Source organism: Tachypleus tridentatus, chromosome 9 (genome assembly GCF_004210375.1).
Source record: "Tachypleus tridentatus isolate NWPU-2018 chromosome 9, ASM421037v1, whole genome shotgun sequence".
NCBI lineage: Eukaryota > Metazoa > Arthropoda > Merostomata > Xiphosura > Limulidae > Tachypleus > Tachypleus tridentatus.
In genome coordinates this window covers 105,835,932-106,944,675 of record NC_134833.1, presented here as the reverse complement: position 1 = coordinate 106,944,675, position 1,108,744 = coordinate 105,835,932, and the positions used below count along the sequence as shown (strand labels likewise).

Here is a 1,108,744-nt window from a genome sequence, read left to right as displayed (position 1 = left end):
GATTAAATATCAAGTTACTGTGGACTAGAATAAGATCTTATCTGTAAATGATTTTGTGAACATAAAAACAACTTTTAAATAACATTCATTCCACTAAGACTAGCAATATAAACATTCTATAAACAATATAAAGTAACTGAAATTACCAGTTATAAACCATCCACAATGGTCTTAGTATATTTTGAGAACAAAAGAAATATATCTTTTATACTTGTTTGAGTCTGTTGTATGTTTTAATGGTCTTGTACCCTATTACCTCATTAAAAGGTGAAGATGTGTTATACAACAAAAAAAGTTCGTTCTTGCATACGTATGTTCTAGAGTATAAAGTAACATTGAAGATCTCTAAACAGATCTTTTCAAGCCTAAAATGTGCTAAAATACTTCAGTCTTCTGGGAATTTTTTCTGATTAATCATTGAACTGTATTTTAAAATTATTATACCACAAATAACCTAGTAATGCCAAAGTATGTGTATTTTTTTCCTAAGTAGAATGAAACCACTAGTGCTCAACTGCTGTAGAATTATACCAAATACTGAATTGTATATATTTTTTGTAATTATTACCTTACCATGATTGAGCTATTGAATATGAACTGTATTTTAGAATTACTAAACAAACTGAAACTAACAACATCAAATAGGTGTTTTTCATTACATGCTAGCTTGTAAATTTATTACTAGAAGAGGATTATCTTAGCATTTGGCATCTGCTTATTAATCAAAGTGATGAAATTGATGAACAAAGGGAGTCAATTTGTAATTGCAGAAATAGTGCGTGACGATAAATTTAACACGATAGATGTATAAATACAAACTTCACAAAACAATTATAGCTTGAGTCGCATTACATATGTTATTGTAACTAAAAAACAGTTTATTCTCCCATAACTGGCAATAATAAATTTTTATTCAGGAATATTTTGTGCCAGTATTTTGTATTTAGTTAACGTTTTTGTAAACATGGTGTATATGTAGTCATGAATTTGCTTTAATCATCATTGCAGGCCGTAAAAAGAGCACGCACTCGCCTAGTCAGAAATGCATATTGCCTCTGTGGTGTAGGTCATACGTTGAAGAAGTTATGGTGTAAAGGTTTGCGTAATTTGGTATGAATTGGTTATGTAAGTTATTACTGACGTAAATAATTTAGAATTGTGTGATACCGTGATAAGGCAGTGGTATAATAAGAAGCGTGGTTAACCAATGTTATATGCCCTTTTTTAGTAAAAACGTTTTGCTCCAACACACGCACATTCTGCAGTTTGAATGAAAAGGCCTTCAACATAATCGTGTGATATTAAATGCAGGAAGAACACTGCCAACAACATTTATGATAAATGTTATTATTTGGATTACACTTGTATTTAAGCCTTTGATTTGTTTGTTGTACGTGTTATTTTATTTGTTTGCAAACATTCTATTTGAATCTGTTATGCTGCAAATTTTTCATTGATTGTTACGTGTTGGTATTACATCTGAGGACGAACTTTGTAGGTAGATATGTAAGCAAACTTATAATGGCCACACCAAAAGGAAGGTTATGTGGGATGAATGGCTGGTTAATACTCCTGTAATGATTGCAAAAAGGGGTTTATAACGTTATCTTATTAAAAAGAATCTATTAAAACTTAACCTTGTCTAAATGCTATCTTAACAGTATAAAAATGTAGTATACTTTAAATGTGGCTTAAAATATTTCATACATGAACAGTAACAGTGACTTAAGTTTTCAGATCAGTATATACAGTGTTGTCATAAAAAAACTTAAATTTTCATACCAGTCTGCAATGTTACATAATATTGAACTGTCTATAAAAGTAATTACATCCGATAACGTATTTTAAAACTTTTAACTATCCTATGAGTCAACCATACTTGTGTAAGCACAGTGTTCAATATCATTGTTGGAAAGCGAGCTTTTAATCTTGTATTAGATTCACCTAGAAAATGAGACTATTTTTCACATCTTTACAATTTTATTTAAAGTTATAAGATGATACTTTTGTCTTGCCAGTTTGAAACATTATTAGTATTTAGTAATAAGTACACTGAGTTTACATAATTTTCAGATGGTTATAAATTTTACAGTCGTTGTACAAGTTTAATTATTTCTGAAGCAATACTTTGGTACTCCAGAATGCGATAGCATAACTAGAATGTTACATATACTATTTAATATAATAGTACTAGTGAATATTACTGTTACTAATAACATCTGTATTATATTTGAAAATATTTTTGTGATAAATAATGTAGAGTTACATATTAATTGGAGAAACCTTTGCTTGTAAACGTTCAATTTATTATCTTCATATTTCTAACGTGGAAAAGAAATTTGAAAGTGAGTTTTGGCTAAAGCAGTGTAACTTAGTGCATTTAACATGTAAAAGTTATCTTCGCATTCTGTTTCGGAAAAGTTTGCTTCTGGATTTTCTTTGTTACTTTTGGCTGTCTTCAACGGAAAGTGAATATTAAAAATGAATGTGTGGTTTAAAATTAGACAATAAGATAAAACACAAGATTTAGCTAATCATAATGGTGGTTCATGACTGACGTTTATCAATGTCTATGCAATGTTTTAAATGTAGCATATTGAGAAAATTGATTAAAGCCATCATGAAAACATTTGTTTAAGAAACAAATTAATTATTTTTTCTTCTCTGTGTTTCAGAGATATGCAACTTTTTTATAGTCTCAACTAAAACAACTTGTAAAGATCGTACCTTTTATTGGTGTATTTTTTAAACATCTTTATTTGGTATTCTGCATTAGGTCGGTGACTAATGTTTGTAAAGGTCGCACATTACAACCACTGTTCAATGAAACCTGTTTTTCGGCCCTGTTTGTGTCATACCTTTCTAGAATGAGACCAAACTCATTTCAATGGGTGATACAGATACGTACAAATGAGTATGGATTGGTATTTATTTGTGTTGAATATGTCTCATGAGAAGAATCGTTAATGTAAACAATGTAGGATTGTGGGATACTGCACTAGGCATCTTATCTATTTAAAAAGTGTTTATAATGGTTCTTGCTATAGTCTTCGTTGTGTGTAGACATTCTTCTGGTCTATTTCATTATACAGCTGCAGTTAATAGCGCACGACAAAACCGGCCAGCATTACTTTGTCATTGTATAAATAAAGATTTTCTTTTATTTATAAACTTGTTTGATTATTTTCATTTACTACAAATGCTAATTTTATCATTATCTGTGTAAAATTTCCTGAACCTATAGTGTATTGTGGATAACTGTAGTTTTCTTTTAAAAACTAGCAGTATCGTATTTAGGTAGAGCTAGAGGGGGCTCAGCCCCGTGGCTCATGGTCAAAATGGGGCGGTATATAGGGCCCACACTATCTTAAATTCGCCATTGGAAACTAGTATAACTGAAAATCGCATCTTTTTCACAATGATTGTTCTAGTTATTTGAGGATGAAAGCTTTTTAAATATTGCTGTATAATGTCTTATCTGCATACACAATTCTTATGACCTGTGTTAAAGGTGAAAAATTACACAAGCACTTAAGTGAGGTCTATCTGTTGATATAGCTCAACAAAAAAGGTCCAGCAAACACTCCAAAACTAGTCTCAGCTTTTGCCTTATAAAAAGAAGTTACCATATACCTTAGGTCTTGAGTTATGCTTAATAAAATATATTTTGATACATATTCTAAGGTAGATTCTTAGTTATACATATAACATATTTAAAAAAAAAAAAGATTTAAGCGCATAATCTGAGCACGGTTATGTGGGATTTATTATAGTAAAGTACTATACTATCTACATGTGAAGTAGTTACTGATGATTCGAATTATATTACTAAACAATTTTGATAAACAATAGTATATTAGCTATTTCAGTCATTAACTATCATATAAATACATATATGCGCTGCTGCAATTAATATATTAGCATGCTCATATATTAGTTGCTTTTTTATAAATAACATTTTCAATGTTGATATCAGTGTCACAACGATTATGTATAAAAAACTAGAGAACTCGGTCTTTCGTCTGTTTGTGTCCTCTTCAGCTAATTATTCAACCAATAGAGAGCAGATGCCGAATATGAACTTGTGGTAGTATGGCAAAGAGTTTCAGTAACAGAGAGATATTTGTTAGTGTTTGAAAATAATTGATCCAGCTGTGTGGACTTTGACGGAGAAAAATACAACTATGATAATCAGTAGTGTAATGAACATTTGTATATACATTTGACTTATTTTAATTTCTTATTTCAAGACAAGTGGACTATATCATTGTTGAAAGTTAAAGATGCGTACTGAAAAAGAAAAAAGAAAAAAAAAAGCCTACAAAATCAATACGGCTTTAGGATTCCAATTACAAAGTATCAAAAGATGTTGTTGTATGGGACTCTTTCAAACCAAAAAAAAAAAAAAAAAATGCTAATGCTTCATCAGACGAATGCAGACAGGGTACAAAACGTTATATACCATAAGCAGCAACGCTATAACTACATAAACATAATTTTATTACATCAAAAAATAGGAGGTTTGACTGAATCTCATGAGTACAAATGTGCTACATCTAATAAGTCAGGTTCCAGCGCGTATTATAAAATTACAGATTTAATAAAAAATGGCACACGCATACCTCAAAATATAATTTGGGTAATACACAAAGTCGGGTGTAAAATTCTACTTCAATTTGATAAAGACCACGTGGTGTGACCAATATCATGGCTATCATCTGAAAACAAAAAAATAAAACAGTCTTGGTAAGTTATAACTACATTTATTAGCAAGTGTTTTATGAAAAAAATCAAATTGTATAAGAAAAAAGTTGATAATTTAGATTGATTTTGTTACTGCGCACTTAATATCTTGGTGGATTTTCTTAAACATTTAAACAAAAATTATGATTCACGCAAATAAATGTGTAGATATGAGAAATTGTGAAATTACAAATACTATATGCAGTGTTTTTGTTAAATAATTATAAACTGAGGGAATTCCTATTAGTAAATTTTTATCTTACGACTTCTGTTAGAAACTTATTTATTACTATATAAATTTCTATTTTTTTTATTTCGCGCAAAGTTATACGAGGGCTATCTGCGCTAGCTGTTCTTAATTTAACAATGTAAGACTAGAGAGAAGGTAGCTATTCATCACTACTCACTGCCAGTTTTTAGGCTACTCTTTTACCAACAAATAGTGGGATTAACTGTCACATTATAAGCCCCCCTCCCCGGCTGAAAAGGCGAGCATGTTTGGTGTGACGGAGATTCAAACCCAATACCCTCATATTACGATTCGAGTTCCTTAACTACCCGGCCATGCCGGGGAAAATTTCTAAATCAGAATATAGTATGGTTTGGGTTCGCTTTAAATATTTAAGACAGAGGTTCCCAAACTATGGTCCGTGGCCTCCTGGGGATTCGCAATAGTACTTAAGAGGATACGCAGTAATACATCAAATTTACGAAATTACCATTTACTGAAAGGGTAGTGAATAAAATAAAATGTTAAGACATTATAAAAGTAATATTATTTAATGAAAGCATGATACCATCCAAGTTTCATACGCATCTTGAAACAAAACACGATGAATATAGTAGCGAATCTGTTGAATATTTTCAAATTAAAGAAATTGAAGTGCCTAGAAAACAATCATTATTAGATAACATAGCAACTGGTTGTAATAATGAAAAAAACTCCATTTGTTCCATATGAGTGAGCTATCTCTTTTGATGACAAAGACTGGAAGTTCACATACTGTTGGAGAGGCACTAATTTTACCAACTACAAAAGTAATGTCAGGTGAAATGTATGGAAATAAAGCAGCAAAATACCTAAATTTCATTTCGCCATCAAATAACACTTAAATGTAGAAATGAAAAAAAATAACAGAGAAAGTAAAAAGTCAGTTAATGACATAGCGCACGCCAAAGCCAGTATTATTTTCTGCAGTTCGGTTAAAGTACAGACGTTATTAATAATGTTGAATTGCTTGCATTCATTCACTGCGAGTACTGTAGAAAATTTCATTAAGGTTTGCTTTGCCACCCCTTACTAACCAGTGCTACACCTGAGGCTATATTTAACAGTTTTTAGCAACAGATGAAATTAAATGGTCAAAATGTGTAGGAATAAATTCAGATGGAACTCGTGAAATATCAGGTAAGAACAGTGGACTTGTAAGTTTTATAAAATTTCACCTACTAAACTCATGTATCTTTAATGTTCTTTGTGACGAGATGGGTAATGAAAATAAACACCTCTTGCATTTTTATGTGAGCTGGTTATCTCTCGGCAAAGTTCTCAGTCTTGTGTTTGAACTGCGTGATGAAATGCACCTATTTTTAAGTGAGAAACGTTGCACTGCAACGAATTTTCTTGGCTGACTGTTGGGACCTATTTATCTGACATATTTACTTATTTGAATGGACTAAGCTTGAGCCTTTAAGTGGCAGCCGTACCTATATTTAAAGTTGAAAAGAAAATAATAGCTATAATATTAAAAAAAGTTGGATCTATGGGTACACCGTATTCAGAACGGTAATTACGAGTCATTACTAACAATTAATACTTTTCTTGAAGAATGAGAAAAATCTTTCTAATTAGGTGCAAAGTTTTATTATTCAGTATTTGCATAATTTGAAAATAGATTTTAGAATCTACATTTCTTCTCCTGATTCCAGTAGTAAGTGGATCAGAGATCCATTTAATGTGGAATTTCATGTGCCAAAAATTTAACTGCAGTTGAAAAAGTAGCCTTATTGATCCCTCATGTGACACTTCACTGAAGTAAGTTTTTGGTCAAACTTATACTTTCAGGTATATGTGAGGTGTGATTATTCTGAACTGTCATTCAAAGCAGCAACATATTTAATGCCATTTCTTACAACCTATTTATGTGAGCGAGTTTTTTTCAATTTGCTTACATAAAACCGAAGTATAGAAATATGGCAAATGTGAAGCCCGGCCTTCGTTTGAAACTGTAAAACATTGATCCAGAAGTTGTTTCAACAAAGCAGTATCATCCTTGACTCTAAATTAAGTCGTACGATTAAAAATATATATTCATTTATAATTTTCTTTTCATTGTTCTTATTTTCAAACCTAGAATCAAACTGTAAAAGTAGTAAAATATGCACATAATACACCATTTACACGTGATAAAAACTATTTTTAACTGGAGGTGGTTCTCCAATACAGTAAAGAAATTGAAGAGGTTCGCCTCTTAGTTTGGGAACCTCTGATCTTACTATGTTTGTTCGAAATGTCGTTTAAACTTAAGAGAATATAATCTCACACAGCTTGGCTTGACTTTAATTTTGGAATAAATTTTGTTATGCCAAATTGTGATAATGAATAACAGAGATTAATGCCCCCCTGTGGCTCAGCGGTATGTCTGCGGACTTACAACGCTAAAAACTGCGTTTCGATACCCGTGGTGGGCAGAACACAGATAGCCCATTGTGTAGCTTTGTGTTTAATTGAAAACAAAAGCAGAGAATAAAAAATATGCTACATTTTTTTCATCAAATTGATAAAATGTTCTATAGTTAGAAGAAAATATTTAGCAAATACTACAAATTAAAAATGTACTATCCTTAATCTTATATGGTAAACAGAAAAGAAAAAAAAATTATAACGTTAGAAAGAGTTTTTATTTATTAAAGTCCCTAAATGCATAGGGATATTTACTCACAGAATGGCACTGAATTTTTTGTTATTGTTTGTTTTTCATTTTATTTAAGTGCAAACTTCTAGTTCATAGGTCCGTTATCTCTTGACCGATTTGATATTAGTTACAGTTTTGAACCTAAGATGTCAAAGCCTTTCGATTGACATATTTGACCATGCTCAAGGTCTTATAAATTAATTTACTCTGGTCTTGCCTAAACCAATATGAAGGCAAAGATCGTGATGATTAACGGAATAGAATTGGGTGTTCGCACGCCTCGCGCTTGGTATTTCTGACGCACAAAAACAAAGATAACGAAAAAAAATTTCATACATTAATTTAATTATGCCTAAAAGAATTTTAAGTGACCCAGTTATTGAGAATTTCCTCGTATTTATATATATATATTATTTTTCATATATTAGCAACAAAAGCTAATTAATAAAGTATATGACTTCAGTAAAGATATTGGACAAAATTGTTTGTTTTGGAATTTCCCACAAAGTTACTCGAGGGCTATCTGTGCTAGCCGTCCCTAATTTACCAGTGTAAGACTAGAGGGAAGGCAGCTAGTCATCACCACCCACCGCCAACTCTTGGGCTACTCTTTTACTACCGAATAATAGGATTGACCGTAACATTATAACGCCCCCACGGCTAAAAGGGCGAGCATGTTTGGTGCGACGGGGATGCGAACCTCAGATTACGAGTCGCACACCTTAACACGCTTGGCCATGCCGGGCCGCATATTGGACACAAATAATTTAACTTTATACTTGAAGTCAATGGAAATTAATCAAGCTCACAATTAAAATTATGAGAAGAAATAATAATAAGTGCTTTTATTAATTTGTAGTTAAATTTAAATAGAACATTTAATCTTTTTTTTTATTTCCAAGAATGTTTTCGTTTAAATGTGCACAAAATAATACAATAATCATTAAACTTTATACATACTCGTATAAAGTTAACGTGGAAGAAAAAATGTATCGACATATAGAAGGTTTCTTCAACAAAACTAAAAGCGATATTCCTGTTTTATTTGTTGATTTGTTTGAGAGGTTGAAGTAAACTGAAAATTGTAAATTAATACAGGATATTTAGGCACTACTTTCTTTCACTGGAATTATCTTTGTTTCTCACCCCAGGTCGAGCCTTCTGTTGTTTTCCATGGCAATTTAACAGGTTATCACGTTTGGATGAGCACCACCTTGACAGTTCACATAACTTTCATGTTACGCTTGTCTCTATATAATATATAAACAGTCATTTGCACTTCTTATTTTTTTGTAGGAAACCAGGATGCATCGAATTCGACTTCTCTTTATTTTTCTAAGTACGTTTTTTACATTAGAACTTTTTTCATGTACGGATGGCCGCTTTCAGCACAGTTTTATTTATGAAAATGAAGAAATTGCAAGAGTTTACATGAAAGATTTAGATAAAAGAATGTCCCAAGCTGTGGAAAGGATGGTAAATGCCAGATGGAATTACAACACCAATATTACAGACTATAACCTTGAAGAAATGGTAAGCATTAGAAATAAATGGAAGTGATTTTGTTATGTAATTGTGATATTTCAGTGAAGAAAAGAAACAATTTTCTAGCAGTTATACAAAGTTAAAAGTCTTAAGCTTGTGAAATGATGTAGCTGTTTTTACTCGATAACGTTATTTATGGGATTTCCATATATATATATATATATACACATACATATATATACATATGTGTTTGTCCAAATTATCACAAAACGAATAATTGTGGTTACTCAACTCAGTCAGGACTTAACATTCTAGTAGTAGTTTAGTTTGTGGATTTTTATGTACATATATGTGTGTAGAAAACTGTCCATACCATAAGAAAAGAATAAACAGAAACTAACACACGGATAGCGTCAAAACAACAAAACGCCTATTAAACAAAACTGTTTCGTGATTAATTTAAAGTATTGCTTTGAAACTGAATCAAGTTTTATCATGAAAGTAAGAGTAGTATGATAAAAAATAATAAGTTCACGTATCTCTCAGAAGTAACGCTGATATAATTAATATTATTATTTGTAAACTTCCAGGACAAAATTTTATTATCCTATAATCCTTTGCAAAGAACGTGACATACGGAAGTCAGGCATTTATCACCAAAAGACTCAAACAGAAAATCAGAATAAAACACTTTAAATCATCAAAGTCTTGAGCTTTAAACAAATAAAAGAATCCATCTTGTCAAGTAAATGCCCCCCGGTGGCTCATCAGTAAGTTTGAAGACTTATAACACTTTTTATGTGATATAATTTATCTCGGACAAGTCTCCGATTCATTATGTTACGTGTGTTAACGTATTACGATTTCAAATACCTGGAAATTTTGATTTTGAATTTAGGAGTTAATTAAACGTTAATATGTATCAAATTTATGATATTTACTAACGAGATTGATACACACAATTTTCTTTCTTAACATAAATGTATTTTAATATACAAAAAACAATACAATTTATAATAACGGTTATTACTAATAGTTACTTCAAATAATTATTTATATACAAAACATTTACAAACTCACAAATAATATTCAGTCTTCTAACTCGTCTGGGATTAAATATTTTTTCAACGGTCCAGGCCCACCAGGTGCAAGTTACTTTTACATGGATACACTTTACTTAACAGGAATGCTAGCTAGCTCTATTCTTCACATCTAAGTTTTTTTTCCGTTGAAGCTATGTGATGGTTTTGCAGAAATACTAAAGTCCAAAATTGATTCTCTGAAACTAAATGATTTGTAATGTTCGAAATATATAAACGTTTCTGGCCGAAATCTGTAGTTTTCCTACTTATAAGCGCTTATCACGATTATAGTTTCCGAGGCTTATAGTATACTGAATATAGCAAACTAACAATATTCCATTAATGTCTCTTGGCGCATTGATTAATAAGCTTTTAAGTTGACATTCTCGAAGGTTCAACAACATTTGAAGATATGGTAGTGTTTTCGTAAAACATATATTGTTGATTCTTACTCTCGAGAATCTTCTATAAATTTCGATAACAGGCTGGACTTGCGCAATACACATTTAACAGTAAATCCACTACACATTAAAACTTGGGTTTCGAGCACAGGTAGACCATTGTGTAACTTTGTGTTAAACAATATACAAAAATCCATTACATAATTTACCATATTTGTGGACATTTTTATTTTGGATAAAATTGCTTGCTGGGCGCGCTTGTGAACACTTGCAAAGCATTGCAGTCACGAACGAATCACGACAAACGTATAACTCGACACTCCCACAGAACTTACCATAACTCATAACAAGCTGAAAATTATTTCCTTTGGGACATACGCTTGAAAACATAGCCAAGAGGAAAAGAACTGAAAAATAAATAATCTTATTTAAGTCGTAACTGTATGATAAAACTTTTAGTAAAAATTCCTCAGTTTATTCTACAAACAAGCCTCTTTTTCTTTTTAATAGATTTGAGATGGCCAGGTTTGTATTTCTTTCATTAAAATATGTTTATCAATTTTTAAAATAAAAAAAAAATTTTTTTCCATTTCAAGCGCACATGTTAAGGACTATAAAAATTGGCTTTACAACAAACAGAAGCTTTATACAACTATATTTTATCATTTGAAATTAACAGGTTTTATTTTTAACTGTAGATAGTCAGGTACGGACTTGATATATATATATATGAATATAGTATCTTTATTATTAATATGCTTTGGCTTTATGCTCTTGGTCACAGAAATCTGATTGTAAGTGAAAAACATTTGTGCTTGTTCCATTAACTAATCCAGTTGTATTTTGGCATCGAAACCGATTTCTCTTTAAGTATCACTTAATATAGGTTATATTTTGTAAAAACAGCTGAATCAAACAAGAAATGAAGGAAACGAATTATGTAAATAACTTTAAAAAAAAACTTTTAGTGTGAGTAATAAAGAGAATGGATAAAATTCACAAAAATAAAGTACAAACTTTATTAATAAGAAATAAAATACAATACAGCAAGCACACCTGTATAGATAACAAGTTAATTGATCTTAACAGGATGATCATTAGTATTTTAATTTTCCCTCTCACAAAATCGACAACTGTAGAAACTAAAAACCTTTTCTCTTTCATGTTCTAATATAATTTTTTTCTAATTGAATAAAGAAAGCACGCTCAAATTTCATATAAGCTTGTTCTCTTTGCCCAGTTTAAAGTGTAAACTCGTGATGTCTATCTCTCAATAGCATTGTTCAGTTGTGTGTTTTAGCGATGTCATCATTAGGTGTGGAAAAAGCATCACAGTGCTAATCATTAAAACTGATTCTACTTGTTCTATTGCAATATTCTGCAAGCAGACAATATATCAGCTCCCAGGAAGGAAAGTAACTAGAATACTATAAACGTAACTCTTTCTGGACCACGTGTTACCGCCATGTTAGTACAGAAACTCAATAACTTAAAAACGTTTATAATTCATATATTATTATAGAAAGTAGAAACAATATAATATATCTGCGTATCACATTTTCCTTCCTTCTCTCTTTACCTTAGGCCTATTTTCAAACCGACAATTAAGTTGAACTTTAAAACCAATCATATTAACTCAGGACTTAAGCCAGGAATACTAAACTTTATTTCATTCCTGACACTTATACCTAACATAAACAGCACAAAATCTTTAATGATTAACCTCACTAACTACAATATAGAACATAGTCTTCTAACAAAGATATAGGTGAAATTCCCTTTAAGAAGAAACTACAAATGATTTAAGGATACACTTCTACATGTACCAAAAGTAAAACTAAATAAAATAATAATAGTAAAAACGAAAACAAGATGCAGAGATAAGCCGTGTACTTTCCAAGTTGAATAAAAACTAAACTAAGAGTGAAGTAAAAATAAAGAAAATGTAAATAAAGGCCCTCTAATAACGATTAACATATTTAATACTTTTTCTGATAATTAAGAGCTGTCTTATCTAGACAGAGTCATTCTGAAAACAAAGTAAGTAAATTAATATAATAAACACAAGAAAGAAAGAAAAAACATTATATTAAACAAGATTAATATCTTGATAGACAGAAACTCATAATTTGATACGGTGTTTAATTATTCAAATTAAAACAACTGACTTACACCCATATCCTACATTAATGTTCGAAGGTTAAACAGAGGTTTGTAAAACAATAAAATGTTTTTGAAATAACTTATTTCATAGTGTTTGTATTAGAAAAAACTTTCATACCACATTAATCTTGTTTTTCAAATGTGTTATACTACGCACATCACTGACACATTAAAAAAGACGTTTCGACTCTCCTACTCTGAACTTTGTTAGGCTTAACTTGAGCGTTACGCAACACGAGTAGCTTTATTTATTTAAAAAATGTAATTTTTCTTATAATAACTTCCACTTTCCTAACATAAATCATGTGTTTCTAATAAGGTAATAAAATATTCGTTACCCCACTTTCTAAGAATTCGCTCAGACATTATTCTTCATTAAAATTATCCTCTTGAACAATCTGTCCACGAAACAAAAAGAAGTCAATACATCTTAAGTAATACCACTTATTGCATTTATTTTTGAGTCGTTTTATCATAAAAATAATCTTAAATTTAATTACTATGATTCTAATTGGTGTCAGTATTGTTTTATCCATAGTAATTCTCTAATCATCAGTTTTAAGTCGTATTTAATTACCATTAGCTATATATTAGCTAGATTAAAGCTTGATTAGCGAAAGCGCGTTTGTAATTGAGTTTATCATTAAATATTCCATATTTTTAAACGTAGGTTGAAGAATCCCAGAAGTATTACAAGTTTCAGAAAACAGCATGGAAGGACACAATCCTTTTTAAATGGGAAGGTTTCAAAGACGAATTTTTGAAACGACAGTTTAAGAAACTGTCTGTACTAGGAACAGCAGCGCTGGAAGATGATAAACTGGAAAACGTATTTTCTCGTTTTGTGTGAATCTCAACTACTAACCAAGAGAAATGGAAATTCTGATAAGAAGTTTTAAATTTAACTAAATTTGAGGAGAAGATTTACAGGAGTATAGTTAGGATTAAAGTCAATATTAGTAATTAAGAAGTATCAAAACTCTGATAATAGTTTGCAAAAAAATTAGCAGACCTGACTATAGGATTTATGACAAACTATGCTATCAACTTGTAATGTTTATAATTTTTCTTTACTTGTGGTATATAATGACTCTGATTGCTTTAAGAACTATGTTTTGTTTTTAGTGAAATGTACTGAATATAGTGTGTAAAGTATTTAAAATAAATAAAATTCATACAGCCGTCCCTAATTCTGAAGTGATGAACCAAAAAGCCACCGTTGTTTTCTTAATGCCAAGCAACACAATGGGCTATTTGCACTCTATCCATTATGGGAATTCGAACCACGTATCTTAGCACTGTATGTCACTAAATATACCGTTGACCAACCTGTGGGACGAGATAAAACGAAGACAGTTAACATCACTTACCGCCAACTTGTGGGATACACTCTAGTTGAAAAGTAACCGTCATTCTTACAATGCACTCATGGTCCCAAAGTACGAAGCGTGTTTTGTATTTATATTTTTTCTGTTGTAATGAAGCGCGAACTAATGAATCGTACGGTACAGTAACCACTATGTCAAAAATAAAGTTATAAAAGTATTTTTACTTAAATATTCTCCGTCTACTAAAAGAACATTATACTAAGTTTTCCTGTTAGTTTGATTATTTGAATATCCATGAGTTTCTGTTTATGTTTGGGAAATTGTTTTATTTAGTTATGGTAAATTCAGAAACTGCGGCTTCTTTCATTCTTTCTCCATCTGGCCAGCCCGGGATTAACCATTAAGGAAAATAAGCATGTGCTTAGGGCACCAAGGGAAGGGGAGAATCACAGAGTTTTCCCCCTGGCTATCATGCCCTTAACTCTTTCACTGCCACACCCAACTTTAGCCGATTTTTTGTAATTGTCCTTATCTGACGTGTTAGACTTTACTTTGCAGTGGCTAAAGTTTCGAGAAACTACTAAACTATGTATCTGAAGTAAGAAGTCATTGATTTGCGAAAGATTACTATAAAGAGCAGTAAAAAATGTTGATAAAACTTCAGGTAAAATATGATCTTACGTTATGATGTCTGACCTTGAAGATGAAATATTTTTATCAATCATTCCTTTATTGTGGCTATTTATAAGACATTATAGGTAGTGGAACTACGCTGAAAAACGCATAAAACCAGTCACCATTTCATTTGGCTTATGTTTCTGTTTTCGTACATTATACTTGGGTTATTGTCTCGTTTGTTTTAGTTTTACTTGTGTTACTATAGCATTAGGGCCTGACATGGCCAAGCGCGTAAGGCGTGCGACTCCTAATCCGAGGGTCGCGGGTTCGCGCCCGTGTCGCGCTAAACATACTCGCCCTCCCAGCGGTGGGGGTGTATAATGTGACGGTCAATCCCACTATTCGTTGGTAAAAGAGTAGCTCAAGAGTTGGCGGTGGGTGGTAATGACTAGCTGCCTTCCCTCTAGTCTTATACTGCAAAATTAGGGATGGCTAGCACAGATAGCCCTCGAGTAGCTTTGTGCGAAATTCCAAAACAACAACTACTATTGCATTATTCATGTATGTTTTGTAATATTTTTATAAGTGTGTTCCTCACTGAAGCTCTTCTGAGTCGTAATTTTTTTGGCTTAAACAACTTTCTGTAAAAAAAACACACAAAAACTCATTTGTGTGTGAGTACATGTTTTGAAATTTATCATATCAAGAAAATATTTAGAAAGGAATGCCACTGTAGCATTGCCACCGTTCATAAACTACATGTAACCTATAAGAGTATTTGGGAATGTATGTATTCCCTTGTGATTACGTAATAATATAAATAGATTTGAAGCTGAGATTTACTTACTGGAAACGCTACTGTAGCCTGGAATAATGAACTGGACAGTTCCCAATTTAAGGCCGTCGTTTCGAAGTTGCCTTCGCATCTAGGCATGCAGATAAAGTTTCAGAAAGATGGGAGGCACATGCTGTGGCAACAACAGCAATTTTGAAGTCTTTCTTTAAGATTTTGGAAGCTTTAGAATGTCTAGTTGAAGACCAGTCACAAAATGGAGACAGTAGAAGAGAACCAGACAACATTGCAAATAAGATGCAAGATCTATAATTTGTTTTTATGTTAATCCCATGGGATTAGATTTTGCAAAAGTTCCATAAAGCATGTCAAGTTCTGCAAAATGAGGATGTGAACTTAAAAACATTTGCAAATCTGTACGGGTCATCAGCTGACCAACTACGCACTTTAAGGGATGACTTTGAAAGATTTGAAGCAGTTGCTGTTGTTTTGGAATTTCGCACAAAGCTACTCGAGGGCTATCTGTGCTAGCCGTCCCTAATTTAGTATTGTAAGTCTAGAGGGAAGGCAGCTAGCTAGTCATCACCACTCACCGCAAACTCTTGGGCTACTCTTTTACCAACGAATGAAGCAGTTGCAAAGGAAATACTACTAGATGTTAATTACAATGCAGCTCAAACTCGCAAACGCGTTAGAAAGAGGGTACTCAATGACGGAGATGCACAAGAAGTAGATATGAATGCCAGAAATAAGTTCTACACAATTGTTTACAAACTAGAAACCTAGATGAGAAGAAGAGGAAAGGTGTGCAAAGAAATAGCAAACAGATTTTCTTTCCTAAGTGATGTGTCAAATGATGTCATTTCATCTGCTGAGACTGAAAGGTACTCTCAGTGTTCCCAAAAGCTAATTGATGCTTACCCAGAGAACTTGTGCACTAATCTCTCTACCGAGCTTCGGTAGTTTTATTCATATGTGCGCCATAAGTTCAGTGCTACAAAAAATGTAAACTGTTTGGTTGATAATCAGAGCTGGGTGAGTGACTACTTAGTTAATCATACTAAGTTGTCATCCACAATGTCAGTGTGTTCAGGAGCTACCTTTAGCCTGCGTATCCAAATCACTAACCTCTCTAGGCCGCGTCGTCCTGACAGTAAATAAAATATAGCCCAAATTATCCTTTATTTATTTGTTCTGAGTAAAGAGGCTGATTGTTTGAACACGTACAATATTTACAATTTATTTTATTCCGGGCAGAAGAGGTAATGATAGGTATGTTAGCCCATGGTGGGCAGAGCACACATAGCCCATTGTGTAGCTTGGTGCTTAATTCTAAACAAAGAAAGTCAGTCTAACTTTATAACCATTCACAAGAAAATACTTATTAAAACTTACATTCAAGAACTTCATTTCTACTTGAAGTTCCGTTAACTGGAATTATATTGTAAATGAAGAATCTGATGTCGATTCAGCCTTTTTCTCATTTGAAAATTCAACGTTAGCGTATAATTCATGTACATTGTTTTTTCTTTAGTGCAAAGTTACGTAGTGGGATATTTGCTTTATTTTTACCGTGAGGAATCGAACTCTGAATGTTTGCATTGTTAGTCTGAAAGCTTACTGCTGACCCACAGAGAGACATTAAATGTATTCTGTAGTACGAAAAATATATCAAAGATTAAAATTTATGTTCCTTGAAAATATAACACTTGTTACTCTTGCTACGTAGCATACATAACACTTAAAACGTAATTGCATTTTTTACTCGGTTATTCATAAACTCAAAAATTACAATTGTGACAAAAACGGAAGAAATTGTAATCGTTAGTAATTTACTAAAAAAATATCATAGTTTAATTGTTTAAACTGTTCTAAAAAAAGTTCTTCGAAGATCAAAAAGCTTCCTATATTTAAGGGGTATTAACAGTAAGAGGTATAACACATCTAATATTTCTTAACTCATGCTAAAACATGTGTAACCATTAATATAAGTGAGCACGTATTTCCAAGGCTATATTTTTTATTTAAAGATAGTTATCTGCAAATAAGGCATTTAACAGTATAACAGAAAAACTATACAAATGCTTTGTGTGTTAATGTGAAGTTTATTATTAATTTTCTTTTTCACTATTAAATAAGTAAAATAGGTTTATGGTTAGCAAATGGTATAACGTTAATATTTATTACCCATTGACGAATGTTTAAAGACTTATTGTGAATAGTGTTCTTAACACTAACGCTTTACTGTATCACAGTCGTTTGCAGCAAGTTCGGAGGCATACTATTTCTTATTAAAATTAATCCTCCAGACTGGTGAACTCGCTGGGCTTAGCGTATTTTTGTGTTTGCGGATTAAAGAAAATATGTTGACTTTGTTAACGCATTCACAGTTGATGCAGGTGTATATAAACAAACGCAGATGGCATTGGTCGTGATGTTTTTTTTTAATAAATGTGTTCCACATATTTTTATACACCTATACCAGTTGGCTAAACTGTAAGTTAAATGTTTTTAACACCATCTATGCGCTTATAATGGTATTTATTTTGACAACCCTGTACTCCTACAGCACTCTCATTACTGCTTCAGTCTTTTAGTTGTATATTGAAAATAAGTTCATGAGGTTCTGAATTATATTATATTTTACTAAGTGAAACAAATGAGTTTTAAAAAGTAACCCATGATTACAAACGTTTCAGAAAACTCATTAGACAAATATATATATATATATATATATATATTTAGATTATTCTTAGGTTAGTGTTCATAATTATAGGCGAAAGGATAACACGTCGTAAGGTAATATATTATTGTTCTCTTGAGTTAGATAAAGGATTATTTTGGTGCTCTTAGAACGTCATATTTATTTGTTTGCCAAAAACGTTGGGCAACCTTTTCAGAAAAAAATAGTTCAAAATATGCTTGATGAAATTTTATATTTAGAATTTTAGGATTACAAAGACGGAAATTTACAGCTATTTTGAACATAATGCAATATATTCTCAAGTTTAACGTAATGTTTATCTTTGTTTCTGTTCTTTTATTTTTTTTATTGTCAGTTATTTAATTTTTTAATTTTCACTTTTAGTACTTTAACTTTGTTTATGCGGTTAGAAATATTAACATCATGATGTAGTCACATTAATCTCATAGCCTTTAAATTTGATATTTTTATGGTATATGAAACATCAAGATATCAGTTTTTTATGTATCTTCCAGACAACGTTTCTGTTTTCGATCAAGTTTAAGATATTCTTATTACGAAAGACAACAGTTACAGTAATGCCTCAAGTTTTCCTACTCGAAGGACATTAAATAATTTCAAACTGAAGAACTATAAACCTAATATAAATTTTGTTTGATTTTTAAATAGGATTTGCTTATGAGATTTCCAAAAAAATTTTGCTAACCTTAATTCTCAATCCATCTCCTTATATACATCTTCTTTTAATTACTTTTACCTAATTAAATAATATTCAAGCAGGAAAATTATTATATAAAACTATACAATCTCCAATGCTCTGGAGTACTAAGACAAACGAATCTCTCTGACTTCTACTTTTTCATTTTCTGAAACAAACACGAAATCAGTTAAGTTTTGTGTGGTATGTGATTAATCTAATAATCTTTTAAAGGTGATTTAATTAATTTCCATATTTACCAATTACATGTTTAAGGGCACCGATTGTAAACAAACAAGTGGCGTCGAGAACCAGTGTTAAAGCTCTTATAGTCGTTTGTCCTAAGACGTCAATAAGATGCAATTCAGGACAAGGCTTAATCTTTACGGGGTTTGGATTTTTTTCCCCCGTTATATCATTGTATGTGCAGTGTTATGGATGCTTTTTTGTATACAATAACGACAATTATGTTTTGTAAAAAAAATCTGTGAAACTTTCAAGGAACATTTATCATATGAAGTAAAGGTATTGTGTATTATATACGTATAGACGGAGTATCACTACCGTAGGACGAATAATCCTTTTCTGGACATAAGGACATTTTGTAGATTTATACCTTTTACAACTAATCATGGAAGTGACTTACTTGCTTGTTTTTATGTTTTTGTTCTTTTCATGTGATGAAAGTTTGGTAATTTGTAGTGTTATTTGATCACTTTCTTTTGGCTTTGGAGTACAAGATGTACTATTTTCTTGTTGTCACCTTAATTAAGATGTAATTGTATCTAAAATGTATTGTGTTTTTTAGAGAGTCTCTTAAAGTACACCTTAATTTTTTCTAGTTTGAAAATATACAAAATGTGGGTTCGTTAACTGTTAATTAAACGACTTTTTTGCTGATAAGATAGAACGTGAGTACAAAAATAGAAAAGGTCAGGCGCAATTTCACTGTAGAGTTCAACTCTTATCGGGCACATATCTTTAATATGTGGTGTGTTTAGTGTGAAATTTTGGCTTTGTTTGTCTATCCTACTTTTGCATTTAAAGTCAGATTTTCTCCTGAAAGACAACACTTTAACAGTTTAGACAGTTTCAAAAGTTTCACGAGTTATTGTATTGATTTCATAGTAAGACATAGTGTCAACCTTTGTTGTATTAAGCTCTTGACTTGAGTGGATTGGCCAGTGTTTTATATTTTTTGTATTAACTTTTACTCAGTGAAATTAATTGTTCGTTTAAACTAAAGAGAAATTGCAGGCATTTGGATACTGTCTTAACGTATAGTTTGGCTAATGCTTGAACTGTAATTTATTAAATTTAATTTTGTTTAAAGAACAAAATAACTTTTGTAGCTTTATTTCTTTTCTTCACGAGGTTTTCACTTCAAATTTAGGGTTCTCTAAGTTACAAAGTAGGACACACCAAGCTGATAAGGGTTTGCTTTTAAATACAATCTTCATCTTGCTTTTATTTGATCAGCACGCACCACTAAACATTTGCCAGTGTTTTGTTTTGTAACTGTGCTTTGTTTATTGTTTAGATGAGTGCTCATACACTCATATTTCTATCGGTGTTGAGTCAGTTTTTAACCTAGATAATCACGGTTGTAGATGGAGAGGATCATTATACTCTGTAGTCTCGTATTCTCTAAACTACATTTAGCCTCCCTAACTGAATGTTTCTCAAGAAGACTGTTTTATTGGAATAGCATATCATCCATGAAATCTATCCAACTTCTCTAGTGTTACTGATTTCCTTTAATAAATATCGGACAACATATTACACGTAGAATAGATTGATATGTATGTGTTGTTTCCTGTTTTTCTAGTTATTAATTATTTTGTCATTATAGTTTTTGTCGCTATTTAGGGATTTATAAAACATTTATCTTATATTGAAAATGAAAAAAAGTCTAAGATTGAAAAGTTTTGGTTAAAAGTAAATCACGTTTTTATGTTTTATGTAAGAGGTTTTATGATTACTTATTTGTAAAATCATACCTTATGTTTATATTTCTATTTTCATTCTTTCCAAATTGTATGTGAAGAATAACATTTACGTCAGAAAACTAGTTTCACTTTCGTTGGAGTGACGATTTATTGGATAAATAAATTTACCGAACACAAATATGTATATAAACCTAAATACAGATGTGTATTATGAGACTAAGAAAATTTTCGTTTTTTAATACGTCTTTAAATTACTAATTTATTTCGACTATTATTTAAATTTATCTTCTTTTTTTTCTTCTAATTCTAGTTGTCATCTCTAGAGGCAGTTATGGAAAGGACTTACAGTACATCTACAGTTTGTATTCGTGACACCTGTGATTTATCACTGGAACCAGGTAATCACATGGCCCCCGTTTATCTTTGCTTACGTAGTTTTATTCGGTAATATCAGAGTTGAGTCATACTTTGAGAACCATGGTTTCTAAAAATGAAGTTAAGTCTCCTTAGTAATCATTAGACTTACTTGTAGTGTTCTGTAGACTAAACCTATGGTGGTTTCTAGTGCATCAGAAACTACACAAAATAAGCATTTCTCAACCATACCGTCGAATTAAGACAACATTTGATTTCCCATGTGCTGTCTTTGATCTTATTACAAACAAGAGCTGCCTTTGGTGTATATCAACAGAAAAATGAAAACATTTAAAAAAAAAAAGTATGAGAAACCTAAAGTTCACGAGAGTTATTTCGAGCAACTGCTAGTAGCATCATTCTGCAGCTACACCAGATGCTGATTTCTCTTATTTTGTTACAACAAACTGGACCTGGTCTTAGTGAAAAAAAATCAAAAAATCAATGACATACGAATGAAACAGTATGATAAAATAAGGGTAAACAGTTGACTCTGATATCACAAATTTATATATCTGTAGCAGGAAATTTTATTACGCTAAATAAATACCTAATACGATCACAACAACAAGACTGATAAAGATATATTTTGTATATACTCGATGAACATATAATTTGTTAAATAAGGCCCTGGAAGATGTATTTTGTAATATTATATTTCTATCAGTGAGAGATGAAGGAGCAATTTTGTTACTATCATTTTCAGTGTTTATATAAGTACGGGAGTAATGCGTATATATTTTTAAGTTATTCGTCAGTACTAACATCAAAAACCATTCAAGTAAAATTTATGAAGTGATTTACTTTGAAACCTATCTGTAGAATAAGTGAAAAAAAATGAGATGAGACACCACTTTTGGTGATGTGTTCCTGCAACAGAAAGTATTATCTCTGCTGTTTGAAATACTGCTTCCTAATTTGGACACAATGTGGTCGTCTTTAAAATGCATATATATGTATATGGATCGTTGATATTTATATGTACTTGTGGGCCCACACATCTCAACCCTTCCTTCCTTTTCAAATTTCGTTTCTTTGAAAGTAATGCTTTACGGAATTACTAAAGAGCAGAGAAAGAGAAGCACAATGTGAAATATCACATCATTAATATGGTGTCATATGCTTTTCTAAGAAATATCAGTATAGTGTGTGTAATCAGTATTTACTGTTTAACTAAGTACAGCATGATTCATTTTTATTATAATATAAAGTTGGAGCACGATTGTTTCTTTTATAAATACAAACCCAATGTTTCAGATTTGACTCGTATAGTGGCTTTGTCACGTGACTACGAAGAATTGAAGGAGGTGTGGCTTAAGTGGAGAGATGCTGTAGGAAAACCTATCAGGGGTCAATATATTAACGTCACGGAACTGCAAAACGAGGCAGCAAGGGCCAATGGTAAATTGTTGTCTTTAGTTCGTCATTACCTTGCTGCATACAATCTGATATTTGGGCCTTTGAGTGTTACGCAGTTAATAAATACTGTGCCCTAAAGTTCAATGTATTTTTTAACAATTATATGCTAAGTAATTTATGTTATACGAATACAAAATCTTCAAATGAAGGACTAGCATATAGGTACGAAAGACATAAAAGTAAAATTTTATAATAAGACACAAAAATATACAAATAAAGCTGACAAATAAAATATTACAATATAAATACAGAGTACACTAACTAGAACAATATAGTAGCAAAGTGAAGTAAGGAAAGAACATTAAATAAACATAAAATGTAATAATAAAAGTGAATCTTAGGGGAAATAAGCTACAATAGCAAAATAGTTTATATATATATATATATACATAAATTGTAATAATAAATAATAAATTTATGGAAGCACTGTAATAACACAAGATCAGTATATAGACATAAATTGCAATGATAGATAAGATTATGGAGTAAACTGTAGTAATGAAATAATTCTATGTAAAATAAATGAAATTCTACAATACTACAGTAAAAAATTAATATAACTAAGTTTACTATATTATGAATCAATTATTTATGTTTATTTCTATCATCGTATTTATGAATTCAACCGAAAATGTTTTATGCCTCTTTGTTAGCATTTCGAACTGTGAATCTGAGAGTTCATGGTTTGTGTCCCATCACTGCAAAAAAAAAAAAAAGCTTTTAAGGCTGTAAATTGCGTTATAAGGTTAGCCCAAGAGTAGGCGGTGAGTGCTGCTGACTAGTTTCTTTACCTGTAGTCTTACAATTCAATATGAGGGACTTCTCTGCGCAGACAACTCTTGTGTAGCTTTGTACGAACAGTTTTTATATAAATACTTACTGTTATATTACCTCTATTAAGTATAAGTAAAAGAAATATCTCACTTACTATTTGTTTGTAAAATAAATGCTCTCTTTGTCAGACTAGTTATCAAAATCGCGTTGACTGAAATCAGTCTTTCAATCTGAGAAACTGTTCTCTATAAAAAAATAAAAAAGATAGGGAAAGGGAAAATAAAATTTCGTAATTTTAGAAATAAGTTCTAGATAGAGGAATTCTACAGAAGGTTCAGTGTTTTCCATTTACTGATTCGTGGTTTCTTTGAGACGATAGTTCTGTTATTTAGAATATGTCTTTATTGTGTTGCCCTCTTGTCCAAATTATTTTTTATTAATTAAATTTTATCATATTAGTTTCATTTTGTACTCTCATTGCAATGCTAGCTGTCCATAAATATTGGGCTAAAATTGCGCTGAATAATTGTCTTGTTTACGTATGATTGTGTAACCAAATATTGAATTTCTTGTCTTAGTAAAATCTAGACCAGTGTAACCAGACTTATAACTCTTGACTTATACGCTATGACTTTGTTTCTTGTTGTTTAACAAGTTGGCGTCTGCTGGACCGATGGTATAATTAATGATCCATCATAAGACTTCTGATGTTTAAGTCTGTTTTTGTTTCATAAAAATTAAAAGTGTTAATTTGTTGATGGCATTTATTCTAAATAAAGCTACTTCCCAAAAAGTGCTCCACATTGTTTGCCTCATAATTCTGATTATTTTTTGCTAAATTCAGTCACTGTTACTTGAAGCTCCTTTTCTAACATCACTGTGCTCGAGTGAGGTTAATGTACTATACTGTCAGTGGGTCGTTTACGCGTATGTGTTAATAAACCAAAGTAGATTTTAGTGTATATTTGTTTTTCCTGTTAAAGATACCTACCATTGTTATTGTGACAGCTCTTTCCTCAGCATGGAAGCTTCAGTGCTGTTAAGGTAAAATTAGAAGGGTAAAATGTATATAAATGTTTGGTCATTTTTGGTATTTTTTAAAAATATGCACCACTGGAAAGTATACTTAAATACTTTATTTGAACGCTTGTCACTACCGGCAGGACAGTTCTATATTCTATTATTTTTTAAATAAATTTTCAGTGTTTGTTGTAATACATAATTACCTTCAAATTACCAACTTGTTTTAAGACCGTTCACTTTATCGGCGAGGTTTACTCATATTGCTTCATACTTAGTAATTTATGCTTTTGTTTATACCAATATTCAGTGTAAAAAGAACGGAGTGAAATCATTTATTTTCTATGTAAATTAGGTAAGGTACACCAGCAGTGTTTGGTAGGGTTACTTGCTTTCGAGTATACATAGAATAGGCGGCATACTATCAGTCACAATGTTTTAACAAATTTATATGTGTTTGTGAGTCAGCAGAAAACATTGTTTATCTATTAAAAATACATATCTGTTTACTGATGTAATTAATATAAAGGAAAACTAAGCTCGTGTAGCAAAACTGTTACAGAAGTAGCACGCTAAAACATTTTTTACTTCAATGTTTTAAATGTTAATGCTTTATTTTTTTCCATATAATACCTAATTAATAGTCACTTAATGTTTTCCAAATTAATGAATTTGTTTGTCTTTCTTAATCAAAATTCACAAGCTTTAGCCTTACTTCACTTGTATGTACCTTGGCTGTAGACCTGAATATTATCCGTAGGATGCAAATAAATTCAGACTGTGTAGAATACTCAATTCTATATAATTTTCTTTACAAACCAATGAGACTGTAAGTGTATGTTTGTTTGAAGTTAAACACAAGGCAATATAATGAGCTATCTATGCTTTTCCCACCACGGATATCGAAATCTGATTTCTAGCGTATCAAATGTGCAGATATGCCGTTATGCCACTAGGGGAACTGTGTATAAACACCGAGCACCACCTATTTGATCAGGTGATCGAAGACTCAACTTGCGATATGTCGCTGAAAATGGCTTGAATTTTCGGCTGTGAAAGTGTTATAACTCTTTGAATAAAAGTGATGCTGACTAGTTTTGTTTTTTAATTGGTCAGCAGACCTAAATTATAGGTTCTATGTCAGAACTTTGTAGTTTCTAGCCTGGCCGTTTTTTCTGTGTGTCACATAAGGTGCTGTTTCGGTTTAAAAAGTCCAATGCACCAAATCTGTAGTGTTAACTATCTCACTAAAGCTGATCAGATACATGATTGTTTAAGTATCAGGAATGACTGGAATTATTATGAGGTATGTTTTAATTAATCCTAAAACTGTATTAAAACTCACAGATTGGGAATTTGAGAGTTGTAGGATTGACAGAGATAATCGAAAACATGAGTTGCTTAATATTATCTTTTGTATATCATAATGAAAACATTAAGTAACGTTGTGGAAAAAACTCAATACAAAGATGACGGGAGGATCTAAAATATTTTGTTGAATTACCTTTAACACGTGTTTCCACACAGAATGCGAGTCATTAAAACAGCAACTTGTAGACATTTCAAAGTACTAGCTCTATTACAAAACAACATAAGAGTGTTGATTTTAATATAATATTTCAGCCTTTGTCTTTATGAAAGGATGTAGGAAAAAACATACTGAAGATGATTTTTTTTCGCACAGAAAATTATCAGCTGCTTACTATTCTTTATGTTTCCACCATTTAGATTCTTGAGAAAACAAATCGAATTTATCTTCAAACCAGATATAACTGCAATTTTATATGAGTTTGCTACTTGAATAAACTGAAACGTTAACGGAATAAACAATCAATCTTCAGTTAATTCATCATATGTTAAATATTTTTCTCATATCGAAAGATTCATTTTTGAGGAGTTGGGCTCAATTATTTGCTTGATACATCATGCAGTTGTTATGTTTCAGGATTCTCAGATTTAAGTGAAATGTGGTTGGCCCCATACGAGTCTGAGACGTTTCGAGAAGACGTTGAGAGTCTGTGGAACCAACTTCGCCCTCTGTATCAGAAAATTCATGCTTATGTCAGGATGAAATTACAACAACTTTATGGTGACAAAATGCCAAAAGATGGGACAATTCCCGCTCATATTCTAGGTATTTTCTTTATTTAACGACTCAAACTGGATTATATGAAATATAATTAATTATACTTGTGACACGACATTATGTTAGACCTGTTAAGTTTTTATCACTACATTCGTAACATAATCCCGTAGGGAATTTGAATAGTGTATAATGATACTTCCATTACAGTGTATTCGACATATCCTTTACCGACTACGCTTTTCGCCGTACAAGTCGATGACAATTTTCCTTTAGTTTAAACGTATTGTTGATGACTAATTCATATGTGTCGAAACCATTTGTTTACTTTTATTATTAATGAAATAAATATCAAAATGTGACTATATTTCAGGGAACATGTGGGCACAATCATGGACATCTCTTCTTGAAGAGTTAAAGCCATTTGACAAACAAAGTATTGATGTAACAAAGAAAATGCAAGAATTGGTGAGGATTTGTGTGCTGTATTGCGAGATAGGAACTATTATTTCACTTTCAACTTTTACCGCATTGTATGTGGTGTTGGTTAGAATATGTAATATATCTACTTAATTCTATTTTTTTATTAATATAGTTTTTATCTACAATTTTTATTTGTAATTACTATATTTTTATTAAAATATCTTTAACAGTGGCTTATTAAAAATATATCATAGTCATTATAAGTTAGATAGATTGAACAGTATATTTAATTAGCTATACTTAGTAATGGAAATATGTTTAACTGTGATTTATGTAGGTAGCTAGCTTTTATCAGAAATTGACATTAGTTCATGTAAAACAGAGAAAAGTTTATTCATAGCTTTATATATCGACTTTCAGGTATAGAATAAATACAAAATCGAAATATTAGAACTAAAAGCATACATTCACTATATTGTTTATGAATTGTTTTAAAATAAAGAGTAACTGTTACGAGTTATTTAGAAGTGGGACGCAGAGAAGATGTTTAAAGTTTCTGAGGAATTTTTCACTTCACTTGGACTTATTCCAATGCCACTGGAATTCTGGGAACATTCGATGTTAACGAAACCGAAGGACAGAGACGTCGTCTGTCATGCTTCTGCATGGGACTTTTACAACGGAAAAGATTTTAGGTGAAACTTTATTTCTAAATAAATAGATTAGCCTTACTAGTGCGCTTCTACTGAAAATAAATATTTTAGGTAAAACTTTATTTTTAGATAAACAGTTTAACTTTACTAATAACGTCTTTTCCGTGTGAGACTGATATAACTGGGGCGACTTAAGATTTATGGTCTGGTTTTCGAATTTCGTGTAAAGCTGCGATAGCTGTCCCTAATTAAGCAGTGTAAGACTAGAGAGAAGGCAGCTAGTTATCACCACCCACCGCCAACTCTTGGACTACTATTTTACCAAAGAATAGTGGGAGTGATCGTCACATTATAACGCCTCCACGGCTGAAAGGCCGAGCATGTTTGGTGTGATGGGGATTCGAACCCGCAACCCTCAGATTACGAGTCGAGTTTCTTAACCACTTGCCTATGCCGGGCCGAAGATTTGTGTACGTAAAATACAGCAGACCTACTGCAGTATTTATACCACCCCAAAGAGGGCTCAAATGGTGATATGTTAAGTACACAAATAAAAATATTGGGTTGAGGAATAATTTGTGAGCGTTTTTTTCAAGTTAAACAAATATATTCATAAATGAAATGCTTTCGCAAAATATTTCATGTCATTTGGTAGATAATTTTTTGCTCTAATAGATGGTGTGTTTGATTTTCATATGTCTTTAATTTTTGCTTTCATTTTCAGCTCATTAAATGGACTGTCAAGTGGACAAAATCGAGCATTTTCGACACCATCTGCTTTTCGCATTTAATTTCTTGCAATTTCGTTTAAAACAATGCATACTATATACCTAGGTATTACATGAAATAAAGTATCATAATAAATGTTTTGGGTGTAATGTGTTCATGCATTGAAGTATTGTATAGTCTTGCATGTAATGCTTGAATGAAATTATTTAAAAACGACGCTCACGAATTATGCCTCAACCTAATATAATGCAAAACATGAATACATAGTTCAATAAGAAAGTTCGAGTCTGTTTTTATAACTTTTAACACCAGTTTTTAAGTGGTAAATACTTATTTACGTATAAGACATGATATGCATAGGTAGTAATTAATTTCTGTACCCAGCACGTTTCTTTAATTTTTAACTTGAGAAAAAAATAAAATTACATAGAAAATAATATAAATACTGATCACGAACAATTTTCTTCTCTGTGATCACTGAGTTATATAATAGACCGATTAATATAATATGTTATTAGTTGTCCAACAAAATTGTTGTCATACAAGTATTAGTTGTGTTGCAAATAGTGTTTTAAACTTCTGAGAAACATTCTTCAGATGTCTTATCGAATTGTTTAAGGTCGTTAGTACCAAAGTTAATTATAAGAAATCGGACAGATTCGGGAAGAAAACTGGTCATAACTATGGCATCGTTTATTTTAGCTCCGGTGATGGATTTTGACAGGATGTGGTTGTCCATTAATAAAGGTTAAGTGTTCGTGAAAGTACTTAAGTATTGAATAACCTAAAATACCCATGTTAAGAAGTAAAAGAATATATTTGCCTGAATTGGGTTCATGTTCCTACGTTGTGGTACATTCACGATGTTAGAAAAACACGTAGGTTCAAGAAGTCTTTATAGAAATGAATAAAAACTCTATAACCCGAGCGCTTTCAATAGGTGGGCCTTATTTTTTCAGGGACGAACTATGAATGCTATTGTAAACATAGTCACACAGCGTTGTAATAGCGTATTTTATTTTAAACTGATTTCTTTTAAACATTTGAACAATCTCTAAAACATATACTGAACGTTTACATGCCCTTGGTTTTACGTCTCTTTATATAAAAATCGTTTTGACTTAATTGGTTACTGATTTTAATAATTCTCAAAATAAGAAGTCTTAAAACAGTTTTAGTAAGAAAAATAAACATTTATTCTCAATTTATCGCGAATGAATTTTAATAGGTTTTGTTTAGAAATACCACACACTGCATTAATTTTAACTAGTAATAATGTATTGCTACTCTAACAAAGTTTTAAATACGATACTTATTTATCAAGGTTTAGAAAAAAAAATCATTCATCTAAATATTTATGAAAATTAAAAACTAAATTAAACAACTTTCCATAAAACCTAGGCTGGCATAAATAACTTGTAATTGATTTTTGATTTTAGGCTTCGTGAGGGTATAAACAAACAAGACTGGATGCTTTGCTCGTTTTTAATAACATCGGTTTGTTAAATCGATAATGTAATCATTTTTATCCTGATTTTTACGAGACAATTGTCATTAATAACTGTTTCTTTAATATGCTTGTTAGCACAGTATCGTCTCTATCGTAAAGCCATTACTAGGTTATAATGGCATATGTACAATTCTCTCACGACTGAGAACCAGCTATTATTAATAGCCAGTTATTTTTAATTATTTATGTGTGTTTGTCACTAATCTTGCGTTTCTTTGAGTAAAAATAGTGTTTTCTTTGGCTGTTCTTGTTTTGAAAATATCTTTGACGGTTTATTCCTTGTTTTATTTCAGGAAGAAGTTACATTTGGTAGGCGCTCATTTTAATTACTTCTTTTTATGTTGATGTTTAAACTTATCTCTGATTACGTGTATTTTCCTGTTCAGTGTCCCAAGGTTTATAAACATAAAAACATACTCTAGATTCTTGTGGTGAGCCAAACACAAATAGCTTATTACTTTTCTTTATGCTTAGCAATAAACAAACACAACTAATATAAATGGTAATTGTATGTATTTAAAATAGGATAAAAAGGGTATCCAATAAAATGATGTTTTGCAACTTTTAACGTGGTATTATCAACATTATTTTATTCGACATTTATCTTCCCATTTTAGCTATTATTTTACCTATGAACACAATTAATAATTTATAACCACTTGCTATTGTCATTATTAATAACTCCAACTCAATTTCATTTTATTCGGAAGTTATAGCTTTAACGGAAGTTGTTACAACCTACTCCTGATATAATTGAAAATTTTATCCTCAGTTTTAGTTATAACAAACTGATGAACACGTCCTTTGTCTGTGAACTTTAAAAAATGTGGGGGCGAATGCTATTATAAATAACATAAAAGTCCTAACCTTTACACACTTTATTTATAATATAACATATTACGACATTATTCATTATTACTTCACCAAAAGTTTCGTATAAATTTTAAGAACTCACTATGTATATACTTAAAACATGGTATACACTGTGTGGGTTAGGTTGACTTTGCACGAATAGGTACGAACCAAAATAGTGCGGCAGAGTTGTTTTGTTACCCGCTTTCAACACCCATCTCTTAGTGTTTTTCCTATTTCACGTCATTAATTAATTGATATATGGAATGAAGTTGTAAGGTCGCGGATCAAATAAGAAATGGGTATAAATCAAGAAACGGCTTGTCCTATCAGCGTTATGGTAGCTGTTCTTATACACTGCTGACCAAAATCTTAAGGCCAATGAACATAAAGAATAAATATTCATTTTGCGTTGTTAGACTCAACCACTTATTTCAATAGAGCTTCGAAAGATGAAAATAAGAAAAGGGAAAATAAAAATAAATATTTTTTTAGCATTTAATAGGGAAAATGTGAACACTATGTGAATCACGTTATTCACATGAAAAAATCCTTTGTTCTGCGGGCATTGTGGATTGCAGCGTTGTGCTGCCGAAAGATCCAGTCATTTCCACAGAAACGAGGGCCTTCATTCAATAAGGATGCTCTCTCCAACATGCCAATGTAGCCAGCTGCCGTTTGATGCCCCTGTATAACCTGAAGCTCCATTGTTCCATGGAAAGAGAAGGCACCCCAGATCATGATGGAACCTCCTCCACTGTGTCGTGTAGAAAATGTCTCCGGTGGGATATCCTTATCGTGCCAGTAACGTTAGAAGCCATCTGGACCATCCAGGTTAAATTTTTTCTCATCAGAGAACAAAACTTTCTTCCACTTTTCTACGTCCCATTTTTGGTGCTTCTCAGCAAAGTTTAACCGAGCTGTTTCGTGGTGTAGAAGGAGGCGTGGCCTTTAAAGACGTTTACGATTTTTAAAGCGTTTTTCTCGTAGATTCCGTCTTATTGTTCTTGAACTGTATTCTGCGTCCGTAAGGGCCTTAATCTGGTTCGACGATCGACTGGTGTATTGCCGGACAACCTGTCGAATCCTCCTGCTCAACCTTGGCGAAATTTTCTTGGGCCGACCACTTGAAATTCTCGTTCCGTATCCCTCAGGGTCTTTTAAGAAATTTGCAACAGCATTTTTACTACACCCAATCTCACCAGCGATGGAACATTGAGAAAGACCTTGCTTTTGCAACTTGACAATTCTGCCACGTTCAAACTCTGTCAACGTTTTAGACTTTGCAATGTAACACAGGAGATGTCAGTGGAAGATGGTGACAACACTAATGTTTGAATACAAATGACTAAATTTCGTTACGTGTTTACCGATTAACGGTTCATTTCAGTATAGTCTTAAACTTTTGACCAGCTAGTATTTTAGGCTAATTTCATAGTGTTCACATTTTCCCTATTAAACGCCAAAAAGTTTTTTATTTTTATTTTGCCTTTTCTTATTTTCATCTTTCGAAGCTCGACTCAAATAAATATTTGAGTCTAACAACGCAAAATGCATATTTTTTTCTTTATGTTCATTGGCCTTCAAATTTTGACCAGCAGTGTATAAACTTAATCTGAGTTTATGTATTATTGCAATAGTAGTGGCTATTTTTCTTCATTGCATTCCTCCACTGAGAGCGCTAACACATTTTCTGAGATATATAAGACATTTGTGTGTGTGTTATGCTACAGAAAATTTAATGTGTGTGTGTGTGTGCTCTCTCAAAGCAAAGCCAGATCAAGTTCTCTGCTGTGCCTACCGAGAGATAGGTGATCACGAAGGGTGTTCTTTCTAAGTTTTAAAATTTCTCCCTAAACACATTAGGTAAGTTGAACAATGATGCAGTTCTCAATCCATTGGTGTTTAACTACATAAACAGTGTTTATGCTCTTTTTCAGTTATTGGTTAATTGGTTTTAGCGTTGTCAATCCGAAGACATATCGCTGCCCCATCGGGGAATGAAAAATTTTTTTTTTTTGTTTGGTGTAAGAACGTAGAGCTATATATAAATGTAGTTAACGTTGACTTCCGCCAAAGATAATAAGTGATCAATAACCTCAATAATAAAGGTGGAATTGTGAACACCCAAAAATATGCCTTTTGTTCCATACTATCATCGCGTGACTGCTCTGTGATACCATTTAAATATTCAGTTTTTTTTATCATTTATTTATTATGCAGCAGCGAACGTATTAATAAATTGTCGTCACTTTCTTTTTCCCTTATTATGAGCTTTTTCGTGGCTATTCTTTTGGCATTATCACTGAACGCCGTTTTTATCGTCAATGTGACTCCTAGTCATAAATGGTCAGACATATACAGAATGCTATGTCTTCTACTTTCATTGATAAAATCTCTTTCCTTCATCGTTGTGTTAATTTTTACAGCATAGCTATGAATAATGACAGGATTAGACTGACTCTTGGTTTCATAGCTTGGTAAGCCTATTTCCTGTGTTATGTTAACTGTAACGATGTAGTTTTTTCTGTACACCGTTATACGGAAAAATGCAAATATTTTATGTGTTTGCCTTTAAATACAATGCACTTTGGCTTATTTTGCATTGTTTGTTCTAAACATTACCACATATTACTTAGTTCAGAAAAATAGATACAACTGAAAAATAATAAACGTAAAAAAGCGAAAACAAAAGGAGTCAGCAAATCAAAGTTTCATTGACTATGTGGTGATTTCTTTATAATAACGATTTCATACGTGCTGGGCTCGGCATGTTAAAGCGTTCGACTCGTAATCCGAGGGTCGTGGGTTCGAATTCTGGTCGCACCAAACATGTTCACCCTCCCAGCCGTGGGGACGTTATAAAGTTACGGTCAATCCCACTATTCGTTGATAAAAGAGTAGACCAAGAGTTGGCGGTGGTTGGTAATGACTAGCTGCCTTCCCTCTAGTCTTACACTGCTAAATTAGGGACGGCTAGCGCAGATAGCCCTCGAGTAGCTTTGCGCGAAATTAAAAAACAAACAAATAAACATACGTGCCAAATTGCAAATAATTTTCACAAGCCTAATTTCAAACAAATTGCTTAATGTCTTAAGGTATCATAATTTTCAATAGTTATTGTAAGAGAAGGCACGTACAAGAAATATTTGAATTGCATAAATAATTATCTCCCAACAGAATTAAGCAATGTACTGACATCACTATGGAGCAGCTAGTCACTGTTCACCACGAGATGGGGCATGTTGAGTACTATCTTCAGTATAAACATCAACCAGTGGTGTTCAGAAGAGGAGCAAATCCAGGTAATTTACTTCAGCAGCATACGTCGTTAACAACACTGAAAAGAAATATACTGTTTACCCCGTGAAGGGTGTTTATTTGTCTTATTCTTGTAAGTGCCTTAACAATATTCTAAGTTTTAACATTTCTTCCTAAAGACAATAGATAAGTTGAACAATAATACAATGTTCAGTAGATTGGTGTACATGGCGTATCCCCAAATAGCAAAAAAAAAAAAAAAAAAAAAGAGAGAGAAAAGAGGAAAAGAACTATTGGGGCCGCATCTTCCACTCTTTATTGAAATTTAACTGGAACAAGCTAATACATTCCTCCTACTTTCAGGATATAAAGATTGAATGTAGGGCTTAAACTAATAAGTTACATCAATAACATCTATTTACGTGCATAATGTATTTCACACATGATATAGAGTTACAATTACTTTACTTTTTTATTTTTACTAATCCATCTCTGTAGTGTTTGTTCATACTATGAGTGTTTCTTGATGAACCACATTAGCTTTCTTTACTTTCTTGGGCGAAAATAAAATACATTTCTTGGTTATTTACTTATGAACATGTGAAAAACAAGAAGTTTTCAGACCTCTGCCACTTTAAGGGTTTGAATGTGTGCCTTGGTTGTTATTTATCCTGGCAAAACGTGAATGTGTGACACTTTTAATCAAATAATTCAATATTTTGCAAGGACGATTTTTAAAAAAATCAAGAAAAAATTGAAAATAACCAAGTTCAGAAATAAACATTGGTCCAAGACTGTGCAGTTATTAGCTAAACAAATACTTTTGCTGTGGGCGTAGCTCAGAGTGGGTAAGACTGAGTAACAACAATCATATGGCAAGCTTCTTTGCCCAATGTATTATCCTATGCAATTGGGTAGATATTAGCCCAAAGATCACGCAGTGATTCGCGGATAAACAAAGAAGTTTTTTTTTTATATATAATAAGTATAGGTATTGGATAGATACGTTAGAACACCCATCTTTGACATTAAGTTCTGGACATTAAGTCTTTTGTTTTCGTTTCGCTGCTTGTGTTAGTGACCCTCTGTCGCAATTTATTAAATGGTTAGACCACTGTTATGTGGTAGTTTTATATTTCAATATCCATGCTGACGACGCTTTGAACTATTTCCTGGATCACATTCATTATTTTAATTGTTCGTGTTACTGGGGGTTCACCTAGACTTTCACCAATAATTTTGCTTCTTCAGAAATATGACAAACATTTTAAACTAGTAATTTTTATAACTTTCCTCTGAAAAAAATATTCTCACACTGTCAAGTTCAATAATAAGAATTACACAGTTAAATTACTATATGGCAGGAGTTACCTCTGATGCCTTAGCACTACGTTTGTGAGCTTATAACTGTAAAAATCATGTTTTGATACCTGCTGGAGGTACTGCAGAAATAACTCAAGGTGTAGTTTTACACTTATAAACAAACACACTCAGAGGCATCAAAACATGGATTTAAAAAGTGAGATGCTTCTATTATCTTGTGTATGTTTTCTTATACTAAAGCTGCATCGGGCTATCTGCTGAGCCCCTCGAGGGAAATCGAATCCCTGATTTTAGCGTTGTAAATCCGTAGACTTACCGCTGTACTAGCTGGGGGCTATTATCTTGTTAAATACCCTATATATGTATGTACGTATATTAACTTCATAGCAATGTTCTTTTTCTTAGTAATTTATAGTATATGGCTCTCTACAATGCTGTATTTTTGTTGGTTTAACTTTTAACTATTTTGTTTCTTGTACACTGATTGTTTGGATGAATTCGATCCAGTTTCATTACAATTATCTGTGTCCTGATTTATGTCTAAATTTGAAACGGATGGAAGGGTAGCAAAATAAAACTATTGATATGGCAAATTTATTTCCTTTCGTTAGAGCACTGTACAAAATTGCTCTGTACTACACCAATGTTATTTGCTTTTTTTCACAAGAAACTAAAAAAAATTCTACTTTCAATAAGTATATATCTAAAAGGGTATTTCAAAGATATGAGAAACCTTTCTTTAAATATGCCACAAATAAGAAATCTTATTTTCACAATGATTTCTATATGTAAAGTAATTGTCGTGTACATGTTTTTAGCTTTTGTTTACGGTGTTCTAATTGGCTTGGACAGGGATTAGATGATTTCAATGATTGGTGCCTATACCGGATTTAACGATACGTTGACAACAGAGAACCACAAAGGAAAAGGTATAAAGAATCATTGAATAAATAAACTTGAATAAACTAGCAGAGAATTGGTGTTTGACTAGGTGGGGATAATGTACTTAGGAACAAAGGTTGACCAGAAAGGTGCAGAGATGGCAAGCGCATGGAAACAGACCAAAAGGAAACATAAAATAATATGATGGAATGGCATGAGGAATGTTGAGAGGAGAAGAATGGAAGAAGGTCTAGAGAGCTAGATACTGGACAGAGTATCGTAGAGAAGATAGTTCAGAGCGGACGACGCGGCGCTGACTGTTATAACAGTCACGCTTTCCACTGTTCATTGTTTTCTTATGAGTTATGGTGGAAATAAAATACAAAGTCCAGTGCAATTAATAATAACAAAAGCATTTTATTTTTTAGCATCAAGTACTACAGGTTTTAGTGCTTATTGTTTTACGTAACTAATGACAGATCTAAATTCACTAATAAAAAATGTCTAGGTAGAAATTGCACTGACTTGCTACTTTTGTATTTGTCGTACTTCCTCGCGAACAACTAATTAAATGACCCATAGTAACAAATAAAATGATTAGAACATTGCTTGAATAAAAGGACAGAATGAAAGACTGCTTTTTAGTCGTTACATTAACACACTGTAATAGACACTATGAAAATGCTCTTATCAACACACTCTCATAGATGTAATTAATACGTCGCTTTTTTCGTACATTACACAAGGAAACTTAACAAGTCTTCATTTTTCTATTACTAAAGTTGGAAGCATTAACTCAAATATACAAATAACATACATTAACTAACCAGAAATAGTAACAATAAGTTTCTTTACACTTTGCAAATTCTTTACAGGTTTTCATGAAGCGGTTGGTGACATAATGTCGTTGTCTGTATCTACTCCAAAACACTTACAGGAAATCGGGTTGCTCGACGAACTCGTCGAAGACGAAGGTAAGTTTTAATTAACGTAAAAAAGTTTAATGTGAATAAAAATAACAGACTGTTGAACATGTATAAACTATACTAATTTCAGGCCACTGCTCCATTATTAATAAATAATTCATTTACTAATCCAGTAAAAGTGTGTGTCGATTGTAACATTTGATAGAATGAAATGTGTTTGTGAGTGTATATATATGTGTGTGTGCGCCTGCGCTTAGTTATGAATACAGTAACTGACCAGTTACAGGCTAGCTATCATTTCTTAAACTTATTTACATACCAAGTAATGAATCAGTTATAAGTGTGCTAATCATTCTTTGTTTTAAACAACCCGGTTAAACACACTGTAAAATATTCAGTTAAATGCCCAGTAACTTAACAGTTACAGTAAAGCTAACCAGTAGAAAATCAGTTAATAAACCAATATGTACACTTTGTTTTGTGCAATTCTTTGGTAAATTACTATTGTAACGTACCATTATAGTCGTACTGGTTAGTTGTAGCATGCATAACAAGTTTCAACATTCTCAAGTGCAGTTTTAATAACTTATGTTAGTCCTTAATGCCTTCAGACTTTTACCATCTAAGGCTCGTTACTATACTGCCCTAATTGTTACACATTACGTACGAAAAGAGGATTTTAAGAAATACTTTTAGCTAAACCCAGTTAAACCCATAGTTTAACCCAGTTATTGAAGTATAATAATGAACGAAAGGCTTCCTTACCAGCAAGTTGTGAAGGCATGAGATAGATCTCAGATTCTAACCTTACACACTTATGATTCGAAATCCAGAGTGGAATGATTAAAAATAAAATAATTATGACACAAAATAACATTTACAGTCAAAAGTGATTTTAATTACTTGTGGACAGATTCTATTATGAGGCGTAGTTTCTGCTTTGTTCAGGTTATGTTCAAAGTAACTAACTTTCAGGGACAATAGTGGAAAACAATTTAATTAATCACACATTGTATGAACATTTAGAATTTATGTATAAGAAGTCTAATTCTTATGCGTACTTCAGAAACCGACATCAACTTTTTACTGGCCATGGCTCTTGAGAAGATCGTTTTCCTGCCCTTTGGCTACTTGATGGACCTGTGGCGATGGGATGTCTTCAGTGGTAACACTGCATATGACAACATGAATAAAAAATGGTGGGAGTTGAGGTAATATTTTTCTTTCTTTCAATGTCTAATGTAAAATATTTGTATTTAGTATATGTTAAATACACAAAGTTCACTTTTTCTCTGACGTAATAATTTTCGCAACTTATCTCTTTTGGCAGGATCAAATATCAAGGCGTTTCACCTCCATCGAAACGATCGGAAAATGATTTTGATGCTGGAGCCAAATACCACATTCCATCAGGCGTACCGTACATTCGGTAAGAACCGATAGCAGTACATAATCGATTATACAACACGGTTCACTGAAAAATGAATATAAAATATTTATTATTTCCACACACACAATGTGTAAGAACCAACCAATAATCAAAGACCAAAATATTAATGTTTTCAGCTTCAATCATGTAATATCTGGTGATGATGAGATTTATCGTATGAAAAAAAAACAAAAAACTGTGAGAGATATTCAATACATCTTGTGATTCTTGGATCATTAAATGTCCCCACATTTTATTTTTTTATTTGCTATCCATTTTATCACGTCAAAATTAGGCCAGTTAATTAGTTATAGATTTATGTTTACTAATAAAAAAAGATACGTATTTCCAATACGAATTATTTTAGCGCCATAAGAATTGACACACTAATTATTTCTGGAGGTTCTAGCTGCTTTACGTCACAGTTTATATTTTCAATTTTATCTTTGGTAAAGCGAAAATAAATCTGTAATATCATCAATTGGTCCAATAGTAAATAATAAATTTGACGTAATGTCACTTTATTACTCACGTACCAAAATTAATCTGGATTACTAAACCGTGAGTTAAAAAGTGTTATATATTTATCGCCTTTAATAGGCGAAACTGTAATCCATAGCAGACGATACGACAAATCAGAGAATATTTTGCATATTATATCTGCAATTTTACTTTTGGAGAAACTAATATAGTTCTGTTATATTGTCGCACTAGATAAGTAATCACATATACACATTTATTTAATGTTAAATGTATTTTTGGTCTTTTATGATTTGTTTTATATCAAATTTGAACTAACTGTAATGTGTCAATCGTCGATTGAAATTCACTTGTACAACGTTAAAAGTTTTCTGTTCCAATAATTTTATATTTTTGGCAAAATTAGTAAAGTTATCTGTCGCCATCCATAACTGTATACTACAAACAAAGAAAGAAAAGAGACAGTAGTAGCGTCCTACCATCCAAGTTAAGGGACTTACTGCCACACTTATAACGCATCCACTGCTTAAAGTGTAAAAAACATTTTGTGGTAACATACGACTTCAAAGCCTACTCGCCAACCCGCGCCCATTGTAATAATAGTTATCTTTATTCTGACAAGAACTGAAAACAAACTAATTATAGATTAACGTTTCTGTTTTAAAATATTTCATTTTAATCCGGATTATCTTAAATGTATTAATAGATGAAAACATCTGTCAAACAGATTTAGATTTACTGTATGTAGTATTCTTGTTCTTGTATAGATCACTTTAAATTCGATAAGAATCTACGTTTAAGAAATAAAATATGGATTGCAGAAACTTGTTAATCACGGATTAAAGATATTATGTCTAATAAATATTGTTTAAAGTTCATGCGTAATGTGCCATACTTTGAAAACAAACAAAAAAGCAGGGCGCGTCTTAGTCTAAGAATAAGTTTTGATGATGTACATTCGTATTTTATCTGCCACACATAGATCATGACCAGTTTATATATTTTTAACAATACGTCAATTGATGACATTAATTAATGATGTTACAGTATTTCCTTGTTACCTAGAATTATTTGACCGTTATTTGTGGACAATATCTTAAACCACATGAGTGTATTATTACAGTATAATAGTATTTGATATTTCTTACTAGATTTCTTGTCATTTAACAAAATTACATGTTTTTATATACGTGTTTTTAGCCATCTGGTGGTAGACTGAATATACCCAGAGCTGCACCTGGGACATTTGCATTCATAAATCACTTTTTACGTTATCAGAAGTGATATTCCGTTCTTAAATTTGAAGAAAATATCCAGTCTACATTTAGGTTTTAAAAAATTACCCATAAATCTGTCTGTGGATAAGCTTTCTAAAAACAAAAATAGCTCATTGTTTGTATCACAATAACAGAACACTCAAAGAAAAATTGGTATCAATATTTCTCAGAAAGTAATGGGTCTTCTTGAAATATCATAGTTCCATTCAAAATTGGCAATTATATTTTTATTGAATGTTTAGAAATATTTTTCATGCTATGCTTCTGTATTGTATATACCGAAATTTTTCCTTGACTCTGTGAGGTAAACAAGTCCTGGTTTAAATCCTTACATGTTTGTCTCCTGCACTGCCGTGATTGAATTCTCGTTTGTGATATTATTTTTCTCTAAATTTTAAGTTAACAATATTATTTTACAATAATCAGAGTACCTTTAATAAAGATCCCTATACTTGAAAGCCTTATCGAGTATAGGTAGAACTGCTCATTGGTTTAACGAGAATAATCTTATTCATTCGATACAGTACATTGAGGTTTGGTTGCTTTAAACTGCACAATGAGTTATTTCTGCTCTGTCTATCACTTGTATTGAAACTCGATTATAGCATTGTATGGCTTCTGACTTACCTTTGAACCACTACGGAGGAGGCTTAGCAAAGGAGTAAAAATGTCATAGTTTAGCGATATAAATTCAAAGATGTATTTGGATTCTTCTCCAAACGTTTCGTCCCCCAGTGGAATTGTGGGATTTCTGTGGACGTATACCGCTAGAAACCGTGTTTTGATTTGATACCCGTGGTGGGCATAACACAGATAGTACTTTGTGTAGCTTTGTGCTTAATAAAAAACAACAATATCAATCAAACTATTTGTTAATTCAAAAACACAAGAATAATTAGTCTAATTAACAGGGATAATGAGGATTAGTCTTAAAAAACTTAGAATAATTAGAATATTGGTTCTTTTATCAATTAATTGCCCTCCAGTAATATAACGGTATGTCTGCGGACTCACACCGCTAAAAATCGGGTTTTGATACCTGTGGTGATCAGAGCACAGATAGCCCATTGCGTAGCTTTGTGCTTATTTCTAAACAAACAAACAAAATCCAATTAATTAGAAATGTTTTTGCAATGTGGTATGAAAATGTTTGAAGAACTAGACATTTTTGTGTGCTCAGTGAATAACAATATTAATTACATTACTCTAGAAAAACAGTAGTATAGATATAAATTCGTGAAAATGTGGTATGGAGGTATATCATGCGTTATCTATGTTGCTCTTTTATGGTCAAAATTTTGAAAAAGTTTCGTTTATTTTTAATCTATGTAGTTTTCGTATATATGTGGTTCATAAAACTGTTGACTTCATTCTGGATCTCTTGCTTTCAAGAGATAATACTTGTTATGCCCACAGAAGGGGTTGCTGTAACGATGGGTGTTGCGCAAGAATGTTGATGATAGAAATGACCTAGATTATATTTCAAAATTACAGCCTTCCACGTACTGAATGAGAATGATCAGTTACACGGATAGCGCTAATCATTATGGATAAACCCGACGTTTTCTCTTAAATAAGAAACGTTAGATTTAAACAGACTATATAGGATCTCAAGTGAGATGGTTGATGCAAAGACATCTTGAGGGAAGATATTCAGTTATTCCATTCACGATTCCAGTGAAAGGCGACTATCTAGTGCCAGGCCCAGTATGGCCAAGTAGTTAGGGCGCTGGACTCATAATCTGAAGGTCGCGGGTTCGAATCCCCATTACACCAAACATGCTCGCCCTTTCAGCAGTGGGGGCCTTATAATGTTACGGTTAATCGCACTATTCGTTGGTAAAAGAGTAGCCCAAGGGTTGGTGATGGGCAGGGATTACTAGCTGTCTTGCACTGCTAAATCAGGGACGGCTAGCGCGGATAACCCTCGTGTAGCTTTGCGTGAAATTCAAAATCAAACAAACTGCCCAGCGCAAATGCACACCCAGAGGCTGGAGTCCCTCAAGGAGGGGTATTTAGCCCTATCGGGCTAAATAAATAAGATATTATTTATCATGTATGTGAGTAACGTACCATTAAAAGACCTATATTATAGGTATACGTCACAATTGCGGACGATGTAGCGGTTCGGAAAAGTGCTCCAACCTCATCAGTAGCAGCTACAAATCTTCAACCAGTATTAAATAACTTGGAAGAATATTGCCAAAAATATCAAATAAAAATAAACGTGCTTCAAAACCATGTAATCTTATTCACAAGACTCAACAAACTCAAAAAAGATTCCTCTAAACTATACATGAACAGAGTACTTTTACGGACCACTACTTCAACAAAATTGCTAGGTTTAACCTATGTTACAAAGATAGCGTGGATTAAATACACAAATAATAAACTGGCCATAATTTGGAAACGTAAAAATTATGCAAGAAATCTAACAGCTAAAAATCAAGGAACTTAACCAGATAATATAATTAATATCTATAAAACATACATAAGACTTATTATAGAATATGCATGTCCAGCTTAGATAAATATAACTCAGAAACACATACATAAAATACAAGACAATTTGAAACTCAGTTATAACTTCAGCATATAAAATTACTCGCAGCACATAATCAAAATTCATAGATAAATACACAGATCTTGAAACCAGTTTAGACTGCTCTTTCATAATTCTATAAATTACTTCCACAAAAATTGGCAGAAAATTGATTCATTATGTGTCCTTGATAGATACTACATACATAATGAAAATAACACTAAGTACCTCTCTCTCGTTAACATCTATCTTAGAAATAAGAATCATTAACAACTATTGTAGAAATAAGAAGGCCACTGACTACTAGACTACTAATTTAAATGCTGATATACCTGAACCTATGAAAGCTCACTTTTAGTATTAGGCAAAAGGCAATTACATAAATGAACTTATGCCCTGAAAGGGTCGGAGCAGATATTATTCACTCTGGCCTCAATGTAGTTTCAACATTAACAACCCACAGTTAACAATTCAAAGTACAGACAGGAGGAAGAGGTTTAAGAGAATCTGACCCTCCCTAGTCTACAAGACCAACAATGCAACAAGGAACGAATGGGAACGCAAGTACGCACTGTATTTTTGTCTTTGAAGATTGCTTTCACTTTGTATTACATATATTGTCCACTCTCTTTACTTCTTAACTTAAATTCAGTCAGTTTAGTTAAAGTCAATATCAGTTCACTATTTATACTACCGATCCTCCCATTATAAAACGGGCCTATCTAATACTCTTTGCAGAATTCAATTTTACGTAAGAATATCATAAAGTTGATAATTTGGTGTTCTAAGAAAAAGGTAGTGATTTGAACTACTTTGAAATATGTTCGTAAATAAGAATTGTTAAACCTTTTTATTTGACCAAAGGCAGATCTCGAGCCAATTTAAGTAATCTCTCAAAACTTTATTTTATAATAAATGGGATTTTATTATAGTTAGTTGGTGCAACTATTTAAGAGTAATAAAATAACACCCAGTGATAATGGGATTTAGAATAATATTTGTAAAATTCAGTTATTACGCAAAAACGCACTATTAGAACAGTTTATTAATAATTCATAAATACTACAGTTTTAAACGCAGATTATTTTATGTGTGCCTGGTAAATAAACGGTACCACAAAAGAAGAGTGAAATAGATAAAAATGTATCTTGTTTATAATGAACGATAATCAAGATAAAAATTTTATGTATGATAATTTTATCGCTACAATACACAGTTCGTGTTTTGATTTATTAAGTTTTTTCCAAATGTCTAGTTCTTTTGGTGATTTTAATGCTGGAAACAGATCAGACAAATAATTACTAATTCCTATATTAACCTTTACTTGAAGCGGAAGCGGAGTCATAAACTTCTTTAATCACGCTGATGAGTCTTAATATCTTTTTAACTTTTTCCTTCCTGCTTTTAGCTTTCGTAGTTATACCCCGCTAGTACAGCAGTATGTCTCCGGATTTCCAACACTAAAATCAGGGGTTCGATTCCCCTCGGTAGGCTGAGCAGATAGCCCGATGTGGCTTTGCTATAAGAAAAACACACTTTCGTAGTTTTTTCAAGACAAAAAGTCAACGTTTCAGCCAGATAAGATTTCAAGTGTAACTGTTTTGAAAATTAATTAGCTTTTATATTTAAACTACAATTAAAACTGAATTATGTTTATCAGTCTTGTTGTGACCATTATCGGTTGTACTACTAATAAATGTAACGTAGGCCTGCATCAGAATATTGACAAAGCACCCTCATCTTGACTACACTGAGCACGATTAAAAAGTGCTGAATCAAACAATCGTTGTTTTGATTTTTTTATATTTAAAAGCAGCTCTGTTACCCAAATACCATTCTAAAAGATTGAATTGCGTTTCGGTTAAATAAACTAATATCTTAGCGATTTTTGTTGTTGTTTTTTTTAGATACTTTGTTAGTTTTGTCATCCAGTTCCAGTTTCACGAAGCACTATGTAAGAAAGCAGGCCATGAGGGACCGCTGTACAAGTGTGATATTTACAGGAGCAAAGAGGCGGGAAAAGCTTTGAGGTATGTAACAAGTTTCGTATGTTGAATTCTACTTATTGTTATATTATTTTAATATATACTTATCGGTAACCTAACTATAGCAAATTAATATTTATAAACTAGCGGTGACCCGCAAAACATTTGTGATACATTTAATGCCCTTCACTTGAATCTTTCTTATTCTATCATTTTCACGCACGCCATTTAAGCTACGCTTTTTTTCATACATTATGTGTCAGATCAGTAAATCCTGGTTAGACAAACCAATTAGTAGATGTAAGTTTATTCAATAAACCTACACGTAAAGTATACATAATAGCGTAAACACTATTAAACTGTTATGAGCATTCAGTGCGTGACACAGTTTTGGTTTTACCAGCTGAAACAAACAAATTCACAAAAACGAAGAATAATTTGTTTGTTTGTTTTTGAATTTCGCACAAAGCTACTCGAGGGCTATCTGTGCTAGCCGTCCCTAATTTAGCAGTGTAAGACTAGAGGGAAGGCAGCTAGTCATCACCACAAGTTGTAGCATCTGATCAGTGTGAAAAGGTTGTATTCTTTTTAGATTCTCTCTTTACCGGGACCTGCCAATAACCTTTACTAAGATCGATCTTGGTAAATAACCTGGCTCCATCTAGTTTTGCCATGATAGTCTTTGGATTGTCCATAGGTTTGGAGTCAACCATGTTAGTCCATTTTCTGATGTATCACTGCACATGTACCAAAAACTGAAATACGATTTCTCCGATGTCAGGTTTGACTTCTCTCAACTTCTGACGAAAACCTTTCTTTGTACGTTCATAGAACTTCATCAATGCCAATTTTAACTTGTCACAGTCGTTTCCATCTTCTGGCATCATCTCAACATTTTCTTGTGGGAAGGGGGTTAAGACAAGTCGCCTTTTTCCTAGTTTTCCTAGGGAAACATTGATGCTAATCCAATACCAGTTTTGGGTCCTCTGTCTTTCTGTTGGGTGAGCTTAGCAATTTCAATTTGTACTTTATTCTTTCTATTCCTAATTTCTCCTTTCTCTCCTTTTCTTCTTTCTTAATTTGTGCTCTTATTCTTTTTTATTCTCTTTTCTGTTGACACTTTTCTCTCTCTTTTGTTATTAAACAATCTCTTATAGATCACAATTTTTGAATCCAAGTTGCTCACCCCTCTCTATCTACTAATTAAACTCAGTCAATGTGGTTATGTTGTGGGATTGTAATCTGTACAGTATTTTTGCCACCACTACAGCTGTACATATATAGGTATATTCGCCACTGTTGTTTATGTCTACTTCTTCCACTGCTTACCTCTGTTTATTCTGGATGGCTCACAATTGTCAGGTTTTTGTATGGGATAGATTTTTGACAGGAGGTATCTGTAACTTTTTGGCTTTAAATTTCAAAAATAAACAAATAGCACAAAGTTAACTTGTTTTAAAATAATATATAAAAACAAGTCAAATTTATATAGAAATGTTTGTTATACTGTTAGTTATTTTAAATTGGCTCTAAGTTATATCACTTATTGTTCACTCTTCCATCCTAACTTAATTATATATAGAAACGACTTAAAACTTAGCTTGGCAATTCATAATCGATCTTTTTTTTTTTTTAAATTAGTTAATGTTAAATTAGTCAATTACATTCTGGAAATGGATTTGTTAATATCATGGTTTGACAAGTCTAGGAGGAACTGTTTGTAACAGGTGATACAGCAGTAGTGGAAATTAGTGTAGACAAACACGTTCATTTCATATTTCACAGCAGACAGCAGTCTTGGTTTGAACTCCTGACTTGGTGCGGTTGGTTTACTCTTTACAGTTAACAGTTAATTTTCCACATTTTAAATTTGTTTCTTTCTTAATGATGTTTTTTTTCTGTACCATTGATACCTTTTCTTACTCAGTCAAGTCTCCAATGGCTTAGCTGTAAATTAAAAAGATGACAAAACTAAAATCTTGGGTTTCTATATTGGTATTAGGCATAGCACAAATAATACATTGTGTAGCTTCACGATTATTAACTAACAACTACTATTACATTGCAGCCTTGTTGTTTGTCTTCGGTTTTGTTGTTATAAACTCTCTTTACATCTCCAATAGTCTCATTGATCTTGTCTTCAATCAAAGTTGTTTTCAATTTTGATTCTTCTTTTAACTTTTCCCTTAAATTTATGTCACTTTCTTCTAATTTTCTATGTATTTCTTCTTGGTCTTCTTTTAGGTTTTACTTATTTTTGGGTTTCATTTAATTTTCTATAACTTTATACTAATATATTCTCCAATTATTCTTAGCCTTTTTTTAATATTCGTTTATTTCCACTAACATCCTGTTCCTTTCTTCTAATTTTCTGTAACATTATTTTTAATCTTGTCATAGTAATTTCATAATCTCGCGTAGCACTCGCGTCTGATCTCATCAGCCTCGTGGTCGCCGGTTGCAACAGTTGAAGTTGTGTTTCTTTTATTCTCTAAGTTATATTCCATTTTCACCAAAATAAATCCTACTTCTAACACAATTCGTTATATTGTTATTATTTCATTGGAAGGTTTTTTTATACTACCTGATGAAAATAATTCAATGTCCAGTCTATGTAATGATTTGTTTATTAGTTTATTTCCTCCTTTTAACATAAATTGTTTTTGGCCGACATTACACACGACGTCAATCAATGTAACACAAATTAACTTGTACAAAGTAATTCAGCAACTGCAAAAGCAAACACAGGTCCAAATACTTCACAATAACACGGTGATTAATTCAAAACTAATCTTGGAAACTACTCACTACACAGTATCTCGTATTTATAATCTAGTCCTAAAAATACCAATTTAAAAAATGACGTCATATCCTTAGCATGTTCTAAGTGTTCTACGCTCTCTAGCTAACAAATTACAATAGGACTTATACCATTAGAAACATAAGATTTGAAAATAATAAATGAACTGACACAAAGAAACTTTTAAAACCTACAAAAAGGAAAAAAAATGAAATAACTTATTGTTGAGCTATATATTTAGTCAGTGCTTGTTACTTATGCTTTGGACTTGAAAGGTACTATTTTGGTGATATATTCTCGCCATAATTTTATAAAAACAAAACTTTTTAAAGTAAATATTGGGTTATTAGATTTGCGTAATCATTTGCAAAAATCTAGGTTCTGTTCCCATTCTGGCGTGTCGTGTTCTACATGATGTGCTGGCACATTCTTATTACAAATACTGCTAATGTTAGGTCTACTGACTGGCCACGGCATTTTGGTTTGCATTTTGTTCTGTTAGGATTATGATGAAGCGAAGTAGCATTTGTATCTTATTTTACTGGAGAACTTTCTCACAACCTTTTAGTATCTGTCTTTGGAAGTCTTGTATAATTGGGTTTTGATCACATAGGAAAACTGATACACCCTTTTGCTTGTATCTGAATTTTTAATAGTGGGTTATTTTCAGTTGTTAATAAACACAGATAACGTATTCAAGCCAAAATATAAAAACAATGAGCGAAAAGTATGTGCATGCAGCAGTTGTACTATGGTAATTCATAATAAAAATATTATCATTTCTTTAAAAATGAAATAAAGTGTGACATATGGAGTTACATTTATTTAATTTTGATCATTTTATTATGCAAAGTGTGAAAAGAGAAGTAAAATAAAACCCGCTGGAAAAATAGTGTTTCGAAAAATATACTGTACAAGTACTATGGGTGAAAATAGTTCCAAATGTACTAAAAATTATTAAAAAATGCCGTATATTGTCACAAGTGGAGGCTGAAGTCAATTACATATTGTCTAAATGACGTTTTTTTTTTTTATATTGTTCAAATCATTTCAAAACCTGCAAAAAGATACTATACTTCACGCGCTTGTCTTACGTCAAATCTTTCTCTTGGATAGCCCAGCATAGCCAGGTGGTTAAGGCACTCGACTCCTAATCCGAGGGTGGCGGGTTCGAATCCACCTCCCACCAAATATGCTCGCCCTTTCAGCCGTGGGGCATTATAATGTTACGATCAATCCCACTATGCGTTGGTAAAAGAGTTGGTTGTGAGTGGTGATGACTAGTTACCTTTCTCTAACCTTACACTGCAAAATTAGGGACGGCTAACGTAGATAGCCCTCGTGTATCTTTGCGCGAAATTCAAACCAAGATATTTTGGATAATACAAACACCTAAATTAGAATATTAAAAATGTAACCTATAATTAATAGGTATAAAAATGCTAGCATCTTATGTTATCAGTGTTATCTTTCTAAATAATAATAATATCATAAATTACCAGATTTCATACTGCCCTTAATTATTAAGTTTTTGCTTGTTTTCAAATTTGTTTCTAGTGAAGCCCTTAGTTTGGGGTCATCTCGACCATGGCCGGAAGTGATGAAGTTATTGACCGGTGAGTCTACTATGAATGGAAAAGCCCTGATTTCGTACTTCGAACCTTTGGAAACTTGGCTGGACACTCAACTGAAAGATGAAGTTATTGGTTGGCCTGACGCTAAGAGTGAGTATTCTTTCTTCGCACTCCCCCACTGGTACAGCAATAAATCTACGGATTTACAACGCTAAAATCAGGGGTTTGATTCTCCCTCAGTGAACTCAGCAGATAGTCCGATGTGGCTTTGTTATAAGAGAATGCAAGCGCACACACAAATTTCTTCACAACTTGTTTCATTTTAGTGGTAGGCCCGGCATGGCCAGGTGGGTTAAGGCGTTCGACTCGTAATCCGAGGGTCGCGGGTTCGAATCCCTGTTGCATTAAACATGATCGCCCTTTCAGCCGTGGGGGCGTTATAATATTACGGTCAATCTCACTATTCGTTGGTAAAAGAGTAGCCTAAGAGTTGGCTGATGACTAGCTGCCTTCCCTCTAGTCTTACACTACTAAATTAGGGACGGCTAGCGCAGATAGCCCTCGAGTAGCTTTGCGCGAAATTCAAAATAACAAATAACATTTTGGTGAAGTTATCCTCAATGTTAATATTTATTTACTTTTGTTCTGTAATATTAAAAATTAATAGTACAGAACGTTTAAGAATTAGACAAGCATTTGATTTTTATAATTAAAACAATTTAAGAAACAAAAAATACATAACACTTTTGTACTATTTTGTTTTTCATACGTCATCAAATTACAAAGGTTTCCTAAACACAAATTTCCACAAATGTTGAAGTATAACCAGAATTTGCAGTAGTATACTATGACAATGTAAAGAACATTGTTTCGTCTATCAAATAATGCTACCATTCTTCCCCATTTCAATGTTGTGAAAATCATGCATCTGATAATAAATCTCGTAATCTGAAATGTAAATGTTTGGTCATTCTCAATATTTCGTAGCTGTGGTTTTATCTTATACAGTTCGTGATTTTTGTTTTCCAATATGAAGTGTAGTTACCATTAAAAATAGCGAAGGCAGTTTAATACAAATACTGCACGTTTAAAATAAGAGTTGATAATGTCTTAAGTTACAATGATTTCTCTGCCAAAGGTGTTTCTAGAGAGTGGGGTTGGAGGTATTTCTCCAGACACACACAAAAAGACAGTCGGGACCTTTTCTTCTACATAAATAATTTAAACAATTTACACGAAACTAAAATGGTCATTAAAAAAATCAGACAACATTTGAACTTTTAGACTTTTTTTTTCTATAATATTGGCGTGATCATTCGATCACGTGCTTAGTGAAAGAGAAAACCACTCAGTTCACTTAAATTCTTCTTCTTCGTATGTTTTAGTTTATTGCAGTAGGAATATTCATCAGCAAGTGTTAGCACACAGTGTTGCAGGCTTCCTTTGTGTGGCATTAATGGTACCGTTTTACCGGATGTAGTGTAAAGTCGCCAAATTTACCACTTCCTACATCATCCTAACATAATCACATTAAATAAAGAATATGGAAAAGCAAAATACGTTTCCATATGTTGTTCATCTAATGGACGTGTTGTAACACCGTTGTAGACGAGCTGTTTTGTTCTTTGTTATGAGTGGAAGTAATCTCATTGGATGTCTTGTATAGAAATTGGCCTTACGAAATCTGTTTTCTACCATCTCTACACTGTTACTTCTAAGAATGTTAGTTGCAAAATAATAAAATACTTTTAACCATAGAACGCTAGCATGGAATCAGTATGACTCCATATAAATGTTAATGACTGAAAATTTAACACTGTTGTTTTAGGGTTAAGAGGTTGGCGTGATACAAAGAACGTACCCTAAAATTATAGTGACAGTTGTTATTGATATAATATTTATATACATACTAATAATCACAATTAACTGATTAAACCCAGGATAGTCAATGCAGCACATCTGAAGAAAGAATTTCGATTTATATTATTTCGTGATATATTTAACTTATATGACTATAAAGCGGTATGAACTTTCTCTATGATATATATACATACGCATATGTATAAATTATACTTGCATATGCTATAATACACTGTATATATCTATGTTATCAGTGATTTCACTGAATTTGACTTTTTTATTACAGTGAACAAATTTGTTTTTCTTCTTTTATAGTTGAAGATTATTTTGAATCTTAAGAAGGACGAAACCCTTACATGAAATGAACAACAAGAAAGTCACGCAAACATCATTAGTATTGTTATCTTTAAAATATAAACCTAATCCTTCTCATGAAATGACCAAGAACTACAACAAAGTAAAAAATTCTTATTAAAGTATTTGTTATATTACTTGAAAATCTACGTTATCATGTATACAACAGAAACAATAAACTAGTTTAGGCTTAGTTTATGTCGAAGAACATTATTTGTTGTGATAAACACAAGTATTAGCAATAGCAGGTTAAAGGTAATGCATTACAAGTATTTCCTTTACATCCTGCATTCCTGGCCCAGCATGGTCAGGTGTCTAGGGCGTTTTATACGTAAAATGAAGGTTGTGGGTTCGACTCCCCATCACTCCAAACAAACTCGCCCTTTCAACCGTTATAAATGTATCGGTCAAACCCACTGTTCGTTGATAGAAGAGTAGCCCCAGAGTTGGCAGTGGGTGGTGATGTCTAGTTGCTTTTCCTCTAGTCTTTCACTTCTAAAGTAGGGAAGGATAGTGTAGATAGCCCTCGTGTACCATTTCGCGACTTTAAAAAATAAATCAACAAAACAAATCTTTATTCCCACAGAAGTAACAATGATGACATTGGAGCATCAAAACTTGAGAATTTATAACAATAAAAATGTTTATCTTAGAAAACTGTAGTTCAGTTTAAATAACCTGTTCCTATTTTATGATTTGAAAAAGATGATTTACACATTATTTAAGATTTCTTGTTCTCGTAACGTTAGGTAGGCCGAGTGGTTGGTTCGGCTTAGCCGTTGGAGCTTCCACTGATACTACATGTTACACAATTTATTTATTTTAAGTAAGGGTGCAATGGGTGAATGGAGCACATAGACACTAACTCGAGACTTGACAGTTAAACAAAGAAGAATACTTCTTTTATTAACTTTTCATGTACTTAATGGTAACATCTAATACGCATTTTCTCAAATAGGTTATATTTTTCTACTTTAATTAACACTTATACTGACAATTCGTCTAACTCTGTAGTACTTAATATGGCAGCCGATGCTTAAGAATAATGGTAATGAAATGCTTACAAAGAGTTCAGGTGAGAAACGGTTGTCTTACTAAGGCGGTGGACATGATGAAGTAATGTAAAGAACTTGCGTTGAGTCTGGAGGTAACTTCTTTCTTCAGGAGAGAGTTGACTTTTCAGCTGTTACATTAGATTATATTCTAGTTTTCTTTAGTATCCTCACGATGTATCAACTAGTATGCACAACTACCCACAAGTAGTTCCGATACTTAATTGGTCAATTCTGTTATAATCGTGGGCAACAACTAACAACAAAAAAACTCTGATTATCCATTGGTCACAACTAGAGTCGGTTAGTCGCCAGCCTCATCTCATGTATCTACACTGACATTCTTGTTATCGATACTTATCAAAGTACCGACTGTCTGTGGGGTGGGGGATGAAGCTCGATAATTATCAATCATTCACATCTTTAGCTCATACTGCAGTGTCATCAAGCTGGCAAAGATTCTTCCTGGTTCCGCTTAATTAATGTAAGTTCATAACTTGCACAACCATTTTACCGACCTCGATAGTGTCAGCTCGTTACAGTCTAAACATATAACAGAAAGTTTTCTTAACATGTTTCTCTTGAGTCATCGCCGTTGTATAATCACGACTTCTGTACCTATACTTCGCACTTCTCCTTATTAAGCATACTTATACGAGGCATTAAAATATCTAGCGATGATTCATTCTATAGAAAAATCATTTTATTATTTATTATTATCACCATTAGATTCCATCAAGGAACATAGGGCAGCAATCGCTTGCGGATTCTTCAACAGATATTTAAGTGAGTAGGTTGTTAGCTCACTGCACCGAGCCGTCCCTAATTTAGTAGTGTAAGACTAGAGGGAAGGCAGAAGGTTATTCTATAGAGATCAATTCAGAATTAAAAAATCAAGTCAGTCCATAAGTTTAGAGCTATTAAAGAAATTTTACCAAAAAGTAGGCCTGTACTTCGGCTTTCAAATTAAACATTTTTTAGTTGTAATACCGTATGCCTCACCAGGACTTTTTGAGAGGAGTGGAGAACGACTTTGGAATCAATAACATAAATGGACCTGACAAACACATATATTAGTAACTGTGGAATACACAGTCCAATAACATAAATGGATCTAAGAAACACATATATTAATAACTGTGGAATACACAGTCCAAAGCAAGCTTCAGGTTAATTTAAGAAACATATAACCAAAACGAAAAAAAGCTATTGATACAACATTAGAACACTACGCTGAGCAGTTTTTGCAGCAATAAAATTATATTTTCTGAATTATCTAATTACAGTTGAAATTAAAAGGGGTTCTTTCATCGTAACGTTGATCTGCGCTCTGTCCACCACGGGTAATAAAACTCAATTTCTAGCAGTTTGGGTCCGCATACATACCGCTATGCCACTGGGGGGGGGGCATCTTAACGTATCCCCTCTAAGTAGACTGAAGTAATTTAAGCGTCTTCCTTCTGTATTAAAGTTCTTCAGTGTTTTAAGATAAACCTTTTCAATACTTCCCAATCAGTTGGGTTTCAAAACATTCTTTTCTTGAAAGCAAAATTTACGAAATGTTATTCAGGTTAGGTATCTTGTTCTTATTTTATCAGTAAAACACTATTAAAGAATTTTTGTCATTTTCAAATATATTATCACGTGGTGGTTCAGCAATAAATGGCTTACAACGCAAAATGGGGTTTCGATGCTCAAAGTGGACACATCATATATATATATATATATACCGTTATGTAGCTTTGTGCTTAATAACAAACACAGCAAAATGTATTTATCTCCCAAATCGCTTAAAGGACAAATATTATCGTTAAGGTAAGCGTGTAAACCTTAAATAATATTGAACCCGAAGGTAGCCTCATATTCATATGTAAACTGTCCTTTTTTACATATTTATTTTAAGGGGTCTGACATGGCCTGGTGATTAGAGTTTTCAACTCAGAGTCTGTAGTTCATGGAATCAAAATCCGATGCCAAAAATGTTCGCTCTTTCAGCTAATGTATTATAATCCCACTATTCGTTGTCAAAAAGTACTGGTGGGTAAGCTAAGTGCTATTTTGAGCTACCCAATAATTAACATCGCCTGTTGTAAAGGTCAAATTATTACTACTGTTAGAGACCGAAGTTGATGGTAAACTAAAATAGTATTATAACTCTACATATCTTGTCATATATGGTGGAGTACAGACTTTATTCAAATCTGTGAAAGTGTTAAGTAAATCTGTAATTATGAAACAGGTTAAATCTTCAAGATAAGTATACTTTACACAAACCAGTAAGATATACATTTTCATGAAACACAGTGATCATTTCGTACTTATTCATTAGGTTATACACTGTCTTCTCTGTTACTACTCGGGCAATTCAATAACTACTCCACGCATTTAAACAATGACATCAATTGAGAACAGTGTGTAAGCATTTTGGCCAGACTGTAAATATGTCTTTTTTTTTAAATAGATCATATTTCCAAATCTCTACTGTAAAAAAAAAATAATAAAGGGTTAAAATGAAATATTTTGTTAATAACTTTCTATTGTTGTGCTAAACCAATAAACAATACGAGTAATAGCATTACATGCAATTACAAATAGACTATCTGTGCACTCATCATCCCAACGCACCTTCTGGTGCCTTTTTGTCGCCTAATCAACTCTCGTGCTCTAGTTCTGCTGCGTAGAATTAAACCATGTTACCATCCCCTTCCCTAAAACAGTCATATCCTCCGCTGCCTACTACATAATAGTCATGTAACTCTCAGGTGTTACATAATTTGCGTATTACGTAATTAACATTTATATGCGTCTCAAGTGTATATATAACGTAAACATTATGTAACCGTCTGGTAAATTTATATGTAATGTAACGGTTATGTAACCCTCAGACAACATCCTTTAATCTCCACTCACCTGGTGAACCCTCACTGTGGCGACTTTTAGCACATAGGTACTCCCATAATTATTGGTTACATATACGCTCATTGAAGTTTTTGTTCATGTCTTTTAATTTTCACAATACCTATATTAAGTAAATAAAAATTTACATTTTCCACCAATACCAATGAAAAACTCTTGAAAATAGAATGTCTTTATTCCACATTACACACTTCTAATATAAAGTTAAAATACAAATGCTTTAACTTTTTTATAATTCTTCAACAAATTAACTGAGTGTTTTATGAGGCTCAAAAACTCATTTGCACTTTTTCCAGTAATATTTACGTCACTATACTATATTGAGCTGTGTATTAACTTAACTGTATAAGCAGTATTTATACTGCATTGATTTCCTGTCAGACGTGTTGTGATGGCCAATCATACAAATTGAATTAAACAAATAAGCTTAAAATGTATGATAAAATTCACGTTAATTGTAAATTTCATTCAGATTCTTTTTAGAGCACTACTATTCCAAAATAGATACTTCGAATACTGCGTTGATAATGTTTTCAAATCATTAAAAAAAAACACATCACAGCAGCAACAGACCCCAAAACAAAATACCCACAATGAACATCCCTCTCATAAAAACCACAACCAAAATTCGTAAAGCCTTTAAACAACCTCAACATTGAAAGAACTATTAGTATTGTTTTACTTTACACAGTCACAAACAAAATTTGACGAAAACAAACAAACGGTGCTATGCCAGAGAAAACAAAGCAGGATAAAGGTGCCACCTCAAAAACGTATACTATGAAATCACATTTAATATATGTTGTGACGTACATTGTAATGGTATAAAAGACTCTTTAGTCTAGATATTATTAATTTATTTGTTTTTAAGAGAATATTTTATGATTGTGTAATTTTATTCATGACAAGAGAGTTAGCAATTATTTTAAGGTAAATGTTATGACAAGTTTAGTTACTTAACTTGGTAAGAATCACACGTTGTGTTTATAAATCATTGATGTGAACATTATAGAACGTCGCATGAAATTTATTGATGTCGATAATATATCAAACAGCTGATTAAGTAAAAACATATAAATAGTGTAAGAAAACAGCAGATAGATAAAAACAAAGCAGACGAGAAAGTTACACGAAAGAGTTCAGCCACAGAAACGTTAAAAGCAAAGTTAATCGTCGTAGGAGTGGGAGGCGTAACGATTATTGTAGGTCTAAGAAATAGTGAGACTAACGCTGTTAAAAGATACAACAACAGGTAATTTCGTCAAAGAAATTTCTAAAGTAATTCAACCTGTTTATGTTGACTTTAAAAATAGACCTATTTCCGAAAAGCAAACGTTTATTGGAAATAAGAAAGAGGAGCAGGTAGTTTTAAAAATATAGGATGCAATCGTGGTAACTCGACGAATCGTAAATAAACTAAGCTCGAATAGTTTAACGATAGTAATAAAGAAAGAATATTTCGGCTTACCAACCCAAATTTAAGCAATTGAATAGGCTTAAGTAGAGTTTCAACAACAAGAAGTGAATTATACAGTGTTTAGGAGAAGCTTATGATTATCTGTAATGTAAAAACATTGCTGTACATATGTTCAACTAGTTCAAATATATATATTATTTTGAAAGCAATGAAGTGAGTACTGTTTTTTTTTCTTTCTTTTTTGCTCAATTTACTACCAAAAAGTCACAAACTCCTATTGAAGATGAATCCTAAGCTTAACAATAACACAGTATATATTCATACTTACTTTATAAATAAACGTCTTTAACTAACACAAATACAGGAGAAACTAGAATACTTTCACACACGCGTCCCCAAACACATCCGTGTATTATAACAGGTATGAGCAGCACAAAAACTGCCTGCCCCAGCAGTACTTCCTATAAAACCACGAAACCCCAAGCACAGAAAATTAAAACCCATTTAACGTTTCTATTTTACAAAAAAAAAAAAAAAACGCTAAAGAGAGAAAATATATGGAAACTACACTCGTTAACGAAAAAAATTCAAAAATTAATAGAGTCAATGGATGGTATGTATAACTAAACCTCCCATCAAAACAAAAATTACACACATTATACCAGTACACTTAACATTGTCATTTTTGAATTAACAACTTTCGTACACTTGATTTTTTTTTCTGTATTACACGACTACAGCATATTCTACAAATTGCACAGTCTCAATAACAAAGTAATTGCAGTTCTTCTTTAGTTTAATACTGCTAGTACACTTTGCATATTCTCAACTTAAAATTTTTTGCCCCTAACAACTTCTATTTTCATCTATTTGTTTTGTAGCTAATCGTAAAACATTTTGTAAATCTCTTTATTTTTATATTTCATATAAGTAGTATATATCAAATATTAATATAGCAATACTGTAACATTAGAACGATAGTGAAACAATAATGACAATCTATACATTGTTAAAAGCACGTTTAGTAGACACAAGAAATAGCATTAATTATATTTGTCATTAGACGTTATGTTAGGCCTATTATGTTTTTAACACTAAATTCCTAATCTAGCTCTTTACATATTTTCAAGAATTAGAAGAGTTTATGTTAACAGCATTTCAACCATACTACATTGGTCATATGCATTGCTGACGATGCGTTTCGTTCAATCCACAGCTCTTCAGAATGAAAACAGTAGCGGTCAGAGTACAATCTGATATAGACCTTACGACAAACACAATTATTTTTTTTTGCTTCGCCAGCTTCTAAAATGCGTTCACACAATAACAGTTGTTGTCGAGAAATAGAATACCACAGCATTCACAGGCAGTTTTGTAATTCAATGAAATTCTAATATCAAACAGTTTTCAGTACTGACCCTGAAAAAGCCGTAAAAGCGAAACATCGGTTAAAGTAAATATTATCGTATAATTAACTGTAATTTACCGAGTCACGATGACACGTATAAAAGGTAAATGAAAGATTGTTGTCGTTGTTCTATGCTTTCTTCTTTTTTTATCTTCGGGTATAAGTTAAAAGGAAAAAAAAATTGCTGGGGTAATCTATGTTAATAGCATTAGTTAGTTACCAGCATAATTTTTCATGTTTAAATACGTTAATTGTGAGTTGTTTTGAATATCGACCTATTTACATTCTGCTGAGAGCTCTTATATCATATGGCAATTTGCGTTTAGACGTTGATAACGAACATTTTTAATCACGATGAAACTTTCAGAGGTTAGTTAGTCCAAAGGAATTCTTAACCACTTATTTTATTCGGTTCCTACTTTTTACGGGTTAGATAATTTCAATTTTTCCCTTCATTGCAAGAGAATGACGAACACGTACTTTCTTCTCTTGAGGACACGAAATAAATACCGCGCATGCGTGGGAACTTGCTATTTTAAGTGATTTTTTACAGTACAGATTTTGAACCACCACATTACTTAATTATAGGTTTTCATTGCCTTTTAAATGACGTTGTTGTAGTTTCATAGCTAAGAAACACACACACACAAAAAGTTTCACGAATTCGGTCAAGGAGATATGTCTATTATATTAAATAAATTTTTCTGAAATATATACTGAATAAGTTTGTTTGTTGGTTTGTTTGATTGTTTTTGAATTTCGCGCAAAGCTACTCAAGGGCTATCTGCGCTAGCCGTCCCTAATTTAGCAGTGTAAGACTAGAGGGAAGGCAGGTAGTTATCACCACCCACCGCCAACTCTTGGGTTACTCTTTTATCATCGAATAGTAGGACTGACCGTAACTTTATAACGCCTCCATGGCTAAAAGGGGGAGCATGTTTGGTGAGATGGGGATTCGAACCTGCTTACTGAATAAGTAGTTATCATTTACGATAGATAATAAAGAACAGGTTTTAAGTCAAACGTAGTTACTGTGATACAAAAGAGGTAGTTAAGGATAGGCGTTGAAAAATATTGAAGTATAAAAATGTTTTGCTTGTATGAGAAATTGAAATCACATTAATTAATTCACTTGCAAAAATCACTCACATAATACCTAGCACTTTAATTAAAGTACATATCAACGTTTCGACCTTCGTACGTCATCTTTGGGTTATCCTGTTGTACAGATTGTTCTGTACTTTAATTAAAGTGCTAATATCCATTCCAGCCGTCTTGAGAATACACTTTTACTTTAAGTGGGTTTCTCGTCATTACGAAGGTAATACCTACTTGAGAATACACTTTTACTTCAAGTGGGTTTCTCGTCATCACGAAGGTAATACCTACTGTTAAATTATTCACCGTTATTTTCGAAACAAAAATATTTATTATTTTGCAATTTTGTATTTTCATAGAAATGCCATTTTACTGCAATTAAATACTAATTTTCTTTATGAGTCTATTCGAGGCGTATCTGCGTTAGCCTGGTGATAGAATAGAGAGTAGCTACTTAACACCATCTATTATTGCCAACGCGTAATCTACTCTTTATATCAACGAATAATGAGATTGACCGTAACATAATGGCTAATAAAGCGAGCATATTAGGTGAGTGGTTTCGAACCTACGACCTGCAGCTTGGGAGTTAAGTGTCATAACCAGTAGGCCCTTTATAATTGTAAGCATGTCTACAACTGTTTCTATTTTCCGTACTCCGTTCTTCAAGTTCACCTTTTTTTAACCTTTACAAGAAGCCGAAGTCTATATATATATCATATTTAAATATTAATTAGATAATTTATCTTCCTCGCTAGGTAGGCCCAGCATGGCCAGATGGTTAAGGCACTCGACTTGTAATCTGAGGGTCGCGAGTTCGAATCTCCGTCGCATCAAACATGCTCGCCATTTCAGCCGAGGGGGCGTTATAATGTTACGGTCAATCCCACTATTCGTTGGTAAAAGAGTAGTTCAAGAGTTGGCAGTGGGTGGTGATGACTAGCTGCCTTCCCTCTTGTCTTACTCTGCTAAATTAGGGAGGGCTAACGCAGATAGCCCTCGTGTAGCTTTGCGCGAAATTCAAAATAAACCAAATCAATCCCTGCTACGTCAGCAGTGAGTTTATAGACTTACAACATTAAAATCTGGGCTTCGATATCTCGTGGCGGTAAGAACGTAGATAGCCTATTATGTAGCTTTACGCCAGTATAAACAATCAAAACTCTTTTTACAAGAAGTATCTTTAAAACGAACCAGTCAAAAGACTGGCGACATTTATTTACTTAAAATACCAAAAGTACAGATACAGTAAATTCAGAAAATAATAACATTTTCAATTTATTTTGAGACAAGTAATTAAATCGAATTACAATATTGTTTGGGAAAAGATCGACAGTGACATAATGGAAAACGCTAAGGGATAGTTTTTCAATACATGGATTTAAAAACCCACAATATTAACTAAACTAATCCATGCACAAATATTTATCTCTTACAAATGTTATATACAGTTATTCCTCTGCTCCGTTAAGACTAAGTAAACGCTTCTAGCCTACGTTGTTACTGTTAACAGGTCACTTTTTCTCTAATCCACGGTTTAAAATTATAGAGGGCTATGACCGAACCACGTAAGCCTTGTTATTTCTGACGTTTAGCCCATATTGTTCATAACATATCGGTCGGACGAACATGTTAAGGATTCTTTTAAAATGGATTTAAACAATGTATTTAACAAAACTCGTTCACAGCTAAATCAAATATTATTATAACAATAAATCTATTTCCACATTGTTGTTTTCATTTTATGGCGTCATTTTTACGAGTAATAATAAAATTTCTGAACCATTTTGTATTGAATTTGCGTTTAAAGTAATTTCATGTGGAATTTTTCAGTGATATACTTAATAAAATAAAATGAAAATTCAGTCGTTTTACTTTTTCTTTTTCATAAAGTTAGATGTACTTGTCACGAACATTAAAAGCTATCACTATCAATGTAAAGAAAATAGTTTTTCTTTATATTTTATCATTAAATTAAAACCTTGTCACTTGTTTCTAGGCTCATTAAAAATTATTTTGAAGTTGACTTATGTTTGCAATCAAAAACAAAATTACGTCTTAACGAATACAAGTATTCAATTGAGTTATTACTAACAACGAGAAATAGTTTTAGTCCCATACAGCTGCTACTTATGCACTCTCCCCTCAAACCCATAAAAAAGAGCTACCATAAGAAATGCCTCTGTATATAAATCTTTAAAATGAATTCAGTTTTAACAATAATATAATTGAATAAAGTAAATATTTTTCCTAAGGAACGCACAAAACAATAATAATCCTCGATAAATCCAAGGATTTGTGGTTCATGTATCGTTAGTATGATAATGGGCATCATACTTTGGAGTCATAGATAAACTACAAGAGTAACTTTGAGCGATTACTTTAAGGCCAAAACAAAACAGCTAAGTGATACTGTTTACTAGCTGATTTTAATCTATTCTGTTAATTTAACATGACCAGAGGGAGCAAAATTTCTTTGGGAAGGCTTAAGTGCATACAAAATCTGAACAAAATAATTTCAAGGAGATCATAGGGTACGACTTCCAAAACATGTGTCATTTACAGACTTCAAATGAGATAATCCGTAAAATATACCTATAAATACGCGGACTCGTAATAAAAAATACCCTTCAAATTATTAATCTCTCCCATCAAGTGAATCTTCCTCCCTCTGGGTTTCTTTGTCAATTTTTAGAATTAGTGACGATTTGTATAGACAGCACTATGTGTAGTTGAAACAAACAATAAACAGTATAATGCACTGTACATTTTTATTTATTCACAATTTAGTCCGGTTTCACAAAAGTACATAAATGTTGTACAGAGAAAATCTTAACCCTAACTATATGATGTTCTAAATCTTCTCTTGTTTTTCTCAAGTTTCCAAATAATCTTCAACTGCAGAAAAAGAAAATATATTTGTCCATTTAATGTGAACATTATTGCAGCAATAACTATTTAATGGTCATACAATTATCTTTTTTTTAAGAAATAATTATTTTTTTATACTTTTGGAAATACGACATAGCAATGCTGTTTATCTAAAGGCGCGGGACGAGTGAATGCAAAGAATTCGACACGTTTGATTTTACCGTCTTATAGTGACGAACACGGAACTACAAATTCGAAGAAGGTAAAAGACCGTTTTAAAGTAGCATGGTTTCATTTTATCAAGAACCACTCTGAAAGAGTATTATTTGAGATATGGTGTCAACAGGTGTTTTGGTCTAGTGATCATCTGACTGTGAAATAATTTTAAAATACTCTTATATTAAAAAAACAAAAACAAAAATTAAAGCCTATAAATTCGAAAAATCGTCAGTAATTTGTACGTATATTCGAGTATTAAGCTATAAATTTGACATATTCTATGAAAACTCTTGTTACATCACACACTATGTTTACACACTATAGTACCGATTCTGTAAAACAATGACTCTTGGTGTTGTGGATGATTTATAAAGCTACGTTTTGTTAAACTGAATAGTTCGTATAGACAGAATACTTACGTTTAGCATAAGGCCAGCCGATAGATTCATCTTTCAGTTGGCTGTCCAGCCAAGTCTCCAGTGGCTCGAAGTATGAAATGAGGGATTTTCCATTCATAGTGGACTCACCAGTCAACAACTCCATCACTTCCGGCCACAGTCGAGATGATCCTATACTGAGTGCTTCACTAAAAGCAGGTTTGATTTTTAAAAAATTTAATAACTAGGGGCACTAGGATATTTTTTAATTGGTGGTGATGTTATCAGTTATAGAGATTGTTTGTTTGTTTTAGAATTTCGCACAAAGCTACTCGAGGGCTATCTGTGCTAGCCGTCCCTAATTTAGCAGTGTAAGACCAGAGGGAAGGCAGCTAGTCATCACCACTCACCGCCAACTCTTGGGCTACTCTTTTACCACCGAATAGTGGGATTGACCGTCACATTATAACGCCCCCACGGCTGGGAGGGCGAGCATGTTTAGCGCGACGCGGGCGCGAACTCGCGACCCTCGGATTGCGAGTCGCACGCCTTACGCGCTTGGCCATGCCAGGCCCAGTTATAGAGATAGAAGATATGTTAATGTAGTTAATATTTCAAAAGGAATGGATAATTTTCGGGTATGAGATGTGCTAATAAATAACTTTCAAGTGTGAGATGTGTTAATAGGTAACTTTCAAGTGTGAGATGTGTTATAAGATGTGACCTTCATCTTCGCTATATTCCCAATGGACATTTTTCATTATAATATGAACACTATTAAATCACAATAAAAATCTTTCATTATAGCATAAACGCTACTAAATCTTACTAAAAGTGTATTTTCTTATAGCAAAGCCACGTCGTGGATATCTGCTGAACCCACCGAGGGGAATCGAACCCCTCATTTTACGTTGTAAATCAGAAGACATACCGCTGTACTAGCGTGGGCCTTACTAAAAGTTTTCCTTGATAATATGAATACCGTTAACTCTCAGTAAACATTTTTCATTATAATATTATATAAATAAATAATACAGTGAACACAAACAATGTATGCACAGTGAAAAAACACTAGTAAAATAAATTGTATGCAGTCAGCAAAATAGTTTCGTCCCCAGAAACATATCTATTGATTTATTTTCATTGGTGTTTCCACGTAGTTAGATTTAAACAAAGGTAAGAAGTATTTTAACTCAATATATACGCCCACTTTCGTGTAGGATCCTTTTCACTAACCTGTGTATTGCAGAAAAACAATAAAATTAAAACCGAAAAATGGGAAAACCACAAATGCTAACCTAAATTGGAATGTGTGAGAGCCTTAAATTGTGTGACTTACACTCTTCAGTACGCTGTACTCTTTATATTTGCAATGGTTCTGGTTTTAGTAAATAAACACAACAGTTATTTCAAACTGTACTAGTTAGGTTATTTGATTAATTCTATAGGTTTTTATATTTGTACAACAGCGTTAGGCTTGAAGGTTTTAAGTACTTCGAGTCTCAAATTGTGTAACAGTCAGTGATCTCTAACAAAAAAGATGAAACTGCTATTCAAAATCATAAGATGTTTCCCATAACATCTCATGTTTACAACAATTTCCTAAAACTCGCACCCGTTCCCTTAATAATAACGATAAACTCTTTTAGTCAATTTATATTTTGTTTTCTTCAAAGATTTGGTAATATGCGATAATTAAATCAGTTTAAAAGGTAGACTATTGGATATCATGAGATAAGTAATACTTAAAAAGGAAGCAACTTTGAAAATGTACTGTTATAATAAGAATTAAAAATGACAGGATATTGAATAACATGTGATAATTGATACAAAAACAATATTTTATTTCTAACTAACTTCATGTAGAATATTAAATATCCTTCAAGAGGAAAATTTTGTGTTGTACTGTAAAGTATTTTGAAGATGTGTAGAGTCTTTGTAAATCAAGTAAAATATTGATTATATAATGTCAAAGATCTGACAACTATTGCTAAGTGAGAGAGTACAAAGTATAGTATGTAATAAATCAGTTAATCATTTAACACTTTATTAACAGCTTAATACCTGATAAATACGTTCTTGAACAAAGGAAGTGAAAGGATTCGTAACACCTTGTTTAAACACTTTGTATTAAAAGGATTACTATAGCAGCAGTCGATGCAGTTAGTAGTTATTACCTTGGTTTTAGTAGGTGTTTATAGTTGAAACACTTAGTAGTTATTACCTTGGGTTTAGTAGGAGTTCAAAGTTAAGAGTTGAAACTATTAATAATTTAATACCTTGAGGTCAAACCTAAACTTGCTAATCATTTAACATCATTTTAGTAGGTGCTACAAGTCAGAAGTAGAAACAGCTATTTATTTAACACATTCAACATAAGAGGGTTCGAAAATAAAAACTTAACATTTTGTATTGATAGATGCTTTAAAGCAGGAGTTTGTTAGCCATTAAGCACAAAGCCATGCAATGTTCTGTGACCATAGTATATATCAAAATATATACTTAAAGCCGTTAAGTCAAAGAGGTAAAAATCACGAGTTAAAATAATTTAGTGTTTAGCATCTGGTAATTTTTACGTGCTTAAAATCATATGGTAAAGCAATTAATTATGTGAAATGAACTTTTTATAATACGACGAAGAAAAACTAGAAAAAATTACACTTCAGGTTTGAGTAACATATAAATTTAAATATTGAATGAGTGGAAATTGTTGAGTCAACCGCTGTGGATGTAGACTAGTAAATCAAAATTAATACAAAGATCACAGATACGTTTTTACGTGTCTTTAGTTTAGACAAAGGTTACAAGTCTTATTTGGTCTGTAGAGTATGTTCGCTAATTTATATAAAATGTGTTACATACCTTAGAGCATTTCCTGCCTTCTTATTCCTGTAAATATCACATTTGTATAGCGGTCCCTGGTGGCCAGCTTTCTTACAGAGTGCTTCGTGAAACTGGAACTGGATGACGAAGCTTACAAAATAACTGTAAAAAAGAGCTTATTATTATTGTTTTATTCTACCGATCAACATCACAATAACACTGAGAAGTAACATTGATAATCACAAGAAACTTTATTCTACACAGAGAGCATATCTAATTCTAACTACATCTACAACTTTTCAAACTAGGAGTAGTAAAAGATTATTTAATAATTTGTGTCAGATTTGCTATTATGTATTTAATATCGATGTTTATTTTATTTGAATATATATTTTTAAATGCATATAACTTATATAACTTACACTGTTAAATGTGTATTGCGAAATTTCCGCCTTTTCCTTAAATTTATGGAATATTCTCGAGTGTATGAATCAACAATGTACTGTGTGTGTACGTAAATACTTGTGCTTATCAGCATTGTTGCCAACTGTACTTTCAAGAACTTCACTTTAACGTTTAAAAACCGTCTCGCCAAGACATAGTACATATTGTTGGCTTGCTACAATTGGTATACTACAAACCTCGGAAGCTGTAACTGGGATCAACACTTATTAATCGGGGAACTACACATGTTTGACCAGGAACGTTTGTAGAGTTCGAACATTACAAACTGTTTAACTTCAGCAGATTAACATCGGACGTTAGTATCTTATGAAGACGTTAGATAACTTTAGCGATGAGAAACTCGCTTGTGATCAGTGAAGAGCTAGTTACTCACCCTTTAACTAAATTGTGCCTATTTTAATTAAGAATTAATTCGCTCGTATTGAACCATTGATAAAATATTAAGAAAGGTCCGGATCGAATAGAAGAGTCAATACTGTTTGTAAAACTTTTAGATATAAATCATTATTTGTAATAATCATTATTATAATTTTTATTATATTTTTATTAAGAAAGAAAATGTATGTATCAATCTTGTTGGTAAATATAAATTTGATACATCTCAACATTTAATCAACTTCTAAATTAATATTAAAATTTAACTCAGTTTCAGGCTATTTGAAATCGTAATACGTAACTTAATAAATTGGAGACTCGTACGGGATAAATAATAATTCGTAATACGTAAATATTTATATTGATCAGACAAGTATTTCGTTTTGTTTTGTTTTCGAGTTTGTTCATACCGGATGTATGGCACTCCGGATGGGATGTGATACTTAGCACCAGCATCAAAATCCACCTCAGATCGTTTAGATGGAGGAGAAATTCCCTGGTACTTAATCCTGTAGAAAAGGATAAACCGGAATAAGATCATTATGTTATAGAAGAAATCAACATTTTTATGTTATGTGTAAACTTGTGAGAAACAGCGTTCCGAAATGGAAGCAAATAAAAAGAAAACTGGATTATTCTGATAGAGAGTAAATAAAATTGTTTTTTTTTTAAATATGTATTACATACACTTGTGGAAGAATTGTTCGTAGACACAGACAAAAACAGAGATCGTACCTTAACTCCCACCATTTTTTATTCATGTTGTCATATGCAGTGTTGCCACTGAAGACATCCCATCGCCACAGGTCCATCAAGTAGCCAAAGGGCAGGAAAACTATTTTCTTCAGAGCCATGGCCAGTAAAAAGTTGATGTCGGTTTCTGATGTATAAAATATATTGACTTTTATAAATTTAAATGTGGCCCATAAGACCCCAATAAAAATTCAGTTTTATCAGACGTTCGTTAAATAATAACCAGTTTATATTTCATCATTAATTTTAATGTTTGATGTTACAGATGCCAAAGCATGCTTAGGAATCTAAAAACCTAAGTGACAAACAACCATTTGCATTCCAGATATATTATACCTATTACAGTTGTCCATGTCAAATTCTGTATTTAAAACATATTACAGCTGTTACATCTATGTAAATCAAGTTATTTGTTAATAACATACTAGGATTATGGAGATTTTACTATGTGTTTCTACTGCAGATCAAGCCATACATTTAAGACATTTTACAGTTGCTAAAGATATGTGGTCAAATGTATTAAGTTCTTATAGCTAGAGAAATCATGGTATATGCTCAAAACACGTTACAGCTGTTACAGTTATGTAAATCATGCTGTGTTCAAAACATGTAACAATTGCAACGATTATGTATATTACGTTATTTGTTAAAAATACGTTACAGCTTTACTTAATAAATGTTGGCTTATATTATTTATATAGACGTTTTAAAAACTTTTAATTGTAGAAGTCTGAATTCACAGGATAGCAAAAAATCAGTATAAGAGTAAATTAAAACGAACAGAATATCACACAAAGAACGTTAAAAATATTCATTAGTGAAGTATGTATTATTTTCTTACTAGATTTATTTCACAGTGACTTTTTGTTCCTTTGGAGATATCAAAATTTATAAAGGCCTTGTATTTGTAAATCATGCTGGAGACAGGTCATTATTATTTAAATATGCTTAAGTACGTATGCGAACAATCACGTGATAATTCCTCACCTATATGGTACTTGCGATTAATAAAATTTCAACTCGCGTGTTGATGTAGACGAAATTTTCCATATTGAAATGAACTTACCTTCGTCTTCGACGAGTTCGTCAAGCAACCCGATTTCATGTAAGTGTTTCGGAGTAGAGACGGATAACGACATTACGTCACCAAGTGCTTCATGAAAGCCTGCAAAGTTTAAAAGTGTAAATGGCGTTACTTAAACTACAGGATAAAAATGAATTATCGCTGTTTAAGACCATAATGTAATACAGCATTTTGTGTATATATGTAATTTCTTGTCCCTGATGTTTGTTATTAGCAGTGATATCAGACAAACATCTGCTTCGAAAACACATTTTACAAACACATTTTACATTTTATAAGAAATGCAATATAAATTGGGATAAGTTCGTGTACATCATGTGCATATATAATATAAAATGAGAAAAGTATGTTCACTTTTAAATTATCGTATTAGCACGATTACAGGGCAATTTTGAATATAAGGCGACCCTCATTTTCAGAAACTATGGAAAAAAATTAAGTAGCATAACGTTATTTTTTTAGGTTCGCAAAATCAGTACTGTAACTGAATAGCGTGCAAAAAGATTAGTTGCAAGAATTGGCGATGACCTTGAGAGAAATCTGGCACATATGTGTAGATGGGTACTATTTGGACATTCAGGAATACGACAAGTTTAAGGAAGAGTAAAAGATCTGTAGTTGGCTACGATTATAAGGCAACTAAAAATTTTGCAACTTAATTTTTAATCAAAAAACGTCGTCTTATAATCGGGCCAATACGATATTTGTCGGAGCGGTTTATTTCATTAGCTTTCAAAGGCTTTGTTCATTTATGTTTTAGCTAGAAATATATTTTAACAGCTTACTCCTTACTTTGTGTGAATATCCCAAGAAATAAACCCTGCACTACTATTTTAATAAACCTAATTATGGACATCTTTGTTTAAACATTGTTGTATCAAATAATGATTTTTACATTTAATTACTAGTCGATGATTAAAACAAATTTCCCAAAAGAAAGAAAAATAAACAATTTCTCTCTAGAATAAATCATAAAAATGTCCCTTAGATTAGAAGGGCTGATAGGAAATCATTGCTATCATAGTATGTAACTTAAATATTTATATGGGAATGACAAAACGCCTGTTTAACAATGAGGTGAATATCGATTTAGTGGTGGTTAAAAACACATTCCAGATTTATAACAAATTCACAAATTTATTTTGAAATGACGAGGATAAAACTTCGTTTCTGATAAGAATCTAAATAAATATCCATCAAAAACCATAAGTCGTTTATTTTTCATTGGACATGAATAGCACCATGCTAGGTAAACTTCAAGTTAACAAAAGCCCAACAGAACAGTATGGAGAACCAAATATTATTATATTAAATTAATAGAAAAAGGAATATTTAACAGATGTATAGGCTTATGTCCCTGTGAATACATTTATACATACTTCATCTGTTTAACATCTATCAAATTTAAACAGTTGCAGTGGTTTGAAATTAAGCTTTTGTTAACCCATAGACTAATGTAGCGTACGTAACACCTGTTTGTTTTTGAATTTCGCACAAAGCTACTCGAGGGCTATCTGTGCTAGCCGCCCCTAATTTAGCAGTGTAAGACCAGAGGGAAGGCAGCTAGTCATCACCACCCACCACCAACTCTGGGGCTATTCTTTTACCAACGAATAGTGGGATTGACCGTCACATTATAACGCACTCACGGCTGGGAGGGCGAGCATATTCGGCGCGACGGGGATGCGAACCTGCGACCCTCAGATTACGAGTCGCACGCCTTAACACGCTTGGCCATGCCGGGCCACGTAACATCTGACGTGTTTGTTTGTTTTTGAATCTCACGCAAAGCTACACGAGGGTTATCTGCGCCAGCCATCCCTAATATAGCAGTGTAAGGCTAGAGAGAAAGCAACTAGTCATCGCCACCCACCGTCAACTCTTGGACTACTCATTTACTAAAGAATAGTGGGATTGACCATCACACTACAACGCCCCCACGGTTAAAATGGCGAGCATGTTTGGTGCGACAAGGATTCGAACCCACGGCCCTCATATTACGAGTCGAGTGGATTAACCATCAGGCCATGGCTGACCCCTGGCATGTGTTTCAAAAGTAATAATCTTTTGTAGGACGTTACAGAGGGACAAAAACAGTTGCTACCAAATATATTTGTTTGCAAACTTGACGAAAATACGTTGATAGTGAAAATGAAGAGGGTGTAAAACTAAAGTAACCACTAACCTGGATTTGCTCCATCTCTAAAAACGACGGGTTGGTTTTTGTATTGAAGAAAATATTCTACATGCCCCATCTCGTGGTGAACAGTGATTAGCTGCTCTGTAGTGACGTCAGTACACTGCTTGATTCTGATAATAAAAAATAACATTATAAAAGTGTGTAAATGCTTTTCTGAAACAGTTATTAGCAATCTAACATAACTACAAATTACATGAATGCTCAAGCAACAAATATCCCGCACCCGCACATACCAAAAACACTAATAACATTATTTACAAACATAGAAAACAACTCTATAATAGAGGCAGTCAAAAACACGTTTATCGATTCCATCAGAAAATGTCAAAACCATCTAAATCAGCAAGACAGTAGTTACTTTGTTTTTTGTAATAAATAAGAAACTTTTCGCACACCAGCAATTCCTTACATAAATCATGAACTTACTATTCATCTTAAAACTCAAGCCACAATAGAGCAATATTTAGAGTATAGAATTAAAGAACTCACCTATAACAAGATCTTACAATATCATCTATATTAACCTAAAGTGTATTTATAGCATGCTTATGTGAAATCCGTATCTGATAAGTTGATCCAGTGAAAGTAATGATTTGTTGGTGAACTGTTTGCGAAGTGCTATTGCACAACGAAATGAGAAGTGGCAAAGAAGCAATCAATACAACAAGTTTAATATTCATGAAGAAAGTCCTGAAGAAGAAATAAGGATTAGTGTATTTAGATTGCAGTCTTAATGTTTGTACGCTAATCACGTGAAGTAATCGTGTAGAATTTGTTCGTTGCTAACAAAATCATCTCGGATGGAGGAAGAGGGCTACATAGCACCTGACTCTACCAGGTCGCAAAGAACACAACCGAAGATCGACTCCAGATTAGATCGAGGCAGTGTTTGTTTGAGTTAGACAATCATCTGAAGACAGGATGTTTTATACTGGTTTAGACTGACGACCTTACGATAGCCCTGACGTCAACCAATATGAGCACTGATGTGAAGGAGATTTAGTATTTTATTTATGCCTGTCAAGTTCAAATATTGTAACAATAGTAATATTCAATATTAAAATTATAAAACAGCTCAATGTTGTAATAATAAAAAGACTAATGTTATGATAAGAGAGCAATTTAATGTAGTAACCATAGAACAGTTCAAAGTGGTAGTAACATAAGGTTTCAATTTTGTAACAACAGAACTGTTCAGTGTGTTAAAACAATAGAATAGCTCAGTGCTGTAACAACATAGGAGTTCAATGCTCCTACAACAGAACAGTTTAATTCAATTTTGCAATTCAATGTTCTAACACAGGAGCAGTTCAATGTTATAAATACAGAATAATTCAGTTTTATAAGACTAGAACAGTTCATTGTGACTTAGCTAATAATAAAGACACATCTCAAAGAAATTTATGTGCTCCATATTTTTTGGTATTTGTACCAAGAGCGATATTTTTTTAATTTGAATTTATTTTTTCTGTGCATTACGTAGTAAATGGAACAAAATAAAATGAGACAGTTTCTGCCCACCTCGAATAAACATCTATGAACCAGAAAACATATTTTTTTTTTTGAAAAAATAAAAGAGGTAATTTTCCTGCATGAAAATTGTCTATTTATAAATCAATGCTTGGGAATTTCAGTTTATCTTTAGTAAATGTTTAGATTGGTCTTACCAAAAACTGATTGTCACTAATAACAACCATCAAAATTAAAAATTGTTACTTTATTTCCAGAACATTCGAGAATAAATTTTAAATTAACAATGGTAAAATATAATGAGCATTATGAAGGTTAAAGAACAAAACTAAAGTTACAGTAAACCTATTTCATTAATTTTTCTTTTACCGTTATTTATGTATACCCCATTGATTGTTTTAAGTGATATATCTGTGATGCGCGGAAAAACTAGTCTAATGATTAATTTATAGGTAATAATTATTAATAATTCTAGGTCAAAACGTTAACTAATAAGAAATTTAAATAACAATTATTTGAAGTTAAAAAACACTGTTACTAACTGTACTTAAAGATTCTGCAGAGAGAAATGAAATTAAACCTTGAACCGATTATTAGTATAGGGAAATAATCTGAGTCTTCGTTAAAGTTTCGTCTTAGTTTGTAGCCGTTAATGATCAGATGATTCACTTAACACATGTTCAATGCACACTTGGAACAATGACAACTGCAAACTTGTTAATAAAAGGTTATAAGCTGTTTATTATTATATCTACACAAGTTGTTAAAAGCTAGGAAAGAAATGTGTTTAAGAAATGACCTATGTTGCATTACATACCCAATTCAAACCAGCATAGTTTTTATGTTATTCTCATATGTTACTGTAAATAAACGGATTAGTAAGGCTAACCTGTTTATTTAGAAATAAAGTTTCACCTAAAATCTTTTCCGTTGTAAAAGTCCCATGCAGAAGCATGACAGACAACGTCTCTATCCTTTGGTTTCGTTAACATCGAATGTTCCCAGAATTCAGGTGGCATTGGAATAAGTCCAAGTGAAGTGAAAAATTCCTCAGAAACTTTAAACATCTTCTCTGCGTCCCACTTCTAAATAAATGGCAACAATTACTTTGTTTCAATTAAAACGTTTCAGAATTTAAATAACGGCTTTACCTCATGACTCTACCCATTTTTTTCTATATATTTGTGAAAATACAAATATCGAGATAACTGTGTAAATAAAACCTTACTAGTACAAAAAATATTTTTCTGCTTGACATCAATGTACAGAATTAGAAGTAAAATAATGGGTATTATTAAACAATGATTACAATATACCACACGGAAAACTCACCAATTCTTGCATTTTCTTTGTTACGTCAATACTTGGTTTGTCAAACGGCTTCAAGTCCTCGAGAAGAGATGTCCAAGTCTGTGCCCACATATTCCCTACATTATTCAATATTTTAGGAACGTATTTTATTATTTGTATTTATATTAATTGTTTTAAACAGGAACAGGAAAAAAAGACAAATTTCTTCTATATACATTAATTAATTTTCGTAAGTTATTCGAAGTTAGCGGTAAATAACCTTTGAATACAATAACCTGTAAGACCAATGGATTTCTTATCTAATTAGAATTTAAAAAGTTAAAAAAGTCGTTTTGTAATGAACATAGTAAATGGTTTGAAGTAGTCTTTTATCCTGACGTTTCTTGCAGCAGATTTAATTTCGTTAGTTATAAATCAAAATTAGTACAATAGAATTTAAAAGTAGACATCAAGTACCAAACATACCCAAGAGATGGGCAGGAATTGTCCCATCTTTTGGCATTTTGTCTCCATATGTCTCACGTAATTTCATCCTGACATAAGCATGAATTTTCTGATAGAGAGGACGAAGTTCGTTCCACAGATTTTCAACGTCATCTCGAAACGTCTCAGACTCGTAGGGTTCCAACCACATTTCACTTAAATCTGAGAAGCCTGAAACCAAACAGTTGTACCTATGTTACGTTGCATGGAAAGAAACGCATAAAATTGTAAACAATAACACTTCAGAAAAGCTTTAATAATTACGATATTATTATATATAAACACAAAATATGTTCGGTTTAAACCAAAAAGCTAGATGTACATCGCAAATAAATCATGGTCACTACTGTCTTGTTTTGCCAACAAAAAATGAAAGTATCAGCTCATAAAATAATAAATATAATATAGTCTTGAGCAGATTCCGTTTAATCAGTTTTAAACCACATCCCAGATCTCAGTCGCTTTCAATTTATTAAATCTATAACATAATATAACAAGATTCTTAGTCGTTACAACGTTAGAAATGTGCAACTCAGCTCATGTTCTTGCTGTAAACGATTTTTCATCACATTAATATAGAAACGAACGATTAGGTGGGTTCGTTATCCTGTGTTGATTCACATATTAGAGTCAAACTGAAATAGTTTTCGGAAATCTGCAAGTTTTTGTTCGTTACCCTAATTGAAGTATTTTTTTCTCAATTTTCTTTATTCACTTACTTGCAGTAATTTATTGTAGTCTATATATATTTATTTTAAAAAATCAAGCTAAACCTTACACGTGCTGATATAATAGGAAGTATATAGAGGTACAATATAAGTATTGCAGTCCTATCCGCGTTTTAATCTTCAGTACTATTCAGTATTTATTGAAACTTTGATAAAAAAAAATCATAAAAGAGGATGACATTGATTTAATATACATAATTCCACACAATAAACTACCTAGAAATACTTATTACTGTAAATCTACAAACACAAAACTATAAAACCTATAAGTTAAGAATCTAGAGAAAGTTTAGTTTACCATTGGCCTTTGCTGCCTCGTTTCCAAGTTTCGTGACTTCAATGTATTGATTCCTGATAGGCTTTCCTGCGGCATCTCTCCATTTAAGCCACACCTCCTTCAGTTCTTCGTAGTCACGTGATGAAGCCAGTATACGAGTCAAATCTTGAATATGCAAAAACACGTAAAACGCTAAACGTCTGTTATTTTTTATCATTTATTAAAATACTGTTTTGCAGTCTGTTACTAAAAACAAATTTAAATAGTGTTTGTTTCAAGAGTCTAGTTGTACGTAAGAAGTTTGATAAAATAGTTAAACTATTTATGTGTTTGTACTGCACAATTGAACTGTAAAATGTAAGACAATTCATCGTATTCAGAAATTCTTCAAGATATGTTCCTGTTTCACTTCAACAGTGAATGTTGACAAGTTAATTTGTTAAGATGCGTTTTTTTTAGCAGCTACATACCGATTGAAGCCACTATATGTTAATGTGTATCATACTGTCTAAAATCTTATGTCACTCACATGACAACTGCTGGGCTGTTTTGTAATTCGTATATAGCATACTTTGGTTTACTTTACATTGGTTTTTAAGAGTTTGATCTTTCTACCTTAAACCCTTGTATTAACAACACTAACAGTTTTAAGAAACCCTCTTTAGGGTTTCCATTTATGAAGTTTCTCCTCACTCTATCGCATGATAAGATTTCTACATGTTTCTCCGTGACTGTCTATATTTTTAATGATGTTATCCTGATGTGTAAACTATCAACTGGACTCTGGAGCATTTTCATCTAATAAAGGAAGGAAATCCTACAGTATCTCTATTTATTCGAATTCCATTCACTGTTTCCATAATTATTTCCAGTACCGTAAACATAGTGGGACATTTTCTAAAACAACTGACAGTTTACACTTTAGTCGCATAGAGCAGAACAAACAAATAACTAAGACTCCCAGTTTTGGTATATTTACTGGGATTACTGACTTTAAGCCTTTCGTTTATGACCAAAAATTAGGCTTTTGTATACAGTACGTAATGATTCTAATATCAGCATTGTTCCCAACTTATACCTAATGTTAGTAGCAGCATTAGGTTTTTACGTAAGTTTATTTTAAGACTATTTTATTCATTATTGTTATATTTCTATATAATATTATATATTCGTGCTTCTTTCAAAAAATAAAAAGATAAATCTTTTATTTACATTTTTTTCTTGTATTACGTAGAAATAATGAAAACAATTAAGGAAACCTTTAAAAAAGACGTCAAGTGTGATTTTATCACAAGTACATGTAGGCCTCCTCATGACTGGCAGCTTTCAGGATATAATACAACAAAGAGGTGGACTGTCTCGCTTTCTTTTTCTTTAGTTCTTATTGTACATGTTGCATGATACATGGTAAAAACGAAAATGTTCTACAATTACATAATATCTGTATCGTGTTTTTAAGTTTTAACATTCGAAGTAGAAAATCTATAAAAAATATATTCTTTCGTGTTAGACTTTCCATATATTTTGTTGGTGCTCCTCAGGAGGTTCAGGTTTACACGTCCAATAGTTGTAACTTATAAAACTGAACCTCCTGAGGAGCACCAACAAAATATATGGAAAGTCTATATAATATTATATATTCGTGCTTCTTTCCAAAAAATAAGATAAATCTTTTATTTACATTTTTTTCTTGTATTACGTAGAAATAATGAAAACAATTAAGGAAACCTTTAAAAAAGACGTCAAGTGTGATTTTATCACAAGTACATGTAGGTTAGTTATTTGTTTGTTCTGCCCTATGCGACTAAAGTGTAAACTGTCAGTTGCTTTAGAAAATGTCCCACTATGTTTACGGTACTGGAAATAATTATGGAAACAGTGAATGGAATTCGAATAAATAGAGATATTGTAGGATTTCCTTCCTTTATTGGATGAAAATGCTCCAGAGTCCAGTTGATAGTTTACACATCAGGATAACATCATTAAAAATATAGACAGTCACGGAAAAACATGTAGAAATCTTATCATGCGATAGAGTGAGGAGAAACTTCATAAATGGAAACCCTAAAGAGGGTTTCTTAAAACTGTTAGTGTTGTTAAAGATCAACTATTTTCCTGTGATAATAGGGCGTAAACAGTGGATCCTCTGAACCACATCCCGGCATGCTAGCCACAACGTCACACTCAGCCGGGATGTGGTTCAGAGGATCCACTGTTTACGCCCTATTACCACAGGAAAATAGTTGATCTTTGACCTATGGGGAATTGGATGCATTACATGTAACAGGGGCGACAGTCAACTTCCACTATTAGGTAAGATTAGGGTATCCAAGGAGTTGTCAGCGGGTGCTGTTGAATAACCGTTTTCCTTTTGTTGGCTAAGTTCAAAATTAGGAACGAATAGAGCATATAATCCTTGAATAATTTTGCGCAAATGTCCGAAAACAGAGAATAATATTTCCTTTAATACTTTGACTACTGAAGCAGTTGACTTCCCGCTATAAATAAATAATACAAACATGGCACACTGACATAGATTTATCCGACATTCAGGGTTGCATAAAGAATTTGTTTGTTTGTTTGTTTGTTTTGGAATTTCGCACAAAGCTACTCGAGGGCTATCTGTGCTAGCCGTCCCTAATTTAGCAGTGTAAGACTAGAGGAAGGCAGCTAGTCATCACCACCCACCGCCAACTCTTGGGCTACTCTTTTTACCAACAAATAGTGGGATTAACCGTCACATTATAACGCCCCCACAGCTGAAAGGGCGAGCATGTTTCGCGCGACCGGGATGCGAATCCGCGACCCTCAGATTACGAGTCGCACGCCTTAACACGTTTGACCATGCCGGGCCCTGCATAAAGAAATCAGACAAACATTTGAACTACTTGTTGATGATGAACCTATAAATGTACGATAGACAACACAGTTCTTCACACAAAACAGGAAAAGATTAACAACTACCTGGTTCCAGTGCCAGATTACATTTGTCTCTGATGCACACAGTAGCTGTACTGTAAGTCCTCTCCATTTCTGCCTCTAGTAATGATAGCTAAAAATACAAAATATATATTATCTTATTTCTCGGCAAGATGACATTTTCCTTTCATATTTTTTATAAAAATGAAATTTAGGAATTTTGTTCAATTTTTTAAAGTATAAATATCTTACAGAGAAAATAAATTGTAACACCTGATAAGCACTGAAAAAGACATCGGACATGTATTTTATGTTAGAGAAAGAGACAAGAACTGGATACTCTTAATACATATAGACGATTGTGTTAATTCAATTGTTCACATCCCATTTTAAATTTACCATGAGTTAAACAATAACCCACTATATAAGTGTTATTTACATGTGCTAAAATAACAAATTTCAGGAGTATTTCAAATGATTGACGTGTTTTAATGCAAAATTATCAGTGTAGTGTTTTTACAAATTATTCATATTGTCTCAACTAAGAATACTTACTGACCGTAGATACTCCAGATTATTTTTTTGAGAAACAAAGTTTTTATTCATCAGTATGATGTAATAATAAGTATTTCACTACACTAAAATAAATGCAATAAAGTACAGAAGTAAATTTTAGTTTATATTACATGTTTCTTAGAATGTCAACAGTGTAAACCACAGACAACAATCTAACTTCAGCTCTCTAAGATAATTCTACTGTGTAAAAAAAACAAAAACTGTAACGCTCAATAATCTCTTATTTTTTAGATAATGATAAGTTTCAGGACTAATGACCAGACTGGAGCAGTCATTACCAGTTCTGTTTGTAGAAACGGTTTTATATGTGTATTAAATAATGTATTAAATTGAATTATTACCTTTTCCAGTTTATCGTCTTCCAGCGCTGCTGTTCCTAGTACAGACAGTTTCTTAAACTGTCGTTTCAAAAATTCGTCTTTGAAACCTTCCCATTTGAAAAGAATGGTGTCCTTCCATGCTGTTTTTTGAAACTTGTAATACTTCTGTGACTCTTCAACCTTTAGAGAAGATATAAAGTTATTCCAAGATGAACACACTTTGTTTATGGTTATTACAAGTTTAATAAAAGTGTTAATATTATCATGATTATTATTACATGTTGAGATTTTTTAATTCCTTTAGTCTATTTTTTATCGTAAAAAATAAATACAGTAGCAATGTGTGTGCATCAACGTGTAGTTAACGTCGTTTTGTGAAACAAACGACACAAGTAAAACGTGTAGTACCAACTTCATTTTTTAATCGTCTTTCTTATAGTTTTACATGCAATTATTTCTAACCCCACATACCATTTTCTCGAGGTTGTAGTCAGTAATATTAGTGTTGTATATCCATTGAGCATTTACTGTTGCTTCTAAAACTTGGGAAAACTTCGTATCTAAATCTGTCATGTAAATTCTTGCAAGTTTTTCATTTTCATGCGGAAGGTTGTACTGGGGTCGGCTTTCTACATACACAAATAGCCCCACTATGTTGGCAACACCCAGTAAAACAAGCGACAGTTTAATTCGCTCCATTTTAGTTCTCTAGTAACAAGAATGAGACCAAGCAGCTGTTTTTATATATTGTACTGAAATAATCTAATATATGATAACCTGTCACAGTTCCATGGGAACCCAACAGAAGGATCAGCTTAAAAAACTGTATCTGCCGCCATTTATTACGACGTTTGAATAGAAACCTTGAAGTATCTTACATCGATTCGCTCAGAAATTAAACCCTATACAATTTTTTTATAAAATTCATTATGGAACTTATGTGTAAGAAACGATATAACAATGGAAGAACTCATTTCTTGACTATAAATCGACCTGAAAAGTAACCACAATGCTAAAAAGAATGGTGATACTTCTACTACTTTTAAGAATTATGTGTTCTCAGAATTCTTTATGACGAGAAACCCACTTGAAATAAAAATGAATCTCAAAACGGCTGGTATGGGTATTAACACTTTTACTGATAAGCAAAGAACAACGTTTCGATCTTCCAAGATCATCTTCAGATTAACAAAAAGAGAGTTTGTAACTAACCGTTGCCAGGCACATGTCTTAGCGACGAGAGTATAAACGGGTACGGGATTGTAGGTAGTGTTGCAGTTGGATGTTACATTATTAATTAGTATAGGTATAAAGGTGTTTCTTTATATTGGTTTAATTTTGGTTTTCGTTGTTGTATGAGTAGAGCTTCTTTGATTTTGGGTTTGTTTATATTTGTTTCCCTACTTACTATGTGGGAGTTTTCTATGGTTATTTTTGTTTACTTGATTTGCAGTGTTCAAAAAGGTGTGAAGGTGTTTTTTTTTTGTATGTACTTTAAATCTAGTTTCTATCTTTCTGCTTGTTTCTCCAATATAAAAGTCGTGGCAGCTGTTGCATTGTATTTTATAAATAATGTTGGTGTTGTGTTTGTCAGTGTGGTTTTTACATAGTATGGACTTTTGTTTTGAACCTGGTTTTTAAATAAATTTAGTGTTTATTAGAATGTTGTGTTTTGTTATAAGTTTTTTTCTGAATGGTGGTTATTTTTTTGCTGATGTCAGTAATTTATGGTATGCAGCAGTATAAGGTTTTGTAGTTTGTTGTATCTTGGAATTTATTATTGTTTGTTGTTGGTCCAAGTGTGTGCGTATAATTTTTTCCCGGTTTTTGGAGGAAATTTGTTGATGTTGATGAAGTGTTGTTTTATTTTGTTGATTTCATCGTTAATTTTATCGAATGAACATAGTTTTATGGCTGTGTTTATTTAGTTTTTTAATATGTTGAGTTTTTGTTTTGTTTCATGTGCTGAGTCCCAGGGAGTGTATGATCTAATATGGGTGATTTTTCTGTTTTGAATTGTGTATCGGTTCTAGTGATTTTGAGGTTGAGAGATGTTATTTAGTTAGTTTTTATCCTGTTCACAGGTGAACTTAATGTCAAGTTGTATAGAATTAACGTGGTTGAAAAAAACCAATGTGTGTTCTGTAGATGTAAATCCGGTAATTGTATCATTAACATGCCTGTACCAGTATAATTGATGGTGTAAGGCTGGATTAATCGCTTGAGATTCAATCTGTGTCATAAAAATGTTGGCTAGAACTGGTGACACGGGAAACCCCATACTTAGGCCATTTATTTGTTGTAGCTTTGGTTATTAAACGTAAAGTTAATTTTGGTGGTAGTGAATTCTAAAAGCGTTGCGAATTGGTTGGTAATGTGTTGGAGTCTTGGATATAAAGTTCTAAAGCTATCTTGCAGGCTTCAGTAATTGGGACTTCTGTGAAGAGGGAGATAACATTTAAACTGGTCATTAAGGCTTTGTGGTTTGGTTGATTAAGAATATATTTAAAGTTAAAAGAGTCTTTGAAAAAGGAGCCGGCTGATGTTACATGTTTAGAAAATGCCCACACTATATATTTACCGAAGGTGTAGTTAAATGGTTCATAGGTCGGCTTTGTGGGTCTTAGTGGACAATTGGGTTTGTGAGGTTTGGGGGTGCCGAAAAGTTGTAGTGTACGCGAGTCGGTCTTTCGTAGGTAATAATTAAGGTTTTCTGAGATTGTGTTGTTTTTTTCTTTTCTAGTAGTAATTTGTTTAGTTGGTTTTCATGTGTATTTGTTGGAGTTGTGTTTAATAGTTTAAATTTGTTTGTATCTGACAAGATGTTGTTCATTTTTTGCACATATTCATTTGTGTTCATTATAACTATAGCTTTGCTTTAATCTGCTTTTAGAATTTTGATGTTGTTGTCTTATTTTAAGTTGTTTATAGAATTAATATCTTTTCGTGTAAGATTGTTTTTTAGTTTTCGTTTCTGTGGAATTATGTTGATGGTTTTGTGTGAACATTCTTTGAAAAAGTTGTTTAAGATACTGTTTTGAGATGTTTCGAGGAAATGGATGTTTTCAGTTTTACCTGGAAAGATGGGCTATTGGTTGTCGGTGGAATTGTTGTTGAAGTTGTCTTCTTTCTGGTGGTTGTTTTCCGTTGTTTTGTTAATATTTTCAGTTTGTGTAAAGTGGCTCACCAGTCTTCTAGCTAGGTCTTACAAGCAGGTTTTCACCTCGACGGATTGAACATTTCTAGGTATTACTGCGAAGTTGAGGTCCTTTGTTGAGTAGACGTATCTCTTCATTACTTAGTTTTCGGTCGGATCTGTTAATTACAATGTTTGTTGGTGGTTTGTCGTGTTAGCGACAAACTTTCCTTTCAACTTAATTTTGATGTTTGTGAACAGAAAAAAATCACACGGGGCAAGATCGGGAGAATATGGGGATGGTGGTATCACAGGAATGTTTTTCTGACAAAAATTTTTGAACAGACACAGCAGTGTGTAAAGGCGCGTTGTCATAATGAAGAAACCAGTGACCATTTTCTCACAGCTCGCGGCGGTTTCTTCTAACTTTCTCCCCTAAGCGAATTAAGACCTCTTTATAAAAGGCCTCGTTAACTGTCTTTCACCATAGCGACCATTTCATCAGTGGACGATGTCAACGGTCGTCCAGAACGTGGGTCATCTTTTACCGATTCCCGACCATCTTGGAAGAGTTTTATCCACTGATAAACGACAGCCTTACTTAAGCAGTCATCCCCATAGGCAGTTCTTAACATTTCGAGGACTTTTTCACACAAAACTTGATGCAAACACGTTGCTCTTCTTTACTGTTAATTTTTATTACGACAGGGGTAAGAGATACGCCTGTCTTTGAACACGTTTTTCGCAACATGGGTATGAGGGATAGAGAAATGGCTTGTTTGTCGGGTGAATCTATTTGTACTTTGCACACACCTCAGTGAAGCTCACTGCCTCTGTACTGGCACCTGTAACAGAAGAAGTCTTAGAACGTTTTGATCAGACCCTGTACATATATATTCAGTTGAACTTATATTAGGTGCGGTGAGAAATATGTGTTCTATTTTCGAGTATATGCTTCAAAATGTTGTACATGAAAAGTACTGTTAAGCTAGTTGCATCAAGTAAAATTAAACAAACTTTCAAAGATCAGAAATTTTAAGTACAATCCATGATATATGATGAGCAATAACGTCATTAAAGATCTATGAATACATTAGAAATGTGGTATATTAATCATTAAAGTATTTAATCCTCAATGGCATGAAGTCCGAGTCTGATAAAAAGTAAAAATATGGTTTGTTTTAAAATATGAAATCAACAAGCATGGTTTGAGTTCTGTAATTACATTTAACATATTTCACTCATAAAGTTACGTTAGTAGTATAATTATTATATGAGACTTAAAATAATCTATTAAAATTTAGTATAACTCGACTTTAGAAATGATCATGAAGAATCTATATATATATATATATTACAGCAAAATACACAGGAAATGCATATCACCTTAAGCACGTGTTACAGTGAGTAAGTACCAAATGTGCAAATCTTATCAATGATTTTGCATTGATATTAATTTCTAAATTGGTATAAGACACCAAAACTTTACTAACTGTTCTATTGTTTTTATTTATTTGGTTCAGTAAAGATGACGTCAATTCTTTTTCATGTTGAACCTTATGTTGTTTTCTCGTAGAAGTCTCAGCACATTATCACTGTCAAATACGTAAGACTGTCTCAGTAAAATATATAAACCAACGTTTAATCTCTTTATCGTATCACAAAACCAAAATGGACAGGATTAAATTGACTCTTGTGTTATTGAGTGTTACCACCATGTTTGGGCTGTTTGTGTGTGTTGAGAGCCGAGCTCAACACAACCTTCCATATGAAAATGAAGAACTTGCAAGAATCTATATGAAAGATTTGAATAAACATATGTCCCAAGGTTTAGAAGCAACCGTAATTGCCGAGTGGAATTACATCACGAATATAACAGATTATAACCTCGAAAAAATGGTAAGTGGCTCAACAAATAAGTGGAAATCCTCTTAATTGTTAAGAAAGTTATAGAACACATTATATAATAAAAACCATTGAGATGATTAAATTTGTTTCTCATTGACCCAGAATCATTCTTCCTATATTACGTTTTAATAAATAACTAAGGAAATACTACCATGCAGTTTTCAACATTTTGTTACTAAGTCAAACAGTATTTGGTAAAATGTTAGTAGACTTTTACGTGTGCATCAGTCTAACTGATTTTCGATTTCAGTCTACGTTATCTGCAACAGGTCCACATTTACATTGTTGATGACGTTTATTATCCTGGTCTTTAGTTCCATTATATTTGCTACAGATGTGTGATACAAGATATCTTTAACATACCCCATACTTTTTTCCTCTATTGACGTTTTTAATTACGCTGCATCACGGCCACTGACTTGATCTCTGCGAGTCAAACAACGCATGAAACCTTTTCTTGCAAGGTTGCCATTTTACAGGGTAATAGTACTTACTGAGGTGAAAACAGATATGACAGTAAAAAGAAACGGTTTGAGTTAGGCTACAGTATGTCAAAAATATCATGGTTGTATATCCTAAGCTATACAATTATTAAATTTTAAAATAGGAAATGTCATTTTGGGCCATCCAGTATTTTACCTTCTCAGTTTTACTTCAGAAAACATACTTGCTGTTTATATAGTACAACTTTAAAACGCTTACTGTAAGAGACCTTATTTATTTAGGTTTGGATGTAGAGATGATTCATGAGTTTTTTTCAATGGCATAACTAAAATAAAGAAAAAATATCTATTGATATCCTCACACTACACAAACATGATGACATCCAACTTCTGCATCTGCATCAAACGTATATCACTGAATATTCAACACAGTATAACTGTAATAAACGAATGGAAATAGCAAAACCAAACTTAGATGTTAAAACAGTTACCCAATGACAACACCATAAATTATACCATTTATCAAGAAGGTGGAAAAGTATAAAATGGTTTTAAAGTAAAATATGGTTTTAGAAGAACACGTTATTTTCTTCCTACCTACAGATCTGTCAGTTTTACAAGTAAAATAACGAAACTAAAACTGTAAGTGATTTAAGCTAAACTCAATTTGAATTATATTTCATTGCCACCGGATACAAGCAAAAACAAAAATATATTGAAATTCATCTTTTTTGTTAACCCTCAAGTAATATAATTCAAATATTTGAAATGATCTATTAAATAACTGTAATAACCATATCCAAAAATGGTGACTTGAAACTGAAGAACTAACTCCGATTACAAAACATTCCCTTTGATATTTGTATTTTTACGCAAAGCAACAGCAGGACTATTTGCGCATGGCGTCCTTTATTGGAGCTACTGAACTTGAGTGAAGGCAATTTGTTAACAGCATCCACTGTCAACTGTTGAGTTACTTTTGTCACCATAGAGTGGAATTTGACAGTCACTCTAACAGCGTGCTCACGGCCCAGCCTGTGGAAAACATTTCTGAAGTAGCGCGACACGAATCATGAACCCTCGGAACAACATTCCGAGCATGTTAAATACTAGCATTACACCTGGTCAATTGCAAAAGGCACTTATGAAACATGGAATTTTAAGATGTTGTTTTACGGGTTTATAATGAAGTATTCAAGAGGGGGACCGTCTGTCTAGTTATACTTATCACTACCATCCATTCTCATATCTGTACAGAAGTTCTACAAGCAACATCTTGAATTTATTGTGAAAAAGACAAACACAGGTAGGAAGGTTAACTTACAAATATTGAGAAGTAAAAATCCTAGCTCAAGTATTTTTTAATTTCAAATTAAACATAATTATAACATTTATTTCAATTGACAGTTTTTAATGCAATTGGTAGTTATGACTTTTTACGAAGATATTACAATATAGAATTTACCCTATGTTATTACTGTGCAAAATTTGATAATGTGTGTTCCATTCTTTGTACTACTACTTTATTAGTAAAGTGTCATTTTTTGTTTAATAGTGTAGCTTATTTTTTGTTTTGCAACATTACATTTTCATCATGGTACAAAATGGATTAAATATATGAAAGACATAATAACGATATTTTGGCGTTGTTAAACGACAGTAAACAGGTTTATTTATAAATCACTCGACTATTCCATATTCTGAATTCAAAACAACGCGATTTTTGATTTTTTGGGGGGCTCTAAATCTGTAAATTAAAGCATTTATGGCCCGGAATGGCCATGTGGATTAAGGTGTTCGACTCGCAATCCGAAGGTCACGGGTTCGAATCTCCGTCGCACCCAACATGCTCAACTTTTAAGTCGTGGGGGCATTATAATGTGATGGTCATTCCCACTATTCATTGGTAAAAGAGTAGCCCAAGAGATGGCGGTGAGTAGTGATGACTAGCTGCCTTCCCTTTTGTCTTACACTGCTAAATTAGGGGCGGCTAGGGCAGATAAATCTTGAGTAGCTTTGCGCGAAATTCAAAAAACAAATACATTTATTGTGTGATTTACTTGTTAGGTAAGTCATAATGTTTTAAGAGACTTTGACTACCAAGGAAATAGGGATACTGGATAAACAAAACGAGAGGTATGCAGATAATCTAACTATAAGTGTTGTTAATATTATATTATTAATTGAATATAATTGAGTTTGCATGAGAAACAGTGTAGAACTAATTGAAGAGATGAGTATTTTTAGATCTAACAAAGGTTATCATCTCCAATTCAGAATGATGAAATATCCTAGTAAATCAAGATAATTTTTGAATAATTTAAGCTAACTATTGTCATTAAGATATTAAGAACGAAATGCTATTATAATATATTTCCTGCATTGTCTTTCATTAATAACAACTATTTCCTACTTAAATTTTAACTTTTACTGAGCACAGATAACTTAACAAATGAGCACCAGAGGACTCATTCGAACGTATCTAGATCCATGTATAAAACAATTTGTAGTTAGATAATGTAGTTACTTATAAATCTAAACTGTTTTATGAATAAGTAAATTAGAAAAAGAAAACCTCAGATAGGTTAATAGTGACCATTATTTTAATACAATAATGTGCTTGACCATCACGAGTGGTATTACAGATTGGTAGATGAGGTCAGGATATTCATTTACAGTACCTGTTATTATATTTTTGAGGTAAAAATAAATTAAAGGAATTCTAACATTATTTCAGCTTCGTAGTATTCTACAGTAATATTATCTATGTAAAGGTTGAATTACATTTTCATCTAATTTTTGATAAGCATAAATAAAACAGTTTCGTATTTAATTTAATGTTTCATCTGAAAGATTGAGGAGTCCCAGAAGTATTACAAGTTTCAAAAAACAGCGTGGAAGGACACCATTCTTTTCAAATGGGAAGGTTTCAAAGACGAATTTTTGAAACGACAGTTTAAGAAACTGTCTGTACTAGGAACAGCAGCGCTGGAAGAAGATAAACTGGAAAAGGTACAATACTCAATTTACAAGTTAATTTTAGAGAGACTGCGTATTATAGAAAGATACAAGGTTTGAGCTTGTAATATGCTACTGAAATACGTTTTGTAACTTTATCTGTTAACGCATTATTAGAATGACAATCAGGTTAGGTATTCTATTAAAAGTAGCCGTGCAAATGTTGGGTAATGCCGAGTGATTCTGTTTTTTTTTGGTCAGTAGTTCAAAAATATAAACTGTTATGCAAGAACATTGGACTCTCTGATCTGGTCGCCATGCTAGTCGATCACAATTAAGTTTGTTAAAAACATTAGTCGGTCCAATACAAGTTTTAAAATGAGAACTGTTATTATATAATTTTAAAACTAGTGATTTTGTTAGAATAAGACAAATTTGCCTTTGACTTTTTTGGTTCCTTATCCCTGATTTTACAATGCGTCTTCTTGTATGTACAGTCATATTGACTGACTTTTCCCTCTAGACTTTTGTGATGTCATATCCCACTGACTTCACGATTATGCAGCCAACTGAACATAGCAATATTGGGGAATAAAGCACAGGTGATTTTCGGCTAGCAGACAAAGCATGCTACTGAGATGAGCACACGCAAGTTTGCTAAGGATTGTGAAAATGTTAGCAATTTTTAAGGTTTCCACCTTCTTTCTTAAAATATATCTCAAATTGTCTTTGCCACAAAAACATTTTATTTGAGACTTTAAATTTAACTGTTTTAAGATATATGAATTCATTGTGGTGAAGTTGAAAATAAAAACATTCGTAAACCCTTGGCAACCTCGAAGCTGAAATTCAAGATAGCACAGACAAGTAGAGTCAAGAAATCCAAGCCCTTAGAATATGCAAACTTTGAAATGTATACTTATCTTTCTATAGGGCGAACTTTGTTTATTGTTATTATAACATTTACGCATGAAACATTATGTGTCATACGTAATATAACAAAGAAAGTTGAGAATAAATTTGAAGCGGTTTAAATGCGGTTTTTAAGAAGAACGCAACGAATAGCATGGACTAAGAAGAAAAACAACTAAAGAGGTAATGATACAAACCAACACAACGTGCAACGTCATCCGTAAAGAGTCAAGCTGAGTTCGTAAACCACGGAAAAAGGAAAGAACAGATGGAGCACGTAATAACAACCAAAAAGATTGAAGGAAAGATAGGCAAAGGAAGACAAAGAGTAAAGATACTTGATGCACTCACACGATCATTAGAAATTGTGAAACAACAAAGAATTGGACGGAGAGATATGGAAAGTCATGACGCATTTACGCATGCGTTGCAGAAAAATAAGTAGGAAGACAGGAATTTCTACTTAGTTAATTTTTCTTGTCTTTTTAAAGTCGAAGTCCTCTGATTGAATTTTATTATTAGAAGTCCCTTGAGATTTTTCTAAAATATGTAATAAAATAAGAGTAATAGTATTAAATAATTGTATTTATAGAGGGCACTTTTTGCCTGCGTGTGATCGGTACTTTGAATTCGGAAATGTTATATCTAGTCGTAAAACGATCATAGTTAGCGGTCTCTAAATCTCCGTAAGGTTTCATCTTTTCCCGTAATCGAAACGGAAATACACTTTGGTTTCCACATATTACAATACAAATTAGTGTCCTTGTATGTGTTTTCTTTTTCCTCATTGTCATTACCGAAATACTTTAGTGTGCTGATGTTAACTCTACAAGTGAGAAGGTAACTGATGTTACATACAAACTTGCCGTAATGAATTGTTTTTAAGATTAAGTTCTTCAGTTTGTAGAAAATAGGATGTGTAGGGATAACATACCTCACTCAACTCCATCTAAATCTTTAATTTAGTTGGATGTTTATAGATCCTAAAGATTATATAAGAGTAGCATTTCTTATTAAAGAATAAATACCTTCGATATTAATTTGAATTAACTTATCATCAGGAACTTTATCTTGCTGATTATAATAGTTTTGTTTGTATATTACAAGGGAACTGGAACGTTTTTTTATATATGCATGTTCGAACAAGTCTTAGACCAATTTTTTTTCAGAAAAAAAAGGATTTTTCATCTAAATTGAATTTCATATTATGTTGTGAAGACGAGAACATAAGAAAACAAACATTTTCTGTTTATAAAACATTTAATTCAGAAAGAAATTAACAAAATTATTGTATTCCTAGCTATCGTTACTTCAAGCAGAAATGGAGAGGACCTACAGTACAGCAACTGTGTGTATTCGTGACAAATGTAATCTCGCTCTGGAACCAGGTAGCTAATAATTTCTTTCTCTTTTCGGTATTGCCTTCTGTAAAATTTATGCTTTTGTTAAACAACTTGTTTAGAAGTTTTGCATGGTTTGTTTACTTGCAATTATCAAAATTCGTCTTCCAAAATTAACAAAACATATTTTTCTAAAGTGTTTTTTTTTTTTAAAGTCAGATAAGAAAAATTGTAAGTCCAGTAATTCCAACGCTTTTCTGAGAACTAACAATATTTTGTTTGTTCTAGATTTGAAACGTATAATGGCCTCGTCACGTGACTACGAAGAACTGAAGGAAGTGTGGCTTAAGTGGAGAGATGTTGCAGGCAAGCCTATCAGAAACCATTATATTAAAGTCACAGAACTGGGAAACGAGGCAGCAAAGACCAATGGTAAACTGGTTTATTACTACATCTCATTGAACAATATATGTGTCTAAATTTAAGGTTTATAAATGTAATCTTATCAACAAAGATAATTTTTATTTTCCAGTTCCTAACTAAACTTCTAACGTGGTGCAATGTTTTGAACAAGATAAGGGAATATTATTAATTCTACTGGTGAAAAACAACAACAATTAAGACAAAAATATATCACATTCATTCATCTACTCATTGGATAAATTATATTATCTTATTTCTGGAAATTATAGATCTCAGGTTATGTTAATCGAAATATTGTAATATATATTTCAAAATAAACCGTCATTTCTTTTTTATTTTACCTTGTTTCAAAATTTACTGTACAAATATTTTATGTCATATTATATAACTAATGAGGCAAATTAGAGGTTCGCCGAATAAGATATTTAATCAAATGTATGTTCACTGTTGAAGTGAGAGTGGCAATTTGAGATGTTAAAACTAGTGTGTTAGCCTCTTATCTCAGTTGATAGGTCGCTCGTTGACATCCCGAAGGTTCCGAGCATATCCGAGTCAAGGAAGTAGAAAGGTTTAAACTACCACAGAAGAACTGGCGTTCGGCTGGAAGTCGTTCCATAAACCTGAGATAATGGGGAGACTGTAGTTGTTAGATTTGGTAAAATGTAAAACAAATAGCGCTTTTTTTGAAATCACTGGTATGTTGATCCTCTGGGTGAGCTAATAAAGTATTCCTTTAGAGTTCGAGTGATCAAGAGCTCAAATCTTACATTATGGAGATACTATAATGTAAGTTATCGCATTGGGAAGTTGTTGTTTTTTTATTCTATTGGTTTATTTTTACTCCTGGTTGTTATTCCTTTAGAGTTTGAGTGATCAAGAGCTCAAATCTTACATTATGGAGATACTATAATGTAAGTTATCGCATTGGGAAGTTGTTGTTTTTTTATTCTATTGGTTTATTTTTACTCCTGGTTGTTATTACAGGAACTGGTTTATTAATAATTTCTTCCTTTTAAGGTTTCTTAGATTTAAGTGAAATGTGGTTGGCCCCCTACGAGTCTGAAACGTTTCGAGATGACGTCGAGAGTTTGTGGAACCAACTTCGCCCTCTGTATCAGAAAATGCATGCTTATGTCAGAATGAAATTACGTAAAATATATGGAGACAAAATGCCCAAAGATAGGACAATTCCTGCCCATCTCTTGGGTATGTTCGTTACTTGATGTCTGCTTTTAAATTAAGTTGCACTAATTTTCTTGATAAAACTTGTTCACTAACGAAATTTTACTGCCACGTATTTTACATGTATTCATGACTTATGTATTTTCTATAAGTTTAATTATGTCTCATATCAATCAATAAAGTATTTCGAATGATGGCAATTTACATTTAACTCCATACGTTTATCTAATTTTTTGCATTCATGTTTACGAAAAGCTAACGATATATATATACTGTTAATCTAAAAAATATTTTGATTATATTTAGGAGGCATGTGGGCCCAATCATGGGCACCCCTCCTCGAGGACATAAAACCATTTGACAAAACAAGTATTGACGTAACAAAGAAAATGGAAGAACTGGTGAGTTTCCTGTGTGTGGTATTGTAACTATAGCTCAATAGTACTTATTATTTTATTCTCAATTCTACACATTGATATAAGCTATTAGAATATTTCTTGTACCAGTAAGGTGGAGATCAACTGTTTTGTTTAAATACCTTGATACTTCCCTTTTAATAAATAGATAGAATAAGGAAAGTGTGGTAAACCTATTATTTAATAAGAGTAGCCTAAGAGTTGGCGGTGGGTGGTGATGACTAGCTGCCTTCCCTCTAGTCTTACACTGCTAAATTAGGGACGGCTAGCACAAATAGCCCTCGAGTAGCTTTGTGCGAAATTCCAAAACAAACAAACAAACAAACCTATTATTTAAATTTTGAAACGTTTTAATTCAAATACAACATCTCTCTCTGACTTACTTAGAACTGGGATGCAGATAAGATGTTTAAAGTTTCTGATGAATTTTTCACTTCACTTGGACTTATTCCAATGCCACCGGAATTCTGGGAACATTCGATGTTAACGAAACCGAAGGACAGAGACGTCGTCTGTCATGCTTCTGCATGGGACTTTTACAACGGAAAAGATTTTAGGTAAGGCATTATAGTTGAGATAAACAGAATAAACGTAGTTCTGTATCTTCAACTACTGAGAACTGAATTACTGATGAAAGAGCTATCTAGTAAACTGAAAGTATACAACTAACTGTGCCTTCTGTCGTACTGTAAACTCTGTTATTGGGACAAAACGATAGATTTTTGATTGAATTTAATAACTCGTTATGTAGCTTTTTCGAAAGGAAATTTTTAGGTATTTTTACTGTGAAAGAGCTATCTAGTAAACTGAAAGTATACAACTAACTGTGCCTTCTGTCGTACTGTAAACTGGATTGATGTTAAAAAATGAAAAAATTACATATTTTTCAAGATTTGTAAAAATGAAGAATTTCTCCCGAAGTTTCTTTTCTGCAAATTATCTATATTACATAAATAATGTTACAAGTTAGCGTTAAATGTGCAAAATAAAGTATTGAGTAAGCACATTGTTAATAGGAGTGACTTTCACGAGGCTAGTTACACCTGAAAATTATGCTATTTTGATATTTATTATTAAGCAGATGATATTTTTTGACAAACGAATTATCAAAGGTCAAGAAAACAGTTCATGAGCCCCAGTTGAGTAATTTGTAAACTTAAAATACAATAATATATCTGGAGATCACCATCGTCGTTATTCACTTTTAGTCTAAGTGAAACTTGAACAATCCAATTGCTACATAAAAGGACTTAGCTTTTCGATTTTCCTTAACAAATATCTCATTTGGATATAAGAGCTAAATTCCAAGAATTTTTTTTTAAAGTTATTATTCAGTTAACGCGAGAGAGTTATAAGAATAGAACATTATTCACAAAACGATGAGCGAAAAAATGATTCTGTTACCAGAAAAAGTATTTTCATTTTCAAAATATGTCAAAAGACATGTTTTTATCAAGCGTTCTAAATGTGTTTCATTATCTGACAAAATAATAACACTGGTGAATAAATCAAAATTTATTTTGAATAAGTAAGAAACAAAAAACACCTTCTTGTATTAAGGCTACAAATCTGCTGGTGTTGTTGTGATTCTCACAATATGATGAATGAGTTACTGAGTGAGCAAGAAGCTTAAGTAACAGCCTGGATCAAAGCTTGAGAAACTAAGTTGGATCAGTTGTTGTTTGACTTAAAAACCAAAACTAATGAACATATTTTACTGACTACATTATAAATTCAAGTGATGCTAAAATACTCTACACTTAAGGGTACTAAAAGTCATACCTCACAAACATATTGTTTCAACCTGATAAGATTTCAGTTATAGTTTGGCCAAGTTTATAGACTGGATGCTTGTACTTCATGCTTAATAGGAAGAGAGTGTTTTAAAACAAATTTTATTTATCTGTTGAATAATTTAAATCTGAAAGTTTCTGTTAATTTTGGTGTCGCGTTTCTGTTCACTCAAGTGAAAATCAACGAATCCATTGATTGTCCTGTTTTTATTGAAGACCTCTAAGAATACTGCTTTCTCTTCATCTGTTAAAACAGTTGCTTAATATTTTCAACTACACAAACTGCTTTCAGTTTAAAATAACAAAATAAACAGTGGAACTAATTCAGCAATGGATTTATTGAAAAATTCGTGTACGAGTTCGTCATCAAGGAAGACAAATTTGAATTTGAACGTAACATTAATCAGAACAACATATAAAGATTACATAACGTAAGTCATGAAAACATAAAACTAATACCGCGTTATATCAAATTATATCTGTACAGATAACAGAAACTATATGTAAAATCATACGTATTTACATATACATACGTTTATACTGAGTATTAAAAATAAACTGTAAATCTGATAAAATCAAAGAAACAATTGTTGTAAACAACGATAATCAACTCATACTGTACAAAGCATAGAAGCAAATGCGATGCAATGCTAAAACAATGTAATTTTGTTCCATAATTCATTGATATGTATTTTCCGTACTCACGTTGTATTAATGTATATGGCTTCCTCTATTTTCCTTACTTTGGTATTTGGCTCACTGCAAATAACCCCAATCTCATTGCAACGGATTTTTTAATTTGTGGTTGAAAAATGAGGTGGGGTAACTGTTTTGACCGAAAATAAATGTGGAATAATTCATGGTTATTTTAAGAACTTAGTTTCACAAAAATGGAAGACTTATAAGGAAAGATGTGCGACAACAATTATGGCGAAATGTTGTATTGCGATATGTTCCATTTTAATCCCATTTTTTGTAATATAATAGATATGTCACTTATTGGAAGGGAAATTGAATTGTGGTGTTTCATTTTCATTTTTACATCGTATCTTTAGTTACCTAATATAACAGATGGTGCCACACGAAGGCTGAAAGTCGTTTTGTAATGTTTCTTTTTCATTTTGTTAGCTGTTTCTACTTTCCAAATTATTTTACTGTATTTTTAACATTTTCCTTTATTTTTCCATTCCATTATATCTGATTCATTCACATTAAATTTTAGTTTAACTTTAAAAAAAGTATTATCATCATAAATTTGTAAGATATAAAGAATTTATGTATCTTGAAATTTATTCTAACAAAATGATAACTCCCAGGAGTCCCGAGTGAAAATAAACAATTAGTTGTGTATTAATTTTCAGTTATTCAAATGAAGTAAAAAAGAAAGTGATAAACTCTAAGAAAAAAATCAATAAATTAATTTTTTTTAGGGTATATGTTTAACTTTTACCTAAGATTTTCATAATCTGCAAATAAGTATAATGTATAATTTTTAAATATATTTGTAAATATTTATTTCAACACGAGTTTGTTGGACCGCCAGTTATTCCGAACGATGGGTAAGATGTCAATTCATCTAAAATAAATAATATTGATAATGAATAATTTGGTTTAAAATAAAAAATAATTTAATTTTAATAATAAATCATAAACCTAATTGTGGTGTGTAGTGGCCTAAGTAAAATTCGTAAAATGTGTGGTTCATCCACTTCCCTTCGAAACAGTTGTCTTTCATTCTATTAATGATATAAATAACGTGTTCACCATTATGCCTGCTTTGTTTGTTTTTTGAATTTCGCACAAAGCTTCACGAGGACGATCTGCGCTAGCCGTACCTAATTTAACAGTGTAAGATTAGAGGGAAGACAGCTAGTCATCCTCATCCACCGCAAACTCTTGGTCTACTCTTTACCAACGAATAGTGGGATTGACCGAAACATTATAACGCCCCCACGGCTGGGAGGGCGAGCATGTTTGGTGCGACCAGGATTCGAACCCGCGACCCTCGGATTACGAGTCGAACGCCTTAACACGCTTGGCCATGCCAGGCCTTTGTCACACTGACTCGTTTTATTGTACTTCTTATCTAACTATTGGAGTTTTCTAACATACTACGTCTGCAAGCTGTCAATTCTTTACTTGAAGTCACGACTGAATGTTCCTGTCTGCTACTCGCATAAAGATGTACTTCTTGAAAACCTTCACATACTTAATATATACTCTTCAAAACGAGAAACGCAAAAGGGATATTTTTGTTATTTTAAAGAGAAATATATGTAATAACGTTACAAGCTCAGAGTATGTGATGTTACACGTGTTAAGGCACTGATTGTCAGACCAAAATGACAATAAAAGCTGTGCACTTTGAAAACGGAGGAAAACATCGGATTTTTCGCCAAAAGGCATGCGTGTCCAATAAATTTCTTTGAGAGATCTGTATGTTCTGCAAGTGCAACATGTGCAAAATCCCTATAAAAGTGACGGGTTCTCGGTTTCCATAGCTCAGTGTTAAAGCCACCGACACGCAATACAGTTTCGCCAAGACTGACTGAAGCACAACGCAACAACGCCATTGGTCGCTTGGAAGCAGGCAAATCTCGATCAGATTTTGCCAGAGCTGTGAATGTCCACCCAAGCACCATCACAAGGCTATGGAATCGTCACCAACAACATGGATCAACTCGTGACCGTCCACGATCTGGCAGACCTTGTGTGACCACGCCCGCACAAGATCACAACATCCGGTTACGTCACCTTCGGGATAGGACCACCACTACAACGTCTACTGCCTCAACCATACCACGGCTGCGTAGGAATTCCGATCAGACCGTACGCAACCGCCTACGAGATGCAAGAATCCGACCTTGAGGTCCAGTCAGAGGCGTCATCCTCACCCAGCAACATCGTCAAGCACGGCTGCAGTGGACTCGGGCACATCTGGTATGGCCTCATCGACGATGGATGCATGTTTGGTTCAGCGATGAATCACGTTTTATGCTTCGTAGGCAGGATGGAAGGACCCGTATTTACCGTCGCCAAGGTGAACGTTTTGCAGCAAACTGTGTGCAGGATGTTGACAGATTTGGTGGTGGCAGCGTCATGATGTGGGCTGCCATCACCTACAATGATAGAACAGACCTTTTGCACATTCGAGGGAATCTTACGGCTCAACAATACGTCGACGAGATACTTAGGCCCCATGTGCAACCCATCATGGTGAACGTCAATGACGTTTTTCAGCATGACAACGCCCGTCCTCACACAGCCCGACTCACCACTGTCTTCTTGAGACACCACAACATCAACGTTCTTCCCTGGCCCTCCAGATCACCAGATTTAAACCCCATCGAACATCTTTAGGACGAGTTGGACCGACGTCTGCGACGGCGACAACCTCAACCGCAGACTCTACCTCAGCTTGCAGCAGCTTTGCAGACTGAGTGGACAGCCATTCCACAGGATGTGATTCGTCATCTCATCGCTTCCATGGGCAGGAGATGCCAAGCAGTTATTGATGCTCACGGGGGGGGCATACTCGTTATTGACGTTGAGTGACATTAAACTTCACCTAGTGAGCGTGGACTTCGCCTTTGCAGACTTTGGACGTTCAGCAGTGAATGTGCAAAGTTCCACACATGTCATACAAAACTACCCGGAATAAACTTGTTAACAATTTGTCTCATATTTTGCCTTTTGCGTTTCTTTTTTTGAAGAGTATACTTTCTATTTGCATTCCATAAATATTTCACAAACTAAACAGTATCAGCCTTCCCAAATGTTTTTTTTTCAGCTACATATTCATAGCAAAGAAGAGTAAATATATTTGAGAACTGTAGATACGAAACAATAAAATATTTTAATACGTTTTTTAGTTGCAAACCTTAACCGATAAAAGAATTACACTTCTAAAAGTTTTCCCCTTTATTTGTAAAATATAATAGATCTAGGAAAGAGTAAGTTGTATTTTGCAGAAACAAAGCTTTTAATTTATAACATTACTGAGTTTGAAAACTATCAAAACTTTACAAAAGAGTTTTAAATGAAATAGATACGTACACTGGACAAATTATTAGACCACAGTTGACGAGTTTAAAATTTGTGTCGAAGCTGAATAAACAGTGGTTAAGTTTTTGTTATTTTTTAACTTATCAATGTAGCTTATCAAGAAGGTCATCACAACTCGTAGAATGTCGATTGAACATGTCTGTTAAGATTGTGGCCACCATGAGAACAGCACAAAACTAAAGAGGACATGACTCATAATTCTGAGATGTTTTTCGCATAACCTTTTCATTGTTATAAAATTTAACTACTCTTTTGTTACAACATTGAACTGTTCTGCTGTTAAAATTATGAATTATTCCGTTGTAACAACTGATAATTATTTTACTGTTCTAACATTGAATAGCGTTGTTGTTTTCAACTTCGAACTACTCTATTGTTACAACACTGAAATGTTCAGTTATTCCAACCTTGAACCGTTTCATTATGTAACCGTTCTGTTGTTATGGCATTGAATTTTTCTTCTGTTGTAACACTGAAATATTCTATTTTTATAACACTGAACTGTATCACGGTTAAATGGTTGAATGTTGTTACAACACTAAGCCATTATGTTGTTACAACATTGAACCTTTCTACTATTTCAACATATGGAACAGACAGACATAAATAGCATATCCAAACGTACTTGACACCACTATCTTTGTCCCAATTCCTAGAATGACGTCAGTATAAACCAATGTTAGACACTTTCTCACCGAAAAATATCACAATGTTAAATAATCACTGTCTCAGAGTACACTTACACATTTTAGAATATTTAATGACGTGATATTGTATCTACCAATAGGATCAAGCAGTGTACTGATGTCAATATGCAACAACTAATCACCGTTCACCACGAGATGGGACACGTAGAATATTTTCTTCAGTATAAAAACCAGCCCGTAGTTTTTAAAGACGGGGCGAATCCAGGTTTGTGATTACTTCAGTTTTAGGCCTTCTTCGTTTACACTAGTATTATTTTTTTTCGACACATTTGTGGAAACTGTTTTATTTTTTTATGATATCATACAGAGAATTATGATTTTCTATAAATAAACACGTTAATTTCGCTCGATTGCGCCAGTGCTTTACTTATTATATGACGTAAAGAAAGCAAAAGTCGGCTGTTTGAATTCTTAATGCTTATAATATAGAAACTACGAGATAAACTTTGTAAAATCAATCATCAGAGCTCGCAATATCCTGTCTAACGCTTTATAATCAAAGTAAGTAAAAGTAATATCAGTGTGTTTACATTTTCCAGGTTTTCATGAAGCCATTGGGGATACAATGGCTTTGTCCGTTTCTACACCAAAACACTTGCATAAAATAGGATTGATTGATGAGCTCATCGAAGACGAAGGTAAGTTCCGCTCAGCACAGGAAATTTGATCTGTGTGTTTTATATAGCAAAGCCACTTCGGGCTATCTGCTGAGTCCATTGAGGGGAATCGAACCCCTGATTTTAGTGTTGCAAATCCGTAGACTTACCGTTGTACCAGCGGGGGACATTGATCTATGTAGAAATGCAATTAGAATTTTGAACCTAAACTTAATTTATGCGCACGTGGACTAACCGCCAGATCAGAAATCCCCTTGGATTCAGGAATAGTTCAAATTTTTGAACTGCTAACCATAGAAAAGACAGCCAACCAGCAGAAACCGCTTCTATACGGATTTTGTCCGGCTTTTTTCGCTGAATAATAGAATTAATTTTCGCTTTTGTAGCGAGATTACAGCTAACATTTTTAGTTCAACTACATTACGTCTTGAACCCCAGCCACTTTTACCTGCTGACAGAAAAATTAACCAGAAGCTACCTTCTTCCTTTTATAAAAAAAAAAAATATCAGTTTGTTAATATGTTAAGGATAATGCAAGTACTTTTAATAATTACACATCAGTGTGGTCATCTCTTCGTTACTTATGTTTAACATTGGTTGAATTACTTGTTACTTCTCCGTAATGATATATATCATACGTTTTGTAAACAAGTGCATTCAAAGTTTCAAATCAAATAAACTCTATGCCATACTTTATGAAGACGGTGTTTTTACTGAAGTGAGTTTCTTAGAGAAATAGAAAGTGACTATGAAATAAAGATGATATTGAGCGTCATATGTAGTTCATATGTAGTTCATATGTAGTTCAGTTTTAAATGTTTTACATTTCAATTGTAAAGGTGTTTTACCTTTCATTATAAGATTTTCTGTCTTTTGTGGTTTATTGTTAAGCAAATTTCATTTGTGCAGTGAATTTAAACCGCTGTGTTAAAAAGATATTTAAAACGGGTTCGTAATTAACTTCATCTGACATTTGCTAATAGCATATACTCCTCTTTGCATGCTTCTCATAATTCACCAAGTGTACGAAGAGAGTTTTCCCAGTGCCGTTTAAAATAGCCCCAAGAGAGGTAAATCTTAATATGGAATAGTATGAATACCCATTTCATTTCCAGCTGCTTAAGTCATGCGACGTTTGAAGATAGATGTATTAGAAGCAATTTTTGACCACATAATTTTTTCAGACAAATATATTTCTAGATTATTTTATGTAATATTGTCTTAGGCACGTGAATAGCTTTATCCTGACCTTTGTGTTCGTAGATTCTCATTTATTACAAAAGGTTGCACTTTCCTCACCACAGTTGGAGTACGACTTCTTGAAATCTCTTTCTGGATAGTCCTAATAACCCAAGCTAATCCATATTCATGTGTTTTCCAATGCCATTATCTAAGGGATACTCTTGTCTTGAATATTCTAAATCCCAGATTGTATAACATCTTTTTCATCTGAGTGTGTAAATATTTCGGTTGGAAAAGGCTGTTACTATATCACACTACCTATAAAACGCCAAAAAGTGTCAAAATATAGTTCTGATGCATCTGGCCCCCTACGACTCCAACTTGACTGTGGTTGCCAGGTGACTTACTGGTTTAAATATTCAAAATCATTTTAATATAACGTGCTCAATCTTCTATACGTTATTTATCTAAATGATTTAGTTCTGATCATTATATATATAAAATCGTTGTTGGAGATAGCGTTAAAACCAATTATAAACGATAGTAGCATGTTTATTCGTTAACAAGTACAAAATATTGTATTACCCAGTGTATAAATAATTTGATATAAGTAGACATATAGAATGAGACATATAGAAAGCGAAGAAATATAAAGAGAAAACTGGTTTCTAATGACTATTTTAATATTTATAGTGTGGCATTACACTACAGAAACAAGAATAAGTTTAAGCTGTAACAATTAAAAATACACTTCAAGATCTTTAGGTGTGATGTATTTTTTACCTTGGTTGCTTAGCAACAAGTTTAAAAGGTTTGATCCCCTGGATGAATATAGCATATTTTTCAGTTTAGTGTGATATTTAAAAAAAAAAACACCTTTCAAACCCGCGTCTCACTTCAGAAACCGATATCAACTTCTTATTGGCCATGGCTCTTGAGAAGATCGCTCTTCTGCCCTATGGCTACTTGATAGACCTGTGGCGATGGGATGTCTTCAGTGGCAACACTACATATGACAACATGAATAAAAAATGGTGGGAGTTGAGGTACGATCTCTGTTTTTGTCTGTGCCTGTGAGTAATGTTTATTGTGAATGTATGTTGTATACCAATAGCTTAAAATATTGGTGACTTCCATACATTCTATAACAATATTTTGTGATAAAATTTCGTTTACTAATAACGTATTCAATCTTGATTTATGGAAAACGTTTATCACAAGTTTGTGTAATATACACTAAATAAAAAAAAGTCCGCGTTTTTTTGAGGGAGGATAATGATATTATCCCAGACTCGTTTTTATCTTTTCTGTTTGTGAACTCTATTTCTTATGAATTTGCATAGTACTTGTTATATATAAAAAGTACACGTTTCTTATAAAATAATTATATTATTCCAGACACCCTTGTATCTCTTGTGAATGCACATAGTGTTTGTTAAATATAAAAAGCCCACGTTTCCCATAAAGTGACAGTGCCATTTTACTTTAACTCTCTCGATAGAATAAGATACCAAGGTATTTCACCTCCAAAGAAACGTTCTGAAGAGGATTTTGATCCTGGCGCTAAATATCATATTGCGTCCGGCGTGTCATTTATCCGGTAAGAACTGATAGAAGTACTTAATCACACAATAACGTTTACTAATATTATAGTTTATCACGTTTGTTATTTTCATATACCCTTTAAAATTCATTTAATGGAGAAGCAATCATAGATTTAGGTTTATAAAATATATAATGCTTCCATTACTCGGTCCGTGTAATAAACTTGAAATCTGAATTCATAACTTAGCTCTGTCTATCAGTAAAAGAGATGTTATCTCTTTTACTCTAGACTGAAAGAAAGAAGTAATTTGACTTTTCTATTTGGAATACCAACACTGTGGAAAGTAAATAGATTAATCAGGCATACATTAAAACGTTTGCTATATTCTGGAAAAAAATTCTCCCCATTCTATTACGAATGACTGTAATACTGAACCCTTGAATCAAACAAAGCTTTATGTCTAGTACATCTTACAGCTGTTGTCTTCTGGTTTTGTCCAGCGTACATCTAGTAAGAAAAACTACCAGTTTCACTCCTACAATTACGATTTCTAAAAACAAGTTAGCATTATCAGTTGTATAAGTCTCAAGCCGTGAGGGAAATATGCACTTCACTTAATCACAGTCCAGCATTTAGAGCTTTTCACTCAAAACACATACACTTATACACCAGCTTACTATATCCAATGTTTAATGTTTTTTTATTAAAAACAATTGGCTTTGTATACTATTCAATTAAAACACATGAGCCAGCTATAAGTTATAAGTTAACATCTTTGGTCAAAAATGGACTGACTTTGATACCATAAAAACTGAACATATTGTTAATTCAATGATTAATACTTTACATTCCAATAAGAATTATCTTAAATCCAAAATAACTGAAAGTGTTACCCGATTATAAGTTAGTTTATCAAATCGAATGTTAAATATTATTATTCGTTTAATGGTAAGTCTGTTGAGAATAAAACATAGTTTATGTACGTACGAAGTGTTTGTGTATTTAAAAAATACATTACGTTAAATACGTCCCAATGAAAATGCCGAAAATCGTATTTTTTGTTAAAATCAGATAAGTGTCTGAGTTACATATATAACTTCATAAACAAATAATTGTCAGTTAGCAGGTGAAAGGTAATTTACAATATTTCACTTTGTATTTGTTTTCGTATCTTTAAAGAACTTAGAAATATTCTTCATTAATTATTTATAATATTTTTTGGAGAGAAACAATATATATTTTTTTATATTTTTACAGTTATTATGTTAGCTACATAATCCAGTTTCAAATTAATGAAGCACTCTGTAAGAAAGCTGGCCACAAGGGACCACTATACAAGTGTGATATTTACAGGAGTAAGGAGGCAGGTAATGCTCTAAGGTATGTAACACATGTTTTATATAAGTTGATAAATCGTTCGTAATATTTGTAAAATCATAAGTAATTGTCTCTGAGTGTTAATTTAAATATGAAATTATTTCTGACTACACTACACGGAAGTCATGTGATTTTGTTATGGTCATATTCGAAGTTAAAATTTACAATGTGTTCTGTTAAAACGTACATGTAGTATTCCCAGCAGTAAGGAGACAGTACAGTACCTAGGGTTGTTACCCACGCTGTACACAAAGTGTGTTCATTTTTTAATGTGTATTGCATTTTTATTTTTAGTTATTACTGTTTAAACCGAAGTAACACGTAACTATTGATAGGTTGACATAAACTTTGAACTTAAAAAAAAATCAACTTTTTCACTTTTCCAAATCGTTTCAAGGAGTGTAGTTTAGACATGAGAAATTCATGATATTCCTTGTAAAAATAAGCTTTCTCTTCTGATTTTTCTATACTGAATAATGTTTGTTAGAATATTAATCGGCTGAGTTGTTAGCGTGTTGGAATGCGAGCCGAAGGGTCCGATGTTCAAGATCTGATGCTGCTGAACATTTTCAGCTGTGTGTGCATTATACGAGTGACAGTAAATCCTATAATTCGCTTTAAAAAGCCGAAAGAAACACTTAAAGTGGCTGTTGTTACTGGCTGACCTCTCTCTGGTCAGAAGCTCAACATTAGATAGGATTTTACCTAAATCCTAGTAAATTAAGTAAGACTGTACCTGAGTCCCTGTAAATTAGTTAGGACTATAGTTAAATCCCAGTAAATTAGATAGGATTATTTCTGAATCCTTGTAATTTTCAACGTGGAGTCTCAGCTCACAAGTGCATAAGGTACTATTCATTTTGGAAATTCAAATTAGAATTCTACAATTTTCAGTCATCAGCTATTTGAATAACCACCTACAATTGCCTAGTATAATAAGGTCTAACTGAATACAGTTTAAGATTTGTCTTCCTGCACCTGGAAACAAAGTGTTCTACACTTAGTTGTTTCAACTACTCATTCAAAAACACCCATATGTATAAATTTTCATTTGATTCTATTCATTTTATACATAATAAGCAATTTTACGAGATTATCGGGTTAACATACCTTTTGTCGAAGTATTAGTGATTTCACTTCTCTTCTCTGTTTTCATATTTTTGCTAAACATAAAACTTCCATACTTGAAATTGCTTTCTCGCTCTGCGTTATCTTCATGGAACTGTTGAACAGAATTATTTAAGATTTCTAATGGTGCAATATTTCTCCTTATCCCAATTTGATATTGTATAGAAGGTTGAGTACATTATATTAAAACGATTTTGAATATGCAAATCAGCAAGTCACGTGATAGTGGTGGAACTGCTTGAAACACGACTAAGTTTTAGCACTATTTAGCCTTTTTTGGGTAAGGTGATGTCCCCAAAGATTGATAACATTTAGAAATGATGTACAACAAATATCCAAACTCAGACCAAGAAAACATGTTCAGATCGGGGAGTTAAAAATAAGTCATATCCTAGCGTAATAAGCAAAGTGTAGTCTCTTTTAAGAGGTTAGGAAGAGAACACAAATATTAGGTGCAAAAATCATCCACGATCTCCAAGCATAATCAAGAAGGATTTCCACCTAGAAATACACACACGTCACGTATACACATGTTGCTCCCACGACATATCTCTTTAATCATTACATATTTTAAGCAGTTACTGGAAGAAATGGGTGTGATACTGCCCAAATCATCTGTAGATTTCTCTGTGATCAGACTACTGAAACAAAAGCTGAGGAGCTATTATTCTTGTATTTAGATGACTTACGGAATGCATGTAGCAACAATGAGTATATTTTGTATATGACAGTCTTATGGTAAATCCTTTTGTAATGCAAAATATGCTTCATAGCCATTGTCAAGGTACACGATCATAAATAGAGCGTGGTCGGATATAGCGACATGGACTGTAATGACATTATGAGGCTACAAATTTAGTTTTATGTAGCATACTCAACCTTTACACATATATACAACTAATTTTTTTTTTTGCAAATATTAAGTATGATGTAGGAATGACAATGCCAAAAGACACATAAACGAGTTGAGATGAATATACGAAAGCACATAAAAATCACTACATAAGTAGCCAACTCCTTTCAAGAATAACTCTTCTCTACAAGTAAATGTTAAATTCCTGTCAACTGCACGAATTAAGGTTTCAGTGAATAATGCTAGTACAGTTCTACAGTGGCTAATAACCCTAAGCTTACGAGAGTGACCCAGCACGTGCTGGCTACTTCTTTATCCTCATCTTGTTTCTGCACACTTTGACATTTCCATCCCTGCATCAAACTTAATGTTTGCACTTTTTATTGAATATTAATTTCAACTATTCTCTCTTTATTTATTTATTTTTACTAAACTTGTTTTGATAGATATCATATTCGTGCAATGAAAATTCGTAAACGGTTTTTCTAAAAAAAATACAAAAACATTTTCTCTGCCATCTAGCGACCAGAAAAATCCAACTTATTTATGAAACATGAAAATAATATATGCTTATAAACATACGTGTGATAGAAGTACAGAATGATATTACTGTTATACAAACTATGAAACGATAAATAATGGCAATTAGATACTCAAATAAGAGCATAACTCAACTTTAATACTTATTTACAAGTATCTTAGAGTAATAGATTGAATATGGTAGCCATTATTTTCTCGGCCCATCCTTACACATTAAGTACTGTGTTTAGTAATAGCTTATTCCTAAGTATCCTAAAAATGCTTTTTTTTCTCGTACGAAAAACTATAGCAAAAACTTCACGCATTTTAAGGGGGCTCCTGTAGGAAAACAAAAAGAAAAATGAGCACTCTGACTATTTATACAGTTCCCATTTCTCCACTTTTCAATGATTTTTGGAGCCTAGCAAGTTGTGAAATACTCGATAATGGTAATTAGGTACTCAACTAAAGCAATAACTCAACTTTATTAGTTATTTTAAAACATAATAGATTGAATGCGGCAACCATTTAGTTTTCGACCTTTCATTAAATACCAAGAAGTACCTTCGTGATATATTTCTGGGGGATGACGTTAAAATTTATTCTTACTCTTCAGAATTATACTTTACCATTTTGGTTTAATTTGTACAGTTTACAGTTAAATGAGCTGTAATTGAAATAGAGCTTTTACAGTTACAAAAAGCTGTAATTGGAAGTTGAAGTAATTTCAGATCAAAGTAATATTGTGTCTGAAGTTCCATAATTAATTCAGCCTTTCGATACAAAAATGTGTAGTTGTTTAAATTTTGAAAGATTAATATGGTTTTTGCCTAATACTTATTTATTCCTAAAATTAAGCAAAATTCAAGATGCCATAGCTCAGTTTTAGTCTGACGCTTAATAACAAATCACTTTTACGAGATTCTTTAAATAACGGCTCGGCATAGCCAGGTGGTTAAGGTACCCGAGTCCTGATTCAAAGGTCGCAGATTCGAATTCCCGTCACACTAAACATGCTCGCTCTTTCCGCCGTGGGGGCGTTATGTTGCAGCGAATCCCACTACTCGTTGGTAAAAAGTAGCCCAAGAGTTGGCGGTGGGTGGTGATGATTAGCTGCCTTTTCTCTAGTCTTACACTGCTAAATTACGAACGGCTCGCGCAGATGCAGATAGCCCTCGTGTAGCTGTGCGCCAAATTCACATCTTTCTTTGAATACTAAAAATTCGTGTTTTAAAATATATGTGTGTGCTTTCCGAGTTATCTTGCAGCAATAATATAAATTTACTATCACAGTTGGTTTATCAAGCAAGTTTTTATAAAAGTAATTCAGCTGACTAAACCTTTATTGTGAGCAAAAGGTTTACTGAATAACCGGCTGAAGGTATTAAAAGGTCACTGAGTATTGACATTGTATATATATATATATATTATATGAAAAATTATCTAGCTGTTGTGGCCATGTTTCGTAGCTAAATATTCTGAGGTTGTGATTTTGATATTAATTGTTGGTTAAAAAGAAAAATGTAAGTGAAAATGCTATCAAATAATCACACTAGTTATAGCTGTGGGCCGGATTTATTTTGCATAAAAATCCATTTCTTTTTGTCAGTTTACACTTGTTCTTATTAAGTGAATGAAGTGATAAACTTCCTAATTTGTCAAAATAAAATAAACGTTTCGGTTTTCGATGAATTATACAACTTCTATTGTTAATAATGAATTTCTAGCAATTGTCTACTTATTTTAAAAGTAATAATATTAACTTACATTACTAAATCTTCTATCTTTGTAATTAGTAACATTAATGTTCAGCTACCGAATCTCTTCTAACCTTTATTTGTTAATTTTGTTATTTATTACTAACCTATTTGTAGTGAGGCTCTCAGTCTGGGGTCATCTCGACCTTGGCCGGAAGTGATGCAGCTCTTGACAGGTGAGCCTTCTATGAGCGGAAGGTCTATATCCACGTACTTTGAACCACTAGAGTCTTGGTTAGATAGTCAGCTAAAAGATGAAGTCATTGGCTGGCCTGATGCTAAACGTAAGTGTATTCTGTTTTTAAGTTCTTCATTCAGTAGCTACAAGATTAGATTTATTCTTCTAAGTAACTGCGATATCAAGGTTTAGGCTAAACACGTTTTAATTGTAGGATAGCCAACTTTTTAAATTATTTATATACGAAATGCTAATGGGTCCATTACAATATCGCTAATAATAGATTCACAAAAGAAAATTGTTAGCAAAAGCGTTATTAGTTATACAGTTAATTTCATTGCTCACTGCTGAAATTCCTGATATATTGTGCATAAAAAAATCAGTTATTATCCAACTGTTTCGGCCACTTCTTTACACTGAGATTCATAATGTAGATTTCAATAGAAAAAAGTAGGTAATTTAAGGGGTCACGTTTATGTTTTAATATACTTGAAGCATCAGTTGTTAAAGATGATTCGACCTTACAATTTAGTTTTCTTTGTTTGTTATTCTAGTTTATATTTTAAGATTTATGTTTAAATGTGAAATTAATGAGGAACAAACCTGTATTATAAGTATCGCTATTATATTAACTCACACATTTGTTTTTAATTTTCCATTAAATTGTACATACAAAATATCACTCCACGTGTTAGGTGGAGCAGCAGACAATTAAACAGTGCTTAGAATTTAGTTAGCTTTAACTTTATGTGAAAAACATTCCAAAAGCTGGATTTGTTTGTTTGTTTTTGGAATTTCGCACAAAGCTACTCGAGGGCTATCTGTGCTAGCCGTCCCTAATTTAGCAGTGTAAGACTAGAGGGAAGGCAGCTAGTCATCACCACCCACCGCCAACTCTTGGGCTACTCTTTTACCAACGAATAATGGGATTGACCGTAACATTATAACGCCTCCACGGCTGGGAGGGCGAGCATGTTTGGCGCGACGCGGGCGCGAACCCGCGACCCTCGGATTACGAGTCGCACGCCTTACGCGCTCGGCCATGCCAGGCTCCAAAAGCTGGAGCATGTCTGTCGACAACCACTTCTTTATCTGAGTTTTTATGATATTCACCTCTTTATCAGATTTTTAAGGGGCGAACAAAATACCAACAACTACCCTGTTATCCGCTTTCTTTCAGGGACAAACAAATTACTGACAAGCACCCCATTATCCGATTATTTCAGGTGCAAATAAATTATTGACCACCACTCCGTTATCCATTTCTTTGTGCTGCAAACGAAATAGTACAGTTTCAGGTTTTTATAGCACAAACCGAAGAAAAGGAATTACTTTTCTGTGCTGACGGCAAAGTAAAAATATGGAGAAAACAACACGAGTCGCTCGTCCATATATTTATTATTCCGTCAAAGCAAGTTGCAGAAAGTGATGAAATGATGTTTTCGTGACAGGATTGGCTACTTTCGTGATGACATCTCTTTGTTAACCTAATGATCACCTAAGATGGTCAAAACATTGTTTTCTTCTTTTAATAAAAGTTTTAATACCAATATCAGCCGTCTTGAGATTGGCTACTTTGTTTTATTTAGAAGTGTAAATAAAATGAAGAGTACAAATAAACGCTGTTGTCAGCCATGTTTACCCCATGAAGATATATTTCCCTATTAATGAACAAATGTTGCTTCAAGACGGCAATAGAACAATCCACCGACTTCATGAACAATGGTTCTTTCAAAACCCTAATAAAACAATCCACATTAACAGTTTCTTTAGCCAGTTTTTTTACACGCATAACTATAAGATTTCAGTCCAATTAACAATAATTACCGTAAACATCTTTTCACGGTCATAAACAATTTGCAGCTTAGTTTTTATGCAGTTTATACGAATAATATACACATATCTTTATTACTCTGCCACCGACGGTGGACGGAGGTTGTTTTCCACCCTGTGTGTGTTTGTTGTTAGCAAGGTTTCTCAAAAACAGCTGAATGGGTATGGAGGGAAGTTGGTGCGTACTTAGAAAATGACCCAACTTAGAATTGGTCAATTTTAAGAGAGTCAAGGCTAAAGGTCAGGGTTACAGCTATCTCACGAAAGTCCACTAAATCTCTATCTATTAGCATGGTAACTGGTTTTTCGCACTATTTTTGCTGTATAACGTAATTCAAAATTATTGAATTTCGATTAAACTTGGTAGACTTATGTAGAATATTAGTCTTTATTTTCCTGCCAAAAATGGTCTGTGTTCGTTGTAAACGATGGTCATACGTACACATTTTCTTAGTTTTTGAGAGCCGAATCTGAAGAATGCTGCATGATGGAGCCCCCCGCTAAAACAGCGGTATGTCCATGAATTTACAACGCTAAAATCAGGGGTTCGATGCCCTCGGTGGGCTCAGCAGATAGCCCGATGTGGCTTTGCTATGCGAAAAACACACACACGCATGATGGAGGTAGGCGTTCTACTGAGTGACCTTCTGGTTTACAAGGTGCTTCTCCTTTCTTAAAATATTTCTTCCTATTTTATTCTAAATAGGAAAATGGATTACACTAAGAAATACCTTATTCTTGCCATCTTTTCCTTTCAACTTTAAATTCAGGAAATTTACGTCCTTCTTCAAACTATTTAGCTAGAATAGGAGTTGAAAACTCGGTTATGATTCTAATGCACAACTGAAATGTATGTTAATAGAAAGGTATAGCTATATCTAATTTGTTATTTCTTTATTAGAAATTAATCTTAACGTGACGATTTGTTTGTTTTTGAATTTCGCGCAATGCTACACAAAGACTATCTGCACGAGCTGTCCCTATTTTTGTAGTGTAAGACCAGAGGGAAGGCAGTTAGTCATCACAATCTACAGCCAACTCTTGGGCTACTCTTTTACCAACGAATGGTGGGATTAACCGTCACCAGGGCTGGAAGGGCGAGAAGGTCTGGTGCGACGGGGATTCGTACCCGCGACCCTCAGATTATGAGTCGAGTGCATTATTCACCTGGCCATGCTGGACCAACATGATGGTCTTTATAAATTGTTCCCAGTGATACATTTTAATTGTCGTCGTTCACCTGACAATTGTACTGTGTATCATTCTAAAAGTATTATTTCTATATCTATAATGTCGTCAAAATATTTCAAACAAAAGTCTCAAACGATTAATATTATCCTCCAAAACTACTATTAACACTTATTATTTCTGGTGATCTGTCTCATGCTAACACCAAATGGAAAGAGGTGGTCGCTAGAAATTTATTTGTATTCTGTGATACTTGTGAGAATTTTGATAACATCTTCGAATTGCATAAAGAATTAGATGGTCACTCATTAGAACAAGTACCTCTGCCATGCAGCGACAATCATATTCGGTTCTCACGAAATAAGAAAATGTGTCCGTATGTACGTCATTATGAACGAGCATGGGCATATTTTAATAAGGCAATGAGAAATAATATTCTAGACATGTTTACTAAGTCTCGTCAAACTTCGAGTATTTTTTATTGCATTATAGAGCATAAATAGTTTGAAAAATTGGTCCTGTACTAAGAGAATGGATTGCCTTTTTTATTTTAATGATATTGACCTTTGGCCCTGATCCTCCAAAGACTACTCACTTTCAAGCTGGATCATGTTTCAAATATGTACCAATTTTCATCGAAATCAATCTAGGTGTTTTTGAGAAATCTTGCTGACAAACACACACACGCAGGGGGTGAAAACATAACCTCAGTCGGAGGAGGTAATAAAACAAGGTTGATTAAACTAATTGCAAATTGTACCTTTAAAAAAAAACACTTATTTTGTTGTTGTAGCTTATAAATAGGTATATTACTTTTAGTTTTCACAGCTTGCAAGTAGAATGAGTTTGTGCATTCACTTAAGAAGGTATAAATTGTTTGTTTAAGAAGGTTGAATTGGTTTTGGTTTCACAACTGTTCATTTAGAGTTAGTTAATTATTTGTCAATTTATCTCACTTTAGATATTTAAAAAAAGATAAAAGATTTTAAGTCACTTGATACAAAAGTACGTAGCATGAGCACATATTAGTGAAATAAATACTTACATCCAAATGTAGCCAAATAAGTAAACAATATCATGAGGAAGGACTGCGTTAAAACAGCAAATCCCAACCTCTGATAAATTATATTATAACCATAAATTTTTAAACCATAAACAAAATACATTAAAATTAACAAAATACGCTGCATACTTTTAAAACGATCCGATAGTACAAGCTACAACGTGGGATTATAAAATATATCCTAGGTTTTGGAGGTGAGTGAAGAAGTAAGACCCACATTCGTCTTAACCTCCAATTCGCTAATCTCACATAAAATTATAAATTAGGAAATCGAGATGTAGGCACTCAAGCCCATAACGTTCCACATCTATATCGCCCTCACTGCCTGCAGACAGTTGTGGGAAGGTGACAGCTCTCCCAAGTTAAAATAACAATAAGAAAAAGATAAACATGAAAAGATAAAAAATAAATAAATAAAATAAAATAAAAAATAAGGAAAATAAGGTACTACCATCTGGGGGTAAGTAAAATAAAACTTACCTCTTGAAGTTAGCATTCCTGCCCCCAATATGGTAGAGGCACTAATTAAAACGGCATCAGTAAAGTGATAGCTTACTGTGACTGTCGTGCTTTTATATGCGGCTCAAGGCGTACATCCGCATAAAGTAGTGCCAAGTTCTTAGATGACCTCATTTAACTTAGTTCTTATGTGAGACTAGCGAATTGGAGGTTAAGACTGATAGACGGTGTATCCCCACCATGGGCTCTACTTTTTTAGTCACCTCCATAATCTAGATAATATTTTATAATCCCACGTTGTAGCATATTTTGTTTAATTTTAATGTATTTTGTTTATGGCTTAAAAATTATGGTTATAATATATATGTATACATATTTCAAATGGATATTCACTGTTTTTTTTGTTGTTTTATTAAAATAAACAAATCCATTTTTTTTTTATTCGTAGTTGAAGATTATTTCGAAACTTGAGGAAACTGAACTTACAAACCAGAAGATTACAAAGAAGACCATCACATTAATATAATCGATGTTGCTTACTGTAAAAACTTAACGTGATGTTGTTAATAAAATAGATTAGAATAGGAAATAAAGAGTTCTATAGCGTTTATGATCTCTTTTAAACATATTTTAATAACCTATATACAAATAATGACACATTATAAGTTTTAGTCTATATTGAGGATCTTTTCCCCTTTAATTAATGTTCAGAAACACAGTAAAGTTAACAATAGTAAATAGTAAACTTCATTATATATGCTTCTTTCAAAAATAGAACACGAGTCTTGTTCTAGATTGATTTTATAAAAGTATTAAATTCGTTCTTCTATATTTCAATGTACAATATAAAGATAAAGAGAGAGATGCAAAAATGATAGTTATTTGAAGACGGCTCTAAAGGAATTTAGTTTTATCTTTCTCGGAACTTATAGTATAAAATTAAACTAGTCTGACAGTAATCTAGGAGAAGGCCAGAGGCTTCTACAGACATGTAGTTCCCTCTACATTAGAACTTGCTGCAACTATACATAGACAAAGACAAGCATGACAAAAGAGTCTGAACTTTAAGAAGAATTAGTTTTTCTACATCTAAACATGTACATTATTGCATCTATTGTTTTAAATAAAATTCTTCGTTGGCACGCAGCTCTACAGTTCGATGTCTTTATTGTACCGCTTATAAAGTAAAGTATTTGTTTTTAACATGTTTATGATAGTATTCATACCTAATTATTTTATACTATTGAAACCTTTTGTAGTTACAGTTGTGAAGATATTAATATGGCTGTTGAAATTGTTTCTCAAAGATTAATTCCAGGTGCTTCAGTGTTTCAGGTTAATCTGAAGTTGACTCAAGAAAGTTAAAAGGTTGTTCTGTACTTCATTTTGATTGAAGTTTTAATACCCATACCAGCTGTCTTGAGAATACATTTTTACTTCATGATTATTGGATTTGTATTCTAACAACGTCATTAACAATTAAAGAATATATAAACCATGTTAAACTACTAATTTTATTGCAAAAACAAGTTACTTGAAGTTTTTTTTTTCCTTTCATACCCCTCTTAATGTAAAAGAAGCTGGTTGATTATTGTAAAGTAATAATATTCATTGCGGCTCAGAATCAGTGGCGTGTAAAAATAGTATTTCAGAAATTCCCACCAATCGCTGCCCCAAGAAGCTTTTCGTCTATACCAGAACTCATTAGTTGGACAGGACGATAACAAACACATAACACTTTATTTTTATAAAGTTGTTTTATTCAAATACCTCAAAGGAACTGGAGGGCCAACAAAGAGTTATGCTCTCATTTCCGACAAAAAATGAGTAAAAAAACCATGAAACGATATTTACATATACAGTATAATGATTTAAACGCTGTTAACTGCGGATGTTGTTGTTTGTGTGTGTGTGTTTTTTTACCACATTTCTCTTAATTTTTCATTGCAGCTTGAAACTAGAGGTTTGTTGTATCCCAGCTGGTATTAAACGAAACGATTCGTCGGCAGTGAATACGACAGACATAGTGTGGTTTAAATATTATCATAAAACCTTCTATGAAAATTCCTAAGGGGACAAATAAAGACTGTAGTGTTGAAATACAATAAGCCTAATATTATTGTCATATTGCAAACATAACTGGCTATAACCACACTTTGGAAGCTTAGAAAAGACGTTTATGCTATAAAAATAGTTGTTGTAAGAAATGGCTTATATAAGCAACGTTCTCACTGCTACTATGTTCGTTGCGTTCAAACTGGCCTGGTGAGCTCTATATTGAGCGAAATACATTGTCGAAAATGGCATTGGCAGACACAGTGTGGTCGAACTATTATTACAGACTCTCTTTTTTTCTTGACTATTTAGTTGAAATTAAGCACAAAGTTAAACATTAGGATATCTTTGTTTTGCTCACCACGGATATCGAAACCCGGTTTCTAGTGTTCTAAGTCCACAGACATATTACTGTGTCACTGAGAAGCCATTTTTCTTGAAAACCCTAAAGGACTGAATAACGAACGTAGTGTTAAAATTATAATAACTCTAATACTAATGCCTTATGACAAGTATAATTGATTATAGTATTAAGGATGATTCTAGAGTGCATCAAGACACACTTGATCCGTTGACACATTACTCAGAAAAAGAAAGAAAAAGATGTAGAGGTTGTCGCTACCAAACTTTGAAGGTAAAGCTTATACGTCATCTTACTATATTCTAGACAACCTTGTTTCCACTGAACATATGATAAACACTGGAATAATTCGTTTTCAACTTAGTGTGGGCTTTGCTCTTTCTAAATTTCTTCCTGAACTGGTTTTAATTAAAATATTAGGAGCCTAAATATACTTTATTCTTTTAGCAGCTATTTATATATATATATTATATCTTATTTTATTTTTTATGAAAAGTAGCTTGAAGAAATAACTGGTTAGTTAGGAATGTGATAAGTAGTTTTTTTTTATTATGTGGATATAATGGTTAGCTTGACTTTGTGTTTATATAGTCCATTGATATATTATTCCCCTTGAAACAAAGTATTACAGAATATTAACTAAATCGGTTTTAATCTTAGTTACAGAAGCATCTCTTTCTTTTAACCTTGCACAAGGATCAAAGTAATATCTTTGTCATACCAAATTTCTGAAGGAACCAAATATACAAATATTGAAGATTCTTTGTTGAATGATTGTGAGATTAAGTGTCACGAGATGTTTAGAATTTGAAAACAAAAATATTCATTCAGTCTAATTGTGAATCTTTTACACTGCTACTCATAATTTGCAAATATTTGTCAAACTTCCAAAATTGAAATTTTTGTTGATTCCTCGTTTATCACATTTGTTCGATTATAATCCTTTCAAACAGACTAACTCAGTTTAACTTCTTGTTCTAAACATAGCAGCTTTTGTAATTTTGAACTAATATTTTCATCTTGGTATAATAAATTATATCGACTAAGTTAAAGAAATACATAATGTTTCTACATAATTCAGTGTAATTATTATCTTTCTACATAATTCAGTGTAATGTTCTGGTAGAATATATATTTTGTACGTAGTTGTTGAATCCCTTTTACACACAAGTTTCTAGTAAACTCAGGTATGTATAAAGATAGCTAAATGACAATATGCATGTCTATACAATATAAGACCTCCCTTTCTTTCATTTTTTTCTCAGCTGTAAGTACTCATGAATATAACATTCGCCCGCGTTGAAGAAAAAACATCGGACATAAAATAGGAATGCTTTAATTTATACGATTTTCTACGTGAACAAGATTAGCCCCACGTTGGAACAGCAGTAAGTCTTCGGATTCAGAATGATAAAATCACAGGTTCGATTCTCTTCAGTAGAAATAGCAGACAGCCTGTTGTGGCTTTACTATAAGAAAAACACACAAATAGACACAGTGAATAAGCTTGTAGTACTAATGTGATCAAGTGGAGAAGTATTAAAATAATTATTATATTATAAGATTGTAGTGTTAACGTGATCAAGGGGAGAGGTATTAAAATAATTATTATATTATGAGATTGTATTGTAGTGTTAAAATGTGATATAAAGTGGTAGAGTGTAAGGGGAGAGGTATAAAATAATTATTATAGTATAAGATTGTAGTGCTAACGTGATCAAGGGGAGAGGTATTAAAATAATTATTATAGTATAAAATTGTAGTGTTAACGTGATCAAGGGGAGAGGTATTAAAATAATTATTATAGTATAAGATTGTAGTGTTAATGTGATCAAGTGGAGAGGTATTAAAATAATTATTATAGTATAAGATTGTAGTGTTAACGTGATCAAGGGGAGAGGTATTAAAATAATTATTATAGTATAAGATTGTAGTGTTAACGTGTAAGAGGCATAAAATAATGAGAGTGTTAACGTGATCGATTAAAATAATTATTATAGTATAAGATTGTAGTGTTAACGTGATCAAGGGGAGAGGTATTGAAATAATTATATAGTAAAAGATTGTAGTGTTAACGTGAAAGGGAGAGGTATTAAAATTATTATAGTATAGAGATCAAGTTTTACTTCGGATCAAGTTTCAAATAGATATTATAGTATAAGATTGTAGTGTTAACGTGTCAAGTTCTTGGTATTAAAATAATTAGTATAAGATTGTAGTGTTAATGGATCAAATGGAGAGGTATTAAAATTTATTATAGTTAAGATTGAGTGTTAACGTATCAAGGGAGAGGTATTAAAATAACTATTATAGTATAAGATTGTAGTGTTAATGTGATCAAGTGGAGAGGTATTAAAATAATTATTATAGTATAAGATTGTAGTGTTAACGTGATCAAGTGGAAAGGTATTGAAATAATTATTTGGGTGACAAAAAAGGATGAGAGTTTTACTTCGGATCATTTCAAATAGATACGTCGGTTCTGTGTTCTTGTGAATTTAGCTAACTGTGTCTATGGTGTTTATTAATTGTTGTGGAATATTAAAACTTTTTAATGTAAATTTAGCTAACTGTGTCTATGGTGTTTATTAATGGTTGTGGAATATTAAAACTTTTTAATGTAAATTTAGCTAACTGTGTCTATGGTGTTTATTAATTGTTGTGGAATATTAAAACTTTTTAATGTAAATTTAGCTAACTGTGTCTATGGTGTTTATTGACCGTTGTGAGATATCAAAACTTTTTATAAATATCACTTAATATCATTTATCACTTACCATGAATTTGAATATTTAATTTAGTGCAAATAAAGCATTCCATGCTGTTACGAGGTTCAATATATTATTGTAAAGGAAACCTTTCTAGTTCATGGTTTTGACAAAATAACATTATTACTCTCTATTGTTCTTTCAACTGCTGCTAAATGCCGATTAAAAGTTACCCCATTTCCTATACTTTCAAGACTTGAAGCTAACACTTGAACCGGGAGGGTGACACCAATGATAATGACTAAACTATTATTCAATCGACCGAACAAAATTTCTTTATTCAAACTGATGTAGGGCACTAATAGGTGGCATAATAGTTGTTTATTCTGTATTATTGTAAAATTATTATTCAACATGGCTAGGCAGGGCCTGGTGATTAGGGCGCTCAGCTATTCTCAGGTTGGAATCCCTCCACTGGATATTCTTTCTTTCAGGCTTAGAGCATTATGATGTTACAGTCAATCACACTTTACGTTGATAAGGAGTAACTCAAATGTTTTAGGTGATTGTTTTCTACTTGCTCTTTTCCCTCTCGTTTAGTAGTTGAAAATTAATAAAGGTCCATCAAGTAATGCGAGAATCCATAACACTATGTAACACAAATTTTGTTCCTGGATAGTATGTGTTATTTCTTTATTGTTTTTGTTGTTAAAGTACAGAAAATAGCCATTATTCCCTTCAAACTTTGCTTTTGTGACCTGGATAATGAAATTTATAAATTAACTTATTTTCTGTGTAAAAACAGGCACATTTGCACATTTTCATTTACATAAGGTCTGAATAAAAATAAAACAACATATGAATCAAGATTTACATGTATTTATACTACATTTATACAAAAATGAACAAAAATCTTTAGAAGTGAGTAGTTTTTCAAGATTTGCGATTGTAATGTAAATCTCTTTCGTGTATCAACCCCCAAATATAGTCTCCCACATAATTTTTGTCCTTGTGATTGCCTAAGAAGCCCCGAACCACTGCGACAAAGCTGCCCCAAGGTTTTTTGTCCTTCCTACTGAGCTTCTTGAGGAATTCTGTGCACTCCATGATCTTCTTTATTTGTGGTCCAACGAAGACACCACCTTTGCCTCAGACAGCTTAGGGAAAAAGTCTCAAAGATACTTGAAGGCTGAAGACTACTTATCAAGAGGTGTGACAAATTGTTTCATAAAACCCAATTTTATGTGCATGTACAAACTCTAAATAGTTTAAACAAAATCTTTCAGAAAAAATTAACTGCAAGTCAATCAAGAACAGTACAATAACAACTCATACCAGTTAAACTTTCAAATAGATGATTACAATCAATAAGTGGTTTTTATTGCAGACTGAAATAATTGTTTGAACAAAATTAACCTAGTTGTTAGTCGTTAAATGGTGTTTAATTTATTTTGTCTATCTCTTCATCAGTAGATGAAATGCCTAACCTGGTCATCAATATGTTGTCTTCCACAATATGAAGTTCACCTATTGTACAAATGAAACTGGCTAATAAATTTTCCATTAGCTCTATTCTTAAAATACCAAATTCAATCCTAAATTTCATTAAAAAAAAGTCCGTTACGGTTTATAACTTTAAATATTTAAGCTTGCAATCGTACTTTAGTTGTCTTTTCATTTAATTTCTTAAAGAGTTTTACTACTAATAAACATACTTTGAAAAACAATTTTAAGTTTTGTGATGGAATGCAACGACTGAAGTTTTATAGACAATTTATTAAGATAGCTTTGGTGTTGACCCGTTGTACAAAAACATACACTAAAAAAACACTATAGTTATGCGCTTATTTGATTTTTAACAACCACTCTATTGATTCAAGCATTTCTAAATTTATATTTTTAAACTGATAAATTTTGCAAAAAAGAAATTGAATTTTTTGCTCAACTGTGAACTTTATGATTGAATTGGTAGAGTGGCAATGGGCTCTTCTTTAGCTAATCTTTTTCTCTGTCATCACGAGAAGCAAAGTAGTATTTTAAACCGTTATATCACTAAAGGTGTTTAGACAATATCTTTAGGAGCTCTGATTTTGTTCTTAACTGTTAGAGAGCTTCAGTAGCAAATACAAAAGTATAAATTTTGCTGTTGTGGTTCAAGAAGATCGTAAACAATAATTTTTGGATAAAGTAATTGAGAACAGTGAAACAGTAATGATAATTTCAAATACGAAGTTCACCATTAAAAATCGAACACTTTGTATTTTATCTCCATAAGCTTTGCACCTAATATACCTAAAGAAAATATCTGATTTGTGTATAAAATATTTAATAATACCAAAAAATTATTGTGCAAAAATATTTTTCACACATGTTACTGACCGAATGCTTTGTAACTATTTGATCAAGCAAATTAAACATCTACGGATGGAGTTTCCAAATGCCCGTTCGTCATATCTGTGTCTGTTTTTTTATAGCAAAACCACATCAGGCTATCTTCTTTGTCCACCAAAGGAAATCGAACCCTTGATTTTAGCATGGTGAATCCGAAGATTTCCCACTGTTCCAGCGGGGGACAAGTTACAGTTTTACTATATGTTTATGAATATTCTCTGGCCATATCAAATCATTGGGTATATCCTCAAATACAATAAAGATATATCTTTAAACCTGGCTGCCGCTTGTAGTATTTTTAATGTAAAAAATGTATTCCTTCACTGAAATCATCAAATGTTTTTTATAAGTTTGCTTATTCTTACTGTCAGTATGTTAACTTGTGTGGAAGAGCACGCGAATATAAGATATCAGAATATATTAAGGAACACGTCCGAGAAGGATCTGACTCAGTCGTCCACTCAAATTACTTTAAGATCTCAACAAACGCCAACGATAAACAGAGACTCAGTATAAAAGAGAGCTTACTGACACATAATAGAGGTAAGAAATTAAGCAAGTCACCTTTGTCTTTAATTTACCTTTGATTTTATGACCTTAATCGTCGTGTTATGCAGTTGAATATTTTACTCTTTATTTTATCATTTTTAGTTCATGAGTTATGAAATAATAAACAATGAAGATTTATTATAAATAACAACTGATTAGCGTCATTTTGTTTACTATTTATTATTTCTAGTTGTACTTTTACATAAGAATAAAAATAGCAAAGCACCTAAAATTTGCAAATATCGTCTTAAGTTTTATTTCATTAAGTATTTGATTTATATCAGATGTTTGAATTTTATAAATCCAAGTAATGTTTTACGTTTTTATCTAAATTTACAATTGGTATTGTAAACGTGGTTTGTGATACACCTATTTTATACGTTTTATTTTTTCATTATTACATACAAAATTAAATGTTAAATACGAGAGATCAACCCCTTTCTACACTTCTTACGATCATAACAGTTTTAAAAAAATTAAAGGTATTTCTACACTTTTTGAATATCTTGTCTTCAATTCAGCAAATACGTTTAGCTTTTAAAAACATTTAAACGATGTTTTTGAACCATCAGTAAGAAAATAATCAGTTTTACAACATTCAGTGGACACACAACAGGAGCACATAAGAATCTCTTACAACGTCAATGATTCTGTTATATAACACACAATTCTTAATTGTTTAGCGTCAATAAAACACCAACAATTTATTATTATCATGAATTTTATATTGGCTTCAATTTACATTGTAACAAACTACAAGATTTTCATTCTTATGTCGTAATGAATGATATCAGATATAGTTCTTTAAACTGAACCTTCTGTTGGATTCCCACAGAATTGTAACAGGTTATCAAGTTTCAGTACAAGATATATACAGCTGTTTGGCCCAATTCTTGTCAGTAGAAAACTAGAATGAAACGAATTAAAGTGTTTCTTGTTTTACTGGGTGCTGCTAACATAGTGGGGCTGTTTGTGTATGTAGAGAGCCGGCCCCAACACAACCTTCCGTATGAAAATGAAGAACTTGCAAGAATTTACATGAAAGATTTGGATAAGAAGTTATCCAAAGCCTTGGAAGAGGCAGTGAGTGCCCGATGGGAGTACAACACAAATATCACAGATTACAACCTCGAAAAAATGGTAAGTAGATTTTTTGTTGCTTAAAGAATTAATAATTCGGTAAATGTATATAATATTATTCTGAAAAAATAACACTAAATTAATTAAACTTGTATCATATGCCAGCTACAAATATGTTGTTATGTGCCACAAAAGCGCAATATATGAAATAAGTGCGCAATGAGAATTTTACTCTGTATAAAATACACGTATAAATTTCCATTTTTGCATAAAAAAGATAAATAAATATCAAATTGCCTAAAAGCAAATGAATCATCCACTGAAACGCAATGCAACATTATTCAATTTAAAATAATTTTTATACAGTGTTCACCACTGCAGCAAATGTAGAATCTCTTACTGACAAATCTAACACCAGAAAGCTCTCTTAGTCTGATTTTCTTCTTATAAGACAAAAACAATATTACAACACAAAACCCATAACGGGTTAACCTAATTTTGAATGACGTCAGGACGTTAATAAGTGTTTTATTTAATGCTTTCCGTTAAGTGCCCTTTAATTTTTATAAAATATTTTTACAATAGTTGGATTATTTTTTGTTGATATTTTTCAAAAGTATAAAGTAGGCTTAAAATGGATTACACCACATGTTGGTTTATTCTGCCAAAACATCTAAATGGAATACTTGAATATCATATACTATTACTATTGAACGCCTGTAATTAGAATCCTAATCTGGCTGCCACAGGTTGAGCATCATACCTATTTAACATAGTTCAGTCAGATGCTTTTCATAAAATCGATTATGCAAATAGCGTCTCGACAACTACCATATCTGTCGTATACCAGTCGAATTGATAAGCCTTGGTTTTGGGCGAAAGGGCTCATCAGCACTGGATATGGCAGATGTAGTGTGGTTGACATATTATTACATATTATCTTTGTTTAATATTTAAGGTATAGCTGAAACTTCATTCTTGCTTGATTTAATACTGATTTTAAAAAAATGGAACAATTAGTTCAGCCTTGTCACTTTTAAAACGATATTTTACAATTTTATTAAAAGCCCAATGTTCTAACACTTAAGATAGTTTTGATTACGTTAAAATTTGAACTACAACTGTAAAAGTTAATTTTATCCTTACTTAAGTTGAACTAGTATATTTAACATGCTTCCCCTTAAAACTTACAGTGTTTTCTTAGACCTTTACTTTTTATCTTTGAATTAATATGAGATTAAGGTATTGTGCAGTGTAAAAACTAAGTCTGACATCGATCGCCACAGTTAGATCTAAGGTTAATTCATTCATCACTTTATGGCAGTTATCCCAGGTTTTACGTTATGTTAATACGTTGTGACAATTGATATAAGAACATAATTTAGGGTTTCCAAAGATAAGGCTCAAATATTACCTGTGATTGAAATATATCCGGTTTAAACTTTTATAAAAAGTAAAAACTTGAATAAAAGAACTATTACAAGTGTACATTCTTAAAAATAAACGCTATTTTTCCTTTTGTCAAAGAACGTTACGAATATATTCTGTCGCTTCAGTTTTGAAGTTAAAATACTTAAGGTTTTGAATATCAGGAGGTCTACAATGCTTATTACAAGTCAAACTATTAGGGTTGAAACAATGACGAATAACAACAACAAAAGGCAAAACACGTTCTCAAGGTTGTGTTACGGAACTCTGTCTCAAGCTATGTTCAATATTTGTAACGATTCTTTTTACATACTTCCACGCTTATTCAACCACTTCTTTAGAAACCAATTTATTTTTATCTCCATGTGATGCGAAAACTAATTAACAAGTTTTACACGTAACAACTAAGGAAGTTTATTATTATCCTATACAATAAACTTTCAGGATTTATTGTTTTGATGAACACTAAAGCTAAGTATTTTCATCAGAACATTACAAACTAGGTACCCTTATAATAATTTGAACATATGATTAATTACAATAATTTTCGCGTGTTTCAGTTTTGACTGTTAATACGTCTATCACGATTTATTTTTTTATTTATAGGTCGCAATATCTCAGAAGTATTACAAGTTTCAAAAAACAGCGTGGAAGGACACCATTCTTTTTAAATGGGAAGGTTTCAAAGACGAGTTATTAAAACGACAGTTTAAAGAACTGTCTGTTCTAGGAACAGCAGCGCTGGACGAAGATAAACTAGAAAGAGTAAGACAATCAGCTTCTAAAAACCCGTTGTTTAAATCAGTTTTACACAGTTAAGAGGGATAGACATTATTTAGTAGTATTAGATTTACTTCAGCAGTCTACGGTTGTTTTAGACGATTGAGTAGCCATCTGTACAGTCTAAGAAAAAGTTATTAAATAATAAAATATTACTACAAAAGATATGAAGTTTTGTTGCTATTGATAAATAAAAAGCTTAAAGTATTTGAATTGAACCTAAACAAAGTATAAAGACATTTAGCAGCAATAACTGAGAAATTGTACACACATGAAAGAAAACAAATACTCTTTTTAACACCTTATTTAGTTAATTTGGTTTTTTTAAACAATACTTCTCGAAAAAACTGGAAAAGATGGGTGAATGGTTAGACTAAATTATCCATTAAAGATAACTCATTTTCTCCTTTCGAATTATTTAAACTGAGACTGTTTTTAAAGTTGTAAGCTTGTGTGATATAAGAATTTAAACTTCGAATGCATTGCAATAAATTATTTGTTTCTAAAGCTAAAATAAAATACGCACATATTGATTTTACTTATTGTTTGAACTTAGCCCATGTTTCGTACACATGTGCAAACATTTCTCTAACCTACCAGTTTTTAAATTGCAGAAATATTTAATTATATCATGAGTCATTGTTACCTAGTTCACTTCATGATTAACAAACAATGAACTATAAAGAAAAATATGTAGCAAAACAACTTCACCTTGTCTTTGTTTAATTTATGTAACCAACTAAAAGTAGGCCTTTCTAATCTGGTTCAGTACTGTGAAAGCTAACAACTTCTCTTACCTTTTCAAAATTTGTGATAACAGACTAGTGTTTTGTATTCTGTAAGGACTCGAGAAGATATCATTTTATCTGCTATTGGCCTGGCATAGCCAAGCGTGTTAAGGCGTGCGACTCGTCATTTGAGGGTTGCGGGTTCGCATCCCCGTCGCGCCAAATATGCTCACCCTTTCAGCCGTGGGGGCGTTATAATGTTACGATCAATTCCACTATTCGCTGGTAAAAGAGTAGCCCAAGAGTTGGCGGTGGGTGGTGATGACTAGCTGCCTTACCTCTAGTCTTACACTGCTAAATTAGGGACGGCTAGCACAGATAGCCCTCGAGTAGCTTTGTGCGAAATAAAAACAAAAACAAAAAATAACAAATTATCTGTTATTCTTTAACTATCTAAGAATGCGAATGAGAAACGTAAATATAAAACATTTTTCTTAGCAAATAGTTATGAATGTTGTTTAAGAATCCCCTCCTCCAGAGGTTACACCGTTATGGAACTTTTTTATAGATAGCAAGGAGAATAGGCAGTAGAAAATATATTCATATAATGTTTCTCATATGTTTTTTCTGTGTTTTAATTTGTTCACTTTAACGTTACTAGGCCGTGAAACAAGTTGAGACTGCAAAGTCACTTTGAAACTAGCATTTGACTGCGATGAATAATTTTGCTGAAACCACTTGTTTTGTGATTCTCATGTGCTTTACATGAATTTAATTCAGTTGAAATTCAAAAGTCCAGAGCATAAAAAATATATTAAGTTATCATAACTCTTGGTTTGGGAACTTTGTGTTTATAAGTGTATTATGGAAAGCTTGTTTTTTTATGTTTGATCAAGTTGTTAATCCAATATTTTCCTCATATAAGTAAATCATAATCTAAAGCAATGAAAGTCAAAATGTTACAAACTTATGAAATAAACGAACTTTTGTCTCTTCCTCAAACTTAAACCCGAACATAAAACTAATAAAAATTTTGTAACTTCAGTTGTCATCCCTAGAAGCAGAAATGAAGAGGACCTACAGTACAGCTGAGGTCTGTATCCGTGATAAGTGTAATCTGGCACTGGAACCAGGTAAATTACATTTACTGCATGATAAATAGTACTGTCTTTGGTACTTAGGACTTCCTTTTAAATAACCTGTTTGAAAGTCTTGCTTACGTATAACAATCAAATCTCTCCTCTCCAAAATTACAAAGCTTTTAAATTTGTCTGTTTAATCTAACTTTAAGTAAAACGATGGAAGCTACAGGTTTTGTAATCGAAACGATAATGTTTGAATTGATGCATTTATTGAATTAGTACGTTAAGTATCACTTATATTTTCATTATAATTTTGTTTAACTGTGTATACAAGTAAAATATCGGTCATGAGCTATCAAAATTTTAGGTCACCGTAAAGTAAAACATAAAAAAAACCCATAAACCTAAAGTGTTTAATAATTCTATGGGCTTATAAAACGTGAAGTAATTAAATATAAGGCATAATAAACGTCACAATGTACCGAAGAATTTCAAGCTATTTTAGAGATAAGTGCAACTTGCTGTAAAATCTCTGTATTAGCCATAAGGAACACTAACTGTTCGATCTCTAACTAAATATAATTTAGGGTTTTCAAATGAAATGCAGTTTTCTTGTAGATTTGACTCGTATACTGGCTTCATCTCGTGACTACGAAGAATTGAAGGAGGTGTGGCTAAAGTGGAGAGATGCTGCAGGAAAGCCTATCAGGAATCAATATATTGAAGTTGCAGAGCTGGGAAACGAGGCAGCAAAGGCCAATGGTAAACTGTTTGTTATCTTACAACAGACTTAATTTCGTCATTGTATTTCTGTTCTCTTACCGCAATCGTAATTTCATGAATAGTACCGGCTATCTTGTTCAACTTTATGTGATTTACCTGAAATTCAGTTTGAACATTATTTTGAAAGTGACGTATGATCTAAAATAAACTATAAAAAAACTAAAAGAACCACATTGTTCTGTTTAACAGAGTTTTGAATGTGGTAATGACTAAGGTTTGGTTGTATTATAACACAAACGTATAAGTTTGGTAGACTAAGTTCCATTTTGTACTTAGATATCCATATGATGATGAAGCTACGACTAAAGTTTATTTTGTATTATGATGATGACTTGACGATGTGACTACGACAAAAGACAATGTTGCTTTATGATGCTAATTTGACGATGTGGCTACGACTAAGGCCAATGTTGTATTGTGATGCTGACTTGATGATGTGCCTACGACTAAGACCCATATAATATTATGCTACAGAATCTGTAATATCGTAAAAACTAAAGTTTATGCTGTATTATGTTGAAGACATGATAACAAAGTTTGATTTCTGATATATGATTGATTTTCTAACATCATAGCGATCGTGGTCTGAATTTATATAATAATATCGTAATGATTAAAGGATTTCTAAAGTGTTATTGTTTACACTTTCATGCGTTTCTTTCCATGCAACGTAACATAGGTACAACTGTTTGGTTTCAGGCTTCTCAGATTTAAGTGAAATGTGGTTGGAACCCTACGAGTCTGAGACGTTTCGAGATGACGTTGAAAATTTGTGGAACGAACTTCGTCCTCTCTATCAGAAAATTCATGCTTATGTCAGGATGAAATTACGTGAGATATATGGAGACAAAATGCCAAAAGATGGGACAATTCCTGCCCATCTCTTGGGTATGTTTGGTACTTGATGTCTACTTTTAAATTCTATTGTACTAATTTTGATTTATAACTAACGAAATTAAATCTGCTGCAAGAAACGTCAGGATAAAAGACTACTTCAAACCATTTACTATGTTCATTACAAAACGACTTTTTTAACTTTTTAAATTCTAATTAGATAAGAAATCCATTGGTCTTACAGGTTATTGTATTCAAAGATTATTTACCTCTAACTTCGAATAACTTACGAAAATTAATTAATGTATACAGAAGAAATTTGTCTTTTTTCCTGTTCCTGTTTAAAACAATTAATATAAATACAAATAATAAAATACGTTCCTAAAATATTGAATAATGTAGGGAATATGTGGGCACAGACTTGGACATCTCTTCTCGAGGACTTGAAGCCGTTTGACAAACCAAGTATTGACGTAACAAAGAAAATGCAAGAATTGGTGAGTTTTCCGTGTGGTATATTGTAATCATTGTTTAATAATACCCATTATTTTACTTCTAATTCTGTACATTGATGTCAAGCAGAAAAATATTTTTTGTACTAGTAAGATTTTATTTACACAGTTATCTCGATATTTGTATTTTCACAAATATGTAGAAAAAAATGGGTAGAGTCATGAGGTAAAGCCGTTATTTAAATTCTGAAACGTTTTAATTGAAACAAAGTAATTGTTGCCATTTATTTAGAAGTGGGACGCAGAGAAGATGTTTAAAGTTTCTGAGGAATTTTTCACTTCACTTGGACTTATTCCAATGCCACCTGAATTCTGGGAACATTCGATGTTAACGAAACCAAAGGATAGAGACGTTGTCTGTCATGCTTCTGCATGGGACTTTTATAACGCAAAAGATTTTAGGTAAGGCATTAACTTGACACTGGAAAATTGACATTAATATTATGATAATTTTAATAATATCACTAGTACAGATTTTTAGAAAACATCATAACTATTTCTTCTTTAGCTCTTAACACTAAACATGAATCATGACTTATGTAAGATACAGGGTGTTCGGAAAGTCACTGTGCACTTTATTTATTAACAGACATATTTCAATATAGAATACAGGAGGTAAATATGAATGACAATTATAAACAATGTTGAAAGTGACCCCAGTTGGCGTCAATACAGGCCTGAATCCTTCTTATTTTGTTTCTAAACACCGCTATCAGTTGCTGGCTTGAAATAGACTGAATAAAATATGATTACAAAACTGTACAGTGACTTTCCGAACACCCTGTATTAGCAGGAAGACCAGTTTCAGGCACAGAGGTCTCTAATTTACAGAATGTCCGACTACCACTAAAAGAATAGCTGGATTGAATCATACTGGTATAATGCCCCCACAGTTGGAAATAACGGAACTTGTTATGTGAGTTCAAAGTTCAAACCTTGGTTCTTCAGATCTCCTCGAAGAACAATAATGCTTTGTAATGTGAAGCTGTACAAATAATGACAACATTTTGTAGACGTTAAGTTCTAAAACTTTGCAGTAAAATTATGTGCATGAGATCAACATGTGTCAAGTAGGTATTATAAATTACTTTTGATGAAATTCTATTTCAGTCTTATTTTACGTTCAATATAGTAATTAATTATCTATGAATAGGATCAAACAATGTACTGACGTCACTACAGAGCAATTAATCACCGTCCACCACGAGATGGGACACGTAGAGTATTTTCTTCAGTACAAAAACCAACCTGTTATTTTTAGAAGTGGAGCAAATCCAGGTTTGTGATTGTTTCAATTTTACGTCTCGATTTTCATTAAAAAGATATTTTTATATCACTTTCACAGACACATGCATTTATTGAAAACATTTTTAGAAAGTGTCATTTGTAAATTATTTGTTACTGGATCATGTGTTGCACTAAATATCGATACTTAAAGGTAGATTAGTTTCATTTACACAAGATAAATATGTATATGTAAGTTTAGAAACCTAAAGATTTAGCATTAAACCATTGGCTTGGTAGCCTTATGTGAATGATATTCTTGTGCGTAGCCAATAAAATCTCTTGAGAATCGACCAGTTTAGGAATTTTTGGTTAGCCCTAGATCCACATAATGCAAAATTATCCTCGTAAGCTAAGTATAATTAGAGTACAAAATTTAAATGTACTATTAAAAACATTACTCTCCAAACAAAAACCAAAGCTATATAATCTATCAGTTTAAAAGATCTCGTAGATTTTTTACATTAATGTGTTGTATTTTCTTTGTCTTACCAAACAATTCTCAAGTGTTGACCTAAGATGTACAAACAACTCGAGCAAAATAAAGGAAGGGCTGTATTTTAAATTTTAACACAGCATTATCATATATTTTAGTAGTGATTAAACCGGCAGACACCTCATGTAAACAGAAAATTGTCAAGTATTTTTATCATGACTAAACTGGCAAAGAGTTCATGTAAACGGTGGTTTATCAAGTTTTTAATCGCGAGTAAGCCAATAGATAGGTCTTTTAAACATAGATTCAAGTATTTTTAATTGTGATTAAACCAACAAATAGGTAATACAAATACAGGTTTTTCAGGTCTTTTTAACATGATTAAACTAGCAGACAGATCTTGTAAACAAGACAAGACTTTTTAATCACAAGTAAACGTGCAGGTAGATCAACTATACAAAAAAACCATTTCTAATGGTTTTCAAACCAGCGGATAGAGCCTGTTTAAAGTTATTCTCGTCACCATGTAAAAATTTACAGTAAGTATTTATTAAATGCGTTAACTTTATGTCCTAATATAGACGTGTTCATTTTCTCATCATGGAGGAATTTAAAACTGAAGGGATGTTGTTGTTTTGAAATAAGGACAAAGCTATTCGATGAGCTATTTGTTCTCTGCTCTCCGCTTTTTAATGTTGTAAATCCGCAGACATACCGCTGAGCAGCTGAAGTGATTCTTCTGTAATTGTTATAGAGATAAATGGCTTGAATTTTGTTTTAATTACGCACACAGGTGTTATTTTGTGTCCTAGTAACCATGAAAGTAAGTTTTTATTGTAATCAGTATTTTAATACAAATGAAGTAATTATCGTGGTAGGGTAAACCGGTAAGTTGTCAACGCATGGCCCTTCGAAACAATCTAAACAAAGCACGATGGGGCTAAGTAAATCAACCACTCAAATGATGGGTTATTTAGAACCTCTTGTAAACTTGTGTTATTTAAATGAAGAAAAATCACATTGCATTTGTTTTTAAGCAAAAAAAGCTGACTGCAATGCAATGTTAGGGAAAATGTTTAGGTTTTTATACAATGGAAGCTAAAGAGGGTGCTCAGGTCCCCTAAGTTGTTTGTTTTGGAATTTCGCGCAAAGCTACACGAGGATTATCTGCGCTAGCCGTCCCTAATTTAGCAGTGTAAGACTAGAGGGAAGGCAGCTAGTCATCACCACCCACCGCCAACTCTTGGGCTACTCTTTTACCAACGAATAGTGGGATTGACCGTCACATTATACACCCCCACGGCTGGGAGGGCGAGCATGTTTAGCGCGACGCGGGCGCGAACCCGCGACTCTCAGATTACGAGTCGCACGCCTTACGCGCTAGGCCATGCCAGGCCTGGTACAAGGTGTGACAGACAAATAGACATTTGGCTATAACAATATATATAGACAGGTTCATCTTCTATTTGCAGTCGTTTTTATGTTAAATTATGTACGTCTGCATTTCTATTTCTTAATATATCTGTTCATATTGCTTACATAAATACCCTATTGTCTATTTGTATGTAGTATATACATATACAGCATATGTTAGTTTTTATACTTGGAAAGGTATTATAATCTATTACAAAATATTTAAAGGGACAAGTATATGTAGTTTAATCATTCTTTAAACAAGTTTAGAATACAGTTGAAGCCAGTAACATCGCTTATTCGTTGAACACAGTTGTACTTCATTTGCTACAACCCATGAACGCCGGATTCCCACTCGTTAGAAATTGTTACATTTGGCAAAGAGAAACCTTTACAAGGAGTATGTCTACAGTTTTTGAATCTATAAGGCGTACTTTTAACTAGAAAATCAAAATTACAGTTTTAGATTATTTAACCTCTCCCCCCTATTTTTATTGAAATAACAACGATAAAACTTCAAAACAATGTTTACATCCTTATATGAAATTGCTCATAAAAAATATATTTTTTATAACTTATTTTTTGTTGTTAGAATTGTCTAATATTCCCAGCCAGCTTGAAATATCGATCTGTAAAAATAACGTTTATAGGTACAACTCACTCAAACAGTCATCTTAAATTATGTTACGTATTTATTTAAAAACTTATTAACCAAACGTTCATGTGGTTAACGAAGGTCGCCTCAGTGAAATATTTACCGTACAATGTTTGTTTTTTTACCTTAAATCGACGTTGCTTTATAACCCATGCTTTGTTCTTTAAACGGCCAAACCTGCAAGCAATACTTCTCAAATTCTTCCCAGGTTTTCATGAAGCTATTGGTGATATAATGTCATTGTCCGTATCTACTCCAAAACACCTACAGGAAATCGGTTTGCTTGATAAACTCGTCGAAGACAAAGGTAAGCTCAGTTCAAAATGGAAGGTTTAGTCTGTATTAAAACGTAAGTGCTATTAAGAATAAATTTTAAAAAAACACTTTGTATCAAAATAACAGCTACTTCCTTATATCAAAATAACAGCTTCTTCCTTAATAAAATGTTTAATGTTCATTACGTGATATTCTGTTTATTTTAGTTTATTCTCATGCTAATTTTCTGCTTTTCTATGAATTTAAACTTTTCTAAGTTAAATTTTCAAAAGCTTTTCTGCAGTTAATTTAGTTCAAGTTTTATTAAAACTGTGATATAAATTGTACAAAAGCATCATATTCATCGTTGTAAAACGTTTTAAAATATTAACATAGTTTACACAGATGTAAGATGTTCTGAAGGCAGAGTGATTTTCATAACTGTAGCAACTGTAACGTGTTTGAATTCGGACCGTGGCCAACAAAGGTTTGGCACTTTGAACATGTTTTAGAAGCAAAGAATGGTGAACTTAGCTGTAATATATATTAAAAGTATAGAATGATCTGCACAGCTGTAAAATCTACAACACGTTCTGAACACAGCGTAACAAATATAGCTGTAACTGTTGTAATATGTTTAGGGCAGATTTAAATAACTATGGCAGCTGAAACGGGTTTCGAACGTATAAAGTGACCAACATAGTGTTCTATATAGTCATGCTACGTTTTTAGCACTTACTCACTTAATTCTAAAGTTTACATACAATTTTTCAAAATTGTTCATATATCAACTTCTATGTAGTTTAACACGGAACATTGGTAAAGGAATAAGCTAAGTTCCTTTCGCTTTAGTTTCCTATTGTTCTGGATCATTCGTCTAAGGTGTCATTTGAACCTCCTCGTGCGAAAGATTTCTGTTAAAGTAGTAAATATTGTGTAAAAGTGCACAGCAAACATTTTCATAGGCGTATCAGATGGCACTTTAAGGATGAGGATACAATCTCCCTTATTTTTCCATGAGAATGACCAATGATAAAGTTGATGGTGACCTGGGAGATAATAGCATTATTATATTGTGTATATAATGTTATGTTTTTAAAATCTAAAACAGCTCTTCTTAGATACTTACTTCTCCATTTGGCGATCCCAGGAATCCAGTAAAGGCGCCACCATCGTCACAGTTGGTGTCTTTAGTTATTTAACTAACTAAATAAATATTGTTTCACACTGTTATACATTATATCCAGTCTCTTACATTTTTCACAACTCAATATAACTCTACAAAACATGTTTTCTCCAGGAGAATATATCTTATTACTCTTTAGTGAAATCAGTGCGCCTGATTATCGCAATAGCTGTAACAATATTAATATGTTAGAACACATTATCTGAGGTACATTGCATAATCTACATGGTTGTAGCAACTGTAACATGTTTTTAAATATATATATGTGTGTGCAGTTGTAACAAATGTAACTATAACAAGATTTAAATATACAGTAATCTACGTTTGAACACATAGCGTGATCTACTGTAGCAACTTAACATATTTTGAGCACTTAACATGATTTAGGTAACTGTAACAACTACAACAAGTTGTGAACACAAAGCGTGATTTCCATAACTCTAGTGTATTATGAACGCATAACATGATTTACATAGCAGTTTAACGTATTTTGAATACAGACTTTGATATGGACAACTATAAAAGGTGTAAAATGTCTTGAATGCATATGGTCGTTTGCCACTAAGATTTTAAGAATTCTAAGCATGATTTGGTTTCTGTAATTTTCAACAATAACATTATTGATGAAATATAAAAGTTTAGAGCTAAACTTATTGTGCGTTAATATGAGTAAAATTTAAATAAGAAGCACAATATATTTTATACTTCAGAAACCGATATCAACTTCTTATTGGCCATGGCTCTTGAGAAGATCGTTTTCCTGCCCTTTGGCTACTTGATGGACCTGTGGCGATGGGATGTCTTCAGTGGTAACACTGCATATGACAACATGAATAAAAAATGGTGGGAGTTGAGGTACGATCTCTGTTTCAATTTTTGTTTAAAATATTTGTTTTACGTCTACGTAGTGCAGACTTATTAAGAAGCTAGTTGGTCTGTTTTAACGTCCAAACTTGAAAAACATTTAACAGAGACTTGTAGTATGTTATTTTACAGGCGAGTTTATGAGACAGTAGGGAAAACGACTTCAGTACCTTAATTAATGATCACCAGAGAGCGCTAATTACAGTTATGCAGAATTAACCAGGATATGTTTGATGCTGTTTTGATACGGGCAACGGAATATAAATTTCATTATAGCACCTTCTCGTGAGAATTATCTTTAAGACTGGAAACAATAATACAATCTATAATAACAATTATTACAAATAGTTATTACAAACAGTGATTTATATACAAAAGTTTTACAAACTAACCAACAACATTGGGTCTTCTATCTGTTTATTTTTTAATTTCTCGTAAAAAAAAGTGTTTTGGTTGTTTATGCTGGCGTAAAGCTACATAATAGACTATCCACTTTCTTTCCGCCACGAGGTATTGAACCCCAGATTCTAGTGTTGTCAGTCTATAAACGTACTGCTGTTCAGCGGGAATTGTTTGTTTTGTTTTAAACTTTGCTCAAAGCTACACGAGAGCTATCTGCACTAGTCATCCCTAATTTAGCAGTGTAAGACAAGAGGGAATGCAGCTAGTCATCACCACCCATCGCCAACTCTTGGGCTACTCTTTTACCAACGAATAGTGGGATTGACCGTAACATTATAGCGCCCCCACGGTTGAAAGGGGGAGCATGTTTAGTGTGACGGGGATTCAAACCCGCGACCCTCGGATTACGAGTCGTTTACCTTAACCATCTGGCCATGCTGGGCCTCTTCAATCTGATCTGGAACCTTTTTCATATCTTATCGACGGTCCTCCGCTGCAACAGCGATAAGTACTTGGAAGTACAATGCTAAAATCAGGCATTCGATTCCCTTTGATTGACAGAGCAGATAGTCCGATGTGGTTCTTATATAAGAAAAACACACACACACATATCCTATCGACGGTTTACGATGAGTGAATTTATTTCGAGTTGAAATTCATAGAATTCACTTAACTGAGAGCTAGCTAGCTCTTCGATGATCACACGTGAGTTTTTTACAGCTGAAGTTATATAATGTCTTCATAAAAATATTATCGTACGATGTTAATCCGTTGAATTTAAATTGTTTGTAGTGTTCGAAATCTGTAAACGTTCCAGATCATTTATCTGAAATTCCTAATTAATAAACGTTAATAACAACTATAGCTTCCGAAGTTTATAGTATATCAACTGTAGCGAACCAATATTATATATATATATATATACACTCTAGCCAAAATCTTAAGGTCAATGAACATAAAGAAAAAATATGCATTTTGCGCTGTTAGACTCAACCACTTATTTGAGTAGAGCTTCAAATATGAAAATAAGAAAAGAAAAAATAAACATAAAAAACTTTTTAGCATTTAATAGGGAAAATGTGAACACTATGAAATTAGCCTAAATACTAGCTGGTCAAAAGTTTAAGACCATACTGAAACGAAGCGTTAATCGGTAAACACGTAACGAAATTTAGTCATTTGTGCTCAAGCATTAGCATTGTCAACATCTTCCACTGACATCTCCTGTGTTACATTGAATAAAAACATGGCAAAGGCTAAAAAGTTGACAGAGTTTGAACGTGTCAGAATTGTCGAGCTGCAAAAGCAAGGTCTCTCTCAATGTTCCATCGCTGGTGAGATTGGTTGAAGTAAAACTGCTGTTGCAAATTTCTTAAAAGACCCTGAGGTATACGGAACAAGAATTTTAAGTGGTCGGCTCAAGAAAATTTCGCCGGTGTTAAGCAGGAGGATTCGACGGGTTGTCCGGCAACACACTAGCCAATCGTCGAACTAGATTAAGGCCTTTACGGATGCAGAATGTAACTCAAGAACAATAAGACGACATCTACGAGAGAAAAGCTTTAAAAACCGTAAACGTTTTCAAAGACCACGCCTCCTTCCACACCACGAAACAGCTCAGTTAAACTTTGCTGAGAAGCACCAAACATGATACGTAGAAAAGTGGAAGAAGGTTATGTTCTTTGATGAGAAACAATTTTACCTGAATGGTCCAAATGGCTTCCAACGCTACTGGCATGATAAGGATATCACACCGGAGACCTTTTCTACACGGCACAGTGGAGGAGATTCCATCATGATCTGGGGTGCTTTATCTTTCCATGGAACAATGGAGCTTTAGGTTATACAGTGGCGTCAAACAGCAGCTGGCTACATTGGCATGTTGGAGAAAGCACCCTTTTTGACTGAAAGCCCTCGTTTGTGTGGAAATGACTGGATTTTTCAGTAGCACAACGCTGCAATCCACAATGCTCGTAGGACAACGGACTTTTTCATGGCGAATAACGTTATTCTTTTGGACCATCATGTGTTCGCTCGAACAGAACCCCATTGAAAATGTTTGGGGGTGGATGGCAAGGGAAGTTTATAGAAATGGACGTCAATTCCAAACAGTGCATGATCTTCGTGAAGCCATCTTCATCACTTGGAATAACATTCCAGCTAGCCTTCTACAAATGCTTATATCGACCATGCCAAAGCGAATGTTTTCAGTTTTTCGCAATGACGGCCATGTAGCTCACTACCGAGACCTCTTGTTTGGCATTTCCTACCCTGTTTAGGACTTCGTTTCAGTATGGTCTTAAAATTTTGACCAGCTAGTATTTAGACTAATTTCATAGTGTTCATATTTTCCCTGTTAAATGCTAAAAAAGTTGTTTATTCTTATTTTCATCTTTCGAAGCTCTACTCAAATAAGTGGTTGAGTCTAACAACGCAAAATGCATGTTTTTTCTTTATGTTTATTGGCCTTAAGATTTTGGCCAGCAGTGTATATGCATATACTGTCTCTCCGCGTATTGCATTAGTAATATTTTATAAACGTTAGGCGAGATTCTAGAAAATTCAGCTAAATCAACAATGCTGGCGTTTGCATACACTTTTATACATTATCGATTTTTACACTCGATTATCTTCCACAAGTTTAGTGAATAAGCGGAAATTTTGCAATAAAGATTTAACAGTATAAATAATTACATGCATTTCTAAGTATATACTAATCTGAAGCAAGTATCGATATTAAAATAAATATGTAACAATAAATCCATCGTATGTGGAAAAAAATCAAATATTTATTTATTTCAGTTTATCTTTTTCTACAGGATTAAATACCAAGGAATTTCACCTCCAGCAAAACGTACTGAGAAGGATTTTGACGCGGGTGCTAAGTATCACATTCCATCAGGAGTACCATATATCCGGTAAGTTTGTTTATTTGTTTAGAATTAAGCACGAAGCTATATAATGGGCTATCTGTGCTCTGCTAACCACGGATATCGAAACCCGGTTTCTAGCGGTGTGAGTCCACAGACATACAGCTGTGCCACTGGGGGTCCATCAGATAAGAAATGGACAAATAACTTACTCTGAGAATACAGTTTATCATATTTTATGAAAAGTGAAATATATACATATCTTTACATATGAAGTTTCATGGATTCAGTAAGAGTTAAACAATGAATTCCTATACGCTTTAACATATACTAAATTGAAAATTATTATTGTATATTTCAACTGAAGTGTCATTACTGAACCTGTTTCTTAGCCTGAGATCAGTTATGAACGGCTTTGAATACAAACAAGTTTACTTAAAATTAAATACACGTAATTCTGGACTTATTTGTAGTTCAAAATACAAATTCTGGAAATATATTCCTTACAATTTCTTAACGTAAGTAAGTTATGCTAGAAAACCTTTTTAATGTTATATATATGAATATATTGTGATACACATACATTTTTTACTATAAGTTAAGCCTAATGTCAGATTATAAATAAATCTAACTAATCATAGTGGATTGCCATTTTGATTTCAATGTGCTTTGAGTTTTCCACAGGTTTGTTCTATAATCTTTAAACAAAACGTATTACTCAGCTAATGTTAAGACTTAAATTTGCCTGCATTCTTATTCTTGTTGGGATCGAGATTACAAGAAAGCAAGTATAAGAGCCCCTTATCTTTATAATAAAACGAAACACAAATATCACATTAAAGTAAAATCGTACTTATTTTATTATGTATTAAACCTGTATTATTATACAGGTTCATAGATTCAAGATCAAGCGCGTTGAAGCAGAAAAACGCACATTGGAAAAAAATGACTTTGCTACATATACAAACAACTCTCAAATATACTCTATTTTTCAATCACACCTTTTTATACAAATAAAATTGGAATTGCGACTTATAATTGGGTTAAATAAACTCATATTTTAACAAAACGTATTTGTTTACAGTTATTTTGTTAGCTTTGTCATCCAGTTCCAGTTTCACGAAGCACTCTGTAAGAAAGCTGGCCACCAGGGACCGCTGTACAAGTGTGATATTTATAGGAGTAAGGAGGCAGGAAATGCACTAAGGTCTCTAACACATGCTTTATATAAGTTGTTGTTTGTTTTGTTTGCTTTCTTTAACATTTCTGAGTATTTTTTAATAATGTTTTTACTTTGAGGTTTACCTGTTGTTATTTTACTAAGTCACATGTTAACACCGTATTACTAAATTTACAATTAAGAAAAAAATACTGTATAAAATAATAATTTCTTAATAGACACCTTTACAATTCCCGATTTGAGTAAAACCATTTATAGAATTAAAAATGTGATACCACTTTAAATTTCTAATAACTAAACTAAGTATCCCCTACTTGTAACATTTAAAGGTAAACTATCGTTATTTTTATTCTATTTCCAATAAGTTTACTTACAAGTGCGCCTCTTCAAGTGACCGTTTTGGAATATAGCTTGTACATCCGTATATTTAGCATATTTACTGTTTCCTATCTCTTTTAGTTTAGTTAAACATTCAACCTAGTATTTTCAATAGTTTTTGTACACAAAAGCTTCCAAGAGGGTGTATAGTTTTGACAGAAATATATTGGTTATACAATGTAGCTTATCTCTTTTTGTTCTAGTTGCCTGCTGTTCTGAGTCATTTCCCTTTGTTGTCACACGAACCTTATGGTCAAAAGTAAAATATACATATTACTAAACTCTTTCTAGTGAAGCCCTTAGTTTGGGGTCATCTCGACCGTGGCCGGAAGTGATGCAGCTATTGACAGGTGAGCCCACTATGAACGGGAAGTCCTTGGTCACATACTTTGAGCCGTTAGAGACTTGGTTGGACAGTCAACTAAAAGATGAAGTCATTGGGTGGTCTGATGCTAAGTGTGAGTTTTTATTTTGTTTTATCTTTACAAGCTATTTAAGCCTGTAAAACCTAGAGTACTTAGTCAACATGAAACGTATATGACTAGTAACCATATTTTGAAACAGTAGGACAATATAAACTTTATTAATTATTTTTGGATAATATATGTTAGCATCGTACAATGAATATTTGTAAATATATATATATCATATTAAAGTGTTTTACGAAACTCTATGACATTTTTCAAACCTATATTTGAAAACACTGCTCCTCGACTTATACGTTTTTATTATTCCTTCGATCTTTGTTCTCATTGCTTTCAAACAGATGGCCAGGAAGTACATGAAAACAATAATAATTATCGTACACTCAAAATATAATGATTACTCAGAAAATCAAATTTCACCAGTTTATTTATTTATTTTGGATTGAATAAAAGGGACTGGTTTGGCCTGTTGGTCAACGTGTCAGGCTGCGGTTTGAATGATCCAGACCTTGAGGTGTGAACACGCTCCGAACGTTTAACTTGGGTACATTATAAAATTGATAATCATTCTGTCAGTGTTTAAATATATAATAAACAGCTATTAGTATTTTATAACAATTATAATCATGTTTCACGAGCCTGTAAAGAGATTAGACACCATGACAATTGTTGTATCAAATAGTGTTTCAACCACTACTGCGTTTGTTGTACCCTAGACGGTCTTTAAAGCTATGAATTGAGCGAAATGGGTTGTTGGCAAAGGATACAAAAAATACAGTGTGGCTGGAAAACTGATATTCTATTATCATACACTCTTCTAATTCTTAAAAATCCCTAAAGGACTAGATTACGTTGGAAATGTAATAAGCTTAATACTAATGTCTTATGACAAGTATAATTCTGATTATACTTTGCCAGTTTATTACGGGCGTACGTTATAATAAATAAATTTGCTTCAAAGATTCAGACATAGACCTTATGTCTTTAGTCATGAGTTCATAACTGTAGATTGCTATATCTGAACCATATCTGGATCTCTGACCTGGCTGCTAAGTCCACAAGCTCATAAAGTGCTGTTCAGATTGAAAAATTCCATTCTTTAAAAATAAATACATATGAACACACATATTTTAATCCCGGTGTTTTACAGTTTTATATGCGTTATGTTTCTTGTCATGAGTACAAGAAAGCTATTCGTGTTCTATTTTAAAATTATAGCAAGTGTCACAGATACATTAACAATTTACAGCTTGAAAGGTCTGTTTTTAAATCGTTGCAACTCAGATACTTACAACGAAGCCTAGCGTACACAAACGTAAATTCAGTATCACGAAAACATGAATACATAACTTGAAAACGCAATTTGAATAAAGTCATTGCATTAATATGTTTTAACAATATTACATCTGAATAGTTTTTGAACATTAAGAGAATGTTTAAGAAAGATCTTATTTGAGTATTTTGTCACCTGTGATCTGTTTTTGTAAATTTTTGTAATGTGCATTTAATGTTTTGGCCTTGTAATGGTGAAACAGTTAAAAGTTATCGCTCTTTTTTACATAACTGCATGAATATTAATCACGCTTAATGAGGAAGAAAATTCCAAAATAAAAAATTTAGAACATAAACTCTACACATCAGAAGTGTGTATCAACTACACCCTGCTCATTTCTACCTTTATATAATGGGAATTTTTACCTTCTTTAGATCGATTGCGTCGATTTAAAAAAAAGACGAATTCTTCCTCTTACGTGTAGAATATTTGTGTGTAAAAACTGAAGTCTATATTTTATGTGCTATGATTCACAGCCCAGAAGGTCAGATCTGAAACCTGTCATACAATAGAGAGATTATCACAGTTTTTTCACATTTAAGCTAAGACAAACACTCTTATTTAGTAATGTCGGTGGTGACGATTAACGGAGTTTTTCGCAAAAAAAGTATCATGTTGTCGATCACGTGATGTGATATACACATTTCAGTGGTACATAAAAGTGAAGAAACGCAACACTGAAAAATGACTGGAACGAAACCTATCTTCAGTTTCATGAAGAGGTTGAAATGGACGTATATTTGTTTTATCGATGCATTCGGAGTTTTACACTGTAACTTTCTTTTGTAAGAGCTCCTAATTTTGAAAAAAAATAGAAGGATGTCATTTAGTCAACAGCATCCACCGCTAGCTCTTGGACTACTTTAATTGAATATGAGAGTCAATCCTCACATTAATAACTTCTACATGATCCCATTGTGCGGAGCGCTATTTTGCAGCGACAGGACACGAAACATAAACCTTCGGGTTCACAGTCCGATCAGGTAATTCCTAGTCCATTAAACCGTTACGCTCCAAGCCAATGATACAATACAATCTAAGTATTTTCATTGTTATTCTTATTTTATGCTGTTATAGTAAACCCATCATGATATTAGATGAATGTTGTCTTTTATGAAAAGTGATAATCAAAACCATCACTATCAATCAACTCTTGATCTACTCTAGCTCGAAACATAATGTCGCCTGTACGGCTGAGAGAAAGAGAGTTCGTTTGATGATGTGAATTCGAACCCGAACTCCGCAGATTCTGAGTCGAACATTTTAATCATCAGAGTATGCCAAACCCGAGAGTGTGACTCCTAATTTTCGTATCATATCCATTCGAGCACAACAAGTGAATGAAGTTGTGTTTATTTTCTATTCTCATTTGTTAATTTTTTTTCTATCTACAGTTGAAGACTACTTCGAAAATTGAGATCTAACATTACAACGAGAAGGACATCGCCCCATCAGTAGTCAGTTTTGTCTGTTCATTATTGATGCACTGTTTTTGTAGGAATTCTAATAAAATTATAAAGTTTGTATTATTTTACAACTGTTTCTTCTTACTTTTTCATTAATATCTAACATGCTCCTTTAATTTTAAGAAATATGTGATAACTTCTTTTTGTTCACTATGGTTTGTGACCTCCATCAAGAATGACTTTTATACTGTATTTCGAAAGAAATTATTTACAGGCAAATAAGATCAATAAAAATAAACAATGATATGAATAAACGTTATTTTATTAACTTTTTTCTGTTTTTAGTGAAAATTTGTTACTGGTTTTGTAAAGCGACGTATTTGTGATAATTATTGTGCAACACACCAGAAATTATATTTGACGAAAACCAATTAAACGTTTAGTTGCAAGACGACGATAGAAATATATTATGTACACTACTTTAAAATAGCTTACACCTAAGTAAGGATATATGTTCTACTTGTATTATAGAGAGATGTTAAGGAAATAAATACAACCACTGCAGTCTGTTTTCAACAAGAAAAGAGGCCGCTGTAATAAAGAATCGTGATTATGCCCTTAAAAATATATGTATAATTTATAAAATTGTATTTCGATAGAAATAATAAATACAGTTGACAACAAGTTTCAGTGTTGCCTCATCTTTATGTGATGATAAAAAAGAAATTCACATTTGTTAAACACTCTATAAAATTTCGAATACAAATGAAAATAAAATGTAAATATTATAAGTCAAGAAACAATGAACGATGAATAGAAGAAACAATTTAACATCTTTTCAGGTGAACAAATTTCATGGAGATTGCTGAGAAAAGAAAATTTGGTAATTCAAGAACTTATAAGTTAACGTCTTGGAAATATGAAAGTATAACAGTTCATGTTTTGGAGGATATAAATATAAAATGGAATTACAAAAATGGAGAATTCCATTTTGATCAAGGACGGAGTCCTGAATTCATTGTAGTTTTATAGCCCCTAAAGCTTACTGTTGAGTCAGTAGGGGAGTTGGGGGGGATGTTGACCAATTTACTGGGTCGATCATCTATATAGAATCATATATATAAAGTTCTACTAGCAAGTGATTAAGATCAGAAGATGCGAAATGGTACTGAAGTTAGTAGAAAAAGTAAATAAATATTTCGATATATTTGTTGTTATTGAGTTGTTGATTGTTTGGCAGCTTCGATTATTCGAATAGAAGAGTCAAATGCAAGTTGTTGAAGAGCCCTAACTAGTTGTTAAGTCCACTTTTGTCACCAATAGAAATGTAAACAAAACCTGGCAAATCTTTATTCTAATCAGATCATAACTGATGAAGTATGAGTATATTAAGGCATGGTTAAGTGTGAGTATATTATTGTTTAAGGCATGGTTAAGTGTGAGTATATTATTGTTTAAGGCATGGTTAAGGTAATTTTTGCATTTGTTTCTACAATTAAAACTAAAACATTTTTTTCCCAATGTCATTGTTCGTTTCACTTCATGTGATTTAACTAAAGTTAGTTTGTACTTTTTATCTAAGGACCTCTCAGTAGCTGAGTCGTAAATTCGAGGATAAATAGCGTTAAACTTCGAGCTCAAACAACCAGTTTGCAGTTTTGCGTTTAAAAATAAATAAACAAGAAAACCCATTTATTGGAGTAAAATTCATCACCACATTTAAAAACTGGCAACACTCGAAACACTGTAGTTAACGTTTTGTTTTATACAATTTTTGCTAGATGCATTTGTTTGTTTATTGCTCAGTGCAAAGTTATGCAATGAACTATCTGTGCTGTGTATATGCCACTGGTATGAAAAACAAATCTTTAGCATTATTAGCCCATAGATTTACTGCTGAACTAGCAAGAGTCTTGCTAGAAGTGATCTATGCTTTGATAACGTTTGTTTTCATTTCTGCGCAGACATCAATTCATACCTTGGATACATTAATTTAGAGAGTCATGGTGGTTAGAAGATAAAAGTTTTGGTTTTGCTTCATTGTATTAATCTAGGTAGTTTATCATAAGCAAGATAATTTATGTGATTTGCTAAACATGATACATTAATTGGATACATTAATTTAGAGAGTCATGGTGGTTAGAAGATAAAAGTTTTGGTTTTGCTTCATTGTATTAATCTAGGTAGTTTATCATAAGCAAGATAATTTATGTGATTTGCTAAATATGATACATTAATTGGATACATTAATTTAGAGAGTCATGGTGGTTAGAAGATAAAAGTATTGGTTTTGCTTCATTGTATTAATCTAGGTAGTTTATCATAAGCAAGATAATTCATGTGATTTGCTAAATATGATACATTAATTGCATTAATTTAGAGAGTCATGGTGGTTAGAAGATAAAAGTATTGGTTTTGCTTCATTGTATTAATCTAGGTAGTTTATCATAAGCAAGATAATTTATGTGATTTGCTAAATATGATACAAGGCAAAAAAAGCTAAAATATCACACAAAGTATTCAATTACCTTGAAAACCATGATAAAATCATTAAAGCATTTTAAGTTCATGAAAACCATGATTACATCTGTACAGGATTCTAAGTCCTAGAAATTCATGGTCAAATTAATAAAGTGTTCCAGGTCCTTGAAAACTATGGTAACATCAGTACAGGATTCTAAGGTTTCGATAGTTATGATCAAGTCAATAAGCTAGATTATAAGTTTCTTTACCAGTTTATCAAATCGTTGCAATTCGTACATGATTAAAAACCATGATCAATTTGAAACTTAATGTTACGCTTAAATATTTCAAAACGTATTTGTTTGAACAATAAAAGGTGGTACCGCTAATCATTATTTTGAAATATAATATAGATGTGAAATTCCACAGCATTTCTAACTAGCAGTATCTACATTTTATACTCACTAATAATGTAAACGTAACTGAATGACAAAAGTGGCATTCTGAGAATGATGTATTTCTGTGATAAATATTTTCGCAGTTTCTAAAAGTCAATGATTTGATGAAAAGGACAGTGGATTTTACTAACAATTTAATGAACAGGACAGGACACATATTAGGGGTTACATGCTGGTAGAAACCCTGGCAAAACACTAAACTATGAAAAGAACATTAAGACTGAAATTTTGGAAAGGACACTAGAAGTTGAGTGGGATAAAGGCACTAACTAGAGACTTAATATAATTATTGGTAACATAATAAAACAAGAGCACTAACTTGTACTTGACTAAAATACGATCGTTCATTAAAAGTATATTAACACATCAACACTAGGAGCTTAATGTGACAAAGATGTTAAATTATAGCAATATGTGGAAAATAAAACTAGTAGTAAAACCTGACAAGTCGCAAACTGGTACCAAAAATGCTTTGATGAAAACAACTTGATAAGAAAATGTGAATTAGGACATTAACCTGAAAAAGAACAAAGATCCTGTCCAGTAGCTAATGATGAGCAAAAACTCTTGTTAAAAAATAACAAGAAGTAATGAACACTTACCAGTAATATCATTCGAAGAAGACTTTAGCTAGTAGCGTAATTAAACAAGAATATTTGATAATAACTAAATTAGATAAACATAATTAATATTAATTTGCAATCAAAGCGATCAACCTACGAAGAGTTAAACTAAAAATCAATCTTTTCTTACTTTCTTATATATCATTGTTTCATGGCTTATATGCTCTGCTCTTAATGTTTCGACCATCTCAAAATATCTAGATTAATCCTACACACATATTTTAAGATTTAGCCTCACGCGCCTGGCATGGCCAAGCGCGTAAGGCGTGCGATTCCTAATCCGAGGGTCGCGGGTTCGAGCCCGCGTCGCGTCAAACATCCTCGCCCTCCCAGCCGTGGGGGCGTTATAATGTGACGGTCAATCCCACTATTAGTTAGTAAAAGAATAGCCAAAGGGTTGGTGGTGGGTGGTGATGACTAGCTGCCTTCTCTCTAGTCTTACACTGCTAAATTAGGGACGGCTAGCACAGATAGCCCTCGAGTAGCTTTGTGCGAAATTCCAAAAACCAAACCAGATAAAGTGAAAAAAAAAATATCTGTAATACAAGAATAACAATGAATATGAAAACTAACGAACTGAGATATTATTGTAATGTTTTTTGACTAGGTGGTTTCTTTAAAATTATTTGCTGAAAATAAGGCCAGATATCGAGTCATCGCTTACAAACCTCCAGACGAATTCATTTATCTTTATTCTAGCCTTGTTTGTTTGTTTTTCTAAAGGTATAACTAAAGACGTTTTTAAAACAATTTTACATTTTACGATGACACACTCTCATTTTACGCTTAATGATAAAATATGTGAACATATTGATGGTATAATTATGGGCTCTATTCTTGGTAACCTTTTCCCATGTTTCCAGCAGGAAGTTTGGTTACAAACTTGTTCTAAAAGTTTTATAACTATGTATTACAAGAAATACGTTGACTACACTTTCATGTTGTTTGGAGCTGGTTAAGGAATGTCTACAGTTTTTAAAGACTAAACATCCTATAATAAAGTTTACTGTTGAAAATCAACAGAATGACAAATTGTGTTTCTTAAATGTTCATGTATCAAGTCACCACTTTGGAAGTTTCACTTCTTCAATCTATAAAAATGATTTGATTAAATCCCTGCTGTACAAAGCATTTAAAAATATCAAGAAATCAATTGGCCCGGTATGGCCAAGCGTGTTAAAACGTGCGACTCGTAATCTGAGGGTCGCGGGTTCCGGTCGCGCCAAACATGCTCGCCCTTTCAGCCGTGGGGACGTTATAATGCGCGGTCAATCCCACTATTCATTGGTAAAAGAGTAACCCAAGAGTTGGCGGTGGGTGGTGATGACTAGGTGCCTTCCCTCTAGTCTTACATTTCTAAATTAGGGACGGCTAGCACAGATAGCCCTCGAGTAGCTTTGTACGAAATTCAAAAACAAACAAAACAAACTAGTCTTACACTGCAAAATTAGGGACGGCTAGCGTAGATAGCCCTCGTGTAGCTTTGCGCGAAATAAAAAAAACAACAAGAAATCAAAACTTTTTGTAGTAGAAGCTTTCCGTCATCTTTCCTAAACAAAATAATCTACATATAAACTGAAAAACGAAATATTCCATCTGATGTTATGATAGATGTTTCGAAGAGACCACAGTAGCTGTGCGGTAAGTCTGCAGGGTTATGATACGTGAAAATATGGTAGACAGAGCACAGATAGTCCATCGAGTAGCTTTGTGCGAAATCAACCAGTGTTTTCTAGTAACTATTACTTCAGTCATACCCGAAACATTATTTCTAAATAAATGTCATTTTGTGCTTTTCTACAGTTTCCACCGCCTTACCCTTTATTTCAGGGAAGAATACCACCTTAGTTTGTTAGAAACTGTTACGATTAATCTAAGGAATATCATCTATTAACGAGGAAATGAGCGCACTCTCACTACATTTTCGATTGTGAAAAATGTAAAGAAAGAACAGAACAGAATTTTTTTTTTTTTTTGTAATTGTAAAAGAGGTGGACTAGAACCATAATAAGTAACACTGATCCTAATATCACATACTTCACTGAATGACTGGCACTCTGACAACTGAAAACTGACTGCTTACCAATATCTATACTAAAGTTTTAGTGTAGATCTTTGTCGAATGTATCTTGACCTTAAATTAACATACAAATTTAAATATCGAAAATAGATCTTACAATAATACTAACCAATACTGTTAATAAAAGTAGATGAATTAGATAAGCATACTTTGATGGCAGAAATATTACATAAATATCCTCCCTAGAAACAGTATTAGATAAGAAACTTTCTACTAGCTAAATTAGATAAGTGTGCATGCTAGTAACTGTACTAACTGAGACTACTATGTTGTAACTGGATCACTGGATCACATATGTTGCTAGTAATTGAACTACATAAGACCACTTACAAATAGCTAAACCACATAAGGCTACTCCTTAGTAGCTGAACTACATAAGGCAACTTGTTAGTAACTGAACTATATAAGCATACTTGCTTATAGTTTAACTACGTAAGGCTACTTGCTCATAGCTGAATTACAAAGTGTTATATCTTAATAGCTGAACTACATAACGTTAATTCTTAATAGCTAAGCCACGTAAGGATGATTTTTAGTATCTGGACTATATAAAGCTACTTGTTAATAGTTGAGACTATTTGCTAGTAGCTGAAGTACACAGGTCTACTTGCTAATAGATGAACTTCATAAGGCTACCTACTAATAACTGGGCTACATAAGGACAATTCTTAGTAAATAAACTGAACTACCTGAGACTACTTGTTAAAACCTGAACTACATATGGTCACATCATACAGCTATTAACTGAATTACATAGGAATATTTTATTGTAATTGAACTTTATAAGGATACTTCCTAGTAACTGAAATATATAATGCTTCTTTATATTAGCTAAATTACATAAAGATATTTTCTATTAACTGTACTATGTAAGGCTAGTTGTTAGTAGTTGAATTATGTATGACTGCTTGCTAGTAGTCAAAGGCTACTTCTTAGTCACTGGAACACATAAGACTAGAAGATTATCTACATTAGCTGAACTTACATAAGGATTCCTCTGAACTACTTAAGGCTACTTGGTAGTAACTGAAGTACATAATGTTACATGCTTGCAGTTAAACTATATAAGATTAGTTGCTATTAGCTGAGCTGCATAAGGAAAGTTCTTTGTAGCTGAAGTACAAAAGGCTATTTATTAGCAGTTATACTTGTTAGGAGGTGTATTGTATGGAGAAGCACATTCAGTGAAAGAAAAATATGGACATTAATAATGATAAACTCAACTAATGCAACTAACTAGTAGTTAAGAATGTAATTAATATATGATCAGACTAACTATACTGTTCTCTGTCAATAAAATCCACTTACCACTTGTGTGATTACAGTAAAAATATTGTATTCCAACATTATAATTTACCAATTATTGGTATGATTTAACCACTAAATGATTAGTATGATTGACTAAAAGTATTCTGGCTCTATAACATACACAGATAATGTTATGCTCCTGATTAAATAGACTATAGTATATTATATCTATAATGTGGCCATTAACTGCTCTTCTTTAATTCTTCAGCAATTATCATGGCTATTTTATAGTGTGATACTATAATCTATTCATAGATAGTATAATCTATACTATAGTATATTATATCTATAATGTGGCCATTAACTGCTCTTCTTTAATTCTTCAGCAATTATCATGGCTATTTTATAGTGTGATACTATAATCTATCCATAGATAGTATAATCTATACTATAGTATATTATATCTATAACGTGGCCATTAACTGCTCTTCTTTAATTCTTCAGCAATTATCATGGCTATTTTATAGTGTGATACAATAATCTATCCACTTACTGGAGTGTTTTGTTTACTAATTAGAATGACTGTATTGTACTGTCCATTTTATCAGTTGTTTTCTGACATAAATTATTATAAACTTTGTTGCAGTAATGTTGACCACACAAGGGTACAAAAAAGTAATTAACATTTTATTTTCCAATCACAATGCCAGTAATACTAATAGCTATCCTCAATTAACAGAATGCCATCTCAGACACGTTCCCCAACTTTAACAACTGAATATAATCTGCCCAGTTACTAGTGTATTTTAATTGTTCAGTGTTTAATTTGATAACAGGTGCTTTGTTATTGTGCAATTATAGTGTACACTGTCTAGCTATCGGTACATTACTCTTTAAGCAATTTGAGTAACTGTAATTTTTTAGTAACTGATAACTTCTCACAATAAAAAATAATAGTCCTTCATGATCATCTCAATCTGTGGGTCCAAAGATGGCTGATGAGAGCAACCCAAGATTGATAGACTCTTGCAGTTTGGGTGCATGTTTCTGAGTTGAATAGGAAGTTCAAGATTATAAATCTGATTCATGATCTGTTGATCTGACATTCCCACTTTCTTGTTCCTTCAAAATCCTAAGATTCTTCCTTTACATAACACAGTCCTGACCAATAGTCTCACAAGAGTTGGTGTTTCACTTCTTCATGTTGGTCTTGAGAACATTCTTCAAGTGCTTTGTCTGCCCTCTTCTTGAGAATATGGCATGACTGACACAGGAGCAAAAATCTTGCTTTGCATTTAGACATCTGGATGACATTGTCAGTCTAGCAAAGTATGAGACAGATAATAATCTCTTTCATGCTTGTGGTATTTGCTTGCAAGGGAATGCTAAAGAGTGACCATGTAGTTCTGTATCACTATAATCTACAGATTTACCTGTGTCATTTGCTACTTTGACAATTCAAATGCCTATATTGTACTGTGTTACTATAATCTACAATTACAAGTGTCCTTTACTACTTTTGTGATTCAAGTGACCATATTACCAGTATATTTTACTACTTTTGTGATTATGATGAATATATTGTATTGCATTACTATAAACCAGTTACAAGTGTCCATTATTACTTTGGTGACAGTGACTATGCTGCACTGTGTCACTATTATCTACCCACTTAAAAGTTTTTCACTACCTTAGTGAATATATTGTATTGTTTATTATAATGACTTATTTTGTACTATCAAACTATGATGTACCTAGTTTCAAGTGTTTTACTTGTTCATTGACTGGAGTTACAATGTTGTATTCTGTCACTCTACCTGTCCAATTACTAATATAAAGTTAGTTGGTAATTAGTGGCTACATTGTACTGTAGTAATATAGTTTACACAATTACTAGTCTGATTTAGTTATTTGGCATTTTAAACGTTTTACTTTGTTATTCTAACATCATCAATTGCTGGTGTACTTGTTCTGTGGCAAGAGTGACTATATTATGCTCTGCCACTATAATCTGAATGGTTACTGATGTGGCTTACTTGGTCAGTGATTAGGGTTACTATAGGCACTGTGGTACTAAAAGTTACCTTCTACACAAGTACTTTGCTTGTTCACCAATTAGTGATAATATTGGTTCTGTTTCCATGATTTACCCAATAACTTGTATTTTTTATTTGTTTGGTAATAAGGTACTCCATAACTAAAACATAACTTTCTTTATTCTCTGATTACTTCATTAGTGGTAAATCTGTATTTCCTGAGTGGCAGCTATATAATTCCATCTTCCTTTAATATGTTTTAAGTTACCCTGATGATTAATGTGCTTTATTTTTATTATATTTTCTGTATTTTTTTCATTGACATCATATCAATCTAACCAGCTACTGATGCATCTTACTTTGTTCTGTAGTTAGTACCTATGTTATTACTTGCAAATAGTGCCACAAAAGTTATTCATTCGTTTTCTTCACTTTGCTGTAGAAGTAACATAATATACTCTTCAAAACAAGAAATGCAAAAGGGATATTTTTGTTATTTTAAAGAGAAATATATGTAATAACGTTACAAGCTCAGAGTATGTGATGTTACATGTGTTAAGGCACTGATTGTCAGACCAAAATGACAATAAAGGTTGCGCACTTTGAAAACGGAGGAAAACATCGGATTTTTCACCAAAACGCATGCGTGTCCAATAAATTTGTTTGAGAGATCTGTATGTTCTGCAAGTGCAACACGTGCAAAATCCCTATAAAAGTGACGGGTTCTTGGTTTCCATAGCTCAGTGTTAAGCTACCGGCACGCAATACAGTTACGCCAAGACTGACTGAAGCACAACGCCATTGGTCGCTTGGAAGCAGGCAAATCTCGATCAGATGTTGCCAGAGCTGTGAATGTCCACCCAAGCACCATCACAAGGCTATGGAATCGTCACCAACAACATGGATCAACTCGTGACTGTCCACGATCTGGCAGACCTCGTGTGACCACGCCCGCACAAGATTGCAACATCCAGTTACGTCACCTTCGGGGATAGGACCACCACTGCGACGTTTACTGCCTCAACCATACCAGTGCTGCGTAGGATTTCCGATCAGACCATACGCAACCGTCTACAAGATGCAAGAATCCGACCTCGACGTCCAGTCAGAGGCGTCATCCTCACCCAGCAACATCGTCAAGCACGGCTGCAGTGGACTCGGGCACATCTGGTATGGCCTCATCGACGATGGAGGCATGTTTGGTTCAGCGATGAATCACGTTTTATGCTTCGTAGGCAGGATGGAAGGACCCGTGTTTACCGTCGCTGAGGTGAACGTTTTGCAGCAAACTGTGTGCAGGATGTTGACAGATTTGGTGGTGGCAGCATCATGATGTGGGCTGCTATCACCTACAATGCCAGAACAGACCTTTTGCACATTCGAGGGAATCTTACGGCTCAACAATACGTCGACGAGATACTTAGGCCCCATGTGCAACCCATCATGGTGAACGTCAATGACGTTTTTCAGCATGACAACGCCCGTCCTCACACAGCCCGACTCACCACTGTCTTCTTGAGACACCACAACATCAACGTTCTTCCCTGGCCCTCCAGATCACCAGATTTAAACCCCATCAAACATCTTTGGGATGAGTTGGACCGACGTCTGCAACGGTGACAACCTCAACCTCACACTCTACCTCAGCTTGCAGCAGCTTTGCAGGCTGAGTGGACAGCCATTCCACAGGATGTGACTCATCATCTCATCGCTTCCATGGGCAGGAGATGCCAAGCAGTTATTGATGCTCATGGGGGGCATACTCGTTATTGACGTTAAACTTCACCTAGTGAGTGTGGACTTCGCCTTTGCAAACTTTGGATGTTCAGCAGTGAATGTGCAAAGTTTCACACGTCATACAGAGATACCTGGAATAAACTTGTTAACAATTTGTCTTATATTTTGCCTTTTGTGTTTCTTTTTTTTGAAGAGTATATTAAAAAAAATCATTTTTGTGCAACATTAATGATGTAAGCATTGAAGTAATATCTTTCTTATATATACCTTTATATTCTGTGTAAAATGTACTGAAGAAATGAAATTTTTCAGTCCTAAAGTATTATATTCTAAGCAGCCAAAAATTAATCATTCTTCAGTTGCAGCTCTGAATATAATGTCATGGTGCCATGAGTGTCAAAAGTGGTGGAAGTACACAGTAAAATCATCATGCTGCACATTGTAACCCACTGTTTGCTTTAAAAGAGCAGGTCTCAGAGTGATGACAACCATGAGAATCCTTTCAATATGTTTGCTACATGGTAAGAAGTCATTGAAGCTGGTTTGATCCCAGACGTATTAGTAATACTTAAAGGCCCTAGGAGTGCATTGTCTTATTGTAACATTCTGAAAGCCTGCTCTAAGATCCTACTGGGGTTGACACCTAAGACTCACTAAACTTGGAATTTCTTTTCAGAAGTGGTGGTGGTCTAGTCCACTTTATGTTGCCCAAAAGTTACAAGTGGATGTAAAAGAATCAAGGCTGTGATTAATGTGGGCCCATTTTTAATTAAATATTTTAATACACTATTTATGTTTCATGCATTAAACAGTAGTATCACTAATAGTACCGATTTTAAGTACCAATAAGAAAAGGTACTATTTGGGACATCACATTATGCCAAACAAGCTATGTTCATTTTCCAATTGAAATTTCTTTTCTAGTAACACAAATTGCAAATTTCTATCAGTGGACAGAATGAACTGATCACCCTGTTGCATGGGGTCACACATTTACTAGGGCCAGCACTGGTGCTTATATTATGCAAGCTTGCAGAAAGTTCAGTACCTATTTATAACATATAATGTTTAGGAATGACAAGAGACCTGTTGGTCCATTTTAACTGTCTCATCCTCTAAGTCAAGCTAAAATTATTAAATAATTTTAAAACTGTATAGCCAATCCTTATCAATCACCTATTTATCAAGCTTTTTTTAAATTCATTTACATTTACTGCCTCCACAACATCCAAAGGCAACCCATTCAATAGGCCAACTGCCCTATATGAAATATAAAATTGTCTGAGCTGAAGATGGCTTCTACCTTGTCTAAATCCATATTTTTGTTCCCTAGTTCTATAATTCTTTCTGTTAAGTTTGAAAATGTTGTTGTAACAACATTATCAGTTCCTTTTACAATCTCGAACACTTCAATCACATCCCCTCTAACTCTTCTTTCTTCAAGAGAAAATTTTAAAGATCTTAATTCTTCCACATATAACAACCCCTCCATTCCAGGTACCATTTTTATAACCCTTTCCAACAATTCAATCTTTCCTAAGGTAAGGAGCCCAAGACTGAACATAATACTCCAAATGTGACATGAACAGTGATAAACACAATGAAATTATAGTTTCTTCAGGCTTGAATTCAACATTTCTGTAGACACAACCTTAAATTCTATCTGCTCTATCACTAGCAACAGTACATTGCTTGGATCACTTAAGAGACTGATCAACCATTACACCAAGTTCATTTTCTTCCAAGACACACTTAAGGTTATTCCCATCCAAATTCTACTTATAATCCAAATTTGATAACCTACATGCAATATCTTGCATTTATCATAACTGAAACTCATCTCTCATTTATTTGCCCAGCTCAATAAATGTTCTAAATCATTTTGTAAAACAGCAGTATCCTTTTCACAGTCAGCAGCACCTAAGACCTACATATTATCAGAAAAGTTAAGTAATTTATTAACCATTACTTCATCTTTGCCATTAATGTAAGTCATAAAAGAGCTGTGGTCCTAAGACTGAACCCCGAGGTACATCATTTGCAACATTAATCCATTTATAACAATCATCTATCTGCTTTCTTCTATCAAGTTAATTAACTTATCCCCATAAGTGTCTTTACCAGCTTTTTCATGTAGCACTTTGTCAAATGCTTTTGTGAAAATCCCGAAAGACCAAATCCACAACCTTACCTTCATCTATATATGAAGGAACATTTTTAAAGCATGTAAAAAGATTTGTAAAATAATATTTTCCCTTAGTGAAACCATGTTGACCATCTGATACAATTCTGAACTTTGTTAAATGACTTTGAAAAGTATCTTTTATTAGACTTTCCAAAACTTTTCCTACAACTGATGTATGACTAATAGGCCTATAATTACTGGGACAACTTCTGTTACCTCACTTGAAAAAAGGAATAACATTAGCTAATTTCTACTCTGTTGGTACTTGTCCACTATTCAAGGATATACAAAAATTGTGGCAAGTGGCTCACATATTCAGTCCTTGACCTCCTTTAAAATTCTCAGGGAAATATTATCTGGCCAAAGAGCCTTATCATTCTTTAAACTTCCAAATTTATGCAATTGTTTTATTAAACTGTGTTTCCATCTATCAACTGTTCAAAATGAGGAATACTGCTTAAGTCTTCTTTAGTAAAAGCTGAAGAAAAAATTGGAATTTAATAACCTAGCTATTTGCTAATCATCAGATACAAGCCTTCCTTTATTCAATGCTTAAAATTTATTTTTTACATGTATATATCAAATGTAAAACCTTGTTGACTGTTTCTGTGAAAGATATTTTTGAATTACACAAATAAATATTAATTTGGTAAGCTGAATTTTTTTTTTTTTTTTTTTATTTGGCAACAAGTTATAATTTTTCCATCACATAATTAATATTTTTTGGGCTGACAAGTTTGTTCTTTCTGATTTAAACATACAAAATCAGTACTGAAATGGATACATTAATAACAGACAATAACTTGGGCTTCACAGTGTAAAACCATTATTGAATATGTAGGAGAAATACTAAAATCTTTTGTATGTAAAAATAGACTGAAAATAACAAGTGAATTTAATCAGAATGTTTTTCCTGCCTGTTAATTACAATGGATGTTCAATAAACACATAATTCTGTATAGTTTCATAAACAACCACCACAACCACACTTTTCAACTCAAATTCAGGCATCATTAAAAGTGCTTTAAAATCACATATGAAATTATATGTATAGATAGATATACTTCACAATACTGAATAATGAAAAACATACACTGCAGGAAGATGTAATTGAAACAAGTTTCAAGAGGTGATAAAATATTACCACAGAAGCTGGACTGATTACACTTTCCAATGCATAGTCAGTGTTAATGACAGAAGTAATTTGTGTGGTCAGATCTTCTGAGAAAGTAACTTAATACAGTAAGACTTTGTGATGACTTTCTGGTTAATCTTAGTATTCAGACTTCTACAGGCAAAAGGCCAAGTATGTTTAGCCTTTGTAAAATAAGTAACTCATGTCATCAAACTATGCAGAAAAAATTTGTTCATCACTATTTAAGAGAAATATATGTAGCTTCTACGGCCAAACTTTGTGGCTAAAATCAATGTTGGACGTTATTAAGTAAGTTTCTTACTTGAATATGTTGAAATGGAAGTAGATTATTCAGTCTACCTCTGTAACAGCAATACGTAACTCAGTCAGACTTTATAACTAAAATAATTCAATGGTTTACCTATCAAAAGAAACAAATCATAAGGTCACTACATGAATGACATAATGTATCTGGTCACTTTAATCACTTGGCAACATTTACAAAATGAAATGGACAGAGCTTGCTCATTAGAACTTTATGACAGAAATTACACACTTGACAACTTTATCAGTAAGAATGTTTTGACAGAAGTTACGTAAACACACTTTCTGACAAGTGTTAACAGAATACTTCTTTTTCACCTGGTATTGTGATAGAACCTCAAACAACCATAGCCAAGTTTCTTGCATAATTTGTAAAAACAATTTTTAATTTGAGCTTTGGTTTCTTTTTGGCAGAGAAGTATCCAATAATTATGCTAGAAACTTCTTCATATATCTTCTGTAAAATTGGAGGAAATCTTTGTTTTACAAGTTAAAAGTGCAATTTCATAATAAAGCAAAAACTTACTACAGCAACTTTATATAAATAAATGTTATTGTGTTTTGTTTGTGTTCAACGGTAAAGCTATCTACTCATTGTCCACCACAGATATTGAAACCTAGTTTTTAGTGCACAAGTTCTCAAAGCTTACCCACTGAGCCACTAGGAGATAAATTACTATAAAGAAGAGTTGGTAAGATAAATCCAATCAGCCTACTTAGATTGATTCAAAGCAAAACCAAAAATAAATTATGCTTGGAAAACAAATTCTTTGAAGTCCATTGCACTGATGTAGATGTGCAAAGATTAAGACTAATCCAATGGTTAGTTACAATGCATTTCAAAGACGACAAATAAGGTATTACAAATGTTGATAGCAATAATATAATAGTCATCTAGAAAAATATAAAAGGTACAACTTAGTTTGAATTCCAAGCTATGTTTTATAAAGATCAAAATAAATGTATAAAACAAAATACACATGTTCAAAAACAACCAAGAATTTAAAGTTAGTAGAAGTAAATGTTGAAAACTGTTTAGATCTCAACTGTACTGTTCTATATGAACAATAAAGTTGTAAAACAACAGTTATAAAACAAGGATTTTCTGATTGACTAGTTCTACAAAATTATTAACTCACAAGGGGAGAAGAGCTTTATAAAAACTTCATTTGACAAATTCACACATAAAGTAGGAAATAATTACTTTTCACAAGCACCAGAAACACAAACCATAGTCATTTATACACTAACATCATGATTTATCACTTTAGCTGTACATTTTTTGTGCAATTCATTATTTAGTTACTGGTACTAGTACACATTGCATTTCATTACTATTCAGTAACTGGTAGTAGGGCATATTGCATTTCATATTTACTTTGTATCTTGTAGTAGGGCACAGTGGTCTACATTACTATTGAGTAACTTAAAGTAGTTCATACTGCATTTCATTTCTCCTTTGTGACTGGTACTAGTGCACAGTGTATTTCATTACTACTTATAAACTAGTAACTTTAGTTGCATTATAAGTTCACAGATTTACTGCTCACCCATCAAGAGATTTTATTACAACTAAAACAATAAATTATCTATTAACTTGAGTTTCCCAAACTGGTCCATGAAAAGGTTTTGTAATTACAAAAAGAAAGAGCTCACAGCTCCCAAAGTCAAACCAACAATTTGAACCACAAAAATACAGCTATACTAGCAAAAACAGTATAATAATAATTCATTACTATCATAACAGCTGGTAGTTTAATTTGTTTGTTGTTACTACAACAAAGAATATCATTGAATTACACTATGTAACAACTTTAACTTTTTCTTGTTCCTGGGCCAAAAGTGTTACTTCCCAATTGCTTATGCCTAAAGTAAATGGAAAAGACCTATTTTTCTCTTCAAACTTTGCTTTTGTGACTTGGGTAATAAAATTTTCAAATTTACTCATTTTCCAGAACATTCCAGGTAGATTCAGTGCTGAATAGCTATTAGAGAATTTTCTCAAACTTACAAGAATTTTTCAAGAACTTTCTAGAATGTTGTAGAACTTACAAGAATTTTCTAGAATTTTGTGGAATTTACGAGAATTTTCAAGAACCTTTTAGAATTTTCTAAAACTTTCCATAGTAATATATAGGGGCTCACCACTCACCACTTTAATTTAGTTCTAGCTGCCTAGGTGAACACATAGAATAAGTATCCGTCTCTTCCCTTGGCTCATTCGGTGCACCTCAAAGAGAAATACAACAGCATCAAGACTTTGCTAGAAGCCTTGAAGTATGGCTGGGAGATTACTGAAGACTTCAAAATGGTGGCATTCCTTATGGGTCTCCAAGAAGGCTTTATGAAGTTTCCCTTAACAGCAGGGACACTACAACAGGAAGCACTGGTCACAACAGACCGAGTTTTCTGTGGGGAGGCACAGTGTCAAGTGTGAGCCACTAGTGGACCTCCAGAAGTTGTTGTTCCCACCATTGCACATAAAATTGGGTCTTATGAAACAATTTGTCACACCTCTTGATATGGAGTCTGCAGCCTTTAAGACTTCTTTCCTAAACTGTCTGAGGCAAAGATCAAAGCTGGTGTCTTCATTGGACCACAAATAAAAAAGATTCTGGAGTGCACAGAATTCCCCAAGCAGCTTAGTACAAAGGAAAAAAAGTTTGGGGCAGCTTTGTCACAATGGTTTGGGGCTTCTTGGGCAATCACAAGGACAAAAATTATGTGGAACTAGATGATGCTCTGGTGAAGAGCTATGGCAAAATGGGCTGCAGGATGTCTCTGAAAGTCCATATCCTTGACGCTCATCTTGATAAATTCAAGGAGAACATGGGAGCATACTCAAAGGAGCAAGGCAAGAGCTTCGAGATATACTGGACTTTGAATGCCACTACCAAGGAGCATATAACGAAAACATGATGGGAGACTATATTTGGGAGATGATACATGAAAGTGTCTTACATTACAGTTGCAAATCTTGAAAAACTACTCACTTCTAAACATTTTTGTATAAATTTAGTATAAATACATGTAAATCTTGATTCATATGTTGTTTCATTTAGACCTTATGAAAATGTGCAAATTTGACTGTTTTTACATAGAAAATAAGTTAATTTCTAAATTTCATTATCTAGGTCACAAAAGCAAAGTTTGAAGGGAATAATGGCCATTTTCTCTACTTTTACAACATAAGCAATTGAAAAATAACATGTACTATCCAGGAATAAAATGTGTGTTACATAGTGTTATTTACTATCATAGAAGCTGGTTGCCTAACTTGTTTGTTATTATTTCTAAGGATATCCTATAATTCATTACCACCAAAGCAGTCAGTAGCCACAAGTTTTGTTATTACTGTAATTGAAGTTACTAAAACAGAAACTTGCACTCCTTTACTACCATAGCAGTAGTAATTAATATTTTTACCACTGAAATGTCTTGTATATCAAGCAAGGTTTGATATAAGCTGACCATACTATTTTGGTGTGATTCATGATGGCAAAAATGATTTTCTTAATAACCTATTTCATATAAAAAATGTAACAGAAACCTTCCACCTCACAGTACTGAATAAATTAACCAACATTTTGTAAAACCACAGAGCTAGTAACAGTGGTAGATGGAAATGAGAAATTACCAACTGCTGTCAACTGTTACTAAAATATCAGCAACTATAAACAGTTCATGTTCATCAGTGATTAGATTTGATATCAAAGTATACTTAATCAATAGACATTTCAGAACTAAAAAATAAATGCTTCTTAATATTATACTTAATACAAATATTTTTTTAAAAATTACAAATGCCTTAAAGTGACAACAGCCATATCAAGTGAAGAAACAATTTTGAAATGTTAGTAAATTATTCTCTTTGAATTATACTCATTTACAAAAGTCAAAATGTTAATTTATTCACAGAATGTTCTTCAATATGACCTCAAACTTTGTACAGTGCTATTTTTGCTCTTTACCAGATAACTCAGAAAAAAACAAAAGGCTTTATGTCAAGACTGTTATTGTGATTCTATTCAAGCAAACTACCAATAGCCAATATCTTTTTTCCTGATAATTATGCTCAAATAATTCTCCGATACATAAATTACAGTGACCAAATAACAAAATGGTAAAAAATGTTCACTGGGTGTTTACAGAACCTTCTAGATTTATTCCACAAGCATGGTAATTTTATTTTAAACCAAATAAAAAACAGTATCAACAAAATCGTATATTGAACATGTGACCTTAATTTCATTTATATACCCACAATTTTAAGATTTAATAAGTTTTACTTAATGCAAGTTTTATTTTATTTCTTTCAAGTTTGAAAAAATATAAAATTTCATTCAAATTTAGTGTCACAAAAAAGTTTAAAAGGACTTAATGTCTTGAATTATTTTTGACTATATTTTGAGCTTAAATAAAAAAATCACAGTTAAATAAGGAAATGGAAATTATTCACAAACATATCTGCATGATGTAAAAACAGTAATAAAAGAAAAATATAAAGAATGTTCAAGTCAACAGTTGTATAATCACAGTTGAAATGCAAAACAAAATTAGAAAAAATTAAATTTTGTTCTAAACAAAACAATATATATTGAGTTATTTAGTGATGTTTTAATGCAAGCAAGTTAAAAATAATTTAAAATAAGGTATGGAAGTTAAATTCAAAAAGTTGGACATTTTTGTGTGTAAAATTCAAAAAAGTGAGCAATTTCAAAGTCTGGCAAGTCTGATTTTTATCTGCCAAGGATTTGTTGTTGTTAAAAAAATTATAATCCAGTAGATAAATACAGACATCATATAGGATGAAGAACAAACTTTTCAGTGACTTTAAACAAGCAAACTACGTATTAGTCTTTGTTTACATCTAGTATTTCAGTTCTATTTCAGATATCCTGGCACACAAGATAAAACATTGTTTTGAAGTGTATAATATTTTACTTCTTTGAAATATATTTTTGTACACTTGTTTTTCAAACTTCGCATTACAAGTTCTTTTTAATACAACTAGTTTTCAAAAGTAACTGAAATGTTATCAATCTCATCTTTCATTGAAAAAGAGAAAAAGATTTGTAGAAATAGTAATCATTAAAATGAGCATACATTTTGTTCTCAATCTATAGTTTTATCTAAAACTCTGTTGACTGCTTCTCAAATACCTGGGAAGTTATTCTGTATAATAGATGAATCAGCATAAATAACTAAATAATAGAATCAAGTAAACTGCTTTCTAAAGAGTCAAGTTAGTTTTAACCCATATACAGAATAGAAATATGCAACAATCTTTTAATACATTGCAAGACAAATTTATGAAATGTAAAGAAAAAAATAGCAATCAAAATATCTCATGCACAATTGTCAACTATGTTTCAATTAGAAACATCTTTATAATGTCTTAACTTTTCATAAATTGCCAAAATGAAAGTTAATTAAATTCTGTTAAATTGTGATACAAAAAAACTAGTTTCTGTAAACTGGTAAAAGTAGATGGAGCCTGTGACACTTTGTGGCAAAGTATTAAAGTTCTGAACACTGGTAAAATTAAAGCACCAGTTTTTATACAATAAATAAAGATAGAGACAATTAGTTACAGCATGAAATATAAAGTCGGTTAGTGGCATGAAAGACTGTTCAAAAGTATTGTAATGGAAAGATGAAATTAGTTGAGCTAAAGTTAAGAATGAAGTCATTCCATTTGTTTAGATGGTGCCATAAAGAATAATTAGATCATTTTGCTGGTATCATAAATGATAGATTTTCTTAGATTTGTCATAAAAGTAAGTCAATTAGCTGGTGGCACAAAAGATTGATTTAGGTCACTTAGTTGGTGGTGTGAAGATAGATTTTGTTAGATTGTGTCAATAAGAATTTGATTTCTAGTTATTACTAGATTTTACAGTTAAAACAAGACTTTGAAATATATTAAAAGATACATGTAAGATTGAAAACAAGTGTCTAAATAACATTCAATTTAAAATCTAGTGGAAAAGTACAACTACTTTAAACACACTACCACATCACAATACAATTCAAAAAATTTGACAGAGTCCAACTGTAAAATTGTAATTCAGTCCTCATATTTGTCATAGATCATCTTTAAATATGAGATTACAGCTGCCAGAAAAAAATCTCCTTTCTGAAAATCACACAAAAAGAGGTCAAGGAAAATCTTGTGATGGTAAGTGTTAGATAGATAGATTTCTCCACTAACATGTACTGTGCACATGTTTAAAGTTTCAAAGGTGTAAGATCTGTTCTTTTGGTGACACCACACCCCCACCCCTACGGCACATCATCACGTGTCCTCTATAGAGCTTTAGTGTTAATTATCAAGAAAGAAGGACTAGGCACACATGGAGTTTTTACTTTGGCCACTGAAACTATCATAATAACTCTACTATCATCAGAGATGGCCATGTCTGGAAGGGTCTGAAGAGGTTGTTTCCATGCTTTCATGGATGGAGGCTTCAAGTGCTATTGGAGTCAACCACTGACGAGGTAAACATCGTTGGAGAAATGGAACACAAGAACTGAAGTATGCCAATCTATTAACCCATCGTGGAATATCTTGCCCACACAAAACCTGTTAAATAAACAACCTATATAAATAACAGAATTCCTGATACTCCGATCATAAGTGAATCACTAAAATCCACTTTTGAGATGAATTATGATTAAGCTTACAGGTAAGTAGGAGATCTCATAATTTCATACAGTAAAGTATTATGAAACAGTTAAAAACTATAAAGCTTCAATACTCAACTGCTTAAGAAAGTACTAAACTTACTTAATGCAAATTCCAAATCATAATTATGTATGTAAGAAACAAAGGACAGTACTTAAATCAATATTTAAAATAATTTATCTCTATGCACCACATAGACATGTATCTAAATTTCCTGTACATGCCATAAGCTTTGAAGAAACTCCCACCCCTACACATCTGATTATTGTGCTAACCCATGATGTAATTATCATAATGCTGTAGCCCTTCACCACCAGATAGGATGACCATACAACTGTCATGTGTAGTAATCCCCATGAGCATTAGCACATGATTATAGGCTCATTCTTGAAAAGGCAAGTGATTCATTGATTGTTTTAAATTAAGCACAAAGCTATGCAATGGGGTATCCATGCTCTGCCTATTATTTATATAAGTAAGACTATTTTAATTTGTAAAGTGTCATGTTTAATTAGTTGTTAGATGTGAAAGTTTTATTATGGGGTAAAAAGCTGCTAAGTGTCCACCACATCACTTTGGTAAAAGTATAGTTATTGACACATGTAACTAAATAAAATCCACAAGCTTCCAGTTTTAATAACTGGAACACAGTGGAAAAGGAAACACTTTTTAGCTTTTCCAACTAGTCACTGTTCAAGAACCACTGTCCATGTCGTTTTTAACCGACATATTTGTGTGTTGTTGCAACATGTTAGGTGGTAAGACAAGTTTCTTTGGAAAGCATGTAATTCAGTTTCTAGTAGCACGAGTCCACACACATATTGCTGTGCCACTGGGAGGTAAAAAGGCAAAAAAAAATTAACTGAAAGTGAGGAGAAGAATGAGAGGTGGTGCAAAAAAGAAATATTTACCTGAAATCCATTTTCAGGTAACGAAAATGTTAACTTTAGAAACTGTACTTACCTTTCTGTACCACAAAGTTATAATCCCATATTAAACAAGACTGGGATGGGGGGCTGATGTTGATCAATTATAACTATGAGCCCCTTTTAAAGCTGTAACAGAAACAGAAATCTATGATATACAATTTTTACAAGACTGTGAATTGCTTAGTGAAGCAACATCTGGTGGGAGACATTTACTGAGGCAAGAGAACCAGCAAAGTGATTACAGTTTTTGTTCATGATGTTACACTGAAAAACAGCTAAACTGACACTTACTTGAGCTAGAGTACCAGTAAAATGATTACAGTTTTTGTTCATAAGGTGGTAGCGATCTCCTCTAAAATCTTTCCCCATTTCTTCAACAATGTGACGAATGTCACTTTCTGTGAAGTCTGTATAACCAATAAGAAGGGACTGTCTGAAAATATACATTTTATAAATGTGAAATATCGGGTGGTAGCTTTCATGCTGTAACATACCAAGTAAAGTAAGTTTTATTAGTAATTTTCTGTTAAAAACTGTTGATTGAATTTTTTTAGTAAAATCATTAGCAATTTAAACTCTTAGAAAAATCTATTTTAGTAATCTTAATACTCATTTAACCAATGGCTGGCTATAACCCATATCTCCATAGTGTACAATGGGTTTTCACATAATTATTCTGGGCTTATAATGACACCTAGACTCATTTACTAAATATTGCAGTATCTTATATTTCTATGCAAGATAGTATGAATGCAGCATCATTTAGTCAGAAATTAAATATACTAATATATCAGAGTTAATCTGTTGATTTCAGTATAACATACAAATACACAAACCAAGAAAGAAAAAGATCACATTATTGACAAATAAAAATATACATTTACTTTTCTCCCTATGCTTAATTTTTTCAGAACCTCCATATAAAACTTAAAAATTGAAAAACCAAATTTCCAAACCAACATTAAAGATGAACCATTATCATGCATTCTCTAAAACAAAGTTACATCATAAATTTAATGCACGTTGAACTTAATAGGTTATTCTTAAGTGATGTTAGCTTTAAACAAATAACACATTGTAAGACAGTGTACAAATTACAACTACAGCACAATTACATTTATACAATTTCTACAATACAGCAAAGTTAGCAGTATATTTACATCTTTTATATGCTGTCTTATTAAAACAGTTCTAGTACTGGGTACTTGTGATCTGAATGACTACTTATGTGATTCAAGTTAAATAGCAAGATTCAGAGGTACTCTTGGGTTCAGATATGGTCATCCTAAACTTAGAAGCATTGATCAGAGGTATGGCAATTAGTCATTCAGCACCTACTGTCTAGTTTTAAGCATTTTGGTGGGCTAGCTTTGGTGAAATAGGTAAACATAAAGTAATGGAAAATGTGGGCTATTGAATAAGTTCTTAATTGTTTAGTCACTTCAGAATACTTGAATCCATAGATTTAATGAGTTTTATTATATGTTGAATTGTAAACTTAAAGACAAGTAGACACCATGCATTTTACTGCTTTTAGTTTTCAAACAACCAGCATATTAGCTTATATATTGTATTATTTTTAAAGTGTCAAACAACCAGGTGGCAGCATATAAATTATAGTTTCATAACATATAGTGAATCATTTTTACACTATTAAACCACTAGATGTCAGCATGTTACTAATTTTCAAATCTCTAAGTTTTACAAAATACGCATTTTCATACTACCAAGTACTGAATAATTAAAATATTCATTATATGTACTCCATGACTGTTTTCAGCCCAACGGTTGTACCCAAAATTTTATTTCTAAATTTGAAACATAAATACTTAAAATTGAAACTGCAAAAAACACTGAGAACATTTTTGAAGCAAATCTGAATTTTGTTTCATATATTTATTTATATCATAAAATTTACTACATATCAATTATATATTATCATTATGAAATATGCTTGTAACCACTGATCTGAAAACTATGATTCACACACTCATTTTACAGGCAACACATATTCTACAAGTCATGATTCATTGCTTTTCTTTCTTGTACTTATTTAATCTTATTAATAAGCAGTTGTTCCATAAACAGAAGTTTCTACTTCAATATTTAGGTCAATTTCTATATCTCTGTTGTGTGTGAATGAAACAAAAAAATACTTGGATGGCAACAACTATAATGACAAGCCTGATAAATTCATGTACTTGCCAACTCTGTTGAAATGTTGCAACAGTATGTTCCATATATCATTAAAACTAAAAAAAAATAATTACTGTATCTTATTTACAAAATATGCTGTTATACTCCTCTTAAAATAACATATACCTCTTTTGAAATGGGTTCCCTTTAAGCTCTAAACTAAAGCCAGTTGTACTTATAATAAAACATATTAAATGCACATTCTGTTAAATAATGCAGCATATTATGCAACCTTCATTAGTTCCACTGCTTATATCTTTAAAACATTAACATTAATAATGTGCCAGTATCACTGTAGTGATGTACCACAGGTAGAGAACTAAAACTAATGAGAATGAATAATAAGGAAAAATATCTTACTTAAATCTAAAATGCTCTCCTAGGTCATCAGCATCTCTAGGAGCAATTTCAAAAATCCCTGAGAAAGGAAATGGGTGTCCTCCATAGGCATATTCTAGTAAAAATAAAGAAAAATATCATGTCTTAGTAATAATTCCAACTTTTTAACATTACACAAAACTAAGCATAGCCCAGCATTAACATATATATAAAACATGAAACAGAAATACAACATGAATATCCACTCGTGGTCATCCATGTTTTAACAAAACTATTAGAAAAAATGTAACCAAATGTACACTAGTAAAACAAACTTTTGCAGGATTGCATTATAATAAAACAAGCAAATAAATGTATACTAGTAAAAGAATATTCTCAGGATCACATTTTAATAAAACAAAAACACTGTTGGATAGGCAAGACTACTTAGTATAAGCATTATTACTTAGCTTATTTTGTGACTTAATATTTAATGATTGTTTAGTTTTAAAGAAAAGAGTGTCAAAGATGAAATGTTTTAAGTGTTGATTGTAACAACATACATTATATACCTTTGTACAGATCATACATTGTGTTTGCAATTACATTGTCATCTAGACTTTACTAGTACTGTTGATGTCAAGTCACTTGAATCTTCAGTATTTTTCTTATTATTTAAGCATGTAGTGTTACATTAGTGTCACTCACTCAGTTTAAAAAAGTTTGAGAGCTCAGTCAACAAGGTTTAAAGTACAAGTAGAGAAAAGTCAGGTGAGAGATAATCAGACAGAAATAAACTGAGTGATTGGAAGTTTAAGCACAAGAAGCAATATGTTAAAGTGAGTTTCAGTTTGACAGAGATAAGAGAATAATTTGTCTTGTTGAAGGGTTTCCTGAGTAATTAAACTCATTTGTGTAGACTTTAACATAAAGGAGACAATTATTTAAGGTTCAGAATACAACTGTGGTAACCTGTGGGGTAACATAAATGAAATATTTACTGATACTATTGTGATAAGAGTAAAGAAATATAACTTTTCAATTGGATTCTAAAGTAACTGAGTAGATCAAAGTATGAGATACAGTGATGTAGCTAGTTGATTGTTCAGCTTGGGTTGTAGGTTATGAACCAAAGTACTTTTTTTTAGTGTCCATACGTCCTTTGCTGAGTATTATTTTGAAGTATTCACTGTTGTTGTTTTTTTACATATTGTTCTTGCATAGGTAATTGTAAATTCCAGAGTTACTGAAAAAGTTGTACACATGCTCCATTATTCTGGTAGCTAAGGTTTGAGTCATTGATTCAATATAGACTTTGCTGAGGCAAGGATACAAATATTTGTATACGAACAGCAATTTTTTTTTAGATATTTTGCCTTTAAACATGAAAAATATTTATATACCTTTGTTCAGTTTGAAGATAACTCTTAGACTGACTTAGAGATAAGTTGGTTATAGAATGTTTTTGATTTGATTTTTTAGTTTGATGCCACAGGAATGAGTGTCAAGGTGATAGAACATTCAGAAATGTTGGGGTAAGAAATTCTGGGGTTATGTACCTTAATGATATATCAAAAATACTTTTGCTGATGAGTGCTAGAGGGAAGACATTTTTAATCATATTTTTGAATAATTTTAAGTTTATCATGAAATTAATCATAAAAGGAGGTAAATTTACATGCTCTATGAACCAAAATACTTATTCAAATAGTACAGGCCAGAAAATGTTGGTTTGTGGTAGTTCTTAGTATTGAACTTGTTGTTCTGGTTGATGACTTCTAGACCTAAAAATGTCAGCTTAAAATCTATTTGTTCTTCAACCATGAACTTGATATTCTTGTGTTTTGTATTTACATAATCTTGAAACTTTTTGACAACTTTATTGAATACAATAAGTGCCATCAGTATATCTCTTACAAACTAAAGGCTTAAATTCAGACAGACATGACTGTAACCACTTGGTTTCATGATAAGAAAAGAACAAATTAGCTAGTATGGAAACAAGTAATGAGCCCATGGTTACATCCTCAATTCGATCACGTGTCTTATCATTTTAAAAAATGAGTTTCTTTGTTTGCAATTTCAAGTAGTTTCAGAAATTGATTTTTAGTTAAGCCACTGAATTTAATATTACAAGGAAATATTAAATCAGTATTCAATATCATTACTTCATCAAGCAGAACATTAGGGTATAAAGACATAATATCAAAACTTGTTGTGTGTGTATAGGTGAATCAAATAATTCCATGGGCCTGACAACCATCTAAACTAAACAACTAGATACATTACTGCATTTTAAACTATGATCAACTCCTTATGTAAGATGAGGAAAAAAAGTTAAAACTTCATACAACAAAGAAGTGTTGATATCTAATAAAATGGGGAAAAAAAATAACTGAATAAGCCTGTGTTAACTTTCGATAAAAAAGGATAATTATTTGATTTTACATAAAACTGTGATGTTTTATATAGTGCAAAGAAATTTGTACATAATTTGATTTGTTATGAATATATTACTTCAAAACAAGTGGATTGTGGGCTTTCCAATTATTGTTTGAATTCATTGCCAACTAGCCACAAACACCCACCGTAAAAAATCTCATTCCACTAACATATACATAAAATTCTGACATACACTAGTAAAACAATCTTTCATGCAAATACATTCTAGCAGAATAAGAGATTATATGCAAACTAGTAAAACTATCTTTTACAGAATCACATTCTAACAAAAGCTAACATTTTACTAACCTGAAAATGTATTTTTGATAGACACCTCTCTTCACACAACAGTTATTCCTCACACAATTGCCTTTGAGATTTTGTGCATACTATTAACCTTGAGCTATCACCCACCTAAGACACATTTTAACATGAACTACACTAGTGCAATGTAATCATCATGTGACAATAGTCTTCTGTCAATAGAAAATGACAAATCATCCATGCACAGTAGAACCCCATAAATAAGCATTTGCACTTAAAATTAATGTCATCCTTACATGAGGCAAGAATAATGTGCACCAAAAGGATGAAAAGGCATGCAGAGAAGTATGCATTTATGGGAAAGTACATGATGTGTGACATCCTATAGTTAGGGCTTACTGGGGAGTAAAGGGAGCAAGACTCATGGGAGACCTCATTTCTCTCATGTATGGTATATAATCTTTACCTAGATGGAAGCATGAAGGAGAAAGGCAAAGCTAATGTGTTGAAGGTCCCTTCCTGTTTCAGGAAAACAATGTGTTTGTCTATCCATCTAGCCAAACCGATTGCAAAATTGGCATATTATTCAAGAGGTAACAGGCACTACACTCACATGGACATTGCTGCTACTTCCCACTGCACTGTACTGCTCATTCAGACTCTCTCTGAAGGGGTATCATAACAAATGATAAACTATCCAAATTGACTGTCTCAACTGTTAGGAACTGGTAAGTGGCAAGAATATTCCATACTAAACTCAACAGTCAGGGAAGAAGGAATCTGCATTGAGGAGATATCAAAAAGGTATTCAGGCCCAATCGAATCTAACTACCACAAGGGTGACAGTTAGGTTGAGAGAGAGAGAGAGTTAATACAGAGATGATACAATGAGGAAATGGCCAAATGGAGAAAGTGCTATAAATAACTGCAAAAGCTAATCTGAAAAGCCAACAATGAGTGAAACAAGAAAGTACACACACACTCCTCTATGATGGCTTTTCCCACATAGGGACATAGAATGTACAGTAGGGAAAGGACAAGGAAAGATATATAGATACGTAACTGCCACTGTAATGATCTTGTGGAAAACCTCATCTCAATAGTGGATACATTTAGAGCCAAGTCAGATAGGAGTAATACTTTCTATTATCCCTAATTCAATGTGGATTTTTGGAAACAAGTATACCATATGAAATAACACCTGCCACTTAGTGGAATCCAATAAGTGAACTATATAAGAGTTAGAACAAGTAAAGAAGTAACAAGCAATCATTCATCAAAGAGGATGAGTAGATTGGAGAATGGTGACTAAAGACAGATGATATCCTGAGGGAGAAGAAAGTGCCAAACGGTGGACATAACAGAAAGCAAAGGTGTTAAATGTAGGGTACATTCAAGCCTGGAGAATCTCCTTCAAGAATTCTTGAGAGTGTGAGGCTTGAGATTGAGTCAAATTGTAATTTCAAGTGATGAAGCATTAAACAGTCCATAAGAATTTTCATTCAGGGAGAAATGTATGATCCAGATGAGTTCACAAATCCATCCAATGTGAACAGAGGATAAGAAATCCCTGTAATGAAAGAGGTCCCTTGGCAAGAATGTATGATTATGGGAACTCCAAAATGTAGCTGTATGTGCCAGGTAATAACTGACCACTCAAACTGCACATAAAAGATGATCAGGATAAGTTTGATCAGAAAAGAATGAGACTGATGAAAGTGAAATGGGAGAGGGGAAACATTTTCCCTGACAAAATGGCTTAAGTTTAAGAAATAGTCAAGGAGGCATATATTGCATAAAAATCAGATCTCCAATGGCCACAAGCAAGACAGAGAAGGAAACAGTTTTTGATACAGAGATGATATAATGAGCAAATGGCAAATGTTTAATTGGGACCTAAGAAGGAGCGTGCAGAATTAGAAGGTAGTTGTCACCACCATTGGAGAATTCACCGTTTTGAAAAAAACATTATCCAGGTGAATATTTTATTTTTTTAGGCAGTAATTTCAAGAATGTGTACAATGAAATAAAATAAAGATAACACTAGGATAAAAAGTAGTACAAAACTCACTATATTAAATTTCATGAAGTACATCCATTCATGATAGTACTGAGGAAAAGAATAACATTAATTTCAAGTGAAAATACTTATGGGGATCTACTGATCATGAATGATGTGGTTCCCTCCTTTTATTGGAGAGCTACTGTCACATGATAACATTGTACATCTCAGATGAGAGATAGTTCAAAGATAGTGGCATACACAATATGTCAAAGGTTAGTGTGCAAAAAAAGCTATATATGTGAAGAAAGATAAAAATATTGCTTTAGAACATGCAAATAAATGTACACTAGAAAAGAATCTTCTCAGGATCACATTCCAAGAAAACAATAAAATAAATGTACACTAGTAAAATAATCTTTTCCACAGTCACATTCCAAGAAAACAGGCAAATAAATGTGAACTAGTGAAATAAGCCTTTAATAATTTTCTCTTCAGTAATAAAAAACAAACAAAAATCCTTCTATGAACAACAGCTGCAACATTTTCTGGCAGGTCAGTATTAATCTAAATGTATGACAAAGAATAAGGAATTATAAAAATGATCAGAAATTTCAAAAACTTTCTTTTCCTAAATTTTACAAAAATATACACAGGTTACACAAACTAAGATAATAATGACAAGTCTTACAAATACCTTTTTCCTTATTACTGATTTGTTTGTTGTTTGTTTAGTAATGAACATTGGTTTACTTATTCTTAGATCTTTAATTAATAAAGACTACTATGCTATTCATTACATCCATTACTGTGTAATAATATCTACAAAGTCTATTACAGTTTATGATATGCATGACAATATTTTTATTCCAATAGCAACTCTTTCTGGACCAGAGATCTTTGAATTTTTACTTATCACAATGGAAATACTTAATAAAATTGCACAAAACTTAGTGCAAACTTACAAACAAGTATTCTGTTTCAGATTTTTAAAAAAATCTTAGAATTTCTATAAAATTGTAAAATTTCCCAAATTTTGTTTTGAAACACTGGTGTAAGAAAACATTACAAATACTTCTGTTTTAGAATTACAATTTTTCTACTGTTAATAAATTTCCATTTTGAATATATTCTCTTAGATTTAACTTGACTAAAATTAACTGTTTCTTGAGCTACTATATTTTGCTGGTTCCAGAAGTAACCACTTCTATTTGTAAGGAATATGGCAAAACCAACAAAGGTTTATCAGTGATTAAGGACTTTGCCTCTCAACAGGTATCACACCATTACCTTGACAGGCTATATAACAATAATTTTGCAAATAATGTTCTTGTTGAAAATCAATTTATATTTAGTAAACATAGTTTCTTTATATGAATTGTTTGAATATAATAAACTTAAGAATAATATTCAATAAATAAATGTTTGAGTCATATGAACATTTTTCCATAGTTAAACTTAAGCTTTAAAACCTGATATCCTATCCTAGAAAGGTCTTCTAAACTTATTAAATTACTTTGTTCACCTCTACAAGAATTCAAGTTACTTTCCCAAGAATTTATAAATTTCTACTCAAACAAAGCATGAAGATCATTCTTATCACAAAATAAAAGAGAAGGTGCCTAATTAGAGTGAAGACAAAGAATAGATTATGGAGAAAAATGACAAAGAAGGAAATGCCAACTGAATTGAAAACCAAATCCAAAGGGCAGAAGAGGAGGGTAAAAGTCACAAACTGAAAAGTAGTGCCAGGGAAGGTAACAGCAGAAAAAGGAACTAATGTAAAGAAATCTTAAAGGCAGTGAAGCAACCCAGAGCAGGTACAAAACACAAAAGGCAAACCAATTCTGATAGATATTAAAGGTGGGACATGGAAGGACACTAAAAAGACAAAAAAGAATACACCCCATGAGCCATGAAAGTGGAGAGTAGAAAAATCAATCAAGAAGAAAAAAAAAAGACAGATCAAGCTGAAACTGTGTTGACCAGGAAGAAATATTTAGACCTGACACAGCATGGCAAGAATCACAGAACTCACCAATGGAAGACTAAGAATGGAATGAGAAAAGAAAGGTATGAACAAGCACCAATTCTGTCTGAACATAATACCATCCCAGGCACATGCATTTGGAACTAAAAACAAAGACATACAAATTTGAAAAGCTCAAAGGACAACCCCATGGTGAACAAATACATGACAGTGCAATGAGGGAAGAAAAATAGGAAAGCTGCCCATGGGCATCCTCAGTTCTGGAGAAAATGCTCACCATAGTGTGATAAAAAACAGTACAAAAAACAAGGGAAAGAATCAAGAAGTGATTGAGGTGGGATAGGTAAACTGTAGAACATCAAACTGCACTGAAAATGCACAGCTAATGGAAGAACCTTTATTTGTAAGGCAGGTAAATGACAGGAAGATGCCACACATGGAACACGAATACAGAATGCAATGACCAGTGAGATAATGAACAACCAAACAAAATCAAATATAGCAATACAGATACTCTTCATAATGCTGAAGTCAAAAGAATAACATCAGGGAAAAAAAAAGAGCTGTCTGTAAGTCTCAATAAGAAATAGATGAAAAATAAACTTGTTACAAGACAGTATTCCACTTTCCACCCCTAAAAGATCCTAAAACAAAGAAGCCAACTTAACAGGAAAAGAGCCAAAGATGGCAACTACCCCAATATGGAGGTAAGGAGAATGAAAATATCTTACAAACATCTGCAAGAAATAAATGTAACACCTCAGGAAGGAGACATATGATGGCCAATATAAATAAGAAAGGCAATAGAGAAAAATGAAATCTGGAAAATTTGGCTAGGGATAAAGGGGAAGGGTTAACAGATTCTGCCTCCATCCAGGCAACAATCTGAAGTACACAGAAAAAAACAAAAAAAAATTGTTTTCACAATAAACTAAAAAAAAATGGACAAAAACCAACGTAGAGCAAGGCATGCCAGCATTAACCAAAATGTCTGGAAAAGGAAGGGAACAGAAACAGTGAAATATGTACAAAAGAGTTGAGATAGGTCTAGCAGACTTCACAGTAGTAGAGACTTGGGAATGCCTTTTTATAATAAGGTGAAGGAAAATTGTAAAATTAGACATCATCCCAAATGAATTTGACAGTTAAAGAAAAAAAGGCAAGCAATAGTGGGAGAAGATTGAACAGACTCTGGACCCAAGGTCCTCAAAAACAAAATTGTAAGAATTATAAAATATGATTAATTACAAAAATTATATTGTCATTATATTGTCAAATTAAGTGTATATTAACAATAAAAATTTTAGAAAAAGGGATATACTGAAGAAACAATATATTTAAGTTAATGGATGATTTACCAGCAAGATGAATGACAGATAAGCCTAAATTTACAAAAACAGATGTTGAGCCTAAAATAATGTTTTGGTAAAAAAAAAATCACTAAACATTAATTTATAAAAAACCCTAACCTTAGAAGGTACAAATCTAACTAAATGTATATTATTGAAACTAACTAAAAATAATAATATTAATATCAAAATATTCAAAAAGCAAAAACAATCTATCCAAAGTTAGAAGACCCAAATGTTTGAGGCCTGACAAACATCAACTTATATAATGATCAACCTACTAATGTATTAAAGCTGACAATCCCTCAATTAAGTATTGGCACCTTAAACCTAAGTAATTGTGCTGAAAGTAAATGATAACATTTCCGAAGTAAAAACAAACTCTGTTGAACAAATATTTCTACCTTAACGAAATTAAAAACAACACTGTAAGACAGCACAAACAAAAACCATCTTGATAACAGGACTGCCAAATGAGAAGTGATAGTTCAGTAGGATCAAAAAGAAGTCATTACATCAGGAGGGTATATCACACTCCTTTTGATGAAGGGTTATCACATGATGATTAACATGCAAGGTACAGTTAAACCACATTGAGGTTAGGATATAAGGAAGCACAAGGTTTGTGGCATGCAAAAAAATTGCACATAGAGAGCCACACTCAACTGGAATAGCTGCTTACATAAGCGGAGGTAATGAACAATATCAAAGAGAATTTTGCACGAAACTAACATTTGCTATGATAAGCAGTGAAATTTAAAGTATATATTATATAAAAATAAAGTAAAAATAAGGTTACTTTATGTAATTATAACATGATTTGTTTCTCAAATAACCTTAGCTGTTCCAAGTAGCAGAAACTTTACACCTATTCAGGTATAAAAGCAAAAATTTTAACAACCTACTCAAAAATTCTTCAAGACAAATACTTTGTGAAAACGCAAAATTAAAATGAAAAACATTGTTTTATTTGCTGCTTTTAGGTATTTACTTAGTTAATACTGTGAAAAATTAGTATTATATACACTGCCAAAAATTATGGTTTGATCCAAGTCCTAGCACAATTGTTGATAAAACAAAGAGTACAAGATCCTTTCAATACCTTTTTGTGATATTTTTATATGCTTCCTTGAGATTTACTGAAATATTATTTTGTTTTGTATAAATATACAGCTGTATCTGTGTTATAAATTGTAATATAGAATATCATAAGTCTTGGCCTCTCTCGTACACAGTAACATCAACTATGTTATAGATTATAAAGAGTATTAGTTTAAAAAATGTTCTTTACTTTACAATGTCAGTTTGTAAAACATTAAAAAAACTTAATCCAAAATTAAGTCATACTTACAAGTATATTACATTCATGATAAGCTTTCAAAATTCATGCAGTGTAGACTGACAGCACAAAAATGTATCAAACCTTACCATTTTTCATTATTCTTGAAAATAATTGTGTAACAAATCAGCAGTGAAGCAGTAAAGGTTTCTGAATTTCACAAAATAAGAGATCTTTCAACTTACCAACACCATAAATTTCAATTCCTGAATGGAACACCCCAAGGCCCAGTGGGGAGACGTATTCATTTATCCAATACTACAAAACAATCAAACAAAATAGGCTTTATTGCAAGGAAGAAAAAGAAAAGAAAATGTACGGATATTTTTAATAAATGTGCAAGTTTATTTTTGATCAACCATGGTAAAATTTATACACATGTATTTTAATCAGTACATATAAACCTTAATGGTGATTCAAAACAGTGAAATGTATTTATGCTAACTTATAATTTTCTTGTTAATCCAAAGTAGCAAAATGTAATTACAAGGATTTTACCATTAAATATGCCAGCTGTGCTACACAGTTTTTTCTTACTAGTACTTAAATGTGTCACTGTTATGAAATAATGTCTATTTTGTGAGATGATCTTGAATAACTTAAAACACTTTTTATGAAAAAAATATATAAAGTATGAAGCTCTTACTAATTTTGATAATACAAAATAATTCACATCAACAAATTCCATCACTGGTTTACAGGCAGTTAACAGTAGTCTTAATATAAGCAGTTGAGACTTTTAAAAACTCAACTTTCTACTAAATATATATTTATTTCAGATATGAGGCATGAAAATAGAGGGTAATTTTGATAGCTAATGCATCTGTATAGCTAGTAAGTTACTTCTTTGCAACTATTTCACCAACTATAATGTATTCTATTGATTCTACTCTACAGTTATTAGTCTAATTTTTTTGTATTATATATGAAATATGTTGTTAACATGGTAGAAAAAACATATACAAACACATGTATACAGTACTCATACAAGATTTAAACTACACTGATAAAAGTATACTGATAACTTAAATATACATTCAAGTAACATAATTTACTGTAAAAAAAAGTTAAAGTTGATTTAATCAACTGTTACACATGAAATTGTAGTATATTCTACTTGAATGTAGAAACATTTTTTGTGCATAGTCAAATAATTTTATTTAATATCTACTTGATTAACAAGAAATCAAATGAAACATTGAGCATTACTTACCATATCATAAACATTCAAAATAACCGGTTCTCTAGCCATTCTGACGTGAAGTGGAAGACAGACTTTTGTGAAATTCAAAAAAGCTGACTAGTTATGTTATAATGAAGCTATAGTTGTCAGAAAAGTAAGGAGTCTTGCCTGAAAAGATACAAGCAGCTTGTAACTTATGATTTAAACATCATAAAAACCAGTGCTACATGGTAGATAAGTTCCAAAAAAGCCAATGCTTCTAATTCTTCAGATACCAATAAGCAACATAACTCAGGATAGAGAGTAAACCAATACCTCCATTTATAAAGGTATAATAAAATCAATGAACATTTAAACTACCCTAAATTTCCTCAAGGTAATAAATATGTCATGCTTACCATGCATGGTAATCATAAGTTTATAGTAAACAGTCTGTATTTTGTTACCTTGAGTATGAAGCCTGCAAACACAAGTTAGCTATAGAAACCTAATAATTAAACATCCATTTTTCAATGTTATAAAACAGCACTTGAAACTCATATAAAATATCATAAAACAGGTTATGTCATTCAATATCTATTCTGATATTTCCATATTTTACTTATTTATGACAATGTTCATAAATAAGTTTCTTTGTTAGCAATATTTCTAAATTTACGTTATATTAGGATGCTGGAAAGTTACTACTTAACAGTTAACACACACAACACCTGATTTTTAAGAATTTCCACAGCTCTCTCTCACTACTGACTTTATTGAAACAAATTTTAACTGGTTATACATTTTTAAATTAACTGATCAAGAACTAATTTTTTTTCTTTTACATTTACAAGTTTATTCAGTATGAAATGGATACTGGTTGTAATGACTATTTGGTTAATTACTTATTTAACACCTAGCCTTTTTGGACATTTTGCTACATACATATAATTGGAAGCTAAAAACCCCAAATTTTCATAAGAAACTGAGCTAGATTATTAACAAATCAATTACCTATGAGCATCAATTAGCCATTAAAATAATCAAAATTAGTGTTAGGAATCATTAATATCTTCAATTATTCTAAGTATCTGATCTAATTAATTAGATTTATCATCATGTATTCTGTTCTTAGGTAGGTCCAAAGTAAATTCTTCCCTCCATTTAGCTCCATCCACAAATTCTTCCCTGTTTGTACATCTGGCATCATTAACCATCACTTTCTCCTTGATCTTCTCCCAAGAAATATTCCTTCAATCACCTCCTTCATCAAGCCATTCCCCTCTTGACACGAACTCAATCAAGTTTCTTCTCCATGACTGAAACAAATCCACGTTCTTCTGTCACCTGATACAAAACCTCGTCTTCCTTCAATCTAACTTATTTTCATGACTCTTTGCCAAAAATATAGTTCAAAATTTTCCAGTCTCTGTAGGTCTACCTAAAGTAATGCCCCTGTCTTACATGTACATATTTGAGACATTTACTCTGTTCTTTAGTTTCCCTTCAGGGTTTAATTAGTAGCTCCTTTTTCTTTCAAAAGGTTTCTCTGGTCCTTCCAATTTAGATTTCTTTAGAACACTAACCATCTGAAGTGATATAGTTAACTATGCAGTGACATTCCTTTACTCCTTTCAACTTTTAACTCTGACAGTAATGTTCAGTTTTTTACCTTCTTTCTTTGATCCCCTCATCTCTTTTGTTTTTTTCCATATTTATTTTCACTTGCTGCTTCATTTTGCAAGTACTGTCTAGTCATGTATAAATCTACAAGATTTCACTATATGTTATATGATCATTATTCCTTCAGCCACATTTTCTCAAGCATCTTTTATAACTGCCTCTACAGAGTTACTGAAAAGTGTTGATAATAATATACACCCCTGCATTACACCTCTTCTAACTATTGCAAAACTAATTCACCATCAGCTATTCTCCCAGATGCTATCTGACCTATGTGCATAGTCATAATCAGCCTTCTATCTTTCCAGTCCATTCTGAAGACATTGAACAAAGCACTCCAATTTACTCTATCAAATGCTTTCTCAAAATCAATGAAACAGATAAATACAACATGCTGGTTACATTTTAAACTTCTTCCACAGATTGTTCTCATTCCTCCAATTGTTTCTCTTGTTTCAAATACTTTCTGAAACTCCAACTGATCCCTTGTAACATAGATCTATGCTTTGAATTCAATTTTTGACTAAATAACTTGTATCATGATTTTCTACATGTGTGGTATCAGATGAATGGTCAGAAAATCTGAGTGATAAAATGGATTTGGTTTCTTTGGGATTGGTATTACTACTAATTCCATAACATTGTCTTGTTTCAGAGTTTGGTTAAATCATGTTTCTTCTCCAAAAAGTTTTATCATTTCTGAAAGGATTCCACTGATTCCTTCTACATTCCATGGCTTCATGCTTTTGACTGCTGTAACAATTTCACTTTTAAAAATATTAACTCATCTTCTTTTTCCATACTTTTCTCTTCAAGTTTCAATTAAATCTGGCTTTCCTTCCTTCTCATACACTTTTTCAACATATTCTTTCCACTTTGACATACCCTGTTTCCTCTACTTGCATGATACCAATTGCTTCTTTATGTCATTTTCTTGTGATTTATTTCACTTCCTTGTACAGTAAGTCTGATTTGCCTTGGCTGTTCCATTACTCTAATTCTTGGCTTCCCTCCTCTTTATCAATTTCTCTTCTAATTTCATTATTCTTTTTCTGTTATTTTTCTCCCTCTTGATGACATTCTTCCCTTTTCTTCTCTCCTCCATTTTTTATCACTCCCTCTGTTATTCAAGGTTTCTTTCATCTTTTTCCTTCTCTCTTCCAATATTATTTTCTGTGCTTAGGAGTATTCTGTTCTTTATAGTATTCCTATGTTTCTATACACTCAAGTTCTTCACATTGCCAACGTATTTTTGTTGAATCATCGTTTCTTCAGTCTGCTCCTTGAATGTTATTTCTTTCTGTCCTTTCAGTAAATCAATATTACACCACTTTCTACTCTTGAATGTTATTTCTTTCTGTCCTTTCAGTAAATCAATATTACACCACTTTCTACTCTTGAATGTTATTTCTTTCTGTCCTTTCAGTAAATCAATATTACACCACTTTCTACTCTTGAATGTTATTTCTTTCTGTCCTTTCAGTAAATCAATATTACACCACTTTCTACTCTTGAATGTTATTTCTTTCTGTCCTTTCAGTAAATCAATATTACACCACTTTCTACTCTTGCTTAAGCTTATTATCTTCAGTTTCAGCTTTTCTTTTAAGTTAATACCACTAAATTACAATCAAAGTTTGCACCTGCTTCTGGGTAGCTGTAAGAATTTAGCAAACAGTTTTGGCATCACTCTGACTATAATCGATCTGGAGTCATCTGGTTTCTTTCAAATATATCATCTCCTTTTTTTCATGCCAAGATTGAGTTTGCAATGCAGAGTTTTCTCAGTCTTTAGAATCCAACCATTTTCTATCTCTTTCATTTCTAATTCCCAAATCATAGCCACCAATCTCTTTAATGTCTCTTCCTGCTCCTACAGCTGCATACCAATCACACATTATGACCACATAATTACTTCCATTTTCTGAATCAATCTTTAATTCCATCTGTTCATAAATTGCATCTATTACCTCTTCCAACACGTCAGATGCTGGCATTGTCTAACCACCATTTCTAATGGCTGGGCTTTCAATTTGTGAAATAATAGTCTCTTACTTCTACTGTCTTGATAACACACTTTGCCATCTTTTCATCAAGTATTATTACCATTTCTCTTTGACTCATTTGTCTTATAGCGTAAATAGCTCTTGCCCAATCACTGTTGAAAATGTCACTCATCCACTGTAATTCACAGGGTCCCAAAATAATCAACATGCAGCATCTTTCTTCATGTTTTCTTATATTCCATGTTCCAGTTTCAATTATAGTTCTTTTTTCTTTGCTCCTTTAAACATTTTGCCTGTTAGCAACCTTGTAAGCTTTATTCCTTTCCCTGCCAGATACAGCTCACCCCCATGATCAAACTGCAAAGCTTTAATTACCTTGTTTCTTTATTCTTGATACATACCGTTTTAGTGAGTATTTCAGTTGATTATCCCTTGCCTTCTCTAAAATTTGCAGTTTAAATCATATTAAAATATTGCTTGTATTTTTTCATTATCTTCAATTAATTCAAGGTTTTCAGCTTAATACATTAATGTTGTTACTCATCAAAATCAATGGTTTTAATTATAACTTCTTTAATTATTCCAGTTATTTAAGTCACATCAAGAGGATCATTTAACTGAATATAACTGATTAAGGAAACTGACAATAACTGATCAGCAAATTCCATTAACTGTCCAGCTTTAATAGAAACAATATAAAGTAAAATCTACTACAGATAAGCAGGTGTAGAATTCATACCCAAGGCCACATATTTCACCATTATATACAAATAGTTTGTCTTTAGGTAAGTGCTTTTTCTTTCTTTTTCACATTTGTTATACTGCTAGAAAAACACAGGGTAGGCAAAGAACCATACAAAATTCTAAACTGTGGATATCTGGCACATACACATTTAAATACGCACACCCCTAAACCTAAAACCAAAACTACATTCAGAAATATACATACCCCTCAGTAACACAGTTATTATATTGTGTTTTTTTTTTTTTTTTTTTTTATAAAAGTGGGGACTCTCTAAAAGTTGATTGCATTTCTAAGACAAACATATCACTTAATCATGATAAAAAAATGTATTTCATATACATATATCCAATTTTAGTTCCTGGCAGCATAATACAAACCATGATATTTTACCAGTCCAAGCATGAGGTATTCTGTATGCTGCACTATAATATCTTAATGAATAAACATTAAAAATAACACAATACATCAGTAAGTACATAGAGCACAGATACAAGATGCAGTATATCACTCCCCTGACAAAACTGAGCTGCTAATGGCATTGTATTAATTGTGCTGACTGTTAAGTATAAGCAAAGTCATAAACATTACATTCTATTTTTTGTCAGAGAGAACAAAGATGGACCAGTAGATAATTCTAGCATTTTATCTCTTTGATAAGAAATTTTTCAAACATTCCACATTGCCAATTAAAATCATAGCTTCTAGTCAATGAAGCTTATTCATTATCACTGTTAGTTTGTTTACTATTTATTATGTCTATTACTGTATTTCATATTTCATGTTATATCTCCAATTTATTAAGCTGGGTAGAATTTAAAAAAAAAATTCAGAAAAATTACAAGCTATTTCAAATGGTCAAACTGATGAAAAAACTATCAGTATATCTACTGGCCAACTGCTGTGAAAACACATCTTTAATTTAATTTCAACAGCAATAACTAAAGACTTAAAATTATTCATAAGTGATACAAATTATTAATATCATTTCTTAGTTACAGGTGTAAATAATTATTCAGGTAGTTATGTTTGTTGTAAGTTGATTTGCTACCAACTGACTTGGCATCATCTGTCAAAGGTTAGCACACTTTAACTGTCACCTTTCAGTGAAGAAAAGTATTAAGAACCAACCTCTGTTTGTACATACTTATCACTAAGTAAGATGGCAGCTTCCAAGATATCTGGTTAACACTGGCTCATCAGGTTATCAGAAAATTTCTGAAAGTCATTGAATATAATGTTGTTCTGAATGAATTTTTCAATCAAACAAAATCTTAGCTTTAAAAAAAATGTATTTTCCCTCTAACAAATGGTCTAATTTTTGAACAATAAGAGGATTAAAAACTGGAAACCATTTTGTGCTCAAACAGATTTTATCATAGTACAAAAATAGAAACTACCATTACACTATTAATACATAATGCTCATTCCTAAAGAATTCTATGGGTTGTCCTGAACTTTGAATTTGATAATGAGAAACTTTGAATATCAAACCTTGTAAGTTTTAATCTTTAAAATAACACTAGCATGCAAAAATAGCTTGGATCCTTTCATTTTTAAAGTAAGAAGCATAATTCATTTTCTTTTTAACTTGGACGATAATGATAATTGACATATTACACCAGCCTTCTATTAGTGGTAAAGTATGTACATTTCCTTATTGATAAGAAAAATTACCTTATTTTCTGATTAACTATAACATTAATCAAAATTATCTATGACCTATCAATTATTCATGTCCAGCGACGCATTGTAATGCCAGAAGTGCAGTGCTTAGGGTTTCAAAGATGCTAGTACTACACTACAAACAGTACAATATGTAATAGTTCTGTCACTGTACTGCGAAATATGAAGTAAGAAATGGGCTTCATCTAATAGATTAGGCAAGATCAAAACATTATTACAACACTATCATTAACATTAGGGTACCAGAATTGTAGTAGAGTTACTGTGGTCTCAATCTCTTCTTAATTCTCGGAATATCTGTGACACACAGTCATCGTTGGAATCGAAATAACGACAACTAAGATTAGTTTTACAACAGAGACTTACAAAATGAATTTCCTTTGTATAGCAACAAACTCGAATTCTTCCTCACACAATGCAAAGTTAACTATTGCAGTAGGCCCTTATTTATAAAATTTTTTATTGATCCCGAGATAAAAATAACAGCATTTATAACTTACTCCAATTTCGTTTAGGGCTACCGTCAGCTCAAATAATGCTAGTGGCACCTATCAAGCATAGCAAATATCACTTTACGTAAAAAAAAAAAAAAAAAATGTTTTCTGGTATTTTGTTTTTATATTATTCAACACAAACTTTACTGTGTCCACAGAATACCAATGAATAAGCAAAACCGTTTCTTAAAGAAATATCATTTTATGCACACTTTGCATACAGAAAACACCACTCAATGCATATAAATTTCTCAACAAGTGGGTTTCTCGTCATCACTGAAAATAGGAAACAATTTACTTAACGGTTCATACAATGATTCTTTTCATGTGCAGTTTAGCACAAAGATGCACAAATAGTTATCGTGCTTTGCCTACCACGGATATCGAAGCCCAATTGGTAGCTTTGTTAGTCCGCAAATATGCCACTGTACCATAAGGGGGCCTGTACAATGAAACAATGACATATAAGCTTTAGAACAAAAGTATATATTTTGAATGTTCGATGCAGTGCATATTATGCTTCAGAATTTAAAAAAATTATTATAAAGTTTCGCATGAAAACTGAATTAAAAATTGAATGTTCATAACATGAGGGGGAATGATACAAATTTGGTAGAAGACGATACGGTATACGAATATACACGTGAAGAATCTTCTTAAAGTATTATCATAATTGTTGTCAATATGTGTGGGTTTCGTATAACACGTGTAAGAAAACCATCAACTTGATCTCGTTTCAAGCTACCATTGTTGTTGTTGTTTTTGCTATTTGCGAAGTAGGTAATACCTCTTACTACCCGTGAAGAACTTTGTATAATGCCATCTTGTGTAAAGACATCCACAACAGTTATTTTTATGACTGTTTATTTGGTATTTAAATGTACCAGCTTCACCTGTGTGTAATAGGAATGACTACTCACACAGATCTCGTTTCAAGCTACCTTTGTTGTTGTTGTTTTTGCTATTTGCGAAGTAGGTAATACCTCTTACTACCCGTGAAGAACTATGTATAATGCCATCTTGTGTAAAGACGTCGACAACAGTTATTTTTATGACTGTTTATTTGGTATTTAAATATCCCAGCTTCACCTGTGTGTAATAGGAATGACAACTCACACAGTAACGTACGCCATGTTGGGTGAATACAAGATGTCCTCAAATACAAGAAACTTTAGATGTGATAGATTGGAACACGAAGTAGCTTAAAAAGAAAGTCATATAAAAGTGACAGTCTGTTGTTCAATGAAAACAATGTACCCACAGTATGTTTCTGTTTCACGTTTATGGTAATAAAGATTGAGCATTTCGTATCTTAGTTTGTGCCCAGTCTATTTATTCCAACCAACAACATGACCCAGTTAATAAGAAATACTTTTAGCGTTACTCGGTAATTGGTATTTAATAGTAAATTATAAATATGAGAATCAGGGGCGTAGATTTTTTTACACCCTATGGAGGGATGATTTTTAGAACCACTTATGTGGACTGTTCAAATTTGCAAATTGGTAATCTCTGATTACGTAAACCTGATGGTTGTAAACATGCAGTCACAGAGAAATCTTGTTGCCACGATATTTCAAGGTTTTCATGTAGGTTTGTATAAGTGAGGTGTTGTGAACAGTTTTCAAAATGTTAACAGAATAAAGACAAATGTGTCACAAATTAACTGCCACATGAATTTATTCCTGCCCACTGCACAGTATAAAAGATGGTTATTATACTTGACAAGGTTCCTAATAACTTTCATTGCATGAATTACGCTTTCAAATATTAATAAAATTAGTAATTATCCTTGATAAGTTTATATCCACTGAAAAACTCTTATGTTTTTGATAAAAATAATTAAAATATCTTTGCGAACTCTTGAAAAATACACATCAATACAATGTAGCACATAATTATTCATACTTTTCATTGAAGTAAGATTCATTTAGTCCTCCAGTCTACATGTTCCCAAACGTAGATCTCCTTTGTGGTGATTTGTTTATGAATTCTTTCATAAGCTCTTCTATATTTATCTTGTCGACCTCATCTTTGTGAGTGTGACAAACTGCCACATGGTTGAGGCGGCACTGAGACATAGTTGACCTTAACCACGTCTTCAACCGTCTTAATGCAGAAAAGTTGCGTTCACATTCGCAGCTGGATACTGGACATACAAGCAAAATTTTCATGAGAAGAAACACTTCATTAAACATCTGCTGGCTTGTTTCATGCATTTTACAGTAAGCATCCTTCGCACCTTTCAAAGATACTGCTTTTGTTGTTCCTTTGAACATGGACAACTGAAACTCAAGCCGTCGTGCAGAGATTTCTGGATAGAAGGTTATAGCCGAGTTGTTAATCTTGCCAGATGTGATCATGTTCTCAAGTGCCAGATATTTCCTCAAGTCATTGTTGTCTGCATTGAATCTAGTAGTCAGATGTTCTATGACTGTGTCCACAAATTCAAATTATTGGTTTCTGTAGTAATCTCTAGCTGTTGCAGAATGGTGTGCTGAGCCATCACCTATGATCCTTCTGGGGGTTCTGCGAATGCGTGGTAGTTCAATAGGCACCAGATCTAGGAAAGTTACCTTTTTCTCAGCTTTATCAAAAATCTTGTTGTAATTTTCCTTTGTTCGCAACACCCGCAATTGCTAAAGTGTCATTGCAGATGCTTCAATCATGCTAGATATCGTCGCTGATTTTGCTTGGAATGCACGGTTTAATTCCTCTAATGCAGCTAATGGATGCTGAACCATCAACAATCCTAAAACTGTCTTTCTTTTGTCAAATTTGTCTAGCAGACCTCGTGCTTTCACTGCTACATTTGATTTTTCATTCGCTAATTCAGACAAAGAATCAACAATATCACTGTAGTGATCATTAGCACATGTAATTGCAAATAGACGGCACAACCAGCGTGTTGGACACAGTGGACGGATTTATTTAATTGGATCATTGCGGCTGTCTGACGATACAATATTTTCAAAGATTGTCTTGTATTTGCCTGACCTCTGAAGCAAGACTCCAAGTTTATGTACTCACTGGATAGAATCTCGAACACATTCACAAGTTTCAACTGCATGTTGTATTATAAATTAGCCTCGTGTGCTCCGCAGTGAAAAAAACAAAGCTGGCGGTTGCTTCTCTTTTATTTTTGCCTGGCATCCACTGTACGCACCACTCATGTCAGCGGCTCCTTCATATGTTTGTGCTTTTCATCCTGACAGTGTTAAATTGAGTCTACTCTGTACATCAAGTACAGACGAGGATATTGTTTCACCAGTTGTATTGGAAACATTGTACAAACCAAGAAATGTCTCATGGACGTCAAGGTTCTCATCTACGTATCGTACATATATTGCTTCCTTTTCGGCACCTGTAACATCTTGTGTGCAATCTACCATTAATGCAAAGATTTTACTATGCTACACTTCGTGCGCTTTGTTCCTCAGTATTTGATGGCTGAACATCTCCATTATTTCATTCTGAGACTGAGGTGATGTGAATATGGTTTTCTTTGACAAGTAGGCCGTCAACTCAAGATCTTCCTCTTTCAGGAGTTTCATTAACTGCAGGAAGTTCCCCTCCGTATTAGTATGTCCACGTAATGTTAACCCTTGACGCAGTAAGAAACGTAAACTTCTAAATATTTTGGCTAGACTTTTTATGCATTCTTCCTGCTGCTTTTTTTTTCCATCATGTAGCTGGACAGTCACTGGAGTTACATCAAGTGAACCTTCTGCAGATATAGCAAATCTGTGCTGAGAGAAAGATTGGTGTTCGTTGAATTTCTGTTTTGCCTTTTTCCAATTGCAAAAACCGGTGGATATAAAGGTATACTCCACTGGCCTCTCCAACTTCCCTGTGAAAAGGCCTCTATTTTCCGCCTTGGCACAATGAAAGCACATGACTTTTTGAGTCTGATTTTCGAAGTGCAGCCATGAGAACTCATCAAACCATTTGCCCTGGAAGTTGATATTTTGAAAATTTGTTTTCTTTCGTGCATCTGGATGATATGGCTTTCCACACTGTATCTGTGGAGTGTGAGATTTTTCATTACTGCACAAGCTTGTTTCACAACTATCTGGTGGTTCATAATGTGCAATAGTTGCACAAACATTTCCAGATTTGTCCTCTGATGAACATGGTATTTCCTCTGTATGGCAAGTTTTTATTCTTTTGCTTGAGGTTGTTGGATTATCTACATCTGCATTGTCACTTGTAGTACCAGTAACTGGCTTGTAGAACTGTCTAATACCGGAAAGTTTCAGACGCTTGCTTGTCATAATTGGAATCTGTTTCCCAGATGACTCAACAGGCTAAAATACAGTCTTTAGTGAAAAACCCTAACGTACAACGAACGAAGATAGAACAGAATGGTCAAGCGTGTTAAGGCGTTCGACTTATAATCTGAGGGTCGCGGATTCGAATCTCGGTCGCGCCAAACATGCTTGCCCTCCCAGCCGTGAGGGCGTTATAATGTAACGGTCAATTCCACTATTCGTTGGTAAAAGAGTAGCCCAAGAATTGGCGGTTGGTGGTGATGACTAGCTGCCTTCCCTCTGGTCTTGCACTGCTAAATTAGGGACGGCTAGCACAGATAGCCCTTGAGTAGCTTTGCGCGATATTCAAAACAAACAAACAACAGAACAAAATGGAAGTAGGGCTGAACTGTACAATGTATTTAAGTCGAACGCGCGAACCTCGCAGTGACTTCCGAGCCGACTGACCGCCTGGGCATCGCTGGGACAATAATAATGTGTGCTACTTACAACACAAGTAATTGCAAGTTTCTCGAAAAATATTTAAACAATCATAAATATATTATATTCCTGTTAAAGCTCATCAAAAGGCAAACAGGTTGTGATATAATGGCTATAAGCACGTCTATTAAATAAAAACACCTAAACAAAAACTAGCAATACAATTCGAGTAGAGGCTTCAGGACATTAAAATCGCTTTTTTTGTGTTCTAATTATACAAGAAAATACAATATTTTTACTATTTATGATAAGAGAATATATTGTTCTTTTACCATAAAGCACCATCACTTTATTAGAGAGCGGTGATAATCTGAAATTTCATGATATTAATGAGGTCCACAAACACAGGTCTAATGAGCCCTGTTGTAAAATCGAGGCTCAGACTAAAGAGAGCGGAGGGGGTGATTTAGGGCGCGTCTGGATCTGAGCGGCCCGAACCTGTCGTTAACTGTACGCGAAACGTACACTATGGTCAGTGGCTTTGGCAGCTAAGGAGAGTAAGGCGTTCGAGAATAAAACCGGCTAGACATGCATAAGAACAAATGGCGTAGGAAAACCGCACAATATACACATAAGATTGATGCAGCTACAAGCTACAAATGGCCTGCCAGATCTAGATCACAGGAGTTTACGCTTGGGAGTAATATTTTCTAATTTCATGCTCTGTTCAATCTGTTGTGATAAAAATTTTACTTAATCTTACACTACGTACAAGACGTAGGTAGATTCTGTGATAGTGCTTGCAAGCTTTACATGTATACTTAGGCCTACTGACTGGTACTTACCAACTATCGCTTAGATCGAAAAGCTTAAAAGCACGCCTATATTAAAGATGTACATTTCGGCTACTGAAAAAGCCTACATCCTGGCCTAATTTTGTAATTCGATTGGTAAGAACACGAGAATCACAAGAACAAACACACAATTTGTAGGCCTGTGATGCAATAAAATAATTCGACAGACCAAACTGTAGGGGGAGATGATTGTATGCACCATCCCCACCTAAAATGAAGGGGGTGTATCCCCCATTCATCCCCCAGGATCTACGCCTCTCAATTGAGAATCAGTGAAGTAATGTACAAGCAAATAAGTATATATATATATATATTTACATAACATAGAGGCCAGGCATGACCAGGTGGTTAAACCCTTGACTCGTAATCTGTTTAGGTGTTATAATATGACGGTCAGTCCCATTATTTGTTGGTAAAAGAGTAGCCCAAGAGCTGGCAGTAGGTGGTAATGACTAGCTGCCTTCCTTCTTGTCTTGCAATCCTAAATTAGGGACGGCTAGCACAGCTTTGGGCGAAATTCAAAACATAACATACACTTCACGTGTACAGTGTGACGTATTTATTGTTATATATTTATTTTAATATCGATATTTGTTTCAGTTAAATACATATTTAGAAATGCATGTAACTTAATCATTATCGCGAAATTCCTACCTATTCGCTAAAAATGCAAAAGATTCTCGAGTGTAAGAATCAACAATGTACAATGTGTGCATGTAAATACTAGTGATCGCCAGAATTTTTGCCAATTGAAATTTCTAGAACATTGCCTAACATTTATACGCCAGCGCGATAAGAGACAGTATATGTTATTGGTTTGTTACAGTCGGTATACTGTAAGTCTTGTAAGCTATAACTATGATTAACGCTTATTAAACGGGAAGCTACAGACACTTGACCAGGAAAGTTTATAGATTTCGAACATTACAAATTATTGAACTGTAGCGGATTAACAACAGACATTAGTATTTCTACGAACTCTTTAAATAACGTCAACAATAAAAAACTCACGCTCGATCAGTGAAAAGCTAGGTAGAGCTCTCGACATCACTAGATAACTACCCGTTAATCAACTCGAAATTAATTCGCTCGTCGTGAGTTGTCGATAAAATATTCAATTCAAGAACAGATAAAATAGAATACTCAGTTGTTTGTTAGTTTATAAGCTTTTATATACTTATTATTTATAATAACCGTTATTATAAATTGTATTATTGTTTGTATATTAAAATATATTTGTATCATGAAAACAATTGTGTGTATCAATCTTGTTAACGAACATCATAAGTTTGATACATCTCTATATTTAATTAACTCCTAAATTTATATTACAATTTTATTAAGTTTCAGGTTATTTCAAATTGTAATACCTAACATATTAAACTGGAAGCTCATCCAGAATAAATCGTAATACATAACAACAGCTAGGGTCGTCTCGGGTAAGAAAAAATACGGCGTTATAAACCTTGACAGTAAATTTTTAAACCTTTCATTAAGCTTTCATTAAAAATAAATTTAGAACTAAATATTAAATCATAGTTTAAATTTAGAATGATAAAGTATCCGATTTGTCAACAAATATGGGTGTTTATATAACTTTAAAAAATTACCTCTTTAATTTGTTGTCATTTATTTTTTACCTCCGACACCAATGGTGGACAGGGTTTTTTTTTCATCCCTATGTGTGTGTGTGTATTTTTCAGCAATATTTCTCAAAAACAGCTGAATGGATTTGAAGACAATCTGGTGTACATTTGGACTATGACCAAACTTAGAAATGATTAGTTTTGGAAGGTGAAGGTCACAAAAAACTACCTGTTAACATGTGGCCCAATTTTTCAAACTGTTGTTGCTCTATAACTTAATAAAAATAAACAGACTTTTATGAAACTTGGTGGACATATGTAGAATATTATTCCTCATTGTCCTACCGCAAATAGTCCATGTCCGTTGGAACGTCGGATGATTTTCGTATTATATGAGAGCCACATATTATCAATGCTACATGGTAAAAGCGTGCATTCTACTAAGTGTCATTCTATTTATTTATTATATTTTAAATGCCTTTCAAAATGTTATTGTGTTATTTGATCTTTTCTTCCAATATATTATGTTATTCTTAATATAGAATACCGTCAAGGGAACCATTAACTTTCTCTCATCTGAGTTATTCGCAGAACTAAGTGGTTCAACTAGAACATTACATTACTTTCTTGGGAGAAAGGTTGTTGTAAAGTAGAACACAACATATAGATATAGTAAATCAATGATGTCTCCAAAATAACAGATTCCTTATGTTGTATTGAGAGTGTTCATCAGTCACCTGAGAGAAACAGTATCATTTCTCAGAAAATGTCATATTTTAAAACCATTTAGGCAATGGACTATCTACATTGTGAACATCGCATTGATCAGACATCAAATATTAGTATCATAAACCTTAACACTTAAGTAACTAAGAGGCTCTTACAGTTTTGATAATTTATAATAAAGAGATGAAGAATATCTGTGAAACTATAACTTATTTGAACGAAAAAATATTCATAAAATGCAGTTTTAATCATGTAGTGCATAATTATTCCAATTCCCGTAATCCTGCATAAAATATTTGCATTTCAAAGAATACGATAATTTGATAAATAATTAAGACGAACTAATATGAAAAAATTAATAGAAAGCTCGGCAGTAGTACAGAGATGTCTATAGACTCGTATTACTATACACTGGATTTCGACACTCAATGTGGCCAGAGTACAGATAACCCTTTGGGTAGCTTCGTGATTCCTAACAAACAACAACTTAATAGAAAGTAAATGATTCCCTACAGAACAGAAATAAACTTAGAAATGTTTGTTGAATCCTATTTCAGAACAGTCTCTTCAGCTAGTGCCGTTGTGTTATTTTGACCTAAACATCCAGGTCAGAGTCCTCTTTAGTTCAGGTATAGCTATTCTTAGTTTTGGGAAGTACCTAGCCAGCAGCACTCGTCGTCACAGAAACTTCGTCCAGTTCTATATGAACCAAATAACAGGATTCACTGCCACCCATGGCTGAAAGTACAGAGCATCAACAGCCCAGCATACAAGTTACTAAACCATGGCCAGCTTAATCTCCAGATGACATGTGAGACGAAACCGAAAATGGTGGGTAAATTAATCTTATAGAAAGTATGTAAACTGGATGCCTCGTCAGTGTGTAACAACAGATATGGCATTTATTTTGTCATACAAAAGTTATAGAAGTCTAAACTTTAAATGAGGTAAATATTCAGGGTTTGCTACTTAGTTGTTGAGAAAGCTAGAGTTACCATTTAATTAGCAAATTTCCACATGTAGATCGTGACTAGAGAATAATATCTTTGTTGGAAAAGTCTAACTTTAGCTGCTTCACGTTTAACGCTATTGCTGTATTACAGGATTTTAGCGTTGTATGTAAAGTTGGAATTAAAGTAACCTATATAAAAAAAACTCTACAAATGAATATACATATACAATATATATAAATGTGTATACTTTAGAGGGCATTTAACAGTCGTTTATTTGTCTTAACAACATATGAAATTGAACTTCATGAAAAAAACTATCTCAACAAAAAAGTGATCTTTTTAAAAATATATTTTACATACATGTATTCCTATACACAGTATTCAATACAAATGCTTTAAACCCAGGCCTCATCGGGAAGATCACCAGGCCAGGCTTGAACGGGAAAATTTTCAGGCCAGGCTTGAACGGGAAAATTTTCAGGCCAGGCTTCAACAGGAAAATCTTCAGGCCAGGATTCAACAGGAAAATTTTCAGGCCAAGTTTCAACAGGGATGGGTAAAGGAAATGGCCCAACTGGAGCTGTTCCAGGAAATGCTCCAACAGGCGTTGGTAACGGCAGCCCAATTGGAGCTTTTGCAGGCAATGCTCCAACAGGGAATTTCGCAGGTAAGCCATTTAAAACAGCAGACACAGGAAAAGATTTAGCGGCTACTGCTGGAAATCCAGATAACTTTCCTTTTGCATATCCTGCTGCGAAGCCTTTTCCAGCTGCTACTCCCCCAAATGCGGCTTTAGCGAGCACTGGTCCAGCCAAGAGAGGTTTCAGGGGTGACGTTGCTAAGGTAGCTAGTCCAAGTCCTTTGAGAGATTTTGCAGGAAGCCCCAAACCTAAAATAACTGGTGCTGTTAATGCAGCAGTAGTTCCAAGTTTCGCCCCAACGAAGGCAGGAACACCAATTGCTGCACCTTTAAGAACCTTCTTTAGAAGCCCGGTACTAAGAACGCCCTCTGTCAGAAGGACTATGTAGAACAGTGTTGCATACCGCTTGAGAAAGACGAGCTTCATATTTTCTTCGTTTTCTAAAATTAAAAAATAACGAATACAGTTGTTTGTACAAAAAAAAAAGGTTGATAAATTCCTATATTAAATTACAAGAGCAAATTATATTTTGAAAATCTGCCTATGTATATCTGTGCTGTATCTAGTAAACATTCACAAAGAAGCGATACAATAAGCTAGCTCCTTTATAAATGAAGGAAACACTATGGAGAAGTAAGCCAAGTTTCAGAAACAGTGTATGTTTGATATTGCTGTGACACATGTTCTAATATCTTATGAAACCAAAACTATAACATAAATTTGCGTTAAAATATAACAATGCATATGTAATATAATATATGAGAATGGTGTTGTATTCGTACAAGAACAAAGTGGAAAGCCTGATTTAGAAACAACAGAAACAACTTACCACTGTGTAGTCTATTCTTCTAATGTACGAACTTCTACACACAGGTCTGAAGAGCCGCGTTTTATATGAGCTACAAGGAAGTAAAATGACCTCCTGACCTAACTATTTCTTGGTCAAGATGAAAGGTGGGCTAATTTCATTAAAGGCTTGAGTTTGTGAATCTTAGACACAGTAGTCACAGAAACAATATATAAATATAGGTCTGAATCAGGAAAGTGAAACGAGTTAATATAGAATCAATAATTATGTCCTTATAAGCAGAAAAGACTATTTATTTTTTCAATAAACATTTATATACTTTATATGAATGAAATATAACGAAAAACATTAATGTTTGTAAGAATATTCAGAATAAATAAAACCTTTACCACGTGGTCCACAACTTGTGTATATAGTAAACTGTCATCATATCCTACATACACCAACAAATGTGAATAGTTTTGTCCATATATTGCACAGTTTAGTTCATGTGGTATACAAGGTATATATCTATACGTATGTATACTACGTAATAATTCTTTACATATACGCAAGGTGTGTGTACAGTTTTCTCCATCTAATGCTTATATAATGCAGTATATAATCCTATTAGAATACAAGATATATATATATATTTATTTATTTATTCATGTATAATAAATAATTATTTTTTACATATGTATATATAAGGTACGTATTCAGTTTTGTTCATATACAGCACGGTTTCATCCATGTGGTATACAAAATATATGTCTATACTAGCGACTCGTGAGCCCATGGCCCACATTTACAGGGCTGCTATGATGCAAATTTAATACTTGAACTACCATTATGTACTTTTTCATGTTAATTATCATTGCCGCTGTAAAGCAAACTTACTTTCTTTAAGCAAGTTTGAAATAGTAATTAGTGGGCCTTTTTATTTATCTGCCCTCATGCAAACAAGTGCCAAATTTGTGATCCGCTTTCGGAGAATCACCATAGAAATGTTTTCCCGAAATATCTGGGGTTCTCTAAAGAGTTTGGTAAAATGCTTTACTTTTGTGCAAACTTCTGGGCCGAGACGATTCGTTTGGCACCATTTAGGAGTTGGTAAATCCGGCAACTTAGGAAACGGGGTTTGGGGGATATCTTCATGTCCCTCAAGGGACGAAGTGAAATATTTTATTTTTGTGCAATCGTGAGACCGGGGCGATTGGCTTGGCATACTATTTGAAACTGTGTGAGACTAGCGGTTTGGAAGGAGTTACATAGAACCCACAAGCATACTATGGATCTTATTATATAGATTTGTATATAATACATAATTATTGTCTACATATAGAGGGTATGTATACAGTTTTGTCTATATGCTACACAACTTAACCCACTGTAGTATATAATACATAGTATATTATATGTTTGAAATATGCACACAGTACGTATAGTAACTAGAAGAGTAAGTTGTAAGGTGTAAAAGGTCAGCAACGATTCTCGTGACACAACGGTATATAAAAATATATATAGAAATAAAAACTTAACGGTTTCTTGTTATTACTCAAATGCATATAAGTTAACTCTAACTTTAACACCTAAAAAAGTACGATACATACAAACTAGATGATAACACTAAAATTCCAAGTTCAATATCAGCAATAGATACAGTACAGATAGCCCATTGTGCCGCTATGAACTAAAAGAAACAAATCCAAAAGATGAGTGGAATGTAACTAAGTTTGACTGACTGTCTAAATGGACGATAAATTAACGCTTTGATTAATTAATAAATGTTGCTATTAAAATTCCACTTTACTTTTTATTTCCAGAAATGCTAAAACGTTAAAATAGTTATTATTGTTGTTTTGAAATAAGCACAAAGCTATACAATGAGCTATCTGTGCTCTACTCACCCCGGGTATTGAAACCCGGTTTTTAGCGTTGTAAGTCTGCAGACATATCGCTGAGCCACTGGGAAGCATTAAAATAGTCAAAGAAAAACATGCAAGATATCTTGCTGCTGTAAATTTTTATACCCTATTGTTATTACTGTAAGATAAATGATAAAATAAGAGTTGTATTGGTTATGGTTTTGTGCGTAATTTATAAACTGAGGTTATTATTTCCCGTAATACTGAAAAGGTTAACACAGTGGTAACTTCTTTTTAATGTACATGTCATTTATGTAAAGCAAAAACTTGTGCATTATTATCTACCTTTTTGTTATGTCCCGGATACATCTTTCTCAAAAGTGTCTCTCTGTTCGAAGTTTGTTTGAGACATTTGAGACAGCAAAAAAAACTGCTACCTTTTATGTACAAAAGCACGCTATTCGTTACGAATTTTATATTAGATTAATTACCTTTATTCGCTCGGCCTGGCCAGGTGGTTAAGGCACTCGACTCGTAATTTAAGGATCGTGAGTTCGAATCCCCGTCCCACCAAACATGCTCACCCTTACAGCCGTGGTAAAAGAGTAGCCCACGAGTTGGCTATGGATGGTGATGACTAGCTGCTTTCCCTCTAGTCTCACACTGTTAAATTAGGGATGGCTATCGTAGATAGCCCTCATGTAGCTTTGCGCGAAATTAAAAAACGAACAATAATTACTTTTTTTTTAGTTTCTAATCGAAATATTTATTACTTTCATTAAATATTGTTAAGAAACGACTATTAATGTTTACAGTTTGCACACATTGTCTGGCCACAATCCGTAAAAAATGTATTAATAAGTTTCTATTTTTCTGTGTATACTGAATAAAACTCTTTTAAAGCAACTAATATTTACAGTTACTCCTGTTTAAAGTGTTATCTAGAAATGCGGTTTCAATATAACTGAAAACGTAAAATTCTTTCAAGTGAACTGAAAGCAGAATTTGTATATAGCTTTTGTTTATTTAATAGTTTATTTCACTTTTACAAAATAATCTTATTCTTAAAAGAAATATGCCTAATTACATCGTCTATACTTAGTATTATTCGTTTTGGTATTCTTGACGTGCTATGTCTCACTGATTTTAGTTGCTATGGTATCAATTACGTAATTTGTGCCAAAGCAGAGTTCCTTACTTCTTCTGTTGTTGTCCCGAGTTGCTGTTCTTGCCGATACGCTTCTATTTTGAGGAGTAAATTTTTAGACTTCAAGATTCAGAGTATATTTCACTGTTCTTTACAGACACAAGACTCAAGTTGTATTTGTTTGTTTGTTTGTTTTAATTTCGCGCAAAGCTACTCGAGGGCTTATCTGTGCTAGCCGTCCCTAATTTAGCAGTGTAAGACTAGAGGGAAGGCAGCTAGTCATCACCACCCAACGTCAACTCTTGGGCTACTCTTTTACCAACAAATAGTGGGATTGACCGTCACATTATAACGCTCCCACGGCTGAAAGGGCGAGCATGTTTGGCGCGACGGGGATGCGAACCCGCGACCCTCAGATTACGAGTCGCACGCCTTAACACGCTTGGCCATGCCGGGCCACTCAAGTTGTGTTTGCAAATAACAAACATTTAATTGGGCAAAAACGGAAGTTGCAAAACAAAAGTAATACAACAACACAAGGGCGGTTGATCGTGTGGGTCTCAAAGTAAAAGTGTGGGACTGACGAGGACCACAATGAAGGCTTTAATAAAGAGCCTGCTCTCGTTTGTTTGTGTTCTCTCCCTCCTAAATTAAACTAAATCATAAATAAAACAATGGATGCAAAATAACCTCTATGTTAAATTGATAATTACTATTAAACAAAGTATCCTCAATCTCTAAACTCCAAATGACATTTGAATTTCACTAAACTTATTTCATTCTAAGGTTTACCCCCCAGTGACACAGTGGTATGTCTGCGGATTTATACTGCTGAAAATTAGGTTTCAAAACCCGTGATGAGCAAAGCACAGATTGCCCTTTGTATAGCTTTGTGCTTAATAACAAACAACAAGTCTAATGTTTAAATTCCTTCAAGAATGGAAGCATATAGAAGTTTATAGAATAAACATTATACATTCCATCAACTTACGGAAAGCATAAAGAAAACTGTAATACTTTCCGTGAAAATGAAAGCTAAACAGTGAACTGAAAGATACGCTGTCTCGTGACATGAAAAAGGGGAAGGATACACTAAAAACTACAAGTTTACTTTCTCATGTTAAGAAAGTTAAGTACAACTGAAACTACAAACAAAATCTGTTGAGAGCTCTAAGAGCTCTTGAAAAAGTCAAATAAACTCGGCAGAAACCTCTGCTGAACACTCAGAGATGAAAATACACAAATAAATCTGCAGCTATATCTGATTCGTTAATAAGAATAACTAAGCTTGCTCTATTCACAATGCAGCACTTGTTATTCCGGTAAGAAAACTAGATAGTTATCTAATTCCTTACAAGAGTCTTCACTTGTTTCCAGAGTAAACGAGAGTTTAGTAACTTCTTTGAGAATCTCACTATATTAAAATTTTAGAAATATAAAAAAGACATGGTTTAAAAAATACATTTTAACTGAAGGGTTAGTAAACACATAGTACGTCCCCATACTACACAGTGATAAAGAGGAAGACGTCCCTAGTCCTCAAGCTCTAATGTTGAAATCTGCAAATAAAGGAGGTTTCATCGTGGTCTAGTACTCTTATCTTTTTTCTGTCAAACGTAGGAGGTTTAATTCTGATGTTTATTTTTACTAGCTCTTGTCTACTAAGATACACTCAGCACCTATCCATTTCTACCCAAGGCTAGCTGTCCATATGCCCCTCCTAAGATTCTTAAATCAAACAATCCTGAAATGCCTAAAGTATAGACAACACTTAATTCGTTTCCACTTTTCTTGACATTGTTTTCTCTCCCATTGTTCAAAATGAGACTAGTTTCATTGAAGACTTATCCAAGTTAATTAATAATTTTCGTACTGAATTTTCTGTCTTCCTTTTTATAGGTAAAACTGTAGTGATCTCTTATTGTGATTGTCTACAAGAATTAATATTTTTTCCTGGAAACATGAGTCAGTCCTGATCTTTCAACTGACACTGCAATGTGACTAACAGAACTTACATACAACTTTAACACCTTCACATGTAATGACAATGTTTACAAAAAAAAAAAAAAAACGTGCGACGTTACTATATTTACTAAAGTGAGTCCTCCGTGTGCTGGCGAGGTCGTTGGTTACATTAAAGTTTTAAGATACATTGATGACATTGAGAGTTCATTTATTGGCGACCGAATCAAGCTTTACACTTTTCTTAGTTTCCTGTCTAGGTTTAACTTCTCATTAAACTTCACTTAATAAATTCCTAGCATTTTTATTTCATTCCTTGACATTTTAGCGTTGTAAATCCACTGTCCCGGAGGGACACTGGTAAGAAAGGGAAGAGCAGTAGTTCCCATCCTGAGCTTAATACACACACACGTATATATATATATATATATACACATAATATGTAAATTACGCTATTTGAATGTAATAAATAATAGGGACACATTCTCGCAAAGTATACTAATTTTTGACTTTTGGCATTTTAACCATTAAGAAACCGAGACCGTACATAGGCCGATCTCCTCTTGATCTCCAATAAGCCCTCTCTCATGTATATATATATATAAATTAAGAAACTTTAGGAAATGTAACTTCTGATATGTCTGAGTGGAAGTTTCTAACTAAGCTTACACAAGATAAATTAGTTTACAAAATGTATAACAAGTTCAACAGCAGTAATATCTCTAGCTTTGTGTTATGGTCGAATGTATGGAAATATGGCAATAAAATATAAAAAAGACAACGTATTAAAATTAATAAATGACGGATTTTTGTTTAAATATTTTATTCGTGTTTAGTTAACACACCAAGTGAATCCATGATGACAATACTTACGGTGCAAGACATAAAAATATCAAAATGTTGCTTGTAAGCTATCTAAAATTAAATAAGCATATCACGTTCTATGTACATCAAACCATTGTTACTACATCCAAGTTCAAGGTCGACATTCATGTTCCAAAAGAACAACATGCGATTTCTGTATACCAGACAAAATATAAAGATTACACCTTTTGTAAGAAACTGTAAATTTAGTAATGCATTGCAAAAAATAAACCCACCTTTCAGATCTGTTGTTCTACATTAACACTTTTATAAAAGATTTTAATATACTCTTAATTGAATATTTCCTATTAAAGAAATACATTGCATTTATGATGCCATTATTTAATATTACAATTCAGAAAGAAACATGAAAACTACACCCAGTGCTTCTGTTTTATAAAATTGTTCATTAATCATTTTTATGTACTTTTTGGTATAATTCACTCTCTGAAATTACACACTATACAGCATAAGTTTAATATATCCGTAACTAGTTCTGATTCATTGGTTCAGTTCCTTTCCTATCGTCAGTCTGACTGAATTCAAAATTGTTATTGTTTTTTTTTTTTTTTGTTATTTGATACCAACACATTTTTAGTCGATACGATTATAACGTGGTACCCAACATTTTGTAGACGACTTTAATACTACCCGTTACATTACTTAATACTTCTTGGTTTGTTTGTTTGTTTGTTTGAATTAACCACAAAGCTACACAATGGGCTATCTGTGCTCTGCCCACCACAAATATTAAAACCCGGTTTCTAGCGGTGTGAGTCCGCAGACATTCTGCTGTACCACTGGGGAAGGCGTACTTCTTGGAATTGTGAAATTTCGCTATATATTACAATTAACAATACTATAATAGCAAAAGATATAACCCAGTTGATTGCCAAAGCCCCCATTTGGACAACTGTGTTGAGATCGTTCGCATTCGACTTTGTTCGGTGTTAAGCTCAAAGCTATACAACAGGCTAATTATGCTGTGTTCACCATGGATATCAAAACCCAATTTCTAGCGCTATAAAGACTTACCGATGTGCCACTATTGGAGGAAGGGGCACATTTAATTAAAACAAAAGCAGCGCTTTGATAACAACTAGAATGTTACTGAATGTTGTATTAATTGATACAAAAGGTAACAACTTGCCCCACCATCCGTTTAAATCGAGAATATTGTATAAAAACAACTGAATCTAATAAAGTATTTGGTTATCGAAAGGAAAGAAATATAATACCTTTGTAAAATACATGTTAAAAGCGTGTAATTAAATATTTAAAATAACAGACAATTTCCGAAAAATAAATGATGAATGTTTGGTTGAAGAAAATGTTTTGTTGAGCAAATGTAACTTTAAAACTCCTAAAATACAATTTTCCTTCATGAATAATGCTTACATTCAGGTATATTGTGATAGAATATAAAATATTGAAGTCCATCTGTTAAACAATAATTTTATAGATTATTAATTACGCAATTATCTTTGCTTTACAGCAGTTTATAATCATTTTGTTGTAGTTAAGAGTTCTGAAAATAGTTCATTTTAAGCAATGTATGTGTTACGTTTTTATGAATTCCTTTAGTCTTTTTCCTCTGTTTAAATGATAAATAATGTTTATTTTGTAACAGCAGGTGAGGGCAAATTCGGGTTTTATCAACTTCAATTAAAAAAAATTATTATGATGTTTTAAACATACGTATACTCTAACTATTTCTTTTCTTTAATTTGTTTCCTCAAAGACAGGCGCGAACTGTTTCATACATCGAGGGAACTGGAGAGAACACATTTTAAGAGTTCCATACTTTTTACCCAATGTTGCTGCTGTTTTGTATGGATACCAGGGGGCGGCTTTGTCGTTTGACTTGAGAGACCTGTAAAGATATTCAATGTACAATATATATATATATATATATATACATATATATGAACATCTTATAAATCTAACGAAATTGTTGTAAATGTGCACATATACTTTGTATAAACAATTTGTCAGTTATTGTTTTTTATTTTATTTTTTAGATAGTAATTGTAGGCATTTATATCGTAATAATTTGAATTTTAGAAACTACACATTTTAAACATATTATGAACAAGAGTTGATTTGTTTCTTTCCGTAACAACTGGAATCATTTCACGTTTTCATTTTTAAGCTCTACTACGTAGTTTTAAAATTCCAAACACTAGTTACTAAGTTGCACTTGATTCTTCACATGGCCAAACTCTATGAAAACTGAATAAATAAAATAAATGTATACTCACAACATGAACTTGGTGACTTCAACTCCGTATTGTCCGTACTTTTTCTCATCAACTGCCATTTCACATACTAGTTTTCTTACACACTCGTTATCGTCATTATCTTGTATAAAAGTAAACGTTTTTACAAGTTCTGGCTCCAACGTATCCTCACTTGTTGAGGAATCTGTCTTCTGTAAATCTGACTCTTCTGGAATTGTTGTTTGTAGGGAACGGCGTTTTCTGGAGGTGGCAATAGAACTGTGACTATAAGCGTAGCCTCCCAGAGGGTCAGTAATCTCAAAACCAGTAGAGTATCCCTTGGGTCCTTGTGTTTTAAAGAAACCGTAATCATTCTTTTTATCAAACCCGCTTGCAAAGATGTAACCAAATTTTACTGAGTCGCCTAATGTCCAGTCTTCTATTGGAGTTAGCAGAGAATCTGCAATATCAATACCTGCAGGGACTTCTTCAGACCAGTCTTCAACACCAGCAACTTGAGACAAAGCTTCAACAGGGACATTTCCAGGCCAAGTTTCAACAGGGTTGGGTAACGGCAAAGCTCCAACTGGTGTTGTTACAGGCAATGTTCCAATGGGGGCTGTTGCAGGCAATGCTCCAAAAGGAGTTAGTGCAGGTAAGCCGTTAAAAATGACAGACACAGGAAAAGGTGTAGGTGCTACTGCTGGAAACCCAGAGAACTTTCCTGCTGCATATCCTGCTCCTAAGCCTTTTCCAGCTGCTACTCCCCCAAAAGCAGCTTTAGCGAGCGCAGGTCCAGCCAAGAAAGGTTTAGGAAGTGGCGTTGCTAAGGTGGCTAGTCCAAGTCCTTTGAGAGATTTAGGACCAAGCCCCAAACCTAAAATAACTGGTGCTGTTAATGCAGCAGTAGTTCCAAGTTTCGCCCCAACGAAGGCAGGAACACCAACTGCTGCACCTTTAAGAACCTTCTTCAGAACCCCGCTACTAAGAACGCCTTCTGTTAGTAAGACTGTGCACAACACTGCATACAGTTTGAGATAGACGAGTTTCATGTTTTCTTTGTTTTCTAAAAATAAATAACGATAGAAACAATTGTGAATTAATTTAAATAACAAAAAGGGCTCGTTTGCTTAATGGCTACATTAAATTACAAGAAAGAAATATATATTTATAAGAATTTGTACATGTGTGACGTATCTAGCAAACCTTTGTGCAGAAATGGATACAACAGCCCAACGAATTTATTATCGTAAGGGTACCTACACACAATGTAAACCGTGTTTCAGATACGCTATATGTTTTAATAGTTGACAAATCTGTTCTAATGTTTTGTAAAACAGAAAATAAAACAATGAATAAAGTTATCTGTATGAGCAAACGTAGACAACTTACCAATGTATATACAAGTCCTGAGGTCTATGAACCTGTTGCGCTGACAAACCACACTTTATATGAGCTGCAAGAAACCGAAGAGACCTCCTGACCTAACTATTTCTTGGTCAACACAGTAGGTGAACTAATTTATTTAAAGCTTTGAGCTTGTGAATGTCAAAGTAGTTACAGAAACAATGGACAAATATAGGTCAAATCCAGGAAATCGAAATGAAGTGATACGCCGTGAATAATTACGTTTCTACAAGATAAACCTACCTATACTTTGAATAAAATATCACTAAATGTTTCCATATTCTACAAGGATGAAATATAGCAAGAAACGTGAATATTTGTGAACATATATAACAAAAAAAATATTTATCACATGGTTCACAACGCATACACTGCTATCAGCGTTATGGTAGCTGTTCTTATACACTGCTACCCAAAATATTAAGGCCAATTATTATTATCTTTGGCGGACGTCAACGTTAACTACATTTATATATATAGCTCTACGTTCTTACACCAAACAAAGAAAAATTAAATTTTTCATTCCCCGATGGGGCAGCGATATGTCTTCGGATTGACAACGCTAAAACCAATTAACCAATAACTGAAAAAGAGCATAAACACTGTTTATGTAGTTAAACACCAATGGATTGAGAACTTCATCATTGTTCAACTTACCTAATGTGTTTAGGGAGAAATTTTAAAACTTAGAAAGAACACCCTTCGTGATTACCTATCTTTCGGTAGGCACAGCAGATAACTTAATCTTGCTTTGCTTTGAGAGAGCACACACACATTAACTTTTCTATAGCATAACACACACACAAATGTTTTATATATCTCAGAGAGTGTGTTAGCGCTCTCAGTGGAGGAATGAAATGAAAAAAATAGCCACTACTATTGCAATAATACATAAACTCAGATAAAGTTTATACACTGCTGGTCAAAATCTTAAGGCCAATGAACATAAAGAAAAAAATATGCATTTTGCGCTGTTAGACTCAACCACTTATTTGAGTAGAGCTTCGAAAGATGAAAATAAGAAAAGGGAAAATAAACATAAAAAACGTTTTAGCATTTAATAGGGAAAATGTGAACACAATGAAATTAGCCTAAATACTAACTGGTCAAAAGTTTAAGACCATACTGAAACGAAGCGTTAATCAGTAAACACGTAACGAAATTTAGTCATTTGTGTTCAAGCATTAGCGTTGCCAACATCTCCCACTGACATCTCCTGTGTTACATAAGGTAAAAACATGGCAAAAGCTAAAAATTTGACAGAGTTTGAACGTGGCAGAATTGTTGAGCTGCAAAAGGAAGGTCTCTCTCAACGTTCTATCACTGGTGAGATTGGGAGAAGTAAAACTGCTGTTGCAAATTTCTTAAAAGACCCTGAGGGATACGGAACAAGAATTTCAAGTGGTCGGTCCAAGAAAATTTCGCCGGTGTTAAGCAGGAGGATTTGACGGGTTGTCTGGCAAGACACTAGCCGATCGTTGAACTAGATTGAGGCCTTTACGAACGCAGAATGCAACTCAAGAATAATAAGACGGCATCTACGAGAGAAAGGCTTTAAAAACCGTAAACGTCTTTAAAGGCCACGCCTCCTTCTACACCACGAAACAGCTCGGTTAAACTTTGCTGAGAAGCACCAAAAATGGGACGTAGAAAAGTGGAAGAAAGTTTTGTTCTCTGATGAGAAAAAATGGATGGTCCAGATGGCTTCCAACGTTACTGGCACGATAAGGATATCCCACCGGAGACAGGGGCGTCAAACAGTGGCTGGCTACATTGGCATGTTGGAGAGAGCATCCTTATTGACTGAAGGCTTTCGCTTGTGTAGAAATGACTAGATCTTTCAGCAGGACAACGCTGCAATCCACAATGCCCGCAGGACAGAACTTTTTCATGGCGAATAACGTGATTCTTTTGGACCATCCAGCGTGTTCGCCCAAGCTGAACCCCATTGAAAATGTTTCGGGGTAGATGACAAGGGAAGTCTATTGAAATGAACGTCAATTCCAAACAGTGCATCCTCATCATTTGAAATAACATTTCAGCCAGCCTTCTGCAAACGCTTATATCGACCATGCTAAAGCGAATTTTTGAAGTTATTCGCAATGACGGCCGTGAAACTCACTACTGAGACCTCTTGTTGGGCATTTTCTACCCTTTTTAGGACTTCTTTTTAGTATGATCTTAAACTTTTGACCAGCTTGTATTTAGGCTAATTTCATAGTGTTCACATTTTTCCTATTAAATGCTAAAAACGTTTTATTTTTATTTTCCCTTTCCTTATTTTCATTTTTCTAAGCTCTGCTTAAATAAGTGGTTGAGTCTAACAACGCAAAATGCATATTTTTTCTTTATATTCATTGGCCTTAAGATTTTGGCCAGCAATGGATGTATATACTACAAACATATACAAGATATTTGTACAGATTTATATCAATATGATACAGTGTATAGATATAAATAACACGTAATTATTCTTCGCATAATACAGAGTGAGTCAAAAGTTTTGAGTTTTCCTATTATTTGAACTTGATGTGGAATATTGAATATCTACTGGCACATAATGTTTAGGTATATTAATGGTCATTTGTTACTCAACATGATGTCATGGTGCAAGGGTCAAATTATGATCATCCAAACACAAGCAGGCTTGGTATGGCCAGGTGGTTAGGGCGCTTGACTCGCAATCTGAGGGTCGAGGGTTCGAATCCCAGTCGCACCAACCATGCTTGCCCTTTCAAGCAGGGGGGGGGACGTTATAACATAGGTCTAGAGCAGATAGTCTTCCTGTAGCTTTACGCGAAATATAAAAACAAAAGCAGGTCATGATTTATGTGAAACCCGTAATTAAACAGTTTCTGGTGTAATATCGTCGTGCTCTAGAACTTTTGTATTTAAAAGTTTACCTCAGACTAATGGCTTCAGAGACAGTATTTGATTGGCAGATAATTTTTCCTACATAGAAACGATATACGCACTATTTATCTCCGTGGTATGCATACACAATTTTTAATACATGTTTAAATGCACACAGTATTGTTTGCGTGGTAAAAATATATAATAAATAAAATAGTAAGTTACAAGACGTGGCAGAACGTGTGATAGCACTTCGAATGCTACCAACCAATTATCAAAGAGCTAAATCTTAGCTTGAATCTAATAACATAACAGCTTGAGAAATCAACAATACGTGATAATTCTTCTTCTCTGCGGTCTTTACTTCTGCCAGTACCTGAGAGTCCCCCCGCTGGTACAGCGGTAAGTCTACGGTTTTACAACACTAAAATCAGGGGCTCGGTTCCCCTCTGTGGCCTCAGTAGATAGCCCAATGTAGCTTTGCTATAAGAAAATACACGTAGAACCTGAGCTCAGGTAATTTACCAATAGCTTTAACACAACTACACCCTTTCCACAACGTTTATTATTTTAAAAAGGTAAAATTTTGACTGATCGACTGATTCGGCGATAAATTAAAAAGTTAATCGGTGATGAATACTGTGATTAAAATCTAACTCTACTCATATTAAAGAAAAGCTAATACAAAACAAAAGCAAATAAAGCAAAACATTTTAGTGATAAAAATCTTGTAAACAGGATATTTTCCCCTCATTTCTCTTAATTTGCCCATTTCAATTTCAAGATAAAAGCCGTGTAAAAACAGTTTATCAGATACATATTCTGCCTCACACAAGTCACTACCGAAGAGACCTTTTGTCAATACCAAAACTCGTCTATTGGGCTAGTGATGAAAGATAAAACATCCTTTTGTTTATAAGATCATTTCATTCCAGATCTTCAAAAGAAATCTTTTTTCAACTAAAATAATGAGCTTCCAATTCATGACCAGTGTCAGTTATGGATAGAAATGTTGAGTTCATGTTCAGAAAATGACCTTGTGGTTGAAAGGGCTTCCTTGGAACATAAAATTTTTGATGAACAAATAATTAATTATAATATCACATATTTTAAAACCCAGAGTAATATATCACCTACACAATTGAAAAAGATGTTGACGGTAGATGGGGAAGCCATACGCTAGTAGTAGGAATAGATAATTTCATGTGAAAGACGAGACAGATAGCATGATGCTCCTAAATATGTAGACGATCACAAAAGGAAGAAAAAGCTGAAATCCAGAGAGTGTGGCCATAGAGTCGGATGAAAGTCTTCTACATATAAGTTAAACAGGAGTAATTAGTCCCTTAGCTGATCCATATTAGCTTTTCAGCAGGGGTGTGATACTGTGAAGCGCCTATCAAAAATAACACCAAGATATTTAATATCAAAATAAAAAAAACACGAGAACGTGATTGACATAAGCGCTAAAAAAAACTCAAGATTATGAAATCTTCGATTTTCTTTCCTTGTAAAACAAGCAAAGATTGTTTTAATTTTGGTAGCATTAGTGATTAGACGCCATTGATGGTATCATGAAATAAACTGATTAATAGTGATGTGTTGTGAACACTTGTTTATAGTTCAGTAGGACGCAACAAAGACTGTATCATCAGCATATTTCAAAACATTAATATTTGGCGATGGCAGTGTATCTATTACGTGCTGTATGTAAGACTGTGGCAATAGTACTGACCCTCGTCAAACACCTGTTAGGACATTAAATGAAAATATACCATCTAGAGAACAAACTCCACGTTGTCTTTTTCAAAATCAAACAGTATCATACAGAGTTGTTGGTCTGTATTAAAATTGTTGGGTCAGAAAAGCTGAATACTCATTCCTGTTTGGAATAAAGAAGTTCGGAAGTCTGCTTGGGTGGATGATAACGGTGTAATCGTGTGACAAGAATACTATCAGAGATTTTACTGAAAATACTGGTGAAGCTAACTGGATGGTAAGTTCTAACTTGAAGTAGGATCTTTACAGGCTTTAAGAAAGAAGAAGAAAGCTAACTGGGAATATTCAAGGTAGCAGATAATAAATCGTGCAGAGGATCACATTGTAAAGTATAGCCATTAGAAAAGAAACTTCGTGGTGCCTGTTATAGATGAGATATGTAATAACACCTTGTTTTGGAGCAATATTACACTTACGCACAATTGATAATTGAATATTAGATACCATTGTAAAGACATCCATAAAAATGGTACACAGCTCTGATGAAAGCGTAAAGGTAGAGTGGGATAAGAAAAATTGGATCTGGTGGAGATAATGTCTTTAGTTCGAAAGCCCTTCATAAAATTTTGAAAAACATTTATTTATTTCAATTGATAAGTCACAGCAGAATGGTTCTCTAGAATTAGGTGCTCGAAACGAAATTTACACTAAAATTTAGAGGCAATATGAACTTTCCGAAGGCTTATGACATGCATGTTTCCAGTTACGTTGCTTGCAGTAACACTAAAGTTAACTGTTGTTCTCTGAATGCTCTTATGACGCTGTAAAGTAGAAAGATTCCACGAGCTGTTGAATTCTCGAAACAAAGACATTTAAAAGACTGGACTATGAGACTGCCTTACAGAACAAAGGAGACTATTGGTAGCTAGCACGATGTGAACTTTCTGACAAAATATAATAAAGAGAATATTACTTGTATAGTTAATTAACTGTTCCAAAGAAAATAAGTCAGTATTATAATTATGTAATTCATGGTCAATATTAGTGATAGGAAGACCAAACTGTTTCGCTATAACTACAGACTTTCTTTTATTCCTCTGACGGAGAAAAGTTGTTTGTAGAGGTAAATCAAACTGAAGTAGGAAGACAATCACTTTCAACTGTGTGAATAACACGAGCAGTAAACAGAAGACCACGTATGCTGGAAAATCACAAGGTCCAGAACAGTACTTTATTCTAGCTGCGTAAGCAACGATAGGTTTATGAAAGAACTACAAAATATTGTTAAAACGTGAACGAAAACGACTTAACTCATAAACATAACTGCTATGATAACTGATATCAGTCTGAATAATGTTACGTCGGAAGTTTCGCCCAAAAATATAATAAAATTAAGCGGTAAGAGAGAGTAAATAAATAATAATAAAAGCATATGTTGTTGCGAAAGTACCAACTCAGACTGAGACTAAGGTTTCAGATAATCCAAGTTGACACGCATTATTTATTTGTGAATGATATTTTAGTGATGAAAATAATGTAACCTGCAATTTTTTCGTAATTTGTCTCTTTTGATTTCAGAACCAAGTGTGTATAGAAACATATATTTCGAATCTCTCTTTTGTCAACTCACAAGTCACTCACTGCACAAGAAATACCATTAATAATCATTTTATAGAATAAGGTTTTGATAAGTTCTCATATTCTACTAAATCTATGGGCACTGTATTCTATATTAAATAATACAAAAAGTGTGTTCATAAAGTTTATCGATAAAGCTTTTAATAAAAAACTTACCTGATGTTTTCGTCTGCTTATTTTGATGTCTTCAGAGATCAAACACCACATTTTAGTGTCATAATCCTTAAAGCTTATTGTTGATCTACGAAAGTAATAATTCAAATATCCATAATCTTCTTTTCAAGGCTTACATTTTTAAGAGTGGAATACATCTGAAAAATTAAGACAAAATAAACGTATACAAAGATTAAATTGTCAACTTAAGAGTAAACAAATGTCTGTAGAAAAAATAATTACAATTTTTTTTTTAATCTTGCGTTGTTTACCTTTTATAAGCTTTAAGGCGAGGTTCTCGAAAGTTCAAACCCAAACACCCTAGTGAATCAGCGGTATGTCTGCGGACTTACAACGCTAAAAACCGGGTTTCGATACTCGTGGTGGGCAGAGCACAGATAGCCCATTGTGTAGCTTTGTGCTTAATTCAAAACTACAAAAACAACTCGAAAGCTCAATCAGGAGTAATACTGGCAGTCACTAGTATTTTATATCTCACATGTTACATTGCTAATTCTTGTACCCGAGAGTCTTCTACGAATTTAGAAAATCGGCAGAAATTTCGTAATTCACATTTAACAATATAAATTACATGCATTTCAACACATATATTAAAAATAAAACAAATATAGATATTAAAATAAATATATAATATTAAATCCGTTAAAATTTGTACCATTAATTATGATCTTGTTTTATTTGGAAATGTATTATAAAGTATCAGTGCTTAATATAAATAGTTTTTTTCTAAATATTTCCTTTTTCATATCAGAAAATTTTAAACTCCCAAGCTCTTCAGCTTTTGATTTATATATTGATTATATTTTTTACCAGTCCCATATATTTTTTTGTAAATTTATAATTTACTTAATGATAATGCATTTAATATTTTCAAACGTAATTTTGGGTCATAATATTGCGATAATGATAACATGCATCTTATACTAATTTTTATAAGTCTTAAATTTGTTAAGTAAGCAGAATCAAACAGGTATTGTAAATATTTTTAATTTCGTGAAGAGAAATAATTTTTTTGAATAATAAAATCTTACTGCAGCATTTATGTTTATTTTTGCGATTACTTTACTTTGTTATTTCTAACTGATTATAAACCATATCATTATTTCAAGGTATTTAACACTTGCCAGTTTTCGTAATAAAAAAAATAGTGTTTGTACTATTTTTACTACCTAAATATTTATATTTGCAGTTGCTATAGTGCATTGGATCATTTTAACTAAATCTAATATAAACTTTTCCTAATATTTAAACAATAAAAAATAATTAAACCATTTCTTTATATATTTTAAATCATTAGTTATTAAATAGTAATGTATGTTCAGAGCTTCTATTATACATTATTACTGAATTATCTGCAAACCAAGTTATTTCACCATTAAATTTTAATTTCATATAAATCATTTAAATGAAACAAAACAATGATACAAAACTGATATATGACAACACATGAAGTACATTCTCCTTCACTACTTATAATCGGGCCCAGCATGGCCAGGTGGTTAAGGTACTCGACTCGTAATCTGGGGGGCGCGGGTTCGAATCTTCGTCACACCAAACATACTCGCCCTTTCAGCCGTGGGGGCGTTATTATGTAACGGTCAATCCCACTATTCGTTGATAAAAGAGTAGCCCAAGAGTTGGCGGTGAGTGGTGATGACTATCTGCCTTCCCTCTAGTCTTACACTGCTAAATTAGGAATGGCTAGCGCAGATAGCCCTTGTGTATCTCTGCGCGAAATTCAAAACAAACTTATAACTTATATGGCTCATGGAGTGACGGTGGGTGATTTTAACTAGCTACATTCCATCTAGTCTGTTACTTCAAACTTAGGAATGGCTAGTGTAGACATCCAACGTCGTTAGAATACAGTAGTTTGTTGTTCTTCTGCTGTAGTCACCATTTTACAGAAATCGTTATGATCGCACACTGTTGTCAGATAACACCATTTTTTGGTGTTCATAGCGCATCCAGTAGTTTAAATACCACTTTAACTCCAGAAAAACTAAGTTAAACATATTTAACGTTCGATGTTTCGATTTATGCGTTTATTAAAGGCCGCTCAATATACATACAAAACTGAATCTACTGAGCTAGTAATAAATAAGAATCATACAATGTTAAAATCGATACACAATTTAAAACTTTCTTAATGCAGGTCAGTCTGCGGCATCTAAAGTATGAAATGCACATGTTTCAACGTTTTCAACTGCATCATCGAGAGTGAACGTGCAAGATATAAGTGTCATATTTGCTTATTCGTTCTTAGAAAGGTCGACTGACGTGTGTGTAAGCTTACATATCTGGAGAGGAGATCCTGCCACATATGTACACAGACATTTAATGAGCTTTCATCATCTTTTTTAAACTTCATTATTTCTAAAGATTCACGAATATTATTTGCTCTAAAAATCTTAAGCTGCCCGGTATGGCCAGGTGGGTTAAGGCATACAACTCGTAATCTGAGGGTTGCGGGTTCGAAACCCGGTCGAACTAAACATGTTCGCTCTTTCAGCCGTGGTGGCGTTACAATGTGACTGGCAATTCCATTCTTCGTTTGTAAAAGAGTAGCCCAAGAGTTGGCGTTGGGTAGTGATGACTAGCTGCCTTTCCTCTAGTCTTACACTGCTAAATTAGGGACGGCTAGCGCAGATAACCCTCGAGTATCTTCAAAACAAACAAAAACTCTTAAGCTGAACCAATATTATTGTTTTTCTCTCATACTTTATGTTCTTTATTTGTACAAGTTCTCCGATGGTTGAATTTTTTGTTCTTTAATTTTTTCATATTCTTGATGTTCTCCTAAACGATATTTCTACTTCCATTTTGTCTGTCCAATGTAAACGCTTCCACATGCACTTTCAATTTTATATATTTCACTTTTTTCCATTAACTGTATATTATATTTAGTGTTACCCAAAAAGTTGTTTTATTTTATTTGTCGGTTTAAACATAAAGCAAAATATTTGTTAATTTTCAAGCACTTTCAGTAAATTGTAAATTAAACCTATAATATACGGCAATACTAAATATTCCTCTTTAATTGTATCTTAACACTGTTTCAATATAACATCTCACTCCATTATTACCACATTAGCGAATTTCTTAACTGCTTTATCTACAATAGCTGGGTTAAATATTATTTCAATTGCTATATATTTAACTAGTAGCAATTCATCTTTAAGTCATCTTGTTCAGTAAGTATATTCAAAATTCTGTGAAAATAAGTGTAAAATTTAGACAATTTTTTGTGTTTCTGTCTGACATGATTCCTTTTGTTGTGGCTTGAAAAAAGGTTTCCGATAAATAGATGTTTCTTAATCCTCCTGTTCATTCCTTTTTACCAATACATCTGAAAAAAACAAACTATTATTTTTCTTAATTTTACAGATAAAGTGTACAGAAGATTCTATATTATTCAAATAGCATGCAATCTCTATTAATGTCTTATTATCATATCTCCACACCAAGAATGTGTCATCTATGTGCCTTGTATAAATATTAGATTCACATTTTGCACCATTTGTGGATTTTTTCTTCTTCAAAAGCATCCTTTATACATCGCACAACAATACTCAAAGTGGGGAATCTCATCGCTAACGTTTCATTTTCTTAAATAAAAACATTGTTTACTCAAACATATGGATTATTTACACACATCTTTAGATACATTGGAATAAAAGAATGATATTTAATTTCAGAGTAATAGATTTGTTTGTTTTGAATTTCGCGCAAAGATACACGAGAGCTGTCTGCGCTAACCGTCCCTAATGTAGCAGTGTAAAACTAGAAGGATGGCAGTTAATCATCAACACTCACCGCCAACTCTTGGGCTACTCTTTTACCAACAAATAGTGGAATTGACCGTTACATTATAAAGTCCATAAGGCTGTAAAGGTGAATATGTTTCTGTGACGGGGAGTCGAACGTCCTAACCTCTTGACCATGCCGGATTTCGATTTTATCACGTGAACGTTTAATGAAAATAGTCACAGATATTACTCGACGTATTTTCAGTTTCATAACCTAAACATTCAGGTTATGTATTTAACATCATTACTCAAAGTATTCTTAAAGTATTTAAGATTTAATTAATATAATCTCAGACGTTGCTTCATTATCATTCAGATATTTCAGTTTTGTAACTTGAATAACGTAATGGATATAATCACAAACGTTGTTTATATTATATAAAAATAAATGTTAATAATATATTAAAACCATCTAGAGCTTCACCTTCTAGGTTTTTCTCTAAGAAAGACTCGTTACTAACAAAATTATGTTAATATCTAACAACCAGTTAGGTACTCAACACAAAATGAATGTTTTCTCTTCTATCTTGGCCTCTTAGTGGCTCAGCGGTATGTCTGTGGACCTACAACGGTAAAATCCAGGTTTCGATACCCATGGTGGGCAGACCACAGATAGCGCATTGTGTAGCTTTGTGCTTAATTCAAAACGACAATAATCTTCTGTCTTGATATTTACCAAGTGCACTAACTAAATAATGTATCTTAGAACTAATAGCTCATGAGTACATTTCTAAATATGTTATACGAAAGATTTAAGTTCAACATCTGATCTGTGCAAACATAAATACTTATGTATTGAAGTATGTACTGACAGTGAATACACTACTAAACAGTACTGTGCTAAAACGTTTACTGTCAGTTTTATATATTACATTAGCATTATCTTACTAAATAATGTAGCCCCCAGTGGCTCAGCGGTATGCCTGCGGACTTATAACGCTAAAAACCGGGTTTCGATATCCATGGTGGGCAGAGCACAGATAGCCCATTGTGTAGCTTTGTGCTTATTTCAAAACAAAAACAACACGTTTAAATAATGTTGCAATAACTGGTGATTGCATACTTAATTTGAATGCCTGGTATACATGCCTAAACCTTCATAATTATAACTGATGTTCTTTGCATACACCTGAATATTCTTTTGCTAAAAAATTAAAAGATAAGCACTCACTTAGAACCTGGTTAATAAGGCATTACTAACTGAAGTGCTGACATCAAAATACTGTTGTACTGAAAATTAACTGATAAGTATAAACCTAAACGTTGTACTTAAAGACTGTTAACTGCTTTATAAGTACATATCAGCATTATTTTACTGAATGTATATAAAACTGGTGTACAGAGATATGAACATTGTTGTACTGAATTTGGTCATAGTTGCTGTGTGATCTGAACATTGTTGTATTAAAGGATTAATATCTGATGTTAGGAGGTTTGAATGCTGATGTGTTAACACTCCTACGAAAATTGGGGCCTATTAGGCCCCAGAGCAACTTGAAAGGTTATTAATATTAGGCTAATAATTTTGTATTTAAATGAAATTGCCATTAACTGACCATATCCCTTTATATTTTAAGGAGCAATAATATTTTGACTTTTCAGACATTTGCGAAATAATATTTAAAAAAAAGTTTTAAAACATTCACTAAGGGTATTTTGGGGCCTATTAGGCCCCAGATCAAAAAACATAAAAATGACTTTATTTATTTCCTGAATAATTCTAGAACAGGCCTGGGCAACCGAAAAAAGCAAATTATAGTAAAAATATATTAATTTTACGACTTCTTTTCAAAAGATGTATATTTAGGATAATAACTCTACTCCAACAATAATTTTAGACGGTCCTGATTATTGCCTAGTTTGCCCACGCCTGTTCTAGAACATTCCAGAAACTTTACAGAAGTATTTAGAATAATCTAGAATATTCTTGAAGCTTCTAGAATATTCTAGAAGAATTCACAAATCCTATATATATAGGAGCTGAAATCTTCAAACCGTGTCAAAAATGATATCTCTTGATGAAGCTGTACATTTACTGACAAAACCATCCGACGATGAAAGTGAACATGATAATATCGAAGACTACTCTGAAAGTTGTGATGATGATCCTTCTGAAGCCGAAAATGATGAACAAATCGCGCCGTACCCTTCTGAAAGTAAAGAAACTAATCAAGAAGATCTTACTACGATGCCACTGAACGAACTTTTGTCCAAAGATAAGAATTTTAGTTATTCAACAACACCTTCAAGGATCAACAGGAGAACCGCAGCTCTCAATATATTCAATGGGAGCCCAGGCATTACAAGGCAAGCTGCTCCAATAATCTCTACACCATTCGAAACATTCAAAATTTTCATTTCTGAGAATATGATGGAACAGATCATTCACTCAACAAACACCGTCATGAAAGAACCAATTTTTGAAGAAGACCTCTGGAAATGGATCGCAGCTAATCTTTTCTTTGGAATAAGCAAATCCAATAATGCATCGATAGACGAAATGTTTTCAACCGAATTCGGTTTGCCATTTTTGCGAAAACTGATTTCACAAGACAAATTCAAAAAAATGTGCTCAAAAGTCAGATTTGACATCCACTCTCAAAGAAATAGAGAAATCAAAGATGCCGCCATCTCTGGAGTCTGGAAGCTTTTCATTGAAAATTGCAAAAACAGTTACAACCCAAGCAAATACCTGACAGTGGATGAACAACTATGTAACTTCAAAGGAAGAGCTTGCTTCAGAACATACATTCCGACAAAGCCAGGCAAATACGGAATAAAGATTTGGTGCCTAACAGATGCAAAGACAAGTTATCTCCTCAACGCTTAAATTTATACTGGAAAGGTTGGAAATACGACAGAAACAAATCAGGGAGAAAGAATAGTCAGAGACAGCCATTTCTTGGAAAAGGAAGGACAATAACGACAGATAATTTCTTCACAACAATGACACTTGCCAAATACTTACGAACAAAAAGAACAGGACTTGTTGGAACCATACGGAAATCAAGAACCTTCCTGCCTCCTGAAATAAATGCAAAATCTAGAGAGTTATCACCAAAGTTTTTCTACCATGACGACATCACTCTTCTCAGGCACTCAGACAAACCAGGAAAATATGTGCTACTACTGAGTTCTCAGCATCAGTCTGGTGAAGTAGAAGAGAATGGAAAGGCCGAAATCGTCAATCTTTACAATGCAACGAAGGCAGGTGTCGACACTCTCGATCAACTGGTGAGATATTATACAACAAAGAGGCGATCAAAGCGCTGGTCAGTCTGCATATTCTATAACATTCTAGATCTTGCTGTGAACAATGCTTTCGTTCTATACTCGACAAAACATCCAGAATTTCTTCGTCAACATAAATCAAGAGCCAGAAGAGAATTTATACGGCAATTGGTGCTTGAAATCAAAGAAATTTACTGCAAAGATAATGACAAAACAACCTCATGTGAACCGCCTGCAAAGAGGGCAAAAAGAGGACGATGCCATTTGTGCGGCAGATCAAAAGATAGACAGTCGAAAATTGTTTGCTCAAATTGTAAAAAAAATGTTTGTCAGAGCCATTCTAAAGTTGTTTGTAATGAATGTTGCTAAATCACTGTGTTTTTATTGGGAAAATATATGGGTCCTGATAGGCCCCAAAATCACTTTAGTGTATGTAAATATTTTTTTCGTAGGAGTGTTAAGTGAATTCAAAGATGTTATACTTTAGGACAATACATGATGTTTGTGTAGAAATCTGAACCTCGTTCTGCTCCAGAGTTACAATATAATTAGTTAAGATCTGATAATGTTGTACTGAATCATTTCATGGCTGATGCGTGAAGAACTAAAACTGTACTTTGAGACTAATATTCGGTGTGTTGAGATCTGAATAATGTTGCATTGAATCAATTTATGACTGATGTATAAAGAACGGAATTTGTTGTACTTTAACACTAATATCCGGTGTGTTGAAATCTGAACAATCCGACTACGGAAGGGTATGACAAAGAAATTAGCGTATACTTTCGATAACAGTATATCAAATGGTAAAATATTTTTATCGCGGTGAATCCGTTATTATTTCATAGCTTTTACTTACTTTTGAGGTTCAAATTTATTAGCATAATTATAGCTCTGTTCTAATGAGGTCATGACCTGAAAACCGTGAATTCAACGGTAGGTATGCGAAAGTTTATTTACCCACTGATCTTTAATGAGGTGTAGTCGTACCTAGTGTGGACATCAGTGTGCAACACAGAAAGTAGGACAAGTAGAGATATAATCTGACATCCATGAAGATATAGCAGAGTTCCAGAAAAATAAGAATAATTTAGTTGTTAACATTTAGTTACGGTGAAATATCTTGTACGATACTCTTATTTAAATTCAACATATCCTTGTAATGTAATAGCTAAGAAAAAAGAAAAAATACAGGCGCTAGACGGACAGGAAATCAGATTAAAAATCTCCGAGTTTCTAAAATAACTACAAATTTAAAAAAATCAAACTACAAGATAAAACAGTAACTACAACTCGAGACAATAAATTCATGTCAATGCAGAACGTACGAACAACTCTAAGACTAAAGGTTAAAGCAAAAGGAAAACATAAAGCCATGAAATAATTCAGTCATAAAATAAATTTTAGACTAAAGGGGAATGTTGATTAAATGTTTACAAGTTGAGGCAGAAGATATAACATTACTAAATACGAAATTGATCACCCACTGTTTTCAGATAAGTGCTACTCTAAATGTTTATTTTCTACAATCAGATAAATCACTTATCTCATCTGATATAATGTAATTTGTTTTGGTTTTGTTTGATAACATGCTATCTGACAAAATATAAACGACAAATTGTACGTATCGCGTAGTCTGAAGTGTTCTTTGGTGGTCCAATGTGACCGCAGAATTGGCAGTACGGTTTTAGAAATTGTTTTTTAATTATTTAAAATATGAATAATCCTCTGTCAGCATTTAGGTGTCAAGCATGTGCCACTTCATCCAATACTTTCAAGTGCACATCGTAAACAAAACGTCATTTGAGTGATATTTTTCTCTTAAGGCTTAGCATGCTACAACACCATCAACTTTTGAAGAGACAAGGAGAGATCGTAGCCATATATTAAGTACTTTGCGTAACGTTATAACACAATAAAAGGAAGAATTGTAGTAGTAAATTGCTGTTATCGTAATGGAATGTTACACAAACCATCAATCAGTAGATTAGATTTCGCCAGAATGAAGTTTCACATATCATATTAATTAATTGGAGAGTGTCAAAAGGGCCCCCCGCGAGTACAGCGGTATGTCTCCGGATTTACAATGCTACAATCAGGGGTTCGATTCCCCTCGGTGGACCAAGCAGATAGCCCGTTGTGGCTTTGCTATACGAAAAACAAACAACAATTGTCAAAAGGACGTGATTACGTAACTGATATTTCAGAGTTAAACTTATTATAATGCTTACCAAAGTTGAGTCACAATGAATATAAAAACAAGGAACGAGAAAAATAAAAATGAGATATATAAATATTATAGAAAAGATAGACTGTACGTGCAATATTAACGCAAACTAGTAAAATAAAGATACAAAGAAATAAAACAATGCTGTATTTTTAGTAGTTCTCGTTTATAACTAACCATAAAAAACCTTCCTTGCCATGGTAATGTAAAGACATAATTTTACTTATTAATGTCTATTTTTATTAATAATCACAGTATATGTGGGACCGCAATGTATTTGCGTGTTAATAACGCAAAATCCGTTAGTTAGCGGAGCATAGATACTCTTTTGAGCAGCTTTGTGCTTACCTTCAAACAACCACATAATTTTAGTTCAGAAGTAAGCCATTATAATTAGTCCTACTTTCGGTCTCATTTCAGTCCAGAAGTAAGTAATCATAATTACTTTACGTTCACTAGTCCAGAAGTAAGTAATCATAATTACTTTACGTTCACTAGTCCAGAAGTAAGTGATCATGATTATTCGTATGTTCATTAGTCCAGAAATAAGTAATCGTAATTACTTGTATGTTGACTAGTCCAAAAGTAACTAATCGTAATTACTTATATGCTCATTAGTCCAGAAGTAAGTAATTGTAATTTATGCACAAATAAAATCTAACATCATACTCCTTCCTCTTTTACCTCTTACTCCATTATAAATGTTTAAACATTTCTTTTTGAATTCTGATTCTTGTCTAAAGAAAAATTGTACTTTTTTTTGTCCCTGTTTTATGAAATTCTAAGCTGTATTTCATTATTTACCTGCTGAAAATAAAACAAAAAACAATCAAACGACGAAAATATTTCGTCGCAAGGTTATTCATGTTTGTCTCTCGTCCAGTGATCAATGTGTGACAGAGCTCATCAAGATTTTAGTAAGTGTCCAAAGGAACTATGTAAAGTTTGAAAGAAGTTTTCATTTGTATTTATCATCTCTTAGCTACATTGTTTCTTCAATAGTGTTATTGAATATATCAGCACAAAAAATAATATGTAGGGTGGGAAAATAATATATAGTGTGTCCATATCTCACTTCTTTTCTTCTTTAACTGTGAATTCTCTTTTTAAAGCAAATCATGCCACATCAAAATTGAAATTATAATATCAGCTTCAAAAATTCATTTTATAAATGCAGTAGTATGTTTCAACACAAATATAACTTTATTGTGGTTCAAACAATGAAAAATAATCTAAATATACTACACATAAATCAACACAAATCATTCGAAGGCCTATAAAGTATAAACAATGCTGATAATGTGTATTGGAAGTGGTACTAGGGACATAATTAAAGATCATGGGACCACTAATAAAACAATACACTGATAAACTTTAAGTAAATTCACAAAATACTGAACGCAAGGGTTAATGTAAATATATTCTAAATTTATAATAAGCTGAATAAAACGAATATTGGCCACTACTTAAGTAGATGTACCATATAGAAGTGTCAGTGCTGTCAACCAAGAAGTGGTAGAGATCAGACTTCTTATAAGAAGAGACCAGTTATATACCTTTTTATCAGCTTACTGTGCTATTATAGACGTTTTTAGCAAAGAATTACTTCCTATATTTTTGATTCACAATCCCTGTAAGCGTTAATATGAAGAAACTGTTTATATTAATATATTATACTTTGTAATCACGACACTGTATCTTCCATCCTAACCTCATGCTGACCAGAGTTTCGCGTGGACTAGTGTTTAAGATGTCGATTGTGAATTTGAGGGTCCATGGTTGCATCCCATTTCCACAAAATCATGATCCATACTTTGGGTTTGGGTACATTATGAGAGTGACCATCAAATGCCACTATTTGATTAGAGTAGCCCAAGAACTGATTTGATAATTTTCCTCTAGTCTTTCAACTCAAAATTAGGAACTGTGAGTGCATGTACACCAGTAGAGCTTTGCTCGAAAATACGAAAAAAAAGAAACAAAGAAGACTTCTGAGAGTTTCCACTGTAGTGACCTATTAGCTAAACGTAATTTATAAATTTTCAGAAAATGATAAAGTTACACTTCACCTGAAAATTTTGATCATTTATTATCCAAAATCAAATCGTCAAAGCGGTAATAAATGACTGAATATTCACACAAGATTACTTCTCAACAAGTTTTAAGCTTATTTCTGTCACAAAGGACTTTTTACAATGTTTTTACGGATTTTATCATCTCATATTTATTTGATAATTTATACTTTTGTCAATGGTTTATAATAGTTTAGTTTCAGAATGATCTGAAATCGTATTAATTGAAAAAAGAATATTTTACACCATTCATTCACGTGTATTTATTTCATGAAGTTCACTATGTTCCTTGAAATTGTTTCACAATAAATGTAATGATATCCCTAGCATTTCGTCGTATAAATAATAAATATATTAGTAATATTTAATATTGTAGTGTTATTTAGTACATGTATACATTTGTTTGTTGAGTTTCGCACGAAGTTACTCGAGGATTGTTTCATTTAGCTGTCCCTAATTTTGAAGAATATAATGGAGAAAAGACAGATAATTGATTATAATTAATACCACCCACTGCTCCCACACTTAAATGTCTCATGATTGAAATGGTGCGCATGTGCGGTCACGGAATTCGAACTCGCGACATGCGGATTATGAATTGAGTACCCTTATACACCACGAAATATCAGGCTAGGTTTTGTTCAAATATACAGAGTAATGTGTGTGTTTAATTGAAATTAAGCACAAAGATCTGCCCACCACGGGTATCGAAACCTGATTTCTAATGTTGTAAGTCAGTAGACATGCCGCTGTGCCACTGTAATTATCTGATACAATTTATTCTGGTTAAATAACTCAAAAGCATACGTTTTGACTTTTACATGTTTTTCAAATTCGGATGTAATCATGCAGAACTTATGAATAAAAAATGGAATGCATATACCTTTAAAACAAAGTTTCTTTAATATAGTCATTGTGTATTTCTAAAAATAACTTAAACCAATGTGTTTAACAACCTAACTACTTATAAGGTTTATTCTCCGACACTGGCGCCTGCTGGTTCATATATTCAAGGATGAAGTAGGGTTACATGAGTCATAAAAATTGGGGCAAAGTTGCATATTAGTATCTCGTATATATTAGAACGTCCACTCTCAAAGGTTAAGGCACTAAGTGTCATGTATCGCAAGATACAATGCTGAACGCTGCGTCACTTTTCAAGATAAAGAAACCAAAACCTACTCTATATTAAGAATTAACAATTTATTGTAAGACGTAGAAGAGCATGTTTATTTGTTCATTTTAGCGCAAAGCCACACAATGGGCTATCTGCGCTTTAGCTACTGCGAGTATCCGAAACCTGGATTTTAGCATTAAAAGTCTGTAAACTTACCACTGACCTATCGAGGAATAGAGAGGAATATGTCATGATATAACTTAGAATGAAAAAATATTACTTCATATGATGAAAATTTGCACAGACATTGTGGGGGAAGAGGTAAGGAGTCTAGGCCCAATAAAAATCTAGGCATATTGATTATACATTATTTTTCAGTTTTTATATATATATAATAAACTTGTTTTGTATCATTTAACAAAAATAAACAAAACTTTTATAGACACCATCACATTTTATTTTATTTACTTATCATTTTATTAAAATATTATGTCAATTTAAGACTTTGTTTATCTATTTTCCTCCACCTCAACCAGTGGAAACTTGGTTACGCCACTGTTGCATAGTCCATAAATAAATAAATACATAATTCTTGGATGATGAAATCATTTTCTGTTCACCTACTCTAAAGCTCTCCGTAGCTCATCGGTAAGTCTGAGTACTTTTTACGCTGAATTTAGGTTCTATTACCTGAGGTGACCACAAAGTACAGCAGCCCATTGTGAAAGTTTGCGCTTAACAATAAAGAAACAAATAAAAACGTACTTTAGGCTGCGTTATTTGGTGTCATGTCACTGATAAAATATTAATTTACAAAACAATGTTTGTAGGTCGTTGATGATATTGAGAAAACTCCTGTCTTCCCACAACCATTACCAAGTGCTTTGTCTATAAATTTCGTGTATCGGGTTATAATAGTAATCAGTATGCCTGTTGTTGGTTTTTGTTTTTGTATTCCTGATACAGTGTCGCTTTTTAAGCTGGATTTTAGGAAAAGTGTGATTCTGGGGATAAGACGTTGAATGCCGAAATGTCATGTGACGAAGGGGGTCAAAAATTGGGTAACCCAAAATCAGAACACTTACTTATAGGTGTCCCAGATACGCAACCGAGTTCATTCAGAAATAATTTGAAAAATACAGGTCGGAAAGGCCCGAGTTCCTCTGACGACAGGTCTGAGGTCATCGGGACAACGTCTCACGAAGGATTTCGCTAACTGGACTCCACTCTCCCCAGTTCTGTCATCCATGACCTACAAAGACCGCTACAGGAGATGGTTGGAGAGAGTGAGAAAATGGATATACAAACAGTCAAGACACAGCTCTTTTATGTATTTTAAAAACTTTTTTATTGCTTATAAACCATTCTCTTGTACCACAGTAAGTATCTCGTAAACTGTGTCACACGTTAAATATAATATCATGTTTCTATAAAACTTAGTGAAATTCTGCCAAAAGCAACTTTGCTATTTTATTACAGAGGAGAATAAACAAAGATGTGGTTCAAAGAATAGAACAGATATAATCTTTAAAAGGTTGTGTTTATGAAGGACAGAAACGTAACATAGTTCCTGTTTTAGCCGACGTCAGAATATTCATAATCATACCAAAAAATGAGAAACAGTATGAAAAACTCATGCTATAACTTTTCACTATTATTTAAACCATACATAATACGGTACTTAATTTATGTAGTTTACAAAATAACACTGTCAGTGATGTCGAGAAAACCCACTTATAGAGAAATATATATGAAAAAACGGCTCGTTTGGGTTGAGAAAATATTTTACAAACCTGACAATGACCGAAGAAGGTCGAAACGTTGTTCGCTCTTCTACGTAAAATATTTTCTCAACCCAAACAAGCCGTTTTTGCATATATAAAATAACACTAGTTGTGGTCGTTATAAAAAAGTGTAGCTACCTTTACGAACTGTGGGCAACTTTGTATACTATTGTCCAGTTACGTTAAAACCTAGCTCAACACTGTGTGTATGGAAGAGCAAAGGGCGTGACGATGAAATTCTACTGTTCCGTCAAATAAGTTTGTATCTTTGTTTTAATTTCGGACAAATCTACACGAGGGCTATCTGCGCTAGCTGTTCCTAATTTAGCAGTGTAAGACTAGAGTGAAAACAGCTAGTTATTACCACCCACCGCCAACTCTTTGGCTACTCTTTTACCAACGAATAGAGGGATTGATCATACCATTATAACACCCCCACGGCTAAAAGAGTGAGCATTTTTGGTATGACAGGGTTTTGAACCCGCTCTCCTCAGATTACGAGTCGAATGTCTTAACCACCTGGCCATGCCGGGTCGTCTATAAGAGAATGTTCATATTTAAAGGAGATTATGGTTAAATGTTTTCAAATATAGTGTCATCTGTTGACCAGGTAACATAGTGCCATCTGTTGACCAGGTAAATTAGTTTGTTTCAAAACAAAATAAATATGGAAACAAGTAAATTTTGTTTTTAACAAGAAATATTAATAATATTGTTTAAGAACTGGGTTTATGGTCCCTCCGAGACAGTAAAAGCAATACAATAAGCAGACGTAGTACTTTTAGGCTTCCAAAATAATTGTATCTTTCGAAATTGTATAGGCTCATAATGATAAAAAAACTTATCTTATTGGCTGTCTGTCAATAAAATTTCAATAATAGCAATCATAAAGTTTGAGTTATAAATTTTAAACCGTAGGTATAGAAAGCCTAAATTTTGCATATCTTAAACAGTAGTGATAGGTAGTTTAAAATTTGTAAATGTTACCCAATAGTGACAATTAGCCTTAACTTTGTAAATGTTAAACAATAATGATAATTAACCTGGGCTTTGTAAATGTAACCGGTAGTGACAGTTAGAATCATATACAAATCCTACCTTAACATTTTGTGTATTATGTAAAGAAGTATTAATAAATGGTATTATTGTTGTTGTTGTTTGTAGTTTTACCTTGAACGCAGCAACATACTAACGTTTACTTTCCTTAAGAGGCAAACTAGGTTAAGTACAGACCAAAAATACTACTCTTACAGGAATAGTGGCGTTGTTTTTAATGAGTAAGCTAGGTTGTAGTTTGTGGCGGTTAAGCAAAAAGCTGTACAACGGGCTCTTTGTGCTTTACTTATCATGGATATAAAAAATATAAGATTTTTAGCATTATAAGCCTTCAGACTTACCACTGAGTTACTGTAAGACTTACGTAGATTAAAGTAAGATTACCTTAGTTTAACTTATGGTTATTGTTATTTATTGGTTTAATTTCACTCAGGTTAACTTATTATAAAAGAGAGAACACGGACCAAAAATAGTTTTTTTCGATTAAAGTCTTGCTATTTTTACTCTTTTCGTTTAAAGCTTTAAAGCACACACCATCACTAGCCTGTTTTATTATTTTGTATTGTGGTAATGAAGTATTATTTATTTATTCTGTGAGCTGTGTGTCATTAAACATTTGTCTATATAAGTCTATGTCGTGTATTTTTCCTTGTGATTCAAATTTCGCTATCATTGAGAAATAAAAATTCAAATAAAAGGTCCGAGAATCTCCGGTTGTTAGTAAGCCTAACGTTCCTGCTTTAATGTTCATCTGTGAAATACCTTAATGCAAATTGAAGGTCCTAAGTTCTACTGACAATTTTCAAAGTAAAGCAAAACACACTGATTACAATTCGCACCTAGGTGCTCTTTATGTATCAACTTAGATTCTTTCATTTTCAATATTCTCAAATGTTATTCCCTTCCTACAACGTGAAAATCATGGACAATATGGAAGAATACTGCTGTCGGTGGATGACGAAACAGCTATATGGAGTATCCTGCAAATGATCTTTAATATTTAAGCACAAATAACAAATAGTTGAAACAATGTAACTACGTTCATAGCTTGGGCATGTAAATTTATATATGATGTAAGAGTGTTGCGTTTTCAGAAGAATATTTTCAGCGTAATCCATTTACTTAAACTAACCATTGGTTGAAATACAACTTTAAGTCGAAGTTCGAGAGAGATGTTAAATTTTAAAACTTTTATATTAAATTTAAATGAATATTTGTTTCTGTTTTGCAAAACAAAACATATTAATTGTTTCAATGTAGAACACTTCTATAGCTAACGAGTATCAAACAAGCTTTAACTGTTTTTAACAATGTTGGCAATCAAATGCGATGTAAAACGTTGTTTTTTGTAAATACGTTTTTATATTTCCAACTTCATGATGAAAAGCAAAGAAGGAAATAGCTATTTGATAAACTCAATGAATAAAGTATTTTTTCTTGTAGTGAATAGAAATATAACTCTGAAAATAAAACAAAAAATCAGCCAAGTTGATTTACAATAACAATAATTTACAAATTGATCACCTACACTAACAGTTTTTATATTTACAAATGATAAACCACACTCGTATTATTTCTCAAAAATTTTAGTCTCTTTATATATTGATTCAAATATTAATCACATAATATTACGCCCGGCATGGCCACATGGCTAAGGCATTCGACTCGTTTGTTTGTTTGTTTTTGGAATTTCGCACAAAGCTACTCGAGGGCTATCTGTGCTAGCCGTCCCTAATTTAGCAGTGTAAGACTAGAGGGAAGGCAGCTAGTCATCACCACCCACCGCCAACTCTTGGGCTACTCTTTTACCAACGAAAAGTGGGATTGACCGTCACATTATACGCCCCCACGGCTGGGAGGGCGAGCATGTTTAGCGCGACGCGGGCGCGAACCCGCGACCCTCGGATTACGAGTCGCACGCCTTACGCGCTTGGCCATGCCGGGCCCATTCGATTCGTAATCTGAGGGTTCGAATCCTCGTCACAATAAACATGCTTGCCCTTTCAGCGAAAGCATTTTAAAGATTAACATCTTGCTATTCATTGGTAAAAGAGCAGCCCAAGAGATAGCAGAGTGGGTGGCGATGACCAGCTGCTTTCCTTCTACTCCTACGCTGTTAAATTAGGGACGGCTAGCACAGACATTCGTCGTATATCTTTGCGCGAAATTCAAACCAAACCATTATGTCAACGTTAAAAGATCTTTTTTAAGTTTTTTTTATTTTAAAAATGTAAGTTGTAAGTTCTTACCCGAAATTTCTGCACTTTAGTGTTAGTTTACAATAGTCAAAGCTATTTCAGTCTACTAGCATTCATCCCTAACTACTGTCTTCTTTGTGACCCGGCATGGCCAAGCGCGTTAAGGCGTGCGACTCGTAATCTGAGGGTCGCGGGTTCGCATTCCCGTCGCGCCAAGCATGCTCGCCCTTTCAGTCGTGGGGGTGTTATAATGTCACGGTCAATCCCACTATTCGTTGGTAAAAGAGTAGCCCAAGAGTTGGCTGTGGGTGGTGATGACTAGCTGCCTTCCCTCTAGTCTTACACTGCTAAATTAAGGACGGCTAGCACAGATAGCCCTCGAGTAGCTTTGTGCGAAATTCAAAAACAAACAAACTGTCTCCGTTAATCTGTTTCACAATTACTAATTCATCCAACAATCTTTAACGTTTCAAGGTAAAAATTAATATTTATATAAATCCTGTTTTAACAAATTAGGCTCGAGTTCCCATATTTTTTCCCCTCTAACGTCGAAACCAGGAGAAAGGCAGCATCTAAGAGATTATGGTACTGATAACGTGGTCATAAATAGCTGTTTAAAAACAGCTAAGGTTCTTTTCCTTTTTTCATTAGTATAAATAAGGTTAGGATTCAGACTCAGCCAATGAGTCGCCAGCATGTCTAATAAATTAGCCGGTACCGGTAAGTAACGTCAGTAAATTATTCTCTACCATCTCGAGCATTCAGACTTGGCTAATCACTCGGTACATTAGTAAGCAGTGCCGGCAAATGATTTGAGGTTCGAAATGTACTGACCACGTCTGCGTGAAATATATTTCTACCAACTTATATACATTAAACTAGCTTAGCCTACAGGGAAGGACCAATCTCGAAATGATTCTACAGATACACAATAATAAACCCTATCTACTTTCCGAAGGAGTTCGGGTGAAAGTATTTCTTTTCGTTATTGTTGTCTTTAACTGATTTTTAAACTCACTTTTCTTTACGTAACATTGTGAATAAGATTTTACAGATATTCATTCCTCCGTATGAAAACAAATATCTAGGTCTGTATTATAATAGTATTAAAAATCTATTATACACAGTTCATGAATATGTTAATAAGTATTGATACCCTGAATTTTACAGCAAAGCTGACTTGAAGTAAAACCAACATGAACCAAAAGAGGATTACAATTTATCTAATCATTTTAATACAGGCTTTTCAACAGGTGGTCACAAAAATACCTTTCACCCCAGGAACACAAAAAGAAGAAACAATTCCCTTTTAAATGTTTTGTGTGTATTTATAAGCTGATAAACGTATTATCCACATATTTGCTCTCTCTTAGTGATGGGTGTTCTTTTCTTTTCAACGTTCTACAACTGTTTAATTTAGACATAAACAGTACGTATAGGACAGTTGTAGTACTCTGGAATTCTTTTATAAAATAATACTTATTCGCTGTGGAGCTTCAATTACCTGACACACAGTAATGATATATTCAATTCCTTTAAAATATATTAATTAATAAATGTATATCATATGTTGATATAAGTTTACAACTCTTTATTCGTGAGTTTAATACTTTGTTACATTGTTCTATGTGATTTTAACCATTTCTTGAAGGACACTATTATATAAGTTAGCAACTCTTTATTCGTGAGTTTAGCACTTTGTAACTTTGTTTATTGTGGTTTTAATTATTTATTAGAAGACATTTAAATATATAAACTATTTATGAACAGCAAGCTTTATTCTATCATAGCCTCATTTATACCTAACTGTCCAATTTGAACATAAAAAACACTTAGTTCTATTTTTTATCCAGCTTTATTAAATAAAATTAACAAAATTACCTTTTATTTTAAAAACATTATCACATTTTTACCATTTTTATACGCTATCTAAACTTGAAAACCACTAAGAACAAAGATTTAAATATAACTTTCAAAACCATTTCCTATCTATAAATTAATGCAAATTTTCCTGTCATGTGTCTCCTTGTTTTTAAACATTTGTTAAAACTGTTCTCATACACAAAATTTCGAATATCAGTTTTCTAGAATGTGTTTGAGTTGAATAACTTATTAGCTTCGTACAAGAATGAGGTAGCACAGAAAATTACGTTTTTTTATTTATGGGGATGCTTAGGAAGCCCAAGGAGAACATCATCACCTGAAAGAGAAATATAGATGTGGTAATTTGTTATATAGGATTGTTTTAGACAATAAGTTACAAACACATTGATAAAAGCAGAAGATAAAAGCTGTATAGTTTCTAAATACTTAAATTCGGCCAGAGACAAATAAACTAATACTGAAAACATTTTCCCTCCATTATTATTTTTATGTATCATGTATGCACTTCCACTTCTGTCAAAAACTAAGTAAACTGTAGAGATATGTATTGAAAGTAACTGTATAAACATCAAAAGCTGATGGGGTCTAGAAACCAATAGGTCAAACATTTAAGATAAAAACCACATAAGCTACAGGTATGTGTTTTTTCAATTTTTTTAATCTGTACATTTTGAACTCAAAATTAGAGGTGTGTAAAAATAGCGTTTCAGATATATATTTGTGTGCCACAATTTATTGTCTGAGAAACTTCGTGTTCAATATCAGAACTAATCAGTTGAGTTGGATGATGAGAGTCAATAGATTCTCTGAAATTCTATGTGAATAATACTTTAAAAGTTACAGTTTAAATGCCGAAAACGGATGAAGCGTTAGTAACTACAAATTTGTAATAAAATTTAGGCCTATCGGTAAATAAATATACTTACAACATTTTTCTAACGTTACTAGTAAATGACTGGTCAAGAGCGAACTTATTTCATAATGACTGTCCTGTGATATCTCTTATTACGTGGCCGTGACTCTTGTTCTTCTGTATGTATACCCGTCTCTCTTTTCTTTCTTAACTTTTCAAATTCCAAGAAGCTTGTGTAGTCTCCATAACTGTAGTTTGGGTACCAGTCATTATATCCGTCATAGTCTTGAAAAGGGAACACGTAAGGGTTGTAATATGGGTTAAATACGGGGTGCTTGGCGAATTTTTGAAACTTAGGTTTGATTGGTCGACGCCGAAAGCTCAACAAACTCAGAGCTTTCAGTGCAATGGCTAATTTCACCGCACCCATACCAATAGGAAATAAGCCCAGTCCCGTACCTACTGCTACTGGTTTCAATACTCCTTCAAATGGACTCCATCTGCTGCTAGCAAATGGCAACAGCATGCCGCAACAAACAATTAACAAAAGCCGATTCATGTTCTTCTCTTCTGGAAATATATAGTTCGTGTTAGTAGTGAAAATAAATTAGCCAACTTCGAACTAAGTTTTTGATATATAAATTAAAACACTGAATCATAATAATTTGTTCTATGTTCCATTAAAAGAACAAGAAATCTTCATCATGAAAAAAATAAAGACGTGATATTATCAGAAAAAAAAAAATTTCTCACACTTGGTAACGAGGAACCAACTTTTAAGAAAAATCAGATTTAAAACGGCTTGACTGGATAATGAAAAACATATAAACACACCACATTTTGTTAACCTCAGGCACAGATATATATATATATATGTGTGTGTGTGGGTGTACAATATAGAACAAAGAGATTACATAAGTGGATATTACTTCGCAGTCAAATATAGGTATATTGGTACCCAGAAGTGTTGATTTAGGATGGGGCTGTTTTCTTCAATTAAAATAGCTTCTTTTAATTTGAATTTATTTATGTTAAGTTCTTCGTTTAAAATTACAGTGTTTTTAAAAGATATATTGAGGTTTTTGAGTTGCAGTGATGGTAAACATGGGAGGGTTTTTATTATGTTCCATGAATCTGGTTTCCGATTTTCTACCTGTTTCTCCAATGTAAAATTCTAAACGTTTATTGAATGTTATTTTATAAATGACGTTGGAATTGTACGATTCTATGCAATTTTTATTTAATAGTGACTTCAGTTTAGTGCTAGGTTTTGGGGTGAATTTGATATCAACAGAAATTTTATATTTGATGGCAAGTTTTTTTCAAATGTTGATTATTTTTTAGCTGAAGCCAGGAATAAACGGTAAAGTGCAGTGTAACATTGTGTTGCTGATTAGTGTGCTAATGTAAATTTTGTTTGTGAGTTGAGTTTGAAGGTTTCTGTACTGGTGAATGTGTGGAAAGGTAGATTTGGTTTGATATGAACTTCACGCAAGTCTACACGAGGGCTATCTGCGCTAGCCGTCCCTACTTTAGCAGTGTAAGACCAGAGGAAAAGCAGATAATCATCACTACCAACCGCCAACTCTTGGGCTACCCTTTTACCAACGAATAGTGAGATTGACCGTCACAATATAACGCCCCCACGGCTGAAAGGGGAGCATGTTTGGTGCGGTGAGGATTCGAACCCGCGACCCTCACATTACGAGTCGTGTGCCTCAACCACCGGGCCATGCCATGCATGGAAAGGTAGAAATATAATAAAGTGTTTTCACTACCCAGTCAAGCCATTTCAAAACTTTTATCTTTTCCCACATTTACTGAGCATCTTAGTTCCACTTTTTAAGGCTAAAAGTAATATTTTCTGTCAGGTATTTTCTGTGTTATTTCTGTTAATTATGATTAATATCTACCAATAACGTTAGTTTAACATTTATACCTTTTGTAAATAATATTATTTGTTTTCAAATCACTTCCGATTTTACACACTGCTTTTATTTAGCCACCTGATACAAGTGGTGTAGTAAAATAAGTTAATAGACACTATACTATAAAACTGTTTCACTTTTTTGGTGTTATTGTATCAGTTCGTGAATAACTGACAGACATCGTGCACATTTACTTGGCGTTTATTACTAATATCTCAGATGATGAAAATAAGAAGTAAATATGTACTTACCTTAAAGCCTCCACTAGATACAACATCAAAAATGTCACTTTGGATTCAGTGCAAATCCAAATATTTCGTATCACTTAACAAGAAGGCCGTATAATGCAAAACGTTACTGATAAGTTTAAACACGAAAACAACTGTTTAGTAAAACACGCCGGTCTTTCAGATAACGTATATCACATGTATTCAGCAATTCAACAGAGATTTTTTTCAAATAATAAAATTTATCTCTGTCCACTTTTTATGTTGTAATTATTTAGGTTTGATTTTAAATTGCTTGACTCAGATGTGACTCAGATAAAAACACTTTAAAACTGTAGCGTTTTGAACAGGCGAACTGTCTTCGTCAATAGCAAAGACAATATGTGCGTGATTAAGTTAGTGGAAATATAAACATTCCCTATCATGTGACAATACGACCTTGAACTGCTATACCTGAAACCGATAAGCCCAAAGAATACGGAAGCAACTGTTTCAAAAAGGTATACAGTGACCAGCAGACAGTAAATGTACAGGACAATGGCCTCTCGAATAACAGACATAGAGAAGTGTTCCATTTTATTCTTTGCTCTCTAATGAAGAGACATTCGCCTTTAGCAAGCGCTAGAGTTAGTGTTATTATTAATTAGATTTACCAAACTTTCTCAATATGCAAGATTATTTTATAATGAAATTACGATTTTAAAGATATCGGTCAAAGCTGGATTATCCATTATACCCAAGGGTCCAGAAAAAAATGTGTTCTTTCTTTATATTCTTGCATGAGTGCTTTATGTTTTTAATCGAGTTGTGTACTTAAAAATCGAGTTTGCGAACAATGAGTCTTAAATACAATATAATAATATTATATTTACATATATATTTTTCTCTACAAGTGGGTTTTCTCGACATCACTGAATAATATTATATTTAGTTTAATAGTTTAAGATTTTACAGTTTTTTGTGTTTTTCTAATGCGATGTACGGTGCTTTTTTCCATTTAATATTTGTTTCATTGTCCTTATCAGCTTAACACATTGATATTCTCATACATAAGTTTGTTATGAGTTTAATCGTTGATAAAGATCGTAATAGGGTATATGGTAGAGTTAGGAGAACAAATTACTTTAAGGGTCAAATGGCCCATACTTAATTAGTCCGGCACTGATATTTTTATCAGTAACAATATATTAGGTATGTAGTTCAATACTAATGAAGTATTCATTGGTTCAGTGTTTTCATTTTACATTATATGGAATTTAGATTTTTTTTTATAAAGCTTACTTTTTGTCTTCTCTAATTAGAAATGACTGTAAACACGAAGTCTACAAATAACAAAATCTTAAAAATATTTATTAGGTGTAGAAGATATGATTACATTTTTAAGACTGTGTTAACCGACAAGTACAGATTCAAACTCGATGGTTGGATACAGTCGTGTCTGAGTTTATCAGAAGCCGTGCAGTGGAAGCATTTTCGCCAAATCAATTCACTGTTAACACTGATCTCATTCTATCAAGGCAGACTCTATACTAGAAGTAAAATAGAAATGTTTTTATGTATTTGAAATCTGGTTTAGTAAGATTTCAAAATTTTATTAGAATATATGTCAAATAGTTTTTTTAAACCATTAAAAACGTGTATTGGAACATCAAAAGAAATGTTTACGAAAACAAATAGTTTTAATACAAAATATAATTCGAAATATTTATAAGCTGGACTATAACGTTTTTTCTAGAACGTTCCATTCGATATTCTTATAAATTATACTATAATAACTGTCAGTGAAGTATTTTTATTTATGAAATCATTTAATTTTTTAGGGTTTTCTGTTTTATTTTTTATATTCAGAGATTTGCCACGTAAAAATAATTGTTTCTCAGAACTAACATGGCCTACTAACTTCAACAAGGGGTAAATATACAGCAATAATACAGACAAAAACTGACTACAAAAATAAACAAATGCTGGCGCAAAGGTGAGTGTAAAACCAGTAAAGCTAATATTAAAAGTTTTTGTAACTAAAATACTTATATTATAATTTGTTTGTTTAATTTTGCAGTTACATAAAGAAGTGTATTGTGTTTATAATGCTGTAACCTACAATCCCATTGTTTTGAAATTATATTGCAGTTAAATATATATTGATATTTTAATGTTCTGAAAACGTAGTGAGAATCGACATTGGTTTTACTTTTGATGGTTTTTGTTGTTTTGTTTTTTCGCTGACCAAGTTCACAAATACGTAAGCCACAAACAAGATACCATCACCTCCACGTAACCATATGGTTGCCTCTACAGAGTTTAGACGAAGCCAGTGACATCGAGTGTGAAGATTCCTTTGATCTCCTATTCGTAACAAGAAAAGAGCAGTAAAATCTGAATGTTGCTTATATCCAAGGTGCACTTTGGATTGCTTTGAACTTAATTAATTAAAATCCTTTAGGCAATTTTAATTGAAAGCAAACCTGTATAAAAACACGCCAGAAGAAAAACAACTGTAAGTAACATGTATATTGTAAAAAATAATAATAATAATATTTTGAATAGTGTCTATAAGATTGAACAAGTTATAATATTCTAGGTATTTATTTGTTTAAACTCAAAGCTACAAAATATGGTATTTGAGTTTTGTCCTCCAAGTGAAAGTGAACCAAAAAATTAGAATAATCTAAAGTGGAGGTGTTTTCAAGTTATTTTGTTCTCTTTTGGTTCATTTCTAAGTTTCTTTTAATTCAAAATATAACTATTAAGTTCTGAATTACTTTTAACACTCAAATTACTATTTACAAGGTGCAAATGGTTGGAAGTCACTACGACGCTGGTGTTTTTGAAAATGTTTATTATGATATATTCCAGAAAGCACAGCTATACGAAAGTTACACGAGAAACTCAAAAAGGCAATGTAGAAAATCAAGAATAAAATATGAAAAATACTATAAACAAAATTATATCATCGGTTTGTGAAAATAAATATCACTTTACATCACTTCATGTACAGGATGAATAGCAGCCGATGAAATGAAAAAAATGTACTTTGCTGAGCAGATGATTTTAACTAGTAAATTATACTTCTTCATATTCAGTTATATTTGTATTTCTTCATTAATAACCTCCCTTCCAGTGACACAGCGGTATGTCTGACGACTTACATGGCTAAAAATCTGCTTTCGATACCCATGGTGGACAGAACACAGGTAGCCCTTTGTGTAGCTTTGTGCTTAATTCAAAAACATCTCCCTCACTGAGACAAATGATAATATAATTATGTATAACCAAAGGCGACCGTTGTACCTCCTGCGATTTGAACTTTTAAGAAAAAAGAAAAAGGTGTATCAATCACTTAATTACAAACATTTCAATAACGAGCGCTTCCTTATTAATCTTTATAACACCAGTTGGTGTGAATCATACGGAAGGAAAATGTTTGAGCAAAGTACTTTTGGTTTTTATTGATTATTTCAATTGTACATCCAAAACAGTTTACTCATAAAATAATTATCATGAAAAAAAAACATTTAAACCTTGTATCTCTTCTATCATCTTTTAAGTTGTTTGTGATGCGGGTGGGCCACTTAATAATTTCTTTGTTTGAGGTTAAGCACAAACCTACACAATGGACTATATGTGCTGTACCCACCACGAGTACCAAAACCCGAATTTTATCGTTGCAAATACGCAGGCATACTGCTAAGGTACTGGGAGCTGACCTTTTGATAGAACTTTGCATCTCAGTACCTCAGTAGTTTTGTCATACATATATATACAAATACAAACTTTTAATCAGTAAGAATAATTCATGAAATTGTCGAATCCTACTTCCCAAAAGCATTATGAAAAGAAAAGGACTTGTAAATAGGTACTTAATAACAATGAATGTTAGTTTTATTGTGATGTTGTTCACACAAATTATAGATGAATATATGTATAAACAATATAAATAACATAAGAAAAAATGTTTTATTATTTACCGCTTGTTATCGTATTATTATGATAGAAAACGTCACGAACACTTGTGGATGAAAGATTAGAACGAATTGCTTCTGAAAACTGTCAATAACTAGGAAACTTTGTTTTCTATGACCCGCTTTTGAGTGGACAAAGGTCATTCTCCGAGAGTCATCTTAAGGTAGTGAATACGGAAGTTAAACAGATTACTCGTAGCGTCCGGTATTCTAGCCAGACCTCCCAGGTGCCATTTTTTGACCCCAAAAACAGACCTGTAGTGTCACTACCAAACAAAAGAGACATCTTCCTGTGTCTTTAATTAAAATGTACCGTAAAAATACAATGTTCGAAATTACGTTATACGTAGTAATTATCATGTTGTATTTATTACACAATGGGTAATTGAGATGTAAATAAGATATTGTCAGAAAACATGCATACATATCGAACTAACGGTTATGTAGTTTTTGTAAAACTGATTTTTAAAAGTGTAAGTATTAGTACTGTCTTTAAAAATTATTACTGGTACTGTGTTTAAGATCTCAAATGATAAAAACTCAATAATCCGAGAACTTACCAAGAGGTACTTTTCCTTTTCAGTTTGTCCCTGAAGAAGAAAGGCTCACCTTTCGACAGTGCTCGAGTTACAGGGTTTTTTATAGTTTTATATTCTGACTCCTAGAACTTACGTGTTTTTCTGACATCATAAATGTTTTTAAGTGTAAATAACGTTACTGTTTTTAAGGTGTAAATACTGTTATTATCTTTAAGGTTGAATATCGTGACTCTCTTTAAGGTGTACATATAGGCACTCTCTTTAACTGTCACGTTTCTCTTAGCTGTAAAACAGCTTTCTAAAGTTCAAATATTCATTGTCTCCACTATCTTTTGTTATTTTTAAAGTGAATTATTGGTATTTTCTTTAAAGTGTTAATGGTTACTGTTTTATTGTAAAACTGATATTTGAAGTGCATGTATGTACATATGAAAATAGATTTTACAGCAAATTTGGGACGGTTTGGTTAAAAGCTCATTACTGTTAACATTGCTTATTAAGGTATTATAATCATTAATTTTTTTCGTTGTAAAACTGATGTATGAACTTTACATTTCAGCTTTGTATTTGTTGTAAAATTGAATTGAAGGTGATTTATGAAAATATTAGTATCAGTGATGTTTAAATGTTCGTTTGTAGTTAAGCACAAAGTAAAACAACGGGCTATCTGTGCTGTGCCAATCACGGATATCGAAGCCCAATTTCTATAAGTCCGCATATTTACGGATGTGTCACAGGGTGCTGTTTCCACTGTTAAACGGGTGTCTGATATTTAAAGTTGCTTTTCAGTTAATAGTAATCCGTATTAACGCCATATACACAATAAAAACGCTTAACTATAGCCATATTAACGCCATTATAAACAACATAAGCTTAAATGTAACACGTGTACTTGCACTATAATTAATATAATAGAGGTTTTAAACGAACCGAACTTTAACATACACATAATAACATTACAATAAAGACTATAAACCAATGTATTTGTAATACGTACATACTGAAACTACAATACAACCTATAAACCAGCTTAATTATAACACGTATATATTGATAGCTCAGAAACTATAAGTAAGATTAATTGTAACATACATATATTGAGGTCACAATGCAGGCTATAAACCAGTTTAATTGTAACACATATGTACTGAAACTATAATGTAGAATATAAGCTAGCTTAATTTTAATTCACAATTCTGACAGTACAATGAACACTATAAACCAGCTTAACTGTAATACGTATATACTGAAGACAATAAACATGTATATGGACACGACAATGAATACTATAAGTAAGCACACACATACTAACATCACAATAAAGACTATAAACCAATTTATTTGTAATACGTACATATTGAAACTACAATACAGCTTATAAACCAGCTTACTTGTAACACGTATATATTGATAGCTCAAAAACTATAAGTAAGATTAATTGTAACATACATATATCGAGGTTACAATGCAGGCTATACACCAGTTTAATTGTAACACATATATACTGAAACTATAATGTGGAATACAAACTACCTTAATTTTAATTCACATTTCTGACAGTACAATGAACACTATAAACCAGCTTAACTGTAATACGTATATACTGAAGATCATAAACATGTATATGGACACAACAATGAATACTATAAGTAAGCTTGACTATAACTCATATTGCCGTTATTAATTATATGCTGTGAAAAATCTCACCTGGAACAAGAAATGACACACAACAGTAAGGGCAAACAGTAACTTAATTCTAACTAGTGTTTGTTCAGGTGAAGCTGCATTGATTTCCAAGTTATTTCGGATATGTCTGCCAGATAACAGGAAATGTGGTCAAGATATGAATTACGGAGTAAAACCAAATCCCCTTATTAATTTCATTGATGAACAATGAGGTAATGAGACTGGATAGAATGTGGAAATCAAAAATGAATATTTTTTTTATTAAATACAGAAACATTGCATGTGTACTTGCTGTAACTTACACGATACAATCACCTTTACTAAAGCCAAAGTTCTAACTTATGATATTCCAGACCCAAGTGGGTAAATGCAATGCTTCTTAGCTCACAAGAAACCTTGTATTTATTAAACGTAACTTACACTACCCACGTAACTGGTCTTTCTTATTACAATATAGATGAAGTAACCTCTAGATGTCACCTGAACAACAACTAAGAGACACCAAGTTTGCCATCTTTGCATAATATCTATTACCCATTTCTGAGAAAAGCAAAGGAACAAGGGTGGCTTTATTACACTCTCTCATAGCTTGAAATTTTTTAATTCAAATGTTTTTATCAATTGTCTTGCTTTAGTTTAATTATCGCTAACGAATGCACTAAATACAATTTATTGCCCATAGCTCGTTAACGTTGCAGAAAATTTTGGAAAGTTTTCATTTCAAGCTATGAGGATGTTCACAAAGACCATGCACATCACTTTTCACATGCTTTAATCATTCCTAACTAAAGTTATGGTATTAAAATAGTTAATGTTATAAATTTCTTTATCCTTGCCGTATTAATTATGCATATCACATATATGACTTAAGGTGTGCTTTCAGAAATTACGACGTCATACTTTTGTTTTGTGCTCAACTTGAAAATGTTTTCTTAGCATATAAATTTGTCTAATTTTAACGGCCAATGCTACCTTAATAACGAAAGAAAAAGGATGAGAAACATTATCCTTTGAAGAGTTTTTGCTTTCTTAACTGGTCACCACACAAGACTCAAGCATATTTTATATTCCAGTGTGCTGGTTTATGGCTGACGGCTATTTCTATGATTATTGTCCTTTTCTTTCGTCAAGGAAAGGTCAGACTTCCTGGCGTTCATCGCGTATCGGGTTAAAACGTTGAGGTAAATGGAAACCAAGGAGATAATAAGGGTTTCCTTCAGGTTAATTCTTAAGAACTTATGAGTGAAAGCAGGGAATAATAAGTAACAATAAGTCAACCACATTATATCTGCCATATTCAGTACCCAAAGGCATTTCGCCCGATACAATCTACCATACTAAGATGAAGACTGAGGTACTCGTTTCAACAGTTTAATCGCACAGAAATCTCAGGTATTGATTTGTAAGGACTGCACGATGCTTCGACTTCACAAACTTCATTACACAGTACAGTAATTCACAGCAGTATGCTGTATTGAAAATTGAAATGAGTCGCACATTGGTTTTCTTCAGTTTAGGATATTTTATTTCTGGAACTTACTTCCAGAACTCAATTGTAGAATATGATTTATGGATCATTTTTGACCCAGGTTCTCCTGTAGTTCTATTAGTTTCATTTCCACAGCAAATGGTTCTGTAACCAGAGGTTCGAGAACTGGACAACCATCATTGATCACATCAACCGTGAATAGATTCACAAGAAAGGGGAATCAGCGTTTCAGCTTCTGCAAGTCCCAAAACCTGTCTAGGAAGTTATCAAGCAGTCCTTGTAATTTATCTTTGTATTCTTCCAGTTTGTGATCTTTTATTTCAATATCAAGGAATGTATTTACTTTCTTTTTGAGATTGGGAAAGTAACTGAAGTTTCTTGACAATATGTCTCTTTGAAAAAATATTATTTTATTCTGAAAAGTGAAAATTTGGAGTGCCAAGTTGAGAGTTTGCAGATGATTCATTATATCAGTAAGGAACATTAGATCTTGAACCCATTTATCATTTCCCAGCTAAGAATAGAATAATTTTTTTTCTTCAAGAAAAGTAATAATAAGTTCCAACAGATCCATAAACCTATTTAAGACATTGCTGGTTGACAGCCACCTCACAATGCAGTAGAAAGAGACGTCACTGGGTTTATTTTCAAGCTCCAGTTCTTCAATAAACGTTTTCAACTGTCAGTGGGTCTTCCTATTTAAGTGTATAAAATTGATAATTTCAAAAGCAAATTTCATAACATCTTCATACTTGAAGTATCTGGCTGCCAGGTGTTCACGATGAATAATGCAGTGAACAGGGAGAAACTCTGGAAAGCTGGGGTCACTTTTCATAAGTGCAGTTAATCCTGCATTTTCCTCCACCATTGCAGGTGCTCTATCTGTTGCAACAATGACGAGTTTATCCAGTGGAATATCAGCATTTTTAAGGCTCTGTCAAGCGCACGTTTTAATGTCAACACCACGAGTTGTTTCTTTTAGTGTCTCTAACTCCAACATCTTTCGCAGTTACATCAGAGGAAATGCAACGAATAAATACTGCCAGTTATGGGTTGTCTTATGTCTGTGCATTCATTGAGGGCTAATTCAAATGCAAGGGAATTCTTTAAATCATTCTACCTGCAACAGCAGCACTGACCTAGAAGATGTGTTTCTCTGTATTGTGGCTAGAAGCTGGTGTTTGTGCTATTACTCGCTGAAGTTTTGTTATTTGGATCTAACACTGCAACAACTTCAGCTATATTCTTCTTAACAAATTCACCATCATAATATGGGCATTTAGCAGGCGCAATATTTCATGATATAACAAAACTAGCTTTAGTCATTGTATCAACTTTCTTACTGAACATTGTCAACAGTGTCTGCTGGCTATTTAGTGATGATTTTAACATAGTTAACTTGTTTTCCGTAATTCTGATTTAGGTGGATAATCAGACGAAAAGTTTTTGTGATTTGTTTCTTAGTGGCATTTCAAGTTACTAGTTTTGTTACGACTGAGTAACACTTTGCAGATAAAACACAAAGGTTTACCTCCTTTAATGGTGAATGAAAAATCTTCCTCTCACTCTGGCTTGAAATTTCTGTTTTCATCTTCATACTTTCGCTTCTCACAATTTGATGATGCTGCAGCGCTAATTTCCCTTGTTGCAACACAGCCACATACGCCACAATCATGCGACAGTAAGCTACGCCCACTAAAACTAACATTGTCATCACAGGCTTATACGATTACTGATTCTTCAGCACAATTCCTCTGTAATACTTGATGATCTGAAATTTCTTTAATCCCTGACTCAAATTTGGAATTAAAATTATGATTTAAATTATTAACTATATTTACTCACCATGAACATTAAACTTACATTTTGATGTAGCAGATTCTCAGTTTATACCCGGTAAATAATTATAAAACTTAAATTTTTCATTTACCTTTTACATTAATTGTGATGCAAAAAGAAGTTCAGCCAATATATTTTCTCGAGCCACACATTATATATCAAAGAGCCGCGGTTTGGCCCCCCCTGCCATATAACAACTCTTAGACATTGCAATTTTAAAATGTTATCTGTATAGAACAATTTAAAGAACGTAACCTTGTAAATTAAATAAACTATTACATTAATCTTCTACTTTCATAATATTTATATAAAATAAATTGAGTGCACAAAAGACTTGTATTTACTGAATAGACATCAGCTGTCTTTATTACCTTTAGTTATGTTTGGGAAAAATAACAGCACGTGGCGACGTTGCCCAAATAATTTCTACTTAAATATCTAATTTCATCCTTTTGCTTTGTTTCTCGCTACAGGTCCCATGTAACAGGAAGTCTCTAACTTTTGATTTCGGTATTCAGGATCTTGTTTGTTTGTTTGTTTGTTTTGGAATTTCGCACAAAGCTACTCGAGGGCTATCTGTGCTAGCCGTCCCTAATTTAGTAGTGTAAGACTAGAGGGAAGGCAGCTAGTCATCACCACCCACCGCCAACTCTTGGGCTACTCTTTTACCAACGAATAATGGGATTGACCGCAACATTATAATACCCCCACGGTTGAAATGGTGGGTATGTGTGGTGCGACGGGAATTCGAACCCGCGACCTTCGGATTACGAGTGGAGTGACTCATCCACCTGGCCATTCCTACTGTTAGCAACCGGGTATCAATATCCGTGGTGGGCAAAGCACAAATTTCCCTTTGTGCAACTTTTTGCTTAGTACTAAACGAAAGTGCACAGTGACCATTTTAATTGTCGTAACATTACTGTAATGTGGCAGTTTAATGTATAACAAAGTTTGTTTTAGTGTAATGACAGTTTCATTTATAACAAAAGTTTATTTACTTCACATTGATGACTTCATTCATAAAAATATTGCTTATTTATTGTAGATTGGGGTTTGTTTAGTGAATGTTAAAGATTTTACTTCTTCATTAACACAAACGTTTTACTACATGAATATCAAAAACTTACATAATATATACATAACTTCAGTGCTCCTCCACAAACAGCCCAATAGATAAAAGGATCAAATTCGACTATCTTGAAAATAATGTTGCAGACGTTTGAACATGTTTTTTCTTAAAACCTTACTTACGCTTCACGTGACATCGGTCTAACTTTGGCTAGTTCAATAGGTTATAGTTGAAAATAAAGAACATCTGTAAACACTGGAGAGCTACGATGTACTAAATTATTTTATTTTTTACAAGTTTGAACAAACTGATTTTGAGTTTTAAGTAGGTAAATACACAAACATGAATTCCTTTAAGATACCAATAGCATTTAAACTTCTAGACTATACAAACAATGATTGTTTAAACAACAAAAGACATCATGTGTACTTCTTCTTGCGTTAGCCATATATTTAAAAATTAGATAAAGTACTGACTCATCAAATGCTCTGCGAAACGATCTTTAGTACTGACACAAGCTAGATAAACAAATCAGTTTGTCATGCGTTCCAAATTAAATGATGTGACGAAGATATAGTTCTGAAATAACATTATTTCTATAAATTAATAGTTCACAGTAGCATTGTCTTCGACTGTTATGAAGTTCGGATATTAATGGGAAATAGCCTTAGTAATTCGGATAACTGGGAGACTGTAAGATCACATGTATTAAACATGGTAGCACAGGTATTATTATTTTTCTTCATCCCTTCCTCGAAAGCTAACATATAGAACGAGGCAGGTCCATTAAGCTCCATCCTTGATAAACTAAGGTCACTAAAAAGAAAGAAAGGAAAAACTTATTCAAACTGAACACAAGAATAAAAAATACTCTTGTTCTAGTTTAACAATTTAATACGAATCATTCAAAACAAAAAAATAACTAAGGTTTGTTTAAAGTCCACTTAAATTACTTACAGCTTATAGTATAACTTAATTCATTACAATATATCACGAATTCTTGAAAAATAAACAATAATACATTTAAAACAAACTCTTAATATTTGATATATAAAGGGTTTGAATTTAGCCAATTGTAACACGTATAAAATTCGAAATACAACAGTTTCGAGGTTCAAATACATTTTCCGCTTTCAAATGTAAGTGTATTTTTAGATTAACAGTCAATTCCACTATGTGGTTAAGAGTAGCCGTTTCATACGGTGCGTGCTACCGAGCGATTGCCTTTCTTCTGGTCGAAGTTAAAATTAAGTGCAGCTATATCTGAATTATAGGGACTTTCGACCTGGCTATTAACTAAAAAAAAAACATACATAATACATTATGAAAGTATCACGTCCCACTACACTTTAAAATTCATCTTCTTTAGAATTGTTTCTCTTATTCTGAGCCTCGTTCGCTAACTTTAAAATGCATTCATTCCTCCTAGATCTTGTTTAATCTCTTTAGAATTGATTCATCTGTTTAAGAACTCGCACTTATACTCCTCATCACGTTCATCTGCAGCTTCAGAGAACTGATAATCGAATCAATACCCGTATCACAAATTTCAAACAATCAATGCTATATCTGCATCGTTTCGTATTTTTTAACCGTGATAAATAATTTCTACTAAATTTCAAAGTTTCTTAAAATTAAAATATTACAATAATAAAATCCCTTTAAAATGATTCAAATGTAGCTATTACTGAACGCCAGGTGTTTGGACAACATTGTTTTATTTGAATATTTTATTTGCTGAAACTTAACAATACTATGAAACTACAGTGTAAAGCAACTGAAACCTTAAAAGCGTTATAATAGTAGCTTCTAGCACACGCAGATATTATGTTTGTGTTTTTCTTATAGCAAGCATCATTGGGCGATCTGCTGTGTCCACCTAGGGGAATCGAACCCCTGATTTTAGCGTTGTAAATCCGTAGACTTATCGCTGTCCCAGAGAGGAACTATAGACATTCTATGGACTGTATAAAAATCACTATTTCTTACTTGAAGAATTTGTATACTCTGCCCCCGTATTCTTCAAACTGGCGATTGTTAAGACCAATCTCACACGACATTCGGGCAATGCAGTTGTTGTTATCCATTTCTTTAATGATGCTGAATATTCGGTCCATCTGAGAGTTGAATGACCGCTTCCGTCGTGATGATCTAGTACCACTGGATGAGTATACAGGTGAAGGCTCTTTTTTCTCTGTATGGGAATCCATATTCTTTTTATTAGACTGGGCACTATCTCGCTGATTGTAGATAGTCTGTTGACCTAATTGGTTGTAACCATCGAATAGAAAATTTCCCTGGCTGTTTCCGTCAGAGTTTGTCTGTAAATTGTCTAGACCCGAAACATTTAATTGTGAATTTTCCCTACTGTATCTAGAAAAGTTGGATAGGAAATTGCCTTGGCTGTCTCCGTCAAAAGTTGATTGTGAAATATCCTGGAAATATCTATCAGAATTTGGCTGTGGATTGTCCTGTGTGTATCCGACAAAATTTGATAGTGAATTATCCTGATTGTATCCAGCAAAATATGATGGAAAATTATTCTGGCTGTAACCTGCGAGTTGATCATTTTCTTGGTTGTAGCCAGGCGACTGAGGGTTTCCTTGTTTGTGCCCAGTGAACTGAAGATTACTGAAATCAAGTGGAAATATGTGTTTTTGATTTTGACCATAGCTATCAAAACTTGAGCTAGGAGTGTCTTTAAAAGTGACTGAACTTTCGTCCTTTTTGTTCTTAAAACGTCTGTTCAGATTTAAGTAATTCGAGAGTAGTTTGTCTCTGTTATTTTCATTGGTCTGCTTTTGTTGTAATCCATCATAACTGCCGCTGTTATACAAAATGGGCGAATCTTGATAGTTATCAAAATAACCTTCAGTTGCCGCAAACTGTTTCGTGTTTCTAACATATGGATTTCCAACAGCATAGGGTACACCATATACAAAGCTTGCAGGTAATCCTACTGGCGGTATTTTGTAGCCATGCTTCAACCAAGGGTAAGGCAGATTCAATTTGGTCTTGTGATGAAGCTTCTGTGATATAGCTTCACGCTGGTCAGTATCCCACCACTCGGCCATCAGCCCCATTAGTTTTGCGGCAATTGCCAGCTTAATACTTTTTACACCAAGTAGAAAAATGATTTCGCTAATAGGGATGGCGAAAAGACTGGGAACTACGGTCCCCACAACATCTGAAAAGGTTGAGAAAGTTGACTGGGTAGCTGGCAAGCTAACAGTGAAGATGAACCCTAGTAGAATAGGTAAAAGTCGCATGATGCCTTCTGAAATATCAAAAAGGAAATTCTTAACATATTTAATGAGTCTCTAGGTTATCCTGACTTTATTATTAATCCTTTTTTTAATCTAGGTTAGTTTGTCATTTTGAACATGATATATAAATAATTCGAATTTAAACTTATATTTTATGAAATTGAGATATAAAGCATAATAATTACTTGAAAAACTTCATGATTATCTGTATATGAATTTAATATTCTTAAAACCAGTTGGAAGATCAGAGTAACAAAGAGCATATTAGTTTGTTTGTAACATTAAAATTAAACATGAAATTTCTGTTGTAAGTTAGTTAGCAAATAGGAGAGAAATAAATTATTTATATTATTCTCCAACACGTAAATTTTAGTGAAAAAAAGATAACTCAGAAGCCTAGTCTATTAGTTGGTTGGCTGCCGCGGATTAATTTCTTCAAATTCACGGTTCATCAGTGATGCTTGGAAAAGCTTCATAAAGTGTTGAAATGGAAGCAGTTTATGTAGTTTGGTGTACAGCCCTAAATGATCTGGAAATATTTAAGTTTTGTTTGTTTGAAGAGGAAGCCACACTTGGCTATCTGCAGTGTCCACCGCGAGGAATTGAACGACGGAATCCAGCTTACCACTGTTTCAAAATATTTAAGAAAGTAGTTATTGATCTCATAGTGGTATTTTTATTAGTAGTATTTCTTACATAATGACTAACATATAGTGAATTACACATCTGTTATTTTACGAAGAATTACGTCTCGGTTAGTAGAAGTTTATTTTCATTAGTAGCATTCTTTACAGAATGACTGATATATACCCCCAGTGGTTCAGCGGTATGTCTGCGGACTTACAACGCTAAAAACCGGGTTTTAATACCTATGGTGGGCAGAGCACATATAGCCCATTGTGTAGCTTTGGGCTTAATTCAAAACAACAACAACTAACCTATAGTGAATTAAACATCTGTTATTTTACGAAGAACCAAGACTCAGTTAGTAGAAGTTTATTTTTATTAGTAGCATTTTTTACATAATGACTAACATATAGAGAATTACACATCTGTTATTTCACAAAGAATCACGTTTCGGTTAGTACAAGTTTATTTTAGAATGTCTTCTCCACCTTCGTTGATATTGGTTTATGAAATTCAAACCAAATAATCCCAATCGTATAATGTTCTATCTATTTCAAACGCCTGTCTAAATTTAAAGTAAATTTAATGTTGTACGTAATTTTAAAAACATCTACTTGAACTTGTCTTCGGTAAAAGAAAAGTTTGCTAACTTCTGGTTCTAAATTTAAAAATATGCGATTAGCGTTTTTAAATTTTGTTTTAAATTTGTATCAATGTTTTATTATAACAATTGATCAACGACTAAGAAGTAGCTGTAATTAATTAACTTCATAACAACAAGCAATTATCACCTTCTTTGGAGACCAACTTAGTTAAACTGCTAACAGCCCTGAAGTAAAGAACTGCATTAGTTATCACCCCTAACGAACAGAAGCACTATCTTTATCTCATAAACACCAATTTAAATAGAATCTATACTACATGATATCCATAACTAACGTTATTTCTGTAAAGCAATTTATATTGTGAAATCTAATCTGTAACCATAGATATAAGGAGTATAATAATGAATTTTGCAAAATTATAGAATCAAATTGAACATCAGTTTTGATGTACAGTGATATCCACTTATGTTTCGTTGAGTATTAAACACTTGGAACATGCCACAAGATCCCCATAGACTGAGCTGTCTTTGGCAACACAGGAGCTGCTTTTAACAGCTCCGTATACTTTCAATCGCTCATTATAAAATCTGTCTCTAGCCAAGATACCCACTTTGCAACTCCTTCCTGCACCACTGACACTACTTAATTTCTAGTCACCTAATAAAACCAATTTTCATGTCTTTAATATTTTAATACTCAACTTATTTTTAACACTTCACTACTGATTGGGTCGACATATTGCGACATATTGAGCGATTTTATGTTTTTGCCTGTTACAACCCTTAGTGTAAAAAAATGACCAAAACAATTGGTTGAAATCATTTATTTTCTATGTAACGTACAAAGGAAACCAAGAAGCAAGCAATGGTTTCAACTGCAATATTGATTATATTTTGCTTAACTTTTTGTATATGAAATTCAAATGTTTTTTAAAGAACTCGTAAAAATCAGGGACCCAAAAGAGATTTAGCCCATAAACAGTTCAGAAAAATGTGTTTAATAGCTGATGTAGTTAATATGGATTTTAATTAGAATATAAACCCCTTCAACTAAAACTACCCACTATCACCCAGTTTTAAACAACCTTTCATTAACAACCACTAAAATCAACGTTCAATATCATCAAACCCACCCTTCTTTATCAACCAGTATTAAAGAAACTCCTAAAATCACCCAGTAAAACCATTCATTATCATCTAGCAAAATTATCCCTTATTATTGCATAATATTTATCAAACTTCTATTATCACCTCGTAAAACCAGCTTTTAATATCATTTAATATTAAACTGTCCTCTGTTATCACAGAGTATCAAACAATCAATCATTGTCATCCAGTAGAGCCATCAACCATTACACAAGTAAAAATCATCTTTCAATGTCTTCTATTATGAAACCCAGTAATTTTTTTTCCATTATTCACCTAGGAAAACCACCTACCTTCATCACCCACTAAATCAAACGTTCAATAACATCCAGTATTAACCCACTTTTCATTAAAGTCCACAATTGTTTAATTGTGTTGGTTTGTTGGTTACTTTCAATCTCCGTGTAATAAACCACCTTTAGTGATCCTTATTTATTATTAAACAATCTTTATTTCTTACACTCGGAGTTGAAGTTTAAACTGGATGAAACATATTTTCACAACAGTGACCAATGGAATATGTTAACCCATTTGACGATTTTTCATTTTTTGTAATTTTGGAAAAAAAAATGTGATAGCCAAGGTTTTTTGAATTTGTTCAGCTTTAAAGATATAAAAAATGTACATTAATCTCATGAATTTTTTTAATATAAAACTACGTAAAAAACAGGTGTTAAACTTCAAATCGAAGATAAGTTGTATTTCCGTGTTTATGACACTTATCAGAATTAAAATGGATACTGTGTAGTAGCATATCAAAGTTAATGTCAAACTGCAATAAATAAAGATTGAATTGAACCCAAGTCAGAATTGAAAATGCACAGACATTTGAAAATTAAACGTTAAACTAGATAAAATTGATACAAATACCAGGTGTTAAATCAGATAAAATATATTTAATCATAAGAACACTGAACGTTAAATTGGGCTAAGTATACATAAATATAAAGAGTTGAACTAGTTAGGTCTTACAGCCGATAAGAACTTAACGTCGAGAGGAATGAATGCACTTAGATATTAGAAGTCAGACACAGCAGTCATTAACTTGTGACAATGGTTAAGTTGATACCACCACTTGTGTTACTCAGTTAGAGCTTCAGTTAAGGTCAAGTATGAGAGCAGTTACGCAAATATATAGATAAGAGTAAGTTATTATTAATATTACCAGAGCCTCGGTTAAGGTAGACTATGTATATAGCGGTAACATAAGTGTCTAGAAGAGTGGGTAAAGGAAAGTATGGCACTACCTTTATGAATGCCAACAGAACACTAGTTATCGTATATTATCCTCTTAGCAGGCACAAAGTTTTAAAGGAGGGAATAAGGCATCATTATGAGTGTTTAACGCTAATCCAATGTAGATATAAAGTGGCGTCATTTTATAAAAATACTAAACTATAAAGAAGTAAATCAAAGCAAGGATAAGCATATGTACTTACTGTAAAGTTGAAAGCAGTTTGATAAGAAACTGATGCTCAGGTCAAGGAAACCGTGTATACATTCCTCACTTTATATACTTTTTTTTTGGCGTCATAGTGGTCAGTGTCAGATATGGAACACATTAGCTACTTCCGCGAGCGAGCATCAGGAAGTCCAGCCCAGTAACCAGAGGCTTGAAGATCGGTTCAATGACCTGTCTTTTTTGAATAAAGATTAACGCGTTTTTAAAATTTTTGTAAGAAATCATTTTTATTTATCACAATAGCTGAAAAACGTTTCCAAGCTTATTCTGTCTTACATGTGTATAATTAAACTCTTCGTTATGATTGTTATCAGTATAATCGTTACAAATCTCATAACTAAGTCTTATTAACACGTTGTTAATCAGGTGCTTATGGATAGATAGTGCTGGTAAAATGTAGCATAATAACAGTGTGTAATGGCTATGTATTTATAGGAAGCTATTAAAAAAGATCGTGAGAGTGCGTTGTTAACTGTATTATTTAGTCCAAGTGGCTTAATAACAAAGCAAAACAATACTTCGTGAAAGTGTTATGCTTTGTGAGCGTATTATCTTTGTAAAACAGAGTTTAAGATACTGCATTTTACATGTTTTCAAACATAAAATCTATTTAATGTGTTACTGTGGACTTGTAACTATACACATCTGGTAAGTTTATAAGATAAAGATATTTTTCTCTCTTAACATTCTACTACAGAGTGTGTCTGTGATATTGTGTAGAGGTGGTGCAATTACCCTCCCTTCTACCTCGCTTGTATTGTATTTAAAACATTGACATTAACTGTCTCTACATTTACTTCCTCTTTTTAAAAGGTTTTTGTTCACTTGTAGCCAGTATACAACGATAATGAACACATGATCAAACCAAGTGGTTTAACTACTTTGTTTTCGAAGTTATAAAAATTGTAATGGGATAATTAGAACTCTCCAGTGGAATATGTTAACCCATTTTGACGGTTTTTTTTATTTTTGTAATTTTTTGAAAAGAAATGTGATAGCTGAGGTTTTCTGAATTTGTTCAACTTTAAAGATTTAAAAGATGTACATTAATCTCATGAAATTTCTGAATATAAAACCACGTAAAAAACGGTATTGATGTATTGTCGGCTGTAAATGTTTGTTCATGTTTTATATTTGTTTATTGTTTAGCATAAAGGTATACAATAGGCTATCTGTATTCTGCTCACCATGGGCATCAAAATACGATTTTTATCGTTCCAATACTTTAAAAGCCGCACTACTAAACTTACTCATGATTAGGTTTAAAATAGCGATAAAGAAAAGTGGTCAGCTACGACACAAGAAAGGTATTGAATTAGAATATTCATTTACTTAGGTGTTGGTGAGCAACGTACTAATTAATGGTAATGACGCTATTCATCACTCTGTAACTCTAATTCGTGAAAAACAATTAGATCGGCGTGTGACGTAATAATGACATAGTATCTGGACCCTGCGTGTTTGTAAATAAATGGCACTGCTTTAGAACATTTACCAAATATTTCTCAATTTTTGGTCACAAATGACAGTTTTTTAAAAAACTGACAATACAGAACAGTTTCTGACGCCATTCATCACTCTGTAACCCCGTAAATGTCGAATATGCGTGTGACCCCTTCACCTTTGTTTTGCTTCGCTACGCGCACCAAATTCAGCTGCCTAATTTTTTCTATACATTCGAATGGAGAAAATAAACTTCTCCTTGACGGGAAGCAGAGGCGAAACGGGTAAATCAAGACCCTTATTTAAATTTACATCCACACAGGATAAAAAAAAAATTGTGAAGTTGGAGTTTAAACATCGCGTAATGAAAAGGTTGTTCCAGTATAATTCATATAAGCAAGAGTTTCGTTATTGTATGATATATTATTTTGTTTGTGTGTTGTCAAGCATAAAGGTATCCAATAGGCTCTCTGTGTTCATCATTGATATCGAAATCTGGTTTCTGGCGTTGTAGGTCCACAGACCTGTTACTGGGGGATAAATGGTTTTGTATTTATCAATTTTCTCCCATCAATGCGAATACCTTATGTTGCTTTTATCTTGTATTGTAAATTTGTACAATTCTGGAAGGTTTTTGGACATCTATTAAAATCAGTAAAAACGTTCTGGCTCCAAGTGTATGTTTGTGTATTTCTTATAGAAGAGCCACATCGGGCTATCTGCTGATTTTGCCGATGGGAATGAAATCCCTGATTTTAGCGTTGTAACTCCGTAGACTTAACGCTGTACCAGCGGAGGACTGGTTCCCAAGAACTGGCAAAAATATCCTATACAAGAGTTACAAATTATGGAATCTCGGGACAATTCCTAGAAAGTAGAAACAACGAGTGTATTATTATCGTAATGGTTTTTCTGTTGGGTGACTTGTTTAGGATTATCTCATAAAAGTAACACTAAATCTGGTCCATTTCAACTGGTCCAATTAGTTTATTTCTCTTTAACATTTGTTATCGGTTACTTTAATTTGTGGTTGTAGCCGTAAGTGCATAAACAACGTTTCAACTGAAATTTCAAAACTATTGTTATTTCGAACTCATAAATAAACTTTCGTAAAGAAAGTTTGCGCTTATCATTCAAATAACTAAATAGACTGCATAAATTTCACTTTTAACACTGAAATGTAAAAAACTTCTCTGCTACCAACCTCATAAAGTAACTGAACACTAATTAACTTAACTAACTAATTACTCGTATTTATAAATAATCTATTTACGATTCTATGTAGACCTGACGATTAGAATGCTCGGTTTGCAAACTGTTGGGTGCGAGTTCGAATCACTTTTGGGGCCCGGCATGGCATAGCGCGTTAAGGCGTGCGTTTCGTAATCTGAGGATCGCGGGTTCGCGCCCGACTCGCGCCAAACATGCTCGCCCTCCCAGCCGTGGGGGCGTTATAATGTGACGGTCAATCCCACTTTTCGTTGGTAAAAGAGTAGCCCAAGAGTTGGCGGTGGGTGGTGATGACTAGCTGCCTTCCCTCTAGTCTTACACTGCTAAATTAGGGACGGCTAGCACAGATAGCCCTCGAGTAGCTTTGTGCGTAATTCCAAAACAAACAAACAAACAAATCGAATCACTTTCACTTAACATATTCAGCTGTTTGGCCGTTAAAATATTACGGTCAATCTTACTATTTGTTGGTAAAAGAGCATCCCAAGAATGTCAACTACCGCTCTCTTTCTAGTCTATCTGTGCTAAATTAGGGAATACTAACTAGCCTTGAGTACCTTTGCACGAAATTCAAACCAAACCTAACCTAAGGCATCTAGATATTAGAAAAAGCCTCTTGGTTACTAAATCATTAACAACTAAATTATAGCATTGAAAATGTAGCTTGCAAAATTATGAAACTGCTACAACCATTTCTAGTACAATAAATGAAATGAAAACCAGAATTTTTTAATTGTTTTGTTGTTTTCCTTCATAATATTTGTCCCCCAGTGGCACCGTAGTGTGTCTGCAGACCTACAACGCTAAAAACCGGGTTTTGATACCAGGGTTGACAGAATCCAGATAGGCTGTTGTGTAACTTTGTGCTCAATTCAAAAACAATAACATTATAATATTTTTATTCAAAACTAATTTTAAAGGATTTTTTGACAACAAATAAATAGTTTCAAGTATTTTTGTGATATTCATCATGCTTTTATATCAATGCAAATCTTAACAGAATATAATTTTGACTTTGTTTTCTAATGAAATTGTATCTTTAATGTTTAAATATTTTTTTTGTTTTCTTCTTCCCTCCCTTCCATTTTCTTTTTTTATTCTTTTTAATTAGAGGAACTAAAAATTTCTTCTCTCACTGAACTTTTAGGCCAAAATTTGTTAAGAGTACTCGTATAAGGGTGAAAATGGCGCCGGATACAACATTATGTAAGTAAAATACTGTTATATTTTGTTATAAAATGCTTTAAGTTGATCACGCCTTTTTCTCATAAAGAAGTAAGAATAAAATTTACACTTATAGAATTAAATAGAATTTGTGTGTGGTAGTGTCAAGTGTCTGGTTCAATCATGTTAATGTACTAGTACTACCAGTACTAGGCTTGTGAAATGTAAAAATGAAATTTTATAGATTATAAGTTAGTACTACTACTAGTGGTATCACTGTACAAACTACAAATACAATACAGACGCTTACGATATGTAGTTAAAATGTTAAATGCCTTAAGTTAATGCCTGTATTGTAACTTAATTTAGTTTTCAAGTTTCACTTAAGTATCTTTTGCCATACCAATTCGTTTTATAATTTTTATATCACATTTACCACCAGATGTTACTAATCCTTTCAGAGAGCTAATTGTTTCCTCTTATTTTATGGTTTAATTATACATGAATAGTTCATGCTTCAGGACATTCTTCTTTTTTCTTTTGCTTACATTACAATTCACAGTCTTTAGCTCTTGTCTTTTTGCAGTTGATTTTTAGACCTTTTTCTGGTATTGTAGCTTTTCCTTTCACTCAGTTATAAGCACTATGTCATCTTCATAAAATAGGTTGTTTGTGTTATATCCACCCATTAACGAGTTTGTTTATTTTACCAATTTCTCACAGAATGTTGCCACTATATAGATTAAACAAGTTTGATGAGAATACAAAACCTTGAAAAGCTCCTCTTTTGGTGTTTGTGTATATGCTTATTTCAACTATTTTTATTCCTGCTGTTTGTTCCCAATAAAGGTTTCTTATAATTCTAATGCCTTTTCCCTGTTGGTCTAATTCCTGGAGCAGTTTTTCATGCTTTATTTTGTCTAATGCTTTTGTGAAACTGGTAAAAATATTTCTGTACCTCAGTGGCTCATTAAGAATGTATTTCCTAGTCCATTGTTCTGTGCAAATCTGCATTGTTGTTTTTCTGTTTCAGGTTTTATACTTCCATGAACTCTTAACATAACGTTAAGCATAATAATTTTTATGTTGTGACTTGTACAGTTTATGATGTAATATCACATTTAGTTACACCAGTTTTCTTTTATAAGTGCAGTGAGGATTAAGCTACTTAGATCTGGAACTTAGACATTACCATATAGTTCATTTATTGCCTCTGTTCATTTCTGATGCCAAACTCATTTAATGCTCATTTATAGTTTTGGCTGCCATACCATTTGCTGCTGTTGCTTTATTTCTTTTCATTTTCTCGATTTGATCACTCAAATGTGATTTTAGTCGTAAGTCCATTTGTGTTTATCCTGATTTCTGGTTTTTCACCTCCACGATCTTGAAAAGGCTTGTATTCTAACCATCTTTCCATGATTATTTCACTATCCATAATAAGAGTTTCATTCTTTTATCTTATGCATCCACTTACATGCCTTGAAGTCTACGAGTTACTATGTTTTCTGGTGCATCAGTGCTGGGCCTGTGGATTGTGATCTATTTATTTATTGTCACCATTTAATCATTTTTTTTCTTTTGCCATTTGCCATTTGTTCTTGATATGCTTATCTAATAGTTGATTGCCATGACTGTCTCTTTGCATTATTTTATGACTTTCTGTTATTGATTTCAAAACCTCTGCAATCATACATATGTTCTTTTTCTGTTTGTCTCTTTGTTGTATGCCTTCTTTAGATGACAAAGGACAAAATATTTCTCATTTTGGTTTGTCCTTGTGTCTAGTACTTTGAATCAAATTTTTACAGCTATTGCATACTTATTTTTCATGTCTGTATTGTTGTACAAGGTGTTCAATTATAATTTTGGTTCTTTATTTCAGGGTTATTGTAATGTTTTTAAATTTTACTGTAAAGTTACATGTGACTAGATTATGGTCACTTCCAAAGCCAGCTTAAGGGTGACTTTTTGGTTGGTTAACAGTATTTCTAAATTGTTTTTTCGTAGTGATATAGTCAATTTAGTTATAAACATTATCTCCTAGGCATGGTCTTTTTCAAGTCTAAAGATACATTGGATTTTCTTTAAACCTACTGTTTGGACTGTGTGATTCTTGATTTTGCACCACACTATCCATCTTTTTTCTCTCCTATTCCATATGTCTAATCCATGACTTTGAACAACAAATCATCCTTGATTTTCAACCTTGGCATTCTGATTTTGCATTATAATTATGAGTCTTGTATTTCTGCTTTTTCTGTGATATCATAGAAATTGTATATTTCATCTTCACTGCTTTGTTATATTGAGCAGTATTAACAGTATTAAGTCCCTACTATTAATAGATTTAGTTCTTTAGCATATTACTAGTTAAAGAATAATTTGTGTGCAGTTGTGCAGTTGTATATCAAAATAAAAATAGTTGCAATAGGTAAACTTTGACCTGTAGATTAAACTGTAATTCACACAGTTTGGGAATTTTGGTACAAAACTATAATACTTGTTTTGGCAGTTTCACATGTACTCTTTTGAGTCAAATGATACCTCACATTGAAAGGGAAGTTTGTTTAAATGTGCATTTTATTTGGAGAAATTTGATCTTTTATTTCTTAATAGATGCATGTGTTGGAAAAACAGTATAGTTTTAAATGACTCTCAGAAATGCTAATGTTCAGTATACTTTTAATGATCAGTTGTTAACAGTTCTTTGTTTTATGTAATTTTCTGTTTTATAAATCAGTTTATTCCTTTTATTTTCTACTTAATAGTACAAGTAATATCCCTAACTTGTAAATTTTGAAACTTTAATTTAAACACATTTTTCTGATATCAGTTTATAACTATTTTGCATAGGAAAGAAATGTTACATACCCTTGCACTAAATGATAAATTTTGAGTGGCATTTCATCATCACAATTTTTTTATCAGTTGTGGTTGTCACATGATTTAGTAATTTGCACATTCAAAATCGTTGTCCCAGTGGTGTGGATTCCTGTACGTGGTGAGGGGACCTCCCAGGGAAAATTGTTCTTTCATTTTACCTTCTCTGAGATCTAAAAATTCACTCACATGTTTGTCATGTGTGGTGACCTGTGAAGGGGAGGAGAGGATCCCAGTGATGGAGGGGTCCAACCCTAACACACATCTTTGGCCTTGAATTCCTATAGATGGGCAGCCTTGGGGTGGCCCTCCTTGTGTCAGTTGGCTCATACACTTGGGCTAGGGTCAACCAAGTGCCAGTGTTGGATGTTCTGAACAGGTGTTGTGGATATTGTATCTGATGTTGGTGTTTGGGTATAGTGCTCACGAAACCCTGACATTGCTGTAGTGTTCTTGTTTGGCATTGTAGTGTGGCCCCTCATAGGACTACATGGTGGGTAGAGTTAGTGGGTACCAAAATATTATTATTTTTTATTATGGATCCTTCAAATAAAAATTTAAATAAAGTAGTGAAAAAACAGTCCATAGGTAAACAACTATGTCTTGAAGATTCTGAGCAGATATCTTCAACATCTGTAACACCTGTACCTCATTTTTTTTATATTACATTCTCTTTCAGACAAACCTTTAGGGCAGATATCTCCATTTTTCATTCAGAAGGGATTAGAGGGACTTGCTGGCTCTTCAATGACAGTAAAGAAGCTTTGCTCTAGTGATATATTGGTGGAAACATACACATCTTAGCAGAGTGAATTCCTCTTGTCTTAAAAGGTAAAGCTACTTTGAATTTGTCACAAGGATTTATTGTTGAGAGAGATTTGAAGAACATCTTCACGTCATAGATTCTCTCTGGTTTCTCCACCCAAGGAGTTTCTGCAATGAGTTGTATCTTCACTTGCAGAGATGGAATTATGATGGCAACCAATGTTCTCATTCTGACATTTGGATTACCGCATCTGCCTGCCACCATCAAGGCAGGTTACCTTAATTGCAAGGTACGGCCATACGTTCCAAACCTCTCCGACGTTTCCAGTGTCAATGGTTCGGTCACTCGAAGACATCATGTCATGGTTCCTTAACATGGGCTTGTTGTGGTAGCAAGGACCACAATGCCTGTGAGTGTGAAACAGACCCTTGTTGCATCAACTGCAATGGCTCTCACCCCTCCTACTTTTGTTCTTGCCCTAATTAGTTGGAAGAAAAAGAGGCGCAGTATTTGAAAATGTTTCAAAACATTACTTACCCTAAGGCTTGAAAGTTGCTGTCCACCACATCATCTCAGACATATGCTGCTGCACTTTGTTCCTCTACTACAGTGGGAGTGCAGACAAATCTCTCTGTGCCTTCAAAAGAATCATTCTCCAATCATATGAAAAGTCTTTACACCTCCATGGCTCAAAAAGTTGATGAATCAATGTCAACACCCATTTCTCTCCCTAACATTCATTCCTGCAAACCCCAAGATCCACTTCCTTTGGTTCTGGGTTTGGGCATTTCCTTGGGTACATCTTCTCCCACTCCAAGATGCAGAACAATCATTCATTCACGTCCTCAGTTGCTGTAATCATCTTTCAACAACAAAGAGCTGCCCAATCAATCCAGGGCAGGATCCTTGAAGGTCAACAAACCTCCCTCAAATAAAGACAATAAAGAAAAAGAGGTGGCTGTAAATAGAAGGGTTCTCCACTCAGTTCACCTACACATAAATAAAAATGGCTATCTTGATACAATGAAACTGTTGAGGTTTACGTTCTAATCTGAATGACATCAAAACACTGATTGCTTCCTACCATCCTGAATGTCTTTCCTCACAAAACATTTCTAAAAACTGCCAATGCAGTCACCTTTTAGCAGTTTTCTTTGTACAGAAATGACGAGTGCATGGAGGGATGGCACTGTTGGTTGATCAGCATGTGCTCACCCTGTCTTCATTCTAGGTGAAAGCTTTTGCTGGGTTTTTAGCAATTCTGCTTCTTCCTCCACCTTCTTAGCCATCAAGATTTGGGCAGAGCAATCACCTCTTTCCTTTTGAGTTGATTGTCTCTATGACTATAATCGTACCTTTACACTGGTGGAATTCAAACTGGCCCTTCATTGGTCAGGCAGTACATCAGTTGGATCTGATGATATACACTATGAAATGCTGCACCATCTATCTCCTGCTTCTCTTGCCATTCATCTGATTGTTTTTAACCAAATCTAGCAGGAGAATGTTTTCCTGATGCATGGCATCAGGCTGTTGTCCTACCTTTCTTTTAGCCTGGAAGGATCACAAGATTCCTTCATACTATTGTCCAATTGCTTTGACGAGCTGTCTCTGTGAGACCTTAGAGAGGATGGTTAATTCTCATCTTGTTTGCTTCCTTGGATCAAACAACCTCCTCTCACCCACCCTTGACAGGTCAATCAGAGAAGCCTTTCTCAAACAACATCATCTTTTATCAATATTCTTTGACTTTGAGAAGGCTTATGATTACAACATGGAGGTATGGCATTTTGTAAGACCTCCATATATATAGGTTATGCAGCCATTTGCCCATTTTTATTAAAAAGCTTTTAATGGACAGGCAATTCCAAGTGTGTGTGGGTTCAGCACTTTCCTGTTCTTTTCTGCAGGAACTTGGAGTCTCTTAGGGCTGTGTTTTGAAAGTCACTCTTTTCAGTTTAAAGATTAATGCCGTTACTGAACAACTTTCTCACTGTTGCAAACGGGCTTTATGTTGATGACTTTCACATCTCATGTCAGTTGTCAAACATGAGGTATATTGAGTGGCAGCTACAGACTGCCCTGAATCATTCACTGAAGTGGACCACAGCAAACAGTTTTATCTTCTTTCTCTCTAAAACTGTTTTCATGCACTTTTGCCAACAACGGGGTATTCACCCTTATCCTGAACTCTGTATCAGTGAACTTGTGATGCCTGTGGTCTCTCAGACAAAGTTCTTGGGACTTATCTTTGACTGGTAGCTGACCTTTATACCACACATCAAGTAACTATGGGTCAAATGTAAAAGAGCAATGAACATCCTCCATGTCCTCTCTTCCACCACTTGGGGAGCGGATCGATGTTCTATGCTAAAGAAATATATCATGCTCTTATTCGATTGAAACTCGACCTTGGCCTTAAAAATGCTGGAACCCATTCATCATCAAGGACTTTGGCTTTGCACCAGGGCTTTTTGCACTTCCTCAGTTCAGAGCTTATGCACAGAGTCTTATGAACCTTCTATGCATAGCGTTGTTAGCAGTTGTCTTAACTGTATGCTTTGAATCTTCGTTCCTTACCAAAGCATCCCACCTGGTGTTGTGTTTTCCTTCCTCAGTGAGCCATACTTATTTAAGAACAGACTATCTACCATTGCTCCTTTTGGCCTTCATATCCAGGCACAGTTGGATGAATTGAGTCTGTCCTTGTATAACATTGCTATATCCACTGGTCAGCCCATCTCCCCTTGGCTTATTACAGTTCCCAAATGTGACCTTTCTTTAAGTCATCGGAGAAAAGCAGACACTCCTGATTGGAAATACTGTCTGTTATTTGCTGAACATCTTTCGAACCATCCTTCCATTACTGTTTATACAGGTGGTTCAAAATCAGGTGACTGTGTGGCCTCTGCTGTGGTTTGTTGTGGTTCGGTGGTTGCATGCAGAATCCCCTCTATAGCTTCTGTGTTCACTGCTGAACTGTATGCTATTTCTCGTGCCCTGGATTGCATAGAAGCTAAGCAGTACTAAAATTGCACCATTTATACTGATTTGCTTAGTTCTCTACTGGCCCTGGAATCTCTTCACATTAGTTCACACCCTGTTCTTTCCAATATTCAAAACTGGCTGGCCCATTTCTCTTTAACATCTAGTTCTATCCAGTTTTTCTGGATACCAGGCCACATTGTTATTCCCAGGAACGAGCTCGTCGACAGCACAGCGAAGTCAGTCTTCTCTGGCACTATCACTGCTGTGCCTGTTCCATACATGGACTATGGTCCTGTATTCAAGGCTTGGCTCCATGCCAGTTGGCAGTTGACTTGGAGTTAGCAACATGAAAACAAGCTTTTCCAAATAAAACCCTCAGTTGGACTTTGGCTGTCTTGCTTCCGTAAGGATGGGAAAGAGGAAATTGTTCTAACTAGACTACACATTGGTCATTGTTTTTTAACTCATCATTTTCTTTTACCTGGGACTGATGCACCAATGTGTTGTCTGTGTAACACTCAGGTCACAATAAGCCACATTTTACTGTCTTGCTGTCATTATGACTTTCAGTGATGGCATCATTTTAAACATGTTCTGTCCCAAGGTTTTTCCATCATGTTAGACAGTGTTATTGACAATGGTGACACTGTCCACCTTAAAAATGTTTTTAGTTTTTTAAAGGCCATTAATCTTTTTAATGCCATTTAAGTTTTTAATTTATACATTAGACCTTTTTAAATGTGATTTCCTTTTAAGAATCAAAGTACATCTAGTTCGATTTGAAATTAGAAAATGGTCGTAACATAAATAACTCAAAACCAGGACTGGAAAAACCAACTTCACATGACTAACAGTAGTTTTTTGAATTTAACTATTAGTCTTCTTGGTGAGTTATGATAATTACAATTATGCTGCTGAAAATCCTTTACAACTTGTTTTACTGTAGTTTTTCTCTTACTGTTGTAGACTAGAAGTACAAATTGTATCTAATAATATTTGTGTTTTTTTTAATTCAAAAATTAAACTTTGTTTTGTTTTACCTTAATTTCCTTTTATGAATTTTACTAATTTTACTTTAATTTTAACTTTTTACCAGATATTTGGCATAGATAGCATAATTGCTTTGCACCATAAAACACCAAATTGTTATTTTTTTATTTAAGGAACTGAGTAAAATTAATTTTCTCTTATTTCGTTTATTGTATTGTAGCAACATCTGAGTGGATTCAGTTTTTTTCCAATGCTGGATTACCAGCTTCAGTGGCGGCAAACTATGCTATTACCTTTATAGACCATCGGATTAGAACTGACATGTTGACAGATCTTACAAAGGAATACTTGTATGACATGGGGATCAAGACAATGGGAGATGTGATTGCTATTTTGAGACAAGCAAAAATTGTGCATGACCAGGTTTGAATATCAGTTTTATCCTTATAATATTTTCTTGTCTGTATATTTTCTGAAAATTAGGAGAAGGTGAAATTACAAACTTCTGTTGCTTTGCTGTATCAGTTTTATTTCTTAGTGTATTAAAATTGTATTACTCTTATACATTTACTTTCAATGTATATCATACTCACAGTTTAATCTGTATAATTTTCCTACTCTTATACTTACCATAATAGACAATTTTTGTAATTCCTGTAACATGAAAATGTTTTTATACAAACTCTCACAGCTCCTGCTGGTAACATATTGGTTGTTTACATGAAAATTACCTTTAACTCAGACTGACTCACTAAAGACTATAAATTAATAGACAAACCTTCAATAAAAGTAAACTGAAAGTTACGATTCTGTACACTACCTCTGTTCAAAAAAATAGCTATTCTTGTTCAGTGCTGTCCTCTATATGCAAAATCTTTTTATGTGTACCACAACTCTCTTATCTCCTCTTCATTGGAATTAACTGTTTCCAATGCATCTTTCATGTAAATGTAAATCATTATGCATCAACTCTCCACCAGTAAAAGTGCAACATACTCCGTTGACTCATCTGACTCCCTCTTTTTCTCTTCTACTGAACTATCATTTCTCATTTGATAGTACTTGTTTTCAGACAGTTTCTTTCTGTCAGTGATTTTTGTGTCGATCATTTCTGTGATTTTAATTGTTTGCTTTCCAAAGTGGAATTTCTTCATTACTTTTACTTTACCTTTATTTCCCACTCTTTTATTTTTTTTCTCACACTTGCATATTTTACATTAATTTACATATTTCTACAATGAATTCTGAAGCTCCCACGTTTTCCACTGGATGCAGATAGGGGAGACCTGTTGTTGGTTTTCTCTGCTGTTATCTATTGTGAGATTGATTAATATAAGAATTGCAAGAGCCAACCTTCTTCTCCTGAACATGCTCCATTAATCTTCCTGAACTATTCAAACCTGTTCAGGCCAATGAGATTTATTAACTGTTTTTACACCACTGGATTTTGCCATGTCTTTCCCCACCCCTCCTGCAGAATCAGCTTGACCTGATATGGCATTTTCCAACATTTCTCAGGTATGTGATCATGTATCCAGTTTTCTGTTTTTCTTTGATTCATTGTTACCTTTATGTTGACTCGTTTGTCATCTTTGGCTCTTGCTTTACACATCGTTTCACTGTTGTTGGTATCTTCAGGTTCATGATGAAATCTTGTTATAGAACAGTGCCACCTCTTTCTTTTGAGGTTTTCGTATTTTTTATTTGGTAATATGTTTTCAAATATGTATCTGATACTTCAAAATATTGTGTATAATCTGCACATTAACACACTACTCTTTCCTGTATAGTTGCATGTTTCTCATAATTGGAACCACAGCAAGCCCCTATTCCTTTCCTGTTCTGTTCCTTATATACCCATCTCTATCTCCATACCAGAGGCTTCTCATCTCAACATTATTTGGGGTGTCACCAATATTACCAGAGACTAACCCAGAGGTTTCTGGTGTGGTGGGAGTTTAACTGTATGTTTTCTTTTTACTCTTTGGTGATCTTTTGATACAGATCTCTACTATTTCTTTCCCCACCTCCTTTGTTTCTGGTATCTTTTTCTTTCCAAACAACTTGGGATCCTGCCACAACCACCAATGTCCAAGGTAATACAAGATTTTCTATTTTTTGTTTCAACAGAGCATTGCACCTGTTCATCATCTTTTTCCAGGCTGTTTGTTACCCTCTTGCCAAACAGGAGACTAGCAGCATATACTAAATTTGTCCTGCCTCAATCTAATTTTCAGTTTGCCCCATTTTCTCTTGGTGTTATTTAACACCTTTAGGTGGGCAATTTCTCCAGGTTTATAGATGACCAAAAGGAATGTTGCAAATACTTATTTGCATATTTTGATATCTTGTCACTTGTTATCCTGTTTTTTGTTTGTTCTTCACAAGGTGGTTTATCTGTTTAGTGCACTGCCCTTTAGAACTGCTTCAATTCTGTATGTTTTGTCAGGCATTCAGGGCAGTTCTTCACTTACATGCTCTTGGACTGTATCTTTCTCTTTCTTTGGATAACTAGTTAGTGTTAGCTCATTTTGAACAGAATTGTGCCTATTTTCCTTATCAGTTGCTCCTGGAGGCAACTATAATGGTCTCGTTAATCAAGTTGGAGAAGTTCTTACTGTGACTTGTCCAATATTTTGTTTCTCTATATCCATCTCAATCGGGCCTACTCTTCTCCTCTTTAACTTTGTTTACAGCTTGCAAGCTTCTATCACTTTTGGGGATGTAATCTTCCATTGTAGCCCTTATTTCCTTAGGTTCGGCTCATATTCAAGCTCTTCATAACCTGTGGAAGTTTGCAAGGGATCCTTTGCCAGCTCTTTTTGACCTTCCTCTTACCATTGTCAGTAATCAGTATTAACATTAGATCCAATTCACACATCTAAAGGTGTCTCATTTCCTCCTCCTCATATTTATTTCTACATTTCATGCACATGTCCTTTCAGTAGTGGGGGGGAGACATGGGTTGATCAGTAGGCAGATTTGGGGCTTTGGTCTTCAGTTGAAAGGTCTTATCATATCAATATCCTAAATCTTTTCAGTGTGAGACATATTTTTGTTTATTTTTTCTATCTGGTCAGACATCATCTGGTAGTGATCCATTATGACTTTCATTTTCTGATCCCATAGGTTTTTATTTCTCCTGCATTTTGCCTGTGGATATGTTCCTTTTGGATTTGTCATCTTCCACAACAGATTGCTCTTCTGGATGGGGAAATTAATGTGGTTCTGCACCAACTGGTTTTGCTCATGTTCAAACTAATCTTACAGTGCTCTTTCTTTCAGCTACTTTTATGTCTTCCTTCCTTCTATTCACCTGGAAACGTTGGTGATTTGTTTATTTGCCATCGATATTTTGTGTACTCTTATTCTTCTACATATCTTCTCCTTTCTCCAGGTTGTATTTCCTCCCTAACTCTTCAGCAGCTGTTTGGCCACTTTCCCTCATTCTGTTTCATACCATTATCCTCATCTTGATCTAGATAGACTTCTATGTTCTCTACATGTTCTTCTCTGTTATATTGCTTTCACAACTTCCTTCTGTAAAATCAGTTCCTGCCACTTTATCCTTGATAATCATCCTCTTTTCATGACCTTTTTACCTTCCAATTTTGCCAGTTGGGTTCAGCTTTTCATTTGATTGGTCTCTCCCTTTTTAACTTCCTCCCATATTTTGTTTCAAGTGCCCTATCTTTTCATTGTCCCTTGGAAGTACTTCTTCAGGTGAGGATGTGAACCACCCCATGATACACTTGTCTCTTGCTATTTGCATCAGACTGAAGTTTTCTTTCTCTGTCAGTAATTATCTTTTGTCTGAGCCATTATAAAATATTAGAATTCAGTGAGACTTTGGCTAGATATGTAAGTTATTTTTCCTCATCATGGGCTGTTTTCCATTTTCTTATTGTTCATTATTTGGATCCTGCTCTGTAGCAAGTGTTGCCTGTTATTTTATAACAGATCAAATCTGAATTATAAGTCCACATCGACTTGCATATGATATATCTATGGCCATGCAACACACACATTGCAGAGATGAGGTGTCATACAAGATTGCTTGTAGGTTTATCCTCATGATGGGATTTTAATAAAAGAATTTCCCATCTCAAACCATAACAATTCATGGGCTACACAGGAAAAGCAGAAGAATATAACAGCCCATCGCTGTCATGCCTTGTATTGAATAAATTGGTATGGTCTACTTTTAACCATTGTGTGGTTTTGTGCTTAAATCTAAACAAACAAACAAACTTTTATATGCACATAACAAGTTTTTTTTTTTATTAAATCTTAAGGTTCATTAATCAATGTTTTTCTGGTGCCTTTTTTTTCTTTCCTTCTTTTTGCATATTGCCTATCCAACATGCAAAGGAATTTTCATTTTAAGATTAAAAATACTTATATATATATATATATATGTTTTCAAATTTCAAAAACAAAATCTCATCAATGTCCAGATAGTTACCAAATCTTTCTTTTAAAATAAAAAAAAAATTATATCTGTTATTTTCACTTATATACATCTCTACAGGTTTAGTAGAATTGACCAAACTCATATCCACTACAAAAATTAGGAAATATAAATTATGCTTCTTTCATTTTAGAATGACAACAGTTTATAACAAAAAACATAAATGTTTAGACTAAATAGGTTAAGTGCGTGGCTAACAATACAGAAGTTAGAATGATGCAACATGTGCACTTGTACTACCACATCCAATAATATAAATCTAATCTTTACAATGTGACCCTGTCCTGGATGTGTTTTAGTTTACTAGTATTATGTAATATATACTCACGTTTCAGTTATTATATGTATATATATAGATTATTATTATTTAGAAAGAAAATATTGAATTTATTTTTTTTAAAATACAGAACAGTAAATAAAAAAGTAAAGCAAACTATTATTTCTTCTAGCAATGACCTTTGTATGACATACCTATATGGTTGAGTAACCAAGATAGAATTTCAATGTAATTTATCAAGCTAAGTAACTAAGCTGTATTTAGGCCTAAAGAAATATGAAATTTCAAGCAGACTAAAGACATAATCTACCTTCTTCAAATTTTGGTCAAAAGAACAAGGAAGCTTTCTAGCATTAAAATGGCTGAAAAACCCATTAGGGTGGCATTCTAAGCTATCAATTGGTTATTCATATATCATATATTGAAGTTTATAAAAGGGACCATTTCCATAAATGGGAAGAGGTGAATAGGACCACTGTGTTTGATTTAGCCCTTAAGTCATACCTCAGCAGAATAAAAAGATATGAGGTTCTTATTTTATATTCTGTTTGGTAAGCATTGGTAATTTGAGTTCTAATTCATATAAAACTATATTCTTAGTATTTTGACATCACAAAAATATAATTTAACCACAACTTCATTGAACATACCACATGACACACAATAATCAACATTTAACTGTGTTTCATCCAATATTTACTTTTAAATTAAAAAAGTGAGTAATGTATAATACTAACATTTGAATTATAATTTACAGTTTGATAGCAAACTTATTGATATAATTATTTAAAGTGGGAGTTAAATAAAAATTTTGAATGCTAGTCAACAAATGTGGCAACTTGTCCATTGACCCATGACTTGTCTGGAAAGGATTAATAATAACAAAACTGAGCACACAGTTTAGGAAGCACTGCTTTATAAGATCATCATCCATGTACAGTTAAGGGATGATTGATGGCTACTCAGGATTTGAGATCTATAACTTGATCTTGTTTTCTCTAGAAGATTCTATGGTAATGGAAATTAATGTGTCAGGTACTAATAAATAATCATGGCCATCAGATTAATTACATTTTCAGGTATTTGAAGGGCAGCATGAGAACTGAAACATAGTGTGATTAACATCAGTACAAAGCAATTGTATATAAGTTATTATTTTAGTTTTTGGTTTTTCTTATATGTAATATGGTTGTAATATGTATCTATAGGCCTTGAAAGACAAGATGCTGGGAAAGGTTCAAACACCTAATTTGTCATCCAGCAAGAAATCCACTCGTAAGTAAAATCGTTGGGTGCATAGAATTGACTTAAAACATTGAAAATATGTTTGTGTAACTTTCACCTGTCTTAGTGATATTTTTCTCATCATGCATAGTGTTGTGTTTTTTTATTCCTTTATATTTTTTGTGCAACAAAATTAATTGCATTCATTTCTTTATATGGTTTGTTTGTACTATTTTATTTTTTAATGTTAGGTGAAAAGTCAGCTATATTCATCTCTAGCTACTATGAATGTTGCCATATGTTTACAGTATTTCCTTTTCCTATTATTGAAGCATGGTAATATATATATGTAGGTATACTTTGCTTTATTTAAAAAAAAACAAAAAACCTTTATTATCAGGAGGGATGCTAAATTAGAACTGAAAAAATACCTTTATTTTTGGTCAGTTCTACTATATGATGTGGAGGCACTTGAAATGCAATGTTATAAATAGTTGATGTTGATAAGCTACACAGAAAGAAGAGGTAATGCAGTATTGAAATGTGCCAAAATGAAGATTAAACAAAAGCAACTGTTGTACTTATGTTGGTAACAAATGGTGCACTACTTTGGAGATACAATTAAATTCTGATAGAAGGTTGGCAGAGATTCTTATGAGTGAAATTGATGGTAGAAGAGGAAACAAGAGACTTTCTTGGATCAATTATATTGAGAAATAGATTGAAGATGAAAAATGTGTATTAAAAAGTTAGTGCAGAAAGTGAGGAACAAAGAACTATAGTTCTCAATTTTCAGAACTAGGAAGGATACTGTAACTGATCACCATATTATGGTGCATTTATATAATTAATATTACCTGATACTTACAGCATAATCATTAATATCACTTGCTACTTATAGCATAACTACTTTTTCTGTCTACTTTGATTCTGTTATTTGACCTTTATTACTTTCACCTTTTGCTACCAGTACAATTATCTTTTGTCATTACTTGCTACAATGTACTCTGTTTAATGGACTATTTACACCATGACTTTATATTTTATCAGCAGCATAATTACCTATGCTCACTTTTAAAAGGATGTATTGATGTATTTGCAAATTATTTTTACACTTTTATTAGCTGCACTGTATTATATTAAATTGCTTTTTACACCATTTACCAATTACCAGGTGATCTTTCTGCTGTTATATTATTCTTTGCCTATTACCAGCTAATTTATGTAGTTTTGTGGGGTTTTTTTACGTGTATTTTACATATTATTAACTGAATTACTTAATATTGTAACCTGTCTATATTTTGTTCTTTACTCATTGTTAGCTAAGTTACTAATGCTGTTATATGCAAGCATAATACGTGTCCTCTAACTTTAATTGAAGTCCAATTTACATTAATGTTTTTTAAATGTTTTCATACATTTATGTATGCAGTTTTTAACATGGAATGTTATAGCTAGGTTTATTTCACCATAGTCACCTATGATGGTATCACATGATCTGCTGATGGGAAAGAATTGTGTAGAGTGTGCTTTGTGAAGATAGACATCAGTCTTCTTCACTGACAGATTAGATAGTTCTTTGAGGTTAAAACCCTTATTATTTTTTGATGGAAATAACCCATATTGTTCTGGATGGTACATAAACCTTTTGAAGGAAGACAATTATTGTTTGTTATGTTTTCTTAGGCTATTACATAGGTTCACAAGAGTTGCTTCTTCATTGAGAGCTCTCAAACCCTAGTAAAGGTGCCACAAGTATATTATTTTCTTTTGGATATGTTTGGTTTTTTAATAAAGATTGCTTCATGCTGTTGTGCTGTTACATATTACAGTTTCAAATAGCCTAAACTGAGTTAAGTTGTAATTTAAATTTAGAATTAAATAAATGTTAATATGCATCCAATTCAAGATACTTGTCAACAAGATTGATACACACAGTTTGTTCTTTATTACAAAAAATATTTTAATATACAAACAATCATACAATTGCTTTTAAACAATTAGGAATCTTAGTTCATCTATTGCACTGTTTCCAGAGCATTGTGCCTCAGGACTCCCCCAGTGCACATTGCCATCCCAGATTCTACTAGTGGAATTAGGGAGTCATTACCACACCCAGTAAAGTCACCGGGGTGGTGGACAGAGGCTTTTCCTCCAGAGTGTTAGAGTTAATTCTTCTGCTCTTGGAGAAGAGGGCAAAGTTGGGGGCTCTCCTGCCTGCCTCCATGGATGTTTTTCCCAGATGTTGGTGGAAAAGGCATTAGCCACCCAGAAACCTACATGTTATACTGATTCAGATTTAATGCTATCTGTTTGGGATGTAAATTGCCCTTCATTTTGATTAGTCTTGATTTAGTATATTATTTATGGAAGGTGGTCCACTATCTCCTCATAATTCCAAATGCAGAGTGATCCCTTCCTAGGTCCTTGGTTGTTCACAGTGTTCCATATACTCTTCATATTTCTAGGGATAAATTGAATGATCTTTGCACATTTTATTGAGGAATGAGGGTGATTGTTCATAATTACAGACCAGATGAGTTTTGTTCTTCTGGTTAAGGAAAACATACACAGTCCAATTATTCCAAGCCTGGAGTGTGTCTTTCAGACTTCTTCAGATTGAGGAGAAAATGTGTTTGCTTCATTGTTGCTGATTTTCTTATTGTGATTCTTGTGGAATCTTGGAACACATCACTCTATGGCTACAAGTTGGGGTCCAATCAAAATTATATTTATATATAGTGTTACATTCCAATTAGCCTTGCTACCAGTGTGGGATATAGGGATCAAGACCTCCCTCAGTTCCAACCCTGAGTTGTGAAACCTCAGCTGTCTGGTTGGGGCTGGCTTATAATAATTACTCCTGTACTATTCCACCCTTGAAACAGGAACTAAAGTTTGGGTGAAGATCATACATGTTCTAGATGTAGTGCAGTTACCCCACATATGTATCATTCTTATATTAGTACACTCCTACTCCTGTTCTATGTAGATGCTTTCTGTATGGATAATATCCCCACTACCTCCTCCACCTTCTGCATGTGGAATTCTAGTTGTAAGTATTAGCTGATGATAAGTATGTTTTGGAAGTTAACATTTTCCTAAATTGAAAATATATTTTGAGTAATACTCACCTCTGCTGACAATCTTCCACCTTTCCTTCCCAGTAAGAGATGGTATTAGTGACTGGGATGATGTAAGCCTAGAAAATTGGTTACATCATCTGAGTGAAGTGCTTATATACAATATCAGGATAGAGGACACATTGACATAGAGTATTACTAGGTCAAGAATTGCTGAGGGCAATTCTTGGATATAAAAGATTGGAGCTAGTGAGACCAATGCTTAGATGGACAAGTGAAGGTCAAGGAATAACTGTAATTGTCAATGAAGGTAAGCATTATTGGAAATACATTTTCAGTTTAGGAAAATGTTAGCTTTCTGATAGTTATTTAGAGGAAGGAGGGTTATAGGAGGTGCATACTGATAGATTAATCAATTATACATGACAAATGAATCTATCAATTAATTGATCAATAGATACCACTAATTGCCTACCTCTAAATGTTTATTTTATTTTGAAACAGCAGCAACTCGTATGCTGGATCATTATACTCGTAGACTGCCTGAATCTTCAAAAGATCAGGGTGCAAGTGAAGTGCCTACTTCTGTAACAAATAAAGCTTGTACTGGTAAGTTATTATGAAAATACATTTATATTTTTGTGAACACTGCATTAAGGTTATTTACCTTTGTTAAAAGTTTGATATAGTAATTTTCAGAATTACTTATCAAGTGAGATTTTTTACAGCTTGTCTGATAGATGTGTTGTTACAGTAGAATGAAAATTTTTGTTTTTGTTTTTTAACTGTACAGTTGCAGTGCTTAATTAACATTTGCATCTGTTAATATGAGAACAAAGTTAAGAAACTTTTTTAAGATGGTTTTGATTCATTATATCCTACTGTGAATTTAAAGCATGGTTATTAGCAAACATTATTTTTAATACTCTAAACTTTAGTTGATAAAACAGCTGAAGCAAACATATCATATAGACAACAAGATTCCAGATTGTTCAAGTTTTCTCAGGCATTTGCATGATATGGCTAAAAATATTAAAAGTACTTTATCCAGTCACATCTTGTCAAACTTAGTATAATTGTTATGACATGGAAGTTTCATATGCCTTCCATATGATCTTTCTTCAGGATTTTCATCTCAAATTTAAAAAAAAACACTATCAACATTCACCAACTGTTTTATTTTTCTCCAACAGAATTGTCTTTCTTGTTGACATTTGGTGAATATCTTTTCATTATTTTGTAATTTTTTATTATTATGTTATTTATTTATTTTTAAAAAACAGTCAGTTGATAAATAGTTGCATTGGTTGTTCTTTGAGTTTTGAATGATGCTGCTGTTGATATATACTGTACATTAATGAGAGAGTCATTCTTTATTTCCCAGCTACAACCATTGATTATCCCATCAACTTTTAGAATCACAAAATGTATCAAATTTTGTGTATGAATGTTCATGAAATAAAATCTTTTAAATTATTTTGTGAAATCAAGAGTTTCTTTGGTGAATTATTGTAGAGCTGTTTACATGTAATGAACTGATTTACAGACCCAGTAACTATTGGGCACCATAAGTATTTTTTCATAATTTCTTTCATTGCAACTTTAAATAGGAAAACACATCAAAAATCAAATCAATTGGATAAAAATGGCATCAAGCACTTTCCTCCCATTAAATCTTTTATTATGCAGTGATAAATTGAATTATTTATTAACTATTTATTATTTATTATCTATTTTTGTGTTCATTCTTACAGTTTTAGTTTTCTTTGATTTCATGTTAGAGTTAATATTAGGCTTTAAACACTATTATTGTTGGAGATTGTGCATATTTGTTTTCTTAATTATTGTTGTAAACATAATAAATAGTTTGGATGCAGTAAAATAATAGAATTAATTCTTTTTTGTGGATTTGCAAGCTCATAGTAGTACTAAATGCTTTTATTTAATGTTAAAGCCATCAACTGATCTCTAGTTGCAAAAGAGAGAGCTTGGAACAGTAATTTTTGAATAAAGAAAATTTTATAACTAATACATAATCATTGTACAAGTGTAGTAGCCTTCAAATTAGAAATTTTTTTTCTTTCTTTAAAAAAAACTGTTGGTGAAGCTTGGGATCTTGTGGATTGTACTGGTGAGTACATGTTTGTCAAATTTGCTTCACTGGTAATACTTGTAGTTGTTTTTTAATTACTGTTACATATCTTACTACATGTAATGTTTCAGTCCACAGTTATTTAAACATTAAACATGCACAAGGCTTTAAAGTAATATTTTCCAGGCAAATGTTACTGTTGGTAATATATTTAATTGCATTATGTGGAAACTATTCAGCAAAATTGAAACATATATGCATTCAAGTTTCTCAAGCAAGAAGATACGCAAATATTTAAATTAATGTTGTGTTTCAAGTATTACATAAAAACAAGAGTGTAAGTGGCTAAGATAAGGCTACAGAAAAAAAAAAGTTATAAATTATCCAAAGTTAACTCAGGTTTCATCTAGTCCTTATGAAACCAACTAGTTTGTGATTTTTATATGTTATACTTTAACTGTTTTACATGTGTGTAGTTTATTCATATTAACATTGAATTAAGGCTGATGTATTTCACCTTAAAAAATACCAACTGATGATAACTTGTTCTCAACTTTCAGTATCAAGAAAAGTTTCATTATCTAGAATTGGATTTGAAATGACATCTAAAGATGCTTAATGGTAAAAATCCTTTAACCTGAGATGGGCCTTTCTTCTTCAAAGGTAAAATCCCAGGACAATCCCAGTTTAATCTCTGGAGAAGAAAGGCCCACGTATCGAAAGCTTTCAAGTTATAAGGGTTTTTTATCATTTTATATTAAGACTTCTTGAACCTACGTAATCTTCTGACGTCATGAATGGATCTGAAGATGCAAATTATAGACATCAAGTGACCACATCATATGCATAAAATATAACATCTACTGTTTTTCTTTGAAATCACTTAGAATAACTTATAGTCAATACTTAAATATTACAATGGTAGAAATGGTATGTTATAAATAAAAACTTTCTATGCTACTATATTGTAACTGTTCATAGTAAGTTTCAGAGTGCATCAGTGTAAAGTCCTTCATTTAAAGCATCTTAGAGTGAACAAGCATGTAGGTTCAGTTCAATAATTAATTTTTTATGTAAGTTGTTTTTCCTATTATACAGCTGCATAGCTTGGTAAATCATCTTCTCTATACTTTTCTGATGCAATAAATGTGAAGTACCTCATATCATAAGGCACTAACCAAATATAATTATATAATGATCCTGAAAACAAAAATAACCATAATAAAAAATTTTAGTTTTTTATATGAATTTATGCCATTGTGAGAAAAAAAACTTGTAATAAAAGTTATTTATATGTTTTAATCTTTTCTGTATGAAATGTAATTTACATAAAAATTGGTGTTTCCTACATTATAGGATTCTTCTTGGCTAAGATAGTGCTTGGTTACATGAATAAAATACTAGCATGCCTATCTTTATAATTTCATATTGTTTTAATTGAGTTTTTCTATTTTCTAATAAAATAAACACATGGTTCATTAGCTTCATTTTGTGTTTAATTTCATGTGTATTTGCTTATTAAACCATTTAGTAGCCACTGGAAGAATTCCAAATTTCAATTGTATGACATATATGCACGAACTTAACTGATGTAGAGATGCATAGCAAAAAAATAATCACAGTGAGGATTCATACCTCATTATGGCTTAAAGTAAACACAAGGTTTAAATGTTCATGGAATATGTTTATATGTGATATGATTTAATTCTAAAACTTAAATTTTCTTAAAATTGCAATTTGTACAAGTATATAGTGTATAGATGAACAATTTCTGCATATGGAGGACTCCTGAAACATTATTACCTGAGGTTACACACAGAAAATTAGATCTACAAATAAAAAAGTCTTTTTTTTGATAAAATTAATGAAGTACATGAATGTTTCATCTTGAAAGCATAAATGTGTTCTAGCTTAATGGTTTGGAAACCATTCAAAAGCCCCAGTTTCCCTCACAGTTATAATTATGTATAGTATACTAAAATTGAATTGTTTTCATTTTGTTTGCAATATCTGTTGTGCTGTTAACCTTTTTTGGTGATCAATTTTGGGAGATGTTTGTATGATTTTGACAAATGCATCAAGATATCTGTTGCACTGCATTTACTTTCTCAAAGTCCCCTGCTGTGACAGTGATAAGTATTTGGATTTACAATACCCAAATCAGGAATTCTATTTTTCTCAGTGGACACAGCAGCCAGCCTGATGTGGCTTTGCTATAATAACAGACACACAGATATTTTCACAAGTTTCATAGAGAATCGTATGGCCAGTATGTATGTTCTTGCCATACCAAATGTCACATAAACCAAATCTGACACACACAACACTTTTGTAAGATAAATTTGCAGGTGTGAAATTACCAAATTTCCCATCAGGTATGGAGCATTGCACCTTTGTTTCTAGAAAGGACTATTTTTTCCCTGTACCTGGTGAGGGGACCTTCCAGAGAAGGTTCTGTTCTTTCATTTTACCTTCTCTGAGATCTAAATATCCACTCACATGTTTGCCATGTGTGGTGGCCCGTGAAGGGGAGGACAGAATCTTGGTGGTTGAGGAGTCCAACTTTAACACACCACTTTGGGCTTGAATTCCTGTACACAGGTGGCCTTAGGGTGGCCCCCCTAGGTTCAATCAGCTGATTCACTTGGGTTAGGGTCAACCAACTACCAGTGTTGTATGTTCTCAACAAGTGTTGTAGACATTGCATCTGATGCTGGTGTTTGGGTATAGTGCTCACGAAACCCTGGCATTGCTGCATTGTCCTTGTTTGACATTATAGCGCATCCTCTCATGAGGCTCCATGGTGGGTGGGGTCAGTGGGCACTGAAATAGTCCTTTTCTTATTATGGATCCTCCAAATAAAAACTTAAATAAAACAGTGAAAAAGCAGTCCATAGGTAAATGACCACATCTCGAAGATTCTGAGCAGCAATTTTCAATGTCTGTAACACCTGTTGTACCTCATTTTCTTATACTACATCCTCTTTCAGACAAACCTTTAGGGCAGATGTCTCCCTTTTTCATTCAGAAAGGACTGGAGGGACTTGCTGGCTCTCCAAAGTCATAAAGCTTTGCTCTGGTGACATACTGGTGGAAACATCTGCATCTCAATACAGTGAACTCCTCTTGCATTCAAAGGCAGTTGGGGATATACCTATTGAGGTTACACATCATGCTACTTTCAATTCTTCAAGAGGAGTTATTGTTGAGAGGGATTTTAAGAACATCCCCGAGTCCAAGATTCTTGCTGGTTTCTCCACCCAAGGAGTTTCTGCAGTGAGCTGAATCTCTACCCGTAAAATGGAATTATGATGTAAACTAATGTTTGCATTTTGACATTTACATCACCACATCCACCTGCCACAATCAAGGCAGATTACCTTAATTGCAAGGTATGGCTATATGTTCCAAATCCTCTCTGACATTTCCAGTGTCAGAGGTTTGGTCACCAGAAGATGTCATGTGGTGGTTCTTTTATGTGTGCTCATTCCCGTAGCAAGGACCACAATGCCTATGAGTGTGAAATGGACCCTCATTGCATTAATTGCATTGGCTCTCACCTGTCCTACTTTTGTCTTGCCCTAAATGGTTGGAAGAGAAAGAGATGCATCATTTGAAAACGATTCAAAACATTACTAACTCTGAGGCTCGAAAGTTGCTGTCCACCACTTCATATCAAACGTATGTTGCTGCACTTCATTCAATTACTACAGTGGGAGTGCAGAAGGATCTTTCTGTGCCTCTGAAAGAATTGTTCTCAAACCAAATGAAAACTCTTTTGATCTCCATGGTTCAAAAAGTTGATGAATCAACTTCAACACCCACCTCTGTCCTTAACATACATTCCAGCAAATCCAAAGATCCACTTCCTTTGGTTCTGGATACAGCTATTTCCTCATGTACATCTTCTTCTCCAACCCCAAGATGCAAATTGATCATTTGTTCATGTCCTCAGTCACTGGAATCCTCTTCCAACAGCAAAGGCCTACCCAGTCGACCCAGGGCAGGATCTATGGAGGTCAATAGACCTGTCTCAAAAAAGGACGTCGCCCTAAACATAAGGGATCTCCACTCAATTTCCCTTCACATAATTAAACATGGCCACCTTGATACAATGGAACTGTCGAGGTTTACGTTCTAATCTAGATGACATCAAAACACTGATTGTTTCCTCCCATTCTGTATGTCTTTCCTTTCAGGAAACATTTCTGAAACCTGCTGATACAGTCACCTTTCAGTGGTTTTCTTTGTATAGAAATAACAAGCTGTGTGATGGACAAATGCATGGAGGGGTGGCACTATTGGTTGATCAAGATATGCCCACACTGTCTTTGCCACTCAACACATCCTTGGAGGCCATAGCCATCTGTGTTTCTTTGGGTTGTAACATAACTGTTTGTTCTCTCTACCTATCACCTGGAAAGACCTATGATCAATCAGATCTGCGTGCTTTCATTGGACAGTTGCCATCTCCCTTTTTAATCTTGAGATACTTTAATGGACATCATCCCCTCTGGAGAAGTGTTGATATTGATTGGAGGGGTCACTCCGTAGAGCGTATGCTCTCTGATCACAACCTTTCTCTTTTTCCAAGGATCACATCCTTGGAGGCCATAGCCATCTGTGTTTCTTTGGGTTGTAACATAACTGTTTGTTCTCTCTACCTATCACCTGGAAAGACCTATGATCAATCAGATCTGCGTGCTTTCATTGGACAGATGCTATCTCCCTTTTTAATCTTGAGATACTTTAATGGACATCATCCCCTCTGGAGAAGTGTTGATATTGATTGGAGGGGTCACTCCGTAGAGTGTATGCTCTCTGATCACAACCTTTCTCTTTTCAATAGCGATTCTTCTACTTATTTTCATGCACCTAGTCAGTCCAGCAGAACATATTTCCTGATGCCTGGTATCAGGCTATTGTCCTACCTTTCTCTAAGCCTGTGAAGGATCCCAAAATTCCTTCAAACTACCATCCCATTGGGTTGGCAAGCTGTCTCTGTAAACCTTCGAGAGGATGGTTAATTCTCATCTTGTTTGGTTCCTCAAATTAAACAACCTCCTCTCGCCCACCCAGTGTGAGTTCCAATGACAGCACTCCACCACGGACCATCTGATCAGACTTGAAATGTCAATCAGAGAAGCCTATCTCAAATGACAACATCTTTTATCAATAATCTTTGCCTTGAGAAGGCTTATGATACAACATGGAGGTATGTCATTTTGCAAGACCTCCAAATATATGGGTTACATGGCCATTTGCCCATTTTTATTAAAAATTTTGTAATGGACAGGAAATTCCAAATTCGTGTGGGTTCAATACTTTCCCATTCTTTTCTACAGCAACTTGGAGTCCCTTTGGGCTGTGTCTTGAGTGTCACACTTTTCAGAATAAAGATTAATGTCATCACTGAACAACTCCCTGTTACTGTTGCAAACAAGCTCTATGTCAAGGACTTTCACATCTCATGTCAGTTGTCAAGCATGAGGTATATTGAGCAGCAGCTAGAGACTGCCCTTAATCATTTACTGAAGTTGACCACAGCAAATGATTTTAACTTCTGTCTTTCTAAAACCATTTGCATGCATTTTTGCTCCCAATTGGGGTATTCACCCTGATCCTGAACTCTGTATCAGTGAAGTTGTGCTACCTGTAGTCCACATATCAAGCAGCTACAGGTCAAATGTACAAGAGCACTGAACATCCTCTGTGTTCTCTCTTCCACTCTTGCTAGAGATATATCGTGCTCTTATTATCCACTCAACAATGGATTACTGGCCTATGGCTCTGCCAGGACCTCAGCATAAAAGAAGCTGGACCCTATTCATCATCAAGGACTTTGGCTCTGCACCACGGCTTTCCACACTTCTCCAGTTCAGAGCTTATACATAATATCATGAACCTTATTTGCACCTCTGCAATTTGTAGCTGTCTTTATTATTTGCTTCAAAACTTTGTTCCTTACCAAAGCATTCCACCTGGGGTTGTGTTTTCCTTCTTTGCCATTGCTCATATCCAGACACAGTTGGATGAATTGGGTCTGTCCTTGAATAATATTGCTGTATCCATTGGTCAGCCTAACTCACCATGGCTTCTTACAGTTCCCAAATGTGATCTGTCTTTAAGTCATCTGAGAAAAGCAGACACTCCCAATTGGAAATACTCTCTGTTATTTGCTGAGCATCTTTCAAACATCCTTCCATTACTGTTTATACAGATGGATTAAAATTAGGTGACTGTATGGGCTCTGCCATGGTTTGTTGTGGTTCAGTAGTTGTGTTCAGAATCCCCGCTACAGCTTCTGTGTTCACTGCTGAACTGTATGCCATTTCTCTTGCCCAAGTTCACATTGAAGCTAAGCAGTACTAAAATTGCACTATTTATACTGACTCACTTAGTTCTCTACTGGCCCTGGAATTGCTTCACATTAGTTCACGCTCTGTTCTCGCCAATATTCAAAACCTACTGGCCCATTTCTCTTTAACATCTACTTCTATCCAGTTTTTCTGGATACTGGGCCACGTTGGTATGTGCAGGAATGAGCTCGCTGACACTGGAGCTATATCTATCTGCTCTGGCACTGTCACTGCTGTGTCTGTTCCATACATGGACTATGGTCCTGTATTCAGGGCTCAGCTCCATGCCAGTTGGCAATCAACTTGGAGTGAGCAACAAAAAAACAAGCTTTTTAAAATAAACCCCTCTATTGGACTTTAGCCATCTTGCTACCATAAGTATAGGAAAGAGGCAGTTCTTCTGACTAGACTATGCACTGGTCACTTTTTTTAACTCATCGTTTTCTTTTATCTGAATAACACTCAGGTCACAGTAAGCCACATTTTATTGTCATTCTGACTTTCAATGGTGGCATCATTTTAAACATGTTCTGTCCCAAGGTTTATCCTTAACTTTAGACAATTGGCAATTGTGAGACTGTTCATCTCAGAAATGTTTTTAGTTTTTTTAAAGGCCACTAATCTTTTTAATGCTATTTAAGTTTTTAATTCATACATTAGACCTTTTTTAATATGATCCCCCTTTTAAAAGTCAAATTACATCTAGTTTCATTTGAAATTAGAAAATGGTCGTAACATCAAATAACTCGAAACCAGGACTGGAAAGTCCATCTTCAGGTGATTAATGCTGATGTTTGAACCACACGTTATTCATCCTAGCAAGTTATATTTAAACTTTTGCTTTAAGTCTTTTAAAACTTTTATTACTTTACTTGCTGAAAAAGTCCATAACGTTAAATGACTGGGAAGGCCAACTTCAGGTGACTAATGGTGGTTTTTGAACTTACCTGTTAATCTTCCTGTCGAGTTATGATAATGACAATTACGTTACAGAAAGTCCTTTACAACTTATATTACTGTAGTTTTTCTCTTACTGCTGTAGACTAGATATAAGCATTGGTTTTAATACTATTTATGTCATTTTTTTAACTTTGTTTTGTTTTTCCTTAATTTCCTTTTATGAAATTTACTAATTTTACTTTAATTTTAAATTTTGATGGGATGTTTGGTGTGGATAGCCTAGTTGCTTTGTGCCATAAAATGCCAAACCAACCAACCATTTGTCCCTGATCACACTTCTGAACAGCTACCCTGTACACAGTAATGAGTGTTCAGTTTTATACTCTACAATTTATGAATATGTTGATTATTTATGTTGCTCAATTGAAAATATGAAAATTATTATAAAATTGACACAGATTATGTCTGAACAATTTAGGTTTCTGCATTTACAAGCAAAAACAAAATGTTGAGAATAGAAGTGACAGTTTTTGTCGATCAAAATTGCTTCAGTATAGCCTTTGCTCTCTTTATCAAAATCTATTTCACTAAAGTTCTACTATTTTTATGAAGTGGTTAGTTCCTATTTTCACCTTCATTTCTTCAATAGTGTAACATTTATTTTTTATACACTTTGAGGTTTAAAAATATTTTTACAGGCCATTATTTAGACTTTCTAGGCACACGGTATCATTTGTTAAGCAACAAGAAAGAAACTGAGTGTAGAAATACAGACTTTAATTAGCAGCCAGCCACTGATTATGCAATCATGTGAAAGATATACAAATGATGTTTCCTTAATTTGGGGCCTTTTATTACTTGCCACAAAAATTACAATTTTTTTTATGAATGGAAACTTGCAAGACTGTTTCATCTGATAAGAAAACCCTCATAACATTTAATTATTGCTCACCTTTAATTCTTCATTGTTGAAGTAATGAATACATTAATTTAATGATTTATTGACAAAATATGTTAGAAAAGTGGCAAAGATATTACCACCATTCTATGACATCATCCATACCAACCGACAAAATACTGTACTGTATGTCTGGCTCTTTGTATATTTGGTTAAAATAATACAAGAGTTAATACATTAATCTATAATAATCATTTATAAGATAATACATAACATTTGAAAGCTTAAAAAGTAGTTACATATGACCTAAGAAGTAAGTGTTTTAAAGTGTTACAATAAAATAGAATAATTACAAACTGTTATGTATACTGTGAAAATCCTAACTGATCAACCAATGAAATGTATCCATTGTCTGAGGCCAAAATTGCACTACTGAATTAATATAAAAGAAAAAAAGTTGTATTTATTTAATTTTATACATAAATTTTGATTTTGTCTTGACTTTAGCTTTCTCTGAATGAAAACAGTTGTGTTCCTGAATTTCCTAAAATTTTACTTAGCATAATGCAATGCTCAAAAATCCTAAAGGTCAAAGTAAATATAATTCTGAGCAAAAAGGCACCAGATTCAACCTTTTTAAAACTTCAATATGCATGTAACCTAATTGGTTTTAACCAATCAGTTTCTACACCTAGGTTGCCATACTTCTATATAAACTGTCCATATCTCTGCTTTAAGAATCTGTAGGATAGTGATGTAAACATATAATAAAAGCTCTTTTTCTATTCTTTTCAATAATATAAATCAATATGGCTTCCAGTACAGCAGAAACTTGCCTCTGCAAAATTAGAAAAAAATAAAACCTTATGTTGGCAGTATGTTGCCAGAAGAAAATATCTTTGTAAATACGTTCCACTACAATTACAGTCTTGATTTTTGTAAGGCTTGTATTATGGTAGAAAAGTAACTTTTTTGGGTGTGTGTGGAACTAGATCAGTTTGAGAAGTATTACACTTGGTTAAGTCGTTTTGCACTTTATCATACCAAATTTTACTTTTCCAACAAGGTCTCTGTTTTTAGACTATGTTTACATTAGGTCTTTTCCACATAAGTAACTGCTGGAATAGGTAAAGACAGTCATGAAAGAAATGTAAACAAACTTGTATAAATTAATATGAAAAAGCTTGTAAAATTTATTAAACATAGTAAATATAATCTGGTTAACAGTTGAAAAAGTTGGCTTACTTATAATTTGAACACTGTAAAAATGTTTTATTGGACACTAGATATCGTAAATACAGGGAAACTGCATATGGTGTTTCTCAAATCAGAACAAAAATACAATATCTAATTTTATAATATATATATATTAGTTTGTTATAACCTAAAAAATAGGCCAAAACAAAAATGCTGCACTAATTGAAAAGATCTCGGGATGCAAGCTATAATGTGGGATTATAAAATGTACCCTAGGTTTTGGAGGTGACTAAAAATGTAGGACCCACATTGTACTGGGGATACACCATCTATCAGTCTTAACCTCCATTTGCCAGTCTTGTATAAGAAATAAAAGAGTAGTAATAGCAAATGTTTAACAACTTGGCACTATTTTATGCAGATGTACATCTTGCTGTATATAAAGGCTTGTTTAGAACATTATAGTCACAGTAGACTCAGTGAATGGGTGGTGGTTGGAAGATACACTAGTTTGTTTGGATAGTTGGATGTGATGCTTCATGCTGGTATAGTATGTTTGCTGTGTTGTCATTTTTGTGCCTTTCAACTATACTGGGTGCTGGAGTGCTAACTTCAAGAGGTAAGTTTTCAACTTACTTACCCCCAAATGGTAGTATCTTATTTCCTTATTTTTATTTCAATTATTTTTTTCTTCTTTACTTGAGAGAGCAGTCACCTACCCACAAATGTCTGCAGGTAGTGAAGGGTGATATAGATGTGGGACATTGTGGGTTTGAGCACCCATGTCTTGCTCTCCTGATTTCTATATCTATTGCTACTCCTTTGTTTCTTATGTGAGACTGGCAAATGGAGGTTAAAACTGATAGATGTTGTATCCCCAGTGCAAAGTGGGTCTTACTTCTACAGTCACCTCCAATACCAAGGGTTCATTTTATAATCCCACATCATAGCTTGAACCCTGGGATCTTTTCAATTAGTTCAGCATTTTTTGTTTAATTTATTTTTGTTTCAGCTTGTTTTTAGGTTGTAACAAACTAATATATATATATTTTATAAAACTAGATATTGTATTTTTGTTTTGATTTGAAAAACACCACATGTAGTTTCCCTGTGTTTATGACATATTTAGTGTCCAATAAAACATTGAGCCACATCTCTACATGTTGAGGAGATGCAGTGTTATAGTAGAGCTAATATGCTTGTTTTGCAAGAGGCTTATTTTTAATGTAAAATCTACATAATAGATTTTTTTTGTGAAGGAATGTGTTCTTTATGAAATTATCTTTTGATTAATTACAGAAAAAATACTATTTATTTTACTTAAATTGTGCGTAATGATGGTAACCAACAATTTTTGTAACTGTTTTTTTTTCTTTAGTGAAGATAATAGTTTTATCTTGTGTTTAGTGTGATCATATTTTGTTCTAAGTGTAATTTCAAATTTCTAGGTGTAACACCATTAAAGTTATCCATAAAAAGAAAGAGTGGGGAAGAAGCACCAGTTCCAAAGGTTAGACGAGTACTCCCAGAACATGAAGGTGGATACAAGATTAAAATGCCTACTGGAACTACAGAGAAAACCAGAAACATTCTTCAGAAGCAAGGTTTAGCTGGAGTTGGATTGTGTGAGTTTTTCTTGATTTACAGAAAATTTAACAAAAGGTATATTTAATTATACATGTATATATAAATAAATGTAGTTTCACAGAGAGAGCAAAAGAATAAACTTAGCCACAAAACAAACATTAAAATCTGGGCACAAATTATGAGGCGAGTCATTATGTAATATACCTTGGTTTTTGAACTATCTGCTCACAAAAACTGATAAATAAATAATATAAAAACAATAATAGGAAACTTGTATTTACTGTCTTGCTTTTTATTACTATATTGCCCATACAGTTTCCTTCAAGGATTCCTATTCCTGGATTACCTTCTTCCTCTTGAGAGCTTTCACCCTTCTCAGTTGGATTTGTTGTTTCTTCCTGTTGGCTTTTTCCTCTTGTGCCCTTTCCCATTTTCCATTTTACCTCATGTACAATTCCTCTCTTCACCTTTTCCTTTGCTTCTCATGTCAGTCAGCCTTTGGAGGATATTCTCTGATCAAACATGTTGACCACAACTCTGAAGTTTATCTCCTATTATCACTATTGCATCATGATTTCTGCATTTTTGAGATGTTGCCTACCACCTGTGGTTATACTTGACACTTCAGTATAGCTATGACACGAGGTAAGTCTTTATTTATGCTTTCTTTTGTTACAGGGGACCCTTGCTTCAACTTCATGTCTTGGATCTTGCTCTATGGTGAGTGGTGCCTAGCCAGGTATTCTTTAACAACAAAATCAACACTGTATGCCATGTTGAGCATATTCTTCCTCCATTGTCTCTGCACAGTCATCATAAAGATGGGGTGTCTCACAAGATCACTGAAAGTTTTCTACCATGTGATAGTTGCTTCATAAATATGTCTGTTCTGGACCATACCACCCATGGATGGCATGGGTAAAGCAGAAGAGGACCCCATCCCTGCCATACATTGAGTGAAGAACTCAGTATGGTCTCCCTTTCTTCCTCTCCCCTCATCCTCAAATGGAGTATAGTAATTCTTGCCACATTCCTGTTCCAAACCACTAAGGTGGTGGACCATGGACGTTTTCTCCCAAATAGTTGGCTTTACCAATTCTGTCAAGAGTGAGGTTGTTGTTTTCTACTCTTGTAAATGCAACATGGCCTCCAATGGCATTGATCTGTCTTGTTAAATATGGATGTAAGCTCCTGATATTGTTTATGCTTTCACCATGGTTGATCCATTTCCAAACTTGATGACGTGACATTCATGTACTGTTCACTTACACATGTTTTTACACATTCCATATCTCCTGGAGTTGAATTTTCCATCACACGTGCAGTTCACTCCTTTGATTTGGTGTCTTTTTTCTGTAGAGGATGTTTTCGATTAGAGTTAACCAGTCTGCCTAAGTCCTTATACAAATTGTATCTATCCTTTCATTGCCAAATGGCTAGTTCAAGGTTGTTGTATGGTGTTGATCTTATTGTAGTTCCCAGGTGTTGATGCAAGTCTTAATCACCAGTTCTTGGGTTGGAGGTAAAGATGGTATGGTCCTCATCCTATATTTGTGGGATGTCAGTTCCCCTTAGAGGAGGTTTTTGGATGCTGTTGAATTACCAAATATGGTCCAACTCATTCTAGCCAATCTGCACCTCATGTTTTCCATCCTTGTGTTCCCAAAATTATTCACAAGGGTGAAGAGTATACTTGGTTCAGAAGTGGTGCAATCCCTCATTTTTTACTCTGGATATCCTTCTCTTCCTTGATCAATAGTATCTTTTAGACACTTTCAGGGATGCTTCTGGTCCTTCCTCCTTCTCATTGTGGAATTCTAGCTAATCTTTAGAGATGAAGTAAGTACTATTGGAAGTTATAATTTTTCTTCCCTGAAAATATACTCCCAATATGAAATTACTTCATCTCACACTTCCCACCCTTCCTCCTAACTTTTTTGGTGCTCAGTCCTTCAGCCAAATTTAAATGAGGGTTCAGTAGAGGAGCCACATGCATCACATAAGAATGTTATGCTCATATCAGTTAATCATTGATGCATGACCATTTGTATGAGAGGCATTTTGGAACCTTCCAATTCCAACAGGGAGGGGGGTGTTGTAGGCTTGTGGCAAACATAAAGAAAAAGTTTGCACATAGAGGGCACCATTGAATGAAAATAGCTAATCATGTTTGCAGAGGTGAGTGTCTATACATTTTCAGTGCAGGGAAATTATAACTTTGAAAATAGGAAAGGAAAAGGCAGAACACCTAAATTTAGTGATACTGATGTTAAGTATCTTCCTTTATGCAGCTTTCAGGACAGAAGGAAGTTTGCCACTGGTCTCAAGCATGAGATAAATGATCATGTACCATATGACAGACAATGTCCAGAGATGCAGTATCAAGAAGACTCAACGAGAATGAAATATTTGGTTGTGTAGCAGCTTAAAAAGCTTTTATTTGATTTCCAAATATTATCAAGAGATTGAAATTTGCTAAAAAGTACAAAAATTGGACTGTTGGTAATTGGAAAAGGATGTTATCAATGGATGAGTCCAAGTTTGAAATATTTAGTTGAAAATATAGGTTGTATGTCTGGCAGAAGAAAGGTAAAAGAAATTTACCTCACTGTATAGCATGTATTGTGTAGCATGGGGGAGGCAGTGTGATGATTTGAGGGTTTTTTTCTGCTGAGACAGAGGGAGATATTTGCAAATAGATGGAACAGTGGGCCAGCACAAGGACCATCAGATACTGATCTGTCATGGTATGCCCAGTGAATTATGTATTATTAGCAAAGGACTCTACAACCAAGAAGACAATGACCCAAACACTCATCCAACCTATGCAGAAATTCCTTAGTTAAGAAAGAAACTTTTGGAGTCATTAAAATAATGCAATGACCCCCACAAAGTCACAATTTCAACCCAGTGAGCAGGTCTGGGATTTGATAGATCAAAACTTGACAAATGAGAAGTTACTTCTAAAGAAACTTTATGAGAGAATATTATGGATATATGGAGTAAAATCCCAAAGGAAAATTTTGATTAAATATGTTGTAGCAATGCTTGAAAGACTGTCTGCATTACTAAACCTAAAAGGGGACATACAAAATTTTAACTATTTGCTCCACTAAAGCACTACTGCAGAGTTTCTATGGTACTAAATATGAAGATTAATAAAATTTTGATGTTTCTCCTGTGACTTCCCTTCCATTGTTCTTTGAAAGTAACATGAAATATAATTTTTGTTTTCATCCTAACACTTTTGCACAATAGTGTAATTCTGATTATCTCTCCTCCAATACATTTTAGAAATTATTTTTATTGTGTATAATTCTGTTTATATCACTTTTCAAATTTATATATATACTTTTATAGTCATTATAAAATAAAGTATAATTAGTCTGAATTTTTTTAATCGAAACCATCAAAAATCAGTTTTTATAATAATATATTATTATCAGATATTGAGAATTGTGCATTGCTCAGATTGTATAAAGCCTAAGAAACTACATGCAAGTGGAGAATGGGAGATACAGTAATAATTATAGTTGAGGTTAGTAGAGTAATATCTTAATATCTTGGTAATTGTGATGTCCATACATTATATTGAGGCTGGAATGCTATCTTTAAGGACAGTTTTGCTGTCTCCGCAGTTGATGCATTAAAATCTAATCATTTATTTCTTACAGTTAGTCTTATTTTATCTCATTTATTTATTTAATTTTTGTGTATTGGATGTTCACTCCAAACTCTCTCCTCTCTCTCTCTTTTTTTTCCAATCCTGATCATCCTTTGTGTCCTGTATAGACTGTCTGTTGACATCTTGCTCATACTGCCCTTTTGCATGGAAACCACTATTCACTATTCTTTTAAAGACTTCTTCCCTTCCACTGTAATTGGTTGGATTTTCCAGCTCCTCTGTTCTGCTTATTCTTCATTGAGTGAGTTTGACAACACTCTCTTTTGTGTCTCTTCCCGCAAGATTCACAGCAATGTGTCTGCAAACTCACAATACTAGAATCTGGGTTTCCATACTACCCGTGGTGGGTAGATTATGTAGCTTTGTTCTTAATTACAAACAAAAATATTACAGCCTTTGAAAAAGATCATACAGGCTAATATGTGCACTACACCTAATACATTCATTTTATTTTACTTACATCTTTAGGAGGTTTCCTGTAACTCTGGTTTATTCCTCCCTCCAATAACCATACTGCAGTCTACCCAGAGGCTCTAGTATGGTGAGTTTTTTTCAGTTATTTTCATGTCATTCATTTCATGACATCTTTGTGTATATACCATCATAATTTCTATACACATTCCAATAAACTGTAAGTTCCTAAACTACAACAAAATGAAAACAGACAGCAGCAAGTGTGGTCCTACCCTTACACATGGCTGACACTTACAGTGTTTAGTCCTACTAACTCATTGCACTGTCTCAGAGGGAATCCATTTCCATATGATTATGTCTGATTCACTCAGTCTTCAGCATTGACTACACTGTGTATTCCTCTCCCATCTCTCTTTTTTTGTTCTAGTGGAGCACAATAAAACCTTTACTTCCCCAGCCCCAAACCATTAGGGAGGTTAATATGGAACTTTCTCTCAGTAATAAGAAACCTGTTGTTGGGCCTGTCTGTCATTTGAAATATAGGACTGGAGTGTTCACTGTAAGTGTAGTACCAGACACCCTATTATAATGTCTCCTTGGCATTTCTCAGTGAATATATCCAGCCAGATGGAACTTATATTTGTCTCAGATGAGAGTTTCTTCTCCCTCCATCTGTCATTACAATATCTATCTTATAAGTATTTCAGCAATGCAGAATAGTCTAGTCCTTGAGAAGGATATGGTCTCCTGCTGGATACTGCTTAATTAGGCAAACCCCAATCTCATGGAAGTCAGCTTTCTCTTTCTATTGTTGTTTCAGAAAGGAACATAACTTTGTAATTAGACTATAACAGAGATCATTAACCTACAGCTTTTGAACTGCATGTGGCTCTTTATAAATATTCCATCCAAAAAAATATTAAGTATAACTTCTCATTTTTCAGAATAAAATAACATTAAATATTCAATCAGGCATACAAACAGAATATCAGATTTTACTCATTATTTTAACTTTTTTAATTTTTTAAACAAAAGAAACACAATACAGTTGCACATCACACCTACTTACATTTTACATTCAGATTCCAAATCCTTTACTGCCAACACAACAATTTTCAACCAGTTACAATTTAAATTTGAAATGTAAGCAGATATGCTGAAGCTTCATTAGTCTGTTGTAAATGCAACATAACATCAGGCCAGTAGTTAGAACATGTTGCAGCTCTCTAAATATTTTGGTCTTTGAAAAAAAAAAAGGAAGAAAGACTTCTGTGAATAAATGCCATCCTCTGATCTACTCCAAACCCTCCAACTTTTTCATTGGGAGATTCTAGCTAATAGTGATGCATTGAGGTTAGTAACATTTCTAAATCAGTATTTACATCACCTAAAAATGTATTTCAGATAGATACCTTCCTGTCATACCTCACTCCCCACTTAATTTTTTTTACTTTATCAAAAATTAGCCTGTGATCATGTGATAGTGTTCATGGAGATTGGTGGAGGGCTACAGCGCTATGACAGCTATGATATAAGCTGATGCAATACATGTATATACATGTAGTGGAAGGAGTTTGTTTGAGGCATATGCAATTCCACAACAGTTTTGCACTAGGTAATTCATAGTGGTGCAGAGGAGTAAGTATCCATCTGAAATACATTTCAGGTAAGGAAAATATTAACAATTGTAATTTCTGCAGCCAGCTCTATGTACATATCAGATGTTGAAGTAAGAATGATAGTGTTAAACACAGCACATAGTATGTTCAGCATGTTCTTTTCTTTGTATGAAATTTAACATTGTTATATTTTCATAGAATGGTTCTTATTTTATTTTTTACTTATGAGTTTGTATTTCATAAACATTCAATTTTTATTTTACTACTTAAAAAACAAAAACATTATTAACTTGATGCAGCTCAAACATACATCTGTCATTCTTTGTAACATTAGTATATATATAGTATATATGTGTTTTAATACATTTTAATTGGTCAAAAAATATATTAGAGAAAAGTGGAGAAGAATAAAAAATGTTGTAGTGGAAAATATTTTTCAAACAAAGTTAATTATATAACAGTGGTTCAAGCCAACAGCTGGTGTTTCTGTGATCTAGAGTAGGGTATGCTATATTATTTATACATTGTGACTTTTGTTAATAGTATTGTTCATACTGTGAAAAATTTCAAATATCATTATGTTAGATAATATCATTAACAGTGAGAGTATTATCCAGCTAATAAAACATTATATTCTAATCTCTATAAGTATAAAAGTAAGAAAAGTATATTTAATTAGATATCTGATTATCAGGTTGATTTTTATTTTTGCTCTAAGTACATAACTTGCTGTAGTAGAAAGTTACTATTAACCAATGAAGCTGTTCAGTTTAGTGTAAAGAAGATTTGTAGAGGAATGATATGAATTATAAAGTTATTTTGGCTTATCTTTTAAATAATGAAAAAAAGTATGTGATTAGAAGTGTTTGAAATTAAGTCATGTTCTACAAAAAACCTACAATATGTTACCTGGATAAACTGTTTAGTGCACACCAATTGGCCAGATTGGCTTAGCATTTTTGGTCAGTTATATTTTCAAGTAATAGTTTATTTTTTACATTTAAATATGTGATGCTTTTTGTTCAGTTCTGTTTTTTCTGTTGAAGGATTAACTGTTTTAACTGTTATAACATTAATCATTTAACAACTAAACCTAGTGTATTTGTAGATTAAACTTTGTTATTACCTGTACAACTAAGAAAGTAATATTTTTGTAACCTTTATTTTTTTATTTAGCTAAGCGATCTGTATTTGACAGACTGGGAGAGAGTGCTGTTAGCAGCTCAACTGATCTTGCAGAACAAAAGGTATTTTCAAAACATAATTCATAAGTATTTGTGGTAGAATAAAATAGTTTTACAAGTTTTTACTTTGTTATTTTGGTATAAATGCAAAATTTCAGTCACTGTAATTCAGTCAGAGATGACTTTCTTCCTTTTAGTAAATAATGACTTTTAACTGTATCATAATTTGCAGCTTGTACATTGTTTTTAAATTTAAAAAATTGCTGTTCCTATTCATATACTTGATACACTTAAATAACTATTACAACTAATTTTTTGCTGACTGAAAATTAGATTCTAGCCACCAGAAAGCCTGTAATGGAAAAATTATGCAAAGAATAGTGCACAAATTGATATATTGTGTTCTGTGTACATAAATGTTTGTTGTTGTTTTTTTGGAATTCAATTACAATTTTTAGTGTAAATTTAGATTAAAGCTCAAGCATCCTCATTTATAAAAACAATTGTGTTATCATTTCAAATCAAAATATTCACAGGTTTTTAAAAGCTAGTATTGTTTATAATTTGTATCAACTGGCAACTTTGTTTTGAGCTTGCAAATATGTAAATAATCTGTCTTAACTGTACCTACATCATAAAAACCTCATTATTTTTTTGAGAACAAGTATAAATGTACAAAATTAATTGCTATTTTTACTTCTTTCAGACAAACTTCAGGTAATATTAAACATTAGTTAACCCCTTCATCTTAATTTTTTGATCTGTGTCCATGTCTCACATCCTGCTGCTGCAAATTTGCACTATATACATTATGTCTGTTGGTGCATTATAAAAGTGAGGATCAAATACCAGTATTCAATTAACCTTTTGTTCAAAGGATCAATGTATTGGACAGATCCTGTAATGAAGAATTAAAGTTTAATGTAATCCTGAATTATCCATTTGTATCTTTCTGAAATTTCACAAGCTTTTAGCAGATATCATACATGTCTGTTGTACACAGAAAATTAGACGTTTTAATAGAAGTACTTTTAACGTCCAATGCATAGTCAACTACACCGATATAGCCCTTACCCATACAGGGATTTTGTTTTTTTCAAATAATGACTAAAGTCCAGAAAAGGGGAATGATTTAAATCCTCAAGTCAATACATTTTGTGTGTGTGTGTGTGTGTGTGATACAATGTCTCATGCTTGTAATACCAGGTGGTAAGTAGATGGAATCTGGAAGGAGTGGGCATCCCACCAATGACAGTCACTCATATATTATCATTCAATGTATCATTATGATTGGGTGATGAAGAAAATAAAAATTGACTTATTGAAAACACTTGGAAATTTTTTCAGTACTCCTTTTCTTCTCTACCCTGTTCTGCTGCTGTAGTATCAAGGAGTAATAACTGTGTTAGTTTCATCTCTTCATCCATGAGGCACTCAAATAAATCAGCTGTAACAAGTGTCAAAACACTGTATTGTAATATTACATCAGCTGTATCTTTTTCCACTTTGTTCTTATGTCCAACAAGCAAATGCAGACAGCCAAATGGGCTGAAATAAGACCAATTAATCACAACAGTTTGCTACTGAATAAAATGATATACTATATCTTTGTCACCTTTTTAAGCAACATCACAACACAAACATAACATGCTACAAGAATACAAAGCATTTAGCACATTATATTTTCATTTTAAATATGCAGCTTACCACTTGTAAAAGTCATACATGATATGAAATCATGGAGAAACATTGTGTATCAGAGCTATATTTTGACATTTTGGTATTTTGTAGGTAGAATGATGCTACCTAAAAATTGATCACTTTTGAGAAGAATATGTAACAGTTGCTTTCCAACATAAATTATCTGTACATTTAGATCATGAAAATGTGTTCAGATTGAGGATTCAGAATTTACAAGATGGGGAAGTGCCTTGCACTTAATGGCATTGGAAAACAAAGGAATGTAGTTCAATTTTGGGTGCCAAGACCATCCAGCTGATCTACAACAAGTTGTACCAACTGTGATAAGCAAATTGCATTATCTTGTAAGAGTTGAGAATTTGAAAACATAAAAGTCAGTGCTACAAGCCATTCATATACCCTACAAAGCAAAATCACAGATTTTTGTGTGCTATTCCATGCAAGGACATATCTGCCAAGAGTTTAGGTGACAGTACTTATGCATTTCTGTTTGATCAGGTTCAGACTGTTGAAGTGGATATTAGGAAACTAGACTGTATACATTAGGTGTATTATGAAATGTATGCAAGGTGAAAAGATGTTTTTAATATGACAGCACCAGGCTGATATAAAGCTACAAAATTAATATACCTTAAACAAAATGTTCACTTAATCAGTATTTCTACTTCCAGATTACTAATCTGCAGTAAGTTATTTTTAAAGGATGTAGTATTAGCTCATAATTGAGATATTTTGCCTGGAATATCAGTTCACAATTTTGGTATTTTAGTTCCCTAAATATATAAGCTATCAAATAGCTCACTAAATAAGTTATAACAGAAAAAAAGAAAAACATCTTTATAATTTATCAATGCTACCATCTTTTGTTCAGCTATTTCATTTTTATTTTGAGAATATGCTTTAAAAAGTTTCTTTTTTTAATGCTCATTTTTTTCTCCTCATCCAAAAAAAAAAAAGGCTTCATCAGTAATGTAATTAGCCGTCCAGTATGTGTTTGGTGTCATAGTTGGCAAAGTTAAGACTTAAGTTGTTACAATCAAGTGGTACATGTGCTCAACCAACCTCAGGTAGGATATCTTGAAAGTTAGGCATATAGATTTGTTGATTTTAAAACAGAAGAGAATCATTGGATATATTTGTATTTTTCTGTCATAGCCTAACATTTTTCATTATTATGTTTAAATGAATTTATTTTTGTATTATTAACAGACCTCCTCTGTGTTCAAACGCTTGGGAGTTACTAGGCCTTCAGAAATGCCAACATCTTCTACTGTAGATGAAAATGAAACTGACACTAAAGATGCTGCTGCTGCTCTTCAGTATCGTGGAGTTCTAAAAACATTTTCTACTACTCCAGGGGATCTTAAAGTAACCAAAAGTAAATGTCTGAATTCTAAACAACCAAAAGAAAAGTATATCATAGAACACAGAAAAATAGCAAAGAGCATGAGATTGATAATATTTGCTTTAACGGTTGACAGAAGAATTAACAGAGTTGTGATCAGTCTTAAAATATAGAATTTTACAAAACTAATATTGAAAAAAAAATGTATATTCTTATCATGTTGATTTTACATGGAGATCTAACCTAAAGCATATATTTAAAGACAAATGATATGGCTAATTCTCTTACTTTTATCTATTCAAATCATATTTTATATTTGGGCTTATTCTAAGCATGCAAGAATAATGCAGCTAAGAGGAAACCAAGTTGTAGCTTGTTAGCACAATGCTTGTAATATTGCTATTTATTATGTGTCAGTTTCTGATACAGACTAAACATAAGTAAGTGTAAAATGATTTTCCCTATTAAAATCACAATATAATTCAGTAAAACTTTATTTTAACCAAACAATATTTATTCTTAAATTTTGGTTAAGTAGGTAGCACACAGGATCACCTACAAAAGTTGTAATATTTTCAAAACAAAACTCAAACTCGAGTGCTTTCAAATAGTTGACTATTTGAAATCGCTCAAGTTTAGAAAATATTCTTAAATTTTAACATTTATATTCATGTTTCTATCAGTATTGTTCCTTATAAAAAGTCAGTATTTTACAAATAAATATTTATAATAAAACCCCAAAACACAGAGTTGAATGGTTGCAATAATTGTATTAAACATTCTAGAAATGCCACTTCTAGCATTTATAAGCCTCTGGTTGTGTGTCAAAAGAAATATTCTTTAAAATTTGAATACAGAATCATTTATAATGTGTAGTTAAAAGATGTTCTTAGTTTTAAACTGTATCAGTTAAAGAGTTAATTTAATCATGGAGTATCATTTGGAAAAGATTGTGAATAGTTGAAAAGTTCATAAACAGATAAAATTGACTATTAAAGATTGTGTACATTATTCTTTTAACTACAAAAGTATGTAGAAATGGTAAAATCTCCACTTTAACTCTTAATATAGTGTAGAATTTTATACTTTATTGTTTTAATGGGATATATTGTTTATTTAGCACACTTTTTTTGGAATTTTAATTGTTTCAAAGATTTAGTTATAAAATTATTGCTACTTTTAAAAGTATGGAGTTCATGTGATTTTGGTTTAAATGCCAAAATGCAGCAAGCTATTGGAAACCAAGCCCTAAAAATAGTTATAAAAATCATGTAAACTGCACTTGTTTTTTCCATGTCTCAATAGTAACAGATCTATTAGTTTCCAGTAGTTTGGTTTGCTAGCTGTTTAAAACTCTTAACTTTTAAAGTATTATAGTGTTTATGTGTATACATATGCACACACACATACATAGTATTTTATTGCCCAACTCAACTGATGATTTCTGGTATTCACCAAAAAAAATTCTAAAGTACTGATTTGTCACAAACAAAAAATAGATCTGAAATACTATGTTTATTCTTATCTACAACTGATGTTTATACCTGGATATCTTGTAAAGCTATAATAGCCAAGAGATTTTTGAAATTAATATAAAAATTGGTCATAAACTTTATAAAACTTTTAATAATTTTCTCCAGTTGTGAAGAAAGTTCCAGCCATAGTGACATCTAGTGGGCAGAAAGTCAGTATTATGAGGAGATTAGGTCCTAAAATCACTACTGCCTCTAGTACATCTACTAGACGAGAACAACCAAGTCTAATTCTGAAAAAGTCTTTAGTAGCTGTGGGTGCAGCCTCATCACATGGCATTTTGGGTAGGTTCTTTGAATATGCTTGAACCAAATCGAGAAATATGAGCTTTTAAAAAGTTTTAAAAAACTTTAGATGCTGAAAACAATTGTGTAAATGACATGTTTGAAAGGGTTAACGTAATGTAAAATAGTTGCACTTAATGAATTAAACATTTTCCGATTACACTTAATCAATGTGTTGTATTAAAGTGAGGTCTAGTGAAGCATATTTATGATTGTCAGCTGCAGCTCATTGCAGAAACTTACTGCTTAATACATGTAAGAGTACTTAACACTCCTACGAAAAGACGTTTCTGGTCCTGATTTCTCCAAGCCCGTTCCCCTGGCTGTGGTTTCGCTAGATAGTAGATAGGGACAGTGGGAATCTTGTTAATCCATTCATTAATGGATTTAAATGGCAATTTCATTTAAATACAAAATTATTAGCCTAATATTAATAACCTTTCAAGTTGCTCTGGGGCCTATTAGGCCCCACTTTTCGTAGGAATATTAACAGTTATAATTAAAAAATAAAATTTGAAACTTGTTTTGGAAAATGTACCTTTAGAACATACTTCTATTAATATTTGTAACTTATGAATAGTTGAGTAATGCTACTTTACATCCATGTTAAGATGCAATATACTATATTAATCGTTGTGGATGAACAATATTATATTTCACTTTTTGTCTGCAAGTTAAACTTGAGATTATACAAATATTGAAATTAGGCTTTTAAAAATGATATTTATTTTATCAACTTCACATTTTTCTACTTGTTTTTAGTTTTATAACCAAACCAGATTGAAATTTACATCAATTTCTATACTTTGAACACATAAATAGATATGGTCATATATAATAATGTATTTCACTTATTATGTTCAACCTGCATTATTAATAACCTTCCAAATGCTATATCTGTTTTGAAGTGACTTATTTGTTAATATTATCAGCCTTTGTTCTAACATTTATTAAATTTTCTATGAGATGAGTATTGCTGTAAGTGTAAGTTTAAGGCCTGAGTAATTCATTCAGTTTCAACACTTGTTAATAGTAAGTTTCAGTTTCTGTTTTTCTTGTAAGAAACAGTTTCATTTATATCGAATGATGTTCTTCAGGCTTAATGTTTTTACATCATAATCTCACTTCATTGGTTAAATAGTATTAACTAACATTACCATTAAAACTGTTATGTAAGTGGTGAATATTTAAATTAATTAAGACCTGTAATATAACCTTTCCAGAAACTTTCTCACACAGTAAAGTTTAAGTTTTTTTTTCTGCTTTAATCAGTTACACATAATTTGTATCTGCATATTTTTCTCAGAAATGAAAGGCTATTTTGATTACCAGAGCAAGAGAAGTTTGGCCATTATTTCTAACATTTTTTTCTCTCTCTGAGTTTGCAAAAGAAATTTTAACTGATCATAACACAAGTTAAAATATTGTTTTACTAATTTAAGGTAAGAAAACATCAACAAACTCTATAAAGTGAAGGTTCAAAGTTATGCTAATTCTCAAGCTGTTTTTTTTTTTTTAAATACTTTCACTAGTATAAAGCTGTTTACCATAACCCCATTACTGTGATTTGATTCCTTTGTACAATATGTTATCTTTCCAAAATCAGTCAGCTCAGCATTTTGTTCTGGATTTTATTTTACTTTTATTCTTTCTTCTAAAGCAGTGGTTCTAAACCTTTTTTATGTTCTGCACCCCTAAAAAATTTTAATGTTTTTGCACCCCTCACAGTAATTATTTATTTAAGAATAAAGGTGAAGGTGGCCAAAACAAATGTTATCTCGAACCCCTGTTCTAAAGGAATAGTTTGAAACACACTGTTTGGATGTTTCATTTTATTATTATGTTCCTAGTGTAGAGTATTCCTTTCTCACAGAACCACTATTTCTAATTGAATGTATGTTTGTTTTTTGCATGAAATCTGTTAGTTGGAATTTCTAGTGTAAAATACCAGCTTCTAAATCAACCTTTAACTTTCAGCTTATTGACTTATTTTTATACTCTACTACTGAAGTCCACATATTGTATTGAGTAATTTTTGTGTTTACCTATTATAATATTCTTAGTGTATGTAACTGACCAAATTAATTGAAAGAAAGCACTCACTTTCTGTGTACAAAATAAAGGAGACCCCAACAATTAATTGCAATATTAATGGAATTTACAAGGTTCATGATATTAGAAACCCATATAGGGACAAAACATTTTTCCCTATTGCAAGGAACCCAGAAGATAGGACTCATTTTTCACTCAACACTTATTTGAGGGACCTGTGCATATATCTGTAACTTAAATAAAATTAAGTACACTATGCACTTCCATTACAGATAAAGTGTATGCACTATATCTACCTTTAATACGTAAATGTGTTGTATTTAAGCAATAGCTGTGTATCGTCATCCAAAGAATGCACACGTTTTTGACAAACAGGTTCTTGGTGCATTAAAGACGAGGAATTAAATGGTAAATTCCTTTATGTAACACAGAACGACTTAATTTCATGTAACCAAGTTATGCTTGAAAGATGTTTTTATTTTGAATTATTCACCTGTGGAAGGTACAGGAAGTATTATGACAGAGCATTCTGCATATCATTTGAAAACAACTAATAGAATGTACCTATTGAGGAATTTCTTCATAAACTTTCATTATTTCAGAGACATTTCTGTTAATACACATTTAAGTATGAAGAATATCCTTTTGCTCTCTCTTCCATTATCATTGAAAAATAAGTTTTATTTTGCTCACTTCCCGAGATTCTAGTCCCTTACTCTCTCTTCGCACAAGTTCATATTTTATTTCAGAAAAAAAAACAAACAATTGCTTGTTTCCTTTTGTTCCAAATTCTCCAACATTGTTAAAGTAGCCTTTCAGTACTTTGTTAGGAGACCTATGAAGTTGCCTTTGATTTCTTTTCTGTCAGATATATTTGATCCTTCAAGACTAAAATTTCATTCAGGCAGAAAAAGTATCATACTTCTGTAAAATGTATGTTTTTGCCATTCTGCCTAAATAGAAAACAACTTTCGAAACTTGCTGTTCACTCCTATTCATAAGATTCACCAAGCATATTTTTCAAAGTTAAAAAAAACATTTTTGCACAATGGAGACTTTTCAAGAATTTGTTTCTGGCCAACTTTATTGCTTTTGTAAAAGAAACCCTTATATGGTTAAAAATCTCACATTTCAAGGTTGCTTTGATAGCAGTTAACATAATTACAGTGTCATTATCCACTGCTGGCAATTTTCTCTCTCTCTTATACTTTATTACATTTTGCTCCTAAGAAAAATGGTCAAACATTTTAAAAAGAAATAAACCTGATTCTAGGGCTTAATGTAAAACAGTTGTTGACAGACAGTAACTTCCCTGTTTTTTTTATATATCTATTTCTTTACTGATATCCTTCATTGCTTATATGTATATATAAAACCTATAAGGAGAACCATTTGTTCTATCAAAAATTTTAAATTATAAAATTGTTTCAAGTATAAAAAGTAAATTTAGTAGTAGCACAGTAAAAGGTAAAATGATAGAGAACCATATCATCTTAAAATTTTTTTTTTAAATTGACAATGTAGTCTTTCAAATTACTTGTTACTAGATTATTTGCATGTTTATATGTTTAGTATTGTGCAGATGAAGACATTTTTTGAAAGTTAGTTGACAGCTTTGACTACATTTCAAATCTTACACTATTGCAATACCAGAGGTGTAGCAAATTCTTCAATTAAGAATGTGTGTCAGTTAGACCTAATAAAGTTAATTATTAATACCAGATGGTTGGTTTTAAAGAGCAGAGAAATTTTGATATACAAAGTAGTATTAGAATGAGTAAAAACTTTGTCTTGTATTTTTAAAAATACATATTTTCCAAAATTAGTTACACGTTACAAATCCCTTGGGAGGTGTCACTGTCCTGCCTTATAAATTCTGATATTTATCTTCTCAATACAGTTACAAAAAAAAAGATTATCCTTCTAACTACTTTGTTTACAGACAGGGCAAAGATTTTAATTGGATAAAAACAAAAGTGCTCTTATATAAACCACAGCATTGAGATTAATTAACGCTGGCTATTTGTTTCTTCAATATTTTCTTTCAAATTATGGTGTATAATTTTTTTTCATGTTTTCAGTTGGTAATGATGTTACACGATCAGCCAGCATCAAGAATCGCCTTGGTCAACAAAAAGCTTTCATGTCTGCACAACATCAATCTACAAATGTCCAGGTGGGTCAATCATCCTTGAAATCCAAGAACACCAGAACCCTTTTAGTAACAGCTGGTAACATTGTAGCCAAAGCTAAAGCTACAGCCACAGGAAGAATGGTAAAAAGTGCTGGTGAAGGAAACCAGACAGTCTTCCAGAGACTTGGTAACTGACAACCAAAAATTTGTTTTATGTCAATTTATTTATAGAATATCATCTGCAAATAAACTTTTGATTGTATAAAACTATTCCAGTCCTGATATAGTAAAATAAAATTGTGAAATCTATATTATTTAAGTACAAGTTTGCTTGGTTCTCAAATGCTTCAGGATAATACAAAGCAAAATAACCTTTATGCACTTGTTGTTGTGAATAATTTACAACCTTACTGTTTTATCATAACATAACCACTTATTTCTGAGTGTAACAGATAACTGCTACAAAATTTGTTTAACCTCTAATTCTTTCTAAACCCCCATCTTGTCTGTTTTCTTCACTTGTGGAGTAACATATATTTATAATTTACAATACATGGTTTTACACTAACTATTAAATAATAAATCTTGTTTAGCATTCAACTGGTGAATATTTTATCCTTCTTCCTCATAGACACATTAAAAATGGGTAACAGCTTGCAATGTCACTTTATAACATTTATGGTATGAGCAAAAAATCCTTGGATTTATACACAATCTTTCTTTCATGAAAATATGTAAAGATAAAGCTAATCCCACTTATGGAATAACACAACAAGAGATATTTCTTTCTTTTTTTTGGTTGGTATAATGATTTATTTGTTAAACACAAGTGAAATAAATATATAATCTACTGATGTTGACAATCATACAACTTTGTTGCAGGAAACTACAGGATTGAGAATACTATTAATTTCAACAGACACAATTTTAATCACATCAAAAATTTTTAATCAATACCTTCACTGTATACTACTAAACATAAAAGCAGAGCTCACCTAGACACCTTAATGTTGCATTTCCCAGGACTTGCACTAGAACCAAAAATAACAGCTAAACATCATTTTTTTAAACTTGAGAACAAGAATCAACTGTTTTTAGGTTCACAGCTATATGATCATTTTGTAAGACATTCTCATACTGATTGTTTAAATTACACAAAAATAACTGGCAGTAAGATGAAATAGTTTAATACAAATATTTATAATTATTCAGTATAAAAGACTACTTTATCTACCATTAAAAGCAACTTAATCAATATTTAATTTTTTTTTTTGTATAGTGAAACAAGAGCTACAGAAATCATTTATAACTGACAAATAAGACATCACAAAAGTAGCAATTACACCTGTGATTTCTTAAGATTTGTATTTTGATGGGTTTAGGTATGTTAATGTGTTCTCCACTCTTTTTACATTTCAGAGATAAAACTCATAAGCAGAACTAAAACTTGTTTATTTAGCATATGCATGAATAAAGGTTAGATGATTCCAGTAACTGCTTTCAACTAAATATTTTCAAAACATCAAATATGTATAATACAAATGTACAGTCAAGGCTGTATTGTCAGCAACAATTTACTTGCATACATTTCTACAAGATAAACAGATGTTTGGATAGAAGCATAATCAAGTCTAGACATGTAAGTGACTATGTTCACTGCTAGATATTTATTTGTCAATGTCAGGGGATGACATGTGTAAACAAAGTTTATACTCTTTGTTATAACAATTTATTTAAAGGCATTGGTGATTAGCTTATTACAGTTTGAACAGCCTCACAATCATAAAAATAATCAAGGACAAGGCTCAGTAAAACAAACATTATTTTAGCATCACTGAATAAAATGAGAAAGACTTAAACCATTTATACTTTTTGCAAGAGATATGACAGAAATAATCTTATTTCACTAAAAGTAAAGTAATATTAGTCAACTCTACTACTGTTAATCCACAACTAGAAAGTTTTAAATTGAGTGATAACCTTATATTCTTTTATTCAATAAACACTGAAAGACAAATAATAACATTTATAACTATGAAGATCATGTCACTTTTGAAGTATTATTGTAGTTTATTTCAATAAAGTACACTTCCATGTGACATTTAAACATATACACAGTATTTGTGACCTATAAGAGCATGCATGGAAAATTGAAAACCGTTACACTTTCTGGTGAAAATATGTATTCCTATCTTCAATTTAAACTACAAGTCATACTTGATTTTTTTTTTTTAACATTTCTTGTGTACATGTAGATGAAATATTAAATCATTGGAATTGTTTTATGCTTTCCCATTACACTCATAGACCTATTAAGAGCAACTCTTATGGATGCATGGTCATTTTTTTGTGTATTATTAAAAATATGAAACCTTTTTATACTACAAAATTTTTAAATTGTATTTTTCATGTTAGTTAATCTTCATAAAAAAACCACATGCATATTTGAATGTTTTGTTTTATGAGTTTCAGATAAAATTTGAGAACTACACTAAACTTGTTTACAAATTCAACTATTGTTGATCTGCAAAAACATGGGTGATTCAGTAAAACAACTGAAGGTGAGCTAAGCACTCTACATTGACAGAAAGTTATTTTTAAAATAACTTCGAATAAGCAAATTTAGTAACCAAATATTCAGTTGTGTGTGTTTACAAATTAAGTGAAATGCCACAACTCTAAATTTTGACATTTTGCTAAATGTAAATTCTGTAAATGAAAAAAAGGTATGCGATACTGTAGAACTTTATTTCTGTATTAAAATTATGGAGAAAGCTGTAAGAAGTTATTAAACAAAACTGACTGATAGCTCAACTTTCAAATGATTTTGATTTGGACAAAATAAGCAAGCATTTATCCATTTCAAAAATTTTTGAAGCTATATATATGGAAGCATACATCATATATTCTTATATATATATAGTTTTCATAGTAGGATTTTGGTAAAATGGATTAAAGAAATATACATCAAGCAGTAAATGGCAACTAAAGGAAACAACTTACAATTTGTTTGGATGAGGAGCAGCTTTATAAATGTTGAGCAATCAACTTATTAGCAATTTTTCTTGTGGCTACAATAATAATTAAAGTGTCAAGTTAACATATTACTGAAAGGGGTTCATGCAGACTTTAGAAAAGAAAATTTCAGAACCCATATTCATGGGTCAAGGGTTCTTGAACCCTTCCCCACACAGAATTAATCTTGCATTTTGTGTTCATCAAAAACACACACTGTGGAAAATTCATGTCTCAGGTATAGTAAAGAATGAAACATACAAAGCTAACACAAAATATTCAAACCTGATAACACTAAGCTTTTCTAAAACTGAATACATTATTTCATGATGAATGTTTCATTGAAAGTGAAGTTTCAGGATTATGACTTAAAAACAACAATTTTTCAGAATTTCCCTTCACTGAAATTATCTATTTTAATATCATATTTTTAACCTTTTCCAATTTGACTGTTTTTAATATTTTTACTTCACAAATGTCTTTTAGACCTCTAACTATTAGACAGGGAACTAAGCACAGTGTAGACAGCCAATCAAGTTACAATTACATTATGCACTTAGCTTGAGCTGGTCTAATGGAATTTTTCCCTCTTACTTTTTGTTATATAACCTAAAGTTTCTAATTTTACATTTCAAACTTCGTTGAAAAATATATAAAAAAGAAACTGACATACATTAGTGCTAAAATCTATAAGCAATTTATATTCAAAAGCACACATCCTTCAAACTTTCTTCACAAAATCATTAATTTTCCTTTCAAATATATGTTTTAGAATTTAAAAATATATATGTTACTATAATACAGTGCCCTAAACTTACTTCAATTGACTTTGTAGCTAAATGATAAATGAGTCAACAAATCCTGTTGGTGGCTCTCTTGCTCTTAGTTTGAAAACATGATCACAAACAATGAAACAAGGGTTAAATATCTATTTATGGCCACTAAAATGAAATGACCATAAAAAATATTGCAAATAAAAACCTGCTCTTTTCTTGGTTATGAATAGTTTAACAAGGTGATATTGGGAATTAATGGCATTTTTTGAAGGACAAAATGAAATAGGAATGACGTGTATTTGACACTTTTTCTATACCTCAGTGAATGAAGGAAGCTGGAAGATCTGAACTATTTTCTGACTTTCCAGTATCTATAGTGTGTTTGTCTCTTAATTAGTTGGATACTCAGAAAATCATATAAGGGTAGAAAGAAAATATAAACTAGGCAATTTGGAGTACAGATGTGACACACAGTGATTTGTTTGGTTTGTTTTGAATTTTGCACAAAGCTACATCTGCACTGACACATAGTGAAGACTTAGAATTTATTCAAATACTTCCTTCTAAAATTAAGAAGTTAAACCTCAATATAAAAGTTTTATTTGTAATCCTCTCATGATATAATTTATTATTCATTTGCATAATCTGTGAAATCTCTTAAGTAAAAGTTTTTTCAGGAAATTTCCATGCTTCATGTCATTTTTTATACCTTCATAATAACAAACATTCATTGATATTGTTTAAATCTTGAATGTCTGTAATGATTGTGATGTGCAATTTAACCCAGATATTCATGAGTTACTTTAATGGCTCTGTTGTTCATTTTTTTTATTTTATTGAAATATTTATCATTACATTTGGTTTAAATGCTCAGGAAGCAGTAACAGTTTTGAGACAGTTTAATTCACAATCCTTTATGTCAGAACAAATGTTCAAAGCACACCAAATACATGGTATTTACATACTGATCTTCTGAGAATAAGGAGGATATCAAGATTTAGTGTGGTGAAATACTCATACTCTTTGGATTTTGATATACTTTTGTGTATAGCTTGCCATAACTTTGTGCCACAAGTAATGTTATAAATCTGATAACTTGTTTAACCATCCTAAGTAATTAACATAGTAACTTGTCAGTAAAAATGTAATTTTTAAAAATAATCTAGTTAGGATATAAGCAAAAATACAAAGTTGTTAGATTACAACTACTTATATGCAATCAAAAATAAGAAAACAAAGCCTAGTTAGATCATCCACAATGTAACTTACCATTTCATTGTGGTACCACAAGCTTGATGTATGTATGGTTTTGCTGATCTTGTACTTATCCACTTTTTTCATACATATTATGTTTTTACACTGGTACAACATACAATAAAATAAAAATATATTAAGTTATTATTTTATATTCTAGCTTGTCAATATTGGTAGTTTGAGTTCTTAATTTACACAAAACTACAAACTTAATATTTTGACATCACAGACATCTGATTTTTTAAACAGTGCTGCATTCACAACATACCACTTAGCTCACTAAAATCTATATTTGAAAGTGTTCTTTTAATATTTACTTCTAAATCAAGAAATTGACTAATAATATTAAAGTTTGTAATCAAATTGTAGAATATAATTCAAAGTTATTGACATAAAATTATGAAATACTAGTTAAATAAAACTGAATGCAAATCAACAAACAATGACATGGCCTTCGACCTATGGCCTGCTGCAAAAGGGTTAATCTTCAGCGAAAATAAACTACAATCTGTATAAAGACCAGAAGATAAAAGCTTATTCCTGTTTTAATACAATGTTATTCATAAGTCATTCTAGCCAGTTTTCTATTCATGTTATTTTCTATTTTCAATGGTCCACAGAATATATCCTATAATAGCCTAATCAACAATTTACGTGGTCAGACTGAAGTAAATACTAAGAAATAAAAAAATGTCAATCAAAACATATGGCTAAAAACAATTACCAATTTCAAATGTAAATGCTGGAGGCACCTCACATTATTCAAAATTTTAAAATTCAAATAACAGCAAACATTGGATGAAACAAAAGATGTAAAAAAACCAGTTTGCCACTATTAACATGGCATCATCAGGTACTCAGCAAATTGTACATGACAATTAAGTACACCCAGTTGATAACATCACAAACATAACCTTGAGTTAGCATAATTATAAACTGACTTCTTGTGTTTTATTTATTAAAGATCTGTACTCCTTATTAAAATGGCTTCTTTTACTTTGTTTATTACAATTAGGTTCTCAATAAATAATTTTAAAATGTTATTTTCAACAAAATATTTTGTATCTTTACAATATTGGTAGACATGTGACAGAGCATCCCCACGTTCTGTTATTCTAGTAAAATTCCTACTAGTCTCCCCAATATAGATTAATTACAGTCCATACATTCTTCACTGTAAAGTACTATTTTCTCAACAGAAGTTGGTTTAATTTTATTTTTTAAGCAATACAAACATTTAATAAATAAAAACAAGAAGCAAGTTTATACGTATGCTAAGCTCAGAAGATTATGTTTGTGACATCATCAACTGGGTTATTTAATTGGCATGTGCTGCATACCTGAATATTTTTTCTATCCCATTTTAGCTGTTCTTTAATTTAAACATTTTGTGGTGTGGGATACTTCCAACATCTGTATTTATACTGAAAGCTTTTGTTAAGGAATTAGGGAGGTTGTTTGTTCTTTCATGTTGCTAATTGTATGAATTTTTTTGTTTATTTGGTGTGAAATGACAAGTTCATTAAGACAAAACTTAACTCACTATGGAATTTTTACAGAATGTAGATTTATAAAATTACAGGAAACCTACTTACATGGTAAAAAAGTTGAATTGGATATTACATTTTTAAAAACTTGTAAAAATGAAAGACTTAATCCAACTTTTATTTTATACAAGTTATCTAAACCAAATAAAAAATGTTAAAAATTGGCATTTCCATCACCAGATAAACTACCTAAGAGACAAGTACAACTTAAATATTAAGAATAAAATTATTTATATAATAGGAAACTAGTGTTACAAGGGACTTTGGCTTTGGAGTTTTAACGTTGCTCCATTATTAATGCAAGTACCAACCAATGAATCTATTGATTGTACTTTCTTGCTTCATATCAGATGAGAATCCAAGTATGCACTTCCTTCCTTCCAATGTTTTAAACCAAATGTTAATTTTTACAGCAACACTAACTGTATTTCAATTAATGATGATTATAAAAATAATCATATTGAGGATTCTTTCTGAATAAAGTATAGGTGGTCCATTAGCATCTGTTATAGGTAACATCTTATGAACACATTGGGGTATAAAGTTAAAAGTGCAGCTAATTTAGGACAATTATTTTTTTTGTCAGATATGTTGATACCACATTTCCTAGCTTTGTTTCTGAACAAACAGCTGTCATGGGAAGTAGAATTTATATTTTTAAATTGAAGGTACTTATATAAGCAGCACATACTGAACCGTACTTGAATTGGCCATCAGCTCATCATGAATGTCAAAAAAGTTGGGATTACTATAACGTATTGACTACTGCAAAAACTAATTGCAGATCAAATTAAAAACTGGATAAGGACATACAGTGTTTAGAAAATGTACTGGTAAAGAGAAATGATTATCTTACTAGTGTGGTTAGAAAATACTTAACTGATAGGCTGACAGAAAAAAGAAATTTCATTCAAATGCACTTGGAACGGCTGGTATTGGTTTTAACACTAACTGATAAGGACAGAACAATGTTTCGACCTTCAGGTTAAGAAAGAGAGTTTGAATGTGACCACTGATGGACATGTCTTAGAAACGAGAGTATAAATGGGTATGGGATTGTAGAGGTTGTTGCAGGTGGATGTTAAGTTATTAATTAGTATAGGTATAAAGGTGTTCCTTTATATTGGTTTAATTTTGGTTTTAGTTACCATATAAGTAGAGCTTCTTTGATTTTGCATTTTTTATATTTGTTTCCCTGATTAATATCTGGGTGTTTTCTATGGTTATGTTGTATTTATTTGATTTACAATGTTCAAAAAATGAACATCTTGTCAGATACAAACAAATTTAAACTACTAAACACAAATCCAACAAAAACACATGAAAACCAGTTAAACAAAATACTACTACAAATGAAAAAAGCCAACACAATCTCAAAACATTTATTCTCACTTACGAAAGACCGACTCATGCACACCACAACTATACAGTACCCTCAAACCTGATTGTCTACTAGGACCCATAATGTCGACCTACGAATCACATAACTACAACCTCAATAAATATATAGCATGGGCATTTTCTAAACATGTAACATCTGCCGGCTCCTTTTTCAAAGACTCTTTTAACTTTAAATATATTCTTAATCAACTAAATCATAAAGCCTTAATAGCCAGTTTTGATGTAATCTCCCTTTTCACAGAAATCCCATTAACTGAAGCCTGCAAGATAGCTTTAGAACTTTATATCCAAAATCCAAACCCACTGATGCACATCATCCCCAGCAACCCTTATAGAATTCACGAGCACCAAAACTAACTTTATGTTTAATAACCAAAAATACCTTCAAATAAATGGTATTTGATAAAGTATGGGAAATCCCACCAACATTTCTATGACAGATTGAATCTCAAGTGATCAGTTCAGCCTTACACCCACAATTATACTGGTACAGGCATGTTGATGATACAATTAACAGATTCACATCTACAGAACACACACTTGGTTTTTTTCAACCACGTTAACTCTACACCATGTAGGAAGGTTGAAATGTTTTTCTCTCCTTATCAGTAAAAGTGTTAATACCCATACCAGCTGTTCTGAGATACATTTTTATTTCAAGTGGGTTTCTCTTCATCAAGAATTCATTCAAATGATTTGGTTTATTATGCAATTTCTTTTGTTCTTATTAAAACACTATGAAAAGAAATAGAAAGGATGTATAAACTTTAAATCATAGATAAATTTATTTTTTTAGTATGAAACAAGTTGAATACAATCTTAAAAAATGGTATTAAATCAACTACACTTGAGAAAGTGGTATTTTGTAGTAAATAATGTACTAATTGTAATAATCTGTATAGGGAAGACTGGTAGGAATTTAAGCACTAAAATAACAAAATACAGACATGCTCCATCATGTCTACCAATATTTTAAAAATATAAAATATTGTAATAAACATAAAATTGTTTGTCGAGAACCTAACATTAATAAATGTAAAACAAAAGAAGTTGTTTAATAACAGAACACAAACCTTTAATAAAACACGAGGAGTGGGTTTATTCTTATGCTAAGCGAAAGATTTGCGACATCATTAATTGGGTGTATTTAATTGTCATATACACCTATGGTGAGCACTTTATAATGCCACATTAACGGTGGAAAAACACTGTTTTTAAATATATTTTTTCTATCCCATTTATCTGCCTTTAAAGTCACTGATTCTTCCATTCAATAATTAAATGGAGAAGCACACTGCATCACCTTCTTTAGAAACAGTTGCTGAAATATGGTCAATAGAATAAAAATATTCTTTACTCAACTAGTTATAATTTTACAGTAAAACTTAACTAATTGATTTGGTTTCTAACTTAATTACAATTTTATTTAAATATTTTAAATTTTAAAATGTGCATTTCTGAAATAAATGCTGTTTGGTATAACACACATACAACCCAAATATTAATAACCTTTTGAATTAAGCATTACCTTCATTTAAGGATGATTAAAGAAATTTTACTTTTGTTTCAACTAGAAACTGCCTATTTATTTTATATTACCTATTGCTCAACACACACATTTACATCCTCCAACATCTAAAGACTGCATCTTCATGTTCTGACACTGGAAGGTGTGGAAGAGAACTTGATCTTAATCATTGATGTTACACAATATGCCGCCAAGCTATGAAATTGAGATAAATTTTCAAAAATGTCATTACTAAGTGCTACTTTTATGATGACTTTATTTGACAATGAAAACTGAATTTTTATAGAAATAATTAAATATTGATTGTTGCTAATTATAGATAGAATGTTTAAACAAAATATGGGATAAAACATTAACTTATTTTCAAATTTCACAAACTGAAGAACATTTCTCTGAAAACAACATTAAAAACTCACTACCAAGTGAAACGTTTCTTAAATTATTAACAACACAGCATGCACAATGACAAACATATGTATAATAGAAATAAAAGTAACTTTTACAAAAAAAATCTGTTACCTTTCAATTTCACATACACATTAATAATACATGAAATTTGTGACACACACAAAATATTTTGCCCTTTCTTAAACACCTTTCATTTTTTTTCTTTATAATCCAATAATCTTGTATTTTCTTCACAATGGATTTATGAAAATTCATAATAAACAAGCATAATACAACTTATCAATTAGAACAGTGAAATAACTAATACTTAAGTAATGTCTTTTTTACACCTTCAAATTACCAAATGTTTTGATTGAACTAAAAACATTTTTAATACATGTAAAAAACAATGACAACTACAAAGCTGATACACTACCATAAATCTTGATTTAAGTTTCTTGATAAACATCTCCTGGACCTGGAAGGAGAAAAAACCTTCAAAAGCAGAAGTTTGCATTACTTCAAATGTTTACTAATTAAAAATTGAATGGCACTGTCAAACTGTATTAGTAGCATTAGGGGAAAAAAAAAAACTTGTATACATCTACTTAACTTGTTCTTCTGTTGAGATTTTAGTAACTTATTGTGCTGCAAAACTGCTTGTTTGTAATTAAACCATAAATATTCTAATATCCGCAATTTTTCACAACAAAATTTGTTAATTTATGCTGAATGTTCCAGAAAATATTTTAGCTAAATAAATATTGTTGGATTAATTTAAGGCTTTTTAAAAAATTGAAGGTAATAAACTTTAAAATCTTGCAAATACAGATTTATTCAATGTATTTCTAGGTGGTGTACATAATATGACACAATATTACCATTAGATGCTTATCATGCAAACATCGTTTCATGATTAAGCACAAAACAAAACAAAGGGCTATCTGTGCTCTGCTCACCACAGATATCGAAATCCAGTTTTTAGCACTGTAAGTCCACAAACATACAGCTGAGCCGTTGGGCAGTCATGCAAACTTTTGTAGAGTGTAATTTCACATGCTTCATTGATTAGCAGTCCATCAATTAAAAAACATTTCTTTACAAACAAAGAACTAAAAATCTTTATTTTTGTAGCTTTAGTTAGTTTGTTTGTTTGTTTTTTGTAAAAATATACTAAGAGTTCAAATATAGGAATGTGGACACTTGCTACATTGAGAACTCATGTATTAATTCCAAACACCTCTAAAATGAAAGTCTAGTCTATCAAATTAAACAAAATCACTAACAGAAATATAACATTAATAAACAACTTTGTGTATAACATATAATCATGCAAAAATAATGCTCACCTGTTGATTAACATGACAAAAAAGAAAGGCTAAATGTCATAACCATGTTAAGCTAGTTATGTATGGAAAAAAAAATCTTTTCTCACAGCAAACCTGTTATGCTGGCAGAATGGTTACAAGATGGACAAAATTCCAAAGAAACATGTTTGTCTGAAACATGCAAACACACACCAGAAGTATGTTCAGTATCCTCTTCACACGCTCCACGTTTCTCTATTGTTGCACCATAATGTAATGATGGTTTCATTAACTTCTTGACTTCTTCTGTCTTTGGTTGTTTGGCTTTTGGTTCCTCACTTTTGTCCAAACAGGATCTTTTCTTCTGCAGTGAACAGTTGAAATTCAACCCTGGTATATTTTTAATACCCTTAATAAGTGTGGAAATTTCTTCAATATTTGCTACAACACCTCTAAGATATGACACTTCATTAGTTAAATTAACAATTACTTCTCTCATTTCTTTAACACTTTGATTTAAAATCTCATTATCTTTTGTTAGCTTTTTTACAGAATTCTCCAACTGTTCAACATATTTCTTTTTTTTCTTTCTGTTTTCTCTTGCTGCTATAGCATTTTTAGACAAACAAGGTAAATCATTTAAATCAGAAACCTTCAACTCAGATTGGCCACTTAAGTTACAGTTCTCAAAATTGTAGTTCGAGTTATCAGAATCATCACTCTTGCTGGTATCACCTGTAACACTATCAACACTATTTGTAAACTTACTAGTACATCTACTTTCTTGCATTTTCAAGATGTAATTTGGTTCTAAAGAACATTTTTGTACAAGTTTAATTTTATGTGGTAAGTTTTCACCTACTTTAAATACTCTATTATCAGATTTGTCATTAAAATTAAATAAGCAAGAGCTGCTTATTTTAGAACTTACTAGGTCTTCACCATTCAAAGAAGTTTTAACTTCTTTTGGACAATAACAACATTCAGGTAATACTTCTGCAATGGTAGACCTCACACATTTTTTTGTATTATCATTACCAATTAGTTGCACACCAGGTTTAAAATTAGTTGCCACCTTTATTATTACTGGCTTTGTAACTCCTGAAACTGAACAGTTCATTGTATTACACCACTCTGATATTTTTGTCATTTCTTTACCTGCTTCTTCTCTAACACAACTCAAGTTATAGGGAGATATAGGATTAGACCTGTTTTTATTTTCAGTCTCAGTTCCATTGAGAGAGCATTTTATAGTGTTGTTCATTTTTGCCTTGAGATATTTTCCCTGACTTGGAGATGCAATAACTCCTAAAGTACTTGATGCAGTAGTATTAACTTCATTGTCATTGTTAATTTTATTAGTAGTCAATTTATTTACATCCAGAATATTGCTTTCATTACTTTTATCAGCAGTAATGCAATGAATGTTACTGAAAGTGAAAACAGTACCACTAGACTCAATATCTGAAGCAACCAAAGTTTCATGTTCAGACAAGTTCACTACACTGGTGTCATTCTCTTGAACTCTGGTTAAGTCAGAAAGCTCAGGAAATAACTCAGTACTAGTAGAAATTTCAGGAAAATAATCTTCTACTAGTTCTAGATAACTTGCTGCACTGCTAGGAGTCGTGGGATGAAGCATATTGAATAATACTTCAGAATTACCATTAAAGGGATTATATTCTTCACCTTCTTTCTTATCAGTGTCAAACTCATGGTCATGGTACACAGAAAGGCACGAATCCTTTCCACTACCGCTCATATCAAAACAAGTATTCGTAACATCCATTAAAATTTAAAGAACATTTACAGTTAAAATTAGCATCTAAAGGTTAATTATATTTTCTTCTACTTATACTTCTTTAATTCTGTTAAAACTTGTATTACCACTGTTACTTCTGTCAGTATCTTTAGTTTATGTTAACGTTATGCTGAACGAAATTTTTGATTGACTTCCCAGTCTATTCAAATATAGTAACGGTATATTTTTCGATCAAATAATTACACACACATAATGATAGCTTTACATACGTAATTTACATAACATAAATAACAATATTGTATATAATATACCTTACTTTTTTTAAAAAGACAATCAGATCAAACACACATCTACCTATATACTCTCCTACTGTATATTCGCATGCAAGGACTTGCATTGCTCGATATTTCCCATAAGGCAACACTACATTGAACGTTTTACTTGCGTTTGTTTCCCATAATGCAACATTACCTTCAACTTCCGCTTGTTTACCATAATGCAATATTATCTATCTTATTTGCACCCGATTATTACATATTTTCGTAAAACATTTATCGCAGTGTTAAATGGCCCAGCATGGCCAGGTAGTTAAGGCACTCGACTTGTAATTCGGGGGTTCGAATCTCCGTCATACCAAACATGCTCGCCCTTGCAGCCGTGGGGGCGTTATAATGTACGATTAATCCCACTATTCGTTGGTAAAAGAGTAGTCCAAGAGTTGTCGGTGGGTGGTGATAACTAGCTGCCTTTCCTCTATTCCTACACTACTAAATTAGGGACGGCTAGCGCAGATAGGCCTCGTGTAGGTTTGCGCGAAATAAAAGAAAACCTTCTGCCTCGTTAATTTGTTAAGCTGTCTTGGTAAGCTCATGAAGAAAATAATATCGAACAGACTGTGAAACAATTTACTATCAAACATCTAAAACGCGCCAAGAAAGAACAGACAATCAATAAACCAAGTTAAATGATTAACGAAATCTGTTTATAAATCATTTAATAATAATCAAGCTACAACAGGTGTATTCTTAGTTTGTTTTTTTTTAATTCGATAGTGTTTGGTACAATACCATAAAATGCAAACTAAGACAGCTGAATGACAGTGAAACCACAAATATATGGATATCTAACTTTCTGGCTAACAGAAATACTCAAGTTAATGGAAACAATGTGTTATTAAAAACATTTAATATCACGGCAAGGATCAGTTCTTTCGCCACTCTTATTCATCATATTTGTAAATGACATCTTATTCCCCAGCTTAACATATGCATGTCATTATTAATATGCTAACGACGTATCATTCTAGAAAGTACCAAGAAACCTCCTAATACCAATCACTGATTTTAATTCTTAAATGGTGCGACAAATGGCGAGTGATAGTAAACCCAACAAAAACAAGCAATATCTTTTTTCAGAAAAACTACCTGAACATACGAAAGCTCTCAAGAAAATCAGATTAAAGTTGGAAGACACAGAAATAAAAATTAATAATAATATTAAATTTCATCGCCTTTTACATTCGTCTCACAAGGAATAAACATGATCAAAACACACACGCCTCGATCAGCAAACGTATTAACCATTGCAGTGTAATTGCAGGTAAGCACACAAACTGCATAACACACCCAAAACATTCTTTAAAATATACAACAATAGAATACAGCCGTCAGTGAATGTATAACATGCCAGACAATAAATTTAAAAAAAAACTACAATTACAACGATACAGAGCAACCAGGCTTCTAAAATTTAACTCCGTAAAATATACCCATAAAATTAGAAACCCACTCACTTTAAAAATAGACTAATTGAGCTGGCTGACAAGTACCATAATAAAGCGGCAAAAAAAAACAAAAAAACTGACAGCTGTGTAACATGAACACACAAACACTTCTATCAAATACATACAATCATAATAAAATCTGTTTTGCAAACATGAAAACACAAAATAAACCATACTTACAAGGGCTTGAAAATTATGTCATGCTGTTCATGACTACCACGTTTATTTTCACTTACAGCCACGGTACAGAACAGATAAATTATATGGTGTTTGTCCTGTGAAAGTGCGCTTTCTTCAAGTACTCGGGTTTCCCCCACAATACATTTCAGCCAGCATTTGACCCCTTGGTTCCAATCCCTCCTGAAAAATCCCCGCTAGTACAGCGGTAAGTCTACGGATTTACAACGCTAAGATCAGGGGTTCGATTCCTCTCGGTGGGTTAAGCAAATAGCCCGATGTGGCTTCGCTATAAGAAAACGCACACACATACCCTCCTAAAAACTATCGTCGAATGGAATTGGATGGGAGGAGGGTAATCCAATTCCATTTGAAGAAGTTTGTTTAACGATCAAATTTGTTTCAAAATTTAAAAATAAAAATAAATTCAGAAGCTTGAAAATCCAGAGCTTAATATATAAATAAATCTATATCATTGTAATACATGATATGATTCCAACTTGATGTTTCAGACGCACACCTTGGTATCTTCATTTCACTTTTGCACATTACCAACAGTCATTATATCTCTTCCCTTCTGCACATCATCAATCAACGAAGAATAATATCCTCAACGACATGATCCTCACATTTTCTCCGACTTTCTTCACAGCTTTCTCCTTACAGCTTCTTGTCAATATAACTAACCATGATTCTGGATACTGTGGTCAGTCAGTTTCAGGTACGGGATTGAAATGGAACATTGGTTCCACAACATCTCCTATTGGAAATGCAAGCAGCCATCATGTTGTTTTCTCTTTCTTCAAACAAAATTCCTCGGTGGACTCAGCAGATAGCCCGATGTGGCTTTGCTATAAGAAACCACACACACACACACATACGAACAAAATTCCTGCCACCGTTAACTTCTTTTTGGGTGAGGGTGAGATGGGTAGAGAATGCTAGATGGTTTGTGAAATTTTTGAAGCTGAATACTATATTTCTTGTTTTTCTTGAATATTGTTTATCTATCATTATTAATATCATTAAAACGTTAAAAGTTTGTTAGATTAGGTAAAATAATGATTAATTATAATTATTCACCAGTTATACTCGCGAGAGGCTCGTGCATTAAGCAATTCGATACAATAACGTAAACTGCACGCTTGTCGAGTGATTTACAACTTGTATGGCGTGATTATCAGCTAACCTTGAATCAAAGGGTAATAACGCCGAGTATAAACAAGTGTATACTGTTATGAGTTATTGTATAGAAACTCAGATGCTTACTGATCAAGTCTGCTCCACCCCTGTACTACTATATCTTGTTCCTGCCTTGCTTTTACACGACAGCCTAATAATATATAATATGTACATATATATTATCTCACAGTCTTTTGTTTCAGTAAATACTTATTGCATCGTCTATTGAACCCTTCCTTTTTAAGAAGCTTGTGGTATATTAAAAGGTAGCAGGATTACTCTAAGCCTTCCTGAAAAGAAGGGGATGAAGTCCCGTCTCACTCCACCCCCTTTTAAACACTATATATATATGTAGTAACATTTTAGGCGCTGTCATGGGCTCCTTTACTAACACTCGAATCTTTTTTTTTTTTTTTTTTGCTGAACGCATACTGCATTCACTCACAGACGCTTGATAACTTTGTGATATTGGGCGTCTGCAACATAAAAGCTTTCGAAACCCTTGTATATACTTGATCAATTTGTTGGTTACTTCACCTTTGTCTAATCTAAACTTTTTGATATAATTACAAACCAGATTTCTTATTGTTTTGTATTAAAAGACTGGATTCCAGCAATCATGATATTTGGGTTCCCAGAGAAGTTATTTCTCATCACACACAAAACTGGATGCTCTTTCTTGCATAAATAAATTCCCTTATGATCTCCTCCTGCATACTTGAGGTTCACTTTTTGAACACCTGTTGTTGCAACATTTTTCCAGGTAACGTGTAATGTGATGTTGGATGTGTATACCGAAATACATACTTTTATGATGACGAGAAACCCACTTGAAGTAAAAATGTATTCTCAAGATGGCTGGTAAGAGCATTAACATTTTAATTAATATAAAGTACAGAACAACGTTTCGACCTTCTTAGGTCATCTGGAGGTTAACAGTTGCTAACTGTCTTTGTTAACCTGAAGGTTAGGTTGGCGGCATTTATCACTAACTGCCCTTTACTAATAAAAATTAAAACTGATCATGGTTGAAATAGAAAGGCTGCTTGTCGCCGGATTTAGATCTTGTAATCAAGAGATTGCTTGTCGAGCACCCTAACAACCAGGCTTCGAGTGCAATTAAAAAATCATTTAGAACTCATTTCTCACAATTTTAATCTTATAAAAGAAGAAAATCACAGTCAGAGTTGAATCTTTCAAACCATGAACACAAAACGTAATTCTGGAAAGCTTGGTGTTAATAAATAAATAATGCCTTCAGCCATGATGATAAGTTATTGTACCACTCTGAACAGACAATTTCGTGCACACATATTTTATTGGTAATATATATATATATATGGTGTCTTTATTTGCGTTATGTTAACATTTTATTTTTGTACATGTGTTATCCATGTTGATATACCATTAACTAGTGAGAATTTTTAAAATTAGACAACACTGCTGTAATTTGGTGTCATTCTAAGAACATATGTTTTGATAATTTTGATTGTGAAGTTAAATTCAAGAAATGAGAATAGCAGAAATTATCATTAAAATTCTCATAGGAGTGTTGCTGGAAAATGTTTGAATGCTGAACATTTTAAAACGTTTAAAAGTATTTAAGATGTATATAAAGATAACAATGTGTGTGTGTGTATTGCACTCTCTGTTACTCTCGAGTCTTGAATTATGCAAAATCTAACATATCTCCTGCCTCAGAGTTCAAGGAACCAATAGCTGCACCACAAATTAATTCTTCATGTTTTGATCGTTTATAATGATGATACAATACACAATCATGCATTTATAATTGACTATACCAGTGCCAGACGTTACACGTGTCTAGACATTTGCTACTTTGTGACAATCGTATATTACCTTGCTTATAATGCTTATATTGTGCTTATTGCTGACAATAGTAAAAAAACAAACAGAGTGACATTAATAGAACAAAATATTACTAGTGGATTTAAAAATATGCATTACATTTAACAGAAAAGTATATGTTATGATTGGTGTTATTTGTGATATTTTCAAATGGCACAGTTATTACTAAATGTTCCTGTAAAAATTGGTAAACATTGTCGTAAATAATCTTATATGGTCTAACATGACCAGATGGTTGAGGCGATAGACTCGCAATCTGAGGGTCGCAGGTTCCAATCCCTGCTACACTAGAAATGCTCTAGGTTCCCAGTAAATTTTTTGAACACATTTATAGATCGATTTTTTCCTGTCCTCAATTCTGCTTTTTAATGCTCATAAAAGGTTGAAATTTACACAGATTAGATGAGTAAATTTTAAGAAATATTGATTTTTATTAATCCAGTGGTATTCTACCATAATATAACATGTAATTGATTTATATATGTTCTTTTTTTACAAGACTAGATATGGAAGAACAACCTTCAACAGCGATAAAAGTTCACTGTTTTCAATATTTTATGTTTAGATGCGTCTCCAATAACTGTTAAACGCTGGTCCGGAAATTTTATACAAGTAATTGAACAACCACGAACAATCAGTCCAATTAAACATATTCAAATGAAATAAACCTCCATCTCATATTAACTCTTTCAAGTCTTTGTACTTCTCTTTAAAATTAACATGAGTTGTTTGTTTGTTTTCGTTTTTGAATTTCGCGCAAAGTTATACGAGAGCTATCTGCACGAACATGATTCACGTTCAAGAGAGTATGTCACAGAAGAGAGCACAAGTAGTTATAAGCCAATGAAACAAACATTATAGTGTAACTTTCTTGTGGTTCAGTAATATATCTATGAATTCATAACGCTAAAAATCGGGTTTAATACTCACACTGACACAACACAGTGTATTGAGTAGCTTTGTACTTAATAGCAAACAGACAAACAGTCCTTTGTCCAAGGTAATAGATTGTGTAAGTTGCGATCTTCTTAAATCCAGTTAGAAAGGACACTATTTCTAACATTCAGAGCACTTGCAAGAAAGTTTAAGACCATTACCTGAATAAATAAATGTTCTGTATTAGGTAAAAAACATTAAAATATTATAATGTTCCCCAACATCAAAGTGTTCCCTCCCTTCTCTCTGGTTCTTCCTCGATTTGAACTTTAAAATTACACTTTTATTATAGAAACTTTTAGTTATTAATGATGTTATTCTCACCTGTAAGTAATCGGTGAACCTGGGGACACCACACTTTCAATTGTTTTACTGAAACATTTCAGTACATAAGATATCCCAATTTACAAGTGCTAAAATGATGTCCTTGCAGGCCTTTACACCCGTGACATAAGAAATATTCACGATAGAATAACTTTAAATGTAACCCCCAAACAAACGGTAAATATTATACACCATTTGCGCTTACAAAACTCAACACTTCAACTGAATTACAAATAATCTGTATGGATACCACATATAACCAGTCAGAACTTTTAGCTGAAGCAAACGAAGTACCTAGACATAATATGGAACCCCTCAGTGGTACACCGGAATGTTGGCAGATTTACAACGCTAAAAACGAGCTTTCGATATCTGTCATATGCAGAGCACAGATATCTCTTTGCGTTGTTTTATGGTTAATTACAAACAAACAAACACAGTTTGGATTATACTTAATTTGTAACAAAGTAATGTGTGATTGCCACAGTGCATTTGTCAGTTTGTAACATGTGTAACATCTGACAGTGGTATTGTGAGTTTAGGTGCTTGATAATGCGTTGTATCATCAATATAAATCATTGATACATGAAGATGACTGAATGTGTAAAGTGGTGCATATTGTAATACGCCAAACTTAATCACAAAAATAAAATGTGAATGACTATTCGTAAAATATATTTATTCAATTGGTGCAATTTTAGCTGTTTTCGGAAGTTTTATTTTCACCATCTGTTTTTTGTGAGAGTGTATTTTTGTTTAAAATTTCTTCTTCAGCCCTATAACAAAATGATAAATATCAGCTCATAATTATAATTGACGTAAAATAACTGTAGCAAAATTTTAGAGAAAGCGCTGTGATCATTTATGCAGCTCGTGACAGTTCTACAATAGAAAAACAGTTTATTCACGCTGTTTTGGTTGGGAAACGTTGTTAATATTAATATTAGCTCAGGTGAAAAAATAAATAAATAAAAAATCTTATACGATGATTTAAGAAGAATTCATCATACTGAAGTAAACTGTAATATACATACATTTGCACAGGTTACACCTTACAGTGTGAGTTCAGTGTTTGTAATTAGTCTTATATTCTTTTCAAATTATGATTTAAATTTAATGCTAACACTCAGTAGTGCGTAGTACACAATCCAGTACTATTGACTTAAGTATTATAAGTATAATGCCACTGAATCTACTTTTAGTAAAAGTAGTGCTATTACTAGTGGTACTAGTATTTTGTAGTCAAGTAGTAGTAATAAACTTTAAGTGAGTGATAATACTTTATTAATAGTTAATACTCAAACGGTTGATTTCAACAGAGTTCAAAGCTTAAAGTTTATAAAGTTTAACATATTGACGATATTTTTAAAAATATAAACTTAGTTAAAAGTTTTAGTACCTATCAGCAAGATACTACTAGTACTAAGTCAAAAACACATGGATACTTGTAATTTGTGATTTAAAACTGCCTTTTTTATATTCAAGCATATATTCTTTTACTGTGACCTTAACTTTTAAGTGGTTAGTCACCTTGTCTTTTCTGTTTGAATTTAATATTTTCTGAACACTTCATAAATTTATTGACAATAAAATGTAATATTTTTATAATTGCATAATTGTTTTCATTTTTGTTCAAATATTTTGACTTGTTATCTGTAAAGTTATAGACAAAAATTTGTTCTATTTCTATGGAAATATATTAACCCCATATAAAGTGTTGATTATGTACGAAATATTGTTTCGTAAATAAACAAGCTGTAGAGGCAACATAACTCAAAATGTTTTTCTTATAATGTTATATTGCTGCTGTTCCAGTTTTAACAGCTGCATTATCTAGTTATGTGTCCAGAGAAAGATGCATTGTTTTTCTATTGTTTCTTGCTTTGTTCTTCCCAACACTTTTCAATTGACCTCCATTCCTTCATTTTATAGCAGGTTAGCTTGAAGCTTGATTGGGTTATACCTCAGTCCAACACATCTAGATACCTTTTCACTTTTTTGATATTGGCATTTTTAAAGATTTTACAGGGTCAAAGGTCAAACAACCCTAAAATGTGTACCTTGGGCTTATCTGTCATCACAGGTACAACAATAAAGATCAAAATTGGCACAGTTATAAATTTTCATGCACCAAACAAATAAAAGAAGTTGGATTTGACCCTTTTTTGGGGGTGGGGTATATCATGCAACAAAGCATAATTTTGAGACTACTGGTCAATTAATCAAACATATTTTGACCATCTTGCATAGAATTTACTACAAAGATGCCTTTTTGCAGGTTACAAGTGATGATAGAGACAGTATTCTGTTTTTCAGGATTTGTCTGGTGTCATTTTAGGAATGTTGCATTTGCTTGTAAATACTGACCTCTTTAATAAAGTTTGCATTTTGTCTTTTAAAGAATATGCATATTCACCACAATGTACTTACTATTATTTTTATAAACAGAAAAAAAACATACACCTCATCACTAAAATAATTATAACTCAAAGTAAAACATCCTAACAAAGTTTAGATGTTTTTATTACATTTTTTAATAAAATTAAACTGACATAGCAGAGGCTAAAGTTGCATATTTATTGGGGTTCTAGATAGTAATTCCAACATGTTACTTCCTTTTGTTCATAAGATTAGCTATTTTTGTTCATTGCTGTCTGCTATATGTGAAAGATTATTATGCATGCCAACATGAATTATTAAGTTAATGTCATCACTTAAGGTGCCTCATATTCGACAGATGCTTTAGTACAGACTTCAGGTACTGGCAACCTATGGGTAGATTTGTGTATGTTTATTTGCAGGGAGATGGAATGTTATATGGGTTAACCTCTATGTTCAGACATCTTCCCACTTTTTAACAAACTTGTGGAATCTGGGCAGGACTTTGATTGCCTGTTTCCACCTCCTGAATTTGCTATGCCTTTCCTTATCTTTCCCGAGGATACTTTTTGGCCTTCCACAGATCTTAGAACTTTATTTATAAGGTATGTGATGTTTTATCCCTTGTTTCTGTATCTTATGATCTGTGTTCTCTATTACTGCATGAAAGTATATTCTTTTCAACCCTACTTGTTTTCCACCTCTTTCTTACCATTACACCTCTGATGCAGTATTTTTTTACAATCTATTTCCTGACTGAGGATTTTCATCAAAATCATAAAAGATTTTTGGGAAACATTTCCATCCTTACTTCCAATTGGCTTGTTTGTTGTCCTCAGCTCTGGCTTTACAAGTGTGGTTTATCTGTTGGTAGGATCTTTTAGGCCATGATGCTGATTTGTCTAGAACCCATTTATCTGTTCCTTATCATTGGGATTTGATTATGACTCAATTTTTAAGACTTTTTGTCTTTGATGTGGTCTCGGAGTCCTTGGAGTTTCAGGTAGCATCTGTCAAGCATGAATCTACCCTTTCTCATCTAGTTGCCTGTTTATTTCAGTCAGAACTGAATGTGATACTAATTCTGGTTTCCTGTCCTTCCCCTTTCCAACCCTTACCTATCCTTCCTTCTCATGGTGCTACAGCTCATCATTTTTCTTGATGATGTACGGTATGCTGCCAGTAGTTCCAGAGATTATCTAGTAGGTTCAAGCCCAATGGAAGCTTGGCTTGCAGCTTTCATTCATTGGGGGCATCCTTTAATCATCGATGTTTGGGTCCTTCAGGTTTTGTGAGAGGGTCTTGAAATGTTATTTCTTGCTCCAGCTTTCTTTTTCCAAGTATCTGTGTCATTTCATTCTCCTCAGGATCCCATAACTTGCCAGCATCTGTTAGTAGTGATACAGGACCTCCTCACCCACCTAGCTATCATACCAGTTCCATGTCATTCACTGGGGTTTCACTCTTGTCTGGTTGTTGTTCTAAAAGAAACCCAGGGACTGGAAGCCTGTCATAGATTTGTTCACCTCCCACATTTTACCATGGACATCTTCTATGCTTATCTGCTTATTTCCATCTCAGAACAATCTTGTCCTTATCTTTGGTTTATCCATTGAGGGGTGGTGTACCAATTTTGCACCCTATCTGTTGGAATGATTTCTGCTCTTTATGTTTTCTTTTTGGTGGCGAGAGATTTTGCTTTTCATCTTCATGCTCTGGGGCTGTATATCCATTCTTTACATGGACCCCTCAGTGTGGATTCCTGTACGTGGTGAGGGGACCTCCCAGGGAAGGTTCTGTTCTATCTGGTTACCTTCTCTGGGATCTAAACATCCACCCATGTGTTTGCCGTGTGTGGCGACCCGTGAAGGGGAGGAGAGGATCCTGGTGGTTGAGGGGTCCAACCCTAACACACCACTTTGGCCTCGAATTCCTGTAGACGGGCAGCCTTTGGGTGGCCCCCCTTGGGTCAATCGGCTGGTCCACTTGGGCTAGAGTCAACCAAGTACCAGTGTTGGAAGTTCTCAACAGATGTTGTGGACATTGTGCCTGATGCTGGTGTTTGGGTATAGTGCTCACGAAACCCTGGCGTTGCTGCATTGTCCTTGCATGACTTTGTAGTGCGTCCCCTTGTAGGGCTCCATGGTGGGTGGGGTCAGTGGGTACCGAAATTTTTTCTTTTTCCTATGGATCCTCCAAAAAATGTAAATAAAATTGTAAAAAACAGTCAATGGGTAAGTGACCACATCTTGAATACTCAGAACAGCAATCTTCAACATCAATAACACACGTACCTCATTTTCTTATACTACATTCTCTTTCGGAAAAACCTTTAGGGCAAATGTCCCCTTTTTTATTCAAAATGGACTAGAGGGACTTGCTGGCTCTCCAAAGTCAGTAAAGAAACTTCGATCTGGTGACATATTGGTTGAAACATCCACATCCCAACACAGTGAACTCCTCTTGAATTCAAAGGCAATTGGGGATATTCCTATTGAGGTTACACCCCATGCTACCTTGAATTCTTCATGAGGAGTTATTGTTGAAAGGGATTTGAAGAACGTTCCCGAGTCAGAGATTCTCGCTGGTCTCTCCACTCAAGGAGTTTCTGCAGTGAGGTGCATCTCCACTCGCAAAGATGGAGTTACACTGCCAACAAATACCCTCGTTTTAACATTTACTTCACCACGTGCACCTGCCACCATCAAGGCAGGTTATCTCATTTGCAGGGTTCGGCTATACATACCAAACCCTCTTCGATGTTTCCAATGTCAGAGATTCGGCCACTCAAAGACATCTTGTCATGGTTCCCTGACATGTGCTTGTTGTGGAGGCAAGGACCACGATGCCTATGACTGTGACATGAACCCACATTGCGTAAACTGCAATGTTTCTCACCCCTCTTACTTTCATTCTTGCCCAAAATGGTTGGAGGAAAAAGAGGTGCAGCGTTTGAAAACGACACATAACATTAGTTATCCTGAGGCTCGGAAATTGCTGTCCACAACTCCATCTCGGACATATGCTGCTGCACTTCATTCCACAACTACAGTGGGAGTGCAGACAGATCTCTCTGTGCCTCCAAGAGAATTGTTTTCAAAATAAATGAAAAGCCTTTTGACCTCCGTGGTTAAAAAAAGGTTGATGAATCGACTTCCACACCCATCTCTGTTCCTCCCATACCTTCCAACAAACCTCAAGATCCACGTCCTTCAGTTTCAAATACAGGCATTTCTTCTGATACATCTTTTTCTCACACCACAAGAGACAAAACAATTATTCGTCCGCATCCTCAGTCACTGGATTCCCCTTCCAATAACAAAAACCTGCCCACCCGACCCAGAGCAGGATCCATGGAGGTTGATAGACCTCCTCCGACTAAAGACAGTAAAGAAAAAAGACGTGGTCGTAAACCGAAGGGTTCTCCAGCCACTTCACCTACCCGTTCTTAAAAAATGGCCACCTTGATACAATGGAACTGTCGAGGTTTACGTTCTAATCTGGATGATATCAAAACGCTGATTGCTTCCTACCATCCTGTTTGTCTTTCTTTACAAGAAACATTTCTCAAAACTGCTGATACTGTCTCCATTTGGCAGTTTTCTCTGTACAGAAATGACAGTTTGTGTGATGGTCGAGTACATGGAGGGGTGGCACTGTTGGTTGATCAACACGTGCCCACCCTGTCTTTGTCACTCAACACACCCTTGGAGGCTGTAGCCATCCGTGTTTCCTTGGGTCATACCATCACTGTTTGTTCTCTGTACCTGTCCCCTGGAGAGACATATGATCAATCAGATCTTGATGCTCTCATTGAACAATTGCCATCTCCATTTCTAATCCCAGGGGATTTTAATGGATATCATCCCCTCTGGGGAAGTGCTATTATTGATGGGAGGGGCCGATCTGTAGAGCGGATGCTCTCTGATCACAATCTTTCTCTTTTCAATACTGGTTCTTCCACTTATTTTCATGCACCTAGTCAGTCGTTTACTGCTATTGATCTCTCAGTTTGCTCCCCTTCATTATTCTCCCATTTTTCATGGAGGGTTGACAGTAATCCACTAGGCAGTGATCATTTTCCGATCCTTTTGAGAGAGACTGGCCGTGGTCAATGCCACCCTACCTGCGTGCCCCTGTGGAAGCTGGATCAGGCAGACTGGTCCACTTTCACTGCTCTCGCAGAACTTGATCCTGCCATCGTAAATCAGCCATCAATAGACGACTGTGTAGCAGCGGTAACTGACTGTATTACACATGAAGCTGCTCAGTGTATTCCTAAAACCTCAACACGTTTTCCACGATATCCTCGTCCGTGGTGGAATCCTGCTTGCCACTTGGCACGGAAGACTCAAAAGCGGGCCTGGGATACTTTTCGTAGATATCCCACACTTTCAAACTGGGTTGCTTTCCAACGGGCCCGTGCACATGCTAGGTGGGTAAGACGTCATAGCCAGAAGGAATCTTGGATTAAGTTCACAACCAGCATATCTTCAACCACCAGTTCCAAGATCATATGGGACAGGATTCGAAAGGTTAATGGGCACTACAATTCTGTCCCCCTCTCAATCTTACTCTTTGATGGTCAGAAGGTGACTGATGTTCGGAACATCACTAACACTCTAGGTGAAAGCTTTTGCCGGGTATCTAGCACTTCTCCTTGTTCCTCCACCTTCCTGGCCATCAAGACTTGGGCAGAGCAATCACCTCTTTCCTTTCGAACTGTTTCTTTGACTATAATTGTCCCTTTACCCTGGTGGAACTAAAAATGGCCCTTCATCGGTCTGCCAATACATCTGTTGGACCTGATGATATTCATTATGACATGCTGCACCATCTATCTCGTGCTTCTCTTGATGTCCTTCTGATTGTTTTCAACTGGATCTGGCAGGAGAATGTTTTTCCTGATGCCTGGCGCCAGGCTATTATTTTACCTTTCTCTAAGTCAGGGAAAGATCCCAAGATTCCTTCAAACTACCGTCCAATTGCTTTGACGAGCTGTCTCTGTAAGACATTAGAAAGGATGGTTAATGCTCGTCTTGTTTGGTTCCTTGAATCAAACAACCTCCTCTCGCCCACCCAGTGTGGGTTCCGTCGACAGCACTCCACCACAGACCGCCTAATTCATCTTGAAACATCTATCAGAGAAGCCTTTCTCAACCGCCAACATCTTGTATCAATATTCTTTGACATAGAGAAGGCTTATGACACAATATGGAGGTATGGCGTTTTGTGAGACATCCATACATATGGGTTATGTGGCCATCTACCCATGTTTATTAAAAATTTTTAATGGGCAGAAGATTCCAACTTCGTGTTGGTTCGACACTTACCCGTTCTTTTGTACAGGAACTTGGAGTCCCTCAAGGCTGTGTATTGAGTGTTACACTCTTCAGTATAAAGATAAATGCCATCACTGAACAACTCCCTTTCACTGTTACGAATGGGCTGTATGTCAACGATTTTCACATCTCATGTCAGTCGTCAAACATGAGATATATTGAGCGCCAACTACAAACTGCCCTCAATTGTGTACGGAAGTGGACTCTGGCGAACGGCTTTAATTTCTCTCTCTCCAAAACTGTATGCATGCACTTTTGCCGTCGACGGGGTATTCACCCTGATCCTGAACTTCATATCGGTGAAGTTTTGCTGCCAGTGGTCTCGGAGACCAAGTTCTTGGGGCTTATCTTTGATTGTAAACTGACCTTTATACCACACTTGAAGCAGCTTCGGGTCAAATGCACAAGAGCACTGAACATCCTCCGTGTTCTCTCTTCTACCAGTTGGGGGGCAGATTGCTGTTCAATGTTAAAGGTATATCGTGCTCTTATTAGATCGAAACTTCGATTATGGATCAATGGTCTATGGCTCTGCCAGACCCTCGCCTTAAAGATGCTGGACCCCATTCATCACCAAGGACTTCGACTCTGCACTGGGGCTTTCCGTACCTTTCCAGTTCAAAGTATATACATTGAATCTCATGAACCTTCTCTACACCTTCGCCTACCAAAGCATCCCACCTGGAAATGTGTTTTCCTTCCTCGGTGGGCAGTACTTTTTCAGAACAGACGATCTGTCATTGCTCCGTTTGGCCTTCGCATCCGGGCGCAATTGAATGATTTGGGTCTGTCCTTGGATAACATTGCAGATTCCATAGGTCGGCCCATCCCACCATGGCTTATTACAGCCCCCAAATGTGACATTTCTTTCAGTCACCTAAAAAAGGCAGATACTCCAGATTGGAAGTACCATCTTTTATTCAATGAATATCTTTCAAACAATCATTCAGTTCCCATTTATACAGATGGTTCCAAATCAGGTAATTCAGTGGGCTCTGCTATGGTTTGCTATGGGTCAGTAGTTGCACGCAGAATCCCTTCTACAGCTTCTGTGTTTACTGCTGAACTGTATGCCATATCTCTTGCCCTGGATCATATTGCAGCTGAGCAGTACTCCAACTGCACTATTTACACTGATTCACTTAGTTCTATACTTGCCTTGGAATTGCTACACGTTAGCACACATCCTATTCTCGCTGATATTCCAAACCGACTGGCCCATTTCTCATTAGCAGCTACTTCAATCCAGTTTTTCTGGATACCAGGCCATGTTGGCATCCGTGGGAATGAGCTTCCAGACATGGCAGCTAAATATGTCTGCTTCAGCACCATCACTCCTATGCCTATTCCGTACATGGACTATGGTGTTGTCTTCAAGGCTCGGCTCCGTGCCAGCTGGCAGTCCACTTGGAGTGAGCAACGCGACAACAAACTTTTTCAAATCAAACCCACAATTGGACTTTGGCCATCTAGCTTCCATAAAGTTCGGAAGGAGGAAGTTGTTCTCACTAGGCTACGCGTTGGTCACAGTTTTTTAACTCATCATTTTCTTTTATCTGGAATTGATGCACCAATGTGTAGTTTGTGTAACACTCAAATCACTATCAGCCACGTTTTACTTTCTTGCCATCATTACAATTCTCAATGACGGCAATATTTTAAACATATTTTTTCCCAGGGTCAGTCTGTAACAGGGACAGAGTTATTGGTGATGGTGACTCTGTCCACCTTGATAATGTTTTTAATTTTTTAATGGCCATTGATCTTTTTAATCTCATTTAAGTGTTGCATATTTATTCATTACACCTTTTTAATTGTGGTTCCTTTTTTTAGTTTTAATCTCTCTCCTTCAATTTGACATTGGACAATGGCCAGAACATTAAATAACTCGACACCAGGACTAGAAAGGCCAACTTCAGGTGACTAACGCTACTGTTTGAACTATCCATTTGAACCACTCGTTAGTCGTCCTGGCGAGTTGTTATTATACTTTTGCTGCATATCATTTCACACTTTTACTACTTTACTTTTTAGTACTGCCCATATTGACTCCTAACCCGGAACCAGGACAAGAAAGACCAACATCAGGTGACTGATGGTGGTTTTTAAACTTACCTGTTAGTCTTCCTGGCGGGTTATGATCATTACCATTCTGCTACAGGTAGTCCTTTACAACTGTGTTGACTGGATGTCAACATTGGTTTTTACGCCATTTTCTGTTTTAATTGCCGTTTTGCTTTTATATTCAATTACTTTTACAAATTTTACTCCATTTACTTGACTTTTATCTTTTTACTGGACATTTGGCTACTCATTGTTACAATTTTGCTATGTATCTTTTAAAACTTCTATTCTTTTACATTTTGATACTGGTTGCTATGACACATAACCCAGAACCAGGACTGGAAAGACCAACTTCAGGAGACTGACGGTAGTTCTTGAACTTACCTGTTAGTCTTCCTGGCGGGTTATGATCATTACCTTTTTGTTAGAGTAAATACCTTACAACTTCTTATACTCTGCTTTCTATCTTAACATTGTAGACTAGGTGTCAACATTGGTTTTATACTTTTTTGTTTTACCTTCATTTCCATTTATGTCTATTACTACATTTATTTATTTTTACATTTTTACTGAATGTCTGGCGCAGATAGCCTCGCTGCTTTGTGCCATAAAACACTAAATCAATCAATCAATCAATCAACTTTACATGGATGACTGGCTACTTTTGGCCCATTTGAAATAGAAGTCAGCCAATCATAGTTATCAGCTCCTTCTCAAAGCTGCTTGGGTAGGTTAGTTGATCAAATTGGAAAAGCCATTCCTGCATCCTACACAATACCTTGTGCATTTGGCCAAACCTTCATCTCTGACTCAGTTCTATGGAATTGTCAGTTTGCTTTACCCTGTCTGCTTCCTTACTTGCTGCACGCAACATTTTGTTGTTTTTAGGGATGTGGTCTTCTCTGACACTTTTAACCTCCCTTGGCCATGCACATGTGTGCTCCCTTCAGTAGACTATGCATGATCAATGATATTTTGGTAAATATCACTTGGATGCTCCCATAACACTTTCTTCTTCCCTTGTCGATGATCTCCTTTGGTGGTTGGAAAAGACTTGCATTGACAGGTGTCCCACTTTTTCTTTCTCATCCAGATTTACATCTGTTTGTAGATGCATCCCTGTAGGGCTAGTGTACATTAGCTAATTACCAGGAGGCTTCAGGTTATTGGTCTGTTGATGAATTGTTTTTGCATATCAACATCCTAGCTGTTCATCAAGCTTTGGATCACTTTTTTCTCATTGCCATACATTGTTTGGTAGTGATTCATTCTTACAGTTCAACAGTGGCAGCTTATATCAATCACCAATGTGGCACCTAGTCGAAATCTCTGTTTTCATACATTGGATCTCCTATATTGAGCCTACATGCAATATATTTATTTAATTGCATGTCATGCCTGAGTGCTTACAACCTTGTGAAAGATTGTCTTTCTTTCCATGACAGGATTTACTGTCCTCTTGTTTTGTAGTGGCTTTGCAATCTGTGGGGTTTTCCTTGTCTCAGTGCATTTGCCACCATCCTAAATTACTATTTGCTCTTCTTCTGGTCCCTGGTACCTTATTATCAGGGTTTGACTATAGGTGCCTTCATTTAGGACTGGTTATACAAATTTCTGTATGTTTATTCTCTTATCTTATTGCTACATTATGTTGTTTCCATTTTCCATTCCACTTCTTGCAGGTCCTTCTAATCACTTCCTACTGGCCAGCTAAACCATGGTTTTCTCATTTACTCTGACAACAATTATTCCTTCCTGTACCATTTCCTTCATTGTCAACCCATGTCACTGGCTTGCCACTTGAACTTCACCTGGCTTTGTTTGGCCCTTGGTGAGAAGCTCTGGTTCCTCCCATTATATAGCTTTTCAGTTGGCTTATTCCTTATGTCCTTCCTCCATGGAAGAGTATCGGTGAAAGTGGAATGTTTTTCACACCTGGGCTTGGAGGAATTCCTGCTGCTCTTCCTACTGTTGCTAATTTCTTTGAGTTACTCATGAGGTTTTTCATCTGGGGGTCATTGGTCTCCTTGGTTTTCGGTTATTGGCAACCTTTATCCTATACCTTTTATCTTCCTATTACTGCAGGGCTTTTCTTGCACATGTCTTTTGCATGTTAGTTTGTTCTTTCCAGATTTGTTGATCTGCTCTTCAGGATTGGAATATTAATGTGGCTCTCTGATCCCTCAGTTTACCTTCATTCAAACCTATTTTCTTGTATTCTTTGTTTCACCTGTCCTTTAAGGCATATTTTCTTCGTTCTTTGGCCTGTGGGCATCAGCAGTCTGTCTTGTTTTGCAATTGATGTTACATGCACATTTTACCACAGTACCTATCTTCTCTTTGTATATGTTGCCTGACCAGGTATTCTTTAACTGTAAATCTGCACTGTACATCATGTTGACTAATTCTTTCCTTTCCATGGCGTTGCATGCTCGCCTTTGAGATGAAGTGATTTGCAGGATCACTTGTATGTGAATAACTTTATGATATTTGCTTCCTTTGTCTCCTAAATTGGCAAATTTCAGATCATACCACTCACGAATTTCATGGGTAAAGCAGAAGGGGATAGATACCTATCTTTGCCATGACTTGATTGAATAAATTGGTATGGTTTGCTTTTCCCAAAATAGGGATTTGTGATCACTTGGGTATAAGTGTTCCTACATTCTCAGCCTCCATTTTCTTCTAGTGGAATATGGGAGCCCTTATCACTAACTAGTTCTAAACTATTAGGACAGGCAACCATGGAGATACCCTTTTGGATGGGTTCCATGTAAGATGGCTATAACCATTCAGTTCAGTGTAGGGTAGTGGTGTTCTGTCAGTGTAGATAATGTAATATCCTTTGATTTGTGATTAACAATACAACATAGTGAGACATCAAAATATAGTTCACCCCTTCAATTGGGAGCTCTCATCCTATCCTCCAATGAATATCAGTACCCTACAGATTGATCTTAGATTTTGAGTGATCCAGTCAACATAAGTCCTCACATAGGTTTTGGGTTGTCTATCTTCCTCCCTCAATTTCCTCCTTTTGTATTTTGGGTCACAGCAGGGATACATGGGATTATTTCTGTCCTTGGCTGTCCCTTTTTCTCTCTAATTATATGGATGTTATTGTCCTTTGAATGGTCCCAACCTGTTTCATGGTTGTGGAAGTTGATTGCATGCACTTGACTTCCTTTTGATACCAGTTGTAAAATTCCCAGGTTGATATCTCAGATCTAGTACTGTGTAATATCCAGGAATTGGAGTGGTTGTTAGTTCCTTGGTTCTTAGGTTTGAGATGAAAACAATGTGATCTTTATCCTGTCATCATGTAGATGTTGGTACCACCCCCCAGAGGAGATTTTGGATGTTGTTGTTTTACTAAGTATGGTTTACCATACCCTAACCACTCTACACCATGGTATGCATCCTCTTCTACCCACATTTCATATTGTGCAGTTGAGTTACTATATCTTTCACTGGTTAGGGTCATTATCCTACCACATTTTCTCCCACTCAGATGTGCTTCTCTCCTTTCCAATCTTGATTTCTACACATCCCATGAATTGGTGAAAAATGTACTTGGATCAGAAGTGGAATGGTTTTCCTATTCAGATCTGTTATTTACAGAGGCATTCTTTGAATGCTTTTTTTTTTTGGGGGTTATGACTGTTCTTCCATTGCACCAGTCCCTCCTCTTAATCAATGTAGGATTCCAGTTAATCTTGTGAGAAGAGGGAAGTACAATATCAGAAGGTATTATTTTCCTGTACTGAAAATGTATTTCTGATAGGTATGAGAGTATACTAAACTCCTGTTGGTAGAGAAGCAACACATGACGGTTTTCATGGGAGATGCATTGGAATAATTTGTTTCTAATAGGGAGGTGCTAAAGGTTTGTGGCATGTGTAATAAAGTTTGCATATAAAGGGCAGCAGTGAACAAGAATAGCTAATCCTGTGAGAAAAGGGAAGGACCTATCAGAAATACAGTTTCAGTATAGGAAGATTATAACTTTAGTTCTGGAAAAGATGCATACTATATAGATAAAATTAATTAATTTAAGGTATTTGAATGAATAAGCATGCTTAACAAAGTGATTAGTCACATCAACATTGTCAGAGGTTGTAGTAATTTTGATAAGGGGAAAAATATAGCACAATAATTTTTAAATATTTTTTAAATATTATACTACAGACAAATCTTTCAATATTTTGTACTAAAAGAGGCAGTTATAAGCTATTTTTTGTTCATATTTGTGTGTGTGTGCAGTTTTTAATTTTTGAAATCTGCATTTTTAAGTGTGGTAAACTAGAAATCAGGAAGTATTAATCAAACGTCTGGCTTTGCTGTGGTTATGGTTTACTGTTTTAAACTTATAAATGCAATAATTAAACTTATATTTTGTATTTAAACCATCATTTCAACATTTGAATCTATATTATTTCATATCAAATGTTTGGTTCAAAAAAAATTTTCTGCTATTCACTATGATTTTGTCCTCGTAAAATTGTTTTTAACTTCCTTTTCTTTTCCTCCATTTCCTTATAGAAAATATTTTATACAACCATTATAATTTCTTCCCATCATATTTGCTACTGTTTGAGTGTTCTAGCATCTTATGTCATGGCTTCTGTAAAAGTGGCAGTCAGGGTTCGACCTTTTAATCAAAGGTAAGTCAAATTTTATTTCTATAATGTGCATTAACATAATGTTTTGTAGAGAAAAGTGTTCAAGGTAATGTGTTCATGTGACATTTCATTGTTATACCTTTTTATTTGGTCAGTAATAACTAAGTATGTGATCACCTTTGAACTTCATACTGTGTGTGTTGCACACCCTCCAGGAAAGAAGCACTGTTTTGGATGATGAAGTTTAATCTACATGAAAAGCTAAAGCCAAACTACTTCTGTCATTAGGTTCTATATATCAAATGTTTTATAGTTTCAGGTAATTGGTGCCATTTATAGTAGATCTATTCATTTGAGAAAGCTCAAACTTTTCACCAATAATCTCAAGCATGTAGGGATATTTTATGCATCCTGCAAGATAGCAGATGTTCCACTAGAGATGTGGTTAATAGCCTGGCTACAGTATACAGTTGTCTACATCACTGAGAACAGTAAGAAATATTTTGGCTCATAAAGCTGCTTAGAAACCTTTGTTGTAGAAAGACAACTAAAAGAAAAGGCTGAAGTGAAAATGAAATAGAAGGATGAGAAGGCCCAATATGTGAAGTTGTTTGTCATTGAGTCCATTTTCAGCAATAATGAATGACAGAATATTCTATGAAGGAAATAAGAGACTGTACCACTAACAAAAACTAAACAGCTAAAAAGAAATGTGGGAATGAATCTATCTATGTATATACACAGTTGTAGGGTGGTATCTTCTGCAGTGGTATTGGAAACTTTTTAAACAATGATGACATGCTGACAGTAGTGAAGGACAGACAGATCTTAAGCATATGACAAACATAATGAAAATTTACCAGGAGAGGAAACATGCAGCTTAAATATAAATGTCATAAGGAAATTTTGACCTGCATGTGCATGAATAAAATAACCTATAGAGTTGTTACATGCTGCAGGGAATTTGAAGGAACATTTCATGCACTATCATTGATAAATTCTATGACAGTATGTTGAATGTGTGTTTAGTTCTGAAGAGAACAAAGTGTTTGTGCAAGAATATAACATATGCAGTTATATATTTGTAGCTGTTATTATATTTCAGCCTATTGTAAGCCTGTGGATATAATTAAGCTTTCATATTTATAGGAAATAAATTTTTCACTATCAATACAGTATATTTCATCAACTTTTCACCTTTAACTAGAAATTATAATCAGCACAACCAATAACAAAAAGTTCTTGTTCTATTGTCCACAAATATAACAGAATACCTTTCTTAAGCCTAGCACACTTCAAAGTTGAATGCACTGAAGCTGTAGTACTTTTTTTAAATAATTAAATATGCCTTCACATACAGTTTGTATGTTTGAAACACATATATTGTATTTGTTTAATTTTTTCAAAGTAGTTAGTTTTTTTTTCCAGTTTTACACAGTTTGTTTATCTCCTTTTTGATTCCTTTGGAGAAACAGAAATATGGTCATTTTCATGGTTAGTAACCTTTTACTTAAGTCGTTTTACTAATTTTTTTATTTACCTCTACAGTATTGTTAACCTTAGAAGTGAAAGTAATGTAGTGTAATAAACAACAATGGAGTATAGGATCAAAAACAGACAGGCAAGACTCCCTAAGGCACCCTGTGGTGTTGGCTGTAATCTCAACTCGTAGATTTGAACAAATTATGGTTTATTATACAAACTTACAATTGGTACTTTCAAGTATAGAATTCAGAAACCAAGTATTCTGTCTCACTACTTGTGAACTATGGAACTGCAGAGCTTCTTTGTGTGGAGATATTGGCATAAAACTTGTAAACTGCTGTATTGGGTACTGTTTTTTGTTTGTGCCTGATGTCACAGCTAACAGGCAAAAGTCCAAGTACAAAATGAAAAGGAGGAACAAAGTATTATTTAACAAACAAAGGAATGACAGTAATTACTGAACTTAATGGTAAACCTAGTGTGTCATACACCTCATGTTGAACAACACTGTATCCTTCCCATACATGTTTGATGATGTTATAAAGTGTAAAGGTAGAAGGGAAAGAACATGAATAGAAATAAAGCACATTTTGTTGGTTGCTTGGATGTATGGATGAACTTCTGGTTACTATACTTTTCTACTTGCAGACACTGAGTGTTTTTTTGTTTTTTTCATTTATAGAGGTTTCCTAAGGCTTAGGAACTTTTCACCTCCTCCATTAGGCACATTAATCCATTATAGATGCTTAATTTTGCATTATGAAGCCATCTTTTTTTGGCTGACTGCTTGTGTAATTTTGCCCTAAGTTTTAGTGTGTTCCAGATAGTGATACTGGTTTTAAATGTATCAGTGTAACATAAAGAGTTAAAGTGGAGGGCAAAGCTCATTTTAATATATTTGTTATCACAGAGAGTAATTAAAATACAGAAGATTTATTTTAACTTGTTACAATGGAAAAATAAAAGTACTGCAATTAATATTTTAAATGTGTTATTATAACATAAATGCATTTAAATGATGAGCAAGGTAGATTTTTTTTAGATGTTTCATCACAAACAGTTATTAAAATGAAGTGTTGAACAAGCCATCTTGCTGTGTGGAGAAATATTTAATTGAATAATAATGCTTGTTGTGTATGTAAGAAAAGAAAAATTAAAATATAAAAATATTGATTTGCTACTTTACAGAGAAATTGAAATGAACAGTGAATTGATTATACAGATGGAGGGACAAACAACAAGAATAATTAATCCAAAAGTAAGAGCCCGAAATATTCTTATTTGTATTTTTATAGATGAGAGGATATATGGTTCATTAGTTTATATAGATGTGGTGCGTGTCTATATGTATTTAGAGTATTAATGTACCATACTCTTCTGTTATAAGCATTATAAATTCACAATTATTCAGATTTTCAAAAACTTGTAATAAATAACAGTATTTTATTATTAATGTTCAAACTATCAGAAACACATTTTGTAGCAGAGGAAAACTATAACTTTTACTATTTTACTTAATTTAACTACTTACTCCATATAACTTCCTTTTTTTACACAGAGCCTAGCCTAATAATAACCATATTAAGTTAGTGTTTAGTATCTTGTTGAGTAAACCAATTTTAAGAAAATGCTTATCACGTAGAGTTAACTTATATGAACTAACCTCTTTTCAAATCATGCTACTTACCAAGAAAAAAATTGACAAAGAATAAAACAGGTAGATAATACTTCAAGTTATTACAAAAAAGCTTTAAAACATGCACCGAGCCTTTAAACAAAACTCCACCCTTGAATTTAATAATGTTTTGCATTAGTCTGTGATACAATCAGCATTAGACTAGACTTTTCCACAAATGGGAAGGCAATACCTTATACATGAGAAGTACTCTTTTTAAATACTTTATATAAACTAAAATCTCATTTTTCTTGATATGTTCTTTGTTGTTGGTGTGAGTGAAAAGGATTGAAAAATAAAAAAATGTTAAATTTAAATTATACGAATAATTTAAATGAATTTTGTTTTGTGGATGTTCTAAGCTACAAATTCCCATATCCATGTTTCTGTAACTTTCAAATGTTCAGATTCTCCTTCATGTGAGTTGTCTTATTTTCTTTAACTCTTTTGTTATGGGCTCAGTAAAACTGATCAATGTTTGTGATTCCAAATTGAACTTTATAGTTTTCATACTATAACTTCTAATATGTGTTGTGTATCTTCATAAAATTTTGCATGCTTTCAATAATCATTAAAGAGTCATTTGTTAAAAACAAATAAGAATTTTTAATGAAGTTATATTAATTAAGCATTTCTACATGAATATATGGAGTCAGTGTTGACTACTCCAAGTGCAAATGATTTTTATGTTAAGATCAAAAATAGTTTTCTTCTTGTGAAATATATTTAATTTGCTTAATCTGTAATACATCTTAAATATATTTCAAAGTTTTTCATCAGTAAAACTTTTTATATATTAATTTTCTCCACCATAACTTCATAACAGATTGGTCAATTGACTGTCTTCATAATTATTAAAAAACCTGAAATGAACCTAAATTACCCTTTTTTTCTTTATAGAATGATTTCGAATTGTAACATGAAACTACATTTATTTACCATTCTTTAAATATGTAACAGAATACATCTGTTTATGCTTAAATTTTATTGCTTAACTCGTATTTTGAACCATGAAACTGATGTTTTTGCTATGAAATGTATAAATCACTTAGTGAACATGGAGCTTATGTGACCCTATAAAATATTACCCACAAGCCACTTGCTTGCAAGCATACCTTGTGAAAAATTATTATTTATATTTACTTAATATATCTCTAAAAGTTTCTAGTTTTTATATTATACTTTTATAAAAATAATTTTAAAAATACACATGAAAAGCAAGAAATAAAGTATATTTATGTTTTTGTTTTTGCTGTCTATTGTTGATGATGCTTAACCCTACTTTTTTATACTAATAGTGCTACTACTGCATAACATAATTTTTTTATTTAATAAAATATAATTAATAAGTAACAGAGTAATCACATGCATAAATCAGACAATGCCCCTTAAGTATTACAATTTTTCTGGCTTTCTAACTATTCAACAAGAGCCATCAATGTGTTCCTCATGGGAATCAAGTTTGAACTGAAAATGAAATTGACAGTTCAACTTAGAGGAAACAGTATAATGTAATACATCACTTGATAGATGACAATCTTGGCTTTCTATTGGTTATAAACAATATGGTGTAAAATGTCAGAGAGAAATATTATCAATTTCTGCAAAAGAGGATGTTACAAATGGATATTGCAAGAGAGGTCTGATTTTCTATATTATGGCTCTGTAACTAAAGATTAAAGGTTATAAAAATTACACTTTTCCCATGCATTGCCAATATTATAATAAGTTGCATTAAATTGCATATTTCTTGAAGGGGTGATGAATAAATTTGATAAGAGGGGATGTGTTGAGTAAAGATTATCATAATTCTCATACGAAGAGAAATTCAGGATTTTTTAATATTCTCATATAAAACTATGAACTTATTATTATTAGCTACATTTTTATGCCAAATTTATTTATATATGAGAATGAGAAAATACTTTAATTAAATTTTGAATATAACTAACTAAAAGTTATGTCATGCACAGAAGTAGATGCATGTAGCAAAAGTGTTAAGAAACAGCTAAAGATACTTAGATGTTGTACAATGTTATTGCCATTGTACATCACGTGGTTGATTCTATCCTACATTATAATGTCAAATCCAGGACTTGGGGCTTTTTGCATTTGTAGCTTCTGGTCTGTCTTGTCTTGGATAACTTTGACTAACTTCCCACAAACTGCTTTAACTTTGGTTCTTTTACCCCTGACAAAGATCAGATAACATTCACCATTTTTCTTAGCTACTTTGGTAACTGTACATGTGACATTATTTCTTTAACTCAAATTGCTTCTGGTAGTTTTCAGTTGAGTTTTGTGCTTTTGCCTTAAGACTAGATTTTTTTCTTCCCCCTCTTTCCATCTTTGCTTAATAGTTGCATTTTTGCAGATTCTTTCTGTTTCAGATTTGTGTTGATTTTTTATTGCCACATCCTTTCTGAACTTCAGGTTCCTTCTCTATGGCCTGTGATCAGAATACTCCTTTTCTTAAACTGTAATCTCTAGATACTTTTCTTTCAGCATGAGGATTATCTTTTTGGCATATTTTAATCTGTACCTTTTTTTTGAGGCTCTGCATCACAACCACAATGGTTTTATTGCAGAAGGTCAAACCAACATGTTCTCTGTGCTTCCTCAGTGTTGTACTATGCTGTTAAAATATCATGGAGCTTGGAGATCAGCTATTTCTGGAATGATTCATTAACCTTGATCCTATGGGAGCTTGGTACTTGGACATTGTCCACATGTGGACTTATTTTCAGAAAACTTGTGTCACACAGATTTTTATCTAAGGAACTTTTATCTTCCTTTTATTGCTCAAGCCTGTTTGTTTGTTTTTTCCAACTATGTCCTGAGAATACATTCTGGTCTGCATTTTCACCACTATATCAACATTTTTCCTTTCCTAGTCAAATCATGGTAGATGTCACTTGCTTCAACCTCCTTTTTCGTTTAGGAGTTTGTTGCTCGTGCAATATTGACTCTTTTTCAGTATCATTCATTTTGAAGTTTATTACGTAGTTTGCTGAGTGGGGTCAACCTTTTTCCTTTGCATTTCTGAAATATCAAAACTTCTTGTTCCTGAAGCTCTCGTGTTTCCTTTTCTTGCTATGAGTGAAGTTCTGTTTCTTTTGGGTAATCTAGCCTCTTTAGACTATCTTCTTTCTCCACACATTTTCTTTTGATCCAGCATATTTTACTGAGTTACTAGAGTCAACTGAAATTGGATGCAAAAGAATAATCCACTTCTTTCTTATTCTTCTCTGTTTTCATCAATTTACTTCTGTCTATGATGGTAACTCAAATGTTTCCACATGACTATCACCATTCATTATCCCCATTTCACACAGACTTGAATTTATTCAGAGATGTTTTTTAGCAGGGCTGAGTGTGGCTCTGAATACCCTTATCATTTTTAATGTTTGATCTCATGAGGAGTGGTCTTTAACATACATGTTATTGAGGTGTGGTCAGTTTGGTGGACTAGCCACTATTTACTGTTGCAGCTCTCTGAATGTCGTGTTATGATGTATTCTGACAACTACACTGTTGTTTCTTATATTAACTAATAGGTAGGTATTTGGGACATTGACAACAAAACCTGATTGTGAGCTTGTTTATAGAGCTTTGAATTTATGGTAATTTGAGTAGTTCTTGAACTTTCTGATGTTTCTGAAGTTCCTATTTTCAACCCTTTTCTGTCCATATTTTTTGGTTACTAGTCCTAGTCTCTGTACTTCTGGCAGTAATTCTCCTGAGTCAGAATTGATCCAACTTGGGTCTTTATGCATATCCTCATCTTCAGTTTCCACTGTCTTCTGATACAATTACTTATCACTCAGTTTGGCATAACAGTGATTGATTTGAGACATTATTTTCTTTAGTGTGTTTTTAAAATATTGAGTCACTTATTTTTGCATTTCAAGATATTGTTTGTATTCAATTGTCAAGTTGTATTTCTTTATTTGATTGTGAATACTGTTTCACACTAAGTTACTGGTAGTCAGTATCTTTGAATTCACAGTTTACTATTATGGCTACAATAGGTACAGATGGTACTGGTGTTCAACAACCTGTGACAGTGGCTGAAGGTGGAACATTATCAATGGAGGAAGTATTAGCTGTAGTTTGTGGGGAGATGGCTTCTTTCATGCAGGCAGAGGGATCTCCCAATCTACAAGTAATTCTACTATTACCTGAAGATTTAGATCATGACAATGCAAACTTGGACAGCTTCACCTCTTCATTCCTTTAATATGCAGGCACATTCTCAGTCTGTTAAAGTATGTCGACCTCAGTCACCATTTATAGACTTGATATCACGGATTTGTTGTGTTTTGTCTTTGTTCCCCAGGTAATCTAACCTCCCTTCCTTATTAACTGCAGCTTCTAAGTTTCTAGTTCTGAGTTTTTGATTTTCCACCTTTGCCTGATATTTGGGTCTATGCCAAACATTTTGCAGATCAGTTATGTGTGAGTGTTAACATGCCATGCCCCATATATACTGCAGAGGCTCATGCATTTGCATATAATCAGTAAGAAAACCCTTTCTCAATGGACAACAATTGGATTCACTTCTTACCCTTTGGGATTTGGACTCCAATACTTCAGTGTGCTTTTCTCATCCATAATTTGTTTGCCACTATTTCTTTCATACAACATTCTTTCCTTATTGGTCATCCAGTCACATGTTGTATGAGGCTTTCTGTCTTTGGCTCGAGGGCTTTTTTGGTAGAAGATCATTCCCCCTTACTCACCAGCTTATTCAGATTAACTTTGTTCACCTTTTCCCTCCACACTTGACTCTTGTGTTAATGGGATCTCTTAGGTTTGGATTCTTTTTTGATATATACCAGGGGTTCCCAACATTTCGGCACTCGCGACCCCTTACCTAAAAGTTTGAAACCAATGTGACCCCCTATTTAGGACTTACTATCAGCAGCTTAATTTTTCTTTTATTTTCTGTGAAGGAGAGGGAAAGAAACATCTAAAAAAATATTTAAAAATTCTGTAAATTAGCAAATTAAATCACATTGGTTCAACCTGAATTCACAAAAAGAACATATATTTCTTAAAATAATATTAACATAAGTTTGAACAGCTATCCAACCCAGCTAGTGAGATGCCTGATGTTGCATTTCAGCAGTAAGCTTTGAAATTCGTGGCTGAGCATTTGTTAGAGCCAGTCTCATGTCATCTCCAACATCCAATGTGTTCCTATTCTTTGTTTTTTATATTGACAAGAGTGGAAAATCCTGCCTCACACAAGTAGGTAGAAGCAAATGGAACAAGGACACGTAAAGCTATCATGCTGACTTTGGAGTATGACTGATACATAGCGCACCAGAACTGAGTCACGGATTTCACCTTGAAGAGATCACGAGCTGAAGAGTCGTTCCTTAGATCCAGAAATTCATCTTGGATATCATCTGGGATGCTGGATACATCAAGTTCAGTACAAAATGGGTTCCTTACCAGGGCCTCCTGTTCCTGTGATAGCTTAGGGAAGTAACGCTTGACTTCCTTTTCTAGAGACTGAAGATGTTTGGTAACCTCATCCTTGAGGAACTGATCCAGTTGGATCTGAGACTCATCCGTCACTCCGCAAAGTTTTTTCAAACATAGTGATGTTTCCAAGATTGGTTTTCCGATGCCAGTTCTGCAGTTTGGAAACAAAGGCCCGAAGACTATCTTGAAAAAGGAGAACATGTGTTTCCCTTCCTTGAAGCTTCAAATTGAGCTTGTTCAGCTGGTCAAAAATGTCGGCTAGGTGCGCAACCCTTTTATTCCATGCTTCATCTTCGAAGTGAGCTACAAGATCTTTCCTTTCTTGAGTCTCCAGGAATAGCTTTATTTCATCTTTCATTACAAAGACACGATTAATAACATTTCCTTTCGACAACCAACGTACTGCTGTGTAGAAGAGAAGGTCTTCGTGGTCAGCATTCATGTCTTTGCATAGTTCTTTGAATAGGCGAGTGTTGAGTGCTTGAGTCTTCACATAACTTACAATTTTGATTACAGATTCAAGCACTTCCTGCAGAGAGGCAGGGGGGAGTCTTACTGGCGAGAGCATATCGGTGAATCATGCAGTGGATGCCCTTTGCTTGAGGTGCTAGCTTCTTCACTCTCGACTGGAATCCTGATTTCAATCCCAGCATAGCCAGTTCCCCATCCGTACAAACCCCACACACGTTTTCCCATTGAAGATCTTTACAATTGAAAAAAAGTTGAAACTTTTTCCATGACATCATCAGCTTTTGTTGTGGTTTCAAGTGCACTGCAGAATAAGAATTTGTCTTTGATGTCACCTGAATTAATGTATCTTATGAAGACAAGCAACTGAGAACATGAACTTACATCTGTTGACTTGTCGAGCTGAAAGGAGAACAAAGGGGAACCCTTGATTTCAGTCAAAACCTGTTCCTTCACATCCATAGACATTTTAGAAATGCGCCTCTGTATTGTATTATTTGACGGGGATACTTGCTGCATCTTCTTTGCACTGGCTTCTCCAAGAATAAGATTTACTGCTTTCATCATGCAGGGTTTAAGAAGTGTTTCTCCAATCGTTTGAGGCTTTTTTTGTTTAGCAATTTCGAATGCAATCTCATATGAAGCTTTTACTATGGCTGCACTCTGCTGCTGAAATGACCCACTTCTATCGATTCTTTGGCTTTTAAGACACCATTCATGCCGTTTGAAAAAATCCAAACCCTTCTTTGCGTGTTCTGGATGTTTCATCTCGAGATGACACTTGAGTTTTGATGGTTTCATTGACTCTGCACTCAGGACAGCATGGCACAAAACACACTGTGGTTTCTCGATGCCTTTGTTGGCGAGCACAGTGGTGAAGCCAATGTTGAGGTAGCATTCTGAGAATCTGCGCTGTTTAGCCACGGACACAACTCACCTCTACTTCTTACTTATCTCCTTGTTAAAATAAAATAAAAATGTTGAATAATGAACGCTTTGGCAACTGTAGATGTTACACTGACTACTTGTGGGGGATGCAGGTAGAGTAATGATTGGGTAAGTATTGGGAGGGAAGGGAGCGTGGCCAGTCGCGCGATTCGTCATCCACCAATTAGCAATGGACATGTGACTCACGTTTCGACAGCGAGCACACACACACTTAATCACAGCTAAACAGACACACAAGCATACGTACATGCGCGTGCACTCACATACTCGCTACTCACTAGTACACACATACATACAGTTGCAGACACATACACATTCACACAGGCATGTGTACATACACCCATAATATCACCTAATGACATTGAACTAACGTAGCACACGTTTTGCTTTGCATCGAAACAAAAAAAATGTAAGAGCATGAAAATGTAATTGATGAAATAAAATTAATGTTATCCCAAGCTACTTCTAACAAGGCTACGCGACTCCCCTGCCAAGACTTTGCGACCCCCTGTGGGGGTCGTGACCCACCGGTTGGGAACCCCTGATATATACATTCCACCACCCCTAAATTTCTTTCAAGGTCTTTGATCAGCCCCTTTTATGAGAGAGATCTACAATGTTTGGTGGATTTCCAGACACTTTGGAGTTTTATGTTCAATCTACTAGATTGCACACTTTGTTGTTGGCCCAACTTTTCCTCCATTTTCTGTTTCCTTTCCTTCTCTTTCATCTCTCTTTTACTGGCTCCTCCTTTTTGGACCACAGCTACATGTGATTACCATTGTTCACTGACACCCAATACAATGTAAGTGTTACTAGTGGCTACACAGATCACATAAGTGTGGGAGACTTTTACCACAAACACTCGAGCCATTTGAGTTTTCTAAGAAGGATTCTCACTTTTTTTTTTTACATCTCCCTTATCCACTGTCCCAGTTCCTTCACTTTTTAAGATTCTATTTCCTGCCAGTGTCTTCCAAAGTGGTTCAAGAGATTCATTGGATAGGTTTCTTCTGTGCTTTCTGGGTTTTCTTTTCAACTCTTTGTTGTCCCCAAGTGGACCAGGAGTTGATATCCAATCATTGATCTCTCCTGTTTGAATAACTTTTTCTTGATGTACTTTTGTTCACCATGGAATCCTGCATGTCTTTCAGGTAGGCCTTTCTTCCAGGGTTTTGGATAACAAGATTCAACATGTCCAGTGCTTATCTTCACATTCATATTGCTCAGGTTTCTTGTTCATTTCTATGTTTTGTCCATGAGGATCATGTTTATCATTTCTGAACTCTTCCTTCCAGGCCAGCATTGGTGCCTTAGACTTTCTGTCAGGTGACCTAGTTTATTTGCCAAACTCTTTCATTCTTGTGAGGTCAATTTCCATACTTTTATGGACAACTGGTGCCATCCTCACAAATCCCACTTCTCATAGAAACTGATCCAATGGGTTGGTTTATTAAAATGGAAAAGTCTATTATCCACCCCTCTCAATATCTTGTTCACCTGGAGATGTTTTTCAGCTCACATCTCATTCAGTTTCATCTTTCTCTTTATCTGTGATCCATGGAGTTTTTAGTTCATAGGGTATTATCAGCACCTTTTCTTCCTGCATAAGAGGATCTGTCTCTTACGGGGACTTGGGAACCATTGGAGGCTCTTATCCCTCTGGGCCATGTCCATGTGCATTTCTGACGTTGTTTACTTTCAAATTCACTGCTATCTGTTAGTTTTTAATTCTGTATTTTAGCTGTTAACTTGCTGCCATCTTCATAAGAGTGCTGAGAAGGACTACGTATTGTATTAAAAGCTAGGAATGAAACCTGATATTTGGTTCAACATCAGTGTAATTATTAGGCTTAGATAATTGTATATGCTACTAACTGTAACAGTGATCTTGCATAATTGTTTATAGTTTGTGTGCTATTTACTTGTATAGATATTAGTGTATAAAAAATATTACATTGATGTAACTGCTTAGTATGTGGTCTTCCTTCTTTTTTTATGTTTGGTAGTTTCGATGTATCTTTGTGTTAATGCAACATTTATTTGTGTAACCTGTCTCCCCCCCCCCTTTTACAGTACATATTGCATAAAATATGTGCTTGTCTTCTGTGAATTAGTACTGTAATTTATTCTGGAGCAACTTTTCCTTCTGCTAATACTTTGCAATTTTTCAGGTATGTCTGCTTCCTTAATTACTTTTACAGTTCAAACTGATGTAGTTCCATACTTTTTATTGTTTTGCTTTTTATTTTATTAATTTTAAAAGTATGTGTTGAAGGTTTTTGTATTTTCTCAGGTTTCTTGGTGTTACTATTTTTTTTTCCCTTACTCTCCTGTAATAATGTTAGAAATACATAGTCTTTCCTTTTACTTTGTGTAAATATGCAATCTTGAATAATAACTTTTTCCCTGTGCTTTCAGTACCTTGAGTTCTGGTGTGTAATTCTCTCTTTGTGCTTCCAGCATGTGAAGAAACTTGGGAAGTTGTGTTTTCTCTGAGCTTTCAATATCTTTGAGCTCCAGTGAGTCACTCATTTCTAGTGTTTCCAGTAACAAAAACTTTGTTAGTGATTTTTTTTTTGTGCTTTTAATAACTAAGATGAAACTTGTATTTAAAGGTAAGTAGGCTTATGTATCCTTCTATGAGAATGGTTTGTCCCTGTTTAAAGTACAATGTTTAATTTTTTTCTTCTTATATTGAAGGGACAATGACATGTTGGAAAGAGTGTAAATTCAGGCTATTAAGATGATAGCTAAGAGAACTGAGTTGTGTATAAAAGATTAATGACTTCAATTTCTGTGGAAAGTAGCAGAACATGAGATGAATTAATCCAGGCCTGTAGATTGTTAAGAATATTTGTAATCTTTTCATAGAAGATCTGTTTAAAAGATGTTACTACCATGTTATGATGTTAGATACATACTTAGGCATATTTTTTGGTCAGAGTTATATCTTTTTATAATCTGTTGATATGCTAGTTCAAGGATGTGATGATAGTTAGCTGTTAATTTTATTCAGACTTTTGTTGAAAACTATGTGGTTCTAAAGGGCTGTGTTTAGTTGGGAATAAGGCTTTGATTGGTTCTTTTTCCTATGGTTGGAGAGCTGAGCTATATAATATTTTATGTGCCAAGACTGTCCATAAATAGAACATATGCTTTTACAACATAATCTTGTTTTTTGCCAATGAATACTACTTCAAAAACTATCTTTAGTTTATCAACTATGGGAAATAATCACATACAGAGTAAAAAGTAGTATTCATTGGCAAAAAACATTTCAAGGTTCATCAGAAAGCACCCGAGCAGTGTCAGATTTTTTATTTTTCTCAAGTTTCATAATGTTTGAATAGTAATTACACATTAAATGCCATTCACCTAGAAAATTCACTACTTCGGTTTGTATAATGCCCATTAGTTAAACAAAAAATATATTAAAAAAGACACTGCCAAAATGTTATACGTACCTGTTCTTTTCATGCATCTGACCATTATAGTGGAGCTCGGGGGGATATGTTTAGCAGATGCATTGCTTCAGTAAAATGAGCTAAACACCTAATGTATGAGGCATAAAAGAAGTGTTATGGTGGAACAAGTATGAAATGTAAAACATACACAAATAATTGTAATGATGGAAAAGAAGTATTGGTGTAACTACCCTCTTCCCCTCTTCCAATAATGTTAATAAAAATGGGTAATAATAACTCTCTCTGTTTTGTAACTTACATTTTAGTTGGTTTATGTTGATTTTGTAATTCAAATGTTAGTGTTAGTCTGCTTTGTTTTGCTGTCTTTTTCATAAGACTATCATTGTTAAACACCAAATTAATCTGCTTGAAACTTAATGTTAAGTTTTTTAAGGAAGATGTTTACAATCACTATGTAATAATACTGTATTATTTTATCTTTATAATAGGTTTAAAAACCAAATGTGCGAGTTTGTGTAATTTAAATATTTTTTTTTGTACTTAATGAATGTTAACTTATAATTTATTTAATGGCCTAGTAAGTAGCTTTTCAGATGTTTTAAGATTTAATTAGGACAGGTCAATCAGAGAAGATTTATTACTCTAGTAGCATTGTTTGCCTTGGAAAATAAGTAGTGTTTGCCATTTAAGTAAAGACTCTCAGGTTTTGTTCCTACTTCATTTTTCTTTCAAGGACTGCATAATAGATAAGAAGAAAATAAATGCACATCACAATCACCATTGAAGTAAAATAAAATTACTAAATGACACAATAAAAGAAATGATGTATATGCATACAATATTGTTATTAACCAGGACTTAATTTAACACTTTAAATTTTATTTTGCAACTTATTTCTGGACCCTTAATCTATGATCTCATTGGGTCAATGGTTTTCCTTACATGGTAGAGGACACCCTATATGATATAAAACATTTGTAAAGTTAAACTGTTAGAAAGATGCAACTGTTATACATAACACAGTAATAAGTCACTTGTCATATCAACTGAAAGTTGATAAGTGGTAGGTAGATTGATTGATTTGGGGGTACTTTTTTTCTTTTTGTTATTGTTCATTATTTCATTTTCCTAAGTTATGTATATAGGATGCTTTATTTAAATTAAAATCAGTATTAGTAAACACTTTATTTTTTCAGTTCTTTATATGTTTCTGAATTACTATTCTGTTTGAAACTTTTCTATTTAATTAGATTTCTGCAACTTGCTCTGAAGGAGATGGAGGTCGTGAGAGAATAAAAACATTCACATTTGACCATTCTTACTGGTCTTTTGATGATCAAGATGAACGTTATGTGGGACAAGAAAAGGTACCATAGAGGTTCCTACATCTCTAAATTAAAATTTCTTCATGAAATAGATGGTTGAAATTTATGCCAAAATATTCAGTGAGAAAGTATATATATTAAGGCTATTAAAACTTCTGAGACACAGTCATTGTGTAATTGTGGTACACCAGTTTGTATAACTTAATCAGAAAGTTCACCCTCAGATTAAGCTTGTATGTAAGACTAACCTCAATGCGACAATGTAATGGAGGTGTAAAATATTTCTGTAACAGCCTCATCTTTCTCTCTCTCCCACAAAGCTATCTTGTCTTTTGCTACCTTCTAAGCATTGCTAAAAAACATTTTATGATCAGTGCACCAGTTTTTATATACTCATCAGTCTTGCACCATTTCTGAACACACATATATTGTAACTACTCTTTATTAATAGTATTGCACCACATACATTAGTGCAGCTAGCTCCCTCTGATATTCCTGTTCAATCTTCATTTGATTGGCATGTTTTTTTTTCTCACATGTGAATACTGTTTACAAATATGCTTTTTTGCCATTTGAGTTTTTCTTTCCATTACTTTCCTACCATCCTATATTTCTTTCCTTACAGAAAATATTTCTGAAACTTGCCAATACAGTCACCTTTCGGCAGTTTTCTTTGTACAGAAATGACAGGCTGTGTGATGGACGAGTGCATGGAGGGGTGGCACTATTGATTGATCAGGATGTGCCCACAGTCTTTGCCACTCGACACATCCTTGGAGGCTGTAGCCATCTATGTTTTCTTGGGTCATACCATCACTGTTTGTTCTCTCTACCTGTCGTCTGGAGAGACTTATGATCAATCAGACCTTGATACTCTCATTGAACAGTTGTCATCTCCCTTTATAATCCTGGGGGACTTTAATGGACATCATCCTCTCTGGGGAAGTGCTGATATTGATAGGAGGGGTCGCTTCATAAAGCATATGCTCTCTGATCACAACCTTTCTCTTTTCAATACTGGTTCTTCTACTTATTTTCACATACCTAGTCAGTCCACAACTACTATCTATCTCTCAGTTTGCTCTCCTTCACTATTCTCCCACTTTTCATGGAATGTTGACAGTAATCTACAAGGTAGTGATAATTTTGAGAGAGACTGGCCATGGTTGATGCCATCCAACTTGCGTGCCCCGGTGGAAGCTGGATCAAGCAAACTGGCCCTCTTTCACTGTTCTCGCATAACTTGATCCTGCCATTATCTGTAAGCCATCAGTAGATGACTGTGCGGCAGCAGTAACTGACTGTATTATACAAGCAGCTGCTCAATGTATTCCCGAAAACCTTGACACGTTTTTCACGATATCCTCTTCCGTGGTGGAATCCTGCCTGCCACATGGCACGGAAGGCTCAAAAGCTGGCCTGGAATTCTGTTTGTAGGTATCCCACACTCTCACACCACATTACTTTCCAGCAGGCCTTTGCATATGCTCGGTGAGTAAGACGACAGAGCCAGAAGGAATCTTGAAGAATTAAATTCACAACTAGCATAACTTTTACCACCAGTTCCAAAGTCATATGAGGCAAGTTTCAAAAGGTCAGTGGGCAATATAATTCTATCCCCCTTTTGATCTTGCTCTATGATGGCCAGGAAGTAGCTGATACTTGGAGCATCACTGATACTTTAGGTGAAAGCTTTTGTTGAGTATCTAGCACTTCTGCTTCTTCCTCCACATTCTTAGCCATCAAGATTCAAGCAGAGCGATCATCTCTTTCCTTTTGAGTTAATTGTCTCTATGACTACAATCGTCCATTTACACTGGTGGAACTCAAACTGGCCCTTCATCGGTCTCGCAGGACATCAGTTGGACTTGATGATGTACACCATGAAATGCTGTGCCATCTATCTCCTGCTTATCTTGCTATTCTTCTGATTGTTTTTAACTGGATTTGGCATCAGGCTATTGTCCTACCTTTCTCTAAGTCTGGGAAGGATCCCAAGATTCCTTTACATTACCATCCAATTGTTCTTTTCTACAGGAACTTGGAGTCCCTTAGGGCTGTTTTGAGGACTTTGGCTCTGCACTGGTGCTTTTTATACTTTTCCAGTTCAGAGCTTATACATAGAGTCTCATGAACCTTCTTTTCACCTCCACTATTTGCAACTGTCTTTACTATATGCTTCTAAACTTTGTTCCTCACCAAAGCATCCCACCTGGAGTTGTGTTTTCTTTCCTCAGTGGGTCATACATTTTCAGAACAGGTGATTTGCTATTGCTCTTTTTGGCATTCAAATCTAGGTGCAGTTGGATGAATTGGGTCTGTCCTTGGATAACATTGCTCTATCCACTGGTCAGCCCATCCCACCATGGCTTATTACAGTTCCCAAATGTGACCTTTCTTTAAGTCATCGGAGAAAAGCAGACACTTCTGATTGGAAATACTGTCTGTTATTTGCGTAACATCTTTCGAACCACCCTTCCATTCCTATTTATACAGATGGTTTGAAATCAGGTGACTATGTAGGTTCTGCCGTGGTTTGTTGTGGTTTGGTGGTTACTTGCAGAATCCTCTCTACAGCTTCTTTGTTCACTGCTGGAACTGTATGCTATTTCTCTTGTCCTGGATCACATAGAACCTGAGCAGTACTTAAATTGCACTATTTATACTGACTCGCTTAGTTCTCTACTGGCCGTTTTCTTCTATCTGGAACTGATGCACCAATGTCTAGTCTGTGTAACACTCAGGTCACAATAAGCCACATTTTACTGTCTTGCTGTTGTTAAGACTCTCAACGATGGCACCATTTTAAACATGTTTTGTCCCAAGGTTTGTTCATAATGTTAGACAGTGTTATTGGTGATGGTGACACTGTAGACCTTGAAAATGTTTTTAGTTTTTTAAAGGCCATTTATCTTTTTAATGCCATTTAAGTTTTTTAATTTATGCATTAGATCTTTTTTAATGTGATTCCCTCTTAAGAATCTCAGTCCATCTAGTTGGATTTGAAATTAGAAAATGGTTGTAACATCAAATAACTAGAAACCAGAATTGGAAAGGCCAACTTCAGGTGACTAATGCGGCTGTTTGAACAACTCGTCAGTCATCCTGGCAAGTTATTATTAAAATTTTGCTACAAGTCTTTTAAAATTTTTATTACTTTACTTTTTGAAAATGGCCATAATGTCAAATAACTTGGAACCAGGACTGGAAAGGCCAACTTCAGGTGACTGACGGTGGTTTTTGTACTTACCTGTTTGTCTTCCTGGTGTGTTATGATGATTACATTTATGCTACAGAAAGTCATTTATAACTTGTATTACTGTAGTTTTCTGTTACTGATGTAGACAAGATGTAAACATTGGTTTTATGCTATTTATATATTTTTTTAACCTTGTTTTGTGAATTTTACTCGATTTTCTTTAATTTTTAACTTTTTACCATATGTTTGACACAGGTAGCCTAGCTGCTTTGTGTCATAAAACACCAAATCAACCAACCAACTTTTCATTAGTTTTATTTTAACATGCTTGAATTTACTTGTTTCAACTTTTTTTTTGGCATTTATTTCTTGATAGTGAGTTACAAGAGATTGTAGTATGATTTTAGATCAATGTACCAATCACAGAATCTTGTTACAGTAAAAAATGCTACTGATATGACTCTCAAAGAATTTGATTTATCTGCAGAGGAGATACAGACCTTAATTTGTTTGGCAAGTGATTTCTTCTTTTCAATGTGACAGTGTTCTGTGAAAGAATACAATCAATGGGAAGACAACTTGAATTTTCTTTTTCCGGCATTTTCCACCAGTTGCTGTGCTGCCACAAAATTTACTTTGGTCAATTATTCTTGTCTTTTTTTTTTTCTTCCAATTGCTTCCAGTTCTTCCATAGGAACTGTGGTACATTTTTCAATATGTACACCAGGTTGACACACCTAGGATAGAGGTGGGTCACCTGCATTTTGTGTGGCTTTGCCATTTTTATACACATGGGATAATTACATATTTCATGTCATCAGTGCTCAGACTGTGGTAAGTTAAATATTTATGTCATTTTTTATCTGAGTTACTTTAGATGGATTGTAAGACATTGATTATTATTTTGTCTTTTTTAGGTAAATTTGATTGTTTGCATGTTTGTTAATAATATGTACTTTTTAGGCTCAAAAATTTGTGTCCATTTGTTAGTTTATTATTAATAAGTACAAGAGATGTTGAGATTGTGCTGATGTTAAACATCATAACTATTAGTAACATCTAATTTGATTTTCTATTTGAATAATTGTTTCTGGTATTGTGCCTTCTCATCCCAGTTTTCATCAGGGTAGGACTTAATTCAGTGTCTTTTGCCCCTGGTGTGGATTCCTGTACATGGTGAGGGGACCTCCCAGGGAAGGTTCTGCTTACCTCCTATGGAATCTAAACATCCACCCACTTGTTTGCCATGCATGGTGACCTATGAAGGGGAGGAGAGGATCCTGGTGGCTGGGGGGTCCAACCCCAACACACAGCTTTGGCCTTGAATTCCTGTAGATGGTAGGCCTTCGAGTGGCATCCCTAGGGACAATCGGCTGGTCCACTTGGGCTAGGGTCAACCAAGTACCAGTGTTGGATGTTCTCAACAGGTGTTGTGCACATTGTATCTGATGCTGGTGTTTGTGTATAGTGCTCACAAAACCCTGGCATTGCTGTAGTGTCCTCGTTTAGCATTGTAGTGTGTCCCCTCATAGGGCTTCTTGATGGCTGGGGTTAGTGGGCACCGAATTATTCTTTATTATTATGGATCCTCCAAATGAAAACTTAAATAAAATATTGAAAAAGCAGTCCATAGGTAAATGCCCAGATCTTGAAGATTCCGAGCAACAATCTTCAACATCTGTAATATTTGTACCTCATTTTCTTGTATTACATTCTCTTTCAGACAAACTTTTAGGGCAAATGTCTCCCTTTTTCATTCAGAAGGGGCTAGAGGGACTTGCTGGCTCTCCAAAGTCACTAAAGAAGCTTTGCTCTGGTGACATATTGGTGGAAATGTCCACATCTCAACACGATGAACTCCTCTTGTATTCAAATGCAATTGGGGATACACCTATTGAGGTTATGCCTCATGCTACTTCGAATTCATGATGAAGAGTTATTGTTGAGAGGGATTTGAAGAACATCCCTGAGTCAGAAATTCTCACTGGTTTCTTCACACAAGGAGTTTCTGCAGTGAGGCATATCTCGACTCGCAAAGATGGAATAATGATGCCGACCAATGTCCTTATTTTGAATTCATGCCACTGCATCCACCTGCCATCATCAAGGTAAGGTGCAGTCACACATTCCAAACCCTTTTAGATGTTTCCAGAGTCAGAGGTTCAGTCGCTCGAAGACATCATGTCATGGTTCCTTGATGTGTGCTCGTTGCAGTGGCGAGGACCACGGTGCCTATGAGTGTGGAATGGACCTTTATTGCGTTAACTGCAATGATTCTCACCCATGTTACTTTAATTCTTGCCCTAAATGGTTGGAAGAGAAAGAAGTGGAGCGTTTGAAAACTATTCAAAACATTACTTACCCTGAAGCGCAAATCAAAGTACATCTAGTTCGATTTGAAATTAGAAAATGGCTGTAACATCAAATAACTCAAAACTAGGACTGAAAAGGCCAACTTTCAGGTAAATAATGCTGTTTTTTGAACTTACCCGTTGGTCATCCTGGTGAGTTATGATAATTACAATTATGCTATAGAAATTCCTTTACAACTTGTATAACTGTAGTTTTTTTCTTACTGAAATAGACTGAATGTAAAAATTAGATTTAATGCTGTTTACATTATTAATTTAAAAATTAAACTTTGTTTTCCATTGATTTCCTTTTATGAATTTTAAAAATTTTACTTTAATTTTAATATTTTACATGGCATTTGGCACAGATAGCCTAGTTTCTTTGCACCATAAAACATCAAACAAACAAGCCAACCAACCAGTGTCTGTTGCTATCCAAATTAGTTTAGTGGGATTGTAAGTTAGGTATTGATGTGATTTCTACGTAATTTTCCTCAATTTGCATCTTCATTATTCTTACATACTTTGTGGACTAGATACATGGTTTGTTCATTTCATATGTGCAAATACGTTGTTGACTAGGTATGTTTATATAGCTTGTACCTTACATATCATTACTACTAATAACATGTAATTCATTGTTCTATCACAAAAGGTTTTTTCATCATTGTTAATTTTTTGCCTTATCATTCTGATTTTTATTCATGTAGGATGTAATTGTGTCCTCTGATATCTTTGTTAATTTAAGTATCTGGTAAGTTAGATATTGATTACTAATCTGTTTTGTAAGTAATTTTAGTTGGCTTGCATGTTTGTTATTATTCTGTACTTCATGGACTAGATAAAACTATATGGTTTGTCCATTTAATATTTGTCAAAACATTGTTAATTGGGTTTGTTTTGATAGCTTATATGTTACATATCTTTACTACTAGTAATATATTATTCATTATTCTGCCTAAATGTTTTTTTTCTTGTAACAGTATGTCATCATCCTAGTTTTTGTTAGTGGACTTGAAATGCTTTGCTTTATTACATCATTGATGTGTTCAGTTCTTTCCCATTTATGGGGCTGAGCTTGGCTTTGGATGCTTTTCTCAAGTTCACGGTAATACAAACCTCATTTTATCCTAGTAATCCCCAATTCAGTGTTCTCCTTCACAGTGCCCTCTGTGTTGATAATTATCTGTTCTTGTAATTCAAGTTTTTGAGTTCAAGGCCCTACCTTTCAGATCAACCTCAACTCTTTTAAGTATTTTGTTGTGTGGTACAAACTCTTACCAGACATCTTCACTCTACAAGTATCGTCATCCTTCCTTTTATGGATGATTGACTTTTGTTTGCTTCCTTCCTTTTACAGTTGACCACACTATTCTGCTCCAATGGGATGCAGTATGGGTGGGATTCCTAATGGCATTTGGGGAAGTCTGTTCTTACCCTCTCACAATACTCAAACCTCATTCAGGCCTAGCTTTTTCTTCTTCCTCTTGGATTTGGAGCAAGTAGTTCTCATGTCATTCACCTTTTCTTACAGCTGATTTTTATTTATTTCTTTGAGAATGAAATCTTCCTTTGAAGCTCTCATTCTCATGGGTTGGGCTCATATGGGTTCTCTTTGGTGGATGCTCCTTCAGTGGAACTTCTCCTCAGGTCACTAGTGGGCTTGGTGATTAAACAGAGATCAGACCACAGTAAGGGTGCTGCTCACTCCACCTCATTCAGATTTAAATCTGTTCATGAGCTCAATTTTAAAGGGTTGAGTTCATATCTCAACTTACTCCAAGGAGATTTCTGGTCTCTCGCTGATCAAGGAGTCTTGTTATTACACCAATAATGAATGAATGTTGTTATATTTCATACATTTTCATGCTGTCATTGATCTAGGAAGTACCAATTCTAGGTCTCTGTGCTTTCAGACCCTAGATCTCTTTTCTGGATTTAGTCACTAAATTGAGATCTTTGCTTGCTATTTTCCTGGCTCTTTAAATCTGTTGGTAGATTGATTATCTTCTCTCAACAAGATTCTACTAATGAAATGGTCCCTTATTCCACAGATGTCACTACTATCTGCTTTCCTATGTGGTTTTTGTCAGGTCCATTGTCTCAGACCAGGGTTTCACTCTGTGTGTTGCATCTTACTTTTTATGATCCATTAGACCTTCTACAACCATTTACCACAGACAGTAGTATACCTTCCAACTTTGGTTTCTTTACTGTGATTTCTGTTCTTCCCTCCTTTTGCATCCTCTACTGGAGTTTTATTGTGATAATTTATGCTCTTTCTTACCCTTCATTCAAACCTTTGTCTTCATGTTCTATCCACTTTCTCTCCATCAAAACCTATTTCCTTCTCCTACCTGCTTGCATTGATCACAATTCAGATATTTACTCTCATCCTTTACTATTCCTCCTACATCATCCTCTATTCCAAGCATTCCTTTCACCCTAATACCTATGCTGCCATTTTAGGTGGTTTGTAATCCCACCTTTTTCATTGCCTTTTATTTCTCATATGTATTCTCATTCTGACTATGGTTCACTCCAGTTTGTCTGGTTCACTCCTTAAGATGATTTGTGACATGTACTGCTTTCTTTTTGGGTTAACATTCCTGACCTTGTATTCTCAAAAACTCTTCCACTTGCTGTGTAATAGCAGTTACAAAAAACTGTCTGATAACTTGAAAATTTACAAAAGAAACTTATTTAGTATGTGTAAATCATTCTTTAAAAAATAATATGTCATATAATTGCAAACAGAAGTATATGAAGACATTGCCATTTTAGAGTTTCAATCTCATGGTAACAATTTTTGAAATGATATTTATAACGTCATTGTTACTCTTTTTTCAGTTAATGTTAAAACAGCTAATAATTGTTTTTGTTTACAAGAGGCATATTTATGTGTGTGAGTTATCACATATATAGTTTGTTGTTTTTCAAGAAACTTAAGTTTTGCAACTCATCATTGTGATAAATATATATTATTACTTAAAATAACTGTGCTATCCCTTTTTTACATATTGCTTTTGTTAAAACATGTGGTATCATAGAATATTATTTCTGACCCATTATCTTAACCTCTGCTGACAAAGTAGCTTTTCCCAAGTAGTACTTCCCTCTGTTGGCACAACTTTTTAATGCACACCACCAGTCTTCCACTTACTGCTCCTGCATATTCAAATGGAAATGATCATGCAGCTTTACAGTAGAATGAAAGAAACACTACTCCTATCATAACTAGTATCCCCTTCACATATGCACTTGTTAAACCTTTTATAACTGGTTTGGTATAATATACACAAATTCATATATACATTTGCACGAGTTAATATTTATACTATAACTATTAATACAGCATATGTATCTACCCCAAAATTTTGTAGACCCTTGCTATAGGTTTTAAGTATTTTTTATAAAAAAAGTCAGATTTTTCAGTGAAATATTTTTGCTAATGATTTGTTTGTGAAAATATTGAGTCTGTTTCCTTACTAGTTTGAGTGCAAAGTGATTTCATGTTATGAATAAAAATCTATTGTTGATCCCTAAAATGTCAAATATTATTTGTTTAATCTCTTAAAATCTTCTAAATACATTTCAAACTTTTAATTTTAGTAAGACTTTATATTTTGTTTAATTTTTCTTCCCTAATTATATTGGATCTGTTGATTTGACCTATCTCTTAACCAACAGAAAAAAATTAAGAAATAAATATAAATTATGCATTTTTTCCTGCTAAAGTTACTACAAATTATAACACAGATACAAATGTTTAGTCTAAGTAGTTTAAATCTCATGACATCACATATTTATTTATATATATTATTTTCTATTATATTGAGCTTCCAGTGTTGCCTGACTAACATTACATAACTTGCATTAATACAGTGAATGTGCACTCATGTAACTGTATCCAATAATATAAAACTGACCTTTAGTCTTTGCAAAGTGACCTTGTCTTGGTTACATTTTAGTGGATTAGTATTTTGTAATATGTTGTTACATTTCAAATATTACACATTAATTTTACTGTTTTCTTTTGTTTTTTACATAAGTATCATTTGTGTGCTGTAACATCAGGGCATGTAAGTGACATGAGAAAAGTACATGTGTATTACTGTAGTATATTAGACTTGTATAATCATTATCTTCTCAACTATGGTTCTTTGAATTAGGAGTTTAGGAGGAACATTTGCCAGTAACCTTTTCATTACAAAAGAAAATATTGAGTTGTTTCTTAGATACTGAAAAATATTGTTTAGAATTTTAAGGGGTGGCTGGGATAATATTGTGAAATAGTATTTCATTGTAACAAAAAGATGATAAAATTTGAATTTAATAGTTGATTTCTATGTTTGCTAGTGAAAACAGTGACCATTAATGAATTCTATCTTTGATTTAATATTTTCTTTTGTAAAGAACATCTTTGAAGTACAAATAACTAGTATTCTTTTTTTTTTACTTGTTCTACCTACTATTTGGTTTATGTATTTTGGTCAGAACCAGAAGTTTTGTCTTAATACTCAATCAATCCTATTGAGTTTGCATGTTTAAATGTATTAACTTGTAACAATTGTATCCTGTTATCCTTTACATTAATGTATGCAACTTATATCAATTTAGGTTTTTGAAGACTTGGGTAAAGAAGTGATTGAAAATGCATTTGAAGGATACAATACTTGTATTTTTGCTTATGGACAAACAAGCTCTGGAAAGACCTTCACCATGATGGGTACCCCAGTAAGTTTTCATGAATTACTCATTCATTTGTAGTATAGTAAGTATGATGCTGTATGGAAATATTTAGTATTATTTGAGCTATAGAGTAGGTATTATATATAATAAAAATTTTGACTTCTTACCATATGGTACGATATGCTGTGAAATGTTTTACTGCTTTGGCTGTGTAGTGGGTGTAATATTCTGTTAATCCTCTTATGGTTTCAGATGTGTAGTGCAATGCATTGTAAATCCATTTATTGTTTTATCTATTTATTAGTTGTTTATTGTACAGTAAAACCTGTCTTAGGCAGAATCCCATGGGATCAAGTAAAATTTCTGGCTTAAGCAGGTTTTCCAGCTCATGTATAGTGAACATGCATTTCCTTAACTATATATAATTTTTGAGCAGAACGTTATTTTTGCTTGACTCAAGGGAAGTGAGACATTTATGAATAAAGTTGTTATACTGTTTGTGCTATATTTATTAGAATAAGAACAAAAATAATTCAAAATATACATAAGTACACAAAATCTTAATCAAATTTATTTTAAGAAAGTGTCCAATTTCAACTGTTTAGTTTTTTTTTAATGGGCTTTTTTATACAGTTAATAGAGAACACCAATTCTATTGTCTTTTCATACAGTTCATTTTCCCCCTTCATTTTTGCATACAATTTTATAGTGTTAATATAACTTAACACTTGCTATGGAGTAGGAATTTCTATTTTCTCACTATTTTTTTCCATTTTGTTCATCTTCTGAATCTCTCAAACTGTAATTCTATTATAGGTTTCAAAACAAATTCATCAGTTTCTGTTAAAACATTCTCATCAATGTTCATTAAACTTTCTGCATTCACAGAATCATCTGCATCAATCTTCTCAAAGTTTGGATTTCACTCGAATCGTCATAACAAACAACTTCTCCACAATCTTCTCCATTATCAAGAATAAATCCACAGTTTTGAAAGCACTTTATTATGCATTTGACTGAATGACTTAAAAATGCAGTTGCATCTAACACGTCAATTTTTATGGTTATTTCAGATGCTCTCTTACAGTTTGTAATAATATGCTGAAGCATCAATTTTCTGTGTTTCAATTTTATACACTGTATAATTCTATTATGTAGTGGCTGTAAAACTGATGTTGTACATGGAGGGAGAAAGACTAAATGAACATTTGAAAGTTGAACTTTTTGGTGGCAAGTTGCATTATCTAGGAAAAGTAGAATATTCCTATTTTCTTGTTCCTTTCTTTTGTTTAATTTGTTAAAAAATTCCTTGAATATAGCACTTGTCATCCACTCCTTATTATTCACTTTCCATTCCACACGAAGTTGATTCTTCCTTAAATTTTTGAAACAGCGAGGATTTTCACTTTTACCTACTACCTGTGGTTTCTCTAGTTTTTCATCAGCAAATGCGGCCAAAAGTACAGTCAATCGTTCTTTCTAATAGTGACCTTCGTGATAATGACGGCAGAAAAAAGAACAGAATATATTTAACCAATACTTACTGTAACAAAATGTCTGTGAATTTATTAATATTTAAAGGAATTATTAATTAAATAAATTAATATTTAATCAAAAACATATTTCCTGTCTTACTCAGGTTCTAATCCTACTTATCGATAGATGAGGTAGGGGAAAGATAGTTTTCCTTCCATGTTATGCAGGTTCTGTCATATAGAGGTCCTTTTACAAGAGAAATCTTAAGATAATGCTGCAAAATTTTGATATTTCTGGCTTGTACAGGTTTTCACCTTATGCAGTTTCTGGCTTAGACAGATTTTACTGTATTTTGTTTCCCATTCTTAAGTGTCTTGTAAGTGCTAATTTTTATCATTGAATGTTACCACACCAGACTGACGTAAAACATTTTAAAGGTAATAGGTAAAAGGTAATTCTTTTTACTAGTTGTATAAAATAGAAGGACTCTACCTGAAATTTTCTTGGCAGTTACTCCAAAACAGTTTCTGAATGAATAAGCTTAACATAAATCATTAATTTTGAGATAGTTTCTACAGCATTTAGCTTGAGTTTTTCCACCAACTGTATGCTTCTGCCGTCTACTGCTACTTGACATTACTAAACACCAGAAGGTAAGGTACATATGCACACTTAAATCTTTCCTGTACTTCTTATAACATTGGATTGTGTGAAGTGACCTGCTTCAAATACTATCACATCAAATCCAAATTCTAATCACTCAAACCAGATTACAGTTAAATAAATATCAAAGTTTTTGGTTTGCATGAATGTATATTAAATATTTTCCTTCTTCTAGGATTATCATATAAAAACATTGCTTATTATTGCAGTTCGTGTGTTCATTTTACTGCTTACGTATAAGTAGTACAGTGCACCTGCAGAATACAAAAACATGATTTTTAGAAATAGGAAAAGAAGAGAGATTCTGGGGCTGGAAAGGGTTTTAAGTGTTTTTTTTTCTAATTAAATTTTGCAATTTTTTCTTTTAAAACTTGTAGGTTTTATACTTTTCATAAATCTTCTATATCCCATCTGCAACTGTCCCAATATTTGATCCATGTTGATTAAATTCAGTGCCTGACAAATTATGTTGTTTCTCTGGAAGTGAGAATTTAGAATTATTTTGTCTCCTCATTCTACAACATCTCTAATCTTATTTTCAAAAGTTACTTTCACTTTAATAGGAAATTCATTGGTGGCCAGTGTGTCAGAACAGTTTATAGAATTTGTGATGATGAGAAATTCACTTGAACGGTTAATTGCAAATTCTTTTTGTTAACCTGAAGATGACCTAGGAATGTTGAAACGTTGTTCTCTGCTTATCAATAAAAGTGTTAATACCCATACCAGTCATTCTGAGATACAATTTATAGGATTATCACAGAAAATACCACTGGAAGTGTGCTTCTACAAATTCATCCTATTCACAGATTTTTTTTTCAGGCTGATGGGAATGAGTTCCTTGTTTCCCAGGGGATTTTAGATATTTGAAATCACTTGAAATCTCGTGTTTACATCAACATACAGTAGTTTTGAACTGTACATCTTACATGTTTATTAACTTCTTTGATACTTCAAAGTTTTGAGGCATTGCTAAGTATGTGGATGCCTCACATGATTAATTGTAGCAATAAACAGAGGAAGATACCGTACAAGTAAACATATTTTTCAAAGTAATAATGGTTAGAAAGTAACAACATTAGAAGGAAAAAGTCGAAAAATGTGTTGCCCTGCTAGTAATCTGAAAGTGCAGTATAAGGGAACATATTTTTTTAAGGCAATAATGTTTATAGACAGAACAACAATATCATAAGCAAACACTAAGAAACATGTCACAGTATAATTAACCTGCTGATGAATAACTGATGCTACCAAAAATCAAATAAATATGGAGGCATCACTTAGGACACTATTTCAGAGAAACACACTGAGGGACTTCAGTTATATGTTTAGATTGAACAAATAGATGCTCTTGGAGTTATAGGAGGTTACCAAAGCCATAAACTAAAATTGAGGAAATGTCTCATGAATGTTGAACTAAATAAGCAGACATCAGCAAGCTTGTAAGGAGATATAAAAACTTAGATGTTGAATCTGAAGACCTCGATAAATGAGACGACGCTATAATTAGACTCTTGTTCTTGGAGGGTGAAGGAAATACTTTACATGTATGGAGAAGAGGCTATGTGGTCAATTAAATCAACCAAGCCTGTGTTAAAAAGGTGATTAGTGATCAACTGGAGAATGTAGGAGCTCATAAACAAAGTTTGACAGTTTAATGGTGTGTCGGTAAGAGTTTTTTTCACGAAACAAACTCAGAGAAATAGTAAACAGGAAACCAGCTGTTTCTTTGAGTAGGTCGATAATCACCCTTCTACTAATATAGAAAGGCCAGAGAGTTAGTTAGTTTGTCAGCTAAGTAATTCAGATAGCTTAGTATGTCAGTCAGAATCTCAGTGGAAGAACAGGAGGATGTCTTCATACCTAAACTCTTTGTTAGTATTGTTAATGCCATTATTTCTCAACATCAGTCATCATGGTAACAGAAGTAACTAATCGTCTATAATAAACCGTAGCAAGTTAGACTGTATATATGTATGTAGCATTAAATGTTTTATTTTGACGTCTTGTGTTTGAGTCTCTTTTGTTTGAACTGTAAAGCTTTGAGTTAGTGCCTATGAGCTCCATTCATCACGGCATCCACACTTAAAAATAAATTTTGCACATGACAGCAGGTAGTATTAGTCAAAGCTCCAACAGTTAAACTGATTCAACTCACTCGGTCTGCCCACAGATCAGCCCACGACCCTGTCACATGACAGTTCAAATTACTAAGGTTTACTTCACATTTATAATGTGCTGTTTCTTTGTCTATGGACAAGGGGTGCTTGATTGAAATTGATGTTTTTATATTCACATTTCCCTTCCTTGATGTGCTTCAGGGATACTAAACCTGAGAACCAATTAATGATTATTTGTTTTGGGGTGGTTCCTATGTGCACTATTATTTCTGTGGAAATTCAAGTGTATGGAATTACCTCAGTATGATAAGGATTTTTAGTGCATTCCCCAGTATTGCTTGCTTATAGTTCTGGATTTTCTAGCTATGGGGAGTGGATGCATTTGGTTATGAGATATGGGTGTTATCTCCAAGCAGACTTATTTTTTCTTGTACATATCTTTGTCTGTTCTTTTTGTGTTGTATTTTAGATATTCCCTGTACATATCTTTGTCTGTCCTTTTTGTGTTGTATTTTATATATTCCCTGCTGGTATTGCTGACACTTTTTTTTTTAGCTGATTCAAACGTAATTTCACTTTCATCCATCAGTCAGGAAATGTTTATTTCTTCTACACAAGAAGTCCCTCCCATGTCAACTTTGAACCTTTACATTCATTTTTAAATGTTGATACATTCATTTATATAATACCTGTTGTCTAGTCCTTTGCTCATGGAACAGAAATTCCAGCTGAACATTCATTATTCTGGCTTGTGCATTTTAGCATTTTTGCTATTTCTCTGACAGTCAAAGTGAAATATTTTTATACAGTTAATGTTGTTATTATGTATCCATTATTTTTCAGTATTCATTAGTAGCAATTTTTTTGTTTGATTCGTACAAGTTTTGTTTGCTGCCCTTTTTGGATACTACTCACTTTTTTGTTGATACTTTAAGGTTGAAATGTAGCTTGTGTCTTACGGCCACTTAGGTATCTGAGTCATTAGTCTTTTGTCGTTGATGGAACAGTCTGTCAAATCTTTATTCCCACTTCTCAATTTTGATATATGCTATTATGTCCTGCATTCTCTTTCCAAAAGATAGGTAGTTTTCATACTTGGGGCATTCCTTTTATTCATGGATGGCAGAAAAAGACTATTTAAATCTTTCTTTCAACTTTCTAATAGTTTCCTTATCTGTGGTATAGGTTTTTCATACTTCTGTACTAAACCATGCTGTTTTTGTTGTTGTTGAACTTACATCAATTTTTTTATTTTTTTTTATTGTTCAGTGGAGGTTATTGATAAAATATGATTCTGGAATATATCATAACTTATCCATTACCCTCACATGTTGACTGAAGGTATATTTTTAAGGGGAATATCTACAGTTTGTACATTTACGTTGTTACTTTACTCCCTTTCTTCTCATCATGATCAGCAAGTCTTCTGCCTTTTGTTTGTGTAGGATGTGTTTCAGCCAGGCTGGTAAATGGATCTTTAGGAACATATTGCTGCTCTTTGTACTTCTAGTTCTGAGGACTTTATGTAAAGTTCTTAACCTTCAGGGTCTTGATCTAATGATCACTTCTGTAGCTTTTAGCTCTAACTTTTATCTGTGTTTTATAAATTGATGATAAGTATTTATATATTGGACTTTTGTTTTGCCATTATAAATCATTTGAGACAGGGCATCCATTGCCTTGGAAAGAAGTTATTTAATGAAGCTCTAAAAGTTTCAATAATGAAACCTTGAAAGACTGAATGGATGTTTTTAAGTTATGGTTCTGGAAAATTCTTTAAATTTAAATTTAAAAAAAATTGTGAAAGTGGATTCAATTTAAAGAATTTAAACAATGATTGGTTATTAAAATCAGGATTGTTTATATTTTGTGTTGGTTGTTCCAAACCTAGTGTCTTACAAGACATAAAAATTGTTACTATTTCTGCTTGTGGACATGTCTGACAAACCTTTTTACAACAGGCTTAGTATGATATATGTGAGTTTGTATAGACATTTGCACATATTAAGTATTTATACTGTAACTTTTGAAGCAGTATGTGTATCTTCACAAATGTGGCAGACTTTTAGTAAATATTACAAATTTTTTTTATACACACAAAAAAATCAGATTTTTCAGTTAGGTATTTTTACTAAAGATTTATTTGTGAAAATATCAAGTCTGTTTCATTACCACTCTGAATAAGAAGTGATTGTATGGTATGATTAAAAAACTATTCTTTGTCCAAAATATCACATGTAGTATTTGTATAAACTCTAAAATCTCCTAAATACGTTTGTTTTCAGTAAGACTTAATATTTTCCTGTTATTTTCTGTACCCTATCTATGTGAGGTCTGTCAATTTACCACCATCGTAAAAAATTAGGAAATAAAATTTTTTTGTGTTAGAATGACTACAAATTATGAACTAAAATACAGATGTTTAGTCTCAGTAACTTAAGTCTCCTAATGTTATATATATATATATTTTTATATTGACCTTTCATTTGTGCCTGGCTAATTTTACATAATTTGTATTGATGTGCACTCATGATACTGTATCTAATAATATGAAACTGATCTGTAGTCTTTACAAAGTAACCCTGTCTTGGCTATGTTTTAATGGACTAGAATTTTGTGATTTATAGTCACATTTCTATTATTATACATTATGTGTGTATATAAACTGTTACTATTTAGTAATAACTTTAATATTAAACTGTTTTTAAATATAGAACAATAAATCAGTGAGTAAATCAATTATCTCTTCTAGCTGTGACCTTTGAACTCGGTTACTAATCCTTTTAAAATGTTGCACATGGAGGATATGAAACAAATATTTTTTAAAGTTTTATATATATACAGTTGAATAATAAAAAAAGGAATCATAAATTACTATATCAGTACCTTAGATTTCTACTATAATTTATCAAGCTTAGTAACTAAGTTGTATTTAGGTTTAAAAAATTATGAAACTTTGAGCAGACTAAAGACACACCTAGATCCTTGAAATATTGGTTTGAAAGAACATGTCAGCCTCTTAACAGATTAAAATGGCTGGGAAAACCCTTAGGGGACATTTAACCTGTTGCTTGGTTATTCACATGTTATGTATTAAAGTAAGTGTATATGAGGGATAGTTTCCAAAAATATAAAGAGGTGTACAGGGTTTGATTCAGTGCATAAGTTAAATTTCAACCACATAAGATATGAGGTTCTTATTTTATATTCTAGTTTGTCAATAATGGTAATTTAAATTCTTAATTTTTACAAAACTATAAACTTTGTATTTTGACATTACAAACATCTAATTTTAACCAGTGCTGCATTCAACATACCATGCAGCTCACTAAAATCAATATTTAGGAGTGTGCTTGTAATATTTATTTTCAAATTAAGAAATTAACTCATATATAATATTAAAGTGTGAATTGTAATCTATAATTTGATACCAAACTTACTGACATAGATTCATGATATTTTAGTTCAATAACATTTTGAATGCAAGTCAACAAACATGACTACATGGTCTTTGGCCCATGATCCATTGCAAAAGGGTTAATGAAAGTGCTGAGATGTAAGATTTGAGAGTCTTCGAAATTTGAGCATGGTTTCTCTGGAGTCATGAAATTTTATGTTGTATAGCTTGTATGAATCCTGATTTTTAATTTGTTATATTTCAATATGTTCCCCTCCTGATACGGAGATATTCCTGATTATTTCACAATTCCACAAGCCATGAGACCTTCTAGTATTTTACATTCAAATAGTGTCTGATTTATTTAACTACTAATTGCTCATCATCAGTTTTTCATTCTTCCCACCTAATATAAAGTCTGATGGATTACCAATGTCCCAGGTCTTCTTAATTTTTGAAACCGTCTCAGTGATGTTTGATGTTATTACAATCAGACAGTGCAGTTTGAGCCTTTGCTTCAACATGTGATATGATTGATTTTGTAAATATTTTGATACTGAAAAATAGTATTTCCTCCCAAAGTTTGTCTTTGAAAATATAACAGTTTACATGAATGTATTTTTTCAGCATGCTAGATATACTGATAATTTTTATTGTGGAGGAAAATCTTATAGGTCTTGAACATTTAAGAACTGAATTTCCCCAGTGATCTGTCTAAGGAAGTGATTATAAAAAGAATTAGGTTGGACAATATATATATATGTTAGAAGAATGTAACTATTTGAATTTCATTTTATTCATAAAAATATAGATGTTGGTGATTCCTTATCAATAAGTTTTGACAGGAAACATATTGATTCATGAATCATTTCAACATCCATTTGAGTTTTGTTATGAATATTGCTGTTTTGAGTCATCCAGTACTATTCTGTTTGTGATATTGGAGATGTAAATTGTGATTTATGTCCATTAATCTTTTATTTTGTGATATAGAACATGAGTATTGGTATTGGAACTGTTTATCTTCTTACATTTTGGTTTATTAGATGGAATTATGATTTTTATTCTTTGTTTTTACTAAAGTGATACATTGTATACTTAACATGACATTTTTAGAAGTATAAAGAAATAACATTTCTTAAAAATTGTTTTCTGTCATGGTTCCATCGTAGCTAGCCGAGATTTTGTATTTAATAAATGGTATACTGGAATCTAAAGTGATACATTATGTACTCATGGTTAAATAAATTTGCAATAGATTGACTAAATAAAACTGCAGTTTGACATGTTTTAAAATATGATCTTGTTTACCTTGTTTCTTTAAGGTGAATTCATGATATTTTTTTGAACTGCAAAAATAGTACCATTTTCATTTTCCAGTAAGTTAGCTAGTTTGTGTGCACAGTTTTAACTTATTTTATTTAAAATTTATTGAATCTTTTTCTTAAATGTTAAATGTCTTCAGAAATCTAATCCAGATGGTTATATCTTTAATACAGTATTTTCTTCGGGGAAAAGAGGAATGAAATATATGAACATATTTTCCATATTATCTTTAACTTTTTAATTTGTTTATGTTTTAATTTCAGGGTTTTGAAGGTCTTATTCCAAGAATTTGTGAGGCAAGTAATTTATAACACTTCATATTTGCATACAATATCCATAAGTAAGGTTCTTCTTCAGTTTTTAACTTTCTAATTTGTTTTTGAAGCAGTTGATAAACTATAAGTGACATTGTTTGTATGAAAGAATTTTGAATGCTAGTAATTTAATGTGCTAATTGTGAAAATGGTGACAAAACATTAAAAAAATCTTGCATGACCTTTTTATTGTTATAATATTTATTAATTTGTACAGTAATTAGTTTACTTTAAGTAATTTAAAAATATATTTCACATAATGGTTATTTTAATCAGTTAATTAGCTGAAAGCATATGTGTTAAAACTAAAAATTATTGAAATTGAATTATGTTATCTGAGTCATTTTGCAAATAAATAACTTAAAATGTAAAGCCATTACTGCATTTTATAAACATTTTGGAATTTCATTTGATAATTAACTGATTAAAGTAACTGCTTAATTACTTAACTCTGGCAAGTATATGTCTTGTTTGATTTTTGTCTTGTATGCTCATTTTCAGTAAGTTCATGTGATAGGCATATGAATCAAGTTCAGTTTTTTCCCTGCAGTGTAGTACTCAAATTGATTGGTCCACAATTATTGTAATTATAATAGGTTTTGAATTGAATTTTATCTTTTTTTTTTAACTATTACTATTCTGTAGGGGTTGTCCAAAAATTGATAAGATGCATTTCCTCTAATCTGTAAGTTTAAAATTAGGGACAGATAACTTAGGTATCCCTTGTGCAGCTTTGAAAGAATATGCAAAACAAATCTTCCTGTGATGTATTGTACAGCACTGTTTATCATGTTATGAATGTCACGTATATGTTTGTTGAGCATAAATGTCGTTAGTGATTGATGTTATACTTGTATGTTTTCTTTGGGTGAATGTGTGGTCAACCAGGTCAAGTGAGTGATCACAAATGGACTTTTCATGTTTTTTGGAAATATTTGAAATAATTGTTAATCTAATACTTGGAACCTGTTCAGATTTTTGAGCAGCACACAAGTTTAAGATTTATTTTAAAGTTGATTATTAACGTATGGAGTTTTTATTCATTGTAGGCCATGTTCTCGAGAATGAAATCAAAGTCCAACTCTGGAACTACTTTCAGAACGGAAGTAAGGTAAGCTATATTTAAGAAAAGAAAAACAAAGTCTAGTTAGCTGTGAGAAATAGCTATATTATAAAACTATGGTGTAGTACTAATTGTGTCATACAAACAGAATGTTCTGCAGTGAGAATACTACCTATACTCAACATATGAAAAAAGATGTATTATCTACTGATAAGTATCAACTACATAATACATCTTACTTGCCAACTGTTTTGTGTTATCTGATATAATGATAGTTATGAAACTATTTTATTCACTATATATATATATATATATGTGTGTGTGTGTTTAATGTTTCAGCTGAAAATAACAAATCTTGTACAGGCTTTCCTATATTAAATTTAAGTTTCTGTTTACCCAAAAAGGCCAATCATGACCTATTGTTTTGGTTAACATGCTTTATTGTGAAGCTAAAGTTTTTGTGGTTTGTGTCATATTATTGCAAGGAATTTATTCTGAATTTAGTTGTTAATAAGAGAGAAACTAAAATTGTGAAAGTGCCTTCTTAAATCATACTTGATTCCAAGAATTTACTTTTTTGTAGCAAAAGTAACAAAACCCATTATGGTCATTGTTTCACAATAAGCTAGTAAAATTAGGATGTAAAACTCAATTGCAGTTTCTTCAGAAGTAATTTATTTTTTACTTACAAATAATTTTTATATTACTAAAGTTACTTGGAAATTTACAATGAAAAAGTGAAGGACCTTTTGAAGAAAAGCAGCAATCAACACAGTCTTCGTGTTCGAGAACATCCAAAGTTTGGTCCTTATGTGCAAGGTAATATTTAGAGATGTTTAATTTAAAAAGATTTTATAGAAATATTGTGCTTTGATTTATTAATTTTTTAGAGAATTTCATAAATCTGCTGTTAAGTTAATTATGTTAAGATATGGTAAGCTTTTTTTGTTCATTATGAAGTAAATAGCTTAGATGAAGTGGGTTTGAAATTATAAAATATTTTAAAATTAAGTGTTACTTTCTTTCCTGAAAAATATCCACAAATAGACGACAATTCATCTAATTCCAGTCTTAATTAAACATGTTTTAATAATTTTTTATTAGCAACAATACATTTTTCAACTGATTTTATCTTAAGTTTCTCCATGTTATATAAGTTAATTTTTGAAATGTCTTCTTTTTATTGCTTCAAAATCAATCTTATATTGCATTTTTCATTTTCTAATGCTTTTTTTATTTTGTAACCTTTATTCAGATATCTTGGTAACAGGCTGTTTCATCCTTCTATGCTACTGAAGTGATAGTTTTGGACTTAATTCAGGAAATGTGGATAATTTTTTTTAATTGAATTCTTGGTGATTACAAACCTTATTTTACTGTACTTTTAATCAGCCCTTTCCCAGTGGCACAGCAGTATGTCTGTGGACTAATAGTGCTAGAAAACTGTTATTGAGACTGTTGGTTAACCGTGATGCTAATGGCTTTACAACTTCTATGGTAGAAATACATTTACTGGCTTTTTCACTCAGTTTGATAGCTTTATACCCCTTTCTCCCTGTCTACTAAATTGTGCCTACAATCTTACTTCCCATTTTATCAAGCCCTTCACATTTAAATGTCTTTCACACAAAACATTCTTTTTTAAATAGCTACCCAAAGCATTTCTTGGAAAAATAAGTTATTCATTCTTAATTAATGTGTTTGTTATGCCACCTACGATACTTACTTTACTCAACTACTGTTACACACTTTCATGCTGTATCTTGAAAGACAGTATTCCCTTATGACAAAACAGCTAAAAACATTACTTAACTCTAACTGTTCTCAAATTGATCTGAAGTTTATTCTTAAACTTAATTTCAGATGAAAAAGTATTTGCTACAAAAATCATGTGCCATTTGCCCATTGTACACATCTTGTCTACTTATGCAGAGAATCGAGGGCAACCTACACTGGTGAAACCAAACATTACCTTAAAGTATGAGCATTTGAAGATACAGACATATTTATAAAAATTAGAAGGAGAGTTACAAACCTTCCCAACTCTGCTTTCTACTAGCACAATACAGGAATTTGGCATCTTTCTCTCTCCAACTTTAATATTCTCTCAACAAACAAATATGCTACTAAACTTTAAATAAAAATATACAAAAAATACTCTTCTTCCACATCTAAACAATACACATTCTTTGTTTGATTTAAATTTATTTTATCTATTTTACTTATGCTTGTTCCTCTTTTTATATTTAAATTGTGTACTTATTATGTATTACAAAGTACAGAAAATAACTGTTGTAATTACCATTGTGTTTGTTTTGTAATTTTAGCTTAGTGAAGATGGAATTTTGAAGATTCTGAAATTTTTAATGACTGCTTCACATTATTATGTTCAAATTTTCTTTATTACAAACGTCACTGCTTTACAACAGTGGACGTGTAAAAACACCAGTTTGTCCATATTCATAATATTTGCATTTAATTTTAATGCATCATCCTTTCAACAAAGAGGTGGTTATTATTCTAGTTGGAATAATTTTTTGTTACCCAGTGAGTCTTGTTTAGTAATTATAGTCTTTGCAAATTAGAAATTAAATTTTATTTTGATATGTTTTTTATTATTAATTAAAAAAATGATATCTCCTTAAATTTCTCTGGAATATCTTTTAAATTTGGAGAATTTTTTTTTAAATATCCAAGGGGTACTTTTTATACTGAATTTTCTTTCCTTAAAATTTGCACAGGATTTATATTTACTCTGTAGAATATTACTTTAAATTTCCCTAGAATTTTGTGTGTGTGTGTGTAAAATATTTCCTTAAATTCCTATAAGATCATGTAATATGCCAAATGGTTACTCAATGTGAAAGCAGAGATTTTAGTTATGGGTAAGAACAACAATATCTTCAACTTTGAAAAAGGTATGGTAGTAGGTGCCAATCTGAAAGTAGTGTTTTCATCACAGATGTGTACTTTATCTTTTCAACAATGTCATAAAAGTCTGTCAAGAATAAGAATTGTAGCATATATATATCTGCTAGTTTGAAAATTAGTGACAATTAGTTTGTGACAGAGGGAAAAAGATAATGCACACAAGCTTGTAAAGTGCAACAGACATCAACCTGTAACTCTTGACCAATTCTTTCAGCAGTGATCAGGATTCAAATGTTACCACCCAAAAGACATTACAGAACTATTATATGGCAGAAAACAAACAGTTCTGAAAATTTTCAAATACAATGACTAAAGCATATTTTCACAAAAGTGAATATATAGAAGTTATACAATTATAAATGGGTGGAAGTATATTTTATAATCTAGTGTGTTGAACTTTGTGCTTTTCTGTGTTTATGGTAGATAGGTGGAAAGAAACTTCAAGAAATGCTTGATCTTTTTTTTTTTTTTCTGAATTGCAAGTTGGTGATGGTGGTGTAATGGTGTTGGAATCATCCTTGTTGCAAGGGTTGTCTCATTTTATTCTTTGAGAAAGACAAATAACATCCAGACAGTGTATAAAAATTGTTTACATTCATGTTTGCCATACAGTGCTGTACAAGGATTTGCATAATTCAAAAATCTACTAATCTTGTAATTGGTTTCATATGTAAAGCTGCCATTTCAGTTTTCTTCCTTGGCATATAAACTACTAGATTTTAATCCATTTTAGCATTTTTGAGGTGAACTTAAACAGGGCATTTACCACCTTAGTCTTTTGCTGTTATTTTTTAAGAGATTGTACCCCATACTTTCTAATTAATTAATTGTAATTCAATAAATCACTTATCTTGTGACTGTGCAGTGCTGTTGTACACAATCAAATATTAGGTGTGTGTGTGAGGGGGCCCTAATGAAGTAGCATTAATAATATATATATATATATGTAGAAACTTCCGTCCAACTTAATAATTTTTGTTAACTGTTTACGTGTTACAAGTTCACATTATTTGTAGTTCTTCAAATCACTTGTTTTTATGTCTTTAATTTCTTCATAATTAGTAGTTAGCTCTATTTCTACTATTTTTCAAAATTGTATGCTGGCTACATTTCTTAGCATGTGTATCATATGTTATTTCATATTAATTTGGCTTTAATATCAAACTTTGATTTTTATTCTCAGTGATTCAAATGTACTTAAAAACGGATTATTATTTATGAAAACCCAATTTTATATAGAGAGGTAAAAACTAGCTTTTTTAAGAACATAAAACTTCTGTTGCTTTTCATTTGGTTTTCCTTATGACACTTATTTTGAAATTAAGCACCAGATATAGTGCATTAAAAATGTTTCATATAAAACAACTCAATTAAAAATGCAATGTGGAGTTTTATTAACTGGCAAGTATTTTCTTGGAAACTGGTTTCTGTTGGTTTAAACTGTTACTCTTCCAGTTTTTCTCTATGTTCATTGTATCTGACATAGCCATGTTGAATTAATTCAGTGTTTTGTTTTAACATTTTTACTTTTCAACTGCTTTTGTGGAACCTCCTTTTAATTTTGATTTACACTCCATGTACTGTTATTTAAAAATAATCTAAGCAATTTAAATCAGAAGATTTGTTTTTAAAGCAAAAACATATGTTAATTAGTATTTATTACATTTTGCTTGGTTATATCATTACATATTTTTAAATTTAATTTTGTTTAATTACACAGATCTCTCCCATCATTTGGTGATGGATTTTTCTGATGTACAGGAATTAATGACCAGAGGAAATTCCAGAAGGTGAATACAATTTTCCATAAGCTGCCAAAGCTCTTTTCATTTCATAGTATTGATGATATAAAAAAATATATAAGAAGTTTCCACCAGAGATAATTATATTTATTTTTAACTGCTTCAGTAGCCAAAATGGAAATTTGAAGGGATACTGATAAATGTAGTGTCTATGATACTTGGATAATACTACAAATTGTGCACATTGAACATTAGCTTGTTTTTTGTTTTTGCTATCATGGATTGCTCACAATATGTGCATCATCTGGTAGATTGTACTGTCTCTCACTAAGAAACTATTCTATTGGTACCTCCCTCTGGAATAATTCAGCAAACCATCCTTCCTAATATAGTGGAATAATGGCAAGATGATTTAGAAGAATCCACTTGAAGATGCATCTTTAACATGAAGACTGTTTGCAGTTTTTACCTCCTTGTCTCTGGAAGGTTTTAAAGAATCACCATTTCAAAAATATAGGTATCTTTTAGTGGTGTTATGTAAGATGGTTAGGTTAGGACCTATTTTTAGTTGTCTTCTGAAGATCCTCGTCTATAGTACAGCTTCTTCAGTTGCTGTGGAAGAGAGTTAAGTTGTGTAAGAATATTTGGAAGTTGGTACTATTTGCATATTTAACCTAGTAGTTATGAAAACTTTTACTTCACTTTCATCATTTATCCTTGAAATGAAGTACATCATTCTAAAGTATACAAAAATTGCATTAGGAGGAGGACAGCTAGCTACCATTAATAAATATTACTTGTGAAAGGTGTGTTTTTATTTTCCAGGTAAGCAGTGTAGATTTGTGATGTATCAGCTAATTTTTTTTATTACCTTAGTTAATAACCATTGACTTTTGAACTTGTTAGCTGCCACATGTTGGAAATGTTTTAGTCTTTAATGGTTTTGTTTTAGCATTTGTTTCTGAAGACAGTTAAAGTAAAAAAAAAAAAAACTGGTGTAAATACATAATAATAGTTTTTTTATTTTTTCATGCAAACTAATAGTTATCAACATATGAGCAGCTAATGTTTGTTCTGTTTTGATTTGAAATGTGTTAATATGGAGATTGATCCAGATTATAGTTAATTTATTTCAAGATGCTTTCATTACAAAAATGAATAATAGAAGAATATTAACTTATCAATTCATTATTGATAGTTTTCATTTTGTTTAAAATAAGATTATTTAAATAATATTTTTGATTAGAGTTATATAAAAAAGTTTTAAGAACACACATGTTGAATTGAAAACTAAAATGTTAGTTGTTGTTTAATCTTAATTGAATATGGAGTAATTAGGAAGAACTGAATAAAAAGGCTTAATTATGTAATTTTGTATTCTAGAACCACAGCATCTACAGCCATGAATGATGTCAGCAGTAGATCACATGCAATATTTACCCTAACATTTATTCAGGTTTGTGCAGGGTTATTACACAGGAAAAAAAAAAGCAACCTTCCAAAACATAAATGTAATTAGCTTAAAAGAATAAGATACTCTCAACTGTGATTTTGTTCAGTATTGTACTTATTATTCTGTTGCCATGCTATAACGAAATTATTAAAATAGTCAGAGAAGAGCTTTAACGTGTAATAATTTATAACTAATTTTAGATTTTTATCATGATGATTGTTTCTACAATTCTTGGTTGAAATCTATATAAAGTTGATTATAAATGTGATTTTAGCAGTAAAACTAATCATTTGTAACTATTGGTTTCTGTCTAGTAAATGATTTTGTATGGGGGTGAATACTTATGACTTGTTTAGTGAGTACTTTGGGTGTTTCAAGTAGAGTGTAAGTTTTAATGAATCAAAGATTAGTTTATTTCGAGAGTGAGCTAATGGTAAGACATACCTGTATATTTTCAGAAAAAACTAAAATAAGATAATTCATGTGTTTCAATATTAAACTAAAGATAAGATATAACTGTGTGTTTGAAGAGTGAACTAAAAGATATATTCATGTGTTTTGAAGTAAATTAAAGATAAAAATACCCCTATGTGTTTCCAGAGTAAACTAAAGATAACACATACTTGTGCCAAAAATAGCTTTAGCTGAAATATTAAATAAACATTTATTTTCCATAAATATTTTGTTGCTACTGGCACAACTCAACTTATCAGAACTGTTATGCACTATATAATATCCATTAATGTATTTTGAGAAAATTTGTGCTTAAAGTTAATTGAGAAACATATTAAGAAACATGAATACAACAGTTATATCATCCCTGTATTTGTGCTGAAAAGGAAATAGATGTAGGATGGCTATCATCAATCATTTAAAAACAATGCAAACAATATAGTTGGGATGACATTTTTATCATCCTTGCATAATATCAGAGGTACACAAGTGTTGTAGAATTTTAAACAAAAATAGGATAAATTAAACTCAGTTGTGATTGAATAGTTATATATACTAAAATATGCTAATTCTTTCCTTTTCTATTATGTAGAGATGATGCTGATGCCACCCTTTTTTATTCATTGTTTTTGAAGGATTAATATTAGCCATCTCTACATTTACTTCATTTTTTGAAAAGTTTTTTTTTCTTGTTTGCTTGTTTTTTAAAGCAGTGTTTTAATAGATATAGGAAGATTGTATTTATAACCACGTTCTAAATACTATGAGGTACTAAATGTGACATTTACTGTTTATATATTATTGACTCATAATTAGGTTTCATTCTACGCAAATTTTTTGAAGGAAAGGCAATTTTTGTGAGGAAACTAACTTCAAGGGGCAATAATAACAACATTTACACTAGAATTGATTCTTAAAAAATATTACTACTAGTTATTAATAATACTTATAAAAGTACATACTTCATTTGAAACTAAGTCACCTTAGTGAAACTGGTAGAAACCAGTTTTTTGGTTTTGAGTTATTGTGTAATAAAGAAGCAGAAGAACAAGAAATTAAAACTTTTTTCTAAGACATTTACAGACATTTCTATAAGTTGTGACTCAGTCGTTACATGGATATTGTAATAAAAGGAAACAGTGAATAGTATCGTAAATTTCTGATGATCTATTGAGGACGTATTTAAAATATCATTTTGATGAACAATCCAAGTTAATCGTGCACAGGATCAAATAAGCATTATGTAAATAAATGGGTGCAAAGTAAAACAACTTGTAGCAAAGTGAGAACAAGTTATGTTGCTTAGAATGAATAAACTTGAAATAGTTTTTATTTTCATCCTGATGTATCTTTAAACAAAAGCATTAATATATTTTTTTCTCATAAACAGATTTTGTAATTAGTTATGAATACAAAAATACTATTTCAGTATGTATCTTTGTTAACAAAAGGTATGGGAATCATTCTGTATTTAATAATTGAAATAATTTAAATCATACTTGCTAGCGTAATTAAATCATAAGCAAACCAAAACTGAATGTTCTTTCATGAGTTCTTGTCTCATTGGAAATGCTTCATATTATTGATAGCACTGCTGTATTTTTATTCCTATAGTGATACTTTATACGATCAATTACATTCTATATCAACAAATTCCAGTATTACTGTTTCATTTTACCTCTCATAATGCTCTATCTCATTCTTCTTGTGCTGTTACATCTCATTTTCCTGGATGGTACTATTGCATCTTGTTATCCTAGAGTACTGCTGTATGTTGTTTCCCTAGACTAATAATGCTGTTTCTCATTACCCTAGACTCGTATTTGTGTATGTTGTTTCCACAGACTAATGATGCTGTTTCTCATTGCCCTAGACTGGTACTGGTATATCTTGTTCTCATAGACAAGAACTGTTGTATGTTGTTTCACTAGACTAGTAATGCTGTTTCTCATTCCCTTAGATTGGTACTGGTGTATCTTGTTCCCTTAGACTAGTACTGCTTTGTATTGTTCCTCTAGTCTGTGGAGTGCAATCTGCTTTTATGGTGCTTTTCCCTTTCTAAACACACATTTTGTTGCCCCCCTCCTTAAAATAGTAAGTAATGTAAGGTAAACAGTTTGGTTTGCTACAAATCTAGTGTGAAGGATGGGCCTTAAGCTTGGGATAAGATGAAGTACATGCTCAGCTGAATTGTTGATACAGCAACTTGGAGATCCTTCTGTATTTACAGACAAATTTGCTGTTACAACAGAAAATATTGAGTCACACAAGTTTGCTGATGTGAAATGCAAGAGCGTGTCCATCACTTTTCATGTCAGGTCAAAGTATTCTTTGAGAACTACCATCTAGAATTTCCAGAAAAAGGTTTTGTCATGAATTCCACATGAAGAGTTTTGGTAATTCTTTCAGATTGTTTGTAGATGAGAAGTTATGCTCTCCTTAAGTTATCCCACTGAATTTTGGAATTGATCAGCAAATTAACACTGAAGTTCTTAGAGATGAATTGAAACAATGTCACGAATAAAGTTATGAAATAATTCATTTACTTCCATGAGTTCATTGAGGTAATGAAAATTTTACAGTTTCCATTTTTAACCTGTTTTTTTTCTATACCACTTTTTGTTTATAAAATGCAGACAGTTTTTTCCTCAGCTGCAAGATATTGGAAGTTGAACCTTACTGCTAGTATGAAGTTGTAGTCTAGCAAAAAAGAAGTTTGTCTTTCAGATGCAAAATGCGATTGAGAATCTTCCTGTAATGCAACTTGAGTGCATATGTTAATTGAAATATTTTACTTTCACTAAATAGCAGTTTCTAAATTAAATTTCAGTGTTGTGCTGAAAATATATTCTTTCTAAACCTCAAAAACAATTACTTTGTTACATCACAGCTATAATTGTTAAATTGGAAGTGCATGAAGTTAACTATTTTCTGTAAATGAGTTAAACTAAAATGTCAGTTGTGTGAAATGTTTACATATGCTTTATTACATCTTTAAATTATCAACTCCGAGGATTTTGACATAAAATCCTTTATAATATTAATACTTTTCAGAGAATATTTGTTTGTAACTGATGCATATAAATGTATTTAAGTTATAAGATCTTTTCTTGAACAAATATTCTCTAGAAATAATCAATATTAAAGAAGGCTTTTATGCCAAATTTTCCAAACTTAGAAGATGTAAGTACAAAAAAGCAGTGCATTTTTACACCATAAGAAAATTATCTTCAAATAAATATACATCAGTGAAGTAATCCAAGACAATGTTTTTGTCTCTATATAATTAAATTTTTTGAATTGTGTATTTTTAACTTACTATAGTTTTTGAAAGGCTGCTTCTAAGCTAGTATTGATGAAATTCTGTGTGCTTATGAGTGATGGCAAAGGAGAACATATATGATATGTCAGTCATACTGTATCTGCCATATTCAGTGAGAATAAGGCATTCACTCAATACTTGGATTCATCAGACCAGCTAGGACACGATAAATATAATAGTGGTCAAAGTGTTGTTTACGTGATCAGTTTTCATAAACAGTTACTGTTTTCTTGTAGGATAGTAAAGTACAACTTTTTTATTCCATTTTTAAAGGATCTTTGTTGATAATGAAAAGATTGTATTTTAACCAGGTTATTGTACCACTGGCTATAAAAATAGCTGGATTTTACTTTTTGTGATATCTAATAGTACCAACTGTGTATATCCTTCATTGTTGACTGAAATATAATAGTTCATCTTTCTGTATTGTTTGTACAACCACATTGCGATAAAATTGTCTCTTCATATTTCACTGTCTCTCAGACAAAATCATGAACAGTTTAATTTTTTATTTGTTCATACATGTGTAGTATTACTGTAGAAATCTTAACACCACCTTTATTATTTTTTTTATCAAGATAAAAGATGCTGAAATTAAGCTTGTTAATGTGTTTTGCTACCATACCTTATCAGTAAGAAAAGCAGATCTTAGTTGATGCTTTATTCACACAGAACATAAACATGACAAGACACAGCTCCACCTATAAATTATTAAAACTTGTATAGTCCATGTTTTTGCTACTTAATATGGTGCAACATATACATCTAGTGAGATGGTTAATAGTAAAAGTTGTTGTTTTTGGTATAATTTATGTTTTAATCACATGAGTTTAGAAATGGATCAAGAAGGATATCAATAGCTTTGTACACATTATCAATTGATTTTACTGCTTCTTCTGTCACATTTCTTAACACTATCACCACAGGTATCCTTTAATGTGCATGACACAAGATTTTAGTGTCTTCAAAATGTTATTAAACTACATTTTGTTAATGTTGTATAAATTAATATAGCATAAAAGCTTAGCTAATAATCCATATTTTAATAGTATATGAGTTTTAAGTTCTTAATTTCATAAGGTAATAATTTAAAAAATCCTGAATTTCCCCAAGTGTGACCTGTGTGACACATTTTCTCTAAGCATCTTCTCTATTTTATCCATCACCCTTTCAGTAGACATGGAAGTAAATGTAAATTATTTTCTATAAAATCATCATTGCTCAGACAAATAATAATATTTTTGCCTTCAGTTTTTTTGGTTACATAGTTACCAAATAGAAAACTAGACCTTTTCTGCCACACCTACCTGTTTCATCCTTCCTTTCAGGATTTGTTAATAATTCTGTCAGAAATTTAATTTTATATAACCTATAGAAAGCCAGGGTTTTCATCTATCAAATGATGTATAACATTATGTTATGAACAGATTATCATCAATTTCACTTCTAGTACAAACGTCAGCTCTGTGTGAAAGTTAACAGCTAGCTTGGATGGATTTTGGGAGTTAGTTAAAATTGTCTGTTTTGCATGTTGGAAATATAATTTATGTCTTTCAGTGAATTGTTTAATTAAATAATTATTTGTTACATTGCTACCATTACTATAAAAAATAGTTTTAAGTGTCATCACTAGTCAACAGAAAAAAAAAACAAATTAGGGTAAGTACTTTCTTGTTTATTCTTTATTTATTGTTATAAAAGTAACTAAAGTGTCAAAATAGGGATCTCTTTATGTTAGGTAAGGTTAGATTAGGTAAAATAAACAATAATAATAATATAATTTCAAGAAGCATGCATGCTAGTAGCCTGTGGGTGATATAATTCTATAGTATAATGTGAGCTGCACATTTCCCAAGTGAATTAAAACTTATAATGTCACAACTCGCAGTTAGATATGGTTCAAAGGGCAATAAAACAATAAAATGTAATTACAAATAGATATATGCTGTTATTAGTTTTAAAATACCTAGGATAAATAACATAGTTTCACATTACAATTCAAGTCATTTTAGAAAGAAGAAGAGGGTAATATAGATTTAGTTAGATTTTGTTTTTTGTGGTTATAAGGTCAGTCAAACTGACTAACCTTGTATAGTGTTAGGATAGAGAAAATAGATAAAATATAAAGTTTTACTGAAAATAAAATTTAAAATATATTTAGGAGGTTTTAGAGATTGCATAGATAAAATTGGACATTTTTTGAGATGAAGAAAAATATTTTAAATCTAAACATGAAAATCACTTTGCACATGATTATTCTAAACAAACACTTGATATATTCAAGGACAATTTTTTATAAGTTTATTTAAATACTTCACTAAAAATATGATTTTTTATATATGTAAAAGACTTGTGATGTTCACTAAAGTGCTGCAAAATTTCATGAAGATTGACACACTATTAAAAGTTAGTAGTATCAAGTCTATAAAGGCTTTGAATGAGTACAAAGAATTAATGTGTACAGTCAAGTTGACTGAGTCCATCTTGAGAGAGTTAAACACATTTCAAGTTTTTGCATCATTATTTCATTGTTCAGTAATATTAGACCCAGTAAAATCACCTCTCTAAAATCTTTTCTAAAATTTGTATCTTCCAGGATATGTCTTGACATAATTAATGTTGACAGAACAAAAATTGCAACATCATTTTGCAAACCCTTTAAATTTCTTATTTTTATATCTGTATAAAGTGTTTCATCTCACCAGTACTTTAATCAAACTGTGCAGAGACCAGAACATATTAGTCTGTGGATTACAGTGACATACTTTTTGCAAAATTGATTATTTTCATTCTTCTAATTTAATCCATGTAATGATAAGCCTGAAATTTGTATTTATAAATAATCATTCTAAAGTTGTGTACTGGATAATATAAATTCATTGCTAGTTTGTGAATGAACATTTAAAAAGTGCAGTTTGTCTCTAACAGAAGGTTAATGCTTTTGGTAATATTTTTGCAGTGTCCTTAGTACATTTGTTATTTTAAGTGCATGTGTCCTTGATGGTAAAAAAATAAATTATCAAAATGTAGTTAAGACTTTATTCTTTTATGTTAAATTGTTTTCTTTCATAACCACCTCAGAAATAACCTTACTGACCATATTACACTAAGGTCTGTTTTTATTAGTGTAACATTTTGTTCCAATTCATGAAGTATTTATTAGTTTCAGAGGATTTTGCTCTGGAAAATCTTATTGCATTTTCTGGTTTAGTCATGCTTTAGTAATCTAGTGAGATATTTTTAAAATTAGACAAGTTAATATTAGCTGTCCTCATGGTTTTATCATTTTGTACAAATGCACGTTTTCAAAGCTATTAATTTCAGCAATAGCAAATATGTACACAAAATAATACTTCTGTGTATATTTAACATAGGACAGCTGTAAGTTTATTTGATGTTGCTGTAACTAGAATTTTTATATTAGCATAAAAACCTGTTTTATTTATTCACTTGAAATTAACATCAAACTGAAACTGAAATTTTTGTCACAATGATATCATGTTACAGTCTATTGGATTCCTATGGCTCATATAATTTGAAATAGTTTAACAAATTCCATATCATTAGAGATGTACTTACTATATTTTAAAATATTGTTTCCAGGAAAACAGATGTGGTCATTCTTGCTCCAAGTTGTAATAACTAAAACAGTATGTAGCCAAATGTCCTGGGAACTGACATATTAAAATATATGTATGTATATATATGTTGTAAATTAACTTCAGTGAAACTTGTACTGGGAAAATGAAAAAATGGTTTAAATTTAAAAGATGGTTGTTAAAGTACATAATTGACAGTATGTATACCTAGTTTAGGTTTCATTTAAGAAATTTGAAATTATTAAGTAAGAAATATACTTTCAAAGTACTTTTCATGGAATGTTTTATATGGCAAATAATAATTACTTTAAGTTAGCTTCTAGAACCATTGCTTAGCTCCATTATTTAAAAGAAATTTGTAAAGATATCACAATGAAATGTTTTAAATGAATATATTTAGGCCACATTCCACCGAGACATGCCTAGTGAAACAGTAAGCAAAGTGAATCTAGTTGATCTTGCTGGAAGGTAGGTCACTGATAATAATGAATTTTTTAGCAGAAAGGTTCTTGAGCCTACTTGATTTGGTTATGAACTTAAATCATTGTATTTAGTTCTTTTCTACTAGTAAATCATTGATGAAATTAGTATATTTTCCAGATATTAAATTGTTTATTATTTATGCATAGTTTATAATTCCTTAAAATACAATAAGTTTTTGATTTTCAATATAAGTTATTGAATCATTTTGGTTTTTCATTATATAAATCACATACTTTTTGTTTATTATCAGCTAATAATTCAGTTAATCATTTTGATTTGATGTGAAAATAAAATCTGTGAATTTAGTTTTTTTATAGATAAATAAAAACAATTTTTCTCCCATTTTTTTAGTACAAAAACCAGTTAATCTAATTGATTTTATCCAGATATAAATCATTAGATCTTGTTAATATGTTTACTTTATCAGTCATTAATTTTGATTTTTTTTATACTTGCATTTCTGAATCTTGATTCCCCCCAGTTAGGTAATATATATATTTTTTTCCAAACTTTTCTCTAGTTATACAGATTAATGAATTTTTGATTTTGTCATTTAATGTGTAATTAAATTTAGTTTATTATCAAATATTCTTTGTTGTGTAGTTATTATATATTAATTTATTAAATTACTTAAATTTGTTGACTTTATCAATAGTAAGATGTTAATTTGTTTCCAAGTAGACACTGAATTTTGGCTATTTTAATTAGAAAATAGCAACTGACCTTAGTTAATATTTTTGATAAATAACTATTGAATATTAATAATATGCTTTTGGTTGACAAGTCATTTAATCTTGTTGATTTTATTTTTTGTAAATAGTGTATTGCTTCCACAAATAAAACCAGTGCTTTTTGTTAAATGAGCTATTTGAAATGGTTAATTATTTCTATAGATGTCTCATTTTGCTTTTCTTATTATGTGTGGTTTTGAAGCTAAGTTGAACTGCCTGATGTATTTTATTGAATTGTTCTATCTCTCCACTGTTTTCAGATATTTTTTTCACATGGATGTGTTAATGAGACCTCACTTGCATTAAATATAAAAATGTATACTTGGTATATCTTGAACAAATACTGAAATTTTAGTACATATGTATCATTTTTTCAGGCTGTTAAGAAGCAGCGATTCCATGTTTTAATGATTCTTTGTCTAAAGATTTTTTTAGACAGAAGTGGTGAGGTTGTCACTCAAACTTCTAATATAAATAAGTCATTTTTTATTGGCAATACAACTCCATTATATTTAGTGAAATAAAAAAACAGGAAGACTTAAGATAATTAACATAACTAACTATTTGAAAATTTGTTGTTTCGTATATGTAATAATTATATGAACATAATTACTCATCATAACCTTGGTAGGGTTACGTAAGTAATAAGCTCACGAGTGACAAGTTGGGAAATGTATAGCAAGGAAATAATTAGTAGTATGATAGTAAAGTATCTAGTGAGGATTAGATATAAGAAGCACTATTAATTATGAAATAATAATTTTCCATGATTAGTGAACGAGTAGCTTCATCAGGAGCAACTGGACAAAGACTGAAAGAAGGAGCTCACATCAACAAGTCTTTAGTGACACTTGGAACAGTCATTTCTGCTTTAGGTACACTTAACTTATCTTACCATAAAGTTAATACCTGTGCTAAATTCAAATAGGGTATGCTTATATCTTTAAATACTGGAATGTAATCTATCTTGGAATTTCATATTATCACATTGCTTTCATATCTATACCAGAATTTCCCATTAGTTTAGATAATGGGAAAATCAGTTGATCCACTAATCTCTATTAATTTTATATAATTATTGTTTATAGCATGTGCGTCTAAATAAAATAAGTGAGTTACAGTTTTAGCTTTTTAGTGGTTTTGTAAAGGCCATGTTTTTAAATTTCATGCAGTGATCTGATGAAATGATCTCCAAGGTTCAGCTTTAGTATATATAGCTTTAGAAAAATCTACCATTAATGAACAAAGGCATCGATTTGGACTTGATATATATTAATAAAAGAAACTAATACATTTAAATTAAAATACACAGAAGCAATTTTCTTATTCGGTATAATATCTTAATTTGGTCTAATCTATATACTGTATCAGCCTACCTATTTAAATGTATTAGTTTCTTTTATTAATATATATCAAGTCCAAATCGATGCCTTTGTTCATCAATGGTAGATTTTTCTAAAGCTATAATTAATTTTAAACCAGTTTACCTCAAATGCTTTCATTTGATTCAAAATATGCATTCTGTATAATTTTTACATTAACTCTTTTTATATATAAATAATGGTAAAACAGTATCTGTAACAGTAAAGACATGCTGTAATAGTATTATATTACAAGATCCTGAGACTGAGGACATAACATATTAGTGATATACTGTGATAGCAACCATTTAAGTGTATATAATAGTGGAAATATGTAATACTGTTCCACCAGAATTATCTTTGACAATAAGGATGCCATAAGGTACTTAACATTAGAAACATTGACTGGGAATGTGTAACATACTGTTAGGACAGAAGAGTTAACTGGGAACATGTCATTTAATGTACTTTTACAACAGAAGAGTTGACTGGGAGCATCATTTAATGTACTATTGCAATAGAAAAGTTGACTGTGATCATATCATGTTTTAGTTAATATATAAAGAATTCTACCTTTTGATACTTATAGTATGGTGTTTAATTTATAAAATTTCTTTATTTGTTAGCGGATACATCAAGTAACTTGACGAAGAAGCAAGCTTTTATCCCATATCGAGATTCTGTGTTAACTTGGCTATTAAAAGACAGTTTGGGTGGAAACACCAAAACCATGATGATTGCAAGTTAGTTTCTTTAACTAGAAAAAAAAAAGTGGTAATATTTTTATTAACATATAGAAAAATCAGAAAATTTTCATTCTTTATTCCCTTGTTTTTCATGAAGTAATTACGTAACTATTGGAGTGTCACGTCATTATTTCATTAATGCTTTATAAACGAATAATGTTTTTTTTATCCAAAGAATTTTAATTTTAGCCATGGTGAGGTGATACCATATATTCCAGCATGTAAGTCAATTTTATAACAAAACATTATTCCAAGAAAGAGGACTTAAACAAAAATGTAGAAAAATTCTAAACTGTCAGTGAATCCTCAAGATCAAGGGAATTGATCTATTTAAACACGTACTTTACAATACTCTTCACAAAGAACCTTTGTTTCAAAATTGTAGGAATTTACCTTATAAAAGTCACTGTGCTTCTTATTTTGGTTATGTATTCAACAGCTGAACATCAAAATGCCTCCAAAATATATGAAATATGAAACAAAATTTAAGACTGTAATTGTGAAATTTACTAAAAAGAAAACGACTGTGCTATGAGTTGTGAATTTAACATAAATGAGAATAAATGTGATGGGCAAAAACAAAAAGAGAAAATTCAAAGTCTGTCAGAAATTAAATGTGCTGCTCTGGAAAAAAAGAAAAAAGTGCCTGGCCTGAACTTAAAACAGACCTCATGACATATGCTGATGCAAGACAGGTCCAAATGTAACAAAAAATCTCTCTGAAATTTCATGCTTGTGAATCTTGAGTAAACCACAATGCCAGGGTGATTTACTTCTAGTGTAAAAGCAGCGTTTGAATATCTTTGATTTATTTTTCGTAAAGATAAGGTTTACAAGTCAGTTGTGTAGTTAATATAGAAAACCATGTCTTAATAAAAACTGGTGAAACCCTTAGAAGGTTTCTAACAAAATTAAAACAATTGTCATTCAAAGGAAAATACAATAACATAATATAAAAAATAACCTGTTTCTTCAGACTCATACTTTGAAAAATTAGTTAGAAAAGTAAATTAAAGAATTAATGAACATCAAATCACCCTGAGCCTACTACAACTTTTAAAGAAACCCAAGAAAAACAGACAACAAACAAGTTTGAACAAATGAAAATTTCTCAGCTCAGTGTAATACACATAGAGCAATTTAAAGAAGATTTTTCCACATGTATATATAAATGTACTCATTTTCCAACTATTGACTAAGAACAGTGTCTATACTATTAAATAATGAGATTTGAATGCCTTTTTTATAAAATAAAATAATAAATAAAGTGAAATAGAAATACTGATGAACCAATAGAAAGGAGCAGCTCATCTATCAGGATTAACACCATTTAATACCAATAGCTAATGATGTGAAACTGGATAAGATTATTCAAACTCCTTGGACACACTATAATTAAAAGAAATTCAAACTTTTCTGATGAAGGCCTCAGTAAAGTGAATAAAATGTTTTAGTGCTCTACATATAAATTCCAAGCAGGTGCAGTAGAACTATGTTTTATGTAGAGAGTAGACTTGCTACTTTTCTAATACTTAAAACATTTTTCATATACAATAGATCTTGATATAGGTATTACATGTAGAAAAGTTTGTAACTACACATTGCAAAATTCATCTTACAAACATAGCCATTCATATGAATACTTTCACGAAAACTGTTACATTCCTGTAACTGTGTTGCTCTAGACGTAAAGGGTATGGAACACAATTTGTAGATTATGTTAATCTAAATAGCTGTGAAGGTAACATCTAACTCTGTAATGTCTAACTATAATTTATATATGTAAATTCTAACAAGTATATCTTATGCATTTGCTGTTTCACATGCAGGAATACAGTAAGTAGATAGATCAGTATGATTTGCTACAACATTGAATCTTGTAGGTTCATTAATATTAGAGAGCATTTTCTCTTTTCAGTTTGTCAGTATGCAAAGTCATTGAGATTCATACCAAACTAAGAAAGAGGTTAATATAAAAAAAACCTGTGTAGAGTTTCATAAAAATCAGCAAATCAATTTCCACTGTATTGCTAGTAACTGGATACAAAGGCACACTTTTCAAGAGAATTTGAGATCTTGAAAATTATGCAAACTACTGCTATGGCTCATGTTAGTGCTGTAACATAAAAAACAGGTTATAAGTACAAGTGGCTTTTATTGCTGCTTTGATATTATAATCTGTCATTGTTTTGAGATTTTGTTTTTCTCACAGTACTGAGAACACATCTACAGTAGGTCATGTTATATACTCTTCAAAAAAAGAAACTCAAAAGGCAAAATTTGAGACATCTTGTTAACAAGTTTATTCCGGGTAGTTCTGTACGACATGTGTGAAACTTTGCACATTCTCTGCTAAACATCCAAAGTCTGCAAAGGCGAAGTCCACGCTCACTAGTTGAAGTTTAACGTCACTCAACGTCAATAACTAGTATGCACCCCGTGAGCATCAATAACTTCTTGGCATCTCCTGCCCATGGAAGCGATGAGATGACGAATCACATTTTGTGGAATGGCTGTCCAACCAACCTGCAAAGCTGCTGCAAGCTGAGGTAGAGTCTGCAATTGAGGTTGTTGCCGTCGCAGACGTCGGTTCAACTCGTTCCAAAGATGTTTGATGGGGTTTAAATCTGGTGATCTGGAGGGCCAGGGAAGAACGTTGATGTTGTGGTGTCTCAATAACACAGTGGTGAGTCGGGCTGTGTGAGGACGGGCGTTGTCATGTTGAAAAACGTCGTTGACGCTCAACATGATGGGTTGCACATGGGGCCTAAGAATCTCGTCGACGGTTGCGTACGGTCTGATCGGAAATCCTACGCAGCCCTGTTATGGTTGAGGGAGTAGACATCGCAGTGGTTGTCCTATCCCGAAGGTGACGTAACCGGATGTAGTGATCTTGTGCGGGCGTGGTCACACGAGGTCTGCCAGATCGTGGACGGTCACAAGTTGATCCATGTTGTTGGTGACGATTCCATAGCCTTGTGATGGGGCTTGGGTGGACATTCACAGCTCTGGCAACATCTGATCGAGATTCGCCTGCTTCCAAGCAACCAATGGCATTGTTGCGTTGTGCTTCAGTCAGTCTTGGCGTAACTGTATTGCGTGTCGGTGACTTAACACTGAGCTATGGAAACCGAGAACCCGTCACTTTTATAGGGATTTTGCACATGTTGCACTTGCAGAACATGCAGATGTCTCAAACAAATTTATTGGACACGAATGCTTTTTGGCGAAAAATCTGATGTTTTCCTCTGTTTTCAAAGTGCACAACTTTTATTGTCATTTTAGTCTGACAATCAGTGCCTTAACACGTGTAACATCACATACTCTGAGCTTGTAATGTTATTATATATATTACTCTTTAAAATAACAAAAATATCCCTTTTGCATTTCTTTTTTTGAAGAGTATATTTATTATATCTAGAACAGATTTTACCTACAACAGATTTTGCTACTATCCTGGTACTAAGACTTAGTTTGAACAACAGTAGTTCATTTTTGGTGTAACATCTTGAACAAAGTTTTGCTTGCTAGATATTGGTATCACAGAAGTAGTAATATGTATCTTACCTTCATATGATGCCTGTTACAAATTGAACACCGACATTATTTTATCTACTGTAGACTCTAGTTTGTGAGCATAGATTAGTGGTGTTTTGAATCATAACTTTCATCTCTAGAGATAAAGAAAGAGAAGCAATATTTGAATGAATTATTAATTGTTTTTATAAGGGCTGTTGCTTTAAATAGTGTTTATTTTGTTTTCAAAATTTAGATATTTTTGTTGTAGTTAACAGTCTTTGGGATCACCTTCAACAGCTAAGTCTGTTTGTGAATTAGTCACTAATTTCTTTTCTTAGATTATGGAGCTGTGGGTTCAATAAAAGAGTTCTGGTCAAATCTTGCTATTTGATTAGAGTGGACCAAGAATTAATATTGGGTGCTGTTGACTAGCTGTTTTACTCTAATTTATCAGTTCAAAATTAATGACAACAAGTCCCTGTGTAGCTTTGTGTAAATATATAAACAGACACAATCATCACAGTTTTATATTAGGTACTAGAAGTTGATATAATTGTGTTCTCTCAAACAGAAGCAAATGTGAAACTAAGAACCATTAAAAAAAAGCTGTATAATATTGGTTATTTTGTATGTCTAACACAGAGAACAGGAAGTTTCTTCATGCAAGGTCTAGCTACATGTGTAGCTTTAACAATAGCCTTTACCTCTTACAAGTTCCCCTTTAACTGTGAAATTGTTGATATGTTATAAGTTAAGTATGCTTTGAGTTACAATTCATTTGGGTATATAGTTTTATTACAAAATAATGAAATAAATTATATATTCAACTTTTTGTGCTATTAAACTATGCTTTCTAGTTAAAATGTTTTAATTCTAAGAATTTATCATTTAATAAGGTTATCAGGCACTTGGTTTTTCGAATCCAATTGTTTTCTTTAATAGAATTCATGACAACTTGTTTCCATCAGTTAGATATAAACTTTAGACAAATGTTATATGCCACTAAAAACTTGAATATTTTTGCTGTCTGAATCCTCTAGTGTTACTTTTCAAGAATTTAAAAACAAATTTTGGTAAATTAAGTTTTGAAACCATATTACACTGTTACAGTTTTTATTTTTTAAATGTTCAGCAATATCACCAGCATTGTGCAATTACGGAGAGAGTCTTAGTACTTTAAGGTATGCCAACAGAGCTAAGAATATTATCAATAGACCTACTATTAATGAGGTAAGTTGTGTTTATGAACATCCTAGTATTTTATATTTTACTACTACTTGTTTTTTTAAACTTAATCTTTCTTCACTCAACACTATTTTTTGGTGTTTTTGGTGACTTACCTCAAAGAAATATGAAAAGTAAATAAATGGCTTTTTCATTTTGTGTTATGTATGTTATTTTGTTTTCTGTCTTGTTTTCATTTATATAATAATTATTGTGCCTGTCTGTCATCAGATATAAAGTATATTATCGTATTTGCTGTTTCTCTTGAAAAATTGGTACACACAATCCTTCTGTGTGTCAGTTGCTATATATTTCTCAGAAACCTTTTGTTATTCTTCCTTCTATCTAAATTTTTGAATAAATATTTTACCATACAAGTTTTTCACACTGATTTAATTATTGTGGGATTGAAGTAGTTTTATGTCATAAGCTACAGGTGGTTGTTGTTCCTCTACTTATAAATTGCCTTATATTATGTTTTTAATTTATATTTATGGTCACATGCATGCTACTGCCAGTCTGTGTAAATAATACATTACACCTTGCAGGATCCTAATGTCAAGCTTATACGAGAACTTCGCAAAGAGATTGCTCACCTGAAAGAGCTACTTGGAGAAAGTGTAAGTAAAGGTCAGACTTTGTTTGTAGCAGCTTCAAGGTCAGAATATTGCTTATGTTACCCATTTGTTTTCATAAACTGTATATGCACACATACACAGACAAACATGAGTAAAAAAAGATTTAAAACATTTGTACTTTTAGCACTTGAATTTATGAAATAATTTGTGTTTTGATATTATGCTGTAAATAATAGGTTTTTCTTTCTGCCTTCAAAAATGAGTGAAAAATACACATTCGAAGTAGCCTATTTATTGACGCTACTAAACAGATAGCATTTCAGGAGAAATCCTGTTAAGAAGAGGACCTATGTGGTAAATTACTTTTCTGTTGGTTATAGATGACTCTTAATGATTTCACATACAAGTATCACAAAAAATATTAGCCAATAATAAGATATCAAGCTAAGCTAGTGCAGGGTTTTCAAAAGTCATGAAAATCTAGGAGCTCATAAATAAATTTGTCAATACAAGAAATTGCAAAAATTGGTGTTTTTTATTAGTATTTCTAACAGAAATCCTTAAAAGTTTTAACTCCATCACTTCCACATTTTTATCTGTATCAACTTCAAGCTATACCGGTATGTTTACTTCAGTAATGTAAAAAACAATTTCTAAGAAATGTGACTTGTTAAAATTTTATGTAAGCTAACATGGCAGCACTGATCAGTAACGTACTTCGAACTGTGTAATTCCATCTGCAAGCAAGTAAGTGTTCAGTAACTATTGTTGATATAATATCATTAGCATAAAATAAACTCACAACTTGTTTGGCAAGAATCTAAAATAATCATAAAATTATTGATTGAACAAAGAAAATGATCTCCTCAGAATTTTCATAATTTCATCATCAGTATGAAAACTTCAAAAGTAATTAATAAAGTAATTAAGCATCAAATTTATCAGTGAAATGAGAAAGAAATACTAATCCATCCAGAAACAATATAATAGAATTGGTGTCATAAGCCTAATCACCATGCATGAAAGGTGTCAAATGTTTATAACTAAAGACATTATGGCACCTTGTACCTGATTAGATCACCTTTTATTCAGAAAGTGATCACTTTAGGCTGTGGTATTTTCAGCAGCGTTTTGGGCCCCATTATTAAATGTTTTGAGGACAACCTTCTGCTTTTAAAAATACTGTATTGTGATATATGTTATTAATATTGCTTTCTTCTTTTACACTTAAATGTAATGAAATTCTTAAATTAGCATATGATTTTACATGTAATCATCATACCCTGTGATAATTGAAACAAATGACAAAACCTATGACAACAAATAAAATTATTTGGAACAATTATCATTTTAAATGTCATATTGATTATATGTTATTGTACAAGAAAACTAACAAGCTAATCACTATATAGAAATATATAGGTTTGTCTGACCTTCAATGTTTCCAGGTCTTTGTTAGGTTTTCAAAACAACAGTTTTCAAATAAGGGAATGCAGTTTTGTTGAGAAAGCAGGGGATGTACAACATCAGTATATACACACACACACACACATATATATATATAAGTCAAGTGTTAGTTGATTACATTCAGTTAATTTCTACAGACCTTGTGAGTTAAACAGTCTAATTTCACTGTTTCTCCTATAATACTTTTTCAATAAATATTTGGTTTTGATTGCTCATTGGAGGACTTTTGTATCTCCAGCCAAATCAATGCATTTTGGGCAAAAGACAAGGTTTTATTACTTATTGTTAAACTTAACTTGGGAAAGTTGAAGCATACTGAAAGGAATAAATGACAAAGACATTGATTTAACTTTTATTCTGTGCAGTAATGTGTAGTCATTTATAATTTATTTTGTTAAGTTATTTCATAGTTTTTTTTTCCATTTTAATTGAGTGTGTTTTGTCTTGGTATCTCGGGTGTTAGTTTAAGTATGCCAGGAAAAAACAAGTTCAGCTCAGCGTGGCAGAATATAAACAGTTGTGCTAATTGCATGATAAAACTTCAGAATATTTATTGTGCTGAATGCCAAATGCACACAAAAAAGAGGAGTAGATAAAACAATTTTTTTTTACTTGAATTATTTTGTGTGTGTGTGTTATTGCTAGGATGTTTTATGCAGCTGTTACTGAAGGTTTTTATAAAATGATAAAAATTATTTAATTTTGGTAAAATTTACATTGTGTTAGAATTGGTAAATTATGTCCAGTTCTTTTCCATTACTTTGTGAAAATCATGTTAAGACTCAATTTAGGAAGTAAACAAAAGAACACAAACCTTGGCATTCATTCTGCTCTTTAACCACTTTATTTCAGTGTTTACTATGTCTACTCAGTACTTGATTGATTCTGTTTGTCAACATATAATAGCATTTTCAGTTAAATTTATTTTTTGATAAGATTTTTGGTATTCAAAATAATTAATAAATAAGTGATATCATTATTCACTATAAGCATATTATTTTTTCAATAATTTGCAAGTAAACATAAAAAAGAATGTATACACCATATCTGCTTTGTCTAATGCTAGTGAGGCTTTTTTGCTCAATACCAATGCTTGTTAGGCCAGTTGGGATAAATAGACACAGTAATAGTTGAGATGCTATTATATTGTCAAACAGTTGCATGAGCAACCACTGTTACTGTGTGATCTAGATTATTAATCAATCAGAATTAGATTGAGGATTAATATCTGTTTATTTTAACAACATCTTACTGTTCCTGGAGTGAACATTAAATTATATAAGTGGTCAGGCAATGACAACTTTTATTATGAAGCTAGGGAGATACATATAGTTTAAAAGACATGAAAGAAGTGTTATAGTAGAAAAAGTATGTAATGTAATATATGCTATCACTAATAATTTAAATGTTTAACCCCTTAACCAGGGATATATCCAGTGGTTAAACTCTTGCTCAGTAGGGAATTAGTTTAACTGAATACAGTCAAATTTAATATAGTTGATAGTTTAGAAGGTGAAAATAGTCAAACTCAGACTCAGCATTGATTTCAAAATCTTATTATAACAATAAATTGAACAATTTCAGTCAAAATTGACACAGCTATGTGCATACAACATCTGTATGATGCCATTACTTCAGTGGTAAAAACTGCTAAATTACACCACCAATACATAGCTATATAGCTAAAGCATCTGGGAAACAACACAGAATAGCTGTAAAAGAAGAAATAATTGCTCAGGCTAGATAAAATGGTCTTTCCATTTCAGAAATGGTCATACGACATCAGGGCGAGTTAATTCACCTTTCCCAGGAGAAACGTAATATACATAACATATATGTAAAAACGGCTCGTTTGGGTTGAGAAAATTTTTTGCGTAGAGGAGCGAACAACGTTTCAACATTCTTTGGTCATCGTCAGATTCACAAAGAAAGAAAGATGGAACTGACCAATAGCTGACCACGTGTGAAGGGGGTTGTGTGATTGAGTGTAGGAGAATGTAGAGAGTGTGCTTAGATGTTTGATTATATTTATTAATACAGGTATAAAGGTATTTCTTTGTATTGGTTTATTTTGGGCTTGAGTTGTTGTATAAGTAAGGCTTCTTTAATTTTGCATTTGTTTATGTTTGTTTCTTTATTTAGTATTTGGGTGTTTCTTATGGATATGTTGTGTTAATTTGATTTGCAGTGTTCGAAAACGTGTGAAGGCGACTTTTTGTGTTCTTTGAATCTGGTTTCCATTTTTCTAATTGTTTCTCCAATATAGAAGTCCTGGAAGTTATCACATTGTATTTTATAAATAATGTTGGGGTGGGGTTTGTCAGTGTAGTTTTTACATGGTATAGACCTTAGTTTTGTGCCTGGTTTTTGAATAAATTTGGTATTAACTGGAATGTCATATTTTGTTACTAGTTTTTGCCAAATGTTTGTTATTTTTCTGCTAATTTCAGGAATATATGGTTTTGTGATTTTTTTAATTTGTGGGATATATTTACTTTTGTTAGTTGACTTTGCTTTTTTCTAGTTATATGTGCATGTAATGTTTTCTGTGGTTTGTGGAGGAAATTTATTGATGTTGATGAAGTATTGTTTTATTTTGTTTAATTCTTTGTTAATATTATCTGGTGAGCTCAGTTTTATGGCTGTGTTTATTTGGTTTCTTAGTATGTTGAGTTTTTCTTTTTTTGTTTCATGTGCTGAGTCCCAAGGAATGTATAGTCCAGTATGGGTGATTTTTCGGTGGATTCCTGTTTTAAATTGTGTATCGATTCTTGTAATTTTGAGGTTAAGAAATGATATTTGATTGCTTTCTTCCTGTTCACATGTTAAGTTAATGTTGGGATGTATAGAGTTAATGTGATTGAAAAAATTAAGTGCATGTTCTGTAGATGTGAATCCCTCAATCGTGTCTTGTAATCAATCGTGTCTCAATCTTGTAATTTTGAGGTTAAGAAATGATATTTGATTGCTTTCTTCCTGTTCACATGTGAAGTTAATATTGGGATGTATAGAGTTAATGTGATTGAAAAAATTAAGTGCATGTTCTGTAGATGTGAATACCTCAATCGTGTCGTCTACATATCTGTACCAGTATAGTGGTGTATGTAATGCTGTGTTAATTGCTTGTGTTTCAACTTGTGTCATGAAAATATTGGCTAGAACTGGTGATACTGGGTTGCCCATGCTGAGGTCATTTGTTTGTATATTGTTTTGGTTGTTGAACATGAAGTTTTCTCATCATCACAGATATCACTTTTGTAGTCTTGATAAGTGATTTATACATTAGAAATGCCTAGACATGTGAAACAAACAAATGTGGGTTGTCATAATTTGATTCTATTATTGGTCAATCTTCAGCATGTCAGCACTGACTCAATTTACTAGTGTGATATTTCATTCAGGTTATAGGCTAAAGTACAGGCTATAGATGACTATTTTTTCAATAAACTGAAATCATCTTACATCACAACCATTTTGGCACACTCCTGTTCTTTGTCTGAATGCACTTACTGCTGCTTTATGCAGAAATGTTAATTTGCAATTTAATGTTAAATATCAGTTATTTATTTTATTAATCTTATAGATTGCTACAATGAAAACAAGTATTTGGATTAGAGACATACATAGAAAGTTTTCATTAGCCATGTCATTGTTTAAAATGTGATTTGTACACAACAATGATTTAAATAGATCTTTGTTTTATTTATTTTTTACTAATTACTCTTATTATTAAAATAACAGGAAACAAGTATTAAACATTATGTGAAATTTCCCTCAAAATCTGTGATATTCATCATTATGACTTTTAGGTGTAATGTATAGTTTTTTGTTGTTTTCCTTTTTGTACTTTGATCTATGAGTTCAATGTAATATACTTCTAAACACTTTGTAGAATCATTGGGCTTAACATAAACATATAGGTATGCTCTCTGTCTTGTGGAACATGTGGAACTCTAGCTGCTTACTTCATATGCTGTGTGTGGTTGAATAAGAAATTTTAGCTGCTGGTCTATTTAAATAGCTTAATTCTAAAATATTTACAAAGTGATATAAAGGAAATGCATGAATTATGTGCACTGTGTCAATGTGACATTATTACATAAAGAAAATTATGCTACACAAAAACTTGTGGAAAAGTTTGTTACAGAGGTAAATTTATTTTTATCTTGAATAAAGTGGTTTTATCTAAGATACTAAAGCAAACTCTTATTATCAGTTCTTGTTTCATTTCAGTTGTAATGTTAATAAATAAGTGTGATTATTCAGTTTACTACTACAATTAAACTTCCTGTTTTTGCAGGTGAAGTCATCTCCCATGATGGTGGAGAGAATCCATGAAAATGAAGCCAGAGTAAGATTTTGTAATTAAATACATAAGTTAAAAACCCTTTCCTTCAACCATATATAATGTTTTGTTGAAAACAAAGCGTGAATAAATATTATTAAAAAGTTGGATAGTGTCCAAACTGTGTAAATGATGCTTCCATATGTATAGTGGAAATTTCTGTTACTTTCAGCTGTTAAGGCAGAAATTTTGGCTACATAAAAGTCCATCTTTGCAGTAAATTGCAACTAGAGTTGTGACCATGGTATTTAGCAGTTGTTGTTTTTTAAATACTACCTAAGTGTTTTTACATAAACCCATCACAAGTACATTCACAGTTGAAGATTTTAAAACTACCTTTGTAATAATACATTGTAACTAGTAATGCCATCATGAAATATAAATGGCCTTGATAGTAACCTGCTCAACCTCCATGACTGTTTTAGCAGTAACTTCTTGTACTAGTAGGCACAATTTTCAATCTTATATCTCAGATGTTGAACTAGAATCCAAATAATAGGTCTCGATACAGGGATCCTGTAAAGCAACTTATTTCACTATGGGAAAATCTGTACACCCACTTATCTGATGATGAGAATCCTCTACATCTATCTGTCTTAGGATTAAAATCCTATATATCTATTTATGTCAGGAAGAGAATATACTAACTTTTTCGGTACAAGAGACTTATTCACAAATCCCGTAAGTGTTAATGGACCACTAAAATGCAAGTAAAAAGAATAACAGAATATTTATATATAAATATTAATGTCATTTTTGTTGATTTGTTTTTGTGAAATCCTATGGACCATCAAGGTACTTGTGACATACTAGCACTGGTGATTGAGAAACACTACTCTATATCTACATGTCTTGAGACAGGAATCCTATACATTTACTATCTCAGGAAGAAAATCTTCTGCATTCACCTATTTCAGGATGATAATTCTCTACCAGTTTCAGAAAAAGATTCTTATAATGATAAATGACTTATAGACTTACTGTGAAGTAAAACTTGATATTTTATTGGAAACATTAATATTCATTTTAAATATTAATATTATCATTGTAGAAAAAGAGATAAGAGAGTAAAAAAACTTTTTCATTACAAGTTAGGGGTTTTACAGAGTACTTTGTTTTTAATATGTGGTGTTATTAATTTGAAATTTAACAACTTATTTCATTAACATTAAGATAAAGTGTGAAAATCTAGCTAATGTACAATGGTAAAAAAGTAATAATGAAATTTATTATAATAAACCTATGATTTAATGAGATAATACTATTCTGTTAAGTAAGTATGATAAAATGTGATAAATGGATAGCAATAATTTATGTAATTAACTGCTAATAATTTAATAATTAGTGTTTAATAAAACATTACTAATTAATAATTGTACTTAGATGATCATATAGTTTACTAATCCTGACAACAATGGTATGTTCTTGAAACTTTGTAAATATAGTTATTGGTTTTTATATATTTTAAATTTTTATATAGGTGAAAGTACTGACAGAAGAATGGACAGGAAAATGGAAGGAAACACAAAAAATATTAAAGGTTTGGACACTTTGAAGTGTTTACTGTGTATTTTTTTTTCTGAAAACAGAATTGAATTTCATAACTTAGGGTAAACAAAACCGTAAAAGACTTAACAGTTATAATTTTCATCATTTGTTATGATGTGATCATTTTTAAGGTGTGTAAAGTAGCATTATGAACATAGTTTGATAAAATTGACAGTTTTAAAGACTTCACTGTCCATGAGTAAGTAGTAAGTAATTGCATTACTAAGAGACAGACTCCTTTAAACATGCTTACACATTGTATTGTTTTTGTTATTCTATCTTTAGATTGTGTTTTGGATTATGTGAATCTTAAATTCCTGCACATCTTCTCTTATTCACTGTTAACATGGTTATGTCTATGTTCCTACAAACATTTCACAAATCAAACACTGTAGCTAATGGTTTGGTTGCTTAATTCTTAATCCTTTTGCCATTAGTCTTGCCAGATGAACTCCTAGTTATTAATTAATTAATTAAACTCCAAGTTATTAATATGTTAATGTTTTAACCCCTTTTGCAATCGATGTTACATAATGTCACTACTGTGAGCAAATTGCACATATACATTAAAAAATGAATTCTAATTTATTTAAGTAATTTTGTGGTAAAAAATGGTGTTTGATTTTTTAGTAAAATATGATATAATTATTGCTTACTAAATATTATAAATAAAAGTTCAAAAATTGTCTAAACATTTTTATAGTATATGTAGGCATCAACTACATACTATGTTTTTCTTCTCTTTCTCTCTCTCTTTTTTTTAGCTTTCATGATTTATCTTAATATTTGTTAAATATTATGCAGAATTGCAAAGAAAGTATCATTATATCACACTTCTAAAGACATTATAAGCTGAGATATGATTTTATTGTTTGAACTTACCTCCCATGAGGGTCTTGAGAAAGGGTATCTCAGTTTTGAAAATAGATATACTCCCCATTTGAAAACTTGTAAAGGAGAAGAGCTAAGCTTTAGACAGACATAACCAACTTGCCAATTAGCCCTGATGACATTTTTCTCCATTTAAAATTTTTGATGAAGTAGTGTAGTGATATCATATTTAAGGTTGAACATTATTTTTTAAAATAGTTCCAAAGTAAATATTGGCCAAGGAATGTTTCATAATTTATCATGACATTTTTTGTTACTTTTACTGAATTTGTATTGTTTTTATTTGAAAGGTACAAAGTCTTGTTTTTCTATAGCAGGTAAGAATATTTAAGGTCAGTGAATATGTAGGCCTAAAAAGTTGAGTATTGGCTCAAGTCATAAAACATTATTGATCATTCTGAATTTGTATATTTTTATTAGGTCACATCAATACTTCAGATGGAATAGAAAATAGCAAAGATAAATTTGTTAGTAAATATAAAATAAACTAAAATATTTTCTTGGTAAAAACAAACTTTCATTATCAATAATATGAATAGAATTTTAGATTTAGTTACTTCTTTCATATTTTCCTTTTTTTTAATGTGTTTGTGTGTGTCACTGAACTCAAGTAAAATATAAAATTTGTAGTTTTATTGAAAAACTAAAGTATGTTTGCAAAGTTAGAGAACACAGCAAAAAATAGTTTAAGATGAATGAACATCTATTTCAAAGGTTAAAAAAACATATAAGTACTGAATATAATTATAAGATGTTTTTTTAAGTACAAGTTATATGTTATTTAAAAATTTTGTATTATTTTTTGTACAGTTTTTCCTGTTAATTTGTGCAACTACTCCATTCCCCCACAATATAAAAAAAGATGGGTCTGTCAATTCACTAGAATCAGCTTCAAATTAATTAATAGAAATTTACCCTTATTGCCTTCTATACAACCAGGATGTACATTTCTTGGCATTTTACAGTTTTAAACTCAAAATTTAATTAAATAACTTTACTATCAATTATTTTGTGAACAATATGTAGAAATTCAGAAATTTTAGTAGTTTCAAGGTATTCTGTTGTAGCGACTTTAGAGTTTTTGTGTTCTATAATGCATATATGTGAAAGTTACACACGTTTTATATTTTTAACACTCAAATTTGAAAGTCAATGAAACTTAGGAGAACACAAAATATGTTTGATTATAAATGGTTCAAGTAAGCTGTGAGTACTATAAATCCTCCTTTTTTGTCTTTTATTTGTAATTATACATTTTAAAAGAAAGTAACTAAAGTGTAAAAGTGTAAGTCTCTCAACTTAGTCTTACAAAACTTCAGTGAAATAAAATGTCATTTTCATAAGCTCTGTCAGTATATAAAACATTTAGTTCATTTTTTCTTACATTAGCTCAGAGGGAAACAACTAGTGGGCTTCTGTTCTAATTTATTACTTTTCACACCAAACTTATTGCTCCAGTGGGTTAAAAAAGAAACAAAAAGTGAGAAGGTTAATAGTTGAAACTCTTTAAACAATTTTAAACTTTCTGATTACTATTGCAGTCATTGCAGATGAAAAAAATCATATTTTTTAACCTCTATTTCACTATATACTGATGAGTTCTCAGAAATTAATGTTAGAGTAGGGATAATAAAATAAGTTTGCCAAATATTAATTTAGGAGGCTCTAGAGATTATACAAGTGAAATAAAGTTTAAAATAAAAGTGTTTATTATTAGCAGGAAAATTACCTGTTGCTGGATTGGATCAGTAAAGTCTTCAGAAATTTAAAGACAAATTTTCAGTAGAAATACTTTATAAAAATATTTAATTTTTTGTGTACAACAGATGTAATGTCTGCTGAAAATTTGCTAAATTTCATAAAGGTATAGTAAATTCAGAGTTATGTATAGTTTCACAGTTTAAAGATTTGTAAAATTGATAAACTTTGTTCTTGCAGGGTTAAGCTTACATTTTTACATGAATGTTTTTTTAAGTCTTAAAACTAGGTTGATCTACAAACGTTTTCAAAGAGTTTAAGCCTTTAACCCTTTGACTACCAAATAAAAGTAGTGGATAAAATTGTTTGAAATTTAACAAGACCTTTCCTAAAAAATATGTAGTTTAAAAAAATAAAACATTTAAGCTTAATCTTTTTTATCATTTCTATTAAAAATTTGATACTTAATATTGTTATTTGTACTCAGGCTCTTAGTACTTCATCTGCAAGGTGAATTTTATGTTGAATGAAACACTTTATTATCTTAGTTTTTGTATTTTACTTGCATAATCTCGGACCTGCTAAATGAATATTAAAAGTTTTCTGAGAGAAATGTTTATATTTTATTTTCTATTTTGTCTGCTATATCACACACTAGTTATCAACACACACTGCAATGAAATATTTGAAATTAAGAAATGGAAATATATACATGTCTTTTATTTCTTTGTCAGATAATCTTTAAATATCTTCTTTGAGTCATGTATATGTATTTTTAAAGCTTTGCCTTTTTGCATATGGTTTATTTTTAATATTTTATTTTCCTTTCTATTTCCCTGTCTTTTATTATTCATGTTGAAACTCTTCAAGAGATGCCATGGGTGATATAAAACTATGATTAGCAGAGAGTCCACTTTAGCCTGTGACAAAATGTTTGCACTTGCCAATATTTATAAGTCTTAACCAGTGAAGTGATGAGGTGAAAAACTTTATAAAGCTTTAAAACTTTCAAATATGAATATTAAAACATAAATTATATATTAATAACTAAAATATAAAAGTAAAACCTAAATGCAATTTTTTTTTCTATTTTTTATTTATTTTATTGTTCTATCAAACTGATATGTACAAGGTGAACAAAAGTAGTCAAGTGCTAGGGATGCTGCTTTAAACAATAAACTAAACTTTATTTTGATTTCCTTTTCTAAAATGCATATATTGCATAATTTTCCTGCCCTCATTACAAAATGGTGAGGGTTTTTTTTTTTTTTTTTGGAATACCCTTTCTCTTTTTTTCCCCCACACTCACCCATTTGTCATCCGTGGCTTTGACTTTGCATACATGGATTCTCTGTTATTGGGGCCTTCTAAGTTGTAAAGTGATTTTGGCTCATGTCTGTTTACCATCAACTTACCTTTGGGATTTACCTATGGGCTCATTTCTGTGGCAATATTTTTTGACATGATCCAGAATACACTGGAGCCATGGATGGCATTGGTCCAACAACAGTCAACTCATACCAATAGTTGCATGTTTGTCTCAGTCAGAGCCCCATATATCACCTATTACTGTTTCTCATCCTTCCCCTTCCCAATCCTTATCTGTACATTCTTCTAAGGGTGCTTCTCCTCATTGTGTTTTTCGAAAACACATCTCTGTTGCCAACATATTACCATTGACCACCTAGTGGGTTTTGGTCTGGAAGGAGTTCAGCTTGCTGTTTTTCTTCATTGCTGGCTTTTGTCAAGAATCAATGGGATCATCAGATTTTATCAGAAGGATTTGCAATTCCTTTTCTTTCCCAACCTCCTGTATCTTCTTTCCCCATTTTCTTCCCTCCATCTTGGGATCACATGGCTAGCCAGCATCTGTTAAAAGTGATTTGGAAATTAGTAGCTCAGCAGGAGATCAAACTTCATCAAGTTATTTATTCCCAACTTTTGTTGTTCCTGTGAAAGCTGGGGACTAGAGGCCAATCATAGATTTATTTTGCCTCAGTCTTTTTGTTTACCTGCCCCAGTTTACCATGTCATCTTTTCTCACTCAGAATTGAGTGTCTACTCTGGGTGTATGGATAACCAAAATAGATGTGGTCAGTGGTTATCTCCAGGTACCTATATCACTTAAGTCTCATCTCTAGCTTCACTTTGTCCATCTTGGAGTATCTTATCAATTACATCCCTACCATTCAGGCCTGCTTTGGCCCCTTATGTTTTATATCTGGCAGTCTGAGCATTTGCTTGACAGCTTCATGTTCTGGGTTTAGTTTTCACTATTAGTGAAAACAGTGGCTTCTTTTGGGTGACACTAAACTGGAGTCAACCAGCTGTACTTGACAGCTCCTTTTAGTGGATGCTCGAACAGACTGGTTAATCAAACTGGAGAAGTCCTTCCTCAGCTTTACTCAATATTGCATCCATTTGAGGGTCATTTTTGACAATTGAATCAGTTGAGCCCAGTCTTTGCCTTTAAAGCTTTATTTTTTTGTAATTGTTAATTTGCCACACCCCATCAGTTCCATTACTTACTGTTCACAAGGTTCTTTTACTTCTGGAGATGTTGTCTTCAGTGACATTACTGGTTCCTCTTGGATGTATCCATATGAGATCCCTCCAGTTGGCTGTTCGAGGTCAATGGAATCTTGTGCAGGATCCTCTTTTTACTTCAATTACCCTTCCTCTTAACCCCCTCGATGTGGATTCCTGAACATGGTAAGGGGACCTCTCAGGGAGGGTTCTGTTTTTTCAGTTTACCTCCTCTGGGATTTAAACATCCACCCACATGTTTGCCGTGCGTGATGTCCCGTGAAGGGGAAGAGAGGATCCATGTGGTTGAGGGGTACAACCCCAACACACCACTTTGGCCATGAATTCCTGTAGATTGGCAGCCTCAGGTGAGTTGGCTGGTCTACTTGGCTAGGGTCAACCAAATACTAGTGTTGGATGTTCTCAACAGGTGTTGTAGACATTGCATCTGATGCTGGTGTTTGGGCATAGTGGTCACAAAACACTGGCATTGCTGCAGTTTCTTTGCTTGACATTGTAGTATGTTCCCTCACACGGCTCCATGGTGGGTGAGGTCAGTGGGCACCAAAATTTCCTTTTTGTATTATGAATCTCCCAAATAAAAACTTAAATAAAATAGTGAAAAACAGTCCAAAGGTGAATGTCCATGTGTAGAAGATTTTGAGCAGCAGTCATTAACATCTGTAACACCTGTTGTACCTCATTTTCTTATCATTCATTCTCTTTTAGACAAACTTTTTGGGCAAATGTCTCCCTTTTTCATTCAGAAGGGACTAGAGGGACATGCTGGCTCTCCAAAGTCACTAAAGAAGCTTTGCTCTAGTGACACATTGGTGGAAACCTTCACGTCTCAACACGGTGAACTCCTCATGCATTCAAAGGCAATTGGGGATATACCTACTGAGGTTAAACCTCATGCTACTTTGAATTTGTGATGAAGAGTTGTTGTTGAGAGGGATTTGAAGAACATCCCCAAGTCAGAGATTCTCCCAGGTTTCTCTACTCAAGGAGTTTCTGCAGTGAGGCATATCTCCACTCGCAAAGATGGAATTATGATGCCAACGAATATCCTCATTATGACATTTACATCACCACATCTGCCTGTTACCATCAAGGCAGGTTATCTTAATTGCAGGGTATAGCCATACATTCCAAACCCTCTCCGATGTTTCCAGTGTCAGCAGTTTGATCTCTTGAAGACATCATGTCATGGTTCCTTGACGTGTGCTCATTGCGGTGGCAAGGACCATGATGCCTATGAGTGTGAAATGGACCCTCATTGCATCAATTGCAGTGCCTCTCACCTGTCCTACTTTTGTTCTTGCCCTAAATGGTTTGAAGAAAAAGAGGTACCGAATTAGAAAACGATTCATAACATTACTTTTCCTGAGGCTCGAATGTTGCTGTCCACTACTTCATCTTGGACATATGCTGCTGCACTTCGTTCCACTACCACAGTGGGAGTGCAGATGGTTCTCTTAGTGCCTGCAAAAGAATTGTTCTCAAAACATATGAAAAGTCTTTTGACCTCCATGGTTAAAAACGTTGATGAATCAACTTCAACACCCATCTCTGTCCCTTAAATTCAGCCCCCTGCTAGTACAATGGTATGTCTCCAGATTTACAATGCTAAAAGCAGGGGTTCGATTTCCCTCGGTGGGCCCAGCAGATAGTTTGATGTGGCTTTGCTATGAGAAAACACACACTGTCCCTTAAATGCATTCCAACAAATCCCAAGATCCACTTCCTTCAGTTCCGGATATAGGCATTTCCTTGGATACATCTTCTCCCACCCCAAGATGCAAAACAATCATTCGTTCACGTCCTTATTCACTGGCTCTTCCAACAGCAAAGACCTGCCCAATTGACCCAGCATCCCACTGACGGTGGTTTTTGTACGTACCTTTTGGTGTTCCTGACAAATTATAATAATGCTATAGAAAGTCCTTTGCAACTTTTATTACTGTAGTTTTTCTCTTACTGCTGTAGACTAGATGTAAACATTGGTTTTAATGCTATTAATGTTTTTTTTTAACTTGTTTTGTTTTTCCTTAATTTCCTTTTATGAATTTTACTAAATTTACTTTAATTTTAACTTTTTACCAGATGTTTGGAACTGATAGCCTAGCTGCTTTTTTGCCATAAAATACCAAATCAACTAACCAACCAACTATTTTTACAGGAGCAAAGAACCCTTGGTCTTCGTAAGTCTGGGCTAGGTGTTGTGTTAGATTCGGAGCTACCACATCTTGTAGGAATTGATGATGACTTGTTGAGCACTGGGATAACTCTTTACCACCTACAAGTAATATACTCTTTTTACCTTTAAGGAGCACAGAAGCTTATCTTGTTAATTATTCTCAACTTTTGGCTTGTTTAGAGTTATGGAGAAAATTGTTATATTGTTACGTATAGCCTGCTAAGATTTTGTTTTTTTGCGATGACAATTAGAAGATGACAAAATTATTTAAATGTTCTCTCTTATAAAGTTTGTTTAGGCTATTCTGAAGACAATAGCAAAATTAATACAGTAATCAAAGTAATATTTTAGTGTATTCCAGTGTTTATATTTACTAGGTTATAATACAAGTGAACAAATGACATACTTCAGAATTTTCCTTTACTAAAATTGTTGTCTGTTTCATTTCAAACAAAAGTGATCATATTGAGTACAAATTTAAAAGCAAAACATTAATTCATACTTGCATAAGTATCAGAAACATACTTGTTGAATTCTATAACTGGTTGTTGTTCTCCTGTCATTATTTTTTTCATAATTTGTTTTGATGGAATCTGTGCATCAACCACATATGATACATGTAAGAAATAACTAATTTTTATACATTTATTCATAACATAATCTAGATAATATAGGTCAACATTCTGACAAAGAAAAAATCCCAAAAGTTAATGAAAATGCATGTGTTAACTTGTGAAGGTAGTCTTTTGTTTTATTATAAAGTTGCAATGCCCTTATAAATATTTTTTGAAAATATCATTTGGTACAAATTTCAAGCTTCTATTTACTAATATTATCTTTATACTATAGAAAAATGTGACTTCTTTTATTCTTTTTCCTCTTATGTTTTATCTAGATCGTAGATACCAGTATCTACTGATTGTCTTCTTGTCCTTTGCTTTAGCTAGGTTGAAGAGGTTAGTATTTGCTGATTGTCTTCTTGTCCTTTGCTTTAGCTAGGTTGAAGAGGTTAGTATTTGCTGATTGTCTTCTTGTCCTTTGCTTTAGCTAGGTTGAAGAGGTTAGTATTTGCTGATTGTCTTCTTGTCCTTTGCTTTAGCTAGGTTGAAGAGGTTAGTATTTGCTGATTGTCTTCTTGTCCTTTGCTTTAGCTAGATTGTAGAGGTTAGTATCTGCTGATTGTCTTGTGTTTTGCTTTAACTAGGTTGTTGAGGTTAATATCTACTGATTGTCTTATTTTTCTATATTTTATGTATGTTGTCGAGGTCAGTATCAACTGATTGTCTTCTTGTCCTTTCCTTTAGCTAGTTTGTAGAGGTCAGTATCTGCTGATTGTCTTGTTCTTTGCTTTAGCTATGTTGTAGAGGTTAGTATCTGCTTATTGTCTTCTTTTTCTGTATTTTATGTATGTTGTAGAGGTCAGTATCAGCTGAATACCTTCTTGTCTTTTGCTTCAGCCAGTTTATAGAGGTCAGTATCTGCTAATTGTCTTATCATTTTTTGCTTTAACTAGATTGTAGAGATTAGTATCTGGTGATTGTCTTGTCCTTTGCTTTAGCTAGATTGTAGAGACTAGTTTCTGCTGATTGTCTTCTTGTCCTTTGCTTTAGCTAGATTGTAGAGGTTAGTACCTGCTGATTGTCTTCTTGTCCTTTGCTTTAGCTAGATTGTAGAGGTTAGTATGTGCTGATTGTCTTCTTGTCCTTTGCTTTAGCTAGATTGTAGAGGTTAGTATGTGCTGATTGTCTTCTTGTCCTTTGCTTTAGCTAGTTTGTAGAGGTTAGTATCTGCTGATTGTCTTCTTGTCCTTTGCTTTAGCTAGGTTGTAGAGGTTAGTAACTGCTGATTGTCTTCTTTTTGTCTACTTTATGTATGTTGTAGAAGTTAGTATCTGCTGATTGTCTTCTTTTTGTGTACTTTATGTATGTTGTAGAGGTTAGTATCTGCTGATTGTTTTCTTGTCCTTTGCTGTAGCTCTTCTTGCCCTTTGCTTTAGCTAGGTTGTAGGGGTGAGTATCTGCTGAGTGTCTTCTTGTCCTTTGCTTTAGCTAAGTTGTAGAGGTTAGTATCTGCTGATTATCTTCTTGTTTTTGCTTTAGCTACATTATAGAGGCTAGTACCTGCTGAGTGTCTTCTCATCCTTTGCTTTAACTAGATTGTAGAGGACAATATTTGCTGATTGTATTCTTGTACATTGCTTTAGCTAGATTGAGTAGATGAGTAATTTGCTGTTTATGTTCCTTCCAATTATTATGCTTGGATACAAAGACATAGCTGTTAGTTATTTATGGAAGGTTTTACAGGTCAGTAGCTATAAATTGTTTTCTGTATTTTATTTTATTTAAATAATGTAAAAGTGATTACCTGTCTGTGTATATATGTTGCTATAACTTTAATTTTTACTTGTAGTCAGCAATTTATGTGTTTTCGTAACCAGAAAAACAAAGATGAAATATTTATTACACACATACAAACAAACAAGCACTTTGATATTATCTTTTCAAATAAGTATTACAGTAACTTTCTATTATTTTATAGTTTTTGTCTTATGTTCTTTTCACTGTTAGGAAGGAAAGGCCCTTATTGGAACACAAAATGCACCAATAAAACAAGATATAGGTGAGTTTGTAGTCCAAATTTTTGTTTTATACAATACTATGCAAAAGTATTAGAACAAGGTAATATTTTGTTATTCTTTCCCTCCATTTTATTGGATAAATTCTTCGATGCCATTACACAATGTAAATTTTAACACTATGGAAATGCTTCACTAATCCATGTTAACAATTGAAGAATCAGGGTGAGAATATTTTGGAATTGCCATATACTTGTACCAATGACCTTTCATAATAATTCTGCTTTAATAAACATACTGATCAAATCTGGGTTCTGAAATAACCTTCATGGTACCCTATGTAGTGTCTTAACTATATAGCAAGGAGCTAACATATGGTACCAATATCTTCTAGAAGATATCAAGTTAATAGCACTCCACAAATAAACCTTGACAGAAACATTGCTTAACACTGTATATTTTGTTGTTATCCCATGACCCAAAAACGTGTAGAGGATTGTTAGAAGAACAGAGAATTTGCATAGAAGCTTTATGTGATGCTGTTTGGACTCTCCAACAAATTGCTGTAGACTTGAAATGCTTCCCAAACATTACATTTACAACCTATGTCATGAAATCAAGCCAAGTAAATGTGAAAATTGGATAGGAAGAGATAGGATTTCTAAAATCAATGATACTGATGGTAAGTATCTTCTTTTATGTAGCCTTTGGTACAGAAAGAAGGCTGTCACTTATTTCAAGTGTGAGATAAACATCCATGTACCAAATGACAGAAAAGTGTTCAGATCTACACATCAAGAAGATGCAATGAGAATGCAACATATGGTCATGTAGCAGTTAAATATCCTTTACTTTGATTTCCAAATATTGTCAAGAGACTGAAATTTGCTAAGAAGTACAAAGACTTGAATGTTGGTGATTGGAAAAGGGTGATGTAGACAGATGAGTCCAAGTTTAAAATATTTGGTTCAAAGCATATGTTGCATATCTAGTAGAAAAAAAGGTGAAATATATTTATCTCATTCCATAGCACCTATTATGAAGCATGGGAGAGGCAGTGTGATGTTTGGAAAGGGGATCATCTGAGGCGACAAGATGTATTGGCAAAATAGATGGAATAATGGACCAGCACAAGTACCATCAGGTACTGATCTGTCATGTTATACCAAGTGGTTTGCATATTAGAGACATTTGGAGTAAAATTTCAAAGGACACTATGATTAGATATGTTACAACAGTGCGTAAAAGAACTTTTTGCAGTTATTAAAGCAAAAGGGAAACATAAAATATTAACTGTTTGCTGAATTCAAACACTTTCACTGAGTATTTGTTGTACTAAATATAAAGATTAATGAAATTTTGATGTTTCACCTGTGATTTAACTACTATTGTTCTTTGAGAGTAGCTTAAAATATAATTTTTGACGTTGTCATAACATTTTTCTTCAGAATTGTAGGAAATAAATATTTTATTCAATGATAAACAGTATGTGTGAAAACCTGTATGCCACAGGTTTTCATTCCAAAATATAGTATTTAATGAACTATCTAGTAGCACTCTACTTTTCAAATGAAAACAAATGTAAAATATATGAAATAATTTTGTGTCTTGCAAATTAAATGAACTAAATAAGTAAGATAAACACACACACACACACTTTTTAAAAATTTTGTGTTTTTTGAAACACTAAATATTTTTCTATCACATTTTTGTATTTTTTGGAAGGGTATCAAAATGAGATTGGGTTATAGTTTTTCTTTGTATTTTACTTTTGAAAAATAATTTTTATTGCTTGAACTTTATTCGAAATATGATTTTGTAATTTAGTGTATGGGACATTTAAAGCACAACATTTGATATAATTTTATAGTACTGAATGGAGTGGAAGTTGAGGATCAACACTGTATTATTGAGCTAGAGAATGGGAAGGCTACCCTCATTCCTTTAGAAAAAGCTCAGTGTTTTGTAAATAATATTGCAATTGATTCCCCTACCAAACTGTCACATGGTAAGTAATACTCTCTCTTTCCATTAGTCAGTTACCTACAATTCTGCTTAACTCTCATAACAGGAGCTCTGTCAATTTGGCTGACAATGTAACCTCTTTGTACGTGTTTAAAATGTTTACAGATTTAATACTTCTGAGTTTAAATTTTGTATGTATATCTTCACAAAATTTGGCAGTCCTTCAGTTAACATTATAAGTCTTTCACATACAAAAAATTTTATATTTTAGTGAAATATTTAACAAACTAAAACAAGTGTTTGTCCATGAATATATTGAGTATTTGTTTTGTATTTTGTATAGTCAGTCCATGTGCAAATTAATTTTCATGATTAAAAATACTTTTCCTCATCTGAAAACTCTCAAATTTCATTTGCGTAATTCCTGAAACCTTCTAAATACATTTCAAACATTTTTTTTCTCATTAAAATTGTATTCTATCTTTTACTTTTATCTACCTTTATATCAAAATGGGACTGGTCAATTTGACCAATCGCATGACCACCAAAAAAATTTAAAGTAAATCCAAATTACCATTTTTTCTTTTTAGAATGACTTCAAATGGTAACATGAAACAACATTTGTTTATTCAAAGTAGCTTTAAGCTCATAACAGCATACATCTATTTATAATTTAATTTTATTGTTTTATTTCCCCTTTGATCACCCTTTGAACCATTTCTAATTTCTGTCTTCTCCATTATAAGTTGTAAATCACATGGAATATGTGCAACTCATGTTATGCTGTCAAATCACATTACCCATTATCTAGTATGAGCAGCTTGCATGCAAGCCTCATGGAACATTTTTATTATATTATTAATATTTATTTTACCTAATCTAATCTTAACTGAACCATAAAGATCCATATTTTTATATTTTAGTATCATTTCATTCTTTATTTATTATAAAAGTAAAGCAAGAAATAAAGTACTTACCCAGTCTTCTTTTTAATTATTGTTGATTGTTGAAAACAATTTAAGTCTACTTCTTTTATACTGATGGTAGTAATTCACTGAATAATTAAATAATTCACCAAACAACACAGAATAATAATATGCAAAAAGTAGACAATTTCCCTTTACTCAATTTTTTCTAGTTTTTTAATAATGCAACAAGAGCCATTAGAAATTCATTAAAGCTAGTTGTCAACTTTTTAACAGGAATGAAATTTATACTCTTGAGTGAAATTGTCACTGTTCAGAACACAGTGTTATATAATACATCATTTGAAAGATAAATAAACATATTGTCTTGTTGTTGGTTATAGGTAATATATAATTAAATGTAACAAAGAACTATCAACAAATTATGAGAGAGAGATGGGACAAGTGGGTGTGGCAGGATGGGTCTGATTTTCTACTTAACAGGTCTGTAACCAATCAGAATTGAAGCTATAAAAATGATGGGTTTTCTGAGCAATGACAGTTTTATAGTGAGTAATTTACATTTAATTTCATACTTTTTTGAAGCAGTGGTAAATAAAATGGAGAAGACAAAATGCTTGGTGAAAATGTCACATGTCACACTAGTGGAAATATAGGATTTTTTAAAATATTGCCTTATAGAATTAATAATTTAAAACTTGTATATTCTATTGAAATATGAATTATTATCTAAGATTTTATGTTATACCAATTAGTATAGCATAAAACATTTCATTCACTACCTCCTCTCACCCAGATATCCCTACTGCAGACAAAGTTTTAGTGTCTTACATTCAAAATGTTCTAAAAATAATTGACTAAAGGCTGAAATTTTCTATTGATATTGCACCAGTTTTAACAGTCAATATTATTAAGGGTTGTAACTTTCCATTAATGTTCGTATTTGTTCCATTAGTACATTTTACTGAGAGTTGTAATTATACATCTGCTTCATTCCCTCAAAATCTGTGACAGTTTTTCATCATGTGTAAATTGTAGCCTTCAAAACTCAAATTTTAATATCTTCAACTTCCAATTTAGACTTAGTTAATTATTCTTAGAGTAATTTTCCTGTTTTCTTGTGAAATGTATATTTTCAAAATATAATAGTTCTTGTATGAGTTACAGTTTTGTAAGATGTTTAAGAATAAAAATTTGTCTTAGTAAAGTTAGTCATAAGAAAAAAATAAAGTTATTCATATTGTTAGACAGTCATATTTTGAACACTTTCAAATATTTCTATTTTCTGATTGTTGGTGGACATAAAAATAGAATATATATTATCAAAATGTAATGAAATATGGAACTCATAAAACTAATGATCGAAGCATACATGAGAATGGTAAAAACTAATTAAAATGCATTTTTTCAGCTCAATAATTTTTAGAATATTTTAGCAGTTGATTTGCAATTTTATGTTGGTTTGTTTTTAAAAACAGAAACTTGTCTTCACTCTTTTATCGAACTTTCAGTATTATACAGATAAGTTCATTGATACTTAAAGTACTAATATTTTATCGTATTATTTAGGCTGTGTAATTCTGCTTGGGTTGACTAACATGTTCCGTTTTAATGATCCTGCTGAAGTAGAAAGACTGCGAAAGGAAAAAGAAAAGGGGGTAAGCAATTAAAGATATAGTTATTAAAATATCAATTTTTCATTTTTTGCCATACTAAAACTGCTAAAAGTATTTCACCAACTTAGGATTTAAGCCATACTTGGTTGGCTATAAGCTGCTGTCTATGAGACATACTGCTGAGGTCAGAACCTATCAAATGTGTTTTATTGTATTAGTACCCATGTAAACTGTCCTTTTTGGCTGTAAATAGACATGAAGCATTTTGCTTCAGTCAAGCCTAATTACACCATGTAACAACCTTGTGATCTTTTGTTCAGTTTAGAACTATTCACACCTGTTACATCATGTTACCCAATTAAACTGTATACTTTGTAAGTTGTAAGTTAACAGTCGTGTGGCCTGTTGTTCTGTTTATAACAATTCACACCTTTTACATCATGCTACCGAATTAAACTGTCAACTTTGTTGTAAGTTTACAGTCATGTGGCCTGTTGTTCTGTTTAAAAGTGTTTACAGATGTTACATCATGTTACCTAATTCAACTGTTTTCTTTGTTAGTTGTAAGTTAACAGTCATGTGGCCTGTTGTTCTGTTTAAAAGTGTTTACAGATGTTACATCATGTTACCTAATTCAACTGTTTTCTTTGTTAGTTGTAAGTTAACAGTCATGTGGCCTGTTCTTCTGTTTAGAACTATTCATACCTGTTAAATCATGTTACCTAATTAAACTAAAATTAATTGTAAATCTTTAAGATAAAGCTGATGAAGCTTTCTGGGTCATGTTACTCAGATATTTTACAAAAATTATGGGTTACTCTAATACTTCATTTCAAATATTTTACAGAAATTATTAACTAGTCTAACCTTTTATTTAATTTCAAACAGTATTAAAGTGAAGCAATAGATTTAACCATAAATGGCTCATATCTAGACAAACATAGTACCTTAAAGAAATGATATGCCACCATTACTTAACACAATGTACTAAAATCTTTTAGTATCAGTATATATTAACTTTTTCTGTATGAACTCTGTAAATTAATTAGACCAATTACTTGACCTGTTTGCACTCATTCAGAGTCTTTAAATATTTGATACCACTAACTTTTAATATATTGTGTATATCTTCAAGAAATTTGGCAATCTTTCAATAACTGCTTTGCATAGGAAAAATTATAATTTTATTGAAGTATTTTTAATAAAAAAAATTGTGTGAATATAATGAGTTGTTTTTTTTATATTTCACATGGAAAATGATTTTCATATTCTGATTAACATTACTTTTCTGCATCTTAAAAATATAAAATTTCATTTATGTAATCTATAAAACTTCCTAAATAAATTTCAGACTTCTTATTTTAAATAAAGCTTTATATTTTATCTGTTATTTTCTCTACCCTAAATCTGTATAATGTTGGCCAAATAAAGGATGGTAAAGTAACTTTAAATTCCTAACAGTATGCATCTACTTATAATGAAAGTGTAATTTTTATTGTCCATTGCTCTAACTACTACTTGCAATATTATAAGTTGTAAATCACTTGGGGAACATGCAGCTCAAGTTACATTACCAAATTATCTTTCCCATAAAATACTCCAATTTGTAATAATAAATAAAGAATAAACATGAGAAACAAGAAATAAAATACTTACCTGTGCCTTCTCTTCTATTTGCTGTCAATGACACTTCACCTTACTTTTTTTTTTAGAGTAATGATTGTAATTCACAAAATAATTTTTATTTAATTACATAATGCACCAAAGGACATAGAATAATAACATGCAAAAAAGCAGACAATTTCCTGTAACTTGAAATTTCTCTGGCTTTCTAACAGTGCAACAAGAACCATTACAAATTCTTCCAAGCTAGTGGTTATCTTTCTTATAGGAATGAAGCTTGTACTAATCTGGAAATTAAAAATTCTTCTTTCAGGGAACTTTGAAATATAACATGTCATTTAATAGATGAAAAACTTGATTTTCTGTTGGTTCTAGGTAGTACATAATTAAATGTAAAAGAGAACTATTAATAAATTCTGAAAGAGAGGATGTAACAAGTGGGTGTGGAAAGAGGAGTGTGATTTTCTATTTGATGGCTCAGTCACCAATGAAGATTGAAGGCCATAAAAATTATGGTGTGTCTAAACAATGATGATTTTATGTTGAGTGATTAATATTTAATTACATAGTTATTGGAAGGATGGTGAATAAAATAGAGAAGAGCAGAATGCCTACAGAAAATGTTATGTGTCACACTAGGGGAAATTTATAATTTTTTAAAATATTGTCTTGTAAAATTAAGAACTTAAAACATATATATCATTAAAATGTGGATTATTATTGGCCATGATTTTATCCTATACCTATTAGTGTAACATAAATGAAAAGCAATTTAATAAAACTGTTCATGTAAGCCACTGAAACGTTGTGGCACATGCAGTAAATGATGCCTGGCAGATAGAATTAATAATACTACATAATATTTTAAACAAATTTAAGTAATAAACATTGGCATGTTTAAACTTTGGATTTGGCTTTGCATGGGCTATTAGTCAGGAGTTTAGACTCACAATCTACAGATTGTAAATTTATCAAACATGCTCACCCTTTCAGTTGTGGAAGCTCTATAATGTGGCAGTCAATTTCATTATTCAATTAAAATAGCAGTTTGTGGTATTGGCTAGCTGTCTTGCTTCTTACTTATCACTTCAAGATTAGGAACAATTCTGCAGATAGCTCTTGAGTAGATATGCACAAAATTCAACAAATAAAGCTAAGAGCAAAGAAACTATTATTTTACAAAAATAACACAGAAAAAATTAGAGATACAATTAAGTAAAAATTATATGAGAGAATATTGTTATATTAGATAACAATGGCTTTCTGTTAAGATGTTATGAAAATGGTGGAATATTTTATTATTAACTTGTTCCTTAAGAAATTGGCTTCAACCCTTTTGGTACATAATTAAATTTTGGCCTGGTTCCCAAATAGTGAGATTAGGAATTTTATCTTTTCCATCCCTTTTTCAATATTAAAAGGAGATGAGGTTTCTTCTGTACCTGGCCCAACACTGCTCTGATGTACACATAATTGCTGAACAGAAAAAGTGAGTGACAGATGATGAACATAAACCTACACATTAATTTTACCACCTAATTACAAAACCTTTGTCTTATTTTAGTATAACAGATAAATACTATAATACTGAATATATATATATATGTAAGGTATATATATAAACAGTAATAAATAAATAAAATCAACCTCAGGCCATGTGGTTATTTACTGTATGATCTAATGCTGAGAACATAATCACATTCTGTAGTTCCATTGTTGATCACAGATGACAGCACTATAGAGATGTGGTGTGTCTTTCAACAATATGATGATATTCCTGCTTGTTTTAGTGGAAAGAAAGGTCTTTTTTGAGGCTGTGGGGTAAATCTGTTTGTCACATCAACTGACTATAAATGTCAAAGAAGATATATTTGTTTGTCACATCATAATAGTTAAACACTTGTTTCTCCTCAGCTTTATTTGTAATGTTGGATTAGATAAGCAGTCATTTATCTATCAATCACAGAGAAAGATAAATTTTTAACATAATTTCCAAGCTAAAGTAATAGATGTATTTTTGGTGATATGAAGCTAAAGTAATATGTGTATACATTCTGGTGTCAAGATGAAGTAACAGATATCTACGTGGTAATATAAAATTGAAGCAATAATGTACATGTGGTAACATGATGTCAAAGCAGTAACATCCATGTGGTGGCATGAAGCTGAAGCAATAAGTGTCTCTCTGGTAGTATCAATTGATGTAAGTGTAGTGGTATCCTGATGGAACAATAATATCTGTGTGGTAGTTTCAAGCTGATATAGTTAGTGTAAGTGTAATGACATTAAACTGGAACAATAATGTTGGTGTGATAGTATCAAGCTAAAGCAATAGATGTTTATGTAGTATCAGTTTGAAGCAATAGATGTTTGTGTGGTAGTATCTAGCTGAAGCAGTAGATATTTGTATACTGGTATCAAGGTAATACTGTTAATGTATATGTGGTGATATTAAACTGAAGCAGTAGAAAACCATGTGGTAGTATCTCACTTATGCAGCAGGTATACAGATAGTGATACCAAACTGCAGCAGTAGATGCCTGTGTCGTGGTATCAAGCTCAAACTGTTGATGTTCAGTAAAGTTAAAAAATGTGAGGACAAGAGAATATTTGTTTTCATTCTTTCCATTTTATGAGGCTAATTCTTCCATGCCATTACACACTGGTAATGCATCATTAATCCCTGTTGACAATTTAATGAACCAGGATGAAAATACTTATCATTATTTAGAATTTCCATGCATTTGTACCAAGGGCATGTTATACGTGTTCTACTTGAATGAACATACTGATCAAATTTAAGGTCTGAAATAACTGTCATAATACTCCATGCAGTGTCTTAACTATATAGAAAAGAACAAGCAAGGAGATAGCACATTGTACTGATATATGATAGAATAAATCAATTTAATAGCATTCGACAAATAAACCTTGATAAAAAGAATGTTTAACACTGTATATTAAGTTTTGTTGCCATAACATGACCCGTAAAGTATAGATAATTGTCAATAGAACATAGAGTTACCATAAAGGCTTTAGATGATGCTAGTTGGACATTTAGACAAATTGCTGCAGACTTGAAATGTTCCACAAACACTGTCAAGGACACACCGTAGATTGTGAGACTGAGACAGGTAAATTTGAAAATAGGAAAGAAAGAGGCAGAACACCTAAACTCAGTGATACTGATTTTAAGTATCTTTGTTTATGCAGCCTTCTGGACAGAAGGAAGACTGCCACTGATCGCAAGCATGAGATAAATGATCATATACCAAATAAACAGAAAAGTATCTAGAACTACAGTATCAAGAAAACTCAACAAGAATGGAATATTCGTTTCTGTAGCACTTAAATATTTTTAATCAATCTCTAAGTATCATCAACAGACTGAAATTTGTTAAAAAGTATAAAAACAGAACTGTTTCTGATTGGAAAAGGGTGTTATGGATGGATGAGTCCATGTTTGAAATATTTAGGTCAAAGCATAGATTGTACCTCTTACAGAAGAAACGTGAAAGATGCTTTTCTCAATGCATAACACTTACCATGAAGCATTGGGGAGGCAGTGTGATAGCTTGGGACTATTTCTCTGCTGAGACAAGATGAAATATTTGCAAAATAGATGGAATAATGGACCAGTGCAAGTATCATCAGATATTGATTCATCATGGTATACCAAGTGGTTTGTATATTATTTGTAAAGGTTTCTTACTGCCAAGAAGATAATGACCCCAAACACTCATCCAACCTATACAGAAATTGGCTAGGAAAAGGCTGCTGGAGTCATTCACTTGGTGCAGTGGCTCCCACAAAGCCCTGATCTCAACCCAATGAATCAGGCCTAGGATTTTGATAGATCAAAAACTTTACAAATCAAAAGTTACTTTCAAAGAAATTTTATAGTTTTGTATTATTGACAGTTGTAGTAAAATTCCGAAGAACACTTTGATTAAATATGTTGCTGTCTGAAAGACTCTTTGCAGTTATTAAAGCAAATGGGGGACACAAAATATTAACTGTTTGCTGAAATCAAGCACTTGCACTGAGTTTCTGTTGCTCTTAGTATGAATATTAATAAAATTTTGATGTTTCACTTGTGATTTACCTTCCATTTTTCTTTGAAAGTAACCTGAAATCTAGTTTTTGTCCTAATACTTTTACATAGTGTCATATGTGTGGAGGTATCAAGTTGAAGCAGTAGATGTATGTGTGGTGGTGTCAAACTGGAGCAGTAAATATATGTATGGTAGTGATGCAGTGAAGCAGTAGATTTATGTGTGGTGGTGTCAATCTAAAGTAGTAGATGTTTGTGTAGTTCAGTTTGAAGTGGCAGAGTTGTGTGATATTATCAAATGATAAAAATACATATGCTTTAGTGTCAGGCTGAAACACCTGATTGATATGATGACTTCAAGTCAAATGTGTTGATATCTTTATAGTAATATTAAGCCACAGCAATACACTTGGATTGTAAGAATAAAGGAACAGGTGTGCATAATAATTTGAAGTGGCAGGAGTCAAGTTAAGTGCTGTAATGTATTTAACTGTGACTGCTTTAAACATTTGGAGAAGTTTTACAAACATACACTATATAACACACCTGTTTGCAACTGTTGAAGGCAGATCATTCTCTATATAGCAAGTCAGTAGTCAATGGATTAAGTTACCTGAATGCAAGTGTGTTTGGGGAAGCACCAAATATACATGTTTTAGTACTTTAGTTTAATTATTCATTTTAACAGTGAAATTTTTGTTAATCTTATATTGCTTATAACAAGTTATTAGTACAACTGATTTTTTATTTTTAGTATTTCTTAACAAGATTCATATTTTATTTTGTGCATGATAGGCCACTTTAAACTTGCCGCGGCTGTCATTATTGAGCCGTTCAACATCTGACTTGGCTAGATCTGTTGAAAACTTGAATTCTCCAAGGTAAGGGTATTGCATGTTTTAAAGAATGGATAGAGAAATATGTATAGTCTACTCAAAACACCAGACTGCATTAGTAGAATATTTTTTGGGTAAGCATGTTCTCCACACTCTTATGATCCTATTGCATTATCAGACCTTTATCTTAATAATAATTTACTCAAAAAAGTCTTGTTATGCATTAAAATGTTAAAGTAACCACAAACTGTTAATATAAAGCTAAGAAACTTTTTCAGTTGAAGTGATAGAGGTAGTGAATATTAACTTTAGAGACTATTCAAAGTGAAAAGGATAATCTCATAGTATATTAATTTTTATATTGTAAACTTTATTTCATTATTTTTGTACTTTTTCTGAAAATATTAAAGTGTAATTTTTTTTCAGACATATTGTACCACTGTATTTGAAGTGAAAGAGTGCATTATTGTTTAAAACAGAACTAACATAAAATATGCACATTCTTTTTAGAGAGTCAAAAGATCCACCATGATTCACAGGAGCCAAATCATATTGATTTAGCTCCTTCATTATCCCATAATTGCTTCTTTAGCTACTCCAAGGGAAGTCTGTAGCTTAAACCCTGTTACACAGATACATCCTGAGTCTGCTTGCAATGTTTGGTCCTGATAGCTTCATAATTGTGGGTGGACTTTGTGGACAAACAAATTCACACATAATATGAATTAATATAAGATAAAGATACTTCAAGAAGTTATAATTGCTTTTAAGTTGTTTGTATTCTTACTCTGTTGTCTGAACAAGATCATTGCAAGTTGCCTTTAGCTGTGTAACAAAAATGAAAAACCTTGAAGTATTTGAATCTAAAGTATTTGATTTGTTATAATTTTGTTCATGGAATTAGATACATTGTTTCAGTTTACTTGAGAAAATTGTATTGTTTTTGTGAATATAACTTTTGTTAACCACAATAATAGCCTGAACTTTTGCCTTTAATTTCACAAGAAGCTTGTATTAGTAATGTAATTTTTTTTCTATATTATGCTGCCAACAAGATTTAATACACACACACTTGCTATTGCATTGTTTTTGTGAATATTACTCTTGTTAACCATAACAATAGCCTGAACTTTTGTCTTTAATTTCACAAGAAGGTTGTATTGGTAATATAATTTTTTTTCTGTTATGCTGCCAACAAGGTTTAACCCGCACACTTGCTATTATGATTTCCATGCTGATATATGTACAGTGTATGTAGCAGAAAATAAATTTTTATAATTTTGTTTTTATACATGCAGGTTTGAAATAGAAAGCTTGAAAGCTTTTCATGGAGAAGAATTGGAAATAAAAAGGTATGTTTAAAAAAGATTAATAGCAAACATTTCCTGTACTTCTTTTAAAAAGCTAATTAATTATGCCTTGTCTAACTGATTTGTTGGGTGCATACTGTAGCTTAATTTCAGTTAATATTCATACTATCAAACCGTATTTGATAATTATTTATTTGATTAATTGAAGAGGTAAAGCATGAAGCTATAAGTTTTATAGGCCAAAGTATACATGCACTAAAAGTAGTAACCTGTATCAAAATCTTATTATTGTTTCTGTTATTTATGAGAGTCATTATAACCTTGTAGTCACATCTTAGTTCTTTAGTTTTTCACCATTTTATTAGTTTTAAATGACATTCTCACTAAGGTGAAAAAGAAACTGTTAACCGTTTTACAGTGGGTTTGATATAAAATATCTACACGCTTGCATACTTTAAGTATTTGCACTATAACTTTTGATACAGCATGTATATCTTCATAAAATTTTTAAGACTTTTAATAAAGGTTACAAGTATTTTGTGCAGAAAAAAATAAGATTTTAATGAAATATTTTTACTAAAGCTTTGTTTATGAAAATATCGAATCTGGTTGGTTACTAATCTGAGTGCAAAGTGATTTCATGTTATGATTAAAAAAATTTTCTTTGTTCCAAAAATCTCAAATATTATTTACATAATCTCTTAAAACCTCCTAAATACATTTTAAATGTTTGTTTTAAGTAAGACTCTGTTATTTTCTATACTGTAACTATGTGGGGTTTTAACCAACCTTATAACCATCATAAAAAAAGTTAGGAAAATAAATTGTTTTTTTCATGCATGAATGACTATGTATTATAACATGAAAATACAACTGTTTAGCCTAAGTAGCTTAAGACTCATAATGCTGTATATATAGTATTATATTGACATTTCAACCATGCCTGGTTAATATTACATAACTTGAATTGACAAAGTGTAAATGCACTCGTTAAGTATCCTCTAATATAAAACTGACCTTTAGTTTTCCCCATCTTGGCTATGTTTTAGTGGATTAGTATTTTGTAATATACAGTCACATTTCAATTATTATACATTATATAAGTATATAGATTAATATTTAGAAGTAAATTATAAAACTTATTCCTCTTAAGATATAAAACAATAAATAAAGAAATAGAACAAACAATTATATCTCTTCTTGTTTTGACCTTTGAACTTGGTTGGTGCTGATCATAGGTTACTAAGCTTTTTAAAATTTTGTACATGGAGGATATCAAAATTTTTTGGGGTTTTATATATATATATATATGGTTGAATAACCAAAAAATAGTAAATAAGTACACTAATATCATAGAATTCCACTATAAGTTATTAAACTTAGTAACTAAGATGTATTTAGGTTTAAAAAATTTGAACCTTCAAGCAGACTAAAGACACAACATACTTTCTTGAAATTTTCAATTTAAAAAAATATGATAGCCGTTTCACAGTGATATGGCTATGAAGACTGCTAGGTGATGTTCTGAGCTTTAATTTGATTATTCACATGTCATATATTGAAGTAAGTGTATATAAGGGACTATTTCCAAAAATGGAAAGAGGTGAATGGGGCCACTGTGTTTGATTCTGTACATAAGCCATATCTCAACAAAGTAAAAAGATATGAGATTTTTAGTTTATATTTTAGCTTGTTAATGTTAGTAAGTTGATTTTCTAATCTATACTAAACTACAGACTTAGTATTTTGACATCACAAACATCCAGTTTTGAATAGTGTTGCATTCAAGATACGAAGTCAGTCAGTCGAATCTGTATTTAGGTGTGTTCATTTAATATTTACTTTTAAATAAAAAACTAACTCGTATGTAATATTAATGTTTGAATTATAATCTACAATTTGCCTACATACTTACTGACATAAATTCATAAAATAGTAGCTCAATAAAATATTGAATGCAAGTCAACAAATGACCTTCCATGAAAGGGTTAATGCATGCAGAGTTGGCATACAAGACTTGTTATGAAAGCACCCAAAAGCATTACTAGTTTCTCTGTCTTCAACAAAGATATCCACAATGATTGAAGTTTGAATTTATCAAAAATAATCATTTCAAATGCTAACATCTAAGAGTCCTTCACTCTAGCAACTTGTATAGTTGGGGTAGAGAAAATAAGAGATAAAATATGAAAACAAACATTTGAAATGGATTTAGGAGGTTTTAGGGATTACACAAATGAAATTTGAGATTCTGGAGATGAAGAAATGTATTTTTAATTTCAACATGAAAATCACTTTGAACTTGGACCAGTTGATAAAAAAAGGACTCAGTATATTTAGGAACAAATTTTTAGTGTGTTACAAATACATCACTATATAATATGTTTTTTTTTATGTGAAAGTCTTGTAATGTTTACTGAAACTCTTCTAAATTGTCTAAAGGTATACTTACTATGTGACAAATTAGTAGTACCAAAACTATAATGATATTAAACAAGTATAAGGTGGTCATGTGGTTGGTTAGTTTGACCAAGTCTGTGTAGAGAGAGTTAAAATATAATTTTGTTCTAAAATTTTTAAATAATAATATAAAAAGAGACTTTAAGAAACTTTTAAACAAAAATCCTACGAGTTTTCATCCACTGCAAGAAACTATAGTTCTGTTTTACTTTGTTGATGGGATTCTTTCTTTTAAGAGACCCACTTGTTTGAGCAGATTCTTTCCATAAATTTTCTCAGAATTGTTTTTTAAAATAGCTTTTAGGTACTCTTATTTCAGTTTTTTGTGGAAGTAGCTTGCATAGTGCCTAAACATTGTTTGTCAAGATTTGTCAGTTACCTTATTACTAAGAATTATAATTCATTTTAACTTTGATTATTTCATGCTGGAATCAATAAATATTAAAGAAAGTAACTCATCGCTATTTTCTCATATTATGTTTTTTCTGTGATGTTCAGGTCTTCTATTTAGTTCTGAACTTATTAAATATTACAATGATTTGAATTTTATTGATTTATTCAGAAAACAAATTCAAGAGCTTGAAGATCAACATAGAATTGCCGAGGCAAAACGTCAAGAAGAACAAGAGATACTGGAGGAAATGTTAGAGCAAAAGCTCAAAGAACTGGCTGTGTTGCAGGAGAAAAATGAAGAACTTCAGCAACAGCTACATCAAGTAAATAAAGTACTAAGGAATCTTCTTCAAGTTTCATTGGATTACAAGTTCTAAAAAAGATATCAGTCGGCCAAAGAGCTTAGTAGTATCCAGCAGTGGGATAAAATTACACGAAACATAGGCTGTATTGGATATACCTTTTTCAGTAAATGAATGGATTTTCTGAATATCACAAAATTAAATTTCCTTTCCATCATGCAGATAAAATACCATAGTTTTTTATATGAAAGCATTATCTTTTTTGTCTTGGTTGTTAAACTTTCCATGAATAAGGTACAATAACATTGGTGTTTAGGCTAGACTTTTCTTTAGAACACCTAAACTCTGTTTTCTTTCTGACCAAAAGACTTGGGTGATTCCTTTAACATAACTTATAAAGAACAAACTGTGTCAGAAATGAATTTGAAAAAGATAAACTCAGAAATCCATTTAGATAATTGCATGTTTCATAGTATTGATTGGTTCTGTGCACTTTTAACTTTTGCCAGATCATTCATGTTCTTTCATGGAGTTGGAACTCGAGATTTGAGAAAAGCCACTCATTTGAAAAATGCACCTGTTTCTTTGGATTTAGATTTACATGTGTTTTTTGTTTTTTTTATTTTTAATATATTACAAACGTTATGTATAGCATTCAGTTTATTGTAAAATGATGCTTTAGGAAGTGGTTAAACCTAGATCAGTTTTAACTGTGCTGTAAGACATTGACCACTGGCAATATTTTTTATTCTCTAAATTTTTTATGCATCATTATGTATGTTTATAAATTACCACTTTTATTTTGTACAATTAACTTTAATAATTTTTTAAATAAAGTCTAATGAAGAAATGTCTGAAAATGAAAGAAAACTGGATAGTGAAAAGATGAACAGAGAAAAAGAGCTAATAGAAAATATTCAAGAGGTTAATCAGAAACTGGAAGAACTAAGGAAACAAGAAAAAGATTACTTAGAAGCATTCTCTAAAGCTCGACAATTGTTGAAGGAGGTAATATTTTCTGCTTGTTTTTGCACTTATGAAAAATAATAACAAATAAAGAGAAATAATGAAAGATAACTTGTGAGATAAAAACACAATTTTAATCTTTAAAGTGCATTTTTAGAATTTTTAATAACAATAATTTAACCTAATAATGACAACATGCTTCAGACTTAAGCAAGTTACATAACTCTAATTAAATTTCATTCCAGTAATAAAACCAGAGGATAAAATTGTTTAAATCTTGTCAAGAACTTTTGTGAAACTATATTATTTGAGAAAAATAAGGTATTTAATTTTGTTTTTCCTACTATTTCTAAAAAAGTTATTTCATGTAGTTATTTGCACACATTCTTAACAGTTCATCTGGAAGGTGATTTTCATTTTGATTATAAAAATAGTACTTATTATCTTAATTTTCACATTACACTTGCATAATCTCTAGCACCTGCTAAATGAATATTATCATAAATATATAGTGTAATGACATGCTTTAGTGAATAATATTAAAGTATTTTTTGGATCATATGCATAATTTCATGAATTTTACCTTTTCACTAACTTTATTTTTCATGTTTTCTTTTCCTGTTCTTTATTTTTGATTATATATGTCAACACACATCAACAAGGTACTTGCAGATGATTGAAAATTGGTAGAGAATGTTTAGTATCAGCCTAAATTTTGTTTGCACTTGTAACTTTGTAAGTAATTGTTCAGTGAGGCAGTGCATAGAATTAATTAATCAAGTATTTAAACCTTTGAAATATTAATTTATAAAGCACAAATAATACATATTTAAAGAAAGATAAAAGTAAAACTAAAATGCAATTTAAATGTCTGTCAAACTAATTTCTCTAAAGCAAGAAAAAATAGCTAAATACTACTGCTCTTAAAAGTAGACTAATATTTCTTCTACTTTCTATAGTGGAATGCATACATTGACTAACTTCCCAGAAATCTTTATAAGATACAGCATGAAATATACTCTTTCTATTGGTTAAAAGCATGCCATTCGAATTAAAATTATTGCTTTGTGACATATCTTCTACTTTGCAAGTAGGCATGGAGTATTTTAAAACCATTTCTTCTAGGAATAAGTTTTTAAAATGTATTTGAATTACTGGTAAACAACCTGTATACTAAATGTTTACACAAGATCATTTACATTACACATGTATAGTTTTTTCTGTATCATTTGGCAATTGTAATTGCAAACACCTAATGTGATATCAAAACCCAAGTTTTAAATAATATTTTAGAGATTTCTTTAGAAATAAAGGAATAAAAACTCAGATGATATAAATATTTGAATTATACTTAATAATAATAATTTCATTAAGATACATTGACAGTAAAATGATTTAATTAATTTTTGAATGTAACTCAGTAAAATGTACAGAAAGAGTTTTAAAAGTAATGTCTTAGTTATGGGGTTAAGCTATATGTGCATCTCTTGCATTAAAAATAAGGAAATATTTGTACAGGTTATAAAGCACTTTAAAAATAATGTGAATTTAAAATATTTTTGTGAATTTTCAACCAATATATAAAATGTTTTACTTGTATTCCTGATCAAAGGCTATCTTATTAGGTTGCATTTATAGCCCCCTTTTTTTTTTAATAACTTTTTTATAAACTACAAGTAGATCATTCTTCCTATTGTGAAGTTCATAAACTGTTGTTTTGGTAGGCATGATGTCACACAGAGCAAACACACTACTTTATTTCAGTATATGGATATTGTAGCTTGTCGCTAATATGCACAGCTCTTTTTCAGCTTTTTCTTATTTATTTCAGATAATTTTATCCAGTCATTAGTATTTAGGTAATTTTAGATACTAGTGTATATATATTTTTACTACTGTGTTTTAACTAGCCCATCTACCAACTATCACTTCTTCCATAATATGAAATGAGAGGGAGGAATTTTGCCATATTTTAGGTCTGTATATTTATTAAACTCAATTGAGCTTGAAGATTCAATTTGTAAATGAAAGCTACTACAAATTCACCTGTTAAAAACCTTTCTTCTATGTTATTAGTATTCTCAGTAAATTTTGAAATAAAAACAGTCACAGTTTTCTAACAAAACAATAGAAAAGCAAGAGAAGTTTATTGAAATTTTTAACATATTTTAAGAAGAAAAGATGTTTCTGTAGCACTACATAAATTTCTTAGAAATAATTTATACTACAGTTCCAGTAACCTTTTAAGAATGTACGCTTACTTTTCTACTGCTAAGATTGAGCTAACTTTTATATTCTTGGTAAAGAAAAATAATATTTCCATGAAACATCTTTAAGTTTCACATGTACTGTAGCTTCTCTGTTGTTTCTGTTAAGACTATAAATGTTAATATTTTATTGCAATAAACTTGTATTTTGCTACATTGCTGAGACTAGCATATTGCAAGCTATTATGGTAAACTATTCTAAATTATATAGAGGACTTATTTCTTTTGCTGTAGAGTTGTTTTATATAATAATGGGTGTTAGTATAATGTTGCTAAAGCTAGTGTTAGTCCATAGTTAATTATCATTTTGGAAGGATAAAATTGTAGTATTTGCATGTGATGTTGGCTTATATAGAGAATATGTCTCTTTCTTTCTTAAGTGCCATATTTGTGTTGAAAACATTATATATAATTATTTTTCATTTTTCAAGAGAAAAGCAGAACTTTTTACTGAAGTAGAAAATCAACGTCAGAAGTTAATGGAAGAATGGAAACACGTAGAGGATTACAAATCAAAAGAATTACAGCTGAAAGAGAGTAAAGAGACTGAACTACGTGAAGAAAGGGAGACAGTGGAGTGGCTGCAGCAACAGAAGTATTTCCAGGTGATGCATCAATGTACTTGTAACCTTCCCTGTTCACATCTACCTACAGATAATGGTGTAATGAGCAAGTCATTTATGTTATTGTTGAAGAGCTATATTAAAAGTGAAATATTGAAGAAGATGTTATTAATAAATATTACTGTATTTACAATTTATTTGTAAGAAAACTGTATCTGTATTTGAATAAGACATCTTATTCATATTTGACTTTAATTCTTTCACAACTAGCTCAGTATAATGTGCATGAGTTTGTCTACACACTTGCACACATTAAGTGTTTGCATTATAACTTTTTATACAGCATGTGTATCTTTACAAAATTTGGTAGACTTTTTTTAGATATTATAAGCTTTTTGTACACAAGAAATTATATTTTTAATAAAATATTTTTACAAAGGATTTGTTTGTGAATATAGTCTGTTTTGTTACTAATCTGAGTGCAAAGTGTTTTCCTGTTATGATTAAAGAAACTATTCCAAGTGACTCACTAAAATCTGTTCAGATGTGTTCTTATAATATTTACTTTTAAATTAAGAAGTTAACTTGTATATAATATTAAAACTTGAATTATAATCTACACTATGATTCTAAACTTATTGACATAAATTCATAAAATAGTAGTTCAATAAAATCTTGTATGGAAGTCAACAAATGAGGTGGCATAGCCTTAGACCCCTGGCCTGTTGAGAAAGGGTTAAAGTATATTTCGTTTCATTGGACCCTTTGTTTCAGCTTTGTTTTGGTTTGAGGGTGAATATCTACTTTAGTTTTCTGAACAGTATTTCTTCTATATTTGTATAATGAATCATATTTGTGCTAAAGTATTTTTCTACAGATTGTAAATTCATGATAGCAGCAGTATTATATTACTTCAAACAGAGCAATTTGAAACAATACATAGACCTACAAACTTGTATGTAATGAATTTTGTTTTAAGTTCATGAGATTACAATCATAATTAGTTTAACTTTGATATTTTCAATCCAACTGCTCCAGGTTAGTATGCTAAGGATTTTAAGTTACTTGTATGATGCATTTTTTCTACATTAATATATTTTACAGTGTATTTTTTATTTTTCCTTAAGTTTAGTTAAAATAATTAGTGCTGAAAGTAATTGTTAGATGGTATCTTATGGGATTCCTCTATGTCAAGCCAGATTATAGTTAAGTCAGAAATTTACAGTGACTTGTTGCAAATTGAGTTTTAGGCTCTGTAATTTCACCAAATCCTCCAGTTAGTATAAAGTGTAGCCACACAGCTTGGTAAAATTAGTTTTTCTTTTATAGGCTGAACTTCAGGCTAAGCAACTGAAGCTTCTTCAGTGTGAGATGGAGATTTTAGAAGATGCAGAAACCATGCCTATCACCAGTTCATCACCTCAAAACAAGGAGGAAGAAACCTCTTTTAATAAATACAAGGATAAAGTGGAGGAAGTCATAGCTGATCATGAGAAGTATATTCACTTGAAACTGCATGATTTTCACCAACAGGTTGCAATGGAAAAGGACCGTATGGAAGATCTGAGACGTACTATGTCTTTGAAAGTATTGGATTTACAGCAAAGAACAAAAAATATGGACCCAACTGATCTTGAAACTGATTTCCAATACACCCAAGAACTTTCCAATTTAGAAGAAGAAAGAAGTAATATTTCTAAAGAACAAAGTAAGATTTTATTTCGTGAGGCTCTGATTGAAGACATGTTTAACACAGAGCTTGAATTCTTAAAAAGTAACAAACAGAAGCTATTGGATGAAATTCCATCGAGTTCTGAGATGAAGGAACTAGCCTTTTCAAAGTATTTTGAGCAAAGAGAACTTGAAAATAAAATATGTTCACTTACAAAGAAGTTGAGTGAATTAGTGGAACAGCATAAAAAAGCATTTAAAGATACAAGGAAAGAAGAGATAAAATTCAATAGGAAAAAAGATATCGTAGAGACTGTTCAACAGAGGGAACAAGAAGAAATAAAAGGAAAAATTCAATTAGTACAGAAACTTGAAAATAAAGAAGAAGATTTGGAAAGGAAGGAAAGAGAAACACTAGAAGACATTGAAAATTTAAAAGCAAGGTAATAAGTTCAGCATCAGTGCTCTTGTCTTAAAATTAACTTCATCACTGTTGTTTTTTAACATTCTTTGTGATATTACCCTTAAAATTTAAAATGTTTATATAGCATATCTACATATAAAGATTGATGACCATGCTCATATGAATACAACTTGGATATGATGTTTACTAACTATCATAATTTTTTTAATTTCATTTAACTGCCCATTGGTGTGGATTCCTTTACATGATGAGGGGACCTCTCAGGGAAGGCTCTGTTTTTTCAGTTTGCCTCCTCTGGGATCTAAACATCCACCCACGTGTTTGCTATGCGTGGTGACCAGTGAAGGGGAGGAGAGGATCCTGGTGGTTGAGGGGTCCAACCCAAACACACCACTTTTGCCTTAAATTGCTTTTGACAAGTGGCCTTGGGGAGCCCCCAAGGTTCAATGAGCTGGTCAACTTGGGCTAGGGTCAACTAAGTATCAGTGTTGGATGTTTTCAACAGGTGTTGTGGACATTGTATCTGATGCTGGTGTTTGGGTATAGTGCTCACGAAATCCTGGTGTTGCTGCAGTGACCTTGTTTGGCATTGTAGTGCATCCCCTCATAGATCTCCATGGTGGGTGGGGTAAGTGGGAAAATATTATTTTTTTATTTTGGATCCTCCAATTAAAAACTTAAATAAAATAGTGAAAAAACAGTCCATAGGTAAATGACCATGTCTTGAAGATTCAGAGCAGCAATCTTCAACATTGTTAACACTTGTACCTCATTTTCTTATATTACATTCTATTTCAGACAAACCTGTAGGGCAAATGCCTCCCTTTTTCATTCAGAAGGGACTATAGGGACTTGCTGGCTCTCCAAAGTTAATCAAAAACATATTGGTGAAAATGTTCATATCTCAACACAGTGAACTCCTCTTGCATTCAAAGGTGATTTGGGATATACCTATTGAGGTTATGTGTCATGCTACTTTGAATTTGTCATGAGGAGTTATTGTCAAGAAGGATTTGAAGCACATCTCCAAGTCAGAGATTCTCCCAGGTTTCTCTACTCAAGGAGCTTCTGCAGTGAGGCATATCTCCACTCAAAGATGGAATTATGATGTCAACCAGTGTCTACATTTTAACATTTATATCACCACATCCACCTGCCACCATTAAGGCAGGTTATCTTAATTGCAGGGTACAGCCATACATTCCAAACCCTCTGAGATTTTTCCAGTGTCAGCGGTTTGGTCACTCAAAGACATCATGTCATGGTTCCTTGACGTGTGCTTGTGGTGGTGGCAAGGACCATGATGCCTATGAGCGTGAAATAGACCCTCATTGCATCAATTGCAATGGCTCTCACCCCTCCTACTTTTATTCTTGTCCTAAGTGGTTGGAAGAAAAAGAGATGCAACATTTGAAAAGGATTCGAAACATTACTTACCCTGAGGCTTGACTTTCACATCTCATGTCAGTTGTCGAATGTGAGGTATATTGAATGGTAGTTACAGACTGCCCTCAATCATTTAATGAAGTGAACCACAGCAAATGGTTTTAAGTTCTCTCTCTCTAAACTGTTTGCATGCACTTTTGCCATCAACAAGGTATTCACCTTGATACTGAACTCTGTGTAGGTGTAGTTCTGATCCATGAAACAAAGTTATTGAGGCTTATTTTTTACCGTAAGCTGACCTTTATACCGTACATCAAACAACTACGGTCAAATGTGAAAGAGCACTGAACATCCTCCGTGTCCTCTCTTCCACCACTTGGGAGCAGATCGATGTTCTATTCAAAAGATATTTGTGCTCTTATTCGATCAAAACTAGACTATAGGTCACTGATCTATGGTTCTGTCAGGACGTTGACCTTGAATATGCTGGACCCCATTCATCATCAGGGACTACGGCTCTGCACTGGAGATTTCCACACTTACCGAGTCCAGAGTTTATACACAGAGTCTCATAAACCTCCTTTACACCTCAGCCATTTGCAACTGTCTTTGAGTTTTCCTTCCTCACTGGACCATGTTTTTCAGAACAGATGATCTACCACTGTTCCTTTTGGCCTTTGTATGCAGGTGCAGTTGGATGAATTGGGTCTGTCCTTGGATAACATTGCTGTATCCACTGGTCAGCCCATCCCACCATGGCTTATTACAATCTCCAAATGTGACCTTTCTTTAAGTCATCTGAGAAAATCAGATACATCCAAATGGAAATATTGTCTGTTATTTGCTGAACAACTTTCGAACCATCATTCCATTCCTATTTAAACAGACTCTTCGAAATCAGGTGACTCTGTGAGGTTTGTTGTGGTTTGGTGGTTATGCACAGAACCCCCACTACAGCTTCTGTGTTCACTGCTGAACTGTATGGCATTTCTCTTGCAGTACTCAAATTGCACTATTTATGCTGACTCGCTTACTTCTCTGCTGGTCCTGGAATCTCTTCACGTTAATTCTCACTGATATTCAAAACCGACTGGGCCATTTCTCCTTAACATCTTCTTCTATCCAGTTTTCTGGATACCAGGCTACATTGGTATTTGTGGTAATGGGCTTGCTCACACTGCAGCTAGATCTGTCTGCTCAGGTACTATCACTGCTGTGCCTATTCTGTACATGGACTTATGGTCCTGTATTTAAGGCTAGGCTTCATGTCAGTTGGCAGTTGACTTGGAATGAGCAACGTGAAAATAAGCTTTTCCAAATAATACCCTCTATTGGACTTTAACAATCATTGCAGTACTTACAAGAATTTTCAAGAATGTTCTAGAACTTTCCTTAGTAATATATATACAGGGGCTCACCACTCACCTCTTCAATTTAGTTCTTACTGCCAAAGTGAACACATAAACCTATCTGATTTTATCAGAGATGGCATCAAGAAGCTGCAAGCATTCTCCAGACACATTCTGCTATGTATGTGGCCAATTTATCAAGATGAACAAAAAAGTACTCTGTGACAGCATCTGCTAAAATGTGTGAAGCCTACAAGGTACATTTCGGCATGCCTGTCAGAGATTAAGACTGAGCCTGGGCACCTCATTTTACCTGCAAGCACTGCAAAAAGACTCAAGAAGGTAAGACAGACAATTTTTGCTTGCTTGAATAGTAAAATTTTATATTATACAAATCTTAGACCTGCCACAATGTATTTGGTCTGTGCAAGGCAATTGGAATTGCCTGAAACCCAAACGAGTGGCTCCTCTTCATTGATTACTCATCCAGAAGCTTCAAAGTTGTGCTGCTCCATAACAGGAATAAGTATCTATCTCTTCCCCTGGCTCATTTAGTGCACCTTAAAGAGGAATAAAGCAGCGTCAAGACCTTGCTAGAAGCCTTGAAGTATGATGGGTATATCTGGGAGGTTATTGGAAACTTCAAAATCGTGGCATTCCTGATGGGTCTCCAAGGAGGCTTTACCAAGTTTCCCTGTTATCTTTCCCTTTGGGACAGCAGGAACACCGCAGTGCACTACAACAGGAAGTGCTGGCCACAACAGATTGAGTTCTCTGTGGGGAGGCACAATGTCAAGTGTGAGCCACTAGTGTACCTCCAGAAGGTGTTGTTCCCACCATTGCACATAAAATTAGGCCTTATGAAACAATTTGTCACAGGTTTTGATAAGGAGTCTGCAGCCTTCAAGTACCTTCGATACTTCTTCTCTAAGCTAACTGAGACAAAGGCAAAACTGGTGTCATTGTTGGACCACAAATAAAGAAGATCCTGGAATGCACAGAATTTCCCAAGAAGCTCAGTAGGAAGGAAAAAAAAGCTTGGTGCAGCTTTGATGCAGTGGTTTAGGGGTCTTGGGCCATCACAATGTTGAAAATGCTGTGGAACTGGTTGAGACTCTAGTAAAGAACCATGGCAAAATGGGTTGCAAGATGTCCCTGAAAGTCCATATCCTTGACACTCATCTTGATAAATTCAAGGAGAACATGGGAACATACTCAGAGGAGCAAGGAGTGTGCTTCCACCAAGATATACTAGACTTTGGATGCTGCTACCAAGGAACGTATAATGAAAACATGATGGAAGGCTATATTTGGAGACTGATGTGAAAGTGAATTACATTACAGTTGCAAATATCAAAAACTATTTGCTTGTAAACATGTTTGTTCATTTTTGTATAACTTAAGTATAAACACAAGTAAATTTTTATTCATATGTTGTTTTTTCAGATCTTATGTAAATGAAAATGTGCAAATTTGCCCATTTTTACTAAGAGAATAATTTAATTTCTAAATTTTACAACATAAGCAATTAAGAAATAACACATACTATTCAGGAAAAAAGTTGTGTTACATAGTGTTATCATTACAGTATTGAAGTAATTGGTAGAATAGACCTATTCTTAAACAACCTACTATATAACAATAATTATTTTTATTTTACTTTCATTTCATGCAAGAATCCACCTAGGTTGTAGTTTAGTCTACTATTTGACTAATTGTACACATTGAAGTTTAACTTGATATATGTTATATATTAAAGTTTAATAATGAACCCTTTGTTTTTTTAGTGCTAAACTTTTATGTTTTTATACGATAACCACACAACTGACTCAGAATATATTCCATAACTTTCTTTATTAGACCTGGCTTCTAAGTTTTTGAGCTGGCTCCCTGACCTAAACATATTTTTTGAGGTCTGATTTAGTTGAAGTTGTGTAATAAGCTACATTGTGTTTGATAGAATATGAACAGAAGGTGCTGGTTCACTTATGTTATTTGTTCTTATAAAATAATTATACACTTAAATCCGGTAGGCAAATACTACATATCTCACTCTTATTGTGTATTTTTCATATCTGCAAAATGGTTTAATTTTTTTATGTTCTGCTTTGTAGCTTAATAAATCTAGATGCTGTTGTACAAAATTCAGCCTTAAATGTCACTTTCTATACCATGATTTCACCAGTAAAGCTATCCACTGGTGCATGTATCCTGGGGGACTGTTCTATGACTGTCACATGGAGTAAAGATATTTTTAGATTCTTGTTGTTTATTTATAATTGACAGCTATGAGCAGAATATGGATCATGTTAACAGTTTTGATACCTTAAGAGAGAAGATTAACTTCTGTTTCCAAAGAACCAAGATATGTGTTATGTCTTCATGTGTGTTCCTTATTTACATTCCAACAATGCATTCCCATATTTTAATTTTATCATTTTGAGCCCAAAGGACAAGTAAAGTGATTTTACAAGGTAAAATAAATACCTCTTTGTTGCATTCACAAAACTTGTTTGCTTTTTCTATTCTGCATTTGTTCTAACAGTAATATTCTATCCATCCAAATCTTCAAACCTTTCATCATGCAGGAGTGGTACCTTTGCCATTGTTGTTCCTCTAAACCAGGAATATGAAAAATCATAGTTTAATTTTATAGCATAGAATTATATTGTGCTTAATATTATAAAGTGATATTTTATTGTGTTCTCGTTTTGTTCAGAAACAAGACTCTAGAATAATAAAATATAAACTTTTTTAAAGGTTGAAAGAAATTGAATTATCCCTGCAGTCCCAGATTGCAACTCAAAATTCCTCACATACTTCTGTCAGTGAGACTCTGATTAATCAGACAGATGGAGAAAACGGGTGTGGAGTGTATGCAACAGTAAGAACAGACTTTTTTGAAGAGCAGACTCCTGACTGTAATTTACTTGTAGAAAGTGAACATGATTCAATAGAAAAACTAAGAAGTCATGATGGAATATCAGAAGAATTACAGAGAAAATTAATGGTAATTTAAATTTTTTACATTAAAACAATTATTAATGTAGCTTATTTAAAGAATTTTGTTAACCAGAGAGAAGGATTGTCTTGTAGTAAATGCATGTTGTGAAAATTAATCTTGTTACTATGAGTATTTTACATATTATAGAGGAATCCAGATCAAAATGAATAGTTAACTATTATTTCTATGATCAGTGATCTGTGTTTTTACTTATTGTCAGAGACTTTATACACACCTGAGAAAGTTATATTGGTTGTTAAAATATATAATAAAAGTGTGAATTAATTCTCTTTGTTAGTGATTGTTGTTGTGTTTCTTTAAATCTAACTGGTGAGTTATCCCAAAAACTTAAGTTTTTCTTTAAGAGGATAAATGTAAATTCAAAATATTTGTTGACTGTTATATTCAGTCCTGTCTACATTTAGATAATGCTATTTCATTCCTTTTTCTTGTAGTTCATCTTTTCATAGAAAAAGATGTTAGTGCTGATGCATAATAAGATATCCAGGTTGTTAGTATATTATTCATGTAATGTAGAATATTTTTATTTATTTTCACTACCTTAAAGTTTTTTGATATAAAATATCATTTCTTTAAGTATTAAAGGTTAAAGATACAATTGTGTTAACCCCCAGGGTCAAGTAAGTGAATTATTCACTGATACTATTGTGATAAGAATAGAGAAAATAATTCATCTTGTCAGTTGAATTCTGGTATAATTAAATCAGCCTGTGTGAACTTTTGACAAGAAAGAAGAATTAGTTAGAGCTCTAGATAAAACTGTGATATCCTATTGTGTAAAGAATTGTTGTACATACATTTGACCTGTTTTGAACATATTATTTTAAAACAAATGAATTTTGCCTGCCTGTTTATTGTTCAAATTTGTCACCAAGTCACAGACACCTACTGTAGAAAAATTCCATCCACACTTATATTTAAAACCTAATAAAGTCTGTAATTGTTGTTTAAACGTGTGTATGGAAACATAGAATATGCTTGTACTTTCTCTTCACATGAAGCCTGTAACTGTTGTTTAAGTATCTGCTGTTTGTTGTTATGTATTATAATTTATTTTGGACAATCTCCAATTTATTACATTACATATTACAATTTAAAATAATCTGAAACTGAGTTAAATTATAATTTAAATATAGAAGTTTATTAAATGTTGAGATACAACAAATTTATAATATTTTTCAACAAGATTGATACACACAGTTTACTTTCTTAATAGAAACAATAATACAATTTATAATAATGGTTACTTCAAAAATAATTTACATACAAATGTTTTACAAACTTATAAACAGTATTAAGTCTTCTAGTCTGGAACTAAATATTTTATTGACAGTTTATCATGTACAAATTAATTCTGTGTTGATATAGTTACAATTCAATTCAGGGGGTGCTAGCAATCTCTTGCTGTTTGCATGTGAGTTTATCACTGCTGAAGTTGTATAATGTCTTCATAAAAATATTAACATCTGATGTTAATCCACTAAAGGTAAATGATTTTTAATGTTTGAAATTTATAAACATTCCTAGTCAAATATTTGTAGCTTCCCAGTCAATAAGTGTTAATCACAGTTATAGCTTCTGAAGTTTATAGTATATCAACTGTAGCAAACCAACAATATATACTTCTTTTGAAGCATTGATTTGTAAACTTTAGGCTAGATTCTGGAAATTTAAACTGGCCCAGTAATACTTGACAATATGCTAATGCTTTTGTAAAGCATATGTTGTTGATTCGCACACTCAAGAATCTTCTACAAATTCAGTGAAGAGGCAGGAATTTCACAATACACATTTAACAGCATAAGTTACATGGATTTTCAAATATGTATTTAACTAAAACATCAGTATTAATATAAATATATGTTTGTAAACCTGTTACACTAGTAACACAGAGTATTATTGTACTTTACTTTGACTGTAACTTTTGTTTCAGTATTAAGTATCTAGAAACACCCAAAATATTCTTTTACTTTCTCTTGAATTGAAGCTTGTAACTTATGCTTAAGAAGAGAGTATCTGATAACACTTTTTTTTTTAATACTGTTTCCTTGACTTTTGGCATCCAAGTGTGTTTTAAATATGGGTATCTGTAGGCACCCACAATATTCATGTACTGTTCCCTTGAAATGTGGTTTGTGAGGTTTGTCATTTATTAACTTATGTAATAGGTATGATATTCTAGGACTGTTTTTAATGCTCATATTTTACAAAGATTATTTGTTGTGTTCTTGATTTTGTTTTTGTTTCAATCAATTATTCGAGACTGCTATTGAACTTTGTTTTAACAGTGAGTTTCTTTGGCTAGTGGAATCTCTCATCTCCATTTTCTTTTTACATTACCCTTTTAATAGTGGAAATACTTAACCAAATTGTATGAAACTTAAACTTCTAAATAGTATTTAGTTTCTGCTTGAAGAATAGTCATATAAAATTTCCAAAATCTCATTTTGAAACACTGTTCTGGAACAAAATACTAAGTACAAAAATTTAATTTTGCAATTTAGATATTTATTAATGGTCAGAGAATTTCATTTGCATACAATCAATTCAACTTGTTTGATATTTATTAACATATTTTTGTTGTTTTTTTATTTTGTCAATTGGAGCAATTATTACTTTTGGCTATAAATAATAAAAAAACAACAAAGATTTATGAGCAGCCTAGAGCCTCACCTTTGGTAACAGTTATGCCTTTCAAAATGGTGTAACTGCTACCTTTCTCAGGTTGGATTTTGTGAGGTTTTCCAACAGCATTTATAGAGAAATTAATTTTATATTTTATGAATACAGTTGTTTTCAAGAAATATGCTTTTATTTGTTTGTGCATCATTGTTAAGTTTAGATAATATTCCATAAATATATAATTTGAGTTATCTGAACTGTTTATCATTGCTTATTGTACTTGCTATACCTAAGATTACCTGAGTTATTTCATAAAGTAAAACTCCTATAACTTTCAAACATATAGAATTTAGAAGAGAAAAAAGTATAAAGGTCAAAATATACTATAATAATAATAAAAAATTTTGTATAAGAATACTTTGTTCATTCATACTCGAACTCCAAGTATTTAATGTGTAGTCAAACTAAACATTATTCTTAAACCCACTTTATTTACTTTATATTGAGGTAAGTGGGTCTTGTTTATCCAGTCATTCTTCATCATTAGCTGTAGGTGTTTTCAAAGCTGAACTTCATTTGTAATCATTCACACCACATGCTGTGGCATCATCATAGGGTAGCAAAAAAGTTCTGTTGTAATATAATCAGTAATAAAGAAGAGAAATCATGGGAAAAAGTAAGATGCACACCATTATATTTTCAAGGTATTATAGTTTATAGCAAATATCAACCTATGCTTTGGTATAGATAGAACAATTCTGAAAGAAAATATATATACAGGAGAGACTCCTTAGAGTTATGTAGAAGTGAAAGTGGGAACTTTTTTTTTCCATTTAACTTTATGAATTACACTAAATAAATTTTATATAATGATAAAATGTCAAACATTTTTTAGGTAAACATTTATAGGTGAAGAGCTGATTATATTTCATTCTAGGATTTTGAAATTTAACATGCATGTATATGCTTAACATCTGAAAGGTCTACACTGGTTTGGTTAGTTAACTCGTGACACAGTTTACTTTCGCACTAATTCCTTGATTCTTGGTAATAACTAAATCCACATGTTTTAGTAATATTTTATAACATACAAAACAAACTTAAATTTATATTTCACCCTGTATTTTTTGTTTAAGTGTGTTTCTTAGTGTTCCATGTTTAACCCTTAAACAGCAGGAATGTTGTAGGTAGCAGCATCAATTGATGATGGCTGCCATTTAAGGGTTAAAGAAATAGATTGGAATTCTATTTCCAGATTGCTTCAGATGGCAGGAAAATAAACCTTATTCAAGGTATCAAAGTTCCATTCTATGATTTTGTGATAGTTTTCTCCACATACTTAAGTGTATTACTGTGGCATACAAGTTACTGTTTTGCAAATGTTTTTAGAAAATATTTCCACAGTTATGTCTTGCACAGTTAGATATTGACACAAAAGATTATTTATGTATCCTGTGTTCAGAAAGGTACTCATTTGTAAATAGAATATTTGTAGTGACAAATGAATCTTTTCAAAGTTGTTCTTCTTATCCTGCACTATTTCAGTTTAATTTTAATATAATATACCAATGGTAATTTCTTAAATATTAGTTGGTCATCACAAGTATCTCTGTGTTTTATTCAGGAAATTAAAATTTTGGAAGTGGAGTATACAACTATTAAGCAAGATCTTGAAGAAAAAAACAGAGCTTTTGAACAGGAGAGACAGTATGAATTAGACCACATAGAAGTAGAAAAATTTCACTTGCAAGAATTAGAACATCAGGAAAGGTAGATGAATACAATGATTAATATGTCACTAATGCTATATTTTTTACATTGTTGCTAAATAAGATGATAATCTCTTCTAGAGCCTAGTAGTTAAGGTGCTTATTTGAATCTCTTGACTTTTAAAATTGCTGTTATTATTAAATTGGCTTGAATACTTGCATAAGTTAAGGGGAAAGAGGGTTATAGTATCCAATGCTTCATATGTACATTGCTCTATATTTCATCTTTAGAATTTTTTTAAGTTCTCTCCTGTAATATGTAAAATATGGTTGGAGTCATGTCCTGACTTCATTTGAGGTGGTGCTTTGTGCATGCAGTTTTGGCAGTTTCATCACACCCTGAGAAGAAAAGTTGTGTTGCTGATTTGGAAAAGCCAAGACTTGCTGGTGAAGTCTCATCTGTATGTGCTTTATTTGCTGCTAGTCATTCATTTATTTCTTGCTGCATAATGTTCATTCCTGTAAGAAATTCCTCTTAAGAAACACTTGCTTCTGATACAGTCTTAACTCCTTTCACTTGAAACTATCTTAATCCTTGTTTGCCCTCTGAGCATTCTTTAAAATGAATTTTTGCAATAAGTCTTTATACCTTATGTTTTGCACCATTTCTGAACATGTACATATCATGTGACTACTCCCCACCAATGGTATTGCACCACCTATACCAACACAGCTAGCTCGTTCTGCACCTTCAGCTCAATCCTCACTTTTTCAATTGACAGCATATTTTAGACATGCATTTTCTGGATGTGGTTACTGTTTATGAACCAGCTTCTTTGCCTTCTAAAATTTTTTTCAATAGTTATACTTTACTTTGTTTGAATTTATTTCTTATTAATGAATTATAAGATACCTTGGTATGAATTTGCATTCAATGTACTGACTACGGTAACTTGCATTACAATCAACAAAGCTAATGGTGAGACTTCCCAGGAATCAAGTTTTACTTTATCTGCTGAGGAGGTACAGGCATCAATTCCCAATTGAACATTCATATGTTCAACTGATGATTTTGTTTCTTCTTTTCGATGGGATAATGTTTTTAACAAGAGTACAATCAATAAGAAGACAATTTATACTCTAAATCTGTTCAAACGTTTTACCTTTCACTAGTTGCTGTGTCACCATGTTATTCACTTTGGTAAAGAATTGTTCTTGCTCTTTCTTCCTCTTGATTCCAGTTTTCTCATAGGATCTATGGTAAGTTTTTTCAACATATATGTTTTCCAACAGGTTAATCTTGTTAATCTACCCATGACAGATAATGCTCAGATGCCCTTTATGTGGCTTTGTCCTTATTTACATATGGGAGAGTTAAGTATTTCATATCATCAATGCTTGGACTTTGTTGGTATGTTAAATATTATATGTTCTTTGTTATCAAAGTTACTTCAGATGAGTTGTAAGTTAGATATTATTACTTTGTATTGTTAGGTACATTTAGTTGTTTCTCGAGTTCACTAGAATTAAGTGCTTTGTAGTCTCAGCAAGATTCATGAGTTTGTTAGTTCACTGTTAATAAATTCTTCTACTAGGTATGTTTCAATTATTTTTAAGTTACATATCATTACTACTAGTTACATCTAATTCCTTACCCTATATGAATAATTTTTTTCTCGTCATTGTTAACTATGTGTGTCATCATTTTTTTTTGTCATTGGAACTTAATTATGTACCTTTTGGTAAATTATATAATGATTGTTAATGTGTTTTCTAGATACTTTTAGTCTGTTTGCACTTTTGTTATTATTACATACTTTGAGGACTAGACAAATTTAACAGGTTTGTCTGTGTAATATATATAAATATATATTAACTATTTACATTTAGCTATCTTATACTTTATACTGTTTGGCATAACTTTGGCTTTTTGAAAGTGTTTTATCAGGGATACAAACTCTTACCTGATATCTTTACTCTACAAGTCTTTACAATCTTTTTACTATGACTTTGCATGTCACTCTTATTGTAATTCATTGTTCTATCTGAATATTTTTTTTGTAATTGTTAACTATATGCCTCATCATGCTAATATTCATCAGGTAGGACTTTAATCTTTTTTTGTTACATTGTCAACTTGTGCTTCTTTTCTGTTCATAGAGTTGACGTATGTTTTGGATACTTTCCTATGTTTATGATACTAGAAACCTCATTTTTTCCTTATAATTTACAATTCAGAGTTGTTCCCCATAGTGTCCACTTCTTCAATAGGAATTTGTTGCTATGTGTTATGTTTTCTGGTTGAGAGCCCTACTGTTTGGCATAACTTTGGCTTTTTGAAAGTGTTTTATCAGGGATACAAACTCTTACCTGATATCTTTACTCTACAAGTCTTTACAATCTTTTTACTATGACTTCTGCTTCCTTCTCATTCTCAGTCCAGAGACTACACGATGCAGCATGAATGGGATTCCTGATGATAGAGTGAATGTCCATTCTTACCCCTTTTCAATATCCCATTACTTTAAGGAGACTTTTTTTAATCTCAGTTGAACTCAGTCTTTTCCACTTCATCTTTGGGTTTGAAGTAAGAAACTTATGTCTCTCACCTCACATTTCTTACAACTCAGTGTTCTGTCTCTTTGGGGATGTGGGCTTTTTTGAGAGCTCTCTCTCAAATGGATCAGTCTCATGTTTTCCTTCACACTGCTAGATCATTAGAACATTTCCTCAGATCATGTCTTAGTGGTTAGACAGAGACCAAATTGTGGCAGGGTGTGCCACTCACTCCACCTTGGCTACATTTACATCTTTTCACAGATTCATCTTTAAAGAGTCAGGGTTCCTATCTCATCTTCTGGGAGATGTTTAGGTCTTTAGTCAATCATGGAGTCTATTCTTCATATCAACATTCTCAAGCCTTTGATGGTATGTTTAGATTTTTCTCATATCTTTCCTATCCTATGTGAGGGAGAGTGAATGTAATACCTTCTGACATCTCCATGCCAACTCATCCAGAAAAAAAGAACTTTTTCCAGTTCATGTCATAGATTTTCTTTAAAAAAAATTCAAGCAAAAACTTCATTTTGATTTATTCACCCATGCAAAATCCTAAAGCTGTACTGCATGACTGAATATATCAAAATGAAGTTTTTGCTTGATTTTTTTAAAAGAAAATCTATAACTTAAACTTGGAGGCCCTAGATTGAGTTGGCAGTGAATGACCCTCTGAATGTCTCTGTGCTTTCAGATCCTGGATCTCCTTTCTGGGCCCAAAGTCACCACAGTGTAGTCTGAATTTGTATTTTTCCTGGTTCCCTGAATCTCATGGTGATTTTTATCTCCTCCCAACAAGATTCTCCTCTCAGAGTGGTCCCATTAAGCAGGTGTATTCTCAGCTGGGAAGTTTGTATATGCCTTTGCAACCCACTGGTACACCAACTTCCTTCCCTTTAGTCTTCTGTTTCTTACCTGCTATTTCTGAAGGTAATTGTATTCTTTCAAGATTGGATGGGTCCCCAAATCTGTGCTTACCCTCTTATTTGACTCCTCTCCAGAGTTCTATTCTTATTTCAAACTACTACTTGTCTTATTCTAATAGTGGCTCCATCTTGTTCAGTGCAGTCATTGTCTTCACTACTCCAACCTTTGCTTGTACAGCCCCCTCTTACCCTTCCCTCTGTCTCAGTCTTTATTCTGTTTACTTATGGTTGGGGTTTTTGGGTATACATAACAAGGGGCACATGTCCTGGCCACACTGTTGTCACAATGTTTTTCATTCTCAACCTCCTAATGGATGAGTAGTGGTGCCTTGTCTGTCCTGTTGAGTTTGAGAATGTGCATAGCTTATTCTATTTATATTTCTGTAGCTTGCACCTATCAAACCATATTTCACTTGTGCAAGTAACTTTCTTTTTCATCAATTTTGTATTAATTTTCTATTTCCTGAACAAAGAGCATACATGTTCTATAAGTAGTGAAGTGCCCCATAGTTGTGCTCCTTTGTTATCACCAGATACACCCATTCATTTTGGGTAGATGCTTTCTACTTGGTTTCATTTTTGTGCACCTACACTAGTCCCTCCATCTTTGAAATGTGGAATTTTAGCTTTGTATGAATGGAGGTAAGACCATATAAGAAGTTAAGATCTTTCTTAAACTGAAACTGTATTTCCAATAGGTATTTTCCTCCTCTCACACACTTCCCACCCTTCCTCCCCACAGCCGGTATTCTTATTTTTGCAGTTCTTGAAAGTGAGCTGAAATAGCAGAAGCTAGCTAGCTGTGCAGGTGTAGGTGTGGTGCATTACTATTGGTGGAGAGTAGTTACATAATATGTACATGTTCAGAAATGGCATAAAACTGATGGGGAATAAAGACTGGTGCAATTTTTTTTATAGTAATGCTAAGAGGGCAGACAAGGATTGAGATAGCTTTATGTGAAAGAGCAAAGTAAGTAAATATCAGAAATGTATTTTCAACGTAAGAAAAATATTTGCTATTACAGTAATAAATTATTAAAATAAAATAGATATTTTTCTTTAGTCCTTTTGAAATGATTTTTTTATCATTTGTTAGAAAGTGAAACATTTTGACCAAAAAAAAATGTTTGAATACATTACTGGCAATGTTATGTTATTTCTTCACTAGAATTTTGTGTAAGAAGCTATTCTTTGTTTTCTTCTTGATATATAGCCAGCATTAATGTCCATTTGCTTGATGTTTTCAGGACAAGTGCAAATGTAAGGAAGCTATACATTTTAAGTGAAACAATTAATCTAGCTGTATCATTAAAGTTTAATTTTTCTTTTGTGTGTGTGAAAGTTTAAAGCTATTTCAGTATTCTGCAAGCTTATTAACATAGGTACCTGTATCAAACATTTATTTTCTAACATTACTTTTTGATGTTTAGAGACATTAAAACAAGTTTCCACTGACTTCAGCATATAATCTTGTTATATTTTTTCTTTGGTTTTGATGATGTTTTAACTAATTTTGTACTTATGACTTTTATTGAATAGTTATGTGTATGTAATCAGGTTTATCAAGCAACATAACATAGTTTAATTTACTGCTGTTTAAAGGTTTATGTTCTGAATGATACTTAAAGTTACACTACTAAACTAAATGGTTAATTGTAGTAAAGGGATTAAGGTCTTATAATCTGCTCTGTTTACTTGAATGAAATTTTACCATCTTAAAATGTTTTATGAACGGTATTTTTTAATGTACCAATCATCTGTTTTCTTGAACAGGTGCTTGTGGGTAGTTAGTATTGTATATGTGAATTATTATATTCATGTATAAGTCTCTGATTTACCATTTTCTTGTGGATAAATGCTGACATTTATTCTTGCCAGTCTTACAAGCCTGTTAATTTATATTCTTTTTATTATAAGTATGTTGTTATTGCAACAGATAATTTTATGTAAACTTATAGATGTCGAGTTTGTTTTCTTGAGTAGAAATACTTATGTATGAAATATGTGTTCATGCAATCTGTTTTGAGCATTTAATCTCCTTGTTTGCCAAAGAGAAGTGTTCACAGTGGATAAGCTTGATTTAATAAAATGTTGTAAGTCTTAGGAGATTTAAAAGGAAATGTTATGTAATTTGTGTGAGTTATGACGTTATTTATTTCTATATTTTTTGTGTATTTAATTAAGCATTGTTAAACTTTTGTAACTTTTTTGATAGAATAAATATCCTTGTGGAACAAGAAGTTCAGCGACGACTATTTGAAGAGCAGCTTAGGAAAGAATATCTGCTTCACGAAGAGAACTTGCAGGAACGAAGTAATCGAGAAAAAGAACTTAATACTATAAGAAATTATCATGAAAAGGAACTGAAACACATTAGGCAAAGATTAGAAATAAACAGGTAAAATGCATTGTGTAATAACTGCTTTAGGTAAACCAGAAAAAGATTTGTTTCACATTTTTTAAAAATACTGGTTTGGTTTAAAGAGTATGTGAAAAGCTAGTGGTACCAAATTTGTTTTAATTTGAAAAGAGTTTTTATTAGCCCAATTTTTTTAGGTAAAAAAAACGACTAAAATTGGTTAAAATATGTTAGTTTTTTTAAATTATAACAAAGAAATAAGTTTGTTTTTTGTAATTTCATATTTAACAGAAATTTTAGTATTGAAGACAATTCATAGCATGTGTGATTCATCTTAATGCACAAACAGAAACCTAAATCAAAACATCTGGAGTGATCAGATGAACCATATGGCCAAAGTACTTAAAGTTTTGAATAAAGTTGGCAGACTTCTGAATGAAAGAAGCAAACAGTTTACTTGAGGGTAAAAAAAAACCTTCTGAATATAGATACAGCATACAAACAATACAGGATGAAAAGAGCATGCTTCTTGTTAATTATAAGTTGGGCAATGTGTGATTGTTTCTTTCATTGATAGTTCATAAAACTTACATGTCAACAAGGTTAACTGTACTCTACAAGGAATGTATTACTCTACTTTAGTGGCATGTAGCTGCAGATTCAAGTTTTATGGCCAAGAATAACATGTTTAGCACATGTATTTGATCTACTGCAAATCTTCAATCATTTCATGTTACAGTGCGTTATCATGGCCCTTTCTAAAGAGGAATATTCTTATAAAAGGATTATGAAGTTAAAAGCTACAGGACACAACATTTCGAACTTAGGAGCCTTCTGTGATCTCTGGAAAAATAATCTTGCACAGTAGAGGATGTAGAAACGTAGTTGGTTATGAAACATAACCCTTTGACACAAAATGTTGTTACTTTTAGCAAGATAATTGAAGATTTGAAGTTAATGAATGTTTAGAAGCAAAATGTTCAAAAACATTTAGCTAAACCTCAAAATTTGTTGCTATTTCCATGAGAAGGATTGCCTAATTCTCAAAAATGTTGTTAAACCATATACCTATTAAGTCCTCTGATAAAGCTCTATTGGGCTTTTGTGCCTTTAGTTAACTATTTCCCTGCTTTAGGTAATTTAATGATTTGTATGGATATGCTTATTTGACTACTTATCCAAGTAAGTGTGACTGAAGTGTATTTTTCTAGTATCATTGAATGAAAATATAAAGAATTGATTTTTAAAAAGTTCTATTTATCCCAGGTTTACAATTTCTCTTGAGTGAAAGTAATTTAATCTGTCATTATTCACATGTGTTTTGAGTTTCACATGTGATGCTTTAATCTCATACATTGAAACAAAACAAAAGTATGATATCAAGTTGTTTTAGCATTATGTCCTATTTATCAAATGTGATGAACAGGACAAAAATGGGGTTAAACATTTCTTGAGTCCATTATATGAACAATGCAATATTCATGGAAAGTTTGTCAAGATCTGTGGTCTGAGTTGATTATGCTGTCTCTTCTTAGAAGTTTATTACTGTTGAAATTACTGCATAACCATGGCCATTAGACTGAGTATAACCAACAAGAGCAGCAAAATACTTGAGACATAATTGTGTGATTAACTCTCAGTAAATGACTTAATAAAGTATCTTTTACTCAGTACAGCAAATAGTTTTATTCATTCTTCTAAAAATTCACATTCGAGGAAAGAGAATTTGTAAAAGAAAAATTCAAAATTTTCTTTTACTAAGACAAAACAATGAGAATTAATACTAATATTTTTAAAACTTTCCTTAATGGAAACTACTCAGTCACATGTTACCAAATGTTTTAATTTGAAAAACTTTCTCTTGTGGAAACTACTCAGTCATTTGTTACCATATGTTTAAATTATTTTGTTGAAATGTCTGCTAATATCATCTTGTGAAACATTATAAAATGGTGCTCTTATTTAAAAGAAAAATTATTAATTTGAGTTTTGTAGTCTAAAGTAGAAACTCTGTTTACAAGAGAGGAAGAGTAACACCTGGATTATAGTAGTATAATTATTTAAAAACTGATTGTGTAATATTATAGTGTTGTTGTATGTAATATGTTTGTTGGATTTTTGTTGTTGTTGTTTCTTTGATCATCAAGTAAGAAAGGTATTTATTTTAAGTAATGAATATAATTAAAAAACAATTTTACAGAATTATTATTATGTTTTTCATGCTTCAGGAGTGCAAGCCCAGTGTTGAATAACTTTTCCCCAGACAGGGTAAGATTTAAATCTCATTTCTTTTGCTATAGTTTTTGGTGTGTTCTTACTTTTTTGTATTCAGTGGTATTTGTTCTTTGAAAAATACGTTATTTAATAATTTTAAGTATTGTGTGTAATTAACTTAGTTTCAGAAGGTAGCTGTGAGGCTAGAGAGTAAATAGAAATTACATGTAAAGAAACAGATTTATTAACATCATGATGATTAACAGCATTGAACACCTATTTTATAATTTTTAGAATAATTCTACTGACAAATTAATTTTTTCAAAAATATCCAAAAATAAAAAAAGGATAAAAAGTAACATATTACTAAAGAGGTATTAAATCTTATTTTTTCTTCACTAAACTAAATAATGAACATCAAAGAATAAACATGAAAGTGCCTACAGTATGAATGGACCTTGAACCTCAGTATGTTTAAAAACATGTAACAATTATGAAACTAAACAAGTATGAAGCTATTTGTGGTGTATGAACCCCACAGTATAAAGATCAGGAAATAAAATTATTAATTTTTGGTTATCAGATCTCCTCAACATAATAGCAGAGATGCCAACCATTACAATTTGAGTGTAATCATTACGATTTTGGTGTATACATTACGAATATACTCTCATACATGTCATATTATGACATGTTGCAACTTCCAAATTATTATATATTATATAGGCCTATACAATAAAGTGATAAATTGTTCCCCCAGGACTTGAAAGGGGTGAAAAGAAAATTTCTAGTGATACATGCAAATAAATTTTGATAATAAATAAAAGACATAGTCCAAATGGCTACTTGCAATAATCATGTTTGTGCTTGAAAAAATAAAACATATTTGTATCTCCGACGTCTACCAATAAATTTGAGTGCGGTGCTTCTCCATACTGGGGATGTGGAGGAATCCATAGTTATCAGTGCTTGTCAACCAATCAGCTCTCGTGTAGATGGGTATTTCTCGTTTTCTAAGCGGCATAGAAACACCAATGCGATCATTCACAAGATGAAACAAAAGAGGCCTTGTTCACCAGATTGTCTTGTTTCTGGCAAATCTAAAAGGACTAAAACTGTGAATAAATAATTTAGGAAAGAGTATAGTGCAAAATATCCGGTCATTGCATCAAAAGTCAGTGAAAGTCATCCGTTTTGTACAGTTTGTCACATCGATTTTTCTGTGGCGCATGGCAGGATAAACGATTGTTCCAGACATACAAAATCGGCATCTCACCAACAAAAGGCTGAGGCGAAGACAAAAACGATGCAGATAATTTCATTTATGAGTAAGAATTCAGAATATGAAACCATAAATGCAGAAGTGATGTTCACGCAATTCGTCATTGCTCATAATATACCCCTAGCTGTAGCCGATCATGCAGGACATCTATTCAGAAAAATGTTCCCACACTTTGTTATAGCAAAAAAATATGGCTGTGTCAAAACTACAGTCATTGTACAAATGTTGGGTTGTGAAGATGACAAAATGATTTCAAGCATACTTACTAACAGTGTTTACAGTTTAGCCACAGATGGATTCACAGACATGGATGACTCAAAACTGTATCCAGTGGTTGTACGATATATGTAGGGGCTCTGTCTACAATCATTATGCTCAGTCATTTGAAATAGTTGGCATCTCTGTAATAGTAATATTTCATTGTGTATTAATTTTGAATGGCACACTTATGCCTTAACATTTTATGACCTATATAAAATGGTCAAAATAGGAAATAAGTAATTTCTGAACTGAAATTTTGCAGTATTTAACTTTTTGTCATATATATCTACAGTTTACTGGAAATGTCAGAAGCACAACACATTTAAAAAATAAATAATTTCCAAACCCTCTTGTCATTTATATAATATGCTTAGTCCGGTCTAGTGGTTATATTGTTGAGCTAGTGTCCAGTTTGACCTTTGGGTGTATTTATGAAAGTGGCTATCCTTTATTTCAAAGAGTTGGACAAGAAATTTGTGATGGTGGATGCTGTTAGATGGATGCCCTTTGGTTAGTACACCAGAATCCTAGGGGTTTTGAAATGGCCATTTAACCCATGTTTAGAAAGAGTTCTCTTAAATTTGAAAAGTCCAGTTGCACAGATATGAGCTCTGTACGTTTTTCTTGTTATTGAACTTTTATGTGTACATTGGTTGAAGTTTACACATTGTAATAGCCAGAATTAAAGGCCACTTAGAAGATATTAATAACAAGAATTCAAAATAAGTTGATATTCATTTTAACTATCATAACTTGGAATGCTTATATTTCTTCTGTGTTCAAATTGTACAGGTAAAATTTACTGTAGTGTTTCAAAGTGCCTATGAAAAAACAAATTATATGTACATGCACAAAAACATTTTTTTCAGTTTAGAGAACCATAGTCCTTTATACAATATTTGTTTGTTTCTCTATGTTTTGCACTGTTGTGGATAGATAACTATAAGATACTGATTCTTTCAGAGGTTGTAAAGTGTATATCTCAGTTTGCTACAGTTGTCAGAGGAAGACAACAACAGAAACCTAAGAGTGATTAAGAGATAGTGTTACAAGATTTATTATGCATTTAATAATTTATAAAAAATTAATAATCCACTTCATGTTTACTGAGACAAGAAAAGTTAATAATTTATAAAAAAAGACTATGCAAGAAGGTATTTTCATATTTGACTTTTGTGAATGATACATGTGTTTAAAATATTTTTGGTTCATAGTTTATAATTTCTTAACTGTTAATTTCACCATTATTATTACATGTTGCCCTTTGAAATCTTAATTCAGGATCACAAACAGTGTACAGTTTATCTTGTGATAGATGTAAGTTTTAATAATATCTAAATTCATGCCACTAATAATGGATTATTAAACTCACATGCTCATAGGTTTCATTCTTAATCCTTCTGACTTTTATACTGGTCTGTTGTGGAAGTAACTCATAATTAATAAATCCTTTGCCTTCAAGAGTTTTTGTTAATCTTTGGTTTAAAGTTAATTTGTACACTTTTTAAATTGAAGGACATAACCGTTATGATAATGTTGTGAGATAGACCCACAACATCTCATTCCATACATTAATAGTTATTTTCTGTATATTTTAGGTCCTTTGGTGGGACACAACAGATAGTCCATTATTACTTTGACATAATAAAATGCATACACATTTTGTCCCACAGTGTAACTGTGGTAAGTCTATGGATTTACAATGCTAAAATTAGGATTTTGATTCCCCTTAGTGAACATAGCAGATAGACTGATGTGGCTTTCCTTTTTTTAAAAAAACAACAAAAGTGCATGAATACACGTTTTCTATTTTGTAATATTAATTGCCTATCAGTGGATTTACATCTGGTATATTATGAATATTATATTATGTTACTATAAATATTTTTAATTTAGTGGCATTTCCTTAAAACAATTAGAAATCAATAAAATTCATAAATTTGCATTATTTGTGATTTTTAACAAATTTGAATAAGTAAGTTATGAAATGGTGCTATTAGTAAAGCAAAGTAGCAGTGAATTGAGGATGACAAAGTTTTGACTTAAAAGAATTCAAAAACAAAACCTCACTCACATTCACATTAAAAGTTGTGAATTATGTTAATCCTTGTTTTTATGGTGTCAACAACTGCAACTAAAATCTGTCTTGTTATCTTGACATATTTTTTTCTATAGTATTTGACACCTAGAATATTTAAAACTTTAAGTTTGTGGGCTGATACTAGATGCATAGTTTTAGAGTAAAAGTCTGTGTGTTGCAGTATACATGATCTGTTCTGTTCTCTAGACAGCATCTGCTGCTACAAATGATTTAGTAGAAACTAACCAAGAGATAAAAATCTCCATTCCTTCCTACACGATGCGAGGCAGTGGAGGAGATGCACATTATGAGTATGAAGTTAAGGTTAGTCTCTGGGAATATATCATTTAAATGTCAGATTCTATGTAATATATTGGTTATGAAATGAATGTCAGTTAACATCAAGCAGATTACTGTTTACATCAGTTTTTGTGTAATCACAGTAAAAGATGATTTCCTATCCAACAGAGAATTGGTTTATAAAGTGAAGATTGCTTTCATTTTTTGTATTAATGTTTTTACATTACAAAATATTGCTCATAGTTTTTAAGTGAAACCAATACTTACAGTGTAATTATTATATAGAAATACAACAATATGCTGCAAGACAAACCTTTTACCAGTATGAAATGAAACTATTTACCAGGAAACAAAACATTTTCCACTTATTAAATAAAGAGACTGTTACAAATATTTATGAAATGCATATAAATAGCCTTACTTTAAATATGAACAATATTTTGTAATGTAAAAACATTAACAGAAAAAATGAAACTAATTCTCTGTTGGATAGGAAATCATCTTTTAGTCTGATTACTCTATATATCTCCTGTTTTTATCATTTCCTTGTTATTTTTCTATATAAAAATGTTTATTTTAATTGTCCTTTTAGTAAGTCGCCTGAAATTGTTCTTTAGTCATACAGTAACTATTACATAATTCTGAGAAAGATTTAGTGTTAATGAGAAACAGAAAATATGATCACCAACAATTGATCAGTGAAAGAGGCTACTTACTCTGTTACCATTGAAGCACATTTTAAAAACTGGTATAATGTCCAACATTATTTATTTTTCTAATTAACAGGTGAGAATTTATAACTGTCCTTATTAGTCTAAAGATCAGTTGTTACTCTAAGCACTCTGTTTAATTCACCCAGTATTTCATAAAGTTCGAAGACTTTTCACAGATTCAATCTTGGTGAATATTGTAGTAATATTATGTTGCATCAACTTTGGCATGAAGAACTGATTTTGTCCCACAACAAAAAATTCTAATTTGCTGAATTGCCCTCAACAGTTTAGTTGCTTGTCACATGAAACTGAACTGATTGCTCAACTATAAACTTAATTATGTTATATGTTTATGCACATTTAGTAAAATAAGTCAAATACAGCTATGTTTCCACTATCCATTTAAAAATGATCGTATCATGTAAAATAATACACATATGAAGTAATATTAGTCAAAGTTAATTTTTTAGGTGTAACCCAGTTAAATACAAATGAATATTAAGATGAGGAACCACTTACATTGCTGGTAGGGATGGGCATTGATTTCTCATTGTTTTGAGAGACATACATATATAATCAGTTTAAACTAATGTCATGACAGTAATTGAAATATTTCCCAGTGTTCTATACCATATTGTATCTTATAAATAAAAAATGACTATAAAAGAACTTTTTATCTTCCTCTTCTACATAGAGTAGATATGTTCACAACTTTGTGATAATAGTTTAGATCTGTTGAGATTTTCCATAAGATATTTCTTAAAGGTTTTCCTGAAAATGTGTTAGGTTAATGTGAATGGAGAAAGCTGGACCATATGTCGACGTTACAAAAGGTTCAGGGAACTTCATCATTTCATGAAACTGAAGTATGGTGACAAAGTAAGTAATCACTGCCATCTCCTTTCTCTCCTTCTAGCCATAATGCAGGGATTATATTCAGTTTCATGTTGTGATATGAATTCTTTGTAGTTCAACTACCTTCAATTCATATAAACAAAAAAAAAAAAACATATTTAGAAATAGGACTACCTGGTGTAGCACATGCCATTTAAGATTTACAATGAATTTGGGTTTAGACATTTCTACTTAATATGAATTTACACCTGGTTGATACATTATAGATTATGTAAGTTTGATATAATTTCAATGTTTACTAAACTAAAAATATCAACATGTGTAATAAATATTTACTGTTTCTATCAAAAGACTTCAATTGTATTTCTCAGCAGCTTCCAAATGTTACAACCATCATTACTTATAAATATATCTCTAATCCTAGTCAGTCCTGTGTATTTTTTATGCAACTTATGGTAACATTTTTTTGTATGTTCTCTTTTTAAGCTACAACAATGAAGGTATAAATACCATAATTGGAAGATACTCTGAGATTATGGTTTTTAATAAGGAAATTATGTAGTTTAAGAGTAACCAACAGAACATGAAGTGTAGTGCTTCTCTGGACATTATAAAATTTATCATTTTTCTTTTATTTTGAGCAACATGATTCTTTGGATTTCTAATATAAACAACTCCTTTTAGATGAAGATGCCATATTTTCCTCCTCGTCGAATGTTTGGAAGTAAATCAGAAAAAGTAGTAGAACAAAGAAAGGTTTACTTGCAGGTAATATTTAATATTATTTGTAACTATCAATTGATGCAGTTCTGTCTTTATATTAAAATTAAGAATGTTACATATAAAGATCCAGTTACGCACGTGTATAATTTTTTCCTAATGGTTGAGAAATCTTATGTGAAATTCATATTTATGTTACTTTAAGAAGAATACTTACCAAATAATTGCATAGAAATGACAAAAACAAACAGTTCAGTACATTATCTATAATACCATATATGTATTAAATTCACACTTTTAAATGAAAATTACTTCTTTTTTATAGGCATACTTGCAGAATCTAGTATCTTCTTGTATGAAGGTTGATGGCTGCCCTTTAAACCAACCTAGTATTCAAAAGTTATGCAAGCAAAATTTGTGGGACTTTGCTTCTTTCTTCAAAAAAGGTGTTTTTGAAAGTAGTAAGCATAGCACTGGTTGATATGGTGGATGAGATGAATTTGACAAGTTCTTTTTCATTTGCAAATAAAAAATAATTAAATATGCTTTCCATGTCCCATAAATTTGTCAAAACTGATAGAGTAGTTAACAGGACCTATATTTGTAAATCTTGCACATCTGAACGTTATTGCCACATGTATTTCTTATAGTTAAGACTATTGGTACATCACTGATCCAATCTTTCAAAGTAGGTTTGAAAAAACTTGACAAACTAAAGGTTTTAAAGATATAACTTTTGTATGGTGAAAAAAATAGATGTTCCCTCATTCCCCTCCCTAGGTTTTGAATTTAATTGAATGGTGATAAATGACATACAGTATGTTCATAAAATTAGTAGTTTTTAGAAAATAAATATGACCTTTACATTAAAGTGAAGTATGTATAAGAACATTTAAAACACACAGATTTGAACAATCATTTTAATTTATTGTTTTTTTATATTAAGTCTGTCAAGTACTAGTGTTGTCCTTTAAACATTTTTTATCCATATTTATTTGAGAGGTATTTTTGAAGGTTCACATTTTATGCTTGGGCAATTTTAATAATCAACAAACCTATGGGTTCCCTATATGAAAGTAAACTTGCCTTCAACTGCTGATGTTTCTTCTAATAAAATATAGTAGCCCTCTGTAATATTCATAATTCTATGTGAACAAAATGTGGCATGAAGTTAATCTCAATATGTCACTGATGCCATTTGATGGTCACCTTGGGAAGGACATTTGTATAAACTCTAAATATTTAGGTATATAAAATTATACTGTCCCCAGAGTGATGTAATTATATCTACAGTAATTACTTGTCCTTAAAATAGTTTGAGTACAGAAATGTTTTTTTTATCTTGCAGTTTTCGTATTTCATTTCCACAACATACCTTCCCAAATGAGTATAAAAAATTATTTAAAATGTTTATAATGTAGAAATGAAAAAATGGATATCTCTTAACTTTGTGTTGAATATTTTAAAGATATACTTGGAACTCCAGGACTTTTCCTTTTATTCTACAAGCCACATTACCCTGGTAAACAAGTATAACACTTTCACAAAAAATCTTTATTCACTGGATAATAAAAGGCTTGAGAACTAATGTTAAGTATAGTGTATATTTAAACTTTATTTCAAACTATAGCGTATTAAAATAAAAAGCACTCAGAAGTGTTATAGTCAATAATGGAGGTAATTAAATGTAATCCACGATGAAAATCGTGTGAAAATTCAAAATAACTTTTCTTAAATTAGGGTAGAAGCTTCTTCCAATGTCTATAAATGGAGTTGTAAAAAGTATTGGTTAAAGGATTGTACAAAGCATCTCAAGATTCTAGGTATAAATCTACACACTGTCAAGGTAGAGAATTTTCAGCGTTCATATAATTTCATGGCAATACATCAAGTTTTAAGTAAATTTTTTTAAATATTTAATTTCAACTTCAAATCAGAACCATTAATGTTATTTATAGTGACTGGTGCAGAAAAGTGTTCAAAGGGTTAAGATGAGAAACATTGTAAACAAAGTCTATTTTGTAATAAAAGCAGTTATTTATTATGTTGTCCCAAAATTTTATAAAAATAAACGTAAAGAAAAAAATACAGGGAAGTTGTCTTATTTCAAAGAGCAAAAGCCTTTTGCAAGGTTTACTTCTGTTTAAGATCTTAGTGGTTTTATTCCACATTACAGGTAGGGAGTGAATTTATGATTAAAGGGTGAATAACTGTAAAAATAAGACACAGAAACAATTATTTGTATATTTTAGTACTGAGACTGGAACCAAGAGAAAAATGGTAAGGGCAATGTTTCCATGGTTTGTTGGTTGAATTGTGACATCACAGCCATTGAGCATTTTCCTCATGTGACAGTGAATATCTCACCAATGAGCTTGTGCACTTCAAACTGATATTCACAAGTATAAGACATCAATAAGGTGATGTTAAATATAGAAAGAATGCCAAGCATAGCTATGAGAAAAAACATCCACCAGAATATTAGGGATGTAAATCTACTAAAAGAAAGCTACACTGTGGTTTAAGTGGCTAACAGCAACATTAACAACAAATAGAAATGAAAGATATCGGGACAAGATCCACAAAGAACTAGTGACCCCAATGCTCCATAATTTCACTTTCTGGAAAGGAAACCAATAAAATATCTAAATTTTATAGACTTAACATTCTTGGGGAAAATCATATGCTGGGAAACCAGATGTTCAGTGATATAGGAAGAAATCCTGAAGATTTTGATATTAGCACACCACAGACAGAAAATGTCTTGCCCTTGGAGAAGAGCAAACACAATCTTGAAAATATTTTCAAGACAAAGAATGTCTGTAATTAGAAAGAAAAAAAAGGATATTTACAAAATTTACAAAAAACCTGTATCACTTAAAATACTATGTTTAGAGATATAACTATGGTAGAATAAGGAAAATATTATTCTTGGGCCATTGCTCCATCAATTGCTTAAATTTAATGTCCATCAAAGGTGCTGTTATTACTAATGATGTCTTGAAGGCAGAACAAGCTAAGATAAGAGTCTTAAACATTTTGGAAAGTTCGGTAGATTGAATTAAATGTTCAACTGCAACAAGATTAAATTTAACCACTTGATGACATGTACAAACATTCATATTTTTTCTTGAATGCCACTTATCTAACTAGAAGTGAGTGGTGGGGCTCAAAAATGGCACAAGGTGTCTACATTAAAAAACCAAGAGAAATATGAGTGAACAACCAAAACATTTAGACAACTCTCATCCAGCTTCGAACAAGGCTGGTGAGAGCTGGAAGCCTATCTCATGCTGCTTCTGCTAAGTGCAGTTGTCAGTCTTTTTAACAGTAAATTCATTCAAATTATTTTCAAAAACACTCATGCATCACTGAATCTTCTTTGTATGATTGATCTCCATATTCCCTCTTACCACTTTCCAATGCATCCACACAAGTTAAATAGTCTCAAATACAGGCACAAAAAAAATTACAGTATTATTAAAAGTTGCAAGGAAACTGGTAACTATAATTTTCCAGTAAGTTGTTGTAAAACAATTGCATAAATACCAAAAACTTTTCTAATTGAACAATCAGTATCTTTTGGAAAATAAAAGTTTGTATAAAAGCTTTAGTCAGTTAAGACAGATCAAACTGCTCTAGTGTACTTTTGTACATATGAATCGTGCAGTTTTGTCTATAAAATTTGTTGTTGATGCATGTGGGAAAATTTGAAATATCCTTTAAATTTTTATATGGGTATTCACAGTTCTGTGTTAAAATAGTAACGGTAATAATGCAAAAACATTAAACAAAGGAATACTTAAATGGTTTTGTTGGGAATGTTGTACAAATCTACACAAGGGTTATCTGCATTATACAACCTTTAGTAATGATAGATTTCAGGTAAGGCTCCTAGTCAATATTATCCACCATCAACTCTTAAGACTATTCTTTCACCAACAAAGTGGGATTGACCATCACATTAAAATGCCTCCTCAGGTGAAAGGGCAAACAAGTTTTAACCAGGAATTTGAACCTGTGACTTGCACATTGAGAGTCCAGTACCCTAACCACCAGGCCTCCTTAAATGGTAAAAATACTTTGTGTTGCAACCGAGTGAAAAAGGTATGTAATTAACTGCTTGGTTTGCTCGATGTAACTTAAAATATACATTACCCTACCAGTTGCCACACCTATAAACACTGAAAATGTATTATGTGTGCAACATCTACATGCTACTACAGTTAGTGTGTAAAACTGCCAGTAACATATCTTTCCCTGCATTGATGGAATTTCAAGGTGACAGTCTTTAACTGTTTGAACATGACATCAAAAGGTCTTTACTTAGAAAATATCCAGGTGCCAATTAGCAACAGCACAATATCACAGTTTTTCAAAAAGCAACACCAGGAAAAAAAAATTTGATTATAGTACATTATAAAAGTCAAATTATTCAATATAGTAAATATTTAAGAAGCTGAAAACTGAATAAAAGTTTGTAATAATTCACAAACTGTTAAAATCTAGACTGAATATGTAACACAAGAACAGTTGAGCAGTACTTAAATGAACAACATAGAAAACATTAAATACCAGAGAGTAGAGTTCATGTGGAAATACATGAAGGAATTTTGTTGATACATCTATATATTACTGTTAAGGATTAAGTTAAGAGGGAAGTAACGTTATTAAACAATGTTAATGATAAATGTTCTAATGTTAATCTATTGAAACAATAGAGAAAAATTTAAGAATATTTAAATATGATGAAATAATCACAGAATTACTGCCATCATTTATGGCAAGAAATAAAGAGGATAATAAGTAAAGATTCAACCATGGAAGACTTAAGTAATGAAGAAGGTACTAACATTTATGAAGTGATGTTAGGAGTGAGTTTGAAAAGAATAATGTAATTTCAGAATTATATGGATGAAATAATGAGGAAAATTTAAAGTTAACAAAAACATCTACACATTTTAAATGTTTGTTGTTTTTTTAACAAGTTGAAATAGTTAAAAATATGTGACAAAATTAACGTCCAGAAATAAAAGTTCCAACATCACTAAGGAAGACATAGTGAAACATAAAGTGCCAACTTATTGTTAGCCTAAGTGAAATATTCTATGTAATTTATAAAGTAAAAGGAAGTTGCCAACATGGATATGATAAGCAATGCTGGTTGTGTCAACAATAATAAAGTGAAATTTATTAGTGTTGGAAACTTTAATCAACAATATAAGTGAAACACTGAAGGAAGTTATAAGGTGGCAGTAATGAAGGAACTACCAATGTTAATAAAGAAAAATAACTTCATGGAAGTTTTAACATTGAGTGGGTAATTAATGAGAGAATTTCAAAACTGGATGGGTTTTCAAAGAAAATGAAAAGCTGTCACATTAACAGAAGGAAAGAGTAATGAAATTTCTAATATCAGTAGATGAAAATGATTGCAGTTGCAAAAATAAGTTAAAATGGATTTAGTTCGGTTTGTTTTTAATTTTGCACAAAGCTACACGAGGGCTATCTGTGCTAGTCGTCCCTAATTTAGCATTGTAAGGCTAGAGGGAAGGCAGCTAGTTATCACTGCCAACTCTTGGGCTACTCTTTTACCAACAAGTATTGGGGTTGACAATCACATTATAATTTCCCATGCAGCTGAAAGGGCAAGCATGTTTGGCATGACAGCTATTCGAATCCGTGACCCTCACATTATGAGATAAGTGCCTTAACCACCTGGCCCAAGTTAAAATGGAGATTTCAACATTAATACCATATTATATTGAAGGTATTAACAATGATATTATATAGTTCCAATGAACTTCATGATTAAAATTAAGAAATATGAGAGATTTAAATGATAAAGAACATTTCAACAGTAAAGTGTTAAGCTAGCAAGAAGTACCAGCATCAATGTGAAGATACAATAAGGGAAGTACCAACTTCAGTGATTGGGAGTATGGAGAGGGAATTGTGAAGGAACTTTGGTTATTAGTGGGCATAAATAATTATAAACTTTCAAAAATAAAATATGATAGAAAAAAACTGCTACTAAGTAATAAAAAAAACTAAATTGTAGAACTAAAAGAGTGAAAGTAGAACAGTATGGGAGGTTTTAATATTGATTTGACAAAATAATAAAATATGTATAAAGATTAATAAGAAGAAAATATAGGAATAATAAAGTGCCAGCACTAAAGTGAGGGAATAAGAGAACTTCCAACAACAATGGATTAATATACTGAAAAGTATGAACATTAATGTTAAGAATGGAAGAATTTTGATTTAACAGTGAAGAAAATTTATTACGAAGATTGATGGGAAACAGCAACATTAATAATAGTGAGGATTGTTTTGTTTTAAATTTCATGCAAAGTTACATGAGGGCTATCTGCACCAGCTGTCCCTAATTTAGCAGCAGTGTAAGACTAGAAGGAAGGCAGTTAGTCATCACTACCAATTCTTGGGCTACTCTTTTACCAATGAATAGTGGGATTGACCGTAACATTATAACACCCCATGGCTTAAAGGGTAAGCACATTTGATATGATGGGGATTCAAACCCCACGACCTTCAGATTATGAGTCTAGTGCTTTAACTACTTGGCCATGCCAGGCCCAGTAATAGTGAGGAAAGTAACTGATTATTATAAATAACAAGAAACTTTCAACAAAAAAAGGAAAGAAAAGAGAAAATTTCAACATTAAGACAAGAGTGTGTCAACACAAGCATAGTGAACTGGTCAATCTTTTGGTGGGATGTAATAGAAAATAATTAAGATTAATTTAGTAGAAATTATACAACAGGTTTAGGAGAATGAAGAAGGAACAAAGAAAGATATCTATTTAACATGGTAAGATTTATAGTAACAAAAGATTGACATTAATGCAAATTATTAAAGAAGTTCAACAAGCTACACTTTAAATGAAATTAAAATTACTCTTGAAAATATGCATAACAAAGGAAATGCAAAATTCATCTACAACATAAAGAAGCAAGTTAAAAAATCATTCGTAATATCAAAATACATTAAAAATAAAACTTACGTAAACCTGATTTAATTTAAAGAGAAATTTGTACAAGTTACACAAAGATGGTTAAAAAGTAGGTAGAATGCAGTACATACAAGTTAAGGTTTAAAAAAAAACATTATAGGATATATGGGATTTTATTAACACATTGTTATACTGATTTAATGTGAATAAAAATTCTAAAAAAGAAAAACAATTTCAATGCTAGTCAGAATTATTTAAAAATACTACAAATTGACATAAATGAAACAGTTTATTTCCAGATAACAGTACCTTTCAGCAAAAAATTCATGTTCACTTATTACCCTTGGGTAAAAACAATTCACATTATATATTTACAATATTTTAAGGCTTTAATCTTAAAACAACACATTGAACCAAAATACAAATGATAAAGAATCAGCACACACACACACACACACACACAGTATCCAAGGTGTTGATTTGTACTAAATGTCTGCAACAGTACTTCAAGTACACATCTTTGTTGTAAATATTTGTTATTGATTGGACATCAAAGTTATTTTTCATAAATAGTTTATAGATTATTTAGCTTTGGATGTTTTTAGGTTTAAAAAAAGTTCTACCTGATTTGTTTTAATTAATGATTAATTATAAAAACTAATTTTTAACACTCTGACATTAATAATAACCTGAGATAATAAACGTATCTCAACTCAGAAGCAGCAGTTATCATAGATTTATTTAGCATATTATTACCCAACTTGTATCTATAGGAGTCATACCAGAACTAATTCTGACAATTTGGAAACTGGAGTGCTTGCTCATCAACAACTATGAAAATAGACGTCTGATGTATAATCTGCAGCTTTAAATATTAGTGAATTACCACAGACAACACATGCATGTCCTATAACAGAACTACACTAAGTTCTACTTATTAATTACACTACACTTGTTTGAACATGAGACATTTCCACAAATACCCTTCCAGAACTTGAATTCAGTTGTGAGTTACAAACTTATCAAAATCATACTTCAAGGTTTCACAATATTAGTGGTCAAACACACTGTTATATAGAGTACATAAACTGGAAGTCTTTTTTTTAAATTCCAGACAGTAAAGTGTACAATATACTAGATATGTGATCTAAAAAGTACAAATTAAGAATCCAAACCAAATGCATTAAGCTGACACTTTGTATGTGCAGCTGATTAATAAAACATACAAAAACAAATCTACTAACTATTTGTACGTGCTGTTCCACTAAATTGAAGTTTTCACAATTAATGAGATCTTTCAAAAACAATGATATAGGAAAAAAATTGAATGAAATTATGGACAAAATATTGATATAAGCTACAAATAAAGATCTTTTGTTCATATTCTTGGGAAATATACATATATATATGCAAAAGGAGCATATACATGCATAGATATAAGATATATTTATTTATAAGGTTCTATAACATTATTAGTTGAATCACAGAATCCTATAAAGAACTCTCAACAAGTGAATAAAACAGAATAAACACATTACAATCCACATAACTGGACAGCACTGAATGGACATTCATTAATACTGAGGGTAAATGTGAACATTATTGCTCTGAAATCACATTTCATGTACCAATAAAACTATGCACAGAAAAAATGAATGCAATACACAATGAAGCCTTCTGGTAGAAAGAAAAGATTCTAACAAACTTTCACATGTATATAAAACACTACAATATGATAAGTTTCAAAGAGCTTACGGATATATCTGTTATACAAAGTCACTGTAAGATAAACATAAGTTAGTTATTTTTTTTATAAGTGTGGAACAGAGTGAAGTAATGCACTACTTTTTTTCATAATAATTCCAGATTTTCTAATTAAAAACTGAAGTTTGTTCTTGCTGTCTTTCCATACTCCTTTTTAATATTTTATGTACAAAAAATTTTGTATTCTTTACAAATACAAAAAGAAACATTCAATTTATAGTTAAAAAACAATACATGGTTTTGTTGAAAGTCTCTGTATTTTAAATATTATATCAAAACTTGCTTATAACTTTCCACTAAGCTTTACTGTAAGAGATCATTTTGTTATTTTGTTTATTAAGAATCTTAATCTTTCTTTGTGGATATGCGTTTTTGTTTTGTTTTTTTCAGATTTTCTCAATCCATAAAATGTTCCACTTCACACTTTTCCTAACATTTTTGAAGTTCACATTATATATGAACTATGTTTGATTCCTGCTGCTTCTACAGTGGCCCACAAAAGTAGATTTACCACTATTTTCATTTAATACAATTTATGTTCAATAGGCAATTTAACTTTTCATGTTAGGTGTATGGATCTGGCAAGATTTTACTGTCTGATGTGTAACCTTCTGTACCTTCCTTCTACAACTTACAAATAGTAAGAAAAGTAAATATTTTCCCTAAACACAGTTTATCTGTGAATAAGAAAAATGTGTATAACATTATTTAATTCAAATCATTTACTAATGCACTGTTCATGCTTGATGAAAATATTACCTCTTTGAAGAAACAATTGTGTGTGTTATTTTACATGTGATTATGAATGTCAGTAAAATATATATATAACCTGCTTCAAAATATTTTAAGGTTCTAGGAATTTAAAAATGTGGTTTTGGTGACAACTAACCAATTTCTCAGAGCCCAAAAAATATTTTCTTCCAGCAAAATACACATTCAATCCCCAATCAGCTTTATGTAAAATTCACTCAAAATTCTATGGTTACCACTAGCTTTAAGCGCTTTTCAGTTTTTATAAATATCATTTACTTACCATTTTTTCATGATAATAATTATTTGATCAAAATTCTGAGAAAAAAAGCATGGATAGTTTAAATCCTTAAGAAATACTGTTATGTTCAAAAAAATATTCCAGGTTCAGATAATCATTTACTTGTGACATTGATCAAATATAGTAAACAATAACTCCAACCAAACTCTCAGGTCCCAGAAAAAATTGTTTTGAAATGTTAATCAAATACTGGCATTACAGAGTCAAACTAAGTAAACAGATACTAATAAACCCTTCTAGATGTTCTGCATTTAGATAAAAAAGCTTCAACCAAATGCTTACAGGTTGTAAAACAACAGGAGAAAGAAAAAGTTAAATTAGTAATTGTACTGAAAAGAAACAAACACCAAGAGCAACTGTGTAATGAAATTAAACTTTTCTTTGACAAACAGAAGGCCTTGATAAACTGAGTTTAGAGACATCTACAGAGGAATAGTGTCAACACAAATAATATAACTGAACTGGGAACAATTTAAATAATAAAAAAACAATTTATCTATTAATCATTGATTTTATGATTGTTGTAACATTAGGTCAAGAAGGATTCAGAACTTGAGAAATAGAGAGATCAAAAAAGGAAAATCCAAGTATAAAATTCTGTGCTTCTTTGGATAATGTTGTAAAAATAAATTATGTAAGAACTTGAAAAATAAAATTTCTGATCTGACTGGATAAAGACAATAGCCAACTCTATAGTAAAATATTTTATCCTGCAAGACAAAAATATTTTTAACCTCAACTGAAAGGTGTATAGCAATGAAAAATATACGACTTTGAGCTAGTAAAGTTACTAATGTGTTATTTAATTGTAACAGTCAGTGGCTACAAACACACAAAGTATTAGAAATAAGACTTAAGGAACAAAACGTTTGCCAAATTAAATTGGATAGATATAAAAAATGAACAAAGGTTTTAATGTCCCAATTTCATATTAACATGGCATTTGAAAATATCTTAAAAAGTAATAAAAACAATAACTAACCTCCTAGAACATTAAAGTGTTAATCCTAAAAGTGAAAATACTGGAACTTTATTGCAATACCAGTATTGTCAACTCATTTAAATTTAAAGCAGAAGTCTGAAAAGTATGTGTCAAAAGATGTGCTGTCTGAGCAATGGATGTGTTTTTTTATTTTGTTTTTTCTTTAATTCTCACTATTTCTTCATTGAACCAAAATTATTCTTCAGGAAATGTCTCAAAATACAAGTTGTAGTTCAATATCTGTAGGTCATATTCCAATATTGAAAATGTATTTCTGGAGCTCATTGCTGTAAGAAAATCATGCAGCACCTATATCAATTAAGTTACAACTTGAATAGTTAGTACATGTCATTAGTTATATAACTACACTTTTATTAATGTGCTGTAGCTATTATTTGGTGGGAAGTCCATTGCAGCTTACAGGAAAGAAAAACTACAAGATTTCCAACATAATAAATGGGCAAATAAATAGCATAACTATGTAGACTGACAGTAGTTGTAATGAAAACATATAATGTCCACTGACAAGTACAGTAATATTCTAGAAAATGTTATTGTGTTGAAATGTTGAAAATAGCTATCATCAGGTCTTGACAAATATTAAAATATTCAATACTGTTACTACTGGATCATACCACAACATGAAAGATCACATACATGTAGAACTATAAAATATACAAGATTATTAGACACAATCAAAATCAAAATAACATTTGTTCATTTTTAACACCCAATCCAATTAAAATATCAAATATACTCATTATTACACCTCTAATATTAAATATGAGCAACACAAGGCACAGTCAACATGTAGGAACCTGAAAAAAATATATTCTAAAATGTTATTCATGTATAATCACTGCTAGCCAAAATAGTGTAATGTTTAAATCACCAAAAGTCCAATTAATTTCCCACATTCTGAGTAAAGTTTAAAACCATGCTACCTATCTCTCAAAATGTTTCTTGCCTAATTTTTACCATTCTGAATAACTTTAAGCCAAATCAACAACTTCATATGTGAGGTAACCTTCTGCAATGAAGACATCACTAGATCCAAATTACACTAATTTTTAATAATGTATTATGTTTTGAGTTTCAGTCTGTGTGCCAAGGCCATCACTGCATCTTGCTCACGAGATATTGATCCCACATAAAATCAAACTAAAATCTAACACAACTCTCATCGTACATGTTTCAACCTACATGAGCATAATTACTTCAACTCATTTAAAATATATTTACATTACTGATGAAGTTTTGTGAAAAGCAGTAACTATTAATGTTCTTAAGATGTAACTATGGCAATACAATAAACCTAAGTTCTCTGCATGATTATTAATTTTGTCAGATCCAATAAAGACAGTGACTTTCAACATTAACCCAGGTATTACTTGTAGTTATTTTTTTATCATTTAAAAAAAAAATTGTATAAAATAATATGACCTTCGATTGAACTCACTCATACAAGAAGCAAATATTTAAATAATTTTTTTAAACTCTGAAATTGAAGTAATAACGAAGAAACAAATTTCCCAGTCTCAGCCTTTCACAAATAACAAAAAATCTACTGTGAAAAAAAAAGACTTTAATGAATGTTGAAATACAGAAAATAACAAAACTCAAATGCAATTTGCTTGTATAAGCTTACTTGCAAATTGTGCATTATACAGCGCTATTTTCTATCTACTTAAAATAAACTAACTCTTCTAATTTGATCAATAAAGATAGTTTTATGTACTCTTATAACCAAAAATAATGAAAAAAACATCTGACAATCAGTATCAGTTACAATTGATTATGTAGTAAAAAAATCTAACACGCTTGCTCTATATCATTTTATTAATCTAATATACCATAACCAATGTGGTACTTAAAATCATAATGCTATCGGTGGGTTTAAAACAAAGCAATTCAGTTCAACTGATAAAAACACTCAACTATCCTGAAGAGCTCCTTCCACAATCCTGGAGGCTTTCATTACTTTAGGCATATAATAACACTTTAAGGTTGCCCTTACTAACAAGTATATTACATGGATGAAAAACATATGATAGAAAGTTGGTTTATTGGAACTTTTTTTTAACATTAAACTTTCTAAAACAGTCATGAGTGATTTAATAAAAGATGCCAGGCTAGTCCATCTGCACCCTGATATTAATTCAGCTATCCAGCAAACAGACATCAGCATTTCCTGGTGTCTTGCTAGCCAGCTGATACTGTAACCTTACTTACAAGGTTTACACTCCACAGCTAAACAGCTGGTTCTACCACCACCAGAATATGCACTAAACTTTTCATCATTACCATATCCATAGATCAACTAAGTAAGAGTAACACAATCACATCAAGACAAGAACCCACCAGGTGATAAACCATTATGATGGAGGATGACTACAATCACTATCATCACATATTAGAAAATGTGGCTGACAAATTAAAACAAGATGCAAAGCTCGCTGATTTGATACTAAAAGAAAAATTGCTGGCAATTCATGTTTTATTTTTGTTGTTGATTTTCAAGAATAATTCAGTGATGAACTACAGCAAAGCATCAGATCTGATTTATCATGTAACAGCAGAGTTTCCTCACTATATAATTTTTAAAACTTTTATCTCACTGTTGTTTATACCTTTACGTGAGCTAAATTAAACAACCAGTTTTAATTTCTCTGGTTATAAACTATTCTTCATGCAAATTAATATACAAACTCATTTTTATCCCCCTTTTCTTTATTAATGTTACATTGACAAAGGTAAGCAATTTAAATGTCAAAACTAATCAGTAGTTAAGAAGTTTTTAATGGACTGCTGGGTTGTATACCTATTACAAGTTGAAATTTGATAATCTGAGTTAATCTTCATTGAATGTGGTTCTATAAGAGTTACTAAAACAAGATCTGACAATGAAAAAGATTCACATAAAGTGCATTGAAATGTCACCCTCTTTCTAAGCTGTCCATAGAGTGTCTATTTAATATAACTTTCGTTTTTATCACTCACACGTGTTTTACTGAAACAAATGGTTAAAGACAATGTGGTTTGATCTTGATTTAGTTGTGTGTGTAATATACGTATGTATATACAGAATATTAACTTTATAATCATTTTCTAAATTTATCAAGAATTGTAGCACCTTTCCTGCCTACTAAATCATTTACATCAACAATACACATTTAAACTAAATGTAATGAATAATGTCACAACCAAATTGATTTTATTGTAGCATACAATGAAAAATCATAGATGCAAAAATCGCAACAAGAAACGAAAGACAAGAAGGCTGTCACACTAATAACAAATAATTATGAATAATTCACACAAAAAAAAAACTAATATGAAGTGAATTCTTTTTCATTTGAGCATAACAGAAATGCTATAGGCACTAATTCAAACTGAGTTGAAATGAAGAATAAAAATTGAAATTTTACCATCAGTATGTCGAAGTAGGTTATTCACATATGATGAAAAGATCCTAGAATTGTCTACTGATTTTATGTACAAGTAAAATTTTAAAGCTTTTATACAACAAACTTAAGATACACAGATGAAAATCAAATATATTCAATAGAAAGATGTTTTCATATCTTTTCTTTAAATTTAAAAATAATACTCATAACAATTTCAACAAGGATGTTACAAGTTAAATATCCAATATTTATATAAAAACTTAATAACATGATTATAGTAGTATCATAGGAATTAAAGCTCCATATTCTATGTTCATTATCTTAGAGTGGATCTCATGTTCAATATTTATTCTTTAGAAAATTAATTTTCTTAAAAATAAAGTGTCCATTTAAATGCTAAAATGGAGAATACCATACAAAATTCAAAACTTACTTAAAATATCTGGCTTATAATCAATTTTTACATATTAGTATGTAAGCATGACATGTTAGTGTTTGTTTAAAAATAAAATTAAAGGAAACAAATTGCAAGTTCCAAGAATCAAATGAAATATAGACATCAAGATAGGAACCATACTTTTTAAAGTTTCTAAACAGATGAAGAGTATATTTCACATATGGTAACAGTGATAAGTTCTGGTCTTCACAGTTCAGGTTATCAGAATGTAGTTATGTTATGTTGATGAAAGTTCCAACAAAACCTGATAACATGTGGAGGAAAATTCTACTAATAAAGTGAGAAAATAATGAGTAAAATTAGACATAACACAATATCATTACTAAATACTGGGTGAAAATTCAACATAACAGAGGAAAATAATGTCCAATGTTAATGTCATAAACTAATGAAGGAACTTCCACTATACAGATACAGCTAAAAATGAGGATGTTCCAATGTTAACACAAGAAATATTGAAAACAAATGCAATATTGGTGCTGTGAGCTAACATAATATGTTTAAATAATCGGAATAGTTCAAATGTTTATAAATAATGGAAATTCAAACATTAAATGCTGAAATAATAGGGAAATTAAAATATTACTTTGTTTATTTGTTAAATCATTTCCAACATCAAAGAAAAAAGTGGTATAATTGCAAACTTCACATTTTTACTAAAACTACATGTTTAAACTAGTTCACTCTTTAATCAAACAGTTTTACATACCTAAAATAAACACATGGAACTAAAAAAACTCATGCAGATTATCTTAATGACAGATACAACCCAAACTTGAATGGACATTTTAACTGAAAACCCATGAACTGCAATTTCCTGTTTGAATGTTTCATAACAGACATTTTCAAGTAGACTGAAGGTAATATACAGTTTTGAACTAAACACTAATCTTATAAGAATAACAAAAAATTGTTTGAATCCTCAAAGTATTTCACAAAATATGGAGATGGAAAATTTTCTTAGGAAAGAAATGTCCTTTAATTCAACCCTAAGTGGCAGAGACAAGTCTATATTGGTATTATAATGTAGTAGTTTAAATATTCAGTTTTAGTAGGTGTTTGATTTGAACTTAAACACAACATGGGATGGTAGTAAACTTAAACAACTTTATTACAGTTGAAACTCTTTAGTCCAGCATTCTGTGGTCTATCACATTTTGAATCTGCCTCCATTAGTTTGCAAATAACACACCAATTATAAATACCAGGTTTGTTTACATCTGAAGTCGAGTGTTCTGGTTATACACTCCAAGACAGGTGTACAACACCAATGACACAGCACTGTATTAACATTGCAAACTGTGACAAACCCTTGACCAAGATACTGAGGAGGCTCCAGCTGGAGCTAAGGATTCAAAGGAAAGACTATCAATTCTTAGCTGCAGCTGAAACATGCAAGTGAAAGCTCATGGTAATTGGTAAGTGTGCACCTAAGGACCTTTAAACAGGTGAAAATTTTTCCAGTTATCTGCAAAGATAACAAGAAAGGGGTGGATAACAATGCAATTATATCTTGAATGGTTTGAAAATTCCTCTGTACAGAAAGCTAGATTGCAATACAACTCTGCTGGCCTAAATCTAAAGTGTAAAATAGTTTTGCTTTCAGATAATTGTTCAGCTCACCCCAAGCCAGAAGATAATATCATTGGGCTGTACCTCCCTCCTAACTGCACCTTTTTGGTTCAGCCCTGTGACCAGGGCATATTACATTCACTGAAATGTAAATTCAGATCGAAGTTTGCACTGTTTGTTGGTTTAAGTGAATAATGCGAAGCCTATTGCAACTTTAATGAAGGAATTTAACATAAATGATGCAATATGGTTGCTCGCTTCTGTCTGGGATAAAGCTGGTAAATTACACTGCAGAGCAGCTGGCATAAACTGTAGCCAAGCTTAATGTTTCAGGAAGAAAAAGATAAAGAATCGAATTTTGCTGGATTAAAAGAAGTTTCCAGTGAAAGGAAACTGATCCGAGAATTCTTAAAACATGTTAAGAGTATGACAGACTCAGTGAATTAAAGTAACCAAAGACCTGACAGAGGAAATCTGGAGGAATGGATGAATGTTGCAGACAAAGAGTCAGTTGTTTATCAACTTTCAAATAAAGAGATTGTAAAGATGGCTCAGCAAGGCAAGAAGATCATGAAGAAATTACAGATGAAGATGAAATGGAAGAAATAATTTCCATTAATGAATGTATCCAGATAACTAGAAATTTAAACTCGGGACTGGAACAAAGGGACTTTATAACAGAACAATAAATTAAATTTGTTTATTTGATTCAAACAAAATTAAATACAGAAAAATCAAAGTACATGAAACAAGCTACTTTGCAACAGTGGTTCAAGAAGATTGTTAAGAAGATTACTGAGGAACAATCTAGTGTAAATAATTCACTTCCCATCTCCTCCTCTACGTCTAATGTGCATGTGCCTACTGACCCTGATGTACGAAGACGAGTTACCACCATTAACAATATTGTACAATACACTGGAATTGGATATATGACAGCATTAAAAGTACATTTATTTTCTGTTTGTTTTTGTTTTGTTTTAAGCATTATTATACTGTACTATAATTCTATATGGTTAAGTTTCAACAGCATCGTACAGCAATAAGTGAAAGTACAGTGCAGCTTACAATTTCAAGATTTATGTTTCTTAAAACATCAATGATAGTACATTATCTGTATATATGTTTTAACAGCATTAAATATGTAAGAAAGAACAGTAAAGTTTTTCAGTTTTAAGTTTTATATTACAGGTGCATGCAACAATTAAACATTTTCTGGCAGCATTAATGATTGTATTATTTTCTGTTTTTAGCTTTATTATACCTTTTATGACATAGCAATAAGTATGTTCTTCGGTCCATCATTTTCTGTAATCCAGCACTTGTCAGGTACCAATGGTGCTGGACTAAAAAAATTCAAATGTACTAAACAAAGGGGAAAAAGTAAAACAGCTTCCATTTGGAAGATAACACATCATTAAAAAAAAAAAAAAAGACATTTCAGTGGCAAAAGAAAGCACAGAGCCTAAACAACTGTACACAGGTTCATCATATTTTCTACAGTTAAATGTTAGACACTATTATAATCAAAATTAGTAAGTGGGTTAAGGAATTGGAAGGAGAGACTAAGATTTAGATTTTAGTGAAATCAAACCATTTTACATGTAAATTCTTAGGTTATGTTTTCTAAACCAGTGAATTCAAATTATATGAAAAAAACTTATTTAAAGCATTAAAATGTTATTGATAGATTTTTTTAACACAATTTTCAATTTCTATTCAATAAATGCTTTTCACATCTGGAAAAACATCAGAAAACAGCAAATACATGCAGCACAGAAAAATTCTCTCACTTCATAATTGAGTAAGATATTCTCTAAAGGTAACTGTCTTTAACACTGACAAAACATTTTAAACCTCTCAAACTTCAAGCATAATTTCTATCAAGATATTCCACATTACTGTTTGTGTGTGTGTGTGTGTGTGTGTGTGTGTGTAGTCTTTACAAAAAAAAAATAATAATTTAGGCTTTTATCAGTCATCGAGAAGTCTTGTTCATTATCCTAACCAGTCACAGAATGACTCTGTAATACGATGTTGATATAAGAAAAAAAGAGAGATCCTTGGAATCCAGGGAGTATTTTAAAGTGCTAGAAAATGAAATCTAAGACTCTTTGACTTAAAACATGTTCAATTGAAACCTGTATATTTAGCTAAAAGTGCTTCTCTGTTGCTTAAGATAATACTAAAGGCCAAACAAAAATCAAAAACTTTCAGATGAAAAAAAAAAACTTCCTTTAAATAAGAAAAGCTTTCATTTGACCCTTTCTGGAAACTGTCAAAAACGAATTTATGTTTGTTTCAGTTCTACACCTTACAACTGTAAATTACTGACTAATCTTGACAACTAAAATTAAAACATCACAAGAATTAAATGTATATCATAAATGTAGAATCATAAAAAGTTATACAAAATAAAGGTTCACATTCTAATAATAGATTAAATGAATTATAAAGCCTACTCTGTATCTTACAGCCCTCACTGATGTTTGATGACCAAATAACTTCCTCAAGGAAAATATTTCTGAGTGATAAGATTCCCCACTGATCAAAATTTCAAGCTCTCTACCATCTTAGCCAATGAAATTTCCATGAAATATATGCATGAATAGAATTAGTGCATGAAATAATGTTCTATGCCTCTGATAACCACTAAAGTCCAACCAATTACAACGTTTCTTTTTTTCTTCACTGAATAAAATAGTCAAAGTATAAACAAACACTAAATGCATACTAAAGCTGTTACCACACAAACTAATGGTCAATTAAAACACAATTAATACATTAAGTCTTGGTGATCTGATTAACATTTTAAAGACACAGCCTCAAAATCTAACCACTAAGATATAAAAACACTCTTGGTATTGCAAGACATATTTAAATGTCCTTTTACAATCTAGGGTAAACTCGTATTTATATATTACGATGTCCTAGTGAATTTAATGAACATGAAAATATATTTGAAATGCAAACTCTAAAAATAAGGTCATTTACAGACATACATAGATTACTTTGTGTGTGCATGTTTTATACAAGTCATTTCAAAAAATGAAAAAACTGTACTGTGTAAAGGAGTGCTCAGAAGTTCTCTTAAGAAAAGCGTAACTAATACACGTGATAAGAGGATTGAAATACTTTCTAACCCATTCCTGATTATCTTTCTGAATGTATACAAACTACATTCAAGTTTTATGCAACAAATATTACTGCAGTCATAAAAGATTCACTAGTTTTTCAATTGAACTCAAGGCCAGGACAAAATAAATGTTAACAGTTCAATAGTCATAAGAAAGGTAAGTTATACTGCAAAGGATTTCTCTGAACATGTCATTAACTGAACCCACAATATCATTTAAGGCTTACCACAACAGAAATTGAACATTCCTTTCCAAACTTTAGAAATTAGATTTTCATACTGTTTATCAATGAAAAGTACATTTAAAAAAAATGAAAAAATTAAAGCAGGAATCTATATTAATTAAAGTTAAAAATAACCCTAACAGTTAAACCCAAGTAAATGAAGTTAAAAAGACACACAAACATAATGAGCCCACCAATTAAATATCTTATTGTAATAAGATTGCAATTATGTGAAGTTACAAACAATGCTAAAGAGCAAGTAAGATTATTAAGTTAATGAGTGCTGTGATGCAAAATTGTTAGTTGTACCACGGTAAACTGGTTTAAAATGCTAGATATTATGTTATTAAATCAGATTAATGATTAACTACTCAAAAATACAAAACTAAGATAATGAGACAGCAGAAGAGGATAGCTGAATTAATGATCAGATAACCAAGTTACTGCAGTAACCCAAGTTACAGACTCCAGTATTTTTTTAAATGTTGGAAAAATCATCTCAGTTCACATTTATCATAATGAATGTTCTAGAATATCTTTATATCTATTCTTATTAAATGAAATTACAGCTTTAAGAAAAATTATCCAAAGTAGATATAGTTGTTAAATGGTCAGTGAGAAGTGATAATAACAACAATCAACTAAAATTATATTCTTAATCTGAAGCACAATTCAACAGTTTCAATAAAACATCACAATTCTGAACTTATAACATGACTGGTTTCCAAAAATTCTCATTCTCAGTATCAGTGATTGCTTTAAACTACAATGTTATCACAGTGTGGCAACATGCTGCGAAGACTTTGGACGGGGAGATGTGTTGTTATACACAGGAAAACAAAGCTATTTAGAAACCATCTCACCATAACTCAAGAGAAAACAAAACAGCACTGAAACCAGCACTTTTACTTCTAAGTATTTCGTTGCCTCTATGAAAGTGCTTCTACATGACTTTTAAATGAATGGCACAACACATATTTATTACTTCAGTTTTTCTTAATATTTCTATTAAAACTATCATCACTATTCCTAATATTTTCTTTGTTTCATTTAGTTGTTTTGTTTTTTAATTGTGCCCAACTGCCATCAGTGGGACATATTAACCCTCTGGATAAGGTGGCCAACCCTTATCAGCCTTATAAGCTACTTAACTTCTGACACTTCAACCAAAATATTGTGAAACAATTCTTGAAATAATCTTTTCATGTTCTTGAAGATCACAAAACATCCAACTCTATTATTTGTACTGAGATGCACCAACCATCTGTATGCTAGTCAAAATTAAAATAGCAACATATGTCCGTTGCTAAGATACCATTTTCATGATTGATCAGTTGAAACCTGAGATTGTCCACAATCCAAGTTACAAAAATAAAAATGTCTCTCCATTCAGGTACTTTCAAGAATGATCTGAAATAAAATTTTCATATTTCTCTCTGTGCAACAGTTACAGCTAACTTAGCTGTACACAAACTTTCTGCACATATAGTTCTGTTACCATTTTGTGTCTTCTCTAAATAGTAAAATATGTAAATGCATCAAGAAATGCAATAACAAGTGAAATACAACACAGCAATGTCATTGTCAGGAAGTTTTCATATGAGTGATGAAATGTAAAACCCATCAAAACAGGGAGCAACAACCACCCTTTAACTGGCTTCATCTGGCAACACAGGGCATATAAGTGTAATTACAACAAGTTAAAGTGGCAGCTTTATCGCAATGGGATATGAGATTCCAGCATTTCGATGAACAATTTGTTCATGGTTACCTTCCCTTCATGGCGAACACTGTTCCAGAATCGACGAATCTCAGCATCCAATTCCCTGAGCAGTGGCAGGCAGAGCAGCAACTGACTCAGATGCTGTGTGGCATTATTTGGCCGCAAAACACACACACATTCCTGCAGCCCGATCAACATAATGTCTCGAAGTTTGTGAACAGAAGGAGCATCTTCTAAGTGGATATCTGGAACCAAACCAGTAAAATTTAACACTGACACTAAATTTTAAGTTAACATAACAATAGTTTTCATAAAAAATTAAATATGAGGCTTAAATGCAATGTAACACAAAAAATTATTGTTACAGCACTTACCAGCATTGGTAAGTAACAAAGCTTTGATTAGAAGATACTCCTCATGAGCCATGCCAACAAGCTCTATCCTGAGAACAAGCTGGATAATATGCATGAAGAGGTCCTCAGCTCGACAGTCACAGGCTTGTTGCTCATCCATAATAAAATCAGGTGAAAACATAAGTTTTGGCAGGGAGCCAGAGAGCTGGCGAGATCTACAAAACAATCAAGAAAAAATATAAAGTTAGAATTTGAAACTTGTGTGTTCTGTTCATGAATGAAATATTTTTAATGAAAAATTTATCATAAAACATATCCAAATTTATTTATATATAAAATCTTTGACTGATGATTAATGCCCAAATAAAAGTTGTATGCAGATAAATATAACCCAGTACCTTTGGGCATAATCTGTGCACTTTTACAAAACTGTTAAAAATTTTTAGTCTAGTCATAACTGAAGTAAAAGAAAAGAAACTGTTAATTTTGTAACTGCATGGTCACTGTCAACTCCACAAGTGAAATGCCTGACCAAAGATGTGATATTGTTCCACAAAATGTAAACTAAAGAGCAATTACCATACAAAAATTTTAGATACCAATTTTTTTTTTCATCTGTAATTAACTTAGAAAAGTAAAACCATTGTCAAACTTATAATGACGAAATTAAATTATTTGTGGAATATAAAAAAGATGCAATTTTATCAGAAAACTTTTATTTTAAAAGTACACATTTTTAAACTAACACACATGCTCTTACAAAAAATATATGTTTCTAATTTAATCACAATTTGTTGTATTTACACCTGATGTTATTAACAATTGTACTTCTGTAGCTCTAAACATGCATGAATCATATACTTTTGAATTTATTAAGATTCTCTTAAATATTACATGCAAGTTTGCATAATAACATTTGCACATGTACCACATCAAGGTGTTCAAATTTTTTCTTACAAAAAAACAAACAATGATTATGAATTGCTACTACATTTTTTAAAAACTGCCACATACATTACATCAGCTAAAAATCTAATTTGATGTATTGCCACATTTTAAACAATATAAATAATTCCACCTAGAACATGTTGGATTAAATATTAAATCTTTTTTACTTTAACTCTCACTTCTATTCAAGTGAAATTGGAGAGAGACAGACATAAAAATTACACATCTATATTAAATTTTATTTTCTTCTGAAAATTGTCTTGTTCTACCACTATCATAAAAACAGTATTAATTTTTGATAGGATGCAGCATGTTATTTTTGCTACCAATTGCACTGGATTACTGAACCAATCTTGCACAACACACTTAAAATAATCTATTTTCTTTTATGTGATCTTAATTATAAATGTACATAACTCAACAGTAATAGTTTTAAGAATGCTACTTTCACATTTATTTTAAAAAATCTAACTAATATTACTTTACAATAATACTGCTCCATTTGTTTTTATTCTAACGACTGATCTTCATTATGCTTTAAAATTGTTTAGGAATGATTCCTTCTTTCATTTCATTTCTGAGTAAATTTACACAATTATGTATTGCTTCTTTGTTGCAACTGATAAACAATCAATGTAATAAATACATGTACACAGTATTCTGCAAAAGTGTTAAGAGAATATTCTGTCATTCTTTCCATTTTAGCAGGCTCATTCTTCCACACTATTACATAATGTAAATTTCAACAATGTGGTACTAATTAACTGATGCCTGTTTACACTTGAATGAAGCAGGGTGACAATACTCATTCTTTAGAATTCCCATACACTTCTACCAAGCACGTGTCATGAAGGGTTCTACTTGAATGAACATACTGACCAAATTTAGGGTCTGAAATAACTATTGTCATACCACATGCAGTTTCTTAAATATATAGAAAAAAAGATAGCATATAGCACTGGTATATGCTACAAGAAACCAATTTAATAGCACTCCACATATAAACCTTGATAAAGAGTTTGTCACAATATATTGTTATCATGCCATGGCTCCAAAAGTGTAGAGAATTGTCAGTAGAGCAGAGAGTTCACATTAAAGCTTTAGTTGATGTGGCTGAACTTTCTGATGAATTGCTACAGACTTGAAATGCTCCCCAAACACTGTCAAGTACACCCTAGATAATGAGAATACAGGTAGAACACTGAAACTCATTGATACTAACATTAAGTATTTCTGTTCTAAAAAATGACAATGATGTCAAGTATGAGGTAAACAACCATGTACCAAGTGATGGAAAAATGTCCAGTCAGAATTTTTGACTTTGTCCTTTTCCAAAACACTGTATATCACATATAAGACGGTGCTTTAACAAAAAACAAAACTATATATGATATAGTTTGGGAAAATAAAAAAATCTTTATAACAAATAAACTTAATATTCTGAAAAATGTTTAATCTCAAAGTTCAAGCAAGGTCCAGTTCACTCCACACTTTGATCAATGTGTGTCATTGGATTATGCTAGTTTCAGAAAATTCCACTCCTCATCAGTAACTCTGCACACAAGTTAACCAAAAAGAGATACACCAGACCAAGATCATAGTAAAAAGTATCAAACATATAGCTGATGTCAATGTGCTTTACAATCACTATGAGGAAAATTTGTACTTTGAATAGTTCTTACAAATTACAGACTAATTTTCATAGACTTCAATGTTTTTTATTTATTGGAAAAAACCAACAAAAAACAATTTTAAATTCTCAAATGACATAAAATACTTCCTTCTTCCCAGCAGAAATCTGTAACGATTTTATCAATAGACTGAAATTTGCTATCACCAAGTTCAAAGTAGGAAGTTAAGGGAATTATTTTTAATTATTTATTAACTTTTACCCTAGTTAGGAAAAATCACTCAAATTATAAGTTATAGTAACTGTTTGCTTTGTGTGTGCTACTGTTTGATGCTTTTTAATTTATATTTTGAAATAGATAAAAATTATTTAATATACTGTGCATTTGTTTTCTCATATAGCAAAGCAACTTCGGGCTATCTGGTGACTCCACCAAGGGGAATCAAACCCGATTTTAGCGCTGTAAATCTGTAGACTTTCTGCTGTACCAGTAGGAGACATTTAATATACTCATACCAACACTAAAAAGAAAGTAGCCTCAAGTTTCACTAGTGGGCTGACAACTAAAAAAAAATAAGTGACCAAACATAAGAACTAAATTTTGTTTATGTAAATGTTTTTATTCATTGTTACAAAATTAATTAAAAAGTAGAAATTAAAAATGTATTAAAATAAAAAGGAATAGATTAAGTTAAATAATGAAAAAAGGCATACAAAATTTCTCCACCACATATGCTCATGACTAACTCCAGGGTTACATCACTCAGTATTAAAAAATGAGCTATACATAATTCAAATTGTGAGATTAGTTACAGTTCAAAAAGCAATAAAACAATAAAATATAAATAAAAGTTGATGTAAACTATTTTAAGCCTTAAACTTTTTAAAATAATTTAATTTTTATCTTACAATATGCAATCATTCTAGCACAAAAAAGGGGTAATATATAATTATTTTCTATTTTTTGTGGTGGTTACAAGGCTGATCAAATCAACCAAGTCTATATAGTTTCTGGTTAAGAAGTCAGCATGCAAAATCACACACAATAGTTGCAATGGTTTATAAAAGAGACCCCAAATGTGAGTACTTTTGAATAATTTACTATTCTTCCTGAAGAAGTTAATTCTCAATAACTTCCCTATCAGTTGCGATAATTCTCAGTAGCTTAATTAATTTATTGATTAACAGTTCTCACAAGATTATTTTGTTTTTTATTTAATAAAAAGTATTTTGTCTAGTTTCCTTCCAATTTTCCATGCAGGCTTTCTATGACCTATCTCAGTTAAAGATGAAATTCTGAAACTTACCTGTTAGCTAAAGATAAAGCCAATATTTCTGCCCATGATGTCTGAAGCAGCCTCATCTGGTCATTCAAAGTGAGTTCTGTAAAACCTAAAACAATCCAAAACAAAAGTACTATCATAAACACAAAATTAAAATGAAATACCTCAAAAGCCTCAATACTGATTTATTTTTCTGCATGTATTTAGTATTCATTATCCACTTTCAAAAGTAAATCCCACTAACACATTACATGCATGCACGAAAGTATTTCGAAACCAGATATCACTATTATTCCTTCGCCTACAAGGTTGTTACAATGGAATATTACCATACTAGAGAATTAATGTTTAGTATCATTCTTAATTTACTAATTGTATCTTTAAAATTTTGGTTAGTTTTTATAGAACATGAGAGGTCTGCTGTACACAGAAAATCAGTATTTTGAAGTATTTCTTCTGTAGATTTATCTAAGAAACTTAAATTTTTTGAACAAGTTAATCTGGATAAAAGGTGATTTTTATGACATGAATAAAAATATTTATTTTTATCTTAGTTTTCATATTTTATTTGCATAATCTCTAGAAGTTCCCAAATGAATATCGAGTATTTTTATCAAAACTGTATACTTTACTTTTTATCTTAACAAAAATTGTATGAAAATCCATAAAAAGTTAAAAAATGGAAATAAAAAAATATATTTTTTATAGAATGACTACAGAGTGTAACAGTTAATTGCAATTACTTATCCTAACAGTTTTAAGTCTCTAATCTTTCTGCAAATTTTTTCATTTAATTTTATAATTTTATTGCTTTTCAAATCATGTATAACTAGTTTAAAAAACAACAAATTACCAAGTGAGGACACAGTGCAGGTTACAGTAAATAATTTATATGATACAAATGGCAAATTGCATGCATTCCTCATAGAAAAACTAAATGAAAAAAAATCTCTATCTGAACTGAAAAGTTTCTCATTTTCACACTTTATTCATGTCAACAAATAAAGTTACATAAAAACATTTTAAAAATCAGGAAATTTTGCATTTAGCCATTCATGTGCATAGTTTACTAAGCCTATTTTTTTCTCATTATGTTGGCTGTCCAAAACTATTCATTTAGCTTTCAAATAGGCATTTTAGACAATAAATTAACCCTTTCCAGATGTCTCATGGATCAAAAACCATGTCATTGCATTTATTGACTTGTATTCATAATTTTATCAAACTGCTCTTTTATGAATTTCTCTCTTACGTTTGGTAACAAACTGTATAATTCAAATTTTCATACTATGCATTACTTAATTTCTTAAGTTGAAAGTAAATATTAAACAAACATAAAAATATCAATTTTTGTATATGTACATTAGATGCAACACTGGTTCAAATTAAACATCTATAACGTCAAACTACAAAGTCTATATTGTATGAATAAGGAATTCAAATTACTAATACTGACAAGATAGAATATAAAATAAAAATTTTCTCTTTTATATTTGTTGAGATATCACAATATTTAGTGAATCAAACACAGTGGCTCTGCTCACATTTACTTTATACATGATGTGAATAACCAATCTCAAGCTCAAAATGTCTCCTAAGTTATTTTCTCAGCCACTTTCAAATATAATGGTCCTCTTTTTATTTCAAGATAAACCTTTGAGCTGATAAATTGAATCTTTGGTCCGTTCCTGTTTTTGTTTATTATTATTATTTTTATATATATATATAGACATAAAAACAGCTTAGTTATTAAACTTGATAAATTATAATGGTGTTCTGTGGTATCAATGAAGTAATTTATTAGGTTGAGGAATAATTCGTGAGCATGTTTAAATAATTTCATTCAAGCATTACATGCAAGACTATACAATACTTCAATGCATGAACACATTACACCCAAAACATTTATTATGATACTTTATTTCATGTAATACCTAGGTATATAGTATGCATTGTTTTAAACGAAATTGCAAGAAATTAAATGCGAAAAGCAGATGGTGTCGAAAATGCTCGATTTTGTCCACTTGACATTCCATTTAATGAGCTGAAAATGAAAGCAAAAATTAAAGACATATGAAAATCAAACACACCATCTATTAGAGCAAAAAATTATCCACCAAATGACATGAAATATTTTGCAAAAGCGTTTCATTTATGAATATATTTGTTTAACTTGAAAAAATGCTCACGAATTATTCTTCAACCCAATACAATGTTTTGGTTATTTAAAAATATATATGAAATCTTAAAAACTATTTTTTCTCCACATCCTCCATGTGCAAAATTTCTTAAAGCTTAGTGAGCTAAGACAAGCAGCAACAGATACAAACATTGTAACTAGAAAAGATAATTGTATATTTTATTTCTTCATTTACTGTTCTATGTTTAAAAAAAAAGTTTAAGAACTTATTTGTAAATATTAATAATATATATACACATATACACAACTTATAATAATTTATATGTGACTGTATTTCACAAAATACTAGTCCACTAAAACACAACCAAGACAGGTCACTTTCTAAAAACAAAAGGTTAGTTTTATACTATTGGATACAGTAATATAAGTGTGCAGTGCTGCATCACTGAGCTTCTTTATTGTTAGCTGACATGACTGAAATATCAATATAATAAAAATAAATGTAAAATGTGTAATGTTATGAGCTTTAAGCTATTTAGTCTAAACATTTATGTTTTCATTTTATAATCTGTAGTCATTATAGAATTAAAAAAGCACAATTTATATTAAATTCATAATTTTATATGGTGATTATGAGATTATTCAAATGAACTGAATCTATACTGAGATTTGTGAGTGAAAACAATATAAAGTTTTTCTTAAGAAATACTTGATAAAAACTGTCTGGACATTATAAGAATTTTGCATGTGAAACTAATTTTTCTGATGCATAAGAATATTTTTGACATTAAAATGAAAATTACTTTGCATGTTGGATAGGCAACATGCAAAAACAAAAAAGGCATGAGAAAAATATCAAAAAAGCTTAAGATTTAATTTTAAAAAATCTGATATTGTTTGTATGAAAGCCTTGTAATGTTTACTGATAATCTGCAAAATTTTGTGAACATACACTTATGAATAAAAACTATAGAAAGAATAAAATGGTTACAAGGTCAGTCCCAGGAACTAAGCCCATACTGAAAAAGGTAAAGATGCCAAAATTTGCAAATGAATGTGATGTGCCTCCACCAATCTGAACTTGGCCAATTTTGACACCAATGTTTAGTACCTCCATAAAGTTTCTTTGTACTAAATCCCACAGTAAGTGATCAAAATATGACAGAAATAGGCCAAAACTCCTAAAATTACTTTTTTGTAACCTTTTAATCCCTTTAAAATGACCAAAAATGAGCACATCTAGCATTTTTGTACATACATGTACGAGACATGTAAAAATCTGTCATTGTATCAAATTCCACATAAATTGGTCGAAATACATTCAAGTAATTGACCAAAAAACAACAAACTTCTGACTCCCTAAAAGAAAAGGAAAAAAAACTCAAAATGGGCAAATCCAACTTATGTGTTGGGTGTATGGAAATTTATATTTGAGCCAATTTTTGCCTAGACTGCTCTAAGTATGACTGGACAAGAGCCTAAAATATACATATTTAAGCTGTTTGACCTTTAAAACCCATAAAATCCCTAAAAAGGTCTAAATTAAAGAAATGAAAAAAAAGACTTGGAATAATGAAACAATCTATAAATAACTACCAAGTTTTAAGTCAGTCCACTACTAAAAACTGAAGAAATAGTAGTTGACTGAAAGTGTTTGGAAGAAGAAGAAACAGAAAAACATTATGCCTCTGTAGATGAATAATAAAAATACATCTAATGTTAAATTAAGAGCTTCAGAAACAACTACAACTTATCTGATTTTCTAACTAAACAGGGCAAAGAAACTATTACTCCTCAAACACATCAAGCTCTCACAACAAATTATAAACTTTTAGCACTAAAATAAAACAATCATATGGTTTATGTATTTCACAAATTGTCCTTTTTGTTGCTTACGAACATGTTCAACAGCAATGTCACACAGAATTACAGACATATCTAAAAGAAGATGTGGAAGAGACACGTCAATGTAGGTTCAACAAGTATAGTGATACTGAGTAAAGCAAGAATAGGATGAAATTTTATATTCTGACTTGTCAATATCTAAGGCATATGCTTCTACTTGGTTGAATAATCAGAAGCCCTTATAAAGTAAGACAAAAAAAAACTATAAATGAGAAGTCACAAGACCACCTATTCATTTAATTCTTAAGTGCAGATTAAGAATATCTTTCAAATATTTCCTTTTGAAAATAATAAACAAACTTCTATAATACAAAAAGTCGTACTGTAAACTATGTTTTGATGCCAAGTTTACTAACATAAAAAGCATGTAACCACATGGTTAAAAGGAAAATAGACTAACTTTATTTCTTATTTATCATGTACATATATTTGTTATACAAGTAACTAAAATGCAAAAATTGGAAACTTATTAGGTTACAAAAGCACTCAAATCTGATTTTCACTCAAAACTTCACACACTAAAAATTTCCTTAAGTTTCTAGATGCTACAATTACAGTAGAAAAAAATAGAATTTTTTTTCTTAAGAATTGTATCTCAGATCAATGTATAGTGGTTTATCTCTCAAACTTTTTTCCATCCATTCTACAGCTTTAAAGGAATTAAGCAGCTCTTATTCTCAATTTATATGTGCCCAATGCCTTTCCTCAGACTACTCAAGTCAGTGAAAATTAATTATCCTCAAGACTATTAAAAAGCACTAAAGAAGGAAGATCAAATTAAACAATGATAAACCTAAAATTTATGAAAGAAATAAACTCTGTTATTAGTAAAATTTCTGAAGTCAACACAACAATTTGACAAAATAATATTGATATATATTTAATACAGAAATCTGGAAAGAAATTAAGAGAAAAATAGTGTAGACAGAGTAAACAGAAAGAAAGAATAAAAGAAAAAGAAAGACTGAAAAGGAGAGAAAGTAGAAGATGGAAATAGAAAGAATGAGAATACAAACAGAGAGAAGAGACAAGAAATAAAGAAAATAAGAGCACAAACTGAGATAGCAAAACTCAGCCAACCAAAGAAAAAAGGACCCAAGAATGGCAATGGAGTCAGGGCCAGTAGACCCAAAATGCCCAAATTTGATAAAGCAACTGCAGTCATCAGAAGAACTCAAAAGAAAAGAAGCATGGTAAACCTCTTAAAGTCTCAAAGAGCGTCAACTCAAATGTAGTTTCACAAGAACTAAATAAAGTCCAGAAGAAAAATACATTATTGCAGAGACTTCAAAATACTGTATGAGAGAAAGTCAAACATAAGACAGAGAGAGTAGAGACTTACAAAACTGAAGACCAAAAATAGATATTAAACCATACCACTCAAAACAATTTTACCAGATAAGCCAAACAAAAAGATAGTCAGAAACACTTTTATTATAACATGGACAAGGATAAACATTTCAAGATTGGAAAAAGTGTGTACTAGTTCCATTACCTAAAGACAACAATGAACTCACCTAAAAATGGTAAGGACCTTTCACAGGAAGTGGTCAACAGTATATACTATAGACTGAAAGTGAGTGAGACGACTAAAATGTAATATGCCAATTTGTTGAAAAGGTACTTTGAGAAAAAATAAAACATTACAGGTGCAGCTATTGATGTACAAACAAACATGAAGGGTGTGGCTGTCACAGAAGCAGAATCGTAAGATAGTGAGACGTCATTACAGAAGATAAGTACCTACTTAGCCTCAGAGCACTGATTGGAGAGGAGACAAAGACATTAACATAAATGTCAAACTGACTAATTATAAAGAAAATAAACAAGTTCTAGTGTGTTGGTATACAGATCAATCAAGACAAAGGTTAGAACTCTGTCACGGAGGAGCTCTACTAAACACCCTACACGAACACAGACGGACAAAGAATCAAAGTTCTGATATTGACTACATGAAGAGACTCAGTATGTGAGATGAAAAGTATTTATATATAGTAGAGTTAAAAGCAGACAATTATTGGAAGATATGTTTGCAATTCATTAATATTGAGAACATAGCTAGCAGATGTTTTTAGTAATAAACATATATATATTATGAGATGAGTGGGAAGCAGCAGACAATGAAAAACAACTGAAGAAAGTAAAGTCATGGCCAAGAAAAGGGTTGGTATTAAGTTAACTGTAGTAGAAGTGATAGGTCTAACACTTAACACAGAACTAACACTTAATATGTTACAGTAAAACAAACAAAAAAGGAGAAAAAGAAGAATTCTGTCAAAGTGTGGTTCAAAAGAGAGAGAGTAATAGAGTAATAGTAAAAGTAATAGATGAAAGTTTTATTCAGAAACCACCCACTATTTAATAAATGAAAGTATCAAGAAATTCATTCACCCTTAAAGCATTTTTAATCTTATTTATTCACATACTATTAAATAACCACTACCAATAAAATACTTGAAATTAAAACTAATTTTATAAGTAACAGGTAACACAAACAAACACAAACTACATTCACTTGTTAAAAACTTCATCTAATAACTCTTGAATCATATTCAAGTTAAACTGTTTGACAATGAAACACTAAACCCTGAAGTTTGGATTTAATCCTGTTATAGTTCTGGATGTTTTGTTTTTTGTTGTTTATTTTCAGACATAACCAATATTTCCTTTTTTCTGTCTATTGTTATAAACTCATACTAATTTAGCAGACACTACCTTTGTTCATTTTGTACTTAACTATCACAGCACAAAATATTTCTCTCTTCTCAGCTTTTCCTGCACTAGTACAATATTATCTCATGGAACTTACTACTATTACTGATGGCACAGTATAGAATAATAGATTTTCCTTCATCTTTAGTTGCAATACCAACATTTATTTTGTTTAAACTACACTTACCAGGAATTTGCTTTGCCCAACCAATTGTAGCTACAAGTTCCTTATCCACCAGGTCACTAAGAGTAGTAATGACTCTCGTTTGAGAATCAGTTATTGAATGATTTACAACTGCCACTTGAGGTTCTGGTTCACAATTTATTAGAGCCAACAAAAGCTTATTTTCTGGAGAGAGAAAAAACAGAAATATGGTGTGACTACCATAATAGTTACACAGCATTCATCCACAATAAAATCCTAGTAATTTTTATAATCTTACTGCATAACAACTGCAATAATGTAACTGTTGCATATTATATCCAAACACATCCCTCAGCACTACATACACCTGTATCTTATACTTCAACAAGCAGAAAGCACTCACCCTCAGTGAGGGGAAATGTTTAAGTTAATCTATGAATTAAATTATTTCATGGACATTAACTGTATTGTACTCTCAGTTTCACTCATAGCCAAAGCAATGAGCTACTTATACCATCCCACAAAAAGTAATTGTTGAGTATTTTGGTCATGGTAAGAGCTGCTCAAAAAGTAACATACAAGAAATCTACATTTTTATTCTTCAACTTATGTCAATTTTGAAATGTGAATGGTAGTAAGATTAATTGTTAATTTAATGTAGAATATCCTGGTTGTAAAATAAAATTTGGCATCAACATTATTCGTACCTGTTCTTCAGTCATTTCAAAAATAAATGTTACATTTTGCCTATGTGTGTGGTTTTTAAAATCAGAAGACAAACACTCAATAGGCACCACAGTTTCCAATATATATCACTACTCCCATCTGAGGGTTGGCAAATAATTCAGTTTATAGGTCTAATTATATTAAGTATTTCTATGAATTTTTTCCTTGCAAAATCCTGAACTGAATGTACAAAAAAATGCAAACAGTGGTCAGCAGTAATTACCTTGTACAGTCATAATGCTAATCAACATGCAACAGTTTACTTAACCAATGCTCTCCTACAAAACAGCCTTCACAACAGCTTAACCAAAGCGAATGTACTATGAATACAGGATAACAAAATAGTGATTATTTTATTAGTGATATTAGAAAAACATTTAGATTTAAGAAGTCTTAAAACAAAATAACAAAAATCCTGTAATCCAAGCACTTTTTAAAGATGAATAATTCTTATTCAGGGCCAAACTGGAAATCATTTTGTATTCGATTATTTTATAATGTCTAAAAACTTAAATTCAGTCAAGCTATTGTTGATTTATTACATTATCCTGAGAAAAAAATAGTTAACCAGTACCAAAACAATTTACATTAGAACCTAACTACATACATGATAAATCAAAAATTGCATTTTCAACTTACCTGCAAAAACTAAAATGTTAACTTCAAAATATTAACTAAAAAAAAAAAAAGACTCAAATTAAAAGTCTAAGATATTTTGTTTACTCCTTTCTTATTCAGCTTTTTTTTAAAGTTAATTTCACATTTAACATACAATTTGGATTAATCCAACCATTTTTCCAATTCCATATTACATTTACTGTGTGTTTCATAAAAAACTATGCACCACTAGCATTCCAAGTACTTTAATATTCCAAATATTAATTTTACAGTGAAAGGAAGAATAATTAGGTCTTATATTTTTCTGGATCTGAATATCTTATATTTCATAAAGCTACTTTCACTAATGTTTTTTTTAAATAAATACTTCAAATCATTTTATTGCAACACAGAACTTTATAAAAATAGCTGTACATTAAATCTAAAAAAACCTCATGGGTGACTTTCAAGGGCTTCCATCAATAGCTTAAAATCTCAAATGCATTCTTCAACATTAGTATTGTCAACCTCACTAACTAAAAAACTATAAAAAGAAACATTCTGAACAACAATATAAAAAAATAAAGTTTTAAAATTAAAAGAAATTACTATTTTGCAGAAAACTCCTTTAATCATAATTTAAATTTTTAACAACTAAATTATTTAGTTGTGATGAGTAATTTTTATACATGTATCTTTTTCCACTTGACAAATTTTCCTTTAAATATTCCTTTTGATTGTTTGAAATGGTTGCTGTTAAATGCAAACCTATACAACAGGTTACCTGTGTTGTGTCCTCCAAGAGTATCAAAACCTGATTTTTAGTGTTATACGATTCACCATTTACCCACTGGGAGGTGGGGGGGGGCATTTCTTTTAATATTTTATTTTGAAGATTACAGTAGTCACAACTTTTGACTATGAATCATAAAAAATACTGCATAAACTGACAACGATTTATTGGTGAACACCTTACCTTTCGAAATGAATGCTGTCAGGTTAGACAAGGAAACAATTATTTTGCTAATAATATTCAACTAATATATAATAAGTTTATTTTCTTTACATTGCCTAAATACGATATCTTCACAATAACATTCAATAAGGATAAGTTATTAAAGTCTTTCATCATTATGTATCACACTTGATAAACTTAACTAAGCTTATCTGATGGGTTGTAATTGAAAGAAATATCAATAGGTTTTCAATAAATATAAATTTAACCCTATCATAATGGGTCTTGGGTCAAAACTGTCATCATGTTTGTTGACTTGCACTGAAAATTTTATTGAACTATTTTATACATTTATGCCAGTAACTGGTATTAAATTGTAGATAATTCAAATTTTGGTAGTAAATACATTAGTTAATTTGTTAATTTAAAAGTAAATATTAAAAGCACACACCTAAATATTGAATTTTGTGTGTCACATTGTATGTTGACTGCAGCACTGTTTCAAATTAGATGTTTGTGATGTCAAACTACTACAGATTTATACAAATTAGGAACTCAAATTACTAATACTGGCAAGCTGTAATATAAAATAAAAGCATATCTTTTCTATTTGCTATTTGTTCAGATGCAGCTTACATACTGAAACAGTGACCTTGCTCATCTCTCATTTTTGAAAATGGTTCCTTATATAGGCTTACTTCAATATGTGAAATTTGAATAACCTACTGAAAGCTCATAATGCCCCATAGTGAATTTATCAGTCATATTAAAGTGCTAGGAGGCTGCCTTGTTCTTTTGAACCAAGATTTCAAGCAGGTATGTTGCGTCTTTAGCCTGCTCAAATGAGCTTTATTGTATGGACAACAACCATCTTTAGGTGGGGTTTAATTCTCTTTTGTGTAAATAAAGATATCTTTTAGAATTCTGCTTTTATGGAAGGAGACAATGGCAACTTCATGAAGTATCTGTTTAAGAATATCGTTGAGCTGTAAGAGATGAATTTTTTTTTTTTTTTCAGAATTCATAAAAAGGTTCAGCGTTTAAACTGATAGGCAATAATGAGAGGTATTCTACGTGAAAGTTTAGTATTGCTCTGATTTAGGATGTTTTTCCACAAAGTATTATTAATTTTTTCAGTTTACCTGTCAATTTTGGTATTTTTATATATCCTCTTTGTAACATGGTTTGTTTTACCTCCGTGTATTTTCTGTAGTTTGTAGATTTTTTGTGCAAGTCAATGTGTAAAATTCCTTCTTTTAGTAAAACTGTGACATCAAGAAAGTAAATCTGGGTAGGCAAATAATCACAGGTAAACTTGATTGTTTTGTGAAAGGAGTTTGCATGTGTGATAAATTCTAAGTGATTTAAGAGTTGCTGTCAAAATGAAAAAATATTGTTGATGTAAAGTTTCCACGTACAAGAATTTACAGGGTTTAGTTGTAAAATCTGGTTTTTGATATGACCCATAAAAATGTTAGCATAACTGGGAACTATTTTGGCACCCCCACTGCAGTACTGTTGACCTGAATGTAATGCCCATTATTAAATTTGAAGTTGTTCAGAATTAAAATCAGGCTGGCAAGATCAGTTACTGTTTAAAATTCTGATGCATTACAAAGGTTTTATATGGCCTTTAAGAGTTTCTAGTCCATCATGTGGAATATTTGTGTAATTGGAAGAAGCATCCATTGTGTAAAGACGACTACTGGGTGGTAATTGTTCATCAGTATTAATATCTTCTATGATGAGAAGAAAGCTGGTAGTATACTTTGTCTGGAAATACATTTTATGTGTTGATCAACAACAGTGGACAACTTTTCAGTAGCCATTTTTATATTAAAAGTTATGGTTCATCTAGGATTGTTTGGTTTGTGTATTTTGGGTAAAATATAAAGTCTATCAAGAAATGCTTTCTCTGGATACCAAGTGCTAAAAGGTTTCTTTTGTTAATTTTATTGTTTTGGAGAAATTATTTAAGCTTATCAGATATGGTTTTAATAAACTGAGATGTAGGATCATGTGAGAGTTTTTTATATATATATAAAAGTTCATGTCCTCCAGTTAGTTGTTAGATTCCATGATGTCATCATCTCTGTTAAGAATGACAAGAGCTACACCCTTGTATGTTGCCTTTATCACGATGTTGTTCGATTTAAGACTGGTTAAACCACTTCTTTTGACTAATATTATTAGGACTTTGCTTGGAAAATTTTTAAGATCTGTATTATGTCATTTTCTACAGCTTTAATTTCACTTTCCAAATGTGGTTCCCTGTTTGTTGGAGGTGTCAATAAAGACTTCTCTAAAGTTTGGTGTATATTCACTTTCTGTAGGGTTGAATTTGTTGTGAAAAAATTCAGGAAGTCTTATTTTCTAGAGAAGTCGTGAATGTCAGAAATAAACTCAGATTCATTAATATAGCTCTTACTTGAGCAGAAAATGAGACCTTTTCTAAAAAAACCAAGTTTTGCTTCAGAAAGTTTAGTCAAAGATTAACAATGTTAGAGATATGTTGGAACTATTCATTTTTATCTGTACATTATTTGTTACATTGAATAAATCACTCATATTGTGAACTAATGTTTACTGTCATATAAAATAAGTATTTTTAAACTTACTATTTGTGATATAATAATTTCCTTTCACCTTCAAAAAAAAAATTTTTCTGATATATCATACTGTATTTAATTTTTACACCACAACAATCTTCAAATTATTGTTCTGTCCCCTACAAAATATTTCCTAACCAGCAAATGTAAACTTTGCCAAAGATATTTAGCTACAACACAGGTATAATTAAAATTTTTTTCTTCATTTGAATCTATGAGGACATTTTTGTACACAATTATTAAACTTATGTTTTAAACTGAAAAAAAAAACTGAAACAACCAAATGCTATTATCTTCCACTATCAAAGAAACAAATTCTACTACAAACTAAAACATATTGCATATTATTCCTTTTTCTGGCTATAAAAATTAAAACAGAGAAACTGTGATATATAAGTAAATTTAAAAAATGGAACCTAATTTAGATAAAAGATAAATATAACACAAACACTACAAAATATCTGTCCTACTGTAATGATTTTACATTATGGTCTATGCAATTATAGATACTTAAACTACTTACCTTCTAAAGATGGCTTTTTTAGTGTTAAACTTGGTACATTACATAGGTGGTCAGCACTTCTTCTGTACTTTTGCCTGCCGCCACGTACTCTGTCTAATCGAACACCTTTAACAAAATGAGGCTGATAACTGCCCAGAGTTAACAACTACAATAACAATGCAAAGCTAGATCAGTTTATCAATACTAAATAATACATATTTGTTACCCAACTGTGAGCCCAATTCAACACTCAGTTCTTAGTTTCTAAGAACTTTACAAATACAGTAATGAAACATGCAAAAGTGAAAAATGTGACAAAGAATATTAAATTACGTAATGCAGACATTACATTAAAAATGTGAATAACACCTGTAACAAATTTACAACAAAGAGCTACATCCAGCACTGTATAACCTATAAACATTAGCCTAATGGTATGAACAATTTTTAACCACTAATCTTGTTTATTGTAATTCCAAATTTACTTAGTGTATATTCATAAAATGGGATAAGCTGAGTAAACATTACAAGCATGTTGTACACAAAAACTCAAAATTTTTAATGAAAAATTTCTGAGAAAGATTTATATATTTATGGATTTACTTTAATGATTGTGGACTGATGACTGACAGCATGCAGTCTAAATATAACTAGAATCTTGTCTCTGCACTGAAGAAATTTGTTCGTGCCAAATGACTAGTATGAGCAATGAAGTTTCTTTTGCTTGGTTATGGCATTAGATCCAAGATTTAATAGAAGCTTGACTGGTATTTCATTAGACCTGTGGTCTATGAATCCAATCAAATGTTCCTGCAGTAATAAGTCAAGAAAGTTTTCTAAAGAAATAATACTATACCCATGGAATCATAAAATGGCAGTAAATCTCCTTCTTGTAAAAGAAGTAAGCTACTTAGTTTCTTTGTTGCATCCAAGAAACCAGCCACCTCATCTTCAGAACATACAGAGGTCAACACCTACCTTAATGATTCTTACTTTCCTGAAGAAAGCAACTTTACAGATTATTGCAAAATCCATGAAAAAGAAACTTCCCTTACATATTTCTACTAACTAAATGCTACCTGAGAGTTCCAGCATTCTCTGCATTTGTTTATCATTGAAAGCAAAACCTAAAGACCTGATTGCTCCCATCTCACTGACAGGACATTTCAAAGACTGATGTTCATAAAATAAAACAAACAGTTATATCTTTCAGTCACCTTTAAGAATGTTTTATGTTCTCAAATTTTATTCTATTTTGAAATCCAAAAGTATTAAACTGTTAGTATTTGTTCAAATTTTGTTTGTTTCAGTTTCTAAAACACATTTCATAAATACATTAAAATCTTATATACTCTTTTATATTTATTGCACATTTGAATACTCAGCATTTTTCCTGCATTCATTTTCATATTTATAACAAGAGAATCCGCAACAGCCATGACACTTGAAATCTTTTTAGGCAGGATGAAAGTGAATTATTAGATATGTTTTTGTGCACCAGCAGTGCCAAGCATGGGAAGTGTGAACATACCAGCTTCAATTTTATTGCTCATCAGGATCTCTACCAGCCTACCCTTAACACTCCTATGAAAAGACGTTTCTAGTCCTGATTTCTCCAAGCCCGTTCCCCTGGCTGTGGTTTCGCTAGATAGTAGATAGGGACAGTGGGAATCTCGTTAATCCATTCATTAATGGATTTAAATGGCAATTTCATTTAAATACAAAATTATTAGCCTAATATTAATAACCTTTCAAGTTGCTCTGGGGCCTATTAGGCCCCACTTTTCATAGGAGTGTTAAAATGAAATTATTTTAGGCAAGATTGGAATAAATTAAGCTATGAGATTCTTGGGAGTAATCAAATACATCATCTGAAAAAGTTTGTCATACTGAGACTAAACTTGTAATTATATCTTAAGTCAGTCAACAGATGATGGATCTATGAACTAAAAATTTGTACTTCTGAAGAAAAAAAAAAACACCTCAGATCCACCTTTCATGTATCTCAGCAACAGCTAAAAATACGAAGTATTTGCAACTGTTTGTTATTACTCATATCCAGAATTGGCCCCATCCCTAGTAGTTAAGCAGTTCAACTTAGGAAATAATTAATACCTGCTTTTAATCCTACACAGTATCCATCTCACAGGTACAAAATTCAGTTTGCAGTTATGTATCATTTTTATATCCTGGCTCAAAGATTTCCTATTCATAGATATACAACAGCCAGAACTTTGGTAATGAAATGCAACTTTATCCTAACGGAATTCATTCTGGAAAAAAACACACAACAACAACAAAATCCTACAAACAGAGAAGCATTCCAAATGCACAAGTAAAGTAACTAAAAATTACCATCAAATGAGGCCTAGTCTACAGTGGAACCTGGCTTCAAAAATTATTCTGGTATTATGTATCCTAATAAAAGATTCACAAAAACTTCTAAGGTTTATTTTGGTAGGAACATAAAAATATGCTAACAGAAGAGGTCTCTTCCCAGCATTACACATGCTAAAAATATTCCATTAATGATGAAAAGATAATTTAAGACCAATCTTAAAAGCCACTCCTCCCCCCAAAGCTCCCCAAACATTTAACATCCCTGCATAAATAATGACATAACATATAAAATGGAGTATTTATAAGACAATACTTCCCTAGTTTGTTTTTTTTTTCTTACACTTTACTAATTTCATTGTTTTCCCTACTTAGAATTGATACATGTTGCATTAAACAAAAATCTTGCTATATTAACTATCTAACATGACCTGGTCTATTTCATAAAAATTTGAATTGGAACAAAAAAAAGTAATGAAATTCAGAAGATACCTTCAGTACTCTATATACTGTAGTTGTACTGACTCTTACTAGTAAAAGTACACCAGTACCGATAATCATGCATAATATCCTTACCTTCTTTAAGCATTCCCATCTTTAAGCATTTTTGAAAACGGCAAGCTTGGCATGCTTTTCTTCTTCGTTTGTTTATTTCACAATCATTTGATGCTGGACATGTGTATTCTATATTTCCTGAAACAAAAATGTGAACATTTGATTTTCATTCAAAAACCTACAATGTTTAAAACTAACAATCAAGCAAAATATAAAAAAAAATACTATGCAAAATATCCAACTGTGGTAGTACTTCAATGTAATTTATAAATAAAAAAAATTCACAGTTTCTAATACACACAAAAACAAATCACAAGAAGAAAGCTCATAATTCAAAGGCAGACATTTCCTCTTCAGGGAATAAACTCATAAGAGTAAAATGCAAAAACAAGTGGTCTTCAGTGGCACAGTGGATACCTATAGTAACCCATTTTGACAATGTAGATTTGTTTAGATAGGATCTAAAACGGATTACAGCGAAGTGTGAAAGTGAATTCCACAATACATAAGAAAATAGAAGTATGTTAAGTACAAAATAATTAATAAAGGAAGGGTAGAAACATGAAGTGTAATGTGTTTCAGTGTTACCATCTTGAAATAATTATTGTGCACATATTTTAGCAATGCTTTAGAATATTGTACATAAAAATGTTTCTTGGTAAAACTCTCTCGGAATTAATGGTAACAACTGCTAATGAGTGAAAATTAGCACATTGTATCAAGTTAGTATATAATAATGGTTACAAAATCATGAAGCACAGGAAATGATACTATTTAAGTAAAGTAAATTATGAATGATTACATACCCTGAATTGTCCTCTTGAAAAATGCTTTGCAAGCTTCACATGATGCAACTCCATAATGAAATCCTGAAGCCACATCTCCACATACCAAACACAATCTCTTTGGACAGTCACCTACTTTTCCATCAGAAGTTCCTACAACAGCAAGACCTGTTGGCCCATCAACAGCCATAGTGGTGCTTGTACAGAACATCTCTTGGTGGTGGCTCTCTGGGCTAATGGGTGGTGATGGTGAATGTTCTGCTGCATCACTCTGGTAGAGATCCTGAGCATACATAAACTTTCTTCAAGAAACATTTTAAATAAAAAAGATAGGAGAAATAGCTCAAAACCAATAAAAGTTATCACAATACAATAAAGGGTACCAGAAAGATGTATGAAAAATTATGTAATTATGATAAAATAACAATGATTTAAATAAGACAAACAAGAATTTACATAATTTTTAAACTTTATATAGTTTTCTCTTTCTTCTCTTTCCTTTGAGTGTGATACATTATAACTACATCTTTTACTTTTCATTGATACATTGGACACAAACTCAAAGTTTCATTAAAATTTATAATAAAAAATGACTTTAGAAACAAAAATATTTCTGCTAAAAATGAATTGAATGTATTACCATAACCCAATGAGTCTTATTAATAGATCTGACATTTAACAACACATTTTACATGCTGATTTAATATACTACCAACAAGTATTTCTAATACATGTTGATAGATTATATATGTTAACAACATACATACCATACAGATGTATTATAAATATTAACATGTATACTGCACGTTTGTTAATTCACTGTTTAAAAATTATGTATGTATGGATAGAAACAAAAATTTTTACTTCAAGTAAGTTTAAAATAAATATGAATCAGCCCATGCATGACACTGAAACAGAACTTCCAGCAGTTTTGCTTTTGATCAAACACTCCAACGATGTAAACAAGTGCTTATAGAATAAAAAAACAATGAAAGCACTATTTCTCCATAAAATGTACAAGTAAATTGCTAAAGAGCTTCATCCTGTGCTTTCTGGGTCTGGATTTCATGTTATAATCTGTAGTAATTCCAGAACAATAAAAAGCACTATTTATAATTATTTCATATTGTTTTTAAGCTAAATTTATAGATTCCACATAAATAAAATATAGAGTCTCACTGAAAACAAACATTCAAAATGTATTTAAGAGATTTTAGAGGTTACACAAATGGTATCTGAGATATTTGGGATGAAGAATAGTTTTCTAATCATAACATGAAAAATCACTTCACACTTGGACTAACAATAAAACAAACGATACTTATACAAACACATTTTTAGTAAAACTTCATTTAAAAAAATCTGACTTCTTGTGAACAGAAGAATTTTTGTGAAGATCCATGTATTGCATCAAAAGTTACAATATAAATACTTAACATATATAAATGTGAATATACACACACATATACATTACACAGAATCCATTGGGCAAGGGAAAAAAAAAAACAACAAACTTCAACCCAACTCATAAAGGTTGCAAGAGAATTATTACCTTAGAATGGTTGCAACTTTTGCACGGTGAGCTCTGCAAGCCAATACAATTTCCTTATGAAACTTAATTTTTCCAATCTGATACACCATTGGTATATTTGCCATAAATTACCTTTTTCAGCAATTGTTCTAGTCATGCTGATGTCTGATATAGATTTAGTATATGACAATGATGACAGATCTCTTCTGAGAAATGCTTGGATACATGGCCTCTGTTGCTAATTGTGCTAATTATATTAGTAAAGCAGAATCCTTATTCCCCCTCAATGCAAGCTGTTTTACACCTTTCATATGGCTGTTAACAGCCACTTCCTCCATTTTCTCTTTAATATTACATGCTTGCAACAAACAATGAACTTAGCCTGATATCTGACAGCACTGCAATTAAACTAATCATGACATTAGTATCACTAAGCATAGGCTATTAAATATACAAAATGCTGGCCGTAAAATATGCATAACACATATACAAGTATTAGGCTTAGTACTGCAGTTTTTGTTGGGTTTTTTCTTCCTTCATAAAACCATCTGACATTTGTAAAATGGAAATCTCACAGGATTATATTCTAATGTGGCCACATGCTTAACAACTATAGCAAAAGTTTACCATGCCCATAATAAGTTTTTAAATAAATGTTTTATAACATACAGCTTAAAAATGTCAATCACAAATATAACAATAAGTTTATTCCATAAAGAAAAGTATGATACTCTCAAGTACTAGGAATGGAATTTCAGTAGTTTACAGGTCTGGAAATACAGAAGTTGAATTTATGACTTTTCAGACTTTATAAGCACTTGTGCAAACTCTACCCAAATTCTAAAAGAATTATTAGGTAAGAAGTCATAAAAATAAAAACCTCATCCAGAACTCATAAATTAGACACACAAACCAGAAAAGAAAGAGCATTTGGATGAACTAAACTATAAAGACACAAATCAGTATATATTCAGTAACATAGCAAAATATTACCTTACCACTGAAAAATTACTTCAGTGAAATTGTTCAAGTCAATCATACAGCAAGTAAATCAGAGGAATGTATATACATATATATTTTTTTTTTAATATATTTTCAAATAGCACCAGTATTTGATAGCTGAGCACAGTTCTTAATGCTTTTTCATTTTAAAATGAGAAATGGTATGGAAAACTGTCATATCTAACTGGTCCAGAACTAAATTGCAAGCTGCTCCTGTATATCAAAAATAACAACAGAAAATCTAAAGGAGCATGTAATAACCTCCACTGCTGAGAAAAATGAGAAAATAACTTATCTTTTGGAACAACACAGGATTTGCAAAAAGTTGTTAGTTCAATAAAATTACAAACAGAAATCTGAAGAGCAGTCCAGATGAAAGATCCTAAAGAACTCACAAGTTTTCTAGAACTTTTCTAGACACTTGTTAATTTCTTTGCATTTATTAAGCTTTGCAACTTGTTTATAAATGCCTCCCAATCAGACCAAAATGTGGCACACACTCAGTTTATTGGCTGATTGGTTGATTTTGCATTTTATGGTCCAAAGCAACAAGGCTACCTGTCCCACACTTATAACTTCAAAATATATGTCCAAATTATATATTTACATTTTTTTACTTTTCTTTTGAGCTAATGATTTTCTTATTTTGTTTTCACATCTTTGTGGTTTTATTATAGCCAGGGGCCTCTATGAAACTCTAAAGAGTGCCTTAAAATGAGCACTAATTATCCAATAAACCACTTCCAAAAAAGTGGCAGAGAAAAAAAAAATTCCAGAAGAAAGATCCATCAGAAACATAACATTACAGTGAATCCTCTACAGTTTTAAAAATGAGTAAAAACATTAACAGTCCATACAGAAGAAAAAAAAAAAGATGAGCTGAAAATTTAAGGTGAAAAAGGAATCCTTGTAATTGTGATATGGAATATAAAACAAATCACAAAGAAAAAAAAAATTTTAACATTGCAAAAATATCAGTACATACAGAAACCCTGATGTAATCTCAAAACTGTCACTCAAGTACAAAAGAATGAACAATATCATTGTTGTAGACCTATTATTGTTAAAATAAGCAAAAACTTCACACACACACACACACACAAAGCATTTGCAGACATTTATGAAAAGATAAATAACTGAACACAATCTCTTAAACAAAAAATAATCACAAACTGAAATTAATAAAGTCAAGTTTAACACAAAAAATATACTTTAATGATGCAGATTAAATAAAAAATTAAATTTAAATATACATATGATGATAATGGTTTGATGGATGGATGGATGGATAGATAGATATTATGCTTACCAGGACAACTACTGCAACAAAATGGTTTCACTTACCAAAGTTTTGTCATCAGGTGACCAGCAATGACCTTTACTGCTACCCACAACTGGACCCATACTTCCACTAGTGACAAAATCAAGATCTGTTTGGCCATTGGTTAGTCCTGATGTTGTAGGTGAATAGATATGTGGTGAAGGTGGACAGTGTGACAATGCAGTGTTAGAGCAAGATGCTTCACAATGATCTTCTGCTTTAATTTGTGTTACAATCACACTTCCATGGCTAGCCATTCTGCTGCCCTGTAATGTGCAACAAATATCAAATACATCTTTGACAATCATACTTCAATCATTTAAGCTTGAAAATAAGTTTCTGTAAACATCTCACTTGAAGACTTGAATACTATTATCATTGCTATAAACATAAAAGTAACAAAGCTGAAGAGAAGAGTATGATATGATAAATACACATGTGCATGTAGGGAAGGGGGGTAACAGACATAGGAAAATAAAAAATTAACACTTAATTTATAGCCAGTGATCAAATTAGGAAGAACTTTTTAATGCACAATACTATTCTTAACACCACTGTGAACTCCACATAAAATTACATTAGTCCATAAAATGACAAAATGTCATACAAGATTTTCAAAAAACATATCCTTTAAACTTCCATTCTATTATAAGATAATAGTTTGAAATATTTTTAATCTTTAATTAGATCATACATTTTTAAGATGAAGAGCATGATTTGCACAAGTATTCACAAAAGTACATTTTATGCCAGTATTACTTTATATCAAACAACTGAACCCAGACCCTAAAATCAGTAATAGCACAACATCTATTTATACCCAAGTGTTAATTATTTAGTATATGACAAGCATTTCAAGAATGTTCATTTAGTATGATGACCAAGTAATGTACATAAGAAATAGTTTTTGTGATTTGAGTTTTCCTAGAAAAAAACTTGTCAAGTCTGCTAGTTCCTTATCAGTAATTCTTTAAAAATTAAATTATCCTTCTCCTTCAACTTGTCAATAGCTGAGTACTGTTTTCAAACTAAACATATTTCTCAGACCAGTTTTTAAGATAACTGACTGACCCATACAGCGTATTACTGCTGGAATATTCTAATAATACTCATTAAGTTTCATTTGTAAATACACATTAACTTTGTTGTTACAGCTTGATCAATTCAGCTGTGTTCTTAACCCTAAATTGACCTTTAGAATTTCTATACAACTTTTAATATGTTTCATGTGTCACAAAATTTTGCAAGCTTTCAGTAAACTTTAGAATCTTTTATGGACAAAAGAATCAAATTTTTAATGAATATTTTCACTAAAAATGTCTCTGAACAGCTAATAGTCAAAAATTGTTCCAAGTGATTTTCATGTTAAGATGAAAACTACTTTTCATCTGAAAATTGTCAAATTTCATTTATTTAACCTCTAAAATTTCTTAAATAAATTTTTTTTTCCAGTAAAACTTATCAGCTATTTTCTGTACCCTAACACTACAGGTATTCAGTCCCTTTTACCACCTGGTAACAACCATTAAAAATATATATTTTTTTCTTTTTTTTTTCTCTCTATAGAATGACTTCAAATTTTAATAGGAAACAAAAGTTGTTTTTCCTAAAATACTTAAAGCTAATAATAGTCTACATCTGTTTCTAATTTAATTTTATTGTTTTATTGCCCTTTGAATCACTAACCAATACTCCAACCAATTGTAAATCACTTCACAAATATATAGCTTCTGCTACTATATCAAACTAAACACACAAGCTACTCAACCAATGAACTTTATGAAGAATTTTATTATTATTATATTATTTATCTATCTAACTTGATCAATTTCTAACTTTTACATTTTAGTTACATTTACAATAATAAGTAAAAAACAAGTATACTATTTACCTGCCACTTTTTATATAAAGTAATCCCATAAATAATGCCTAACAATTTAATACAGAAAGCACATCATCATTTCTTTGTAGAAGGGTTTAAATGTCGAAAACATGTTGTACATCTATAAAAATGTTCAAGCAAATAAAAGAAACTAATCCCACTCAACCTTTTGGGATTATTAATCAAACCTTTATGAAGATAGATGTGTACAAGGAGCACATTAGGCATATAATGTTTTATAAGTTTAAAAAAGGCAACAGTGCAACAGAAACTACACAAAACATTCAAGGTACTTATGGTGTAAAGTCTCTCAATGAAATAAAATATTGAAGGTGGTTTCAGAAGTTCAGATCAGGTGACTACAGCTTAAGTGATGCGCCACATTCAGGTCATCCTGTTGAGTTTAATGATGACTTGCTGCTGGCTACACTTGATGAAGACTGTGCTGTAACAGCTGAAGAACTAGCACAGAAGCTTAATTCAACCCATTCAACAGTTCAGCTTGGAAATGTGTCAAAACTTGGAAAAGGGTCCCCCATGATTTCACGGAAGCCAACCTTGGAACAAAAGTGGACATTTGCACTTCTGTGCACTGTCGTGAACATAACTCACCTTTTTTAGACAATTTAGTGACTGGAGATGAAAAATGAATGTTTTACAAAAATGTTAAGCACTGCAGACAATGGCTCAGTGCAGGTAAACTGGCTAAAGCACACCCCAAAATGAACCTCTACCCTAGGAAAGTCTTGTTAAGCATTTGGTAAGATATTGTTGGTGTGATCCACCTTGAGGTGCTGCAACTCAACGTAACAACTACATCAGACTTCTATTGACAACAGATAGAACACTTGAATGTTGCACTGAAAGAAAAAGAGGCCTGCTTTGATTAATCATAAAGGTGTTGTGTTGCACCAGGATAATGCACAGCCCCATACAGAAAAAATCACATCTAAGTAGATTGAAGAGCTAGACTGAGGAAAATTTCCACATCCTCCTTATTCTCCAGACCTTGCCCCATCTGATTGTCATCTATTCCAAACTTTACAGAACTATCTTGATAGAAAAGAACACAAAGATGTCAAAACTACCCTCTCTGCATTATTTTCCTCCAAACCCCAAGAATTTTACAGAAGTGGTATTCAGAAGTTTGTGAATTATTGGCAGGAAGTAATTAATAATAATGGAACATACATCAGTGATTAAATAACATTAAAAGAATTTGAAATCCTCTCTGTTTTTCTGAACCTAAAATCAGACATTACTTAAGGGATGGCCTGATATATATCTATATACGAATGATATTACTATATTAAATTTCTTATTTAATCAAATGATGCAACATCAAACACATACCAATAGCACTTAAAAAGTGCTGTTGTCTCACAATTATCATAATTTCTCAGGCTTTCTACCTAAATAATGAAAGCCTTTAAAGATTCAGATAATCTCATCAATGTTATTCTCACGAAAACTTTGAAACTGAATAAGGATATATACAAATTCCTGTACAGAAAATAAAGCAATATAATACATCATTTGATAGACTAAAATACTGGTTTTCTATTGGTTATAAAATACTACAATGTGAAGCAGAGAATCAGTGACAATTTATAAAAGATTATAGCTTTGTAAAAATACAAGATTGAATGCTCCAAAACTTATTCTTTACCTGAGTAATACCAATATTATGAGTTATTTACAATAAATTCCATACTTCTCAGAGGGTTGGTAAATAGATTAGAGAAGATGTAATTCCCAGAGTGCAAATATCACAATTCTCATATTAGGGGGTATTAAAAATGTTTTCAAATATTTTCTTATAAACATAAAAACTTAAAACTTGCATAATATTAAAGTTTGATTTATTAATTACATTTTAATGCCAAATTTATTCATATACAATAATAATAAAGTAATTTAATAAACTATTTGCAACTCTAAAAATTTGTAACAAGCATTTTGACCTGCCTATGACAAGTGTTATGTAAATTAAAAATTCTGAACTTCATTTTCCAGCATTATATTTATTTCATTTTCCAAATATTTAGTAGGATTTTTGGGATCAATATAGCCTATTGTGCCAAATAAAATAAATAGTTATTGAGTAATGAAGCAAGAAAGTATGAATCTAGTCCTTTGTGGGGCAGCAGTAAGTTTTCAGATTCACAATGTTAAAATTAAAAGCTCAATTCACCTCTGTGGACACAGCAAACAGCCCAATGTGGCCTTGCTATAAGAAAACTAGACACACACACCAATCTAGAAATTGATTATATTCATATATTGATGACTCACATAAACTTTCTGAATAATTGGTCCAATGAAGATCTAAATCCTTTTTTCAACACACAGCAAACAACATGAACAGCTAGTGATTCTTGAGTGAAAATTAGCCTTTCAAGTGCATGGACATCTAAATAATAGAAAAGTAGTAACTAAATTTAAAATACTAATTTTTATTTTTCAGTTATTTTTTATTTATTTCATTTTACAAACATGTTGGAGCTTTAGGACCAATATGTCCTATTATACCGAATAATGACAATTCTTACTACGAAGCTGGAAATTATAAAACTAAAAATACACTAAGTTTGCAAATTGTTGACTTACATAAACTTTCTGAATGATTACTCCCAGTGATGATCTAAGTTCTTTCTCAACAACCAGCAAATACCATCAACAACTAATGGTTCTTCAGTGAATGGCAGCCTTTCAAGTGCACTGACATCTACAAAAGAAGTTACATGCATGTTCAAGAGGATAGACAAACACTGACTTGTTACCTAATATCCAAAGTTAACTTACACATAACAAAACTATAGATCAAGCAAGTTAAGTAAAAAAACCTTCAGTGAAAATTTGATTTTACTATACATATATCTTCAAATTAGATCTTCTAAGAGAAAAAAAGATTTTTGGATGCCAGAAAGGTAAACTAAGTATGCAAATTAGCTAAAGAATTCCTTTAAAAAAAAAAAAAAAGCTAAAAATGGAATGTGTTTTTGAAACATTTTTCTCTTAGAACCCAGCAGTCTAATGATAATAAAACACCAAAAATTTGCATATATTCTGCAACAAGTACTACATGCTGCTATCCACATAGTTACAGACAGATGCCATGTATAACAGGTACATATAAAGAAAAAAATTCAAAAGCTGCAACTATCAGCAAGTTTTCATCTAACTGTACCAAGATGAAATTTTGAAAATCAAATACAGCAACTACAAATCAGCACTATCAGAAAAGTTGAAAATTGGTTCCTGATGCAAAAAATACCCAGAGTCTAGGTATTCTTTGGGTAATAAAAACAAAAGATAACTTAGATTAAACTGATCACAAACACCAATCTTTTAAAAACATAATGCATTTTAAATTCAGTAAATAAGTCTCATACATTTCTTCTCTTCAGATGTGCAGATTTCTTTAGTCTATTTCATTACTGAAAACAATGAAAAAATATTTTCAAATTAATAATTTATACCAAGGTAGTAGAAGAAAAACATAACAATAATGAAAGGTACAGAGAGACCAGGTAAAGACATGCTATTTAAAATCTGATAGGTACCAAGGTTCTAATGACAATCAAAAACCTCCTGAGGCATTTGTCTAAACCATGCAAAAGGAAAAAGAATAAGTATAATGAAGTTCATAAGTTCCAATAATTAATTATCCTAGGCTATCTCTTTATGAAATGCAAACACTTCAATGTTCTGCAATACACATGAAAAAATGGGTAGTGTATTTCTTGTATAATCATAATAGGTGTGAAAGATTCTACTTAAACATCAGAGGTCAAGGAAATCAATACATGTATATCACTGAATCAGTTGGGAAACTTTCTACATCTTGGAAAGTTTTTCTTTATAATGATTATTCTAATCTATTAAGCTATAATCTATATATATATATATATATATATACAAGTTGTCAATATTTTTAATTTATTCAAATTAACAACAAATTAAAAGGATAAGTAAAATGGTATCAAGAAAACTCAGGTAGACTGGTTAAAAGGTAATAAAACTTTCCACTGAAGCAATGATGCTAATATATACTAACAAGGCTCATACCTAATTATCCAAAAGGACTACTTTAAGTATGCAAAAATTACTTTCAGGCACTCTTCCATTAACTAACAACACTTTTACACAGCATGTACTAAGTTACCAACAGATCAACCACCATTCTGATGGATTCTTTCCAATTTGGCTGAGTGACATAAAAAGCAAGTGGAGTTAAGCCAGTACTGTTAACAAAGCACCCCACCCCACCAAATGTGGTGAAAGAATGCAACTGTAAAAAAGGATGCAATGCATGCATACTCCACAAAAATTATTGTGTAGCAAAACAAAAAAAAAGTCTTACCATTCATTTGTTTTACCATAACATGTGAAAACATACTGATAAACACATAGTAACTAGCATTTAATAACACTCTTTCAGACTGCCACTATGCTAAAGATCTTGAATATTCAATTATGTTCTGTAAAATTATGTATTCTTACCATGCTTTTTAAAAACTATAACAAATTCAATAATGTCTACAATTACCTTCTTTTAGCTTTAAACATATTAAACAATGCATGAGAGTAACTTTATATGTTTCATCTAATACATGATAAGACTACACAAGCTATAGAAAGTTCACTTACATAACACAATGCAACAAAGTATCCTTATATTTTCAACTTTTAGTATTCTAATATGTATATATACTTTAATAGAAATATACACTTATTCTACATTGTACACAATCATGAATCAATACTTCATGTTTGTACAATATTGCAGCCTTCATCTTTAAACCTAGTAAGATGGTTTGATACCTTCAAATTGAGTACAGCAGGAAAATTAACACATACTGGCAGTCCAAATATAATACAAAAACATTGGTCTAAGTGTTGTAAGGTCAACCTTAATCTTGAGAAACAGTCAGATATCCACTCAACACTAATGTTTTCAAATAAGTTAGGAATATTAAGGAAAGATGCACCTTTTGAAAGTGCTTGGGTTAATAGGCTTCTTACTTTTGTCTTTCATTGATTATCTTTTTTAATGTACATATTTTCTTAACATCATGAATATTATTTGTCTACTTTTGTAATTACAAATCCATTTCAAATAAAACCACTAAGTTTCATTACACCCAAAAAAACTAAAAATACTTTAAAAATTTAAAAACTCTATGTATGTGTAATTAAACATGTGAGGAAAGAACTAGTTAATTCTGAGTCACAGCAATAATAGGTTCCACACAACATATGATTTCCAACAACTTCTTTGTGTGTTCTTCTCTATTCTGATTATTGAACACTAATTTGCTTAAAATTAGCCAAACATACATAAAGTATATTTTAATGTTATAGCAAAAACTGAACAAAACAATAAAAATTATAACAGGAATTATTATGTTATTCACCTAATTTGAGATTACACTTTTACAATATTTTAGGCCCTTAGTAACTGCAAATTAGAGAAGCCATGGAAGTAAAACTTCATACATAATTGTTAACACTGCACAACAAAGTTTATGCTTCTTGAAAACTGTTGGGCATACCTTATGTATTTTTTGGATGGTGATCACAAAAATCACATCCAAATATGCCCATCATGTACAGTTTCATCGAAATCTTCAGTTTTGTCATGTTTTTTTCTCATATATATGTGTCCAAAAATTTTCATTTCTGCAAGAGACCTATGAACAGTGTTCATAGGCATGTCCAGGCATGAAATCAGGCCAGGTTGGAAGCTGTTCTATGGAAGTGTGCAGCTCAGGCATGTCTGAGCCAGCTTGACACTGTCTCAGCAGGCTATAAAAGTGGCTTGCATACACAGGTAAATCTTTCAGCACCTATCCTGTGAAAGTGGGTTTTCTCAGGGCACTCCCGTTTCCCCCCACATCCAAATCTTAGGCACTGGATCTTCAGATCCCAGCCAAGGCATCATATTGCCATGCCCTGAATTGGGTCATTTCGCATGCATGTTCATATTTGCTTTGACATCTGCTTTTTGGGATCTGGTCTGGCTGGTCTCTTGCTGATCAGTATTATGACCAACCTCACTCCTTCACCTAAAAAGAGTCAAAATAAAAGAAAGGCAATAACCCCATGCAAATTTCAATAATCTTTCATGAGAGGGGATGAAGAGGAACCATAACATTCCTGATCACCTCAGTTGGAGAGAGAATTCTTCAGATTTCTCTCTCTCTAAATTAAACCCCTGCCATGTTAGTGTGCATTTAGATGTTGCTCATTGGATTAATATAAACCTCATAGTGTGTACGTATTGTTTCAGAATACAGCATTGCCTCAGTAGCACTGTAACAAGTAAGTTAGATGTTATAGACGTTTTATACAGGACGATTGGTGTTGGTCAATATGTTTTGTCAATGTCATAACAGCCGCAATACATTCTGCTATATTTGTGGTGAGTATACACTTGTTCAGAGACGCTCAGTGACTGCTCTTGTGAAGAAAGCATATCATCTGTACTTTGGCTGTAAAATTGGTGATCAAGACCAGGAATGGGTGCCTCACATTTGTTGTGTGACATGTGCTGCCTGTCTGAGAGCTTGGCTCAGAGGCACTCAAAACACAATGCCGTTTGCTGTCCTGATGATATGGCAAGAACAGAAAGACCATGTGACGGACTATTACTTCTGTTTGACTAATGTGTCTGGTTTCTCTGCCAAAAACAAGAAGTCAATTGAATACTCTAATCTGCATTCAGCAATGAGACTCATGCCACATGACAACAGACTTCCAATTCCGAAACCACCAGAGGAATGGACCTTAGATGAAGAAACTGCAATGCAGGGAACTGGCAATGACATTGATCTGGATTTTGAACCGTGCTCCTCAGGCAATCCACATTTCATAACACAGTCAAAATTAAACGATCTGGTCAGAGATTTGGGTCTGTCAAAAGCAAAAGCCGAATTACTGGGTTCGAGGCTGCAGGAATGGTGTTTGCTGTCACCAGGTACAAAAATTTCTGTTTTTCTGAAGACACCAAGATGATATAACCAAATTCTTTACACAAGTTGACAGTCTCTGTTTCTGTGTTGAAATCGAAGGATTGTTCTCTGCTCAGAGTTGGGACCATGACCCTCAAGAGTGGTGTCTCTGTTGATTCATCAATGTTAAGCCTCAAAGCTGTTCTGTTACACAATGACAATATTCACCCTTCAATACCTGTTGGCATGCAGCACGCATGAAAGAAACCTACGAGAACATGGAAAAGTTGCTGAAGCACATCCAGTACAGTAAGTACAACTGGAATATCTGTGGAGATCTGAAAGTCATTGCTCTGTTACTGGGACTGCAGCTTGGCTATACAAAGTACTACTGTTTCATCTGTGAATGGGACAATCATGCCAAAGAGTCACATAATTCTAGACAGAGCTGGCCACTCCGTAAAAAGTTAGTTCCAGGACAGAAAAATGTGGAGCATGAGCCGCTTGTCGACCCGGCAAATATGTTTGCCTCCTCTTCACATAAAATTGGGACTTATGACGAATTTCGTGAAAGCAATGAACATAGAAGGCGAAGGTTTTCGTTATTTAAGATAGATGTTCCCAAGAATAACTGAGGCCAAGATCAAAGAGGGCATTTTTGTTGGCCCTCAGATCAGGCATGTTATGAGTGACAAGCGGTTCGAAGATCTGTTAGTTGGGCCAGAAAAGATTGCTTGGAAAGCCTTCAAAGACGTTTTTGACAATTTTCTTGGCAATTACAAAGCCCCACATTATATTCAACTGGTAGACAAACTTCTCAAAGCATACAAAACAATGAAGTGCAACAACTTCCTCCCCACAACTCTTAGTGAAAGGTTTCACCAGGACATTGCTAAAACATAAAAACGATATCAGGGCAACTGGAATCTGTCAATGCTTGCTGACTACTGTTGGACACTGCAATGTGATGCACTGGACATTGAATACAAACAAAAATCAGAAGCAAAACACTTTTAATTATGTTGAACTTAATAACATATTAGAAACATAAACGCAATTAAATACATTATTGCCAGTAAACAGTTAACTGTCTATTTCTCAGAGTTCCTATATGATAAAGCAAAACCAAAACTATATTTGTGCATATCCACCAGGTACCTGCCACAATTAACAAAAACTTTTCAAAAAAATTGTTGTGTAGTGTAATTAATATACAAGACAGTATCACACAATCTCTTAAAACACTTAGAATATGTCATCTACACCATATAAAATTATCAAACTTTGATTTACTGTTAATGTGTATGCAATTTCATGTTAATTTACTTTGGACATACATTTTGAACCTGGCAAATAATGTTACAACATCACATCTGAATATTGTTAATCATTCAACTTCCTTTTACACATCAAAATGATAAAAAATCTTTAATCTGAAAGGTAATGGAACATGGAAAAATTTTACTGAATTATAAAATTCCATTATCTCCTATTTTTAAAGAAACACTATCAAACACAAAAACCAACTATTAATATTATAAAATGTATGTATAGTATTCACTCAGCTACATGTAGAGTATCCAATGTAACCTCAATAAGCCTAAAATGGTTAAAAACAATGAACAATTTAAATTATCCAATGACAGTTTCATTTAAAGATATGTATCTCGATCTAATTGAATAATTAAACTATCAGATGAAATTAAATTTGGTATTAATTTTGTAATGAATAGAATAATTACATAGCATTTCCATCAATGGATTATTTCAATATAACAGACATGACACAAACAGCATGTATATCGCATCTATTTGTTACTGCACAACCTAACCCTCTGGTGGTGTTTTTTATAAGCTTTCAAACATAACAGCATTTTCCCAGTATTAGATAGTCAGAACCATGATAGTTGTAATACAGATACTTCTTACATAATTTGAGTAAACATAATTCCACTATATGCCACAGTAATAGTTAATAACAGCAATAGCAAACACAACCCAAACAACAATCTCAGTAAAGGATTTGGAGGTGTGAAGAACTGTCTGTTACCATTATGCATAACATTTCCTTCAAGGATCTGCAATGATAGCCTACTCACTTGGAATTGGATATAATAATTAAATTTTCAAAAAAACAATGGTTAAGTTTCTTGTTTAATATTATATTATAATGAAGCAATAGCTCATGTTTTGGAGCATTACCAATAAATATGGCCATACCTAATATATCAAATCCAAATCTCCTCAGACACAAGAAAATAAATATACTATTTATTGCACCCTGAATTTTAATCAAAGATAAGTGAAAACTATGTAAATAGATCAGTTACAGAAGCATGATATACTTTGAATACCATGCTAATCATATTAAGTTTCTCACTATTTGCATGCATTAAAAGCAGGATATTTTGTATCCAAATTACAATTGTATAAAAATATTAATTTCCATTGTAAAACAATGATTTGGTAAAGTAAATGTATAAGGTTCATATGAAGATTTATTTCTAGAAAAAGCATAGATTTTGCTTTTTTACAATAACTGAATCTTTTTTATCATCAAAATTTGTCTATATGTGAGTTTTAAGTGCTCCATGGAGCACAAGTTGAATGATTATCCTCCATTATCTCACCCTAAAAAAATTATTTCTTTTAAACACACTGCAGTTGCAAACTGGTTTGTTATCCACATTCTTTACAGCTTTCCCTAGAATAATCATTGTAGAGTTGCATTAGTCATTAATTTTAAGCTCCTTACAATTCTGTCTGGTACTTAAAAGTTTTCTGCAACTTTAAAGTTAAATCTTACTTAAAACAGACACATAAAAGAAACTTAAGTATGGAAACAGACTTGAATTCTTCCAGGTGCAATGTAGTAACATTTATTATTATTACATGCACATTATTAGTTTTAGTATTTAAAGCCTTGATATACACATACATGGATTAAAATATTACATTCCTTCATTTTCAAGATATTTAAATCTGCTTGAGGAATTTCATCATTTCACCTGTATTATGTATTCTTTTAGTTGTGACCAGTGAAATTGAACATATTGCATTAATTAAATAAAAAAAACAATTCATGAGGAAATACAACTTTACATGAGGAAACATAATCTTCCCGATAGATTTCCCTCAAGTTTTATAAACATCAATGACCTAACAAGTCAAAGAATTAGTTCCTTTTTTTTTTCTATTTGAAAAATTTCTATCCATGTTATTTCTCTGAACTCAGAATTTTTGAGTCAGGGGCAGTGTCAACCTCTTACAATCTCAATTAAATTTTATCCATAAACTCGAGTATTTAGAAAGTGAACCAGCTTTAAGAATTTAGCATTGCTAAAATGGGAGGGCTATAGGACCTAAGGCACATTTAAAGTAGCTTCAGGCTTAGAACCCTTCTTGCCTATGGCTAAAAATGTTTGGTAAACAATTATACATTTTCAGAAACTTCTCAACTTGAAATAATATACACATTACACCTGTACTGTAATCTAATTTAAGCAGTACACTTCAGTTCAACAAATGCCATAGTTGATGAAGCGTTTTCTCGCTTTATCTTATGTTGAATACATAGACTTTATTCCTCAAGTATACTAAAATTTCCCATTTGCAACTTTTAGCAAATTAATAAAGGCCTGATGTGGCATCTGCATCTGAATGTCAAACATTTTGTAGAATTCACAAACATTTACCAATTTTTGAAAAGTGCACTCAATTTTATTAATGTGTCACTGAAAATACATAAACAATGATTCCCTCTCCCATTAGGTTTAATACAGCCCTGTTTGCAGCAAGCTCTGACATTTGAGTGCACAAGTTGTAATTACATTGTATAACTCCAGTTCACTCACAATCATGAAGTTTTCTGTTTACAGAACCTGACTTCTGTTCATGGTGTCTGTAACAATGCCTTATAAAGCTCAGGAAAGCTAGTTTCTTACTCTAGCAATATATCTATTATACTATATTTATATGTACTAGGATGTTGTATTCTATTACAGTTTGTGTCCTACGTATAACAATGTTTGTAAATACTATTAATTCCATTATGTCATATCATACTTCAAGCATCATTTATGTTACTGAGCTACTTTTTTTAATTCCTACTTGTACCATATTAAAGTCATAACAAACTTTCCCATTTGTGTAAACTCTTTTTCTAACTACTGCTATTTTATGGAGAAGATGATGGAAGCCAATATCTATTTTATACAGAGTAGTGATCATATATAACCTTCTTCAGGCACGACTGTAACTAATATCTACATTATAATGAGTAACTTATATTAAGTCCACAATTCACCATTAAATAAATTATCAGATGACTTTTAAAGGCTGTCAGTTAGCTGCTGTCTTTTTTAAATAGTTTAACCCAAACTTTACGATCTTTTTCACAATTAAGTGGATTTTTATTGTAATTAGCATAATATGATAATTGGTATAAAACAAGTTTTTCTTCATTAAAAAATATATTTCAAAAATTCAGAAAGTTAGCAACTTCCATAAGTTCTTGAATTTCCTTGAGTAGCTTCTAGTCGTGTAATACTCTCAATACACACTTTTAAACTAAAATTATGAAATATACATATTAAAGCATTTAAAACTATTGTCAAGCTCAGTATAAAATGAGTATGCAGTGAGCACCTGCTCCTAGTCATTTTTTTTGCAAAGTTATTTTACTATAATTATAGCAACCTAAGCTTTTATCAAAATTCCTTCACCAGTTCATCAGTGTAGATATCATTATAACGTGAGAACTAAAAATAATTTCATTCTTCATAATACTTGATATTCTTTTGTAAACACAACTTTTAATAAATATATATCCATAAAATCAAAACTATGTCTTGTTTTTTTTATATTATTATCACAAACAAAAATACAAATAATGTACAGTTTACTTAAATAATTATGTGGCATCACAATGACTGCAGCCATAAAATCTGAGTTATGAACATCAAGGAACACGATTAAAATTTTATTTCAACAAGTATACAATGATCTTACAAACAATCAAATAATGTCATTTATTCATATTCAAAAATGATAAGTATGAAAAAGTAAACCTTTATACAAACTCATATAATCATATTTTACACTGCATTTTATTATTAAAAAACATTTCTATTTGTATCAAAATGTTAAAGCTTATCATGTTTTCTAATTTGGAAGTTTAAAGTGCAATCATCAGCATAACAGAAGAAATAAACAATTTAACGTATCGTTATAATACTGAAGTATTAGAACTACAAAGCAAATAATTGTATATCATTGCCATTTCAATTTTTAGAATTTTGTACACTTAAAAAGCGGTTCCGTTATAAATGAGAAAATATAACATCAAAAATATATATTTCTCTCTTACATATAAAAGAAAATTTTCACATCGCATGAATATAACTAAAAATAAAGCTAAACCGTAAGTTCAAAACACATCTCGTAAAAGTAAACATCAAACACATGCATCTGCGCGACATCGAGTTTAAAACTATCTTTCGAAGTATCAAAACTTTGAAATACTTACCATATTTAAAACTTATACACCATACTCAATGCATAAAATTTACAATAGGAGATTATTAATCACTTTTGAATAAAAACAACAAAATCACAGAAACTTTTAATCTACTTTTCATACAACTTAGCCACAGTTAACGACAAGCTTTCAACCTCTACATTATAGGCCTAGTCTACTCTCTTCAGGGTGCTGCCACAAGACCTTACGGAAACATAGATGGCAGCACATTCCAAAATAACCAGCTTATAAATTGCAGGGTTATGAGATAGTGACCTTGAACTTGATTTAGAATTTTGCTTTTTCTTTTCCTGGCAGCTTGCTATTACCTTGGGCAGATGTGATCAGCACGTCACGTTCCTAAACTTCGGCTACGAAAGACCCCCGTAACTTTAGTCTGTAATGGCGTCCACGTCACACATACAGTACCGGTTGTGTATCACTTATTCGGCTTCAGCTGAGTGCAAGATTGCATAATAAATATTTTCATCACAAAGTGTTCATACAAATCTCTAATCTTTGAAACATTTGTCCCCTCACTAATACTAAGTTCTAGCGGTTTTGTGTCACATAACTTGAAGCAACTTTTAACTTTTAGCGTGTTTAAAACAGAAGCGGACAACTACTGGTACTGTATTTATAAAAACATCTATGCTATAATACTCGGATTTATGCGAAATTCACACATCGAAATATTTGTGATAACTTGTATTTCTGCATTACGATATTTATGTTTACAATAGCTTTCTTTTGCCATTTACAAACCTGTATGCAGCGAAACATGACGTAACAGAAGTTTGAGTTCCGCATCTTATACCAATTACTGCGTCCACAAGGGGAGCCAAGTGACGTCAAAGATGAGAATAACAGTTTGTTGCCTATATGGTTCAAATACGTCCCATTGATTGAAGGAAAACAATCATTTAAACAATTTTAAGTGTTCAGCTGTTCCCGTTAGCAAGATTTCTGGCTCTTCGTGATGACGAGAAACCCACTTGAAGTAAAAATGTATTTTCAACACGGCTGGTATGGGTATTAAAACTTTAAAGTACAGAATAACGTTGTTCTGTACTTTATTTTAATTAAAGTTTTAATAACCATACCAGCCGTCTTGAAAATACATTTCTGACCCTGTTTTAGAAACAGTTTGTACAGAATGAATATTATGTTAAGCATACTTTTGAATTTGTCAGTAGTTTATATCAGACAGTTTAATGATATTTACTGTGCTAAGTATGACGGAACCATTAATGTTTGTTCTAACCTCGTTCGCCGAAAATGAACTTATACAGGGTTTGACTAAACATGTTTTTAAAGCACTAATCCTTTGCGATAAAATAACATCAGTGTCTCAAGTAATCAGGGTATACTTTCAAAAACTTTCAGTGGACTTTGCTAACATTTCGAGTTTCACCCTTTTAATACATAAAGAAAATCTGGTTAAAATCCTGTTTTATAGAAGTTTTAATATATCAGGAAATTAAAATATTTTTGAAGCAGATGCTGAGAATATTAAGTATTGGGTTGAGGAATAATTCGTGAGTGTTTTTTCAAGTTAAAAAAATATATTCATAAATGAAATGCTTTCGCAAAATATTTCATGTCATTTGGTAGATAATTTTTTGCTCTAATAGATGGTGTGTTTGATTTTCATATGTCTTTAATTTTTGCTTTCATTTTCAGCTCATTAAATGGACTGTCAAGTGGACAAAATCGAGCATTTTCGACACCATCTGCTTTTCGCATTTAATTTCTTGCAATTTCGTTTAAAACAATGCATACTATATACCTATGTATTACATGAAATAAAGTATCATAATAAATGTTTTGGGTGTAATGTGTTCATGCATTGAAGTATTGTATAGTCTTGCATGTAATGCTTGAATGAAATTATTTAAAAACGCTCACGAATTATTCCTCAACCTAATAAATACTTTCAGAAGAAATTACTATTGTTGCCATTCCTAAATATAATACTCCACACTCACAACGAAAAACCTAATAGCCCATCTGTTAATCATACACTTGTCATCTAGGCACCATTTCTTATACGATTTAAAATTAAATAAACGGCTATATCCAGTACTAGTTAAGGTTTTCGAAAATTCAACGCCAATCAATTATTCTGAGGGGGAGCTTGTAATTAATAATTATATTGCATTCTGTGTTCTTAACCTTTTCAGACTTATTGTTTATGCCCTATTCATTGGACAAGATTTAAATTAATTAATATGCATATTTGTTTAGTCTTTTGAATTTCCCAGTCACTATAGCCTTCAGAAAGATGAAGAGTAAAAAATAAGGCTTTGATCGATTATGACGAAATCAGAATGGACTATGCATTTGTTTTGTCTCATGAATTTCATAGCTACTTTAAATTATGAACGAGCATTCAGTATAATAAAACAAGTTACATTTTTTATTTGTCATGTCGGACGTTTACAAATTATAGAACTTGTAGTCGGAGAAACAAATATTTTTCACCATAAAGTTTGTTTGTTTGTTTGTTTTTCGCACAAAGCTACTCGAGGGCTATATGTGTTAGCCGTCCCTAATTTAGCAGTGTAAGACTAGAGGGAAGGCAGCTAGTCATCACCACCCACCGCCAACTCTTGGGCTACTCTTACCAACGAATAGTGGGAATGACCGTCATATTATAACGCTTTCATGCATGAAAGGGCGAGCATGTTTGGCGCGACCCTCAGATTACGAGACGCACGCCATAACACGCTTGGCCATGCCAGGCCTTCACCATTAAGAAAATAGGACTATGCATTACTTTTACCAAATAAAACAACAAAAAAAAACAACCCTACCCAACAATGAAAACCGTTACATAAAGTTTATATAATTTTATCCTTTCTAAGAGTGATGTTTTTGGATAAGGTTACTTTTTCATTTTACCTCATAATTTTACGAAGACAAAACACATTTTTCCTTAAAAAAAGTATCCAGAAGTTCGAGTGCACACATGGTAACAAATCATAAGTGTTTTGTTCGTTTGTTTTTTTCAGACAGTCTAGACTACCTTTTCCTACACGCGTTGGAAACAATAATGCATTCTTATTGTACAATAGTAGCGTCGCATTTCGACGGTACCTCTTACTAATTCTCTGTTTCTATGGTATAAATGACAAATGCCACTCATTTTCATTAATTTCCGGTATCTTTAAACATGATTTTTAAAATAAAATGGTGAAGAAGCTACGTCTTGTGAATATTAAGATTTATGTAATTGCATACTCGGAAATGTTTGGAAATACAGGACTAGTTATCTTCACGTTTGATATTCAAAGTTACAAATCGTTTTGAAAGAAACCTTCAATTTCTGAATCCCAATCACTATCCTTGAATAAGAGGCTTTACTTTTCTATCGGCTGTAAACAGGATTTTAAGAATGTTTATTTGCCAGCCACAAATGCAAAATTGCAAGCGCCAAGGCGAATTCACTTCTAGCGATTTTACGGATAATTTATTTTGACAATGTTTATTTGCCTGTCGTGATTGCGAAGACGCAAATACAAGAGCGAACGCACAATCAGAGATCATTTGTATACTAATATTTTTTACCTTCAAAGGATTTATTTGACCGCAGTATTACAGAAGTCAAGGTGCGTCTTATTTATAAGGTAAATTTAACCCTTTGCTCGTGAAGATTGTAGTGCGTATTGTATTTGGGAATGTATTATATTCGGAAAACTATGGTAATAATTCTCAAGACCTCCTATCCTTCTTCAGAGATATTCTCTTATCTGTGTGGCTCAAGCTTTGGTGTAAAACCCCTTATATAAACAAAAAAATCGCACAAAAAACACTGGGTTAGCAAGTTAAACTAATGATGATCAGTTAACTACTCATTATGTTACCACTATCAGTATTTTGATTAAAATTTCTACGAATTCCACTGATAAGCGATAAATAATGAACTGGATGTATATGTGAAAATTCTAGGAAAACTGACCTAAGTCGTCACTTTGGCAGGTCTTGGAACAAATCCGCAAATACCTGCAACCAACAATTTCTGTTATAACGCAGTCAGAACAAACAGTTATATTAGGCTTCCGGACAGTGTCTCACCTCCATGACTTGCTTTAAAACAAACTAACTTTTGATGTTGCACTCCTATTCATAAATACAGTTTTTTAAAAAATATGGCATAACTTTGATAAAGCATAAGATGCATACTTTGTGGAAAAATTATAAGACTTGAGTGTGGTAATCAATTAAAGTTGACTGGCAAACTTTCTCTAATTTTTATAAATATTCTAAAAGTTTTTTGTAACAATGTTTCAACTGTGGGCAATTGCACTAAGTTTATCTTCACATTAATTGAATCGTCATACTTTTTTGTTTTGTATTCAGATAAAATTATTTTTTTCTTATGTCTTTTGTATTATCCAATCATTTTTTGAAAATTCTTAGTATCTTGTATTCGATTAAAAAAATACCTAACAAGTGTTTCATTAAAATAGAACTTCTTTCTAATGAGTTGCCAAATTTATGCAAGAGTCAAATATTTTGCCACAATGTGTAATTTCTCATCTTGAAAACTAGAAGCTATAACTACCAAATTACCTACCTAATCAGATTCTCACTTAGAAACAAATTCTTTTGAAGTAATTTTTCCTGACAATTAAAAATGCAAACAAACTTTCAAGATGCTCTTAAAAAAAAGTAACAAAGTATAAATAAGAAGGTATACTATATAAAAAAATATCTTAGTCAAACATTGTCCTTTTCTCCCCAAAATCTGTTGATACCTTGTACATATTCTACTCTCTCAAGCCAATATCGCATTTTACTTTGAAATGGACAAAGCATGGTTTTTACCTCACAATTATAAATAGCAATAACATAATTAAAAACTGTACCTCATATTTTCTTTAACCATTTTTTGAAAGATAAATGCTAATAACTATAAAGAATACAAGTTTTAGTTTATCATACAATTTATTGAAGCCAAATTATTTTTGAGGCTCATACACTATCAAATGAACACTATAGTACTTCTTGGAATTTTATTATCCCACTCAGTTTGAGAAAGTTCTGAAACTGCATTTAGGTTTGACACTGAATGACTGATGTGTTGTAATACGTTGATTAGTTTGGGTCTCTTTCTATGTGCTAGATTGAAATATCAATTTTATTTTTTTCTGGAACTGTGCTGCAGTGCTGCTATTAGGTGAGAACTTTCCAGAAGTAAAATTCTGTGAGTAGGCACTGACATATTTTATACAAGTTTTCCAAAAAGTTTATTAAGAAGTCTGAGTTACAACATAAAATGAGAAGTTATACTAACCTTATGTATCCTCCATCAGCTTTTACATAGCAAAATTAATGTTTATAGAAAATATTTCCTAAAAAACAGCCACATTTAATCATTGAAAACCAAAAGAATTTCATGGTGGTACAAAAGTTAGAGCTATATGCACGTACTGTTCAAATGAGTGTGCTGCACATATTGACTGTAAGATATTTACCAAATTAGTGCCACACTGTCTCTAACCATTAGGAAAACAAGAAAATATCAATAGCCATGGTACAAAATTAGATCTCAAATCAGTCAAAAGATGGAGCAACAAGATACAAGTATACATCAGAATAAAGACTATACCATCACTTTTTGACTCCTCTTACAATATAAACAGTCACTTCAGAACAGAATGACAAAAATGGAGGTATTTCACCACTTCCTACTCCAAATATGCAGCAAAATACTAACCTAAAAAAAGAGCTTAATCACATGTTTTCTTATGCTTTGATGTACATAACACTCTTTGTTGTTGAAAAAATTTACTGTAAGTTTTGCTGAATCTGCTCAGTCATAAGCATCTAATGGTAAGACTTCTTAATACTGAGAACATAACCTTCCAGCAAAAGATCAGTGTCTTAATCAAAAAAACTCCTCATGTCAACATATCACTTGAACGCTGGAGTCAATTCACAACACACTAATTTTAGAGTAATTATCCTTTACATAAGTCTTCAAGTTACTCCATACTATTGTTATATCTCAGCACATTACTATTATGGTGCAGATGAGTTTTGCAGTATCATTACAAAGCTGGGACCATTAAAACATTTTCTGTCACATTTGCATTCAATAATGTGGATGGTTGGGAAACAATGAATAAATACTTAGACATCTAATGTCCTAATCAGTGATGTCAAGAAAACCCACTTGTAGAGAAATATATATGCAAAAAAGGCTCGTTTGGGTTGAGAAAATATTTTACATAGAAGAGCAAACAACGTTTCGACCTTCTTCGGTCATCGTCAGGTTCACAAAGAAAGAAAGAGGTAGCTGACCACATGCTTGGAAGGGGTTATGTAACTGAGTGTCGGAATGTAGAGGGCTGGCTTAGATGTTTGAATATATAATTTTATTTATTTTATTATATTAATATAGGTATAAAGGTGTTCCTTTATATTGGTTTATTTTGGGTTTAAGTTGTTGTATAAGGGCTTCTTTAATTTTGTGTTTGCTTATGTTTGTTTCTTTATTTAGTATTTGAGTGTTTTCTATGGTTATGTTGTGTTTATTTGACTTGCAGTGTTCGAAAACGTGTGAAAGTGACTTTTTATGTTCTTTGAATCTGGTTTCCATTTTTCTACTTGTTTCTCCAATATAGAAGTCGTAACAGTTATCACATTGTATTTTATAAATAATGTTGGTGTGGTGTTTGACAGTGTAGTTTTTACATAGTATAGACCTCAGTTTTGTGCCTGGTTTTTGAATAAATTTGGTATTAACTGGAATATCATTTTGTTACTAGTTTTTGCCAAATGTTGGTTATTTGTCTGCTGATGTCTGGAATATATGGTATGCAGCAGTATATGGTTTCGTGATTTTTTGATTCGTGAGATATATTTACTTTTGTTGGTTGATTTTGCTTTTTGTCTAGGTGTGTGTGTATAATGTTTTCTACGGTTTGTGGAGGAAACTTGTTGATGCTGACGAAGTATTGTTTTATTTTGTCTAATTCATCATTCATTTTATCCGGTGAGCATAGTTTTATGGCTGTGTTTATTTGGTTTCTTAGTATGTTGAGTTTTTGTTTTGTTTCATGTGCTGAGTCCCAAGGAATGTATAGTCCAGTATGGGTGATTTTTCAGTGGATTTCTGTTTTGAATTGTGTGTCGGTTCTTGTAATTTTGAGGTTAAGAAATGATATTTGATTGCTTTCTTCCTGTTCACATGTTAAGTTAATGTTGGGATGTATAGAGTTAATGTGATTGAAAAAATTAAGTATGTGTTCTGTAGATCTGAATCCCGCAACCATGTCATTTACATATCTGTACTAGTATAGTGGTGGATGTAATGCTGTGTTAATTGCTTGTGTTTCAACTTGTGTCAGAAAAATATTGGCTAGAACAGGTGATACTGGGTTGCCCATGCTTAGGCCATTTGTTTGTATATAGTTGTGGTTGTTGAACGTGAAGTTTGTGTTCATCATGGTGAATTCTATGAAGGTTGCTAACTGGTTGCTGGGAATGTCTACTGATGGGTTAGGGTCTTGGATAGAGAGTTCTATGACTATCTTGCAGGCTTCAGCAGTTGGGACTTCTGTGAAGAGGGATATAACATCAAACTGGCCATTAAGGCTTTATGATTAAGTTGATTAAGATCAGACTTGAAATTAAAAGTCTTTAGAGAATGAGCTGGCTGATGTTACACATTTGGAAAATGCCCATTTTATGTATTTACCAAGATTGTAATTAAACGATTCATATGTGGACATTATTGGTTGTAATGGACAATCTGGTTTATGAGGTTTGGGGATGTCGTATATTTGTGGTGTGTGTTAGTCAGTTTTATGAGGCACAAAACTGAGGTCTATACTATGTAAAAACTACACTGACAAACACCACACCAACATTATTTATAAAATACAATGTATTAACTGCCACGACTTCTATATTGGAGAAACAAGTAGAAAAATGGAAACCAGATTCAAAGAACATAAAAAGTCACCTTCACATGTTTTTGAACACTGCAAATCAAATAAACACAACATAACCATAGAAAACACTCAAATACTAAATAAACAAACAAACATAAACAAATGCAAAATTAAAGAAGCCTTACTTATACAACAACTTAAACTCAAAATAAACCAATATAAAGAAACGCCTTTATACCTATATTAATATAATAAAATAAATAAAATTATATATTCAAACATCTAACACCACCCTCTACATTCCAACACTCAGTTACACAACCCCTTCCAAACATGTGGTCAGCTTCCAGTCAGTTACCTCTTTCTTTCTTTGTGAACCTGACGATGACCGAAGAACGTCGAAACGTTGTTCACTCTTCTATGTAAAATATTTTCTCAACCCAAACGAGCCGTTTTTGCATATATATCCAATGTCATAGCTGGTCAACTCATACAATGTAGCTGTTTACAACAATTTCTTGCCATTCAACAACAACATACACAAGCAAGCAGAAAACAGCCAAATCCATCAAAAAGAAGCCACTGTAAAACAATAACCAAAGAAATGTACTATCCAGTTATCACTCTTATCCTAGATGCAACACACAGTTAATTCAACTTGTGACAACCAATTTTGGAACTTGTAATAATCATCTTAGATTGCTGACTACCTATTTAGAGCAAAAACAGTCCATTTGGTCATAAAACGAGATACCATTCCCCGTGTTGTCCTAGAAGGATATATCTTCATTTAAATATAGTACACTTCCTGCATTTTAGCTGTTGTGGCCAAGATTTTTCTGCCTTTCACTAGATCACATAAAAACTCATTCTTTTGAGAAATCACTTTAAAACAAGGTTTGAAAATATTCTTACAACAAATAAAAATTACTGAGAAACTAAGATGTACTAAAAAAAAAGTTAATATAATTTTTAGTACTCACTATTACTTCTATAACTACAGAATTTAAGTGGCAATTAATTGTGTTTGACATACTTTGTTATTTACTAGTAAAAGACCCAACCTTCTTGTGCAATATTAAAAAATCTTAACATAATAAAATTTATTAAATGGAAATGTCAAATCTAATAACAGCTCAGTCAGCTTACACATATTACAGGCTACTATTTTTGACGTATTGCAAGACTTAACTTATGCAAAAACATATTCTAAGAGCATGTCATCCAGTTCATTTGTATGAGCACCTCCCATAAATTTTCTGATGGGGGCAAAATAGTATGAAATTATGAAGTGAATAAAAAAAAATTACATTTCTCATTTTTCAAGGGAGGGAGAAAGATTTGGTAATCTCAGGCACTGGGTTAGTAGAATTTAACAAACTGCTTTATTTTAATAAAGTTTTATACTTTATTTGATAGCTGTCTTGAGGTCACACAACAATTGTTTTATGATCAGACATAAAAACTTGGTCTAAAACTCAAGATAATGTAGATCTTAGTTAGCAGTCACTTCAAATGATAGCTTCCATGTTTCTTTGTAGCCCAAAATATTCAGTAACCACACATGCATATATGATACCTAGAGCTCCAATATTAGTGAAATACAATAATCAATTACATTCAAATAATCATTTATTCTCCTATAGAACTTGAATAATTTGTTTTCCTTAAACCAGTGAGTGATATCACTTGTCATTAAGATGTATATTACCTTAAATTTCAGTAAGAGTTTATCTTGATGCTCAAAATACTTTGTAAAGTCCACATTTATACAATTAATTGTAATATTTTAAAACACCTATAGATTTGGTCTAACAACTTACAAGAAATAATACATTGTATCATTCAACATGGAGAAAAAATGTTCAGTGTGAAGCATTTATAAATTGAGATCAATTTATCACTTCTACACACTTTAATATGTAAAATTTCAACTGACAAAAAAAAAATCTAACACAACTTCTCTCACTGGACATTAACACTGAAAATAACTAAGATATACTACACAAGATTTCATATTTGGGGAGATTCCAAATATAAAACGTAAACATTTATGTAGTATTAAAATACAAGGAAAGTAAGAAACAGAAATTAAATCTGATGATTATAGAAATAAGGAGGTCACGTGTTCAAAACAAGTACGAAGTCAGTTTTATTTAACATGAAACCTGATATATTTAACTACTTTCAAATTTCAAAAGCTAAATAAATGTGGCAAATTTGATTTTAATTTTAAATAGGTGTCAATGGCAAAACAATAATATAATTTTTATATGAAATAATATACATGAGCTATAATTCAAAGAATAAAAAATCACCCAAAAGATCTTATCATAGTGCTTCTCTCAAACAATGCATTACAATCCATCTTTATTAATTCATCACAAACATAACATCAATCTTCAAAAAATTTGTTCGATGTGCTGTCAATCATATTGTAATAATTCAAGTCTTCTACTTTTTGAAAACAAATTTATCTACACACAAACTTTTCTGACCTTGTGTCATCTGTAAGTTCCTAACATGTTTAATATGGCTTTAAGTACAAGTTAAAACTCAATTATTGTTTTCATACTAATAAAATAGCTATAAATGTATGACTACATGCAGCAAAAGTTTATTTTAATTTGTTTAACTAATAATAAATGGAATCAGAACTACATACATTTAAATATTTCCCTCATCGATAGTGTGATCAAAATGTTGCATGTATATTTGTGGTTGCTTAGAATGTTTTTCAACAAATTCAACAAGTTGGAAAATGTACTAAATTTTCTACTTGACTATGAAAATAAAAACCTGATTTGAATTCAGATTTTCAGACCTTTTTGGTTACAGTTAAAATTAACTCAAGCCTATTCAGTTTAATTAATTCTGACGATGACCGAAGAAAGTCGAAACGTTGTTCGCTCTTCTATGTAAAATATTTTCTCAACCCAAACGAGCCGTTTTTGCATATAAATTTCTCAACAAGTGGGTTTCTCGACATCACTGAAACTCACCTCACTCAAGGAGAATACAACTCAAGGTACCCTATATAAAGATGTTACGTGAAACTATGCATTCCTCATTAATTCTCAAAACAAACACCAACATGGATTATTGAGGCTCTTTTTATCAGTGTGTACCTTCATCTTGTGTACCTAAACAGTCAGGCACCATCTGACAGAGAATGAAGCAGCTAGGGCTGTCCAGATGCTGGAGGATGGCTAGACCCAAAAGAGAGTGGCACAAATCCATTCGTCTACAAGTGCATTTTTTAAGTTTGTGAGTGAAGTTTGAAGCAACTCAAACGAAACTCACCTAACTCAAGGAGAATACAACTCAAGATACCCTATATAAAGTTGTTACGTGAAACTATGCATTCCTCATTAATTCTCGAAACAAACACCAACATGGATCTTTTGAGGCTCATTTTGTCAGTGTGTACCTTCATCTTGTGTACCCAAGCAATCGGGCACTATCTGACAGAGAACGAAGTGGCCAGGACATTCGAGATACTGGAAGATGGCTAGACCCAAAGGAGAGTGGCACATATCCGTTCGTCTACAAGTGCATTTTTTAAATTTGTGAGTGAAGTTTGAAGCAACTCAAACAAAAATCACCTCGCTCAAGGAGAATACAACTCAAGATACCCTATATAAAGTTATGTGAAATTATGTATTCCTCATTAATTAATTTGTTCGAAATAAACACTATATGTATAGTAAATTGAATAAGTTGTTAAATGCTACTATTAAAGGTGTTCAAACTTATCCTTGTTACATAAATTATAACATTATATGCTGATTTATTTAAGTGATACTAGGTAAAATAAGAAAGATGTTCTTATCAGAAGTTACAATCACAACTGGAAGTTTGCTTATGCTATTTTAAATGACATTGTTGTAACAGTTTAAAATAAGGTATTTGTTTAACTCAATTTACACAAAAAACAATTAGAATATTCCAAAATTTTTAGTTATAGCTAAAATACCTAGAATCAAAGCTCAAATAGTGACCATTCAATACAAATGTTTTAAAGCTGATAAGTGATCATTTTTCTATTTGTAAATTTTAAAATTTAAATACAAACCTCAATAACATTACTTTTGATAAAAGACTGGTTATTTTGGAAAAATATTGATTGAACAATTTTAAACAAAACTTTCTGGTTTCAGTGTCCAAATATGTTTTCAGTGCTTGTGAATTTAACAGCTTAAACACTTTTACAGTACATTAACTTAAAACATTTGTTTTAGCATTCCACAGTTTAATAACATATGACAAGTGTTTACTACATGAATTTCATACCTGCAGGCACTAAGTGAACTTAATTCTCAGTGAACTTAAACTACTTATATATGTAAATTTTAAAGTTAAAATACAAACTTGAAAAATGTATATACATCACTTGGAAAAAATATTAGATTCAAGTTGTTTTAGATATATATATATGAGCTAACTAGTGTTAAAAGAAACTTTGCAATTTAAGCATGTTCTAATCTACTGTTTTCAATTTCATGGATTTATCAGCTTATAACCAGTGTTACAGTATAATAATTTATAATTCATTTCAGACTTCAGAGTTTAATAGCTTAGAGCAAATGTTTACAACATGAACTTCATACATGCTGTTCTTAAAACTTAATTGGTTTAAAAACAATATATATACTTTGAATATATTTGAATAAAATATACAGATATAATTGTTTTTAGCAGGATAAGATAATGTATTTGGATTAAATGTTTTTAATTCTTTTTAATATTGCTTTATGTTCATCTCTTTACAAATATTCTTCAAAATACAGCATGTAAAAAATATTTTTAAGTTACCAGAATGATTACCCAATTAGATACAAGAAAAGTATCACACGTTTGTTTACAAAAAATATGTCTCATTAAAAATAGTAATTCATTGATTTTTCCACAGAGAAATCTTACATCAGAAGTTAAATCAAGTAATCTCAATCAGTAGCTTATATTACAGATTTCAGCCAGTCCACAAAATAATAGAATTTACAAGAACTTTAAAAAGTTACTATTGTGCAAAGTGATCCATAAAATATCTTAAATGTTTCATAACCATTGTATCATAAAATTTATTTGACAATATAACTATCATATTCCTTTGTCATCCTTTTTCTTTTAAATCATATTTTTGAAAAAAATTATATAAAGTATTATTCTCAATATTATTATGTTTATATCATGTTCAAATCAAAAGAAGGTTGCTGTTGTTTTTTTTTATCTCATTAGATAATATATCCATCTCAATACAGATACTGGATATTGGTGAAAAACTTCATTTAGTTTTTAAAATATGTATCTTCATTAATAGTTTTTGATCTTGTTGTGAATAAAACTCAAGTGTGATTAATCCAATAATATCCCTTACATCTTCTTCTTTGTAAATGATCATGCTTGATGATAAGGCAATAATATAAACCCTTCTGTAGTTAAACTATTTCATCATTAGTAAAGACAAACATTACTGACATTTAACACTTCAAAATTGTGAACATATTACACCTTACCACTAATGATGCATTCTTTGTTGTCTATAGATTTGTTTGATCATTCCTTTGACTTTTCCATGTTTTCATAATTAAATAGGTTCACCCAATTCCTTTGTATGCCACTTTGGACCTGTTTGTCTGAGAATGGTTACTAAACTAGTAGTAAAAACTGTTATAATACTGTTTCCAGTATACATGCATTTTTATTGTTCCCTATACTTTCCTTGATGTTATGTAATATTGATTATTTTATTTTCAAATTCTTCTTCATGATACTTTTGTCAATTTCTACATATTCTTTTTTTGTCTCAAATTTTTACTTTTATCTTCTTCCTTACAATTTTTATTCCATTTTCTCATGAACTATTCAGCTTGGTCTTGTCTGCTTGAGGCTAAAATAGTTATGATTATGTCATCATATTCTATACTTCTGCTAAGTAGTAACCTTCTCATATTTCTAAAACTTTAATTTCAAATGTATTTCTTTTTCAATTTCACTTTCTTTCTTAACTACATAATCTTGTTCACCTAACTAAAAAGTTGATATTCTATTTAAACTTTTTTAGTACAAATGGTGAATCTTCAGATAAATACTCTTAAACTTTCAGCATCAAATTTTGCTTCATAAAATCTCTAAAATTTTTTTTTTCTTTTAGGACATTAAACATATGCATATGTCTTCTTGCTGATGGTGTTCATTTATTAATTTGCTTAGGATGTTGCATCAAAAATTTGTTAACTACACATATACAAATCTAATTTGGTATTTATGCACTCTAACACAGAAAGCAATAAACTTTCAATCCATTGTAAACAATGTGTTATGGTCACCTGAATATCTGACAAAAACCTTGTTTTAATGTTACTGAAAATGTCCACAAAATGACCAGTTAGTTCTTCCAATGCCATGGTGCTCCACATCATGACTCAAGATGCGTGTATATCAAGATATAAATATTTATATAAAATTTTACAAGTGTGGTCTTTTTTCAGCATCACAAATATGAAAAAAAAAACTTCAAAGCATTACATTATTATATTCTTTATTCAAACATACAAGGTTCAACTTAATTTGAAAATACATTACTTCATTTATATGTATTTTATGTTTTACCAAAAGTACATAAAAGCAAGATACAATTAAAGTTTATTTCAATTTAAATAATGATCAACTTCAACAATCTGAACCTTTTTTATTGCCCTAGTAAACTTATTGTTGCAGGATATCAATGTTTTAATCACCATGTTAGTTCTTTTGTAGACAAACTGTTAAAAACCATTTATTGTAAAAGTTAGGTTATGTGAGATATTACTTAAAATTTATATCTAAGTTGAATATTGAAAATGATCACACTAGTTTAATTACACTTGAAGTAGTACCTTTATATACTAATTCTGTACATGGACTTCGAATAGGTTATATTAGAAATACTAATATCATTAGAAATACAGATGGAATTATTATGCTTAAAGCCAAAAGATATATTTCTTCCAATTACAAGAACTGTATAAATTTAAAATTTAAGATTTGTAATGAATTACTACAGATTTCATCTTAGAAATCCTATTCAAAGACCATTAAGTTGTTCAGAATATTTTTACAACTGTATTTAAAGTATCTATGACTTATAACAATAACTATTCTTTTTTGGTTCCCATTTTGCTTCTGTGATAACCAATAAAATAAGTATTTTATGAAGATTATTTTATAGAAAAAAAACTGAAGTGTTTTGAATCTTACTTAAATAACCTGTCAATTTCTAAAATTTTAATGTGTTTTTACACATTACTATTTATGGGTTTTTTATCTGTTTATATGTATATGTTGTGCCTGTGTTGGGACTTTAAGTTTACTAAAAAACAGTGGTTGCACTACTATTAAAACTGAATTCACTTGCAGTGTGTCAAGGTAAGTATATAATATTACTCATTCCACTATTTATAAACACTTCTTTAACTTATACCAAAAATTATAATTTTTTAAAATTAATTAATTACCTAAAAGAACTTAACATTTTTACAACAAAACTTATATCCAGTAAGACACACAATAATGTTTTTTATATATAAGGTTTTGTTTGCTTCCTTATGTATTATTTTGTTGAGACAGAGTGAAACTAAAAAATATACTTCAGATATCTAATTTTTAATGAATATTTATCAAAAAAACTGAGTACCAACTTCAAATACCACATTAGGTTTATGACAGCAAAGAAATTTTAATGATAAATGCTAGTTGCACAATAAGCAATTGACATTTTAAAATATTTTGTTTAAATGCTATGAAAAACTACTAATTCAGTGTGTGTGTGTGTGTGTGTGTGTGTGTGTGTGTGTACATATATACACACACACATTAAATATTTCTGAACACCAGAATATTACAATAGCTATATTACTTACTCAGATAATTTTTCTTCCTGATCTGTTTCGTTACAATCCAGTCAAACTAATGTTTCACTTAACAATAATTGCAACAGAAGATTTCTCAAGTCCTTTATGATCAGGAATATATCTTCAACATATCAAGTCTTAATGAATCACATTAAGGAGCAAAACCCTTAAAAATGGAAAAAATAAAATAATCACCATACATATCACAAAATACCAACATTTCACCTAATACAGGTAGAACAATGGTCTAAAGCTTTTTTTTGGTGACACAGCCATGCTGATCTTACTATTCTATTGTATAGGCCTGAATTCAGTGTTCTGAATACTACTGTATTTGTTGTGTCTCAGCTGGCTTGACAAGCTTTGGATTGAGCAAAAGACATCATTAGCAAAGGGTGCAGTGAATGTAGTGTGGTTGGAATAATGTTATAAAACACTCTTCTAATTCTTGAAAATCATTAAAGGACTAGATAAAGAATGCTCTGTTAAAATTATTATAGGCCTAATACTAACATCTTACAACAAATATAATGAATTATAATCATGTTACACAGGCTTAAATAAGGCAATCACACCATAACTTAAGGATAAGCTGTGCGGTGATGAAAGACAACCAGCACCTGTGATCATATGCAAGTGTCACACAAACCACAGCAATCTGAGGTGCACATGCAAGAAAAGTGTTTGCAACCACTGCAAAGTTGTTGAGCCAATTCAGCATAGCTTGCTGATGATAAAGACAAAAAATTAACTGCTAAAACAGACACTGGGAGGAACTTTGAGGGCTTTGAAGATTCCATTCTAAACATTTTTTTTTTCTCCTATGCAATATGTCTATGAAACATTTGATAAAGAGGGTTTTGACTTGTGGTCATAACCATTATTAACTTAGTTGAAGGGTCTCCACACAGTGATATGGTCCTGTACTTTCAAAATTTTCCTTTAATGACCAACCCTATGCAGTTTATTTTCTTTCCTTCTTAACCAGAAACGTTTACCGGGTGCGAAGTTCAAGCGATTTATTTTACGTATGTAACCATTTTGTTTGTTTTTTTCGTGACTTTTTAAGTTTTTTATCCAATACGATTCAATTTACGACTTTTGATATTATAAAAAATATATATTTGGGGATAGAAAACGGTTGAAATGTTTTCTGTTGCAATTAATGATTGATTTGGCCTTATTTTTTTCATAAGAATGATTGGATTATTGGCTTGTTTTTTAACGTAAATTACTGATAATTACGAACGTATATAAAATTGTACGTGCATGAAACTGCATTTAAGAAATAATTCGAATCATTGGAAAAATGCCAACAAGCATCTCGGCACGTCTAGCTCTCATCATTTCTAAACTAGCATGTGTTTCCGCGTACATTTTATTGATCCAAATCATATGACAAATAGCTGAATTACAACACATATCAAAATAAGTCCAAATCTGTACGAATCAAAACGCCATGCATGTAGAAATTTAGTTTTCTCTCTCTCTCTCTCTCTAATGTACAAATAACTATTGCAACTGATAATTTGAGTATAAAAAGTATTGCGCACCGCGTTATTTGTTACACCGTACCATAATAATGTTTAAAAATGGCAGATGAACAATACTGTCCTAATAAAAGAAAACGTATACTTTACAAATCACAAATTTATTTTTATAATGCCATTTACTTTCTTCTCAACACAATTATACAACAATTATGGCTAAAAACAAAGCACTCCTAAGTTCAATAACAGTTATAGCTGTCAACTGAAGCAAATAAACCCCCAAGTCAGCCTTTATGGGTAAGAACATGGAAATCAATACCGGATCAAGTGGATCGATTTTCACTTTTATCTTTCACTGCGCAAGCACAAAAACTGATGGCCTAGTTTTTTTTATATAGTTCGTAGGCGTGATTTTAAGAATAGAAATAGCTACAGGGCATTCACCTTCCCTAAGTAGCTCAGTGGTATCTCGAGCTCATATACAGGAACGGCTTGCGAGAAAGGCCATCCACGTGGCAACTTGCGATGAGGCAGGTGCGCAGGCGTGTTGTCCGCGTTTCTCGTGAGTCAAGGCCATGGTAACTTGAGAAATGATCACTGCTGGATCCGTTATTTTCGGCGCAGAATTTTCAGCGCACCAACACAAAGCACGTTAACTTTTATTTTTAAGAATCAATATTACAGGATAAGTATCACTATGACAAACTTTAAAATCATCTATGTATTATGGATGTATGAATTTTTTATTTAATTACTTCTAAAACAAGAAAAATTAAATCTGCAAATATGAAAACGCATACCAAAGGCATTCAATACAGAAATTCACTGGCCGTAAAATACGAATATGTTAATCCCAAACTTCGAAATTATCAAGAAATATAGATTAAGATCAATACAATTTGATATTACTTGTTTCTTCAAAACAAAGCTACACACCAAAAGTACTTCCCGTTAAATAACAAATCTTACAAGTAAAACAAGAGTAAACACTATTTTTATCGAAAAGCAGTCAAATCTGATAAAGTCTATTTAATGTTAATACATGTTATTAAAATACTGTTCCATTTCAACAAAACAATACTAAAAATCTGTATGATAAAAATGGAAGAATAATGACAACAATATTTTTATTTAATCACTAACTCAGGGGCAGCCTTGAGCGAATAAATACTATATGGGAACTCGCTAATCGCAATTATATTTCTTAACTGAATTGTACGCCCATTTAGCTTAAATATGAATACAAAAAACAGATACAGTGAGGAAAGTGCTTATAACATAAATATGTATATTAATTTATTACACAGCAAAATTGATATTACTTTGAAAGTATATGTAGAGTTAAATCATAACATCTTATTAAATCGCTTTTTTCCTTTTAAAGCAAATTTTCTTACGACTCTTGAACGTTGAAGGACTAACTTGCATCAAAAACTTATTCTTGCCTCATGCAAACTGAGAAACTTTATGCAGTACAAAATTAATACAGGTATCTCAAAAAGTTAACTTGCATATCAATTTTTGAGCACCTCTGGTTACAAAAATATGGTAAGCCTAAACAGATTTTTTGGTTAGCACGAAAACTAAGTATTTTATTTATTTTTTAAATAACTACAGTAACTTGAGATATCCCTTATCAGCTATTATTCCTTAACTCCAGAATGACTGATCGATCCCACTGGCTTTCTAATATATTTTTACTATTTATGCATGAAATTACTTAAGTATCTGCTACTTTGTTGGTTACAAAGACATGAGTCTGTTTAAAAAAAAAAACACCTCACTACTGCAGTTGTTCTCAATGTGTAAAATTACTCACCTATGTAGTTTTTGTTTTCTTTTTTGATTAGAAGTATACATTGGAATTGTAGAGAGAAAACAGCAAAATTACTCACTAGTGATATAGGAACTCAACCAGTAATGAGTGGCATAAAAATTAGTAACTTTTTGGGCTAATGATGTCAGTGAGATTTCAACATTGTCAGATAAGAAAATGTAACTAAATTTGTCTACTGGAGACAAAATAAGTAATTTTAACACATGCCTTTGACACTTTAATTCAGAAAAAATTGTTTTCCACCAGATGTTCACCTAAGTATGAGAGTGTGCATTGCATTCCAACACCCATACCATAACTTAATTTCCATCCAAAATTGAAAGTGTTATAAAATAAGTGCAACATAATTCTTTAATAATTATTTTAAGACTAACAAATTCTAATGTTTTACAGTTTACACACTATTTTTATTAATAAAACCACAAACTTGTACATTGTCATGAAGAAATTCAATGTTGTGATCCTTAAACTATATAAACTGTTGAATGTAACCTTCAATTCATAGTAAAGATTTAGTAATTTTGGTAGTATTATACTAGAAAAGAAAAATATTTAGTATGTATACAGTTTTAGCATACCTTAGAGTAAATTAGCAAAGAGCACTAACTGGGGAGGAGAGAATAACCACCACAGTTCCAAAAACTTAAGATTTTAAGGTTACTAAACACTTCAAAAGTAATCATATGTGCATGCATACACACACCTACATAAAGATATCGATGATTTTAACAATTGCAAGATTAGTTTTTCTTGTTGGTTATGTATGGCAAAACTTTATAAAAATATTTTTCTACAATTAACGTTAAACATATATACTCAAAGGTTAGAGTATAAACTTTGATACTCTAAATATAAATACATAAATAAAGTTATGTATGGCAAAACTTTATAAAAATATTTTTCCACAATTAACGTTAAACATATATACTCAAAGGTTAGACTAGTATAAAATTATATATAGTTTTCATGGTTAAACTAAATATACAAAAAATAGTTCACTACATCTGCTTAAATTATATATTTGTTTTACTTTGGAGCATATTTCAGAAAGAAAATCCTTATCAATGAAATGGGTTCTGACATTCCAGGAAATAAAATTGTTATATAGATAACCTAATATTGTTTTTAATAAAAAGTACAAAAAAAGTTTATTAACAAAGCTAAAAACATTCCTTATTGAAAAAAACACACTCAGTTATGGCTCTAAAATATATCTTTTAAAGGCAATAAGGAACTTATTGATCCCACTAGGCTGTCCCATCCACTTAACTCTGAAAAAGAACATTTATCAGAAACATTAATTTTAATTAGTTAATTCTTTTTCTGACATTAATTTATTTATTCACAATTTAGATTTATCAGTTTGTGCAACAAAAATAAATGCTCATAGGTAATCAATTAATCAAGTTAATTAGAAGATCCAGTCTCATGTACATTTGCTAGTAATAGTATTGTAAAAGGAATTAGAATGTATAACTTAAGACATTAAGGAACCTGTTGGTCCATCTAAGCCATCCCATCTACAAACCTTTTAAACATTCAAGGCCAGCTGTTGTCATTAAAATAATGACCTTAAACTTCTTCAATGTGTTTGCATCTACATCACAGATGATGGTACCCCTTTCCAACAATTCAATGCCCTTCCTAAAGTAAGGAACCCAAAATTGAACACAATGCTCCAAATGTGGCCTCCTCTAAATGATACTCCTCTTAAAAACAGTCTATAAAAGTTATAACACATACAGATGTCAATCTTGCAATAAATAGAGAAGTAACTTGTACACTTACAGCAAATTTGTTGACAAAAATTGTGATGATTACTACATACTATTTCATAAAATGTATTTTATTAAAATGTTTACAGAGGTCTGTTATTGAATTTTTAACTGCAGTGGAAAAGAAAATCCATGAAAGACATGTACATAATAACCAAAATGTCAATGAGTTTTCACACAATGTAAATAATAATTACAGAAGGATTTAGTACTTCATTAAACATGTGTTTCAAAACTCCAACCTTCTAAACATTACCTACTGATATTAATACAAAAGTAGTTTTACAATATAACACAGTATGCTTCCAACTGACAGACTATATTATCATATTAGTTTCAGACAGAATAGCTGTATTGAAAAATTGTTTCAAAATCACAAAAAATAATTACTTCTGTACATGGTTACTAATAGTAAGTGTCCTAAAACTTCACCACTGATGATTATGATGATGATGATGATGATAATGGACTGACTAACTAACAAACACTTATAAAAAAAAAAAATGATTAAAATATCGTTGGGAAGTGATGAGCCAAAATTAATAAACTTTAGCATTTAAAACACTAATAATCTTTTCAAGTATATGTTTAAAGATAATCATGAAATATTACAGGTCTACTACTCTTTAAAGACAAAAAACATTTACATTCTTATAATTTTTATAATTCTAGACAGTTACTAGTTAAATCCAAAGTCTGAAACTGAGATTATCTGCAACAGAAATCACCACTCAAATACATCAAACCTCTATCCACAGCATTTAGGTTTACAAAACTGATTGAATAAAAAAAAATGCTCTCAGGTTCAGCAACATGTAAAATTCATGCATATCTGCAAAAACAGGGTGAGAACAAATGTGAAGAAATTCCAGGGTCAGTAGAGGATTAAGCAAGTCAGAAAAACGGTGCAACTTTAGTACTGCTTAGCTTCTATGGGATCCAGGACAAGAGAAATGGCATACAGTTCAGCTGTGAACACAGAAACTATAGAGGGGATTCTGTGTGCAACCACTGAACCACAACAAACCATGGCAGTGCCCACAAAGTCACCAGATTTTGAACCATCCATATAAGTGGGAATGGAAGGATGGTTTGAAAGATGTTCAGCAAATAACAGACAGTACTTCTAAATGGGAGTATCTGCTTTTCTCAAATGTCTTAAAGAAAGGTCACATTTGGTGATTGTATCAGTAGATAAAGTAATGTTATCCAAGGACAAACCCAATTAATTGAACTGGAATACAAAGGCCAAAAAGAACAATGACAGATCGTCTGTTCTGAAAAAGCATGGCTCACTGAAGAAGGAAAACACAACCCCCAGGGGATGCTGTGGCAAGGATAGAAGTTTCGAAGCATACAGTACAGATAGTTGCAAATGGCAGAGGTGTGATGCAGGTTCATGAGACTGTGTACAACCTCTGGAATGGGAAAGTGTAAAAAGCCCTAGTGCAGAGCCAAAGTCCTTGATGATGAATGAGGTCCAGCATCTTAAAGGCTAAGGTCATGGCTGGGGCCATAGACCAGTGATCCATAGTCGAGTTTTGATTGAATAAAAGCATGATATATCTTTAGCATAGAACATCGACCCACTCCTCAAGTGGTGAAAGAGAAAACAGTACATTTGACCTGTAGCTGCTTGATGTGTGGTATAAAGACCAGCTTACAGTCAAAGATAAGCCCTAAGAACTCAAGGACCACAGGAAGCCTAACTTCACAAATGCAGAGTTTAGGATCAGGGTGAATACCCCATTGGCAGCAAAACTTCGTGCAAACGGTTACAGAGAGATAGAAGTCAAAATCCTTCTTGCTGTGGTCCATGACTGAGGACAGTCTGTAGCTGCTGTTCAGTATACCTAATGTTTAATGACTGATGAGATGTGAAAGTCATAGATCCTGTATGAAACAGTAAGAGGGAGTTGTTCAGTGATGGCATTAATCTTTATACCAAAAAATATGATACTCAAAACACAACCCCAAAGGGCTCCTACTTCCTGTAGAAAAAGAACTTGGAATCACCTGTCCATTAAAATATTTGTAATAAAAATAGGCAAGTGACCATATAACCCATATAAATGGGGCTGTCGCAAAATGCCATACCTCCACATAGCATCATAAGCCCTCTGAAGGTCAAAGAATATTGATACAAGATGTCATTTGAGAAAGGCTTCTCTGATTGATGTACAAGTCAAATCAAGTGGTCCATGGTGGAGCACTGTTGACAAAACCCACACTGGATGGGCGAGAGGAGGTTGTTTGATTCAAGAAACCAAACAAGACAAGCATTAACCATCTTCTCTAAGGTATTACAGAGACAGCTCATCAAAGCAATTGGATGGTAGTTTGAAGGAATCTTGGGATCCTTCCCAGGTTCAGAGAAAGGTTGTAAGATAGCCTGGCACCAGGCATCACGAATAACATTCTCCTGCCAGATCTGGTTAAAAAACAATTAGAAGAATTGCAAGAGAAGCAGGAGATAGATGGCACAGCATTTCTAGTCTACATCATCAAGTCCAATCAAAGTACTGCCAGACCAATGAAGGGCCAGTTTGAATTCCACCAGTGTAAAGGGATGATTATAGTCATAGAGACAATGAGCTCAAAATGAAAGAGGTGATAATTCTGCCCAAGTCCTGATGGCTAAGAAAGTGGAGGATGAAACAGAAGTGCCAGATACCCAACAAAAGCTTTCACCTAGAGTATCAGCAATGCTCCAGGTATCAGCTACTCCCTGGCCATCACAGAGCAAGATCAAGAGGGGGACAAAATTATATTGCCCAGTGACCTTTTGAATCTTTTCCCATATGACTTTGGAACTGGTGGTAGAAGATATGCTGGTTGTTAACTTAATCCAAGATTCCTTCAGGCTTTGACATCTTACCCACCGAGCATGTGCAAGATCCTGCTGAAAAGCACCAGTGGGGATGATGTCCATTAAAGTCCTCCAGGATGAAAAAGGGAGACATCAATTGTTCAATGAGAGAATAAAGGTTTGATTGATCAGATGTCTCTCCAGGTGACAGATAGAGAGAACAAACAGTGATGGTATGACCCAAGGAAACACAGATGGCTATGGCCTAGAAAGGTGTGTTAAGTCGCAAAGACAGGATGGGCACATCCTGATCAACCAACAGTACCACCTGTCCATGCACTCATCCATCACATAGCCTGTCATTTCTGTATAAAGAAAACTGCCGAAAGGTGACTGTATCGGCAGGTTTCAGAAATATTTCCTGTAAGGAGAGTAAAACAGGATGGTAGGAAGCAATCAGTGATTTGATGTCATCCAGATTAGAACGTAAACCTTGACAGTTCCATTGTACCAGGGTGGCCATTTTTATTTACGTGTAGGCGAATTGGGTGGAGAACCCTTCTGTTTAGCAATACGTCATTTTTCCTTACTTTCCTTTTTCAAGGGAGGTCTATCGACCTCCATGGATCCTGCCCTGGGTCAGTTGGGCAAGTCTTTGTTGTTGGAAGGAGATTCCAGTGACTTAGGACATGAACGAATGATTGTTTTGCATCTTGGGATGGGAGAAGATGTATCCAAAGAAATGCCTATACCTGGAACCAAAGGATGTGGATCTTAGGGTTTGGTGGAACATGTATAAGGAACAGAGATAGGTGTTGAAGTTGATTCATCAACTTTTTTGACTATGTAGGTCAAAAGATTTTTCATTTGTTTGGAGAACGATTCTTTAGGAGGCACAGAGAGATCTCTCTGCACTCCCACAGTAGCTGTGGAATGAAGTGCAGTAGCATACGTCCGAGATGAGGTGGTGGACAACAATATTCGAGCCACAGAATAAATAATGTTATGAATCATTTTCAAATGCTGCACCTCTTTCTTCCAAACATTTAGGGCAAGAACGAAAGTAGGACAGGTGAGAGCCATTGCAATTGATGAAATGAGGGTCTGTTTCACACTTATAGGCATTCTGGTCCTTGCTACTGCAATGAGCACACGTCAAGGAACCCCAACATGATGTCTTAGAGTGACTGAACTTAGACACTGGAAACATCGGAGAGGGTTTGGAATGTACGGCTGTACTGTGCAATTAAGATAAACTGCCTTGATAATGGCAGGCGAATGTGGTGACGTAAATGGTCAGCACCATAATTCCATCTTTGTGAGTGGAGATACACCTCACTGCAGAAACTCCTTGGGTTGAAAAACCAGCGAGAATCTCTAACTCTTGAATGTTCTTCAAATCCCTCTCAACAATAACTCCTTGTGATGAATTCAAAGTAGCATGAGGTGTAACCTCTATAGGTATATCCCCAATTGCCTTTAAATGCAACAAAAGTTCACTGTATTGAGATGTGGATGTTTCCACCAATATGTCACCAAATTGAAGCTTTTTTAATGACTGGAGAGCCAACAAGTCCATCTAGTTCCTTCTGAATGAAAGAGGAAGACATTTGCCCTAAAGGTTTGTCTGAAAGTGAGTGCAATATAAGAAAATGAGGTACAACAGGTACTGAGGATTGCTTCTCAGAATCTTCAAGATGTGGTCGTTTACCTATAGACTGTTTTTCACTATTTTATTAAGATTTTTAATTGGAGTATCCATGATAAAGAAAGGGAAATTTCCGTGCCCACTGACCCCACCCACCATGGAGCCCTATGAGGGGACACACTACAATGTCAAATAAGGACACTGCAGCAACGCGAGGGTTTCGTGAATCTTTACTGAATATTTTTGTTTATCCTATTCAAACAAAATATATTAATAAATTAAATGAATTAAAATTAAGTGGCTAATTAATTATTTTTTTACATGCAATTACAATGTGTTTAAAATAAAAAATAACTACCCTTTAAAAACTGGGCCTGAAAACAGAAGACTTGAAATGTCATCCTCTACTTTTTTTTTTTTTTTTTGCAAAAGGCAATTTACACCCATGATTACCCTTAGTGATGATAATTAATTGTTTTCATTACTGATAACAAAAAATCATTTTCAGAAAATCAGTACAAGTTACTATATATTTTGAAAGCAAACATAACTAACATTTAGGCAGTATAGAAATGTATTTGTCGAGTGGGAAATGTACAGGTCTCCTTTAAAAAATTTGTGATAAAATATTTTTAAAGAGAAAATAATGTTTATCACATAAAACCAAATATAATCTGAAAATTACAAAAAAACAACTTCAATGAAAATAACAGTATTTGAAAAACATTGTGATAGCATATATCCATTTTTTGTGCAGAAAGGAGAACTTCTAGAGGATGTATAATTATCAGTTAATAAAATATAACTTGTTAATGATCCTATTGATTAGTTGATGAACAAACACTAGCTCTATCTTCATTTCTGTTTATAAAAGAATAGCTCATGATACTAATGCAGGCCTTAGCATGTTCCTATTTTGTATGTGTATTTATTCTTAAAAAGATGTTGATCAGAACATGAGTCCAGAGATGCCAACTATTTCAAATGACTGAGCATAATGATTGTAGACAGAGCCCTTTCACAGTTTTAGTCCTTTTAGATTTGCCACAAACAAGACAATTTGGTGATCAAGACCTCTTTTTTTCCATCTTGTGAACGATCGCATTGGTGTTTCTATGACGCTTAGAAAACGAGAAATATCCATCTACGCGAGCGCTGATTGGCTGACAAGCACTGATGACGTAACTAAGTACCAGTATGGAGAAGCACCACACTCAAACTATTGGTAGACGTCAGAGATACAAATATTTTTTATTATTTGAAGCACAAACATGATTATCGCAAGTAGCCATTGGACTATGTCTTATTTATTATCAAAATTTATTTGTATCTCATTAGAAATTTTCTTTTCACCCCCTTCAAGCCCTGAGGGAACAATTTATCACTTTATTGTATAGGCCTATATAATATATAATAATTTGGGTGTTGCAACAAGTCATAATATTTGTCTGTATGAGCGTATAGTCATAATTTATACACCAAAATCGTAATGATTACGCTCAAATCGTAATGGTTGGCATCTCTGTGAGTCTCTTAGGAACTATAATAAATGTGATTTCAATAAAATAGAGTAGGAGGAAAATAAAGGGATTAATGTCTAACAAAATTACTTGCTGTATACTTTTAGGTTTATATCTTTGTTTTAATTAAAAGTTTGGTGGTAACTGAAAGTGTAGTTTATTTTAACTTGTTTTTCTTTGTTCTAAGCTTCAACTTTTTTCTTTTAATAGGCTGACAGGATGGTGGGTGTAACATAAGTAGGGCTTAGTTATTGGGTTAAATAACAATCAACCAAGGAGGGGTGGAATTCATGAACATGTATTACTGTCAGTTCAGTTTATGATAGGCTAGATCTTACAGATCATTACTTGATTGATAATGGACTTTATTATCATCCATTACACTTCAGAAATTCTCTTTTGGTAACAATGAACCCAACATTATAAAGCATACATAAAACATGTGTTACAACAGACAATTACATACATGTAGATGACAATCAGAAAAACACCTAGAATACAATATTAAAACTTTGCTATTCATATGTGTACCATGCAATAGATTCGTGTACAAAATCTATACCTTTCACAAAGGTGCATTTGTAACACTCATATCAAAACAATACTAAAGCTGTCTAAGATCAATATGCATAAATAATTAATTACTAATTGCTATATCCTTTGCAATTAAAACCATTTTGTGTTTAAATAAACCTCAGGATATCACAAAGTTCTGGATTTACCAAATCACTAATACAGATTTTTACATAAAATTTGAAGTAATTTTATGTACAAATATGAATTTTATACAAATAAAATGCCACTTTTATTAATAACTTCTTCCTGCTTTTACTGAAAAATTCAAGAGAAGCCAAAATTATAAGAATTTTTAGATGTTAAACGTAAATGCAGCATCAAACATTTTGTTTTTGTCTGAGAAAAGCAAACATTTACAAGATTTGAAATTTTTTAAATATATTATAAATCCATCACATCATCAAAAAATTTTAATTTTACACATTCAGGTTGAAAAATCACATAGACTGACATCACCAAATCATCGTGTTCTGTATAAATGTGACTCATTTTTGTATTTCTTTTAAAGTATTCATTGTTTTTCTGTTTACTACTTTAAAAAAAAACAATTTTGTGAGGTATTTTACACAAAAATCATTTTATCAAACTACCTAACAAATTCAATTTAATATTTTACAAGCTCCTTTTGTAATTTTATAGTTATATCCTTGTAATTCAGCAATTACTTTATCAAAACAATTTTTAGAAGGTGTTTACTTGTTTATATCCATTGTTCTTTGTTACAGATCAATCTGTTTTCAAACAAGATCTGAAACTTAATAATCTTTTATTGAGTCTGTTACTTTTGTAAACTAAAACTCCAAATTAATGTTATTTTTACTACTATTTTAAACTTGGGGAATCCCACTGAAAGATATGTGAGAACAGCTAACAAAAGAGTGTCTTATCAATTATAAACATACCATAGGTTTTCCAGCTATTTTTCTTTATAATAATTTGCATAACTGTTTACAACTGGTCTGAATATTCTTAATCATGCCCGATTATTTGCCAATATATTGAAACCTAATGACCTTTTTCCAAACAGTCACTGCTAATTTTAAATCCTATCTTTAGTGCATTTCATGTTTTTTGTGAGAAACTTACATATGTTTGCACTTGACTTTTATCTTTGATTTTAATTTTTCTGTCAAAGGTACTTTTAACAATTATAACAAGATTTTCGAAAAAAATTTGACATATATTTAAGACTTTTTTACTTGTATAAAAATGTTTACTATAACTAATATTTTACTGTACATATAAATGTCTATAATTAAACAAGCATTTGTTTTTCACACTAATGAAATATAAGCATTAAAATGACAGATGGTTACATGCAATTAAAGTTTATCTAATATTGGGGATGTTTTAATTCAGATATATATCGTGATACTTTCTTTTATGTTAGTAATACTATGATCTATACACCTAAATGTCAGGTTTTAATAGCATAGAAGGTTGAGTGGCTTTTATAATCACTTTTGAATTTGTATATTTTCATGTTAAAGGTGTCTGTTCCGATTTTCTGCTAATATTCAATTTTTTTTTGCATTGACACCACTGTATTTTATATGCACTAAACACTATTTTCATACCTTCTTACAAGCACCCAATTTTGTGTGTGTGTGTGTGTGTGTGTGTGTGTGTGTCTGTGTACACATAAAATGGCTATTTCTTAGTGGTTATTACAAATCATTTCTCTTATTTAGATCTGATAAACTAAATTTCTCTGTCAGAAGAAACATGAATTTTTATAAATAAAAAAAATCAGCATGAAGGTAAAATGGTTAAAAAAATTAACTCCAGAGAAATATATCAAAAGGAAAAATCCCAAATGCTTTTCATTCAACTTATCCCACCTTAAACTATTTGTAATATCACACAAAACATAAGATAAAATACCCCAAACTATTTACCAAACATCATAATAAAAATATTTTATAAAGGATATCTTATTGGCAAATACCAATACAATTATATTATGTAATAAGTATTGAATATCATTTTGATGCAACTTTTACTAAAACTCACAATATTAGGTTTTCTTCAGGTTTTTTTTTTCATAGCTTGTAAGTCATGAAAGTACAAAATTAGCAAACACAAACCCTAATCTGCTTTCAATTTGTGCCAATATTATGCAATATCTTTTTTTACAGGATTTTTATCTAGTTTTGATAATTAATTTTAATTCCACTACATATTCATATTTTCAGTTTCCATAAGGAATGTAAATTGCAACATTTCTGTCAATGGTGAAATTTTTACTGATGTGCTCTATTCAGTTAGCATACTCAGTACTAGAGTTATGTCCTTCCTAACTATAATACTACATTAAATCAACTATAACAAATGTATGTTATATACATAAGAAAGAGACAAAGCATTAATTTTGCAAATATGTATAAATATGAATTAAGATAGTCTAGCTAACTAAAAATATTTTTAATTATTTCTCATAGCAGAAATAAAGTACATACATAATCACTATATCTGAGTAACTTCTGCTTTTCTTCACTTTAGAAAAGGTAAGTCCACAGAACAATAACAAGAGAATGAATTTATATTCAAGAATAATCTGTAAAATCTAACACTATACATCCTTTTAAGTTCTTGTAGCTAGATATAGGTAGATTGACTGATTTGGTGTGTTATGGCACAAAGCAACTAGGCTATCTGCACCAAACATCTGGTAAAAAATTAAAAATAAATTTAGTAAAATTCATAAAAGGAAATTAAGGCAAAACAAAACAAAGTTTTTAAAAAAAACATAAATAGCATAAAACCAAATTTTCCATCTAGTCTACAATGTTAAAAGAAAAACTACAGTAATACAAGTTGTAAAGGACTTTCTGTAACATAACTGTAATTATCATAACTTGTCAGGAAGACTTAGAGGTAAGACCATCAGTCACCTGAAGTTGGCCTTTCCAGTCTTGGTTCTGAGTTATTTGACAATATGGCCATTTTCAAAAAGTAAAGTAATGAAAGTTTTAAAAGACTTGTAGCAAAATTTTAATAATAACTCACCAGGATAACTAAAAGGTAGTTCAAACATTAGTATTAGTCACCTGAAGTTGGCCTTTCCAGTCCTGGTTTTGAGTTATTTGATGTTTTGGCCATTTTCTAATTTCAAATCAAACAAGATGGAATTTGACTTTTAAAAGGGAATCACATCAAAACAGGTCTAATGTATAAATTAAACTTAACTGGCATTAAAAAGATTGATGGCTTTTACAAACCTAAAAATATTTCCAAGGTGGACAATGTCACCATCAGCAATAACCCTGTCTAACGTTATTGATAAACCTTAGAACAAGTCAGTAAAATGCCATACCTCCATGTTATATCATAAGCCTTCTCACTGTCAAAGAATATTGATACAAGATGTTGTCATTTGAGAAAGGCTTCTCCCATTGATGTTTCAACTCGAATCAGGTGGTCCACAGTGAAGCACTGTCGTCAGAACCCACACTGGGTGGGTGAGAGGAGGCTGATTCGAGGAACGAAACGAGATGAGCATTAACCATCCTCTCTAAGGTCTTACAGAGAAAGCTTGTCAAAGCAATTGGACGGTAGTTTGAAGGAATCTTGGGATCCTCCCCAGGCTTAAAGAAAGGTAAGACAATAGCGTGGTGCCAAACATCACCAAAAACATTCCCTGGCAGATTGGTTAAAAACAATCAGAAGAATATCAAGAGAAGCAGGAGATAGATGGTGCAGCATTTCATAGTGTACATCATCAGGTCCAACCAAAGTATAGCCAGACCAATGAAGGGCCAGTTTGATTTCCACCAGTGAAAAGAAACAATTATAGTCACAGAGACAATAAGCTCGAATGGAAATAGATGATTGCTCTACCTGAGTCTTGATGGCTAAGAAGGTGGAGGAAGAATCAGAAGTGCTAAATACTTGGCAAAAGCTTTTAGCCGAGCTTAGGATCAGGGTGAATACCCCGTTGGCAGCAAAACTGCCAGACCAATGAAGGGCCAGTTTGAATTCCACCAGTGTAAAGGGATGATTATAGTCATAGAGACAATGAGCTCAAAATGAAAGAGGTGATAATTCTGCCCAAGTCTTGATGGCTAAGAAAGTGGAGGATGAAACAGAAGTGCCAGATACCCAACAAAAGCTTTCACCTAGAGTATCAGCAATGCTCCAGGCATCAGCTACTTTCTGATCATCAGAGAGGAAGATCAAGAGGGGGACAGAATTATGTTGCCCACTGACCTTTTGAATCTTGTCCCATATGACTTTGAAACTGGTGGTAGAAGATATGCTGGTTGTTAACTTAATCCAAGATTCCTTCGGGCTTTGACGTCTTACCCATCAAGCATGTGCAAGGTCCTGCTGGAAAGAATGTGGTGTGAAAGTGTGGGATACCTATAAAAAGTATACCAGACCTGTTTTTGAGCTTTCTGTGCCTTGTGGCAACAGGATTCCACTGCGGACAAGGATATTGTGTGGAGTACACTGAGCAAATGCTTGTATAATACAGTCAATTACTACTGCCACACAGCTGTCCACTGGTGGCTTACAGATGAGAGCAGGATCAAATTCTGTGAGAGCAATAAAAGAGGGCCAGTTTGTTTGATCCAGCTTCCACCAGGGCATGCAGGTCAACCACAACCAGTCTCTCTCAAAATTATAGGAAAATGATCACTGCCTTGTGGACAATTGTCAACCCTTCAAGGTAGGTAGGTAAGTATTTAATGTTTATTGGCACAAAGCTACAAGGCTATCTGTGCCAGACAAGATGTGATACAGTATAGATATTTGGCAATTAAGATAAAAAGTAAAATATGTAAAATTAGGAACTGTCAGGAAGACTGAAGCAAGAAGTACACCCTTGCTGTCAGTCACCTGAAGTTGGCCTTTCCAGTCCTGGGTTCAGTTCAAAAGAAAAAGAAAAACTGAAATGTGTAAACTTAAGACATGCCAGGAACACTGAAGCATCAAGATCAAATTTGCAGTCAGTCGCCTGAAGTTGGCCTTTCCAGTCCTGGATTCAAGTCAAAATAAAAATTGAAATGTGTAAAAGAAATTGTGTTAAAACATTAAAACATGTAAAAGAAATCATGCTAAAACAATTTAAGGTTTTTTATCAGACTATATAGTAAGTATAAAAGACCAATGGTTCTTAAAAATGTAAAAACATGAGTGAGAAAGGCAGTATCACCTATAACATGGGCCAAAGTCAAAGGCAAATCCACCTTACAAATATCTTTAAAATGGTGTCATCATTCTAGGTTGTAATGACGGCATGATAATAAAATGTGGATGATTGTAATCTGAGTGCCACATAAACCATCTAGTGCAGCAGTACCAGATAAAAGGAAGTGGTGGGTTAAGAAACTGTGACCAATGCGTAGCCTTGCCAAAACAACCTCCTCTCTCCAATCCTTACACAAGCAAAAGGGTCAAAGACCAAGAGAAGGTTTGATTTGAAAAGGCTTGTTATTGTGTTGCTCAGTTCAGGTTGCCTGCCATCTGGTGTACAGTCTGGATTTGATAACTGGACCATAGTCCATGTATGGAATGGGTACTGGGATAATAGATCCAGAACAGACAGACTTTGCTGCTCTGTCGGCTAGCTCATTCCCACAAATACCAACATGACTTGGTATCCAAAAGAATTGGACAGACACAGATGAGAGAGAAAGATGGGCCAGTTTGTTTTCGATATTGATGAGAAGAGGGTGGTGAATATCATGGAATAATTCCAGGGCCAATTGACAGCTTTGTGAGTCCGTGTATATTGTATAATTTGTATACTGCATTAGTTCAATATGATTTAGGACAAGAGAGATGGCATACAATTTGGCAGTGGAAACAGAAGCTACAGAGGGAAGTCTGTGTGCCACAATCAAACTCTCACAAACCATGGCAGAATCCACTGAGTCATCCGATTTGAAACCATCTGTATATATATAGGAATAGATGGATTAATGAAAGATGTTCAGCAAAGAAAGAGTGATATTTCCAATTGGGTGTATCTGCTTTCTTCAGATGACTCAAAGATAGGTTACAACTGGGGACAGTAATTTGCCAAGGTGGAATAGGCTGATTTGAAGAAATTGCAATGTTATTCAAGGATAAATCCAAATCTTGTAATTGTGCCTGGATACAGAGACTAAATGGAACAATGGCAGATTTTCTGTTATTAAAAAGTGTGGTCCACTGTGGTTGGAAAACAACTCCAGGTAGGATGGTGTGTTAAGGATCGAAGTTTGGAAGCATATATTAGAGACAGTTGCAAATGGTGAATACAGTGGTACCTCGGTTCTCAAACTTAATCCGTTCCAGAAGGCTGTTCGAAAACAGAGTCAGTTTTTACCATAAGAAATACTGTAAATTAAATTAATCCATTACAAACATCCAAATATTATCCATTATGAAGCATTTTGAGTACAAATATTGCTTATTTATTCCTGTATAATAATACTTACATGCATAAAGTCAACCACAAAAACTATAAACACAATAAAAAAAACAATAAATGAAAATTAAACTGCACTTTACCTGTGCTGAGGAGAGCTGATGGCATAAGTGAAAGGTGGTGAGTAACTTGGAGAGTAGGAGGGTTATTATTGTTTGGAAGGTGAGTCACATTCCATAAAAATGTCAGGTAACTCTCCTTCTGGGGTTCTTTCTCTTTTTTGTCTCTTTGCACTGCTACAACCTGCTTGAGACTCACTAGACCTATTTCTCACTAAAAACTTTTCTAATGAGGTTTGATTCTGTCTGCATTTAAAATGTTTCTGAAGTAAGACATGGCAATGGCATTAAAAAGTTTATACTGCAATTTGCTACAGCTTTGTATGGGTGAAAATTTTCCACAAAACTTTGTAACTCTCCCCATTTTCCACACATTTCCTTGATTAGTGAACTAGGAACATCCTCCCTTCCCTCCTCCTCATCTGAAGACACTTCCTCGGTCGCCTTCTGTTGCTGCTCCTTCTGAAGGTCTTGGAGTTCTGTGGTGAGCTCAGTGTTGTGATCTTCCCCAACTCCTCCACATCATCACCACTCACATTCAAACCCATACACTTGCCTAGTGAGACAATAACCTCGACAACAGGCTCAGCCTCAAAACCTTCAAAGTCTCTATTGGCTACTGGGTCTGGCCACAATTTCTTCCAGGCTCAGTTCATGGTCCTCAAAGACACTTCCCTCCAGGCTTTGCCTGTGATCCTCAAGCAATGGAGGATATTAACGTGATTTTTCCAGAACTCTCTGAGGGTTAACTCTGTGTCAGAGGTCACTTCAAAGCACCTTTGAAACAGTGCTTTGGTGTATAGTTTCTTAAAGTTCGATATGACCTGCTGGTCCATGTGCTGAATGAGAGGAGTCGTGTTAGGGAGCAAGAGCTTCATTGTAATGAAACTGTACTCCTACACCAAACCGTCCTCCGAGCCTGGTGGGTGAGCAGGTGCATTGTCCATCACAAGAAGTGCATTGAGTGGCAACTGTTTTTCCGTGAGGTAATTCTTTACACTTGGGACAAACACGTCATGGACCCACTCCATAAAAAAGTGCCTGGTTACCCATGCTTTACTATTAGCCCTCCACATGACATTTAGTTTACTTTTCAGGACATTATTTTTCTTAAAACCCCTCGGGTTCTCAAGATGGTACACAAGCAAAGGCTTAAGTTTTAAGTCCCCATTTATATTACTACATAACAATAGAGTTAGCCTGTCTTTCAGTGACTTCTCCTCCTTGATGATGTAGGTCCTCTTTGGCATTTTCTTCCAAAAGAGGCCTGTCTCATCACAGTTGAACACTTGTTGGGGAATAAAACCCTCAGCTTCTACATGGTCCTTAAATTCCCTAACAAATTTATTAGCACCGTCTTTGTTAGAACTGGCACCCTCCCCATGTCTCACCACACTACGTATGCCACTTCATATATTTTTCAAACCACCCCCGACTAGCCTTAAAGACATCACTTGTATCAGCACTCGTTCCAGGGATGTTTTTCAGGAGGTCAGAGTGTAACTGCTTTGCTTTTTCACAAATGATGTCTCAGAAATGCTATCACCAGCTAACTGTTTTTTGTTTACCAAAATCAACAACAGTTTTTCTACCTTTTCCATTGTTTGTGATCTTTGTTTTGTAAGCACTGTCACTCCTTTTGCAACATCAACTCCTTTGATGACTGCTTTATTTTTAGTATGGTGCAGACTGTAGACTTCGCCATACCAAACTGTGTAGCAAGGTCAGACATGGGAACATCACTCGCTATGTGATCTCTTTTCACCTCTATTGTAGCTCTAACAACTTTTCTTTTTGGTTTGCTGCTTTCATTATTCTTCTTTGACCCCATGATGGCTTATTTAATCAGAATAATTAGAAAAAAAGAAAAGAAAAACAAGAACATTCACAACAGATTTTAGTAGGGGTGTGGACTGAGCAACAGGTGCAGGTAAAATGTTTTGGGCAAGCTTGGTGTGGGCCAAAAATGGTCGAAGGGTCATTTGGGTCATCAGTCAGGTTATTTCAGGGGTTCGGGCTACGACAGCTTGGTTCAGGAACCAAGTTTATGTTCGACAACCGAGACATTTTTTTCTCAAACAATATGTTCGAAAACCAAATTGTTCGAGAAGGGAGTCATTCAAGAACCAAGGTACCAGTGTATATAGAGGGGGTTCACAAGATTCCACATACAGACTTTGCACGGGAGAAGTACAAAAAGCTCCAATGCAAAGCCAAAGCTGTTGTTGATGGACAGGATCCAACATTTTCAGTGCTGAGGTTGTGGAAGACCCATAGTCAAGTTTGGATCAGACGAGGGCACAATAAATTTTGAACATGGAGTGTCGATCTGCTCCCCAAGTAGTTGGAGAGGACACGGAGAATGTTCAATGCTTTTAGACATTTGATATGGAGTTGCTTGATATGCGATATAAAATTTAATTTACAATCAAATATAAAACCTAAGAACTTTGCATCAGGGATGACAGGAAGTACATCATCATCAAGACTGAGTTCTGGATCTGGGTGGATTCCCCGTTTGTGGCAACAATGTATACAAACGGTTTAGAGAGTGAAAGTTTAAAACCATTTGCCATGGTCCACTTCAGTATCTGATTGATTGCAGTTTGTAGCTGCCATTCAATAAACCTCATGTTTGATGACTGACAGGAGATATGAAAGTCATCAACAAAAAGACCGTTTGCAACCGGAAGGAGTAGCTGTTCACTGATGGCATTAATCTTTATAACGAAAAGTGTGACACTGAGAATACAGCCCTAAAAGACTCAAAGTTCCTGTGTGAAAAAATGTGTGTATTGAGCCCACACGAACTTAGAATCAGTGCTTCATTAAGAATTGCTTGATGAAAAGGTGTAAGTTGCCATGCAATCCATATGAGTGAAGGTCTTGTAAGATGCCATATCTCCATGTTGTATCGTAAGCTTTTTCTAAATAAAAAAAAACAGTAACAAGATGTTGTCGCCTTAAAAAGGCTTCTCTGATGTTTTAAAGCAAATTAAGTGGTCTATTGTAGAACGCTGTCTTCGAAACCCACATTGAGCAGATAAGAGGAGGTTGTTTGATTCAAGAAACCAAATGAGGTGGGCATTGATTATCCTCTCTAATATCTTACTGAGACAACTTATCAAAGCAATTGGGCAGTAATTCAAAGGAATCGTTGGATCCTTCCCAGGTTTCAGAATAGGGAGTATGATAGCTTGTCCACAAGCACCTGGATAGACATTTTCCTGCCATATCCAATTAAAGAGAGCTAGGAGAATAGTAAGAGTTCTGGAAAAGGTTGCATAACATCTCATAATGTATATTATCAGGTCCAACTGATGTATTGCCAGACTGATGAATAGCAAGTTTGAGTTCCATCAGTGTAAGAGGGCAATTGTAGTCATAGGAATGGTCAGTTGAAAAGGAAAGATGCAATGCTCTGTCTGTGTTTTAATGGCTAAAAAGGAAGGGGATAAGTTCGAAGAGATTCCTTGACATGTGTTCGTTGTAGTGGCAAGGACCATGATGCCTATGAGTGACCAAACTGCCGACACTGGAAACGTCAGAGAAGGTTTGGAACATATGGCCATACCCTGCAAATAAGGCAACCTGCCTTTATGTTTGGCAGGTGGATATGGTGACATGAATGTCAGAATGAAGACATTGGTCAGCATCGTAATTCCATCTTTGTGAATGGAGATACGCCTCACTGCAAAAACTCCTTGAGTGAAAAAACCAGCAAGAATCTCTGACTCGGAGATGTTCTTCAAATCCCTCTCAACGATAACTCCTCATGATGAATTCAAAGTTGCATGAAACACAACCTTAAGAGGTATATCCCCAATCACATTTGAATGCAAGAGGAGTTCACTGTGTTAAGATGTGAACATTTTCACCAACATGTCACCAGAGCAAAGCTTTTTGATTGACTTTGGAAAGCCAGCAAGTCCCTATAGTCCCTTATGAATGAAAAAGAGAGACATTTGCCCTATAGGTTTGTCTGAAAGAGAATGTAATACAAGAAAATAAGATACAAGTGTTAACAATGTTGAAGACTGCTGCTCTGAATCTTCAAGACGTGGTCATTTACCTATGAACTGTTTTTCCACTATTTTATTTAAGTTTTTAATTGGAGGATCCATAATAAAAAAAAAGAATATTTTGGTGCCCACTTACCCCACCCACCATGGAGCCCTATGAGGGGATGCACTACAATGCCAAAGAAGGTCACTGCAGCAACACCAGGATTTCGTGAGCACTATACCCAAACACCAGCATCAGATACAATGTTTACAACACCTGTTGAAAACATCCAATACTGGTACTTGGTTGATCCTAGCCCAAGTGGACCAGCCAACTGGCCTAAAGGAGTCCACCCCAAGGCTGCCTGTCTGCAGGAATTCAAGGCCAAAGTGGTGTATTGAAGTTGGACCCCTCATCCACCAGGATCCTCTCCTCCCCTTCACAGGTTTCCACACACAGCAAACATGTGGGTGTATGGTTAGATCCCAGAGGAGGTAAACTGAAAGAACAGAACCTTCCCTGGGAGGTCCCCTCACCACAAAGGAATCCACACTGAGGGGAGCTGGATAAGGATTAAAAACTGATAAACTTCTGAACATCTTCCTTTCAAAAATTGTCAAATTCTCTCTGACTTAATATTATTTTATTTGTAACTAAACAGAACATTCAATTTTATATGAATAGAAATATTCTGTTTTCTAAAGTGGATGATTAAATTTACAAAAACGTGCATTCTGAGACCAATTTATTATTATGCTGGATTATTTTTTATATAGACTTGTATTTTATAAGGGCAAAATGTTGAAGATGATTTCAGATGCAAGTACTAAGTATCTTCATTTTTATAACATTATTGCAAATATAAACATTAACTTGTATCTAATTTTAAACGAAATAAATAAAATACACATAACCAATGATAGTATCTTGAAGAAAAGTATTTGCCATCTTTATGAAACAAACACTAAATTATTCAACAGAATTCTTTAACGAATCACAGACTTTATACAAACTTCTTAAAATTAGTCACTATTCTTATAACAATTACAGAAAGTATTCAAAAACTCCATTTTACCACCTAGCATGAAATGCTCGTACAGAGACCATGGCTTTATGTAAACAGCAGTTCAGAGTGGCACACTTTGGTACCATAAGCATTATTATTTGATTCAGAAATATGTGATTGTATCATTTTTTTGCTCCCTTTGAAGAAGAGTATAGATCTATTGCTCTGGTTTTCTCTAATTTCAAGGACTGACTTACTCAAGAAAATAGCAATAACTCAAACTTCAACCATTAATAGAATGAAACTGAGTAAAACATACTCTACCTCTTGACTAAAACTCAAGTGACCAGCTTGATGCAAACAATGGGGATTTCACAATTTGTACAGTGTATATGACGTAATGTTTCTCTTCCATCAGTATATTACAATAATCAAAGTTTAATACCTATAACCACTCTCTCAATTCAACATCAATTAACTGAAAATATCCAGCACCTAACCTGGGTTTCCTTTCTTTTACAAGTCAGATGTTCAGTATCTCTCCCTCTCCATTCTAATTTTATTGAAAATTATAAAGTATAATTTTCATCTACTTTCCTCATGTGTGTGTTTTTTTCTAATACCAATGTGTCTACCTTCTGTAAGATACATATGATAGAATTTGTTTTTAACGAAAACAATGTGAAAGGTATTAAATACAAGTTTTGTAAGTTTTAGTGAAAATGTAAGTTTCAGTTTTTAGTAAAACTGAAATATTTCCAGTTGTTGGTAATAAAGAATAATTCTCAGCTAAGATCTTTGTGTTTATAATTTAATCGACAAATAACAGTACCAACTACTTGAAGTCTTAACAATACAATTTAATTTTGGTTAAGGAAAATAACCTCTCATTTAAAAAAAAAAAAAAAAATGTGAGTCTTTGATAGGTCTCCAAAAGTTGAAACAGCTATTACAGAACTTCTAACAGACAAATATCTACAAATAATTTCACAAAAATTTTTCCTTAACCACACAGCTTTTCTATGGTTTCTGATTGGACAACAGTATGGTTACAATCCTTGACACATAGCCATACTGCTACATAGCTTCCTGGGTTCTAAAATTTCATTACCATGTCAATTCTAAGGAATTATAAGTGAAAGTAACAAATGAATGTATAACAATATGTCAATCATTATGTTTGCTATATCAATGCCAACAAGGCCATTTACTTAACACCATAGTTCATCAGGCTGGCTAGGATACAACAGTGCAAGACACTATTTAGATTATCAAATTATATGAACTACAACTGTTACTGTACTAACTAGATTATGTTGCTGCAGTGTAATTTTTATCAGTAAAAAAAGAAAAAAAAAGTAATTTACAAAACAGAATGGGCTTAGGGGTTGATAACACAATATTATTTAACATCAATCATTTACTAATTTTCATGTGAATCAGCTTTACTCTTCAATCAAAAAAATTGGTAAACCTGCAGACTAGTATTATTGTTCCTGGATTAAATAGTGTAGGTACTAGTCTGCATCTATTCTTGAAACTTTTCAATACAAGACGGCAAGTTATATGCTTTATCTTATATACTACTAGACCTACATATACATCTGCTTTCTGTGTTTATGAAATGAACTCCTACTTATTATTCACACCTATAGATACCTCTGGTGTTTCTTAATAATGGAAGTAAGTTAACACATAAATCAACTAATAAGGTGTTCCTAGCATCATATTGAACATTAAAAAATATCTAGAACATTTATAGGAATGCACTACTTAAATTAGAAATAATTAAGATATTTCAAAGTGCATTAATTCAAGTATTATTCTAAGTTATACTGGAGGAACAGTAATATATAATACATATACAAAATATATTAATGATTTTTTTTTAAATCACAAAAATGTTATCTAGTATTAATGTTTTTGAATATTTAAGCTCACAATATGCATGGCATAAAAAGTCTCAAAATCCACTAGTCTGACACCCAGAACTATCAAATTTTGAGTTTGGGTTAGTGCAAGTACCATAAACACACATATACACACACTAGCCCAATCCTTGCATGTTTTTGTTTGAATGAAACACATGCATGTGTGTCAAGTACACGTCTAGATTTCATAATTAAAATTCATAAAAGTGTTGCATGTTATAATTTTGTTTGAAACTATTCAGTATGTATTTTGTCACTAAAATATTCATAAATTGTGTAGCCTAATACATCTAGAAAAGCAAAAACCATGGAGTTCAAAGTAATTTTGCCTAAACAGTTTTGCAATCCAGTATCAACCACACTGTGCATTAAAAAATAATTGTTGTAATCCTACTAAAAATTAATTTCAGATTTAGGAATTTAAAATATAACACTAAATTATACAAGAAACTTTAATTTTAAAAATAGATAATTAAATTACAAACAAAGAAACCCTCTGAGCCATTTCTTGTAAGTCAATATAAGAATATGAAAAAGGGAAAGGTTATTTATATTTTTGATCCATCAAAGTCACTCTTAGATCCTCAAAACAACAATCATAGTTCACAAAATCAAATTTAAAACAGCTCTTCATATTGAAATAATTGGTTATCCAATAAAAGTTTAAGAATTTAAACCAAAAAGTGCAAAACATCATTCAAGCCATAACAATCTGCAAGAAGTATCCACACAGTGAATTCGTGAGTCAAGTGCCAAACATACCACATACCTATCTTGTATAGTGAAGTAATTATTAGTTTATCCAGTAATCTCCTTCTACCAATGTACCATACAAGTTATACAGTTGTTCTTAATGACTAAAAAGAGAAGTATTTGCAAAATATCAAACACTGTTTAAGTTAACTTTTTTTACCTTGTATCTGTTTTATATGAGCTTTATATTTTCCTGAAAAATGCCCAATAGTCAATTGTGTTTTTGCTACAAATAAAAATATTTTTTAGTTTTTGCAGCACCAAAATAATGCTTAACCATTCCTATAAGTATAGCATATATCAACGAAATTCTATTAAATTCAAAATATTACAGCTGGCTTCATGCAAAAGAAACAAAGTCTAGCACACTGGATGGCATTAATTCATGTCCAGTATTTGTTATATTTGCAAAACTTTATATGACACTAGGCACAAAGATGAAAGCACAGATTAAAAACTAGATTTGCCACTTACATCTGTGAGAAAGTTTTCTTTTTGACTCCACTTATGTAACAAAATACACAACAGTAGAATATAGAAAACTTCATATAACTAAGGAAAAACAAGACTGATGGATATTTGGAACATCAAAACTAAATTTAGCTTTCTGTACACTAAGAAAGGATGAGAGTCAGGAAATATTTTATGAACAAAAATCCATTTAATATCCAATAGCTAATAAAATTCTAAAATTTATATATACATATACACTTCTCCTTATGGAATATGTTTCTACGATTTTATGTTCATAATAGCAAAATGCATATAATGTTGGTAAATCACAGGATGACAAGTTATAATTTTATGCTTTTTATAGATTTTATGAATATTTCTTTAAAAGAAATATTAATTGAAAACATTTTAAAATTGATTAGGTATGGTGAAGTAAACAATTAAATAAAAATGTCTGGCAGTCTTTAGTTACTTTGGGATAAAAGAAAAAATTTCAATTTTATTTTCCTATAATAAGTGTAAAATACTCATTATAAACTGCAATCTTTGTCACTTTCTATCCAAATTTAATGTTAATGCATAGAATTGACTAAAAATGAATTTTATGAGTATTATCTACAATCCAGAAAGAAAATCTCTGTTCATTCTAGGTATTATAACTTGCAGAACTGCAAAAAAGACTAAAAACTTTAAAGATGTTTTGAAAGTTTAGTAAAGTATAGGTTTTGTTAAAACAGGTTTTACAAACATTTAAAACTTAAATTAAGCCTAAGGTATTTATTTTAAATGACTATATAAGAAATAATTATATTATTAACTTTTAGCGTTAACATTATATGTATCAACTTTTAAGTGTACACTTTAATCTTTACAATTAAACCTACGTTGGTCAAGTAGCACTAAATATGTATTTGCAGACTAATAGTAGCACTAGCCGTACTACTTCTGCTACAAGCAGTAGTACTGGACCCAGGATTCCGCAATAGTTACTAACGTTAGAAGCATATAGCAGTAATAAAAGCTTATTATTCAACCCTAGGCCTACACTACAGCAAAACACCGAGACCAATCGTTAAGCTTTAGTTCAGCTAATAAAGGAGGCCCTATGGCTCCTAATAGGAGTCCCAGTCTTCAACTAGTATTATTATTAGCAATATCACTAGCATTACTGGTATTAGTTGGATAAGTAATGCTGTTAGAAAAGTGTTACATGAACATAACATTTATCTCAAGTAATAAAAATTACTTACTTAAAAACAGCTTGTCCTTCTTGTATGTACTCTATAGATAACATCGGTTTCAATCAGTGAAACCAACGTAATATAAAAGAATCACCGGTATTCTTATAAATAACACAATCACACTCAGCTGTTCAAACGACACCTAAAATCATCCCGAACCACCGATAATTCGCCTACTAACCTAGTTTAGCCTTACTGCTTGGTGAGCAAAGCGCTGCATGAAATACCCGGATGAAAAAGTACACGGGAGTTCAGGAGACAAATGGCGAGATTCTTCTTACTTCTCAAAAATAGCTAAGCCATGAATTTTTAATTTTATTTTCGTAGGAAACAAATCAAACTCCTAATTGAAAGGTGAAATAGCTCCGAAATGTAAGTTAAGCGTTAAAATGGCAAAATCCTGGTTAGTGGCATTGTAAACTATTAAAAGCATGAGTTTTTAAACTTTTCTTTCCTAGAAAATTTAAATAGAGAGATTTCTGATGTTTCTTAAATTTCGCTCAGTTATTCGAGGATTAACTGCGTTAGCCGTCCCTCATTTAGAAGTGTACACTAGAGGAACGACAGTTACTTCAACAACAACCACCGCTAATTCATGAGCTATTACTTACCTCCAAAAAAGTGAGATTGACCGTTACATGGTAAAGCCCCCATGACTGAAAGGGCGAATGTGTTCAGTAACAGAATTCAAACCCGCGATTCGCAAATTGTGAATCGAGTGATCTAACCACGAACCATGCAAGGTCTTTGAAGAGCACATTTGTACTTTTGCAGTATATTATAACATTCGTTTATTTTAATATACTATTATTCGCAATTTATCAATTATTCTGCGTAGGCGCAGTTTTCACACACAACAACAGCTTAGACTCAGAATAAACAAGAAAATTTTGAAAATTTCTACATTGAAATAAGAAGGTAGACTATGCATGATAGCCTTGCACGGCAGGTAAATATGTTTGTTTATGGACATTAAACTTTGCCAATGTTGGAAAGGTCGGTGAACTCTATTTTGTTGTAATAAATTAATATGAAAGAAGAACTGTCAGTATCTGGTACACGCAGAATGATTATCCGTGATTTTTTTTTCCATGAATATCACCACTAGAAAGCACAGACTATCAAGAATTTTTTGCAGTGGTGTGCCACCTGACGAGTCAGAGGCTGAATGGGATGGTCTATATAAAACTTCCAGTTTTTTCAAGCTAGAATAACCGAATGGTGAATGCAATACGTCATTGAGCAGTGATGAGTCTCTCTGAAACGAGAAGTGTACTATACTCTTGAGACGACTGTGGATCATGAAGAAAGCTAGGGTCGCACAAAGCCACAAGACAACGTGCTATGAGTCATAGCAATTCATTGCTTTACCATTCTGGACTAACGTCTGGCTATTTGTACAAACTGAAGTCCTTGAGTATGCCTACAATGATATACCTATATATATACGTATATGTGTTCGTGCGTGTATACCTACATTTTGTATAATATTTAACGCGAAAATATACCAACTCCATTTTTTTCAGAGCAAGTTTTTTCAACACCAAACTCTCAAAGCAATACTACTTTGTCTGTGGCATTTTCAAGTACACTGATTTACCTGTCGGATAATAACCGTAAATAACAAGAAAATATATGTCACAGAATTTAAAGTCGAAAGTTTAATTTGACTGAGTTAAAAAAAAAGACTGAACATAATATTAAACAAAATAAACTCAGTTTTATGCAATACGAACCATAACAAATTAATATACTGAGGAGGTTACTAAATATTATATAGCACTTTTAAGTGACAGAGAGATAGATTTGAATCCTCTATCTGTTTATCTTATGTCTCTGAACATTCCAAAAATAATCTCTTCTTTATTAAGATAATATAACAATACAGTAATTAATCTATTAGTGTGGGGTAGAAGGAGATTATAGGCCTTCTTCTCTGAAGTCTAGGACAATTAACTTTTTATAAATCTAAAGTAAAATTTTCCTTAAAGGGCTGATTTTTTTCACCATACAATATATTTTTCTCTATCTATAACTAACAAAAAACGGACCATAGTTATCATAACTAAATTATATTTATAAATTCACCAGTTACATCATACATTCTTTTATAATTTTCAACAGTCATATTAACTAATTAAAATATATTAATTTAAAGTACAGAAATATGAACACTAAAACAGAAGAGACTTTCTACAGCAACATTCTAGTGCATGAGAATTTTATTTGTTTGTTTGTTTTCTTACGGCAAAGTCACATCGAGCTATCTGGTGAGCCCATCGAGGGGAATCGAAACCATGATTTTAGCGTTGTAAATCCTTAGACTTACCGCTGTACTAGAAGATAAGAAGCTCCCTATGTTTCAGTATACGGTACTAAGAAACGAAATTTTAAAATCAGTTCTAAATATGTTTTTAAACTTTTAAAGAACTATCATGTAGAACTGTATAGTATTGTTGTGAGCTATATATCTAATGTAGTAATTTGTTTATTTGCTAGAGAGAGCTGTGGGTAGTAATTATGATCGTGAGATTGAAAAGTTTTATAATGGAAGCCTATATATCAGACTTAAGCGAGCGGATAATACGAGCGAACAATAGAAGAAATATCACTAATACGAAAGCGCACACGGGCAGAAAGCTTTCCTACAACTACTTATTGTTAGTTACGTTAAACAGGTATTTCAGATTTATTGATTCATTGCCTGAAAACACATTACCCCATTGGCATCCACTGAATAGGTGAAAAAGTGATCAGTTTATTCTCACAGAAAATGAAAAAAACACAATCTTTCTTTCTTTATTCATTCAGCATCTGTATATGAATTTACAAGTTTTATTCAATTCACAATTTCATATTACTTATTATACTTAATTTTCAATTCCAGTTAAAATCGCCAAGTTTGTCAGTAACTTTACCTAAAATTTCTGGATGCTTACCCTGTAGCTAAATATTGAAAAAAAAAGTTGCTGTAACTATTGTGGCTTTTTGGATATCGGACATTGAAAATTTCACTCATATTTTCAAAGAAATTGACGTGGTAGGACTTAAAAGTAACCTTACAAATATTACACCTGTCAAATCTGATTGTAGGACCATGTCCATTCGCTTCAACTTAATGGCAAAACTTTGACTTTGTTTCCACATTGGAAAACTTTCCCAAATGCCCATGCCATAAGTTTGTCATAAAGTATTACATTTTGTGGCAAGTTTAAGAGATTACTTAAACAAATACATCACTAGGTCTTAGACATGAAGAATGAAAGCCTTAACATTATACTAGTCTTCAGTGCCATTAGTCGTGAACATGTTACAAATTGTTATACTGATTTGAACCTTATCTGTTTCATATTCATAGTTTCCTACAACACATTTGTTTGTTGAAGTTTATAGTCCCAGGCATCTTTTAAATAAAATAAAGATATTTTAAAACAAATTTCGTCAACTTCCCGAAGAGATAGAACATTGGGGTCTGCTGTAATATATAGGTTGTAATCCTAAAGGTGGAGTAGTTGAAATTATGCAAAAAGTGTGAAACTTTGCTGATCATTTCTGCCTTAGGAAATCGCACTTGCTTTTGACTAATCTCTGTGAAATGACTTGTCTAATTTGAAGAATCTGTATATTATGGTTTACACATTTACTTTATCTAGTTTTCCTAAATTAGTGATACGTGTAGCAAAGAATATCAAAAATACACTACAGTTATTATTATCAGATTGTTGTCGACAAGGATAATGGGAGAACTTCCATTGAGACAATGAATAAAAAAATGCATAAATTCCACTAGTAACAGTTTTTAATTTTGTCTTTTATTTCTATTCCATTCTTGCTTAATGAATCTTGCATATCAAATGATTATTTGTGGGGATGAAGAAAAAACAAATTCTGATGAACACTTTGATAACTATTCTGAATAAAAGCCATGTCAAAGCCACGAACCCATTTTGCTTTTTGATATTCAGTTGAAATGCTTCTCTTCAGAGCATTTCTTGTGTAACGATATTTTTGTAAGTATTTTGACACCTACGTCGGTAGAGCAAAACACAACTTGATTTTACAGACTGGCAACATACTTCTTATGTATGCTTCACTAATGAAATCTTTTAACTATTCGTTTCCCGTGAGCTTTGCCCTGTTGGCAGGTGTAACATTTACTCTTTCATCAAAACAGTCGCTTGTTGAAGACATCATATTTTCAATTTCAAATTTTGATATAACATTCAATTCCATGGTTCCATGAGATAATTTGTAATGCTATGAATACGAAAAGAAGAGACATCAAACTCTAACTTTTTACCTGATCTTTTTAAATACTACAAAAGAAGGTTTAGGCGCCATACCATGTTGACTGTTTGAGCTGATTTATTTTTCTGTGGAATTTACAATTTCTTGTGATTTGTCAAATTTCTTTAGATTCTCATTTTGAACAGTGCTTGAATATGCAGTAACAGAATGTAGCTTAGAAAGGCATTGTTTAGAAGAATCTAGTTGTTCTATGACTACAATTTTTGGAAGCAAAATCAAATGTGTGTTATTTTTTGATGCTTCACATTTATATTTTGACGATTCAACGCAGGATTTGTCAGTGATCAACTTGGTTACGTCGGTCACTGAGACACTACCGATAAAGCTGTCGAGAATTGAATTTGATTTTTAAAAAGCAGTTATTATTATTAATACCTCTCTTCGATGGCTTACACTTATATCATTGCTTCAAATAGTCATTCGAATAGTGCTACTACTTAGTTGACCAAATCTGGTCAGAATAAATTATGAGTCTTAAAGATATATTTTCGATTTCATGGCATAAATGAATTTCTGTGAACGATATAGCATTAGACGAAGAAATTTTTTTTTTAATTTTGGCTATTTTAGCTTGTGATAGTACGTACTTTATTTAATAATTTTTGCAGCATTTTGATTATCTGTAATGTAGAAAAAGTTGTAGAACAATCATGCGGTAAATTTATCAAAAATATTTTAAATGGCGAAGACAGTGCTAGACACTACACGATCGTACTGAACCAACAATTATTATGAGTATTCTTCAACTGTGTAAAAGAACAATGATGGAAACCTTGAACTGATTATGGTTGATCAGACGATCTTCCATAACTTCGTTCAAGACTGTTGCTTTCAAGAGAATTACTGAAATATTTGGTCTTTTCAAGTTTGTCATCTGTTTCATTTTGTGGATGTAATTGCTGAGGAAAGGGGAAATACTTAAAGTGTGTATGGCTTCCCTGTAATTCCAATTTTGTTCCCTCTGGATGGACGTTGTAACACTTTGTATCAACCTGATAGGAAGTTGATAGTAAAGTTTCTGTTTTCTCTTCTTCTGTTATAATTATGTTCTTAATTGCTTCTAAATTTCTAGTTTTTACTCTATCTTTGAATACTTATTTTGCTGGTGGCGTTGAAAGTGTAGTGTTATGATGCATTTACATACTTTTATAGCCCACTCCTATCTGACTGGACGGTTGCTTAATCATTTTACCTTTCATCGCTTAATGAGTTTACCATCCCTCAGCTTCCTTTAAAGTCTAGTAACGTCTCTCGAGAAAACTGATATAATTTCAACCACTTGGTTGTAATCCTTTCCTTCCAGCTGATTATGTTTCAAGACACCCATTCTTTGTTCGGCTATACTGACTGTGCGGGTGGTGAGTTTGGCTTGATAAGTTGATGTAATTATTTCCTCTATATTGACATTAATACCCGTATGTTCTGAAAAGCCACCGAGCAGCATTCTTGATTAAACTGAAACTGATGGAAGTAAAGCTGTTAGGGTTTGTGGGAAAAAGCCTTATTTTTGCATGTATTTCTTTCCTTCAATTCGTTAGATGCCTTATCGATGGATAAAGCTCATTCCACCTTCTTAACAACTGCTTTAAAGCAACAAGAAAAACTGGATTATTTACTTTTTAAAAAAGTATTCTCACTCATTGAGTGAAAAGAACTATCTCCCTTCGGAAAAAGAGCAGTCAATAGTCTTTTGTTGACATTTATCTCTTTAGGAAATTCATTGATGCTCTCACTATAGGGGTTACATTCAAAGATAAAAAACAAATGCAATGTTCTAAAAGCGTACTGCAATTCAACATAACACTTATGAAATACATACTATAATGTTTCTTGAAAATTCGCTAAGATTTGTTCATGAGATGTTTCGCATATGAATGAGATATAGTCTTCTTCAAACCGTTCTTCATGCTATATCTGTTACTATACAAACCCTCTGATAAAAAAAAAAAAAAGCTTTGATACTTTCCCAATGAACATATGAAGTGCAGCTAATAGGAAAAACTCAAATCTATCAATATTTATTTGGTTGGTTTGATTTGTTTTGAATTTCGCGCAAAGCTACACGAGGGCCATTTGCGCTAGCCGTCCCTACTTTAGCAATGTAAGACTAGAGGGAAGGCAGCTAGTCATCACCACCCACCGCCAACTCTTGGACTACTATTTTACTAATAAATAGTGGGTTTGACGGCCACATTATAACACCCCTTACGGGTGAAAGTGCGAGCATGTTTGGTGCGACGGAGATTCAAACCTGCGACCCTCGAGTTAAGTGCCTTACCCATCTGGCCATGTCAGGCTAACATTTATTTGTTTTGGAATGCTACGTCTACTGTGTATAAAACCTTTTTAATCATTTTCAAAGAGTGATATTCGCTCAACTATACTGTTACAAAAAGAGTAGATTGCTCTGAAGTCAGGGTGTGCATCGTAAACTCATAATACAGCCATCTCTTTTGGCTTAACGTTGGCTGAAAGCAACTTCCAGTCATGTCCCCATAAAAGATCGTGCCATACATGATTGTATTTGTAAAACAAATGACACAAAAAGGACAAATCATAAATGAAATTAAATATAACTTGATTAAATTGTGAAAGAGGTTATCTTTTTTCTTTATTTGTAAGCTTGACTGAACTCTCCTCCCGAGGTGGATTCCTATACATGGTGAGAGGAACTCCCAGAGAAGGTTCTGTACTTTCAGTTTGCCTCCTCTGGGAGCTGAACACCAAAAAAACGCCTATTTTCGATGTGTGTCAACCCTTGATAGTAGGAGAGGATCCTAGTGGTTAAGAAGTCTAACCCTAACACACCACTTTGGCCTTAAATTCCTGAAGAGGAGAAAATTTGGGGTGGCCTCCCCAGCGTCAATTGACTGATTCACTTGGGCTAGGGTCAACCAAGTACTAGTGTTGGACTTTCTCAGTAAGTGTTGTAGACTTTGTGTGTGATACGAGTGTCTGGGTATAGTGCTGGGATTGTTGAAATGTTCTTTTTTGGCATTGCAAAGGGCTTCGTTGTGGATGGGGACAGTGGATACTGAAATGTTCTTACTTTATTATGGATAACTTTATTGATGAAGAAAATAAAATAAAATTGAGAAAAAAGCGATAATTGGTAAACGACTACAAAAGTATTATTCTGTTCAATAATCACCCTTGCAGTCGGTTTTTGGTTTTTGTACTTAGATTTCTTATTTTACGCTCATTATCTGAGAAATTTTTGGAGCAGATGTTTCATGCTTCATTCAAAATGGATTAGAGTGGCTTTCTGGCTCCCCCAAATCAGTAAGAAAGTTACTCTCTGGAGATATTTTGGTGAAAACATCCTCATCAAACTCCCTAAACTCCTCCTAAATTTGAAGAGCATTGGGGATATACCCATGAAGGCTACTCCCCATGCTACTCTGAATTCCTCAAGAGGAGTTATTGTTGATAGAGACTTGAAGAACATTCCTGAGTCGGAGATCCTCGTTGGATTTTCCAGCCAAGCCGTTTCTGCAGTGCGACAAACCTCCGCTCACAAAGATTGAATTATGCTGCTTACTAATATTTTGATTTTGACGTTTGCATTACCACTTATACCTGCCACAGTAAGGCAGGTTATCTGAGCTGTAAGGTATGGCTATATATTCCCAACCCTTTCAGATGTTTCCAGCTGTTTGGTCACTCAAAGACATCATGTCCTGTTTCTTTAACATGTGCTCTTTATGGTAGCAAAGACTAGGACACCTACGAGGGCAAACTGGTACCACACTATATTAACTGCAGTGGTTCACACCCCTCTTACTTTAGTTCTTAGCCTGAATGGGTGGAGGAGAAAAAGGAGCAACGCTTGAAGACTGAGGCTCTGAAGATATTGCCCTCACTTGACTTTGGACATATGCTGATGCACTCCATTCTAGTGCTACAGTGGGAGTACAAACAGATTTCTCCATGCCTTCAACAAAGTCGGTTGCAAAACATCTGAAGAGTATTTTGCTCACCATGGTTAAAAGAGTTGACGAGTCTACGTCTACATCCATCTCTGTCCCGTCCACTCCTTCAAGTGGCTGCCCGGATCCATTTTCTTAGGCTCTGGGTTCGGGCGTTTCCTCGGGTCCATCTTCTTCTCCAGTCCCGAGATGCAAAATGATTATTTGCTCACGCCCTTAGTCGCTGGAATCTTTGTCCACAGACAGAGACCTGCCTACTCAAAAATCCATAGAGGTCAATAGACCTCCGTCCAATAAAGAAAAACATGGTCGAAAACAGACTGATTCCCCGCTCAATTTTCCTCCATATAAATTAAAAAAAGGCAAATTTAATACAATGTAATTGTTGTAGTTTTCGGTCAAATATAGATGACATTGAGAATTTGATTGATTTTTATCATCCTGTGTGTCTCTCCTTACAGGAAATCCTTCTGAAACCTGCCAATGCATCACTTTTTGGCAGTTTTCTTTGTACATAAATGATAGGTTGTTTGATGGACGAGTACGTAGATAAATGGCACTGCTGGCTGATCAGCATGTGCCCACCCTACGTTTGCCATTTAATACACTCTTGGAAGCCATAGACATCCATGATTTCTTTGGTCTAACCATCACTATTTGTTCTCTCTACCTGTCTCCTGGACAGCCCTATGGGCAATCAGATCTTGATGCCCTCATTTAACAGTTACCATCTCCCATTCTAATCCTGGGGATTTTAATGGACAGAATCCCCTCTGGGGTGGTGCCAATATTAAAGAGAGGATAGTGCCATAAAGCTTATGCTCTTGGATCACAACCTTTTTCTTTCCCATACTGGTTCTTATACTTATTTTCATGCACATAGTCCAGTGATTCCCAACCAGAGGTGCGAGATAGCGTTCCATTGGGTGCGAGATAACATTTGTTTTGGCCACCTTCACCTTTATTCTTAAATAAATAATTACTGTGAGGGATGCGAGAACATATTAAATTTTTTAGGGGTGCGGGGCATAAAAAAGGTTGGGAACCACTGACATAGTAAGTCTTTTACTACTATTGATCTCTCTATTTCCTCCCATTCACTTTCATCTTACGTTTCTTAGAGGGTTGACAGTAACTCACGGGGAAGTGATCATTTTAAGATGCCATTCGACCCGCGTGCCTCAATGTAAGTTGAACCAGACAAACTGGCCCTCTTTCACTCTCGGAACTTGATTCAGCCATTGTCCATAAGCCATCGATAGATGTCTGCGTGGCAGCAGTGACTGACTGTATTGTCCAAGCAGCTGCTCAGTGTATTCCTAAAATCTCGACACGTTTTCCTCGGTAACCTCGCCCACGGTGGAATCCTGCCTGCCACATGGGATGAAAGGCTCAAAAACGGGCCTGGAATACCTTTCGTTGGTTTCCTACACTTTTAAATTGCATTGCTTTTCAGCGAGCCCATGCACATGCTCGACAGGTCAGACATCAAAGCCAGATAGAAGCTTGTATTAAGTACAAAACTAGCATCCCTTCTACCACCAGTTCTAAAGTTATATGTGACAAGATTAGAAAGGTCAGTGGGCAGTATATTTCCGTTCCATTTTCGATTTTTCTCTCTGATGACCAAAAAGTTGCTGATGCACAGAGCATCGTCGATACTCTCGGCGAAAGCTTTTTTCGTGAATCTCGCGCTTCTGCTTTACCCTCGACCTTCTTAGTTATCAAGACTCGGGCAGAGTGATCACCTCTTTCCTTTTGAACTAATTGTGTCTTTGAATAATTGTCTTTTTACCCTGGTGGAACTGAAGCTTGTTCTTCATCAGTCTGGCAGTGAATATCACACATCCTGTCAGTCATTGAGCATGAGGTTTATTGAGCGGCAGCTACAGACTGCCCTCGATTGTTTAGTGAAGTGGATCGCAACAAACGGTTTTATCTTTTCTCTCTCTACAACAGTCTGCATGCACTTTTTCCACTAACGTGGTATTCATCTCAATTTTGAGCTCTGTCTCGGCAAAGTTGTGCCCCCTATGTCTTCGAGGCAAAGTTCTTCAGGCTTATATTTGATCATAAGCTGACTTTCATTCCACACATCAAACAGCTGCATATCAAGTGTACAAGGGCACTAAACATCCTCCGTGTTTTATCTTCCACCTCTAGGGGAGCAAGTCGATGTTCTTTGCTAAAAATCTATCGTATTCTCATTCTATCAAAACTGGAGTATGGGTCTCCGGTCTATGGCTCTGCCAGAATCTAGACATTGAATACGTTTGACCCTATTCACCATCTGGGGATCCGGTTCTGCACGTCAATTTTCCGCCCTTCTCCAGTCCAGAATTTATACACTGAATCTCATGAATCTTCTTCACACTTTCACCGTTTGCAAGTGTCTTTACTATATGCTTCAAAACTTTGATCTTTGCCACAGCATCCCATCTAGGGCTGTGTTTTCCTTTCTCAGTAGAAAAGATGGTCTGCCATTGTTTCTTTTAGCCTTCGTATCCAGGTGCAGTTGACTGAATTGGGTCTGTTTTTGGATGATGTTGCTGTTTCCACAGATCAGCCCATCTCACCATGGTTTATTACCATCCCCAAGTGTAACCTTTCTTTAAGTCATCTGAAGAAGGCGAATACTCCCAATTAGAATTACCGTTTTCTACTTGCCGAAAATTGTTTGAACTATCCTTCCATTCCCATTTATATGGATGGTTCGAAATCAGATGAGTATGTAGGCTCTTCCATAGTTTGTTGTGATTCGATGGTTGCACACAGGATCCGCTCAACAGTTTCTGTGTTCAATGCCGTATTGTACGCTCTTTCTCTTACCCTGGATCACGTAGAAGCTATTCAGTACACGAACTTTACTATTCATACCGACTCGCGTACCTCTCTACTGTTCCTGGAATCGCTTCACGTCGATATTCGAAGGAACGAGCTCGCTGACACCGCAGCAAAGTCTGTCTGCTCTGATACTATTACTGACAGGCCTATTCCATATATGGACTGTGGCACTCTGTTCAAGTCTTGGTTCCCCGCCAGGTAGCAATCGACTTGGAGAGATGAACGTGATAACAAACATTTTCAAATAAAACCTTTCATTGGACTTTCGCCATTTTGTTTCCGTAAGGATCGGAAGGAGAAAGTTGTCCAAATTAGACTACGCATTGGCTACAGTTTTTCAACTCATCTGGGTCTGATGCACTAACGCATGGAATGTGTGACACTAAAGTCACAATAGCCCACATTTTATTGTCGTGCCGTCATTACGACCTCCAACGACGGCACTATTTTAGACATGTTTTTACCATGGGTTTACGTCTGACGTTGGACAGTGTCATTGGCGATGGCGACACTGTTCACCTTACAAATGTATTCAAATTTTTAAGGGGCATTGGTCTTTTCAATTCCATTTAAGTTTTTAGCCACCATTGGGCCATTGTTTTTGTTTTAACTTAACTTCTCTTTATAATATTTTTACTGACATTTTATTTTTTTAGCGGATGTTTGGTGCAGATAGCTCAGTTGCTTTGCGCCATTAAACGCCAAACAACAACGACTCAGTTCACTACTTTAGCTATTTCCAATTGGTTGATTGATGTTTTTTCACTCTATATCATTTGAAAAACGAATGAATAGCATCCTTTTCTATCTCTGTTGTCTCACTGATTTATCGAAGTATCCATTTCATTTAGAGAATTTAAATGTAACTTCATCGGAATCCCTGAACTTTTGCTGAAAATGTTGTGTAGTTCTTTTCTTTCATCTACTCAAACGAAGGGAGCTCGAATTTTATCTTTAGCGTGTCGAACGTTTCTGCAGTATAGTAAACAACCATTTAATGATTGACACACCTTAAATTTTATCGTGCAGTTACAGTCATCGAACTGAAAAAAGGCGTTAGCATAAAGTGTTGCTTCCTGTCGTATTCTTTTCAAAGCTGTACTTACTCGACAATAAAATGAAAGAACAGCGTTGCAACAGTATATATATATATATATTCGAGTTATCGAATGAGTTGCGTATACTTTACATTTACGAAATATCATATTCACTGATCCATATATTCACCTCAACTGTTGAAAAGTAAACAGAATTTACCTTTTTTTACAATTTACAGAAGCTTTGTTGATGTGTCATCAAGTTTGACGACAAATTTAGTCTAGCTATTAATTTGCCTTTGTATTCACATAAATCTCAAACAACAACAGTTGTCCCCCCCACCCAATTAGCGACACTAGAAAGCAAGTTTCTTACACCCGTTGTGGGAAGAGCACAGACAGCCCACTGTGTACTTTTGTGCTTAACTTTACAGAGGAGCCCGGCATGTCCAGATGGTAAAGGCGCTCCACTCGTAACCTAAGGGCAGCGGGTTCGAATCCACGTCACATCAAACATGCTTGCTATTTCAGCTGTGGGGGCATTATAATGTTACGGCCAATCCTACTATTCATTGTTACAAAAGTAGTCCAAGAGTTAGCGGTAGGTGGTGATGATTAGCCGCCTTCTCTCTTGTCTTACACTGCTAAATTAGAGACGGCTAGCGTAAATAGCCATCGTGTAGCTTTGCGCGAAATTAAAAACAACAACAAACATTAAAGAAACATAAACAACAACAGCTAATGAATATAAGGAAAAGGTTTACTTTATAGTTCTATTTACTGACAGAAGTACAGAACTAAGCAAATTAAAATTTATAGCCAGAAATTCATCCTATTACATTTATTCTTAAATTGGTAATCTTAGTATCGTGACTAACGAAGATTTGTAACTACTAATGAATAACAGTCTAAAATTCTGGGAATGTTCAAAAGTTAACTGGAAGTGCGCCAAAGAGTAACCAGTATATGGGCCAGTAAAGTATTGGCCCGGCATGGCCAGGTGGTTAAGGCACTTGACTCGTAATCTGAAGGTCGCGGCTTTAAATCCCCATCGAGTCAAACAAGCCGCCCTTTCAGCTGTGGGGGCGTTATACTGTGATGATCAATTTCATTATTCGTTGGTAAAAGAGTAGCCCAAGAGATGGCGGTGAGTGGTAATGACTATCTGCCTTCCCTCTAAATTAGGGACGGCTAGCGCATATAGCTCTCGTGTAGCTTTACGCGAAATTCAAAACAAACAAACAGTAAAGTATTACAGAAATGTTTTTTTTGCAGCTAATAATTTTATTTTTTAAAGTTTTATGTGAAAAAATTAAATTTAAACATGTTAAAACATTCGAATAACGAGGATCATAAACACGTTAGAACGGCCACAAAATTATTATAAATAAACACATTTCAGTTTAATCAAACAATGTTTTGTCTAAATTAGTTTGATTTCTCAAATTACATAAAACATCACTTAGGGTACAAAATGCTACAACTAAGCAGTTATCAGTTTTGACAGGAAATATTCTGTAATACATCAAAGAGAATTTAAGAAAATACAGCAAAAATTTCAAAGAAAGAAACTGGTAGTAATCCATTCACTATAACCAGTAATTCCTTTGAATGCAAGGAGAAAATTAAAGCCTTTGAGGTTAAAACAATAGAAACATTTGATTTTAGTAATTTTTAAACTAGTCTTTCTATTGGCCAGGTTGTTAAGTCACTTGACTCGTAATCTAAGGGTCGAGGATTCGAATTCTTGTCATACCAAACATGCTCGCTCTTTAAGACGTGGGGACGTTATAATGTGACAGTCAATCCCACTATTCATTGGTAAAAGAGTAGCCCAAAAGTTGGCGGTAGGTCATCACCTACATCTTACACTGCTAAATTAGGGACAGCTAGCGCAGATAGTTCTCGAGTACCTTTGCATGAAACTCAAAACGAACCAATCTATTGCTAAAATTAAAGATTATTTCATCGACAGTTTCAAGTTCACTTAACATATCTGGTCAGTTACTACCCTGCTATCAGAAAACACAGAATTTTTATAACACGAATTATCACTATTTCAAATTAAACGAATTCTTATAGATCATGTGTTTTTTTATTTGATAATACTTTTTGTGTATATTGGCCAACATGTCTTCCAAAAGTTCTGGGGAATTCCAATGGGAGGTAACTTTAGGCTAGAAAGTTGTAAATTTGTATTTGTTTATCTTCGATTTTCTTAAATTATAAACTTCATTGAGAAAAATTATAGTAAAGTTGTGAACGTCATTCGTACTTTTAGATATGCAGAAGATATTTGTATCCGAATTATCAAAATTTCTAGACATAGTCTGAAAAATTTACCCACTAGAAGAAAGTATAAAAAAGTTATTCCACTGAAACAACGTAAACTATTTGGGTTTAGATAACAGCATCATTAATCGGAAAATTCAAGCTCAAGTTTTCACACTCGGAGGTTTCAATGAAACAAGCACTTTCCGCTTGAAGTCATAAACCTCCTATTTCCAAATATGATAATTCGAAAAAAAGTTTTGTTCCAGTGTTTTATTATTCTCAGCTTACTAAATGAGATATAATTAGTTCATTGTTACAAGATTTTGTGAATAGAGATCATAAATTGACGTTCATTTTCCATAATTGAGGTTCATTACTATGCAAATTAAACACAAAATGATTTAAATTCTGTGAGAAATTCATTTGTTTTACTGTTACAAATTATTAATGTAAAAGGTTTACAGAATATCATGACGTCTTTTAAAACTTTCTTGTATACAGAAAATGGATTTAAATGCATTAACCAACACTAGTTATGATTCCTATTAGTTTATTATTATATATATTATCAATATTAGCTCGATAACAGTTTCGTATGTAATGTGTTATTTTATTTAGTTACGTTAGTTTTCGTGATCACTTTTTTTTTATATTAATACCTCTTGTATATCCCCTCACTGCGTATCATTATTTTTACAGAACTCTCGTCTTTCTGAAATCTAATTGTGGTTTCTTTTCGGCTTTTCCAGAAGGTTTAATTTAATGTGTTGCACTCTACTCATTACGTTTAACATGGCTATATTATCAATTTGATTCATATGTTATTTTATTTTCAACCTTGTATCTTCATAAATGTTGTCTTTTGACTGTACTGTGGGAAAATTGCTACAATTAATTCCTCGCTATTTAAACTGTAAAATATGTCACAGATTGACTTGCTTCTGACGCTATATACTTGGAGTTTTACTTAGTGTCACACCTCTCACATCTAATACTTACACTTGTCTTTCACTTTGATTGCTCAATAGAATCAACCCTATTTTACGTCAGTAAAAATGATGGTAGTTTGTTTTGTGTTTTAATGACATCACCTACAAGTTCAGCAAGATGATCAAAATTTTGCCAATTGTTTTTACCTGCATTATGTACTCTAAAAATCCATTTCTAAAAAAAAAGACTGTTTTGTAAAGGATTTTTCACGCAACTTACTGATTTAATACGGTAAAAATAAAAGACCAAACATTATTTTGATTCGAGAACATTCCCCAACCAGTGATAAAACAAAAACGTATTTTGGCTAAATCTATCAGTATAATGTGACTAAATCACTAACAGCTTTACACAGTTGTTTTCTATTACTAAGGCTGAAATCCTACACTAATGATTAGGAAATAATTCAGTTCTTGATGAAAGGACCCTTATCTGGTAATAAAGACTTTAGTTTTTCAGTAAACTCTTTGTAATTCATACGAGTCTAGAAACTATGACAAGCATTTTAATATGCTTAGATATTATATTTGGTAGATTAAAAATCTAACAACTTATGCAGTCATGATGGTTGTGTTGCATATAAATGAGGAATGTGAAACTTGAAAATTGTAAATTGGGGAAAATCTGAATTATTAGCATGTCTGTCTCGGAAATAGGATGAAGTAAAGAGAGAATTGGTAGTTATACACGATAGCCGTAGTAACAGCATGCTGGAAAAAGAGTGGAATCGAAGAGTGGAAGCATAGGGACCATTTCTTAGAGTCCAACAGAGGGTGCAGTGTTATCAAGCAATGAATACACCAGATCTACTCGCTTCTCCAATAGGAATACAACACCCCAAAACCAAAGAAACCTTTTGCAGAGTTTGGATTCTCTCAAGGATCAACAAGGCTTCCAGAAGGCATCTAAACATTGACTGTCATTGATATTTTGACAACCAGGCGAGACAACGTAATTGTCTGTGGATTTACAACGCTAAAATCAGAGGTTCCATTCTCCTCAGTGGACTTAGCAGATAGCCCTATGTGGCTTTGCTATACGAAGACACACACAGACTTACCACTGAGCCTTTGGGAATATTTATAATATGGAAACTAGGTACTGTACAGAAATGTTTGAATTATATTTCCCTGTTAAATTGCTGTGTTACTTATATTTCGAGCAGAGAGAAGTTACTTATAGCGCTCTTTAACCAACACAGAATTTAAATTGAATTGCTTTAAAGTTAAAATTAGCACCGAATTGAGGTGAGGCTGGAAATAAAGAGGGAGAAGTAAAAGTGTGTAAAACAGGCATATCACATGTTTTACAACTTCTTTAATGTGAAATTTTCAAATATTTTTTTGTTTATTCTAGTTTTCTGCAGCTTTTGTATTACACATAGTAAGAAAGTCATCAGTTGATTTTGTTCTTTGTCATGCTCTTGAATGTAAAATATTGTCTGCCACAGAGGTATGGCGGTAAAGTTGCAGCTTGCTCACGAAGGTCGAGAACAGTGTTCTCCAATGGCAGATCAGGTTATATCTTGGAGCATGGGGGTAGATTTTTTACACCCGATGGGGGGGATGATTTTTGCAACCACTTATGTGGTCTGTTCATTTTGCAAATTGGTAATCTCCGAGTACGTGAACCTAAAAGCTGTAAACATGCAATCACAGAGTAATCTTGTTGCCACGATACTTGCATGTATACTTAGGCCTACTGACTGATACTTAACGAACTATCGCTTAGATCGAAAACCTTAGAAGCACGCCTATATTAAAGATGTACATTTCGGCTACTGAAAAAGCCTACATCTAGGCTTAATTATGTAATTCGATTGGTAAGAACACGAGAATCACAAGAACAAACACACAATTTGTAGGCTTGTGATGCAATACAACAATTCAACAGACCAAACTGTAGGGGGGGATGATTGTATGTACCATACTCCACCTAAAATGAAGGGGATGTATCCCCCATCCCCCCAGGATCTACGCCCCTGCTTGGAGCCACAACTTTTCTTGTGTTTAAATGGGAATTATAAATCATGTAGATGGCACTAGTTGCTATGAATATGTCTGATATTAATTAGGTCATATGGGTAACCTGAAGGTGACCTAAGATCGAAACGTTGTTCTGTACTTTATTTTTAAGTTTTAATACCTATACCAGCCGTCTTGAAAATACATTATCACAGATGTAGTTTGTTTTAACAGAATTCAGTGCTACCTTGCAGTTATTTTGCATATCCTCTTAATGTATAGAAGATCAACGTAATTCATTCTTTTGAGATCACAAAAGGAAAATAGTAGGATTTAGATATTTTATCAAAGTTTATTTTTATAGGTATTTGGAGGTAAAAGAAAGTGACAATATAGTGCGTGAAGGTTTCCAACGGATCAAATGAATAATTTTTAGCTTCTTCAGAGTCTTATACCGTCTGTCGTCAAATACAGAGATGAAATATTATAGAGAAAACGTAATTTATTGAAGTGTACATTTTGACAGCTTATTCATAATCTAAGCAATAATTTGTTTCACAATCTAAGTTTTTCTTTTATCTGCTGTTGTTGTTTTGAATTAAGCACAAAGCTACACAATGGGCTCTCCGTGCTCTGCCCACCACGGCGATCGAAATCCGGATTTTAGTGTTGTAGGTCCTCAGACATACCGCTGAGCCACTAGGGGGCTTATCCTTTTATAATTTTCAGATGTGCTTAAATTTCATTGGTTACTGTAGGTGATGTCCAATTTATTTCAATTTTGAAAGTTATAAAAATTAAAAATGGTGAATTCATTTTAGTGCGAAGTTAGTGACATTCAAAAGTTTGTGAGAAACTTGATATAAAAAACTTTACCTATGAGTGATTAGAACGTCGCTTAGTACATGGTTTTACAAACGATGCTCCGCGAGGAAATTTTATGATGTTAATATTTTTCCCTAAAACTATAAAATTTAATCAGAATACGCTGTACAAGAAAGTAAAATATATTTTTAATATAATAATATAACACGTTTATCGTATATTTGGGCATTCTTAATAGTTTATTCTACCTAACGCCAGACGATTTTATTTAGCTTAAGGGAAGTTCTCGCGGTGAAAGTGTTAACACAAACTCAATTAACTTCGACAGTAGCACTACTGATTGCTAGTTCATATGGCACCATCTCAAGATCGCATGCGTCATTAGAGATGCAAAATAGCTTAGTCATTTTCGTATAAAACATCGGTCAATACTAAATAGTGATGTTAACTGCCTTTTAAAAGTCGAATCTGGATTAGCGGCTAAATGTAGAACGAAATGAAACAAAATGAAATATGACGTCACAGCTGAAACTTGCCCTAATTTGAAACATTGTGATGCAATTAGATGCAGTATCAATTGTTTCAATTTTATAGTATATTTATATGAAGTATAATTATAATTATGACAATTTATAATTGGTAATTGTTAGGTTAAATTCGTTGTTGTTTAATTAGACAGACTTGGTACCAACGAGCTCTATGACATAATACGCCTGGATGACGTCATGTTTCATTTTGTTCCATTTCGTTCGAGATTTAGACGCATGTCAGATCTGGCTTACTATTTTGTTATTTGGCTTAAAAATTTCTGTTAAAAAACAAAAAAGTGTAAAAATAATAGGTAACTATTTTCCTTTAAAAATATATATTATTCTATCGGCCTAGCCGTTTTTCCACAAATCTTTATTTCTGACTTCGTTATCGCATCGCTGATTTTAGGTCAGCATGCCATTGTATGATGATAAAACTCAAGTGCTTAAACGAATTTTCATTAAAAGTTATTTTGTGTTCGTAAAAATACTTTTGAAATGCCAAAGACATAAGAATACGTTTTAGACAAATTAATAATTAATTGTCACCCTTATAACTGATAAGTGATAACTTGATAAGATTTATCAAGTGAAATCCCTGATGATCTGTTGTAACTTGAAATCAACGTGGTTGTCTAATCTTCGTCAAAGCTCAAGATAGAATGACATTACACAGGGAGCTGCAATACAGCGTATGAGTTTCAGTGCATTCAGTACGTTGCTATGGGAAGCATGACACATACTTCCGTCTTAATGAAGACGTTGAGTTCTACAGATCTATGTCTCTTTGATGTTAATTGTTAAGCAACAACGACGATTGTGTTTTCCATATTTTTATGAATATATGTATGTAACAATATTGGGGGGTCTGAGGGGGCGGCTTGACTCATTTTGGGGGGTCTCAAGCCACCTCTTGGCGCCGCCACTAGCATGCTAATTTGCAAACCTTCGCCTACTCAAATAACGGGCAAAGAAATATTTAAATTGATCGATTTATTTATGGAAGAACATGAGATCCAATGGCAGCTTTGCTCAAGTATTTGCACTGATGGGGTACAGCTATGATTGGAAAAAATTCAGGTGCAGAGATACGCATAAAAAAGAAGAATCAGGATATCGAGAGTATCCACTGCTGTCTTCATCGTTATGCACGTGCAATGAAACGAATGTCGTAAGACTTAAGAGGTATTGGGTGACATCATAAAAATAGTTAATTTTATAAAATCAAGACCATTCACTGCGAGGATCTTCAGTTTACTCTGTGAGGATATGGGAAGTTTGCAAAAACAAATTGCTGCTTCATACTGAAATCCGATGACTTTCTCGGGGAAAAGTGTTTGCTCGATTTTACGAACGACGTGAGGAGATAGGTTTCTTTTTACCCGAATTTCATTTTGAACTTGCATACAAATTAAGGAGCAAATGCTGGACACAGAAAGTGGCTTATCTTTCGGACGTAGTTGCCTATCTAAATGGAGTGAATGCTACAATGTAGGGTATCAGGGTAACGTACTTCAAAGCTCAGAGTAAAATGGAAGTGCTTCAAGGTAAGCTAAAACTTTGGTGTGAATGTATACTTATGGAAGAAGTAGATTGCTTCGAAAATCTGTTTTTTTACTTATGAATGAAATTTCCTTAAATGAAGATGCAAAAGTATCAGTCTTGCAGCACATATCTGTTTTGTGTACAATTATTGGGGAGTTGTTACCTCCTCATTTAGAAAAAAATTCTTGTAGATTCAAAATCCCCTTGTCGACTCTGTAGCTACTAAGGATTTGCCTTTGAAAGCGAAAGAACAACTTATAGAAATTTCAACAGATTACACCCCCAAAACAAATGGCCATAGAATACCCAGAAATAAGTAACAGAGCTTTGAAAATGTTGATGCGTTTTCCAACAACATACCTTTGTGAGCAAACATTTTCACTGTATACACTGTAGACGAAATTTAGAAAGAGGCTAAATACTGAAGATGATGTGCACTTTCAGGTAACTCCAAATATTGAACTGCTTGTGAACAAAAGCAAGCCCATACGAGCTACTAATAAATAAATAAATAAGTACACTGTACTTTTACTGATATAAATTTTACAAGCAGAAATTTTTGAACCACTAAAATTTTTTCCTGAAATATTAATATTTTTAATTAATTTATATTGTAAAAGCTTGGCCCCCCCGCTAGTACAGCGGTATGTCTCCGGATTTACAACGCTAAAATCAGTGGTTCGATTCCCCTCGGTGGGCTGAGCAGATAGCCCTTTGTGGCTTTGCTATACGAAAAACACACACACTCTAAAAGCTTGAAGTGAACTTTATCCGGTGCTGGTGACCGATTGTTTCTCTTTTTAGCGTATTTTTAAAGGTTCCAGAATGTTTTGTTTTTTTTCCCTGATGTGAAGCTCCGCAGGCCTAAAATGTTTGGGTTTGTTTTGAATTTCACACAAAGCTAACGAGAGCTATCTTCGCTACATTTTCCTAATTTGGCAGTGTAAGAACGAGAGGGAAGCCAGCTAGTCATCACCATCCACCGCCAACTCTCGAGATACTCTTTTACCAATAGTGGGATTGACCATCACATATAATGCCCCATGGCTGAGCATGTTTGGTGTGACAGGGATTCGAACCCGCGATCTTCAGATTACGAGCCCAGTGCCTTAACCACCTAGCCATGCCGGGCCAAAACGTTTGGGAAGCCCTGGCTTAGTATACCCAAACTACGAATTTGGAAAAAAAACAAACGAAAGAGTGCTCTGCATTTTGAGGTCGAGTGTGCATTATAAGAATGATAGTAAAATCCCACTATTCGCCCAACAGTTGGAAGTACTGTCTTTTCTTTGGTCTGATGGCTGAAAAATTGGGACAATCTTATGCGAAAATTACGAAACATTTAAAAGCAGGGAAACTTTAGTTAGTTATGATTTCTTAAGGATAATAAAATTTAAATGAATAAACGAATCAGATTAAAGTTCTGAATTTAGCTTTCTTAATTCTGAAAATGGGAGTTAACCCAAATGATATCGGAATGTCTAAAGAAGACTCCAAAGGCACCCGATTTTATGATACCCATACTATGTATACATTTGCATAAAATTCTTCAGTCGTGTTTTACGATTAACAATAATGAAATAGGCAGCCCACATCATCATTTAATGTATCATTTATGTTAACCATTACTGTAAATCCGAACAACTTTCAGGCTTTGAACAAAGATGTTAGAAAAATGTACAGTTAATAACTTCAAACATATCTGATTGTTATTCTTTTTAGGTGCTTATTGGAATTCATAATGGGATGAAATAGTATTGTATTACTTCCAATCTACTGAAAGGTAAAGAATTAACCTTGCATGTTTAAGTTAGTATAATAATTTTCTTTGAAGTTAATGTTATATAAACATCATAATTTTGCACCTGTGTAATAGTAAAAGTACCACTGTATAATTAGCCATTAGGAAAACTGGACTTCCCATAAGCTAGCACAGATGGAATGACTGGCATACATTTTTCTCTTTAATTTCACCATGGAAAGTTGTTAAACAGAAATACTTGGTGGATAAGCTTTGCACTGTGCCGATATCACAGACAAAATTTCATATGTAAATTTTTCTTATTCATATGAACTCATGAACCCCTACAATATGAAACTTGATAAAGTCCGTTCACTGTTCAAAACGTTTCTATAAAATGAGAATAAGTTTTGGTTGATAAAAAAATCTTTATTGTAACTTTTTACAGGTTTTCAATTAGTGATAAATTTATTAATTTCAAAAATTAAAACTGCATTGAAGTAGTTTTTTTTTACTTCAAAATTTGCAGACACAAAAATTAATAAAGCAAATAATTCTGAATATAAAAATACATGTATTTGAACCACATGTGTAATCAGTTGCAACACACAACACAAATTTCCAAAGCTTCTTGGATTGCACAAAAAAAATCTTACAATACAGTTCACTGAATTCTAGTTCTGCACATTGCACTGCTTTATAAGAACAGTTTTTGCTAACAGCATACATTCAATTATTCCACATTATTTGTTTCCTTTTGACACGTGTCTAATAAAATATATCTATTAATCTCTCATTCAATACTTTGCCAGAAGATGCATTTTACAGATTTCTTAATCTTCAAGTAACTATTTTAATGTACATTAAGAACTTGTTATTAAATGTAACGTTTTTTCATTGATATGAAAAAGCTAAATAATGATGCTAAACTTAAAAGATACTAGCATGAATTCAGTTTTTAACTTTATCTTAAGCTTACATATAGCAGGGTTACTACAAGAAATGTAATATCACCACATTACTAACTAACTCAAAATATTTGAAACATTACTTTGAAACAAAAATTAAAATTTTGTGATGATAACAACTGGTACAAAGCATTTAGTACAAGAGGACAATGAAATCAATATTCTAATTGATACTCTTTGTCTGACTAGATAAACACCTGCAACCATACCACTAGCAATGTTAATGAATGAGCAAAGCTAAGAAACTACATTTACAAAAACTCCGAAAACTATACGTCAGAGATACAAGCCTTCAGAGGAATATTATTTGACCAAAAAAGAAAAACTTTTTCAAGTTACACCATAAATAACTTCATATATCTTGTTTACAAAATCCTATTTATATTTAACAGTAATATTTCTAGAGTCTAAGAATTACACATTTACAGTACGACAAAGCAATACCAACGTAAAGTAAAAATTTCAATGTTACACAACTATTAAAAGTTATTAAAAAAAAATGCCTTCCCAGCAGTAATGAGATAGATGTCTCTCCTTAACAGTTTGGAGACATGAATATTTCAACATTTTAAATGTTAATTTGTAAATTAATTAAATTGAGTTTTCATAAAACTTACAAGAAAGCCAGAGATGAAAGAGCTGCACACAGTTCTTTGACAGCAAATATATATATATATACTGTAAATGGCACTTGAGAAGTATTTTAGATGCAATTACAGAAGTAAATCAAAACAATGGCACTTAAGTGTAAAGTTCATTAAATAATCATTAGAGGCTTGACTTTTCTATTAGTAATCACAAAATAAACGTGTTTGAAAGGGTGTACACATTCAACACACAATACTTAGATCATATCAGGGCTAACAGTAAAATATTGTACTCAAGAGTATGCTACAGAAGGAACTCAACAAGTACTTTTTTTTTTAAACAACCACTTATATAACTGGAATGTTTTATATTAAGATAGGTTGGAAAAGAACAGTCATTAACACAAGTTGTTTAATTGAATCAGAGTTGTAATTACAATAAGCACATTTAAAGAATGAAACTACATGTTAACAGAAATTTTTCAAACCACATGTTAACAAAGACTTCTTAAATCACAGTTGTAATTACACTAAATATACAGCAACAGAAGAAATTCACACATTAACACAAACTTCTGAATTCATGACTATGATAAAACTAATACAGATACGGAAGAAATTCACACATTAACACAACCATCACAAATCACAGTTGTGATTGCAATGAAACATGTGACACTGAAGAGTTATGCAATGAAATCATCTGTTGATACAAACTCTGGAATTAGGGAAATTCTGTAGACTATGTAAGATTATAGCTACTACTTCAAACTTCCAAAGTTACAGAAATATCTCAGAACTACATACAGCACACAAGTAATTCATACATTAACACAAACATTTTAAATTTCAGCTGCAATTATACATTATCTCACATCAACAGGGCTATGATATGAAATCAATGAGTAACAAAAACATTTTAAATCTCTTTTGTAAGTACACAATGAATTTTTAAAGTTAGGATTAATGTAGTAAATCAGCCATTAGCATACACCTTTCACACATCAGTAATAATTCTTCAGCTGTATGTTACACCAATAGGGTTACAATATAAAATAGACCATTTGAAAAAGAGTTTTAAATCTCTGCTGTGATTATACAACATGTATCTTACACCAGTTTGGTTATAGTAAAATATTAACCATTAATACGAAAATTTTAAATCTCTGCTGTGATTATACAGTATTACATCAGAAGGGTTACAGTACGAGATCAATCATCATTAATGCAAAATGCTTTCCTGTCACAGTCAAAAATTACATAAATACCTTTTGAGTAGTTTTACAGAATGATAGCAATTAACATTTTTTTTTGTAAGTGAAGTTTCACAGCTATCTTAAACTGAATAATATCACAGAAGAAACTCAGATGTAAGCATTTTGTTTTTTCCAATAAATTCTAGGTTTGTTTAAGAGATCTGTTCTACATGCAACACTAACATTTTATTTAAGAGATGGATTTTGGAGTGTGTGTATGACTTTGCTAATAAGCCCAGAGCTTTATCAATATTTGCCAGGCTTGAAAGGGACACATGAAAAGTCTCGGGACAACCTGTCTACATCACAAGCAATGTAGTTTTTACTACTATACTGTTTCACCAACATAATGGTTTGCTATTACCTTACTGTATACCTAGAGATTTCCATGTGAGAAGATTCTTATCCTACTTGTGAAAATCATTTCTTCTTTACTTTAAATTTTACTATTGAAAGAAATTAACTAGAGTCTACAGTACTGGTCTGGACACTGCAGCTCATTGTTGCAATCACCACTTTCTACTTATTCTTGTATGGATGGTAAAAACACTTGGATAATTAAGATAACTTGCACACGCTCTCTGTATAACTTAAGAAAAATATTTCACGAATATCAATTTACAAATTAAACTATGAAACAAAAAAACTGAAATAAATATTATTCATAACAGGAAGGCATTCCAAAGTATTACAAAAATGCATGCAGTGCATGTATGCAAGAACATTTAAAGGATAAGTGGATTTCTAATACTAAATTCTGCAACCACAAATTAGTTGTATCTTTCAAGTTTAACAGCAAGATGCCCATATTGTGTATCTGTTCTATGGCCAAGGTATGCTTTTAAACTACTGCTTAGAGTTACAAGTTGGTAAACAGTTTAAAGTGGTGAGCCAGAATCTTAAACTAGTTTTGCCTTAAAACTATTAACACTTATCGAATTGTTTAAAGAACACCAAAGAGTAATATGTTAAGATTTAAAGTACCTTTATTAATCTATTGTACATGCATCCTGAAGTAATTACACTAATAACTAGAGAGTATTCCAATTAAAATTTGAAGCACAAATGAGGTTTTACATGAGGTAAAATTTTTGGACCAAACAGTATTTCATAATTAAAGTATTTGGTTTAATACTATGAATATGCCTATAGAAGCACTCAGGTTAACATTTAAGATTGGATATATTTAGTTTAGTACATTAGATCTGAACAATTCATATTTGCACCAAATATGTTGATTTATGTGATGTTGTCATGATTACAGTGTGGCAGATTTGAATATTTCAGCCTTGATATAATAAAAGTTGGTGTTCCAACTGACTTATGTCCCTCTAGTCACTTCTCTAAGTATCAAAGTTTGAAAAGCAGGTACCAATTATCGCTTTTTTAATATTTAGTTTCAAGTTCAGTATATTTCTACAGTCGTGAACTGATCTGTATTTACTTCTTAAAGATTTAAATGCGAGTTTTCTAAGGTGGCCACTTTTCAATAATTATGTTAAAAGTTTAAATGAATTTTGGGTATTTAACTATGAAATTATACACAAATAAAAGGCAGGAATGTACATTTTACTATGTAGAAGTTTCAAATATCAGTTTTTCTGCAGTCATGTATAATATTTTTTTATGCACAATGTTAATGATTTTGCCAATAGTCTTTTTTTATATATACTTATAGGTCAAAAATAAAAATTTAAGAACTATTAATTTTTCCACACAAACATTTTCATAACAGTCTACAGAAAAGTATGTTTAACATCACTTGTACATTACAAACAGATTTTAGCATGTTAATGTCCAGGTAGTCGTATAAAATATGGAGTGAGTAGTTTTGGATGTATTCCTATGGTCATATGTTGAGTCTGAAATTCAAACCTCCCTACTTATCTACTTTTTCCTAACAAATGGGTGTGCACTGGCATAGTTGTGCATAACAGTTGAAATGTTCTGTTAATAACAACACTTTTTTCTGTAGTGTATAAGATCTGAACTGCATCTTTTCTATGATGTAGTTCCTTTAAAGAACTGTCTAGAGTAAACTGTTACTTTTTGGTTTATATGTATGGTATATAACACCCAGTAACAACATTAAGCATACAAAACAACTGTTGCAAAAAATCTGCACTGGTTCAATTACTGGTACTCTCAGAAGCGAAATGACACAATGTATGATATACTTTGAAAAATCGAACTTAACTTGCAAATTAAAAGTTTATATAACACGATACAGGAATCAGTCTGTAAAAGTCAATTTTGTAAAAAAGAAAACAGCAGAACTGTTACTGCAATGAAAAAATCTTGAAGTATATATACTTTTATAGTAGGTCACAGTGAGCTCAAGAGAATAAAATAAAATTTTAAATTTTGGACAAAAACTTCATTTTTTATAGTCTAGTTACACACAGCACTTTAAATTCAGGAAGTTTTACATACTGAAACATATAATAAATCTGTAGAAGGAATTTGATCAAATCAAAATTATATATGTATACTTAAACTATTTCTGCATCTATAATGTCACTTCATATCTGCATCTGTTATTTTTCTATTCTTTATATTTAATTCTGTTGTGGATATCACAGGCTTTCTGGTTGTGGATTTCCTTTGAACCTCTACTTTTAAATGCTAAGATCATTATCACAAATCTGTGTGACTACTCTACTCTATCTGTGGGTGAAATATGTACAAATGTGCTTGTCTTTCCCTCCACCCTATTCACACTGTAGTTACTGTCTTCATACCGATGTATCTCCAAATTCCTGGTTCCACTTTTCATACTGTGTCAAAGACTGTGATGGAACACTTCGTCTGATTCTCTTCAGTGATTCATTGAAGTCTTCCATTGTAATCTGTCGCATCTGTAAAATTATAGTTGTACAAAAATTCTAAAAGATGAAAATAGCTGGGATTTAAACCTAAAAAGACACCATACCTATCAGTCAAACATTTCTTTTACCTGCAAGATATTTCCTCTTACATGGCTATTAAATACATATGCAGTAATGTTTCTTTTTAGGTGATTTAATTGCAAACATGCAAGTACAATAATATTTTGGATTTCTTTATACCTTAACTTTAAAATACTAAGTTACATGGAGTTAGAATTTTTGTGGTCTTTTTTTAATTTTCCCTTTGCATGGATGGCATCAGATGAACTAGATGGCTATATAAAACTTAAACAATAAAATTAGTGAAAATGGGGTAGGAAGAGAGACACACAATAAGGCTATCAGTTATCTACCCCAAGTTATACTTATTTACTCATCTACTGCAAAAAATTATCCAACAGAAAAGATATAAAGTTATTTCCTTCAACTCTGTTAAATGCTGTCATCTTTTGAAAAACAGTAGTGAAAAGATGTGAATGAACAATACTCACAGTATTTGTTATTAATTACTGTATATGCAAAAAAATTTAATAAAATATTTTACTTTTCAAGCTCTTAATTATAGACTATAGTTCACACTGGTTTTATGCCAAACTCATTCACATAAACTAAAATCTTCCATCCAACATTGCTAGGAGATGCTATTGGTTTTTAAATAATGTGAATATTATTTAATGGTTATTTACAACTTTTGTTGGATAGTATTTTTCAGATGTTGAGCATGATAAACTAAAACCATTCTGGAGCTTCACTATACTGTTACAGTCTAAGTTAATATCTCTGGTCTTGATCTATTTGGTGACTGTACAACTTGAATATAATTCTGCAGTGCTGCTTCCTCATAAAAAGCTTTGTCATATAATATTTGAACATGCATTACAACTGGAAGCCTTATTTTGATAAACCCATACTCTGTGATCCAAGTTTTTCTGTATTCCTTTGCTTTCCCCATGCCATTAAGTAAAAGGAATATATATCTCTGGTATGAAAATTCTGAATCTCCAATCTGTACACATCTTTATGATTCTAGTGTATGAATATGGTCTCTGAAAGAGTTGTACATACCCAAAATTGAACAATTTTTCATGATATTACATTATTTATGAAATGCCTAGAATGTCAATATGTAATTTTCAACTGGCTTTACATTGGCTGTCATTGTTAACACAACTTACAATTTGCATATTCAAAGTATTCTGAATATAACACTTACACAAATCTTATACACATACATTAAATCAATGAAGATTTGACTAATTTCATTCAAGTATTTTTAAAACAATATGCCACATCACCTCAGTGTAAAATCACCAATTCATCTTATTATGAATAGCATTGCTGCTGTTAATCAACCTTAAAATATTTTGTTACAATAACTTTAAAGACAATGTCAAAATATTATGTAACCTGCTAGATTTCCACTGTTGAAAATTGAACTCTAATCATAATTCATGTTTAATTTAATCTTAGAGTAAATGTAGTATGAATTATAGTATGTTACTATTCATTTTAAGTGTTGACAATGAATATGTGCATCTCCCTTAGCATATATTCTATGGACAATTTTGTAGCATGCAAATCACTTGTGAATTTGATGATATTAACAGCAGTAATACAAATATAATCATATTACTTAATATCTTAAACATTTATCATACTATTAAAATATTTAATACACTAAAAATAAGTTTTTTTATTTAACAACCTGTTATATTTTGCTGACATTTTACTCTTTTTAATGAGATGTCTTTGCAGTTTATAAGTTCACCATAAAACTTGTATGTGATCATCTGTAAATTTTTCATGTAAGCTTTAAACCAGGTTGAGTCAATTTAATCACTAACTGTGGTTCCTTCAGTAATTTGTCTTATTGGGACTACAAGATAGATAATGATTTACAAAGAAAAAGGTGGGGGTAGTGAAGAGATAAAGCTAACCATAACCAACTTTCATTTACATCTTTCACCCCTTTCATGTTAGGCTTTAAAATATATATTGCCTAAACTTACATATTAATGAAACAAAAAGTCTTTTATGATCCCTTATTACATTTGTGCACAAAATACCAGATAATTTTACATGTCTGTATTTGTAAGTGATATAGCTTATTTCAATGAAACTCCAGAAAAAAATAGGAGTGTTTTTCTTCAATTGATGATACATAATACAAATAAATCCAAGAGGGATCAGCAAAACAGTATATCCAATGCCATCTAGTGAACACACTAATTTATGACAGCATGTGAATACATTTGAGGAAATAATAATACAACAAGAAATGGTTTGCTTGAATTAATTTGGGCAAATATTTTTCAAAACACGCAAAAGATTGGTTGGTTGATTTAGTGTTTTATGGCACAAAGCAGCTAGGCTATCTGCGCCAAACGTCCGGTAAAAAGGTAGAAGTAAAGTAAATGTAGAAAAATTGATAAAAGGAAATGAAGGTAAAAACAAAACAGCAATTAAAAACAAAATGGCATAAAACCAATATTGACATCCAGTCTACAAAGTTTTAAAGGATTTTCTCTAGCATAATGGTAATGATCATAACCCACCAGGAAGACTAACAGGTAAGTACAAGAACCACCATCAGTCACCTGAAGTTGGCCTTTCTAGTCCTGGTTCAGGTTTGTGTGTCATAGCCAGTATCAAAAAGTAAAGTAATAAAAGTGTTAAAAAATATGCAGCAAAATTGTAACAATAACTCACCAGGATGATTAACGGGTAGTTCAAACAGCAGTGTTTGAACTGAAGTTGGCCTTTCCAGTATGTTTTTGAGTTATTTAATGTTACAGCCATTTTCTAATTTCAAATCGAGCTAGAGAGATTGTGACTCTTAATAGGGAACCACAATTAAAAATGTTTAATGAAGAAATATAAAACACTTAAATGACATTAAAAAGATTAATGGCCATTAAAAAACTAAAAACTTTATCAAGGTGGACAATGTCACTGTCACCAATAGCACTGTCTAATGTTATGGGACAGAACATGTGTAAAACAGTACCGTCGTTGAGAGTCGTAAAGCTGGCAAGAAAGTAAAATGTGGCTTATAGTGATCTGAGTGTTACACAAGCTACACATGGGTGCATCAGTTCCAGATAAAAGAAAACGATGAGTTAAAAAACTGTGACCAATGCGTACTCTAGTCAGAACAACTTCCTCCTTCCGATCCTTATGAAAGCAAGACAGCCAAAGTCCAATATAGGGTTATATTTGGAAAAGCTTGTTTTCAAGTTGCTCACTCCAAGTCGACTGCCAGCTGGCACAGAGCCGAGTCTGCAAGCTCGTTCCCGCGAATACCAACGTGGCCTGGTATCCAGAAAAACTGGATAGAAGTAGATGTTAATGAGAAATGGGCCAGTTGGGTTTGAATATCAGCGAGAACAGGGTGTGAACCAACATGAAGCTATTCCAGGGCCAGGAAAGAACTGAACGAGTCTGTATAAATAGTGCAGTCAGAGTACTGCTTAACTTCAATATGATGCAGGGCAAGAGAAATGGCATACAGTTCAGCAGTGAGCACAGAAGCTGTAGAGGGGATTCTGCACACAACCACTGAAACACAAAAAACCATGGCAAAGCCAACAGAGTCACCGGATTTGGATCCATCCGTATAAATTGGAATGGAAAGATTGTTCGAAAGATGTTCAGTAAATAAAAGACTGTACTTCCAATCAGGAGTATCTGCCTCTCTCAGATGACTTAAAGAAAATTCACATTTGGGGACTGTAATAGGCCATGGTGAGATGGGCTGACCAGTGGATTCTGCAATGTTATCCAAGGACAGACCCAATTCATCCAATTGCACCTGGACGTGAAGGCCAAAAAGAGCAATGGCAGATGTATGTTCTGAAAAAGTATGGCCCACCGAGGAAAGAAACCGCATCCCCAGGTGGGATGCTTTGGTAAGGAAAGAAGTTTCGAAGAATATAGTAAAAACAGTTGTAAACAGCAAAGGTGAAGAGAAGGTTATGAAATTCTACGTATAAGCTCTGAACTGGGGAGGTGCAGAAAGTTCCAGTGCAGAGTCGGAGTCCTTGATGATGAATGGTGTCCAGCATCTTTAAGGCCGAGGGTCTGGCAGAGCCACAGACCAGTGATCCACAGTCGAGTTTCGAACAAATAAGAGCATGATATATCTTTAACACAGAACATCCATCTGCTCACCAGCTGGTGGCAGAGAGGACACGGAGGATGTTCAGTGCTCATGTGCATTTGACCCATAGCTGCTTTAACTGTGGTATAAAGGTTAGCTTACTGTCAAAGATAAGCCCCAAGAACTTGGTATCAGGGACCACAGGCAGCAAAACTTTACCAATACGGAGTTCAGGATCAGGGCAAATACCCTGTTGGCAGCAAAAGTGCATGCAAATGGTTTCAGAGAGAGAGAAATTAAAGCTGTTCACAGTGGTCCACTTCAGAACACGATCGAGGGCAGTGTGTAGTTGACGTTCAATATATCTCATGTTCGACGACTGACACTAGATGTGAAAGTCATCGACATACAGCACGTTTGAAACAGTGAGAGGGAGTTGCTCAGTGATGGCATTAATCTATATACTGCAAAGTGTGACACTCAAAACACAGCCCTGAGGGACCCCAAGATCCTGTAGAAAAGAACAGGAAAGTGTTGAACCCACATGAGCTTGGAATCTCCTGCCTGTTAAAAATTTTTTTAATAAACATGGGTAAATGGCCACGTAACTCATATATATATGGAAGTCTCGCAAAATGCCATACCTCCATGTTGTGTCATAAGCCTTCTCAATGTCAAAGAATATTGATACAAGATGTTATCGTTTGAGAAAGGCTTCTTTGATTGATGTTTCAAGTCGAATTAGGTGATCCATGGCGGAGTGCTGTCTTCAGAACCCACACGGGGTGGGCGAGAGGAGGTTGTTTGATTCGAGGAACCAAACAAGACGAGCATTAACCATTCTCTCTACAGTCTTAAAGAGACAGCTCATCAAAGCAATTGGACGGTAGTGTAGAGGAATCTTGGGATCCTTCCTAGGCTTAGAGAAAGGTAAGATAATAGCCTGGCTTCAGGCATTAGGAAAAACATTCTCCTACCAGATCCGGTTAAAAACAATTAGAAGAATATCAAGAGAAGCAGGAGATAGAGGGTGCAGCATGCCATAGTGTACATCATCTGGTCCAGTAGATGTACTGCCAGACCGATGAAGGGCCATTTTCAATTCCACCAGTGTAAAGGGATGATTATAGTCAAAGAGACAGTTAGTTCAAAAGGAAAGAGGTGAATGCTCTGCCCAAGTCTTGATGGCCAAGAAGGTGGAGGAAGAAGCAGAAGTGTTAGATACCCGACAAAAGCTTTCACCTAGAGTATCGACGATTCTCTGGACATCAGCTACTTCTTGGCCATCAGAGAGTAAGATCGAGAGGGGGACAAAATTGAAGTGCCCACTGACCTTTTGAACCCTGTCCCTTTTGACCTTGAAACTGGCGGTAGAAGATATGCTGGTTGCAAATCCAGGATTCTTTCTGGCTTTGATGTCTTATACACCTAGCTTGTGCACAGGTCCACTTGAAAGCAATGTGGTTTGAAAGTGTGGGATATCTAGGGAAAGAATCCCAGGCCCATTTTGAGCCTTCCGTGCCATGTGACAGGCAGGATTCCACCACGGACGAGAATATAGTGGAAAACGTTTTGAGGTTTTAGGAATACACTGAGCAGCTGCTTGTATAATACAGTCAGTTATTACTGCCACACAGTCTATTGATGGCTGGATCAAGTTCTGCAAGAGCAGTGAAAGTGAACCAGTCTGCCTGATCCAGCTTCCACCGGCACGTGGGTAGGGTGGCATCGACCACAACCAGTCACTCTCAAAAGTATAGGAAAATGATCACTGCCTAGTGGATTATTGTCAACCTCCATTAAAATTGGGAGAATAATGAAGGGGAGCAAACTGAGAGATCAATAGCAGTAAAGGACTGACTAGGTGCATGAAAATAAGTTGAAGAAACAGTATTGAAAAGAGAAATGATGTGATCAGAGAGCATATGCTCTACAGAGCAACCTCTCCTATCAATAACAGCACTTCTCCAGAGGTGATGATGTCCATTAAAGTCCCTCAGAATTAGAAAGGGAGACGGCAACTGTTCAACAAGAGCGTCAAGGTCTGATTGATCATATGTTTCTCCAGGTGACAGAGTACAAACAGTGATGGTATGACCCAAAAAAACATGGATGGCTATGGTCTCCAAGGGTGCATCGAGTGGCAAAGACATGGTGGGCACATGCTGATGAACTATCAGTGCCACCCCCTCCGTGTACTCGTCCATCACACAGCCGCCATTTCTGTACAGAGAAAACTGCTGAAAGGTGACTGTATCGGCAGATTTCAGAAATGTTTCTTATAAGGAAAGACATACAGGATGGTAGGAAGCAATCAGTGTTTTGATGTGATCCAGATAAGAACGTAAACCTCGACAGTTCAATTGTATCAAGGTGGCCATTTTTAATGACACAAAGGAGAAGTGGCTGGAGGTCTACTGACCTCCATGGATCCTGCCCTGAGTCGATTGGACAGGCCTTTGTTGATGGAAGGGGATTCCAGTGACTGAGGATGTGAACGAATGAGTGTTTTGCATCTTGGGATGGGAGAAAAAGATTTATCTGAAGAAATGCCTGTACCTGGAACCAAAGGATGTGGATCTTTTGGTTTGTTGGAATGTATGGGAGGAACAGAGATGGGTGTAGAAGTTGATTCATCAACCTTTTTAACCATGGAGGTCAAAAGGCTATTCATTTGTTTTGAAAACAATTCTCTTGAAAGCACAGAGAGATCTGTCTGCACTCCTACTGTAGTTGTGGAATGAAGTGCAGCAGCATATGTCCGAGATGAAGTGGTGAACAGCAATTTCCGAGCCTCAGGATAAGTAATGTTTTGAGTTGTTTTCAAATGCTACACCTCTTTTTCCTCAAACCATTTAGGGCAAGAACGAAAGTTGGAAGGGTGTGAATCATTGCAGTTGGCACAATGTGGGTCCATTTCACACTCATAGGCATTGTGGTCCTTACCACCACAACGAGCACATCATGGAACCATGACATGACGTCTTTGAGTAGCCGAACCTCTGACATTGGAAACATTGGAATGTGTTTGGAATGTACACCCATACCCTGCAATTTAGATAACCTGCCTTGATGATGCCTGGTGCACGTGGCTATGTAAATGTCCAAATGAGGATATCTGTCGGCAGTGTAACTCCATCTTTGTGAGTGGAGATGCGCCTCACTGCAGAAACTCCTGAAGTGGAGAAACCAGCAAGAATCTCTGACTCGGGGACATTCTTCAAATCCCTGTCAACAATAACTCCTCATTATTAATTCAAGGTAGCATGAGGGGTAACCTCAATAGGTACATCCCCAATTGCCTTTGAATTCAAGGAGTTCACTGTGTTGGGATGTGGATGTTTCAACCAATATGTCTCCAGATCGAAGCTTCTTTACTGACTTTGGAGAGCCAGCAAGTCCCTCCAGTCCCTTCTGAATAAAAAATGGGGACATTTGCCGTAAAGGTTTTCCTGAAAGAGAATGTAGGATGAGAAAATGAGGTACAACTAGTGGTACAGATATTGAAGATTGCTGCTCAGAGTCTTCAAGATGTGGTCGTTTACCTGTTGACTGTTTTTTCACTATTTTATTTAAATTTTTATTAGGAGGATCCACAGGAAAAAAAGAAAATTTCGGTGCCTACTGACCCCACCCACCATGGAGCCCTACAAGGGGATACACTACAATGTCAAGCAAAAACACTGGAGCAACGCCAGGGTTTCGTGACCACTATACCCAAACACCAGCATCAGACACAATGTTCACAACACCCATTGAGAACTTCCAACACTGGTACTTGGTTGACACTAGCCCAAATGGACCAGCTGATTGACCCAAGGGTACTGGTTGACACTATCCCAAATGGACCAGCTGATTGACCCAAGGGGGGCACCCAAAGGCTGCCAGTCTACAGGAATTCAAGGCCAAGTGGTGTGTTAGGGTTGTACCCATGAACCACCAGGATCCTCTCCTCCCCTTCACGAGTCACCACGAACAGCAAACACGTGGGTGGATGTTTAGATCCCAGAAGAGGTAACTTGAAAGAACAGAACCTTCCCTGGGAGGTACCCTCACCACCTACAGGAATCCACACCAAGGGGATATACAATAGAAGACACAAACTCCTGTGATTTAACCAAGATAACTTGGGTGTTGTTTAAAATAAAATAAACTTAAAAGAAAAATACAATTGCACATTTGTTTCTTGATAAAATAAAAAAATTAAGTTAAAAGTATGAATAAAATGCAAAATAGCAATAACATTTGTAACCACTTAACTGTTTGAGAACAAACTTGAAAATTTTAAATACGTCAGTTACACTGTCATCACTGATGTTTTCAAGTATGATGCACTTCTTAGCAATTACCATATGTACGTACCCATATATAGTGCACAGCATGCATGGACCTTTGTAGTAAATAAAGCATTACAGTTTCTAGTTAAATCCACTAAAAACTTGTGATTTTACAAAAAATTGAAGATAACCTCATGAAATGTCATAACTGTGATTTGTAACATATGAACAGGCTTTCTTTAAATGAACCATATGAATTTCTTCAAAATAAAACCAATACTTACACTTTCTGGATCTACATTGCAAACCTCATCAAGATGAAGCTCTGAAAATAAAAACATGTATTAACTCCACTTACTGAGAACCATAAGGTTCAGCACAAACCGTTTCTTACACACTAGTGTAAAGGAATGACTAAACAAAAATGACATCAGAAAACATACTATTCACTATAGGGTACCGCACAGTACAATATTAGAAGTAAAAAGTATAATATTTCAAAACATATTAAAGCAAAATATTTCATAGTACAAACAGTGTATAAAAGTTTAATCAAGAGCATAATGAAAACAACTCAAAATCACTATTTTTTTCTGAAAACAATTCCGTAAAATTGTACCGTCTAGTTTTAAACTAAAATTACTAACGTGCTTTCATATCGAGAACTATAATTGTAGTTCACTCATACTGCTATCCAAACAAAACAAATTTACAATAACAGTTATTACAAATAGTTATTGTGACAGTTTAACAAATTATATTCCATCTTATCTGGTCTAGAACTGAATATTTTATTGATGGTCCAGATCCAGGACAAGCAAATTAATTATGAACAGATATTGTTACACCTCACTCAAGCTAGTTTTGCCCTCACACCACTTATAAGCTGACTTTTTACTGATGAATATATTTAATGTCTTTATAGAAATACTTTGTAATGTTCAAAATCTAAACACATTCCTAATCAAATTCTGTAGTTTTCAAATTAATAAGTGTAATTTGTTTTCATTAAGCAAATATTGTTGATTCTTAATTTTTGAAAATCTACAAATTTAGAAAACTGGCAAGACTTTCACAATACACATCCAGTAATATGTCATATGCATCAAATTGAAACAAATGTAGTATTAAAATAAGTGTATAGCAGTAAATCTGTTACACATGTCCTTGGTATAAGTATATGCAAATTCTAAAGAATAAGTACTCTCATCCTGGCTCATTCAGTTTTCAACAGGGATTAGTGAAGCATTATCACAGTTTTGAAATTTACATTCTGTAATGGCATGGAAGAATTAACCCCATAAAATGGAAAGAATAACAGAGTATTATTTTGTCCTAACACTTTTCTACAGTACTGTAATTGACAAAAAGTGTCCAAAAGAAAATGGCCAATTAGTAATACAAGTGTTACAAATCAGAGTTCAAAACCTTGCCTTGGGAATACAGTTATTCAGAAATGTACTAAATATAATAGAAAACCTTAAACACTGGCAAACATAATAGTGGTGAAGGTTAATTGGTGCCTGAAAAAACCCAACATAATACTGTTTCCATATCCTAAAAAACTAATACAGTGTAATCTTCTATAAAATTATTAATTTTAGTACAATTCTAAAGTATTTTATCTTCTGTTGAAGTGGCCATCTTGCAAAGTCACATACCATACTTACTCTAACCATTGCTCTTTTAAATTGCCAAAAGCAAACTATTTCTGAAAACAGAAACCAGGACTATTCCCAGCAAACGTTCCTTTGTTTTGTAAAACATGAGTTTAGCCACAGTAACTGATGAAATGTTTCCTCACATATGCTGGCCTTTAGAAACATTAGGAAATACAATAACAACTAAAAGCATAGAAGCTTTGTTAAACAAGCTATTATTTAACCACTAACACTAAAAACAATGGGATTACCAAAAATAAGGAACTGCAAAACTTAAGATATAATAAAGTTAAAAATAGAAACATAACTTATGAAAAACACCAGTGTTTGACTACAATGAAAATTAGACACATGCTGTAGTGTATATAGCAGTAGACTGCAGAAAAAACATTGTTAGTTTTTCTGAGAAAAATTCAGAACATTTTCAAAAACCACAATACAAAATGACTGCCAACCACCAAAATACTCAAGGGAAAGCAAAAAAGTATATAAAACATCCTTTGTGAATGTGAACTTTAATTTATTGGAGAAACAAAAATCATTGCAGATTATAAATCAAAAGCACAATAGCTAGATGTGGCTAACACTCCTTTATTTATAGTACCCCACCATGTGAAAGAAGGTAGTATAATACAATGGAATACTACTTACATGATAAAAACTAAAACCAACAAAATGTATAAAAAACCCCACACACACCAGTAACAAACACCACAGAACTCAGCAAAACCTAAATATCAAGTGAAAAATCATCCAGAGAGATTTTCGATTCAAGTTTAAATAGGATGAGGGATCAGATAGTGCACTTGTCTTTCTAATCAGAAATAAAAAATTAAATGTTTTGTATGTGACAGCAAGAGTTGTTATTATGATTCTTAAGTTAACAGCAAGTTAAAATATAAAATGCACAACATAATTTGTAATTATTCAAAAATACAGTAACTCTAATTTTTACAGTTTGCAAGTTTTAGTTTTGATAATTACAACATTTCTATTTATAATATTGAGTCACTAATGGGTAAGGGTTAAAAGTTTCAGCAGTAATCCTAATATCTTATAAGGTTCAGCCAGTGTAGAAAGGTTTAAGCTAGTCCTAAATTCATATACTAGGCTACAAATATTAGAAAGTCAGCAAAATAATATTTATAATAATGTCTAAACATATACATTAAACATTTTAACCATCACTGTTAATTACAATAACATTAAAGAAAAAGAATACAACTCATGAAAGACTGAAATTATTTGCTTGTTTTATACATTTTCACCATTCCCATAGCAAGAGTTAAGATAAACTTCTGTTGAAGTATAGATAAATTAATTGTAGGAAAACTTTAAAAGTTCAAGCTAGTTGGAAAATTCTCTGTATTGATTGATTATATACTGATATTTAAATACTTATTGTATAAATTAATGCTTCATAACTTGTTCTACAAAGTTGTAAAAAATGTAATTTTCATTTATTATTGCCAAAAGATTGTTTTGAAATTCTAATATAAAATTCACCCCAAGCCTCATAAAGTTACCAATCATGCAGAAATAAGACTGTGTTAAGCATTTTGCTTCAAAATATTCGAAGGTTTAGTTCTTGATTCTATGCTTTATATAAATGGTTTGCACAGATGTAAAAAAAAACAACAATTGTTTCAAAGTGTTTTAAAGCAACTTATGTGTGCATATACAGAATTTATGCACTATTTACAACTTGTACTTAAAAACACTGCTGGCCAAAATCTTAAGGCCAATGAACAAGAAGAAAAATATGCATTGTTAGACTCAACCACTTATTTGAATAGAGCTTTGAAAGATGAAAATAAAAATACAGAACTTTTTTAGCATTTAATAGTGAAAATGTGAACACTATGAAATTAACTTAAATACCAGCTGGTCAAAAGTTTAAGACCATACCCAAAAGAAGTCCTAAACAAGGTAGGAAATGCCCAATAAGAGATCTCAGTAATGAGTTGCACGGCCGTCATTGCGAATAACTTCAAACATTCGCTTTGGCATGGTCGATATAAGCGTTTGCAGAAGGCTGGCCGGAATGTTATTCCAAATGGTGAAGATGGCTTCAGGAAGATTGTGCACTGTTTGGAATTGACATCCATTTCTATAGACTTCCCTTGCCATCCACCCCCAAACATTTTCATTGGGGTTTATTTCTGGCGAACACTCTGGATGATCCAAAAGAATCATGTTATTCACCATGAAAATGTCCTTTTTCCTGTGGCATTGTGGATTGCAGCATTGTCCTGCTGAAAGATCCAGTCATTTCCACACAAACGAGGGCCTTCAGTCAATAAGGATGCTCTTTCCAACATGCCAATGTAGCCAGCTGCTGTTTGACGCTCCTGTATAACCTGAAGCTCCATTGTTCCATGGATGGAGAAAGCACCCCAGATCATGATGGAACCTCTTCACTGTGTCGTGTATAAAATGTCTCCGGTGGGATATCCTTATCGTGCCAGTAACATTGGAAGCCATCTGTTTTCTCATCAGAAATCAAAACTTTCTTCCACTTTTCTAGTCCCATGTTTGGTGATTTTCAGCAAAGTTTAACCGAGCTGTTTCATGGTGTGGAAGGAGGCGCAGCCTTTGAAATTGTTTACGGTTTTTAAAGCTTTTCTCTCGTATATGCTGTCTTATTGTTCTTGAGTTACATTCTGCATCCGTAAAGGCCTTAATCTAGTTCGATGATTGGCTAGTGTCTTGCCGGACAACCTGTCGAATCCTCCTGCTTAACACCGGCGAAATTTTCTTGGGTCGACCACTTGAAATTCTCGTTCTGTATACCTCAGGGTCTTTTAAAAAATTTGCAACAGCAGTTTTGCTTTGCCCAATCTCACTAGCGATGTCACGTTGAGAGAGACCTTGCTTTTGCAGCTCGACAATTCTGTCACGTTCAAACTGTCAACTTTTTAACCTTTGCCATGTTTTTACCCAATGTAACACAGAAGATGTCAGTGGGAGATGTTGACAACACTAATGCTTGAACACAATGACTATATTTCTTTACATGTTTTCCGATTAACTCTTCGTTTCAGTATGGTCTTAAACTTTTGACCAGCTAGTATTTAGGCTAATTTCATAGTGTTCACATTTTCCCTATTAAATGCTAAAAAATTTTTTTATTTTTATTTTCCCTTTTCTTATTTTCATCTTTCCAAGCTCTCTCTCTCTCTGTCTCTGTGTCTGTCTGTGTGTCTGTGTCTGTCTCTGTGTGTGTGTGTGTGTGTAGAGAGGCAAAATTTTGTTTTGAGCAAATATTTCATAAAGGAGCAGAGACAATGGGAATGTAACAGTTAAATTTGCCAATTTTGACAGCAAAGAGTAACATGTTCTGATTATATCAAGTAATACCCCTAAATTTCAAGCCACATGTTTATTTTCAGTAATAGTTTGAAGTTGCATTACATCTATATAGTTTAGTTCTTTGAACATAAACACTGTGAAAACATGAATGCAGAAAAAATACCTAAGATAATATGACAGAAATTATTATTCTTTGAATGATGCTTCCTTAACACTGGATAAATTCACACACAGTAAAACTTATCTGGGAAACATGTGAAATGCATATTACACAAATACTTGGCAAATAAACATATCAGGAATGTTAAAGGTCACAACACCAATAGTTTATTGAACATATAATAAATATGAACATAAAATACAAGTTATCCACACACATTAACAACACCTTACAGTCATCTAACATTTATGTAAAAATACTATAACTAATCTGGTTAATGAAATACTACTATACAAATATTGTGCAAGTAAACTAAAGTACTCCCAATAAGTATACACTTGACTTCCTCATTTCACGAACGCCTTTTACAAACATCCAACTTCAGCAAAGTAAATATTCACTCGTAAAATAAACTTTACATTTTACGTGGCTGGTTACAGTAGTAACCTCGCTCCAAAACACACATTATACATGTAAACTTCTATAACCACTGGAAACACTAACAATATGTCTGCCTAGTAACTTCATGAAAATTTCTTTACATGTTAATATGTAGAACACAGTTTTACATATGATATTAAAAAAATCACAGTAAACCACATGTAAAACTATTTTTTTACCTCTTATTGGTCCCAAAGCAGCATCTTTAGCTAGTGCAGTCATATCACTTCCAGAGTAACCCTCTGTTAACCTGAAATAACAACAAAATATTACACTAACCAACAGCTGGTAAGTCATGCTTCTGTAATAAAGTTGGTTTCTAGGGGCTAACTCAGTGAAAATTGATATAAGGTTTACAAGGATAGGTGATTTTCTGATACAAGATTGGACAGAAAAGTTTGGTGTTGTAGGGGTTAGAATCCCACAAAGAAAAATTCCCAAGATTTGACGACAAGAACATACATAAAAAGAAAGAAAGAGAACTGGTTATCACCATAGTAAAATGACATGACAATGAAGATAATTGTATGTTATAAAACACATACTGCCAAATTAGTAGCTGCTGAGGAAGTTTTCAGTGAGACTAAGTTAAGAATCACAGTATTTAGTCAACTATAACAAACATTTCTTTTCATTTTATTTCATTTTCCTGACTATTATATAAAGCTATATTAACACACAAAGAAAACCAAGTAATTGCATCATAAGCTATTTTATTTACCTGATACATTTGTAACTCATTAAAAACTAATAAGAACCTAGCCAGATTGGTCTTGAGATTGTCAAAGGCTACTAAAAGCATATAGTGGAAGTAATAAAAAATCTTCTTCAGACAGGCCAAGAAATTCTGATCCATCTAATGCAGTGGTTCTTAACCTTTTTCATCATCTTACCCCCTGAGACTCTCCAGGGTATTACCGTGACCCCTATAATAATTTTTGTAATGGTGAATTTTGCGTAAAGGTAGAATGACACAAAACTATATAAAGATCCTAATTTATTGAAAATGTTACAAATAAATGACCTTGAGAAATGCTACAAGTGCTAAACAAATGCAAAATCCATGGAATTACTGAACATTGTACAAAACCGACTTATTCACTCAGTGTGAGGGTTGAAATATATATATACGAGAAAATATACGATGGAAACTTTGATATTTAAATTTTAAGTTCAACGTATTAATATTATACAGTTAAAAAAATTTAGGCAATTCAAAACGTTGTAATATATGAAAATGTTTACTCAAAATTAGACAGGAAGTTGCGCAACAAGCATCTCGACGAGGCTCAACTGCCACACTTCAGAATGTTTCTCATTGGTGGGCAGTTATAGGCACTTGCCGCAAAAAATACAAACTACTCTGAGATTTCCCCAATAATTGCCAAACCTTCCGTAACCCCCAAGAAACTTCAAACGACCCCCAAGGGGGTCATGACCCCCAGGTAAAGAACCACTGAATTATAATGGATCACAAAGAAAATCTAAGTAAAATGTGTGTATGAAACATTCCGAAAAAATAAAGGTAAGTTGGAAATGTCCAAGAAAAACTGCTTTTAAATTTTTCACACCGGAAATGTCGTAAACTGGGACGGGATTATGTGAATGACAATGAAAACAAAACTTTATGTTTAAGTACAAATTCATCAATATGGTTTTGAATACTGAATAAATCTTAAAGTCAAAATCCTTCCATTTGCTTGGGGGTTTGAGACCTCCCAAAATGACCACTAATGCCTAAAAACTGCTGGTTGAGAGGTTATGATTCTATGATTCAGTGTTGTGTTAAATATACTTGTAAGGTTTTCTACTGTGTGCCTGTCATTCAAAGCACAAGTTTGAAAAACAGTGCCTTGAAATTTTTAATATGTAATTTAATGGCATGTGATAGTCATAAAAGATTCAATATTTAATGCCCTCCATCAATTACTATAATATCACACTTTTTCTTCAATTTTCAACTTTTCACAAACAGCATTTCTTTTAACTATTTTTGAGTTTCATAGTTACAGTTTGACATGCTGGGACAACACATTCTGACTTCATGTATTCAATGAGCTCCCAAAATCTTCACCTTCCACAAAACTTACTGGAGCGATGTCCTTCTTTGTAACTTTTGTGATGAAATTAGTTTTCTTATAAAAAGATGGATCATATTAGCATTGCATGCAAAGATAAAATGCAATTCATATTTTTCTGTTTTTCTAGCATATGTACTTGGCTTCTAAGACAACCACTGGGTGTTTGTAGTACAATAGTTTAATCATGGAAACAGTTGATATATTGTACACCAGTGGTGATGAATAGGGATTATGTACTTCTTTCTTAGTCAGATGGTCAAAGACCATTTCATGCTTATTTTTGAGACAAGTATAATATTATTGGTAGTTTGTCTTCATGTGTCACATTCATTGTTTTTCAAACATTCCACGTGTTTGTTCAATCCTACATTGGTAGCTGTTTGTTAGTCTTCAGAAGACTAACATAACTAATGTCTTTCCTTCTCTCAATATTTCCAGCGAAACAGTTAAAAAGACGCAAGTTTGCTTCTTTTAGCAAGTAACATGAAATGTTTCAGAGTATTTGACTGTATATTCAACTAGATTGATTAATCACTAGTCCATATACTATACTGCTCCGAGTAATTTTATATTTTTGCCTATTAAAACAGTGACAAAAGATGTTTTGAATTAAGCACAAAGGTACACAATGGGTTATCTGTACTCTGCCCACCATGGGTATCGAAACCCGGTTTTTAGTGTTGTAAGTCCGCAGACATACCACTGAGCCACTGACAAAAGACATGGATGAATTCTCTCATTTTCTATGTAAAATACATTGGAAACTCCAACAGCAATTAGATATTACTGGTAAAATTTTGTCTAGATTTTTGTGTGCAATTCATACATCATGCATTCTGTAAACAAAAAAAGTAATGTGTCCACACAAGCAATGTCATGTAAATAGTTTACAAAAATATGTTTAAAAATCAAGTGGAATGTTGATCTCATCAGTAATTCCACAGTTGAAAGGAGATTTGGCTGAGAAAACATTATCTAAGTTATTTATCAAAACAGATGTTAGTCTTGATAAGGTTAAACATGTTATTTCAGATGCTAACTTACTTAGCAAGTTTCTTCAGATCTTCTTTTGAAAGAGGATTTTTCTGCTTGTTAAGCAAGGCTTCTAGTAATGTGATTCTTGTATCCATATCTGGTAGGCTAATATAAACTCTTTTGGAGAACCTCCTGTTTGAGAGAGAGAGACAAATATTCACAAATTGGCTGTAGCAACAGACATCTGTTTAAAAAAATGGAAACACACAAAAAAGCTAATAGCTGAAAATACTAAATATTTAAACACTTCACGAATGATTTTATTAAGAGTTTCAAGTACTGGTGACTTTCTTCTCATGCAATTTTTGTGGAGTTAAAAAGTATAATCTTGGGAAAATTTAAGTAAGGCAGTTTGTGCAAAACATTAACATTAAAAGTCAGAACAATGTTTAAAAGCATAATAAAAATGTCTTACATCCACCATTAAAAGACTACATGTCTTGGAAGCTTCACACTACTACCCTCATTGATGAAACATGCAGTCTTTTAATGTTGGCCATCAGGCAAATGATGTTTTTATTGTGCATTTTAAGTGTTATGTTTAATTTGAAAATATTATTTTATATTTAAGCATTTCATGTAAACATTTTAGACTGTGCAACTAGGAAGAGCAAAGCCAAACACAGTGGTATAATGCACAAAATTATGGAAATACCATTACTTTTATAATTCAACATAGAAATTCATATTAAAATGAAGTATTACAGAGCTTACAGGAAAGAAACATTACTAAAACTTAAAAAAATCAATATAAGAGAAATGGGGAGAAAAACAGTATAAAAGACTGACTGAGAAATAACAAACAATATTAATAATCAACCACATTTCATTCAAAAAGATTAACCTTGTAAGTTTGAAAATACACTGGGGCTGATCAAATAAAATAAATGCAATATTCTATGTATTTAAGTATAATACTTTACAGTGCTGTTTAAATTAATATATGAACAAACAAAACAAGTAAATCTAAAAACAAGAATTGGAACTGACCATTTGAAATAACAGTTGTATACTGACAAATGAAATAACAGCTAAACAAGCATTTTCAGGAAATGCATCTTTATACTTTCTTTTCGTGCAGTATATTTCAGTGTACAACATAACATGTCCAAAAAACCTGGACACCCCAAAAGTATTGCACTCCACCTAGTATGTTTTAAACAGTAGTTTAATGTTGCCAAAGGGCATGTAAGGTTCAAAGTTAACAAGTATGAAATAATTTTGACAAAGAAGAAATTACACATTACTAAAAGTGAGGGCAATCAATATTTGAAATGTTTTGTCACAAAAATTTCTGTGCAAAAGACTATTCAGTGGTATCAATAATTTAATATTACTGTAGTTAAATAAATGTACAATTTGATCAAATGTTCCAACAAAGTACGATAAATGTTTGTTTGCTTATCAGAAAACAAGTTCTAGAAACCATGTTTTCACTAAATTCTGAACAACTTTACTGCATGTGTTGTGGGCACATAAATAAGCCAAAACCTGGGAGACTTGAGCATTGTGCTTTCCAGAAATACCAGCATTACTGAAGGACTAGGATACAAGCACCACAAATCATTCCTAAAAAGACTTTGAAATATTATGCTTTTTATAAGACTTGTATGTTCTGGAATGTTTTGACTGGTTGTAAAAGATGGAGTTGTGATAACTGTTTCACCTATCTCCTGAAAAAAGAATGTGAACTATTCAGTTATGTCTGTGTTGTGACATGTAAAATATGTTCGTGGTGTGTTGTGGTTACAAACTGTTTAGTGCACAGTAGGTGTGAGGTATCCTTTGTAAGATTCCAGCAGTGCAGCATTATCAGACCCATGTCCCATTTGCAAGTTTAAATCAATATCAACATTTTGAAATAGTCCACCAAGAGCCTGGATTTTGTTTTGGAATCATATAGATTAACCAAAAAGAAAACACCAAAAATCATCCAGTTGTCATTAACTAACCAAATTTTTTGAACCAACAGTAGAAACAACATACACTTGTCTTACACTAAGACCCACTTAATGCAACATATCACAGGACATTAGGTACAATTTAGGTCTCCTAAACTACAGATATGGATATAAATGATAGAGTAATGTAAAATACAAGATTAACAGTAAGCATAGTTTTCCATATGATTTTCAGTGTAGGTTTTGAAAACAATAATCTATTTATGCATAACTAACCAGAAAAGTGACAATCTTTACTGCATCATGTAAACATCTTGAGGTATCAGCTACTGTTTTGTTAAGAATACATTTTGAATACCACATATACCTTAAGATTCTTGTGGGTTTATGAATTTTGTTTATACAATCTATTATAATGTGCAAGTCAAACAAGAAATATTTTTTTTGCTCATTCCTTTATAACTTTCACCCCAGCTATCCAATACTATGCACATCACAAACTTTTCATGATTTACATTAAAATATTTAGGTAGGTAGGTAGGCATTCAATGTTTATTGGCATAAAGCTACAAGGCTTTCTGTGCCAGACAAGATGTGGTACAGTATAGGTATATGGCAATTAAGGTAAAAAGTAAAATATGTAAAATTACGAACTGCCAGGAAGACTGAAGCAAGAAGTACACTCTTGCTGACAGTCAGCTGAAGTTGGCCTTTCCAGTCCTGAGTTCAGTTCAAAATGAAAATTGAAATGTGTAAAAGAAATCATGCTAAAGCACTATATAATCTGATAAAAAACCTTAAATTAAGTGTAAAAGACCAATGGCTCTTAAAAATGTAAAAACATGAGTGAGATGGGCAGTATCACTTATAACATGAGCCAAAGTCAAGGGCAAACCCACCTTACAAATATCTTTAAAATAGTGTCATCATTCTAGGTTGTATTGATGGCATAATAATAAAATGTGGATGATTGTGATCTGAGTGCCACATAGACCACACATTGGTGCAGCAGTACTAGATAAAAGGAAACGATAAGTTAAGAAACTGTGACCAATGTGCAGCCTTGCCAAAACAACCTCCTCTCTTCGATCCTTACAGAAGCAAGAAGGCCAAAGACCTAGAGAGGGTTTGATTTGAAAAAGCTTCTTATTGTGTTACTCATTCCAGGTGGCTTGCCATCTGGTGTACAGTATGGATTTGATAACTGGACCATAGTCCATGTATGGAATGGGTACTGGGATAATAGATCCAGAACAGACAGACTTTGCTGCTCTATCGGCTAGCTCATTCCCACAAATACCAACATGACTTGGTATCCAAAAGAATTGGACAGACACAGATGAGAGAGAAAGATGGGCCAGTTTGTTTTCTATATTGATGAGAAGAAGGATGTGATTATCATGGAATGATTCCAGGGCCAATAGACAGCTGAGTGAGTCCATATATATTGTACAATTTGTATATTGCATTAGTTCAATATGATTTAGGACAAGAGAGATGGCATACAATTTGGCAGTGGAAACAGAAGCTACAGAGGAAAGTCTGTGTGCCACAAACTCTCACACACCATGGCAGAGTCCACTGAGTCATCCGATTTGAAACCATCTGTATATATATATAGGAATAGATGGATTAATGAAAGATGTTCAGCAAAGAAAGAGTGATATTTCCAATTGGGTGTATCTGCTTTCTTCAGATGACTCAAAGATAGGTTACAATTGGGGACAGTAATTTGCCATGGTGGAATAGGCTGATTTGGAACTACCTGTATATATAGGAATGGATGGATGATATGAAAGATGTTCAGCAAAGAAAGAGCAATATTTCCAGTCAGGTGTATCTGCTTTCCTCAGATGACTCAAAGATAGGTAACAATTGGGGACAGTAATTTGCCATGGTGGAATAGGCTGATTTGAAGAAACTGCAATGTTATTCTAGGATAAATCCAAACCTTCTAATTGTGCCTGGATATGGAGACTAAAAAGAACAATGGCAGATTTATTGTTATTAAAAAGTGTGGTCCATTGTGGTTGAAAAAAACAACTCCAGGTAGAATGGTGTGGTAAGGATCAAACTTTGGGAGCATACATAAGAAACAGTTGCAAATGGTGAATATATAGAGGGGGTTCATGAGATTCCACATACAGACTTTGTACGGGAGAAGTATGAAAAGCTCCAATACAAAGCCGAAGCCCCTGGTGATGGACAGGATCCAACATTTTCAGTGCTGAGGTTCTGGAAGAACCATAAACCACAGACCCATAGTCAAGTTTGGATTGGATGAGGGCACGATAAATTTCGAGCAAGGAGTATCGATTTGCTCCCCAAGGAGTAGAAGAGAGGACACAGAGAATGTTCAATGCTTTTAGACATTTGATACGAAGTTGCTTGATATGCAATATAAAATTTAATTTACAATCAAATATAAAACCTAAGAACTTTGCATCAGGGATGACAGAAAATACATCATCAAGATGGAGTTCTGGATCTGGATAGATTCCCTGTTTGCAGCAGAAATGTATACAAACAGTTTAGAGAGTGAAAGTTTAAAACCATTTGCCGTGATCCACTTCAGTATCTGATTGATTGCAGCTTGTAACTGCCATTCAATAAACTTCATGTTTGATGACTGACATGAGATGTGAAAGTCATCAACAAAAAGACCATTTACAAGTGTAGGGGGTAGCTGTTCACTGATGGCATTAATCTTTATAATGAAAAGTGTGACATTCAAAATACAGCCCTGAGGGAAAAAATGAAAGTGTTTTAAGCTCACACAGACTTGGAATCGGCACTTCATTAAGAATTGCTGGATGAAAAGGGGTAAGTTTCCATGCAATCCATACAAATGAAGGTCTTGTTAAATGCCATATCTCCATGTTGTATTGTAAGCTTTTTCTGAATAAAAAAAACAGTAACAAGATGTTGTCACCTTAAAAAGGCTTCTCTGATTGATGTTTCAAGGCAAATTAAGTGATCTAAAATAGAGTGTTGTTTTCGGAACCCACACTGAGTAGATGAGAGGAGGTTGTTTGATTCAAGAAACCAACCAATGCAGGCATTGATTATACTCTCTAATCTCTTACTGAGACAACTTGTCAAAGCAATGGGACGATACTTCGAAGGAATTGTTGGACCCTTCCCAGGTTTCAGAATAGGGAGAATGATAGCTTGTCGCCAAGCATCTGGATAGACATTTTCCTGCCATATCCGATTAAAGACAGCTAGGAGAATAGTAAGAGTTCTGGGAGAGGTGGCATAACATCTCATAATGTATATTATCAGGTCCAACTGATGTATTGCCAGACCAATGAATAGCAAGTTTGAGTTCCATCAGTGTAAGAGGGCAATTGTAATCATAGGAATGGTCAGTTGAAAAGGAAAGAGGCAAATGCTCTGCCTGTGTCTTAATGGCTAGAAAGAAAGGGGATAAGTTTGAAAAGCGAGATACACAAGAGAAGTCCCCAAGAGTATTGGCAATGCTCTGTGCATCTGCAACTTCATGGCCATCAGATATTAAGATAGAGGAGGGCAGAAGTATATCTTCCACTCACCCTCCAAATCTTATCCCATATAACTTTTGTGCTGGTGGTTGAAGAAATTCTGGAGGAGTATTTAATTCAAGATTCCTTCTGGCTTTGATGTCTAACTTGCTGAGCGTGTGCACGGGCTTGCTGAAATGCAATGTGGTTTGAGAGCGTGGGGTATCTTCTAAATTTATCCCAAGCACACTTCTGAGTTTTCTGTGTTATAGAACAGGCAGAATTTTGGGAACGTGTCGAGGTTTTAGGGATGATCCAAGTAGCAGCTTGTATAATACTGTTGGTTAATGCTACTATACAATCATCTATGGATGATTTACATAACATGACAGGATCAAGTTCCGAGAGAGTAAGAAAGCCAGTTGGCCTGGACCAACTTCCACCAAGGTAACTGGGTCGGGTGGTACTGATCACGGCCAATCTCTTGTAATATGATGGGAAAATGATCGCTACCTTATGGATTAATGTCAAACTCCAAGAAAAAGTGAATGAGTAGGGAAGGGGAAGAGACAAAGATCTATAGCTGTAAATGACTGACTAGGTGCATGAAAATACATGTAAAAGCTAGTATTGAATAGAGCCAGGTTGTGGTTCAGGAGCATATGCTCCATGGCACGCCCTCTCATATCAATACAGGAGCCACCCCAGGGGGATTATGCCCATTGAAATCTCCCAAGATTAAAAAGGGGGTAGGCATTTGCTCAATGAGGATATCGAGGTCTGATTGATTATAATGCATTTCAGGTGGAAGGTATAGAGAGCAAATGGTGATGGTACAACTCAAGGAGATACAGATGGCTACAGCCTCCAAGGGTGTGGTCAATGACAGGGACTGGGTGAGCACATGCTGATCAACCAGCAATGTAACTCCATGTCCCCGTCCTGTCGTTCCGGTATAATGAATAGTGGTGGATAGTAACTGTATTTGTAGGCTGTAGAAATGTTTCCTGGAAAGAAAGACATATGGGATGATAAAAGTCAATCAGATCTTTGATGTCAATTACATCTGATTGGAAACCTTGAGAGTTCCATTGGATTAGTGTGGCCATGTGTAATTATTTCAGAAGAGAAGATGATAGAGAGTCCTTCTGCTTATGACTTTTTTTTTTTCTTTACTGGATGTAGGTCTATCGCCCTATATGGATCCTGCTCTAGCTCAAATGGTTGGGTCTAAATTAATCAGTACACGACCTAATGATTGAGGGTGTGGACGAGTTGTTTAATTTTTGTGGTATCAAGAGAGGGAGACCCCATATAAACATCTTGACTTGAAGAAGTTGAAGGTTGGCAATGACTGGAAAATGTGGCCAGGACAGAGATGGAAGGAAACAATGATTCGTGAACTGTGTTGATTTTGGGAAGTGTTTCATTAAGATTTGCTGGTGAAGATTGTGTAGGGGATAGGGTAAGGTCTGTTTAAACTCCTACTGTAGTAGTAGTAGAACGGGTTACAGCAGCATAAATTCTGGTCGGAATAGGTAATAATAATTTAAGTCTCTGTGTAAGTGAGATTGTTAAGTGTCTTGAGATGCTGTACTTCTTTTTCCTCTACCCATTCATGGCAAGAGGTAAAATAAGAAGGATGCGTACCATTAGTTTATACAATGTGGTTCGAGATCACATTCAATGGCATTATGGTCTTTACTACCACAACAGGCACAGGCCAAGGAACCATGGCAAGATTGTTTTGAATGACCAAACCGTAGACAATGAAAACATCATACAGGATTTGGAATATAAGATCGCACCTTACAATTCAGATATCCTGCTTTTATTGTGGTGGGAGGACGTGGTACAGTAAATGCTAGTATTAAAACATTTGTTGGTTTCAGAATATCATCTTTTCGAGGGAAGATTTGGCATACTGCTTTTTTACCGATTTAAGGAAGCCAGCAAGTCATTCTGAATAAAAAAACATGTGCCTTAGAGCTTTGTCACTTGAGGAATGCAAAATTAGGAATCACGGGACAGATTCAAGTGGTGAGTTAGGCTGTACAGATTCATCAATGCATGCTCGTTTTCCAGTAGTTTTACACGATGGTTTCAAGTTGTGTAATTTTTTTTGTTTTGTTTTAGGAGTATCCATAATAAATAGAAAATTTTTCAGTGTCCACTGACCCAACCCACCATGGAGCACTACAAAGGGATACACTACACAGAGGTTTCATGAGTACTATACCTGAACGCCAGTGTCAGACAATGTCCACAACACCTGTTGTGGATGTCCTATGCTGGTACTCAGTTGACCCTGGACCAAATAGACAAGCCGATTGATCTTGAGGGGGACACCCCAAGACTGCCCGTTTACAGGAATTCAAGGTCAAAGTGGTGTGTTAGGGCTGGACCCCTCAACCACCAGGATTCTCTTCCCCCATACACAGGTTACCACGAATGGCAAACATGCAGGTGGATGTTTAGAACCCAGAGTAGGTAAACTGTAAGAACAGAACCTTCTCTGGGAGGTCCCTTCACCACGTACAGGAATCTGCATCGAGGTGTAAAATTTTTTTTTAGATCAACTACTTTTGTTTACATTAGACCAATTAGTATGGCAGTTTTGTTAAGCATCTCATCTTCTCTGTTTTATCCACACCCCTCCAATAACTATGTAATTAAACAAATTATTCAATATAAAATCATCACTGCTCACAACCCAACTTTTTATCGCATTCAGTCGTGTTTGGTTACTGACCCATCAAATAGAATATTAAACCCCTCTTTTCCACACCCACCCATCACATCCTTTCTTTAAGGAAATGTTAATAGTTCTTTCTTACATTTGATTATGTATTACCTGGAACCAATAGAAAATCAAGATTTTCATCTATCAAGTAATACATTAAATTTTGTTTTCTGAAAAGAAAATCGTAAATTTCTATGTCTGTACAAGTTTCACTGCTACAGGAAAGATAACTAGCTTGGATGAACTTGTTCATGGATAGAAAGCCAGAAAAATTGTGATAGTTGTGGAAAATTGTTTGCTTTTTACATGTTATTATTCAATCATCTCTGTTGCATTATTTAATTAAATAAAAATTTAGTGTTACGACCATTAGTATAAAAAGTAGAGTTAAGTATCTATTTGTTTAATTATAAAAGTAACTAAGGTGTTAAAATAGTGATCTCTTTACGTTAGATTAAGTAAAATACAAATAATAAAAATATTTCACGAGGTATGTACACAATCAGCTCGGAGTAGCTCATGGGTAAGTTATTTGATAGCTAAATGTAGGGTCCACGTTTCCATGTGACATACAACTCATAATGGTGCGAATAGTAGTTAGATACAATTCAAATGGAAATAATAAAATTGAACTATAAATAAACACACTGTTATGCATTTAATGTTACTTAGGATAAAGGAATGTAGTTTCATGTCACAACATAAGTAATTCTAAGAAGAAAAAATGACAATTTAGATTTTATTCTGGTGGTCAAAAGGTAAATGAATTTGACTGACCTTGTATACAGTTAAGGTAGGGAAAATAACAGATAAAATGTAAAGTTTTCCTTAAAACAAAAATCTGAAATTATCTATGAGATTATGCAAATAAAATTAGAGATTTTTTGAGATAAGGCAATGTATTTTTCATCTTAACCTGAAAATCATTTTGCATGTGGATTAATAAAAAATACTCAATATATTCACAGAGAAATCTTTTTTTAGTTTATTAAAAATACTTTACTATAAAATATGATTTTGTGTGTGACAGATTTATAATGTTTAGTGAAGGTATGTTTAGTCACTAAAATTGACAGCATGTGTTGACTTCACCACCAATTTGATGAATGTAAAAATAGTATATAGTTTTAACTTTGCCATTTTTTTTTTGAGAAACGTGCTAAACTTCAGGCAGGAAAACAACAAAATTACTTTTTAAACTAACATTACCTGACTGAGGTAAGATTTACCAAAAACTTGTACACAAAAATGAGGAAGACAATGTTTCACCATAAGGAGCTATCTGTAGCAGTGACATGCAACTCTTCAGACAATAGATCAGCATGTAAATACAATAACAAACAAACAATGCTGGAGCTAGCTTGGTTTAATTTTGGACACCTTTTAAATTTAGGTTGGTTTGTTGATTGATTTGGTGTTTAATGGCACAAAGCAGCTAGGCTATCTGCAACAAACATCTGGTAAAAAGTTAAAATTAAAGTAAATTTAGTAAACTTCATAAAAGGAAATTAAGGTAAAACAAAACTAATTTTAGAAAAACATAAATAGCACAAAAACTAATTTTTACATCTAGTCTACAATGCTAATAAAAAAACTACAGTAGCACAGTTCTAAAGGACTTTCTGTAGCATAACTAATTATCATAACTCACCAGGAAAATTAACAGGGAAGTAGAAAAACCACCGTCAGTCACCGAAAGTTGGCCTTTCAAGTCCTGATTTTAAGTACATTGACATTACGGCCATTTTCTAATTTCAAATCGAACTAGATGGAATGTGATTATTAAAAGGGAATCACATTAAAAAGATTAATGACTTCTAAAAAAACTAAAACAATTTCCAAGGTGAACAGTTTCACCATCACCAATAACACTGTCTAACATTATGGACAAACCTTGGGACAGAAAATGGTTAAAATGGTGCTGTCGTTGAGAGTCATAACAATGGCAGAAAAGTAAAATGTGGCATCAGTCCCAAATAAAAGAAAATGATGAGTTAAAAAAATGTGACCAAAGCATAGTCTAGTTATAACAACTTTCTCTTCACAATCCTTATGAAAGCAAGACAGCCAAAGTCCAATATAGGGTTTTATTTGGAAAAATTTGTTTTCATGTTGCTCACTTCAAGTTGACTGCCAACTGGCACGAAGTTGTGTCTTGAATACAGTACCATAATCCATGTATGGAACAGGCACAGCATTGACAGTGACAGAGCTAATAGATTTAGCAGCGGTGTCGGTGAGCTCATTCCTGCAAATACCAACGTAGCCCAGTATCCAGAAAAATACGACATAAGTAGATATTAAAGAGAAATGGGCCAGTCAGTTTTGAATATTAACAAAAACAGGGTATGAACTAATGTGAAGCAATTCCAAGGCCAGTAGAAAACTAAGCGAGTCAGTCTAAATAGTGCAGTTTGAGTACTGCTTAGCTTCTATGTGATCCCGGGCAAAAATAATGGCATACAGTTCATCCCTGAACACAGAAGCTATAGAGGAATTTCCGTATGCAACCACTGAACTACAACAAACCATGGCAGAGCCTACACAGACACCTGATTTCAAACTATCTCTATAAATAGGAATGGAAGGATGGTTTGAAAGATGTTCAGCAAATAGCATACAGTATTTCCAATCAGGAGTGTCTATTTTTCTCAGATGACTTAAAGAAAGGTCACATTGGGGGACTATAATAAGCCATGGTGGGATGGGCTGACCAGTGGATACAGCAATGTTATCCAAGAACAGACCCAAGTCATCCAACTGCACCTGCATATAAAGGCCAAAAGGAACAGTGGGAGATCATCTGTTCTGAAAAAGTATGCCCCACCAAGGAAGGAAAACAACACGAGGTGGGATGCTTTGGTAACGAATGAAGTTTCGAATCATTGGGCCTAGCATCTTTAAGTCCAATGGTATGGCAGAGCCATAAACCAGTGATCCATAGTCAAGTTTTGATCGAATAAGAGCACAATATATCTTTGGCATAGAACGTTGATCCGCTCCTGAAGTGGTGGTAGAGAGGACACGGAGGATGTTCAGTGCTCTTGTACGTTTGACCTGTAACTGCTTGATGTGTGGTATAAAGGTTAGTTTACGGTCAAAGATAAGCTCCAAGAACTTTGTCTCAGGAACCACAGGCAGCACAACTTCACCAATATGGAGTTCAGGATCAAAGGATTACCCTGTTGGCAGCAAAAGTGCATGCAAACGGTTTTAGAGAAAGAGAAGTTGTCTACTTCAGTGAACAATTGAGGGCAGTCTGTAGCTGCTGCTCAATATACCTCATGTTCAACGACTGACATGAGATGTGAGAATTGTCAACATAGAGCCAGTTTGCAACAGTGAGAGGGAGTTGTTCAGTGATGGAATTAATTTTTATACTGAAAAGTGTGACACTCAAACACAGCCCTAAGGGACTTCAAGTTCCTGTAGAAAAGAACGGGAAAGTGTCAAACCACATGAACTTAGAATCTCCTGTTCATTAAAAAATTTTTAATGAAAATGAGCAAATGGCCATGTAACCCATATATATGGAGGTTTCGCAAAATGCCATACCTCCAGGTTGTATATTAAACCTTCTCAATGTCAAATATTGATACAAGATGTCGTTTAAGAAAGGCTTCTCTGATTGATGTTTCAAGTCAAATTAGATTATCTATGGCAGAGTGCTGTTGTCGGAACCCACACTGGGTGGGCGAGAGGAGGTTGTCTGATTCGAGGAACCAAACAAGACGAGCATTAACCATCCTCTCTAAGGTCTTACAGAGACAGCTCGTCAAAGCAATTGGACGGTAGTTTGAAAGAATCTTGGGATCCTTCCCAGGCTTGAAGAAAGGCAGGACAATCTCGTGGTGCCAGGCATCAGGAAAAACAATCTCCTGACAGATTCACTTAAAAACAACTAGAAGGATAGCAAGAGAAGCAGGATATAGATGGTGCAACATCTCATAGTGTATATCATCAGGTCCAACCATTGTACTGCCAGACTGATGAAGGGCCAGTATGAATTCCACCAGTATAAAGGGACGATTATAGTTATACACAATCAGCTTGAAAGGAAAAAGGCGATTGCTCTACCCGAGTCATGATGGCTAGGAAGGTGGAAGAAGAGGCAGAAGTGCTAGATATGTGGCAAAAGCTTTATCCTAGAGTATTGGCAATTCTCTGGGTATCAGTTACTTCCTGGCCATCAGAGAGCAAGATCAAGAGAGGGACACAATTATATTGCCCACTGATCTTTCGAATCTTGTCCCAAATGACTTTAGAACTGGTGGTAGAAAATATGCTGGTTGTTAACTTAATCCAAGATTCCTTTTGGCTTTGACGTCTTACCCATCGAGTATGTGCACGGGCCTGCTGGAAAGCGATGCGTTTCGAGAGTGTGGGATATCTATGGAAAGTATCGCAGGCTTGTTTCCGAGCCCTCTGTGCTATGCGGCAGGCAGAAATCCACCATGGACGAGAATATAGTGGAAAATGTGTCGAGGTTTTAGCAATAAATTGAGCAGCTGCTTGTATAATACAGTTAGTTACTGCTGCCACACAGTCGTCTATTGCCGGCTTACAGAACATGGCAGGATCAAGTTCTGCGAGAGCAGTGAAAGAGGGCTAGTCTGCCTGATTCAGCTTCCACCTGCACACACAGGTTGGGTGGCATCGACCACTTCCAGGCTCTATTAAGATCATTGGAAAATAATCACTGCCTCGTGGATTATTGTCAACCCTCCATGAAAAATGGGAAAATGAAGCGGAGCAAACAGAGATCAATAGCAGTAAAGGACTGACTAGGCATATAAAATAAGTAGAACCAGTATTGAAATGAGAAAGGTTATGATCAGAGAGCATATGCTCTGTAGAGCAACCCCTCCTATCAACATCAACATCAGAAGGGATGATGTCCATTAAAGTCCCCCAGGATGAAAAAGGGAGACGACAACTGTTCAGTGAGAGCATCAAGGTGTGATTGATCATGTCTCTCCAGATGACAGAGAACAAACAGTGATGGTATGACCCAAGGAAACATAGATGGTAATGGCCTCCAAGGGTGTGTCGAGTGGCAAAGACAGGGTGGGTATATACCTATCAACCAACAGTTCTACCCCTCCATGTATTCTTCCATCACACAGCCTGTCATTTCTATATGAAGAAAACTGCCGAAAGGTGACTGTATCTGCAGGTTTCAGAAATGTTTCCTGTAAGGAGAGACAAACAGGATAGTAGGAAGCAATCAGTGTTTTGATGTCATCCAGATTGAAACATAAACCTTGACAGTTCCATTGTATCAAGGTGACATTTTTATTTACATGTAAGTGAATTGGGCAGAGAACCCCTCTGTTTACGACCACGTCTTTTTTCCTTACTTTCCTTATTCGAAGGAGGTCTATCGACCTCCATGGATCCTGCCCTGGGTCAATTGGGCAGGTCTTTGCTGTTGGAAGAGGATTCCAGAGACTGAGGACGTGAACGAATGATTGTTTTGCATCTAGAGGTGAGAGAGGAAGATGGATCTGAGGATATACCTGTACCTGGAACCAAAGAATGTGGATCTTGGGGTTTGGTGGAATGTATATCAGGGACATAGAGATAGGTGTCGAAGTTGATTCATCAAAGTTTTTAACCATGGAGGTCAAAAAACTTTTCATTCGTTTGGAGAAGGATTCTTTAGGAGGCACAGAGAAATCTGTCTGCACTTCCACAATAGCTGTGGAAGGAAGTGCCACAGCATACGTCCGAGATGAGGTGGTGGACAGCAATTTTCGAGCCTCAGAATAAATAATGTTATGAATCATTTTCAAATGCTGCACCTCTTTATCTTTCAACCATTTAGGGCAAGAACGAAAGCAGGATGAGTGACAGCCATTGCAATTGATGCAATGAGGGTCCATTTCATACTCACAGGCATAATAGTCCTTGCCACTGCAATGAACATATGTCAAGGAGCCACGACATGACGTCTTCGAGTGATCGAACCATTAACACTGGAAACATAGGAGAGGGTTTGGAATGTATGGCTGTACTCTGCAATTAAGATAACCTGCCTTGATGGTGGCAGGCAGATTTGGTGACGTAAATGTCAGAATGAAGACATTAGTCAGCACCATAATTCCATCTTTGCAAGTGGAGATACACCCTATAGTCCCTTCTGAATGAAAAAGGGAGACTTTTGCCCTAAATATTTGTCTGAAAGTGAGTGCATTGTAAGAAATTGAGGTACAACAGATGGTATGGATGGTGAGGATTGCTGCTCAGAATCTTCACGACGTGGTTGTTTACCTATAAACTGTTTTTCACTATTTTAAGATTTTTAATTGGAGTATCCATAATAAAGAAAGGAAAATTTCGGTGCCCACTGACCCCACCCACCATGGAGCACTATGAAGAGATGCACTACAATATCAAACAAGGACACTGCAGCAATGCCAGGGTTTTGTGAACATTATACCCAAACACCAGCATCAGATATAATGTTCACAACACCTGTTGAGAACATCCAACACTGGAACTTGGTTAACCCCAGCCCAAGTGGACCAGCCGACTGTCCCAAGGGGGTCACCCAAAGGTCGCACGTCTACAGGAATTCAAGACCAAAGTGATGTGATAGGGTTGGACCCCTCAACCACCAGGATCCTCTCCTCCCCTTCACAGGTTGCCACATACAGCAAACACGTGGGTGAATGTTTAGATCCCAGAGGAGGTAACCTGAAAAACAGAACCTTCCCTGGGAGGTCCCCTTTACCACGTACAGGAATCCACACCGAGAGGATTACGATGTGAAAGAATTGTAGTAAAATAAAAATAAAAAAACAACTAATAACCAACTAAACAGAGATGTGTAGGCTAAAGACATTCACTTTTATAACATTGCACTTTCTATATCCTAATAACTCAAAGTTTTTTGGGAAAGTATGATCGGTATCATGTACAGTACTCACCTTAGAGCAGCATCATCCAACTCTTGTGGTCGGTTGGTAGCACCCATAACTAGAATTCTTTCTTCAGTGTCAGACAACAACTATAAATGTTGGAAGGCATGATTCTTTATGAGTATGTTTAAAACATTCAACTAAATGTCTACCAAGAAATTTCAGATGCATGATACATATAAAAATGGCATAATGCATATTACTAGCTGGTATACATGTTCAATTCATATGAATGGACCAAACCAAAACAATGACTCCCTTTGTTTCTTCCTTGAGGGCTATTCCCCAGGATGCTTCAGAGTTTGGTTTCGCATGAAAACACACAAGGATGACATCTGAATGGGGAGTTCTAAGGATATATGTCAATTTTGGTTAAAAATGGTCAAAATTATATGTGTGAAAGGTAAAGAAAAAGTAAAGACCCCAGAAGGAACAATTGGTAGTGGGAGGTTCTAAAGATGCAGGTCAACTTTGGTTGAGATCAGTGAAGAATTAAACATGAAAGTAGTCGCAAAGACATGACACTTATGCTTCATATACAGATATGTTAGATATAAATATATGCCTGCTACTATTAAAAAACAAATACAATTACAAATCATATCAACATTATGGTGTGATATGAAAATGGACTATAATCATAAAGTCATTTGTGTGTATGAGACACCAATTAAATGCAATGAATGTTTTAATTAGGAGGAAAAGAAAGTACAAAATGGGGGTTTTCTAGCATCAGTGATCATGTATTTTTTTGCCTTTGTTATAGAAATAATAAACCCATCATGTAATACACTCAATAATTAATAGATCTCCAGAAATATTAAATTCATAAGTCCAAAAAATTTAATAGCAGGATCAGAACACTAGTTAGCATTAAAAAGAAACAAGTTTTTAATAAAATATTTCTAACATAAATAACATTATTTTACCTACAGTAACATACAACTCTAAGTTGATCATTACAAAAACAAATATTCATTTGATGGTGTTGGTGGGAAACAATGCATGTCTGTCAACAAGATAACATTTTAACCAGCATTCCAGTATTGCATTTACTTATGTTTTTTTTGTAAACTACATTCTTCATACATTTCTAATTGATTTTTTTATCTCTCTCAAAAATCAGATATACCCCATCAAATTCAACAAAGAATTCTGTCTTGAGCCGACGACTTGCTTCATGTTCATTTTCCTTTCTTTCACTCAAAAGAGAGTCAACTTCATCTAGATAAAATAAAACCCAAAGTAATTCAAAATACTCTACTTATCTTTTACAATGTATTGTGTATTATTATAAAAATAAGTTATGTAAAGACAAAAAATAGTCTACATACAAAAAATGCTGCATGTTGGTAATATCTACATCTGTACAGACAAACATCATTCCAAAAACACACTATGAATATTAAATATGTAGATTTTCTTACAATGACATTATGCAGGAAAATTATATGAGCAGACTAATATTTTCCACCAACAGCATTACATGTGAATTGTGACCCACAAGAGAATTACAGAGCAACAAATGTCAGAATTGCTGGTTTGGTACTTGTGAACAATCTACCATATAATATCACCATGACTAATGCTGAAAGCTGTGTATTCTGAGTAATGGTTTTTCTCTTGCAACATAATTATGTCAAGCCCCATCTTATTCAACCATTGTAATCTGTGCAGTCACCTGTAGCAATTCCAAGCAACAGTCAGCAGCAATCTTTCGACAGTATGTAGGACCCAAAAGTTCTGTCACTGTCAGTCTGAACCCAAAATATATCTGTCACTGCTAGCCTGTACCAGTTTTTTTATTAATCATTATTCATAATCATTAAATTTCATCCCATCACATGCCACTACATTTTTTTTCAGTTCTAACTTTAACAAAATAATGTCTTGCCTTTAAGTTGTAGTCACGCAATTGCTGCATCAGTTACTACTTGCATACCAACCTTCTGATAGGGGTCACTAGGTTCAAGAGTTTTAATTGTATCAAAACAATTCTACATTATAGTCACAAGCTACTCTTAATTAAATACAAGTGACAAGCAAATTAAATAATATTATAAAGTGTGAAATGTGCAATGTTTGAGTAATAACTCTGGTATAGGAAATATATTAATTAAATACTCTTTTATAATAAGCTTCTTCTTCTCTGAAAAAACTTTGATGCCTGGTTCATCTCCAGGTTCAAACTGTAACCAAACATGAAGACACCATTAAGTAAAGCACATCACAAATGACTCAATGCTCATGACCTATGCCATCATTAAATCTTAAACCTGGTGAGAAAAGTGTCACTAAAGAGTCAATTTGTTTGATTAAAATGTATAATTATTCCTGATATTCTTTTTTCCTTTATTTTCACTGTTTTTTTAACTTTTTGTTCTTCTTTCAACAAGAATTTAACCAAATGTATATGGCTGTTTTTACCAAGCCTGTAAAACTACCATGTAACCACAGTATTGTGCACTACAAACATCCTGACAAAAGTTAAACTTTTAATGAACAAAGATTGTTGTACATATAGACCAGATTTATCGATAAAGTATTCTTCCTAAAAATTTGTCTGTTGACTTAAAAAAACAAAGGTAGTCTGAATGTAAAATGATGTTCATGTTAAAAATAAAACATTTATTCCTCTCAAAGGCTTCACATTCCACTTGAACAACTTCTAGAATTCCTTAAATATATAAAAAGCTTTAAGTAAAACTTGATATTTTATATTCCCTATCTAACACTAACAAAACCAGTAATGTTCAGTAAAATGAAAAGTTAACCTGAAATAAATCCAAATTAACTTTTTTCTTTTTAGAATGACAGCCTAATGTAACAGACAGTGGCACAATATTTATGCTTACAGTCAAAACTACCAGCTGCACTTCGATCTTCTCAGAGCATGCCTTATCTAATGTAAAAAATGTGTAATTTTTACATTAGATATTTTTATAATAACAAATAAAAAGTACATACATAAACAAGAAATTCAGTACTTATTCCTGAAGTTCAAGCCTTTGCTCATGAAGCACTGTAAATAATTACATCTTACCTCAAACATGCAATTTACAACACAAAATATTAAAATGTAGAAAATTACAATATTTTTCCCTACTGCTTCAGGAATCTTTTACTGCCCATAACACAAGGTTTTAATGACTTATGTTAAAATTTTATTAATGTACTTTTTAACTGTTATATTAATAAATATAGCATGAACTATCAGATAATAATCCATATTTTAACATCATACAAGTTCTAAGTTCTTAATTTTATAAGACTATTTTTAAAAAATCCTGAATTTCTCCTAATGTGACATTTTCTTCATGCACATTGTTTTATTGTCTGATAACTATGAAATTAAATGTAAATTACTGAACATAATTATACACTATACAGGGTGTTCGGAAAGTCACTGTGCACTTATATATTTACTAACGTACAAAACTGCACAGTGACTTTCCGAACACCCTGTATATATCACTATTAGAAAGCCAAGGTTTTCATCCATCAAATGATGTACTGTATAACATTGTTTCTGAACAGAACATTGTCAATTTGCTTGTTCGCACAAGCTTCATTTCCACTGTAAATATAACTAGCTTAGATGAATTTGTAACAGCTTGTTGCATAGTTAAATAGCTAGAAAAATTGTGATAAGGGGAAATTTTCTAATTTTTGCATGTTAAGTCTTTGTGATTTGGTGCATTATTTAATTAAATACAAATTATTTAGTGTATCACTACAATTAGTATGAAGAAAAACACTGTTAAGTGTCATCAATTGACAACAAGAAAAAAATATCTGGGTAAGTACTTTATTTCTTGTTTTTTCATGTTTATTTATTATTGTAAAAGTAATTAAAATGTAAAAATAGGGATCTCTTTAGGTTGGTTAAGATAAAATTAGGCAATATAAATAATATAATGAAAATGTTTCATGAAGCACACATACGAGCAATCTGTTGGTAACATAATTCAATATCATAATGTAACCTCCACACTTCAAGTGATTTACAACTTATAATGGTGTGAACAGTAGCTAGACACGGTTGAAAGGGCAATAAAACAAAAGTTAATTATGAATGCTGTTACACGTTTAATGTCACTTAGGGTAAAAGAATAAAGTTCCATGTTACAACATGAAGTAATTCTAGGAAGAAAAAAATAGCAATTTTGATTTATTTAGAATTTTCTGGTGATTAAAATAGTCAGTAAAATTTACTAATATTGCTATAGAGTTAGGGTAGAGAAAATATCAGATAAAATATAAAGTTTAAGCAAAAACAAACATCCCAAATGTATTTAGGAGGTTTTAGTAATTACCCAAGTAAAATCTGAAATATTTGAGATGAAGAAAAACATTTTTAAACTTACTATAGAAATAGCTTTATAGAGAGACTGTTTAAAACAAACACTCCACATATACACAGACAATTTTTTTTAGTTAATTTAAAATAATCACAAAAAGTATGTAATAGGAAGTGACTGACATATGGATTTGGCTTTGTATTTTAATAAAGCAAGAAGCTTTGAAGCTACAAACACACTACAGCTTAGCAATGGTTATATTATAAGTGTAATTTGTGTCAAACTCAGTAGATTACATACAATTCAAAATGAAAGTTTCTCACAACAGACAGAAGTAAAAATTAAACATTTACTTGGTAATTATATAAAATCCAAGACATTTTGAAGTTATTTTTTATGCTTTTATATTGAAACAAAAAGTTCAATGGTATTCAATTCAATAAAATCATAAAATAAATTAATTTTTGCAAGCTCTAAAACTTCTGAAAATGAAGAACCTACCAATGAAAATTATGCTTGGTTGCAAATCTCGAGCTACAGCAAACAAGGCACGGACAAGCTTCTCTCCCTCACCCACCTTTACAAATAAAATCACAAGCATGTTTATCTTTATATAAAATATGCTATCAGGACTTAGGTATTAAAAATATTCTCTAAGATAAGGAAAAAAGGATATTCACTTTAATAAATGTTCGTCAAGTTGAAGATAATTCACAAACACATTGCATTGATGATTAACACCATGAACATGTTATGAATAAGGAAAAAGATAGTAAATGTTTTTTATATTCTTAATACAGTTGATTTCCATCACTCCCTCCAATAAAGCAACCAACTTCCCCATTTATAAAGTATTTTAAAGTCCAATATTTTTAAATAACCAGAGTTTAAACTAAAAACATTAAAATATGTGGGTAAAGAAGTGTAAAAATATATTACAACTGATAAACATAATACCATTGAAAATTGTCTTATAGATTAATAAGACATACTGTAAAACACAAATTAATTTGGATTCTTGAATTATACGTACACCATACAAATTAAAGTTTATTGCCTGTGCTAAAAAAAAACTAAGGATTTGTCAGTTGAAGTAAGTAAAGGGTAAAAGCATTTAAATAAATACTGTAATATAATCAATTAAATTAGTAATATTAATACATTCATCATTGTTAGTATACCCATTAAATTTATTAATCTCTAAGTTTAGTAATCTTTACACAAGTCTTTCATTTGAGATAAAATTCAACAAATCTAACAATCCACAAGTTGCAGATTTATATTTGAGCTTGAATTTTCACACATCAAAAGTTTCTGCAAGAAAAATTAACAAAGCTTTGTACAGTATGAATTATATTCTTTTACCTCGTTAAAATCTTCTATAAAATGTGAAACAAATTTATTCAACATCATTCATTCTGAACAAAAACTTTTTGTAAATCCAAATCACATTATCAATCAAACACTTAAAGAAAAAGGAGATGCACTTTGCTGCAGAACAAGCTCTCATTTTTGCTTAAGATTTCTCCAACCATCTTCTTCACACCAGACTTTCAGTTATATTTTAATCAGAATATCAATATTATTATACTGTTTATTGTAAAATTGAAATACTGCTGTAATTTGTTATTATGATTCTTAACTTCATAAATATTAGTTTTTTTATTGTACTATCTGTAACACTTTGTTACCAGACTATAGCTAAACTGTGAAAAGTGTTGCATTTTATGTCACATGTCAAGTGCTCTAAAGTCAGTATCTCAAAGCCATTTAATACTTTTTCATTGGTCACAAGATAATGTTTTGGGAGAGTATATAAAGACCTGTAATCAACAATAATGCATCAAGCAAACCACTAGTTTTAACATGTAGTTACACTACTCTTTCTTTAGTTTTACTTTCATAATAGTGTTGTTTAGAATTCTGGATTTATCCACTTTTATTACTATATTTTTATTATAAAAATTTAATTTGCCTCATTACCTTAGTATAAGAATTCACAACTTTCTAAATATCCTATGCTTGTCAAAATTTGCAAGTTTTTTGGGGGGTGAGCATAGCTAAAATACAACCTAAGAGAAAGGATACCCAGCTGATCAAATATTACATTGTAAATGATAAGTAAGAACATAAAAATAGTATACCTAATTACATATTTTCACAACTTCGTTAAGATTTAGTTCTGATCTATGTAAATAGCTTACTTTGATTGGAAGTTTTAATTATTTGGGCTGAGACATAAGATGTATCTAGAAAAGTTTTTGCTGACGCTTTATGAAGAAATTTACTGATAACTAAGTTCTTAACTTAGCATTAATGTAAAGCAAAGTCCTGATGAAGTTGATCTGCTTATAATGTTAATAAATAAAACTTGTGTTAAGGCTACCATATGAAATTTAATTTTCATATCAGTAATGTCTGCATTTAGTCATAAAGCCCATCACCAGTAAGAAATATATATTATTTTTATCCTTGAGTTATTTACATGTACCTATAAATTAATATTTGTCTTACAGTCACATAAACATAAAAATAGTTTGTTTTTATCTGTGACTCAGTATGTAGTTTGTATATAATTTATGTGCATTGTATTATTTTTCTCCCTGCACAAGCTTCAAGAAAGTTGTGAAAAATAACATTCCAATTAATTACAATCATTAACTTAATACATACTATGCTTTTGTACCTTTGTAGCCACTGAAGTTATATTCGTTTAAATAAATATAAAAATCTGAAAACAGGGCATATATTTTTTAATATTTTCTTAAGAACTTTAGCTGACTTTGCTGGACATGGTGTCACAAAAAATGATCCGCTTAATAAATTAATTTTACCATACTGTGCTTGTTTTTGGTTGATCTTGATATAGCTAAAACTTCTGTTTTTAACAAAATTTTATGAAGAAACTCCTAATTACTGAGTGAGACACTAGTTATTAATGTCTTAGCATGAAAATGCCTAAACTAGCAAAGTAATGAAACTCACCATGACAAATGTTACTTTATTATGTTCCTCTCAAGTAGTCTCTTACTGATTCTAAATTATAGATGTGCAAAAATAATGGTCATAGGGCAAGCTTAACACTACTAATGAATTAAATCAAAAACATTATAGATCTCAAAAACTATGTCAAATTTTTTATCTAAAATACACAGTAGAAAAATTAAGCTGATCACAGTTACAAATAGTGCATCTAAACTTGAATTTCAAGATGTTTGCTTGTGTGTGTATGTATTTAAGAATGCATAGTTTCCCTAAGTTACCAAATGCTAAAATATGAGAAAATATTTTTTAAGTACATAACTTTTCCAAAAGGATTACAAAACTAGTGACTGACTACATTTTACATTTTAATTGGTTGTTGGTTAAAACAAATGCAAGCTCTTTATTTCATTTATAACAAAATTATAAATTACTAAAAAACTTGTGCAAAATTTGTATCAAATGTCCAGGAAATTAATAAAGCTTCCACAAACAAATTTTCCCTAAACCCTTCCAGGATACTAAATTAGAATAAGAGATTAAAAAATGAGACCTTTTTGACACATTATTATATGCATTTCTAAATAATTTTTTGTATATCCTGAAAAATACTATAGGATACAAATTTATCACTTGTATATGATTAATTGCTAACTAATAAACTACTGTTTAACAGCAGTCTTACATATTTTGAGGTCAAAGTAGCTGCACTGATGTTGAGAAAAGTAGAACTGGACTCGTAAGCTACAGCTTTGGCCTGAAATAAACAATGTCATCAATTTAAAATTTTGTTTAACAATTTAAAATAAAAAGTTCAAAGATCCATTTCATCATTATTATAATGAGCTTAAAAGACTACAAAGGATGATAAGAATGCATTATTCAAATGGTGGAATGCACAGGTATTGAAGATGTTAGAACAAACTTTTCTCCTCATTATATTTCATAATTTAAGAGTTTCAGTCAATTTTATCAAATGTCACATGTTTACACAGACTAAAATGCTTAAATTGAATGAAGAATTTCCCAGAAAAAAAACAAACTGGAAAAATGTATGCAAATCCTCATTCATATACCTTGTATTAAGAAAAAAGAAAGAAAAAAAGATAATGCCATAATGTTGTTATAAAAAGTTTTATTATATGGTTCTCACAAAACAATCTGATGAATCTTCAACTATTTTAAGTGCATAATTTGTTTCGAATATTGTACAAATTTTCAATAAAATTTGGAAGAATCTAAACATTTCTGTGAAATTTTCAAATGACATTTATCTTAAATTTGGAGCAGTTAAATCATAAGTTATTATTACCAATCTTAACATCTTTAACACAAAAACTGGTCCTGCCTTTACAAAAGAAATAATGTTCTTCTGAAGTTTACCACTCCTAAAAATTAGCTTGAGTCACACCTCAACAGAAGTAATATAGTAATCCAAGAAATTAAGTACAAACTTACAGAAAGAACACTCACACAGTGTAGCCTGCTGAAACAGTATTCAAGGCAAGATACAGCTGATGAATTACATTTTGTTTAAAAGGAATAGACCAGCTACAGAAGTATAAATTTTGCAGTTTCTAACTGCAACACTTTTATTCAACTATTTTGCTATATTGTTACTGGAAGCATCATTAACTGCAAAGTGTATATATTCTTTTTCTTCTTAAGAAATAGGGCTGAGCCAATGATTTTCTTGTTTGAATCACAATTCCTTTGTACAAATCCTGCATGCCAACTGTGTTGATCAACTAATCATTCTGTCAGTTGTAGTTAATGTAAGCAAACTGCTAGCCTAAAAAAACTTAAAAATTTCTTTAATTTGTCGTGCGTGAATAACTAATAGTTACAGTAATAAATTGTAATTTCTAAGCACCATTAAGCTTAAATTTTTTGCATTTGTCTTTAGATTAACTTTAGTTGCTTACATAATTAAATCCTTCACAAATATGATCATCAAGTTCTTCACATTTCATACTTGGTATTTATGGTCTTGAAGTCTTTAAATGCAACCTCAGAGCCTGATTCATATCTGTACAAAATTACTGTATGTGTTTCTTTTAAATTGACACAAACACTATTAAATAGATATCTTTTCTCTCTTGGAACTAGCGTATTATTTTCATTAGAATATAATAAAGCATCTTATATTTGATAAACTATAACTATGACAAATGATAATGCAACTGTATATATTTTCCTGTCAACAAAGATGCACCAGTTGTCTGTGTGCATGCACATAAAATTCAAAACTTGTGATTTTGTACTCTTTTGAAACTAGTGTATAAAATATATATCAAATAAAAAAAACTGTTAAATTTTATCACCACTATCTAGTTATACTAATATTTAGCTTTTTAAATATTACTCATCAGGCAAACAATAACATATCCCATGATAGGATGCTTACTCTAATACAGTCTGCATTGCTAATAAAAGTACCACATATTAACAAGTTATGCATGTTAACTGATGAATACTCTTAAAATAAAAATTTAGTTCAGAATAGATATACTTTATTTTTTTCAGTAACACTGAGCTGAAAGTTTTCTTACCAGCATAGTTTTACCATTTCCAGGTGGACCAAACAGGAGAAGGCCTCTAGGAGGAGCACGAAGTCCAGTAAACAGCTGGAAGTATATAAACTGGATCTTAAAAATAAAACTTCAATTGTTAAATTCAGTTCTGAAACTGAAATTTATAGAATACTCCAAAAACTAAACATTTAGGCTTTGCTTGTTCTTTCGAAACTTGCACCATTGTGAATTATTCTAAAACAAAGCAATACAACATATAATAATCTTTAATAAAACAAACTATTTCAATGTTATCAATGACTGCTTATTTTACCATAACTACACAAGATGCATTTAATGGGCTAGCTTTGCAAATAAAAGTGGAGTGGACAGGGTACAAATACAACAAATATTTCACAAATCTCCAATATAAATCCAACCTAGAAGCATTTTTTTTGTCATGCAATGCTTGTAAAATAATTGTTAAATTTGCAGATACTGTTTAGAGAACATGTTTTCTCCTGCTCCATAAATTACTTATTATTCTTAAGCTTCAATTAATATAGATAATTTGCAAAAAAATGTATCCCCTCCATCTTAAAAAATAAACACTTTCTTTCCCTTTGGTAATCACAAATGAAAGAACAATGTTACAATGCATTAATCGAATAAAAATATATTAACTTTATATGTTTCAGAAAATTTGATCTGTCATCATCAGAAAGATCAATCACATATGTATTGAGGAGTTTTATACATTAAAAACATAAATATTACACCAACGAAAAAAATCACTTCATACAGAATGGATTTAATACTGATCCTTCAAATAATTTTATTTTTCATTTGTATTTCTTTGAAGTTATAAGGTTGTGCAATAATTTTACATCACTCTAATCTATACACTTATCTTCATATACCTTGTGATTAGCAAGAATAAATTTATTCATTCCCCTTCTTGCAGTTTTTAATTTAATTTCAATGATATTTTTGTCAGCCTAACACCAAAATAATAAGATTCAGGATGTTTTGGGTGAACCATGCATCCTACACCTTACATAATTATTAGTTCCACAAACCTTACTTCTGTACCTATGGTCTTGATGATTAACTAAAGAGAATGGTTACCTCGACAGTATTTGGTTGCTATTGTGCAGTTATTCTCAATAAAAATATTTTTTAAATGGATATAATTTTCTACTTTTTGTTTGTCTTATCAAAGCATTAATTTGTTATTCTATTAATCAGAAATCACATGTACAAATTAGTAAACTCATTCATCTACAAACATTATCAAACACATAAAAGTTTAATTGTATTAAAATCTTCAATATTCCAATATAGTGTATAATCCCTTTTTCAAATGTTTAGGAACCATTATTTTCTAAAGACTGCTCCTAAAGAAAAAAGAAACATTTATAATACAGCAACTCAAGTAACATACTTGCAACTATGAAATATTAAAGTTTTATGTTCAACAAATCCTCATTTCTTATATTACAATTGGGTTTCATTTACTAGCATAATAGCTATATGTTAGCCAGAACAACTGCTTTCAAATCAAAGTCTCAACTTCTGAGAGACATTCTATCAAAATTAAAAACACATCCTGCAAAAGACACTAACAGCCTCTCTCTTCCACCAGATAAGGTGATGCTAAATACTACCTTAGAATTCTTCCAGTTCAGTGGCAAAATACAAGTTTTCTCAAAATACCCTTAAAAAAGTAACACTTTCACCTAGTCATTTATGATTGTCTTACTTACAGTATCTCTGATAATTATTTTGGCATTCAATAATTTATTATATTATCAACAAGCAGATGAGCCATAAAAATTATAAAGTGTGAGAAGTGATCCACATCTCACCCATTATGAAAGTTTGTGTACTCCTGGCTGCTCTAGTTATGAAATCTACCAAGTCATATCAATGAAGAATCAAAGTATAGTCTGTCATGAATCACCTGGAACTTCAATTGAAAAAAAAAGGTGGAGAGAATGACAAAACTTGAAGCTAAATTCCAGAATCCAGCTAAATAACAGAAAAATAGAAAATCACCTGTGACTTTAGAATGACAGCAACTGAAAATGTGTATGTTGACTATTACATTTCAGAACACCTGCCAGAAGATCTGAATATCACTTGTGAAGTTAAGATAATGAGAAGTGAGATTGAAAAACATAGCCAAAAGAACATAAAATTGGCTATGAAATTTCAATTAAAGAACTAAGATTTAAAATGCCATTTCAGAATACATCCAGACAAACAGAGAACAGCAACCTCTTGAGATGTACAGTAGTAACATCTTAATATCGAGAATTAACCCTTTAGATGCTATTCCTGGATTTACTTAACTTCACATTTATAGCCATTTATTGTGATAAGCAGATTTAACCCTGTATTACAAAAACTTTCCTCATAATGGAACAATCAGGACATTCATGTGTCATTGCACTTTTTTTGGTGATGTAAATACACATGGTATTTCAACTAGTGGATTTTGACATTGTATAAGTACTAAAAAGAAGTCAAACTGTAAATTGTATTTGTTAGTGGATAACTGATACTTTGAACACCGAGACAAAATTTAATGTACTCAAAGGGTTACAGCACCCACGTAAAATAGACAGAAAAAAAAATTACTTAATAAAAAAGTTTGGAAGAGTATGAACTCAGCACTGGCTATTCCACTTCCTAGAAAATATTTCTCAAAAATACTAGACAAAAGAAAAAAAAAAAAGGGAGGCAAACAGTTGTAAATGGGATAGTTCTATCTACCATGAGTTCATGGCCACCACTGAAATTTATCAGACAAAAGTTTCAAATGCATGTCCAAAGAAAGTGTATGAACAGAAATATTTCCAAGGGGTGAAAGTCCATCTATTGAATTAGTAGATGATTCTAGCTTTGTTTCAATGTGCAACTGATACAGCAGCAAAGTGTTATTTTGTAGGTAGACAGCATGCACAGCTAACAATTCCAAAATAATTTTTGCCTGAAAGTAAATTTTCTTTGAATTGCCAAGACTGCAAACGTGTTTTTTCTTTGTTTTTGGTTTTTTTTGGGTGTAAAAGTTTAAGAAAGTTGTCATTAGATATGGGATCTCAGGGTTCTAGAAAACATTCTCAAATTTATCAAACACACTTTTGCCATTCTGCTTGAAAAACCAAGAATCAGTTAATTAGTGTCCACAGTTTCCTGCAAATGTGATGGGATACAAAACCCTTCAGTAATAATACCTTTGTTTCTCATTTTATCTATATCAAGTATAAAAGAAAAGATTTATACATACTTCTAGAAGAAAAGGACATTTTCAACAATATTTATAGCAATTTCTTCCAATGAAAACTGGAAAAACAGTTACAATATAAACACACATATAAAAAACTGAATAACAGTCCTTAAAATGAACATTTGTGATCTGTGCTTTATCAATAGATACCTCAATCATTTTTGTGGTATTTTAACTCAACAAAACAACAAATTAAAATTTGCAAAAGCAATTTGTTTTAAAAATTAAAAAAATGTGAACAAAAAACTAATTTATGATGTATCTACCTAATCTGTTACAAAAACAATAAAAGTCTGATAATCAGAATTCCTACAATGATGTGTATTAAAAACAATTCAAAGGAAAAAAACTCCCATACTGCAGGATGTTGCTGAAACTAACTTCTAGCTAATGACAGTTGATACATCTTCCTTGATATCAGCTATTAGAAGACAAGATTAAGGTTAATTATGTTGTTTCAATAAACTATTAATTTCAGTTTAACTGACATCAGTGAACAGAGTGAAAACTAAGATTAAGTTTGACAATCAGAATTTTAATAATATTCCATAATTTTCTATTGTCTTTTAGTCATCGCTACGAGCCATGTGCTTACCTCTGGCCTTAATGTTGGGAGAATGACCATCTCACGAAGAGCTTGCTTTGCTACTTCCTGTCCAGCTGTGACAAAAAAACTTTTGTTAATCAAGGTATTGTGAAGTGTACTTTATGTCATCTCCCAAAAATTTCAAAAATAACTTCCACATTTTTATTTTTATAGTACAAAATTAATTATCTTACATGAAATACATCATATATAAAAAAAAGACAAAAACAGAAAGAGCAATTTTTTTGGGTTTTTCAATGAAAATTTTGAGTACATTTATTTTGACTCAAGATCCTAACACAAACAGCAGACTACACAAAACCCATTTGAAATGGAATCTCTGTGACAATAACTATAGAAACAAAGGAATACTATAATGTTGCTCACTCATTTTAAAGAAAAAAATGTCATGCAACCATACACAGAAATTAAAAATGTCATACTCAAAAAGCTCCAAAACAATTCAAGATACATGATATTAATCACGTGACCAAAACCTGCTGCAGGGCAGACCATGTGTTATTGACAGCAGTGATATTGATTTACCACCTTCTGTATCATGGACGGTATTAATCCAAACATTTTTAGTGGATGTGCTCTACTGCAATCTTGCTTCACATATCAAATATCATTACAATTTATTAAGAAATACCAAAGATATAACATCTCCAATTTTGATTGAGTTTCTTCCCACTTATTGTTTTTCTGCACCAAAAGTATGGAAACTTCACTGTATAGGAAAACACGTAAATTTTAATAAATTTTTTTCCCAATTTGGTACACTGACAGACCTTTCCAACCTACAATTAGGAGTTGCATTTGGTGTAACTGTTAAAGACAAATTTGCAAAGTTATTCAACAAAAACCTCTCAATTTTGAACAAAGGGTTTTTTGCACACCTATGCAAAAAATCATGTGACCTATTGATTTCATGTGCAAATATGCAAGTATTGGTTTGGCCAAGAAAACTATCAGTAGTTTCTAATCCACGTTTTCAAAAGAATCATAGAGGAGGACAGTTATTGATTATTCATTGTCAACTTTTCAGCAAACGTTTCCTAAATTTCATGAAATTATCCTAATTAAAGAGCATTTGGATGTACTAACAAAGTCATGATATCTGATCAAAAACATTTTAGGTGTTAAAAAAAACAATCAAATGTGCAAGTTATAGGAACAAAATTAAAATTGCCAGTCAAATGGATAGTTACACTTAATAACAATGACAAGAATTGTCCAACAAATATTCGTTCATTAATTAGCTTGGCCATGTATTTTGTTTTATCCAATAATAATTTGCAGGAAGAAATCCATGGAACAGTATTAACTGTATTTTAAGCTTCCTACAGGTTTTGCACTATATTACATATACAGAGTATATTTACATGTACAAGATAATATTCATCATACTGAAAAAAAGAAATTGAAATGTTCTTAAACAAACAAGATAAAACAAAAACAGGAAGATTAATCCTATGTGAGAACAATCTCTTAGTAAATTCAATTAATAGCCCAGCTGGGTAATTTATTTTACGATCCTTACAACAACAACAAAACAGGGGATTCATACATTTAAGTCAGTTTTCTATGCTAGTACATAATCATATAAAATAACTCATTAGGATGCAACATGTAGATCCACCAGCAGTTAGTAGCATAAAAACAAATCAGTAAAACTTAAGGTTGAAAAAAAAATGAATAAGCAGTGGCATGAAACAATTAAACAAGTCCTTTTGTCTTGAATAATCAAAAATACAAAATAAAACCCACTAAAAGTCACAAAGTTCTCTTAAAGATTTTATAAGAAAACTTGTATATTTGTAATAATAAAAGGGTGTGTTCGTGGGTTCTGTGACTGCCATAGATTCAAAAGGAAAGAATCTAAACATGAAATGTTACATGCATGACAAGTGAACTCTCAAGGTGTACACGCCTCGGTATTACTACTTATCTTGTTTCTTTGTTTTCAATTTCACGCAAAACTACACTAGGGACATCTGCACTAGCTGTCCTTAATTTAGCAGTGTAGCTAGTCATCACCACCCACCACCAACTCTTGGACTACTCTTAACAATAAATAGTCCAATTGACCATAACATTATAATGCACCCATTGCTGAAAACGTGAGCACATTTGATGTGATGGGGATTCAAACCTGCAACCCTCAGATTATAAGTGAAGCACCCTAACAACCTGGCCATACCTAGCCTATTATTTATCCACTTGCATTTGTGCATATGCATCTTTTTGATAAGTCAAACCTCACAGAAAAAAACATGTACAGAAAATCCAGTGCACTTTGGTAACTGTGCATTCCAACAATAACTTTTACATCATGCTACTCAGCAACAAAAGTATTACCTAATACTGTTGCTACTCTATGCATTGAAAGTATAAAATGAAATATATAAACAAAACCAGAAAAATATTTGTTGACTTGGTAATTTAAAGTTTCCATTGATTAAAGTAGTTTTTATCTTTGTTTTTATTATAGTTTAAAATTAGTTTGATATTTTTACTTCAATGATAAATTTTATGTACTTGACTCTAAACTAGGTTAGCTCACACACAGTCTTTACTTTAGGCTTGATTATTTTTTAGATCATATCAACATTGAATACATTTACAAGGTTTTGGGGCAACCCCCTTTATGGCCCCCCTTGCACCACTGTCATTAAAATCATAATGGATAGACATTAACCAAACAGCAAAAGATTGTAACTGCTTCTGATAAAATGTGACGAGAAATTTGTGAATATCAAATATAAATATTAAATATTTAACAATGATAAAATTCAATGATAAACAATTTTTAACTTTCTGTATAATTTTTACAATTTTACATTTCTTGAAAATTGTTTAAAATGCTTTTGTATGTTCTTTTAAGCTAAATGATATTCAGAATACTCACACTAATATATTCATGGAGAATATATCAAACTAATAGCCCGAGCAAAGCCAAGAACTTTATATTGTTTGAAAACAACAAAATCAATTAAACTCACAAATACAATCACTTTGTTGCTTTTGAGTTTGTTTCCTTGTAATTTAATACTTTGAAGATTCTAACTGGTAAAACTGTGAAGTAACAATAAAAAAGCAGAAATTAGTTTAAAAATAACTACATAATGACAGTAAAATACAATTCTATCAGTAATATAATTTTTGTATCAATCTGTTTTGATGTTATGAAGGAGGGGTTACAATGCAATATAAATTATTTTAAGCCAGAACGTACTATACACATTGTACAAATGAGAATTACAAATATGCAAGTAGTTTACTATAATTATCTATCTACATTTCTTCAATTCAATTCTAAGAAAAGGAAAAAGTTATGAGCAGCCTAAATTAGTTTTTGTATGTAAGATAACAGAGGCCATTAAAAGCTAAGTATAATGCAGTGGTCCCCAATCTTTCTAGCTCAGTGGACCAAAATCTTTTAAAGAGCTTATGAACCATTAGAAACAAATATGTCAATAGTGCTGTTTCCTAATTTAGTTTCTACTAGAACTTTTGAAGTGAATGGTTATGAGGCTCATTTATTTTACAAGCAATTAAATATTTCTGTAGATTGGTGCTCATATGCAGACCAGCGGGTCTGAAACTACTGACATAATGAAAACATTTGTATTTGTATCATTTTGACTATTAGTTTAAAAACCTTTAACATTAATAAAATTTTTTAAGTCTCCAAAATTTTGATGCATCGTTTGTCATCTGGATTTACTTACAATGAAAAACATACAAACACTAGATTTATCAACCTTCATTGCATTCAACATGAATAACATTGAGCTGATAATATCCAATTTAAATATCACCTGTTATGAAGGAGATTGACACTCCCTCAGAGAAAAGTCAACCATCTAAATCTTCCATGATACACAAATAACAATTTGTTACAAATTTCCTATGCTTAACCCTTTTCTTTTGTAAAGATAAAAATAACTGAGAATTATGATTTGTAAAGTGCATACAGCTGTGCAATAAACAGTGATGGGTAATATAGTTAAGAATTAGTAATATTCTACTGATATTGTGAAGCATCAGTACTATACTACTTACACTTTACTGAAAATAAAGTATTAGTATCACTATTATTTGCTAACAAAAACATAACTAGTTATTTCATTCATCATACTACTTTTTGTTAGAATTTATGTAAGGTCAGAATACCATTATTTCAAATATTTTGCTTATCCTGACCACAAGCAAAATATCCTTTATATGATACTTGTAAACTGATTCAGTCTATTAAGAAATATAACCTTATACTACTGTCCAAATCTACTTTTTTTCTCCATGGCAAAACATGGTTTTTAGCATTATCTACTGAAACTTGAAAATAATTCCATTATTTCTCACCATTTTCAATTTTCTGCAAAGCAGTAAACCAAAATAGAATACTGTGAGTACAAAATATATTTTTATTAAAGTTACCTTGTAACTCACAAAACAAAAATCTAATAGCACTGAAAACCCTGAATATTAAAAAACAAAAATTCAAACACTACATTATATTTCAAGTAACAAAAATGTGTTTTAATGTGGCATATTACATTACTCTCTCATTTAAAAGTAATACTACTTTGGTAATGCATCATCCCAGCATTGGTGATAAAAGTAATTTAAAAGTTGAAACACTTATCAGCATCCAATCAAACAACTCTTACAAGTTTAATCTCATCTGATGACTGTTCTGCCAACCAAGTCTACTTTTACAGCTGAAACTGATTTGTCCTAAACATCTTCAAGCACTACAAAATCAGAAATGTTTTTAGCAAAATATTTATTTTATAGAAGTTTAAGATTTGTTTTTATGCATATATAAAAACATGTTTTGTTACAGCAAATTATTACAATCACAAAGCATACAAATAATCAGATTAATTGTATACATATCATTTAAACAAACAATCAAGTTTAATATCTACCTAAGTGAGAAAATAGTGTTCTGATTATATTTTCTTACCAATGTCATTAAATGTAACAGATGGACCCCCATCAACCACTTCATCCATAATCATCTGTGCTAATTTGGAGTCTACCCCTCTCAGACTCACTGTTTTAGACACTCGCTGTGTTCGAGAAGATGGCTTGGAGGGAGAATTACGGCCCTGTCCAGTTATTAAAAAAACTATTAGTACAAAGTTAATACAAGGGAAATCCTAGCAAACAGTTTTGTCTGATATAGGTGTATACAGTGGAATCCCATATTTAAATTCATTAGTTGGTAATTAAAATCAACTTGACTAGAACTTTTTACTCTTACTATTTAGGATGAAAATCATATTCAGAAATGTATCTTTAAAAACTAGAAATATGTTTGGCAATAAAAATGTTACATGTCACATATTAGCTTTTAATAATTTTCTGATCAATGAAAGCTATAACAATACATAATACATTCTTTTAATTAACTTGAGCATTTCAGAAGATGAGAACTTTTACCATCAATGTAACCACTCAATTATTGATCATTTTGACTGATGCAGTACATTGTTATTAATAATGTTTGAGTGAAAATAAAGAGTGTATAATGTTTTGATTAAATAATATGTACTATCACTATTATCAAGACTATTGTAAGCTCCTACAAATTAAAGGCTACAAAAGTATAAAACAATTGTCATAACATGCAGTAAGTGACTAGATGAGCAACAAAATTTAAAACAGCATGTTGAATTTTGGCCATCTAGTGATTAAAACCAGAAAATTAAAACAAAATTTTATAAATACGAGTTATTTAATTAGTAAATATGCAAAAATGAGTAGCAAAATATTTTAATTAAATTGTTTAATAAAAAGGATTGTTAAAATTAAACTAAACATATTTTAAATGTCTTAACAACAGCAATAAAATTTAAAGTTTATGCCACATAAGTGTAGTGTATATGAAAGATTTTTAAACAGGTCAGTACACAAACCATCATGTATGGTGCAATATGGATAGAGTAAGATGTTTTGGAAAGAAATTACAAAACATATTTTATTCCTAATTGTACTTAATTCAGTCAAATGTATCAAAAAGAAGCAATGTTGTGGTAAATAAAGTGTGATGAAAATAATACACATTCAGTTGTAAAAATTAAGCACATAGAACAATGTATTAGTATTATAGCATGTTTAATTGCAATTAAATGACTTGTATTATTTATCACTGAAAACTTTACTGTTTTAATACTGGTTTCACAGTACACCATGTTCTCAAGTATTCAAATTTCAAGTAAAATTTTTTGCACTGTTTGTTCCCTCCAGTGGCTGAGTAAAGTAAAAGTTACCACTATGAAACTTAAAATCATTACACCATGTTCTCAAGTATACAAATATCACAAACCTATCAAGTGAAATTTTTTGCACTGTTTGTTCCCTCCAGTGGCCAAGTAAAGTAAAAGTTACAACTTAAAATCATAAGCCTTTCTAAATGCAATTATATTCAGTACTTTACAATAGCTTCCAGTACTGAAACAATTAGGGCAGTGTTTGAAAACTCAGACATGCAAACAAATATGGTTTAAAGTTCACTCATTTACTTTTGTTAACTTTATGCTTAATGTATAGAAAAACGTAAAACCAGAGTAAATATTTTATTAGTAAATGTGTTTTACACTAATAAATGTGAAATGTACACCAAAGTTTCTATTCTGGTGTAGTTATTCATAGTTAGTAAATGTATTAAAAATTAAATTTTATTGTTTTTGCTGGTAATTTTTCATATGGTTAATGGACAAAAGAAAAAGTAATAAGCTAATTACTGTTTACCAGAATAATTATATCCTCTTATTTTAACATTTAAGAATTTGCAGAGGTGAAAAATTACAACTTGTAACTAATTGGGTTTACATCAAAGGCTAATACAGGGTCTATGAAAAGTCACTGTGCAGTTTTGTCTGTTAATAAATATAAAAGTGCACAGTGACTTTCTGAACACCCTGCATTAATAATAATAGTGCCACTAACATAAAATATACATGCAACCTTCATATCTATTATGCATTGTATGAACCAAAAACAAATTATTCAAATGTGAAATGTAAAGACTCAGTTTATTTTCAACATTTACATATTGTAAATCAACAGTACATTATACGATACATTTTTTATAATCTATTTAGCTGGAACAAAATAATGAACTTAGTTTTTTAATTAATTTCCACAAATATGTGAATTGTTTGTTTATTGAATTTCATAAAAGTTATTTCAGGACTACTTGTTTAAGCTATCCATAATTTAAGTGATGAAAAAGATGAAATGCCAGAGGAATTTTTACCACTTCAAACTACACTGTGCAAATTTTTTAGGGGGCTCATTTGTAGTGACCATGTAAGTTCTTTGCATTACTTTGGGGAATTCAACAATGCATTGCCCACACTGGACCAATGTTAAATACACCACTGTTGAATGCAAGGACTCAGCATCATATATTTCAAACTCTTTGATCAATTTACTGAGAACAAACAGCAAGTTGTAACAGTCACTTTTATAATGCAACATTACAGCCCCAAAGCATGAAGCACTTTTTTTTTTATTTTTTTTTTTTTAAAGTGGTAATGTACTGTATTCTATAGAGTCTCATATACACAGTTTGGAACAGTAATCACTGGGACATTCTTTGCCCAGAAACATATAAAATATGTGTTTGTAATTAACAAATTAATAACATCTATTTCAATACATCAGCATGTAAATTGGGAAATGGCAAAATGTGCTGTACAGACCAAGACATAGCATTCCAAACAATTCTGATGTTCAAATTAAACCACATTTTGTAATTTGAAAACATTATCACAAAAATAAATTTTTGTACAATACAGAGATCTATTAATCTAGGATGTAAAGCTTGGTATTGAGATTTGCTAACATTCTTTGAGTAGAAACCACATTATTATTCTTTATATATAATCTCCTTTGTTTTATAAAGAACATAATTACAGGTATGTACACGGACACCAGAAAGAAAAATGAAAAAAAAATACATTTTTGTGTTATGTAACCATAGAGAAAAAATATTACATTAAATTACCACAGATAAAAACTTGAGTGTCCTACAAATTCTGATCTCAAAGTTCTTCCAGAAGTGACAATTTCTCATTGTGAAATGTTTAACAAATATTAATTCTAGTTCTTTATGCATGTTATTTTAATACATAAAATTTTGAACTACTAGGAATCCCATGGGTCTTTAAAAACTTTTGAAAGAGTTTATCTTTTTGCACAGAAAAAAATCTAATTTGAGTCACAAATTATAAACTACTACCCCATAGCAGCTACTTGGATTTCAAAGAACTTCCTAATTTGCTGTATCATTTGGAACATAAAACAATTTTTATCTTACCAGTACATATGCAACTGGCATGCATTAACTTCAAAAAATTAGGGATAAATATTTTTAGGTTTAAAGCAACTCAGATTTTGCAGTTTTGACTTGTTTCAATACTTTTTGTAGCATTAAAACTTTTCATATTACTATAGCTACCTAGGTTACATGTATATTGATTACTATCTGTCTTTATAAAACAAACTTTTTAATTGTACTTGTTAATACTAAACCCAATGCTATTCCTTTTCAGTTTCAGAGTGGTTTCAAATGTGAAAACACAATTCCATGTAAAAATATTTTATAATTTGCAGTAAAATCCACTGGTTGATGAAAAATATTCAATAGGTACACAAGATTATCTTTACAAAATATTTTAAGATAGGAAGAACAAATGAATGAGACTTAAGAAGGAATTTATTTATTCAATAATTTTAAAAGTGCTTGGAAGAGTAGTAAAGATAGTGCAACTTGAGATTTAATTATATCAACATGTACATTTTAAGTTTTAGAAACTTGTATTTAAAACTCCCCTAATAATTTTACCAAGTATAAATTTTGAACTTTCTGTTAATAATATAACAATAAAAGTTATACTAAAATGAAATATTTTTCATTTACAGCTACATTTTCAAAGTGGTGTTTAAGTGCAAAATTTTCTATTTAAAAATATTTTATTATTTGCAGTAATATCTACTTGTTAATAGAAAATATATTATTCAATAACTACTTTGCAGTTTGAGGTTTATATTCAAAACCAAAGAAAGAATCAAATACAGAAAAGATTAAATTATGTTCCAACATATACTTAAAGTACAACTGCAAGATATAAGCACTTGGATTATATTTTCACTTTGAACAGTAAGTAATGAAATAGGAAAAATCTAACAAGTTTCACTTACCATTTCTCATACTCAACAAAAATAAAATTCACATAGCCTCCTATTCAGCTAAACAATGGTTACATATAACATACCTTGCTGACAGCACTGGATGGTTGAGAAGTCTGACGCCGGACGGCTGGAGGTGTTGTTGGATGTTTTTTCATGGAACTGGCAGAGCCATGAATTCGCGAGGTTCCTGACATCAGATTACGAGGTAAGGTCTGACTCTTACTGGTGATGCTAGGTTTTTTAGGAACAGCTTTTCGTCCTGAAACTTGTAAACAATATGAATATTGAATTTTTAAGACAAGTTTTGTTCAAACAAGCAAGTTTTTAAAAGTTGCAAATCTAAAATCTATTTCATTTTGTACTTTTTATGAAAGCCTGGCCACAAATTACAAAGACAAATCAAGCTAAGTAATATGATTCATGTTTGACTATAGAAGAACAAAATCTTTGGAATTTCAGAACTCCATGTTTTTCTAAAAGCTTTATTTCCATTTTGGAAAATGATATTAAAGTACTAATGACAAGGATAATTGTTACAGGAAAAGCAAGTTCTTTCATATAGCTTATATGAAACGTATTTTTATGACAATAGAAAAAAATTTAGGACCACTGACTGCAAAAATTCAGGATACTATTTTTTTTATACAACTTACAAATTCAATATCAAAGTAGATCTATTCTGATGACAGTTGAATGCCATTTTTAGTTGACCAAAAACTTAGATTTTTCAACACAGACAATAACAAGGTGTACTGTATTTTAAAATTGTAGTACTAAACAAGAGGGAATCCTTAATAGCTTAGGCACCTGAAATTCTTTTATGGGGGATTAGTCCCCCCCTTTTTTAGCTATATGTTTGTGTGCCAACAATACCAAGTGTGAGGTGAGTTTATACCAGATTTTAACTTACAACTCATCAAGATCTCTACCAGCCTACCCTCAAATTAAACCTTTTAGGCAAAATTAGAGGTAATTAACGTACAAGACCTTGAACCTAATCAAGTACATCAATTGAAATGGTTTGATTTCTCAGGTCCAAAACTATAATTAGAACATGACAAAGCTATGAGATAAAAATTTGTATTCTATAAACTCAGAGTCATTCTGTGAGCTGCTATGTCACAGCTAAAAATGAAGTATACAAGATGACAATTACAAAATGTTTTAACAAGGAAAAAAAGGGAGAACTTAAAAATTAATTTGCAACCAGAAAGATGTTTAGCATAAGTGATAAGTTTAAATATTTCATTACACCAACAAATTATTTTTTTCTGGCTGTTTTCAAATTAGCTATGCTATTTTTCAAATACAAAATTCATCTGCAATTATCTTATTTGAACTTTCTTTGTATTTCTGTATGACAAATCAAGGCTTTATTCCTGATTAAGCATCAAGTGTGATGACTGCTTGTTCAAATTCAGAAACTATTTCCTATTCTTACCTAGTGATTTGGGTTTTCATGTCCTTTCCCTTCTGTAAAACCAAGAATTGACTTTTTCATAATGTTCTAAAAACACACAAGTCCTAGAAGTCTTGATAAAAATGAAATAGAAACCTCCTAACCTGAGTGCTTTCAAAAGGTCCACCTTTCAAAAGCACTTGGGTTACAGGGTTTCTACTTCATTTTCATCAAAAATTGCCTTATGTTAGATTACAAACTTGCTTAGAAAGTTATACCTGTGCAGATATTTCATCACAAATTGTTCCACATAATAACTAATAAGAGAATCTCCATGGCTGTTTTGCTACTTCCTTGAATATACTCACTATTTTGTTACTATTATCAGAAATAATATATAATCTTCACATCAAGTGCACCTCTTTTGTGGTTCTTGTTTCCCATCTGCAGTTTTTATAATCCTTAAGTGCTACCCCTCTATATAAATTCAATTTGCCATGGATAGTTTGTCTTTTTGTCCATTATTCAATTCTTGGATATGTGTCTTCAACATTTTTTGTTTAAGAATATTTCAATACTTCATAAGAAACCATTGTGCAATTACTTTAAAAAGCACCAAATTTAACATTTTTTATAATACTACTCTCTTCTCACTGCTCTTATCTTTAGTAAAAACAGATTTTCTTTAATTATGACTTAAGTCTTCAAATCTATACAATATATCTAGAACTTAAGAGTGAACAACTTATTACTGGAAACAGAATAACTGAAAAACCAAGAATCATTGTTTCCTTTTCAAATTTGCTCAGGTCAATAAATTTAATATTACTCTCAGCAATGATGGTTGTCTAATGGGGTTTCAGCAATGATAAAATATTTTCTGGTTGCATATTTAAAAAAAAACAAAAACAAAGAGCTTCATTTCCTCCAAATAACAACAAGAACAAATATTAATTCTTAGTAATTCCATTCATGCAACTAAAGCAATTTGTTACTCTGACTATTGTCATACTTATTTGATGTGAAAAGGTAACCTCAATAAAGTATTCAGCAAATATGTTCAAATGTTGAGTGACCACTGAAGATCTATTTCAGAAAATTTGGGTAATAAGGAATTCTTTACAAGTACTTTCCTTGTTTTTGTTCAACAGCAGCCTTCTCTTGATTAGCATTTTGCATGGTATCCATTTTGTCACTGACAAGTAATAGTGTTACATAATATATAACTATGAAGTTAAGTGCTACTTCATGTTTGTTCATAACTCCAAAACATATGACCCAACAAGTTGTAATGTTCACTACCACACAATGTCTTGTTCAAATATACATTTTCATAAGTGCCTTCAGGAAAGCAATAGAAAATAATGACACCTCATACCAAGGCTTTTTATTCCATAATAAATATACCCAATATTTTCTGATGAAACAATTAAGACAACTGTGATTTCATTAGTTTTCACATTTTATCTTTGCAACCAGTTATTTGCATTTTGTACCATGTCACTTGCAAATAACTTTTAAAGAAGCATGAAGCTTTCTTCTCTACCCTTCCTCTTTTGACAACTTTCTTTCAATGCATATCCCACAGTGATCACATATGCATCAACTACTATTTCACCTTTACACTTTGCTATTGGAAGTAACAGAAAGCACAAGATTCTTCTAATGTTTCATTTATATTCTTCATTCACTCACCTTCTATGCTTTACAACATGAACTATCTCAAAAAAACCCACAGAAAACACGTAACTTCTGGTCAGAAATTGAAAAGACTTGTCAAAGGAAAAGAATGATGAATAACTATTCAGAGCTTATCTTCAGTAAACTAAAAATTTTTTCATGTTATATCTGTGTCTGATAAAGCCAAAATTTAAAGCTGAGAAAGTATGAAACAGCTAAAAGATATTAAAGTAGAAATATTTTGTTATTGTTTGAACAGCACATACATTTATCCTAAGAGAATATACAATGTATTACTCATGAATTAATACCTCAATAACATTATGCCACAAAATTTTTACTTTTTTTTGTTCCTGGGTAGAAAGTGTTATTTCCAAATTGCTTATGCCTAAAGTAAATGGAAAAGACCTATTTTTCTATTCAAATTGTTTTGTGACCTAGGTAATGAAATTTTCCAATTTACCCATTTTTCAGAACATTCCAGGTAGATTAAGTGCTGAGTAGCTGATAGTTTTCTCAAACTTACAAGAATTTTCAAGAATGTTGTAGAACTTACGAGAATTTAAGAACTTCCAATAGTAATATATATATACAGGGGCTCACCACGAACCACTTCAGTTCGGTTCTAGCTGCCTAATTGAACACACAGACCTATCTGATTTTATCAGAGATGGCATCAAGAAGCTGCAAGTGTTCTCCAGATGCATTATGCTATGTATGTGGCCAATTTATCAAGACAAGAGCAAAAAGGTACTCTGTGACAGCATCTGCGAAAATGTGTGAAACCTACAAGGCATATTTCGGCATGCCTGTCCGGGATCAAGACAAATCCTGGGCACCTCATTTTACCTGCAAGCACTGCAAAAGAATTCTAGAAGACAAACAAGTTTTGTTTCCTTGAATAGTAAAATTTTATATTATACACATTTTAGACCTTTTAAAATTTAAATATTTTTTTTTTTAATTTCCAATAGTATAGAAAAAATATCAAAATATTTTGCATGAACCTCTTACACATTAGTTGTGAATGAAATAAATTTATTCATAATGACAATTTTATTTTGCTCTTTTGCAGGATGGTACAGAGGGGAAAAAAGCCATGAAGTTCACTATTCTAAGAATTTGCCATGAACCCACTGACCACTCAAGCAATTGCTACTTCTGCATGGTGGACCCTTCCAAACATAGGCTGGCAAGAACACATCTGCTGTCACGTATCTGAACCTTCCATTGCCCCAGTGCCACATTATCCTGAGCTCCCTGTACCCAACTGCCACAGAGAAAGCAGCAAATAAGAAGAGGAGGTAGACGTTGAAGATCCAGATTACAATTTCAGAGGTGCAGCTGGTAAGAAAAACCCATATTATGCCAACCAAAGAGACCTCAATGACTTGATCAGAGATCTTGGTCTAGCAAAGTTTAATGCTGAGCTTTTGACATCTAGGTTCAAGTATGGGATTTGTTACATGAAAGTGTGCAAGTCGCAAATCAGAGGAAGCGTCACGGACATTTTTCAAGCTTCTTCACTCGTCAAGATGGGCTCTGCTTCTGCCACAGTGTATCTGGTCTGTGCGAGGTAACTAGAATTGTCTGGAATCTGAACGAGTGGCGCCTCTTCATTGATAGCTCATCCAGAAGCCTCAAAGCTGTGCTGCTCCATAACAAGAATAAGTATCCATCTCTTCCCCTGGCTCATTCAGTGCACCTCAAAGTGCAAGGCAAGAGCTTCCACCAAAATATACCGGGCTTTGAACGCTGCTACAAAGGAGCGTGTAATGAAGACATGATGGAAAACTACATTTGGGGGCTGATACATGAAAGTGATTTACATTACAATTGCACATCTCAAAAAAGCTATTCACTTTAAACATTTTTGTTCATTTTTGTATAAATTTAGTATAAATACATGTAAATCTTGATTCATATGTTGTATTATTCAGACCTTATGTAAATAAAAATGGGCAAATTTTCCCATTTTTACATAGAGAATAAGTTAATTTCTAAATTTCATTATCAAGGTTCAAAAAAGCAAAGTTTGAAGGGAATAATGGCCACTTTCTGTACTTTTACAACATAAGCAATAAAGAAATAACATACTATCCAGGAACAAAATTTGTGTTACACAGTGTGATATGACATACAGCATAAGTATTATACCTGAATTCATTTATACCAGTGTATTTTACCTCTATATTCATGTTTATATGAAGATCAGCAGTGTATTACATCTAAATCCACATTTACCAGTAGTTAATGCAATCTTATATTCCAATATTATAATTAAGATCATTAACCAAATACTCAAAACACATTTACAATGAAAATTCAGGTACCTGACTCTTAATCTCCAATTAGATTTATAGTTTTGGATGAGATAGAACAAGGCAATACATAATGAAAATATGCCAATGACCTGAGGTATTACTTATAGTTATGTTTTCAACTAGTTAATTCACTATTTTTTTGAAAATTTAAAGAGAATGTTCAAGTCCATATGAGTAAGCAGCCATTGGAGGCAACTTAATCCCCTCACCCAGAGTATCCTTTACTACATGACACAAAATTGTGTTTTACCTTCAAACTTTTATTAAACTATTTTTGTTTATGTTGTACCATTTAGAATAGCATAAACTCATAGCTAATTATCCATATCTTAATAACATACATTTTAGTTCTTCATTTTAGAAGGCATTTAAAATTCTACATTTCCCGTAATGTGGCATATTTTCTTCCTGATTTTATCCACAACCCCTTGAAAAAGTATGAAATTAAATGTATATTACTATATAATTGCCACAGCTCAAAAACTACTCTAACAGCCTTCAAGTTTTTTTTCTTCAAATCTATCAAATAGAAAATTAGACTTTTCCTGCCATACCCACCTATCACATCCTCTTTTACACGAGTTAATAGCCCTCTCCCTCTCTTGAATTTAATTATGTATAACTTAGGATTAACAGAAAGTCAAGTTTTTATCTATCAAATAACATTGTACAACATTGTGTTCAACAGAAAATCATCAACTTCATTCAGAATACAACCTTTGTTCTCATGAAAAATTTAACAACTTGTTTGGACAAATTTGTAACATCTACTGTTGCAGGATTAGGGAAAATTGTTTACTTTTTGCATGTTACTAGCCTGTGTTCCCTAATGCATTATTTAAATAAGTAAAAATTTACTGCATTACTATCATTAGTATAGAAATGCAGGGTTAAGTGTATTTGACAACTGACAGCAAGAAAAAAAGACTGGACAAGCACTTTATTTCTTGTTTTTCATGTTCATTTTTCACCATTATAAAAGTACCTAAAATGTAAAAATACGGATCTTTGTAGGTTAGTTAAGATTATATTAAATAAAATACATAATAACAATATGATAAAATATTTCATGATGCCTGTGGGTAATGTAATTTGATAGTGTAACATAAGCTGCATGTTTCCAGAGTCATCTGTAACATAATGCTGCAGATAATACTTATCCAGTTCAAAGGGCAATAAAAATTATAAATAAATGAATACTGAAACGAGCTTAAAGCTACATAGAAAAAACAAATGTAGTTTTGTATTACAATTTGAAATCAATCTAGAAAGAAAGAGTAATTTAGATTGTTTGGTTGTTACAAGATCACTCAAATTGACCAATCCCAAACTGACATTGGGTAGAGAAAATAACAGACAAAATATAAAGTTTCAATAAAACATTATAAACATATTTACAGTAATTACACTTTGGGTTTGAGGTATGCATTTTAAATATGTGCAGTAAGCTACTGCAATACAGAATTTTCAGGCATTTTGGTGACTTCATATAAATCTACCGTGAGTAGTTTTCTATCAACAGAATATATGATTTGAAAAACAAATAAACTTGTCACTGTGACATAGAGCAATATAATATCCAGACCTCTGAAGTTAACCCTTCATTCACAGGTCCATTTTCTGTACACATCACTAGGTTTTACTCAGCTACATTCAAAATTTAATTAAGCAACTTTACTACCAATGTATTATAATGAAGCTAGTGTTAAATGTTATTTATTAATATTTCATAATATCTATACTTCCTTTATTTCACAGAAAACTCTGAATAAAACTTAATTTTTAGCTTTATGGGTTCTGTGGCTCAAAAGCATTTACAAGTCTTAGCTTTTGCTCTTTTGTAACTTAATTTTCCTTGTATATTTGACCTCAATGTATATACAGAAATTAGGCTAATTCCTCTGTTTACACATCCTTCTTTTAAAATTCTTTAGGGTATGTTTCCAAGAGGAGAACAACAAATCTCTTGGTGACAGAAGTAATGCTCACTTTTACAGTCATACAATTTTGCATTCAACACTATTTATTCATTTCTGTAGATGTTTACAGCCAAGAGAAATACTTTAAACTACAAATCTGCATTGATTATTTTCAAAGTAGACTTTCATAGTCTCTACAAACTGCTTTTTGTTGTTTTTGCAGCTTACATCTTTCCTAGCACTTAATGTTGTCTTTCACCTAAAAATGTTAGTTAGATAAACAATTAAATTGTATTTAGGTTTTAGTTTTATATTTCATTTGTGTGTTATTCCTGTTTTCAAATGTATATTAGAATAGTTTAAGTTTTAAAAAATATAACCTTAACTGTGCCTCAGTTCATAAGCCTTAGTGCTGTATGCAAAAGCAAATACAACATTCTGTCAACAGCTAAAGTTTCTCTGCCAATGATACCATGATATTATCAAAGGATGTAATTCGATGTGTCACAATACAAACACTAAATGACAGCAAAAGAAAATAAAACATTAAAAATATTCTATATTTAAAGTAAAGATGTGCAATTAGGAATCACCAAAAAGTCTTATAGGATTATTGGATGGAAAATTAAAGGCATGTACATGTTTTGTTTCTTAATTTTAAACATTTCTTTACACTAAATAATGACAATTCTTCAAACATTCAGTGACTGCAAATAACTATAATACAAAAATAACAAATCTTTAATTAAAACAACCTCATTCTTTATGTACAAAATACATATGCTCTATAAAAAAATCTTATCAGTTATTTTGAAGAGATGTTAAGAAAAGTCAGATTTATTGTAAGTAGTGTTGAAATGTGTATCGTTTTCCATAAAAAATACAAATGAGCCAAAACCATAAACTTAAAAGTTAATTTCTTGTTTAATATTTTATTTGCAAAAGTACATGGTTATTTAGCACTTTCATGTGGCTGTTAAAGTAGATTAAATTAACTTTTACAAAATTTGTGGCAAAGTATGTATGGAGCCCTTTTTCATCCTGTCCAAAAACTTTAATTTACTATATTTTTTTTATCTAATTTCTAAAGTGAGAGAACCCCCTAACAGAATTTAATGCAGAAAAAATATTCAGTACCTAAACTGTACACAAGGGGAATATCTTCAAGACCTTTAAAACTTGTCTTTGAAAATGATTATATCACTGATTGAAATGTTGTATCTGCCTTACAAATACCCTTCTTGTAAAATGGAATAAAATGATAAACATGTCCAAGTTTATCACAAAAATAATTTGTATTATTTCTAATATTTAAGGTAAAAATATAAAAGCTATGAAAGTAAAAACAGTTTAAGAACAAAATAGGCTTTGCTACTTTGATTCAGTTAAAATACCATCCAATGCAAAGTTTACTCATAATGCTACGTACAGACCAGAACCTTACAACGAGATAATACAAACACCAAATTTATGCTTTATGCACAGCTACCAAATTTAGCAATGGAATATGAGCACTATTGCCTATTGCTTATTACAGAAATTTCTATAAACTATCAACAAGGTGGACACTAGAAGAATCGTGAAGATATTGTTCATAGTGCACACAAAACTGGTATTTTAGCATTACATCACTTGTTACACAAGTAATTAAAGGAGAAACCCTCATATAATCTTATGAATGTACAAGTGAAAGTAAATATTTATAAGATATACAACAATAAGTGCAGAGGTTTAACCAAGCACACAGGAAATAAATTGTTAATATGATGTGCATGCTCCCTCAGAAAAAGCAAACAAGAAAAATAATACTATACCTGTAGGGGGAGTGGGAGAAACAGGACTTGGATCTTTAGACCACGTTGGTCCTACATCAATGGTGCCACCAGTGTTCAGTTTAAGCAAGAGAGGCTTCTGCCAGCCACGCCGTTTGGAACAGCTGTTGTCAGAGGCCTGAATCTTGTCAACATGCATGTGACTCTCCTGTGCCTGGTGCAATGGTAGATTCTCTCCCAAGTTTTTGATCCTCACCATGCATTCTGTAATGCCACACAATGAGGGCATGCAGCAAGCATTTTAACATATCAAAAAACATGCAACTTTTACAATCCTTACTAAACCCAAGAAAAAAAGATACACTTAAAATTACCCAAGTTTCAAGGCAGAGAAAAGATACTTAAGCACTATCGAAAAAAAGAAAAAAAGCACTAAAAAAGACAAGGTCTGTATATATGTTTGTATATAATATACTTTTTACACTGCAAGTAAAATTCTAACTATGGCAATTTGAATACCAACCTATCATGTCCTTAATTAGATTTTCAATCATACTCTATAGTACGATTGCCAATATGAAGTAATTTAGTAAGATTAGTTTCAGTTTAGATCAGTCAACAAACATCACTTTGTAGATGAAGGGATGGGAATTTTATTCTACGCTTTGTGCATGCACAAATATCTTTTCAGCAGTGAGTGAGGTAATAGCTTTCAATTCTGTGGAGAGGTGAGGAGCATTTCTGAAGTGCATTGAGTTAAGATTTAATACTAAACATAGAACAACAGCTACATATATTTGGTTATTAATCAAAATTAACAATAAACTATCCTTTAAAGCACTAGTCACTGTTCAGATCAATTCATAAAATTTCATACTTGCACTTACAATTTTGAGCAGCTAAAGGCTAAAATATTTTAATATCATTAGTAGGTAGTTATTACTTAATTTCCATTTTCACCTTTTCTTAATGGGTGTTTATTCAAGGTCTGCTTTCCATATAATGTTCTATCTGTTAAAAGAACTCAGACATCTAACAGAACTTACATTACTAATCAATTTCATAAGTGGTGAACTGACAGTTTGACTTAACAAATTTTTCAAAATAATAATAATAATAATAAAATTACCTAGAAACTCTAGTCTATCCTTTGCCATTTCAAGGTTACTCTTCATCTTCAATTGAAGACGCTGAGCTCTTTCCCACTCTTGCCCTTCACAAACAATATTAGAAACTTAATACATCAACATACATTTTGGTAGAAAATAATACACAAATTTTAACAGTATCTAAAAACTCCAGCCAATATTGGTCTTATCTAACTAGAAAAATGTCTCAAATAGTTTCATTTATACTTGATTTTGCAGAAATCTGCAAGATCTAAACATTAATAACAAAATATCCTACCTTTATTATTCTAACTAACATTTGAGAAGAATGGTCAATATATACTAATTATCTAACTAATTTCAGCTTTGACTGCTACACTGAGTGCTAGAATGCTAATTACAGTAGGTAAGTTTCTCTCACCTCCAATGGTGGGACCTTATTTTGGTTTTTTTCATTTCACACTTCATTAGAGAGCAGTCACCTTCCTACAACTGTCTGTAGGCAGTGAAGGGGAAAGAGATGTGGGATGTTGTAGACTTGAGCACCCCCATCTTGCTCTCCTAACTTCTTTTTCTATTTATTTTTGTATTTATGTTTATTATTTTTTAAGATGTAAAACTAGTGAACAGAGGTTAAGAGTGGTAGAACGTGTCCAATGTGAAAAAGTTAAACCAAGTTCTGTAAGATTTTAAAAGCTCTTATCCGTTATTTTAAAAAGATGTTAACTCTAAAAAACAAAATATTGCATCATTTTATACAGAGTAAGCATGACATTAAATTATTTCTTTTCCTGGGAAAAGGTGTATCTAATTAATTATTCTTATTATAGCAATATATCTGCATAAGATTTTCATAAATGAATATCACTAACCAGTACACAAGAACATGTAGGTCAAATTTTTAAGAGGATATGCTGCGATTGCCCATCGATTTTTTAAACTACCATTAAATGCAACAAAGATAGATTTTTTATTAAATGTAAGTTTTACAAGTACAGCTTTTACATTAAAGATTTTGTTTTAATGTCTCACAATACTTAATGGATGATACCACTACTTTTGTAGGAAAAAAAAAAGGTATTGGATCCTCGCTGAGACGTGTTTATGAGAGGAAGAATTTTGAGTTTCTCCTGAAAGATATTTTAAATGTTACTGAGACAGCTATTTGAGAAAAGGCTAGAGAGGGGTAATGTAGTCCATTATTCCAATTTCTCTGCCTTCAGATAAGAAAAAAAAATCTGGAATAGGTTTCAGATCTCAGCTGGAAACATCTAGCAGAAATTAGGCACTAATGGATAGCTATGTAAATTTACTGTGTAGTACCACACCATCAATGCAAAATACAATGTATAAATGTACTATAGATAATTAAGAAATAAAAGTGCTTCCATGTATAAGAGTAAAGGGTATACAAGATGGCAGTTCATATTCTTCAGCAAACAACTCAAACTTCACATATTTTCTATCATTACTCAACATAGAGCACATACAACTGTTAGTTTTCTTTTAAGTTTCACACTTTTACCAATGAAAAAAAATTGATTTCAAAACTTGCAAAAAATGTGTATTTGATCATTTTAAATAAACATAGGAAAATGTGTATTTGTACAAGTATTATGTAAAAAACATCAGACTTAACTTTCTACCTAAATCTTAGCCTAAAAACTGCATTTTCAGCTTTGGAAAAGTATGAAAAATCAAGTAAACAGAAAAAGTCTTAACAAATTTATAAAAAAAACATTCAAAAAGTAGCAATAAGTGACTCCTGATACAAATATTTTATATTTTAAATTAAGACAAAACAACAAACTAGGTTGTATTCTTATCTTAATATTTGCTCCATTCTGCTGGTGTCTTGTGGATGGATTAAGGTGCAGGACATCAAGGAAGCTTCAAAGATGTCCTGATTTAATAACTAACTTTTTTATTCCCAAAACACACCCTAGATAGTTGTTTATTCAAAGCAACTCATCACAATCCTAGCAGCACAAAACTAAGGATTACTCTGTACCAACATAAAGCTTTGTCACACGGAGCCCACAAGAACCGGGTTCAATTAATGTCAATTAATTGTCAAGCAATAAGTCAGCCTAACAACACAGCTACCAAACTGATCATATTAAGAGTGGTGCATTGTACACTGGTTTTTGTTTTCTCATTCTCTAGATACTAATAATATGTTACTAGTAGAAGTGAAACTTTAACACTCCTATAAAGAATAAGATAATCCAATGGAATTAGTAACAATTCCTAGGATCTCAATAAATGACCAAAAGAGGTGTTGCCAACTACAAGGCTGAAGTGCATCTTTTTAATGTTTTTATTGTACCGAATTTGTTTAAATTGGTCCAGTTGCTATTCTGAAGTTCATTCCAACTCTGTGGCCAGTTCATTTACAATTTCAACAGTATGTTATGCAGACAGTGACTGTTCCATAAGGATGAAAGTCTTCTACAACCTCTTTGTCCAAACTGTCTAGTGTGTGTGTGTGTGTGTGTGTGTGTGTGTGTGTGTGTGTGTGTGTGTGTGTGTGTGTGTAGCACACACATTCACGCCAGTTGTTTAAGAGTGCAGCATTTGTCTTTTAAGAGTTCGAGCTTTTGAATACCTCTTAAAGTTTTTACTTTCCTCACAGACATCTCAACCAAACAAGCAAATGATAGTGACATGCAAATACTTTGATACATTATAAAAGGAATTCAAAATACCAAATTGTAAAATCTAAAGAGGTAGAAGTATTGTTTTCCTGAATGGGTAGCATGTCATAAATATGCTGAAATATTTGTGCATTTTTACAACACACAAATGTATACAAGTTACAACATCAAATATTCTGAAATGCATTCAAGTATAATTTTCCAAGCACTGAGCTTTTGAATGATTCTTTAGGGCAGATATTTCTGATATAATTGACTCAGTATACTGACATATTGTTATAGCAAGCCAAGTTTTAAATACCAGTATGTTTAAGATCCAAAATTAACTTTCATTAAAAAGTATACAAATGCATACATAGCATGTGAAATTAAGGCTAGATTTGTGATCCAAGACCATAAGACAATGTGATGGACCAATAGAAAGCACTGGTTTAATGCAGTGGTTCTCACTTTTGTTCACCCCTAGACTGTTAAAATCTTTGAAAATGCAAATCCTATATTTCACATAGGGGGTCTAATCTATAGCATGTGACACTGTTTGTTGGAATTTAAACACAAAGTTCCATAATGGCCTATCTGTGCTCTGTTCATCATGGGTATCAACACCCATTTTCTAACATTGCAAGTTCATATATATAATGCTGTGCCACTAGAAGCCAGTATAGAAAATACACAAAATGTAGTTATACAAACTTATTTTTCTTACCCTATCTATAGTAATACAGAAGGTTGTTAAACAAAAATTAAAGAATTTAGAAATTAAATAATTTAAAAAAGACAGCATATTGAATTAAAACAATTTTAAAGCAAAAATATAATAATAAAGGATGTTTTTGATACAGTTAAAGTCCAATTTATGAGGATATGTTAAACAGTAAGCTATATTTTTACACATATAGCCTGTAAAAAAAAGTGGTAACAGTTTCTTACAGTAGTTAGATGTTTAACATCGATATCATATCTCATGCCCAAACATTCTGCCATTAATTTAACACACCATGTAAGTGAATATCTTGTCAAATCTAACAGAAATGAAGTCATACCCCAGCATGTACTAAATGGGTCTTGAAGACTTTTTACAGCCTTAATGGTATTTGGTTGTATTAACCATTTTATAGTGGGTCATGGGTTAAAGCGAACATAATTGTGTATGTTGAATTTAAATTTTTAAAATTTAGTAATTTTAATGAATTACTATTTTATGAATTTACCTCAACAAGTTTGGAATCAAACTGTTTATAGTTCAAACTTTAATATTATATATGAGTATTTCTTAATTTAACAGTAAATATTAAAAGAACACACCTTAATTTAAATTTTATTAATGATTCACATGGTGTGTTGAATGCAGCACTAGCACTGGTTGAAATTAGATGTTTGTGATGACAATATACTAAGTCTGTAGTTTTTTTTATAAATTAGGAACTCAAGTTACTAATATTAACAAGCTAGAATATAAAATAAGAACCTTGTATCTTTTTATTTTGTTGAGATGTGGCTTATGCACTGAATCAAACACAGTGGCTCTGTTCACCTCTTTTCAATTGTGGAAACAATCCCTTGTATAAACATACTACAATATATATGTATAACCAATCAATAGCTCAGAATGCAGCCACAGCAGTTTTCTAAGCCATTTTTAACCTGTGAAAATGCTACCATGTTCTTTCAAACCAAGATTTCAAGGGTATGTTGTGTCTTTAGTCTGCTTGGAATTTCCTTTTGTTTAAACCTAAATACATCTAAGTTACTAAGCTTAATATAAATTATTGTGGAATTCTATGGTGTCAGTATAGTTATTTATTATATTTTGGTTATTCAACTGTATGTATACAACTTTAAAAAAATTGTTTTATATCCTCCACGTGCGAAATTTTAAAATGCTTAATACCTTTGTCCAACAGCATTCAAGATCAAAGGTCAAAGCAAGAAGAGAATTGTTTGTTTTACTTCTTGATTTATTGTTCTATATTTTAAGAAAAATAAATTTAATAATTTGTTCATAAATAGTTATGATATATATACATATATAATGTCTAATAATTGTAACATGACTATATTACAAAATACTAGCCCATTAAAACACAGCCAAGACAGGAGAGACAAAGATCAGTTTTATATTATTGGATACATAACATGAGTGCACATGCACTATGTCAATGCAAATTATGTAATGTTAGCTAGGCATGACTGGAAGGTTAATATAATAAAAAATATGTAGCATTACGAGACTTAAGCTAGTTAGACCAAATATTTGTATTTTCATGTTGTAATATGTAGTCATTCTAGCATGAAAAAAGTGTAATCCATATTTATTTCCTTATTTTTTTATGATGATTATGTGGTTAGTCAAGTAACAGACCCCAAAGTTACAGTACAGAATATAGCAAAATATAGTATTACTGAAAATAATTTGAAATTTTATCAAAGAATAGGTTTCTTAGTCATAATATGAAGTTACAAACAAACCTTTACTAAACATTTCATTTTTGTATACAAAAAGCTTGTTATATTTACTAAAGTCTATAGAATTTTATGAAAATACACACACTGTATGAACATTTATAGTGCAAATATTTAATATGTGAAAATATGTTGATGAATTTGTGTATTTAATACCAAGCCTATTGAGAAAGGGTTACTTGCAGGTCTGACTTAAAATTATCAACTATCTTCATGCAATGCTTCAAGGGAATAATTAAAATTTTACTGGATTGCAATTGCTTTAATCTGTACAACTTGAATTTGACACAAAATTGCAAGTTCTGTTTTCAAGTAGTGATAGTAGACTTTTAAAAGAATAGAAATAAAAAGAAGCTAAAATGTCTTCTATATGCATCTGGAAACACAATCTAGCAAAGAAGTGAGCAAAACCTCTTGAAACCATTCAAATAGTTCATTAAAATCCAAATAGTGACAAGTCCTGACAAATGAAAATTCAACAATCTTTGCCACAATGAGATCCAGAATCAAATTCTGACTCCTGCTATCACCCACTGTCTTTCTCTGAATACATCAGCAAATTTCTCCTGCCTCACCTAAAGAACTTGTATTTATTTTGTTTCAAAAGCACTGTTCTCAGTTATTCAAATAATTCAAAACATACAAAAAAAGTATAATTTTGTATTTGTAAGGGTGTAATAAATACTCAACATAAACACTACATTTTAATTGTGATACTTAACTTTTGAAGCCTATAAATGCCTACATAAAAAAGGATGTTAAAAGTATTATTTGAAATACTTAACAAAAAATTTAATGATCATTTACAACACAATATACGCTCAGTGACCACTTTATTAGGTACACTTATTTAGTACTAGGTAGGACCTCCTTTTGCCTCCAAAACAGCCTGAATTCTTCACGACGTGGATTTAACAAGGTACTGAAGAGATTCCTTAGGAATTTTGGCCCATGCTGACTCGATAGCATTATACAGTCCCAGCAAATTTTTTGGCCACACATTCATGCTGTGAGCCTCATCACAAAGATACTCTATTGGATTAGAATCTGGGGATTGTGCAGGCCATTGGAATACACTGAAGCCACTGTAATGTTCATGGAACCAGCTTGAAATGATGTCTGCTTCGTAACACAGTGCATTATCCTGCTGGAAGTAACCATTGGAAAATGGGTAGGCTGTGACTATAAAGGGATGGCACATAACCAGCAAGAATGCTCAGGTACACTGTAGCATTCAAATGATGCTCAATTGGTATTAAGGGGTCTAATGTGGCGCCAAGAAAACATTTCCCACACTATTACACCACCACCACCAGCTTGTACCACTGACAACAGGCACAATGGATCCATGCTGTTTATACCAAATTCTGACCCCACCATCTGCATGTCACAGCAGAAATTGAGATTTGTCAGATTAAACGACATTTTTCCAATCTTCATTGATTGATTGATTGATTTAGTGTTTTATGGCACAAAGCAGCGAGGCTATCTGCGCCAGACGTTCAGTAAAAATGTAAAAAAATAAATAAATAAATGTAGTAATAGACATAAATGGAAATGAAGGTAAAACAAAAAAGTATAAAACCAATGTTGACACCTAGTCTACAATGTTAAGATAGAAGGCAGAGTATAAGAAGTTGTAAGGTATTTACTCTAACAAAAAGGTAATGATCATGACCCGCCAGGAAAACTAACACGTAAGTTCAAGAACCACCATCAGTCTCCTGAAGTTGGTCTTTCCAGTCCTGGTTCCAGGTTATGTGTCATAGCAACCAGAATCAAAATGTAAAAGAATAGAAGTTTTAAAAGATACATAGCAAAATTGTAACAATGAGTAGCCAAATGTCCAGTAAAAAGATAAAGTCAAGTAAATGGAGTAAAATTTGTAAAAGTAAATGAAGGTAAAAACAAAACAGCAATTAAAACAGAAAATGGTGTAAAAACCAATGGTGACATCTAGTCTTCAAAGTTCTAAAGGACTACCTGTAGCAGAATGGTAATGATCATAACCCGCCAGGAAGACTAACAGGTAAGTTCAAGAACCACCGTCAGTCTCCTGAAGTTGGTCTTTCCAGTCCTGGTTCCGGGTTATGTGTCATAGCAGCTATTATCAAAATGTAAAAGAATAAAAGTTTTAAAAGACACTCCGCAAAATCGTAATAATGAGTAGCCAAATATCCAGTAAAAAGATAAAAGTCAAGTAAATGTAGTAAAATTTGTAAAAGTAAATGAAAATAAAAGCAAAACGGCAATTAAAACAAAAAATGGCGTAAAAACCAATGTTGACATCCAGTCAACAAAGTTGTAAAGAACTACCTGTAGCAGAATGGTAATGATCATAACCCGCCAGGAAGACTAACAGGTAAGTAAAAAAACCACCGTCAGTCACCTGGAGTTGGTCTTTCCAGTCCTGGTTCTGGGTTATGAGTCAATATGGCCAGTACTAAAAAGTTAAGTAGTAAAAGTGTGAAATGATATGCAGCAAAAGTATAATAAGAACTTGCCAGGATGACTAACGAGTAGTTCAAACAGTAGTGTTAGTCACCTGAAGTTGGCCTTTCCAGTCCTGGTGTAGAGTTATTTAATGTTCTGACCATTGTCCAATGTCAAATTGAAGGAGAGAGATTAAAACTGTAAAAAAGGAACCACAATTAAAAAGGTGTAATGAATAAATATGCAACACTTAAATGAGATTAAAAAGATTAATAGCCATTAAAAAATTAAAAACATTATCAAGGTGGACAGAGTCACCATCACCAATAACTCTGTCCAATGTTACAGACTGACCCTGGGAAAAAATATGTTTAAAATATTGCCCTCGTTGAGAATTGTAACGATGGCAAGAAAGTAAAACGTGGCTGATAGTGATTTGAGTAATACACAAACTACACATTGGTGCATCAGTTCCAGATAAAAGAAAATGATGAGTTAAAAAACTGTGACCAATGCGTAGCCTAGTGAGAACAACTTCCTCCTTCCGAACTTTACGGAAGCTAGATGGCCAAAGTCCAATTTTGGGTTTGATTTGAAAAGTTTGTTGTTGCGTTGCTCACTCCAAGTGGACTGCCAGCTGGCACGGAGCCGAGCCTTGAAGACAACACCATAGTCCATGTACGGAATAGGCATAGGAGTGATGGTGCTGAAGCAGACATATTTAGCTGCCATGTCTGCAAGCTCATTCCCGTGAATACCAACATGGCCTGGTATCCAGAAAAACTGGATTGAAGTAGCTGCTAATGAGAAATGGGCCAGTCGGTTTCGAATATCAGCGAGAATAGGATGTGAGCTAACGTGTAGCGATTCCAATGGCAAGTATAGAACTAAACGAATCAGTATAAATTGTGCAGTTGGAGTACTGCTCAGCTACAATATGATCCAGGGCAAGAGATATGGCATACAGTTCAGCAGTGAACAGTATGCTGTAGAAGGGATTCTGTACGCAACTACTGACCCATAGCAAACCATAGCAGAGCCCACTGAATTACCTGATTTGGAACCATCTGTATAAATGGGAACTGAATGATTGTTTGAAAGATATTCATTGAATAAAAGACAGTACTTCCAATCTGGAGTATCTGCCTTTTTTAGGTGACTGAAAGAAAGGTCACATTTGGGGGCTGTAATAAGCTATGGTGGGATGGGCCAACCTGTGGAATCTGCAATGTTATCCAAGGACAGACCCAATTCATCCAATTGCGCCCAGATGCGAAGGCCAAACGGAGCAATGACAGATCGTCTGTTCTGAAAATGTACTGCCCACCAAGGAAGGAAAACACATTTCCAGGTGGGATGCTTTGGTAAGGAATGAAGTTTCGAAGTATATTGTAAAGATAGTTGCAAACGGCGAAGGTATAGAGAAGGTTCATGAGATTCAATGTATATACTTTGAACTGGAGAGGTACGGAAAGCCCCAATGCAGAGTCGAAGTCCTTGGTGATGAATGGGGTCCAGCATCTTTAAGGCCGAGGATTTGGCAGAGCCATAGACCATTGATCCATAATCGAGTTTCGATCTAATAAGAGCACGATATACCTTTAACATTGAACAGCAATCTGCCCCACAACTGGTAGAAGAGAGAACACGGAGGATGTTCAGTGCTCTTGTGCATTTGACCCGAAGCTGCTTTAAGTGTGGTATAAAGGTCAGTTTACGATCAAAGATAAGCCCCAAGAACTTGGTCTCCGGGACCACTGGCAGCAAAACTTCACCGATATGAAGTTCAGGATCAGGGTGAATACCCTGTCGACGGCAAAAGTGCATGCATACAGTTTTGGTGAGAGAAATTAAAGCTGTTCGCCAGAGTCCACTTTCGTACACAATTGAGGGCGGTTTGTAGTTGCCGCTCAATATATCTCATGTTTGACGACTGACATGAGATGTGAAAGTCGTCGACATACAGCCCATTTGCAACAGTGAGAGGGAGTTGTTCAGTGATGGCATTTATCTTTATACTGAAGAGTGTAACACTCAATACACAGCCTTGAGGGACTCCAAGTTCCTGTACAAAAGAACGGGAAAGTGTCGAACCCACACAAACTTGGAATCTCCTGTCCATTAAAAAATTTTTAATAAACATGGGTAGATGGCCATGTAACCCATATGTATGGAGGTCTTGCAAAACGCCATACCTCCATGTTGTGTCTTAAGCCTTCTCTATGTCAAAGAATATTGATACAAGATGTTGGCAGTTGAGAAAGGCTTCTCTGATAGATGTTTCAAGATGAATTAGGTGGTCTGTGGTGGATTGCTGTCGACGGAACCCACAATGGGTGGGTGAGAGGAGGTTGTTTGATTCAAGGAACCAAACCAGCCAGGCATCAGGAAAAACATTCTCCTGCCAGATCTGGTTGAAAACAATCAGAAGGACATCAAGAGAAGCAGGAGATAGATGGTGCAGCATGTCACAATGAATATCATCAGGTCCAACAGACATATTGGCAGACCGATGAAGGGCCATTTTAGTTCCACCAGGGTAAAGGGACAATTATAGTCAAAGAAACAGTCAGTTCGAAAGGAAAGAGGTGAATGCTCTGCCCAAGTCTTGATGGCCAGGAAGGTGGAGGAACAAGCAGAAGTGCTAGATACCCGGCAAAAGCTTTCACCTAGAGTGTTAGTGATGTTCCGAACATCAGTCACCTACTGACCATCAAAGAGTAAGATCGAGAGGGAGATAGAATTGTAGTATCCATTAACCTTTTGAATTCTGTCCCATATGATCTTGGAACTGGTGGTAGAAGATATGCTGGTTGTGAACTTACTCCAAGATTCCTTCTGGCTTTGACGTCTTACCCACCTAGCATGTGCACGGGCCCGTTGGAAAGCAACCCGGTTTGAAAGTGTGGGATATCTACGAAAAGTATCCCAGGCCCGCATTTGAGCTTTCCGTGCTAAGTGGCAAGCAGGATTCCACCACGGACGAGGATATCATGGAAAACTTGTTGAGGTTTTAGGAATACACTAAGCAGCTGCATGTGTAATACAGTCAGTTACCGCTGCTACAGAGTCATCTATTGATGGCTGATTTACGATGGCAGGATCAAGTTCTGCGAGAGCAGTGCAAGTGGACCAGTCTGCCTGATCCAGCTTCCACTGGGGCACGCGGGTAGGGTGGCATTGACCACGGCCAGTCTCTCTCAAAAGGATCGGAAAATGATCACTGCCTAGTGGATTACTGTCAACCCTCCATGAAAAATGGGAATAATGAAGGGGAGCAAACTGAGAGATCAATAGTGGTAAAGGACTGACTAGGTGCATGAAAATAAGTGGAAGAACCAGTATTGAAAAGAGAAAGATTGTGATCAGAGAGCATCCGCTCTACAGATCGGCCCCTCCCATCAATAATAGCACTTCCCCAGAGGGGATGATGTCCATTAAAGTCCCCCAGGATTAGAAAGGGAAACGGCAACTGTTCAACGAGAGCATCAAGATCTGATTGATCATATGTCTCTCCAGGGGACAGGTACAGAGAACAAACAGTGATGGTATGACCCAAGGAAACACGGATGGCTACAGCCTCCAAGGGTGTGTTGAGTGACTAAGACAGGGTGGGCATGTGTTGATCAACCAACAGTGCCACCCCTCCATGTACTCGACCATCACACAACCTGTCATTTCTGTACAGAGAAAACTGCCGAATGGAGACAGTATCTGCAGTTTTGAGAAATGTTTCTTGTAAAGAAAGACAAACAGGATGGTAGGAAGCAATCAGCGTTTTGAGATCATCCAGATTAGAACGTAAACCTCGACAGTTCCATTGTATCAAGGTGGCCATTTTTAAGAACGGGTAGGTGAGGTGGCTGGAGAACCCTTCGGTTTACGACCACGTCTTTTTTCTTTACTGTCTTTAGTTGGAGGAGGTCTATCAACCTCCATGGATCCTGCTCTGGGTCAGGTGGGCAGGTTTTTGTTATTGGAAGGGGAATCCAGTGACTGAGGATGCGAACGAATAATTGTTTTGTCTCTTGTGGTGGGAGAAAAAGATGTATTAGAAGAAATGCCTGTATTTGAAACTGAAGGACGTGGATCTTGGGGTTTGTTGGAAGGTATGGGAGGAACAGAGATGGGTGTGGAAGTCGATTCAACCTTTTTAACCACTGAGGTCAAAAGGCTTTTCATTTGTTTTGAAAACGATTCTCTTGGAAGCACAGAGAGATCTGTCTGCACTCCCACTGTAGTTGTGGAATAAAGTGCAGCAGCATATGTCCGAGATGGAGTTGTGGACAGCAATTTCCGAGCCTCAGGATAACTAATGTTGTGTCGTTTTCAAATGCTGCACCTCTTTTTCCTCCAACCATTTTGGGTAAGAATGAAAGTAAGAGGGGTGAGAACCATTGCAGTTTACTCAATGTGGGTTCATGTCACAGTCATAGGCATCGTGGTCCTTGCCTTCACAACGAGCACATGTCAGGGAACCACGACAAGATGTCTTTGAGTGGCCGAATCTCTGACATTGGAAACATCGAAGAGGGTTTGGTATGTATGGCCAAACCCTGCAAATGAGATAACCTGCCTTGATGGTGGCAGGTGCACGTGGTGAAGTAAATGTTAAAACGAGGGTATTTGTTGGCAGTGTAACTCCATCTTTGCGAGTGGAGATGCGCGCCTCACTGCAGAAACTCTGAGTGGAGAGACCAGCGAGAATCTCTGACTCGGGAACGTTCTTCAAATCCCTTTCAACAATAACTCCTCGTGAAGAATTCAAGGTAGCATGGGGTGTAACCTCAATAGGTATATCCCCAATTGCCTTTGAATTCAAGAGGAGTTCACTGTGTTGGGATGTGGATGTTTCAACCAATATGTCACCACATCGGAAGTTTCTTTACTGATTTTGGAGAGCCAGCAAGTCCCTCTAGTCCCTTTTGAATAAAAAAGGGGACATTTGCCCTAAAGGTTTTTCCGAAAGAGAATGTAATATAAGAAAATGAGGTACGTGTGTTACTGATGTTGAAGATTGCTGTTCTGAGTATTCAAGACGTGGTCGCTTACCCATTGACTGTTTTTTTACAATTTACAATTTTTTACAAAGTCACGTAAGGACAATGCAGCAACGCCAGGATTTCCTGAGCACTATACCCAAACACCAGCATCAGGCACAATGTCCACAACACCCGTTGAGAACTTCCAACACTGGTACTTGGTTGACTCTAGCCCAAGTGGACCAGCCGATTGACCCAAGGGGGGCCACCCAAAGGCCGCCCGTCTAAAGGAATTCGAGGCCAAAGTGGTGTGTTAGGGTTGGACCCCTCAACCACCAGGATCCTCTCCTCCCCTTCACGAGTCACCACCCACGGCAAACACGTGGGTGGATGTTTAGATCCCAGAGAAGGTAACCAGATAGAACAGAACCTTCCCTGGGAGGTCCCCTCACCACGTACAGGAATCCACACCGAGGGGTCCAATCTTCATTCATCCAGTTTTGGTAACCCTGTGCCCACTGTAGCTTCATCTGCCTGTTTTTAGCTGACAGGAGTGAAACCTAGTATAGTGTTCTGCTGTTGTAGCCCATCTGCTTCAAGGTTCAATGTGTTGTGCATTCTGAGATGCCCTTCTGAATACCACTATTGTAAAAAAGTGGTTGAGTATTGTCAGCTTGAATGAGTCTGGCCATTCTCCTCTGAACTCTCTCACTAACAAGGTGTTTTTGCCCACAGAACTGCTGCTCACTGGATGTTTTTTGCACCATTCTCTGTAAACTCTAGAGATTGTAGTATGTGAAAATCCCAAGAGTTCGGCAGTTTCCGAGATACTGTAACCACCAAGCCTGGCACCAACGATCATTTTATGGTTAAAGTTGCTCAGATCACGCATCTTCCCCATTCTAATGTTTGGTTGAACAACAAGTGAACCTCTTGACCATGTCTGCATACTTTACATATTAAGTTGCAGCCACATGATTCACTGTTTGGCTATTTGCATGAAAAAACAGGTGTACCTAATAAACTGACCACTGAGTGCAATCTAAATGCACTTTGATGTGATCAAAAATAAACATTTACAGCTATTGCACTGCTTAATTATACAACACTACTTTGTTATTGGCTTTGCTATGTACAAATACATTGACTTCACTCATCTATTGTATGGCTTATTTTACTTCATTATAAATAAAAAAATTACTGGATGAAATAGTTTGAAACTCTAGACTTACGTAGCTCCTGTAATTATCGTTTTCATGAATCATATTTATATGAATTAGCACTTTGAAAATTCAAAAAGATATCAATGGAATGTAAGAAACAAAAAGGCTCAATTTTGTTGTAATTTTTATTACCAATGCTTATGTCTTCCTACAAATATATTCAATTTCTTCTCAGTGACTTGTTTTGTCCATTCAGTTACTTTGGCAAAGGAAAATGATTCAGCAAAATAATTTATCTAAGCCATCTTCACATTGTTACTATCAAAAACTACAACATTATGGTTCATATTGAGTGTAGAATGATCATAAAATCAGGACTGTAACTGTAGTAAAGTAATTCACAAACATATTTTCTTCTTGCCACACTTTACCAAGCTTAGCTTTTATCACTTTGTTCTGATTAATACAACAATCTCCACTGAAAGGGAAGCAATAGTGGTTCATACAGTTGAAATAAATATAAAGAGGTTTCGTGATGTGTTTAGCCCACTATCCTACAATATATCAAAGCTGAGATATAAACATTTACATTACACCAAGACAACCAAGGTTTAGAAGCAATGACTGGCTAAAACTGATAAAACTACATGCACATTCAAGTTATATCTACTGAGTAAGTACAAATGTAAAAAGTACACTCATATGTAGTTCTTTCAAAGCCTACATGTATGTTATAGGTCATGAGGTCTAGAAGTACAGAATTATTCACAATGTATTAACTTAATCAGTTTATGGCAAGATTACTTTAAAATTTAAAAAAAAATAACATCAGACCATCTGCACACAAAGTACCACAGAAAACGAAATGCTTACAACGTAGCCAGCCACAATGTAAAATAGAAAACCTGGTGATATAAGTAACGCATGTGATTAGCTGATTTAAGATTATGCGTACACTTCGCATTTTGACTGCCCAATATAAACAAGTTTTGTAAATAGTGATTAAATGTATAAAATGAAAGGTAATTGAGTAAAAAAGTATAAGTAATTTCTAAAACATACTGAAGTTAGAGCATTTGAAAATATAAATACTTTTTAACAAGTAGATGCTGAACAAAATTTAAAGTAAATACCATTATATCATTGCAAATTACTACCACTTAGTTAGTGTATAACATCAAATAAAACTTTATTCAACAAATTTCAAATTTAGTTTTTTCTTATAATTGTAAGATGAGTATCAAATTTTACTTTTTATTTCCACAATAAAATTTTCCTATGAAATAGATTGCACCCTTAGAGACATGACAGAATTAAACCACATTATAACACCATTGGTAATCCTTCTTACAATAATTCCCAAAATAATGCTTAGTCTTTTAAACTATACTGTACTATATACACAATTAAATCAGCTCAATTTTCAGAGAATTATTAATTAATGCAATATTTTATACTAGTCTTAATTAAGATTTACAGCTTTCCCCTGTTCAGCAATTACTCATCTTATTATAAAGATTATTCACTGGGTGTGTGTTCATTGTTAAAATACATCACCAAGAGTTGACTAACTTTATTACTGTAATTTCTGGTGTGGTAACTAAAAACTTCTGACAACATAAATGGGTCATTTTGTTTTGATTTTTGCCTAAGATGGAGGATGAAAAAGCCCTTTTTTTATACACTTTGGGCCCATATCAACCAGTTTGCTGGCTGAATCATGATAATTTTTGTATGATAGCTAGAAAACAACCTAAAATGTATATGGGTTACTTTTAGGATTTGTCTGAAAATATGGATAAAGACCCTGAAGTAGCAGAACAGGATGGCTTACTTACTGTAATCTTTGGTGGTATAATTGGAAGCTGTCTGATGGTGTACATGGGCTATTTTGTTTCACAAGTTTTACCCAAAGAGGAAGAAACACCCTGAAATAAGAGCTATTTACATTTTCTTCATATACCTTTGGCCTTGAATTTAAAAACATAAGTTCTTAATCAATTAAATGACTCAATTACCTTCCACAAAGCAAGAGATGCAATTAGCATCTAAAGAGGTCATTAAGGATTTAATAACAAAATAAAGAATGGGAACATTATATAGCATTGTCTTTTACACAGTTTTTGCTTCCTTCATGGGTATCCTCAGCCAGTATTATTAAAAAGTGAGATTTATTAACTAGAAAATCAGGTTATCTTTTTAAAGGACATACATAACACTGAAATCTTTTTTTTCCCTCATCATCTCTTGTTAAATGCACAACAATTATGTACTAGTTTATTTAACTTAGTGGATGGACCACCAGTGGTTTCATTAGGTGCTCATATATCATCCACTTACTTTGGTTAATTACTCACTATTTACCCTGCTACCTTGGTTTTGTTCGTCCTTTTTTCTACACTTTTTATAATCATGGTGTTCAGTCACAAACATGACTTTTAATGCAACCTTTTGCCTACAACAACAATTGTTTTGAGGTTAATTTGAAGATATTTCTAACATTTTCAAGTGACTGATAAGGAAGGTAACTTAACATTCATTGTACATCCAAATCTTCATTTTATAAGGTCAGCAGTGTGAGATTAGTACCAATTTCCTGATCATTCATGTCCATGAAACATGATTGATTGATTTAGAGTTTTGTGGCACAAATCAGCTAGGCTATTTGTGCCAAACATCCGGTAAAAAAAGTTAAAAGTAAATTTAGTAAAATTCATTAAAGGAAATTAAAATAAAACAAAACAAAAAAAAAAAAACAACAAACAAATAGCATAAAACTAATGTTTACATCTAGTCTACAACATTAAGAGAAAAACTACAGTAATTCAAAGTTTTAAAGGACTTTCTGTAGCATAATTGTAATTATCATAACTCACCAGGAAGACTAACAGGTAAGTACAAAAACCACCATCAGTCACCTGAAGTTGGCCAATGAAATATAATCATGCTATTAATGATTAAGTCAACAATCACACTATACAAAATAAACATTTTCAAATTAACTCACTGGTTTTGTTTACCTCAGGGCCATCATCAGAGACAGATGTTATGAAGTCACAATATTTACACAAAAGGTGATTAAAAAAACAATGTGAGTATTGCAAATAAAGTTCAAACATACAAACATATACTGTATTGTTTGACATAAGACTATGGTTTACCCAAGCATCAACTTATACACCCCACTGACTTATCTAAGAATTAGCCATCAAAATTTCATAGTGTTTCATAAAAAATTTTTTTAGCTGTGAAGATCATCATGCCCACACCCTTTTTACCCTTTTCAATCTTCATTACAATTATAAATTTTTCAAACAAAAAAGACCCTACCTCATCTCACAATGCCTCCCATTAAATCATGTAAATCCTACACAGCAGCATTTAAGATGGCATCATGAAATTTGCAAAGGAAAATGGTGGGAATATCGCCTCCCATTGTATGTACAGTGAAAATGAAAATAAGTCCGAGATTGGCATAAGTTCAGGGATGTTCTATGTACAAAAATGAAATCTTAGAAGATAAATTGCAAGTGCAAAGCAAGCTAGAAGGAAAAATTAGAAGAACATCTTAACTCAATGTGCAGTGTGTTGTGGACTAAATACAATTCAACTTAGACTGAATGTGAAACATGTAGATATAGCTACTGACTTAAGAGTTAACAGTTGTTTTCAATTCATGTGCAGGAAAGGACTTCATATCAAGCAGCACAGCACACAATATCTCAGAAACTGCCTGAAGACAGAAAAATTTGGGCAACTTTCACTCATTTGTACAGATGAAAATTGAGGAAGGTAATATAGAGACCTATCATAATCAACATTCCAATGAACAGAACTATACAAAATAAAGGAAAAGACATTGTGTACATCAAAACAATAGAGCATGACAAATCTAGTTTAAAAGTGATGGTGGGAAGTTACCCTCCACAGTGATATTTAAGTGAAAAACAATGCTAAAGAGAAATTTCAAATTAGTTTTATGGTACATGTGAATTGAAAGAATTAGATGGATAATAACATAAGACAGTGATTGGATAAGTGTTATTCATGTCAGCCAGGTAGACTTTTTCAGATCAAGAAATTCATACTGATACTGAACTCCATGCACATGCACATCAGTGATGAGACAAAAAGGTAAAGTGGATTGAAAAGTTTGTTTTAAGTACAATCCCTAGGATTATGACAAACTTGTTACACAGCCACTGGGTATTTGTTAATTGGTGCTTCAAGGCTAAACTTGCACAAAGAAATCAATTTCAGCAACACAGGATGTTTCTATTGCACTTCTTACACAAAGGTTACCTGGTAGATTAAGAATGCATGGGACAGTGTGACCCAGGAAGCAACTGTGAATAGATTAATATGGACTAGAATTATTAGTTGACAAGAGGAGCCTGAAGAAGACCATTAGATGGACAAGAAGAAACTCTCACCTGGCACTTGGTAGTTATCTTCCCCTTCAATACAGAAGATTATGAATTTAATGGTTTCTCTGATATTGAGTAATAATCTATGTAATCAAATGTATACTTGATAATTAAAATCATAATTAAGTGGTATATTTATTAAGGTAATTAAATGCCAGAACAATCTCAGTTATTGGGAGTTTGGTTCTGTCTTTTGTTTGTTGTTTCATGTATATGATAAAAGATATTTAAGAATTTTAACTCATTATATGTTTATTTCATCTACTTAACCTATCCTCACCTTATACTCTACTTTGACCTGCATATATTGAAAGTTAAAAATGAAAAATTTAATTTGATTTATATGCTGGAAAGTACAGTAATGTACATTCCAACTCCTATTACTTTTTCGTGCTTTCACTTCTGTTCATATTTTTAAAAATAGTCAGGAAATAGTGTTTCTAAAAGTCTAGATTTTCAAAATTTTCCAAGAGAGAATACCTTTGGACCCTGTTGAAGTATTATATCAAAAAGCACATTGTTGGACCTTTAGCCTAAGCTCTGGCTCACACCGACAAGGTTACCAGCCTATTTTAGAAGCATCACCCATGATTTCTTTAAAACATAATGAAAACCCTGGCTATCCAAAACAAGTAACAAAAGAGGTAACTACAACTTGTGATTAGTGCTAGGGTGATTAATAGAATTTGCTAATTGACTATACTTAATTAACTAATATTATATTTCAGTCTATTTTGGGGTTTGTTTGGTTTTTAAAGACATTTCTGACTCAATTTGTTTAACATCTTCCAGTACAACTATTTAGAATTAAGTTACATTTTTAAAATTCTAAACTGTTATACATGAAACTATCATATACACAATGTAGTATGAAACCTATAACAAGTTGAAAGAACAATTAATACTGTTTCATTGTTTCTCCATAACAATTTCCACATTACTAAAACAACTGAATTTTTAATAATGAAAATAAGTACTACTTCATGACACTGATTATAAATCATAAAAATACTAGACATAATATTGACTGGTGAGAGTATTATTAGATAAAAGTTGATACTTTATCTGTGGATCAAGTTTATGATTTTGAGGTGAGAAAACATGTGGTGATGGAACAGAACGTGCAATCAAAAATGTTGGTACTAAAGTGACATTTTTACTGTATAAAAGCACAATAAATGGAACACTTAATAAGGAAAATGCTAATTCAATGCTTATTTTTTTTCACAAGTTGTGACACTAACATTCTGTCAAAGGTATCAGCCCATAATTATCACAAGTATAATGTATCAACATTATGTTCAGTTACAGTTTGATTATTCAAAATGATTGAAGATTTAACATTTATTTAAATTGTAATTTTGCTACATTTATCACACAGCAAGTAAATGCTTCTATCTGTAACATTACAATATACAAATTACTTGAAAATCACAATCTGAATTTGCAAGTGAGTAAATCAAAAAAGGGTGCTATTCCAATCACGTTAATCCAAAAATGTGTAGAAATGAATTCTCATAAATCGAGAACTACCCATATTCCACAAATGCTGGTGATTTGGGCTAGCACTGAAAACAGCAAGTCAAACTGGCTGATGAGTCAACAAATGAAGTGTTATTTTGAGTATGTATGTATACACACACACACACACAAAAAAAAAAACATTCTTCAGTAAAAATATATACAAATAGATTTTCCTATGCCAAACATACATATCTAAACTAAACATGCATTTGAATTTTTTTGTTTATCACTACATCATTACAATATTCATTTGATATCTGACTACATTTTGTTGTAACATGACCTGTTGATAATAACACAAATATCAACTAAAAAGTATATTCATTCCATAAATAAAAGTTTGAATTTTGAATTTTTTTACAATATTAAATGTCCTTCAATTAAGACATAATAAATCAGATACTGCCATCATTTGGCATTGATACTATTTATAAAGTGGTAGGCCTGTGCATTATGAAAAAAATACAAACAGGAGTTTTTGGCAAAATAACAAAAAATTTCATAGTTGAAAAATGTTTTTCCTCTATCAAAATCCATAACATAAGTTCAAACAAAAGGGCATGATTAAGATGGTGAAGGACATTTCGTTTTTCTCAATTCAATCAACGATGCAAAATGTGATACCAAAAAAGGAAGTGATTTTTTTAAATTAATTCCAAATATGTATGTTAAGACTGGAGTTACACTGAGTACTGTACATGTATAAGTAATGTAAAATAAAATATATACAACTGTAATGAATGTACTACTTAAACAAAAAATCCTGAAAATTATAAAAAATGGTTAATTTTTATTAATTCTTATTTTTTCATGAAACTAGAAATAAGAAGCATTTTTATACAGTATAACAAATATAGAGTTGGTTCAGAACATATCATTGCTAAGTAAGCTCTGCTTTCAGGAATAACATTGTCCTGTTCAGCACTTTGAATATTGAAACACTAAAGAGTAACATTCAATACAAGATTCTAGTTGTGAAAAATCATGCTATGAAAAGATTTTTCAAAATACATATGAACAAAATATACATGGTATAGGTTATGTATGACAACACAAATATTTCTTGAAACATTCAAATTCTTACAATATCAATTTTTAAACATGTAGATTTTTATTACATTCATTTCAACAATGGTTATATATATCACTACAATTTTATTTTTGTCACAAGATTTTCATTTCGGTCACAATTTTCCTTAAACTGATGCAAATTTTTCCCATAAAAGTATTCACATGTCCAAATAAGTGGTCCATTAAGTAAAAGCATTTATTTTTAAGGAGAGAAAAAATATAGAAAGTACTTTGTTTTACACCTACATTTAAATATAAATATCCACATTTAGAAAGTGAACTGAATATGAGTACACATACCTTCCCCATTTGTTGTATCTACAGCAACCCCTTTCTTAAGTTCTGAAATACCCTTCTTATACAATTCAATGGCAAGTTCTTTATGTCCTGTAAGACAAGAAAATAACATCTTAAAATAATTACATATTTTTGAAACATACGCAATGTACAATATCTATGCTTTCCCAATGCATTCATTATGTTCTTCAAACCAAATTTGTTCATTCAACTGTATATTTTAACCCTGAGTAACTGAGTGAAGAATTTGTTCCTTGAAAGAACAAACAGTGCCTTAATTATGTGTAGCATGAAACATACTACATTGATGAAGTAATTCTTGATGACAAGAAACCCACTTGAAATAAAAATGCATCTCAGAACAGCTGTTATGAGTATTAACACTTATTAATAAGGAGAGAACAATTTTTTGACCTAAGAAGGTCGAAACCTGAAGGCTGTAAATATGGACAAAACACAAGCACAGTAATTATGCTCAAAAACCTTAAAAGTATATAGAATTTTCAAACAAAACATAACATTAGTAATTTCTTTTACCTTGAAATATTAACTGCTATTCACAAGAACACAAGAGATTCCTATAAACAAACCTTTTCTATGATAACTGCTTTACAAACATTTTAACCATTTTGTGATGGGCTCTGTATAATATACACGAGTTCATCTACACATTGGAACTCGTTAAGTATTTTTACAAAAACTATAAATACAGCATGTGCATTGTCACAAAATTCGGTACACCTTCAGTAAAGCTTACAGTTTAACCCACAATACGAGATTTTTAAATACAATATCTTTTCTAAAGATTTGTTTGTGAAAATAATCTGTTTTGTTATTAGTCTGAATGCAAAGTGTCAAAATTAAAAAGAAACATTCTTTATTCCAAAAACCTAAAATATTATGTGTAATCTCTAAAACCTAAATACATTTCAAATGTTTGTATTTTGATACTTTATATACTTCATATGGAGTCTGTCACTTAGACCAATCTCGTAACCATCAAAAAATTAGAAAACATAAATTGAGCTTTTTTTTGTGCTTGAATAACTATATATAATACAAAAATACAAATGTTTAGTCTAAGTAGCTTAAGTCTCAGTGCTATATATGTATTATATTGACCTTCAATTCATGCCTAGCTAATGTTACACAACTTTCTTATCTGTTTTTTTGGTGGACTAGTATTTTGTAATAGTCACATTTCAATTAAATATTATATACATATGCAAGCTGAGAATATTCTAAGTAATAAAGTGAGCCACTTGAATACAACTTTTTAATTTAAAATATACTTGTTTTGGTACTACTATTCTCTATTAGAGACTATTTTAAGCATGACTGATGCTTATTTACAAAGCTCAAACATCTAAGTTGCATGGAAAGCCAAGGATCTTCATAACAGCCACAGGGTTTAAAAGCCATGTAGAAAAATTATAATTTCTCACCAGGATGACTAATGAGTACTTCAAACAGCAGCATTAGTCACCTGAAGTTATCCTTTCCAGTTCTGGTTTCGAGTTATTTAATGTTATGACCAGTTTCTAATTTCAAATCAAACTAGATGAACTGCAATTTTTAAGTTGGTCAGAACCTATTTGAAAACCATGCTAGACAGTCACCTGTCATCATTCCAAAGATGGTTCCATAACAATCATAGTGAGATAGCTAGTTTTCATTATCTTGTAACAGAACAACATTTTGCAAAAAACTAGGAGCATTCAAGTTTCCCACAAACAACACATGGATGGAGCTGGAAGTCATCAAGCAAGTTCTATTTTAATTTCAGAAAGCAATGAGTAACAAGTTAAAAGTGCCACCATCATAACAATTGTGACTGATTCACAAGCATTGCTGTATTAAAATTCTTTGTGATTACCAATTGGTCCCAAGATGGATGGCAAAAAGGCAACTGCATGGTAAGAGCATCACCCATATGTATGTACCAGGCATTGCTGAAGTTAAAGGAAGCTGACAGTTCAGATTAAAAGTATTCATATCAAATCCTGCATAAAACTAGTGATAAGATATCAGCCTCAAAGGCAAACTGAAAGTAGCAATAACAAAGTCTTTATCAACATTTAGAGAATAATGCTCAATAAAAACAACGAATTACTGACTGCTTATTTCAAGCAACCATGTGTTTCCTGAGAGAGCAGTTAGCATCTGTTTCTTGAGGCCAAATAAAACAAATACTGGTCACTCTCCCTCCTAAGTGCCTACTAATTATTTGTTGAACAAAATTACCAGACAATAAATTTTCTATCCTCCCTTTCAGTTTTACTCAAATCTAGTTAATTAGCAATGCCAAATAGTATATTTAAGCCTATATGTAAACCTTAATTTCATTGAAGATATTTATCTCATTAAGAATTGATAATAAACCAGTAACATTTTGAAATTGTTTAATTTTCAAAATATAACAACCAATCGTATCAACAAATATTTAATATAAAGCAAGTACCTGATTAATGTTAGCATAAAATTTTTCCTAGAACTCTGTAAAGATTTACCACCTTGTCTATAAATTAAGCCTAAATGAATGAGCATATTTTTACTGTGCTGCAAAAACTATATGCAAAATTGTGCTGCTTAAATACTGCTGCTCTTATTCTATGAGTAAATGAAATCTTATGACATGTCCACATTCATTTTACAGGTTTGAGCAAATTTTGTAAATTAGGCTTAAGTGAATTACCATGTTTTCACTGTTTGAAGTCAAAATGACCAAGCATATTCAGAAAGAGTTGAGCTGGTTAGGTTGGAAAATATTTAGGGAAGACAATTCAAACTAAATTTGCAAAGTAATGACTTGAGCTGAGTGATTAACCCTTTTGCAACAGGCTCAATAGAAAAGACCCAAGTAAGTCTACACATTTGCAAGTATTTGCACTACAACTTTTCATACAGCATGTGTATCTCCACAAAATTTGGTAAACCTTTCATAAATATAACAAGTATTTTGTATAGAAAAAAATTCAGGTTTTTCATAAATATTTTTATTAAAGATTTGCTTGTGAAAATAGAGAATTTTGTTACTAGACTGTATGTAAAGTGATTCTATGTTATGAATAAAAGAAACATTTTTCATTCAAAAATCTCTTATTTATATAATATCTAAAACCTCCTACGTACATATTAAACATGTTTTCAGCAATACTACATTTTATGTTATTTTCTATACTCTATGTGGGGTCTGTCACTTGACCAACCTCGTAAATCATAAAAAAGAAAATAACTTTTTTTTTCATTCTAGAATGACTAGATAACAAAAACAAAATGTTTAGTCAAGTAGCTAAGTATCATTGTATATTTATATATATTTTTATCATATTGACCTTCTTGTCATGCATTATATAACTTGCACTAATGCAGTGCACATTCATGTTACTGTATCCAATAATGTAAAACTGATCCAGTCTTGACTGTGTTTAACTGAACTAGTATTTTGTATTATACAGTAACATTTAAATTATTATACATTATATATGTATATAGAATACTATTCTTTAAAAATAAGTAAACTTATTTTTCTTAAAATACAGAATAAAAAGTAAAGCAGACAATTATCTCTTCTGGCTATGCCCTTTGAACTCTGATGCTGATAAACATGGGTTTCTAAGCCTTTTAAAACTTTGCATGTGGAGGATATCAAACAAAATTTTTTTAGGTTTTATATATACAGTTGAATAGCCAAAATATAAATAACTATACTGATACCACAGAATTCCCCTATAATTATTAAGCTTAGTAACTAAGAGGTATTTAAGTTTAGAAAACTATGAAACTTTAAGCAAACTGAAAATAACCTACCATTTTGAAATCTTGAAGCAAAAGAACATGGTAACATTTTCACAGGTTAAAATGGCTGACAAAATTGTTATATGTACTTTGAGTTGTCAAATGGTTATTCATATACATTGTAATAATAGTATATCAGGGACCATTTCTAATGTTTGATTCAGTACATAACATTATCTCAGCAATATAAAAAGATACAAGCTTCTTATTTTAATTTTGATTTGTTAACAATAGTAACGAGTTCTAATTTGTAAAAAAACTACAGACTTAGTATTTTGTCACCATAAAAATCTAATTTCAACTAGTGCTAGTGCTGCATTCAAAATACCATATGGCTCACTAAAATCTAAATTTAGATGCATTCTTTTAATATTTACTTTTAAACTAAGAAAATAACTTGTAAATAGTATTAAAGTTCAAATTATAATCTACAATTTGATTCAAAATTATCTACACAAATTCATAAAACAGTAGTTAAATAAAATTTTGAATGCAAGTCAACAAATAACGTCTTTTGACCTGTCGTAAAAGGGTTAGTTGATAATCTATGTGCACTAAATACAAGTGGCATAGAACAATTGTTACAGGTTTAAAAGTTACCACTCTTATAATCCCATATTTTATTTTAGCCCATACAGACTTAACCTCTTGCATACCATTATTTGTCTTAAACTTATATAAAGATCCTTCTCTGAAAGAGTGGATCACTCTTAACAAATGAACATGGGCTAAGTCCAAGGAATTTACCTTCATTTGAAAATGTCTATTGTCTATTTTTTGCATTACTGTTAGCTTGAACATATAATTTAATTATAAATCCAAACTTTTTCCCACCAATTCACAAATGCAAAAGCACAAGTTCCAACTTTCACGTTAAAGACTAGACATACACCCAACTTCTTAGCATATTAATATTACTTATTATGTGCAGCATAAATTACCTGTAACTGTAGTCTTGAAAAATTTTGAGTAATACAATTCTCAGACAGACGGAGACTAATTCACAAGAATCACATCACAAGTAATATATTTTTCATTAAGTTTTTAACATCTGTATACTGTGGTTTACTCCTGCTAGTACTACACTATAGTGCAAGAATACTAGAGTGAATATTATAGTTTACATTCTATAGTCTATGCAGTAGAATATTATTTATTATTAGTATTATACATAATGTAGTTAGGCCTCGCTAGCGTACCTTTGTTTTCTTCATCGATTTTAAGAGCTTCGGAAATGAATTCAAAGGCTTTACGATGGTGATACTTTTGCTTTATAAGTAAATTTGAATTCATCGAAATTTTCATTTGTCTGCCACTATTCATGTTTATACCACTGTCTGTTTGAACTTCTTCAGAGTCGGGCTGTTCTGTTGCTGGAAAGTTTAGTGAAAATTGCCTGGACCACGCGACACTAACAAGAAAACGTAAAAAACGAAACAGGCAGTAACATAAAACATAAAAATAATATGCTACACCTCGCAGTACATTAAAAAGAAATATTAGAGGTAACGAAACCATATATAAATTCCTTTCATGCATAGAACACGATTTTCTTTCCTGGTCTGAATTACCCTGACGTAACATCTATCCGCCATTCCTCCGAACAAACTAACATCATACCCTGCCGTTTATCTCTTACTCGTCCCACCTTACTGACGTAATAGCTGGTGAGTTTAATCACATGTATTTCTGTTGCAATAAATATAACTATAAAACAATTCGATTTAATAAATTCAATTGGGGTAAGACACATAGCAAAATAACACTATGTAACACAAATTTTGTTCCTGGATAGTATGTTATTTCTTGATTGCTTGTGTTGTAAAAGTACAGAAAATGGCCATTATTCCCTTGAAACTTTGCTTTTGTGACCTGGATTATGAAATTTAGAAATTAACCTACTTTCTATGTATGGCCAAGTGTGTTAACGCGTTCCACTCGTAATCCGAGGGTCGCACCAAACATGCTCGCCCTTTCATCCGTGGGGGCGTTATAAAGTAACGATCAATCCCACTATTCGTTGGTAAAAGAGTAGCCCAAGAGTTGGCGGTGGGTGGAGATGACGAGCTGCCTTCCCTCTAGTCTTATACTGCTAAATTAGGGACAGCTATCACAGATAGCCCTCGAGTAGCTTTGTGCGAAATTCAAAAGAAACAAACAAATTTTCTGTGGAAAAACGGGAAAATTTGCACATTTTTATTTACATAAAGTCTAAATAAAACAACATATGAATAAAGATTTACATGTATTTGTACTAATGTTATATAAAAATGAACAAAAATGTTTAGAAGTTTTTCGAGATTTGCGACTGTAATGTAAATAACTTTCACATATCAGCCCCCAAATATAGTCTCCCATCATGTTTTCGTTATACGCTCCATAATAGCGGTGTTCGAAGTCCACTATATCTTGGTGGAATTTATCAAGATGAGCGTCAAGGATATGGACTTTCAGGAACATTCTGCAGCTCATTTTGCCGTAGTTCTTCACCAGACCCTCAACCAGTTCCACATAATGTTCGGCCTTGTGATCGGCCAAGGAGCCCCGAATCACTACGATAAAGCTGCTCCAAGTTTTTTCCCTTCCTACTGAGCATTTTGGGGAATTTTGTGCACTCCAGGTACTTCTTCATTTGTGGTCCAACGAAGACACCAGTTTTGACCTTTGTCTCAGACAGCTTAGGGAAGAAGTTTCGAAGGCACTTGAAGGCTGCAGACTCCTTATCAAGAGCTGTGACAAATTGTTTCATAAGACCCAATTTTATGTGCAATGGTGGGAACAACACCTTCTGGAGATCCACTAGTGGCTCACACTTGACATTGTGCCTCCCCACAGAGAACTCGGTCCGTGTGGCCAGTGCTCCCTGTTGTAGTGTGCTGCGGTGTCCTTGCTGTCCCAAAGGCAAATATAACAGGGAAACTTGGTAAAGCCTCCTTGGAGACCCATCAGGTATGTCACCATTTTGAAATCTCCGATAGCCTCCCAGCCATACTCATCATACTTCAAGGCTTCTAACAAGGTCTTGACGTTATTATATTCCTCTTTGAGGTGAACCGAAAGATATTTAAATTTTAAATGTTTGTTTTTTGTTTTTTGAATTTCGCTCAAAGCTGCTCGAGGGCTATTTGTGCTAGCCGTCCCTAATTTACCAGTGTAAGACTAGAGGGAAGACAACTAGTCATCACCACCCACCGCCAACTCTTGGGCTACTCTTTTACTAACGAATAGTGGGATTGACCGTACATTATAACGCCCCCACGGCTGAAAGGACGAGCATGTTTGGCGCGAAGGGGATGCGAACCCGCGACCCTCAGATTACGAGTCGCACGCCTTAACGCGCTTGGCCATGCCGGGTCTTTTAAATTTTAAAAGGTCTAAAGTTTGTATAATATAAAATCTTACTATTCAAGCAAGCAAAAATTGTCCGTCTTACGTTCTTGAGTTTTTTTTGCATTCCTCGTAGGTAAAATGGGGTGCGCAGGGTTTGTCTTGATCCCCGATAGGCATGCTGAAATATGCCTTGTAGGTTTCATACATTTTAGCAGATACTATCACAGAGTACTTTTTCGCTCTTGTCTTGATAAATCGGCCATATAATAGCAGAATGCGTCTTGTAGCTTCTTGGGTGTGTGTATTTTCTTATGGCAAAGCCACCTCGGGCTATCTGCTGAGCCCACCGAGGGGAATCGAACCCCTGATTTTAGGGTTGCAAATCCGTACTGTACTAGCGGGCAACTTCTTGGTGCCATCTCTGATCAAACCAGATAGGTCTATGTGTTCACTTAGGCAGCTAGAACTAAATTGAAGTGGTGAGAAAATTCTTTATCAGCTACTCAGTACTGAATGTACACGGAATGTTGTGGAAAATTGGTAAATTTGAAAATTTCATTACCTAGGTCACAAAAGCAAAGTTTGAAGAGAAAAATAGGTATTTTCCATTTACTTTAGGCATAATCAATTGGGAAATAATTTCCTTTCTGTCCAGGAACAAATAAATATTTTGTTACATAGTGTAATTTACTATAAATGAAAGAGTTATTATTTGAACAAGACCAGAGTTTCAGCTTAAATAATTTATAGCTTGTTTGTTTGTTCTCTGAATTTCTCGCAAAGCTACACGAGGGATGTGTGCACTAGTTATCCCTAATTTAGCAGTGTAAGACTAGACGGAATTAGCTAGTCGTTACCACCTACTGCCAACTCTTGGGATATTTTTTTACCAACAAATAGTAGGATTGATCGTCACATTATAAACGTCCCCACGACTGAAAGGGCGAGCGTATTTGTTGTGACGGGAATTCGTCACACCAGACATGCTCGCCATTTCAGTTTGTAGCCTCCTTGAGGCATAAAGTGTGAAGTTTCTGAGCCGGGAATCAAGTTTAAACAATGTGATTACCTTGTCTCTCATATTTTCAACTCATAGAGAAAGTAGTTCCACCAAGTGATATATGTTACTAAAACAAATATATTACTAATTTGGATAATGGGAAACCTGCAAAGAATATCAAAGACGGCTAAAAAGAGGAGTGACTTTAAGAGATTGAATAACAAACAGCATAAGCCATACCAGATACTAGTTGGAAAGGCACATGATTTTCCCTAACAAGAAACTTAACGCAAAGTACAAGTGAAATTCAATTAACAGTCTCCGAGAATGACTTTCTCAACATTAGCAGAATACGATAGAAAAAAGATACTGAAGAATCTCCAGAGACGATCTGCAGATAGGACAATATTCAATACCACATGACTAATATTTTGTTGATAACAATTCAAACAAGAGTTATAACCTTTCAAGTTGTTGATTTATGTCAAGCTGTTGACTTTGAACATAATTAGTTTCATCAGCTCACGTTAGCAATAGCATATACACAGTAACTCAGATTTTTTTTTAGTGTAGAATGGTAATGTTAAAGATTTCTCATACTGTAGAAAGTGAACTTTCATTGCATTATAGGATGAGATCTGAGAGTCATAATCATAAAAACCAAGTGTCGTTCGGTCACACTCGATTTCTCTGAATTTAGTGAATTACACGAACCCTATTCCGCATTCTATCCCAATATTCTTTGTCTTTTTTATTGCCCATTCCCATTTTCGTTGATTTCAAATCTAATACGGGCATAAGTAGCTCCTAATTTTTTTCACTTTTCTGCTATATAAAAACCTGTTAAAAATCTGACTGAAATTAGTTTGTCGTTCGTCATGAAGAGAAGTATTTGAACAATGATCGATTGTTTACAAGAAATGTGGTCTTAAGAGAACTACTGTAATAATGCAACTGATGTGATCAGAAAATAACTGTGACCAGTGACTGCTAGAACAATGATTGATGCTGTGAAGAGACACTTTTTAGGTAAAGGAAATATTTCTCATGATAGGCTTTCGTATTCCGAAAGTAGAAGGTTGTTTATTTTTCTTATGTCTGTTTACGGGGGACAAAGTTATAACTTTATATTGGAGGATTTTAATTTTGTAGGTTTTGGTTTCTGATCGTTTTTACGAGCTTTTATATTAGTGTTTAATAATGAATATGAAGATGTATGATAAAACATAAAACCTTATATTGATAAAGTTAGAACGGTTCGATATATTCATTTCATTTTCACTGAGATCTCAAAATCACCTTACAAAGATGACTATTAACTAAAACTAAAATATCATTAATCACTAGTTTACTTGGTTATTAAGAAAAGTGAAAAACGGGAGGATAAACAAAAGTAACAAAATTATAGATCTATTGCAAAATAGTTGAGTTTCAAGTGTGTAAATTTAGAATAATTTTATATCTAAAGAGCTCTGCGAGTCGTTAAGAATCGGGCATTCTTTAGTTATGAGTAATGCTTTTAATGTAGGTTCAAGGTCTGAATATCTTGTAGTAACAATAAAGAAATTGTTAAATGAAATATTGTCAGTGGCGTTGTGGTATGGATTTTGTTTTTGAATTTCGTGCGAAACTATTCAAGGACTATCTGCGCTAGCCGTCCCTAATTTAGCAGTGTAAGACTGGAGGGAAGGCAGCCAGTCATCACCACCCACCGCCAACTCTTGAACAACTCTTTTACCAACGAATAGTGGGTCACATTATAACGTCCCCACGACTGAAATGGCAAGCATGTTTGGTGCGACGGGGATTCGAACCCACGACCCTCAGATTACGAGACGAACGCCTAAACCCACCTGGTCATGCCGGGCCAGTGGTATGGAATCTGAGCTTACTTATTGTTTTTCTTTTTTTTAGCCAGAACGCTGACCCTCACTATTTCAAACAAATCCGACATTACAAAACATTAACTTCTTGAAGTTTTGTCCATTCCCAGAATAAATGAGATAAAAACTCATTAATCCTGTCATCAGAGTCGTAATCAAAGTATAATGAAAGAAATGATTACAAGTTTTCCTGGTGTGCAATTGATCACAAATTTTACACTTTGAATCACTTGTTACCAGACATGTATATATGAGGTGCAATAAGGCATTATATATTTAAAAATGATAATATGCAGTTAAAAAAAATCCTAAGAAAAATCTTGGAAAAGAATGAAAAATACAAAATAAACTGAGGAGTTATGTTTGTATTGATTACAAAGTTCCAAACGACTCATGGTTAGAATATATACTTCTCAGCTTTTCACATATATTTTATGTAGTTATTATATTGTTAGCAGTTGACAAAGACGCTCGAGAATACAAAATGAATAGTACAGATAATTTATATTTCGTATGTTTATTTTACTGTCAGTGGCTGAAGTAGAACCCTTTCGAAAATAAAGCAATGAATCGTTGCAAGCAAAACAGTCATTCTAATGACTGTTTATACAACACTGTACTTTGATAACTGTCGATAGTAAATAAACTCATGCGATGCAATTCCCATAATTTTTCAGGCTTTGAAAACACAGTGGGGTAGAATTTATCTGCTTTATTGTAGTACAGCGATTGCAACGAATATTTTCTAAAGTATTATACAAAAGTGAGAGAAAATATTTACAATATGGCTCTGTACAAAGACTGATCCGATCAAAGGATAGTCGGGATTTAGAAATATCGGTGTAAGAGTGTGTAAGAGATAACGAACATCCTGTTTCCTATTTTTCTATACTTGCAAAGCAACCAATAAATGACTAGTTTTACAAGTATTTCTAACTTAGGGTTTTTGCTAATCGCTTTAAAAGCAGATTAATTATCAGGGAACTGAAAGTTCATATGGTGTTTACGAAGTATTACCTGCAAGAAAGTAATAATTATTTGTAAAGTGTATATAATCTATAATATATAATCCATAACCAATAGCTTTTGTACATAGAACATTTGGTCACTGCACAATGCCGTGACATGACAACAGATTGCGTATAAAACAAGTTCATCTTCATTTTTATTTTAATTCGCTGATATATGTATATATTCATACGTATATAATTCCCTTAATAAATAGTTGAAATATTTTTAAATATTAAAAATATTCGGCATTCAAACAAATCTTGCAATCTTTCTGAATTATTTCTTGCCTCTAAATACTGATGGAAGACCACTTCTAGTGATACATTAAATTTTATTAAAGTGACATTCACAGGACAGTATACGAGTGAAACAACTGAATGCAAAAATGACGAACCCAAGTCTACTTGGTCTAAAGTTTGAACTGGTCAGATCTAGGAAAATAAGAAAGAGGCTTACCCATGCTTGTGAGTGATTCCGGAAAAAAATTATGTGTATTATACTCTAGCATGACAAATCTAGTTCCGTTTAAATCACAACTTTCACAAAGTCCTAGTTTTCCAAAAGAATGGAGTTCATTTTCAGTTCCTTTCAACTGCAGCACACGATCAGCGAAATTAATATCCTTGAGGGAAAAAAAAATATGCTTTATTCGAAGATGCAAGCACAAAACATCTGAGGTAAACTGGATGGGGCTTTCCAAAATGTCATCAATATGAAGTATAGATGGTAAATTATAATAATGTAAATACCAAGGTACATTTCAGAAAGGTGTACTATTTTGAACTGCGTTTTCAATGCAGTTTTCATTGAAAACTCATGCTTTGATTAATAATTCATTATCACAAATTAGAAATAATCTGTTTGTGAAAATATGCGTATATGTAAAAGAGGAAGCTCATCTAAATTTCACCAAAGGTAATACATAATAATAAAGAAAATCAAGATTAGCTTAGATTGAACTTTTATTATATCATTAAGAGTAAAGCTACAAATCAAAAGAAATATAACATAAAGACATAGTTTACATGGCAGAAACAAATTATCCCATGTGAAATTACTCCACTCTAAGGAAAAGTAAGGTCGCTATCAGGCTAAGTATCTTTCATCATGTTGTGTTTATAGTCAATATTACTTCAAAAAAATGCGCCTGTTCTGGTGATTGGCAGCAAATTTTGGATGGCTGATACACAATGCAAAATGATCTCACAGAGGACACAACACTGGCCAAATGCTTCATAGTTTTGACTTATACACAATCCACTTATACATGCATGCTATGTTTTACTTTTTAATAAAAGATAAATGAAATTAATAGGTAAATACCTGTGAAACTTTTGGTTTATCAAGTAAAATCCCTGATGATCTATTGTAAGTTGAACTCAACGAGGTTGTCTAGTGGTAAAACTACTTTGATAATCTATTTAAAATTGAAAAGGAATAGATAAATGATCCACATTTAGTTTTTATTTTTGGATTTGGAAGAACTAAATGGCGAAAATAATAAATGAACACTCACCCACCTGTCTTGATGGAATGGGTTTGATAACAACTATCTTCAGAACAATCATACTGTCTTTACCAGTGGTAGCGCATCTACCGTTAGTACAGCGATAAGTCTACGGATTTACAACCCTCAAGTCAGGGATTCATAACTGTTTCAAATGTTTGCAAAGGTTATATATGATTTTATGTTATCATTTTATGTTTCTTAGTAGAAACATTGACAAAAATAGATCGAAATTTGATCAATGCGCTTTTAGGAGACCTTTATAAATGCATTTTATCAAAACAATTTCTTCTTGATCTGGCACTTAAGCAAGAAATATCTGTTATTTCTGAGATCTTGCAGAAAATGAATATTACTATAATTCATGCAGACAAGCTGACTCATTGCAGCATACGATTTTTAAAAGCTATGAAGAAACACAAAAATAAAAAAGGTCTTAAAAGCAAAGAATACCAATAAGCAAATGTCGTTTGCATCAATAACACCAAAAGATAACAAAATAAGATTGTTTCAATTAATCATGGTCAATTTTTAATCAGTATCATAAACAATATGAAACAATGGTTATTCACTCAGGAATTTTAATTCAATTCCACACATAATTTCTGAGCTCTGTACCTTAGAAGTCAATGAATGGCCAAGAGAGATAAATCCGAGTTTGTGAAAAAATTAAACAGAGTCCCTTTGTAACTGTTCCAAATTGCCATTTTCAAAGACAATCACAGAATAAAGAGACTTTCTAGATAACTATTGGCACCATATTCCGTCAGATCTGAATCCTTAAACTAGGTGTTCAAAAGTCAGCCCATGCAGTTCTTCTGAATGAAAACGAGGCTTTAGCAACAGAATCCTTATCATCATGGGAATGAGGTCTAGGCTGTTAATCAACTGTGTGACAAATCTCTTGTTCATAAAATTTCACGACCCTCTGATTCAAAACAGGAAGCCAGATGACAGTGTATAAAAATGTCTTAGTTGTCGCTGTTTAGCAGATGATACACACAAATAAAAGTAGTAAATTTCAAGGGACTCATATACCAAGTTAGAAAAGTCTGTTAAAAAGTGATCCATGAATTTGAAAGTACAAGATGATATGAAATTTATTTTTTATTCTAGCATTTTCAAATATAGATTCCAATTACAATTCACAGCTAATATTTCTAAAATATGTGTTTGTATGTACAAGATTAACTGAAAGAGAAGCTTCATGCACAGAGCAGCTTGCGACCACAGTCGATTGTTGGAGCTGCCACAACAGGTAAATTGTAATAAATTAACATTTTGCATTTTACAGGTAATAATTTTTTTCTGCAATTCAAAGCATGTAATAATTGAATGAGATTTTAAATACATTTAAGCATAGCATCTGCAATGAACATGTACTGTGTACTATTTTCCATTTACTAGTTTAGTTTTGTATTTTTTACTTTCTACAGATCCTATGTGATCGTAACTGGGCATTGAATAGACGCAGAAAGCTCGAAGAGGGAATATGCAGTGCTTTATAGCTCCTGTTTCACTGGCCATAACACCTATGACTTGATCATCAAGTACTATGATAAGTTATAAACACTAGCACTTTATGCTTTATCATAATTATTTAATGAAACATACCTCGTGTATGTGGAGTCACAGTGTCAAATGAACAAGACTTGGAATGTCTGTTAAGGCCAGCTGGCTATACTCAACAAACTGATGACTAAGACGTCAACAAACGTTCGCCTTTCGATAAATTTTTTATCAAATAATTAACTTTTCGTTTGTACATTTTTATTGCTAATAAAAAATATTTTATAGTGGATATTAACATTAAGCTGTTGTAATAGTTTGAACATTTAAATTTTGTTTCTTACGTTGACGACATTTTCATTTCGTTTGAAAACTTGTACTGGTATTTCAACTCTCCCGATAGCAATCCATCCTGGCTGTAATCCGGGGCGGATCACCCCCTCGTACCCCCCTTACTACGTCACTATTTCTCTCTCTTACGTTTTGGCAACCGTGTTTTTCTGTCTATGCTCATAAGCTTTGGAACACTCTCTCTATCGAGCTGTAATGCATGGAGTCTGTCAGTTCTTTTGAAAGTCTTTGAAGTCGTATCTCTTTCACTTGGGTTTCAATTAATCAGCGACAGGCACTTCAAATAGTTGGTAATGGCTAGAAGAGCCCTCTTTAAGAAATTAAATTATTATCAGTAAACCATACCAATACTACAATACCATACTAAGATGGTACTATTGAGCAATGCCATACATCATATGCACAGATCTTTTTATATTTTACTATTTCTTTTCGCAGTATCTTCTCCACTGAGTCAGGGGTTGAACCAATGAGCAGTGATACAGTTGATTTCAAAACAGAGCAAAATACACTCGAGTCGAACAATAAAGAACAAGAAAATGAGACGAACTTTCACAGCATTTATTATATCATCAGTAGAGAGACAGGTGAACATCTTTTATGAGAGGCGCATACACTAGACTCAGTAGCAACCAATGATGTAGAAAAGGCTTTGAGAGATGGTACGTTCAAGAAAGTGTCCGGATCAGTAATTGCGAACGCTCAGATACTTTGTAACAGGCAGAGCAGCAGCACTGTAGCAGCTTATCTTAAACAGCAAGAGCAAGGCGAATGCGTTGTTGTTTCGTGCTTTATGCGGTGGAATTCGATGTATGGTGCGTTTGTTCGTATGGAGACCATAATAACAAAGAGAGGGGTTTCAGTCAATAAAATGTATGATGAGCTGGACGTCGCTCGTTTTGTTCATTTTCAATTACCGAGGGAGAAGCTTCATGTTATTTAAACAACAAAAATTCTGCGAGTAATTCGTCTCAGAGTAGCAAGAATCAAACAACAATGTTTCTGAGGAAAGAACCATCTACTTCAAAGGCTATGTAAACACAAATAACACCTTATGCGAAGTAAAGATATTTATTTTTCATTGTACTATTGGGTTTGTTCCACTCTATTCGCTGCTTGAATTAATTTTATTATTCTATGAACATTTTCTTCAAATTTCAAGTATTTTGTTACTTATTATCAGTTACAGTTTTTCCTGTTAATACAGCAAACTAAGCTACTTAGTTGCAGTTTGTTATCATGATCACATTTTAGTTTAATTGAATTTATTTTGAACATGCATCTTTATTCTTTTCGGTTCTCTGATCTTTGTTGAGTTTGTAAATCATGACACGGTAAGTTCTTTCAGCAAAATGATTTAGAATTTGTGGCAGAAAACTGTGACTGAGGTGAGAAGGTGACCTGATACGGAAACGATATTGAAGAAATCCTTTCCAAGACAAATTACTTTCAGAAGCTACAATCAAATTGGGTCGAGTAGTAGGTGTGATGAAGTTGTACAGTTCACAATCTCAGCCTCGGACTGAGAGTTTAATTTAACGTGAAATACAAACTACCAAGTGCATGCGTGATAAATGTGGACCCTAAACAAACTGTTTGAATGAGAACCTCGCGTATGTTACGGAAACCAACGTTACAGCTGCACAACAGCTAAATGGTTATTCTTTAAATATTTTTTTATGTTCAAATGAGAATTCCATCGTCCAGTAGAATTGAGGTTTTACTTTTCTACCACTGAAGATTTGCTGCAATACACAAAGAAATGTGTAGACTAACTGTACATTGTAAATGTTAAATCACATGTATTTTCAAGGAAGGTTAATATTGGGATGTAAATTCAAAAAAGACCTTCTGACAAAATAACAGCAGAGTAAAAGATAAATAGTAATGATTGAATGTAGTTATGGTACACAGCTTTAGCATGTAAGCAGTTCACTTCTTATGGAACTCCTCTATGTTCTTTGTGTTGACGGATCAAGGAAGTAAATTTGAGTTGCAATGGTCATGTGACACGTTATCACATTAACATGTCAACATGCTGGAGAATGTTATCGATAAGCCGCTCTAGAAGTCCTTTGTCTAAAATTAAGAGGTGAATAACAAGAGCGTAAGATGAGAAAGATGTAGACAGTATACACGGGACAATTTGAGAAAAGTCAGTAGAAGAGAAGTTTAACTGTTCTAATTTAAGAGTGTAAGACTAGAGGGAAGGTAGCTAGTCCTTACCATCTCTTGGGTTACTCTTTTACTAACGCCTCAGGCTTGAAAGGACGAGCATGTTTGGTGTCAATGGGATTCCAACACGCGACCATCAGATTGCGAGCTGAGTGCCTTAACCACTTGACTATGACGGCCTTTTTTATGGTTGACTAAACTGCAAGTTGAACACAACCATGCACCAATATGCATTTACAATTGAACTCTAAATCAAAAGGGAAGAAATATGTAGCATTTTCCAATTATTGTAGGAGTACTTTGTTGTGTATGCTCTTAATTTATTTTATTTCATATTTCATTTCAATTAAGAATTTTTCCAAATTTTACTTCCTAGTTTTATATGTAAACTTTGATTATTTTTTTATGTATTGATCTAACATTCTTTAACTGTGTTTTATTCTGCACTTTAAACTCATTTCAGAATATTATGTCATTATGATCTGTATTTATTTGTGTAATTAATTATTTATTTATTATTTCAGCCAGAATTGTTCTTAAAGTGGCATATTTAGCGAATTTACTTCATTTCATTATATTAGTTTTTAATATATTCCCTATTACAATAATTTATAGCTTTATCAAGTTTGTTTGAGTTCGACCTCTATTATCACTTTTGAATGTTAAACTTTATTTATATTGTTTCTGCAACACCATGATTCATCAAGTGTAAAATGAAGCTTTTTGACAAATATCAAAAGAGTAGCCCAAGAGTTGGCGGTGGGTGGTGATGACTAGCTGCCTTCCCTCTAGTCTTACACTGCTAAATTAGGGACGGCTAGCGCAGATAACCCTCGAGTATCTTCAAAACAAACAAAAACTCTTAAGCTGAACCAATATTATTGTTTTTCTCTCATACTTTATGTTCTTTATTTGTACAAGTTCTCCGATGGTTGAATTTTTTGTTCTTTAATTTTTTCATATTCTTGATGTTCTCCTAAACGATATTTCTACTTCCATTTTGTCTGTCCAATGTAAACGCTTCCACATGCACTTTCAATTTCATATATTTAAACAATAAACAGCTTATTGTTTACTCTTCTATCTCTTTAGAAATTATTTCTAATTGGACCTGGTATGCTTCCAACGATATCTTTGTATTATATTAAGTTGACTTTTGAATAAAGCGTTGTTACAGAATAAGCCAGTGAAACTGTCGAACTGGATTTAGCAGTGGCATGTCTGGAGTAGTCTAGACAGGTCCTGTACTAATATATAGTAGTAATGGTAAGTGAGGTAGACCAAACAAATTATGTCATTCCATATTTTATAGTATAGTAGTGTTGTTGTTTGGAATTGGTGGACAGATGCAGAAAAAAGTGTAACTGGTTTATATTTTGTGTTGTGCAATTCGTTTTCCAGGTGTTTTATTATGCTACTTGTGTTCTTTTATACCTTATAAATCTTTTGTACCTCTTTAATTTTGTCATTACAGTCTTTACACACTTCTTTAATGTCTTTCTGTACTTCTTCAATCTTATTGTTGTAACCACCCCTTTCATCTCAATTGTTTCATAGATCTTGTCTTCAATCATTTTATATTTGTCCTAATTCTTCTTTAAATATTTCATCTTTCTTCTTCTAATCATAATTTAAAAATTGTCCAATTTTCTTGTATGTACGAAATAATTTGTTTTTCACTTTGTGGTTCGGGACTTTTGTATTTCAGGAATTGTGTTATAAATAACAAATAGTTAAAATGTTTATATGGATTATTTTATACACAACTAGTTGGTGTGTTTGTTTCATAATTACATTTCACATCGCTTCAAACCAGTTCCTTGATCTCTCGCTCCTGTATGGATATTTGAGTATTGATGTTTATCTACCCAGGAGGGTCAGGTTTGGTTAACCTCTTCCTCCTTCCTTCAAATTTTGGATTTACAACTGTCAAGTGTATTTATATATGGTACACGAGGGCCATAGTTACCTGCACCTACTTAGGCCCTTTTCAGGGTAATGTCCATGCACAATCTACACATGCACTTCATGCAAATAAAACATTTCTCTTATGGTTTCATAGATTATTTGCACTTTTATCAGTTAGGTATTAACTATAAAATGTTTACATAAAAAACCTTTTCAATGTTTAGTAATTAATCCCTGATCTAATGTGGAGTCTCGTTTACAGGTGGCCTTTTATTTATTTTTATTTTCTTTAGAAAATATATATTCACTGGGGAAAGGTGCTTAGATCTATCCTTATCATGTAAACAATACCTGTCAAGTTCGCTTACTAGTTCATTTTTTCTTCAATTTTTGTCGAAATAGTTTATTGTACTACGTGGGAGTCTATCTGCTATTGTTTCCATGTGTGCGTATTTATGCATGAATTCAGATGATGTTATTCTGGGTACTTTATAAGCTGTTGTGAGTAATGTATTTTGTATTGTTTGTAATTTTGTTTGAGATAGTTTTTTGCTTACATTTATCTATGCAGGGGCTGCATAGTCAATGACGGGTCTAATGTATGTTTTATATATTTTTATGATGTTGTCTGCCGCAGTTCCACTGTTTTTGCCAGTTAGACTCCTAGCATAGTTTGTTCTTCTCCAAATTTTTGTTCTAATATTATTTATGTGGTTTACCCATGTAAGTTTTGAGTCAAGCGTAAATCCTAACAATTTTGCCGATGTAGTAGTCTGGAGTAGTTCTCTGTTCATATAGATCTGTGGTTGTGCTTTTTTATGTTTAGTTAACTTAGTGAATACTGCTAGTTGTATTTTAGTTGTGTTTATTTTGATTCTATATTTTTGGCAATATTCACTTATTCTGTTTAACTGTGGTTGTATGTTTGTGACTGCTATTGCTGGTGTTGATGCACTTTTCCAGATTGTTACATCGTCTGCGAACTGCGATGTGTATCCATTATTTGGATCTTTTAGAAGCATATTATTTACGTACATGATGAACAGGATAGGGCTAACTTCCCCTCCTTGAGGAACACCAGCTTCTGGAGTGAAACTTTCAGAAAAGGTCCCTTCAACATTTATTCTACATGATCTGTTTTCCAGAAAGTTTGACAGTTAGCGAATAGTTCCCCGCGGTAGTCCAATTTCTTGCATTCAGAACCGGAGACCGTTCTGCCATACAGTGTCGAAAGCTTTCTCGATAATGAGAAACCGGAAAATAACCAGAATATAATGACAGATTAAAAATTGCTGTGAGATGTTTAAATAATTTCTGAGTGCCTTTTTTAAGAAGAATTGCTTGTATATCATCTTCTCCTGGTGATTTATTTTTGGCGTTTGTTATTGCTTTTGTGAGTTTTTGTGCTGAAATTGTGTTTGTGTTATTGATTTGGTAGTTATTTAAGTCTACTGGGAAGAGTGGTTTGAATAGTTCACTGTTATTTATTATAAAGTTACTTGCTTTATTATAGAAGTATGTGTTCATGTCTGGGTCGTTGTGTGTTTTAAACGTATTTTCAAGTTGTTGTTTGAATATTTCGGCTTTTTCTTTATTTGTATATGTTGTGATATTATTGTATTCTAGTGACGAGAATTTTCTTGTTGTTGTATCTCCATATGTTAGTCTTTTTAGGTGTATTCAAATTTGTTTCGGACCTGTTTTTTTTTCATAAAGTTTGGTGCAGAAATCGTCCAATTTTTCTTGTTTTAATAATTTAACTTCTGCTCTGATTTGGTTTCTTATTCTATTTAGTTGTGTTTTTAATTCACTGTCTCTTTTTTCCATGTATTGTCTTCTTAATTGTCGTCTGTGCTTGATTTGTGTTAACAGTTGTTTATGTGGTTTTCATGTATTATTTATAGTTTTATGTTGTTGTTTTGGTATTGTCTGATTTGCTGCGGTTTGTAGGCATTCCGTAATTATTTGACAGTAGTTATCAATATCTATTTTATTTTTAATTTTTTAATGGTCTAATTGTTTTTAGTATTCTTTCCAATTTGCTTTTTTGTAATCAAATTTTTCTTTTCTGTGTATAGTATTTTTATGGGAGGTGAGATCGACGACACACCATATAGGTAAATGGTCGCTGACTACATCTTTTTCCACATGAAATTTTATTAGCTTTTGGCTCATGCTATACGAGCTTAGGCATATGTCTAGTATGTCACAAGTATTATTGGCATACGTTGTATGCGTAGGCGTATCATCATTCAGGAAGGCCATGTTATGTTCATCTACGTGTGTTTTTCGTATAGCAAAGCCACAAAGGGCTATCTGCTCAGCATGTTCATCTACAAATTGTAGGAGAAGTCTTCCATTAGCATTTGTTAAATTGCATCCAAAATTAATGTTTGCTGTTTAGATCTCCTATTAAAATGGTATTTTGATTGTGGGAAAAGATGTTGTTTATTAAGTTTAAAGTCTCTTGTTTTGTAAGTGGACAATAAATTTCTGCTATTGTGACTATTGAACGATTACTTAACAGGATATCTATGCTTATATTTTCGTTGTAGCTGCTGATTTGTATTTCAGAAACTGAAAGATTTGTTTTGTATAGCAGCAGCATTTCTTTGTTTTATCCTGTTTATTTAATCTGTCTTTTCTAATAGTTATGAAATACGGTATTTTAAATCTTCTGGTTTTGTATAATAGAGTTTCACTTAATATTACAATTTATGGGTTAGTTTGTTAAATTATGTCTTCGACCTCATGTTTCTTGGAAGCCAGTGCACCTTGGATGTTGAAATATATTGAGAATTTAAGTTGAGAACAGGTATTCCGTTAGTATTGTTAATTATTGTGGGATGTAAGGTATTATGTGTATCAAAACATTTTATTGTTTGTATTGGTTTTGTGTACTCGGCTAAAAAGTATGTTGTGGTTCCTTCATCGTCAATATGATTTGGTTTGTTTTGTATTTCGCGCAAAGCTACAAGAAGGCTACCCGCTCTAGCCATCCCTAATTTAGCAGGGAAAGCAACTATGAATAGTTGAAACTATTCACCAATGAATAGTGAATTGATCGTCACATTATAACGCTCCCACGTTATGAAAGGGCGAGCATGTTTGGCGTGACTGGGATTCGAACCCGTGATCCTCAGATTACGACTTGAGTGCCTTATTCACCTGGCCATGCCGGGCCTCTTGAGTATTACGTGTCCGTAATAATAACAACATTCTTCATGATAATAATAGATGTCCTGTGAATCAGAATTTAAATTTTATTTGGACCATTTTTTCAAGGCTTCCATAATAACTTATTATCTTTAGTTAATTATTTAGTATCTTGTTTGTACGACTTTTTATATGGTACGTAAGAGATGATATTTAAAAAAAAAATTCGTTTGTTTTTCCACTTTGCGGTTCACGACTTTTATATCTTTCAATATGTATTGAACGAGTTTTCAATCGCTCATTTGAAGCTTTGAGATGTCCTCAACGTATATTTTTTTATACACAATTTAACCTATTTCAAAGTGCATTATCAACAGAAAAAGAAATAAAAAAGCATTAGAAAAGGCACCCTATAACTTGAGCGCTTTTGAAAAGTGAACTTAACCTTTATGAGTATGAATGAAAAACAAAGAATTTTCTCACGAGTTTCTTTTTATGGCATTGAGCTCTTTTGTTTTTTATACATTCTTGCCCCATGAATTTATTTGTTTGTTTTGGAATTTCGCACAAAGCTACTCGAGGGCTATCTGTGCTAGTCGTCCCTAATTTAGCAGTGTAAGACTAGAGGGAAGGAAGCTAATCATCACCACCCACCGCCAACTCTTGGGCTACTCTTTTACCAACGAAAAGTGAGATTGACCGTCACATTATAACGCCCCCACGGCTGGGAGGGCGAGCATGTTTTGGTGCGACTCGGGCGCGAACCCGCGACCCTCAGATGACGAAGCACACGCCTTAACGCGCTAGGCCATCCATGAATTTATACACATACTCGGACATATCAGTAATTATCAAAAAATGAAGATAGGAAATTCTTACGCAGAAATTTTATACAAGGTATTTGAATATTTAGTTGAAGTTTATTATTGTCAGTTCTAGAAAATCCTCAATAAGACTATTAATGTGAGCCGACAAAATGAAACTATATTATAAAATAAAAATTACATCACATGATCATACCTTTTGGCCAAACTCTTAATAAATTAGTACGATTAATAATATGAAATATCAACGAATAGTGACGATATGAAATACGTTTATTAATATTTTTTGTAAAAATAGGTAAACTAAGGTCTGAAGTACGTACGTTTAAGTAACTTATTAGAAGATATAACTGCTTTGTGTTATAATTTTTCCGAACTAAACACGCGGAAATGACGTTTTGAGTAGTAGCGCATGTATGTTTTTGTATAAATATCTCTCTACATGTGCATATATATATTTATTAAAATAACATTTATACTGTGTTTAAATGATGATGAATAAATATGTTGATGTGAAATTGTATCTCTTTCTTGAAACAAGTTTTCTAAAATTTTTCACTATGTTATATATTAAAATTGGGTAAGGTGCGGGACTGTTTTTAAAATATCGACGGTGAGTTTGCTGAGTTTGCCTAATAGTGTGTTCGTATTAGTTAGGCTGGTGTATGGTGTTATGGAAGTCGTGTAATTTTAATCTATTAATGTTCTTCATGTTTGATTCTTAAAAAGTGTAAAACATTTTTAAATGTGATTGCATAAAGGGTGCCCATACTTTCTTAAAGTTTAGTTCATCTTCTAATTTGATGATTATTATTCTACACAATTATAATGACATAAGAAAATAATTGTATGTATAGCCGGCTGCTGGAAGCAGACATGATGAATATCCGGGATCTTGGGTCGCCTCCCTGAGAATCGGGTTGTAAAATGGCGGTACAGTGTGACGGAGGTGGAAAAGACGAACTAAAAACACAATTCATGACACGTGAAGGAGTGTACAAACTGATGACCCATTCCGAATATTCAAGGCCTAATCGTGTTGGCTACAACACACAGACAAACACACCCGTAAAAGTATCATTTGTGACCTTACCCGACCAGCCTACAGGATGCAGTGATCATATTTGCTTCAATGTTGGAAGGGAACTGTATGTTTATGTATATAAGGGTGTTAAAAAGGTAAGCTAAGGGAGATCATAATTTATATGATATCAAATATACATTGCTCATCATAATTCATGTATCAAAAAGTTCTCACATCGTCAAAAAAAAATGATGCAATTAAATTATAAATTACAATAACACAAGCTTCAATGTGATAATGTTATTGTAATATATGTTATTTCTTAATTATTGTTGAGATAATCCATTGTGCATTCTTCAGAGCTAAAGGATCTTCAGATATTTGAATAATTTTGTTAGTTAACTATTAAAAAGTGAAAATAAAAGACTTCTTTAGGTTTCTAAATCTGTAATATAAAAATTACTTTCAGTTTTATGCTTTCACTTGACAATCAGGTAGCCTTTATCTCAGGAAATTTATATATAACTGTATTGTTTGTGTAATTACATTGATCATCTTTGTCAGTTTCTTCTGTGAAGAAGAATTCAAACATTTGAAGTATAAACAATCATCCCACACTTTGTAGAAAAATGAAAAATTATTTATTTCAGAATATAGCATAAAATAAAACTTGCATTATACTTCTGTAATTTCACACTTTATCTTATGAAATTTGGTTTTTGAGGTTATTTTTTTCACTTAATTCCTTGCAAAAGTAAAATTTAAACCCTCATTATATTTGCAATTAAAACCTTTTAAGGATGCTGGTCTGCACTTTTACTGATAACTGATTCTATAAGACAGTCACATGAGTAAAAAAACAAAATTGTTTTAAAATTAAATATGCATTTATGCCTCTTTCATTATTAACTTTTCAAAACAAGGTCTAAAAGTATTCTTTAGATATTATGTTATTTAGAACAGGTAAAAATTGTAATTATTCCAGTGAAACAATAGTGCTTTTTAAATGACATCGGATAAGCAGCGATGGACATAGTAAGACTTATTACTTTAAAATTGTAATTTAAGAAGAAATATTAACAAAACAGATGTGAAATTTGTTTCATTAGGGGAAGTAGTGAGTTATAATAGTTGACAAGTAAGATGGTTTTATGCTGAATTGAGGAGTGGGTGGTGGATTTTTTCCCTCCTTACAAGTGTAGAATTCTTGTTTGATTTCAAGTTTTTATGCATCATTTTTCACATAGTATTACAATAACAATATTGTATTATTGAATACAATTAAATATATTATATTTAATATAGTTAACTACAACTATTTTATCTATAATAAAAAAATAAATTCTGTGGGCTTCAGTTTAGAGGGGTGGTTTCAGGAATCATTGAACAGCTTCACCAGAATGTATAACTTTCAAACTTTTGCTGTCCTCAAACTAGTTTTTCCACTAAGCACTAACTGCATATTGTTGGACAGCTCTATCGTGGTTAATGCCAACATCTTAACACACAATGTATGAACTGAAGTTCATGGGTTGATTTACTTGTAGGTCTAATAATAATGTTGAGTAACTTAACTGCATGAGGCCTATAGAAAGTTTGAATATGAACTTACAGTGGTACTTTTATACCTAGCATTATTATTTATATGATATATACACATTTTATAAGATTCTTCAAATAAATCATGTAGGCTATTGTCTGTTACTACAAGAACTTGAATGAGATGGACATATTCAATATTTTGTTGCATGCAAGTTAAAAACTGTAGTTGTAGCTGGAAGTCGTGATTATTATATGAAAATTTTGACTGTGAATGTAAAATATAATAATTATGCTTCATAATAAGGGATATTATTTGGTCTTTCATTTAATGCTATATGATGTTTTAATTTTGCTTATTAAAAATGCACATTTTACTGTTCATTATTTTAATACAAGGTAATACAGTATATGAATAAAATAATTATTGATGTATGTTGATTAATCTTAGCATTCTGAATTTTATAAATATATGACTTTATTGAGTTAATAAATGCAATTTTCTATGAGCTTATTTTGCTGTAAATGAACAAAGTGATAAATCAGATAAAGTAGCTGTGTTTTTCTGTCATTTTAAGTTGCAAATAAACATTGCCTAATAACTTGTCTTTCCATCCTTTCTCTTTGAAGGGGGGTCAAGAAACAACTTTTCAAAACATATCCTGTTATTCAGTCTTGCAAAATAATTTTGATATTTCTGCAGTGTGCTGATGCAAGCTTCACATCAAAATTACAGTAGTTTCAGTGCTGTTAGTGTTGCTGTATAGTGGAACTACTTAGATACATTATTTTTAAATAGCACAGATGTAAGACTATTTAAACTAGTTTGTGCTTTTTTACAGTATCCAAAATAATGTCTCAAATGGCTAAAATATAGTTTATTAGTTTTGCTAAAAACTCAATCCCTTTTGAAAGACATAACATAACTTTAAAGATAATGAAGACAATTGAGTGGTTCAATAGTGTCATTTTTATTTATACTTTTGTCAATAAGGGATAAACCATTTATCCAACTTTCATGAAAAATGTGGTGCTTATGTTTTGAAAACCATTAATTATTTTTAGTATTTATACACTATGGGTGATTTTTGCATTTTGCTAAAACCCACTAGATCATCCTCATGATGAGTCCCAACCACATGCTTATACAAAACAATCAGGTCCTGTGTATAGTTATCAAGCTGTTCTTGACACCATAGTTTACTGTTGATTTGTGAAATGTATTAAATTGGAAAATAAACAGCTTTAAATGCTTAATGAGAACATTGAATGTATTTCTGATTCCTCTTTTGAAATCTGTGTGCCAAGAGAAGAGCAGAATGTCAAATTCCTTTGGGACATGTATTATAACCTTCCAGATACTTAGAGTTAGGGTAACAATGTGATCTAATCAGGTTCATCCTTTATTTAAGCAAGATTATTGCTGATTGTATAAGGTTAGAATATAATGAAATGCAGAAGTTCCATAATGTGTAACATTCTTACAGTTAATCTTGGAAATTTACTGAAGTGACCTGAATCTAATTATTGAAATAAAAATTCCATAAGGAATATTAGTAAGGGTTTGTTGTTAAACACTAAATGTTTATTTAATAATTAGGTTTATTTGTCATATAAACTAGATTATTGCAAATTGTGTGAAGTTTGTGATCGATCAACTGTAGAAGTTTTATAACATTTAGCATAACTTTTTTCAGTTAACCTTGTTAAACATTGAATGTTTGTCTTTATAAATTTGATTCTTATAGAATCAGAGTTTTCAGTTATTTCTCCCCTTCGAGATGGATTCTTGTACATGGTGAGGGATCTCTTGGAGGAGGTTCTGTACTTTCAGTTTACCTTCTTTGTGATCTAAACATCCACCCATGTGTTTGTCATGATTGGCAAACTGTGAAGGGGATAAGAGGATCCTTGTGATTGAAGGGTCCAACTCCAACACACCACTTTGGTCTTGAATTCCTGTAGACAGGTGGTTTTGGGATGGCCCCTCTGGGTCAGTCAGCTGGTCCACTTTGGCTAGGGTCATCTGAGTACCAGTCTTGGACATTGTGTTTGAGTATAATGCTCACAAAACCCTGATGTTGATGCACTGTTCTTGTTTGGTGTTGTAGTGCATCCCCTTGTAGGGCTCCATGGTGGTTCGTCAGTGGGCACTGAAATGTAGCATCTTTATTATGGATATTGCCATTTGTGAAAAAACATTGAAAAGAAAACAATAACAGGTTATTGGAAAATTACCATACATGGATGACTGTTGTACAGTCAGTATCAGTCAAATTCTGTACCTTGGTTTCTAATTATCCATTCCTTATCCAAGAAATCCTCAGGGCAGATGCCCCCTTTTTTTTATTCAAAATGGATTAGAGGGGCTTACATTCTGGAGACATTTTGGTGTAAACATTTTCACTGTAACATACCAAACTTCTCCTGAAATTGAAGGCCATTTGGGGTATATGCCTGTTGAAATTACTTTTCATGCAACTTTGAATTCTTCCAGAGGAATTATAGTCGAGAAGGATTTAAAGAACATTCTTGAGTTAGAGATCCTTAGTGGTTTCTCCAGCCAATGGATTTCTGCAATGTACTAAATCTCTACTCACAAAGACTGAATTACGGTGCCTACTAATGTTCTAATATTGCAAGTTTATCTGAACTGTAAGGTAAAGTTATACATTCCTAACTCTCTCAGATGTTTCCAGTATCAGTGGTTCAGTCACTCAAGAACATCATGTCATACTAATTTAACACGTACTCGTTGTGGTGGCAAAGACCACAACATTTAAGAGTGCAAACTAGAACCATGCTGTATTAACTGTAGTGGTCCATATCCCTCTTACTCTATTTCTTGCCATCAATTGGATAGAGGCAAAATAAGTGCAAAGCTTGAAGAGTAAATATTTTCGAGCCTTTGAGTGGGACATATGCTGCTACATGTCATTCCACTGACACAGTGGGAGTGCAGACAGATCTCTCTGTACCTCCAGCAGAGTTGTTTTCAAAACATCTGAAGAATCTTTTGCTTTCCATGATTAAGAGTTGATGAAATTATATCTACTTTTTTCTCTGTACCTGACACTCCTTCCAGTGACTGCTTGGTTTCACTTCCTTTGGCTTAGGGTGCATTCTTTTCTGCAGTCCTGAGAAGTAAAATGACCATTCATTCACATCCTCAGGTGATGGAACCTTTGTCTACAGATAGAGACCTGCCTACTCGACCCAAGGCAGGTTCCATGGAGGTCAAAAGATCTTCATCTGATAAAGAAAAAACATGGGCTCCACATTCTCCTCAGTGTTAATAAAAATTGCCACTCTTATCCTGTGGAACTGTTGGGGTTTTCATTCAAATATAATATAGATGGCATAAAGGATTTGATTGATTCTTTCCATCCTGTGTGCATATCCTTACAGGAAACAATTCTGAAACTTGCCGATGCAGTCACTCTTCAGCAGTTTTTTTGTACAGAAATGACAGGTTGTGTGATGGACAAGTGCATGGTGGGATGTCATTGCTTGTTGATCATCATGTGCACACTGTCTTTGCCACTTGATACACCCTTGGTGGCTGTAGCCATTCATGGCTACTTGGGTTGTACCATCACTACTTGTTCACTTTACCTAGCTCCTGAAGGGACCTATGATCAGTCATAACTCAATGCTCTCATTGAGCATTACTCTCTCCCATTTTAATCCTGGGGGAGTTTAATGGACATAATCCCTCTGGAGTGCTGCTGATGTTGATGAGAGGGGTTGTTCCATAGAGCATATGCTTTTGGATCACAACTTATCTCTTCAGTATTGACTCTTATTCTTATTTTCATGCACCTAGTCAGTTTTTTACTGCTATTGATCTGATCATTCTGCCTGCTTCCCTTCACTTTTCTCTTTTCTTGAAGGGTTAACAGTAACCCATAGGGCAGTGATCATTTTCCTATAAGTTTGAGAGAGTCTGGCTGTGGTTAATGCCACCTGACCCCTGTACCTTGATGGAAGTTGGACCATATTAACTGGCTCTCTTTTGCTGCTCTCTCAGAACTTGATCCTGCCATCAAGAGATAACTGCATGGCAGCAGTGACTGAGTGTATTGTCTGGGCAGCTACTCAGTGTATTCCTAAAGCCTCAACATGTTTCTTACAGTATTCTCATCCCTGGTGGAATCCTGCCTGCTACATGGCAATGAAAGCTAAAAAACAGGCTTGGGATACCTTTTGTAGGTATCCTGCAATGTTTAACTGCATTGCAGTTCAACAGGCTCATTCATATGCTCAGCAAGTTGGATGTAAAAGCCAGAAGGAATCTTGGATTAAGTACACCTCCAGCATCTCTTCTCCCATCAGTTCCAAAATCATATAAGAGAAGATTTGATAGGTTAGTGGACAGTTTACTTCTGCTCACCTTTCGATCTTGCTCTCTGATGGCCAGGAAGTTAATGATGCTAAGAGCTTTTCTTGAGCATCTCATACTTCTGCTTCATGCTCCATCTTCTTAGCTGTCAAGAAACAGGCAGAGCAATTTTCATTCCTTTTGGGCTGATTGTCTCTATGGCTATAATTGCTCCTTTACACTGGTGGAACTTAAGCTTGTTCTTCATCTGTCTGGCAGTATTTCATTTGGGCCTGATGATATTCATTACAAGATGCTGTGACATTTCTCTCCTGCCTCTCTTGCCATTCTTACAGTTTTTTTTTTTAAGCAGATCTGGCAGGAGAGTGTTTTCCCTGATGCTTGGCACCATGCTATTGTACTCCCTCTTCCTATGCCTGGGAAGGATCCCAAGATTTCTTTAAACTACTGTCCAATTGCTTTGATGAGCTACTCTTGTAAGATCTTATAGAGGATGGTAAATGCTCATCTTGTTTGATTCCTCAAATCAAACAACCTCCTCTTACCCACTCAGTGTGGGTTCCAATGACAGCACTCCACTGTGAACCACCTGGTTCAACTTGAAATGTAAATCAGGGAAACTTTTCTAAAGTGACCACATCTTGTTTCTGTATTTTTTTTTTTTTACCTTGAGAAAGGTTATGATACATTGTGGAGGTATGGTGTCTTGGGAGACACCTCCACTTGTATGGGTTGTATGGCCATTTACCCATTTTTGTTAAAACATTTGTTAATGAACCTGCAATTACAAGTTCATGTGGGTTTGACACTTTCCTGTTCTTCCCCACAGGAACTTGGAGTCTCTCAGGGCTGTGTTTTGAGTGTTACACCTTTCTTTATGAAGATTAATGCCATCAGTGGAGAACTCCCCCCTACAGTTGCAAATGTTCTCTATGTTAGGGACTTCCATATTTCGTGTATTAGTTATCGAGTGTGAGATTTATTGAATGGCAGCAACAGACTACCCTCAATTACTTACTGAATTGGACCACAGGAAACAGTTTTCCCTTTTATTGTTCCAAAACTGTTTGCATGGATTTCTGCTGCCAGTGGGATATTCACCCAGATCCTGAGCTCTGTCTTGGAGAAGTTGTGCTTCCTGCTGACTCTGAGGCAAAGTTCTCGGGGCTTATCTTTTACTATAAGCTGAACTTTATTCCACATATCAAGTAGCTATGTGTCAAGTGTACAAGGGCACTGAACATTGTGTCCTTTCTTCCACCTCTTAGAGTAGATTGATGATCTGTGCTAAAAATCTATTGTGCCTTTATTCAATCAAAACTGGACTATGGGTCTCTTGTTTGTGGCTCTACCAGGACCTCAGCCTTGAAGATGTTGAATACTGCTCATCTTCAGGCACTTCAGCTCTACACTCCTCTGGTCCAGAGTTTATACACTGAGTCTCATGAACCTCCTTTCCACTGTTGCTGTTCATTACTGTCTTTACTGTATGCTTCAAAATTTCGATCCTTACCACAGCATTCCACCTGGGGTTGTGTTTTCCTTCTGCAGTGGGCCACTTTTTCAGAATAGATGGTCACCATTGTTCTTTTGGTTTTTATATCCAGTGCAGTTGGATGAATTGGTTCTGTCCTTGGATAACATACCTCTATTTGCTGATCAGCCCATCCCACTGTGGCTCTTTAATATCCCCAAATGTGACCTTTCTTTGAGTTACCTGAAGAAGGTGGATACTCCCAAATGGAAGTATTGCCTTCTATTTGCCAAACATCTTTTGAACCTTTCTTCCATTTCCATTTTTATGGGTGGTTCGAAATCAGGTGACTCTGCGGGCTCTGCTATGATTGGTTACGATTTGGTTGTTGCATACAGTTTCTATGTTTGCTGCTGTTTTACCCCATTTCTCTTACCCTGGATCACATAGAAGCTATGCAGTACAGGAACTGTACTATTTATTACTGACTTGCTTAGTTCTCTATTGGCCCTGGCATCTCTTCATGTTAGTTCTCATCCTGTTCTTGCTGATATTCAAAAGTGACTGGCCTATTTCTCTAACATTTACTTCTATTCAGTTTTTGTGAATACCAAGCCACATTGGTATTCATAGGAACGAGCTTGCTGACATTGTATTTAAGTCTGTTTGCTTTGGTAATATCACTATACCTGTGCCATACATGGACTATGGTCCTGTATTGAAGGCTTGGCTCTGCAATAGTTGGCAGGCAGTTGATTTGAAGTGAGCAATGTCATAACAAGCTTTTCCAGATCAAACCTGCTATTGCTTTTTGGTCATCTTGCTTCCATAATGATTGGAAGGAGAATGTTGTTCTGGCTAGGCTATGCATTGGTCATTTTTATAACTCTCCACTTTCTTTTGTCTGATACTGGTACACCAGTATGTGGTCTGTATGACATTCAGATCACAATAGCCCAAATTTACTATCATGCTGTTGTTACGATTGAGAGCGATGGCACTATTTTAAACATATTTTTACTATGAGTTCAACCTTGACGTTGGACATTGTCATTAGCGATGGTGACACTGTCTACTTCAGTTGTGTTTTTTAAATTTTTAATTCTATTTGTCTTTTTAACTCTGTTTAAGATTTCAATTTGAAAATTTGACTACATTTTGTTTTAACTTAATTCCTTTTTACATATTTTAATGATTTTACTTTTTTGCCTTTTTATTGGTTATTTGGCACAGATAGCCCAATTGCTTTGCACCCATAAATGCTGAACAACCAACCAACAAATTGCTGCTTAACAGTGAAGGTAAGAAGGGTAATTAATGCCAAAAACTATGGTAACCAAATTAAGCAAGCAAATAAATCTGTTTACTTCAAACGTGTTTCCTTTATTATTATTTCTAACTAACGTTCTGTTTTGATAAAAAGTGTTTTTTTAATTTTTAAAATAATTTTTACTTTCCATCCTAAATGCTTAAAACTATGTCAGTTTTGTCTGGATGTGTTTCACTGATATCTTATTTAATTCTTGGAACAAATTCTTACATCAGTCAAATATATTGTAAAAAGGAGCTTTTCTGCAAACTGAGATTAAAACGTTTTGCATTGTTGAAAGGAACTTTTTGGGCGTGTAAGGAATCAAACCAGATGTTATTATATATTCCAGTGTAAACTAGCACATTGCTCATCTGCCAAATTAGTTAATATATTGAATCTGACAAGCAGTGGTGATTTGTTAATAAATGATCAATTTTTGTTATTGTATACAAGTGAAATAATTTCACCATTGGGGCTTCATCAGTGGCTACTACTACTAGTACAGTTAACTGTTTTTCCATACCGTATTTGCTCGAGATGTTTCTTGGTTATTATTTTTAATACGTGAGTATTAAGAGCTTATTATTATCTAATTGAAGAAATATCAAGGCATTGAATTATTTTTAGTTACTTCAATCCAAGTAATTCTTGAATACTGTGAATTTACTGATGATTTTGGTTTAGTATTGGAGCCAGCATTGTGTGTAGAGTTGGCATGGATAAATGTAAATTAAGCTACACTGCTGTTTTGTATAAGGATCTGTTTCAGGGCACTAGTCATCCATTTGACAACATGGTAGTTTAAATTGGCTGTTTAGAAGTTTATAATAATCTTGGATGTCTGTTAAAATCAAGCTCTCTTCTCTAATTTATTTACTGCCCTCTAAGGAGCACAAAATTTAATGTAAATCACTCATTATAATATCTTCATCATTCAGGTGAAGCATAATTTTCATAGCCTTCAATCTTATTTGGTGACAGAGTTGTGAAATAAACACATCGTTTTTGTTATGCTATCCTGTAACATCTTTTCTTTCAGAAATTGTCAATAGTTCTGTCTGACATTCAATTCAATATGTATTCTATCACATTGTTTTTTGTAATGTGAATTGTCAACTTCAAATAACTTTAAGCTTAATTTCCACTGGAAACAACTTGACAAGCTTAGATGAAGTGTTAACTGCTCTTGTTGTATAGTTATGGAACAATGTTATTGTGTTCTTTGGTGCATTATTTAATTAAATAATTTTGTACAGTACCACCACTAATATAAAAAAAAAATCAGATTAATTATAATCAAAAGCAAAAGTGACTCAAATAAATACTTTTTCTTGCTTTTCATGTATATTTTTTATTCAATGAAGTAATTATGATGTAAAAATAGGAAAATATGTTTTATTTCACCCAATCTAACCTTAACTAATAATAATATAATACAATATTACCAGGTAAGTTTGTGTGGAGTTCATAGCTAGTGTAATTCAATAATGTAGTGTGAGCTGTACATTTACCATGTGATTTACAATTTCTAATGGTGTGAATAGTAGTTTGACAAGGTTCAAAGGGCAAGAAAATGTAAGTATAAATAGATGTATATCATCACGAGTTTAAAATTATTTAGGATAAACAAATGGGTCATATTACAGTTTGAAGTCATTTTAGAGAGAAAAAATATTAGATTTATTTAGAGATGTTTTTAGTGGTTACGAGGTCAGTCAAATTGGCCAACCTTGTATTAAGATATTGTTTTATTTTCTCTAAACTATACCATTTTATTCTAAAGACATTTAAAAAATTATTTAGGAGTTATTAGAAATTATGTAAGTGAAATTTGAGGTTTATGTGATGAAAAGATAAATATTGTACACTCACAGACAAATCTTTAGCAAAAATGCTTAATTAAAATTTTTTTTGTATACTGTAAGTTAGTAATATTTACTAAAAATCTGTCAGATTTTGTAAATTGATGCAAAATATGGAAACTAATGAGTACAGATTGGTTATGAGGTCGACTTTGTATTGAGAAAGTTAAGGGATAAGGATTTCTTATGGAAATATAATGTGAAGCAGTAATAAATAATTTTTTAAACTTTAAGAATTTGTTCAAAAAGAAGAAATTAGTATTGCCATTTAACTTTATACTGCATGTACGTGAGACTGTTTGCCAGAATTTGGAGACTATCAATGTTTGGTCCAAGGGTGAAATCTTTCATTACGTGAATCAGGAACTATATAATGACTGACTTTCTGAATGCAAACTTATAATGTATACTAATTTAAAAAAAACAAAACAAAGAGAGAGAAACAGTGCAGCAATAGATCTTGTTGTTATAAGGTTTAGTCTTAAACTGAATTGACCTGAAGTGCAAATTTTCCTATCTCTGTTCCTCACTTGCACAACATGGGTAGATACATTTACATTTTTAATAAAAATTAAAATATATAAATATAAAGTTGTGTGCAAATTATACCTGTTAAGTTGTAAGGCTGCACATTTGTAAAGTATGAAACAAATCATACCTGCCAGCTCATTCTGGCAATTGTTGAGTCACTGCTATGTAACTTTGGTGTCTTTTTTTACTGGTTGGTGCCTTATAGATTGACAGGGATGGAGTGATTCTTCTTGAGGTACTATGAAACAAAACATCTATAGAACATGCATAATCATAAATGCAGAGCAGGCATCCATAATAACTGTCACGATTGAGCAACTGGCTATCTCGCAAGAATGTTCTTGAGGACTATTCAAGTGTTTCAAATGTAATTCAGAACGAGAAAGCATGTAATCAACTGACAGACAAACAAGTTGTCAGACAGTAATAGCACGATTACATGCTCATCAGAAAGGTTGTCACAGTTACTACTTTTTTCAGTTTAGTAGATTAACAAGTTTAACCCTTTCAGTGCATGCTAATTCTAGGAATATACTGTTTTGAATATAGAATATTTTATAGCTTGAGAGTTTTTGATAAAAATTAAAATGCATACCAGTTGAAGATTTAAACATTAATGTTAAAGATAATCATTAAAAAAAAAGATTCAGTATATTTACTTAAACAATATGACTGTACCATAGACATCATGGTTAGTGTCATGGAACAATATGTATATGATAGGCATATTGAGGGGATGTTATGTATAGGTGAAAATGATAGTTTCATGATAATATGTTAAGGAAATAGAATATAAACTGTCATTGCTAAGTTATTATGAACAATTGATAGATGTTTCTGGTAATTAAAGGATTTACAGGCTATTTTTTGTGCATGTAAAAAGAGTATTATCCACATGTTGTGTAAGTGTTCTAAACACTACATATTTCTGTAGCATGTGAGAATGATTAGGTTAACTGAAGTAGGTTTGTGTCTAATGTGAAGTTTTTTGATTAACTGTAAATTGTTTTTGAAAATGTTACCAAGCTATGTTAATACAATTTATTTTATAAATCCAAATTAAATAATAATATTAATTACAACATTTAAGATTCAACTCACAAAATGGTTGTTTGAATAGTTAGAGTTATGAGCTGCAAGTTTAGTTTTTAAAATACAAATAATGGTGTTAACCAAAATGCTATTAACTTGACTGGATAGCTGACAAAATACTTCAAAGCAAATGCATACAGAAGTTCTTCCTATTGTGATAACAATGTACAACTGTGATTTTTAGAAATAATGCAGTTTGTAGTTATTTTGCAGGTGTATAATAATAGTTCCAAAACACAGACAGCTGACACTGTAGCTGTTGCTTAATCTCCAGGGTTTCTACTTGTTGCCTTTCTAAGCAATGAGAATGCTTGCTCCAGTTCTTTTTTTCCCTGGCTGAATTGTTTTTGGGATTTATCATGTAGAAACACTTTATGTGATAAGGTTTATTCACTGTTTTCTGCCTTCATGGATTTTAAAAAACAACTCCTTTTCTTAGTTCCATGTTATTTACTGGTGTTCCATAGATGTTAAATTTTGAATTTGTGCTGTCTGTTTACATTCTTTATCATCATTACCTTCTTGTCTTTCTAGCTCTAACTTGGGAGTATCAGTCTGTATTTTTTTTTACCTCCCCTCCCCCTCATATTTCCAGTCTGTTGGTTCCCATAATAGCATCTGTATTTATTCTTGAGGATCTTACCTTGGGCAGACAGATGACAACAGTGTTGGTTACTGTTATCCTGGAGAATTAAACTACTTTCTTGACATTTGGAGTTCTTTCATCAGGGATCCGTGGGTACTCCATATTATAGCTTCAGGGTTGGCTATTCAATTTACAAAACCTCCATTATCTGCTCAACCTGTTGCATTTTCACTTCTAATAGATCCACAGTGTTTCCAATTCATAAGAGAATTGTTAGTCAAAAAGGCAGTAGAGAGAGTTGATCCAATTCTTCCTGGATTTTATTCACATTCATTCATGTTAACTAAGAAGACAGAAGATTGGCATTAAGTCACCAATTTATCTCATGTCAACCAATGTTTAGATCCTCCTCACATAATGATGGCACTTTGCACCAGGGTTCTGAATGATGAAGGTCAATGTTACTGATGCTTACCTCCATATTTCTATAGCAGAATATTCCTGGAAGTTTCTTAGGTTTGTGCATAATGGTCAGATTCTATAGTTCTGGGCTTTTTTGTTATTGTGTCAGCATCTTGTGTATTTAAGAGAGTTGTTTGAGCTTTTTCTCCTTCTCTGCATTCCTTGGGCCTGTGCACACATCATTATATGGATGGATGGCTCTTTCTGGCTTCATCCTGTCAAATAGCAGAACACCTCTCTCAGGTTCTCCTTTCAGAAGCCACAAAAATGGGTTTTCTTATCAGACTGATGAAGTTTGTTTAGTCATTATGCAATGTTTTGTCCATTTGGGTGTGTTTTCCAATACTTAATTAAGTTATGTTCAGCCAACCCCTCTCAGGCTTCAAGTGATTGAAAGAGCCATCCAGCTTTTGCTTCTCTCTTCTCCTACTGTGCAGCTGGTTCTCTGTCTTTTGCAAAGGTAGGCATCACTTGAACCTCTCATTCCTTTAGGACAAGCACATATAAGGTCCCTTCAGTTTTTATTGCATGACCTATGGTTCATGTGTTCCACTCCTTTGGATCATGCAGTCTTATTGATGAGTAAAATTTATTGTGAATGGTGGTTAGATCATAGTAGTACTATTGTTGGGTACCCATTCCAGCACTTCATCCTGAGATCCATCTGTGTACAGAGGTATCTCTTCCGGAATTGGAGAGCTGAACTTGAAGGTCAGGAGTTCCAGAGTACTCTGACAAGATGAACCTACCTCCCATATAAACGTTCTTGAACTTCTTGCAGTGTATTGGGGTATGGTTCAAGGTCAGTCTCTTTAGAGGGGGAAAAATTGCCATGATATTTTTCAATAATTTTATGGTTATATCTTGGATAACTTGTCAAAGAGGCACATGTTCTTGAGACATTTGTTTTCATATCATGGATCATTCAGAGTTGTTTGCAATTCATATGCATAGGACCTTTTACTATTCCACATTTGTTATGCTTTACTCCAATAGGTGTTTTTCTTCCAAAGACTAGCAGCCAGGGAAGGGAAGGATCCTTCTCACCAATCCATTTTTCACCCATTTCACACCTTTATGATTGCTCTAATCCTGATCATTTGTTATGTCCAGCATGGCTTACAAATTTTTGTTTCTCTTACTTGTTCATTTTGAATTACTGTGAAAACAGTGTCATTGGTTGGGATCCTTTGATTTTCCTTGATTTATCTTCCAATACCTTCACAAAGTGGCTTCAGAAATTCACTTGGCTTCTGATGGATTAGCTTTACAGGAGAGGAATCTTTTGCATGTTACATCTCACCAGATTTGTCATTTCTATGTCATTAGCCTCCTAGTTGAATTGCTCTCTGGAAAATTGATGTATGGGAAGTATGGGAAATACTTCTAATACATGTCTCATTACTTACATTATCTGGTAGTTTCTTCTTTTGAGGGTTTTTGACTATTCCCTGTAACTATTTTGATCACATGTATTTGACTTTAACCAGAGGTGATTATTTTCCTTAATCATGTACTCTTATTTCCAGGGTGCCTTTATTTTTTAGTGGATCCAACTTTGTAGCCAGTGTTGCCCAGGCAGGTATTCTCAGTTCTGCACTAACAACCACTTTTGCTATTATTACTGCAGGCTGCAACAGGCTCTGTTGAAATGGGGTGTTCCATAAGACCATGTAGGTGGCTATCACATGGTATTACCTTATGGATTGCTGCTTGTGGACAGTCACGAGTAAAGCTAAAGGGAATTTTGTCTGTCCTTCCAGATCTTAAGGTTGAATAACTAGGAATTGGTTTGCATTTCAAAATGGAGAATTTAATTCATCTGTTGCACTGTTTTCAGAGCACTGTTCCTCAGGACTCCTAACATGTTTTATCTATCCAAACTCTACTTGTGCTGACTCGGGAGTCTTTACCATGTCTAATTTCCTGTTGCTGTGGTGGTGGACAGAGGCTTTTCTTCCAGAGTTTTTGAGCATGTTATTCCACTCTTGGAAAAGAGGGTGAAGTTGGGGGTCCTCTACTAGGGTTTATGAATGTTTTTCCAAGAGGTCAGTAGGAGTGACACCAGCCTTCTCAGGAACATGCTTGCAATTTTGGTTCAGACATGACATGAACCTATCTGGTTTGGGAGTGTATGGCCCTTTTCTGTGATTCATGATGGTTTAGTATATTGTTCATGGAAAGTGTTCCACCATCTCCTCATAATTCATAACACAGTGTGGTCCAATTCTAGGTCCTTAGTTGAGCACAAGTTCCATGTTCTCTCCATAATTCCAGTGTCATGCAGAAAACTCCTTGTGCACTTGTTTGGGGAGCGAGAATAACTGTTTATAATTCCAGACCAGATGAGATTTTTTTCTTTGTTTGAGTACAGTGTACATGATTTTATTCTGAGCCTTGAATATTGCTTTTTGGACTTCAGGTGGATGAGAAACTTTGCCCTCTTAAGTGTTGCTTACTATTTTGTGGTGTGAAGCGTATCACTCTATGGCTACGGGCTGGGACCAATCTGTATGTGTGTATCTCATTGAGGTCTAATACCCTTAGCCAACAACATGGGATATGGGTACTATGACCTCTTATTTCCAACCCTGTGGTTAGAACTAGCCTATATTGATGATTACTCATATTCTATTATACCTTTGATATGGGAACTAAGTTCTAGATGAAGAGCTTGCCATTTCTGGATGTGGTGCAGTTCTTCTACACTTGTACCAATTTTTTTTTTCTCTTGGTATACTCCTGTTTTATGCAGATACTTTTTGTATGGATCATGTCTGTTCTCATTGTGGGATTTATAGTGATAGTATTAGCAGATAGTATAGTTTGGAAGCTAATGTTTTCCTAAAGAGAAAATGTATTTCTAGTAATACTTACCTCTGCTGATATTGTTCCACCTTACTTCCCTACTAAAAGCCAGTTTGTCTTGAAAAAGTGATTACATTATTGGGTGAGGTGCTTATATATGGTACACAGATAGAAGGTGCATTGACAATGGTGGAGAAATTTGCAAGTTAGAATTTGCTTAAGCCATTTGAGTAGGGGTGTGAAAGACCGGAGCAAGTGTTTTCAATGCTTAGGTGGGCAAAGAGTGGAAATCGTGGAGATTGAGAAATAGCTATAGTGTCAGCAGAGGTAAGTATTATTGGAAATATATTTTCAGTTTAGGAAAATGTTAACTTTCATATATGCTAATAGGTCTAAAGTGCTCTCATAATCAGACCTATATTTGAGGTGGGGCTTCAAAAATTTTCTTAAAGTTAAAACAAAAACTTAAACAGTACTGTATGTAGGGTTTTGAATGCTGTCATAACCTTGTAAAAATAAGAAAACAACAACAAATAATCTATTTTCAAAAATAATGTTAAAGTTTGTGAAAGTAACTAGCATTCATCAGTGTTTACAACTGTGAAAAGTCAAAATTAAAAGTACAGAATACATTATATATTTTAGCTTTTTGGTGTTGGATTATTTTGTATAAAAAAACAATCTAGGTAGAAGTGTTTAAAATGTATAATCATCCTCAATGTGTTAACTCAGTTGGAGTTTGCATGAAGTTAGAACAATAACTTGCATATAATGTTCATGCTTTTACATATCATAATGAATGGAAATTGCATTTTGATTATATTATTTTTTTAAGAATCATGACTGGTTGTAGAACAAAACAAATTGTATAGTATCAAACAAAAAATTGTAAAACTGAGATCATTGTGCTTAAAGTAAGTATACTTTCATACTAACAATCTTTGATGTGAAATACTGTTTTTGTCTGTAGGCAGCAGACCTCACAAAACCTGTGGACAAACGTGTTTATAAAGGCACCTACCCCACATGTCATGACTTTAACCTACACACGGTAACTAGCGAAAATGCTTCTCTTTTAGTTGGCTTTTCTGCTGGTCAGATCCAACTTATTGATCCTATCAAGAAAGAACTTAGTAAACTTTATAATGAAGAAGTAAGTATCTTGCAGTGAATTTCTTAGGAAACAGTTAATGTAGCAGTTTGTGAATGTTTTTTTAAAGGAAGTAGTGTGTGTGTTTTATGTAAGGATTGTTCTGTAGAAATATTAGTTACTTGACAAATTAGCTTTGAAACTCTGATTTTGTTTTTTACAGGTTTAAAATGTGTACACAAGTCATTAAATTAATCAAAATAGATGTTGTATGTTAAGATATGTTTTTGTGTAGGTTATCTTTAAAATTTAATGTTGAAATTAAGCTTTCTTGTTCTATAGAAAAATACATAACTTGTGGTGAGGAAAAATAATTTTTTGTATGAAAAATTATCCCAGTATATAGAATAATATCAAATGGTAAAAAGTAAAGAAATATGTGAAATTAGGTGAAAAAGATAGGTGGCTTTGTTTTTGGGTTACAAGTAAAGTAATAAATGTGGAATGTTTTGTTTGTGAATAGACATGTTTACATAGACTGAACCATGTTGATTTGTTATGCATTAGTGTAGTTAAAATCTTTTTCTTTTAGTAATGTACTATAAACCTATAATATTTAACATTGAGGTCACACTAATATATATTCATCTTTTCAAGAAACTGAAGATTGAGACATTACACACAGCTGTAAAGTGTAAACACACATCAAGTTTTCCTTGTAATTAAAACCTTGCATTTGAAGTATTGTATTTCTTACACACTATTGATGGAATGAGATACCCAATGTTAGTGTTGATATAAAGCCTTTATAAGTTAATTGACAACTTAAAAGCAGTTTGGCTCCTAAATCAAAGATTTATTTGTATGTTTACATTTTTGGTTGCCACTATTACTTATTGATGGTCTAATCAAAAAGTGAATTTATAGTAAAACAAATTCCATTGTATCATACATTGTGCAATGGTAAGAGGTGTATTGGCATAAACAATGCTAGCATAGATTTTGATTTCCATTGATTGGTGGAATACAGCCATAGAACACAAGCATTATACATTAAATCAAGGTTTCTCAAATTTTGTTTGTTCCACCTGAATTTTTTAAACATTTTGAGTGCATCACAATGGGGTATACATTAAATATATGTTTTTGTCACTTCTCTTTTATAATTATATAACTTTTAATTGGGCCATTTGAAGGGAACCTGCAGACCAGGACCACAGATTGGTAACTATTGTCTCTGATCATTTAACAAATTCATGATTTATAAAGTTATTTCAGTTTTGCTAGCAAGTGAATGAGCTGTTTCATCACAGGTATAACCTGAACAATCTGTAAAGTACAAGTATGAAAAACAAGTTCATAATTCAACATTGTATACATGGCTAAAGTAAGGCTTTTAAAGAGATTTAAAAGATATTGAATTTTAATACCTAACAACAAATGAAAAACAATACATTTCCCCAATATTAATTTTTAACACCTGTGCCTTTGACACAGCTAGACGTTTCAAACTAATAATTTGAGTCAGGATTTAAAGGTTGTTCAAAAACATTCAGGTTTGTATTGTTTTATGTGTATTAAAATAGAAGAATTATCAATTTTATAAAATTAAACTGTGAATATTATCTACTGCAAGAATTATAATTATTGAAATATGCAAAGGCGTTTGTAATACAGTAAATAAATTCTTTTTTTAACCATTTTTGTGATATTTCTGCACAGTTTTCATTGTAGTTTGACACATTAGTATTTAATCAAAAATGTCCAATAATTTTAATTTAGATTTGTAGAACTTTATTGAATGCATTATTTTTATACAATTTTGAATAATTGCCATGAATGCAATCATTTTTTTGGACTTAAATATCTTGTCTAAAATGAAGAAGTTTGTGTTTGTCAGAATCAGTTTTATGTGATACTATTTCTGTAAAGCATGAGATGTAAGATTAACCCTTAAACAGCAGCCATCATCAATTGATTCTGTTACCTAAACATTCCCATTGTTTAAGTTTAAATTTAAAGTGCCATGACTTTTTATTTTATGATTTGTTATACGGAATGGAAATGAGATATGGAACTACAGTGTAAAAGGATAAATTGATAGTATACTAGTTTGTTAGTCTGTGAAATCCTTTAAGTGCAGAAATCCAGAAAATCCTTCTACAAATCATTTATATTTGTTTAATAATACACTAAGCTTGTGTAATATCTATATACAGCTGAGTTCTGAGCCATCATGAGTTAAATTAAGGTTTAATAAGTGGAGCTACAGGAAAATGTTTGGAGTGGAGGTGTAACAAATACACAATTCTTTTAAAATATTCAATATTTGTAAGTTCAGTAAGTGGATGAGGGTTGGGGCCTTGCAATGGAAAAGTGGGAACTCGTGAGTTAGACATCATTTCAGGAAATAATGTATACAGGTCTTCTAAATCCTAGATTTTCACTTGTGAGCCTTAAATACCATTGACAAAACCTGGGCAACATTTGATTTTCTGTAAAATAGGGTTGTAGATATTGCAAAATTACCTGGCAGCTCACACATATTTGAGCTGCAGAGTAATTTTACTGATTTGTTAATTAAGAATTGTATATATCATTAGAGATTAATGTTGTGTGTTTTTTTAGTTTATTAAACTGTAATACTTAAAGTGAAAAACTGTTTTTAATTATATTGTTAAAAGATGTTGAAATTTAACTTTTGTTTGGTTTTAAAGTTAATAAACCATTGATTACTTTTTATTTTCAGAGGTTAATTGACAAAACAAAAGTAACTTGCTTAAAGTGGGTGCCAGATTCTCCAAACCTTTTCTTGGTTTCTCATAGTAGTGGACAAATGTATGTTTATAAGGATGATTTACCATGTGGAACTACACCTCCACATTACCAAATATTTAAACAAGGAGAAAGCTTTGCTGTGTATACCTGTAAGACTAAAAGTACAAGAAATCCCTTGTATAGGTGGGTTGTGGGAGAAGGCTCTTTAAATCAGTTTGCATTTTCCCCTTGCTCCAAACACCTTGCAACTGTGAGTCAAGATGGATTTCTTCGCGTGTTTAACTATGACACAATGGATCTTGTTGGATTGGTTCGTAGCTACTTTGGAGGGTTGTTGTGCGTATGTTGGAGTCCAGATAGCAAATATGTTGTTACAGGTGGTGAAGATGATTTAGTAACTGTGTGGTCCTTTCTTGAGAAGCGGGTGGTTGCCCGGGGTTATGGACACAAATCTTGGGTAAATGTTGTGGCATTTGATACTCACAACATATCCTATGCAGATAGTATTGACTTTGGAAGTGAAGAAGACTTGTCACAATTAATAGCTTCAGCAGAGCAAAATGATTCTTCAAAACTGGGAATCCCAAATAATTCAAAGTCAAATGCAGCAGTGTCAGGTGCTTATCGAACTTCACTAGCTACGTGCAATAGAAGTTCTGTAGATATGTGTTCATTAACTATCACTTCTTACAGGTTTGGGTCTGTTGGACAAGACACTCAATTTTGTCTTTGGGATTTGACAGAAGATGTTTTAAAACAACCAATGGGACGGACACGAACTAGTGTAGTGTTGAATAATCCCTCCATGCAGCTGCCGTCTGTTCCAAAGTGTAACAGTGTTGGTCACGTACAGGCAAACTGTATTGCTAAGGATACCTCTGTTGCAGATGGTAACTTAGTTTTACCTCTGAATCTTGTCAGTAAAAGTGGTACTTTAGAAAAAAAACAAGACAAAGAACATAAAAGGAATTTCAGTCTTTCATCACGTAGCAGTGACAAAAATAGTTTGAATAAATCAACTCACAGTAAAGTTTTGGATGACCCTGTCAGATTGATTGGAACAACTATCTGTCCATGCCTTGATGAAGTGCCAATGTTAGAACCACTTGTATGTAAAAAAATTGCTCATGAACGATTGACAGACTTAGTATTTAGGGAAGATTGTGCTGTGACAGCATGCCAAGAGGGTTATGTGTGTACGTGGGCAAGACCAGGAAAGACGGTAGGTTATATCTGTACATTTTTTATTGCGTATGTTCAATATTGGCCGTCTTTTTTAAGTATTGTATTTTGTCATTTTGATTACCCATGTAACATTAATGACATCATTAATTGTTGCTTTACTTTTGATGAAAATTATCTTTTTGTTATTCAGTTTAGATTTTTGGTCTCTAAAGGAATATTTTGAAAGCTATTTGTGAGTTTCTCAACAACACACATTAAAAATAGTGATAAGTTAATGCCTTATTATTCTGTATTGAAATCTGTGAAGAATTTGCTGCAGTTTTATATATTCCATAATGGTGTAATATTTTTTTTTATTATTATTGAACTTAAACATTTTTGGGTAGCTAAGGTTCTTAGGTGTGTTAGTGCCAACATAAACTTGGTGAAATATATCTGTTTAAAAAAAACTTTAAATGATGAGAACCTTAAATTAACACCACCATATTCCTTTTTTCTCTTTTATTTTTTTTAAGTTATGCTGTTATTTTTCTTTAAGTGTATGCATCAATAGGTTTTGTGCTTCTAGGAACATGGTTTTCTCTGTTTTTGTATTTTTGAGTTTGTTCAAATGCTTCATACCTGCTTGTTTTGCCCATTCTTGATTTTATTCTGTCTTAGCTGTACTACCTTTCTGTGTTTGTAGTTCTCTCATGGATTAATGGATGAATGAAATTTATCTGTCTTGGGGATTTTGAATGTGATCTTAGCTTACATATAACTTCTGAATTATATACATTTTTACTGGGTTCTGCATCATGAAAGTGTTCTAATAAAGTAAGTGTTTTCTTTTAATTGTATTTTGTCACATTACTGCTCTTTTGCTTTGAGAAATTTGGCCTCATATTCCATGTAATTTCCTGATGTAGATTGTTTTGTTAAAGGGGAACAGGAAACATTTATATACTATTTGTTAAGCGTGCACGCACACACGTTATCATTCAGTGTTTACTTATAACACTGCCTGTATCTACAAATTGGGTATGCTTATGTTGGTTAGAAAAGTTATTCATTGTGGAAATAGTTTATGGTTTTCTTCTCTAAGCAATGTGATTGGTCAGAGTAACAATTATTTACCCAAGTTTTATCTTTAGTGAACCTGTGATTCTTTCAATCAATGGATTGAAATTGCTGACGAGCACTTTAATGGTAGTTGAAAATATTGAAATTCTTGTTCAAATGGAACATTTATCTTTCAGATGTAAAAAAACGCCTGGAGGTTCAAAATACTTAGAATGTTCTTGTTGTGGTTTTGAATATAATGGATTATCAATTTCTGTTAAATTGGGTCAGAGATGTGGGAAAAGTAGCCAAAACTTTTTCTGACAAATATTATTAATAAATCAAATAAATATTAAAAAAAAAAAAAAGAAACTGTGGCAGAGTTACAAGGAAAGTATTGTGAAAATAAACGATATGGATTTTACTGATAATGATGTATTGGTCTTAATTTGAGATAGGGATCATAAAGAAATTGAATGGATTTGAAAATGAAAAAATATATATAATATCAGGAATGTTTTCAGAATAAACATTTCCTTTTTAGAAATTTACCAACTCAATGTGAAAGTGAATCATTTAATTATGTTGATAAAGCAAGTTATTTAGTTATCTTCAGCATTAAAGAAAATATGCTTTATTATTTTATCCAGTGATGTAGATCAATTATTAATATATAAAAGCAACTTGTAAAGATAGCAGAGAATCCGAAGAAATTGTATGTTAAGTTAAAATGTAATTGAAGTGCAATCAAAACTTTTGATGCATTTTGTCCAGAGAAGGGTATTTATGAGCTGTGTTATGTGTTCAACCACAAAATGACAGTTTTTCATTTTTGTAAAACTGATATCAAAATCCAACAGAGTACCTGATATTTTAGCTTGATACAGTATCTTGTAAATGCATTCCAAATAATGCTGTTTACAATTAGTCTTCATTATGTATCATTACTGAAACATATCTAATATTTGTTAATATGTCAGCCATTGTACAGCTACACCTTCTATAATTCATATTTTATTCTAAAAAAAAACTAAAATCCTTATAAGTGGTATATTCATGTAATTTAATTCCTGGAATTGAATCCCAAGATCAGCTTTTTGGTGATTCATTCCATAATGCAAAAGGTTACCCAGTTTGCTCATATAGCAGGTGTTAAAAGCATTATGAAAAAACAGAAATTTAAAATTAGTTGTAAATAATATAGAGAAAATAGAATGATTTCAGAAAAATTGAAAACTAAAAGAAACAAATTTAGTTTTAAATACACATAGCAAGCCATTCCTTTTTTTTTTTTAACAATTATTTGATTGGCAATTGTGGAGCTAGTACTTTTTAAATGTATGGGAGTGATTTTTGAAAGACAAGTGAACTCTCGTAAAACTTGTTCATTTTAGTCATATTTCTGTGATTTATATTTTTAGAATTTAATTAGCATGTTTGTACTGCTGGAATTTAGTGGTACGTAAATATTTTGGAAAGCTACGTACACCTTTTAAAATCTTAAAAATGACAAAGGTAAAGGAAGTTTTTAAAAAAAAACATTTCAAAGCAAAAGTGTGTTTGTACAGGAGTTTTAGAATATGGCATTTACGTTCTCTCTGGTAATAATTCCAGATTTCACCCCACTATAAAAACAATGTAATTGGCTAAAGGTGATAGTTCTGTCTGATATGTTGTTTGAAAGAATTTGTTGTTGAACATTATGAAAACTGTCTATGAATATACAATGAATGTTTATTGTCCTGAAGTATTAGAGCAGTCTAATAACTATCTAACTGGAAAGGACTTGCCTGTTAGTCTTCCTGTCAAGTTATGATTATTACAGTCATGCTACAGAGAGTTCTTTACATCTTAAATTACTGTAGTTTTTCTCTTGACATTGTAGACTAGATGTAAACATTAGTTTTATGCTATTTATTTATATATTTTTTAACTTTGTTTTGTTTTATCTTAATTTTCTTTTATAAATTTTACTGAATTTACTTTCACCTTTTTACCAGACATTTGACGCAGATAGCCTAGCTGCTTTGTGCCATAAAACATTAAATCAATCAACCAACCAACCTTTTCACAGTCTAAAACTGCTGTGACTTTGTTCTGAGCTGTTGATTGGTTATTCATCATATATTGTAGTAAGTATATATACTCTTCAAAAAAAGAAACGCAAAAGGCAAAATATGAGACAAGTTGTTAACAAGTTTATTCAGGGTAGTTCTATATGACATGTGAAATTTAGCACATTCACTGCTGAACATCCAAAGTCTGCAAAGGCGAAGTCCATGCTCACTAGTTGAAGTTTAACGTCACTCAACGTCAATAACGAGTATGCCCCCAGTGAGCATCAATAACTGCTTGGCATCTCCTGCCCATGGAAGCGATGAGATGACGAATCACATCCTATGGAATGGCTGTCCACTCAGCCTGCAAAGCTGCTGCAAGCTGAGGTAGAGTCTGTGGTTGAGGTTGTCGCTGTCTCAGACGTCAGTCCAACTCGTCCCAAAGATGTTCGATGGGGTTTAAATCTGGTGATCTGGAGGGCCAGGGAAGAACGTTGATGTTGTGGTGTATCAAGAAGACAGTGGTAACATCACATACTCTGAGCTTGTAACGTTATTACATATATTTCTCTTTAAAATAACAAAAATATCCCTTTTGCATTTCTTTTTTTGAAGAGTATATAAGGGACCATTTCTGAAAATGGAAAGAGGTGAACAGGGCCACTGTTTGATTCAATACATAAGCCACATATCTCAGCAAAATAAAAAGATACTAGGTTCTTATTTTATATTCTACCTTTATAATATTAGTAATTTGGGTTCCTAATTTGTATGAAATTATAAACTTAATATTTTGACATCACAAACATCTAATTTTAAACAGTGCTGTGATGACATGGCCATTGACCTGTGAACTGTTATGAAAATGTATGTGTGTGCATATAATATCTTTGAATAAATTTTTATATAAATTATACTGTAGTGTTGTCTTGCAGGATGTTTCTATAGTGTGTGTAATACCACCATCAAGCTACAAAATTGCATCACATTTTATGTTTTGTTTAAAAGATCTTTATATTTTATTGATTTATTAAGTCTGTAATTACTGTCATTGCATTTTACTGCATTATTAAATCCCTGACTTTATTTCATAAAACTGAGTGATTGTGATTTTGATAGTAGTGTGTAAAACAATTATAGATTATAAACATTGGCCTGTAAATTGAATAGGCAAGAAACTATATTTAATGAAAAGTAAGGAAAATGAAAGCTTTGACAGTAATAATTTGAAGATAAGAGTTCAGAGTTATTGTGTGTGATTAGCTCATAGAGTGTTGTTTTGTAGCTGCTAGTAGGATGAAAATGATGTTGTTACATTATAGGATGAAATAGAAACCCACACTGATTACACTGAAGAAATGAAACAAAATGTTGTGTTGGATAAGGAATTTCCTTATAAGTACATCTAGTGTTTTGAAGAGCAGTCAATTCTGACTTATCATATATAGTCAAAAACATAAATTATTGTTATGATAATAAAACTGGGAAATTACAAGTATTTGATAATCATTGGTCCCATTAAATGATTATATTTGATTAATGAAGTAGCACATGCTTTTTACAACATCTTTCTTTACCCATAAAGTAAAAAAGGTGAGCTGCCTTCACAGTCTGTGATATAATACCTTACATTAGTTTTCCTTAATTCTGTGCTGTCTTTTTTCTCAGCACTAACCTTGAGGCTAGAACATAAACTCATGTTTCCTTGTGGTACTACTATAATGTTTCATACAAGCGAAGATGTGACATCCCTCAACAGTAGAGATATAACCTCCTATTTTGAGTACAAAAATACTATTTATAATTTCAGTTTTCATATTTCAATCACATAGTTGTAGAGTTTCCCAAGTGAATGTTAAAAGTTTTTAAGGTAAATGTTTATCCTTTATTTTCCATTACATGTACAATATCACTAATTCTAGCTGTTATCATCAACATACAATGCAAAAATTAACAAATGGAAATATGTACATTCCTTTTTAATTCTTTGTAGAATTGTTTCAAACTTCTTTTTTGCTATGTACAGAATTTCACATCTTTATCTTTTCACTGAAAAGTGATTTATGTATAGTTTGAATGTAACGTCATAGTAATGCTGAAACAAATTTTAAATGTTATGCTTGAAGTTACAGGGTTAAGTCTGGACAACTTTCTAATGAGATGGGTGTTCCACAAGACTTCTAGACCAAATGTAATCATGGAATATTATGAGTGGGGTTGGAATAGCTGACAATCCCTCTTGTTGTACTTGAATAAACCTAGACTGGTCTTTTAAACATAGGGTTTTATGGTCACCTACCACACAACCTTAAGATGTTACATTCCTATAAGCTCCTCAATTCACTTTACCCTTTTTTTTTTTTTCTAGCATAATATGTGAGTCCTTGACACTCACAAATTTCTAGCCATTGGGGTGGTAGACCATGAAGGCTTGTATGTAAGCATGACCAACTCCACTCAGTTTAGAGTGAGGTGATGGTGTTCTGTTGGTGCAGATAGTATGGACCCTTATCCTACCAAAGAACAGTTTTGGATTAGAGGTAAACCACCAGATATAGTTCCCTGTGGCTGGCTTTTCCTCCATTTTACAACTGCATGGATGTCTTCATCAGTGGTCTAGCATTATTAGGGGGACCAAAAAGTATATCATTTTTGTTATTTTAAATTCAAATGTTTCTAATTGTGTGCTTTTGTTTCATTTTGGATAAATTTGATGCAATAGAAAAAATGACCACATTCCTAACTGGAATTGCATTTGATATTCATGCCCTATAGGTTTCATAAAAATAAAGCAATAGAGGCAACTAAAATAGTAGTGGAGTTTATAAAGATGCTCTGAGTGCCTGCAAATGCCAGCAGTGTTTAAGAAAAATTTAGGTCAGGTGATTTTGATCTGTCAGATTGCCATTATTATTGAGACCAGTAGAGTTGAACAGTGACCTCTTGAACTTATAGGTTGAGTTAGACCCTCATCAAACCATTCAGCAGTTAGAAAAACAAGGAATTTGGTTTCCACACAAACTGTCAATGACTGCAAAGACTAGTGCAGAATGACTTGCAAATCATTGATAACCAGACATGGGAAAAAACATTTCTTCATTGGATTGTTAGAGGAGATAAATGGGCTCTTCATGTCAACACTAAGTAAAGGGCTTTTCCAAGAGGGAAACCAGGTAGGTCTATACCCACAGAAAGTCTTATTGTGTGTGTGGTGGGACAGAGTTAGTATAATTTAGTTTGAGTTATTGAAATCAAACTATAACTACAGACCTTTATCGTCAACATTTGGAATGATTTCATCAGACTTTCACTGAAAATCTCTATCACTGATCAACAGAAAATTGATGATTCTTCAGAGATTTGGATTGGAAAGTTTTGCCTCACCCTCCACACACTTCTGACATTACCCCTTCATATTACCACTTATTCATATCTCTGCAGCATCTTCTCAGTGATAAAACCTTATGAAATATTGATGGCATCAAAACTGTTCCCACAGAATTCTGTCTTAAAGGAATCTTGCATCAATGAAGAATTCAAAGCTTCTTTGAAAAATGGCACATCATCATTAATAATATTGGGATTTTGTAACTAATTGAAAAATGAACACCTTTAAAGTTTTTTTTAAATTATAAGGAAAAAATGATATTGCTTTCTGGCACACCTCTTAAATTGACACAGTTGTGGTTGGTAGGGATTCTTTACCTACCATGAATTGGATGAAAAACTTCTGATGCTGCTTCATTTTCAAGATTTGTTTTCTTTTACCCCACCACTGTCTGAATCTTGGATTCCCTAGGTAGCCTGGTGTTGGTTGTGTACAGGGTCAGCATACATGAGTACTATTTAGGATACCAGAACGGAAGTTCTTTTTCCCTTTTACTTCCTGGTTGGGAGATGAAAATGGTTGAGACACTCTTTTTGCCATGAACTAAAGTTAACCTGCCACGTATGAAATACCCTAGCCACACTGCACCATGCAGCATGTGCATTTTCCATATTTTGTTTCTGGATGTTTCTTTTCTGCTCTACTTGGTGACAAATTTTCACTACAGATGAAGAGTATACATTGGTGAAGAAGGTGTGCAGTCTCCCATGGATGTGCCCCTACACTTTCATGGTGTAGGACAGGAGTGGCCAAACTTGCTTAATGGAAGAGCCACATACAATAAACTTCAGATCTTTGAGAGCCTCAAGACACAAACAAATATTATGTTTCTATTATTGCATGCACATTTTGTTACTTAAATATTAATAAATACATGTACGTAATAATGTTTATTCATGTTTATAGTTTTTGAACTGTTAATTTGTATTAGTTTCAATAATCTCACACACACACACACACACACACACACACACACACACACAGTTAGTAATTCATAACAGTATGTTGTGCTGAAAATTGAAATGAGTTGCACATTGGTTTTCTTCTGTTCCAGATATTTTATTTCTGGAACTTGCTTCCAGAACTCAATTGTAGAATGGGATTTATGGATCATCTTTTGACCCAGGTATGCCTGTAGTTCTATTACTTCCATTTCCACAGCAGATAATTCTGTGTCCAGAGGCTCAAAAATTGGACAACCATCATTGATCACATCACCATGATTGGATTTACAAGAAAGGCAAAGCAGGGCTTTGACTTCTGCAAGTTCTCAAACCTGTCCAGGCAGTTATCGAGCAGTCTTTGTAAATTATCCTTGTATTCTTCCAGTTTGTGGTCTTTTATTTCAGTATCATGGAATGTATTTACTCTCCTTTTGAGATTGGGAAAGTAACTGAACTTTGAAAAATATTTGAAATGTCAGTGGGTCTTCCCATTTAAGCATATGAAATTGAAGATTTCAAAAACAAATCTTATAACATCTTTGTACTTGAAGTATCTGGCTGCCAGGTGTTCATGATGAATAATGCAATGAACAGGGAGAAACTTTGGAAAGCTGGGGTCACTTTTCATAAGTGCAGTTAATCCTGCATTTTCCTCCACCATTGCAGGTGATCCATCTGTTGCAACAATGACGAGTTTATCCAGTGGAATATCAGCATTTTTAAGGCTCTCTCAAGTGCACTTTGTAATGTAAACACCACATTGTTTTTTTAGTGTCCCTAACTCCAACATCTTTCGCAGTTACATCAGAGGAAATGCAACGAATAAATACTGCCAGTTGTGGGTTGTTTTATGACTGTGCATTCATCAAGGGCTAATCCAAATGCAAGGGAATTCTTTAAATCATTCTACCTGCAACAGCAGCACTGACCTAGGAGATGTGTTTCTCTGTACTGTGGCTAGAAGCTGGTGTTTGTGCTATTACTCGCTGAAGTTTTGTTATTTGGATCTAACACTGCAACAACTTCAGCTATATTAATAACAAATATAGTTAACAAATTCACCATCATAATATGGGCATTTAGCAGGAGCAATATTTCATGATATAACAAAACTAGCTTTACTCATTGTATCAACTTTCTTACTGAACATTGTCAACAGTGTCTGTTGGCTGTTAAGTGATGATTTTAACAAAGTAATTTGTTTTCCGTAATTCTGATTTAGGTGGATAATCAGACGAAAAGTTTTTGTGATTTGTTTCTTAGTGGCATTTCAAGTTACTAGTTTTGTTACGACCGAGTAACGCTTTGCAGATAAGACACAAATGTTTACCTCCTTTAATGGTGAATGCAAAATCTTCCTGCCTCTCTGGCTTGAAATTTCTGTTTTCATCATTATATACTTTCACTTCTCACAATTTGATGATATCTTTTTTCACAAAATTTTCACAGACACTTATACAAAAAACAAAGTGAAAAGAATAAGTTCCAACATGTGCAATGCAAGCAAACTCTATAGCACCCAGTATCACACTAACACTTTGCTAATTTCACTGGCTGCAACACAGCCACACACCACAATCACATGATAGCAAGCCACGTCCACTAAAACTAACATGAACATTAAACTTACGTTTTAATTCAGTGGACTCTCAGTTTATACCTGGTAAATAATTATAAAGCTTTAACTTTTTTTATTTACCTTTTATATTAATTGTTATTCAAAAAGGAGTTCAGCTGCATATGGCTTCTGAACCATGGTTTGGCCTCCTCTGGTCTATGGTATCACACTTCAGGGGTTCTCTTTGGAAACCTTCTGAAGAGGGCTCATCTCGGATGCTTTTGCACTAGTCCTTCCACTGCTTTAATGTGAAATTATAGGTAACAGAACAGAGGTAAGGAATTCTACCACAAATTAATACATTTCAACATTGAAAATGTACTCTCACTTCCACTGCTTTTTTGTCTGATCTCAAACTGATAATTGAACTATCAGTGTAGAGTGAGTCAGCTGTGCTAGGAGGAAATGTTACACTCTTATAGGTGGAGGGATTTTGCATGGTACAGAGCATGGAAAAATGAGTTTATGTAAGAACTTCAAAAGTTAGTGGTGAACAAAATATTGTTCGTGTAGAGGGTATCACAAAATTGATGATAACTGATAAGTAAGAGGAAGCAGGTATCTATCAGAAATACATTTTCATTGTTGTAAAATATTAACTTTTGCAACCATTGCATTATTCTGACATGATTTTGAGCTTCCTATTTTCATTCATGTTGTGTTATTTTTAAGTAAACTTTAAGTTACTCTTTAATTCATACAAAAGACCTCTTTTGAAGGTTGCAATTTTGTGAAAAAAAACTTTGTTTTTAAAAAGATAGTCTGGACATTTCCTACTTGATGAGTACCATTATGTGGTGGTCACCAGTGATTTATTTTTAAAATATGCCATAGTATGACACTGATGTTGTATAAATTATATAAATTGTTAATTAAATAATGAAAACATATTTACTGTCACCAATAAGGATATTTTTATTTATATCATGCTTGCAATTATAAATAATAAAGTAGCCAGTAAGTAAGTTTATATATGTATGCTCTTTGAAAAGGATAAACAAAGAAATATATTCAATAATAATTTGACTCAGGAATATTTTAGTTATTCACTATACTCACTAAACAGTAAACTAAACTTACCTGATTTGATGATGAATTTATTTGCAAAACATAATAAAAACAAACTTTGTATCTACAAACATTTCAGCTTAATAAAACTATCGCATATATATTAAAAAATATAAACACCATATTTAAAGAACTAAATACCTAAAAGATACCTTTATTAATTGTCAAGTAATCTTGTTATCTGGCCTTTTTGTCGTCATACTGTTTGTACACGTATATATTATAAAGTTTTCTTTGTTACTCATTCAATCTGTTTCTAAACTTTATGAGCTTATCTTATCTAAAGTTATGTCTTCTTGTTGAAAAGAATTATGCATCCTTTAAACATTGAAACATAATTACTTTGGAATAGGCTGTTGCTAAGCCAAAAAATACAGAAACAAAGTAGGGATTAATAAACAAAATCACACAAAAATCTCTACTTAAGTAGGTATATTTTTTCAAGAATAACTTTTATCTACAACTAAATGTTGAATTCCTGTTAGCTGCATGAATTATGGTTTCAGTAAAATTATTTTAAACTGAGTGGTGTTATAAAGTCATACAATGGATAATTCCTGTAAGCTTGTAACATTGACTCAGTGGCTACTTATGTGGGAATATTTGTATGGTTTTGTCTGTTTTTTCCTGCCTTATTTCTGTACTGTTTGACATTGTCATCCTGACATCATACTTAATTTTGCAAAATATTTATTTAGTAATTATTTACTTCTCATTGACCAATTGCAAACTGTGTACACTTTTTCAAACTTCGTATTCTAGACAAATCAGCATTGTTTACATGTATTTTTGCATAAAATGTTAGTGCTTAATGTGTTGTATCTATTACTGTGTAATTATTTAAACACTGACCAATCAATGGAAATGAATAAATATAACTGATTTTTTAATTAGGTAGACGAATATTTAGTCAAAGTAAAAATCTCGCATTTGTTTTATATATTATATAAGTACCCTAGATTTAAAGTCAAACAAAATATTACAGTGACATCAATATATTTTGTAAAATAATTTTTGATAATTATAATGACACAATAGAAAGTTTGAAAACCTTTGAATTGAATAAGAAAAATACTGAAGTTTAGAGATAACATCGTGTTAACAACTTTTTAAATTTTACATTAATTGAAGTAATGTTTCATTTTAACAATGATGCTTTGATGGCAGGTAACTTTTAAATTTGAAGAATTAGCTATGTAATAATGTAACCAAATTTTCAGTATTTTGTTTATATATGAATGAAGAGATTTCCATTATAATATTAAGGCATTTTGAATCAGTTATCGTCAGCCATATTGTCTGTAACCTAAATAAATCAAAGGTAAAATGATTAAATAAAGCATATGTGATTATTCATTTCTCTTGGTTGGTTAGTGTTTGAAATTGTAATCCAACAATTTCAAAGCCTGTTTTTTCTTTTTATAAATGGAATTCATGTGAAAATTACATCAGTTAGAAACAAACATTTCAAAATTTTCAACTGAATTTAAATGTTTTAATTATTTATTATGATATTAAGAAAACAAATTATAGTATTTGTAAATTGTAATACCATTTTAAAGTTCTTTTTGAAGAAGTCATTTCTTACACCACTTGCATATTTACTTATTTTTTATCTCAACAGTATATAAAACATCTTTCCACTTTTTTTTTCTGATTCTAACTTTTTAAAATAGAAAAATCAATCCTGTAACAGCTCTGCTTAAATTATTAGCCAAGGCTTAAAGTGGGTGGCTATATATTTCTGCTATGCTGATTTAAAAAAAAACTATGTAATGTTCTCTTTTGTTATTGTAAGTTAGTGTAAGGATGTCTGGATTCTGTGTTATTAATTACAACATAGTAATTCGGAATGAATAATACTATTTTATTCATACATTTGCTAATTTGTTTGGAGTTTCTAGGGTACTTAGTCAGATGAGGAAGACATTTTGTTATGTCATTAGAATTTTCAATAGGCCTGTAATTGTATTGGTTTGCTCATTCATACATTGTGTGTTTGTTCACATTTCTAGTTTCAACATTGTTCTGTGATTTTCTTTTGTGTTTATATAAAGGTTATGCTCAGTATAAGGTTTTGATTGATAACCAAATTTTTCATAATTATGTAAGTTGAATTGTGACATTTTTGTATTTCACTTGATATAAGTATTTGCTTGATAAGAAAATTTTGAATTAAGAAGAGCTTCATAAGTAAACTCTGCTCCTTGTATAATGAGAGTAAAACTATCTTCATATTCCATTGAGCTCTATAGATATAGCATTCCCACTAATTTTCAAAAACTAAGTTCCAGAGCATCAATTTTGGAAATTCCATTACAAAATTTGAGAATACTGCTGTGTGCTAAATGTTTGTAACCATGCAATGTTTTCACATTGTATATTCCAAACCAGGTCATTGTGATTGGATATTTGTTTATTGTTTCTTGTGTTTGTATTTACATGTAGTGACGCTTGGGTGGGATATATCTTAGAAGTGTTATAAGTGGTGCTGAGCTATTTGAATGTATTGAGGAGTTACAGCAGTAGCTGAACAAACAATGTTATACCATGAAAATGGTAGAGATACTTAGATTCTCAAAAGGTAATTTAAATTTTATAGCCTATTTCAAAATGTTTTGTAGTAAAAGACACTGAGCATCTTTAAAAGATTGCAGCAATAAAATTAGTTCATTTGAATACTAGAAAGAAAATTTATTTTTGGATCTAAAGATATACTGGGATAAATTTTTTAGTATTTCTCATTTCTAGGTTTCATTAATTCAAGGATTTTTAGTCTAAGTGTTTAATGTTATATATTATGAAAATAATCAACAAATCAAACTTTGTTTCCAGTTATTACTATTTTTGCTTATTCTAACTATCCAAGTCTCATGAGTACACAATCAGTTAATTAGCCTAATTAATGATGATTGGATTGATCAGTTACACTAATTACTCAGTTTTGATTGTGGGTTGATAGTTTGAAATTAAACATCAGTTGTAAAGAAAAAGTTTCTGGAATCATGGAATAGGACAACTGCTGGTGGGAGGACATTACAAATGAGTTCTACAATTTTTGTATATATTATTATTATTATTATTTATCATATATACTATTATGTTTTGGATATGAGTATACTCATATCTTTTGACTAGCACTTGGCCACCAGCATCTGTTGACTCAACAAACAAAAGCCAAGAAGCTGACAGCAACATGAAAACAGGTTTTTGAACATAGTGTCAAATGGTGTGAAAACAAAATCTAAAGCATTTTTTATCTTAAAGCATTCAAAAATGTAACGTATTGACAGTAAAGAATTTTCTAATTCACATCCAGATCATTGTCATATCAGCTGACTGCATGTCATTCAGAACTTGGCTTTTCAAGCTGTTTCCAAAAATGTGACAAAATGAAAAGATAAGACATATTGTGATATAGGAAATTGTATGTATAAGCTGTAGAAAGTTACTCATACATTTCAGTCAGTAATAAATGGACTTCTTCAGTTTTGTTAATGGTAATGATGTATAAAGCTTGAAGTTTGTGTTATTTATGTTTTCTTAAAGTATGGGTCAATTCTTTTTTCTTTTTTTTCTTGAACTTTAGAAATTTTTATTTGAAAATTTAGTATATAGATTAGAAAGGAAAGTTAATAGGACTTGCAGCATAATTTCACTGTTATGAGTTCTATTTATATTCTGCTTATACCATGAATCATTGTACTGAACTAAATAATTATTTAATTCCATCATTTTAATATTATTGCACTGTGGTTATAGAGGTGGTGGTTTACATACAAACGTAAACTCAAGCACCAGGTTTGATTATCCTTGATTTTCACATGTACAGAAATTGTGTATTCCTTTTTATATTGCAGTTTTTGAAATTATTTTATGTTTTGTATAGCAACAAAACACAATCTAATATTCTTAGCCTACAGATTTGTTACAAAATATATCATAAATTTTCCTTCTCTAAATTTTAGTTTACAGTGTAGTATTTTCAGCTTTTGTTTCAACCTGAATTACCATATTGCTGTTGATCTTCCATTGTTGTTGCTATGAGGGAGTCTTACTTTTTAGTAAAGTCTTTAGTAAAATCTCTAGGTTTAGCCATCAGGTTTAAAATACTGCTTTGAACTTATTATAGGTCTCAGCTAAAATGAACTACATTTTTCTCAGTTTACATTCTCTTTGGACTATGGCTGTAGTAATTACAAGTTGATCCTAACACATTGTAATGTGTTGTGATATATCCCAATTTTATATCCCAAGTACATTTTTTTTAAAGTTTGTATTGTCCTTCTTAACTACTTCAATTTTATTAACAGGAGTACTTGTCAGTTGAACAGATGAAATAAAAACTCGTTTATAACAAAGGATAGTAAATTGTACTTCAAATTTTTTTCTTAACATAAACATTAAAAGTGCAATAAAAATGCTTAAGGTTGCCAATACAGAAAAGAAAAACATTGTTTCCAAGAATTCTATCAATATGAAGTCAGATAGAAGGGTTCCTCTCCTCTCATGATCATCATGTTTTCCTGTATCACTGTCAAGTTTGGTGCTGGTTTATCAAGAAATGTGGAAATGTGTAGGGAACATATACAAACATGCATATTGATGTTTATTTGTTTAGATATGTTTAGGTGTTCCGTCATTTGCGCGCACACACACACACACACACACACAAGGAATTCACAAATGAATTTTCATTTTCCAGACATTTTGTGTATGTTATTTTCTTTTTTCATTTGAACAGTGACTTATCTGTCATTATTCTCATGTATGATTAGATCTAGCCAAATTAGGAATCAAATCTTATTCAGCAACTCTCAGTAATGCTTTCTGTATGTTTTTAAGTTTTGATCGTGGTTTTAGGCAAGTTACAAAAAAGACTAATGTTCATAAACCATTCAAGTATTATATGTACATATTACAACTAAGATTAAAGCAATCGTTAACAATAGTATACAAGTGCTAAGATATGAAATTAATAAAAAGTAAAACCTCAGTTTTAAGGCCAAGTACGATAAGGGATAAACCAAATGTTGCATGAATAACATTTTTAGTTTAATTAAATATTAATTCTATCAAGTCTTACTTTAGTACTGTAAGATATGATTTTACAAGTTAATTAATTATGGTGTACCAAATTATATTGGAGAATAACACTAGAGTATTTATTTGACAAAAGTATGTTTATCAGAGTTATGACAATTTAATGAATTTTTAATTCTCATATTTACATCTATGATTTGATAAATATTCTTCATCTAAGCAACACCGGAAAGTATAATGAAAGTGTAAAGTCACACTTTTTTAACATGCACACATGTATATATCACATCTATTTGAAATATAATATTCTCACATTCCTGAAGAATTTAACTTCGAGGAATTTCTTTTTATTTGGCTTTCCCAATTGGGAATGCATAGTCCCATCTATATTCCTTTAGTTATGATCAATGAAAATGAATATATTGCATGGATTAAGTAAAAAATAATAATTTATGAAAAAATGAAATATTACATGAAGTAATGTAATAGCTTTATCTCCAGTTAATCAAATTTTATTTAATTTCTATGCCTGGTGTCTGTAGTTTAACAAAGGGTGTTCTGCAGCACAGTGAGGGTGGAATTTTTTTCCAGTTTTATGAATCATTGTGTAGTGCATGAATTGGTTTTAATACATCCTATACTATTTTATCTGTTAAATGTAAAATATTGACATAATTTTTAATAGTTTTGACTGTATTGCATTTTGTTTCATTGTAAACTGTAACTTAATATTGTGGTAGATTTTGTTTAGGTCTACAAGGTTGTAATCCATAAAGATTAACTTCAGTAAGTGATGTGCTCTGAAGTCAGCAAAAACAATCTGGAGCTGTAAAACTGTAGTTGTAATTTAGAGTTGACAAAAATTGTAGCTGTTTAGTAAGATCTCACTACATGTAAATCAGCATTTTCTTAACTGATTTCACTGAAGTAAATAAATAAATTCAGACTCTTAGAATTATGTTTCTGCTACAGAAGACTGACCAGTAATGTGATCTTTCTTGTCTCTGTGTTTTGTTGAATTATCCTCCAAGAAATTGTGGAAGCCTTTGTAAAGGTATTGCTTTTATTTGCTGGAATATGATAATTAAAGGTTATTTCAGCATTTTCAGCCCTGTAGACACTCCATGAAAATAATTTTCCAGTACAATTAAAACACCTCCATTTTTTGTAACTTTTGCATGGGCTTGCATTGTTGTTTCTGAATCTTCAATTTCATTTTATTTCTATTACCTTTCTTGAAGAAAGAGTTGATTTTACTTCTGATTTTTTTACCATTATGCGTGTCTTTCCAAGCAAGAAAAAAAGCAGAGCCTTGTAGAATGTAGGTAATGGCATTTTAAAATATTCATTGTTCTTCTATCATCCAGTTGTGTTTAAACTGCAAAATGTTGATGAATAAATGTTATAAAAAACAAAAGTGCAAATAGAAAAAACTTCACTAGTGATTCCTCTGATTTTGCCTATCTCTTTAAAAAAAACACTGGTTGAACATAAGACAAAAGTCGAAGTATTTTATAATTAATATTTAAAATTGTTCATAAGGGGGGGGATATAGTATGAAAATTAACTGTATTCTACTGTATGTAACTGGTTAGGGTTTTAAATGGAAAACATAACAGATTTATAACTTTGAGGAGAAAGAGTTTGTTGGACTTGCAAACAAGTGGTTCATAGTGTACATAATTTTAGCTCATGGCTCTGTCTTTTCTTGATCAGTTGGATATCTGGTAACAGTTTTGGACTCAGGAGGTTAAATCCTTTCAATTGTTGTATTTGACCATGCCCAAGGTCTTGTATCAGGTCATCCTTTAAAGTAATGTTCAATTTTAGGTTCAGAAAAAGAGAGAGGATTTCAAATGCTCTTAATGTTATTTAATCAATAATGTATGTTCCATTATTATTAATTGTTTCCTGCTAATGATCTACAAGCTTTTGAATGCCACTTCTATAAAATTTTTGGGGTTTGGAGGAAAATAATGTAGAAAGGGTAGTTTTGATATCTTCCTTTGTTCCAAGATTTATCCCATCAAGATAGTTCTGCAAAGTTCAGAATAGATGATAATCAGATGGGGCAGAGTTTGTCCCATTCTAGCTCTTCAATCTTTGCAGATGTGATCCTTGCTGTATGGGGCCATGCATTATCCTGGTGTAGCAGAACACCTTTACGAATAATCAAAGCAGACTTCTTTCAGTGCAACATTTAAGTGCTCTAACTGTTGACATTAGAAATCTGATGTAATCTTTAAATTGAATGGCAGCAATTCAAAGTGGATCACATCAACCATATCCCATCAAACGCTTAACAAGACTTTTCTCAGATGGAGGTTGATTTTGGGATGTTCTTTAGCCATTTTACCTGCAGTGCTTAACATTCTTGTAAAATATCCATTTTTTGTCTCCATTTGCAAGCATGTCCAAAAAAAAGTGTTACATTTATGAGAGTGCAGATAAGTGTAAATGTCCACTCTTGCTCTGAGGTTGGCTTCTGTCAAATCATGGGGAACCCATTTTCCAAGTTTTGACACATTTCCAAGCTCTCTGATGGAAATGTCAGAGTATGGTTTTCTAGTTCTTGCAGTCTGTGGCTTTGTAGACTTTTCCGTTTTTGTTTTTTTTTACTTTATACAGCACTGTGGTGCAGAGTTTGCGTGTACAATTTTTTTGATTGCCTGAGTAGAGCTGGTTTCTGATTAGTTAGTTTGTGAGTGACTCTTGAGTTTAATCCATTGATTGCTGATTTCCATTTCTGAAGCTGTTGCATGCAGAAACTTTCATTCTGAAGTGTACAGCTTATTTTTATTTATCATTTTATATATATATATATATATATATATATATATATTCGTTATTTTGCTTTGGGGCCATTCTGTGCTGTGACCTAAGCCTTTCCCATAATGTGTGAAATGTTGTAGCAAAGAGTTGGGCTTCATCAATCATAATGAATTATGATGATCTGGGAGTGTTTGTTTTAAGGCTTGCTGTTCCTTGAATTAATAAACAGTACAAAGAAACACTCAGTATTAAATATATTTGGATGTTAGGTGATATAAATACTGATTTACTTTTGTTAGATTCTTTGGTTTTGTTTCCATTTTGAAAAATACTTTAAACTTATTGCGTATTTTATGGATCTTATAAGTGTCTTAGTTATAAATGGAATTATGATTTTTGTTTTACTTCTACTTCTGTTTTGTTAGTCTTGTATATTGAAGTTTTTCTTTTTGTTATCCATTAGTTGAAAATATATATGGTGGGAACTGCTTTATTTTTCGATAGGTGTTCATTACTGCTAACTTTGTTTGCAGTATTGAAAATAAGGAAAATTTCTCTTTTTATTGAGTATAGATTTGAAGTTCAAGAATAACTTGAGAATGTTTTAGGTACTCATAACATAGGGTGGTGCAATGTGGTTTTAAGCCAGCCCTGATAATGGTCATGAAGAAATTCTTTGGGGCATCTATCTGATTTAGACACAATGCTTTTAGATGTGAGGGAGCTTAAGTAAAAATATTTCCTCACAAGTTTAGTATGTGACAGAAGTGACTTCACAAAGGGGAGTTGAGTACCTGCTTAAGTACTCTAAAGCATGATATCACATACCTACTTGTTCTCTAATTCTGTTGTAAATAAAAAAACCTGCCATTATTATTTCTTACTAAGAAATATAATACAGATATATATAATTACTTTTATAAAGGAATCAGTATTAGAGTTGGGTAATTATACAATATTATCATATGAAATAATCAGTCCAATTTACAATTATATTAACAGATGTCAGAAAAATAATTCTCTAATCAAAATTAATTTATAGTTATTAATGTTTTTAACCCTTTTGCAATGGGCTTAGTATAATATATACAACTTCATCTACACATTTGCACACGTTAAGTATTTATACCATAACCCTTGATGCAGTGTGCATTTCTTCACAAAATGTGATTAGATTACAAGTATTTTATGTATACAAAAGATTAATTTTAAATGAAATTATTTTACTAAAGATTTGTTTGTGAAAATAATGTTTCATTACTGGTTTGAGAGCAAAGTGATATCATGTTATGATTTAAAAAACTATTCTTTGTTGCAAAAAATCTCGAATATTATTTGCGTAATCACTAAAACCTCCTAAATACAATTCAAACACTTGTTTGCAATAAAACTGTATTTTATATCATTTTTAATGCTTTATCTATGTGGGGTCTGTCACTTGACCAACCTTGTAACCATCATAAAAAAATTAGGAAATAAATATAAATTATGCTTTTATTGTATTAGAATGATCACACATAACACAAAAATACAAATGTTTAGTCTAAGTAGATTAAGTCTCATAATGCTATACGTGAACATATATATTTATTATTTTGACCTTCCAGTCACATGTACCTGAAATTACATAACTTGCATTGGCACAGTGCACGTGCACTCAGGTCGCATATCCAGTAATATAAAACTGACCTTTTGTCTTTCCTGATTTAGTGCACTAGCATTTTGTTATATAGTCACATTTTAATAATTATACATTATATAGATTATTACTGTTTATAAACAAGTTATTAAACTTATTTTTCTTAAAATATAGAACAAGAAATCAAGAAGTAAAACAAACAAATTATCTCTTCTTGCTATGTCCTTTGTACTTTGTTGTTGTTGGAAAAAGGTTGATAATCCTTTTAAAATTTTGTACATGGAGGATGTCAAACAAAATTTCTTTTCAGGTTTTAGATATAGAGTTGAATAAGCAAAAAAAGTATAACTACACTGATACCATAGAATTCTACTATAATTTGTTAAGCTTAGTACCCAATATTTAGATTTAAAAAATATGAAACTTCAAGCAGATTAAAGGCACAACCTCTACCTACTTAGTTGGATCACAGAAATTTAGTTGCTTTTTCAAAGATTAAAATGGCTGAAAAAACACTGGTGACATTCTAAACAGTGGATTAGTTATTCAAATGTCATACACTACAGTAAGAGTATATAAAGGGCAGTTTTGAAAAATGAAAAGAGGTTAATGGGGGCCATTGTTTGATTCAGTACATAAGCAATATTTCAGGAAAATAAAAAGATACGAGGTTCTCATTTTATATTCTAGCTTGTCAATATTATTAGTTTCTAATTTGTATGAAATTATAGGCTTAGTATTTTGACATCACAAAAGTCTGAATTTAAACAGTGCTGCTTTCAAAATACCACATGACCCACTAAAATCTATATTTAAATGTTATTTTAATATTAACTTTTAAATTAAGTCATACATAACATTAAAGTTTGAATTATAATGTATAATTTTATAATTGGCATAGATTTATAAAATAGCAGTTCAATAACATTTTGAATGCAAGTCAACAAACATAATGACATGGCCTTTGAAACTTGACCCATTGCAAAAGGCTTAATCCAAGTATCCAAATATTGTCATTATGATTTCTCATTAATTACAGTAAATTCAAATTTGTTGAGCTTAATCACTGTTGCCTAGTCATTAATAATAACATTCTTATCAAAATTAATGTTTTAGGTGACTATGGTTTTTAAATTATTTCCCTTATCTAAGTAATTGAAGAAATGAAATGTTTTATTATTATTATTTTGATTAAATTTAGTTTATTCAGCTTTGGGCCAACAAGGCCAGGTAATTATGGTTTTGCCTTTTGATTAAAAGGATCTTAGGTTCTATTTCTTTTACCATGTAAAATGCTCACCCTTCCATTTACAGGGTGTAATATCCATTTCTCTGCTTTTGAGTTATGGGCAAGGTACTGATGCTACCTGGTTCATATGAAAAAAACTAATTATTAAATCCTTGGTGTATTTTAATGAAAAGGTTATTTGTGTAACTGTGTATTAGAATCTAGGATTCTAACTTATAAGCAACAGGCCTTATAGAAAGTAAATATTTTGTAAGAAGGGTGGAACAAAGCATACTTGGCAGAATAGATGTGAAACTATATAAAAAAAGAATTACTTTATTTCTTGATTTCATATAATACACAAGGAGCATCCTCTATTTTTATAATGGTATTCTACAATCCAGTTTAACAATAATTTTTATCTTAAATCCTACTTCCCTACCTTCATTTTTCATGGTATTATTACCACAGTGTGCTCGCTTAATGTGCTGTGACAAATGTAATAAGTATAGCAAAATGTCAATGCCATAAATCTCTAATTCAGAAAAATAAACTGTTTGCCCATGTTGCTTTAGAACATTGTTGCACATAAAGTAGTGGACTAGGTTTATGTGCATGTACTAAGTAATTTTACTAGTCATTGGTGTACCTAGTATGTTTCTGATTAATAATAACTGTTGTAAAGAATTTTTTGTCATTTGAAAACTTTTTAATAGTTTCAGTAGTTTTAAAAATTTGTTGGGAGAAACCAGTGAAAAGCTATTAATAGTTTTAGCTTATGTCCAGTTTTATACTATATTATATATATGATACATTTATTTAGTGTTCATCATGATGGAAAATAAGTTCAATTTTTTATTTCCCTACACTTCTAAAGAGGTTTGCTTGTGAACAACTCATTTGTCATTCTTCATAGAATTTTTGTGCCCATCCATAGAATAGTTTTATTATTAAGAATATATTGACAATTTCTAGATTTTCAAACATTACCCTTGCTTTCTTCTGTTTAGTTTTTGTACGAGCCTTGGTTCCCATCTTTCATATCACATCAAGTAGTTGTTTTGTTTATTAACGAAACACAACTATGGAAATGGTGGTAAAGAGAGTTTTAAAATTTATGAACAGGGTAAGAATTAAACTTATATGAGAGCAGAGTAGATAGTCATTTGAGCAGTAGTTTATAGTTTTGTTGGGAGAAAATCTCTCATTGGAGCTCATGTAACATTAACCAGATGCATCCAGTGGGAAGTTTATAGAAGACTTAGGAACAAAAAATATAGATGGGAAACTTTCTGTAATTTTTTTAAATGTTTTTGTTATTCATTAACTATTTTGGTTAAATTGTGTATTTGAAGGTTATAGAATATTTCCTGATGAAAAAACATCGAAGAGGCTTACTTGGATTTAGAGAATGTGGTGGAAGACAATAAACTTCTTTTATGATTACAATCTTCATTTAATGAATATTATTTTTGTTATCCATTCAAACAGCATACACCATTAATTACATAACTGGCTATTTAATTATTTCTAATGCAGTTTTGGTATGTTATAAATAAAAGCATCAGTAATAGTAAAAAGCACATTTTCTTTATTTAATTATCAGGTCAATGAGAGATTACAGCATATATTACAAATTAACAAAATAGTGAACCTCTTGTTCGTGATAACAAAACCCACTTGAAGTAAATACGCATGTTAAACTGAAAATGATTTAAGAAAGTTGAAACATTGTTCTCTATTTTGATAAAAGTTTCAATACCCATACCAGCTGTCTTAAGATACATTTGAACCTGTTGTTGTCTAGACACTAGTTATATGCTTAGTGCATGTTTTAAGTAATAAACATAATAAGTAAGGGACCTTTTGGTCTATTAAGACTGTCCTATTTATTAAATTAAATCAAGGCTAACCCTTATCTTTCACATATTTACCAAGTTTTCCCTTAAATTAACTGCATTTACTACATCCAAAGGCAACTTGTTCCAGAAATCAACCAACCTGTTAGAAAAATGAAGCTTTTAATTTCTCTTTTGATCAGTCAGAGTGTGTCTAGTATGGAAATTTACTAAATCCAAAAAGATTCAAGCAAGTGAGGTACCAGTCACATTGATTATGGCTGGGTGCATGATTATTAATATATTTTTATTTGTTCATGGCTCAGTATTTACGTCTGTACATAAAATAAGTAAATAAAGGATAAGAGAGTAATTTACATTATTGAGAATAGTAATATAATACATAATTATTATTCTTTGTAACCCAAGAGACCCTCTGAACTATTTTATATTATGTTAATATTGATGTACTAGTGAGATGCCCACCCATTAACATTCAGGGTTGAGTACAACTAATTGACATGTTTGATTTTTCATGTCAACACAGAATACTTAAGATTTTGCTTTAGAAACTTAAAAGGTTTGTTAAAATAGCTTTTTGAATGTGGAAGTAACCAGCAGACAATTGCTAACATTATCCTATTCCTTCAACTAAATATAATTGGTTATCCTTAATAAAATTTTTCAAATGTAAAACAGTATGTGACACTTTTCACTGCATTCTCTTATATTTGATAAAGGGAATGCTGACCCCTTAAACTTAGGAACAACAAAAGCTGTAGCTGACTTTATTTCTTTTAACAATCTTCCTGGAAAAGTGTGGCTCTTTTGAAGTTGTGAGTTTGTATGTTTTAAGCAGTGTAAAACTTGACAATGGAACTGTTGATGTATCACAGTGGAAATCTACCTTGAGTGCATTTGAAATTCTTATTAGGTATATTGTTTAATGCTTGGGCAACCATTATGAATTCTTATCTGATTATAACTGCTTGGTTTCTGAAGATCTTTCATTTGTGAACTTTTCTGACTTAGTTCCTTCCCTAACATTATGTTATTATTAAGATACACACATTCACACAAGTTTTCTCTTTTTTGGCTCAGGTTCACAATGCTCATTTTGTAGGTTTACATGAAGTTATTCTAAATATCGTGGCTTTATCTTACTGTTTTTACTGTTGTTAATCAGTAGCTATTCATTCCATTCAGAATTCCAGTGTTTTCAGGTGTGGGGAAAAGTGAAGGTAGCTTTTAAAATGTCTTCAGACAAATGAAATGCCTCTTTCATATACCTATGGATTTTTTGTGTGGCAGTGCATTTCCAGCAAATATTTTGTTGAAAACTGTCCCCTGGGTCATGGTTGGACTTCCTTAGGTGTCGAAGGTAGCTTATAAGAAATCATTTTATTTGTCTCAAGACATTTTAAAAGCTACCTTCAACTCTTTATGGGGCTATAACTCAACCCAGGGGGCAATTTTAGATCTAAATTGGAAGAAAATGCTTGTGCCACTACATGGAGAATCAGTAGGTTCGTAATAAAGGCACTTCATTCATCTGAAGGCATTTTAAAAGCTATCTTCAACTATTACTGACTTTTAGCAATTGCTTTTGTTTTCTGATGTTTTGTGTCAAGTACTTTGATGTTTGAGGTCATCAACAATGATTCTACTAATTTTCACATGCCCTTTTTCCTCACTTCTTTTGTTTCTGAAGTTTATTCTAAATCGTGTTTTATTTGTTACTTTTTATTGGTTGTGTTTAACCTCGGTTTCCTCTACATTCGTAGTGCACTTGTCAATGCATTTTTATTTGTTTTTGATCTTAACATCATTTGTCTTCATTCAAGGCTGACAGGTGTTAGGAAGTCTGAAAGAAGAGCTTTTATTAGCATAAACAGCATACTTTAAGGGTCTGTGCATACTTGGATGGTAACATGTTATTAAAATTTGTATTACATTCCATCACATTTAGCCTCTCTTTGTCCTTTTATTTTGACTAGATGATGTCCTTAACAAGTTGTTATACATGTTTATTGTAGTTAAATGGCATATTTTGCTATTCATAACTCCAACTGGTTATCAGATGAACTCCAAATGATTATCAGTGTTCATTCAGTCACACCTTTTGTATGTTTTTTATGCAAACAATCATGATCTGTGAATTACAATGATATGGATTGTCACACTTTGGTTTTTGGTCTTAATGGTTGTTTCCAGATTTAAAAAGTCTTTCGTGTGTCTGAGTCTGTCCCTTACTACACAATATGTGATTTTTGTATTCTTTTATTTAATGTTGAGACAGGTCTTAAAGTTAGTGAGAGATATCAATTGTAGAAGACACATTGTTAAAAATAATATTGATGAACTAGTCTTCTAAATATCTGACATGATCTTTCCAGTTTTAAGCTAAAAATCTTGCTTCAGGTTGAGCATTCATAAAATGAATGCAAGGAACAGTACTTTATCTATATTTTACGAAGCCTTTCTCCCATGAGGATTAAACAGATGTTTTTGTCTTTCATTTAATGCTTTTCTTTGACTAACTTAGTCATTTACTGTGACCAAACTTTTACACTAATGACCTACATTATCTGATTTTTCTTTTTCTTTAACCAGCAGTTAGTACTGTCAATAAAGTAATTTTTGTTGTATTTTTCTTAGCTTTCATATCACCTTGATGTATTTTTTTACATTCACTAATATTTATTTTATTCTGTTAATGTATTAAGAATAATTTATTAGTCTCACCATATTGTTTCATCTACATAGTGTTTTCCCAATAATTAATGCACTTATAATGTTATATATATGTTTAATTTCTTCATTCAGTTATTGCCAAACAAACATGTTTTGTGTTTATTTTTTAAGACGGTTTTAAGCACTACATGATGGTTTGTGCTTTAAATATTATTGTTTCAAAATACATCTACAGTGCTTTCCATGTGTTATTGTTTATTTTTTATTAATAACATTTTTTTTTTTCAATTACATTTAACTATCAGTAACCACCTTCTTCAGTTTCTTTTTTTTTTTTTAATAGACCAATAATTTCAGTTGTGATATGTTTAACTTGTTTAGATGTGGCCTTCTTATTTACTCTTGTTCTCTACTATCATATGATTTCTTGTAGATTGGTTTGAGTTTGGCATCATTTCAGGACTAGAATCAGTAGATTGTGTATTTTCATCACAAAGAGTTCTTTTCACTTTCTTTTCTGGTAAAATATTTAAATATAGAGATGTTTGAAGAATATTTTGATTGCCTCTTTTTCTAACCTTTATTATGCCTGACTTGGGCTTCTCTGTTGTATGTTGATAACATACAGTTCATAAATGTGAGTTTGAAATATTTTAAAAAAACTTCTCCTCCAAAGGATAGAATGCTATCAGATTTACTTGACTTTTTAAAATCTACCTGCCCTCCATTGAACTCTAAAAAATTTACATATAATTTTATTTTGGGGTAAAATGCTTTATATTTGTAGGCCTTTTTATTCAGAATGCTATATATTCATAACACAATGCCATTGGATGCTTAATTTTACTGAGAATGGAACATATCACCTTTATCCTCTAAGATCTTCATATATCTGTTCATGTCCCTTATGGTTTTTAACATTTAAACATTAAGATTTTAGAGTAGAGCACTTAAAATATCCCTACACATGTTTTGAAAATGAAATCACAGTTTAGGTAGATGCTGCCATGAAGAAAACGGGTATTAATATAAATTTATGTAGTATTTCAAAGGTTTTCTAATTTTTATTGTATGTTCTCTTAGAGATGGCAGTTGAACTTTACTGGGCTGTTGCTGTAGACAAAGGGAATGTAATAATATTGTTGCATCAATTTATATTTTTGTTACTCTGTTTGTGAATGAGGGTTTGTAAATTTGTGAACTTGTGTGTATAGTTTAATTTTGTTTAAGGTGTAGAGGTGCACTTCTTAAAATGTTTGTGCATATTTGCCAGTATTCCATAGTTCAGAATTTTCAGAAATTTGCATGGCTCTCTGGTAATTTTCTAGCAAATAAATGAATGTGGAAGAAAATTACTTGGCACTCAGTTAAGTTTTATCTCAACCATTAAGTGATGTGAATTTTACATTCCTGATCAAGCAAACTTTTCTTTTAAATTTGAATCTCTTTTTAGATAACTTTCCATAAATAGATAGGTATAATGTATTTCACTTGTATGTTTTGTATAAAAAGAAAATATTTCAAGTTGATAACTATCATTCTGATGTTTGTTTCCCTTCATGATCAGGTTCGTTAAGATGGATTGTTACCTTCTGGGCCTGTGCAGACATATGTAAGGGGGCTATTTTTTAAAGGGTAAGCAGATAAATGAGAGTATATTAACTTTTGTTGCAGGATGGCAGGGTGGGGAAGTAGCAAGAGAAAGGCTTAGTGTGACAGTGAAAGTTGAAGTATACGTGTAGTAAGTATCTGTTTTAATTCTAAATCTCAAAAATTCTAACACTGCACTATTGTATTGTATTGTTATGTAGTTTGATGTTTCTTTAGTAACCTAATTATTGCTCATGTTGGTTGAGTACTTTTAATTTATTATTTTGCATAATGGTTTGTCCTTTACATCCTCTGACAGAAGCTGCAGTTGTTATCCTGCAAACTCATAACTTGCTGAGGAATCTGCAGTATTGTAATAAACAATTATATCTGTGTTGGAAAGTAGTATTTAAGTTATGGGCTCCTAATTGTTACATTTTAGTTTTGTATCAATGTGAAAATTAAAAGTATTACAATTATTTGTACATTCAGAATAATCGTAAATTTTATACGGTGGTTGCAGTTTCATAATATATCAAGTCTTCATAGTAACAACTTTCTCTTAAGTTATACAACTTCTAAATGTGTACAGTATAAATAGAGGATAACATACAATTTGTTTTGTTACTTATCTTTGTTTTCCTGATTTATAAAGTTTTGAAGCATATTGTTTTCATTATATTTTGTGTATATGTAAACTTATAAGTTTGCATTGGTTGTTCCATAGTTATCTTTGCATTTTCAGTATGTTTACCAGCAGTTAGTACTGTCAATAAAGTAATATGCCTTCGTTTTATTGTGAAAGGATAAAATTATTAATCTCTTTTGAGAATTTTATGTTGTGTATAGTGGATGTGTTCATTCTTTCAGGTTATTAAAACACGTAGAAAAGTTGTATTTCTGAGATTTCTTGAAATAATATAATTACTGTGATTCAAAGTACCAAGTGTGTTAGTGACATTATAAACATGCAATATCCCAGAGCTGTGATGCAGAAAAATGAGTTACATGACATCAAGGAAGCAAATGTTAAGAAAGCAAAAAATAAAACTGTTTGCATTGCTAATACTTTTATCATTATCACAAATCTATTGAGAAAAGTCAGTTTTGAATCCTAAATACTTGTGTTTTTATGTATATAATGACCTTAAAGCTACTTCAATGAGTCTTGTTGGTTGGACCAGGATTGTTTTATACTAGTAGCAAATAAAAGTTCTTCATATGGATATGGAAGGATGAGTAGAGCCAAAACTAAATATTGTTTCTAGCTATTGTGTATCGGTAAGTGCAGAAAGTCCTATCACTTCCTAAGTTGCTTTAGCTTTAATTAACAAGAAAATTAAGGTTTTTTTTATGATAACAAGCATGTTTGCCTATTGTAAAGGAGCCCCTCTCTCATATATGGTATCAGATCTAGTTATGAAAAAAATAACACTCAAACCATTCACCATCTTAGTTCAGTAGAACCAAGATGTAAAGTGGGGGGAATTGATTACTTTGCATTATCAGGAATGTTCGAATCTGTCAGTGTGTGTATGTGTAGGTCAAACCTTAAGATGTAATGTTTGCTTGACAACTGACATAATCATAGAAATTTGTTAGCTTAAGGTTTTTGGTGAGATAACATAAACATTGCATCATTTATTGTAAAAATTTTGAATTTGTGTAACACTGAGGTATTTTTAAACTTTCAAGAATCTTGGGATGCATTGACTAGCACCAAAGCCCAGAGAAAATATGTAACTTTCTAATCAGGATAGTTACCTCACTTCATTGCTTAGATAAAAGTACTCAAGTTATTTTTAAAATTACCACTTTGTGATCTGTGAATAGATTTTTTATCAATGGAGACCATCTGTTTTAAAATTATATTGGGCACAGTTTTGATTTTCACAGATTTTCTTCAAGTTAGCTGGCCATTCTGAAACAAAAGTTTGTGATTGTTACATACAATTAAAAAACAGTAATTGCTAAATAATATATCAAAATGATTCACTATAAGATGAAACAGTAGAGGCTTTTTTCTTCTAACTTAAATATAGAACATGTTACCAATGATGCTGTGATTGTGGAAAAGTGTTTGCTTAACAAGTTTCAAGTTTTATACAAATTAAAACAAGTTATTCTTTTTACAGGTGCCCAAAAATTCTAATGTGTAAAAAAAGTAACACTTGTATAAACTGAGCTTGGATTGCTCTTTCTGCACAAAACAGACATTGTATTCAGATCACATAAGTTATGTTTGAGTTTTATATGATGATCTCTAATGGATTATTCTTCAAGTTCATTTGGCATATAACTCAAATGTGACAAACTTTAAAGATTATAGGTTTAAGTGTAATAGACTAAAACACACTTTCAGTTGTGAAATCTATTTTGGAAGTTGACAGTATTAATTGCATCAACATAAACTATGAAAAACCACATCTTTCTCAAGATGTATGTGGCACACAATATACAAACTAATAGAAAAACAATTTCTGATCATTTTTTGATATTGTAAATATAAGTAGTGTAGTCGTTAAATGTGATATTACTTTTTTATATCCTGAAGAAGATATGAGTATAAAAAATAATGTATGAAAGAAATATCTTTATCAAAAGAAATGTCTTAAAAAACTACAGTAAACAGGAACTTTGGTAAAATTGATAATTGGAATTAATAGGTTATTAAAGTAACATTCATATTAAGTGATGAGTTAATGCAGGCTGTTTTTGTTGTTTGTTCTTTTTACCTTGTATTTAGTAGTGAATCTGTTTTTAACCCTTTTGATCAGCTATATTTTGTCTGATGGTGTGGTTGCCTTCAATAATCTTAGACTTGTTGAATCTGATGTTGTCTTTATCCTTCAAAACAACTGTATTATGTGTGATATGGTTTTTTACAGTAATCTTAAGCAGCTGAAGTATGTTGCATAGCTTTGTCCAGTCATTAAGGAATTGTATCTAATGATAAAAATACCTTGAGTCTTGTCATTTATATTTGTTATGTATCTTGCTATAGTTGTTATAAGTTATCTTCAGCAACTGTGTTGTATTTGTTAGCATTTTATCAGGTACATACATTAAGTAATCATGCTGAATCTGATAATGTAGTTATAATTATAAGCACAAGTATTGCTGTACTTCTCTTCAGTTACCATAAGTAGTTAATACTGTGTCTGATCTTACATCTGATACAGGTGGTTGTTGTGTGCCAGTTTAAGTTGCTGTGTGGAATCTGATACTATACTTGCTTCCAGTCATCTTAAGTAGCTGTTTCATCTGATACTGTAATAGATTATTCACATTACACAGATGTTGTATCTGGTTATGCAACTAATGTGAGATACCTTAAGCAGAAATGTTGTATGTAATCATGTAGTAGTGTTCTCATGATGGTGTAGTTGTTTTTTTAATCACCTCACAAAGCTGTATGTTGTTTAGTTGATATGCATCGTCTTCAGCAGCTTTATTGTAATTGATGTAGATGCTTTTTTGGTCCTTCTCATTATGTTTTTGTATTTATTGCTGTTTAGTATCAAGTTCATGTTAAAACTGGCACTTTACCTGTTTTAAGACACCTTCAGTGACTTTCTTACCTGTTTCTGTAATTTTGTTCACTCATTAAGTTATTGTATTTAATGATGCAGATCTCTTAATATGTAGCTGCTGTAAATGTGTCTAGTTATTTCAAGTAGCTATGTGGTACATAATGGTATAGTTGTTTCCAGCAGCCATTTTAAACATTTCGTAGGTATCTGATAGTATTTATAATTCCATAATATTTGTTTTGTTTCTGATACTTTAGTTTTCCTTGGTGATCTTATCAACTGTATTGTATGTTTAGCACATTCTTTATATAATCCATGTTTAAATATTTCCTCTTATACAGTGGTCTGCCACATTAACATTGGCAGCCTTGAAACAGAAATTACAATAATTGTACCTATTTGCAACTCAACACAAATACTAAAATTGAACAGAAATGAGCACACTAATAGTATCTAGTAGCTTGGACCTTTTCAACATGCAGGCATGGAGTCAATAAGATTCAATATTATACTGTTCCAGAGTTTTCCATATTTCCTCAAGTTTAGCTACATTTCAGTCACATTGGCAGGCAGTGGTTGAGGCATTTCCACTGTTATGTATTCCAATTTCAAATAGCCTAAAACTGAGTTAAATTGTAATTTAGACTTAGAAGTTAAATAAATGGCAATATGTATCCAATTTGTGATATTTGCTAACAAAATAGATACACAGTTTCTTTTTTAATGCAAATACATTTTAGTATACAAACATTGTAATGGTTATTACAAATAATGATCTTTGTACGAAAGTTTTACAAAATAAATGGAGTCTTCTATATGGTTTGGAACTTCCTTGATGTGTTATTGAGGAATCATAATGAGCAAGTTAATTTTGAGTTGATGTAGGTACAATAATGTAATGGAGCTAACTGTGGCTGGATTCCTTGCTTTTCACTAAATGTTAAGTTTTTACTACTAAAATTATATCTTCAGAGTAATATTAATGTCTGATGTGATTCCATTGAAGTTAAATGGTTTGTAATGTTCAAAATTTTATAAACATTCCTGGTCAAATATCTGAAGTCTTGTTTAATGAGCTTTAAACACAAGTACATCTTCTGAGGTTTACAGTATACCAACTGTAGCAAAGCAGTAATATATACTGTTTCTTGGCACATAATGTTGGTTACATTATAGGTGGGCCTGGCATGGCCAAGTGGTTAGACCACTCAACTCATAATCTGAAGGTTGCAGGTTCAAATCTTCATCACACCAAATGTGCTCACTCTTTCAGCTGTGGGGGTGTTATAATGTTATGGTCAATCCCACTATTTATTGACAAAAGAGTAGCCCAAGAGTTGGCAGTGGGTAGCTGCCTTCCCTCTAGTTTTACACTGCTAAATTAGGGACAGCTAGCACAAATAGCCCTTGTGTAGCTTTGCATAAAATTCAAAACAAACAAATTTATAGGTGTGAGGAGAATTTCTATAAATTTCAGCCTGTTCCACAGTACTTGACAATACATTAGTGTTTATGCATGCACACATATTATTGATTCTTACATTCAAATCTTCAACAACTTGATGGAAATTTTACAGCATAAGTTATGTACATTTCTAAATATAAATTTAACTTAAACATCAGTATTAAAATAGACACACAATAGTAAATCCATCACACCATACATTCAAAAAGGTGCCTCTTGGAACTTTGAGAAACCCATGAATGAAGCTGAAGCCCCTTGTCTCTTCTGTTTAGTAATGATTCTGAAGCTATGCTGTGGCCAAGGCTTCATGCAGATGGTGCAATGGAAAATTTCCAACTCCTTAGCAGAAATTGTTCTGAAGGATACCAGTGTAACATACAAAGTGGAATCAATCATATATGAACACCAACTTCATTCTTCTACTGTACCAAATTACACCCCAAACTGTGACAGTGTAGCTGCCATATTGTATTGTTTCCTTTAAGCAGAAATGTCTGTTTGCTGTCTACTGGGTCCATTGAATTCCACACTAAATTTGCATGGGTGAGAAAGGGTTTCCTTTGAGCCACTTGACCATTGTAGCCCTTATGTTTGTGTTATGTGAGCTGGCAGTGCCTGCAAGGCTTTGTTGTGGGTTGAAATGGGCCTGTGAACAACTGTTTGTTGTGCTGATAGGCAGCCAGGCTGAAACACCAGTCAGGTAATATTAACAATACTTCACAGTAAATATGAGTTATAGTAATGCTATGCAGCTACCTACTGGAAAGTTCAATATCTCTAACAGTCTGCTTATTATTTTTCCTGTAGTCAGAACATCCAGTTACATAACCTTATGTAGAATGTGAAATACATTTGTACCTCCTCTGCTCAGCATGTTGTGTATTCTTTCTGAACTTCACAGTCAGATGGATGATATTTAGACCAGTTGTAAGGAGGTGTTTTAAATATGCAACCATTTTTTTGGGAGGGAGGGCACTTATGGTATGGTGCTGTGTACCATAGGTTTTTCTTTTAAAATGATCTGCAGTTCCTCAGAATTTGTTAGAACTTCTTCATGTATTTCTTCATCTGATAAGTCAGTTGATCTTTTTTTTTCATTATGATCTTTTATACATGTACTGAAAGATAGTTAAATACTTAACATGTTTGCTAGGTCAATCACACTGCAAGTTTTATTGTTAAATTTTTTAATTAACAAGTTTTTTTGGTTTTTTTGCAACATAATTTTGGAATCTTTCTATACATGGTTGATTATGGTTGTAATATAGTCCATCAATTTTTTGCTTTTTCAGTTGATTAAGTACTTACCATGTAAGTTGTTACAAGTATTTTAGAATTTTGCACCTTATGTGTATGTGTGTATTGTACCTTGTATGATAAAGTTATTTTATTTTTATAGGGTCTTGTTCAGCAATCATTGTCCTCCCACAGTTCCAGTAACCCTTCAGCAGGAACTGTCGTATAGCATACAGTAACAGAAGAGCCTGGAGGTGTTTTAGTCATTAGGAACTGAAGATCCACTCACTAGTAACAATATATTGAAACAAAGAGTTAAGAATTGGGTATTTCTACTGGCCTGCCAACTAGTCCCATGGAATTATATATATTGGCTAGTATTCCTACCAGAAGTGCTCATTATCATCATGTAATTCATGCAAGAACTTTGTGCAGAACAGTCAAATGTTCTACACTAGTAACATCTCATCTCATAGTCAATAGGGCAATTTAATATAATTGAAGAAACTGTGGCATGGAACATCATCATTTATCTAGGACAGTCTGTGGTGTGTGAAGTTCATATCCTATTATACAGAACTTTTTTTTCATTTTCTTACATGCTTGGTTCAGCATACAGAAGTGATTTTCCATGACATAGAACACTGTCATTCATCTTTAATAGTATTCTGCTTTTTCACTTCTTTAAGTTATTCAGATAATGTTAAAATTTTGTGGTGAACTGTCAATTATGGTCTGAATAAAAACAAAATTCAAGAATTATTAGAACTTGATTTTCATCTATGCTAATTTTAGGTTCCATCTAATTACAGCTGGAATTACACATTAAATCAGTTTTTTTTAAATGCTACTTGCTATATTATTACACATTAAATCAGTTTTTTTTAAATGCTACTTGCTATATTAAATGCAAATTCAGTATTTAGTAAAACTTATAAGTTGAGTATTTTTTAAAGGTTATATAGAATTAAAAAAGATAGTATTGGGCTAAACTATAATTTGTTCTTAACACAACTTGCTGTTTCCTCATTAGTTTTACATCATTTTCATACTGGATATACTTATGAGCTTATAAGTAGTAGAATGATAAATCAAAATTCTTTTCAATAATAAATGTGATTAAGTTACATTTGTTGTATTTTTAATAGGTGTTTTATGAGATTGTAAAGGATTTATAGAATTATGATGTATGCTTTAAAAACTGACTTCTAAGAAGTATCAGTGGGCTAAATGTAATGGTTTTAATTATGTTCTAAGACAGAAAGAGTGTATTGAGATGAATTGTGTATATTCTTTCCAAATGAAATTGTGTTGCATTACATGAAAATATAGACAGATACATAACTGGAATATACTGGATGTGTGTTTGCATATGTATACTCAGACATGGCACTAATAGTAAGGCTATACATAGGTATACTTCCTTCAAGATGTAAACTTGCTAGCTACTTTAAATCTTTGTCAGTTTATATTCTACAGCCATACCATATGAATATGACCTACTGTTCTCTAACAAATTCATCATTTAATTATCATGAATTATGTGGACTTGTTTAGGATTCTCTGTAGGGCTTGTGCGTAGATACATGCCAGAATTACCATACATTTGCCGTAAAGAAGCATCACTAAGAAATAACAAAGTATTATTAAACTGGATAATTCTTTGTTGTTTAAATGTCTTCTTTAAATATTTGAGAGATTTTACTTAATCAGAAATTTATGGTTAAATTTAATACAGCTTTCTTGAAAGGCTACAAGATAAAACACTAACAAAATCTATTTTGCTGAATTGTGGGCATATGCTCTTAGCGTATTATACATCACTGTGGAGGTCTCATCATAACTATAAGGTGTCTCATCTATGTATCCAAGATGAGTACCTGCAGTACAGTAAGTATGCTTATTGTTGGAACTACAGTTGTAAGAGTGTCCTTAGCCACCATACCTTAACTGAAGAACAAAAATTGTGTTTTATATACACTTGCACCATCCTTTATCAAAGGTTTTAATGAAACCTCATGTATAGGTTCTGCTATATCATATTCAGTGTAATAAAAAAATCTTATTTTAATGCCTTCCAATTTCACATATGTAAATTTTATGGATATTTAAATACATTTTAATAAATTTGTCATCTCTGAGTACTGTCAACCTATTCAAACTATATATTACACACATAGATAATCCATAATTAAAACATTTCGCTGCTAAATAAATATTCTTCTATCAATTATTTTAAACTTACTTGATCATATACTTTCATCATGAGGTAAGAAATAGCAATACTGAATAACATTGCTTTGAACTTGGAAAAATTCATTTGAATGTAACTAGATTATTGTATAGTGTGATGTTCAATTTAGAGATTGCTCTCCAGTGTAAAAGTTTATTTATTTGTAATTGTTTTTGTTGTTTTAAAAATGATGTATTTAGAAATGTATATTTTCATGTTATTTCCCCAAAATTTATATTAATCAAGTTTATTAAATACATGAGAAAACGTGTATCACAAGTTTCTTGTATGAAAACTAAGTTTGCTGTTTCCACTGAAATCTATGGTTTATAGTTTTATAAATAAATTATTACAAAGTTGTTGCTTGAAAGGTAATTTTTTAAGTTTAAAACTCTCCTTTAAAAAAAACAGTGAGACTAACTTAAGTTTATTCTGATATCAAATTTGATGGATGAAGTTTATGAGGTATGAGTTATCAATCAACTCCATTCTGTCGGACAATTTGCGTAGTTGTTTACATTTTCATACATCTAAAAATTAGTGTAAAGATTATGTCCTCTCTTTGCTCAGCTTAGTACATACATGCTGTCAGGCCAATTACTTGTCATAAGAGTTATGTATCTATACCATAAATTGACCTGAAAAGCTTTTATGTAACAGAAACAAAATAAAAACACCAAAGATCCATAAAAAATAAAATGAAGACAAGTATATTAGCCAAGCTTTAAAAAGTAAACTACAAGTGCTAAGAGAAAATATTTGGACAAACTGTCTACAGAATTTCAATTTTTGTTTTCACATTGAAATTGTCACATTTAAAATGACACCAGTTCATTTAACTGATTAGTGTTTATTGGAGAAAAACAAATTGTTGACATGATCAAATTATAGTTTGTTTGTTGTTTTTTTTAAAGAAACCAGTGAAAGTTTAATGAACATTTTTGTTTCAGACCTAAAGATTTGGAATAAATATCAGTTTTGTTTTTCACAATTATATGAGACATGCCATTAATCTCCAATAGGGGTCTAATGATTAACATAGGGTTTGTCTGCAGGGGATTTCTGAAAGTGTGTATGGATTTGTGATGTATGCAAAAAAGTAAACTAAGTGATTCACTTGATCCAAAAGTTTGGGTTAAATCTTGAGATGTAGAGAACATAAGAGTTTAGCCCAGCAATTCCCTTTGGGTTTGGTTATCAGGTGTACCACAAATGAATTTTAATTTTGACATGCACAGAGTATTTTCCTTCCAATTGTATTATATGGCTCATCTTTTATGCATGTCATCTAAAGAAATGTGAACTATGACAGATAGAGAGCTAGGTTGTCAATTGAAGTAGGTGTAGACAGAACTAATATTTGTTTCTGGGTTACAGAAAGTGAATAAAGAGTACAAGATGCAATCATAACAAGGTTTATAGGAAATATGGCAGAAGTATATTTTGGTTTATGTACACAAAGTATCTTGTGAATAAATGAAGTAAAATTAGAAAGCTACTGTGTGTGGTCTAGCTGTAATTTATTAACAAGTTCTCTTTTCTTTTTTTTAACTAGAAAGGCTAGATTTTAAATCATGTAGATGCTTGTTTTTCGTCACCACACACAACATATTTCAAGAGATTTGCTATGTTGTTTTTTTTTTTACAGGATACATTTTGTTTTATTAGTAGTTCATGCTGTAATTTAGGTAACTTGATAATGTATTAGTGCCCAAGAATTCTTTGTCTTTATTGTAAAATACTGTCAGAATTTCTGAAATATAGTGGAAGTTTCAGTGTGAATGTAGATTAATATTTCTGCCATATAATTCCATTCTGGGAAAGTTATTTTGTAGCCTATACCTAGTGCTTGGTATTTGAAAATTCTATTGCACTGTCAACCAACATTATTTTGTAACCAAAGATATTTCAGATATAATATTCTGTACATATTGCAGGAATTACATATATTATCATGCATGTATAATGGATATTTATTTAAAATCGATGAGGGCTTTAACTTATATCTTTGTTTTCGCAAGTACTGATAAACAGCAAGTAATTTTAGTTTAATAGTAAACAAATATGAAAAAAATTGTATTTTTCAGCATACCATACTAGTACAGTTCACCACATTTAAAACTTATTCCAATTAATCTGTCTCACAATTAAGTGATAAGAGGTAGACAACTGTAAATAGATTATTTTAGGCCAAGAACTAGTTTGCAAGGTGCCTCGAAACTCCTTTGTTATACAGCAGCAATACTGATGTTGTTGGAGTGGAAAGTCATAATATATTGCAGAAATGTTAAGAATGAGTCAAATAATTTAAATAGCTGTAAGTTTTTCTTTGACAATAAACATTTTATAAGAAACTGTGTTTTTAGTAATGATACATCCAAACACATTGTGGGAACAGTGATAATAAATGTAATTATTGTCTAGCATTATAATATTGACTTTGAGTTGCAAGGAATTATGGCAAGGAAAAGGTTTCCCAGTGTGTACCAGAGGCCCAGGAGCAAAGATTCCAGAATTGTTTCATTCAGGCACATGTATATGAAATATAAAGTGTAGTAAACCACCTAACACCATTTCCATTGTCTAAAAATTTCTTTATCATAATGCCTTTCTTCCTAAGTATTGCCTACGAAAAACTGTCTTAGAAATAGTTTGCTCTTTTAAGCTGAGACATTTGCTTAAGTGACATTAAAGATATAAAAAGCAGTAATTTATCCCCCTCAAAATAATAATTATACAGAGTAGCAGCATTGGAAAATTGTTAAGGACTGACAATTATTTTAAACCTCACATTCTGAACAAGGGTTAGAAAACACAGTCTTCTACTACTTGTAAATACAATGAAGTAAAGGATAAAGGGAACTTCAAGTTTTGAACTAAAAAAATCCATAAGGAAGATCAAATTCCAGTTTGGAAACAACTATACAGAAATTAGTAGCTGATGAGAATATTTAAATTGTATAAATAACATTGACTGCAAAAATGTGTGCTAGATTAAAATTTATTTGTATTTGGTTGACATAAATAATAGGTGATGACACCTGTTGTATATTTTTTTGTAATCAAACATAACACTAATGTGTATATTTCAGTACAGCTGTGAAATGTATACTCTTGGTATTTTTTTTGTCTTATAGCAATAAGCTTTGTTTATCAATTTACATATTACTAATCCTTCAATTTTCAAGGTTAACATCAGATATTAGTTTTCTGTGTATAATTCAAAGGTTCAATTCCAAAGTGTATTGTATCAATAATTATTAAATGTTGCAGTTATCCTTCCACATGTGACACTGGAGTTGCAGACAAGATATTTAAAGAAAAATAATGGAAATGGATATGTAACCTTAATGGTACTGGATACATGAAATTAGCATGTTGAGCAAGTTTTAGAAAATTGTGCAAACCTGGATGAAGTTTGAAGAACTGTTGCACAGAATGAATACCACTGGTGTTAGTCTTATCTCTAAATTATCTAATAATTTATCATTCAGAATAATTAAACCAGGTATAATGAATAAGGTTTCTAAGTGAAATAGAAGGTTAATGACAATAAAAACAATGAACGTCATTCCTGCTGAGGATTTCCAGTAAAAACTATGAAGAACAGTTACACAACAAATAAAAGTGACCACAGTTGTGGTATTTGCACACAAACTACTTTTTCTCTTTTACTTAATTCGTAAAAATATACACAAGTGAAACCTTTATAAATCATAGTAACAACTTTCAAGAAAAGGAATTAATCTGATTATATAATACAAGTCTTTACATGAAGTACTCTACCGAGTTGTTCATTTAAACAAAACTCTAAATTCTAAGCACGGAAATATTTCTGTAAGATTTAAACACTTATTTCAAATGATAAAAGAATCAATTATCATACATAACCAAAATTTGTTTTTAGCTTATTGTATTTTATGCCTTGTAAGATGCACTTTTCTTTAAAATTCCCCCATGTGTCTTCAAAGACAAAAGTGATGGGTTAAGGCAAGAGGTTAAATTAGGGTCTACCCATAATGACCTCTCGTCACTTACCAATTAAAAGTACTTTCAATAGCATAAAACATTCAATTTAACTAATATTTTCAAGGAACTGTGAGAAATATGATGTATTTGAGTGTATTTACTTGTAGGTTGAAAAAAAGTCAAGGCTGCATCAAGGTATTGGTCATTGAGCCAAATTATTTTTTCTTAGAACTGTCCTTCCAAAATTAGGGTGTGTCTTTCATAATGTAGTGTCTCACAAGGCATAAAATATGGTAATCATTATCAGAAAGATTTAGATCAAACTTGCTACAACTTTGCTATCAAAAGTATTCTTCAGAATTTTAATGTACATATATTCATGTATCTGCATCTCAAGTTACGAGTTTCATGTATTGTTGTTCTAGATGATAACAGAAATGCAAATTCAATAGCCCCACCTATACATTTTCATCAAAAGAAGAGAAGATAACATAAGTCTGGTAGTGGTGATGCACAGAGAACCCATATATACACAGATCAACCCATTAGCTTGTAAAGTTATAGTACATGTCACTGGTAGATACTGTTATAACAATTTCTTTCCCCATCAATTTTTTATTTAACTATTGCCAACTCGTGAAAATGTGTGTTCACAAATGCTTTACAAGATACGCATATAAGCACCTAAACTTACCCCAAGCATGTAATATATATATAAATTTACCTGGAGACTTAGTAAAAGAAATTGATTTGCATTATTGTTCATTCTGTACTCTTAAATGATACCATACTTGGGTGCTTTTTTTGTGTGTGGATATGTATGGTAAGAAAAGTCAATAACCTGCTTATCTATTGGTGAATTATAAATATGGACCAAAAATTATTATGGGAAACAACTCAGATGTAAGGGGAAATTTTCATGTGTAGGAAATTAAGGCATCTGTTACCTTAATTATTTGTGCAAGTTGTTACAGTTAATTATATATTTTTTAAAATATAACATGTATATTCTGTACAGCATTTTACATATGGTACTAAGCAAGACACAACCCTTTTTTCTCATTATTATAATTAAAACAACTAGGTTATTAACCGTAATTACCTATGAAACTTAAATTGTCCCTCTGGCTAAACAAATACTGTTAGTACAACTGAAAGTATTTCAGTGGCCTCATTATTACCAAAATAAAGCCACATTTAGTAAAAGATATGATCAACTCAAAATACAATTAAAATTTCTGATCGCTACTCACTTATTAACAACTGCTTTATTACAGGAAACTAAATATTTGCCTCGCACAAAATATTAGTGACACAATAAAAACATCAAATATTTTAACTGTTTTGATCTGTTTTATAAAACTAAATATGCCTTTACAATTCTAAATACCAGTAAGTTTATAGTAAAACTCTTAACTATGAAAATAAAAACTTAGAAACTATTTATCCAACTTGTTCTTTAGTATAATGCATTTTATTTCATGTTTACATGTGTTGAAAACTTGCACAGTCAGGTGTGATGTCTTCCAACTGATGGAGGTGCCTGTAGTGGAATAACTGGCAGTTCAGTGCTCTGTGATTGGGTGGTTTTAGATCCAATTGACAGAGGTGCCTGTAGTGGGATAAGTGGTAGTTCACTACACTGTGACTGGCTGATTTTATTTCCAATTGGTGAAGGGGCCTGTAGTGGAATAACTGGTAGTTCACTGTACTGTGATTGGCTGGTTTTGGAATGTTGTCGTTTGGTCATTCTTGTGCATAGAGGAACATTGTTCTTTTTTTCATCAGAAGAATCAGCTGTTTCAAATCCTGAATCATAGAAACCTAATTCTTCGGTTTGTTTTGCAAGTTCAGAACTACTCTTGACAATGGATTGAGAGCTGATGATGTTTTGGTCTTCAGTCACTTGCTTATCATTGCTGTGTTGTAGTCTCACATCTGGTCTAGAGCAACATAACTGGTTTGTCACAGAAGATGGAGTTGGATAAACTTCTAAAGTAGAGGAGATTGGACAACAGAGACAGTGAGTGTGAACTGGAAGATATTCTTCTCGAGAAACTAGCCCAGGAGTTAAAAGGGGTGCTTCAGCAAGCACACAAGCCATAGTAGCTGTTGACAAATTATCTAACTCTGGAGTTGAGGAGTTGGATGGTGAGCACGAAGTACTTTTGGAGCCTGGATACTCAAAATTTAGCTCATCCAAGATAAACTCACACAGTACATCAAAAAAATTGGTTACTCCATCATATCCTATTCAATTTAAAGCAAAAACAAACATTGTCTTTGTCAAACTATCATATTCAAATTTTACAGAATAATTCACAAAAGTTATAATTAAGCTTGCTCATGACCAATTTTGATAACAAAACAACTAACATTAAATACATTCTCATTATTTACAAATATTCATGTAGATGCCTAGAAATTATCACTACCTCTTTAGATTCCTACTTTATTATCTAATGTCAATATTGCACAAGATTAACATTCTCATGCCTTGCATAAAAACAGAATGAGTTGGAAGATAACACTAATAATCATATGAAAATAATTCAGTTGTTGTTATGAATGAATGTCTATCTATATATTAATTTACTGTTAATTGATTTCTATTAGCTCTGTTAATCTGAAATAGAAAGTATTGTTTCTTATTCTAAGTAATCCATGTTTGAACAAATGGCACAATTAACTAAATTAAGAACTTAAAATTACTGCAGGCATTAAATTTCAAAATTAATAAGCCATATGACTAAATCAGTATGATTTTAATAGCAAACAAAGATTTAATTATTAAATGAATGTAAACTACTTCAATAAGAAGACTAGCTCTTCTGTTCACCAGTTCTTGTGAATGATAGTAAAGTTCATTCAAAAAATAAAACAATTATAAATAATTGGTATTAAAAATAAATAATGTTGTGTTCTCACTTCTTACCCTAACAATATTACTTATATTGGGAAATAACTGTTAAACAAATAACGGATGACAATTAGGGGAGGAACATGCATATATGTAGAAAGTATTCACAACAAATGTTGTGGAATGCTACAAAATAATATACAATGTAAACCATCATAATGACTACTCCATTTAACACTAAGTAAATTTTATACATCTATTAACTTCTTTTTGATAACCCTATGAATATTGGCTGCATGGGATTTACCCAGCTTGTAACCACAAAAGTATCAGGTTTTCAAATTAAGTATTAAGATTTTTTTAAATATTTGCTCATGATGGTGACTATCTAATATGTGAGGTGATTTTGATTTTAATATCAAAAATACTTTTATCTGACAACTGTCAAGTTTCACTTGCAAAGTCTCATTATCCATCTATGTAATCATAAAATGTGTTTTTCAATAAAACTTCATATTTAATCTGCTGTTTTATCAATACTAACTGCATATAGTGTTGGTTGATTTGACTGTCTTTGTAACCATCATAAAAGTTGGGGGGAAAACTTCCTTTTTTTCCCGTTTTGTTTTAGAATAACTGCAAATTACAACAAGAACCATAAATGTTTATTTTAAATAGTTTAAATCTCGTTAACAGTGTATATCTATTTATATTTATTAATTTTTGTTTTATTGACCTTTGAACTGTGTATGACTAAAAAAATACCCTGATGCAAATTGAATATTATATGGTACACGCTCAGTTCACATTACATATATCAAATAGTACTGTACAAGTTGTTAGTATGTATATCCCATGAAGATTTTATTATTTTTCTTTCATTATCTTACTTAATAATAAGTTTATTTTTTTTTTACATTTTAGTTACTTTCACAATAATAAATAGTAAAAAAAGGAAAATAAAAAACCTCATAATTAAATATCAAACATTTTTATTTTCAGTAAAACTTATTAAATAAAAACATATTTTATTTACTTTCTTTATTGTAACATACTTGATTCTCCAGGTTGTAGGTAAGTAATCAAAGTATAACAAAAATAAAGGTGGAAAATGCAAAATAAAACGTATAATATTCTCGTATTGATCACAAAATTTCAAAGTACACATGGTCATAATTCATGCTTATTTACTGTAATTATTTTATTACTAGTAAACAGCTTAGAAATTACGAGAAACAGAATGAATAGTTCTATTGGTCCATTTCAGTTAGGACAACAAAGTTCAAAAGTAAATCTCTTGAGAGTTTCTTCTAATATTTCTCACCTATTTCCTATGTTTATCTACTGTTGAAGACTGAAGGAGAAACCTTCCAAATATAAATCAATGAATCACTATTCTTGTTTAGATGTTACCATGCTTTGAGTACTTTGACACCATCAATATCAAATAAGCTTTTGCAGCACAATTCCCAGAACTCTATCTGCTTTTAAAACACAGTAATAAAGGATCTATCAACTTAACAGTATAATAGTTACAATGAGAATTGTCCAAGTTATTATAAAATGCTTGTTCTACAACTATGTAGAAAGCCTGAGTCAATCCACTAAATTTGGTAGGTATACATGTATTGGTCAACAAATGGATGTTTCCAACAGAATCTATTGAAATCCAATCTCTGAAAACACATTAGTGTAAAATTTATCAGCTTGTTTATACAGTACTGTAGTTGCAACAAGTATTTTCTGTAGTAATGTATAAAAGTTGGAGAAAATATTTATGATGTACAAAGTTGTATATGATCCAATAAACTTGGGTGATTGGGATATATTAGTAATACTGGTGTGAAAATGCTTATGAACATCTTGTTTCCTATTTTACTATGCTTACACAGTTACTAGTAAAAAAATAGCTTCCAATATTTGTAAGATACAGTGAGGTTTCACTTACCATACACTACATATGTGTATGTATGTATATATTATTACTATTTACAAATAAATATTTAAATTTTATTTACTTTCTTAAAACACAGAACAACAGATAGAAATATTCATAAAACAATGAATACCAAAAAAGTATAAATAAGTACACTGATACCACAAAAAATGTATTTCTGTTAAGAACATAGCACTGACCATAATACTTCAAACTCCTCATTAATATAAAAGTTTTTCTCTCGTAAATAGCTTTGACTAACAGAACTATTTTGAGGAAATGAACAGCTTAAAAGGTAAAAAAAAGCAGGTGTAGACAAACAAGTCTTCTCAAATAATGAAGTGGTAGGTAGACCCAATATGATGGATTAAATAAACATTATATCATCTCAGCAAATAGAAAAGGTAAGTTCTTATTTTATATTCTAGCTTGCCAATATCAGAAATTTGAGTTTGTAATTTGTATAAAACTATAGATATTGTATTGTTGGTGTCATAAAACATAACCTGAAAAACCAAGATGATGATCATGTACCAGTGTGACACACAAAAATGTATATTTGGCCTTTTTTTTTATTTACATTTAAATTATGAAATTAACTAATGTATCATATCACAACTTCAATTAAAGTCTACAATTTGATACCGAGTTTACTGACACACATTCATAAAATAGTAGTTCAATAAAATTTTGAATGTAAGTTTACAATACGATGACATGCCCTTTGACCCCTATCTACCTGTAACAGTAAGGATAAAATAGAGCAAAGTTTGTTCACCCATAATACATTTCTTATATTGTTAACTTTTTGCTGCAGAATCCTTTTCTTCCCCAAATGACAAATTACGTCAGTTCTTTACTACTGAATAATACTAAAATCAAGAAATTAATATAGGTAATATATTTTTTTTAAACTTACACTGTGAATCTTAAACTTTTACCAGTTGTCCTGAAAATAATCTACATTATAAATATTACAATGCATCAATCATAAGTGACTGAAAATAAACCACCTAGTTCTACAAACACCCAAAACTTAATCTGTAATGGAGTTCTTACATCTATCCTGTCTTTTTTTTAATTTTTAAGCATTTAACTATTTGATGAATTAAGTTATAATAAATTATAGATTTCAAATATAACTTGTGAAATAAACACACACACACACACACACACGTTATCATTGAAAATGAGCTTTGTTTTTCCTATTCTACTTTGATTAAAGAATCAAACCTTATGCCCAATAAGAATGATCACTATGTTTTTATGTAACATATTTCTGAGCATAAGTTGTATTACTTGCTAATTTAAATAACAAATAAAGAGAGAGAATAAATATGTGATTCTTAATGCACATCTTGGAAACTAAGTACTGCAAATCATTTGTTTGATACGGTGTTTTATGACACAAAGCAGCTGTGTTATCTGCACCAAACATCCAGTAAAAAGTTAAAATTAAAGTAAATTGAGTGAAATTCATAAAAGGAAATAAAGGTAAAACAACACAAAGTTTAAAAAACATAAATAGCACTAAAACCAATGTTTACACCTAGTCTACAATGTTAAGAGAAAAACTACAGTAATAGAAGTTGTAACAGACTTTCTGTAGCATAACTGTAATTATCATAACTCACCAGGAAGATTAACAGGTAAGTACAAGAACCACCAGTCACCTGAAGTTGGCCTTCTTAACAGCCATTATCAAAAAGTAATAAAAGTGTTAAAAGACATGCAGTAAAATTGTAATAATAGCTCACCAGGTCGACTAACGGGTAGTTCAAACAGCAGTGTTAGTCACCTGAAGTTGCCCTTTCCAGTCCTGTTTGAGTTATTTAATGTAACGACCATTGTGTAATTTCAAATCAAACGAGAGAGATTGTGACTCTTAAAAAGGGAACCACAATAAAAAAGGTTTAATAAAGAAATATAAAACACTTAAATGAGATTAATGGCCATTAAAAAACTAAAAACTTTATCAAGGTGGACAGTGTCACTGTCACCAATAACACTGTCTAATGTTATGGACAAACCTTGGGACAGAACATGTGTAAAATAGTGCCGTTGTTGAGAGTTGTAACACTTGCAAGAAAGTAAAATGTGGCTTATAGTGATCTGAGTGTTACAAAAACTACATATTGGTGCATCAGTTAAAGATAAAAGAAAATGATGAGTTAAAAAACTGTGACCAATGCGTACTCTAGTCAGAACAACATCCTCTTTCCGATCCTTACAGAAGTAAGACGGCCAAATCCAACATAGGGTTTTATTTGGAAAAGCTTGTTTTCGTGTTACTCACTCCAAGTCGACTACCAGCTGTCCATATATGAAACAGGCAGAGTATGGAACACTTCAGTAAAAGATTGAGGGCAGTCTGTAGCTGCCGCACAATATACCTCATGTTCGAAGCTGACATGAGATGTGAAAGTCATCAACATAAAGTGTTTGCAACAGTGAGAAGGAGTTGTTCAGTGATGCCATCAATCTTTATACTGAAAAGTGTGACATTCAAAACACAGCCCTGAGGGACTCCAAGTTCCTGTAGAAAAGAATGGGAAAAAGTCGAACCTACACGAACTTGGAATCAACTGTCCATTAAATATGTTTTAATAAAAATGGACAAATGGCCATGTAACCCATATATATGGAGGTGTCACAAAATGCCATACTTCCATGTTGTCGTTTGAGAAAGGCTTCTCTGATTGACGTTTCAAGTCAAATTAGGTGGCCTACGAGGAGCACTGTCTTCAGAACCTACACTGGGTGGGTGAGAGAAGGCTGTTTGATTTGAGGAACCAAATAAGACGAGCATTAACCATCCTATCTAAGGTCTCAGAGAGACAGCATGTCAAAGCAATTGGACGATAGTGTTAAGGAATCTTGGGATCCTTCCCACACTTAGAGAAAGGTAGGACAACACCCTGGTATCAGGAAAAACATTCTCCTGTCAGATCCAGTTAAAAACAATCAGAAGAATAGCAAGAAAAGCAGAAGATAAATGGTGTAGCATTTCATAGTGTACATCATCAGGGCCAACCAATGTATTGCTAGACCAATGGAGGGCCAGTTTGAGTTCCACCAGCGTAAATAGACGACTGTAATCATAGAGAAATCAGCTTGAAAGGAAAGAGGTGATCACTTTGTCCCAGTCTTGATGACTAAAAAGGTGGAGGAAGAAGTAGAAGTGCTAGATACCCAGCAAAAACTTCCACCTAGAGTGTTGGCGATGCTCCGGGTATCAGCTACTTCCTGGCCATCAGAGAGCAAGATCAAGAGGGGGAAAGAATTATATTGCCCACTGATCTTTCGAATTTTGTCCCATATGTCTTTGGAACTAGTAATAGAAGATATGCTAGTTGTGAACTTAATCCAGGATCCGTCCTGGCTTTAACGTCTTACCCACTGAGCATGTGCGCAGGCCTGTTGGAAAGCGATGGGGTTCAAGAGTGTGGGTTATCTATAGAAGAGGATTCCAATGAATAAGGACGTGAACAAATGATCGTTTTGCATCTTGGGGTGAGAGAAGAAGATGCATTCAAGGAAATGTACTTTCCAAAGAAATTGGATCTTGGAATTTGTTGGAATGTACGTAAGGGACAGATATGGGAGTTGAAGTTAATTCATCAACTTTTTTAACCATGGAGGTCAGAAGACTTTTCATTTGATTTGGGAACAATTCTTTTGGAGCCACAGAGAAATCAGTCTGCACTCTAACTACAGTAGTGGAACTAAGTGCAGCAGCATATTGCCAAGATGAAGTGGTGGACAGCAACTTTCGAGCCTTAGGATAAGTAATGTTATGAATCGTTTTCAAATGCTGCACCTCTTTTTCTTCCAACCATTTAGGGCAAGAATGAAAGTAGGATGGGTGAGAGCCATTGCAATTGACACAATGAGGGTCCATTTCACACTCATAGGCATCATGGTCCTTGCCACTGCAACGAGTACACATCAAGGAACCATGACATGACGTTTTTTAAGTGACTGAACCGCTGTCACTGAAAACATTGGAGAGGGTTTGGAATGTATGGCCATACCTTGCAATTAAGATAACCTCCTTTGATGGTAGCAGGTGGAAGTGGTGACGTAAATGTCATAATGAGGATATTGGTTGGCATCATAATTCCATTTTTGCAAGTGGAGATACACCTCACTATAGAAACTCCTTGAGTAGTAGGAGGTGTAACCTCAATAGGTATATCCCCAATTGCCTTTGAATGCAAGAGAAGTTCACTGTGTTGAGATGCAAATGTTTCCACTAATATGTCATGAGATGGAAGCTTCTTTACTGACTTTGGAGAGCCAGCAAGTCCCTCTAGTCCTTTCCAAATGAAAAAGGGATACATTTGCCCTAAAGGTTTGTCTGAAAGAAAATGAGGTACAACAGGTGTTACAGATGTTGAAGATTGCTGTTCAGAATCTTCAAGACGTGGTCATTTACCTATGGACTATTTTTTCACTATTTTATTTAAGTTTTTATTTGGAGGATACATAATAAAAAAAAGAATAATTTGGTGCCCACAGACCCCACCCATCGTGAAGCCCTATGAGGGGACACACTACAATGTCAAACAAGGACACTGCAGCAATGCCAGGGTTTCATGAGCACTATACCCAAACACCAGCATCAGATACAATGTCCACAACACCCGTTGAGAACTGGTACTGGTTGACCCTAGCCCAAGTGGACCAGCTGTCTGACCCGGGGGGGACCACAAGGCTGCCCATCTACAGGAATTCTATGCCAAAGTGGTGTGTTAGGGTTGCACCACTCAACCACCAGGATCCTCTCCTCCCCTTCAAGGGTCACCATATATGGCAAACATGTGGGTGGATGTTTAGATTCCAGAGGAGGTAAACTGAAAGAACAGAACCTTCCCTGGGAGGTCCCCTCACCATGTACAGGAATCCACACCAAGGGGCTACAAACCAGTTTCTCATCCATGGGCCATTGATAGTTTGTCACAACCACACTGCTTGTTCATGGGATTTCACAAAACAAAACAAAAACTAGCATGATGTCCAGTTGTAAATCATTATGGCTTTTTGTTTAATTTGCATTTTATTGGTCTACAATAGCTTAGGAAAGCATTAAGCCTGTCCCTGGTATCAAAAATATTGAGAAATGATGTTACAGATCGTATAAAAATGTTTAAAAAAATCAATAAAACTTTGAAATATACAACTTGTTTTCTCACACTAAATAAGAAACACCACATCAACACTTTGAACTAATGATTTGGCTTCATCTACTAAAAACTTTAAAAGTTGCTAGTTAACTAAAAATCTGGGCAACAAAAAATTTGTTTTGCAATTCCTTGTGCAAAATGGCACATCCACACTTACAGGTTATGTTTTTAAATAAAAACAAACATGAGTATAACTAACTATATATCACAAGTCTGAGGCATCAAGAAGTGCAAATATACAGTAAGTTTTACCTGGGAAGTTGTTGATATCAATGACAGCATATCGACCAGTATTTTTCTCACAAATGATGTCAATTCCAAAAAGAGCCAGTCCTAGCTCAGTCTGGATAGATTTAACAACATGCTCAAGTTGGTTAGGATCAAGATTTCTTGGAGAATCTGGATCTGGGTCTTCTAACTGGTGGAAGATATTGAATAAATCCAATTTTCTTTAAAAATGTATTAATACTGTATTGTAATGTTCAACTTTTTAATTTACAAATTGGTTTCTTATAGGTGAAAAAGCTGAGCTATAATATCAAAAATACACAATTAAAATAAGTACAGGAATTTTTTTTAAATCAATAAAAGTAAATGAAATTAGTATAGTATGCATTTCCAAAATTATAACAAGGGAACAAAAAGCAACTTCCTATATTAATTTACAATTTACTTTATAAAAATTCAACTTACTAAAAACAATACGAGTCAATGTCAACCCTCGTTTCCATATACAGTTTGTTTCTGGGAAGTAGAAGATGGCTTTTGAAAATTTAATACTTAAAATTAAAAAGAAAAAAGATCAGTGTATGTTTTCAAACTAAAGTTTATTTAAATATGTCACATCTTATATGTAATATCATAGGAATGTTAATTTTTGTGGAACTTGTAGACACAGAATGAATTTAGATAATAAAATTATATCCCTGGATCACTAACTGTGGTCAATTTCCACAAAAACAACTTAAATTATTTCATAATCTGTTCATTAAAGAATGCCAAATAAAAATATCTTAACCTTAATTTAAACCATTCTAAATCATTGCACTACAGGATCAAATTCAACATGATAACTCCAAGACCAATGACAATAGAGCTATGTGTTTAACTCGATTACTCACAATACAGCTGAATAACCTATAAGTATTAATTACATTGATTAATGTCATGAAAATAATCAACTAATCAAAATCACTGTTTCTAACTATTCCAATTATCCAAATTGAATATTGTTATGATATCTCAATATTTTCAATTAATTCAAAGTTGTGCAGCTTAGTCAGTTAGTGTCATAGTTCATGAAGATAATCAAATAATTAAAATTAGCATTTCCAACTATTACTATTTTTGGTTATTCCAGCTACTTAATTCTTGTATGAGAATAACTATCCAAAATAGTAATGCTTGAAAATAGAAAATATGCCCAACACAACAGAATATGTACAAAAACATCATTTAGTGTAACCTAGCTATCAACTGTTAGTACTGAATTAATATATTGAGATAATACTATGGAAGTTCAATGGAAGCACACACACGAACAAAAGCAAAATGTGAGCTGGTACAAAATAAGCTGAAAATTGTTTTCCAACAAAAAAAGGAGGTTCTCCTCTTTATACTTCTGTTTTCTGGTGCTTCAATAGTACTTTCACCTCTGACCCATGATAGAAAATACTGACATCTGGAGGTTTCACTCAGATTTGTAACTTGCTGAGTACATCACCAGTGGAACACGTGAAGGAAAGAGTCAGCATCAGTAACAACTTTCTTAGTTAGATGGAAATTGCTATTCACCAGAGATAAAATCCAGCTTCTAACTGTGATTCTATCATCATAATTTTTTTACAACAAGAGTTTCCTGAATGTTTGGAGATTAACTACTGAAGAAAAATATACTTTAGTTTTTCAGTCAGTATACTTATGCCATTTATTTTTCAGTCAGAAATACTTTCATAATTTTGTACACAGCATAATTTCAAATATCAGATAACATAAACAGTTATGAGGGAAAATGTAAAACACTGGGGTTTTGTAAGTCACCTAGATAACTCTGGAGAAACTAAGAATATTTTATTCATAAAAATTGTAATACATTATACAACTTTATGTATTTTATTTCTTAACTTCTATGTAATTTTTCATTTTGAAATGAAGTGTTATATGTTTTCCTTACATCTAATCCTACAAAGAACACCAGTTTCTCAGAAAGTACCAAGTTTCAAATACACTCGTCTTAAAAATTCAAACGCTAGTTAACTTTCATCTGTATAACCTGTAGAATTTCCTAAACAAATATTTTTTCAGGAAAACTTATATTTTATTGATTGTTTTTCCTACCATGATTCTGTATATATTCAGTCAACTTGAACAACCTTGTAACTACCACAACAGTGTGAAATAAATCTAAATTACCATTTTTTTCTTCTAGAATAACAGAAGATTGTAACAGAAAATAAAAATTAGTTATCCTAAACTGCTTAAGGACTGTATCAGTTCCCATTTAATTTATTTTATTGCCCTTTGAACCATGTTTAACTAATAATCCCATGATATAAATTTTAAAACAATGGCAAATGTATAATTCAACTCATGATACTGAATGATATAATGCACAAGATACACATAGATCTTATGGAAATTTCTATTTCATTGTCTAACTTGATGAAATTCTAATTTTTACTTTTTTGAATACTTTAATAACAATAAAAATCTACATAAAAATAAATTTATTAACACTCCTACAAAAAGTGGAGTAATAGGCCCCAGAGCAACTTGAAAGGTTATTAATATTAGGCTAATAAATTTGTATTTATGGAAATTTCATATAAATACAAATTTATTAGCCTAATATTAATAACCTTTCAAGTTGCTCTGGGGCCTATTAGGCCCCACTTTTCGTAGGAGTGTTAATTATGTTTGACCTCTTTTGTTGTTTTTTTACCATCTGCCCCATTATGAAAGTTAACCTTTGTTTCTTATATCGATGATATTAGTAACTAACAATTTTTATTTACTTGAAATACACACTTAAAAATACAAAATAAGAAGACACAAAGAGAAAACAGTGTCCTAATACTATTATAATTTAAGTGTCTTTCTAAACAAGACATAAAACACAAGAAGATTAACAACACAATGATATAAAATAAAACTGCATACAGACCAAACCTAAGGAATAAAAGCTTCATTTAAAAAACCATTTATGGAGAGGAAGCAGGAAGTAATATGTTGGAAAACTTCTAATCAGCCTTTTACATGCCAACCAACATTTTAATAAATGTATAAAAGATAGATATGGTGGGCAAGATCAGTGCTTCTCAACCTTTTCCAATATCATTTACCATTAAGTGCTTCACAACAGCCCACTCACTCCAGTTTCAAAAAAATAAAAATAAAAGTACTAAATTAAAATACAAAATTATTTATTATATAAATCAAACTACAACTACAAGGTGTTCGGAAAGTCACTGCACAGTTTTGTAATCATATTTTCATTCAGTCTATTTCAAGCCAGCAACTGATAGCGGTGTTTAGAAACAAAATAAGAAGGATCCAAGCCTGTACTGATGCCAACGGGGGTCACTTTCAACATTGTTTATAATTGTGATTCATATTTACCTCCTGTATTCTATATTGAAACATGTCTGTTAATAAATATTTAAGTGCACAGAGACTTTCTGTACACCCTGTAGAATAAATAATAATAACTAATGGCTTCTTTTCTTTTGAATTTGTTATATACCTGATAATACTCATTCACCCAGTTGAGAAGCACTGGGTTAGAAGAACCTTTTCAAAATACATCTTTGATTCTATTCTGTTAAAAATGAAAGAAAGTGGTATGAAAATTACATAATGCAAGTTAATATAATAATTAATAATATTTATAATGCAGGTTATGTCAGGGAAAAAAAATTGAAATTTTTTTTTAAAGATAAATGTTTTATTGGTTAGCATAGTCTGCATACATTTTTATTTTCTTTTTATGTGTTGTTTTGATTTTATGGTTTTACTCTGAAGATCATCTACATATCTTAAACTGGTGTACAGTTTTGCTTGCTTAATGATATAGAACATGAGATACTCCAAATTTGGTATCAACTTTGGTAGAATATTGAAACTGATTTGTAAGATCATTTACATGTGTGAACGATTTAACTATAAACAACCTGTTTGAAAAAGTAACTACTTTATGATCACACAAACATAAAGATCTGTTCATTTGGCCTTTCTGTGAAAGGTGCTGGATTAACATTTCAATATAAAATAGATGTATTGTCAGATTGTTCATAAGTTATACATTACAATATGATACAAATCATTAGTGTTACTGTGCAGTTATTGATTATATACCAAAAATTGTCATATCCTGCCACCAGTGTTTAGTTAATATTCTAATAATACATTAGAAATATAAAAAGAAAAATAGAGCCTTTATGATGGAAACATTTCTGTCAATGGAAATTGAACTACACACTGAAGCATACTTTGCCCCTGTATAGATTCCCTTGTCATGTTAACTCTCTCATCACCAACATTCTTTTGTACAAACATCACTTTCTCTTCACAGAAAACCAATATATGTAGCATAAAAATATAGCTAATAATCCATATTTTAATCATATACAAGTTTTAAGTTTATAAAGCAATATTTAAAAAAAAAATCCAGAATTTCCACAATAAGAATTTTAACATTTTCTCTCTTAGCATTCCCTCTTTTCTAATTTATTTACCACCCCTCCAAAAAGCACAAAATTTAACACATTACTCATTATAAAGTGTCATTGTTCCAGCAAATCATAATTTTCACAGTCTTTATTCTTATTTCTTTCTATGTCCACCTGTCATATCCTCTCTTTCAGAAATTGCTAATGTTTCTCTCTGACATTCAGTAATACATTAATTATAACCAACAAAAATTCAAGGTTTTAACTTATCCACTGACATGTATTACATTGTTTTCTGTATACAGAATTGTCAACATCATTTGTAGCTCAAGCTTTATTCCTCTGAAAAACACATCAATAAGATTAAATGAATTTCTGCCAGCTCTTTTTGCATAATTAGAATTCAGTAAAATCTGTGATAGTTATTGCATTGGACATATTCTGCTTTTTTCTTGCATATTATCCTTCTGTATTCTTTTAAGCATTAATTAATTAAATAGAAAAATTGTTTAGTGCAGTAGTAGCATTAGTATTAAAAAGCAGAGTTAAACATCATGAAAAAAAGAAGACACAGAGAAGTACTTTGTTTTCTGGCTCAGAATTTTTATCATTCTTTAAACTTCTCAATTTTTCTTAACAAGCTCAGGATCAATGTAGTCATCTTATTTTATCTTGTTTCCATCTTTCAACTGTTCAAGATGTGGAATACTGCTTAAATCTTCATTGGTATAAACTACTAAAAAAGCATAATTCAATAATCCAGCCTTCTAATAATCATCAGATATGGGCTTTCCTTCATTGTTCCTCACGAGTTCTACCCCATTCTAACATTTTGTTTACCCTTAGTGCATTTAAAGAAATCTTTAGTGTTAATTTTTACATTTTCAGCCAACCCTTTCTTATGCATCCTTTTTGATGTCTTAATTTCATGTTTCACCAATGTTCTTGATATTCCATAATCTTCTAAGTCTCCTGTCATACAAGTCAATTTAAATTTCTTAAATTTATGATACTACTCTTTAATTTCTTCTCTTTAAACTCTTTGCAAGCCAACGGGGGTTTTTAAGTCTAGCTACTCTTTTCTTTCTATAAAGAATATGTTTTCCTTGAATACTCAAAATATTTATCTTTAAACATTTTCCACATCTAATCAGTCTCCAAATATCTCAGTTGCTCAATTCACAAGATTATTCTTGTCATATTCCTTCAAAATGTGCTTTTTTTGAAATCTAAAATATTCTTCCTTATCTCCATATGCAGCAAAACATCTAACCCAATAGAGCAATGATCACTTGTACCCACATGTTCCTCAATTTCCACCCTTTCAATCATTTCTGTATTCAAAGTTAACAGTAAATCTAAAATAATATTGTTTCTAGTAGGTTCCTTAACTAATTGGTGAAGAAAGCCATTTTGAACAGTTTTCAAAAACCCTCTTTCCATCACAGCATTTCTAGTCTATATGCTTGAAATCAAAATCACCCATAGTTAGAGCACTGTTTGCTTTTTCAGTGATGTAATCACTTTATCCATGTATTAAATGCTTTTGATGAGAAAAGCATTAATAAAAAAAGCAATTAATTATACTGGTAATATTATTTGTTTAAAATGCAACTTTTTATTTCAACAGTAAATTTGTGTGAAAAAACTTTTCACTTTCTCTGGGGGGAACTGAGCCAAATATTAGCATCCAATATGTCTGAATGAAAATAAGCAGTCACCACTTTTAGTCCTAGACACTGTCAATAAATCCAATGTTTCTCCTTGAGTAAGAAATGTTACATTTTAACACTGATATATTGTATCATAAGTGAGTTGGTTAGATCCATTCATGAATCCAGTGAAAGGTGACCACTCAGTGTCTAAAAGTAAATACACACAAAGTGATTTTTCTTTTAAGTAATAAAAACTGTTTTTGTTGTACATTGCATATGTAGTCTAGCCTGTTTATTTCTTTGCTCAAACTCAGTTAATTTTAGCTAAATTCTACACTTCTTCGTAATATATCATTCCAATCCTCCTGTTATATACCACACCTACCTAATGTAGTTCAGACCTATTTATCCAGTCAGCTGTGGGTCTACGTAATTAATGACCACATAACAGCATGGCCTACCATGCATCATTCTATGGAATCAATTCTAGGGTCAGACGGAGTCCTAAAAAGTACAGTACATACCACTACAACTCACCCATAATACTCACCTTTCTATGGTCCTGTTTGACAGAGAATTTGTAATAACATTTTTAAATACCTATTTTTGCACTTCTTGTCTAAAATATAACTCTATACTGTATTTTAATTAACAGATAAATTCAAAATTTATAACAGTGATGAGCTTCCTAACTTTTCCTTGCACCACAAAGTATCAGAGACTAAGGCTGTGGTGACAATTGGCATTGATGATACTGAAATCATGAAACAACAACTTTCTGCTGTTTCCATCAATAGAACAGAGACAACTGGTGTGGCTGAGAAAGCAGAGATCTATTTATTGCCAAAGGGAAAGGTGACAAAAATGTTAATGAATGTTCAGCTTTTCCCCTTTTAACAAGATTTGTTCACAAGAAGACCATCAGGTAGCATTAGCATGTCATTACTAGGAAACACTGATGGCCATTATCAGTCAATGTATGATAGTAGCCTCACTCTATGGCTGCAATACTGAGTTCATAGAGGCTTTGGGCACTAGAAAACAAGTAGCTACAAGCCAAGTCGACTGCAGTATGATTGCCTGTAATAGAGGATGTTTTACAGACATAAAATAGAAGAGAATATTTGAGAGTGAGCCAAATGGCTGTAATTAAGGGTTGACTGTTATACCACACTGACAAGTATACAAGGTTTGACAGCACTCTTTGAAGAAATCAGTTTAAACTGATAGTATCATGAGTACACCACTTTATCAATATTGTATGTTGAAACAAGCCATAACACAAGTATATTTTGACTTTTAAGACTTTTCACTTTTGCTGTGTTTTCACTGCCCTGCTTTATAAGGTTTGCCTCACAAATGTCTCTCTCAAGCTGAAACAACAGTGCCAATGAATTGTTTTATTATGTACTGAACTTACCTATTTTCTGCTAATAAAATGTATTCTCAATGTTAAGTTGTCAAGCACAAACCTAGTCCTTCCTTACCTCTGTGAGAACAGATGCAGAGCCAGGTTTTGAGATATCATGACTGTCAAAGAATATAGTTTCATGATCTGAAAATATATAACAAGAAAAATATCTATTTTACACAGTTATGTGCTAACTACCAATCCTACAAAAACATAAATAACTGTACATTTTTCAATAGAATCAATAATAAGAAATTATTAAATTAATATACTTCTAATGGTTAAATTTGCAGCATAAAATAATTTTACTGCTAGTGCTATAGAAAATAAATTAATGTTATTTCTGCTACCCAACTAATAAATCTTTATTATAATTTTAAATACTCGAAAAGTTCTTGTGTAATTACTAGTTTTTTTATAACTTAAAAATGCTTTGTGTGTTCTTGGAAACTTTTACAGCTCAATTATCAAAAACATTTAATTTGCACACACTGTTGACATTTTCTCAACCAGTTTCAGGCTAACCAAAAAAAACTGTCAGATGTATAAATTTGTCCAGCATTCTCAGTCTACAAAAGCTAGATTTTGTCTCATAACATAAAGCAAATAATGCAGTTTGAGATATTTGCTATTATCTTTAATAATATTGTTTTTCTTTCTAGTGTGAACAAATCACTCATTACAAATTGAGTTATTATCTCTTAAAAAAGTGTAATAGTTTATTTTCACATAGATTTTTGTTCAACATAATTGGGAATACATACATACTTGTATATAGAATGAAATGCAACTTTCCTTTACAATTATCAGTTTTCAATTTACAAATGGTTGTTGTTGAACCAGAAGCATCATCACTATTTGGTAACAATCTTTCTAACAATTCTAGCACAGCTACCAACTATTACGTTATTTTCATGCACTCACACACACACGCACTCACACACATATATGTATATCAAGAAAATTACAGATGTTGTTAACAACCAGTTAGAACTGAATGACATCTTTAATAACCTTACAGCAGACAGCACTTTTGTAATCTTAAATTTCCTAATCCATGCAAATAAAGTCAGATGTGTACAAGTGTGTGATTGATCCAGCAGAGTAAAAATTCATAACAAAAATTTAGGTTATACTCTACCATTTTAAGTACTATATACTTCAATATTTTATCTGTTTAAGCATAAATATATTTTGACCTAAACTCTCTTTTATCTTTATCTTATTTTATGTTGTACAATGTTTTATCAACCCAATTTCTAGTTAGGAATTAAACAGATAAGATGTTCTGATACATCATTTATAGTTAACAAATATGACCAGAAACATTCACGAGAAATGTTACATACTGTTACAAGTTTAAAGCTGTTTAGGATAAACAAATAGTTTCATGTTACAACTTGAATAAATCATTCTAAAAAGAAAATAAGGAAAAATTTTAATTCATTTCAAATTGATTTTGGTGGTTAAGAGGTGAAACCTCATATAGAATTAGGGTAAAGAAAATAATAGATAAAATGGAGTTTTGCTGGGAAAAAACCCAAAAATGTCTGAACTGTATTTAGGAAGTTTTAGAGTTAGGAACCAATTAAATAAAGTTTTCTGATAAATCATTTATAAATAACAAATATGATGGATAGCATTTATGAGCAAAGTACACATTTCTATGTTTAAACCTTTTAAATGTGTAGTTAATCTCTCCAATTTACTACTTTGTAAGCTTGTTTTGTTTTTTTATTGAACATCAAAACTTTTAACAAGTATTTAACTTTAATCAAATCTGAAATAAGGTTTGTGCATATTCACTTTAATTATATATTGAGAATTTTGAATGTTAAATACATTATAAAAATGAAATAAAAACCCTATAACCTGAATGCTTTCAAAGGGGGCGGACTTTTCTTCTTGAGGGGCAAACTGTGAGTGGTGGTGTAATCAAACAAGTAATACATATAGAGGGAGTTAACTGATATCATGAAAGTCATCCAGTTTTCCAGGAAATGTTTATTTCTCTGTGTACTATTATAAGCGTCTCATCTCCTGTACAATGTAGCCAATGATGAAAGTGTATGTGAAAAGGTTTTAGGGATATTTCAATTTAGAAATGACCAAATATATGCATATATAAAACTATACTTAGCATATAACTATACATATATTTCACCATGTACATATTACAACAGTATACAGAGGAAAAAACATTTCCTGGAAAACCAGATGACCTTCATGGTGGCACTAAACTCCCTCTCTATATATCACTTGTGTGACTACATCATCACTCCCAGTTCGCCCCTAAAGAATAAACGTTCAACATTCAAACGTGACTGGGTCATAGGGTTTTTATTTCATTTCTATCAAGACTTCTTGAATCTACACATTTTTCTGACATCATAAATAGTTGATAAACATTTTGCTTACCACCAGGATAAAAATTCTTCAGAGATGGCCTCTTAATAACAAAATATTTTTTCCCAACGATAAATATTTTAAAGAGAACAGCATTGTGATTGATAAAAGTTTGGGCCACACAAGGAGGATTGATGTCTTTCAAACCCTTTTCACTAAATATTAAAGCCATCTACAAAATAAAATTATACATATATGTAATGAAAACAAGGTTTAACAAAATGACACAAACAAGTACATATCAGAAAATGCTTTATTCTTATTTTAACAGCTAAAACTTTCTGAACATGTAAATTATTTGTCCTTGATAGTATATTCACATATAAACATTTAAATAAAATGACCAGCTACAAAGCTATTTAACTGTGAAAAGAAAAATTAGTAATAAAATAGTCTACTACCAGCCTGTATTTAAACATGCAAATCATAATTACAATACACATAATTTATTAATCACAAGACATTGTCAATCAAAAGGAATATTCACACATCACTCTCTTATCAGATGTTAATGTACCAGTCACAACACTACCCATTAGTTTGAAACAATGTCAGTCAGGAGTACTTCATATTATTACATACCTGTCAGCTCTCATGCATGTTGTGTGTGAGGTCACTCTTATGCTTGGCTGCTAAAAGCTTGCAATTATTGGTGTTTTTTCTTTTTTTTTTCATCATAAGATATTAAACATGTAATTCTCATCACAAAGCTGTTAGAACAGCCTTAGTCCTTAACTTTGAATATGAGCAGCAAGGATAAGGGATTAGTCTAAAATAGAAAGTTGTAACATGTGTCTCTTCCAGTGATTTGTTCTTTGTTTGCCTGATAACCACTGAAATGAGTTGTGTCACATACAATCAACTGCATGCCATTTGTGGTCACTCTAATAAACAAGACAGGTGAAACCAGTTTAGTATCTGAGAGTCCATTGATATCAAAACAACACAAACTGACAAAATATCAAAGTGCTGCAAAGCATAATATGAGGTTCAATCCACAATGGACAAAGAAGTACCCATGCATCATGTGTGAATCTTCCATTCAGAATTAGTATTGATGCAGTGTGTAACTGTTCAACCAGATGCAACCAGCAAGAACTGTGTGATGCTGAGAGGCACAATAACTCAAACTAAAAAAATGCAAAATTCTTTTTTTTAGTGGGGCTTTATCACCTTGGGTCTCAAACCAGGTATCCCTGTGACCCTGGTTCTTTAATTTTTTCACTCACTCATGGGTATAAAAGGACGACAACTATATTACCTATTAAAAATTAGAAACTGTTAACACTGTAATCAGAAAGTAAAGAGCAAGAGTAAAACACAATGACAGAGTCAAAAGTTCCTGTTGAATTAGTTTTTTCTTTACAAATCACTTTAATGTGGTATACATGCACAAATGTTTCACAGTCATAATGAAAATGTGTTTAATTGTCATTAGAGCTCAACCAAAATATGTACATTAATTTAGAATAAATTAATAAAAAATCAAAGTCTCTTACTTTAAACAAAAAGAACACATTATTTCCTTACTAATTATAAGTCTAAACTTTAGTTTCTGCAAAATATTTTTTCTTGTGTTTCATTACTGCATAGTAGTTTTGTTCAGATTCAGACACATTGGCCAATTACTCCACTATTATAGGATCATCCACAGCCAACTACACAGAGAGAGTCTGAGAATAGAGGACTACAGATATACATGTTAAATACGAAGTTGTGATCACTGAAGATGTTAAGGTGTTTCATGGTGTGCTATGGATGCAGTCTAACGTGTTGTCACCATTTCTGTGGTAAAAAACCTAAAAAAGAAAAATCTTGTTTGCTGTTCAAAAATAAGGCAGTAAAAGCAAGAAGTTATTTTATCTGAATGCTGATTTGTGATTATGGACAGTTGGATATTCATCATTCAACTAAGTCACTGATAATAAAATTTATAAGTGAGACAGACCAGCTATGTAACTGAAGTCACTCTGAGTACAGAACATCCAAGTTTATGAATAGCTTTGAAGTCAATAAGATAAAGACTGTTCTGACAACCAGAGTTTGACAAAGAAATATAAGCTCAGAAAATTGCTCATGGAGTATGCTGATATTACCATCACATGCATAGACAGTTTTGAGCACCAGATATGTTACAAGTGCTTATATGAAGTTGGAATTGAAAGATGGAATAATACAAATTTAGGAGAATGCTTGGTCATCTCCAGTAGTTATCACTAAGAAAGAAGGAAGAAATAGCAACATATTAAAGTGCCACAATCTTTCCTTTAACCATTTCTCCCCAAGTATCCTTTACTATGCAAGACAAGGTTTTAGTGTCTTACATTCAAAAATTTATTAAACCACTTTTTGTTTATTTTACACCAATTAGTATAGCACAAAATCTTAGCAAATAATCCATATTTGAAAAATGTACAAGTTTGAAGTTCCTAATTATACAAGACAATATTAAAACAAATCCTGAATTTCCTCTAGTATGGCACACAACATATTTTCTCTGGATATCTTGTCTTCTCTACTTTTTCCACCACCATTTGAATGAGTAAGAAATAAAATGCAAAGTACTCATTAAAGAGTCATCATTATTCAGACAAACAATTTTTTATAATCTTCATTTTTTGTTTGGTTCAAAAACTATCAATAAAAAATCAGAACTTTCCTGCCCCCTTCCACCCGTCACCTCCTCTTTTTCAGAATAATGTTAATAGTTCTCTCTTATGTTTAATTATATATTACGTGTAACAGATAGAAAATCAAGGTTTCCAACTATCAAATGATTTACTACGTAAAGTTGTGTTCTGCACAGGTAATAGCTAATTTCACTCAGAGTACAAATAATATTCTAGTGAGAAACTTAATGACTAGTTTGAATGAACTTGTAAAAACTTCTGTCATATAAAAAAGCCAGAAAAACTGTGAGAGTTGGGAGAAATTGCCTGATTTTTGCAAGTTATTAGTCTCTGTTCTTTGCTGCATTATTTAATTGAATAAAAATTATAAAATGCATCACTACTATTAGCATTAAAAAGCAGACTTAAATTTTCTTGATAATTGATGGCAAGATTAAAAGAGATTAAGTAGTGTATTTCTTGTTTATCATGTTTATTCTTTATTTATTGTTATAAAAGCAACTAAAACATTAAAATATGGATATGTTTAGGTTAGTTAAGATTAAATTAGGTAAAATAAATAACAACAATATAATATAAATGTTTTATGAAGCATGCATGCAAGTAATCTTACTCAAAAGTGTAATGTGAACTTCACATGCCCCCAAGTGATTTACAACTTATAATGGTGTGAACAGTACTTAAACACAGATTAAAAGGCAATCAAAAGGGTAATCATTTTATTATAAATAGATGTATACTGTTATGAGTTTAAAGCTACTTAGGATAAATGAATCTAGTTTCATGTAACAATCTGAAGTCATTCTAGAGAGAAAAAAGGGAAATTTTTTTTAATGGTTATGAAGTCTTAAATTGACCAATCCCATTTAGAAATGGGGTACAAAAAATAATGGATAAAATAAAACAAACACCTAAAATATATTTAGGACACTTTAGTGATTACACAAGTAAAATGAATTTTTTTGAGATGAAAAAAAATTTAATCTTAACATGAAAATTGTTTTGCAGATTATTCAAAATAAATACTCAGGATATGTTTTATGCATGTGAAAAACTTATAATGATAACTGAAAGACTGCCAAATGTTGTGAAGATATATGTATTTCATTAAAAGTAGTATCAAATCATAAAGACTTTAGATGAGTACAAGTACAGGTCATGCAGTTGGTCAAAATACTTATGTTGAAAAAGTTAATATATGTGGATGAATGTCTTAATGCCACAAAGACCAAATTAATTCAAACATGTTAAACTTGGGTTTCATTTAATGGCAAGTTAAACTTTGTGATGAAAGCACAAACTGCTTTTGGCACTCAGAAGAAAAATTCAGAAATAAACATTATGCTATTAAATCTCTATAATATGCTGCTGTTTTTGAGCTGACATAGTTTGTACTAAGAGGTGGCAATAGGAAAGGTGTTTCATATATAAGGATGGCAGTTTAGTCTTAGGATGTACATTTCAGGCTATCTTTTGGAATGTGAGAATGCCATTTCAAAATATTAAATGAGCCAACTTAAAATTGAAATCAGGAATGTGTGTATTAATTAGTTGGCTTGAAGTTTTTAATCTTGACTTACTCTATTTAAAATCATGAATCTCACCAGTGACTATTTAAATCTTAAATCTGAGTCTAGCCACTAAAGCTTGGCTACTATGGCTGTATCCAAATAGGAAACACTACTCTGGACTCTGTAGCAGCTGCTAATCCAGTCCTTATGACCACTAATTAGGTCCCAACATTCATCATGGGGTATGAAGTTCCTGCACTTATATATTCAATCATAAAATTGGTCACCAGGCCCTGGTCTTCACATTGACAATTTTTTATCATCCATACTATTAAAAAGCTTGATAACCAAGAAAGTTTAGGCTCCAGTCATCTATCCAGTCAAAGAATATTTGTTGTCAGGACAACAATGGGGAGAAGTGAAAAATCACCTAGAAATCATTTACCCAATTACCAAATTGGGGAGAAAGAAAAAAGCCTTTCTGTCCCTTAATAAGGGTGGAAAAAAAGATAAACCTAGAAATGTAGTCGCTACTATAACCAGCCCAACCAACAACCTTCTGGCCAAATGAGGGAGAAAAAATGCCACCATGAGGATAAAGGATAGAGACATGTATAAGCAATGAACTACCTGTGACTAAGGACAAATAACTAAGGTTATTACATCAATAATGAAAAATAGTGTCTACAACACAGCACACATCATAAACATACTATTATAAAAACTTTTAAAAAACACGTAAATAAGAAATCACAGAAACTATTAGTAGTTGCAAATCATTAACTTGAAATATGTGTCTCTTGCTCATAATGTAAGATATATTTGTTTAAGAATAATCAGTGTTTTACAATCCTTGTATATCATGTTCTTTACAAGTTACTTAGATACATATTTTTAAGACTGACAAGCGACATATTTGCTGCTTGCAATGAAATATTTTGAAAGAATTAAAACATATCTTTTAGAAATATAACATTTACATACCTGATGAGCAAATTCAGATCCATGAGCCACAGAGGGCTTGCATACTAAGACAGAGAAAACAATAATTATTAATGTCACATACAAAAATTTGTATGCTAAGATTACATGCAATAGACTACCCACATACCACATGTGTTACGATATATATTTATTTAATACCTTTAAAATATCTTTATGATTTAATCATTCTTTGAAATTTTGTACAGAAAAATGCTGAACAGTTTAAGTTGTGTTCCCCAAGAAGTTTTGAGTCACTGTTAGATACAATCAATATCATCAGTAAGAAAAAAATATTCATTTAAACTATTTTATTGGTTTTTAGCCAAGTTCAGTCTTTTTCTTCTTTAACTTGTAAAAAATAAGTTGAAGAAAACTGTGCCTTTTAAAATACAGAGACTTATAAATTTCATAACTGTGCCCAAGTATAAAGAAAAGAACAAACTGCAATTATTAATTTTCCTTACAGGCTGGTACATTCAGGTTAATTTCTGATTTACAATATATCAAAAAATGTTGCTTCTGGTAATCAGAATAGAAAGGATTAAAAAGTCATTTTAATGCTATACTTTAATCTTTTCTCTTTTTTTTTTTTATAACATCAGTACTTCTTTAATTACAATAAGTTCTTTACAATGTGAAACTGAAAACAGACTGGCTTCAATATCAAAGATATTATGCAGATTAAGAGTTTTTAGAGCAAACAAAAGATCAACCCATATTACATTATAGCAAGGTTACTACTATCACTGTGAGCAAGATCAGGAAATTCTGCTATTCCTCCACTCAAATGATATAAAATTCTTTACTCATTTTACTCTATAAGCTTCCTGAATATGAAATTATCAATATACTATTTGGGGATGATGTGTACTGTTATATACAAATATTCACATCTCAAGAGCAAATATCTAAATATTAGACCTTCATTTGCATTATTCCAACACTATGGGGTATGAAATTCCTGCATTTATAAATCTAATCATAACATTGACCACCAGGCCCTTGTCTTCACACTGACAGTTTTTACCATCCATGCTGTTAAGAAGCTTGATGACAAAGAAGGTAAAATTATCAATATAATATATGAGGATAATATGTACTGTTATATGCAAATATTTACATCTCAGGAGTAAATATCTAAGTATTAACACTTCATTTACATTACTTCAAACTAGAAAAATATATATGTAAAAACAACTGGTATGGGTTGAGAATTGTCTTTTTTTATGTAGAGAAGCAAACAACATTTTGACCTTCTTTGGTCATCATCAGGTTCACAAAGAAAGAAAGAGGTAACTAACTGATAGAGACCACATGTTTGAAGGGGGTTGTGTAATCGAGTGTAGGAATGTAGAAGGCATGTTTAAGTATTTGATTATATTTATTAGTATAGGTATAAAGGTGTTCCTTTGTATTAGTTTATTTTGGGCTTGAGTTGTATAAAAAATCACAAAACCATATACTGCTGCATACTATATATTCCCGACATCAGCAGAAAAATAACCAACATTTGGCAAAAACTAGTAACAAAATATGACATTCCAGTTAATACCAAATTTATTCAAAAACCAGGCAAAAAACTAAGGTCTATACTATATAAAAACTACACTGACAAACACCATACCAACATTATTTATAAAATACAATGTGATAACTTCCACAACTTCTATATTGGAGAAACAAGTAGAAAAATGGAAACCAAATTCAAAATATATAAAAAGTCACCTTCACATGTTTTCGAACACTGCAAATCAAATAAACACAACAAAACCATGGATAACACCCAAATACTAAATAAAGAATCAAACATAAACAAATGCAAAATTAAAGAAGCCTTACTTATACAACAACTCAAGCCCAAAATAAACCAATACAAAGGAACACCTTTATACCTATATTAAAAATAATATAATAATATAAAATTATATATTCAAACATCTGAGCATGCCCTCTACATTCCGACACTCAGTTACACAACTCCTTTCAAATATGTAACCAGCTTCCGGTCAGTTACCTTTTACTTTCTTTGTGAACCTGACGATGACCGAAGAAGGTCAAAACATTGTTCGCTCCTCTACATAAAAAATTTTCTCAACTCAAATGAGCCGTTTTTACATATATACTTTTTGTGTTTGATGTGGTCTCAGAGTCCTTGGAGTTTCAGGTAGCATCTGTCAAGCATGAATCTACCCTTTCTCATCTAGTTGCCTGTTTATTTCAGTCAGAACTGAATGTGATACTAATTCTGGTTTCCTGTCCTTTCCAACCCTTACCTATCCTTCCTTCTCATGGTGCTACAGCTCATCATTTTTCTTGATGATGTATGGTATGCTGCCAGTAGTTCCAGAGATTATCTAGTAGGTTCAAGCCCAATGGAAGCTTGGCTTGCAGCTTTCATTCATTGGTGGCATCCCTTCATCATCGATGTTTGGATCCTTCAGGTTTTGTCAGAGGATCTTGAAATGCCATTTCTTGCTCCAGCTTCCTTGTTCCAAGTATCTGTGTCCTTTCATTCTCCTCAAGATCTCATAACTTGCCAGCATCTGTTAGTAGTGATACAGGACCTCCTCACCCACCTAGCTATTAAACCAGTTCCATGTCATTCACTGGGGTTTTACTCTTGTCTGTTTGTTGTTCTAAAAACAAAACCAGGGACTGGAAGCCTGTCATAGATTTGTTCACCTCTCACATTTTACCATGGACATCTTCTATGCTTATCTGCTTATTTCCATCTCAGAACAATCTTGTCCTTATCTTTGGTTTATCCATTGAGGGGTGGTGTACCAATTTTGCACCCTAAACATTGGGTTGACTTCAGCTCTTTATGTTTTCTTTTTGGTGGTGAGAGCTTTTGCTTTTCATCTTCATGCCCTGGGGCTGTATTTCCATTATTTATATGGATGACTGGCTACTTACAGCCCATTCAAAATAGAAGTCAGCCAATCAATGGGTTTCCATGGCTGAGCAGCTGCACACAAGCCTAAGATCACCAGGCTCAATGCCAAGCATTGGCTGAAGTGGTGTAAAGCACACCATCATTGGACTCTGGAGCTGTAAAAACGTGTTCTATGGAGTGATGAACCATGCTTCACTTTTTGGTAGTCTGATGGATAAATCTGGGTTTGGCAGATGCCAGGAGAATGCTACTTGCTTGAACACATAGTGCCAACTGTAAAGTTTTGTGGAGGATGAATAATGGTCTGGGGCTGTTTTTCATGGTTTGGGCTAGGCTCTTTAGTTCCAGTGAAAGGAAATCTTAATGCTACAGCATACAATGACATTCTAGAGAATTGTGTGCTTCAACTTTGTGGCAACAGTTTGGGGAAGGCCTTTTTTTGTTTCACCATGATAATGCCCCAAAGGGAGGTCCATAAAGACATGGTTTCCCAAGGTTGGTGTGGAAGAACTTGACTGGCCTGCACAAAGCCCTGACCTCAACCCCATCAAACACCTTTGGGATGAATTGGAATGCCAACTGCAAGCCAGGCCTTCTCACCTGAAATCAGTGCCCAACCTCACTAATGCTCTTGTGACTGAATAGGAGCAAATATCTGCAGCCACATTCCAAAATCTAGTGAAAAGCCTTTCCAGAAGAGTGGAGGCTGTTATAGCAGCAAAGGGGGGACCAACTCCATATTAATGCCCATGATTCTAGAATGAGATGTACTTTTGATCATGTGTGTATCTTAAAATCTTAAGTCTATAACCATGTATGTGAAGAAAAAGTAGACATTCAATGTTTTTTGACAATGGCTTAAATAATTAATAAAAATGATCAAGACATGCTCACCAAATGGATAACTGACTTTAGCTGCTTTTATCTTTTGTATATTTTCTTGAATATCTGTGGTAGTAAATTCCACAAAAGGAGGAGTAAACACATCATCTGCAATGATAGGGTTTAAAAAGAATATCACATAATGGAAATAAACACTTTCTTCTAGGCAGTGCATAAATACCATCAATAAGATATAAAATGAGCTGATACAAATAGCAATGACATTTACAAAGTAGTGATCCTAAATGAAAAGTAGGTAATAAATATTACACGTTAAAATATAATAAAAACTTACCAGTAGAAGAGAGATATCAATAAACTTGCTGTCCTGTTTGTCTAAGGATTTTCCGATATTATACATCAGTAAATAATTGTAGTATTCTACTTTTCCATATTTCTTTTGTTTCAATGTTGTTTAGCATTACGTTACACACAATTCATGTTATATTATCATCAAATAATGACAACCAGATTTATATAAAATTTATATATATTAGCTGACAGTAAAAAATAAATAAATGTGTTCGCTGTCTAACAGAACAGGTCATTAACTCATTTATTTATGAACATAATTTCATCAATTAGTATGTATCACATAAAATAATCAGTTAATCAAAATTAGTGTTTTTTATTATTCCAATTAATCAAGTATAGGAAATACTACCATTATTATTTCTTATTATTTTCAATTAATTCAAGGTTGTTCAGCTTAATCAATGAGTGTTAAAACTCACAGAAATAATCAACTAACTGAAATTAGTTTTCAATTGTTACTATTTCTCATTATTTCAACTATCCAAATCTCATGTAAGAATAATTGATTAGTTAAATGTAATCAATTAATCAGATGGATGATTAATTAATTTTCAAATTCCACTAGCAGCCAAGCTTTATTTTCCAACAAATCAATATTTTATTTTAATTTTTGATATGTTTTAATCATCAATATTTCAACACCCAATGACATATAAAAATGTATATTGTAATACAAATGTTACAAAAACTACCAAAAATGTTGACTAATATGTATATTGTTGAACATTACCAGAAAAGAATGGGAGTATTCTCAACAGAGTGACAAATGAAATAAGCCTTTAATGGTCAGTGATGCTATATTTGAACACTGCTATAATATTTTCAAATATATGTGTTATTTATGAATAAACTAGTTTCATATTCCCCATCACCCCTGTCTTTGCACTTTAATTATAAACATTGGTAAGCTTTTACATAATTGCTTAGCAACAAAACTATCACCTAATGATCCTCAGGTCATCTATGATGTTTGTGCTGGAAGCTCAAATTTCATGTTGATTTTTTAGAAAGGTTTGTTTTTTTATACTTGATTCTTAATTTTATTCTTACTTTTCATAACTTTGGTGAAATAACAGTAAAACAATTTAATTCAGAAGTTTTATAAGATGGAACTGTAACCAAAAGTAAAATAAAATTTACTAAGTAGTGTTTCAACTAAGCTTTACATTATGTTTATGTATTAAGTAAGACTACAAATAGACCTACTATTACTGACATTTTAAAATATTTTAAGTGTTAAATAAATGTTAATTAATAAATACTCTTTTGGTATTTTAATGCACATAATACCTATTTAGCCATAAAACTTAAAAAAAAAAAAACGTTTATTACTGTAAAATATTTTTAATCCTTTGTACAGTCAAAAAAAAAAATTTGTGTAGGAATGTCCACACTATGTTTTCTACTTCCTAACCTAAAATACAGTGAAAAGGCTCAAAAGTGCTATTTAAGTCTCTTTCAGAGTGCACACATAATTTTGTTTATAACATTTCATATTTCTGTGTAGTCTTTACTAAAAATATCATGATTAAAGAATTACTTTGAATAAGTGAAGAGTAGGTGCATTTTGGAGGAGCAACCAAATTTGTTTTAGTTGAATTCTATAATTTTTGTTAATCATTGAAGAATGGTTTCCAATGATTTTGACAAGTTTTTATACCAGTAATTCATTATAAAGCTACATGAATAATATTGATATTAAGCTCAAAATTACTTAACAAGAACTCCAATGTAGTCCAAATTACATATCTATTCTACTTAAACAATAATATAATTATGTTAAGATCATGTGTTTGTCTTTGGACACTTACACAAAGCTTCTGGAGGGTTAACTACACCATTTTTAATTGAATGGCTAGAAGGAAGGCTGATATTCATCAGCATTCACTAACAACACTTCTTACTCTAATCAAATAGTGGGGTTTAGCTGTCACACTTATTATGCACCTATGGCCCCAAAGTGCATAACTGGGGACATGGGACATGGACTCCAACTCTCAGTTTCATGGTCCAGCACATTAATCATGAAATAAAGTCATCAAGAGAAAATTATTTTAGAAATAAAAAGTGTACACTTTGAAAGATGACTTTTAGATTATAAAAGTATATGCTCCACAGCAAATGTTATACAGATTAGACAACCTCATATGCCCACTTCAAGTCATAATGACAATTATAATTATACATTTTAAGTAAATTTCTAAGCTATGAAAAACAAAGTGAGCACATGTAATAAAGACTCTAGGAAACTATGCATTAAAATTCCATTACTGAACAATTACCCTACCACAGTGATGTTATTACGGTAGTATTCATTTTATTCAATATTTAGTTCACAAATATGGATAAAGCCAAAAATTAATGTTAGCAAGAATTCTTCTTAGTAAAAGAAAATGAGATAACATTGTTCAGTACTGAGGATAAATATACTTTACATAAAATATACACTAGGTGATGAATGAATTCTCGATAAAGGTGAAAACTGTTCTCAAAATCAGTGCCAAATGAAAGATTGCTTTTCTATTCTCATATCCGCTTCCATTTTTGCTGAAAATAATTATCTTTATGCTATGTTATTCTACTTAAATATTCAGTGAATTCAATAATGTTTTATGCAGAACAAAAGCGAACAAAATCCTGGATGTGAAAGGGTTAAGAACTTTAACCATAGTTTAAAAAAATGAATCAATTACTTTAAACAGATAGGATATCAAAAGCTTTAAAAAGTTATTTTTATTTCATAATATTTTGACATTTGATTTCTATTCAAGTTATTCAATCCAGGAATTGTTTGTTTCACAATTCCATGCAATAATACTAATATTAAACTAATTACTACTTTAAAAAATAAAACTTCAATACAATCTTGATTACTTAATTATTCTAGTTAATCAACAATAATATTAGATTAAAATTACTTGTTTGTTTTCAGATAATTCTACAAATTTACTCAAATGCATAGCTGTTCCTGATTTCAAACTCATGAACTGAAAGGAAGATAGCCGGTCAACAGCAACTACCATCAATCCTTTGACTACTCTTGTGTTTTTCATATAGTGGGACACGATTCTCACTCTTTCCTGATTTTAGTACACTCACAACCTCACATGAGAGGATTGTGTTTTTGCCACAACATTTCAAGAACTATGAATTCTTAAATTCACAATCAAAGTTTGACTAACTGCTAGTGCATGCCCACTCTTCTATAAATTATTCTAGTTATCTCAGCCTACACTTTTAACTTCAATAAAGCAGTTTAAACAAATTAAATGTATTGCTGGATAAAATTACTGGTTCAGTGAACTAATAAAGTATTATTGTTTGAATAATCTTTAAAACTAAATAAATTATTGTACAATTTGTAACATTCAACAACAACAACAGACAGCTGAATATGACCTTACAACAGTGACATATAAGTACAGTTTAGCTATTATAATTTGCCAGCTTATTTGTACTCTACTTTCAGTGAAGATATAAAACCATTATGTAACATAATAAAGGTCAAATGTAAATCTTGTAGCATTCTGGTAGTAATTAACCTCTACCTCATGTATGTGGCAAATAAAATGTTGTACACAAGCATTACAGCGTTTGTAACCAACTAGTTGTTGTCCAACATATTAGCAACACTACAGAAAGTTTGGAAAAAAGGTATCTCATATTTTTTATACTCTACAAATTTTTAACTTTTTCCACCTAAAATATTCACACTGAACAAACTAGCTCTGTTACTCATGTAGTTTTGTTACATGGTACATTGATAGCAGTGCAATTCCAAGAAATTTGGCTTAGTGTTCAAAACACCTGTTAATTTTTTGCTATAATACTCTTTATTTAAGTCATAGAATACTTTCCAAAATGAAAGTATATAAAACATTATATTGCAGGATATCTAATAACACAGGCAAATTTCAAATGTCTTGAAATAAGCAATACAAGTGAAGAATCAACTACAGAGCCTTACCTACAAAGCCTTTAAGCCTAAGAAAAGCGTAATAGTTTAATTATCAGGGATCTTCTACTTTAAACCACTCATGAGCCAGAATGCTAACTAGCAATGTTTATTCCCAGGTTATATAATTATAGTTGAATTCTGGAGCTCATGAAACCTGGCCAACACACATTTACAGTTATGCAATAAGTAACATGAATAATACTTTGCCTCTTTAAAATGTGAAGCAAGTTTTGTTTATTCATTTTACAAACTTATATTAACTAACCCACTGACTATGGCTACTGTAAACATTCACAGAAATTTTGCAAACCATACACCATATATGCCATACTCACAATCGACTGCCAGAGGCAGACTGTACCCTATATGGCAAAACAGCAGTCAAAGACTAAGGATCATTATAATGCTTGGAGGCCAGACAAAACCTGACTGCAGGCCACCAGGTGGACACTACTGGTTTAAATAATAGAATTCTTCAGGTTTTATTAAAAAATACAAGATCACATGAGTGATGATACAAATGAAATGGAAAACACAAAATCTAGCATACTTCAATGTGATACGAGTTAAGAGTTTCTCAGTGACTGGTTGGCAGACTGATGCCAGTCCACCACAGCCACTTTGCTGGACCATTATACTTCACAAAAACAAACAAACAAAAAACTGAATAAATGCTCATATATAAATCATAATGATTTTTCAATGTACTTGCATTGTAGCAGTTGATGACAGTTTAGGAAAGCAGCATCTTAGTCTCTGGTATCAAAAAAAGTTATGAAATGCTATAAAATTAAGCAACTCTATATACTTGTTTATAAATTAAAAATTTACATCTTCCTGTAGACATTTCTAGAAAAAATTTTAGCGAAAGAACATATGCATCTATTTATAAAACTACTTTAGTGTATTATGTTTGAAATGTTTTGAAATATGTTCGTACTATTACAAAAGACAAAGAAATTACCATCTTGTTCTAGTTCACTTGTCTTCACTATGGTATACTGGTGAGAACGATCAAGTAATTTTCTTACATTGGAGAGCTGGTCTATAATCAAAATCTCAGGGTGATGATGGATATATTCCTAACCACCACCAAGAAAAAACAAACAAAAAAAACATTATTATTTACAATTAACTGTTTACTATTTTTACTATTATTTTCATTCTACAATTAAAAGTTAATATTCTCCTACACTGATAATGTAATAATGTATAGAATATTACTGCTTATCACATAATAACTTTACTATTTTACTTATGCTGCACTCTACATGTGCAATTTAAGCGCATCGCTTGTCTTTATACTCCCCCATATACCCTCCGATGAGTACACATGGTATAGCTGCACTGTAGCATGCAAATAAGCATGAAACAATTCTCCACCAATAGGAGTCCAATTTCCTCTATACTGTACAGCACTATCAATACTTTGAGATTAAGCAAAAGAACTTACTAGAAGTTGAGAGGAAAGCTAAGAAGTGTTAGCAAATGTATTTATAAGAATTACACTTTAAGCTTAGAAAAATGTTAACTTTCATTACAATACCTTACCCCTTCTTACATAATAGCTAAAATCTCACATTGAAATGGTGAAGAGACTGATACAAAGGATGCCTAGATGGCTTTAGAAAGCACCTAAAGAGAACCCATGGAGTGTGGTACCTTAATGTATGGGGTCACACTCATGTGAGATCACACCTCATTCGAACCACATGAGCTCTGCCCCTATTGTAATAATATATGTCACTAAACTGAACAGAAAAGATACATGCTAATTTGTATTTAGATGTGTCAAATAATAAAGGATGGCTAAGGTGCATCAGACCATATTCAGTGGTCAATGCTGGTCCAAATCCAAGTATTTGTCTTTTGTTCCACAGTAGGAAGAGGGGTCCAACTTTTCACCTCAAGATCAGGAAGCAGAAAGGAAAACACCTTCCATTCTAACAACAAAGCCTGGTCACACGTGTGCAAACCCAATATACAACCAACACCAATTCAACATCCAATTAAAAGTAGGAAGGGGGAAAGCAAACATGGGGGGGTCAACTTCAGTCTAAAACTAGGTGGTATTACAACCACATGCATGAGAACTTGTGTTGGCTGAGCCTACTCTGATCCAACACCTGACCATGATGGAACCAGCATACAGGCAGCAATGGGATGGAGTAAAGTGCATGTGGTGAATTCTTCCACTCCAAAAAATTGGGCAGAATCAAGAATTTATCTTTTCTTCCACAATGGAAAGAGCGTATAGACCATCTACATCAACAGAACATCACTATATTCATGAGGAAGTGGAATTTATCACACTCAGGAGGAAGCTTCTATGGCCCAACACCCAATCAGCTGGATGGAAAGGACTCCCTTACTCCACTGGAAGAGTGGGAAAACAATGCAGTGAAGAGTCTGAAGGAACACAACACTGTAAGATAGTGCTCACTGCATGAAAACCCTATTTATAAAGGCAGGCAAGTATTGGTTTATTCAACTAGAACTGGGCAGTAATCCCAACATTATTTTACTAGAATCCATGAGTTAGTACAATGTGATGCAGATCTTATTTAGAAGCAAGATACTGTGATATTAAGAAATAGATTACAGTAAAGGTAAGATGTATAAAAAGAGAACATACCCATTCAGTCATTAAGGTTTGTGTAGTATGGTAACAGGAGGAAGTTAATAATCTGGAAGAAGAGACAGCCAAAAAATGAATAAAATGCCCAGTGAAAGTAAGTGACATAGTTTACATTTAAACTCTCCAATAAAGAATGGAAGTGAAGAACCAATTAGAGAGTAAGGTGTCAGATCTGGTGAGAGAAAACTTATAGGAGCCCACATGAATCTATATCCAATGAAGCATGGGCAAAATGAATAAGGCACTGTAACCATTCCTTGAAAGTAACAGGAAAAACATTGTGGGGAAGATAACGGCTTCCAAATAATAAATAGATGGGAGCATGAACTACAAAATGAAGTTAGGTGAGCCAAAGAAAAATGGATCTAATAGATGGAACAGAAAAAGATTTGGAAGAGAATGGTAATAATATAAAGAAATGGAAGAAAAAAATGTGAGAGTAAGCAACAGAATACACACCATATCTCCCATGGTCATCAGCATAAAAAAAAAAGAAGCAAGATCTAAATAAAAAATGGCACAAGGTACAAGAGATCAATGGGTAAAAATAGAGGAAGGGTAAGGACATGGGGAGCATTATTCAGGTTCCAGTCAGGGAGGACCACAAAAGGAGGAGGATAAAAGAGGCAAAAATGAACAAAAATGTATAGAAAAGACAGGAGAGGAAAACATATGATGACAATAAGAAAACCTGAAATTATTAGGTAGCACTGTTCAGTAACCAGCTATGGTCAAAAGCACTACATCTTGTTCAAACAGTCAGTGAAAAAACTGAGTGAAAGGAGAAAATGCAATATAGAAAACTATGGTCAAGCAAGACAGTACAGAGTTGTCAGAAAGATACATCATGGATTGTCCAGCTCGATGGGAAACACAAGGAAGGAAGGTAGGCATGAAGAACAAAAAATAGACCAGTCTTGATGGAATGGATCTCCAGATAATGTTGAAAGAGGAGGAACAGGAGACTAGAAAAAGGGAAGTACAGTACTGAAAAAAGTGCCCAAATAAGAGACACAGCTACTTGAACATCGGAGAAAAGAGGAACTAATCCATGGGTAGTATTTTGGCAGGCCTCGAGAGATGATCCAAGACAACAGTCAGTTCACCTAGAATAAAACAAGCTATTAGACTACTGTAAAGAATGGGTCCTAAAAATGAGGTCAATAATGTGGAAACAGAGAGGACACAAAATATCCCCATAATGACTGATAAAGGAGACAGCTGCAGAGTTTACTGTATATATCATCATGAAACATTTAAAAACCAGCCTTAAAAAAGAAATCCAAAATCTAATGTCCCACCAAAAGTATTAATAGATGGATTTGAATAGACAATATGTTTGAAGCATTTGTAGCATTGTTTACACTATTTTTAAATGCTTCAAGAAATGAAAAACAGTTCTGTAAAATTCTATGCACAATATACACATATAAAATAGAGAGAAAAGTGGGGCACATCAAATTAATGCATATGAGGAGCAACATAATGTTCCTTGACCAATGAAAGAAATGTATATGTGAAGTATAAACTAAGATGCATTCCAAGCTGTATTGAGATTCAACTGTTTACATTTTCAAGAGATGCATGCCACAGCAGCAGTGAAAAAGCTATGAGAAAGTTTATATTAACTACAGTAAAGACTGGACATAAACTTTGTAAAAGAAACTAGCAAGGAAATCAGAGAGACTGGGTGGAACTTTAATCTAAACAGGAAAAGAAGAAATACATGCAAGTAAATTACCAATTTACCATTTTCAATTACAACAAATATTTGATTTAGTTTTGTTTCAGTTTCAAGAACTATGATGAGTAAACAAAATTCATCCATTTAAGTGACAAATCTAATTGCGAGTTTCATATGCGCAATATTTGGAGAATGATAAAAATGCTAATGAAATCTGTATAAAAACTATACTTTTAGGCTAAAAGTCAGTCTTTTGTAATAAGAAGCCATTGGTCCTGCTGCTAGTTCATCAACTGAAATATTTACAGTTTCCTGCATTGTATAAAGAAGCATAACAACCTGCTGCTGGTTGAAGAAAACCAATGATGCCCAATCCAACTATGTATGAGTTCCTTATAACATTGAAGATGTCTAAAAGTTCCCACTCGTTTCCATGTAAGACTATTGCTATCCTTCTCTCTCTCTCTCTCAATCAATTGGTTAGAAACTGGATGTAATGTGCTTAGTATTAAAGAAACTTATGTCTGTGCATATTTCAATCAGCATATTAACTGATAACTTACTAATAGTATTAAGTAATTTAATGGATGTTACAGAAAGCTTAATTGAAGAACCTTTACCTCTTCAGAATGAACAATTTAGTAATTTTAACAGTCAAACTATTCAAGATACTTTTGACAATCTTGATGTAGCCAAGTATCTTAATACAATGAAATAAAATATTGTTCTTGTGTTTTGAATCTTACTCTCTGAGCCAATTCTTATCCTAACTATAAAATTTCTCAAGTTAGTGACTTGTGTACTTCACACGCAACTGAAAACCTGTATTTTAAATAAATCTGTTATTAACTGGATTAAGTCAAACTTCAAACAACTAACCTGCACAGCAGTCCACGTTTTTTACGTGTTGTGGTATCAATGACCCAAATTCACAGGAGAGTTGAGACATGCCTCCCATTCCATCAAAGAGACATTTGGAAACAGAAAAGATACATATAAGAGAAATACTCACTGTGGGAGTAGTTTTGTTCAGTCATTAGGAAAAGACTTTGGGTGAGGAAGGATAACGGTTGAAAACAAGGTATGCCGAGCAAGATTCTAGAAAATGTACAGTCCAATGTAGAAATTGAAAGGAGCACAACCAAAAAGGATATGGGATTCCACAGAAGGCCAAGTCTTCAAGAGAGAGAGAGAACCTTCCAAACACTGAGAAAAGAAGAGAATATAATATGAGAAACCAATTGCTCCAGGTCCTTCAAAAGAAGAATAGAGGACTCAGCCCTGCAGATATATGAATGAAATTTCTCCAAAGTAATGAGTAAAGAAATAGGAATGAGATATGATTCCAAGTTGAATCAACAAACCAAGATATACCTTCTCTGAAAGGAGGAGGAGAAAATGGCTGCAGGAGGTTTGTTGAAACAGAACAAAATGATAAAAAAGCATTCAGTACGTACACCTTGATCATAAAAAGACCTGAGGTGAAAGACCACTGAAAAGTGAGAAATTCCCCATGGAAAAATAAGGGACAATGAGAAAAATCATATGAAACAGAAAAGGTACAAGACTCAACACATATCTATAAATTCCCTGGAAGAAGAAGATCCTGGAAAAGGATGAAAATCCCATCCAACAGTTATTACAGCCATTAGAATTAACACTGCCATAACTCAATGTTGGCAAGAAACAAGATCTTTTAGATGATGTAAAGTAAAAAGGTTTGGAGACATTGAAGAAGAGTGAAAAAAATGAATTCTAAGGATCTGATAAAAATTCCAATACTCAATAACTGATCTCAAATAAAAGGCAAAAGTCCATAAACAAAATAAGACAGGTCCTACTGACTGTGAGCTACAGCCACAGCCAAGACTGACAGTGCCAGTCTAGTAACAGTGGAAAGTGGGAAAAGGAACAGGAAGTGGTGACAAAGAGACATAGTAAATAAGTGAGGAAAAGGCAATATCATTGGTGTGAGGCCACAACATATGAAACCATAGCAACAAACATACCAATAAATCCACAGAGGCTGATGAAAGGAGCTAGAATAAGATCTAAGAAATATAAGGTTGGCCAAAACAATACAGTAACAAAGGCATCACACCCCAACGAACTCTAGCAAAAGAGTAACCAAATAAGTGAAAATGCTAAGAAAAATAAACACAAAACTGTAGAAAAGAAGTGAATGAGTATCTGCCAAAAACCAAAGGGAAAATGGTGTATGACAATGGAAAGAAAGTTAAAGAAGGATAAATAATGGGAAAAGGTAGTGTAAGACAAAAGTATGAAAACCTAAGTCTAAGAAAGGTGGACAAAAGAAGAGAATCTGACCCTCAAGTCTGAAGAAAAGACTAGAGTGATATGGGGTAATACTAAAAAGAGGACAAAGCATTCAAGCCCCAAAGCAGTAGTAAAAATAATTCAATATATAAAAAACATGTAAGAAACCTATTCACAAAATCACAAAAAAGGCTGAGAACTAATCAAGACAATGTTTGAAACAATGTCTTTGTAGATAATTCCACTGAAAAATGGATAAATCTAAAAATTCACAAGCAAAAAAAATACACATCTTTACACAGAAGTGTCAAATCAATAAGTGATGATAAAAGCTCTACAAAAAAAGAATCAGCTGTGTTAGGAAAGTACATCTCACTCCTTTGGTGGAGGGCTAGTACTTGCTCATTTATTTACTACAGCTCAGTTATATTATATTGGGATAGATGGTAGCATCAAGGCTAGTGTTAAGCAAAAACTCTGAACATAGAGGACAGCACAGGTTGAGGAAACTTGTCATATTAAAATGCTTATGTCAATATATAATTGAAGTTATCTATCATACATTTTGCAAGTTTTAACCATAACTGATTTGTCTTGGAAAAGCCTATATATAAACAAGAACTACCCACAGATGGTTTTAAAACAATATTTCAATCTCAGTGCCAAACTCTTCTCAAGAAAAAAGTTTCAATATGAAGATCAAGACTTGGTTTGAAAAATAATCCACCTACTGGTAGTTTTTGCCCATACAAAATGTGCCATGTTAGAAAAAGAAAAAAAAGATGGATTTCATGAATTGTATACCTTTAATAGATATAACTAAGAAGCTAAAATGAATTTCCTAATCTTTTTAATATACTATGAATTTTATATCTATGTCTATGATAGTAATCACATTTCCTGATACGAAAACAAAACACTAGTTAACTCTCTCTCATTTTGTTTTTGTTATAGTTTCCATACAATAATTTTTAGTCCAATATTTTGTGTATTTTCACAAAATTTGGCAGACTTTTGTTAAACAGACAAGTTTCTTGTACCAAAAAAATCATTTTTTTTATTAAGCACTTTTACAATACATTTGTCCATAATTACGTATGTGTATTTTTTACTAGTCCAAGTGCAAAGTGATTTTCATGTCATTTTTAAAAATACTTTTCATCCTCTCCAAAACCTCAAACTTCTTTTGTATAATCTTGAAAACCTCATAAACAAATTTTAAACATTCTTATCCAGTAAAACTTTTATATTTTATTGGTTATTTTACCTACCCTAACTTTATAGAAGGTTGGTCAAATTGAGTAACCTTGTAACCAAAAAAAAAAAAAAATCTAAATTAACTTTTTTCTTCTTTTTATAATGACTTTAAATTGTAACATGAAATTATATTTATTTATTCTAAATATAAATAAAATTAAAAACTGATAATAACTCACATATATTTATACTTAAATCATAATGTTTTATTGCCTTTTGAATCATGTTAAGTTACTTTTCACACCATTAAAATTTTTAAATCAATTGCCTCACATTTCCCTATAGAAATAGATTACACGTGAAATACTTGCAAACTGCTCACAAGTGTACCTTGAGAAACTTTTCGTTATTACACTATTATTTATTGCTCCTAATCTCCCCTTACTGTAAATTTTCCTATTTGTACATCTTAATTACGTTTATAATAATAAATAAAGAATTCACACAAAAAACAAGAAAAAGTACTTAACTCGATCTTCTTCAATTTGTGCTGTGGATAACACTTAACCCTACTTTTTTTATACAAATAGTAATACTGCTACCAGTATTTTAATGTTACCATATAAAGATAAGAACTTTAAACTTGTATATATTAAACTATAGATTATTAGTTGTGTTTTTATATTTTTATTAGTATTCCATAAAAAAAGGTAGTTTAAATTTTGAATGTAACTGACTAAAACCTCATGACATATGCAGAAAAAGATGCTCATGAAGAGAAGATAAAACATGTAATTTTTTTACTTGTGGATTATCACAGAAAGATAAAAGGAAATGAAATGTAACAACTACTATAAAAGGATTATCAATTATTTGTTATAGCTTTCTTTCTATAAATGATAGTACTGGAAATACTGTCCTATGTGTGTTGAATAGCAGAGAAATAAAACTTTGTTATCCAAATAGTTAAATCCTAAAGTATTAAATACCACATATTACAGATCTTAAAGAAATGTATGAAAAAGACCTGATAATGTGTTATGTACTTTAAGCATAATTTAGTTGAGATCAGTATCATCCTAGTACTGTTGGTTCTTTAGATTTCACCTCAAAATTAATTCTTTTCTATAAGTGGACCTATGGAGTTATGCTATATTTTTCACACAATATCTTTGGCCAATCATACTTTAATTTCTAAATGCTTACCATGCTGATTCATGCAGTAATTCAGTCATGAGCCATGAATGGATTTACATCATAAAAGTGATGCAGTGCTTCCAAAGAAAAGCATAAAGAGAACAGAAGTTAAGGAGGTCAGTAAATAAAAGATGAAAGCAAACAGACTAAGATAAAAAAAAAAAAAGAGTCAAAGCAGGAGAATAAGAAAATATTAAATAAAAATTTAATAAGCACAAAACTTCTGCAATTCTTGATGAGAAAATAATGTGAATAAACACTGCAGTGCTGAGGAAAAGAATGAGCTTTGAAGTACATAAAAAGTGCTCAAAGGGATTACTGTATATTTAAAATGTGTTGCTCTTTAATTGATGGTTGCATCAATGACTAATGCAGTAAATGTTATTACACATGGAGCTGGGAGTTTTATTCAAATGCCTGACACATGCTCAAATGTTTTTAGCAATGATGTAAGTAACATTCTGAAATAGTTAGAAAATCCTAATCTGTAACCAATTGTTTTAAAAAGGAAAAATTATATACTATTCCTATTTTATTTAAAAACAGATAGAAAATAAATACTAAAAAAATATTTCAGTGAATCAATAATATTCTAGTTTGCATTTGTTATGGCAGTGTGTGGCATGACACTTACTCTGTACATTCTCTGCCATTAGCAAAGAGAACATTAACAGCAACAACTTATTTGTTATTTTTCTCTATGGCTTTTGCTGCTTCACAAAGAACATAATGTCAAAATAATACTTACTCTTACAACAACTTATCTTTTGGTGATTTATTACTATCTACAAAACTTCTTGGCTTTCGACATACCATCTGTTTTGGATCCTTTTGTTATTTCCTTGTAAATATTTACAAATATTTATAAACTTCTATAAAAAATAATTTTTATCAGTATTATATATCACTATAACATTTAAATATATATTTACTTCTTACATACATTAAATTAATGTGAATAGTCTAAAATATATGAAATTTTTAGCTGGTTTTGCACACCATATATTACTAAAATATTATGTGTAATAAAACTCACTGTGAACATTTCTATTTACCTACAGCACAAGAACATTTTTTAATAACAAAACTATTTATATATTTCTTTAACGACATGATCATTTTCTTCACCCAAAATATGAGTTTCAAGAAAACTTACCTCAAACTCTTCACATATTTTAATTGCTTCTTCATTTCCTTCATTGGCTTTTACAACAAAATCACAGAGTTTGTGAACAATAGCAACAAACGGACCTTGATCTTCAAGTGGTCGGCAGAGATCCAACTAATAAAATATAATTAAGATTATATCAAGACAGAATGGTTAAAAGTTAGTATCAGTTAAGTCGTTATACACTAAACAATGAATAATGATAATACATGTATATTTTTTAACAAATCACCAGCCACTACACAAATGGCAAAAGTAAAACCAAAAACACTGCACGATAACACAGTTTAGCACTGAAACATGCATATGCATGTAAAAACATTTCTACAGTTATATTTACTACTATAAAACATCTTGGATATATTTCATTAGTTTTATTTAATTTATTTAAACCAATTTTGACTTTCATTAAATAAGATCATTTCATAACTGTTTCTTAAGACCCTCAGTGAAATACAAGCCATTAGATATTATTTGCACTGCAGGTCACAATTTTAATAACTTTTAAAAAAGAAATTACTTATCTCTTGCTTCACCTCATGCAATGTCCTATTAGAATGTGTACAACTCTTAATGCAAAGAAACACACACTTTTACCTTGTTGATTTTTGCACATACTTGTAAATTGTGTTCATTTAAATAATGTAATCATTTTTTCATTTAAGATTTCAGCCAGTCAGGAGACTATACCTTTTCATACACACATAACCCATCTAATATGGATGAATGGATTCCACCAAGCCTGTATCCCCAAAAGTATTCATAAGTTAGTTATACTCTAACTTTTTAAAATTTTTATTTATCTTCAAGAAATTTTGCAGATTATCAGTAAATATTACAAGGCATACACACACAAAGTATCATATGTTTTAATTAAATTTTAATATTTTTAATTAATGACTTTCTCATGCACTTTTTATTTTCAAAGGTTGACTATCTAACATGTGAAGCAATTTTGATTTTAAGATTAAAAATACTTCTATGTGTCAGAAAATTGTCAAATGCTACATGCAAAATCTCTAACCTCCTAATATCCTCCAGATAATTATCCAATTTTTTTAGACAAAACACTTCATATTTTATCTGTTATTTTCACTAATGTATCTCTTAATTAGTTTGATCAATCCAACTGACCTCATAACCACTGTAAAAAATAGGAAATAAGATATAAATTATGCTTTTTTCATCTCAAAATTACTACTAATTATAACATGAATATGCAAATATTTAGTCTATATAGCTTAAACTTTGTAACATTTTACACACATAAAATAATTATTATTTTTATTTTATTGACTGTCCAGCAGTGTCTGACTAACATTACTGAAGTTGAATGATGCAGTTCATGTGCACTCATGTTATCACATCTAATAATATAAAACTGGCCATTATAATGTGGCCTGTCTTGGCTGTATTCTAGTGGACCAGTATTTTGCAAAATACAGTCACATTTCAAATGTAATAATTTTAATTGAAAAAGTATGTTCTTAAATTTCAGTTATTTTATTTAAAACACAGAACAATAAATAAATTAGTAATGAAAAGAAAACTATTTATCTTCTAGTTATGAAATATGTATTTGTTTGCAGCTTGCCATAATTTGTTAAGCCTTATAAAAGTTTGCATTTGGATAATGCAAGCCAAAATTTTTTAGGTTTTACTCGTGCATTTTAAATTAACAAAAACAGTAAATTACTATATAGACACCACAGAATTTCACTATAATCTATCAGACTAAACAGCATTTGGGGTAAAAAAAATTTTTTAACTCAGTAACACGTTATCTTACCACTAGGAATCTACCATAAAAAAAAAAAAAAAAAAAGAGTTTCATGCATAAATACTTTGCAGACACTCAGAAAACCAGGTGGGAGACATCTGACTTTTGACTGGTTATTCACACGTCACAGACAAGAGTAGGAGTACCTAAGTAAGTATTTCCAAAAATAGAAAGAGGAAGACAGGGTCACCATGTTTGATTCACTAAATGCAGTGATATCTCAGCAAACAGAAAACATGGTACATTCTTATTTCATATTCTAGCTTGTCAACACTGATACTTTGAGTTCCTAGTTCATAACAAAATCACAGACTTTGAATTTGGACATCATTAACATCTAATTTGCTGCATTCAACAAATCACATGACACTCAAAAATAATATTTGGCTTTGTTCTTTATATTTACCTTCAAATTAAGAATCTAACTAATGTATAACATTCAAAATTGGAATTATAATCTATTATTTGATTCCAAACTTATTAATATACATCCATAAAATGGTAGTTCAATAAAATTTTAGAATGTTAAAATAGACTATGTCCTGGTTATGACACTTTATAGTACCAAAATATGTAACATTTTAATATAAAAATTATTAGGCAAAAACTTATCTTTTTTATATTAAGTTGTATAAGAACCATTTTATTTAATAAGAAAAAACGAATACAATCAACAATGCTTACACTGTACTGTTTGGAGTAAAAATTTTCTTTCTCCATTTTAATGGACAGTACTGTGGCCTTATAAAAAGCAAAATGTGCTTTTCACTTACATCTTTATTTATAACTCATGGCATTCATACTTCACAAAAATAACTCTTCCTTTATCAATACTATACACAAATTTGTTACAAAAAATAGATAAAATGTTCAAATTACTCACCTTAACTAAGTCCAACCCCAGCTTCCTACAAAAAAGAAAAGTATTAGATGAATAATTAAGTTAAAAATTTCAATTATAAACATTCTTAAGCCATGCTGAAAATATATTAATACTTTTAAATATAAGTTTGAAAGTTTCAAAAGTCTTCACAAAAGTATAAAAAACAGTGCTCTGATGCTAATTTGAGGAGGTTAAGCTTGTATTTAAAGCCTAATTTTTCAAAAACCCTTACAATTCACAAGTTAAAAGATGGTATAATTAGCAATTGGTATGGAAAACATTTACCTGCTCAATAAGCTGGTATCAATTCTAATACCAACCTCAAGATTTATAAAAACCACATGTGTTTAACTTCCACATGTACAGTGAGGGAACTGTGCTCTAGAAGAGCACAGATGATAAATTAGGCTGTAAAAAACAGAATATTAAAAGTCCAGTCTTTTTATGCTATGCTAACAGCAGTGGGCAGATCACCCAATAGGTGTCAGTGCAATATGGTAATAATTTAGCTGCTTAGTTTTTGTATCTGCCAAAGTACACTGCATTTACTGAGGTATGCTGGAGTAAGTTGGCTGGTAGAAGATTGTCATGGTTACCATACATGAATAAGTTGACAGTCTTTTGGACTACAAGCAAATACAATGATATGCAATGTTGATATATAGATTCATATGTGGTTATGTTTGGTGTTACACATCTAACGTTATTACACATGAATTTGTTCATTAACATTATATTGTACATAAATCAATGATACTAAAAGCACAAAGGTCAGACAATAAATCAACTAAAGTAATGAATTTGGCCAAAATACCAAAATGGTAAAGATGTGATTATGAGCTTGTGCCACACCACAGGAAGACAAGATGTATCCAATAATTTCACTGACACTGGTAGAAAAATATTTGAATGCTATTGGACTCAGTACTTGAAATAAAAATAACAGAACTTACACTACTAATTAAAAAGTATTATTAAATAATTTTAATAACTTCTTTGATCATTTTGTAGGCTAATTGAAATAAGAAGATATAAAAACTATGGCAGGTGCACGACACTTTTTAAGAGAAAATGTAACTAAAATCATGAAAAGTTCAGGTATTTATGAAAGCTTATGTCAAAATTAAGATTTAAGATCATATCTGAATAGATCTCATCAAGTGCTTTCTAAAAACACACAGTTTTATACATTTTTATGGTATCTAATAAAAGATATAACAAATTAACAACATTTTCAAGAGGAGGACCACTTTTCATTCACCCCTGCATATAATAAATTCAATGTGAAAATTAGAGTAACTGTAGCAAAGTAAATAATTTATAAATGAGTGTGATATCTCAGCAAAATAAGGAAGAACACATTTCACATTTTTAACATGTAAATGAATTCCAAACAGGTAACCATCTCTGGAATAATGAGAGCCTTTCCTTGCCGAGTTGCTCTCATATCGTCAACAACCACACAACTCAAGTTTTTGAACAACCTTGAAACAATTCAAAACATGCATTAACCTACTCATAATTATCCATTCTTTGCACATTCTACCTGAACATATTATAAAAATCATACAATCATGAGGGAGGTAAGTTGGAACATATTTCAGAAGTGAGAAACCTGTTTGAAATTTTAAAATTCTAAACAAGAATAATAACAGGAATTGCATAACTTCAACCTACCACTCTCTTTTTTTTTGGATTTTGTGCATTTACGTGTCAAATTTCAACTTCAAAAACTCATAAAATTCTTCTCAAATCCAGAATAATCAATGATCTGGGTTATTTTTGGAATGTTACAGAGTCTCAACCTTAAGATGCCCATGAAATATGGTACAAACACAACTGCACTTTACATAATTATAAACCCAAAATGGCAAAAAATGCCCTGTCTCCCCCATTATAAAAAATGCTTTCAAAGAACCTGGATCATGCTTGGAGAGGATGTCCTATACTGACTTCCCATCTTGTGTGAAAGCAGAAGATGAGATTGTTTCTAGAGCAAATGCAGAGGTTTAAATAACATGGATATAAATACAAAATATTCTAAGAGAAGAAGAGGCCACATGTTATGCATAGGTAACAAGGACAAGTACATGTAACAACCTGAAAAAGTTCTAGCTGTAATAAACTGTATAAACATAGAATTTTTCTAAGACAGGAAAGCCTTTTTTTTCTTTATCAAATAATTTTTCAACCCCATACAACTGTATATCACTAACAGAAGTGTTCAATAAAACAGAAATACCTGGGTCACACTTAACAGTGTAGGTATGGACTCAGATGGAAAATAAACATTTAATAAAAAGTAACTCACCTCTATAGGTTCCAATGAACTTGTAAAAAAACACAGATGATAAACAAAACAGTGAAACTGAAGAGGCAGTAAGGTGATGCAAATATAAAATGTTGCAATGCATTTGGATTCCTCCACATATCAATCTGTACGATTTCCTCTAAAGGGTATCCGGACCAGGAAGCCATAGATGCCAAATGAGGAGATATAACTTCAAATTTACTTTAAAAGTGTGCAGGTATACAGTAACAAACAAAAAGGATCAGATGCACAAGCCAATTCATTAGCACATTTGAAGCAATATCTGTGAACCAAAATCTGTTATAAGATGTAAACAACCTATTTTAAGTCCCTTTAAAAGATTCCATTCATGTCTCATAGTGACAGACAGCTAGACTGGAAATAAAAAAGTTTATTCAATTAGAGAATCTTGGTCAGACAAAGTAGGTAACATAACTGCTGAAAATTGACTGTTACCTTCTCTTTCAGCTCACATCTTTGATACAAAGAATCTATCAAGACAAAAGTATAAAGCCTTCCTATAACAACAAGAAAGAAAATAAGAGTACATCAAGTATTAATGGCTTAAAAATCAAATCTTCTTTCATCTGAAATAATTAATAGGAAAATCTGTGTCTTTAGTGGAAGATGATAGAGGGAGAAATATCACTGGAAGTTCAAAAACAGAAAAGTAATTCATCTTAAGACCTAAGTCTCATAGATGATAGTGTCTAGGAACTTAGAGACAAGATAAGAGTAATAGAAAAAAATGGGAGCAAAAGAAAAAAAGATGGTTTCAGTGGCATCTAAAGATGGCAAAAAAGATAGATTTGCAGTTTGCAACAGAAGAAGCAAATAAATCATGCTTTATTTTACAATTAGCATACAGCAGATAAAAAACTTAATACATCAAATGAAAACAACAACTGTACGTACATTATGAAATGAACACACACAAAGAGATAATAATGACAAAATTCCAGATTGTCTTAAATGGAAGGAAAAAGTTATGGAAATATCCAAGGGTTCCTGAGCAAAATTCCACTAGTCAAGAGAGTCCACTAAAGAGAAATCATATGTGCCCAATCCAAGAAGATAAATGCTTCCATGGAAGTCCAAAATCCCAAAAAGCAACAGAACCTAGTAAGCAGAAAGAGAGAGAACATACAGGTGTAGAGAACTGAAAGATCCATAAAAAAAAAGTCAAATTGGAGAAGGTTGGGTCTGATTGGGATGAGGTTGAAAAAAGACACCCAACTGGTATTGTATTTTGTAAGTAACAGGACATTCTCCTCAAACATGATAATCCAAACTATGCAAGTTGCTTTTTCTTAAAAGCAGAGAAGTATATTGTAAATATTCCAGTTCTGAAAGAACAGAAGCCAGTTGTCCATCCAATGGTGTAAACTCAATCCATGAGCATGCAGAAATTGAGTAAGAGCTTTCATCACCAAACCAAAGACACATGGAACGAAAGCAAGCCCAAAAAACAAAGTGCAAAACTGATACACAACTCCATGGTATACATACCAAAGACAATGTTGTGACAGATCAATTACAGGAATCCAGTCCCTGGTTTTCTTGAGGAACACAAACTTGGAGTAAAAAGTGGGGAATGTTGGTTAATAGGCTCAGTAAGTCTCTGTGATCAAACAGTTTGCACTGGCTCTGATAGATGCTGACTAGCAGTAGGATCCTGAAGTAACAAAGGATATTGGTACAGTGGACAACAGAGGTGTGGAAAGGAAGTGGATAGAAGTCCTTTTGATAAAACCTGGATGACTCAAAGATTTATAGCAAATTCCCATTATTGGGGGAAAAAAAATCAATCAAGAAGTCTGCAATGGACAGTCACCAATAATGCTGACATCAACAAAACTTACATTGAAAAACATGACAAACAGTGGAACCCTTAACAGTAGGAACAGTTTAAATGATGGAACAGTAGAGAATGAGGAACAGGAAAGTGTAAGAGCTCAGAATGAAACAAACAAGCAAACAAATATGGAGTCAAATGCTACTTCACAGATTCCACATGTGATATTTACAAATATTTCCCAAAACTGACTGATGGAAAATAGGAACCTTCCATAAGTCCTGAAGATAAATGGATGGTAAACAAACCTGAGGCAAGACAGCATCCCTCCCCAGAAGATCCCAACAGCAAAGAAAGCACTTGTGAAGAAAAAGAGCTGAAAAGGAAAATCACACCAACATAAAACTAATGAAAGAGAAGATAGCTCAAAAAAACCCTCAGGAGGTTGTTGGAGTGCCTCAGAAAGGTATATGGTGGATAACTACTGTAGGAGAGCACGAAATGTAAAACAATAAATAATGAAAACTGTGTGTGCAGGATAAACAAAGATTTTCTGGGTCAGTTCCCCATAAAGACAAACATGACTTCAAGAGCTGAGAATCATAAAAGAGGCTGAACAGCCTGATGGTAAGCCTACGCAAAATAATTCAAGGCCTGTAAAGAGCAAGGTATGTCAGTACCTACTTTCTGATGGAAAATGAAATGCTCAGCATGAACTCTAATATCAGGAGAAGGAAAGAAACAAAATACTCAGAGAAATGAATGTCATGTAATAAAGAAAGAACATGATCATAAAAGATCAGGGAAACCAATAAAATGAAACACACCTAAGAAATCATATCTAAAAATACTGAATTAGGCCTAGTGGATTCTGCAGGAAAGGCACAGCATAGTTAGGTAGAAGGAACAGGCTGTCAAAATCCTCCTTGTCACAATTAGATTTGTCAGAATTATGAGGAAGTCAAGCAATATCTGGAGAAGAAGGACTACTTTACAATTTTTACGAGGTTATAAGGTAATCTACTTTTCTCAAGAAGTAGGTATAGTGGCAAGATTCAAGAACTGGAAAGATGAAGAATTACAGTTAGACAATTTATAATAAAAAGTAACTGAAAATTTCATGATTCATTCTTTAAATAGTTTTAGCTTACTAATTTTGTAGAGCTATTTCTTTAGGGGTTTGAGATTGGAGTTGGTATGCTGTCCTGATAGCTCCAAATTGTTTGGGCTGTAATGAACTGTGTAATTGTTTCAAAAAGCTGTACATTATCATGCTACCATAATCAAATAGGTATCTGATGTACACCCTGTAAATTAACATAATGGACAGTATTCCATTCTCTGGCATAGTTTCTCATTTTCCAGAGACATTCTATTCTCCAGCTACTTTTATGATTATTTCTGAAGTGGTTGTTTCACGTTAATGTTCTGTTAAATGTTATGCCTATAATTTTATAGAATATGAAATTTGTACTTGCATACTATACAGTTTAACCCACTGACTGCTTATTCACCTAACAGAGTTCAGCCTGCCTCTACCAGTTCAGTGTGAATGTGCAACATGTGTATAGATTGCATAAATTCTGAATATGTTTATAGCAGCTGCAGACATTGGTTTAGGGTTAACCCCACTGCAAAGGGTGAGGGTTCAATGGCTATGTCACTGCATTTGTAGACTTGCACTCAAAGTTTTATTGAACTACTATTTTATAAATTTATGTCAATAACTTTGGAATTAAATTGTAAATTATCATTCAAACTTTATTATATGCAAGTTAATTTCTGAATTCAAAAGTAAATATTAAAAGAATACATTTAAATATAGATTTTAGTGAGTCATGTGGTATGTTAAATGCAGTGCTGTTTAAAATTAGGTGTTCGTGATTTCAAAATACTAAGTCTATAATTTCTTACAAATTAGGAACTCAAATTACTAATACTGACATGTTAGAATATAAAATAAGAACCTCATATCTTTTTATTTTGCTGAGATATGATTCATGTACTGAATCAAACACAGTGGTCCCACTCAACTATATTTTTTCCCACCATTTTAATATTTGAAAATACTTCCACATTCTTTCAAACAAGTTTTCAAGGAGGTAGGTTGTGTCTTCAGTCTGCTGAAAGTTTCATATTTTATAAGATATAAAAGAAAAACCTTAGTTTCTAAGCTTAATAAATAAAGTGGAATTCTATGGTATCAGTGTAGTTATTTATGATTTTTTGTTATTCAACTGTATATATAAAATCTAAAAAAATTTTGTTTGATATCCTCCAAATGTGAAATTTTAAAAGGTTTAGCAACATAAATCCAGCAACAAACTGAATACAAGGATCATAGAAAGAAGAGATAATTGTTAATTGTTTGCTTTACTTCTTGATTCATTGTTCTATATTTTAAGCAAATTAAGTTTAATAAGTTATTTCTAAATAGTAATAACTTATATACATATACACCCTTCTGCAAATTAATTGAAACAAGATGGAAAATTACGATTTTTTCAATTTTTTGTTTTATTTCTGATAATCCAAAAATTACTCACAAATTAATACATGATATGACCGCCTTTATTTTTCAAAAGATCATTAATCCGCTTTGGCATCGAAACCACGAGTTGACTGTAATCTTTAATAATTTTCGGATCGCAGTACCACACCTCAAATAGCTTATCTTTCGTAATACAGTCTTTTCCCTGAAGTCTTTCTTCATAAAGAGTTTCAATAGGATTTAAGTCTGGAGAGTTTCCAGGCCAGTCCAGCACCTTTATTCGTGTTGTAGTCATAAAATTCTTCACAAGTTTCGATGTGTGGCATGGAGCCAGATCTTGCTGAAAAATGACAGATCCATCTGGAAATCTCTTTTCAATTCTGGAACGACTCTTCTCTGCAAAACTTCGATGTACTGTGGTCCTCGCATCATTCTTCTACTATATGTAAGCCTCTGATACCGTAGTAGTTGAAAAAGCCCCAAAACATCTTCAAGGAATGTTTTTCAAACTGATTGATGTGAGATTCTCGAAGTTTCACACCTGGAGATCTGTGAACATGCAGACTTCTTTGACCCTGTATGAAGAAATGAGTCTTGCATCCAGTTCTTGTATTTCAGACCCCATTAATCCCATTTTTCTTCATTGAGTTAGTAAGAAGTTTTTTGACTGGTCTCCTTGCCCTTCTAACACAATTTCGAATGATGTAATATTCCTAAAATTTCGTCATATATCCCAAAAATATATCGACCGTACTGCAAAACACAGCTAATGATGCCATCTGTGTGAAAAAATGACTGTTAAAGGAAACCAACGGGTCCAGCGAGTCTACACCGACCGCCATGCTGAAAATATTGTAAAATGACCATTTGTTTCAATTAATTTGCACAAGGGTCTATATAATGTATAATAATTGAAACATGACTGCATAATACACAATACTAGTCCACTAAAACACAGCCAATGCAAGTTATGTAATGCTAGGTAGACATGACTGGAAGGTCAATATAATAAACAATAATAAATATATATATTCACATATATTGTTATGAGGCTTAAGCTACTTAGACTAAACATTTATATTTTCACATTATAATATATAGTCATTCTAGCAAGGAAAATGCACAATTTATATTTATTTCCTAATTTTTTATGTTGGTTATGAGATTGGTTAAGGACCCCACAAAGTTAGAGTATAGAAAATAACAAAATATAAAGTTTTATTGCAAACAAGTGTTTGATATGTATTTAGGAGGTTTGAGACATTATGTAAATAATATTTGAGATTTTTGGGACAAAAAAAATAGTTTTTAATCATAACATGTAATCACTTTGCATTCAGACTAGTTACGAAACAGATTTTCACAAACAAATCTTTAGTTAAAATATTTCTTTAAAAAGTCTTATTTTTTAAATACATATAACCCTTATGAAAAGTCTACCAAATTTTGTGAAGACACACATGTACCAAAAGTTATAGTGCAAATACTTAATATGTGCAAATGTGTAGATGAACTTGTCTTTATTATAGTGAGCCTGTTGAGAAAAAGTTAAGAACAACTTTATTGACTTTCTTTATTTTTCTTTTTATGATTTAGAAAATACTGCTATCAACATGTTTGTCAGATTTAAGACTACATGCCAAATATTACACTAAACTGTTACTTAAAAAGCAGAAATTTGGAATTTTGATCATGCTGTTATTGTTTATTCAAGTAGGGAATTTTTGGCAATTTTTGAATAATGTGAATAGCAAAAATATTCACACACCACCAGATTCCACATTTAAAAATTGTAAATTTACATCATAATGTCAATTATGTAGTTAGTAATTAATGAAAAACTACAATTTGTACCTATAAATTGACCAATAACACCAAAAGATCTTTCCACTGGAACAATGTTAACAAAATGTCAGTGAATGATGTCAAATTACCACTTTATCTGGTAATATGAAACCCATATCAAGGCATGATAAAATGTAGTCCTAATACAATTCATCAATTTCAAGTTCATACAGCTGGATTCATATTATATGGATAAATGAAATGAAAATTCTAAACTAGATCTTAAAAATTAAATATAAACTTACTTGCATACTCATAAAAGTATTGAAGTGATTTTGCAATCACAGAAGTTCTATACTTGAAATACCTTGATTGACAAATAGTAGCCTATTTTACATTGTTTCATGATGTAATTGATATATCATTCATATCACTTTTATCAAAGGCTATTGCAACACATGTTCTTTAGATATAGCCACACTCAATAAAATTACACATAGAAAACTGTTGTCAGGAAAACATACTGTTGTTAACACCTGATGATATGGTGTAAAACCAGTTGTTGCCAAGACAACATAGACTATTTACAATCTCCATTCACCAATTTTTGATGTGCTTTCAGTTCAATTTTGGCAGACATATTTATGTATCAGTTTATGCATTATGTGATATGCACTACAAAGTTTATTGTATGGCTTTGTTTCTACAAATCCCATGGTTAAAAAGAATTATATGTTTCTATTGAAGTTCTGTTTTTGTATGTTTTTCAAATGTGCAATGCTTCTAGATCCAATGAAACCACCCAAAGCATAAAAAGAGCTATTGTTTGATGTATCACTAATCCACACTAATCCAGCCAATTTGAAACAAAACGTTTTTTTATTTTTAATATTCCCTAAGCCTTTTTTCTGCCATTTAGCAGAAGAAAGGCTTAGAGATCGTGACAACTGTTTTTAACTTAATTTACAATTATTGGAAGTATGATAGAAATAAATCATTGCATATCACCACATATTAGTACTGTAGACATTTTTTATTTTTTGTTTGATGTACAGTAACTGATATTTTGGATATGGGAGATTGATATATTTGCAACTGTGATTTTGTATACACATTCTTATAAAGTTGAGAACTATAATTTGCTAGGACTCCCTAATTCAAGTATATCCCACTTTGGCTTTAATAAAACTTGTGATTGATAACCATAACAGACCAAATGGTCTTCTGACATCTGATTATATGTGCAATTAACTTAATTATCTTGTTATCCATCTACTGAATAATACCAAATTGTGTTTTACTTATAGTTGATGATAAAAATACAGTACATGCCATATATTCAACAAATATAAACAAATAATAATTAAATGACTACTAACATACCTGCACACTCTTGAAAAGTCTTGTATATTCAGTTTTTTGCTTTTCTTTTCACTCCACCAATAACCTACACGATGAGCCATATTGAAACTTGCTTTACTGAGAAATGACCAACGCTGTTACAAAAAGTACAATGATATGGCAAATTTTGCTTGAGCTATGGCGAATGCTGAAATTTACACTTTGCCTAACTATGAAATCAACGGTGAACAACGATTTCTTTTTCCCATTCTTTACTGCCGAGAATACAGTTCATAAAAAGAGACGTTACTTTAAAGCAGGCTGTATCAATAGTACTCTCACTATGGATTTTAATCTATAGTAGTGTAAACGTAACGCACAAAACAACTGACCAAGCACACTTTTCCAAAAACCAAACAGAACTTCCTATTTACTATGATGTTAGTACATATTAATAACACTGGCAAGTCTCAAACTAAGTTGAAGTTAGATAGCTGTTAACAGTATCTAATTTCGAGTACAACTGTTTCCACAGAAACTAACTTGGATATGCCATTACTACTCGTTTCATCAGCCCTATAATATATCAGTTACAGGTTTTCTCCGCTTAAGCTAAACAACGTTTCAAAATCTCATCACTAAAATATATTTGGCCTAAATGCCCATCTATTCCGATTTAAAGACGACGTAACATTATACTTCTACAGTCACATTAATAAGCATGTCACGAAAAATAGGTTGGGTAAACAGAGGTAAACTCACGAAAACATACACTTACGTTTCTAAACTAGCTTACTCTACCAAGAATGTTTCGAAATTACACACTGCGTCCGCATGTCAAAACAACCACGCCTAGTGCGTTGTTATTAAAATAACATTCAGATTTAAACTACACTTATAAAACACTTCTCCAGGCAAAGAAAGCTATTTATATTATAATAACAAAAAATCATAAGATCTGCATGTATAATGTAATTTTTATGTATTGAGTATTTGAGAATCAAAGAAAAAAAGAGGCACTATTTCGTTCAAAATTTCAACCCAGTTTATGTCTTTCTAATGTTATACAACATATATTTCGTTGTATGAAATAATGTATTTTTATTTTTTCGTATGAAAGGTGTTTTTTTAGAATTTGTTATCTGAGTTGATATGTATACATAGTTATTTCATTTTCAATGTTTACTTAATTCGTAATTGTAATGTTTTTAGATTCTTATTTTGTAATCGTGTAATTGAGGAATCTGTCGCTGTCATTTGTTCGATGATCTTTATAGTTGAATTTAAATTATTCCTAAGCAAAGTCTTTCGACAGTATCTTGAAAAACAAATGCTGTGAAGTAAGAACATAACCAATAACATAAACAAGTACCTAACTTACAATTACCAACATCAGCTAACAGTTTTTTACCGTTGATATGTCTAAAATGTGCCTCATCGCATTTTTATATATAACACATGTAAATAAAGAATAATTATCTGATAAGTAATTATATTTATATTCTAAATATTTACATTGTCAAACGACAGCAGTAAAAAACGAAACAAATGTTTTATTTGTTCTTTCTTTGCGGTAATAAAACAAATGGGACAGGTTATTTAAACATCGTTCTCTTATCGGAAACTGTGGGCACAAGATAAGGTGAGAGAATAAAACAAAATAAAATCTTTCATGGGAAACTATTGCTTGCATCACACCGTCAACTATTGTGAGTCACGTTTTCTACAAAACGGTGATGTCATCTCAAAAGTTACATCCTGCCTTACTTAATTAGGTCGTTGTTAGTAACGTCAAAATACTTACATAGCAATGCCAGTGGAAGCAGCCGATCACACATGTTGAGAGATGACGGATAATTCGCTAATTTATTCTTAGCCAATAATATAACTTGCAATTTAGTTAAAATAGTTTGGTTCTCGTTCTTATAAGCATTTGGAGAGTATGTCGAGTTCTTTAAAGTTAGAAAACTAATTGCTAAATGTAACTGCTCTTTTTATTGTTGTTGTGTTTTTTTTTGCTACAAGAACAAATTTATATATTAAATATTTACTACTTATGATAATAACAGTGCAATAAACAAGACCACTTTAATACATCAATTATATATTTAGATATTTTAAAATATATTGTAATTCTCTCGTTGTTTTAAGTTATCTAGTGAAATTGTTAAACATCTAGTCCATGTAAGGAAAATAAATTAGTTTATTTTCTTGTTAGCATTTCCATAGGCTTCAATACTTGTACACCGCTGTAGTCTCCCGCTTGCACAGGGGTAAGTCTACAGATTTACAATGTTAAAATCAGGAGCTCGATTCCCCTCGATGGACACAGCAAATAATCCGATGTGGCTTTGCTATAAGAAAAATACACACACGCACAAATAGAGAGAGAGACCGCTGTAAGTTGTCATAGGTCTACTTTACAAATGACGTTAACTAACGTAGAAGAGATCAATGCATTTGTACAAAGTAACCACAATAGCTACCCCACTGATTACTTCATTATATCATGAAATAACTCACTCTCTGGCTAACGTAATCAAAGTTTTTGGAAATTTCATATTTGTAATGTAGGTTCAAATATGCTAGAAGAATACAAGTTAACATCAAATCTTAGAACTTTATCCCTGGCCAGCTGAACGTTATCACTTAACGATTCACAACTTCCTCTGGCTAAGAAACAAATTACAACATTATAAGTATAATTTCTAATACTGTCCCTTCTCAATTATGAAGTCTCCTGAACAATCTTAATTTTTTTAAAAAAATCACTGCACTAAACTGTTCATTCACCAACTTTGGTGGGTTTCTCAGCAAAGCCCCATGGTATATAGTTGGAATGGTGTTTTATCCATTGTTGTCATTGGGAAAATTATTCTTAGGTGACTCCACTAGCAGCTTAAGCTTTGACTATCCTCTAGAAATAGTTTCAACAGGAATTTTGGAGTTCTCAGCATGTTGAATTTCTTCTCACAAAGTTTTCTTTGGAATTACCTATTTACTTATTCTCTCACAAACTTACATCCAAAAATGATCACAATGAATAACCTTCAGATTGTCTCTTCTCTGAGCACTTATTTAACATTAAAGTTTATATTCTCTTTCGAAATCAACTGTTCAACCATAATTTAACATTAAAGTTTATATTCTCTTTTGAAATGAACTTTTCAACCATAACAAGCCTTAATGGAATCCAGTTTTATCAACTTTGAGCATAGCTACTTTCATTGTTTCACAGGTTGATTTCTTTCTTTCCTGGTTAAAGTCAATGGGGGTCCTCACCTGATAGATGATCTTGCAAATACCCTGTCGAGTTTATCCTTGATGGTCCTTTAGAATTGGTTTTGGCAAAAAGATCAGAAGTTTGATCTTTTGCAGGCAAGTTTTCCTCTGAAGTTACACCATTTACTGATCTCTTGTCAAAGTATTTCCTAAGATGATAATGATTGTGTAAACCACATCATTGATTCTTTTCAGTACAACATATGGACCTTCCCAAATTAACTTTGGAGTTTCATACTTTATTGTAGTGAATATTGTATAACCATACTATGTAATGTTGATATAATCCAATCATGTCAACATTAACACCATAATGGCTTTCCATTTTACCATTACCTCATTTAAGTCTTTCCCAAGTAAAATAATGTGCAATCTTAGTGGTGTTCCTATTCTCAGGATTAAATGGTGCTTTAAGCTCTCTTCCAATGATAATAGTGTGTCAACCTGTAGCTTCATGTAATGTCATTCAATAACTCATAAGTTTCAATTGAACTTCTTGTTCTCACATAGTTATGTGAGAACAGCTGTATCTCTTGACCAAGCCTTCAGAAGATTGATGAAGTGCTGTTATCCTGGTCATTTTGATTTCAAGGATCTGATACCTTTCTGCAAAAAAGGCTGATTCAAAGTTTTATTTGTGATATGAGGTTAAATAAGCATCCTAAACCTTGAAATAAATTAACTGACCAGTTTTCTCACTAAAGTTTCTGTTCCCAGTTAATAACAGTGTGTATTTCAACTGTTTGATGAAATGGTCCATCAAAACAATGATGTATTTATTCTCACAGTTACTCTGTGGTAAAATGCCAAATAATTGACAGTAATTCTCTCTCAAGTAATGCTAAAAAAACTACTGTATCTGCCCATGTCATTTCACTCATGGATTGTTCTGGCCACATTAAAATTCTGTTACTCTTGTCAATGTCTTTTTGACATCTAAACATCAAGATATTGAAAGATTTAGAAGAAACTAAAGTACTTCTAAATAAAGAGAGAGTGGAAGTGCCAACTGCAGTTGTTGTTTTTGTCCATTGGTATATTCCCATTTTCCACATAATAAGCTCTATTTTGGGCATCATGAAACTACCTTACTCAGTACTTATTTTACTTTGAGTTACATGGAACAACTGCTATGAGTATTTTTCTACAGTGTATTAATTTACTGAATAATTAGTTTCAAAATCACATCTTCTACTTGAGCATCATTCAGCTAAGTGTTGGATCATATTAGTTTCTCATCATCACTTATGGATGTCACATTTTGGACTATACTCTGTTGTACTCCTTTTACAGTGTTTACATTCTTTGTGAACACATGGTCATTAGGATAATGCATCAACATTTTTATGGTTCCATCTAGGATAATGCATAATCTTAAAGTTATGCTTCAGTTTCAGGAGATATTTGTTATCTGGCCTTCTAGATTGCAAAATTTTATCAGCCACTTCAGTGTTGCATTATCTATCCACAGTGTAGTTTTTATCCATATGTATATAATGATTGAAATAATTTAGGGCTCAAACAACTTTTAATAGCTCTTCTCATGTTGAACACTACCTCCTTTCTGCAACATACTAGGAAATCACATGCTCTTTCCCATTTTCCACTTGTAAAACACTGTTCATTACAGAAAACATTTGGCATTTGTATATAAAGTAAGAAATAAGTAGATCTTCAAGAGTTGGATATGCTAATACAGGGTAGTAGTTAATTCCTTCTTTAGCAGTACAATTATGTTTGTTAATTTTTAATTAATTTGAGTTAAAGAATGATTTTACAAAACAATGATAGTAAGAGCAAAGTCCTATAAATCCTATTAAGCATTTATGAATAAATATTAATAATAATATTTATATATGTAAGTTGTTCATAAACTGTGAAAATATTTGAAGTTATCATTACACTACAGTCATGTTTATACATGAATTCAGTTCTTAATTTGTACAATTCCTCGGTATTAATTACTCATACATAATGAAACACAAAGAAAGTTTTTACAGTAAGTAAAACTTCCAACTTTCTTCTCGCTGAAACTTTATGTATGACTGGTTGTTTATACAACATTTTCTGTTCTTCTAGACTGTCATCGTGGAGAGTTGTTGTTTGAATGATACTTGATCTGATGATTCCATAAATTCTAGATGGTGCCTTTGATTGTTTACCTGCAACTGTATTGGACTTAACTATTATTCCCTACTGCAGTATTTCGTATAAACATATATACCTTCTTTGATTCAGCCTAATTTACAAATCCTCACCTGTTATATTAACTATAAACTGATCATATGACAATGAGTCCATCATTTCATGATAAACATTTGGGTAAAATAATTAGGCAAGTTTTTCCAAGTCTTCTACAAGTGTAGCTAAGGTCTCTTCTATCTTCCATATAATATACCAGAACTTTGCTTTGGATACTTTCTTCAGGCATGTTACTCCAAACTTGTTGAATAAGAAAGTTGATTAAGCTTGATAGTTGTTATAGTTCTCAAGTGGAAACTTGTTTAATTTCATTAAAAATTGTCCTTTTTTGTTCACTATTCCACCTATTAATAATGAACATTATTTAAAACTGGGTTTGATGTACATCCCATGGTGCCTTTTTATCATACTGGCCATTGGTTTTTGATTATGTGATATTATTAAAGAAACTGGCTAAATTATGGAACTTCATTTGGTAGTGGTTATTGCCAGAGTAGTTCATGTAGTTTCTACACTCACGGATAGCACAATAGTAACGATAACAGTTTGTTTGTTTGTTTTAAATTTCGCGCAAAGCCACTCAAGAGCTATTTGCCCTAGCGGTCCCTAATTTAGCAGTGTAAGACTAGAGGAAAGGCAACTAGTCATCACCACCCACCATCAATTCTTGGGCTACTCTTTTATTAACGAATAGTGGGATTGATCGTCACGGCTGAAAGGGAGAGCATGTTCGGTGCGACCGTGATTCGAACCCGCGATCCTCATATTACGAGTCGAACGCCTTAACCAACCTGGCCATGACGGGCCTAACGATAGCAGATGTAGGTCAAATAATTTCCGCTATTCCATATTTTATAGTAAATAGTATTTTAAGTTGGAATTCTTGAGTAGGTTCAGAAGGAAATGGGTTGTTTTGATTTTTGAATTTCAGTTTCTAGATGTTTTATTCTGCCATTGTTTTTATGTTTACATCGCCAGTCTTGTCATCATAGCTTTTTTTGTTATTTATTTATAAATATCTATACTTTGTTGATATCTTCTTTGAATTTCTCTAGTATTGTTATTACAGCCTTTCTTCATTTCTTTAAACTTGTTGCTGTAATTTCTCCATTTATCCTCAATAACTTCCTGGATCTTTTTCCCAGTCAGGTTTATTTTTGTTCTCAATTCTTAATATATATTTTTCTTTTAAATCTTCTGTTTAGTTTCCATTTCTTACTTTATCTTCTTTTTCTCACATTATTCTACCTTTATGTCTCTTTCTTCTTGATTTTCTTTTAATTTTCTGTCTCTTTCTCCTTGAGATCCGGTATAAACAGGTGGTTACAAAGCTCGACTCGCAATCTGAGGGTCGTGGGCTCGAATCCCCGTCATACCAAACATACTCACCCTTTCAGTCGTGTAAAGTTTATAACGTGACAGTCAGTTTCACTATTCGTTGATAAAAGAGTAGCTCAAGAGTTGGGTGGTGATGACAACAGATTCTTCTAGCTATTTAGTAAAATAATTATCTGGTTTCCCAATCAAATGATGTTGTGGAATTGGTCATCTAAATTGGAAAACTAGATTTGATATTGACATAACTGAAGTATTTCAGGAAGGTCGTAGAGCAACAATGATAACAGTCCAATGTAACCCAAATAAGTTTCCTATTTTATAGTGTGAATGGTATTTTAAGTTGAAATTCTTGTCCACCTGTAGAAAGACATGTGACTGGTTAAATCTTTGCACTTATCTATTTGTTTTTCAGATCTCTTATTTTGTCACAGATGGTCATTTTTTACTTCAGTATTGTTCTTTTTTACCTCCATGATCCCTTTCTCTACGTTTTTAATTTTATTATTACAGCTTTTCCGTACTTTGTCAATTTTGTTGCTTTAATTTCTTTATGCATCCTCAATAGCTTCATTGGTCTTCCCTTCAAACAAGTTTATTTTGTTCTTATTTTTTTTCAAATAGTTCATAATTTTCTTTTAACTTTTTTCTTAAATACTCTTCGCATTTTCTATTTTGTTTGTTTGTTTGTTTGTTTTTGGAATTTCGCACAAAGCTACTCGAGGGCTATCTGTGCTAGCCGTCCCTAATTTAGCAGTGTAAGACTAGAGGGAAGGCAGCTAGTCATCACCACCCACCGCCAACTCTTGGGCTACTCTTTTACCAACGAATAGTGGGATTGACTGTCACATTATAACGCCCCCACGGCTGGGAGGGGAGCATGTTTGGCGCGACTCGGGCGCGAACCCGCGACCCTCAGATTACGAAGCGCACGCCTTAACGCGCTAGGCCATGCCAGGCCCCTTCTATTTTGACTCTTTTATCATTTCTTCTTAATCTTCTTTTTTGGTGCTCTTTTAATTTTCAGTTCTAATTCCTCTTGATCTTTTTTTAATTTTTTATTTCTTTTTTATTTACTTCTTAAATTGTTTTATCGACTCTCGCAAAGTTTTAATCTCACTTTATGATAAGGTATCATCTTAAGTTTTAGTCAAAGTTCTATTTAATTTTCGCCAAAACAACTTCTGACATCTGTGTTAATTATAAGATGTTAGCTCATTTGGTGGTTATTTAAGGTAGATAGTGAAAATTATTCCAAGTACAGTCTATGTGATGATAATAAATTATTGTATTTTATTAGTAATGTTTTCGGCCCGGCATAGCCAAGCGTGTTAAGGCGTGCGACTCGTAATCTGAGGGTGGTGGATTCGCATCCCCGTCGCGCCAAACATGCTCGCCCTTTCAGCCGTGGGGGCGTTATAAGTTACGGTCAATCCCACTATTCGTTGGTAAAAGAGTAGCCCAAGAGTTGGCGGTGGGTGGTGATGACTAGCTGCCTTTCCTCTAGTCTTACACTGCTAAATTAGGGACGGCTAGCACAGATAGCCCTCGAGTAGCTTTGTGCGAAATTCCAAAACAAACAAACAAACAAATCTTTATATCTAGGTAGCCCAAAATGCTATTCTTGCATTTCATCTGATCGTACTATATATTTCTTCTATGCTGTTCAGTAGTATAGAACTGAGTTACAAAGTGGGAGTTCGTTGCCATACATGTAGATTTTACAATGAAAGATCGCTGTTAAAAGCATTTCAACGTGCTGCCAAAGGCAGCCTATTCTAGGATAGAACTGGGAGCATAATGTTCACAAAGTTAAAGTAATAATATAACTCACAGTTGCTATATAAGTAAAATATGTAAAATTGGGGGTGCTAGAGCACTTCTGTTTCCGACGCCTCTGTTGTTGTTTTATTTAGCTTTTGTTCATTATTAAATATGAAATAAACATTCAAGTAAATATATGTTATTTTTAAACTAATTATCACGACATTATCTAAGCAACAGTTATCTGCGCTGTGTTCACCGTGTCAATTTATTTTTGTCATTGAATATTCACTTAAAGCTGAAAGACTAGAAGGCCCGGCATGGCCAAGCGTGTTAAGACGTGCTAAACATGCTCGCCCTTTCAGCTATGGGGCGTTATAATGTGATGGTCGATCCCACTATTCGTTGGTAAAAGAGTAGCCCAAGAGTTGGCGGTGGGTGGTGATGACTAGCTGCCTTCCCTATAGTCTTACACTGCTAAATTAGGGACGGCTAGCACAGATAGCTCTCGAGTACCTTTGTGCGAAATTAAAAAAAAAATCCACAAAGAAAACAAAAAAGAAACACTAGAGAAAGGACAGTTAGTGAACTGTACCAACTACCAGATACTGTGATACCAAATAATTTGATTTTGACTGCCACTCATTCAACCCGTCCATGCTCTCAAATTGCGAAACGCTATATGTTTTTTTTTTTGTTGTTTTTTTTTCTGGCAAGGGGGTGCAAATATTGGACTTATAGATTTAGAGTTCAGTATGATAGGTACACCTCATGATAAAATCCCAAATTATGGAATTATGAATTTCAAAAGATTACCTCTAAGCTACGTGTGTTTTCTTATAGCAAAGCCACATGGTGCTATCTGCTGAGCCTACCGAGGGGAATCAAACCCCTGATTTTACGTTTTAAATCTGAAGACATACCGCTGTACTAACGGGGAGCCCTCTAAGCTGCTGCTGTATGTACTAAAGAAAAAAACTATAGTAATTTGACTAAAAATTACTTTGTAATTAGTTACAAAGTTATGTAACAGCTGGTTTTCGGAGAGCAAGATATGTAAAATATGAAAAAAAATGTTAGTCTTTCTTGACATAATTTTTAATAAAGAACATTGTTTTTTATTATTATACGGAATTGTGATATTTAAAAACATTTTTGTGCAGTGAATTAAAATTTAATAATATTACTGGGCTCTAATTTTACACATTTTCTCGGAATAAGTTTTATTTCGTCACTGGTATTTTGTTACGAATTGTAACGAACGTTAGTGATGAAAGTTGTGATAAAGAGTAAGTGTTGATAAATATTGACAAAAAAATTGCCTGTTAGTGTTAACACTGGGTCATATAGTAAACAATTATTATTAATTTAGTATAGCACTAAAAAGCACTATTGGTATCATTCTTTTTAAAGGCTCAGTTGTAAAATGCGTTTTTTGTTGAACTTGAAATAATGCATTTAAATCATATTAAAGTTATAGACTGTAGGCCTACACTTACAAGTTGCAGAACTCTGTAAATTAATCGTTTAAAATGCTACTAACGTTAGAATGTAAGAAAAGAGTTGGTAGATATTATCAATAATAATAATGCATTAAAATTTAAAGTATTATTCCACTCATCAGAAATAACATCCCAACAATACGCACTTATAACTGATAATAATATTATTCCGTTAATTACGTAGGAATAATATTGGAATATTCTGATCAGTTTGGGTTATCCTGTTTGATTAAGAAACGTTTGTACTATTTCTGCTAAAAGGTTCAGAAAAGGAATACCAGGATGGTTACACATTTGGACTAAACTGAAGGAGTTACGATATGATGGTAACATATGATTGACAATAATGTCGATAGACTATTTTAATCCTGTACAATCATCCTTATGAAGAAGAAAAATATAGGTTGAACCCATATTTACTTTTAAGGAGATCACTAGTTCCCATCATAAACTGCTGGTCTCTGTTATTACTGATAGTACATTATTTCATAAGCTACCTGCCTTGATAGAAAAACCTAACAATCTTAAATGGATTATGCACTGTCCTTTTTAGTTAAACTTATGTCTCATCATTGTTATCTTCTGAATAAAATACAAAGAAATTGGATTTTTTTTTTTTTTGGTTCCACAGACATTCTTGTTAACTTTAATAAAATCAACACCCACCTTTCTTGCTTTTGTAGGGAAAATAAATATTAATTATCTCAAAATCACTGTAAGGGCTGTTCTATTGGTCCTTTCCAATAGCTTGATAATTATTTAGGGACTTTGACTCACAACCTGCAGATCATAGGATAGAAGCCTAATACCAAACTCGCTTGCTTTTTCATCCATGGGGGTGTTATGAAACTCAGTCTCATTATTATTCAGTAAGAGTAGCTCAAAGATTGGCTTGCTGCTTTTCCTCTGGTCTATCACTCTGAAATTTGGGATGCTAAGTGGAAATAGCCCTTGTATAGCTTTGCATTAAATCTGATAAGTAAACAGATCTTTTCTGTAAGACCTTTCCTTTTTCATTCTTAGATAAGGACATAAATAAAGTATTAGAATTGAAGAATTACTTGAATGAAGAAAGAATTACCTCTGTTGACTTATCAGTATACCTTCTAGAGTTTTTTAGCTTTACTACAAACAACAAAGTGGTGCTTTGAGTGACCTGTTACCATGATACTAAGATCCTTTACCCAATACACACACACACACACACATGTATATAATACTGATAGAATTAAGTAAGTTAAAATGAAAAGGAAGGATTGTGTTAAAACACCAAGTCCAAACTTCTGGCTAATTATATACAGTCATGTGAAAAAGTTAGGACACCCTATGAAAGCCTGTGTAGTTGTGTAACATTTTTGGAAATATAGATATTTAATCTCAATTTCAACAATACTGAGAGATTACAGGAATATAACTAAACAATTAAAACTGAAGAAAAGACTTTTCAAGATCTTCTGTAAATGTTATTCTACGAAAATGCATATTTCATCTGAGGAAAAAGTTAGGACACCCTACCCCCTAATAGCTAGTGTTAACCCCTTTGGCTGAAATAACTGCAGTGAGATGCTTCTTATAGCCATCTACCAGTCTCTGACATCGGTCTGAAGAAAGTTTGCCCCACTCCTCAATGCAGAATTCTTTCAGCTGTGAGATGTTTGAGGGGTACAGCCCGTTTCAAGTCACCCCACACCATCTCAATGGGATTAAGATCTGGGCTTTGACTTGGCCATTCCAGAACTCTTCATTTCTTAGTTTTCAGCCAGTCCTTGGTGGACTTACTGGTATGTTTTAGGTCATTGTCGTGTTGTAGGGTCCAGTTTCGCTTCAGCTTTAATTTTCATACAGATGGTCTCAGATGATTTTCAAGCACCCTCTGATACACAGTAGAATTCATAGTGGATTCTGTGATTGTGAGCTGTCCAGTTCCTGCTGTAGCAAAGCAGCCCCAATCCATGACACTTCCACCTCCATGTTTCACGGTTGGTATGAGGTTCTTTTCCTGGAATGCTGTATTTGGTTTACGCCAAACATGTCCTCTGTTATGGTGTCCAAATAATTCAATTTTGGACTCATCTGTCCAAAGAAAATTATTCCAGAAGTCCTGGTCTTTGTCTACATTCACTCTGGCAAACTTCCGTCTGGCCTTGATGTTTCTCTTAGAAAGCAAAGGTTTCCTCCTTGCACACCTCCCATGCAAGTTAAACTTGTGCAGTCTCTTTCTGATTGTAGAGGCATGCACTTTCGCATCAATAGTAGCCAGAGCCTGCTGTAGGTCCCTTGATGACATGTTAGGGTGTTTGGATACCTCTTTTAGCATCTTGCGGTCTGCTCTCGGAATGAACTTGCTTGGATGACCAGACCTGGGCATGTTGGCAGTTGTTTTGAAAGCCCTCCACTTGTTGATTATTTTTTGGACAGTGGAATGGCTGATTTCAAAATCTTTTGGGATCTTTTTAAATCCCTTACCAGACTCATAAGCTGCTACAATTTTCTTTCTGAAGGCCTCAGACAGCTCTTTTGCTCTCACTATTGTTCTCACTCTCACTTCAACAGTTAGGAGCACACCAAACTAAATGTCTGAGGTTTAAATAGGGCAAGCCTCATTCAAAATGCTGAGTAACAACCTTCTAATCATGTGCACTTGGTGTGATACACCTGTGTGTGAGTTGAGCCATTTTAAGTGGGAATAAATGTGGGGGTATCCTAACTTTTTCCTCAGTTAGAATATGCATTTTTGTAGAATAAAATTTACAGAAGATCTTGAAAAGTCTTTTCTTCAGTTTTAATTGTTTTGTTGTATTTCTATAATCTCTCAGTATTGTTAAAATTGATATTAAATATCTATATATTCAAAAATGTTACAAAAATACACAGGCTTTCATAGGATGTCCTAAGTTTTTCACATGACTGTATATTATGTGTGTGTATATATATATGAATTGGTCCAATTCTGTTAATCTAAATACATCACCTTTCTTTATTTATAATTAAACCTTATTTGCCAACTGTTTGACTTATCAGTTAATCAAAGTCATACAGTAATATGTCAACATTCTCAGTACTGCCAGCAGTATCCACGTATATTTTATGTACTGGTTAACACAGGTGGGGTTCAAATATTTCATCATGTTGAGTTATTTTATGTTTTTGCTTGTTATGTCTGTTAGTGTGAAGAACTTGAAGAAATTAGTGGGAATTACTGCAACATCAGCAGTTTTTAATTTTGTCTTTTGGGAGTTGTACGTTATTAAGGATTTTATAAGCAAAAGGTTAAGAAACAACAAGTCATTCATATATAAAAATTCAGAAAAATGTTTTAAAAAATTCACTGGGGTCCACAGATCTAATTATTAATTGTGATGTAAACATCAGCAAACTGTTTATTTTATTGAATATACTTCTATCAATATCATCAATCTGGGTAATAAAAACAGAGATCCAAATACACTATGTAACACAAATTTTGTTCCTGGATAATATGTGTTATTTCTTAATTGCTTGTGTTGTAAAATTACAGAAAATGGTCATTATTTCCTTCAAACTTTGCTTTTGTGACCTGGATAATAAAATTAAGAAATTAACCTATTTTCCATGTAAAAACAGGCAAATTTGCACATTTTTATTTACATAAGGTCTGAATAAAACAACATATGAATCAAAATTTACATGTATTTATTCTAAAGTTATAAAAAAATGAACAAGAATGTTTAGAAGTGAGTAGTTTTTCAAGATTTCTGCCTGTAATGTAAATCACTTTCATGCATCAGCCCACAAATACAGTCTCCCATTATGTTTTTTTTATATGCTCCTTGGTAGTGGTGTTCAAAGTCCACTATATCTTGGTGGAAGCACTTGTCTTGCTTCTCTGAGTATGCTACCATGCTCTCCTTGAATTTTCAAGATGAGCATCAAGGATATGGACTTTCAGAGACATCCTGCAGTCCATTTTGCTGTAGTTCTTCACCAGAGCCTCAACTAGTTCCACATAAGTTTTGGCTTTGTGATTGCCCAAGAAGCCCTGAATCACTGCAATAAGACTGCCCCAAGCTTTTTTTCCTTCCTACTGAGCATTTTGGGAAATTCTGCACACTCCAGTATCTTCTTTATATATGGTCCAACGAAGACACCAGCTTAGGAAAGAAGTCTCGAAGATACTTGAAGGCTGCAGATTGCTTGTCAAGAGCTGTGACAAATTGTTCCATAAGATCCTGTTTTATGTGCAAGGGTGGGAACAACACCTTCTGGAGGTCCACTAGTGGCTCATACTTGAAATTGTGCCTTCCCACGGATAATTCGGTCCATTGTGGCCAGTGTTTCCTATTGTAGTGCACTGTGGTGTCCCTGCTGATGCAAAGGCAAAAATAACAGGGAAACTTGGTAAAGCCTCCTTGGAGACCCATCAGGAATGTCACCATTTTGAAGTTTCTGATAACTTCCCAGCCATACTCATCATACTTTAAGGCAGATGCTGTCACAGAGTACTTTTTTGCTCTTGTCTTGATAAATTGGCCACATACATAGCAGAATGTGCCTGGAGAATGCTTGCAGCTTCTTGATGCTATCTCTGATAAAATCAGATAGGTCTGTGTTCACTTAGGCAGCTAGAACTAAATTGAAGTGGTGAGCCCCTGTGTATGTATATGTATATTGTAAGTTCGAGAAGATTTTCTGTCAACAACTCAGCACTGAATCTACCTGGAATATTCTGGAAAATTTCAAAAATATGTCTTTTCCACTTATTTTAGGCATAAGCAATAGAGAAATAACACTTTCTGTCCAGGAACAAGAAAAAGTAAAAATTTTGTTACATAGTGATATTGATCTCTATTCACACCAATAGTAATGATGTTTTGTACTGCATTTTGCTTTCTCTAAGATGAGAAGACAGTTGAGGTTTCTAAGATTCTTAGAAGTTTGGATCCAGAGTTTTAAATGATGTTTTCATTTAATACTCTGTGGGCAGTAAAACTAGAGGTCAGGTCTGGTGGTTAGGACACTTGTTCATTCTATATAGTTGCTCTCTGGGCAGACCACCCAGTGTAAAAATTCTTGACTTAGAGAATTACTGGCTGACCCATACTAGTTGGGATTAAGGTCATTATGGAGAAGAAGTGAGACTAGAGGTGTTACATTTAGAATTTGGGAACTCACATATGATTCCAGTTAATACATTGTTAATTTTCTCATGGGTGGTCAACTTGTGAAATACTGTGTTTTTAGTTGTAGAAGTTGCTATATTGAAGGAGTTGAATGAGAGATTAGATAAGTACTTTAAAAGTCAGGGTTGAATATGTGAAAAGGGAGCTTTGTTATATTGTTTGGAGTAGAGTGTTAGTAGAAAATAGATGGCTCTGATAGGCAAAATAGACCCTTGTTATCTTATGAAGATGAAATAATATGAATGCTTAAAATAGTTTTGATTTCCTGACAAGAAAATGATCTCATAAACTTGACAACAATAGCACACTCAGTGACTTTCATATTGTATAATTTTGATTTTGCCTGTCACAACACTTAGTGTAAAGAAATTACTTAAAATATTGGGTGAAAATGCTTATTTTCTGTGTGGAATACATAGAAAATTTGGATGTAATTTATGGAATATTTTGTTTCATGTTTCAGTGTTTTTTGTGACTTTTGTATTATTAGAGATTCTATGATCAACAGAATTACAAACATTTGGTGCATAAACAGTTGATTAAAATCTGTGTGAAAATGTAATGGGGTCATATTGACCTTACCAGCAATTTACTGCTGTTCACATATCTTGTTTTTCAAAGGCAAAACTTTATATCATTACTGGTTAGTTGCTTCTTAATTTATTAGTCATTATTGCTGTGTGCTTTTACTAGTTTCTCCCATTTCTGAACAGCTTATACTTAAATTTGAACTCTAGATCAAGCTCATTAACAGTATTATGTCATTGAGTAAAATATGATATTATATGTATTGTATATCCAGGTAAAACTGAATATTTTCAGAACAGTGGAAGGTCTACTTGATAAAAGGAGATTTAGTCAAGATTTTAATTTTGAAGTAGTGTAATATCTGAGTAACAAAGACATGTGACTGGATGAAATACATGGACAGTGCACAAAGTGAAACACACATGAACCATTTGTATTAAATCACATGTGAAAACAAGCACAGTGTGTGTACCTGCTTTATTGACTTGGGATGGTCACTTTTACTAGAATTTTTACCTTCAGTTGTTTAAATTGGATTATTGTACCAGATTAACAAAATCCAACATTCTTTAGTTCATAAGAAATATTTGCACAATGTGCAGTTTTTCAACAATACCTTCATAATGACAGGACAGGCTTTATTTATTTGAAAACAACAAAGGAAGCTAGGATGAAATCGATGGGTTTCTGAACTGTATTTTATGTGAACATAGAAACAAAGATAAAACAGTATTAATTTAAATGTTTTTTAACCATGTGTTATGTAAAACCTACACATATTTAGAATCAAGAGTAAATTTATAATCCATAAAGCACTACAGAGAGAAAGAAACCTATGTTATTTTCCTAAATGAACTGAGATATCAAGGCTCAAGTCTTGGACAGTTTACGTCTCAATTGTTACAATGCAATTAAACTTTGATAATTACTTATTAGTGTGTATATTTCAAATACAACTTTCCAGTATTAGTTAAGTGCCTTTTGATTGCTTTATGATATTACATTGGAGTACTTTATACAATAGCAGTTAACAATGGGCTTGGTATAATAATTTAAGTAAACAAACAACACTATCTAGTGTGTTAAGATTTTTGCAGTGTGCTTGGTTTTTCTAAAAAAACAAGATATCAGTAAAACAGTGCAAGTACAAAAACCCCAAGGTAAACTACTTAACTATGGTTAACTTACATTACCCAACCAGTAAGGAGTATTAATGTATGTGTTGGATATGTACCACCATCTCATTTATTATACATTTTAACCATCTAACCGAGTGTAATTATTGTTCTATTATTATTGTATTGGCTATATCAAGTTTAAAATATTATTTATATATGAAGTAAATAAATAATGTTAGGATAAGTCTTAAAAGGTTGCAAATTGATTTCCCCAAAGTAAATATTTATGTAATCTTTAAGCCAAGTAACCACTTATTAGGGACACTACAAATCAAGTGCTTTGCAATTCATTCTACAGAAGTATTCCCCCCCTCCAATGGCTTAGTAGTAAGACATGTCTTATAATGCAAAGAACCGAGTTTTATTACCTGTGGTAGGCACAGCACAGATAGCCTATTTTAAAGGTTTATTTAAACAAGCAAACAATTCATTACAAGTGTCTATAATATTAGAAATGTTTTTAATTTTATTAGGGATCAAAAGCTACATAGTATGATTACAGTTTTTTTAGAATTTTTATACTTTTGATTTTAATTGAATCTTAAAACTTTTATGCACAGTTTTAATCACATGCGTATAATTAAATGTGTGGATTAAAATAAACTGTGCACAGTTTTGATTAGCTTGTTGACTCCTGTCATAATATTTCCATGGTTGAGGGGTTAGGTCATGGTTCTAGTTTAGATTTAAGTATCTTGATTTTAATTATCTGCATGATGAAAAAACTATATTGCCATTTTATAAAATTGTATTATGTATTAAAGATACAGCTGTTTTGATTTGTGTGTGTGTGTCTGTGTGCATATATATATATATATATATTTGATTTTGTAAAATTTTAACAAATATGTAAAACATCTATAGCAAGTGTTCAGTATAAGTAGTTGTAGAGCATGTATTTTGACTTAGGCTGGACCAGTGTTGCAAGCTGGAGGTGGATTGCTAATGATGACAACTGTGGAATATGTAGAATGCCTTTTGATGGGTGTTGCACAGACTGTAAGATGCCTGGAGATGACTGCCCTTTAGGTACTTTATTAATTGTTCAGTATAGAATGAAAACACTTTGTACATTTGTTATTTCTGTCAGTGTTCTGGTTGTCAGCTTATTAACAGTTATGAAATCAAGACTAAATTTAAAAGTTGGTGGTATTAAAAAATACCTTTAAGTTTTTTTTCTCTCCCTCCTATAATATTTTGACCATTGTTTATTTTTTGTTGTTTCTGTATATATATATATATATTATAGCCAAATACTGATACTTGAATTTGTATTTAGGCATAGTATAGAACTAGAAGCTTGGTATTAGCCATAAACAATGCAAAACTGAAAGTGCATTAAAATATCTTTTCATCAGCATAAACAAGAAATGGAAATATTTTTTCTTAGTACAGTGTAAGAACGAATGCCATTGATATATCACTATTCCCTACAATCAAATTTAAACATAAACTGTTAAAAAAAACACTTGGTTTTCTGTCATTATGCTTTTTTACATATTGTATAACCACGCTAATTATACTAAAGTTTGAAAGTCCCCTTTAGTATTATTGCTGTAACTCAAATGTGGAATCATCATTTCTTGACCCACAGCAGGTAGTTGTAATGATCACTTAGCATAATCTATTATATATAGTGATCTGAACATGCAAATCTTTCTTGATAGTTTGTTACCAAAGCAATAAATCTTTAGATAGGAACAGGTTTGAAAACATCAACTTTCAGCTTCACCAAGATTTACATAAAAAGACCTCACAATATATTTTCTTTTCCTCATGTTAGTCAAGTTTTTACCTTTGAATAACACAGGAGTTGAACAATCCACATCTAAACCAGTATTTCAGCTGCCTTATATTTTGTCATTGTGAGACTTTTATGGTTTTGAGGTATACCCCAGAGGGATTTTAAAAATTCTGTACTTTATCCATTTCAGTTTTTCTCTCTGCTGCTGTTTTAGTGCTGGTAAATGATATATACATACCATCTTGCCATTACCATAAACCAATGAAATAAATGATATTTAAGTTATGAAAAAGGATGGATTATATAGGTGAGCTCTTGAAGAGTAAGAAAGATAATACAAAGCCAATAAAATAGGCATTAGTTCTTGAAACAAATCATGTGATACAAATGGCAACAAGTAGGAAGTGGAACTCAGATTGGGTTTTCAAGTGAATCATATGATACAAAAACAAGTAAGAAGTGAAATTCAGATCAGATATTTAATGAATCAGGTGATACAGAAGGCAGTGATAGAGGAAGTGGAGTTCAAATTAGGTCTTGAAGTAAATCAGGTGATACAAAAGGCAACAAGCAAGAAACATGGTTCAGACTAGGTCTTGAAGTTAGTGATGTAATACATAATACAGCAAGTAAGAAGTGAAGCACAGGTTGGATCTTTAAGTGAATTAATTTATACGAAATCTTACAGAAAATCTTCAATTTCTGATATGGTACATTACTTCCACTCACATAAATGGTAATTCTTATTCAGTGATGCCCTGTATATGCAAAAAAAAAAAAAATTCTGTATGCATCTCAAGCCTTAAAATCCCACTCATCTAGAATTGAATAATTATCATGCATCTCAAATGCAAATTATCATGCGACAACTGTCTATCAATAAGAGTGCAACACCTTCACTTGATGCTCATGACTCTCTCTTTTCAATTCTACTAAGCTGTCACTTCTTGTTTGGCAATACTTGTGTTATAACATTTATTTTGTTTTCACTTCATGTGTTTTATTTCAATTTGTTACCATATGTTTGTCTTAATTTCTCCAAACAAGTTTACTTTATTATACAATAGTGATATTTATAATTTGAGTTATTCCAAACTGGAATTATTTTATATTTTTACCCAGTTATGGAAATTATTACTTTATTAACATTTTTTATTTGTTTGTATTAATTTGATTATTCTTGTTTATTCATTTTGCATCATTTGACATGCATCTCTAGGAGTATCATGTTTGAGGTGCTTTATCCTTGTTGCTAAGTGAATTTCCAGTCCTGACACACTTTCTCTGAAGGAGTGACCTCTTGATCTTCCTAATAATCTGCCTTCTGTGGAATAGTCCTCCTCATGAAGTTTTTAAATCTTTTATTACTTCCCAGTTATTGATTTTTTTTTTGGTTCATCATCCACTTGCCTTAGCTGTCATTAATTTCAGATATATATATATGTGTGTGTTTTTCTCATTCCATGGTTTTCTTTCTTAAATTTTTGTACATCTATTTTACTCTGGTTGAGGTCTTTCTTACTGATCTTTCCTGGTTAGTGCTGCTTTGGTTTTTTTTTTTTCTGTTTAGGCTTGATTTGTTTCTTTTGTTCTGGATCGATTTTATTAACCTCCATTTTAATGTATCTTGTGGTACATTTTGTTTTACTTTTTTGTTTCTTTCACATTTATTCTTATTAGGGCCCAGATTACGTTCTCTCTCCACTACATTTTGTGGATTGCTTCATTTTTTCAATGCTTATATCTGTTGAATTCATTTCCCATGTTTCCTGCCCTTACTTCATTTCTTTGTATGTGATTTTTTTTTTCCTTCCTCCCTTACCCATTGAGTCTGGATTGTGGTTCACTTGGCCTTTTATTCCTTGTCTCCTTCTTCCCATCATCACTTCTTGATGTTTTCATCCCAGTCATACACATTTCCTTTCCCCCACATGTCTACCCTGCTATCTGTTGGAGGTACTTTGCATGTCAAGCACTGGGTCTACATCTCATATGTTCATCTCTCATTCCCTGCTTTGGGTAGGTGTTTCTTCCTTGTTGGGGTATGGTCATCCACCTGTTGTTATTCCTTGCTCTTTCATGAGTCTGTGACTGAGTAAGTTACATTTGAAGTATACATAAATACTGTGCAAGAGTATTAGGACAAGAGAATGTTTTGCCATTCTTTTGATTTTATGGAGCTAATTCTTTCATGTCATTACAGAATCTAAATTTAAACACATGGCAATGTTTCAGTGATACCTGTTGACAATTGAATGAGCCAGGGTAAGAATCCTTATCCATATACTTGTACCAAGGACATGTCGTAAGGGTTCTGCTTGAATGAACATACTGGTCAAATTTAGGGTGTGAAATAACTGTCATAGGGTACCCTATGTAATGTATTAACTATATAGCAAGGAGTTAGCATATTGTACCAGCATATGCTAGAGGAAATCAATTTAATAGCACTCCACAAATAAACTTTGATAAAAGCAGTATTTAATACTATATATTACATTTTATTGTTATGCCATGGCTCAGAAAATGTAGAGAATTGTCAGTACAGCAGAGAGTTCATGTAAAATCTTTTCATGATACTGATTGGACTCTCTGAAAAATTGCTGCTGACTTGAAATGCTCCCCAAATACTGTCAAGCACTCCCCAGATAATTGAAAATAAGAAAGAAAGAGGCAGAAAACCTAAATTAAATTATACTGATGTTATGTATCTTTGTTTATGCAGCTTTTGGGACAGAAGGATGACTGCCACTAATTTTAAGTATGAGATAGACAACCATGTATCAAAAGATAGAAAAGTGTCCAGATCTGCAGTATCAAGAAGACTCAAAGAGAATGGAATATTTGATTGTGTAGCAGTTAAAAACCTTTACTTCAACCTCCAAATATTGTGAAGACTGACATTTGCTAGAAGGTACAAAAACTGGACTGTTGATTATTGGAAAAGGGTATTATTTATAGTTGGATAAGTACAAGTTTTGAATATTTTGTTCAAAGCATAGGTTGTACCTCCAGCAGAGGAAAGGAGAGAGATATTTACCTCAGTGCATAGTATCTGCAATGAAGTGTGGAGGAGGCAATGTAATGGTTTGAGGTGGTTCTGCTGAAGCCACATGAAATATTTGCAAAATAGATGGCATAATGAATCAGCAGAAGTATCAATAGACACTGATCCATTATGGTATATGCAGTAGTTTGCATATTATTGGTAAAAAATTTTACTACCAGAAGATAATGACCCCAAACACTAGTCCAACCTGTGCAGAAATTACTTGGTAAAGAAAGAAGCTGCTGGAGTCATACAGTAGTCCCCACAGAGCCCCAACCTAAACCAATATGAGTAAATCTGGGATTCATTAGATCAAAAACTTGAAAAATCAGACATTTGAAGTAAAATCTCAAAAGCCTCTTTAATTAAATGTGTTGCAACAATGCCTGAAAGACTGTCAGCAGTTATTAAAACTGTTTTTTTTATTAGTAGCCTGAAATATAATATTTGACTTTTTCTTAACACTTTTCTACAGTACTGTACCATTTCATTTTCAGGGATGTCCCTCTCTTTCTTTCTAGGGCCTGAGAAACTAGCTTCTGCAAAACAACATGTTTTCTGGTTTTTGGAACAGTGGCACAAGGTGCTTTGGATATAACAGCCTAAATTTGAACTTTTGGGTTCTATCCAGTATGTATATGCTTGCTGAAGAATCAATGAAAAGTTGTAGATGTCAGTTTTCTGGTTCAATTATTCAATTTCTCACATTTTTATCATGTGCCCATTCATAGACCAGGGGAGTATGAGATTTTCTCCAGTCTCATGAGCTGGAGATGAAAACAGTATGATCCTGTTTCCTACCAACAGTTGGATGCTGGTTGTCAACGGCTTGGATTTTGGTTGTAATCAACCTGCTGGTGGTACAATCTTTCCTTACTCTACATGAATGTCAGTACCTGATGGCAAGGTTTTGGATTATAGTCGACTTGCCAGTAGTATGATCTTCATCCTACATTCTATGTTAAGGTCAGTTTCCAGTGATGTAGGTATATCCTTTAATCTTATCCTCTTTTACCTTTTTAAGGACTGAGTTTAATAAATATTATTTGGTTGGCATCAGTATCCTGCCATAGTTCTCTATAGTTTGGACATTCTTCTCCATCTTTTTACCCATATATGTAACATTTTCATGGTGGGCGAACAGTATACCTAGTTCAGAAGTGGTGTGGGTCTCTCGTATGATTTTCGACTCCAAAGACCTCCTTTTCTGGAGTTTCTTTTGAAGGATGCTTTTTTCTTTTCCTCAACTTATTCAGTGAAGATTTTTAACTATTTATGTGAGCATAGGTAATGAACCATATTAGAAATTATAATTTTCTTATTCTGAAAATGTATTTTTGACAGATACTTCCTTTCACGCTTTCCACCCTTCCTCCCTACTGAAAACTAGCATTTCCTTTTCTGCCAACACTTGAAGTGATAGTTTGGATGATAGTTCGATAGAATTGAATATAGGGAGTTGCATGCTTCAAGAGTGTGTGTCTTGCTGTTTTTGGTGGAAGATTGTCATATGATGATGTGTATGTGAAACACATTCAAATTAGGAAATTCCACATGGGTGGAATTTCAATGCTTGTGGTGTCAGCAAAAACATTTTTGTATATACAAAGCAGCACCAAATGAAAATAGCTATCTATGTGACCTGTCAGAAATACATTTTCATGTAAGAAAATTATAACTTAAATATGCAAATTTCAGCCTTAACTTCTTTGGGTAATTAAAAATAGTTCCAGTGTCTGTTTGAATAAACTTCTGCATCAGTAAAGTCATTTATAGTGTATGTTATCCATAGGATGATTCAAGTAGGTTCTGACCCAAAATTCAATATAAAAAAAAAAAAGTTGAGTTTGAGTGATAGTTTCAGATAAATATGTGTGAAAGGCATACTTTTAAATTTCTATTAACCCATTATGATTTTGTTTGTGTTTAAATACACTGACTACATTTATGTAATTACTTCCAAAAGTTTTCCTAATGCAGTTTGAACAAGAGTATTGTTAATTATTTCATCAATCATTCTGTAATCTATGACTGTATTGCTTCGTTGTAATTGTATAACTATCAATAACTTGTGTTAAGCTCATATTTTATTGCTGTATTTTCTGATTTAAAATCTATAGACAAGTGCAAGAAATAATTATACAACTGCTTTCTTTTTGCAAAATTATCATAATTTTTAATAAGAAATACATCTTAGGTTATTTATATAAATTTATATTTTAATAGAAAATAACTTTTTATGCAATAAAAGTAAACTACTACATTTTATATAAATTATTTATGTATTCTTTTCCATAAAATGTTGAAAAATTGAATATGAAACACTAAAAAAAAAGTACATTATGTTTTATGACTTACATTCTTACTTAGAATTATATTTGTAAAATAAAGTGTCAAATTTGAACTTGTAGGTTTACAGAAATGCTATTTATATGAATTTAATTCATTTAAGTGCTGTAAAATAACTGAGACTTAATGAGTTATGAATCCATAAACAACTGATAATAAACTCCCTAGATTTTAACTTGATGTTTCATCTGTAAATGTTACATACCTTTGTCAAACTAGACTAAAGAAAAAGTTATGATTGTATTTGATTCTTTCATTTAGAAAATGGTTTAGCAAAACTTCTATACAATGAACAAAAGTTATGTGTTTATTTAAGTCAAGTGATTATGTTGTAATTAATTCACCATTACTTGTTTTGTATATTTTCTGAAATAATTTCAAATGTACTTGTTTCTAGTGAGTTATATTTTTTACGTAAAAATGCTGCTATTTTATTACTTTCTAGTGTGGGGCCAGTGTTCTCACTGCTTTCACATCCACTGTATCATGAAGTGGTTGAATTCTCAACAAGTACACCAACTTTGCCCAATGTGTAGACAAGAGTGGAAGTTTAAAGAATGAAACCTTCTGCTACGAAGTACTGTTATTTTACTACACATGATGAAACACATCAAGGAATAACAGTTGTGAATTGGCTGCACTTATATAAGTGTTTTTGTATATCAAGGTAGAATTTTACAAATTCAACCCAATTTACATCTGTTTATTATTTTGGTGTAAATTTCAGTTTAATAAGAACACTTTGAGAAATGTTTGGTTGGGTTAGAAAGGTTACCAATACATTTATACATTATGAAATATTTCAAATTTTTATTGTTTTGAAGTTGTCAGTGTAGTATTGAAGATAGCTGAAATAAAGTGTTCCATACAAATGTACAGAATGATAAACTGAAGAATCTTAATCTGTGATTAAAGATATTGTTGTAACATACTTCTTTTGTTTGGTGGATACTTAGAATTATAAGGTAAACATAATTTAAAATTTGGTCCACGTGAACTATGATGAATGATCTTATTTCGCCCTTCAACATTGATGAATGACCTTATTTCACCCTTTAACGTGGTTATGAAATAGAATATTTGTACTGCCATAAGGTTGCTGTAGGCCTGTGTTATAAATTATGTTAACTGATGTAAAACAATTTACTTGTTCATAGTAACTGCAATTGTTAACACAGAGACTGATTCACTCTTTCTGTATTGAATGTGACACTACATTCTTAACTGTCTCATAATCTATTTTCAAATATGCTAGAAAAGTTTATGTCACATTCTTATAACTTTCTAGGAAGTTTTCTAGGACTATTTTGTTATCCTTTTGATCTCAACATCATCATCATTAAAACATAAAAATCCCTGTATCTAACATTTATGTTACAAAATTAAAAGTACAGCTTACAACACTGTCCCTTCCTAGATAGTGTAGGCTCTTGAATAATCATAATACAAAAAGAAATAATAACACTTCACTAAATTGTCCATTGCCAAATCTTTTAGGTCGTTTTTTTCCTTAGACTTCCAGGATATATAGATGGGATGGTGTCTTGTCTTTTGTTATTGGCCATTCTATTCCTGGGGAAGTTCTCCATAAATTGGTGGTCTGGTGAATCCTTGACTGTTTTCTGGAAGTTATCTTGACAGGAAGTTTAGGATCCTTAGAAGGTTGAGGTTCTGCTAACAAGTTATTTTCTGTAGTTATCCAGTTGGCTGTTCTTTCACTGATGCACTTCCAAAGATGATCACAATGAACTACCTTTTACTTGAATTGCTTATCATTCTGGAATTGTAAACCACATGTTTTATTATATTTGTTACAATATATGGCTTCTTCCAATATCTGCTTAACTTTGAAGTCCATTTTTTTCTTGTGGTGAGGATTATACAACCATATCAGACCACCTCAGTGGAATCTATTCTTATCAGCATTAACATGATGTTTTTATTATTTTTATTATTTACCAACATAAGTCCTTCTTGATTAAAGTCATATATGACATCAGTTGTATTCCTTAATCTCTCTGAATATCTAATGTAAGACTTTTGAGTTACTTTTCCCTAGATGAGAGTCTGGAAGGTTCAATGAAACTTTCATTTCTCTCCCAAATGTCATCAATGATGGTGTGTTGCTGGTAGATTCAAGTAATGCTATGTGATAACTCATCAGTAGCAGTAGAAGATCTTTATCTCATGTTTTCTGATATTCATCCATATTCTTGGCTAATTAATTTAAATGTTTGTGATTGTATCTCACCACCATGTCATCACACAATAGATAAAGAGCTGTTGTCCTAGCCCTTTTAACTTAAGGATCTGATATATTTCTGGAAACAAGCTTCATCCAAGTGAGGTACATCAAATATTGAGACAAATTAATTGATGAGGTTATTTGTAAGGGTTTCTTCTTGGTTAGAAACAGTATATGCTTCTGGCCATTTTGTGAAATATTCCATTACAACTATGATGTTATTCTCATTATTAACTTTTTGAAGATGACCAAGTACATCAACAGCAGCTTGCTATAGTTGTGTTTCAACACAATACTGCTGTAGCTGGTCAGATTGTTTTTTTCCTCGACTCTTCCACTCACAGCAGAGTTAATGTTTTACACAAACTCTCCACAGACCTCCAATACTCAGCCCAGTAGAAATGTTCTCTTTTTCACTCCATTTCATTTTAACATTCAAGTATTCAACTATTGGAAGATTGAAAAATAAGTAATATCTCTGTGTTCAGTACTTCTTAGTTTTCTGGTTGTATGGAGTAACTGTTTTCCTTGGGGATCTTTCTGAACTATCCTTGGTTAAATCTGTAATTAGTTTTAAACGAACTTTTAACCTAAGCATCTTTCAGTTAAATGCTGGACCATATTAGTTTCTCATCACCATTTGTGGATGCAACATATTGGACTACACTTTGTGGCACTTGTAAAGCTTTTGTTGTTGTTGTGTTTTTTTGTTTCTATCCTGTGCTTCTCTCTTTTCATAATGTTTACACACCTGATTGACACATGATCTTTAGAATAACATATCAGTGTTACCATGGTTCTATTCAGTGCAATGTTTTATGTTGAAGTTGTACTCCTGGAGTTATTAGAGTTATCTTACTATGTGGCCTTCTGAGTTGTGAAAATTCACAAGCCACTTCAATGCTGTATGATCAGTCTGGAGCAAACACTCATAAATTATGAGGGAAATTAAATAGGGCTCAAATAATAGTTAGTAACTCCTTTCAATTTGTAAACACCTCTTTTCTGTGATATTCATTGTCTCGCTATAGTAGGCAGTTACGTGTTCTTTTCTGTGTTGTGACAAAACTGCTCCCACTCCAAAATCATTAGCTTGTGTATCTAATATGAGTAGCTCTTTTAGAGCTGGGTATACCAATATAGGAGTAGTGTTCAACTCCTTATTCAGCTTGTTGAATGTTTGTTTTCAGTTAGCAGCCCAACAAGTTGGAACTCAATATTTCATTTAATGATGGTTTGGAGAGATTTGCTCTTCTTTTCTTTGCTTAAGAAATCTATAGTACATTAAAAAAAACAGTAATGCCAGTGGTAAGTCTGGAGGTTTATAATGCTAAAATCCTGATTGTGGACACAGTACATATGACCAGTTATGCAGTCTGTTGCTACCAGTGAGTCTAGAGACAGCTAGCTTTTTGTTCCACTTTCCAGTAAACACTTAAATCGCGAGGTGTGCATTTTTATAATAAATCACAGTTTTTAAATGATGTTACTGTACATTTACACACATTAAAAACAGTTCTGATTTATTATAAAAACTCACTCTTTCACCACAAGAATGTTACATTTAAAATCTAATTTTAAAAAATGAGGTTGTTCATGAATAATGATGTTTCTGGTTTATTTACTAATGTAACTGAATTTGATTTTCTTTACTTCATTTTTGAAAAGTTTTGTAACTTATTTTCACAATTTGAGCTAGGCAGGTAATGTTGTATGTTAGTACAGTATTCAAAATCTGTCATAATAACAACATCATTCAAATAATGTGCATAAAGTTAACCAACTTTAGGTTTTATCAATATGAATTACATGACTCAGCTCCATACAAGTGATGCCTGTCCATTATAAAATTAGAATATTACAAATAAATTTGTGTATGTTTTGATTACACATTTAAACTTGTTGACTTTCTGTCATATGATGGAAAGTTTTGATTTTTATTCTGAAAATTAAATGTAAATAAATGTTTTATAAAAACTATTTATATTGTAGTAATAATATGTGTATGGAGAATATCCATGCTTTTTCTAGTATTTCACAAAAACATTTTTCGTGTACATGTGGTTATTTCATCAAGTTCTTCTTGATTATAATTTTTGTGTCATGTTCAAATGTTCTTGATAAAGCCTTGTTGATTGAACCGTGCAGAAAAACGTGATTCACAAAGAAATATTTTTACATTGTCAAAAATCTAACCCACAGTTTATTAATTGTGATGCTAAAAGCAACGAATGAAGGGCAAATTCATGAAGGTATCTTTTTTTTGTTATTAAAAATGCTTATAAGCTTTTGACTGAATTTTTAAATATTTCTTGTCAGAGGTGAAAAACATCAACAGTAATGTACTTTAGTATCATCTATTGCATTGAAACAATATTTATATTATTTTTGTTACATACATCCTTTATTTATTCTATAATTACATTTGTTTTTATTTTTTTAATATTCAAAGAGATTTTTATAATTATGATAATATGTATATATAAAAAATCAACATAAAAGCCTGACTCACCTGGAATGTTAATTCAAAACTTTTACAAGATAGTCAAACTACATAACCACTGTGACATCTGCGCTTTGTAACCAACTATTAACAAATAATTTGAATCCCTAGTGTAAAATGTCATGTTATTGGGATTTTCTTAATATTGTAATATCCTTCTCTAAACATTGAGTTAAAAAAAATATAAAAAGTTAATTAAAAATCTTTCTGCTTAAGACCAACTAATGAGCCTGTGTGAATTTTACCAACAGAGAGTTGAGCATTACCGACAAAGGATTTAGTTTGTTTCTTTTGAATTTCACACAAAGCTACACGAGGGTTATCTGCACTAGCCATTTCTAATTTTGCAGTGTAACACCAGAGGAAAGGCAGCTAGTCATCACCACCCACTGCCAACTCTTGGGCTACTCTTTTACCAATGAATAGCAGGATTGACAGTGATATTATAGTGCTCCCATGGCTGAAAGGGCAAGCGAATTTGGTGTGACAGGGATTTGAACCCGTGACCCTCAGATTACGAGTCGAGTGCCTTATCCACCTGGCCATGCCCGGCCTCCAACAGTGGGAATGCTCTTAACAAGGAATGGTTTTCTTTATGTAGATTTCATGACAAGAAACCCACTTTTTAAGGAAATGTTATGCCATTATGACGTTTTATCTTTTGGCAAGTTCTTTTTGAACATTTGGTAAATATAATCCAAAACCCACATAATGATAATGAATTAATTTATTTCTTTAATAAAGTCCTATACAGCCTAGTTCACTGGTAGACCTGACTTCATAAACAATATATCAAAAGAATTTCTAAACTAATTTACACTAAACTCACAAAGAAAGCTCTGGTCACTTACTTGTCTGGCTTATTCACTGACTTTATTACAACTCACTAATTCATTGAAGACACTCAAAATAGACTAACTGAATCATGATATACCCGCTAATTCGTACTTTATAACAAACTCTTAAAATAATAATATGACATATTAGATGTTTGGTTGGTTGTTTTGAATTTTGCGCAAAGCTACTCGAGGGCTATCTGCGCAAGCTGTCCCTAATTTAGCAGTGTAAGACTAGAGAGAAGGCAACTAGTCATCACCACCCACCGCCAATTCTTGGGCTACTTTTTACCAACGAATAGTGGGATTCACCGTCACATTATAACGCCCCCACGGCTGAAAGGGCGAGCATGTTTAGTGCGACCCGGAGTCGAATACCTTAGCCCACCTGGCCATGCCGGGCCCTAAATGTTAAATGATATTACAAACAATACACCCACCCACCTACCCTTATAATGCAACCTAGAAAACAATACCAAAAATAAGCTTAGGTCAACTTGTTTCCTTATCGCAAATTTTTTAACAAATGCAGCTTTAATTTACTGCCTACAGATGGAATAGTTAGATTAATTTCACTCGAATGTTTTTGTACAGTAGTAGAAGATAAACACTAAACACCATTTCATAGTGTAATTACTCAAATTAAAATGTATACTTTGTCTAATTTGAGAAAAAGACAAAACAACAACAACATGTAATATTACTGGCCCACTAATCTAAAATGAGAACGAGGTTCTTAACACAAAGAAAAGCATTGTATCGTTGTTTTTACTGTCATCCCATAAGTAATGTCCGAAAATTTAGTACAGAAAGTGAATCATAATTTCTATCTTTGTAGAAGGCTTTAATGAATAAAATATGTAGTAGGACGTGTATAAAAATGTTCAGAAAAATAAAAGAAACTAACCCAACTCCACTTTTCAGATCATTATTTAAATAAACCCGTATGAAGATGGATGTGTCTGAGGACCACATTAGGCTTATAATGCTTTATGAGTTTAAAAAAGGCAATAGTGTAGCAGAAACTACACGAAACATTCAAGGTGTTTATCGTGCCGAGTCTCGTAATGAAAGAGAATGACGAAGATGGTTTCGAAGTTCGGATCAGGTCATCCTGTTGAGTTTAATGATGACTTGCTGCTGGCTGTACTTGATGAAGATTGTGCTGTAACAGTTAAAGAACTATCACAGGAGCTTAATGCAACCCACTTAACAATTCACCATCATTTGCAACAGCTTGGAAAAGTATCAACACTTGGAAAATGGGTCTTACATGATTTGACAGAAGCCAACATTAGAGCAAGAGTGGATGTTTGGACTCTCATGAACATAACTTACCTTTTCTGGACTGGTTAGTGAGTGGAGATAAAAATGTATATATTATAAAAATGTTAAGCGGCGTAGACAATGGCTCAGTACAGGAAAACTGGCTAAAGCACAGCCGAAAATGGACCTCCACCCTAGGAAAGTCTTGTTAAACATTTGGTGCGATATTGTTTGTGTGATCCACTTTGAGTTGCTGCCACTCAATGTAACGATTACATCAGACAGTGCGCTTGAATGTTGCACTGAAAGAAAATAGTCCTGCTTTGATCAATCGTAAAAGTGTGGTGTTACACGAGGATAATGTACGGCCCCATACAGCAAGGATCACATCTGTAAAGGTTGAAGATCTAGACTGGGAAAAACTTTCGCATCCACCTTATTCTCCAGATCTTGCCCCATATGATTATTATCTATTCCAAAGTTTGCAGAACTGTCTTGATGGAAAAGAGCTTGGAACATATGAAGATGTCAAAACTACCCTCTCTACATTTTTTCTTCCAAATCACAAGAATTTTATAGAAGTGGCGTTCAGAAGCTTGTGAATCAGTGGCAGGAAGTAATTAATAATTATGGAACATACATTATTGATTAAATAACATTAAAAACGTTTGAAATCCTTTCTCTTTTTTGAACCTAAAATCGGACATTATTTAAGAAAACGGTTGCTTGCTTTTGAGAAATAATGCAAAATGAAACTGAAATTTTATGTAAGCGTAACCTAATACTAGTAATAAGACTTGGGTCGATAATAAGGCTATACAAAAGTTTAAACAAGTGAAGAAAATAATAGTGTTAAACCGGCCTTTGTACTTAAAAATCCTAGCTATTCTATATAACATCTGCTTTTAAATATCTAATGTTACACTGGATAAAAATCAAATTGATACGTTAACAGAGTAGCATTGGCCTGTTAATATTAAGGTTGCATAAGTTGTAAAAAATGTGGAACTTCCCCTTATAATGCTAAAAAATCGTGAGATGTTTCATCCAAATCTAACTTAAATTGTGTGAGTTTTGCAGACAGACGGACAACAAATTTTTTACCAACAAATAGTGGGATTGATCGTAACAGTATGACAACCCCACGGCTGAAAGGGCGAGCATGTTTGATGTGACGGGGATTCGAACCCGAGACCCTCAGATTACGAAGCAAGCGCCCATATCACTTGGCCATGCTGGACCGTCTGTTGAAATGAAACATATTTGTTACGTATTATACTTTATTTCGGACAATTCTTCGATTTACTATATTACGTATTAGTATTTCAAGTAACCGGGAAATTTGAATTTAAACTTGGAAGTTAATTAACTGTTAATATGTATCAAATTTACGATATTTGCTAACAAGATTGATACACGCAATTTTCTTTTTATCACAAATATATTTTAATGTACAAACAAATAAACTACTATTTATAATAATAGTTATTACTAATAGATATTACAAATGATGGTTTATACACAAGAGTTTCACAAACTTACAGACAATACCGGATTCTTATATCCGTTCTAGAACTGAATATTTTACAGACGATCTAGGTCCACGACGAGCAGTTCGATTCTCCTCGGTGGACTCAGCAGATAGCTCGCTGGGGTAGTTTTCTTATATCAACTCAGAATTAAATTGCCACACCTCACTTAAACTAGCTAGCTTGATTAGCTTCACACCGCTGACTTTTTACCGAAGGAGATATTTAATGTCCTCGTAGAAATACTAACGCCCGTAGTTAATTCACTGAAGTTGAACAGTTTGTAGTGTTCGAACTTTATAACGTTCCTGGTCAAATTATGTAGTTTTTCCAGTTAATAAGCATTAATCACAATTGTAGTTTCCGAGGCCTATAGCACACTGACTGTAGCTGACGAATAACAATATTCTTTTTCTACTGTCTCTTGGCTTTTATACGAACCACATGAGTTTCTTGGAGTTTTAAGAATGTTCAAAAATAAATATTATTGATTCTTACTCTCAAGAATCTTCTACAAGTTTCAAGAAAGGGCGGGGCTCGCGCAATACACGATCAAGAATATACGTCACATGTAAAAAAGAAAACTATACTGAAACAAGCGTAAATATTAAAATAAATGTATACCGGTAAATGCGTTGCATGTTTTAAAAACAAAATTACTTTATTGTAAAAGGTTTCACTTCTAATAAAATAATAAATAATCAATAAATAGACTCAAAACGAGGTATGGGCAACGTAGCAAGATAAAATCTTAATTGTGTGAAGCAAGAATAATAATACAATTTTATTGTCAATTCTGTTTGTGTGTAATTGAGCACAAAGTTACACAATAAGCTATCTGTACTCTGTATTAAAACCTAGTTTCTAGAGTTATAAAGTCCGCAGACACGCCGCTGTGCTACTGGGGAGTATTATAGTCAAATATCTTTCACTGCGCATTGCACAGATTTATCGACTACTAAATTTTATATATTTATAAATTCACAATTCCGTTCTAAACTAAATCTACAGAATCTAGTTAGAATTTATTTTTGAAAACTCTTTTTTTTAACATTCTCACCTTTATTTTACAATGGCAAGCCGAGATTGTGGTAGAGGTAGATAATATGAATCTGGGTCTTTGAAAAGAAAGAAGCGTGCCTCTTTGGATGATTCACTTGCATGTTTGAAAGGATCGTGAGAAAATATTTGAAAAAAGATAGTAATGGCAAAACCGATACAAGCAATAATGGAAGTAAAAAATGTGTGAAAAATCTAATGTTACGAAAGTGAAACGTTCATAAATGTTCTTATTAACTGTAAGATGTGAGGATTTCGACACGACTATAAGTGCTTATGTGATTTTTTCAGCAGATAAGTTTGTTTGTTTGGAAATTTCGCACAAAGCTACTCGAGGGCTATCTGTGCTAGCCGTCCCTAATTTAGCAGTGTAAGACTAGAGGGAAGGCAGCTAGTCATCACCACCCACCGCCAACTCTTGGGCTACTCTTTACCAACGAATAGTGGGATTGACCGTCACATTATACACCCCCACGGCTGGGAGGGCGAGCATGTTTAGCGCGACGTGGGCGCGAACCCGCGACCCTCGGATTACGAGTCGCACGCCTTACGCGCTAGGCCATGCCGGACCATTAGCAGAGAAGATTGATAGTATCGAAAACGAGTCTGTTTCCTTTACTAGTTTAGACGATACGGGTAACTAGGCTTACCGTTAAATAATAATCAGGTACGTAATACTATTAAAAAATATACGATTCGCATTTTCAGGGAAAATTATGAATTTTCTATAGATGATATAAAAATACATTTTAATTTATTTCGTTATAAACATATTTTACGTAATAGTGAAAAACATGATCGACATTGGTTGGTATATTGTTAAAGTAAATATTATATTATGTTCTTTATTTTCAAAAGCACTAACTTTAGTTGTTTTGACTGAAAAAAAATTGAGTTTGATTTTTAAATAACATGAAACTAATAAAAAAACATAAATAATGTGTGTAACAAGTCTAAACTTTGAAAAGTTACTAAATAGTAGAATTGACAAACATTTTCAAACTCAGCAACGGTGGAGAAATATTTTGAAAAGATCTCTTGCTATAATGGAGTTTTTGTCATCACATAATTCAGCCTTTTGTGATATTGAAGATATGATATAATTGAGCCTTTGAAGAATTGCAGCTAATTCATTGGATTGGTTAAATCACTGGCTAAATTTGATACAGTTATGAGAAATGAAATACACACTCATTATCTCAGTAAGGCTATCCAAAACGAATTAATTGATTTAATGGCTAAAAAGATGAAAGGTAACAATATTAGAGAAAGTGCGGGAGGCAAAATATTACACATTTATTTTGGACTGTCATCGGTCAGAGACATCAGTCATATTTAACAAATGGCAATGATATTACACCGTGTTTGATGCAATACTGAGGAAAATGAAGAGCATTTTATTGGTTTTCTACCAGCATTAAAATCAACTGGAATAAATGTATCTAAAACCATTTTGGCAAAAATAAAAAACTTGGTTTAGTCATCCAAGACTGTCGTGGAAAAGAATATGTTAATGTTGTAAATATGCGTGATGAAAAGAATGGTGTTAAAACAAAAATAGTTCAAATCACTCTACGAGCTACCTTTTCTCTTTGTGGTTGTTGAAGGTGAATTTGACTTCAGAAGATGGTGTTTCATTTTTCACAAGAGCTGAAATATTTTGGTTTATATTTCAGCATTTTCAAGCAAATGACATTTATTAAAAGGAAATGCAAATATTATCATAAAACCGTTTTGAGAAACTAAATAGGAGTGCTGCATAGATAGTGTGAAAGTTGTTCGATTTCTGCCCAAAAAGATATGTGATGCTTACTGAAACCATCGGCAAATTGTATGTCCCAAACTTCGTATTGAATGTGAATCTATCATTAATTCTTATTGTATGGTATGATCTTTTAGTAGATGTAAATACTATTATTAAGTTATGGTAGAGTAATACATATATTGGATAGTGCTATAAAACACGTAAAAAGTTTATAAAATGGGTTAGTGAATATAGATTGTTTTTTCAATTTCGCACAAAGCTACTCGAGGGCTATCTGTGCTAGCCGTCCCTAATTTAGCAGTGTAAGACTAGAGGGAAGGCAGCTAGTCATCACCACCCACCGCCAACTCTTGGGCTACTCTTTTTACCAACGAATAGTGGGATTGACCGTCACATTATAACGCCCCCACGGCTGAAAGGGCGAGCATGTTTGGCGCGATGGGAATGCGAACCCGGGACCTTCAGATTACGACTCGCACGCCTTAACACGCTTGCCCATGCCGGGCCAGTGGATATAGATCAACAGGCTTTGAATTAGCATTTTCAAATGCCAAAGATGTGGTGAAATATTTAAATATTCAAAAGGAAGCGAGAGTACATAGAAGAAAAAATTATTAATCGTGAAAATGAGAATGAATGTAGTAATGATCCTTATGAACCATTCAAGATTCATTGCTTTAATGTTATTATTGATATATTTTTTGTAAGTACTGGAACCCGATTTGAGCCTCTTACAAATATGCAAAAATGTTTTTATATGACATATAGAAACTTTGCACTATTACAGAAGAAAAGTGTTAGGATCCTAGATATGCATGGGCTGAGAATTCTTCTACAGTAGGTGGCTGTGACTTGTTGGTTATAAATTTTAAAGATAAGGAGACATCACATGATCCTCTTGTTTTAAAATAATGCATATTCAAAACAATTCAAATGTATGTACAAAATTCCTTACATTACAGGATATCAAAGTCGTGTCCAAAACTATAATTTTTTTTTTCTTGTTAAGAGTTCACACAAGTTGATTTGGTTAGTTATCACCACTAGATTCCATCGAGGAACATAGGGCCGCAATCGCTTGCGGATTCTTCAACAAGTATTTAAGTGAGTAGGTTGTTAGCCCACTGCACCGAGCCGTCCGTAATTTAGCAGTGTAAGACTAGAGAGAAGGCAGCTAGTCATCACCACCCACCGCCAACTCTTGGGCTACTCTTTTACCAACAAATAGTGGGATTGACCGTACATTATAACGCCCCCACGGCTGGGAGGGCGAGCATGTTTGGCGCGAACCCACGACCCTCGAATTAGGAGTCGCACGCCTTACGCGCTTGGCCATGCCAGGCCCACAAGTTGATTTAGTTACTTTGAAATCCAATTGACAAAACAAATTATTTTTCTCTACTTTGTTTCTTGTTGTACAGTATGAGATTTATTCACTCACTGTTACTTTGTGGTTTACCACAGTTGTATCCCGATTTTTAAACAATTGTTTCCTTTTCATCAAAGTCCATGGGTTCAATTATTTTAAAACATCCTTTGACAATAAAAATATCTCCTTATCTTTATTAAACTCTAAAACTCACTATAAAATAATGCCAGTTATTGCTAATCACCCACACGCCGACTAATTTCACAGTTTCTTTGCCTAACTAATTTTCTGACTGAAGAGCACTTGGATTTTTCAATCCGTAACTTGCGATCGTTTAGGTCACCTATATTTATAGCTTATTCACAGTCCTCGAACTTTCTTTAAACAACACTCACTTAAGGTAACGAGAAAAATACCAAAGATTTGAGTAAAGTGAGGTCAACAATACAACAGTTGAACCCAACAATGTACGACTCATACTGAGTTACGTAACCAAAAGTATGATAACTCTAGCCTTTAAAATGTTTAGCTTTTAACACTCTTGTTATGAAAACTAACTAACCATTAGTGCAAATATCATATGATACAGTGATATGTTTGTCATTCCACAACTATTCTTGGTTTATTTCAAGTGTCAATATATTAGTTGATTGTTGTTATTTTGAATTAAGCACAAAGCTACACAATAGACTATCTCTGCTCTGCCCACCACGGGTATCGAAACCCGGTTTTTAGCGTTGTAAGTCCGCAAACATACCGCTGAGCCACTGGGGGGCATATTAGTTGGATAATTTTAAAAAATAAATAAGCTATATAAAATATGCTTGAAAATACATTTTTAGTTGTCAGTTTTCCATAAAATGTTAGCCACATTTAGTATTGCATAATATAGCGCCTAACAACTTAAAATGGCCAGAATTGCCTATATAAGAAGCCAAGGAGGCCCGCACACCACAAACTTTAGACCCTACTTTGTGTATATTAGACAAACAGGCTCTCATGTAGGCAACAGAATACCTTAGTCACATAAAAACATTGGACAAAGATGCTGCTTTAGTAGCTTGCAACATACAATCAATGACCGTTCATTTTAAGTTTAATAGAAGAGCATTATTTAATGAGAATATTAGTTATTTTTAAAAGGGATATTTATGGCAAGTTTATTTACGAATAATTATTTGTTGTGCTGTTCAACTGGCATGGTGTTACTCGAACGTTCTAGATTTATCTTATCGGTTTTAGTAAATATTGTAACATCATATATCTAGTAACATGTAGAACGTTCCAAGCTTCAGTTGGGTTATTTGTACGTATGCCCACATATCATCTCAGGAAGTTAACGGAAAAGGAAAATAAGGTAGAGACTAGGTGATTGTAGACTTACCTATAAATTGTGTATAGTGGCGACTTTTAAAATGTAATTATTATAGATTACATTGTAATAAAAGTAAAAGAATAATTCTTCTTGTCACATGGGTTCTAAAGTAACTGAACTAGCCTGTGTGGACTTTTGATGTAAAAACAGAATTATTTAAAGCTCTGGATACAACTGTGGTAAATCAACATGGTAACGTAAGTGAATTAATTGTATTGTGATAACAGAGTAGAGATGTCAGTTGCGTTCTAAAGTGACTCAACCAGCCTGTGAAAGGAGACAATAATTTAAAACTGAATACAAATTGGGGTGATTAAACGTGTAACAAACGTTTCAATATTTATTTGACTTGTCTTGAATACATTACTTTAAAACATGTGGATTGTGTGCTATTTATTGTTTAAATTTATCGCCAACAACACACAGACAGCTACTGTAAAGAATCCTGCTTACAGATTCATCCATTCACACACAAATATCTAAAACCTGTTATTACACAAAGAAATTCTCTTTTTCGTAACACGTTCAATCGTATATTATCAACTTGTGTTCTGTTTTTAAAATAATGTGATGTTCTTTGTGTAGTTTATGGTGTCTATTTCTCATATGTGCATTTACATCCGAAACTTCATCTATTAGTACACTGAACGATTTGTGAAATATATCAACACTTTCTGTTTATGCTTCTTAACTACTGAAATGAACATGTTTTCAACTGCAAGATAATGAAGGCCTAACCAAAGTTGATTGAACCTTTACCTTTAAACGGCGGCCATCATCAACTGATGCTGTTACCTACAAACCTGCTTTTTAAAGGTTAATAATGATTGTCTTACACCATCACCCCCAGACTCGAAGAAACATTTGTAGGTGAGGTGTTTCAATCATAAATTGGCCGTGATAAATTTTAATGTTCATGTCCGACGTATGACTTTTCGACACATTTTGGTAACATGTGTAACAAAGTATTAGTATCAGCACTGACAATTCTTGCTCCGAGTGAAAGTCAAAACCTCGGTCATACTTTTAGTTTCAGAAATTTGCTTTTGATCGGATATGAAGGTAATTTTTAAGTTAAATTTGATAGTTGTCCAGTTTAACGTTCTCATTATGACGGTCATAAGAGAAATATAGGATTACATTTTTAAAGATTTCATCTTTATAAAATATTCCTTCCCGCCATGGGGGCGTTATAAATTACGGTCCATCCACTATTCATTGATAAAGTAATAGCCCAAATGTTAGCGGTAATAACGACTAACTGCCTTCCCGATGTCTTACACAGTTATATTGGAGACGAATAACGCAGCGGCAATGGTATAGAGTTGCGCGAAATTAAAAACAAAACTTTAACCAACTTTGTAACCACCCTGAAAAGCACGAAATAACTAATAAATTTCCCATATTTTCTCTTTAACGAATACATCTTTTGTTTATCCTAGATAGTTTAGGACTTAACTTCTTATACTCAATAAAATTGAATTACAGCCCTTTTGAATAACCACGTACAATAAAAAATCCGCAAGGATTCAGCCGAAACTATTTTCGGCACGATAAAGTATGGTGGATATTTAACAAAAACAAATATTTGCTCTAAAAGTTCTATCAATTTTATAAATGTAACTACCAATTTTGGTATCATTCCTTTCACAAACTGAATCCTACTTTTGAGGTAATTTTGTGCCTCATAATTTTTGCTTTTAAAGTAACTTACATTACTTTACGATCGCGACCCCTATCATTGGAAGTTGTTTAAAAAGATAATGTGTAATTTGTAGTTTGTTCACTACGAGTATCAAAACCGTTTATAGCGGTACGAATCCGTAGATAAGTCGCTGTGCGGTCTTATAATTTAAGACAAACCCTTACGTTACAGAACCATATTCTAAATATATTGCTTAGTTTTCCTTTATAAACAGTAGCATTTTTTTACACTTAGACCATGGAATTTAGATCAACAAATTGTCACCACCCCATGTAAAAATCGTACCAAGCAATTATATTTTAAGCTATTTGCTTAAGCTACTATCATAGCTTTCGTCATTAAAATAAGTACAAGGTTAAATTTGTGTCTTAAGTGTGGCAGTTAATATTCTAATATAAATGATCTCCCGTACAATTCTCGTGAAAACCTAAGGTTTAAAATCTATCTATTGTGTGGCCAAAAGAAGTGTATCTGCATATTCCCTATTTATATCACACATATTAAAATATACAAATTGACAAACCAAACTAATTTCACACTGATGTCTGACCAATTGCTCACGCAAAACTATCAAAATTGAGCCATTCTGTGCTAAAACGTTTTAAATACCCTACACGTTGGTAGCAAGAATAAAACTCAAAATAAACTTAAAATTTTACTCCGCGTCTGTAGGATTACATTTGTGACGGAATGTAATTATAACTTCGTATTCAATAAAAACAGTTATACCAATCTGAATCAGAGAAATCATAAGCTTAAGATCACATTTACCTTTCTGACATTGAGCTGAATATGAAATTATATACAGGGTGTTCAGAAAGTCACTGTGCACTTGTATATTTATTAACAGACAAAACTACACTGACTTTCTGAACACCCTGTGTAATCAAACGTACAAATAGTGGGAAGAAAGAAATTTGAAGTTTTAAATGCACTCATGGTTATTGAATAACTACAACTGCTGAACAAGATATATTATCTTCAGATCATGTATCTCTAAAGTGTGCAAAGTAGTTTGATTTAATTACTGTTTTGCACTTTAGTAAAAAACCTCCATAACCTGTATTCACTCAACATTCTCCCCCATTACACAAATCACGTTCAGTATGTTTATTGAAGTGAGTAATCATAAATAATTACAAAAAGAAACAAAAACTTAAATTATATACATACATTCAATTATAAGTATATTAAAATAAACGTCTATTAATCGACTTCTTCCATTTTAGATGCATCTTCCTCATCACCTTCTAATGGAGGCATATCCTCAATATTTTCAACCTCTGTTGTAGCCATCTCTTCCTCATCAATACCAAGACCTAGCTTTATCATTCTGTGGATTCTGGAAGCATACATTTGAGGATTTTCCAAAGTGAAACCAGAACACAGCAATGCAGTCTCAAACAGCAGCAGTACCAAATCCTGCACAAGAATATATAAAAAATATTACATACAACTTCATTAATCTCTAATCAGATCTTACACAGGATGTTACTTTTACTTGAATTGACAGACAATAAGAAAATTATTCCATAACTCAAATATTAATAATAGAATCGACACAGTTCAGTTAACCATACTAACAATATTTACATTGAAATATGCAAAAGATAACTAACAGTAATAATTGTTCAATATAATCAGTTCTTTTTAAAACAGCTATCAACACTGCAGTTATTAATGCATATAACAGGGATTATAAGAGGAGCTTCTTGATAAGTGAACTACGAAATTTTATTATTGGGTATTTTGATAGTTAATGCGTATCAGTTCGAACAGTTTAAAATACTCACTTTGACAGACTTGTCATTCTTGTCAGCATCTGCCTTCTGTCTCAGGTTTTCCATGACAGGATGGTCAGGGTTGATTTCTAGGTGTTTTTTGGCAGCCATATAACCCATTGTACTAGACTCTCTAAGGGCCTGAGCTTTCATAATTCTCTCCATATTAGCTGACCAGCCATACTGACTGGTGACAATACAACAAGGGGAACTTACAAGTCTGTTGGACACAACTACCTACAAGAAAGGAAAGAAAAACAATCAGTAACTATATACAAGTTTTAAACACGTTAATTGTTTGCTCTATGTAGGTCTATTCACCTTACCAAGATTAAACATTTAACATAAGTCCATCTCAAACTGTGGGGGAACTTTACTCAAAATATGCTAACTATCAATAAAATCAGGTACATTCAAAGAATGGAGTCTTAATACTCGTTACAGTGAAACTTTCATAAATAGTGTTCTAACCAAGAAAGAACACTTTAGCTTTTAACTGTTTGACAACAGAAAAACTAACATATGACATAACACAATACACTAAAACTTACTTTTTTCAACTCTCTTGTCTAAAATGTCTTTGATGACTTTGCACAGACTCTCAAACTTGGCCTTAGCTTCTTCCCATTTCTTTTTTTCTTCCTCATCTTCTGGAAGTTCCAGACCTTCTTTGGTCACAGAGACTAGCGTTTTACCATCATATTCCTTCAACTGCTGTACACAGTACTCATCAATAGGTTCAATCATGTATATCACCTCCAGACCCCTCTTTCTCACCCTTTCCACAAAAGCTGAGTTTGATACCTGATCTTTAGATTCACCAGTGATGAAGTAGATGTGTTTCTGGTTCTCCTTCATACGCGACACATAATCCTTCAAAGAACACACTTCATCACCAGAAGAAGAGGTGTAATACCTTAAGAATTCTGCTAACTTCTTGCGGTTCTGAGAGTCTTCATGAATACCCAACTGGAAAAACAATTTAACAATAGTTACAGTCCTTTCACCATGTATCTAAATTCTAAAATTTTAGTTAAATGTCCTTTAATAATTTTAAAATGTTAGATAGTTCTAAATGATTCACTGTTCTGCTAAATTCTGAAACAATGTACCAAGATAATCAACTTTTATAAACAGAAAGAACAAAACATCAAGATCAATTGGAAAGTATCTGTTACTATGTACTTGTTTAAGATATACACACACACACACACACACACACACAGAGATAGTAAACAGATTAGTACTGTAAAGTTCTGACAATGCCAACCTACAATTTTCTTACCAAAATTAGTATTTGCAGTATGACTGCTACAGTTACAAATTCCACAAAGAACTATTTTAAAAAACCACTTGCTGTTGTTTGTAACAGAAATATATATTTACCTTTAAATTCTTGGCAAATTGTTCATAAAATTTCTTGTACATGTCTTTATCTTCAGTAATTTCTTCAAAAAGCTCTAAACATTTCTTTACTAAGTTTTTCCTAATAACTTTCAGGATTTTGTTCTGCTGCAACATTTCACGAGAGATGTTCAGGGGCAGATCTTCAGAGTCTACAACACCCTTTATGAAGTCTAAGTGATGAAAAACAAAACAAAAGTAAAATGAAGGTTATGCTAGCCATAAACCTATTAGGGAATAAAAATATTTTTGAAAATGTTCAAGTCATCATTAATTGTGCAAGTTATTTTATTCCATCAAAAGCTTTATTATATTATTCTTATTTGAATATTAAAATTCAATAACTAACAGAATGTCAACAGTTAAACGTGAGAATTTTTTTAATCTCACTACAAATGCATGTAGCGTAAGTATACAAGTGTAACTAAAAAACTGTGCTATCTTTTGAATAGCAACAAAAATGAAAGTATATAACATTTTGAGTATTAAAGATTTATGCAATAAAGAAGTGGTATGCACAATAACAATTTCTTTACAATGAAATACACTTGTAAAGATGAGTACTCTCCTCAGAAGAAAAACATCTTTACTAGAACTGCAAATAGCACTACTATTATATATCTTAACTGATACAAGTTTTGTTGTACTGAGACAAACTGGAAGTTTTGAATTTATTTTTCTGAATTAATAAGAACATGTATTCATTAATAATAGGTAAAATGCATTTCAATGCAATGAGTTGTGCATGACTGAACAACACAATGGAACACTTTCCTGCAATCCGACAGGAAAAAAAAAAAAAAAAATCTTGAGAAAATGTCCACTTCAGGAATCTTTCAGTGAGGTAAAAATACTACCATTAATAATAATTAGCCCAAACAGCTGCCAGTACCTCACCATTTCAACAAGTAATTTGTAAAGGTAAAGAAATGAGAAAACTAAATATCACTTAATTTTAACTCTTTAATAAAAATACAAATGCATACTAACTTAAGTACTCAGGAATCAGGTCTTCACAGTTATCCATGATGAACACCCTTCGAACATACAGCTTGATATTATTCTTTTGTTTTCTATTTTCAAATAAATCAAAAGGTGCTCTCTTGGGAACAAAGAGAAGAGCTTTAAATTCCAACTGGCCTTCCACTGAAAAATGTTTCACAGCTAGATGATCTTCCCAGTCATTAGTCAGGCTCTTGTAGAATTCTCCATATTCTTCCTGACTGATGTCGTCAGGATTTCTCATCCAAATAGGTTTTGTTTTGTTCAGTTCTTCATCTTCAGTGTATTTCTCCTGTATACAGAGAAAAACATAAAACCTTTTACTTTCTTCTCTTCAACATGCATTGTACAAATTTATGTAAAGATAAAGTCTAAGTAGTAATATTTATTTTGCAAGTATTATTGCAAATATGAGAATAACAATAACATTAATGACAACTACACAGCACAGCATACAAGCTTTATTACAATTTCAAACTTCTTACCTTAATTTTCTTTTTCTTCTTTTTATCTTTGTCTTTATCTTCATCCTCATCTTCTCCTACATCTTCAATCTTTGGTGTTTCCTCTTCATCCTTTTTGTCTTCTTCTTTCTCTTCTTCTGCTTCATCATCAGAAACTTCTTTCTCTCTTTCCTTCTGCACCATTAACTTGATTGGATAACCAATGAACTGACTGTGTTTTTTCACTACATCTTTTATTTTCCTTTCTTCTAAATATTCAGTTTGGTCTTCTTTGAGGTATAGTGTTATCCTTGTTCCTCTTCCAAGAGGTTCACCTGAAGAATATAAAATTATTAATAAATTCTAATAATTGGCACAATGTTATCACCTAAACAGAAAAAAAAACCCAAAAGAAACTCACAAAAAGAAGTGAAACATTTTTCAGGTTTGTAGTAAGTTAGAATACAAAAAATAATTTATCACTCTTTTCATCCTCAGAAAAGACTGCACGCTGTTTATAGATATACATTTAATGTGACATCTTTTGAAATTCTAGGAAGTTAAGGATGTACATAGTACAATACAGTACTTACAGATAGGAGTCTGGAGAAATAAATTGCAGCTAATAAATTTATAACAAACAAATTGTAAAGTAATTGAAAATTACTGCTTAAAGAAATTTGAAAAATATATTAAGACTAATGACAATGCCTTACCATGGTCAGAAGAAATTGTGAAGGATCCACCAGCTGATGACTCCCATGTATATTGTTCATCATCATTGTGTTTGGATGTAACAGTTACTTTATCAGCAACAAGATAAGCAGAATAGAAACCCACACCAAACTGGCCAATCATAGATATATCTGCTCCTGCCTAGAGATAAAAAGAAAAGCTTCCTTAAAATTTGAAAAAGAAATTAAATTCATATGTACAAAGTCTTAATGTCTTGAACTATGATGAAGAAACTAAAGGCGTATTAGAAATGTAAGATTATTGAATGTGCACAAGTAACTGTCACATGGATTCCCAATAAATTAGTTTATAAAAACATGTGTATACACAAGTTAGTATTTGTAACAAGCACCTTCACATTCTATTTGTCATAAATATTTAAATTCAAATATGGTAGATACAAATTGTTACAACTGTATCTAACTGTACAATGAACAAACATTTTTATCTGAAAAATATTTTCAGTCAATGTTTAGTAACTGTTCACACTTTCATAACAAGAGAATTGAAAGCAACTATTTTAAAGGCAACAGTTATGACAAGCTGAACATGGTGTTATATATTATATATTGTGTTTGTAATTACATTGTTGCCAAGGCTTTACTAATGTTGATAATGTCACTTTACTCAGATCGTCAGCTTATTTCTCATAATGTAGTATAAACTCAGCATCATTAGTGTACTTTACAAAGTTTCAGGCCTTACTGATCAATATATCAATAGAGGCAAACAAATGAGTAAAAGCAAAGTGAAAGAGTTCAGTTTCAAAACGTCTGGTTAACCTGCATGCCTGTGAATGGCAATAAAGGAAAATTTTATAAAGTGTTTCACAGTTTAAGGCACCTTTGACATAAATTATTCTCATTAAAGTAACTAAGTCCATTTGTAAGGGCTTTCATAAAAAGCAGAGAATTATTGAAGGTTCAAAATACAATTATGGTAATTCACAAGGTAGCTTAAATGATTATATACCACTGTGATAAGAACAATGAATATGTTTTAGCAAATGGATTCTAAAGTAATTGAATCAGGTTAAGTGGACTTGAATAGAACTGTAGTGTTTAAATTACAACTGAGATATACATAGTATTCTTAACTTGTTCCAAATATATCATCTTAAAACATATCTTAAGTAAACAGTTCTTTAAAACCTGATCTTGTATAGAAAAAACATTTAATTTTTACTAAAATTTTGTTAATAGACACTTGGTGTATGGAAAGTTATAGCGCAAATATGCAATGTGTTTAAATATGTAGACAAATTTGTGTATATTATAACACTGAGTTTGTCACCAAAGGTTAAAGTAGAAGGAAATGTTGATTCAACGAGTTAATCTTGCAAATTGGCATTACTACCTAAATAATTCCAGGAACACACGTTTAAAACAAAACAAGTAGTTATGTATTCTTGTATTAATACATTAACAAAGATATAACAGTTCTTTTAAATTTCTTTCAAAGAACAAAAACAAGTTTGGACAACAATATATACAATAGAACTTAACAGTAATTACATCACTTACTGTCTTTATGGTTAACAATCAGTTGTCTTACCTGCAAGGCCTCCATGAAAGCTTTCGTGCCAGATTTAGCAATAGTTCCCAGGTTGTTTATCATATCTGCCTTAGTCATTCCAATACCAGTGTCTACAATTGTAAGACTACGATCTTCCTTGTTTGGTATAATTTTAATATACAGATCTTTACAGCTTTCTAGCTTTGAAGGATCTGTCAAACTCTCATAACGAATTTTATCCAAGGCCTGGGAAAAAACAAATTTTGTATATTTAGAATGCAAGTTTCTCTTGGGATACTTGTAGATATTACACTTTCATATTTATAACTTTCATAATGTATCTCATCCAAAACTTGGAAATAACATACCACTTGGGTATTGGATCAACACACAACCATTATAATGGATATAATTAACATTAAACAAATTTTCACTGCCTTTCAATATATATACAACATATAGTGGATACACTGAATAAAAAAATCACAAAAAGTGTAGAACACACGTTTCCTATTTGTCACTTCATGATTTGAGATAAATGGATTTTATCAAATAAAAATTACACTAAGCAGTGTTGAAAAGAGACAGATTAGTTATCTTTGCTCCAATTGACAATACTTTCAGTGTAAATATTTAAATTTTGAAATAACACAATATCTTAACATTCATAGCTTTTACTACTTGATTATTTAGCTAATTTTAAAAAGATCAAATTTAGCAACGTAACTAAACACATAGAAATAAAAGAATTCATTTACTGGTGCTGCATGTTGAACAGTTTCCATAGTGGGGTTTTGATTAAATTACGTTTGGGTCTAATCTTGGTATTATTACATATAACTGAACTGCAAGTTGTGCTTTAGAAAACAAGTAGTGGTGTCCCATTTCACTGATATTATTTAACAGATCACATGAAAACACCTCAAACCCTCAGGACTGACTCAACATGAAAAAGGGATTTAGTAATACTAAAACTGATTGATTAGGATTCACTTGTAGTTCTAATTGTGAATGAAAGATACAATATAAACTTTCAGAAAAAAGTTTCGTACTCACATCTGACGAATTGGATATTAATTCTCTCAGAAAAATTTCTTTGTTTGAATAGAAAGTATTTATAATCAAGCTCATAAGTTGAGCTATCTCAGCCTGGAAGGCAAAGGTTTCAACTTCTGCATTATTTTCAACATCCATGTTTATTTCTGGCATGGTCCTGAAGAAAAATAAAATCAGACTTTATTCCTCAGTACAATTATATTAATTTAAGATACAATAATAACTAAGAGTTCAATAACGTTAATATATTATGGTCTAATGAAATAGTATAGAAACATATTTAAGATCAAAAAGATAAATTTAATATATTAACTAATAAAAGTTCCATTTTATGTAACTAAAGAACAGTAATTCTACAAGTTTAATTTAACTTAAATTATCCACTGATAAGAATTCAATGCTGCATCTATACCAGTAGAGAAGATGTCGAGTAATTATTAGCCTACTTGCATGTTATTGTCATTGTTTTAGTAGCGTAACATAATTAGTATTAATATACTATACAGCGATTTTACTACAAATGCACTTTTCACTTCTGTATGTATGTAGAACTTTCAATATTCAATCAATAGCGCTAGACCAAACCTTACTCTCACACTTTCATTAAATCAGTAGCCCTTTCCAACAGATACAAATGTACTGGCCAAGTCGAATCAAATTCAACTTAACATTTACCCAACAAATACATTAGATTGCATTTTAAATTGATAACAATTTCGACAAGTCAGCGTCATTCACTGAACTTGTTAACTATAAAACGTAGGGATCTTAACTATGAACAGGATTACCGAGGAAAGACCAATTCTTCCAGGAATGCTCAAAAAGCCTTAACCATAGACAAAATATTACCTCTTAAATAAAGTTGGTATAGCTCATACATACGTAAATTCAGAGAATAGTAACTGCGTTTACAGATTAAGTTGAACGCAGCGCTTTAATACTGACATTGAACAAATATTATCTAGCTGGGATAAAACGTGCCGAAACTTACTATATCAATATTATTGTAATTTCCTTCCTAATATTTAGCACTGTGACATAACACAAGCTCAAATTCAACATAAACTACTAAGTACATAAAGTTATTAGATATCTTACATTATTTCTACGATCGTAAAGTTACAAGGTAAAATAAATATGAAACACACCGCCTAAAACACCTTCTCACAAACCCAAGACGAGTAACAGTATTATAACACCCTATTGTTTGCCTGCATTAAATATTCGAGCGTGTCGTGCTTGCAAAAAGCGGGTAATACTACGCTTTCGCCTAACGTTTTTATAATTATCCGTATTCGGTGATAGTATAAAACGTAACTAATTCGTTTTTAACTAAAAGTGAGACTATACCTGAATTTATATCTATTTAAGTTTATATTGTGTTGATTAGTTTGTTTTTCACTTGAAGCTTGGAACTATTTTCAGGAAGTAGGACATGTACAAAGTACACACGTCTGTTTCGCGAACTCTCTAGAACCATCCAGTAACCTGACTTTGAAGAACGATTTCCAGACTTTCCCAACAGATGGCAGCTCAGTTTTTATTTCCGGATCCGTGACTGTTTAAAAATGTGTGAATGTTTGTTTCAGTGGTTATGTTAGTATTCTATCGTTCTTCTATTCTAAAAAAATGACTTGAAAACTCTGATATCCTTTCCCCTAGAGTTAAAAATTGACTCAAAATGACATATCTCTACCTGTATATTTACATAATGAAAACTAAAAGGAAAACGGTCAAAATGAAAAATTCAAACAGTACGTCAACAAAATGTGTGTGAATGTGTTTTTCTTATAGCAAAGCTCCATTGGGCTATCTGCTGAGTCCACCGAGGAGAATCGACCCCCTGCTTTTAGCGTTGTAAATCCGTAGATTTCCCGCTGTGCCAGCGGGGTACCGTTAACAAAATAGAAACGATAATAAAAATGTTTAACTGGTAACTTTGGATACTTATTTTTCTGTTCATTGGACATTTTTCAATATTTTATCTGCTGTTACTATCAAAAAGCTAATCAATTGTTCATACTACACAGCAGATGTGTACTACAAGGGCATAAATAATAATAGCTCAATACACTTCGGATTAATTAACAGAACAGAGAAAAAGGGAAGAATATACAATGTAGATTTACTGTTTGCTTCACACCAACAGTGCATATTATTTCACTTAAAATAAGATTCTTTATGTATTCACTACATGGGGTACTCGCGAATAATTATTAATGATAGGTTATCTTAGGACATGAAAAGTTATAACGCCCCCACGGCTGGGAGGGCGAGCATGTTTGGCGCGACTCGGGCGCGAACCCGCAACCCTCAGATTACGAAGCGCACGCCTTAACGCGCTAGGCCATGCCAGGCCCTATGCGGACAGACAACACCCACTACTATTTTCCGAGGGTCGCGGGTTCGCGCTCGCGTTGCGCCAAACATGCTCGCCCTCCCAGCCGTGGGGGCGTTATAACGTGACGGTCAATCCCACTATTCGTTGGTAAAAGAGTAGCCCAAGAGTTGGCGGTGGGTGGTGATGACTAGATGCCTTCCCTCTAGTCTTACACTACTAAATTAGGGACGGCTAGCACAGATAGCCCTCGAGTAGCTTTGTGCGAAATTCCGAAAACAAACAAACAAAACTATTTTTTTCGTAAAGATTTATTTACTCCTTCCAGATTCAGTGTTTATTGGACTTAAACAAAATGTAAATTGAATCATATCTATGGAAAATGATACACACAGAAAAACATTAGGTAGTAGTTCAGTAGAAACTGACACAAAATATTTTCCATAACAACCAAGTTTTGGTCCTAAAACATAAATACGGATGTTTAAACAATGCAAGAAAGATTTACACAAATTCTCAGGCGTAATTTTTTTTTTGCATGTTTGTTTGTCTTTGGATTTCGCGCAAAGCTACACGAGGGCTATCTGCGTTAGCCATCCCTAATTTAACAATGTTAGACTAGAGAGAAGGCGATTCTTTTACCAATGAATAATGGGGTTGACCGTAACATTATAACGTCCCCACGGCTGAAAGGGCGAGCATGTTTAGTGCGACCGGCATTCGAACCCGCGACCCTTAGATTACGAGTCGAACGCCTTAACTCACCTGACGATGCCGGGCCTTTTTCTAGGTCAAAGTTACGCCTATATAATGAACTGTTTTGTATGAAAAGACTACTACTAAACATTGATTCAATATAGCTAAGGTTTTTGCACTGAGTTTTTTCAGAATAATGATACAATAAGAACCATTAACATAATTGCTTGAATGATTTTGCAACGAAACTTAAACTTAATATTTTAAGCCATTAAGGCTCAGAGACCTTAAGAATGTGGCAAACATATTTAATGCTGATAAAAGCTCTATTCTAACTCTCAAACGAAAACAGTTATTAGTGAGTGTATTTGAGAATACTTATATTAATTTAATATTATGTTTTGAATTTAATAACAACACTGTGAATACACAAATATATAATGAATTAATACAATGAACGTCAAATACATTTCTGAAAATAGTACTTTAGGACAATGCAATCATTTTGGTGAGAGCAGGGAAACACAAGAAAAAAAAATATATTTTTTTAATTTCGCACAAAGCTACTCGAGGGCTATCTGTGCTAGCCGTCCCTAATTTAGTAGTGTAAGACTAGAGGGAAGGCATCTAGTCATCACCACCCACCGCCAACTCTTGGGCTACTCTTTTACCAACGAATAGTGGGATTGACCGTCACCACGGATGAAAGGGGACCCTCAGATTACGAGTCGCACGCCTTAACACGCTTGGCCATGCCGGGCCCAAAAACTGATTAAATTACACATGAAGATTCAGATAAAACGAAGTGTTTGTTATCTGCACATATCGTGGCATAGTACAACAGATGCATTGCGATCACTGACTAGTATATATATATAAGATCATGATCAGAGTAAAGTAGAGATGTCGCCTGGAAAAATGAAATATGATCAAGACGATATGTAACACTTCTAAAGACGTCTGAATCTTTGACAAGCCCAGCATAACTCGGTTGTTAGGAGACTCGACTCTTAATCTGAAGGTCGCAGGTTTGAATCCCCGTCACACCAGATATGCTCTCCAGTTCAGCCGTGGGGGTGTTATTATGTGACCGTCAATCCCATTGTTCGTTATTAAAAGACTATCTCAAAAATTGGCGATGGATGATGATGACCAGATGCCTTCCACTAGCGATCTTACATTACTAAAATAGGAACGGTTAGTGCAGATAGCTCTCATGTACCTTTGCAGGAAATTTAAAAACAAATAATTCATAATAATATATATCATATATGATGTATGTATGTTAAAATTATATGTTTTTTTTTTTTTTTTTAGGTAACTTAGATAAGAGGCAGAATGAAACATAACCAATTGAGTGGAGCACAGAGACGTCAAATGGCGGAAGAAAAGAAGCAAAACGTAGTGAAACTATCTAAAACTTTAAAAGCTGACGCCATTTTTAAAAACGAATCCATCTTCTCTTAGTAGCACAGACTTCGTTCCAAAACCTGTAAGTGTTTTAGATATTGAACCATCTTCTGGTGGTGAAACAAATACCATTCCAGAACATGTGGATGTGTCAGAAACTGTAACTGATCATCCTACTCCTGATGGTAAAACAGACATTGTTCCAGAAGGTGTGAATATGTTAGAGACTGAACCTACTCATGCTGTTGATAATAAGAGAAAAGATCCTGGTATGTGGGTTGGTTTCAATACTGATTATGTAACCTACTGGATAGATCGTGGACCAAATGATTGTCAATATCACACTGGTCCATTTAGGAAGCCACGTCGGAATTTTAACAATGGCAAACAATCAAAATATTGTTCACAGAAAATATTTTTCGCATTAAACCGTATGGTGAGGAAAACACTCGAAAATGGCTACTGTGTACTACTGTGTTTGCAAACGTTTTGCACCTAAACCTTCAACATCCTGATTTGCTGCTACAGATAGATTTAGTGACTGGCGAAATAGCAATACTTACAAAGGTTCCATGCTGACATATTTAAATAGAAGACAGGGCTTTAGACTGGTACAAAATTAGAAGAATAAATTAAAGAGAAGCATGAATACTGGTAACATATTTTGCATCATGTTATATCTGTTATTCAGACATTAACTGAACGTGGTTTTTCCTTTCTGGGAAACATTTGGATCATTGCAGAAAGAAATTTTGTCTAGGATTGTTTGAGTCTGAAGCTCAGTTTAACCCCATTTTTAGCAGGCCATATCTCCAAATATAGGAATGCTTGCAAAGGTAACCCATCATACTTATCCACACAGTATGTGATGAACTCATTATTCTAATGAGTGACAAAGTTTGTTCAGTTATTGTGAATAAAATAAGTACTATTGGGTGCTTCAGTTTATCTTTCAACTCTACACGTGATCTTTCACATATTAAGAGATTGAGTATTATACTAAGATACTTCTCTCCCACAGATGGAAAACCAATTGAATGATTTATAACTATTTCTTGATTTGAAAAACCGTACTGGAGAAAAAATGACAAATCAAGTACTACATTGTCTGTACCAAATTTGCAAAATAGATATCTCAAAGTGCAGAAGTCATTTTTATGACAACGCTGTTAGGGTATTATAAAGGAATGCAACAGAGGATTTTAGAACAGAACAAATATGCCATATTCATACCATGTGCTGCAAATTCTCTCAGTCATGTTGGCCACAGTGCTGTTGATTATTTTCCAGTGAAAGTGAGTTTTTCAACAATCCATTTATTTTATACATACTTATTTCTCTGCCTCAACACACAGATGGTCAGTTCTTAAAACGTATTTGCGCAATGATCATGTGTTGAAATCTCTTTCTGATACTCGCTGGGAGGCACATGCAGTGGCAACAAGTGCAATTCTGGAGTCACACTTAAGGGCTGTGGATACATTAGAAGACATAGCTGAAGACCAATCACAAAAGGGAGAAACTATATGCAAACAAGATGTAAGAACTATGGTTTGTATTTATGTTGGTCATGTGGAATGAAAGTTTACAACACTTTCATAACACAAGTCCAGCCCTCAAAGAAAATAAACTTGATTTAAAAGCATGTGCAGACCTCTATCAATAATTAGCAGACCACTTACACATTTTGAGGAATGATTTTGAAAGATTTGAAGAGATATCAAAAGATATCTTGCTTGACACTAAATCCCAGTCCCGCAAGCGAATCAAGAAAAGAAAACAACCAAATGATGGCAGTGAATCAGTAAATCCTAGAAACAAGTTTCACGTATGTAATTACTAAGCAATAATTATTAGTACACTTGAAGTTCATATGAGAGGTGAAGTGTACAAAGAAGTATCAAGTAAATTTTCTTTTCTAAACTATATGGACTTATCTGATGAACAATATTCATGAGGTAACTAAAAGCAAGTTCTTTCACACCCTGTTGATTTTAACAATAATCTCTGTGTTTAATGAAACAAGGAAAATTAAGTTCATTCACATTGATCTTCATGATTTGGGTACCCACGTAAAAGACAGGATACAATGTGTATTTCCAAATGTAGATCTTTCACAACGTATTTTTCTAACATTGATGATTATGAAGTGCTTCGCAGAACGCTCATTATGTCAGCTGAAAAGAATAAAAACCCTCAGAGTACAATAGTGTGTCAGGACAGACTTGATTCACTTTTCCTACTGTGTATAGAAGCAGACATGCTTCTTCGACTCAGCTTCTATGAAATTATCTAGGATCTTGCAATAAAAAATCTGGAAAGAAGCTATTTTAATTTCAGCATACATCTAAACTTCGTTTTGTGTCGAAAGATAAAAATTTATTTTACGCTTTAGTGCTGTTTTTATTTTAAATTATATATATATAAAAAACACCATAATCTTTTCAGTGCTTAAAGTCTATAAAGGTCTAATTCAGCACTTATGATGGCTTTACTCTGATTCATCATATTCCATGGCCCAAAGATGGAACAATGGACACAGTGTTTGACTCTTTGTTATATACTATAATACGAAACAAAAAATGAGCGAACAGTGCCGTATGGGTGACCTTCAATAGCTATGATACAGAAAATATGTGTGCTGAAATAATGATCAGCAACAATAACACAGTTCCTAAAGACAAGGTATCATTTTTATCAATCAAATTTAATATACAAAACTTCATTTCCCTACTGGCAATTGATCTTAAATCGGCTTGGATCAACATAGATCAAACAGGACAGAAAGGAGATGCTGACGTGGTGATATTTCGAAAGGCACTTGTATTCACAGAAACCATGAATAGTTAATTGTTACAGCAGATGATACGCATATTCTAACATTGCTGATGCATCACGCAAATCATTCAACAAATATTTTCTTACATACAAACAGCGGTAAATTTTAATCAACATAGAGAAAGAAGTTATCAGAAGAGAATTATGCATGCGTTTACTTTTTGCTCATCCTTTGTCTGAATGCGACAGGGCTTTTTCATTGTATGGACTTAGCAAAGTTAAGCATCGCAAACTACGTCATCAAGCAGTGCTGTTCAGTTACTACATGGTCATCATCAAACGAGTGCTGTTTGGTGAGAAGTTTATGTATACTTTCTACATGGACATTGCCAAATACAAAGCTTTCGATACACTGCACTACTTTATGATGACATCGCTGAATTTTCAGGAATGTCGAGAAAACCCACTTGTAGAGAAAAATATATATGTAAAAACGGCTCGTTTGGGCAGACGAACTGTTCGTTAGAATATATAAAGTTAGCTCTCATATCAAGAAATCGTTTGCTCATAGATGAGCATGAAAAAGGCAGTAAACAGGTTAAAAACTGAACATTTAAAAACCTGTAAATACGATCACAAAAAAAGTAAGGAAACAATACCGAAGATACTGTAGACATTATTTACTCAAACCCCTATTTAAACTTCATACTTTTCCCTAGATTTGTATTTGGTGAAATTAAGCTAGGAATAAAGATTTTGAGGTGACCCCACCCCTGAACACCTCACATCTCAATGACTTTAAGAAACAATCCACAAACTTTTATACTTTGACCTCGATTCCATTTACAATATTCAACATTGTCTAAAGCGTCAAACTGCAAAGACCGAGATTAATTCAATGGGTCGGTAGTAATTAAACAGGCTTTACAATATAGCGTTAAGTGTAATACTAACTCTCTTAAGATATTCCTCATAGTCCGAAGCGTTTTCATAAATTTTGGTTGAGATGAGTCCAATACGACTCAAATGAATTATGGTGTTCAACACACATCCCGTTTGTATCCATATATATATATATATATCGAGGAAGCTAAATTAATATAGTTAAGTACCTAACACCAAGCATGCAGTAGATAAGAACCCCAGAAATTGTAACAAAATTTAAAGTCGCTCAAAGAAGCTCCAAATATTTAAAACATTTTTTTACTTGTTGCATATTATTTAATCATATGTATATACAGACTTCTGCACCATAAGATTAAATTAGTTTGGAATTTCATTTGTGCATTGTGTGTGTATTGAACCAATAACTATGATTTTTTAAACAAATATTCTCATATGCTTCTAGTAATTTAGTTGACAGCTAGCAATGGGATCACAGAAGTATTGTAACCTGCTTTAACCAACATATCCTGTTTCATTTTGAAATGTTCGAAATGACTTTGCAAGTTTAATGTAATAATATTTGTAACATTTACAGTGTCTTGTCGTATTACAGAGGGAATCTTCCTTTGTTAGATTCTATATTAACTGAAATGTTAAAAGAATACGTCAAAGCTTGAAGAATCAGAGTATCGGGAAGTAGGGTGTGACCAGGATAAAAATTATATACAGAATATAGACCAAAGTAACGAATATGAATTTCACAATTTGGTTAACATAAAGGTTTATTGTAAGAAAAAAAAGTAACAATTTTCCATTTTAGTATATTTCTAAATTTTAAACATTGGTTGTGATGACGTAAGTTATTAAAATTAAATAAACATTAAAGTTTCATAATTTAGTACAGTCTTGGAGGCATCACAGATGATTAACATTAAACCCATCGGAAGCAGTTGTGATGGTATTAACAAGATCAATGACATCTTTCCAAGAGATCTCGAAATAAAAATGGTATCATGAAATTATGGTGGAGAGAAATTAATAACTTCTTTACCTTAGTTCAAAAATAAAACTTCTCCTGCAGCGGACTTTTGGTGTGAAGATCAGTACGTGTATGTATTAAAGGTTTAAATAAAGACAATTCACCAGATTCGTGGATAAGTAGCAAAAGTATACCTTTCAGAGCTAATCCTGGTCATACTGAAAACATTTATATGTAGTTATTGTACAAACTGACAAAAGTTTCACACATTACCAAATGCAGTGTTGTGACATAAAATGACGTACTTCTCACTTGGTAGGTAAAATCCTTTTAATGATTAAATTTCTTCCATTGAAATTCTAGCGAACTCAAAAAAAATGGGTATATCATGTTATATATGCAGGAATACGTAAGTAAAGCTGAATAACACTATTAAGTAGTAATTATCACTATATTTACTACCAACAGATTTAATATGAATTTCCATTTACAAACTTCAATATCAGTCTATGTAAATACGAACCCATAAGTCACCCAGTAAAATATTACATTTTATAATAAATTTCTATTATGAAAGAATGGATTATACTTTACAACACTATGAAATAATCCAAGTCAGTAACAGAATTATACGTGTTGATTAATTAAAACATACATTAACCCTAGTACACACAAAAAAAAAATTACGTTGCCCACACAGGGGGGTCATTTTTGACCCCCACCAAAAATATTAAAAAAAAATTATTTTCACATAAGAAAAGTATATATTTGGACAAAATTTTTATTCTATACAATTTATGCATACACTCTGGGTAACTTTATGGTCATTGCAAGCCATTTTACTACATTTGATACACTTTGAAGAAGTTTTTTTCCTTGAATCATGTGCGCATATTTGACACCATTTCCTAACGTTCTCTTCAGCAACTTTTTGTCTTTTTGGAGGGATCACTACATTTGTATCTTCTTCAGGCAGTAATTCATCAGTAAGCAACTTCATAAATTCACGTCTTGCTCTTTTTTGGTACTTTGATGCGAATTCTGGATGGCGCTGGCTACAGAGAAGGAAAGCATTGTATGCGGCAGCATCAAGAATGTTATAAAATAGTGCCATTGGCCACCTTCTGGTCTTTCTTTTTGTGGAAAAGAATCCAACTATTTGGTCTAGTGTATCGACTCCTCCTTTGGTGGAGTTATAGTATATTATTTCAGGTTTTCCTGATTCATCATCGATTGAGAGCTCTCTATGCAACGTAGATAAGAATATTCTAGAATGCTCGAGAACATTTATAGAGTGTTCTAGAACACAAAATTTCATATCAATATATTAATTGATTGTTTACCAGAAATGTAATTGAGTTTTAAACGGGGGTCAAAAATGACCCCCAATGTGGAAAACGTGAATTTCGACATTAGACAAGGGGTGTAATACCCCATTTGCATAAAATACATGTTAAACGTATTAGTATAGTATGTTATTAGTATAGATTAAATTTGGTACATTTTTAGGCCCGAAAGTCACACCTTTGATATTTCTATAACAACTTAAACACAAGTGGGCCCATTTTTGACCCCAACGTGTGTATGAGGGTTAAGAAAAAACACAACACAAAATACAATTTGGGTTATCTGTTAAATACCCTGAAAAGTTATCAAAAACAAACTTATGCAATTCAACAACAAACAGATCTACAAGTATCCAAACAATACAACGGTTATTGGGTTATTTTACTTTCACGCTGATTGTTTTAATAAAATGTGTGAAATAGGTCAATTTAACAATTTGAACTTTAGTAAATAAACTTCATAACTTGCAATCTCCTCAACACATTTGACATCTCACTAAGTATGTTTATTGAAGTGAGTAATCATAAATAATTACAAAAAAGAAACAAAAACTTAAATTATATACATACATTCAATTATAAGTATATTAAAATAAACGTCTATTAATCGACTTCTTCCATTTTAGATGCATCTTCCTCGTCACCTTCTAATGGAGGCATATCCTCAATATTTTCAACCTCTGTTGTAGCCATCTCTTCCTCATCAATACCAAGACCTAGCTTTATCATTCTGTGGATTCTGGAAGCATACATTTGAGGATTTTCCAAAGTGAAACCAGAACACAGCAATGCAGTCTCAAACAGCAGCAGTACCAAATCCTGCACAAGAATATATGAAAAATATTACATACAACTTCATTAATCTCTAATCAGATCTTAACACAGGATGTTACTTTTACTTGAATTGACAGACAATAAAAAAATTATTCCATAACTCAAATGTTAATAATAGAATCGACACAGTTCAGTTAACCATACTAACAATATTTACATTGAAATTTGTAAAAAATAACTAACAGTAATAATTGTTCAATATAATCAGTTCTTTTTAAAACAGCTATCAACACTGCAGTTATTAATGCGTATTAATGCGTATAACAGGGATTATAAGAGGAGCTTCTTGATAAGTGAACTACGAAATTTTATTATTGGGTATTTTAATAGTTAATGCGTATCAGTTCGAACAGTTTAAAATACTCACTTTGACAGACTTGTCATTCTTGTCAGCATCTGCCTTCTGTCTCAGGTTTTCCATGACAGGATGGTCAGGGTTGATTTCTAGGTGTTTTTTGGCAGCCATATAACCCATTGTACTAGACTCTCTAAGGGCCTGAGCTTTCATAATTCTCTCCATATTAGCTGACCAGCCATACTGACTGGTGACAATACAACAAGGGGAACTTACAAGTCTGTTGGACACAACTACCTACAAGAAAGGAAAGAAAAACAATCAGTAACTATATACAAGTTTTAAACACGTTAATTGTTTGCTCTATGTAGGTCTATTCACCTTACCAAGATTAAACATTTAACATAAGTCCATCTCAAACTGTGGGGGAACTTCACTCAAAATATGCTAACTATCAATAAAATCAGGTACATTCAAAGAATGGAGTCTTAATACTCGTTACAGTGAAACTTTCATAAATAGTGTTCTAACCAAGAAAGAACACTTTAGCTTTTAACTGTTTGACAACAGAAAAACTAACATATGACATAACACAATACACTAAAACTTACTTTTTCAACTCTCTTGTCTAAAATGTCTTTGATGACTTTGCACAGACTCTCAAACTTGGCCTTAGCTTCTTCCCATTTCTTTTTTTCTTCCTCATCTTCTGGAAGTTCCAGACCTTCTTTGGTCACAGAGACTAGCGTTTTACCATCATATTCCTTCAACTGCTGTACACAGTACTCATCAATAGGTTCAATCATGTATATCACCTCCAGACCCCTCTTTCTCACCCTTTCCACAAAAGCTGAGTTTGATACCTGATCTTTAGATTCACCAGTGATGAAGTAGATGTGTTTCTGGTTCTCCTTCATACGTGACACATAATCCTTCAAAGAACACACTTCATCACCAGAAGAAGAGGTGTAATACCTTAAGAATTCTGCTAACTTCTTGCGGTTCTGAGAGTCTTCATGAATACCCAACTGGAAAAACAATTTAACAATAGTTACAGTCCTTTCACCATGTATCTAAATTCTAAAATTTTAGTTAAATGTCCTTTAATAATTTTAAAATGTTAGATAGTTCTAAATGATTCACTGTTCTGCTAAATTCTGAAACAATGTACCAAGATAAGCAACTTTTATAAACAGAAAGAACAAAACATCAAGATCAATTGGAAAGTATCTGTTACTATGTACTTCAATAACTTGTTTAAGATGTACACACACACACACAGATAGTAAACAGATTAGTACTGTAAAGTTCTGACAATGCCAACCTACAATTTTCTTACCAAAATTAGTATTTGCAGTATGACTGCTACAGTTACAAATTCCACAAAGAACTATTTTAAAACACTTCTAGTTTAAAAACCACTTGCTGTTGTTTGTAACAGAAATATATATTTACCTTTAAATTCTTGGCAAATTGTTCATAAAATTTCTTGTACATGTCTTTATCTTCAGTAATTTCTTCAAAAAGCTCTAAACATTTCTTTACTAAGTTTTTCCTAATAACTTTCAGGATTTTGTTCTGCTGCAACATTTCACGAGAGATGTTCAGGGGCAGATCTTCAGAGTCTACAACACCCTTTATGAAGTCTAAGTGATGAAAAACAAAACAAAAGTAAAATGAAGGTTATGCTAGCCATAAACTTATTAGGGAATAAAAATATTTTTGAAAATGTTCAAGTCATCATTAATTGTGCAAGTTATTTTATTCCATCAAAAGCTTTATTATATTATTCTTATTTGAATATTAAAATTCAATAACTAACAGAATGTCAACAGTTAAACGTGAGAATTTTTTTAATCTCACTACAAATGCATGTAGCGTAAGTATACAAGTGTAACTAAAAACTGTGCTATCTTTTGAATAGCAACAAAAATGAAAGTATACAACATTTTGAGTATTAAAGATTTATGCAATAAAGAAGTGGTATGCACAATAACAATTTCTTTACAATGAAATACACTTGTAAAGATGAGTACTCTCCTCAGAAGAAAAACATCTTTACTAGAACTGCAAATAGCACTACTATTATATATCTTAACTGATACAAGTTTTGTTGTACTGAGACAAACTGGAAGTTTTGAATTTATTTTTCTGAATTAATAAGAACATGTATTCATTAATAATAGGTAAAATGCATTTCAATGCAATGAGTTGTGCATGACTGAACAACACAATGGAACACTTTCCTGCAATCCGACAGGAAAAAAAAAAAATCTTGAGAAAATGTCCACTTCAGGAATCTTTCAGTGAGGTAAAAATACTACCATTAATAATAATTAGCCCAAACAGCTGCCAGTACCTCACCATTTCAACAAGTAATTTGTAAAGGTAAAGAAATGAGAAAACTAAATATCACTTAATTTTAACTCTTTAATAAAAATACAAATGCATACTAACTTAAGTACTCAGGAATCAGGTCTTCACAGTTATCCATGATGAACACCCTTCGAACATACAGCTTGATATTATTCTTTTGTTTTCTATTTTCAAATAAATCAAAAGGTGCTCTCTTGGGAACAAAGAGAAGAGCTTTAAATTCCAACTGGCCTTCCACAGAAAAGTGTTTCACAGCCAGATGATCTTCCCAGTCATTAGTCAGGCTCTTGTAGAATTCTCCATATTCTTCCTGACTGATGTCGTCAGGATTTCTCATCCAAATAGGTTTTGTTTTGTTCAGTTCTTCATCTTCAGTGTATTTCTCCTGTATACAGAGAAAACATAAAACCTTTACTTTCTTCTCTTCAACATGCATTGTACAAATTTATGTAAAGATAAAGTCTAAGTAGTAATATTTATTTTGCAAGTTTTATTGCAAATATGAGAATAACAATAACATTAATGACAACTACACAGCACAGCATACAAGCTTTATTACAATTTCAAACTTCTTACCTTAATTTTCTTTTTCTTCTTTTTATCTTTGTCTTTATCTTCATCCTCATCTTCTCCTACATCTTCAATCTTTGGTGTTTCCTCTTCATCCTTTTTGTCTTCTTCTTTCTCTTCTTCTGCTTCATCATCAGAAACTTCTTTCTCTCTTTCCTTCTGCACCATTAACTTGATTGGATAACCAATGAACTGACTGTGTTTTTTCACTACATCTTTTATTTTCCTTTCTTCTATATATTCAGTTTGGTCTTCTTTGAGGTATAGTGTTATCTTTGTTCCTCTTCCAAGAGGTTCACCTGAAGAATATAAAATTATTAATAAATTCTAATAATTGGCACAATGTTATCACCTAAACAGAAAAAAAACCCAAAAGAAACTCACAAAAAGAAGTGAAACATTTTTCAGGTTTGTAGTAAGTTAGAATACGAAAAATAATTTATCACTCTTTTCATCCTCAGAAAAGACTGCACGCTGTTTATAGATATACATTTAATGTGACATCTTTAGAAATTCTAGGTAATTAAGGATGTACATAGTACAATACAGTACTTACAGATAGGAGTCTGGAGAAATAAATTGCAGCTAATAAATTTATAACAAACAAATTGTAAAGTAATTGAAAATTACTGCTTAAAGAAATTTGAAAAATATATTAAGACTAATGACAATGCCTTACCATGGTCAGAAGAAATTGTGAAGGATCCACCAGCTGATGACTCCCATGTATATTGTTCATCATCATTGTGTTTGGATGTAACGGTTACTTTATCAGCAACAAGATAGGCAGAATAGAAACCCACACCAAACTGGCCAATCATAGATATATCTGCTCCTGCCTAGAGATAAAAAGAAAAGCTTCCTTAAAATTTGAAAAAGAAATTAAATTCATATGTACAAAGTCTTAATGTCTTGAACTATGATGAAGAAACTAAAGGCGTATTAGAAATGTAAGATTATTGAATGTGCACAAGTAACTGTCACATGGATTCCCAATAAATTAGTTTATAAAAACATGTGTATACACAAGTTAGTATTTGTAACAAGCACCTTCACATTCTATGTCATAAATATTTAAATTCAAATATGGTAGATACAAATTGTTACAACTGTATCTAACTGTACAATGAACAAACATTTTTATCTGAAAAATATTTTCAGTCAATGTTTAGTAAGTGTTCACACTTTCATAACAAGAGAATTGAAAGCAACTATTTTAAAGGCAACAGTTATGACAAGCTGAACATGGTGTTATATATTATATTGTGTTTGTAATTACATTGTTGCCAAGGCTTTACTAATGTTGATAATGTCACTTTACTCAGATCGTCAGCATATTTCTCATTCTCATAATGTTGTATAAACTCAGCATCATTAGTGTACTTTACAAAGTTTCAGGCCTTACTGATCAATATATCAATAGAGACAAACAAATGAGCAAAAGCAAAGTGAAAGAGTTCAGTTTCAAAACGTCTGGTTAACCTGCATGCCTGTGAATGGCAATAAAGGAAAATTTTATAAAGTGTTTCACAGTTTAAGGCACCTTTGACATAAATTATTCTCATTAAAGTAACTAAGTCCATTTGTAAGGGCTTTCATAAAAAGCAGAGAATTATTGAAGGTTCAAAATACAATTATGGTAATTCACAAGGTAGCTTAAATGATTATATACCACTGTGATAAGAACAATTAATATGTTTTAGCAAATGGATTCTAAAGTAATTGAATCAGGTTAAGTGGACTTGAATAGAACTGTAGTGTTTAAATTACAACTGAGATATACATAGTATTCTTAACTTGTTCCAAATATATCATCTTAAAACATATCTTAAGTAAACAGTTCTTTAAAACCTGATCTTGTATAGAAAAAACATTTAATTTTTACTAAAATTTTGTTAATAGACACTTGGTGTATGGAAATTTATAGCGCAAATACGCAATGTGTTTAAATATGTAGACAAATTTGTGTATATTATAACACTGAGTTTGTCACCAAAGGTTAAAGTAGAAGGAAATGTTGATTCAACGAGTTAATCTTGCAAATTGGCATTACTACCTAAATAATTCCAGCAACACGTTTAAAACAAAACAAGTAGTTATGTATTCTTGTATTAATACATTAACAAAGATATAACAGTTCTTTTAAATTTCTTTCAAAGAACAAAAACAAGTTTGGACAACAATATATACAATAGAACTTAACAGTAATTACATCACTTACTGTCTTTATGGTTAACAATCAGTTGTCTTACCTGCAAGGCCTCCATGAAAGCTTTCGTGCCAGATTTAGCAATAGTTCCCAGGTTGTTTATCATATCTGCCTTAGTCATTCCAATACCAGTGTCTACAATTGTAAGACTACGATCTTCCTTGTTTGGTATAATTTTAATATACAGATCTTTACAGCTTTCTAGCTTTGAAGGATCTGTCAAACTCTCATAACGAATTTTATCCAAGGCCTGGGAAAAAACAAATTTTGTATATTTAGAATGCAAGTTTCTCTTGGGATACTTGTAGATATTACACTTTCATATTTATAATTTTCATAATGTATCTCATCCAAAACTTGGAAATAACATACCACTTGGGTATTGGATCAACACACAACCATTATAATGAAGATATAATTAACATTAAACAAATTTTCACTGCCTTTCAATATATATACAACATATAGTGGATACACTGAATAAAAAAATCACAAAAAGTGTAGAACACACGTTTCCTATTTGTCACTTCATGATTTGAGATAAATGGATTTTATCAAATAAAAATTACACTAAGCAGTGTTGAAAAGAGACAGATTAATTATCTTTGCTCCAATTGACAATACTTTCAGTGTAAATATTTAAATTTTGAAATAACACAATATCATAACATTCATAGCTTTTACTACTTGATTATTTAGCTAATTTTAAAAGATCAAATTTAGCAACGTAACTAAACACATAGAAATAAAAGAATTCATTTACTGGTGCTGTATGTTGAACAGTTTCCATAGTGGGGTTTTGATTAAATTACGTTTGGGTCTAATCTTGGTATTATTACATATAACTGAACTGCAAGTTGTGCTTTAGAAAACAAGTGGTGGTGTCCCATTTCACTGATATTATTTAACAGATCACATGAAAACACCTCAAACCCTCAGGACTGACTCAACATGAAAAAGGGATTTAGTAATACTAAAACTGATTGATTAGGATTCACTTGTAGTTCTAATTGTGAATGAAAGATACAATATAAACTTTCAGAAAAAAGTTTCGTACTCACATCTGACGAATTGGATATTAATTCTCTCAGAAAAATTTCTTTGTTTGAATAGAAAGTATTTATAATCAAGCTCATAAGTTGAGCTATCTCAGCCTGGAAGGCAAAGGTTTCAACTTCTGCATTATTTTCAACATCCATGTTTATTTCTGGCATGGTCCTGAAGAAAAATAAAATCAGACTTTATTCCTCAGTACAATTATATTAATTTAAGATACAATAATAACTAAGAGTTCATTTGGTGTGGAGAGTAACAACATTTAATTTGAATTATTTTGCAGAATCACTCTTCTTAAGTTAACATACAAATAATATTTACTGATTATAAGTTGTCCAGTTAATACCAAAAAAATTTCCTTGATAACCTTTAAACCAAGTGATATATTGGCACATCTCAACCTGTAGTAGTAAGGCCAGCAAGTTTAACTATCAGCCTTCTACTGTTATTATTCAGTTGGCTGGATGGCTTTCTCAATCACAAATATTACAGATTTGCACCAATCATGTATAATTATAAATTCACTTAACTTTTAAGTGCATCAAGTGTACTACTAATTCGTAATGCAGGTTAAGTATTAATCATTAATACATTATATGTAGCATATCTCACTCAAACATTATTGATATCAATATTCACATATTACTAAAAACATTTAAATATTTATAATTTTTGTGTGTTTGAAGTTAATCACAAAGGTACACATCGAGTTATCAGTGCCCATCAGGGGTTTTGAAACCCACTTTGTAGAAGTTTAAGTCCAATACATTCACTTCTCTGTGGCACTGGAAAAGTAAAACTAAGTTTTACTTTTGCCTAAGCCTTTGTTATATAGTATTAATATGAACTACATAATATAAGCCTAAGCAAGTATGAATGTCTTATAAAAACATTCTTTAATTTTATAATAAATGTGTAACAGTAAATGTAAACAGTTAAAATCTGATTTATTATTGAATAATCTCACACTCACAGATTATACACTGATAATAGTCTTTAAGTATTGTATCCTACACAATATTACTGAACTGAAGGCGGCCAAAATTGAAGGATTTTCAAAAATATAAAAGAATTTAACTAACATTATATATGATAAAATACATAGACTGTCTAATCTGAAAGTGTGAGATTATTCATCAATTAAGAAACTTACAAACAATGCTTACCTACAGTTATAACTGTCATATATTGTTTGTTTTGAATTTCGCACAAAGCTACTCGAGGGCTATCTGTGCTAGCCGTCCCTAATTTAGTAGTGTAAGACTAGAGGGAAGGCAGCTAGTCATCACCACCCAACGTCAACTCTTGGGCTACTCTTTTACCAACGAATAGTGGGATTGACTGAACATTATAACGTCCCCACGGCTGAGAAGGCATGTTTGGTGCGATTGGGGGATGCGAACCCGCGACCCTCAGATTACGAGTCGCACACCTTAACACGCTTGGCCCTGTTATATATTAATGACAGAGTCAAAAAATAACTAAAAGCTGGTTATATAATTGACGTAACGTAAAATACATTTTTACATAACAACAGTCGTCATTTTTCAGTTATTTTTTATTTAACTTTACACCAGCTTCACATTTCTCACTATTGGTCTACAAATAAGTTAGTATACCTTAATATTTTTCTTGGCTAGAATTATAGAACTCAGTTAATCCACAACGCAGATATTGAGATAAGCTACAGGAATTAATCACTAATCAGACTAATAACATGAGATTAATAATACACTATGATTATTGTTAAACAAACATGGACTTTTATTTAGAAACGGTCACATTACAGATTTCTTATGCAACCTACCTGAACTATACAAACGCAATTTGCAACACTGAAATATTTTAGTTTACCAATACCAAGTTTTCAACTTCCCGTTCGGAAACTCGATAACGTTGGAGCCGGTCACCATACTTATATAACCACCGCCGAATTTTCGAGTATGTGCTAAACTACCGGTATCGGTGTTGCGCACTTCCGTCACTTTCAATTATTATTATTATTAAAATGTTTGAAAATACAATAACTATCGTTTTGTTATGTGTAACATTTTTTTGGATTACCTAACTGTGTAAAAAAATTGTCATAAACTAACATATTAATATAGTTTGATTACTAGAAGTTAGAACTATTTTCAGGAAGATGGATATCAACAGAGTACGTAGTGAATTTCGCGAACAGTCTAGAATACTCAACTAAACCATAGTCTCATGTATGTTTCGTGGATTACGTTAACGCGGGGAATGTTTGGAGAATATAATGTGAGTAAACTGCACAAACGCAATAGTGTTAGGGAAATTAGAAAAGCATGTCGCTGAGTAAACTTAAACTTCACGATAAAGAGCAAGAAAACATTTTTGTTTTAAATTTACGTCTGTGCATAAACATGCTTTTCACGAAAAGAAATTACGATAATTTATATATAAAAACTTTAATAACTATGATATTTTAATTCCTCGAGAAAAACGAATGTATTAATGATTCGCCCAGGGATTTGGGTAGCGTTGTGGATTTTACAGAAGGAAACTCTTCAAAACCCGAATACTGGTAGAACATTTACGTTATGTGAAGGTCAATCCCATTATTCGAAGTGTAGCTTTGTGCGAAATTCAAACCAAACATGTTAAGGTTGGTATGTATGAATACATGTGTATAAAATGCGATGATGTGGTTCTGGAAACTCTGTATGCTGTTGTGAGGAGTGTGTTTTGTATTGTTTGCAGCTTGGTTTTGATTATTTTGTGACTTGCAGCTGGAGCTGCATGGTCAATTACTGGTCTAATATCTGTTTTGTAAATTTTTGGTATGTTGTCTATTGATGCTCCACTGTTCTCGCCAGTTAGACTCCTAGCATAATTGGTTCTTTGCCAGACTTTACTTTTAATTTCATTAAGTGGTTAATCTATGTTAATTTTGAGTCACAGGTTAGATCGAGAAATTTTGTCGATGTGGCAGTCTGAAGTAGCGTTCCATTCATATATATTTCCGGCTGTGCTTTATCAGCTTGGTAAATACGACTAATTGTGTTTTTACTGTATTTGTTTTTATTCTGTATTTTTGGCAGTATTCACATATTCTATTCAATCAATGTTAAGGGGCACACTTCAGTAAAACAAATTAATTTTGTTAAAGGCTACATTTTTAACATATAAATTTTGATATTTGATTAAAGGAGTAAGATTTAACAATATTAACCACTCGATATGACCATAGTTTCATGAAAGTTCTTACTATGAAATATGTGGACATTTTTGGATGCATATTTTAATCAACTCATAAACATTCATATATGTTTCCAAGTGTTACAATAAACCATGAAATGTATATACACAAGGTATTATAAATAGCTATAAAACCACGATAGTAAATTAATCACTTCACAATTAGTTAGAAGTTTTAATTAGTTTCACCATCAGTAATACGCTTAGTAGTATTATAAGCTACATATTTTTATATTGCTATAGACTATATTTTAAATCTTCTAGTCTCTCAGTTGCCCCTCACTCAATTAATTCGTTACTGCATCTCACTATTTGCACAGTCAAAACAAAACCTGATCTTCTTCCTCGTGTTATACTCACCATATTATCAAACTATGCAAAACTTTGTTTTCCAAAAATGTTAAACTGTTGTTCCATAAACATAATTTGTAATTTCATTTTTAGAAAATCACTTGAAATTATTTGTTTTTTGAATTTCGCGAAAAGCTACTCGAGGGCTATCTTCGCTAGTCATCCCTAATTTAGCAGTGTAAGACTAGAGGGAAGGTAGCTAGTCATCACCACCCACTCCCAACTCTTGGGCTACTCTTTTACCAGTGAATAATGGGATTTACCGTAACATTATAATGCCTCCACGGCACAGTTATTCCATACAGCCTCAAGACAAAAATGTACTAGGAGAGTAGGATTCATTAAAAATCATTTATTACATGAAATGTGAGAAAATATTAGTGGATAGAAGCAATGGGTACGGCTGATTCTTCAAAAATCTTTACATTCTACAGTAATTAATTATCTCCAATGGCTGGACGTTTTGGTGTTTAGAAAACAAGAAAGATTAAAAGTGATTCTGTTATTTCGTTAAGATCTGTAAAGAGTTGGTATAAACCCTATGAAATATGCTGCGAATATGAAGGTGACCGAAAAAAAAACAAAAAAAAAAAAACAGCAGTGCAACTACAGTATCATTGTGTTGGATCACTTTTAAGACAGTTGCTTGAGTGAATTTGATCCACAGAATTACAACAGAAGTATCAAGCTGTTGCATACGAGATGTTCGATTTTCATGTGCAAATCTCAAACTCCATTTTTCGTGGCTGAAAGAGAATTATTGTAAATTTGTCAGAATTTTATAACATAGTATACTGTATGGTCCATTTCAAGCTCATTTTATTTTCTTATTTCAGAAACTAGATCATATTTATACTGAATTTTGTTATGTATAAAATTGATATTCATGTAATTTTATCCTGAGTTCAAACTTGTTTACAGTGTAACGATAATAGTCTGTAATAGCGATCATGCATTTGATGATGGCACAGCTAATGAGAACACAGCACAGCACTAGTTTAGGAGATTACACTGTTATGACATAAGCTTTCAAAATGAGGCTCTTAGGCCCTCAAACAGCCAATAATGAGGAAGAATTGAAGGCTTCAGCTGAATCAGATACCTGTCAAACCGTGAAAGAACTTGCCAACAAACTTAATGTTCCTTATTCAACAATATCCAATCTTTAAACAATCAGTAAGGTGATAAAGCTCGATACATGGGTACCTCATAAAGTGGCTGAGAACCTTCTAACTAGTTGAAATTTGTTCCTTATCTTTACTCGCAAAAATAAGTTTTTTCTATAAAATTGTCACCTGTGATGAAAAAGGTGGCAGTTATAAACTAACAACTCGTTAGCAGAAGTGTATTGAGTCTAAAGAAGCTTATTTCGATTAAATAAATTAAACAACAAAAAAGATTTACTTGTTTCTTATTTCCCTTTAAAAATCCGACACTTCCTAAACAACAGTCTGAATTATATAGGTTTGTTAGAGCGATTCGTTATTTCACATTTGGGCACAACTACTGAAGGGCTGTCTGTACTTGTTTAAGAACTGGCAGACTTCTATGCTAACATTATTTGACCAAACGTTGAGACTTTACAATCATTCTTGTAATGCACTCACAGTCCAAAGTAAAAATACATCCTTGACTTAACGGTCTATAGACTAACAAATTAAACAATTAGTTATGCTCAGCCCTGTTGAAATAGATCTGAAATGCAGAAGAAAAATTAAATTGTTCATGATCTGGTACTGCACTTTAAACAAATACAAATTTGGCTCATTTATGTATAAACGCATTAATTATTAACTTCCAAATCCCTAAAAGTTATCTCAAAATATTTAACAAGTTACATTTCCAATACTTTAATTCCACTTTTATTATTTGGTACTTAGTTCTATTTGGGCATAACAGTACTCTGTTTAATGCATAATATAATCTCAGTGTCCTAATTTATACCGCGACTTGTATTTCTGTAAAACTTTTTATATAAACAGCACATTTTGTCCTCTTCCATTTTTTTTCTTTTCAAGCTATTTCTTCCTAATTTTGTCTCGAAGTGATAGACTAGTGGGGTAGCAGCTAGTCACCAGTCTCTACTACTAATTCATGGGTAATAAACATCAGAGTTATAACTCATACTACCCGAAAACTCTAAAATTGGTTTATTTCGATGAGATTTTATTTTGGTGGTAGTAGGAAGCAAACAATGGAACTGCAAAGGTTAAAGCCACATGCGTTTTCACGCTCGAGCACCTGAGGGGTAGCGAGTTGGATAATCACACTGCTCACAAATTAAAATCCTAGAACCACGAAATGAATTGTCAGTATGCAAAGCACACTTAGTATACTATTGTTAGGTGAGGGTAAAATTATTAGTTCTGCACACATTTAAAAGTGGAAAGATTCGACGAGTAGGAAACTTTAAAAGAGAACAAAAGCCTTTGGATACAGTAAAAAAAAGTTTATAATTTGTAATTTAGAAACACTGAAATAAAACTTTTTTGTAAGTTAAGATTCAAATACAAGCATTTTAATAAGTCTCTGGGTTAACTTATCTTTTATCATTGGTACAGGTATCAATAATAATAAAAAAAAAAAAAAAAAATCAACAACTGTGATCAAATTGCTCAATTTAAAAATCAAACCTTACGACATACCCAATAAAATGTTACATATTCATTGCCATTTTTGGAAAAGGAATTCATTTTCATACGCTTTTAAAAAGAAAAGTTTTAAAACATCATCGTTTTCTTCTTGGTTCATGTATGTTTTAGGGCAAAAAGATTAACTATTCAAAAACTTCCTCCCACTAGTGTACTGTAGAGTTATAAAGAAATGTGTAAGGTAATCTCCTAATAAATTTTGTCAACAGTTAGTGTTGCCTATTAATTAAATTTATCTTCATGTACAGATTTCTTAAAATTGTGCAATTCCCTCAAAACATGGATAAAATTTTATAAGAATCACCTAGAAGGAAGAGATAGGTGGTTTTTATGACAGTAACTGAAAAAAAAAGAGAAGTTTTAAATGTTAATTCAGTTGTTACAAAGTACAATTATGTCAATATGCCCTGGCCATAACTTGCTTCTTAAACAAGTTAGTCAAATGTAACAAACTAAGACAACTGATAAGTATTATACACAAGATGTAGATAAAAATTCACATCATGGCTTTTATATTGGGATAAAGTTTTGTTTTTTTCCCAGCAAACAGTGTGTTATTTCACAGTATACATCTGACAATTTCAGTTTGAAAATTTCCTTCATGGAGATTCATAGTAGAAATGTTTCTAAAAACTATTGATATTGTGAACTATTTACTACCTTATTTATTTCTGAAGTGAAATCTTTATTACAAGTAATAAAAAAAATATACAAAATAAATATATACACAAAACACAAAGGTTTAAGTTAATAACTGACTAGTTAATCAACTTCTTCCATCTTAGATGCATCTTCCTCGTCACCTTCTAATGGAGGCATATCCTCAATATTTTCAGCCTCTGTAGTAGCCATTTCTTTTTCATCAATACCAAGACCTAGCTTTATCATTCTGTGGATTCTGGAAGCATACATTTGAGGATTTTCCAAAGTGAAACCAGAACACAGCAATGCAGTCTCAAACAGCAGCAGTACCAAATCCTGCACAAGAATACATAAAAAAATATTACATACAACTTCATTAATCTCTAATCAGATCTTACACAGGATGTTACTTTTACTTGAATTGACAGACAATAAAAAAATTATTCCATAACTCAAATATTAATAATAGAATCGACACAGTTCAGTTAACCATACTAACAATATTTACATTGAAATATGCAAAAGATAACTAACAGTAATAATTGTTCAATATAATCAGTTCTTTTTAAAACAGCTATCAACACAGCAGTTATTAATGCATATAACAGGGATTATAAGGAGCTTCTTGATAAGTGAACTACGAAATTTTATTATTGGGTATTTTGATAGTTAATGCGTATCAGTTCGAACAGTTTAAAATACTCACTTTGACAGACTTGTCATTCTTGTCAGCATCTGCCTTCTGTCTCAGGTTTTCCATGACAGGATGGTCAGGGTTGATTTCTAGGTGTTTTTTGGCAGCCATATAACCCATTGTACTAGACTCTCTAAGGGCCTGAGCTTTCATAATTCTCTCCATATTAGCTGACCAGCCATACTGACTGGTGACAATACAACAAGGGGAACTTACAAGTCTGTTGGACACAACTACCTACAAGAAAGGAAAGAAAAACAATCAGTAACTATATACAAGTTTTAAACACGTTAATTGTTTGCTCTATGTAGGTCTATTCACCTTACCAAGATTAAACATTTAACATAAGTCCATCTCAAACTGTGGGGAACTTCACTCAAAATATGCTAACTATCAATAAAATCAGGTACATTCAAAGAATGGAGTCTTAATACTGCTACAGTGAAACTTTCATAAATAGTGTTCTAACCAAGAAAGAACACTTTAGCTTTTAACTGTTTGACAACAGAAAAACTAACATATGACATAACACAATACACTAAAACTTACTTTTTCAACTCTCTTGTCTAAAATGTCTTTGATGACTTTGCACAGACTCTCAAACTTGGCCTTAGCTTCTTCCCATTTCTTTTTTTCTTCCTCATCTTCTGGAAGTTCCAGACCTTCTTTGGTCACAGAGACTAGCGTTTACCATCATATTCCTTCAACTGCTGTACACAGTACTCATCAATAGGTTCAATCATGTATATCACCTCCAGACCCCTCTTTCTCACCCTTTCCACAAAAGCTGAGTTTGATACCTGATCTTTAGATTCACCAGTGATGAAGTAGATGTGTTTCTGGTTCTCCTTCATACGTGACACATAATCCTTCAAAGAACACACTTCATCACCAGAAGAAGAGGTGTAATACCTTAAGAATTCTGCTAACTTCTTGCGGTTCTGAGAGTCTTCATGAATACCCAACTGGAAAAACAATTTAACAATAGTTACAGTCCTTTCACCATGTATCTAAATTCTAAAATTTTAGTTAAATGTCCTTTAATAATTTTAAAATGTTAGATAGTTCTAAATGATTCACTGTTCTGCTAAATTCTGAAACAATGTACCAAGATAAGCAACTTTTATAAACAGAAAGAACAAAATATCAAGATCAATTGGAAAGTATCTGTTACTATGTACTTCAATAACTTGTTTAAGATGTACACACACACACACACACACACACACACACACACACACACAGAGATAGTAAACAGATTAGTACTGTAAAGTTCTGACAATGCCAACCTACAATTTTCTTACCAAAATTAGTATTTGCAGTATGACTGCTACAGTTACAAATTCCACAAAGAACTATTTTAAAACACTTCTAGTTCAAAAACCACTTGCTGTTGTTTGTAACAGAAATATATATTTACCTTTAAATTCTTGGCAAATTGTTCATAAAATTTCTTGTACATGTCTTTATCTTCAGTAATTTCTTCAAAAAGCTCTAAACATTTCTTTACTAAGTTTTTCCTAATAACTTTCAGGATTTTGTTCTGCTGCAACACTTCACGAGAGATGTTCAGGGGCAGATCTTCAGAGTCTACAACACCCTTTATGAAGTCTAAGTGATGAAAAAACAAAACAAAAGTAAAATGAAGGTTATGCTAGCCATAAACCTATTAGGGAATAAAAATATTTTTGAAAATGTTCAAGTCATCATTAATTGTGCAAGTTATTTTATTCCATCAAAAGCTTTATTATATTATTCTTATTTGAATATTAAAATTCAATAACTAACAGAATGTCAACAGTTAAACGTGAGAATTTTTTTAATCTCACTACAAATGCATGTAGCGTAAGTATACAAGTGTAACTAAAAACTGTGCTATCTTTTGAATAGCAACAAAAATGAAAGTATACAACATTTTGAGTATTAAAGATTTATGCAATAAAGAAGTGGTATGCACAATAACAATTTCTTTACAATGAAATACACTTGTAAAGATGAGTACTCTCCTCAGAAGAAAAACATCTTTACTAGAACTGCAAATAGCACTACTATTATATATCTTAACTGATACAAGTTTTGTTGTACTGAGACAAACTGGAAGTTTTGAATTTATTTTTCTGAATTAATAAGAACATGTATTCATTAATAATAGGTAAAATGCATTTCAATGCAATGAGTTGTGCATGACTGAACAACACAATGGAACACTTTCCTGCAATCCGACAGGAAAAAAAAAAAAATCTTGAGAAAATGTCCACTTCAGGAATCTTTCAGTGAGGTAAAATACTACCATTAATAATAATTAGCCCAAACAGCTGCCAGTACCTCACCATTTCAACAAGTAATTTGTAAAGGTAAAGAAATGAGAAAACTAAATATCACTTAATTTTAACTCTTTAATAAAACACAAATGCATACTAACTTAAGTACTCGGGAATCAGGTCTTCACAGTTATCCATGATGAACACCCTTCGAACATACAGCTTGATATTATTCTTTTGTTTTCTATTTTCAAATAAATCAAAAGGTGCTCTCTTGGGAACAAAGAGAAGAGCTTTAAACTCCAACTGGCCTTCCACTGAAAATGTTTTTACAGCTAGATGATCTTCCCAGTCATTAGTCAGGCTCTTGTAGAATTCTCCATATTCTTCCTGACTGATGTCATCAGGATTTCTCATCCAAATAGGTTTTGTTTTGTTCAGTTCTTCATCTTCAGTGTATTTCTCCTGTATACAGAGAAAAACATAAAACCTTTTACTTTCTTCTCTTCAACATGCATTGTACAAATTTATGTAAAGATAAAGTCTAAGTAGTAATATTTATTTTGCAAGTATTATTGCAAATATGAGAATAACAATAACATTAATGACAACTACACAGCACAGCATACAAGCTTTATTACAATTTCAAACTTCTTACCTTAATTTTCTTTTTCTTCTTTTTATCTTTGTCTTTATCTTCATCCTCATCTTCTCCTACATCTTCAATCTTTGGTGTTTCCTCTTCTTCTTTCTCCTCTTCTGCTTCATCATCAGAAACTTCTTTCTCTCTTTCCTTCTGCACCATTAACTTGATTGGATAACCAATGAACTGACTGTGTTTTTTCACTACATCTTTTATTTTCCTTTCTTCTAAATATTCAGTTTGGTCTTCTTTGAGGTATAGTGTTATCTTTGTTCCTCTTCCAAGAGGTTCACCTGAAGAATATTTAATATTACAGAGTATCTTTAGTGTTAATATACACTAAATAAAAGCAGAACAACTGCATTTCCACACAAATGAAAACAAAAAACAAACATGCAGAGACTTGTTTGTATGAAACATTGTAGGTTATATAAAGAAACAAAACCCTTAACAATTGATAAAGGAAGGCCTGTAATCTTGTGAATATTAAATTCTACCTTTTTCTTCAGTTTTTATTCATGAAGTTTGAGCAGTTGATAGATGATAATGGGGTTGAACAAGACAATTAATTACATAAATTCTGAGCTTGTTAAAATAAAATGAGAAAGATTAATAAGGCTTCTGGGCAAAATATTACCCATGAGGATTTTAAACAACATAATGAGTTGGGAAGTATTTACTGGTATCCCACCTAACATTCATCTATGGCTTCCATTTAATGTTTGCCACTCTCCTTTCTAATAACTAAGAAGGTGCAGAGATGCTAACTATTTCAAGTGACTGAGTGTAATAATTGTAGACAGAGCCCTTTTACAGTTTTAGTCCTTTTGGATTTGCCAGAAACAAGACAATCTGATGTATGAGGCCTCTTTTTTTTCCCATCTTGTGAATGATTGCATAGGTGTTTCTATATGCCACTTAGAAAACGAGAAATACCCACCTACGCGAGCGCCGATTGGCTGACAAGCACTGATGACGTAACTATGGATTCCCCCACGTTCCCAGTATGGAGAAGCATCGCACTCAAACTATGGGTAAATGTCAAAAGATAAAAATATGTTTTATTTTTTCAAGCACAAACATGATTATTGCAAGTAGCCATTTGGGACTATGTCTTTTATTTATTATCAAAATTTATTTGAATGTATCACTAAAAATTTTCTTTTCACCCCTTTCAAGCCCTGAGGGAACAATTTATTACTTTATTGTATAGGCCTATATAATATATAATAATTTGGGAATTGCAACAAGTCATAATGGTTGGCATCTTTGAAGATGCTCAAGCAGAATGTAAAACTAGTGCTAATCATGTCTACACTACTAGAGTAACAACCAGTAACATAATTACTAGGTACATATGCTTGATGCAGTCGTCTAAGCTTTGAAAAAGTGAAAGTTTAAAACTAAAGTGTTTATGCATGCACACACACACAAAGAAGAAAATAAATTAACTTTTAAGAGGACCATAGTCCAAGCTGTTAACTGATTTTGTATTAAAAATACAAACTGTAATTTTAAATTGTAAGCTGATAAAATCTTAAAATAGGAATAAACTGACAATAATAATATTAAGTTGCAAAATTTAAAGAAATTAAAAGTATTTACAATACTTAATGAAAATAATCCATTAAGTATGTTAAAATAATCTAGTACCAATGTTAAATTTCAAACATTTTTCTGATGAAATGAAGTTTAGTATAATGATGGGTCAGTAGAATTAAGTTTTTTTTCTTCATCTTACCATGGTCAGAAGAAATTGTAAAAGATCCACCAGCTGATGACTCCCAGGTGTATTGTTCATCATCACTGTGTTTGGATGTAACTGTTACTTTATCAGCAACAAGATAGGCAGAATAGAAACCCACACCAAACTGGCCAATCATAGATATATCTGCTCCTGCCTAAATGTAAAACATTCAACTGATTAAAGTTGCCTAATAACTGTTAATTAATACATGCAAAAAAAGGCAAAGAAAATAGACTAGCAAATGATAAAAAATAAAAACACCAAAATCAATTGGTTGGACATCCACCCAAAGCATTGACAAAGAGTTGAAAACATAGATTAGAGAATACTGAGTAAAGTAGTTTAGTTGGAAGGAGTAAGAGTGGCAAAAAATTACCAAAGTTCAGCTTTCAATCTGATTGAATATAATTGTAGTTAATATAAAGGTTGAATTACTTCCTCAGAGGAAGTATTCAACATTTCTTGCTGTTGAAAATATTCATGGTTCTGTGGGAGTGCAAGCCAAGCCTAATTGTGAAAAAATGAATGAAGCACATTTCTTTGAAGCTTTACTTAGTTGATTTATAAGATGTATTACAAATTCTTAATAGCTTGTTTTGACAGATGTGGTAAACATTTGCTTTACATGCATATGGTTCAGTTGAAATTGAATAAATATTACACAATGCCTATCACTAAAGAATAAATATCCAACCAAAAATTGTTTTTTTAAAAGTATGAAGTCTTTTCTGTTAAAAATATATTTTTAACTACAAGAAAAAAACAACAAAAAAAAAAAACTTAACATTTAGGAAGTTACTGGTCAGAGAGTAACTTATAATTTATGATATTTTCTTATGAACATTGATACTGACTGCAAAGTTTGACATTAAGTACGTGTAGGTTCTTAGTTTTTGTCCCTATTTACTTCTTAACCCCACTGTCAAACATTATACACCTTATAGAAAATCATGTCATTCGGAGGTAATTAATAAAACAAAAATGGTGCTATAAACAATTGATATAAAAAATATTGGTCAAGGATAACATACTCTCTATACTAACATACATGATGGTTCAGTTTCAACATGAGATGTTAAAAACCTGATATGTCATTCACTGAAACAAATACTTTAAATCATAAGTACAACAAATCCTTCTAATTATTGAGGGTTTATGAAGTTTTTGAGATGGAAAACAGATATTATATGGAATAATTTGAAAGTAACCAAATATCTTTATTTTTAAAACAACAGTTTATACACACACACACACAATTTGGCACGCTTGTAATTTCTTCTGCTACCAAACATGGCAATTTCTGCAACATAGAAAGTTGTTAGTGGCTTAAATAAATTAGTTTTGGTACTCCAATGCAAATTTTAATGATTTATTAAATTTATCTTACCTGCAAGGCCTCCATGAAAGCTTTTGTGCCAGATTTTGCAATAGTTCCAAGGTTGTTTATCATATCTGCCTTAGTCATTCCAATACCAGTGTCTACAAATGTAAGACTACGATCTTCCTTGTTTGGTATAATTTTAATATACAGATCTTTACAGCTTTCTAGCTTTGAAGGATCTGTCAAACTCTCATAACGAATTTTATCCAAGGCCTGGGAAAAAACGAATTTTGTATATTTAGAATGCAAGTTTCTCCTAAGATATATGTAGACATTGCACTTTCATACTTCAAACAACTCTTAAAATAAAGAAAAAACAGCAACTAAAAATAAGTTTTGATAAACAATTTCTTTAATTTTTTTGCAGCTAGTTATTTCATTAAATAAAATTAATTTTAGTTAATTTAAAACCTCAGTATACAAATATATGCAGGCATTACACCTCACACACAAAACAGCTTTCAGCAAACAAGTTGTTAACCACAGCATTGTACCTTGTACTACACACATTTCATATACAATTACTTATGTAAAAGACCATCCACACTAAGAGATAAATGATGAAAATTCATTATATTTGAGTAGTTTAATATGTAATAGAACCTTTTACTTCTGATCAATAATAGTAGTAGTGGTGGTAATAATTGCTTCAAATTACAACAAATATCAATTAATAACAAAAGTATGATATACACTAAACTTCTGGAATATGCTACTCTCACTTTTCATATAATGAAAGATTAATTTCAATTAAAAAAAAAAAGGACTACTTGTGCATCAATTCCTAGTTTTAAGAAGCAATATTTTATATTATTTACACACACAGGTTACTAGTTAACACGCATACAAAAAGAAAGGCTTAAGACCCACCCACATGCCAATTTACAGCCTTAATATTAATTACCCATAAATACTGTGGTTGCTACACAAGCATCCATTTTTAACTATTTTTAACACACAAGATTCCACCTTCTCTCTCACTCACACACACACACCAAACCATATATATGCTATTGAATTGTGAAATTTAGTACTGCTAAAACTTTGTATATGGGAATGGTTTAACAACTGAAGGGGGGAAGGAAAAACGAAGATTTCCTTGAAAAAAAAATTAAACTGATAACTTAACTAACAGCAACTACACTAAGTAACTAGAAAAAGCATACAATATTTCAAAATCAAGTAGCACATTTTAAATGAAAGAAGTATGTGCACGTTTTCTTATAGCAAAGCCACATCGGGCTTCCTGCTATGTTCACCAACGGGAATGGAATCCCCGACTTAAATACGAAGACTTGTCTCTGTCTCAGCGGGGTAGAATGAATGAACACCACAACTTTGATTATGAAGTAAAAACAGCATGCTCAACTTCTGATATAACCAAATCAGTGCACGATAAATATGTAAAGACAACGAACACATACACATAGGGCATACTTACATCCGATGAATTGGATATTAATTCTCTCAGAAAAATTTCTTTGTTTGAATAGAAAGTATTTATAATCAAGCTCATAAGTTGAGCTATCTCAGCCTGGAAAGCAAAGGTTTCAACATCCATGTTTCCTTCTGGCATGATCCTAAAGAAAAATTATGAATATTACTCTTATAATTCAACTAAATACACAAAAACCTAAATGTTCGTTGTTCGAGGAGGAAATAGTAGTAGTAGCATTACCCTCATATACATGTGCAAGTTAGTCTAGACGTGTCATAAAAAAAGATAAGTAACACTCGGAAGCAATACCACTACTAGTACATAGTACAAAACAATCAAAACTATGGTTTTAATTCCTAAAATACGATAAACAATGTCCATACTCACGCTATTTTCACGTACGTAAGAAAATTTTAAATCTATTTTCTATACCTAATACTATTCATAAACTAAGAATCAAATAATTTCTCTTCGTTTTATATATACACGATTCAAACTTCCAATACGTTCTTTCGTACCACACCGGGTAATACTACGCACTTCCGTCGTTTCTCAGTATCGTTTTTAATAAAAAAATATCTTTGTGACATCAGAAAGAAATATTCTTTTATTGAATCAGTACTTTTTCTAAATATTAGTGAAATTTTATACAAAGCTTATTTTTAAAATTTCTAACAATCTCTACTTGTATTAAAATCATAGAACTATTTTTAGGAAATTGGATCTAGACAATGTTCACTGGTAAATATTACGAATGAGAATTTTCGAGTAAATGTTTTTCAGCAAATTTCGTTAGGTAGCAGTTGTGACTTCACTTCCGGAACCACATTGTTCAATGCATTTACGTAATTTCTACCAGAAAAACTGCTAATTACAGTTAATAATAATAATACGCACACACGAAATAGGAATTCGGGTAAATCCCTTATTTTTGTGGTTTTAAAATGTTATGCTTGTACAGTTATATCGCAGCTGCTTATGGGACTTAATATTTTCTACACAGTCCACATTTTTTGAAGATGAATTAGCATTTTTTAACTAGAAACAGTCACATGCCCTCAAATCACATAGTATTAGCATTCTTTACACGGTAAATATGCTTCGAACAGTATGTTTTCGCTTCTGATCTCACAAATTAGAACCCTCTTTTCAGATATTTTGCATACGACCCTGACTAAATAGTCTTTATAAGTAACATGCAAATTATCATTTAAAAAACTTTTATATCAATTAGTTTTACTCATTAAATGATAATATAATTTAAAACGCATAAGAGTCCAAACGAAGCATTAAAACGGGGCCTGCAATATCTAAGTGACGCACCAGACAGAAATTAAGACTGCATTTCTGCTCACACCATAGATAACTTTGCAGCCTTGGCTGATTGGTTGATTTAGTGTTTTATGGCACAAAGCAACTAGGCTATCTGCGCCAAACGTCCTGTAAAAAGGTAAAAGTAAATTTAGTAAAATTCAGAAAAGGAAATTAAGATAAAACAAAACAAAGTTAAAAATAAATAAATAGCATAAAACCAATGTTTACATCTAGTCTACAACGTCAAGAGAAAAACTACAGTAATTCAAGTTGTAAAGGACTTTCTGTAGTGTGACTGTAATAATCATAACTCGCCAGGAAGACTAACAGGTAAGTACTAAAATTGCAGCCTTGGCCTATGTTACGTATTCTGTAAGCCTGCAAAGAGTTGTAGTTTTAATAGGTAGTCGATTTATAAATTGACCTTACAGTTTAACTTGAAGATGCAAAGCTGCATTTGGCTCCTTTGGGCCCTGTTTTCAGTTTATTAAATTGACTGACATTAGCGAATAGATATGTAAAACTAAAAATATACACGTAGATTAATATAATGAAGTTTTTTTTTGTTATTAAGCACAAAACTACATAAACAGCTACCTGTACTCTGCGCACTACATGTATCGAAACACAGTTTCTAGTAGTGTACGTCCGCAAACATGCTACTGTGTCACTGAGGGTAAGGGCAAAATGAAGTGTACTTTTGCAAATTGTCATAGATATTTAACACATTGACATGCAGATTTAATAAATGCACACGTAGTTAATTACACAAACAGGAGATTACAAAATGTCACGAACATTTAATAACTCAACAACTATGTTCCTAAGTCTACCTGCTAATTTACAAAGAGTATCGATATTTATAAACTATCAAGTCAATTTATAATTTTCCTGAGTAACAGAGTTGAAAGGACTATGAAGTGTATGGTGTATATTATACATACAGTTTATCTAAAGCTGTAAACAGTTTAACTTGAATTACAAAATAACTTTTTGAAAGTGGTTGGAGCATTAGACTCAATCTGCGAATCTTAGGATCAAATCCCACCTTTCAGTCATGCAAATGTTATAATCCAATTTTTTTCCATTACTCATTGTTAATGACTGGTATAAGAGTTAGCGGTGGGTGATGTTTACTACCGTGTTTCTCCGATAATAAGACCTAGTGTGATTTTTGGGGATAGTTTTAATATAAGCCCTACTCTTAAAATAAGCCCTAGTTAAGAGTGGCAGGAAAAGGAAAGAAATAAAAAAAATAATTTATTAATTAGTTTAATAGTTAGTTAATTAGTTTGTTTAAGTATTAATCAGTTAGTTTAATAGTTTAATAATAGTTTATTTTAAATGGTTAGTTTAATAGTTTAATAATAGTTTATTTTAAATGGTTAGTTTAATAGTTTTACTTTGTAACTTCATTTTTTTAATATATCAAAATAAGACATCCCCCGAAAATAAGCTCTAGTGTCATATTTTGGAGTGAAAATTAATATAAGCCCTGTCTTATTTTCGGAGAAACACGGTAGCTGGTTTTCCTCTTGTGTATCATTTCAAAATTAATAACGGTTGGCACTGATAGCCCTCGGGCAGCTTTTGTTTGTTTGTTTTTCGAATTTCGCGCAAAGATACACGAGGGCTATTTGCGCTAGCCGTCTCTAATTTAGCAGTGTAAGACTAGAGGGAAGGCAGCTAGTCATCAATACTCACCGCCAACTCTTGGGCTACTCTTTTACCAACGAAGAGTGGGATTAACCTAATATTATAACGTTTCCACGGCTGAAAGAGTGAGCATGTTTGGTGTGACGAGGATTCAAACCTACAACCCTCAGATTACAAGTCGAATGCCGTAACCATCTGGCCTTGCCGGGTTTCAGTTTTTTGGTGAAATTCTTCATAACAAACACTTGGGGTTTCATACATTATGTGAAAGAATAGTGTAGCATGTGCTGGCCATCCGAAACTTCAATAAGAATAACGCTAGTGAAGAACAAAGGATATCGCAAGCATAAAACATTTTAGACAAAGTATGTAGTTTTATAGATTACCAAATTAAATAACTCATTTTAATTCGAAAAACAAGCCTGAAACTGACAAATTTGTTTGTTTGTTTGTTTGTTTTTTTTGAATTTCGCACAAAGCTACTCGAGGGCTATCTGTGCTAGCCGTCCCTAATTTAGCAGTGTAAGACTAGAGGGAAGGCAGTTAGTCATCACCACCCACCGCCAACTCTTGGGCTACTCTTTTTACCAACGAATAGTGGGATTGATCGTCACTTTATAACGCCCCCACGGCTGGGAGGGCGAGCATGTATGGCGCGAACCCGCGACCCTCAGATTACGAAGCGCACGCCTTAACGCGCTAGGCCATGCCGGGCTTGAAACTGACAAAGATTGCTCCTTAGTTTTGGGATGCTGACTGAGTTTAAAACAAAAGGGATTGTTTCATTTTTGTTTGTATTCGTGTGTTTCTGCAAATGTTATTGTAAAAATTGATATTATTGTTTATATGTACTGATTTATATATACTTACAAATATATGATTGAATATATCTATATCCACCAATACGTATATGTTTATAACGTTAGTAACATACACAGCAAAGCTACCAATTATCGTTTAATTCAAAATTACAGTAACAGCAGGCCCAGCGTTCGGCTCGTAATCTGAGGGTCGCGGGTTCGAATCCCCGTCGCACCAAACATTATCGCCCTTTCAGTCGTGGGGCGTCATAATGTGACGATCAATCCCCCCTATTTGTTGGTAAAAGAGTAGCCCAAGAGTTGGCCGTGGGTAGCGATGAAAAGTGTCGATCCCTTTAGATATGATGTATGATATACTACCTAGAGAGAAAAGATACCATATGACAGAATAGGTTATAAAATAGTGAAGGAACAAACATATCAAAGTGAAGCATTCATGTGGTTTGGTCAAGGGCCAGTAGTTAAAATGTCTACTGCTTAGAGTATGTCTTTTAATGTACGAGTTACAGCAACAGTAATGGGAAAGAAAACGTACTACACATTGCCAGTTATGTCTGCACATGATCGACGAACCTCGTGAATAGGCTTTACCAATCTGGAGGCAAAACGTAATTTTGATAATCCCTGGAACTGCTTCTGGTGATGTCCCAATGGGTTACATCAAACATTTATGGCAGACATGTGACTGGTAGTTCCGTTACTAAAAGGGTATTGCATTCGTTGCTTCCCAGTATATTGGATCATTGTGTGATTTTTAAAACTATCATAAAGTAGGATAGCTTTCTGATCACAAAATCGTATGATGACATATGCTTGATTAACAGTTTAGGATGACCTGTATGAATAGATGTAATGTCTCATGCTTCAACAGTTTACACAACTGTAAATGATAGTTATAAATTCAAATCTCACTTGAAATAACAAGAATCACTCATTTGATCAAGTTGAATGGCAATGATTTATTGGAGAAAATTACACTAGTCTTAGATAATCTGTACCAAATACACCTGAAAACATACAACTTCCAATGCGCAGTGTGAGAGTTTTGTCAGCATACACTGACCTGCTACATTAATGGTACAAATATTACTTCTGCTTGATAAGTGCACATATAATATGTCTTGGTTTAACTGAATAATGTTAGAGATTATTTACTTCATGGAGCTGGACAAAAAACAAAACCAATTTGATAGCTTCTAGGTTACAGCACTTTCCTATACCAAAGATACATAGTAGCAGCTTTGAGAAGTGACGCAAGATGATTTCAAGGTAATTTGGGTGGGAGCCAGAGGCTGTCTATTGGAAGCTATAAGCATGTGTGACATTGTGTACTAAATACATACATACATACGTGTGTGTGTATAGAAAAACAAAAATCTAAATATACTTGTTGGCTTTTTGGAACATTACATTAGGTAGTTCATGAGCATTGTATAACATGGACAAATCTATTACACTATGTAACAATATTGTTACTTTTTATTGTTCCTGGACAAATTGTTATTTCCCAATTGCTTGTGCCTGAAGTAAATGGAAAAGACCTATTTTTCTCTTCAAACTTTGCTTTTGTGACCTGGGTAATGAAATTTTCAAATTTAGCCATTTTCCAGAACATTCCAGGTAGATTCAGTGCTGAGTAGCTGATAGAGAATTTTCAAGAACTTTCTACAATGTTGTAGAACTTACAAGAATTTTCTAGAACCTTTTAGAATGTTCTAGAATTTTCCATACGAAAATATATACAGGGGCTCACCAATCACCACTTTAGTTTAGTTCTAGCTGCCCAGGTGAGCACGTAGACCTATTTGATTTTATCAGAGATGGCGTCAAGAAGCTGCAAGCATTCTCCAGATGCATTCTGCTATGTATGTGGCCAATTTATCAAGACAAGAGTGAAAAAGTACTCTGTGACAGCACCTGCTAAAATGTGCGAAGCATACAAGGCATATTTTGGCATGCCTATCAGAGATCAAGACAAACCCTGAGCACCTCATTTTACCTGCGAGCACTGCAAAAAACTCTAGAAGGTAAGACTGTCAATTTTTGCTTGCTTGAATAGTAAGATTTTATATCATACAAATTTTAGACTTTTTAAAATGTAAATATCTTTTTTTTTTTTTTTTAAATTTCCAATAGTATAGAAAAAATATCACATATAAAATATTTTGCATGAACCTCTTACACATTAGTTGTGGATGAAATAAATTTATCCTTCATAATAACAATTTTATTTTGCTCTTTTGCAGGATGGTACAGAGAGGAAAAGACAGCCATGAACTTTGTTATTCCAAGAATTTGGCACAAACCCACTGACCACTCAAGCAATTGCTACTTCTGCATGGTGGACCCTTCCAAATGTCAAGCTGGCAAGAATGCATCTGCTATCATGTATCCAGACCATCCATCGCCCCAGTGCCACACTGCCCTGAGCTCCCTGTACCCACAACTGCCAGAAAGAAAGCAGCCATCCTTAGAAGAGAGCAGCAAATCAGAAGAGGAGGTAGACATCGAAGATCCAGATTACAATTTCAAAGGTGGTAAGAGAAACCCATACTACCCCAACCAAAGAGACCTCAATGACTTGATCAGAGATCTTGGTCTAACAAAGTTGAATGCCGAGCTTTTGACATCTGGACTCAAGGAGTGGGATTTGTTTAATGAAAGTATGCAAGTTACAACTTTAGTATAAATACATGTAAATATTTATTCATATGGTGTTTTATTCAGACTTTATTTGAATTAAAGTGTGAAAATTTGCATGTTTTTACATAGAAAATATGTTAATTTCTAAATTTCCTTATCCAAGTCATAAAAGCAAAGTCTGAAGGGAATTATGGCCATTTTCTGTACTTTTACAACATAAGCAATTAAGAAATAACACATATTATCCAGGAACAAAATTTGTGTTTCATTGTGTTATACAAGGAACAAAATTATTAGAAATATATGGATGGAAAAAAGGGATCTGATTTGGATGTTAAACCTTGTTATAAGGGGTAAACTGTGATTACTGATCTGTAAGGTACTATTTTAAGATATACTGTACATTAATTTATTCAATAATTGTGAGAGAATATTCCAATTTCAACATTAAAATACTCATTGGGAAAGAAATTTTCATGAAAGGGCAGGAGTAATGAAAAGGCTTACATTATGTCTGGGAAGATAATTTTATTTGCTATATTGTGGTAAAACTATTACACAATGTTTCAGTTGTATTCATTTGAAATGTTTATGAGTAGATCAAATTATAATTACTGTATGTAATTAACAAACAGCAGTTCATATATCATAATAAATACACATTTCGTGTATCCAGTGTTTTAGTTGGTTGCAATATTTTCAATCATTCAAAATTAAATATTTAGCAAAACATACTGTTTTCTAGCCATCATTTCACTACAAAGTGCAGGATACAATATACAAAAATACACACTACGAGTGTAATACAGTGAGGTGGAAATTAACATTCACATGTTGATACTTTGTAAATTGCACCAGTTGTAAATTTACAACTTGAAGGAAGATTTTAAAAAAGTAAAGTTTATAAAAAAATGTTGGTGGATCAAAAGAGTCAAGACTGTTGGCATTGTTTAATTCAAATTAAATTATGTGTACAATCCAATTTTGCAGTTTTGAATTCATTCCTTTCAGACTGAAGCTGGGCACTGTTTATGTAACAACCAGATGACAGTGAATGGAATGGATATAGGGAGGAGGAGGAAGTAAGCATATTGGCCTTTTCATGGTATTGGCAACAGATGGTGACTTGATTGTTAAGATACTAAGTACAGACTCAATGACACTAGTGGACCAGGAATTTCATGAGTACTGGCTATACATATTCCATGGGTAATTACAACATGAGAACATGTTAATATCATACAGATGTTGCTTTATCAAGATAATCCATTGATTATTCGGTTTCTGATTGTACTTTTTAGATGGGAGTATGGTTGTAACTGGGCACTTACGACCATTCTTTAATTTACATACTTAGCTGACCTGTTGACCAATTGTAATTTATCAATCTCACATTTTAAATCCAGATCTTAACTACTTAAGTTCATGTTCTTATTAATTTTGTTATCTTATATACAACTACATTGTGGGGTTTTTATATATATTGTGTGCTAAAGCCTTTTTTTTGTGTTAACTACCTGGATGAAAGAAATTATTATAACTAACAACAATATACCTAGGGATTATTCTTCATAGAAAAATTGATATCCAAGGATGACCCAAAGATTCCAAGAACTAGCTTGGTGTTTTATGCAGCAAAAACCATGGATGAAGATGCATAATTAACATATTTTGGATTAAGTGCTGTATTAATTCTCAGACTAGTCCTAAGGTCTCTAGGAGTTGAGCAGTCTTTGACAATATCAGATCAGCCAAAGGAACTTAATCCCATTTTAAATGCACCTGTACTAGCAGCATACCAAATCCTGATAGCAGAAACAAGTTTACTAGTGGCAAAATGACCAAAGATGTCTCTGCCACCATGTTTAGCTTCTGTGAAGAAGGAATCCTGTCATCCACCGAGAATGAAGAACCATCTCTTTAAATGTTATATTGATACATCTGTGTACTATTTTGCAGAAGCTCATATATATATATATATATTCCAAAGTTGAGAAAGATGTTTCTGGAGCAAAGTTTGACTTAAGGGCCACCTGCACTCTAGGAAAGTAATATTAGAGCTGAAGGACCAGGGCTAATCTATGGTTGGAAAGACCTTGGTAATGAATACCACCATTGGTAGGATAGCTACTTTTATTTTGGTCAATCCTAGTTAATCAAGCGAAAAGGGTCTTTTAATATATTAAAATAGTCATTTATCATTGTAGGCTATTTTATGAATGTAATTTTGTGTCACAGATATTATTTCATTGTTAAACATTTTTAATGTCAAAGGTGTTTTTACTTTATCATTCATTAGCTATTGTGCATTGACTTTTGTGATTTGCTTTGAAGGATTGTATCTTGATTATTTAGTATGTTTTACTGAGAATTATTTTCTATGTTTCTAGGTTTTCTAAAGAGTTTACTATGCATTTTGATTTACAGATATCTAAATTTATCCATGTTTTAAATTTAAAATGTGAAGTAACAATTTGTTCTTTGTTTAATTTATAAAAGAAGTGTCAGGGAATCACTGTTTAATGATATTTTTCTTTTCTTATATGGCATGATGATTATTTGTTAAAATGTTTGGAAGTATGTTTGCTTCAGTGTTAAAGGATTTAAACCCACATTGCATTATTTTCTTTGTTAAAGGGTCTTTTTGTATGAGGTGAAGATTTTTATTATGCGATTGTTTCATTAATGGTTGTGAAATTTATGTTCACTTTTTTTCAGGAACAAGTGAAAGTTAATGCACTTTTCAACCAAGATGTAAGGTTATTGGTCTTAATGTTAAAATTACTTGTTGGTTTGAGAAAAAGCCTGAAGAAGGGGACAGAAAAACATGTGGTATAGGAATACACCATGTTTTTTTATTTTTGTAATATTGTAGCATTTATTCTTTGTTCAAGTCATTCAGGTGATATCTAGAATTTATGGCCTTAACTGTTGCAATGAGAATGATCAGTCACATGGTAGCATTAGTTGCTCTGGGTAAATGTGATGATTTTTATGAACTAAAGAATGTTGGATTTAGATAGTTAGTCTCGCCCAGGATTTTGAAGTAGTTAGAGAATAAAAAAAAAAAAGATGATCCCATGTAAGTAAAAATCAAGTATACTCATACTTTACTTAGTATTATGATACAAATTATTCATTTATCATTTCACTTTGTGTTCAGTATTACTATTTCATTTAACATCACAATCAATTAATAAGAGATTCAGCATTAGTTTGTGATTGATATCTTTACTAAATTTACAGTTTTTAAGATAACCTATCCAATACCTTAAAGGTTAACTCATTTTTACCTGAACATGTCATTAATAAGTGGACACCTAAAAAGCTTAGTAAGTGATAAACAAATTAACAAAAATTTTATTTGTACTTACACTTTTGCTTAATAATGTTGCAGCACCAAGTAACAAACACAACCCTATAAACTATACATTTTAATACCTGAATTGTTCATCTATATTAGATGCAAGTCACAGGTCTATATAAGTTGAACTAATGTCACCTTTTGCCATGGCAATGTTGTTGGAAAGATTTATCCAAATAATTGGATTGTAAAATAATAGAAATAACTTAATTTGGGTTACAAAAATATTTTGTAATTTATTTGTTGCACCTAAATCACACTGAATAGTATCATTTAACATATTATACAATTCCTAAATTCTCAATGGAACCATTTGGTATTGCAGAAGTGAAATTGTCCCCCGCTAGTACAGCAGTAAGTCTATAGATCAACAACGCTAAAATCAGTAGTTCGATTCCCCTTGATGGACTCAGCAGAAAGCCTGATGTGGCTTTGCTATAAGAAAACACACACACAGAAGTGAATTCCAAGAAGGCTTACATAATGCTTACCCAAAATCTCATTCTATTCGCGCATAAGCTCATGAACTAAGTTCACGATAAAGCAAAATCTGTCCTTATTTCAGTAATATTCCAAAAATCCTATGTGTACATACATTCACCAGCTTGCCTGTCTCTCCTTTGGAGGTATTCTTATATACTGTACTTAGTCCATTTGACAAAATTTGTGTTGTTTCTTAAACCATATTTCTGGCAAAACACCATTATTTTCTCACTCTTTTTCTCTTACTTTTCCAGATTTTAAATCTGTCTTCACTGGTAGTCCACAAAGATGCACTAAAAATCCTGGTAAGAGAAAATAAAATATGCAGCATGTAGATTAAGTAATAAGTTTCTTTTCTTACTACACTAACAAAATTTAAGTATCTAGTAGTTATGAAAAGCTAAATTAAATTGTAAAAACAACAATATGAATTAAAAATAACATATAAATAATGAAACACTCAAAACATGTCTTTTTCTTTTTTTAATGTGTTTTTTGACAGAACATTCTGCTACTGTTCTTCTCCCAGTGTTTTCCTAATGATTATTAATTAGGTGTGCCATTAGATCTGGATGTTTCACACGTGTATAAGGTTATAAAGCTTTCAAGTCAGTAGTAAATTAACATGACTGATGTGGAACTTTTCAATTTATTCTGTGTTGCATAATCAGCAATCAAATACTTGGTTTAAGTATAGATTTGCAGAAAATGTTTCAAAGAACTGTCACATGGCTCAGATTAAGAGACCACTTCATTTTAATGGCTATTTAATATGCCAATGATACCATGGCTAATTTAAGAAACAATCTACGTTGTGTTTGAAGTCATTATTTTTTATTTTTATGGGCATGTTGTGACATTATATTACTTTTATTTTGCTCATATTGTCTAATGACTTTTTAAATGAATAAGACAGGACAATCATTAACTTGTAGTTATAGATATTCAATAGCTAGATTTTAACTGTAGTGCCAAAGCAGCCTATATTATTAAATTTTCCAAATATGTAACACGCATTTATTTACTATGATATTATTCATGAGCAGTGGTGGCACTAAACTATGAAACTCTTCCAAAATTTGAAAAATGTCTGCAGTTATAGAAAAGGAATGATGATTTGTAAAACTACATTTATTTTCAGTTTCTCATTTTCAATATTTTCACTATTAAGTTCACTCCAGCTAGTCTTGAATATTACATTATCCTCATTAAGCTCTTTCAGTTTGCTTTTTAACCACAGAACCTATATTTGGAGGCTCTTCTCTAACCAAAAATTTACCTTGATACATTTCAATGACACACCCTCAAAATTTTATAGTACCTCTCACAGCATTAGAAGTGTTGCAGATATATGGTTATCCTGTGTGTTCTTCAATAAGTTTTCCAGTTAAATGCATGCCAGCATTCAAAACCACCATTCTGAGAACAAGTGGTTTATGAATTAAGTTACACTTTCTTTCTCTCTAATGAGATGTACGTTTCACTATGGAAGTTCTGCAATAACTTACAAAACTAGTAGTCCTTATACATAATGCCAGTGTTATGAACCCTGAGTCATTTTTTGTTGCTATTATTCTTGTCACACAAACAAATTAAAAAGAGCAGAAGTCAACTGTACTGATTAATTGGTTAAATGTTAATTAGTTGTTGTAATACCTCTAACCGAAAGCAAAAATCCTCTCAATGTGAAGTTAACATGTTTATGAAATCTTGCTGGTGATATGATAGTACTGTATAGACAAAACAAACAAAAAACATTTCTGTTTTACTTCATTTCCTAAATCAAAGTGTTCCAAACATAATCCACAGCCCCAAGGCAGTAGAAGCTAACAACAGTTACATAGAAAATAATCAAAGAAACTATAGAGACAAAACGTTGTTCTTCCTGGTGCTTGTGAAGTAGTTGGATATATCAAGCATTTTTATACAATTGCTTCAGTAATTAAGAAGAATCTACAAAGAATTTATGTAATAAAAGTTTCTGGCTATGGCACACATATATAAGGAAATGGCAAAGGAGAAAATGCCTACACTGTGAAATAAGAACAAGAACTAGGCAAAGTACAGTTTACTAGCACTGAGGGTCAGGAGTGATAAAACCAAAACTGATGTATAGCACATCCAAGAGAAAGCTTGAAGAAAAACTCAGTGAAAGACAGTCATAAACTTGACAATGACAAACTGATGACACAACTCTGCTAGTACAAAATATGCTACATAAAAGTTTATGTGAAAAACAATAATTGGCACTTTGATACAGGATGGATTACCAGAGGAACCATGTAGCACTACAAGCGAGCTGGCTGCTGATTTACTTATTATGAAAGCAACAATCATCAAAGAGTTTTTGTTCTTAGAAAGTATTATGAGTTGTAGAAATAAACCAATGAAGCATCAGAATTACTTGTGGATATTTGTGCACATTACTTGGAAACTCATACAAATATTAAGGAAATATCATTTAAAAATTCCTGTTTGAAGTTAAAACTCTCTCCTTGGACTGAAGGTAGATGCTGTCTCATTGCTTGAAGTTCTCCCATCAGATTTTCTCCAAGTTCAAGATACTAAAGTTGTCCAACTAACAACAAGGCCAGAATGTCTCTTCAGGTTTGATTTAAGTCAAATTGCCATTTCTCTGAATCAACTGATATAGTTAAGTGATAAGAATTAAAGTGAATTGCTTTAAAGAAATTGGTAACTATATTATGTCCGAGTATTATGAATATAGTAGGTTGACTGAGAACTTACTGAGAATAATAGGTAATTTAATGAATACTCTAGAAGAATTACGAAAGGAAATAACCAAATATCTAATTGATAAACTGTATTTTTATAAATAAAGAATAAATAAAATTGATGTACTTTTGTGGAATCTGTCTCAGAGTTGTTCTTTAGTCTTGCCATAAATTACCTCAAGTTAGCAACTTGTGTGCTTTACTCTCAATTGGTGTGACTAGCAGTAAAGTCAAAGCTCCCAATGGCTAGCCGAAAAACCTACTCATCACACTTGAAGGTAAAACACAAGTTTTAGCTGATAACAACAAACATCTAAAGTGACACCTATACTGTGCAGTGGGTGCCAATATTGTATAGCTTAGAGGAAAAAAACAAAACAGAACAAATACTTGATGAAATTAAGTCTAATTACCAAAATGTGAAACTAGTATATATAACCAGCACAGGTACTTTTTTTTTAGCCAAGTTTTAAATTTATTACCAATGGAACTTGTATAAAGGATAAAATAAATATTAATTATTGTAAGAAATTTTCATATTTTTCTTATATTGTAAAGAAGTTGGTACACTTATATCTTGAAACAACATGTGGATATTTAAAACATTCACAGTATGTTGAAAATGAAATAAAGATCAACATTAGTACAGTTCTGATGTTCAACACAATAAAGACTGACAATACACAAGACTCTAAAACAATTTGATAAAGCCGATCATTTTACCATACTATTCAATTTTAATGCAGTTCAGGCTTATCAACATCATTAAACCAGTTATCTAATTTATCAGAACACAAGTTCCATTCAGTGAAGACTTGTACATTTTAAGGTTCTTGCATTTTTTATGAACCCAACTGTTTGCTTTAACCCTTTCGGCATGGTTGGCGACCGCAGTCGACTTGAAGGCTCAGTGTGGTAGGTGATCTTCATGGACAAGATGTAAACAACATACCCTCGTGGCTAATTATCATAATCACACAGGCCTGTAGACCCACTTGAGGCTAGAACCACATGTATTCATTGTTTACTTGGGATTCCCAGCAGGTATTTAAAACGGAGATCGCGTGATTTCTTTGTTTTCTAGCCTGTGCAGATCATACTGTTCATTGTTTTCGAAGACGCCTTCCTTGCATATTCTGTTGATACTTGCGACATTGTTACAATGCCGAAATGAAAAACTTGTACCACTAAAGAAGTAATAAATATTATTTTTAACGATGAAGAGAGTGACAAAGAGTTTGAGCCAGATGATAATGAAAGCTTACTTGTAACGGATGAGAGTGATAATGAAGGCATTCATAGCCTGGAATCTGCCCCTGCTTTAGGTAAGCACATGGTGTAGTTAGGGTCATATAACTTATTGCATAAACTGACTGACCAAGGCTAGTTCTTGTTAACAGATATATAATATATTGTGCAGACTGCAAGAGCAATGGTAAAAACCCAGTATCTCCAAAACTATTCAGAGAGCAGATTATTCAATATTTGCTGGAGGGCTATGTCAACAAAGCCAAACAAAAAGGAAGACTAAGTACTGATAAAGGTCAGCGCTTGGTGGAAAGACATAGTATTGGACAATATGAGGACAAAAAACACAAACCTGATTGTACTATTTGCAGCAATAGATACACAGCTGGATGTAAAAGAAAGCAGACTAATTATTTCTGCAAACAGAGATATATCATAACCACAATGATTATCGACAAGCTGCTGCACAAATTGTATACAATTTATAATAAATTATTGTGCTTTACATGGCACTTCTTCATTATGTATCAGGGTGTCTTCCTTTATTCCTGTTATTCTTATGTATTGAATTTAACATATATAGTATCGGGTGCAATCACTGAATATTTCAGGGACCTTTGTTGAGTTATTGCCGAGATATGATGCTTTTAGTACTGATACCATAATTAGTTGAAGTATCAAACATGTATATTCAGCACCATGCCAAATGTTAAAATTTTTTATTCAGAGCCAAAAGGGTTAATACCATATACATTTAAACAGAGCCAGCTTTAGAGATATCCTGCATTAGGCAAGATATTAATATGACATCCCTTGTGGAGTCTTTTCATCTTATCACTGATAGTTGTATATAAAACTTGAGCAAATGTCACAACTTCTAGTATGCTTTTATTTCATGAGCCTATCTGTATCTTGTATAGAATTTAGATTTGAAATAACTTAATTTTCTCTGCAAATATATTAAGTACTTCTTTTTTTGGATTTACAAGAAACTTGTTTATTACAACATAGTTCCTGTAGCTTTAACACAGTTTCAACGTTTATAAAAACATAAATAATGTAAAATGAGCCTAAGACAGTTGATTATTGAAAGTAAAATTATTAATAAGAACTTACATGATTTTGCTATCCTGCAGTTACACATTTAATGCAATCAGGATCTATATGTTATAGCCAAAGTAAAGTTAGGATTTGGGATAATATTTGAACAGAATTTGTCAAGTGCTGTCTAAACACAAATAGTTTTACATATTTTTCTGTTATCTCATAAAATATATAACAAATTCACAAAATTTTCAGGAATGGAGCACCTTTTATTTGTCCACCCTCCCTGTAAAATAATAATAAAGTATTTGTTAATAAAGAATCATAAAACCTTCCCATGATTTGTTTATTTAACAGGCTCTCCTTTTACAAGTATGTCTAACCACGAGAACTTACACACACCACATAAAGAATTTCATCTCTAGCTTTATTTCCATTTTATATGGATGGGCTCTTTATATAACTTTTTTTTTCTTCATAAAAATCACCATGACACAATTGAAAATCACTGACTGTTGATCATTATAATGCAAAATCAACCTGTGTGGTACTGTTGATTGTTTTACCTTAAAAATTGTTGAATGGTGAAGTAATCAATAAATGTGTCATAAAAAGTCTTTTCAGTTTTTTATTTGAATGAGTGAAAGATAAAAATATGGACTGACCTCGTGGCTGATACAAGATTGATACATAATATTTTTTGATTAATTGTGAAAAAGAAACATTGAAGTTCACATTCAACTCAACCATAAGTTCAAAGACTTTCTTTCATATTACTCTACACATTTTGACCTAAACCAAAGTATTCCAACCAAACACCAAGTGAGTGACTATTTAGTAAGACTGGAGACTTATATGATGATATGGGTAATTGACTAAACCGAGATAAAGCTAAGATAATACTTGCAATTAGAGGAAATCTTCCACTTCTGGAGTGTAATTATTAATAAGACTATCAGAGCTCATAATTCAAACACCAAAAATTCCTGCAAACCTTGTTTCGTTTCTGGTATTTATTAAGGATTATCATTTGTTAAGAAGTGAATATCTTCATATATTTCATATTGTTACTGCTCACAATCAAATGCTTATATAAAAATCAGGATGACTTGAATGATAAAATTGGTTATAAAAAATGTACTGCAATTAGTTATTTTCTCATAGTTGTAATTCCTTGTAAAGACAAGAATCTCCAAGTTGGTTGCCAGAAGTTTTTTTTTTAATTGGTCTTATTAAAAAGTGATCCTAACTGTATCTATTGCATACATAAGGATCAACTTTCCACCCTTAAAAAAACAAAACAAAAAACTTTAATGCATTATGACAGAGAAAACCCATTGTGTTCTGGTTTAGAATTTGTCACCAAATGTTTTTTCAAGTCTCCATTATTACAATTTAAACATTTGTCTAAAAATCACGAAATATTAGCTTTTACTTTCAATAAAGATATATATACTCCCTCGTTAGTTACATGTGAAATGGGCAGTCAGTTATGGAAATTAACTTAGTGATGCTTGTTTTTCAATCATTTGCTTTCTATTAAAAAATCTGTTTTTATTATTCAGAGACAATCCAACCAATCAACAATCATGTCTTTCCAACTACAACTAACTTTAATGTAACTTTTTGAAATTATGCACATTCATAACTAGCAGGTCTTTCAACTGATAAAATAGAATGTTCCATAGTTGTCTAACAGGTAAGTTATTATGTAAATGATAGGACATTCAAAATTTCCAATCACTTTTGTCATGCTCTTTTAGATGTCTTTCCAAATAATGAGCTTATAAACACTGAGGTACTAACAAGGAGCCACATGGGATATCATCCCAAAACACTTCCTCAAAAAAGTCTGCATAGATCTCAGCAAGCACACTGCATGTATTAGCTTTATACATAGGGTATTGTTATTAGACCATGTATTAACATACAGTCTGTTTAGAAATTGGTGTGCATTGTAATATGAGGGACATTGTTTTTGAACCTTTCATTCAGTGTATCAATTTATGTAAATAAATGAGAAGCATACACAGTTTAACTGACAATATTTTATGGTGAACAATATTTTGTGAAACAAGACAATGGAAAAAATACAGGATAGTGATTGTAAGAATATACCTACAATACAGATTTGTTTTGAATATAGAGATCTGATGGTGTTATTTTTAATTTCTTGGCAATCAGTTTTCTGTGATTTGAAAATCTGACATTCTACCAATTCTAATTATCACCCGATCATGCAATTATTGACCTATTTCCAACTGTCAAACCAATTATTGGTAAAATACTGATTGGCTTTCTTTTCATAGCTCATAAATACAGTATAACCACATTTAGTGCTTTTCAGTTAATAAAAAACCCATCAAATTTATAGTTTTATGAAATAAACATTTCAAAGGAAAGATTTAAAATAACGTATGAAGGGATTAAAATTAGTAATTACAAACTACAACAAAAGTAAGCGGTTTTACTTGTTTCTAATAAAATACTCTATTTGCTGAAGCTATGTAACTTGTAAAAACTTCTTTTGTAGGTTCTATTTACTTCATCTACTAGTTTCTTTTTCTCAGTGCAATAAAAATAAACTAGACAACAGTATGATGAATCAAGATATTTGGTCTGAAAGATCAGATTCAGAGAAGTTTCGACTTGTACAACAGATTAATACCAAAGTTGTCTTAAGATGGAAAATAATATGTATCTGTTAAATATGTTATGAGGTACTTTTTTTTAATCAGTTGTTAACTCTCTTGCTATGAGCTTGGTCATTTTGACCAAGTTTGAAATTCCAAATTGACCATTAAAGTTTCCATACTCTAACTTCAAATATGTTGTGTATTTTCACAAAATTTTGCAAGCTTTCAATAAACATTTCAAGATTTTTGTAAGCAAAACATTAGAACTTTTAATGGAGTGTTTACTAAACATTTCTCTTCCCAAGTGAGAAATGATTTTCATGTTAAGATTAAAAATACTGTTCTCCATCTGAAAATTGTTTTTTCATTTGTATTCATCATCTCGGATTTTAAATTATTTTACACAAAAATGTTTATTATAATACAAACACTAACTACTAAATACAAAAATATATTTTTTAATGTAATTAATTCTTCAAATGAGTAAGTGAAACCTGTTTTTTGCTTACAAAATATTCCTCGAAAGCCTACTTCCAATAGTGTTAATAATCCAGTATTCATAATACAAATAAAACACACTAACTTCTGAGAAGAAAGAACTCTTTTATTTAGAATACTATCAATGAAATATATATGTACACATAACAGAGTTTTAAATATATTATAATGTAATATAAATGAAACAACAAGATGTTTAAATTACTTTCTATTTACTTGCCTACATTAAGAACATAAAAAAGATAACTGGTACTGTTCATTAAAAAAAATATAACCAGCTGATCTACAGAAAAAAATCAGTTGAAATATGAAAGTAATATAAGTACCCTAAAAACACCACTTTTAAGTATTAACACTTATTGTATAATATATTAAAACTTGAGATATTGGACAGTACAAGCAATGAAACTACCCACCTTATCACAACCTAGGAAACACCCCTTGATACGATGTCACTCTTCCTATTTGAGTATTTAAATTTAGTAAACATCTAGATAAATAGTTTTAATAATCCAAAACTATTTTCACAGAACATGAAACCTGTCAAATTTCAGACCTTACGATTCAGACTAAACTGTTTCAGGTGGGACAAAGGCAAACATTTTTAGTAGTTGTTGACATATTTTGGCCCCAGTAGTTTGGTCTGGCATCATCTAATATCCATACTCACTCAACAGGTAAAAGCTGACTTTTATACAAATTAATATTAAAATTGGATCAGAATTCTCTTTTGTCTGTCTGTCTGTCTTGATAATTCCTTGTGTGACATTTAGATTATTAAAACAAATTCAGAAAGTTTACTTTTTTGATGAGAAAAAGTCCTCCTCTCAAGTTAAAAGTAGGACAGTGATGCAGTCATTATAACTTGAAGCATAGTTCTCTTGAGGATCAGAAAGAATCTGTAAGAAAAAAAAAAGTGTTTAACACTAAATGCATCATCTAATTGGGTTAGAAGTTAATCAGCTGTTCGTTTGTTTTGAATTTCATTCAAAGTTACAAGAGGGCTATCTGCACTAACCATCCCTAATTTAGCAGCATAAGACTAGAGAGAAAGCAGCTAGACATTGCCACCCACTGCAAACTCTTGGGCTACATTTTTACCAAAGAATAGTGGGATTGACTATCATGTTATAATTCCCCCATGGCTGAAAGAGTAACCATGTTTGATGTGACAGGGATTCAAACCTGCAACCCTCAGATTATGAGTCAAGTACCTTAACCACTTGATATTAAAGAAAATTATAAGATAATCTCTATTCGAATGAAAGTTAACTAAAAAGTGTATTTAAAAATTAAACTACTTAACTTTCAACACAATTTGACTAACAGTGTGACCTCTTTGTACTTTAGTTTTTACAGATTTATTCAATACTTCTAACTTTCAAAATAGTGTGTATATCTTTACAAAATTTGGTGGTCTTTCAGTTAATATTATGTCTTTCACATACAAAAAACATTTTTTAGTGAAGTATTTTTAATAAATTAAAATAAATATTTGTCCATGAATGTACTAAGTATTTGTTTTGAAAAATCTGTGTGAAAAGCAGTTTTTCATGTTAATATTAAAATTAATATTCCTTATCTCATAAATCTCAAATTTCTTTTTTGTAATTCTAAAATCCTTCTAAATACATTTCACGTTTTTTCTAGTAAAACTTAATATTTTGTTATTTCTGAATTACCCCCCCCTTTTTTTTTGTAGAATGATGCCAAATTGTAACATGAAATTACATTCATTTATCTGAAGTCGTTTTAAGCATGTAACAGCTACATCTATTTATAACAAAAATTTTCTTGTTTTATTGCTCTTTCGATTGCCTTTTATCTTGGTCATTACAATTGTAATTGTAAATTACTCAGGGAATGTGCATCTCATGTTATCAAATTACATTACCCATAAACTATTACAAGTTGCTTGTTTCATGAGGCACATAAATGCATTATTATATTATTATTTATCTTATCTAATCTCAACTAAATAGATCCTTATTTTTAACTTTTAGTTACTTTTATAATAATAAATAAAAAAATAAACATTAAAAACAAGAAATAAAGTACTTGGTTGGTTGGTTGGTTGATTTAGTGTTTTATAGCACAAAGCAGCTAGGCTATCTGTGCCAAACATCTGCTAAAAAGGTAAAAATAAATTAAATGTAGTAAAATACATAAAAGGAAATGAAGGTAAAACAAAACAGCATTGAAAAACAGAAAAAGCATAAAACAAATGTTGATATCTAGTCTACAATGTTAAGAGAGAAAGCAGAGTAAAAGAAGTTGTAAAGGACTTTCTCTAGCATAATAGTAATGATCATAACCTGCCAGGAATACTAACAGGTAAGTACAAGAACCACCGTCAGTCACCTGAAGTTGGCCTTTCCAGTCCTGGTTCCGGGTAATGTGTCATAACAGCCATTATCAAAAGGTAAAGTAATAAAAGTTTTAAAAGATATGTAGCAAAATCGTAATAATAATTAGCCAAATATCTGGTAAAAAGGTAAAAGTAAAGTAAATGAAGTAAAATACATAAATGGAAATTAAGGTAAAAACAAAACAGCAATTAAAAACATAAAATAGCATAAAACCAATGTTGACATCCAGTCTACAAAGTTGTAAAGGACTTTCTGTAGCACAATGGTAATGATCATAACCTGCCAGGAAGACTAACAGGTAAGTACAAGAACCACCATCAGTCACCTGAAGTTGGTCTTTCCAGTCCTGGTTCCAGGTTGTGTCATTATGGCCTGTACCAAAAAGTAAAGCAATAAAAGTGTTAACAGACATGCAGCAAAACTGTAATAACAACTCGCCAGGACAACGAATGGGTAGCTCAAACGGATAGTTCAAACAGTAGCGTTAGTCACCTGAAGTTGGTCTTTCCAGTCCTGGTGTCGAGTTATTTAATGTTCTGGCCATTTTCCAATTTCACATTGAACTAGAGAGATGAAGACTCTTAAAAGGGAACCACAATTAAAAAGGTGTAATGAATAAATATCAAACACTTAAATGAGATTAAAAAGATGAATGGCCATTAAAAAACTAAAAACTTTATCAAGGTGGATAGTGTCACTGTCACCTATAACACTGTCCAATGTTACGAACAAACCTTGGGACAGAACATGTTTAAAATAGTGCCGTCATTGAGAGTTGTTACGATGGCAAGAAAGTAAAATGTGGCTTACAGTGATTTGAGTGTTACACAAACTACACACTGGTGCAACAGTTCCAAGTAAAAGAAAACGATGAGTTAAAAAACTGTGACCAATGCGTAGTCTAGTTAGAACAACTTCCTCCTTCCGAACCTTACGTAAGCTAGACGGCCAAAGCCCAATATAGGGTTTTATTTGGAAAAGCCTGTTGTTACGTTGCTCACTCCAAGTGGACTGCCAGCTGGCACGGAGCCGAGCCTTGAATACAGGACCATAGTCCATGTACAGAATAGACACAGTGGTGATAGTGCCAGAGCAGATAGATTTAGCTGCCATGTCTGCAAGCTCGTTCCCGCAACTACCAACATGGCCTGGTATCCAGAAAAACTGGATAGAAGTAGATGTTAATGAGAAATGGGCGAGTCGGTTTTGAATATCAGTGAGAACAGGGTGTGAGCCAACGTGAAGCGATTCCAGGGCCAGTGGAGAACTATGTGAGTGCAGTTGGAGTACTGCTTAGCTTCAATATGATCCAGGGCAAGAGATATGGTGTACAGTTCAGCAGTGAACACAGAAGCTGTAGAGGGGATTCTGCGCGCAACCAACGAACGCAACAAACCATGGCGGAGCCCACAAATTTACTTGATTTGGAACCATCCGTACAAATTAGAATGGAAAGACTGTTCAAAAGATGTTCAGTAAATAAAAGATGATACTTCCAATCGGGGGTATCTGCCTTTCTCAGATGACTTAAAGAAAGGTCACATGTGGGGACTGTAATAACCCATGGTGGGAAGGGCTGATCAGTGGATTCTACAATGTTATCCAAGGACAGACCCAATTCATCCAATTGCACCTGGATGCGAAGGCCAAAAGGAGCAATGGCAAATCGTCTGTTCTGAAAAAGTATGGCCCACTGAGGAAGGAAAACACAATCCCAGGTGGGATGCTTTGGTGAGGAATGAAGTTTTGAAGAATATATTAAAGACAGTTGCAAATCGCAAAGGTGCAGAGAAGGTTCATGAGATTCTACGTATAAGCTTTGAACAGGGGAGGTGCGGAAAGTCCCAGCTCAGAGTCGAAGTCCTTGATGATGCATCTTTAAGGCCGAGGGTCTGGCAGAGCCATAAACCATTGATCCATAGTCAAGTTTCGATCGAATAAGAGCACGATATATCTCTAACATGGAATATCGATCCGCTTCCCAACTGGTGGTAGAGAGACACGGAGGATGTTCAGTGCTCTTGTGCATTTGACCCGTAGCTGCTTTAAGTGTGGTATAAATGCCAGCTTATGGTCAAAGATAAGCCCCAAGAACTTGGTCTCAGGGACCACTGGTAGCGAAACTTAACCAATACGGAGTTCAGGATCAGGGTGAATACCCCGTTGGTGGCAAAAGTGCATGCAAATGGTTTTAGAGAGAGAGAAATTAAAGCCACTTGCTGTGGTCCACTTCAGTACACAATTGAGGGCAGTTTGTAGTTGCTGCTCAATATATCTCATGTACACATCTTGTGTCAGTCGTTGACATAAAGCCCGTTTGCAACAGTGAGAGGGGTGACATTTATCTCATAAATGAAAAGTGACTGAAAAGTGTGACACTCAAAACACAGCACTGAGGGACCCCAAGTTCCAGTAGAAAAGAATGGAAAAGTGTCGAACCCACACGAACTTGGAATCTCCTGTCCATTAAAATTTTTTTAATAAACATGGGTAAATGGCCATGTAACCCATATATATGGAGGTCTTGCAAAATGCCATACCTCCATGTTGTGTCATAAGCCTTTTCAATGTCAAAGAATATTGATACAAGATGTTGTCATTTGAGAAAGGCTTCTCTGATTGATGTTTCAAGTTGAATTAGGTGGTGCATGGTGGAGTGCTATTGTTGTAACCCACACTGGGTGGGCGAAAGGAGGTTGTTTGATTTGAGGAACCAAACAAGATGAGCATTAACCATCCTCTCTAAAGTATTACAGAGACAGCTCGTCAATGCAATTGGATGGTAGTTTGAAGGAATATTGGGATCTTTCCCAGGCTTAGAGAAAGGTAAGATAATAGTCTGGCATCAGGCATTAGGAAAAACATCCTCCTGCCAGATATGGTTAGAAACAATAAAAAGAATATTAAGAGAAGCAGGAGAGAGATAGTGCAGCATGTCATAGTGTATATCATCAGGTCCAACAGATGTACTGCCAGACCAATGAAGGGCCATTTTCAATTCCACCAGTGTAAAGGGACAATTATACTCAAAGAGAAAGTCAGTTTGAAAGGAAAGAGGTGAATGCTCTGCCCGAGTCTTGATGGCGAAGAAGTTGGAGGAACAAGCAGAAGTGCTAGAACCTGGCAAAAGCTTTCATCTGGAGTATCGGCAATGCTCCAAACATCAGCTACCTCTTGGCCATCAGAGAGTAAGATCGAGAGGGGGACAGAATTGTAGTGCCCAGTGACCTTTCAAATCCTCTCCCATATGACCTTGGAACTGGTGGTAGAAGATATGCTAGTTGTGAACTTAATCCAAGATTCCTTCTGGCTTTGATGTCTTACCAACCTAGCATGTGCACAGGCCTGTTGGAAAGCGATGCAATTCGAAAGTGTGGGATATCTACGGAAAGTATCCCAGGCCCGTTTTTGAGCCTTCCGTGCCATGTGGCAGGCAGGATTCCACCACGGATGAGGATATCGTGGAAAACGTGTTGAGGTTTTAGGAATACACTGAGCAGCTGTTTGTATAACACAGTCAGTTACCGCTGCCACACAGTCGTCTATTGAAGGCTGACTCATGATGGCAGGATCAAGTTCTGCGAGAACAGTGAAAGTGGACCAGTCTGCCAGATCCAGCTTCTACCAGGGCACGCAGGTAGGGTGGCATCGATCATGGCCAGTCTCGCTCAAAAGTATAGGAAAATGATCACTGTCTAGCGAATTATTGTCAACCCTCCATGAAAAATGGGAGAATAATGAAGGGGAGCAAACCGAGAGATCAATAGCGGTAAAGGTCTGACTAGGTGTGTGAAAATAAGCAGAAGAACCAGTACTGAAAAGAGAAAGATTGTGATCAGAGAGCATACGTTCGACAGAGCAACCCCTCCAATCAATAACAGCACTTCCCCAGAGGGGATGATGTCCATTAAAGTGCCCCAGGATTAGAAAGGGAGACGGCAACTGTTCAACGAGAGCATCAAGATCTGATTGATCATATGTCTCTCCAGGGGACAGGTAGAGAGAACAAACAGTGATGCTATGACCCAAGGAAACACGGATGGTTATGGCTTCCAAGGGTGAGTTGAGTGACAAAGATAGGGTGGGCACATGCTGATCAGCCAACAGTGCCACCTCTCCATGTTCTCGTCCATCACACAGTCTGTCATTTCTGTACAGAGAAAACTGCCAAAAGGTGATTGTATTGGCAGGTTTCAAAATTGTTTCTTGTAGGGAAAGACATGCAGGATTGTAGGAAGCAATCAGTGTTTGGATGTCATCCAGATTAGAACGTAAACCTCGACAGTTCCATTGTATCAAGGTGGCCATTTTTAATGATGGGTAGGCGAAGTGGCTGGAGAACCCTTCTGTTTATGACCATGTCTTTTTCCTTACTGTCCTTATTCAGAGGAGGTCTATCGACCTCCATGGATCCTGCCCTGGGTCGATTGGGCAGTTCTTTGTTGTTGGAAGGGGATTCCAGTGACTGAGGATGTGAATGAATGATTCCTTTGAATCTTGGGGTGGGAGAAAAAGATGTATCTGAAGAAATGCCTGTATTTGGAACCAATGGATGTGGATCTTGGGATTTGTTGGAATGTATGGGAGTAACAGAGATGGGTGTAGAAGTTGATTCATCAACCTTTTTAACAATGGAGGGCAAAAGGCTTTTCATATGTATTGAAAACGATTCTCTTGGAAGCACAGAGAGATCTGTCTGCACTCCCACTGTAGTTGTGGAATAAAGTGCAGCAGCATATGTCTGAGATAAAGTGGCAAACAGCAATTTCCGAGCTTCAGGATAACTAATGTTATGAGTCGTTTTCAAATGCTGCACCTCTTTTTCCTCCAACCATTTTGGGCAAAAACAAAAGTAGGAAGGGTGAAAACCATCCCAGTTGACACAATGTGGGTCTGTGTCACACTCATAGGCATCATGGTCCTTGCCACCACAACGAGCACATGTCAGGGAACCATGACATGACGTCTTTGAGTGGCCGAACCTCTGACACTGGAAACATCCGAGAGGGTTTGGAATGTGCAGCCGTACCCTGCAATTTAGATAACCTGCCTTGATGGTGGCAGGTGCACGTGGTGATGTAAATGTCAAAATGAGGATATTTGTTAGCAGTACAACTCCATCTTTGTGCGTGGAGATGTGCCTCACTGCAGAAACTCCTTGGGTGGAGAAACCAGCAAGAATTTCCGACTCGGGGACGTTCCTGAAATCCCTCTCAACAATAACTCCTTGTGATGAATTCAAGGTTGCATGAGGGGTAACCTCAGTAGGTACATCCCCAATTGCCTTTGAATTCAAGACGAGTTCACTGTGTTGGGATGTGAATGTTTCAACCAATATGTCTCCAGATCGAAGCTTCTTTACTGACTTTGGAAAGCCAGCAAGTCCCTCTAGTCCCTTCTGAATAAAAAAGGGGGACCTTTGCCCTAAAGGTTTTTCTGAAAGAGAATGTAGTGTAAGAAAATGAGGTACGTGTGTTATAGATGTTGAAGATTGCTGCTCAGAGTCTTCAAGACGTGGTCATTTACCTATTGACTGTTTCTTCACTATTTTATTTAAATCTTTCATAGGAGGATCCATAGGAAAAAAAAACTTTGGTACCCACTGACCCCACCCACCATGGAGCCCAACGAGGGGATACACTACAATGTCATGCAAGGACATTACAGCAATGCCAGGGTTTCTTGAGCACTATACCAAAACACCAGCATCAGACACAATGTCCACAACACCCATTCAGAACTTCCAACACTGGTACTTGGTTGACTCTAGCTCAAGTGGACCAGCCGACTGACCCAAGAGGGGCTACCCAAAGGCCGTCCATCTACAGGAATTCAAGACCAAAGTGGTGTGTTAGGGTTGGACCCCTCAACCATCAGGATTCTCTCCTCCCCTTCACGGGTCGCCACACATGGCAAACACATGGGCAGATGTTTAGATCCCAGAGTAGGTGACCAGAAAGAACAGAACCTTCCCTCACCACGTACAGGAATCCACACTGAGGGGAATAAAGTACTTACCCAATCTTTCTTACACTAATAGTATTAATGCACTAAATAACTTTTATATAATTAAATAATCACCAAAGAACATACACTAATAATGTGCAAAATCTAGACAATTTCTCTTAACTCAAAAATTTTTCTGGCTTCCTAACTATGTGATAATGTTCATTATAAAGCCATCCAAGCTAGTCATTAACTTTCTCATGGGAATGATGCTCGTGAAACTGACACTTATCTGTTCAGAAAACAATGTTATACAATATATCATTTGAAAGATGAAAACTTTGACTTTATATTGGTTACAACTAATATATAATGAAACATAAGGGTGTTGTGTTAACAAATCCTGAAAGAGAGGATGTGACAGGTTGGTGTGGCAGGAGGGGGCTGATTTTCTGCTTGATAGCTCTTAACCAAACAAATTTGTCTGAGCAATGATGATTTTATAGTATTTTAAATTTAAGTTTCTTACTTTTTCAAGAGATTGTGGGTAAAATAGAGAAGCTTTCTACAGAAAAAATGATCCATGTGTGTTACAAAAGAGGAAATTCAGGATTGTCTTAAAGTATTGCTATACAGAATAAAGAACTTAAAACTTGTATACTACTAAATATGGGTTATTATCTAAGAGTTTATACTATACTAATTGGTATAACATAAGTAAAATGTAGTTTAAATATTGAATGTTAGCCACTAAATCTTTGTGTCATGCTGTAAATGATACCTATGGTGAGAGGGTTAAGTGCAAAAGGGAGATCATTACTGAATTTAACATACAAATGATAAACACACATTGTGGCATGCAGGCTCTTCCAGGTATCACATGACATGTTGAATGCAACAGTGGTTCAGATTAGATGTTCGTGATGTCAAAATACTAAGTCTGTAGTTTCATACAAATTAGAAACTTGTATTACTAATATTGACAAGTTAGAATACAAAATAAGAATCTCATATCTTTTATGTTTGTTGAGATATCCTTTATGTACCAAATAAAACACAGCAGCCTCACTCACCTCTTTCCATTTTTGAAAATTATCCCTTATATACTCTTACTTCAATATATAACATGAATAACCTACTGTAAACTCAAAATGTCTCCTAGTGGTTTTCTAAGCTATTTTAATGTGTTGAGAGGCCATCTTGTTCTTTTGAACCATGATTTGAAGAAGGTTGGTTGTATCTTTTGTCTGCTTGAGATTTCATTTTTTTAAGAATAAATTACAAACTAGTTACAAAGTTTGATAAATTATAGTGAAATAGTACCAATATAGTAATTTACAATTTTCTGGTTATTAACCGTGTGTGTCTCTACACATAAAAATTGTTTCATATCCTCCATGTGTGAAATTTTAAAAGGCTCAGCAATGTATGTCAAGCAGCAAACGAGTACAAAGGTCATAGCTAGGAGATATAATTTTCTTTCCTTCTTTATTTAAAATTTTAAGTTTAAAAAAAAAATAAGTGATAACCTATTTCTAAATAGAAATAATCTACATATATAATGTACAATAACTGAAACATGAGCATATATTATATAATACTAGTCTCCTAAAACACAGCCAAGGCAGGGCCACTGTAAAGATTATAGATCACTTCTATATTTCTGGATATGGTAATATGAGTACACATGTGCTGCATCATTGTAACTTCTATATTTTTAGCCAGGCATGATTGAAGGGTCAATATAATAAAGATGATAAATATATATAAATGTATAATGTTATGAGATTTGAGCTATTTAGTGTAAACATTTATGTTTTCATGTTATAATCTGTTGTCATTCTAGAATGAAAGAAGCATAATTTATATTCATTTCCTTTTTTTTCTTTACTGTGATTACAAGATCAGTCAAACCTACCAAAACCATAAAGTGATTCAAAAGTAAAAATAACAGATAAAATATATTTTTTTCTTAAAAAAACACTTGATAACTATCTGGATGTTATAAAGATTCTGCTTGCAAAATTTGAAAATTTTCTGATGCATAAAAGTATTTTAAATCTTAAAGTTACTTTACATGTTGTTTATACAACATGTAAAAAAAAAGAATTTTATTGATTACTGATAATCTGCCCAATTTCATTAACATATGCTTAAAAATGTAAAAGTTATAGTGTGAAAACTATAACAAGCACAAAGTGGTTATGTGCTAAGTTCCAGGGACAGAGCCAGTGATGAAAGAATTAACTTGAGCAGAACCGTTCTGTTCACAACATAACAGTAAAAAAGTATGGTTGTTTTATTGTCAAACTGAGGCAAAATGATGATGAAATATCTCAATATTATTGAAAACTATACATCAATGAATCGGATTAAAAGTGCAATATCAAGTTATTTTTAACTAGAAACACATCATAAAAGAAAATTCTTAATCCCTAGTGTTACAATTTGTACATTTACATGTAAAAAAAGTATATTAATGAGAATATTAGCAGTGGTTAGACTGAAAATGAGGTGAGATAAGAAATGCAACTTGTCTAAGAAATTCTACTTTAGAATTTGACTAATTTCTCGAATTTTGATACACAACTTATCTTTACAACTTTGATTTCACACTGACATTTCTTCTGCAGACTTGTTTTCAGCTTACTACATTTTATATTTTAAGATCACATGATAATTTTGCTACTAGAGACAGCTAGGCAGATGCACTCTCGTATACACAGTTCATGCACATTTCATGTGTAGGCAAATCATCTGATATATGAATGGTATTTTGCATTGTGATGAAAATAAGAAAAATAACAACAAAAACCTTTGGGTGTGAAGTAATTCTGTCTTAATAATACTGATATATTTTACTGTACAAGTACCACAGTATGCATATACATAATACCAACATTTTCTCCTTACATCACTCCTATCTACCTTTATAAAACATACTGCAAAGTTTAAGACTCAAATGAATCATTATGCCAAAATGTTGATTTGTTTCCTTTGCAAAATTTTATTCCACTTGTTAGCTAAATAATAAGCTGTAATTTTCAACTTTTGTTTTATAAATATCTAATAGTTGTAATTTCCAATTTTTATATAACAAGTATTCCCTAATTATTATTTTATTGTTGTAAATTGCAACTTTTCTAATAAGTCTTCTATTGTTTTTTAATGGGAAAAAATAACAAATGGATCATTTATTTCTTAGAAAAAGCAAATGGGTTAAAACAAAACAGACAATTATGCAATTTATATAGTGTTGTATTTGCTCTTTCTATTAGCTATAAATGACCTATAGCAATGTCAGAGTGAATTACAGACAAGAGATATGGGAGAAGCATGTCAATGTGGATTGAACAAATAGTGCTATTTAGTAAATCAAGAGGAAGTCAAACTTTTATATTCTGTTTCATCAGTATTTATGTGTTTTAACAGGATGAAAATCTGAAACCCTTGTGATGGGAGAGAAAAAAAAAATCTATAAATCAGAAATCACAGTACTAACAGTAGTAGTTAAACAATAATCTAACTTGAGAGTAAAATTCTATCAGTATTAGCTAATATAATCAAACAGTAACAGCCACTAATTTAGCAGTAAAAGGTTACTGTAAATAAACAGCAATAGTTAATGTAAATTGTTATAGTGTCAATATATAGTAGAGTTAATGCAAGTAGACAGTAACAGCTGGTATAAGAGAAGTGATAGTTTGTGCAGACTAAGAATTTATTTACATATTTCCTTTTAAAAGTAAGAAATCTATAAACACTTGAATTATAAATTACATTTTGATGCCAAGCTAACTGACATAATTTATAAATTTATGTAATTAAACTAAGTTTAACTCTTTAAAAAGGTCATGACATGCACATTTTGAACCTTCTGTGCAAAGTGTTAATAAACCTCTATATCTGAAATACTTTCTATAGGTAGATCTGAACCTATATAAAATTATTATTGACTATTCTTATTTTTCTATTTAGATCAATAAAAGGTACTTTAAAAGTTATCTGAAATAAAATGGCAAAAAACAAAAATAAAATGTAGTAAAGAAATTTATTTCAAAGAATGAATGTCTGTCTGTCTTGACAAATCTGCCCCCAAAGTAATTTAATGTTTACTTATCATTACTACTTAAAAAAAAATCTAATTTATTGAGAAGGAACTTCTCAACAAGTGTTAATATGGAGTAAAAAGTGCCAAAACGTATTACTCTGTTTTCTTTTAAAAAGTTATGAAAGAGAAAAAATCAAAGGTGAAATATATAATTAGAAATAACATGATATTACGACTGTAAGTAGGTATTACCTTTTAAGAAATATGAACTAGAGTTTACGCAACAACAGCATCTGAGGATAATGAAGATTTTCATCATACAAGTCTGGCTTTTTTTTCTTGAGCTAAGAAAAGAATACCAAAAAACACTGTGTTAAAAAAACCTTTGCAAAGTAAGCTATAGTTATATACTGTAACTTAATGAAAGAATACACTGCACTATTACACAAGCAGGTGATGTTAATTTTTGGTAGGTTTGGGCTTCATATATTTTCTTAATGTTATTGCTAAAAATTTTTTTTTCTTTCCAAAAATATTTTTCAAAAATGACACATGATATGTATAGTAAATTTTCCCATTTCACGATCTAATTCATTCTACAAGCTTTGGGGTGATAACAAATAATGGGATATTCAACTACATTAACATTGTTTATTAATGCAAAACCTCAGCTATACTCTTCTCTTTTAAACTAAAACAGTTAGAGGGTAGTGTTAGGTTTCAAGAACATATATGAATCAAAGTTAACAAGGATCTTATGCTCCTATAGCTATAGAATCCAAAAATTCTCAAGAACCAGAAACAGAGTGAGTACAGGTCTCTCCTCCTTTCCCAGCTTACAGCTTACTTCATCTTAAGTTCTGGTACAGTATCTAACTTTACTGTACCATTTTATATTTAAGTATGTTTTAATACTTGCATGTATACTTCTTATTTTGTAAATGACTAAAAACAAATATATATATATATCTACCTTGATGTGCAGATCCCACAGGTGAATGTCATAGATCATGAGTTTCTCTATGTGAAATTTTTGTTGAGCTTCATCAACAAATTTTTGGAATGAGTTCCCACGTGTAGGAGCAAGGACAACAGCAAGACCCTACATCAAATAATTAAATTAAAGCAAAAATCCCATAGAAAGAGTTGAAAACATTTTAATTTCCTAAGGATTTGGAATTCCCAAATTTCATAAGCAATCTGCACTACACATTACTTAAGAAAATATAACTAATTTCAACATTTTAAAATTATGAGAGCTGTGTTTTGTCCTTAAATCAATTATTACATTTATAGCTTTAACTGCATTGATAGCTGTAAAAAAAGGAACTATAAGGACTTACAGAAAAAGTAACATTTTTACAAATAATCAATCCCCACCAGGCTAACTTTCTACTATTTTATGGAGAGTCTTTCAAAACAACACTATTTAAATACTAATATTTGTTTTCAGTACTTAGCCAATTAAAGTTTCCTTTAATGCATCATTTAATTGCTATTATCTCCCATTTTACATCCACACAATTAACTTTCTTAAAATACAATACACTTTACTGTTAGGAATGCCAAAAAAATGTAAGTGCTTTTATACACTTATTACAGGAAACACATAATGGTTAATTTAAATTATTATTAATGTTACTTTGATATTTTTTATAATGAATTACCTTTAAAAAGATCATATTTCATTAGCAGTGGCACACTGGCCCACTGGGCAAAATCTCAGTGAACCCCCCTTCAACTTGAACAGTGGTTCTTCCCAATTTTATAGGTTGCCACTTAATAACAGTTAAACATATGTTCATAAATTAAAACCTGTATCATTTATTTATTTTAAATGATCAAACTGATGTAGAAGACTAATCACAAGTGAATAATTAAACCTATAATATACAGCTAATATTTGTACCTCTTTCTTGCAAGCTTTCCCACAGATAAATAAAAAACACATTCATAGCCTCTTAAGGGAACTGTTTTAAATGGCTAAACATGTCACATTCTGGAAAACATTAGTTTGTTTTCTTTTTCATATACAAATATCAGTTTGATAAACATTATTTTGTAATAGCAAATAATGGTAGCTTAGTTTGCTGATATTCATATTAATTACAGGTCTACCTGACAAAGGAATGTTCTTCCCCATGAAAATAATTAAAATCACCAATTACAATTACTGTAAGAATAACTATTGTGAGGAACTTATAGGTCTCCAAGTTGTATAATGACATAATAATGTACTTTTATAAACCCAACTTACAATTATTACATTAAGGTTAATGGGCTTGTGTTCCTGGTAATTTTGCTAGCCAATTCTGCTTAAAAAAAAATCCAATATTTGGCAAGCTTCACTAGCAATAATAGAATTGAAAAGTATACCTTTAGTTATCTTTCTCAGCTGCAAGATAAAAAAATTACTAATATGTTGCACACAAATAATTATTCTCCATACAAATTGGCCATTAGAATTCTTAAAAAAACCTCATATAACAAGTTAAATGCTTATTACAGAATTTGCAGTTGATTGGTTATAATATTCCAAATTTCAAAACCATCTTGTGAGGAAAACAATAAGTGGAAAAGAGAATCTTGTGTCTGTACATTTTTCCAATATTAATATTTCATATACTACTTACAACAATATATATTTTCCACAATTAAAATCATACAATAAATGTCTTTAAGCCATTTATACAAATTAATTTCTGTGATGTGCAGACATTTGATCAGTATTTCTAAAACTTTAGATCCAAGTGGCATGAGGAGTTGATAATCAGTCTAGCTGACCAGTACAGGTCTTGTTGACAATGTCACTGTTATGGTAAATTGTAAATATGTGGCAATGGCAAATTTCAAATAATCTTGGAAAAGTTTCATAAAATGTGCTAGTTACAAGTCAGATTATTGTTATAAAGATATGTAAATTATTCCTACACAATGACATCAGAAATTTAATTTCACAAGACATTATCACATCTATTCATTTATTTAATAGAAAGAACTATTAAGTCACTTCCCACATTGAATATTTCAAAATAATTAACAGCTTACACACACAACTATGAAGAAACTCTAGAAACTATGCAACCTGTTCATTCATGCAGAGGCTTTGATAATATCACTGCAACACACATAGAAACCATGCACAGAAGTTAGAAATGTAATCTAGAGATAGGAATAGACAACTCTCAAGAAAGTGAAATATCTGATGGCATGAACATATTTCATCTATCCTCAAGCCAAGATAGGTGTAACAAATATTTTGCCAAATATCTAATTTCAAATCAGAAACAAAACCTCTTCTGCTTTATTTACCTATATTTGTGAAGTAATTGTATTATGTCTTCATTTGCAAGCAGATGTAGTGATTTGTAAGAAAGCATGAACTCAGATCAATTCCAAGCACTTTCTACACACCCTCAGAATGCTTATCAATTAGTTTTTAGAAATTAAAATTACACCAAAATCAATCCAATTCCACTTAAATTGTATAAAATAACTGTATGTTCTACACATGAATGTAGATGAAAAGAATGTTTATTGCACTTGACTCTGCAACATGCATTAAAGATAGATATATTGACATATTCTGCAACTAAAATCTGGTACTTTTGCAAAACAACAAAAAAAGGCCCCTTTTCAAGTCCAGGAAATTCCATTTTCAATTTCAAAGACTTTCAAGTTGAATATGTACAATGGAAGAATCTAAGGAGGACATTCAAAAATGTGAAATACACATGATAAATAAGAAAGCTGGAAACACCTTGTCCAATGTACATGATATGCTGCCTAATAAACAAAATCTTGAAGTTTGGGAGAAACATAAAATTGTTGATAAAATTATTGCTGTTATTAGGGTTACTGCAAAACTTAATCTTCAGTTTAGACTACATGGATATGAAGCTGTACAAAAGTTGGATAAATATGAAATAAATCAGTTTTCTAAGAACTGATAAAATTTCATGGTCATTATGATATCACTCTTAAAGCACTTGAACAAAGTAATTGCAAACTTCAAAGAACACAAACAGTCTGGAGTTACTGGAAGAGGTGTTTTGGTTAGTTTCATCTGTAAAACAACATTCATTAAGCTGCTTGTTATAATGAAGAATACAATATAGAATGTTATATCAGATGATGATAGAAATGCTGGTACATTTTTAGTGCAAATTAATTCCATACAAGACATCACTACAACTGACCAATGTGGTGTGGTGGTCCAGTACATGTTTGGTGAGATAGTAACTCAAAGCTGATAGCTCTTGTTTCCTCCCATATGTACAGTGGTAGTAGTTTGTTTGAAGCCACACACATAACCACATAATGGGGATATCTGTACTCTTCCCACCATGGGAATCAAAACCCAGTTTATAGTGAGTTCACAGATGTGCCACTATGCACTCAATTTAGATGTGATAAAGGTATGTTGCAGCAATATCATTACTTAGTCTGCTGCAATAAACTGCAGATTTATTCTAAAATTCCTATAAGCAAATTGATGTTTGGAAAAATGAAGCTGAGAGCAAGTTAAGGAGAGACAAATTGAAGAGAATTAAGCTGACAGATGAAACATATTGGTCAGGAATACCAAGTAAACCACCAGCTGTATTTGCAATATTTATAGACAACTCCAAACTCTTTTTGAAGACCTGACTGTTTGGTTATACTGCAACATTCAAAATCTCATTGCTGTCATGCAAATGGAGACTAGTGATAAGCTGGAGAGCTGTCTGAGGTGTAAAACAATTTTGATTGCTCACACATTCATAATAATTTTCCATCACATCCCACCTGTCACAGAATACCTTCAAACATTACAACTGATTTAGTTCAGTCTTGGAAATAAAAACAGGGATGGCAGCAGAGAAAAGTCAAATTGACTTTAAAGACTCAGGAAGAGAACAAAGAGGAAGTGTGTGCCACAAACTGAACAGGTTTTACACTCTGAAATGCAATAACAGACAACTGTGTTGTTAAAAGATCATACACATCAATTAAGTTATTCATGAAGATATATAATTTGGCTCATGAGATGTAATACATAGAATTGAGATGCAAGATTTCAGGCTTTATCTATTCTTTATGCTAATAAATAATTGGGCCGATTTTTATTGCTCCAGCCCAGTACCCCTTTTACAAGCAACACAAATGTGTTACAGTATCTGTGTTCCCCTTACTAAGTTTGATTACTTTTATGACTGTGTAATCTTAGATAGATTGGCATGTAAATTGTGCATAAAACACAAAAATCCCACATGTTCAATAAGAACATATCTGTCATGATATGATCCATACTTCACTTTGAAAAACTGGTGATCAACTATATTATTAATATATATATATGCTGGTTTATAATATCTGAATTTTGTCTTGAAATTGATTTTTTTAAATTTACCAACTCAAATGGGCTAGGTCTGTTAAATGTCAAAGTTTAGCATGAAAAAATGATATGCAGAAGGTGAGACAACTACATACAAAATTAATACTTTCAATGTGGTATTTGATCAAGAAATAAGAAGTTTGATGAGACAATATACAGAACAAGGTCTGCTGTATGCTGACATTCAGTGTTGACCCATTGTTTTTGCTGATATAAAGAAAAAGGGTCTGCCTGTCAGATCGCTGAATAAGACAAGTCAGTTTATGTTACATTTAGGTTTTACAAAATTAAGATCTGAACTAGAACTTTTGTAAGTATGTTTCCACAGCTAAAACAAATTTTAAAATATGGGTACATTGCCTTGGTTGAGGGATGTGACATTACTGATTTATCCAAGACTGACACAGAGTAGAACACAAGGATATTACTTTATGCAAAACCTTCGGAGGTGTAAATGACGTTTAATATGTGTTTTTCAGTTGCTGAAAACTACATGTTATATTCAAAAGCACATGACAATTTACTTAAAGTGTATCACTCTTTTCTGACATTATCCATGTCAAAGCCCTTATGCTCACAAGCTCTACAATCAGCATTTTAGCTGAGATACCAAACTGTTAAATCATAAACAAGCTCTCAAAATCATCTGATGAACTTAAATACCTGCTGGTGCACTGAAGTTAAATACTGTTAATGCACACATACATTGAACACCTATATGTATTATTCCATACGTGTTACACATGTAAAGAATGAGAACATACTAATATATATATAAAAGTATACACTTATTTTAATTTCTATTCACTACAGATCTCTGTGACGAACTACATTTTTACACAAGTTTCTATACTGCTGAACATCTAATATCATAAGTTTTCTTATTTTAAGTTAACAGTTAAAACCTCATTTTAAAATAAACACAAAACGATTCTGGCAAAAGTTTAATTTCATCTTCCTAAGTTATAGATTCCTCACTCATAGTCAGATACTATGTAAATATAACATAGGGCAACTTGGTATGCTTCTCATAAATCATTAGGTCATTAATGCAGTGCCCCTAGTAAACATTTGCCAGTGCTCTCAAAGAGGGCCCAGTATCCCACTGTTCATCACCTTATGCTTTACACACTGCAAGTTTGATGTCACAGATAATGCACACTATTAACAGGTGTTACTTAAAGCACTTTTAATATAAATGTCCTACTTATTTAATATCTCCGATTTTGTTAAAGAATGTCAGAAATGAATTAACAAGAAAATACAATAGTACTCTATACATCTAAAACAACTACTTACAGTGTCTTTAATTATTTTCCATATTGTGTTGATCAGCAATATTCTTCCAGAATCAAAATACATACTGCAGTGAAAAATTAAATCTTGATGAATGTTTCTAATGTTACATGTGAAAATTGTAAGGTAAACACACTATTTGAAACACCATTAACTTCTATTATTAAATTCCAAATTTCAGCCTGTTTTTTTTTTTACTGACTATTAGTAACAAATTCAAATGCAAGTGAACAACACAACTTATACTAGCCTATAGCAACCAGAGCCTTATCCACCAATTTTCTTACCTTCATAACAAGTATTAGCAAATTAAAATGATTAAAAGTCTCTTTTATTGCAGAATTCTCAGTATGTCTATGAAAGATATCTGCAACAAGGTAAGAAACCTTCATATTTTTCCTATAATTACAATTATACTTTGTGAAAGTTAATCAACATAACATCAGTGACAATATTACTTTACAGGAAATTAACACACACTTTGAGCATTTTAAATGTTTTTCACTCACATCCTCAATATTTTCTAAGCTGAATTTATAAATATAAGCAAACAATAAAAAAAATGAAACATAGGAATATCTGGAATAAATATCATGAAGCACTGTACAATAAAAAATTAATTTTACCTAACACTTTCTACCATAATAATGTCACACAAGAAATGCAATTAATTTCTCGTATAGTAACAACATTATTAAAATCAATGCATTCTGGCATTAATTTCAAATCACAACAATGAAAAAAAACTTCCATGAAACTAATAAACAGTAAAATATTGGTATTTCTACAAAAGGGAAAGAATAAACAATACAGAAATAGTACTGATATATTATAAAATGCATTATAAACTGAAAGTTCATAGCTTTTATTTTTGACACTACAACAAAAATGTCAACTGTGTTTGAGTTTTTGAAGCAAAGCCACATCAAACTATCTGCTGTGTTCACCAAATGGAATCAAAATTTCAGATTGTAGCATTAAAAATCCATAAATGTACTGCTGTCCTACCAGAGGACAAGTTTAAAAGTATATTTCTTTATAATTATCTAAATTTGGCCAATAAAATTAGGTGATCCATGTTTTTAACAACAGTTTCTAGAAATTTGCCTGAATCACATTCAAAGATAAGGCAATAAAACCACAATTATCATCTAACCAGTGGCAACAGAAAATTTCAGAGATCTCAATTCATATTTAACACTTTCCTTACTGAATGATATCCTTAGATTTTATTTTCTCCTTGTGTAACTATTTAACCAGTTTGCATGTGACTTAGAACAGTTGTTTAGCAATATCTAATTTGAGCTAGAAAAATTCATATAATTTGAGGCGAGTTTTCTATAATTCTTAAATGTAGTGAATTAATAAAATTTTGCCATGAGACACATTCTTGGAAAACATTAAAAATACTTTTATCTTAGGAATTAAAATTTTATTGTTCACCAGAAGGTTTAATTTATACATCCATTCAATTTGTCCTTGACTGACATTTCTTAATATATTTCTTTTGATACTTTATTTTGTTAATTGCAGCAATCAACATTTTTGCCTATAAATCATAAAAACTACTGCTTAAGCTGACAAAAACTTATTTGTGGCCTTAGGGCCTGACCTTCCAAAACAGTTACAAGTCCAGCTAGAACATAATATTCTTAGTTAAGATCAAAGCATACAATTTATTTATGTGCAATGTTTAAATGTGAAAACAAAAACTATCAATAATATTTAATAACTAAGGATTCCAGTCCTGGAAATGTTTTGCTAATATCTACTGTACTCATTAAACCTAAATAAGTTTATCTGATGTTTTGTCATAGAAGAAAGTTCCTGAAGATTTTAAACAGATAGAGTTTAACACAACAATGATTTAAAGAATAATAATAATAATAATAAAAAAACAACAACCAAGAAACTATAAAAATTCCTATATCTAAAGATTTTCCTAAGTCTTCTACTCCCATTAGGTTCTGTTGTTCTTCTTTTCAGGAGGTATGTCTTGTCACTTTTATACAAAATGATAAATTACTACTAATGCACTTCATTCACTTTACATTAATTTAAGTCTTAGAAACTGCTCTATTCAATGCTACTTAACTTTTATCTGTAATTATTTTTAAAGCTGAAGTTCATTAGTTGTAATAGTTCAGATCAATTGCTGCAACATTATAAAAGGGAGGGAATGACAGACAGTACTAATAAAATCAGTGAAAGAGAAAGAAAATAATGTGACAACCAAAACATGGATAATTATATTCAAGAATTAATGGTTTCTTAGTAAATATCTACCTGATCTTTTGGATGGGTAAATAATTTCTAAAACATTCTTCACACATGTGGTAAGATGTGCAGAAATGCAAGTCTGAACACTTTTTTAATACTTCTTTTTGAGTTACACTATAAATATTACACAATGATAAAATATAAGTTCCAAAATTGTTTCAGATGAAAACTATTGAAATTGTTAAAGTTACTAAAATTTCATATGCATCTAAAACCTCAAAGCTGCTTAATGACTATGGCAGAATTAACAATTAAGAATCCAAAGGATGTGGAGCTTTAGAATTTCTTGAAAGATTTTCACTCGACCTGGCACGATAGATGTGGACACCAGAAAAAAATTTAAGTTATTTCATAAGCTGAGCACTATAGAAGACAACTCTGAAGCAGAACCTTGACTGTGTAAGAAAAAAAAAAGCAAGCAATAAAAGCAGAACTGATAAAGACACTGTCAGTTATTTTTGTCACACACAGCTGATTGTTCCACTACCACAAGAAGTACTGATAAAGCACAGGCTCTGAATGTAAATCCACTGGACTACTGACTGAAGTGCCTACTGTATTGTTGTCATGCAGAAAAATAAAATAAAGTGTCTAGTCTTTAAAAAGTTGTAACTAAAGCAGTCTTTATGATTGTACACTTTCCAAAGTGCCACTGGTTCAGAAGGGAATCTTACTATTCTAGAAAAAACAGAAAATATGTGGAAGACAAAGCAATCTATAAAGCTAGTTCCCATCTAAAAACCAACAAAGCTTTGCAATATCAAGAATACTGGCAAGCTTATGGGACCATAACAAATTTCACAGTCAATGAAGTATTATTACAAAAATATTCTTCGCCACAGCTACCACTAATTCAAAGACAATGGGAGCATCCTATAGAAACAGAAGGAAATGAGATGTTTCTGCAATTATTTCAAAGTTTAGGAACAATTTGCTTTATAAGCTGTAAGTTTTGAATAGAAAACTAAACAACACAATATCAAATTAATTGGTACGAAGGAAAACAGCAGTCCAGCACAAGACACACCAAACTGCAAGGACTGTAGTTAAGCTCAAAAACCTCAAAAAACTGAAAACAGACCAAAAAGAAGAGCTAAAATGAAAAATCATAATGGTTTGTATACAAAACCAAAGGAACTCCTATGACACCAAAAGAATAAGAAACATGATAAGATGTATTCTAAATATCCAGACTAAACATTCAAGGTCTCAAATTCCAACCAACTCAGACTGTAGTTACAAAACAAATATTTTATAAGTCTTGTGATATGTCCTATTCATGGGAAAATTGGATACAGCAAATGCTGTCAAAACTAAATGATGTTCTATAACATATATGAAATATTTATCCATATAGTACTTTACAAATTATATTTCAGTAAAAACACAAACATGAATATTGGAAGAACTTACCAATCAGCACACACAACATAATCAAATCTTTGCTTTAAGTGCTGCAGATCTTCTTCTTCATCCCAGCGAAGTAATCTGGAATGATATGTATCTCACAATTTTATCTCTTCTGAATCATCGTTACAAAATTCTTATACTGTTATTAATTACTGATTGTCTATATAAGATTGTGCATATAAAATAAAAACAAAACAAAACAGCAACAAGCAAAAGAAGTACAAGTAATGGGGACATCAAGACCTTAAACTCAGAAAGTTTATGTTTGTGAAAATATTAATTTAAAGGTTTACAAAAATCCTTCCAGTTTTTCAAACAATATAAAATAACTGTACCTGTTGGACACAAACATAACATTAAGGATCCCGCCTGTTTTTTCAGAGACAAAAATATTATATTTAGCTGAGTGCAGAATTTTATCTGCCATTCAACAAACTGATTTTTACATGTCACATCCTAGATATGTAAACAAAAATTCAAGATCAAGTTTCAACAAAACAATTTTGTGATCCATAGCCTCAAGTATAATTTCACAATTATACATACAACAGAGATATATTACATGTATTGTTCTTTATTTTACAGGCTATAAATTCTAGTGTGCTTTCATCTGTTTAAACCAGTAACACACATCAACAGCACTTTTGTTAAATGATTGTGTTCAACTAATTCCTTATTCTCACATGGACTTGTATAGAATAACCAAAAATAATAATGATCAGAAATGCTAATTTCAGTTAGTTGATTATTTTCATGATATTAACTTAATCAGAATTTTGAAATAGGTTTTATTAATGTACAACTTCATGATGCAATGCTCAAAGGTAACTGATTATATTAGTTAATCAAGTTAACTGTCCAGCTCTAAAGACAAATGATTACTAAGTTGATATGTAGTACTGGCATTCCTTCATTAGTAACAGCCTGGTAACCTTCTGATATCAGGTCAATAACTTCACTGTATTGTTAATACATTTTAATATAAATCAAAAGTTTTGAAGTTAAATTAGTTTAAACAACTACTTTTTATAAGCATTGTACAAAAATTCTGTCTAATGCAATCTACTTGGAATACAAACAACTGTAGTGGTCAAGTGTATATTTCAATAATTGTGTAATGTATAGAAATTAAAGAATGCTTTACTGTTTTCAAATACCCTACTTAAACTGTATAATAATTTTATGTTATAATTGCAACTGTATTGCAAAGGAAAAGTGTACTACAAGAAGGCTGTAAAACCTTTTTGCTTTTTAAATAATTCTGATAACTAAAATATCTTCAACTTCCCATGTTAGTTGTATTTATCATGTTTCTGGGATTTATTCAATGTATCTCACTCAATCAGAAAGACATAACAGAGCTTACTCATATTATTACATACCTGCTTATAACTCTTGTCTTATTGAACCGACTAGAATTCCTTTCAACAATAACTTGAACATCTGAAGTTATTTTAAGAAAACTGAATAAATATTTTAATAATATAGATTATCAGAATTTCATAGTACTTGTATCAATAACTTAAAAAGAATAAAAGTACTTACATTTTTTTTTACCAAATATTAAAAATTTCTCAGAAACTACATTTAGTTGCAAGTTTTAACTCTAGAACACAAAAACACATTTCTACCTATAGCTTAACTCTATTATAAACCCCAAAATTGTCTAGGTACTCAATGAAGGGAAAAGACAATTTAAAACTTGTACACATTTAACTACCCATAGGTTATTAGTCATTATAAACCCTGCATCTAGTACTGAGTAATCACTCTATGTATCTTAAACCCACAGTGGATAAGTCATTTATAGAGTATTTAAATATAATTATCTGTAAGCATATAATCCTTATAAATGCACACATATTTCAACACAATATCAAGTAAATCCATTATAAAGTACTTAAATATATATATAAGAATCTGGTAGCGAGCAATCATTGTAAACCTTCTATAATTATTTTAATACAAGTTTTGAATAGTATCATTATAAACGTTTTATGCTCCAACATGCAATAATTCTTCAGCACAGATAACCAATATTATTTTTAAGCTAACAGTATCTAGGGAACTCTTAAGATTAGAGTGTAAATAGTAGTTAACAGTTTAAATCTAAACTGTACTTTTTCCCCCATGAACAACCAAGCATTGAGTTTAAACTTAACATGTGAGCTCCTTTTAAACTATTTCTAAGCTTGCAAGCACTTTGTATTTCATTAATATTTAGCTTTAAAGATGATGTAAACTCTATGTTTACAATTATTTTCAAATTTAGAATTATTATAAATTATTTTTCACCATTTATCAAAACACTATGTCCAATATATACCACACTACTAACTGCATCTAAAGTTGAAATAAAAGAGGGGCTTATATAAAACCACTGTATTCCTAAACAGAAGAACCATCTCTGACTTGAATATCCATTTTTACTCTGTCAAGTATGATCTCAACTCACAAAATATGTCTTCTGCAATTTGTAAATACTATTGTTTTGACAGCTTGGCCACTTCATGGACAGAGATATGTAGTCTAATCTTTCAAGTTAACTCCTCCAGATAGTTCCAAAGGTGCTATTCATAGTTAAGATATGGGTTTTGGGAAGGCTATTCTAGTATTGTTTTTTTTATAAGCAAGGTAAGGGATATTGTAATAATATATCAGTCTGCTAACCAGAAACTTTGCCATAGCACTCTGGAACTAGGTCATTAAAATCTCTTGGGTAATTAACCATGCATTCAGTTTATACATAAACATCCTACTTTCTATATACAAAAACTACCTCATACCATCAAAATTCCACCATAATTCTCCACCCCTACTCCATTCAAAGTCATACTTGGATGTTACTCTAAAAATGTTTAAAACAGCTCTTACCACTTCTCAAACTTTTCAATATTAAATATTAGAGAGACTGTTCACTGAATGCATTTTTTATTTTTCTAACATTACAACAATTTTTCAACCAGTTGTGCAGTCATCCCATCATCAGGTAAACTTTTCTCTATCACATAAAATATTATAAAGTTGCAAGAGATATAGAATGTCACATGTGTTTTCATTTAAATCCACTCAAACACAGTGTCTTTGTACCTTTATTTAAGGTGTATAGTGGATGTTCTTTCCTTATAACAAACTATTACGATGAAAATGCTAACATGATTTGAAATAAGCAAAATGGAACCTGCATTCTTGAAGATGCATATTTTAAAGAGTACTCACATTTACAGTTGGTGCACATTTGTAGGTGACTGCATTGGAGAGAGTGAAGTCACTGTAAATTTCTTCCAAAATTTGATTCCTGGGACTTTTTCACACAAACTTTTGTCTTATTTCAACAGCTAATATGGTAGATCTAAATATCATTTTTGCTATCATACTATCAAGTAATTAAAACTGTTCATGTGCAATAGGAATAATAACTAAGCATTCTATACAGTTAAGATAGTGACTTATAATATGGTTTCCCACACTACTGCATAATTTATAAAAAAATTTTGCTTCTTTTCACAAATTTTGCCACTGCTGATCTACCTATTTGATGTGTAAGCAAAATTGTACTTGTTAAGTTTGCATATTAAACAAGATAAGTAGTTGTAAAGCTTATGAACATAAGAACAGTTTATAGTTATAAAACTTTACATTATGTGGAATATCAGTAAGATGTACATTTTACAAACAAATCAAGCAGAGGTTTTGGCTCCAGCAAATACCTTTGCTATGGATGCATAAAGAAAATATAATGATGCAAGACTCATTATATGCTAAGCTATTAACTTTCAAGATAAATACCATAAAGTAAGAAAGAGTGATAGAACTAACATTATGTTTACCTATCAAGCTATTATTAAAAGTATTCAACTGGAATCTATTACAAGATATGCTGTGTCTCAAATACAAGCCTGTGAAACAAAAGTGGCAGATATTTATGTTTATGAAGTATATATTCACGAAACTTCTATTTCAAATCTGCTGGTTTGACAGTGACAGGAACAGATGAAGTATTTTACAAAAAAACAATTTTAGAAGCTTATAGCCCAAAAAGCTATGCATAATAGTTGTAAGAAAATCAAATGTATTGAATCTAGAAAAACAAAAAAATCACTGAAATCAATATTCTACTAACTGTACTTTTTTATGTTTATCATATTGATATTCTGTTCTGGAAGTTCAATTTGTATAACCTGTAAAAAATTATAAATTTTTGTAGAAAAAATAATGGTAGTAAAAAAAAAATAACTTACTAACTTGTTTATTTTTCAATAAAGCAAATGTCCTATATCTGGTATGTGATCACTACGAAGTATGTAACTGCAAAACTATGCAGGAAATATTTTTAAACTTACAACATAAAACTGTACTTGTTGTTACAATTTTATGACCAACTAAACTGTGTTTAGTTGATGCTGATGCTGAAATGCAATTGTTATACTGAGATTACAACTGCTTCATAATGACATTGGTATAATAGCTTTTCACATTTTATTCATGGAAAATGATTTCTTAATAGTGACATTTGGTATCCATTTTATCCTTGGGATTTGATTAGAAAAGACAGCAAACATTATGATATGCATCAGGTTTATCATTCCCTCTTTAATACGGTTACATGAGAAGCAGGAATCAAAATATGTCACTAAAAGTAAACAAGATACAAAATACTACAGCTACTTAATGATACTTTAAATCTAATCTTAACCAATTATGAAAAGATACCAACTACAGCATATTACAGTACATGTTAAATACCACTGATTAATGGACCAGTCATTTTGATATTTAACCAAAAATTATTTATTTTTATGTAAAGAAGCCATTAAGTACAAAATGTCTAGCAACTAAAAAGAAAATGATAAATCAATGTTATCTAACAACAACATAATACAGGTGAAGCTAAGTTTGATAAAAAAATTAAAACATTAACAACTGAAATTTGATATTCTGCAGAAGTTCTGCTTTTAAATAAGGTTAGAAAAATTCCACATATAAATAGCTTTTATGTTAATAATAAAATGTTTTACAAATGTTACAACTATAAACAGGTATTAAGAAAAGTTTTCAGCAAAAATTAATGTAAAAACTACAATATTATTAGAACTTACATCAAGATCACCTCACACCTGTATTTACAGTACTGTGCAAAAGTGTTAACACAAAGCCAAAAATCAGATATTGGGCTACTTTCAAAGAACAATGGAAAATTCAGCCATATAAAATGGAAAGAAAGAAAATATTTTCATTCCAACCCTTTTGCACAATACTATATATTTAAAATAATAAAGAAATAGAAATTTTATTTAAAATACTTATCAACAAAATAAAGGATACTCTTCACTGATCTTATATTTCCATCTGTGAGAAATACTTCTTTAGCTCCTCCTGTAGCTGCAACCTTTAGGAAAAAATAAAACTTGAAAACTGTTTTCTTTTTACATAACCTGAAATTCCTTAACAGCTATAAAACAATTTCTGTAGTTAGACCATTCTGAGATAAATGACAGCAGAGATTATGACCATGTGATCTGAGCATGGTCATATTTATTATGATCTTATTATAGAATGGTTTTACTGCAGAAATTGTTTTACAGCTGTGAGACATTACAGTAAATATTACAGCCATGTGACCTGACCATGGTCATATCTTTTCTGTAGAAATCTGTATGAAAATTTGTAATTTGTAAGCATCACAGGTGGATTTTCTTTGAAGACAAGATTCTAAATGTGTATTTTATGTCAATTAGTAGTATGTCTTTCAGTACCTAGCAAACTGTTGAAAGTACAATTAGGCTATTAGTTGATTGAAAACAACTTAAATATAATATATGCATCTTTTTCTTTATATCATATAAAATTATTGAGTGTTCACAATATAACTATAACTTGCATTCTAATCTTAGACAATCAAACTTGTACTATTTCACAAAAACTAATTACACAAGCGAACAAATCTCCCTTGACTTTATATGATTGAAACAACTCTCTCTCCAGACAAGTGTTAAGCACAGCAAGATAAAAATGTTTACACTGACTAGCTGCACTATACTTTCACACAAAAATAACAGGATATGAATCTTCAACAGAATTTGTTTTTATCTCAACATATGAATACAAAAATGAATTAGGGTAGTACATACTTTGTATTTTTAGAGTTTCAAAATTATACAACTTAATTTTAAATCACTTATTTCACCAAAATTAAAATATTCAGTAGCTAGAACCACTTTTTTTTTTTCACAACATGAAATAACATTTTGCTATTTGAATGACAAACTATAAATACAAATACAGCAATTGTTTCATCGTGGAACACTACTTTTTCCAATTACCCAAAGTATAATTTTTCTTACACAAGCTTACAATATATTTTTTCTTGCAACATTTAAATATGCAAGTTAGCAAAAACCTCATGCAACAAAATGCTATCAAGAACAAATTATTCCAGCAGTATAACATATATCTAGTTAGTCATTTCCAGAATTAATTAGGTAACTTAATCATAAACACTGAGATTAAATACTTACTGCAAACCCACTAAGACAGGTCATTCCACCTCCTAGTTCACAAACACTTTTTCGTCTAAAAATACATTGTTTTTTGTTTAATGTACAAATATTATACAACAATGCAATTAATTAAGGTATAAAAACAATAAATTACTCAATAATTATTACAAGATTAAATACACAGAAGCACACAAGATTAATTGTGGAACTCTATCTCTTGAAATTACTTTTGGATTACTCTTTCATACATAATTATTTAGTAGTAGTAGTAGCAGTAGTAGTAGTAGCAGTTTGAATTATAAATATTTTGTTTAGATATGTTTTACTTCAACAGCACAAAAGCCACATTGATAACTGCACTTAACAAAAGTAGGCTGAATAGCATAGAATTGTATGGGTTTGTTAACATACAATGTAATAAAACAACTATGAATTAACGTAAATGTTACACTTCATATACAGGTTAAAAATGATACAGTTTAAAATTAATTTATTATATTTACTCATCACAGATTTATAACATACATTTCTATAGATAATAATGTAAAACATAAAAAATGACATTAATTGTTAACACTACATTTCCAATGCATATAAATAAACAAGCATTCAAAACATGTCAAATCTTTGAAGATACCAAATAGTATCTTCTGTAGCAGTTTCTAAATTGCTTGAAAAAATTAAAAATATATACCACAAACAAATAATCCAAACTTTCAACAATAAAGCAGGTTTATTCAACCAATATTATTCCACAAATTTTCAGACATATAGCAAGATTACAAATATAGTACTGTATCTTGTTCTTTAAGAAACTTTAAAATGTTCAAATGTGAGGTTTTACCCTTGTCACTAAAATGGTTAAAAACAATAACCAATTAAAACCTTCAATCACTGCAAAAAATAAAATTCTGGGCTTTTTCAAATATTTGGTTTATTAATATTATTTTTAACTTCCAATCAAAGTAAGCTATCTGCTTAAAGCAAAATAGTGACCTCATAGAAAATTACAAATTAACATTCAGCAAATATTAAATCCCAATTTATAAAGTTACAATTTAATTACTAGTTCTTACTTACAAGTTAAATGAATTTTTCTTTAAAAAACTGAATAAAATTTTTGATTTACACCTGTAAATGGGTTTTAAGGATTGTTTTAAAACTGTGTAACCAATATCACATTAAGTTGCTTCAATGCCAATAACTGTTAAATTCTAGAATGGCAAATCTCACAGTTTTGTACTTGTGAACAGTTTACATTAAAATGTTAGTAAAAACTGACAGAATAAGAAAGTTCACCCTCTTCAAGACCTTAGCAAACTATTTCAATGAAAACTTTTTTAAACTTAGTTTTATTTATATATAAATAGTATGCAGTTTGCAATAATTTTTTCCTGAAAGTCCAAATTCTGGTCAAAATGTTATAAAGTTATGAGTATCAAATCATTAGGTGTGGATATGGATTTATTGTTTTGCACTCATGGTACTGTTACAACAAGAGACAGGAGTTTTCAGTTTTAGAGCAAAGCTACAGAGAATTCCCACACTGTCTACTGCAGGGACCAAAACCTTAATGTTAGTGCTATTACCTTTCAAGTTTACCACTAGGAGCTCTTGCCTGTAGACTGAAATACTTGAAACATGTTGGTGAAACTTAGCTCAAATACTTGTGAAATCATTAAAAAAAAATGTATGGAAGAACTCATCCATATTTACTAACACATATTTATCACTCATAATTGAATACAAAACGGGATGAAGTCTGGTAGAAGAGAAGAACAAGAAATAGGGAAATGTGAAAATGAAGGATGAAATATAAAGACATATAAAAGACAGCTTGAAAGTAATATGTAGGAAGGTGTCCAATACATTGACCATGACCGTCCACAGACTGAGTTGGAAAGAGAAAATAAAATGGAAAGTGAAGCAAGGTAGAGAAATGATAAATGACTGGTGGCAGAAAATGAGACCAAAAATAGGAAAAGAAATAAATACCCACAAGGTTGTACATTTTTGATATTCACTGACAAGAAAAGTAATGAAATAAACTTCTGGTAGAGGGAGGATGGAAAAACAAAAGCTTTGAGCATGGAATGGGTAGGTCATAGGTAGATTGATCTATAAGGAATAGGTAAGGTCAGAAAGAAAGAAAATCTTTGGGAAATATGAAGATAGAAGTTGTTTATGTGTGAGAGATGAACAATTAAAGAAAAGAAAGAGGGAAAAAAAATGTTAGGGAAAAATACAAGGTAAAGAACTGTGAATCAAAGAGTAAAAAATGATAAATAATAAATAACATGGGCATAAAATAAGAAACATGCTTGAGAATTAAATCCACAGAGATTGGACAATTAAGATTGTTTCTTAAATGGTTAGGCACCACCCAAAACAAATCAGGTTAAAATGGTAACCAACAGATCATTCCCAATTAAGGAGAAAGAATTTTAGCTAATAGGATAGGAAGCCCAGTAAATATATGGTAATCCACAATGTTAAACAATGGTTGCAATGTTCCCAACAATTAAAATGCCTCCAGAAGCCATAGCTGAAACAAGGCCTGTATGTGAACAATTTCACACATGCATAAGACTAAGCAAAAGTCACTGCCATATGAGAATTCACAATAATAAAATTTAAGGATCCTAAAACAAAAACCAAAGAAAAAAATCAAAGATTTGTTCACAATGCATGTTGCAACAATAAATTGAATTTGGACAAGAAATTTAAACATGTCAGTTCAATATGAGTAAGAAATATGAAGTTATCATAAGCGAAAGTGCAGAGGAGGAGTTACTGCACATGGAGGTTGCATCCTCCTCCTACTGGGAGGGGTCTTTTGCTTCATATGCAGCAGTGTAGATCACATTAAAATGTGAAATTCAGTAAGAGTTGTCTCAAAGCTATTGGCATGCAAATCTCTTAGGCAGACTCAAGAGAAAAATAATTTGTGTATGGAGATGAGTTACCACCTTGGAATTTCTAAATTACTAAACACCAAATTTCAGCCTCATTTTTCAATTTAATTATAATAGTTGCCAATACCTCTTTTCTACACCATATTTCATGATTGTAAATAAACACTAACAGGTAAATAACAGTTTGAATAACAATGATTTCACAGGCTAAAATAGTTTAAATTGAGACTAGTTTTCAGAGTAAACAATGAAATAAATGTCAATGAAAATGATTTTGAAACATTAAAATAATTGTAGTATAACCTACATTTTACTTTGGCTTACTTTTTACCTAATATTAGGAGAATGCATTCCACTTTCAGTAATACATTACGTGGACTGAGATTAGATTTCACATTCTGATATTTAACATGTTTACAGTATATTAGTGAACACTATAGCTTAAATGTACATTAATTATATACAAGTAGGGTTAAAGTTTTATGCACAACTTTGTTTGCAGGTGGTGCTTTTCACAAATCAGAATTATTACTGGAATGGTGATTTTCATAAAAATAAATATTTTAATATGACATTTGTTTGTTACTTCATTACTGCCATGTCTTAAAACTCTGGTCAAATAAAATCTGTAAAAACTATTGACAGTTATCCTAAGACTGCCAAATTAACAATGTAAAGGTGCAGTTCTGGAAAAAGAATGAAGATGGTTTTATGTATCTCAATATGGCTGGTAGGTAAGTAGGTATTTCATGTTTATTGGCACAAAGCTATTAGGCTATCTATGCCAAACAAGATGTAGTATACTATAATGGTAAATAGAAATGAAGGTAAAAATATGTAAAATATGTAAAATTAAGACCCTCCAGGAAGACTGAAGTATAAAATTCAAACTTGCTGTTAGTCACCTGAAGTTGGCCTCTCCTGTCCTGAGTTCAAGTCAAAATAAAAATTAAAATGTGTAAAATAAATCATGCTAAAACAATATACAGTCCAATAAAAACCTTAAATTAAGTTAAAAAGACCAATGGCTCTTAAAAATGTAAAAACATGAGTGAGGCAGCCAGTATCACCTATGATACTGGCTAATGTCAAGGGCAAACCTACCTTAAAAATATGTTTAAAATGGTATCGTCGTTCTCAGTTGTAACAACAGCATGATAATAATATATGTATGATTGTGACCTGAGTGCCACACAGACCATACATTGGTGCATCAGTACTGAATAAAAGAAGTGGCGAGTTAAACTGTGACCAATGTGTAGCTTAGCCAAAACAACTTCCTCCCTTCGATCTTTACAGAAACAATATGGCCAAAGAGCTAAAGAAGTCTTGATTTGAAAAAGCTTATTATTTCATTGCTCCCTCCAGGTCAACTGTCAACTGGTGTACAGTCGGATTTTGATAACTGGACCACAGTCTATGTATGAAACAGGGATGGTGGTAACAGAGCCAGAGTAGATGGACTTTGCCGCTCAGTCAGCTAGCTCATTCCCACAAATACCAACATGACTTGGTATCCAAAAAAACTGGACAGAGATAGGTGATAGAGAGAGATGGGCCAGTTTGTTTAGGATATTGATAAGAATAGGAGGGTAATTAACACAGAATGATGTCAGAGCCAATAGACAGCTGAGCAAATCAAAATAGATTGTACAATTCGTATATTGCATAGTTTCAATATGATTCAGAGCAAGAGAAATGGCATCAGGAGTAACAAACCACGGCAAACCTACAGAGTCATCTGATTTTGAACCATCTGCTTGTAAGGGAATGGATGGATTGCTTGAAAGATGTTCAGCAAATAAAGAGTGATATTTCCAATCAGGAGTACCAGTCTTCCTCAGATGACTCAAAGATAGGTCACAGTTGGGGACAGTAATTAGCAATGGTGGAAGAGGCCAAACTGTTGATACTGGTATGCTGTTAAAAGATATATTTAATTTTTCTGATTGCACCCAAATATGAAGGCTAAAAGGAACAATGGCAGATTTTATATTATAGAAAAGTAGGGCCCACTGAGGGTGGAAGACAACCCCAAGTAGGATGCTGTGGTAAAGAGCAAAGTTTGGGGCATACATAAGAGACAGTTGTAAACGGCAAATATACAGAAGGGATTCATGGGACTCCTCATACAAACTTTGGACTGGAGAAGTATGAAAGGCCCCAGTTCAAAGCTGAATCCACTGTGGTCCACTTAAGTATACGATTGATTGAAGTTTGTAGCTGCCGCTCAATAAACCTCATGTTTGATGATTGACATGAGATGTGAAAGGCATCAATGAAAAGACTATTTTCAACTGTAGGAGGTAGATGTTCAGTGATGGAATTTATCTTTATAATGAAAAATGTGACACTCAGAACACAGCCCTGAGGAACTACAAGTTCTTGTGGGAAAAAAACGGGAAAGTGTTGAGCTCACACAGACCTGGAATCAGCAGTTCATTAAAAAATGCTTAATAAAAAGTGGTAAATTGCCACACACTCCATATGAGTGAAGGTCTCGCAAGATACCATATCTCCATGTTGTATCATAAGCTTTCTCTAAATAAAAAAAATAGAAAGATGTTGTAGCTTCAAAAAGGCTTCTCTAACTGATGTTTCAAGGCAAATTAAGTGGTCTATCATGAAGCATTGTCTTTGGAACCCACACTGAGTGAGTGAGAGAAGGTTGTTCGATTCAAGGAACCAAACAAGACGAGCATCAACTGTCGTCTCTAAGGTCTTACTGAGACAAATTGTCAAAGCAATTGGATGGTAATTTGAAGGAATCTTTGGAACCTTCCCAGGTTTAAGAATAGGGAGTACAATAGCTTGGTGCCAAACATCAGGAAAGACATTCTTCTGCCATATCTGGTTAAAGAGAGCCAGGAGAGTAGTAAGAGGCAAGAGAAAGATGGTGTAGCATCTCATAATATATATCATCAGGCCCAACTGATGTACCGCCAGACCGATGAAGTGCAAGTTTGAGTTTCACCAGTGTAAAAGGGCAATTGCAGTCATAGGGATGATCAGTCCAAAAGGAAAGAAGCAGATGTTCAACTGTGATATAATAGCTAAAGAGGAAGGGGATGAGTTTCAAAGAGCTAGATACATGACAGAAACATTCACCAAAAGTATTGGCAATGCTCTGAGCATCAGCAACTTCATGGCCATTGAATATTAAGACAGAGAAGGGGCAGAAGTATACCGTCCAATACCCTTCCATATCTTGTCCCATATGAATTTTGAACTGGTGGTTGAAGAAATGCTGGAGGTATATGTAATCCAAAATCCCTTCTGGCTTTGACGTCTAACTCGCCGAGCCTGTGCACGAGCTTGCTGAAATGCAATGCAGTTTCTAAGCGTGGGATATGTATGAAATTTGCCACAAGCACATTTCTGAGCTTTTTGTGTTATAGAACAAGCAGAATTCCACCAAGGGCTGGGATGCTGTGGGAAAGATGTCAAGGTTTTGGGGATAAACTGAGCAGCTGCTTGGACAATACTGTTAGTTACTGCTGCTACACAATCATCTATCGATGATTTACATAAGATGGCACGATCAAGTTCCGAGAGAGCAGTGAAGGAGGGCCAGTTGGCCTGGTCCAACTTCCACTGAGGCACACAGGTCACGTGGCACTGACCATGGCCAATCTCTCTTAATATGACAGGAAAAATATCACTACCCCGAGGATTGATGTCAATCTCCCAAAAAAAGCATGTGAAAAGTGAAGGGGAGCAGATAGAAAGATCTATAGCAGTAAATGACTGACTGGGTGCATGAACGTATGAAAATAAGTGTAAGAGCCAGTATTGAAGAGAGACAGGTTGTGGTTCAGAAGAATATGCTCTATATCATGATCCCTCACATCAATACTGGAACTACTCCAGAGGGGATTATGACCATAAAGTTCCCCCAAAATTAAAAAGGGGGTTGGTAGTTGCTCAATGAGGGCATCAAGGTCTGAGGGATGATAATTTTTTACAGGGGTAAGGTTCAGAGAGCAAACAGTTAAGGTATGACCCAAAGAGGTACGGATGGTTATGGCCTCCAAAGGCATATTCAATGACAAGGACCGAGTGGGCACATGTTGATCAACCAGCAGTGCTAATGCCCCATATCCTTGTCCTACACATGACCTGGAATTCTGGTATAAGGAATATTGTTGAATTGTGACTGTATTAGTAGGTTTTAAAAATGTTTCCTGTAAAGAAAGACATTTGGGATGATAAAAGTCAATCAAACCCTTGATGTCATTCACATTTTATTAAGAAGTTCAAAAATTACATTGTTAGCAAGGCTATTTTTCTTTATTTTGGAGGATGTGAACAAATGTGTTGTTTAATTTTTGGGGTGTCAAGAGAGGAAGACCTCGTGGAAACACCTGGGCTTGAACAAAGTGAAGTTGGGCAATGACTGGAAGATATGGTAGGGACAAAGAAGTAGATACTGATTCGTTAACTTTGTTGATTTTGGAGGGTACTAGATTAAGATGCGCTGTTAAGGATTCTGTACGAGGCATGGAAATGTCTGTCTGGATTCCTACTGTAGTAGTGGAAGAGATTACAGCAGCATAAGTCTGAGATGGTATTGAGAATAGTAATTTCTGAGCCTCTGGATAAGTAATATTATGAACTGTCTTGAGATGTACTTCTTTCTCTTCCACCCAGTTAGGGCTAGAAGTAAAATAGGGAGGATGTGGACCATTTCAGTTAACACAATGCAGTTCTAGCTGGTATTCAAAAATATCATGGTGTTTACCAGCACAACGGGCACATGCCAAGGAACCATGGCAAGATGGTTTTGAGTGACCAAATAATTGACAATGAAAACATCTAACAGGGTTAGGAATATAAGGCAGTACCTTACAATTCAGATATCCTGCCTTGATTGTGGAAGGAGGACATGATGTTGTAAATGTTAATATTAGAACATTTGTCGGCTCCATAATCCCAACTCTACGAGTAAAAATTCAGCACACCGCATTAACATTTTGTCTGTGAAACTTGCGAGGATCTCTGACTCTGGAGTGGTCTTTAAATCCCTCTCAACTATAACTCCTCTGGAAGAATTCAAAGTAGAATGAAGAGTAACCTCAATGGGTATATTCCCAATGGCCAATGACTTCAAGAGGAGTTTGGAATGTTGTGATGAAGCTGTTTCCACTAAAATGTCCCCAAACCGTAATTTGTTTACCGATTTAGGTGAGCCAGCAAGCCTTTTTAAACCCTTCTAAATAAAAAATGGAGACACCTGCCCTTAGAGTTTTTCAGTTAAAGAATGTATATTTAAAAATCGTAGGACAGATTCAAGTTGAGAGTTTGACCGTACAGAGTCATCAATGAGGGGTCATTTGCCAGTAGTCAGATTTTTCTCTATGTTCTCATGCTTGTTTATTTTTTTTATTTGAGGGGTATCCATAATAATAATAATAATAAAAAAAAAGAATATTTCGGTGCCCACTGATCCCACCCACCATAAAGCCCTATGAGGTAATGCACTACACTGCCATATGAGGTCACTGCAGTGATGCCATGGTTTTGTGAGCACTATACCTGAACACCAGTATCAGACATAATGTCCACTACACCTGTTGAGGATGTCCTACGCTGGCACTCAGTTGACCCTGGCCCAAATGGACAAGCTGATTGATCTTGGGGCGTCACCCCAAAACTGCTTGTCTACAGGAATTCAAGGCCAAAGTGGTATGTTGGAATTGTACCCCTGAACCACCAGGAATCTCTCCTCCCCTTCACGGGTCACCATGCACAGCAAACGTGCAGGTGGATGTTTGGATCCAAGAGGAGGTAAACTGGAGGTCCCCTCACCACATAGAGGAATCCACATCAAGGGGTGAGACAGCTGGTATGAGTATAAAAACTTTTTATTAAAATAAAGTAGAGAACTGTAGGGCATGGGTCTTAGGGATGAGTGTGTAAACAGTCAGTTTCAAACTCTCTTTGTTAACCTGAAGATGACCTAAGAAGGTTGAAATATCATTCTCTGCTTTATTTTAATAAAAGTTTTAATACTCATACCAGATGTCTTGAGATACATTTCTAATTCAAGTGGGTTTTTCATCACCACAGAAGATGTATTAAACTAAGTTAGAATCTCAGGTATACTGAAGTTTTAAAACTATTAAATAAGATGCACATGACATCATTGAACTATCAGCTGAAGGAATTTCAAGTCAGTAAATTGTGGAGCTGAATTGAAAGTCAATTTTTTGTTGTTGGTACAACTGCACTGTATGAAAAATTTTAACTGGTGTTCAGTAGACATTTTTAGATTGTTAAACAAAACCCTAACATAACAGACAGTTGGAATATGCTGTAGAGTCTAAGACATTTGACAAACATCAGCAGAAACTGAAATAATTATGGAACAACAAACAAACAACAAAAAACACATTTAGGATTACTCCTGAAAAGTTCCTTTAGACATTTAAGGTATAAATGCATTTCAAGTTTAATTTTTTTCAAAATGTACACCCTAAAATCAATATAGAAAGAATAACTATGTCCTTATAGAAACAACAGAATAATATCCTTTGAATATAAACAAGAAATTAATAGTAAAAGCTTTATCCACAAGTTACAAATGTTAGACCTTAACACTCCTACGAAAAGACATTTCTAGTCCTGATTTCTCCAAGCCCGTTCCCCTGGCTGTGGTTTCGCTAGATAGTAGATAGGGACAGTGGGAATCTCGTTAATCCATTCATTAATGGATTTAAATGGCAATTTCATTTAAATACAAAATTATTAGCCTAATATTAATAACCTTTCAAGTTGCTCTTGGGCCTATTATGCCCCACTTTTTGTAGGAGTGTTAATAATTTTCTCAAGGGATTAATTCAGGGCACAATACAGGATACCAATGGAGCTTTGCACTAGTAAATGTTATGGTACAGATACACTCAAGAAGTTAAATCTCGGATATATTGCACAAGATGCTTATACTTTATTAAACTTTCAACTGAAGAATGTCAAGTCAGTAATATTTACTTACCTGTTTAAAAAGACTACTAAAACTCTAAAATACAGCCTTTGTTTCTAACTACAGTGTTTTCCAGTTACCAGGACTCTCTCAATTATTACCAGTGTGCATATTTTGACAGCAGAAAAACCCACATTTTTAGTAGATGCAGTCTATTACTACTGTTTTTCTGGAGTAAACAATGTAGGTCTAATTATTTCTAATGCAGTTTGTTAAAGATATAACTTCATAAATCAAGCCATAACAATAAAGCTTAGTAACAGTAAAATGTTATAATCTATAAATACTTACTCAAAAGCTTCTTTGTTTTTCATACAGTAGTAAGCTAAAACCTCTTCTGATGGCCATATACCTAAAAGTGTCAGTCATATCAGCATATTTAGCTAAAGCAGTACACAAGAAAATAGCTTAGCTCAAGCAATTTACACAGGTTAAAGTTAGTATTACACATCAGACGCTTTTAGCATTTACAAGTTTTTATCAAGCCAAACAGAAATACGCAAGCAACTTGACAACAGCAAAAATACCATAAATAAAACATTAATCATGCCATATACATGTAATAAGCAAATATTATTTTATAAAAATGAAAAACAATATTTAGTACATTGTTTGACAAGAAACAACAAACAGCTCAATAGCCGTTTAACTCTCCATATCATACAAACATTATGTACTGGGTGTTTATATGTCCTTTCCTTTAAAATTATAACTTTTGAATGTCTAACTACATATGTCATACATCTCTGGATTTTAACTTACAAGTTATAAATTCCTATTTTTGTGGCCATTTAATATCTTTTTTTTTTTGCATTTAAAAATACCCGGCTGACTTTTATCTTGTGGAATCAAAGTTAAGTTTGTGATTCAGAGACTCACAGTTTTAGGACAGAACTATTTGTAATATTTTGGATTTTGGCCACCTCCTATACCAGGGGTTCCCAACCGGTGGGTCGCGACCCCTAGGGGGTCATGAAGCCTTGGAAGGGGAGTTGTGCAGCCTTGTTAGAAGTAGCTTGGGATAAAATTAATTTTATTTCATCAATTACATTTTCAAGTCACGAGTGCCAAAAGGTTGGGAACCCCTGTCCTATACAGTCATGAAATCTGGTTTACCAAAACCAGTGAATTGCATCATGTTTTCAGTAATCAGTTTTAGGAACAAAGCTACACAATATATTGACTTTCATCTCCTAAAACTATCTTTCATGAAGTGTGATAAAATGAAATGCAGTAACTTGAACGTTCCTTCAACATTCATCAACACTCAGATCTGATATATGTTGATCAGATATTAAGTTTTGAACCTCTCAATACAATTCTTTTATTTTTCCTATTTAATGTACATTCACCTATAGCACTATAGATGCCATAACTTGTACAAGTAATTTGTTCACCACACACACACATTGGCAAACACAATCGGCAAAACATTCACGCAAACACTGCCAAAGAAAGTTTTGCATGAAGACTCGTGTGTAAGAAAAAGAGCAATGTTGGACACACACACACACACACACACACATATATATATATACATATATTTGTAGATACTCATCCTTTATAATGTATGTAAAAACATGCTGATATGTAATAGTTTTATCAAACTAGTTTTGATAACTTATCACCAACCAGTTCATGTCCAGCTTTACTGATACATACATTACTACACAAATTTTGTAGTATGTAATACAAAAGGCAGATAATGAATGTCTGTACCACATGAAATAAATTAGTTTTAGTTGTCAGAAGACAGCTTTCTAACTTTGAAATAAAGATAACTAATTTGGTTGACTTTTAAAATGCTGACTGACATTAGACACCACAGGAAATATCTGTTTATGATGCATCTTAGTAACAATGTTGTCTATTAAAATAAGCCAATCCCTGCCAATCATGAGCATGATGTACATGAACATGAATCAATGCACAAAATTTATATACTACAAAGACTTCACCAACTAATGGAAAAGGGTACTATCGAATGGGTGATATTCATAACATGTTGCACTCAGTTCTTAACTTATTAGTTTTTAAAGCTTTAGATCAAAATACATTTGCAATGTGTTCTTACATAAAGTTTTTCAAACTTTGTGTCACAGCAAGTTGCCAGGAGTGTCACGAAAGTTTCACAAAATGAAGAAGTAAGAAAATAAAAAAAAAAATTACGTGTAGCATCAGGGGTGTCATGTAAGTAAGGTAAGTGGAATAGGGTGTTGTTATTAAAAAACAAAATGGGGAACTACCAATATATAGTATACACCTAACTTCCTGATTGTGAAGACTATAAGTACATCAAAATCAGGATGTTACTTTTTCTTTAGAAATAACGATCTGCTTGAGCTCTTACCAGAGATTCTGATTAATAAACTACCACTGATTTTTAACAATTATGACATGTTCAATATCCACCACTATCTAAATGTAATCAGAGTTTAAACATTTTTTTGCATTGTACATTCTTCTGACCAGTCTTTAAATGGGTTTGAATGCTAAATAGAATCAGACTTATTTGGGTTACATTGTTAAACAAAAGTATACTATCTTCTTTGAAAAAAAATGTTGAACACAATCATGCTCTGAACAAAATTCTAAATAGGACAAAAGTCTAAGAAAAAAAATAAACTAGTGAAAAATACAAGTTTACCTGAATAATAACTGTGAAATACAAGGTCTTTAGATGAAAAGATGCTTTAATTTATATTGAGAATGTTTCCTTGTGCAATGCATGCATATTTTGGGGTAGGGTTTTGAAACAAATTGCTTTTATGTTTCATGTAAAAGCAAAATCCTGTAAAATCACAGTATGGTTCATCCAAATATTTTCACTGTCCTGCAGCATTTAGTAGTAACTTTTTCTTTAATAACCAGGTTATATAAATACAGTGAGAATACATTATAAGCATGTTTTGATGTACCTTTGCATTTAAATTAAAATAATACTTGATACAAATTACATTAATTAAACAGGTATCTTTAAACATTCCTTGTCAGTATAAAGCATGATAGGCCATGCATAAAATTGTACCACAACAGAAAAATGCAAAATGCTTTTATACTTGTGAATTATAATAAAAAAATTAAAAAGGTGTAATTATCAGTACTTCTTTTATATTTTAACATAGTTACTGATACATTACACAAGTTTTACACTTTTCAGTCCAAGTGCTGTATTTCCTACAGTTTAAAACTTTCCTAAAGATCCTCAAGGATGACACATCTATCATACTTAAAAGTCGGAATATAAATAAATAAATATTAAATCTGTTGAACCTAGTTTGTTCACTTCGCTTCTGAGATTAACCTTATTGTTTTTATGTAATCAAAGGGTCAGAAAGGTTAGCTTAATTTCAGTTTTCTATTACTAGTTATGCTTATAACACATTCCAATCCATTCAAGTTTTAAAGTAATAGGCAGGAAGGGTAAAATTTATACAAATACTGATTTAGACTGATCAATTTGAAAAGTTCTTTTGAACTAATAACAGTCAGAAAACTTACAAAAATTGTTTGATGGAATCTTTTGCAAATAAATAAAAAATTAAGATTTTAAACCTCATCAGAAATATTTTTCAAGGTAAAGTCTAAACTTTAAAGTTAAACTTTCAATTTATTTAAACTACTTAAGTTGAACAGTACGAAACATCACCCACAGTAACCTACTAGTGACAGGATTGTAAAATACTTCTGTATCTTCTTGCTATTATCAAGCTTAGAGAAAAATGTTCCATGTATGTTAATCAAGACTTATGAAAGCAGTTCAAATTAATAAAATCATAACCTTTTCAGAACAATTACAGGGATCTCATTTCTTAAAGATTAGGTTTTGACAGGTTCCGTAAGTAGTGGCTGCAAGGAAAGGTGGGAGGAGAATGAAAAACACAAAGTAAAAAAATGAAGCAGTTTACTTAAAATAAATACACTGGTAGTAATTCATAAGTGCTTAACAAGTTTTGTCAACTTTAAGTAGTAGACAATCAGCAGTAAAGTTATTTTCAACGTCCAACCTTGATTCAGGTGACTAAAATAACAAAAACATTTAATATTGATGCTTTTACACTCAAGAAATTTCAGGCACACATTCAAAAAACTGAAGCATTTTGGGTCTAGATCTTTCCCTGTTAGTTTACGATCTTTTTGATGGCATAACTTAACTGTATATTGAAGAACATTTCGAATTTCTAAACTTTTTCATCTTGAATTATTTCACTAATTATACATTTTAGGAAAATCAAAGATTGTTACTGTACAATCACAAGTCAATTCATGCACAAATACAGACTGTTTATGAAAGTTTTGGAAATCCTTTACACTTTGTAAATTGCAAATATGTAAACAGAAACAACAAACTGAAGAGTTATAAAAAAAGATTATAAAAGTCTACAGAAAAGTGATAGGGTTGTGGAAGCATTTGCTTAAATATAGGATGTATTACATAGTAAGTAAATTATTAGAATGTTCCAATTTATTTTAAAAATATCTTTACAAGCTAAAAAAAATTACTGCTTAATTTTAGCATTTACAACAATACTGGTCATAGTGTCATCCATTAAAAATGTTTAAAGATGTTCATTCATTTTAAATTTTTAAAATGTTAGTTTTTGTTCCTTCACTAAAGTTTACAAAACACAGTATCAAGTTAAGAGGCAGTAAGCATATCTGTGAGTTTGTCCTCTGACACAAATTACTTGATACTGTGAAATGTTAGAAGTACACTGGGAAATAATATCTGTCATGTTCTTTATGACAACAAATTATCATTGAGTAACAGGAATATAAACTTGAAGAAAGATAAATGATGTATATGTGATTTATTTTGTGCAACCAGCTTAATACTAAATTCAGACAAGGAAGAGAAAAAAAAAAGGTTTGTATTAAATATACTTATAAAATACACAGAAAATTCTTAAAACTATAGTTATATAGCTAATATGTACAAGTCAAGATCAACTTTTCAGAAATCAGAATGTTTTGAAAACGAAAATTTTTGATCTAGTGTTTTGTCACTTCTAGCATAAAAACTTTATAAAATGCATACTTTAATATTATAAGAAACAAATCAAACTGAAACAGACCCCCAAAATTATAACATCTAAGAATGGAAAAAATAATGATAGAATACTTGTTAGAGATGTTTTAACTGCTGGGTACATTCATCAAACATGCATCCTTCTAAAACAGAACTTTCATGTATTAAGAACACTAAGCTCAAAAAAATTTACTGCAAATAAACTTTGTACTAAAACAGGACAAATGAGAATAAATTTATTTCACTGGCGTGGGACATTTATATTTGGGTACTGTTTCTGTTTAATATCAATAAAAATATTCTTGCAACATGGACATTCTATTCACTGGGCCTACTGGATCCATAAATTGTTAACTGGAATTTTTTTGTTCACATGCATGCATGAATATTTTCATTTTACACCTCCACTGAAGGAAGTTTCAGTTGAGTTTTATATTTAATTTCAAATTGACAAAGATTAATATGTTGGCATTTTAAAAATTCTAATTTGTATAGTTAACATTTTTATATTGTAATTAAGTTTAATTAGTTTCAGCAAATTAGTATGATTTTAGTATTTTATATAAATTATCCTTTTTTGATGAAATAACTGCCCAATATTTGAGATTGCACGAGATAAACTTTATGTGGCATTTTTGACTGATTTCACCACATTGACTTGCACATAAATGATTTTTCTAATGTGATTGTTGATTGTTAATTGTTAATGTGATGTGATTGTTGACAAATGTCATAATTTGACCCATTGATTACTGATATGCCATATAGGATATGGTTTGCCTCCAATAACTCAATACAGGTGTTCCATATACAGCATATAGTTTTTAAAAATTCCAATTGCGTTTAGAGCAGCCACAGTCAATGGGTTAAAAAGTGTATGATATAACTGTACTTCTCCCTCCTTTAAGTTCTGGAGCTCATCCTTAATTAATCTGATTCTACTGTTTTTAACAATACACTTGTATGATTTTTAATTATCTTTCTTTTTTAATTTTTAGTTAGCTTTGTGTTGTTTACTTGGGGATGTGGGAGCTCTTTGGTATATAAATGCAGAAAACAAGATATATTGTAAATTTTAATGCTATTCAGTTTCTACAAATATGACCCACTCATTTCACTTGTGAATTATACTTTACTGTGTTTTTAATCATTTTGTCACCTAGTATAGTTGGCAGCATGATAGTTATAATACAACAAGACACTTAAAATTATCTTACATATGCCTCCTTAACAGTACAGGGTAAGTAAAATACAAGACACTGTTAAAATTGTCTTTACATTTGCCTCCTTGCGTTGATTGAAAAAAAAAGTTTTAATTTAAAAATGAAACAAAATCAACACAAATTACTATTTTGACAGGACTGCTAAGTTTGTTTTTCAATGTAAACTCCAACAATGTGCCCTCTAACAGGTTTTTCTTAAATGAGAAAAATTCTTTTAACTTACATCCTAAATCAAATACACATAATTTATCCTTCACCCAACAAGCACAAGTTATCTACTGAATTATAACCAAAATTTACAATACTTACACACATTTCCAGTGTTGTCAAATCCCATCAATTCATCAACTGTAACTTTATTACTCAGGATTCTGAGAAGAAAGTTATATATTTCATACTTATTTTCTTAAAAAAAAAAAAGAGCCTTTGAATAAAGTACAAACGTTTTTTTATGAATTATATTTCAAACTGATCTCATGAAATACCTTTATAGTATTAAAACGAAAGAGGTATAATTCCTTCACTATTTTGTGCCAGTGAATTCTCTTTTTCAATGAGACTTAACTAAATGGTAGTGCAAACTGAGATAGTTTTCTTTTAACACTTTATCTCTATAAATTAAATATCAATAAACAGATAACTTCATAACTTACCAAAGAACATGAAAATTTTAACATTCTTGCAAACTCAAAGTAAAATTCAATTAACATTACTTTCTTGGTATCATCTTAAGGGTCAAATGTGTGAAAAGTAAAGTAGCACAACCAAGGATGATTTCTCATGTAGGCAAAGTATTCTCCTTACAATCATGCTTGTTCATGTTTTGAAAAAAGTAAAAAAAAACATGAGATAATACAAGGTGGCACATGGTCTGAGATTAAACCTGGAAGTTTGACCTTTAAGATGATACCAAAGAACATGATAATCTTAACATTCTTGCAAACTCAAAGTAAAATTCAATTAACATTACTTTCTTGGTATCATCTTAATGGTCAAACTTCCAGGTTTAATTTCAGACCATGTGCCACCTTATCTTATCTCTAGTTGTTTTTTTTCAAAACACGAACAAGCATGATTGGAAGGGGAATACTTTGCCCACATGAGAAATCATCCTTGGTTGTGCTACTTACTTTTCACACATTATTATGTCTCCTCTCCATAACAGACAACATCCAAATATCTTAACTCATTTGGCTACATTTTGACCTAAATTTTTAGTTTACAGTTTATATTTTTACACAACGTTCCTCAACTCATTTTTAAAGCCCCTTTCAGAAGGTGGTTTACAGACTGTATGATAAACACCATTCATAAATTTGACAGATTTTACAAAACAAAATATGCTAGTTTGCTCTTCATTTAATTCTTCAAAAGAGATAACTTATTCCAAGTCCTCGCTGTGAAGTTACATGTGCTTATAAGGATTATGAAAAAAAGTTGTCTTCTTCATATGGAAACAATGCAGTGAAAAAGAAGTCATTAGCAAAACAACTATGTGTTACAGCTTCCACATGCCCATCTCCAGATGAGATGTTGATAGTTTACAAAATTTAAATTGGAGATTGAGAGTATCAGCTAGTAAAGAGAGGCCCTCATCCTCAACCTATTTTGTAAAAACAGCCTATATGTCACTGTGAAATTTTTGGTTATACATTTGGCACGTCATTATGGAGCAGGCATTTTGCATTGCAATACAATGGCATGAAATGTGCTACTGGCATATTTTGCTAAACCCATTTTAGATATTTAGCTTTTCCCACTGAGAATAGGAAGAAGGAAGCAAGGATGCAGATAATGTTCAGTGCCTCATACACTTCACACATATAGATACTTGATGTGATGAAAGAAAGTCAGCTTATGGTCAAAGACAAACCCCAAGAACTTTGCTAAAAAAATCAAGGGAAAAACAACATCAAGACAGAGCATAGGATCAGGGTATATATCCTATTGATAACAAAAGCACATGCAAATGGTTTTGGACAAAGAAAATGTAAAACTGTTTGTTTGGTCCAATTCAACAAGCAATTAAGGGCAGTCATCTGAAAGAGTTGAGCCTGCAGAGACTAGAAAGTATCTGTGCAGTAAAAAGTTCTGAATAAAAAAAGGTAAATGGCCATGCAACCCATAGGAATGGAGGTCCTGCAAAATGCCATACCTCCAAATAGCATTGTAAACCTTCTCAAAGTCAAAGAACACAGAAAAAAGGCATTCCCTCTTGAGGAATGCTTCCCTGATGTTTCAAGTAAAAACTGGTGGTCAACAATGGAGCTCTGTCTACAGAATTCACACTGAGTAGGTGAGAGGAAGTTGTTTGATTCCTTGAATCAAACAAGACAAGCATTAACAAGACAGTGATTTAAAAAACCAAATTATTGTAAAATACAAGTCTCATGTGTCTCTTTCCGGTATTGCTACACAACTTAATGTGCCGAAATCTACTGTTCAAAGCATAATTGCCAAGTTTAAGCTTACAGGATCAACTGCTAACCTCCCTTGTTCTGGACGCCCCACCAAAATTCCAGAGAGAACCAAGAGGAAGGTTCTCAGAGAAGTTAGTAGGAACCCTTGTTTAACACGTAATAACATACAGAAACTGGTAAGGGAAACTGGGGTTGAAGTAAGCACCTTTACAGTAACACTGTAATGCTCTTCTGGGTTCAAAGCATGCTGTCCTTATAGAACTTCATATTTAAAACCTGTTCATTTAGAAGCACGAATGAGGTATGCAAAAAAGCATGTAGATAAACCCTTTACCTATTGGAAGAGTATTCTTTGGTCAGATTAGACTAAAATCGAGCTTTTTGGCTACAATAACGTTTGGTATATTTTCCGTAAGAAGGGAGAACAAAATCATCCAAAGAACACCAACCCTACAGTTAAACACAGAGGTGGCTCGATCATGCTATGGAGTTCTTTCAGCTCTTCTGATGTAGGTAGCCTTCACTGTATCAATGTAATCATGAAAAAAGACGAGTACGTTGATATATTAGGCAAATATATCAAGAATGATGCTCGGAACTTGCGGCTTGGGCATCGTTGGATCTTCCAGCACGACAATGATCCTAAGCACACATCGAGATATGTGCAATCCTGGTTGCAGAGGAACCATATAAGCTTTCTGGAGTGGTCATCCCAGTCACCCGATCTCAACCCAATTGAAAATGTTTGGCATGAGTTGAAGACCAGGGTTCATCAACATCATCCGAAAAACTTGCAAAAGTAGGAGGCCTTCTGTAAAGAAGAATGAAATGGAGGGCTATGAGGAGAGATTGCGCCAATTAATTCACCTGAAAGGCTACACAGCTGACCATTAAAGTAGATGCACGAACACTTTCTGTCCCTCCTATGTTTGGTTATTTGTTTACAAACAGTTTATTTGTTGTTCAATTTACATAAAAATTTATGTAGATGTGTGTTGGTATAATATTTATAATATACTCTACTTTCATTATCCTAATCATGATACTTTTTAAGTTATGAGGAAAAAACTACTCATGACTCAGGGGTATGAACACTTTCTGTCGTAACTGTAAATCACTGAAAGGTAACAGAGAGTAAGAGGGGTTAGAACCACTACAGTTAATGCAGTGTGGTTCCAGTTCACACTCATAGGTGTCATGATCTTTGATACTACAATTAGCATGTTAAAGGACCATGATGCCATTGAATATCCAAACCACTGGTACTGGAAACACTGGAGACGTAGGAATGTATGCTTATACCTTACTGTTCAGATAACCTGCCTTCACAGAGGCAGGAGGATGTGGCAATCTAAAAGTCAAAATCAAGACATTGGTCGACAGTATAATTCCATTTTTGCAACTGGAGATATGGGGAAAAAACATCTTGGCTAGAGAAACCAGTGAAGATTTCCAACTTGGAGATGTTCTTCAAATCTCTCTCTATGATCACTCTTCAGGAGGAATTTATAGTAGTATGGAGAGTAACCTTAATGGGTATATCACCAATGGCTTTAGAATTCAGGAAGAGTTCAAACTATTTTGGTGTAAATGTTTCCATCATTATGTACCCAGAATATAGCTTCTTGACAAATTTGAGAGACTGAGCTAGCCACTCTAATCTCTTCTGAATGAAAATGGGAGAAACTTTCCATAAAGGTTTGCAAGATAAAGGATGAAGGATTAAAAATTGAGATGCAGGATCTCACAGAAGTGGTAACTGTGTTACAGTTATCTGTGTGGTTGTTTACCTATAAGTTGTTGTTTTTTGTTTTTTTCAATGGCTGGGTTTATCCATAATAAACTGAGGAAGATTCAGTGCCCAACATGGAGTCCTACGAGTGGAAGCACTATGATGCTAAATTATGACACTGCAGTAATGTCAGGGTTTCGTGAGCACGATACTCAAACACTAACACCAGACATAATGCCCACAACACCTGTTCAGAATGCACAGCAGTGGTACACAGTTGACCCTATCCTAACAAAACCAGCTAATATAACCTGGGTGTGCAACCCATCTACAAGAATTCAGGGCCAAAGTGAAGTTCTGGGGATGAACCCCTCAACTACCAGGATCCTTTCCTCCCCTTCATGGGTTGCCATGCACAGAAATGTGTGTGAATGTTCAGATCCCAGGGGAAGTAAACTGAAAGTAAAGAACCTTCCCTGGGAAGACCCTCACCACGTACAGGAATCCACACTGAGAGACTGTTAAGAACTATACAAAACTTAGACATTATACAGTCTGAATACCAAGAATGTAGTCTCACAGAATAAAACACTAAGGTAGATGTTTAAGCCCATAGCAACATTCCCATGAACTATGGAAACTGAAACTGGTATACAATACACATGAAATCATCTGACTGCACTTACACTTATATAGATTTGATGTGCTGAAACAGTCTTAGAAGCCGATGTACATTCAGGTTAAGTAGCTAGCACACAGAATCACTTACAAAAGTTGTAATATTTTCAAAATGAACCCAAAACTCAAGTGCTGTCAAATATTTGACTATTCTTTTTCAAGAGAATAAAGTCAATATATATATAGAGTTCATTTGTGTAATGTCTGTGAAGATGTTTGTTTTAAGATTAACTTCATCATCCTTTGCACAAGTTTGTAACAAATAAAAATCACAAAGATAGGCAGTTGTGAATAACCTCAACTATTAAAGTGAGCAGGACTGACAATGGAGGAAGTACGTCCAAGGGCAGTATGGATCTGGAAGATCATTCTAGTAAAGTGTAATAGATGGTGGTGATATTCAACCACAAGAAGCATTTCATCTCTGTTGTTGTTGTTGTGCCACAGAAGTGTTGTAAATAACATCTTAGTAAACACAACAGCCAGCAGTTAGTTTCAACAAATTCTCCCAGTTCTCCTGAAAGGTCTGTCTTCTCAGCTTTACTGAGCTGCTACTTGTCTAGTAAATACACATCATGTTCAGAAGTACTCATTATTATGGAAAGAATATATATCTGATTTCAGGATGCAGTTTAACACACAAAACTGCAAATATTTAGTCAAACTAAGTTAAACTTGATCTAAAATACAGTCTTAAGGTGTTTGTTAGGAATTAAACACAAAGCTATGCCATGGGCTATCTGTGCTCTGCCTTCCATGTATATCAAAACCTACTTCTTGTGGTGTGAGTCCACAGACAAACTACCATGCCACTTAAGTAAAAGTTAAATGTTACAAATAATATCTTTAAACTGCAGACACCCCTCCCTACTTTTCATAAAACTTACCAACAAGGAACAATGACTAATTAGGAAAGATAAGCCAAAAAAAGAAAAAAAGATGAAAATAAAAATTGAAAGTATGACAGTAACATACCAATAAGAAAAGATTATAGTTGTGAAGCAGTAAGACAAAAATAAGATGCTTCATTGCATTTAACTGTTAATAACATGGGTATTGCTCAAGCCTGAGGGCAAAGAGAAATGAAGAAAAATCTCAAAATGATTATTGATTACAATGACACAAAGTTATCATTACTAATGTTATGTTTTATGCTTTATTTTGATTGCTTGTATAAAACTGTTATGTGACAAGAGGTTCCTTCTTATACATGGTATGGATATCAAGTGATAAGTATTAAAAAATTCAAAATTTTGAACTAAGATTTTTTTCATTCAGAAAGTTTCTAATATGTAGAAAACTACAAAAATTAGTAAAAAATATGACACTTAAGTGATAAAAATATATTTCTGAATAACATAATTCTCCAGTTTTTAAGAAAAACTTTGAAAATATTTTATTTTACATATCTACAACTACAATTATCAAGAGATGTTTTTACTTTACATTCAATTTGTAATTTTCATAACAGTTGATGCTGTTGTGTGCAATTCTACAAAAAATACTTAAAAAATTTTCTACCTTATATGAAGCCGAAAATGGGCATCTTCTGAACATGAGCATTCATACCATCTTCCTTCTGGATCACACACTTCATTTTCCCTTAAAGGAATCATTCGAACAAGACCAAAGGTAGAGAACTGTCGTACTGATCCTGGAACAACATCCAAATCTTGCATTCGTCCCTCTTGTAGTGCCTGGAAAGTAACTTTATGACACAAAATTCTACCACAAATGGTAACTTACAGTAAATGACAATTATATTTTCAAATATTACAAGGGCTACAATAGGTATTTCTGTAAATTACAGAATATATTAAAAAGACTACAAATAGTATTATATATAGTCAAAGCACTTAATCACAGTGGCTTAAATATTCCAAGAGTGAACTGACAACCAAGTATGAAAAATTACATAAATACAAATCACACAATGCTGGTTATATTACTTGCAAAAAATTTATTTTCTGAGCAGACATAGTTAGCTATAGTTGTATATTAAATAAACAGAATATGTAAAAAAAAAAGAATTATTTTCTGAGCAGACATAGTTAGCTATAGTTATATATTAAATAAACAGAATATGTAAAAAAAAAGAATTATTTTCTTTATGAATTGTTAACTCATGCAAAAGATAGTACTGAATAAAAGAGATAATGAATAATTTTATTTGATTAAATGGCAAATTCTTACCTTATTTCTTCTGTTAAATGAATGTTTTAAGGAAAAAATAATCTTTGACTGCAATTTTTTTAGATACAATAAACTTCTGGTTTGAAATCAATAAAGGATTAATGCATAAGAAATCCTTTGAATTCATACCATTTTAACTTAACAAAAATGATAAACAACTTGAAATAAATGACAGTAACTAATAACATGACAGTTATGTTTACATACATTCTTTCTAATCAGAAATAATGAGAAATGTGGTTTTTAATTTCAAATTACTTTTTTGTTCTGATTAATACTGAATTTGTACTTGGTATAGAATAACTGAATCATTTATACACAAATGTTTAAGAAAATATTATAAAAAAAACTTTAAAGCAACCTTCTTCAAAGCAGTAAGCTTGACTAGATATACCCAGTCCCTCAGCTGAAAAAAGTTATTAGATAGTAAGTGAAAGGAAGTTCTTACAAAAACATGGACAAATGAACAGTTAAAAAACTACACTTTGCAGATTCCAGTTGAAGTACAATTCACAACTAGAATACAGCAAGTCTACATGCTAGTATAAAAAATGACCATATTTAAAGAATTTAATGAATTATGGAATTGGTAGACTGGGTTTCAATATCTTCAATAACACATCATTTTCATTGTGACTAGTCATTAATTTTATATTTAAGCATAAAGAATCCTCTACTAAAGCTTTGTGATGATTTCAGGTGGCTCATCTCTATAATCCTTTCTTAATTTTATTGACACCATTCTCACAATGATGCTAATGTATTTCCATCTACCAAAAACACTCTTGGATTCTAAATCTAAAAGCAATAAATAAAAGGTATATTTAAAGTTTTTACTTTGACATTTTATTTTGCTGATGGCATGTGAGTAAGAGTTCAAATGGGCAACCTTACATTTCTGTTTCTGAGAATAGTCTGGTAAAACTTGCAAATAAAATATTACTTATGAAATATGAACAAAGTATTACTGCACATCAAATGCAGCTAAACACAACAAGTTAACATTCATCTGATTATAGCTCACAGATAAAAATACTTCTTCACCTTTGCCAGAATTTTCCATCTCATCTTGGCAATGGATATACTCCTGCTAGAAGGCAATTCTGAGCTAATATATGATCTGCTAATTTCTCTAACATCTGCTTCCATGTCCAGCATTAATTCAAGTTTTCAGCCTACAACTGAAAACAAAAAAGGTGGAATATTTAAATCATTCACTCAAAGAAAATCACCTTCAGACACAAGTTCACAGTGTTAAGTTCTCTTTCAGACAGTACAGTTTATTTTATTTAAACAAATGAGTTATGACATTGTACAACAAGATGTAGTTCAACAAAATATACAATACAATTTTAAAGTACAAGTTTCTTGTTTTCAAGTACTTCAGATGCAAATTATGTCATTGCATGAACTGCTTTCAAACAGATGGAGCAAAGAATTTCATATGCTTGCAGGCCTTAAAATGATTATTTTAACAATTGTGGTCAGACTTTTTACTTATTTTCATGCTAGAGGAGTTTGTTTAGCAATGGTTATAACATAAACTTTCTTATGTTTGTAGATACAATTCAAGAGAGAAACAAACTGAAGCAGAATTCTAGGAATAATATCCATATCTGAACCTTTACATAATCCATGCAAGTCTCACAGCAATAAACATAATAAATAAATAAATCTATCCAAAATAATAAAATAAACCTGTTGCAACTGATGGACATATAAACAAATTAGTTCATGCATGAAAATGTGTATTTAAATGTATTTTAGAGCTTGCACATATGTTTAACTTGGTTCTCTTTCTTTTGCTAATCTGTTTCTGTTAAAAGAGTTTGATCTATAGGTGGTTCATAATTCCCACACAAAAAGTAATTACTGTGTTAAACTAACATCTCACATTAATTTCAGTAATTAGATAAATGAACATGGTTGTGTAAACTTGGTAACCAGAGTTTAACCAGATTGAATTAACAAATAATGTTGTGTGATTACAACTTTAATGCCTTCCAAGTTATAGTAACACACACAGATATAGTTCTGTGCAAAAGTGTTAAGGCAAAAAATATTTTGTCATTGTTTCCATTTTATGGGGTTAATTATTTCATGCCATTACAGAATATAAATTCAACAAAATGGTAATACTTCAATGATTGCCTTCTGCTAGTATAGCTGTAAGTCTACAGATTTACAATGCTAAAATCAGGGGTTCAATTCCCCTCAGTGGGCTCAGCAGATAGCCCGATGTGGCTTTGCTATAACAAAAACACACACACTTCAATGATTCCTATTCACAGTTGAATGAGCCAAGGTGAGGATACTTATTGTTCTTTAGAATTCCCATATACTTATACCAAGAGCATGTAACAAGGGTTCTACTTAATAAACATGCTGCTCAAATTCAAGGTCTGAAATAACTGTTGTGGTACCCCACGCAGTGTCTTAACTATACAGAAAGAAGCTAGCATATTGTACCAGTATATTTAAAAAAAAAAAATCAATTTAATAACATTTCACAAATAAACAGATAAAAACAGTGTTTAACACCACATACTAAGCTATACTGTCATACCATGGCCCAAAGTGTACAAAACACTGTCAGCAGAGGTGGGAGTTTGCATAAAAGCTTTATGTGATGCTGGTTAGACTCTGCAGACTTGAAATGCTCCTCAAACACTGTCAAGTACGCCCTAGATTGTAAGACATGACAGGTAAATTTGAAAATAGGAAAGGAAGAAACAGAACACCTAAACTCAATGATACTAATGTTAAGTATCTTCATTTATGCAGCCTTCAAGACAGAAGGAAGGCTGCCCCTGATATGAAGTATAAGATAAATGATTATTTACCAAATGACAGAAAAGTGTCCAGAACTACAGTATTAAGAAAACTCAACAAGAATGGAATATTTGTTTGTGTAACAGTTAAATACTTTTAAATCAATCTCTAAGCATCATCAACAGATGAAATTTGCTAAAAAGTACAAAAACAAAACTGTTTCTGATTGGAAAAAAGTGTTATGGATGGATGAGTCCAAGTTTGAAATATGTGGTTCAAAGCATAGGTTGTACATCCTATGGAAGAAAGGTAAAAGATGCTTTTCTCCATGCATAACATTTACCATAAAGTATTGGAGAGGTAGTGTAATAGTTTGAGGGTGTTTCTCTGCTGAGACAACAGGAATTATTTGCAAAATTGATGAAATAATGAACCAATGCAGGTACTATCGAATACCGATCCATCATGGTATACCAAGTTGTTTGCATATTATTGTTAAAAGATTCTACAACCACAAAGATAATCACCCAAAATACTCATCTAACTTATACAGAAATTACTTAGCTGAGAAAGAAGTTGCTAGAGTCATTCAAATGATGCAATGGCCCTCACAGAGCTCCAATATCAACCCAACTGTGCAGATATGAGATTTGATAGATCAAAACCTTGACAAATAAAAGTTACTTCCAAAGAACCTTTATAGGAGTGTATTATAGACATTTAGAGTAAAATCCAAAAAGACATTGTGACTGAATATGTTGCAACAAAGCCTTAAAGGCTGTCTGCAATTATTAAAGCAAAGGGACACACAAAATATTAACTGTTTGTTGAACTTGAGCACTTTCACCGAGTTTCTGTGGTATTAAATATGAAGACTAATAAACTTTTGATGTTTCACCTGTGATTTACTTTCCATTGTTCTTTAAAAGTAGTCTGAACTTACTGTGTATGTGATCTTAAATGTTTCAATGGTAAAACTCTAGTATTTTACACAATTAATTAATAACTATATTAATACAAGCTAAAAGAAAAATATCTTTCCCAAAAGTCATTCTTAGGTTCATACAATACATAAGCATGTATTTTATTTAAACCATGATCTACATTTACATGTGAAAAAATGATACACAAAAATAAGTTTTATTGTACAAAATTATTTAAGAAATGAGTCAAGTTGTCTACCTTACATACACACACGAACGTACACCTATAAAATGTTTTCTCTTTCTTATTTCCTACTTGTATCAGTTGTTCTTTATGTAACACATAATCAAAATTTTATTTTAAACATATTTCACAAATATTTGATTTTGTCTAAATGTATATACTACATTACTATAGTTGCTCCAGGGAAAAATATTACTAAGATTCATTATTCAGAAGGGTTTACACTATTCTTTACACATAAGAACATCCTTATTTTCATGTGTACAAGTACTGTACTAATTTGATAACTCAACAAATCTATTTTGTCTGCCACAAAAAATGATCATTTAATGGCACAGCATTGTACTGAATCTCTCTCATAAAGTATTCTAATTTATTGTCCTCAAGTTATTTTAATAACTACAAAAAAAATGTGTTCCAATATTGTTTTCAAAGAATACAATTTCAAATTTAACATTACTGCTTTGGTTGAGTGACATATCATTAACACTAAATTATGTGTTTTTTTACTAACGTTACATTATTCATGCACAATCTCCTCAAAACCATATGGTACACTAGCAGAATTCATGTTTATGTAGTACTACCCCTATATCATGGGCTATAACAATTTGTTGAATGTAACACTGTGGTGCCTTGGCTCTCAAGCATTAGATACCATCTTTTGCTTAGCTCATTAACACATGACTTCAGAGGTTAAAGTCATTACACTCTGTCACAAAATGAAGGAATAAAGTAACAAGTCCTGAGTCCAAAGTCCAACTATGTGAGCTTGACATTGGAAATTAAGATAAGAAAAGAATTTGAAAATATTACTCAATTGTCAAAATAACAAGAAAACTTTATCAATATAGCATTTCTAAAGTGCATGTTTAAAGTCACATGGGTTGTTTTCTAGCCATTTGCATTCATAGTAACATATAAAACTATTGGCTATCATTGAACACAGTAGGGATTCCATCATTCTGGTCATAAATGACATAATAAAGGCAAAATGATTTAACTTTGTGGAGATGGAAAGAAGTTCCAAAAATTGTTTATAAGAGAAACCAAAATAATGCTCAGTGCCAGAAGGAAATAAAGATATTATGTCCATTGACTGCATCAGGTTTAAGATAGCATTATGCAAACTAAAGCGTCACACTTAAGAAAATAGGTAAACACGAGTGTGCTTTACTCCTCAAATATTGGTAAGTTTATAATTTATCTTATCTAAGCTATTTTCATATCTATTTTCTTTATGTATATAAACAATTATTTTATTTAATTAACTGCTTTAGCAGTCTGTTGAATCCATACTTGTCTGGCATGAGTCCCTTTTGACTAGTCGGTTATTATGTTCCCCTACCTATATCACTCTCAAGTCCACATGGCTCTTGATAGTAGCATTATAATGAGGCAGTACTGTATGAAGCTCACAGTACACTTTTATAGAATTTGCACACTATATTTATATGACCTAATACCAAAGTCTTTGTTACGTATTTATCTGTAACATTATATTATTGTTAAATAATATAATAGGCACTAATACATTACACTACCCATTGAAAACATATTACTGAAGTTATTGGTAATTTTTTATTCACAACCAATTAATTTACAAAAAAGTGAGGACAAAACTTTATGGCAGCCAAATTTGGTTTATCAACTCCACTAGGTAAAAAATTAATCTTGTAAGATAAGTAAATTAGTCAGTACATTATTAGGTATATAAACAAAATACAGTTTGTGCATTTGTATTTTGTGCATTTAATTGTGCAACAAAAATGTAAATTACTAGCTATATTTTTATATAAAATGATCCACAGTTTTCAAATACTGATTCTCATGATTTCAAACATATAGGAAAAGTACCTTCATTTTTTCTAGTCAGTGAGTGTGTGTATGTATGATAATCACCACAGACTGCTAACATAAGAACATTATGCATCTAAATTTTACAAACTCTACTAGGTCTGTAAAATCACCACATTCTTCACAGACTCTTTACTTACTGCTAACTTCTAGAGGTAGAAGACACACACCTTGCTTTATGTCAAAGCAAGTAAGCTTTATTATAAATGTTTAAAATGTTTTATTTAATTTACATACACATTAATAAATTAGATTACCTGTATAGAAACATTTGGTTTACTGCACTAAAGAGAAAAAAAAAAAAAAAAAGATCTTTTCTCTATACTTTAAACTTTTTGTTTGTTTGTTTATTTTTGAATTTCATGCAATGCTACACAAAGGCTATCTGCACTAGCTGTCCCTAATTTGGTAGCATAAGACTAGAGGGATGGCAGCTGGTCATCACCACCCACCACAAACTCTTGAGCTACTTGTTTACCAATGATTAGTGGGATTGATTGTTACATAATAATGTCCCCATGGCTGACAAAGTGAGAATGTTTTGTGTGATGGGGATTCAAACCCTCAACCTTTGGATTACGAGTCAAGTGCCTTAACCACTGGCCATGCTGGGTCCTTTAAACTTTTATCCCCAAAATCATCTCAGTAGTTATCCTCTTCACCCTTTCAAACAAGTCAATATCTTTGTTTATAAAATGGAGATAAAAGCTGTACAGAGTATTCCAAGTATAGCCTAACTAATGATTCATATACAGAGAGAATTACTTTTTACATGTAATACATATCATGAACCACAATAATGATACATAATAGGAATTGCTCAAAACCATAATAAAATGTTCAAATAAAAAGCACCTTACACAGTGAAGATTCAGTTTAAACAACACTTGAAATCTCTACCATTTTTCACAATAGCTATACACATATAAAAAAGGAGGGAAATATGCCTGTTGAAACTTGTAAGGAAAAGAAAATCCACTCAAAATGGCCCATTTGTAATTATTATTATTATTCTCTTGTCAGCCTACAACAAAAACAGTTTGATGTATTGCACCTAAGGTATTGAAAAGTTAATTTATTTCTTCCATATCTTACACGAGCTACACATATTATAATTTTAGTGTAAATGATGTTATCATCAACCCTTGAAGTCAGCTTTCTTATAGAAATTTGATGTTCCTTTAAATGGCTTAAACAAGAATTACTAGCCAATATTAGATGACTGTAACATGAAGATACTCAATGCTTTGTATGCTATACAATCAGCCTTTAGGAAGCTACATATTACATATGACATGGAGTAATGAAAAAAAAGAATATAAATATTTAATTTTATTATACATGTTTGTAGAATAAGTACTTTAAAGGCATGAAGGTTTGTTTAAAGTGATATCTTAGGCATATGTTTTATCTGAAAAGGTTACTTTTCTATTGGTAAAATTCTATATGTTTTAGCAAGAGTTGAGTCTTAACTTGGGTATGCATTTATCCATTGCTATGCATTATATATGTAGATAATTTAGTTACATAGAAACTATAAATGCTACTATGTTCACAAATCTCCATAACAATTTCCAGCTGCAGCTTAACATTTTACCTCTTACACTAATGCAATCAGATTGCTAATAGTTGCAGTAAATCATGAACTGGTTTAGCTAACTACCAGCCGTATTTATTATAATTACAATGTAGAAAGTTAGCTACCATCAAATAATTCTTTGCCCATAATTGAGCATAAAAAAGCCAACAAAAAATAAATTTAAAAATTGAGGAAAAAAAAATCTGCAAATAGGGATCATAAAAAAGTAAACAAACAAGATTAAAGATACTGTAGACATTATTTACTCAAACTACAAATTCCTATTGTGATTTCACCAAACACAATTCAAGGTAACAACATGGAGCCAAAATAGGGGTTTGTAATTTTAGGTTTTTTGATAATCTAAATACACCAAATACACACCTTTTCTTATTAGCCACATGACACATAACAACCTCAAAAAAACAGTTGAAAGACTAAGAAGGAAGCTTTCACTGAGTGAATCAATCTTTTTTTATTATACAAGCCATCAAATTCCCATGCTTTGCTGGTTTCCAAGCCTCTCTGAATTGTGAGAGGAACTTAGAAACTTACTTTTATAGCTACCCTAGTTCTTTAACTAATTCATCTGTTGCAATTTTCCAAACTTAATTCCAATTCAACACTTTTTAAAAGCAAATACTTTTAATTTAGTTTCTCATATTTGTTTTTCTTCCTGTGATTTTATTTGAATTATTCATTCTTCAATTCATATTTTTCTTTCCATATGTTTAAAAAAAAATTTGGCAGAAAACCTGCACAAACTGTTCATTGAGTGAATGAGAATTAGAAAAAAAAAATATATACTTTTCTATAAACTTCCAGAAAGCAGAAATTTGGAGCTTAATATTAAAAAAAATTATTCAAATTTTTTAAAGTCAAATCTAAAAAAAAAGTTCAGGAGCAAAAACTCAAAATCCTCTCATAAAAATTTTACCCAATTATGATTAGTGATGACTGGTATTGTAGTTTCAGTTTTGGACACACACACTGCAAGCTCTGTTGTAATAAGATATACATTTCTCGTGAGTTCTGGAATGATAGACAAGACTTTCATGTTGTGATTAGTCTAGTGAAGTTTATAGTAAGTGGTTGTAAATATTTTAATTTTAAGCATAAAAAAATATTACCCCTATTTCAATGAAAATTATTCATTTGTGTAGAAGTACATATGACATTTTGTGTAAAATCTGTATGTGATAGAGAAAAATGGATGGGTTTGAAGTCAGCATACACTAATTACTGCAGAATATGTAAACATTTCAAGACAAAACCATTTCAGGTCTGTATTATTTGTAATTCAATATTATCTTAAGAAATATTCATGAGATCTCACAAATGAGGTTCTTTCATCACTAATTTATTATTTGTGGCATGAATGATGTATCAATTACATCATGACATGACACAGAATTGGTGGTGGTTGATATCTTTCAATTACGATATTTCAAGTTTACAACCAATGTGTTAAAACCTCTTTAATATGTTCATAGCTCATACTTCATTTTCAACACTAAGTTGTTCACAATCTTCCTTCCATTTATTAATATAATTAGAATCTACAAGTATGAGTTTGAAATTGATGGAATTAATTTATACATTTTATCTTGCCTTGACATAGTTTTCCTGCATATTTAATATATTAAGCCTGATGAAGCCACAAGGGCAAACGTTGGTTAAAATAAATAAATGTTGTGTGTATATATCTGTAGTATAAACTTTAATAATAGTAAAGATTGTTTTTTTTCTGAACGAGTGATGATTCATACTTAAACATAATTCACAATTAGCTCTAACTTGTATCCAGAAGACACAAAAAACTTACATAAATTGACTTACAGCCAAACAGTAGTATGGATCATATATCTACTGTAAATGTCATGTTTGCTTGAGTACCGACTCTTAGTTAAACTTTAGTAACGATTACACTTGAATTACACGATTACAATTTAGTAACGATTACACTGATTACAATCTCAGTCAAAGTATAATTCTTACTGAAAATACCATGTAACTAGGTTACTACTAACATTAGTTTGTTAGGCTTAGATTTGTTAAAGTTCAAAAATTTCTCGTTTCGTTCTTTTGTTAAAAACATTAGAATCAGGCCACTCAGTATCATACAAATCTACAGAAACTATTACACTGTTAGTACTTAACAATATTTTAACTGGTATTAAGAAGAGCAACATTAGTAATATTCCTGTGCCAGTTCTAGCACACTAATAAAATTAACAATGTAACTAGTACTGTAATAATACTACTTTAATAGACCTACCAAAGGATTTCTTATCTTTAGTAAATTCACTGCTTTATCAGTAAAAACAATATGCAACTGCTACGTTCAAGATAATAATCATTAAATACTCTCTCCTCCACCTTCACTTATTTCTTATTAATAATATTTATAATCACATTGTCCCTCCCCGTCTTCGAGATTCTATTTCTCCTTGTAGCCCTCTAGGAACAATTCGGCGATATTTTATTTTGTGCAATTCGATATTTTTTTTTATATTTGGTTATTTTAGAGGAAGGAAAGTCACACTGTTCTCTCTGCTACGGTCAGTAAGAGCAATCGAACCCAGTATTTGAGCGTTGTAAGCCTGTAGACTTACTTCTGTCCTATCGGGGGACTTGTTTTTTTTGCTTTTTTTAACATAATGTTATAAATGAAACTGAATATGTAAGTGACTAGCTCATAAGAATCAAACATTATTGTTAATTATCATACTGAATAAAATTAATTCAAATGAGGCTTCCTAACAATTAATGAATATTACAGCATTCTTTGATAGATTGTTTAGGCAAAATATTCATGAGTAAACTGGAATGGACAGCAACTGCCTATTACAAGACGGAAAACGAAAGACGCGCAAAACTTCGTCTTCTACACTTGTGTTTTTACAACAAGCAGTTGCTCTCCATTCTAATTTACTCATCAACATTAAAACAATTTTGTATCAAATAAAATAAGTAAATTTATGTTTACAATCTTGTGAGCTAGTAAATCATATTTCATTTGTTAGTTTGTTAACATATTTGTTAATAGATTATTTAGTTTAGCCGTATTTTCAATTGCCCTTTACTGCATATTAAATATTAATTAAAAGCAGTGAATTTTAAATTAAGGCATCAACAAGAGGTTTCCCTAGCGGTGAGTATGGATACTACGTTCAGTTAATGATAATCGCCTCTTTCATTATTTATTGACAGATGCTGTATTGCCTATACGCAAGAATTTCATATGTTGATGTGCATGAATCCACACTGGATTTTATAACACGATAAAACAAACAACCAAGTCAAACTGACGACGGAGGTATCAGTGTTAGGTTAGAGACTGTGATGCGTAAGAAGATATTTCTGGCACTATCTTGGTATTCTATTTATGACTTAACGCTTGAAACTGAATTAATTTTAGTTATATCTGATAGGTCCGCTAGGCAACAGGAGATTTACCTACCAACGATATCGATTAAATTTCTTAGTAATTGCGACAGGTTAAAATGAGCTGGAATATAAAATGAACAATATTTATTTTATTGTAAACATAAAGGCATTTGTACCTATGATTTACTGCATGGATTGACTAATGGTGATGAAGTTTTACTAGAGTAACTAGACTATATTCTATAATGATCTAGATCAGTTGCAAAATCCAAGGTCCCTCAAATTCCTCAACACGACATGCAATACTACGTGACTAATTATTCTAATTATACACAGGTGGGCCTGTAACGTCAAGATATCACTTGAATAATTGTTGAAGAACATTAAAATAGTGATGATATCCTAACGCAAGATCACATAAAACATTGTTACTGTAGCTAAAAACAGGTAGTACAAACATCATGAATAACAAAAAACACAAAAGTAAAATCAAACAAGATCAACTTAAGAGTTATATTGATTATACGTTGTATAATACCTGCACATATTCTCTGCAAAGAAAGGATTCAGAATAAATATTGTAATACCAGAAGAAAATAAAAACATAAAATTATTTCTTCGAGAAGTGCCTATAATATATCATTATTTTGAATAAACGTACAAAGTACCTCTTTCTTCTTCTGTCTCTTTTTCAAATGATTCGTTATTGTTATTATTATTACTGTTCTTTCATTAGCTGGTTATTTTAAGCTATTAAGTGAAAATAAGGCAAAGTACAATCCAGGGAACGTTACTGTGAAAAATGATGCAAAGTGTAACTTTGTGGAATCGAGAACCAGTTCGTTTTTTGTTTGTTTTTAAAGTTCGTACGGAGTTGATTCAACAGTGGCAGAGAAATGATTACGTTTCACAATTTATATTTTGATTATTTGTTTTTTGTCCATAAGTTCTGACATGGTCTTCTTAATTAATGTATCAACAAGCGTGTGTGTTTTTCTTATAGCAAATCCACCTGGGGCTATCTGCTGAGCCCACCGAGGGGAATCGAACCCTTGATTTTAGTGTTGGAAATCCGTAGACTTACCGCTGTACTAGCGGGGAAGCATCAAAACCTTACGAACACTTGTATTACTATTATATTAAAATGTTCTTTTATATAACATTATTTTCATCACCACCATTAATTGGCGGCCTGGCATGGCCAGGTGGGTTGAGGTGATCGACTCGTAATATGAAGGTCGGGGGTTTGAATCACCCCCGAAATTTAAAAAACAAATAAGTATTAATTGGATTATGATGTGATATTTTCAGAAGTTACTTTTTATTAGACCCAATGCCCAGAGTAATCTCAATTATAGCTTAAGAATGTTATGAAGAAAAAGGTAATATTAACAAATGTGATTACATAAGTTAGAAGGAATGTTTGTTTATTTGTTTTTGAAATTTCGCGCAAAGCTACTCGAGGGCTATCTGCGTTAGCCAGCCCTAATTTAGCAGTGTAAGACTAGAGGGAAGGCAGCTAGTCATCAGCACCCACCGCCAACTTTTGGGCTACTCTTTTTCCAACGAATAGTGAGATTGACCGTCACATATAACGCCCTGACGGCTGAAAGAGTGAGCATGTTTGTTGCGAAGGGAAGTGTATTCTAATCAACAGATAAGGGTGATATCAGCCCATGTGTGTAGGAACTAGTTTGTAGCCTTTATTCACATTTCTTTATGTTGGAACCAGACTCTATACACGTGATAATCAAATAGTAGGGAGATGAATGAGGCCGGATTAAAGTGTAAGCTGTGTTATCTTTCATGGACAACAGAGGCCAGAATGAGAAGAGGTATTGGTTAATTAGATACCGAATGAATCCTGAGAATCAAGAAGTTTATAGACATGAAGGATAAATTTTCTATGACGATATAGCACGCGCATAAAAGTAAAGCTCTTATAAATGTCTTTTTACCAATGCATAGAGTTGTGAACTCATTTCTCAATGATTTTATATCAGTTTGCAGTTGTAAATTACTTGTTATAACCCTTTTCAACTTACACACGTAGCTGAACTTTTGACCAATACCAATGGGAATTTACCTAATATTGCATTATCCATCTGGACCTTTGCTACTGAAGATCGAATACTTGATTATTATGGCTTTCCTCTTTTTTACCTTTCGATTGTTATCCTGCTTTATTCCTGAAAATATCCAAAATAGGTTTTTGCCGCAAAAAAATGTGATCTGGTAGTATGATGCCCATCGAAGGGTGGAACATATCTACTCATTGGTATTGTCAGATGTTCTCTTTCCTTTGGTGGATCATTACATCTAAAAACAAAAAGACTTTCTCAGAGTTTGTAATTCTACCAGATGAAGAATTAAGTACATTTGTTTTACAGAATAATTAAGACAAATATATTAAGACTTATAATAAAAAAAAAATAATGAAATTTGGTGCTAACTTTTTACGAACTATTTATAGTATGTATCTATATGTTAGCTCATCAATTTTTAAATTAATTTTGGTGGCTCAGTTGTAGGCTTGCAAGTTAATATTGTTAAAACCTAAGGTTCAGTCTCCGTAGTTGCCAAGCGCAGATAGTTCATCATGTAGCTTTATGTTTAACGATGAACCAAACAAATATAGTTTTTAAAACAAATAAAAAAATAACTGTACAGATTTTTCACATGTTAACAGCTTTTTTTGTGGTTTTTACTACATTGTTATTTGCCATACAGGTTTATTTTTCAATAAAAAGCTTAAGTTACTAAATAATTATACTAAAATTTATGAAACCGACCAGAACTTACCATAAACAAACGTACTTTTACATGCTACTAGACACATAATTTAGAAACTGGGCTTTAATACCTGTGGTGAGCAAAGCACAGATAGCACATTATGTAGTTTTCTGATTGACTACAAACTTCATTGATGATTAAACTATTTTTACTGGATAATAAACAAATAAAATACAATTCAAACAATATTAGAGCCAGTGTTCCATTAAGAACACTAAAACATATCTGTGTATGGTGAATACGAATAACCCTAATACACTAGTGACAACCTTATGGCATTTGTTTTAAATTAAGTAAAAGTAACATAACCTTAAGCTGATCCATGGTTAATACTTGCAAGAAGGAGGACTTTAAAGAGTTCCATTAAAATAAGACAACACGGGAAAAAATCCAAACAATATGTACACAAGCTTTATGTGCAAACTTTTTTGTTTACTCATTCACTTCATATGTAACATAGGGGCTAAAGACACCGTCTTGTATTCTCAAGACGGCTGGTATGGGTATTAAAACTTTAATTAAAATAAAGTACAAGACAACATTTCGACCTTTTTAGGTCATCTTAAAGTTAACCATCTTGAGAATACATTTTTACTTTAAGCGAGTTTCTCGTCATCACGAAAGATATTAAGTGATTTTCATGTATAAAGAGCTGAGTATCTACATATTACAGTTATATAATGTTTATCTATTATATTATTGGTTGTTTTTTCTTGTGTTACTCTGTACTTAAGTTTTTGAAATAACAGAACACGTTTGTGAGAAAGCTAACTTCAAGAGGTAGTGATATGTCATTTACAATATAATTGAAAGAACACAAAATGTTTGTAAGAAAGCTGAATTTAAGAGGTAAAGATACATCGTTTACACTATAATTATAAAGTTTTTTAGATAATGTAAAATACAAAAGAAACAAATCGACTTTTTGATACTCCTACGGCCTTCATAGTACTTTATTTAATAATCAACAAAAGGTTTAGGTACAATTTATCAAACTGTTTTTGTTGTAGGCTGGCAAGAGAATAGAAATACAAAGCATTTGCGGCATTTCTGGTCATTTCAAATACTTCAATTATATGCAATATGGAAAAGAGTGATACACGCTCTCAAGAAGAGAGATGCATTGAGAAATGTTTGTGTTTGTACTATTTCCAAAACGACACTATTGAAGTCACGAGAAAAGTAAAAAACGCCTCATTAGAGACGAGAAATTAGACCATTATCTACGGACTAGCGCCACTGCAGCAATGAGAAAGCTACAGCTAATGCTTATATTATCGTGATTAAAAGTTGCTAAGAAAGGAATAAGTCGAAACTTTGATATGGTATCCATATCAAAAATAAGTGTAATGATACAATGAGAAGGGTGTTGATTTACTAACTACCTGCAACCAATGAATAAGTGGTTTTGGTTCTCATTTTGAGAATTACAAAACTATCAACGCTAAATAACCAATTAAGTGTCCAACCTACTTGCGGGTAGTTGTGTACACTATTTGGAAGATTGTAAGAATATTAAGAAGGTTTAATAAAAAATCTCATGTTTGAGTCTAGAAAACAAGGCAAAGAACTGAGAAGAAAAGAAACTTCAGTAGAGAAGAGGAAGCCAGAGAAAGTGGCCGAAAACTCGCCGGCCGCCGTAGCAGTTAGTTGCAGTTAATAAAGAAAGAGAATTTAGGCAGGTAAAAGATGACTACTCTTTTGATGGAGCTACCCAGAGTTTGTTGCCTAAGCTCTCTGTGAGTAACATATTGCCATCTTCCATAGCATCGAGTAGTATAGTTAACAAGTGATCAACTCAGTTTAGTAATGATATTGGAAATATAATTCAGGAACATTTGTTAGTTATGTTAAAAGAGTTTTGTTAGTTTAATTAAGTTATTCTAAGAACTAATTGTAACACAGAATGTTGTGAAAAGTACATTAAAAATGTTTTAGTGTTTTGAATCTTATTCTCAAAGTCAAATCCTTTATTTTAACTGTAAACTCCCTCGAGCTAGTGCTCGTGTGCTTCGCTCCACTACAATCCTTACTTAATATAAATAAATTGTGACTGGTAGTAATAATCAAACTCCAACGGCTAGTCTTCTGTCCTTCCCTTTATAAATAATAAAATGTAAAATGGGCCATTTTAAGTGGTTTTTCTTTTCCTTGTTAGTCTAAATACGTGCTTTTTGTGCGTTTTTATATGTGTACAGCGTAAGGAGTAAAGGTTTGAACGTATTGTCTGAACTGAATCTTTACTTTTAAGGTACATTTTGAAATAATGTTTCATTATTGTTTTGTGTAGTTCCTTGTGATTCCAATTATAAATCATTATTGTGATTTTTGATAAAACAGGTTTTAAAGTTGCACTATTTTAATTTAATAATGGTCATTTAGCAGTCTGTTTATGGTAGCTCTATCACATTATAAAATATGTCTAAATTAAAGTATATAGTTATCCATCAAAATATTTAGAAATAGGTTTTTAAAACTGATCTATTGCTTATTTTCAAAGGAGGAAAATACAAGTGGAACTACACCAGTGAATTCAAAAACTGATGTTTGTGCTTCTTATACTTGTTATGAAGTTACAGCCTTCGATTGTAGTCTCAATATTCACTTTTCATTAATACGTGTTACATCTTATTCCTGTCGTCTGAACACCGATAATAATAGCCCCCTACCCCAAGTGACATAACACCATGTCTGTGGTCATAGAGCGCTAGAAAGTGGGTTTCTGTACTCATGGTGGGCAGAGCACAGATAGTCTATTGTGCAACTTTGTTCTTAACTGCAAACTTCAAGATAAAAACGATAATAATAAAAGTGCTGTTGAAAACTTTACTTGTCCTTTAATAAACGGAAACTTTGCACAGTTAAATCCAGATCTTATTTATCGGGTTAAACCTCCAGCCTAGTAAGCGAGACCATCAGCCTAAAATATCATAGCAATAAATGATTATAAGAAAATCCTTACATGCCTTTTAAGTAGTATTTTCCTTGTAGTATAAAAAAAAGTCAAAAGGATACTAATAAGATAAACATACATTTTTACTACGTAACTGACTTGGCATTACTGTTGGTTGTAAGAAAATATTACCTTAAACAGCTTAAATTATTACAGTTTAAGTCTTATATTGTAATTTCGAAGTTTTATCGTATGTACAACGTAAAAAAAAGAAGCTGATTTTGGGAACCACAAAAATATATGTGCACGAATATTACGAGATGCACGATAATTTCAATTTGGATTTGAAGTTCAACGTAATTAGGCCCAACATGGCTAGATGCTTAAGGCACTCAACTCATAATCCGAGGGTCGCAGATTCGAATCTCTGTCACACCAAACATGCTTACCCTTTCAGCCGTGGGGGCGTTATAATGTGCGGTCATTCCCATTATTCGTTGGTAAAAGAGTAGCCTAAGAGTTGGCAGTGGTTGGTGATGACTAGCTAGCTACCTTCCCTCTTGTCTTGCACTTCAAAATTAGGGACGGATAGCGAGATAGCCCTTTGCGCGAAATTCAAACCAAACTTATTGTTTTTTAAAGTAATTTTTGTACAGACTAAACACTGATAGAAACGAAATAGAATCTGCGAAGAACAGAAAAAATTTCTGGATAGTGTGATTATTATTTATATTTTTATATTCATATAATATCCCGATTTTAAGTTTTCAACTTTAACATAACTATTAATTATTTTAAGTTTTTGTAATTGAACAGTAAGTATAAGACAATCTAATGAACTCGATATTTGTGGACTGATAATGAATTGTTAAGACAAAGTGTGTCTGTGAAACTTTACTTTTTTGCTATAATTATTTCGACATTAAGATACTCTGGAGATTTTAAGTTACATTACACTGGAATTATAATTTTTTCACAATTCCATAAGTAGCTTTCGTGACATACGATACCCTTGTGTGTCTGTACGCACTCTAGCAGTACCATACATACAGACAGCTTTATATATAGCGCCTAGGGCCTACTAGCCAATCAAAATTCAAGCAATACGATAGTACGTACTTGTTTGTGCGTCTTCCCTATGATGCAGCTAGCTGGCCGGCTGTGGCGCCAGAGCCTTTGTCGCGTCATCGTAATTCTTCGAGTTACGTACCAGATCAGTATGACATCCTGTACTCTTCCTTGCGGCAAAACAGCTATCTTAGGATGAACAGGTATGGCTTAGAGTCACGTGCACATTTTCTTGTCTAGTGGATAAACCCGTCTTCATCCATGATGACTTACCGTCAGTAGATAAAATAAGCTTAGTAACGTAGCACTTTCGTTATCAACCCTAGTTCTATTACAATAGAATGTGTTGTTTACTGTAAGAAATGCAGCTGCTCACTTCTGGCGGAGTTTAGGGATAGCACATGTTTTCTTAACTACAGTATAGCTAGGGTGCTTGCAGATTTAACAACAAAGAAAGCGTTTCAGAATATATGATGGCGGTATGTTGCAATGATCAGAAAAGAGAGTGGGTTGGTGAAGAACTGTGCAAGGAAAAAATAATGTTGACAAAACTAATCATAAGCATAATGTAACATGGTGTTCGTGTGTCGCCTGCAGTTATTTCTACAGATCTCTAGCCAAAAAGATGTGTGTTTGATCCCCATTTTGATTTTTAGATTGCTTTAGTTATTCTGTTGCCATGAACGCTTGTTTTTAGGATGCGATGTAACACTAAACTGAGCGTAGCGGACAGCACATTTAATGTACCAACTGAGCATAAGACTGTGTGACAGAAAATTAAGTTCTCCTTCCTATTGCTAGATTTTTTGATAATATCATGAACAATAAGTACTTCGAATCTTTTGCTTACGTGAGTTGTAGATATTTCTCTTGTTCTTGCCTTTGTATCGGTATGCTTTTATATTATGTTCAAAGGTACTAAAAGTAAAACGACTCTAAATATACTTGTTAAGGAATCTTACACGGAAGCAAGTGCTTAACTTTACTATGGGATAAATAACCTAAACTTCTCTAAAAATGATACCAAATCATACATCTAAATAGGAGAATTAGTAAGTATTTGATTCATGTCATAACATACCCTTGGATTTAAAAGGTAGTTGATGACTTCTCACGTCATAACATACGCATTTTTCGGGACTTAGTTATTAAGTTTTTAACAGTTTAGCATATAGCTTGTTTGAAATGATCGAGGCTATTTATGAAACAAAAAAAAGTGAAAAAAACAACAAAATGACATCAATGTATTCAACCTGACAGAACTACTAATATTACAAACATTTTATACATTCCATAGTTGATAATACCGTTGTTGGTACTACTACTATATTGAAATAAAATGACAGTTTACAAACAAAAATTTATAGTTCACAAAATTTTGATTGGGAAGACCCCCCTCTACAGGTGAAAATTATAATACATTTTCACAAGATATTTCTGGAAACAAGAAATTATGAATATTTTTAGCTAGTGTGTGGTATTCGATTGACTAACATCTGCTAGGGTTACGGTAAATTCTTAAAAACCACTAATGAAAATTCAACGGATATTCAACAGATGTATATTGGTTATAGTTAACGCGCACAAGTAAGACGAATTTAGAAATAAAAGACCATATGATATCAAATGCATCTTTTTTTTTTTTGTATTTGTATGTGCTTATTGGGTTTTCAAAGTTTCTCATTTCAATTTTTAAAGGATCTTTTCGTTTAAACACAAACTTTGCAGTTTTAGAGGAACACTTTCGACTAAGTTGTAAAGCAAAACATCGAGTGACCATATATCTAAAAACACAAAAACAGAATTTGGTGTTAAATTTAGGTTATTCCTAGAAATAATATATATTTGATGTTTCAATATGCATTACAGAAATGCCCCGACAGTGCCACAGCAGTACGTCTTAGGATTTACAACACTAGAATCCGGGTTTCGATACCCGTGGTGGGCACAGTACAGATAACCCATTTTATAGCTTTGTGCTTAATTACAAACAACAACAATAATTAAAACGAATCTTTACATTTCAACAGGTATTCCACTAACTTTAAGCAGTAAAACAGAAAAGCTAAATTATTCCTGAGCTTCAACTGATATTCCATTGACATACACCCACTCATCCATTTGTCAGCTGCTACTTCAGCAGACATTTAAGTGAAATTGCTGCAAGAAAAAGGACGTTGTTTTCCAACCCATTCTGATATTATACTGAACAACTAAGATAATATTCCTACAGCTCATCAGTTATTTTTCTAAATTAATTCTATTAAAGATACAATGGACATTTAAGATAAATATTTTCATTTCAAAAGACGTACAATAGAGTTATACCTGCTACTGTAAACAGTTAGGATGTTTTTATATAGTTTATGAAATATACAGTGAATTATAGAACCTACGTCTTTAATGAACAGTTGAGACATATTTACAGTTTCTAATAAACTTCACTGACTTGTATTTCAGAAAAAAAATGAGATTAATGCTTACAGTTTATATAACATTCTGTTGGCTTGTAATCTGCTATAGTTACAGTGAACAATTAAAGCACTATTTACAGTTCAATAAGTATTCTATTGATTTACACTTCTTACAGTATCAGCTCTATTAATATAGTAAGGAAAAATTACAGTGTGAAAGATATTCATCTAATAAAACAATGTTGCGTTTATGTTGCTAAGCGTGAAGCTACACAATGGACTGTTTGTGTTGTACCGACCAATGACATCAAAACTCTGTTTTTAGTGTTATATGTCTTCAGATTTATAATTGAGTCACTTAATGTTGGGTTATTAATTATTATCTAACAATCAAATTTATAAGTGACTTAGGAAAAGATTGATAGTAGTTACGATACACTTTCTTAGTTTGATTAACACCATAACAGTTGTTGTTCACGTAAATTGTTGGTATATAGAACCTTCGTACGATCTCTCTCTCCATCGTATTTCAGCTGGCTTGATGAATTTAGATTTTGGTCGGTACTGGATACGACAGAAGTAAGTGTTGCTCACATTGTGTAACATTTTCTACTTTGCTTTCATTGCTGGGTTCTTAGAATTATTCTAAAGTAATCACAAACAAGTGAAATAATTGTTTATGGTTCACAAAGTATTCTGCTGAATTAATCAGTTATAGTTAAAGTAAGTGATTAAGATAGGTATCATTTCACAAAGTATTCCGCTACAATAACATTTTCATATTTCACAAGGTTAATAATTGGCATGGCTTGTGAATAAAGAGGTATATTGACTGTTCACTTTAACTATACCAAAGGTAGGCCTTGGAATATATGAAATTATAAACTGTGAAATAAAAGAAATGGCAAGTAAATAGGAGAACACTGACCTGTTTTTACAAACAGTGATCGATGTATGTGAATTTATTATTTCAAGGTTAACAATAAGCAAAATTAGGCAAAGGAACTTAAGTTTGTTTATTAACACTTACTAATGATAGGAACAATAGCCCGAATTAACAATGACTATAATAACAAGTTTGTTTTAACACCGAGAGTGCAAAATGGCGGCTATAAATAACTAAGACTCCCCAGTTTACGTGAATGAACTTAACACTAATTAAAAGAACAAACAAAAAAGTGAAGAAGTATGAAATTAAATTGTTAATTTTTGCTATCACGAAAATATATCTGAGTGTAACTAAACACATTAAAAATATAAAGTGGTTTTATTTGCCAGCACTAAAAAATTTAAGTGAGTGTCGGTACATTAGATAAAACGATGCCCCAAGTGAACAAAGTAGCCATCACTTCTTTACTAGCATTCGCTGACGGTATAAATATACGGCAAATTAGATAAAACAAGATATATCATGTTCTGCCTTAATATCCAAAGAAGTGAAAACTGACAAATATACGAAGATAGTATTTGAAATGTGGTGGGTCATTTGGTCAGAACATTGCGCCAAGTTGTCACTCCTTAAAGTGTCTAATTTCGCGAGGCAGCGTTCCACCATGATATATATGTATATATATATACACACCACAACTATTATATTGGAAGCTGGAATATCAAAGTCAGAAGGTATAGCTCTCTTACTTACCCTCAGTGGTAGGACCTTATTTTCGTTTTTCTTTCTTTATACATTTCTTTGGACAAGAGACTTTCGCACAACTTACTGTAGAAAGTAAAGATTAATAGAGATATGGGGCATTGTAGGCTTGAGCACCCAGATCTCGCTCTCTTAACTTATTCTTATTTTTCTTAGTTATTTTATGTTTAGTTTCTTTTTTTAACACGTGAGACTAGCGAACAGAGGATAAGACTGGTAGACGATGCATCCCCACCGCAATGTGAGTCTTAGTTCCGTATTCACTTCGAAAACTCAGTGGCTCATTTTATATCTCACGTTATAGACTGTGCCATGGTGATCTTTTTAACATATGCTGCGTTTTTGTTGTAGTTGTCAAGGCCTGTTTTGATAATTAAAATATTTCTTCATCATAGAATTTTGTACTAATGTACTAATGGTGATCAGTTTGCCCACGTTTATCACATGCTAACTGAATAAGTTATATATATATACATACCATACTATAATAGAATTCTTGCTTATATGATACTGGAAAAACCTTTTTTATTATTCCATGTGTAACTCCCAATTTCATTTAGCGAAATTTTTAATTTTTATTCTCTGTGCATGTAGATTTGCAATAGGGGTCACGATTTTTTAGCTTCACCTCCATTTCCCGTCACGGAGAACGTTATTTTTCTCCATTTTTAGGGTTTAAATATGGTGTCATAAAAACATCACGTGGATATAATGCACTGGCGCCATTTATATAAATATAATAGCACTGTCTGTTGTATGTCCATGTAAATATTTCGCAGGATGTGGATGAATCTTCACCAAAATTGGTATAGAGATTCATTAGGTACATGAAGAAATACCCACAAGCCACCCAGTGGCACAGCGGCAAGTCTGTTGACTCACACCGCTAAAAACCGTGTTTCGATACTCTTGGTGAGTAGAGCACAGGTAATCCATTGCGTGGCTTTGTGCTTAATTCTAAACAAACAAAAATACACAATTTTTCAATTTTGTATTTTGCGGGTTTTTTAACTACTACTTTCGCCCCTATTGATGGATCTTCACCAAATTTGGCATGAACGTTTGTTGGGTCCATGAGGAGATATATGCAAATTTATGTTTTCAAATTTTGTGTTTGCTGTTTTTATGAACGTTTTGTGGTTTAATTAAATTATGTGTAAAGGAAACAACTTTTCATGTCCTAAGACAACCTTTCATTAATCATGAATTTACATAACTTCTGTCCGTAGTACTGGTACTTCAGCTAGTATATATAAGCAAACAAAGGTTGGTTGTTCGTTTGCTACTTTTCACAGTCTTCGTCATCAACATGCTCGCGGCCTCGTATTTTCTCGATCGAATTCCCAAGTCGTGACACGGGAAGTATTCGACGCTTCAAGCCTATGGTATTCTCCAAGTTCACTTAGATCTGCGATTGAGCCACCTCAGTTTGCCAGCCCTTCCTTTCCTTCGCGCTAACTTAACAGGCAATAGCTGGTTTCATTGGCGCCAGTTAGTGAAAGTGGGTTTTCTCGGGGTTCACCCGTTTCCCTCACATCAAAAATTTGGCATCGGATTTATAGATCCCCGCCGCTAATATTGGTTGTTGATTTTGTGTACGTTACTTACACACATGATTGGGTATCTGTTATCGGCTCTCTTTCACTGAAAATTGCTTGCCGTTTTTTTTGTTTTTGTTTTCGGGTTGCATCATCAAAACACCAATTCATGAGCGGGGTGAAGAGAAAGCAATTTTCTGAGTACCCTCGGTTATTTCTGTTTCCGAGCAATGGAGACAGAGATTCAAACCGAAATACACTGTCAGTCTTTTGTTTTGTTGTTGGTTTGCTGCTGAATTTAGGGCCTGGCATGGCCTAGCGTGTTAAGGCGTTCGACTCGTAATCCGAGGGTCGCGGGTTCGAATCCCGGTCGCACCAAACATGCTCGCTCTTTCAGTCGTGTAGGCATTATAATGTGACGGTCAATCCCGCTATTCGTTGGTAAAAGAGTAGCCCAAGAGTTGGCGGTGGGTGGTGATGACTAGCTGCCTTCCCTCTAGTCTTACACTGCTAAATTAGGGACGGCTAGCACAGATAGCCCTCGAGTTGCTTTGTGCGAAATTCCCAAACAAACAAACAAATTGCTGCTGAATTTCGCGCAAAGCCACTCGAGATTATTTGCGCTATTCGTTCGTAATTTTGAAGTAATAAGTTATAGAGAAGGTAACTAATTAACACCACCCATCGCAAATTTTTGAAGTAATCTTTACTAACGAATAGTGGGAATTATCACATTGTAATGCTTCACGGTCAAAAGTTTGTTTGTTTGTTTTGAATTTCGCGCAAAGCTACTCGAGGGCTATCTGCGCTAGCCGTTCCTAATTTAGCAGTGTTAGACTAGAGGGAAGGCAGCTAGTCATCACCACCCACCGTCAACACTTGGGCTACTCTTTTACCAACGAATAGTGGGATTGACCGTCACGTTATAATGCCTCCACGGCTGAAAGGGCGAGCATGTTTGGTGCGACCGGGATTCGAACCCGCGACCCTCGGATTACGAGTCGAACGCCTTAACACGCTTGGCCATGCCGGGCCGCTCACGGTCAAAAGAGCGAAATATTGGGTGACGGTATTCTTTGATAGACTGTCCATTCTATTAAATTTTATCATCCGGTGACGGGTTACGTTCTCACAATTCCTAAATTGCGAATTGAGCCCTATAACCACCAACAAAGGAATACTGGTTTATTTACTAAAAGATATCAATTTATGTTAGTGTATGAGTCATTACATAAAGCGAGCGAATTAAAACTAGACAAAGAAATCTTAGATTGTTTACTAAGAGTGATTAATCGAGAAGAGTGTACAGATTATTAGCAAAAGTAAGCGGTAAACAACACCAAGTTGAGGGCTAGTTTTTACACAAAGGTCAATTTAGGCTTAACAATTACATGAAGCAATAAGTAAGCAAAAACCGGAATCTTCCCCATCAAACGTTAAGTCATTGTTTTTAATAATTACAGGTTCTCTTTCTTCTGAACCAGGATGCAGGGGGCATGTGCCCCGGTAATTAAATTTGAGACACAATACCACTGTCTCCCCCACAATATTTTGCTAATACCAATTTTTAGTATTTTTTCATGCATTCGCTGATTTTGTCAGTCAAAATAAAGGATATTAATTCTATGGCTAATTCTAAACAATACACTGTCAGTAACTTATGTTTATTTTTATAATGTGCATATTGGTTAATGTCTGAAACATTCCTATTTGTATTACTTATAACTGTGTAATACAGAGTAAACAATTTAATAAATATTTTGTGTGGTTTTGAAGGTATGCTATGGTACTTGATAATGTGTGAAACTGTTGAATAATATGTTAAAGCTTTTTATTGTTTGTCAGACAGTTTTTATTTATTGACAACTTCCCTACACTTAAAGTTTTGTATGTTCCAACTTGCCTAAGTATACATATCTAACATCCACGTTATAATCCAATGACAGTGTCTGAAGACCAGCTTGTTTGCTAATACTATGCAGTTTAATTTCTCTAAAACAAGCTGAAGTAATCAAAATAAATCAGATTTATTTAACACCTCTGATCATTTGGTGAAGGTGATTATTGGCTAAGAAAAGTTAAGATAACATGTGAAACATCTTAATAATAACCCACTTAACTGTAAGTGCATTTGTAAATTAACACTGCTTAGTTTTTATTAATATCTGGAATACTGGGGATATAAGTGATAACTATACAAATAAAACTTGCTGGCATACTACAAATAACAGATCAGTTTATGTACATGTAATATGAATATGAATGAAAACTAGCCTCTTTGATAATGTTGATAGATTTATGTAATCAAACAATATGAATAGAATAACTGGCTTATTTACTCTTACTTAGAAAAAAAAGACAGGTAAACTGACTTCTCTACTCTCAATGTAATTTGTTTGAGTTTTATGCAAAGCTACACTAGGGCTATCTTCATCTGGTCATGTAGTAAAAATGAAAGAGAGAACATGGCTTGTTTACTATCAGTTTAAAAATAAAAGTACAGAGAAAGAGAGAAAAACTGCCTTATTATTTTCTTTTTAACATATCCATTTTCTGTATTTGTGCCCAGAGTTTTATTATGAAAAAAAATTGTCTTCAGTACTATTAGAGATCTGACTGAGAACTTGCAACTCTTGTTAAAATGTCTTTTGATGAGGTGAAAATAACTTAAGAGCAAGATTTTTACAAAATGGCCCTTACAAGTTCTGTAGTTAAGATGTGACACTTTGAAAAAGTACGAAATAAATGGGCAGGCATGGAAAAGTGGTTATGGTGTTCGACTCGCAATCTATGGGTTGAGGGTGTGAATCCCAGTCATCCCAAACATGCTTGCTTTTTCAGCCATGGTAGCATTATAATATTATGGTAAATCACACTAATCATTAGTAAAATGATAGCCCAAGATTTGGTGGTAGTTGGTGATGACTAGCTATCCTCCCTCTAGTCTTACACTGCTAAATTAGATATGGCTAGTGCAGATAGCCCTTGTGTAGCTTTGTGAGAAATTAACAACAACAACAAAAAAAAAAAAAGAAATAATATAAATAATTTTACATAATTTAGGATTATAAATGTATATAAACTACATGTGAAACTATATATCTTTAATAACTAGAGTGAAGCAATGTAAATAAATGTTAATATTGAACTATGAATGCCATGTGGACTGAGTCATTGTTTTTTATCTTGTACATTGCTTGTAAAATAGCTATTCTTATAATATAAATCTTTATTTGATGAATTAAGATGTTGAAATGATATGTTTTTTACTTATACAATACTGAACATGATATTTCTTTAGTTACTGTTTTTTTTACATAAATTAATGAAAATAATTATCTATTTCTGGATTATGTGGAGACAATACTAGTTGTTTACTTATTTGAAAATGTGTCTGTAAAATTGAGTTGCAAGAAAATTTCTTTAATTAGCTAATACTTACTTGTTTACAAAATCATTTTATATTGAAATAATAAAAAAATATCTTGTAATACATTAATCAAACATATTTTGAGATTTTAAGCATATAATTTAAAAAATAAACATTCAATAATTTTAAATGTTTACCTGGATACATAAACATCTGTTAAATGTAACTAAGTTTAGTGTGAGTGGGATAAAAGGTAAGGTAAAAATGTAAGTTATTTGTTTTAGAACAAATCTACACCATGTATTATATGTCCTGTGCCCACCATGGGGATCAAATCCCGAATTTTAGCATTATAGGCCTTGAATTTTACTACTGAGCCACCATGGAGTGGCAGTAAACCAACAAAAATGCAAACTGAATATATTTCTGAAGGGTGTAAATCATAGAAGAAATAGTGTTAGTAGATGGTGAATTCATCAATAAGTAAAATTAATAATGGAATATGATAAAACAAAGTAATCTGATTGGTGTGTTAAAAATTGAATTCTTTATTGGATAAATGAAAAACTATTAAAAACAAGTAACATTAAAGTAGAGAAAGAAGTGCAAGTTATAAAAAAAAATCTGAGTTGCATCCAAATGAAATTGTTACAGAACAGTGGATTATTGAATGTAACTGGACATAAGTGAAGAGTAGGGTAACAGATGAAAATGTTGAGAGTTGTGGGTTTTAAATTTATTCTTTTACTGACTGGTTGTTTGTAATTAAGCTACTCAATAGATTATCTGTGCTTTGCCCACCACAGGTTTCCTAGCTTTGTAAGTCCATAGACGTACTGTTGTGGCACTGGGGGGTTTCTGTTACTGAACAATGAAATAATGAACAAAAATAAGTAATGGAGCTAATGATATAAGAAATTTACTGGTGAAGTTGAAATCCAAATGGAAACTGTTTTTAATTTGATTATGGTGTTGCATTTTAATAGTCTAGGAAGCTGATGCATAGAACATATCTTAGTTTGTCATTTATCTAAATTTATTAGACCTAAAGCTTTAATTAATAAACTTTAATTTTTTTCTTGCAGATAGTGGTATAAAACAATGTCAGAATCGGAGGCTCCTCCAGTTTCAGGCCCACCACCACCATCACCGTATGACCACTTGACTACTTCTTATTCTATGTTTTCTTCATTCCCATCACTTGAGGCTTCCAGTGAAGATGATATAGATAGTTCACTTTTTGGGTGTAATTCCAACAATAGTGCTACCATGTGGCAGAACAATTCAGAGATCAACTGGCAGGAGCGTTGTTTTGAACTGGAAATGTCTTTAGAACGTTTTCGTGAACAAGCTACAAAAATCAGAGAACTTCTAAGGAACAAGGTAGATTTCAATTTTATAAATCTCAAGCCAACTTTGTAGTATTTTTGAAATCAGAAAATGTATCAAACTTTTTATAATCTATAATATTTCACAAAATTAAATATAATTTTTAATTGCTAGAAATAAATGTTTTTCTTTGTTATATACAATATGTATTTCACATTTTAGAACTAGATCAGCTTTGTTAGCTTTGTTGAATGGGTTTTCAATCAAAAGAGAAAAAAACAACATACATTCAATTAAAAATTATTTTATCTACCAAAAAGCTTTAAATCTTAAGTTTACACTCTGTGGTTGGATCATATTTATTTTACAAAAAATATTACAACTTGAACCTCTTATATTAAACACTACAGCCAAAGCTTCAGGCCAAATTATTTAATTCTCTTTGGATAAAATTCACATCCACACTTATTTTCATAAAAACAAAATTTATTAAAAATTATCCTGTATAATACAAAGATGTTTCACTTTCTATAACCATTCTAGTAAGGTATTAAAATTAAAGTTATGTCTCTTATCTGGTAATAAAATTCTCTAATTCATCCAGTATAGTATAAAATATAAACGTTTAGTTATTAAAATTATTCCGTTTTCTTAGAATAATACAAAAATGAAAAAGATCGGTTAGAATTCTGCATTATTTCTATTATAGTACAAACATTAAACAAAACTTATTTCAAATTCTACAGTTTTTCTAGTACAAACAAAATATGAAAATAGAGTTAGTTCAAATTCTGTATTTCACATACTATAATCGAGTCATTAAACCTAAGTTATTTGAAACTGTACATTTATTCTTGTATCATACTTAAAATATTTTTATTTTTTTGCATATTTTACTTAGAATAATTTTATGTCACTTAAAATTATGTGTCTTATTTTAATACATCAAACAAAATTAAATCAAAGCGACAATCTTGAGGCTGAGAAAAATAGTATTTAAGCCATAATGGGGATTTTATTTAAGTTATCCCTTGTGATGTCATATTTTATTTTGGGGTTTAGTGACCATTACATAGATAATTAAGCACAGAAGAATGCAATCATCGAAAAACTGACCAATCACTCAAGTTGACTTCAATCCATGGTTTTAAAATAACGAGTTTCTGTTGTATAATACTAACTGATAAGCTACAGAAAGTAAACCAAGTTATTTTAAGTTCTCTCTATCGTATAGAATTGTTCTGAAAATAAGATGTTAGCTTGATTTTTGAAACTCTTTATTATATATTTTTTAAAGAAGAAATTAATAAATTCTCCAGCCCCTGCTGTGAAATATAGATAATAAACTGAAACTATTTTTTTCTCTCGAATGGAATGGTTCTGAAAATAAGGCGTGAGTTTGATTTTTACAACTCTTTATTGTATATTTTTTAAAGGAAGAAATTTATAAATTATGCAGCGCCTGGAGTGAAGACGGGATATAATTAAAAAATACGAACATTTAGACTTAACAATATTGTGATCCTTTTCTCATACACACACAAAGAAATTTTGTTCAGTTTCGAGGTGCTCTTGTTTAGTGTTTGGTGCTACTTTTATATAACTTTTTATTATTTTAAAGGTTTTGACGTTGCAATTTAAGTCACATTGGCATAAATATATACCTTTTTTTTTTTTTTTTCTGCTCTGCCCTGCACAACCAAATTAACTTTGAAAAGTAACACAGCTCCCTTTCAACGTATGTTAGTAATGTGAGTTTCTTACTCGGGTGTAGCTTGTAAGGCTCCCTCTGTCGTTTCCGCTGCTATTTTTAGGACAGTGGAAACATTGAAAAGTGAAAGAAGGAACCCTCATCAGTAAGAAGTAACTTTGACTGCTTTGCAGTTGACTTCTGCATTTATTTTATTATCATATAAATACTATCATATTTTATTTTTGTGTTTCTTATTGTAAGTTACATTTTATAGTAGTTATTTGTGCATAAAAGTTTACACTTTGATAAATAAATTGGAAACATAATTAATTATTTCACATTAGTTAAAGTTGTTTTCGTCGTGAAAAGCTCGCGATGGGTTATCTGTACCCTGCAAGAATTGAGCCCATGATTTGAGCATCGGGATTCTGTACACTTACTGCTAGTCCGCTGAGAAACTAGTTTCAGTTACTTGATAAGTCTTGTTTTGAATTTTGCCCAAAGCTACCATGAGGGCTATCTGCACTAACTGTCCGCTTGTCGTCAATTTAGCAGTGAAAGACTAGAGGGAAGGTAGCTAGTCATCACCACCCACCACTAACTCTTGGATTGCTCTTTTGCCAACGCATAATTGATTGACTGTTACATTATAACGCTCTCGCAGTTGAAAGGGCGAGCATCTTTGATGGAACGAGGATTCTGACTCGCGACCCTTTGATTGTGAGTCAAGCACCTTAACGCCTAGTCTGCATTTATTAGGTTGAGGAATAATTCGTGAGCGTTTTTAAATAATTTCATTCAAGCATTACATGCAAGACTGTACAATACTTCAATGCATGAACACATTACACCCAAAACATTTATTATGATACTTTATTTCATGTAATACCTAGGTATATAGTATGCATTGTTTTAAACGAAATTGCAAGAAATTAAATGCGAAAAGCAGATGTTGTCGAAAATGCTCGATTTTGTCCACTTGACATTCCATTTAATGAGCTGAACATGAAAGCAACAATTAAAGACATATGAAAATCAAACACACCATCTATTAGAGCAAAAAATTATCTACCAAATGACATGAAATATTTTGCGAAAGCGTTTCATTTATGAATATATTTTGTTAACTGAAAAAACGCTCATGATTTATTCCTCAACCCAATACTTGACATGGATTTTTCAGAATTAATATTTATTTAACAAAACATGATTATTTTTAACTTCGGTTGGTGGTTTCCGTTACTTATGTATGTTAGTAGAAACTATCTGAAGCTAACTAACCATATTAGACGAACCATAGTGAATATAGAACTTTTTTTAAACACTGCAGCTAGATAATTATTAAAAACCTGTTATGTTTGTTTACCGTAACTCGACTTCAACAAGAAACAAATGTAGATTCATCGTTTAATGCTACACACGTGTATGGCCAGCTTAAGGTTTAGTAGGTCCCTTGGCCCAGGTAATATTTGAGAATAAAAATAATGGCATTAGTGACAATAATAATAACTCACTCTTGCCTCCGTTCTGCTAGTTTTACGAACTAAACTTTTTTTTTACATAGGTGGCTAGAGGGGTCTTAGGTGACCTGTGCTTTAATCCCGCCCCCCCGCTAGTACAGCGGTATGTTTTCGGATTTACAACGCAAAATCACGGGTTCGATTCCCCTCCGTGGACTCAGCAGATAGCCCGACGTGGCTTTACTATAAGAAAACACACACACAAACACACACGCGTTAATCCGGTTATGTAACAATGTTATGTTAAATATTCTAACTTTTTATTGTATGATAGATAAATAATACGTGAATAACTAATCGCCCTTGTAGTGTCTTAACAAATGTATTATTTTGTAGCCCAGTTGATTCGTTATTCGTCAGACGTGTTCATTTCAAAACTAAAGTTAATTAAACTTGATCCATAGTTAATTATTTGCACATGTGTCGTAATTTAGTCACCATACGAGAAATGAACCAGTTTGTAGTTAAATCAGATAGGAAATGTCTCTCTTCTCATATCCTTTTTATGTTAATTACACTATGTAATAAAATTTTTACTTTTTTTTTGTTCCTGGGCAGAAAGTGTTATTTCCCAATTGCTTATGCCTAAAGTAAATGGAAAAGGCCTATTTTTCTCTTCAAACTTTGCTTTTGTGATCTGGGTAGGGAAATTTTCAAATTTACCCATTTTCCAGAGCATTCCAGGTAGATTCAGTACTGAGGAGCTGATAGAGAATTTTCTCAAACTTGCAAGAATTTTCAAGAACTTTGTGGAATATTGTAGAACTTACGAGAATTTTCAAGAACCTTTTAGAATTTTTTAGAACTTTCCATAGTAATATATATACAGGGGGTCACCACTCACCACTTCAATTTAGTTCTAGCTGCCTAAGTGAACACATAGACCGATCTGATTTTATCAGAGATGGTATCAAGAAGCTGCAAGCATTATCCAGATATATTCTGCTATGTATGTAGCCAATTTATCAAGACAAGAGCGAAAAAGTACTCTGTGACAGCATGCCTGTCGGGGATCAAGACAAACCCTGTGCACCTCATTTTACTTGCGAGCACTGCAAAAAACAACAACAAAAAACTGTAGAAGCTAATACGGACAGTTTTTGCTTGCTTGAATAGTAAGATTCTATATTATACAAATTTTAGCCCTTTTAAAATTCAAATCTCTTTTGGTGCACCTCAAAGAGAAATACAACAGCGTCAAGACCTTGAAGTATGATGAGTATGGCTGGGTAGTTATCGGAGACTTCAAAATGGTGGCATTCTTGTTGGGTCTCCAAGTAGACTTTACCAAGTTTCCCTGTCATCTTTGCCTTTGGGACAGCTGGGACATTGCAGCGCGCTACAACAGGAAGCATTAGATATAACAGACCGAATTCTTTGTGGGAAGGCACAATGTCAAGTGTGAGCCACTAGTGGACCTCCAGATGGTGTTGTTCCCACCATTGCACATAAAATTGGGTCTTATGAAACAATTGTCACAGCTCTTGATAAGGAGTCTGCAACCTCAACGTCTCTTCGAAACTTCTTCCCTAAGCTGTCTGAAGCAAAGGTCAAAGCTGGTGTCTTTGTTGGACTAGAAATAAAGATCCTGGAGTGCACAGAATTCCCCAAGAAGTTCAGTAGGAAGGAAAAAAAATTTTGGAGCAGCTCTGTCGCACTGGTTCGGGGATTTTGGGCAACCACAAGGCCGAAACTTATGTGGAACTAGTTGAGGCTCTGGTGAAGAACTATGGCAAAATGGGCTGCAGGATGGCCCTGATAGTTCATATCATTGACGTTCATCTTTATAAATTCAAGGAGAACATGGGAGTATACTCAGAGGAGCAAGGCGAGCGCTTCCGCCAAGATATACTGGACTTTGAACTCCGCCACCAAGGAGTGTATAACGAAAACATGATGGGAGACTATATTTGGGGGCTGATATGTGAATGTGATTTACATTACCGTCGCAAATCTCGAAAAACTATTTACTCGCTTCTAAATATTTTTGTATAACTTTAGTATAAATACATGTAAATCTTTATCCATATGTTGTTTTCTTCAGACCATATGTGAATAAAAATGTGGAAATTTGCCTGTTTTTGCATAGAAAATATATTAATTTCTAAATTTCATTATCCAGGTCACAAAAGCAAAGTTTGAAGGGAATAATGGCCATTTTCTGTACTTTTACAACACAAGCAATTAAGAAATAACACATACTATCCAGGAACAAAATTTGTGTAACATAGTATTGTAATTAATAGCTTACAAAATTAAATAAAGGTCCATGTTTCCGTTTTGTTAGGAGATTGTAATAAAATGTATTATTCTATAAACACAAGCCTATCAGAAAGTATATGATAGCTTACAAGCACACGATGCATGCCGAAACACTGTTCTGCTGGTATGGGGTACCAGCAGTGGCACTCTTATCTATAAAGTGATATCCATATTCGTTACAAATTTTGAACTTCCCAGATTTGAAATATTGGACGAAAGCACCCTCTATTTCACAAATTTTGTACATTAAAATCTATCTCTTTTTCTAAACTTCAAGGATTTCTTGTTTACAGTGGATTAAATCTATATATATATATTTTACCGTACATTATGTATTTTTAGGTTAACACTAATATTGCCAAACGTTATGTGTTTATATGTTAATGTAAAATTTAAATGAAAGTACAACAATAACATTTGTTTGTGTGTTCATTATACAGAGGTTGAGTATATTATACTTAAACAAATTTGGAAACTTACCACATCTTTACAGTCTATTTCGCCACGACAGGCCATACTCTATCTGACAGACATATAACTTGCCAGTAATCCTGCTGCATAATTTTCATTGCAGAATACTCCGTCATAAGGCTGTCATGCCAACAGCATACCACTACTCCCTACTGATTTTACATTCTAGTGTACGAGGACCATAGTTTCCACATGCTCATTTCGACAGTCTGGTTAATCGCGTAGAAATACATAGGTGCTGCATCTGACGACTTGACTAGTGTGTCTACGTATGGTTTAGCATAAATACAGTTTCATTCTTCATTTGCTTGAGCTATGCAATGCTTGAACAGATACACTACTGGCCAAAATCTTAAGGCCAATGAAAATAAAGAAAAAATATACATTTTGCGTTGTTAGACTCAACCACTTATTTGAGTAGAGCTTCGAAAGATGAAAATAAGAAAATGGAAAATAAAAAAAAAACGTTTTTAGCACTTAATAGGGAAAATGTGAACACTGTGAAATTAGCCTAAATACTAGCTGATCAAAAGTTTAAGACCATACTGAAACGAAGCGTTAATCGGTAAACATGTAACAAAATTTAGTCATTTCTGTTCAAGCATTAGCATTGTCAATATCTCCCACTGACATCTCCTGTGTTACATTGGGTAAAAACATGACAAAGGCTAAAAAGTTGACAGAGTTTAAACGTGGCAGAATTGTCGAGCTGCAAAAGCAAGGTTTCTCTCAACGTGCCATCGCTAGTGAGATTGGGTAAAAAAAAAAAATTGCTGTTGCAAATTTCTTAAAAGACCCTGAGAGATACAGAACGAGAATTTTAAGTGGTCGGCCCAAAAAATTTCACCGGCGTTGAGCGGGAGGATTCGACGGGTTGTCCGGCAAGACACTAGCCGATCGTCGAACCAGATTAAGGACTTACGAATGAAGAATGCAGCTCAAGAACAATAAGACGGCATCTACGAGAGAAAAGCTTTAAAAACCGTAAACGTCTTCAAAGGCCACACCTTCTTCCAAACCACGAAACAGCTCGGTTAAACTGTGCTGAGAAGCACCAAACATGGGACGTAGAAAAGCAGGCCCGGCATGGCCAAGCGTGTTAAGGCGTTCGACTCGTAATCCGAGGGTCGCGGGTTCGAATCCCGATCGCACCAAACATGCTCGCCCTTTCAGCCGTGAGGGCATTATAATGTCACGGTCAATCCCACTATTCGTTGGTAAAAGAGTAGCCCAAGAGTTGACGGTAGGTGGTGATGACTAGCTGCCTTCCCTCTAGTCTTACACTGCTAAATTAGGGACGGCTAGCGCAAACAAACAAACAAACGTAGAAAAGTGGAAGAAGTTTTTGTTCTCTGATGAGAAAATATTTAACCTGGATGGTCCAGATGGCTTCCAACGTTACTGGCACGATAAGAATATCCCACTGGAGACATTTTATACACGACACAGTGAAGAGGTTCCATCATGATCTGGGGTGCTTTCTCCATCCATGGAACAATGGAGCTTCAGGTTATACAGGAGCGTCAAACAGCAGCTGGCTACATTGGCATGTTGGAAAGAGCATCCTTATTGACTGAAGGCCCTCGTTTGTGTGGAAATGACTGGATCTTTCAGCAGGACAACACTGCAATCTACAATGCCCGCAGGACAATGGACTTTTTCATGGTGAATAACGTGATTATTTTGGACCATCTAGCGTGTTCGCCCTAACTGAACCCTATTGAAAATGTTTGGGGGTGGATGGCAAGGGAAGTCTATAGAAATGGACGTCAATTCCAAACAGTGCATGATCTTCGTGAAGCCATCTTCACCACTTGGAATAACATTCTAACCAGCCTTCTGCAAACGCTTATATCGACCATGCCAAAGCGAATGTTTGCAGTTCTTCGCAATGACGGTCGTTCGATTCACTACTGAGACCTCTTGTTGGGCATTTCTTACCCTGTTTAGGACTTCTTTTTGGTATGGTCTTAAACTTTTGACCAGCTAGTACTTAGGCTAATTTCATAGTTTTTACATTTTCCCTATTAAATGTTTTAAAAAAGTTTTTTATTTTCATTTTCCCTTTTTTCATTTACATCTTTCGAAGCTCTACTCATATAAGTGCCTAGATACAAAGAGACTAGATACAATGAAAAACACGCGGTGAAAACAATATTTCTTTATATTTAAAATGATAAAATTAATATACACAGGACTAAAAGCAGAGATTTATAAACAGCTAATTCTTTGCACTCTCCTACCAACTTATGAAGTTATTTAATAAGAATCATTTAATGTTATAGTTAAGTTAAATTTTACGAGGGTATTTCTGTTTACCATAAAGAGACTTAAACTTCCCTTATCAAACTGAGAACTTGAATTTGAGAAAGAGAGAGCTAATTGAGGGTTGATTATGTTTTATAACAATAATATATATCATTATATTATCAGAACACGTTTCTTACATTTATCACTGTTAGTCAATCCCATTTAAATAAAATTATGACCTCTATATATGACATGACATACTATTGGAGAACACTGCTGTCCACATTCGTGAACCACATACCGTATTATGTGTGCGTGTTTTCTTATAGCAAAGCCACATCGGGCTATCTGCTGAGCTTACCGAGGGAAATCGAATCCCTGATTTTAGCGTTGTAAATCCGGAGACTTACTGCTGTACTTGCGGGGAGCATACAGTATTATAACAATATCTTTCCTTCCCCTGATATTACAGACATTTTCTACTCTAGAATAACAAAGACAACTGGAACAGAATTAACTTCATGATTTTCTCAACCAAATGCTGTATGAAACTTGCACATTTATACAATAAATAACAAATTCAGAATAAATATTATTAACATTACAAAAATATTGAAATGCATGGTATATTCATATATCAAAGAATAAACTCGTGTACATGTAGCTGAGTTACTTTTCCTGATGGAGACCCTTCTTGGGTAGGTGGTAGGATGAATTCATTGACAGTCCCCACCTTGGGAATCCTCTGGAACTAGTCTCAACAAGAACATTGGGCTCCTCAGAAAGGTGGATTTCCACTGACAAGATTTTAACAGATTTTTGTTTTACTGATGTCTCTTTATCTCTGTGTTGTTATTTTGATATAGGTGGGCTATGTTTCCTTGGCTTGGTAACAGCTGTTAATTTCTTAGAGTCTAGGTCATAGTAACAGGTTCTACAATTTTAACAGTAACGTCTTTCTGGTGTCCTTTGAAAATAACTGTTATTTCTTACAGGCCTTTGCCTGCAGCTCCTGGCTAAATACCCTTTCAAGACACTTAAAACATTTATTATCGTATGGCTTATTTCTTCTGTTTTTTTTTGTTGTTTTTTAACTAGCTGTCTGGTTAATTATTTCAGTTCTTCTAGACCATCTTATAAATTGGTCACATGTTATAAAATCTACCACTTCACAAGGAACATCTGGGTAAGATGATGGGCAAGCCTTTCCAAATCTTCTGCAAGTTTGGATAAGTTCTTTTTTTCATACCTTATTTCCGAACTTTGCTCTGGGTATTTCTTTAGTATTCGACATTACAACTTTTTCGATTTTATTGTTGTAAACTTTTTGTACACCTACAATAGTTTCGTCAGTTATATCCTCAATCATATTTAATTGATTATAAACTTGTAACTGCTCTCTCAAATTCTCGTCTCTTACACCTTGATCTTCTTTTAATTAAGTGCCTTCCCGATTTTCTTTTTATTTTTATCTCTTTCTTCCAATATTATGTTCTTCTAGTTTTTGGTGTCATTCTTCTTTGTATTTTAAAGTTTTCTACCCTTACTAATCTTCTGTCTCATTCCTGGTCTTTTAATCTTTTTTTTCGCGCTCTTCCTAATCTTAACTTCATCATCTTATATAACACTTAAATGTCACCAGTTGACCTCATGGTAGCCATCTTCAACAATTGAAGTAGTTACCGTATTTTCCGCCTAATAAGCCGAATTTCTGGCCTTAAATTTTGGACCTGATTTTTGGGGGTCGGCTTATTGGCCGATCACTCCTTTCGGAAATTTCTTCTTCTTAGGAAATGTTTTTCTTTTCAAAATTACCATAGGCGGTAATTTTGTCCCATCAGCAAAGCACGTTTCGACTACAGTGAAACGTTGTTTCTGGAATTTCATTGGTTACCTAATTACATTGAGTGGAGCCAATAACGAATGACATATTGATTCCATCTCTGTCTCAATACGACACGTTCTGCATTACTACAGAACGCCAATGATCACACACAACATGCATGCTGACGCTGAAACGAGAATAAGAAATCATTTTGAAGAAACTTCTAACTTCTTAAAAATGGCTTCGGCTTATTGGGCGGTAATAAGCAAAAACCCTCATTTTCAGAGCTGAAAATTGGCCTCGGCTTATTCGGCGATTCGGCTTATTAACCGGAAAATACGGTATATTTCAAATATATCTTAAGTTCTGTTCTGAGATTGATGTATCAAATTACGATACCATTGTTTTAGCGGGCTTTTGTTGGCGACTACTTTTATCTTATATGGTGAAAATAATTCAACCTCCAGTTCAAGTAATACTTTATTTCTCCTCATAATTCTACAAGTTTAAACACTTTTACACTTCTGTAAATTGCTGCAGGCCTATGTTACAAATAATGTTAACTAATGCTTAGCAAATTAACTTGTTTGTTTGTTTTTGTTTTTGGAATTTTGCGCAAAGCTACTCGAGGGCTATCTGCGCTAGCCGTCCCTAATTTAGCAGTGTAAGACTAGAGGGCAGAGAGCTAGTCATCACCACCCACCACCAACTCTTGGGCTACTCTTTTACCAACGAATAGTGGGATTGACCATGACATTATAACGCCTCCACGGCTGAAATGGCGAGCATGTTTCGTGTGATGGGGATTACGAGTCGAACGTTTTAACCCACCTGGCCATGCCGGGCCTAATTAACTTGTACAAGCAACTGCAATAACTAACTTAAACTGGTCCACTCTTTATCTTAAAATCACTCTCCACACTCTTTAACTAACTTAACAACACTTCATAGAACGTGGTATTACTAAAATACGTAGAATGTGCTAGAAGAAAACTTGATATTAACTTCAGAAATTTATAGGATTTCTTCGTTCTCTAGATAAACTACAACATTAAATATATAGCCTCGTTACAATATTTCCATGTACAATGACTTTATTGATCAGTTATTGGTTGAACTGAAAGAAAAAAAGATAACCTTAAGTCGCTAAACACATCTTTTTTTCTTTGATTTTGCAGATTTTATTTTTTTTTAAAAATTCGCTATTGGTGATTAAGTTGCAAAAACCTAACTAAAATATTTTCTTTCGTAGGGTGTTTTTTTGTTTTTGTTTTTAGCAAAGCCACATTGGGCTGTCTGCTGAGTCTACCGAGGGGAATCGAATCCCTGATTTTAGCGTCGTAAATCCGTTAACTCACCGTTGTACCAGCAGGGACGTTTTTTATAAGATAGAAATGTACAACTGTAAAATTTGATTGGCACTACTAGGTTTGTGAGGAAAAGAACTGCATTATGTGATAGCGTAATTCTGCGGTATGAGGTTGATGAGTGAATCTATATTTCTCAAGTTATTTAGCTTTGGATACAGTTTGTTTTATTTAATCGCCCAACAAAAATTTATAGTAAAATCAAGCGTTATAATATCACTTACTGATCTTCATCCATGTACCAGATACAGTTTTAGAAAATGACGTTAATAGGAAGCTCTCAATATTGTATGGAAGATTTCTTATGATGTCAAACGGTGTCACCTTTTTTTTAGCACCAAAAGTGTAATCGATAATTAGTTAAATCCAATTAAGTTTATCACCTGTTTTTCTTCGTCACCGTTTAAATAAACCTATGCTATTACTCTGTGGCTTCAATTCTATAATTTTGATTTTGTTTCATTTAGCTTTTTCTTAATAACTACATTCTAGTTCTTAATTACACAGGCCTACGATGGTTTTATTGTCTTGAACTTTTTACATGTTCGACGGTAATTACTGTATGGTGAATCCGAAAATGGTACTTAATTTTCTGTATCACGAACAAATTTCATACGAACTTTTACATAAGTGAATAATATTAATTCAAATCAGGTCACATTTTGTTATGCTTGAAATGCTGACAACCATTGGCTATGGTTTTCTATAGACCAATCGCGACGTGGTTGTCTTATCGATCTTTCTAGAACCCAGACATAATAATAACATGATCATTAAGGTAAGCGAAATAATAATTTGACTCAAGTAAGAGTTTTTCCTCGATTTGTAAAAAAACTTCACGTAATATAAAATGTTTTTTTTTTTTTAATTTGCGCAAAGGTACTCGAGGGCTACTGCGCTAGCCGTCCCTAATTTAGCAGTGTAAGACTAGAGGGAAGGCAGCTAGTCATCACCACCCACCCCCAACTCTTGGGCTACTCTTTTACCAGTGAATAGTGGGATTGACCGTAACATTATAACGCCCCCACTGCTGAAAAGGCGAGCATGTTTGGTGTGACGGGGATGCGAAGTCGCGACCCTCAGATTACGAGTCGCACGCTTTAACCCACCTGGCCATGCCGGGCCTCAATAAATAAATAAAATGATTGTTATTATCGAAATCTGCATAGCTGATTTTTGTTTTGGAATTTCGCACAAAGCTACTCGAGGGCTATCTGTGCTAGCCGTCCCTAATTTAGCAGTGTAAGACTAGAGGGAAGGCAGCTAGTCATCACCACCCACCGCCAACTCTTGGGCTACTCTTTTACCAACGAATAGTGGGATTGACCGTCACATTATAACGCCCCCACGGCTGGGGGGGCGAGCATGTTTGTCGCGACTCGGGCGCGAACCCGCGACCCTCAGATTACGAAGCGCACGCCTTAACGCGCTAGGCCATGCCAGGCCCCCTGCATAGCTGAATTATAAAAAATCCGTTATTGAAACCAAAACAACTGTTATGATATTTAAATTCATAAAAATGTGTTGCTATTAATATTTTTAACATATTAGAAGAGAAAAAAGCAAAGTAATATTTGTACAATCTGATGAGCGTAAGTGAGACTTTTCGTTGTGCTGGAAGAAGTGTTTTTCAGTCGTTCAAATAACTTTACAACGTTTTGGACTCTAGAAAAAATGGAATTTGCATACCGTTGTTTCGGTCGTACACTTTAACCAGAAGGGAAAAATTTTAAATACTTGATTAACACTTTTACGCGTGTCAAATATGAATTAATAACATATATAATTAACTTCATATTACTCCGCATTAGTGTCTTAAAGTTTTCTTGATTCTATTGTTTTAGTAGATAAACTGTTTTTGTATTACGTAATCGCCAGATAAATGACCTTAAGAATAAAAATGCATACCGTAAAGGCACGAGTAGCCATCTAATCAATCCACAAAACTGCATAAATTAAAGTGTTATGGTGTATTTGTTGAACTTTATGATATACTGTCAGTGTTATTTTTGATAATTTTCAAGCGAATATATATACATATATTTACAGAAATGTTGAAAACAAGAATAAAAACTTATTTGAAACCCATCTTTAATATGCTGTGTAAGAAAGTTTAAACAGGAGAAAGTAATGTTTGGAAAGCATATTTTTCAGATTATAGTATCATAGGTATAAAAACAGTTCCAAAATACATCATTAAATTTTCAGATGAATGTAGCTAAATATCATGTTTGAATAAAAACATTTCTATATTTTAAATGCTGAAATTTCTCTATAACAGCTTGTTGAACTTGAAACAAGACTAGAAGAAGCTGAACGTAGGGCATCAGCTGCAGAAGAAAAGGTAAGTTTCATTTTTGGTAGGATTAAAAGTAAAACTGTTTAATGCATTAACAACATTTTACAAGGCTTGTCAAGCTGAAAGGCTGGTGTTTTATGGTAATGATTTTTATTCACAAAACTAACTGATAATTAGACCATGGGTGTAAGTGGTATCTTTGTCCCAGGCAGTAAATTATAATTGAAAATTTTAACAAAAGAAAGTAAACTACACATACCACACCATCAGGAAAGGTATTTTATAAGTTTCTAATACAACTGATTAAAAACCTCTGTTTTCCTCCGGACTTTATAAGTTTAAACTCACAATTCCTATTAAATCATATTTCCAACCATTTTATTCTATCAGTTATTGAGATTACTTATATGGAACTAATTTCACTTCCAACAGTTTTGAACACCTGCATCAGATCCCCATAAGTTTCCACCTTTACAGAAAAAAAGCACAACTTTTCAACCTGAAGAGGATATGTTCAAAAGCAGATTCAAAGAGAACAAGTCTAAAAATTCATTAAAAGAAAAAATTCCAAAATTGAAAGCTTTTCCTTGTAGTGACTTAACCAGATATCATTTTAGTAATTCATTTCTGAACTATTTACAATATATTGATATTATTCTGGTAGTAAGAGGATCAAAACTGCACATACTCTTCCAAATAAAGCATGACTGTAATAACCTTGTTCCTAAGTTAAAAATTTCTATAAACAAAGCTAAGAATTTTTCATTAAATAAATAATTCTTAGTTCCGTGTGTATATGAGTAGCATTTCTAAACTAAGAGCTAATATCTGGTGCATCCACTAAAAAAATTTTTGTACACACCATAATACTTGAAAGAAACTCTCATCCCTACTGTATTTATTTGGATTACACAAACTTATAATCAGTATTAGAATAAAGGCTTTCATCAGTAGTAGAGCAATACATCCTCCATGTGTTTATACATCTGTGAGCACTATTATTTCAACAAATGCTAATTTTTTCTGTGATTTTTTTCTTAAGAATTTGTATAATTGTTGAATATTTGTTACCATTTGATTTAGCTTTTCTTCCTTATATTTTCTTGGTCATTACATAAAAAAGCTGCAAATATTTTAAACATTTTATTTGAAACTTCAATTCAAATTATCTTAAATTTTAATTTTGATGTTCCCTTGTCTGTGATAAGATTTCTTTGACAATACTATTTCCCTTGTTTTAACCTGATGTCAGGTGTTGTAATCTTCCCATTTGTTAATATATCATTGATCAAAGCCCATGTACCATAAACATACCAGACCAAATTGAAACACAATACAGTTTAGTGGATCATTTGGATTACAAATTCATACTTCCATGTTTCTGACATCTCCAGATGTTCTGACATTCATCAGTAGGAATTAACCATTACTAATGACAACTGGAGCCACTGACAGTCAGTGATGTAACTGCCATTGAGTACCAGTTGGTTTATTCCATTCTGATCACCTGCTTCTGTTGCTATAGCTAAGTCTACCCAGTCTTCTGTGTCTCTCTTCCCAAATAATCAAGTAATCCCATTCCCATCCTTTGTTGGTAAGGTTATGCAAATATTTGTCTTTTGTCTCCTCTTTCTCAAGTTATTTTTTTGCTGAATATCAAGTTACCTTATTGTATAAGCTACACTTACTTGAATTTCATCTTTCAACTTGGGGATTATCTATTTTTCCTTCTTTATTCCTCTCCTGCTTTCCATCTCCTTGTCTTTGTTTCAGACTTACTGAACTTCTACATATTTGTCCATGTTTCATTTTTACATCATGATCTAAGGCCAGTCATGATTTTGCCAACTCTGGGGAAACTTACATATACTTGTTTTTCACCTAACCCTAGATTTTTTTATTTTTTGTTGTGTTTAGTTCCAGATAACTTTATTTCTAGAATTATTTTGTTGGAATGTTTTACTTTCTGTCATTTACTTTAATATTCTTTAGGGACCTGTGTGTTTCACTTTTTTTTCATGAAGAGAATTTTTGTAGATGTTTCTCAAACTTTGAAATCTTGAGATAATGCAGTTTATCTGGAGTTATTTCTGCTCACTTTGGTTTCTTGCTTTCCACTTGGACCAGGGAGCTTTACCAGGTTTACATTCCTTTACAGTCTTGTGACATTGTCTGCTTTCCTGTGTCTAATCCTCTTGTCACTATTCAATGTTTTTCTCTCTCTGAGGGCTGGCTGTCATGGGTCTTGAAGGTGACTTGTTCCAGTCTAATGGAACCATGGTATTTTGAGCACCTGTTTTTGTTACAGACTACTGCATTATAAACCTCACATAGAATGCCATGTCACATTTCCTTTACCAGGTTTACATTCCTTTACAGTCTTGTGACATTGTCTGCTTTCCTGTGTCTAATCCTCTTGTCACTATTCAATGTTTTTCTCTCTCTGAGGGCTGGCTGTCATGGGTCTTGAAGGTGACTTGTTCCAGTCTAATGGAACCATGGTATTTTGAGCACCTGTGAATTCCTTTTGTTACAGACTACTGCATTATAAACCTCACATAGAATGCCATGTCACATTTCCTTGACGCTTCTTTTAGGTTTTAATAGTATCTTTTTGTCACTTTTACAAAGATGGAAGGTTGGTGACCTGTCATAGATAATTCCCACTAGGTCCAGCTTTATTCATTTAATTCTTCCCTGTGGACAGTTTTCCTACTCTGAGATGGATACTCTCCTAGTATGTGGATGACCAGGATTGAAGTCTCAGATGATTTCTTCGTATCTTGAGTTTCCACCTGCATTTTTTGGTTCATAAACAAGAGTCAAATATTACTTTCACAACTCTTCCATTCGAGTTGGTTACAAGTCTTCTTATGGGCCACAAAAATTTTTATGGGTTTACAATGCTAAAATCATGGATGTGATTCCTTTTGGTAAATAGACTTCAGGTACCTCATTGTGTTGTTTTGTGGTGTTTTAATGTAAATTTGTTCACATCTAGTTCATCGTCTCTTTCAATAAAACATATAGTATGTTCTCAACTGGCTTTTGTTGACTTTTACTTGGAGGATCCATTATTTGGCACACTGTTTCATTACTGTAAGGGCATTTAATATCCACTTGCCCCATCCAATGTGGCATACATTGTTTTGACCTCTATTTTATCTTTTTCCTGTGGAAGTCATCTGATTTGGGGTGGTTGCTCTGGCTCTCCAGTTCATTCTTGACTCAGTGTTTAATGAAACACTGGAGTTTGGAGTTCTTTCTCGAGTTGTATGCAGGGTGTGCTCATCATGCTTTTTTATTTATTTAATACATGGAGTTTCTGGCACCAAGGCTTTCATCTTTTATTATTTTTCAGCACAGAGAGTTTTCAGCCACCTATGTGCTCTTGCTCAGTGCCTGAAATTGAGATGAGTTTTTAGCAATACTGTTTTGAGTATATATATATATATATATATATGTGTGTGTGTATGCATATTTTTACCCTCAATACCATACTTCACGAGAAAAATAATTTAGCATGAAGTGTGATCTTGCCCTCATACATGGCTTCTACTTGCTCACCATATCCATGGTAACTAATTGTATAATTTATCACTGTGGGATCTTATGCAGACGTGTACCTCTCTGGTATCCTTCCTCATACAAATTCCTCCTCCCTTTTTCTTCTTGTGAAATAAAGGAAGAATCTCTGCTTCTTCAGTCCAAAGCTGAGGGAGTGGTTGATATGGATAGCTTCCTTCTGGGTTATTATAGTATGAATGGTATGAGATAGAGTGAGCACCCCTCAAATGGAACTAGGGCTAGTGTGTTACCTAAAAATGTTGTACAGACCACCCTGTTACACTATGAATCAAGACATTCCCAATAGTTTTGCCAGTTAAATGGGTTTTGTATTTTCCTCGTGATGCAGATCTGTGATAACTTCTCACTGCATCTGCTTATTTTGCTAAGTACTTCACATAAGTATTTTTCCAACACTGTGTGGCCTGGCTTATTGCCTAGCCACACTTTACCATAATGTTCAACCAACTGCCTGAGAGATGATGGCCAGGTGAGGAACTTTACATTTCACTAACTTATACCATACTTTGGCACCTATTAGAAGGTTGTTTTGACGGTATCTTTTTTATCATTTTTATTTGGCAAATAGTATTTCCTGTATCAGAAAGATGTTGTTTCCCACTGAGTGATGCTCATTGAGCCTCTCCCCACCCAGCAAGTACCCCACTCAATGTTTTTTGGTTTTTTCTCCATTTCTGAAGCTTTAATATCAAGAAGAACTTACTGTTTTGTTTTTTTCTACACTGGCCTCTTACACCATCTTATCAATGTAAGTAGCATTTCTGAAGGTAACATTTTCTTTATTTGAAAATTCATTTCACACAGATATCCATCTCTCATTCTTATTCTTTACCACTTTATGTTTGTTACTTTTGTCTTGCGAGAATGAGCCTTTATTGAAATGCTAGCACATACGGGGTGTACTATGCATGGAAGATGTGTTACCCATGTGCTGATGGAAGGCTGTAGTCTGATGATGGTTACATGATAGACTGGCTTGATCCACATTAACACATGTATAGGTGGGAGAATAATTCAAGGTTTATGGCATGCAAAAATATTTTCTTGGCAGGTGTGAAAGGTAGTCTCTTAGCCTGTGGGATGCTGTGTGTCTATCTGGAATACATTTTGAGGTAAGGAAAATAATAACTTTGATGATTCTGTTTGTTACCCATGGATATTCTTCAGGCCTCATGGAATCAGCCCTTTTATATATATTTTGCACAACACCTGTTGGTAACTGTTTCTAGGGTGTTAGAGATTATGAGTTATTTTAACTTCGAAATAAACAATGCAATAGAAGAAAGATACAGTAATGAAATTCAAGCTCTTCTCATGCATTGTGAATTTCTATTTATATAAATTAATTTTGTCAGAGGTCTTGCATGTTCTGTAATCTTAGCATTTGTCCTAAGCAATTCAAATATTTCTATATTGCCCAACACACCCTGTTCACAGGGGTGTCTGCAGTTGATAAATTATTTGATTGTATTAAAAAAACAACAAATCGTGTGGCTCTATGTATGGCTTCATTCACTCAAGACTCTTACATGTCACATATACCTATGTGTTTGTCCTTGACAAAAACTACCATTTTTATGTTGGGGTTCCTTGAGTGGTAGTTGCCCTTTAGAAGTGGACAGCAGATTCCATCTGGTGGTTGATGATACTTTCCCACTCTTACTTTCATATCCTTATTTAGATTAGAGATATCATGAACATAATTGCCATATTCACTAGATATTTCAGCTCCAGCCAGAATGGGAATCATCAATATTTTCACTTATTTGTTTTGTTGTTCCCATTTCACTGTCTTCACATTGTTGAGCCCACCGTTTGGTATTTTTTTTATCTTTCCCTGTCTCTGAACACCTATTGATGTGACAACAGATTCTCTGACTCAATGGTCATATTTGATGTGGGTGAAGAAGGGCTACTCCCTCTTTAGTGTGCTCTTTCATAACATGTGGCTGGCTATTTCGTGAGAACTTTCTACAGCAGGAGAAAGACATAGTATTCTTCCAGTGTGTTTGTCCAATCATCTGTATTCCACTGTTGACTTCACAGGTTCAGTACATTATTACCACCAAAAAAAAACCTAAGTTGAAGAGCATCATAGGTGAAGAGGTACCATGCTGAGTTTAATGTCTTCTTTCTGAGTCTTCTTTAAGTCCAGGCTTTTTATAAAAGTGGTTCACATCACTCACTCTCCTTCAAGTCCAGTTCTACAAATTATTTTCTGGTTTTTAATTCTATTCTGATTCTGCTTAGTTACATATTTCTTGTTGTCTAGGTTATTATCATTCTGCTCTGTAGCTTGTGGTTTCACGTTTTTTTCTTTCTATTCTTTTCTTGTTCATTGGTTCCCACCTTCTTTACAATGAGAATACTTTGGCTTTAAGTTTTTCACTGGCAAGTCTACCTGATTTGAATTAAAACACATTTCAAACAAGTACTTTTTAAATACCTTTTCTCCATCCTTTCCACAACCAAATCTTTTTCATGACTGCAGCTTTTAATAAAATCTAAATTATAGTAGGAACAGGGGTGTAGATTTTTTACACCCGATGAGGGGGATGATTTTTGCAACCACTTATGTGGACTGTTCAATTTGCAAATTGGTAATCTCTGATTACGTGAACCTGAAAGCTGTAAACATGCAGTCACAGAGTAATCTTGTTGTTATGATACTTGCATATATACTTAGGCCTACTGACTGATACTTAAGAAATATCGCTTAGATCGAAAAGCTTAGAAGCACGCCCATAATAAAGATGTACATTTCGGCTACTGAAAAAGCCTACATCTAGGCTTAATTATGTAATTCGATTGGTAAGAACACGAGAAACACAAACACACAATTTGTAAGCCTGTGATGCAATAAAACAATTCAACAGATCAAACTGTAGGGGGGGATGATTGTATGCACCATACCCCCCACCTAAAATGAAGGGGGATGTATACCCCCATCCCCCCAGGATCTATGCCCCTGAGTAGGAAAGTGAAGCTTACATAAGATTAGATGATACTTGTGCAATAAAGCATGTGAGAATTGGAAAGTTGTGGGCAAGTGACACATACAATGTATGTGTGAAGAAAATAGGAAAATATTTGGTCACATGTTTCATTGACATCATTAATTCAAACAATGAAAACCTTTCAGTACTTCAAAGGTAAGTGCTTGTTTAAAATTCATTTTATTCTAAAAATGTGAACTTTGATAACCCTACACATTATAATTTTAAGTTTCTTTCTAAAATGAAGAAGACTCTGCATGGTGGTATGCTTTTTTAGCCTATGTTACCACCCATAACTAAATATTTTCTTTCCTGTAGTGTAGTTGCACTTTGCATTACTTAAGACATTATTCATACACTAAAGTTTCTTCCAGGAGGATGAAAGATTCATATTTACCATAGACATTGTTGCAGTCATATCTCCTAATAAGTTTAATTTGTTGAACTGTTTTCTAAATTTGGTGAACAGAAGTTAAGCTATCAACAAATACAGTACTTCTATTAGTATGGTTTGCTTTGTACTTGTATGTTTTCCATTTGAATGCTTTTTTCTTTCAGTAAATTAAAAAAAGTAAAGTAAATATGATAGAAAAATAGATCAGTTTTTTTTTGTAGGCTTGATAAAATTGTGCATAACCATTATTTTTTCGGATATAATGTGCAATTTTTATGACCATTTTATTGATGACATATTCACAACCACTTCTTGCAGTCATTAAGATTTTGATTGGTTTACCAACTTGGTCCAGAACCAATAACTATATTTTTCTTTTGTGATAAACCCTGCACACATGTTCTACTTTTTCTTGGCAAAAAAAAGTCCATTTCAGACAATGGTTACAATCATATCAGTTCATCACAAAACCACGAAATCTCAGGATTTTTTTATTTATCTATTTTTTTACAGTTCTGCTCATCTTTCTTACACTGAAAACTTTAAGAACTACATATTTGCAATAATTATTTAATGATAATAAACTATCCAGGATTTATGATACTTTAGTGTTATTTGTTTTTTACTTTTCTTTTAACTTTACCAGTTAAATTATACTGCATACTATGATAATTTTATATTTCTCTGATGGTACAATTTATCAAAACATATTTTCTATTTTAACCATTTAGGCTAAACTAATGGAAGAGTTCACAACTATTACTAATTGTCAAAAGCAAGATGATGCAGCTAGCAACCAATTCAACTCATTGCATGATGAGAAGGACAAAATTATTTCAGCTCTAAGGCAAGAGCTTGAAAAGCAGGTGAATTTATAAGGAAGAATTTTATAATTGTAATTATTGAAAAGAAATGGTGTAAAAAAGCTCAAACTACATAAATTTGGTCAATAGTATCTGTTTTTCTGTATTAACTTTTTGAAACATCTTCATTTAGCTATTTTAATTAAATATTTTAAGGTTTAACACTGTTTAATTTTATACGGGTTATTTAAAATATTTATTAATATTACATGTACTATATTCAAAATTTGGAATTATAAGGGTATCTGTTTCATTATGTATATGGTTGTACTGGTTTTTTTCTCTCACACTTACTCAACAAGTTTCAACAACACAGAAGTTTAACCAAGTGGGTCAGTATTTTTGTAGTAAAAAAAAATATATAAATGCACATGTAAATAAATCACCATAGTTTCGACTAGTATTGAATCTAATCAACTGGGCATGCACTGATGGGTGTTATTTCTGATGTTTATAAAAATAGTTATTGGCAAGATAAAATGAAATTGATGTTATTGGAAAAAACTATAGTTGCAAACCATCCAAAACATGGATGAATATGCCAAAATATAATAATCATAGTGCTTAATTAATACATTTTTATGATCAAATGCAAGAACTTAAGAACAATCCCTTAAATATCAAACTGAAATGAATAACCAGCTGTGGTGCTGAAAGTGAGTACTTAAATGTTCATGTCTTCTTTTTGTTGTTTGTTCTCTACAAATGTTAGATTATCTTAAACTCAGTAAACAAGTACAATTAACATAAAATGTACATTATAATAATGATAGAAAAAATATATATGTAAAAACGGCATAGAAACAAAGTTACTCTGTATAAATTTTGATTCATGCATATCTTTTAGTTTCATTAGATAACGTTAGAGAGTGGATGAAAACTTGAAAAAAACTGTAACAGTGGGTTTGCAATTGGCAAACTGGCCAAGTGACTATCATGTTTCAACATGTATAGTATATATCTATGTACATACATACACAGTGTTTTCTCATTAATAGCTAAGAGTTATGATTTGTATTTTGGCCTGTTGTGTCACTGGAAGTTTCTACATACCAAAAAAGGATAGTTTTAATATTGGGTTAGGATATAAAGTTTTCAAGATGAATGATGGAAAATGCCTTCTAAGGCATAGGAGAAACAAGTCACTACTTCTATAGTAACTGTAGATAAAGTATTATTCAGCAAACCCAAATACGAAAATACAAAAGATACTTTTATGGTAGTTGAGAAGAAACGGATGATGAATCTTATTAGCTAATATGTGCTAAATATGACAGGTATTGCTCTTAAATTATTTATTAAATTAAGAGAAAGAAAATTTTGTGTAAGGGTAATATAGAGTGCAATGTTTTCTTTGGTATGAAGGATTTGATTAATGATAATAACTAAATATGAATTTTTAAAAGCTGAGTATACATCTGAATACTTTATGAAAATTTTAATCTTATGTTGTTGTTGTTGTTAACAAATCACATTTGCATGATTTTCTAAAGTACTATCTTCCATGAGATTAACAAGAAGCATAAAAACATCTTAAGCTTCTTTGTGTGCCTCTCCCAACCTGAATATGGTTTTGATACCAATGGTGGGTAGAGCATAAAGAGCCAGTTGTTCAATTTTGTGCTTAACAACAAACAAACAAACTTATTTATTTCTTTTAGCAATATATATAAATTAAGGAGTAGCACTTCATATAATTAGGAAGTACTGAATATAAATTAAATTTTCCGTTATAAAATGTTCCAATATAATACAATACTTGTTTTTATTATTAGCAATGATGTGATAAAAGATATTTGTTACATTAATGAATAATCTTTTAAATTATTTATTGTAATGTCAGTATCTTTTTGTTTGTTTAAACCATGTATGATCAAAACTGATTTCTGTACATTTCAAAAGGACAGAGTTTTAGAGTTGTTTGATTTCTACTTGTAGAAAAACCTGAGAACTCAAGAGGCTCAGAAAGTAGAAGCCAAGGCTTCTATACTTAAAACATGGGTAACAAACAAGCTTAAAGAGGTAACTCAATACTTTCATTTTTATTAATTCTTTTTCAAAAGTTAAATCTGTATTACAAATAGAAATTGGTTTATAATATTTTGAAACAATCAGATGTTTATATTTTCATTTTAATTATCCTAAGGTAGCTGTGAAAATTTGTTAGATTAAATATAACCAAAAGCACCCACACTCAGTGATGAGAGGAATTTAAGTTAATCTATAAGTTTAAATTATTTCATAGAATTTAATAAGGTTAATTGTGTTTCACTTAGAACCAAAGCTCTGAGCTACTTTTACTACTCACTGTGAAAAGTAATTGTTGAGTATTTCAGTCACTGAACCATAACATATGGTAAATCTACACTTTTATTCCTTAAGTTATGTCATATTCCTATATGGCACTTTAGCTAATCTTGTGAGCAAAGAATTCTCATTCATTACTGTCATCTATATGAGAATTTTTTTATTACACATGCCACAAGACTTACAATTACCTATTGGTATCAAATAATTCTAACATGTCTCTCATGCAAATTATCTTGAGTCACTTCTATACCACTAGGAGCATAGTGCATTTATGTGGTGCCTTTCCTCTGGTCTTTCACTATTAAATAAGCATGGCTAGCACAGATAACCCTGGTACAAAAAAAAACAAACATTATCTTTATGATGACAAGAAACCAACTTGAAGTAAAAATGTATCTCAGGATGGCTGGTATGGGTATTAACACTTTTATTAATAAAGCAGAGAACAATGCTTCAACCCTCTTAGGCCATCTTCAGGTTAACAATCAGTTGCAAACTCTCTCTTAGTTAATCTGGAGATGACCTAAGAAGGTCAAAATGTTGTTCTCTGCTTTATTAATAAAAGTGCTAATACCCATACCAACCATCCTGATATAAAAACCTTATCTGTTATGGTTGTTTGATTGCTCCAACATGACCTAGGATATTCCACTTTCTATTTCTCCACCCGACTTAAATTTATATGCTGATACCTTTTTTTCCAACTGGGGGCTGCCTTTAGCATTTCCACTCTTTCCTAGGTCTGATATCTGGTAAAGAAATCTCTGCTTATAGACATTCTAGAGATGTTTGCAATTTTTTTCAGGATTTCCAAATTTTCATTTACAGTTATTGGGACAACTCATGATGATCTTTCACGACACTTCTTTGGTAATTTTTTACATTATCTGCCTGGGAGATATCCACTTTCAGGACCTGTACTTGTTTTTTTGTTGTAGCCATATTCATTTCCACAACTGCCATTTACTGAGTGAGGTTGTTTGCACCTTTTGCCTCTTGCTTAACATTATTCCCTTTCTTCTGATTGTTTTATTCTACTCACTTGTGATAAGTTTTGTTTGGACATCTATACTTTTGCCTCCTTCTGTCCTGTATACCTGCTGATTTATTTCATGACCACTTCTTTTTTCTAAAGACTTGGATTGCCTGAGAAAATGATCAGTTGTTTTCTCCCATCTTTCCTCCTGTTTTCTCATGAGGTGATCAATCTATTCCCAATCCATGTCCATTTAAGACTGTCTGTTGCTCTTCTGCTTGAACTGTCCCTTTTTGTGGACACCACCATTGCCTGTTTTTTCCATGGCTTACATCTTCATCTAGGGACTTATCTCCTTCCATACTAATCAGTGAAGTTCAACAACTGAACTGTTTGGCATGTTTGTTTGTGGGTGAGCCTGACTGACCATTTTGTAATGGTACATCCCATTAGATTAGGCGTATCACAGTCTCTTTTGCCTCCTATTGTTGCTGACTTTTGATAGACATCTTTCAGGTTGGTATGTGGACTTCTAATACATTTGCCTCCCAGTGGCACAGCAGTATTCCTGCAGTCTCACACCACAACAAACTGGGTTTTGATACCTGTAGCAGGCAGAGCATAGTTAGCCCATTGTGCAGCTTTGTGCTTAACTTGAAATAAATAAACAAATTTTAACACATTTATCTCTCATTACTTACATCATTGGGTGGTTTCATGTGCCTATGGTTTTTGCCTCCCTCTTTCCAGATACTATTCTTCAGTCTACCTAGAGGATATAGCGTGGTGAGTTATGCCTATTAATTTCTTTTCCTACTCCATGTCTTTCACACATTTCATGACACCACCACATGTGTACCGTTATTTCCATATATGTTCAACTACAAAAAGAAGGCAAAACACACATACACAAAATATCATATTAAGTGGAACTGAATGCTACATTCATTATATCTAGTATCATTGGATTGGATTCTGCCAAGAGGTCAGTATTGCCTTACAGGGAATATTTACCTGAAATCTGAAATGAGTGGAAGAGTATGGAGTGTATTCAACCTAACCACAATTGCTCAATGTCCAGTGTTGAAGTTTTCTGCAAGGCTGCTTCAAAACTATATTTTTATGATTGATATGGCTGTTTACACAACAAACAGACAGCACCAGGTGTACATCTACCCTCACAACTGGTTTGTACAGTTGGGACCTAATTCCAGGTGATTGTACCTGATGATAGTGGTCCATGTATGATCATCAATGTTTTCCCTTGTGTTTATCCTCTCCATTATTCTAGTGGATCATGTAGAATTGTTACTTCCCCAGTCTCAAGCCACTGGGAATGTTGATATGGAGAGTTTCTTCTGCAAGTGATGTCTTTTCCCCAGTAAGAAACCAGTTAGACCCACCAATTATTTGAGCTGAGAGCTGGAGTATTACCTGGAATTGTAGTACCGGATACCCCTTTACAGTTCCCAGTGGATACACCCAGCTGAATAGAACTTAGATTTGCTTCAGGACACAGGTGAAGGATCCTCCTTCCTCCACCTGTCATTATAGTATCTATCTCATTTATATATTTGACTAAGACAGAACAGCCTAAAGCCATATTCACAGTTCACATGCTAATGTTCTGTCCACCTTGGGGATATGTTACCACTGGCACAGGATTTTCCTTTTATCTTTATCTATCTAAATACTAAAAAATAAAAAAAAATCATTGGGTAAAGTATATTTTCTGTTTGAGAAGGATACTGTCTCTCACTGAGTGTTGCTCCACTAAGCAACTCCAGTCTTGTGTAAGTCACTCACCTTTGGCTTTCTTTTTATGCCATTATTTCAGAAAGGAACTAATCTGTGTAACTGGTCATTACCTGCCCTTTCACTATCATCACTGCAGAAATCTAACTCCTAGTAGTGAAGAGAAGTAAGTAACAGTTCTGTACTTTATCTGAAAATGTATTTCATGCACATACTTAACTCTCTGCACCACCTGTCACCTTTCTTCCACACTTCTGGTGCATTTTGTTTACTTTGCTAAGAATTAGCGTATGATTATGTACTAGTTCTTATGGGGACTACTGTGTATGGAGGTTGTGTCACCCTCTTATTGGTGTAGAGCTACAACATTGTGATGATTACATCATAGACTGGCACAATACACACACATATATACGTCTAAGGATGGGAGTTAGTTCAAGGTTGTAATGTGCAGGAAATTCCATGGCAGTTGCATGCAAGGTACTAAGTCTTAGTACTTCAGTGAGATAATTATCAAGTAAGGAAAATGTCAACTTCAGGTACTGTGGTATTAATTTTTATTTGCATGAATATTTTCTAAATTGCTAGAGCTGGGCAATGAGAGCCTGAATCTTTCATGACAGCCTTAGTGGAAATATTTTTTTTTATATGATATGACTTATGGCAACATATGACAATAAAAGAAAATAACACTTACCTTGGCTCAAATCGAATCAAACTGCCTGAATAACATTTTAATGACTTATAAACTTCCTGCATTGTAAATTTTGTAGTGTCTCTACAATTAATAACTGATGGTGCATGAATTTTGTAAGAACATTTTTAACTGGGCTGTAAGTTTTGTCTTTTTCAGTGTTAAGAAAAAGTACTAAGTCACATTGTTCACCTGAAATTTTCATAATAATGCCCAAGTGATGGTGTAATTCTCTTGAACATTTTCCTGTTTCATAGACTAAACAATGAATACTGAGTACAATAGGATAACAGCTCAGCAGATGCTAAGATTAATATTTTTTGGAATGATCTATAGTTCTGTTTGAAGAGCCCTAAATGAAATGCTGCATGGATTATAACAAAGGTAAAGCAACTATTCTCAAAGTATACAAGTTATTACTGAAGGTTTATTGCCAAAAGTTTCAAGGTTATTGCAAACAAGACAGTCAAACTTGTATGGAATTTGCTCACAAAAAAAAGAGGCTTATTTTGATCAATGGTGTAATTTTATGCATGTTAACATCAGTTTTGAGAAACTATGACTAAGGAACATAAACACTATACAAATGATGACATAAAAACATACTTAGATGAAATGAAAGTTGAAACTCTGCAGGAAGCAGCTACTTTTCATAAAAGAAAATTCCTGCAATCTCAGCACAAACCTGTATGTGTTCACTCCATATGTTCAGGATTCTTTTAAAAAATTCAGCTCCTCTAATTCAAAATCTTTGTACAGTTGGGTTAACACTTTATTAAAATAATCAAAGCATATCTATCATTTTTGTTAAAAAAAGCTTGTCATGTTATATCTGATTGTTGGCATTTGAAAAGGAAAAAGAGGCGACACCTAGTGAGTTTGTGTCTACATATGGACAGTTTCATCAGATCACCTGATATTGTTGATTTGGCCACTGATGAAAAGACTGATGCAGTTAGGGAAGAATTTAGATCTTTTGTTTCTCTATATTGTGTGTCTTTGACAAATTACACTGCTAATTCCATACTCGTATGTACTTTATGTGATACTGGGATGACTCACTCATTGTTGCTAGAGGGTATATTGCCTTTGGGTTTGAGATCTGCCACTGGTGAGTTTTTTATTGTTCAGGGTATTGAGGGGGGCTTTGTTAATGTTCCTCTTCATAACATTTATTTAGCATGACACCTAGTTTTGAAACCAGTTATGGTTGGAGTAAGACCTACTCTGCCAATTAAAGATGAATCATTAGTGTTGGGAAATGATTTGGATGGTGTAAAAGTCATTTCTAAACCCAAGATGGTTAGTGAGCCAACCAGTGTTTCATCTGAGAATGATGATATTGATGTTGTTTATGAGAATCCAGATGTGTTTCCCTTGTGTGCTGTGACTTGAGTTCAGGCTAAGAAATTAAGCCAAAAACAAATGATAAATACATGATTAGAGGACGACATTATAGATTTATCTCAGACATTTTTTTACCTGACAGGTATCTTGTAAATAACTGCCCTTCTGACAAGTCACTTGTGAATGACAATGATGAACATGAGGGATTTGATTCAGCTGGATATGTTCCGTTTACTAGAAGCAAACTGATTGATGAGCAAGAAAATGATCTACAGATATCTTTGCTGTTTAAATATGCAATCCCAGAAGATGAACTGGAGAAAGTTTCAAATGTCTACTTTTACAAAAATGGAGTGTTCTTGAGAAAATGGAGACTACCAAACATACCAGCTTCTGAGTATATACATGGTATATTTCTGGCTCTGTCATGGCAATTCCATCATTTTATCTTATGATGGTGATATTATTGACCATTGGACATTTTGGACCAAACTCTCTGTTGCAAGTGTTGATTGCATGCAGTGGATCTCCCTTGGTTAAAGGTTGGCACATTCCCGAATCCCTGGCTCAATGACACTCCTGTTTTATGCTCTGGAGTTAGTCATTTCTTCATATCCATGATTTTATGGCTAAGGTGAAGAGGGTATTATCCTTATCTTACCCCTCATGTTGTTGTTGTTGGTAGCCAGCAAGGAAGTTCTGCTTCTAAGTAAGGTCCACTGTGCCCTAGCCATTCTATACTATGGGATTGAGTTAGTTATTTATCTGATTGGGATCACTTTTTTGACTTATCCTCTTCCATTTGCATGTGCTTCCTTCCTTTTAAGCCATATGTGCCCATAACTGTTTGTGACAAGAAGATACTTGGTTCAGAGGTGGTGCTGTGCCCCTCCTCAGATAATATGATCTGTTTCTCTCATAAACAGAGGTATTCTTGAGGGCTTTTGGTATGTGCATCTGTTTTCCTCTTGCACTAGTCCCTCTTCCTTTTTACTGTTGGGTTCTAGCTAATCTTATTAATAGAGGGAAGCACAGTATCCCATCTCCTCACAATCTTCTGGTGCATGCATCTCCTGCCAAACTTTGAAGTGAAGGTTTGGTATTGCCATATAGAAAGAGTCATGTGTGTTACATGATGGTGGTGCACTCTTGTTGGTGGAGAGAATGATGCATGTTGATTTGCATGAGAGTTACTGGAATCTTTGATTCCAGTATGGGGGTGCAGAGACTTGTAGCAGCATATGTTATAAAGAAGTTCACATCTAGAGTGAAGCACGAAATGGGAAAAGTTAACGTTATTAGAGAAGAGAAGTACCTACTGGAAATATGTTTTCAGTTAGGCAAATTACAACTTGCATTGCCATTATGTTTTTGAACCAAATTACCATATAAAGTATATAAACATGGATAAAATATTAAAATGTTAATATATTCTTATTTAAGACCAAAAGCATTTTATAAAAATACAAAAGATAACCTAAGAAAACTTCTGAATAACTTACTAAGGAGACAACTTGGATCATACAGCAAAACTTTCAACATAATTTAAAGTAAAAAATGTTAAATAAAGTGACTTTTGAAACTCAAACCAATCAGTTAAAGCAGAGCTCTAAACCACTACTCATAGTTTTGTCACTGGTTACCAGTTTTTTCACCAGTATTTAATTGTTTCAGTGAATTGTACTTTTAGTTCTAACTGTGATTAACGATATTAGTCTTCATGCTATTTTACAAGTCATTTTAATGAGAAATATGATGTATGTATAAAGTAAACAAAGTATTAAAGCATATTAATGCACCCATAAACTGGGGTTTAAAAATATTCACTCAGAAATGCTCCAGTCTGGTTTTGCCACTTAGCCACATACATATTTTGCTGTATATGTAATTGATCAAGAAGTGTGCCCCTGGCCATCATTCAAGTATTTTGTTTAAAAATGTAAGAGCCAGGTCATCAGTCAGAGATGGTGTACACACTTTACTAATGAGTTAGCACCAAGCCATCATTCAGAAATGGTATATAAATAAGTAAGCATCAGAATGTCATATAGAGATGATGTTGCACACTACATTAATAAGTAACAATCATTTAAAGATGTTAATTACTCATCCACGTAACAAGTATCATATGACGTAGGTATACACTCTACTTTTGCTCTTCCTATTGACAGGTTCTCTGACACACACAATTGTAAGAAATGCTTACAAAGCAATAGAATTATAACTTACCTAAACTTTATATGGATTGGCCTATTAGTGAAGTTTTTAAATTTGGAAAATATTCTGGTTTTATAAAATGTCTGTATTCAAAACTTATGTAATATTATAGATCAAGAACTTTTGTATTAAACATTGAAAAACCTAGATATAATTATAAAGGGTTGACTGTACATAATATAAAACTTAGCAGGTATTTCTTTTAAACAACATTTACACATATATCTCAAAAACATAGTGCAATTTTTCTTACAGAATGCTTTGCATCTGAAGAACTGTGAAGAGTTTTTGCAATTTTTAATGAAAAGAGAATAAAGTATTGCTTAAGATATATGTGTTTAAATTCTGTTAAAAGTAATTACATTAGTGATAAATTGATAAAACTGAAAGTTTGATTTGATTTACATAAAGCTTTAGTTAGGTAGTATTCAAAGAAAGCTAGTTTATGTTGTAGTGGGTAGTTTTATAATATTTACATCTTTGTGTTTGCATATGCATTGTGTTTTTAGAGGGAAGAGCAAAACAGACTTCTGTGGGAAGAAAATCAACGATGTAACAGAAAATTGGAATTATTAAAGAACCACCTCTATGAAATCCAACAACACCATCCTCAAGCTTTAAATACATTCAACCATGACATGGTAAATAGATGGTGAACTAAAATCCTTTAATTATGATTTTGTATGCAAAAACATAAGATAATTATTTAGCTTGCAAGATAAAGATCTTGAAAAATTATATTTTAATGAAACCAGTTTTGAAATGGTATTATCTCTACTCACTCAAACCTATCTTGACCTTGATTTGCCCTCTAAACATTGCTAAAATTTTTAATAGAGCACCAGTCTTTTATACACCTTCATTTTCTTTCCATTGCAGCAGCATGGGCTGATCATGTGATTAGTCTCCACCAATCATACTGTGCAAACTATACTAGCATTGGTAGCACAATCTTCACTTCCTTGATTGGCATTCTGTTGTATAAATGTGTGTTTTAACTCATTCTCCATATGACTACAATATTTTGATTGTGCTTAATTCCAAATTTATATCAGTTTCAACTTCAAGTTTTGACATCTTGTGTTTGATTTCTAGTCATTTGTTTTAAAAATGTTTTTGTTTCTGAATTCTGTTTTGTTCATTTGAATTTGAGTTTTAATATAACATACTCTTGAGATCAGACATCCAGGAGCTTTACCCTACTACAATGTGATGTCTGTATAACAGTTGAGGCAAGGGAGGTAAACAAATAGCAAAACAAAAAGGAAATTTTGTTCATTCTGTATACTTGCTCACGATCTGTACTACTATTTGTAATAACCATTTGTGTTTGTGATGAACTTTTGTTGTTCCAAACCTGCAAAGAGTTGTTGTGGATTCAGTTGCATCAGTAATGCCTATAATAAATTGAAAAGATCTGAACTTTCCTTCTCTTTGATACCTAGTTCTCCAGCTCATCTTAATAGTAAGTGTAAAGCAAACATTTGTTGAATTCTATTTCTAGCCTAGAATAGTCTTAAGACAGTTTTTTCAAAAACTAGTTTGACCTGGTAGTTTACTTTTTAGTGCAGTTTTGGTATTGAAAAGGGGAGATGAGTATTGTGGCTGAAAGGTATTAACTGCATGACATAAGAAGCAAGAGGAAAGTTGTGAGAGCCAAAGTCTGACTATAACTATGTGTGTTCAACCAATTTTATGTCATGTAAGTATTGTCTTCTGATTTTTTCAAACACAAGGTAATTGTACATGTCTGGATACTGCACACTGGGCCATTCTTTCAGATTGTTAATCTATGAACCAAGAGGGTGCTGGTTGGTACAAGAATCAAGGCAAGTTAATTGTAACTTTCCTCGATGTCTCGCTAATGTCTCATCTGACAATTCTAGGTTATGATTAGACATTGCAAGCAATAATTTGACTATCAAACAATAATATGTAAAGAATAATGGAAGAATTTTCACATCAACTTCAGTAGTGTATATGGTAGATCTACATAGGTTGCACACATGCACCTGTACTCATTTCACTGTTGTTTGTCCCTTTGTTGAAATGGCGATCTTGTTACTGGACAAAATAACGTACTATGACATCAAGCCAACCTCATGGATTACCAAGTTCCTGCCAGAAGTAGAGTACTGGTCCTCAGGTCTCAGGTTTGATCTTTGTAGGGGGAAGCAAAATGTTTGCTTCCCCATTTGTTCATGCGGAGTTAATGTCTTACCTTTGGCTGATGATTTTTCCTTTCACATAATGATTTTTATGAAATGGAATATAAATATTGTGTGGATATTGTCTTTCTACAGCACTTACTGTGCCTCCATAAAATCTGGTGGGTTAGGTATTGTTCTTTTTTCCAGGTTTTTTCTGTGAGTATTCCTCACTCCCATTAAGGATACCCATATTCAGTGACTTTATGTAAGCTTGTGTAAATTAACCTAATTTTTGCACTTGATAATTTAAGTTATTGATATCTTCTCTGCTTGGTGTTAGGTAAATCAGATTTTTATACTTCTTTTACAGTCTAAGTTAATTTAGTTTAAACTTGTATTTGGAGTTTGATTCTTTCTTTCTTTTTGTTTGCATTTTTACTTCCTTTCACTGTTAATGTCATTTTGTTTATTAGCTCTCTTTTGCTTTACTACTAGTCCCATCTAATTGAGGATTAGATTTTAATCAAATTTTGTTATTGTTAACTAGGTACCTTTTTTGTCTCATGTTTTAAGGGTAGGTTTTTTGTGTCCTTTGTCTTGTAGATTCTTAGAGTGGAGTTATAGGTTCAATATTTAAGGCTTATTTATCTTCTGCATTGTGTTTATGGTTTTGTACTTTAGGTGTTACTTATTGTTTTCTGTTTTAACTTAAATTTCATAGTTTTGGAGACTTTACATGTTTATATGTTTTGTTAGTTTGTTAGTTATAAGTACATTAAATATGTTTAGTTTATGTCTCTTTTTGACTACACTTCACAGCAGTTCCATGATTTCTGCAGGTTCTGTCTGTGGGTTTCTATCTTCCATTTTGGTCTCCCTCTATCCACTTCCCAGATCTCCTTTCTCCTCAGGATTATACCTCATCCAGTCATATAGTCATATTGTTAAATCTGTTTGAGACCTACTGACACGACTACACAGAATAACTGTCAAACTGGTGGTATTCACCCAACTGGGATTTCACTACTGTTTATTTGTTGACTACAAATTCAGAGGAGATTGAACTCCTATCTTAGATCTTTTCTGATTGCATTTTTATTTGGAGATATATTGCTTCATTATGGAATTTCACCTCTCACTTTAGTGGGGCTTTTGCCCCAGTGTCACATTGTTTTTCTTTGGTTCATTTATGAGGGTTCTGCCTCCCAGTTCTGGGAACTGCTGTGTGATCTTTTTTCAGCTCCATATGTGTTTTGTTGACTAGTATGCCCTTTTACTTGCCATATTTACTTGCTGGATCTTCAGATTGTGTTTTATTTACCTTTTTCTGTGCCCAGTAATTTACTCACATCCACAACGTCTTCAAGAAGATGTTTAGATTGTGTTTCTCATCAAATTGGAGAGGTCCTTTACTACTCTCTTGCAATATCTTATTCATTTGGGGGTTTTCATCATTCACTTCTCAATCAAGCCCTGTCTTCCCCACCTTGGGGCATAAAATGGACAGCCATGAAGGTCCTACATTTTCCTTCTCTCTCTGTACTAAAGGCTCTATCTTTTTTTAAGTTGTTGGCTTCTTTGAAGGCTTTCATTCCCTTAGGTTAGGCACACATGCATTTCTTTCATTGGATGATTCTCACCCAGTGGAACTCAAAGATCCTGAGGACCATCTCATCTCCTTCCACCTGGAATCAAGGCTGACCTATCTTGGTGACTTGACATTGACTTGATCATGGTGGGGGTTTCCATTTGTTTATCTTGTTCTGAGTCTTTTCTGTTTACAAACGCTTCCTTTGTGAATTTGGGAGATTTCCTCAATTCCCCAATTATTTTGGGTTAGTAGTCAGTTGAGTTGGCTACTCTACATTTCAATATCCTGGATTCTTTGGCAAGTTATCAGACTTTGTATCATTTCCTCCTGTTCCTGCAGGGGTGCATTGTTATGGTTCATTCTGACACTTCCACTGTAATCAGATATATTACCAATTAAGGGGGTACTAAGTCTAGTTCTCTGTGTTTTCAGGTCTGGATCTCCAGACCACATTTGACATACTCATTAATAGCACATGGCTCTTCTTCTGGGTGTTTTTGCCTGGGTAGACTCTACTTGTTTATCTCTAAATACATTATGATCAAGATACCATATGCTCAGTCTTATATAAGGTGCTTCCACTAAATGTTTTCTGCCCAGATTGACTGTATTTGACATTCTATAATGCCACAAGATATTTCCCCTGGATGCTTTTTCTCAGGATGACTGCATTGGTTGATCACACAGTCTGTTACATAAAAAAATATGAAACAGAAATTACTATACAAGGCTTTCCACTGGATGTTTTTTGCCTAGATTGATTGCAGTTGACATAATCTGACATATACAAAGGTGCTTCCGTGGATTTTTTGCTCAGGCTGACCACACTTGTATAAATCAGATGTGCTTTTTCTGAATGTTTTTGCCCAGGCAGACTGTACTTGATCTAACAGTCTTATGCAAATCACTTCCACTGTTGTTTTTGACCAGACGGGCCACACTTGACATAATCCAACGTATTTCAAGATGCTTCCCTGGATGTTTTTGCCTTGTCAGACTGCATATTCATGTATGGTCTTTAGTCCTTGTTATGTATTCTTATATCTGATTACAGGCACCTTCTTCAAATCTAACTATGATTGTCTCATACTTGTCACATGTGTGGACATCTTATGTATTATGCTTTCCATGGGCAGAATGTGTTACATAAAATGATAACTCTTTGTTAAGTTCTGCCCTGTATTCTTATGTTTATTACTGGGTGAAGAGCATTCTTGTTCCAGGAGTAGTGCTATACCTCACAGATGTGCATCCTTTTATTATAAGTGACAACTGATCTGTTCTTTTATGGAGGTTGTTATCCACTTGTTTGTGTACTTTTGCACTTTAATTGGCCCTTCCACCTTTCCAATTTGGGATTGTAGCTTTGTGTGAGATGAAGTAGTATCATTTTGGAAGTTAACATTTTCTAACACTGAAAATGCATTTCTGATAGGTACTTATATCTTCTCACCCACTTTATTCCTTTCCTCCCTACTGATTTTCTGATGTTTATCTGCTAATTCTGAAAAGTGAGGATTGTGCTGCAATGGTAGAGGGAGGTACTTGTGCTAGTATAGGTGGCACAGTATGATTGGTGGAGGGTAGTCATATGATCAGCACATGTTGTTGCAATGGCACAAAAATGAAGGTGTATAAAAGACAGGTGTATTGTTGAAAAGTTTATCGATACTGAGAGGGCAAATTATAGTCAAGATAAATTTGGATGAGGGAGGTAAGTAGTCATTGGAAATACATTTTCAGTGTCGAAATATTAAGTTTCCATACTTAATACTGGATTTTGCAAACATAACATTGTGATCACATTTGGCCTTTGTGAGTGCTATACTTATGTGTTTGTAAACAGTTTAAGATGAGAAGAAATATGCTGAATGACTTTATACTTTTTCTATTCCACACAGTACTAGGTAATAAATTGTTTAACATGTCTTGTCTGTTCTGTAAATCTAAGTACATTATGAGGCTGTATGAAAGCGTTATTATAAACAGTTTCTAAATCATCCCCTTGTGTTGGATAGATGGAGCTATATCTAATTCTGTTAATTTGATACTCAATGTGGTTAATTACCAAACTGAAAATACTGTCCTGAAAACGTTTATTACATATATGTACATACATGCCTAATTGCATTTTTATCAGCTTAGATATGAACTGTTTATCTCAGATGACACTAGTTTTGGATTAGAAACAGTTATTAAGTCAAAGAAGTGAGTACTGAACTATATCTCATTAATAACGTGTGTGTGTGTGTGTGTGTATATATACAGGGTGAGCCAAAAGTAGGTGGACAGCATTTGGAATAGGTTTATGTATCGGTTATATTAATGCAATTGTATATTATAACTATGTTGCAACTATATTATTTGTGTTATATAATTACAATTTTATAATTACATTTGTTTTAATTTAATCTGTTTTCTTTTTTTTTAGATTGTTAATAGAACCCATTATGTCAAATACTTTAAATACAGATAAAAGAATATGGGTGTTAAAAGAGTATTGGAAATCTCAAAATACTGAAACCGTAAGGAGAAAGTGGGTTGAAACATTTGATACTCCAGCTCCAAAAAGACAAACCATTTACCGTATCCGTGACAAATTTGATGCCACTGGCTCAATCCTTAATGCTGCTAAAACTGGTCGACCCAAAACAGTCTGTACAGAGAATAATAAGCAACGTGTTGCCGATGCATTTGTTCAAAGTCCAAACAAATCCACCAGAAGAGCTTCTATAGAATTGAACATACCACAAACCTCTATTAGGCGAATTCGACGCCACTGGCTCAATCCTTAATGCTGCTAAAACTGGTCGACCCAAAACAGTCTGTACAGAGAATAATAAGCAACGTGTTGCCGATGCATTTGTTCAAAGTCCAAACAAATCCACCAGAAGAGCTTCTATGGAATTGAACATACCACAAACCTCTATTAGGCGAATTATAACGCAAATTGGGTTGAAACCCTATCGACCACAACTAATTCATGGCTTATTGGAGGATGATCCAGACAGGCGACTGCAATTTAGTGAAATTATGCTGAACAAGATTGAAGAAAACCCAGGAATTTTAGATAACATTGTGTGGAGTGATGAAGCTTCTTTTAAATTATCCGGTCATGTCAATAGACATAATTGTGTTTACTGGTATAGTGAGAACATGCATTTAACATTAGAACAACAGCTAAATCAGCCTGGTGTCAATGTTTGGGGTGGTATTTCAAGTTCTGGTGTTTATGGACCATTTTTTTGGACGGAACAATTACAGGAGATAAGTATCTCAAAATTCTAAGGAATCAAGTTGTTCCCCAGTTACAGCAACAACCTAATTTACATGACTTTTATTTTCAACAAGATGGGGCCCCTCCACATTATTCCAAAGGAGTTCGTGAGTATCTTGATGAAACATTTCCATTGAAATGGATTGGTCGAAGAGGTCCAATCGATTGGCCGGCACGTTCACCGGACTTGCCCTTTTGGATTTTTTCTTTTGGGGAGTACTCAAGGAAAAAGTTTATAGTCAAAACCAAGAAGTGTCGGTGATTTAAAAAATTACATAAGAGATGCATTTCAAGAAATTAATGCCCAGAGTGACTTCTGCAAAAATGGTTGTCGAAGCGTAAGAGGTAGACTTCAAAGCTGTGTAAATCAAGAAGGAAAACAATTTGAGCATTTGCGTTAATAAATAACAGTTTATTTTCATTAATATAATTGTCTTATTACATATAGTTGTACGTATACATGATCTCTAAATAATTTTTTTTTTACTGTCCACCTACTTTTGGCTCACCCTGTTTATATATACACACACACACTGCTGGCCAAAATCGTAAGGCCAATGAACATAAAGAAAAAAATATGCACTTTTGCATTGTTAGACTCAACCACTTATTTGAGTAGAGCTACGAAAGATGAAAATAAAAAAAGGGAAAATGAAAATAAAAACCTTTTTTAGCATTTAATAGGGAAAATGTAAAAACTATGAAATTAGTTTAAATACTAGCTGGTCAAAAGTTTAAGACCATACCAAAAAGAAGTCCTAAACAGGGTAGGAAATGCCCAACAAGAGGTCTCAGTAGTGAATTGAACGACCGTCATTGCGAAGAACTGCAAACATTCGCTTTGGCATGGTCGATATAAGCATTTGCAGAAGGCTGGTTAGAATGTTATTCCAAGTGGTGAAGATGGCTTCATGAAGATCATGCACTGTTTGGAATTGACGTCCATTTCTATAGACTTCCCTTGCCATCCACCCCCAAACATTTTCAATAGGGTTCAGTTAGGGCGAACACGCTAGATGGTCCAAAATAATCACGTTATTCACCATGAAAAAGTCCATTGTCCTGCGGGCATTATAGATTGCAGTGTTGTTCTGCTGAAAGATCCAGTCATTTCCACACAAACGAGGGCCTTCAGTCAATAAGGATGCTCTTTCCAACATGCCAATGTAGCCAGCTGCTGTTTGAGCCCCTGTATAACCTGAAGCTCCATTGTTCCATGGAAGGAGAAAGCAACCCAGATCACGATGGAACCTCTTCACTGTGTCATGTAGAAAATGTCTCCGGTGGTATATCCTTATCATGCCAGTAACATTGGAAGCCATCTGGACCATCCAGGTTAAATTTTTTCTCATCAGAGAACAAAAACTTCTTCCACTTTTCTACTTCCCATGTTTGGTGCTTCTCAGCAAAGTTTAATTGAGCTGTTTCGTGATGTGGAAGGAGGCGTAGCCTTTGAAGGCCTCTCTCTCATAGATACCGTCTTATTGTTTTTGAGCTGCATTCTGCATCCATAAGGGCCTTAATCTGGTTCAACAATCATCTGGTGTCTTGCCAGACAACCCATCAAATCCTCCTGCTCAACACAAGCAAAATTTTCTTGGGCTGACCACTTGAAATTCTTGTTCTCTATCCCTCAGGGTCTTTTAAGAAATTTGCAACAGCAGTTTTACTACGCTCAATCTTACCAGCGATGGCACGTTGAGAGAGACCTTGCTTTTGCAGCTCGACAATTCTGCCACGTTCAAATTTTGTTAGCATTTGCCATGTTTTTACTCAATGTAACACAGGAGATGTCAGTGGGAGATGTTGACAATGCTAATGCTTGAACACAAATGACTAAATTTTGTTACGTGTTTACTGATTAACGCTTTGTTTCAGTGTGGTCTTAAACCTTTAACCAGCTAGTATTCAGGCTAATTTCATAATGTTTACATTTTCCCTATTAAGTGTTAAAAAGTTTTTATTTTTTATTTTCCCTTTTCTTATTTTCATGTTTCGAAGCTCTACTCAAATAAGTGGTTGAGTCTAACAATGCAAAATGCATATTTTTTCTTTATGTTTATTGGCCTTAAGATTTTGGTCAGCAGTGTATGTGTGTGTAATAACAGTACCAGAATAATGATTTTTAAAAAACAACAACAAGAAACATTATAACAAAATTACAAATAGAAGCATTTATTAGTTAACTCCAGAATTCAATTTGTATAGCCATTTGTATGTTCCAACTTATTGTTTGCTTTTTGTACATTACAATATGATTTTTTATCAAGTATTTTTGTTTTGCTTTAGTTTGAAATTGGATGTTTTCCCCCATACTATCATTTTATTATTTTGAAATCAGTTGATATTTAAAAATGTAGATGATTTATTTGTAACTTGGGTATTATTCACTGGTATTAATTTTTTTTATGTCTGGTTTGTTTACTCTATTCATAGGTATTGCCTGAGGATATGGAAACAGACCGAGAAGTGCTTAACACAGAAGAAGGACCATTAGAAAGGAAACTAGATGTGCCATCATGGATTATTGAACATGGTGGTGAACGACAGGAAATAGACACTCTTCCAGTGGAAGATGCTTTACCAAACTTTGCTATGTATGCCAAAGTAGATTACTCTAAAAAGAAATCGCATATAACTAATGTAACATTTTCACAGTACAACATCATAGAAAATCCACAATATTTTACTCCAACTGATGAACTTGATCAAGTTATTGCAAGAATGTGTGATGTGGAGGTTGGTGAAGATGTTAGGATCCACCCAAGTAATTCTGTATGCACTAAAGAACCTGGACTTGCACAAAAGCTTGAGTCAGAACAGAAAATAAAGCCTGTTCCTCTTCCTCGACAGAAAATTGGACTTTTGAATAAAGAGGAAGAATCTCCTACTAGTCTTTTGAATTGGTCCACTAACACTACAGGAATACATGACCTCGCCTTAGTGATTCCTGAGACACAGAACAGCACAAATACTCTGTTCATTGAGAAAAGTTGTGATGTAGAGGGTGACAGGAGGAAGAGGGTGTCTGCAGATAATGAACTTCATGACTATGCAGAGATTTACACTCCAAGTAATGAACTTCCTTATTTGGCTACTGGAGATGCAATAGAAGAAGGTGATCCCCCAAGTCCTCCAAAACATCATGTTCCACCATGGGTGAGTTATATTTAATATTAATGTGTAACATTCTTTGTGTTGTACAAACAAATACATTAAGATTATTCTGCTGTTTGATAAAAAGTGAGGATGATATGTAATAAATCTGTTATCTGTAATGTGTGTATTCATGATACTCATAAGATGAGTAAGACAAATACTAGAGGAACCATTGAATTACAACAACTGCCTTTATAAATAAAATTAACTTTATTTTCCCAAGAGGTATAGTTCATTGTATCACTTATTGCATTGTGTGGTTTTTATATTGATAATCTAGTGGATTTCTACAAAATCAAGTATGTTTTTTAAATCCTGCAGAATGTATTATAATTAGAAAATAAAATAATTGTTTATTCTTTAGTTAAACAATCACTATTTATTTACATGATGCTAAAGTAAATTATTTAAGCTAGAACAAGCTTCTAAAAGACTCTTTATTTAGAAATAGAGTCCAATCGACAGGCTCTATTTTAACAGTTTGAACCTAGACCTAACCTATGGTAAATCCTAAAAGCCAGTCTAATAAAAGAAAATTGAGTTTGGAGGATTCTTTGGGATTTACATTGCTCCCTTGATGCTTAACTCAAAGGAATGCACATCTATCCCCAATGAAATTCAACTTTAAAGCCTTAGATAAATTCAGCTAAATTCACCTTATTTTGTTGTTATTAATACAATAATGTGAGTATATAATAATTGAACTAAACCATTGGTAGGGAATGATATTTTGTTAAATATTTTATATTTTGATTGGCAAAACTATTTCAATTTCAACATTTTTATAATTATTTTTGATTTCCTGCTTGCAATGAACATAAAACATTTTATCTTAGCCCTGATATTACCAGTGCAGTCTAACCTTACAGGTAATCACATTTTTAAAAAACTGTTTATGCAACAAATTCTGTGTGGTTGCATCATTTTATTGGTCATACAAAAATAAAATCATCAATATTGCTGTTAATCTAACTTATTGTAGGTGATTTATTCTGTATATTTTACATAGAAAATGAGTGATATCACCAAACTTTTATTAGTTCTTTACTCATTGCTGCCCAATGCTAATAACCCCAATGTTATTAGCACTGGATGATTAGTGGTATGTGCTAATAGAATAGTATATATATAGTGTTTCTTAAACCTAGAATAAAGTTGGTGGCAAGCCATTTTCCTTCCTTCTAGTTAGCATTTCAAAAGGAAAAAAAGGTTTGCAGTTGTTTCTACCAGTTACTTGTAGTTTTGACATAACAAAGACAGAGAAAGCAATGGGAATTGAACTAAAGACTTTCAAATCATGAGCAGTTTCTCCTCAAATGACCAAAGCTGAACATACTGAGTAAAAAAAACACCAAACAAATAACCATGTGTAAGGCTAAAACTTGATAAAGTACAGATAACCCTTTATGTAGTTTTGTGATTAACAACAACATTTTGTCCAACATTACTTGGACAATTTGTATAGTAAGAGATAGTGATAACTGGAAACACTAATTTCAGTTAGTTTATTATTTTCATGACAATCAATTTAAGCATAATTTTGATGAAGTGATTAGTGTATGTGATACTAATGAATATAATCACTGCTTATAGATCATTGATTAAGTCACCCAGGTTCATGGGCACCTATAGAAATATTTTTTTGGGGGAGAGGGGGGACAAAACATGTATGTAGGGGATTAACTTTTACAGTGTAAGTCAAGACGCTAAAATAATATGTATTATGTGTGTTTAATTTACAGTTTTAATAAAAATTACTAAAAATATTTATTTTAAGTATAATATTAAGTTTGTATCATAATACATGCAAGTTTTTGTAAAATGTAAGGGGGGGTTAAATGCTCCTTCCTATGGGCACCCATGTCCAAGTGTAACTTTTAGTGAATAGTATGTAAAAGCAACTTGATAATTTGAGGATCAAAATGAAACATATTTGGTAATTTCTGTTTTTGTGTTTGATATATAGATTAAATTACTTATCATCTACAATTATTATCAAAAAGAAAAGAATATCTAGTATCTTAAATAAATTGTCTGTATATTTAATAAAAATGAAAAACTCTAATAATTACCTTAAAACCGCCCACTTACAGTTTTTCTTAAGTTTTCATACTTGCAGCATTGAAGATTTTATCTAAAGAACGAGTTATGCTAATGATCGAAAATGGAATGCTAGCATCCAAGGGTTAAGCTACTAACACAAGTACATTTGTTGAGATATTCATTAAGTAAGGAATCCCTAAGCATTCAGCCACTACTACAAATTTTTCTGATTTTATACACAACCACACCACTAGACATCTTTGTTAGGTTAATATTTGTGTCAAGAATTCTTAATGTTTCATACTTACTTGCTGCATTATTTATATGGAATTTCCCTCTGTACATTAATATACACCCTTTATTTTGGGTTTAGTAACTTCTTGTTCCAGTTGTATAATTGTTATACAAAACAATCACTGATGTACATTGGAATTTCTGATAGAATGTGGAATAAAAACATTTTGAGAAATCAAAGAAATTATGATAAGGAAGTTTACTTTTATATCCTCTTTCAATACAAATCTCTCTCACTACTCACAACATTTTTGAGAAACTACATCATTGTTGTTAGTTTATGTTATGCTTATTTGGTTGTTGACTGTAATGAATATTTTATATAGGTCTGAATGTCAGAAAAGGTTAATGTTTTTTAAAGTTTAAAAAATAAGGTATGGGTTTATGTTTAAGTTTGTCTAATAATACATTATTTATCCATGACTGGTGTTCACTGGGTTATAGCACCTAAATCATTGGGTACATTTATTTTACATTTGTCAATATTAAAAGGCATTAGTAAATACAAGGCATTATATTAATTAATAATTCATAATATTCCAATAGTCTGAAAAACTAAACATATTTTTGTGGTGGAAAAAAATCAATATTTTGGTAATTATAAAACATAAATTTAGCCTGCTTATTGATATACATATTTCATTGGACTGATAGTCTGATACTGAAACAAATTAAGAGATCCAAATCAGTCTTTCCCTCTTATGGATGTGTCTCCATACCTTGGTAATGAAATGTAAGAAATTAATCTATTCCAGTACTAATAAGTGAAAATTAATTTAGTAGTAGAAAAATGTTGATTTAAGGACTTTTCATGTTCCTAGCAAAGAAAATGCAAATTTCAAAATTCTTGATCAGTGCTTAACATTTTAGAAAAAAATCATGGATACTGTGTTGTGAATGATTTATGCCATTAATGTCACTGGATTGCAGTGGGTATGAGGTCTTCCTTTCAACACAGGGTGGATTTGACTTACTAGTTTGTTTGTTGAAAATGTGTATAATTGAAGGAGGTATTAGGTTCAGCAAAAATTTGGGATAATAGTGTTTCACTGTCATGTGTATATATCAGTGTTGTTCAAATTATACTTTTTATAACTTGAGCACAAGTTGAAAATTTCTTCACATGAAGTACCTCATTATTGTAATTGACATTTCATTGTTTTTTTTACATTCAGCTTTATTTACAAAATAATCACAGTTTTATATTACAAGAACACTGATTGACACATTATCAGTATGCTTTCCAAACTTTACTGAATGTTCTGTTTTATTGGAACTCTTATTTAAAATGGGACTGGCTCATATATTATTTTGAAAATAGTTTGGGTTCATTGTGATATAGACTTTACAAGATAATGGAAAGTGTCATGTTTGACTATAGTTAACTTGTAGTTTGCAATTTATAGATGTTTTTAAAGAATTACAGTGGCAACTATGAGAATCACGTCAGTGGTGCTCAAATAAATTGAAATCCAATTATTTTTAAGGCCAAGAAAAATAAATGAAGATGTTGTTATACTCTTTGAATTGAAACAGACTGGTGGGTTATTGCATTTTTTTTGGAACACTGCTCAGTGGGGTAGATGTGCAATGTAGTGGGTTGAATGAAGTCAGAAATAATATTAAAGCACACTATGGATGTTATTTTACCTTTCTAAATAAATCAAACAACTTAGAGCCAAGTTTTACATATAGTTATCCATGTTTTTATTCTGTTATTAGTAAATGAAAGGTGAAATGTCATTTATCCATTTGTACAACTCTAGTGATTCTTTGTCTACAGTTTGTGATGTATGCACAAATACATTTTGATTTTGATTTTGCACCTGAGATAAGGAGTTTTTAAAATGGTTGTAGGCTGTCATGTAACAGTTTTGTATTGTTTTTTTTGCAGTAAAATTGAACATAGCTTTGTGACTGCTGTTGAAGAAATTGGTTAGTTAAAACATTATAATATTTGTATCAGTTACCCACTATCAGTAGGTGCCCAATTTTTCTTAATTGAATATGTATTTCTATTTGATTACCACTATTAATAAACATGAGCATAGGCAGAAGTATATTGGGGGGGAGTAATGTGAAATTGTGAATCAAATGAAAATTCATATATAAATGCTGAATGTTTCTCATTTTGCAAACAATAATACAAATATATTAATATATTAATATTGTCATTGAAATAACTTAAACTGTTTTTGTTTTGGAGATAGATCCAAAATATTTATCAAAGTATTAAAATTATACCTCCAAGAAATCTTTAATTATTCACTTTATCCAATTCAACTTAAACTAATTCTTACCTGGATTTATTTAAGAACCTATAACGTTTTTCAAACATATTACTTTTAGCATTACTTTGAAACTTTTTACACATATGTGAAAAATGAATGGGACATAAAAATTCTCTTTGTTTATTTTTTCTATTAAATAGTTATAGATTTCACTACATGATTGCCTAAAGTGTATTTTGAAGATGAGCACTGCCTTAACTGTCTCTACTTCAGACCTGGGTTTTACACCATATGCAGACAGATCTTCTGAAACAGTTTAGAGGCAGAATAGTACATATTACAACAATGAGCAAATCAAGTAGACCTCTTACATTTCATGATTCAATGTGATTGACAGTTTGACATCTTTATCATAAGATAGGGGTGGTTTGTGCATCCTGAGAACTTCTTCCAGGACACTGGGAAAACTACCAGAAAAACATGTTTATTCCATAAAAACCAGAACATCTTTTCACTCTAAACAAGTTGAAACCCAGCTGTGATAAGCAAAGTGTGGGGGTCTTTTAACAAGAGAGAATCTATGAACCCATAGATCAGTGGCATAAGCCATGTATGTGTTGCAAGCAATATTGTCAATAAGGATATCCATCTTGGAAATTGGGCCAAAGCCAAGATAAGGCTTCCAATCACATCTCCCATATAACTATTACATATCCCAAGCAGATGAAGAATAAAACAGATATTCATGTTACTCTTTATAAACAAACTAGTTCAATTCGTACCTTTTCTTTCCTATTTAATTTATCTGATGATTTAAGATTTATTTATACTGTCTAACATATTTGGACTTAAGTTTTTCCATTTCTAACGTATGTTAGTGCTTTATGTTGCTCAATTTATTTGTTTATTTTTTATTTGCATTAATATTTTGTCAGTACGATTATATTATTGTACAATACTGTGCTTGCTACATTATTATTATGGCTTGAAAAATTATTTTAAAATTGCTTATTTGTTTGTGATTGTGTTTTTTAAAATTGGTAACTTGCTAATTTGCATTTTGTTTTTAAAAGTCTGTGTTACTATTGAAATTATTATATTTCCTGGGATATATTAGTTATAGAGCTATTTATATGGCATTTGTTGTTATTAACACATTGTTTATCAAAAGTCTGTGGGATTCAGCTTGCTGATGAAAATAGATCAGTTGCTTAATTGTCACACTTCATTTACAATAATAGTAATTTCAAATCTATATAAGGGTTACTGATAATTTGTAGTTTGTATTTAAAGAAAAGATTGATCCTTAACACATAGATTATTTATAGAACTTAAAAATATGCTTGTTTCTGGTTACATTAATTATCTCACAAAAGCAAAGAAAAGCTTGCAAATAGTTTGTTAGTTTACAACACACACACGTCCAGTGCTGGGAGAACAGTAAGTCTATATATTTACAGCACTAAAATCAGGGGTTCGATTCCTCTCAGTGGACATGATAGCCCAGTGTAACTTTTCTATAAGAAAACACAAACACAATACAACACACAAAACTGTTGATTAGGCTAATTAAAGTAATATGTATTAATTAATGCTATAGTGACAAAAGTATGTTATTCATAAGTTTTGAGTTGGGAACTAATGCTATCTATCAAAAATTGCAGGAAAGCAGAATTTATGAAATAGCTGTCAATGGAATAAATACCTTCAAGGATGAATGTGCTTCGAAAGGTAGAATGTTTAATTACTGAGTGAATCAGTAAATGAATATTGTTTGTCACTGCTATGAAGTTCTCCATTAATAAAATGGGAAATATTAAAATATGTGTTTAGTTAAAATATTATAAAAAGTGAGATCTTAGCACTTAAGTAGAAAAAATGTATTATAAGATATTAACTCTTATGAATTTTAGACCTAATGTATGAAACACAAAATATACTATGTGAATACCTTATAATGATGTAGTATATTTTGAAATAAACATTCATTTTTAAAGGTTTATCTTTTGAGCTGCTGCAGCTATTACCATTTTTGAAATTATTTAATATTATGTAATATTAACTGCAGTATATCTTTTTAAACTGGGAGATCTTTTACACAGGATATTTCATCCTTGTAGTGAAACATAAAGATTAATTAATGTGTTATGTTGTGCTATTCCTTTGTAGGTTTGCCAGTAAACTCAATGAAGATGTGTTCTAATGGAGCATTTACAGACATAAGCATTCCAGTCTATGCTACAGTGAAAGGGGTAATCTTTAATATTTTTTGGTTACAGGAACTATTTATATAACGTATGAATTTTTAAAGTTTTAGTGCTATCTCAAACATACTGTATATATTTCAATATCTCTTAAAAATAATTTTACATTTATGTTGTTTTAAAAAAAATAATGTTAAATAAGGTTTGGTTGATTTTAAACTTTTAAATGTACTATTCACTATTCGGACTATTTTTGATAGCTTAATATTTTCCACCATAAAAAATGTATTCAAGTTTTAACATACTATTCAGTAGTTTGACTATTTTTTATTTGACACATTTACTGTGTTTTGTATAATTATCTAATTTTTTTTCGAAAACCATTTGCTGAGTTGCTTTCTTTTTGATGCAAAAATTATTCAAGTTTTAATAGTTTGTTCTTTTCCTCTTTTCTTTATACTTTTAATGTGCTGAATAAGTTATTAAAATTTTCTTTAATCTCAAACTGTTGAATACTCATGATATAAAACCAAAGGTGCAAGACCACTGAAATAATTAAACACCCAAGAACTTGCTCATTTATTTTATTCTCCAATGTTTTATGCTTAGCAATGTAATGGATACTAACTTGCCAAAATGCTTAAAACTCCAAGGGATCATTCCAAAATATACCTTCACACTCACAACCATTATTTGACTGCTAAAGCATTTTTCTGATTTTTTCTTGCTTGTTCCAGTCTTTTATACCCCACTTAATTGCCCTTAGTGATATTCATCTCATGACATTCTCCACCTACATTAATGTGTTTTCTTTCCTGGTTCTGTATATAAGCACCTCATTCAGTTAATATTACCGTGTTTGCTCAACAAAGCATCACTAATAGGTTTCTCAGTACAATGATCATTGGAAAATACTTTAAATGTTTTCCATGTTATCTTGCTGATTTTTGTAAAAAGAAAAATATACCAATGGGCAAATCCCTTCATGAAGTTAATTTCTGGCATGGAGGTAGATGTGATCTCTCCTGTTCCATCTCTGAAATCTGGAATCACACAACAATTGTGGGGATCACTATTGGTTAAGACTGTCAGTGACATTATTAGCAGTGAGATGGGAACATATATGTGGTTTCTTGGTGTTCCTCCTTGGGAGGCTCAGAGGCTACAGGGCAGAGACATATTCTTGCTCCAGTACAATATGTTGTTAGTTTGGATATTTTTTATTTTACATCTTGTCTCACAATCGGGCTCAGCTAAATCTCATCTATCTTCATGCTATGGAACAGGAAAACTAAGTCTTACTCATCTCTCTGACTGCACAGATGGTTCTTCCTCTTCTGGGTGTGTGGACATCTCTTAAGTCTCTCATGCTTTCAGGACAGAAGCATAAGAGATCCTTTTCATGGTCTTTGTGCAACCAACGGATTATAGTTGTAATAATTTTTTGATATCAAAGGGTTGTTAAGTTGCAATGCTACTAATATCTGGGTTCCTTTACTACTATTTCACTCAGAGTTCCATTTCTTCACAAATATCATGCTTCAGGTATGGAGTACTTATACCAACAGTCAGGATCTACGCATATATGACAAGGCTTTCTTACACAATGTTTTAGTCTTTCTTACTCTTTAAAAGACAATGAATTGTGGTCTGGGCTTATCAAGGAGAAAATCGTCAGGCTTCACTCTGACAGTTCCATGGTGGTGTCATGTGTTTCTCATCCAGGGCTCCTTGTTTTCAAACCTTGGACCTTCTTTCTTGAGATTACTCCTATCATATCACCATACTAATTTGCCATGTTCTTTGGATGATATCTATAGTAGCAGATCAGTTGTCCTATTCCAGAAAGATTTTCCCAACAGAATAGAGGCTATTTCACAACACTTGGTTGGATTGGCTCTCATTTTGCAAGTTTGATTGGTGGGTTGGCCTCTCTTTGAATCACCCAACTACTGGCAATATGGTCTTCAGTACCTCACCTTCAGGCTTTACAGTGGATGCATTCTGTCATGGTGGGATGGGATTATAACTGGGGTTTCCCTCCAATTCATACATTACCTAGGATACTAAATATGATTTGTTCAAAACAATTTTTGAGTCATTTTGGTAGCACTAGTTTGGAAGCTAAGACCTGGTTTCTGTCTCTGCAGTGTCTTCCGGAGTGTCCACTACATCCACCTAGGCCATTTCTGGGGAGGCAGCCATAATTTGACATGGTACACCTGGCTATTCAGAAGCTGAAGCTTCAAGCAGCTTTTTTTTTTTTTTCAATCTGAGTTATATTTGCATAAAATGTGTCACATATTAAGTACTGTGACTGCACCTTATACCGACCAAGTCCAGTCTTCTTGTTTTTATAGTTATAAATGTCAACAAGTGATACTTTGTTGATACGTTGCAGTCTTGGTACTTAATATAATAAATAGAGGCTATGCAGTTTTTTACATGGCATCAGGGTTTAATTTCTAAGGTTGTTATTTAGATATTTTAGTCTTTCCTTAGTCCTGCAATCAATGTTTATCAACAGGGTATCAGCAATGGTGCATTGAGAGGAAGTTGAACTGACTTTGATCAGAAGTATCAACCATAACTCATTTTTCGATTTGGCTCTTCGACAATGGATTTTGAATTTTTCACAGTTATTTTGCATAAGGGTTTATCAGTACATAGTTAATGTAAAGTGTTTTTTTGTTGTTTTTTTTGCAGTTCAATTTGCAAAAGGTTTAAAATTAGTTACAACATTAAGAAAATATAAACTGTACCCATACATTGCCTTGTTAACATTTTCTTATGTGACATCTCTTTATTAAACATGTATATTTAAAATTAAATTTCTGTTTATCACAAGCTATTAAAATGTGTTTCAAAATATTTATGTGTATTCTATATTTTGTTCTTATGAGTGACTAAACTAAGTTACTGTTATGAGTTTAGAGGCCATCCCAGATTCGATCAGCTCCATTCACTGGCGAATCATCAGATTCTTCAGATAATGAAGAAGTCAGAGCTTCATCACAGACTGTGCCTTTAGATTCACTTTATGGACATAGATGTCTGCAACGAGTGGGAAAATCAAGTAGTACCCTCTCTCCTACACCAGTGAGACATGGGACATCTATCTCAGTAGTTCCACGAAAATGTACATTTTAGGTTTTTAAAAAAAAAACAATTTAATGATATTTTATTTGTTAAATATTAAAAAATAAGCAATAAAGAAAGTTAATTCAAATGTGTTATAGCTGATTCCATTTTATTTCTTACCTAATTTTGATAGAACATATTTCTTTTAAATTTCATTTTATTAGGCTAAATGTGGTTTTATTTCACTTAATTATTTTACATTAGACCTTAATTTTGTCAGAACTCATTCTTATATGTTGAATCATACATGTAATTTAACTCAATTTATTGTGTTGGATCTCATTCATTATATATCGTTTCTCTTTGTTGGATCTGTATTTTCTTAGTTGATTCCTCATGTTTTATATTATTTTTTCATGTATTTCTTTAAAATAAAGTTAGAAATAATGTATCTGCTGTCATGATTTTCACGTGAAATGTTATCTAACATGTTTTCTTGCTTGTTGTAGATACTGCAACAGGGCTAGAAGAGTTGGTTCCAAGTGATTATAACATTCCACCAGACACAACATCCACTGATTGGACAAGTAGTGATACAGGAGAAGTTCAAAATGTGAGAACAAGTGGATCATCAGGAAGCCCTAAAAAGGAAAAGGTAATATTATAAAAACCAAAATCATAGCTGATTATTTGTAATAATAACTTTTTGTTTACTGTAGGAACATGCTCAAGATGTAATGTGTATATTTGAAAACATTCAATAAATATGTTATTTGTCAATTTTGTGATTATATTGATCATTATTAGACAAAATCACTTTGGTATGACTTTAATACTAAGGTATATTGCTTTCTTAGCTGCTATCAGAACTGCCTTATTCTTAGAATCATTTACTTATGCCGGAAATACAGAGTAAACATACTCTTCATTCAACTTTTATAGAATTATTCATACACTTACTTGATAATCCTTGGGTAAATTTTCTGATATGGTGCTTCTCTCTCACTCACAACATTAGCTTCTCCTGTTCTGTGGGGCCCGGCACGGCCTAGCGCATTAAGGCGTGCGCTTCGTAATCTGAGGGTCGCGGGTTCGCGCCCGAGTCGCACCAAACATGCTCGCCCTCCCAGCCATGGGGGCGTTATAATGTGACGGTCAATCCCACTATTTGTTGGTAAAAGAGTAGCCCAAGAGTTGGCAGTGGGTGGTGATGACTAGCTGCCTTCCCTCTAGTCTTACACTGCTAAATTAGGGACGGCTAGCACAGATAGCCCTCAAGTAGCTTTGTGCGAAATTCCAAAAACAAACAAAAAACAAACCTGTTCTGTGCTTCCCTCTATATGCAAGCATTTTATAATTCATGCCACAAGTCGTCTGTACCCCCCCATTGGAATCAAAGATACTGACATGTGCCTCATGCAAATTAATGCCCTGTGTCATGCCTTGGAATCAGTAATTTTCCATGATTTTATGGCTTCTTCCTTTCATTTCCACCATCTTTGTAAGTAACTGTTCACGACAAGAAGGTAATGAGTTAAGAAGTGGTGTGGTACCTCTCCTCAGATTGTATGATCTGTTTCTCTCATATATAGAAGTATTCTTTGAATGCTTTCGGTGAGTGCATCTGTTCTTCTGTTGCATTGATCCCTTCTCCTTTTCACTGTGGGATTCTAGTTAATCTTATTAGTGGAGGGAAGAACCATATCACACTTTTCCTCACAACCTTCCACTGCTTATGTCTTCTGCTAAACTTTGAAGTGATAGTTTGGTAGTAGTGCATAGAGGGAGTCACTTGCATCACATTTTTGGAGAGACAATGCATGTTGATTTGCATGAGAGATATTGGAATCACAGATTCCAATAGGGGGCTGCAGAATGCTTGTGGCATACATTATAAAAAGTTCATGTATAGAAGGCAGCACAAAACAGGAAACACTAATATTGTCAGAGAAGGGAAGTACCTACTGGAAATACATTTTCAGTATAGGAAAATTGTAACTTTTCAATATGGATATTAATTATATGATATTTAGGCTTCAGTACAGGAATTGATATTTTTGTAACTGTATTAGATTTAATGCTTTTTAAGAATCAGACTTTTTAGTACATTTTTTTAATGTTGGTCGTGTTTTATCATCTTATAATAGACTCTTTTGGTGCTGTTTATTTTGTAATTTGTGCACCCCTTAACATCTTTTGTTACTTCAGGCATTTTACTACTTTGTATAAGGCAATTTTTTTTCCTCTGGTTATGCCTCCCAGTGGCACACTCTGCAGACTTATACTACTAGAAACCTGGTTTCTATACCCATGGATGGCAAAGCACAGATAATCCTTTGTGCAACTTTGTACTTGACAACAAAAGAAATAAACAAACAATCCTCTGGCCATTTTTCATTATTTTAATATTAGTAATTTACAAAAATATTGGTGTATAAAAATACATAAGAATTTGTAGAATTATGTGATTAATAGTATAATTTTATTGTAAGTAATTGTGATGTGTTTCTATTTTATGATGTAAGCTATTACATTGCAAGTTAATACAATAAGAATTATTTTATAGAAATCATTGGAGAAGAGTGGATACCTAACAAAACTTGGAGGAAAATTCAAAACATGGCAAAGACGCTGGTTTGTTTTGAAGAATGGAGCCCTTAGCTATTACAAGACACAGGCAAATTTAAACTATTGAATATATGAAAATTATTTTAATTTTTTTGAGAGTTGTGATGCTTACTTCGTTTTATATCATAAATATAATTTTATTTACTGAACTTACTAAATAGCTAGGAATTGATATATTTCAGTTGTGATAGAAAGTAAATTTCTGCATTTTTTATTTAAATTATAGAGGAAGTAATTATTAAGTAGATCGTGCTTTAACGTACAATGTTTTCTATGAATGTAGAATGATGTCCACAGAAAACCTCAGGGCCAAATTATATTGAATGAGATTTGTAAAGTGGATCGAGCTGAAGGGGCAGCGACATTTGAGGTAACATTTGATCTTTTCTGTGTTGTACTATTTATAAATTAAAATATTTCAATAAGCCTAATTCATAATTATACATATTTTGTCATTCTAAAAAATTGAGTGGAATAACAATATAAAAAAATATTATATTTTAATAGATATGTTTACCTTAATATGGGCATAGAATTACTTACAGAATATTTATCTTTTTTTTTCTTTCCAAAACACAGAATAATTCCTAGTCAGGTGATAGTTGAATTTGATAATCAGTTAATTTCCAAGCTTATTAACTGATTGTATTCAACTAATTGATTATTCTAACATGACTTGAATAGTCGGAATCATTTTAACTAATAATAAACAGAAATACTAATTACAATTAGCTAATAATTATGTAAATTGTGACTGGTCAATTAAGTTGTGCAATTTTGAATTAGTGAAAAATAATAATAAGTCATAATGGCAATATTTTAGTTAATTGTATTAATGGAATAATGTAAAAGAGTGATAATTGGAAATACTAATTTTGATTAGTTAATTATTTTGATGACATTAATCAATTAAACAAGAGAAATAATTGAAGAATCAAAATAGCACTAATGAAAGTTATGAGAGTTGAAATTGAATTGCTTCAATAAAAAGTTAAAATGTTTTAAGAAGAATGACATAAAAATGGGATAGGAAAGTTTAAAATTGTGAGTTAAAAAGTTGCAGTTTTTAGAGTACAAATATTATAAAGATAACAGTCAAAATGATACAAGAGAAGAAGATGAAATATTGTGTGATGTATACAGTTGTGTTCAATGACTTGTTAATGGGGAAGTTGAAATTCATCCTCAATAATTTAGGATACACATGAGATGCTCTGAAAAGGTTGTATTGAAGTAAATATTGTTTTCAGAACTGAGCTTTAATTGTAAAATATCCTTATTATTTAAATGTTATGTAAGCATGAACTAAGTAAAATAGTTAAAATTGTCAGTGTTAGGCTAATAACTCACTTTGTATTACTTTGTTATTTCACTAATGATAAAAGTGTTTTAGGAAAATATTACAAAACAGTGTGTAATTTATGCAATTACTACATTTATTGTGCATTTTATGCTATTACAACCTTTAACAAAATTATATTATAACGTTTTCTAACATGAAGCATGTGATACATATTTATTTTTGTTATAATTAACTGAAGTGTTCTATGAAAAGGTGTTCACACATAAATTAATTTTAATATTTAAATTAACAATGCATTATCCTATGTGGTCTTACCTCCTATCACACAAAACTATCTTGATCCTTTTCTGTCATCTAAATATTGCTTAAATATTTTTATGATCAGTACACTGGTCTCTATACCCTGTCAGTTTTGCACCATTTATATAATGTGACTATTTTGCACCAGTAGTATTGCACCACCTACAACTAACTCCCTTTACTATTCCCATTCAATCCTATCCTGTTCTATTGTTACAGCATTGTTTAGATGTGTTTTTTTCACATGTGGCTACCATTTATAAATGAGATTTTTTTGTCATTCCAATTTTTTTAGTGGTCTTATTTTACACTGTTTCATCAAGTTTTTTTCTTGCATTTATTTCTTATTACTGAATTACAATAAATTATTGTATGTGTTTACATTCAATATAACAACAATGTGAATTCCAATTATAGTCAAAAATTGATACTGGTATGACTTCCCAGGTATTGGATTTGATTTTATCTGCAGAAGAAGTATAGGCCTTAATTCTCAGGAAGTATGACTCATATGTTTGGCGAGAAATTTCTTCTTCTTTTCAATCTGACAGTGTTTCTGGTGAAGAATACAGTCAATGAGTGGACACTTTGGATTCATTTTTTCTGGCATCTTTCACTGGTTGCTTTGCCACTATGTCACTCACCTTGGTGGAGAATTGTTCTTCTCCTTTCTTCCTATTGAATCTGTGGTAAGTTTTTCAATATGTACACTTCACACCAGGTTCATATACTTGTTGTAGGCCTACTTCTGATGCCATTTGTGTGGCTTTGCTCTTATTTGCACATGGGAGAGATGCGTATTTCATGTCATCAGTGCTTAGACTTTGGTATGCTAGATATTTATATGCCCATTGTCAGCTAACTTACTTTAGAGGAATTGTAAGTTAGATATTGATTATTACTTTGTATTTTTGATAAATTTAATTGTCTTGTGTCTTCATTAATATTATGTATTTTGTTAGTTCATTATTCTCTTCAAGGTGGATTCCTGTGTATGGTGGGTGGGCCTCTCTGGGAAGTTTCTGTGCTTCATTGAACCTGAACATTCACCCATAAGTTTGTTATGTGTGATGACCCATGAAGGGAAGGAGAAGATCCTGGTGGTTGAGGGATCCAACCTCAAAAGACCATTTTGGCTTTGAAATCCTGTAGGTAAATGGTCTTGGGGTGGTCCCTTCAGGGTGAATTGGCTGGTTTTGTTGTGCTAGGATCAATTGAATACCAGTGCTGGGCATTCTCAGTAGGTGTTGTGGACACTGTGTCTGTTGCAGTGCTCATGAAACCCTGATATTGTCATAGTGTTCTTGTTTTGCATTGTTGTGTGTTCCCTTATAGGACTTCTTGGTGGATGGAGTCAGTGGGCACTTAATCAATCTCTTTTTATTAATTATCCCTCTATCCTCCAGAAAAATAAAATAGTGAAAAAAAATGTATAAGTAAATGACTATGCAAAGATGACTTTGTTACACAGTTACCACCACTGCCAGATCCTTTACCTTGATTTTTAATTCTTCACTCTTTATCTGATAAATCCTTAGGGCAAATGTATCCCTTTTTCATTCTAAAGGGATTAGAGGAGCTTGCTGGTTCTTCCAAGTCCATCAGGAAGTTATCCTCTGAAGTTTTGGTGGATCCTACACATCTACTCTTACACATAGTGAACTCTTCCTGAGATTGAAAATCATTATGAATACACCTATTGAGGTCACTCTTCATGCTACTCTGAATTCCTTCCAAGGAGTGATCATTGAGAGGTATTTGAATAACATTCCTCAATTGAAGAGCCTTTCTGGATTCTTCAGTCAAGACATTTCTGCTGTGTGCTGTATCATCACTCACAAGGGCGAATTATGTTGCTGATCAGTTTCTTGACTTTAATATTTACATCATTGCATCCATGGCTGTGCATTCTTAACCCAGTTTGATGTTTCCAGTGTCAACAGTTTGGACCTTCAAAGGCATCTTGTATTTTTTTTTTTGTGTCAAAGACTATCACACCTTTGAATGTCAACTGGATCCTTACTGCATCAATTGTGGTGGATCATACCCCTCTTACTATCAATCTTGCCAAAGCGGATGGAGGAGATACAGGTAAAATGTTTATGAATTGTACATGATACTTCTTATCCCAAAGCTTGGAGGTTATTGTCCCCAACTGCATCTTGGACATATGCTGCTGCACTAGGTTTTACTGATACATTGGAAGTGCAGATAGATCTCTTTGTGCTTCCAACAGAATTGTTCTCAAACCATCTGAAGAGTTTTTTACCCTCTATGGATAACTGATTTGACTAGTCAGAGTCTACTCCTGTCTCTGTCCTCACTATTCTTTCCAGTGACTGTCAGAGTTCACTTTCTTTGTCTCCTGACTTCTGGTGTCTGCTTGGGTCCACCAGCTTCAGCCCCTAGGTGTAGAATGGTTATTTGTTCACATTCTCATTAGCTGGAATCTATATTTATGATAGAGACCTGCTTACTCAACCCAGGACAGGATCCATGCAGGGCAACAGACCTCATTCTAATAAAGAAAAGTGGCAGATCACAACCTTTCTCTCTTTAATGGTTAATGGTTATTTTCATGTACCTTGCTAGTCTTTTACTGCTATTAGTCACTCTTTCGTTTCTCCTTCACTTTTTTCTCACTTTTCTTGGAGGGTTGACAGTGATCCAAAGGGAAGTGATCATTTTTCTGTCATTTTGAGGAAGATTGGCCATGTTTGATGCCACCTGACTTGTGTGCCTTGGTGGAAGTTGAACTAGCCAATTGCCCTCTTTCACCACTATCTCAATTTGATTCTGTCATCATCTATCTGCTATTAAAAGACAACTATGTGGTAACAATGACTGCTATATTGTCCAAGCAGCTGCTCAATCTATTTCTAAGACCTAAATACATTTTCCGTAGTAACCTGGTCCATGGTGGAGTTCTGCTTTCCACAGGTATCCCACTCTTTCAAAGTGGGTGCAGGCCCATGTTCAGCAGGTTAGATGTCAATGTCAAAAGGAATCTTGGATTAAGTTCACATTTAGCATCTCTTCTACTACCAGTTCCAAAATCATATGGGACAAGATTTGAAAGGTCAGTGGGAGGTATACTTCCTATCCAATTTGTATCTTGCTCTCCAATGGCCAGGAAGTTGCTGATGTTCAGAATATTTTCCATATTCTGCAAGAGCTTTTCTCATGAATTTAACACTTTTATTTCTTCCCTTGTCTTCTTGGCCATCAAGTCTTGGGCATAGTGATTACTTCTTTCCTTTTGGGCCAGTTGTTGTATGACTATAATCACCCTTTTACACTGGTGGAACTTAAACTTGCTCTTCATTGGTCTGGCATTATACCATTTGGACTTTATAATTTCACTGTGAGATGTTACACTGTCTATCTTCTGTTTCTTTTGCTATTCATCCTATTGTTTTTAACAGAAACTGGCAGAAGAATGCTTTTATTGATGCTTGGCCCCAGAGTATTGTCCTTCCTTTCTATAAACCTGAGAAGACTCCCAAAATTTCTTCTAATTTTCATCCAGTTTCTTTTAACTAGCTGTATGTGTAAGGTCTTACAGAGTACGGTTAATGCTTGTCTTGTTTGATTCCTTCACTCGAACAACCTCCTCTCACTTACCTAGTGTGGCTTCCATAGACAGAGCTCCACTGTGAACCACCTGATTAGACTTGAAACCTCAATCAGGGAAGCCTTCATCAAGAGAGAGCAACTTGTTTACATGTTATTTGACCTTGAGAAGGCTTATGACACTGTGTGGATGTATGATATTTTGTGTGACCTTTACTCATGGGATGCATGGTTATCTACCCTTTTTTTTATTTAGAACTTTTATTGGACTGCATTTCCAAATCTGTGGGGTCTTGACTCTTTTTCATACTTTAAGACAGGAACTTGAAGTTCCTCAGGGCTGTGTCTTGAGTGTCATACTTTTCAATGTAAAGATTGATGCTATCACTACACAACTTGATCTTACTGTTGCAAACGGGCTGTTTATCAACAACTTCCACATTTTGTGTCGGTGATTGAACATGATATTTGTTGAGCAGCAGCTTTAAACTGCCCTCAATCATTTGTTGAAGTGGACCACAGCAAATGGTTTTACCTTTTCTTTTTCCAAAACCATTTGCATGTATTTTTTCTACCAGTGGGGTATACACTCTAATCCTAAGCTCCATCTTGGTGATAATGTTCTTCCTGTGGTCACTGGGGTAAAATTCTTGGGGCTTATCCTTGACTAAAAACCAACTTTCATTCCTTACATCAAGCAGCTGTGTGTCAAGTGTACAAAGGCACTGAATATCCTTCTTGTCATCTCATCAACCTCTTGGGGTGTGCCTCAATGTTCTGTACTCAAAATCTATTATGCCCTCATTCAATCCAAACTGAACTGTGGGTCTTTGGTCTCTAGGTCTATAGTTCTGCCAGGACCTCAGCCTTGAAGATACTTGACCCCATTCATCATCTGGAACTTTGATTTGTATGGGGTTTTCTGCAGTTTTGCAGTCCATCATTTATATACTATCATGCACCTCCTACATTTACAACTTTCTTTGCAGTATGTCTTTAAACTTTGATTATTACCATAACATCATCCTGGGGTTGTCTCTTCCTTCTTCAGTGGACTATGCTCTTTCAGAATAGATAGTTTGCCATTCTCCCTTTTGGTCTTTGTCTTGTATCTGGACATAGCTGACTGAATTGGGTATGTCATTGGATGACATTGCTGTCTCCACTAATTAGCCAATTCTGCCATGGCTTATTATTATCTCCACCTGTGAACTTTTCTTGAGTCATCTGAAGAGGGCTGATACTCCTGATTGGAAGTACTGTCTTCAATTTGCAGAACATCTTTCAAATAATTTTCTATTTCCATTTATATTAATGGTTCAGAATTAGGGGACTCTTTGGGCTCTGCCATTGTTTGTTGTAGCTCAGGGTTGCTTACAGGATCCCCTCTACAGTTTCTGTGTTTACAGCCCAGTTGAATAAATTTCTCCTGCTCTGAATCATGCAGAGTTATTCAGTACTCTGATTGTACTATTTAAAATATTCCCCTAGGTTTTTATTAGCACTGGAATTGCTTAATGTTAGTTCTCATCCTGTTTTTGTTAATATTCAACAATGGCTGGCCCATTATTCTCTATCTTCTGTTAGCATCTATCTTTTTTGGATGTCTGGCCATGTCAGTATTCATGAGAATGAGCTTGCTGACACCATAATTAAGTCTGTCTGCTCTGATGTTATCACAGCCATACCTATCTCATATATGGACTCTGGTTCCGTATTGAAAGCTCAGTTTCACACCAGTTGGCAGTTGACTTGGAGTGAGAAACATCATAACAAGCTTTTCTAGATCAAACCATCTTTGACCATCTTGTTTCCCTAGGGATCAGAAGGAAGAAGTTGTCTTGGCTAGGCTATGCACTGGTCACAGTTTTTTAATTCATTGTTTTATTTTATCTAGGGCTGATCCACTAATGTATGGCCTTTGTAACACTCAAGTCTCAATAGCCCAAGTTTTATGACTGTGAGTGGCAACACCATTTTAGAGATGTCTTTTTTACAGGTTTACCCCTGACATTGGGCATTGTCATTGGCAGTGGTGTCATTGTTCAACTTAATTTTGTTTTAAACTTTTTACCAGCCATTGACCTTTTTGATTCTATTTAAATATTTTATCTGAATTATGACATTGTTTTGTTTTACCTTAATTTATTTTTACATTTTTTAACAATATTACTTTTACATTTTTAGGGGTTGTTTGGTGCAAATTGCCTATTCTCTTTGCACCAATAAATACCAACCAATGAACTAGTTCATTATTAATAAATACTTTATGCTATATTTTGTATCAGGTACATATCATTACCACTAGTAACATTTAATTCATTGTTGTAATTGAAGAACTTGCTTTGTTATTTTGAACTCTAAGCCTTTTCTTTTCCATTTTTGTTTGTGTAGGACATAATTAAATGTTCTTTGTCATCTGGGTTAATTTACAGGAATGTTAAGTTACATATTGATTATTAATGTTCTTTGTAGGTAATTTTTGTATTTCTTTCTAGTGGGTGTTGTTTTCCTCTGTGGCAGTTCTACACATGTGAGTTTACCTTTGACCAGGATATTTCTTATCACTTTATTTCATTTATATTTTTATTTCAGAAACCGTGGTTTTAACCATTGATAATGGGAACCCATTCTGTGGTGGATGTTGCCTGGTCAGGTATGCTTTACCTCAAAGCTGCACTATTTACTGATTGCACTAAAACACTCACTGTTGAGATGAGGTGTTGTGCAAGGCTAGTGGTGATTTTTACAGTGGTGTGTATGTGTGTACATTTCTAGATATAAAAAGTTAAGTCAGTGGTGGATCATCACTTATGGACTTTATAAGTAAAACAGAAGGGGATTTTTGCCTATCTGTGCCAACCTTTTGATTGAATAACTTGGGGTTGGTCTGTATTTCAAAATAGGGAATCATAGATACTCATTGCACTGTCTCCAGTGTGGCATTCCTCTGGACTTCTCAACACATTTATTTTCCAATTTTATATTCCAGTGGAACATGGGTGTCCTTAACACTTTCCAGTTTCTGGGGTGGTTGACTATGGAGGCTTCACCCTAGGTAACTTTAGAAATTTGCTTTACAATTCATGCTCATGATTATCCACTTAGTGAGAAAAGGGCAAAACTAGTTTCCCTTCTTCCACTTCTCCTAAACAAACAACGATGGAGAGAAAAAAAAAATAGGAAATTGAAGAAGGTCCAATCTAGATAGGAACTTCCCTATAATACCAGCTTTAGGACAACATCTCCCTGTTCTATGGTTGTGTGCAGTAGAAGCCTCTCTTATTCTTAATTATAGTTACAGAAGGTTTTTTACCTGCTCCTAAGGTTTGGGGGACTCTATGTATGTCATAATGCTGGCTACAGGATGTATGTTCCCTGTTTTTATGGTTGAGTGAATGTCCTATGTCTTTCATGTAATTCTGTATGCAAGATGTCTCTTCCCTGCATTTACATTTGAGTGAATTATTTCTGCTTGTAATGCTGGTTATAGATATTACCCTGTCTTTATAGTTGAAGTGAGGCAACACCATAACATTGTAATGCTGGGTTCAGTTTGTTGTGCTTCTAATTCCTGCAATTGTTTTGGGCAGTTTGTCTAGTTTAGACCTAAAGCTTACTTCCTTTCCATAATTCTGATTGCTTGATGTAGGACATTCTGTTTATTTACAATTTGGGTTGCTGAGTTTATATAACAAGATCCACACACCATAACTGCAATGTTTATGCTACATTATTTTACAAAAATAACGATTTTTTTATTTACAACATCTGAATTCTGACGATGAGTTATGAACCTTGTATGTTTGTTTGAGGTTGTATATGTATACAGATAATTTTGATGCTATTTTACTTTCAATTGCATCTCTCATAACTATTAGCAGTTATCCACATCCTATTTCTATTAAGGATGAGCTATGTGTCTTGTGTGACTCATTCATCTTGAAGCACATCTTTTCATTCTAGGCAGTTGGTTTCTGCTTGGTATGAGGTTTGCATACTGTAGGATTCTAGATTTGTGTGAAAGGAGGTAAGACTATGTTGGAAGTTAACATTTTTCTTACACTGAAAATGTATTTCCAATAGGTACTTACTCCTTGTCACACACAATCTCCACAAACAGTGTTCTTATTTTAGAACATGCCAATTTTCTAAAGTGAAGATAATGCCAGAAAAGCCAAACTTTTGATGAATCAGTGGTCCTTATGACTATCCAGCTCCATTCTCCATCTCATTGTGGATATTAAGGTTTTAGTATTTCAGAGGCCAGTCCATGCAATCTGAAGATTACATTTTAAGAGTGAAGATACATTTCAGTCAGGTACTTACTTACCTCTGAAATAGATTCTCACCAACCTCCCCACAACGTGGAAGATATATGGATGTGGAACTGAGAAGTCTGGAATATGCAGGAAGAGCTTATCTTAGTTCTTCTGATGCAGATGCACTAGGCCATGTGGAAAGTGTAAGCGTGAATAACTGTGTAAGTTGATACATTCTGTGCATTTTGTCAAGGACATTCAATATCTAAGATCACATGGTTTTCAACTGCAAGACTGCAACTCATCAAGGAAAGGTTTTGGTATTTAGAAGTAAGTACCAGATGGAAATTCTTTTAACTCTAAAAATGTAAACTTTCACACAAAAAATAATTTACCCATTATTTAAACTCAACATAAAACAAAGCTATGTGTTATATACATGGTTTTTGTTATAATGATTTACACATTGTAGTTTATTATTATTCTAAAAATTTTTAAAAAGTTTATGGTGATGTTTTTTAGGTTTCCACAGGAAAAAAAACATACTATTTGACAGCAGAATCTGTTAGTACAATGGAAGAATGGATAACAAGTGAGTACCAAATATTGCTTGAACTTTAATTGGTAACTTCATTTTTAAAATACCTTTTCAAGTTAGGAAAAATCTTCTGCCATTAATTTGTTTTAACACATTGTTATACCAGTAGCTGCTTTTATAACTGTATTAAATGTGTAAATTTAAGGAGAAAATTCAGTACTACCAAAATTAGATTTCAATAGTTACCTATCAAGATCAATCCACACAATAAGCTTGAACTACTGGACAGAATTTCTTAAAGTAATGCATCTGAATCTTTGATAAAATCACCTGTGACATGATAATTGTGTGGCTTTCAGGAGTAATGTTTCTTGTGTGTGACTCTACTGAGTTGGTGGCAGTCTTTCTGTGAAAGAAGTAGATATTTGTTGAATCTCAAAAATTAAGCTTGATTACAGTTCCTTGATGCATGAACTGCATCCAAGTATTTATAAAAAAATCAATTATATTACACAGTAAAATGAGATTATGAACAAACATGAAGCTCATGCTAAAAGGAATATGTTAGTTACAATCTACAGTAAATACACACACACACACAAAAAAAAAGAGTAAGTATATAAAGTAGTGTGTGTGTAGTGTATGTTCAAAGTACTTGCTTTTCTAAAGTAAATGGATACATATAATCCTCACCATAGAGTGTAATTGATGTATGTGTTTTTGTATTTGATTCATGGTTTGTTTTTGAAATACGTATATGTATTATTGTTTAGTGAAATGCTAAGGAACGTGTTAGGTGATATTTGCACTCATTCAAATGTAAGGTTTCAGTTATTAGAAATTGCTTTAACTGAAATGATTTAATTGAACATGGAATCGATATAATTGCAACATTTTTAAATATAATTAATTGTGATTTATATTTTTTGTATAAAAGGATGCCATTTTGATCAGTAGGATAATGATAGTTATGTAGAACTTAAAAGTATAAAGTAGTTAAAGCTAAAAATACCAGAAAGAGTAGAATAATGATAAAAAGCAACTTATAAAAGTAGAATAATGACAATAAAGAAAACATAGCTAAAATAGAATAATAGAAAGAGATAAAATACATAAAATAATGATAGCTCATAGAACCTGAAGATGTGGAATAATGTTGTTGAAGAAAACCTGGAAGAATATTTTAATAATGGCATGGAGAAATTGTAAAAGTGCAATAAAGATACTGAAAACAACTTGTAAGAGAAGCATGTCACACACTCTTGGAGCAGCTGGCTTTTTCTATACTACTTTATATGAACCTCACTTTTTTGATTGATACAATATAAGTCAGAGGTGTTTGTCACTTGCTTTCCACTTTCAGTAATTTTTTCTTCAGATGTTTATATTTGTTATTTTTTCAATACATTTGCAGTTGCTTGCACTCTGGTGTGTTATTGACTTTAATTACCATTTTCACACACTTTATTGAGAATTATTAATTTTGAATTTATGAGTCCTGAAGTTACTGGTGACATTACAAACTCCTGTTACCTAGGCCTCAATATTGATGTTATTTGCTGAGGCAGTGCAAGTCTTGGTTTGTTGCATTTTAGCATCTTACATGGGGCTTGAACCATCTCCACAACAGCCAACACCTCTTCAGGCATATGAGAATGTTTAGGACAAGGATGATTTAGACAGTCTTTTCCTATTCCTTCCTTTATCTTAATCCATGTCCTGTACCTTTGGAGGAGGTTCATCCTTCTATTCTTTTCCCCCAATTAATTACACTGGTTTGTCACATTTTGAATGTTTTTCCTTTTTCCTATAGTGCCTTCCTTCCTCTTTCAGGGAGATCTTCAACTTGGATTATTTGGTGTTTCCCTCATTCACGTAACATTGGGGTTTTATTCCTAAGGCCTCTGTATCACTTTTACAGGCACAATTTTCAAGTATTCGGCTTACACTTACTAACATTTTGCATTACTTTTCCTCTTTTCACTTTTTGTCTGAGGTTTTTTGTAGTTCAACTGAAGATTTTTCAGTGGATCTCAGATCCCTTTTATGGTTGACTTTGAGGAAACTTACCTCATTAACCCTATCCCTATTTATTTGGCTGCTTTGTTGATGAGACTTGTTGGGGAGAGATGTGCTTCTTGTGAGGGTTTGTCTTACTCTGCCTTCCCTCAGAGACTTAAGAATGTCTCTGTTTTTGTGGAACACCATCTCTGGGGCTGTTCCAATTCTTTGTAGTCTTGTTTTAACATTGCTTGTTTGCATACTTCCCTATCTTACCTTGCTAATCATTTATCACAACCTTTCTCCTCCACAGCTGTTGATCGTATTCTTATTTCTTGTCTTCTTACTTCCACGCCTTATCCTTTACCTACATATAAACATTTTTATCCTTATTTTCTTTTATTCTTCCTGTGCCAATTAAGAATTTTGACAGCAGGATAGGTGACAGTAGAGTCAGATTCTATGGCTTTTGTCAGATTCCTTGCAAGAAGACAGGGTCTGACACTGTATATTGCTTCCCTAATTTCCATCTTGGCTTAACCTGCCACACTGTCAGTTTATCAAAGACATTAGGCTACTTTTCATTATTGGTTTCCACCCTTCTGTCTTTCCATTGCTCACATTTTTTCTGCTTTTCATTTGCCTGTTTAGTCAGTATCTTTCAGATTTGACAGTTTCTCTCAATAAAGCAACATCACCAAACATGTTTCACATTGTCATATTCTACTGGTCTTATTCTCTCACTTTTGTTTCAGTCCTTTCATGTTCTTCTTCCTCAATATGCCTTTCCTGTGCCTGATTGAGATCTCAGTGTCTTTCTTCTTACCTTTTCCCAATCTTTATTTGAATCTTTGGCTTCATGTTCCATGTATGATATTTCCCTGAAGACCTATTTCCTTCTTTTCCTGTCTTGCAGTTGTTGTAGGTTTAATCTTTTTTGTGATAGATGTGTCCTGTACCCTTTATCATAGTACATATCTTGTGCTCTACCTGGACCATTTCTTCCTTACCAAGACCTCAGTTGCCTGTTTTTGTTCTTTCTGTTTTTTGTAATTATTCCATGTCAACTCTGAATTAATTTCTATGTCCTGTGTGGGCCGCACAGTGCTATATGGCTCGTATGGCTTCCATTCATGGTTCCCATTCTCATTATTTTATTCCCTGGAGCCTTCTATGCCACATGTTTTTTCCTCCACAATTTTTACAGGCTGGTTACATCATCTTATTAGATTGGTCTCCTCCTCTTTCTCTCCTTGGAAGGGTGTCTTCTTTATTGTATCTTGTCTCATCAGTTTGACATATCACCGTGTCTCTAGTGGCTTATTTTTGTCATCGTCTGGAGGAGATAATTTGAAGTGGAATGTAGACTACTACTCGTACCTTTGCTTGTCATATATACCTGTGCCTTTTTCTGATGGATATTGTCTACCTACTGTGGAAATTCTCTCTGCATCAGTTTGAATGTATCTTAAGAAAGTGTGTTTTTGCTATTATATTTCTTTCAGGAGTCTCCTTTTTCTGATATACATATATTTGAATCCTATTCAGTGGAGAGTATTGCCTGGTTAGGTATGATTTCCTATAAACCCTTACTGAATATCTTTCATGTTATAAAACATATTGTTGAGATGAAGTGTTCCATGAGATCACTAGCAGTTTACCCAATGGTATATATATACCATTTACCATATATATATTCTGATAATTACCTGGTGGACCATCACGAGTAAAGTAGAAGTGGACTGCTGCTCACCCCTGCTGCTCCTTTGGTTGTTAGGTCAGGAGCAGTGTGCTTTTCAGAATAGGGTTTTGCAGCCACCTATAGTACTTTCTCCTTTTTACCCTCACTTCCTTGAGTGGAGTTTTGGACTCCTTACCACTTTCCAGTTCCTAACCACTATGGTGGTGGAACATGAAGGCTTCCTCATGAGTGCAGTATACACATCATAACATTACATATCACTCCTCTTATCTGGGAAGAGGGCAAAGCTGGGAACCTTCCTTTCTACTTTTTGGAGGTTTAATCCCAGATGTACTGATGTTGGTTGGAGTTGAAACAATCAATGCTGGATTCACCTTGTAATAATGAGTTCAGGGATAGTGCCCTGTTTTTACAGTTGAAGCCAGTAGTTGCCCCTCTTCAGGGTAATTTCCCTTCTTCTATGGTTAAACTTGGGAGACTGCACTCAACTAGTAATACTGGTTACAAAACATAAAATGCCCCTTTCGTATGGTTGAGCAGACATTCTACAACCGCTTCATAATGCCAGGTGCATGATATTTCATCCCTACTCTTGCAGTCATGTTATAATCATTCATTTCCTGCACATAATATTAGGTATAGGATGATTTCCTGTTATTACAATTTAGTTGAAGCTTAGACAGAGCCCCATAAGTCCGGTTCAGTTTCTTGTACTTCTTGAGTCCTGTTATTGATTTGGAAGTTTGTCCAGCAGATGCAGATTGCTTACTTTCGCATCATTATTCCAGCTGCTTGCAGTATAGCACTCTGTTTACTTACAGGATTGGATGGTGTATATATTACAACTAGACATCTACACAACTATACAGACAAGGTTCAACGTAGTAATGTCCAGAACGTTGAACCTTGTCTGTATAGTTGGTAGATGTCTAGTTGAATGCTTCAATCTTCATAACTCAAAGACCTAGCCATTGGCTTTCTGTTGTTTTTGGATGGGTTTGGAGTTACTTACCATTGTACATTTTTTCTTTACACAACTTGTGACTTTGTTCTTATTGGAGTCAGTTTGTTTCCAGTCATGTTTTTATGGTTGAGGATGGAGAGGGACTCACATTGATTATTTACACCTGATCACCTGATCCATTATTTTCTGAGGTCTTTCTTTTAGTAGCTGTAAGCCTTACTGCCATCTATTTCACAACACTACATCTTCATGGATGAGGGATATACCTTTTCCAGATGTGGTACAGTTCTCCTTATGTCTACTTCTATAAAATTACAGGGCATATCTGTCCAATTTTCTTCTGAGACTTTCTGCAGGGGGTATCATGTTCTATCTTACACCAGTCTCACCACCTACTCAATGTGGGATTCTAGCAATTAATGAGTGAAAGTATGTATCGTATCAAAAATTATCATATTCTTGCACTAAGCATTAGATTTGCTGATAGATATTTACCTGTTCTCGCACACTTCCAACTCTTCCTTCCTCATTTATAATGTTCTTCTGTTTCTTGTGGGCCTAATACCAAAAATGAGGCTCATGTAAAGTAATACAGAGGGAGCCAGCTGCTCTAGGAGAGTGTGTAATGTTTCTATTGGTAGAGGGTTGTTGCATGCTAAATGAGCAGCTCAAACCTGTAGGATGTAAAGTCTAGTGCATGGAGTGAGGAAATTTCTTTTCAATGTGTTAGAGGGCAGTGGAAAATTGAGAAATGCTATTGTGTGAGAAGAAGTAAGTACCTATCAGAAATCAAAATATTGATTATTAACCTTATGGTTATGGGAATGAACCCACTTGGCTACTTCTTAAGTTTTTACTTTTTCACAAAAATTTCATTTTTCACGTTTTATTTTACTTTCCTATCCTTTAGTATTAAAACTTAACACACATCAACAGGCATGTACGGGGCTTCCTCAACAATGACACTTTAGCTACTGTCAGAACATTGGGACATTTGCCTGCTACACTAAGCCTGAAAAACTGAGGCAGTTTGGCTTATATTTGAAAAAAAATTATTAAACTTTTTTTATATATATTTCAAAACATAACTAACATATAATCAACTACAGTATAAAAGTAAACTAATTAAAATTTAATTGTCTATATAACTAACATTTATAGCTGAAAATTAATGCTTAAAGTGCTAGTGCAGATGCAAACAGCAACAATGCTAAAATCATTTAACAAGTTCTTTATGGTATTTAAAATGTGGTCTTTCTGTTGGTTACAAACATCTAGCTCAACCAAATATAATTGGCTGAGAAATTGCATCTGTATGTGTAGACAGTGGGCATGGCACCTGTCAAAAGTTCCAATAAATTTGATTCATTTTCCTTCCAGTGTTCCATTAGTGGCTTGAAAGAAGAATATGTAAATAGAGAAATCAATCTAGTTTTTTTTAAACATAGAAGTATAGTGTGTAGATATAACTATTTAAGTTACAAAAATAAAAAGTTTAAATTTTGTGAACTTGTGCAGCAAACTTTACTTTAATATTTCTTTTGAAATAATAGAATCAAAATTGAGATAATATAGAATTTTAAAATATAATGTAAATTTTAATACTAATTTCTTTGCTATATATATTAGTATATTTGCTTTATTGAATTTTTAATGCAACAAAGTAAAATTTCGTGATGTGCACAGTACTGGGGTTATACAGTTAAATGATGGTGAGAAAAGTATTTTCTTCATTCAAGAACGAAATTAAGGGTTAGGAGAATGCAATTTAAAATGAGAAGTAGAGATTAATGTTTAAGATACTGTTTCTTTCACTCAATTTTATGTAGATTTATTAGAAAATCTTCAATTCTCTTCAAATGAATTATACTGAGTTTTAGAATTATAGTTGTGATGTGGAAATAATAGGTTTCATACATAGTAAGTTAAGTGATAAGAACATTTTGGCTGTTACTTATAAGATATTAATGAATTGGAGAACTTGGACTCTAACCATGAATTCGGTTTATGGGACTAAATACACTTAATTCTAAAAATATCATGCATTGGAATTTTCTTAAATCCAACATTTCTGTCCTAAGTTATGGTTTTCAAAGTTGAAAAAAACCTTTATTTCATTAACAAAGAGATTGTTAGCAAACTGTAATGCCAGTTTTCCATCATTGGTAATTAAATAATCCAGGCAAGGCTCATGGACAGATTAGCAATGAATGATGGAACCTAGTCCAGTTTTCCTGCAACAGCTGTTAGTTCAAATGAATTTAAGAACATTTGTATAAACATAAATAAAATCATGACTTGTATCTCCAAACTGTATTAGGATATCGATAACTTTTGATGAAACTGTAATAATGAAATATCAAGCTAAGAAAGTTATATTTTTGAGATATAGATCATGATTTTATTTATGTTTATACGTATGTCTTTTAATAAACTCCAATTAAAGTTATAAACATTTGGATTCCATTTTGATAGCTAAGGGAACTGGCATTACATTGAATGACCACTATTAAGATACTTCCATACATTTGTAGAACACTCCATTTATTGAATGTATAAAATAGACTGCATTATGATGTTTAGTTGTATGAATGCAGATCTGATGATGTTTAATTTACAAAATAAGAGCAAAGATCTCCATGCAACTTTCAAAGAGGTGTGGTAATGGGTGTTTGTCCTATATTTTTTAAATGTATAACTTACAAGCTTCTTCAATTATTTTGAATAATTGAAGGCAATGTTCATTAGCCTAATAAAAATTTGAAAAATAACTCAATATTAGAGAGTTTATGGAAGATAAAACAAAAAATGTCTTTTTCAGTGAAGCATTATATTTGTCCCCAAATGGCTCAGTAGTAAGTTTAAGGAGGTGTAACACTAAGAATCATGTTTTTATACAGGTAGCTCATTGTGTAACTTTGTGCTTAACAATAAACATAAACATTTTTACTTTTTCACTGATATTTGTTAGTTTATTCTGTATGGTTTTCTTTATCATAAAGTGTGTAATTCTCTTACATCACAAATAGTTAAAAAATATATGTTTACATTTTTTTGTAGTTTTGCAAAAAGTTCTGCGACGTAGTACTTCAAACTTGATGCTCTGTAAAGAAGAAACACTCTTTCCAAATATTGAAGGTTGGCTTACAAAGGTAAGAAGATTAGATTGACTAATGTATAAATATAAAAAGACTGTTGTTAGCAATTCACCCAAATTAGGACTTCATGATTTTTAATTTTGTGTAACTTTACGTATTTGAGCAGAAAAAAAAGTTTTCTGCACATTTGTGATTAAATTGGTAGTGAATAGTTCACAAAAGATAGTTTTAAACATTTATATTTTCTCTAGAATTATCTTTTGTATTTTCTAGGATACTTAATAATCCCACTGATGAAATGTATGAACTGAACTTTCTTTTCACATTTTCTGCAAATGGTTTGTTACTTAGAATGAAAGTTAAAACAAATTATTATTGATTTTTGTATAAGCTCAATTATTATCATTGGCTGAAGCATATTTTTATTCCTATATTATAATTTAATTATAATGAGTCTAAATTAATTTTGATCTGGTATACTTAAAAAAAGAGCTTAAACAAACAATATTCTTCAGGTTGAATAAAACATTTGTGTTTAACTGAGATCTTTATCATTTACTTCCACTAATTTCTCCAGAAGTATGTATGTGATTTATAAGATAGTATTTTCTTCAAGTTTTAGAAAGTTACTTTTATTCATGCATTTCTTGAATCGCAGGTTGCACAAGGAGACTCACGTCACTGCTGGTGTGTTTTGAATAATCAAGTGTTATCGATTTTCAAGACACCTAAAGATACTGTGAGTACTAGCTATTAGTGTTAGGTTTGTAAATATTTGGTGTTATAATACTTGTCATTAAGCAAAATATAGCACTACTACTAATAATTATTTTAATGTCTTCTGTTACTTTAGTAAGGTTCATAATGTTTCTAAGCCTTATGTTAAAAGCTGTTGTTTTTTATTTGTTTCTGATATAATTCAGTTTTTAGTCTTAATCCCAAATTTTTACTTTACAATTGAATTACATTGTGTTAAAATTTTCTGATTTATTAATTACTCTCTTTAACACTTTTTACATGTTAAGAAATATGGAATGGTAGATAAGAAATTATTTTTTTTAGACTGCAGTTAATTTCTAAAGCCTCATTATGTTATGTTAAACATTTTTGACTTTAAAATCACTAGATAGAAGTAAAATCAAGTAGCATAAGTTTTAAAAAATCACTGTAAAAATTATATTTAAATAAAGGAACCAAGAACAAGATGGAAACAGTTGCTATTTTTAGTACTGTTGTACTTTTTTTACAACTGGTTAATGCAACACTGATGTTGCAGTTTTACCCTCAGTTAATCTTATAAATAATTTTGAAATATTTAATTAGTGACCTATAATTAAGGATGTCTCATGTGCTTTTGAGGGTATTGTGTCTCAATCTGCATTTACATAAGAAAATAATTAAATGTATCAAGTAAGATAAAGGTTTAAAAAAATGTCAAATAAGTTAAAACAATAAAAGTTACAAAGTTTTCAATTAGTACTAAATCAGGATATTGAAACATCTAGTTTTAACTGGAGCTTTTGTTATAACTGAAGAGTCCCAGTGGACAAATCAACCTGACAGATGCTCGTGTGCAAGCAGTCTATCCATCAGATTCAGACAAAGAAGGCCTTGCTGGGGTAATGGTCAAATCTCAGTTTACAGTGGGTATTTTCTTTGAAAATCAGGGACCAACGTATCTCCTTATGTCTACTAAGCAAGAGATGGTATGTAGTTTGTATATCTAATACACAGTATCTATTTTGTTAATCTTGATTTTAATAATAAGTAGATTATATGTAGGTCTTGGTTTAATCAACAAACAGATGTTTATTTATTAATTTTTTACCTTTACTCAACAAGTAGGAGTATTCTGCAGATTCTAGTTTAGGCATAAGCCAGAAGCATGTGTTATGAATGCCTTTTGTGGCAAAATGTACTTGTATTAAATTACATTTTGTCCCATAAATATTATATTTATTGTATTTTTAAACACTACATTGTTGTACAATTATTAATGGTTTTTCAAGAAATGCGTATAATAGTATTTGATACAACCCCCCACTCCAGTGTCACATCAGTATGTCTTCAGACTTTTAACAGTAAAAACTGTGTTCTCATACCTGTGGTGGGCACAGCATAAATAGTCCATCATGTAGCTTTGTGCTTAACTATAAACAAACAAGAGCAGTTGACTTAATAGTAGAACTCGATTGAGGCAGTCAGGGATACACAAACACATTAGTTACTGTAATGTTATTTATACAAGTCTTTCTTAGAGTAACAGATTTTATGGCATGAATGTATTTTGCTGGCAAAGAATGATTATGATTAATTATATTTATCAGAAGACAATAGTATTAAATTTATTGTATTTTTAAACACAACATTCTTTTTTCAGTCCTTTAGGGTTTTAGTGGAATCGGCCTCAAGCGCAGTCTGTCAAGTTCTAACTTGACAAACAATCAAAGATAGTGGTTTGTAATTGTTATATCAACAGTCAGGGCTCTTTTGCAAGCTCTAGTTTCAACTCTCACCCATTTTATTAACATTCAAGAATACTATATATGTTCTAGTTTAGTGAGTAGCTTAGGTTAACCAGTATAGGTTTAAAGTTAGTTTGCAACATTGGCTTGTCTATAGTTCTTAATTTAGTCAGCAGTGAGGGTTGTTCTATAGGTTATTAAAACAGTGCTAAAGACTGGTTTGTTAGTTCTAGTATAGTCAGTAACCAGGCTATGTGTATAGATTCTTAATTAGTAATTTGCCAGTGTTAACAAACAGTTGGAGATGGTTTGTAATTTTTCAACTACTAGTATCATTTCCTAGATTATTAATTTTGTACATTAAGCTAAACCATTTTAATGTTAACAAAAACTATTAATTTTTAAGATTACTACAAATTGATTTCTCCTACATGGCTAATAAATCTGGATTTTATTTTGTAACTTGTCTCATACTCTAGCATAAGGCAAACAGTGACATGTAGAATAGCATACAATATAATAAGCATAATGGAAATCCACATTGAACAGAGATAAAATTGGATTACTGAGAATATTTAAGTCTTATTATGTTTTCATAACATATTCTCCATAAAGCATCTTTGAATAAGTGAAAAAATATAGCACATCACAAATTGCTACACACACATAAGAAGAACAATGTTAAATAGAATGGTTTGTGATTGTATTTTCAATACTGTTACAGTAAAATTATTATGTTATCATATTATATTGTAAATTTTTAAAATAGCTATAGAAAAGTGGCACACTATTTAGTGACTTGTAGCACATTGGAAAAACTGTTCTACACAAATGAATGTGTGTGAATCTTTTGTTACTGTATAAACATGAATATGTGTGAATTGTATGTTAATCTGTGCTTTTATTGAATGTGAAAGTATTTTTATTTTGATAAATCTTTTTATTTTTGTATTTTTGCAAATTTTTTGTCAATTTGGTATTACAAAATATCCCTGTGTTGAATTGAATTGTGAAACTGCCTTCATATACTTCATATAATATAAGTATTTTTAAATCTTGTTTTTAGAAACTTTATGTAATCAATTTTCAGAAAGTTTCAGTCTTGCATAAATGTGTTCAGATAAGGCTTATTTCTTTTAATGTTTCCAGTGGTAAGTTCTCTATAATTTGTGCTCTTATGAATAAAACTTAAAAAAAGGCTTAGATGAAGAAGACTTATATTTTATCAATAACTGTGTTATGTTTATTCGAATTGTGCTAGTCTTTCATGTATTTTAGTTCCAATTTATCACACCAGGATGAATGGCTGTTCCACTTGACAGCTGTGTCTTCAGAGAAGAGTGTTGAGGGAACTTCATATGAACAACTTGTTGCTCGATTGATGGATATCGAAGGAGAACAGAGTATGATTATTTTCATGTAGCTTTAAGATGTTGCAAAAATAAAATTTAAATTTACTTATTAAGTAACTTTAAAAACCATTTGACATTTGAGACTAGTAGCATCTTGCACAGAGCAAAAAATAGGACAAAATGTAAAATACGTTAGTGATAACATGTATTTAAAGGGCTTATCAAATTTCTCTATATCAGTATCCTCAGTCGTCAGTTCCTTGGTCACATCATACCCTTGAAAGTCTGATTTGTGCCCACGTTATGCTCAAATATTATGAAAAAAGTGTATTTGAAGAACAATGTATTCCCCAGGAAATAATTGGGAATTACAACTTTATATCATACCTGGCTCACACCTGCTGTCTTTAGATCATCAGATGAATGAAAACTTTTGTCAGTAACTTAAAAGTAGTGGGAATAAATTTAGATAATTTAAAGTTATTAAATATTGTTGTTATTTATTTGTTAAAGAAGGGTTTAAACTTGTTTTCACTTGTAGCTGACAATACTTTCACTTGCAGTTCCCTTTGCTTTCTGGGTTTTGAACATATCAACAGAAAAATGATTAAATATTCCAACTAAAAAAATAATTTTTATTAACAGTATTTCAATTATCACAAGGCAAAATCACTGTTATGAAAGAATAATTATCCCCACTACTATCTGGTGGCTCAATTGTGTGTGTGTTTATAACACTAAAAATTGGGATTTGAAACCTGTGGTGGACAAACCATAAATAACTAGTTGTGTAGGTTTGTGCTTAATGCAAGCTAAAAATTAACTCTCTACTTTTTTTGAGAATCATACATCTAATGATTTTTTGTATAATCTGAAAGCAAATGATTGTTCATCCAGCCTTTTCAGTTAATGGACATTTGGTAGAGATTGTTTTGCAGTTTTATAGTTTGTGTTATTTGATTTCGGTGTGGAGTATGTCAATCAAAAAGTAAGGTTGAGTAACAACAATATTGCACACTTAAAGTCAGAGGCTGATAAAGTTCTGAAATATTCTCTACCAGTACCCTAAAAGAGATTTTTGCAGGACATATTTAGTGTCTGAATTGCTTTTTCTAAGAACGTCATATACATTCTAGGTTGGATTGAACCCCAGTGAGCATAGCAAGCCAGTCTATCCAGTTAGTTGTTTTAGCTCAAGGTTTTGACCAATTTAGCATTTTTAATGTAGGGGGCAGGTGTTACTATTCATTAAGCTGATATATAGAACCAAATTACATGGGTAGGTGTAATCACAAGTAGCCATTTTAAATGGTTCACAAAATTGTGCCATTAATGGTGTGGTATGAAGACATATTATCCATTTTCTTCTTATTTTCCATTTATTTTGAGTCTTTACAGCTTTCACAGAACACATGGTTCAGAATAATACCTGCTATGCCAATGTATGAGGATATTGTTATAAATATATGTGTTGTGCAAGAACGTAAACATAGCAGCATCTTTTGCTGGTAAGGCAAATATTACTTAGAGATAATTGCCTCCCATTTTTCATTGGCTGAATAGTTAATCATATATTTCAGATCACCTAGCCAATTACCAAATGTCTTATTGGCATAACACTGTATTGAAGGGGTGAATTGATATTATTTTATAACATTACAAGTTCCAATTCAATTGAACTGTTTTATGCAGTGAACTCAGTATAGTTTTCAAGATGTTGTTTAAAAGGATGATTTTCACATGGGTATTTCCTTATTTGAGCTTTGTGGAGTTGTCTTATACATGTGTAATTTTTAACAAGTTACTATAAAACTCAAATTAACTTTCTATAACTGTGTACCAAATTAACATAGTAATCAAAAACAAAGGAAACTGATGTTGAAAATAATAATATCAAATTCTCAAAAGTAGATGGTGTTGGTTCTGTTATTGGTAACATTTTATCAATTTTATCAGATAATGTCATTTGGAGGCATCCATTGTTATTGTACTCAAAAGAAAACCTAACTCAACCTCTAACGACATTACCCACTGAGCAGCTTCAAACCGAGGCAGGAAAATTATTTAAGGTAGGTTTTAAAGAGACATTTGTTCTATTAAAATATTGTTGACAATATGATATGTTACCTTCTTTCACAAAATAGCTTATCTCAATAAGTACTTCCCTCTGTTGGTGCAAATTTTAACACTCACCACTAACTTTCCACCTTCTACATCTGCATATCCACATGCAAATAATTATGCATTAGCTCTCCACCAATAGGGGCATAAAGTAAACCCTATTGTAAGCAGTTTCCTCTCCACATTTGACTCGTCAATAACTTTTCAGTTGGCAGTAGTACCATACAGAGGTGTGTTTTTTTTTTGCTTTCAAATTTGTCAGTGTTTTGCTTTATACTACAGACTTAGTTTTTCTTCAGTATTTTTTTTTCATTTTTTGATTATGAAAGGTTCCTTTTTGCAACTCTTCTTACTTTTAATATATTTGTTGTTTTTTGCTTCAGGTTTGGAATTGTCACTGCACTTGCAGTTTCAGGTAGTTATACCTGTTGCAGCTGCTACTGCTGCTGCAGTTTTCCTGACCACTACTACTGGAATGAGTACTCAATTATTCAATGAGAAATATTCATGTTCATGCAATCTTCACCACCACACAAGGAAATTTTTTTATGCTTGCTTCTAGGGTATCTGAAAGGAGGAACAACAATTTGAATAGCCTATTCCCCCCTTACTGAATATGCTTCCCAGTCATGTATGATATTGTAGGTTTTATCCAGTCCTTTTTCACCTTGTGTTGAAGTAATTAATCAGTTTTGTCTGTCTAATCATTATCCTCTGTTTCCTTTCAATATCAACCTGCCCTCATTGTTGAATAATCTGTGGGCCAATATTTAATGTTTCCTAATTTCAGTGGATTACAGTATTGGTTACTTGGTCCTGGTGTTAAGGCCAGTGGAGACTGGGCTTTTCCAATTTTGCCATTCGTGGACACCATTCACAATGGATCCATGGGCTCTACAAGTTTATTCAGAGGGTATATCCCTTTGCTTCCATTTCCTTCTCCTGTTGTCACTTCAACTTCTGTTTACCACTAGAGACTGCAGGAGACAGTTCAGGACTTACTTCAGAAAGAGGCCATAGAACTTGGGGAATCTTCTCAGCTGTGGTTTTACTCCTCTCTGTTAATTTTACCCCAAAAATTGGAAGATTAGCAACCAATTATAGATTTATTATCCCTGAACCATTTTCTGGTTGAACCCCAATTCATAGTGGATTCTTACTTAACCTTTGAATGGGTTTTCACTTCTGGGTTTTTGTATGACAAAGGTTGATGTGTTAGATATCTATCTATATATTCTTATCTCCTAGACATCTGGATTGTTCCTCTGTTTTGTGTATCAGGGGTATGTTTATTGGTTTGTGGCTCTACCATTAGGTTTGACCTTGGCTCCATATGCCTTCTGCTAAGTAGTCAGGTTGTTCACTTGACTGCTTCATGCCAGAATCCTTTGTTTTCTCCATTACATGGACAACTGCTACTTTTGGCTTCCTCTCAGGTCATACTTGTTCATACTTGGTTTCTTCTTCAAGAGGCTGCTAGACTGGATTGAATCATCAAGGTGGAGAAGTCGTTTCTCACACCCCTACAATGTCTGATGATTCATCTGGGTATGTTTTTCAATTCTCTCATCAGTCAATCACAGCCCTCTATTCATTTTAGGGATATGAAAGGTTTAATTCAGTCTATTGGCCTCTTCCTTCCCTACTGCATGAGATACCCTATTTCTTTTGGGGACATGGGCTTCTCATTCCTCTTGGTTGCACCTTGAACCTTATTCAGGATCCTTTTCCTGCTCTTATTTCCCTGCCTTCCTATCTGTAGGCTGACTTCACTTTGTGGTTGGATTGGACCAATACTACCATTAGAGTTCCTCCTCCACCTCCTTAAAATGGACTGTCATCTTTTTACAGATGCTTTTCTTTTGAGTTGAGGTGTATATCTCAACATTTGGTGTCGCTGGACACTGGACAAGTCATCCACACATTTCAGTATCTTGGAGTTTTTGGTAGCTCATTGTGCTCTTTCTTCATTTCTTGTTACATATTTTGTGATATTCAGTGATGGTCCACTACAACAATTCCACAGTAGTGTCTTATATTACCATTTGAGGGGATACTCAGTCATGAAATCTTTGTTTTTAAATGTTGAATCTCCTCAACTGGGTCTACAGTCATCACATCAGATTGTTAATATGCTATACTCCTGGTGCCCTGAATCTGGCCACAGACCAATTTTTTCAGTTCAGTAGGATTCTCCCAACAGAGTGGTCATTAGATCTGCAGGTATTTCAGGAGTTGTGTGCTGATTGGGGGACTCTAGATATGGATGCTTTAGTCACACATCTCAATGCACAATTTTCCCATATTTAGTCTCCCACTCCTCATCCTTTGAGAGAAGCTGTAGATGCTTTCAGCCAAAACTAGAATGGATGTTACCTGTATGTATATCTTCTTCTTTATCTCTTCCCAGGGTCTTTTTAATGGTTCAGATCACTTTGTGTCATGTTCTCTTAGTGGCTCCATTTTGGCCTGCTTGGATTTGGTTTCCACTTCTGCACAGGCTCTTGGTGCCATTTCCATTCTTCTTTGCTGTTGTCTTCCATACTTCTTTGTCAACTTCTTTCAGGTGGGAGTCATCCGTCCATTCAAGTCTTCTAGCTTCATACATGGCTTTTGTCTAGTTTCATGCTAGACAAAATAATTATATCACAGAATTAGATTGCACACACTGTAGAGATGGGGTGTTCTGTAGAAATGCCAATATTTCTCTAGTGGTCTTTTGCTTTATAAATATATTCATTCCAGACTGTACATTCATAAGTAAAGCAGACAGTAATTGCTGCCAACCTCTGATACTCTGTGGCATTGAGATTCTTTGTACCATAGACCTGATGTGCAATTTCCAGATGCCATTGAGTGTTGGTTGATTGACTCTGTCTTTGTGAGAGCTCTGCTCTTGAAAACAGGATTTCACAGTCACCAATTGCACTTTTTCCAGTCACGTAGTTCTCTGGACTCTGCAAAGTATTTTTCCACTATTTTCTCTAGTGGAGTATGGGAGTCCTTGCTACTTACCACCTCCTAGCTCCTGGGGTGGTGGAGTGTGGAGGTCTGTCTTCTTAAGTGATGCATCATATCACTCAGTTGAGAGTAGGGCGATGGCATTCTGCAGGTTTCAGTGGTATTTAGCACTTTCTACTACAGACCTGATGTACAGTTCCAGGTAGTTTAGATTTTGGTTGTAGCATTATGCCATATTAATATATATTTATCTGGCAGATTGCTTATTCACACTGTGGTATTCCTTCTCCTTCTTCCTATTAGCCTTTGGTTGTACATTCCTGCAGGATCTGGTGTTGGTTGGAGATGATTCAGCTAAGTAAATCCTCACATGTGTTCTGGCCAGTATTCCTCCTCCTCCCATGGACTAAATGAAAAACACCCAATTCTTCCAGGTTTTAAATTGATGATGAATTCCAGATTTGTTGTCCCTCTTCCTTCTGTTTTCTGGATGTTGGTTCTTGATTAATCTGGTATTACTTATAGCTGGCTGCAACATGTATTCCTACTTGTGCATGGTTGGGTATCTTCCACTTACTGCAGACTGGGAAAATCATACTCATTGCTACTAGATTTTGGATTGTAAATGTTACCAAACTGATGCTTTTCATCTTCCCAACTTTTGCTGCATTTCGGTTCATGGTGGATCAGGTATTTGTTGGGTTGGAAATACATGCAAGCATAGATAGATTTTGATATGGATGCTTGTTTTCTCTACAGATTTCCATTTAAAGGTAGAGGTAGGTGATCCTCTGCCTACCACAGTACTGATGTGCAATTTCAGATACCCCAATTATTGGATGAGGGCAAACTATTGCTATGGTTTGTTTTGCCCTTGGCATTTGACACCCAGAGGTCCCATTAATTGGTAATATGTATTGTGAGATTAATTGATGTTTTTTCCCTTTTTATGTTTGAAACACAGTCAATGATATTTTTGTTTTTTGTTTTCACGATCTCTCTTTGGGCACTTCCTAGAGGGGGATCAATTCCCCCATTCTCCATCAGTTCAGTGTGAAATTCTAGATATTTTATAAGTGGAGGTTAAGGTATCATATTGAAATATAACATCTTCCCAAAATGAAATTGTATTTCCAACATATACTTACATCATCTCACATGTCTTGCCCAGTCTTCAGATTTCCAGTGACATGTGGTATTGGTATTCTGAACAATTTTGAAGTGATTAATGAGTGCAAATGTAGAGAAGAAACTGGTGATAATAGTAGTTATGTTGTGCTCCTATTTACACATGAAGAAGTGGGTGATATAAGGCTAGTGGCAAGTATCGAAAATTTACTCTTTATTGCAGACGTTTTTCTTTTGGAAAAATTTTTATAAATTGAATTAAAGTATAATATTTTTTTTATTTAGGCAGTTTTCTGGTCAAATTTCAAATAGATAATTTTATGACATATTCTTTTTTTCCAGAGAATGAAGTATTTCTTTGTCTAGTGTGCTTGTTGTCAAAATGCACAATGTAGTTTGATCAGTCTTTTGTGGTTAGTTATTTTTTAGTCATTTCAGTGATTTACACAAATCATGAAATCCTTTATTCGTATACATTTCACTCATGCTGTATGCTTTTGTGTTTTCTACTCACAGTCCATACAATTGTTTACATCTGTTCCTCTTGATGCATCTGGCATTGACTACCATGTAGCTCTTGCCCAGAATACACTACAGCAGTGCCTAATCATCCCAGAATTGCAGAGGGAATTCCTTTGTCAGCTTATTAAGCAGACTTCACAGTGTAAAAAAGGAACACAAGTATGTAAGATTTATTTAAACAATTTTGTAATGTATGAAGAAACATGGTATTAATTATATATCTTTTAGGTACATATGAATATTATTTGGTGAAAAATATAATTAGCAGAAAGTTTCTCTAACATTTTTTGTATAGAATAATCCATGGAATAGGAGAGGTCATTTTAACAAACACTAATATATATTATAATTTGCCTAAAGTTCTTGTGACTAAGGCCAACCCAAAATGACATGAGTTTAAGTATTTATGCTAGATGCTCCTTTTTTTTTAATTTCTAATTTGGAAAGCATGTGGAAGTTAGTTTCTATTACTATGTAGTCCTAAAGCTTTCTTCTTTTTCTCGCAGTTCTTGTGTAGTGGATGTTCAGTGTATCAATTTATTCTTTTATTTATGGAATTTTAAAATGGTTATTAATGACATAATTGAAAAAAATGTATTTTTTAATGCTTTTGGCATGCTTCATTAATTAAAATTTAAGTTTTACAGTGATGGAATTTCACAATTTTTTTTTGCTCCTCATTAATCCTTGGTAAACCAATAAGAATTCTTTTAGTGCTTACTTATGATCATATTTCCAGTATTTTGACTGGTGTAGGCTTGAAATAAAGTAATAATATTATGTATAAAAAAAAACAAATATTCATCTGTTCAACTTAATTATGATGATTTCTGTTTATATTATATTTTTATGTCAACAAGTTAATCAATGGATAATTAATGCTTCAATAGCCTTTCTACCATAACTTTATTAAAATAGTTTAAGCATACAGTTGTTATGTTTATTGCTCATATACTAATATCTGTAAATTTCTTTTTAGGCAGAGTATCCATCTGGATAAGAGATAAAGCGGTTAATTTTACTGAAGCCAGTACACAATGATAAAAGCAATATAATTCAGTTTTTAAAATCAAATATTAAAATTTAATCTAGATGTTTAATAATGAAGATGGCAAATTAGCAGTTTGAATATAAATGTTATTATAAAGGAGACACAAATTCCCTTTTTCTTTCATCAGCACTTTCTGTGTAGTTTGTGTGACTGATTGTACTTGACTGTAATGCTGCCAATGTCTGTCAAATATCTACTTATGTATATACATTATTAAAAAAAATATTTTTGTTATTTTTTTGAACCAAGAATTATTACACATAATGGTAAGTATAATATGCTTTTAAATTAGTAACTAAAGCCTGATTGAGAACAAACTTCTCCATTGCATAAAATAAACTTTCTGAAATCTTGGTAAATAGGTGGGGCAGTGGTTCTAAAACAACTAATCTAAATGTTCTAGTGTCAAACTGTGTCAGAATAAATGAATACAGAACGACTGATTAATGGAGAAAGAAACTTAAAACTTATTTTCCCAGTTAATTAGTAATAAAAATATACAGAACCCAATTGTAATGAACTATAAATAATTTTTATTAAGGGACATTTTTGATATGTGATGAGTTATTTCATAAATATCATTGAGAGAAAACCTTTTTCACTTTCTATAAATAAAAAAAAATCCATTTATCAGAACAAATACGCAAAAATATTCTATAAATTAACTTGTCTGCATAATAATCAAAACGGAGAAATTACATGTTTTAGTATATTTTAAGTTTTTTATTTATAGTATTTTTAATTTTTACTTTAATACAGAAAAGAAATGGTCTTGTTACACTATTACACATATTGATGATATAGGTAAAAATGGGATGTTACAAAATTAACATTTTCATAATTATTGACAATGCTGAACGTATCATTGAAATACTATTGCTACAGCTGATTCTTACATTTTTTATCAATCAATAAAAATATATTTCGTAAAATGATTCTTTAACCATGTTAGAGTAAAGCTATTTGAAGTAATGTATACTACATTAATCCAAAAAGAATTGTAATTTTATATGTTAATTTTCTAATATTTAGCTAACACGAAGCTCTCTTCTGTGTAATGGTACTTCCCAGGATAAAGTTGTAATACCAGGATCCGAACAAATTGTTATAGAAGGTGGTGCTATAGATCCTCCACCATATGTCTTTATACAAGCTTGGCAACTTCTTGCTTTGGCAGTTTCACTGTTTGTTCCACTTGGTTCAACGTTGTGGCTTCTTCGTACTCATTTTAAAAGAAACTCTGACCCTAGGTGTGTAATATATATATATATGTTTATATATATGTGTATTTGCTTGTCTAATTGTTAATCCATCCACCAGGTTTCATTGTATAAATAAATTGTGTAGAAAACTCATTTTCAGTTTAAATATTTAATTTTTACATGGTTTTAGTGAGTTAACTAAAGTAAGTTACTGGTTGGGTCACAAAGTAAACTGTACTATGAAGAAATTAATTAAGAACACAAATTGCTTTTAGATTAAATTACTTTTTCATTAAAGTTAAACATGAAACAATAATTTTGTCTTAATAAGCAGAATAAAAAGTGTCTGTGTGTGTGTTGTTGCTTTATTCACATAATTTAGTTAATAAAAGTAAGTTAATAGTATTTCAGTTTCCAGATTAACATATATTCATACCATAAAATTGTTTAAAGTGTCCATAAAGTTATCATTTCATGCAAGTAATGTTCTTGTAATGAAGTATTATGTCTAAGTGAATAAGCAAATATCTTAGTGTTTTGAGTATGAAAACAAATTATGCTAATGTAATAATAGGTAGGCAAATAATTTGAAGAAGACATGTAATACCCAACGAACAGTTTAATGTCACAAGAACATTATTTGTAACCAACATTAACTTTACCCAGTAACATTACTATAATGTAACCATGGAACATTATTTGTTAATATTACTATGTAACACTGAACTAATAAAAAATAACCAAGAGATTTGCATGAAAAATAACACCACATTTGTATGCTGATTTCATTGTTTATTTTTCATATAATACAATCATCAGATAATATATTCACCAACTTTCTGCTCTTCATGTTTTCTGGTGTTTTGATTACAGTGCAAGAACTGAAATTTTTATTTGTAATTTGAAGACGTTTTTTCGTCTGTTAAGTTTCTTTTAAGTAATACATTTCCAGTTGTGAGTTTAGGTAGTTTTTCACATCTTTAAGTTTTGATATGATCTTCTACCAGGTCTTGCAAATATCAAAATACTGTTTGTTCCTATGAAGTGAACAAATGTACATACAGTTTTCCTTTTGTTATATTACCTGGTGACTTTAAACTACTGACATTTAGTGAAAATTAAGATGTAATTTTTGTATGTAAAATAAGTACTTTTGCTAAAACATAATTTACAATTAAATTCACATAAGACAAATCCAATGTCTGGTATTCATATTTGTTAATTTAATACTAATGATTTTACACTACTATTTGAATCCATTATACCAGAAAATTAATTTTTTTTTATAATCTAGGAAAAAGTGTTTTGATTTGACTCTATAGCACTATAAAAAATCTTTTAACACATATATATTTTTTTACAGTTTGGCAATTTGTTAACACTAGTTTGTTTAACTCTTGTGTTTTCTATACCTATAACACAGTGCAACAAAAACTTTGAAATAATAATGTATATTTTGGCTGCTGGTTGTGTGCTATATAAATGAATATAAGTATGGTATCTGTCATCTATCAAGAATACTGTTTTTTGTTGAGATTTCTAGATTTTTACTGTAGACTCTTTAAACTTGTGACCTTTGTTTAGTTGTGAATCTGGGAAATATGCCATCTTCTGCCAACGGGCCTTGGAGAGAACCTTGGAGAATGGTGGACGAGAGTATTGTCCATCCAGAATGGAAGTACTCAGCATTCTAGTTAAGAATCCCTTCCATCATTCACATCCTCACAGTATTCCTGTACACTTTCTTAATGGAGCCTATCAAGTTAGTTGTATAACTTTATTACTGTTTTGTATAATTTTTGTGTCAAAGCTAATTGGAGTAGATAAAGTATGGTATCATCTCCTTCATTGTAAGCATTCCCTGAGCCATAATATTTAATGAAAATATTAGATCTTTAGAAATATTGAGGCACTATAAGATGATTGAAAAATGAGAGAAAACTTTGCATCAAATTAGCTTCAAGACTGTAAGTTCATTACATATAAACACTTTGACTTGTTTCTGGGGAAAAATGGATGTTGGAAGCATTGTTGGGGCTCAGGTAATATAAACAGAGAAGATAGTTAAACTGTGTGTGTATGGGTTTTCTTATAGCAAAGCCACATCAGGCTACCTGCTGAAATACTTAAAGAGAAATGTGATTTGCTCTCCTTACAAACAGAGAAGATAGTTAAAGTGTGTATGTGTGTGTTCTCTTATAGCAAAGCCACATTAGGCTATCTGCTGAGACAGTTAAAGAGAAATGTGATTTGCTCCTTACAATAGGGATTACATTGCTACTGGAAAAACAGGATAAAGCTATGACACTACAGAAATAAAATATTTTGATTTGATTTTTCAAATGTACAAAAACATTTTGTAAAAACTCATTCTTGTATAGCATTCTGTAATAAAACTTGACTCACCTAAATGACATTTCTTAGATATTTTTAGCATGGATATAGTCATAAAAGTTTACAGGTTATATGTATATGTGTGTGTTAGTGTTTTCTTCATTTTGTAAGTGTTATTGACATTGAACTTAATTTTTGTTTCAAATATGATTAACTCCTGGTTTTCTTAGATTTTGTAATTTCATGTACTATTCTGGCAACAATGATATCTTTTTTAGAATTGAACACTTATATTGGCAGTTTTACATTTTTATTACCATAACCTTAGATAGTTTAACAATTTTTCTATTTGGCTTCTGTTCATGCATCTTAATCACCAATTTTATAGCTCTTAAATTACCTACTTGTCTTTATACCATTTACTTCTAATGGAGTCTTACATATTATGTTATACCAAATAGATTTACCTTTTTGCTTGTTAACTGTACTTTAAAAGCATTTCAGATTTCAAGAGTATTGATTTTTGCCATGTGATGTGTCAGAGGGATTTTTTGTAGACATAGAATATATTATTATGATGGACATATAAGTTAATAAATAAATGAGCTGGTAAAGGCTGTTAAGGAGTTAATAAAATAGGATAGATATTATAGTTTTGCTTTTTAAAACTTATTTGTATTATCTTTTTATGGTATTTACATGTTACATTTGTATACGGTATGTATGTTACAATTTTATGTTAGTATGAATAGACAACAATATAGTCAAATGCATTAAAAATGAAAAACACTGCTGTTTCTGTTGTCGTGTTGAAGCATTTTAAAACTTACATGGAACCATCATAATGGTAAGTTTTCTAAAACTTAAATCTTTGCATGTAAAATTTGTTTCATCTTGATACTAATGTATTGCTTTTATAATTTAAAAAAATGAAACTAGAAATTATAAATTATATAAAATATGTTTTGAACATGATCAGTAATAGCATACCCTGATGCATATTTCTAAACATAGGTAATTGGGTTTGATGGATCAACAACAGTGGAAGAATTTGTTCAGACTGTGAATGCCCAAATTGGGATACGTGATTTGGGACTCTCAAGGTTTTCTCTCTATAGTGATGACCCTATTGATCCAGAAGTGGAGCACTACCTGCAAAATTCTCTCAAAGTAATTTAGCAAAGATATTTTTTTTAATGGCTAATATAAACTATGTTAAGTTGGTTTTATGTCAACGAAGTATATATATGTTGTTGGAATAGAAAAATCAAATAATGTCAAAAACTAACATTACTTTTTACCTATAGTGATGAATACTGGGCTCAGTAACTTGTTCTACAAATAAAAACAACTTGAGAACTTTGAGAACTGTTTTACTAATGTTTCAGCTTGCTCTTTCTTCTGGATAAAGTTTTTATCCAGAATGACATACTGTTGGGATTGTGTGGCTGAATGATGTAATCTCCTGTGAATTTAGTCTTTTTAATTTACAAAGAAATTTTCAGCAACCAGATTCAAAAAACATACATAAATTCAGATATTTATTTAGTTTGCATAAAAACCAAGGAAAAACCTAAAACATATTCACAACTCACCATCAAAGGACCAACCAGACAGATGCACGATTAAAAAAATTCTTTACCCTGTCAATAATGCCATTAAAAATGTGGTATATGAACTTGAGTGCAGAATTTGCTTTGCAAAATACAAGGTGTTTGGAAAGTCACTGTGCAGTTTTGTAATCATATTTTATTCAATCTATTTCAAGCCAGCAACTGATAGCGGTGTTTAGAAACAAAATAAAAAGGATCCAAGCCTGTATTGATGCCAATGGGGGCCACTTTCAACATTGTTTATTATTGTCATTCATATTTACCTCCTGTATTCTATATTGAAACATGTCTGTTAATAAATATATAAGTGCACAGTGACTTTATGATCACCCTGTATATTGAATAGATTTAATTCTTCAGGGAAGTTAATTTAGGACACACTGAAAAAGTAATGTAATGTGACACCTAATCTGTTTCTATTAAACTTTGGACTAGATGTCACAGTCTTTTTAGACAGAAAATATAATGCTGTTTTGATAAAAACATCAAAATCATAAATCAACAAACTTAGGGACTGGCCACTTTAACTTAACTGTATTTATTTATCATTATTATTGTTATTTCAGTAATTTTCCTCTTAAAAGCCCCTTCATCCTTTCCATTATACCTAGGTACAAAAACATGCTACAGACCCTTCATCAGTAACCATTTTAAGAACATGATTACCAGCCAGTTTTATGAATAAAATTAAAGACTGTTTGTCACACAGGAGTATCTGCATGGCAAACTTTCAGTTACATGTGCATGGCAGTTGCTTGTCAGCTTTATTTTTGATTGTTCAAATTAAATACTGCTGTATGATAATTGTGATGCTTGTATTTTTAATAAATGAAAAAATGTATAAGATTTGCTTGTTAACCTATATTAATTTGAAATGTTCATGGCATTGAATTGTTGAATTATAATTATGTGTTCCAACTTTAACTTTTATTTTCTAGATTTGTGATGTCATTACAAAATGGGAACAAGCCTTAAGGGAGAAACATCTTGGAAAATTTGAAACTACGAAAGCTGTTAGATTAACTTACAAAAACAGGTAAATGAGAACTACTGTTCAAAAACCAATCAACTGATTGGCTCCTTATCACATGAATTTACTGGTGTGTTAAGAAAATTGTTTTTAGAAATATTTAAAAATGATGCAGATTTTTATTGTAAATATTTTTCAGTCATCTGCAGGTGATTGTATTTTATATGAAATAGTTTATCGATTAAAAAAAACTATACTGACAAAAATTATTTTTAAACCTAAATATATTTAATTTTTCTACATAGTTTAAGGTCTAGTCTAGTATCAAATGTTGAGCATAAAGAACTGTGTATCCAGTTATCACTAGTATAAATATAAAGTTGTTAAAGTTTTTATTTTGAGTTTATAGTGCATTATTCCTACCCCTTTTTAATACAAGCAAGTATGTAATATTTATACAATTTTGGCAATAGTCTTAAGTTGAGATCTAATCAGCAGTTTTAAAAATATATATCATTCACAGAAAGAAGTTTCTAACTTAGAAATATACTTCATAAAGGTCTTTTTAACTATCATATTAAGTGTGTATATATACACTTTATGTAAGTATACATCAAATCACAGTATTTACTAGCACATAGTTTTATTCACTTATTTGTCTGTCTCACATAATTTTTCATTTTTATTTCTCAAAATATTAATATTTTTTATATTTTTACATATTATGCACAAAATGGTCATGTTAAGAGGTTTTAGTTTATTTCTGTTACAACCTTGATACATATCTTAAAATTATATTTTCAGAACCCATTATTTACATATTTTAACTCTGTAATGACAGAGAAATAGACACATATTATGTGTAAAATGGTCATCTTATATGTTTAAAAAGTTTTAGTTTGTTTCTGTTACAGCTTTAATACATATCTTACAATTATTTTTTCAGAACCCATTGTTTACATATTTGAACTATGTAATGACAGAAAAATAGACCTTACAAAAGTATGTTTATTCCTTGGACTGTATTGATAATTTTGCCAAGACGATAGGTTTAAATAGTACAGTATATACATTGTTTTAAGGTTGAGTGTTGTCTAACACTCTGAAATTTTTTACTTTATAATATAAAACTTTGAATCTAAAAGCCACATTTATTTGATAACTTTGTAACTTTAAATGGTGAATATATAAGAGTTTCTTAATAGTGTGGCTCATCAATTACAAGCACCAAGGATCTATCTTTGGCATTTCTTAAAGGCAGGTACATGTTTAATCCTGCATTTTAAATATGATCAATGTTGTTGCAATAAATGTCTTTGTTTAATAAATTTTTATGATTTTATAATTCCCCAGATGTGTAGGTTGTGGACAAATTTTAATTCTAAATGATTGTATAATTTTAGTATAATATTTTGCATTTCCTTTTGAAATGTTGCATGTATTTTTAGTTCTTTTGTTTCAACCTTTCAAGATAGCATTAATTCATTTCTTTGTTTTGTGGAAGTGAATTACTAATTGAAGCTTGTTCTTAGCAAGGTATGTTTCTTCCTGAAACATACTTTTTGCATTAATTATAAATTGCAGTTACTTTGGTTATGCTGAATTTTTAATGTTATCATATTGTGAATTAAGCTTTATATATTTTTTAGTATTTCTAATTCTGTGTCTTTGCTGGATTTAACATAATTTTATGTATTTGTAAATCATGCAATTTTATTAAGTATTAAAAATTAAACTATGAATGGTATTTAAAGAAGATCAGTGCAATATGACCCCAGATGAACATGATATGTTAATTTTAATTTACACTACTATATAATTTATCAATGCTGAAGTTTAACAGACTAGTTAAATAACTGCTGAGCATTGTAATCACTCTTTTACTTTCTACTATTAATGTCATTTGTCCCTGAACTTTATTCTTACACTTCAAAAAATGTTATTTTTTCCATTCAAACCAAGTGGAAATGAGAATCCATTTTGTGCATTAGAAAAGTGTTTTTTCTTAACTAAAAACAATGCTGTTTCCACCAAGAAATCAAAATGGAGCATCTCATTCTTCTTTAAATGAATAATATTTGTTTTAGTAAGCATAGAAAGGATTGCGTTTATACCATGTTTTTCATACATGAAATTATCAAGTCTTTTCGTTTGATGCTTCTTGTCAAAATTGCAATAAACAATAAATATATTCTACGTCCTGCAAGCCATCTATCATAGCTGAAAAGTCCTACTGATTGATTGGTTCAATGACAAATTTACATAAGCTTCATTCATTAAAATGTACATAACATTTTCAGAACTTTTAAAAATGGTTTAAAATTTGTTAAACAAAATTTTTTTCTTTCCAAATTAACGTTTTCTGAAATATAACTAACTAGTTTCCAATGATTATTTATATCTGTTGTATATCCACGTAACTTTTTCACAGAGTGTGGATGGATCTTTACTGAAATTGGAATGGAAGTACATACAAATTTTCAGTTTTGTGTTTTGCAGTTTTTATAGGTATTTTTGCAGTTTTTACTACTACTTTGTCCTTTGTAGATGGATCTTCAACATGTTTGGTATTGAGGTTCATTAGGTCCATGGAGAGATGCATACAAATTTTAAGTTTTGAATTATTTATTTTGCAGTTTTTATTACTATTTTGTACAATTACATGTATGGGAAACAACTTTTCATGTCTTAACATAACATTTTATTAATCAAGAATTTACATAACTTCCACCCATGAGACAGGTACTACAACTAGTATACCAAAATATTGAAGACTGAGACTTTAATCATTGGAAACTAGTTAGTTATATTTCAGAAAACGTTAATTTGGAAAGAAAAAATTTTGTTTAACAAATTTTAAACCATTTTTAAAAGTTCTGAAAATGTTATGTACATTTTAATGAATGAAGCTTATGTAAATTTGTCATTGAATTAAATGTTTTATTATATTCCAAGTTTTATTAACAAGAAGTTAAAAATTGTCAACATTTAGTTTCAAAATTTTGTACTAATCTTAGTTAGGCAAATACTGATCCAAACATATGGTTAAATTAAACATAGAATTAAGAAATTAAATGCTATTTAAAATTTATTTGTCAGTGTTTCAGATTTTACTTACAATGCATTTTACATACAATAATATGCAGAAAATAACTTATGAAGACTTCTCACTGTTTATTCCTTTTTTTATTTTACAGAATTTGTCTTCGTCAGTTTTTAAAGGGAGAGAATGAGAAAGAAAAATTATTAACAGCCTTCCAGATACATGAAGAAATAATGCAAGGGAGGTTCCCTGCAAACAGTGAATTAATCATGGAATTAGCAGCACTCCTGGCTCAGGTAAATTAGTTTTTTTATATTATTAATGGAAAGAGTAAAGAGTATTATTGGCTCATATAAAATAGATTACATACAGTTAGCAAATTAGTGATAAGATTGTTAAAGACCACAGTTTTTGTGGTTTTCTGCAGTCATTGAACTATAGATGAAATCAGTAGTACTCTAGGCTTGATTAAGATGAGTTTCTTCTTCATGATGGACCAATAATGATTTAAATAATAATGCAGATAAAGTGTTTTGTAACTAACTTTGGTAAGCACTTTTCCTTGCAATTAGTTTATGGATTTTCTTTCCACAATTTTTTACTTTGAATCATCTCTGATTTTTATGCATTTAATATTTTTTATACTTTCTTTTCTCTTTTAAAACTCCAAAGGATATAAATTCTGGTAATTTTCAAACTGGTTTCTATTAGTTTTGTACCATGTATGTTAATTATTAAAATGTTTTAATAACAAATTTAGTTTAGTTATGAAATATTTATTTGTAATGGTACTGTGCTGTAAATAATAAGATTTATTTGAGCTTGTAGAGTTCTTGCTGTAGCTGCTAATGTTCTTTTATACTAGACAGTAATTTTTTGGAGTTTACAAAAGTTTTATTTGATTGACCTGAGCACATTTCTTATAAAAAAAACCCACAAAAAACATAGTGTCATAGATGAAAGAAACTGTGTTTATGTAAGATATGATTCTATAAGAAACCCATTGTCAGAGTGGCAGTTTCTGCATTTTAATTTATTTTAGGTAAATGGAAAAATAATACTTACTTTTTTTCAAGTGCATGTTGTTATTTGGAGCTTGCTTAAAGACACATAGCTATTGTCATTCTTCATGGTCAGTCAGGTTTTGATTTTATTAATTATGTGTCTCCTAAGTTCCTGTAATGAAATTGCTCTTTAAGTTGGTCTCTTAATCTTTTGAAACATGAACATTTGCACAGTTTATTTTTCACAGAGATTGAAAGTCTAAAAGTGTAGAAATTTTGCAGAATTTAATTATGATCAAGTAAGCAGGGGTGTAGATCCTGGGGGGATGGGGGATGTATCCCCCCTTTATTTTAGGTGGGGGTATGGTGCATACAATCATCCCCCCCTACAGTTTGTACTGATGAATTGTTTTATTGCATCACAGGCCTACAAATTGTGTGCTTGTTTTTGTGATTCTCGTGTTCTTACCAATCAAATTTCATAATTAGGCCTAGATGTAGGCTTCTTCAGTAGCCGAAATGTACATCTTTAATATAGGCGTGCTTCTAAGCTTTTCGATCTAAGTGATAGTTCATAAGTATCAGTCAGTAGGCCTAAGTATACATGCAAGTATCGTGGCAACAAGATTGCTATGTGACTGCATATCTACAGCTTTCAGGTTGACGTAATCAGATATTACCAATTTGCAAATTGAATAGTCCACATAAGTGGTTGCAAAAATCATCCCCCATGGGATGTAAAAAATCTACGCCCCTGCAAGTAAGCATATCAGTTTTAACTTGTAGAACTAGAACTATAATATATTTTATTTTAAAGCTCATAAAAAGATAAACACTTAGTATAGAAACCTTCTGGAGTCAGTGTAAGATTTGTTCTTTTTTCAATTAGTTTTATGAAATTCAGGTCTTTAATTTTTTGGAGGGAGAGTATCATTGTATGAAAATTATTGATTTTGATTGCTTCATGTTTTTGACGACAGAAAGCACATATTAGGTAAACAGATTTTATTAAATTCTTAATTTTTCAGTTTAATAAGAATTTTTATCTTTATGATATTCCCTTATTTTTTTCATGTCAGTGACCACTTTATTTTACTATTTAATCAGGTAGATTATGGAGATTATAGTGGAGAACATGGTCGAGGAAACGGTGTTTCCACGAGGGATCCTGATATTCAACTACAGCAGGTTGTAGAACGATTTGTCCCTGTACGATATAGGGAGACAAGGAATTTTAAGTATGTTTTTTTTTTTTTTTTTTTTTCAGTTTCATATATTACAGACATTGATGTCATTCTTATGTGAACATAATTTATTTAAAATGTGCATATCATATGTGTATTTATATCATGTAAACTCTTTGCTGTTTTTTAATTCCTAAACCAGTCAGTAAAGAAAAGTACTTTTGATAGTAAATAGATCAACGTGTAGTTTTGTCATTGATTTTATGTTCCAAAAATAACATGAGAAATCACATTAAAAATTGATACAATTAAGATGTTTCCCAGTGGGTCAGGGTAAGTTTCTGGACTTGTAATGCATACTGTGTAACTCTGCACTAGAACATTTATGAATATAACGTTAATAAGGAAAACTTGGCATGTATAAAATAAAAAGTCTAATCAAAAGTACAAAATCACTAAAAGGTTACTCTTGTTAATGTAATGAAGCTGGTAAAAATAACTTATATCTACACATATTGACCACAAAGAGTTTTCCATCAGTAAACTATTTCACTAAATGCTGTTTCAAGGATATGTTAGGCAGTTAATGAATAGTAGAGTATATTTCAAGCTAAATAGTAAAATAAAACAAACTGGAAAGCTCTCTTCTCTCTAATGACAGGGGATGAAACTCTTTATATTTACATTACTCAAATTCTCTTTCTTAAGTAGATTTTATTTTTCTTTAACAATACTGTTGTTATAAGTGTCATGACAGAAGTAATGTGAAAAAAACAACAACAATTATTGATTAGTTTCTTTAAAACTATAAAAATATGTTGTTTATTTGAAAATACTAAATATTTAAACTAATCTCAAATATTTTGTGATGTTTTTATAAACAGTTTTGAAAACTTTGAAGTGTGAAATATTTTTCTGTTAGTACTATCTTATCAACAGTTTTATATATAAATTGTTATAATATGAAGGATTAATGAAGATGAAAATAGACAATCATCAATTATTTTCATGTACTGGGTTAATATTTCATAATAATTAGTGATGTAAAATATTATAAGGTGAGATAGCATTAGGCTTTCACAGCAATGATTTTAAATGTTTCAAATATCATATCCTAGAAATTAGTAAATGTTTAATATAACAGAAAGAGTCACTTGAGTTAATCTGTTATTTCAAATATTACAACATATTTTTATGAGACACAAATATTGGATCAATATTTTTTATGATATTGTTATATTCCTTATTTAATGATAGTAAAAGACAAAACAACTGACACTAAATGTTGTGTTTCTTAATTGTATACTTGTTATATATAACCAATTAATGATTAAACAACCAATACCAGTCATGAGGCAAGTAACCACTAAAATACATACATACATACATTGTCATTTGAGTACCATCAGTCACTTAAGTTCTTATCCATTACATCCAGTACCTTTACCAAAGCTGGGCCTCACAGAAAGCATAAATAATTTAGTTTCCCTCTCTTTTCACAGATATTGTGGTTCAGTTACATGAAGGGACAGTTATACCTTATCCAATACATTAGTAGAACTTTGTGATTTTAGCCTACCACCACCAGGTGGAAGCATTTTCTGACTCTCACATAATACTTCTGCTCCTTGAACTACATGGTTTGGGGCATAGTTTGTAGTTAACCTGAGTAAATCTGTGTCTCCTGATAGGACATGTTAGGTCTGTTGTATCCCAACTCTAAAATCCACCATTTTGTTTTCCTACCACTTCACTTTGTTGTAGGACTTTCAGGATCATCAAATTCATTAATGAAGAACTGGATCCCTTGCTAGCTTTCCCACTGGTTTGGTTTTTGGCTTCTATATTCTTCCGCATTGTTGGTGGAGTCTTTAATTTTATTGGTTCTTACAGGGCTTCATTGTTTCACTTTACTCATGGGTCTTCATTCTCAACATCAGCCTCTCAGTATATTGATAACTAGAATAAATTTTGTCTATATCAAAGAGTTGCACTGCTCAGTTGGATCCCCAATGGCATCATTCATTATTGCATACCTTCAGAATTTGTGGGGACTCAGCTTTGAGAACTTCTGGATGTGTGATAATCTTGATTCTGGATCCAGGAGCACTGCAGGTCCCTGAGTCAGGATTTGTCATTCAGTTCATATCTTCACCTTTGTTATCCACCCAACCTGTGGGGTTTCTGTCTCTTATAAATCCTCAGGATTTGGAACCTTCTCATCTATATCCATGAATAAATTCTCCAAGGCTCACAACTTACTCATGCATCAATCTTTCCAAAGTGTCCAACTACTCTAGTTATTTTGTGGCTATCTCTGTGAAGGCAGTCACGATATGCCTTGGTACACCTGACTGTCCAGAAGCTCAAGCTTAAGACATGGAGGTTATGCAGTCTCTTGCACATCATTGGGGTTTAATTTCTAAAATTGCCATGTGTCTATCTCAGTTTTTGCTTACTTGTAGATTAACATTTGTGAATGGAAATAACATGCATGTTTGGCAATAGTGTATTGAGAGGAAGCTGAACCCATTTTGGGCATAAGTGCCAATCATAGCTCATTGTTTTGACTTAGCTCTTTGGCACAGGTTTTTCCATCTTCCACAGTCATCCTGTTTAAGGCAGCCTTGTTGACTACTATTTGATTATTGTGACTGTGTGACTTTTCAGTCCCCAGTACTCTCCACATTCCTCTTTAGTAGCTTTGAGTCCTTGGGCCCAAATGATTATTCCAGTTATATGACCAGGTGTATTAAGATTACAGTACAGGTTCTTTCTCAACACCAGTTTGTACCCTAACTCTGATATGCTATGTATCCCCTGATGGTTTATTTGTGTGGCTGCTGATCTAGAGACATTATTGGTCAGAGTGATTAGCACATTTTGTCCATAGACTGCTTGCTCATTCTCTTTATATTCACAGACCATTTCTTTTTACCCAAGACACGGGAAAGGGATTAAAGTCCTTTTGATCTATTTATTTTATCACTATTTTTTACTTCTATGTCCAGTCTTGAAGGTTTTGTTGTCTGCTATAATGCCTTTAAAGATGCTAGATGACTTTTCCTAGGCTCTCTTTGAAGACGAGGATACTTTTGCGAGTCATATCTAATCAGATTTGTCACATTTCTATGCCTTAAGTAGCCTGATCAAATTGTCTGCTGGAGGTAATTGTGTGGACTGATATGCTTTTATCTCTCATTATTTGTATGATCTGGCTGTTTCTTCATCTGAGGGTTTTCCCCAACCCTCTTTAGTTATCTTAAACATTTCAGATAGATAATACAGAAGGGTGAGTCTTTACATTGGAACCTTTTAGGGTTTCTTAACTTGTTTTTACAGGATCCAACTCTGTGGCAAGCATTGTCCAGGTGGGTGTATTTTATCAAACCAATTATGCATTAGCAACCATTAATTTAGGTTGAAAAAAGTTCTGTAGGAATGAGGTGTTTCATAAGATCACCTAGGAGCTGACCAGGTGGTATTACTATACTATGCTGGACTTCCACTCATGGATTATTATGAGTGAACCATAAGAGGATTCTGCCCCTACCTGCTGATCATCAGATTAAATAAGTCAAGATTGGTTTGCTTTTAAAAATTTAGGGAACTTGGTTCACTTATTTCATTGTTTCCAGATCACTGTTCCTCAAGCTCCTCCATGCACATTACTCCCCCAGGTTCTACTAGCAGAGCTAGGGAGTCCTTATAACACCAGTTTCTAGTCACTGGGGTGGTGGAGAGTTTTATAGTGAATTCCTCCACTCTTGCAGAAGAGGACAAAGTTGGGGAAGGGGGCCTTCTACCTGTGTCCATGGTTGATTTTACCATATGTCTGTAGGATTGGCATCAGCCTACTAGCAACCAACTCTTAATACTTGTTCAGATTTGATTCTCCACTATGTTTCTGCTTGGTCAATATTGATTCAGTACATTGCTCATGGAAGAGGGTCTGCTATCTTTTCATAATTCTGAATGTGAAGCTATCCCATTGTGAGTTCTTGGTAGAGCACAGTTGTTTCACCTCCTATCTCTAATTCTGGAAGAAAGTGGAATGTACTTTGTCCACACAGCTGGAGAGTGAGCATGAACGTTTGTTAGTTTTAAACTTGATGAGTTTTGTTTTATATGGTTGAGTAAGGCTTATGTGATCCTATCATTCCAAGCCTGGGGTGTTGCCTTTCAGGCTTCCTCAGGTGGAGAAGGTTTGTCCACTTTGGTTTTGCTTACCTTCTTGTCATAATTCAGGTGGCTTGGAATGCAACACTCTGTGGCTACAGTTTGGGATCCACTCATAAGTATATATAGACATACATTTGTGACCCAGTTGCCATAGCTACCTATGGGGATATAAGGTCCAAGACCCCTTAATTCCAATCCCTGGTATTGGAATCTTGGCTGTATGATTGGGGCTGGCCTATAGTAATGATCACTCATATACACTCACTATACAGGAATTAAGTTCAGGGTGAAGAGCATACCTGTTCTGGATGTGGTGCAGTTCCCCAAGTAGTGGGGCACACCAATGATCTATGCAGATGCTTTCTGTAGGGATAATACTCTCACCAGTTTCTCCACTTTCTCAGTGTGGGATTCTAGTCATAAGTGGAAGTGAGGTATATACGTATTCAAACTGAACATTTTCCTAAATTGAAAATGTATTTCCAATAAGATTTACCTCTGTTGACACTCTCCCACCTTTCCTTATCACTGAGAGCTGATATTAGAGATTGGGATAAAGTCAGACACAAAAAAATTATAACATTATCTGAATGTGGTACTTGTATACAATACCTGGATAGAAAGCACATTAACGTTGGTGGAGAGTGTCACAAGACGTATCATCAAGAGCAGTTAAGTGGGGTATAAAAGACTGCAGCAAGTGAGAAAAAGTGAGACCAATGCTTTGATGGGCAAAGGAAGAAACCCTGACAGTTGAGTAATAGCTATAAGCAAGAGTGGAAGTATTATTGGAAATATATTTTTTTAATTTAGGAAAATGTTAACTTTCATATCACATAATTTTTTATAATGTCTTAAGCTATAGAATTGTGAGTCTTGTTAAATATTTATACCTGTAAATGCATGCCCTGATAGAATTAGTAATCTATCAAAGCTATTGTCTGTTGTTTTAAGGTTCTTATAAAATCATTGCTATAATGTTAAATTTAAGGAATACATGAAAATAGAATCTAGTCTCAAGAAAGGGAAATTGAAAGTTTACAACTGGTACTTTAATGCTAGGCTTTAGAAAACAAAAGTAGACACCAACTTAGTTATGTTGTGTATAAAATGACAATGTACACATTTCAGTCATATTTAATAAATAACTATTAAAATATAATTTATAGAATCCAATGATTTTGTGTATTAAATGATAATGCATACATTTCAATCATGTTTAATTAATAATTATTTAAATGCAATTTATTGCAGAAGCTATTCTGCTATTTTATGCTACAAATAGTTTTCATGTTAAAAACGTTTTCAACAGAGATTTCCAGGAAAAAATAAAAGAGAAGTGGAGGAACAAAACTGGAAGAAGTATGTTTGACTGTGTCCGAATCTATTTGAATAGCGTCAGGAAATGGTCATTTTGTGGTTCTAAACTTTTTAGTGCCAAAGTAAGATAGTTTGAGTTATAATTTAAAGTTTTGTTTTGTTTATTCAGCCTGCTACATTGTAGCATCTATTAAATTAGAAGTAAAAGTATTTATATTTGAATCGTATGTGTCTTAATTTTTAATTCTGCTCATTGTCTGTGAAGGTTTATGTTTATTTATATCATCTGAACTTCTGTTATGAAGGAGTCTTCATATAAATATATTTTATTTTTAAATTGCTGTGTTTGCTTTGCTTATGTTCAGAAGCTATTTGTAATTACAAATGGTCATATAGTATAAAAAGAGTGTTTGTTAGACTTAAGCTGTTATTTCTTATTTTTACACCAGTATTTATCATTCCTAGCCATTTTAATAAGAACTTACCAAATAGTAATGAAATTATGATGGATATTTAAGTTAAATGCAATAGTTTACAAACTTAATATGGAAACTTTACTGTATGTATATATTTTCTTGTAGTTAAAAACAATACTACACATTACACTATCTCTGCTCTGCCTACCACTAATTACTAATGTTGCTAGTCCACAAACATACTGCTGTGCCAATATATATTTGTAGTATATTACGCTGCAGAGTGACAGAAGCTGTATTTTTATTATACATTTGTATCAATGAAAATTTATTTTACAAAAGCTCTAGTAGTAGAGCAAAAATTTATTTTGAAAATAAATAATGTTCTATATGACTATATGATTACAGTAATTATAAAACTCACTCTCCCCTTGATTTCTTTATCAGGCAGTTTTTTATTGAGATAAGTAGATATTTTCAAAGCATTCTCGAAATAAAAAAAAGTGACATCTATTGTTGAACTTTGGCCATAAATGTCAATCAGAAAACAGCATAAATCAGTTTGTCTAAAACTTGAATTGGACTAAATGTTTCAGCTAAGATGAATATAAATGTAATATAACTGTTTTTTGGATGGCTGCATTTTTGGGTACTTTCTTTCTACTGAATTTAGTTTATTGTTTTAACTTTACATTAGTTCAGTATAGTTGGATTCAATTTCTAAAATGCTGATGTAATTAGAAGGAATATGATAGAATAGTCAAATGGTGCTCATTTTCTGAACAATGTGAACACATAAGCAATACTATATTACTATAAACTTTTCAACATTGTTTTCTAAGAATAGTTTTAAAGCCACTGAAATAAACCTAGAAAACTTTTTACAAACTTTTTCAATGCTTCTCATTCTCCAGAAGTTGATATTTAACTATTATAATCTTCTTCTGTTATGTTAATCTTCTCTGAAGTAGTAAAATTAAATAACAGTATGTTGCTGTCAGTCAAGACTTGAATAGATATGTCCATTCAAGCAAATAATAGTTTCTGCTGAATTTAATTGTTCCACATAGAAATGTGTTTTCTCTATTAATCAAAAGAACTGCATGTTTTAGTCAAAATAAAGTATTATATTTGTAAGTAAGATACTGTGAACTCAATAAAATTGATTTGGAATAACATATACAACATTTGTTTTATTTTAGTACTCTCATCTGATATAGGCATCTACAGTAAGGAGAATTTGTAACCTTACTGTGCAAATTGTTTTTTTTGACACAGTTGATTGAAGAAGGTTCAGGTTTGCAGAAACTTGCTTTTTACAAATCTTGTTTTAAAACTTTTAGATAATTTACTAAAAATGCCCATTTTTGTTCTTTGTTCTTTTCACAAAGTCTGACTTTGTTTTGTGGTAATTTTCATCTATGGACCACTTCAATAGGGCAAAAGACATATACAGACCACCTAGTGGCCTTCCCCACCTACTTTCACTTGCAACCACAAAATCTATTATCAGAGTTAATGGGAAAAATGACATGCTTTTTGGATCAGTCTGTGAACCATCTGTAAGACCCTTATAAAATCACCATTGGGCTGTTGACCACACTTTGAGAAATACTGTTTTATAGGATGAGAAAATGTAAATGTAACAAGCTGCTTTATTGCTGAGTAACAACCACTTACAAATAGTATTTATTAAAAGTTCAAGGAAAGTACAACTGATAATTTTGTTCAAACTTCCAACTTTAGGAAGGTTACATGAGAAGCAGAGAGACAGAGTCAAACAAAATTCGCAGAACAAAACATAATGCATATTATTTATTTCACTCAATGGTGGTTACAAAAATACATCAATTCAAGTAAATTTAAGAAGTCAAAATGATAAGGCCTAAAATTTAACTTGCCATTTTGTATTAAACTAATTATTTAAATAAATTAATGCTGTTATTTCACTTGATACCACTTTTTGCCTTGTGAATTTAACTTATGTCCTAGTGCTTGTACCTTACCAACATAAAAATAAAGTATATGTAGTAGAACTGAACCATGATTTATTGTAGTAGAGGATTCTGCTGACTGGTGGATGCAGGCTCTGGGTTCTGACACCAGTTCTTTCCAACTTGGAAATACAAATTGAGGTGCTAATCAGATAATTTAGTTTAGTAATCAATACTTATAATCACTTGATGAGTCTGGATTAAACTACTACTGATGTTGACTCGGTGCAAATCTCCAGAAGAACTTGTAACAGATGCTGTAAATGAGATTTGATAATGGATAACATCCTTATTTATTGGAATGTTTAGTCTGCCTAGCATTTGGCCAATTGGCATATCAGCAATTAATATTTAGTTATTTTAGCTTTTCTTTCATAGAGTAACTTGCTTAATGCACATGTTATTATTCTATCTTTTATTGCTTGACTTGAGTATAATATGATTGCTATTCCACAGCTCATTAGTGTGCTTCAAACTTCTATGTTGATTTAAAAAGTACTTTTTAACATGTAGCTCTTAAAAATGTGTATTTACAAATTGGTTACTGTATATGCTATGCTAAACCAAGCTGTTTGGCATGTGAATATTTCTTCAGTTTTCTAAACTTTCCCTTGATCATACGTTTTTAATGCACAGTATAAATTATACTTTTAACACGTAGTCCCTTGGTTTACTAGCAATAAATTTATGCATTTACAACACTAAAGTGTGGGGTTTAATTCCCTGTGGTGGACAGGATACAGGTAGCCCATTGTTTAGCTTTGCACTAAAATGACATCATCATGTAACTTTTAATTTCTGGAATTATGATATGGTCAACTTTTTTAATGGGATAATTAGGGAACTAATATTATTTTAGGTTATATTCTAGGTACATGATAAAATTAGTTTGTCAGAGGGCTCAGTTAAGGTAAGGTTTGTGAGTACTGGTATAATTTTAAATCAAGAATTTGTAATTTGTCTACATTTCATACTTTTTATTTTGTAAGTTTTGTTTTCAGTACAAATTCTTGTATTACTCCATAACACACTTTTTTTTAATTATTGTCAGTAATCCTATGTTATCAGTTTTGTTGATAGACCATTAGGATATTTCTTAAAAACAAGAATAAGATTAGACTAATCAAGAATCATGTTACGTTTTTAAGATTGTGAATGAAAAAGGATAATTTTGTGGCTGAAAGATGTGAAAAGAATTTTGGTAAAACAAGTTACTAATTATTTGTTACTGTTTTATTGCTCATACAGTGTTTAGTCTTAATGAGTTAAGCTTTTTTTTAACATTCTAGTATTGTTAAATCACAGAGTTAAGTCTTCAAGAGATCTTTTATTTATCTTAAATGAATTGCCATTTAATTGACTTTAGCTCTCTTGCTAGTGGTAGGTTAAAGTTAACTCATTAAAACAGTTTACAGTGTTACATTCAAAACTGAATTAAACTACTTGGTTATTAATGTATATAAATAAACTTGGCATCAAAATGTAGTTAACCAATCAACTTTGAATATTGTTTAAGTTTTAAGTTCTTACTTTTTTAAGAGAATATTTAAATGAAATCCTTAGTCTCTCCTGGTATAAGAATTGTAATATTTGTTCTCTATGCCTTTCCTCTTCTCCAATTTATTTATTACTCCTTCAGTTTGAAAGTGTCTCCTGTAGTATTCAGATTGAGAAGCTTACAGAATAAATTTAAGACTCTTATGGGATTGTTAGAAACCCAGTTAAATTGTAGTAGTTATAGTACATTCTTTTCTTTGTGTATGTTATTATTCTGTTTTATTAGGTTCATTATTTAAGTTACTTAAAATTGAGTGTAATAATAACATCAGTGTAAGAAAAGTAGGCTTACATTTCATCACTAACTGACAGCAAAAACAAGTGGCTAAAAGTAAGTGCTATATTTCTTGTTTCACATGTATGTTCTTTATTTATTATTTCCAGTGTAACTAAAATGTAAAAATTAGAAACTTATTTTAAAAAATTAAATTAGGTAAGATAATGACTAATAATAAAAATTATTCATGAGGTATGCTCACAAGCAGCTCATGTGTTAGGTTATTCAGTATGGTAATTTAACCTGAGTGATTTGCAACTTGTATGGCAGAATTATTAGTTATTGTCCTTTGAATTAAGTATAAAACTAAAATGAGTATAAACAATTGTATACTGTTATGGACCATAATATATTTAAGATAAAAAAATATAGTTTCATGTTATTTTTTTTATTACAGTGTGATAGCATTAGGTTGCAGAAAATAACAGATAAAATATAAAGTTTACCTTAAAAAAACAACAAAAAATGATTGTTATTTGTTTAGAATATTTTAGAGGTTACACAAATGAAATGTATAAATATTTAGGTTACTGATTTTTTTTTTTTAGAACTATATTTTACTTACTTATTATATCCTTTTATGTTTCTAATCTGTTGCTATTTTCTACAAAATCCTTAGAAGGACCAGTTCTGTACTGGTAGTGTCTAGGATTAGATCCTCGATCTTTTTGATTAAACCCTGATGATCTTTCATACCTGTTTATACTCTCGTCCATAAGATGTGTCCTGCAACAGTCACTTGCAAACTCCCTCTTTCTTAACCTGAAGATGACCTAGGAAGGTTGAAACGTTGTTCTTTCTTATCAATAAAATTATTAATACCCATACCAGCCGTTCTGAGATACATTTTTATTTCAAGTGGGTTTCTCATCATCAAGAAATACTCCTTCTCAGGACTTCCCTGAAGATAGAAACAGATTAGCAGTTGAAACTTAGAATACTAATCATTATGTAATCATAAATAAATAGAAATTGTTACTAATTAAATGTAGTTATGCACATATATATACTACTAACAGTACATAGTTGTTCTTAGGGTTTAGATACCTTCAATATTGGTATGTTATGTATGAAAGCCATTAATATAATAAAAATAACTATAACCTGCATGTTATATTAATTATCAAGTTTACTTATTGTTTAAAAATTAAAATTATCATTTTTTTTTGCTTACTGTTTAAATTATTGGCCATGATACATTTGTAGTTGTTCTTTTTTTATGCAATATTGTAAAACCCTATAGCTTGATACTTTGATTTTTACAGTTAAAGATTGGTGAACCAAAGGCTGTATGGTTAGCAGTAGGAGAAGATGGTGTTGCAGTGTTAGACTTCACATCCATGGTAAATTTTAGTCTATACACTTTTTAAATTAACTAAAGCTTCATAGCCTAAGGAATTTATCGTTATTATTTTACTGCTCACAGGCACTGAACTTGTACTGGTCCAGAAGTATACTCGCACAACACTGCTACAATTAATATGCACAGATAGCCCTTGAGTAGCTTTGTGCAAAATTCAAAACAAGCTACAATTAATATAAGTAACAGTGACATATTGTTGACTTTGTTACCATATCCTTATATATTTTATAAGGTGTAATTTAAAAGAAACATGTGTACAGACTTTTTTGATATTCATCACTTTCATTGTTATTATTCTGAAAAATTGCCATTTTCAAAATTTGCCACTCTAGGCCTCTGCTTATAGGGTCTACTGGGAAATCCAACATCGGTTACATTAGATGTACATTTTTAGGATCCACAAAAGTGTTGTGTTTCAAGAGTAAATGAAACCAAGATTAAAAGTACCAAATGTTTTTATATCTTGATTTTGAAGTTCATGTATCATGTTGTGCTGTAGCCTACAGAGTGAATGATTCTTCTCGGGATTCATGGTATGCATACATTTTATTTTTGTTACAGTAATGCAAGTTGCAATTTTATGTATCTTCTATAATGTCCTTTTAGTGTCTACCAACTGACTGACAGACAATACACTAATGTATTGTTGTGCAAGTAGTTAAATAGGTGGAAACAACAATGCAATACCTTTTTAAAGCCTATTTTGATAATTTAATTACAAAATAAATTGATTATATGCTAATACTGTACAAGCTTCAGAGATATCTTTCTCAACATTTTTCAACATGTTCATTTGACCTACTCAGTTCAAAGTTGGTTATGTAGAGTACTATCAAACCCCATATTTTGTAAAGAACCATGACCTTTGAATACAGTAAGAGTTTTTACCTCCTGTATTGTAAGTCTGAAAATATTTTCAAAAATATATTTAAGAAAATGAATAAAATTTTTGGATAACTCATGTTTAACATTATTCTTGAGAAGAAAATAAAAACGTTAGTCTTTAATGTATATTCTGTGTTTATTTTCATATTATCCTAGAAAGATATTTATAGGTAACTGTTTTATCTGAATGAACATTTTTAGTATTAAATAGTTATTCCTCAAGAATAAAAATATTTTGATAATAATGGATGAAAAAAATTAAATATCTCATTGTTGCTTCATTTTAATATCACAAGTTTTAGATGTCAAAATTTATATGAATAGTTTTTTTTAATGTTATGGAAAATTACACGTTTATTTACATTATTTCGGTTTATGAAAATTACATAGTATTGATACCAACTTTGATATTGGGTTTTTCATTATATTCCATTATTGCATTACAACAGTTGTTTCATCATACCCAAGCATATTCTGTCTACAAACTGGTAGTGTGTTAAAATATTTCTTACTTTGTGTTTCATTCTTTTCAGAAACTAAAGCTCCGGTATCCTTATTCATTGGTGACAACATTTGGTGGATGTCGAGAAGACTTCATGATTGTTACATGTAACTTTGGTACTGACAGTTTCAGTGAAACTTCCACAACAGAAAGGTTTTTATTCTGTATGCCTAAACCTAAGGTATGATTTTCTTTCTTGTTATATATAAAAACAAGAGGGAATCCTCAGTTGCCATGGCACTTGAAATTACTTTTGGCAAGATTAGAGGAAATTAAACTATGAGATTTTTTTAGTTTCTTTTTTATTAGCTATATTTTTGTGTGCCAGCATTACCAAGTGTGAAGTACACATGTACCCAATTAAATTTGATTACTCGTCAAAATCTCTACCAGCCTACCCTCAAATCTAAATTCCTCTAAACAAGATTTCAACAAATTAATCAATGAGAAATTTGGGTGTGGTCAAATGCAGTACATAAAAGAAATTACTATTGTTTTTAAAACTTACTTTTACGTATTTGACTTACATAGCAAATGTACATTATTATATTAATTTTTAGACCTCCCTAGTCTGAGCTGTCTTCTCATACTTTCAATCTCTCATTGTAAGATCTTCATGCCCAGCTAAGTACCCCTACTTTGCAACTTCTTTCTACTCCATTGATATGGTATGCTGAAAGAATTAATATTTTGTTTACTAAGAGTTCCATGTGTAATAATGTATTTTAAATAATGAATGTGGTATTTGGAGGGAAGATTTCTACAATTTATGTGAAAAGCAGTTTGGTGTTTTTAGTAAATTAGAGCAGTTTTTTAAGAATTCAGTTGGTATTTGAAGAGAAGTAATGCTGTTTGGGTGGTTGTTTTTATTTTTACCCACCAGTAGTAAGTTTGGACAAATTTATTAAAGTGTAAACTTTTAGCAAAAATAAAACAACTAAAATTAAAATATGATGAGAAATATATGATAAAGTATGGGAGTTTATTTGGCTGTAGATAATAAAATATGGTAACAATTTCCCAAATTTTTAGTTTTCAGAAAGGTCTCATAATGATATTTTACTTATATTTTTAGAATAATTATATTAATCTGAGATTCTAAGAAGAAATAAATTTGAAAAGAACAAACTTTGAGTATTTTGATTTATTATGAGCTATTATGGTAGTAAATGTATATTTTCTTTAATTGTTTATCTTACCTGTTAGTACCCCCTCTCTCCAGCTATGACAATGGAAGCCTGTTGAAGTATTTGTAAAAGAAATTCACCTTTAAATTAACTGGGAAATCTGTCCATCCCAATATGTTCAGAATTTTCATATACAATTATATAATGAGTGTAAAGTTATCCATTGTACATGAAAATGTGTGAAGTGAAATTATCCATTAAATATTAAAAAGTGTAAAAGTAGTGAAATTACCCATTGCATGTGAATATGTATGAATAGAGTAAAATTATTCATTTAAAGTGACAAAGTGTATAGAGAGTCAAATTATTTATTGAAAGTGACAAAGTAAAAAAATAGAACTGGTGCTATATCTTCAAATATACTGTACCATGAAGAAACTGTACCATGAAAAATCAAATTATTAACTCCCAACAGTGACTAATAACAAGTTGAATTATTTTTCAAGTGTTTTGTGATATGTGAAAAGTCAAATCATTGATTGGAGAAAATGACAGTGGAATGTGCTGATTAAGTTGTTACTTCAAGCTGTTGAACTACAAAGAATAAACCCATCTCAAAAAAAGAAATGGGTACTTTAAGCAAAATATTAATTTTTATCTTCAAGGGTGAACTTCACCCTGAAAAGAGAAGTACAATCTTTGTAAATGTTTCATAGGCTATCAGCTCCCTCAGTTTTCAATTAATATATTTTTTTTCTATATGTTTGTAAGGTATTGTGAGTTGACCAAAGTAAGTACTGAAAATGTATATTTTTAACACATTCTTTCAGATGCTAGACTCTAAAATAAATAATCTTACTGATCAAGGAAACTAAACAATGAGTAATTTTTCTTTTCTTATTTCTTTATTGTGTAGAAGTATGAAGAAAATCACATTCTTGAATAGAAAGTATCAGTTTAGTATTTTAAATTATTCTTATAAAAATAATCTAATAAGATGATATATTTTTAAGTTAGTTTTTTAGGATGATAATCTATGAGGATATTGAAATCATCATCATTTATTTTTTCTGGGGGAGAGACTGGAAGATTTTGAATTATGAGGTTAAATACAGATTTTCATCATATGTATAATTTGTGGTGAAAGGGGTGCTGAATTATTTTACTTGTACACTACTGGCCAAAATATTAAGGCCAATGAACATAAAGAAAAAATATACATCTTGCATTGTTAGACTCAACCACTTTATTTGAGTAGAGCTTTGAAAGATGAAAATAAGAAAAGGAAAAATAAAAATAAAAAACTTTTTTAACATTTAATAGGGAAAATGTGAACACTATGAAATTAGCCTAAATACTAGCTGGTCTAAAGTTTAAGACCATACCAAAAAGAAGTCCTAAATAGGGTAAAAATGCCCAACAAGAGGTCTCAGTAGTGAGTTGCACGGCAGTCATTGTGAATATCTTCAAACATTCACTTTGGCATAGTCAATATAAGTGTTTGCAGAAGGCTGGCTGGAATGTTATTCCAAGTGGTGAAGATGGCTTCATGAAGATCATGCACTGTTTGGAATTGACGTCTATTTCTATAGACTTCCCTTGCCTTCCACCCCCAAACATTTTCAATGAAGTTCAGTTCAGGCGAACAAACTGGAAGGTCCAAAAGAATGACGTTATTTGCCATGAAAGAGTCCTTTGTCCTGCAGGCATTGTGGATTACAGCATTGTTCTTCTGAAAGATCCAGTCATTTCCACACAAGTGAGGGCCTTCAGTCAATAAGGATGCTCTCTCCAACATGCCAGTGCAGCCAGCTGCTGTTTGATGCCTCTGTATAACCTGAAGCTCCATTGTTCCATGGAAGGAGAAAGCACCCCAGGTTATGATGGAACCTCCTTCACTGTGTCCTGTAGAGAATGGAAGGAGGCATGGCCTTTGAAGATGTTTACGGTTTTTAAAGTCTTTCTTTTGTAGATGCCGTCTTATTGTTTTTGAGCTGCATTCTTCATCCATAAAGGCCTTAATCTGGTTCAATGATCAGGTGGTGTCTTGCCAGACAACCAGTCGAATCCTCCTGCTCAATGCCAGCACAATTTTCTTTGGCCAACTACTTGAAAATCTTGTTCCGTATCCCTCATGGTCTTTTAAGAAGTTTGCAACAACAGTGTTACTATGTCCAATTTCACCAGTGATGGCACATTGAGATAGACCTTGCTTTTGCAGCTCGACAATTCTACCACATTCAAACTCTGTCAACTTTTAGCCTTTTCCATGTTTTTACCCAATGTAACACAGGAGATGTCAGTGGGAGATGTTGACAACACTAATGCTTGAACACAAATGACTAAATTTCGTTACGTGTACACCAATTAATGCTTCTGGTGGTTGAGGGGTCCAACCCTAACACACCACTTTGGCCTTGAATTCCTGTACATGGGTGGCTTCCCTTGAGTCAATCAGCTGGTCCACTTAGGCTAGGATCAACCCAGTACCAGTGTTAGATATTCTCAACAGGTGTTGTGGACATTGTATCTGATACTGGTGTTTGAGTATAGTGCTCATGAAACCCTGGCATTGCTTCAGTGTCCTTGTTTGATATTGTAGTGCATCCCCTTGTAGGACTCCATGATGGGTGGGGTCAGTGGGCACCAAAATTTTCCTTTTTTCATTATGGATACTCCAATTAAATATCTTAATAAAATAGTGAAAAACAGTCTATAGGTAAACAACCACGTCTTGAAGATTCTGAGCAGCAATCCTCACGATCTGTACCACCTGTTGTACCTCATTTTCTTATATTGCATTCACTTTCAGACAAACCTTTAGGGCAAATGTCTCCCTTTTTCATTCAGAAGGGACTAGAAAGACTTGCTGGCTTTCCAAAGTCAGTAAAGAAGCTTTGATCTAGTGACATATTGGTGGAAACATCCATATGTCAACACACTGACCTCCTCTTGCATTCAAAGGTAATTGTGGATATACCTATTGAGGTTAAATCTCATGCTACTTTGAATTCGTCATGAGGAGTTATTGTTGAGAGGGATTTGAAGACCATCCCAGAGTCTGAGATTCTTGCTGGTTTCTCCACCCAAGGACTTTCTGCAGTGATGCGTATCTCTACTTGCAAAGATGGAATTATGATGCTGATCAATGTCCTCATTCTGACATTTATATCACCACATCCACCTGCCACCATCAAGGCAGGTTATCTTAATTACAGAGTACAGCCATACATTCCAAACCCTCTCAGATGTTTCCAGTGCCAGTGGATCGGTCACTCAAAGACGATATGTCCTTGTTCCTTGACGTGTGCTCTTTCTTGTGGAAAGGACCATGATGCCTATGAGTGTGAAATGGACCCTCATTGCATCAGTTGCAATGGCTCTCACCTGTTCTACTTTTGTTCTTGCCCTAAATGTTTGGAAGAAAAAGAGGTGCAATTTTTAAAAACGATTCCTAACATCACTTTTCCTGAGGCTCGCAAGTTGCTGTCCACCACTTCATCTCGGACATAAGCTGCTGCACTTCATTCCACTACTACTGTGGGAGTGCAGACGGATCTCTCTGTGCCTCCAAAAGAATCTTTCTCAAAACAAATGAAAAATCTTTTGACCTCCATGGTTAAAGAGGTTGATGACTCTACTTCAACACCCATCTCAGGGCAGGCTACAGACTGCCCTCAATTGTTTACTGAAGTGGACTGAGGCAAACGGCTATAACTTTTCTCTCTCTAAAACCATTTGCATGCACTTTTGCCACTGACAGGGTATTCACCCTGATCCTGAACTCTGTATCAGTGAAGCTGTGCTGCCTGTGGTCCCTGAGACAAAGTTCTTGGGGCTTATCTTTGACTATAAGCTGACCTTTATACTGCACATCAAGCATCTACAGGTGAAATGTACAAGAGCACTGAACATCCTCCGTGTACTCTCTTCCATCATCTGGAGAGTGGATCGATGTTCTATGCTAAAGATATATCATGCTCTTATTCATTTGAAACTCGACTATAGATTGCTGGTTTATGGCTCTGCCAGGACTTTGGCTCTGGACTCGGCTTTCCGCACTTCCCCAGTTCAGAGCTTACACAGTTCAGAGTCTCATGAATCTTCTTTGCACCTCTGCCGTTTGCAATTGTCTTTACTGTATGCTTTGAAACTTTGTTTCTTACCAAAGCATCCCACCTGGGATTGTGTTTTCCTTCCTTGGTGGGCCATACTTTTTCAGAACAGATGGTCTGCCATTGTTCCTTTTGACCTTCGTATTCAGGCATAGTTGGAGGAATTAGATCTGTCCTTGGATAACATTGCTGTATCCACTGGTCAGCCCATCCCACCGTGGCTTCTTACAGTCCTCAAATGAGACCTATCTTTAAGTCACCTGAGAAAAGCAGACACTCCCAATTGGAAATACTGTCTGTTATTTGCTGAACATCTTTTGAACCATTGTCCACTCTTATTTATACAGATGGTTCAAAATCAGGTGACTGTGTGAGCTCTGCCATGGTTTGTTGTGGTTCAGTGGTTGCATGCAGAATCCCCTCTGCAGCTTCTGTGTTCACTGCTGAACTGTACACCATTTCTCTTGCCCTGGATCTCACAGAAGCTAAACAGTATGTGTACTGCACTACTTATATTGACTCGCTTTGTTCTCTACTAGCCCTGGAATTGCTTCACATTAGTTCACACCCTGTTCTTGCCGATATTCAAAACCGACTGGCCCAATTATCTTTAACATCAACTTCTATCCAGTTTTTTCTGGAGACTGGGGCATATTGGTATTTGTGATAATGAGCTCACCAATGCTGCAGCTAAATCTATCTGCACTGGCATTATCACCACTGTGCCTGTTCCATACATGGACTATGGATTTGCATTCAAGGCTCGGCTCCGTGCCAGTTGGCAGTCAACTTGGAATGAGCAATATAACAATAAGCTTTTCCAAATAAAACCCTATATTGGACTTTGGCCATCTTGCTTCCATAACGATCAGATGGAGGAAGTTGTTCTAACTAAATTATGCATTAGTCATAGTTTTTTAACTCATCATTTTCTTTTATCTGGAACTGATGCACCAATGTGTAGTCTGTTTGGTACTCAGGTCACAGTAAACCACATTTTACTTTCTTGTCATTGTTATGACTCTCGTCGACAGTGCCATTTTAACCGTATTCTGTCCCAAGGTTTGTCCATAATGTTAGACAGTGTTATTGGTGATGATGACACTGTCCACCGTGGAAATGTTTTTAGTTTTCTAAAGGCCATCAATCTTTTTAATGCCATATAAGTTTTTTTAATTTATACATTAGACCTTTTTTAATGAGATACCCTTTTAACAATCACAGTTAATCTAGTTCGATTTGAAATTAGAAAATGGCCATAAAGTCAAAAACTCGAAACTAGGACTGGAAAGACCAACTTCAGGTGGCTAACACTGCTGTTCAAATTACCTGTTAGTCACCTGACGAGTTATTATTAAAATTTTGCTACAAGTCTTTTGAAACTGTTATTTTACTTTTTAAAAATGGCCTTAACATCAAATAACTCAGAACCAGGACTGGAAAGGCCAACTTCAGGTGATTGATGGTGGTTTTTGTACTTACCTGTTAATCTTGCAAGTTATGACAATTACAGTTACGCTATAGAAAGTCCTCTACAACTTGTATTACTGTAGTTTTTCTCTTAATGCTGTAGACTAGATGTAAACATTGGTTTTATGCTCTTTTTTAAGTTTGTTTTATTTTACCTTAATATCCTTTTATAAATTACCTAATTTTACTTTAATTTTACTGGATGTTTGGCACAGATAGCCTAACTGCTTTTTGCCATAAAACATCAAATCAACCAACCATCCAACCAATCCAAATAAACTAAACCACCACTTAGAGACCAGTCATCCTAACATGGCTAGTAAATCCTGTGATTATTTTACCAGAAAGTTAAAAGAATTGAAAGAGCTAAATGGTACATTTTTGAAACACCAGCCTCACACCATTGCAAAAGAACTGATTTTACTGGCTGCAGAGGATAAGGTGAACATTACGTTGGTGAATCTGCAGGAAGACTGCTTTCATAGGTGCCTTTATCCAATGGTACTATCAGTCTTAGAATCCAACACATGCTGAAGACATCAACAATCAGCTAATTGAAAAAATGAAAAGGAAGGAATTTGTGTCACAGGAGATGAGGTGACAGATAGTAACGATTAGCATACTTGTGTAATCTCTTCGAGAAATTGAATGTGTTGAATCTCTCTCTGCAGGGAAGCAACACGCATTCTGAAACTCGCAGAGAAGGTTTCAGCCTTCTGAAAAAAGTTACTACTATGGAGAAGAAAAATGAATGAAGATGATGGCAAAGACTGTTTCCCCCTATTGCAGCTACTTGTTACATCCAGTGAAATTGATTTGACCCACGATTTAAAATCTATTTTTGAGGAGCACCTAACACAGTTCAGTGACTGGTTTGAAAATTAATTTCTAGAAGATATGGAGAAGTTTGCATGGATCCAAGACTCATTCAAGCTAAGGCCCCATCTGAATTTACCTTTGCAGTAGAAGAAAATCTTAGAGCTCTCTTATGAAAAGACATTAAAAACAAAATTTGGCAGCATGGAATTAACTGAGTTTTGGATATCAGTAAAAGATGAATATCCGTTACTAAGTGCTAAAGCTCAACAAATCCTAATTTTATTTGTGATGTCATATCTTTGCAACACTGTTTTTTTTTCAGTTGCTGTGATTAAGAGCAAATATCATGCAAAAATCGATGTGGAACAGGAAATAAGGGTGATGATATCCAATCTGATTTTTAGATTTGAGAAGCTGTGCAGTGCTCAACAAGCACACAATCCCATAAGTAATTGTGTTTATTTAAAAATGAAATAAAAATATTGTTTTAACTTTCAATTTACATGTATTATTCTTTCAAAAGGTTACTAAGTTGTTAGGACATAAATACTTATTAAGTATTAAGTTGTCTGCATTTAACTACTTAATAAACAGAACTGTTAGGTTTTTCCTTTTTCTTAGGGACATTGCAGAAAAATTTGTGAGATACTAAGGGCACTGTGAACCAAGAAAGTTTGAGATGCGCTAAACTGATGATAAATATGTGTTGGTCTAAAATTTTATTAGACCAAAAAGAAGATATAACTGAAAAAAAAGAATATAAATTTTATATTAGCCATTTTAAAAATATGGTAAAAAACTTTCTAATAACACAGGTGTTGTATGTTAGAACTAATGTTATATTAAAAGTCTAAATAGAAAGAATTGGATATATTCAGACATACACACACATAAAACCTTGTATTATGCATATGTATTAATTTATATAATACTTTTAATTTCACTGAGCATTTCTATTGAATGCTAAAGCAGTTTTTTTTTACAATTCAGAATAGATACTTGGTATTCTTAAACTCTTACTTAATCAGCTGCAACTGTAAACTTCATTCATGATTTAAATCACATTACAAACTTAATGTTTTTAGTGTTGATATCCTTTTCATAGAAATTAATCTTTCTTGGATTGAAGATATCTGCTAACAAACAAATAAGTAATACTTCTCCTTTAGATTTTTGAGATAACTTTGTTGATGGCGGACTATATGAAGGCTATACCTCTTACGCCCAGTCCAGTCCCTCCACGTGCTCTTGCTGGAAAGGTTCAAACTACCATTTCTGGTACAATTTCTCCCAGTCCACATGTAATCAGTTGGACGTGCTGAACATGTCATCTTTAGTTAGACAACCTTTTACTTTATGGTGAGTCATTAATTAAGTTTGAATTCTGGTATGTAGTCAACTTATATTAGTGTAGTTATTTAGGATTCAGTATTTAGGATTCTCAAGGTGAGTCATTAATTATGTTTAGATTCTGGTATGTAAGCAGTTTATTTCAATATATTTTTTCACATTAATATTTAAGATTTTCAAAATGAGCCATTAATTTATTTTGGATTCCTGTATGTAGGCAGTTTACTTCAGTGTGTTTATTCAATTCAGCATTTATGATTCTCTCAGACAAATCATATATTTGTTTAGTATTCCTAATTCTTATCTGTGTAGTGAGCTAAAATATCTTTTAAATACTCTAAGTTTGCTTATATGGTTTCTAGTGTGTTAAAAATGGATCAGAAACAGTCATCTTGTTAAGCAGTAGTCAGTGTATGGTAATTTTATCATTTTGTTTTTGGCATCGTGGTATAAAAAAAGGTAAATAAGGTGAGAAGAGAAATTAATGAACAGATTATTTTTGACACATAATAAAAGAGTTTGGATGATTTTATGGCCTTGGTAAAGTTTTTCAAAAATTACATTATTTCATCACTTTTACAGAAATTTGAAACTTTTCATGCTCATTATTACCACCTAGAGTGGTCCAGTTTAATCCATTGATTACTGCATGACATGCATCTTCTCTTTAAAGCTTGGTCTAACAAGTAACCACTTTGATTGTTATGTCTTTGCTCCCACTGAATACAAGTAACAACTTTAATAACCTTATATAAAGTAGTCAGTGAATATTGGAGTTTTTTCCCAGTTTACCTCTGCTGCAAACCATAGGATTTATGAATGAATTTATCATAAATGTCTTGGCATTTATCTGGTTTATAGGGGTGTGACTATTGAAAATATCAGCAAATAAGCAAGGAAAGTAGACTGAGAGTGGGTGTTGAGTTAGTAGTAAATTGTAAATGTGCCTTTTAAACATTCTTTAAACATTTGCACATTAATGTGGCTCTTATTTCTATGAGTCACCTCTTTATAAACAAAATGTATTATATTTACTGCCTGTTACACCAATGGAACCTAACATTATTATGGTTACGATGCTGATCAGAATACATTTTTCAGTTTATGAAAAATTGACACAGATTAGTAAACAAATTTACTATACGATATCAGCACAAATGAAGTTATTGCATTTTTACATACATGTGATTGTAAAATAAACAGGAAAAATAATGTTATCAAAATCTACACATGTAACGAACAGATAAGCTGAAACAGGTTATGTTGTCTACTGCACATTATTTGACATGAAATATTATCTGTATGTTATTGGAGTGACTAGTCAGGTTATCTACTGCTAAGTTCAGTTGAAACAAGAGATTCAGTCTATATATTGCTGCAGTAGGTAATGACACTGTTTACTGCATAGGTTAGTTGACATAAGAGCAGGATTGCCATCTATATGTAAATTTATTGAGAATAAAAAAAATCATTTTAATGCTGTCTTTAAACCTGTAAATGGGAAAAAAAATGCCCATGATTTTGGATTAGAGTAAAGAAGAGTATAGTTTTTATTGCTCTGCAGTGTCTCCAGTTAGCTTCAAAAAAGTATACCTATTCTAACCATCACTTTATTAAATTTCTTGTTTTCTGTCTTTGTCTATTTCTAAAGATGCACTTCTGCAAGCAGCTGCAAGAAAGACAGTTGCATATATAATTCTTATTTTCTCAGCACTGAACAGCATAATTACTGAGTTCACAGTTTTAATAAATGGTACTTCTATACATCTATAAGTAGATAGAAACTTTAAAAAAGTAAATGAAACTGTCTTGTTTTCTAATTTATTTTGTTGTTTCTTATTTATTAATGATGTCAGTAAAAAAACAGACTGCTGTTTGCCTGTATGTGAGTTAATAAAATTAAGAATAGTAACCTTGTCAAGAGACATTATACATAAATAACTGCAATATGTAGTAACTCAAGTTACAATGTTTATTTTAAAGCTGAGTTGGCACAAGAGATACTATCTGTATACTACTTTAGTATTAGTGGTTCAAGTGACATTTCATAATGTATAGACCAAATGCCATTTCTGTACATAACATTAAGAGTATATGTGGTCAAAACATACAATTTCTAAATGTAGAGTTAGATTTCATATGTATACTTCACTGCATACCGTTAAAGTTAATTCAGTTTAACGTGAACATACCACAATATAAGCATGAGACTTTATAGAACAAACAAAGATGGAGGGGAGTACTCTTTACAGATTATTTCAAATTTAACTTATCTGGAATTTTGAAGGTTAAATTGCATCAAACAACTTGTCTAAGTTGTGAAGACATAAAATTACTGCAAAATACAATTGACTCTACTTATAAACAAGTTTTATTTGCTTGCAAAAACATCTTGTTTATAAGCAGAGTTACTTTTATACAGAGGAGACTGTGCACAATCTTGAGCCAATCTCTACCCTCCATGTGGTATAAAGTAGTGGGTGCTCTGAGGTCACCTATCCACTTTAATAATACATAATACCTGTATAAATACGAAATGAAAATTAATAATAGAGAAACATTAAAAAGGGGATTTAAATGAACTGATTTTACTGTAAAAATACAAATTTACATACTTCTATTAATTGTAATGCCAATTTTAAATAAGAATGACTACAATTTTGATGAAAAACCTCCTTTATCTACTAAATCTGGCCCAGTGTTAGTTCTTTTATAAGCAATTTTGTTTTTGGCTGACTTTTTTAAGTATCTAAAGTATGAAAACTAAAAACACGGATAAATAATTCAACATACAAAGTGCATTTTACATCTTATCGTTTTTGTTTTGTATTTTGTGTAATATGTATTTAGTTGCAATTGTTCATGAATTGTACTTGTGTACAAGATATCTAGTGTCAAATTCAAAGCTAAAATCTGTTACCAATCATATGTTTTAACAATGAAAAACTAACTACATATTTAAACAATAAAATTCATATCATTTGTCAATAAATTACAAAAGTTATAACTGTGAAAAGAAAAACGTCTGTGTTAATAGCACCCAAAAGCATTAGCAATATTTCATACACCAGACCTAATCCAAAAAAAGGCAAATGAATAATGCAATAGTTGTCAAAAGAGCACATTTATGTGTTTTAATTAACAACATCCCAACAGCTACTGCCATGTACTGTCTACAGTAAACATTGCATGTGGTAATCTTGTAGGTTTAGTTGTAATATTATCTGTTACATATTCAATAGATTAAATGTATTTTCTGAGATATTAGTCAGACAAGCACCCAGGTGAGACTAATAGATTTTTGATAGAGAAGAATGTAGTGAAATTAACATTATAAACTTCCTTCATGTCATTGTCTGAATGAGGATTCTCAGTTAAATTGCATGAATGAATAGAGAAATTTCAATATCTAAAGTTTTAAAACATTTACACAAAACTTGTAAACTTTTTTAATCTTTGTTCTGGACACATGCACATGGTGTTTCTTCATTTGCTTTATGAAGTATTAATTGTGTGATTATTAGAGTAATGACACAGCAACAAAATTAATATTTCCCCAAATGCAGATTTTTTGTTGCATTTAAGTGGATAAACTTGTTTTGGTTTTTCATTCTTGTGCATTATTTTAAACTTTAAACATTTCCACAAAAAGTAAAGTTTACACTTATGATAGCTTAAAGGAAATTTTTAAATTATGATTGTTTTACACTCCAGTAATATTGAAATGCAATATTTTTACTAAATAAATTCTAAATTGTTATTTGGAAGAATTATCAGACTTTATGCAAGTTTCTACATACATATTCTGAAATAGAAATATGGTTTTTCCTCTTTGTTAGACAGCATTTTTATCTGAGTTGTACATGGCATGTGAGTGAGTGAGTTTAGGACACAAGATATAAAAGACTGTCCCATCAAAGTACAAGTATGACCAGGATGAACTGTACTTGAGCTATACCATGAAGTTTATTTATTTTGTGTGTAGAATAGTTTTTGCATTTTTGTGTGTTGCAATATGTGCCACTCAGAAGTTTGTTTTTGAACTTGTAATTATGTTATTTTGTAGCAGAAACTTGTAAATAAACTATACATCTCTAAGAATCAATTTGTCACTTTTTTTGTACAGACTTTTATTAAGCAACGTTTGTGTAAGGAAGTGTGAATAATGTTTCCCATGTAATTCTATAATGATATTTGAGAGTGATGAGAAGACCACTTGCTGAGTTTTATCTTATATTGAAAGAACATTAGTATTCTTTTAAATATGCAAACTGCTTTAGAAATGTAGTTGGAGATTTTAGCTCAACGAAGGTTTTATGTTACACAACCCATATCATGTATCAAAACTTTGTTGACTGTAGTTTTGCAAATTTTCAAAAAACATTTTAAACACTATGTTGACTTTAGATTAGCCAATATCTTCCAGTTGTGCTTTAATTAATATTTAAAAACATTTACCCATGATATACATATACCATCTTTCTTCATAAATCTCTTTTTGTGGGTTATGAAAAGTAAGATGTGTGGCAACCAAACTTGGCATGTGTATAGTTGTTTACATTGTTATGCATACATCAATCCACATGTACTTAATTACATAGTATAGTTTGATGTATTTGCCTTCAAACGAGTATGATTAAGCATCCACAATTAATACATTAAATTATATTGATTGATTGTTTGGATTTAAGCACAAAGCTACACAATGGGCTATCTGTGCTCTGACCACCACGGGTATTAAAACCCAGTTTTTAGTGATGTGAGTCTGCAGACATAGCACTGTGCTACTGGGAGACTAATAAATTAAAATCTGAGTGAGAAAGTATAAAACAATGCAATTTTGTAGCTCTGTTGCTTATTTTTGTGTAACAATCTGAACATTCTCCAGTTCTTAGATAATATAAACTTATTAGTTGAAAGCAAAATATACATTTACAAAATATATTGCTTTTGTTTGTTGTTTCAACTAAGTTGAAATTTATGAAACTGAAGTGA

At 32.6% G+C, this 1,108,744-nt stretch overlaps 20 protein-coding genes and 2 pseudogenes across 81 annotated transcripts; 7 read left to right on the top strand and 15 right to left on the bottom strand.

The window, feature by feature from the left end:
• Positions 1-8,844: 8,844 nt before the first annotated feature.
• LOC143227447 (angiotensin-converting enzyme-like) lies at positions 8,845-112,166 on the top strand. The gene is made up of 27 exons (XM_076458894.1): positions 8,845-9,191; positions 13,460-13,618; positions 21,189-21,276; positions 22,550-22,693; positions 26,451-26,639; positions 26,962-27,056; positions 27,537-27,706; positions 33,936-34,060; positions 37,097-37,195; positions 38,214-38,358; positions 38,478-38,576; positions 44,783-44,905; positions 49,218-49,384; positions 83,279-83,625; positions 86,931-87,089; positions 89,248-89,335; positions 89,576-89,719; positions 90,728-90,916; positions 91,199-91,293; positions 91,696-91,865; positions 97,954-98,078; positions 98,413-98,511; positions 100,574-100,718; positions 101,174-101,272; positions 102,476-102,598; positions 106,970-107,136; positions 112,022-112,166. Exons 1-27 carry the CDS (start codon positions 8,964-8,966, stop codon positions 112,042-112,044), a joined length of 3,804 nt encoding a protein of 1,267 aa, XP_076315009.1. The 5' UTR covers positions 8,845-8,963; the 3' UTR covers positions 112,045-112,166.
• LOC143225990 (angiotensin-converting enzyme-like) lies at positions 62,097-79,325 on the bottom strand. Its single transcript, XM_076456307.1, has 14 exons — positions 79,062-79,325; positions 78,612-78,770; positions 77,740-77,827; positions 74,797-74,940; positions 73,753-73,941; positions 73,309-73,403; positions 72,892-73,061; positions 70,492-70,616; positions 68,289-68,387; positions 67,205-67,349; positions 66,880-66,978; positions 65,669-65,791; positions 62,849-63,015; positions 62,097-62,237 (listed from the first exon to the last, which is right to left on the bottom strand). The coding sequence occupies exons 1-14, from the start codon at positions 79,287-79,289 to the stop codon at positions 62,215-62,217; spliced, it is 1,854 nt and encodes a 617-aa protein (XP_076312422.1). The 5' UTR covers positions 79,290-79,325; the 3' UTR covers positions 62,097-62,214.
• An 8,356-nt stretch (positions 112,167-120,522) lies between the features above and the next one.
• LOC143225991 (angiotensin-converting enzyme-like) lies at positions 120,523-141,079 on the top strand. The gene is made up of 14 exons (XM_076456308.1): positions 120,523-120,777; positions 122,752-122,910; positions 124,699-124,786; positions 125,354-125,497; positions 126,218-126,406; positions 126,755-126,849; positions 127,097-127,266; positions 128,018-128,142; positions 130,861-130,959; positions 132,804-132,948; positions 136,179-136,277; positions 137,314-137,436; positions 138,079-138,245; positions 140,940-141,079. The coding sequence occupies exons 1-14, from the start codon at positions 120,550-120,552 to the stop codon at positions 140,960-140,962; spliced, it is 1,854 nt and encodes a 617-aa protein (XP_076312423.1). The 5' UTR covers positions 120,523-120,549; the 3' UTR covers positions 140,963-141,079.
• A 14,295-nt stretch (positions 141,080-155,374) lies between these two features.
• Positions 155,375-182,598, bottom strand: LOC143225987 (deubiquitinase DESI2). Of its 5 annotated transcripts, none has more exons than XM_076456301.1 (6): positions 182,537-182,598; positions 175,971-176,108; positions 174,943-175,015; positions 165,414-165,507; positions 163,149-163,290; positions 155,375-161,826 (listed from the first exon to the last, which is right to left on the bottom strand). In XM_076456301.1, the coding sequence occupies exons 2-6, from the start codon at positions 176,007-176,009 to the stop codon at positions 161,647-161,649; spliced, it is 528 nt and encodes a 175-aa protein (XP_076312416.1). In that variant the 5' UTR covers positions 176,010-176,108; positions 182,537-182,598; the 3' UTR covers positions 155,375-161,646. The 5 variants fall into 5 exon arrangements, with proteins under 5 accessions (XP_076312416.1, XP_076312417.1, XP_076312415.1 ...); XM_076456302.1 differs by having other exon boundaries at positions 182,280-182,549; XM_076456300.1 differs by having other exon boundaries at positions 182,403-182,542.
• A 9,003-nt stretch (positions 182,599-191,601) lies between these two features.
• Positions 191,602-192,897, bottom strand: LOC143227217 (uncharacterized). The gene is made up of 2 exons (XM_076458705.1): positions 192,811-192,897; positions 191,602-192,421 (listed from the first exon to the last, which is right to left on the bottom strand). Exon 2 carries the CDS (start codon positions 192,405-192,407, stop codon positions 191,736-191,738), a length of 672 nt encoding a protein of 223 aa, XP_076314820.1. The 5' UTR covers positions 192,408-192,421; positions 192,811-192,897; the 3' UTR covers positions 191,602-191,735.
• Positions 192,898-200,128: 7,231 nt separating this feature from the next.
• On the bottom strand, positions 200,129-201,889 carry LOC143227216 (uncharacterized). Its single transcript, XM_076458703.1, has 2 exons — positions 200,871-201,889; positions 200,129-200,482 (listed from the first exon to the last, which is right to left on the bottom strand). The coding sequence occupies exons 1-2, from the start codon at positions 201,878-201,880 to the stop codon at positions 200,332-200,334; spliced, it is 1,161 nt and encodes a 386-aa protein (XP_076314818.1). The 5' UTR covers positions 201,881-201,889; the 3' UTR covers positions 200,129-200,331.
• A 25,785-nt stretch (positions 201,890-227,674) lies between these two features.
• Positions 227,675-231,360, bottom strand: LOC143227215 (uncharacterized). The gene is made up of 3 exons (XM_076458702.1): positions 231,030-231,360; positions 228,924-229,420; positions 227,675-228,313 (listed from the first exon to the last, which is right to left on the bottom strand). The coding sequence occupies exon 2, from the start codon at positions 229,407-229,409 to the stop codon at positions 228,969-228,971; it is 441 nt and encodes a 146-aa protein (XP_076314817.1). The 5' UTR covers positions 229,410-229,420; positions 231,030-231,360; the 3' UTR covers positions 227,675-228,313; positions 228,924-228,968.
• A 20,781-nt stretch (positions 231,361-252,141) lies between these two features.
• On the top strand, positions 252,142-298,509 carry LOC143225983 (uncharacterized protein C19orf47). 11 transcript variants are annotated; one of them, XM_076456280.1, is made up of 11 exons: positions 252,142-252,220; positions 252,518-252,576; positions 260,382-260,584; positions 266,118-266,184; positions 269,721-269,825; positions 271,315-271,347; positions 282,111-282,287; positions 289,144-289,214; positions 292,062-292,230; positions 293,838-294,014; positions 298,148-298,509. In XM_076456280.1, the coding sequence occupies exons 2-11, from the start codon at positions 252,555-252,557 to the stop codon at positions 298,393-298,395; spliced, it is 1,272 nt and encodes a 423-aa protein (XP_076312395.1). In that variant the 5' UTR covers positions 252,142-252,220; positions 252,518-252,554; the 3' UTR covers positions 298,396-298,509. The 11 variants fall into 11 exon arrangements, with proteins under 11 accessions (XP_076312395.1, XP_076312405.1, XP_076312402.1 ...); XM_076456282.1 differs by having other exon boundaries at positions 252,207-252,225; XM_076456290.1 differs by lacking the exon at positions 271,315-271,347 and having other exon boundaries at positions 252,143-252,220; positions 269,724-269,825.
• Positions 297,133-311,717, bottom strand: LOC143225985 (uncharacterized). 16 transcript variants are annotated; one of them, XR_013014238.1, is made up of 7 exons: positions 311,532-311,645; positions 309,629-309,779; positions 308,545-308,586; positions 307,793-307,916; positions 303,261-303,350; positions 299,196-299,231; positions 297,133-298,391 (listed from the first exon to the last, which is right to left on the bottom strand). XR_013014238.1 is itself a non-coding variant. In XM_076456296.1 (7 exons), the coding sequence occupies exons 1-3, from the start codon at positions 311,572-311,574 to the stop codon at positions 308,558-308,560; spliced, it is 261 nt and encodes an 86-aa protein (XP_076312411.1). In that variant the 5' UTR covers positions 311,575-311,714; the 3' UTR covers positions 297,133-298,391; positions 299,196-299,231; positions 303,261-303,350; positions 307,793-307,916; positions 308,545-308,557. The 16 variants fall into 16 exon arrangements, 8 of the variants coding, with proteins under 8 accessions (XP_076312411.1, XP_076312414.1, XP_076312407.1 ...); XR_013014235.1 differs by having other exon boundaries at positions 309,629-309,805; positions 311,494-311,603; XR_013014237.1 differs by having other exon boundaries at positions 309,629-309,805; positions 311,489-311,567.
• Positions 309,810-311,337, bottom strand: LOC143226931 (uncharacterized; the record flags this gene model as incomplete). The annotated part of the gene is made up of 1 exon (XM_076458490.1): positions 309,810-311,337. A coding segment is annotated over exon 1 (1,395 nt), but the record flags the coding sequence as incomplete, so codon positions are not given.
• A 6,573-nt stretch (positions 311,718-318,290) lies between the features above and the next one.
• Positions 318,291-454,447, top strand: Klp98A (kinesin-like protein 98A). 3 transcript variants are annotated; one of them, XM_076456277.1, is made up of 35 exons: positions 318,291-318,507; positions 331,776-331,897; positions 334,529-334,598; positions 346,603-346,719; positions 356,848-356,964; positions 366,165-366,197; positions 367,265-367,326; positions 367,991-368,097; positions 371,930-371,999; positions 373,335-373,407; positions 381,179-381,246; positions 382,767-382,867; positions 383,980-384,096; positions 388,751-388,848; positions 389,391-389,462; positions 395,188-395,238; positions 396,713-396,772; positions 404,078-404,200; positions 406,663-406,714; positions 408,541-408,678; positions 411,131-411,219; positions 417,650-417,735; positions 418,989-419,042; positions 422,023-422,176; positions 422,993-423,163; positions 425,820-425,993; positions 427,281-428,065; positions 433,542-433,791; positions 438,053-438,198; positions 443,835-444,017; positions 446,207-446,246; positions 450,023-450,139; positions 451,615-451,707; positions 452,368-452,451; positions 452,729-454,447. In XM_076456277.1, exons 2-35 carry the CDS (start codon positions 331,851-331,853, stop codon positions 452,882-452,884), a joined length of 4,158 nt encoding a protein of 1,385 aa, XP_076312392.1. In that variant the 5' UTR covers positions 318,291-318,507; positions 331,776-331,850; the 3' UTR covers positions 452,885-454,447. The 3 variants fall into 3 exon arrangements, with proteins under 3 accessions (XP_076312392.1, XP_076312393.1, XP_076312394.1); XM_076456278.1 differs by lacking the exon at positions 318,291-318,507 and adding an exon at positions 344,388-344,446; XM_076456279.1 differs by lacking the exons at positions 318,291-318,507; positions 331,776-331,897 and adding an exon at positions 344,346-344,446 and having other exon boundaries at positions 334,548-334,598.
• Positions 454,448-459,650: 5,203 nt separating this feature from the next.
• On the bottom strand, positions 459,651-555,630 carry LOC143225981 (steroid hormone receptor ERR1-like). Of its 12 annotated transcripts, XM_076456264.1 has the most exons (14): positions 555,415-555,622; positions 527,894-528,050; positions 512,098-512,545; positions 503,010-503,054; positions 502,225-502,342; positions 501,910-502,027; positions 497,756-497,998; positions 493,900-494,161; positions 493,115-493,231; positions 490,223-490,327; positions 484,855-485,016; positions 477,935-478,019; positions 474,071-474,264; positions 459,651-473,941 (listed from the first exon to the last, which is right to left on the bottom strand). In XM_076456264.1, the coding sequence occupies exons 7-14, from the start codon at positions 497,987-497,989 to the stop codon at positions 473,688-473,690; spliced, it is 1,413 nt and encodes a 470-aa protein (XP_076312379.1). In that variant the 5' UTR covers positions 497,990-497,998; positions 501,910-502,027; positions 502,225-502,342; positions 503,010-503,054; positions 512,098-512,545; positions 527,894-528,050; positions 555,415-555,622; the 3' UTR covers positions 459,651-473,687. The 12 variants fall into 12 exon arrangements, with proteins under 12 accessions (XP_076312379.1, XP_076312383.1, XP_076312385.1 ...); XM_076456268.1 differs by lacking the exon at positions 501,910-502,027 and having other exon boundaries at positions 512,418-512,545; XM_076456270.1 differs by lacking the exon at positions 527,894-528,050.
• A 22,170-nt stretch (positions 555,631-577,800) lies between these two features.
• On the bottom strand, positions 577,801-674,757 carry spas (spastin). Of its 4 annotated transcripts, none has more exons than XM_076456252.1 (16): positions 674,311-674,754; positions 669,317-669,403; positions 648,317-648,400; positions 647,230-647,451; positions 638,177-638,358; positions 633,856-634,000; positions 628,890-628,954; positions 625,042-625,137; positions 623,175-623,246; positions 620,009-620,084; positions 616,339-616,430; positions 615,216-615,295; positions 600,167-600,289; positions 597,221-597,291; positions 591,752-591,792; positions 577,801-583,061 (listed from the first exon to the last, which is right to left on the bottom strand). In XM_076456252.1, the coding sequence occupies exons 1-16, from the start codon at positions 674,693-674,695 to the stop codon at positions 582,939-582,941; spliced, it is 1,944 nt and encodes a 647-aa protein (XP_076312367.1). In that variant the 5' UTR covers positions 674,696-674,754; the 3' UTR covers positions 577,801-582,938. The 4 variants fall into 4 exon arrangements, with proteins under 4 accessions (XP_076312367.1, XP_076312368.1, XP_076312369.1 ...); XM_076456253.1 differs by having other exon boundaries at positions 625,042-625,116; positions 674,311-674,752; XM_076456254.1 differs by lacking the exon at positions 647,230-647,451 and having other exon boundaries at positions 674,311-674,757.
• LOC143225980 (uncharacterized) lies at positions 664,830-763,373 on the bottom strand. Its single transcript, XM_076456263.1, has 2 exons — positions 759,676-763,373; positions 664,830-664,912 (listed from the first exon to the last, which is right to left on the bottom strand). The coding sequence occupies exon 1, from the start codon at positions 761,949-761,951 to the stop codon at positions 761,535-761,537; it is 417 nt and encodes a 138-aa protein (XP_076312378.1). The 5' UTR covers positions 761,952-763,373; the 3' UTR covers positions 664,830-664,912; positions 759,676-761,534.
• On the top strand, positions 692,395-751,591 carry LOC143225978 (WD repeat-containing protein 20-like). Of its 4 annotated transcripts, none has more exons than XR_013014233.1 (5): positions 692,396-692,944; positions 709,768-709,950; positions 712,637-713,887; positions 740,748-740,815; positions 747,168-751,591. XR_013014233.1 is itself a non-coding variant. In XM_076456258.1 (5 exons), exons 1-4 carry the CDS (start codon positions 692,693-692,695, stop codon positions 740,873-740,875), a joined length of 1,707 nt encoding a protein of 568 aa, XP_076312373.1. In that variant the 5' UTR covers positions 692,396-692,692; the 3' UTR covers positions 740,876-740,921; positions 747,168-751,591. The 4 variants fall into 4 exon arrangements, 3 of the variants coding, with proteins under 3 accessions (XP_076312372.1, XP_076312373.1, XP_076312374.1); XM_076456258.1 differs by lacking the exon at positions 740,748-740,815 and adding an exon at positions 740,855-740,921; XM_076456257.1 differs by lacking the exon at positions 740,748-740,815 and having other exon boundaries at positions 692,395-692,944.
• On the bottom strand, positions 752,880-809,904 carry LOC143225979 (inositol-tetrakisphosphate 1-kinase-like). Of its 2 annotated transcripts, XM_076456260.1 has the most exons (10): positions 809,093-809,904; positions 799,328-799,352; positions 796,653-796,778; positions 787,468-787,585; positions 782,243-782,338; positions 778,453-778,496; positions 773,340-773,499; positions 770,998-771,065; positions 763,441-763,606; positions 752,880-755,456 (listed from the first exon to the last, which is right to left on the bottom strand). In XM_076456260.1, exons 1-10 carry the CDS (start codon positions 809,170-809,172, stop codon positions 754,717-754,719), a joined length of 1,623 nt encoding a protein of 540 aa, XP_076312375.1. In that variant the 5' UTR covers positions 809,173-809,904; the 3' UTR covers positions 752,880-754,716. The 2 variants fall into 2 exon arrangements, with proteins under 2 accessions (XP_076312375.1, XP_076312377.1); XM_076456262.1 differs by lacking the exons at positions 787,468-787,585; positions 796,653-796,778; positions 799,328-799,352; positions 809,093-809,904 and adding an exon at positions 784,357-784,519.
• An 8,871-nt stretch (positions 809,905-818,775) lies between these two features.
• Positions 818,776-834,073, top strand: lmgA (anaphase promoting complex subunit lemming A). Of its 2 annotated transcripts, none has more exons than XM_076456250.1 (3): positions 818,776-818,922; positions 826,910-827,029; positions 833,588-834,073. In XM_076456250.1, exons 1-3 carry the CDS (start codon positions 818,904-818,906, stop codon positions 833,701-833,703), a joined length of 255 nt encoding a protein of 84 aa, XP_076312365.1. In that variant the 5' UTR covers positions 818,776-818,903; the 3' UTR covers positions 833,704-834,073. The 2 variants fall into 2 exon arrangements, with proteins under 2 accessions (XP_076312365.1, XP_076312364.1); XM_076456249.1 differs by lacking the exon at positions 818,776-818,922 and adding an exon at positions 819,444-819,461 and having other exon boundaries at positions 826,891-827,029.
• A 15,816-nt stretch (positions 834,074-849,889) lies between these two features.
• On the bottom strand, positions 849,890-857,967 carry LOC143225975 (heat shock protein 83-like; annotated as a pseudogene). Its single transcript, XR_013014232.1, has 10 exons — positions 857,829-857,967; positions 856,731-856,887; positions 855,714-855,920; positions 854,141-854,300; positions 853,467-853,759; positions 852,970-853,273; positions 851,962-852,152; positions 851,110-851,544; positions 850,588-850,812; positions 849,890-850,216 (listed from the first exon to the last, which is right to left on the bottom strand). The product of XR_013014232.1 is annotated as a heat shock protein 83-like (transcript).
• Positions 857,968-867,646: 9,679 nt separating this feature from the next.
• On the bottom strand, positions 867,647-876,482 carry LOC143225973 (heat shock protein 83-like). Its single transcript, XM_076456248.1, has 10 exons — positions 876,310-876,482; positions 874,508-874,664; positions 873,490-873,696; positions 871,917-872,076; positions 871,244-871,536; positions 870,749-871,052; positions 869,747-869,937; positions 868,903-869,319; positions 868,364-868,588; positions 867,647-867,981 (listed from the first exon to the last, which is right to left on the bottom strand). The coding sequence occupies exons 2-10, from the start codon at positions 874,658-874,660 to the stop codon at positions 867,766-867,768; spliced, it is 2,166 nt and encodes a 721-aa protein (XP_076312363.1). The 5' UTR covers positions 874,661-874,664; positions 876,310-876,482; the 3' UTR covers positions 867,647-867,765.
• Positions 876,483-881,390: 4,908 nt separating this feature from the next.
• Positions 881,391-890,084, bottom strand: LOC143225974 (heat shock protein 83-like; annotated as a pseudogene). Its single transcript, XR_013014231.1, has 10 exons — positions 889,920-890,084; positions 889,536-889,674; positions 888,101-888,307; positions 886,708-886,867; positions 884,982-885,259; positions 884,485-884,788; positions 883,483-883,673; positions 882,612-883,027; positions 882,075-882,299; positions 881,391-881,704 (listed from the first exon to the last, which is right to left on the bottom strand). The product of XR_013014231.1 is annotated as a heat shock protein 83-like (transcript).
• Positions 890,085-908,062: 17,978 nt separating this feature from the next.
• On the bottom strand, positions 908,063-978,311 carry LOC143225972 (calmodulin-lysine N-methyltransferase). Of its 4 annotated transcripts, XM_076456247.1 has the most exons (14): positions 977,946-978,311; positions 973,227-973,459; positions 961,420-961,556; positions 959,704-959,879; positions 953,662-953,723; positions 947,392-947,452; positions 937,222-937,276; positions 936,029-936,092; positions 932,086-932,146; positions 930,707-930,781; positions 927,017-927,080; positions 921,314-921,442; positions 920,593-920,684; positions 908,063-908,873 (listed from the first exon to the last, which is right to left on the bottom strand). In XM_076456247.1, the coding sequence occupies exons 3-13, from the start codon at positions 961,531-961,533 to the stop codon at positions 920,610-920,612; spliced, it is 936 nt and encodes a 311-aa protein (XP_076312362.1). In that variant the 5' UTR covers positions 961,534-961,556; positions 973,227-973,459; positions 977,946-978,311; the 3' UTR covers positions 908,063-908,873; positions 920,593-920,609. The 4 variants fall into 4 exon arrangements, 3 of the variants coding, with proteins under 3 accessions (XP_076312362.1, XP_076312361.1, XP_076312360.1); XM_076456246.1 differs by lacking the exon at positions 977,946-978,311 and having other exon boundaries at positions 973,304-973,420; XM_076456245.1 differs by lacking the exons at positions 973,227-973,459; positions 977,946-978,311 and adding an exon at positions 970,029-970,211.
• Positions 977,970-1,107,850, top strand: LOC143225970 (uncharacterized protein CG43867-like). Of its 7 annotated transcripts, none has more exons than XM_076456239.1 (31): positions 977,970-978,097; positions 987,953-988,250; positions 1,001,866-1,001,928; positions 1,009,593-1,009,727; positions 1,011,663-1,011,746; positions 1,019,533-1,019,664; positions 1,028,478-1,029,200; positions 1,035,433-1,035,499; positions 1,035,938-1,036,020; positions 1,038,907-1,039,111; positions 1,039,563-1,039,708; positions 1,041,620-1,041,730; positions 1,041,965-1,042,051; positions 1,051,642-1,051,711; positions 1,059,385-1,059,476; positions 1,060,081-1,060,161; positions 1,060,958-1,061,128; positions 1,063,185-1,063,290; positions 1,065,196-1,065,308; positions 1,069,966-1,070,130; positions 1,072,055-1,072,272; positions 1,073,809-1,073,986; positions 1,075,573-1,075,728; positions 1,077,110-1,077,207; positions 1,080,339-1,080,480; positions 1,082,296-1,082,426; positions 1,087,867-1,087,996; positions 1,093,384-1,093,461; positions 1,094,900-1,095,049; positions 1,103,569-1,103,758; positions 1,107,593-1,107,850. In XM_076456239.1, the coding sequence occupies exons 2-30, from the start codon at positions 987,969-987,971 to the stop codon at positions 1,103,719-1,103,721; spliced, it is 4,350 nt and encodes a 1,449-aa protein (XP_076312354.1). In that variant the 5' UTR covers positions 977,970-978,097; positions 987,953-987,968; the 3' UTR covers positions 1,103,722-1,103,758; positions 1,107,593-1,107,850. The 7 variants fall into 7 exon arrangements, with proteins under 7 accessions (XP_076312354.1, XP_076312352.1, XP_076312355.1 ...); XM_076456237.1 differs by having other exon boundaries at positions 1,107,589-1,107,850; XM_076456240.1 differs by lacking the exon at positions 1,107,593-1,107,850 and adding an exon at positions 1,105,401-1,105,468.
• Positions 1,107,851-1,108,744: the final 894 nt, after the last annotated feature.

Coding starts and splice junctions, on each gene's coding strand:
- LOC143227447 (XM_076458894.1), top strand. CDS start 8,964: ATGCATCGAATTCGACTTCTCTTTATTTTTCTAAGTACGTTTTTTACA. Junction 89,336..89,575: donor TAATCTCGCTCTGGAACCAG/GTAGCTAATAAT, acceptor TGTTTGTTCTAG/ATTTGAAACGTATAATGGCC. Junction 107,137..112,021: donor TGGCTGGCCTGATGCTAAAC/GTAAGTGTATTC, acceptor TTTTATTCGTAG/TTGAAGATTATTTCGAAACT.
- LOC143225990 (XM_076456307.1), bottom strand. CDS start 79,289: ATGGAGCGAATTAAACTGTCGCTTGTTTTACTGGGTGTTGCCAACATA. Junction 73,062..73,308: donor CAAAGAAAATGCAAGAATTG/GTGAGTTTTCCG, acceptor CCATTTATTTAG/AAGTGGGACGCAGAGAAGAT. Junction 65,792..66,879: donor TCCGGAGTGCCATACATCCG/GTATGAACAAAC, acceptor TCTTTTTTACAG/TTATTTTGTAAGCTTCGTCA.
- LOC143225991 (XM_076456308.1), top strand. CDS start 120,550: ATGAAACGAATTAAAGTGTTTCTTGTTTTACTGGGTGCTGCTAACATA. Junction 120,778..122,751: donor ATTACAACCTCGAAAAAATG/GTAAGTAGATTT, acceptor TTTTATTTATAG/GTCGCAATATCTCAGAAGTA. Junction 125,498..126,217: donor CGAGGCAGCAAAGGCCAATG/GTAAACTGTTTG, acceptor GTTTGGTTTCAG/GCTTCTCAGATTTAAGTGAA.
- LOC143225987 (XM_076456301.1), bottom strand. CDS start 176,009: ATGGCTAGAGAACCGGTTATTTTGAATGTTTATGATATG. Junction 163,291..165,413: donor GGAGAGCATTTTAGATTTAA/GTAAGATATTTT, acceptor GTATATTTTCAG/ACAGTCCCTTCTTATTGGTT. Junction 161,827..163,148: donor TTACTGGTACTCTAGCTCAA/GTAAGTGTCAGT, acceptor TTTATTTAACAG/GTTTTGTGTGGGCAAGATAT.
- LOC143227217 (XM_076458705.1), bottom strand. CDS start 192,407: ATGAAGCTCGTCTTTCTCAAGCGGTATGCAACACTGTTCTACATAGTC.
- LOC143227216 (XM_076458703.1), bottom strand. CDS start 201,880: ATGAAACTCGTCTATCTCAAACTGTATGCAGTGTTGTGCACAGTCTTA. Junction 200,483..200,870: donor GAAGTCACCAAGTTCATGTT/GTGAGTATACAT, acceptor ATATCTTTACAG/GTCTCTCAAGTCAAACGACA.
- LOC143227215 (XM_076458702.1), bottom strand. CDS start 229,409: ATGAATCGGCTTTTGTTAATTGTTTGTTGCGGCATGCTGTTGCCATTT.
- LOC143225983 (XM_076456280.1), top strand. CDS start 252,555: ATGGCGCCGGATACAACATTAT. Junction 289,215..292,061: donor CTGATCTTGCAGAACAAAAG/GTATTTTCAAAA, acceptor TATTATTAACAG/ACCTCCTCTGTGTTCAAACG. Junction 292,231..293,837: donor GGATCTTAAAGTAACCAAAA/GTAAATGTCTGA, acceptor AATTTTCTCCAG/TTGTGAAGAAAGTTCCAGCC.
- LOC143225985 (XM_076456292.1), bottom strand. CDS start 311,574: ATGCAAGTCCTTGCATGCGAATATACAGTAGGAGAGTATATAGGTAGA. Junction 309,780..311,493: donor TGATTGTCTTTTTAAAAAAA/GTAAGGTATATT, acceptor TGTTCACTGCAG/AAGAAAAGATCCTGTTTGGA.
- Klp98A (XM_076456277.1), top strand. CDS start 331,851: ATGGCTTCTGTAAAAGTGGCAGTCAGGGTTCGACCTTTTAATCAAAG. Junction 388,849..389,390: donor ATAGACCTACTATTAATGAG/GTAAGTTGTGTT, acceptor TACACCTTGCAG/GATCCTAATGTCAAGCTTAT. Junction 438,199..443,834: donor GAATTAGAACATCAGGAAAG/GTAGATGAATAC, acceptor CTTTTTTGATAG/AATAAATATCCTTGTGGAAC.
- LOC143225981 (XM_076456269.1), bottom strand. CDS start 497,989: ATGGCTAGCCATGGAAGTGTGATTGTAACACAAATTAAAGCAGAAGAT. Junction 485,017..490,222: donor AAAAAAGCCATCTTTAGAAG/GTAAGTAGTTTA, acceptor TTCTCTCTCCAG/AAAATAAGCTTTTGTTGGCT. Junction 478,020..484,854: donor TTGGGCAAAGCAAATTCCTG/GTAAGTGTAGTT, acceptor GGATTGTTTTAG/GTTTTACAGAACTCACTTTG.
- spas (XM_076456252.1), bottom strand. CDS start 674,695: ATGTTACGTCAGGGTAATTCAGACCAGGAAAGAAAATCGTGTTCTATG. Junction 669,404..674,310: donor AATCGATGAAGAAAACAAAG/GTACGCTAGCGA, acceptor CTTGTCTTACAG/GACATAAAGAACTTGCCATT. Junction 591,793..597,220: donor TGCTTTGGGACCAATAAGAG/GTAAAAAAATAG, acceptor TTTTATTTTCAG/AGCTTCATCTTGATGAGGTT.
- LOC143225978 (XM_076456257.1), top strand. CDS start 692,693: ATGGCGGTACAGTGTGACGGAGGTGGAAAAGACGAACTAAAAACACAA. Junction 709,951..712,636: donor GTAAACTTTATAATGAAGAA/GTAAGTATCTTG, acceptor TTTTATTTTCAG/AGGTTAATTGACAAAACAAA. Junction 713,888..747,167: donor GGGCAAGACCAGGAAAGACG/GTAGGTTATATC, acceptor TTATTTTTATAG/GGTCTTGTTCAGCAATCATT.
- LOC143225980 (XM_076456263.1), bottom strand. CDS start 761,951: ATGTGTACTCGTTGCAGTGGCAAGGACCATGATGCCTATGAGTGTGAA.
- LOC143225979 (XM_076456260.1), bottom strand. CDS start 809,172: ATGGCTCATCGTGTAGGTTATTGGTGGAGTGAAAAGAAAAGCAAAAAA. Junction 787,586..796,652: donor AAATATGTGAAGAGTTTGAG/GTAAGTTTTCTT, acceptor GGTGGTGGTTAG/GAATATATCCATCATCACCC. Junction 755,457..763,440: donor TGATATCAACAACTTCCCAG/GTAAAACTTACT, acceptor TAAATTGAATAG/GATATGATGGAGTAACCAAT.
- lmgA (XM_076456249.1), top strand. Junction 827,030..833,587: donor TGGAGATGACTGCCCTTTAG/GTACTTTATTAA, acceptor ATTACTTTCTAG/TGTGGGGCCAGTGTTCTCAC.
- LOC143225973 (XM_076456248.1), bottom strand. CDS start 874,660: ATGCCAGAAATAAACATGGATGTTGAAAATAATGCAGAAGTTGAAACC. Junction 873,697..874,507: donor TAATATCCAATTCGTCAGAT/GTGAGTACGAAA, acceptor GTTTTTTCCCAG/GCCTTGGATAAAATTCGTTA. Junction 867,982..868,363: donor AGAATGACAAGTCTGTCAAA/GTGAGTATTTTA, acceptor ATTCTTGTGCAG/GATTTGGTACTGCTGCTGTT.
- LOC143225972 (XM_076456247.1), bottom strand. CDS start 961,533: ATGCTGGACATGGAAGCAGATGTTAGAGAAATTAGCAGATCATATATT. Junction 959,880..961,419: donor GATGGAAAATTCTGGCAAAG/GTGAAGAAGTAT, acceptor GTTACTTTCCAG/GCACTACAAGAGGGACGAAT. Junction 953,724..959,703: donor CATTTTCGGCTTCATATAAG/GTAGAAAATTTT, acceptor CTTTCTTCTCAG/AATCCTGAGTAATAAAGTTA.
- LOC143225970 (XM_076456239.1), top strand. CDS start 987,969: ATGTCAGAATCGGAGGCTCCTCCAGTTTCAGGCCCACCACCACCATCA. Junction 1,075,729..1,077,109: donor ACCTGCAAAATTCTCTCAAA/GTAATTTAGCAA, acceptor TTTATTTTCTAG/ATTTGTGATGTCATTACAAA. Junction 1,080,481..1,082,295: donor TAGCAGCACTCCTGGCTCAG/GTAAATTAGTTT, acceptor CTATTTAATCAG/GTAGATTATGGAGATTATAG.